General features: G+C 44.2%; 19 protein-coding genes and 5 long non-coding RNA genes across 33 annotated transcripts in view; 16 read left to right on the top strand and 8 right to left on the bottom strand.

The window, feature by feature from the left end:
• Window positions 1-35,003: 35,003 nt before the first annotated feature.
• LOC130293330 (pulmonary surfactant-associated protein C-like) lies at window positions 35,004-52,757 on the bottom strand. Its single transcript, XM_056541867.1, has 6 exons — window positions 52,658-52,757; window positions 46,012-46,143; window positions 45,760-45,897; window positions 44,175-44,291; window positions 41,226-41,348; window positions 35,004-35,160 (listed from the first exon to the last, which is right to left on the bottom strand). Exons 2-6 carry the CDS (start codon window positions 46,093-46,095, stop codon window positions 35,074-35,076), a joined length of 549 nt encoding a protein of 182 aa, XP_056397842.1. The 5' UTR covers window positions 46,096-46,143; window positions 52,658-52,757; the 3' UTR covers window positions 35,004-35,073.
• A 16,502-nt stretch (window positions 52,758-69,259) lies between these two features.
• Window positions 69,260-77,712, top strand: LOC130293329 (gastrokine-2-like). Of its 2 annotated transcripts, none has more exons than XM_056541865.1 (7): window positions 69,260-69,397; window positions 69,598-69,699; window positions 70,767-70,898; window positions 70,987-71,124; window positions 72,198-72,302; window positions 74,615-74,737; window positions 75,029-77,712. In XM_056541865.1, exons 2-7 carry the CDS (start codon window positions 69,658-69,660, stop codon window positions 75,104-75,106), a joined length of 618 nt encoding a protein of 205 aa, XP_056397840.1. In that variant the 5' UTR covers window positions 69,260-69,397; window positions 69,598-69,657; the 3' UTR covers window positions 75,107-77,712. The 2 variants fall into 2 exon arrangements, with proteins under 2 accessions (XP_056397840.1, XP_056397841.1); XM_056541866.1 differs by having other exon boundaries at window positions 69,315-69,397; window positions 69,516-69,699.
• A 1,793-nt stretch (window positions 77,713-79,505) lies between these two features.
• Window positions 79,506-165,271, top strand: LOC130293327 (olfactory receptor 5V1-like). The gene is made up of 6 exons (XM_056541863.1): window positions 79,506-79,624; window positions 82,309-82,401; window positions 103,140-103,281; window positions 119,795-120,765; window positions 122,580-122,701; window positions 164,862-165,271. Exons 3-4 carry the CDS (start codon window positions 103,236-103,238, stop codon window positions 120,748-120,750), a joined length of 1,002 nt encoding a protein of 333 aa, XP_056397838.1. The 5' UTR covers window positions 79,506-79,624; window positions 82,309-82,401; window positions 103,140-103,235; the 3' UTR covers window positions 120,751-120,765; window positions 122,580-122,701; window positions 164,862-165,271.
• On the bottom strand, window positions 80,134-104,413 carry LOC130293328 (membrane-spanning 4-domains subfamily A member 4D-like). Its single transcript, XM_056541864.1, has 7 exons — window positions 104,365-104,413; window positions 100,755-100,922; window positions 98,829-98,960; window positions 96,100-96,156; window positions 91,714-91,878; window positions 82,323-82,442; window positions 80,134-80,460 (listed from the first exon to the last, which is right to left on the bottom strand). The coding sequence occupies exons 2-7, from the start codon at window positions 100,914-100,916 to the stop codon at window positions 80,371-80,373; spliced, it is 726 nt and encodes a 241-aa protein (XP_056397839.1). The 5' UTR covers window positions 100,917-100,922; window positions 104,365-104,413; the 3' UTR covers window positions 80,134-80,370.
• On the top strand, window positions 152,123-153,067 carry LOC130293248 (olfactory receptor 5I1-like). Its single transcript, XM_056541750.1, has one exon. The coding sequence runs from the start codon at window positions 152,123-152,125 to the stop codon at window positions 153,065-153,067; it is 945 nt and encodes a 314-aa protein (XP_056397725.1).
• Window positions 165,272-166,677: 1,406 nt separating the features above from the next.
• LOC130293247 (olfactory receptor 5I1-like) lies at window positions 166,678-167,622 on the top strand. The gene has a single exon (XM_056541749.1). It carries the CDS (start codon window positions 166,678-166,680, stop codon window positions 167,620-167,622), a length of 945 nt encoding a protein of 314 aa, XP_056397724.1.
• An 8,170-nt stretch (window positions 167,623-175,792) lies between these two features.
• LOC130293246 (olfactory receptor 10A7-like) lies at window positions 175,793-176,728 on the top strand. The gene has a single exon (XM_056541748.1). It carries the CDS (start codon window positions 175,793-175,795, stop codon window positions 176,726-176,728), a length of 936 nt encoding a protein of 311 aa, XP_056397723.1.
• A 15,263-nt stretch (window positions 176,729-191,991) lies between these two features.
• Window positions 191,992-192,933, top strand: LOC130293245 (olfactory receptor 10AG1-like). Its single transcript, XM_056541747.1, has one exon. The coding sequence runs from the start codon at window positions 191,992-191,994 to the stop codon at window positions 192,931-192,933; it is 942 nt and encodes a 313-aa protein (XP_056397722.1).
• An 18,193-nt stretch (window positions 192,934-211,126) lies between these two features.
• LOC130293244 (olfactory receptor 5A2-like) lies at window positions 211,127-212,068 on the top strand. The gene has a single exon (XM_056541746.1). The coding sequence runs from the start codon at window positions 211,127-211,129 to the stop codon at window positions 212,066-212,068; it is 942 nt and encodes a 313-aa protein (XP_056397721.1).
• A 16,803-nt stretch (window positions 212,069-228,871) lies between these two features.
• LOC130293525 (olfactory receptor 5A2-like) lies at window positions 228,872-229,789 on the top strand. The gene has a single exon (XM_056542330.1). The coding sequence runs from the start codon at window positions 228,872-228,874 to the stop codon at window positions 229,787-229,789; it is 918 nt and encodes a 305-aa protein (XP_056398305.1).
• Window positions 229,790-246,803: 17,014 nt separating this feature from the next.
• Window positions 246,804-247,742, top strand: LOC130293243 (olfactory receptor 1020-like). The gene has a single exon (XM_056541744.1). The coding sequence runs from the start codon at window positions 246,804-246,806 to the stop codon at window positions 247,740-247,742; it is 939 nt and encodes a 312-aa protein (XP_056397719.1).
• A 34,085-nt stretch (window positions 247,743-281,827) lies between these two features.
• LOC130293611 (olfactory receptor 5V1-like) lies at window positions 281,828-282,760 on the top strand. Its single transcript, XM_056542492.1, has one exon. The coding sequence runs from the start codon at window positions 281,828-281,830 to the stop codon at window positions 282,758-282,760; it is 933 nt and encodes a 310-aa protein (XP_056398467.1).
• A 26,385-nt stretch (window positions 282,761-309,145) lies between these two features.
• Window positions 309,146-318,521, bottom strand: LOC130293613 (uncharacterized). The gene is made up of 3 exons (XR_008848254.1): window positions 317,652-318,521; window positions 314,508-314,555; window positions 309,146-309,343 (listed from the first exon to the last, which is right to left on the bottom strand). It is a non-coding gene; the product is annotated as an uncharacterized LOC130293613 (long non-coding RNA).
• Window positions 318,522-319,238: 717 nt separating this feature from the next.
• On the top strand, window positions 319,239-369,195 carry LOC130293612 (olfactory receptor 5G3-like). The gene is made up of 2 exons (XM_056542493.1): window positions 319,239-319,631; window positions 367,544-369,195. Exon 2 carries the CDS (start codon window positions 368,000-368,002, stop codon window positions 368,657-368,659), a length of 660 nt encoding a protein of 219 aa, XP_056398468.1. The 5' UTR covers window positions 319,239-319,631; window positions 367,544-367,999; the 3' UTR covers window positions 368,660-369,195.
• A 21,797-nt stretch (window positions 369,196-390,992) lies between these two features.
• Window positions 390,993-394,294, top strand: LOC130293242 (olfactory receptor 1019-like). Its single transcript, XM_056541743.1, has 2 exons — window positions 390,993-391,081; window positions 393,337-394,294. The coding sequence occupies exons 1-2, from the start codon at window positions 390,993-390,995 to the stop codon at window positions 394,292-394,294; spliced, it is 1,047 nt and encodes a 348-aa protein (XP_056397718.1).
• Window positions 394,295-400,395: 6,101 nt separating this feature from the next.
• LOC130293241 (olfactory receptor 5V1-like) lies at window positions 400,396-430,724 on the top strand. Its single transcript, XM_056541742.1, has 4 exons — window positions 400,396-400,482; window positions 417,465-417,486; window positions 423,391-424,275; window positions 430,687-430,724. Exons 1-4 carry the CDS (start codon window positions 400,396-400,398, stop codon window positions 430,722-430,724), a joined length of 1,032 nt encoding a protein of 343 aa, XP_056397717.1.
• Window positions 430,725-442,285: 11,561 nt separating this feature from the next.
• Window positions 442,286-444,259, top strand: LOC130293239 (olfactory receptor 5V1-like). The gene is made up of 2 exons (XM_056541741.1): window positions 442,286-443,185; window positions 444,212-444,259. The coding sequence occupies exons 1-2, from the start codon at window positions 442,286-442,288 to the stop codon at window positions 444,257-444,259; spliced, it is 948 nt and encodes a 315-aa protein (XP_056397716.1).
• A 17,876-nt stretch (window positions 444,260-462,135) lies between these two features.
• Window positions 462,136-1,025,270, top strand: KAZN (kazrin, periplakin interacting protein). 5 transcript variants are annotated; one of them, XM_056544093.1, is made up of 11 exons: window positions 462,136-462,594; window positions 602,905-603,062; window positions 817,205-817,388; window positions 891,526-891,597; window positions 952,738-952,929; window positions 972,216-972,352; window positions 995,091-995,261; window positions 999,559-999,642; window positions 1,014,570-1,014,759; window positions 1,017,426-1,017,556; window positions 1,020,559-1,025,270. In XM_056544093.1, the coding sequence occupies exons 1-11, from the start codon at window positions 462,528-462,530 to the stop codon at window positions 1,020,724-1,020,726; spliced, it is 1,554 nt and encodes a 517-aa protein (XP_056400068.1). In that variant the 5' UTR covers window positions 462,136-462,527; the 3' UTR covers window positions 1,020,727-1,025,270. The 5 variants fall into 5 exon arrangements, with proteins under 5 accessions (XP_056400068.1, XP_056400070.1, XP_056400071.1 ...); XM_056544095.1 differs by having other exon boundaries at window positions 1,017,426-1,017,564; window positions 1,020,559-1,020,713; XM_056544096.1 differs by having other exon boundaries at window positions 1,017,426-1,017,569; window positions 1,020,559-1,020,713.
• On the bottom strand, window positions 642,166-665,579 carry LOC130294387 (uncharacterized). Of its 2 annotated transcripts, XR_008848483.1 has the most exons (4): window positions 665,442-665,579; window positions 655,917-656,025; window positions 653,858-653,999; window positions 642,166-642,266 (listed from the first exon to the last, which is right to left on the bottom strand). It is a non-coding gene; the product is annotated as an uncharacterized LOC130294387 (long non-coding RNA). The 2 variants fall into 2 exon arrangements; XR_008848482.1 differs by lacking the exon at window positions 665,442-665,579 and having other exon boundaries at window positions 655,917-656,303.
• Window positions 671,997-688,570, bottom strand: LOC130294388 (uncharacterized). 2 transcript variants are annotated; one of them, XR_008848484.1, is made up of 4 exons: window positions 688,358-688,570; window positions 682,809-682,865; window positions 675,689-675,801; window positions 671,997-672,063 (listed from the first exon to the last, which is right to left on the bottom strand). It is a non-coding gene; the product is annotated as an uncharacterized LOC130294388 (long non-coding RNA). The 2 variants fall into 2 exon arrangements; XR_008848485.1 differs by lacking the exon at window positions 688,358-688,570 and adding an exon at window positions 683,621-683,674.
• LOC130294386 (uncharacterized) lies at window positions 740,423-759,823 on the bottom strand. 3 transcript variants are annotated; one of them, XR_008848479.1, is made up of 8 exons: window positions 759,674-759,823; window positions 752,827-752,987; window positions 744,926-745,058; window positions 744,687-744,827; window positions 743,812-744,053; window positions 743,085-743,284; window positions 742,479-742,661; window positions 740,423-740,706 (listed from the first exon to the last, which is right to left on the bottom strand). It is a non-coding gene; the product is annotated as an uncharacterized LOC130294386 (long non-coding RNA). The 3 variants fall into 3 exon arrangements; XR_008848480.1 differs by having other exon boundaries at window positions 742,559-742,661; XR_008848481.1 differs by having other exon boundaries at window positions 743,085-743,190.
• LOC130294385 (uncharacterized) lies at window positions 925,686-952,104 on the bottom strand. Its single transcript, XR_008848478.1, has 3 exons — window positions 951,970-952,104; window positions 926,146-926,252; window positions 925,686-926,048 (listed from the first exon to the last, which is right to left on the bottom strand). It is a non-coding gene; the product is annotated as an uncharacterized LOC130294385 (long non-coding RNA).
• A 1,813-nt stretch (window positions 1,025,271-1,027,083) lies between the features above and the next one.
• On the bottom strand, window positions 1,027,084-1,034,345 carry LOC130294384 (syncytin-A-like). The gene is made up of 2 exons (XM_056544098.1): window positions 1,032,229-1,034,345; window positions 1,027,084-1,029,461 (listed from the first exon to the last, which is right to left on the bottom strand). The coding sequence occupies exon 2, from the start codon at window positions 1,028,798-1,028,800 to the stop codon at window positions 1,027,646-1,027,648; it is 1,155 nt and encodes a 384-aa protein (XP_056400073.1). The 5' UTR covers window positions 1,028,801-1,029,461; window positions 1,032,229-1,034,345; the 3' UTR covers window positions 1,027,084-1,027,645.
• A 69,510-nt stretch (window positions 1,034,346-1,103,855) lies between these two features.
• The window catches only part of TMEM51 (transmembrane protein 51), a 59,840-nt gene continuing 10,262 nt past the window's right edge, over window positions 1,103,856-1,153,433 (top strand). The window contains exons 1-2 of the mRNA XM_056542583.1: window positions 1,103,856-1,104,065; window positions 1,149,372-1,149,824. Of these exons, the coding sequence (XP_056398558.1) occupies window positions 1,149,481-1,149,824 (344 nt within the window). The 5' untranslated portion in view covers window positions 1,103,856-1,104,065; window positions 1,149,372-1,149,480. The remainder of the gene's footprint in view (window positions 1,104,066-1,149,371; window positions 1,149,825-1,153,433) is intronic.

Here is a 1,153,433-nt window from a genome sequence, read left to right as displayed (position 1 = left end):
ACTTTTAATTCTTTATTTTTTACATTTTTTAGGTAATACTACTACTCCCAGCATGGAACACACACTGTTCCATGATGGGAGTAGTAGTACCTGTACTAATTGACAGATCGCCCGTTGTGATCCTCCTGTATAATGGATAGATGCGGGCGGCCGCTCTTCTATGGTCCCCTGCACTGCTGTATATATATACACCTATTCATATTTCCCGCAGAGAGCTATGATTGGCCGGATGGTTCCAGCCAATCACAACTCTCTGCAGGAAATATGAATAGGTGTATATATATGGCAGTGCAAGGGACCATAGAAGAGCGGCCGCCGCATCTATACATTATACAGGAGGATCACAGTGGGTGTTAGGAGTGACATCCGCTGTGATCTTTCCTTAACTGCAGGTACTACTACTCCCATCATGGAGTACACTCTGCTCAATGCTGGGAGCTGTAGTACCTGCATTAATAGACAGATTGCAACAGGTGTCAGAAGTTACACTCACTACGATCTGTCTATTAATGCAGGTACTACAGCTCCCAGCATGGAGCAGAGTGTGCATCCTTGTTGGGAGTTGTTGTACCTGCAGTTAAGGACAGATCACAGGGGGTGTCACTCCTGACACCCGATGTGATCATCCTCTCTATTGCAGAGATGCGGAGCGGCTTTCTCCTGCGCTCTCATCTCTGCACTATACTCCGACCGGCCAGTGATATGAATAGAACATCACTCATTCATATTTCCCTCTGAGAGCGGTGATTGGCTGCAACCATCCGGCCAATCCCCACTCTGGGCGGAAAATATGAATGAGCAATGTTCTATTCACATCACTGGCCGGAGTACAGAGCAGAGATGTGAGCGCTGTATAGAGCCGCTCCGCATCTCTGCTATATTATGGATGATCACAGTGATATGTCTATTAGTACAGGTACTACTAGAACAGTCTGTTTCATGCTGGGAGTAGTATTACTACCTAAAAATGTAAAAAATAGAGAAAAAAAAGACACACACACTTCATTGAAAAAAATTTTTAAATACATTTTTTTCCCATCCCTACTGCATACTTTTCCCCCCCTCTTTTCTCCTTTTTTTTTCCCCTTTGGTACCCAACAAATTTAGAAAAAAAAAAACGCCAAAGGGGCCAAAAATGCAATTTCTACTTAAATGCAAAAACTCCAGAAAAAACTTCAGGAAATTGCACTGGTGTTTTTATTCTGCCATTTTTTTCTGTGAAAAAAATGCAGGAAAAAAAAAACAAGTGGAATCCTAGCCTTATGGTTTTCCAATTATGATTGACAGCCTATCTTCATGATCGGCCATCAATAGCTGATCGATGAGTTGTCAACACCCAGAACCCCCACTAATCAGCTGTTTAGCCCTAATCCTGTAGTGCAGAGTTCAAACCTATAGCTCAGTGCATTCCAACCAGGGTACCTCCAGCTGTTGCAAAATTACAACTCCCAGCATGCTGGAGCCATCCTGGTTGGGAAACACTGCGGTAGCTTATCAGTTTATGTTGCAAATGTAATGTAGATATCCCTCCACTTCAATAGGGAAATCAACATTTACAGTAAATCTGCAGTAAACTGTGGAGCTATGATATAATCTGCAACGGTTTACAGTAGTGTTCTAGAATCAAAAAGTCACAGATTTTTTTTGTGCCAATCCCTCCCTCTCTTTTTTTTTTTTTTTGCAAAAATTAGGGTGATGCTAAGCACAAAGGTGGCATAGCCTCCAACACTGGCCAAATTGTAGCGGAAATCTACTCCATCTTAAAGCTTGAAGAACAGAAAACTTGACTTCCAATCGCGCAGGCACTCCAAGGATAGTAATAACATAAATAGATGTAAACTATACAACTTTATTGTCCAATTATAAGCGCTTTCTGGAACTGACCGTTCCCTTCTTCAGATAGACGGTAGTCTGCCAGCATTGTATATCCACACTGCACCTCCTGTCAATATTCTCCCCGGACTGGGATATACCTGCCTTGTCTAGTGTTGGGCTGTTTCCACTATATGCTCTGGTGAGTGCCCCTTTTCATATTGGATCTGATATATTTCCTTTGTCGGATGATATCACCCAATGTGGCGCCCCGTGCTTTTTTTCTTTTTCTTCTTCTACCAACTCAAAGCTGACGTGGATTTTAAAGCGGTAGTCCAGTCCTGAAAAACGTATCCCCTATCCTAAGGAGAGGGGATAAGTTTCAGATAGCGGAAGGGACCGACTGCTGGGACCCCTGCGATCTCTGTACGGGGCCCCAGCACTCTCTCCCAATAGTGTGTGTCGACCACCGCACGAAACGGCGGCCGACACACCCCCTCAATACATCGCTGTCGCTCCGGCTCTGCCATAGAGTAGTATTGAGGAGGCGTGTCAGCTGCTGCTTTGTGCGGTGGTCAACATGTCCCCTTCCCACGGCTGCCGGGGCCCCATATGGGATCTATCTGAATCTTATCCCCCATCCTTAGGATAGGGGATAAGTTTTTCAGGACTGGACTACTCCTTTAAAGTATGGCACACAAAAAGCCACTGTATGCCAGATTTTTAAAAGGGGTGTGGGATCCCTTAATAAATCTGCAGACCCTAACGCCAACAGTTTTTTTTTATACTTAATACTGGCGTGTAAATTCTGATCAGCATTGGGGGTCCCATCACTGCAATCCACCCTCCTGATCAGCTCATCATCAAGGCATAACTGGACAACTCTTCTTAAAGGGGTACTCTGGTACTAAAAAATGTATCTCCTATCCACAGGATATGAGGAAAATGTCTGATCGTGCTCCCTGCGCTGACCTGTGTCGATCATGGAACAAAGTGGTGGCGGACACCCCCTCCATGCATCTTTATGGGAGAGCTAGAGATACAGTGCTCGTGTATCTCCGGTTCTCCCATACAGATGCATGGAGGGGGGGGGGGGGGGGTGTTGACCATTGTTTAGTGCGTTGGTCCACACAAGTCTGTGCACGGAGCAGTCGGACCCCCTTCCCACGTGATCATACACTTATCCCCTATCCTATTCATAGGGGATATGTTTTTAAATACTGGAGTACCCCTTTAAGTCTTTGTATACAGCACTATTAGAATCAGAAAATCATACTGCTGCTCTTTTGTATGTTTCCTACTTTGACCTTGAACAAAGATATCATGGACAGTTTGGTGTCCGCTAATTAAAACATTTTTATGATTGTTAAAGTCCAGAATAGACACTGCCTTACTTTTTTTTTTGCCTACTCATTGAGCCATGGTGCATGGAAGCTGGGGTGCACTTTATAAGTACAATGTAACATTAAGAACTTTTTAGAGCAGTCGTTGGATTCTAATGTGACAAAAATGTAAGTATCAGGTGTATGATTTTTGTCTAGTGAAACAGAGCCATCTTGTGGTAAAAAGCGGAATGACAGCAGAATGGGATTTTACGGAGTGGTCATGTTTCTAATCAGTTCGTCTCCTGTGACTTTTTCCTGTAACTTTAGTCATTTTTCATGTGTGTTAACTACCAGATGTGTGCAGCCCATAAACCCTAATGTATTTTTGGGGGGTTTCTAGACAAATATGGCAAACAGGAGTTAGTGGTGACTTGTGCAGTTACTAAATGCAACCTCACACCTTAGAGGGGCACTACCGTGCTGACAACTTATCCCCTATCTAAAGGATAGGTAATAAGTTGCCTGATCGCGCAGGGTCCCGCCGCTGGGGACCCCCGTGATCTCGCACGCAGCACCCTGCTCTCATCAGGCCCAGGAGCGAACATCCGCTCCGGGTCTGATGACGGGGCCGGTGATCGTGACATCACAGCTCCGCCCCCGTGTGACATCACACTCCGCCCCCTCAATCCAAGTCTATGGCAGGGGCGAGACAACTGTCACACCCCCTGCCATAGACTTACATTGAGGGGGCGGAGTGTGACGTCGCATGGGGACAGAGCCGTGATGTCACGATACTCCGGCCCCATGATCGGCAGTCATCAGACCCGGAGCGGATATTCGCTCTGGGGCCTGATGAGAGCGGGGTGCTGCGTGCGAGATCGCGGGGGTCCCCAGCGGCGGGACCCTGCGTGATCAGGCAACTTATCACCTATCCTTTAGATAGGGGATAAGTTGTCAGCACAGTAGTGCCCCTTTAATCCAGCATTTACCAATCAGGATGCCTCCAGCTGTTGCAAAACTACAACTGAGTTGTAGTTTTGCAACAGCTGGAAGCACCCTGGTTGTGAAACACTGTCCAAGGGTACGTTAACACGTTCTAGGGTCTATTCAGCCAGAGAATTCTGCTTCCTCTGCAGGTCTTTAGAGCAGTGTTTCCCAACCTGCAGCTCTCAAGCTGATGCAGAACTACACTGCTCAAAAAAATTAAGGGAACACACACAATGTAACTCCAAGTCAATGACACTACTGTGAAATCCCACTGTCCACTCAGGAAGAACACTGATTGACAATCAATTTCACATGGAACAGACAACAGGTGGAAATTATAGTTAACCTGTCACCTGTCCTTAGTTAAACACAAGTCAAGAGCACAGGATGAGAGAACCAAAGATAAACTAAGGCTATATCCACACGATGGAATGTCCGCATGGAAAATTTCTGTGCACACATTCAACAGACAATGGAGGACTGCTCAGAAATGCGCCATCTCATAGACTGAAATGCATTTCCTAGTGGAATCCGAAAAAACATTGAACAGGTTCAATGTTTTTGCGGATGCCGGAATCAGGATTTCCGTAGCAGATGTTGCTGTGTGGACAGAGTAGCAGAATCCCATTGAAATCAATGGGATTCTGCTGTAGCGGAATATCCTTGTGGAATAATCATGCCGTGTGAACATACCCTCAGTCTGTCATCCAGCCTATTCCACACTGACAAGGTGTTCACTACTGTTAAAGGGGTACTCTGTGGTCAGTGTTTGGAACAAACTGTTCCGAACGCTGGAGCCGGGAGCTCGTGAGGTCATAGCCCTGCATGATGTCATGCCCCGCCCCCTCAATGCAAGTCTATGGGATGGGGTGTGACGGCTGTCACACCGCCTCCCATAGACTTGCATTGAGGGGGCAGGGCGTGATGTCATGAGGGGACGGGGCTATGATGTCACGAGCTCCCAGGGCCGACTCCAGCGTTCTGAACAGTTTGTTCCATACGCTGAGTAGCGAAGTACCCCTTTAAGAGGGAGCTTTCAGGAGAAATTTTAAAGGGCCTGATAGCACACACAGGGAATCAAGTGTTGCATGCCTCAAGGCCCTAGTCCGATTAGCAGAACAGATACCTATCTGGATGCGTCAGATGGCTTTGTGCTAGAGAGCCCACAAGGTCAAACAATAGACCCAAATGGGAGGGGGGGGGGGGATATAACTTCCGTTATCTTATGCAACCAACTCTGTCAAGGACAGAGTAAACTAATCCACTTATTTCCCCCACTACAATATTTATAAGATGTAACTTTAATTAAATGTAAACATAAATGAAATATAATTGTGAGCAAAAATAGAAGGGAACGTTAAAAAACCCAGCACTGCTACCTTGTTATGTAGTCATATCCATTGTCGCCTTATAAGCGTACACTTATTATATAGCTATCCCCTAGGCACACCTGCAGTATAGTGTTAAAGAGTACCTGTCACTAGATAAACTTTTCTAAACTAACTCGGGCTATGTTCCCTAACTACTCCTAACACTCCTCCCACCCTTAGAAAAAGCTTTAAAAAGCTCTGTATCATAGCTTACTTCTTGCTCACATAGTGAAATCTTGCAGTAGAAGAAAGTGGGTGTTTTTCAAGCAGGCATGACATCACTGAAGCCTGCTGGGGGATCACTTCCGCCCTCACATGGTTGCAGAGCTGTGATGAATAGAAAACCTCAGGCTCTGTGCAACAACTTTCAGTCTGTGTATCTCTCATTTAGGCTCTGTTCAGCTTTTAGTCTGTGCAGCTTAGTCTGTGCTGCTGTCAGTGAGGCTTTTTGCAGCTGTCAATCAAGCTCAGTGCAGAGAAACACTTCCTGAGTTTGGTCTCCTGCCATTACAAGCAGGAGACCAAAATCTGAGATTTGGTGTTGTTGGTGCGTGCAGAAAACTAGACACTAGGCCCACTATGCCCCATAACCCTATAACCTGAGGACATCACGTATGTGGCAAAACATGTCAGGAGGGCCTTTGTAGAGAATTTTTTAACTTAAATGGACACTTTCATTAAACATGATTTTTAATATTTGATTCCTTTTGATAACTTTTGTAACTGGCTTCGATTAAAAAAAAAAAAGTTTTATGTTAGTTTTTCTACTCTATACTTCTGGCCACCAGGGGCCAGAAGTATAGAGTAGAAAGACTAACATAAAACTTACAAAAGTTATCAAAAGGAATCAAATATTAAAAATCATGTTTAATGACAGAGCCCATTTAAGTTAAAAAATACTTTACAAAGCCCCTCCTGACATGTTTTGTCACAGACATGATGTCCTCAGAGGTTATGGGGCATAGTGGGCCTAGTGTCTAGTTTTCTGCACGCACCAACAACACCAAGGGCATCGCATCCACCATCACACAGTACACTGGTGAGAATCCCGCTATGGTCGCCACAGTAGCACCAGTCTCAGCAACCGGCACTGGCAGCTGTCAGGGCAGAGGTGTAGCTTGTAGCTTCCGGGCCCCCCCGATGCAAAAAACTGCAACAGGGCCCCATATACCAATTATATTACTGGTCTCTAACGGGGCAGATGTGCTTTGGGGCCCCCTTAGGCACCAGGGCCCCGGTGCGACTGCTACCTCTGCTACTTTTATAGCTACGTCCCTGTGTCAGGGCATGATGGGAGATGGTGAAGAGCCACAGGTTAGGAAACACCGCTCCAGCGTATTAAGTGGCTGTCAGTATATACCTTGCACATTCTGTCAGTGATTTCCAAACAGGGTGCCTCCAGCTGTTGCAAAACTACAACTCCCAGCATGCCCGGACAGCCTTTGGCTGTCCGGGCATGCTGGGAGTTGTAGTTTTGCAACAGATATAGGCTGTCTGGGAAACACTGTTCCCATAATTACCAAATCTACATAATACTTTTGCCTATTTTTGCAGGGAAATAAGAAAAAAAAAAAAAAAGAGGCATGTCCCTTTAAATATTTTTCAGTTTACAATTTTTCTTCTCAACGTGAAGCTAATGATCTCAATATGTCCTCTATTAACCTCTGGTGGATTTCTCCCGATATCGGCACTGCTGTAGGCTGCACATGTTAATCTTGCTACTGTTTTTCCGCTGTTTTTCCCTTTCCGCCTTCCTTCACACGTGCCACATCTGGATCCTGGGAAGCACATCTGTTTCCACTCAATGCTTTTTCTCTTTCAAAACGCGAACATGAAAGGCAACTTTTCTTTGTACGTCTGGAACTGTGAAATTTTCTGAAATTTAATCCAAAGGATTAGAAAAAGCCACATAAATAAGACGGTTTGGCCCAATCTGGGCAACTTCCTGTTCTCCAACTTCTTCCACTCAACATGTGCAGAGCAGCACAGGTCTCCCCGGAGCGCCTCTGCTACCCTCGATGAGCCCTGACATCTCTATCGGATCTGCTAATGCTTCACTTCCCTCCCTTTGGTTTCTATCCGGTAGACCGCTGCTGTTGAAAGGTCCTGAATTGATGAACTGAAAGTGCAAGTGATGCACAGATCTCGCAGTTAAAGGGGTACTCCGGTGAAAACCTTTTTTCTTTAAAATCAACTGGCTCCAGAAAGTTAAACAGATTTTTACATCACTTCTATTAAAAAATCTTAATCCTTCCTGTACTTATTAGCTGTTGAATACTACAGAGGAAATTCTTTTCTTTTTGGAATGCTCTCTGATGACATCATGAGCACAGTGCTCTCTGCTGATGTTATAATAATAATAATAATGCTTTATTTATTGTTGTCCTTAGTGGGATTTGAACCCAAGGCCCCAGCACAGCAAGGCAGCAGTGCTAACCACTGAGCCACCATGCTGCCCTTAGCATACATTTCCTATGCACGGTTGCTAAAATGGACAGAGATGTCAGCAGAGAGCACTGTGCTCGTGATGTCATCAGTGTTCCAAAAAGAAAGGAATTTCCTCTCTAGCATTCAGCAGCTAATAAGTACTGGAAGGATTAAGATTTTTTAATAGAAGTAATTTACAAATATGTTTAACTTTCTGGCACCAGTTGATTTAAAAGAAAAAAGGTTTTCACCGGAGTACCCCTTTAAATGTGACATAAGGCTAGGGTCGGGCTCCGTTGAAGGAAACTCTGTCGTCAGTTCTGTCAAAAAGACGGTAGTTTAGTGCATGCATTACTTTTTTTCTCTGCTAAACTCCAGTAAACTACCGGATGACCGATGGATTACATTCAAGTCAATGGGATCTGATGGGACCCAGTAGTGACCCGGTGAAGTCAGTGGTGCTCCGACCTGTTTTGGGGGCCTTCGAATCGACACAAAAGAGCTGAACGGACCCAGAAAGGGATGGAGCACAAAGGCAATGTTAACCTAGCTTATAAGTTAAAGGGGTATTCCAGATTTTTTTATTTTATTTGATTATGCTACAGGGGCTGTACAGTTAGTGTAGTTCGTAATATAGTGTCTGTGCCTGTGCTTGATGGCTGGTCTTGCAATTATTATGTGATCTTTGCCCCGATGTTTATTTTTAGCAGCATACAAAATGAGCGTCGTCTTAGGTTTTCACAGGTTGCAGTGTGGCCCGAGACATGGCTGCAGGGAATTATCCCGGGTGTGTTTCAATGGGTGGGGTGGCTGATGTGTGAGAGGGAGAAGAGGGAACTCACACTTACAAACAAGGGATCCTGGGACTTGTAGATGGAGAGAGGAAACCCCAACAGGAAATAAAAATTTCACAAAAAGAAAGCAGCAGTTATATGATGGACTGACATCACAGCCATTAAAGCTGTACTCCACCCCTAGACATCTTATCCCCTATCCAAATGATAGGGAATAAGATGTCTAATCGTGGGGGTCCCACCGCTGGGGACCCCCGTGATCTCGGCTGCGGCACCCAGTTGTCATCACTACAGAGAGCAAATTTGCTCTGAGTGTAATAACGGGTGATAAAGGGGCCGGAGCATCGTGACATCACGGTTCCACCCCTTGTGCTGTCACAGCCCGCCCCCTTAATGCAAGTTTATGGTAGGGGGCATGACGGCCGCCATAGGCTTGCATTAAGGGGGTGGGCCGTGACATCACGAGGGGTGGAGCAGTGACGTTGCGATGCTCCGGCCCCTGTATCACCCGTCATTACACACAGAAAGAGTTTGGACCTTTGGATAGGGGATAAGATATCTAGGGGCGGAGTACCCCTTTAAGCCCCAAGACAAGCACAGATCCTTTTTTAGCGTGCCCATTAACGTCTGGCAGGTAAGTAAAAAACCACCACATGCATTGCTGGATAACCCCTTTAATGCATAGTACACATTGCAGTGCGGATTTGGTGCTAAGATTACTTTACAAATGAACAAATAGGAGTGGCCATGACTACTTGCATACTTCCCAGGTAGCATTGCCTGGCCTGTTGAACTCCTTATGCCAGATTAGCCGTTCTCATAAAGGAAAAACTTACAGCAGCATAACCCTCACTAACCTGAGTAATAGCACTGGGGATGCGGATTCTAATGTAGGTTATCTTTTCTAAATCAGTTGCGCCAAACCTGATCAATCTTGAAATTCCCCAGCCCCTTGGGGCACAGTTCTGCCCGCCTGCACCTACCCTAATAAATATTGATCTTCCTATCTTCAGAACGTTTATGGGATCGGCTTCCAGGTGTAGCATGCACGCTGCTCACAACAAGCAGATGATGATGATGTCAGAGCACATCAAGCCAACGTGCTAAAGATACATGACGTCAGCGCACGATGAGGAATTATCCTGTTCGTGACGCCAAGTTATGTGGTAGCCATGGGGTGTTATTAGAAATACTTGATCACTTTGTGATGCCAGGGCACCGTTATCCTATACACGGTCCGAGGTTGGAGACAGCTTCTCCTGGGCCAGACACGTGGAGTAAATGAACACGCCGACGTCAGGTTATGGATAACTGTCTTTCCTGAGCTGGGTGCAGATGGTATTACACTGACAGTTGTCTTTAGGTGAGAGAGTGCAGCGTAACCCCTTGGGAACCCTGCTGGTACTTGTGGTAGATGAATCCTGGTAGTTAGGATCCTGTTAGGGTCCTGTCAAGGTATTGAAGCCTTCTCTGCCGTGGCATGAACTTCCATGAAGATTCTTGCAGGATGACCAGAAGAAGTAGATTTGAGCTGGTCCTTCCCTTGGAGCAGACAACACCACAACAACCTGAACCTCACTGTAGCTTGGGCTGGTCTAGACTAGGGCAACTCCACTACACTATATAGGGGAGACTTTAGGGGTTCCCATTGGCAGGCAGGGTCACATGGGGTTCACTGCTCTCTCTTAAGGGTAGAGTAATATATTAATAACATATAGACAAATAATAATGGAATTCATCAGAAAAATATATTGTTCTCCAATAAAGGTCAAACCAAATCAGTGTAACAGTAAGTCTCTGGTGGGCCCAACACCTTGTGCTACCCAGCTGCCCGAAACAGTCCAAAGCCCCAGGACAGAACATATAGGAAGGCTTGGATAGATCAGCTCACCAACAAAGCGTCCCGTCCACAGCGCGGCAGGTGTGTGGCAACACCAACATCCAAGACAAAGAAAAAGATGCCAGTGTGGAAATTTGCAGAGTCCCGTTCAACCCCTTAATGACCACGGACGTAAATGTACGTCCTGGTTTAGCGGGACTTCGCGACGTACATTTATGTCCTGTGTATGACCGCGACCATCGGAACGGTGCTCGCGTCATACATGGCTAGCAGCCGGGGACCCGCCAGTAATGGCCGACATTCGTGATCGCACGGATGTCCGCCATTAATCCCTCAGCTGCCGATCCGATCATCCAGCATGGCAATCGGAGGTCCCCTCACCTGGCTCCAGCCGTCTCCCGGGGTCTTCTGCTCTGGTCTGAGATCGAGCAGACCAGAGCAGAAGATCACCGAAAATACTGATCAGTGCTATGTCCTGTACATAGCACTGAACAGTATTAGCAATCAAATGATTGCTATAGATAGTCCCCTATGGGGACATAAAAAGTGTAAAAAAGAAATCCCCTCCACCAATAAAAATAAAAATTGGCCGTTTTCCCCATTTTACCCTCAAAAAGCGTGACATTTTTTTTTCATAAACATATTTGGTATCACCGCATGTGTAAATGTCCGAACTATCAAAATATAATGTTAATGATCCCGTACGGTGAATGGCGTAAACGTAAAAAAAAAATAAAAAAATTCAAAAATGCTGCTTTTTTGTCACATTTTATTCAAAAAAATTAATAAAAAATTATCTAAAAGTTTTTAATATGCAAATGTGGTATCGATAAAAAGTACAGATGACGGCACAAAAAATGAGCCCTCATATCGCCCTATATACGGAAAAATTAAAACGTTATAGGTGGTCAAAATAGGGCGATTTTAGATTACTGACTTTGGACAAAAAGTTTTAGATTTTTTTTAAGCGGTACAAAAATATAAAAGTATCTAGCCATGGGTATCATTTTAATCGTATTGACCCACAGAATAAAGAACACATGTCATTTTTACCGTAAAGAGTATAGTGTGAAAACGAAACGCTCCAAAATGTGCAAAATTGTGGTTTTCATTTAAAATTTCCTCCCTAATAAAAAGAATTTTGGGGTTCGCCGTACATTTTATGGTAAAATGAGAGGTTTCATTACAAAGTACAATTGGTCACGCATAAAAAACAAGCCCTTATATGGGTCTGTAGATGGAAATATAAACGAGTAATGGATTTTAGAAGGCGAAGAGGAAAAAAACAAAAATGCTAAAAGAAAATTGGCCTGGTCCTTAAGGTTAAAATGGGCTTGGTCCTTAAGGGGTTAATGGTATAAAATCAGCAACATAGGTAAGTGAACAAGAATGATGACGCGTTTCAGGCTTGGTCCTTAAGGGATTAATGGTATAAAATCAGCAACATAGGTAAGTGAACAAGAATGATGACGCGTTTCAGGCGTGAACCGCCCTTAAGGGCAGTTCACGCCTGAAACGTGTCATCATTCTTGTTCACTTACCTGTGTTGCTGATTTTATACCATGAAATGGGACTCTGCAAATTTCCACACTGTTTCTTTGTTTTAGATAGGAAGGCAGAATGGTGCACCAAAGGTATTGGGAATGCCCCCAGTGCACTGTTCTGCCCGCCCGCACATGCCCAGTGATAAAGCCCTCTTGATAAAAAAAATAAAGTTTGGATGTGTCCTAGGGACATTATAATGCAATATAAAGGGGCACATTTAATGCCGAGTATGTTTCACTGCATCCCAGCTTCATCAGGGAGCGCCCCCTGGGGAAGTTGGGATACAGTGAAAGGTATGTTGGGATGTGTGTTCGCTGGTGGGTAACTATGCTTATCTTTGCATGTATTTTCTTTTTTGTTTTTGCCTTGGTAATGATTGCACTGTGCATCTCAGCATTTATCATTTGTCAATATGCGTTTGTTCCCCCTCGTTTATACATTGTCTCATGGGTGTTGTGTCGTACTTTTATCTTTTTGTATGTTATAATGTAACAGTATATGCAATAAAATAGGTTTTATTTTTATAGGACATTGGGGTCTATGCTCAATTTTTGGTGTTTATGTCCTAGAGCAGTGTTTCTCAACCAGGGCGCCTCCAGGTGTTGCAAAACTACAACTCCCAGCTTGCTATCCGGGCTTGCTGGAAGTTGTAGTTTTGCAACATTTGGAGGCACCCTGGTTGGGAAACCCTGTCCTAGAGACATGTCAAAAGTTTTTTTTTATTTGTCATTGTCTGAACACTGACCTATGAGAAGAATGAGCAGAGAGAGAAGTGGGCTGCCGTATGTATAATCTATTTATACATTGTGGCCCCTTGTGGGAGCATTAAAGGGGTACTCCGGTGGAACCCTTTTTTTTATTTTTTTTTAATCAACTGGTGCCAGAAAGTTAAACAGATTTGTAAATTACTTCTATTAAAATGAATTATTTTCTTTTTGGAACACAGAGCTCTCTGCTGACATCACGAGCACAGTGCTCTCTGCTGACATCTCTGTCCATTTAAAGAACTGTCCAGAGTAGGAGAAAATCCCCATAGAAAACATACGCTGCTCTGGACACTTCCTAAAATGGACAGAGATGTCAGCAGAGAGCACTGTGGTCATGATGTCAGCAGAGAGCTCTGTGTTCCAAAAAGAAAATAATTTCCTCTGTAGTATTCAGCAGCTAATAAGTACTGGAAGGATTAAGATTTTTTTAATATTTACAAATCTGTTACTTTCTGGAACCAGTTTATTTTAAAAAGTGTTCCACTGGAGACTGGAGTACCCCTTTAAGGGTCATTTCGGGGGAACCATGTTCTTACATATTCATTCTCTTGATGCAGAGACTGCAGCTTCCCCCTACAGGTCTTTCGAGCAGTGTTTCCCAAACTGTTGCAAAATGATATCTCTCATCATATTCCTAAATGAATAGAAGAAATAACTGTTTGTTGGAACTTCTCTGATCTACAAGGCTGCCAGAAATACAAGACTCCCATACCATATAATGAGGAAATGCACCGAAAAGTGTTGTTTCCCCTGTGCAAGGAATTAGCACAGCATGCAGTAAAGTGAGACCTCTGGTGTTTTATTTCCTGCTCTGTTGTAAAACCCTCATATGGCACAGGACATGACTGCCTATGTGAGCGACATTACATTACACGACTATGTTATCTCCCCAGCATTTCATTAAAGGGGTATTCCGCTGCTCAGCGTTTGGAACGAAATGTTCCGGATGCTTAAAGCCGGCGCCGGGAACTCATGATAGCCCTGCCCCTCATGATGTCACGCCCCGCCCCCTCAATGCAAGTCTATAGGAGGGGGCGTGACAGCTGGCGCCGGGAGCTCGTGACATCAGAGCCCCACCCCCTCATGCAGTTGCACCCCGCCCCCCTCAATGCAAGTCTATGGGAGGGGGCGTGACGCCCCCTCCCATAGACTTGCATTGAGGGGGCGGGGCTATGATGTCACAAGCTCCCGGCTGAGCAGAGGAGTACCCCTTTAAGGGAACGATTTTCGCTCCGAGTTAGCAGATCCGTCTGTTTCTTATTAACATCTCCCTCCATTAGATTGTGTATTTAACATCTCCTCCAAACTTGGCTGTAATTGACTACACGGAGATCCAACAAAATCAGCATTTCTCACATGCACAATATCTATTAAATCTGCTGATAAAGTGTGTTATGTGTGTTTAATACGTGTGGTAATACGTGCATTATGCAGATTGCTGAAAATACTCAGAAACAATGGCCTTAGCAGCGCAGTCATCCTGAATGAAGTCTGTGCCGGACTGACGTTCCAGGGTTGCAAGGATCCATAATACGGAACCCAGCGAAGGGGGGGGGGGGCTTATTGTACCCCTGTACCTTTTCAATTCATGCAGAGGCACAGAGTTTTTATTCTTTCGTATGCATATGACAGAACACAAATTGCAGCATATTTCATTGTGTGCAATATCCCCGGGAAATTCCTAGCATTGCGTGTAGTAAAGAAAATCTCTCTAATATGGTGCCTAGCATGGATCAGTACCAGGGGTTCTGTGTGCTATTGTACAGGGTGGGCCATTTATCTGGATACACCTTAATGAAATGGGAATGGTTGGGGATAGTAACTTCCTGTTTGTGGCACATTATTATATGTGAGGGGGGGAAACTTTTCAAGATGGGTGGTGACCATGGTCGCCATTTTGAATCCAACTTTAGTTTTTTCGATAGGAAGAGGGTCATGTGACATATCAAACTTATTGGGAATTACACAAGAAAAACAATGATGTGCTTGATTTTAACGTAACTTTATTCTTGTGCTAGCATTTCTCCTGCGGTGTATATAGTAGTGTATACGGATACTGGAAGCCTGTGCTAGCATTTCTCCTGCAGTGTATATAGCAGTATATAACAGTGTATACGGATACTGGAAGCCTGTGCTAGCATTTCTCCTGCGGTGTATATAGTAGTATATAGCAGTGTATATGGATACTGGAGGCCTGTGCTAGCATTTCTCCTGCGGTGTAAATAGTAGTATATAGCAGTGTATATGGATACTGGAAGCCTGTGCTAGCATTTCTCCTGCGGTGTACCTAGTAGTATATAGCAGTGTATACGGATACTGGAAGCCTGTGCTAGCATTTCTCCTGCGGTGTATATAGTAGTATATAACAGTGTATACGGATACTGGAAGCCTGTGCTAGCATTTCTCCTGCGGTGTATATAGTAGTATATAGCAGTGTATACGGATACTGGAAGCCTGTGCTAGCATTTCTCCTGCAGTGTATATAGTAGTATATAGCAGTGTATACGGATACTGGAAGCCTGTGCTAGCATTTCTCCTGCGGTGTATATAGTAGTATATAGCAGTGTATATGGATACTGGAAGCCTGTGCTAGCATTTCTCCTGCGGTGTATATAGTAGTATATAGCAGTGTATATGGATACTGGAAGCCTGTGCTAGCATTTCTCCTGCGGTGTATATAGTAGTATATAGCAGTGTATACAGATACTGGAAGACTGTGCTAGCATTTCTCCTGCGGTGTATATAGTAGTATATAGCAGTGTATACGGATACTGGAATCCTGTGCTAGCATTTCTCCTGCAGTGTATATAGTAGTATATAGAAGTGTATACGGATACTGGAAGCCTGTGCTAGCATTTCTCCTGCGGTGTATATAGTAGTATATAGCAGTGTATACGGATACTGGAAGCCTGTGCTAGCATTTCTCCTGCGGTGTATATAGTAGTATATAGCAGTGTATACGGATACTGGAAGCCTGTGCTAGCATTTCTCCTGCGGTGTATATAGTAGTATATAGCAGTGTATACGGATACTAGAAGCCTGTGCTAGCATTTCTCCTGCGGTGTATATAGTAGTTTATAGCAGTGTATACGGATACTGGAAGCCTGTGCTAGCATTTCTCCTGCGGTGTATATAGTAGTATATAGAAGTGTATACGGATACTGGAAGCCTGTGCTAGCATTTCTCCGGCAGTGTATATAGTAGTATATAGCAGTGTATACGGATACTAGAAGCCTGTGCTAGCATTTCTCCTGCGGTGTATATAGTAGTATATAGCAGTGTATACGGATACTGGAAGCCTGTGCTAGCATTTCTCCTACGGTGTATATAGTAGTATATAGCAGTGTATACGGATACTGGAAGCCTGTGCTAGCATTTCTCCTGCGGTGTATATAGTAGTATATAGCAGTGTATACGGATACTGGAAGCCTGTGCTAGCATTTCTCCTACGGTGTATATAGTAGTATATAGCAGTGTATAGGGATACTGGAAGCCTGTGCTAGCATTTCTCCTGCAGTGTATATAGTAGTATATAGCAGTATATAGAGAAGAGGGTTGCATTGACAATCCAACACAATGAGCAGCACATTGAACACATTTTATAAGTGGTCAGAAACTTGTAAATAACTCATGAAAGAATAAAGTTACGTGAAAACCAAACACATCATTGTTTTTCTTGTGAAATTCCCAATAGGTTTGATGTGTCACATGACCCTCTTCCTATAGAAAAAACAAAAGTTGGATTCAAAATGTCTGACTTCAAAATGGCCGCCATGGTCACCACCCGTCTTGAAAAGTTTCCCCCCTCACATTTACTAATGGGCCACAAACAGGAAGTTAATATCACCAACCATTCCCATTTTATTAAGGTGTATCCATAGAAATGGCGCACCCTGTACATGCTCTGTATTTTATGTAGGGGACAATTTTGGCAGTGAGAGTATCATGGCCACAGAGAGGGCAGACATTGTACCTGTACCCATTCCTGAGTGCTGAAAGGTCTCTGAGACTCATTGGACTTCACGCTGCACAATCCCTCATATGGGTGGATGGAAAGAAAAAAAATAGAGTTATGGCTCAAAAATTGCTAGGATATAAAAATGAAAATTTCCTGTGTACTCAAAGCCAAAATGGTCTGTGTCTTTAAAGGGGTACTCCGACTCTAACACAACTTGGCCCTCATTTACTATTGCAAACCCGACATGTTTTGTCAGGTTGTGTGCCAGATTCTGTCGCATTGCGCCAGAAATTCTGTCTGCGCCAAATTATTGCGCCAGAATTTGCACCAGAATTGAAAAAACCCAGACTAACTCTCCATTTTGCTTAGAAAACCCGAAAAAGGGGTGTGGTCACTGGGACAAGGGGGCGTGGTCATCGGGAAAAGGGGGCGTGTTCTCGACGTTTTTCACAAAAACCCAACATATTTACTAAGGTTTCCACATAAAATGTGGTGGATTTGAGCTGAGGAAAACCAGACAGATCAGAGCATGTGTAAAAAAAGCAAAGTGTAGGGAAAGTGCAAAATGTAGGGAAACCTTAGTAAATACCGTGGAAAATAAATTGTAGGGAATTAAAACCCACAAAGAAACCTACACAACACTATTAGTAAATGAGGGCCAATATGCCCTCTCCAAAGGATAGAGGATAAGATGTCTGATCGTGGGGGTCCCGCCGCTGGGAACCCGCCGCAATCTCTCATGCAGACACCCACCTGTGGCAGCTGCACAGAGCGATGTTCACTCCATGTCTGAAGGGTCACGACTACGGGGCCGGAGTACCGTGACAGCACGACCCCGCCCCCTTGTGACGCCATGCCCCCGCAATGCCGACTATGGACTTGCATTGAGGGGCGGGGCGTGACATCACAAGGGGGCGGAGTCGTGACGTGTGCTTGTGATAACTAGAATATCAAATTATTTTTTGCCGAATGTAGCATGTTCTTTGTCCTCCTGATATGCAATGGCATAATACTTTTTTTTTTTTTCCCTCGGGGACCCAGGCAGTACAATTTCTCGGGCCAGTCCTGCCTTAAAGAGAATCTGACAGCTATTTCACCCCCCCCACCAAACCCAATATACTGTCTATAAAAAGAAGGGTACCTTACTTTTTTAGGTTTGGTATATCCTAAGTTCTACCTGTTACAATTGCATTACCATTGTGCTCCAGCACGGATTGGAGGCGGGGAGCCAGCCCAGCTCCCCTGCCTCATCAGTATTCCGCCCCTGCCTGCCCATTCCATGATGTAGGAGCTAAGAGGGGGTATGAATAAGTGCTTTGCTCCTTGCTACACCAGGCTCTCACGTCACGGATGGTGGAGTGCCAGCTCCCCGTCTGCATTGCAGGCTGGAGCGCAACGGCAATGCAAGTGTAACAGGCAGAATTTAGGACATAACTAGCCTAAAAACGGAAGTTACCCTTCTTTTTACAGCTATTCACCCGCACTTTAATCCAGTATATTGGGTTTAGTGTGGGTGAAATAGCTGTCAGATTCTCTTTAAAGGGGTACTCGCGTGGAAAACTTTTTTTTTTTTTTTTAAATCAACTGGTGCCAGAAAGTTAAACAGATTTGTAAATCACTTCTATTAAAAAAAATCTTAATCCTTCCAGTACTTTTTAGGGTCTGTATACTAAAGAGAAATCCAAAAAAAGAAATGCATTTCCTCTGATGTCACGACCACAGTGCTCTCTGCTGACCTCTGCTGTCCATTTTAGGAACTGTCCAGAGCGGCATATGTTTGCTATGGGGATTTTCTCCAGCTCTGGACCTGTTCCTAAAATGGACAGCAGAGGTCAGCAGAGAGCACTGTGGTCATGACATCAGAGGAAATGCATTTCTTTTTTTTGGATTTCTCTTTAGTATACAGCCCCTAAAAAGTACTGGAAGGATTAAGATTTTTTAATAGAAGTGATTTACAAATCTGTTTAACTTTCTGGAACCATTTCATAAAAAAATAAAATAAAAAAAAAGAAAGGTTTCCACGGGAGTACCCCTTTAAGACGTTAAACATTTTTGTTAAATGTGTAAAATCTTGATTTAAACAATAGGTAATTTTTTTTTAATTTCCCTTAAAGTAGTATGGAATAATTCTAGTACCCTGTTTTTTTTATTTATTTATTAATTAATTCTTTTCAAACCCAAAATGAGTGTCCATTGAATTCACAGGAGTCAGGTTTTATTTTTGTACTGTTAGATCAGTGGTCTCCAACCTGCGGACCTCCAGATGTTGCAAAACTACAACTCCCAGCATGCCCGGACAGCCAACGGCTGTCCGGGCATGCTGGGAGTTGTAGTTTTGCAACATCTGGAGGTCCGCAGGTTGGAGACCACTGTGCTAGATGATAGTTTGCAAGTATACATTATACAGGCCTATCACGTCTAATGTCCGTTCCTAATATTTGTCACATGACATTTATTTATTTTTTATTTTTTTTAAGCATCACGTCGAGTAAAGGTGCAGCGGCGATACATCAATTTCTCCGTTTTTTTTTTTTTTTTTCAAGTTCTGCAATATCAGCAACCCTCAGGTTCATTTCAACCTTAGTGGCCTCCTGTGTCCCCAGCAATCACATGTCTCATTATTTAAGAAATTAAAAATTATGAAAAAACATCTTCGGAAGTGTTAATAAGTTGCAATTAGCTGAAGCGCTTTTTCAGCACGGACTGGGGGATTTTCCTTCTTTTTAATATTTTAAATGGCTGGATTGTGTGTCCTGGTACCTGCCATATAGATGCAATAAAACTGACGGTCCGGCTTTTACAATTATGTTCGAAATTTTTTAATTCCATTTTATAGGCCCCAGTCTGGGTATTAGAATAAATGGGTAGTGCTAATGAGACATGGCACATGCAAAGGGTTAAACGGGAGGAATGAAAATGATCCCTTATAAAAAAAAATAATAATAATTAAAAAAAAAAGTACAAAATAAAATCCCCATAGGATATCAAGACGCCGTTCGCAAATTAATATTACAGAATCGTCAGCGTATTTCATCGCAAGTGTTTATTGGTATTTTATTATTGGAGATGGCAGAAGAATGTTAAGTGACACGAAAGATGTCGGTATCGGAAACGAAACGCGTAAAACGTCACGCGTGGCGGTATTTCACTATTATCAAGGCCTTGCTGCTTATTTTGTCATGTCAATTATTTGTAAGAGAAGGAAGGAGAAATTGTTAGATGATTTGTCGCACCACATTTCTGGCCTTTAAAGGGGTACTCCACTGCTCATGTTCTGAACGCTGGAGCCGGCACCGGGAGCTCGTGACATCATAGCCCTGCCCCCTCAATGCAAGTCTATGGGAGGGGGCGTGACGGCCGTCACGCCCCCTCCCATAGACTTGCATTGAGGGGGCAGGACGTGACGTCATGAGGGGCCGGAGCTAAGTAAAGTGTTATTGTTGGTGGCTGCAGTTCTACCAACAAACTATATGCACAATGACAACACAAGTCTTTAAAACATTAAAGGGGTATTCCAGGAAAAAACTTTTTTTTTTATTTATCAACTGGCTCCAGAAAGTTAAACAGATTTGTAAATGACTTCTATTAAAAAATCTTAATCCTTTTAGTACTTATGAGCTTCTGAAGTTAAGGTTGTTCTTTTCTGTCTAGGTGCTCTCTGATGACATGTGTCTCGGGAAACGGCCAGTTTAGAAGAGGTTTGCTATGGGGATTTGCTTCTAAACTGGCCGTTTCCCGAGACACGAGTCATCAGATAGCACTTAGACAGAAAAGAACAACCTTAACTTCAGAAGCTCATAAGTACTGAAAGGATTAAGATTTTTTTAATAGAAGTTATTTAGAAATCTGTTTAACTTTCTGGAGCCAGTTGATATATATAAAAAAAAGTTTTTTCCTGGATAACCCCTTTAACACAACTAGCCCCCTGACATGTTTTGCCCTTTAGAGCTTCATCAGAGGTCTGGGCTAATGAATAGTGTTGCTCGCGAATATTCGCAACTCCAATATTATTCACGAATTTCACGAATATAGCGCTATATATTCGTAATTACGAATATTCTTTTTTTTTTCACAGTACACATCACAGTGATCATCCCTCTCTGCTTCCAGCTTGTGTGGTGTAAAGAAGACTCTAATACTACTGTGTGAGACTGGCGTACGAATTTTCGCATATGCGAACATTTGCATATGCCATTTTTCGCATATGCAAATTTTCGCTTATGTTTATTTTTGTATATGCTAATTTTCGCATATGTAAATTTTGGCATACGCAAATTTTTCGCATTTGCGAAAATAAAAGGAGTATATTACGAATTTGCGAATATTCGCGAATATATGATGAATATTCATCCTTATATTCGCGAATATTCGCGAATTCGAATATGGCCTATGCCGCTCAACACTACTAATAAATGTCTCACCTAGCATTGTTTGATCTTATACAGGCTCCTCCAGTCATGTGGTCCTATAAATGTCCAGGAATAACCTTGACCAATTGTCAATGCTGATATTCATATGGTCATACATTGTATTGCAACTAATCTCTTTGCTAAAATACTAACCAAAATACTTAGAAGCCAATGTTAAAGGGGTATTCAAGTTATTTTTATTTTATTTGACTATGCTACAGGGGCTGTAAAGTTAGTGTAGTTCATAATATAGTGTCTGAACCTGTGACGGTTTTCTCACAATTCTTCTGTGATTCCCCCCCCCCCCCCCCCCAATATTTATTTTTACCAGCATACAAAATGACTGTTGTCTCAGATTTTTCCCAGGTTGCAATGCGGCCGAGACCTGACCTCACTAGTCAGCTGATGACAGGGAGCCTGTCTGCTTCAATGGGTGGAGGGATCGCTTGGTGGGAGAGAGATCAATCTGCAACTAATGCAACAGCTGTAGGCACCCTGATTGAAAAACACTGGTCTTTTGAATGGATGCCGTCACGCCCCCTCCCATAGACTTGCATTGAGGGGTCAGGGCGTGACATCACAAAGGGGTGGGGCTATGATGTCACGAGCTCCCGGCGCCGGCTCCAGTGTTCCAAACGCTGAGCTGCGGAGTACCCCTTTAAGGGTTTCTCTAGTACATGTAGAGGAAAGGTGTTTGCTGCAGTGTATCAGTGACTAAATCAATTTGACTTGGATATTGACTTTCTTGTTTAGGAGTTCTGGAGCGGTTGAGCCTATCCCAGAATGTTATTTGGTTCCTGACTAGAGTATAGCCCAACTTGTTTCTTCACTATGTGACTATGATTTGTACTCACTGATGCAGGGTCTTCTCGGCGGAGAAATTGAGGTAACTTGAAGACTTTTGGACAGGATCCCATACCAAAGGAGTTGATCCTGCTGAGACATATTTCGGTAGGCGTGCCTAGATGGGTATCCCCCGACTAACCATCGGTCCGCCTAACTGGACCAGGACCTTTGAGACAAGCGTATAGGTTGTTGTCCCTACCTAACCCGTTCCTTTATTTACTGTCCTCCCAAATACAACAGTTGGGGGTGGGGGGGGGGTACGGACTGCTCTATATTGGGGCCTACGGACCTGATTGTGATCACTCTTTTAGTTTGTAAAATATGGAGTAAAGTCAAGTCTATCCTTGGGGTGGAGAGATGCACTTCTTTTATTCCGTATATATGTTTTATATGAGTAAGGGCATCTTGGGGGTAGGGATTGGGTTTTTTATTTTTTTGTAACATGGAAAATGTTAATATAAATTCACATATTGAATTTATATTTTTATTCCTGATTTATATTTTTTTACTTTATCTGAACGAGCACTAATTTTGACATGTAAGGTTTTGATTGCTCAGTGTACAGATCCTGACCGATCTCTAGATATCACCAGTATAAGTTTATGGAGGTCATCCAGTGCAGTTGGATGAGATCCTGGTGTAATGTCCCAGTACGTGACACGTTCCTGTACTACACTCAGGCCCTGTCAGGTTGAGTCCCTCAGTGACCTGGGGGCTCCCCCGCAGGGTCTCCCCTGCTGTTTCTATAATGTTTTTTTATCCTACCTTATATGTAGTCAGTGTCCTGATGTATAGATTGTCACATGTTATGTTATGTTGTCACATGATGTTACCCAGAGAGCACCAGCTTAACCTATGACCCGCAGCTTGACCAATGGGCCTCAGTCCAGCCCCCCACTATATAAAGGGTTGTAATGTCAGGTTGAATCCCTCAGTGACCTGGGGGCTCCCCTGCAGGGTCTCCCCTGCTGTTTCTATAATGTTTTTTTATCCTACCTTATATGTAGTCAGTGTCCTAATGTATAGATAGTCTACAGCAGTGGTCTTCAACCTGCGGACCTCCAGATGTTGCAAAACTACAACTCCCAGCATGCCCGGACAGCCGTTGGCTGTCCAGGCATGCTGGGAGTTGTAGTTTTGCAACATCTGGAGGTTCACAGGTTGGAGACCACTGGTCTACAGGACCTGTGAGATTGTCACATGTTATGTTATGTTGTCACATGATGTTACCCAGAGAGAACCAGCTTAACCTATGACCCGCTGCTTGACCAATGGGCCTCAGTCCAGCCCCCCACTATATTACAATTCACTCTCTTCTCTTCATCTCTTACCACCTGCTACTGAGCACAGCAACCACCAGAGATTTCAGTGCTAGCGATCAGCATCTGGAAGACCACAAAGCTACAGTCATTCCAGTAAGTCAAAAGTCTACATCTGCTGTCACTACCCATAGTCAAGTCCTGCATATAGTCAAGCCTGAAGTCAAATCTCTAAAGTCTATTACAAGTCTAATTGGTCCCAGCAAGCTGCGAGGTCCTTCTGGGCTCCTGGCCACCTCTCTGGGAATCTGGCCTAGCTGTGAAGATAATTCCATCTGTCTAAACTCCGTAAAGCCTCCGTTAAACCATAACTGGTTGTGGACTCTCCGTTCCTTAACTAGCCATTGGAATAAAGGAGATACCGTTTGTGTGGTTACGGTACCAAAAACAACTCTGGCGTCACGAACACTAGGGGTTAACCACTTCGTGCCCCAGGGGTTAATACCATCTGGCCCCACCACTTACACCGCTACACCCCGTGGGCCCGCCATACACTGTGGGTCACCACAATGGCTAGCCGGTAAGGGAAGCCAGCGCAATTCTCCTATTAAAGGGGTAGTCCAGTGGTGAAAAACGTATCCCCTATCCAAAAGATAGGGGATAAGTTTGAGATCGCGGGGGGTCCGACCGCTGGGGCCCCCTGCAATCTCTCTGTACAGGGGCCAGGCTCTCCGGCCAGATAGCGGGTGTCGACCCCCGCACGAAGCGGCGGCCGACACGCCCCCTCAATACATCTCTATGGCAGAGCCGGAGATTGCCGAAGGCAGCGCATCAGCTCTGCCATAGAGTTGTATTGAGGGGGCGTTTCGGCCGCTGCTTCTTGCTGAGGTCGACACACCCCCTTCCCACGGGCTGTTGGGGCTCCCTACAGGAGATCGCAGGGGGCCCCAGCAGTTGAACCCCCCGCGATCTCAAACTTATCCCCTATCCTTAAGATAGGGGATAAGTTGTTCACCTCTGGACTACTCCTTTAATATATCTAGAGATCGGTCGAGGTTTAAACACTGCAATTAAAACTTTTGACATGCTGTTCCTAAATGACAGGTACGCTTTAACCTTGTAACCTTTTACACCTATTCCTATAACCTGGGACTGGGAATCTCTGGTTATAATAGATAAGGAGGCGGCTTTAAATCTAATCTAACAACTCAATTTTAAGTAACATTAGATTTACAATATGTTTCCCCCTAGTACAGAAAAAGGATGGGGAAGGTTTAACAGAGCACATTCAAGATTCATGAATTCTATGGCGAGAAATGTAATAATTAACACACATATTCCCCAAAAAGCAGGAACGCAGAACATTAATTGGTAAGTATCTCAGAGACCGCACCGTTCCCCCATAGACAGGTATTGTTTCGCTTTAGGCGACTGGGCGAGATCAATTATGTAAAAACATTCAAACCAGGAGAAAAAAAAACACAATGCAGGTGGCTTCGGGAGAACGCAAAACCTCCATCGAACAGATGATTGCACTGAGGCCTTAAATTCTGGGATAATAGATTTCTCCATTCCTTGTGTTTCAGAGAATCGTACTACGGTACTTGTCAAGAATGGTGATACTGCACTGCCCTCTGCTGGTCATACAGCAGATTGACCCAAAAACATTTATCATCTTTCCACTTTAGGTTCCGCTCTGCACGAGCCATCAATGGTACTTTTTAACGGGTTGGATATGCTGCAGATTTCTGGAATCTGCCCCAAAAAGAACTGACCTATGGTGCGGATTTCATATCACTTTATATTGCGAATTTGTTACAAAATAAACAAATGACATACACGTAAAAAGTAATATTAAAGAGTTCAGCAAGGCAAATTCAGAAAACAAAAATAAAGTCCTTTCAGCAGTCCTTATGAGTTGGTAAGAAGGGGTAGGAGTCCCCAGCTGTTTCCAGGATGTGGTGCTGCCCAGCTTTTGCAAAAGGCTTGTAACAAAAGGTTTCTGACACACAATTTCTCAAAGGATTTATGTGGGTTTTTTTTTCACGTAACTCTGGCGCAATACTTTGGCGCAGTGTCTTTTTGCGCCAAAGTTTGGCGCATCTTCTCCACTGTCATTTTTACAACTTTCTCAAAATCACACGGTCCTGTGTGTGTGATTTTAACTTTAGTCAGTAATTCATCATTTGCGCCAAAGATCGATTGGCGTAAATGATGAATTACTGACTAAAGTGGAAATCACACACACAGGACCCTGTGATTTTGAGAAAGTTGTAAAAATGACAGTGGAGAAGACGCGCCAAACTTTGGCACAAAAAGACACTGCGCCAAAGTATTGCGCCAAAGTTACGTGATTTGGGCGCAAATCCCGTTTTTTTTTGGTGCAAATCCCCGTCAATAAATTTTGCACATGGAAAACACACTTAGCACTGTCAGAAAATGTAAAGGCGTCAAAATACATTTAAAAAGGGCTGCTCAATACTATCCTGCGACATAGTTGTCTCTGAGGAACCTTCACCCTCCGTTGAGCCAGCATCGGACATGGCCGCACAGGTTCAGGAAATGTAAAGCACTAAAGCAGTGGTCTCCAACCTGCGGACCGGCCGTTGGCTGTCCGGGCATGCTGGGATTTGTAGTTTTGCAACATCTGGAGGTCCGCAGATTGAAGACCACTACACTAAAGTAACCAATAAATAAATTAAAAAACTACTCAAGTTGAAAATAAAATCCATTTCACATGGTGACTATAAACCCCATAAAAGAAAATAACTCATGTCGCTTGCTGATATACTGCAGGAGGGACTCCAAAATAGCTGCTCTACTGGGTAAAATACGCGTCCTCTGCGGCGGTAAGTTCTGTGTAAAAGGCGCTGTGAACGGCTGATTTCAACATTTGAGCCAAAATTACTAACAACGTGCACCAAATGATAAATTAGGTGCATGTCCACGAAAACCAAAGTGAAAAAAAAAAAAGGGTAAAAAGAAATTGTCAACAGGCAAAATTGATGAATACCCCCCCCCCCCCCCCCCCCCGATGACCCTGATTAAGGCTGGGTTCACTCTACGGTTTGTCATTACGGTTCCCGTATACGGCTGGTCGACCACGTTTTTGCCTGCGGTCGGGAAACCGCATACGGCCGAAAAAAGCAGCCGACCGGAGGCTGCGGTTCACTCCGGTCGGCTCATAGACATACAGTAACTACGGTTCCCGAATACGGCTGAGTGCGGGCGCCGCGATAAAGCCCCGCCCACCCCTCCTCCCAGCCGTATACGGGAACCGTAATGACAAACCGTAGTGTGAACCCAGCCTTACTATTGTAGACCCGGCCTGCTTTGTCAGGTTGTGCGTCAGATTCTGCAACAGAATTTGTGCCAGAAATTAAAAAAAAACCTGACCAATTCATCATTTTAATGACAAAATAAAAAAATAAAAAAATAAAAAAAAGGGGAGTGTCCCCGACATTTTCACAAATAACCAGCATATTTACTATTGTTTCCACAGAAAATGTGGTGCGTTTGAGCTAAGGAAAACCCCACAGAACCAGAGCAGGTGTAAAGAAAAAAACGAAAAAAATTTTGGTGAAAAGTACAAAATGTAGGGAAACCTTAGTAAATACCGTGGAAAATAAATTGTAGGGAATTAAAACCCACAAAGAAACCTACACAACACTCTTAGTAAATCAGGGCCAATAGGGGAGATTTATCAAAACCTGTGTAGAGGTAAAGTGGTGCAGTTGCCCATAGCAACCAATCAGCTAGCTGCTTTCATTTTTCACAGGCCTCTTTAAAAATAAAAGAAGAAATCTGATTGGTTGCTATGGGCAACTGCACCACTCTTCCTCTACACAGGTTTTGATAAATCTCCCCCATATGTCTTCAACATTTTGGATTTATAGCTGAATTTAGGAGGGAAAACTCCATTCCCCCTTCCCTCTGATCCCACCAGGTGGGGGTAATTGGCATCTCTCTTCCTGGTCCCTTATCTCAGTTTAGTTTTATGATGGCCAGGGTGTCCGGCTTCAAAGGAGGTATAGCACAAACAGCCCCCCAATAAAACTGGAATACACAAAACAACAGACACACAGTCACTCAGGTCTTGGATTAGACATGATACATATATACAGTGGTCCCTCAACATACGATGGGAATCCGTTCCAAATGGACCATCGTATGTTGAAACCATCGCATGTTGAGGGATCCGTGTAATGTAAAGTATAGGACAGTGGTATACAACCTGCGGACCTCCAGATGTTGCAAAACTACAACACCCAGCATGCCCGGACAGCCGTTGGCTGTCCGGGCATGCTGGGTGTTGTAGTTTTGCAACATCTGGAGGTCCGCAGGTTGTAGGCCACTGTTAGAGGAAGTTGTACTCACCTGTCCCCACCACTCCAGATCGTCGCCGCTGCCTTAGATGTCACCTTCCATCGCTGTCGCCGTTTCCCCGTGGTGTCCCCGACACTCCGGCAAGGTCTCTGCTTCCCGGGCATCCTCGCTCTCCGTCGCCGCCATCACGTCGCTACGCACGCCGCTCCTATTGGATGACGGAACGGCGTGCGCAGCTACGTGATGACTAGTGTTGAGCGGCATAGGCCATATTCGAATTCGCGAATATTCGCGAATATATGGACGAATATTCGTCATATTCGCATATTCATAATATTCTCATTTTATTTTCGCATATTCAAATATTCGCGTGTGCGAAAATTAACATATGCGAAAATTTGCATATACAAAATTAACGTTAAAGAAACTTCGCATACACGAAAATTAGCATATACAAATATTCGCATATGCGAAACTTTGAACGCCAGTCTCACACAGTAGTATTAGAGCCTTCATTACACCACACAAGCTGGAAGCAGAGAGGGTTGATCACTGTGAAGTGTACTGTGAAAAAAAACAAAAAAAAAAACCGAATATTCGTAATTACGAATATATAGCGCTATATTCGCGAATATTCGCGAATTCGCGAATATGCGATATTTGCGAATAAAATTCGAATTGCGAATATTCGCGAGCAACACTAGTGATGACGACGATGGAGAGCGCCGACGATGCAGGGGATCCCGAAGAGGACGCGCCGGAGCCCCGAGGACAGGTAAGTGATCGTCAGCGGACCACACGGGGCACCGTAAACGGCTATCCGGTGGCAGCTGAAGCAGTCAGCGCTGCCGGATAGCCGTTTATGCGATGGCCCCGACATACAAAAGCATCGTATGTTGATGCTGCCTCTGAGAGGCCATCGCATGTTGAAATGATCGTATGTTGGGGCCATCATAGGTCGGGGGTCACTGTACATTTATAATACATATGTTTGATTCCATAATCGGTCTTTGGGACTGACACCAATTTACAGTAAATGGTGTAAAAGAGTGAGAAGTGAAATACAATGAACTGGTAAAGTTACGCTACATGCACATTACCACCATTTTCACATAGAATCAGAAGATGCTCATCTGGGGTACTGATGGTCCTCTCGGGGTTCTGATGTCTGCCGGTATCATTCCATCAAACAGGGCGTGTTCACCCCTGCACGAAGCTGCGGCCGACACGTCCCCTCCATCTATCTCTATGGCAGAACTGTAGATAGTTGGAGGCTGCATCTCCGGGTCTTCCATGGAGATACATGGCGGGGGTTGACACACCTGTTCCTGGGGAGAGCTGGGGTCCCGTGCAGGAGATCATGGGGGTTATCCTAGTGGTCGGACCTCCCACAATCTAAAACTTATCCCCTTTCCTTTGGATAGGGGATGTGTTTTGCTGCATTATAGTTCTCCATTAAAGGGGATTTATGGCTTTATACATCTTATCCGCTATCCATAGACATTAGAGATGAGCGAACTTACAGTAAATTCGATTCGTCACGAACTTCTCGGCTCAGCAGTTGATGACTTTTCCTGCATAAATTAGTTCAGCTTTCAGGTGCTCCAGTGGGCTGGAAAGAGTCTCCTAGGACTGTATCCACCTTTTCCAGCCCACCGGAGCACCTGAAAGCTGAACTGATTTATGCAGGAAAAGTCATCAACTGCCGAGCCGAGAAATGCGTGACGTATTGAATTTACTGTAAGTTCGCTCATCTCTAATAGACATGAATGGAGGGGGCGTGGTGTGATGTCACGAGGGGGTGTGGCAGTGACGTCACGTCTCAGAGACAGCGCCTGGCACAGAATGCCGGGGGCTACACCGGGATTGCGAGGGTATTTGTGGCGGGACTCTTGCGATCATACATTTTATCCGCTATCCTTTGGATAGGGGATAAGATGTATAAAGCTGGAATACCCCTTTATCTTGCTTTGTATTGTACTGTGATAGCATTCCATGGGCTCGTTCTGCAGTCACACAGCTGAGATTTGTAGTGCAGCAACTGGACACAGTAATGCAGGTCACTGAGGTCGGTCCACTGCACAATGCTTTGCTCAACTTGCTTTATATTATATTTGGATCAAGCGTTCCACGTTAAGTTCTTCTGTGTACTGCTTACTGCTTATTTCCAAGATGGCGGCCTAAATGCAGTAAACAAGGCTTTATCAGTCTCTTAAACTCACCCTGGTGCTTTTTTGGCCTGGGAGCTGTAAACAAGCAAACATTGGCTAACCTGTGGTCATGTGATCTTCTATTAGCAGTAAAGTATGCTGGGCTACCCTGACATCATGTCAGTATTCCTAGTTTCTCATCCTAAGCTGACGTGATGACAAAATGCAACATGTTTCTCATCCCTTCTCCTATAATAGGGATGAGCAATAGCCAGGCTCGCAGGAGTTCACTAAATCGCTATCCCCCCAAAGTTCTAAGATGGAGCAGGTTTGCCGGGCTCGGCTCGCTCATCTCTAATCAGGACCAAATATTACCTCTATACCGTTACTGTTTGGCTTTAAAGGGGTACTCCACTGCCCCAGCGTTCAGAACTGCTGGACCTCAACTAAATCCCCTAAATCCAGCGGAACAGCGCAAATCAGTCTACGGACTCTAAAATGCTTAAGGTCCCAACCACTGTCAATATCTAAGAGACTTTGCTTGTACAGAGACTGTTCCGGTTATAATGCTTGCATGAAATCTTCGGTAAAAGTTCCGACTGTTTTCAGCAAAGCCTCCCTTTGTGGACATTCAATTATTTCATGCCTCCCTATCCCTTTTGGGAAGGGTGGCGGTAGGACAAGCATTACAGAGGAGCCCTCACCCTGGCGTCACGAGTAGAATGGGTTAAACAGACCCCATTGAAGTACCGCACAGTAAGCTACACCCCATATACCCTACACTCCCAAGCTACCACAACAGCCCTCGGCTGTCCGGCCATACTGGGAGCTGAAGTTTTGCAACAGATTTATTCTGATACATTTTATTAAAATCAGGTGCCAGCAGGGTTGGTGCCAGGATTTTTGCCACCCGAGGCAAAAGCAAATTTTGACACTCCTTGACCCCGCCTTTGACATACCCCACCTTACTACTGGGGTAAGACACTGTAATAAACCTCCTCATCATGTAATTACCTTCCTACTGGGGTGACACACTGTAACAAACCTCCTCCTCATGTTATCTCCTTACTACTGGGGTGACACATTATAACAAACCTCCTCCTCATGTAATCTCCTTACTACTGGGGTGACACACTGTAACAAACCTCCTCCTCATGTAAACTCCTTACTACTGGGGTGATACACTGTAACAAACCTCCTCATGTAATCTCCTTCCTACTGGGGTGACACACTGTAACAAACCTCCTCCCCATGTTATCTCCTTACTACTGGGGTGACACATTATAACAAACCTCCTCCTCATATAATCTCCTTACTACTGGGGTGACACACTGTAACAATCCTCCTCCTCATGTAAACTCCTTACTACTGGGGTGATACACTGTAACAAACCTCCTCATGTAATCTCCTTACTACTGGGGTGACACACTGTAACAAATCTCCTTCCTCATGTTTTCTCCTTACTACTGGAGTGACACACTGTAACAAACCTTCTCATGTAATTACCTTACTACTGGGGTGACACACTGTAACAAACCTCCTTACTACTGGGGTGGCACACTTTAACAAACCCCCCTCCTCATGTAATCACCTTACTACTGGGGTGACACACTGTAACAACCCCCCCTCCTCATGTAATCACCTTACTACTGGGGTGTCACACTATAACAATCCTCCTCCTCATGTAATCGCCTTACTACTGGGGTAACACACTATAACAAATCCCCCTCCTCATGTAATCACCTAACTACTGGGGTGACACACTGTAACAAACCTCCTCCTCATGTAATCCCCTTACTACTGTGGTGACACACTGTAACAATCCTCCTCCTCATGTAATCACCTTACTAATGGGGTGACACACTGTAACAAACCTCCTCCTCATGTAATCACCTTACTACTGGGGTAACACACTATAACAAACCCCCTCCTCATGTAATCACCTTACTACTGGGCCAATCTATGCAGGGTTAATCCAGATAATTCACCACAAGATCACCGCAGTGATCCACTAATTCCCTATTTTCCCATATATTAAAAACATATAACTTTATTGATTTGTAATAATCCAAACCAAATGAAAGCATCTACGCATGCTCCGTACCATGAATGAAGACAGCATCTTGGTTTAAGTAACAGCGCAGGGGTCACCGCGCAGACAGTGGATGTGAGCAGCTAAGTGCCGGCGCAGAGGCCATGGAGCAGGCACGTCATCATATCATGTGATTTGGATGTCATGACGGCGCAGGTACGTCACATACCAGGTGGCTTGGTTGTCATGATGATAAGTACACAATAAAGGTAATTGGTGGAAACATCGGTACAGCCATCAATCAATGGGAACTTCAGATGATTGGTGGAACGGACTTTCCACCAATCAGCATTAGGCACTTCCTCTATGATGAGGTCATGATAGGAGGTTATAAAAACCCCTGTAGTGGCGTTTTTTGTTCATAGCCCTACAACCTCTTGACAAAGCCGTGTTCAACGGCGAAACATGTCGAGGGGGGCTGTAAACTGATTTTAATTCCTGTGGTGTCCTTCCCCATCTGTATGTCACACTGCAGGTGCATACAGAATTATAATTGATTGCGGTACAGCGGCACTCATTGAATATTGGTACACATGGGAAGAGAGACACTCTGAATTTTTAATCTTTCATTTGGTGTGGATTATTATAAATCAATGAAGTTATATGTTTTTAATATATGGGAAAATAGGGAATTAGTGGATCACTGCGGTGATCTTGTGGTGAATCACCTTACTACTGGGGTGACACACTATAACAAACCCCCCTCCTCATGTAATCTCCTTACTACTGGGGTGACACACTATAACAAACCCCCCTCCTCATGTAATCACCTTACTACTGGGGTGACACACTATAACAAACCTCCTCCTCATGTAATCACCTTACTACTGGGGTGACACACTGTAACAAACCCCATCCTCATGTAATCACCTTACTACTGGGGTGACACACTGTAACAAACCGCCTCCTCATGTAATCTCCTTACTACTGGGGTGACACGCTGTAACAAACCTCCCCCTCATGTAATCACCTTACTACTGGGGTAACACACTATAACAAACCCCCCCTCCTCATGTAATCACCTCACTACTGGGGTGACACACTGTAACAAACCTCCTCCTCATGTAATCACCTTACTACTGGGGTGACACACTGTAACAATCCTCCTCCTCATGTAATCTCCTTACTACTGGGGTGACACACTGTAACAAACCCCCTCCTCATGTAATCACCTTACTACTGAGGTAAACACTATAACAAACCTCCTCCCATGTAATTACCCTACTACTGGGGGGACATACTGCAACAAACCTCCTCCTCATGTAATCACCTTACTACTGGGGGGACATACTGTAACAAACCCCATCCTCATGTAATCACCTCACTACTGGGGTGACACACTGTAACAAACCCCATCCTCATGTAATCACCTTACTACTGGGGTGACACACTGTAACAAACTTCCTCCTCATGTAATCTTCTTACTACTGGGGTGACACACTGTAACAAACCTCCTCCTCATGTAATTACCATACTACTGGGATGATACAGTGTAACAAACATACATAATTATGCACTTAAATGTGGTGACCCAGTACAGAATCACTGTACTCCTGCCCATCCTGTGTGGCAAATGCTGCTTCAATGTCCGTATTGGGCCCACTCTCCTCAGAACTCTCTATATTTCATAATATAATGTAATGTTGGTATGATGGTTAATGTATGAGTATTTGCTATGCACTTGTTACTTTAAATATTCTGTTGTCAAAGACCTTGTTGTTAGGGGAGTAGGCAGAGGTGAATATGTAAATTATCCAGCCAATGGGATCTCTAAATTCCTCCCATATATAGTGAGGTCAGAGTTCAGCGCACTCTCTTGAGCTCTGGCAGTCTAGTGCATGCTGAGGTACAGTTTGGTGAGGAGTGGTCTGTCTGTGAGGTGGATCTGAAAGGAGGCTGGAGGCCTAGTCCAGCAACCACACATCAACTACCAGTTCACCCCAGTACCCAGGTGATAGTCAAAGCCATGCGGTAAGTCTACAGTCCGGGGATATATTCAAGACAGCAAGTTAGTCAAGTCCAAGTAACTCCAGTATAGCGTGGGCTGCATACAAGTCAATGCAGTCATATACAACACAATCAACTATAAGTCCCAACAAGCTGATAAGCTTCCCAAAGTTCTCGCTGCAACTCCTTCCCGCTAATCTGAGCTGTAACGGATTGTACCATCTTTCCAACCTCAGTAAAGCAAGCCAGTTAACCTTAACCTTGCGTCAAAGTGATTATTTGCCCCATGCCTGGCACAGGAGAAGCTGGTCTACCTCGGTGGTGTATAGGTCAACCGCGCCCTGGCTTCACGAAACGGTTAATTACACATTACCCCCATCAGAAACCACATTCACATGCTGTACAAATCCACACACAAGCCCCATTGGCTGTCAGTAGTGCCATCATTGTCCTCTATAGCCTGAGCGTTGGTGGATGGAAGGAGACAGAGTTGTGATGTCATGGAGGCACAAGACATCAGCGATCATGCCCGTCTGCCTCTGAGGAGCACTTTGCCACTGAAAGCAGTACTCCTCCAAGGCAGACAGATGTGATCACACAGGAGAGGAGGGGGTTGGGGCGGATGTATGGAGGCGCGCGCAATGTCAGAATGCTGGACAAGCCTGACCGGCCTGTCTGCCTCGGAGGTGGCGCTGCGCTCCTCCAGCAGGCTGAAGAATGCAGATTATTATGGTACCTGGAGGGGTGCGATGGTGGTGCTGGCTGGGCGGGTGCTTCAGGTGCCAACTGGCTACTACCTTTTTTGCGGCCAGCAGAGTGGTGTGCCCATCAAGAGAGCGCTCTAGGCTTCTGCCTATATTGCTTATAGGCAGAACCGGCCCTAGGTGCCAGCATGGTACAGAGTATCCACACAGCCAGCATCACATGACTACATTAGAAATCACATTATTTACAGCTGAAAATAAACATCAAGTAAATTTGTTTTTCTAAACATTATTTATTTTGTGCACAGTGTTCCATTTTTCTTGGTGCCGCCCGCAGTGTAAAGAATGGTGGCTTGAAGTTTATATTACACATCGATGAAGCAGCTTTAGTATATATATATATTTATATATATATATATATATATATATATATATTTATATTTAGACCGGGTTCCATGCAGACCATAGATATCATTCTCCACGCTCCGTTGATAAAAGCAGCAAGTACAATTTCTTCAGTTTCCGATACTTATTCCCAAGTTTGCCTGAATGTGCCACTTAATATGTCTGAGCCTAAACCGTCTGACATCTTTGGGACTCTCCTGAAAAAGAAACGTAGCATTTCATATTATATAGTTATGGCAGTGTTTCCCAACCAGGGTACCTCCAGCTGCTGTAAACTACAACTCCCAGCCTGCCTGGACAACTGGGATGCTGGGAGTTGTAGTTTTGTAATAGCTGGAGGCACCCTGGTTGGGAAACACTGATTTATGGCAATATTCAGGGCTGGATCATCATTGGCGATCATGGAGAGACTGCTCCGGGCCCCGTGCCCGCAGGGGGCCCCCGTCACATTAGGGACATCCCTGTGTCCCGAAAAATCTTTTCGGGACACAAGGATGCCCTGGTTACCTCTCTGCGGCCCCGCGTTAACTTTAAAGACGCAGGGGCCATTGGGAGGTAGCGCACGCAGGGACGTCACTGACATCCCGTGCGTGCGCCCATAGTTACCGCGAAGAGCGGAGCAGTGAGGAGGACGCGCTCGCATGGTAAGTAACCAGCGATACGTCATCTTCAGTGTTCCGACCACCCCACCTCCGGTCCCGGGACCTTCTGCTATGGCCCATAGGCCATAGCAGTAGATCGTAATCCCAGAGCAGTGGTCGGAATACTGAAGTGGGGCAGTAAACAGGCATACAGCCTCCAGCCATACACTGTGTATGGTTGAAGGCTGTATGTCTGTGGGGGAACTGTACTGCACCTAATATGGGGGACTATGCTACACCTAATGTGGGGGAACTATACTGAACCTAATGTGGGGGAACTATACTGCACCTAATGTGGGGAACTATACTACACCTAATGTGGGGAACTATACTGCACCTAATGTGGGGGAAACTATATTTACCTAATGTGGAGGAACTATACTGCACCTAATGTGGGGGACTATACTGTACCTAATGTGGGGGACTATACTGCTCCTAATAAGGGGGGAACTATACTGCAACTAATGCGGGGGAACTATACTGCGCCTAATGTGGGGGAACTGTACTGCACCTAATGTGGGGGACTGTACTGCACCTAATGTGGGGGACTATACTGCACCTAATGTGAAAGAACTATATTGTACCTAATGTGGGGGATTATACTGCTCCTAATGTGGGGGGAACTATACTGCAACTAATGTGGGGGAACTATACTGCACCTAATGTGGGGAACTATACTGCACCTAATGTGGGGAACTATACTGCATGTAATTTGGGGGAACTGTACTGCCAACCTAATGTGGGGGAACTATACTGCATCTAATGTGGGGAACTATACTGCACCTGATGTGGGGAACTATACTGCACCTAATGTGGGGGAACTATACTGCACCTAATGTGGGGAACTATACTGCACCTAATGTGGGGGACTATACTGCACCTAATGTGGGGGGACTATACTGCACCTAATGTGGGGAACTATACTGCACCTAATGTGGGGGAAACTATACTGCACCTAATGTGGGGGAACTATACTGCACCTAATGTGGGGGAACTATACTGCACCTAATGTGGGGGAACTATACTGCACCTAATTTGGGGGGAACTATACTGCACCTAATGTGGGGGAAACTATACTGCAACTAATGTAGGGGAACTATACTGCACCTAATGTGGGGAACTATACTGCTCTTAATGTGGGGGAACTATACTGCACCTAATGTGTGCACCTGATGTGGGGAACTATACTGCACCTAATGTGGGGGAACTATACTGCACCTAATGAAGGGAACTATACTGCACCTAATGTGGGGAACTATACTGCACCTAATGTGGGGGAAACTATACTGCAACTAATGTAGGGGAACTATACTGCACCTAATGTGGTGAACTATACTGCTTGTAATGTGGGGGAACTATACTGTACCTAATGTGGGGGAACTATACTGCACCTAATGAGGGGAACTATACTGCACCTAATGTGGGGAATTATACTGCACCTAATGTGGGGAACTATACAGCACCTAATGTGGGGGAAACTATACTGCACCTAATGTGGGGAACTATACTGCACCTAATGTGGGGGGAACTATACTGCACCTAATGTGGGGGGAACTATACTGCACCTAATGTGGGGGGAACTATAATGTACCTAATGTGGGGGTACTATACTGCACCTAATGTGGGGGAACTATAATGCACCTAATGTGGGGGAACTATAATGCACCTAATGTGGGGGAACTATACTGCACCTAATGTGGGGGGAACTATACTGCACCTAATGTGGGGGAAACTATACTGCAACTAATGTAGGGAAACTATACTGCACCTAATGTGGGGAACTATACTGCTCGAAATGTGGGGGAACTATACTGCACCTAATGTGGGGAACTATACTGCTTGTAATGTGGGGGAACTATACTGCACCTAATGTGGGGGAACTATACTGCACCTAATGAGGGGAACTATACTGCACCTAATGTGGGGAATTATACTGCACCTAATGTGGGGAACTATACAGCACCTAATGTGGGGGAAACTATACTGCACCTAATGTGGGCAACTATACGGCACCTGATGTGGGGAACTATACTGCACCTAATGTGGGGGAACTATACTGCACCTAATGTGGGGAACTATACTGCACCTAATGTGGGGACTATACTGCACCTAATGTGGGGGGACTATACTGCACCTAATGTGGGGGAACTATACTGCACCTAATGTGGGGAACTATACTGCACCTAATGTGGGGGAAACTATACTGCACCTAATGTGGGGGAACTATACTGCACCTAATGTGGGGGAACTATACTGCACCTAATGTGGGGGAACTATACTGCACCTAATGTGGGGGGAACTATACTGCACCTAATGTGGGGGAAACTATACTGCAACTAATGTAGGGGAACTATACTGCACCTAATGTGGGGAACTATACTGCTCTTAATGTGGGGGAACTATACTGCACCTAATGTGTGCACCTGATGTGGGGAACTATACTGCACCTAATGTGGGGGAACTATACTGCACCTAATGAGGGGAACTATACTGCACCTAATGTGGGGAACTATACTGCACCTAATGTGGGGGAAACTATACTGCAACTAATGTAGGGGAACTATACTGCACCTAATGTGGGGAACTATACTGCTTGTAATGTGGGGGAACTATACTGCACCTAATGTGGGGGAACTATACTGCACCTAATGAGGGGAACTGTACTGCACCTAATGTGGGGAATTATACTGCACCTAATGTGGGGAACTATACAGCACCTAATGTGGGGGAAACTATACTGCACCTAATGTGGGGAACTATACTGCACCTAATGTGGGGGGAACTATACTGCACCTAATGTGGGGGGAACTATACTGCACCTAATGTGGGGGGAACTATAATGCACCTAATGTGGGGGTACTATACTGCACCTAATGTGGGGGAACTATAATGCACCTAATGTGGGGGAACTATAATGCACCTAATGTGGGGGAACTATACTGCACCTAATGTGGGGGAAACTATACTGCAACTAATGTAGGGAAACTATACTGCACCTAATGTGGGGAACTATACTGCTCGTAATGTGGGGGAACTATACTGCACCTAATGTGGGGAACTATACTGCTTGTAATGTGGGGGAACTATACTGCACCTAATGTGGGGGAACTATACTGCACCTAATGAGGGGAACTATACTGCACCTAATGTGGGGAATTATACTGCACCTAATGTGGGGAACTATACAGCACCTAATGTGGGGGAAACTATACTGCACCTAATGTGGGGAACTATACTGCACCTAATGTGGGGGGAACTATACTGCACCTAATGTGGGGGGAACTATACTGCACCTAATGTGGGGGAACTGTACTGCACCTAATGTGGGGGGAACTATAATGCACCTAATGTGGGGGGACTATACTGCACCTAATGTGGGGGAACTATAATGCACCTAATGTGGGGGAACTATACTGCACCTAATGTGGGGGGAACTATACAGCAGCTAATGTGGGGGAAACTATACTGCAACTAATGTAGGGGAACTATACTGCACCTAATGTGGGGAACTATACTGCTCGTAATGTGGGGGAACTATACTGCACCTAATGTGTGCACCTGATGTGGGGAACTATACTGCACCTAATGTGGGGGAACTATACTGCACCTAATGAGGGGAACTATACTGCACCTAATGTGGGGGAAACTATACTGCACCTAATGTGGGGGAACTATACTGCACCTAATGTGGGGGAAACTATACTGCACCTAATGTGGGGGACTATACTGCACCTAATGTGGGGGATTTATACTGCACCTAATGTGGGGGGAACTATACTGCACCTAATGTGGGGGGAACTATACTGCAACTAATGTGGGGGAACTATAATGCACCTAATGTGGGGGACTATACTGCACCTAATGTGGGGGAACTGTCGGGGGGGGGGGGGGCCATCATAAGGAAGTGCTCCGTCTTCCAGGCAGCCTTAATCTGGCCCTGGCAATATTATCAATGAGTGCCCCCCCCCTGGATACCTCAGCCCCCCTCTCATCTTGGGGTCTTCAGTGTATCGGTCTCATTCACAAGTGACAAATGCCAGGTGGCAACCAATAATGGCCTACCATAGGGTCCCTATTGGGGTTGTCATTCAGCTTTCTAAAAGTCCTGAATGTAAAGACCTATGGAGAGATGGACGTGCAGTGTCCCATTTGGATCCCTGGGGTCTGTGGTTAGATGTTATCTGTTATAAGTCACATGCCATATGTGCCTTTAATATTTGTAATTTTTTACGCTGTAATGTCTTTGTAACTGTGATGGACCAGACAATGCTATGTTAGGGTTAACCCCTCAAGGACATGCACTGTAAATGTATGGCGCTGCAGCAAGCTATTTACACATTTACAGTATGGCTATGAAGCGATCGCAGGAACTACAGTATGCTCGCTTCATAGCATGTGAATTAAAAGCAGCTGCTAATGGGGACATCAGCGATTATGCTGATGTTTGCCATTAAAGGGGTACTCCGGTGGAAAACTTTTTTTTTTTTTTAATCAACTGGTGCCAGAAAGTTAAACAGATTTGTAAATCACTTCTATTAAAAAATCTTAATCCTTCCAGTACTTTTTAGGGGCTGTATACTAAAGAGAAATCCAAAAAAGAAATGCATTTCCTCTGATGTCATGACCACAGTGCTCTCTGCTGACCTCTGCTGTTCATTTTAGGAACTGTCCAGAGCAGAATATGTTTGCTATGGGGATTTTCTCCTGCTCCTAAAATGGACAGCAGAGGTCAGCAGAGAGCACTGTGGTCATGACATCAGAGGAAATGCATTTCTTTTTTTTTATTTCTCTTTAGTATACTAAGTACCTAAAAAGTACTGGAAGGATTAAGATTTTTTATTAGAAGTGATTTACAAATCTGTTTAACTTTCTGGCACCAGTTGATTACAAAAAAAAAAAAAAGTTTTCCACGGGAGTACCCCTTTAAGGCATCGGTTGTTCTTGCTTGAATTTAAAGGGGTTATCCAGGAAAAAACTTTTTTATATATATCAACTGGCTCCAGAAATTTAAACAGATTTGGAGATTACTTCTATTAAAACATCTTAATCCTTTCAGTACTTATGAGCTTCTGAAGTTAAGGTTGCTCTTTTCTGTCTAAGTGCTCTCTGATGACACCTGTCTCGGGAAACGCCCAGTTTAGAAGCAAATCCCCATAGCAAACCTCTTCTAAACTGGGCGGTTCCCGAGACAGGTGTCATCAGAGAACACTTAGACAGAAAAGAACAACCTTAACATCAGAAGCTCATAAGTACTGAAAGGATTAAGATTTTTTAATAGAAGTAATTTACAAATCTGTTTAACTTTATGGAGCCAGTTGATATATATAAAAAAGTTTTTTTCCTGGAATACCCCTTTAAGTCCTAGTCCTATTCTTTGATAGTAGGCTTTATAGACTTTACTATAGTTATTTTCCTACATCAGTGGTCTCCAACCTGCGGACCTCCAGATGTTACAAAACTACAACTCCCAGCATGCCCGGAGAGCCAACTGCTGTCCGGGCATGCTGGGAGTTGTAGTTTTGCAATATCTGGAGGTCCGCAGGTTGCTACATTATTACTACATTATTTTGGGACTATACTCCAGGATTGAAAATCCTAATCCCCATGATCACGTGTCTTACCAATTTTGCCCAGTAGATGTCGACATTGCTGCAGAGAATATTCATGCTCGTCCCCAGATCCATAGGGTCGGCTTTCTCCTCCGCTGTAGCGCTGTACATGATCTGGTCCTCACTGGATGTCTTCTGAGTAAATAGTAGATAAATTATACAGGGAAAAGCTTAAAAACTCCAATCAGCATCATGGCCGTCCCCACATTAGTCCTCGTTCACAGCATACAATGCATTCGCAACGTTTTCAGACCCTTTCGTGTTTTTTTTTTCTTCACATTTTGTTATATGTTATATGAGAATTTATATATTTATATTGAAATAAATAAATAAATACATAATTCCCCCCCCCAATCATTCTGCACTTAATGCCCCATGATGAGAACATGAAAGTAAAATGTTAGAGATCTTTGCAAATTTAATAAAAAGGAAAAACAAACTACCGTATTTTTCGCCATATAAGACGCACCCAATTTTAAAGGATGAAAATCTAGAAAAAAAAAAAGATTCTGAACCTTCAACCTGCGGACCTCCAGATGTTGCAAAACTACAACTCCCAGCATGCCCGGACAGCCGTTGGCTGTCCGGGCATGCTGGGAGTTGTAGTTTTGCAACATCTGGAGGTCCGCAGGTTGAAGACCACTGGTATAGGAGGTTATACTCACCTGTCCCCGCCGCTCCGGACCCGTCAGCGCTGCCCTGGATGTCGCCCTCCATCGCTGTCGCCGCGCCCCCGGGGTGTCCCCGTCGCTCCGGAACGTCTCTGCTGCCCGGTATCCTCGCTCTCCGTCGCCGCCATCACGCCGCTACGCACGCCGCTCCTATTGGGTGACGGGACGGCGTACGCGACGACGTGATGACGACGAAGGAGAGCGCCGGCCATGCAGGGGATCCCGGTACGGAGCAGATACCGAGGAGGCAGGTAAGGTCCCTCCCGGTGTCCTGTAAGCTGTTCGGGACGCCGCGATTTCCCGAACAGCCCGACTGAGCAGCTGGGTTAGTGTCACTTTCACTTCAGATGCGGCGGTCAGCTCTGATTGCCGCGTCTGAAGGGTTAATACAGGGCATCAGGGTTTAATGTGGGTAAGTTTGTCTTAAAAAACAAAAGGTTCCAAAGCAGTATATGAATTGTGACTTAGTTTATGTTATCTATGTTATATGTTGTTTATTTTGTGATAAACTGTCTATTATAGGTATTTGCCTCCCAGTGGATATATAGTTGGTCCCCCCTCCCCCCCCCCCCCCCCCCCATTTTAAGCAACAACCCTTTTATCCACCTCCACTGTGTACCATCATTGTGCATGCCTCTGAGTCTTGGCAGGATGCACAGTTCAGGCATTGCTCCTAGCATTCTTCAAGATTGGAGACTTAAAGGGGTTATCCAGGAAAAATTTGTTATATATATATCAACTGGCTTCAGAAAGTTAAACAGATTTGTAAATTACTTCTATTAAAAAATCTTAATCCTTTCAGTACTTATGAGCTTCTGAAGTTAAGGTTGTTCTTTTCTGTCTCAATCCTCTCTGATGACACCTGTCTCAAGAACCGTCCAGTTTAGAAGATGTTTGCTATGGGGATTTGCTTCTAAACTGGTTCCCGAGACACGTGTCATCAGAGAGCACTTAGACAGAAAAGAACAACCTTAACTTCAGAAGCTCATAAGTACTGAAAGGATTAAGATTTTTTAATAGAAGTAATTTACAAATCTGTTTAACTTTCTGGAGCCAGTTGATATATAAAAAAAATAATTTTTTCCTGGAATACCCCTTTAATGCAACCTGCAGCCTATAGGGCAAGTGGCAGAGTGAGGAACCAGTGGTTCTTTGCTCTATCGCCTTTCACCTGTAAGCTCTGGGTAGGCAGAAGTACCCTAGGCAGGTGCCCACCCTGCCTGTCCCTTGTCCCAGCCAATATGGTATTTGATGTTTTATATGATTGGATCTTGAAATGCGCCTAGTGTGTGACACAACAAATGAAATGATGTGTTGTTTTTACTATTTCTACTGATATCAAGTAGCCACTTATCGGTGGCGCTCGTAGATCATAACACATGAAAATACGTTTTATTGGTGTTTTTTAATTGTGAATTCTGCCCCCCAAGCCCTCCCCCCCCCCCCCGCCCCAGCCTACATAATCTCCTCCTTGTGGTGACCCAGTACAAGATCTGTACAGAAAATAGCCTCCTGCCCATCCTGTGTGGCAGATGTTGCCTTCAGTGTCCATCTTGGGCCCCCACTACTCAGGACTCTATATCTGCTCCAGTTATGCTATGGTTAATGTATTGTCATTTCTTGTATACCTGTTGCTTTAATCCCTGTTCTTAGAAACCTTGTTGTTAGGGGAGTATGCAAGAGGTAAACCATGTGACTTATCTGCCCAATAGGAATGCTCCAAATCTGCTTCTTATATAGTGTGGTAGGTGTTCAGAGTTCAGTTCTGCAGACTAGTGCAGATGTAGCTGAGGTAAAGTTTGAAGAGGTCTGAAGTGAGTCTGTGAGATAATTCTGAGGAGGCCTCAAATCTAATCTGCAACTACGTATCTGCTATAGAATAATCCCAGTACCCAGGTGAATGTCAAGCCTAGCGGTAAGCGCTTAAGTCTCGGGGATTCAAGTCAAGTTAGTCATTCAGTCACTAAAGTCAAGTGTGGGTTGCCAAACAGTAAGTCAGTCATACACAGCACAGTGAACTATAAGCCCCAGCAAGCCGATAAGCTTCCAAGGTTCACCCTGCACTTCTCTTTATACCAATCTAAGCTGTAACGGATTGTACCATCTATACTGCCTCAGTAAAGTCAGTTTCCCCGTAACTTTGCGTCAGAGTACTTATTGCCCCGTGCCTGGCCCAGGAGAAGCTGGCTCAATCTCGGGTTGTGTATAGGTTAACCACGCCCTGGCGTCACGAAAAGGTTAATTGCACATTACCCTCACCCGACACCACATCAGCATTGCTGACACTTACACGGGTCTTGATATTATCCATCTCTCTTAGTATATCCTGTATAGATGGAGTCTTGCATCTGTCCATCCTAAGTACACAACAAAAGCTGCTGTTTATCGTCCGGATTCCAATGAGGTTCTATATGAGAAGAAGGTATATGTGTAAGATAAACATGCAAGCACAGTACATATAGGGTGTATTCTTAGAGTATGGAGACTGCTGCTTAATAAGAGGCCTGGATCATTATGATATATACAAGAAAACTATTAGGCCGGGTTTACACTCCAAAACTTCGCTCCGGAAATTCCATCAGAGCAGTCTCCCATTATTTTCCATGGGATTATGCTGCACGTTTCACACTGCTGGAATTCTCCAATGGGGAATTTCAAATTCTGGACAAAAGAATGCATGTGTTCATGTCTATGGGGACGGCAATGCAGTCGTGCAGTCCCAGTGTTCACTTCTGTCCTGACACTGACCTGAAATTTTCTGGCTAGAGATTCCATTGTGTGAACTCGGCCTTAGAGTTCACATGAGACATAAAGAATTGCTGCAAATCTGCCTGTGCTGTGGAATTGTAGTGTATTTCCCCTTTTAAAGGGGAACTCCTGTGCCCCAGCCTTCTGAACATCTGGTTCAGAAGGCTTGGAGACGCAGTTGCGATGTCATGGCCACGCCCCCTCATTACACCATGCCCCCTCCTTTTATGTCTATGGGAGGGGGCGTGACTACTGTCACACCTCCTTCCATAGACATCAATGGAGGGGGCGTGGCGTGACTCACGAGGGGAAGTGGCCGTGACATTGTGACTGTGGTCGCTGCTCCAAGCCTTCTGAAGGCTGGGGCATGGGAGTTCCCCTTTAACAGAAACTGGCATGCTTAACTCTGGAGCCCAGGCTGTTGAGTTCTCAAAGGGAAAATCCTAAGCTGTGAGAAGCATTAAGCTATGGTCGCATGGCGTAATTTTTCCGGAATGGTCAACCGGCCATTCCTTCCGAGGTAAGCACCGACTCATCAGTCAGCGCTAGGACCTCTCGGAAATGTGCCGTCTCCATAGATGGCAATGCATATCCAAGTGACATGTCAATTCTTTCTGCAGAGGCCGGAATTTGAATTTTTGTTGCTAAATGTTTCCGGTGCGGACATCCTGCCGTGTGCATGGTGCAGCAGAATTCCATTGAAAACAATGGTTTTCCGTTCACAAATTCACACTTCGGAATTTGTGAAGCAGAAAATCCGGATGATAAATTTGCTAGAAAATTTCCTCCTGAAGAAAAGGGTTGCTCTTTCTTCAGGCGGAAATCCTAGCGGAACACATAGCGGTCTATAGGAGACTGCAGTGTCCGCGCGTTCCTAGCGCTGTCTAATTCAGTCGGTGCAGGCGGAACTCGGAATCTCCGGGCGGAAATTTTCTGCCCGGAGATTCCATAGTCGGAACCTAGCCTTAGACCTAAACAAAGCTATTCCATTTCACTGACAACAAGCAGAGATCTTAAAAAGTATGCTGAATGGAAGCACAGAGTCTATAAGAATGTTGCAGAACATTATACAGTGATTTAGCCTCATCTACATAGTTATATTCTATGTACTGACGTCTACATCTCACCCTCCTGTAATCATACAACACAGTGGTGGAATCATTTGGGCTGTTGACAAATATGGCGGCCATGTTTTCCTGCTCGTTGACAGAAATTATCTGTTGAATCTTTTCCCCGTCTTTGGCATTCAAGACCTGCATCACCATCTGCAGAAATAAAGGATATCCATCAGCCACGGCTACAAAAGTCAGGTAGAAAAGGTGAAAAACTGATCTGTGATAAGGCTTCTTGCCATCACCTGTATTATCGGTAACACTCACCTTCTCCGTATGCTTCTGTGTTATGTAAACGCCGATTAAAGTCGCAGCCACAAGTATCCCGATCAGCAGCACCACAAGTCCCATACCCACAATCCACCACTTGGTGGACAATGGGACCTGAACCTTATAGGTCTGTGAGAAGGAGATGGTTAAAACAGAGAAAATCATTAGACTAAACATGTGACATGCGGGTAGCAAGAGACAGAGAGCCGGCACTGTAGTGTGATGAGCGGTCTTGTGAATAATGAGGTTAACTGTAGTGATGGAAGACGGGGGGTGCGGCAGTGTCGGGGGTGCGCTTATATGGAAAACAGTATAGGAAGGAGAGGAAGGAGAAAAAATCTATGTCGCACTCACCCGGTTTCATGTCAAAGAACAGTTTCTTTATTCCATCATATATATATGGGAAACAAAGATTTTGGTAGGGAGAAGAAAACTTGAGCTCAGTTGAGCTCATGGAACGACGGTCCCGTTTCGCGGGCTATGCGCTTGGTCACACCCCAGAGGCATGACCAAGCGGATAACTCACGAAACAGGACTGTCATTCCACGAGCTCAACTGAGTTCAAGTTTTCTTCTCCCCTACCCAAATCTTTGTTTCCCATATATATATGATGGAATAAAGAAACTAAGATTCGGGTCAGGGAGAAGAAAACTTGAGCTCAGTTGAGCTTGTTATCAGTTGAGCTTGTTGTCCCGTTTCGCGAGTTATCCACTTGGTCATGCCCCAGGGGCGTGACCAAGCGGATAACCCGCGAAACGGGACCGTCGTTCCACGAGCTCAACTGAGCTCAAGTTTTCTTCTCCCTGACCCGAATCTTGTGAATAATGAGGTTAACTGTAGTGATGGAAGACGGGTGGTGCGGCAGTGTCGGGGGTGAGCTTATATGGAAAATAGTATGCACATTAGAGGAAGGAGAAAAAATATATGTCGCACTCACCTGGTTTCATGCCAAAGAACAGTTTCTTTATTTCATCATATACATGGGAAACAAAGATTCGGGTCAGGGAGAAGAAAACTTGAGCTCAGTTGAGCTCATGGAACGACGGTCCCGTTTCGCGGGCTATCCGCTTGGTCACGCCCCAGGGGCGTGACCAAGCGGATAACTCGCGAAACAGGACCGTCATTCCACGAGCTCAACTGAGCTCAAGTTTTCTTCTCCCTGACCCGAATCTTTGTTTCCCATATATATATATGATGGAATAAAGAAACTAAGATTCGGGTCAGGGAGAAGAAAACTTGAGCTCAGCTGAGCCCGTGGAACGACGGTCCCGTTTCGCCGGTTATCCACTTGGTCACGCCCCCCTGGGGCGTGACCAAGCGGATAACCGGCAAAACGGGACCGTCGTTCCACGGGCTCAGCTGAGATCAAGTTTTCTTCTCCCTGTCCCGAATCTTTGTTTCCCATGTATATGATGGAATAAAGAAACTGTTCTTTGGCATGAAACCGGGTGAGTGCGACATATATTTCTTCTCCTTCCTCTCAAGTATGTGACATATGTTACATGTGAGTTCCAGACAATGGAATGTACCCTAAATGTAGTGAGAACATAGACTGATCTGTGTGGTAGTTTTCTGCACAACACCTATTACAGCACAATGACATTTTTAGTTAAAGGGGTATTCCAGGAAAAATTATAATCAACTGGTTCCAGAAAGTTAAACAGATTTGAAAATTACTTCTATTAAAAAATCTTAATCCTTTCAATAATTATCAGCTGCTGAAGTTGAATTGTTCTTTTCTGTCTGGCAACAGTGCTCTCTGCTGACATCTCTGCTTGTCTCGGGAACTGCACAGAGTAGAAGAGGTTTGCTATGGGGATATGCTTCTAAACTGGGCAGTTCCCGAGACATGTGTCATCAGAGAGCACTTAGAAAGAAAAGAACAACTCAACTTCAGCATCTCATAAGTACTGAAAGGATTAAGATTTTTTTTTATAGAAGTAATTTACAAATCTGTTTAACTTTCTGGAGCAAGTTGATATATAAAAAAGTTTTTTTTCCTGGATAACCCCTTTAACATATAAGTAACATATATACTAAGCTTTAGCAAAATATCCCCAGCCATTTGTAAGTTATGCTGTGTCATACATAAATACATACATGGAGATCTATTCTACATATTATACATCACACAATTCATATTCTTCTATATACTGTATACTATATGATTACTTTTCTTATATATACTGTATATTTTATTATTACTTCTATATTGTTCAATGTTTTATTTGAAAAATAAATATTATAATTTTTTTTTATTATTATTATTAATTTATTATTATTAATAATAATCATTATTATTATAATAAAAATTATTATTCGGGTGCCGTCTGAGGCAGGACAGGGCTTTATTAAACGAGCGCAGAGCACACAGATCAATGTAGTTCTATGAAACTTCATTGATCTGTATGAGGAATCTAATGATTCCTCCTAAAAGCCCCCTAAGGGGTCTGATAAAGTGTAAAAGTTGTAAAGTTGAACAAATGTAAAAAAAAAAACACCCATTATTAAAAGTTTAAATCCCCCCCTTTTCCCAAATTCTATATAAAAAATATGTAAGCATCATAAAAATAAACAGATATGGTATCGCAGTGTGCGCAAATTTCCGAACTATAAAAATATAAGGTTAATTAAACTGCATGGTCAGTGGTGTATACATAAAAAAATACCAAAGTCCAAAATTGCGTATTTTTGCTCACTTTGTATACCCTAAAAAAATTATAAAAAGAGCCATCAAAACAAAAAAGGTACCGGTAAAAACTAAAGACCACGGCGCAAAAAAAATGAGCCCTCACACATCCCCGTAAATGGAAAAATAAAAAAGTTATAGAGGTCAGAAAAGGACATTTTTAAACATACAAATTTTTGTGCAAAAAGTTGTAATTTTTTTAACTGCAGTAAAACAAAATCAAAGCTATATAACTTAGGTTAGGTATCATTTTAATCATATGAACATACACAATAAAGATAAGATTATCTGCGTACAATCGGAAGCCCCCAAAAGTTATTAAACGGTGGGTATTTTTACAATTTTGCCCCACAAATATTTTTTTCTTGTTTCGCTGTAGATTTTGTGGTGAAATTATTGATGTCATTACAAAGTAAAATTGGTGGCAACAAAAAAAAAAAAAGCCTCACATGGGTCAGTAGGTGGAAAATTGAAAGTGTTATGATTTTTAGAAGGTGAGGAGGAAAATACGAAAGTGCAAAAACGGGGGAAAAAAATGTGGTCCTTAAAGGGGTATTCCAGGAAAAACCTTTTTTTTTTTTATATCAACTTGCTCCAGAAAGTTAAACAGATTTGTAAATTACTTCTATTAATAAATCTTAATCCCTTCAATAAATATCAGCTGCTGAAGTTGAGTTGTTCTTTTCTGTCTGGCAACAGTGCTCTCTGCTGACATCTCTGTCTGTCTCGGGAACTGCACAGAGTAGAAGAGGTTTGCTATGGGGATTTGCTTCTAAACCGCAGCGGTTCTCGAGACACGTGTCATCAGAGAGCACTTAGACAGAAAAGAACAACTCAACTTCAGAAGCTCATAAGTACTGAAAGGATGAAGATTTTTTAATAGAAGTAATTTCCAAATCTGTTTAACTTTCTGGAGCCAGTTGATATATAAAAAATAGTTTTTTTTCCTGGATAACCCCTTTAAGAGGTTAAATATCATTATCCAGACCAAAGAGAAAGAGCTGCCAGCACCAGCGTTTTTTATGCGGCTCAGGCAATGGCTGCGACCAGTGTTTTGGTGTGGATATAGTCCTAAGATCGTCCCGTGGTGCTCTCCCCCATATACGTAGTGCAGCAATCATGAACGAGAAATAGAAAAGAAGAAAGGCGCACTCGCGAGTCTTCTCTTGTCCAGACTTTTATTAGGTGGTTGGCAGCAGTAGGGACGCCTGGCATCCCTACTGCTGCCAACCACCTAATAATAGTCTGGACAAGAGAAGACTAGTGAGTGCGCCTTTCTTCTTTTCTATTTCTCGTTAAAGGGGTACTCCAGTGGAAAACATTTTTTTTTTTTTATCAACTGGTGCCAGAAAGTTAAACAGATTTGTAAATTACTTCTATCTAAAAATCTTAATCCTTGCAGTACTTATCAGCTGCTGTATGATCCACAGGAAGTTCTTTTCTTTTTGAATTTCCTTTCTGTCTGACCAGAGTGCTCTCTGCTGACATCTCTGTCCATTTTAGGAACTGTCCAAAGTAGAAGCAAATCCCCATAGCAAACCTATCCTGCTCTGGACAGTTCCTAAAATGGACAGAGGGGTCAGCAGAGAGCACTGTGGTCAGACAGAAAGGGAATTAAAAAGAAAATAACTTCCTCTGTAGCATACAGCAGCTGATAAGTACTGGAAGGATTAAGATTTTTGAATAGAAGTAATTTAGAAATCCGTTTAACTTTTTGGCACCAGTTGATTAAAAAAATAATTTTTTCCAGTGGAGTACCCCTTTAAATATTATTACTATTCTGTTATATAGTGTATTTTTTTTTTTTTTTTACGAATGTATATTATTGCTATCCTTTTATATTCTGTATACAATTATATTCTTACATTCGCCCCCATCTTACTTACGGGCAGTGTCATGTCGAGCTTTTCAGGTATCTTCTCCATGGCTGTATGGACCTCCTCCGCTCCTCCAGGGTATTTGTAGGCAGAGATTCTACTCTGGTGCTTTCCCGCAGAAGGAACTTGGACTTGATTCCGTTTATTTTGTTTATTCTATCCATCAGATAAAAAGTTCATGCATAACTTTTATAAGGTAAATAAAGAAGAGAAGAAGCAAAGAAGATGATAAAAGGAGCGTCAACACGTAAATCGGCCTTTAACCCCTTAAGGACCGGGGTTTTTTCCGTTTTTGCATTTTCATTTTTTTCCTCCTTACCTTTAAAAAATCATAACTCTTTCAATTTTGCACCTAAAAATCCATATGATGGCTTATTTTTTGTGCCACCAATTCTTCTTTGTAATGATGTAAGTCATTTTACCCAAAAATCTACGGCGAAATGGAAAAAAAAAACTCATTGTGAGACAAAATTGAAAAAAAACCAAAACGCCGTTTTGTAACTTTTGGGGGATTCCGTTACTACGCAGTAAATTTTTCAGTAAAAATGACACCTTATCTTTATTCTGTAGGTCCATACGATTACAATGATACCCTACTTATATAGGTTGGATTTTGTCGGACTTCTGGAAAAAATCATAACTACATGCAGGAAAATGTATACGTTTAAAATTGTCATATTCTGACCCCTATAACTTTTTTATTTTTCCGCATATGGGGCGGAATGAGGGCTCATTTTTTGCGCTGTGATCTGAAGGTTTTAGTGGTACCATTTTTACATTGATAGGACTTATTGATCATTTTTTCATGATATAAAAAGTGACCATAAATGCACTATTTTGGACTTTTGAATTTTTTTGCGCGTACGCCATTGACCGTGCAATTTAATTAACAATATATTTTTATAATTCGGATATTTCCGCACCCGGCGATACCACATATGTCTATTTATACATTTTTTTTTTTAATTTAATTTTTATTGAAAAATGTTTATAAAAATGGTAACAAACACAATCGTCACATACAAATGCTAATGCATTTTATTTTTATTTACACTGTGTTTTTTTATGGGAAAAGGGGGTGATTCAAACTTTTATTAGGGGAGGGGTTAAATGATCTTTATTCACTTTTTTTTGCACTTTTTTTTTTGCAGTGTTATAGCTCCCATAGGGACCTATAACACTTCACACACTGATCTTTTACATTGATCACTGGTTTCTCATAGGAAACCAGTGATCGATGATTCTGCCGCTTGACTGCTCATGTCTGGATCTCAGGCACTGAGCAGTCATTCAGCGATCGGACAGCATGGAGGCAGGTAGGGATACTCCGGCTGTCTTGTAAGCTGTTCGGGATGCCGCGATTCGCCGTTGCGATCACGAACAGCCCCAAGAGCTAACCGGCATGGTTTCACTTTCACTTTAGATGCGGTGTTCAACTTTGAATGCTGTGTCTAAAGGGTTAATAGCGCTCGGTACCACAATCAATGCCACGCGCTATTAGCCACGGGTCCCGGCTGTTGTTAGAGGCCGGGCCCGACCCGCTATGACCGTGGCCCCGCGTTATAGATCGGGAGCGGACTCATGGCGTACGCGTACGCGTTAAAGGGGTTATCCAGGAAAAAACTTTTTTTTATATATATATATCAACTGGCTTCAGAAAGTTAAACAGATTTGTAAATTACTTCTATTAAAAATCTTAATCCTTTCAGTACTTATGAGCTGCTGAAGTTGAGTTGTTCTTTTCTGTCTAAGTGCTCTCTGATGACGCCTGTCTCGGGAACTGTCCGGAGTAGAAGCAAATCCCCATAGCAAACCTCTTCTACTCTGTGCAGTTCCCGAGACAAGCAGAGATGTCAGCAGAGAGCACTGTTGCCAGACAGAAAAGAACAACTCAACTTCAGCAGCTGATAATTATTAGAAGGATTAAGATTTTTTAATAGAAGTAATTTACAAATCTGTTTAACTTTCTGGAGCAAGTTGATATATATATATATATATATAATTTTTTTTTCCTGGAATACCCCTTTAAGTTGTTATCACATTAAAAAACAACATCTATGAAAGAGAAGTCATTTACCCAACAAGATGTCCAGAAGTTTAGTTGTCCAGTCCCTGGTGTCCCGTGAATTATTGTCTGTCCCTGATGTCCTGAGGTCTTGTCTTTAATTCCTGTTGGGCTCTCGTCTTATTTCTTGGTTACAATTTATATGTTATTTAAAGGGGTACTCCGGTGAAAAAAAATTTTTTTTTTTAAATCAACTGGTGCCAGAAAGTTAAGCAGATTTGTAAATTACTTCTATAAAAAAAATCTTAATCCTTCCTGTACTTATTAGCTGCTGAATACTACAGCGGAAATTATTTTCTTTTTGAAACACAGAGCTGTCTGCTGACATCACGAGCACAGTGCTCTCTGCTGACATCTCTGTCCATTTTAGGAACTGTCCAGAACAGCATATGTTTGCTATGGGGATTTCCTTTTACTCTGGTCAATTCCTAAAATGGACAGAGATGTCAGCAGAGAGCTCTGTTTCAAACGGAAAATAATTTCCACTGTAGTATTCAGCAGCTAATAAGTACAGGAAGGATTAATATTTTTTAATAGAAGTAATTTACAAATCTGTTTAACTTTCTGACACCAGTGGATTTAAAAAAAAAAAAAAAAAAAAGTTTTTCACCGGAGTACCCCTTTAAGCATCCAATATTTATTTATTAATTTTTTTTTTAAATATCACAGAAACATAAGAATGTTCACTAAGTTTAACCAACCAAAGGAAGTGAAAAACAGTGTATATAGATGAACAAATAAATACATTTATTAAAGAATCAAGGCATTATAGAAACAATTAAAAACAAAATTCATCCAGGAAAACCTACTACCCTTACACATCAAACAGGAAAAATGGGGGTCCAAACACAGTTATAGTACTCCTATATAGAGATATATAGAAACTGCAGCAAAAAAATAAAACCACACAATGGAAAAAAGTATCTAAGGATTCGGTAGGGCTATGTCCAACTCAGTGTTTGGAGCTCTGTTTACTGATTCTGTTGAAATGAAGGGACTGGGAGGAAAGTTACTGCATGTCAGGGTTTTTTAGCCACTAAAATTATGAAAAATAACTCAACACTGATGAGCCATATTTAAAGGGGTTATCCAGGAAAAAACTTTTTTATATATATCAACTGGCTCCAGAAAGTTAAACAGATTTGTAAATTACTTCTATTAAAAAATCTTAATCCTTTCAGTACTGATGAGCTTCTGAAGTTAACGCTGTTCTTTTCTGTCTAAGTGCTCTCTGATGACACGTGTCTCGAGAACTGCCCAGTTTAGAAGAGGTTTGCTATGGGGATTTGCTCCTTAACTGGGCGTTTCCCGAGACAGGTGTCATCAGAGAGGATTTAGACAGAAAAGAACAACCTTAACTTCAGAAGCTCATAAGTACTGAAAGGATTAAGATTTTTTAATAGAAGTAATTTACAAATCTGTTTAACTTTCTGGAGCCAGTTGATATATATAAAAAAGTTTTTTCCTGGAATACCCCTTTAACAGCAATGAGCAGCAATAATGAAGTGCCAGTGCTTTCAAGGAATAAATACCCCACGTAGTGGGAGAGTAGCAAAAAAGGCAAAAAACAGTACAATGTATATATCTACACTTAGAAAACGTATGAAAAGCACAGTGTACCAGAGCTGAGTACCCACCAACTCAAATTAATCTAATAGTAACCCCAATGTAAGGCTAGGTTTCCACACAGATTTTTTCCGTAAAAAAAAAAAAAAAAATGTTAATTTTTTATAGTTTCTCTGGGTTTTTGAGCCAAAGTCAGAAGTGGATCCAGTAGGAAGGAGAAGTAAAAGTCCTTCCTTTATATTTCCCATTTCTTTTACATACAATTCTGGATTTGGCTCGAAAACTGCAGTGGCAGTTTTCCAAAAAATGTCAGAAAAAACCCTGTGCGAAAACCTAGCCTAACTGTCCCACTGGCATCCTAAATCTGGCCACCATTTTCACTGTGCATGCACGCCACCACAACACAGTATGAGAGATCAGGACGCCAGAACCGTAAGTAACAAACAAAGGTTTTGTTTTTCATTACCCGAACCTCACAGATGAGAGATGTTACCGATATACATTTGTATTTATTTGTATGTATTCATCATTATTTGTATGTGTGGCATCTGTCATATATTCCTACTACACTTTCGGCACTCTGTTGTTTTATGAGGGACATCTCAGCTATGTATACATTTGAAAAGGTATACGAACATTTCAAATATGGTTGTCTTTATGTAAACATAGATAATTTTTTTTGTTTTCAGTCTCCAAATAAGGATCTACTCCGTTTTAATATCTTTACAAAAAAACTTTTATTCATCTTTTTTATCAATAGAAGATGTGTGTATATATATATAAAATTAGCAATATCTTTAATCAATCCTCTTAAGCATTTTATCATATATATATAAATTTTTTCCTTTTTTGGGACCGGAGGAAGGCACGAGTGAGTACTGAAACACATTGTCCATTGTTGAACCTAATTGAATAAAAGTCCTGCAAGTCCATAGCATCCTTATTTACCTTGGGATAGTAACGCTTGACCAAGACCTGATTTTTCTCTTCATATATTTGCCATGTGAGATACATGGGAGTTATACTGATGTGGGTTTTGTGTTTCCTTTGCTTTGTCTCTGTTATTCACAGTTAATACACAGTTTTTGTCTTTCTTTGGTTGATGTCACAAAGACAAGTCAAAACCCTTGATCAGTCAGGGGGCCTCAGTGCTGAGATCTGTACTGATCTGGGAAACAAGTAGGGAGGAGCAAGGGATAGCAAGCTTGTAGTGATTTCCATCCTACGGCCCTATTATAAGTATATAGTGCATCTAAAGAAACTGAGAGTCTAATTCAGTGGTTCCCATCCTTTTTCAGCTCTGGGAACCCCTAGGAATTTTTTTTTCTGCGGCCCCCCCCCCCCCCCCCAAAAAAAAAAAGGGGGGGGGGGGGTAAACAGCCGCAATGCACAACATCAATTCATCTGTTGACTATGTAGATTACAGTGCTGCTTTATACAGCAACTCACAAGTGTCTTCTAAAATCAGCATTGTTCCCTTCTCTTCTCCGGGTCCTCTTCCAGCCACAACTCTTCACCGTTAAACATGAAAAACAAACCTAATAGGCTCCGCACTTTTCCTGCCTCAGCCTCCAGATTCCCCTTTTACAAGTGAAGAGGAATACAGGGGCGTATAGGTGTAAAGGGGTAACAGAGGGGTGTAGAATAGTGTACATGGGTGACAGGTGTGTAGTGGAGTGTAAATGGGTGACAGAGGGGTGTAGAATAGTGTACATGGGTGACAGAGGGGTGTAGAATAGTGTACATGGGTGACAGAGGAGTGTAGAATAGTGTACATGGGTGACAGGTGTGTAGTGGAGTGTAAATGGGTGACAGATGGGTGTAGAATAGTGTACATGGGTGACAGAGGGGTGTAGAATAGTATACATGGGTGACAGAGGGGTGTAGAATAGTGTACATGGGTGACAGGGGAGTGTAGAATAGTGTACATGGATGACAGGTGTGTAGAATAGTGTACATGGGTGACAGATGGGTGTAGAGGAGTGGACACGGGTGACAGAGGGGAGTAGAGGGGTATACATAGGTGACAGAGGAGTGTAGAATAGTGTACATGGGTGACAGGTGTGTAGAATAGTGTACATGGGTGACAGGTGTGTAGAATAGTGTACATGGGTGACAGATGGATGTAGAGGAGTGGACACGGGTGACAGATGGGTGTAGAATAGTGTACATGGATGACAGAGGTGTGTAGAATAGTGTACATGGGTGACAGATGGGTGTAGAATAGTGTACATGGGTGACAGAGGTGTGTAGAATAGTGTACATGGGTGACAGATGGGTGTAGAATAGTGTACATGGGTGACAGATGGGTGTAGAATAGTGTACATGGGTGACAGAGGTGTGTAGAATAGTGTACATGGGTGACAGATGGGTGTAGAATAGTGTACATGGGTGACAAATGGGTGTAGAATAGTGTACATGGGTGACAGAGGTGTGTAGAATAGTGTACATGGGTGACAGATGGGTGTAGAATAGTGTACATGGGTGACAGATGGGTGTAGAATAGTGTACATGGGTGACAGAGGAGTGTAGAATAGTGTACATGGGTGACAGATGGGTGTAGAGGAGTGGACACGGGTGACAGAGAGGAGTAGAGGGGTATACATAGGTGACAGAGGGGTGTAGACTAGTGTACATGGGTGACAGGTGTGTAGACTAGTGTACATGGGTGACAGATGGATGTAGAGGAGTGGACATGGGTGACAGAGAGAAGTAGCGCCCACGGCCATCGGTGCTACTCGTAACAGGAGTGTCATCTGTATAGCACCTTAGACCTGACAAAGCGAGGGTTCCCTTGCAATATACGTTGTCTGCTTATTTGTTTTATCCATGTCTTGTTAATAAACCTATTGGTTTTACTCAGCTGTCATCCTTGCCTTCCTTGGTACCACAGCTCCCCTCTAGCGCTGAATTGCAGACTGAATATAGTGAGTAGTCTCTTCCACACTCCTCTGACTCCATTAATCGCACCATTGTTGATGACCGGGAACGGATGCAAGGCTGCCACAGGGATACCACTGAGTATTTACTTATATGCGCATAACAGTGTTGTGCCTGCAGGGCAACACTGATAGGTGAGTGTACCATCTCACTACTTTTTCCTCCATTGATAAAATTGATGGATCCTAAACAGAGCATATATTTTTTTGGTTTAACGGAACTTAGATAGCGCCTGTATCTCTGTTCTCTCTCTGCATACTATTCTTCCCTGGCTTTGGTAATATACGTATCAAGGATTCAGACATCTTATGCCCTGTCCTTTGGATAGGGGATAAGATGTTTAGGGGTGAAGTACCCCTTTAAGGCCAGAAGTCTTACCTGTGAGCCCATGACTAATAGCCAATTCTATTTTATGGTCCATGAAGGGAGCATCAAGTATGGCTGACTGTCTACCCACCTCCACACAGGCAGACCCTCCAGGAAGTAGGATGCCCCACAAGTACCAACTTCAAATATAGAAGAGTATAGGTGAGAATAATACACGTTAACAGAAGAAATAGGGGTACAGGGCCATTCTGAATGAACAATGTAAGCCAGGAGTTTCCCACATGTGTCACCTATTTTGAATATTGCATCTTTATGAAGAAGTGAATGTCTAGTTTACTTCTTGTTCAAAACCATTAATTCTCTATGGGCCTGGTCATGGAGGCACCTGTTGATGACATAGGGGTCATCAGTAGAGATCTAATCACCTTCTTATAACCTCAGATATTTATTGGTGTTGTTGAGATTTTCTGATGTTGTGAAATGTTAAAATTCATCGCGTTCCCCGGATTCCTAATCCCTAAACAAATACTGAATTCAACGATGAAGCTGGATTAAAGCTTAACTTTCATTCTAAACCACAATTATAACAGCCCAAGAACACACATAAAGCTATAGGGAAGTCATTTATATACTGCTCAAAATAATAAAGGGAACACTAAGATAACACATCCTAGATCTGAATGAATGAACTAATCGTATTAAATACTTTCGTCTTTACATAGTTGAATGTGCTGACAACAAAATCACACAAAAATGATCAATGGAAATCAAATTTATCAACCCATGGAGGTCTGGATATGGAGTCACACTCAAAATCAAAGGGGAAAACCACACTACAGGCTGATCCAACTTTATGTAATGTCCTTAAAACAAGTCACAATGAGGCTCAGTAATGTGTGTGTGTGTGTGGCCTCCACGTGCCCGTATGACCTCCCTACAATGCCTGGGCATGCTCCTGATGAGGTGGCAGATGGTCTCCTGAGGGATGTCCTCCCAGACCTGGACTAAAGCATCCGCCAACTCCTGGTCAGTCTGTGGTGCAACATGGCATTGGTGGATGGAGCGAGACATGATGGCCTCGATGTGCTCAATTGAATTCAGCTCTGGGGAACAGGAGGGCCAGTCCATAGCATCAATGCCTTCCTCTAGCATTGTCTTGCATTAGGAGGAACCGAGGGCCAACCGCATCAGCATATGGTCTCACAAGGGGTCTGAGGATCTCATCTCGGTATCTAATGGCAGTCAGGCTACCTCTGGCCAGCACATGGAGGGCTGTGAGGCCCCCCAATGAAATGCCACCCCACACCATTACTAACCCACCACCAAATCTGTCATGCTGGAGGATTTTGCAGGCAGCGGAGCGTTCTTCACGGCGTCTCCAGACTCTGTCACGTCTGTCACATGTGCTCAGTGGGAACCTGCTTTCATCTGTGAAGAGCATAGGGCGCCAGTGGCGAATTTTCCAATCTTGGTGTTCTCTGGCAAAACAATGTTGGGCTGTAAGCACAACCCCCACCTGTAGAAGTGGGGGGGCCCTCATACCACCCTCATGGAGTCTGTTTCTGACCGTTTGAGTGGACACATGCACATTTGTGGCCTGCTGGAGGTCATTATGCAGGGCTTTGGCAGTGCTCCTCCTGCTCCTCCTTGCTCAAAGGCGGAGGTAGCAGTCCTGCTGCTGGGTTGTTGCTCTCCTACGGCCTCCTCCATGTCTCCTGATGTACTGGTCTGTCTCCTGGTAGCGCCTCCAAGCTCTGGACACTATGCTGACATACACAGCCACAGCTCATATTGATGTGCTATTCTGGATGAGCTGCACTACCTGAGCCACTTGTGTGGGTTGTAGACTTCGTCTCATGCTACCACTAGAGTGAAAGCACTGCCAGCATTCAAAAGTGATCAAAACAACAGCCAGGAAGCATAGGAACTGAGAAGTGGTCTGTGGTCACCACCTGCAGAACCATTCCTTTATTGGGCGTGTCTTGCTAATTGCCTATAATTTCCACCTGTTGTCTGTTCCATTTGCACAACAGCATGTGAAATTGATTGTCAATCAGTTTTGGTTCCTGAGTGGACAGTGGGATTTCACAGAAGTGTCATTGACCTGGAGTTACATTGTGTTGTTTAAGTGTTCCCTTTATTTTTTTGAGCAGTGTAGTTACACATTGCTGAGTCTGGTATCATGTAACTGGCCTACGCTAAGAAAAAGAATTGGCAATGAAACAAAAAATACAAAACCCTTGCACTGTCCCTTAGTTAAAGGGGTTTTCCCAGTGAAACAACCTGTATATGGTGTCAAAAAGTATATTAAAATAACTTAGTAATATAATGTTATCAGCCATAGTGCACTGATCAGAGGCGTAACTGGTAGCTTCTGGGCCTGATGCAAAATCTGAAAAATCTGATGCAAAATCCATAGCATGTAACCTGACTCAACCACAGGACTCAGACATGAAGAAGCAACGCATGAAACATTTCCTAGAAGTTTTCAGCATATGTACTTCCTATAAAAATTCATTTTTCCTCCAGTAAGGTGCCCATCAGGCCTTTTGCTTTACCGTCCTAACCCTGTAGGGGTTACCAACCTCATACCACCCCTCCTGATCCCCTTTCTCTTGGCATAGTGAGGAGGATACAGGCAGACAGAGTGGTGTAGATGTCTTCAAGACGGTGGTACTGAGAAGATGCTGAATTGGGGGAGTGAGAAATGGTGGACCTTCAAAAAAATCTGAGAAGACCTGATCCAAAAGAAACAGGTGTTGCAGGCAATAGGCAGGCCCGGCGCTTGCATTAAGCAGACCACGCGGTCGCTTAGGGGCGCACGGAGCAGGGGGCGGAAAAATCAAGGACTTTTTCTTTTTTTTAAACTGTGTTGCGCCGCCCGCTGCGCATCATGAGCAGGCCTGCAGACTTCACGGCTTCAAGTCTGTGCAGTGGCGTATCTGTACTCAGAGAGTTATCACTGTGTTATCTGTGGTGTTACATAGGACTGCAGATCACATCTACATCATCTGTACTTAGAGAGTTATCACTGTGTTATGTGTGGTGTTACATAGGACTGCAGGTCACATCTACATTATCTGAACTCAGAGAGTTATCACTGTGTTATGTGTGGTGTTACATAGGACTGCAGGTCACATCTACTACATTATCTGTACTCAGAGAGTTATCACTGTTATCTGTGGTGTTACATAGGACTGCAGGTCACATCTACATTATCTGTACTCAGAGAGTTATCACTGTTATCTGTGGTGTTACATAGGACTGCAGGTCACATCTACTACATTATCTGTACTCAGAGAGTTATCACTGTTATCTGTGGTGTTACATAGGACTGCAGGTCACATCTATATATTATCTGTACTCAGATAATTATCACTGTGTTATCTGTGGTGTTACATAGGACTGCAGATCACATCTACATCATCTGTACTTAGAGAGTTATCACTGTGTTATCTGTAGTGTTACATAGGACTGCAGGTCACATCTACTTTATTATCTGTACTCAGAGTTATCACTGTGTTATCTGTGGTGTTACATAGGACTGCAGGTCACATCTACATTATCTGAACTCAGAGAGTTATCACTGTGTTATCTGTGGTGTTACATAGGACTGCAGGTCACATCTACATTATCTGAACTCAGAGAGTTATCACTGTGTTATGTGTGGTGTTACATAGGACTGCAGGTCACATCTACTACATTATCTGTACTCAGAGAGTTATCACTGTTATCTGTGGTGTTACATAGGACTGCAGGTCACATCTACATTATCTGTACTCAGAGAGTTATCACTGTTATCTGTGGTGTTACATAGGACTGCAGGTCACATCTACTACATTATCTGTACTCAGAGAGTTATCACTGTTATCTGTGGTGTTACATAGGACTGCAGGTCACATCTATATATTATCTGTACTCAGATAATTATCACTGTGTTATCTGTGGTGTTACATAGGACTGCAGATCACATCTACATCATCTGTACTTAGAGAGTTATCACTGTGTTATCTGTAGTGTTACATAGGACTGCAGGTCACATCTACTTTATTATCTGTACTCAGAGTTATCACTGTGTTATCTGTGGTGTTACATAGGACTGCAGGTCACATCTACATTATCTGAACTCAGAGAGTTATCACTGTGTTATGTGTGGTGTTACATAGGACTGCAGGTCACATCTACTACATTATCTGTACTCAGAGAGTTATCACTGTTATCTGTGGTGTTACATAGGACTGCAGGTCACATCTACATTATCTGTACTCAGAGAGTTATCACTGTTATCTGTGGTGTTACATAGGACTGCAGGTCACATCTACTACATTATCTGTACTCAGAGAGTTATCACTGTTATCTGTGGTGTTACATAGGACTGCAGGTCACATCTATATATTATCTGTACTCAGATAATTATCACTGTGTTATCTGTGGTGTTACATAGGACTGCAGATCACATCTACATCATCTGTACTTAGAGAGTTATCACTGTGTTATCTGTAGTGTTACATAGGACTGCAGGTCACATCTACTTTATTATCTGTACTCAGAGTTATCACTGTGTTATCTGTGGTGTTACATAGGACTGCAGGTCACATCTACATTATCTGAACTCAGAGAGTTATCACTGTGTTATCTGTGGTGTTACATAGGACTGCAGGTCACATCTACATTATCTGAACTCAGAGAGTTATCACTGTGTTATGTGTGGTGTTACATAGGACTGCAGGTCACATCTACTACATTATCTGTACTCAGAGAGTTATCACTGTTATCTGTGGTGTTACATAGGACTGCAGGTCACATCTACATTATCTGTACTCAGAGAGTTATCACTGTTATCTGTGGTGTTACATAGGACTGCAGGTCACATCTACTACATTATCTGTACTCAGAGAGTTATCACTGTTATCTGTGGTGTTACATAGGACTGCAGGTCACATCTATATATTATCTGTACTCAGATAATTATCACTGTGTTATCTGTGGTGTTACATAGGACTGCAGATCACATCTACATCATCTGTACTTAGAGAGTTATCACTGTGTTATCTGTAGTGTTACATAGGACTGCAGGTCACATCTACTTTATTATCTGTACTCAGAGTTATCACTGTGTTATCTGTGGTGTTACATAGGACTGCAGGTCACATCTACATTATCTGAACTCAGAGAGTTATCACTGTGTTATCTGTGGTGTTACATAGGACTGCAGGTCACATCTACTACATTATCTGTACTCAGAGAGTTATCACTGTTATCTGTGGTGTTACATAGGACTGCAGGTCACATCTACATTATCTGTACTCAGAGAGTTATCACTGTTATCTGTGGTGTTACCTAGGACTGCAGGTCACATCTACTACATTATCTGTACTCAGAGAGTTATCACTGTTATCTGTGGTGTTACATAGGACTGCAGGTCACATCTATACATTATCTGTACTCAGATAATTATCACTGTGTTATCTGTGGTGTTACATAGGACTGCAGATCACATCTACATTATCTGTACTCAGAAAGTTATCACTGTTATCTGTGGTGTTACATAGGACTGCAGGTCACATCTACTACATTATCTGTACTCAGATAATTATCACTGTGTTATCTGTGGTGTTACATAGGACTGCAGGTCACATCTACTACATTATCTGTGCTCAGAATTATCACTGTGTTATCTGTGGTGTTACATGGGGGGGGTACGGGGGTGTCGATTTGGGGGGGGGGGGGGTGCCAAAATGGAGCTTCTCTTGTGTAGCCAGAAATCCTTGCACCGGCCCTGGCAATAGGTCTGACTGTCAGTGAAGGCAATACATCCACTTTGGCTCTAGAAGCTTCAGCAATAAATATGCAAGAACATTTGTTCCAGGGAGGGGCATGTACTAAACCCAGTTGATGTGGCTCCCTTGAAATCTTTGGGTAGCAGAACAAGGAAAGCCCAAAATCTGGAGGAGGCCTAAGTGGGGCAAGTAGAGGCTACTTCTAATTCGAGACCAGACTGTGCAGCATTAAGAGCAGGTCCCGCAAGACTGTCCTCTATCATCAACGACACAAAGGAGTAGAGGTGTATGATCCAGTACTACCTAAGGGCTGTCCTAAACAATGAAGACAAAAAAGGTCCATGGTCTCCTTCCAACAGATTAAAGGGTATGGCTTTATAAATGTTGATGGTATCGACTAGAGTGGAATGCCTGCACATGTAGAGACTGCAACCAAGTAGAGTTCACAGTGATCGGAGGTCTCCGAGGCACCAGAGCAGTAAGAGTAGTGCGCCATACTAAGCCAAGGCAGACTCCATCGGATCCAGGAACCGGACTCATTGATATCCTCATCTCCTGGGGTGGACTGGGCCGGTCTCCCCAGTAGATAACTCAGACTGTAGCTGCCAGGGTCATAATGGTCATGGTTGCACCTTTGGCAGAGTAAGGGTACTCTTCTTGGAATTCCGATCATTTAAAGATGCACACATAGTTAAAAGAACAACACAGAACAAAGGCTGCATGTGTATATATATATATATATATATGTAGCGGAGGTGAGTAGAGTAAGCATGTTAGTGTGAACTGAGAGTTTGGTCAATTTGAAAGAAAAAGACATCTTAGAATTATTCAGTTGAAATTTTTCATTGCAAAGGCGCGGAATGCATCCTCTGTGTTGTTTACTCTACAGAAAACATTGCAAAACCAGAAAGCAAATACTCTCTGCTAAGTCAACACTGTAATGATAAGATATCAAAATACTTGGCACAAGAAAAATGTCAATTTAATAGTGATCAGGAACAATCAGCTGTGATTTTCTGTCCGATAAATTTACCTGGGTAAGTATTGTGTTAAAGGGAATACACTTGATCATGACATCAAGACCCTGCTGCCCGCTCCGAATGATTGGAAAAAAATGTTCTGAATGCTGGGGCGGCAGAGTACCCCTCTGCATAGTTGCATATGCCCAGCGAATGGTGGAGATAAAAAGCCACACTCAGGCCCTGCTGTGTGGCGCTTTCAGGTTTGGGACATGACGTCACTGGCCCCCTCAGCCAATGGCGCGGTGCAGCGGTGTCCCACCTCAACCACTGATTGGTTGAGCAGGCCTGTGATGTCACGCCCCTGAATTTCACAGGTTAATAGCAGTGGGTGAAACCTGCCAGATTAGAAGTTCAACACATCAATTATTCTGGCAGGTTTCACCCACTGGATTTAAAACCTGCGGTACATCTCACCAAACACTGCAGGTTTTAGTTGCAGCAATGTGCATGAGATTTGTTAAAAGGCCACAGCAGGTTAGTTACTGGCAAATACTATATCCCAAGACCAGTATTGCCAAGAATACCACTAAACAAGGCACAAATAATATTGCCACAACATGACCACTTCCATTACCACCACTGTCTTTTGAAGTTACTATGATTGGTGTGTTTCAGAGAAATTATAGTTTACCTCTCTCAATATCTGTGTATAGGGAGGGTTATGGCAGTGTTTTAAATGGGCACTGTCATTTAAACTCATTTAAACTCCTTCTTTCTAATGTGCTCTGTTTACAAAAATTTTAGTTTTCTATGTTTTATTTGTTTAAAAAAAACTGCCACTAGGTGTCTTCCTACTTGTCCAGAGCACACCCCCCCCCCCCCCCCTCTCTTGCACAGACTTTGGACTCCTGCTGGCCTGGCAGAAGTTCAAAATCCGGAAATGCTGAGGGGTGTGTGCAGCCTTAGCTAATCATAGCTCATCTCACACAGTTCACTGCTCTGGGTTGTGTGTAGCAGAGTGAGGGAGGAAGTTCTCCCCTGAATGGCTTCAGATGATGTCACGCCTGCTGAGGAACATTCCTTTCCAATCTGTGAATCTGACTGAGACTGAGCAGAAAATACAGAGCAATATCAAGGTAGAAAACTAAAAAACAACAAAAATACAGGCAGGGGGTGGATTGATGGGGGCAGTGAACTGGGAGGATTATAAAATTTAACAAGATCATGAGAGGTTCTCTTTAAAAACAGTATTCATCCCCTAGGGATGTGATGACAATTATTGAAGGCACATACTGTATGTTTGTAGGTAGAAAGACTTTATTATATTAGTGGAGTGTTCTGGGGAAACTCAAAGAAGTGCTGTATAGCAGAGGATACATCTGTGTTTAGTGTTCCAAAAAGAAAGTACACACTGTTCCAAAATATTAAGCAAATGATATTTAAGTGTCACAAAGATTAAATATTTAGTTTTTTAGTGTAACTCATGGATACATTGTGTCTCAGGCTCTTTTGGTCACTGAAAACAATCTCGGACACCTGTGATAATTAGATTGCCAGGTGAGCCCAATTTAAGGAAAAACTACTAATGGTGGGTGTTCCACATTAATAAGCAGACACCATTTTCAAGCAATATGGGGAAGAAAAAGGATATCTCTGCTGCAGAAAAGAGTGAAATAGTTCAATGCCTTGGATGAGGTATGAAAACATTAGATATTTCACGAAAACTTAAGCGTGATCATCGCACCATTAAGAGATTTGTGGCTGATTCAGAGCACAGATGGGGTTGTGCAGATAAAGGCAAATTGAGGAAGATTTCTGCCAGATCCATGCATAGGATCAAGAGAGCAACTGCTAAAATACAATTAAATAGCAGCAAACAGATTTTTGAAGCTGCTGGTGCCTCTGGAGTCCCACGTACATCAAGGTGTAGAGTCCTCCAGAGTCTTGCAACTGTGCATAAAGCTTCTATTTGGCCACCACTAACCGATGCTCACAAGCAGAAATGGCTGTAATGGGCAGAAATATACATGAAGAAGAATTTTCAAATAGTCCTGTTCACTGATGAGTGCCGTGCAACCCTGGATGGTCTGGATGGATGGAGTAGTGGATGGTTGGTGGACGGCCACCCTGTTCCAAAAAGGCTGCAACATCAGCAAGGCGGTGGTGCAGTCATGTTTTGGGCCGGAATCATGGGAAGAGAGCTGGTCGGCCCCTTTAGGGTCCCCAAAAGTGTAAAGATGACAACTGCAAAGTATGTGGAGTTTCTGACTGACCATTTTCTTCCCTGGTACAGAGGGAAGAATTGTGCTTTCCGTAATAAAATCTTCATGCATGACAATGCACCAACTCATGCTGCAAACAATACCTCTGCATCAATGGCTGCTATGGGGATGAAAGAAGAGAAAGTCATGGTGTGGCCTCCATCCTCCCCTGACCTCAATCCTATTGAGAACCTTTGGAGCATCCTAAAGCAAAAGATCTATGAGGGTGGGAGGCAGTTTACATCCAAACAGCAGCTCTGGGAGGCTATTCTGACATCTTGCAAACAAATTCAAGCAGAAACTGTCCAAAAACTCACAAGTTCAATGGATGTAAGTCTTTATAGCTATCAAATAAGGGGTCCTATGTTAAAATGTAACGTGACCTGTTAAAATGTTTAAAAAGTCAAAATGTTGTTAAAAGTTTGATTGAAATAGCTTTTGATTTCAGTAAATGCTGTAAACACAACAATTGACAATTTTCAGTTCTTTACAACCTATAAAGTGTTTTGAAACTTACTGTGCGTAATAATTTGGGACAGTGCATTGTAAGTTTTTTATGTTTTAAAAAAATACTGTTATCATTTGTTCAATAAAATTTGAATTGTACTCTTAATAGATCATAACATGAAAATTATGCTGACTGATTTACATAAATTATTTAGGTAAATGAGAAAAATATAATTTGCATAATAATTAGGGTGTATATCCTGGCTGGGTGAATACTACATTGTGTCAGCATGACATCAAATATACTTCAATATACGACCACATATTGTGAGCCCGGAGCCCGGAGTCACTCTAAAACAGATGTACCTCTGATATAGAATGCTATGTATTCCAAATACTTGTTATAATGGGGAATAGAGTTCTTTGAAGAATCTGCGATTTTGTTTTGCTGTTATCTTTACACTTTCCTTTCATTTTATCATGTATTACTATTGTTTTAATAAAGTTGTCATACATGTTTTAGATTTATTTTGTAGTAACTCCATTTTCTTTTATTGGTCTATACATTTCCAATAAGCACAAGTGAACCTTTATGTTCTTAATACAGCACAGTCCTGCATATCTCTGAAAGGGATGCACTCACCAAAAGAAGATTAAAAATAAGTGGTAACAGATGTGTATACATAGGAGTGGTTATACACTGGGATTTTAATAGTGGTATCCATACTTTTCTCAGAAGGGTTTATTAGAAGACTTAAAGGGGTACTCCGGCACTTAGACATCTTATCCCCTATCCATAGGATAGGGGTTCAGATGCCTGATCACGGGGGTCCCGCCGCTGGGGACCCCCGTGATCTTGCACGCCGCACCCCGTTAGAATCAGTCCCCGGAGCGTGTTCCCGGGAACTGATTTTAACAGGGTACGGCGTGCAAGATCACGGGGGTCCCTAGCGGCGGAACCCCGCGATCAGGCATCTTATCCCCTATCCTTTGTATAGGGGATAAGATGTCTAAGCGCCGGAGTACCCCTTTTACTAATGTAAAGAGTATTTTTAAGGGGATTTCTAGTTTAAGGGCTATGGTCTCTAAGGGGAAATACCCAAGGGGTTTGTGTTTGGGTATTCTTAAAGGGGTACTCTGCACGGAAAAAAAATTCTTTAAACCGACTGGTGCCAGAAAGTTAAACAGATTTGAAAATTTCTTCTATTTAAAAATCTTATCAGCTGCTATTTGCTCCACAGGAAGTTCTTTTATATTGGGATTTCCTTTCTGTCTGACCACAGTGCTCTCTGCTGACACCTCTGTCCATTTTAGGAACTGTCCAGAGAAGGAGCAAATCCCCATAGCAAACCTCTCCTGCTCTGGACAGTTCCTGACATGGACAGAGGTGTCAGCAGAGATCACTTGTGGTCAGACAAGGAGGAAGTTCAAAAAGAAAATAACTTCCTCTGGAGCATACAGCAGCTGATAAGTACTGGAAGGATTAAGATTTTTTAATAGAAGTAATTTACAAATCTGTTTAACTTTCTGGCACCAGTTGATTTAAAGAAAGATATTTTCCAGCGGAGTACCCCTTTAAACCTAAACTATATTGGTGTCTCTAGTTCCCCCAACCAGTTACAGTATCCGGGTTTGCCCCAGGGGACCTGCTCCCCACTACCACCTATTGCAGGCCCTTCAGTGAATACGCTTGAGGTCTAAATCACCATTCCAAGCCACATGTGACATAACAGGTGCCAAGAGGAAAACCATAAGTACCAGCAGACTCTGCACCACATCACCACGCATCCCAGGTTACCTCATATATGTAGCAATATGCTATATGTGTATACGGCTTCTATGGGGCCCCATCACTTATATGTGTGTGCAGTTAGCCTTTTGTATAATGGCAGCCATCACATCATGTAAATGTAAAGAGTCTGGAGCCAACCTCAGGGTGTTACACAGTAACAGAACATTGTGGTATTGTGTCATGTTCCTAATACAGTAATTATTTACTATATAACTGTTACATCTTAAGAAATAATTAAAAGCCCCAGATTGATGTCACTTCTGTATTTCGTGTTATTTCTCTTGTTATTAATCATTCTTCTCATGACAGCTGCTTCCAGTTATGTTTTGTAATTCTGTGGTTGATGACTTCTTCTCTCCCCAACTAGATCTGATCACTATAACTATCATTGTTACCTTCATTTATATAGAAAGAGCCATAAGTCTTATATATAAAGCTTTATTCCATCCATAGTTTGGCAACTTATAACTTCCTTTTTCTTTCTAAACTTCCGATTTTTTGTTTCTAAGATATTGTGACATGGCCAACATTGGGTGTACAACAACCCTCTGCTATGGGACTGGTACTTGACACTTGGGCATTTCCTACTTGAAGCACCAACTTATCAACACTAAACCAGTGGATGCTAAGAGCGGAACACCAGGGACTGAACACCAATCTGCTGGACACCTTGTAGAGTAAGTGACTTCTCTTTTGTAGAACTATCGTTGAGGACATATTTATGGGTTGGAACTCCTTCACTCTTCTCATCGTTTTCTTGCTTTTTCTTCCTTCTCTTAATTCCTTAAATAAAAGTTATGAAAGTATATCATGTTTGATAGCCGTTCCTGCAATAACAACTGAATTATTGGAGGCTCTATCTATATTCCTTCTAAAGGGAACGTACTGGACAAACATCTCACAAATACTCCAGAGGGGCTGATGGGTCAGTACAGTCATGGAGAAGAAGACAGCTGAACAGTACGGAATGATTCTGCCTGTAAGTAAGAATTATATATAATAATATAATCATACACAGTATATATCAAATAGTAATCAGTACAATCCAGGAAAGTAGCACGCCGACTAAAAGAGGTGCTCAGGTGCCCGCTGGGTCTGGTCCGGGTCCAGGACGCACTACAGTTACAGTATCCAAAAGGCAGCAGCACTCCAATAGATAAAAGTGATTTATTCAACAAACGTGAGGCAACATTTTGGCTAGCTTGATTTTGTATGCATATATATATATATATATATATATATACCCACCATTGTGTATCATTTGTTGCTGGAAAATGGCTAGGTTAGCTAGCCGAAACCTTGCCTCACGTTTGTTGAATAAATCACTTTTTTTCATCTATTGGAGTGCTGCTACCTTTTGGATGTTGTAAAATAGTACACATATATATGAATAAAAAAAAAAAAAGAAATACTATATATCCATACAAACACACACACACGCACATATCATGGGTCCTCACCTCTGGTCAAATGGAGCGGCGGGGTTTAGTGTCAACTTTAATATTGAATTAAATTAAAAAGAAAACAATTTGGGGTGCAGTCCTAGTGCATTATCGCAATGTCAGCTCAGGAAGACAATATATTAAGCAATTCGTGCTTACCTAAATCAGCATGTAGTTAAATGGCCATTGGTCAGCAGCCCTGGGCAGACCCAATTTATACCAAGATAAATAACATGAAACAAGTCAAATAGCACATCCAACGTGTTTTGGATCCGAACCAGACCCTTTCTCAAGTGCGAGCAGATGCACGCACTTGAGAAAGGATGCGGTTCGGATCCAAAACGCGTTGGATGTGCTATCTTACTTGTTTTATGCTATTTACTTTAGAATAAATCTTTCTACTCTGGATAAGCGCCACCACTGGGATCGTTTCCTATCACCGTCCTCCTTATACAACCCTAATATTGAAGCTGGGACCAATGGATTATACACGTCATCCTATGTATCACAGATTCCGTTGTGATTTGCGTAGTGTGAATGGACCCTAATTGTGTAATCCTCATTTGCAAAGATTTCTGCTGCAGTAACCTACTCCTTCTCACAGATGTATAAGGATCAGGTCCCATTGTCCGGAAAGAGGTGGATTGTGGGAATGGGACTTGTGGTGCTGCTGGTCGGAACAAATTTGGCTATAACTTTATTTGGTGTTTACATGACACAGAAGCATACGGAGCGGGTGAGTGTTACCAATGATACAGGTGACAGTAAGAAAGTGTGGCATAGATTTGTATCCCATGACTGACAGACGTCCTTTGTTCCTGCAGACGGTCACATTGGTCTTAAATGTCAGAGACGGGCAGAAGGTTCAACAGACAATATCCGACAACAAGCAGGAAAACATGGCCGCCATTTTCGTCAGGAGCAAGAATAACTTTACCACCATGATGTATGATTACGAGAGGGTGAGATGTAGACGTTAGTACATAAAATATACCTGAAGGGCTGTGCTGTCCTATGTAGATTAGGCTAAATCCCTTTATGATGTAATGAAAAGTTTTTCAACTTTCTCATGACCATTTTGCCTTAATTCATGATCCTTTTCAAGATCTCTGGTTGCTGTCAGCAAGCCAGAAATTTCTTTCTTATATTTTCTTATTTTCCTAATGCTTCTTCCTAATATGAGCATTTTCCCTTTTTTTAACTCAACAGCTCAGACTCCAGATTGGATTTTACCACAATTTGCTTCCCATTTAATATAAAGATGTAAAATTATATCCACAGTTCTTACAGATATTTCTGCAGATGCTGATTTGCAATGATTTAAAAAAAAATAATAATAATTTTGTTCAATATTGACCCAAAGGCTATGTTCACATGGTGGAATGTCCATGCAGAATTTTGCAGCAGCAGAGTGCCATTGATTCCAACAGGATTCTGCTGTACTGTGCACATGGCAGAATTTCTGCGGAAGCAACATCTACATTCAACCTGTCCATTGCTTTTGCAGATTCCGCAAGTAAATGCATTGGTCCTAGCGCCTGCATTTGCATTGGTCCTAGCGCTCCGCTGTCTGTGGAATGTTCGCATGAAAATGTTCATTATGACACCGTGTGAGCTTACCCTTAGGCTAGGTTCACACTACGGAATTTCTGCCTGCAATTCCGCTTTGAAATTGCAGGCAGAAATTCCGCTTACTAAAATGTATAGTGTAGTGAATGGGTTCCCGTTCACAAATTCACACTTCAGAATTTATGAAGCGGAATTTGTGAACAGTAAATCCGCTGGAAAATTTCCGCCTGAAGAATGGCGTTGCTCATTCTTTAGGCGGAAATACTCTCGGAACAGATTTCAGTCTATTGGAGACTGCAGTGTCCGCGTGGTCCTAGCGTCGGCGCTGGTTGCACTCGGAATCTCCAGGCGGAAATTTTCTGCCTGGAGATTCCGCAGTGTGAACCTATCCTAATAGTTACCATATATTATGCAGCATGATTCAGGCCTCATACTTTGCTCACAGTTACATCTTGTCCATGAACAGAACATCATTGGGATCCGGACGATGAACAGCAGCGTGTGTTCTGTGCTCAGGATGGACAAATTCAAGATTCCGCCTATACAGGATATACTAAGACAGATGGATAATGTAAGTAGCAGAAATGCTGTGACTATTCGGGGACAAAGGCCACAGTGACATCACAGTCCTAGTATCTGAAGGAGCTCGAATGCCCTGATATATATTGTGAGACGGTGATGGTTTGATGGCTTGTGACCATCCATCTTCCTCTTGATCAAATTCCATAGTTTTTTAATGGGGTTCAGGTCTGGAGATTGGGCTGGCCATGACAGGATCTTGATCTGGTGGTTCCCCATCCACACTTTCTTGACCTGGCTATGAGGCATGGAGCAAAAGATAATTCTCAGAGTTGATGAACTTTGTCAGAGTAGAAGGAAACGGGGGGTTCTGCCAGGATATCCTCATAATTGGCTTGATTCATGTGTCCTTCAGAACGACGAATCTGACAGATTCCAGCCTTATTGAAGCATCCTCGGATCATTGCTTGTCCTCGTTCAAATGTCATAATGGGTGCAGAGGATTACAAGCCATAGTGTCTTGAACCTATTGTGAAATTTGGTGGAAGATCTGTGATGATTTGGAGATTCTTCAGCAAAGAAGGAAAGGAACAGATTTGTCTTTGTGAAGGAGTAAAGCAAATTACAAGGTTATTTTGGAAGAACACCTTCTTCCTTCTGCTCCGACAATGTTCCCCAACTCTGAGAATTGGTTTATTAAACAGTAGACAATGCTTCATGCCACACAGTCTGGTCAATAAGGCCATGTTGACATGTCAGAATTTCCGTGCCACATTGGAATGCGGCACGGAGATTCCATTTTCCGTGTCCGCTCAAAGAATGAACACGAGTCCGCACGGAATGCATAGCCATCTACGAGACGGTTCATTCCTGTGCCGTCTTAGTGCCAGCATATTATGCCGGTTCCTCCGCAGTTTGCGGAATGTCTGCACAGAGATTCTCCATGCGGACATTCCGTCGTGTCAACATAGGGAAAAGGTGTGACTGGAGGACCACCAGATCAAAACCCTGTCGTGGCCAGCCCAATCTCCAGACCTGAACCCCATTAAAGACCTCTGAAATTTGACCAAAAAGAAGATGGATGGTAAAAAACTAAGCCGAGCTGAGATACTTGAATTTTTGTGCCAGGAGTGGCATCAAGTCACCCAACAGCAATGGTGGACAACCTGGTGGAGAGAATAAAAAGCTGTGATAGATAGATAAAAAGCTGTGATTAAAAACCAGGGTTATTCCACCAAATACGGATTTCTGAACTCTTCCTAAGTTAAAAAACGTGTATTTTGTTGTTGAAAAATAGATATGAATTCGTTTTTTTTTTTTGTGCATTATTTGAGGTCTCAAAACAATGCATCTTTTTGTCATTATTTTGACTAGTTGTCTACAAATATAAAAAAAACTGTTAATTTCACTCATTGAACGCATACATATAAAACTAGAGAAACTGATCATTTGGCAGTGGTCTCCTTAAAGCTCATTTGTCAGATATGCTCCATATTGTTTCCTTTGCCATCATACCTTTTGTAAGTTTGTTAGTTAAGTGCCTGAAAAGTAGGTAAAAAAAGCCCTTTGTGAGTGTCCTGGAGGCCGGGCCAGCGGGTCCATACTGGCGCCGATCCAACATGCCTCTCCCTACATTGTCACGGCCTTTTGGTTGACACATCGGGTTAGTTGGCAAGCAGTGGGCACCATAAACCATGGCTGCTGTTGGTGGGCTAGCCCTGTGTGTCAATCCAAAGGCTGTGACGTTGTCAGGAGAGGTGTGTCAGCTCGGCGCCGGTCTGCACCTGCTGGCCCTGCCTCCAGGACACTGGACAGCCATGAAGCTGATGTGAGTTTCTAGCCCAGTTTTTTTTTTATATATTGCAAGACTACAACTCCCAGCATGCCCGGACAGCCAAAGGCTGTCCGGGAATGCTGGGAGTTGTAGTTTTGCAACAGCTGGAGGCACCCTGTTTGGAAAGCACTGGATAGCCCTGTGTGTCAATCAAAAGGCTATGATGATGTAGGGAGAAGCGTCTTGGATCTGTGCCGGTCTGGACCGGATGGCCCCGCCTCCAGGACACTGGGCAACCATGAAGCTTGTTTGGGCATGCAGGGAGTTGTAGTTTTGTAACAGCTGGAGGCACACTCTTTGGAAAACACTGGATAGCCCTGTGTGTCAATCAAAAGGCTATGATGTTGTAGGGAGAGGCGTGTTGGATCTGCATTGATCCAGACCGGATGGCCCTGCCTCCAGGACACTGCGACCATGAAGCTTGTTTGGGGATGCAGGGAGTTGTAGTTTTTCAACAGTTGGAGGCCCACTGTTTGGAAGACACTGTTTCAGCCCTTTCTCTGTCTAATTTATGACTATTATTGTCTCAGAAAGCATCGAGTGACGACCAGATCACATACAGCGTTATACCGGTGCAGAAAGCGAACCATATAGACGTGGGGACAAGCGTGAACATTTTTTGCACTAATATCGACATCTACTGGGGAAAATTGGTAAGACACGTGTTCAATTTGCGATTCAAATATCCAGTTAAAGTAGTAACATAATAAATGTTTAATGTCTATAAATCCTGCTCTTGTACCCCTGAGAACCAGGGGTTCCATTGACCCACCTTTCCACAGGCATTTTAGGACTCCAAAACTAAACACACCCCACACCAAAATGTGGGCTGCGACTTTTAGGGGATTCTTCAACTTTCAGGGGGGGGGGGGGGGGCGGCTGAGGGAGGCTCATCAATAATATTATCGATACTATATAATAGGAGATCATATGTTTCTTTTCAGGTGTTTTGTGAAGATGTGGAAGTGCTGGGACCGGCGATAACGTTTACCTTTTCGTTTTCAATTTCCATAGCGATTTAAGGAAAAGGAAAAAAAACTAATGAAATTGAACCTGCGGCTTTAATTACAAGGAAAGGGGCATTATTATTGTGTCTATGATGTAGACATAGGAACCATTACTTACAAATAGCTGATAAACTGCTTAACCCACATGTAACATAAGCCTCCATCTGCTTTGCTTTTGCAACTAGATTAAAAACCTTGATTCTTCACACTGCAGGCTGCACCCAGATGGCTGGAAAACTGTGCAAAATAGAAACCATTGGGGAAATTTGTCAAGTTTTCTTTGTTGCACATAACATCCAATTAGAACTTGATAAATCTCCCCCATAGTTTTACAGGGTTACTCTGCCCCTAGACATCTTATCCCCTATCCAAAGGGCTGCAGCACCCCAGATATCCAGTGCACAGATGACTGGTGATGTGGGACGAAGGCTCTTGACGTCACAATCAAGCCCCGCTCATGACGTCACGACAATGCGTCCTTAATGCAAGTCTATGGGAGGTGTCGTGAAGGCTGTCACGCCCTCTCCCATAGACTTACATTGAGGGGGCTTGACCGAGACGTCACAAGCCTCCGTCTCTGCACCCAATGCTCTAAACGAATGCCGGGGGTAGCAGGGAGATTGCGGGGGTCCCCAGCGGCAGGACCCCAGCGATCAGGCATCATATCCCCTATCCTTTGGATAGGGGATAAGATGTCTAGGGGTGGAGTACCCCTTTAAGGGTAGGGTCACACATAGGGCATCTGCAGCAGATTTCACGCTGCGGATTCACCGAAAGCAGTCACAAGAGTGAGCTCCTGCTACGAACGGACACAGAGAGCTACCAAGCCACAGTAGGGAGTTTGCTCTTGTGACTGTTTTCGGCGCATCTGCAGCCGAAAATATGCTGTGGATGTGCTAGGTGTGACCCTACCCATAGATTGATTTATTTTCAGCTGTGATGGATGTGATTCATATTGTAAATGGTGGTGGCGCCAGGTCATGTGATTGCCGGCTGTGTTGATACTCTGTATCATGCTGTCTCTTGATTTTATCAAAAAGATGTAATAAATGTGGATTTTGTGATTTGCATCAGAGGTGATGTGTACAGGGAAATTCTTGAAGTTTGTGACACCCAAATAATGTCCTAATCGCACTCCCAACTATTAAGGTTCAGTGTCATGAGTATAATGGATGTTGAGGGCAGCACGGGTCACCAGGTTGTAAAGGTAGTCAGCCCCAGGCCCACAGGTTCTGAGATGGGAAAGGAGCCAGCCCAGCCCTAGGCTTGTAGCACAGAGAAGGGTGTCAGAGACATATATGCACAGTCACTTGCACAGTGAGGCTAGGTTCATATCTACGTCAGAACTGCGTTTCGCATCATGGCTCCATCTTCTGAACTGTGGGTCTTCTCCACACCGAAATCAGGTATAGCCCAAAAATGGACCCAACAGAGTCACAAATACACTCTGGCCTATTATAGTCAATGTCTATACACCAACAAGGGCATCACCATAAAAATATACTTAAAGAGGTACCCCCCCCCCTAAAAGGATAGGGGATAAGCTGTCAGATCTCGGGGGTCCAGTCACTGGGAGCCTCTCTGATCTCCGTTGCGGCAGCCCAGTCATCCGTTGCATGGACCAAACTTTTCTCTGTGCTGGATGACGGGTGACCACAGCCACATGAATGGAGGGGGTGTGACGTCACAAACACGGAAGCTCTAAGCTTCTGTGTTCAGTATGCCGCGATGCCAGCCTGGAGATTGCAGGGGGATGGAGGGGGGGAGGGGGTCCCAGTGGCTTGACCCCCTGCAGTCAAACATCTAATCCCCTATCCTTTGGCTAGGGGATAAGATGTCTTGGGGTGGAGTACACCTTTAAAATTTGGGTGCAACAATCTTGCAACCACAGTTTCAATGTGGTTAAAAAGAGAAATATAGAAAGGATGAAAGCACACACCTGTACGTATACAGGTAAAAAAAAAAAAAATAGGCTATTATAATTTCACCAATCAAAAAAGCAGTCAAAAAACTATTGAAAGCTCCCTGACACAGGGCAGCTCATTTCGCTCCAGAATGATAGTCTTGAAATTTCCTTGTACCATGTAAAGATTCAAGGTACCCTGTGCCAGATGCAGCAAAGCAGCCCAAAAAAACATAACCAAGCCCTCATACACAGAAGGCAATTGATGTTGGCACCCCCACGTCGCTACTTACACCGGATGCAATCCCCGGGTTATGGACCACTGCTTTTAATAGGTTATATAACCTCAGTGCCAGTCTACAGGGCCACCATCAGGGGAGTAGAGCCAGTACTCCAGTAAGGGCTTGGGCTACCGGGGGGCCCCGGGCCCCTGCTGCGCCCCCCTACAGCCACCACAGCACAGAAGCAAGGGACCGCTGTTTACACAGCGGTCTCCTGCTTCCATGGCCGGCCGGTCCAGGACGCATTAAACTATAAGCGCGTCTTACAAACTGGCCTATAGTTTAATGCGGTGCTCAGGAACGGCTGATTGACAGAGTGAAAAGCCATTGGCTTCTCGTCCTGTCAATCATTCTTGTGGCCTGCCCACAACAAGAGGCCTGGGTGTCCGTCCTCTGTGCTCCAGCACATGAATGATGTCATCATCATGCGCCGCACAGACTGGAGAAGACAGGAGCCAGGTAAAAAATTTTTTTTTCTTTTTCTTTTGTTACCTAAGGGAGCTGCTGACTATTACTACTTAAGGGGGCTACTGATTCCTACCTATTGGGGCTACTGAGTACTTCCTAAGGGGGCTACTGATAACTACCTAAGGGGGCTACTGATTACTACCTATGAGGGCTACTACTATTAATTCCTAAGCGGGCTGCTGGCTATTACTACCTAAGGGGGGCTGCTGGCTATTACTACCTAAGGGGCAGGGCTCAAGTCCTGCTAGAACATGTGGGAACTGAGTTCCTGCACTTTTTCCACAGCAGGAACACTGTTCCTATTAGCAAGAGTCCTGCAGAACCAGCCCTTGAGTGGAAATCTTGGGTGAGTTTACACACTTTTTTTTCCCAGGACTTGACCCCTGCTAAGGGGGCTACTGATTACTACCTGAGGGGGCTACTGATTACTACCTAAGGTGGGCTGCTGCTATTACTACCTAAGGGGGCTGCTGGCTATTACTACCTAAGGGGGCTGCTGGCTATTACTACCTAAGGGGGCTGCTGGCTATTACTACCTAAGGGGGCTGCTGGCTATTACTACCTAAGGGGGCTGCTGGCTATTACTACCTAAGGGGGCTGCTGGCTATTACCACCTAAGGGGGCTGCTGGCTATTACTACCTAAGGGGGCTGCTGGCTATTACTACCTAAGGGGGCTGCTGGCTATTACCACCTAAGGGGGCTGCTGGCTATTACCACCTAAGGGGGCTGCTGGCTATTACTACCTAAGGGGGCTGCTGGCTATTACCACCTAAGGGGGCTGCTGGCTATTACCACCTAAGGGGGCTGCTGGCTATTACCACCTAAGGGGGCTGCTGGCTATTACCACCTAAGGGGGCTGCTGGCTATTACTACCTAAGGGGGCTGCTGGCTATTACTACCTAAGGGGGCTGCTGGCTATTACCACCTAAGGGGAGCTGCTGGCTATTACCACCTAAGGGGGCTGCTTCTATTCCTACCTAAAAGGGGCTGCCGCTACTATTACCTAAAGAGGGAGGCCTCTCTGGTTTTTCCGCACGGTCCCACAAGCGGACGTCGATCTGGCGGCAAGGGATGTGAAGAGAGGGATGCTAGTATAAAAGTTATCCATGTACATGTGGTAACCTTTATCCAGCAATGGGTGCACAAAGCTCCCAAACGAGTTTCCCGCTAACACCCAGAGTGGGGGAACAATCTGGGGGTTCAATACGGGAATCTCGTCCCTCATACACTCTAAACTTGTAAGTGTACCCGGAGGTACTCTCACAAAGTTTATAGAGCTTCACGCCATATCGCGCCCGCTTCGAGGGAATATACTGGCGGAAGATGAGTCTCCCCTTAAAGCTGAAAAGAGACTCATCAACCGAGAGGTCCCTGAGCGGTACATAGGCCTCCAAAAATTTGGCCCCAAAGTGATCGATGACCGGCCTCACTTTGTAAAGCCGGTCATGGGTGGGATCACTTCGGGGTGGACATGCCTCATTATCTGCATAATGAAGGTATTTCCGAATGGCCTCGAACCGCTTCCGTGTCATGGCCATACTGTAAAGCGGGGTCTTGTATAGGACGTCCCCGCTCCAGTAGTGCCTGACACTAGGCTTTTTGTCCAGGCCCATATGCAGCAAGAGGCCCCAAAATGTCCTCATCTCTGCTGCATCAATGGCGCGCTCTTCACTGGGGTAATAATTGGGGGTTAGTGCTAGCTGTAATTGGTGCTAACGCTAAGCCCCGGCTTAGTAATGGACTCCGTCTATAAGACAGCTTCCACTACTTAGCCTGTAAAGTAAAAAACGCTGGCCATCGACGATGTCCACCAAATCCGAAGTGGTCCACAGGATACACGGATCAGAATTGAGAAGAAAAGAAAAAAACATGAAAAACAGGTTAGTACATTTATGGCACTCTCCTCTGGGGTGCCTCCAGGTGTTTCTAAAGTACTATGATGGGAGTTGTAGTTAAGCAATAGCTGGAGGCTCCGGATGGGAAATATGAAATTACAGTGATGTAGTTTCATATTCCTGAGAGCCGTCCGGTTCCGCTCCCCGGCCACACGCCCGCTTCTACTACTTGCTCGCTAACTGTTGCAACTACAACTCCCAGCATGTCCTCACTGTATGGGCATGCTGGAAGTTGTAGTCTTGCAACAGAAGCGGGCGAGTGGTCGGGGAGCGGAGCTTTACAAATAGTTGTTGTACAACTTTTTAAAAATGCTCTCCACAGGCATTTTTGTGAGCCAGGTCTGACCTGGAGGTGGTTTGAGACTTTTTCGGGTGGTTTGCAGGGGTCGCAGATTTGACTGTCTACAGTCATTTCTAAGAAATCTGTGGTGCAGTGAAAAGTTGCAAAAAAGTCGCAAGGAAGGAGGATGAGACTTTTCACCACAAAAAAATTAAAGTCTTAAGCTGTTGATCAATTTCCCCAATAGAGTATATATTTCTACTACAGTACAATATCTTATCTATTGAACACTACATATATTTATGATGTTTGTGCATTTCCAATAAAAGAGGAGTCCTGTAACATATACTGTATGTCAGTCAGATAATGACTATATTTCATACGTATACTGTATTCTTGCATCGGATGTCTGTGATGTGTAGTATAACCCATGGCCGCCTTCAAGTCCTGGTCAGGAGTCCAGCAGAGTTGTGGAGGTTAGAGACGCCTCTGTGGTTGTAACTGGTGCCTTCAAAGACATAGTTTGATAGATGATCACATTCTAGAATAAAAGCACGGACAGTATTTAATTCACAATATAGTAAACCTACAACTGTGATATCTGAGCGTTATAAGGTCATGAACATAAATCTTGTAACGTTCCATCCTGCTTGCGCTGATAAACACAGGGGAGAATAGCGCCATCTTGTGGACAAACAACAAAAGACAGAAACAGTGAAAACAAAACAGTGAAGCAAACATAGCAAACACATCGAAAGCTGGCCATGCGCATATAAAGGGGTACTCCACTGGCCCGCATTCAGAACTAAATGTTCAGAACACTTTTCGCGCTGCTGGGGATCGGCCACACCCCTTGTGATGTCACGGACACGCCCCCTCAATGTAAGTTAATGAGAGGGGGCGTGATGATGGACACACACCCTCCCATAAACTTGCATTGAGGGGGAGTGGTCGTGACATCACGAGGGGCATGGCCGTCCCGGCGGTGCGAAAAGAGCATTCCAAACATTTAGTTCCGAACGATGGCCAGTGGAGTACCCCAATTGGATAAGAGAAGGGTCCAGCATGTTGGATTTCAACAAGCCCAATCCTTTGGTTGATCCTCCCTCTCCCCTCAGAATACATGCCAAGTGGGAATGTGTAAGGGGGAATCAAGAGAGAGAGTTGTCAGTGGACAGCTAGAGAATATGTATAACTAGCTTTAGTCTTCTACTCATTACTCGTGGAGGGATCAGTGGCTTGTCTTGTTCGGTATTCAACTGGCTAATTTTCACTCTAAGGCCATGTTTACACGGCCTAAAATCTGCAGAACGTCCGCAAAGAAAACATGTGTAGACGTTCCGCATATTTGAATAATCTGTCGGGCACTAGGACCACTCGGAAATGCGCAGTCTCATAGACGGTTATGTATTTCCAAACAAGTCTATTCTTTTTGTGGACGCCAGAATCAGGATTTTCACGGCAGAAACATCTGCTGCGGAAATTCCACTGTGTTAACAGTGCATCAGAATCCCATTGAAATCAATGGGACTCTGCTGCAGCGGAATGTCTGTGCAAAATATTCCGGCGGAATCCCACATGGACATTTCACGTGTGAACATACACTAAGGCTAGGTGCACACTATTTCTGTCCAGAATTGCGCTTAGGAATTTCAGTCGGAAATTCCAGTGCAGCAGAATTACATTGCTGGCAATGGGATTCTACTACACAGTGCACAGTATGGAATTTCAGCAGTGAATATTCCGCCGCCAAAGGAATAAGCCTGCTCATTCTTTAGGCGGAATCTGCATTGAAGACATGGTAGACATGGCAATGTTACCGTGGTCCTCGGAACCTCCGGACGGAATTTTTCCATCTGAGGCTTCCTCAGTGTGCACCTAGCCTAAGGGTATGTTTACAAACCTGTCTGTATATGAACATACCTTAAAGGGATACTCCGGCGCTAAGACATCCTCCATAGGCTTGCATTGAGGGGGCGGTGCGTGCCGTCACATAGGGGCGGAGCCGTGACGTCACTATGCTCCGTCCCCGTGATCGCTAATACTCAGACCCGGAGCGAGCACGCTCCGGGGGCTGATTCTAACGAGGTGCGGCGTGGAAGATCACGGGGGTCCCCAGCGGCGGGACCCCCGCAATCAGGCATCTTATTGCCGGAGTACCCCTTTAAGGCTGGGTTCACACGCAGTATTTTGGTCAGTATTTTGAACCAAAACCAGCAGTGGGAGGAAAAATTGACTAGTTGCCCATAGCAACCAATCAGATTGCTTCTTTCATTTTTCAGAGACCTTTTCAAAAATGAAAGGAGCGATCTGATTGGTTGCTATGGGCAACTAGTCAACTTTTGCTCTGTACAGGTTTTGATAAATCTCCCCCCTTCTACATTTATAGATCTGGCAACTCACCATTTCATTGTAAGCTGATCGGCAAGCGGTTCTACACCCAAACACGGATGTGGATATGGTGATGCAAAGCATTAGTATGGTAAGTAGAAATAAAAACATCATGGTACCACCCAAGCTTGCCTAAAAAGAAAAGAAATGTGGTTAACCCCTTAAGGTTGTTCAGTTTTTGCACTTTAGATTTTCCTTCTCACCTTTAAAAAATCATACCGTATATGCTGGCGTATAAGACAACTGGGCGTATAAGACGACCCCCAACTTTTACAGTTAAAATATAGAGTTTGGGATATACTCGCCGTATAAGGCTACCCCTTCTACCGCGATGTACAGTACCTTAGGTAGACAGCATGTTCCCCCACATTAGGTTGCAGGTCCCCCGTATTAGATTGGCAGTTCCCCCACATTAGGTTGGCAGTTCCCCCACATTAGGTTGGCAGTTCCCCCACATTAGGTTGGCAGTTCCCTCACATTAGTAGGCAGTTTCCCCACATTAGGTTGTAGTTCCCCCAAATTAGGTCGGCAGTTCCCCCACAATAGTAGGCAGCTCCCCCACATTAAGTCAGCAGTTCCCCCACATTAGGTCAGCAGTTCCCCACATTAGGTCAGCAGTTCCCCCACAATAGTAGGCAGCTCCCCCACATTAGGTCAGCAGTTCCCCCACAATAGCAGGCAGCTCCCCCCATGTTAGGTCAGCAGTTCCCCCCACATTAGTAGGCAGCTCCCCCCATTAGGTCAGCAGTTCCCCCACAATAGTAGGCAGCTCCCCCACATTAGTTCAGCAGTTCCCCCACAATAGTAGGCAGCTCCCCCCACATTAGGTCAGCAGTTCCCCCCACATTAGGTCGGCAGTCCCCCCCCACATTAGGTCAGCATTTCCCCCACAATAGTAGGCAGCTCCCCCCATTAGGTCAGCAGTTCCCCCACATTAGGTCGATAGTTCCCCCACAATAGTAGGCAGCTTCCCTAACATTAGGTTGGGAGTTACCCCACATTAGGTCGGGAGTTACCCCACATTAATAGGCAGCTCCTATGTCTGTACTGCCCCCACAGTGTTCTGATTACCGCTCCTCCGGCCCGGGGTCATCTACTGCTATGGACCCTAGCAGCAGTCCCGTAGGAGTGGTGACCGGATCACTGAAAAAGATGACGCGCCGCCAGTCACTCACCAGGCCCCGGTCGGCATGCGTCCTCCTGCAATGGTCCTGCGGTCCTCCTGGTCCTCCTGCGTCTCTATGGTCGCAGGAGGACGTCACTGACGTCCCGTGCGTACAACCATAGAGGCAGAGAAGCGGAGGAGGACCGCAGGAGGACGCGCGCCGGTCGGGGAATGGTGAGTGACTGGCAGACATCCCTATGTCCCGAAAAGATCTTTCAGGACACAGGGATGTCGGGCATAGGAAAAGCTATGATTATCTGCTCCCGTGATACTAAAAACCAGGGGGCCTTCAGCTGTTGTGTAACTACAACTACCAGCATGCCCGGACCGGCAAAGGTTGTCCGGGCATGCTGGGAGTTGTAGTTTCACAACAGCTGGAGACACCCTGGTTTTTAGTATCAGTAATTAGTTTTTATCTGCTCTTGGCCGACCCCCGCACACGGGAGCCGGCCCGGGCAGAGAGTCATAAGTTTTCCTATCCCAGACCCCAATACCCGGCGTATAAGACGACCCCCGACTTTTCAGAAAAAAAGTCGGGGTTAAAAAGTCGTCTTATACACCGGAATATACGGTAATTCTTTCAATTTTGCACCTAAAAATCCATATGTGGCTTATTTTTTTGCGCCACCAATTCTACTTTGTAATGACATCAGTCATTTTACCCAAAAACCTACGGCGAAACGGGAAAAAAAATCATTGTGTGACAAAATTGAAGAAAAAACTTAATTTTGTAAATTTTGGGAGCTTCTGTTTCTACACAGTAAATTTTTCTGTAAAAATTACACCTAATCTTTATTCTGTAGGTCCATACAATTAAAATGATCCCCTACTTATATAGGTTTGATTTTGTTGTACTTCTGGAAAAAATCATAACTACATGCACGGAAATTTATACATTTAAAATTCCCTTACGTCCTAACCAGTAGCACAGATGGGGTATTCCACCCCCCGCGAACTGGTAGGACAGATGGGAGTTTTATTGAACCTAATTAAACAATCAGTAAAGACACACCCACAACACCCTTTATAAGTAAGAGGGTCATCCTCTGCTCCATTGTGTTTTTTTCTGTCCTCCCGGACAGTGGGACAGATGGTGACCCCCTTACTCCTGTTATATGAGTAGGAGGGGTGTTTTTTTTCTTACTTGCAAATTGGGCTTAGTTTGCGCCCATCTGCTTCTATTCCTCGTAGCCGCGACTCACAATCGCGGCCCCGGCCGGAAGTGCGTCAGCGGCGTCTGACGTCACTTCCTGTTTCTCTCTTCGCTCCCGGCTCGGTTTTTTGCGCCGTTTTTTGCTAATAATGCGGCGAAACCGAGCGAGGAGCCTCTTCCCATAACCCTCTAACTAATAGGGTTCCTTTTTTTCCTGTTTTTCTCCTGTTTTTTTAAGACAGGATTTCTTTATCTCTGTAACTCCGCCTTGTGGGCGGAGTCTTGTTTTGGCGCCAGCCAGGAGGATATTTAAACTCCCCCTAGGCTGTCATTCAGCCTCCTAGAGCGCAGAGCTGTTGGTACTTCCACAGTCCTGTCTTTTTGAGTCTAGTAGTGCATCCTTGCGGATACTACTGTTCCCTATCTCTATATCTTACCTGGTCTCTTACTGAGAACTTTGGGTATTCTAAATTATATTTTAGTTAGCCGCAATTTTTTTCTTGCCGCTACATTATCTAATCCTCCTCTCATATTTATCTAGATATGTCGACCGAGGGCTCAGGGGATCGTGAAGGCTTGGCAAAAAGATCCGCCAAGCGCAAGCACCTCTCTTGCCATGACTGCAATACTCCCCTTGAGGATAATTATGAATTTTCCAGGTGCCCTCCTTGTAGGGCTAAGTCTCTACCTGCCCACCAGACTGAACCTACAGTCCAAGATATGTATGTGTGGGTCTCCACTAACATGTCGGCTATGCAAGCCTCTATTGAGGAGCTGAAACACGTTGTCTCTCAGAAACGCGCCAGACCTTCTTCACCTCCCAGAATGGAGACGTCTGTGGATCAGGAGAGAGAAGATTCCAAGTCCTCCTCTTCGGATGAGGAGGTCACTGCATCCTATTTCTTTCCGCTGGAAAAGACCCAGCGTCTTCTGAGATCCATCCGGTCGGGGGACCAGGATGTTGATCCCGGGAAAGCCTCTACCTCCGCCTCTAAGGGACCTAGGGTCTTTAAAGCGGATGATACCCTTCTATCCGTGCTTAGAACGGAATGGAAAAAAACAGAAAAGGGTCCGGTCTTAACTAAAAGATTTAAGACCATGTTTCCTATACAGGAATCTCAACTTTCCTCCTGGGGCCCTGTCCCTAAGGTTGACATGGCAGTTGCCAAACTTTCCAAGAGGACAGTGGTCCCTGCTGAGGATGGGTCTGCCTTGCAGGATCCAATGGATCGGAAGGCTGACTGTGCCATGAGGCGCTCCTACTCCACTGCTTCTGCATCTGCATCAGTGGCGATAGCTTGCTCTGAGGTAGCAAACTTTTTGAAGACCCGCCTTTCTAACATCCAGTCGGATTTGGACCAGGGGGTTCCTAGAGATGAAATTCTATCATCCTTCAAGACGTCCAATCTGGCCGTTGATTTTTTGTGCGATGCTTCCACCCAGCATCTTAAATTGGCCTCCAAGTCTATGGCCCTGGCTTCCGCTGGACGACGTCCTCTGTGGTTAAAACCTTGGAAGGTTGACAACTCTTCCAAGAACACCTTATGTGCTGTGCCTTACGAACCCGGCATTCTTTTCGGAGCTGAGCTGGACCGCATTATGGAGGGACTTTCTGACAAGAAAGGCAAGTCCCTTCCTTATTCCTCCTTTCGTGGTCGAGGGCGGCGTTCTGGGGGCGGATCAGCCCCCCAGCCTAAGCCTCAGAGAGACTGGGGTAATCAACGCCGGGGCGGAAAACGCTCCCGTGGCCCCAAAGACAACAGAAAGCTCTGACTGCGGGCTTCTACGAAGCTCTGGGTTCCTTGCCGAGGTGACCTTTCCAGTTTCCCATCCTGCCCCCCAGATTCCAGTTGGTGGTCGTCTTCACCATTTTTTAAGCGCCTGGTCCCTCCACATTCAGGACCCTTGGGTCCTGAGATTAATCTCGGATGGTTATTCGATAGACCTCGAATCAATTCCCCCATCCAATTATGTGGAGACAAGAGTCCAATCAAACAGGGGGCGCTAGAAACCTACATTCTGGAATACATCCAGAAGAATGCCTTAGAGGAAGTTCCTCTTGCAGAGCGGGGGTCAGGAATTTATTCTCCAGCCTTCCTAGTTCCCAAGGTAACAGGAGACTGGCGGATGATTATAGATCTGAGATATCTCAATCAGTATGTAAAGCACAAACGCTTTCGTATGGAAACTATTCAATCTGTGGTCAACCTCATCTCGCCAGGGGATTACCTGGCTACTCTGGATCTAAAGGATGCTTACCTTCATCCGGTATCCAGAAAGTATCTAAGGATCGCAGTTCAGGTAGGGGGAGTTCTAAAACACCTCCAGTTTGTAGCCCTCCCGTTTGGAATTTCTTCGGCCCCACACACATTTACCAAAGTGATGGTAGCGGTAGTTGCTGCTCTAAGGCTCCAGGGGCTCAGCATCGTTCCCTACCTAGACGATTGGCTCCTCAGAGCTCCTTCTTCTGCGATCCTGTCCCAACATCTGCAACTAGCAGTATCCTTCCTTCACCAGTTAGGGTGGATAGTCAATTGGGCCAAATCGAATTTCCTCCCAACGACCTCAGTGAGGTTCCTCGGCTTCATAGTCGACTCAATCTCCATGACACTTTACCTCTCTCCCGAGAGGAAATCTCGGGTTCAGGAATCGGCCCTTTTTCTCTCTGTACCCCGGAGAGTTTCCATTCGCACTCTCATGCGGATGTTGGGACTTATGTCCGCTACCGTGGATGCGGTTCCTTGGGCTCTTTGGCATCTACGCCCTCTTAAATCAGAGGTGCTCGCCACTTTGAATCTCAGGCCCTCGGGCCTAAACAAGTGCCACTCCCTGTCTTATCGAGTTCGGTCCTCTCTCAGATGGTGGTCTCACCTCGAGGACGGCAAGTCAATAATGCAACCCCCTTGGATCATACTTACTACCGACGCGTCCCTTGTAGGTTGGGGAGCGCATCTCTTGGATCTGTTAGTGCGGGGATCTTGGTCTCCACAGGAGAGAGGGTTAACCTCCAATCTCCTCGAGATTCGAGCCATCAGATTAGCACTCCTCCACTTTGCTTCTCTTCTTCAAGGGAAAGCAGTAAAGATCCAATCCGACAGCATGACGGCTGTATTGTACATCAACAAGCAGGGAGGCACTCGATCACAAAGCCTCCTCAGAGAGGTGGGTCTAATCTTGGATTGGGCAGAGAGGAACCTAACCCACCTGTCGGCAGTTCACATTCGGGGATCTCTCAATGTGATCGCCGACCGCCTGAGCAGAGGACTTTCAACTGGAGAATGGTCTCTCCATCCAGAGATGTTCAAACAAATAACACTCAGGTGGGGTATGCCAGAAATAGATCTTATGGCAACAAGGTTCAACACCAAAGTGGTGAGATTTTGTTCCCTGTACAGGGAAGACAACCCAGTAGCAATCGATGCTCTCTCAATCCCATGGAGGTTCAGGCTGGCCTACATCTTCCCTCCAATTTCCTTGATCCCAAGGGTATTGATGAAAATCAGGCAGGACCAAGCCTCTGTCATAGCCATAATTCCATTTTGGCCCAAGAGAGCTTGGTTTACCCAACTCTTGCAAATGAGTCGGGGACAATTCTGGAGGCTTCCCCCAGAGCAAGCACTAGTGTCGGGGGACACTCACAGCTGCTCAAATCTTCAAATGTTCAACCTGACAGCCTGGAGGTTGACCAGTCCCTTCCACATCTAGAAGGGCTTTCTAGTGCGGTCTTGAATACCCTCTCGCATTCCAGAGCGGAGTCCACTAACAGAGCCTATAAAAGAATTTGGACAACTTTTCAGTCTTGGTGCTCCAAGAAACAACTACCTGGACAGAATCCAGCTGTTGCCACAATCCTCAACTTTCTCCAGGAGGGATTAGACAAGAATCTATCTCCTTCCACACTCAGAGTTCAGGTATCAGCCATCTCTGCCTTTCTCAATAAACCATTGTCTCAAGACCCGCTAGTCAAAATATTCTTGAGGGGATCCTCAAGGTTAAAACCTACAATTATACAACCTATCCCAGCATGGGACTTATCGATGGTGCTCAAGGGGTTAGCATCTCCCCCCTTTGAGCCCTTGGAGGAGGTGGACATGAAGTTTGTTACCATTAAAATAACTTTTTTACTGGCAATCACTTCAGCCAAAAGGATTGGGGAACTTCAAGCGCTCTCAGCACTTGAATCATATACTAAATTTTTGCCGGATCGAGTGTTACTCAGATTCATGCCATCCTTTATACCTAAAGTTCCATCATTCCAAAATATTAATCAAGTTATATCCCTGCCAGTATTTTATCCTCCTCCATCCTCCAATGAAGATAGTGCTCTTCATTGCCTAGATATCTCGAGATGTCTCCAGATCTATATAAGAAGATCTTTGGAGTTTCGGAAGGATGAAAATCTGCTAATTCTCTTTTCAGGACCCAAGAGAGGTCTTAAAGCTTCAAAGCCCTCCATCAGTAGATGGGTAAAAGATGCTATTCGTATTGCCATGGTATCCCAAGGTAAGGAGCCTCCTGAGTTTGTAAAAGCTCATTCCACCAGGTCTGTATCTACCTCCTTTGCGGAAAGGAGTCTTGTTCCCTTGGAACATATATGCAAAGCTGCTTCCTGGAGTTCACTCTCCACATTTATCACCCACTACAGACTTGACAGTAGATTGGCCGATTTCTCCTCATTTGGACGGACAGTATTATCTGCCGTCAGGCATGAGAGCCCTCCCTCATAGGGTTTCTGCTTGCCATTTCCCCATCTGTGCTACTGGTTAGGATGTAAGGGAATCGTTAATTTCTAACGATAATTTGTTTTCCCTTAGTCCTAACAGTAGCACAACTTTCCCTCCCTAGTTAAGTTATTTTCTTCTATTATTTGCCTTTAGTTCTTCTTGTTACTACACAATGGAGCAGAGGATGACCCTCTTACTTATACAGGGTGTTGTGGGTGTGTCTTTACTGATTGTTTAATTAGGTTCAATAAAACTTCCATCTGTCCTACCAGTTCGCGGGGGGTGGAATACCCCATCTGTGCTACTGTTAGGACTAAGGGAAAACAAATTATCGTTAGAAATTAACGATTGTCTCTGACCCCTATAACTTTTTTATTTTTCCACTTCCAGGGCTCATGTTATGAGCTGTGATCTGAAGTTTTTAGCGGTACCATTTTTGTATTGATCAGACTTTTTGGTCGCTTTTTATTCATTTTTTCATGATATAAAAAGTGACCAAATATACTCTATTTTGGTTTACGCCAATGACCGGGCTGTTTACTTAACAATATATTTTTACAATTTGGACATTTCCACACGTGGTGATACCACATATGTTTGTTTTTATTTTTATTTACACAGTTTTTTTTTTTAAATGGGAAAAGGGGGGGATTATTACTTTTATTAGGGAAAGGGTTAAATGATCGTTTTTTTGCAGTGTTATAACCCCCTCTAGTGGCTAAAACACACTAAATCTTTTACATCGATCTGTGTTATCTCATAGGATAACATTGATCGATGATTCTGCCGCTCGACTACTCATGCCTGGATCTCAGGCACTGAGCAGTCATTCGGCGATCGGCGACACAGGAGGCAGGTGAGGACCCTCCATGTGTCTGCCAGCTGTTCGGCACGCCGCGATTTCACCGCGGCGGTCCCGGACAGCCCACTGAGCTAACCGGCAGTACTTTACTTCCACTTTAGACGCAACAATCAACTTTGAACACCGAGTATAAAGGGTTAATAGCGCATGGCACCGCGCACTATTAGCCATGGGTCCCGACTGTTGTTAGAGGCCAGGCTTGCTATGACACTGTGGCCCTGCATTATAGAAAGGGAGCCGACTCAGGGCGTACAGGTACGCCCTGAGTCCTTAAGTGGTTAAATGAATGAATGAATGAATAAATAAATAAATAAATAAATACATAAATAAATACATTAATTAATTAATTATATACAGTGATCCCTCAACTTACAATGGCCTCAACGTACAATAGTTTTAACATACAATTGTCTTTTCTGGACCATTGTAACTTGAAACCAAACTCAACATACAATGGTACAGTCCAGATCTACGAAACGTGTCAATGGCTGGAAGAACTGACCAATCAGAATGGACATTTCACTGGTAAAACTCCTGTATTACTGAAGTGCATGGTAGCGCCCCCTACAGTACAGGGAGGTATTACATGTTCTGTACTCTTTACCTGTATTACTTAAGTGTATGCACTGACTGATATCTGGTAGCGCCCCCTACAGTACAGGGAGGTATTACTTGTTCAGTACTACTCTTTACTTGTATTACTGAAGTGCATGCACTGACTGGTGTCTGGTAGCACCCCCTACAGTACAGGGAGGTATTACATGTTCTGTACTCTTTATCTGTATTACTGAAGTGTATGCACGTACTGGTGTCTGGTAGCGCCCCCTACAGTACAGGGAGGTATTACATGTTCTGTACTCTTTACCTGTATTACTAAAGTGTATGCACTGACTGGTGTCTGGTAGTGCCCCCTACAGTACAGGGAGGTATTACATGTTCATTACTACTCTTTACCTGTATTACTGAAGTGCATGCACTGACTGGTGTCTGGTAGCGCCCCCTACAGTAAAGGGAGGTATTACATGTTCTGTACTCTTTACCTGTATTACTGAAGTATATGGTTGCCGGCTTGCTCAGGGGAGCTGATCAGGGTATCTTGACTAGCTTAGTGGACGGGGTAGGTTCCCTACCTGTAGTGATGTCCCCTCCATCTGCTTAGGGAGCAGAGATATGACGCGGGCTGTCAATCACGCCGAGGGGCCGTCACTATGGTCGGAGCAACGGGACCTGTTAAGTATAGCTCTCCGCCCAGGGGACTACTTACGGGATGGCCAGGTAAGACTTTATAACTTCATATACTCACCATCCCTGGGGGCAAAAACGTTTCTCCCAACGATGGTGAGGATAAAAATTTTACTATATATAACGCGTTGCCAAATGTTATTTATGGTAAAATATCAAGCCTTATAGATGGTAAAATCTAGTGCTTGGTTCCCTTTAAGGGGATAATGTAATATACTTTACAATACAGAATAAGAACACAAAATAAAAACATTTACCTGGTAGTTCAATGATCCTATGCATTCCGTACTTTGTTTATAATATGCACAATACAGATGGGAAGTTGGATAATAGACTGGTGTAGGAAAAACTGTTGCAATTATAATTATTGTAATGCAAGATGCAGCAATACTGATAATGTTCATCACCAAACTTGACCTCACCTGAAATAAAAATGGACAATCATTGTTAGAAATTGGAAATCTGCATAGTGGCAGCTTGGGTACAGTCAGTCGGAAGACCATCAGCCTGAGCCCAGGGGGCATTGCCAGTCTGGACATAATAGACCTAAACTAGTGTGAACCATAAATGAAGTCACCAAAGTCTACACAACCATCTGCACTACTTGGTCAAGCCACAGCTGAAGTGTGAGTAAACCAACTTGTGTGTTGTAGACTGTTCACTTACCTGTCAGGAGTCAAAAAATTCCTAATTTGATGGTGTCATATCCGGCTATTACCACTATAGTTTTCTTGCAAAAGAGTTCAGTAAAGAGTTGATGAGAACCTGTCATCAAACCATATTTTCTAAACTAACTCAGATTATATTCCCTAACTAATCCTAACACCTCTCCTGCCCTTAAAGGGGTACTCCGGTGACAACCTTTTTTCTTATAAATCAACTGGTGCCAGAAAGTTAAACAGATTTGTAAATTACTTCTATTAAAAAAATCTTAATCCTTCCTGTACTTATTAGCTGCTGAATACTACAGAGGAAATTCTTTTCTTTTTGGAATTCTCTCTGATGACATCACGAGCACAGTGCTCTTTGCTGACATCATTATAATAATAATAACTCTTTATTTATTGTTGTCCTTAGTGGGATATGAACCCAAGGCCCCAGCGCTGCAGGGCAGCAGCGCTAACCACTAAGCAACCATGCTGCCCTTAGCATACATCTGCTATGCATCTGCTATGCATGGTTGGTAAAATGGACAAAGATGTCAGCAGAGAGCACTGTGCTCGTGATGTCATCAGTGTTCCAAAAAAAAAAAAAAAGGAATTTCCTCTGTAGCATTCAGCAGCTAATAAGTACTGGACAGATTAAGATATTTTAATAGAAGTAATTTACAAATATGTTTAACTTTCTGGCACCAGTTGATTTAAAAGAAAAAAGGTTTTCACCGGAGTACCCCTTTAATTTCTTTTCCTTTTTAAGAGCTTTAAAAAGCTGTGTATTATACCCTTCCCCTTGCTCACATTGTGTGAGTTCCCGGCAGGAGAAAGTGGGCGTTCCTCAGCAGGGGCGACGTCACTAAAGCCTGCGAGAGCTGTGCCTCCCCATGCCCCGCACACACTTCCTGAGTTTGGTCTCCTGCCAGGCCGGGAGGAGACCAAACTAACTGTTTGACTTGCCCAGGGAACAGAACAGAGCCACCTAGTGGCCATTTTTCCAATCACATTAAAAACATATAAAGATTAAGAATTTTTAACAGCTAGTAAATAGCAAAGTGGCTTATAATTACATAAGGAACTTTATATTAAAAGTTTAGTTTGGTGAAAGGTACTCTTTAAACTAAAATATATAAAAATAGATCTTGACTAAGGGCGGCATCGCCTGAAACATGTTACTCTGTGTTCACCTTGTGTCTCCGGACTTTTAATGAATAAACGGGACTCTGCTTTTCAGATCATCCACGCCGGCTTTTCTATGGGTCCCTACTCACAATGTTTGGACAATGGGGGAGATTTATCAAAACCTGTGCAGAGGAAGAGTGGTGCAGTTGCCCATAGCAACCAATCAGATTGCTTCTTTCATTTTCCACAGGCCTCTAAAGAGGCCTGTGGAAAATGAAAGAAGCAATCTGATTGGTTGCTATGGGCAACTACACCACTCTTCCTCTGCACAGGTTTTGATAAATCTCCCCCAATATGAGTAAGTGTGCATAGGTCGGTTACCTAGATATAATGATTCTTAATACAATAAGGTGTGTGGTGTCTGTGCTATATAAGGTAAGGGGAATGCAAAACAGCCGAAATAATTCCGCAGGGTTCTTGCAGTAGGCCATGGAATACAATAAATCACATAAAAATCAGATATAAGTATGCGTATGTGCTTGTCCTCCGCCCACACGTCCTGTATTTTGTCTCGGCAAATAATAACTGCAGGGACAAAAATATACACATTTATATTTATACATGTATATTACTGATATACACATAATAGTTATCGTTACTGTCTACATTATAGAATGTTTTTTTTTTTTTTAAACTGAGAGATTCACTTAAAAAAAAATACCCTCATCCGTTTATTTGCTGACATTGCAGTTCCCTGAGAAGAGGAGTCCGACAAAACTTCCTACCGGTAGAAAAAAGGAATAAGACCCTCTCTCCAAGGGCCTCATAGCAGCCGCACGATCCGTCTCTATGGTATCAACACCTTTGCCCACAATGATCCATGTCGGCTTCTTTTCGAAAAGGGGCGAATGGGTTAAGACAAATTATTTTATGATGAGTACAGTCAAATTCATGTGCATGACTTCCCTGGAAGTGAGACTACTACAGTGATCCCTCAACTTACAATGGCCTCAACATACAATAGTTTCAACATGCAATGGTCTTTTCTGGACCATTGTAACTTGAAACCAGACACAACATACAATGTAGCACCCCCTACAGTACAGGGAGGTATTACATGTTCTGTACTACTCTTTACCTGTATTACTGAAGTGTATGCACTGACTGGTGTCTGGTACCGCCCCCTACAGTATAAGGAGCTATTACATGTTCTGTACTACTCTTTACCTGTATTACTGAAGTGCATGCACTGACTGGTGTCTGGTAGCGCCCCCTACAGTACAGGGAGGTATTACATGTTCTGTTCTACTCTTTACCTGTATTACTGAAGTGTATGCACTGACTGGTGTCTGGTAGCGCCCCCTACAGTACAGGGAGGTATTACATGTTCTGTACTCTTTGCCTGTATTACTGAAGTGTATGCACTGACTGGTGTCTGGTAGCACCCCCTACAGTACAGGGAGGTATTACATGTTCTGTACTACTCTTTACCTGTATTACTGAAGTGTATGCACTGACTGGTGTCTGGTAGCACCCCCTACAGTACAGGGAGGTATTACATCTTTTGTACTACTCTTTACCTGTATTACTGAAGTGTATGCACTGACTGGTGTCTGGTAGCACCCCCTACAGTACAGGGAGGTATTACATCTTCTGTACTACTCTTTACCTGTATTACTGAAGTGTATGCACTGACTGGTGTCTGGTAGCACCCCCTACAGTACAGGGAGGTATTACATCCCAAAATTTCATGAAAATTTTGAAAATTTTGCATTTTTCTAACTTTGAAGCTCTCTGCTTGTAAGGAAAATGGATATTCCAAATAAATTTTTCTTCACAAACACAATATGTCCACTTTATATTGGCATCATAAAATGGACATATTTTAGCTTTTTGAAAAAATTAGAGGGCTTCAAAGTAGAGCAGCAATTTTCAAAAATGTCATGAAAATTGCTAAATCTGAAGGGACAGATGTTACAGAACTACAACTCCCAGCATGCCTGGGCAGTCGAGGCATGCTGAGAGTTGTAGTTTGGCAACATCTGGAGGGCTACTGTTTGGGCACCACTGTAACAGTGGTCTCCAAACTGTGACCCTCCAGATGTTGCAAAACTACAACTCCCAGCATGCCCAGACAGCCTTTGGCTCTCTGGGCATGCTGGGAGTTGCAGTTTGGCCCCCCTAGTGGTTGCCACAGTAAAGATCGATTTACTTTCACTTTCAATTCCCCCCCCCTCCCCCACTGTCGATTCCCTACCTGATCAGGATCCTGCAGGCTCCAGCGAAGATCCCAGGTCCCCAGGCATCTTCTCCTGCAGGTACGGCCTCCATCTTCTTCCCAGAGCCCCTCGACATCCAGGGGCGGGCAGAACGGGTGCGTTCTGACTAATGCCAGAGGATAGGAGTAGATCGCAGCTTTGCGATCTCACTCCAATCCTTTAGGCTGATCGGGGCTGATTGCTGACAACTCCGATCAGCCCTATTTTCCGGGTGATCGGGCCACCAGAGACCCGATCAGCCCGGAATTGGAGTAAATCGCATGTCTGAATTGACATGCGATTTTCTCCGATCGCCGACATGGGGGGTCTCAGGACCCCCCTGGGCGATGTGCCAGGGTGCCTGCTGAATGATTTCAGCAGGCATCCGGCTCCGGTCCCCAACCGGCTAGCGGTGGGGACCGGATTTCCCACGGGCATATGGATACGCCCTCGGTCCTTAAGGACTCGGAATGCAGGGCGTATCCATACGCCCTGCGTCCTGAAGAGGTTAATATTGTAACTTGAGGGACCACTGTAGTTGCAAGTTGTTAGGGTTTACAAAAAATTTCAAAGCTTTTTTCTTTTTCATACGTTTTTGAATTGTTCTTACCTTCCCCACTGTGGGTTTGATGGCGGCAGACAGTAAAAGTGATCCAGAAACAACAAACTAGAATATGAAGAAAATCAGATATTAACAGATTAATGTTATATATAAGCATTAAAGGGGTACTCCGGTGAAAACCTTTTTTTTTTTTTATCAACTGGTGCCAGAAAGTTAAACAGATTTGTAAATTACTTCTATTAAAAAATCTTAATCCTTCCTGTACTTATTAGCTGCTGAATACTACAGCGGAAATTCTTTACTTTTTGAAACACAGAGCTCTCCGCTGACATCATGAGCACAGTGCTCTCTGCTGACATCTCTGTCCATTTTAGGAACTGTCCAGAGCAGCATATGTTTGCTATGGGGATTTCCTTTTACTCTGGACAGTTCCTAAAATGGACAGAGATGTCAGCAGAGAGCACTGTGGTCATGATGTCAGCAGAGAGCTCTGTGTTTCAAACGGAAAATAATTTCCACTGTAGTATTCAGCAGCTAATAAGTACAGGAAGGATTAAGATTTTTTAATAGGAGTAATTTACAAATCTGTTTAACTTTCTGGCACCAGTTGATTAAAAAAAAAAAAAAGTTTTGCACCGGAGTACCCCTTTAATGGTATGATCTCTGAAAACTATACATTCATTTCCATATAGCTGGTTGTCATACTGAACTTATGTGATAGACTGGGGAGGAAAGGCCAGGAGGACAGCATTTTGTGTGATACCATTGGCATAGAGATCGCCGCCCGGTGCTGCGCCATTTTATGCTAGGGACGTTAGGGACCAACTCTAAATAGGTGGCCTTGACGTGGCGAGTGGGCTTGTACTTTTTGATCAAAAATTTATATACTAACAACCTGTTAGTTTTTGATATTATGCTGAGAAGCAATCAGATCATTATACAAGATTGTAGATGTGCACCATGTCTGTTTTTCTACCCGAATTCACATTGGCATAGAGATGATGCCACCCAAGCATGGGTCCCCATAGCGATTCATCTCTCACCTTAGGTGTCATCAATGTGTCACCTATGTGATTGGGTTAGCGTAGTCGGAGCTAGTTAGAATGATCTGCTCAGCCTGGAGTCATCAAACAGGGTGGCCCAGATTTATCAAAGAATGTCTATGGTAGAACTATTTTCCCATGTTTATTTGGGGGGTGGGTTTGACTAGCGTGCATCTTATTTATCAAGAAAGTGCAGCAGGATGATGAATTTTGCGCAGCTCTGCTGTGGTGGGAAAAGCTCTACCACATACACTTTTTTATACTAGACGCTTGTGAGGGAGGGAAGTAGACACTTTCTCGGGTCCTGAATTTGGCAGGTTTGGTATTTTTACTTACTTTCACAGAGCTGCCGGGACATTTTTACTTGCATTTTAGACGCTACAATCAAATTTGATTGCGGTGTCTAAGGGGTTAAATCCGGGCATCACCGTGATCGATCATATCTGGCATTAGAGATGGGTCCTGGTGGCAGATAGTCACCAGGACCACCCAGCTATGACCTGCGCTCAGCTCCTGAGCGCGTGTCATAGAAAGGAATGGGACGCTGTCGTCCACATGAGGTTAAAGGTTGAATTGTGGAAGGTGGAAGTGATTCTCACGCCTACTGGTAGGTGGTGTTTTGCTACCTGCAGTTGCATAAAATATGCAGTAAAGTTTATTCCGGTATTCATCAATATCTGCTGTGGACATTCCCTTATTCATCCCTACCGTTTGTGGGACGGTTGGCGGTAGGACCATTACCCTAAGGAAACCGCATCCTGGCATCACGACAATAAAGGGTTAATACCAACATACCCTACACGATTACCTTAACCACCCAGTTACCACAAAATGTTAACAAGAAATTATCTTTATCCTAAAAAAAAGGCTACATTTACACAACGTTTGCAGCCTACGGTTGTCAGGTCCGGCTGGGAAATTTCAAAACGAGGCGCCCCCGTCTCCCCGTCGGACCCGCACAGCTTCTCATTCACTTTAATGAGCCGACTGGAGTCAGATAATGACTCCGGACGGCTCATTTTTGCCCAGTATCCGGCTTTGTGACCGGACCTGAAACCGTGGTATACTACGGTGTTAGGTCCGGTCACAAAAACCGATATGGGGTAAAGATGAACCGCCCAGAGTCACTGTCTGACTCCAGTTGGCTCATTAAAGTGAATGGGTTTCGGCACCGGTCCGGCTGGGATATGGGAGCGCCCGGTTTTTAAATTTCCCAGCCAGATCCGGCAGCTGTAGGGTAAATGTAGCCTAATACAGCCAGTGCCCCCAAAAAGCAAGCACCCATAGGGCTATGTAAAAAAATTAAAATACATTTTTTTTTATGGGTTTCAGAATTGATTGTTAAACAGAATTGTGGTGACAAAATTGTTTTATTTTTCCATAAAACATGTTTCAATACAAACATTTAGCAATACAAGTACTAAAATGTATTCAATGGGGGAGATTTATCAAAACCTGTCCAGAGGAAAAGTTGCCCAGTTGCCCATAGCAACCAATCAGATCGCTTCTTTCATTTTTAACAAGGCCTCTGCAAAATGAAAGCAGCGATCTGATTGGTTGCTATGGGCAACTGGGCAACTTTTCCTCTGGACAGGTTTTGATAAATCTCCCCCATTATGTTTGTAATTCTATGAACATATAAAATAAAGGAAACATTATTTATTCCACATGGTTTTTGGGTATTTTATGTAGTAATAGAAAGGTAGCAACAGGCTTAATTTTGAGTTGTCTTACCAATGCACCAGACCACAGGAGCACTCCGGTGTACATAACGCCTTCCATGAAATAACATGCTTCTATCTCACATATAATGGTAAAGGTGGCACCAAATGTGATAAAAATGATTCCTACAAATATTTGAACAGTCTGTAAGAAAGGGGGAAAAGATGTTATTCATCCCTAATATAACACGTTACAATAAGTAATATGTCAGAAAAAAACATTCTGTGGTGGCGCTTCCAACTCAGTAACTGCAGCAGCAACTACAGTGCTCATCATCCAAGGGGGGCATGGATCTGCAGAATCAATGCAAAATCTGAAATACTTAAAGGGGTACTCCACTGTAAACATCTTATCCCCTATCCAAAGGATAGGGGATAAGATGTTAGATCGCTGGGGTGCCGCGATCTCCGCTGCGGCACCCCTGTCATTCAGTGCATGAAGCTCCGAGCCGGATGATTGGCGATGCCGGCCACCACGCCCCCTCCATTCACCTCTATGGGAGGAGGCATGACGGCTATGTACTAGCCGTCACACCCCCTCCCGTAGACATGAATGGAGGGGGACGTGGCGTGACATCACAAACGCAGAAGCTACAAGCTTCCGTGTTCCGGATGCCGCCACTGCTGGCCCGGAAATCGCGGGGGTCCTGCCGCGTGGGATCTAACATCTTATCCCCTGTGGTGACGGGGTGTGTGGTGCAGGGTGTGTAAATGGGATATGCAGGACTCTCCTAGCAGTCCTGTCAGCATTACTGGCCTTTTAAAGGGGTACTCCCCTGGAAAACATAATTTTTTTTTTATAGAAGTAATTTACAAATCTGTCTAACTTTCTGGCACCAGTTGATTTAAAAAAAAAAAAAAAAAAAAAGTTTTCCAGGGGAGTACCCCTTTAACTCACAGGTCCGGCTGCAGTGTCCTGGTACTATGAGGCTATGTTCACACGCCGGAATGTCCGTACGGAGAATCTCCGTGCTGACATCCTGGACACTGCAGGGCACCGGCATAATATGTGTTCATTCTTTGTGAGGACAGGGAAAATGGAATTTCCGTGGCGGAAACATCTGGCACGGAAATTCCACCGTGTGCACAACACAGCAGAATCCTGTTGAATTCAATGGGACTCCGCTGCAGCAGAATTTCTGTGTCAAATTACGATTCGTGTGAACATGGTCTAAGGGTATGTTCGTAGGTTTTCAGCAGCAGAAATTCCGTTTGTGGATTTTTGCAGTGGAATATCTGCAAGCGGAACCCCCACCCAGCAGATTATGTACTTGTATAAACTTATATAGGAGTACCCTGAGTTCACCATATATAACTTGCCATTTTCTGTGTCACATTGTTACCTCTCCATACACTGTAGTATTAGGACAGTATAAGGGTTAAAGGGGTATTCCAGTGGAAAACATTTTTTAAATCAACTGGTGCAAGAAATGTAAACAGATTTATAAATTACTTCTATTTAAAAATCTTAATCCTTCTAGTACTTATCAGCTGCTGTATGCTCCACAGGAAGTTCTTTTCTTTTTCATTTTCTTTTCTGTCTGACCACAGTGCTCTCTGCTGACACTACTGTCCATGTCAGGAACTGTCCAGAGCAGCATATGTTTGCTATGGGGATTTGCTCCTGCTCTGGGCAGTTCATTACATGGACAGAGGTGTCAGCATGGAGCACTGTGGTCAGACAGAAAAGAAATTAAAAAAGAAAAGAACTTCCTCTGCAGTATACAGCAGCTGATGTACTGGAAGGATTAAGATTTAATAGAAATAATTTTCAAATGTGTTTCTGGCACCAGTTGATTTAGAAAAAATAGTTTTCCATCGAAGTACCCCTTTAATCATCCGTTCTTTATAGTCACCACTTGTGGATTGCCAATGTTGAGAATATATGGAACTCTGATCCCATGATCCACCCTCAGACTAGTTTCTCTGTAAAACTTACTCCAAGAACTTCAGGTTCTCCGCGGTAAAATGTGTCCAATGGTTTCGGCATTCTGGCTGGGGCTTGAGAGGACTGCCCTTCTTCCGGTAAATTCTCCGAATTTTGAGGCCTTGTTTGTGAGATGATAACAAAGCCTCCTTCATCTGTGACCAGTGTTGACATGGCTCTGCAATGGCGAATGACAGCTTAGACAGGAAGACACAGTCTACTCATCTCCATTGTCTGATAACTCCCCCCTGCTTAAAGGGGTTGCCCAGCAATAGAAAAAAAAAGAGCTAATGTCTACGAAAAACTATGCCTCCCCTGTCCTCAGGTTGTGTGTGGCATTACAACTTGGCTCAAGTCGCTTTAACCACTTAAGGACTCAGGGTTTTTCCGTTTTTTCACTTTCGTTTTTTCCTCCTTACCTTTTAAAAATCATAACCCTTTCAATTTTCCACCTAAAAATCCATATTATGGCTTATTTTTTGCATCGCCCATTCTACTTTGCAGTGACATTAGTCATTTTACCCAAAAATGCACGGCGAAACGGAAAAAAAAATCATTGTGTGACAAAATCGAAGAAAAAATGCCATTTTGTAACTTTTGGGGGCTTCCGTTTCTACGCAGTGCATATTTCGGTAAAAATTATACCTTATCATTATTCTGTAGGTCCATACGGTTAAAATGATCCCCTACTTATATAGGTTTGATTTTGTCGCACTTCTGGAAAAAAATCATAACTATATGCAGGAAAATTTATACGTTTAAAAATGTCATTTTCTGACCCCTATAACTTTTTTATTTTTCCACGAACAGGGCGGTATGAGGACTCATTTTTTGCGCCGTGATCTGAAGTTTTTATTGGTAGGATTTTTGTTTTGATCGGACTTTTTGATCACTTTTTATTAATTTTTTAATGGTATAAAAAGTGACCAAAAATGCGCTTTTTTTGACTTTGGAATTTTTTTGCGCGTACGCCATTGACCGTACGGTTTAATTAATGATATATTTTTATAGTTCGGACATTTATGCACGCGGCGATACCACATATGTTTATTTTTATTTTTTTTTACACTGTTTTATTTTTTTTATGGGAAAAGGGGGGTGATTCAAACTTTTATTAGGGAAGGGGTTAAATGACCTTTATTAACACTTTTTTTTTTACATTTTTTTTGCAGTGTTATAGGTCCCATAGGGACCTATAACACTGCACACACTGATCTTTTACACAGATCACAGGCGTGTATTAACACGCCTGTGATCAGTGTTATCGGCGCTTGACTGCTCCTGCCTGGATCTCAGGCACGGAGCAGTCATTCGCCGATCGGACACCGAGGAGGCAGGTAAGGGCCCTCCCGGTGTCCTGCAAGCTGTTCGGGACGCCGCGATTTCACCGCGGCGGTCCCGAACAGCCCGACTGAGCAGCCGAGTCACTTTCACTTTCGCTTTAGAAGCGGCAGTCAGCTTTGACCGCCGCTTCTAAAGGGTTAATACCGCGCATCACCGCGATCGGCGCTGTGTGGTATTAGCCGCGGGTCCCGGCCGTTGATGAGCGCCGGGACCGACGCGATATGATGCGGGATCGCGGCGCGATCCCGCTTCATATCGCGGGAGCCGGCGCAGGACGTAAATATACGTCCTGCGTCGTTAAGGTGTTAAAGGGGTTATCCAGAAAAAAACTTTTTTTTATATATATCAACTGGTTCCATGTTTTTTTGCCCATTGTTCCTCCTGAGGACGGTGCAGTAGCGCCGAAACTAGTAGAGGGGGGCAAATGATAGTGTTTTAAATCTGTCTCGGCCCACTCAGATAAAGGGAAACTGCAGTTCCCTATACAATTATACTAGTGAATTTATTCACATTTATCAGAACACAGTGGACCCTGACATGGGATTTTAACGTTTTGGTCACAAATATTTTATCAGAGCACCATTAAAAGTTACGTTTTAGGGAAGTCTCCCTGTAATAGGGATCTTGTGCCCTGGGCTTTCTTTGCCCCAGGCTTTAGTAATTTTTCGTAGAAAGTGATCCCTGACTTCCTTTAGGGACTAGTTGTGTAAACCTATCCATAGCAGATAAACTAGAACAACCACACTCTGATCGGAACCCCTGTTTTATTGCATGCATGGAGACTCACATACAGAATCAGATGTCACAATGTTCCTATTCTCACAGCAGGCTCCCCATGTTAGCCCCTGTTAACTAACTAAAGCCACATGGTGTCCAGGGGATACTTCCCTACTGCTATGTTGGTAAATAGTGTTGCTCACGAATATTTGAAATTCAAATTTTAATCACGAATATTGCATATTTGCAAATTCCCGAATATTGCGAATATAGCACTATATATTCGCAATGACAAATATTTGCTTTTTTTCTTTTCGTTTTTTTCTTTGTTCACAGTACACATCACAGTAATGTCTGGTGGTACGCCCCCCGCACCTAAGAGCTTTGGCTCTCGCTCCCCGCACCTCCAGCTATTGACTTGCCGTCTGCTGTATGGACACTTGGAATAAAGCATCATTTGGCAAATACTTCTCAGTGGGTGAGTGCAGTTTTTTTTTCAAGTCTTCTGCTTTTCATGTTTTACACATCATAGTGATCACTGCATCCCTCTCTGCTATTCGCATATGCGCATATTTGCAAATATTGAGCCCTCCCTTCTTTAATGGTATAGGGAACTAATGGACTAGTGCAGTGGTCTCCATCCAACCTGCGGACCTCCAGATGTTGCAAAACTACAACTCCAGCATGCACGGACAGCCAACGGCTGTCCGGGCATGCTGGGAGTTGTAGTTTTGCAACATCTGGAGGTCCGCAGGTTGGAGACCACTGCACTAGCCCATTAGTTCCCTATACCATTAAGGAAATAACAAGAAAAAAATGGAGGACAGCGCCTCGTGTAATCCTGATGGGTCACGTATTATATGAAGCACAGCAGATAATGTGCTCACCTTACGTGAACCTTTGGTTCATGCATATGTCCCCTCCGTGGTGGGGTACTGGTGGATGGTCCGGAGCTGCAGCCTGCAGGTCGTGGCCGGGATCCTCCTGGGAGTCGGCAAGTACATAAAGCAGGATAAGAGAAGAAAAAAGGACCTCTGTTCCAGCGCTGCTCGGAACGTCAGAAAACAATGAAGATGCCGATTGTATAGTCCAACGATATTTTAATCAGACACATACATTTGTTCTATACCATTAAAGAAGGGAGGGCTCAATATCCGCGAATATGCACATATATTTTCCCATATGCGCATATATTTTCGCATATGTGCAAAAAAAACCCGAATATAACAAATATGCGAATTTCGCAAATATATGACGAATATTCGTCCATATATTTGCGAAATATCGCGAATTTGAATATGGCCTATGCCGCTCATCACTATTGGTAAACTGAACAGTTACTACAGTGAATACATTAACATGTATACAGCACAAAATACCCAGCTATACAACGTCACGGCACTACAAGGCAGACTTAACATGAACACAGTGACAGCGTCAACACTGATATATAACTGTCTGCAAGGAGGACCCCTGTCAGTCCCAGTAGGTTCTTACATAGTCCAATAGTCCCCCCCTCCTTTCTTTACAAAGTGATATATAGTTTGGGATCTGACAAACCTTTTTTCTGTAACTTCTTCTGCGTTTGTTCAGTGGAGATCTGAGAGCTGTTTACCAGGCTTGGAAATCATGTGACTTTTTTTTTAATGGGAGGAGCTTTCTAGGCAATCGGCCAGCTGAGAAAAACAAATTTTTCCACATTTGGGAAACTGAAAAAATGTGTATGGAATCTCATGAACTCTCTGAAGGATGAAGCAGCTTCGGGTTGTTTACAAATAGAGATCAATTACTGTACAATTAAAATTATTCAACTTTTGAGTAGATTTAGCACTGATGGATTAACATAATAAGATGGAAGTTTACTATTAGTGAATCTGTGCATACTGTAGGACAGATTCTACTTGTATCTGAGAGGTGGATACAATGGTATCTAGTGGAGGCAATGCTTTGATGGTGTGGTAGGCGGCGGTGATGATGGTACGGTGATGGAAACATAGCTGGCAAAGGTCAAGTTTGGGACGCTAGAAGTAAGGTTGTGATTGTGGTGAATGATGGATGATGAGGGTTGTAGTGTCATGTAGCAGAAGTGATGCAACCCTTAAAGGAGAACTCCAGAATATAAAAACTTGTCCCCCATACTGCCGCCAGTAAAAAAAATAAAGATGAACATACCTTCCTCCGCTCCCCCGGGGCATCCGGTAGCCGGCTCCGGTCGCCGCCGCGATCCTCTTCCTGGTTGCAGATGAGTCATACTGCGCTCAGCCAATCACCAGCCGCAGTGAAGTCCCGACTCGGCCGGTGATAGGCTGAGTGGCAGTATGAAGTTTTCGGCTCTGGCAGCAGGTGTCGGTGTAGTGAAGAATTTTGTGTCCTGAAGCGTTCTCACACTGCCGCTCAGCCTATCGCCGGCCGGGACTTCACTGCAGCCGGTGATTGGCTGAGCGCAGTATGACCACCGGCAACCAGGAAGAGGATCGCGGTGGAACCGGTTATCGGAGGCCCCGGGGTAGCCGAGGAAGGTATGTGCATCTTTTATTTTTTTTACTGCCGGCAGTATGGGGGACAATTTTTATATTCTGGAGTTCTCCTTTAAGTTAGTTAAATGTTCCCACTAACCACTACTGCAAAGAAGCTAAAGGCCCCGGAAAAGCCAAGGTTCATAGATAACAACTTGTTCTTTACTTCAGAGGATACTCATACCTAATCTTCCTTAGGGACTTCTTCTGCCTTTGTCCCTGAAGAAACCACTTGCGAAGGTATTACCCATGTTTTGGGATGCGCTAGACAGGTTGCAGCCTCTGTGCCTTGTGCTGAAACATTGAGAATATGGGGAAAACTCTCATTGAACGTGTAAGAGATGCAGGATTACTTGCCTTCACTTTCCTGGCCAAGGCCAGACTAACTCTAACATGTGCTTTTAGAATCCTCCCCTTATCCCTGGGATTGGTGTGGACCCAGGACGCCCATAGCCCTATAGGCTAAGAGGTGGACATATGACATGCTACCAGATCTTGTAAAGATAAGGCTTGGGTAGAAAATATTAACCCCTCACACTTGTATAGGATCAGTGCATGCAGACATTGTTTAAAGACACAGCAAAACACATTTGTATTGAAATGCAGTGGTCCCTCAAGTTACAATACTAATTGGTTCTGGGACAACCATTGTATGTTGAAACCATTGTATGTTGAGACCTTAATTCTATGGAAACCTGGTAATTGGTTCTAAAGGCACCAAAAATAGAAAAATTTGAGAATTAAAGAAAAATAAGTAGATAACTAATATAGATAAAGCAAATCCTTACATATAAAAGAAAGAAAGATCTGCTGGGAGCTGTAATCACTGTCTATGTCAGTGTTTCCCAAGCAGGGAGCCTCCAGCTTTTGCAAAACTACAACTCCCAGCATGCCCGGACAGCCAAAGGCTGTCCGGGCATACTGGGAGCTGTAGTTTTGCAACAGCTGGGGGCACCCTGCTTGGGAAACACTGGTCTATGTAGAGGACAGGAGCTTCTTTGGGTTCCTGTACAGAACAGGCAATGTCCTAAAAAAGTAACATGTAGTCGCCCTATCCTGGTGTCCAAAGGAGCAGGTAACCCTGGTACAGGTAAAGAGTACAGAGCATGTAATACTTCCCTGTACTGTAGGGGGCGCTACCAGACACCAGTCAGTGCATACACTTCAGTAATACAGGTAAAGAGTACAGAACATGTAATACCTCCCTGTACTGTAGGGGGCGCTACCAGACATCAGTCAGTGCATGCACTTCAGTAATACAGGTAAAGAGTACAGAACATGTAGTACCTCTCTGTTTTGTAGGGAGCGCTACCAGACACCAGTCATTGCATACACTTCAGTAATACAGGGGTTTTACCAGTGAAATGCCCATTCTGATTGGTCAGGTCTTCCGGCCATTGACACGTTTCACGGATCTGGGCTCTCTGTACATTGTATGTTGAGTCTGGTTTCAACTTACAATGGTCCAGAAAAGACAATTGTATGTTGAAACTATTGTATGTTGAGGGATCACTGTACATTTAAAGAGATAAACCTAAAACAGAGCTAAAGACCTTTGAGACTACATCTACCCGAACAGTGTTCTGAGTAGCAAAAGATGACTGCTGCAGGACGCCACAATAGCTAAATACAACAGCAACTGCTGCACAGATCACTTTGGTAGCTTGCTGCAATGGAAGGACATGTTCACAAAGAGCATCATGCGCAAAATGAGTGTTCAAAAACATATATTCATTGTATGCATGAGATTATGTGCCAAAGTTCACAGTGTGAATTGTAGCACATCTTTTCTGATTACGCATTTCAAATATGCTGGAAACAGTGACATGTCATTACTGTCATGATATCATTCGGGAGACGTTAGATTCATTGACTTTTTCAATCTCTTGTTTATTGACCTCCATGTATTAAAATAATCATAAATCTATTAAAACATCACTGATGGCCACTGAAGCAACATCTGCTCTGTTAAGACCATAAAGCTGTTTAGAGAACAGAATAAAGGTCATGTGACTTTTTTCAGGAATCCATTTTTGTGGTTTTGGTGATGTTTCAGTAGCTACAGTGACCCCCCCCCCCCCCCCCCCGACCTACGATGGCCCCGACATACGATCATTTCAACATACAATGGCCTCTCAGATCAATATACCATGCTTTTGTATGTCGGGGCCATTGCATAAACGGCTATCCAGCAGCGCAGACTGCTTCAGCTGCCACCGGATAGCCGTTTACGGTGCCCTGTGTGGTCCGCTGACTATCACTTACCTGTCCTCGGGGCTCCGGCGCGTCCTCTTCGGGATCCCCTGCATCGTCGGCGCTCTCCATCGTCGTCATCACGTCGCTGCGCACACCGTCCCGTCATCCAATAGGAGCGGTGTGCGTAACGACATGATGGCGGCGACGGAGAGCGAGGATGCCGGGGAAGCATAGGCTTTGCCGGAGCATTGGGGACACCTCGGGGACAGCGATGGAAGGCGACATCCAGGGCAGCAGTGACGAGCGGTGACGGTTCGCAGCGGCGGGGACAGGTGAGTACAACCTCCAATACCAGTGGTCTTCAACCTGCAGACCTCCATATGTTGCAAAACTACAACTCCCAGCATGCCCGGACAGCCAACGGCTGTCCGGGCATGCTGGGTGTAGTAGTTCTGCAACATCTGGAGGTCCGCAGGTTGTAGACCACTGTCCTATACTTTACATTGCACGGATCCCTCAACATACGATGGTTTCAACAAACGATGCTCCATTTGGAACGGATTACCATCGTATGTTGAGGGACCACTGTATAACATGTCATGTTGGTTATTTTTATTGTATTTTTTATATAGATATTTATTGTAAAATATGTGTTTTTAAGATATACCTATTGTTAGTACATTTATTTTTATGTAATGTGTATTTTTTGGAACATGTAAAATAGGTAAGATACGTGTTTTACACTTGCGCTAACCCACTGTTTCTCAATGAACCAGGGTGCCTCCAGCTGTTACAATACTACAACTCCCAGCATGCCTGGACAGCCTTTGGCTATCAAGGCATGCTTGTAGTTGTAGTTTTGCAACAGCTGGATGCACCCTGGTTGGGAATCACTGGGTTAGCGCAAGTGTAAAACACGTATCTTACCTATTTTACATGTTCAAAAAATATGCGAGTGCATGTCAATCCCCAAGGGTTGGATGTGATGAGGAAAAATGACCTTAAGGTAGGCACTCAGAAGTCCAGAGAATTTCACAGCCAAGTCATGGAAGTGAGTTAAATTCAGGCTTTATTCGTTCATAGCATCAATAACGCGTTTCGGGGTCAGCATACCCCTTCTTCAGATTGACAGATTTCCTCATCACATCCACTTCACTAACAGGATTTCCCTTTGGATCCATCCTGAGACCTGCGGGCCTGCACAGAATCCTCCTTCTACCTCAGATAGAGGTTACATGCGTATATAATATACGCTCCAGGTGAGCGGCCATCAATCAGATGGTGGGGACCCCATTATCTCCTAGGGTAATGCGCTAGGCGCCTCTGTGGGCCTTTCCCCTTTTTTTCTTCTCTACAAATCCCCAAGGGTGGCTATCATGATCTTTGGTGTGTGTTTTTAATATTAATAATAAAAGTAATATTTTATGCTGTTTTATACTAAACCTTATGTATTTGTCTGCGAAGGCAATATCCCAGGAATGACAATACATCATTACATGACAGCCATTCAAATGATTGACAGCTTGAGTCTGCCAGAATGGCAGCAGGGAAGAGGTTGTCCATTCTGGCTCATAAATGGGGTTCTAGATGGACTTGACTTCATAAGACAATCTCCTAAAAAATCAATACATATATGATACAATATATCAATCATAAATTGTCGCAAATATGTAACAATCCCTTTACACCTCAGTAGTTATTTTTTGTAATGTTATTTATCTGCATAATTAAGCCCTGATGAATTCCTTTAATATTTATTATACTGACTTTTCCCTAAGTACGTGCTTCATACAACATCCCCCAGTGATCCATACCTGACATATTAATATAAGCTTTGTCTGACAACAGGCACACGTATTTATTCTGTTGCAGAAATCTATCTGTGTTCAATTTTCCTATTTATAGTAGATTTTCTGGAAATGCTTTTTATTCTTCAGCTACTAAAATGTTTACAAGAAGTTAGTAACAATATGTTGGAACTATGGGGTTAAAATTGTGTTGTCAGAACGAAATAACCTTTGTGTGTTGTTACCTTTATAAATATCTCTTCATTTAAGAATGTTATATTCATGGGGATTTTTTATTTTTTTATATAATATGTTTTTTTTTTTTTTTTTTTTGTGTTTGTAATTTGTTTGTATTCAATGTACAGTACAGACCAAAAGTTTGGACTCACCTTCTCATTCAAAGAGTTTTCTTTATTTTCATGACTATGAAAATTGTAGATTCACACTGAAGGCATCAAAACTATGAATTAACACATGTGGAATTATAGACATAACAAAAAAGTGTGAAAATCTGTCATATTGTAGGTTCTAGCCACCTTTTGCTTTGATTACTGCTTTGCACACTCTTGGCATTCTCTTGATGAGCTTCAAGAGGTAGTCACCTGAAATGGTCTTCCAACAGTCTTGAAGGAGTTCCCAGAGATGCTTAGCACTTGTTGGCCCTTTTTCCTTCATTGGGTTCAGGTCCGGTGACTGTGGAGGCCAGGTCATCTGGCGCAGCACCCCATCACTCTCCTTCTTAGTCAAATAGCCCTTACACAGCTTGGAGGTGTGTTTGGGGTCATTGTCCTGTTGAAAAATAAATGATAGTCCATCTAAACGCAAACCGGATGGAATAGCAGCCGCTGCAAGATGCTGTGGTAGCCATGCTGGTTCAGTATGCCTTCAAATTTGAATAAATCCCCAACAGTGATAAGAAATATTGAGGCTCAAGGTCGTTAGATAATGTACACACTTGTGTGTACATTATCTAACGACCTTGAGCCTCAATATTTCTGATCATTCAGTAGTCTTTTCAGACACCTTAGGTACAGGTGCCAGATTGGGCAGCTCGGGTAATTTTGCAAACCTTCCCACAGGAGCCTCTCCATTTTTTGTAATATTTAAATCCCCAACAGTGTCACCAGCAAAGCACCCCCCCCCACCCCCACCATCACACCTCCTCCTCCATGCTTCATGGTGAGAACCAGGCACGTAGAGTCCATCCGTTGGAACCAAAGATCTCACATTTGGACTCATCAGACCAAAGCACAGGTTTCCACTGGTCTAATGTCCATTCCTTGTGTTCTTTAGCCCAAACAAGTCTCTTCTGCTTGTTGCCTGTCCTTAGCAGTAGTGTTGCTCGCGAATATTCGCAATTCGAATATTATTCGCCAATATCGCATATTCGCGAATTCGCGAATTTCGCGAATATAGCGCTATATATTCGTAATTACGAATATTCGTTTTTTTTTTTTTTTTTTCTTCACAGTACACATCACAGTGATCATCCCTCTCTGCTTCCAGGTTGTGTGGTGTAAAGAAGGCTGTAATACTACTGTGTGAGACTGGCGTGCGAAAATTCACATATGCGAAAAATTCGCATATGCTAATTTTCGCATATGCGAATTTCCACATGTTAATTTTCGCATATGTGAATTTTCGCATAAGCGAAAATAAAACGAGGATATAACGAATATGCGAATATATGCGAATATTCGCGAATATATGACGAATATTCGTCCATATATTCGCGAATATTCGCGAATTCGAATATGGCCTATGCCGCTCAACACTACTTAGCAGTGGTTTCCTAGCAGATATTCTACCATGAAGGCCTCACACCGTCTCCTCTTAGCAGTTGTTCTAGAGATGTGTCTGCTGCTAGATCTCTGTCTGGCATTGACCTGGTCTCTAATCTGAGCTGCTGTTAACCTGCGATTTCTGAGGCTGGTGACTCGGATGAACTTATCCTCCGCAGCAGAGGTGACTCTTGGTCTTCCTTTCCTGGGGCGCTCCGCATGTCAGACAGTTTCTTTGTAGCTCTTGATGATTTTTGTGACTGCACTTGGGGACACTTTGCACCTAGAATATGACATATTTTCAGTTGTTTCACACTTTTTCGTTATGTCTATAATTCCACATGTGATAATTCATAGTTTTGATGCCTTCAGTGTGAATCTACAATTTTCATAGTCATGAAAATAAAGAAAACTCTTTGAATGAGAAGGTGTCCAAACTTTTGGTCTGTACTGTACATTTTATATCAGAAGTAGAGTGTGAGTGTTTTTACCCAGTTCCATATAGTTCTTACCAACAAGGCTAGATATTATACATGGGATTTCGGTTCATCTACACTAATTCACTTAGGAAAGAAAATAGGACTTTTTCTTTTTACATACTCTTACTTTTGCATACTAATACAAATTTTGGCAACTGCATGACTGTACAGGTAGTATTGTAGATAATGATAAAGGGGTTGCAGTCCTTGAAGAAGTCATGTCAAAGTCATGAAGAACCCCAAGAAAAAGTCACCTTTATTGTAATTAACACAATACAATCTACATAACAGACAGAGCTGGATAAATGTTTGTGGGGAAACCTAACAAGACATTGGCCCTGATTTACTATTGTAAACCCGACCTGTTTTGTCAGGTTGTGCACCAGATTCTGGTGCTTTACACCAGAAATTCTGTCTGCTCCAGAATTTGCGCCAGAATTGAAAAAAAACAGACCAACTCTGAAAAAAATATATCCCAAAAAGGGGGCGTGGCAGTCAGGGAAAGAGGCGTGGTCATCGAAAAGGGGCATGTCCCCCACATTTTCACAAAAAAACATATTTACTAAGGTTTCCACAGAAAATGTGGTGGATTTGAGCTGAGGAAAACCCGACAGATCAGAGCAGGTGTAAAAAAGCGAAATGTAGGGAAAAGTGCAAAATGTAGGGAAACCTTAGTAAATACTGTGGAGAAAAATTTGTAGGGAATGTAAACCCACAAAGAAAACTACACAACACTCTTAGTAAATCGGGGCCATTGTGTTAAAAGGAAGAGTCTACAAAAGACATGAAGAAAACAATACTTGAAATTAAAAAATGTAACACAAATGTTAAAAAGATAATACAATTATGTAACAATCACAGTAATGATAAACCTATCATAAAGTTAACAAGTAACAGCACCATGTACTCAAAAGATCTAAAAGCTAAGCATCAAAAGGCTTAAATGGGTTTTCCAGCGATAAGAATTTTTTTTTTTTAATTTAGTAGAGGCACTTAAACAATAAAAAATAAACCATACTTACCACCAACCCGCCACAGCTGCCATTTGGATGTCTTTCAGTCCCCGCTTCTCCCTGCTCTTCACCAATTCTTATGATGTTTTGTTTGCGGAGAAAGATCCTCCTCAACCTATCACTGGCTGAGGTAGGTCAGCGCTGCCCCCAGATATTACAGAATAGAGCTGTCATGTGGCCAAGGAATCTCTGGCAAAGTGCCTAAATCTGGTTTAGTGGTATTGGTTGTTAACCTGTATAATTGCTTTGTTGTATATTGCACTGTCTTCACAGCATACACTGAGGTATTGCAGAAGTGTAAATGTTAAACATTTGCATAGTTTGTATAATCTGAGTTAATTGTTAGTCATATGACACCCTCTCCAGCTAGTTGCTATCTAGAAACTTCTGGAAAGGCTTAGTGAAAGGCTTCCCATACCATCTCTAGGCACTTCTAGCTCTGCTCCTGCTAGGTAGATCAGTCAGTCAGAGAAAAGAGCATACACCAACATAGAGTGTATCTGCTAGGTTCAGATAAGGCCCATCTTGCATCCTGTTCACGTCAAGTCTGCTACAAGGAAGTCTAAACACTATTTGGGATCTGGGTATTGTGCATAACACTGTGCAGAGTTTCAGAGGTTTTCGCCCAACGGTGGACTGGAGATGTACAGGGAGCAATGGTGAGACATCAGAACGGCAACTGCGAAGCATCAGGGCAGGTAAGAATGACCCCACTACATATAAAAAAAATTATTATGCCTAGAATAAAAATCCTTTAAAATAAGACTCTGCTGTGAATTATTCTGCGGTGGTGTAAAAACGTGGTGTCCATCAGGTTCAACCAATAACCCTAATGAGTCCCTGCGGAGTTGATCCAGAGGAGGAAAAAAAACCTCATACTAGAGGTAAAAAAAATTCCTTCCCGACTCCAAATATGGCATCAGAATAAATCCAGATCAATGTTCTGTCCCTATAGATCTAGAATCCATAACCTGTAATGTTGTTATTCTCCAAAAATGCATCCAAGCCCCTTTTGAAATTCTTTTACAGAGTTCACCATGACCACCTCCTCAGGCAGAGAAGTCTCACTGCTCTTACAGTAAAGAACCCCCATCTGTGCTGGTGTAGAAACCTTCTTTCCTCTAGACGTAGAGGATGCCCCCTTGTTATAGATACAGTCCTGGGTATAAATAGATCATGGGAGAGATCTCTGTACGGCCCCCTGATATATTTATACACAGTTATTAGGTCTCCCCTAAGCCTTCTTTTTTCTAAACTAAATAACCCCAATTCTGATAATCTTTCTGGGTACTGTGGTCCTCCCATTCCCCGTATTACCCTGGTTGCCCGTCTTTGAACCCTCTCCAGCTCCACTATATCTTTCTTGTACACTGGTGCCCAGTACTGTACACAGTATTCCATGTGTGGTCTGACCAGTACTGTACACAGTATTCTATGTGTGGTCTGACCAGTGCTGTACACATTATTCTATGTGTGGTCTGACCAGTACTGTACACAGTATTCCATGTGTGGTCTGACCAGTACTGTACACAGAATTCCATGTGTGGTCTGACCAGTACTGTACACAGTATTCTATGTGTGGTCTGACCAGTACTGTACACAGTATTCGATGTGTGGTCTGACTAGTGATTTGTACAGCTGTAGAATTATTTCCTTGTCGTGGGCATCTATGCCCCTATTGATGCTCACCATGATTTTATTAGCCTTGGCAGCAGCTGCCTGACACTGGTCACTACAGCTAAATGTACTGTTAACTAAGACTCCTAAGTCCTTTTCCACATCAGTCGTCCCAAGTGTTCTCCCATTTAATACATAATCCCAGCCCGAATTTTCCCTCCCCATGTGCATTACCTTACATTTATCAGTGTTACTTCATCTGCCACTTCCCAGCCCAAGCTGTACTTCTTCCTGGGTTATACAGGTGACCTGTGCTTCTTCCTGGGTTAGACAGGTGACCTGTACTGGGGAGTTTACCTTATCTCGCTGTATTTCACCTGGCCTTTCATTTTCCTTGGTGACTACAGTGGAGAATAATTTGTTTAATATATTTGCTTTTTCCTGATCCCCGTTTATAATTTCTTCCTTATCACTTTTTAAAGGGCCAACACTTTCATGTTTAACCTTTTTGCTATGTATATAGTTAAAAACCATTTTGGGTTTGTTTTACTCTCTTTGGCAATGAGTCTTTCTGTCTCTATTTTTGCGGCTTTTATCTATTTTTTTTTCTTTTTTACATATTTTACATTTTCTCTATAGCTTATTAATGCTTCTTCACTGCCGTCCTGTTTTAGTGGTTAAAATGCTTTATTTTTGTCATTTATTGCCCCTATAACATTTTTATTCATCCACATTGGTTTTCTTTTATTTCTGACCCTTTTATTCCCATAAGGTATATACCTCTTACAGTGAGAATTTAAGATATTTTGAAGTCTCCCATTTAGTGTCAGTATTCTTGTTTTTCTGGACATTCTCCCAATTTATATTGTTAAGGGCTTCTCTGAGTTGATCAAACTTTGTCTTCTTAAAGTTCATAGTTTTTGTGGCTCCTCGAGAGATTCCCTTATTAAAGAACAAGCTATAATGTATTATATTATGATCACTATTTCCTAGGTGTCCTTCTACCTGCACATTAGTTGGTCTGTTGGTTAATATTAAGTCTAGTAGGGCGCCCCCTCTGGTCGGGCTCTGCACCATTTGTGACAGATAATTGTCTTTAGTTATAGTCAGAAACCTGTTTCCTTTATGAGATTCACAGGTCTCAGTCTCCCAGTTTATATCAGGATAGTTAAAGTCCCCCATTATTATCACCTCATTCTGATTTGCTGCTTTGTTTATTTGCCTCCGTAATTGATCTTCTGCCTCTTCCATTATGTTTGGTGACTTATAACAAACCCCTATCAGAATATTTTTATTTTCATCTCCATATATTTCTACCCATAATGACTCCACAATATCGTTTCCCTCCCGTATATCCTCCCGCAGTGCGGCCTTCAGACTCAATTTCACATAAAGACTAACTCCTTCCCTTTCCGTTTTGTCTGATCCTTCCTGAATAGACTATAACCCTGTATGATGACCGCCCAGTCACAGCTATCGTCCAACCAAGTCTCTGTTATACCCACTATGTCATAATCCTCCTCAGACATCAACCACTCCAGTTCATCAGTTTTATTGGTCAGACTTCTGACATTAGTCAACATGCAATTCAATTCTTCCTATGAAGCCTATCCCTATTAACTATTCTAACCCCTCCCGCCGATCCACCCCCAGGTACATTAATAAGTCCCCCCTCTCTATCTACACTATCTTCCCCCTCTATGTTGTAGGTTCCCCCAGTCCCTAGTTTAAACACTCCTCCACCCTTCTAGCCACCCTCCCCATTGAGGTGCAGCCTGTCCCTATGGTAGAGCCGGTAACCGACAGCGAACTCGGCCCAGTTCTCCATGAACCCAAACCCCTCCTTCCTACACCAGCTTCTGAAACACTTGTTTACCTCCCTAATCTCCCGCTGCCTCTCTGGTGTGGCTCTTGGAACAGGTAATATTTTAGAAAATATTACCTTGGAGGTCCTTGCCTTAAGCTTGCGGCCTAAGTCCCTGAAAACATTTTTAAGGACACCCCACCTACCTCTTACATTGTCATTGGTGTCAATATGTACCATGACTGCTGGGTCCTCTCCAGCTCCACCCAGAAACCTGTCAACCCAGATCGCCCTATCTGTCCCCCTAATAATTGAGTCCCCCAGTACCTGTCTGGCCTGCCCTGCACTCCTCCCTCCCTCCTTACTGGAACAGACACCCCCCTGACAGTCAGAGGCAGAGTCCTGCTGCAGTACCGCTAGCTCTGAAATGGCATCCCCCTCATCTGCCAACTGGGAAAACTTGTTGGGGTGTGCCAGTTCAGGACTAGCCTCCCTGACACCTTTCCCCCTACCCCGTTTTCTAACTGTAACCCAGCTAACTGCCTGACTGTCATGCACCTCCGTCCCAATATCATCCCCCACCTCTACCCCAGAGAGTACTTGCTCAGTGAGCAGGAGACTCCTCTCCAAGTTGTCAATGCATCTCATTGTTGCCAGTTGCTCCTCTAGATCCAGGATCTGGGTTTCCAAATGAACAACTCGCACACACCCTGCACAAAAATATGCACCTCAATCTGCTGTTCAAGGATTGCATACATTGTGCAAGATGCACACTGGACTGCCTTTTCCAACATGGAGGCCATACTAGATTTGTGGATTGCAAAAATTAACAGTAAAAAAAAAAAAAAATCAAATATTTCAATTAAATTCCCTGAATTTCAAGTCCCTTAATTTTAATTCCATCTCCCTTTTATACTTACACTCACTTGTATACTTCACACTCTTGTATACAGACACACAATCACTAGCTCAGACAATTGCTTAGTAGTGTTGTGCGCAAATATTTGCATTTTTAATTTTTATCATGAATATCGCAAATTTGCGAATATTGCGAATATATTCGCTATATATTCGAAATTACGAATATTCACTTTTTCCGCATATTCCTTCTTTTCACTTGTGGGCCAGTTAGAATGATGCAGATACACTTGTCAGAGGTTATCAACAACATCCCTACCAACCAATAGTAAAGTTGACCACCCCCTCACTGTTTTCTTCCTCGAATAAATGGATAGGCAAATAAGGATGAGCTACTGCAACACATAGGGGGAGATTTATCGAAACCTGTCCAGAGGAAAAGTTGCTGAGTTTCCCATAGCAACCAATCCGATCGCTTCTTTCGTTTTTCAGAGGCTTTTTCAAAAATGAAAGAAGCGATCTGATTGGTTGCTATGGGCAACTCAGCAACTTTTCCTCTGGACAGGTTTCGATAAATCTCCCCCATAATCTTTTTGATCACATTAGAATGGATTAGTGGGTCGGCGCTGCTCTCAATCTCACTGAGACTTGTAGTACTAGGGGTGGTCATTATCCCCTTTTGGGGTGCTTAATTTTCATGGAATAACAGAAACATATCCTCCACATGGAAAAAAGACAGAAGTTGCACTCACCCAATACTGGAATAAATGTTTGTTGCTTTATTGTATTGCGGTATACATGAAACAAGCATGGTACTCGTGGGACACTCACATCCTATGGCCGTTTCACTGACCCCCTATATGATCTCAAGGCCATATTCTTATTGACATTCTTAACTGCATGTTAGATAGAATGGGATAAAAGCAGAGGAGTATACCAAGGGAACAATTAGTTGATGTTATTTTGCACTAAACATTTTTGTCTTACATTCAGTATTTACGGTATTTATTTTTACTTTAGCTGTACATCTGATACTGACATGTGCACGATGTCCCACTTGATGGAGGCTCAGAAAAAATGGCAATAACTCATAAGACTTCAACACATTTAAATGGAATTTTGTTACAATGTACCTTAGGGTGGGTTCACACCACGATTTTACTATGCGGTTTCGGCATACGATTTCATTTAAAAAAAACGTATGCAACCGCGCAGAAAACCGTGCCCATAGACTTCCCATTCAAAACCGTATGCACCATAATGTATACGGTTTCAAACCAGACGGTTTTTTACTTTTTTTTTTGTTCGGGACAGAAAACCATGGCCTACCACGGTTTTTGGTCCGGGTGAAAAACTGTATTAAACTGTATACTTTACTGGGAGTCAATGGGAACCGTACAGAACCGTATGTGCGGACGTTCCATCCAGTTTTCACCATACGGTTTTTGGCTTTGCTCGGTTTTTTTTCTCGGAATTTCAATCAAACAAGTAAAACTTTATTCGTAATGGAGTGAAAAGTTAAAAAGGTATACGGTTTGTTCTTAAAAAACTGATGCAGCTGGACAACATTTTTCAAACCGTATACACGTTTTGATACAGTTTAGTCAGGTTTAGAGGAATCCATTTTTTATCAAAAACCTGATACAGGAACTGTATTGCAAAAACGTGGTGTGAACCCAGCCTTACTCAATGAAAATCAGGAAGCACTCATAACATGCTCATCGATTTCTCCATAACCAAACCATCCACATGGTGACAGAAGGCTAGTCTGGGCAACTAGCCTGGCTGCCTTGCACATCACACCATGCCACCCTGACAGTCCTGCTTTGCTTCAGTTGTGTAGACAATATGATCCTGATCTGCCTATGCCTCACTATAATGTGCAAGAGCATGTATTCATTGCGTTTATGCATGGATTTTTGGGGATTTTTGGTTCTTTAAATGTGAGACAGGAGCAGCAAAGTTAGTCTAGACACTAATATACTTTGCTTACCTGTGTTTGGTGGCTGGTATCACATTTCTTTGTCTTTCTCTTCCCCAGAAGTTCATTTTTTGCACCCTACAAAATGAGTGTTCTTGGTCCTTTCCCAGCTTGCTTTGCAGCCCAATACAATACAGCACAACTCAGGTGCTGAAAGGGGGCTTGGCTGCTTCATCTGTTGTGTGTGAAGCCAGCCCCCTGATGACGTTACCCACGCATGTGTGCAGACATTTATCATCTCACAGATCCATAGATTGTGTGTCAGGTGATATCAGGCAAGTCATGTGATTAATGGGAGCATAGCTGTGCTGCAATGGGTGGGGTGACCGATGTGTGGGAGGGAAATAAGTCACCTCCCACCTTGAAACTAAGAATGCAGGGAATTGCAGTCTGAGAGAGACCACAGAAACGGGAAGTAGCAAGTTCCCAAAAACAAGCCAACAGCGTGATGGGGGACACAGGACGCGGCCATTTACCACCAGCACAAGCACAGATCCTTGGTAAACATGTCCATTACTGGCTGACACTTAATTACTTAAGTCACCTTACATTGGATAGTCACTTTAAGTCTTGTTAAATTAGATTTGTGAATACATTTTAATCCATTTAAAAAGTGCTATATTTAAAAAAAAAATTGGTACATAAATTTAAAACAACAGAAACAGTTCTGGCCATACATGGCCCAACAATGAAATCAATATGACTTGATAAAAATATGGCTGTTGTGTTGGCATGAAGTTAGTGATACAGGCAGGCCAGCTGCTTAGACTAGCTGTCGGGTTCAGGAGGACTCGATTCTCCTTATTCTCGTGGAGTTATGGTACGCTTTGAACAAATTTTATTAAAATGTGCTTATTGCGGAGTTACAACTTCCTGCCCCTCAGCAAGTGGGACACCCTGAAGGAATAAATTATTAGCTCTACTTAACATTATTTTATTTCTTAATTTATTTTATGCAGAAATAAGTGAGGAGACACAAGGCAAAAACTTCACCACAATCGATGAATTTATTCTGGCCGGTCTCACAGATGTTTCGAAGATACAGTGTTTACTGTTTGTATTGTTTTTATGTATCTACGCAACAACCGTCTTTGCTAACCTGTTCATCATTTTTGTGGTTCGATTTAGTCCCAATCTACAGACACCTATGTACTTTTTTCTTGCCAATTTCTCCTTTTTAGAAATATGTTACATCACTTCCACAGTTCCCAAGATGCTTTCCAACTTTTTAACTACGTGTAAAACCATCACTTTTTATGGGTGTGTTGTGCAAATGTATTGGTTTCTTCTTTTAGGGGGAGCAGAGTGTTATATGCTTGCAGCTATGGCCTATGACCGGTATAATGCCATATGTAACCCCCTTCAATATACTATTATTCTCAGCAGGAAGGTTTGTATTCAGCTCATATCGGGCTCATGGCTCATTGCGGCAGTCAACGCCCTCATACACACCGTGCTCACCTTTACGTTGCCTTTTTGCAATAAGAAAATTGATCATTTTTTCTGCGATATTCCTCCTTTACTTAAACTGTCGTGTTCCGATACCTGGTTCAATGAAATTGCCATTTTTATGATCAGTGGGTTGGTTATTGTAGGGTCCTTTATACTGACCATGATCTCTTACATAAAGATCATATCCACCATTGTCAATATGAAGTCAACCACCAACAGGAGAAAGGCTTTATCTACTTGTGTGTCCCATTTTACAGTTGTAGTCATATTTTTTGGTTCCGGAATTTTTATGTATTTTAGACCAAAATCCAGCTACTCCATGGCCCAAGACAGGTTAATCGCTGTGATGTATACAATCATTGCACCGCTGCTAAATCCATTCATATACACATTTAGAAATGCAAATGTAAAGATTGCCATGAAAAGACTGATGCGTCAAATGAATATTGCTCAGAAATACTGAATGGACTTTCTGCAGGTGGGTTTTTGGGTGCATTTCATTTAGATGTAAGAGCAATATTTTGTGTAAGAGCTTGTCAGGGATGTAATTTAAACCACCCAATGTAGAGACTCAGCAACACGAAAAGTTATGCAAAAATATATAAAGCTTTATTGAAGATACATAGAAAATAATCCTTAAAGGAGTACTCCGATGCACCACAAAAAAAAAATGCCACAATGTAGCCCATTAAAGGGTACCTCTCATCAAATAAACTTTTGATATATTTTAGATTAATGAATGTTGAATAACTTTCCAATAGCATGTTAATGAAAAATATGCTTCTTTCTATTGTATTTTTCCCGATCAGTCCTGTCAGAAAGCATTTCTGACTCATGCTGGAGTCCTAAACACTCAGAGCTGCCAGCCTGCTTTGTTCACAGCCAAACAGGCTGTGAACAAAGCAGGCTGGCAGCTCTGAGTGTTCTCCTTTGTGAACAAAGCAGACTGGCAGCTCGTAGTGTTTAGGACTCCAGCATGAGTCTGAAATGCTTGCTGCCAGGACTGGTAGGGAGACCCCTAGTGGTCATTTCTTCAAAGTGGAAAATTAAATAGAAAGAAGCATATTTTTTAATAACATGCAATTGTGAAGTTATTCTGCATGCATTAATCTATAATATATCAAAAGTTTTTTTGATGAGAGGTACCCTTTAACTGTAGCCCATTAACTTACCTGTCCAACGACCCCTCAATCTTGTTAAACGGCCCAGCCGTTCTCCTGTTACGGCCGCCCAAAGTTCCTGGCCCGCGCTGGGAAAAACTACATCTCCCAGCATGCCCGCTCCTGACATCCGGCCAGCTCCTGCCCTCCCCCTGACTGAATGACAGCACTTAGGTGGGCGTTTGCTGAGCTGAGCCTATGGCAGCTCAGCGCATAAATGAATAAATTAAGTTAGGGGGAGTAGCCGACTCCGGGCTGGGAGGCCGGCACAGCCCGCAGTGATTCATGGGATTGATGAGTCACCGGGCGAAGATAGCGCAGGATCGTGAAAAAAAGGCAGTCGAGCGTCATCAAAGGCACCAGCTTCCGGCCTGATGGAAAACCGAGGAGAAGTCCGGGAAGAAGCCGATATGGACAAGGTGAGTACATTACAATGTAATATAACTTTTATTCATGCTTCTTTTCACAGGTAAAAGTTTTGCGTCGGAGTACTCCTTTAAGAACAATATGTGGGCACAGTACACAGAACTGAATAAAAAGCAGGAGATACAAAAGCACACATTGGGAGTAATAGGCCAATCAGTACAATCGAATGCACAGTACACAGAAGGATAAATAAATAAAAACCCTAACAAAGGAATAGTGCAAATTGTAAAAGCATACAGTACAGAAGAATAAAGATTAGTCACCAATGAGGAGCCATGTACCACCTGCCCTGCACTTACCCCAACGTACATTTCGCGCTGCTGCGCTTCGTCAGGGGACGTCACGCCCCCTGACGAAGCGCAGCAGCGCGAAACGTACGTTGGGGTAAGTGCAGGTGGTACATGGCTCCTTGACTAAGAGTGACAGCTCGAAACGTGTCGGAGTTTCACCTTCTTTTTACTAGTGACATGTCACTTGCCACTTTGTGGCTATCCTTTTTTTGGTTTTAATATGCACGATTAAAGGTTACGTTTTACTGGATTACTTCACACCTGGGAGCTGGATCCTTTCCATTGTCTTCATATATCTGTCCTGTGAGCTGCGGATCTCCTCAGGCATGCCTGCTGCACACACTGTACATTTTGTATGTTTCTCTGATATATTGTAGCATGCTGCCCATTATGTTTTCTGGTCCTTTTGTTGTCAGATATTTCCTTCAGTCTCTGCAGTATGATGTCCTGTTGAGTGTTTGTTGATTGCCCTTTTATCTGAGCCATCCTACAAAGACACTGCTCCCTGCAAGAGTACCGCTGCTACTGACATCTCATGGTGAGTTCTTATTTGTTCTAGAAAAGCCATTGTTAACCTTGTTCTGCAGTCTAGATAACCACCAGGGTCATTCCAGTACTTATCAGTTGCTGTGTGCTCCAGAGGAAGTTGTGTAGTTCTTTCCAGTCTGACCACAGTGCTCTCTGCTGACACCTCTGTCCGTGTCAGGAACTATCCAGAGTAGGATAGGTTCACTATGGGGATTTGCACCTGCTCTGGACAGTTCCTGGCATGGACTGAGGTGTCAGCAGAGAGCACTGTGGTCAGACTAGAAAGAACTATACAACTTCCTCTGGAGCATACAGCAGCTGATAAGTACTGGAAGAATAAAAAAAAATTAATCGAAGTAATTTATAATTTACAAATGATTAGAAATTTTTCTTTTCCTTTTTTGTACCTCATACGTAGTAATGCTACATGCATGATGTGTTTATTAGAGATGAGCAAACTTACATTAAATTTGATTCGTCACAAACTTCTCGGCTCGGCAGTTGATGACTTATCCTGTATAAATTAGTTCAGCTTTCAGGTGCTCCGTAGGGCTGGAAAAGGTGGATACAGTCCTAGGAAAGATTCTACTAGGACTGTATCCACCTTTTCCAGCCCACCGGAGCACCTGAAAGCTGAACTAATTTATGCAGGATAAGTCATCAACTGCCGAGCCGAGAAGTTCGTGATGAATCGAATTTACTGTAAGTTGGCACATCTCTAGTGTTTATACTCAGAACCAGTGGTCAAGTACTGGGAAAGAAAGTGTGGGAACTCACCCAAGATTTCCACTAAAGGCCTGGACCTGCAGGATTCCTACTAATAGGAATGGTGTTCCTGCTGTGGAAAACTGCAGGAACTTAGTTCCCACGAGTTCCTGCAGGACTTGAGCCTACATGGATGAGGTATTTATAAATAATACTCTACATGGATAAAGTATTCATATATAGAACTCTACAAGGATGGGGTATGTGTTTTACACCTTGAGAAAAATGCGGTCCAAAAATGTCCACATTGCCTAAAAACTGGTGCATGTAAACATGTCCTAATCCGGCCTGGGATTTTTAGGGTAAAAAAGGTGGCAGCCCAAAATTGCTATCATTCAGTTGTAGATACAAAGAGCACAATTTAACTTTATGCTTCTAATAGTAATATAATTAGTCAATGTTAAGTATACTATTTTTTTCCCTATAAATCTCTGGGGTATAACCATTAAAGTAATGAGAATAATATGTCTAGGTTACAGAAAATAGCCACAAAAGCAGTATATATAAAGAGGGTCTGGGGAGAAACAGACTTTGAGCTTTCAAAAGAACTAACCCTTGTGTTTCTGCAATTGTAAGATACATGGTCAGACATATGGCAGGTTTGTGTCCTTACATTCTTACCCAGTTAGTGTTGTGTTTATACAGTGATCCCTCAACTTACAATGGCCTCAACGTACAATAGTTTCAACATACAATTGTCTTTTCTGGACCATTGTAACTTGGAACCAGACTCAACATACAATACTATGGAATCTGTGAAACATGTCAATGACTGGAAGAATCGACCAATCAGAATGGATATTTCACTGGTAAAACCGGTGTATTCCTAAAGTGCATGCACTGACTGGTGTCTGGTAGTGCCTGCTACAGTAGAGGGAGGTATTACATGTTCTGTACTCTTTACCTGTATTACTGAAGTGTATGCACTGACTGGTGTCTAGTAGTGCCTGCTACAGTACAGGGAGGTATTACATGTTCTGTACTCTTTACCTGTATTACTGAAGTGTATGCACTGACTGGTGTCTGGTAGTGCCTGCTACAGTAGAGGGAGGTATAACATGTTCTGTACTACTCTTTACCTGTATTGCTGAAGTGTATGCACTGACTGATGTCTGGTAGCACCCCCTACAGTACAGGGAGGTATTGCATGTTCTGTACTACTCTTTACCTGTATTACTGAAGTGTATGCACTGACTGATATCTGGTAGCACCCCCTACAGTACAGGGAGGTATTACATGTTCTGTACTACTCTTTACCTGTATTACTGAAGTGTATGCACTGACTGGTGTCTGGTAGCGCCCCCTACAGTACAGGGAGGTATTACATAACTGTACCAGGGTTAGCTGCTCCTTTGGACACCAGGTGAGGGCGGCTCCATTTTCCTAGGACATTCCGTGTTCTGTACAGGACGCTGAAGAAGCTCCTGTCCTCTACATAGACCAGTGTTTCCCAAAGAGGGTGCCTCCAGCTGTTGCAAAACTACAACTCCCAGCAAGCCCGGACAGCCTTCGGCTGTCCGGGCATGCTGGGAGTTGTAGTTTTGCAACATCTGGAGGCACTCTGGTTGGGAAACACTGACATAGACAGTGATTACAGCTCCCAGCAGATCTTTCTTACTTTTATATATAAGGATTTGCTTTATCTGTATTAGTTACCTACTTAGTTTTCTTTAATCCTCACTTTTTCCTATTTTTGGATGACATTTTGGGGGCTTCAGAACCAATTACCAGGTTTCCATAGAGTTATGGTCTCAACATACGATGGTTTCAACATACAATGGTCCTCCTGGAACCGATTAATATTAACTTGAGGGACCACTGTATATATATATATATATATATATATATATATATGCAGGGGTCAAGTCCTGGGAAATAAAGTGAGGGAACTCACCCAAGATTTCCACTCAAGGGCTGGTCCTGCAAGACTCCTGCTAATGGGAATGGTGTTCCTGCTGCGGAAAAAGTTCAGGAACTCAGTTCCCACGCGTTCCTGCAGGACTTGAGCCCTGTATATATGTATATACAAGAGGGTCTTATAAGGGATCAATGTCTACCGAATAACTGAGCAGATTACAATATACAATATCACAGTACTCGGGAGTACTACACGTTTCCATCATCCTATTATTCAGACAAAGTAATTGCTCGTAACAAGCTCCTCATTTCAAGGGGACAAAGGGAACACCACATTTTTTATATTCTACAGAAGGCAAAATAAGGCTTTTGTTATTAATGTTATTAATTTAAAACCTTTTTTTCACAAGTTCTGGAAAAAGGTGATCAGAATCCGCAATAAGATAACGGGGACAAGACTTATCAGAAATGACACAGCAGTGATCACTAGTGTTGGGCGCGAATATTCGCATTTCAAATTTTTATTTTTATTTTATCCGCTATATATTCGAAATTGTGAATATTCTTTTTTTCCCCGCATGTGCAAACATTCTTTCTTTTCACTTGTGGCCAATTAGAATGATGCAAATACACTTGTCAGAGATTATCCACAACATCCCTAGCAACCAATAGTAAAGTTGCCCACCCCCTCACTGTTTTCTTCCTGGAATATGCGAAAATAACAAATACGCGAAATTTGCAAATATAGGATGAATATTCGTCTATATATTCGCAAAATATTGCAAATTCAAATATGGACAATGCCGCTCTTCACTAGTGATCACAGGCTCCATCTGCAGCAAAAGACAACTTATCCCCTATCCACAGGATAAGGCATAAGTGTCTGATCGCGGGGGTCCAACCACTGGGACCCCCCGCGATCTCCCAAACGGGGCCCCCACATTGCCGCTCTATGTGAGTGGGTAATGCATGTAGTGTCGATCTCTCTGAGGCTGACGGTACACCCCCTCCCCATACAGTTCTATAGGAGAGGCTGGGGGGCACGAACGCTGCGTCCTCGCCTCTCCCATAGAGATACATGGAGGAGGCATGTTGGCCGCGACGTCACACTGCGGCCAGCATGCCTCCTGCTTGGGAGAGCCGTGGCCCCGCGCAGGAGATCGCAGGGGCCCCAGCTGTCAGACCCCCCACAATCAAACACTTATCCCCTATCCTGTGGGCAAGAAAGGTGGCAACCCTACAGAATCAGGGATAACATCACCCATTCTATATATGAGAGAAGCACCAAGGAGCAGATGTCATCGACATGTCCATTCACAGAACTTTTGTTGCTGAACATTGTTTCAGTTCCTGTTATTCGTGTCCTCCCTAAACGAGGCTTTATCCTGTTAGTTATTGCATGTATACCCTGTTTGATTAACCCCTTAAGGACCGGTGCATTGCCGTAGAATGAGATTTGCCATAGAATGAGATGGTCCGCCTCCATCACATCCTATTGGCTCTCTCTTGTCACGTGACATATTTAAACGTCACGCATCGATGCGCACAGCAGTGTCAGTTTGGCTATCACAGGGAGAGGATCTCCTCTCCCTGTGATAGCTGAAGCTGCACGGAGCTCTCATGGCCTCTGTGGCCCGACAGAAGTTCACACGTGTACGCAGCTCATACGGCTGCCTCATATACACTTACTCTATTATTACATGTACTGTTGATCCACAGCGCTATCGGGATCCCGATGCCCGATGGCGCTGTCATCAGTGTGCGTCCCCACGAGCGCCCCACGCCCGCAGCTCTACTCCCCGTCCCCCGCAGCTCTACTCCCCGTCCTCCGAGTTCTACTCCCCGTCCCGTTAACGCTCAGGGAGCGGGGAACAGAAAGTAGAGCATCGGGCGCAGGTTAAGTTATTCGCGTAGTGCTGCGCATGCGCAATACTACTTTACCTGCGCCCGATGCTCTACTTTCTGTTCCCCGCTCCCTGAGCGTTAACGGGACGGGGAGTACAGCTGCGGGCGTGGGGCGCTCGCGGAGACGCACAGGGATGACAGCGCCATCGGGGGTAGGAATCCCCATAGCGCTGTGGATCGCTCCCTGGGCGTTCACAGGGGACGGGGAGTAGAGCTGCGGAGGATGGGGAGAAGAGCTGCGGGGGACGGGGAGTACAGCTGCGGGGGGCGGGGGACGGGGAGTAGAGCTGCGAGCGTGGGGTGCTCGCGGGGACGCACACTGATGACAGCGCCATCGGGCATAGGGATCCCGATAGCGCTGTGGATCAACAGTACATGTAATAATAGAGTAAGTGTATATGAGGCAGCCGTATGAGCTGTGTACATGTGTGAACTTCTGTCGGGCCACAGAGGACATGAGAGCTCCGTACAGCTTCAGCTATCACAGGGTGAGGAGATCCTCTCCCTGTGATAGCCAAACTGACACTACTGTGCGCATCGATGCGTGACATTTAAATATGTCACGTGGCAAGAGTGAGCCAATAGGATGTGATGGAGGCGGACCATCTCATTCTATGGCAAATCTCATTCTACGGCAATGCACCGGCCCGATTTTCATTGTTGCTCTTTCGGGTTTTTTTTTCCTCCTCGCCCTTCAATAACCATAACTCTTTTAATATTTTTTTCATCTACACACCAATAGAAGCGCTTGTGTTTGTGCTTTGTAATGTCTTCAATCATTTTTCCATAACACAAGCTCCAAAACGGAAAAAAAACATATTTGTGAGGTGAAATAGATTTTTTTTTCTTTTAATTCTTAACGTTCTAGGGGGAAAAAAATTTATAGGTACCATTTTGGTATTGATCAGACTCTTTGAATGCTTTTTACTTAATTATTTCTGGAGTATGATATAATAAAAATAATAATATCGCAATTCTGGTGTGTGATTTTTTTTATGTTTACGACGTTCCCCAAATGGGATAAATAATTTTTTTTTTTTTTTAGTTTTGACATGCACATGGCGATACTAAATGTATTATTATTAATTATTATTAAGTTTAATATATATATATATATATATATATATATATATATATATATATATTATTTTTTTTTATGGAAAATGGGAAAAGGGGGGTGATTTAAACTTTTGATATGATTAAGTATGTGGGTTTAAACTTTATTATATATATATTTTTTACACCTTGTTGGTCCCTTTAGGAGACTTTTAGGAGGAATCATTAGATTCCTCATACAGATCAATGCAGTTCCATAGAACTCCTTTGATCTGTGTGATCTGTGCTCACTTGGTAGAGCCTGCTTTAGGCAGGCTCAATCAAATGAAGATTCGCAGCAGCCATTAAAGGGTTAATAGCTGGCAATGGCAATCACCGAATGCTGTTAGCGGTAGCCCTCAGCTACAGGACTCAGCTGAGGGCCACCCAGTATGGTGCAGGCTTGAGTCAGGAGCCGTGCCATGCATCCTTAACGGCACTTACGTACACGTCATTGGTTGTTAAAGGGGTACTCCGGTGGAATTTTTTTTTTAAATCAACTGGTGCCAGAAAGTTAAACAGATTTGTAAATTACTTCTATTTAAAATCTTAATCCTTCCAGTACTTATCAGCTGCTGTATAATACAGAGGATGTTCTTTTCATTTAAAAAAAAAATTTCTGTCTGACCACAGTGCTCTCTGCTGACACCTCTGTCCATGTCAGGAGCTGTCCAGAGCAGGAGAGGATTGCTATGGGGATTTGACAGTTGACAGTTCCTGACATGGTCAGAGGTGTCCGCAGAGAGCACTGTGGTCAGACAGAAAATAAATTAAAAAATAAAAGAACTTCCTGTGGAGCATACAGCAGCTGATAAGTACTGTAAGGATTAAGATTGAACTGTTTAACTTTCTGGCACCAGTTGATTTAAAACAAAAAATTTTCCACTTTAAGGGGTCAAACTATAGGATCTATGAGCAACACATTTATGATGCCCTCTTTCATTTTAACCAGAATGTGCATTGTTAAAAATATTTAACTTAAAGTCATATTCCGTGTTGTGTCTGGAGTGTCTGTACCCTTTTACTAATAGTATCTTCTTCTTCTTCCTTTTTTTTGTTTTTTTGTTTGTTTTTGCTTTCTGTTTCCCTTCCATTCCCCCTCGTTTAAAGGTGTTGTTCATGATAAGAAATACAAGGCTGCTTGATTCCATAAACAGCACCACACCTGAGTCTACAGGTTATTTGTGGTATTACAGCTCAGCCTTATTGCAGTGACCACCTCATAATTAGGGCTGAAACCCCCCTCAAAGTTCTTTAAGGTAATTTAATATATATTTTTTTCCCTTACACAGATGAACCTTGTATCTTAGGGGAGAATAAAAAATGAACTTGGAAAACTGTACTACACCAACAGCGTTTACCCTTGTAAGACTTTCCGATGTCCCAAGTCTCCAAGTTGTACTTTTTGTGATGTTCCTCTTCATTTATATCATCGCCGTTCTTGGAAACCTGTCTATTATAATCACTTACAAATATAGCTCCAATCTACGCACTCCCATGTATTTCTTCCTTGCCAACTTTTCTTTTCTTGATATATGCTACATTTCCACCACCGTTCCCAACATGTTGTCAAACTTTATTGCTAAGCACAATTCAATCTCTTTCGTTGGGTGTGTTGTACAGTTGTACTTTCTTATGCTACTAGGAAGTACGGAGTGTTATATTCTGGCGGCCATGGCATATGATCGCTATAATGCTATCTGTCAACCACTTCTATACACCACTATTATGAATAAAGACTCTTGTATGAAGTATATTTTGTGGTCATGGTCTATTGGTGTAGTAAACTCTATTATACACACTACCTTGACGTTTACTTTACCTTTTTGTGGTTCTAATATGATCAATTATTTCTTTTGTGATATCCCTCCCTTACTCAATTTAGCATACACTGATACCTGGATCAATGAACTTGCAACGTTTGTTATTGGTGGCTTTGTTACTATGGGGTCTCTACTGTTGACCATGATCTCTTACGCCAATATCATCTATACCATATTAAAAATACATTCCAGCTCTGGACGTAGGAAAGCCTTTTCAACGTGTGTATCCCACTTTACCGTGGTGACAATTTTTTACGGGTCTGGAATTTGCATATATCTAAAACCCAGATCAAATTACATCATGGAACATGACCGATTGGTGGCAATCATGTATACAGTGGTCGCACCCCTGTTAAACCCTTTCATATACAGTCTAAGGAATAGTGATGTCAAGGTGGCTGCCAGAAAGATCATTCATGAGAAAATAATTGCAGCTAAGTATTAAAAATACAAATAACCCATTACTATTATAATAATATCATGAATATAAGACAAGGCTCAAAACTATACCGTGGCCTACCCCATTCGGCATTCAGAACATTCACTTCTGAACGCTGGCCAGTGGAGTACCCCTTTAATTGGGTTCATGTCAGGACTCTGGCTGGGCTACTCAAGGACATTCACACAGTTGATCAGTACCTGGTTTTCTCCAGACATGACACTTAGAATTAAGGCTAAAAAGTTCAATCTTAGTCTAATCAGATCAGAAAATCTAGTTTTTTGCAGTCCGAGAGTCCTTTAGGTGATTTTTTTCACAAAATTCAGGCAGTTTTCCTGTGACCTACTGAGGAGAGGCTTCTTTCTGGCTGCTTTGCCATAAAGTCCAGATTGGTGGAGGTGGCAGTGATGGTTCTGGACCCTCTGAAAATTTCTCCCATCTGTATGCAGGATCTCTAGAGTTCAGCCAGAATGACCACTGGGATCTTGGTCATCTCTCTTACCAAAACAAAAATACAGAAAGCGCTCCATGGTGTGATATCCTCAAAACAACTTGGCAGATGCTAATAAAATGTGTGTTACCAACGGTGGTTGTGCAAGCAAAGTACAACATTGGAAAGGGCACGATGATAGCCAAATGGAGATCCCTGCAGCCGCTCCCAGACAAAATTCAAATCAATAGACCAAACACTTTTCCTCCAGGTGCTGGCTTGGATAAACTGGGTCTGGGGGTCATCCAAATAAAAAGATTCCTCAGTCTTCACCAGGATCTCTGAGAAACGCATTGCTTTATGTGTAAACAAATCTTTTTACTTTGAAGACTCCCAACGCCTGTTTATCTGATTTTTCTTACCGAGGCCCATCTCCCCTGATAATTAAGTTTTCTGTGGCTGAAGAAGACCTTGAAAGAGTCCTGGTTGTTCCAAACTTCTTCCATTTAAGACTTATGGAGGCCCCTGTGCTCTTGGGCACGTTCTGTGTAGCAGAACTTTTTTTCTTGTTACCTTCTCCAGTTCTGTGTCTCCACACAATCTAGTAAAAGGAAATGGTGCACAACATAGTGTAGATGGTAACATGATAGACAGCATCAAACAGCAGAGCTGCTTACCTGGTGAATTACGATTTGAGGAAAATGTGTGATTGCGATTATGGAGTTAAATATTGCGATTTCAATATGTGATTGCGATATAGTAGACAAAATGGTGAAGTCCGTCCTATTTTATGTCCAATCCCCTTATTTCATTTAGCCCTAATTTCTTGTTCATTGACTGAACATAAAATAGAGGGGATTGGATATGAAATGGGGAGAAATTAGCTTAATTCCTCCTCAGCATTTCATGTGCCTTGTACAGTCTGCACACTCTGCATTTTTGCGTTGCTCTATGGTGAAGCACAGCTGCATGTGAGGGAGCACTGGGAAGCAGTCACTTCTCTTAAAGGGGTACTCTGTTGAAAACATCTTATTCCCTATCCAAAGGATAGGGGATAAGATGTTTAATCGCAAGGGTCCCGCCCCTGGGGACCCCCACGATCTCTTGGCCAGCAGCGGTGGCATCTGGAACATGGAAGCTTCTGCGTTTGTGACGTCACACCACGCCCCCTCCATTCATGTCTATGGGAGGGGGGCATGTCGGCTAGTACATAGCCGTCACGCCTCCTCCCATAGACGTGAATGGAGTGAGCGTGGCGGCTGGTGTGGGCGTGATGGAGTTCGCTCCGTGCACTGAATGACAGAGGTCCCGCGAGCTAACATCTTATCCCCTATCATTTGGATAGGGGATAAGATGTTTTGAGTGCAGTATCCATTTAAAGGGGTACTCCAGTGAAAACCTTTTTTCTTTTAAATCAACTGGTGGCAGAAAGTTAAACATATTTGTAAATTACTTCTATTAAAAAATCTTAATCCTTCCTTTACTTATTAGCTGCTGAATACTACAGAGGAAATTCTTTTCTTTTTGGAATGCTCTCTGATGACATCACGAGCACAGTTCTCTCTGTTGACGTTATTATGATAATAATAACGCTTTATTTATTGTTGTCCTTAGTGGGATTTGAACCCAAGGCAGCAGTGCTAACCACTGAGCCACCATGCTGCCCTTAGCATACATCTGCTATGCATCTGCTATGCATGGTTGCTAAAATGGACAGAGATGTCAGCAGAGAGCACTGTGTTTGTGATGTCATCAGTGTTCAAAAAAGATTTGTTATCTATTGGCCAATTCTGTTTTGTGAAAAAAAATTCTGGAAAAATTCAATAAAAATGTTTTGAACCAAAAATAAAGGAATTTCCTCTGTAGCATTCAGCAGCTAATAAGTACTGGAAGGATTAAGATTTTTTTAATAGAAGTAATTTACAAATATGTTTAACTTTCTGCCACCAGTTGATTTAAAAGAAAAAAGGTTTTCACCGGAGTACCCCTTTAAGGACTGGGAAGGGGCAGGGGGGTTAGTTTTCTCCTCAGCTTCTTTTAGCCAAAATGCTTTTATTTTTATTTTTTTCAATTTCTCCCCCCAAAATTTAATTTTTTTTGTTTCACTGTAGATTTAGTGGTAAAATTGGTGGCGTAAAAGCAAATCCTCATATGAGGTGGAAAATTGAAAGCGTTATGGCTATAATAAGTCTACTTCAAAATTTGATCTTTTATTTTTTTTTTTTTTTAATTAGTATGATTAAAATTGTCCTCTTCTGACCCCTATAGCTTAATAAGGGAAATGGACATAAAATAGAAGGGATTGTAGTGTAGTGTTAAGCTGCTGATATCCTTTTATATATATTGTCTATGGCAGGGTGTAATAGGAGTCCTATCATGGCAGTAATGGATACCTTCAGTAGTCCCCTGGCTGCCATGACAACAATCAATCCGATTGTATTTTTAATACACATTTTTTTGTATTATTTTGAGCAGCAATATTGAGGGAATTTTTTAATAAAAACTAAATAAAAGTAAAATTTTAGGGCTAACCCTAGCTTTAGGGTCTTAGTCCTGGAGGGGCTTTATGCCCTGAAGGGAATTGGAATTGTAAATGACAACAATCAACACCCTATGATTGGGCCCAGTATTAGGCCAGAAGTGACTGGCACAAAGGTATTGAAAGAGCTTTATTCATCATTCAGTTGTCATTACAAGTCATACAATAAATTACAATCGCACAAAGCATGACAGTACAATATACAACACAGGTTCCCGAAGCTATACACCGTACCACATGCTACACTAACAATCTGCTTCATCACTCAATATCGAAGAAATACAGTAAAAAAAACACATTACAGTCTGTGATCCGGGAGGGGCATGGGATCAATGGGGGTAGGGGGGAGGACGGAACACAGGGTCAAACTACTGGGCAAACTTATGGGAGGTAGGGGAAGCAGAGGGGAAAGTCCGGACAGTCCAAGATGGAATAGTCTCTAAGCCGGCTGTGGACCAGCCTGCGGCAGTCCTGGACGGACATGTCCTCCCTGTTGTAAATGAGGCTGTTCCTGGCCAGCCAAATAGCGTCCTTAAAACAGTTCATAACGCACCAGGCCTCCTGGATGGCCTACACATCATGAACCCCAGGAAAGAGTCCATACAGCACCGAATGGTACGATGGGTTGTTCCATGGGTACTGGTTCTCTAAGTTCAAGTTCCAGGGCGTTCAATAGGCCCTGTGCAAAGGGGCACTGCCAAAAGACATGCATAGAAGTTTCCTCCACATAGGGGCACCAGGGGCAGTAAAATACGCTGTAAATCTGCTTGTCTGAATGTACCCTAAGGGATGGAGCTGTCCCACTTGTCCCAGCCAATCTTCTTCCAGTGGGGCAGGAGAAACAGGGGGGACATGGACCTGCCCCTGGAGCCTTTCTTTTTGACCAAAGTCCTCTGCACGCTGACACCTGCTAAAGAAGCCCGCAGCAGAGTGGGGATATCGGGGATTCCCTTCCCACCCTTGATGGGCTCCTTGTACATAACAGTCTGTTTAACTCTGTCCATTTGGCCCCAGATTAAGCGAAACATGTCCGGGTGATGGCTCTGCAAACGGTGCCTGTGCAGTGTACTGTAGCACAGGCAAAACTTCACTCCGCAGGACAAGTGTTTTGCCCTCAATCGAGAGCTGTCTGGTACTCCAAAGTGCAATCTTTGAGTTCATTTCAGCCAGTCAGTCAGTCTTTCCAGGACTTGAGGACTGCGCCTTCCTTCCTTCCCGAACCAGACTCCGAGGATTTGGATGAAGTCTGGTTTAACAGTAAAGGGGAAGCCAGGTGCCATTCCCCGAAGAGCATAGCTTTTGACTTTCCGCAGTTGACTTTTGCCTCCAAAGCTCTGCTGAAGTCCTCGCAGGTCTGGACGAGTGTAGTCACAGAAGACGGTCACGTTGTCCATGTAGAGTGAGCATTTGACCTTGTAGCGATCTGGTCCCGATGCGGTGATCCCTCTGATCTCTCCATTCTGCCGGATAGACTCAGCGAAGAGCTCTATAAAACAAACAAAAAGAAGAGGTGAAAGAGGGCAGGCTTGTCTGACCCCGGAAAGGGGTCAGTCTTCCAGCCGTTCACCAGCACCGTGCTGCAAATGTCAAGATACATCACGTTAACATACAGGCAAAACATCTTCCCCATACCCAGCTTGTGCAAAGCCCTGCCCGTGAAAGTGTGAGAGACATGATCAAATGCCTTCTCCTGATCCAGACTGACCAGGGCGGCACGGGCACAACAGTCCTGGATGTAATGGACCGTGTCTCTCACAAGGGCAAGGCTGTCGGCAATCCTGCGACCTGGAATTCTGCAGGTCTGGTCCGGGTGAACTATCTGCCCAATGACAGACTTCAGCCTGTTGGCTAGCACCTTGGCGAGGATCTTGTAGTCCACGTTCAAGAGAGAGATGGGATGCCGGTTTTTCAAGTCACATCTCTCCCCCCTTATACAAGATCGTGATCATCGCTTCCCTAAACGACGGTGGCATTCTGCCCCCCACCACCATCTCCTCGTACACCTTCAACAGTTCCGGACAGATCCGGCCCCCCAGCGCTATATAGAGCTCGGCCGGGAGACCATCACTGCCCAGACTCCTGCTTAAAGGATTTGGAGGCAGAGAGCAGCTCCCCCACCGTCAAGTGATCATCCATGGCTGCGGCACCTGCGAGATCAACAAGGTTACTGATACCTGACAGGAACCTCTCGGCGGCTTTGGGGTCGGATTTCTTCGGGGCGTAGAGATTGCGGTAGTAGTCTGTGATTACCCCCATCACCTCCTCCTTGCCATTCCGCATGTGTCCAGTCTCATCTTGCAGTGACCGCAACTCTCACTGCAGCCTCCTGAATTCCCACTTCTACTCACAAGCCTGTTGTCTGCTTTTTGCCTGAAAGAAACAGCGAAATTCGACTTTAACATACTCCCACCAATCGCTAGTACAGATTAAGAAACATTTATAATTCTGCCACGCAGTGTAAGCATCTCTGAGTTACTCCAGGACCTCTCTTTGCACCAAAAGGGCACAATTTAACTTCCATGGCAACAACCCCCAGAAATGGAATGGCCCTGTGGTCAGAAAAGAAGCAGGGGACCATAGAGTGCTTAATCTGCTTGACCATTCTAGACTTGAATATGAAGTCTATCCGAGAATGGAGTGAGTCATCCGGGAGGCTCCACGTATAATTTACGGAGCCTTTCCTGATAGACCCCACAGCGTTCTGCAAGGATGCCTCTGTCACCATCTCGATCAGCAGCTTGGAGGAAGGGTCCAGTCTGGCAGATGTGCTGGAACTGCGCCATTCGCTTCAATGATGCAGTTAAAATCTCCACCAAACACTCCTGCCCTAAAGGTTGTGAACTAGGTCCGCAGGGTCTGGAAAACCTCCAGTCGACTACCCCCATCAGGAGAGGTGTACACCTTGATGAGCCATATGGACTCCCCTGCCCAGGAGCAGTCTGCAACATGAAGTCTTCCACAGACGAGTCGGGTATAAAACTACCTCCCCTAACGAGGATGGCCACCCCTGCAGACCTGCTGTCGCTGGGACCACTGCCTGGCCAGATGGTTGTAGGATCTAGAAGAGGGCAAGGCACACTCCTCCAACATATATACATCACACATCTGAGAATCTAAAAAGGTAAGCACAGTCTGACATCTAATCCTATCCCTAATACTCCTCACATTAATGCTACAAATGTTGAGATTAGCCATGGGGAATATAAAGGTTAGTGCAGACAATACTAGTTACCACTCCCGGTGGGACGGATCCTCCTCTCCGATGTCAGCTCCTGTGGGTTCTCCAGACTTCCTTCAGAAAACTTGTTGTAGACAGGGTTCTGTGGCATGTCGAACAGCTGGTGGACCTCTGGGTAATCGAACAGCTGCTCCACCGACTGTGCTATGGCCTGCTCCATCTCCTCTTCCTCATCATCTGAATGCAGGGGAGTCTCGCAGGCCTCAATGATCTTCTTTTTGTAGGACTCGACTTCTGCGTTGTCCTTTCCTTTTCTTTTCCTCTGCTTGGTACCTGGGGGAGAAAGCAGAGGATATTCCTCCAAAGACAGGGCACCAGCAGCTGGAGGTGGGTTAGGTGCTGCTGGGCCAGGAAAGAATGGAGGCAGGGTGAGGCAGGGGGCGGGAGACAGTAGCCCTGAATCATGGGGGATAGTTGAAAGCTGTCTCCTCGGTGGGAGGGGCCAGAGAGGCAGAGGTGGGAAGGGCCTGGGCAGGGATGTGCTGGGTAGGGGCTGGGGTGGTGAAGGCTTTCGACTTCTTACCCTTCTTCTTAGTGCAGCTGGCTTCGGGGCTTTTTCTGCAACAGATGTCCATGTTCTTTTCCTCTGAGGGCAGTCCTTGTAGGTATGGGGTGCTTGTCCACAAAGGTTGTATGTCTTGGCACAAAACTTTTAACCACCTAGATGCCACAGTGACTACTGACCTTGGTATCTTGGAAGTTAAATGACAGGGACCAGAGTTAAAGTGCTTATCCGACTTAAAGGGGTATAAGATGTATATAGGGGATAAGATGTCTGATCGCGGGAGTCCCGCAGCTGGGGACGCCCGTGATCATGCACGCGGCACCCCGTTTGTAATCAGTCCCCGGAGCGTGTTCACTCCGGGACTGATTACGGTCGACCGCAGGGCTGGCCACGTGTGACGTCACGCCCCCGCCCCCGTGTGATGTCACGCTCCGCCACTCAATGCAAGCCTGCGGGAGGGGGCGCATGCATGATCACGATCAGGCATCTTATCCCCTATCCTTCGGATAGCGGATAAGATGTGTAAGCACCGGAGTACCCCTTTAAGGCTCACAAAAAAGGTCAAAACAACAAGCGGATCTCACTCAGCGATCCAATCCGCCCAAATATCGTGCTCTGTGGCTCCTGCACATGCCCATTACAATTTGGATGTAAGACATTTCACTTCGTGTTTCAGCAGCTCGACATGCGATGCTAAAAACTAAATTTCCCATAATTCCTTTCAACACTCAGCTTAGACCCAGCTATAATGAAAAGATGTGACATCATCTCACAAAATGGCAACCACACAGTGAGGGTGAGATGCAAGGGGTTTTGGCAAAACTGCACTACTTCCAGCAGGCGAAATGAGTTTGATTACTCCAAAATTGTGCCATACCTGTAATATGATGTATGTGAGCCCTTACATAACTTTGAAAGTAGCGTGTGTATTCGTCAGAAAAACTGTTTGCCCGAAGTACCCCTTTAACTCTGATGCCAGTCACTTATGATAAGTAATAGCTACTAATAAAAGCTGGCACACCCTAAGTGCTGAGCCTGCTGTATGTCCACCCATTGATCGACCATCTCCCCACAGCTACCCTATACTACTTCTGTTTACAGCACTCTGGCAGTCTCGAGCCTGTGGAGTCATGACTTAGCAGAACTCAGTCTACATCTAATAACTTCATCAGCGCAACAACCACGATGGAACGAGAACTGCAATGTTTCATCAGCTTCAAGACTCACATGATGGAGTGGACACAGTGCCTCCTACCAATACTGTGCCTACTGGGCTTCCTGCTCTAAACCCTGAACTAAACAAAACAGCAGTATGTGATTTGAGGAAAAGAAAACCCCCAACCAACCGAATGAGTGATCATTAAATGGATACTCCAGCGGAATTTTTGTTTTTTAAATCAACTGGTGCTAGAAAGTTAAACAGATTTGTAAATTACTTCTTTTAAACAATCTTAATCCTTCCAGTACTTTTCAGCTGCTCTGTGCTCCAGAGGAAGTTCTTTTCTTTTTGAATTTATTTTCTGACTGACCACAGTGCTCTCTGCTGACACCTCTGTCCATGTCACGATCTGTCCAGAGAAGGAGCAAATCCCCATAGCAAACCTATCCTGCTCTGGACAGTTCCGAACATGGACAGAGGTGTCACCAGAGAGCACTGCGGTCAGAAAAAAATTCAAAAATAACTACTTCTGTTGGATATAGCAGCTGATAAGTACTGGAAGGGTTAAGATTTTTAAATAGAAGTAATTTACAAATCTGTTTAACTTTCTGCCACCAGATTAAAAAAACAAAACAAAACAAAAGATATTTTTTATTTGAAATACGTTACTTTGCTTGGCAATCATTGATTGATTCAGTTTCTTATAATATATAGGCTTTGTTATACCCTTAAAGGGGTACTTCCACCCTAGACAGCTTATTCCCTATCTCCCTGCTGCACTTGGCATTCATTTAGAGGATCGGGTGCAGCGCTTGAGGCTCGGGACATCATGGCCGCGCCCCCTCAATGCTTGCAAGTCTATGGGAGGGGGCGTGAGTGCTGTAACGCCCCCTCCCATAGACTTGCATTGAGGGGGCATGGCCGTGATATCACGTGTGGGGCTTGACCGTGACGTCACAAGCATCAGCCCCGCATCGCCAGTCATCTGGCAAGGAGCAAAGTTCGCACCATGCAACTGATGTCTGGGGTGCCACAGCAGACATTACAGGGGTCCCTAGTGGCAGGACCCCCTCGACCAGACCTCTTATCCCCTATGTTTTGGATAGGGGATAAGATGTCTAGGGGCAGAGTACCCCTTTAATTTATTTTAAAAGATCAAGAGATGATTGGCTAGTTACTGTTCTAGGTGTGGGATTGGTGGGGCCTGGTTTTAGCATATGGTAGTGTTGTGAGATTAAAATATATTAGTTAGATATATTTGATTGAATATACAGTAGATCAGGATCATGTTTAAAGTAAAAAAAAAAATGACCATTGATTGCTGTTTAGGAGGATTGTTCAAGTGACAAAGTTTCATCTGTGAAAAAGGAGAGAGTCGATAAAATCCATCTTCTATGCTAATCTTTTAATAATAAGAAGCTGGTTACCATCTTTATCTCCGAATGTCTCTACTAGAGTTGAGCGAACCAAGCCTGTACAACCTGGGTTTGGTCAAAACTTTTGAAAATGATCACTTTGTCATTTCAGCCAACATTGCCTAGTTCATCTTGGCCGAATCCGATAACATAGTGCTAATGCCGTGTGTGTAGTAGAAGGGATGGGGGACACTTTGGTGCTATACCAATAAAGGAAGCGGAAGTAGGGCCACAGAAATGATGAAATTATGTCAAGGTAGCCCAGAATAACTTGCAGCAAGATTATATGACCTCAGGTTAAGTAATATTGACTTGCATACAGTTCCCAGACATTTATGGGGTATTGTAGGGGTGGGACAAGGCACCAGATAAAATGATGCAAACAGCTGTGGCCACTATTATAGGCAGAGGAGCTAATGAGAGAAGTGTGTGTCTTGACGGTCACATCATGAAAAATCACCCCAAAAAACGACATTTTTGGAGTTCAGAAAAGAAAGTCTGTTTGTTGCAGAGTCCAATTTAAACTCCCCCCCAAAATGCATGGTAAACAAATGGTTGGGCATGTATGGGGTAGAGGAAAGAGCATTCCAGTCATATGCCCAGTAGAAGTAGCAGCAGCCATGTGCCTGGTAGAAGTAGCAGCATTAGCAAGCCAAATTTGTCCAATTTCTCCAGGGGTTGTGTTGTTTCTGAATATAATATGGCCATTGTGGACTGGTTGGATCATTTTTGGTCATCTCAGGAGAAGAGTCTGACAGTATCACGTTGAGCCAGATGTCGGTATATTCCTTATCCTCTACAGTTACATGGCACAGTAGAAGATGCTCTTCTAGCCTGTCTGTTACACCATCATCTCTCTTGTTTCATTCCCCACTAGTGCTAAGGAGAAGGATAGCCGCAAGGAATAGTTGTGTGAGGACAGTCAGCCTTTGGAGTGTACAATAGAAGAGAGACAAATCCTTGGCACTGCTGTAGTCTCTAAGTTGGTGTCCCACTGTTTTAGCGTGCGGTCGTATGTACTACTGATGTGTAGTGTCCTGCATATTGGTGGTGCTCACGTGTACAAGTAGGGTAATCAGTTCCAAGTGCAAGATTAGAAGAACGGAGCACTCACCCAGAATTATGCAGTTAAAACGTCTTTTCTTTATTCAAGCGTACATCAGGTACCGGAGCGATACGGGAAAGCGGACAGGTGATGTGGCGTGGGGGGTAGGGCAACGGGCCGTATTCGCACAAAAGTGCGCTTCCTCAGGCCTCACAGGAGCCGGCGGGGAGTGCAGTGAAGCCACATCTACTGAAGGCTTTTTAAGTTAATAAATGCGGATCGCAGCGGGTCTCTAGAGAATGACCTGCTGCAATCTGCACCTCAGCCTCTGAACAGATTCTGTCCCATGATGGGAGTAGTTGTAGTATTGTAGTGCTTAGGGCTGGCTCCTGCATCGTCCAGCGTCCAACACTTTTCTACGTGTCCTTGCTACCACTTGTAGATTTTTTGCAAAAAAGAAAGTGCAATTGCGCAAAAAAAAAACAAAAAAAAAAATCCAATTTTTTTTTGCGCAAATGATACATACCAGTCCACTGGATAAAGTGGTGTACGATACACCAAACAGGTGGCAACTTTAGAAAATCATCCACCAAAAAATCACACCACAAATGCAAAAAAAATTTGCCAAATTTGTAGACATGAAAAGTAGTTTAAAGGCAGTGATACATGTCCCCCTATGTATTCACAGAGGCTTTGTTTATTTCCCACTGCAATTAACCTCCAACTGTCAATCATCATTGACACACATTCTGCATATTGGCCCACAATTAACCCACTGACCTACATATGCTAATATATGCGACCTGCACCGGGCTCTGGTGAAAACCAGAGGCACCTAAGACTCCACGCATGGCTCAGGTAATCCTCCAAACAGGCCCCAGGGGATCCAAGACCTGCCGTGACCCTTAGGCTAGGTTCAGACTACGGAATTTCCGCCTGAAATTTCAAGAAATTCCTCTTGCTAAAATGTATAGTGTAGTGAAAGGGTTTCTGTTCACAAATTCACACTTCGGAATTTGTGAAGCGGAATTTGTGAACGGAAAATCCGCTTGGATATTTCCGCCTGAAGAATGGCGTTGTTCTTTAGTCAGGCGGAAATCCGCGCGGAACACATTGCCGTCTATTGGAGACTGCAGTGTCTGCGCGGTCCAAGCGCCAACTGATTCAGTCGGCACTAGCTGCACTCTGAATCTCCGGGCGGAAATTTTCTGCCCGGAGATTCCGCAGTGTGAACCTAGTCTTAAACCTGTCGTCTAGGGCAGATACGTAAGTAGGCAGGGACAGGGGAGTGGGCGAGAATAGTGTGCACTCCTTCCCTGCCCAGACGTGACACTGGAGTACCCCTTTAAAACCAGTTCAAAACTACTTGTATATACGTGTTTTGAGGGTTATTGTTTTTGGAAACATTTTACAAACCTGTCAAACTGAACTTTTAAAAGATTACTCAATACTAAGTTCTACCTGGTCTGAAGTTGTTTAAACTTTTGAAAAGTTGTAAAATGTACTTTTTTTTTAACTTAAGTTTAACTTTCCAGTCTTTAGAGTAGCTAAGAGAATACCCTGGGGTATTAGTGTATATGTATGTTCTTACTTGTTTTATTATTTAGAAAGTTTGTGTGAATTAGGCCCAGAGAGACTTTCAGAATCCCCAGTGTCTGACAAACCCGATAAAAGACCAAGTGCCTACCCTACTGTAAGGTCATGTCCTGTGCTGTATGTGATGCGTGACTTTGTAACATCTACATATCACATTTATATATATCAGGTTTGTACGGCATAAAATAACTTCTTTTTTTATTTTTTTTATTTTTTTTTAGAAATTTTTATCTTATGTAGATGTGAATGGAGTTTTCATTATATAATTGTTGGATTTTCCTATTCTGGAGGTATAAGCTATTATAGTTTGGGATTTGGATATAACACATGTAGGCTTTGCTGCATATAGTCTGCACATCTTAACTCGCAACTGATGACTGGGGATTCCTTCCGTAGGGTGTTTTCATTCTTAGTTCATGTTCCCACTGAAGAATTGGAGAGGAATTTACTCGAGTTATTCCGCTCACTTATTCCTCTCCAATTGCCTGAACAGGGAGAAGCAGTCATCTGAGCACTCCCCGCTCTCCTACCTGCAGAAGATGGACTCATAACCTTTCTAGGAGACAGTGGGAGACAACACTCAGCTCCCCCTTTGATTTAGCAATTGGTTTTAGTCTCAGCAATCAGACCCCACCGATCAAAACTGTTGATATGTCTTTTAACCCCTTAAAGGGGTACTCCGGTGGAAAACGTTTTTTTCCAAATCAACTGGTTCCAGAAAGTTAAACAGATTTGTAATTTACTTCTATTAAAAAATCTTAATCTTTCCAGTACTTATTAGCTGCTGTATACTACAGAGGAGTTTGTGTAGTTCTTTTCAGTCTGACCACAGTGCTCTCTGCTGACACCTCTGTCCATGTCAGGAACTGTCCAGAGTAGGAGCCAGTCCCCATTACTTTCCATCTATAGGGCCATAGAAAGAATATTTTTTGCACTTCAAATCGTATTTTGCAGTGAACCCAATAGCAAAAGAACATCTGTGGGCGGGAAATTGAATTTTTTTTTATATATATATATATATATTTTTTTTTTTTTTTTTGGGGGGGGGGGGGGGCGGTTAGTTTTCACAAAGTGAAATTTAAGGTTAAACTGACACTGTATCTTTATTCTGTAGATCAATACCATAATATCCATATTTAATTTACTGTACTGCTTTAGTAAAAAAAATCCTACTTTTTTTTTTTTTACAAAATAACTTTACTTAAAATCTCCCTATTCTGGCCCCAAAACTTTTTTCATTTTCTGCATATGGCCCTGTTTTAGGGCAAATTTTATGGTCCATAAAGTTTTTATCGGTATCACTTTTGCATATATGCAACTTTTTTTTTATCACTTTTTACTTTATTTATTTTCTGGTATGTGATATGATCAAAAATCTGTTATTTTATACTTTTGGTATTGTGTCACCCCCAAGTGGCTTGACACCATCAAGCAAGAAGTAATCCCGCCATGGTGTCACCCAGCAACGCAAGCAAGTGTACTGCTTCTGGGAACTCAGAGGGAGGCAGTACACTACAATGGTGGAGCGGGAGCTGTCAGCTCCCGCTCCTCCATTTACTCACATGCTGCAGACACTTCTGGCTTGCAGCGTGTGAGCCGCAGGGACGCGATCCCCGGCAGGCCGGCGCGAGGATGTGATGTCATCACGCCTGCCCGAGATCCCATCATGTTTTTTTTTTACGATGTTTGGGGCACTATTGGGGCATTATACAGGGGGCATTATAAGTAAGAGTTACATGATGGGGCATTATAAGAGAGGGGCACATGACAGGGGGGCATTATAAGTGAGGGGCACATCACAGGGGGCATTATATGAGAGGGGAACATTTGATGGGGCATTATATGTGAGGGACACAGGACAGGGGGCATTATATGTGGCACATGACAGGGGAATATATATGTCAGGGGCACAGGGTTAATTGGGGGGGGGGCGACGGCATTAGTATTATATGTGGGGGCACAGGGCAGAGGGAATTGTTATGTCGGGGGAACAGGACAAGGCATTTTTATGTGAGGGGAACAGGACAGGGCATAATTACTATGTGTGTGCACAGGACAGGGGGCATTATTATTATGTCAGGGGCACAGGACAGGGGGCATTAATATGATGAGGGCACAGGACAGGGTATAGTGTGTGATAGTATTATATTCAGAGGGTACAGTGTGTGATAGTATTATATTCAAAGAGTGCAGTGTTTGGTAGTATTATATTCAGAGGGTACAGTGTGTGCCAGTATTATATTCAGAGGGTACAGTGTGTAGTAGTATTATATTCAGAGAGCACAGTGTTTAGCAGTATTATATTCAGAGAGCGCAGTTTATAGCAGTATTATATTCAGGGAGCGCAGTATTATAACGATTATTGATTTCATATAAAGGATCAGAATGCACTGACATAGTGAGAAGCCAATGCCCTTTGGGCGACACATTCTGCAGATAGAAGATTTAGCTGAATGAAGTCATGGCGGTATGTACCATCTGAATTAGATAAGCGAAGACTATAGAGAAGATGTCACCTGTAATCACTGATATCATTGTGTATTCTCCTCACAATAGAGAAGACGTCACCTGTAATCACTGATATCATTGTGTATTCTCCTCACTATAGAGAAGACGTCACCTGTAATCACTGATATTGTTGTGTATTCTCCTCACTATAGAGAAGACGTCTCCTGTAATCACTGATATCATTGTGTATTCTCCTCACTATGGAGAAGACGTCTCCTGTAGTCACTGATATCATTGTGTATTCTCCTCACTATAGAGAAGACGTCACCTGTAATCACTGATATTGTTGTGTATTCTCCTCACTATAGAGAAGACGTCTCCTGAAATCACTGATATCATTGTGTATTCTCCTCACTATAGAGAAGACGTCTCCTGTAGTCACTGATATCATTGTGTATTCTCCTCACTATAGAGAAGACGTCACCTGTAGTCACTGATATCATTGTGTATTCTCCTCACTATAGAGAAGACGTCACCTGTAATCACTGATATCATTGTGTATTCTCACTATAGAGAAGACGTCACCTGTAATCACTGATATCATTGTGTATTCTATTCACTATAGAGAAAACATCACCTGTAGTCACTGACAACATTGTGTTTTCTCCTATTTCCCATCAGAGCAGTAGTCACTTGAAGGTTTTGCAGTTTTCATGGGTGAAACAACAACTCCCAGCATAAACTTACCACTGCTTAGATCATACTGGGAGCTTTAGTTTTAAATGGTTAAAATTTCTCTAGCACTGTCCCATTCTTTGGCAATTGGCATATTTGAATATTATACTGGAAATAATTTTCCACAATGAGCTACACCACTGGCGTCTGTCACAACAGGCTAAAAAAAAAAATATTGAGGGGGGGGGTTGAGTTTGGGGTGACACCATTTTTTATCGCACTGGGTGACACCAACCCTAGCAAAGCCACTGACAAGAGGACTCAGGCTGCTAGAGAGAACGATCGCCCCCAATGTGGGGGAGGGGGTACAATGGGACAGGTAACCTGCACCGTCCCTCTCAGCAATCACAGAATTTAAAGGAAATCTGTCTTCAGTGTCACCTGTTGGTACAGACAGGTAGTGCAGGTGACACCGATGACAATAGTACTTACCTTTTCCCGTTCCGTGCTGTCGTTCTCTGGTAATCCTCTTGGGTATCTTCAACTCCGGGCTCAACTTGGAGCATGGGCTGTGCTTAGTGATGTCAGCGCTGCTGTTTGCTAGCAGCGGGACCCAGCAGAGAACAGCAGCGGTGACGTCACTAAGCTCCACCCATGCTCCAAGTCGGGCCTGGAGCTGAAAATACCGAAGATTTTGCCAGAGAATGATAGCACGGAATGGGATAAGGTAAGTACCATTGTCATCAGTGTCCCCTGCACTACCTGTCTGTACCAACAGGTTAGATCAGGTGACACTGATGACAAATTTCCTTTAAAAGGTTTATCACCGATATAAGCATGACCACTGATGTCAGTCACTCACTATCCCTCATGAGTGTGAGTGCCATTGCTTCAAAGACTCATTGTACAGTAAAACATACATATGTGTTGAATAGGGATGAGCGAATCGAATCTGATGAATTTGAATTCATTACGAATTTCAGGAAAAATTCGATTCGCAATGAATGCGAATATCGCCGTGATTCGATTGAGGGAATCGCTTCATTAAACTCCATTTAGTGCAGTCCAGGCTCCAGGGCATCTAAAATGGGGGATCCACATTTGAGGAAATGGGGCAAGGAATCCTTGGAAGGCAGGGACAAGGGTAGGCGGCATGACCCTGTATCACATGCAGCATGCAGCCTATCAGCAGCCAGCCACCCCTGTAATGTCACAGCCCTATATAATCGGCAGCCATCTTGTGGCCAGTCACTCCAGCCTTCTATTGCAGAGAGATAGACAGGGACAGACAGCGCTGTGTGTTGCACAGAAAAGCATTTTTACCGCAGCGATTCACCTCCCAGTCACTACAGCATTCTATTACAGAGAGGTAGAGAGAGCAGTGTGTTGCACAGAACAGAATTGATTCACCTCAAGCCCAAATCTTGCCTAGAAGCACTGATAGGGAAGGGAGTGAGATTGAGAGAGTGCAATTTTGGGTGTAGTGCACAGCGACTGTGGGCTGCAGCATCGGGGTGTACTGCTGGTATTGTGCACAAATACTGTTTTAAGTGTGCTGGTGCGCATTGTCCTCCCCTCATAATTGCATACCACATACGTGGTGTACTATTTTGTTCCTGTTAAAGTCTTAAGGGCCTAGATACTGTGAAAAGCTAGCCAAAAGTACACACCGGCTGGTGTTCTACACAAATACTGTTTTAAACGTACTGGAGCGCATTGTCCTCCCCTCATAAGTGCATACCACATACGTACATCTCAGTGGTGTACTATTTTGTTCCTGTTAAAGTCTTATGGGCCTAGATATTGTGAAAGGCCAGCCAAAAGTACATACCTGCTGGTGTTGTAGACAAATATTGTTTAAGCGTACTGGAGCGTATTGTCCTCAGAGTTCCCCTCACTCAGGTTTATGGAACGGACTGTTGCAGAAATTTTTACAACTTAAACTGCCCCTTTTTAAATCCACCCTTGATGGCCTTGTCACATATAATACTACCTTTTTTTTATAGCACTTTTATCACAGATTTTAGTGTTTTTTTGAAGATTGGGTTTTTTGCACTTGTATGTTCTGTAATCAGGGCTGTAGCTCTGATGAGGCGAGTGAGGCGATCACCTCAGGTGCGCTGTTGCAAGGGGGCACAAGGGGGGTCCAGCACACATTACACTGAGGCATTGATTCTCAACCAGGGTGCCAGGACACTCTGGTGGGAAATATGGCACTAACATTTTTTTGTTTTTTCTGCCCAGGCCTGCGCACCTAGGAGTGGCAGGCGTGCAGGCCAGGCGGGAGGGAAGTTTGTGTGCAGTGCCAGGACGGGTAATGCTGCAGATCCAATCCTCGTGTATCCTCCCTCTCCTGTAGAGTAGCTCTGGACTCTGGATTCTCCCTGGTCCCTCAGCAGAATGATGTGGATGGAGGGAAGGAGCAGGGGCAGTGCTGACAGATGCCTACTCAGCTTCAGGTAATGCACCCCCACCCTTCTTTCACTCCTCTACACCTCTGTCACTCCTTGTAACCTCTCTGTAACCCATGGACACCCCTCTATAATCCCGTACACCCTTCTGTCACCCCTCTACATTCTTCTGTCACCCTCTAAACCCCTCTGTCACCCATGTACACCCCTGTACACCTCTGTCTCCCATGTACACCCATCTGTCACTGTGTGAGTAATGCAGGAGGCATTGTGTGTGCTTGTGGGGGGGCTGGTGGCATTGTGTTTGGAGGAGGCTGGAAAGGGAAAAGGGGAGGATAATGCTGGAAAGGAGCAGAGCTTAATTCTAATATGTTTGTGTTGCAGGTTTTGTCCAAGAGTTTTGTCTGGAACTGTTTTTTTATGATGTCCTGTGCCAGATGGGGAAGAAGAAAAAAAAAAAGACAATGGCTGACATTTATCACTGTCTTTAGACAGTTTTTTGTGTCTACAAAAGGCGCAAAAAAGGCGCAAGCAGGGTTTATTTGCGCCTTTTTTGCGCCTTTTGGTTTACACATTTCTGCTGATTTTGAGCTTCAATCAGGGCCACACTGGCCATCGGGCAAAATGGGCATTTTCCCGTTGGACCGCGCTGTCCAGTTGGCTGTCTGTCTCGGCACAATGTTTAACTTTTTTATTTATTTTTGGTGTGCGGCTCCGGCCGGCCTGCCCTGCTTCTCTGGCTGCCCTGCTTTTCCAGCCGCTCTGCCTCCATTCTCCGGTCACGCATACTTACCCCTTACTCCGGCCGCGCACACTTCCCCCTTCCTCAGCCTCAAAAACAATGCTGCGCTAACGGCAGACGCAGGGGCTGCTGGGAGTAGACTGCCCCGCACAGGTGCATACGTCTGCACGTCTGCTTCCACCCCCTGAGATGGCCCTGCAAACAACTCCTGGCGCTGGGTGGCAATAGCTCGGCATGAGGAAGAAGTGAAGGCTGGTGCAAAGCACACCTTAGCAGATGGGAGTTGGCTCTGCAGGTCAGCAGAGTGTGTGGAATGGGGGTAAGGCGACTGAGAGGGGAAGGGGGGTTGAATGTATGTTGTATGTATGATGTGTGTATGTGTGTATGTATCTATGATGTGTATTACATATGTATCATGTATGTATGTATGATATATTATATAAATGTATGATGTGTATGTATGCATATGGTATGTATGATGTTTGTATTTATATTTTATGTATGTATGATGTGTATATATATATATGTGTGTGTGTTATGCATGTATCATGTGAATATATATATATATATATATATATATGTGTGTGTGTGTGTGTGTATGTGTGTGTATTATGTATGTATGATGTGTGTATGTATGACATGTGTATATATGTATTATGTATCAGAATAAAGGGGAAAAAAAAGTTGCTTCCAGCTCTTCCAAGGAAAACAGTGCTTATAGTATTAAAACATCAAACATTTAATCTGTATGCATTAAAACTAGAAAAAGGTGGACAACAATCATAAAAGATAAGCATAACTCCAGCGTGTTTTGAGGTACAACTAGCCATGATTAAGAGCTACATGTAGCTCGAAACATGTTGGCATTTCACTTCTCTTTTATGATTTATGTCCCCCTTTTTTTTATGCATACAGATTAAATGTTTGATCTTTTAATACTGCAAGCACTGTTTTCCTTGGAAGAGCTGGAGGCAACGTTCTTTTTTCCTTTGTTCTGGTACACAGGACATGGCCTCTCTCTGCAGTCTGGGCTCTTCTGCCAGCAAATATACTCAAAACTACTACAGCACCGACCTGGCATCCAACCTGGTAGCTGAAATTACACTTTTTTTTCTCTTTATTATGTATGTATTATGTACGTATTATGTATGAATTATGTGCATATTTATGTGTTATGTATGATGTGTGTGTATGTGTGTTATGAATGATGTGTGTATGTATGTGTCATGCGTGTATGTATGTGTTATGTATGATGTGTGTATGTATGTTATGTATGATGTGTATATATGTATGTACAGTATGATGTGTATATGTAAGTATTATATATGTGTGAAAGATGTGTATGTGATAGATGTGTGTATGTATGATAGATGAGTGTATGATGTGTGTATATATAATAGTATGTATGTATGTATGATAGATGTGTATACAATAGAGTCTGGAGGAGTAGGGAAAAGAGGGGTCTGGAAGAGGCGGAGAAAGGATCAAGGAGGACAGAGAGGTCTTGAGGAGGAGGATGGAAGAAGACAAAGGGGTCTGGAGAAGGAGGATGGAGGGGCACAGAGGAGTATGTAGGAGGAGGAAGATGGAGGGGGACAGAGGGGTCTGGAGGAAGAGGAGGATGGAGGAGGACAGAGGGTTCTTGAGGAGGAGGATGGAGCAGGACAGAGGGGTCCGGAGGAGGAGTAGGGTGGAGGAGGACAGATGGGTCTGGAGGAGGATGGAGGAGAACCGAAGGGGCTGGAGGAGGAGAAAGATGGAGGAGGACAGAGGGGTCTGGAGAAGGAGGAGGTTAGAGGAGGACAGAGGGGTCTAAAGGAGAAGGATAAAGGAGGACAGAGGGGTCTGGAGGAGGTGGATAGAGGAGGACAGAGGGGTCTGAAGGAGGAGGAATGGAGAAGGAAAGAGTGGTCTGGAGGAGGAGGAAAGAGGGGTCTGGAGGAGGACAGAGCGGTCTGGAGTAGGAGGAGGAGGATGGAGGAGGACAGAGGGGTCTGAAAGAGGATGGAGGAGGACAGAGGGGTCTGGAGGAGGACAGAGGGGTTAGATGAAGACAGAGGGGTCTGGAGGAGGATGAAGGAGTGCAGAGGGGTCTGAAGGAGGAGGATAGAGGAGGACAGAGGGGTCTGGAGGAGGAGGAAGATGGAGGAGGCTGAGGGGTCTGGGTGATAAGGGGAAAGAGGGGCCTGGAGGAGGAGGATGGAGGAGGACAGAGGGGTCTGGAGGAGAACAGAGAGGTCTGGAGGTGGAGGAAGATGGAGATGGACAGAGGGGTCTGGAGGAGAATGGAGGGTGACAGAGGGGTCTGGAAGAGGATGGAGGAGGACAGAGGGGTTAGAGGAAGACAGAGGGGTCTGGAGGAAGATGAAGGAGGACAGTCCAGGGATAGAATTCAGCTAAACTGAGAAGAAACAATGTGTGGCAGTATTATTATTATGGGTACAATGTGTCAGGAATATATTCTGGTGGCACCTTGTCTGGCAGTGTTATAATGATTTATTTTTTCATATAGAGGATGAGGACCTGCTGACAAAGTGAGGAGCCAGTGATGTCCAAACATCAGATTTCCCAAGCCAAAATGGGGGGGGGGGGGGGGGGGGGTGTCACAATTTTCTGTTCTCGCCTCAGGAGCAAAAAGAGCTAGCTACAGCTCTGTCTGTAATGCACATCATGTAACAATGTGTAGTACTTATCTGATCGCTGTTAATTTCTGTTTTCACCTCAGAAGCAAAAAGAGCTAGCTACAGCTCTGTCTGTACTGCACATCATATAACAATGTGTAGCACTTATCTGATCATTGTTATAAGAGCCGTGTAGTTTGCAGACTTTTTTAAAGATATTTTATAATTTATGAAAAGTGACTTGTAAATTTTTAAATAATACTTAATATAATTTAAGTAAATAATTTCTATACATAAAAGCCAGGTAAGAAGTCCAGAATGGAAAGAAACTCTTGTCACTACATTCTCATGGCATGAAGGATATTTCCAAAAGAATCTGCATGTCATACTGAATAACAATATCATTTCACCAACCCAGCACACACCCTATGCATGTTACAGCAAGGCAAGGTGTTCTACATCCCTATTGAGGCTCTCTGTAGACCAGAAATAGTCATTTTTAATAGTGATTCGCCACAAAATAAATTCGGACCGAAACAAATTTTTGGGGAAAATTCGGCGAATCAGCCTAATCAAATTTTTCAAAACTTCGCTCATCTCTAGTGTTGAATATCCACAAGGGGTTAAATGACAGTAATACTGTAAGGTGCTAAAAGTTCATAATGTAAGCTTCTGCTACAATTAAAGTTGTCTCATATTTTCCCTACAGAAGAAAAAATTACAATGTCCAACAAGACCCAGACCATAAACACAGACTTTACACTGGTGGGACTTACAGAAAAGCCGGAACTTAAACTTATTCTATTTGTTGTGTTTCTCCTTATATATATAACCACGTTGATTGGAAATGTATCCATAATTTTTGCGTATAATTTAAGCCCGAATCTTAAGAATCCGATGTATTTCTTTCTTACCAACTTTTCCTCTCTAGAAATTTTTTACGTTTCATCTACGGCTCCTAAAATGTTGGCCAATTTCCTGTCGGAAACTAAAACCATATCTTACTATGGTTGTGCGGCCCAGTTGTACTGTGTCTTCCTGTTGGCTGGGACTGAGTTCTACATTCTTGCAGCCATGGCGTATGACCGATATAATGCTATATGTCATCCACTGCTTTATACCATCATTATGAACAAAATAGCCTGTATTCAGCTCATTGCCGGGTCATGGGTCATTGGTGCAACCAATGCTTTAATCCACACCTCATTTACTTTCGCATTGCCTTTCTGTGGATCTCGCACACTCAATAGCTTCTTTTGTGATGTTCCTGTATTACTGAAAGTGGCATGTAAGGATACTTTGATAAATGAGCTTATCGTTTTTATTGTTGGGAGTATAATGGCATCGGGATCACTCACATTGACAATTGGCTCTTACATTAAGATAATATCGGCAATCTTGAACATCCATTCAAGCCTTGGAAGGAAAAAAGCTTTTTCCACTTGCACGTCTCACTTAACAGTGGTTTCTATTTTCTATGGTTCAATTATTTTAATGTATTTGAGACCCAAGTCAAGTTATGGTAAGGATGAGGACAAGTTAATCGGAATTATGTACACGATTGTTGCTCCATTATTAAATCCTTTCATTTACAGTCTCAGAAATAAGGAATTCAAAACTGCAGTAAAAAAAATTGTGAACAGGATGGTGACGGCAATAACTCTTTGAGGAATTTGTTTATGATTGGAGATAAAATTGAAATTTTTTTTGTTGCAAGCTATGCTTTATAATGTTTCAGCTGAGGCTAAGTTTACATCGTCGTTGAGCTCCTTCCTGTGAAGGGCCCGTTCGGTGCCGAACAAAGGAGTCGAACTGTCCCCTTTCACAAAGGACACTGCCAGGTCCGACAGATCCCATCGACTTGAATGGGGTCTTTTATGTGTCCGTTATTGTAGTTGAGTTGAGCGGAGAAAAATACAGTGCATGCAGCACTTTTTTATCCACTCAACTTTCGCTTTTCACAACGGAGCTCCCAGTAGTGGAGGAGTGATGTGAACGAGCCCTAATCTCTGTTGAGTGTGTCCTTAGTAAAGGAATTACTAGTGACGAGCACACTATCCACTTAAAGCACAACTCCAGTGATGACTTGGCAGCAGGATTTACAGTATGTTTATGTCTGTTGTTACTTTTCGGACTGCCGCCTGAGCCGAGACTGGGCCAAGACTACAGCTTCCAATCTACAGTTTTGTCGGAAGTCCCCATAGACCTGCAACATTCCCGCCCAAATTGTAAACTGAATGCCATAGTATTGTGCAAAGCTGCCGCTCCAGCGTGCAAAAATTCAACCAATCACTGTTGTTGCGCTTTACATCAGGCTATCCAGCTCATATAAGAAATAATTAAGATTCAGGATCATGAACTAAGGCAGATAATACAGCTTCAGTGAATCAGGTTAAAGATAGAATCAACCTTTAAAGAGGACCTGTGGTCTGACCAAAAAAATAGCATTTTTTTTTATTACATTCACAGTTCCAATGGTGTTTTTTTAATATATTTATTGCAATCTTCCTCAACCCATTTAGATCATGTGACCACCAGTGAGGCAGTAATTTTCCAATTATAAAAGTTTATATAATTGTATAGCACTGGATGCCCTGATTCCAACAGTGTTTTTTCTTTCTTGCAATGCTTCCCCTATTTATGACTTTCAGGGGTTTTACAATGTGGCCGACTATCTGTGCTTTTTATTGATTAGTCGGATACCTCAGAACTTTATTGCAAAATGAGGTGTACATAATGGCCTAAGGGGGTGTGATAAGGAGCTTCGTAATCACCCCCCCCCCCCCCAAACATGATTCACACCCTCTCAGCCTCCTAAGATCCATGCCCCATTTTTCAATAGTTTCCATTTAACTATTCAGTCAAAAGTACAGATAGTTAAAGGGGTTATCCAGGAAAAACTTTTTTTTTATTTTATATATATATATATATATATATATATATATATATATATATCAACTGGCTCCAGAAAGTTAAACAGATTTGTAAATTACTTCTATTAAAAAATCTTAATCCTTTTAGTACTTATGAGCTTCTGAAGTTAAGGTTGTTCTTTTCTGTCTAAGTTCTCTCTGAGGACACTTGTCTTGGGAACCGCCCAGTTTAGAAGAGGTTTGCTATGGGGATTTGCTTCTAAATTGGGCGTTTCCCGAGACACGTGTCATCAGAGAGCACTTAGACAGAAAAGAACAGCCTTAACTTCAGAAGCTCATAAGTACTGAAAGGATTAAGATTTTTCAATAGAAGTAATTTACAAATCTAGTTTACAAGAAAGAATTGGGGCTCAGGGTAAATGATGTATGGACACAACTGGCTGAATATGTTAAATGATAATATTTATTAATTATAGTAATCAAATTGTTTGTAAAATGTGGTCAGTACCGTGACTTACAGGGCCCTTGCAGAGCCACGGCACTCCCTGCAAAAAATATAGTATTGATAAAATTGCAAATAGAATTAAAATAAATTAATCATAAATATAAAATGTTATTTAAAACATAATAATATTATTGAGACCAATCAAAAATTATGGATATCCAACAAAAGGTCCTCTTAAGGGTTTGAACCTCCTTAGATGTTAGTAACTAATAGCAACCCATGGGGCTATTTATAAATAGCCCCATGGGTTGCTATTAGTTACTAACATTTAAGGAGGTTCAAACCCTTAAGAGGACCTTTTGTTGGATATCCATAATTTTTGATTGGTCTCAATAATATTATTATGTTTTAAATAACATTTTATATTTATGATTAATTTATTTTAATTCTATTTGCAATTTTATCAATACTATATTTTTTGCAGGGAGTGCCGTGGCTCTGCAAGGGCCCTGTAAGTCACGGTACTGACCACATTTTACAAACAATTTGATTACTATAATTAATAAATATTATCATTTAACATATTCAGCCAGTTGTGTCCATACATCATTTACCCTGAGCCCCAATTCTTTCTTGTAAACTAGCATTATTTCCGTTTACCTTGGGTATAGGTGATATTTTTTGGGTAGCCCGGGTTGCTATTGGTTACGGTGAGAACAAAGAGCCACTCCAAATCCTCCTTTTAACCTAATTTACAAATCTGTTTAACTTTCTGGAGCCAGTTGATATATATATATTAAAAAAAAGTTTTTTCCTGGAATACCCCTTTAACTAAATGCAGTAATATAACCCTTTATTGCAAGAAAGTAAAATCAGTGTTTGAATTAGAATATCTAAGGTTATAAAATGATATAAACTCTATTTTTAAGTACTGAAACGTTACTGCCTCAATAGTGGTCACTGGTCACATGATCTGAAGAAGGGGATAAGATGTCTAGCAACGGAGTACCCCTTTAAACAATAAGTCATTTTCTGATAACAGACAGCATGTCACTGCTTCTCTTGGACCTGGTGATCATGTGGCTTATATTGATGCTCCAGTTATATAATATTTTTTTTCCCTCTTCTCTCCTTTCTTTTTGTGTTTTTTTTTTTTTTTTGTTATTCATTTTAGCGTGTCTTTTCTGCGAGTCTGAAAAGCTGGGTAAGCTAGAAGGTGAAAATATTGATTTGGTGGTTTGGTCTGTTTTTTTTGGGGGGGGGGGGGATCTCCCAATGTGGGTGGTTTATCATGTAAAAAAAAAAATTTAAATAGATAAAGAATTAAAAAATATATATATAAATAAATAGATACACTTTGAAAAACATGTGTATGCCCCCCCAAATATCCTTTACCATAATATCCAGGGGGACACATGTAAAATTGTAATTTAAAATATATATAGAAAAATTTGTAAAAAATTATCTAAAATACAAATAAAGTAGAAAAAACACACGTGTACACACACCCTACTCATACCAAGTGTAGCCATGGGGAAGAGAATAAGACTTACAGTTGTAATAACACAAATATCCTGAGCCCATGTATGGTGCTATCTTTTCAGCCATGTTTTTCTAATCATGAACAATCTCTTTAACCCATACTGTACCTGACCCCATTAGTTTTTTTTTTTTTTTTTTAGTGGATTCGTTGTACTTTTTACCGGCTCCCTCTATTTTACCATATAATGTACTATGAAGCCAGAAAGAAAAAGTGGTTTGTAGGGCAAAATTTAAAACTTGAATCGCACAATTTTGTAAAGCAACAATTTTTACGGAATTCATCATACAGTAAAATTGACATGCTATATTTATTCTACTGGTCATTTCAATTCCAGTGATACCAAATTTTGACAATTTGTGTTTCATTGTACTACACAAAATAAATAAATACATTAAAAAAATATATAATGTGAAAAGCCAATTTTCTTACTCCTATAACTTTTCTATTTTTCCACCTATGGAGCTGTGTAAGAGCATTTTTTTTGCATTGTTAGCGGAAGCTTTTACTGGTACTACTTCTAAATAATATTATCTTTTAGAACACTTTGATCTGATGTGACCAAATAATCAGCATTTTTTATATTTGTAAAATTGAGGATTTTCCTAATATAGTGACGGAAAATATAGATTTTATAAAGACAGAAGCCGAGTATCTAAGTGCATATTCTTCCTTTTTAATGCTCAATAGCAGAAAGAAAACATGGACATAACATTCTCACATGAAAGAAAAAAGAATATGTGTCCTAGCAACCATGTGCAACACCCCTAACACATCAGCCAATCATCCTTCAGCCTAGGTAATATTAGTCTTCTCCAACTCCTCCTCTCCCTCTTTCTTCTGCGAACTGCAACGAAACTGGAGCAGGACAATAACCCGAATGCAGCCGACGTGTCCAACCACCAGATCCCAACACAACGATGAACATCAACAACTTGAAGCAACCAGGTTGTCACGAAACGGCCAATGGCAGCCCACCATCCGACAGACCGTCACCATGGGAATGGAAAGAAAAACATCCTTCTCACACAATGCTCAATAACCTGAAAAACAAACAACATTACAGGGAGCGGTAGAATGGGAGGGATGATACTCGCCTCCTGTCTTTATAAAATCTATATTTTCCGTCACTATATTAGGAAAATCCTCAATTTTATTGCAGACAGGAGGCTCGTATCAAAGTGCATGTTTGAAATAAACAAAAAACAACAAACAATGCAGAAATATATATCATAAAACAGACATAGAAAAATGACTTTCCGGTCTAAAATAGAAGGTCCTGAATGTAGATTCAGATGACCAATGCGCAGCCTTCAAAATATCGGCTATAGACCCTCCTGACTGCACGACTTTGGTAGATATTGCACCTCTAGTGGAATGAGGTTTGAATTGTGAACATCAATACCTGCCAAAGACACAGTCAGTCTAACCCAATGTTCCGTTTGAGAAGACACTGGTAAATGAAGTGAACAAAAAGGAATAAGCAACTGAGACCAACGCAGAGTCCTGAACGGAGCCGTCATAGTCTCATAAGCTTTCAAACAACGAACCACACACAGTTTTGGATGGTCCAAAAAACCAGGGTAAAAAAACGACCGCAAATTAGTTTTGGTGTGGCGACAAACCGAAAACTGAACACCCTGCGGAGTATACTGCCTCCGAGAGATATCCAATGCCCTAACATCAGATATACGTTTGATAGAAACTAGGCATAACAACATAGTCAACTTAAAGGACAATAAACAAAGCGACAAAGTCTCATTATCCTCCCATGAGGAGAACATACTGAGAATGACCGACATAATGGGGCATGGGAGGTCTCCTAAAACAAATACCCTTCATGAGCCTGCAGACCAACGGATGTTGACCCACGGGCACACCCTCTACCAAAGCATGGCTGGTAGAAATGGTAGACCGATATACGTTCAAGGTTCTGTAAGCTTTCCCCGAGTCGAAAGCTTCCAAAATGTAGTTCAGTATGACAGAAACAGGTGCAAGTACAGGATCCATCTGTCATTAGAGGCACCAATGAACCCAAAGTCCCCAGGCTGATTGGTAAGCCGATCTGGTACCTGGTGCCCAAGCATCCTGTATGAGGCTTCTAGCTGAGGCTGAAAGTTCATCACCCGCTGAGGTTGACCCGAGATCAACCAATCACCAACGGGTGCAGTTCCGACCCCGGACCCCGTAGAATCGACGGGAACCGAGGACAAACCCTCTGGTAGTCTATGGCCATCCCCAGGACTTGGGGAAACCACGACTGGGTCGGCCACCATGGCGTTATCAACACCAAGGTCGCCCCCTGATTCCTTGTATGCAGCAATACTCTGGGAATCATGGCGAATGGAGGGAACGCATACAGAGTCCCTCGTGGCCAACACTGAAGGAAGGCGTCCATCGCCAATGCCTCCGGATCCGGACGCCAAGTGAAATAATGTGGCAACCGCAAGTTGAGCTGGGATGCAAACAAGTCCATCCGAAGAGGACCCCACAACGACTGCAAGTCGTTGAAAACGGACGGATGAAACGTCCAGTCGCTGGAATCCGTCAAGTAATGGGAATTCCAATCTGCAATCAAATTGGAGATCCCTGGAAGATATTCTGCCTTCAGAATCACATACTTTTGAAGGCAGAAATGCCACAACTCTTTGGCAATGTTCGTCAACAATTCTGACCTCGTGCGCCCAAAGGGGTTGATATATTGCACCACTGAGATGTTGTCCATCCGAAGCATGATGAAACAGTTCGTCCTGTGATAGGCGAAACTCTTGAGTCCAAACGAACCCGCCAGAAGCTCCAGACAATTGATATGTAACCGAGCCTCCTCCGAGGACCATTTTCCACCCGTGGAGGCAGATCTGCAACGCGTTCCCCAGCCGAGCAAGCTGGCATCTGATTCTATAATCAGATCCAGTTTGGAATTGAAAATGGACTTCCCATTCCAATCCCAAGCGTGACGCAACCACCATTGAAGCTCCTCATTAGCTTCCTGGGACAGCGGAACCTCGTCCAAATACAGCAGTCCCTGTGTCAAATGTCTGGTTTTCAGACATTGCAAAGCTCTGTAATGCAACGGGGCAGGAAATATTACTTGAATGGATGCGGCTAGCAATGCCACCACTCGAGCAATCGCTCTCAACGAGACCAAGCGATTTAGATTTAGAATATAATAAAACAATTTGTGATTCATCTTTTTCCAAAGTGTTAGCTTGTTGTCTTTAGGGTAATAAGGGGAATACCCTGGGATATTAGTGTATATGTGATCACCTTGTTTATTAGGTTCACCCAATTAGTCCCAGAGAGGCTTCCAGGATCCCCAGTGTCTGCCAAGCCTGATATAATACCAAGTATCCAGCGTATTGTAAACACATGTCTTGTGCTGTATGTGATGCATGACATTATAACATCTACATATCTCATTTATAGGTTTGTATAAACGTTTAATTTTGTGGTGAGCCACCGGTTTTATAGTGGGACCTCGGGGGTGTAGCGGTGTAGGTAGCGGGGTCAGATGGTATTAACCACGGAGCAAGATGTTGTTAACCCCTAGAGTTTGTGACGCCAGTGGTTGTATGGTGTAGGGTACCGCCGACAACCAACACAAAACGGCATATAGTAAATGAGTCCAAAGCCGGGTTCTGATGCAACTGGAACTTTACTGAAGAAGGCAGAAAGCAGTCTTTACAAATAGCCAAAATCCACACAGGTGACCGGGACACAGGGAACCTCTCAGGCTTGCTTGGACTTGTAGTTATAATAATGATGATGCAGGCCACTGTGCTACTGTTATGACTTTGGTAGGGACAGTAGAGACTTGACTTGTACTCACAGATTTGATGTGGCTGCAGATTTATAGGCTGTGGCCTAGATATTCTGGACTTGTACAGGACTTGTGCTTGCTTTTGGGTCCAGGAGATAAGAGAGACAATGTGGAGACTATAGCCCCTTATATATCAGGGGGCTGGACTAAAGCCCATTGGTGCCTGTGGTTACCTGTGCCCATGGAACTCTGGGTATATCATGTGATCACAGATCACATGACATATCGCATGACCTTAGGAAGGTCTTATACAGGGTAAATATCCTAATAACCTTTATATACAGTTTACATTCACTGTACAGTAATTATAATAGATGTACATACTTAATATACTAGAACCCCATATAATTACTTAGGGGGATCCTGCGGAAGAGCCATGTGGACCTGAGGGAACTTTAGGACTGTACAGAACTGTTCTGTACCGGGAAACCACAATTTATTACATTTTTTTAAATAGAAAGTCTAATACTATGCTTATAGATGTGAATGGGGTTTCCATAACATACTGATGATTTCTGGAGATGGAGACTACTGTGTTATGGATATGCTAAGTTTTTTTTTAATCCATTCCTTTTGTAACACATGTAAGACTTTACTGCCCATTCACTGGGGGGAGATTTATCAAAACCTGTCAAGAGGAAAAGTTGCCCATAGCAACCAATCAGATCGCTTCTTTCATTCTTAACAAGGCCTCTGTAAAATGAAATAAGAAATCTGATTGGTTGCTATGGGCAACTGGGCCACTTTTCCTTTGCACAGGTTTTTAGAAATCTCCCCCTGTGTGTCTGAGCCTGCCCTATCTGATGACTGGGGGGTTCTTATGTACGTTGTTTTATCTCAGCTGAGTTGGCTTTGTGTATGTGATCCCCTAAGAAACAGAGCACAACGTATTATTCAGCATCAAGAAAAAAAAGCAAAAACATTTATTTATGAAAAAATATTTAGCAGGGAAAAAAATAAATCTCCAGACAAAGGTTGTTACCTTATCACCCTAAATTATAAAAAATCCACTACATATAAATATGATATTTTTCAGTATTTCATGTTAACCCCTTCCCGCTATAGGACGTATGCATACGTCCAATCATCTGCCACATTCGCGCAATTGGACGTATGCATACGTCATAGCGATCTCCTGCACTGCCGCGGGCAGCGCAGGAGATGTAGACGGGACCCGGCTGTTAATCACAGCCGGAGTCTCGCCGCAGCAGCCTGAGCCGCGATTGCGCCGGTTCCGGCAGCATTAACCCCATAGATGTCGTGATCAATCCTGATCACGGCATCTATGGTGTTGACAGGGGGAGCGCTCTCCCCCTGTTCTCCAACGGCAGTGCCGCGATACGATCACGGGTCGCCGTTGGTTGCTATGGCAGCAGGAGGTCAGATCAGGACCTCCTCTCTGCCTGCTACGGAAGCCTGTGAGATCCAGCCAGAGGCTGGATCGCATAGGCTTTAGTGTGTGCAGCTCATCAGGTTATACTACTGTGCTGCAGTACAAATGTATTGCAGCATAGAATAACCTGTAAAAAGTGTAAAAAATTTAATAAAAAGTTCTGAAGTGAAAAAAAAAATGCCCCTTTCCCAATAAAAGCCCTGTATTATCACCAAAAAAGATCAAAAACACAAATCATATACATAATAGGTATTGCCACGCCCGTAATGACGTGTACTATAAAACTATAATGTAAATTATCCCGCACGGTGAACGCCGTAAAAAAAAACATTAAAAAAAGCGCAAAATTTGCCAATTTTGGTACAAATAGCGTAATAAAAAAGATCAAAAGGTAAGATGTAGCACAAAACTTATACCAATAAAAATTACAGCTCATCCCGCAATAAATAAGCCCTGACTCAATGGCATCGGACGAAAAAAAAAAGTTACGGCTGTTGGAAAATGAATGGCAGAAAAGGAATTTTGCTCAGAAAAGGAAAAAGAACATATAAAGCTATATAAAATGGGTATCGCTATAATTGTACTGACCCACAGAATATATATAACATCACTTTTACCGCACAGTGTACACTCTAAAAAATAAAAACGCCAGAAATTTTCCAGTTTTTCACAATATTTTGAAGTTTTTCACAAAAAATGCTGCATGTGTCAACAAAAATGCACCACTTATATAAAGTACAATATGTCACGAAAAAACAATCTCAGAATCGCTCTGCTCAGATACAAGCGTTCTGACGTTCTTACCATTTAAAGAGATACATGTTAAATTTTAAAAAAAGAGCCTGATCATTGAGGTAAAGGGGTTAAGCATTTGCTTTTAACCACTTAAGGACCAAGGGCATACCTGTACACCCTGAGTCCGCTCCCTTTCTATAACGTGGGTCTGGCCCGGGACCCACGTCTAATAGCACGCGGCACTGATCGTGGTGCCGCGTGCTATTAACCTTTTAGACACAACATTCAAAGTTGATCGCCGCGTGTAAAGTGAAAGTAAGTGGGCTGTTTGGGACAGCAGCGGCGAAATCGCAGCTACAGGACACAAGGAGGGCCCCTACCTTCGTCCCGTGTGTCTGATTACTGAATGACGGCTCTGTGCCTGAGATCGAGGCATGAGCAGTCAAGCTGCAGAATAATTGATCAATGTTACCCTATGGGATAACAATGATCAGTGTAACAGATCAGTTTATGCTGTGTTATAGCCCCCTATTGGGGCTATAACATTGCAAAAAAAAAAAGTGAAAAAAAAGTTAATAAAGATCATTTAAACCCTCCCCTAATAAAAGTTTGAATCACCCCCCTTTTCCCATTTAAAAAAAAAACTGTAAAAATAAAAATAAACATATGTGGAATCACCGCGTGCGGAAATGTCTGAATTATAAAAATATATAGTTAATTAGACAGCACGGTCAATAGTGTATGTGCAGAAAAATTCCAAAGTCCAAAATAGCGTGTTTTTGGTCACTTTTTATATCATGAAAAAAATGAATAAAAAGCGATCAAAAAGTCCAATCAATGCAAAAATGGTACCGCTAACAATTTCAGATCACGGTGCAAAAAATGAGCCCTCATACCGCCCCATACGCCGAAAAATAAAAAAGTTACAAAATTGTGTTTTTTCTTCACTTTTGTCGCACAATTATTATTTTTTTTCGTTTCGCCATTGATTTTTGGGTAAAATGGCTGATTTTTAGGTGCAAAATCTAAAGAGTTTAGATTTTTTTAAAGGTAAGGTGGAAAAAAAGGAAAGTGCAAAAACGGAAAAAACCCTGGTCCTTAAGGGGTTAAGCTTTCATTCTTGTCATTAATCTTAAACAAATTGGGATTTTTTTATCCATTCTTTTTGTAAATTACTTTCACAAATAAAATTAAAAATTAAAATTTTGCATATTAACCCAACTGGATATCTGCTACAAATAGAGGTCCTTCTTCTAGAGGATGCAGCTCACCTGTTCATTGCCCCTCTCTCACATGGATTTTAAGTTGCTGTAAATGTATATTTACCAGTGAATACCATGCTTAAGCCCCCTTGTAAATGAACTTGTAGATATATGCAGGGCCGGCGCCACCTATAGGCAAGGTAGGCTGTGATTGAAGGCACTGTCCAGTAATCCCGGACTCACGTCCTGGACTCCCTGAACAAGCGCACCTTTCACCTTTGTGGTTGCCTTTAAGATGCACACAGAGTGTGCGGCTCCATCCTGTCAAGTCAGGCAGCCCTTCCTGTGTGCGCAGCGTCTGTATGGAGCCATGATGAAATAGGAGCCATGGGGAGAGGAGTGCAAGAAGCTTTGGTACAACTATGGAGATGTGAGAGCTGTTTTTTAGTTCTTTTTTTTTTTCATGGTTACTGTAACATCGGAGGAATGGAAGAGGAGCATGGGGGCAATGTGAGAGGGGCATGACGGCAATGTAAGAGTGATATGAAGTCAATACAGTACATGCATCCACATGTCACTATGGGGGGAATTTATCATTGGTTTTACTCTGGTTTTGTGGTGTACATTTGTCTCACAGTTTGTCTCAGATGCTGTTTTTAAGACTTTTCATTGCGACTTTTGCTTTAAAATGTTTGTCCACTTTTCATTATATATAATGTATGTATATATATATATATATATATATATATATATACAGTGATCTCTCAACATTTGTTCCAAATGAACCATTGTTAGTTGAAACCATTGTATGTTGAGGGATCCGTGCAATGATAAGTATAGGAAGTTATACTCACCTGTCCCCGCCGCTCTGGGCCGTCACTGCTCCCCTGGATGTTGCCCTCCATCGCTGTCACCGCATCCCTGGGGTGTCCCCGTCGCTCCGGACCATCACTGCTGCCGGGGATCGTCGCTCTTCATCGCCGTCATCACGTCACTGCGCACGCCGCTCCTATTGGATGACGGGACAGCGTGCGCGGCGATTTGATGACGATGAAGGAGAGTGGCGGCCATGCAGGGGATCCTGAAGAGGACGGTCCGGAGCGAAGGGGACAGGTGTGTGATCATCACTGGAGCACACGGGCAACATAAACGGCTATCCGGCTGCAGTTTATGCGATGGCCCCGACATACAAAAGCATCGTATGTTGATGCTGCCTTCAACATGCGATGCCCTCTGAGAGACCATCGTTTGTTGAAATTATCATATGTCGGGGCCATAGCAGGTCGGGGGGTGGGGGGAGTCACTGTATATACATATACATTTTTGTACAATAAATACTATGTACTTGATATTTTGGGTGTACGGTCTTAATGAGGTGTTTCTTTCCTCTCAGTTTGTTTGAATGTTTTGTTTGCATACCTCTCACCACCCCTTGAATTTTTTGTATACAACAGGTTGAACCACCATTTTGTGTATTTTATACTTCCTGGGTATAATGCCACAAAGTTTCCACACCTGGATTTGAGACCGTTGGTGGAAGCCTGATTGCAGAAAGATGGGGAGAAAATCGATTTTTTTTTAATTTTATTTTAGCGCAAAGCCACAACATAGCAAAATGGGAAAAAAGTGAAAGGGTCTGAAAACTTTCCGAATGCATTGTAAATTTACAACTCTTGTATACACATATAGCAGAAGGCAGTATGCCACTTTAAATACATATAGCGCAACCCCACATTGGCAGGAGCATCATGGGTATCTTACTTTTTTATTTATTTTAAATGGCTGTTGTGGCCAACTGGTCATCTCCTTTGGATAACAACTATTAGATAATAAATAATTTGCCAAGTTTGTGTTTTGTCAAAAACACAATGATTTAAAGGGGTTATCCAGGAAAAAAACTTTTTTTTATCAACTGGCTCCAGAAAGTTAATCAGATTTGTAAATTACTTCTATTAAAAAATCTTAATCCTTTCAATAATTATCAGCTGCTGAAGTTGAGTTGTTGTTTTTTGTCTGGCAACAGTGCTCTCTGCTGACATCTCTGCTTGTCTCAGGAACTGCACAAAGTAGAAGAGGTTTTCTATAGGGATTCACTTCTAAACTGGGCGGTTCCTGAGACAGGTGTCATCAGAGAGCACTTAGACAGAAAAGAGCAACTCAACTTCAGAAGCTCATAAGTACTGAAAGGATTGAGATTTTTTAATAAAAGTAATTTACAAATCTGTTTAACTTTCTGGAGCCAGTTGATATACATAAAAAATAGTTTTTTCCTGGAATACCCCTTTAAGTCTTAGAAATTCAGTGGAGAAGAGCATTTTCAAGAATTTGGTCATCACTATGAACAGGTAAAGTGTTTCAGTCTTTAAAAACAAAAAACAAAACAGACATGTCAAAGAAATATGTCAAAAGTTTTCATTAGTCAGGGGATCTGGGGGCTGAGATCCCTTCCAATCTCTAGAACAAACAGGAAGAAGCACTCATCTATTACTGTTTCTCCCCGCTCTGCTCGCTGAAAAAGACAGACTCATAGCTGTTCTAGGAGAGAGTGAAGAAACCCCTCCCCCTCCTTTTTTTTTTTTTAGCAATCATTGGGGGTCTCAGCATACAGACCCCACCAATCAAAACTTTTCATGTGTCTTTATTATATGTCAAAAGTTTATTAAATGACAGAAACACTTTTAGGTGCCAAAAGTTTAAAATGTTTACATGTTGCGGCCTCATAAACCAGGGGAACGCGTGCTTTTTTTGTGTACTCCAGGAATTCCCTTGTTACCAGACTGCACCCTATAGCAGCTTCATTTTGCATGGGCCAAAAATATAAGGTCACCCTCCTAGTACACCCCTAGAATGTCTCTATTCTATTGGGTAATCGCACTATTTCATCTGGTGGCTTTTACTGAAGTTATTAATAAATTATAGTTTTTAATACGGCACCCCTTTTTTTTCAACTTTTTTGGTTATATTTCCGTTGGGTTAGTGATTATTCTTACCATGTGTGTGGCCTCAACTAATTACACATATTTGCACAACCTCACGAGCCAGGCCCGACAACATGTCGTAAAAACACGAAACAGCTGTTGCCTTGCAAAACCCCTGCCTTGCATGTTTCCTTCCCTGCTTGCTTTATGCGGATGTGTTTATACGTGAAATAAAGAAGAATTTTACTGCACTGGTGAGTGCCATGTTATATTTCTATTGGAAATAAAGTTTATGAGCTGCTACTACTATTAATGTTGCTGAATGTTTTCCCTACAGAAGAAACAATTTACCATGTCTAACAAAACCCAGACCAAAAACACAGACTTTACACTGGTGGGACTTACAGAAAAGCCAGAACTTAAACTTATTCTTTTTGTTGTGTTTCTCCTTATATATATAACCACGTTGATTGGAAATGTATCCATCATTCTTGCGTATAATTTAAGCCCGAATCTTAAGAATCCGATGTATTTCTTTCTTACCAACTTTTCCTTTCTAGAAATTTTTTACGTTTCATCCACGACTCCCAAAATGTTGGCCAATTTCCTGTCAGGAACTAAGACCATATCCTTCTATGGTTGTGCAGCCCAGTTGTACTGTGTGCTTCTTTTGGCTGGGACCGAGTTTTACATTCTTGCAGCCATGGCGTATGACCGATATAATGCTATATGTCATCCATTGCTTTATACGGTCATTATGAACAAAATAGCTTGTATTCAGCTCATTGCCGGGTCATGGGTCATTGGTGCAACCAATGCTTTAATTCACACCGCATTTACATTCACCTTGCCTTTCTGTGATTCTCGTACACTCAATAGCTTCTTTTGTGATGTTCCTGTATTACTGAAACTGGCATGTAAGGATACTTGGCTCAATGAGCTTATTGTCTTTATCTTTGGCGGTGGAATGACAGTGGGGTCACTTACATTGACAATTAGCTCTTACATTAAGATCATATCAACAATCTTGAGAATCCATTCGAGCCTTGGGAGGAAAAAAGCTTTTTCCACTTGCACATCTCACTTGATAGTTGTTACTATTTTCTACGGTTCTGTTATTTTTATGTATTTGAGACCCAAGTCAAGTTATGGTAAGGATGAGGACAAGTTGGTGGGAATTATGTACACGATTATTGCTCCACTATTGAATCCTTTTATTTACAGTCTCAGGAATAAGGAAGTCAAAACTGCCGTAAAAAAAATAGTGAACAGGATTATGACGGCAATAACTCTTTGAGGCATTTGTTTATGATGGGAGATAAAATACTTTTTTTTTTTATTATCATTATCAGAGAACTTTTTATTTAAAAATTTACATTAAAAGTAAATACAAAGTTTTTTTTTTTTTTTTATTGACAGAAAGTAAGGGTTACAAATGTATATATGAGGCCTAACCAGCTTAGATTGCTCAAATTGCAAAGCAACTATTAGATTGTACATACTATGGCCCAGATTTATCAAACTGTGTGAGGAAAAAATAGAGTGATTTTCCCATAGCAACCAATCACAGCTCAGCTAACGAGCTGTGGTAAAGTGAAAGCTGAGTTGTGATTGGTTGCTGTGGGAAAATCACTCTATTTTTTCTCTCACACAGTTTGATAAATCTGGGTCTATATTTATATGTATGTATGTATGCTGTCACACAGGTATATCAAATATACACATATACTAATATATCAAAAACAGAAATTAAAACAAAATCCTGGGCTATCACAGCATAAGAAATTAGAAGAATACAGACTTTCCAGTACTCCATGATGACACCCATTCACAATATCTAAACTAGTGCCAACTGAGAACATCTACATAGCCTCATAAGCCCTCTGTGTTATACCAGGTGGTATGATGGAAAAAAAGGGGCATCAAAGCTTTTCTTTTTTCTCCATCCATAGCTGACTCATGGGGTGTACAGGGGTGACAGAGGGGTGTAGAGAGGTGCACATTGGTGATAGAGGGGCTTACATGGGTGACAGAGGGGTACAGAGAGGTGTAGAAAGGTGACAGAGAGATGTACAAGCATGAAATAGAGGTGTAAAGAAGTGTACATGGGTGACAGTGGGGTATACAGGGGTGACACTAGGGAGTACAAGTGTGTTAGAGGGGGGTATATGGGTGACAGAGGGGTGTAGAGGGTTGGCAGATGGGTGTACACCGGTGACAGGGGGATGCACATAGGTGACAAAGGGGTGTACATGGGTGACAGAGGTGTACAGGGGTGAAGAGGGGTAAACAGGGATGACAGAGAGGTGTACATGGGTGACAGAGGGGTGTAGAGGGTAACAGAGGGTGTATTGGGGTTGACTGAGGGGATGTACAACAATGTAAATTGGTGTCAGTGGGGTGTAGAGTGGTGACAGAGGGGTGTAGAGGGATATAAAGTGGTGACAGAGTGGTGTAGAGGGGTGACAGGTGTTACAGGGGTGTACATGGGTAACAGAAGGAATGGGGAGCAGTACCTGAAGCTGAGCAGGGTGCTATAGTTTTGGTTCCATGCCCTGCAGCACCGCAAATGCTAATTTTTACCATCCTGTTTGGGGACAGAGGAGAATCCGGAGGCCAGAGCTGCCCAACAACACCTAGAGGAGGAGAAGTTGGATACATTGAGAACACAGCCGCATCATCCTGGAGAGTGCCTGTTGTGCAACAGAAAAGTTTTTTCACCACCTGTGAGTAAGTCACAGGCACGCTGGCCGTCGTGCATTCCTCTGATGAGTGCATGCGGCTGGAAATTTAAAAAGAATACAATTTTGGTGTCATGTTTCCCAGTCATGACTCTATGGAGAAGTCAATAATGCATCTCCTTCCATCTCTCATTTACCATGGATATAACGATATGAATAAAAAAAACAAGGGCAGCAGAGTGGACCGCGAGTAGCACTTTTAATCTTCTGTTAAAAAGTGCTGATGAACAGAAAGGGAAACAACGATACCCAAGCAGCCTTTTTAACAGAACATTTAAAGTCAAGTTTTATAGGTGAGTGCCCTTCTTTTTTCTATTTATATCGTTATTATTGAAAATATGACAAACAGCTGGTCCCAGGGAAAAAATATTCCCAGATCATTAGCATCATCTTGGGTCACTATCTCCATATCATATCATCAATTTAGGGTTGTGCAGTTCTTTACAGTCTGACCACAGTGCTCTCTCCTGACACCTCTACCCTAGTGTTGCTCGCGAATATTGCGAATATAGCACTATATTTTCGTAATTACGAATATTCAGTTTTTTTCGCATATGCGAAAATTTATGCGCATATTCGCGAATATTGAGCCCTCCCTTCTTTAATGGTACAGGGAACTATGACTAGTGCATTAACTCTGTGATTTTTTTGTCCATTGAAACCATTAGGCACATTTTGGTCTATGGGGATTTCACGGCATGTAAAACAGTAAGATAAGCAGGACTGTCTCGGCAGCACAGTGGAATGAGAGACCACCACTAGTTTGAATCTCTATGGGGGAGATTCATCAAAACCAGTGTAGAGGAAGAGTTGCGCAGTTGCCCGTAGCAACCAATCAGATTGCTTCTTTCATTTTTGAAAAGGCCTCTGAAAAAAGCAATCTGATTGGTTGCTATGGGCCACTCAGCAGCTTTTCCAGGAAAGTAAAGTTTAACCACAACACTGTAACACCCTGTCCCACCTCGGGACTCAAACCAGTGTTGGTCTCCCATTCCACTCTGCTGCCGATACGGTCCTGCTTATCTTACTGTTTTACATGCTGTGAGATCCCCATAGACCACAATGGGCCTATTGGTTTCAATGGGCAAAAAATCACAGAGTTAATGCACTAGTCATAGTTCCCTATACCATTAAAGGGGTACTCCACTGGAAAATATTTTCTTTTAAATCAACTGGTGCCAAAAAGTTAAACAGATTTGTAAATTACTTCTATTAAAAAATCCCAATCCTTCCAATACTTTTTAGATGATGCATACTACAGAGGAAGTTCTTTTCTTTTTCAATTTCCTTTCTGTCTGACCACAGTGCTCTCTGCTGACACCTCTGTCCAATTTAGGAATTGTCCAGAGCAGGAGAGGTTTGCTATGGGGATTTGCTCCTACTCTGGACAATTCCTAAAATGGACAGAGGTGTCAGAGAGCACTGTGGTCAGACAGAAAGGAAATTCAAAAAAGAAAAGAACTTCCTCTGTAGTATACAGCACATGAAAAATACTGAAAGGAATGGGATTTTTTAATAGAAGTAATTTACAAATCTGTTTAACTTTATGGCACCAGTTGATTTAAAAGAAAATGTTTTCCAGTGGAGTACTCCTTTAAAGAAGGGAGGGCTCAATATTCGCGAATTCGCATATGCGCAAAAAACGAATATTCGTCCATATATTCGCGAAATATCGCGAATTCGAATGTGGCCTATGCCGCTCATCACTACTCTTTCCGTGTCAAGAACTGTCCAGAGTAGGAGCAAATCCCAATAGCGAACCTCTCCTGACAGTTTCTGACAGGGACAGAGATGTCAGCAGAGAGCACTGTGGTCAGACTGGAAAAAACTCTCTGGAGCATACAGCAGCTGATAAGTACTGGAATTTTATTTAATATTTTAATTAACCATTACGCCATATATCTATGGCGATTACAACCAGCCCCAGAGAAAAGTTACAATTTTCCTAACTTATATATCTCAAGTCTGAATTGAACCATAACAGTGCAACTTTTTTTTAAAACAGCTTCCATGGTTTCACTAAACCTATAACCATTCCCCTCTATTTACCATCCCTTAGTTGACCCTATTTTACCGAAAATATTTATATACAGGATTTAAGAGAATTGAAAATCACATACAATTTTGGCCTACTGGGGTAATATTGGGGGAACGTTATCTGCTTTACGTCCTTAGTAAGGGATGGCTTTTGCTACTAAAGCAAAATAAGTATGATAAAGACCACACACACGGTTTTAAAAAAAAAACCTTTATTGAAATAAGTGGAAATAGGAAACAAAAATAAAAACCACAAGGCGCCTAGTGCAGTATCCCAAGATATCAAAATGAAAAAGGATGATTAGTATTGTGCTCACCTTGAGCACAATGGATTTGCGCATATCACCCCGGTGCAAGGGGTACAAACGAGTAGAGATATCCAAGGAGTAATGCGAGGCCGTAGGGAGATGGAAGCCAATGCTGGGCTATCCAGAATGCATACAATCAGATGAGTGGAAAAATCCCTCTTTAGGCGCTGCTTCTCCCAAAAGGATGTATTTGAGTCAGATGGTCAATTAAAAGATGTACTTAATTAACCAATGATGCGTTTTGGGTATTCACCCTTCCTCAGATTGGTATAACATGTGCAAACAGCAAACAAGTATATATACACATAAAAAAGTGCCAAAAAATATTTGGCTAATGAGGTCATAAGGGGAGGGAAAAGGTAAATCACGTGATGGAAATGGGCTAATAAAGTACTTCTTTTAATCGACCATCTGACTCGAGTACATCCTTTTGGGAGAAGCAGCACCTAAAGAGGGATTTTTCTACTCATCTGATTTTATTGAAATAAGACACTCCATCATTACCCTCATTAACCCTTTCATTAAGTAATATATATATATATATATATATATATATATATATACACATATATATATATATATATATATATATATATATATATAGTTCTTTCTTATCTTCTTGTTCTGGCGTTCTTTCTGTAAAAAACAAAACAAAAGAAAGCGTAAAAAAAAATAATATTTACCTCTTCTGTGTCTTCTGTCGACAAAAGCAGAACGTTTCTAGTCCACAGACAGAATTTGTTTTGCTTTGTCAGATAGATCAAAAATTGGTAAAGACCGAAGATTTATGGTCACAAGAAAAATAACAATTGTGTGTGTGTGTGTGGCCTATATAAATTGCCCAAAATATACAAATAGTGCAATTCATATGACCTGGCCTAACATATGAAAATAAACTTTAGGTCTTTGAACAAGTTCTTTGACCTAGCATAATTTATATTGTTGCAATGAACAAAACACAAAACAAGGAATTATGATAATAAGAATATACAATTTATTGAAATATAAGATATACAAAAATAAAACAATCTACTGATTAAGTACCCTAATCTAGAGAATGCCCGCAATGAGAAACAGGATATTAATCTAGTCGAACAAATATGACTTGATAATTAGACTTAAAGTTATACCACAAAACAATCACAATATATCAACCCAAATGAATTAGCAAATAAAAATGAACAAAAAACATGTAATAAAATAATCTGTAAAATAAAATGTTTGTACTTAACAGATACTTTCTCTGTAGAGACCAAATTACTGTACTTGTTAATTATTGATTAACTCATATCTGATTAACATATTAGCGAAGTTACACATCACATTGTATGAACATTTGACATTTGACTGGCCCCACTCTTTCTATGGAACATACAAGTACATACCAAAATAAATGCCTATTGTTCTATTGGTTCAAATCAAAAGATTAAGTGATACACATTTGCAAATGCATGTCACTTTTTGGTCTGAGACCAGTCAGCTATCCAATGATTCTACTAGCAGGTTGGATTGATATAACAATTACAACTTATTCTTTACCAAATGCCACAGGGCCTTGTGAAACTAAGGCAAGGAATGTATGTCATTGGAGTTAAAATTCCAAATTGTCACCACCAGTTCCTTAAAAAAAACAAAAACTATTTCTATGAGCCTTCTTTTGTCTTGGGAATAGCTGGGAAAAGTTTTTATCAAAAGTGCCCCCTTGAATAAAACTTTCAACCAATTGGGCGACATATAATCTCCCTGGGATAGTACCTATCAATTTTCTTTTGGATGGCACTCATGATTAAGAAATCATCTACAAAACTCCACGGGCACTACTGTGGTTTTTTTTTAACACCATATGTAATGGAGTGTGTTATTCAAAACAAAAAGAATAACATGTATTGTTTTACTTCTTGGGGTTGGCCCTATATTTGAGTACCATGGACATATCCAACCCCAAGTTTCAACTAAACAGACACAACATAGCAATACTCAATTACTGGGAAGGTGTTATCAGTGCCTTTGTTTTGTGAAGCAAGAAATGCTTATGAAGGCATGCAGAATAACATGTTATTGTGCTACATTTATATCCAGCCAACAAGTTATTGTATAAAGAGTATTGTTGTCCACACAAAAATAGATGCTGTTATGCCATCAAAGTCTGCGTGAGAGATACAATACTAAGTCTAGATTTTTATTGTGTGATTTCCCAACAACTTCTGTTTGGGAAACCCTATAGATGTCGGCTATCGGCAGCAAGCCTACACTATGTATAGCAGAGTTGGCTTGATGTGTAGAGTTGGAATGCATGGAGAATATCCAGCTTACTTTATGGAAGCAGCCTCAGCTGTCGCATGTGTCATATGCCCGAATTTCCATCAAAAAAATAAATAAAAAACCCCTACTAACTCTCCAATCGATTCTGAAACCCCTACAAATGGGCATGGCTATCAGGGAAAAGGGTGTGTCTAAAAAAAAAACTACATTTTTTAAAGTAACCTACAAATGTACTAATCTTTCCACCTAATATGCGGTGGATTTCAGCTCTGGAAAACCTGACAGCTCAGAGCAGGTGTAAAAAAGAGCAAAACATAAGGAAAATCACCAAATACAAGATACAATAGTAAATACCATGGAAAAATACCTGTCAAAAAGAGAAAACCCACAAAGAAACCTACACTCCTCTCCTAGTAAATGAGGCCTTATGTGTACCTAATAAATACCAGAATTTAGGTTTTGAACTTATTGGTGATTTATTTAAAACGGCTCAAATTACATCATGGTTACATAATTAGTGCTGCTGAAAAATGACAGATGTTCATTAAAGGGACACTCTACTGGAAAACAGTTTCTTTTAAATCAACTGGTGCAGATTTGTAAATTTCTTCTATTAAAAAAATCTTAATCCTTTGAGTACTTATCAGCTGCTCTTTTTGAATTTCCTTTCTGCCTGACCACAAGTGCTCTCTGCTGTCACCTCTGTCCATGTCAGGAACTGTCCAGAGCAAGAGAGGTTTGCTATGGGGATTTGCTCCTACTGTGGACAGTTCCTAAAAGGAACAGAGGTGTCGGCAGAGAGCACTGTGGTCAGACAAAAAGGAAATTCAAAAAGAAGAGAACTTCCTCTGTAGTATACAGCAGCTGACAAGTACTGGAAGGATTAAGATTTTTTAATAGAAGTAATTTATAAATCTGTTTAACTTTATGGCACCAGTTGATTTAAAAAAAAAATGTTTTCTAGGGGAGTACCCCTTTAGGTTCATAAAGGAGGTGAAGGAATGGGTGATGATCTGATTCTATATTTCTACTATATTTCTAACATGATCAGTTATGTAAATGACCAAACTGAGACTAAGTTAATATTAAGAGATTAATAATTTGCAAACAGAATTGCACCCTGGTGTTCTTCACCTGTGAGAATAATTATACAAATAATAACTGGAATATTTAAATCTCCTTGGTTCTATATATACTGTAGAAAATCCTGTTACTGCTGCTTTTATATTCTGACAGCCAACAAGATGACTGAACTGACAAATATATTCATCAGAATACACTGGGTTGTAATGAATTGCACTATTTTGGTGTACTCTGGATGGTCCCAATACTCCAATGTTTCTTCTTAAATCTCCTTATGCCACTAACCATCACCCAGAGAAACACACTGAAATATGTAAATCAAGGAAACGTAATCATCCCTGCCCCTTTTCTTTTTTAAAGAACAAACACATTCCATAGCACTGTATGGAGGTTGCCATCAGTGATGCAGTCCTTGTCAACAATACAGCTCGCAATCTAATTTCCCTATCCTAAACATGCACAATTTTATAGAAGCAAAATCACAGAACACAGTGAGAACACACAAATTCCATACAGATGTCATCTTTAAATGGACCACAGGACCTCAGTGCTACAAAACACCAATGCTCACCCTGGTGCTGCCCTACAAGGATCAATGGAGGCCTGGAGGCCTCATGCACAGAATAGAAACATAGTCAAAAATTTTGAGAAAAGTCATAATTTTTAATATTACTTTTAATTGTTTAGCACCTTTTTATGTTCAGTTGTTGTGTTTAAGTCTTTAAGCTATGAGATGGTTGCAATAGTCTCATCTTTAGCATAGATCGCCTCTCACATAGTTGCTAAAATGATTGCTGTTACCTCTTGTAACATTTAAATCTTTACAGTTACAAACTATTCCTGCTGGTTCCCCAATTTAAATTTGGAATTGAGACCCAACATTTGGGGTTGCTTTCTTTTACTTCACCAGATTACATACCGTAAAAACCAATGGCTTTCTTTTGTAGAGTATAAGAAATTGCCCCTTAGGAGGTCACCTGTTTAAAGACACCCCCACTAAAAATATCATGCTTTTATTCTAATATTGTTATGGATCATGGATAGAAGGAACCATACAGCAATAAAAGAATTCATTCTTGTGGGATTTTCTGAGGTTCCAGAACTCCAGCACCTACTTTTTGTGGTCTTCCTCTGCATCTTTACAATGTCCTTATCGGCCCACATGTTTCTGATTCTTTTATACCGATTCAGTCCAAATCTTCAGACCCCTATGTACTTCTTTTTAGCTAATTTCTCATTTCTGGAAATCTGTTACATTTTAACTATAGGTCCTAATATGTTAGGAAATCTCCTCTCTGAGCACAAAATTATATCTTTTTATGGCTGTGCCCTACAGATGTACTTGTTTCTCTTATTTGCCGGGTCGGAGTGCTATATGTTGGCATCAATGGCTTATGATCGATATAATGCTATATGTCACCCCTTATTATATAGCATTCTTATGCATAAAGCCACATGTGTGCAGCTTATATGCGGTTCATGGATTATAGGAATGATGGTTGCCATAATACAGACCATGCTCATGTTTTCTTTGCCGTTTTGTGGGTCTCATGCAATAAACCATTTTTTTTGTGATATTCCGCCTATTATGGCACTAGCCTGTGCTGACACCCAGGTTCATGAAGTTGTTACCTTTATTATTACATTGTCTGTTATTGTAGGATCCTTTGTATTAACCGTTATTTCTTATTCAATAATAATATTGACAATTGTTAAGAGACATTCAGCTTCGGGAAGGAAGAAAGCTTTCTCCACCTGCACCTCTCACCTCATAGTGGTGACCATATTCTATGGATCCGGTAGTGTGATGTACCTGAGGCCCAAATCAAGTTATGGTACAGCTGAGGACAAGTTTATATCGCTCATGTATGCTATCATTGCACCACTGTTAAATCCCTTTATATACAGTTTCAGAAACAATGATGTGATATATGCTGTCAGAAGGATTGTGCATAATATTAAACTAGCTTGATGATTCTAAATACAGTTGGTGCTGCTTTTTGGTAAATTTTTTTTTCATTAAGTTAAAATATTATTAACCCCTTCACACCTCTGAATTTTTTTTACCATAATAACCGTGGCCCATTAAAAAAATAAAAATAAAAAAAAGCCCACGTGTGTGTCTTTATGTGACATGTGTGGTAATAACTCTGGAAAGCTTTTATGTATCTAAGTGATTCCAAGGTAGTTTTTTTTTTTCCCATGACATAGTGTACTTTATATTAGGGGCAAATTTTGGTTGATATATTGAAAATGTTTGTAAAAAGAAAACAAAAAAAAAACTTTTAAAAAAATTGTGAAAAAGTCGAAACATTTGCAATTTTTGTGTTTTGGGGATTTGAAATTCTCTGGTTGTAATAAAAATAGTCATGCCACATTAGTTACCAATTGGCATCTGCAATAAGTCTAACTTTATGTTGAAATCATTTGTTAAACATCCTTTAAAACGTTTAGAAAGTTAAGAGGTGCTTAACTTTGACAGCAAATTTCCAAATTTAAAACAAAATTTCATAGTTCAATTCCGAAGTTGATTTGAGGGGCCTGTATGATAGAAACCTCCCACAAATCACCCCATCTTGAAAATTTTCCCCCTTGAGGTATTCAGAATTACATTTATTAGTTATATAACCCTTTAGGTAATAAAGGCCAAGTGGAGGCAGAATAAAAAAAAAAAAAATTGTAGATATTCTATTTTAGCCCCCTAAGGACCCAGCCAATTTTCAGGCTAGGATCCGTCCCTTTTTTGCACATCTGACCACTGTCACTTTAAGACTTAATAACTCTGGGATGCTTTTACCTTTCATTCTGATTCCAAGATTGTTTTTTCGTCACATATTCTACTTTATGTTAGTGGTAAAATGTTGTCAATACTTGCATAATTTCTTGGTGAAAAATTGAAAATGTTATTAAAAAAATTGAAAATTTTGCATTTTTTTTTTTAACTTTGAAGCTTTCTGCTTATAAGGAAAATGAATATTCCAAATAAATTATATATTGATTCACATATACAATATGTCTACTTTATGTTTGTATCATAAAGTTGACATGTTTTTACTTTTGGAAGACATTAGAGGGCTTCAAATTAAAGCATCAATTTCCAATTTTTCACAAAATTTTCAAAATCTAAATCTTTCAGGGACCAATTCAGTTTTGAAGTGGATTTGAAGGGCCTTCATATTATAAATACCTACAAATGACCCCATAATAATAACTGCACCCCTCAAAGTATTCAAAGTGACATCCAAAAGGTTTGTTAACCCTTTAGGTGTTTCACAGGAATTGCAGAAAATTGAAGGAGAAAATTCTAAATCTTAATTTTTTACACTGGCATGTTCTTGTACCCAATTTATTTTTATTTTTACAAGGGATAAAAGGAGAGAAATCTTCCTAAAATGTGTAAACTAATTTCTCTCGAGTAAGGAAATACCTCATATGTGTATGTCAAGTGTTCAGCGGGGGCACTAGAGGGCTCAGAAGGGAAGGAGCGACAATGGGATTTTGGAGAGTGAGTTTTTCTGAAATGGTTTTTGGGGGGCACGTCACATTTATGGTGGTGGCCCCTATGGTGGCCCCTATGGTGCCAGAACAGCAATACCCCCCCCCCCCCACATGGCATACTATTTTGGAAACTACACCCCTCAAGGAACGTAACAAGGGGTACAGGGACTCTTAAAACCCCACAGGTGTTTGACGACTTTTCGTTAAAGTTGGATGTGTAAATGATTTTTTTTTCACTAAAATGCTAGTTTTCCCCAAAATGTTTTATTTTTACAAGGGGTAATAGGTGAAAATGCCAACCAAAATTTGTAACCCCATCTCTTGGAAATACCCCATGTGTGGACGTCAAGTGCTCTGCTGGCGCACTACAATGCTCAGAAGAGAAGGAGTCGCATTTGGCTTTTGGAAATCAGATTTTGCTGAAATCGTTTTTGGGGGGCATGTCGCATTTTGGAAGCCCCTATGCTGCCAGAACAGCAAAAAAAATAAAAAATAAAAATCCACATGGCATACTATTTTGGAAATTACACTCCTCAAGGAATGTAACAAGGGGTACAGTGAGCCTTAACACCTCACAGGAGTTTCACGACTTTTTGTTAAAGTTGGATGTGTAAATAAAAAAAAAATGTTTTCACTAAAATGCAGTTGTTTCCCCAAATTTTACATTTTTACAAGGGGTAATAGCAGAAAATGACCCCCCAAAATTTGTAACCCCATTTCTTCTGAGTATGGAAATACCCCACGTGTGGACGTCAAGTGCTCTGCTAACGCACTACAATGCTCAGAAAGAAAATGTGTTTGGAATGGAAGTCAGGGGCAATGTGCATTTACAAAGTCCCCTCTGGTGCCAGAACAGTGGACTCCCCACATGTGACCCCCTTTTGGAAACTACACCCCTCACAGAATTTAATAAGGGGTGCAGTGAGTATTTACACCTCACTGGCGTTTGACAGATCTTTGGAACAGTGGGCTGTGCAAATGAAAAATTCAATTTTTCATTTTCACAGACCACTGTTCCAAAAATCTGTCAGACGCCTGTGGAGCATAAATGCTCACTGTACTCCTTATCACATTACATGAGGGGTGTCGTTTCCAGAATGGGGTCACATGTGGGGGGCGTCCACTGTTCTGGCACTATGGGGGCTTTGTAAACACACGTGGCATTCAATTCCAGACAAATTTCTCTTCAAAAGCCCAATGCTCTTCTGAGCATTGTAGTGCGCCAGCAGAGCACTTTACATCCACCTATGGGGTATTTTTTTACTCAGAAGAGATGGGGTTACAAATTTGGGGTGGCTTTTTTCCTATTTTCCCTTGTGAAAATGAAACATTTAGGGTAACACATTTTAGGGAAAAAACTATATATTTTTTTAAATATTCCCATCCAACTTTAATGAAAATTTGTCAAACACCTGTGGGTTGTTAAGGCTCAATATACCCCTTATTACGTTCCGTGAGGGGTGTAGTTTCCAAAATGGGGTCACATGTGGGTATTTATTTTTTTGCGTTTATGTCAGAACTAATGTAAAATCAGCCACCCCTGTGGAAATCACCAATTTAGGCCTCAAATGTACATAGTACACTCTCAATCCTGAGCCTTGTTGTGCGCCCGCAGAGCATTTTACGCCCACATAAGGGGTATTTCCGTACTCAGGAGAAATTGCGTTACAAATTTTGAGGGTCTCTTTTTTCCTTTTACCGCTTGTGAAAATAAAAAGTAAAGGGCAACACCAGCTTGTTAGTGTAATTTTTTTTTTTTTTTTACACTAACAAACTGGTGTAGCCCCCAACTTTTCTGTTTCATAAGGGGTAAAAGGAGAAAAAGCCCCCCAAAATGTGTAGTGCAATTTCTCCTGAGTATGGAAATACCCCATATGTGGCCCATAACTGTTTCCTTGAAACACAACAGGGCTCCGAAGTGAGAGAGCGCCATGCGCATTTGAGAACTAAATTAGGGATTGCATTGCGGTTGATATATGGGTATTCTACGCCAGTGATTCCCAAACAGGGTGCCTCCAGCTGTTGCTAAACTCCCAGCATGCCTGGACAGTCAGTGGCTGTCTGGAAATGCTGTGAGTTGTTGTTTTGCAACAACTGGAGGCTCCGTTTTGGAAACACTGCCATACAATACGTTTTTCATTTTTATTGGGGGGGGGGGGGGGGGGGGGACAGTGTAAGGGGGTGTATATGTAGTGTTTTACCCTTTATTATGTGTTAGTGTAGTGTAGTGTAGTGTTTTTAGGGTACATTCGCACAGGCGGAGGTTTACAGTGAGTTTCCCGCTAGGAGTTTGCGCTGTGGCGAAAACTTTGCCACAGCTCAAACTTGAAGCAGGAGACTCACTGTAAGCTCACTGTAAACTACCCTGTACATTCACATGGGGGGGGGCAAACCTAGAGTTGTTTTAAAACTACAACTCCCAGCATGTACTGACAGACCGTGCATGGTGGGAGTTGTAGTTTTGCAACAGCTGGAGGCACACTGGTTGGAAAACCTTCAGTTAGGTTCTGTTACCTAACTCAGTATTTTCCAACCAGTGTGCCTCCAGATGTTGCAGAACTACAACTCCCAGCATGTACTGATCGCCGAAGGGCATGCTGGGAGATGTAGTTATGCAACAGCCAGAGGTACGCAACTACAACTCCCAGCATGCTGAGACAGCTGTTTGCTGTTCAAAATATGTCAGAATTAGGCTAATAAATTGATTAAAGGGGTACTTTTTTTTTTTTTTTTTTAATCAACTGGTGCCAGAAAGATAAACAGATTTGTAGTTTACTTCTATTAAAAAAATCGTAATCCTTCCAGTACTTATTAGCCGCTGAATACTACAGAGGAAATTATTTTCTTTTTGGAACACAGAGCTCTCTGCTGATATCACGAGCACAGTGCTCTCTGCTGACATCTCTGTCCATTTTAGAAACTGTCCAGAGCAACATATGTTTGCTATGGGGATTTTTTCCTACTCTGGACCGTTCTTAAAATGGACAGAGATGTCAGCAGAGAGCACTGTGCTCGTGATTCAGCAGAGAGAGAGAGCTCTGTGATCCAAAAAGAAAATAATTTCCTCTGTAGTATTCAGCAGCTAATAAGTACTGGAAGGATTAAGATTTTTTTAATAGAAGTAAATTACAAATCTGTTTATCTTTCTGGCACCAGTTGATTAAAAAAAAAAAAAAAAGTACCCCTTTAATCAATTTATTAGCCTAATTCTGACATATTTTGAAATACCCCATATGTGGCTCTTGTGTGCTTCTTGATTTAAGCACAGGCCTTTGACACAAAGAAGCACCGTGTAGAGGGCCTTCTTTTATTAAAGATATTTTGTTGGCATTATATCAATTGGCAGAGGCCTTGGGGTGCGAAAATATTTTGGGAAACAAATTGATGTTCTCAGTCGTACCATTCTGGGGTGCATGTGACACTTTGACCTTTTCTGTTTTTTTCTAAGTTGGCATAAATAAATAAAAAAAATGTTATGTAGTTATTTTGTATAAATAACTGTAATGTTGTTCTCCATGTGGTATAAATGTCATGCTGAGGGCTGTCATGAGAAATGTTAGGGCCCCTTACACAGCTCAAGGCCTGTAGGTAGTACGTTATACTTCCAGTAGATAGGTAGTAGGTGATGCCTCCAGGCAGGTCGTAGGTAATACACCCAGTAGGTAGATAGTAGGTAATGCCCCCAGTAGGCAGTGCCCCCAGTAGGTAGGTAGTGGGTAGTCTCCCCGGTAGGTAGTAGGTAATGCTTTTGGTAGGTAGGTAGTTAGTAGGTAATGCCCCCATTTGGTAGTGCCTCCAGTAGGTAGGTAGTTGGCAGTGTCCCCAGTAAGTAGTAGGCAATGCCCCCAGTAGGTAGTTCCCCCAGTAGGTAGGTAGTAGGTAATGTCACAGGTAGATAATTCCCCCAGGTAAGTAGTGCCCCCAGGTAGGTAGCGCCCTAACTAGGTAGTGCCCTCAGATAATGCCCCCACAGGGCTCTGTGAAGCCTCCTGAGTGGTGCAGGACTTTTCTGACAGGCCACGTGAGGCAATGACTTCCTACGCTCCTGTATGTACATTACATATGCTATTTGTGTAATGCATGTACAGGGGCAGAAGACTGCAGTAGCCTGTACTTACATTACGTATGAATTTGTGTACTGCACGTACAGAAGCAGGAGACCGCTGTTTAAACAATGTTCTACTGCTTTTCTGCTGGGGCTGCTACTGGCTGTAACCCTCTGATGGCGACCCCGGACAATCCCAATACCACATTTATATACTTTCTCATGATTTATTACAAGAGATGAGCTAACAGAACCGTAGAACCCAAGTTTGGTCAGAACTGTGCTAAAATTTCGATTTGGCTAGAACCTGCTAAAATATCATCAGTTACATGGCAGAAATCTCAGATTTCCCAATCTCAGATTATGAGTAGAGAGCCAGTGTGAAACGTCCTGTTGCAGATGGGGCAGCATGTATTCAGCTATGTGGCTTTTCTCACCCAGGCTTAGCCGATGTAATACAGAGTGGGAGCGCTTGACTTTGTACCAATGAAGAGAAGGAGGAGGAGAAGAAGGGTAAGCAATGCTCTTCCCTGTGGGGAGCTGAAAGATCTCTATGGATGAGGACCTGGATGAGGAGAAAGAGGAAAAGGAGGATAGGGGGAAGGTGTCAGAAGTTGAACCTGATCGGCACAAATGTGGAGGTGTTATTTCTATTTCTTGGTCTTGTTGCAGTGGAGCCTCGCTCATGTTGACCCAGTGGGCCGTAAAAAAACATGTATTGGCCTGACCATAGCTACTACTTCAAGAATATACAGTGGCAGTGCTACACACTGAGCACTCCATCCAGTGGTCCAGCCTCTCCGCCACATGATTGTGTAAAGTGAGGATGGCTTTTTTGGGGGGGCAAAATAAAGGTATGCACCACCCGCGAGGGAGACACACCATTAGTTGCCTAAAGGCCATGAAGTCAATAAGATGGCAGAGTAACGCCTGCATCACCAACAAATTGTCCAGGTGTGAATTAAGGTTCACTACAACAGGGTGACTGAGTAAATAAGGTTGTCTCTATTACATAGATTTCTCAATAGATAACTGACAGAGAGGAGGAGGACACAACAGTGATGAGGACAAGACAGAAAATGCCTACAGATGCAGCAGCGTCGCCATCACCTGCTCATGGGATGATTAGACTAGCAGGCCTACATCTGGTACATGTGACAGATGTTCTGGCCCTACCTCGGCTGCACTCCTCTTTGCTGTCAGTACCACTATTCTGCTGCAAACACGTCACCTGCTCCTCATCTTGTTTCTATGTCCTGTCCAGCATTACACCATCATTATCTTCAAACTCCTCATCATCCCCACCACTCTTCTCAGCATGAACCTCTGTGGTCTGACCATGGGCTCTTTGCTCCCCCTCAGTATATCCACCATGATGCCTTACAGTATCAACACCATGCCTACCACCACTAGTCCAGCTAGTGCCATGCTTAGCCACTACTTACACATACATTACCTTTGCAGCACACTCCAAAGGCTGACTGTCCTCACACAACTTGTCCTTGTTGCTGGTGCTATCCTTCTGCTTAGCATTAGATGGGGTAGAGAGAAAATGCTATAAATCTATTTATGTATTAAACTCAGTAACTTGGTATACAAGGCCTATTCCACATTCACTCTCAAAGCTATAAACGTGGATTTATGTTAAAATACACACAACCCACTGCACAATGCTTTGTTCAACATGCTTTGCATTGTAGTGTGATATCTTTCTATGAGCTCTTTCTGCATTCACCCTTCTGGGATTTGTAGTGCAGCAACAAACACAGTAATGCAGGTCACTGAGGTCAGCCCACTACACAATGCTTTGCTCAATTACTTTGTATTGTATTTCTGAAGGCGATCTGGGAAGGCTTTCAGTAGTTCCACAGTAAGTTCTTCAGTGCATAGGATTTTATCAGTCTCTTAAACCCACACATATGCTATCTCCTAATTGGCCTGGGAGCTGTACGCAAGCAGTCATTGGCTAGCCTGTGGTCATGTGATCTTGCAATTATCTGACAAGTATGCTGGGCTACCCTGATGGTATCTCAGTGTTCCTGCTTCCTCATCCTAAACTGACGGTGCCAAACTGCCATGTGTTTCTCCTTCCTTCTCCTATAATAGCGCCATTGTTTTAAAGGGTTACTCCACTGGCCAGCGTTCAGAAGTAAATGTTCCGAACACTTTTTTCGTGCTGTGGGGGTCGGCCACGCCCCTTGTGAAGTCATTGTCACGCCCCTTCAATGCAATTTATTGGGAGGGGGCGTGGCGGTCGTAGACTTACATTGAGGCTGCATGGTCGTGATGTCATGAGGGGCGTGGCCGACCCCCACAGCGCAAAAACAGCATTAGGAACATTTACTTCCGAACGCTGGCCAGTGGAGTAACCCTTTAATGTTTAGCAAGCCACTGGCGGAATAGCCATCTAAAGTCAAGTTACGTATAATTTCTACCTGAGTTTAATATAATTATAATTTCTACGTGAGTTTAATATAATTATGCATTGAATGCCTTGAGAGTGAACCTGGAATGGCCATCTAAGGCCAAGTTACATGTATTTTCTGGGTTTAATAAAAAAAAGGTATATCTATCTGGGTGTACCATAAATACGCATTTGAAAGTGTTGAAAGTGAATGCAGAATAGCCATCTAAGGCCAAGATACATGTATTTTCTGGGCTTAGTCAAACATATAGGGGGACATTTATCAAAGCATTTAGTAGATTTTTTTGCTTAAAATTGTCGCAAAAAAGTCGCAAGTGCGACTATTCTCTTTTTTGGTGACTTTTTGATTGTGCAGTGTCCTAAGCAAAAAATTAAAGGGATTTTTGACTTGCAGTGGTCAGAGATTTACCAAGTCCAAAGTCGCATGGCATGAAAAAACGTACTAAATTTACTCCAGCTCAGACATGGAGCAGAAAAAGCCACTACCAAAGCAACAACAACAAAAAAAATTGCTTTTGTGAAAGAAATTTATCAACAGGCTGAAACCAGTTGATAAATAAGTCGTACATAAGCAAAAACATTGTAAGAAAAAAAATTACTAATAAAAGGAATACATAAGCAAACATTGATAAATGTCCTCCATAGTATTTCTACCAGAGCTTAACATACCTACACATTTAAATGCATTAAAAGTTAATACAGAATATCCATCTTAAGCTAAGTTGGGAGTATTGTCTGGGTTTAACATAAATACACATTGAAAGCATTAAGAATGAATGCAGAACTGTGGGGTTTAATTAAAAAAAGAGTAGCATTTGTAGCTGGGTTTAACATAAGTACAAATTTTTAGTGTTGAGAGTGAAAGTTGAATAGAAGGTGAGTGACAAATCACCGCGAAAACATAGAAATAACCTCCAAATCTTTTTTTTATTATAAAAAAATATGTCTGGTACTGGTATTTTTGGACAGGGTAGATGACAGAGCACCCCTGCCATGTCCTCTACACTGAAGAATGTTGGTGGCAGTACCAGCACCAGTACAGATAACAGCAGCAGCAAGGTATCTGGTGGTAGTAATATTAGCAGCATCAGCAAGCAAAATTTATCACTCTCTTCCAGAAGTTGTTTCTGAGGATAGTACAGCCCTTGTGGACTGGTTGACTCATTCGAGGTCTTCTTAGGAGGAGGAAGAGGAGTCTGACTATATGACATTGAGCCAGGTGTCAGTAGATTCCTCATCATGTACAGTTACATGGCATGGTGTAAATGTCCATCCTAGATTGTATGTTATGTCTTATTTGTCTTTGCTTCTTCCCAGGTGCTAAGGAGGTTTTGTCACAGCCAGCCTTTAGATTGTGTGGCAGAGGTGGTGGAGGTGGAAGCATTAGCCTAGCATAGCACTAATGGGACTGGTGCTGGTAGGTTTGTGGTTAGATTATAAGGCATCATAATGGATATGCTGAGGGGGAGCAAGGAGTCATGATCAGACATCAGAGTTCATACTGAGAGGAGTGGTTAAGATGAAGATGAGGAGTTTGATGATGATAATGTCAGCAGCCTGTTGGTCTGATCAGCTGAGCAGGAAACGGCAACGCTGCTGCATTTGCAGGCTTAAGAAAAAAGCCTTCCAGAGGGGGGATACAGTCAGATGGTCGTGTTCTTATCTCTTTATGGCATCCTGCCATGTGGAAATTATTTTCTATCTCATCAGATGTAGAAAACCAGGCACAGTGCCGTCTCTGCAAGCCCATACGTAAGCACATGGAGTAGCACCACATGGCCTGGGTAGAAGTATCACTAGTCCACCATTGCCCGATGTCCACTGGCTATGAGTAGTCCCCCACTGCCTGCTTTTCACTGGCTGCTACAACTACCACCAGTCTTTCACTGCCTGCTGTTCGCTGGCTACTACACTACCACCAGTCCACCACTGCCTCCTTTACCCTGGCTACTACAACAACCACCAGTCCTCCACCCTTGCTGCTGCTACTATCAGCCAGGCCTACACATGCACAACCCATGATCCCAAAAAAGGTATGCATTTTTTGGGCTTTTCATACAAAAAGCAGTTTTTTTTAAACCATTTTGGCACACCGATCTTGTTGCAACTCCCAAAAGGTAGAATGTTTGGAAGTCTTGGGAAAAGCCCTTGCCACCCACAAAACATGTTACAACTCCCCAAAAAGGTGAATTTTCAAAAATGTCAACTTCTCCATATTTCCAAACCTATTTTGGTCTATAAGTTCTTCGCTATTATCAGACACAGTCACCAATCTTGTTGCCATTCCCAAAAAGGGAGAATTTTTGGTAATTTTTTCAACTTTTCAATATTAGCGAAAGCTATTTCTTCACTGTTTATAGGTTCTTTACTATTTTCAGACACCATCACCAATCCTGTTGTCATTCCCAAAAATGGAGAATTTTTGATAATTTTTATAAACTTTTCAATATTTATAAAAGCTATTTTTCTACTATATACTAGTTCTTCTACTAGTCCTTTTGAGATACCATCACCAATCCTGCTGCCATTTCCAAAAAGGGAGAATTTTTGTTTACAAAAGCTACTTATTCAGTATTTACTTTTTCTTCACTATTTTGAGACACCAATCCTGTCGTAACTCCCAAACAGGGAGAATTATTGAAATGCTTTATTTTATTGTTAAAAAGCATACAAAATCCGCTAGTGCGGTGTCATTTTAAACATGCTCGTCAACCTATCTCGCCATAACTTTGACATTAACTTAGCCTTGAAGGGGTACTGGCCAGTGCAGTACCCCTTTAAAACCATGTCTGAATATGGTAGCCATTAGCCAATTCACTAGGAAGGATGGGAGTAGGCAAACCCTTGTTGCAGTTTTTTTTTTACACAAATGTTATTATCAGTATAATATTATACATGACATCATATAATGCTATACAACAGACATTTCTAGGTAAAATCACTTAATTATGATTTGGCACATAGTAATAGACCCTGGTATTAATTAACAACCTCTACTGAGAATAACAAACATAATAAAATAATTACCAATGTCTGCTTGTCTCTATATATAATGTTTCCATTTTGCTTAAATAGATATTATTTATTGAATTTCTCAAGGCTGGAAAGACATTACCTTATTTTCTTTCATTTATGAGAAGCAATAAATTAAGAGGAAAGTAAATAGGTAAAATATACATTCTCTTTAATATGAGCCACTCCTACGGAGTACACCTTTAAACTACCTCCATTTTTGCTTTAGGGTTATTGAAAATTTAGGGAAGGTTGTATGCCTCATAGTGGATCCATCTTCACTGTGGATCTTTGGTACTTTTTTGTTTAATGTTGAATCTCTGTTTAAATGCTTCCTTGTCTGCTTGGTGAGTTTTGGTGGGCTCCTTCTCTAATTATAGTTTAATTTATATTTATATTTTTTGTTATAATAGATTTAAAGGGAATATGTTAAGCCTCACAGAATGCTGTTCTCCTGGGCCAGTTAAGGGGGCCTCAGAAATCTGAGAGGGTCACTTTACCTCTCCATGACTTTGTCTCTTTGCTGTATGAAGAGCTCCTTCATCTTTTTGTTGCTTGCTTAGTGGTGTTGCACACTCCAATCTTTCCAAATACATATGATCCAAGCCTCCCAGCTTTTGCAAGTGATGTCAAGGTAAACAAAAATGAACCCAAGTAAAAGACTGAAAGAAACTTAAATCCTGATGTATTAAACAAACTGTGATTGTACAGAAAGGTTAATAGTCATAATTAATGAATTTATCTAAAAAAAATTATAATCTAAACTATTTTTACTTTTAGGTCATAGTCACACTTCTAATTGATAAACTATAACTTGTAAAAAAAAATGTATGTCTTCGAATCTTTGGCTTGGTTCACACTGTTTAACATTTTTAGTGCCTATTGTATTTTACTTTGCTTTTCATTGCTGCATTTTTGCGGGAAAGGCAATGTGCACCAAAAATTTTACATTGTGTTAAGACAGCCTTAGAGATTAATTATGATGATAAATATTATAGTAGTGTAATCTCCGTTTATTTGTTTTTGTATATTTCTGTTTAGGTGTGTATTCACACACTAGGATGTTCTGAGCAGGAAAAAACTGCTATATATATATCAATTGGCTCCAGAAAGTTAAACAGATTTGCAAATCTCGGGTGTGTCTATTTTAACCAGAGTTCTCCTGCATTCTCAGCTTGTTATTGTGCAATTCACTTCCAAGTCTGCTTGAGCATGCACATTGTATTTATTCTGTGATATTATCTGAGTTTTAGTCATCGTTAAATAATCTTGTTTATTGTAGATTTTGGTCTGTGTTACATCTGTTGGTTTTTAGAATTGTATGTCCTTTCTGCTTAGTCTGTGTTAACACTATCAGAGTCTAGTCTAGTGCTTACCTGTGCTCTGTATGTAATAATTCCTGTTTGGTATCCTGGAGTCTATTTAGACTCACCTGGTTTTGGTCTAGAGTTTTATTGTATTGTATTATGTTTCTGTTTCCTACTGGGTCAGCATCCTGATCACATGGTGAAGTGTGCCCACTGGACAGTAGTCTATTTGGCTTTATTGTAATGGCTACTCCTTTTGTGGAGTGGGGTGTCCAGTTTGTTTGTTCTGTGTCCTAGTGTGAACAGTGTCCTATGTTCCTGATCAGTTTAGTGTCTAGCTCTCAGTTCTTCAGTTCATCCCCTGCATTTCTTGGATTCTGCTGTATACCTGTTCCATACCTAGAGAAAGAAAGGTGAAGCCCAGCACAGCGGCATGCAGTAAAAGTGTATTCTTTATTCCAGCTTCATGAGTCAACAGCATCAAAAGGTTCGGACAACTGAGTGACGCGTTTCAGTGGATGTATCTGTCTTAGTCATACTGAGTATGACTAAGGCAGATAAGTCTGCTGAAACGGGTCACTCAGTTGTCTGAACCTTTTGATTCTCAGGAAGCTTGAATAAAGAATATGCTTTTACTGCATGACGCTGTGCAAGACTTCACCTTTCTTTCTTCAGTGTTCAAGAAGTATGGTCCACACGTGTCCATGACACAGTAGTCGTGGTGGTGAGCTGGACTTTACCTGTATTTACTTTTGGATGTTCCATACCTAGTCTTGTTCATTTTATTATGTCTGCCATATATCTGTATTCCAGTTTGTGAACTGTTTGTTTATACACTATATTCTGCCCTGTTAGTATTTGTATCCTGTCTGGTATATCTGGTTTTCTGATAGTTTTCCGTTTCTGGCCTGTGACTGACTACGTGTATTATTTGTTTTTACGCCACTGCACTGTAGCGCAGGGAGGGACCTGCTCCAAGTTGTAGATCCACCGTTTAGGGTGGATGGGCAAGTAGGCAGAGAGAGTGTTACTAGGGACAGCTTAGGGCTCACTCTCCCTGTCCTCCCAGTCGGTTAAAACAAGTAGTTTCTAAGCAGAATGTTAAGAAATTTACAAGTAACATATTTGTTTGGACCAATACATAGTGTTTTTCATTACACTTTATAGGTTATTTTTTAATTCATTCAACATATCCCTGGCCGGCAGACACCTCACTAGGTGGGACAGGAGTAGGAGGACATTTGTTCAGACAGGTACAGTTTTTTTTATTTTTAGGCACAGGGTTTTTTGACATTGACGATCATCCCTTCTCTATTGCGCATGCGCTGCAAATTTTGCATTGCTGCGCATCATGTGACTGGGTTTACTGAGCTCGGATTGGGTGACACCTGTTTTCCCTTTTAAGTATACTACACAGCCACACTACATACATGCTGGAATGGCGTGCGGTCTCCATGTTTACAGCATTATCCGGTGAGTGTCCTGCCATGAACCCTGCCCCCATTTGAGTTATTAATGTTTCATATTTTATCAATTGAGCTACTTAGCATCTTTTTTCATGATTTCTCCACCCTTGCACTTTACCACCTTGCACAATTATGCACATTAGGATATGTTAGATTTTTATTCTTTGTATTTATTGCTGATTACACTGTATGGACACTTAATTGCCTTGGATGTTGTATTTAAACCACTAATTTCAGTCACTTGACATGCTTGAAAAAGGCTGCACGGGCAGCCGAAATTTTGCTCCTGTATTTGTGACATGAAATAATCAAATTGTTTTTTTTTTCTCAGAGTGTCCAGAATTGAGAACACTTTCTAGACAATTGGCAATAGTTTTTGTTTCCAATTTATTTTTTTCAGCTTTTCTTGTTATAAAAATATTTTCTAAGTTTACAGTTTCACCCCCTATGATCTCACTAAGGGAAATTGGTCAAGGATCAACTATCAGCTACAGTCAGCGATACTATCTAGATTATTTTTTTTGTACTAACTTGTCCCCAAAAAGGTTAGTACATTTTTTCAGTACAGTATTGTTATGTATTTGTTTATTTACTTATTTGTTTATTTATTTAGTTATTTATTTATGCTCCATTTTTGCTGTTCCTGGAACTGCCCCACATTTTGCTTATAAAGTGGCCCCACTGTGATTATGCTCCTCAGTCCATTATCTTTTTCAAAAGTTAATACTTTATAATGACTTAAAATTTATATTATCATTTCTGGTCATAAAGGTTCTATCACTTGCCAATAAAAATGATGGGAAGAAAAAAATACAGGTTCCCCAGTTGGTGTAAAGGTATGTATTTAACCCACTAACCCTACATCGGTCTTCTGTTCACCCACACTGTAACCCAGTGTATTGGGTTAAGTGTGGGTGAGTAGATGGCCATTTTCCTTTAAGTAGTAAGATGTATTTATCAAAAAGTTCTGAAGATGCTTTCTTCATTTATTAGGTTACACTTTGGTTACTTATGGTTGCTCTTGAAAAATATTTGGCATACTTCTGATAGCAAACTCTAGAAACAGAAGTTACATTGGATTTACCTTATTTAAAGAGTCTGTATGATCAATAGGACATCAACATGGGAGACCTATGAGATATGTTATATTCATTCAAACCTTACCGCCTAAGACACTTTTAAATCCCCTTTCCTAACATAATAAATCTCCCGTTTATGCACATTACTATCTTTTCCTGCTTATCTGTATTCCATTTTAGAGTCTAAGCTTGGGCCCTCTAAACTTGGGCCATGACTGAGAGGCTGTTTGAAGACCAAACTCTATAGTCAACAAGACAATAAATAATGTCCTTTGATAGACAGATGTGTAGAGAAAGGACATCAATTGGAGCAGAAGGCGACATAACATTGGAAACCGACTGATCATGTTCAGCTTCACTTTATCTCAGTAACATAAACCATGGGATATGGTGAATCTGTGATATGAGAAGAGGGAATCATACAACTGTGGTAGAATTTATTCTTGTTGGATTTTCTGATGTCCCAGAATTGCGGTATTTCCTATTTTCTGTATTTCTTTGTACATTTATTGTGTCTCTGTTTGCACATATGCTTCTAATTGTTCTCTATAGATTCAGTACAAAACTTCATACCACAATGTACTTTTTTCTTGCCAACTTCTCATTTTTGGAAATATGTTACATTTCAACTATTACACTAAAAATGCTGGTAAACCTCCTATCAGGTGATAAAAGCATCACATTCTATGGCTGTGCCTTACAAATGTACTTTTTCCTACTTCTGGCATGTACAGAATGTTATATGCTGGCAGCCATGGCTTATGACAGATATATCGCCATATGTCATCCATTATTATATAACATTACTATGAGTAGGGATGGTTGCCTAACATTTATTGTGGCCTCGTGGACCGTTGGGTTCATGGTTGCTATAATACAGACTTCTCTAATTTTCTCCTTACCTTTTTGTGGACCCAATAAAATAAACCATTTCTACTGCGACATTCCGCCGATCCTGGCCTTGGCGTGTACGGACACACAGTTTAATGAAATCATAACTTTTATAGTTGTCCTATGTGTGGTTGTTGGTGCTTTTCTGTTGATAATGGTTTCATATACACAGATCATTTTGACAATTTTAAAGCGCCATTCCTCAGCAGGGATTAAGAAAGCTTTCTCCACCTGCACCTCTCACCTCATAGTGGTGACTATATACTATGGATCCGGTAGTGCAATGTACCTGAGACCTACGTCAAGCTATGGCACAGATGTGGACAAGTTTATGTCGCTCATGTATACCATTGTTGCTCCATTGTTAAATCCCTTCATATACAGTTTAAGAAATAATGATGTGAAATGTGCTATCAAAAAAATGATTTGCAACCTGAGAATAGCTCAGCTTTAATACATTTCACCATAGAAGAATTCTGAAACCACAGTTGTGTCACTTTATAGACAATGCACCATAAAACTGTCTGTTTGACCTCTCGAAATGCTTCTGCTGGCTCCACCGAAATGTTTTGCACCCTCCCTTTGATGTGAGTTCACATCTCTAAACTTTATTGCAGAGGGGTACCTGTAGTGCTCAGGATACGTACAAAACTAGTTGGACACAATGACAGTAGAGATTGATTTGCCCTGTGAGTGCAATAAAAAATGCATCCAGCAGGATTTTAAAAATTTTCTCTTTGTCTATTGTTATTCATGATATCCCAAGTGCTGCAGGTGCACTGTGCATTCTGCAGAGCTTAACCCCTTAACGACTAGTGTTGCTCGCGAATATTCGCAAAGCGAATGTTATTTGCGAATATCGCATATTCGCGAATTCGCGAATATAGCCCTATATATTAGCAATTACGAATATTTGTTTTTTTCTTGTTTTTTTTTTCACAGTACACATCACAGTGATCACCCCTCTTTGCTTCCAGCTTGTGTGGTGTAAAGAAGGCTCTAATACTACTGTGTGAGACTGGCGTGCAAATTTTCGCATATGTGAAAATTTGCATATGCTAATTTTCGCATGTGCAAATTTTCGCTTATGCTAATTTTTATATATGCTTATTTTCGCATATGTTAATTTTAGCATACGTGAATTTTCGCATATACGAAAATAAAATGAGAATATTACGAATATGCGAATTTAGCGAATATATGACGAATATTCGTCCATATATTCGCGAATATTCACAAATCCGAATATGGCCTATGCCGCTCAACACTATTAACGATGCAGGACGTAAATTTACGTCCTAGTGAGCTGGTACTTAACGCACCAGGACTTAGATTTACGTCCTATGCATAACCGCGACCATCGGAGCGATGCTCACGTCATGCGCGGCAGGTCCCGGCTGCTGATAGCAGCCAGGGACCCGCCCGTAATGGCGGACATCCGTGATCACATTAACCCCTCAGATGCCGTGATCAATACAGATCACGGCATCTGCAGCATCGCAGTATTTTGAATGGATGATCGGATCGCCGCGGCAGCGCTAGCATGGCGCCAGCATGGCGGCCGGAGGTCCCCTCACCTTGCTTCGGCCGTCTCCCGGGGTCTTCTGCTCTGGTCTGCGATTGAGCAGACGAGAGCAGAAGATGACCGATAACACTGATCTGTGCTATATGTCCTATACATAGCACTGAACAGTATTAGCAATCGAATGATTGCTATAAATAATAAAAAGTAAAGGTAAAAAAGTAAAAAAAAAATGGAAACCCCCTCCCCCAATAAAACGTAAATTGTCCCATTTTCCCTATTTCACCCCCAAAAAGTGTAAAAAAAATTTTTATGTACTTATTTGGTATCACCGCGTGTGTAAATATCCCAAATATTAAAATAAAATGTTAATGATACCGTGCGGTGTGAACATAAAAAAAAAAGTCCAAAATAGCTTCTTTTTTGTAACATTTTAATCCAAAAAAAAAATTATTTATAAAAAAAGTATTAAAAGTTTTATATAAGCAAATATGGTATCAATAAAAAGAACAGATCACAACGCAAAAAATGAGTTCTCATACCGCCGCTTATACGGAAAAATGAAAAAGTTATAGATCTTCAAAATAGGGGGATTTTAAATGTACTAATTTGATTAAACAGTTTGCGATTTTTTTTAAGCGCAACAGTAATAGAAAAGTATATTATCATGGGTATCATTTTAATTGTATTGACCCAAAGAATAAAGAGCACATGTCATTTTTACCGTAAATTGTACAGCGTGAAAACGAAACCTTCCAAAATTTGCAAAATTGCGGTTTTCTTTTTAATTTCCCCACACAAATGGTATTTTTTTGGTTGCGCCATACATTTTATGGTAAAGTGAGTGATGGCATTACAACAGACAACTGGTCGTGCAAAAAACAAGCCCCATACTAGTCTGTGGATGAAAATATAAAAGTGTTATGATTTTTTGAAGGCGAGGAGGAAACAACGAATACGTAAAAATAAAATTGTCTGCGTCCTTAAGGCCCAAATGGGCTTCGTGCTTAAGGGGTTAAAGTAGTTCCTGACAGATAGTAGAGGGGTTGGTGTGGGAGCGCAATAAAAGATCACATCACAGGGAGAGCTGTGATTTGAATAGAAACAACAAGGACCTTTTTGAAGAGCAAAATGGAGCCAAGGATAACAGCAGCTCGCTGGACTTTCGAACATTGCCACATTTGGCTTGTGTAAACCAGACAATGGTGGTAATAAAAGCAAAAGGGATAAGGAACACATGGCGTTTTGGCACCTAAATGAAAGGAGGAAGTACTGAAAACACTGAGATGATGTCAGGGTAGCCCAGTCCCAGCATACCTTGCAGCTATTAGCAAGATCACATGACCCCAGGTTATCCAATCATTGCTTGCATTCATGTGTCAGACAGCTCCCAGGCCAATAGGACAAAGCACGGGGTCAGTTTAAAAGGCTAAAAAAAATTCCCATGTACTTACTGCATTGCAACCATCATTTTGAAGAAAGAAAGCTTAGAGAGCAAGCAAGGATTGCGAGAAAGTTCAGCGCGCCGATGTCAACCCAAAATTCGGTTTGAATCCACCTTCGCAAAGCTCGCTCGTCTCCAATCTAGACCTAATTATGAAAGTGCAAAGAGAAGTTGAAGAATTTTTTTTTTTTTTAAATTAGTGTAGAGTTGCGCTGGGTTTTCTATGCCAAACCCAAAATTTTACAGAGAGACTGACTCTCTCAGGGATCAAGGCTTATAAAACCCTTTATATTTGAACCTTTGTATATTGTAAATCCTTGCATTTATTGATATGCATTAAAATTGGTTCCACAAATAGTTATAACCACAGTCCACTGATCACTATAACATGCTCTCAGTTGAGAGTCTTGATAATAGGCATCTGCAGTATGTACCAGTAAATGAAACAGACTGGAATACTGACAACTAAAATATTAAACGTTCATCTCTCCTACAGGATTTGTGGCATCAGCCACATCATCAGGAGTGTAGAGGCAAATGAGCTTGTGGCCAAATGTTTGGACCTTTATAAGCTCCAAGGTAACCTGACTTAATGACAGGCCCTGCTGATTCTAATATGGCCACTACATTGGTTTGTTCTGAGGTTGTGAAGACGGTATTTGGCCTAAAAAACTGGTCATTGTAGTTTGTGAAATGGATCCATTGACCTTTTTGTATTCATGGCTCTACTTACTTGATGTGCCATATTCCCCGGGTATAAGTTGCCAACTGGTGCACTCACCGGATAGGGCAATACCAATCTGTGTCCCGATATTGATGAAGCAGAGGAGCCCAATTTCCCAGAGCCCCCAGAAACCATAGTGTGAGCTGGCCTTTGTACCATCTCTGATCATGGTTGCCCACTCTTGTTGCTTTGGTGGTCTGGTTTTTTATTACTTTGTTGTTTTTGTTGTTGGTTCTGTTTGTACTTGGTACCATTGAATTTTCTCTCTGTGCTTCCACAGGAGCTACTACTATCTAAGAAGAAAAATACACAAAAAAACGCAACAACACTATAACACTATCACAACAACACTATAAAACACTATATATAACACATCATTTAAGCCAACTGTCATTGCCACTGTGGGATTTGTAAAGTTATTACATTTTATACTTAGCTGGGTAAGTGAGTATGCAACCTACTATGTACAGATACATTAGCACTTTGTATTGCTCATATCAATTGCTATAAATTGAGATCACAGGATCAGAGGATCATGTAACTCAAAAGGAAGAATCTCAATTTGAACTCTAGGATCAAGATCACATGATCAGAGGAGGTCACATATTTTGAGGCTAATGTACCTCAAAAGGAAGTATGTCATTCTGGAGCGTCAGACACAGCACGTGTAGGTAGCATTGACCACTAATAGCAAGGATTTTTATAGGTCTATAATGGCTGTATTGTGCTAAATGATTGATTGATGGTCATGGGAAGGGGGGGGGGGGGTATTCTGGGAGCTTAAAAATGTCTAAACAGTTGGCCACTACATTTGCATCTCCAACCCTGATGATGCGACGGGTGCCACAAAACATGTAGGGGAAGTGAAAGGTTAACATTTTAATTATCAGTATTACAGTCCATTTTCTAAGTGCATACTGCAGGCACCTATTTTCAAGACTCTCAACTGAGAGCAAGTTATATTGATCAGTTGACTGTGATCTGTGATTTTAAAGAGTACCTATCATAAAGTAATCTGTCCCTAAATCCAACATCTGTCCCTGACTCATCTAGACACTAACGCTGCCTTTAAAAAAAAAAATGTATATACCCCTTTGTACCTTAATTCAGGCCTGTCAGCCTGTTCACTCTCTGGGGCCTGTGTGAGGGAGGAAAAGGGCATGGCCCGGCAGTCGCAACATCATCTGAAGCCTTCAGGGGCACACTTCTGCCCTTCTTCATCTATACTGTTCTTCCCTGGCTCAGTGTATCAGGAGGCAGAGGTAGAGGCAGGGGGTGGGGATATGCAAATTGGGTGTGCCGCGCACATGCCTGTGCACGGAGCTCACTCTCGGCCTACTTCATATACAGGCAGAGAGCAAGCTATGTTCAGACTGCATTTCCTGAGTTTGGACTTCTGCCCGGCAAGCAGAAGTCCAATCTCAGTTTGCGCGAGGGGGTGAAAAAGCAGTCTGGACCAGTAGGCAGACCACTAGTGGCCGACATTTCAAAGTTTAAAAAAATCATATTTAACTACATATTTTTTAACACAAATATATTAGGCCTTTTTTCTTCAGATAAGGTGTGTCATATTAAAAAAACTAAAATAAAATAAGCCATAATACAGATTTTAGGTGCAAAATTTAAAGAGTTATGATTTTTTAAAGGTAAGGAGGAAAAAACGAAAGAGCAAAAACGGAAAAACGCCCGGTCCTTAAGGGGTTAATGAGAGTGCCCATTTAACTATTTGCTATAAATGTGATGTTTACAATATACACTAGTAGGGAGGTTCAAAGATAAGGGCCCTTATTTACTATTGCAAACCTGACATGTTTTGTCGGGTTGTGCGCCAGGATCTGTCGCATTGCGCCAGAAATTCTGTCTGTGCCAGATTTTGCGCCAGAATTGAAAAAACCTGACTAACTCTCCATTTTGCTAAGAAAATGTGAAAAAGGGGCGTGGCCGCCGGGGGAAATGGGGTGTGGTCTCAGAAAAGGGGCGTGTTCCCAACATTTTCACAAAAACCCTACATATTTACTAAGGTTTCCACAAAAAATTTGGTGAATTGGAGCTGAGGAAAACCAGACAGATCAGAACATGTGTAAAATAAAAAAGCAAAGTGTAGGGAAAGTGGAAAATTAAGTGAAACCTAATTAAATACTGTGGAAAATAAATTGTAGGGAATTAAAACCCACAAAGAAACCTACACAACACTCTTAGTAAATGAGGGCCAAGGTGTTTTATACCCCGTGATCCTGGAAAGAGTCAGATTCTCTGTAAGACTTGGGGTTCTGTATAGAAGTTAATTCAAACCATTTCTACCCTGGGACAATGTTGTGTTTATATTGGAGTTGCTCTGGGAGACTCCTCAATTTAAATTTTAAAATTTCATTTTGTAAGTGTCCCCCAATTTTTACTAGTGTATTTAATAGATTGACACTTAATGTATACCAATATCATATTATAAATGTTATCATACTACACTTTACAAAAGACAATTCTATGCTAAATCTCTAAAACCTTGGGGACCTCTCAATTATAATTTGGCACATAGAAATAGACCCAGGTGTTAACAATGTCCACTGAGAATAACAAACATAATAAACATAATTACCGATGTCTGCTTGTCTCTATATATAATGTTTTGATTTCTATTAAATGTATTTTATGTATTGAATATCTCAAGGCTGGAAAGACATTACCTTATTTTCTTCCATTTAGCTATAGCAATAAATTAAGTGGGAGGCTATTTAGAATGCATGTCAGATGAAAGGTAAAATATACATTCTCTTTAATATGAGCCATGGGTGTAACTATACAGTGGCATTCAAAGGTATTCACCCAGTTGTTGTTTTTCCTGTTGTTTCGCATTAAGAATTAAGAGTAATCTTTGGCGGGTTTTGGAACATTTGATTTATACGACATCTCAACCACTTTTAAGAGGTAAAATATTGTTACTGTGACCCAAACAAAAGTTAAATAGGCACAGTCAATTTAGAAAAACTTACAACATGTCACAGAGACATGTCAAAAGTTTTGATTGGTCTGGGTCTCAGTTCTGAGACCTATACCAACCATAAAAATGAGCCTGGAGAAGTGTGCTGCATTTCTGTTTTGTTCTGGCTTGTAATCTTTGTCTCATTGCTCCATAGACTTATAATGTGCCAAGAAGAGAAAAAATTGCTTCAAGCCATGAAGATATTAGCAATACAGTACACTTTTCCAGGCTCATTCTCATAGTTGGTATAGGTCTCAGCACTAAGACATAGACCGATCAAAACTTTTGACCCTGTGTCCCTTTTGACTCCATGTCCCAGTCAAAAATATTTTCTAAGCAACAGTGACACTTTAAGACAAAGGAAAAGGAACCTTTAAAGTTGTCATTATGGAGCGACCTTTACACCAATTTCAGATGTGAGTGTTTTCGGGTATTTCTTTATTAGCTTAAATGGGTTATCCAGGAAAAAACTTTTTTTATATATCAACTGGCTCCAGAAAGTTAAACAGATTTGTAAATTACTTCTATTAAAAAATCTTAATCCTTTCAGTACTTATGAGCTGATGAAGTAGAGTTGTTCTTTTCCGTCCAAATGCTCTCTGATGACACCTGTCTCGGGAACCGCCCGGTTTAGAAGCAAATTCCCATAGCAAACCTCTCCTACTCTGTGCAGTTCCCAAGACAAGCAGAGATGTCAGCAGAGAGCACTGTTGCCAGACAGAAAACAACAACTCAACTTCAGCAGCTGATAATTATTGAAAGAATTAAGATTTTTTAATGGAAGTAATTTACAAATCTGTTTAACTTTCTGGAGCCAGTTGATATAAAAAAAAAAAAATTCCTGGAATAATGATGATGATGAAGCCGATCGCAATTGGAAGCCGGGTGCAGAAGGGGCTTCATTATCATCAGGAGAAGAGGGTTGCAGGTTGTCTGTAAGGGAGCAGCTGAGCCAGCAAGGTGGGAGCATGGTTGGCAGTCAGCACGGTTGCAGAAGTGGAAATTCTGGAGCCAAACGTGCCCAGGGGAGACAACCTACTTTGCGGCAGCTTACCTTCCAGGGAGGTAGTGGAACAGTGGTTCCTGGAGACAATGGCAGTGGCAGTCAATTAGTGCGGACTTTTGGTGGGAAAATCAAATACTCAGCGGTGTAGCAGTTTTTCATCAAGCTTCCGAAGGAGGTTAACATAGCCACATGCAAGATGTGTCGGCAGAAGGTGAAGCGTGGCCAGGATCCCAATGTTGACACCACGACTTTCCGTCAACATATGCTGTGCCACCATAAAGTGGCCTGGAAGAACAGTGGCTCCGATGTACTGGTCCTGCCTGCTGCATCACCCATCGTCTGTCGCTCCAGATGCTCCTCCTACTTTTAGTCAGTCATTTCACCAGCAATCCATCGGCGAAGCCATGTCCAAAAGACAACAGAATGCGCCCACTCATCCAATGGCGCAGAAGCTGAATGTGCTCCTGTCCAAGTTGCTGGTGCTGCAGTCCCTCCCTTGTCAAGTGGTAGACTCTGCACCTTTCAGAAAACTGATGGCTTGTGCCGAGCCAAGGTGGAGAGTCCCAAGCCATCATTTCTTTGCGAAGAAGGCAGTACCAGCCCTGCACAATTTTGTGGAATAGAGCTGCAGCGTCAGAATGGTATCCCCCAACATAGTCTGATTTGCGACGTTGCCACACATTGCATTTGCACCCTCCATATGTTGGACCAACTATACGAACAGAGAAAAGCCATCACTGATATCTTGATGATCCAAGCAGATAGGGGTACTCCCCTGTGTAACTTCAATGTCAACCAGTGGTAGCTCATACGTGACACCTACCGTTTGCTCAGGCCCTTTGAGGAAGCCACATTATTAGTCAGTCTCCAGGATTACGGGATGAACAACAGCTTCATTTCTTACAACACATGTTGAAAACGATGGCTGGTCAGGGCACTGGAGACGTGGCGCCTACATCTTATGGCCACATGAGCCCTGTGGGGGCTGAACTGGAGGAGGAGGGGTTGGAGGGGCACAGTGGAGCACAGTTTAGGTTTTGCGAAATGGACAGGTTTTCTAGTCATCTGACAGGAGAGAAGGAGCAGCCAGGTGAGCTAGAGGGTTATGAGGAATTTGAGACAGAGGACCCAGACACACCGTGGCAGTATGCAGATGATGCAGGCAGGGAGTGTCTCCGAGTCACTTGCACAAATGGCACGATGTATGCTCAGTTGCTTGCATAGTGACTGCCGAATTGTCACCATTCGGCAGCAGGATGACTTCTGGATCACCACCTTATTGGACCCTCGCTTCCAGCAAAAAATGGGGGCCTTCTTTTTTACACCCACTGAGAGGGAGGACAAACTGACCTACTACAGAGACATCCTACGTAGTCAGTTGGCTGATGCCTATCGGCACCATCCTCGCTCCTCTTGCCGGTCTGACTCGGGGGTCCTCTGCACTCACCTTCCACTGCCATGGCTGCTGGGGAGGGGTGGGGTGGAAGGAGCAGTACCAGCTCCATCAGCAGCAGCCTGAGTCTACAGTCGCTGATGAGTACCTTTCTTCACCCGCATAGTGAAGCAACTCAGTAGCAGGTAGACCTGGAGCAGGACCTGAACCAGCAGGTGGTGGCTAGTGTTGCTCGCGAATATTCGCAGTGCAAATTTTATTTGCGAATATTACATATTCGCGAATTCGCGAATATAGCACTATATATTTGTAATTACGAATATTCGTTTTTTTTTTTTTTTTTTTTCCCACAGTACACATCCCAGTGATCATCCCTCTCTGCTTCCAGCTTGTGTGATGTAAAGGAGGCTCTAATACTACTGTGTGAGACTGGCGTGCGAATTTTCGCATATGCTAATTTTCGCTTGTGATAATTTTTTTGTATATGCTAATTTTCGCATACGTGAATATTCGCATATGCGAAAATAAAACGAGAATATTACGAATATGCGAATTTAGCGAATATATGATGAATATTCGTCCATATATTCACGAATATTCGCGAATTCGAATATGGCCTATGCCGCTCAACACTAGTGGTGGCATACTTTGACATGCCCATACCAACACACCTTGAAGATCCGCTGGACTTCTGGGCAGCCAAATTTAATTTGTGGCCACAACCAGAAGAGTTTCGGATGGATCAGCCATGTCACGATGCCGGCTTGGCAGGAGGTGGATCCTCTGTGCCAGAGAGGGATTGGCGTGGACCGTGCTAGTGGACCGGTTCTAAGTCACTACTGGTATTCACCAGAGCCCGCCGCAAAGCGGGATGGTCTTGCTGCGGCGGTAGTGACCAGGTCGTATCCACTAGCAACGGCTCAACCTCTCTGACTGCTGAAGATAGGCGCGGTACAAGGGAGTAGACAGAAGCAAGGTCGGACGTAGCAGAAGGTCGGGGCAGGCAGCAAGGATCGTAGTCAGGGGCAACGGCAGGAGGTCTGGAACACAGGCTAGGAACACACAAGGGAACGCTTTCACTAGGCACAAGGGCAACAAGATCCGGCGAGGGAGTGCAGGGGAAGTGAGGTATATATAGGGAGTGCACAGGTGAACACACTAATTAGAACCACTGCGCCAATCAGCGGCGCAGTGGCCCTTTAAATCGCAGAGACCCGGCGCGCGCGCACCCTAGGGAGCGGGGCCGCGCGCGCCGGGACAGGACCGACGGAGAGCGAGTCAGGTACGGGAGCCGGGGTGCGCATCGCGAGCGGGCGCCACCCGCATCGCGAATCGCATCCCGGCTGGAGGCGGTATCGCAGCGCACCCGGTCAGTGGATCTGACCGGGGCGCTGCAGTAGCGAGAGTGTAGCGAGCGCTCCGGGGAGGAGCGGGGACCCGGAGCGCTCGGCGTAACAGTACCCCCCCCTTGGGTCTCCCCCTCTTCTTTGAGCCTGAGAACCTGAGGACCAGACTTTTATCTAGGATATTGTCCTCAGGTTCCCAGGATCTCTCTTCAGGGCCACAGCCCTCCCAGTCAACCAGAAAAAAGGTTTTCCCTCTGACCTTTTTGGAGGCCAGTATCTCCTTTACAGGAAAGATGTCCAAAGAACCGGAGACAGGAGTGGGAGAAATAAGTTTAGGAGAAAAACGGTTGAGGATGAGTGGTTTAAGAAGAGAGACATGAAAGGCATTAGGAATACGAAGAGAAGGAGGAAGAAGAAGTTTGTAAGAGACAGGATTAATCTGGCACAAAACTTTGAAAGGACCAAGATAGCGTGGTCCCAATTTGTAGCTGGGAACACGGAAGCGGACATATTTAGCGGAGAGCCATACCTTGTCTCCGGGAGAAAAAATGGGGGGAGCTCTTCTTTTCTTATCAGCAAACTTCTTCATGCGTGATGAAGCCTGTAAGAGAGAATTTTGGGTCTCTTTCCATATGGTGGAAAGATCACGAGTTATTTCATCCACAGCGGGCAAACCAGAGGGCAAGGGAGTAGGGAGGGGAGGAAGAGGGTGACGGCCGTACACCACGAAAAATGGGGATTTGGAAGAAGATTCAGAGACTCTGAAGTTATACGAGAATTCGGCCCATGGTAGAAGATCTGCCCAGTCATCCTGGCGGGAGGAAACAAAATGCCGTAAATAATCACCCAGGACCTGGTTAATTCTTTCTACTTGCCCATTGGATTGAGGATGATAAGCAGAAGAAAAGTTTAATTTAATCTTGAGTTGTTTACAGAGAGCCCTCCAGAATTTTGACACGAATTGGACGCCTCTATCCGAGACGATCTGCGTGGGCAACCTGTGAAGACGAAAAATGTGTACAAAAAATTGTTTTGCCAACTGAGGCGCTGAAGGAAGACCAGGAAGAGGAATAAAATGTGCCATCTTGGAAAATCGATCAACGACCACCCAAACAACAGTGTTGCCACGGGATGGGGGTAAGTCTGTAATAAAGTCCATACCAATCAGAGACCAAGGCTGTTCGGGGACAGGCAGAGGGTGAAGGAGACCAGCAGGCTTCTGGCGAGGAGTCTTGTCCCGGGCACAGACAGTGCAGGCCCGCACAAAATCAACAACATCCGTCTCCAGAGTCGGCCACCAATAGAAACGAGAGATGAGTTGCACGGATTTCTTGATGCCCGCATGGCCTGCGAGATGGGAGGAGTGACCCCATTTGAGGATTCCGAGGCGTTGGCGTGGAGAGACGAAGGTCTTCCCTGGAGGAGTTTGCCTGATGGAGGCTGGAGAAGTGGAGATCAGGCAGTCAGGAGGAATGATGTGTTGCGGAGAGAGCTCTACTTCCGAGGCATCCGAGGAACGAGAGAGAGCATCGGCCCTGATGTTCTTATCGGCAGGGCGAAAGTGAATTTCAAAATTAAACCGGGCAAAGAACAGAGACCACCTGGCCTGGCAAGGATTCAGCCGTTGGGCAGACTGGAGATAGGAGAGATTCTTGTGATCGGTGTAAATAATAACTGGAAATTTTGATCCCTCCAGCAGATGCCTCCATTCCTCAAGTGCTAATTTAATGGCCAGTAGTTCTCGATCCCCGATGGAGTAGTTCCTCTCCGCCGGAGAGAAGGTCCTAGAAAAAAAACCACAGGTAACAGCATGCCCGGAAGAATTTTTTTGTAGAAGAACAGCTCCAGCTACTACTGAGGAGGCATCAACCTCCAATAGGAAGGGTTTAGATGGGTCAGGTCTGGAGAGCACGGGAGCAGAAGAAAAGGCCGACTTGAGCCGTTTAAAGGCGTCTTCCGCTTGAGGAGGCCAGGACTTAGGATTGGCATTCTTCTTGGTTAAAGCCACGATAGGAGCCACAATGGTGGAAAAATATGGAATAAATTGTCTGTAATAATTGGCGAACCCCAAAAAACGTTGGATAGCACGGAGTCCGGAGGGGCGTGGCCAATCTAAGACGGCAGAGAGTTTGTCTGGATCCATTTGTAGTCCCTGGCCAGAGACCAAGTATCCTAGGAAAGGAAGAGATTGACATTCAAACAGACATTTCTCCATTTTGGCATAAAGTTGATTGTCACGAAGTCTCTGAAGAACCATGCGGACATGCTGGCGGTGTTCTTCTAGGTCGGCAGAAAAAATCAGAATATCATCCAGATACACAACAACACAGGAATATAAGAGATCACGAAAAATTTCATTAACAAAGTCTTGGAAGACGGCAGGGGCGTTGCACAGGCCAAAGGGCATGACCAGATACTCAAAGTGTCCATCTCTAGTGTTAAATGCCGTTTTCCATTCATCCCCCTCCCTGATGCGGATGAGATTATAAGCACCTCCTGATTAAGTCCAGTTTGGTAAAGATGTGGGCACCTTGGAGGCGATCAAAGAGATAAGAGGTAGAGGGTAGCGGTTCTTTACCGTGATTTTATTAAGACCGCGGTAGTCAATGCAAGGACGTAGGGAGCCATCTTTTTTGGACACAAAGAAAAATCCAGCTCCGGCAGGAGAGGAGGATTTGCGGATAAACCCCTTTTTTAAATTTTCCTGGATGTACTCAGAGATAGCAAGAGTCTCTGGGGCGGACAGAGGATAAATTCTGCCCCGGGGTGGAGTAGTGCCCGGGAGGAGGTCAACAGGACAGTCATAAGGCCTGTGAGGAGGTAGAGTCTCAGCTTGTTTTTTGCAAAACACATCAGCAAAGTCCATATAGGCCTTAGGGAGACCGGTTACAGGGGGAACCACAGGGTCACGGCAGGGAGTACTGGGAACCGGTTTAAGGCAGTCCTTGAAACAAGAGATACCCCAGCTCTTGATCTCCCCTGTGGACCAATCCACGGTTGGGGAATGGCGTTGGAGCCACGGTAGTCCAAGGAGAATTTCGGAAGTGCAATTGGGGAGGACCAAGAACTCAATTTTTTCTTGATGAGGTCCGATGCACATTAGAAGGGGCTCCGTGCGGTAACGTATGGTGCAGTCCAATCTTTCATTGTTAACACAATTGATGTAGAGGGGCCTGGCGAGACTGGTTACCGGGATGTTGAACCTGTTGATGAGAGAGGCCAAAATAAAGTTTCCTGCAGATCCGGAATCCAAGAAGGCCATAGTAGAGAAGGAGAAGGTAGATGCAGATATCCGCACAGGCACAGTAAGACGTGGAGAAGCAGAGTTGACATCAAGGACTGTCTCACTTTTGTGCGGAGTCTGCGTGCGTCTTTCCAGGCGGGGAGGACGGATAGGACAATCCTTCAGGAAGTGTTCGGTACCGGCACAGTACAGGCAGAGATTCTCCATGCGGCGTCGTGTCCTCTCTTGAGGTGTCAGGCGAGACCGGTCAACTTGCATAGCCTCCACGGCGGGAGGCACAGGAACGGATTGCAGAGGACCAGAGGAGAGAGGAGCCGGGGAGAAAAAACGCCTCGTGCGAACAAAGTCCATATCCTGGCGGAGCTCCTGACGCCTTTCGGAAAAACGCATGTCAATGCGAGTGGCAAGATGAATGAGTTCATGTAGATTAGCAGGAATTTCTCGTGCGGCCAGCACATCTTTAATGTTGCTGGATAGGCCTTTTTTAAAGGTCGCGCAGAGGGCCTCATTATTCCAGGATAGTTCAGAAGCAAGAGTACGGAATTGTATGGCGTACTCGCCAACGGAAGAATTACCCTGGACCAGGTTCAGCAGGGCAGTCTCAGCAGAAGAGGCTCGAGCAGGTTCCTCAAAGACACTACGAATTTCCGAGAAGAAGGAGTGTACAGAGGCAGTGACGGGGTCATTGCGGTCCCAGAGCGGTGTGGCCCATGACAGACCATCCACCAATGCCTGATGCATCAGAGTAGATTGACCATGGTGCCACACCAATACTTCACAAATATTGATAGAGCCAAACAGATTTAAGTTACAAACATTCATTGCATCAGACCTTTTTTCACCCAACTTCGTCACCGGGTACTGGTATTGTCACCCACCGCACCACTCTGTACACCGGGATACTTTCAGGACTTTTGATGCTGCTGCTGCCACCTCCAAGCTGTCTCATTCTGCCAACATATGTTCTCATCATGCTGCCGCCACCTTCACGCTGTGTCATTCAGCCACTATATGTTCTCCTCATGCTGCCGCCACCTCCACGCTGTGTCATTCAACCACCATATGTTCTAATCTTGCTGCTGCCAACTCAAGGCTGTGCCATACAGCCACTATATGTTCTCCTCATGCTGCCGCCAACTCCAGGCTGTGCCATTCAACACTATATGGTCTCCTCATGATGCTGCCACCTCCACGCTGTGTCATTCAGCCACTATATGTTCTACGCATGCTGCCGCCAACTCCACGCTGTGGCATTCAGCCACTATATGTTCTCCTCATGCTGCGGCCAACTTCAGGCTGTGCCATTCAGCCACTATATGGTCTCCTCATGCTGCCGTCACCTCAACACTGTGTCATTCAGCCACTATATGTTCTACTCATTCTGCCGCCAACTCCAGGCTGTGTCATTCAGCCACTATTGTAACATCTGTGCTCCGGCCAGACACGCTTGCCGTGAGCGCTCTCTTGTCATGTCGCCGCTGCTGGCAGGGCTAGGATTCGCATCACGGGACGCACCCGCATGCAAATCGCAGCCCCTCACTCACCTCCCTGGTCTTTCTGTTCCTGCAGCCCCGCCGCGTGTGCCCCCGCCTCCTAGGGCGCGCGCTCACCGGAACTCTTACATTTAAAGGGCCAGTAATCATTTAATTAAGTGTCTGCATCTGCACCCTGTCTTTAAATATCAGCTCCTTCCTTTGCCCCCTGCCAGATCTTTGTTGCCTTGTGCCCTAGTGAAAGCTTACTGTGTTCCTGTGTTCCTGATATCCTTGTTCCGTTACCTTACCCTGCACCTGTGCCACATGCCCTGACCTACTGCTACCATGTCCTTGTCTTGCCATTTTCCTTTTGTGCCATGCCACATCCCAGCAACCTGTGTGGACGAGTCGTGCCAGGGGTAGTGACCTGGGTGCTGCCTGCGCAGTAAGACCATCCCACTGGTGAAAACCAGCGGCACCTTAGACTCCGCTCCCTGGCACGGTTCATGTCATCACCCACACAGGCCCAGAGGATCCACCACCTGCCGTGACCCTAACAACTATATGCTCTACTCATGCTGCCGCCAACTCCAGGCTGTGCCATTCAGCTACTATATGGTCTCCTCATGCTTCCGCCACCTCCAGGCTGTGTCATTCAGCCACTAAATGGTTTACTCATGCTGCTGGGCCTGGGACATTACCTAAAAAATGTTATGGTAGCACTAGCTACCATAAATCTTCAATTTTTATTTGAAAATTCATCTTTTAATCTTAAAGGGGTACTCCGCCCCTAGACATCTTATCCCCTATCCAAAGGATAGGGGATAAGATGTCAGATCGCCGCGGCACCAGATCGCTCTGCACGTAATGACGGGCAATATAGGGGCCGGAGCATCGTTACGTCATGGCTCCGCCCCTCGTGACGTCACGGCCCGCCACTTTCAATACAAGTCTATGGGAGGGGGCGTGGCAGTCATCACACCCCCTGCCATAGACTTGCATTAAGGAGATGGGCCGTGATGTCACGAGGGGCGGAGCCATGATGTCACGCTGCTCCGTCCCCTGTATCGCCCGTTATTACGCACAGAGTGAACTCGCTCTGTGCTGTAATGGTAGCGCGGTGCCGCAGTGGGGATCCCTGGGCTCCCCAGCAGCGGGACCGCGGCGATCTGACATCTTATCCCCTATCCTTTGGATAGGGGATAAGATGTCTAGGGGCGGAGTACCCCTTTAAGGATTATGAAGCTCTATTGTCTCCTCATGTTGCCGCCAGCTCCAGGCTTTGTCATTCAGCCACTATATGGTTTACTGATGCTGCTGGGCCTGTTACATTACCTAAAAAAATTTATGGAAGCACTAGCTACCATAAATCTTCAATTTAAATTTGAAAATTAATCTTTTAATCTTAGGGATTGTGAGGCCCTATGGTCTCCTCATGCTGCTGCCAACTCCAGGCTGTGTCATTCAGCCCCTATATGGTCTCCTCTTGCTGCCACCAATTCCCGGCTGTGTAATTCTGCCAGATTAGAGTCTCCTCATGCTGCTGCCACCTCTAGGCTCTCATTGTGCCACCATGTGACTCCTTGTTAGATTGGGCTTTGTGGTCATACAGTATTAGTTCAAAGTAAATGCTGGGACATTAAACTTGGGACTCTAATATAAATTTTAAATAAAAAAAATCAATGTAATCTTTTCAAGACTGGGGCCCTATGGTTGTTGACATCATATTACCTGTGGAATTATCACAAGAATCCAATGAAACAGCTTGGAGCGATAACAATGAACCTCAACTGATTAAATGAAACATTCACACTTTCACAGTCAGGGGGGCGCTGAGAGGCAGGGGCTGGAACAGGTGGTATCTCGCCTAGCGGAGGGCCGCCACCTCAATGCTCACCAGAATGGGTAATCAAAAAATGTAAATGAATTAAAATTAAATTAAATTACAATTACTTTAAAAATCTGCCACATCCAGACACTCTGAAACAGTGATTCTAATAGTGTTGCCTGTAATCTGCATGTCATACTGAATAACAGTATTATTTCACTAACACAGCACACTCCCTATGTGTGTTAGGACAAGGCAAAGTGTTCTACACCCTATTGAGCCTCTCTGTAGGCCAGAAATAGCCGTTTTTAATAGTGATTTGCCGCAAATAAATTCGGTCCAAACCAAATTTTTTCAGAATATTCGGCAAATCGGCCGAATCGAATTTTTCAGAAATTCGCTCATCTCTAAAGATAACATTACCAAAAATTCTCAAAAAATATGTGATATATAAACATTTGATTTAAACAATAGGTCATTTTCAGATGATACATTTAATTTTAATGTTTAAATGTCTCTCCTTAAACCATCTCCATTTGTAGCATTAAAGAACTTGGAAGGTTGCATGGTGGGTCCATCTCCACTGTGAATCATGGGTACTCCTCCAGTATTAAAGGGGTATTCCAGGAAAAAACTTTTTTTTATATATATCAACTGGCTCCAGAAAGTTAAACAGATTTGTAAATTACTTCTATTAAAAAATCTTAATCCTTTCAGTACTTATGAGCTTCTGAAGTTAAGGTTGTTCTTTTCTGTCTAAATCCTCTCTGATGACACCTGTCTCGGGAAATGCCCAGTTTAGAAGAGGTTTGCTATGGGGATTTGCTTCTAAACTGGGCGTTTCCCGAGACAGGTGTCATCAGAGAGGATTTAGACAGAAAAGAACAACCTTAACTTCAGAAGCTCATAAGTACTGAAAGGATTAAGATTTTTTAATAGAAGTAATTTACAAATCTGTTTAACTTTCTGGAGCCAGTTGATAGCTATAAAAAAAAGTTTTTTCCTGGAATACCCCTTTAAGATTGGTGTCTATGTTTAATCCATGCTTAAATTCCTTAAATGACTTCCTATTTTTATTTTTTTTTAATCTTTTCTTGTCATAAAGGTTCTACTACTTGCATTTAAAATTTATGGGAGGAAAAAATTAAGGTTCACCAGTTAGTGGAATGGGTGAACAGTAAAAGATTTTGCTATAATCTGTAAATAGTAAAATGTATATCTCAAAAACTTCCTTAAAAATCTTCCAAAAAACTTCCAGAAAATCTGGCATACCGCTGATAGCAAACTCCTAGAAACATTAAAAACAAAAGCTTTACTGTACAATCAATAGGACATCAATGTAGGAAACCAATAAGATATGTGATATGTTTAATTATTAATTCTAACCTTATCACCTAAAACATTTTAAATCTTCTTTCCTAACATAATAAACCCCCCAGTCTATGAGCAGCTTCCATCTTAGAGTCTAAGCTTGGGTCCTCTAAAACTGGCCAGGACTGAGAGGCTGTTTGGAGATCAGACTTTATAATCAACAAGACAAGAAGTAATGTCCTGCGATAGACAGATGTGAAGAGAAAATAAAAATATCATTTCGAGCAGAGGGCGACATAACATTGGAAAACGACTGATCATGTTCAGCTTCACTTCATCTCAGTTACATAAACCATAGGTTATCGTGAATCTGTGATATGAGAAGAGGGAATCACACAACTGTAACAGAATTTATTTTTGTTGGATTTTCTGATGTCCCAGAAATACGTTATTTCCTATTTTCTGTATTTATTTGCACTCTTACTATGACTCTACTTGCACATATGTCACTAATTGTCCTCTACAAAGTCAGTGCAAACCTTCATACCCCTATGTACTTTTTTCTTGCCAACTTCTCATTTTTGGAAATATGTTACGTTTCAACTATTACACCGAAAATACTGGTAAACCTCCTATCAGGTGATAAAAGCATCACATTCTATGGCTGTGCCTTACAAATGTACTGTTTTCTACTACTAGGAAGTACAGAATGTTATATGCTGGCAGCCATGGCTTATGACAGATATAACGCCATATGTCATCCATTATTATATAACATTACTATGAGTAGCGATGCTTGCTTCAAACTTATTGTGGCCTCGTGGACCATTTGTTTCATGGTTGCTATAATACAGACTTTTCTTACGTTCTCCTTGCCTTTTTGCGGACCAAATAAAATAAACAATTTCTACTGCGACATTCCGCCGATCATGGCCTTGGCGTGTACGGACACACAGTTTAATGAAATTATCACTTTTATATTTGTCCTATGTGTGGTTGTTGGTTCTTTCTTGTTGATAATAGTTTCGTATACACGGATCATTTTGACAATTTTAAAGAGCCATTCATCAGCAGGGATTACGAAAGCTTTCTCCACCTGCACCTCTCACCTCATAGTGGTGACTATATACTATGGATCTGGTAGTGCAATGTATCTGAGACCCAAGTCAAGTTATGGCACAGATTTGGACAAGTTTATGTCGCTCATGTATACCATTGTTGCTCCATTGTTAAATCCTTTCATATACAGTCTAAGAAATAATGATGTGAAATGTGCTATAAAAAAAATGATTTGCAATGTGAAAGTAGCTCAGCTTTGATACATTACATCATACAATATTCTAAATATTTTTAAGTGCACCTGAAACCACAGTTGTGCTATATAGTTATAAAGGCTGCACCATAAAACTGTGTGACCTCTCGAAATGCTCATGCTGGCTCCACCAAGGTGTTTGAAATCCTCCCCGACTCTGAAAATCTTTGTGGAACCCGTGTGGGCAATTTGATAAAAAAAACAACAAGGCGTTTTCTGAGCGGCCACAGACAATCCGACTAAACACCACTTTTAGATTTTAAAGTTTAGTGAAAACGTTCCATAAATTTGACAGTTTTTTGATACTCAGAGTTTACATTGTAAAAGAAATTGCCCCCATGTACTAATAATGGAGTGTTGTAATTGTTGTTCGGTTCTCTGACATTCTGTGGTATTTATTACTTAGTAACAAATAATGGTATTTAGTATTTTTCTGGCTCACTTTTTTGGGGGCATTGTTACAGGAAAAGCCGACAGAAAGCATTTACTGGGACATAATGACATAAACAGAGTTCCCGAAAAGAAAAGAAAAATGAAAACATTTTTCAACCATTACGTCATCAGAGTATGATTTATTTTTCTGTTTATTAGGACTCCTGAATAATAATTTTGAAAAAGAAAACATATGGAACAAAAAGATAATTTACAATTCCACTCAAAAATTGTACAATCTAACTAAAAGAACAAAAAACATTTTTTAATGGGAAAAAAAATTGGAGTAGAGATTATTTATACACCAATAAACTAATTAAATTTGTCTATGGCCTAGGAAGTGCGCTCAGGAGCTGAATCATAAAAGGATAGTCCCTTATCAGCAGAAGGGAAGCACGGCTAATCTAGGACATCACCTATCAGTGTAATGTCTGATATTAACTGTTTCGACACTGTGATCAAAGATGATCACGGCATCTAAAATGCATAAAAACTAATCCCGGCAGCTCAACTGAGCTGATCAGACACCTGCAGTGAAATTACAGTGTACCAATCAGCTGAGAGGATGGGCAGATACCCTACCTGCCTCCCTACCTGCCTCCGCCCTGTCCGCTCAGCGCTCTAGTGTTGCAGGAAACCATAGCAGCCTGTAGCAATGGAGCGCCAATAACACTATTCAATGCTATGCTATGGTATAGCGAGCAATATGCGATCGTATATAGGTGCTGTTCCTCCAAATAAATCACCCAATGGTATGGTAAAGTAGAAGATGATTTATTAAGCACAAATCAACACGTTTCAGGTCCAGGGATTGGACTCTTCATTAGGACAGTGCATACATTACAGCAGACGAACACACACTGATATAGTTGCAGCAAGTACATTGTTAAGGTCATATCAATTAGCCTATTCAGGAACATCAAAGTTTCATAAGTTGTCACCTTAAACCTTTGTTGTGTTAAAGCATATAGGCCGTTTGAAGCCACACAGTTAAAAAAAAATAAAAAAAAAATATATATATATAAAATATATTTATATGTATATATAAGGTGCAACATATAGTACTGTACTAAGGCAAAAAATTTAAATTAAATAAATATTTTAATTTAATATAAAAAGGTTTTAGACATTTAAAAAGGCAGACTACACTGTAATGGGTAATGGTCCTCTATCACTCCAATGGTAAATCGCTGGTTACTCTGATGGATGGACCTAGCCCATTAGTGAGTGAATTGCACAGATCTCCGTCTCAGCCAGCCTACATCCCAAACATAATAGTATTGGGACCTAAGCCATAGCGCACTTTGGATGGGGCAGAGTCAGTGCGGCTGTAATGCACAATACGCTGGCCGCATATAATATAGAACAAGTTGGGGCAATTAATGATTGGAGTGTTCTTGTGTGTGACTGCCGCAGAGGCAGTACTGACTGTTACACTCTGCACTCCGGCCGCAAGCACCAGCCATGAGCATAGAGTCCCTGTGTCCCCGTCGGCCGGCAGGGCCGGGATTCGCATCGCGGGAAGCGCCCGCATGTGAATCCCGGCCTATCACTCACCATGTTCCACTGCCGCCTCTTCTCCTGTGTCTCAGCTCCGGCGCGCACATCCCCATCTCTTAGGGCACGTACACCCTTAATTACTGTTTGCACCTGACACTACCTTATAAAGTCTCTGCACCTCCCACACTAGCCTGAGATTAAAGGACCCTTATAGCCTGTTAGCCTTACCCGTGTTTCCAGACCTTCCGCTACGTTATTAGACTCTGCACCTTTGCCTTCCTTGACCTTCTGCTACGTTTGACTACGCTACTGCCTTGTCCTTCGGTACTTCCCCTTGCCCAGTGTCACGATCACACCCTATCGGTCCAGCTAAGACATTAGAGAGAGTGTGATGGTGCATGGATTAAAGCCGCCAGACCTCTGGGTATCCACTACTAGTCCCAGCAAGTCACCAAATTAACCCTTAGAAAAACGTGTTTCCACCAGAGCTGCCTTCAGAAAGGTGAGCTCATATATTTAGAGATCAAAGACCAGAGCTGATTAATTAAACATTTAATCTGATAAAAGGTATCACAGTGCTGACTAAATAAAAATACAGAAACAAATGACATACAGTTACAAAAATATATAAAAGAGTTTTGCAAGACAAGTTCAGAAAACAAAAGATGAAGTTCTTACAGCATGATGGTATCAGTCCATGAGAGTGAGAGTCCAGCTGTTCTTAGGGTGGTCTTGTCAGCTTTGGGCACAGCCTCCAACACCCCGAGTCTAGCATTGTTTTAAATATCATATCTGCTTTCTTGGGAGGGAGACTCCATTCCCCCCTCCCCTCTGATCCCACCAGGGGATCTTCTCTCTTCCTGGACCCTTATCTGTTTGATTATAGGATGGGACCAGAGTGCATGACTTCAAAAAAGCCTTTGACTTCAAAAGGAGATGTAAACAAACAGCCAGACCCCCAATAAGATGCAATATACAAACCCACAGTCTGAATGGCCTCTCACCCATGGCTTGGATAATACATCACACAGTTATAATTATAATACACATATATAATTTTAATAATCAGGCCTTGGGCCTGACGCCCAGCTACCTGTGTGGTTGAGCCGTCTCGGGGGAAAGCGACCTGGGTGTCGCCTGCCGCAGCAAGCCCATCCTGCCTTGCGCTGGGCTCTGGTGAAGACCAGCGGCACCTTAGACTCTGCTCCCCGATACGGTCCGAGTCATCTGCCACACAGGTTAGAGGATCCACATCCAGCTCCGATACACTGATGGACCAAACCTTGCTTCTGCCGTTGGTCTGAACCCTTCCCGTGGCCGTCACACACAAGAACACCCCGCTCATTAATTGCCCCAACTCGCTCTATATTAGAAGTGCCAGCATATTGTGCATTACAGCCGCACTGACTCCGCCCCATGCAAACTGCGCTAAGGCTTAGGTCCCAATAAACCCCTGTCTAACACTGTTAGGAATATATTCAAGTAGTCTTAAAGGGGTATTCTGGGCAAAAACATCTTATCCCCTATCGAAAGGATAGGGGATAAGATGTCTGATCGTGGGGGGCCCACCGCTGGGACCCCCGCGATCTCCCCGCAGCAGCCTGCATTCTATGCGTATCTGCTTCTGAAGTTTCGGAAACCTCCGGGCTTTCGAGACGGGGACGTGACGTCACACTATGCTCCCTCCATTAATTTCCATGGGAGGGGGCGTAACGGCCGCAACGCCCCCTCCCATAGACATGAATGGAGGGGTCGTGGCGTGACGTCATGTCCCCGTCTCGGAAGCCCGGAGGTTTCTGAAACTTCAGACGCAGCTACGCATAGAATGCGGGCTGATGCATGGAGATCGCTGGGGGTTCCAGTGGTGGGCCCCCCGCGATCAGACATCTTATCCCCTATCCTTTCGATAGGGGATAAGATGTTTTTGCCCGGAATACCCCTTTAAAGTGTTTTTAAGGCTCAGTTATGGTGACATGCGGCTTATTCACACCATAATAAAGCGGCATAAAGTATCCCTGGTTGTTGGTGTATGCCTGTGGGTGATATTATGAACACGGAGGCATGAGAAGACCCCGTGGCTTTTTCCAAGTGTGCCAAAAATTATCCCTTTTTTTGTGGATGATGGGTTGTGTATGTGTAGGACTCATAGGAAGTAGGGTTATGGAGGATAGGTGTTATTAGTAGTAGCCAACATACAGCAGGTTTTGGCTGTCTGATGTCGCTGTCGTACAGCATGAAATGGGGGAGTTATGTCAATAGTGTACAGCAGGAGTTGGAGGATTGGTAGTAGCTGGAAGGTCGTGGTTTTTAAATTACATTTTAAAATGTTTCAATTAAGTTTTTTAAATTAGAAATAAAAATTCAATTATATGGTTCCAGAACTGGTGATGCTGTCATGCATGGGTTGTGTAGGCATAGACCTGACTGAAACTACAAGTAGAACATTTCATAGTTGCTTAATGGAAGAGGTTGTAGTAGTCTGCATAAAGCAGCAGGTTGAGACACCTTTAAAATGAATTTGAATTTGGCCAGCCAGGTGACCTAGGCCTGGCTGGCTGCAGGGAGATGGCGACAGCAACCTCCAACATGTCAGAGTGGCTTACTAGAGGATATTGTAGAAGCCTGCATCCAGCAGTAGGTTGAGAAACCATTAAAAAAGGGGCACTCCACTGGAAAACATATATATATATATTTTTTTTTATCCACTGGTGCCGGAAAGTTAAACAAATTTGTAAATGACTTCTATTTAAAAATCATAATCCTTCCAGTATTTATCAGCTGCTTTATGCTCCACAGGAAGTTCTTTTCTTTTTGAATTTCCTTGTTGTATGACCACAGTGTTCTCTGCTGACACCTCTGTCCATTTTAGGAACTTTCCGGAGAAGTACAGCATTGCTATGGGGATTTGCTCCTGCTTTGGACAGTTCCTAAAATGGAAAATATAAAATACTAAAATAGAAGTAATTTACAAATCTGTTTAACTTTCTTGCACCAGTTGATTTTTTTTTTCCAGTGGAGTACCCTTTTAATTCGAATTGGCCAGTCAGGTGACCCAGGTCTGGCTGGCTGGAGGAAGGGAGGTTGCAATAGTAATCTTCAGCATGTCACACAGTGGTTTACTCGATGAAGTTGTAGTATTCTGCATACAGTAGAAGGTTGAGAAACCTTTAGAATGAATCTGAATTTGCCCTAGCCAGACGGCCCAGGCTTGGCTGGAAGTAGCAGGTGTCCAAAAAAATCTATTTGAATTTGGTCAGCAGTCCTGGCTGGTCACATGGGGGGGGGGGGGGGAGATTAATCAAAACCTGTGCAGAGGAAAAGTTTCCCAGTTGCCCAGTTGCCCATGGCAACCAATCAGATTTCTTCTTTCATTTTTAACAAGGCCTCTGCAAAATGAAAGAAGCCATCTAACTGGTTGCTATGGGCAACTTTTCCTTTGCACAGGAATTGCTAAATCTTCCCCAAGGTGTTTGCAAAAGCAACCACAATCAATTTGAATTTTGCCCCAGCCAGCCAGCAGCCCAGGCCTTGCTGGAAGTAGCAGGTTTCCCCCCCCCCCCCTCCCCCCCAAAAAAATCAATTTGCTGAGACCAAAGGAAGAGCGCAAAACTATTTTTGGCCATGTATGCCCCAGCCAGGCGGCCCAGGTCTGGCTGGGGAATCACACTAACACCACAGCAAGAGAGCAAAACTATTGTTTGGCCATGTATTGCCCTTGGTTGTAGCTACTACTCCATGTATCAACCATGGCATGCACTGTTCTGCACACAGACAAGTTCATGGAGTGGCTCACTTTCTTAGTTGCCTGAAGGTTGTGGAGTCAACAAGATCATATGGGCAATTTAAGGCACACTATAACAGGGTGACTGGGAAAATACTGTTGTCTAGAGGACTGATTCCCCAATGCATAATTAATGGGATCGGAAAGGAGAAGTGCATGACACAGATGAGGCAAATCCTCATTTGGAGGATCATCAGTAGCATCAGTAGCGTTTACCCTACATTGTGGTGACGCTCCATATGCCTACGTAGAGAAGTAGTTCCTACACTCGGACCCTGGCCACGGCTTACTTTCCATTTGCAGAGACGGACGACATATTGCCACATTCTTTGCATCAGCTAAGGTAGAAAAGGAGTTCCACACATAGAATATCGGACAAAGACTGCACCACCTGACTGTGCCCCTCCTCTGAATAGTTTTTAATAGAATCTGAACATACAGCAGCGTCGCCGTCACCTGAGCTCATCGGACCAGCAGCCAAAGGAAGAGCGCAAAACTATTTTTGGTTGCGTTTCACAGGTTTTCTTTCCCTACCTTGGCTACACTCTTCGCTGTCACTGCCACTGCCTTCCTGCTGTAAACACATCAGTTCATGCCCAGGTGGATGCCACTTCCTGTCCAACACCACATCATCATTAAAGGGGTATTCCAGGCAAAAACTTTTTTTTATATATCAACTGGCTCCGGAAAGTTAAACAGATTTGTAAATTACTTCTATTAAAAAATCTTAATCCTTCCAATAGTTATTAGCTTCTGAAATTTTCTGTCTAATTGCCTAATGATGATGTCACGTCCCGGGAGCTGTGCATGATGGGAAAATATCACCATAGGAGCTGCACAGCTCCTGGGATGTGAGTCATCAGAAAGCAGTTAGACAGAAAACAGCAACTCAACTTCAGAAGCTAATAACTATTGGAAGGATTAAGATTTTTTAATAGAAGTAATTTACAAATCTGTTTAACTTTCCGGAGCCAGTTGATATATAAAAAAAAGTATTGGCCTGGAATACCCCTTTAACATCAAACTCCTCATACTCCATGCCACTCCTCTCGGCATGGACTTCTTGGGCTCCTTGCTCCCCCTCAGCATAGCCACCTTGATGCCTTACAGTATCAACACCATGCCTACCACCACCAGTCTCGCTTGTGCTGAAATCGACCACTGATTTTACCTCCATCACCTCGTCAACACACTCCAAAGCTTGACTGTCCCAACACAACTCCTCCTTGTGGCTAGTGCTATCCTTCTGCATAGCAGTAGGGGGAGGCAAAGTCAGAGACGAGGAAGCACAGCGTCTAAGATGGACCTTTCCTCTTCCCCATGTGAGTGTAGCACGTGAAGGAAACCACTGGTCGGTGGCTCACCGTCATATTGTCCTCCTCCCCAGAAGTCGTATAACAGGAATAATCCAGTAAAGCCAGATCATCCTGTGAAACCACATAACCTTTCTCAGGCAGTGAGAACTTGGGATGGCTGATGCAGCTGCCACTACTACCACACGACACCTGGCTGTTATTGCAGCTACCAGTACTAGTACTGCCCCAAACAATCTAATTGGCAGAGAACATGGCAGGGTTCTTCTGCCCTCTACCATGTCCACTAACTCCTTTTCCAGACATGTTTTTTTTGTTACTGTTATCCTTTTTGGATGCTTTTTCACCAACCTACTTGTCAAATCAAATTCTTAGAACACTTTGAATGCTTTTTGTGTCGCAGAGATGACAGCACAATGAGTACTGAAGGTGTTTTCAGGAAACTATTATATTCACAACTGTGTTGACAGGCCCTATAGATATATAGTTTCCACTTGAATATGCTTTGTGGGTGGATGGAACAGATCGTTGTACCTCACTGGGTACTGTAGCTTGCTCAGGAACACTATTATAGTGACAAATACCTACTGTGTTGACAGGCCCTATAGATATATAGTTTCCACTTGAATATGCTTTGTGGGTGGATGGAACAGATCGTTGTACCTCACTGGGTACTGTAGCTTGCTCAGGAACACTATTATAGTGACAAATACCTACTGTGTTGACAGGCCCTATAGATATATAGTTGCCACATGAATACACTTTGTGTGTGAGTGGCACAGAACACTGCACCTCACTGGCTACTGTAGCTGGTTCAGGAACACTATTCAATTCAGGTATATGCAGGTATGAAAAAGGCTTTGGATTTGTAGTAGCAAAAGATGAGCCCTTCAGAGTCTGTGATTAGGATGTCCCCTTATATGCTGTATTGGTATATAGGAACCCCAATAGGATTCTTGCATGGGGATTGAATCCTGATCACACACATACACGCACACACACACACATACACACACACACAGACAAGGTCTCTATTTCTAATCTTTATCTCTCTAATCACTAACTGTCGATATTTCTGTCTTTCTCCCTCTCTCTCTCCCTCCGGCAGTTCTGCCCCTCTGAATGCCCTCTTATCTGTGTAAAAATGCCTTCCCCCTTGTTGTGTCCTATTGACCTTTGTGCTGATTGTCACGATGCCGGCTGGCAGGTAGTGGATCCTCTGTGCCAGAGAGGGATTGGCGTGGACCGTGCTAGAGGATCGGTTCTAAGTCACTACTGGTTTTCACCAGAGCCCGCCGCAAAGCGGGATGGTCTTGCTGCGGCGGTAGTGACCAGGTCGTATCCCCTAGCAACGGCTCAACCTCTCTGGCTGCTGAAGATAGGCGCGGTACAAGGGAGTAGACAGAAGCAAGGTCGGACGTAGCAGAAGGTCGGGGCAGGCAGCAAGGATCGTAGTCAGGGGCAACGGCAGGAGGTCTGGAACACAGGCTAGGAACACACAAGGAAACGCTTTCACTGGCACTAAGGCAACAAGATCCGGCGAGGGAGTGAAGGGGAAGTGAGGTGATATAGGGAAGTGCACAGGTGTAAACACTAATTGGAACCACTGCGCCAATCAGCGGCGCAGTGGCCCTTTAAATCGCAAAGACCCGGCGCGCGCGCGCCCTAGGGAGCGGGGCCGCGCGCGCCGGGACAGAACTGACGGAGAGCGAGTCAGGTACGGGAGCCGGGGTGCGCATCGCGAGTGGGCGCTACCCGCATCGCGAATCGCACCCCGGCCGGAGGCGGTATCGCAGCGCCCCGGGTCCGTGGAACCGACCGGAGCGCTGCAGTGAGGGGAGTGTAGCGAGCGCTCCGGGGAGGAGCGGGGACCCGGAGCGCTCGGCGTAACAGTACCCCCCCCCTTGGGTCTCCCCCTCTTCTTGGAGCCTGAGAACCTGAGGAGCAGACTTTTGTCTAGGATGTTGTCCTCAGGTTCCCAGGATCTCTCTTCAGGACCACAACCCTCCCAGTCCACTAAAAAAAAATTTTTCCCTCTGACCTTTTTAGAGGCTAAGATCTCTTTGACAGAGAAGATGTCCGAGGAGCCGGAAACAGGAGTGGGAGGAACAGATTTGGGAGAGAAACGGTTAATGATAAGTGGTTTAAGAAGAGAGACGTGAAAGGCATTAGGGATACGAAGAGAAGGAGGAAGAAGAAGTTTGTAAGAGACAGGATTAATTTGACACAAAACTTTGAAAGGTCCAAGATAGCGTGGTCCCAACTTGTAGCTAGGGACACGGAAGCGGACATATTTAGCGGAGAGCCATACCTTGTCTCCAGGGGAAAAAACGGGAGGAGCTCTTCTTTTCTTATCTGCGAATTTCTTCATGCGTGATGAAGCCTGTAAGAGAGAATTTTGGGTCTCTCTCCATATGATGGAAAGGTCACGAGAAATTTCATCCACAGCGGGTAGACCAGAGGGCAAGGGGGTAGGGAGGGGGGGAAGAGGGTGACGGCCGTACACCACGAAAAACGGGGATTTGGAGGAAGATTCAGAGATTCTGAAATTATACGAGAATTCGGCCCAAGGTAGAAGATCTGCCCAGTCATCCTGGCGGGAGGAAACAAAATGTCGTAAATAGTCACCCAAGATCTGGTTAATTCTTTCTACTTGTCCATTGGATTGAGGATGGTATGCAGAAGAAAAATTTAATTTAATCTTGAGTTGTTTACAGAGAGCCCTCCAGAATTTAGACACAAATTGGACGCCTCTATCCGAGACGATCTGCGTAGGCAACCCGTGAAGACGAAAAATGTGTACAAAAAATTGTTTAGCCAACTGAGGCGCTGAAGGAAGACCAGGAAGAGGGATGAAATGTGCCATTTTGGAGAATCGATCAACGACCACCCAAATAACAGTGTTGCCATGGGATGGGGGTAAGTCAGTAATAAAATCCATACCAATCAGAGACCAAGGTTGTTCGGGGACAGGCAGAGGAAGAAGAAAACCAGCGGGCTTCTGGCGAGGAGTCTTATCCCGGGCACAGATAGTGCAGGCTCGCACAAAGTCCACCACATCAGTCTCTAGAGTCGGCCACCAATAGAAGCGAGAGATGAGTTGCACAGATTTCTTGATGCCCGCATGACCTGCGAGATGGGAGGAGTGACCCCATTTGAGGATTCCGAGGCGTTGGCGTGGAGAAACAAAGGTCTTTCCTGGAGGAGTTTGCCTGATGGAGGCTAGAGAAGTGGAAATCAGGCAGTCAGGAGGAATGATGTGTTGAGGAGAGAGTTCAATTTCAGAAGCATCCGAGGAACGAGAGAGAGCATCGGCCCTAATGTTCTTATCAGCAGGCCGAAAGTGAATTTCAAAATTAAATCGGGCAAAGAACAGAGACCACCTGGCCTGACGAGGATTCAGCCGTTGGGCAGACTGGAGGTAGGAGAGGTTCTTGTGATCGGTGTAAATAATAACTGGGAATCTTGATCCCTCCAGCAGATGTCTCCATTCCTCAAGTGCTAATTTAATGGCTAGAAGCTCTCGATCCCCGATGGAGTAGTTCCTCTCCGCCGGAGAGAAGGTCCTAGAAAAAAAACCACAAGTAACAGCATGCCCGGAAGAGTTTTTTTGTAGAAGGACAGCTCCAGCTCCCACTGAGGAGGCATCAACCTCCAATAGGAAGGGTTTAGATGGGTCAGGTCTGGAGAGCACGGGAGCCGAAGAGAAGGCAGACTTGAGTCGTTTAAAGGCGTCTTCCGCTTGAGGAGGCCAAGACTTGGGATCGGCATTTTTTTTGGTTAAAGCCACAATAGGAGCCACAATGGTAGAAAAATGTGGAATAAATTGCCTGTAATAATTGGCGAACCCCAAAAAACGTTGGATGGCACGGAGTCCGGAGGGGCGTGGCCAATCTAAGACGGCAGAAAGTTTATCTGGGTCCATTTGTAGTCCCTGGCCAGAGACCAAGTATCCTAGAAAAGGAAGAGATTGGCATTCAAACAGACATTTCTCAATTTTAGCATAGAGTTGATTGTCACGAAGTCTCTGAAGAACCATACGGACATGCTGGCGGTGTTCTTCTAGATTGGCCGAAAAAATTAGGATATCATCAAGATATACAACAACACAGGAGTATAACAGATCACGAAAAATTTCATTAACAAAGTCTTGGAAGACAGCAGGGGCGTTGCACAGGCCAAAGGGCATGACCAGATACTCAAAGTGTCCATCTCTGGTGTTAAATGCTGTTTTCCACTCATCCCCCTCTCTGATGCGGATGAGGTTATAGGCGCCTCTTAAGTCCAATTTAGTAAAGATGTGGGCACCTTGGAGGCGATCAAAGAGTTCAGAGATGAGGGGTAAGGGGTAGCGGTTCTTAACCGTGATTTTATTAAGTCCGCGGTAGTCAATGCAAGGACGTAGAGAGCCATCTTTTTTGGACACAAAGAAAAATCCGGCTCCGGCAGGAGAGGAGGATTTACGGATAAAGCCCTTTTTTAGATTCTCCTGGACGTATTCAGACATGGCAAGAGTCTCTGGGGCAGAGAGAGGATAAATTCTGCCCCGGGGTGGAGTAGTGCCCGGGAGGAGGTCGATAGGACAATCATAAGGCCTGTGAGGAGGTAGAGTCTCCGCTTGTTTTTTGCAGAAAACATCCGCGAAGTCCATATAGGCCTTAGGGAGACCGGTTACTGGAGGAAGCACAGAGTCACGGCAAGGGTTACTGGGAACCGGTTTTAGACAGTCCTTGGAACAAGAGGGCCCCCAACTCTTGATCTCCCCAGTGGACCAATCCAGGGTTGGGGAATGAAGTTGAAGCCAGGGAAGTCCAAGGAGAATTTCCGAGGTGCAATTGGGGAGGACCAAAAGTTCAATCCTCTCTTGATGAGATCCGATGCTCATTAGAAGGGGCTCCGTGCGGAAACGTATGGAACAGTCCAATCTTTCATTGTTTATACAATTGATGTAAAGGGGTCTGGTGAGACTGGTCACTGGGATGTTGAACCTGTTGACGAGAGAGGCCAAAATAAAATTTCCTGCAGATCCAGAGTCCAAGAAGGCCACAGAAGAGAAGGAGAAGGCAGAGGCAGACATCCGCACAGGCACAGTAAGACGTGGAGAAGCAGAGTAGACGTCAAGGATTGTCTCACCTTTGTGCGGAGTCAGCGTACGTCTTTCCAGGCGGGGAGGGCGGATAGGACAATCCCTCAGGAAGTGTTCGGTACTAGCACAGTACAGGCAGAGGTTCTCCATGCGGCGTCGTGTCCTCTCTTGAGATGTCAGGCGAGACCGGTCGACCTGCATAGCCTCCACGGCGGGAGGCACAGGAACAGATTGCAGGGAACCAGAGGAGAGAGGAGCCGAGGAGAAGAAACGCCTCGTGCGAACAGAGTCCATATCTTGGCGGAGCTCCTGACGCCTTTCGGAAAAACGCATGTCAATGCGAGTGGCTAGGTGAATAAGTTCATGAAGATTAGCAGGCATTTCTCGTGCGGCCAGAACATCTTTAATGTTGCTGGATAGGCCTTTTTTAAAGGTCGCGCAGAGGGCCTCATTGTTCCAGGATAATTCAGAAGCAAGAGTACGGAATTGTACGGCATACTCGCCAACGGAAGAATTACCCTGGACCAGGTTCAACAGGGCAGTCTCAGCAGAAGAGGCTCGGGCAGGTTCCTCAAAGACACTTCGAATTTCCGAGAAGAAGGAGTGTACAGAGGCAGTGACGGGGTCATTGCGGTCCCAGAGCGGCGTGGCCCAAGCCAGGGCTTTTCCAGACAGCAGGCTGACTACGAAAGCCACCTTAGACCTTTCAGTGGGGAACTGGTCCGACATCATCTCCAAGTGTAATGAACATTGGGAAAGGAAGCCACGGCAAAACTTAGAGTCCCCATCAAATTTATCCGGCAAGGATAGTCGTAGTCCAGAAGCGGCCACTCGCTGCGGAGGAGGTACAGGAGCTGGCGGAGGAGATGATTGCTGGGGCTGTGGTAGTAACTGTTGTAGCATAACAGTCAGTTGAGACAGCTGTTGGCCTTGTTGCGCAATCTGTTGTGACTGCTGGGCGACCACCGTGGTGAGGTCAGCGACAACTGGCAGAGGAACTTCAGCGGGATCCATGGCCGGATCTACTGTCACGATGCCGGCTGGCAGGTAGTGGATCCTCTGTGCCAGAGAGGGATTGGCGTGGACCGTGCTAGAGGATCGGTTCTAAGTCACTACTGGTTTTCACCAGAGCCCGCCGCAAAGCGGGATGGTCTTGCTGCGGCGGTAGTGACCAGGTCGTATCCCCTAGCAACGGCTCAACCTCTCTGGCTGCTGAAGATAGGCGCGGTACAAGGGAGTAGACAGAAGCAAGGTCGGACGTAGCAGAAGGTCGGGGCAGGCAGCAAGGATCGTAGTCAGGGGCAACGGCAGGAGGTCTGGAACACAGGCTAGGAACACACAAGGAAACGCTTTCACTGGCACTAAGGCAACAAGATCCGGCGAGGGAGTGAAGGGGAAGTGAGGTGATATAGGGAAGTGCACAGGTGTAAACACTAATTGGAACCACTGCGCCAATCAGCGGCGCAGTGGCCCTTTAAATCGCAAAGACCCGGCGCGCGCGCGCCCTAGGGAGCGGGGCCGCGCGCGCCGGGACAGAACTGACGGAGAGCGAGTCAGGTACGGGAGCCGGGGTGCGCATCGCGAGTGGGCGCTACCCGCATCGCGAATCGCACCCCGGCCGGAGGCGGTATCGCAGCGCCCCGGGTCCGTGGAACCGACCGGAGCGCTGCAGTGAGGGGAGTGTAGCGAGCGCTCCGGGGAGGAGCGGGGACCCGGAGCGCTCGGCGTAACACTGATTGACACAGTTAGAAACAATTGACATGATACACCTGGGTTATCATGTGATATGCTGATGTCCCGATGTCATCTCACCACCCCCTGGCCGTCCTGCTTCTTCCGTCCTCCCAAAAAAACATATTTCTAATGTTTTTCGCACTATTTACTGGCTCACACAAGCCAAAATGGTAAAAGCTTGAGTGTTCTCCGAGCTGGAAAAATCCTAAAGTTCGGGTGGAATCCGGGTTCGCCTGATTTGGCTCGTCCATCTCTATTCTTTATATAGTGTTATTCCCCATGAGCAAGCTGTACAAGCCCTTGATTACCATTTAAATAAATATAGTAATTATAGTGGGGATTTAAAAGACTACATATTAGATGTCACCATTTTCTTTTTTCAAACAGTTATTTCACTTTTAATGGATCTTTCCTCCTCCAGGCCAGAAGTTGCCCCGGCTAAATTCTTGCCCTCTTTGGCCAACCTAACTATGTCCTGGTGGGAAGAAAGGTTCATCTACAGTTCAGAAATCAGTTTCTCCACTGTACAATCCGTTTCTCCAACATCCTTGCAGTGTGGTGGGGCCCTTGTGATTCTACCATTTCCTGCAATTTTGTATGATATCTTAATATTAACCCCGACAACCTTTCTTTTTCTTGTAGTTCACATCCCATGGAGATAGTTTTTCTTGATGTACGTTTTATCTTGGATTCAACTCTGGGTAGTATTCAGACACGTCTTCATAGAAAAGCCATCTCCGAGAGTTCCCTACTTGATGCCTCAAGCACACTATTGTAAATCTCCCTATAGGAAAATTCATAAGAGTCCACAGGTCCTGTTCTACAGAACAGTTTTTTGATAAGGAATGCAATATTATTCGTACTCGCCTTTTTGTAAAAATAAAAAGGGTACAGCCACAATTTTATATCAAGGGTGGAGCACATTGTACTGAGTAAAAGCAAACCCAATTATCTCTAGACAGGGAAGAAATCACAAAAAGGTACACTTTCTAAATGAGATGAGTTTTTTCTCATCATATTTTGAATAAAATTCTGAAAACAGAATGCAGCTAAAAGAAGTTGTACAATAGGAAATATTATTTCTCCAAGAAATTCTTCACATAAACCCAAACCTGTGTATTCCTGGTTATTGAATACGGGCAGCATTCAGTCTAATCTATTTGTATATGGATAACATGAAATATGCCCATTCTAAGTCCAGAGTTTAAGTGAAGGATATTTATTTACATTTTCAGTTTTTCTCGTTCTATTTGGATATAGGAAAGGGTTAAATGCAAAGGAATAGTTTAACAGGTGTGTAAAGGTTTTCCAATAGAGGATGAGGGACCATGTTTTGTACTATTTCCATGTATTCTGTGTTTTCATTTTGTAACTTGTTATGTCTTGACAAAGGTGTTTTACCGAAACGCGTCCGATCTTTTTCACATTGTTATGGTGTCTTTATCATTTTAAATATGTTCAATTTAATTTTAATGTCTTTAACTGTATTTTAATATTAAACTTAGTTAGTTAATATTAGTTTGATTAAATTCAGAAAATATATGTAACTTACCCTTAGATGGCTATGCCTCATTCACAATATATTTAATATGTATTGTTAAAGTTCAGGACAGCATTGCACAGTTTTCTAGGTATTTGTAATGTGAAATCTTTTACGGGCTGGTTCACTGCTGGCTGGGATTTGTAGTGCACAAACTTCATTACATGTGACAGAAGGTCTCCGTCTGAGGTCAGCCCACTAACCAATGCTTTTCTCTGCTTGTAATTTGATCGCTTCTTTGGGGTGGTTCACCGCTGGCTTAAGTGCAGGTGATAGGAGGTCACTGTCTGAGGTCAGCCCACTGATTTATGCTGTGCTAAGCTTACTTTGGAATTGTATAGGAATCGTGAAGACTTTCTGGGATCAGTAGTCCTTACTTATTGCTCTCTCTCAGCTTTCTCTCTTCAAAATGTTTGCCACAATGCAGCATGGGGCTTTATCAGCCTGTTAAACCCCTATGTGTCCTATTGGCACATCAGTGCAGGCAAAGGATTAGATACCCTGTGGTCATTAAGCTGCAAAGTATGCTGGGTTACCCTGACATCATCTTACTGTTCCCAGTGCTTCCTCCTTACATTTAGGCACCAAAACGCCATGTGTTCCTCATCCCTTTTGCTTTTCTTATATTCGTGCGAGCGAAACCTGGCAATGTGTGAAAGTTTGGCGCGCCGCTTTCACCTCAAATTTTGATCAAATCCAGCTTTGCGAGGCTCGTTTACCTCCAATCTAGACAAAGTTATGACAGTGAAAAACTTGATGAATTAGATTTTCTTTCGAAATTAGTGCGAGGAAAAACAAGAGATAGAGTTGCACTGGGTAACTCCTCCATTTTCACTTTGATATATATATATATATATATATATATATATATATATAAACATTTGTTAAATGTCCCCCAATTTTTATTAGTGACTTAATTTATAGCAGTATCATATTTTTCATGATATCATTACACGCCACAAGAGGCAAATCTATGTTAAATCACAAAAACATTGGAGCCAATTATAATTTGGCAGATAGTAATAGACTCTGGTATTAATAACCTTTACTGAGAATAACAAACATAATAAACATAATTACCGATGTCTGCTTGTCTCTATATATAATGTTTCTATTCTGCTTAAATGGATATTATTTATTGAATATCTTAAGGCTGGAAAGACATTACCTTTTTTTTTCTTTCATTTAGCAAAAGCAATAAATTGAGTGGCAATGATTTAGGACAAAAGTCAGATCAAAGGTAAAATATCCATTCTCTTTAATATGAGCCATGAGTAAAACTATTCTGCCTTGCAAAAGAATTCTGTTTATTTTTTCTTTTTGCATTTGATTTATTATTATTATTATTATTTTTATCATTACTATTATTTTTTTTGTCTTTTTTTTTTAAATACACAAACAATAGGTTATCGTGAATCTGTGATATGGGAAGAGGGAATTATACAACTGTAGCAGAATTTATTCTTGTAGGATTTTCTGATGACCTAGAACTGCAATATTTCCTATTTTCTGTATTTTTTTGTACATTTATTGTGTCTCTGTTTGCACATATGTCTCTAATTGTCCTCTATAAATTCAGTACAAACCTTCATACCCCTATGTACTTTTTTCTTGCCAACTTCTCATTTTTGGAAATATGTTACGTTTCAACTATTACACCGAAAATGCTGGTAAACCTCCTATCAGGTGATAAAAGCATCACATTCTACGGCTGTGCATTACAAATGTACATTTTCCTACTTCTGGCATGTACAGAATGTTATATGCTGGCAGCCATGGCTTATGACAGATATAACGCCATATGTCATCCATTATTATATAACATTACTATGAGTAGGGATGGTTGCCTCAAACTTATTGTGGCCTCGTGGACCGTTGGTTTCGTGGGTGGCACAATACAGACTTCTCTTACTTTCTCCTTACCTTTTTGTGGACCCAATAAAATAAACAATTTCTACTGCGACATTCCGCCGATCATGGCCTTGGCGTGTACGGACACACAGTTTAATGAAATCATCACTTTTATAGTTGTCCTATGTGTGATTGTTGGTGCTTTTCTGTTGATAATGGTTTCATATACACAGATCATTTTGACAATTGTAAAGCGTCATTCCTCAGCAGGGATTAAGAAAGCTTTCTCCACCTGCACATCTCACCTCATAGTGGTGACTATATACTATGGATCTGGTTGTGTAATGTACCTGAGACCCAAGTCAAGTTATGGCACAGATTTGGACAAGTTTATGTCCCTCATGTATACCATTATTGCACCATTGTTAAATCCCTTCATATACAGTTTAAGAAATACTGATGTGAAATGTGCTATCAAAAAAATGATTTGAAACTTCAAAATAGCTCAGCTTTGACACATTTCCCCATACACTAATTCTGAAACCCCAGTTGTGTCAAATATATATGCTTGACCATAAAACTGTTTGACCTCCTGAAATACTTATGAAGGCCCCACTGAGATGTTTGGTGTCCTCCCTGTGATGTGATAGTTCACATCTCTCTACTTTCTCTCATCACCACAGAATGCAGAGGTGTGCCTATAGTGCTCGGGATACCTACAAGACAAAACCGGTTGGACACAATGACAGTGGAGATTGATATTCCATCCTTTGGCCCAGACTCTACAAAGCAGTGAAGCTGTCCAGGAAAGAACTGAAAGATGTCAAGAGTCAGCTAAGGAGTCAGCTACAACGGAGTATTAAAAATTGCACTTATACAATACTGCTTAAACATTGGAGGAACCAAATGGCCTAAATAAAAGGGGTAAAGCTGAGCAATCCACTGGGTAAATGATCTCAGAAGAACAGGTCAAAGAGTACCTGTCACCAAATTAAACTTTTAATATATTGTTCCTTATGTAATTATAAGATACTTTGCTATTTACTTGCTGTTAAAGGGGTAGTCCAGTGGTGAAAAACTTATCCCCTATCCTAAGGATAAGGGATAAGTTTGAGATCACGGGGGGTCCGACCGCTGGGGCCCCCTGCAATCTCTCTGTACGGGTGCCAGGCTCTCCGGCCAGATAGCGAGTGTCGACCCCCACACGAAGCGGCGGCCGACACGCCCCCTCAATACATCTCTACGGCAGAGCCGGAGATTGCCGAAGGCAGCGCTTCGGCTCTGCCATAGAGTTGTATTGAGGGGGCGTGTCGGCCGCCGCTTCGTGCGGAGGTCGACACACCCCCTTCCCGTGGGCTGTGGGGGCTCCGTACAGGAGATCGCAGGGGGCCCCAGCGGTCGGACCCCCCGCGATCTGCAACTTATCCCCTATCCTTAGGATAAGGGATAAGTTGTTCACCACTGGGTCACCACTGGACTACTCCTTTATAAATTCCCAACCTTTATGTTTTTAATGTGATTGAAAAAACAGCCACTAGGTGGCTCTGTTCTGTTCTCTGCACAAGTCAAACAGTTAGTTTGGTCTCCTCCCGGCCTGGCAGGAGACCAAACTCAGGAAGTGCATGTGGCATGGTGAGGCACAGTTCTCGCAGGCTTCAGTGACGTTGCGCCTGCTGGGGAACACCCACTTACTCCTGCCAGGAGCTCACACAATGTGTGTATAATATACAGCTTTTTAATGCTAGGAAAAAAGTTTTAAGGACAGCAGAGGTGTTAGAGAATATAATCTGAGTTAGTTTAGGAAATTTGGTTTGCTGACAGGTACTCTTTAAGGGGTGGGTAGACTCTATCAGACTGCATCTGCTCAGCCTGACGGGCTAACTAATCTAACCTGGTCTATGCAGGATGAGAGAGTCAGAGAGAGACAGACAGAGAGACAGAGAGACAGACAGACAGAGAGAGAGAGAGAGAGAGAGAGAGAGAGACTGGCCTAGAGAGGCTGATCCCCACACACCAGAATGTCCCAAATGCCATGTAATATAGCACTGTTTATATAGGTCACTCATTACCAGCTTAAAGGGGTACTTTGGCATAATACATCTTATCCCCTATCCAAAGAATAGGGGATAAGATGTCTGATCACGGGGGTCCAAATTCCAAATGAGTAATTCTACATACATTTTAACTGGAGAACCTAGTACCAAGCAATACAAACAACCAAAATTCACAAAGGTCAGAAGTGAAGGCATTCTGTAATGTGGTTTTGTAGGATTGTTTTCAGACCATCTTTCTTTTGGTAAGAAATTTTCCCCACAGAATTCTCTTTTATTAGTCGAAAAAACCTTAATTATAGTAGGTAAATTCAAAACCAAATAAAAATTGCTCCAAGGCATCAAAACAGAAATACCCTAACCCTAATTGCCTAAAATATAGCTTTATTAAGCTAAAACAAAAAACAGAGACAAAGCACAATTATGTGCCATTATTTCCTTATGGGAGCAGATGCTGTCATGTATCGGGGTACACTCACCTTGATGTATTGTACTGTGAGCACTACACCAGTATGTGGATGCAGCCAGCAATGTGGCTAAGAGGTATGGAGTGCAGATGACATCAGGTCCCGACCTTCCAACGGTCAGAAGCTGGAAATCGATGTCTTCAGGCGCTCTCCAGGATGGTTAATGAATTTAACCGCAAACACGGACCAGTAAATTAATAAAGATGAATTTGGCAATATAAAATCGACCAACACGTTTCAAGGGGATGGGACCCCCCCTTTTCCTCAGGTAAACTGATCAGTGGGTCAATCAGTCACTCATCAATCATTCTTAAGTCTTTCATGCTTCAAGCTATAATATCCATGAAAGGGTACTCCAGTGGAAAACAGTTTTCTAAAAATCAACTGGTGCCAGAAAGTTAAACAGATTTGTACATTTCTTCTATTAAAAAAATCTTAATCCTTCAAGTATTTATCAGCTGCTGTATGCTCCAGAGAAAGTTATGTAGTTCTTCCCAGTCTGACCACAGTGCTCTCTGCTGACACCTCTGTTCATGTCAGGAACATAGATGAGCAAATCGAATCTGACGATTCCAAATTCGTTACGAATTTCATGAAAAATTAGATTTGCAATGAATGTGAATATCGTGCAAATTGCTTCATTAAACTCCATAGTGCGGTCCAGGCTCCAGGGCATCTAAAATGGTGTATCCACATGTGAGGACATGGAGCAAGGAACTCTGGGAAGGCGGGAAGGCAAGGGGGGAAGGCAGGTTGGCGGGATGACCCTGAGTCACATGCAGGATGCAGCCTATCAGCAGCCAGTCACCCCTGTGATCTCACAGCCCTATATAATTGACAGCCATATTCTGGCTAGTCACTTCATCCTTTCAATGCAGAGAGATTGGACAGTTAGCACTATGTGTTACACAGCCAAGCTTTTTACAGCAGTGTTTCCCCCTAATAGTCAAGTCAGCATTCTGGTGGACAGAGAGCAGTGCTTTTTTCACTGAAAAGGATTTTTACTGCAGCCATTAACCTCCCAGTCACTTTCTACAGCATTGTATTACAGAGAGCTGTGTGTTGCCTCATACATTTGAACAAGCTGGCTCAGCTTGACAAACAGCAGAGGATGGGGGAATAATTTTTCTGCGCAACATTGTGTCTTTGTTCCATAAAAAATGGTCTGCTGGATAAACTAGTCTGTGGACAGTATAATACCCAGCAGTCCATTCGAAATGGTCTTTGAGAGAGTGAAATTTTAGGTTTAGTACACAGCGACAGTGTGCTGCAGCACTGCTGTGTACTGCAGGGTGTTTTGCAAAAATAAGTTTTTCAAGCGTACTGTAGCGCATTTTTCTGCCCTCACCTAAGTAGTGTACTATTTTAAACCTGTTGATCTGTCAAGGGCCTAGATACTGTGAAAGGCCAGGCAAAAGTACTCACCGGCTGGTGTTTTACTCCAATACGTTTTTTAAGCATACTGTGGCGCATTTTTCTGCCCTCATAAGTGCATACCACATAAGTACATCTAAGTAGTGTACTATTTTGTACCTGTTAATCTGTCAAGGGCCTAGATACTGTGAAAGGACAGCCAAAAGTAATCACTGGCTGGTGTTGTACTCAAATACTTTTTTAAGCATAGTGTAGCGCATTTTTCTGCCCTCATAAGTGCATACCACATACCTACATCTAAATAGTGTACTATTTTGTACCTGTTAATCTGTATAGGGCCTAAATACTGTGAAAGTCCAGGCAAAAGTAATCACCGGCTGGTGTTTTACTCCACTACTTCTTTAAGTGTACTGTAGCGCATTTTGGTGCCCACAAAAGTGCACACCACATACCTACATCTAAGTGGTGTACTATTTTGTACCTGTTAATCTGTCAAGGGCCTAGATACTGTGACAGGACAGCAAAAGTACTCACCGGCTGGTGTTGTACTCAAATACTTTTTAAGCGTAGTTTAGCACATTTTTCTGCCCTCATAAGTGCATACCTACATCTAAGTAGTGTACTATTTTGTACCTGTTAATCTGTCAAGGGCCTAGATACTGTGAAAGGAAAGCCAAAAGTACACACATGCTGCTGTTCTAGACAAATACTGTTTTAAGCATAGTGAAGTGTATGGTACTCCCCTGATATACGCACTAAGTATGTCGAGCAGAGAAGTGCCAGGATGTGCACAGAGGAGTGGCAGATATGTAAATTCATCAGGCAGAGGTCACTGCAGACTAGGGGCGAGTGGCAGCAGGAGTCGCAGCGAAAGGCCTGAGCTCCCGGTATCAGCTAGCGGTCGTGTCTCGACCAGCAACCCATCTGCCGTCATTGATTGGTTAAAAATACGGTCATCCACTTCATCACAAGTGACATCTGCTACCCCCATAACAGTCGGTTGGTTCCTCAGACACAACCCTCAGTTGGCATGGCCTGGGAGCAGTCCCTGTCTTCCCTTTGCCTCTGTCCTATGATGTTCCCTCCCCTACAGAAATATCTTATGCTTTGGGTTCATCTTCACTATTCAGTGAGGACGATCTAATAGAGGACAGTCAGCAGCTATTGCACAGCCAGTGGAGGAGACATCTGCCACTTCCTCCGCTAGGCGGGCAAGTAGTGATGAGGAGAGAAACGTGGGAGGCAGTGTTGCCAGCATTCAGGGTCCTGAAGCAGACACTGTTGAGGAACCTGAGGAGGACATCAATGACATGCAGACACTCGTTGATGATGATGAAACTGATCGCAATTGGGAGCCAGATGCAGAAGGGGCTTCATCATCATCAGGAGAAAAGGGTTGCAGGCAGCAGCTGAGCTAGCAAGGTGGTAGCGTGGTTGGCAGAAGTGGAAATTCTGGAGCCAAACGTGCCTGGGGGAGACCACCTGCTTAGCGGCAGCCTACCTTCCCCGGAGGTAGTGGAACAGGGGTTCCTGGAGATGGCGGGAGTAGCAGTCAATTAGTGCAGACTGTTGGTGAGAAAATCAGCTACTCGGTGGTGTGGCAGCTTTTCATCAAGCATTCGGAGGAGGTTAACATAGCCACATGTAAGATGTGTCAACATCAGATGCGTCAACATATGCTGCGCCACCATAAAGCAACTTGGGAAAACCATGGCTCCGATGTAGTGGTCCAGCCTGCTGCATCACCCAGTGGCATGCCGCTCCCTCTTTCAGCCAGCCAAGGCTCCACCACCTCAGCCGAAGGGAGATGTGTGTCATACCCTCCTTATGTCTCTCCAGATGCTCCTGCTCCTCCTAATTTTAGTCAGTCATTTCGCCAACAATCCATCTGCGAAGCCATGTCCAAGAGACAACAGTATGCGCCCACTCATCCAATGGCATAGAAGCTGAATGTGCTCCTGTCCAAGTTGCTGGTGCTGCAGTCCCTCACTTTTCAAGTGGTGGAATCTGCACCTTTCTGCTGATGGCTTGTGCCGAGCCGAGCCCCAAGCCGTCATTTCTTTGCGAAGAAGGCAGTACCAGCCCTGCACAATTTTGTGGAAGAGAAGGTGGGCAAGTCCTTGAGCCTGTCAGTGGGTACCAAAGTGCACCGCAGCGCCGATGCCTGGAGCTGTAACTATGGTCAGGGACAATACATGTCCTTTACAGCCCAGTGGGTGAATGTGGTTCCTGCACAGCCACAACACCAACTTGGACAGGTCATGCCGCTTCCTCCTCCACGCTCTCAGGCCATTGGTCCTGTGACAGTGTGTGACTCCACCTCCTCATCCTCCAACGTGTCCTCAGCCTCCACTGCACAGACAAGTCTCAGTGCCCCTTCAGCATACCATGTGTGCAGGGCACGGCGGTGTCACGCTGTTCTTCACATCGTTTGCCTTGGCGAACGGAGTCACACAGGGGAGGAACTTCTAAAAGTAATTCATAAATAAATCGGAGCATGACTTAATCCACGAAAACTGGAAATGGGAACCATGGTGACTGACAATGGGAAGAACATCTTGTCTGCGCTGCGAAAAGGAAGGCTGAGCCATGCGCCTTGCTTGGCATACGTGTTCATTCTGGTTGTCAAGCGGTTCCTGAAGTGTTCCCCCCATTTGAAAGACATCCTAACAATTGGAAGGAAACTATGCATGCACTTCAGCCACACCCTTCTTGATCTAAGACTAATATCTTCCAGGATACTGCATGCACCTCTCATGTGTCCAAGACTTTGCTTGTGCTGCACCTGTTCTCTGAAAGACCAAACTAATTTCTAAGGCTGGGTTCACTTATGTCCGGTATCCAGCATAGGTGAACTCAGCCTAGATCTTGACACAACTGATGCCCTAACTGATAAGTTATCAGTTGTATGGCATCCAACGTCCATTGTTTCTGGATGCCGGAGAGGGGAACGCCGCCCAGTGTGTCCAACCATCTGCCGTCAAAATTGAGACTCTGGATGATTGTGAACTTTTCAATTCAAGTAAATGAGACCAGGTCTAGCGTCAGTTTTCCTCCAGTGCACGCCGGAGAGAAACTATGCAGGACGCCTGATATGTGTGAATCCAGCCTAACACCTACTGTTACGCTCTGTGCTCTGGCCGCAAGCTCCGGCTGTGAGCGCAGTGTCCCTGTCTGCCAGCGGGGCTGGGATTCACATTGCGGGACATGCCCACATGCGAATCCCAGCCCGTCACTCACCTCGCTCCGCTGCCTTTGTGTCTCAGCTCCAGCGCACGTGTCCCCCTCTCCTAGGGCGCAGAGCGACGAAGCTCTGAAATTTAAAGGACCAGTGCGCCCATAATTAGCGTTTGCACCTGACACCACATAATAAGTCCCTGCACCTCCCACACTTCCCTGCCGGATCTTCAGTGCCCCTTGCCTGAGATTAAGCGACCCTTATAGCCTGTTAGCCTTACCTGTGTTTACAGATCTTCTGCTACGTTATTAGACTCCGCACCTTTACCGCCTGCCTTGACCTTATGCTACATTTGACTACGCTACTGGCTTAACCTTCGGTACCTCGCCTTGCCCAGCTACCTATGTGGTCGAGCCGTGTCAGAAGTAGCGACCTGGTTGCCGCCTGCCGCAGCAAGCCCATCCTGCCTTACAGTGGGCTCTGGTGAAGACCAGCGGTACCATAGATTCTGCTCCACGATACGGTCTGAGTCATCAGCCACATAGGTTAGAGGATCCACATCCATCTCCGTTACAGCAAATCCCGCTGGGGTTCCTCTGCCTGATCTGGATCTTGCTTCCATCGTGGTGCTCCAGTCACAGAAGTTGGCCCAGCAGGCACAGCAGTTGAGCCAGTTATCTGCCATGATGCAGCAGTTGCTAACTGCACAGCAACAACCACTAAAACCTCTTCCTGCTCCGGTGGCACGTCCCGCTCCTGCAGTCATCTCCGGATCAAGACTCCGTCTGTCTCTTCCCAGGAAATATTAGGGGGATCCCAAGTCCTTTCGTTGTTTTGTTACTCAGTGCTCCATGCACATTGAACTCATGGCGGATCAGTTTCCTACAGAACGAGCAAAGGTGGCCTTCATCCTTCCAGTCTTTTAACTTGAAGGGCTTTGGTCTGGGCAACTCCGCTTTGGGATCGCAGTGATGCCCTCACAACCAATCTCCAGGCATTTCTCACCGAGTTTCGGGGTGTCTTCGACGAACCTACTCGAGTTTCCTCCGCTGAGACAGCATTGCTGAGTCTTACTCAGGGCAACTCCTCTGTGGGCGAGTATGCCATTCGGTTTCGTACCCTGGCATTGTAGTTAGCATGGAATGATGAAGCTCTTTGCGCCACCTTCAAGAGAGGGTTATCAAGTCAAATCAAGGATGTCCTCGCTGCCCGGGAATTGCCATCTAATCTGAATGAGCTGATACAGTTACCATCCCGGATTGATATCCGTTTCTCAGAGCGACGTGAGGAACTACGCCAAGAAAGGGAGTCTGCACGACCTCGGCGCATTCCTCGCCTGGCACCTGTCTTCCAGCAGCCATCGCAACCTTCTACGCTACCTCCCGCAGTGGAGGCTATGCAGGTGGATCGGTCTCGTCTGACCCCGCAGGAAAGAACTCGCCGACGAACTGAGAATCTGTGCCTATACTGCGCCAATGCGGATCACTTCCTAAAAGATTGTCCTCTGCGTCCTCAGTCACAGGGAAATGCTCGCACCTAGGATTTGTGGGAGAGGCTTCCCTAGGTGTGAATATCACCTCTCCATGCTTAAATATAACGGTCCAGCTTTTCCTACCCTCCAAAGAGATCATCTCCGTTCTTGCCTTTTTGGACTCTGGCTCTGCAGGAAATTTTATTGATGCTTCCCTAGTACATAGGCTTCGTCTGCAGGTGTCCCGCCTGTTAAAGCCTCTGTACATCTCTACGGTCAATGGTGAAAGACTGGACTGTACTGTGCTATATCGCACAGAACCATTGTCTATGCAGGTCGGAGTCTCAAATAGGGAGAACTTGTCCTTCTACATTCTCCCACATTGTACTTCTCCTCTCTTGCTTGGCCTACCGTGGTTTCAACTCCATACTCCGCACCTGAATTGGAGAACTGGAGAAGTTCTTTGCTGGGGTCCGCATTGCAACAACCACTGTATCCACATGCATGTCTCAAAATTGGAACCATCCTCTCGTCCTATGCCCGGTTTGCCTTCCTTTCTTCAGGACTATACTGATGTCTTCAGAGAAAAGCAAGCCGGAGTGTTACCACCGCATCGTCCCTACGATTGTCCAATTGACTTGCTACACGGCACCACACCTCCCATGGGCAGAATCTACCCTTTGTCTGTTCCGGAAACTCTGGCCATGTCTAATTACATCAAGGAGGACCTTCAGAAGGGATTTATCAGAAAGTCCTTTTCCCCTGCCGGAGCCGTCTTCTTCTTCGTGGAAAAAAAAGACGGGTCATTGCGACCATGCAATGACTACCGAGGTTTGAATAAAATTACAGTAAAGAAAGGACCACTACCCACTTACTTTAATCTCTGAGTTATTTGATCGTCTGCGAGGTGCCAAGATTTTCTCTAAACTAGACCTTCATGGGGCCTATAATCTGATTCGTATTCGTGAAGGGGGCGAATGGAAGACTGTGCTTAATACTCGTGATGGACATTTCGAATATCTAGTGATGCCATTCGGACTCTGTAATGCTCCAGCTGTCTTCAAGGAATTTGTCAATGATATTTTCAGTGACCTCCTGTACTCCTGTGTTGTTTATTTGGATGGCATACTCATTCACTCGCCCATTGTCCAGTCTCATCGCTCTCACCTCCGCCAAGTGTTACATCGTCTCCGTGAAAATCATCCCTATGCTAAACTGGAGAAATGTACTTTCGAAAGTACATGCCTGCCTCCCTTTTCTGGGCTACATTGTTACCAGTCAAGGTCTTCAAATGGATCCCAACAAGTTATCCACAATTCTGGACTGGACACAACCTACTGGTCTGAAAGCGATTCAGCGCTTCCTCGGCTTTGCCAATTACTATCGGCAATTAATTCCTCAATACTCCACTCTGGTAGCTCCCATTGTTGCATTCCCCAACCAAGAAGACTGCTAATCCAAAAGTCTGGACTCCTGAGGCTGAAGAAGTGTTCAAACAGTTAAAGTCCGCCTTCGCATCTGCTCCTGTTCCATCTAGACTCAATCCTAACAGGCCATTTATCTTGGAAGTGGATGCTTCTTCAGTTGGAGCAGGTGCAGTGTTAACGCAAAAGTCTACTAAGGGGAAAACTTTAACCTGCGGATTTTTCTTTAAAACCTTCTCCCCTGCGGAAAAACACTATACCATCGGAGATCGCAAGCTCTTGGCCATTAAGTTGGCGTTGGAGGAATGGCATTACCTCTTGGAAGGCTCTGTGCATCCTTTCACTATTTATTCAGACTACAAAAACTTGCTCTTTCTTCAGACCTCCCATCGACTCAATCCACGGCGGGCCCGGTGGTCTCTATTTTTCTCCAGATTCGACTTCTACATCCACTTCCGTCCTGCGAAAAACAATTTACGAACAGACACCCTTTCCAGGTCTTCTGATGTGCATGACCATGTATCTCCTCGGCAGCATATTATTTCTCCTGAACATCTCATCTCTGCAGCACCTGCAAGTCTTCAGCATCTGCCTCCCGGAAAGACTTACGTATCCCCCATATGAAGCTCCGAGTCCTGAAATGGGGACTTTCTTCTCTTCTGGCCGGCCATCCCAGTATTCGTAAATCCCTGCAGCTCATCTCTAGACAATACTGGTGGCCTACCTTAAAACGGGATGTCGTTAATTTTGTCTGGTCCTCCTCAGTCTGTGCTCGGGACAATACCTCTTGTTCTAAGCCAGCCGGACTTCTTCAGCCCTTGCCGGTTCCAAAACTTCCCTGGACCAATATTTCCATGGACTTCATTACCGACCTTCCATCTTCCCGTGGCAATACAGTCATCTGGGTGGTAGTACAGTGGTCCCTCAACATACGATGGTAGTTCGTTCCAAACGAGCCATCATTTGTCGAATCCATCGTATGTTGAGGGATTCGTGCAATGTAAAGTATAGGAAGCTGTACTCACCTGTCCCCGCCGCTCCGGACCGCGTCCCGCCACTCCCGATGGTGTCCCTGCTGCTCCCGATGGTGACCCCGGTCCTATGCTGGGCTCTCCTGGTCTTCTCCGGTCCTCCGCTGTCTTCCGCAAGGCCTTACTGGGCCTGCGTAGCGACGTCATTACGCCGCTGCGTACGCCGTTCCTATTGGATGACGGGACGGCGTGCGCAACAGCGTATTGACGTCACCGGAGAGGGCCAAGAAGACACCGGAGGACCAGCGCTGGACCTGAAGGGCACCCTGGAGCATCGTGGAGGGGTAAGTAATACGCACCACAAGGGGAACATTAAGCTGCTATTCGGCAGCAGCTTAAGCATTTTGCGCTGCCTGATAGCACTTAATGCGATGGCCCCGACATAAAAAAGCATCATATGTTGATGCTGACATCGACATGCGATGGCCTCTGAGAGGCCATCGTATGTCGATTTGATCATATGTCGGGGCAATCGTAGGTCGCGGGGTCACTGTAGATTGATTTTCAAAAATGGCTCATTTTGTACCATTACCCGGACTTCCTTCAGCACCACAGCTTGCTAAGCTTTTTCTTCAGCATATCTTTCGCTTAGGCTGCATTCACACCACGTTTTTGCAATACAGTTCCCGTATACGTTTTCAATGTGAAAACCGTACGGAACTGTATTGAAAACCATATGCATTGACTCTCCATTGAAAACCGTATACCAAAAGATGCATCAGGATGTGTTTGTTTTGCGTCTCGTATGGTTTTGTCCGTTTTTTCCCCCATACCCAAAACCGTAGCCTACCGCGGTTTTTTGGTCCGAGTGAAAAACCGTATTAAACCATATACTTTTTCTTTTAACATGGGAGTCAATGGGAATCGTACAGAATTATATGTGTGTACGGTTCCATCTGGTTTACACCATAAGGTTTTTGACTTTGCACAGTTTTTTTTCTTGGAATTTCAATCAAACAAGTGAAACTTTTTTCATAATGGAGTGAAAAGTTAAAAACATTTTTTTCTTAAAAAAAACGGATGCAACCGGACATCATTTTTCAAACAGTATACGGGTTAAAATTTGTACACACATTTTGATACAGTTTAGTCAGGTTTTGAGGAATCCGTTCTTCATCAAAAACCTGATACGGGAACTGTATTGCAAAAACGTGGTGTGAACCCAGCCTTACACGGACTTCCTTCCCATATAGTATCTGACCTTGGTGTCCAATTCATTTCTAAGTTCGGGCGGGCCCTCTGCTCACACCTTCAAGTTAAGCTGGATTTTTCCTCGGCTTACCACCCTCAATCTCATGGACAGGTTGAGAGGATGAATCAGATCTTAGGAGACTATCTACGCCATTTCATTTCTGCACGTCAAGATAACTGGGTTGATCTGCTTCCCTGAGCAGAGTTTTCCTACAATCATAAAGATTCCGATTCCACTGGTATTTCACTCTTCCATGTGGTCTATGGACTTCACCCTCGTCCTCTTATCTTCTTTCTCTGGTATTCCTGCTGATGATGAACAAGTGCAGAATTTTTCTTCCATCTGGCAGAAGACACGTCGCTCTCTTCTACAAGCTACTTCTCGCATGAAATTCCAAGTGGACAAGAAGAGACGTCCTCCTCCTGAATTTTCTCATTGTGACAAAATCTGTTATCAACTAAATATATCCGATTCAAGATACCCAGTTATAAACTAGATCCCTATTAAGTCAAGAAGAGACTAAATCCTGTGGCCTATTCCCTCCATCTGCCCTCCTCCGCCCAGATCCCGAATTCCTTCCATGTTTCCCTCTTGAAACCAGTCATCTACAAAAGTTTTTCTCAAAAGGACATCTCACCTTCTCTCATCTCTGGCACCTCAGATGTTTTTGTTGTTAAGGAGATCTTGGACTCCAAATTTGTCAGAGGAAAGCGTTTTTTTATTGTAGATTGGGAAGGATTCGGTCCGGAGAAGAGGTCTTGGGAGCCGCAGGACAACATTCTGGACAAGGACCTTCTCAGGAAATTCCTGAACCACAAAAGGAGGGGGAGACCAAAGGGGGGTACTGTTACGCTCTGCGCTCCAGCCAGTGTCCCCGTCTGCCGTCGGGGCTGGGATTCGCATTGCTGGATGCACCCGCATGCGAATCCCAGCTCGTCACTCACCTTGCTTCGCTGCCTTTGTGTCCTAGCTCCAGCGCGTGTGTCCCTGTCTCCTAGGGCGTGCGCGGGCCAGAGCTCTGAAATTTAAAGGGCCAGTGTGTGCACCTGACACCACATTATAAGTCCCTGCACCTCCCACACTTCCCTGCTGGATCTTCAGTGCCCCTAGCCTGAGATTAAGCGACCCTTATAGCCTGTTAGCCTTACCCGTGTTTCCAGACCTTCCGCTATGTTATTAGACTCCGCACCTTTGCCGCCTGCCTTGACCTTCTGGTACGTTTGACTACGCTACTGCTTTATCCTTCGGTACCTCGCATGTTGGGTGGGGACTGACTTATCCACCTTTTATGTGCACTACCGTATTTTCTATATGATGGCTGGTAAATTGTACAAATAAAGGCCTTTCTGCCTTTTGTTTGAACCCTATTTCCTCATAAATTGTAAGCTCTTGTGAGCAGGGCCCTCCCTTTTCTTGTTAGAATTGATAATGATTGCGTAATTCTGTAAAGCCTGATTTTTGACTAAACATGTACCCTCAGAATTCTAAAGTGCTGCCGAATATGTTTGTACTATATGAATAAATCTTATTGTTTATATTATTATTTTTGCTAAACTTATTATTTGTGTAATGTTAAAGAATTTAAGAATATTTCAAGACAATTTCTTTATTTAATTTCTCAAGAGATATTGAGCTGTTATGGCATAATAAACACCAAAATGAAAAAATAGTATTCCCTTATGTTATTCCCTATTTCCAATTTAAAAAATGCAGAAGTTAAATTGATATCGTAGGGAATCTGCCCCTCAGGTGCACTATGTGATATAAGTATACAGTGTGTGTGTGATATCAGCCAAAGTGCTTAGTATTACCTCTACAGCATGTGTCTGTATTAAACAAATCCATCTGAGAAAAAAATTACAAAAAATGAAATTTAAAGATGATGTAAGTTGACTGTTTAATATTTACTGTATTTTTTATATATTTTACATATTTCTTAGATATTTTTGGATCTTTAAAACATAAATTTTTGCCTGTTAAAATAAAAAATTTACTATTAATATTATTATTATCCACTCACTCCAATATAACATGTTTTCTTTGAAATCTTTAGTTAGGATCATCAACATTTTGCCATAGAAAAATTACCAAAATTTTGGTAATGATTTACAGGCGTTTACACGACTTACTGGATGAAAGGGTTATGTGGCCATTGTACATGGATCAAAGCTTGTAAGGACTTAATTGTGGCTGCTATTGGGGCTAGCCAGATGGTGGAATCTTGAATATAATAAAGTAAGCAGTATTTGGAATTTGGAAAGTTAGCAGTAAATTTTTAGCAACATTGTCACTTCGGGACAATTCACACAGTGTATTCTGGAATGGATCTAACAAGAAAAAACATAAGAATATTTCCATTGGACAGAGCAGCTCTGAAAAAGAAGTGACATGTTACTTTCTTTTCCAGAGCTGCTTCTGTAAATGATTTTGCAATTCCCAGTTTAAGTCATTTAAAGAGGCACTGTCATTGTTGAAAACTTTTTATATGTTACAGAACTAATGATATGATGGCTTTTTGCAATATAAATGTATAAAAAAAAAAAATCCAATTTCCCCCAGAAATTAAATCTAAAAATAGCCACCACTAGGGGTCGTCTGTCTTTAGCCAGACAGACTAGTGTTGATTTTGCAGCATACCACATACCATCCGTAAAGCGCGCCGGTATCCAGTATAGGAGATTTCAGCTGTATGCATACAGCTTATGCCCGGGCACGCACTGCCTGTGAACAAGTGCAGGGAGCGCGCGCACACTCAGGCAGTGGGGGATACAGGGCAGGTACCCCCTCAGCTGCGCCTGATCCTGTGTCCCATAACACCTCCCCATTCTCAGCTGCACCCGATCCGACCCTGTGTCCCATAACACCCCCCCCAGTTCTCAGCTGCACCCGATCCTGTGTCCCATTACCCCCCCCCCCGGTTCTCAGCTTCGCCCGATCCCATAACACCCCCCCCCAGTTTTCTGCTGCACCCGACCATGTCACACCGTCACCCTTCTGCTTACACACCCCCAACCCCCGTGCGCCGGATCCTGTTCCCCTCCCGCCCCCCGGTCCATTACCTCCTCTGTCCCGGTCTTTGGCAGCGCCGGCGGCCGGCCAGTGCAAGAGGATGTAAGTGACGCCGCTCTCTGCCAGAGAGATGAAACACCGTGCAGGACAGGTGAGTGTGTTTGTTTATGTGTCTGTATGTGTGTGACTGTGTGTGTGTATGTATGTATCTATGTATGTGTGTGTGTGTGTGTGTCTGTGTGTGTGTGTGTCTGTATATATGTGTGTGTCTGTATGTATGTATGTATGTGTGTGTCTCTGTGTTTGTTAGGGGGTTGGGGGAACTGCAACCTAATGTGGGGGAAACTATGCTAATGTGGGGGAACTGCAACCTGATGTGGGGGAACTGCAACCTGATGTGGGGGAACGGCAACCTGCTGCGAGGGAAATTCGGTGCCTGTAGCGGCTGCGAGGGAACTCCGGCGCCTGTAGCGGCTGCGGGGGAACTCCGGTGCCTATAGCGGCTGCGGGGAAACTCGGGTGCCTGTAGCGGCTGCGGGGAACTCGGGTGCCTGTAGTGGCTGTGGGGGAACTCGGGTGCCTGTCCCTATTGTGGGGGAACTCAGGTGCCTGTCCCTATTGTGGGGGAACTCGAGTGTCTGTCTTATTGTGGGGGAACTCCAGTGCTAGCCAGTGACAGCTATGTTCATTAGCATCCAACTTTACTAGGAAAAGATAAGACAGATAGAAACGTATTCATAAAAATACTGTACTTTTATCTATAAAATCCTTGAGACTAATTTTATAAAGATCTAGTCTTATATTTTTATCCTGTTAGGAACTCGCCATAATGTTTTAGGAATACTGCAGGCAAGCTCCAAGCATTTTCCTCTGTGTAACATGTACTGCATGAAACCATAGAGGAAAGGGTTACAGAGTAGAGTTGGCTGACAGCTCATGCTCGCTCCCGAGACTCAGAGCAGACACAGTGAGGGAGACAGACAGACACGCCCCCTCCAGCCAGCACAATGAAAAAGTAACTGAGCAACAGATAAACGCTTATATCTCTTTAAATAAAGATCCTAGATACATAATATATATATATATATATATATATATATATATATATATATATGTACATGATCAGGATTAGGTACCGGGTAACATATCACTTTCTTTTTTTAACTATGATAGGTTAGCTTTAAGTCAATGGGTACAGGAAACCGCTCTTTTTTTCGAGCACTGTTTCAGAAATTTCCCCAGTGAAATCAATTGCAGCTGGTAACTGGGTTAATTTTCAGAACTTTTTTTTGAACCTTTGTTGGAGCTTTTTTTTTTTTTTTACACTCTGTAGGGGAGATTTATCAAAACCTGTCGCTGAGTTACCCATAGCAACAAATCAGATCACTTCTTTCATATTTTCTACAGGCTTTATTGATGTTCTCAATGATGTATCATGAGGATAGAATATTATAAGTTACCATCATTTTAAAAGCCATCAGCTTTTCTCCTACTACCCTGATCTAAAGACATCTGGAACCAACTGGATGACTGCTGACATTCTCCTAACATAAACAAAGATATTTTTATACTTTACACATGTTCCCTGAGAACATGTATTTATGGCGGAGAAGAGTTGGCATAAGGATGACTATTGTATCGGCCCATCTCTACTAAATTTCACATATCTCCAGATCAAAGGACCAGAACTTCAGACTGTACATGTGTAGATGTAAATTATGAGCTGAGATGTTACTATACAACATGACCATAAAAGAATTAAGAATACTTACTTTATTTTTTCTAATTTGTTTCTTTTTTCTGATTGTAATTTTTTTGTTTTATTTTATGTTATAAAAAAGTTGTCTATACACTAATGTCACCTTTCACTGCACTGCCCAATTGTCTGGGTTGCTAAAAAATAGACAAATGGGAAGTGATCTGTACATAACAAGAATTGTCAGCTTTGCTTTAGGCCTAGTGGCCAAAATGGAAACTGTAATATTTCAGGAGTATTTTAAAATATATTTAAATTTAAAATTAGAAGAAAAGAAAAAACAGAAATTCTTAAAAAATTTGTGTAACAGAAAATACTTGATTTAAACAATAGGTCATTTTTACATTGCATTGACACCTTGAAAATTATACAGTGTCTTGGGGCCTTTATTCAAGTCTCGAGGAGAAAGCCTCCTTGTAACCAGGAGCAACTAATACTCCTACAAACTTAAGGCTAAAGTCACAAGACACATGTCTGAGAAATGTATTATGAGAAGACCTTTACAGCCAAATTATCTCCGAAGAGTTTTAGGAAAATCTTATCGAAAATGAAATGGAGAACAACAACAAGACTACACTTAAAGAATTCATTCTCGCTGGCCTTTCAGAAATGCCAAATCTGAACAGTTTTCTCATTTTTGCATTTATGTTGATTTATATTGTCACTGTACTTGGAAATGTGTCCATAATTCTTGCCTACAAACACAGTCCCAATCTTCACAAGCCTATGTATTTTCTTCTTGCCAACTTTTCCTTCCTGGAAATATGTTACATTTCAGATACTTGCCCCAAACTATTGTCCAGCTCCCTAACAGATCATAAGTCCATCTCTTTTTATGGCTGTGTCTCACAAATGTACTTTGGACTGCTTTTTGCAGGCACTGAGTTCTACATTCTTGCCTCCATGGCCTATGACCGATACAGTGCAATCTGCCGACCACTGTTATACAACATAATAATGAATAAGGTATCTTGTATAAGGCTTGTAGGTGGCTCATGGGTCATTGGTGCCCTCAATGCTGTAATTCACACATCTCTTACCTTTACATTACCATTTTGCGGGTCTAATAAGATAAATCATTATTACTGTGATATCCCACCTTTACTCAAACTAGCATGCGTGGACACTAAGACTAATGAAATCTCAGTTTTTCTTATAAGTGGATGTGTTATTATTGGATCCTTCATATTTACAATGATATCCTATATCAACATCATATCAGCTATACTGAAAATCAAGTCATCTACAGGAAGGAAAAAGGCCTTTTCAACCTGCACCTCCCACTTAATGGCCGTCTTTGTTCTCTATGGCTCAATTTTTTCGGTGTATTTCAAGCCAAAATCAAAGTATGAGATAGAACAAGACAGAGTAGTGTCAGTCCTGTACACAGTGGTGGCTCCTCTGTTAAACCCTTTTATATATAGTATTCGAAATAATGAAATGAAAAGTGCTCTTCAAAAGTTATTGCAAGCCATGCAGAAAAAGTGCTAACTTCTGTAGAACTTACTGTATAATGGAAAGGTAAATGAGGCATGATGCACATGTGGATCACTTACTGTACATTATGTATTTGGGTAAAGTCGGGATCTGTTTTGTAGTAATAAAATGTGTTTTCTGGACTTTTGATTTAATTATTTTTTTGCTGCAAGCCCATTATTGAAAATGTAAAAGGTACTTAACACATATTTTAGAACCGTGTTCACACTTCTTTTACTTGCCTCCTCAATCCCTTTTGACAATAAAAGAAAAAAGTGTCATTCTGTTCAGTGATAACTTTTCTGTCAAAAAGGGGAATGCAATGGACCTTTTACAAGTCAATTGGATCGTTCTGCATGGCGTAAATTAAAGGGGTATTACAACCATAGATATTTTTATCTGGGACTGGAGACATGACATCATGCCACGCCCCTCATCCATGTCCATGGGAGGGGGCGAGACGGGGTGTGGCATGACAACACCTCTCTAGTTCCGGAAAGCCAGCGTTCCCGACACTGGAGCAGCACGTGGCACAGTGCTGCAAGGAGATCACGGCTGGGGGGGTTTTACCACCGCAATCAGACATCTTATCTGATGTCTTAGATGTCTATGGGGGCAGAATATCTCTTTCTTTCAAGAAGATCTGACAAAGTTGGAATGGCGCAGTGAGCTAAGAGATTAATTTCGACAGAGCCAAAGGGGCCCTTTTACATGGCAGAATTTCTGAACAGAAATCCAGGGTAAAAATCCTGCATTGCCATCTATGCAGACAACACATTTCCAAGTGGTCCTAGAGCCAAAATTCTAGTTGGATATTCTACCATTTGACTGGGTATGACTGTAGGTCACAGAGCTTTCATCCTTTATATCTATGATATATAGGGAAATACAGCCTAATTTAATGTGCACATGCATTGTGGGCTGAAGGGAGGTTATGCTTGGTTGTGTATCCTACTTTACTTACCATAATATTTGAACAAAAATAGAATACTAGATTTCATCTTATTAAAGACTGGGGGTATGCAAGCCAAGGTCATAGCCACAGATTTCACAATGGGATTTGGTTAAAGCCGATATCAACCTAATCCATTATCATATAAGACCTTTCAAGTTGCCCAACAAAACAGAGCTTGATATCAGCCTAGAGTTTAAAGTGCAAAAATATCTCTTTCTAGGCTTTCTAAGTGTTACCATCAGTGGCATAACTAAATAGATACAGTTTTAGCATTTTGTGGATAAAGCCAAACCTTGAAACTTGTAATGGGGGGTTAAAACTAATATTATTCCCCTATGTAAAGTTGTGTGTATATCTTTTTAGTATTAGTTTATTATTCTTGATGCCGTTATATGCAATGTGACAAGCTATCCCGTGCTTCCAATTTGTGCAAATATTAAATTGGTTTTGTGGGTGATTCCTACCGATGGACTAACCTTACAATAGCCATAAATAGCAAGTCGGTGGGTATCTGACTTCTGGCTCCCTCACTAATTATTGTAACGGTCTAATTATTGTAACCGGAGCCCGCAGCAAAGTGGGATGGACTTTCTGCGGCAGGCGGCACCCAGGTCGCTACCCCTGGCACGATCTGTCCACATAGGTTGCACAGAGAATGAAGTGAAGCCAGACGTAGCATGGGTCAGGAGGCAGCCAGCAAAGAAGCGTAGTCGGGTCACAGGCACAAGGTCAGGAGGCAGGCGGCAAAGGAGCTAAGTCAGCTAACAAGCTAAAGGTCAGAAACACAATTAAGGCACAATCACAGGAATGCTTTCTCTAGGGCTCCAAGCACAAAGATCCAGAAAGGGTTAAAGGAAGTGCTGGGTTAAATAGGGTCAAACTACACAATCACCAATTAATGGTGTGCTGGCCCTTTAAATTTTACAGAGCTGGTGCGTGTCCTAGGAGGCAGGGGTGCACACGCTGGCAGACACAGAGAGCAGAGGAGGGAGGAGGTGAGTGGACGCTCGGGACTCGGATGCGGACACGTCCCGCATAGCACGTCCCGAAGCCGCGGGGGGCACAAGATGGGGAGCGCTCACGGCCGGAAGGAACGGACGGAGCATTGCCCCTAGCAATGCCCGGGACATGCTAGTCCCAGGTCGGGCAGGAACAGAGGAGGGGGGGCGCTAAAAGCCAGGATGGATGGCCGGAGCGCTGCCCCTAAAAATTATCCATCACTGCAGTCAGCTGATCACCAGGGGTATAAGGAATCAGATCTTCATTAAACTTATATTAATGGCCCATCCTAAGGCTTTTAAAGGCCCAGAAAATCCCAATTAACATGTGTACATTTTCCATTATTATTGCACGGCTGTATTGCTGTTGCAAGTAAAAATTCAGTGGTCTACAAAAACATAATACCTGTTTCCAACCAATCCTGTTTTGACTACTCCCTACTCGCTCCCTCCATGCAGGCTGCACATATAGATGCATAGATGGTCTAGAAATCTATAGAAAGTAGAGATCTAGTAGAGATGCACCACATATCCATATAAAGTGTCTGGTGAAGCCCTGGTATTAGGAACACTCAAGAATTGTTCTTACCTAACCACTAAATTTATTCTGCAAATATCAAACTTCTGTGCCACCACTATATATATTCTGCCTCAATCAAGCATATTGGAAAATATATATGAAAAAGCTAATTCTTACAAACTGTAGACTAGCCAGTATATGTTTTGAAAAGTTTGATTCACCGGGTTCATCAAACTTTTGTGAAATGTTCGATTCTGGTCAAACTAGCTTGTCACATACTGGCAATGAAGTAAGCCCCTAAACACGTATACACTACTATAAGTGTATTCAAGTCAATTTACAGTGATTTTTAACCACTTAAGGACCAAGGGCATACAGGTTACGCCTTTGCTCCCTGGTACTTAAGGACCAAGGGCGTACCTGTACGCCCGTGGGAATTTCGGTCCCCGCCGTGCATCGGGAGGGGACCAGACCTAGGTGACTGTTGATATCTATCAGCAGGCACCCTGCGCAAATGCCCAGGGGTGTCATCAGACCCCCCCCATGTCGGCGATAGCTGCAAATCGCTAGTGAATTCACACTAGCGATTTGCGCCAATTCCGGGTCATGAAGGGTCTATGGTGACCCGGTGACCCGGAATATAAGGGGGATCGCGGTTGTCTAAGACACCCACGATCCCCCTGAAGGGATAGGAGTGAGGTGGCTGGGGTCCCACCCCTCCTATCCCTGCTATTGGTAGCCAGAAGCGACGACCAATAGCAGATCGGGGGCGGGGGGTTAACTTTCGGTTTCCCCGTTCTGCCCACCCACAATAGGCGGGGCAGGACGGGGAAACCGAAGAGGACCGACGGCAGAAGATCCACTTACCCATCCAGAGGCTGCGCGCGACGGGGATTGGCGGGCGGCGATGTCGTGCGGCTGGCTCGATGGATCGTACGGAAGCCGGTGAGTTGCCTAGCAACATTTGGAGGGCTACAGTCGGAGACCACTATACAGTGGTCTCTAAACTGTAGCCCTCCAGATGTTGCAAAACTACAACTCCCAGCATGCCCAGACAGCTGTTTGGGCATGCTGGGATTTGTAGTTTTGCAGCAGCTGGAGTGCTACAGTTTGAGACCACTATGCAGTGGTCTCTAAACTGTTGCCCTCCAGATCTTGCAAAACTACAATTTCTAGCATGCCCACACAGCAGTTTGCTGTCTGTGCATGCTAGGATTTGCAGTTTTGCCACATCTGGAGGGCCACCGTAACCTGCCAGTGCGAATGTACCCTAAACACACAACACTACACTAACACATAATAAAGGGTAAAACACTACATATACACCCCCTTACACTGTCCCCCCAATAAAAATGAAAAACGTATTATACGGCAGTGTTTCCAAAACGGAGCCTCCAGCTGTTGCAAAACAACAACTCCCAGCATTTCCTGACACCCACTGACTGTCCTGGCATGCTGGGAGTTTAGCAACAGCTGGAGGCCCCCTGTTTGGGAATCAATGGCGTAGAATACCCCTATGTTCACCCCTGTTCAATCCCTAATTTAGTCCTCAAATGCGCATGGCGCTCTCTCACTTCAGAGCCCTGTGGTATTTCAAGGAAACAGTTTAGGGCCACATATGGGGTATTTCCGTACTCGGGAGAAATTGCACTACAAATTTTGGGGAGCTTTTACTCCCTTTAACCCTTATGAAAAGGAAAAGTTGGGGTCTACACTAGCCTGTTAGTGTAAAAAAATAAAAAGTTTTACACTAACATGCTGATGTTGCCCCATACTTTTTATTTTCACAAGAAGTAAAAGGGAAAAAAGACCCCCAAAATTTGTAACACAATTTCTCCTGAATACGGAAATGCCCCATATGTGGGCGTAAAATGCTCGGCGGACGCACAACATGGCTCAGGATTGAGAGCGCACTATGTACATTTGAGGCCTCAATTGGTGATTTGCACAGGGGTGGCTGATTTTACAGCGGTTCTGACATAAACGCAAAAAAATAAATACCCACATGTGACCGCATTTTGGAAAGTAAACCCCTCACGGAACGTGCAAAGGGTATAGTGAGTCTTAACACCCCACAGGTGTTTCACGGATTTTTTGTTAAAGCTGGATAGGAAAATGAGAAAAAAATGAATATTTTCACTAAAACGCTGGTGTTACCCTAAATTTTTCATTTTCACAAGGGAAAATAGGGAAAAAGCCCCCCAAAATTTGTATCCCCATTTCTTCTGAGTATATAGATACCCCATATGTGGATCTAAAGTGTTCTGCTGGCGAACTACAATGCTCAGAAGAGAAGGAGCACCATTGGGCTTTTGAAGAGAAAATTTGACTGGAATTGAAGGCCATGGGTGTTTACAAAGCCCCCATAGTGCCAGAACAATGGACCCTCCCCTCCCCACACATGTGACCCCGTTTTGGAAACTACAGCCCTCATATAATGTAATAAGGGGTACAGTGAGCATTTACGCCCCACAGGTGTCTGACAGATTTTTGGAACTGTTCCAAAGATCTGTCAAACGCCAGTGGGGTGTAAATGCTCACTGCACCCCTTATTAAATTCTGTGAGGGGTCTAGTTTCTAAAATGGGGTCACATGTGGGGGGTCCACTGTTCTGGCGCCATGGGGGGCTTTGTAAATGCACATGGCCCCCGACTTGCATTCCAAACAAATTCTCTCTCCCATAAGCTCAATGGTGGTCATTTTCTCCTATTACCCCTTGTAAAAATTTAAAATTTGGGGAAAAAACACCAATTTTAACAAAAAAGTCGTGAAATACCTGTGAGGTGTTAAGGCTCACTGGAACCCATATTACGTTCCACGAGGGGTGTAGTTTCCAAAATAGTATGCCATGTTTTTTTTTATGTTGTTGCACCAAAGGGGCTTTCTAAATGTGACATGCCCCCCAAAAATCATTTCAGCAAAGTTTGCTTTCCAAAAGTCAAATGTGACTCCTTCTTTTCTGAGCATTGTAGTTCGGCCGCAGAGCATTTTACGTCCTTACATGGGGTATTTCCATATTCAGAAGAGATGGGGTTACACATTTTGGGGAGCATTTTCTCACATTACTCTTTATAAAAATGGTAAATTTGGGGAAAAAACTGCACTTTAGTAAAAACATTTTTTTTTTCATTTACACATCCGACTTTAACGAAAAATCGTCAAACACCTGTGGGGTGTTAAGGCTCACTGGACCCCTTGTTACGTGCCTTGAGGGGTGTAGTTTCCAAAATGGTATGCCATGTGGGGGGTTTTCTGCTGTTCTGGCACCATAGGGGCTTCCTAAATGTGACATGTTCCCCAAAAACCATTTCAGAAAAACTCACGCTCCAAAATCTCATTGTTGCATCTTCCTTTCTGAGCTCTCTACTGCGCCTGCCGAACACTTGACATACACATATGAGGTATTTCCTTACTCGAGAGAAATTGGGTTACAAATTTTGAGGGGACTTTCTCCTTTTACCCCTTGTAAAAATTCAAAAATTGGGTCTACAAGAACATGCAAGTGTAAAAAATGAAGATTTTGAATTTTCTCCTTCAATTTGCTGCTATTCCTGTGAAACACCTTAAGGGCTAACACACTTACTGAATGTCATTTTGAATACTTTGAGGGGTGCAGTTTTTATAATGGGGTCTTTTGTGGGGTATTTCTAATAAGAAAGCCCTTCAAATCCACTTCAAACCTGAACTGGTCCCTGAAAAATTCCGATTTTGAAAATTTTGTGAAAAATTGGAAAATTGCTGCTGAAATTTGAAGCCCTCTAATGTCTACCAAAAGTAAAAACATGTCAACTTTATGATGCAAACATAAAGTAGACATATTGTATTTGTGAATCAAAATATAATGTATTTGGAATGACTATTTTCCTTACAAGCAGAAAGCTTCAAAGTTAGAAAAATGCTAAATTTTTTCATAAAATTTTGGAATTTTTCACCAAGAAATGATGCAAGTATTGACAAAATTTTACCACTAACATAAAGTAGAATATGTCACGAAAAAAAGATCTCGGAATCAGAATGAAAGGTAAAAGCATCCCAGAGTTATTAATGCTTAAAGTGAAAGTGGTCAGATGTGCAAAAAATGCTCTGGTCCTACAGTGAAAATTGGCCTGGTCCTTAAGGTGTTAAGGCTCAGTTATGGCAACATGTGGTAACCCATAGTAACTAACAGCTTGTTTAATGCGCTAGTGGATGTTGCATGCTTATTAACAGTAAAATAAAGATGCATAAAGTATCCCTGGTTGTTGGTAGATGTCTGCTGGTATTAAAATGCACACAGAGGTATCAAAAGCCTCCCTTTTTGGGAGTTATAACAGGATTGGTGTCCCAAAATAGTTAAGAAGAATTAGCTTTTGTATAAAAAGCTGGAAAAATGTATCCCTTTTTTGGGGATCATGTGCTGTGTATGTGTTGAAACAACTTACAATTGCGTGGTCTGCAATGGCAAGAGATACTCAACCCCAAGTGCAGTTGTGCACCTATACTGGGGTGGAGCTCCTGCACTTGTGGACCATTGCTATGGGCGATCCCCAGCATGAAAATATGCATACAATGGAGGATGCCTGCAAACGGTCACAAGTACCACAAAGGCATCCTACACATGATAAACGTGTGGATGCATGAAATTTTAACATTAGACAAATTCACCGATGTGGTCTAAAATAACAGATGATCCTTAACCCCAAGTGCAGTTGTGCACTGTAAGCTGGGGTAGGGGTCCTGCATTTATGGACCACAATATGGGTTCACGACTGTCGTAGATGTAACAATGACATTAACTAACCCTCAAAACTGATGTTAAAATTGAGACATTAGCCAGTATATCCTTATATTTGTGTATGTGTTGGCCTGGTCTCTAATCTGGAAAAAAAATCTAGGTGACACATTTCTTTTAAAGGGGCTAATTTGTTTTAAGGCAAACAGATGTGCGCAATGGCTCTTTAAATTTGTGCTTAAGCGTATGGCTGGCCCTAATAGGTGGAATAAGGATGTGCAGGAGGGAAACAGTAGTCATGTGGGTCATGGAGCATAGGTTGGGGATAAGGAAAGCGCTGGCTGGCAGCAGAAGCCAGGAACAGAATAGTGCCCACAGCAGGGGAGCTAAGAGGACATCTGGCTTAGGAGGGGTAAGAGAATGGGTGGGTCTAGCAGGAGACACGTGAGGGCATTACAACAGTGTATTTACAATTAATTTCAGAAGCACAGTGAGGCAGTATGGTGTGTATTATAGTTCACTTTAGGGGTATGGACTTTTTTTGGAGGTGTTATAGTGCTGTTCTTCTCAGATGCTACAGTGCGTCACACCAATATACTTAGAGAGCTCAGTGTGTGGAGCTATTGTTTTTAGGGGGCACAATGTGCACAGGATTTTATTCAGAGAGTACAGGGTGTGGTTACTTTTTCAAGTAACGAGGATAATGATCTGTTGCAAAAATGAGGAGCCTAAGATGTCTGTGAACATAGAGAAGAAATGGAAGAACCACAGAGAAGATGTCACCTGTGAATAACTGAATGTCATTGTGTATACTGCCTGTGCTCCATCAACACTGTATTCACTAGTAAGGTCTGCAGCGATGGGTTAAAGGGGTACTCAGGTGAAAACCTTTTTTCTTTTAAATCAACTGGTGGCAGAAAGTTAAACATATTTGTAAATTACTTCTATTAAAAAATCTTAATCCTTCCTGTACTTATTAGCTGCTGAATACTACAGAGGAAATTCTTTTCTTTTTGGAATGCTCTCTGATGACATCGCGAGCACAGTTCTCTCTGCTGACGTTATTATAATAATAATAACGCTTTATTTATTATTGTCCTTAGTGGGATTTGAACCCAAGTCCCCAGCACTGCAAGGCAGCAGTGCTAACCACTGAGCCACCATGCTGCCCTTAGCATACAACTGCTATGCACGGTTGCTAAAATGGACAGAGATGTCAGCAGAGAGCACTGTGCTCGTGATGTCATCAGTGTTCCAAAAAGAAAGGAATTTCCTCTGTAGCATTCAGCAGCTAATAAGTACTGAAAGGATTAAGATTTTTTAATAGAAGTAATTTACAAATATGTTTAACTTTCTGTCACCAGTTGATTTAAAAGAAAAAAAGGTTTTCACCGGAGTACCCCTTTAAAACAACAACTTCCAGCATATCCTTAACATACTGTGGGCTATAGTTTCACATTGTTTAACAAGTTTATAGTGAATTAACCTGACTTGACAAATGGCATATCTGATTATTACTCTGCAGGCTTACTTCACGTCAAGAAATCTGAATCCCAAAGCTGCTATTATACAGAACAGGTAAAAACAAATATAGCAATGTATACATAGACTCGGTATAATAATTAGGTAAGTAGAAACAAGAATCTACAGTCATAATGAAATGGTAATTAAAACCCTTGTGAATCATCAGTCCATAGGGACAGCTCAAAGAAAACATTGATATATTACAGAAACAATACTTTAGGGACATGTCCCGTGTGATTGGCAAAGTAACACAATGACATGTAACTCCAGCATAAGGTTAACTAGGAAACTCAGGAAAGGAAGTTATATTTTATTTTATTAATAATAATAATAATAATGATTATTATTATATTATTTAATTATATTTTAATTATTATTATTATTGTTGTTGTTATTATTAATATACAATAATATTATATTATTGTATATTAATATTCTCATTATTTTAGTGATCACATTTAGATACATTTATAATTTTTATATACCGTATTTATCGCCGTATAAGACCCCCCGTATAAGAAGGGAAAGTTGGTGCATCTTATACGGCGTATACACACCTATCGCGGCGGTCCCTGCGGCCATCAACTGCCCGGACCCGCGGCTAATACAGGACATCACCGATCGCGGGGATGCCCTGTATTAACCCTTCAGACGCAGCGATCAAAGCTGACCGCCGTGTCTGAAGCGAAAATAACACTGACCCGGCTGTTCAGTCGGGCTGTTCGGGACCGCCGCGGTGAAATCACGGCGTCCCGAACAGCTTACAGGACACCGGGAGGGACCTTACCTGCCTCCTTGGTGTCTGCTCCGTGCCGGGATCCCCTGCATGGATGGCGCTCTCCTTCGACGTCATCACGTCGTCGCGTACGCCGTCCCGCCATCCAATAGGAGCGGCGTGCGTAGCGACGTGATGACGGCAATGGAGAGCGTGGATCCCGGGGAAGAAGACTTCTGCAGCGTTGGTGACACCACGAGGACGCGGCGACAGCGATGGAGCGACATCCAGGGCAGCGGTGACGGGTCCGAAGCGGCAGGGACACGTGAGTACTACCTCCTATACCAGTGGTCTTAGACCTGCGGACCTCCAGATGTTGCAAAACTACAACTCCCAGCATGCCCGGACAGCCAACGGCTGTCCGGGCATGCTGGGAGTTGTAGTTTTGCAACATCTGGAGGTCCGCAGGTTGAAGATCACTGTTGGGTGCAGAATCTTTTTTTTCTAGATTTGCACCTTTAAAATAGGGTGCGTCTTATATGCCGATGCGTCCTATAAGGCGAAAAATACGGTAATAATTTTTCAGCATTTATTGCGGAAGATCCATTATAGTTTATGGAGCCTGTCACCTGCAACATGAGGGATTAATTGCCAAGACTATATCTAGAGATCGTAGCAGTGTCAGCACTGAGACCCCTACCGATCAAAATATTTGACACGTCTGCGTGACATATGAAAAGTATTTTTTATGATCGTAATGCTGTAACTTTCCAACTAGGTTATTACCAATCTCAAGGAGCCACCTAATACGCTGTGTCCCCTCAGTTCATGACCTGTTCTTCACACTGTTGTGTACAGAAATTATCATATAGTCCCATGTTAATTTTGTGACGTAACATGCGCCTACACACATTGCGGAGCTTCATTTCATCTTGAGTGAGGGCATTCCATACTTCTAATGCGTACACTGTCAGCGCTTGCGCATCAGGATCCTAGGTGGCATCGGCGCCATCTTCAGTACTGGTATCCGGGCTAATAGATCAATGAGCAAATTAAAGGGGTACTCCGGTGAAAACCTTTTTTTCTTTTAAATCAACTGGTGACAGAAAGTTAAACATATTTGTAAATTACTTCTATTAAAAAATCTTAATCCTTTCAGTACTTATTAACTGCTGAATGCTACAGAGGAAATTCCTTTCTTTTTGGAACACTGATGACATCACGAGCACAGTGCTCTCTGCTGACATCTCTGTCCATTTTAGCAACCATGCATAGCAGATGTATGCTAAGGGCAGCATGGTGGCTCAGTGGTTAGCACTGTTGCCTTGCAGTGCTGGGGACTTGGGTTCAAATCCCACTAAGGACAATAATAAATAAAAACATCAGCAGAGAGCACTGTGCTTGTGATGTCATCAGAGAGCATTCCAAAAAGAAAAGAATTTCCTCTGTAGTATTCAGCAGCTAATAAGTACAGGAAGGATTAAGATTTTTTATTAGAAGTAATTTACAAATATGTTTAACTTTCTGCCACCAGTTGATTTAAAAGAAAAAAGGTTTTCACCGGAGTACCCCTTTAAATGTGTAGCCAGCATCACTTCCCAGCTGACCTAGAGTGCCAAACCCACAGTGTATTTCCCCAAATCCTAAGGGATGGGCACCAGGGTATAACTATCCTTGTCCCACCATCCTCCAAACCAGAGGACGGCTGAACTCGGACGGGCACAAGTCCCTGATATGGAGGTAGGTGCTGTATGTGAGCAAGTGCATTGTAAATCATCTAGCCCTTCAAACCAGGTAGAGGATCCAAAATAGAGTACAGAAAAAAGGTGTATGGAGAGTCACAAAATATAAAAATAAAGATAAGAAATAAAATTATATGTGAAGTCTTGTACTTTTCCACCCATCCGGATCTCAACATCTGCAATTATTGTACATAATATCCATAATCTGCTCCAAATTGTAATCTCTCCAGACTCCTGACCCGATTCTGAAACAATAAAAGAAAATATCATAACATATTATAACATTTAAATTAAAACAATATGCATTAAACTAAAGGAAATAAAAATATAAATAAAAAATAATAACGTAAAATAAATAAATAAATACATCCCCAAATTAATATAAAATACAAATAAAAGGGGAAACATATATACTTTAATGTCTCAGTTTCAATCCACATAATCCAGCAAACTTCCCAAGACAGGATACGTGAAAATACCCGATCTTCAAGCTGTTCTATCCACCCAAGTATAAATCCAAACACATTCGAGGTAGAATAACCAATGTGTATTATCTTACTACTGGGGTTACACACTGTAACAAACCTCCTCCTCATGTAATCTCCTTACTACTGGGGTTACACACTGTAACAAACCTCTTCCTCTTGTAATCACCTTACTACTGGGGTGACACACTGTAACAAACCTCCTCCTCATGTACTCTCCTTACTACTGGGGTGACACACTGTAACAAACCTCCTCATGTAGTCTAACACCCTTGCTTTTTCCTTATTTTAGTGACATTGGAAGAAATCTATTACCAATGATGTACACCAAAGCCTAAGGCCTCCTATAAACCAATACGATCCACCACATGAATCTAGGGCCAATCTCTGTACTTTCCATTGTGTTCCACAGGACCGATCATTCTACCCAATGGAATGCTTTTGTTGCATCCAGAGCGAGAATCATTGTCCACATTTGAACCTCACTTCCTCGTGCCCATATTGGCATATAGACTTCGTATGTTCACTATAAGTGTCTTGCCAGGAATTAACCCCAGATGATCTTCCCTTATTACAGCAGCTGGGACCCACAGCTAATGTTGGACATGGCAGATTGGGTGATGTCCGGCATTAGACGCGGCAATAAAAGTTGATTGAAGCATCTAAATGCTGTAGAAATGTGTGCTAGTTAGTTCAGGGTGTTGATTGGCAACACCGCGATAAGGTGTTAGGATGCTACGAGGTCTACTAACTGGCTACGTTTTGTCCGAACTAGCACTCAGCAGCGCTCAGCCCAGCAAGGGTTTACTGTGAAACAGCGTCTGTACAGGATGCTGGTTTATTGTACTTAGCAAATTTCATTGCTGGGCCAATACATAGCGCTCAGTCAAGCAAAGGGTTACATAAAGCAGGGATTTATAGACATTGCTGCTTTACTGTATGTACTGGCTGGGCAGGAGGTACACAACAGTGTTGAGCGGCATAGGCCCTATTCGTCATATATTCGCTAAACTCGCATATTCGTAATATTCGCGTTTTATTTTCAAGCCTTCTTTACACCACACAAGCTGATAGCAGAGAGGGATGATCACTGTGATGTGTACTGTGAAAAAAAAATATGAATATTCGTAATTGCGAATTCGTGAATACTAGATTATGCGATATTCGCAAATAAAATTCGCATTGCGAATATTCGCGAGCAACACTAGTACACAATGAATATCCCCTACCCAGCAACAAAGAAATGGCAATCCAGCTCACCTCCACCCCTTCTCCTGCGCACGGATCCTGCGCCCAGCCAATGCACAACTTGAAAACAAGAAATGAAGGTGATCCAGCGCTTAGGAAACAGCTTAGGCTTTATTCAAAGACATCGTACATTTTAAAGCATACAAGTGAGCGCACCTCAGCACACAGACGCGTTTCCAGCACATGTGCGCCATTAATTAGTGAATGGCGTCAATGCCTCCTGCCTAGTCTGAGCTGTACGCATGGATGTCTAACTGCTGGCACAGATCAGTCCCGCTAGGAGCAGGGACTCCCGTCAGTATAGTGAGTCCAGGCTTCAGTACTGTATATAGCAGTGCGCTATGCACCTCTGTATACCGTATGGTTGGTGGAGGTAAGTAGTAAAGCTATTTATCACTACTTATCTCCTTACACTCTGTGGGCTGGACGCCCTGCATACAACCCGCTGAGTGGTTCCATGAAGGCAGTGAAAGATTGTCACAGGGTAAAAAATTGGTGTTTCCACTAAAAAGAAAAAACACCAGAAAGAAATTCAAAAAACACTGCAAAAACCAGGGCCAGTTATCTGTGGAGTGCAGGAGGATGGTGACAGAGCCCCCGGGTCTCGGTACATAGTGCACTTGGTCCGGGCCCATGACTGCAGTACTGCCTCTACTGCCCTGATGGCGGCCATGTCTGTAATACTGGTGTCTTGTTATAAGATACCGGGTCCCATCTGAAACTATCTCTGCATTCCTTACAGCAGGGGTCCTCAAACTTTTTAAACAGGGGGCCAGTTCACTGTTCCTCAGACCGTTGGAGGGCCGTACTATAGAATTAAAAAAAAACTATGAACAAATGCACACTGCATATATCTTATTTTGAAGTGAAGAAACAAAGCGGGAACAAATACAATATTTAAAATGAAGAACAAGTAAAGTTATATCAACAAACTTACCATTATATTTCAGCCCCTCCCCCCTGTGCCATTATATTTCAGCCCCTCCCCCTTGTGCCATTATATTTCAGCCCCCACCCCCTTGTGCCATTATATTTCAGATTTCTTGATTTCCAACAGTTTAGGTAATAGGAAAGGCAAAGGTTTTTTTTATTTTTTATTTATTTTTTTATTTTTTTCGGTACAGGGGTATGGCAAAAGTAAAAGGGTATTTTTTTTTTGTATTTTTTTCTTCTTTTTCTTTCTTCTTTTTTTTCCGTACAGGGGTATGGGAAAAGTAAAAGGGTATTTTTTTTTCTTCTTTTTTTTTTCTTTATTTTCTTTTTTATCGGTACAGGGGTATGGGAAAAGTAAAAGGGCATTTTTTGGTATTTTTTCTTCTTTTTTTTCTTTTTTTTTCTTTTTTTTCGATACAGGGGTATGGGAAAAGTAGAAGGGTATTTTTTTTGGTATTTCTCTTCTCTTTGGGAACAGTTGACAGTTGTCCCATCTTGTACTTGAGTCTTAGTCTTTACACTGGTTCTATCTTTGCAGGGTCTCTTAGTCTAAGTTTCCTGTAGAATATGTAGCCGCTGAAAGAGAAAAAAAAGAAAAGAAATGTATTTTCTGTCTACATGTGAGATGTGAATTCTACCATCCTGGGGGGAGTATTAGCAGATGTCCTCCAGTGTGTCCTCTGCACTGTATGGCTGAGGGTCTATCCACACGACAGAATTTCCGCTTGCAGACTTTTGCTTCAAATTAAAGCCCATAGACATAGATGCCTCAAATTAAAGGGGAACTCCACTGGAAAACTTTTTTTTTTTTTTTAAATCAACTGGTGCCAGGAAGTTAAACAGATTTGTAAATTACTTCTATTAAAAAATCTTAATCCTTTCAGTACTTTTCAGCTGCTGTTATGAGCCAGGGCCTCTCAAGGCCCGGGCCCAGCGTACAGATACCTCTATGCTATGCCACTGGCGGTGGGCCCCCTTACTTGCTGGGCCCTTGTGCAGTTGAACCTGCTGCACATATGGTTTGTCCGCCCTTGGTATGGATAATTATTAGAACCTTATATCATGATCTGGAATATTTGCATCATTATCAACACAAACACCATAACCTGATAGTTGTATTTACAAAGTTATTACCTCCATAAACAGATTTTTTTAGGAGTCTTCCAGGCTACTGTACCACTCAAGGTTGCAGTCCAGAATTAAATCTTCACCTTCTTTTATTTCTATATTCTCCTCTACAAAAAAAACCATCAAGAAATATTGTAATTTTTATTTTCAACTTTTCTGTCACTTCATTTTCTTATAGGCTATTCTGACATATCAATGTTATGGGGTCCTTGCTTGGGGGTCTCCTCTGTTGTTGCACAAAGATGCCTTTACATTGTAACACATAGTTACACGTTACATTACATTGTCTACTTACCTCCACAGTTTAGGGTCTCAGCAAGATGGGAGATCTTGGCAGGGAGAGCAAGATAGTCCAGTCCTTAAATCTGATAAAGCTGAGCGCACGTCATAGTGGGATGGTCCTGGTGGACCCGTGTCTAGTGCCAGACATATAGTACCTAAATCTCCCATAGAGTACCCAGGGTTTATTACAATTCAAAACCTTCAGGGCATAAAGCCCCTCCGGGACTTAGTCCCTTACTAGGATTACCCCTTTAAAATATCACTTATAAAACTAAAATAATCCCAATAATGTGCTCAAATAATACAAAATAGTGTATTAAAAACACAATCAAGATATTGGATTCAGGTCCTGTTTGGACCTGTATTATACTGAAGGTATTATATGGAGGATCAGATCATTCTTATTTCTTTATTCCTGGGTCAATACTATTTTCCCCTATATCAGGTCCTCTAAAGCCTTTCTCCTCTCCAATTCTTGATTGCTGGTTAAAATACAAATTTCCCTTGCATCCCCCCGACTTTTCGCCAACAGGAACCGGCTTTATCAAGGTGCAGGATCCCTATCCACAAGACAGGGTATAATTAGTTGACCGCAGGGGGTCCGACCGCTATTTATATGTTTTTTAAATGTAATGTGTCTATTGTTACAATAAAGAATATGGGATTATCATGACCATGTTTGTTGAATCTACCAATTTTTTGTAGGATATATTTTTAATTGGGTAGCATTTACCGTATTTTGCGGATTGTTCTTTGTAGGAGTATAATCATTATAATGGGAGCGTTGATGATGCCTGAGAGCTGTACTCAGGTCTTTTTGGCGCTCCCATAGAGATGAATGGAGCACGTGCCGGCTGCAGCACACACTCCTCACTGAGCACCGTGTCCTGTCCCAGTGACCACACATTACCCCAGCGGTCAGACCCCCCCACGATTAGCTACTTATTCCTTATCCTGTGGATAAGGGATAAGTTATTTTTCACCATAGATCTCCTTTAATGTCCTGCTGGTTCTAGAAGATTTTCAGCTATGAACAATGGACTATTTGAGGTCCTCTGTTTTTACTTGTTATACATATGACGTTATTGATAGGAATATAAGCCGCTACTTACCAAAGCACTTGTACCAAGCACAAACAGCTGCAATTATCAAAGTATTCTGTAGGAAACATTATATAATAAATCCATCATAAGGTCAGGAAAATATTATCATTTACATAGAAGAAGAACCCACAACATTCAGGCCCTGTGCTTTATATTATAAGGTACCAGCCAAGGCCCCTACACAGTATCCCCCCAAAATACTAACTACATTGTTCTCTATACTGTGCACAAATGTTCCCATAGATTGCTAGCCATAATGACCCCAATAAGGTACCAGCCACAGTGGCCACCCCTCCAGCAGACTATATATACTCACACCTCCACGTTCCCTCTGTGATACCTTCTCTGATACATTTTAGCAACCAGTCAGCGGCTGCTCACACGTGTATCCCAAAGATGAGATTTTCCTACAGGGAGAGGTGTGCGCCCCATCTGTAGTGCTGCTCATCTCTGTATAATACTCACATTCTGACAGCTAGTTTACCCGCATGAAACCCAATACACAGGATTATGGTGCAGGTGAACAGGATTCATTCTGGAGATATACAGTGTATTAGCCTCCATTGTTATATGTTAATTGCTACCTTTGCACAATTGAGGTGAGACCCTGCATACCGTGCACCCCTGCATCTATCCTCTCTGCTCTGATATGCCTGCCCACCTCATGAATATTCATGAGCCCCCCTTCACCCATGTGGGCACAAGGTGGACAGGCATATGGAAGCAGAGGGGAAGGGGACAGGGATGCTGGGTATGCCAGGTCCGGCCTCCATTGCACAAAGCTGGTGAATAACATATTACCAATGGAGTCTAACACATCGTATATCTCAAACGGGCGCACAGGTTTGGGTGAGTAATACATGATTTTAATTCAGTTCACCTGCATTATAACCCTGTGTATTAGGTTTAGTGCAGGTGAGCCAGCTATCAGTTTCTCTTTAACACAAATATATGTATTTTTATCTCAGATACATGTATACCAATAATGATGATACAATCCTAAGCAATGCTGTAAGTCTTACACTTTACCTTGGTTTTCTGGAGGGCCCCCAGCACAGACAATGCAAATTTGTCTCCGCCGGCGGCATATTCACAGTGTAGGGTCCGTCCCAATGAGGCCACCTTATCGCGGTGGGACGGTCAAAGCTATTTGACCGCCGGCGGAGACAAATTTGTGAGCTAAGTGCCTCACTATCTCATAGTTTCACATTTGAATCTATTACACCATAGCTGTATAGCTCTCCATGTTTTATCTGCATGTTCATGTTTCACCTATTTCCTTGTGCTGGCAGTGTGCTGCTGCATTCTTCTGTTGCTGTATATCTAGCCTAGTAGCGTGCACCTGTAGGCCAGGTCCATATAATAGTTTGGTATCAACTAAAGTGCTGGCTGACTTATTCTTTGTCTATATATATATATATATATATATATATATATATATATATGAATATGTATACATAAATACACACCAGTGTATTCCAACCAGGGTGCCTCCAGCTGTTGCAAATCTACAACTCCCATCTTGCCCGGTAATCCTTTGGCCTGGAGGAGTTGGCCTGGAGGAGGGAGTATATATATATATATATATATATATATATATAATCTGTGAGGGAGCGTGTTTGAAGGGAGTAGGCATATATGTTTATAAATATATATATATATATATATATATATATATATATATATATATATATATTTATACACACACGGGGGTTACTTCACCCACCTAAAGGAGGCCAACAGATTTTACCTTAATGACCAGCCCCTTTTTTTAAACCTGGCATGTGTCTCTTTAAATAGTGAGAATGTGGAATGCTTCTACTAAGTGAAGCAATTCTGAGACTTTTTTTTCATGACATATTGGGGGAGATTTATCAAAACCTGTGCAGAGAAAAATTTGACCAGTTGCCCATAGCAACCAATCAGCTCGCTTCTTTCATTTTTAACAAGGCCTCTGCAAAATGAAAGAAGCGATCTGATTGGTTGCTATGGGCAACTTTTCCTCTGCACAGGTTTTGATCAATCTTTGTCACTGTACTTTATATTAGTGGTTAATATTGGTGACATTGTTGATTTTTTGTAAACAACTCCAAAATGTTGTGAAAATTGGAAAATATCTTTTTCCTTTTCCTATGTCACACTGGCAGCAGCAGTGTCCCGCCTTCCTCCTGGTGTCCAACCACAATGTGTCTTATGGGGAGAAGTTGATCAGTTGCCCCTAGCAACCAATCAGATAGCTTCTTTTTATTTTTCAGAGGCCCATTTAAAAATGAAAGAAGCGATCTGATTGGTTGCTATGGGCAACAGGCCAACTTATTCTCTGCACAGGTATTGATAAATCTCCCCATATAGTTCTGCTCAGGAAGAGGATTGCACCAGGGACTGGACCAGGACACTGGAGGTGCTGGAGGTGATTAGAGGGTAATGTTTTTATATATTGCAGAATGGGCTTAGTTCACAAAAAAAGCCCTCGATAACCCCTGGATAACCCCTTTAATGTAAGTGTGGCTGTGTGAGGGGGAGGGACTGTGTGACAGTGTTCATGGAGGGGGTGACAACGTTGAGGGGGACAATATATGTAGGGGTGACTGAGGGGCGGCATTGTGTGTGTAGATGAGGACGTTGGGGGAGAATTATCAAAACCTTTCCAAAGTAAAAGTGGTACAGTTGCCCATAGCAACCAATCAGATCGCTTCTTTCAGTTTTCAGAGGCCTTTTTAAAAAAATAAAAGAAGCAATCTGATTGGTTGTTGTGGGCAACTGCCCCTCTTTCCTCCACACAGGTTTTGATAAATCTCCAATAAGAGTATGAGCATAGAAATGGCTATGACAGGTCATATTAGTACAGTTGGAGCAATTTGGTATGGGTGGGGTATATTGGTATGGGTGATGTATAGATGTGGAGGAGGAGCTTAGGGGTCACCTCAATAGGTCACGCAAGGAGGCCTCCCAAAATGTCTGTGAACGTCCATAGATCTCTTACATGCCCAGAGGGGGAGATTCATCAAAACTTGTACAGAGGAAAAGTCACCCATAGCAACCAATCAGATCGCTTCTTTCATTTTTGAAAAGGCATGTGAAAAATAAAAGAAGCAATCTGATTGGTTGCTATGGGCAACTGGTCAACTTTTCCTCTACGCAGGTCTTGATGAATATATGTATGTAGACAGAAATATTTCACTTACTTTTCTCCAAATCTGTAACAATAGGCCTGAGCTTCTCCAAAAGTTGTTGAAACTCGACTTCAATCGAAAGAGAGAGATTGTCCTCTAGAATAAATGGAGAGAAATAATAATGACAGATGGTACAAATCACTTTTAATACATCTTAATAGCATAAGTTAAGTTTGTGGACTTATTTCCATATAAAATTCTGTTTATACCTTTATACTCCAGGGCCTCGATAGTATCCACAGTCTTGTTATACTCATTCACAATCTGCGATAGGGCATATGTATCTGGAATTAAAATACAGGTACAATAATTAGATTTCATCATTCATTATCTACTTTTATGCATCTTCATACAGAAATAATAATAATGATAGTAAGAAAAATAAAAATTACCCAGTATCACAGCTTCTCCGTCGAGGAAATCCAGGATGCTTCCTTCAGCCATTGTAGCCAAATCCAGGATGGTGGTATTGGCCTCTACATCTTCAGTCAAGTTGCTATGGATCTTGAATCTTTCCATGGCCGCCTTCCCGTTTGCATCGCATGGTATACAGCAAAGGGAGGCCGCGATGAAGATGGAGACTAAGAGTAGCAAACGCCACATTTTGGTCTGGTTTAAACCAGACAAGCAAAAAAATGTCTTTAGATTGCTTCCAGAATTCACTGGTCCCGAGCAAAAGCCAAAAAGCAGCGTCTCCCTAGGAAGACACAAGCAAAATGCCTTAGGGTATGTTCACACTGAGGAATTGGAGAGGAATTTCCACAAGTAATTCTGCTCGCTTTTTCCTCTCCAATTCATTCAGCAGTGAAAATCCCCATAGAGCTGTGCAGAATGTCTGCCCCTCAGTTCACACTGAGGATTTTTCTCAAGCAGAATTCTGACGAGGAAGTATGTTCCGCTTGAAGAACGAACATGTTCTTTCTTTTAGGCGGAATCAGCGTCTTAAGCTAGGTTCAGACTACGGAATCTCCAAGCACAAAATTTCCGCCCGGAGATTCCGAGTGCGGCCAGCGCCGGCTGAATCAGTCGGCGCTAGGACCGCGCGGACACTGCAGTTTCCAATAGACTGCAATGTGTTCAGTGCGGATTTCCGCCTGAAGAAAGAGCACCACCTTTTCCGCTTCACAAATTCCGAAGTGTGAATTTGTGAACGGAAACCCATTCACTACACTAGACATTTTAGCTAGCGGAATTTCGGACGGAAATTTTACGACTGAATTTCTGTCGGAAATTCTGTAGTCTGAACCTAGCCTTACTCCCATAGAGATCAATGTTAATTTTTTTTTTTCAGTCAGAATAATTTCCACGCGGAATTGGTGCGGAATTAGGGCGGAATTGGCGCAAAATTTCCGCATGAAAAAAAAGGCTAATTCTTCTCCTCCTCCGCTTTAAATTTTCATTTCCTAGTGTGGAATTCCGCTCGAATTCCGTGCCAATTCCGCGCAAAATCTCTGAGTTCTTGGGGAAAAGTAACAATATTTTTAGGCAGAAAATTTCTGCTTGATTTCCGCCCCAATTCCTCAGTGTGAACATACCCTTACATGCTGTAGAAAAATGTCTTAATGACATCAGGCTGACATCATACGGAATGTTCAGATGAGACACTGTAACACATGAGCTATTGAAAAGATAATCTGCCTATATGATACTAATGTTCTTGGATTCACATAATATTGATGCGTTCCCTTTTAAACAGTTTTTTTTATTTACACATAGAATTTAGAGGGTTGTCTGTGAGATTAACAAAATTATATATAGATATATATATATATATATATATATATATATATATATATATATACATATATATATATATATATTTCTATTTTTTTTTTTCCTTATAACATTTTAATACTTGAGCATTTTTATTAGAGCTTTATGTTGTACCCCATACACAGATATCTGCTGGTAGAAAAGAGTTTCTCTAAGCCACACAAATACTTTACATAGATTGTAGCTAGAACATTGGTACCAGGACACTGCATTAAAGGGGTTCTCCAGTTTAGGAAAATGTATCCCTTACCCAAAAGATAGGTGATGAGTGTCTGATCGCAGGGGTCCGTTATTGAAAGAGCTTTATTCGTTCAGTTATTACAAGTCATACGATAAATTACAATCACACAAAGCAAGACAGTACAATACACAGCAAAGGTTCCCTAAGCTATACATCGCACATCATGCTACTCTAACGCTCAATCCTGTAATAGAAAAGCACAAGAAATCGAAAAACAGGACAATACAATCTGTGATTAGGGTAGGGGCGTGGGCTATGGGGCGGGACTGGGGGCGTAGGCGACTGTGTGGGGGTAGGGAGGGGCGGATCACAGGGCCAAACTACTGGGCTATATTTTCAGGGGGACATGGGGGAAGGAGAGGAATCTTCACTCTTCTTCTTCATCGACGGCCATGCTGTCCAGGATGGAATAGTCTCTGAGCAGGCTCCATATGAACCTGCGGCAGTCCCGGACAGAAATGTTCTCCCTGTTGATCCCGAGGTGATTCCTGGGAAGCCACACTGCATCCTTAAAACAGTGCATAAGGTGCCAGGCCTCCTGGATGGCCTCCACGTTGTGGGTCCCAGGGAACAGACTGTAAAGCACTGAATGGTACTATAGGCAGTTCCTGGGTCTGAGTTCATGTTGCAGGCCATCCAACAGACCCTGTGCAAAGGGGCACTGCCAAAACACATGCAAAGATGTTTCCTCCACGTAGGGGCACCGGGGGTAGTACCAGGTTCTGAACAGGTCGCGGTCATGCATGAGCGACCTGAGGGAGAGACCTCCCTTAATGGCCATCCACGACAAGTCCTTGTGTCCATTGGTAAGCCGTTTTGAGGCCACATTAGTCCAGACAGTCTCTGCCGTTGCTGCGGGGAGCCCCAGAATCGTCTCCAATAAGACCTTAGCTCGGATGAGCTTGTAGATTTTCTTTGACTTCCATAGGTCAGGTTTCAGTCTTTCCAGCTAGTACTCCCTCACAAACCGGACAACATCCCCAGAGAACCAGGGCGTGCTCCAGTTGTAAGGGATGGAGCTGTCCCACTTGTCCCAGCCCAGCTGTCTCCAGAGGGGCATGAGGAACAAGTGAGATATGGACCTGCCCGCTGAGCCAGTCTTTTCAACAAGAGTTCGCTGCATGCTGACACATGCAAAGGAGGCCCTCAGCAGAGTGGGGATATCAGGTACTCCCTTCCCACCCTTGCGGGGCTACTAATACATCACAGTCCGCTTGACTTTGTCCATTTTGCCCCAGATGAAGCGAAACACTGTCCGGGTGATGGCCTTGCAAACGGTGGTATGGGGAGGCCAGGCTTGTGGTATTGTCACGTATGGGCAGGGAAGGAGTGCTCGCTAAGCTCATGAGAAGGGGCAAGGAGGAGGTGATGGGGGTCATCTCCGACTTCTACAGCAACCTCTACGCCCCCAAGTCATCCGACCCCGAAACTGTCGAGAGGTTCCTGTCAGGTATCACTAACGTTGTTGATCCCACAGGTGCGGCGGCTATGGACGATCCCTTGACGGTGGGGGAGCTGCTCTCTGCCGCTAAATCCTTTAAGCCCGGCGGGACCCCGGGCAGTGACGGTCTCCCGGCCGAGCTCTATGTAGGCCCAGTGGCGTCCCATCTCTCTCCTGAATGTGGACTACAAGATCCTAGCCATGGTGCTGGTCAAAAGGCTGAAGTCTGTCATCGGGCAGATCGTCCATCCGGACCAGACCTGCGGCATTCCTGGTCGCAGGATTGCTGACAGCCTTGCCCTTGTCACGGTGTATTACATCCAGGACCATCGTGCCTGCGCCACCCTGGTCAGTTTGGATCAGGAGAAGGCGTTTGACCGTGGCTCTCACGCATTCATGGGCAGGGCTTTGCACAGGCTAGGTCTGGGGAAGATGTTTTGCTCTTTTGTTGCTAGGTTAATCCCTGCATTTGCTCTACTAATCCCTGCATTTGCTCTGCTTCCATCATAGCAGATGCAGGTAGTAGTTTAGGCCTGTGAAAATGTCACGTATGGGCAGGGAAGGAGTGCTCGCTAAGCTCACCCGCGCCCCTCTCCCTGCCTACTTGTCCGCCTATCCTAAATGATAGGCCGGCAACTGGTCGACAAACCCTTCCTAAATAAGTGAGGGGAGTCAAATGTCAACACAATAAAATACAATCCTATCAGTTGTCAGGAGCAACAGGGAAACAAGCAACTAACAAAGACAAACTAAACATACACACATAAAGTCAATGTCAGTCAAACCGAGTCTAGCCAGGAGTGGGAAGAGGTGCCGAATCGCTATAACAAAAGAGAAGTCAGATAGGAAGCCAGAAGTCAAGTTGCCGGGTATACAAGGGAATAAGGAAATGCTAGCTACTCAGGTAATGACCAGTTTCACAGGCATCTTCCCAGTGACTGATGCCAGGTAATATAGGGAGATGCACATGTGGTCAATCAGTAGATAGCCACTCAGATAGCAGGGCGTAACCCGGCAACCTAGCAAACAACACCTTGTCAGCACCTGTTAACCCTGCTGGTGCTGACAGGTATATTGGAGCACAGGCAAAACTTCACTCCGCAAGAAAAGGGTTTTGCCCTCAATCGAGAGCTTTCTGGAGCTCCATAGTCCAATCTTAGAGTTCATCTTTCCTAGTTGGTCTTGCCAAGACTTGAGGGCCACTCCTTCCTTGCCAAACCAGACTCCCAGAATTTGAATGAAGTCTGGCTTAACAGTAAAGGGGAAGGGGGCAGAAGAAGCCCGGTGCCACTCCCTGAAGAGCATGGCTTCTGACTTCCCGCAGTTGACTTTTGCCCCTGAAGCTTTGCCAAAGTCCTCGCAGGTCTGGACGAGTGCAGTCACCGAATGCTGGTCAGCGCATACGACAGTTACATTGTCCATGTAGAGCGAGCACTTGACCTCGTAGCGATCTGGTCCTGGTGTGGTGATCCCTCTGATCTCTCCATTCTGCCGGATAGTCTCAGCGAAGAGCTCTATAACACAAACAAAAAGAAGAGGTGAAAGAGGGCAGCCTTGTCTAACCCCTGAAAGGATTGGAAAGGGGTCAGTCTTCCAGCCATTCACCAACACCGTGCTCTAAATATCAAAGTACATGATGTTAACAAAAGAGCAAAACATCTTCCCCAGACCTAGCCTGTGCAAAGCCCTGCCCATGAATGCGTGGGAGACACGGTCAAATGCCTTCTCCTGATCCAAACTGACCAGGGCGGCGCAGGCACGATGGTCCTGGATGTAATACACCGTGACAAGGGCAAGGCTGTCAGCAATCCTGCGACCAGGAATGCCGCAGGTCTGGTCCGGATGGACGATCTGCCCGATGACAGACTTCAGCCTTTTGACCAGCACCATGGCTATGATTTTGTAGTCCACATTCAGGAGAGAGATGGGACGCCAGTTTTTCAGGTCACATCTCTCCCCCTTCTGCTTATACGAGATCGTGATCATCCCTTCCCTCAACGACGGAGGCATTCTGCCCCCCACCACCATCTCCTCGTACACCTCCAACAGGTCCGGACAGATCAGGTCACCCAGCGCTACATAGAGCTCGGCCGGGAGACCGTCACTGCCCGGGGTCCCACCGGGCTTTAAGGATTTAGCGGCAGAGAGCAGCTCCCCCACCGTCAAGGGATCGTCCATAGCCGCCGCACCTGTGGGATCAACAATGTTGGTGATACCTGACAGGAACCTCTCGACAGCTTCGGGGTCGGATGACTTGGGGGCGTAGAGGTTGCTGTAGAAGTCGGAGATGACCCCCATCACCTCCTCCTTGCCCCTTCTCATGTGTCTGGTCTCATCTCCCAGTTCAGTCAGGGGCTTGTGGCCAGCATGGAGCTTCCTGAAAAAGAAAGAGTTACACTTCTCACCCTTTTCCAGGTTCTCCACCTTGGAACGAAAGACGATTTGCTTGGATTCCTCCTCAAAGTGCCTTTTCAAGCTCTTTTTGGTCTCCTCCAGCTCCTCCCTGATGTCCCAGCCGCACTGGAGCAGGTCTTGCAGTGACCGCAGCTCGCGCTGCAGCCTTCTGAAGTCCCACTTCTTCTCACACTCCTGTTGTCTGCCTTTTGCCTGAAAGAAACAATGAATCAACTACGTTAACATATTCCCACCAAACGCTGATGCAGTTAAACAGACATTTGTCATTAAGCATTTGTCATTAAGTCCCTCCATGACCTCCCTCTTTTCCAACAGGGCACAATTCAACTTCCAGGAGTTTGGGCCAGGTGGGAATCCATGGTCCAGAGTCCCACGAAATCGAATGGCCCAGTGGTCAGAGAAGAAGCAGGGGACCATAGAGTACGGTACCTTTCTGACTGCTCTCGAAGTGAAGATGAAGTCTATCCGAGAACGGAGCGAGCCATCGGGGCGGCTCCACGTATAGCTTACGGAGATGTTCCTGATGGACCCAACAAGTCCTACAAGGATGCCTCTGTCACCATCTCGATCAGCAGCTTAGGCGTCACATCAAGATTGGCGGATGTGCCAGAACTGCGCCCCTCCACCTCAATGGGGCAGTTGAAGTCATCACCCAACACTACTGCCCTAATGGTGGCGAAAATGTATTTTTCCTTTTCCTATGTCACACTGGCAGCAGCAATGTCCTGCCTTCCTCCTGGTGTCCAACCCCAATGTGTCATATGGGGAGAAGTTGATCAGTTGCCCATAGCAACCAATCAGATAGCGTCTTTTAAAAATGAAAGAAGCAATCTGATTGGTTGCTATGGGCAACAGGCCAACTTATTCTCTGCACAGGTATTGATAAATTTCCCCCATATAGTTCTGCTCAGGAAGAGGATTGCACCAGGGACTGGACCAGGACACTGGAGGTGAATAGAAGGTAATGTTTTTATATATTGCTGAATGGGCTTAGTTCACAAAAAAAGCCCTCCCACTGGATAACCCCTTTAATGTAAGTGTGGCTGTGTGAGGAGGAGGGGCTGGGGGACAGTGTTGGTGGAGGGGGGGGGGGGGTGACAACGTGGAGGGGGACAATATATGTAAGGATGACTGAGGGGTGGCATTGTGTGTGTAGATGAGGACATTTGGGAAGAATTATCAAAACCTTTCCAAAGTAAAAGTTGTACAGTTGCCCATAGCAACCAATCAGATCGCTTCTTTCTCTTTTCAGAGGCCTTTTTAAAAAAAATAAAAGAAGCGATCTGATTGGTTGTTATGGGCAACTGCCCCTCTTTCATCCACACAGGTTTTGATAAATCTCCAATAAGAGTATGAGCATAGAAAATGGCTATTACAGGTCATATTAGTACAGTTGGAGCAATTTGGTATGGGTGGGGTATATTGGTATGGGTGATGTATAGATGTGGGGGAGGAGCTTAGGGGTCACCTCAGTAGGTCACGCAAGGAGGCCTCCCAAAATGTTTGTGAACGTCCATAGATGTCTTAGATGCCCAGAGGGGGAGATTCATCAAAACTTGTACAGAGGAAAAGTCACCCATAGCAACCCATAGCAACCAATCAAATCACTTCTTTCATTTTTGAAAAGGCATGTGAAAAATAAAAGAAGCAATCTGATTGGTTGCTATGGGCAACTGGTCAACTTTTCCTCTAGGCAGGTCTTGATGAATATATGTATGTAAACAGAAATATTTCACTTACTTTTCTCCAAGTCTTTAACAATAGGCCTGAGCTTCTCCAAAAGTTGTTGAAACTCGACTTCAATCGAAAGAGAGAGATTGTCCCCTAGAATAAATGGAGAGAAATAATAATGACAGATGGTACAAATCACTTTCAATATGTCTTAATAACATAAGTTAAGTTTGTGGACTTATTTTCATATAAAATTCTGTTTATACCTTTATAGTCCAGTGCCTCGATAGCATCCACAGTCTTGTTATACTCATACACAATCTGCGATAGGGCATATGTATCTGGAATTAAAATACAGGTACAATCATTAGATTTCATCATTCATTATCTACTTTTATGCATCTTCATACAGAAATAATAATAATGATAGTAAGAAAAATTAAAATTACCCAGTATCACAGCTTCTCCTTCGAGGAAATCCAGGATGCTTCCTTCAGCCATTGTAGCCAAATCCAGGATGGTGGTATTGGCCTCTACATCTTCAGTCAAGTTGCTATGGATGAAGGTCTTGAATCTTTCCCTGGCCGCCTTCCCGTTTGCATCGCATGGTATACAGCAAAGGGAGGGCCCGATGAAGATGGAGGCTAAGAGTAGCAAACGCCACATTTTGGTCTGGTTTAGACCAGACAAGCAAAAAAAAAATCACAGGGCCAAACTACTGGGCTATAACTTCAGGGGGACATGGAGGAAGGAGAGGAGTCTTCACTCTTCTTCTTCATCGACGGCCAGGCTGTCCAGGATGGAATAGTCTCTGAGCAGGCTCCTGATGAACCTGCGGCAGTCCCGGACGGACATGTTCTCCCTGTTGATCATGAGGCAGTTCCTGGCAAGCCACACTGCGTCCTTAAAACAATGCATAAGGCGCCAGGCCTCTTGGATGGCCTCCATGTCGTGGGTCCCAGGGAACAGACTGTAAAAGCACTGAATGGTACTATAGGCAGTTCCTGGGTCTGAGTTCATGTTGCAGGCCATCCAACAGACCCTGTGCAAAGGGGCACCGCCAAAACACATGCAAAGATATTTCCTCCACGTAGGGGCAGCGGGGGTAGTACCGGGTTCTGCACAGGTCGCGGTCATGCATGAACGACCTGAGGGAGAGACCTCCCTTATTGGCCATCCACGACAAGTCCTTGTGTCCATTGGTAAGCCGCTTTGAGGCCACATTAGTCCAGGCAGTCTCTGCCGTGGCTGCTGGGAGCCCCAGAATAGTCTCCAATAAGACCTTAGCTCGATTGAGCTTGTAGATTGTCTTTCGGCTTCCATAGGTCAGGTTTCAGTCTTTCCAGCTGGTGCTCCTTCACAAACCGTACAACATCCCCATAGAACTTGTCCCAGCCCAGCTGTCTCCAGAGGGGCATGAGGTACAAGTGAGACATGGACCTGCCCGCTGAGCCAGTCTTTTCAACAAGAGTTTGCTGCACGCTGACACATGCAAAGGAGGCCCTCAGTAGAGTGGGGATATTGGGTACTCCCTTCCCACCCTTGCGGGGCTCCTTATACATTACAGTCCGCTTGACTTTGTCCATTTTGCCCCAGATGAAGCGAAACACTGTCCGGGTGATGGCCTTGCAAACAGTGGTATTCGGAGGCCAGGCCTGTGCGGTATATTGGAGCACAGGCAAAACTTCACTCCGCAAGACAAGTGTTTTGCCCTCAATCGAGAGCTTTCTGGAGCTCCACAGTCCAACCTTAGAGTTCATCTTTCCTAGTTGGTCTTGCCAAAACTTGAGGGCCGCCAAACCAGACTCCCAGAATTTGAATGAAGTCTGGCTTAACAGTAAAGGGAAAGGGGGCGGAAGAAGCCCGGTGCCACTCCCCGAAGAGCATGGCTTCTGACTTCCCACAGTTGACTTTTGCCCCTGAAGCTTTGCCGAAGTCCTCGCAGGTCTGGACGAGTGCAGTCACCGAACGCTGGTCAGCGCAGAAGACGGTCACGTCGTCCATGTAGAGCGAGCACTTGACCTTGTAGCGATCTGGTCCTGGTGTGGTGATCCCTCTGATCTCTCCATTCTGCCGGATAGTCTCAGCAAAGAGCTCTATAACACAAACATAAAGAAGAGGTGAAAGAGGGCAGCCTTCTCTAACCCCTGAAAGGATAGAAAAAGGTTTAGTCTTCCAGCCGTTCACCAACACCATGCTTTAAATATCAAAACACATGACGTTAACAGAAGAGCAAAACATCTTCACCAGACCTAGCTTGCGCAAAGCCCTGCCCATGAATGCGTGGGAGACACGGTCAAACGCCTTCTCCTGATCCAAACTGACCAGGGCGGCGCGGGCACGACGGTCCTGGATGTAATAGACCGTGACAAGGGCAAGGCTGTCAGCAATCCTGCAAACAGGAATGCCGCACGTCTGGTCCGGATGGACGATCTGCCCGATGACAGACTTCAGCCTGTTGGCCAGCACCTTGGCGAGGATCTTGTAGTCCACGTTCAGGAGAGAGATGGGACGCCAGGTTTTCAGGCCACATCTCTCCCCCTTCCGCTTATACAAGATCGTGATCATCCCTTCCCTCAACGACGGAGGCATTCTGCCCCCCACCACCATCATCTCGTACACCTCCAACAGGTCCGGACAGATCAGGTTACCCAGCGCTACATAGAGCTCGGCCGGGAGACCGTCATTGCCCCGGGTCCTGCCGGGCTTAAAGGATTTAGCGGCAGCGAGCAGCTCCCTCACCGTCAAGGAATCGTCCATAGCCGCCGCACCTGTGGGATCGACAACGTTAGTGATACCTGACAGGAAACTCTTGACGGCTTCGGGGTCGGATGACTTGGGGGCGTAGAGGTTGCCGTAGAAGTCGGAGATGACCCCCATCACCTCCTCCTTGCCCCTCCTCATGTGTCCGGTCTCATCTCCCAGTTCAGTCAGGGGCGTGTGGCCAGCATGGAGCTTCCTGAAAAAGAAAGAGTTACACTTCTCACCCTTTTCCAGGTTCTCCACCTTGGAATGAAAGACAATTTGCTTGGATTCCTCCTCAAAGTGCCTTTTCAAGCTCTTTTTGGTCCCCTCCAGCTCCTCCCTGAGGTCCCAGCCGCACTGGAGCAGGTCTTGCAGTGACCGCAGCTTGCGCTGCAGCCTCCTGAAGTCCCATTTCTTCTCACATGCCTGTTGTCTGCCTTTTGCCTGAAAGAGACAATGAAACAACGACTTTAACATATTCCCACCAATCGCTGATGCAGTTAAACAGACATTTGTCATTTTGTCATTACGCCATACAAGGTACGCATTCCTAAGTCCCTCCATGACCTCCCTCTGCTCCATCAGGGCACAATTCAACTTCCAGGAGTTTGGACCAGGTGGGAATCCATGGCCCAGAGTCCCCCGAAATCAAATGGCCCTATGGTCAGAGAAGAAGCAAGGGACCATAGAGTACGACACCTTTCTGACTGCTCTCGAAGTGAAGATGAAGTCTATCCGAGAACATAGCAAGCCATCGGGGCGGCTCCACGTATAGTTTACGGAGCCGTTCCTGATGGATCCAACAACGTCCTGCAAGGATGCCTTTGTCACCATCTCGATCAGCAGCTTAGACGTCAAATCAAGATTGGCAGATGTGCCAGAACTGCGCCCGTCCACCTCAATGGGGCAGTTGAAGTCATCACCCAGCACTACTGCCCTAGTGGTGGCGAGCTGAGCCCGTAGGGCCTGGAGAACCTCAAGTCAGACATTCTTCTCAGGGAGGCATACACGTTGATGAGCCGCACAGGCTCTCCCGCCCAGAAACCGCAGGGGAATCCGGGGCAGGGGTGGGCCGGGATGGGGCAGGGGTACGAGGGGCAGGGGTGGGCCGGGGCAGGGCAAGGGTGGTGGCTTTCGCCTTCTTACCCTCCTTGGTCGGCTTAGCCTTCTGTGATGCTGGCTCTGGAGCTGGGGCTGGCATCAGTGCTTTCGCTGCCACAGATTTCCATGTTCTCTCCCTCTGACCGCTGGGACCCCCTGCAATCTCCTGCACTGTTCTTGGGCTCTCCTCTTGCATGGACTGGAGGTCAACATACCCGCTTCATGCATCTCTATGGGAGAGCTAGAGATACATGAGTACATTGCTTGTGTATTCCTGCTCTTCCATGGAAATACATGGAGAGGTGTGTAGATCCCTGCTCTGTGCAATAGGAGAGTTGTAGCACCATGCAGGAGATCTCAGGGGGGCCCTGTGGTCGAATCCCCTGCCATCAGACACTTATCACCTATGCATTTTTCTAAACTGGAGTACCCCTTTAATATTCTCAAAAAGCCAAATTAATTTGATTAATTAAGTAGCGTTTTAAAAGTGTCTGTATCATGTATTTAAGTTACAAGAAAAATAACTGCTTCAGATCACATGATACAACTTTGTACAACTGTGTTGTCCCAGAGTCACCTGTTGCTACTCTGAACACAGTTTGGGTGGTGGTAGTCAAATAGGTTACTGCTCTGTCTAAAGCAGGGGTCTCAAACTGGTAGCACTCCAGATGTTGCAAAACTTCAACTTCCAACATTAGCTGCAGCCAATGGCTATCTGGGCATGTCCAGGCATGCTGGGAGTTTAAGTTATGCACAATCTGGAGGGCCACAAGTAGAAGACCCCTTTTCTAAAGTCTGTCTCTAAAAGACTGAGACCTATATCTCTCAAGTGTATTACATTATGAGTGTATTTTTCTGTGTTTCAATATATTGCATGCATGCACTGAGACATAAATAGTGTGCAAGGGGTCAACATTTACTACCCAAAAGTTTATTCTCACTGTGAAATGTGGTGACTAAGAGTGGTGTGTATGATGGGGTGTTGTGACTGAAATAGAGTTGGTGACGCCAATAATGTTAACCACCACACTACCAAGGATAAGTGGTTGCCTGTGCCAGGCACTAGGCAATAAACACCTCAAATGCCGGGATAGGGAAACCACTTTTACTTTACTTTCAGGAACTTGCAAGATAACTATAACAGTTCACTTTATTGCAATGTATGCTGAAGAATCCTTTAGGGAGTAACAGTTGCTTCTAGGCACTATGGGACTTATAGTCCGCCTCAACAAACTTGTTGCTTGACTTGAGTTGTATTGTAGATTTGTCTGTGCTTGAATTAAAAAGATTCACTGTATGACTGAAGCGTGACTTAAGTAAGTTGAATAAGACTTTGGAGCTAACAAACACTGACTCTGCTCTTTACTTGTGGAATGTTGTGTTAGGGCTTACCGCCAGGGTGGACTTGTGTGGACCAGAGCTGCTTGAGCCTTTCTCTCTTGTATCCTTTTCTTTTGCAAATTGGGACTGTTGGCTCACTGGCTCTTCTCCCCACTGTGGCTTGGGTCTGAACTTGAATGGACAGACTTGATGGACGACCTGGTTGGCGGAATCCTGTGAAGTGTGATGTCTCTCAGGAACAGATTGATGCAGCAACTGGGTACCAAAGGCCTGTCTTCATATGGTAAGGTACAGGTCCACAGCAAAAGTCTGGAGTTCACCTCCACTCTCTCTTCTCTACAACACTGACTAGCTCCTCTTCGTCTGGGCAGACCTGGGGGAGCTGGAAAGAAGCCCCGATTGGCTGAAGCAGTCATGTGATTTCTTAAGCATAAAGCATAAAAATACATATAACAATAAATATTACAATACAGTTAACTATAAGACACAATACACATATAAACCTGAGCAGTGGGCTCGAAGCTGACTTGTTAAGTAGCATCCACCTGACAGGTCAGGTAGACAGGTGTGTTATGCACCAGGACACCGCAAAAAGCTTTGTTAATCCATTACATGTCCACTCTTAGCTAATTAGAGCTATGGTCTGTCCTGCCTCCACCCCAACCCAGGGAGAGGGGGAATCCTAAAAGCACATGTTAAAGTGATCAAGAAAGAGAGAACACCTATCATGTAGGTCTCCTCCCTTCAGAAGGAGTCTACAACGTCAATAAAAAAAAAAAAAAAACTACAAGAACAAAGAAAAGGCTTATTTCCACAGGACTTCTGGCAAATATGTACCCAGATCGCGATATTCTATAGGTAAGTCTCAGGTTCAGATGTTCTATGGGAATTTTAAAAAGATTCATTGCCTTCCTATTTAAGTAGGATTTAGCAGATCTTAATCTAGGTTTTCTGTTTCGGTGAACTTTTTGTCCCCACCAATTTCAATAAACAAAAACAGGAACATTAAAATGTACTAAAATGCATTTTCCACAGAATATGTTATAGGAGCAGTTATCAGATATGTTATCCAAAATAAAAAGACCTGTTGAAACTTTTATTCCCAGAAAACCATCTTAACTTTTCCAACAGCATTTAAAAAAGTTTCGAAAGATTTATATCACAACACTATTAAGCACAAGAAAGAACTGACACAATACTCATGGGATGAGTCCCAGATGATTCACAACCTTTTATATAACAATGGAACGGCTTATTCGCCATCTGTTATGAAGGAAACTACAGTCTTCTTCATTGATTCCAACATTTCACAAAACAAAGGGACATACTGTATGGCTGAGGAGCATTTTGAAAACTCCCAGTAGGACTGACCATAATTTCTCTTCTTGATTTATCTTCGTCCTTTCAGGTTATCAAGTGTGATGGGGTCCTTGTTCCAGAAGTTAAATGATCAGTACAAGAGAGAGACTAAAGGAGCCTGTGTTCTGAGAGATATTGATGGGAATAACTATTGAGGGTCTTGGGCTCAGATCTCTGCCACTCTTGCACTGAATGGCCAAACCAACGAGGCTCATTTGATTGCTCTAAAGAACATTGGGGCCAACTAAAAGACCAATGCGCAAATTAACTTCCCCAGCAATTTGCTAAGTATTGCTTCTATCGTCATTCATTTCAAGGGGAATATCCCTTATTCATTGGTGGTTGGTAGATCATTCATCTAAGACACAACAAAAAGTACATTGTGTATCAGAAACATTTACGTCATGTTAAGTTTCATATTATGTTCTATTATATTATGTTACAATACATGTAGACATGTGTTATTTTTTGCTCCATTTCCAGAAAATCAGACAAAATGAATATGAATCACACAATGGTAACAGAATTTATTCTTTTAGGATTTTCAGGAATAACTGATCAACAGTTTTTTCTTTTCCCCATCTTTCTATGTATATATGTGATCACAGTGAGCGGGAACCTGTCTATAATCATTACCTATAAGCTCAGTCCGAGCCTCCACACTCCAATGTATTTTTTTCTTGCTAATTTTTCTCTCTTGGAAATAATGTATGTTTCCTCTACTGTTCCTAAGATGTTGTCCAGTTTATTGTCAAAATGTAAAGTCATCTCCTTCTCTGGCTGTGCTATACAGATGTATTGCGTTGTACTATTTGGTGGAACGGAATGCTATATGCTGGCAGCCATGGCTTATGACCGGTATAACGCCATATGTCACCCTCTGATATATACTCAGATTATGAGGGAAATAGTCTGTATCCAGCATATAGTGGGCTCCTATGTCATTGGTGCAGTTAATGCTCTCATACACACCGTGCTCACGTTTTCTTTACCGTTCTGTGGATCCAATGAGATAGACCATTTCTTTTGTGATGTTCCTCCAGTACTAGAACTTTCCTGCCAGGACATTTCCGTCAATGTACTTGTGGTATTCGTCATTGGAGGCTGTGTTGTGATTGGTTCATTTGTACTAACTACTCTTTCCTATATTGAGATCATTTCAAAAATTTTAAAATTGCGTTCTGCATCGGGCAAGAAGAAAACATTTGCAACCTGCTCTTCTCACTTAATAGTTGTTGCTATATTTTATGGTTCAGCTATTTTTATGTATTTTAGGGCCAGGTCAAGCTATAGAGTTGGACAAAATAGTGTAATCTCTTTAATGTACACAGTCTTTTCTCCACTCTTAAACCCTTTTATATACAGTCTGCGAAACAAAGAGGTCAAGTCAAATATCAGAAATATATTTTTACGGCTGATACAATTTTGATTAATATTCTAGATAATGCTGTGCACTTTTCGGTAAAAAGACCTTTATTTTATCTTTATTCTGTAGCTCTATACAATTACAATGACCCCCAATTTAAATAGGTTTTGTTTTATTTTATTGTAAAATATGAGTAGACTTAAAATTGCCCTCTTCTGACCCCCATAACACTTTTATTTTTCGTTATATGAGGCTTAGTTTTTGCACTGTGACCGATAGTTAGGTACCATTTTTGTTTTGACTGCACTTTTTAATCACTTTTTATATAAAAAAAAGTTCGGGTATATGAAGTAACAAAAAAATCAGCTTCTGGGCTTTTATATTTTTTACATTTATGCCATGGACCGTGCAGTTTCATTACCATTATATTTTAATAGGTCGGATGCAGCAATACTACATATGTTAATGCTTATGTTTGTTTAATTTATTTTATTAGAAAAATGGGGGTGATTCAAAATTTTACTAGGAAAGGGGGTTATTTTTGCAAATGTTCTGCAGCTGATTTTGTTACCCATCGACTTCAATGGGTAGAAAAATATGCAGCAAAATATGGGAAGACCAAAAAGAAAATATTATTTGTGGGGGAAATTGAAAAGAAAATCTGCAACTTTTGGGAGGTTTTACGAAGCACACTTTATGACACTTTATGACAGCATGAAAATTACATATTCTATTTATTTTTCAGGTCAATGTCCTTAAAACAACATCCAAATTGTACTAATTTAGGAAAACTTTTTTAAACAAAATCAGTATACTTAAAATTGTCATCTTCTGACCCCTATTACTTTTTTATATTCCCACATACAGGGCTATATGAGGGCTAATTTTTTTCACCTGCAATCTTTTATTAGTGCCATTATTGTTTTAATTAGAAATGTGAATAGCTTTTTATTTATTTTTTTCTGACATTTTATGTGACCAAAAATCAGAATTTTTTGGCATTCAGTATTTTTTTTAGGTTTATTATATTTTAATTGCTTAAACAATTATGCATGGGTGATAACAAATATGTTTTTTTTTAAAATGGTAAAAGAAGGGTGATGATATTTTCCTAGGGGAGGGACTATTTACCCCTTAAGGACAATGCGTTTTCAAATTTTTGCACTTTCATTTTTCCAGAAAAATATATTTGTTGGGCAAAAAATTGAATAAAAATAAAATCATTTTGGGGGCTACCGTTTCTATGCAGTGCACTTTTCGGTAAAAATGACACCTTATTTTTATTCTGTAGGCCCATACGGTAACAAGGATACCTAATTTATATAGGTTTTTGTTTATATTACTACTTAAATAAAAATTGTAACTATATGCACCAAAATTTGTATTTTTAAAATTGTAATCTTCTGACCCCTATAACTTTTTTTATTTTTCCGTCACCGGGGGTAAATGAGGGCTAATTTTTTTGTGGCGTTATCTGATGTTTTTATCGGTACCATTTTTGTTTTGATGGGACTTTTTGATTGCTTTGTATACTTTTTTTGGGGGTATACAAAATGAAAAAAAATACGCAATTTCGGACTTTGGAATTTTTTTTACATGTACTCCATTGACCGTGCGGTTAATTGAATGTTATATTTTTATAGTTCGGAAATTTACACATGTGGCAGTTTCACCGTGGTGGTCGCGATCAGCTCCTCTGAGCTGCCGGGACACTTTTTTTTTCTATTTTAGAAAGGGGTTTATGCCGGACATCACTTCGATTGGGGATGTTTGTTATTAATCACGGGTCCCAGCTGCTGATAGCCGTCTGGACCACCCCCCTCTGACACCATGTTTGCTCCCTGAGCTAACCGGCACAATTATTTTAGACACTTCGATTGGCATTGATCACAGCATTTGAAAGGTGAATGACAGGCAGCGGTTGGATCCCTGCTGCCCATCATTAGCAATGAGCTCCTGTTCTCACTTTATAATCATGTGATGCTCCAGAGTATTAACCTCCCTGGCGGTATGATTCTGTCTGGAAATTTGTACCAAAAGCGGTACAATTTTTTTAACTGAATTTCACATCTCCCTTCGTCCATTTCACATCTCCCCTGTCACATTCCCCCTCCCTTGTCACATCCCCCGTCACATTCTCTCCCCTCCTTGTCACATTCTCCCCCCTCCTTGTCACATTCTTCCCCCTTGTCACATTCCCCCCCTTGTCACATTCTCCCCCTTCATGTTACATTCCCCTCCCCCTGTCACATCCCCCCCCCTTGTCACATCCCCCCCTTCATGTCACATTCCCCTCCCCCCTGTCACATCCCCCCCTGTCACATTCCCCCCCCTGTCACATTCCCCCCGTCACATTCCCCCCCCCTGTCACATTTCCCCCCTTCATGTCACATTCCCCCCCCCCCCTGTCACATCCCCCCCTCCTGTCACATCCCCCCCTTTGTCACATTCATCCCCCCTTGTCACCTTGTCTCGTCCTGCAGCAGAATACACTGGGTTTGCCGGGCAGATTTCAAACCTAGTGTATTTGCTGCAGAACAAGTCCTTTCCCCTTCAGCCAATCACAGGCTTTACACCACTGCGGCCTGTGATTGGCTGAAAAGTGAAAGGTCCTAGAAGATGAATAGTGAAGAGAGGACACCCCGGACCACACGGAGGGGAACAACATCTTCAGGGACCGGGATTAGGTGAGCAAAAGTTTTTTTTATTTTACTACTTCTTTCTTTTACACTTAGCTCAGTGTTTTTCTAACAGGGGGCCTCCAGCTGTTGTGAAACTACTACTCCCAGCATGCCCGGACAGCCTTTGGCTGTTCGGGCATGCTGAGAGTTGTAGTTTTGCAACAGCTGGAGGCCCCCTGGTAGGGAAACACTGACTTTTAGTATTTTTCTTTACCTGCTCTGGCCGGCCCCCGCAACGGGAGCCGACCAGAGCAGATAATCGCAAGTTTTCCTGGGGGCCGCATCGCTATATCGCATTGCTTTTGCGATATATCGTGCAGCCCGGCCGGGAACTCTGTAATTCTACCCCAAGCGTGACTCGGGGTTACCGATCCTGGCAGGGAAAATTAACCCCGAGTCACGCTCGGGATTACCGCTCAGGAGGTTAAAGTGTACCTGTCGTCAACAAAAACTTTTTATATAATGTATAGAGATGAGCGAATTGAAGCTGACAAACCCTAATTCGTTACGAATTTCATAAAAAATTTGATTTGCAACGAATGCGCATAGCGCCATGATTCTATCGCGCCAATCACTTCATTAAACTCCATTTACAGTGGTGCATTCATTCCACATCGCTGTGTGTTACACAGAAAAGCTTGTTGCAGCAGCGTTTCACCTTAGTCACCTCAGCCTTCTGTAGGACACAGAGCACTGCTTTTTTGCACAGAAATTAATTCTTACTGCAGCGATTAATCACTGTCACTGTCACTTAGTCACTGTGAACAGCATTGTATTACTGAGAGGGGCAGAAAGCTGTGTGTTGCCTCAGCTGCAGAAATGTTTTCAGAGGAGTGATTAATAATTTTTTAGGGCAAATTTGTGTCTTTGTTCCACATCAATTGGTCTGCTGGTTATACTAGTTTGTAGATTATGTAATCCATACCCAGCAGCCCATTCCTAATAGTATTTGAGAGAGAGTGTTTTCAGTTTTGGGTTTAGTACACAGTAACTGTGTGCTGCAGCATTGTTGTGTACTGCTGGTGTTGTGGGCAATTTTATTTTTATTTTTTAGCATACTGTAGTGGTGTACTATTTTGTACCTGTTAATCTGTCAAGGGCCTACATACTGTGAAAGGGCAGCCAAAAGTAATCACCGACTGGTGTTTTACTCAAATACTTTTTTAAGTATACTGTAGCAAATTTTTCTGCCCTCATAAGTACATTCCACATACCTGCATCTAAGACGTGTACTATTTTGTACCAGTACATCTGTCAAAGGCCTAGATGCTGTTTAAAGTGTATTGTACTCCCCTCATATACGCACTAAGTATGTCAGGCAGAGAAGTGCCAGGACGTGCACAGAGGAGTGGCAGAGGCCTAAATTCATCAGGCAGAGTGGGGGCGAGTGGCAGCAGGAGTCGCAGCGAGAGGCCTGAGCTCCCGGTATCAGCTAGCGGTCGTGTCTCGACCAGTAACCCATCTGCCGTCATCGATTGGTTAACACGGTCATCCACTTCATCACAAGTGACATCAACCCTCAGTTGGCATGGCCCGGGAGCAGTCCCTGTCCTCCCATTGCCTCTGTCCTATGATGTTCCCTCCCCTAAAGAAGTATCTTATGCTGTGGGTTCAGCTCCACTATTCACTGAGGATGATCTAATAGAGAACAGTCAGCAGCTACTGCCCAGCCAAAAATTGGAGGAGACATCCGCTGCTTCCCCCACTAGGCGGGCAAGTAGTGATGAGGAAAGTGATGTGGGAGGAGTGGTTGCCAGCATTCAGGTTCCTGAAGCAGACACTGTTGAGGAACCTGAGGAGGACATCAGTGACGTGCAGACACTTGTTAATGATGATGAAGCCGATCGCAATTGCAGAAGGGGCTTCATCAGAAGCAGAGAGTTGCAGGTTGCCCATGAGGCAGCTGAGCAAGCAAGGTGGTTGCACGGTTGGCAGTCAGCATGGTGGCAGAAGCAGAAATTCTTGAGCCAAACGTGCCTGGAGGAGACCACCTGCTTTGCAGCAGCCTAGCTTCCCCGGAGGTAGTGGAACAGGGGTTCCTGGAGACGGCGGCAGTAGCAGTCAATTAGTGCAGACTGGGAAAATTGGGAAAATCAGCTACTTGGCAGTGTGACAGTTTTTCATCAAGCATCCGGAGGAGGTTCACATAACCACATGCAAGATGTGTCTACAGAAGGTGAAGCGTGGCCAGAGTCCCAATGTTGGCACCATGGCCCTGCGTCAACATATGCTTTGCCACCATAAAGCGGCCTGGGAGAACCGCGGCTCCAATGTAGTGGTCCAGCCTGCTGCATCACCCAGTGGCACGCCGCTCCCTCTTTCATCCAGCCAAGGCTCCACCACCTCAGCTGAAGGGAGCTGTGTGTCAAACCCTCCTTCTGTCGCTCCTGCTTTTCCCGCTTTTAGTCAGCCATTCCACCAACAATCCATCGGCGAAGCCATGTCCAAGAGACAACAGTATGCGCCCACTAATCCAACGGCGCAGAAGTTGAATGTGCTCCTGTCCAAGTTGCAGGTGTTGCAGTCCCTCCCTTTTTAAGTGGTGGACTCTGAACCTTTCAGAGAATTGATGGCTTGTGCCGAGCCGAGGTGGAGAGTCCCAAGCCATCATTTCTTTGCGAAGAAGGCAGTACCAGCCCTGCATAAGTTTGTACAAGAGAAGGTGGGCCAGTCCTTGAGCCTGTCGGTGTGTTCAAAAGTGCACAGCAGCGCCGACGTGTGGAGCTGTAACTACAGGCAGGGACAATACTTGTATTTTACGGCTCACTGGGTAAATGTGGTTCCTGCACAGCCACAACAGCAAATTGGACAGGTCACACCGCTTCCTCCTCCACGCTCTCGCTCCCAGGCAGTTGGTCCTGTTACAGTGTGCGCCTCCTCATCCTCCACCCTGTCCTCGGCCTCCACTGCACGGCCAAATCTAGGTGGCCCTTCATTGTACCATGTGTGTAGGGTACGGCGGTGTCAAGCTGTTCTTCACATGGTTTGCCTTGGCGAACGGAGTCACACAGGGGAGGAACTGCTAAAGTTAATTCGTAAAGAAATCCGAGTATGGCTTACTCCACGAAATCTGGAAATGGGAACCATGGTGACCGACAACGGGAAGAACATTGTGTCCGCGCTGCGATAAGGAAGTGTGAAACATGCGCCCTGCATGGCACACGTGTTGAATCTGGTTGTCAAGCGCTTCCTCAAGTCTTCACCCCATTTGCAAGACATCCTGAAAATGGCAAGGAAACTGTGCATGCACTTCAGCCACTCGTACACCGCCAAGCACACCTTCCTTGAGCTGCAGCGTCAGAACGGTATTCCACAACATAGTCTTATTTGTGACGTCGCCACACGTTGGAATTCCACCCTCCATATGTTGGACAGACTATACGAACAAAGAAAAGCAAAAGCCATCACCGATTTCTTGATGATCCAAGCAGATAGGAGTACTCCCCTGTGTAACTTCAATGTGAACCAGTGGCAGCTCATACATGACACCCGCCGTTTGCTGAGGCCCTTTGAGGAATCCACATTATTTGTGAGTCGCCTGGATTACGCCATGAACGACGTAATTCCACTCCTACATTTCCCACAACAAATGATTGAAACCATGGCAGGTCACGGCACTGGAGACATTGCGCCTACATCTCCAGGCTACATGGGCCCTGTGGGGGCTGAACTGGAGGAAGAGGATGATGAGGGGCAGAGCGGAGCACAGTTTAGGTTGGATGAGATGGCCGGTGTTTCTAGTCTTCGGACAGGAGAGGAGGAGGAGGAGAAGGAGCAGCCAGAGGGTTATGAGGAAGTTGAGACAGAGGACCCAGACACACCGTGGCAGTATGCAGTGGAGATGGAGGCAGGTGGTCCCTCCGAGCCATTTGCCTCTTAGCCCTTGATAAAGCCACAGCCTGTGGCGAAACGTCGGGCGGACGGGCAATGTGTTAGATTGTGGACTGCAGCCACAATCTATCTTTTCAATTCAATTAAGATAGCATGCAGTGTCATGCCAATCAATGGATCATGGATCAATTTGTGTGAGGTTATTTTAATCTTGGCTCAATAAACGTTAAGTTTTATATTGGGTGGGAAATATAGGGTCTTAGTGACCGCTTAGCGGTCAATTGTTAATAACCCTCCGAGTCACTGGCGCAAATGGCACGATGCATGCTCAGTTGCTTGCGTAGTGACCCCCGAATTGTCAAAATTCGTCAGCGGGATGACTTCTGGATATCCACCTTATTAGACCCTCGCTACCGTCCCAAAATGGGGGCCTTTTTACACCCACTGAGAGGGAAGACAAACTGACCCACTACAGAGAGTTTCTACGTAGTCAGTTGGCTGATGCCTATCGGCCACATGGTCCATCCACTCCCAGGTCTGACTCGGGGGGCCCTCTGCGCTCACCTTCCACTGCCATGGCTGCTGGGGAGGGGAGGGGTGGCAGGAGCAGTACCAGCTCAATCAGCAGCACCCTGAGTCTACAGTCGCTGATGAGTAGCTTTCTTCACCCGCATAGTGAAGCAACTCATAAGCAGCAGGTAGACATGGAGCAGGACCTGAACCAGCAGGTGGTGGCATACCTTGACATGGCCATGCCAACAACCATTGAAGATCCGCTGGAGTTCTGGGCAGCCAAACTTGATTTATGGCCACAACTCGCAGAGTTTGCCCTGGAAAAGCTGTCCTGCCCGGCCAGTAGTGTGCCATCAGAGCGGGTGTTTAGTGCGACCGGGGCCATAGTCACCCCAAGGCAAACTCATCTGTCCACTAAAAATGTGGAGAGACTGACGTTTGTCAAGATGAATCAGGGATGGATCAGCCAGGATTTCCAGCCACCAATGCCAGATGGCTCGGAGTAGATTGACCATGCTCCTACAACAAAAATGTCTCAATTATGGTTGGTTATGAAACCCTCTGGGGCAGACCTGGGCATTGTATGGCCCGCTTGCCATATACGGTCCTTTGATTGGCTCTGACCGGCCCGCGCTGACTGGGGGACAACTATGCTCCTAATCTGGGGGACATCTATGCTGCCTAATCTGGGGGACATCTATGCTGCCTAATCTGGGGGACAAGTATGCTCCTAATCTGGGGGACATCTATGCTGCCTAATCTGGGGGACAAGTATGCTCCTAATCTGGGGGACATCTATGCTGCCTAATCTGGGGGACATCTATGCTGCCTAATCTGGGGGACAAGTATGCTCCTAATCTGGGGGACATCTATGCTGCCTAATCTGGGGGACAACTATGCTCCTAATATGGGGTAAACTGATGCTTCTGGCCTTGTGCCTATAATTTTTTGAAGTTTAGCAGCAGCTAAATACATGCTTAATGCAAATGTCAACACTGATCTTTAAATGTAAGGGGTTATGAAACCCTCTTGGGTACTGCAAATGACTGCTCTAGAATCATTCTGGGTCTTTCAGGAACTACTTGCCTCCCTGGCGCCTCAAGCCTTAGGCCTATAATTTTTGGAAGTTTAGCAGTAGCTAAATACATGCTTAATGCAAATGTCAACTGTCACGATTCGGCTGGCTGGAGGTGGATCCTCTGTGCCAGAGAGGGATTGGCGTGGACCGTGTCGGTGGACCGGATCTAAGTTGCTACTGGTATTCACCAGAGCCCGCCGCAAAGCGGGATGGTCTTGCAGCGGCGGTAGCAACCAGGTCGTTTCCACCGGCAATGGCTCAACCTCTCTGACTGCTGAGATAAGCGCGGTACAAGGGAGTAGACAAGAGCAAGGTCCGACGTAGCAGAAGGTCAGGGCAGGCAGCAAGGATCGTAGTCAGGGGCAACGGCAGGAGGTCTGGAACACAGGCTAGGAACACACAAGGAAACGCTTTCACTGGCACAATGGCAACAAGATCCGGCGAGGGAGTGCAGGGGAAGTGAGGTATAAGTAGGGAGTGCACAGGTGAAGGTACTGATTAAAACCTGCTGCGCCAATCAGTGGCGCACCGGCCCTTTAAATCGCAAAGACCCGGCGTGCGCGCGCCCTAAGGAGCGGGGCCGCGTGCGCCGGGACAGCACAGATGGGGAACGGGTCTGGTAAGGGAATCGAGATGCGCATCGCGAGTGGGCGCGTCCCGCATCGCGAATCGCATCCCGGCTGGGAGCAATATCGCAGCACACCCGGTCGGCAGGTCTGACCGGGGCGCTGTGAATAAGAGAACGCTGTGAGCGCTCCGGGGAGGAGCGGGGACCCGGAGTGCTCGGCGTAACAGTACCCCCCCCCCTTGGGTCTCCCCCTCTTCTTGGAGCCTGAGAACCTGAGGATAAGACTCTTGTCCAGGATGTTGTCCTCAGGTTCCCAAGATCTCTCCTCTGGGCCGCAATTCTCCCAGTCAACCAAAAAGAATTTTTTACCTCTGACCGTCTTGGATGCTAGAATTTCCTTCACCGAAAAGACGTCAGAGGACCCGGAAACTGGAGTGGGAGAAACAACTTTGGGAGAGAAGCGGTTAAGGATGAGTGGTTTAAGGAGAGAGACATGGAAAGCATTGGGAATACGGAGAGAAGGAGGAAGAAGGAGTTTGTAAGAGACAGGGTTGATCTGGCACTTGACTTTGAAAGGACCAAGATAACGTGGTCCCAGTTTATAACTGGGGACACGAAAGCGGACATACTTGGCGGAGAGCCATACCTTGTCTCCGGGAGAAAAAATGGGGGGAATTCTTCTTTTCTTATCAGCATAGTTTTTCATCCGGGATGAAGCCTGTAAAAGAGAATTTTGAGTTTCTTTCCATATGGTGGAGAGGTCTCGAGTCACTTCATCAACAGGAGGCAAACCAGACGGCATGGGAGTGGGGAGGGGGGGAAGAGGGTGACGGCCGTACACCACGAAGAATGGGGATTTAGCAGAGGATTCGGAGACTCTGAAATTGTACGAGAATTCGGCCCATGGTAGAAGATCTGCCCAGTCATCCTGGCGGGAGGAAACAAAATGTCGCAAATAGTCACCCAGGACCTGATTAATTCTTTCTACTTGCCCATTGGATTGGGGATGATAAGAAGAAGAGAAGTTTAATTTGATTTTGAGCTGATTACAGAGGGCCCTCCAGAATTTAGACACAAATTGAACGCCTCTATCCGAGGCAATATGCGTGGGCAACCCGTGAAGGTGAAAAATGTGTATAAAAAATTGCTTCGCCAACTGAGGCGCCGAAGGAAAACCTGGAAGAGGGATAAAATGTGCCATCTTGGAGTATCGATCAACGACCACCCAAACAACTGTGTTGCCATGGGATAAAGGTAAGTCAGTAATAAAGTCCATACCAATCTGAGACCAAGGTCGTTCAGGAACAGGCAGAGGATGGAGGAGACCAGCAGGCTTCTGGCAAGGGGTCTTGTCCCGGGCACAGACAGTACAAGCCTGCACGAAATCAACAACATCAGTCTCCAGGGTAGGCCACCAATAAAATCGAGAGATGAGTTGGATGGATTTTTTGATGCCAGCATGGCCTGCGAGGTGAGAGGAGTGTCCCCACTTGAGAATCCTGAGGCGCTGGCGTGGAGAGACGAAGGTCTTCCCTGGAGGAGTTTGTCTGATGGAAGTTGGAGAAGTGGAGATCAGACAGTCCGGAGGAATAATATGTTGCGGGGAAGCTTCCACTTCAGAGGCATCTGATGAACGAGAGAGGGCATCGGCCCTAATGTTCTTGTCAGCAGGGCGAAAATGAATTTCAAAGTTAAAACGGGCAAAGAACAACGACCACCTAGCCTGGCGAGGGTTCAGCCGTTGGGCAGACTGGAGATAAGAGAGATTCTTGTGGTCAGTGTATATAATAACTGGATATTTGGATCCCTCCAGCAGGTGCCTCCATTCCTCAAGTGACAATTTTATGGCCAGTAGTTCTCGATCACCAATGGAGTAGTTTATCTCCGTTGGAAAGAAGGTCGTAGAAAAAAAACCACAAGTAACAGCATGCCCGGAAGAATTTTTTTGTAGGAGAACTGCTCCAGCTCCCACCGAGGAGGCGTCTACCTCCAATGAGAAGGGTTTAGATGGGTCAGGTCTGGTGAGTACGGGAGCAGAAGAAAAGGCAGTCTTGAGATATTTGAATGCGTCTTCCGCTTGAGGAGGCCAGGACTTAGGATTGGCGTTTTTCTTGGTTAGAGCCACGATAGGAGCCACAATAGTGGAAAAGTGTGGGATAAATTGTCTGTAATAATTGGCGAACCCCAAAAAACGTTGGATAGCACGTAGTCCGGAGGGGCGTGGCCAATCCAATACGGCAGATAGTTTATCTGGGTCCATTTGTAGTCCCTGGCCAGAGACTAAGTATCCTAGGAAGGGAAGAGACTGACATTCAAAGAGACATTTTTCCATTTTGGCATATAATTGATTGTCCCGAAGTCTCTGAAGAACCATGCGGACATGCTGGCGGTGTTCTTCTAGGTTAGCCGAAAAAATCAGAATATCGTCTAGGTAAACCACAACACAGGTATATAGAAGATCACGAAAAATTTCATTTACAAAGTCTTGGAAGACGGCAGGGGCGTTGCAAAGTCCAAAGGGCATAACCAGATATTCAAAGTGTCCATCTCTGGTGTTAAATGCAGTCTTCCACTCGTCCCCCTCCCTGATGCAGATGAGATTATAAGCACCTCTTAAGTCCAGCTTGGTAAAGATGTGGGCGCCTCGTAGGCGGTCAAAGAGTTCCGAGATAAGAGGTAGGGGGTAGCGGGTTTTTTTACAGTGATTTTATTAAGTCCGCGGTAATCAATGCAAGGGCGTAGGGAGCCGTCTTTTTTGGAAACAAAAAAAAATCCAGCTCCGGCAGGGGAGGAGGATTTGCGGATAAACCCCTTTTTTAAGTTCTCTTGGATGTACTCCGACATGGCTTGAGTTTCCGGAGCAGACAGAGGATAGATTCTGCCCCGGGGGGGAGTAGTACCAGGGAGGAGGTCAATAGGACAGTGATAAGGCCTGTGAGGAGGCAAAGTCTCTGCTTGTTTTTTGCAAAAAACATCAGCATAATCCAGATAGGCCTTGGGAAGACCAGATACCGGGGGAACCACAGGGTCTTGACTGAGAGTACAGGGAGCCGGTTTAAGACAGTCCTTGTGGCAAGAAGTACCCCAGTTCTTGATTTCCCCGGTGGTCCAATCAAGGGTTGGGGAATGGCGTTGAAGCCACGGTAATCCAAGGATAATTTCTGAAGTGCAGTTAGAGAGGACCAAAAATTCAATTTTTTCGTGATGGGTAACGCACAGTACAGTCCAATCTTTCATTATTAACAGAAGCGATGTAGAGGGGTCTGGCGAGACTGGTCACCGGGATGTTGAACCTGTTGATGAGAGAGGCCAAAATAAAATTTCCTGCAGATCCGGAATCCAAGAAGGCCATAGCTGAGAAGGAGAAGGTAGAAGAAGAAATCCGCACAGGCACAGTAAGACGTGGAGAAGCAGAGTTCACATCAAGAGCTGTCTCACCTTTGTGCGGAGTCAGCATGCGTCTTTCCTGGCGAGGAGGTCAGATAGGACAATCCTTCAAGAAATGTTCGGTACTGGCATAGTACAGGCAAAGGTTCTCCATGCGGCGTCGTGTCCTCTCTTGAGGTGTCAAGTGAGATTGGTCAACTTGCATAGCCTCCACGGCGGAAGGCACAGGAACGGATTGCAGTGGACCAGAGGAGAGAGGAGCCGGGGAGAGAAACCGCCTCGTGCGAACAAAGTCCATATCCTGGCGGAGCTCCTGACGCCTTTCGGAAAAACGCATGTCAATGCGGGTGGCAAGATGAATAAGTTCATGCAGGTTAGCAGGAATTTCTCATGCGGCCAGCACATCTTTAATGTTACTGGATAGGCCTTTTTTAAAGGTAGCGCAGAGGGCCGCGTTATTCCAGGACATTTCGGAGGCGAGAGTACGGAATTGGATGGCGTACTCGCCAACAGAAGAATTACCCTGGACCAGGTTCAGCAGGGCAGTCTCGGCAGAAGAGGCTCGGGCAGGTTCCTCAAAGACACTTCGAATCTCCGGGAAGAAGGAGTGTACAGAGGCAGTGACAGGATCATTGCGGTCCCAGAGCGGTGTGGCCCATGACAGGGCTTTCCCAGACAGAAGGCTGACTACGAAAGCCACCTTTGACCTTTCAGTTGGAAACTGGTCCGACATCATCTCCAAATGCAGGGAACATTGCAAAAGAAAACCACGGCAAAATTTAGAGTCCCCATCAAATTTATCCGGCAAAGATAATCGGAGGCTGGATGCGGCCACTCGCTGTGGAGGAGGTGCAGGAGCTGGCGGAGGAGATGATTGTTGAAGCTGTGGTAGTAGCAGCTGTAGCATCACGGTCAGTTGAGACAGCTGGTGGCCTTGTTGCGCTTTCTGTTGCGACTGCTGGGCGACCACCGTGGTGAGGTCGGCGACAACTGGCAGCGGGACCTCAGCGGGATCCATGGCCGGATCTACTGTCACGATTCGGCTGGCTGGAGGTGGATCCTCTGTGCCAGAGAGGGATTGGCGTGGACCGTGTCGGTGGACCGGTTCTAAGTTGCTACTGGTATTCACCAGAGCCCGCCCCAAAGCGGGATGGTCTTGCAGCGGCGGTAGCAACCAGGTCGTATCCACCGGCAACGGCTCAACCTCTCTGACTGCTGAGATAAGCGCGGTACAAGGGAGTAGACAAGAGCAAGGTCGGACGTAGCAGAAGGTCAGGGCAGGCAGCAAGGATCGTAGTCAGGGGCAACGGCAGGAGGTCTGGAACAAAGGCTAGGAACACACAAGGAAACGCTTTCACTGGCACAATGGCAACAAGATCCAGCGAGGGAGTGTAGGGGAAGTGAGGTATAAGTAGGGAGTTCACAGGTGAAGGTACTGATTAAAACCTGCTGCACCAATCAGTGGCGCACCGGCCCTTTAAATCGCAAAGACCCGGCACGCGCGCCCTAAGGAGCGGGGCCGCGCGCGCCGGGACAGCACAGACGGGGAACGGGTCTGGTAAGGGAATCGAGATGCACATCGCGAGCGGGCGCGTCCCGCATTGCGAATCGCATCCCGGCTGGGAGCAATATCGCAGCACACCTGGTCGGCAGGTCTGACCGGGGCGCTGTGAATAAGAGAACGCTGTGAGCGCTCCGGGGAGGAGCGGGGACCCGGAGCGCTCGGCGTAACATCAACATTGATCTTTAAATGTAAGGGGTTATGAAACCCTCTTGGGTACTGCGAATGCCTGCTCCATAGTCATTCTGTGTCTTTCAGGAACTACTTGCCTCCCTGCCCTCAGGCCTTGGGCCTTCAATTTTTGGATGTTTAGCAGTATCTAAATACATGCTTAATGCAAATTTCAACATTCATCTTTAAATGTAAGGGGTTGGTTATGAAACCCTCTTGGGTACTGCGAATGCCTGCTCCATACTAATTCTGTTTCTTTCAGGAACTACTTGCCTCACTGATGCTTGGGGCCTTGGGCCTTTAATTTTTGGATGCTTAGCACTAGCTAAATAAATGCTTAAGGCAAATTTCAACATTGATCTTTAGTGAAGGGGTTATGAAACCCTCTTGGGTACTGCGAATGCTTGCTCCTGACTCATCCTGTGTCTTTCCGGAACTTCTTGCCTCACTGATGCTTGGTGCCTTGGGCCTTTAATTTTTGGATGTTTAGCAGTAGCTAAATACATGTTTAATGCAAATTTCAATATTGATCTATAGTGAAGGGGTTATGAAACCCTCTTGGGTACTGCGAATGCTTGCTCCTCACTCATCCTGTGTCTTTCAGGAACTTCTTGCCTCACTGATGCTTGGTGCCTTGGGCCTTTAATTATTGGATGTTTAGCAGTAGCTAAATACATGTTTAATGCAAATTTCAATATTGATCTTTAGTGAAGGGGTTATGAAACCCTCTTGGGTACTGCGAATGCTTGCTCCTCACTCATCCTGTGTCTTTCAGGAACTTCTTGCCTCACTGATGTTTGGTGCCTTGGGCCTTTAATTTTTGGATGTTTAGCAGTAGCTAAATACATGCTTAATGCAAATTTCAACATTGATCTTTAGTGAAGGGGTTATGAAACCCTCTTGGGTACTGCGAATGACTGCTCCTGACTCATTCTGTGTCTTTCCGGAACTACTTGCCTCCCTGATGCCTTGGGCCTTGGGCCTTTAATTTTTGGATGTTTAGCAGTAGCTAGATATATGGTTAATGCAAATTTCAACATTGATCTTTATATGTAAGGGGTTATGAAACCCTGTTGGGTACTGCGAATGCTTGCTCCGGACTCATCCTGTGTCTTTCAGGAACTTCTTGCCTCACTGATGCTTGGTGCCTTGGGCCTTTAATTTTTGGATGTTTAGCAGTAGCTAAATACATGCTTAATGCAAATTTCAACAATGATCTTTAAATTCTCGGCGTTCTGTCAGGGCCGTGGCCTACCCCGCCGGGGCCGATCTGAGGAACTCACTAAACCATCCAATCGGTACTAGAGACAGGCGGTGTGTATAAAGGTCAGGGACTCAATGAACCCGAGCTTATGACCCGCACTTAGTTGGAATTCTTCTTTCATGGCAAACAATTGCAATCCCCAAATCCTATCACGAACATGGTTCAGCAGGTTACCCGCACCTGTCGCTTGAAGGATACACACAGGCTGGTCCGTTCAGTGTAGCGCGCGTGCAGCCCCAGACATCTGAGGGAATAACACACCTGTTATTGCTCGATCTCACGATTGATGGTGCAATGTAAGGGGTTATGAAAGCCTCTTGGGTACTGCTGATGCCTACTCCTGACTGCTCCTGTGTCTTTCAGGAACTACTTGCCTTCATGATGATTCTGGGCTTGGCCCTTCAATTTTAGGATTTTTGAAATAGATACATACATACTTAATTTAAATTTCAACATTTATGGTGCAATGTATTGGGTTATTAAACCCTCTTGGGTACTGTTTTTTCAAAAGTTTCTGATACTATTTTTGGTAATAAACTGGAATTTTACAGAGTACTAACCATTACACCATGGAACACTTGTTGTGTATGATTTTTTTAATTTGCATTTTCAAAAATAATACGGAGAGGGATGAACTCTGCTTCTTTATTTCAGAAAAAATTACTTTAGAGAAGAATGTCTTTTGGTGGTCCACCGTCCTGCATTATAGAGTCTTCTGGATATGCGCTTGTTCTTAAACAAATGTACAAAAACAAAAAATGGCCCGTCAGGGCAATGGAGATGTTGCACCTACATCTCACGGCCACATGAGCCCTGTGGGTGCTTGTGACATTACGTCCTTTGTACCCACACAGCGGGGTCCGGGACACAAATTTTTATCTAAATAAAAATTTTTAAAAAATGTACACATTTCAATGGTCTCCTCATGCTTCAGCCCACTCCAGGCTGCGTCATTCAGTTAATATATAGGTAGCACCCGCTGTCTTAAATTTTCGGAAAATGTTTTCGTAAAAAATGTTTGTCTTTTTTTCGTAGGGATTGTGAAGCTTTGGTGCATACTCATGCATCAGCCAACTCCAGGCTGTGTCATTGAGGCAATATATAGGTAGCACACGCTGTCCTAAATTTTCGAAAACATTTTCGTCAAAAATGTTTGTCTTTTTTCTTAGGGATTGCAAAGCTTTTGTGCGTACTCGTGCATCAGCCAACTCCAGGCTGTGTCATTGAGGCAATATATAGGTAGCACCCACTGTCCTAAATTTTCGTAAAAAATTTCCATAAAAAATTTTGTCTTTTTTCGTAGGGATTGTGAAGCTTCGGTGCGTACTCATGCATCAGCCAACTCCAGGCTGTGTCATTGAGGCAATATATAGGTAGAACACGCTGTCCTAAATTTTCGTAAAAAATGTTTGTCTTTTTTCTTAGGGATTATAAAGCTTTTGTGCGCACTCGTGCATCAGCCAACTCCAGGCTGTGTCATTGAGGCAATATATAGGTAACACCCACTGTCCTAAATTTTCGTAAAAAATTTCCATCAAAAATGTTTGTCTCATTTCGTAGGGATTGTGAAGCCTCTGTGCGTACTCATGCATCAGCCAACTCCAGGCTGTGTCATTGAGGCAATATATAGGTAGCACACGCTGTCCTAAATTTTCGTAAAAAATTTCCATCAAAAATGTTTGTCTTTTTTCTTAGAGATTGTAAAGCTTTTGTGCGTACTCGTGCATCAGCCAACTCCAGGCTGTGTCATTGAGGCAATATATAGGTAGCACCCACTGTCCTAAATTTTCGTAAAAAATTTCCATAAAAAATGTTTGTCTTTTTTTGTAGGGATTGTGAAGCTTTGGTGCGTACTCATGCATCAGCCAACTCCAGGCTGTGTCATTCAGGCAATATATGGTTTACTGATGGCGCTGCTGGGCCTGGGAATTTCAAATTTTCTCATAGGTTGCACCTGCTATCCAAAATCTTTTTCAAAAATTTCGAAAAATGTTATGTTTTTTGGGAGGGATTGTGAAGCCCTATTGTGTACTCATGAATCAGCCAACTCCAGGCTGTGTCATTCAGCCAATATATGGTTTACTGATGCCGCTGCTGGTCTGGGAATTTCAAATTTTCTCATAGGTAGCCAAAATCTTTTTCAAAAATTTCAAAAAATTTTGTGTTTTTTGGGGGGGATTGTGAAGCCCTGCTGTGTACTGGTGAATCAGCCAACTCCAGACTGTGTCATTCAGGCAATATATGGGTTACTGATGCCGCTGTTGGGCCTGGGTCTGGGAATTTCAAATTTTCTCATAGGTCTTCGGTTTAAATTTCTTAATTCATCTTTTAAACTTAGGGATTGTGAAGGCCTAGCGCCTACTCATGCTGCTGGCAACTCCGGGCTGAGCCATTCATCCACTATATGGTCTCCTCATGCTGCCAACACCTTCATGCTGTGTCATTCAGCCACTATATGGTCTCCTCATGCTGACAACCAGTCCATGCTGTGTCATTAAGCCACTATATGGTGTCCTCATGCTTCAGCTTCATCCAAGCTGTGTCATTCAGCCACTATATGGTCTCCTCATTCTGCCAACACCTCCACACTGTGTCATTCAGCCACTATATGGTGTCCTCATGCTGCCAACACCTCCACACTGTGTCATTCAGCCACTATATGGTTTCCTCATGCTGCCAACACCTCCACGCTGTGCCATTTAGCCACTATATGTTGTCCTCATGCTGCCAACACCTCCACGCTGTGTCATTCAGTCACTATATGGTCTCCTGATACTGATGCCACCACCAGGCTCTGTAATTGTGCTGCTGTGCGGCAGTGATTCTAAAAGCAAGGCCGGTAATCTGCATGTTATTCTGAATAACAGCATTATTTCACTAACCCAGCACACTCCATATGAGTTTTAGAACACAGCAAAGTGTTCTATACCCTTATAGAGGCTGTATGTAGGCTAGAAATAGCCTTTTTTAATAGCGATTTGCCGCGAAAAATTTCGAAACAAAACAAACTTTTTCGGAAAATTCGGCGAATCGGCTGAATCGCTCATCTCTAGATATAATAGTTATCCACAATAGATCTGAATCTGATGTTGAGTACGATGTCAGTGATAATGTGCCCTTACCTGTCACATTGTAGGTCATATTGCTGACTGGCAGCCCAGAGGTCAGTATGGTGGTACATGTATACTGCCCGGCATCCTCCATCTTTGCTCCCTTGATATCGACATAGGGAACACTAGGGATGACTGGTTGGGTGTCTGTTTCCTATAGAGATAATATGGATAATTATTAGAACCTTATATCATGATCTGGAATATTTGTATCATTCTCATTGATGACAAAAAAAAACACCATAACCTAATAGTTGTATTTACAAAGTTATTACCTCCATAAACAGATTTTATAGGAGTCTTCCAGGCTACTGTACCACTAAAGGTTGCAGTCCAGGATTAAATCTTCACCTTCTTTTATTTCTATATTCTCCTCTACAAACAAAAAACATCAAGAAATATTGTAGTTTTTATTTTCAAATTTTCTGTCCGTTCATTTTCTTATAGGCTATTCTGACATATCAATGTTATGGGGATCCTTTCTTGGGGGTCTCCTCTGTTGTTGCACAAAAATTCCTTCACATTGTAACATGTAGTTACACGTTACATTATATTGTCTACTTACCTCCACAGTTTAGGGTCTCAGCAAGATGGGATGTGAGATCTTTAAATCTGATTAAAAAAAAAAAAGGAAAGTCACGCATGAGCCCGGTATTAACCCTTTAAGGACGCAGGGCATACATGCGCGCCCTGTGCCCGCTCTCCTTCTATGAAGAACGCTCAGGAGCTGAGCGCACGTCATAGTGGGATGGTCCTGGTGGACCCGTGTCTAGTGCCAGACATATAGTACCTAAATCTCCCTTAAGAGTACCCAGGGTTTATTACAATTCAAAACCAATTCCCTTCAGGGAATAAAGCCCCTTACTGGGGTTACCATTTTAAAATATCCCTTTTGTTTATTTTTACTAAAATAATCCTAATAATGTGCTCAAATAATACAAAATAGTGTATTAAAAACACAATCAAGATATTGGATTCAGGTCCTGTTTGGACCTGTATTATACTGGAGGCATTTTATATAGGATCAGATCATTATTATTTCTTTATCCTAGCATCAATACTATTTACCCCTATATCATATCCTCTAAAGCCTTTCTCCTCTCCAATTCTTGATTGCTGGTGAAAGTACAAATTTCCCTAGCATCCCCCCGACGTTTCGCCGATAGGAACCGACTTTATCAAGGTGCAGCATACCTATTGTAATATTTTAATATACAATGTATACTCTGTGAAACAAGTTTATACAATCCAAGATGGCTGAACATGACAACATTGGACAGCTGAACCTTTAGAAAATATATAAGTTGAGCTATAGCCGCAAAACTACAAATAGACTTGCTTAGCTAGAGGTATTTATAACATACTATTCTAGAATAGTCAGGGTTGAAACTACAGAAGTACCATATATGTAAAGGGTAGAAATGTCCAATCAGATAACAGTGTAAGCATTACATAATGTATACACACATAAGTTAAAGATACATTCAAGCCAACCCACTAGGAGGAGATATATATATATTATGTATGTATATTTATGGATATAAGACACAGGTTTACTTAGTATAACCACACCCACATATGTAAAGGACACACATCAATCAGAGTAAACACACCCATAGGTATGGTATATAAGAACTGCACTACAAGAAAGCAAGGTGGAGCATCATTAATGAAGGAAGCAAGACTGATGAAGGAAGTCAAGCCAAACTAAGGAGGAAGGAAGGCGGGGCCAAGCAGACTAGACCAGTCTGATGAAGGAGGAAGCCATCTTAGAAGGACTTCAAGAGGGATCCAGCTCACACAAACCTGTTGGTGAGACGGTTCTAAGAACATGCCTACACATCCTACTGTAATTATTGTAACACTTATGCAAGGACTGTTATTTACATGAAATTTACTAGTTTATTCTGTCTGCTATGATGTCTATAAGCTTATAATAAATGTATATTTGTTTTACTTAACCCAAGTAACTAATTTATTCCTCCAGTGGTGACCATGTCATACATTATGACCGGTATAAGTATTATTTAACATTTTGGCGCTGCCAGACATTCGTTTTTGTCAACCTTGTGAGTACCATATTCAAGTTTTCCAGAAGACGAGAACCTAGAGAGTCTACGACCATTGGAGAGAGTGCCAGACTTCAGCATCGGGACATTGCTAAAGGAAAGACGTGCCAGAAGTGATTGGACGTATCAGCAAAGCAGACTGAGGGATCTGGTGAGTATTGTTTTAATTACTCTATATTATGGCTAAAATAGACTTAAGAAAATTATGGTTTAAGTTAGTTACAGAATATGAAACTAAGAATGAGGAAATAGATGGTAAACTATTTGTAAATAATGAGAAATGTAAGCTAGCAAATTTGGTACAAATGGCAAAACAATTTCATGAATATGTACTGACACATGGAGGAAGTGATATTGTGTCCAAAAAAGATATGGCTGTACAATGTTCTGATGACGCAATAAGTCAGAGTCAAAATGTGCTGACATCTGATCTGGATACTAAGTCACAAAGAATCTTTACTACTCAGTGTAGTTGTAGAGACGCATATGCAATGCATATGTTAAAAGAATTAAACTACTTGGTTAAGCTTAAGAGTAAAATCCCTACATGAAATAAGAAATTACATGTAGCTCAAAATGCAGAAATTTTGAGTCACATATAGCTCAATACGGCTTAACTAATCAACAAACCAATAACATTTTCAGATTGTATATTCCTGTAGACATATGGAGAATCATAGAGTTAAATCACATTGTCCAAGGTGATGAATGGTTGGAATGTAATGACGTCGACAGATTGACAATGCTTTGTACCGGTGTCAACAATGACATTCCAACCACAGAACTGTAAAATTTGCTTAAAATCAGCAAAAATCTGTGTATTTTTGAATATATGAGCAGTTTTGAGCGAATGTTCAAGGTACTCATGGGAAAAAAAACGCAGCAATAGACAAGATTCCAACTATGATAACTACATTTATTAAAAAGTTTAATTTCTTAAATAAAATAATATTAGCGTTAAAGAAAAATTTGTTAATAGAAGTCACTAAAATTATTGATGTAGCCAGGAAGCAACAAAAGAAAGGAGAATTTTCTTAAAAGGTTTGTCAGGCAGGCTCCTACAGTATCGTAGCATTTCAACATTTTGCAGGAGAACACTAGGCAGACAAAACCACAAATTCCACAAATTCAGAAGGCTTCTGTTACGCCGAGCGCTCCGGGTCCCTGCTCCTCCCCGGAGCGCTCGCGGCGTTCCTCTCTCTGCAGCGCCCCGGTCAGACCCGCTGACCGGGAGCGCTGCACTGACACTGCCGGCGGGGATGCGATTCGCATATCGCATCCCAAGTCACTTACCTGTCCCGGTCCCCGGCTGTCAAGTCCTCGCGCACGCGGCTCCGCTCCTTAGGGCGCGCCAGCTCTCTAAGATTTAAAGGGCCAGTGCACCAATGATTGGTGCCTGGCCCAATCTGTCTGATTAGCTTCCACCTGTGCACCTGTCTATATAACCTCACTTCCCCTTTCCTTCCTTGCCGGATCTTGTTGCCATTGTGCCTTGAGAAAGCGTTTACTGTGTTTGCCATTACTGTGTTCCTGACCTCTTGCTATCTCCATTGACTACGAACCTTGCCGCCTGCCCTGACCTTCTGCTACATCTGACCTTGCCTCTGTCTAGTCCTTCTGTCCCACGCCTTCTCAGCAGTCAGAGAGGTTGAGCCGTTGCCGGTGGATACGACCTGGTTGCTACCGCCGCAGCAAGACCATCCTGCTTTGTGGCGGGCTTTGGTGAATGTTACGCCGAGCGCTCCGGGTCCCCGTTCCTCCCCGGAGCGCTCGCCTCATCTTCGTTGTTGCAGCGCCCCGGTCAGATCCACTGACCGGGTGCGCTGCGGTCCCGCCTTCAGCCGGGGTGCGATTCGCGATGCGGGTAGCGCCCGCTCGCGATGCGCACCCCGGCCCCCGTACCTGACTCGCTCTCCGTCTGTTCTGTCCCGGCGCGCGCGGCCCCGCTCCCTAGGGCGCGCGCGCGCCGGGTCTCTGCGATTTAAAGGGCCACTGCGCCGCTGATTGGCGCAGTGGTCCCAATTAGTGTGTTCACCTGTGCACTTCCCTATATCACCTCACTTCCCCTGCACTCCCTTGCCGGATCTTGTTGCCTTAGTGCCTAGTGAAAGCGTTCCCTTGTCTGTTCCTAGCCCGTGTTCCTGACCTCCTGCCGTTGCCCCTGACTACGATCCTTGCTGCCTGCCTCGACCTTCTGCTACGTCCGACCTTGCTTCTGCCTACTCCCTTGTACCTCGCCTATCTTCAGTATCTTCAGCAGCCAGAGAGGTGAGCCGTTGCTAGTGGATACGACCTGGTCACTACCGCCGCAGCAAGACCATCCCGCTTTGCGGCGGGCTCTGGTGAAAACCTGTAGTGGCTTAGAACCGGTCCACTAGCGCGGTCCTCGCCATCCCTCTCTGGCACAGAGGATCCACTACCTGCCAGCCGGCATCGTGACAGTAGATCCGGCCATGGATCCCGCTGAAGTTCCTCTGTCAGTTGTCGCTGACCTCACCACGGTGGCCGCCCAGCAAGCCCGACAGATCGCCCTTCTAACCCGTCAGCTGTCGGAAATGTCCACCATTTCGCACCAACTTCAGTCGCAACTTCTCCAGCAATCTTCTCCTCCGCCAGCTCCTGCACCTCCTCCGCAGCGAGTGGCCACTCCTAGCCTCCGCCTGTCCTCGCCGGACAAATTTAATGGGGACTCTAAGTATTGCCGTGGCTTTCTTTCGCAATGTTCCCAGCACTTGGAGATGATGTCGGACCAGTTTCCTACTGAAAGGTCTAAGGTGGCTTTCGTGTTCTGCCTTCTGTCTGGAAAAGCCCTGTCATGGGCCGCACCGCTCTGGGACCGCAATGACCCCGTCACTGCCTCTGTACACTCCTTCTTCTCGGAAATTCGAAGTGTCTTTGAGGAACCTGCCCGAGCTTCTTCAGCCGAGATTGCCCTGCTGAACCTGGCCCAGGGTGTTTCTTCCGTTGGCGAGTACGCCATTCAGTTCCGTGCTCTTGCTTACGAGTTGTCCTGGAATAGTGAGGTTCTCTGCGCGACCTTTAAAAAAGGCCTATCCAGCAACATTAAAGATGTTCTGGCCGCACGAGAGACTCCTGCTGACCTACATGAACTCATTCATCTAGCCACTCGCATTGACATGCGTTCTTCCGGATGGCGTCTGGAGCTCCGCCTGGATATGGACTTTGTTCGCACGAAGCGTTTTTTCTCCCCGGCTCCTCTCTCCTCTGGTCCTCTGCAATCTGTTCCTGTGCTTCCCGCCGCGGAGGCTATGCAAGTTGACCGGTCTCGCTTGACACCTCAAGAGAGGACACGACGCCGCATGGAGAATCTTTGCCTGTACTATGCCGGTACCGAACACTTCCTGAAGGATTGTCCTGTCCGTCCTCCCCGCCTGGAAAGACGTACGCTGACTCCGCACAAAGGTGAGACAGTTCTTGATGTCAACTCTGCTTCTCCACGCCTTACTGTGCCTGTGCGGATATCTGCCTCTACCTTCTCCTTCTCTACTATGGTCTTCCTGGATTTCGGATCTGCAGGAAAATTTTTTTTGGCCTCTCTCATCAACAGGTTCTACGTTCCTGTGACCAGTCTCGCCAGACCCCTCTACATCTATTGTTTTTACAATAAAAGATTGGACTGTCTCGTACGTTTCCACACAGAACCCCTCCTAATGTGCATCGGACCTCATCACGGAAAAATTGAGTTTTGTTTCCTCAGGTTCTTTGGCCCCAAGAAGAGGGGGAGACCCAAGGGGGGGGGTACTGTTACGCCGAGCGCTCCGGGTCCCCGTTCCTCCCCGGAGCGCTCGCCTCATCTTCGTTGTTGCAGCGCCCCGGTCAGATCCACTGACCGGGTGCGCTGCGGTCCCGCCTTCAGCCGGGGTGCGATTCGCGATGCGGGTAGCGCCCGCTCGCGATGCGCACCCCGGCCCCCGTACCTGACTCGCTCTCCGTCTGTTCTGTCCCGGCGCGCGCGGCCCCGCTCCCTAGGGCGCGCGCGCGCCGGGTCTCTGCGATTTAAAGGGCCACTGCGCCGCTGATTGGCGCAGTGGTCCCAATTAGTGTGTTCACCTGTGCACTTCCCTATATCACCTCACTTCCCCTGCACTCCCTTGCCGGATCTTGTTGCCTTAGTGCCTAGTGAAAGCGTTCCCTTGTCTGTTCCTAGCCCGTGTTCCTGACCTCCTGCCGTTGCCCCTGACTACGATCCTTGCTGCCTGCCTCGACCTTCTGCTACGTCCGACCTTGCTTCTGCCTACTCCCTTGTACCTCGCCTATCTTCAGTATCTTCAGCAGCCAGAGAGGTGAGCCGTTGCTAGTGGATACGACCTGGTCACTACCGCCGCAGCAAGACCATCCCGCTTTGCGGCGGGCTCTGGTGAAAACCTGTAGTGGCTTAGAACCGGTCCACTAGCGCGGTCCTCGCCATCCCTCTCTGGCACAGAGGATCCACTACCTGCCAGCCGGCATCGTGACAGTGAATACCAGTAGCAACCTAGAACCGGTCCACCGACACGGTCCACGCCAATCCCTCGCTGACAGAGAGGATCCACATCCAGCCTGCCGAATCGTAACAGCTTCAACACATAATGAAAATAGTAAGACTATGCCAAAAGAAAATGTAACCCCAACATCGTCTAAAAAGAATAACAAAAATCAAAATTCAATCTTTGAACAGAGTAGAAAAGCACTACATGTTAATATTAAGCCATATAATAATGAAATAACTAATTTTGAAAATAAGCCAGTAGAAGTGTTAGAAGACAAGGCTGAAGGAATTTCAGTTGAGTCTGCACAGTCTTTAAATAACACAGCTGTCAGTGTAGCTAAGGCACAGAAAAGTGACACTGGCAGGATGAGTGACAGTTTCACAAATATATATGTTAAGTGGTTAAAAAGGCTTAAAAATGGTAAATTCACAGAGAAAATAAATGAATTTAAAGGTTTAATGGAATTGTTTAATACTTCTCTTATGAAAGAAGTGATTAAACCAGAGTTAGCAATTGGATACACGGTATTAATTCCTAGGTATAGATTAAATGGTAAATGATTTTTGGCTAGTCTAATGGATGTTGGCAATATTATGTAAAAAACTGTTAGTTATGTAATATATTAGTGAATAATTAATGATATATGTCTTTATTCTTTGCTAAATTTTCATGGCAAAGGTAAAAATATATATACCGTATTTTTCGTCCTATAGGACGCACGGCGTATAAGACGCACGGCATATAAGACGCAACCAATTTATAGGTGCAAAATCTAAAAAAATAAAGATTTTGAACCCAATAGTGGTCTTCAACCTGCGGACCTCCAGATGTTGCAAAACTACAACTCTCAGCATGCCCGGCCAGCCGGAGTTGCTGGGAGTTGTAGTTTTGCAACATCTGGAGGTCCGCAGATTGAAGACCACTGCATAGGAGGTAATACTCACGTGTCCCCGCCGCTCCGGACCCGTCACCGCTGCCCTGGATGTCTCTCCATCGCTGTCCCCGTCGCTCCAGAACGTCTCTGCTGCCGGCCGGGTATCCTCGCTCTCTGTCGCCGCCCTCACGTCGTTACGCACGCGACGACGAGGAAGGAGAGCGCCGGCCATACAGGGGATCCCTGAACGGAGAAGACACCGAGGAGGCAGGTAAGGTCCCTCCCGGTGTCCTGTAAGCACTAACCCGCCTATTCAGTCGGGCTGTTCGGGACCGCCGCGGTGAGATCGCGGCGGTCCCGAACAGCCCGACTGAACAGCCGGGTTAGTGTCACTTTCCCTTCAGATGCAGCGGTCAGCTTTGATCGCCGCGTCTGAAGGGTTAATACAGGGCATCACCGCGATCGGTGATGTCCTGTATTACCCGCGGGTCCCGGCCGTTGATGGCCGCAGGGACCACCGTGATAGGGGTGTATTCGCTGTATAAGACGCACCGACTTTTTCCCCCCCAGTTTTGGGGAGCAAAAAGTGCATCTTATACGGCGAAAAATACGGTAATACTCTATAGAGTAAGACAGATTAGTTATGTATATCTGTGTATAGCTATATATATATATATATATATATATATATATATATATATGCATATACATTATTAACAAGATAGAGAAAGATCATGTGGTTTTGAAACAGCTGCAGGGTCACAGTTTGGAGACCACTGTCATATGCAATGGAATTAATGCTTTTATCTCTTAGTAGAAGTAAAAGTTGGGAAAAAATAAAAGTTATTTCGTCCCAAGGATAGGAAAGTTGCATGTTAGCATGAGAAAGTGCATGACAAAAGAACTAGTTAGCTAAGAGTGTTGTGACTAACACGAAACTTAAGGAAGTTTAAATAAAGTATTGTATTTACTTACATATATGTTGCATCTAGTGATGATTAAAAGCAATTCTATTTGATAGAGCATGCATGTAAATGACACGGAAGTGCCTGTAAGTAAGAAGTGTGTTAAAAGTATTGAGGAAAAAATAGTCCTATTGGATATTCTTAAAGACATGTCTTGAATTAATTAATTGATTAATACATACATTAATGAATTCATTGAATTCTTGGGAAGTACTTCATATAAATCCAAATGCAGTAATGTCCGCTCACCGCCGGAGGCCGATCCTTTACACACCTGTGCTCAACGGACCCGCCGGTCCTGCCCCGGCTTCAACAGTGTATGGAAAGGAAGGATTGTCCGGCACCAGGTATGTTCTAAAAGATCGCTTCTTTATTCATGCCATAGCAAGGAAACAGACATCACAGGACTGTAGTAATCTGACGCGTTTCGCTCTCTCTCTTGAGCTTAAACGTTTAAGCTGAAGAGAGAGCGAAACGCGTCAGATTACTACAGGTATGTGACTAAAGTTTGCTATGTTCAAAGAAATATGAAATAATGTTTTAAATTCAAAAGATAAAGGGTTAATAATAATTGGTCTTATATGGAATAAAATATGAGTGCACAATATTTCATTCTATACCAAATTATAGAGATAATTACATATTGGCATATAAATACATATATGTCTATGTTAATATGGAAAGATTGGTGGATCACATAAGTTCAAATGTTATTTTGAATTATTAAAGGTTCTAGGGGTATTATTTTTAAGAAATTTTAGGTTACATTATGGGTATTCTAATATAATCACAATTAATTTTGAGTTAATTACACACTTACAATTTTGAGTTAATTACACACTTACATATGTTTTACATATTCATATGGGAATGTAGGAATATACACAAATTAATATACATGAATTCATATGTGTGTTTGTGAACGTCTTATTCTATACATGTTTACATAAACAAATCTTCATGTTAATTAGTTCACATAGGTAAAAAAAGGTTGTGAATTATTTCGTTAATTTTAATGGAGTCTATTACTATAGCAAAAGTTGGTGACAAATATAAGCTGAGGTTCTGAGCATTTCATGGATACATTCAAGGGTCACGACGCTGCAAAGGGTCACGGAAGCTCTCACAAGCTGAATGGGGCAAGTTAAAAAAAACAGTTTGGTATTGGGAATGTTTCACATTAAATCACTATGACAACTTATAGTTATAACAGGTGACATGTACACACCAATATAAGGTTTTATACAAATTTTATGGTTGTCATGTGGGATAATAAAAAAATTGGGTAATAAAAATGATTTTCAAAGTGTCCATTCTATAATAAATAACATGGAATACATGAGTAATTAATTAATTAAATTTAAGGTTTCATCTAATAAAGTAATTATTAATATGAAATAAAGACAAGATTGTTCTGAGATGGGCTTAAATAATTATATAATTTAAATGACATATGAGAATAACTTATGAGTTAAGGCTTGTTCTCTATTATACTTTTGTATTATTTTAAAATATATTTAGAATTCACAGTCAGATATGGTTATTATAAGATTAAATAATAGTATAATAATATTATAAATAGTCATAGTATAATGTTTAGCTTATGTGTCATAATAATAATCATAATTAATGTTTTTAATAATTATTTCATATTTAGAATTATAAAGGTATATATGATATGAAATGATGTGGTATATTGTAATGATTATATTATAGGAATAGTTACCAATATTTTGGGTGTAGTTTAGGGGGGAAAAAATAGTTTTTGTTTTTGATTTATTTTTTGATATTTCCAAGTCAAGCGAGATATCCAAGTAAAACAGATGAAGAAAAAGACAAGTTTTTGGACTATTGGACTATCTGTTATTTTTATTCATTGACTATTGACTAATTGACTTTCTAAAGGATATCTGATGGACAGGAACAGCTGAGGAACTCTCATGGATGACTTCACTTGCTGTGAAATCTAAACTACTATGAGGATCAAGTACAAAAGGATGGTGATGAACTGTGTTATGCCTACAGATGAATGGTAACCAATGCAAAAGCTTTTAAAGAAATGTAAAGAGGACTTGCTGAGATTTCTAGTTCTACAGAAAAAGCAGAGTCAAGTATGAGAAAAGATTACGGCCTGCGTGGAGTTCACCGCCTGAGTCAAGTTACAGAGTGAGTTATTTGACCATCAGCTGTTGTGTCAGGCAAAGGAGCAAAAGTAATGCAACATTTTAGTGCAGAAGGACTGTTTTCCTATCACCAGCTGTTGTTTCAGCAAAAGAAAAGAGTTAAAGTTAACCTTTGCAGTGCTGATACAGAGTCTGCGTGGAAGGGATGTTAACCCTTGATTGTCCAAAAGACGAAAAGATGTCCCTATCACGGTAAACTTCATCCAAAGATCCAACTGACAAAGGATGATCATAGAAATTGGATCAAAGAAAGAAAATTTGTTATTATTGGTAAAAATAATCAAGGGACAATGACTTATTGTATTTCAAGGATTCTTTAAAGTTTTTCTATTCCAAGGACTTTTATGGACTGTGTTATGGACTGTGTCAAAAGTTACATTGATCTTCTATATTTTAATTTTTTCCAATACCCAAGAAGAAGAGAAGATTTAGATTAGATTTAGGTATTGATTAATGTTTTTAAAAAATAAAAAAAAATTACAGTATACCACAACACAACATAACATAATATAATATAACACAACATGGTAAAATGATAATGTAATGACATAATTTATCATTGTATGGCCTAGTATGACATGAATTGTTACATTTCATGATATACTATCACATAGACTTATTAGAATAATGATGATATTACCAATGTATGCCATGAATTGATTAGTTTACTTACACTTGATATTCTATAATGATATATGCTAATTTAAAGGGGGTTGTTTAATTTATTTATAAAATGACTACTAAGTAAGGATTTGGTTACTAATACTATATATATGGTAATTGTACATTGAATAATTCTTCATTTTGTATTTCGAGTATCAAATATGTATTTTAAACTCAAAACAGGGGGAATTGTAATATTTGAATGTACAATGTATACAGTGGTCCCTCAACATACGATGGTAATTCATTCCAAACGACCCATCGTTTGTCGAATCCATCGTATGTTGAGGGATCCGTGCAATGTAAAGTATAGGCATCTGTACTCACCTGTCCCCGTCGCTCCGGACCAGGTCCTCACCGCTCCCGCTGCTGTTCCAGGGGCTCCCGATGCTGTCCCGCTGCTCCGGTGTCTTCTTCGGGATCCTCCGGTGTCTTGCGCATCTTCTGCAGGGTCCGGGCCTTGCTTTCCGGAGACGTTATTACTCTGCTGCGCCGGCGCGGCGTGCGTAGTGACGTGATAACGACGCCAGAAAGCAAGGCCCGGACCCTGGAGAAGATGCTCAAGACACCGGAGGATCGCGAAGTGGACCCGTAGCATCGGGAATAGGTAAGTGAACCTGCTGGGACACATTACACTGCTATCCGACAGCAGCTTAAGCATTTTGCGCTGCCGGATAGCAGTTAATGCGATGGCCCCGACATATAAAAGCATCGTATGTCGATGCTGACATCGACATGCGATGGCCTCTGAGAGGCCATCGCATGTCGATTTTATCATATGTCGGGGCCATCGTAGGTCGGGGGGGTTACTGTACTCTGTGAAACAAGTTTATACAATCCAAGATGGCTGAACATGACAACCTTGGACAGCTGAACCTTTAGAAAAAATATAAGTTGAGCTATAGCCGCAAACCTGCAATTAGACTTGCTTAGCTAGAGGTATGCATTACATACTATTCTAGAATAGTCACGGTTGAAACTACAGAAGTACCATATATGTAAAGGGTAGAAATGTCCAATCAGATAACAGTGTAAGCATTACATTATGTATACACCCATAAGTTAAAGATACATTCAAGCCAACCCACTAGGAGGAGATATATTATATATGTATATTTATGGATATTAGACAGAGGTTTAGTTAGTATAACCATGCCCACATAATCAGAGTACATCAGAGTAAACACACCCATAGGTATGGTATATAAGAACTGCACTACAAGAAAGCAAGGTGGAGCATCATTAAGGAAGAAACCAAGACTGATGAAGGAAGCCAAGCCAAACTAAGGAGGAAGGAAGGCGGGGCCAAGCAGACTAGACCAGTCTGATGAAGGAGGAAGCCATCTTAGAAGGACTTCAAGAGGGATCCAGCTCACACAAACCTGTTGGTGAGACGGTTCTAAGAACATGCCTACACATCCTACTGTAATTATTGTAACACTTATGCAAGGACTGTTATTTACATGAAATTTACTAGTTTATTCTGTCTGCTATGATGTCTATAAGCTTATAATAAATGTATATTTGTTTTACTTAACTCAAGTAACTCATTTATTCCTCCAATGGTGACCATGTCATATATTATGACCGGTATAAGTATTATTTAACACCTATCCACAAGACAGGGTATAATTAGTTGAGCTCAGGGGATATGACCGCTGGGGCCCCCCATGATCCCCGGGATGGAACCCCGATGCTCTTAATGAGGAGTGCGTGTTGTCTACCAGTTGACAGTAGGCACATTCTCTATTCATTATAATTAGAGAAGAGCGAACTTACAGTAATTCGATTCGTCACGAAATTCTCGGCTCGGTGGTTGATGACTTTAGCCTACATAAATTAGTTCAGCTTTCAGGTGCTCTGGTGGGCTGGAGACTCTCTCCTGGGACTGTATCCACCTTTTCCAGCCCACTGGAGCACCTGAAAGCTGAACTCATTTATGCAGGCTAAAGTCCGCAAATGCCTAGCCGAGAAGTTTGTGACAAATCGAATTACTGTAAGTTTGCTCATCTCTAATTATAATGGGAGCGTTGATGATGCCCGAGAGCTGTACTCGGATCTTTTTGGCGCTCCCATAGAAATGAATGGAACACGTGCCGGCTGCAGCACACACTCCTCACTGAGCACTGTGTCCTGTCCCAGTGACCACACGGTGCCCCAGCGGTCAGACCCCCCGCGATTAGCTACTTATCCCTTATCCTGTGAATAGGGGATAAGTTATTTTTCACCATAGATCTCCTTTAATGTCCTGCTGGTTCAAGAAGATTTTCAGCTATTAACAATGGAAAATATTATAAGGGATCTGGATATTACTAGTAAAGTGTACAGGGAGTATTTGAGGTCCTGTGTTTTTACTTATTTAATATATGAAGTTATTGATAGGAATATAAGCCGCTACTTACCAAAGCACTTGTCCTCCAAGCACACACAGCTGCAATTATCAAAGTGTTCTGTAGGAAACATTATATAATAAATCCATCATAAGGTCAGGAAAATATTATCATTTACATAGAAGAAGAAGCCACAACATTCAGGCCCTGTGCTTTATATTATAAGGTACCAGTTAAGGACCTTACACAGTATCCCCCCAAAATACTAACCACATTGTTCTCTATTAGTGTTGAGCGGCATAGGCCATATTCGAATTCGCGAATATTCACGAATATATGGATGAAAATTCGCGTATGCAAAAATTTGCATAAACGGAAATTTGCATATGCGAAAATGAGCATATGCACATTTTCGCATATGCGAAAATTCGCACACCAGTCTCACACAGTAGTATTAGAGCCTTCTTTACACCACTCAAGCTGGAAGCAGAGAGGGATGATCACTGTGATGTGTACTGTGAAAAAAAAACAAAAAAAAAACGAATATTCGTAATTACGAATATATAGCGCTATATTCGCGAATATTCGCAAATTCACGAATATGCGATATTCGCGAATAAAATTTGCATTGTGAATATTCGCGAGTAACACTATTCTCTATACTGTGCACAAATGTTCCCATAGATTGCTAGCCATAATGACCCCAATAAGGTATCAGTCAGCCACAGTGGCCACCACTCCCGCACTTCTGTATAATGCTAGTTTACCCGCATGAAACCCAATAACACAGGATCATAGTGCAGGTGAACAGGATTGATTTTTTTTATTTTTTTTACTCACTCGGATCGGTGCTGCCATTCTGGAGATATACAGTATATTAGCCTCCATTGTTAATATGTTAATTGCTACCTTTGCGCAATTGAGGCGAGACCCTGCATGCCGAGCATCCCTGCATCAATCCTCTCTGCTCTGATATGCCCGCCCACCTCATGAATATTCATGAGCCCCCCTTCGCCCATGTGGGCACAATGTGGACAGGCATATGGGAGCAGAGGGGAAGGGGACAGGGATGCTGGGTATGCCAGGTCTCGCCCAAGGCCGGTTTTAGGCTTAGCAGGGCCCTAGGCAAAATCAAAAGTGAGGCCCCAAAAGTCGTAATAGTGCACTAACCAGATTTGCACATTTTTGGTCACTTCAAATACCATAAAAAATATCTAAAAAGCAATTGAAAAGTCCCATTAAAACAAAAATGGTACCGATAAAAACTACAAATCAAAGTGCAAAAAATTACCCTCATACATTCCAATATACAGAAAAATAAAAGAGTTATAGGGATCAGAATAGTACAATTCCATATTTTTGTATAGTTCGCTCCCTACATCTCCTCTCTCATCTCTGTCTACCATCCTACACGTTCTCTCCGATCTGCTAATGATCTCACACTAACATCTTCATAATCCGAACTTCTCACTCCCGTCTCTAAGACTTCACTCGTGCTGCACCGATTCTCTGGAATGCTATCCCTCAGACTCAACAACAACATCCATAGTTTCTAAGTATTTTTAAGTATTACTACTACTCCCAGCATGGAACTGACTGTTCCATAATGGGAGTCGTAGTACCTGTACTAATAGACATATCACCCCAGGTGTCACTCCTGACACCCGATGTGATCATCCATAATATACCAGAGATAATACAGCGCTCGCATCTTTGCTCTGAACTCCGGCCAGTGATGTGAATAGAACATCACTCATTCATATTTTCCGCCCAGAGTGGGGATTGGCTGGATGGTTGCAGCCAATCACCGCTCTCAGTGGGAAATATTAATGAGTGATGTTCTATTCATATCACTGTCCGGCCGCAGTATAGTGCAGAGGTGCAGAGTGCAGGAGAAGGCTGCTCCGCATCTCTGCACTAGATAGGACAATCACATCGGGTGTCAGGAGTGAAACCTGCTGTGATTTGTCCTTACCTGCAGGTACTACAACTCCCAACAAGGAGCACACTCTTCTCCATTAATAGACAAATCGCAGTGAGTGTAACTTCTGACACCTCTTGCAATCTGTCTATTAATGCAGCTACTACAGCTCCCAGCATTGAGCAGAGTGTGCTCCATGTTGGGAGCAGTAGTACCTGCAGTTAAGGAAAGATCAGGTCACTCCTGACACCTGTTGTGATCCTCCTGTATAATGTATAGATGCGGCCAGACGCTCTTCTATGGTCCCCTAAACTGCCGTGTATTTTAACCTATTCATATTTCCCACAGAGAGCTGTGATTGGCTGGAACCATCCGGCCAATCATAGCTTTCTGTGGGAAATATGAATAGGTGTATATATATACGGCAGTGCAGGGGACCATAGAAGAGCGGCCGCATCTATAAATTATACAGAAGGATCACAACGGAACCAGGGCGATCTGTCAATTAGTACAGATACTACTACTCCCATCATGGAACAGTGTGTTCCATGCTAAGAGCAGTAGTACTACATAAAAAAATGTAAAAAAAAAAAAAAGGGAAAAACACATTTATTATTGTGGGCTCCATTTTTAGTGCCTTGTCCGCAAACATAAATTGACCCCTGATTTAAAAATTAATTAAAATTTAATCATAAAAAAGATAAATTTAATGAAATACTATTTTTTCCATCACTACTGTATCTTTTTGTTTTAATGGTACCCTAAGAAATTTTATTAAAAAGGTATCTCCATCCCTTTTTTTGGATTGCTAAAGTCTAAAAAAGAATAAAAACCACCTGCAAAAACGCAAAAGTTAAAACCCTCGTTTTTCTTGGCGTTTTTTTATAGACTTCTATGGAAGAAAAACGCCATAGACTCGCCATGCTTCAACTTTGCAAACTGAAAAATGCAAAGTGGAAAAGGAATTTAGCGCTTTTCATTGATTTACAGCTAACATCTGGTTGCAGCATTTTTTCAATGAAAAAACACCATGGAGGCCGTTTTGGCGGGGTTTTTTTTGGAAGGGGGGGGGGGGGGGGGGAAATGCACACAAAATAAAAACAAGTAGAAACTTAGCCTTACCTGGGAGGCCCGGGCCCTCTAGAGAGCTCAGCAGCTCCCATCAGGTTCCTGCTTTTATGCGTTTTATTGGGGGTCACTAGGATTATCATGTGAGGTTACAGTGTATTATGTGCAATCTATATGTAATATTAATGCACAATGTTCTAATAAAAAAATATCAAGAAGAACTTCACCTTTTTTGTTTGGGCATCTCCCTAAAAGAGAAATAAAGAAAAGAGAATTATGAGAAAAAAATAGATCAGCGAAACCTGCTGGATATGATGAGGATAGGGTTCTATTCTTACTACATTTTGGGGTTTACTATTTGCTGACTATGGGTACATTCACACATACAGGATCTGCTGCATATTTTGAGCAGCTGATTTTGCTCCCCATTAACTTCAAGGGATAGCGAAATTAGCTGCAAAAATATACAGCAGATCCTGTACGTGTGAACATACCCTATCTCTGGAAATGCTCCCATATGTCCTGGGATGTGAACACATAGATTACAATGGGGGCTTGAACCCCTGCCCCTTTGATGACCCTCCTTCAGGTGCCCTTTTTTTTGGATCACTATGTGAGTGTTGTGCTGTTAGAATAAATGATGTTAATGCTGGGCCATAACAAGGTGCTGCGGTCCCTGTGATGAGGGGGTAAGACATGAGAAGGGGCCCTCTGCCGGGGCAGACTAAGCGCTTGAATTGCACTGTACAATACAGAAGTGACAGACACAGGATTCAGGGGGCAGCAGCTCCTGCTTCTACTATGGACATTGCTGGGCCCCGGCCTGGCCACTGCATGGGGGGATAAGGGTGCAGGGGCCGGGATCGCTCAGCTCCTCTCCTTGGCTCCCGGTCCCCTGCTGCTGCTCGGCACTCCTGTTCCCCGAGGAGAGGGGACAGAGTACAGTAAGTAGCTCGGCTGTCTTCTCCTTCTTGCCCTGTCTCTGAATCTGTCACTTTTTTTTTTTTTATAATCCTCTTTAGAATTAAAAAGATCTGGCCCTTTAAAAAATCTTTCTGAGCAGACACCGCACGCTGGGGACGTCTGCTCTCCTATGTCTGTTGTACACACTGCCCGCCTAGGAGGTTGTGTGGAGGCGTGAGACAGCGGACACTGAAGACATTTATCTCCCTGTAAGTGTGTGTGCATATATATATATATAGATATATATATATATATATATATATATATATATATGAATATATATATGAATATATATATACTTATATACACATAAACACACCAGTGTATTCCAACCAGGGTGCCTCCAGAGCTGTTACAAAACTACAACTCCCAGCTTGCCCGGGCATTCTTTGGCCTGGAGGAGGGAGTATATATACATATATATATATATATATATATATATATATATATCTGTGAGGGAAACGTTTGAAGGGAGTAAGTATATATATATATATATATATATATATATATATATATATATATATATATATACATATATCTATACACACACACGGGGGTTAATTCAACCACCTAAAGGAGGCCTCCAGATTTTAACTTAATGACCAGCCCCATTTTTAAACCTGGCATGTGTCTCTTTAAATGAATTAGAATTTGGAAGGCTTCTACTAAGTGAAACAATTCTGAGACGTTTTTTTTCATGATATATTGGGGGAGATTTATCAAAACCTGTGCAGAGGAAAAGTGGTGCAGTTACCCATAGCAACCAAACAGATTGCTTCTTTCATTTTTCCCAGGTCATCTTAAAAATGAAAGAAGCGATCTGATTGGTTGCTATGGGCAACTGAGCATCTTTTCCTCTGCACAGGTTTTGATAAATCTCCCCCTTTGTACTTTATATTAGTGGTTAATATTGGTGACATTGTTGATTTTTTTGTAAACAACTCCAAAATGTCTTTTTCCTTTTCCTATGTCACACTGGCAGCAGCAATGTCCCGCCTTCCTCCTGGTGTCCAACCCCAATGTGTCATATGGGGAGAAGTTGATCAGTTGCCCCTAGCAACCAATCAGATAGCTTCTTTTATTTTTCAGATGCCCATTTAAAAATGAAAGAAGCGATCTAATTGGTTGTTATGGGCAACAGGCCAACTTATTCTCTGCACAGGTATTGATAAATCTCCCCATATAGTTCTGCTCAGGAAGAGGATTGCACCAGGGACTGGACCAGGACACTGGAAGTGCTGGAGGTGAATAGAGGGTAATGTTTTTATAAATTGCAGAATGGGCTTAGTTCACAAAAAAAGCCCTCGATAACCCCTGGATAACCCCTTTAATGTAAGTGTGGCTGTGTGTGTGTGGGGGGGACAGTATATGTAGGGGTGACTGAGGGGTGACAATGTGTGTAGATGGGGACATTGGGGGGGAATTATCAAAACCTTTCCAAAGTAAAAGTGATACAGTTGCCCATAGCAACCAATCAGATCGCTTCAGTTTTCAGAGGCCTTTTGAAAAATAAAAGAAGCGATCTGCCCCACTTTCCTCCACACAGGTTTTGATAAATCTCCAATGAGAGTATGGGCATAGAAAATGGCTATGACAGGTCATATTAGTACAGTTGGAGCAATTTGATATTGGTGGGGTATATTGGTATGAGTGATGTATAGATATGGGGGAGGAGCTTAGGGGCCCCCTCAGTAGGTCATACAAGGAGGCCCCCAAAATGTCTGTGAACATCTGTACATATGTCTTACATGCCCAGAGGGGGAGATTTATCAACCTCTGGTCACCCATAGCAACCAACCAGATGGCTTCTTTTATTTTTGAAAAGCCATGTGAAAAATAAAAGAAGCTATCTGATTGGTTGCTATGGGCAACCAGAGGTTGATAAATCTCCCCCTCTGGGCATGTAAGACATATGTACAGACGTTCACAGACATTTTAGGAGGCCTCCTTGTATGACCTACTGAGGTGACCCCTAAGCTCCTCCTCCACATCTATACATCACCCATACCAATATACCCCACCCATACCAAATTGCTCCAACTGTATGTAGACAGAAATATTTCACTTACTTTTCTCCAAGTCTTTAACAATAGGCCTGAGCTTCTCCAAAAGTTGTTGAAACGCGACTTCAATCAAAAGAGAGAGATTGTCCTCTAGAATAAATGGAGAAAAATAATAATGACAGATGGTACAAATTACTTTCAATATGTCTTAATAACATAAGCTAAGTTTGTGGACTTATTTGCATACAAAATTCTGTTTATACCTTTTTACTCCAGGGCCTCGATAGTATCCACAGTCTTGTTATACTCATACACAATCTGCGAAAGGACATATGTATGTGGAATTAAAATACAAGTACAATCATTAGATTTCATCATTCATTATCTACTTTTATGCATCTTCATACAGAAATAATAATAATAATGATAGTAAGAAAAATTAAAATTACCCAGTATCACAGCTTCTCCTTCGAGAAAATCCAGGATGCTTCCTTCAGCCATTGTAGCCAAATCCAGGATGGTGGTATTGGCCTCTACATCTTCAGTCAAGTTGCTATGGATGAAGGTCTTGAATCTTTCCATGGCCGCCTTCCCGTTTGCATCGCATGGTATACAGCAAAGGGAGGGCCCGATGATGATGGAGGCAAACGCCACATTTTGGTCTCGTTTAAACCAGACAAGCAATAAGGCTAAATTTAAGTAGTTAATTTGTTTTCCCTTAGTCTCCTCAGCAGCACAATGTGAGGGGTGTCTCCGCCCCTGTGAGCTTAATGAAAGTAAAATAAAAAAACACTAGGTACCTCCCATAATGCCTATAAAGGCGCCGTGCTCACAAAGGACAGTGAGTTAATTCTAAAGTAAATAACAAAAAACTATGGAAGGAAGCTTGTGCTTCTGAGGAGACTAATGGAAAACAAATTAACTACTTAAATTTAGTCTTCCCTGTCATCCCTCAGCAGCACAATGTGGGGATTTGGCAAGAATAACCCCTTGGGAGGGCTCTCCTGCCTGGCAGAATTTAGTACAGATCTCGTGAAATTAGTTTCGCTAGATATAAAAGTGTCAACCTTGTAATGTTTAAAAAACTTCAGTGGAGAACTCCATGTTGCTGACTGGCAAATGTGTTCCAAAGGAACTGAACTACGTTCTGCCCAAGATGCAAAGACAGATCTAGTTGAATGTGCCTTGGTGAACTCTGCTGGAGTCAAGCCTTTGGTTGTGTAGCGTAGATGTATGCAATCACAAATCCATCTAGAGATGGAAGGTTTAGATGCCTTAGCACCTCTCTTAGCACCCTGGTATAAGATAAAGGGATTCTCAGCCTTCCTAAAAGGTTTAGTTCTTTATAAATAAATCTTTAGACATCTTACCAGGTCTAGAGTGATAAGGTCCTTCTGAGAAGTCCCAGAAGATAAGGCCTGAAGTTCACCTACCCTTTTAGCAGTAGTAACGGCCAATAATAGGGCTGTTTTCAGAGTGAGGAACCTAAGTTCCACCTGTTCTAGAGGCTCAAAGGGTTCAGCACAGAGCTGCTGTAAGACCAATGCCAGATCCCAGGGAGCAACCAGTTTCACAGATCTGGGACGCAATATAGTGATGGCTTTGATGAATGATCTTACCACTGGGTACTGAGTAAGTCTCCTTTGTATGGAAGCAGATAATGCTGCCAGCTGAACCTTAATAGAATTTGGAGAAAGTCCTTTATCAAACCCGTCCTGTAAGAATTCTTTTTTTTAACAAATCTGTTTTTATTGATTTTATCTCATAACAAACAAGTGATCAAGACAGTGTCACAGATTACAAACAGTGTAATATAACCTGCCTTCAACTTGTGCATGTAATCGCATACAACGCGAGATGTACCTTCAATGAAGTCTAATACACGAAGGCAAAAGTCTATGAACTATAACGAGAACACAATATAAAACAAATATAGAAGACATATAATGTTTCAACTAAGTCGGGTCAAAATAGAGTAGACATAGGACTTTCACAATTGAGTCTAGGTAAAGGGGGGGATGGGGGTGTGGTGCGGGGGGATGGATAAGTTGCACCTGAGGAGCATTTGGGATCCAAGGCGCCTGGGTGTCTAGGTGAGGTAAGGGGGGTGGAGGGGAGGGGAGGGGGGAGGGGAAAGGCGTGATTGTAACTTCTCCTACCGTTAAGCAGACTATGTCAACAGGACTAGGTAAATTATATCAGCTATCTAGGATGGGACATAGGTAATACATTGGGTCGCATCAAGGTGTTTGTATTTGAGCCAGGGGCCCCATAGTATTTCCAATTTTTCATGAGATAGTGTTTGCCAGCTAGACATCTCCTCCATTCTGCAAATTTGGTTCACTTTGTCAATCCATTGATTTTTGGTGGGGGGTATTGTTTGGCGCCACCATTGGGAGATAAGTGATTTTGCTGCCGCTAACATATAAGTGGGCAAGGATTTGCCAGAGGGTTTGAAGAAAGGGGTAGGCAATGCTAAATCGATGAGTGCCATAGACAAACAAATAGAGCTATGGCAAACTGTTACGCCGAGCGCTCCGGGTCCCCGCTCCTCCCCGGAGCGCTCGCAACATCCTCGCTACGGCAGCGCCCCGGTCAGATCCACTGACCGGGTGCGCTGCGATACCGCCTCCAGCCGGGATGCGATTCGCGATGCGGGTGGCGCCCGCTCGCGATGCGCACCCCGGCTTCCGTACCTGACTCGCTCTCCCTCGGTCCTGTCCCGGCGCGCGCGGCCCCGCTCCCTAGGGCGCGCGCGCGCCGGGTCTCTGCGATTTAAAGGGCCACTGCGCCACTGATTGGCGCAGTGGTTCCAATTAGTGTCTTCACCTGTGCACTCCCTATGTATACCTCACTTCCCCTGCACTCCCTCGCTGGATCTTGTTGCCCTTGTGCCTAGTGAAAGCGTTCCCTTGTGTGTTCCTAGCCTGTGTTCCAGACCTCCTGCCGTTGCCCCTGACTACGATCCTTGCTGCCTGCCCCGACCTTCTGCTACGTCCGACCTTGCCTTTGTCTACTCCCTTGTACCGCGCCTATCTTCAGCAGTCAGAGAGGTTGAGCCGTTGCTAGTGGATACGACCTGGTTACTACCGCCGCAGCTAGACCATCCTGCTTTGCGGCGGGCTCTGGTGAACACCAGTAGTAACTTAGAACCGGTCCACTAGCACGGTCCCCGCCAATCCCTCTCTGGCACAGAGGATCCACCTCCTGCCAGCCGGCATCGTGACAGTAGATCCGGCCATGGATCCCGCTGAAGTTCCTTTGCCAGTTGTCGCCGACCTCACCACGGTGGTCGCCCAGCAGTCACAACAGATAGCGCAACAAGGCCATCAGCTGTCTCAACTGACCGTGATGCTACAGCAGCTACTACCACAGCTTCAGCAATCATCTCCTCCGCCAGCTCCTGCACCTCCTCCGCAGCGAGTGGCCGCTTCCGGCCTACGACTATCCTTGCCGGATAAATTTGATGGGGACTCTAAGTTTTGCCGTGGCTTTCTTTCACAATGTTCCCTACACTTGGAGATGATGTCGGACCAGTTTCCTACTGAAAGGTCTAAGGTGGCTTTCGTAGTCAGCCTGCTCTCTGGGAAAGCTCTGTCATGGGCCACACCGCTCTGGGACCGCAATGACCCCGTCACTGCCTCTGTACACTCCTTCTTCTCGGAAATTCGTAGTGTCTTTGAGGAACCTGCCCGAGCCTCTTCTGCTGAGACTGCCCTGCTGAACCTGGTCCAGGGTAATTCTTCCGTTGGCCATACAATTCCGTACTCTTGCTTCTGAACTATCCTGGAATAATGAGGCCCTCTGCGCGACCTTTAAAAAAGACCTATCCAGCAACATTAAAGATGTTCTGGCCGCACGAGAAATTCCTGCTAACCTACATGAACTCATTCATCTGGCCACTCGCATTGACATGCGTTTTTCCGAAAGGCGTCAGGAGCTCCGCCAGGATATGGACTTTGTTCGCACGAGGCGTTTTTTCTCCCCGACTCCTCTCTCCTCTGGTCCTCTGCAATCCGTTCCTGTGCCTCCCGCCGTGGAGGCTATGCAAGTTGACCGGTCTCGCCTGACACCTCAAGAGAGGACACGACGCCGCATGGAGAATCTCTGCCTGTACTGTGCCGGTACCGAACACTTCCTGAAGGATTGTCCTATCCGTCCTCCCCGCCTGGAAAGACGTACGCTGACTCCGCACAAAGGTGAAACAGTCCTTGATGTCAACTCTGCTTCTCCACGTCTTACTGTGCCTGTGCGGATATCTGCCTCTACCTTCTTCTTCTCCACTAAGGCCTTCTTGGATTCCGGATCTGCAGGAAACTTTATTTTGGCCTCTCTCATCAACAGGTTCAACATCCCAGTGACCAGTCTCGCCAGACCCCTCTACATCAATTGCGTTAACAATGAAAGATTGGACTGTACCATACGTTACCGCACGGAGCCCCTCCTAATGTGCATCGGACCTCATCATGAAAAAATTGAGTTTTTGGTCCTCCCCAATTGCACTTCCGAAATTCTCCTTGGACTACCGTGGCTTCAACGCCATTCCCCAACCCTGGATTGGTCCACAGGGGAGATCAAGAGCTGGGGTACCTCTTGTTTCAAGGACTGCCTTAAACCGGTTCCCAGTACTCCCTGCCGTGACCCTGTGGTTCCCCCTGTAACCGGTCTCCCTAAGGTCTATATGGACTATGCTGACGTATTTTGTAAAAAACAAGCTGAGACTCTACCTCCTCACAGGCCTTATGACTGTCCTATTGACCTCCTCCCGGGCACTACTCCACCTCGGGGCAGAATTTATCCTCTGTCCGCCCCAGAGACTCTTGCTATGTCTGAGTACATCCAGGAAAATTTAAAAAAGGGGTTTATCCGCAAATCCTCCTCTCCTGCCGGAGCTGGATTTTTCTCTGTGTCCAAAAAAGATGGCTCCCTACGTCCTTGCATTGACTACCGCGGACTTAATAAAATCACGGTAAAGAACCGCTACCCTCTTCCTCTTATCTCTGAACTCTTTGATCGCCTCCAAGGTGCCCACATCTTTACCAAACTGGACTTAAGAGGTGCTTATAATCTCATCCGCATCAGGGAGGGGGACGAATGGAAAACGGCATTTAACACTAGAGATGGACACTTTGAGTATCTGGTCATGCCCTTTGGCCTGTGCAACGCCCCTGCCGTCTTCCAAGACTTTGTTAATGAAATTTTTCGTGATCTCTTATATTCCTGTGTTGTTGTGTATTTGGACGATATTCTGATTTTTTCTGCCAACCTAGAAGAACACCGCCAGCATGTCCGCATGGTTCTTCAGAGACTTCGAGACAATCAACTTTATGCCAAAATGGAGAAATGTCTGTTTGAATGTCAATCTCTTCCTTTCCTAGGATACTTGGTCTCTGGCCAGGGACTACAAATGGACCCAGACAAACTCTCTGCCGTCTTAGATTGGCCACGCCCCTCCGGACTCCGTGCTATCCAACGTTTTTTGGGGTTCGCCAATTATTACAGACAATTTATTCCACATTTTTCCACCCTTGTGGCTCCTATCGTGGCTTTAACCAAGAAGAATGCCAATCCTAAGTCATGGCCTCCTCAAGCGGAAGACGCCTTTAAACGGCTCAAGTCTGCCTTTTCTTCTGCTCCCGTGCTCTCCAGACCTGACCCATCTAAACCCTTCTTATTGGAGGTTGATGCCTCCTCAGTAGGAGCTGGAGCGGTTCTTCTACAAAAAAATTCTTCTGGGCATGCTGTTACTTGTGTTTTTTTTTCTAGGACCTTCTCTCCGGCGGAGAGGAACTACTCCATCGGGGATCGAGAGCTACTGGCCATTAAATTAGCACTTGAGGAATGGAGGCATCTGCTGGAGGGATCAAAATTTCCAGTTATTATTTACACCGATCACAAGAATCTCTCCTATCTCCAGTCTGCCCAACGGCTGAACCCTCGCCAGGCCAGGTGGTCTCTGTTCTTTGCCCGGTTTAATTTTGAAATTCACTTTCGCCCCGCCGACAAGAACATTAGGGCCGATGCTCTCTCTCGTTCCTCGGATGCCTCGAAAGTAGAGCTCTCTCCGCAACACATCATTCCTCCTGACTGCCTGATCTCCACCTCTCCAGCCTCCATCAGGCAAACTCCTCCAGGGAAGACCTTCGTCTCTCCACGCCAACGCCTCGGAATCCTCAAATGGGGGCACTCCTCCCATCTCGCAGGCCATGCGGCATCAAGAAATCCTTGCAACTCATCTCTCGTTTCTATTGGTGGCCGACTCTGGAGACGGATGTTGTTGATTTCGTGCGGGCCTGCACTGTCTGTGCCCGGGATAAGACTCCTCGCCAGAAGCCTGCTGGTCTCCTTCATCCTCTGCCTGTCCCCGAACAGCCTTGGTCTCTGATTGGTATGGACTTTATTACAGACTTACCTCCATCCCGTGGCAACACGGTTGTTTGGGTGGTCGTTGATCGATTTTCTAAGATGGCACATTTTATTCCTCTTCCTGGACTTCCTTCAGCGCCTCAGTTGGCAAAACAATTTTTTGTACACATTTTTCGTCTTCACGGATTGCCCACGCAGATCGTCTCGGATAGAGGCGTCCAATTCGTGTCAAAATTCTGGAGGGCTCTCTGTAAACAACTCAAGATTAAATTAAACTTTTCTTCTGCTTATCATCCTCAATCCAATGGGCAAGTAGAAAGAATTAACCAGGTCCTGGGTGATTATTTACGGCATTTTGTTTCCTCCCGCCAGGATGACTGGGCAGATCTTCTACCATGGGCCGAATTCTCGTACAACTTCAGAGTCTCTGAATCTTCTTCCAAATCCCCATTTTTCGTGGTGTACGGCCGTCACCCTCTTCCCCCCCTCCCTACTCCCTTGCCCTCTGGTTTGCCCGCTGTGGATGAAATAACTCGTGATCTTTCCACCATATGGAAAGAGACCCAAAATTCTCTCTTACAGGCTTCATCACGCATGAAGAAGTTTGCTGATAAGAAAAGAAGAGCTCCCCCCATTTTTTCTCCCGGAGACAAGGTATGGCTCTCCGCTAAATATGTCCGCTTCCGTGTTCCCAGCTGCAAATTGGGACCACGCTATCTTGGTCCTTTTAAAATCTTGTGCCAAATTAATCCTGTCTCTTACAAACTTCTTCTTCCTCCTTCTCTTCGTATTCCTAATGCCTTTCATGTCTCTCTTCTTAAACCACTCATCATCAACCGTTTCTCTCCTAAACTTATTTCTCCCACTCCTGTCTCCGGTTCTTCGGACATCTTTCCCGTAAAGGAGATACTGGCCTCCAAAAAGGTCAGAGGAAAAACTTTTTTTTTGGTCGACTGGGAGGGCTGTGGTCCTGAAGAGAGATCCTGGGAACCTGAGGACAATATCCTAGATAAAAGTCTGGTCCTCAGGTTCTCAGGCTCTAAGAAGAGGGGGAGACCCAAGGGGGGGTACTGTTACGCCGAGCGCTCCGGGTCCCCGCTCCTCCCCGGAGCGCTCGCAACATCCTCGCTACGGCAGCGCCCCGGTCAGATCCACTGACCGGGTGCGCTGCGATACCGCCTCCAGCCGGGATGCGATTCGCGATGCGGGTGGCGCCCGCTCGCGATGCGCACCCCGGCTTCCGTACCTGACTCGCTCTCCCTTGGTCCTGTCCCGGCGCGCGCGGCCCCGCTCCCTAGGGCGCGCGCGCGCCCGGTCTCTGCGATTTAAAGGGCCACTGCGCCACTGATTGGCGCAGTGGTTCCAATTAGTGTCTTCACCTGTGCACTCCCTATGTATACCTCACTTCCCCTGCACTCCCTCGCCGGATCTTGTTGCCCTTGTGCCTAGTGAAAGCGTTCCCTTGTGTGTTCCTAGCCTGTGTTCCAGACCTCCTGCCGTTGCCCCTGACTACGATCCTTGCTGCCTGCCCCGACCTTCTGCTACGTCCGACCTTGCCTTTGTCTACTCCCTTGTACCGCGCCTATCTTCAGCAGTCAGAGAGGTTGAGCCGTTGCTAGTGGATACGACCTGGTTACTACCGCCGCAGCTAGACCATCCTGCTTTGCGGCGGGCTCTGGTGAACACCAGTAGTAACTTAGAACCGGTCCACTAGCACGGTCCCCGCCAATCCCTCTCTGGCACAGAGGATCCACCTCCTGCCAGCCGGCATCGTGACAGTAGATCCGGCCATGGATCCCGCTGAAGTTCCTTTGCCAGTTGTCGCCGACCTCACCACGGTGGTCGCCCAGCAGTCACAACAGATAGCGCAACAAGGCCATCAGCTGTCTCAACTGACCGTGATGCTACAGCAGCTACTACCACAGCTTCAGCAATCATCTCCTCCGCCAGCTCCTGCACCTCCTCCGCAGCGAGTGGCCGCTTCCGGCCTACGACTATCCTTGCCGGATAAATTTGATGGGGACTCTAAGTTTTGCCGTGGCTTTCTTTCACAATGTTCCCTGCACCTGGAGATGATGTCGGACCAGTTTCCTACTGAAAGGTCTAAGGTGGCTTTCGTAGTCAGCCTGCTCTCTGGGAAAGCTCTGTCATGGGCCACACCGCTCTGGGACCGCAATGACCCCGTCACTGCCTCTGTACACTCCTTCTTCTCGGAAATTCGTAGTGTCTTTGAGGAACCTGCCCGAGCCTCTTCTGCTGAGACTGCCCTGCTGAACCTGGTCCAGGGTAATTCTTCCGTTGGCCATACAATTCCGTACTCTTGCTTCTGAACTATCCTGGAATAATGAGGCCCTCTGCGCGACCTTTAAAAAAGACCTATCCAGCAACATTAAAGATGTTCTGGCCGCACGAGAAATTCCTGCTAACCTACATGAACTCATTCATCTGGCCACTCGCATTGACATGCGTTTTTCCGAAAGGCGTCAGGAGCTCCGCCAGGATATGGACTTTGTTCGCACGAGGCGTTTTTTCTCCCCGACTCCTCTCTCCTCTGGTCCTCTGCAATCCGTTCCTGTGCCTCCCGCCGTGGAGGCTATGCAAGTTGACCGGTCTCGCCTGACACCTCAAGAGAGGACACGACGCCGCATGGAGAATCTCTGCCTGTACTGTGCCGGTACCGAACACTACCGGTCCACTAGCACGGTCCACGCCAATCCCTCTCTGGCACAGAGGATCCACCTCCTGCCAGCCGGCATCGTGACACAAACTGCATTAATAACATCTTCCACTTCCCTCCAAAAGGGTTAAATAATCGGGCAGGTCCACCAAATGTGGGTCAGTGTTTCCACCTCTCCCCCGCACCTCCAGCGTAGATTAGAATTAGTGAGGCCGAAACTATGTAGGACCTCAGGTGTTTTATACCATTTGGTCAATAGTTTGAAGTGGTTTTCTTGCAATTTAACACAGCGGGAGAAGCCATGTGAGCAGCGAAGCACATGTCGGCGCATCTCGTCAGAGAGCTGAATATTCAATTCTTTTTCCCAAGAGTGAAGGTATAGTGGGAAGCTAGAGGCAGTCTCTCGTGAAAGAAGGCCGCTAAATGTGGATAACTTAAGTTCACCTCTTTTGTCTGTAACAGTGAGATCGTCCAACCAAGTAGTAGTCTCGGCAATGGAGTATTCCTTCATGAAAGTTATGCAAACCTGTCTTGCAGCGTAACCAAAGAAGGTGGCATAAGGGTGGGAGTGTATCAAGGACTGGAGTAGCTCTAGACTAGGTGGTGTGTTATTATGGAAAAAATCGGCTAATGTAACCGTAGCTAGTTTAACTAGCCAAACAGGGTTTCCGTGTTGTGTAGGAACATTCAGCAGCTGTGGAATGAGTGAGGCTGGAGCAGCAGGGGTTATCACCCTAGGGGTGTGGATTTTAGTAGTAAATTGCTGTTTTACCAGTAAGGTGCCTTTCAACAGAGGGTTGGGTATGGAAGCAACCTCCGTCTTTTCGGGCGCCCAAAGCAAGCTTAATTTTCTCGGACCCAGCTGCTCAGTCTCAATATCCGAGTCTCGTAACGTTCCAGTGCCAGTGACCAGCTCAACCCATCGTTTCAAGTGCATAGCTTTGTAGCTCATTTCAGCGTCAGGCAACCCCAGTCCTCCCCACTCTTTTTTGCGGGCCAATAGAGAGTATGCCAGTCTAGGCCTAGCGTGTCTCCACAGGAAGGTAGAGAACAAGCGTTTAATTTTTTGGAAGAAGTGCTTAGGTATATGTATCGAAAGAAGTGTTAAGGTATATAAGTATATCGGAAAAACCTAGGTATGGAGTAAATTTTTACGTCCCATCCACGAGAGATAGGGAAGGTCATACGTATTCAAAATACTGGTGATTTTCTGCAGGAGCGGGGCAAAGTTAGAATTATATAATAGGGAGAGGGAATGGGGTAGTTGTATGCCGAGGTATTTTATAGAAGTTAGGTGTTACGCCGAGCGCTCCGGGTCCCCGCTCCTCCCCGGAGCGCTCGCTACACTCTCCTCACTGCAGCGCTCCGGTCAGATCCACTGACCCGGGGCGCTGCGATACCACCTCCAGCCGGGATGCGATTCGCGATGCGGGTAGCGCCCGCTCGCGATGCGCACCCCGGCTCCCGTACCTGACTCGCTCTCCGTCGGTCCTGTCCCGGCGCGCGCGGCCCCGCTCCCTAGGGCGCGCGCGCGCCGGGTCTTTGCGATTTAAAGGGCCACTGCGCCGCTGATTGGCGCAGTGGTTCCAATTAGTGTTTTCACCTGTGCACTTCCCTATATCACCTCACTTCCCCTGCACTCCCTTGCCGGATCTTGTTGCCATCGTGCCAGTGAAAGCGTTTCCTTGTATGTTCCTAGCCTGTGTTCCAGACCTCCTGCCGTTGCCCCTGACTACGATCCTTGCTGCCTGCCCCGACCTTCTGCTACGTCCGACCTTGCTTCTGTCTACTCCCTTGTACCGCGCCTATCTTCAGCAGCCAGAGAGGTTGAGCCGTTGCTAGTGGATACGACCTGGTCACTACCGCCGCAGCAAGACCATCCCGCTTTGCGGCGGGCTCTGGTGAAAACCAGTAGTGACTTAGAACCGATCCACTAGCACGGTCCACGCCAATCCCTCTCTGGCACAGAGGATCCACTACCTGCCAGCCGGCATCGTGACAGTAGATCCGGCCATGGATCCCGCTGAAGTTCCTCTGCCAGTTGTCGCTGACCTCACCACGGTGGTCGCCCAGCAGTCACAACAGATAGCGCAACAAGGCCAACAGCTGTCTCAACTGACCGTGATGCTACAGCAGCTACTACCACAGCTTCAGCAATCATCTCCTCCGCCAGCTCCTGCACCTCCTCCGCAGCGAGTGGCCGCTTCTGGTCTAAGACTATCCTTGCCGGATAAATTTGATGGGGACTCTAAGTTTTGCCGTGGCTTTCTTTCCCAATGTTCCCTGCACTTGGAGATGATGTCGGACCAGTTTCCCACGGAAAGGTCTAAGGTGGCTTTCGTAGTCAGCCTTCTGTCTGGAAAAGCCCTGTCTTGGGCCACACCGCTCTGGGACCGCAATGACTCCGTCACTGCCTCTGTACACTCCTTCTTCTCGGAAATTCGAAGTGTCTTTGAGGAACCTGCCCGAGCCTCTTCTGCTGAGACTGCCCTGTTGAACCTGGTCCAGGGTAATTCTTCCGTTGGCGAGTATGCCGTACAATTCCGTACTCTTGCTTCAGAATTATCCTGGAATAATGAGGCCCTCTGCGCGACCTTTAAAAAAGGCCTATCCAGCAACATTAAAGATGTTCTGGCCGCACGAGAAATCCCTGCTAACCTACATGAACTCATTCACCTAGCCACTCGCATTGACATGCGTTTTTCCGAAAGGCGTCAGGAGCTCCGCCAGGATATGGACTCTGTTCGCACGAGGCGTTTTTTCTCCCCGGCTCCTCTCTCCTCTGGTCCCCTGCAATCTGTTCCTGTGCCTCCCGCCGTGGAGGCTATGCAGGTCGACCGGTCTCGCCTGACACCTCAAGAGAGGACACGACGCCGCATGGAGAATCTCTGCCTGTACTGTGCCAGTACCGAACACTTCCTGAAGGATTGTCCTATTCGTCCTCCCCGCCTGGAAAGACGTACGCTGACTCCGCACAAAGGTGAGACAGTCCTTGATGTCTACTCTGCTTCTCCACGTCTTACTGTGCCTGTGCGGATATCTGCCTCTGCCTTCTCCTTCTCTACTATGGCCTTCCTGGACTCCGGATCTGCAGGAAATTTTATTTTGGCCTCCCTCGTCAACAGGTTCAACATCCCGGTGACCAGTCTCGCCAGACCCCTCTACATCAATTGTGTAAACAATGAAAGATTGGACTGTACCATACGTTTCCGCACGGAGCCCCTTCTAATGTGCATCGGATCTCATCACGAGAGGATTGAACTTTTGGTCCTCCCCAATTGCACTTCCGAAATTCTCCTTGGACTTCCCTGGCTTCAACTTCATTCCCCAACCCTGGATTGGTCCACTGGGGAGATCAAGAGTTGGGGGCCCTCTTGTTCCAAGGACTGCCTAAGACCGGTTCCCAGTAACCCTTGCCGTGACTCTGTGGTTCCTCTTGTAACCGGCCTCCCTAAGGCCTATATGGACTTTGCGGATGTTTTTTGCAAAAAACAAGCTGAGACTCTACCTCCTCACAGGCCTTATGATTGTCCTATCGACCTCCTCCCGGGCACTACTCCACCCCGGGGCAGAATTTATCCTCTGTCCGCCCCAGAGACTCTTGCCATGTCTGAATACGTCCAGGAAAATTTAAAAAAGGGCTTTATCCGTAAATCCTCCTCTCCTGCCGGAGCCGGATTTTTCTTTGTTCCAAAAAAGATGGCTCTCTACGTCCTTGCATTGACTACCGCGGTCTTAATAAAATCACGGTTAAGAACCGCTACCCCCTACCCCTCATCTCTGAACTCTTTGATCGCCTCCAAGGTGCCCACATCTTTACCAAACTGGACTTAAGAGGTGCTTATAATCTCATCCGCATCAGAGAGGGGGATGAATGGAAAACGGCATTTAACACTAGAGATGGACACTTTGAGTATCTGGTCATGCCCTTTGGCCTGTGCAACGCCCCTGCCGTCTTCCAAGACTTTGTTAATGAAATTTTTCGTGATCTCTTATACTCCTGTGTTGTTGTATATCTGGACGATATCCTGATTTTTTCTGCCAATCTAGAAGAACACCGCCAGCGTGTCCGTATGGTTCTTCAGAGACTTCGTGATAATCAACTCTATGCCAAAATAGAGAAATGTCTGTTTGAATGCCAATCTCTTCCTTTCCTAGGATACTTGGTCTCTGGCCAGGGGCTACAAATGGATCCAGACAAACTCTCTGCCGTTTTAGATTGGCCACGCCCCTCCGGACTCCGTGCTATCCAACGTTTTTTGGGGTTCGCCAATTATTACAGGCAATTTATTCCACATTTTTCTACCGTTGTGGCTCCTATCGTGGCTTTAACCAAAAAAAATGCCGATCCCAAGTCTTGGCCTCCTCAAGCGGAAGACGCCTTTAAACGGCTCAAGTCTGCCTTTTCTTCGGCTCCTGTGCTCTCCAGACCTGACCCATCTAAACCCTTCCTATTGGAGGTTGATGCCTCCTCAGTGGGAGCTGGAGCTGTCCTTCTACAAAAAAATTCTTCCGGGCATGCTGTTACTTGTGGTTTTTTTTCTAGGACCTTCTCTCCGGCGGAGAGGAACTACTCCATCAGGGATCGAGAGCTTCTAGCCATTAAATTAGCACTTGAGGAATGGAGGCATCTGCTGGAGGGATCAAGATTTCCAGTTATTATTTACACCGATCACAAGAACCTCTCCTACCTCCAGTCTGCCCAACGGCTGAATCCTCGCCAGGCCAGGTGGTCTCTGTTCTTTGCCCGATTTAATTTTGAAATCCACTTTCGGCCTGCCGATAAGAACATTAGGGCCGATGCTCTCTCTCGTTCCTCGGATGCTTCTGAAGTTGAACTCTCTCCGCAACACATCATTCCTCCTGACTGCCTGATTTCCACTTCTCCAGCCTCCATCAGGCAAACTCCTCCAGGAAAGACCTTCGTTTCTCCACGCCAACGCCTCGGAATCCTCAAATGGGGTCACTCCTCCCATCTCGCAGGACATGCGGGCATCAAGAAATCTGTGCAACTCATCTCTCGCTTCTATTGGTGGCCGACTCTGGAGACGGATGTTGTGGACTTTGTGCGAGCCTGCACTATCTGTGCCCGGGATAAGACTCCTCGCCAGAAGCCCGCTGGTTTTCTTCATCCTCTGCCTGTCCCCGAACAGCCTTGGTCTCTGATTGGTATGGATTTTATTACTGACTTACCCCCTTCCCGTGGCAACACTGTTATTTGGGTGGTCGTTGATCGATTCTCCAAAATGGAACATTTCATCCCTCTTCCTGGTCTTCCTTCAGCGCCTCAGTTGGCTAAACAATTTTTTGTACACATTTTTCGTCTTCACGGGTTGCCTACGCAGATCGTCTCGGATAGAGGCGTCCAATTCGTGTCTAAATTCTGGAGGGCTCTCTGTAAACAACTCAAGATTAAATTAAATTTTTCTTCTGCATATCATCCTCAATCCAATGGACAAGTAGAAAGAATTAACCAGGTCTTGGGTGATTATTTACGACATTTTGTTTCCTCCCGCCAGGATGACTGGGCAGATCTTCTACCATAGGCCGAATTCTCGTATAACTTCAGAGTCTCTGAATCTTCCTCCAAATCCCCATTTTTCGTGGTGTACGGCCGTCACCCTCTTCCCCCCCTCCCTACCCCCTTGCCCTCTGGTCTGCCCGCTGTGGATGAAATTTCTCGTGATCTTTCCATCATATGGAGAGAGACCCAAAATTCTCTCTTACAGGCTTCATCACGCATGAAGAAGTTCGCGGATAAGAAAAGAAGAGCTCCTCCCATTTTTTCCCCTGGAGACAAGGTATGGCTCTCCGCTAAATATGTCCGCTTCCGTGTCCCTAGCTACAAGTTGGGACCACGCTATCTTGGTCCTTTCAAAATTTTGTGCCAGATTAATCCTGTCTCTTACAAACTTCTTCTTCCTCCTTCTCTTCGTATTCCTAATGCCTTTCACGTTTCTCTTCTTAAACCACTTATCATCAACCGTTTCTCTCCCAAATCTGTTTCCCCCACTCCTGTTTCCGGCTCCTCGGACATCTTCTCCGTCAAAGAGATTCTGGCATCTAAAAAGGTCAGAGGCAAAACCTTTTTTTTAGTTGATTGGGAGGGTTGTGGTCCTGAAGAGAGATCCTGGGAACCTGAGGACAATATCCTAGACAAAAGTCTGCTCCTCAGGTTCTCAGGCTCTAAGAAGAGGGGGAGACCCAAGGGGGGGGTACTGTTACGCCGAGCGCTCCGGGTCCCCGCTCCTCCCCGGAGCGCTCGCTACACTCTCCTCACTGCAGCGCTCCGGTCAGATCCACTGACCCGGGGCGCTGCGATACCACCTCCAGCCGGGATGCGATTCGCGATGCGGGTAGCGCCCGCTCGCGATGCGCACCCCGGCTCCCGTACCTGACTCGCTCTCCGTCGGTCCTGTCCCGGCGCGCGCGGCCCCGCTCCCTAGGGCGCGCGCGCGCCGGGTCTTTGCGATTTAAAGGGCCACTGCGCCGCTGATTGGCGCAGTGGTTCCAATTAGTGTTTTCACCTGTGCACTTCCCTATATCACCTCACTTCCCCTGCACTCCCTTGCCGGATCTTGTTGCCATCGTGCCAGTGAAAGCGTTTCCTTGTATGTTCCTAGCCTGTGTTCCAGACCTCCTGCCGTTGCCCCTGACTACGATCCTTGCTGCCTGCCCCGACCTTCTGCTACGTCCGACCTTGCTTCTGTCTACTCCCTTGTACCGCGCCTATCTTCAGCAGCCAGAGAGGTTGAGCCGTTGCTAGTGGATACGACCTGGTCACTACCGCCGCAGCAAGACCATCCCGCTTTGCGGCGGGCTCTGGTGAAAACCAGTAGTGACCGATCCACTAGCACGGTCCACGCCAATCCCTCTCTGGCACAGAGGATCCACTACCTGCCAGCCGGCATCGTGACATTAGGGGCCAGAGAAAAGGAGCCAGCGCCTTTAAGCTATTAATTATTTTAGTAGGAACGGAAATGTTTAGTATTTCTGACTTAGAGAAATTAACTTTAAAATTAGACACTTCGCTATATAATGCCAGGGCCCTGAGAACTCCAGGCAAGGATTCGCTAGGATTCGTAAGGAGGAGCAGCACATCATCCGCAAATGCCGACGTTAAGTGTGATGGCGTCTATCCAAAAGGGTTTGTCCACTGGATATAGGGAACAAAATTTCTCCAACTTGTGGTTGGCTCTTGTGGCCATAAGGTCTATTTCTGGAAGACCCCACAATTCTACTATCTGAGAAAAAATCTCCTGATTTAAAGCCCACTCGCCAGGTATCGATAGTTCTCTGCTCAGACGATCTGCAATGGTGTTGGGAATTCCTTTTATGTGGACTGCGGATAACATGGGTATCCGTGGTTCTGCCCAGCGAAAGATCTTTGCTACTTCTTGAAGACCTTGTTCCTCCCTGCTTGTTAATATAATAAACGGCTGACATATTGTCCGTTCTCACCTTGACAGGCTGTCCCAGGAGAAAAGGAGCAAAATGTAGGAGAGCGTTGTAGATTGCTCTTATTACCTGATCCCGAAGCGTCTGTTGTTAACAGCAACCATTGAGGAGCTGTAATTGACATGCAGTCCTGGGGAATAGCCCACCAACTTAGGGATCTGCGGACTGCCGTAGAAGGTGGGAGAGGACTGTCTAGGGAGGAAATTCTCTTGTCCCAAGCCTGTAGGATTTGTGACTGAAGAGGTCTCATGTGCCACAGTGCCCATGGTACTGCCTCTGCTGAGGCTGATAAGAGACCTAGAAATCTCATCAGAGTCCTCAATGGTACCTTGTGTGGTACCCAAAGGAATTGATATCCCTTGTATATCCTGTCCTTTCTTGCTGGAGATAGATATATCTTCATTTCTTGGGAGTCTATACAGAAGCCTAGGAAGGTGATCCTGTTGGTTGGAATTAGATGTGACTTCTGTAAATTTATCAACCATCCAAATCTGTGAAGGAGATCCAATGTCATGGAGATCTGGAGAGAGAGTAGCTCCTGTGTTCTGGCCAACAGAAGCCAATTGTCCAGGTAGGGAATGATGTTTATTCCCTGAACCCTTAGAGTTGCCATCATAGAGGATACCACCTTTGTAAAGACAAAGGGGGCCGTCGATATTCCGAATGGAAGGACTCTAAACTGAAGATGGTGAATGGCACCCCTGATGGTAACTGCTATCCGTAAGATCCTCCTGTGCTGTTGGAAAATAGGAATATGAAAATAGGTGTCCTTGAGGTCTAGAGACGCCATATAGTCTCCCGGTTGTAAGATCGTCTTGACAGATCTTATAGTCTCCATTCGAAACTTCTTCTTTATAATGTACCGGTTGAGGTATCTGAGGTTTATAATTAACCTCCATTTCCCTCCTGGCTTGGGGACAAGAAAAACTCCCTTACCTCTTTCTAGAGGTGCCACTGCAGAATTTGAGATCCAGAATTGCCAGTTCTAGAATCTCCTGTTTTGGAGATCTTAGGATGGAGGATACTAGAAACCTTTCTAGAGGAGGGGATATAAGAGGAAGAAAATAACCACTCCTCACAACATTTATCACCCAAGGATCTTTTATTGATTCTTGCCAGAATTCGGGTTTCTTGGATCCTCTGCCTCTCGAAGAACCCTTTCTGGCTGAGCCTCCTCTGCCATGCGTCGAGTATCTACTCTGTCTGGTCCTTTGCGGGGAACGGTCTAGTCTGGATTTGTAACGCCCACGAAAAGACCGATCCGAAAGTGGTAAGTTCTTCCCTTTCCTGTTAGAAAGCTCCTCCATTATGGTGTCCAATTCTGGACCAATTAAATTTGTTGGGCTAAATTCCAGATTGCAGAGGATATTCTTTGAGTGACTATCCCCAGGCCAAGGCCTGAGCCAGAGAGCTCTTCTTGCTGCTGATGATAAAGCCATGTTGCGGGCAGCTAGTCTCATCTGTTGAGAATTTGCATCCTGTAGGTAGTCTACACCTAAGTTAAAATACTTAAATGAGTGGAGGATATCCTGTCAGCTAACACCGGAGTCTATATCGTCCTGTATTCTGGTAACCCAGGATTTCATAGGCTTCAAAACTTCAAATGAGGCAGTCCCAACTGCGATCTGGCTGGAGGAAGCTGTGTAGGATCTTTTAAGCGTCACTTCTAGACGACGGTCCATAGGGTCCTTAGGGCTCGAACCATCAACTGAGGGTATGACAGTTCTCTTAGATAATTTTGAAATGGCGTAGTCCACTTTAGGGGGATTAATCCATTCTTTGGACTTGGTCTCCAAGGGGTAAAGGTTCTGAAAGCGCCTATTAATCACAGGCGCCTTTTCTGGGTTAACCCATTCAGCTCCCATCAGTTGAGTAATGATGTCATCAACCGAAAACATTCTAATACCCTTAGATGTAGAGGGTACTTTACCCTGGGTAGCTGGTGCACTTTCCGTCTGCACCGCCCGAATAAATTTTGGGAATTTTTCCGCAGGGAACATATTCTTCCCTGGCACCTCCTCCTCCTCTGAGCTAGAAGGTCTAGCTTCATCTATGATCCTATACTCCTCATCAGAGTGAATCATAATAGGCTCCTGACTATGCTTAGACCTCTTATAAGGAGGAGGGGCTAAAGTTAAAGAATCTTTTAATTCCTTAATTGAGTCAGAAACAAACTCCTTGACCCAAATAAACATGTCCTGCATGGATGGTTCCTGGTTAGGAGGTAGTCCAGGATGGCAGGAAACACAAACAATGAGGTACATTCCAAATGCTTCTTTTTATGCGAGGCCTTCCTATGGTGGTCTTTCCATCCTCCGGACCCTCCATATTCCATAGAGGACATCTACAAAATAATAATTAAATAAAAAATCAATAGCAAGTATACACAGAAAAAAACAAGGAAAGGAGTTCCAGAGGAAAGAAATCTACAGTTTCAGAAATAGAAATTTCTTAGCAAAGAATACTAGCACACAGTAAGTACAGCTGATACACAGACTGATGACTGTTACTGCAAGTATGGCTCCAAGAGACTGAACTACCTGCAGGGGGGGGGAGGGTATATATACTTGAAAACCCCCGCCCAATCTAGGCTCCGCCCACTTCCGCCAGAAGTGACATCACGCAAACAAACCTATTAGAATTCTAAGTATACAAAAAATATATATATATTGCCCCCAAAAGATGCACGACTAAACTCAGTCCCGCATCCAAATCCCTCCTCAACTTAAATTCCTTAATAAATGCGCAGCACAGAACTCTGCCACTGGACTACAGCTTCCACATCTCCCTTTTGTCTCCGGCAAGATGGCGTCTAGCAGGAAGGGAGCTCCGGAGACGCTGCACCCTCAGCCGCTTTCAGACTACACCAAAATGGCGACGCGCACCAGAACAAAAAGGAGGCTGCCACAAGCTGCTTCCGTTGCTACCACACGGCGAATCTGCAAGAAAAAGAAAAGGAATTAAGGTAAAAAGAGAGGGAATAGGGGAGCATCCTGCTCACACAAGGACAGAAAAAAACTCACTGTCCTTTGTGAGCAGGGTGCCTTTATAGGCATTATGGGCGGTACCTAGTGTTTTTTATTTTACTTTCATAAAAAATTCCATGGTCCTATTAAGCTCACAGGGGTGGAGACACCCCCCACATTGTGCTGCTGAGGGACGACAGGGAAATTAAAATATTTAGATTGCTTCCAGAATTCACTGGTCGCGAGCAAAAGCCAAAAAGCAGTGTCTCCCAAGGAAGACACAAGCAAAATGCCTTACATGCTGTAGAAAAATGTAAAACTGTAACACAGGTACAATCATTAGATTTCATCATTCATTATCTACTTTTATGCATCTTCATTCAGAAATAATAATAATGATAGTAAGAAAAATTAAAATTACCCAGTATCACAGCTTCTCCTTCGAGGAAATCCAGGATGCTTCCTTCAGCCATTGTAGCCAAATCCAGGATGGTGGTATTGGCCTCTACATCTTCAGTCAAGTTGCTATGGATGAAGGTCTTGAATCTTTCCATGGCCGCCTTCCCGTTTGCATCGCATGGTATACAGCAAAGGGAGGGCCCGATGAAGATGGAGGGTCAGAGTAGCAAATGCCACATTTAGGTCTAGTTTAAACCAGACAAGCAAAAATAATTTCTTTAGATTGCTTCCAGAATTCACTGGTCGCGAGCAAAAGCCAAAAAGCAGCGTCTCCCAAGGAAGACACAAGCAAAATGCCTTACATGCTGTAGAAAAATGTAAAACTGTAACACATGAGCTATTAAAAAGATAATCTGCCTAAATGATACTAAAGTTCTTGGATTAATATAATATTGATATGTTCACTTTTAAACATTTTTTTTTTTTAGAATAGAATTTAGAGGGTTGTCTGTGAGATTAACAAAAATATTTATATTTTTTTCCTTATAACATTTTAATACTTGAGCTTTTTTATTAGAGCTTTATGTTGTACCCCATACACAGATATCTGCTGGTAGAAAAGAGTTTCTCTAAGCCACACAAATACTTTACATAGATTGTAGCTAGAACATGGGTACTGGGACACTGCCTTAAAGTGGTTCTCCAGTTTAGGAAAATGTATCCCCTACCCAAAAGATAGGTGATGAGTGTCTGATCGCAGGGGTCCGACCGCTGGGACCCCCTGCAATCTCCTGCACTGTTCTTGGGCTCTCCTCTTGCATGGACTGGAGGTCGACATACCTGCTTCATGCATTTCTATGGGAGAGCTAGAGATACATGAGTACATTGCTTGTGTATTCCTGCTCTTCCATGGAAATACATGGAGAGGTGTGTAGATCCCTGCTCTGTGCAATAGGAGAGCTGTAGCGCCATGCAGGAGATCTCATGGGGGCCCTGTGGTTGAACCCCCTGCCATCAGACTCTTATCACCTATGCTTTTTCCTAAACTGGAGTACCCCTTTAATATTTTCAAAAAGCCAAATTAATTTGATTCATTAAGTAGTGTTTAAAAAGTGTCCTGTATCATGTATTTATGTTACAAAAAAAAGTAACTACTTCAGCTCACATGATACAACTTTGTACTACTGTGTTGTCCCAGAGTCACCTGTTGCTACTCTGAACACTATTTGGGTGGTGGTAGTCAAATAGGTTACTGCTCTGTCTAAAGCTGGGGTCTCAAACCGGTGGCACTCCAGATGTTGCAAAACTTCAACTCCCAGCATTAGCTGCAGCCAATGGCTGTCTGGGCATGTCCAGGCATGATGGGAGTTGAAGTTTTTGCAATATCTGGAGGGCCACAAATTTGAGACCCCTGTTCTAAAGTCTGTCTCTAAAAGACAGACCTATATCTCTTAAGTGTATTACATTATGAGTGTATTTTTCTGTGTTTCAATATATTGCATGCATGCACTGAGACATAAATAGTGTGCAAGGGGTCAACATTTACTACCAAAAAGTCTATTCTCACTGTGAAATGTGGTGACTAAGAGTGGTGTGTATGATGGGGTGTTGTGACTGAAATAGAGTTGGTGATGCCAATAATGTCAACCACCACACTACCAAGGATAAGTGGTTGCCTGTGCCAGGCTCTGGGCAATAAACACCTCAAATGCCGGGATAGGGAAACCACTTTTACATTACTTTCAGGAACTTACAGGATAACAATAACAGTTCACTTTATTGCAATGTACGCTGAAGAATGCTTTAGGGAATAACAGGGGTTTTTAGGCACTATGGGACTCAACAAACTTGTTGCTTGACTTGAGTTATATTGTAGATTTGTCTGTGTTTGAATTAAAAAGATTCCCTGTATGACTGAAGCTTGACTTTAGTAAGTTGAATAAGACTTTGGAGCTAACAAACACTGACTCTTTACTTGTGGAATGTTGTGTTAGGGCTTGCCGCCAGGGTGGACTTGTGTGGACAGAAGCTGCTTGAGGCTTTCTCTCTTGTATCCTTTTCTTTTACAAATTGGGCCTGTTGGCTCACTGGCTATTCTCCCCACTGTGGATTTGGGTCTGAACTTGAATGGACAGAATTGATGGACATCCTGACGGAGTCCTGTCAAGGGTGATGTCTCTCAGGAACAGATTGATGCAGCAACTGGCTACCTTAGGCGTATCTTCATATGGTAAGGTACAGGTCCACAGCAGAAGTCTGGAGTTCCCCTTCACTCTCTCTCCTCTACAACACTGACTAGCTCCTCCCCGTCTTGGCAGACCTGGGGGAGCAGGGCAGAAGCCCTAATTGGCTGAAGCAGTCATGTGATCTCTTAAGCATAAAGCATAAAAATTATTTAACAATAAATATTACAATACAATTAACTAAGACACAATACACATATAAACCTGAGCAGTGGGCTCAAAGCTGACTTGTTAAGTGACATCCACCTCACAGGTCAGGTAGGCAGGTGTGTTCTGCACCGGGACACCCAAAAAGCTTTGGTAATTTGTTACATGTCCACTCTTAGCTAATTAGGGCTAAGGTCTATTCTGCCTCCACCCCAAGCCCAGGGAGAGGGGGAATCACATGTTGGAGTGGTCTGACCTTGGCCAGGAAAGAGAGAACACCCATCACGAAGGTCTCCTCCCTTCAGAGGGAGTCTACAACTTCAATAAAAAAAACTACAAGAACAAAAAAATGCACATGATACTGAAGTAATAAGCAAAATATAATTTATATTAATTCAGACACATGATAAAATCATACAAATACAATTAAAAGACTAACATAGCAACTAAATGAGGGGCTTATGTAGTATTCCAAGGCAATATCACCTCATACAGATATCAAACACAGATGATGTTGCAAAGCTACATTACATACACACTGTCTAGTAGTAGGAAAGTACAAGAATTTTCATGACACTAAACTAGAAACTCCTAGCGCTGCCTCTGACCCTGCAACATCACCTGCACCTGATCTACATCCATTCATGGTGGTTGCAGGTCAGGAGGGTGTGTGGACGAGGGGGGTTGGGGGGATGTATGTATGACGTGTGTATGTATGATACTGTAGGTGTTTTTATGTATGTTAAATGTATGTATCATAGATATGTATATGTAGGATAGATGTGTGAATGTATGAAAGATGTGTGTATGATAAGTGTGTGTATATGAATGACAGATGTGTGTATGTATGACAGATGTGTGTGTATGTGTGATGTCTATATGATAGGTGTGTATTACAGATGTGTGTATGATGGATGTGTATGTATTTACGATAAATGGATGTGTGTATGTATAACATCTATCAAACATAAACACATCTATCATACATACACACATCTATCATAAACTCACACGCATATCTATCATACATACACCAGTCATATACACATGTGTCATGCATACATATGCTGAACATCAGTCGTACATTTTATAATACATATACTTATACTGTACATCAATGCGGAGGGGTGGTGGGCCGGGGGTGAGGCAGAGGAGCATGGAGGGCATTTGGGTTGGGGAGGGTGTATCAAAGGAACTAGGAGGTAGACATAGGGGTCTGGGAGGGACTGAGGGGTCTAGAGGAGAAGGACGAAGGAGAACAAAGGGGTCTGGAGGAGAAGGACAGAGGATCTGGTAGGAAGACTTAGGCGTTTGGGGGACAGAGGGGTCTGGAGGTTGAGGAGGACAAATGTGTCTGGGGGACAGATGGGTCTGGAGGAAAGGGACTGAGGACAGAGGGGTCTGGAGAGGACAGTGCAGGGGTGAGATTAAGCTGAGAAGAAACCATGTGAGGCAGTATAAGTATGATGGGTACAGTGTCTGGCAGGGTTACATTCAGATAGAACAGTGTCTGGCAGGGTTATATAAATTATTTTCTACATATAGAGGATGAAGATCTGCTAACAAAATGAACCAGTGATGTTCAGGCATCAGACTCTGCAGAGGAAGATGTAGACGTCACTCCTCTTTCCAAGATGGCAGCCACAATGTAGTGCACAGGGCTTTCTCAGCTTCTTAAATCTGCCCTATGCTGTCTCCGGATGGACCTGAAAACTGTATGTTACATAAATGCAAGCAATGATTGGATAAGGTATACTGGGGTGCACTGACATCATCTCAGTGTTCCCAGTACTTTCTCCTTACTTTCAGGTGCCAAAACATCATGCATTCCTTATCCCTTCTGCTATTAATACCACTGATGCTAGGCTTGCACAAGCTGATGTCACCCCAAAATTCTGAGCAAGACCGGGTTCACCGGGCTCGGCTCGCTCATACCTAGTCAAGAGGATATCAAAGATGATAAATGACCCGGATGCCCATCCTTCACATAAAATTTTCATGAAATTACAATTTACTCGCATCTAAATATTGGTAGAAAAGAATGCAAACATAGCTGGGCGGATACAGAATCAAATCAGGCATATTTTACACAAAAATCTTAACTTGAGTAAAGTTTTCGTGAAGTCCAAAATTTCCCACTTAGAATCAGAAAAGAAAATTTGTGTGGATGTTTAGGGAAATTGGAGCAGAGTCAATATTTTTATTCTAATTGGTTGCTAGGGGCAACTCCACCACACTTCCTCTGCACTGGTTTTGATAAATCTCATCCAATGTTCTACTATACTGCCTATGAAGTCATTTTTGCCCAAAAAAGAGTTTTTCAGTCCTGGAACTAAATTCCCTCTGAGCAGATTCTGCACAGTGCAAAGTCATTTTCTTTCCCAAAATGAAATTTACATTCAAACAAGTGCATTTTGCATCACTTATAGAGATAAAGAAGAAAACAGAGCTCCTAAGACACACTTACAGAAGTAAAGAGGAATATAGCAGAGCTACCAAGACATAAAATATGTACAGTATGATTATGAGCAGTGAAAAATATATGATCTTGCAATGTGTTAAAGCAGAAGAGGATAAAGAATGAAAAAGGAATAATTTGTGGGTAAAATTAAAGGGGTATCCCCAACTGAAAACGTTATTCCCTATACAGCGGATCGGGTATACCAGGCAGATTAGAGGGGTTCTGACCGCTGGGACCCTCACAAATCACATGCTTTGTGCCCTAAAGCAAACAATGTCTCTTGAATAAATGGAGCACAGCACAAACATGCAGCCTGTGCTGTTCATTCTGTAGGTGCTATCGAACACATGCCAAGACTAAGCATGGCAAGGGGTACTGATGGACCACGATTCAGATATGGATCTCCAACCGGTTCTGGGAATCGGTGAGAAGAGGTAACTAGAGATGAGCGAACTTAAAAAAAAAAAAAAAAAAAAAATTGGTTCGATTCGAATTTATTTGCGTCAAATCTATATTAAAAACGGCTATTTCTGGCCTACAGAGAGCCTCAATAGGGGTATAGAACAAAAAGACGGAGCACTGACCGTATTGCTGCAGCAGGATTTCTTTATTCTTTGTTCTGTGAAGATTACATGTGGAGGGGAGAGTGGACTGATGTTTGCCGAAGGTCTGTACGCTCGCCCCTCCACATGTAATCTTCACGGAACAAAGAATAAAGAAATTCTGCTGCAGCAATACGGTCAGTGCTCCGTCTTTTTCTTCTTTACATTGGGTTTATGTCCTGACACATGAACGTTGTAGCACAGACCTACTTGCACAGGTACATTGCTGTCAGCCCCAGGTTGTCTCCAGCTGCATAGCTATTCCACTGAGTACCATATAGAAAGGTGTGGAAACTCCTCCTGTATTCAGTGGTATAGAACACTTTGCTATGTTCTAACACGCACATGGAGTGTGCTGGGGCAGTGAAATAATACTGTTATTCAGACATGCAGATTGCCAGCATCGCTTTTAGAATCACTGCCACAGAGCAACACAAGGACAGAGCCTGGAGGTGGCATCAGTGTGATGAGACCATATAGTGGCTGAATGACACTGCCTGGAGGTGGTGGCAGCATGAGGAGACCATATAGTGGCTGGATGACACAGCTTGGATGAGGCTGAAGCATGTGGAGACCATATAATGGCTGAAGTACACAGCGTGGAGGTGTTGGCAGCATGAGTACACCATATAGTGGCTGAATGACACAGCTTGGATGAGGCTGAAGCATGAGGACACCATATAGCTGCTGAATGACAAAGCGTGGAGGTGTTGGCAGCATGAGGGGACCATATAGTGGTCGAATGACACAGTGTGGAGGTGTTGGCAGCATGAGGAGACCATATACTGTGTGAACGGCACAGCCAGGAGTTGGCAGCAGCATAAGTAGACACTAGGCCTTCACAATCCCTAACATTATAAGATTTATTCTGAATTTTAAACCAAATATTTTGGGTAACTAGTGCTACATAACAAAATGTTTATTCCCAGGCCCAGCAGCATCAGTAAACCATGTATTGCCTGAATGACACCGCCTGGAGTTGGCAAAAGCATGAGGAGAACATTGAAATATAAGAATTTTAAATAGAAATCGAATCTTTTGAAATGGAACTTTTAACTCCCAAGTTTTAGTGTCCCGGCCCCCCGGCGTGTGGGTACAAAAGACCTAATCTAACAAGGAGTCACATGTCACATGGCAGCACAATGACAGAGCCTGGAGGTGGCATCAGTAGGAGGAGACCATATAGTATCTGAATGGCACAGCCTGGAGTTGGCTGAAGCATGAGGAGACCATATAGTGTCTGAATGGCACAGCCTGGAGTTGGCAGCAGATGAGGAGACAATAGGGCCTCACAATCTCTAAGAATAAAAGTTGAATTTTGAAATTTCCATTGAAGATGTATGGTACTTAGTGCTACCATAAACATATATAGGTAATATCCTAGGCCCAGCAGCATCACTGAACCATGTAGTTGCTGAATGACACAGACAGGAGCAGTCCGCAGCAGGAGTGCACAAGAGGGTTTCATAACCCCTAAGATTGAAATATCAATGTTGAAATCTCAATTAAGCATGTATGTAAGCTAGTGCTAACATCCAAAAATTTAAGGCCCAAGCACAGAAGCATCACTAAGCCAAGTAGTTCCTGAAACACACAGCCTGGATCAGGCATCAGAATGAGTTTACAAGAGGGCTTAACAACCCCTAACATTATGTTAATGTTGAAATCTGTATAGAAGATGTATGTTAGCTAGTGCTAACATCAAAAAAATTTAGGCACAGGCCCATAAGCATCACTAAACCATATAGTTGCTGAAACACACAGCCTGGATCAGGCAGCAGCAGAAGTATACAAGAGGGCTTAATAACCCCTAACATTAAAATGTGACTATTGAAATCTGTATAGAACATGTATGTTAGCTAGTGCTAACATCCAAAAAATGTATGCACAGGCCCAGCAGCAACAGTAAGCCAAGTAGTTCCTGAAACACACAGCCTGGATCAGGCAGCAGGATGTGTACATAGGAGGGCTTCACAACCCCTAACATTAAAAGATCAATGTTGAAATCTTTATTGAGCATGTATGTTTGCTAGTGCTACCATAAAAACATTGCAGGTAATATCTAAGACAGTGCCAGCAGCATCAGAAAACAATATATTGGCTGAATGACACAGCCTGGAGATGGGGAAAGCATAAGCAGCTCATGTAGTGTCTGAATGGCACAGCCTGGAGGTAGATGAAGCATGAGGATACCATATAGTGGCTGAATGGCACAGTCTGGAGGTGGCATCAGGAGTCCTGAAAGTGACCCTAATGCAAAGAATTTCTGAAACTGGGGACCAGCACCTTAATTATGTTTTGCAGTATCCATGGCAGCACAATGAGAGAGCCTGGAGGTGGTAGCATCAGCATGAGGAGACCATAGAGCAGCACAATTATAGAGCCTGGAGGTGGCAGCATCAGCATGAGGAGACCATAGAGCAGCACAATTAGAGAGCCTGGAGGTGGCAGCATCAGCATGAGGAGACCATATGGCGGCACGATGACAGTGCCTGTAGGTGGTAGCATCAGCATGAGGAGACCATATGGCGGCACAACGACAGAGCCTGTAGGTGGTAGCATCAGCACGAGGGGACCAAATGGTGGCACAATGATAGAGCGTGGATGTGGTAGCATTAGCATGAGGAGACCATAGAGCAGCAGAATTAGAGAGCCTGGAGGCGGCAGCATCAGCATGAGGAGACCATATTGCTGCACATTGACAGAGCCTGGAGGTGGTAACAATAGCATGAGGAGACCATAGAGCAGCACAATGACAGAGCCTGAAGGTGGCAGCAGCAGCATGAGGGCCATGTCAACTGAGGGTTGAGTGTGAGGAACCCACCGATTGTTGACTGGGAGTGTCGGATGTCACTTGAGATAAAGTGGATGACCGAGTGAACCAATCAATCACGGCTGCTGGGTTGCTGGTAGTGACACAACTGCTAGCTGACACCGGGAGCTCAGACCTCTCGCTGCGACTCCGGCTGCCACACACCTCTACTCTGCTGCAACCTCTGCCTGCGCCTGATGAATTTAGGCCTCTACCACTTCTCTTGTTACGCCGAGCGCTCCGGGTCCCCGCTCCTCCCCGGAGCGCTCGCTACACTCTCCCCGCTGCAGCGCTCCGGTCAGATCCACTGACCCGGGGCGCTGCGATTCCGCTTCCAGCCGGGATGCGATTCGCGATGCGGGTAGCGCCCGCTCGCGATGCGCACCCCGGCTCCCGTACCTAACTCGCTCTCCGTCAGTTCTGTCCCGGCGCGCGCGGCCCCGCTCCCTAGGGCGCGCGCGCGCCGGGTCTTTGCGATTTAAAGGGCCACTGCGCCGCTGATTGGCGCAGTGGTTCCAATTAGTGTTTACACCTGTGCACTTCCCTATATCACCTCACTTCCCCTTCACTCCCTCGCCGGATCTTGTTGCCTTAGTGCCAGTGAAAGCCTTCCTTGTGTGTTCCTAGCCTGTGTTCCAGACCTCCTGCCGTTGCCCCTGACTACGATCCTTGCTGCCTGCCCCGACCTTCTGCTACGTCCGACCTTGCTTCTGTCTACTCCCTTGTACCGCGCCTATCTTCAGCAGCCAGAGAGGTTGAGCCGTTGCTAGTGGATACGACCTGGTCACTACCGCCGCAGCAAGACCATCCCGCTTTGCGGCGGGCTCTGGTGAAAACCAGTAGTGACTTAGAACCGATCCACTAGCACGGTCCACGCCAATCCCTCTCTGGCACAGAGGATCCACTACCTGCCAGCCGGCATCGTGACAGTAGATCCGGCCATGGATCCCGCTGAAGTTCCTCTGCCAGTTGTCGCTGACCTCACCACGGTGATCGCCCAGCAGTCACAACAGATAGCGCAACAAGGCCAACAGCTGTCTCAACTGACCGTTATGCTACAGCAGTTACTACCACAGCTTCAGCAGTCATCTCCTCCGCCAGCTCCTGCACCTCCTCCGCAGCGAGTGGCCGCTCCTGGTCTACGCCTATCCTTGCCGGATAAATTTGATGGGGACTCTAAGTTTTGCCGTGGCTTTCTTTCCCAATGTTCTCTGCATCTGGAGATGATGTCGGACCTGTTTCCCACTGAAAGGTCTAAGGTGGCTTTCGTAGTCAGCCTTCTGTCTGGAAAAGCCCTGTCGTGGGCCACACCGCTCTGGGACCGCAATGACCCCGTCACTGCCTCCGTACACTCCTTCTTCTCGGAAATCCGAAGTGTCTTTGAGGAACCTGCCCGAGCCTCTTCTGCTGAGACTGCCCTGTTGAACCTGGTCCAGGGTAATTCTTCCGTTGGCGAGTATGCCGTACAATTCCGTACTCTTGCTTCAGAATTATCCTGGAACAATGAGGCCCTCTGCGCGACCTTTAAAAAAGGCCTATCCAGCAACATTAAAGATGTTCTGGCCGCACGAGAAATGCCTGCTAATCTTCATGAACTTATTCACCTAGCCACTCGCATTGACATGCGTTTTTCCGAAAGGCGTCAGGAGCTCCGCCAAGATATGGACTCTGTTCGCACGAGGCGTTTCTTCTCCTCGGCTCCTCTCTCCTCTGGTCCCCTGCAATCTGTTCCTGTGCCTCCCGCCGTAGAGGCTATGCAGGTCGACCGGTCTCGCCTGACACCTCAAGAGAGGACACGACGCCGCATGGAGAACCTCTGCCTGTACTGTGCTAGTACCGAACACTTCCTGAGGGATTGTCCTATCCGCCCTCCCCGCCTGGAAAGACGTACGCTGACTCCGCACAAAGGTGAGACAATCCTTGATGTCTACTCTGCTTCTCCACGTCTTACTGTGCCTGTGCGGATGTCTGCCTCTGCCTTCTCCTTCTCTTCTGTGGCCTTCTTGGACTCTGGATCTGCAGGAAATTTTATTTTGGCCTCTCTCGTCAACAGGTTCAACATCCCAGTGACCAGTCTCGCCAGGCCCCTTTACATCAATTGTATAAACAATGAAAGATTGGACTGTTCCATACGTTTCCGCACGGAGCCCCTTCTAATGAGCATCGGATCTCATCATGAGAGGATTGAACTTCTGGTCCTCCCCAATTGCTCCTCGGAAATTCTCCTTGGACTTCCCTGGCTTCAACTTCATTCCCCAACCCTGGATTGGTCCACTGGGGAGATCAAGAGTTGGGGGCCCTCTTGTTCCAAGGACTGTCTAAAACCGGTTCCCAGTAACCCTTGCCGTGACTCTGTGGTTCCTCCAGTAACCGGTCTCCCTAAGGCCTATATGGACTTCGCGGATGTTTTCTGCAAAAAACAAGCGGAGACTCTACCTCCTCACAGGCCTTATGATTGTCCTATCGACCTCCTCCCGGGCACTACTCCACCCCGGGGCAGAATTTATCCTCTCTCTGCCCCAGAGACTCTTGCCATGTCTGAATACGTCCAGGAGAATCTAAAAAAGGGCTTTATCCGTAAATCCTCCTCTCCTGCCGGAGCCGGATTTTTCTTTGTGTCCAAAAAAGATGGCTCCCTACGTCCTTGCATTGACTACCGCGGTCTTAATAAAATCACGGTTAAGAATCGCTACCCCTTACCCCTCATCTCTGAACTCTTTGATCGCCTCCAAGGTGCCCACATCTTTACTAAATTGGACTTAAGAGGCGCCTATAACCTCGTCCGCATCAGAGAGGGGGATGAGTGGAAAACAGCATTTAACACCAGAGATGGACACTTTGAGTATCTGGTCATGCCCTTTGGCCTGTGCAACGCCCCTGCTGTCTTCCAAGACTTTGTTAATGAAATTTTTCGTGATCTGTTATACTCCTGTGTTGTTGTATATCTAGATGATATCCTAATTTTTTCGGCCAATCTAGAAGAACACCGCCAGCATGTCCGTATGGTTCTTCAGAGACTTCGTGACAATCAACTCTATGCTAAAATTGAGAAATGTCTGTTTGAATGCCAATCTCTTCCTTTTCTAGGATATTTGGTCTCTGGCCAGGGACTACAAATGGATCCAGACAAACTCTCTGCCGTCTTAGATTGGCCACTCCCCTCCGGACTCCGTGCTATCCAACGCTTTTTGGGCTTCGCCAATTATTACAGGCAATTTATTCCACATTTTTCTACCCTTGTGGCCCCTATCGTGGCTTTCACCAAAAAAAATGCCGATCCCAAGTCTTGGCCTCCTCAAGCGGAAGACGCCTTTAAACTACTCAAGTCTGCCTTTTCTTCGGCTCCCGTGCTCTCCAGACCTGACCCTTCCAAACCCTTCCTACTGGAGGTTGATGCCTCCTCAGTGGGAGCTGGAGCTGTTCTTCTACAGAAAAATTCTTCCGGGCATGCCGTCACTTGTGGTTTTTTTTCTAGGACCTTCTCTCCGGCGGAGAGGAACTACTCCATCGGGGATCGAGAGCTTCTAGCCATTAAATTAGCACTTGAGGAATGGAGGCATCTGCTGGAGGGATCAAGATTTCCAGTTATTATTTACACCGACCACAAGAACCTCTCCTACCTCCAGTCTGCCCAACGGCTGAATCCTCGCCAGGCCCGGTGGTCTCTGTTCTTTGCCCGGTTTAATTTTGAGATTCACTTTCGTCCTGCCGATAAGAACATTAGGGCCGATGCTCTCTCTCGTTCCTCGGATGCCTCAGAAGTTGAACTCTCTCCGCAACACATCATTCCACCTGACTGCCTGATCTCCACTTCTCCTGCCTTCATCAGCCAAACTCCTCCAGGAAAGACCTTTGTTTCTCCACGCCAACGCCTCGGAATCCTCAAATGGGGTCACTCCTCCCATCTCGCAGGTCATGTGGGCATCAAGAAATCTCTGCAACTCATCTCCCGCTTCTATTGGTGGCCGACTCTGGAGACGGATGTTGTGGACTTTGTCCGAGCCTGCACTATCTGTGCCCGGGATAAGACTCCTCGCCAGAAGCCCGCTGGTTTTCTTCATCCTCTGCCTGTCCCCGAACAGCCTTGGTCTCTGATTGGTATGGATTTTATTACTGATTTACCCCCTTCCCGTGGCAACACTGTTATTTGGGTGGTCGTTGATCGATTCTCCAAAATGGCACATTTCATCCCTCTTCCTGGTCTTCCTTCAGCGCCTCAGTTGGCTAAACAATTTTTTGTACACATTTTTCGTCTTCACGGCTTGCCTACGCAGATCGTCTCGGATAGAGGTGTCCAATTCGTGTCTAAATTCTGGAGAGCTCTCTGTAAACAACTCAAGATTAAATTAAATTTTTCTTCTGCATATCATCCCCAGTCCAATGGACAAGTAGAAAGAATTAACCAGGTCTTGGGTGATTATTTGCGACATTTTGTTTCCTCCCGCCAGGATGACTGGGCAGATCTCCTTCCATGGGCCGAATTCTCGTATAACTTCAGAGTCTCTGAATCTTCCTCCAAATCCCCATTTTTCGTGGTGTACGGCCGTCACCCTCTTCCCCCCCTCCCTACCCCCTTGCCCTCTGGTCTACCCGCTGTGGATGAAATTTCTCGTGACCTTTCCATCATATGGAGAGAGACCCAAAATTCTCTCTTACAGGCTTCATCACGCATGAAGAAGTTCGCAGATAAGAAAAGAAGAGCTCCTCCCGTTTTTTCCCCTGGAGACAAGGTATGGCTCTCCGCTAAATATGTCCGCTTCCGTGTCCCTAGCTACAAGTTGGGACCACGCTATCTTGGTCCTTTCAAAGTTTTGTGTCAAATTAATCCTGTCTCTTACAAACTTCTTCTTCCTCCTTCTCTTCGTATCCCTAATGCCTTTCACGTCTCTCTTCTTAAACCACTCATCCTCAACCGTTTTTCTCCCAAATCTGTTCCTCCCACTCCTGTTTCCGGCTCCTCGGACATCTTCTCTGTCAAAGAGATCTTAGCCTCTAAAAAGGTCAGAGGGAAAACTTTTTTTTTAGTGGACTGGGAGGGTTGTGGTCCTGAAGAGAGATCCTGGGAACCTGAGGACAACATCCTAGACAAAAGTCTGCTCCTCAGGTTCTCAGGCTCTAAGAAGAGGGGGAGACCCAAGGGGGGGGGTACTGTTACGCCGAGCGCTCCGGGTCCCCGCTCCTCCCCGGAGCGCTCGCTACACTCTCCCCGCTGCAGCGCTCCGGTCAGATCCACTGACCCGGGGCGCTGCGATTCCGCTTCCAGCCGGGATGCGATTCGCGATGCGGGTAGCGCCCGCTCGCGATGCGCACCCCGGCTCCCGTACCTAACTCGCTCTCCGTCAGTTCTGTCCCGGCGCGCGCAGCCCCGCTCCCTAGGGCGCGCGCGCGCCGGGTCTTTGCGATTTAAAGGGCCACTGCGCCGCTGATTGGCGCAGTGGTTCCAATTAGTGTTTACACCTGTGCACTTCCCTATATCACCTCACTTCCCCTTCACTCCCTCGCCGGATCTTGTTGCCTTAGTGCCAGTGAAAGCGTTCCTTGTGTGTTCCTAGCCTGTGTTCCAGACCTCCTGCCGTTGCCCCTGACTACGATCCTTGCTGCCTGCCCCGACCTTCTGCTACGTCCGACCTTGCTTCTGTCTACTCCCTTGTACCGCGCCTATCTTCAGCAGCCAGAGAGGTTGAGCCGTTGCTAGTGGATACGACCTGGTCACTACCGCCGCAGCAAGACCATCCCGCTTTGCGGCGGGCTCTGGTGAAAACCAGTAGTGACTTAGAACCGATCCACTAGCACGGTCCACGCCAATCCCTCTCTGGCACAGAGGATCCACTACCTGCCAGCCGGCATCGTGACATCTCTGTGCACGTCCTGGCAATACTCTGCCTGACATACTTATTGCATATATGAGGGGAGTACAATATACTTCACTACACTTAAAACAGTATTTGTCTAGAACAGCAGCAGGTGTGTACTGTTGGCTGTCCTTTCACAGTATCTAGGCCCTTGACAGATTAACAAGTACAAAATAGTCCTCGTGGATAAGAAAGGGGATAAAAACTCTGGGGGACATAAGTGAGGTTGGGGTTTTATGTCCCTTTGACAATATTTCCAGGAGGTTTGGCATCCCGGCCAAGGACTTCTTTAAGTATTTGCAGATGCGCCACTGTATTTCATCATTGAGATGGGGAAAGGGGGGAATGGAGGTGGAAAATAAGTTTATGAATTTTAATAATCAAATAATAAAAGGGGTCATATCAAAAATGTATAAAGCTCTACAAAAAGGAGAATCACAAATAAGGATGAACTTTCAAGAGAAATGGGAGGAAGAACTGGGTTGTACCATCTCAAGGGAATCATGGATTAAGACTTATTTGATACCATCTAAAGTTTCTCACTGTGTATCGCATTTGGAGTCCTCCCGTAAGCTGCTGTACTGATGGTACATCACACCAGACAAATTGGCAAAAATTAACTCAATAAATCCTCCAACATGTTGGAGGTGCGGGATAAGGAATGGTTCATTTATCCATGTTTGGTGGAACTGTCCATCGGCTGTGGGAGGAAGCCAGATGGCTTATGTTAGTTATACTGGAGGGTAATGTGGATTTCACTTGGGGACCAGAGGTAGCCTTATTATCATTAGGATTAGAATCAACCTCACGTAAGCATCTAACCATAGTCTTTCATATATTAGCATATATTCGGAATACAATAGCTAAATGTTGGAAGGATCCGAAATTACCTAATATATCAAGAATAATAACCTCCCTCAAACAAGTTTGTATTATGGAGAGATTATGGTTAGATAGAAAGGTGAATAGGCAGGAGGGGGAAATTAGGATGTGGGAAAAATTCAATACAGATTTGGAGAAAGTTGAAAAGATGGAAAGTTGAACTGGAACCCTCTTTTGGAATAAGGCATTGAAAGTATTGGGCTAATAGGTGAAGGATATAGAAGGGGGACTTGTGAATGGTGAAGTATAAGTCACAAGTTATGGATTACGAGTTAAAATTATGAATAGGCTTTATGGCCTTTCGTAATGAGCTGGTTTAAGTATTTGCTTGGTGAGAGAAGACCCGGGAAGTTGGGAGAAGGGGGAAGCGATTGATTGACGGACGGAGGATTGACTGTCGGAGTGAGTCAGTTATGTTTGGTGAAGTAAGCATGGATTGCTATACAGCTACACATTCGTTATACCATACCATACTTTGTTGTATGTTGTTGTATGTTTATGTTATGTACTATTATTAAAACGAATAAAAAAAAAAGAACAAAATAGTACACTATTTAGATGTAGGTATGCGGTATGCACTGAATAGGGCAGAATAATGCACTACAATATGCCTGAAAACTTTGTATTTTTGTAAAACACCAGCCGGTTAGTACTTTAGCTTGGACTTTCACCATATGTAGGCTCTTAACAGGTACAAAATAGTACACTACTTAGATGTACGTATGCACTTATGAGGGCAGAAAAATGTGCTACAATGCACCTAAATACTCTTTATTTTTCTAAAACACCAGCCGGTGATTACTTTTGGCTGTCCTTTCACAGTATGTAGGCCCTTGAAAGATTAACATGTACACAATAGTACACTACTTAGATGTAGGTATGTGGTATGCACTGATGAGGGCAGAAATATGCTCTACAGTACACTTAAAAAAGTATGTGAGTACAACACCAGCCGATCAGTACTTTTGGCTATTCTTTCACAGTATGTAGGCCCTTGACAGATTAACAGGTACAAAACAGTACAGTACTTAGATGTACATATGCGGTATGTAATTATGAGGGGAGAAAAATGTGCTACAGTGCGCCGAAAAACTCTGTATTTTTGTAAAACACCAGCCAGTGATTACTTTTGGCTGTCCTTTCCCAGTATGTAGGCCCTTGACAGATTAACAGGTACAAAATGGTGCACTACATAGATGTAGGTATGTGCACGTATGAGGGCAAAAAATGTGCTACAGTACACTTGGAAAACGTATTTTCATAGAACAACAGCCACTGATAACTTTTCCCTGGCCTTTCACTGCATGTAGTCTTGTTACAGATTAAAAGGTACAAAAAAGTGCAGTACTTTGATGTAGGTATGTGGTAGGCACGTATGAGGGCAAAAAAATGCGCTCACCACACCTACCACCACCAGTCTCACTAGTGTTTTACTTGGCCACTGCTTCTACCTCCACCAACTCTGCAACACATGTCAAAGGTTGACTGTCCTCACATAACTCCTCCTCATAGCTAATGATATCCTTCTACTTAGCACTAGTAGGGGGAAGCAAAGACAGAGATGATGGAACAGACCGTCTAGCATTGGCATTTCCACTACACCATGTAACTGTAGACGATGAGAAATTCACTGACACCTGGCTCAACGTTATATTGTCAGACTCTTCCGCCTACTGAGATGACAGTGAAAAAGTCAACCAGTCCACAAAGGACTTGTTATCCTTCAAAACCACACAAGCCCTGGAAGATAGTGATAACTTTTACTTGCTGATGCTACTACTACCCTACTACTACTACAAGGCACTGGGCTGCTGCTTCTACCTGTACTGGGCCCAGGCAATGGGTGGTGACCACAGAGCTGTTACTGCCACCAACAAGCTTACTGACAGAGGACATGGCAGGGGTGCTCATACACCTACTGCTTCCTCTGCCAGACATTTTTTTTTATTGAAAAAGATTTGGAGGTTACTGTTATTTAAAAATCATGTCTATCCTAATTTAAGGGAAGAACTAATGTCCAAACTTGGACAGAGGTGCCTTATTAAAACATAACTTTTACTAGAATTGATTAAGAATAGATGAAAATAAAGAAAAAACCAAATAATAGCGCACAGAAGTGGTGGAAAACAAAAAAGATACAGAATATACTATCTGTTATGTAGCAGTAAATACAGCCGTGTGTTCACACAGATGGTGCAAAATATGCTCCTATTTATTATCACAGTGGAGTTTTGATTTAATGGAGTACACCATACTCCACTGACTTTTCAAAAACAGTGCTCGGTAATCACAAACACGTGCTACTAAGTCCTTATTCCCAACGCGTTTCCATGCGGGCAACCGATACAGATTGCTATTCCCCGCACTTCATCAGGGGATATAGAATATAGCATAAGAATATTGGAGCAATAGCCAAGAAATAATGAGATTAGAAGGAGGGGCCCATCATCATATCAACAAGGTATATAGTCACATATGGATACATCCATGGGCAGATTAAATCACCCTCAAGAAAAATGATCCCCAAGTAAGTCTTATCTATCCAGCCATCTGATATAGTAACCCCATGCTTCTGGGTAAAACAGACCTGTGAAGACAAAAAACAAATAGAGATTTCCCTTAGCAACACTGGGTTCACTTACCCCCTATGTCGCCCCTCAGGGAAATTAGAAATATTTACTCACGGGCTGCTGGATAGGTAGGAGAGACCCCGGGGAACCGACTACTGAAATAACAATATATCCGTGCTCAATTCATCTATACACAAAAAGCCGCAGGGTATCATCTAAATCGTAAGCATTTAGTAAAATAATCCTAGAGGGCGTACATACCGTGTCGGCGAACAAAGCAATAAGCTGTCCCTGCAGTGGCAGGGGGTCCCGGAGCGGTGTCCAGGTAGTGAGCGTGTTAGGTGAACACGCCGGCGTCTCACTAACACCGGCGCGCATCCTATTTACGTCATCGGAGGCCCGTCCCCATGACGCCGCGGCTGGGGGCGCGGCCTCCACACGGAGCCGGGTAATAAACTGGTCTTGATCCGGCCCATGATAGGTAAGACGGCGGATGCGATACCGGTTACTTGTCTACAGTTACTTGTCTACTTGTGTAGACAAGTAACCGGTATCGCATCCGCCGTCTTACCTATCATGGGCCGGATCAAGACCAGTTTATTACCCGGCTCCGTGTGGAGGCCGCGCCCCCAGCCGCGGCGTCATGGGGACGGGCCTCCGATGACGTAAATAGGATGCGCGCCGGTGTTAGTGAGACGCCGGCGTGTTCACCTAACACGCTCACTACCTGGACACCGCTCCGGGACCCCCTGCCACTGCAGGGACAGCTTATTGCTTTGTTCGCCGACACGGTATGTACGCCCTCTAGGATTATTTTACTAAATGCTTACGATTTAGATGATACCCTGCGGCTTTTTGTGTATAGATGAATTGAGCACGGATATATTGTTATTTCAGTAGTCGGTTCCCCGGGGTCTCTCCTACCTATCCAGCAGCCCGTGAGTAAATATTTCTAATTTCCCTGAGGGGCGACATAGGGGGTAAGTGAACCCAGTGTTGCTAAGGGAAATCTCTATTTGTTTTTTGTCTTCACAGGTCTGTTTTACCCAGAAGCATGGGGTTACTATATCAGATGGCTGGATAGATAAGACTTACTTGGGGATCATTTTTCTTGAGGGTGATTTAATCTGCCCATGGATGTATCCATATGCGACTATATACCTTGTTGATATGATGATGGGCCCCTCCTTCTAATCTCATTATTTCTTGGCTATTGCTCCAATATTCTTATGCTATATTCTATATCCCCTGATGAAGTGCGGGGAATAGCAATCTGTATCGGTTGCCCGCATGGAAACGCGTTGGGAATAAGGACTTAGTAGCACGTGTTTGTGATTACCGAGCACTGTTTTTGAAAAGTCAGTGGAGTATGGTGTACTCCATTAAATCAAAACTCCACTGTGATAATAAATAGGAGCATATTTTGCACCATCTGTGTGAACACACGGCTGTATTTACTGCTACATAACAGATAGTATATTCTGTATCTTTTTTGTTTTCCACCACTTCTGTGCGCTATTATTTGGTTTTTTCTTTATTTTCATCTATTCTTAATCAATTCTAGTAAAAGTTATGTTTTAATAAGGCACCTCTGTCCAAGTTTGGACATTAGTTCTTCCCTATTATCTATTGCCGAGAGGTTTAGTGACTACTAGGCACATGTATGGCCTGAAACTCCTTACATACATTTAACTATTTTCTATCCTAATTTAAGTATAATTCCATCACTGTATATCAACCTGAGAATTGAACCTACACCAGGATCTCCCATCCTCATTAATACCTGGACACTGCTGTTTAGCTTTCTACCTAGTTTGCCACACAATATCCATAGACCACAATGGGCCCATAGATTTCAATGAGCAAAAAATCACAATGTTAAAGATCTAGTCCATTCATTCCTATACACCACCAATAGACCCTGGAGGCTGACATCATACTCAGCTTCCAATGGCATTCAGACCTGGCAAACTTCAAATGTTTAATGGGTTAATGTATTAATGGAAATATGTATATATAAAGTACTGTATCCACACACTGTAACTCGGACCTGAAGAAGGAGGGAGACACACATAGATAGATGTATCAAATGAGTATATATATTTTTTTTTCTTTTTTCTTTTTTGGAATCACCATCATTACTGAAACAATAGGGAAAAAAAGTGTTGAAAATTTGTTAATAAAGCAAAAATTAAAAAAAAATTTTAAATTACAAGTAAGAATTGCTTGAAAAAGACAAGACAGGCAAAGGAGCAAACAGCCAGAGAATTTACTCTGCTTTCTGAAACTTTATACATCCTTTAAAGTATCGGGATTTTTTCCCAGATAATTCACATGAATTTCAGAGAGGTTTTAGAAAAAGACGAGTGATTATGGCTGAAATGTAGGGAACACGCCCCTTTTCCCAAAAACAACGCCCATTATGTTTTTGTTTTTTTTCCTCACTCTGAGTGATTCAGATTCTGTCAGTTTTTTTCTGTTGCACATTCTGTGGGACAGAATTTAAGCGCAAAACCCAACAAAAAGAGTCAGAATCATCTTAGTAAATGAGGGCCTATATGTCTATTTTAACTCAAAAAAAAAACTGGCTACTTGGCCTAAAATGTGTATTCCACGTTCACTATAGATGCTTTTAATGCATATTTATGTTAAACCCACAATAGAAATACTAACTGTTTGATTAAACCCAGAATATACAAATAAGTTAGCCTAAAATATGTATTCCAAGTTCACTATAAATGCTTTTAATGCTATTAAAAGTGAAATACAGGCCAGTCTACTGCTTCTCTCAGCTTGCTTTGTATTGTAATGTAATGGGCTTGTTCTGCTGTGACACTGCTGGGATCTGTAGTGCACCTTTAAACCCCCATCTATGCTGTCTTCTGATTGGCCTGTGAGCTTTATATCACATAACACAATTCAGACAAAAAAATCCCAGGAGAGCAGCATAACCAACAAAAAGGAAACAAAGAAGATGGTGCACGCTGTGGGGGAGCCTTGGTTAGAGGATCCACTCTTCAATATTCTCACAGGAAACAGCAGCACACAAAAATTGGTGAAAAAATATTGAAGATTTATTCCATCAATCCAGTGTTAGAAAAGGAACAACGTTTCTGCGACCTCCCGCTGCCATTTTCAAGCTCCTGTGAGAACACTTCAGGCACAGTTATTTGTGCCACAATAAGTTAACCTTGATCTCCTTAATTGTAAGTAGAGATGAGTGAGTGAAGAACTTTTCAAATTTTGTAAGGCTTAGCTCGCACAAGCCTGGCATCTGCACTATAATTATACCAAAGATGCCAGGCTAGCGCAAGCTAAGCCTTGCAGAGTTTGAAAAGTTCTGCACTCATCTCTACTTTCAACTAAGGAGATCGAGGTTAACTTATTGTGGCAATATCTGTGTCTGAAAACTAAAATAGAAATTGAAACAAGTGGGGTATCAATCCTCAAAAGATTCTTATATCCCCAAAGTTGAGATTTAGTCTTAGTCTTGTTTGATAGCTAGAAGTTGAATGTGGTGGTTTTTAGGGTTAAATAAAATCTAGTCAAGGAGATAGAAAATTGGCAGTCAGCTTGAAGTATTGAGATATGATGTGGGTATCAATGGCATCCAGAAAAATATCAGTCCTGGTAAAGTGTGAGAATTCTGTACCATAAAATAGAAGTATACAAATAAATGGCTAAAATAACTCTTAACTGATGTTTTGCTTGAATTAAAAACAAAAAACTTATTAAGATTTTTTAGATTTTTTGGACTGATACCCCACTTCCATTTCTATGTATAAAAGGAATCAATAATTATGCCAAATCGGAGTATGTTGCACCCATGGAAAGGACTGTGCTGCCAAGTCAACAACTAGAGGTGTTACGCCTAGCGCTCCGGGTCCCCGCTCCTCCCCGGAGCGCTCACGGCGTCTCTCTCCCTGCAGCGCCCCGGTCAGTCCCGCTGACCGGGAGCGCTGCACTGACCTGGCCGTCGGGGATGCGATTCGCACAGCGGGACGCGCCCGCTCGCGAGTCGCATCCCAGGTCACTTACCCGTCCCGGTCCCCTGCTGTCATGTGCTGGCGCGCGCGGCTCCGCTCTCTAGGGCGCGCGCGCGCCAGCTCTCTGAGACTTAAAGGGCCAGTGCACCAATGATTGGTGCCTGGCCCAATTCGCTTAATTGGCTTCCATCTGCTCCCTGGCTATATCTGATCTCCTCCCTTGCACTCCCTTGCCGGATCTTGTTGCCTTGTGCCAGTGAAAGCGTTTAGTGTTGTCCAAAGCCTGTGTTACCTGAACTCCTGCTATCCACCTTGACTACGAACCTTGCCGCCTGCCCCGACCTTCTGCTACGTCTGACCTTGCCTCTGCCTAGTCCTTCTGTCCCACGCCTTCTCAGCAGTCAGCGAGGTTGAGCCGTTGCTGGTGGATACGACCTGGTTGCTACTGCCGCAGCAAGACCATCCTGCTTTGCGGCGGGCTCTGGTGAACACCAGTAGCCTCTTAGAACCGGTCCACCAGCACGGTCCACGCTAACCCCTCGCTGACACAGAGGATCCACTACCTGTGAGCCGAATCGTGACAGTAGATCCGGCCATGGATCCCGCTGAGGTGCCGCTGCCAAGTCTCGCTGACCTTCCCTCGGTGGTCGCTCAGCAATCGCAGCAGATTGCCCAACAAGGACAGCAGCTGTCGCAGTTGACCGCCATGTTACAGCAACTTCTGCCTCTGCTACAGCAGCAACCATCTCCTCCGCCAGCTCCTGCACCTCCTCCGCAGCGAGTGGCCGCTCCTAGCCTCCGCTTGTCCCTGCCGGACAAATTTGATGGGGACTCTAGACTCTGCCGTGGATTTCTGTCTCAGTGTTCCCTGCATATGGAGATGTTGTCGGACTTGTTTCCTACAGAACGGTCTAAGGTGGCGTTCGTAGTGAGCCTTCTTTCAGGAAAGGCCTTGTCTTGGGCCACACCGCTCTGGGACCGCAATGATCCTGCCACAGCCACAGTCCAGTCCTTCTTCGCTGAAGTCCGGAGTGTCTTCGAGGAGCCAGCCCGAGCTTCTTCTGCCGAGACTGCCCTGTTGAACCTGGTCCAGGGTAATTCTTCAGTGGGCGAGTACGCCATCCAATTTCGTACTCTTGCTTCCGAATTATCATGGAATAACGAGGCTCTCTGCGCGACCTTTAAAAAAGGCCTATCCAGTCGCATCAAGGATGTGCTGACCGCACGAGAGATTCCTGCCAACCTGCAAGAACTCATCCATTTGGCCACCCGCATTGACATGCGTTTTTCTGAGAGACATCAAGAGCTCCGCCAGGAAAAAGACTTAGATCTCTGGGCACCTCTCCCACAGTATCCGCTGCAATCTACGCCTGGGCCTCCCGCCGAGGAGGCCATGCAAGTGGATCGGTCTCGCCTGACCCAGGAAGAGAGGAATCGCCGTAGGGAAGAAAATCTTTGTCTGTACTGTGCCAGTACCGAGCATTTCTTGGTGGATTGCCCTATTCGCCCTCCACGTCTGGGAAACGCACGCACGCACCCAGCTCACGTGGGTGTGGCGTCTTTTGGTTCAAAGTCTGCTTCTCCACGTCTCACGGTGCCCGTGCGGATTTCTCCTTCAGCCAACTCCTCCTTCTCAGCCGTGGCCTGCTTGGACTCTGGTGCTTCTGGGAATTTTATTCTGGATTCCTTGGTGAATAAATTCCGCATCCCGGTGACCCGTCTCGTCAAGCCGCTCTACATTTCCGCGGTCAACGGAGTCAGATTGGATTTCACCGTGCGTTACCGCACAGAACCCCTCCTGATGTGTATTGGACCCCATCACGAAGTGACTGAGTTCTTCGTCCTTCCCAACTGTACCTCTGAGGTCCTCCTCGGTCTGCCATGGCTCCGGCTTCATTCTCCCACCCTTGACTGGACCACCGGGGAGATCAAGAACTGGGACTCTGCCTGCCATAGGAAGTGCCTCTCCCCCCCTCCCAGTCCCGTCAGGCAAGCCTCAGTGCCTCCTCATGACCCCCGTCCTTGTGTCACCCTGCCCCGTGCCAAGCTTCACCCTCTGCCCTCCCTCCCCATTCCCACTCCTGCTGTACTCCCTGCCTTTGAGGAAACCCTCCATTCACTCCCGGTGTCCTCGTCCCAGGTAAAGCTCTTGTCGGACAAAAAAAGGGGGAGACCTAAGGGGGGGGTACTGTTACGCCTAGCGCTCCGGGTCCCCGCTCCTCCCCGGAGCGCTCACGGCGTCTCTCTCCCTGCAGCGCCCCGGTCAGTCCCGCTGACCGGGAGCGCTGCGCTGACCTGGCCGTCGGGGATGCGATTCGCACAGCGGGACGCGCCCGCTCGCGAGTCGCATCCCAGGTCACTTACCCGTCCCGGTCCCCTGCTGTCATGTGCTGGCGCGCGCGGCTCCGCTCTCTAGGGCGCGCGCGCGCGCCAGCTCTCTGAGACTTAAAGGGCCAGTGCACCAATGATTGGTGTCTGGCCCAATTAGCTTAATTGGCTTCCATCTGCTCCCTGGCTATATCTGATCTCCTCCCTTGCACTCCCTTGCCGGATCTTGTTGCCTTGTGCCAGTGAAAGCGTTTAGTGTTGTCCAAAGCCTGTGTTACCTGAACTCCTGCTATCCACCTTGACTACGAACCTTGCCGCCTGCCCCGACCTTCTGCTACGTCTGACCTTGCCTCTGCCTAGTCCTTCTGTCCCACGCCTTCTCAGCAGTCAGCGAGGTTGAGCCGTTGCTGGTGGATACGACCTGGTTGCTACTGCCGCAGCAAGACCATCCCGCTTTGCGGCGGGCTCTGGTGAACACCAGTAGCCTCTTAGAACCGGTCCACCAGCACGGTCCACGCTAACCCCTCGCTGACACAGAGGATCCACTACCTGTGAGCCGAATCGGGACAAGAGGCCACCTCACTGGTGATAACATTGACCCAAAACAATTCCTCCAGGTGGTGATGGGAATAAGCAGGTGCTGTTTAATCTCACCACCACCTGGAGGAATTGTTTTGAAACTATATTGGCACGGTTGAGAAAAGCTGACATCCTGACATCAATTTTCATGATTTCCAACATTGTGCTTGGATTGCAAAATCATCCTTTGTAAGCGCAAGATTCACAATGAGTCCCATTTTTGTTAGAAGGTACCACACCATGTAGCACTTTCTTTTTGAATTTTAGTCTCACTGGTGAGGCCAGCCTCATGATTTGAACCCTTCATGACCCAGCTAGTTTTGGCCTTCATGACCCAGTCTCTTTAAGTGGTAATAACTTTGGACTGCTTTTACCTGGCAAAGTGATTCACAGATTGTTTTTTCAAGATATATTGTACTTTATATTAGTGGTAAATTTTTGTTGATACATGAAGCGATTTTTGTGAAAAACTCTTAAAAAATATTGTGAAAAATTTGAAAAATTTTAATTTCTCTATGTTTGAAACTCTCTAATTGTAAGAGAAATAGTCATGCCAAATACATTTTGTTATTAATTCACACCCACAACATGTCTACTTTATGCTGGCATCATTTGTTAAACATTCTTTTACTTTTTTTATGACATTAGAAGGCTTATAATATTATGAGCATTTTTTTTAATTTTTTACGAAAGATCAAAATCAAATTTTTTAGGGACCACTTGAATTCTGAATATGTATGTGCATAGATATATGTATAATATATGTACATATATATATATATGTTTATATAAATAAATATATATATATATATATATATATATTTATTTATTTTTTACTTCTGTACAACAGCTCCCCCTAGTGTCTGCCCTGCCAAGCAAAGATGCATTATCAGGTTTAGGACATGAGGGGGAGTTGTTGTACAACTAAACAGCTCATTTACAACTACAAGAAAAAAAAACCTGCACTCGCTTCACCCGGAAGTATACCATGCAGGAGGGCACAGCTGCGGGAGCTGGGGACAAGTAAGGAACATCGGGGAAAGGGAAGGGGACATCGCGGAAGGGGGACAGGACACTGGGGACACTTAGCAGAGCAGTGTGTGTGTCCCGATCCCTGTGATCGGGACACACACACTGCTCTGCTCAGGATTTTAATTGCAAAACGCTGCCATCGGCTAGTCAGATTTGACTAGCTGATAGTAGAGATCGCGTTGGGGGGGGGGGGGGGGGACAAAACCCCCCTAGGTCCAAAGGCAAGATGGCTGGCTATTAGTCACTATCTTACCGGGGCACAGCGGAATGGCGCGAGTAGCGGACAGTATTTGCATAACGTACTTGAACGTCATAGGTCAGGAAAACCTTCCCGGTCATGATGTACATGTATGTCATGGGTTGGGATGGGGTTAAGAAGCCCTGGTTTATAGAGTAAACTTGTATATGGTCTCAGTAAGATACAACTGTTTTTTTTTTTTATAGCATATTTGATCTCTTAACCCTCAAGCTAGACCCCTAGGTAAATATATTTATTCAAAAACAAGATTGTAAATGAAAATATAAAAAAAAAAGAAGTGTCTCCCCCTTCTGCCACAGGTTGACACAGGAAACCATTGATTGAGCTCACTACATAGTTGAAAGAGGAAAGAATAAAAGAACCTAGCAGTTTTATTTTTAGGAGGTAAAATGGTTAAAAGCCAAGTAGAAAAAATATGGATAGGAACAAGTACAAGCATAAAACTAGTGAAATCTTGTATGAGTACATCCCTAGGGCATACAAGCAACATAGACAGTATAAGACAGATTGCATACAAAGAGCATAAAACTGTACGAATTAATAAAGACAAAAGTGAGGAACCACATGCTTTATTATTATTATTATTATTACTTTAATAAGAAAAAAACAGAGGGCCCCCCTTCCTATTTATAACCAGACACATGCAAATCAAGCAGCAGCATTCTAGTAGTACTATGGTGCAAAGGACATTTTTTGGTCCTTCCTAGCCTAGTAATACCAGCTTGGTGTTTTTTTGTGGCTTTGGTAGTGATGGTGCCTGGTTTTTGCCTATACCCCTGACAGTGGTGGGTACCTGAGTAATAATAGTGAAAGGGGGTTGGTAGTGCTAAGCCTGTTAACACTAAAAATGTCATCCCCTATCCTGTGGTTAGGTTACAACACCCCTTGATATTAGAAGCTCAGCATGTTATGTCCAAAGGAAACAGAGGTCTTATATTCACTGATCAGCTCATTTTAAGATTAGTTTTATTCCTGTAAAAGATTGGACTACAGTGGATTTTATTTAATAAAATTATCTATAAGGGGTTTTAGGGTGTTTTGATTGTGCTTTTATTTTTTTATTTTTTAACTGTTGTTTCTACTTTTCTTTATTTGGCAAACAGTAATCCTGTCTTCAGCTTTGCTGCCTAAAACTGACTTTATTTTTTACTTATAGATTTTTTTTCTTTATTTTTCTTTACATTAGACTATGTTTGCTGTCTCTGTGTACCTGTTGAAACTTTTATTCCCAGAAAACCATCTTAAATACTCCAACAATATTTAAAAATGTTTCTTAAGATTTATATCAAAACACAATTAAGCACAAGAAAGAACTAACACAATACTCATGGGATGAGTCCCAGATGATTCACAACCTTTTATATAACTATGGAACGGCTTATTCGCCATCTGTTATGAAGGAAACTACAGTCTTCTTCATTGGTTCCAACATTTCCCAAAACAAAGGGGCATACTGTATGGCTGAGGAGCATTTTGAAAACTCCCAGTAGGACTGACCATAACTTCTCTTCTTGACGTATCTTTGTCCTTTCAGGTTATCAAGTGTGATGGGATCCTTGTTCCAGAAGCTTCCTGATCAGTAGAAGAGAGACAATACAGGAGCCTGTGTTCTGAGAGATATTGATGGGGCTAACTATTGAGGGTCTTGGGCTCAGATCTCTGCTACTGTTGCACTGATGGGCAAACCAACGAGGCTCATTTGATTGCTCTAAGAAACATTGGGGCCAACAAAAAAACCAATGCGCAAAATAACTTCCCCAACAATTTGCTAAGCATTGCTTCTATCGTCTTTCACTTCAAAAGGAAAAACCTTAAGTCATAGGTGGTTGGTAGATCATTCATCTCAGATGCAACAAAAAGTAAACTGTGTACCAGAAACATTTACGTCATGTTATGTTTCATGTTATGTCATATTATGTTCTATTATACCATGTTACAATACATGTAGACATGCGGCATACTTTGCCTAATTTTCAGAATCTCCGACAAAATGAAAATGAATCAAACAACAGAATTTATTCTTTTAGGGTTTTCAGGAATAATTGATCATCAGTTTTCCCTTTTTCCCATCTTTCTATGTATATATATGATCACAGTGAGCGGGAACCTGTGTATAATCATTACCTATAAGCTCAGTCCGAGCCTCCACACTCCAATGTATTTTTTTCTTGCTAACTTTTCTCTCTTGGAAATAATGTATGTTTCCTCTACTGTTCCTAAGATGTTGTCCAGTTTATTGACAAAATGTAAAGTCATCTCCTTCTCTGGCTGTGCTGTACAGATGTATTGTGTCTTGCTGTTTGGTGGAACAGAATGCTATATGCTGGCAGCCATGGCTTATGACCGGTATAACGCCATATGTCACCCTCTGATGTATACTCAGATTATGAGGGAAATAGTCTGTATCCAGCATATAGTGGGCTCCTATGTCATTGGTGCAGTTAATGCTCTCATACACACAGTTTTCACATTTTCTTTACCGTTCTGTGGATCCAATGAGATAGATCATTTCTTTTGTGATGTTCCACCGGTACTGGAAATCTCCTGCCAGGACATTTGGGTCAATGTACTTGTGATATTTGTAATAAGCGGCTGTGTTATTATTGGTTCATTTGTACTAACTACTCTTTCCTATATTGAGATCATTTAAAAAAATTTTAAATTGCGTTCTGCATCGGGCAAGAAGAAAACATTTGCAACCTGCTCTTCTCACTTAATAGTTGTTGCTATATTTTATGGTTCAGCTATTTTTATGTATTTTAGGCCCAAGTCAAGCTATAGAGTTGGACAAAATAGTGTGATCTCTTTAATGTACACGGTAATTGCTCCACTCTTAAACCCTTTTATATACAGTCTAAGAAACAAAGAGGTCAAGTCAAATATCAAAAATATATTTTTACGGCTGATACAATTTTGATTAATATACTAGATAATGCTGTGCACTTTTCGGTAAAAAGACCCTTATGTTATCTTTATTTTGTAGTTCCATACAATTACAATGATCTCCAATTTATATAGGTTTTGCTTGATTTTTTGTTAAAATATGAGTATACTTAAAATTGCCCTCTTCTCATAACACTTTTATTTTCCGTTATACGGGGCTGTATGAGGATTAGTTTTTATAGGTACCATTTTTGTTTTGACTGCACTTTTTAATCACTTTTTATTAAAAAAAATTCTGGTATATGAAGCAACAAAAAAGTCAGCTTCTGGATATTTTTTTTACATTTATGCCATGGACTACATATGTTAATGCTTATGTTTGTTTATTTTATTTTATTTGAAAAATGGGGGTGATTCAAAATGTTATTAGGGAAGGGGTTTATTTTTGCATATTTTCTGCAGCTGATTTTATTACCCATTGACTTCACTGGGTAGAAAAATATGCAACAAAATACGGCAAGACCAAAAAAAATACTATTTGTGGGGGGAAATTGAAAAGAAAATCTGCAACTTTTGGGTGTTTTTACACAGCACACTTTATGACACTTTATGACAGCATGAAAATGACATATTCTATTTATTTTATAGGTCAACGTGATTAAAACAACATCCAATTTGTACTAATTAAAAAAAAAGGCAAACTTTTTTAAACAAAATCAGTATACTTAAAATTGTCATTTTCTGAGCCGTTTCTTTTTTATATTCCCACATACAGGGCTATATGAGGGCTAATTTTTTGCACCTGCAATCTGAAGTTTTTATTAGTGCCATTATTATTTTAATTAGAAATTTTGATATCTTTTTATTCATTTTTTCCTGACTTTTTATGTGATCAAAAATCTGATTTTTTTTGGCATTCAGTATTTTATTTACATTTACACCGTTCACCGTATGAAATCATAAGCATTATATTTAAATAGTTTTAACAATTATACATGGTTGATAACAAATATGTTTTCTGTTTTTTTTTGTAAAATGGTAAAAGAAGGGTGATGTTATTTTCCTAGGGGAGGGACTTTTAACCCCTTAAAGGGGTACTCCACCCCTAGACATCTTATCCCTATCCAAAGGATAGGGGATAAGATGTCAGATCGCCAGGGTCCCACTGCCAGGGACCCCCGGGATCGCCACTGCGGCATTCCCGCTTTCATTACTGCACAGAGTGAGTTCGGGCAATACAGGGGATGGAGCAGCGTGACATCATGGCTCGGCCCCTCGTAACATCACGGCCCGCCCCCTTAATGCAAGTCTATGGCTGGGGCGTGACGCCCCCACGCCCCCTCCCATAGACTTGTATTGAAGGGGCGGGCCGTGGCGTCAAGAGGGGCGGAGCCGTGACGTAACGATGCTCCGGCCCCTGTATTGCCCGTCATTACGTGCAGAGCACACTCGCTCTGTGCAGTAATGATAGCGTGGTACCGCAGCAGCGATCCCGTGGGTCTCCAGCAGCGGGACCCCAGCGATCTGACATCTTATCCCCTATCCTTTGGATAGGGGATAAGATGTCTAGGGGCGGAATACCCCTTTAAGGACGATGGGTTTTCTCATTTTTGCACTTTCATTTTTTCCTCCTCTCCTCAAAATCATAGCACTTTCAATTTTCCACCTACAGATCCATATGAGAGCTTGCTTTTTGCGCCACCAATTTTACAATGTAATAGCATCAATCTTTTCACCCAAAAATCTATGGCAAAACCAGAAAAAAATATTTGTTGGGCAAAATTGAAAAAAAAAACACCATATTGTAACTTTTGGGGGCTACCGTTTCTAGGCAGTGCACTTTTTGGTAAAAATGGCACCTTATTTTGTATTCTGTAGGTCCATATGGTAACAAGGATACCTCATTTATATAGGTTTTATTTATGTGTATGTTTAAAATTGTCATCTTCTGACCCTTATAACTTTTTTTTTTTCTGCATACGGGGCTATATAAGGGCAAATTTTTTGTGCTTTGATCTGATGTTTTTATCAGTACCATTTTTGTTTTGATGGGACACTATGATCGCTTTAAAAAAAATGTTTTAGGGTATACAATGTGACAAAAAATACGCAATTTCGGACTTTGGAATTTATTCACGTGTACTCCATTGACCGTCCGGTTAACTGAACGTTATATTTTTATAGTTCAGACAATTACACACGTAGCGGTTTCACCACGGTAGTCCCGATCAGCTCCTCTGAGCTGCCAGGACACATTTTTTTCTATTTTAGATGTGGTGTCTAAGGGGCTAATGCCAGACATCACCGAGATCGGTAATGATCGGTATTAGTCACAGGTCCCAGCTGCTGGACCACCCCGCTATGACACGGGATCAGCCTGTGACCCTGCATCATAGAAGGGGAGTGGGACAAGGGCGTACAGGTACGCCTTTCGTCCTCAAGGAGTCATATAACTAAAAAAAAATGTTTTTTTTACACATTTTATATGCAATCATTAGATTGCATTCACTTTATAATGCTATGCCTATTACATAGCATTATACAGTGAGATTTGTGCTCTACTGATACAGACTGGCTTCATCATTAGATCAGCAATATGGCAGCAGGTGTGAGGACCCTCCGACACCATGTTTGCTCCCTGAGCTAACCGGCACAATAATTTTATGCTCCATTGGCATTGATCATGGCGTTTAAAAGATTAATGACAGGCAGCGGCGGGATCCCTGCTGCCCATTATTAGCAATGAGCTCCTGTTCTCACTTTCTCACTATAATCATTTAATGCTCCAGTCCCAGATGGCAAAAGTGCACATTAATGCCGATGTTGTCTAGGTGTTACAGGGGTTGTCTGGTTATTAAAATCACATCCCCATACCAAAATTGGACCCATCTCTAACCTCTGAGCTCTCTGGCCCCCACCTTCCGAGATGAATTGGTCTCCAGAATTATGCCCCGCTGCTTCAATCTCCGGCTGCAGTGATGTCAAGCCTTAGCGAGTTATTGGCAGAGCAGGCCATCACTACCGAGACTAGTTCATTTCAGATAGTGGATACTTTTTCAATAACAGGACAACCCCTTTAACCCTTTAAAGGGGTATTTTGGCCTTAGACATCTTATCCCCAATGATCAGACATCTTATCCCCTATCCTTATTTTTTGCGCCAGCAATTCTACTTTGTAATGACATCAGTCATTTTACCCAAAAATCTATGGAAAAACGGGAAACGAAATCATTTTGCGACAAAATTGGAGAAAAAACAAAATTTTGAAAATTTTGGGGGCTTTCATGTCTACACAGTAAATTGTCAGTAAAAATGACACTTTATCTTTATTCTGTAGTTCCATACGAATAAAATGATACCCTAGTTATATAGGTTTGATTTTGTCGTACTTTTTGAAAAAATCATAACAACATGCACGAAAATTAATACATTTAAAATTGTCCCATTCTAACCCCTATAACTTTTTTATTTTTCCGCGTACGGGGTGGATGAAGGGCTCATTATTTGTGCCGTGATCTGAGGTTTTAATCAGTATCATTGTTGTGTTGATCGGAATTTTTAATTGCTTTTTATTCCTTTTTTATGGTATAAAAAGTGACTTATAATTCACTCTTTTGGAATTTGTTTGCGCATACGCCATTGTCCGTGCAGTTTAATTAATTATATATTTTTATAGTTCGGACATTTACGCATGCGGTGATACCACATATGTTTATTTTTATTATGTTTATATATTTTATATATGGAATTTTGGAAAGTGGGGGTGATTTAAACTTTTAATAAGGAAGGGATTAATGTGTGTTTTTAAACTTTTATTTATTTTTTTACACTTTTATTCCCTTAGGGGACTTTTAGGAGGAATAATTTGATTCCTCATGCAGATCAATGTGGTTCCATAGAACCACATTGATCTGTGTACTCTGCGCTCGATTGATAAAGCCTGGTCTGGCCAGCCTTTATCATTCTGAGCGCCGGAGCCAGCACAGGATGAGAGGTAAGCCCTCGCTCCCTCCACAGTGGATCTCCCCCCCCCCTCCGCAATCACACTGCGAGGGGGCAATCCACCCCACTGGACCACCAGGGAGGGGATAAAGGCACCTTTAGACGTCAATGTCAGCTTTGACAGAGACGATCTAAAGGGTTAATAGCCGGCCGCGGCTGTTGGCTATTAAAGGGGTTATCCACCATAAGGTGATTTTAGTACGTACCTGGCAGGCAGTAATGGACATGCTTAGGAAGGATCTGCGCTTGTCTTGGGGCTAAATGGCTATGTTGTGAGATTACCATAACACTGTCTAGCTTTTTGTGAACCAGTATTTCCTGTTTGACTTTTCTTTTTTTGACTACAAATCTCACAATTCCATTTTCCTCCCTCTCACACATCAGCCACCCCACCCATTGAAACATAAATGAGCTGCATCCATTCAAAAGACCTGCGTTTTTCAATCAGGGAGCCTACAGCTGTTGCATTAGTTGCAGATTGATCCCTCTCCCACCAGGTGATCGCTCCCCTCATTGAAGCAGACAGGCTCCCTGTCATCAGCTGACTAGTGAGTCAGGTCTCAGCCGCATTGCAAGCTGGGAAAAATCCGAGACAACACTCATTTTGTATGCTGATAAAAATAAAAATTGGAGTGAAAATCACAGAAGAATTGTGAGAATCACATCACACACAGGAACTTCATAGCCCCTGTAGCATAGTGAAAAAAAAAAAAAATCCTGGAATACCCCTTTAACGCCGGCCCTCAGCTACATAGACGTCCATGGTCGTTAATGACACAGACGTTTGCGTTTTTCTTTTTTCTCCCTCGCATTCTTAGAGCCATAACTGTTTTTTCCATCTGCAGACCCATGTGAGGGTTTGTTTTTTTGTGCGATCAATTGTACTTTGTAATGACGCCTTTCATTTTTCCATAAAATGTACAGCGCAGCCCAAAAAATTATATTTGTGTTGGGAGATTAGAAAGAAGACCACAATTTAGCAGTTTTTAGGGGGTGTTGTTTAATTGTACACATTTATATGCTTGACTATGATTACATGTAGAGATGAGCGAATTTAAAAAAAATTGATTCAGCCGGTTCGCCAAATTTTCCCAAAAAATTTGGTTCGGTCCGAAATTATCTGTGGTGAATCTGTATAAAAAATGGCTATTTTGGCCTACAGAGAGCCTCAATAGGGGTGTAGAACACTTTGCCATGCTGTAACAGGCATAGGGTGTGTACTGGGCTCGTGAAATAATACTGTTATTTAGTATGACATGCAGATTAGAGGCATCGCTATAAGAATCACAGTCACAGAGCAGCACAATGACAGAGCCTGGAGGTGGCATCAGTATAAGGAGACCATATAGTGGCTGAATGACACAGCGTGGAGTTGGCAGCAACATGAGAAGACCATATAGTGGCTGAATGACACAGCCTGGAGTTGGCTGAAGCATGAGGAGACAATATAGTGGCTGAATGACACAGCGTGGAGGTGGCGTCAGCATGAGGAGACCATATAGTGGCTGAATGACACAGCCTGAAGTTGGCAACAGCATGAGTAGACCATATAGATGGCTGAATGACACAGCCTGGAGTTGGCGGCAACATGAGGAGGCAATATAGTGGCTGAATAACAGCCTGGAGTTGGCGCCAACATGAGGGGACCATATAGTGGCTGAATGGCACAGCCTGGAGTTGGCAGAAGCATGAGTAGAACATATAGTGGCTGAATGGCACAGCTTGGTGTTGGCTGAAGCATGAGAAGACCATATAGTTGCAGATTGGGACAGCCTGGAGTTGGCATCAGCATGAGGAGAACATATGGTGGCAGTATGAGACAGCCTAGAGGTTGCATCAGCAGCATCAGGAGTCCTGAAAGTGACCCAGCGCCATAGTGGTGCGGTGGGTGGCAATACCAGTACCCGGTGATGAAGGTGGGTGGAAAAAGGAGAACTTGGCATCAGATGTGTGGCATCAGGTGGGTGGTAGGATCAGAAAAGTAACTGAGGCAGGTAGGCAGAAGAAAATGGTCTCTTTTCTAAAAGTGTGCATATGTAAGTATTGAGGATATGCATTATGTAAAATGTAACTTTTAATTAGGATAAAATATATGTACCCAAAAATATTTTTGGGAAATCAAACAATAGGAAAGGTGTGCAAAAAGCACCATGTGCCACCTACACCACCAAGTATTGATATGATACAAAGACCCTATTAATTTCCTTCTTGGCAAGTGTTACTCTCCCTAAAAAGGGCGGCCCGACACAGGAAACTCTCCCTAATTCCACCTAAAAACCCTGTGAAATAGCAGTGTTTGTGGGTGAAAATAGGGAGAGGTTCCTGTGTGGGGCCACCCTTTTTAGGGCGAGTAACATTTGCCAAGAAGGGAATTAATAATGCGAGAGTAGTTCCTTACAGGGGAAGATTTTACCCCCACCGGATACAATGGACCATACATTGTTCCCTTCCACCTTTAAGAGGTCTTTGCATCACATCAATACTTGGTGGTGTAGGTGGCACATAGTGTTTTCTGCACACCTTTCCTTTGGTTTAATAAAAAAAAACATTTTGGGTACATATATTTTATCGTAAGAAAAGTTAAGTTTTAGCTAATGTATCTCCTTAATACTTACTTGTGGTCTGATGCCAAGGAATGTCTGTTACTGGGGAGCAGCACCTTAAATCTGTTTAGCACTATCCATATTTGTGAAGTGTTGGTGTGGCACCATGGTCAATCTACTCTGATGCATCAGGCATTGGTGGGTGGAAATCCTAGCTGATCCATACCTGATTCATCTTCACAAAGGTCAGTCTTTCCACATTTTTCGTGGACTGACGAGTTCTCCTTGGGGTTACTATGGCCCCCATCGCACTTAACACCCGCTCTGATGGCACACTATTGACCGAGCAGGACAGCTTTTCCAGGGCAAACTCTGCTAGTTGCGGCCACAAATCAAGTTTGGCTGCCCAGAAGTCCAGCGACTTCAAGGTGAGTTGGCATGGTCATGTCAAGGTATGCCACCACCTGCTGGTTCAGGTCCTGCTCCAAGTCTACCTGCTGCTGATGAGTTGCTTCACTATGCGGGTGAAGAAAGGTACTCATTAGCAACTGTAGACTCAGGCTGCTGCTGATGGAGCTGGTACTGCTCCTTCCACCACACCCCTCCCCAGCAGCCACGACAGTGGAAGGTGAGCGCAGAGGGCCCCCCGATTCAGACCTGCGAGAGGATGAACGATGGTGCCGATAGGCATCGGCCAACTGACTCTGTAGTAGGTCAGTTTGACCTCCCTCTCAGTGGGTGTGAAAAAGGCCCCCATTTTGTGCCGGTAGCAAGGGTCCAATAAGGTGGAGAGCCAGAAGTCATCACGCTGCCGAATGGTGACAATTCGGTTGTCACTACGCAAGCAAGTGAGCATGCATGGGGCCATTTGTGCAAGTGACACGGTGTGTCTGGGTCCTCTGTCTTGTCTTCCTCATAACCCTCTAGCTCCTCTGGCTGCTCCTGCTCCTCCTGTCCTGTCAGATTACTAGAAAAACTGCCCTTTTGGCAAAACCTAAACTGTGCTCCAATGTGCCCCTCCCCCTCCTCCCCCTCACCCTCCTCCTTCAGTTCAGCCCCCACAGGGCTCATGTGGCCATGAAATGTAGGCGTCACGTCTCCAGTGCCCTGACCAGCAATTATTTCCAAAACGTGTTGTAAGAAATGAAGCAGTGTAATGACATTGACCACTGGTTGACATGGAAGTTACACAGGGGAGTAACCCTATCTGCTTGGATCATCAAGAAATAGGTGATAGCTTTTCTCTATTCGTATAGTCGGCCCAACATATGGAGGGTGGAATTCCAACGTGTGGCAATGCCGCAAATCAGCCTATGTTGGAGTACACTGTTCTGACGCTGCAGCTTAAGGAGGGTGTGCTTTGCGGTGTACGAGTGGCTGAAGTGCATGCAAAGTTTCCTTCCCATTGTTAGGATGTCTTGCGAATGGGGGAACACATCAGGAATCACTTGACAACCAGATTGCACACACATGCAGGGCGTATGGCTCAGCCTTCCCAGTTGCAGCGCAGACAAGATGTTCTTCCCGTTGTCAGTCACCATGGTTCCCATTTCCAGTTTTCGTTGAGTAAGCCATGCTCCAATTTCTTAACGAATGACTTTTAACAGTTCCTCCCCTGTGTGACTCCGTTTGCCAAGGCAAACCATTAGAAGAACAGCGTGACACCGCCGTGCCTTGCACACATGGTATGCTGAAGGGGCACTGAGACTTGTGTGGACAGTGGAGTCTGAGGACACAGTGGAGGATGAGGAGACAGAGTTGCACACAGTCACAGGACCAGCAGCCTGACAGCGTGGAGGAGGAAGCGGCGTGACCTGTCCAAGTTGGTGTTTTGGCTGTGCAGGAACCACTTTCACCCAGTGAGCCATAAAGGACATGTACTGTCCCTTACCATAGTTACAGCTAAAGACGTCAGTGCTGCCGTGGACTTTGGTACACACCAACATGCTCAATGACTGGCCCATCTTCTCTTCCACAAAATTGTGCAGGGCTGGTACTGCCTTCTTCGCAAATAAATTATGGCTTGGCACTCTCCACCTCGGCTCGGCACAAGCCATCAGTACTCTAAAAGGTGCAGAGTCCACCACTTGAAATGGGAGGGACTGCAGCACTTTGGACAGGAGTACATTGAGCTTCTGCACCATTGGATGAGTGGACGCATACTGTTGTCTCTTGGACATGGCTTCGCAGATGGATTGTTGGCGGAATGATTGGCTAAAAGTAGGAGGAGCAGGAGCATCTGGAGCGACAGAAGGAGGGTATGACACACAGCTCCCTTCGGCTGAGGTGATGGAGCCCTGGCTGGCTGAAAAAAGGAGCAATGTGCCACTGGGTGCTGCAGCAGACTGGACCACTTGACGCAGGGCCGTGGTGCCAAAATTGGGACCCTGGCCATGCTTCACCTTCTGCCGACACATCTTGCATGTGGCTATGTGAGCCTCCTCCGGATGCTTGAGGAAAAACTGCCACACCGCTGAGTAGCTGATTTTCCCACCAACAGTCCGCACTAATTGACTGCTACTGCTGCAATCTCCAAGAACCTCTGTTCCACTACCTCCCGGGAAGGTAGGCTGCTGCAAAGCAGGTGGCCTCCCCGGGCATGTTTGTCTCCAGAATTTCCACTTCTGCCACCATGCTGACTGGCAACCATGCTACCATCTTGCTGGCTCAGCTGCTGCCTCACAGGCAACATGCAACCCTTTTCTCCTGATGATGAAGCCCCTTCTGCATCCGGCTCCCTCATCACTACTTGCCCGCCTAGCGGAGGAAGCGGCAGATGTCTCCTACACTTCTTGGCTGGGCAGTAGCTGCTGACTGTCCTCTATTAGATCGTCCTCAGTGAATAGTGGAGCTGAACCCACAGTATAAGACACTTCTGTAGGGGAGGGAACAGCATAGGGCAGAGGCAATGGAAGGACAGGGACTGCTCCCAGGTTATGCCAATAGAGGGTTGTGTCTAAAGAACCCACCAACTGTTGACTGGGGGTATCAGGTGTCACTTGTGATGAAGTGGATGACTGCAGATGGGTTGCTGGTTGAGACACGACCGCTAGCTGATACCGGGAGCTCAGGCTTCTCGCTGCGACTCCTGCTGCCACTCACCCCTAGTCTGCTGCGACCTCTTCCAGCGCCTGATGAATTTAGACCTCTGCCACTCCGCTGTGCACTTCCTGGCACTTCTCTGCCTGACATACTTAGTGTGTATATGAGGGGAGTACAATACTCTTTACTACGCTTAAAACAGTATTTGTCTAGAACAGCAGTAGGTGTGTATTTTTGTCTGTCCTTTCACAGTGTCTAGGCCCTTGACTGATTAACAGGTACAAAATAGTATATGTATTTTTGCACAACACTAGCAGTACACAACAGTGCTGCAGCACACAGTCGCTGTGTACTAATCCCAAAATTGAACTCTCTCACAGATTATTAGGACCGGACTGCTGGTTATGTATTATACCGTCAACAGACTAGTATAACTAGCAGACCATTTGTTGCGGAACAAAGAGGGCAGAAAAATGCACTACAGTACGCTTAAAAAAACGTATTGGAGTAAAACACCAGCCAGTGATTACTTTTAGCTGTCCTTTAACAGTATCTAGGCCCTTGACAGATTAACAGCTACAAAATAGTACACTGCTTACATGTAGGTATGTGGTATGCACTTATGAGGACAGAAAAATGTGTTACAGTACGCTTAAAAAAACGTATTGGAGTAAAACACCAGCCGGTAATTACTTTTGCCTGGAATTTCACAGTATGTAGGCCCTTGACAGATGAACAGCTACAAAATAGTACACTACTTAGATGTATTTATGTGGTATGCACTTATGAGGGCAGAAAAATGCGCTACAGTACACTTTAAAAAACGTATTGGAGTAAAACACCAGCCGGTGATTACTTTTTGCTGTCCTTTCACAGTATCTAGGCCCTTAACAGATTAACAGGTACAAATTAGTACACTACTTAGATGTAGGTATGTGGTATGTACTTGTGAGGGCAGAAAAATGCACTACAGTACGCTTACATTTTTTTCTTTTTGCACACCAGCAGTACACAACAGTGCTGCAGCACACAGTCACTGTGTACTAATTTCAAAATTGCACTCTCTCATAAACTTAGGAATGGACTGCTGGGTATGTATTATACCATCAACAGACTAGTATAACAAGCAGACCATTTGTTGTGGAATAAAGAGGGCAGAAAAATGTGCTACAGTATGCTTAAAAAAACTTATTGGAGTGAAACATCAGCCGGTGATTACTTTCAGCTGCCCTTTCACAGTATCTAGGCTCTTGACAGATCAACATGTACAAAATAGTACACTACTTAGATGTATTTATGTGGTATGCACTTATGAGGACAGAAAAATGCGCTACAGTATGCTTAAAAAAATGTATTGGAGTAAAACACCAGCCAGTGATAATTTGTTGCTGTCGTTTCACAGTATTTGGGGCCCTTGACAGATTAAGAGGTGCAAAATAGTACACTACTTAGATGTAGGTATGTGGTATGCAATTATGAGGGCAGAATTTTTTTTGCTACAGTGCACTTTAAAAAACACGTATTGGAGTAAAACACCAGCCAGTGATTACTTTTTGCTGTCCTTTCACAGTATCTAGGCCCTTGACAGATTAACAGGTACAAAATAGTACAATAGTAAAAATCCTTTTCAGTGAAAAAAGCACCACTCTCTGTCCACCAGAACGATGATGTGACTAGGAGGTGAAACGCTGCTGGAAAAAGCTTTTCTGTGTAACACACACAGGCCGTCCATCCTATCTCTCTGCAGTGAAATGAATGAAGTGACTGGCCGCAATATGGCTGCTGATTATATAGGGCTGTGACATCATAGGGGTGATTGGCATCTGATAGGCTGCATCCTGCATATGATTCAGGGTCATCCCGCCTACCGTTGTTCCCGCCTTCCCTGAGTTCCTTGCCCCATGTCCTCACATGTGGATCTGCCAATTTAGATGCCCTGGAGCCTGGAACGCACTAAATGGAGTTTAATTAAGCGATTTGCGCGATAAAATCACAGCGGTATTTGCATTCATTGCGAATCGCATTTTTCATGAAATTCGCAACAAATTGGGATTCGTCAGCATCGATTCACACATCTCTAGCCATACAGAATTAGTTTAAAATAAACACCAGACAACTAAACTTGGGAATCTAATATGAATCTTAAATTAAAAAAATCTATGTAATCTTTTCAACACTGAGGCCCTATGGTCGTCGCATCATATTACCTGTAAATTACTTGTTAAATTATCACAAGAATCCAATGAAACAGCTTGGAGCAATAACAATGAACCATAACTGATTAAATGAAACTTTCGCACTTTCAAAGTCAGGGGGGCGCCGAGAGGCAGGGTCTGGAACAGGTGGTATCTCGATTTTAACCTCTTAAGGACCCATGACGTACCCGTATCTCATGAGTCCGCTCCTGATCTATAACGCGGGGCCAAGGTGTGGCCCGATTCATAGCGGGTCAGGCCCGGCCGGGCCGGGACCCGTGGCTAATAGTGCACGGCATTGATCGCGTTGCCGCGCGCTATTAACCCTTTAGATGCGGCGTTCAAAGTTGAATGCCGTGTCTAAAGTGAAAGTAAAACCATGCCGGTTAGCTCAGGGAGCTGTTCGGGATCACCATGGCGAAATCGCGGCATCCCGAACAGCTTACATGACAGCCGGAGGATCCCTACCTGCCTCCATGCTGTCCGATTGCCGAATGACTGCTCAGTGCCTGAGATCCAGGCATGAGCAGTCAAGCGGCAGAATCATCGATCACTGGTTTCTTATGAGAAACCACTGATCAATGTAAGGCTGGGTTCACACCACGTTTTGGTAACTACGGTTCCCGTATACGGCTGAGAGGAGGAGGAGGTATTTAATGCATGTCTATGAGCCGACCGGAGTGAACCGCAGCCTCCGGTCGGCTTCGTTTTTGGCCGTATGCGGTTTCCCGACCGCAGGCAAAAGCGCGGTCGACCGCGGGCGGTCGAGAAACTGCATACGGCTGAAAACGAAGCCGACTGGAGGCTGCGGTTCACTCCGGTCGGCTCATAGACATGCATTAAATACGGTTCCCCTATACGGCTGAGTGCGGGCGCCGCGATTAAGCCCCGCCCCCCTCCTCCCAGCCGTATACGGGAACCGTAGTTAACAAAACGTGGTGTGAACCCAGCCTAAAAGATCAGTGTGTGCAGTGTTATAGGTCCCTATGGAAGCTATAACATTGCAAAAAAAAAGGGAAAAAAGGGAATAAAGATCATTTAACACCTCCCCTAATAAAATTTTGAATCACCCCCCTTTTCCCATAAAAAAAACTGTGGAGTACGCGCAAAAAAATTCCAAAGTCCAAAATAGTGCATTTTTGGTAACTTTTTATGTCATTAAAACATTAATAAAAAGCGATCAATAAGTCCTATCAATGCAAAAATAGTACCGCTAAAAACTTCAGATCACGGCGCAAAAAATGAGCCCTCATAACGCCCCATATGCGGAAAAATTTTAAAGTTATAGGGGTCAGAAGATTACAATTTTAAACGTATAAATTTTCCTGCATGTAGTTATGATTTTTTCCAGAAGTACGACAAAATCAAACCTATATAAGTAGGGGATCATTTTAATTGCATGGACCTACAGAATAAAGAGAAGGTGTCATTTTTACCAAAAAATTTGCTGTGTAGAAACGGAAGCCCCCAACATTTACAAAATGGCGTTAATTTTTTTTCAATTTTGTCTCACAATAATTTTTTTTTTCAGTTTCGCCATAGATTTTTGGGTAAAATGACTGACATCATTACAAAGTAGAATTGGTGGCGCTAAAAATAAGCCATCATATGGATTTTTAGAGTTATAAATATTTAAAGGTAAGGAGGAAAAAACGAAAATGCAAAAACGGAAAAACCCCGGGTCCTTAAGGGGTTAAGATACAAGTATGAGCTTTTTCACTGCAGCCACTTCTAGCTTTATGCACCCACTTATCCAATGGCACAGAAGCTGAATGTGCTCCTGTCCAAGTTGCTGGTTCTGCAGTCCCTCCCTTTTCAAGTGGACAGTCAGAGTATGGGGGTGTGCTGAGAGGCAGGGGATGCAACAGGTGGCTGCTCGCCTCGCGGCGGACCGCCAGCCCAATGCTTACCAGAGTGGGTAATCAAAAAATTTTAATACATTCAAATTAAATAAAATAAAAATTACATAAAAATCTTCCACTTCCAGACGCTCTGCAGCAGTGATACTAATAGGGATGCCTGTAATCTGCATGTCATACTGGATAACAGTATTATTTCACTAACACAGCACACTCCCTATGCGTGTTAGGACAAGGCAAAGTGTTGCACACCCCTATTGAGACTCTCTGTACAGATTTGCCGCAAAGAAATTCGTACCGAACCAAATTTTTTCAGAAAATTCGGCGAATTGGCCGAATCAAATTTTTCTAAAGTTTGCTCATCTCTAATAAGTACAAGCTAGACTTGAGAGAACTTTTCAAAAGTTTATCTCGGTGGGGTTGCTGAACTGAAAAATGCAGTTTGCACCTTTCAGATTCTCTGAGAACAAGCAGTGAGATAAGACTCAAAACACATAATGCTCTAAAGCCCTGTATAACACTGCCTAGTCATCTAGGAATGTAGTAAAGTAGTTTTAAAGATAATGTCAAAGTTACAGCGAAATGTGGTAACCCCTGGTAACTAACAGCTTGTTTAACCTCTTAAAAGCACAGCTTATTTTGGCCTTTAGGACACAGCCAATTTTATTTTGGCATTTTCTTTTTTTCCCTCACATTCTAAAAGCCATAACTCTTTTGTATTTCCATCCACAGACCCCTATGGGGGCTTGTTTTTTGCTCGACCAATTGTACTTTGTAATTACATCATTCATTTTACCATAAAATTTATGGCACAACCAAAAAAAATATTATAACAATGAAGAAGAAAAGAAATGGAGCACTCACACGATGACTGTAGATCAGGCAGGTAGGTAATCTTCCAAGGGTCTCTTCCTTTCCTTAGCGGGGAGGCGGTGGATATTCCAGGGGGAGCCTCAGACGCCGGCCCCTGGACCATATCACACCCTCTGGCGCTTTGTCAGGCCATGTGAACACACCTGAGAGGTTAAAGTCATTATCTGATAGCAGCCGGGAGCTGCCATGCATGAAGCAAGTGCAACTCCTCTGCTTGCATCATGTATAGCACGTAAATGTATTTCATGGTAGGTTAAGTTCCAGCACATCAGCCGTAAATTTGCAACCTATTTTTTAAGGGGCTAAAAATACACTGCGCTAGCAGATTTTCTATGCTTTTTAACACTAAAATAAAGTTGCTAAAAGTATCCCTTTTTGTTGGTGCCTGCCGGTGATAAAATGAACACTGAGAAAGACGCAAAGGATTTTCCAAAAATTACTCTTTTTTTTTGAGAGTTGCAACAGGATTAGTGACAGTGTCTCAAAATAGAAGAACTCGTAGATAGTTAATAAACAGCTTTTGTAAATATTGAAGAGTGAAAAATATTATCAACAATTCTCCCTGTTTGGGAGTTGCAATAGGTTTTGTGGCTGGCAAGTGATGAAGACGCACTGGCGTTTATGCAAGCGTTCCAAAAATGTGTTGCAACAGGATTGAAGTTGCAAAATGGTGAATATGAAATAGGTTTTGTAACAACTGTACCAGGCTAGGCTGTGCATTTTGCTCTCTTGTCAGGTAAGTCACAGTCTTGGACCAATCAGCAGGTAGAAGGGGTTATTTCTGGCCTCCTGAACCTTTTAGGTGGGCTGCTAATAACATTTGCACTTTGTATCTGTCTGTGCACTCGTAACTTTGTTTAAGGCCTTTGTCTTTGTAGTTCATCTGTTTGTGTAGTTATTAGCTTTGTTCTGTTGTTTAGGTATTTGTCAGGTATTTCTCCTGTCTAGTTTGGTATGTGTAACTTGTTCCTTGTATTTTGGCTTGTGTGTATTCCTACTAAGGTTAGGTCTGTTCCTTATCGTGTCGCTTTGTCCCTAACCTGGAGTCTATTTGATTTTTATATTTTGTATTCCTCCATTGTTGGAGTTTGGTTTGATGTTAGTCTAGCCTAAATCGGTTCTAATACATCCTGATCTGCAGACCTCCATACCCTGCATTCCTGGTTTAGTCTCGCTGTTACATATTTAGTTACCTTGTGTCACAATTCGGCTGGCTGGAGGTGGATCCTCTGTGCCAGAGAGGGATTGGCGTGGACTGTGCTGGTGGACCGGTTCTAAGTTGCTACTGGTATTCACCAGAGCCCGCCGCAAAGCGGGATGGTCTTGCAGCGGCGGTAGCAACCAGGTCGTATCCACCAGCAACGGCTCAACCTCTCTGACTGCTGAAGATAGGCGCGGTACAAGGGAGTAGACAAGAGCAAGGTCGGACGTAGCAGAAGGTCAGGGCAGGCAGCAAGGATCGTAGTCAGGGGCAACGGCAGGAGGTCTGGAACACAGGCTAGGAACACACAAGGGAACGCTTTCACTGGCACAATGGCAACAAGATCCGGCGAGGGAGTGCAGGGGAAGTGAGGTATAAGTAGGGAGTGCACAGGTGAGAATACTGATTAGGCCTGCTGCGCCAATCAGTGGCGCAGCGGCCCTTTAAATGGCAGAGACCCGGCGCGCGCGCGCCTAAGGAGCGGGGCCGCGCGCGCCGGGACAACACAGACGGGGAACGGGTCAGGTACGGGAGCCGAGATGCGCATCGCGAGCGGGCGCGTCCCGCATCGCGAATCGCATCCCAGCTGGGAGTAATATCGCAGCGCACCCGGTCAGCAGGTCTGACCGGGGCGCTGCGAATGAGAGAACGCTGCGAGCGCTCCGGGGAGGAGCGGGGACCCGGAGCGCTCGGCGTAACAGTACCCCCCCCCCCCCTTGGGTCTCCCCCTCTTTTTGGAGCCTGAGAACCTGAGGATAAGACTTTTGTCCAGGATGTTGTCCTCAGGTTCCCAGGATCTCTCCTCAGGGCCGCAATTCTCCCAGTCGACCAAGAAGAATCTTTTACCTCTGACCGTTTTGGATGCTAGAATCTCCTTCACAGAAAAGACGTCAGAAGATCCGGAAACTGGAGTGGGAGAAACAACTTTGGGAGAGAAGCGGTTAAGGATGAGTGGTTTAAGGAGAGAGACATCGAAGGCATTGGGAATACGAAGAGAAGGAGGAAGAAGGAGTTTGTAAGAGACAGGGTTGATCTGGCACTTGATTTTGAAAGGACCAAGATAGCGTGGTCCCAGTTTGTAACTCGGGACACGAAAGCGGACATATTTAGCGGAGAGCCATACCTTGTCTCCGGGAGCAAAAATGGGGGGAGTTCTTCTTTTTTTATCAGCAAATCTTTTCATCCGGGATGAAGCCTGTAAAAGAGAATTTTGGGTCTCTTTCCATATGGTGGAAAGATCACGAGTCACTTCATCCACAGCGGGCAAACCAGAGGGCAAGGGAGTAGGGAGGGGAGGAAGAGGGTGACGGCCGTACACCACGAAAAATGGGGATTTAGCAGAAGATTCGGAGACTCTGAAGTTGTTTGAGAATTCGGCCCATGGTAGAAGATCTGCCCAGTCATCCTGGCGGGAGGAAACAAAATGCCGTAAATAGTCACCCAGGACCTGATTAACTCTTTCTACTTGCCCATTGGATTGAGGATGATAAGAAAAAGAGAAGTTTAATTTGATCTTGAGCTGTTTACAGAGAGCCCTCCAGAATTTAGACACGAATTGGACGCCTCTATCTGAGACGATATGCGTGGGCAAACCGTGAAGGCGAAAAATGTGTATAAAAAATTGCTTTGCCAACTGAGGCGCTGAAGGAAGACCAGGAAGAGGAATAAAATGTGCCATCTTGGAAAATCGATCAACGACCACCCAAACAACTGTGTTGCCACGGGATGAGGGCAAGTCCGTAATAAAGTCCATACCAATCTGTGACCAAGGCTGTTCAGGAACAGGCAGAGGATGGAGGAGACCAGCAGGCTTCTGGCGAGGAGTCTTATCCCGGGCACAGACAGTACAGGCCCGCACGAAATCAATAACATCAGTCTCCAGAGTCGGCCACCAATAAAATCGAGAGATGAGTTGCAAGGATTTTTTGATGCCCACATGGCCTGCGAGGTGGGAGGAGTGTCCCCATTTGAGAATCCCGAGACGCTGGCGTGGAGAAACGAAGGTCTTCCCTGGAGGAGTTTGCCTGATGGAAGCTGGAGAAGTGGAGATCAGACAGTCCGGAGGAATGATGTGTTGCGGAGAGACCTCTACTTCAGAGGCATCAGAAGAACGAGAGAGGGCATCGGCCCTAATGTTCTTGTCAGCAGGGCGAAAATGGATTTCAAAGTTAAAACGGGCAAAGAACAACGACCACCTAGCCTGGCGAGGGTTCAGTCGTTGGGCAGACTGGAGGTAGGAGAGATTCTTGTGATCAGTGTATATGATAACTGGAAATTTTGATCCCTCCAGCAGGTGCCTCCATTCCTCAAGCGCCAATTTAATGGCCAGTAGTTCTCGATCCCCGATGGAATAGTTTCTCTCCGCCAGGGAGAAGGTCCTAGAAAAAAAACCACAAGTCACAGCATGCTCGGAAGAATTTTTTTGTAGAAGGACAGCTCCAGCTCCCACTGAGGAGGCATCTACCTCCAATAGGAAGGGTTTAGATGGGTCAGGTCTGGAGAGCACGGGAGCGGAAGAAAAGGCAGACTTGAGATGTTTAAATGCGTCTTCCGCTTGGGGGGACCAGGACTTGGGATTGGCATTTTTCTTGGTTAAAGCCACGATAGGAGCCACAATAGTGGAAAAGTGTGGAATAAACTGTCTGTAATAATTGGCGAACCCCAAAAAACGTTGGATAGCACGGAGTCCGGAGGGGCGTGGCCAATCTAAGACGGCAGAGAGTTTATCTGGGTCCATTTGTAGTCCCTGGCCAGAGACCAAGTATCGTAGGAAAGGAAGAGATTGACATTCAAAGAGACATTTCTCCATTTTGGCATAAAGTTGATTGTCACGAAGTCTCTGAAGAACCATGCGGACATGCTGGCGGTGTTCTTCTAAGTTGGCAGAAAAAATCAGAATATCGTCCAGATAAACCACAACACAGGAATATAGGAGATCACGAAAAATTTCATTAACAAAGTCTTGGAAGACGGCAGGGGCGTTGCATAGGCCAAAGGGCATGACCAGATACTCAAAGTGTCCATCTCTGGTGTTAAATGCGGTCTTCCATTCGTCCCCCTCCCTGATGCGGATGAGATTGTAAGCACCTCTTAAGTCCAGTTTGGTAAAGATGTGGGCACCTTGTAAGCGATCAAAGAGTTCCGAGATAAGAGGTAAGGGGTAGCGGTTTTTTACCGTGATTTTATTAAGTCCGCAGTAATCAATACAAGGACGTAGGGAGCCATCTTTTTTGGACACAAAAAAAAATCCAGCTCCGGCAGGAGAGGAGGACTTGCGGATAAACCCCTTTTTTAAATTCTCCTGGATGTACTCCGACATGGCAAGAGTCTCTGGAGCAGACAGAGGATAGATTCTGCCCCGGGGTGGGGTAGTACCCGGGAGGAGGTCAATAGGACAGTCATAAGGCCTGTGAGGAGGCAAAGTCTCAGCTTGCTTTTTGCAAAAAACGTCAGAATAGTCCATATAAGCCTTAGGAAGACCGGATACAGGGGGAACCACAGGGTCACGGCAAGGAGTACTGGGCACCGATTTAAGACAGTCCTTGTGACAAGAAGTACCCCAGTTCTTGATTTCTCCTGTGGACCAATCAAGGGTTGGGGAATGGCGTTGAAGCCACGGTAATCCAAGAAGAATTTCAGAAGTGCAGTTGGAGAGGACCAAAAATTCAATTTTTTCGTGATGAGGTCCGATGCACATTAGGATAGGTTCCGTGCGGTAACGCACGGTACAGTCCAATCTTTCATTGTTAACAGAATTGATGTAGAGGGGTCTCGCGAGACTGGTCACCGGGATGTTGAACCTGTTGATGAGAGAGGCCAAAATAAAATTTCCTGCAGATCCGGAATCCAAGAAGGCCGTAGCAGAGAAGGAGAAGGTAGAGGAAGATATCCGCACAGGCACAGTAAGGCGTGGAGAAGCAGAGTAGACATCAAGAACTGTCTCATCTTTGTGCGGAGTCAGCATACGTCTTTCCAGGCGGGGAGGACGGATAGGACAATCTTTCAAGAAGTGTTCGGTACCGGCACAGTACAGGCATAGGTTCTCCATGCGGCGTCGTGTCCTCTCTTGAGGTGTCAAGCGAGACCGGTCAACTTGCATAGCCTCCACGGCGGGAGGCACAGGAACGGATTGCAGAGGACCAGAGGAGAGAGGAGCCGGGGAGAGAAACCGCCTCGTGCGAACAAAGTCCATATCCTGGCAGAGCTCCTGACGCCTTTCGGAAAAACGCATGTCAATGCGGGTGGCAAGATGAATAAGTTCATGCAGGTTAGCAGGAATTTCTCGTGCGGCCAGCACATCTTTAATGTTGCTGGATAGGCCTTTTTTAAAGGTCGCGCAGAGGGCCTCATTATTCCAGGATAATTCGGAGGCAAGAGTACGGAATTGGATGGCGTACTCGCCAACAGAAGAATTACCCTGGACCAGGTTCAGCAGGGCAGTCTCAGCAGAAGAGGCTCGGGCAGGTTCCTCAAAGACACTTCGGATCTCCGTGAAGAAGGAGTGTACAGAGGCAGTGACGGGGTCATTGCGGTCCCAGAGCGGTGTGGCCCATGACAGAGCTTTCCCAGACAGAAGGCTGACTACGAAAGCCACCTTAGACCTTTCAGTTGGAAACTGGTCCGACATCATCTCCAAGTGCAGGGAACATTGCGAAAGAAAGCCACGGCAAAACTTAGAGTCCCCATCAAATTTATACGGCAAGGATAATCGTAAGCCGGAAGTGGCCACTCGCTGCTGAGGAGGTGCAGGAGCTGGCGGAGGAGATTGTTGCTGGAGCTGTGGTAATAGCTGCTGTAGCATCACGGTCAGTTGAGACAGCTGGTGACCTTGTTGCGCTATCTGTTGCGACTGCTGGGCGACCACCGTGGTGAGGTCGGCGACAACTGGTAGTGGGACTTCAGCGGGATCCATGGCCGGATCTACTGTCACGATTCGGCTGGCTGGAGGTGGATCCTCTGTGCCAGAGAGGGATTGGCGTGGACCGTGCTGGTGGACCGGTTCTAAGTTGCTACTGGTATTCACCAGAGCCCGCCGCAAAGCGGGATGGTCTTGCAGCGGCGGTAGCAACCAGGTCGTATCCACCAGCAACGGCTCAACCTCTCTGACTGCTGAAGATAGGCGCGGTACAAGGGAGTAGACAAGAGCAAGGTCGGACGTAGCAGAAGGTCAGGGCAGGCAGCAAGGATCGTAGTCAGGGGCAACGGCAGGAGGTCTGGAACACAGGCTAGGAACACACAAGGGAACGCTTTCATTGGCACAATGGCAACAAGATCCGGCGAGGGAGTGCAGGGGAAGTGAGGTATAAGTAGGGAGTGCACAGGTGAGAATACTGATTAGGCCTGCTGCGCCAATCAGTGGCGCAGCGTCCCTTTAAATGGCAGAGACCCGGCGCGCGCGCGCCCTAAGGAGCGGGGCCGCGCGCGCCAGGACAACACAGACGGGGAACGGGTCAGGTACGGGAGCCGAGATGCGCATCGCGAGCGGGCGCGTCCCGCATCGCGAATCGCATCCCGGCTGGGAGTAATATCGCAGCGCACCCGGTCAGCAGGTCTGACCGGGGCGCTGCGAATGAGAGAACGCTGCGAACGCTCCGGGGAGGAGCGGGGACCCGGAGCGCTCGGCGTAACACCTTGTATCGTTCATATATTATTATTCCTGCCATATCTTGCTTTGTCATTAGGCTGTTGTCTGCACACTATATATCTGCTCTTATATTCCCTTATATCTGTTCGTAACTGCTTTGAATTTCTGACGTTATTTAGTATCCTGGTTTCCTGACTGTGTTACAATTGTTAACCTTTTGTATCCTGACCTGTGTCCCCAACCTCATACAGTTCCATTTATTGTTTTGATTATGTCACCCCTGCACTATAGTCAGCGGAGGTACTGGCCCTCAGTTGTAGACCCGTTGCTTAGGATTGATATGCAAGTAAGTAGGGATAGGGGTTCTGGGGAAAGCTCAGGGCTCACTCTATACTGCCCTGCGTGACAAGTTTTGCATGAAATTTTTTTAATTCTTTTATGGGAGTTGCAACAAGTTTGGTGTCCTGAAATGGTGAGGAAGAAATAGCTTATGTATGAAAATGATCCCCATTTTTGGGGATCATGGGTTGTGTGTGTTTAGGCCTGGCTGGTAGTAGCAGCAGCAAGCATGGTGGTCTAGTGGAAGTTGTACTATCCAGTGGAAAGCAGGCAGTGGTGGACTAGTTCTAGTAGTAACCAGTGGACAGCAGGCAGTGGTGGACTGGTGGTAGCTGTAGTTGCCAGTAAAAAGCAAGTAGTGGGGGACTACTGATACTTCTAGCCAGGCCTAGGGATGACACTCCATGTGCTTACATAGAATCTTAATTCCAAAACTTGGACCCTGGCTATTTCACATCTATGATGGACATTTTCACCATGCCATGTAACATCTTCAGTGCTGGCTACATATGTGTAGATGAACCAAAAACTGATTACTACAGGAAAACCCTGTAAGTTTTCCAGCATTGTTTAACAGAGTATTAAAAGAATGACATCACACCTTCAACACAGGTAAACACAAGATATCTAACCAATACCCCCAAACAGTTAAACATAGAAAATTATCAAAACTCATGGGACAAATCCCGGATGATTTAAAGCCTTTTATATAACCATTGAATAGTGCATTCACCAACTATTATGCAGGAAACAACCTTTTCACATGGTTTTAACAATTCACAAAAAATAATGGGACATTTTAAAAAAACACAGTAGGATTAAACACTAAACTTCTTTTCTTGACTTATCTCTGCCTTTCACCATTGTGATAATGGCCTCTACATCCTGGAGGAATAATGCTGACACTACTAATATACAGTAAGTGGTTTTTAGAATAAATGTGAGAAATTAAACTGAGTTTTGTGGGTATAATATAGATTGCCCTTGTGTGATCATATGGGGTCTTAGGGGGGCATTTACAAAGAGTGGTGTGAATTATTAACTATTTTAGAGCACAAAAGTTGCTGTACTAGTTGCAGACATGTGCCAAATGTAGCAAACGGCGCACAGACTTTGATCAATTTTGCTGATGCAACTTTTAAAAAAAATGCAGATTTTGTGCGGACGTGAGACTTTTGTGTGAAAAGCCACACAGAAAATGTAGGGCTGAGCTGAATTGAATTTAGAAATCGTCTATTTCTGGGATCATGCGACAATTTTTCACTTAGTAAATTAGTAACCACTTCACAAAGTGCTCTAAGGGTGCGTTCACACGCTAGTAACTAGCAGCGGGTTTTCTGCTGCGGGAAACCCACTTCGAGTTACACTACCATTCATTTGAATGGGTCTGCGGACAGACCACAAATCTGACACTATGGCAGACTGTCTGTGGACCCATTTAAATCAATGGTTGCGTAACTCGCAGCAGGATTCCCGCAGCGGGAATCCCGCTGCTAGTTACTAGCGTGTGAACGCACCCTTAATGGGTAAAATTCATAGAAACATTTCTAAAGCAATTGTCGCACAAAAAGTCACACAGACACATTGTCCGACATTTTGTGCGACAAAAATATACAGACAAAATCAGTTTAAAAAGCTTTCTAAACGTCTTGAAAAATCCCCCCCCCCCCTTAGTCCCAGAAGCTCCATGATCAGTAGAATAGAGACAATGCAGCAGCCTGTGTGGATCTTTGTTTTACAGATTGTTGAGAGTCTTGGGGGTCAGATCTTCACATATACAGTGACCCCCCCCCCCGACCTACGATGGCCCCGACATACGATCATTTCAACATACGATGGCCTCTCAGAGGCCATCACATGTTGAAGGCAGCATCAACATACGATGCTTTTGTATGTCGGGGCCATCGCATAAACGGCTATCCGGCAGCGCAGACTGCTTCAGCTGCCACTGGATAGCCGTTTACGGTGCCCCATGTGGTCAGCTGACGATCACTTACCTGTCCTCGGGGCTCCGGAGCGCCCTCTTCGGGATCCCCTGCATCGTCGGCGCTCTTCATCATCGTCATCACGTCGCTGCGCACGCCGTCCCGTCATCCAATAGGAGCGGCGTGCGTAGCGACATGATGGCAGTGACGGGGAGCGAGGATGCCGGGGAAGCAGAGGCCTTGCCGGAGCGTCGGGGACACCCCGGGGACGCGGCAACAGCGATGGACGGCGACATCCAGGGCAGCGGTGATGAGCGGTGACGGTGGAGTGACGGGGACACGTGAGTACAACCTTTAATACCAGTGGTCTTTAACCTGCGGACCTCCAGATGTTGCAAAACTACAACTCCCAGCATGCACGGACAGCCGTTGGCTGTCCGGGCATGCTGGGTGTTGTAGTTTTGCAACATGTGGAGGTCCGCAGGTTGTAGACCACTGTCCTATACTTTACATTGCACGGATCCCACAACATACGATGGTTTCAACAAACGATGGTCCAATTGGAACGGATTACCAGCGTATGTTGAGGGACCACTGACTTAACCAAACAAACTCTTTGCTTATTCTAAGGAACATTGGGGCCAACAAAAAGACCTTTCAAAAACCTTTCAAACTATTTATTGAATATTTCCTTCCTGTCTTTCACTCCAAGGAGGGCAGCCTCTATACATTGGCGGTTAGTAGATCATTTATCGCAGCAAAACGTCGCTTCTGTACCAGCAACATATGTCTACATGTTATGTTAGGTCGAATTATGTTCTACTAATACATAGTTAAATATGAGGTAAATTTGTGATATGACAGTTTTGTTTATTTTCCAGTACATGGAATAAAAGAAATATCAACCACACAATGGTAACAGAATTTATTCTTTTAGGATTTTCAGGAATAATTGATCATCAGTTTTTTCTTTTCCCCATCTTTCTATGTATATATATGATCACAGTGAGTGGGAACCTGTCTATAATCATTACCTATAAGCTCAGTCCGAGCCTCCACACTCCAATGTATTTTTTTCTTGCCAATTTTTCCATCTTGGAAATAATGTATGTTTCTTCTACTGTTCCTAAGATGTTGTCCAGTTTATTGTCAAAATGTAAAGTCATCTCCTTCTCTGGCTGTGCTGTACAGATGTATTGTGTCTTGCTGTTTGGTGGAACAGAATGCTATATGCTGGCCGCCATGGCTTATGACCGGTATAATGCCATATGTCACCCTCTGATGTATACTCAGATTATGAGGGAAATAGTCTGTATCCAGCATATAGTGGGCTCCTATGTCATCGGTGCAGTTAATGCTCTCATACACACCGTGCTCACGTTTTCTTTACCGTTCTGTGGATCCAATGAGATAGACCATTTCTTTTGCGATGTTCCTCCAGTACTAGAACTTTCCTGCCAGGACATTTGGGTCAATGAACTTTTAATATTTGTGATTGCTGGATGTGTAATATTCGGTTCATTCATAGTAACAATGATTTCCTATACAGAGATCGTTTCAAACATTCTAAAACTCAGTTCCACGTTAGGCAAGAAAACGTTTGAAACCTGCTCTTCCCACTTAATAGTTGTTGCTATATTTTATGGTTCAGGATTTTTCATGTATTTTAGACCCAGGTCAAGCTATAGAGTTGGACAAAACAGTGTGGTCTCTTTAATGTACACGGTAATTGCTCCACTCTTAAACCCTTTTATATACAGTCTTCGAAACAAAGAGGTCAAGTCAAATATTAAAATGTTATTCTTACGGCTTAGGCAATGTTCTCACAACAATTTTTGAGCCTTATTTTGATTTGAAAAAGGCAGAAAAAACTGTGTGAACAGAAAAACGGTTCGAAATTAGGCTCAAAAATGGTGCGTGAACATAGCCTAACACAGTTCTGATTTTTAGTTTTTTAATAATTAAATGTCTTGTTAGAATTTTTCTAAGAAATTGAACGACATCCAATGCACATTGTAAAGACAAAAACAACATAAAAGATCAAGTACAAAATAAGGTAACCAGAAAAGTCTCAGTGTGAAGTTACAATCCTAATCTTTACTTTGTTGAGAAATTTCTTAAACACAAGTCAGATTTTATTTAAGATAATTCCACTTCATTCAGATTCTCTGCTTCTTCTATTTCTCAACATTTTCTTCCGTTGTGCATTTCTTGTATTCCTAGACTGGTCTGTTCCAGCTCTTAAAGGGGTACTCCAGTGGAAAACACTTTTTTTTTTTTAAATCAACTGGTGCCAGAAAGTTATACATATTTGTAAATGATTTCTATTTAAAAATCTTAATCCTTCCAGTACTTATCAGCTGCTGTATGCTCCACAGGAAGTTATTTTCTTTCTTAAATTTATTTTCTGTCCGACCACAGTGCTCTCTGCTCACACCTCTGTCCATGTCAGGAACTGTCCAGAGCAGCATAGGTTTGCTATGGGGAATTGTTCCTGCTCTTGACAGTTCCTGACATGGACAGAGGTGTCAGCAGAGAGCACTGTGGTCAGACAGAAAATACATTTCTAAAAGAAAATAATTTCCTGTGGAGCATACAGCAGCTAAGAAGTACTGAAAGGGTTAAGATTTTTTAATAGAAGTAATTTACAAATCTGTTTAACTTTCTGGCACCAGTTGATTTAAGAATATTTTTTTTTCCACTGGAGTACCCTTTTAAAGACTTTATCCATTAAAAATCCTCTGCCTGTTTGCTTCAACAAATGTATTGAACCCAACATCATGCTTTTATATTTTGCCTCAAACTTTCTTGTGTCTTCCCCATCTATGCCTCCCAAGAACACTGTTTTGGCCATAAGGACACAGCCAATTTTCATTTTTGGGTTTAGACATATAACTCTTTTATTTATTCATAAAGCCATACGAGGAAGTTTTCCTACAAAACTATTCCATTATACTATAAAATATACTGTAAAAAAAATGTAATACTTTTGCCACTTTTACAATAATTATACTTAAAACTGCCCAATTCTGACCTCTGTAACATTTTTATTTTTCTGTCTATGGGGCTGTTTGAGGTATAATTTTTGCACCATCGCCATGGACCTTTTGATCTCTTTTGATAATTTTTTTTTATCATGTATGATGTCACCAAAAATCAGCGATTCAGCTGTTTTCCAATTTTACCATTCACTGCACAAGATCAATAATAGTATATTTTGTCAGTTCAGACAATTTTGCATGCAACTATACCAAATGTGTTTATTTATTTTGTCATTTATTTATTATTTTAATATTTTTTCATGAGAAAAGGGGGTGATTAAAATTTTTGTTAAGGTGGGGGCTTTTTGATATATATATTCTTTGTTTTACCTTCAGAAGTACTCCAGCTGCCATGGAAACCAATCGCTCCCCTGCAATTGGTCACATGCGGGGGTTGCAATTGGACAGGCGTCACTATTGCCACAAACCTCTTTAATGCTGCAATCACAGCATTTAAGAGGTTAATGACCGACATAAGTGTGATCACTGCTGAAGGACATTGACTGTTGATTGCAGTCGCCAACTATGAAGTGAACGCAGCTCATGCACTCACTTTATTGCCTTACTCTAAAGTGCGCTGTATATGTACAGTGCTGTGCATTAAGACACAGGGGGCAACACTGAACATGTACACAGTGGGGGAGATTTATCAAAACCTGTCCAGAGGAAAAGTTGCCCAGTTGCCCATAGCAACCAATCCGCTTGCTTCTTTCATTTTTATGAAGGCCTCTGCAAAATGAAAGAAGCGATCTGATTGGTTGCTATGGGCAACTGGGCAACTTTTTGATAAATCTCTCCCAGTGTGTTGTCTAACCATCTTTGTCCTCACTCACTTGAGAAGTGTCATAGGGGTTCAACCTCTCTAAAAAGCCCTTCTTTGTGAAGCAAGCAGATTTAGGCTAAGCTCACACCACAGTAACTTTCCCTACGTAAAATTGAATACGTCAGGAACTTTTATGAAGTGTGGACTTAAAGGGTTCTCCGCCCCTAGACATCTTGTCCCCTATTCAAAGGATAGGGGATTAGATGTCTGATCGCAGGGGTCCAGTTGCTGGGGACCCACTTGATCTCGGCTGCGGTACCCCAGTAATACGGTGCATGGAGCGAACTTCGCCCTGTGCGGGGCGGAGACCCATGATGTCATGGTCACGCCTCGCTTGTGATGTTACAACCACGCCCCTCAATGCAAGTCTCTGGGAGTCCTATAGACTTGCATTGAGGGGACGTGGCCATGATGTCACGAGCGAGGCGTGACATCCTTTGGATGGGAGATAAGATGTCTAGGGGCGGAGTACCCCTTTAATATGTATTCAAGTTTAGGGAAGAATCCTGGCACCATTCTGTTCATAGAAACATAGAATGTGTCGGCAGATAAGAACCATTTGGCCCATCTAGTCTGCCCAGTAATCTGAATCCTCTCAATAGTCTCTGGCCCTATCTTATATGAAGGATAGCCTTATGCCTATCCCATGCATGTTTAACTGTTTCACTGTATTTGCAGCGACCGCTTCTGCAGGAAGGCTATTCCATGCATCCACTACTCTCTCAGTAAAATAATACTTCGTGATATTACTGCAGAAACCTTTGCCCCTCTAATTTAAAACTATGTCCTCTTGTGGTAGTTTTTCTTCTTTTAAATATGCTCTCCTCCTTTACCGTGTTGATTCCCTTTATGTATTTAAAAGTCTCTATCATATCCCCTCTGTCTCATCTTTCTTCTATACATGTTAAGGTCCTTTAACCTTTCATGGTAAGTTTTATCCTGCAATCCATGTACTAGTTTAGTAGCTCTTCTTTGAACTCTCTCTAGAGTATCTATATCCTTCTGGAGATACGGCCTCCAGTACTGCGCACAATACTCCAATTGAGGTCTCACCAGTGTTCTGTACAGCGGCATGAGCACTTCCCTCTCTACTGCTTATACCTCTCCCTATACATCCAAGCATTCTGCTAGCGTTTCCTGCTGCTCTATTACATCTCCAATTCTGTTCAGTTGATAAAGATGTCATGCTCACCCAAAACAGCCAAGAAGAATCCTAAAAATCTTAATACTGGATGACCTTCAGAAAAGTATGATTTTTTTGAGACTTTTTTGAAAAGGGTCCACAAATGACAACATAGTGAACAGTTTTATTATATGAGCTGGTACTCTAAACAGCAATCTAAACATTAAAGCCTTGAATGAACAGAGGTATTGTCAGTATTATTGATCTGATCTACAGTGGGACCTAGCAAATAATGTCAGTATTATCCGATCTCAGTAGGACCTACCAAATATGTCAGTCTGATTGATCACACATGATGGTGACCGATGTGCGGACCTCCTTAAATTTGTGGGAGGAGATTATGCACAGTGAGACCACTATTCATATCTTCATAATCCCTGTGGGGAACTCTCTCAATAAAGGATTAGCTCCCCCCACAGGATGACCCCCATATGAATGTTGTGTCTATCCCACTATGGCAGGCGGTCATTACATCATTGTGACATCATAACCTACAGTAACCAGGAATTTTATATATGTGATCTTATGAATCATTAATCAATATGACACATATAGAACATTATTGAAGCGTTATTTACTATATAATGGCAATGACTACATATATGAAGCATGTAAGATAAGAAATGTATAGAACATATATAGAAGCACGCTAAGCTTATGCAGTAGTAGTAGCTATATAGAGGCTACAGAATTGCAGTAGCTACAAATGACTGTGTTGTACACACATCAGTCACCACACTGTCAGCAAATCAAATCTATGGCATCACTCCGCAAGAGAATATTGTACCAAGATGAATACAGAATGGGCATCCCCCCCTACTATTTAGATATAGGAAATACAAGTGACACAATAGTTAACACTATTCTGTGGATACATTTTTATTTATTACAATTAAGGTAGCGAAGGATCGGCAACCATGCTAAATGTGCACTAATATTAATGCATTTATACACATAGGCCATGCCCCCTTTCTCTGCAGAAGAAAGTTGGATGATCACTTTATACTAAACTCTACTACAATCTCACCTGGAGATTTGATATATCTGTTCGCTATCTAAATTGCCATAATGACATCCACATCTTAACTCTGATTCTTACCATCTAAGACGTTAACTTGTTGCATGTAACAAAGTAGCTATTGTATATAGAAACAAAGAAGAGAGGGAAAGACATAATATGTGACTATAATATTGTTACCAGGTATCTTTCCATGACACCCAGCAGCACCTGGGACGGTCTCTCAGAGCCCTCATCTTGGCATGTGCCCCCCCCTTGGGGCGGGTGGAGATGGTTTACTACCTCTGTTCCAATCGACCGCCGTTACTTCCTGTCCCCAGGTTCTTTTATGATCTCTTGCTGTCAATCAAGTAGACTCCGTGGCACGGACTTCTTAACCAATGGGAATAAATGGCCTCCCCAGGACAGAGGAAGACCCCTCTTGACAGCACTGTGCAAATTCCCCTGTAGTATGCAGTACCCATCTACAGGAAAATTACCAGTGACCACACAGATATAATTGAGACATGGGACCTTTACCAGTATGTCAACAAGTGTCATATATTTTGGCTTTGTTAGACGATAGCGGCCACCTGGTCTACTTTACCGTGAGATTTGGCCATAACCTTTAGATTGTTTTGGAACTTTCTCATTATCTCCCTTTTCTTATTATAGAATTGGGAACATGCTAGAATAGATATCAGCATTTTTCAAGTAACTCCATTTAATGTATTTTAAAGCTAATCTTTGAATGATACAGTTTACACTTCATATAATGATGGCTTGTTTGAGGCAAAATGGAGTCTTACATGTTGGACTTAGCCCAAAATGTTCGACAGTATGGGTCCGAAACAATATTGTAATTGCGACTTGATGTGACCAAGAAAGTGCACGCAAACAAACCAAACAATGTTTATGTTATGGATATCTTCTCCTCCTTTTTTCTTAGGGAGAAATGTCTTAGGAAGATCAGGGGTATAAAGAGAATGTGACGAAACGGGATTTGTAAACCTCAGAAATTGAGGAGGGTGCTTGCGGTTGGAAACATCACCCAGCAATGCATTGCTGTCTTCTTCTTAGTTTTAAGTTATAAATTCTTCTTGTTTATTGTTCTTTGATTGCCCTAGGACAAAGGGAAAGATATAGTTCATGCGACTACCAACAGGTTGATATAGGAAAGGTATATAGGGTGAGTGCTGATGCTTCGTGGCTGCCATATACTCCTAAAACAAAGCCGGTTGCAGGCCATAGGTTTGTTCTTCGGGGCGGCGGCAAATTATCAACAGTTGTTGAAGAGTAGCACTCACCTGGTAGTAGCCCTAATGAACTCAGGTCGTCCAGTTTCGGAAGGGCGTAAGTAGTGTCCAACAAATGTTCTTCCAGAGGACCATCTAGCAGATTTTAAATTGGTGAGGAGGTGACGTCCTCTTGCTGCGGGCTTAGATTAAGCAGCTCCTCTCATAGAATGAGGCTTGAGGGTAGTGTTATCTATACCTGCTTCTCTCATAGCACCCACTATCCACTCTCTGATGTTGTTTGCTGAGGCTTTGCAAAAGGGGGGTCTAGAGATGATTGAGGGATTAGAAATCTTCCCTTTGTGAGGGGCTGATTGATTTAAATAGGCTTGCAATGTAGGGACCAAACAAAGAGACAGGTCAATTGAATCTCTAATAAAGTTCAGTTCTATGGGAGCCTCTGAAATGGCCCATTTTATTTCTGTGCTGCAGGGTCAGGTGGAAATCTTTTGGCATTATTGTGAGCCAAGGTTGGTGACTATAAAAAAGGGTAACCTCAAAAGTTCCTGCCGCAATTGCTAGTGATAATAGGCCAAATCAATGAAAAAAGACCAAAGTTGGCACTGCCACAGGATAAATATGGATCTCGTGCACTACGACCATGCTACTCATGGACCTCCGCTTATTCCTGGTGCTCTTCCAGACAGCAAGTGGCACAATGAATCAAGAAGATAAGGAGGCACTTCAGGTAAGTTGCGGGTGCTTTAATGTGAATAGGTCATACAGCAATGCTCAGTCGACGAATCGTTAAACGATTCGTCGACTGAGCATTGCTGTATGACCTATTCACATTAAAGCACCCGCAACTTACCTGAAGTGCCTCCGTATCTTCCTAGTGATAATCGGCACACCAACTTCACACCTAGTTTTCTCAATGTGAGATAAACCTGTCCTGCTAAACTAAAGTGTTGTAAAAGGACTTCTACATCCCACGTAGAAGAGCATTTACAAAGAATAGGGCGTAAATTGCTGCTCCTTTCAGTAGTCTGAATATGTTTGTTTATCTGTCAGGTTACAATTCAGAAGGTATAGAGCTGAATCTAGGGTCTTAAGAATATTCAATGCCATGGCACCATGGAGTTTGTAAGTGATTTATCGCCAAACCAGTATACCTACAGGTTGTAACATAGCAGCGGACTAAAAAGCAGATGCAATTAACCACTTAAGGTTAATTCCGTTTTTGCATTTTCATTTTTTTCTCATCACCTTCTAAAAATCATAACGCTTTAAATTTTGCACATAAAATTCCATATGATGGCTTATTTTTTTGAGACACCAATTCTACTTTGCAGTGACATTAGTCATTTTACCAAAAAATCCACTGCGGAACGGAACGAAAATTAATTGTGTGACAAAATTGAAGAAAATTTTCATTTTGTAACTTTTGGGGGCTTCCTTTTCTACGCAGTGCATTTTTCGGTAAAAATAACACCTTATCTTTATTCTGTAGGTCCATACGGTTAAAATTATACCCTACTTATATGATTAGTTGGATTTTGTCGTACTTCAGAAAAAAATCATAACTACATGCAGGAAAATGTATACTTTAAAAATTCTCATCTTCTAACCCCTATAACTTTTTTTATTTTTCTGCGTATGGGCCGGTATGAGGACTCATTTTTTGCGCCGTGATCAGAAGTTTTTATCGGTACCATTTTTGTATTGATTGGACTTTTTGATCGCTTTTTATTCATTTTTTCATGATATAAAAAGTGACAAAAAATATGCTATTTTGGACTTTGGAATTTTTTTGCGCGTACACCATTGACCGTACGGTTTAATTAATGATATTTTTATAGTTTGGACATTTATGCACGCGGTAAAACCACATATGTTTATTTTTATTTACACAGTTTTTTTATGGGAAAAGGGGGGGTCATTCAAACTTTTATTAGGGGAGGGGTTAAATGACTTTTGTCACCTTTTTTTTTCACCTTTTTTTTGCAGTGTTACAGCTCCCATAGGGACCTATAGCACTGCACACACTGATCTCTTATGCTGATCCCTGCAAAGTCATGCGCCGGGCTATCCTGCGGGGGCGGGTTGGACACTATCCACAGCAGGTTAGTAATGCCCTGAACTCCCACGATACTCCCCATACAATTAGGTGTACATTCCCGTAGGTCTTGCGATCTCCTGCATTATGACGTATCTTGTATAAGGCACAATGATTGGTTGCCTTTGATATAAAATGGAGGTCCATTTCCCAATTTGATTACGCCCCCCGGAAGAAGCAGACTAAGCGAAATGTTGGGTGATGCTGGAGGTCTCACTGTGCTCAGACTAGGTGATACTTGTATATACCCTCATTGCTGTATATTTTTTGTATTACTTATGACTTAGTTACTTGCAGTACCTTAGGGTATATTGTTTACATGTCTTTTCTTGCTGCATATTTTATTCAGCCTATACACTATGTGATATATATGTTTCATAGACCTCTTGCTCTGTTCTTGGCAGAATAGTCTCTGTCCACAACTTACCTGATACAGATATATATTTTTTGGTGATTTTAAATGTTATGTCTCAATGCATTTATGTTTAATAAAATTGAATTATTTGATCTACATACGCCTATTTTTCTCTTGTTGTTCTATGATATGTGCGTAGGATCCATTATATTTGGCATTCTTTGTTTGCATAATTATGTTACCAGATGTAGGAAAGTAGGCACAGTGCCATATCTGCAGAGAAAAAGTAAGGCACAGGCACGGTCTGAATTTAGAAATTAGGCCTCTACGTCAGCACATCAAGAGGCATCACAAAGCCTAGCTACAAGTATAACTAGTCCACCAATGCCTGCTGTCTGGTGGCTACAACGAACACTACCTCACTACGACCTGCTGTCCCTTGGCTAGTGCCTACAGTTACCAAGAGTCCCCACTGTGCACAATTAAGTAGTGTTGATGGTGGGCCACTCCATAAAGTTGTCAGTGTGCAAAACAATCTGTGCTGTGCAGAAGTTGACTACTTCTAGCCAGGCCTGGGCCACCTGGTTGTCAAAATTTGAATCAAATCCCATTTTTTACCTTCTGCTATCCGCAGGCACAACTCTTACTGGTCTGCTTCTTCCTGCTGTATGTTAGCTACTACCAGATCCACTAGTCTGCCATCACCCTTGTTGCTGCTGCTACCTTCAGCCAGGCCTGGGCCACCTGGCTGACAAAATTTTAAAAAATGGTTTTTGAACCTCCTGCTGTACGCTGGATTCTACTAGTCCTCCTCCTGCTGTATGCTGGCTGGCTGTTACCTAAAGTCAGGTCTTGGCCACCTGGTCAAAATTTAACACAAAACATATTTTTAAACATCATGCTGTCCACTGGCTACTAGTGTTGAGCGGCATAGGCCATATTCGAATTTGCGATATTTCACGAATATATGGATGAGCACCTTTAGCCTAGGTTTGCTCATAGTCTTTTGGTCAATAATTTGGAGAGGTTTTTTTTAGCCAAAATCAGGAGGAGGTCCAAAACACAGAAAAAGGTGCAAATCTTTTCCATCTAGTTTTTTCTGTGTATGTAATGTGGTGTCCCGCTACCGTATTTCATACTGTACCTTTGTAGAGGTCCCAATAGTCAGAGTCCGTAGGAACATCGGGGTCCCTCTGCTATAGTTATCCCCTTGTCATCCCTATAAATATAAGTATAAATGTGTATATATTTAATTGCTTACCTGTTCAGCGTAGCAGGACCTGCGGGTCACGTGATTAGGTTAGAACTCTGGTTTTGCTAAAGGACCTTTGGTGGTTCTTGTGACGTGTTCACCCACAATGCAATTTAACGGTGAGTGACAGTTGTTATGGACCAATCCAAAATGGCCAGCCCCTGCCCATATAAAGGAGCTGCGCCATCTTGATCGCTCTCTTGGGTTGCTGATTCTGGACGAGGTAGGACCTCCGCAGCTTACAAGACAATTTACTAGGCCAAAGCCTTGCGGCCTCGGCCTATAACATAGCGGATAAACTAAACAATTCCCCACTACTCACCGCAAGATCACTGTACCTAAACGCACCCTTTAATCCAGCGGATCTATGCTGCAAAATCTCTGAGAAGCTAAATTGAGCTTATCTGATCCCAACCAACTGTCAATCGCTACTCAGCTATATGCATAGAGACTCTGTTATCTGAACTGTTACTATTGCTGCATGTACAGAAATTCTTCAGTAAAAGTTCCTGCAAGTTTTCAGTTGTTCCAGTGGTTGTGGACAATCCTTTATTCTACATTCACCTATTGCTCTTGGGAAGGGTGGCAATAGACCTATCAAGATTACAGTATTTAACCCCTCACCCTGGCGTCATGAGTGACAAGGGTCAACAGCGCCCTTTATTATCCTGAACCGCAACACCCTAACTACCCAACACCCCACAAGGCTTTATCCCCCAAGTTCACCACAGTAACATTCCTCATTTAGGCTAAAAATACTGAAAAAATACTGCTCAAATACTGACCTAAAATACTATTTACTAACAGCATATTTCATTAGGTCTTTCATTGGGTGTAAAGGACAGCAATATTAAAGAGGTGAAACTGGCATTAAATAAAATATCTCCAATTCCAGTCATTGTTGCAGAATTTCAGTTGTATATTTTAGCTAACACTACTGCTATTGCGTGAGTACAGAAAGCCACGGGAAACAAGTAAACTCTCGTATTGAATAGCAAGGTCGATTAGAGAAGAACCTGTCCACACTTTTGCTTGTACGTCCATTCACTGCTCCTAGTCAGTGAGTCCGTCAGGTTGATAGGGCATGAGCATAATACAGGCACAAATCCCTTTGTAACTTCAGGTCTGATAAACAGGATAAGGGTAGGTTCACACCACGTTTTTGCAATACAGTGGTGTGACTAAACTGTATCAAAACGTGTGTACAAAGTTTTATCTGTATATGGTTTGAAAAGTGATGTCCGGTTGCATCCGTTTTTTAAGAAAAAAACATATACATTTTGAACTTTTCACTCCATTATGAATAAAGCTTCACTTGTTTGATTGAAATTCCAAGAAAAAAAACTGTACAAAGTCAAAAACCGTATGGTGAAAACTGGGTGGAACCGTACACACATACAGGTCTGTACGGTTCCCATTGACTCCCATGTAAAAAAAAAAACGTAAATGGTTAATACAGTTTTTCCCCTGGACCAAAAACCGTGGTATGCCACTGTTTTCTGTCCAGAAAAAAAAAGTAAAAAACTGTGTGGTGTGAAAAATGGAGACAACCGTATGCAAGATGGTGCATACGGTTTTGAATGGAAAGTCTATGGCCACGGTTTGCTGTACGGTTGCATACGTTTTTTTTTTTTTTTTAAACCGTATCCAAAAACTGTATAGAAAATCGTGGTGTGAACCCACCCTAAGGCTATGTTTCCACTTGGTTTTTTTTGTACACCTAAAAAAATGCCAGCAAAAACACCAGAAAAACTGCCACAGTTTTTTCCTGCGTTTCGGCAGTTTTTCTGGCGTTTTCCCTGGTGTGTGGAAACAGCCAAATTTGTCCGCTGTGGCAGTTTTCTCACTGTCTTCAGGTACCACTCTGTGGGTCCGATGCTGAGTGCAGGGCTGCCATCAGAAATTTTGGGGCCCCTTACACAGTTCAATGCCTGGGCCATTACAACAACCCCCCCTCCCCCCGTGGCCTATCCCCAATATTACTTTATTTTCTTATTATATATTTCCAATTAGATTAGAGCAGAGTGCGGTGTTATATAACACTGTGCTATTAAAGGAGTTGTCTGGTAAAAAATAACTTATCCAAGAATAGGGGATAAGTTATAGATAGCGGGGTCCGAGCATTGGGCCCCCCGCTATCTCCTGCACGGCTGGAAGGGGGGCATGCTGTACCCTGCACGGAGCGCCGGTCAACACGCCTCTCCATGTACCCCATAGAGATACATGGAGGTGGTGTGCCAGCCGCGGCTTCCTGCGGGGTACAGACGTCAGCTTCCAGAAAACTGCCAGGGCCTCGCAAAGGGGGTCCCAGCACTTGCACCCCCCTGCGATCGATAACTTATCCCTAATCCTTGGATAGGGGATGTTATTTTTCACCAGACTACTCCTTTAACAGAGGGGCCTACCCAAACTATATGGAAGCAACTATTAACAGAGGGGCCTACCCAAACTATATAGGGGCTCCATATAGTTTGGGTAGGCCCCTCTGTTAATAGTTGCCCCCATAGTTGTGGTAGGCCCCTCTGTTAATAGTTGCCCCCATAGGTGTAGCTAGAAACCACAAGGCCAGATGCAAAAAATTACCTTGAGGCTCCCTACCCATCCCCCAGGGCCATTTTTTTGGTGGGGGTCCAACTGCTGAGACCCCCACCGATCATCTCGGTTAAAGTGGTTCTTCAGCTGTTGGAAAGCTCAAACTCCCATCATGTCTGGAGAGCCTCTGGCAATGGGAGTTGTAGTTTTGTAACAGCTGGAGAGACACAGATTGGACACAGTTTTACCCATCATCACTGCAGAACTTACAAGTGACTACAGCTCTGATGGGACAGTCAGGAGAACACACAATGATATCAGTGACCTGAGTGATGTCTTCTCTGTTATCTTTTCTTCTTCATCGGGTCCAGAGACCAGATCTTCCTCCAGCTCCATCTTCTCTGCAGAGTCGGACATCCAAACATCATTGGCTCCTCACTTTGTCAGCAGATCCTCATCCTCTGCATGAAGACAGTAATCATTATAACCTTGCCAGAAAGTGTACCCTAAATAAAATACTGCCCCACACTGTACCCTAAATAAAATACTGCCCCACACTGTACCCTAAATAAAATACTACCCCACACTGTACCCCAAATAAAATACTACTCCACACTGTACCCCAAATAAAATACTGCCCCACACTGTACCCTAAATAAAATACTGCCCCACACTGTACCCTGAATATAATACTGCCACACATTGTACCCTGAATATAATACTGTCACACACTGTACCCTGAATATAACACTGCCACACACTGTATCCACTAAATATAATACTGCCACACACAGGGGTGCTGGGAAGAGCCGGTACCAACAGGCCCGGAGCGTCAAAAATGGCGCTTGTAGGCCTAGGCGGTAACAGGCTGGCGTTATTTAGGCTGGGGAGGGCAGGTAACAATGGTAATGTCAGGCTGTTGCTGCTTTGTTGGTATCTGGCTGATACTGAATATACAGGGAACCCTATGTGTTTTTTTTTCATAAATAAATAAAAAATGAAAATAAAAAACGTATAGGGTTCCCCCTATTTACAGTATCAGACAGATACCAACCAAGCAGCAACAGCCTGACGTTACCAGGGTGGGCGAGGACCATTGTTACTGGCCCTCCCCAGCCTAAATAACGCCAGCCTGTTACTGCCTAGGCCCAGGAGCGCCATTTTTGACGCTCTGGGCCTGTTGGTACTACCCTGTGGCGGTGGGTACCAGAGTAATAATTGGGGGCCAGCGCCAGCTGTTTTTGGGGCTAACGCTAAGCCCTGGCTTAGTAATGCATTCCGTTTATTAGACAGCCTCCATTACTAAGCCTGAATATTCATGTAAAAAAAAACACAACACATTGTAAAAAAAATTATTTTAAAAAACACTCCCCCACAGCCCTCGTTAACCATTTTACTAAAATAAAAAATCAAGTTCATCCGTCATAATCCATCTAATCCATCGTAATCCTCTGCATACACGGATCTGAAACGAGAAGAAAAAAAATGGGTTAGGACATTTTTTTTGCACTCTCTGCAGGGGAGAGTGCCCATAATGCAATGTCTACCTAAACAGGGAGCATCCAATTGGTGCAAAACTACAACTCCCAGCATGGGAGTTGTAGTTTAGCAACAGCTGGAGTCTCCCTGTCTGGGTAGACACTGGCAGAATGGTCTGTTCCCATTATCCAAAATGGACAATGTGAACAGAGCTTCAGACTTACTAGACTGGATCCCGTCTGTCGCTCTGCCCCCTAATGACGTCATCCCTAGGGGGCGGAGCTACACTGACCCGCGGGACTTCTTCGACTTCTGTATACACTATATACAGCTATCTATAGATAGCTGTATATATTGTATACTGCCCAAAGGGTTAACCTATACTGTCCAGCAGTGTGAGTTAACTCTTTCCTTGCCGTGCTTAGCGCACTGCTCAGCAAGGGGTTAAGTGAGCCAGCAATGTGTATACTGTATACACATTGCAGGCTCACTGTAAGTTCTTGCTGGGCAGTAGATATACAATGTATATATACTGCTTAGCATCAGCTGTTCTCCCGTCTCTGTAGCCTTGAGAACAGCTGATCCCCACAGTCACTTCAGGAGGATCGCAGCAGGTGTCAGGAGGAGTGACATCCGCTGTGATCTGTCCCTTACTGCAGGTACTACTACTCCCAACATGGAGCACACTCTGCTCCATGCTGGGAGCAGTAGTACCTGCATTAATAGACAGATCGCAGCGAGTGTAACTTTTGACACACAAAGCGATCGTCCGCTCTTCTATGGTCCCCTGCACTGACGTATATATACACATATTCCTATTTCCCACAGAGTTGTGATTGGCTGGAACCATCTGACCAATCACAGCTCTCTGCGGGAAATATGAATAGGTGTATATATACGGCAGTGTAGGGGACCATAGAAGAGCGGCCGCATCTATGCATTATACAGGAGGATCGCAAGGCAATTTTTTATAAAAAGGTATTTCCATCACTTTTTTGGATTGCTAAAGTCCAAAAGAGAATAAAAATTGCCTGAAAAAATGCAAAAGTTAAAACCCACATGGCGTTTTTCTTGGCATTTTTTCACTCCCATAGACTTCTATGGGAGGAAAACGCCAAGATTTTCCCGAAAAAACGCCAAAGTCTCGACAAGAGGATTGTGGCTGCATAAAGTGGCTGCCAACATGATCCTACATGTACAGTGGGGATCAAAAGTTTGGGCACCCCAGGTAAAAATTTGTATTAATGTTCATAAAGAAGCCAAGGAGAGATGGAAAAATCTCCAAAAGGCATCAAATTACAGATTAGACATTCTTATAATATGTCAACAAAAGTTAGATTTTATTTCCATCATTTCCACTTTCAAAATAACAGAAAAAAAAATGGCGTCTGCAAAAGTTTGGGCACCCTGCAGAATTTATAGCATTCACTGCCCCCTTTGCAAAGCTGAGACCTGTCAGTGTCATGGATTGTTCTCACTCATCATCTGGGAAGAGCAGGTGATGTCAATCTCAAAGGTTTTAAATGTCCAGACTCATCTGACCTTGCCCCAACAATCAGTACCATGGGTTCTTCTAAGCAGTTGTCTAGAGCACTGTTTCCCAACCCAGTCCTCAAGGCACACCAACATTCCGGGTTTTTTCAGTTACTCCATTGGAATAGAACATGGAATAATTTAAATCCTGGACTCTTGGTGTGCCTTGAGGACTGGGTTGGGAAACACTGGTCTAGAAATCTTAAACTGAAAATAGTTGACGCTCACAAAGCTGGAGAAGGCTATAAGAAGATGGCAAAACGTTTTCAAATGTCAATATCCTCTGTTCGGAATGTAATTAAGAAATGGCAGTCATCAGGAACAGTGGAAGTTAAAGCAAGATCTGGAAGACTATGAAAAATATCAGACAGAACAGCTCGCAGGATTGTGAGAAAAACAATTCAAAACCCACGTTTGACTGCACAATCCCTCCAGAAAGATCTGGCAGATGCTAGAGTTGTGGTACACTATTCCACTATAAAGAGATACTTGTACAAATAGGGTCTTCATGGAAGAGTCATCAGAAGAAAACCTCTTCTACGTCCTCACCACAAAATCAGCGTTTGAACTTTGCAAATGAACATATAGACAAATCTCAACAGAGGTGCAGCTCACAACAAAAGGACCGAGGTAATTAAAGCTATAGCCGGACCCCACTGGCATCAAAGGGAAAATTAAGTCAAAATAATAGCTTATACCTCAAGGGCCTCACCATCCAAGGTGCATAATGATTTGAGTGGAAATAGATGTAAATACAACAGCGTCAATATAAAAAAAATTTTTTAATTAGATATAAAATATAATAAATAACATTACACATAAACTGGCACTGTATATAATAATCCCACTGGGCCCTAGTGGGATAACAGACAAATTATTGTGAAAAAAAGCAAAAAAAATCGGAATGTGGTCCGATAATCCGGTATATATAGATACAGTCCATTAGTCCGGTAACTCTCTGAAAGTCCCGTTAGATGGCGAAAATAAATGCACTTGATAGAAATAATGCAGAGTCAATCTCCAGATAGATGGTATAGACTGGTGATTAAGATGGTGTTTCTCACCGCTTATGTCCACCTGGTGCTCGCTGTTGTAAGCCGATGACCTGCGGCTGTTATGTCCTCTACCATATCTCCTCAGATGGTAAATCACGGTCTCACGCTGCACTCGCAACCCCGATGGCAGGGGGTATGACGCAATGTTCCGTACCGCAAGCGGTAGCCGCTCTTTGGCTGCTTCTAGATGGTGAGATACCAACACTCCGGCAAGAGTGCCAGTAAGCACAGGAGCGACAATGCGCCCGGGAGCAGCGTCCCGCATGGAGACCTGGACTGCAGGAGGTAGTTGGAGGTAAGATGCCTCCAGGCAGGGCGGGATAGAGCTGGATTAACTCCTCTAATGCCGTGACTTTCAGGGTTAGATGCGGACACTGGTAGTGACAATGTGAACAGTGCCAGTGACCTAAACTCGTTTCGGGGTGCTGGGAACTGTAGTCCTCCGACCCCTTCCTCAGTAGAAATATTTCTACTGAAAGTCTGAAAGTCTATCACCAGTCTATACCATCTATCTGGAGATTGACTCTGCATTATTTCTATCAAGTGCATTTATTTTCGCCATCTAACTGGACTTTCATAGAGTTACCGGACTAACGGACTGTATCTATATATACCGGATTATCGGACCACATTCCGATTTTTTAAGCTTTTTTCACAATAATTTATCTGTCATCCCACTAGGGCCCAGTGGGATTATTCTATACACTGCCAGTTTATGTGTAATGTTATTTATTATATTTTAAATCTAATAAAAAAAAAATTTATATTGACGCTGTTGTATTTACATCTATTTCCACTCAAATCATTATGCAACTTGGATGGTGAGGCCCTTGAGGTATAAGCTATTATTTTGAACATATAGACAAGCCTGTTGCATTTTGGAAACAAGTTCTTTGGACCGATGAGGTTAAAATTTAACTTTTTTGCCAGAATGAGCAAAGGTACGTTTGGAGAAGAAGGAGAACAGAATTTAATGAAAAGAACCTCTATTCAACTGATAAGCATGGGGGTGGATCAATCATGCTTTGGGGTTGTATTGCAGCCAGTGTCACAGGGAACATCTCACGAGTAGAAGGAAAAATGGATTTAATAAAATTTCCTCAACATAAATTAAAATCTATGGATAGACCTTAAAAGAGCAGTGCGTGACAGACAGCCCAGAAATCTCAAAGAACTGGAAGACTTTTGTAAGGACCTACAGACCCATATAAGGGCTTGTATTTTTGCGTCACCAATTAAAATTTGAAATGACATCACTTATTTTATAATATAGTCTGCGGTGAAACAAAAAAAAAATTTGTGGGGTGAAACGAAAAAATTAACACCATTTTGTAAATTTTGGGGACTCCCATTTCTACGCAATGTACTTTTCGGTAAAAATGACACCTTATCTTTATTCTGTAGGTCCATACGGTTACAAGGATACCCAATTTATATAGGTTTTATTTTATTTTAATACTTAAAAAAAAATTATAAAATACATGCACCAAAATTAGTATGTTTAAAATTGCCATCTTCTGACCCCTGTAACTTTAACAATTTTCAGTGTATGAGGGTCATTTTTTGCGCCGTCGTCTTTTTTATCGGTAAAATTTTTGTTTTGATGGGACTTTTTGATCACTTTTTATTAATATTTTTATATGGTATATGACCATATGAAGTGACCAAAAATGCACAATTTTGGACTTGTACGCCATCGACCGTGTGGTTTAGCTAACCTTATATTTTAATAGTTCGGACATTTACACACGCGGCAGCACCACATATGATTATTTTTATTCTTTATTACATTATTTTATTTAAAGAAATGGGAAAAGGGGGGTGATTTAAAGTTTTAATAGGGAAGAGGTTAATTAACTTTTATTAATTCTTTATTTTTTAGCCCCCATAGGGGGCTACAACATGCAATATTCTGTTTCATACAATGTTCAATGCTATGCCATTGCATAGCATTGATCAGTGTAACCGGCGCTCTGCTGCTCTAGCCTGCTGCCAATCGGATGACAGAGAGGCAGGTAATGACCCTCCCGTTGTACAGTCAACTGATCGGGACATCGCGATTTTGTCGCAATAGTCCCGATCAGCTCCGTTGAGCGGCCAGGATTCTTTTACTTTTGCTTTAGACGCCGCGATCAACTTTGATTGCGGCATCTAAAGGACCAATGCATTAGACGTGGGACCTGGCTGTCCATGGCAACCGGGACCCACTGGGTTTAACCCATTCTCCACCAGTGAGAACGGCTTAAACCCATTAACCTGGACCAGGGAGTACAGGTACGCCCTGAGTCCTTAAGGATCGGGGATGAAGGGTATATGCACACGCCCTGCGTACCCAAGAGGTTAAAGGGGTAAAAAAAAAATTTTCATATCAACTGGGTACAAAAAGTTATAAAGATTTGTAAATTACTTCTATTAAAAAAATCTAAATCCGTCCAGTACTTATCAGCTGCTGAAGTTGAGTTGTTCTTTTCTGTCTGTCTCAGGTACTGTCCAGAGCAGGAGAGGTTTTCCATGGGGATTTGCTCTTACTCTGGACAGTTCCTGACACAGACAGAGGTGGCAGCAGAGAGCACTGTTGTCAGAAAGAAAACAACAACTCAACTTAAGCAGCTGATAAGTACTGGAAGGATTAATATTTTTAAAAGTAATTTACAAATCTATTTAACTTTCTGGTGTCAGTTGATATGAAAAACAAAATGTTTTTCACTGGAATACCCCTTTAAGTAAGGGTAATCAGTTAAGTAAGCTTCTAACCTTTCTATTGGCTGAGCTTTCTGCCGCTGAAATTAAATATGCTAAAAGTTTCACTATTCTCCCCTCTATAACCTTTTTTTTATTTCTCCATCTATGGGGCTGTAAGAGGTCTAATTTTTTGTGCCGTGATCTGTACATTTTATTGGTATTTTTCTGTAGATCGGACAACTACACAAGCAGCAATAACAAATGTTAACTTTTTTGTTTACTTTTTTTATTTGAAAATAGAGAAAATGGGGTGAGTATGTTTTTTTTGTTTCGTTTTTCAGACCTTTTTTTACTTTTTAATTTACACTTTTTTAGTCTCCCCATGAGACTTGAATGAGCAATATTTCAACTGCTTATACAGATCAATGTAATACCATTGTTTTGTATTTATTTATTGCCCCCTTGTGACGTCCCGTCACACCCTCTCAATTTATGTTTATGAGAGTGGGAGTGGCTTCCATGCCCTCTCTCATAAACAGAAATGGAGGGGGGTTGTGTGACGAGGCGTGACGTCATGGATATATCTTAACCCCTATCTTTTGGATAGGGGATAAGATGTCTAGGGGCAGAGTATCCCTTTAATCTTCTTTTCAGTACTTACAATATACTTACAATTTACTGTATATTAATCCCTTCCTGCAAATGGACATATATATATATATATATATATATATATATATATATATATATATACATTTTTCTGGTGACTTGCTGCAAAATGGATGTATATATATGTCCATTCACGATCATGGCACCGCAGGTGTGCGGGCGGTGATCGGCGGCAAAAGCCAGTGATCGCATATCACCAGGCACCCGCCGCAACTGTCAGGAGCAGAGCTGTACTCCGATCCTGACAGTTAACCCCTTCAGTGCTCCGGTCAGTGTGACCGCAGCACCGATCGCCAGTGACAGAGGGAGGGAGCTCCCTCTGTTCTCCAATGAGACCCTGCGATTCGATCACGGGGTCTCATTGGTAGCCATGGCAACCAGAGACCTCCGAACTGCCACTGTCAGGCATAATACACTGCAGTACATATCTGTAGTGCAGTGCAGTGTATTATAGGTGTCAATTGTCAATAAATAAACATACACAATTTCCCTTTCCCTCCCCTGAAAAATTCTAAACACATATTTTGTATCACCACGTCCATAACAATCCAAGCAATAAAACTATGACATTATTAAAACCGGACAATATACGCCATAAATAAAATAATAAAAACCTATAAATGTATTTATTTAGATACTTTATATCAATGCCACCTCTGTAAAACTAAAATAAAAGTGATCAAAATGTTCCATGTACCCCAAAATGCTACCACTAAAAACATCAACTCCTCATGGAAAAAAATTGCCATCACAGAACATTGTCGGTATAAAAAAAAAAAAAAAAAAAAATTTAAAAAAATTAAAATAGCAATGCACTAGCAAGATTTTTTAAATGAAAAATAGTTTTTATAGTGTAAAAGTAATAAACCATGCAATAAAGTACATAAATGAGGTATCACCATTGATACTGCAAGGAGAACACTGTAAAAAATAATAATTAATAATAATATTAATAATAATCTTGCCAAACTTACTGCTTTTTGGTAATCCTGCATCACCAAAAATGTATAAAAAGTGATCAAAATGTCAGACATACCCTAAACTAGTATTATTCAAAACAGCTACTTATCCCGCAAAATATACTCAGTACAAAGTACTCACACAGCTCCATTGGTGAAAAATATAAAAAATTACAGCTCTCAGAATATGGTGACTCTCAAAAAAAAAAATGTTAACAAAAAAAAAAAAGATGTTTACAAAATATCCTAAATAAAAGGAAGACCCAAAATCCACACTGTCCTGAGACCTGTGTGTGAGTCATGTAGCGCACAAGGGCCACTTATGGGATATTTCTAAATATGTCAGAATTAGGGGAATACATATTGAGTTGTATTTCCCTGTCAGCACCCGCTGTGTTGCAGAAAAAATTTAGCAAAATGGCTTATGTGCAAATAAAAATAACATTTTTGAATTACACTTACACTTTGCTTTAATTTCTGTGAAAAACCTAAAGGGTGTATAAACTTCCCAAATGTCCTTTTGATTAAGTTGAGGTGTGCAGTTATACTAATGGGGGGATTTATAGGGAGTTCTTAAAAGCAGGCCCCTCAAATTTACTTCAGAACTGAACTGGTCCATAAAAAGATCTGATTTTGAAATGTTCTCTATAATTTGGAAAATTACATAGTTAGTACAGGCAAAAAAAGACATATGTCCATCAAGTTCAACCAGGGAATTAAGGGGTAGGGGTGTGGCGCGATATTGGGGAAGGGATGGGATTTTATATTTCTTCATAAGCATTAATTAGCGTTATTTTGTTCCATGAATGTATCTAATCCTGTTTTAAAGCTGTTAATTGTTCCTTCTGTGACCAGTTCCTGAGGTAGACCGTTCCATAAATTCACAGTCCTCACGGTAAAGAAGGCGTGTCGCCCCTTGAGACTAAACTTTTTCTTCTCCAGACGGAGGGAGTGCCCCCTCGTCCTTTGGGGGGGTTTAACCTGGAACAGTTTTTCTCCATATTTTTTGTATGGGCCATTAATATACTTATATACGTTTATCATATCCCCCTTAAACGTCTCTTCTCAAGACTAAACAATTGTAACTCCTTTAATCGCTCCTCATAGCTAAGATGTTCCATGCCCCATATTAGTTTAGTCGTGCGTCTCTGCACCCTTTCCAACTCCGCAGTGTCCCTTTTATGGACAGGTGCCCAAAACTGAACAGCATATTCCAGGTGAGGCGTACCAATGCTTTATAAAGGGGGAGTATTATGTCCCTGTCCCTTGAGTCCGTGCCTCTTTTTATACATGACAATATCCTGCCGGCTTTGGAAGCAGCAGCCTGACATTGCATGCTATTCTGTAGTCTGTGATCTACAAGTCACCCAGATCCTTCTCTACCAGTGACTCTGCCAGTTTAATCCCCCCTAAGACATACGACGCATGCAGGTTATTAGTACCCAGATGCATAACTTTACATTTATCCACATTGAACCTCATTTGCCAAGTGGATGCCCAGACACTTAGTCTATCCAAGTCATCTTGTAACCTATACACATCCTCTATAGACTCTACCCCCCCCCCTCTATATACAAAGCCCCCCCTCTATATACACATCCTATATAGACTGTACCGTGCTACAAAGCTTGGTGTCATCTGCAAAGATAGAAACAGAGCTGTTAATACCATCCTCTATATCATTGATAAATAAATTAAACAACAGCGGGCCCAGTACAGAACCTTGGGGTACACCACTAATAACCGGGGACCAATCAGAGTACGAATCATTGACCACCACTCTCTGGGTACGATCCATGAGCCAGTGTTCAATCCAGTTACAAATTAAATTTCCAAACCCAAAGACCTTAACTTACCTGTCAGACGTCTATGAGGGACAGTATCAAATGCTTTAGCAAAATCCAGAAACACTATATCCACAGCCATTCCTCTGTATACAGAGCCCCCCTCCTCTATATACACAGCCCCCCCCTCTATATCCACAGCCATTCCTCTGTCAAGGCTTCTACTCACCTCTTCATAAAAGCAAATTAGATTGGTTTGACAACTTCTATCCTTAGTAAACCCATGCTGGCTATCACTTATAATACAATTATTCCTCTATATACACAGCCCCCAGAATGTCCTATATAAATAAAACAAAAATGATGCCGACATAAAGTAGACATAGTGTAAAAGCAAATGTATAACTAATTTATGTCGTAGGACTATCTTTCTTAAAAGTAGAGAATCTAAAATTCAGAAAAATGCTACATTTTTGAATTTTTCCCAGAATTTTAGTTTTTCACACAAAAATGCAGAATGTATGGACCAATATTTACCACTAACATTAAGTATAATTTGTCATGAAATTTTTTTCTCAGAATCACTTTGATAAGTTAAAGTGTCCCGAAGTTATAGCAACATGAAGTGGGACAGGTCAGATTTGAAAAATGGGCCTTGGTCATTAAGGCCAAAATTGGCCTGGTCCTGAAGGGGTTAAATTTTATCCTATGCCATATTTAGTAACAAAAAATGTATGATATCTATTGTGTATTCTGGCAAGATACAACTTTGCTTCAGAGTTTGGTTGCTGAGGATAATCTGCTCCTTTGAGATTTTACCCCATAGGACCTGGAAGCAATAAAGCGTAGAGCGTCTGACACTAGTGAGCCAAGCTCTACAAGACACAGGTCAGTAGTATGATGCGCGTACGTCGCTACCATGCTAAACATTTTTCTCATGTAGAATTCCTATTTCTTAACCCTTTAAGGCCCATTTTGGCCTAGAGGACACAGACAATTAGAATTTTAGTTTTTCTCTCTGTGCCATTTAATATATATATATATATATATATATATATATATATTATTTTTTTATTTTTATTTTTTTGCACATGTATGACTTTTTGATCACAGTTTATTTAAATTTTTTTCTAGGATCTGAAGTGACCAGCATGTAGCATTTCTGGTGTTTTTTATTTATTTATTTATTTTTACGTTTATTGGAGATGGGACCCAGGATCTGCACGGAGCAGGTGTATCTCGAACTGCATTAGGCACCAGAACACTAGGAGGTACATTTAGGTTCATTGTCCTTAAAGGGGAACTCCTGTGGAAAAAAAAAATTCCCAAATTTCCGGTAACTGGTGCCAGAAAGTTAAACTGATTTGTAAATTACTTCTATTAAAAAATCTTAATCCTTCCAGTACTTATCAGCTGCTGTAATCTCCACAGGAAGTTATTTTCTTTTTGAATTTCTTTTCTGAGGAAGTTGCGCAGTTCTTTTCAGTCTGGCCACAGTGCTCTCTGCTGACACCTCTGTCCATGTCAGGAACTGTCCAGAGAGCAGAATAGGTTTGCTATGGGGATTTTCTCCTGCTCTGGACAGTTCCTGACATGGACAGAGGTGTCAGCAGAGAGCACTGTGGTCAGACTGAAAAGAAATTTAAAAAGAAAAGAACTTCCTGTAGAGCAGGGGTCTCAAACTGGTGGCCCTCCATATGTTCCAAAACTTCAACTCCCAGCATTCCTGACAGCCATTAGCTGCAGCAAATGGCCGTCTGGGTATGTCTGGGCATGCTGGGAGTTGAAGTTTTCCAACATCTGGAGGGACGCCAGTTTGAGACCCCTTTTGTAGAGCATACAGCAGCTGATAAGTACTGGAAGGATTAAACATTTTTAATAGAAGTAATTTACAAATGTGTTTAACTTTCTGAAGCCTGCTGATATTAAAAAAAATCTCCACAGGAGTACCCCAAAGGGTTGAAATTATTTAAATTAAGGCCACCTATTCACTTTTCTTAACTCACTTTCTGGATCTCTAAACACACAATGTTCTAAGAAAGAACGTATTCGCAATTTTCAAGCAAAACTCCAGTGGGGCGAGGATGTGATATGGTGAGGGTAATGGTGAGTTATTTGTGGTGTGAAGCAACATTAAAGGGGTACTCCGATGAAAAACTTTTTTTTTTTTTTTAAATCAACTGGTGCCAGAAAGTTAAACAGGTTTGTTAATTACTTCTATTAAAAAAATCTTAATCCTTCCAGTGCTTATTATCTGCTGAATACTACAGAGGAAATTATTTTCTTTTTGGACCACAGTGCTCTCTGCTGACACCTCTGTCCATTTTAAGAACTGTCCAGAGTAGGAGAAAATCCCCATAGCAAACATATGCTGCTCTGGAAAGTTCCTAAAATGGACAGAGATGTCAGCAGAGAGCACTGTGCTCGTGATGTCAGCAGAGAGCACTGTGTTCCAAAAAGAAAATAATTTCCTCTGTAATATTCAGCAGCTAATAAGTACTGGAAGGATTAAGATTTTTTAATAGAAGTAATTTACAAATCTGTTTTACTTTCTGGCATCAGTTAATTTAAAGGGGTTCTCCGGTGCTTACACATCTTATCCCCTATCCAAAGGATAGGGGATAAGATGCCTGATCGCGGGAGTCCCGCAGCTGGGGACGCCCGCGAACATGCACGCGGCACCCCGTTTGTAATCAGTCCCCGGAGTGTGATTATAAACGGGGTGCCGCGTGCATGATCGCGGGCGTTCCCCAGCTGCGGGACTCCCGCGATCAGGCATCTTATCCCCTATCCTTTGGCTAGGGGATAAGATGTGTAAGCACCTTTAAAAAAAAAAAAAAAAAAAGTTTTCCACCGGAGTACCCCTTTAATCTATTCTGAACTGAAAGGCTGCAAATTAGAGCCAGACTTCTAGAGGACAGAAAATCAATTCCTGACACGCCGACACTGCTGCTAACAATCCCACGTACTACCAGTATGTAAGTCCAAGTAAAAACAACATACAAATGGCTAAAGAAATGAATCCCATCTTGTGCACAATGTAAAGAATACTCATAGGTCATTTACACAGTATTTTGCTTCAACTTAACTTTTCACATGTAGTATAGACAAGTCAAACGTTTCGATCAATCAGGGTGCCAGTGAGACCCCCTCTGATCATTAGTTATATTAGCATACTTCACTCCCCGGCTTGGTGCGCAATCTGACTTATTACAGGAGATGGGTTCCATAGACTATAATGAAATGACAAAGAATCAAGCCGAGGAGTAAAGCATTCTATTGAGCACTTCCTCCCCAGCAATAAATCATAGGGGGTCTCAGCACTCAGCAGACCCCTAAAGATCTAAAGTGCCAACCTGTCAAATGTTTGTTGAAATGACAGTAACCCTTTAAGTTGGTATTAGCCAGAATAATTTTTACTAAATATTTAGAATTCAATAATAAAAAGCATAATAAATGTGTAACTACATTGAATTGCATTACTGTACTGAAATAAAGTCCATACACTACTCATTAATGAAAAGTCGTCGGACCCTGTTGATTTCTAGTGTTGAGTACAAATATTCGTGATTTCGCGAATATTTAAAATATATAGTGCTATATATTCGTAACGACTAATATTCTTTTTTTTTTGTTGTTGTTTTTTTTTCACATGCAAATTTTTATGCTAATTTTTAATGCGCATTTTCCATGTGAATTTTCTCATGGAAAAAAAAGTGAACGAACATAGCGAATATGCGAATTTCGCGAACATAGGACAAATAATCGTCAATACATTAGCAAAATATTGCGAATTGGAATATGGCCCCTGCCTCTCATCACTATTAATTTCACTGCCCAGTATGCAGGCCTTACAAATCTTCTCGAAGGCATAATGGGGGGGGGGGGGGGGGGGGGGGGGGAAGAAAGAAGGAATGGACATTCCTTAGGCTTTAAAGGGGTACTCCGGTGAAAACCTTTTTTCTTTTAAATCAACTGGTGGCAGAAAGTTAAACATATTTGTAAATTACTTCTATTAAAAAATATTAATCCTTCCTGTACTTATTAGCTGCTGAATATTACAGAGGAAATTCTTTTCTTTTTGGAATGCTCTCTGATGACATCACAACCACAGTTCTCTCTGCTGATGTCATTATAATAATAATGCTTTGTTTATTGTTGTCCTTAGTGGGATTTGAACCCAAGTCCCCAGCACTGCAAGGCAACAGTGCTGACCACTAAGCCACCATGCTGCCCTTAGTATACACCTGCTATGCATCTGCTATGCATGGTTGCTAACATGGACAGAGATGTCAGCAGAGAGCACTGTGTTCGTGATGTCATCAGTGTTCCAAAAAGAAATGAATTTCCTACATTCAGCAGCTAATAAGTACTGGAAGGATTAAGATTTTTTAATAGAAGTAATATACAAATATGTTTAACTTTCTGCCACCAGTTGATTTAAAAGAAAAAAGGTTTCCACCGGAGTACCCCTTTAACTTTCTAATTCCATTGCTGTGGCCATGGGGTCTGGACATTCAGAACACTTGAAGAGTCAGCAGAGCTGAACTTCAGGTGTATGGGGTGAAGAGGAAAGATAGATGTTTGCCATATGAATGTTTGGTGAAAAGCCATTAAAGGGGTACTCCACCGTAAAACATCTTATCCCCTATCTCCGCTGCGACACCCCAGTCATGCGATGCACAAAATGAACTCCACTCCGTGCCGGATGACTGGCGACCACAGCCACCACGCCTCCTCCATTCATGTCTATGGGAGGAGGCGTGACGGCTACTACGTAGCCGTCACGCCCCCTCCCATAGACATGAATGGAGGGAGCGTGGTGTGACATTGCGAACAAGGAAGCTCCAAGCTTATGAGTTACACCGCTGCTGCCCAGAGATCGCGGGGGTCCCCAATGGCGGGACCCCTGTGATCACACTTCTTATCACCTATCCTTTGGATAGGGGAAAAGATTTTTTCCAGTGAAGTACCCCTCTAAAATGTATGGGAACCCTTTAACCTCATTAATAGTGTTGCTCGCGAATATTCGCAATGCAAATTTTATTCGCAAATATCGCATATTCGCGAATTCACGAATATTCGTGAATATAGCACTATATATTCGTAATTACAAATATTCTTTTTTTTTTTTTTACTTCTTCTTCACAGTACACATCACAGTGATCACCCCTCTCTGCTTCCAGCTTATGTGGTGTAAAGAAGGCTCTAATACTACTGTGTGAGATTGGTGTGTGAATTTTCACGTGTGTTAATTTTTGTATATACTAATTTTCGCATATGTGAAAATAAACCGCGATTATTATGAATATGCGAATTTAGCGAATATATGACGAATATTCGTCCATATATTCGCAAAATATCGCGAATTCGAATATGTCCTATGCCGCTCAACACTATCCATTAATCATTCTTCTTCCTTCAGAGCTGGAATCTCCATTGATTAATGTCAGAGGCCTAATAATCACTGCTTGGTCAGATGTATATTAATTTATTGTCCCACAACTTAAGATTCACAGTTACACTAAAGCTTTACATTTACTTTACTAAAACAAGAAATGGTCTCATGCGATTATATAGACCAATATACAGATGCGGAAAAATAGACTAAAGGTGGGGGGAGATCCTGGATATAAACGGCCCCTACCTCACTTTCCCTTCACTATCACCCTAGTCGCTTTTCCTGCACCTCTTTCCTGCTCTATACTCCCCTCTTACCCTTTAGACAGAGGTTGTACCATTGCCATGTATTTGGTATCTGATCTAAGTGGATTAAACAGTGTCCAGGTTCACCACATAATCGGATGAGACGGTTACTTGTTCTTTTGATGGTTGTTGGTATTTTGATAGTATTTTTATGATAATAATAAAAGTTAAAGGGGTACTCCGCCCCTAGACATCTTATCCCCTATCCAAAGGATAGGGGATAAGATGTCAGATCTGCCGGGGTCCCACTGCTGGGGAGCCCTGGGATCCCCGCTGCGGCACCCCGCTCTCATTACAGCACAGAGTGAGTTCGCTCTGCACGTAATGATGGGCAATACAGGGGCCGGAGCATCGTTACGTCACGGCTCCGCCCCTCGTGATATCACGGCCCGCCCCTTTCAATACAAGTCTATGGGAGGGGGGCGTGGCGGTCGTCACGCCCCCTCCCATAGACTTGCATTAAGGGGGACGGGCCGTGATGTCACGAGGGGCGGAGCCATGACGTCACGCTGCTCCGTCCCCCGTATCGCCCGTCATTACGCACAGAGCGAACTCCCTCTGTGCTGTAATGAGAGCGGGGTGCCGCAGCGGGGATCCCAGGGCTCCCCAGCAGCGGGACCGCGGCGATCTGACATCTTATCCCCTATCCTTTGGATAGGGGATAAGATGTCTAGGGGCGGAGTACCCCTTTAAGTTTTAGTGTAACTGTGGAGCTTATGTCAAAGGCATATTTTCAATCTCTTCTCTGAGGCTTCAAAACAGGAACCCACTCTACCATGTGTCATTTAAAATACTGGAGTCTTTTTATGTTGCAGAGGGGCATTTGTGCAATTTTAGGCTCCAGAGCCCCTGAATAGGTGCTCCCCTTATAACTAGGACCCTCAGTCCAGTTCAAGGCAATGGATTTGTCAGTGATCTCCCACTGCACCCGGCAATTCTAAACAAGCGCCAGGCTCCTGAGGCCATGATCGTGGCCACGCCCCCATGGATGTCACACCACACCCCCTCCATTCATGTCTATGGGAGGGGGTGTGTCAATCGACACGCCCCCTCCCACAGACATGTATGTAGGGGGTGTGGCATGAGATCACAAGGGGGCATGGCCGTGGAGTCACGATCATGGCCTACATCTCCGAGCTTTCTGAACAAAAAGTTCAGAACACTGGAGCACCAGAGTACCCTTTAAGTACCCCATTAAGTAAAAATAGTCTAGTTGGTAGAAATCCATTGTAATGTGCATGGCTGGTTTCTAATCTACTGCCCTTGGTTCTATAGATCAACCATTCTGGGGAATGCTGAGTGCATCTGTAGTAGGAAAAGGAGCATTTTGGAGCTCTGTCAGGACGTTGTGTGCAGTACTGGTGCCCAGGAGTGAAAATAAGTGGAAGAAAGGAGAAAAAGTGCATATACTGAGTAATATGTATTTATTATCATGTGGAATACACGTTCTAAAGGTCAGAGTTTGATGTCGATGATTTGTACTTAATGAGCATGAACACCTCCTTTTGCCTCCTTTGCCACAACTATATATCAGAATTTGTTTTGTTGGGACTTTCTGACTCACAAGAATGGCAAAGTCTATTTTTTGTGATATTTTTCTTCATTTATATTATTACAGTAGGTGGCAATGTGTATATAATTCTTGCGTATAGGTTCAGTCCAAACCTTCACACTCCTATGTATTTTTACCTAGCTAACTTCTCTTTTCTGGACATATGTTACATCACGGGCACAGTTCCCAAAATGTTGTCAAACTTCCTATCCGAGCAGAAGACCATCTCAGTTTACGGCTGCTCTATACAGATGTACTGTGTTTGGCTGTTTGGTGGAACAGAGTGCTACATCCTGGCAGCCATGGCTTATGACCGATATAATGCCATATGTCACCCTCTTTTATATCAAGTCATTATGAATAAGGCCACATGTACCAAGCTCATCATTGGTTCGTGGGTTATCGGGGCAGTAAATTCTCTTATACACACTGTCCTCACGTTCTCATTGACATTCTGCAGCAATAAGATCAACCATTTCTTCTGTGATGTTCCGCCGGTTCTTGAACTGTCGTGTACGAGCACCTGGATCAATGAGCTTGTCATCTTTTTCATAAGTGGTTGCGTCATTATAGGTTCCTTCATACTGATAATGATATCCTACATTAAGATCATCTCCGCCATTTTTAAGGCCCATTCAAGAAGAGGAAGAAGGAAAACTTTTTCGACCTGTACCTCTCATTTAATTGTTGTGACAATATTTTATGGATCTGGGATCTTTATGTATTTTAGGCCAAAATCAAGTTATGGAATGGACCAGGACAGATTGGTCTCTGTCATGTATACAGTGATAGCGCCAATGTTAAACCCTTTTGTATACAGTCTGAGGAACAGTGAAGTAAAGTTGGCCATGAAACGGATATTATATCAACTAATAAAATGTTTTTTGAATAGGAAAAACTCAATGATCCATTGCTCTTAAGTTTTGTTGTGTTATATATGCGTATACACTTTGCATAACATGATCTTTGTTGTTTATTTTGATAAATTTTTTTCATGTAAAAATAGAATAAAATTTTTAGAGAAACGTATGAAATTGGAGGAAGAGATTGAAGGAAAGGTAAAATATGTAGATCTAGATGTATGACATTATTAGGGAGTAAGCATTAGCATTTTTCTATGTGTCTTATTTAAAGTGCTCAAACTACACCTAAAGTTATACTTACTTGATTAAGAGATCTATGAGGTCATTTTGCAGGCTACTTTTGAAGCCTGGCTTCATGCTCAACCCCTTTGGATGCATTGGACATGTCACTTTTCACAACTAAGAATGCTACTAACTCCCATAGCCTGGGCAACCATAGCATTCCTAGTTTATTTATTGCGTTGTCTTACAGTAATGTCATTAAATGAGCACTGTCATTAAAAGAAAAAAACATTTGATGGCATAGTTGCTTCGATAGGTCGGGGGAGAATTGACTAGAAGTGTGCGCTTAGCCCACTCTCTCCCGGTTCTGCAACATGAAACCATTTTGCTCCTCACATAGACACATAACAGGGAGAGAAGAATGGAGCCACTCTTTTCTGTGATTGATTGGCTACTTTTTGTACTTCACTGTTTATGGTTTTATAAATTAAAGAACATTAGCATTTGCACTTAATCTGCAATGTACATTCGTTCTATTTGTTGAGTGATTGGTTGGTCTGAAAACTTAGACTAAACTTGTAACACCATTTGTATCAACCTCCATGCCATAGTGTTTTGTAGTTTCCATCTCACTATGGTGCAGTTCTTCTATCAAATCTTGCTGGGAGCTCTGTAAGAAGAGGATATTCATCTTCGGGCCAGGATTGCTCACCTACCTAATCTCAGTACATACTCAAAAGAAACAAAAATAAAACAATTTGGCAGAAGAAATACCGATAAGGAACATCAAACAAATCAACAAATAGCACAACAAATCAAATAGCGCAACTCAAATAAAAAACTGATCTATAACGCCACCTTCCTCCACAACACTGTACTACACATTCACAAACTAGAGGCAACTCTCTCTCTCTCTCTCTCTCTCTCTCTCACATATATATATATATATATAGAGAGAGAGAGAGAGAGAGAGAGAGAGAGAGAGAGAGAGAGAGAGAGAGAGAGAGAGAGAGAGAGAGAGAGATACATATAGTTATTAATAATGAAAGATTATTCATGCTTAAAATATAACTCCAATCATCTTGGTGGAACCAACATATTGCATTATTTTGCTGCTATAGCAGAAGGTCATGACGCCAATCTGACCTTATGACCTATCCTCATCAAAAATTTTAAGTATGTGACCTTATGAATTGCCAAAAATATATAAACAATGAAATCCATGCCTCTGGCCCGACCATTTACCCTGAATAGTTTAGCTCATTAATTGTCGCTAGGCGGTAATTTTTCAAAATTAACATGAAATAATATGCAGATATTATAAAATATGCAGATTTATTGGTTATGATTAATAGACATAAATTATTAGATAAACACAATATTGCAAAATATATGAATCATTAATCAAATATGAACATGTTAGAATGTTAGTAAATCATTATAAATAGAGATGAGCGAATCGAATCTGAAGAAGTGGAGTTTGTTCCGATTTTCATGAAAAATTTGATTCGGACCAAAATCCGAACTTCGACTCGATTTGAAATAACGACACCCCTGCGATCAACTTGTATAATGTATAGATGTGAGCGGCGTTCTCCTGCGCTCGCATCTCTGCAATAGATAGGATGATCACAGTGGGTGTCAGGAGTGACACTTGCTGTGATCTGTCCTCAACTACAGGTACTACTGCTCCCAACATGGAGCACACTCTGCTCCATGTTGGGAGCTGTAGTACCTGCATTAATAGACAGATCGCAGTGGGTGTTACTTCTGACACCAGATACGATCATCCTGTATAATGTATAAATGCGGGTGGCCGGCCGCTCTTCTCTGGTCTCCCTGTAGTATGAGTAAATGCTGTATATATACCTATTATTCATATTTCCCGCAGAGAGCTGTGATTGGCTGGAACCATCTGGCCAATCACAGCTCTGTGGGAAATATGAATAAGTGATGTGAATTCTATTCACATCATTGCTGGCCGGAGTATAGTGCAGAGATGGTAGCGCAGGAGAAAGCTGCTCCATCTCTGCAAAAGAAAGGACAATCACATCGGGTGTCAGGAGTGACACCAGGGGCGATCTGTCTATTAGTACAGGTACTACAGCTCCCATCATGGAACAGTCTGTACAATAACGGATGAAATAACGGGTGCTAATGGCTGAATAATGTTCATCAAAATAATGGGCATTTTCATCCGTTAAGACCTGTTATAACATCCGTCATGTAATGTTATTTTATGGCCGTTTTAACACCTCTGCCTACAGACTCCTGCAGCCGGGACTACTACTACTCCCATCATGGAACAGACTTGTTTCCATGATGGGAGTAGTATTTCCCCAGCTGCGGGAGTCTGCCAGTGGCTGGGGAGGCTACATTAGTGTTTGTACTACTACCCTCATCATGGAACAGACTCTGTTCCATGATGGGGGTTGTAGTACATGGGCTGAGGGTTTAATTGTACCGGGTCTCACTTCTGAGACCTCATGTAATCAGAAGTTATAAAACAGGGTAGCGGGCGGCATGCTCTGCTCCCCTGATATGTACGGTGTATTTTTATTTTCACTTTTAAATTCCATAAGTGACATTCAGGGCTCCCGGCGGGGTTTTTAAACTACTAATTTGACCCCCAAATGTATGCCCCCATGCATATGTATAATAATTCATTGGCCCCAGTGTGCTTATCCTTATTTCCCCCCCCCCAGTGTTCTTATTTCCCCTCCTGCTGCCTGCTCCTCATCTTCTTGGAGCAGGGTAGCAGCAGGACATGGCGGGAACTGGCGGCGGTGAATGAATGAAACATACATGTCTCGCATGTAGGCTTCATTCATTCACCACCGTCGCCCCTATGGAGATGAGCAGCAGAGAATAGACATGTCCCGGCGGTGTGCTGATTGCGCTAGGAGCAGGGCAACAGCGGGGACATGTCGGACGGAGGCGATGAATGAATGAAGCCTACATGCGGGACATGTCGGCTTCATTCATTCATTCACTGCCGCCGTTTCCCGACATGTCCAGCTGCTGCCCTGCTCCAAGAAGATGAGGAGCAGGCAGCCGGAGGGGAAATAAGGATAAGTACACTGGGGCAAATTAATTATTATAAACACACTGGGGCCAATGAATTACTATAAACACACTGGTGCAAATGAATTATTATAAATATGCATGGGGGCATACATTTGGGGGTCAAATTAGTAGTTTAAAAACCCCGCCAGGAGCCCTGAATGGCTCCTCGGTGGTGGACATTCAGGGCTCCTGGCGGGGAATTTAAAAGTGAAATAAAATGTTAATGTTCATTTTTGAACAGGGATCAATTTATATAGGCAGGCAGGACCTAAAAATGTAGCCAACAATAATAAAAATGTAGAAAGGGGCCATTTAAATGTAAAAATAATATATTTTTTATAATAATTTTAAATTTTTTTTAATTAGTAATGTATTTTAATATTGTGTTTAATGAAGTGTGTGTGTGTGTTTTACTTTTTTCTCAATTTTTTTAGGTAGTACTACTACTCCCAGCATGGAACAGACTGTTCCATGATGGAAGCTGTAGTACCTGTACTAATAGACAGATCGCCCAGGGTGTCACTCCTGATACCTGATGTGATTGTCCTTTCTATTGCAGAGATGGGGCGGCTTTCTCCTGCGATCGCATCTCTGTACTATACTCCGGCCAGCCAGTGATGTGAATAGAATTCACAGATGGTTCCAGCCACTCACAGCTCTCTGCGGGAAATATGAATAATAGGTGTATATATACGGCATATACTCATACTACAGTGGGAACAGAGAAGAGTGGCCAGCCGCCCGCATCTATACAGTATACAGGACGATCGCATCGGGTGTCAGAAGTAACACCCACTGCAATCTGTCTATTAATGCAGATACTACAGCTCCCAGCATGGAGCAGAGTGTGCTCCATGTTGGGAGCATTAGTACCTGCTGTTCAGGACAGATCACAGCAAGTGTCACTCCTGACACCCGATGCGATCGTTCTATCAAGAGGCGAGAAAGCCATTTGCATCTATACATTATATAGGATGATCGCAGTGGGTGTCAGGAATGACACCCAGGGTGATCTGTCTATTAGCACAGGTACTACTACTCCCATCATGGAACAGTCTGTTCCATGCTGGAAGTAGTAGTACTACCTTAAAAAAATTAAAAAATTGAGAAAAAAAAGTGAAACACACACACTTTATTAAACACACCATTAAAATACATTACTAATAAAAAAATTGCCAAGAATTTATTTGGGTCGAATCGATTTTAAAAAAAAAATGTTAAAAAAATGTGGCGAATCGTCCGAATCAAATAAAAAAAAAATGCACTCATCTCTAATTACAAACTTATGTTAGTAAAAATTATTCAATATCATCTATATGGTATTACTCTGAAAGAGAACATTAAACCATATAATAGGCAATACCTAATCTTTATATATATATACATATATATATATATATATATATATATATATATGAATAAATATATATATATATATATATATATATATATAATGGAGGTTACTTTTATGAACACTCCGCCCACTTCTAACTAACCACACAAATCTGGTAGTACATTTTTGGGTACAATACAAGATATATAATTTATTTTAATAAATTTGACAAAGATATGTAAATTTTCTTGTGGATGCATTTTCCTTATATCAATTAGATGATAAAGGATAAAAGTATAGACTGTGATATATGCATTATATAAATTAACTAATATGCATAGCTCTTGGCCTGTTCTCTGCAGAAGAAGGAGAAGAAATCCATATGATATAACTCTACAATCTTAACCTGCAGATTAGGGAAAGATCCGTTTACCATTCATACTAATTATAATTTAATTCACATTTTAAAATGATCTTAACCAAGTGATGGCAAACCTTTTTGAGCCCGAGTGCCCAAGCCCTCAATGTGCCAGCACAGCAATTAAATCAGCATACTGAGGTTTAAGTTTAGAAAAAACAACTCATACAGTTGCCATAACTAATTAACATCTTTTGTTTTAAAAGAAGAACACAACAACAGAGTTCAATGATACAAACTAGGTTGGCCCACATTAGGTTGGCAGTATAGTTCCCCCACATTAGGTTGTAGTTCCCCCACATTAGGTTGGCAGTATAGTTCCCCCCACATTAGGTTGGCAGTATAGGTCCTCTCACATTAGGTTGGCAGTATAGTTCCCCCCACATTAGGTGCAGTATAGTTCCCCACATTAGGTGCAGTATAGTTCCCTACATTTGGTGCAGTATAGTTCCCCACATTAGGTGCAGCATAGCTCCCCCACAGACATACAGCCTTCAGCCATATACAGTGTATGGCTGGAGGCTGTATGCCTGTGTACTGCCCGACTTCAGTGCTCCGTCCACCGCTTATCCAGTCAGGGTTCACAATCTACTCTATTTTTTCTCTCACACAGGTTGATAAAGGTTTTGGCTTGAGCCCAGGTATTGCAGACCAGAACAAATGCTCTCCCATCCCTGCCAACAGTTGGCAACCAATAATTTCTTTGTACCAATTCCCTGTTTCCAGTAATGCTAGGTTGACCTGCCAATGGTAAGGAATTACATTCCTCTAGTAAACAGAGGCAGGAACTGGGTGGGTACAAAAAAATTATTGGAAGAAGTTCCTGCAGGTACCAAACCTTGGTTGGTCTTAATCTCATCAGAGATAAAGTTAGGAATAGTGTTGCTCGCGAATATTCGTAATGTGAATCTTATTCGCGAATTCGCGAATATTTGCAAATATAGCACTATATATTCGCAATTACGAATATTAGTTTTATTTTTATTTTTTTCACAGTACACATCACAGTGATCATTCCTCTCTGCTTCCAGTTTGTGTGGTGTAAAGAAGGCTCTAATACTATTGTGTGAGACTGGCGTACGAATTTTCGCATATGCAAATTTTCTCTTATGCTAGTTTTCGCATATGCAAATTTTCGCATTTTTATGTGAAAATAAACGTGAATATTACGAATATACGAATTTAGCGAATATATGACAAATATTCGTCCATATATTCACGAAATATCGCAAATTCGAATATGGCCTATGCCGCTCAACACTAGCCAGGAACTATAGCTGACACCACAAGACCCTTGGGGAGTAAAGTTTTGAGGTCAGTGTCACATATTTGGCCATTGTAGACCCTGAACAATATACAATTACAAAATTAAACCTGTGAAAGAACAGGGCCCTTCAAGCCTGTCTTGGATTGAGGCGTTTTGCTGTTTCCAAAAGGGTCAAATTTGTAACAGTAACCAGTAACAGTATTGGTTCATACCTTCTGTTTGTCCATTGCGCATTCTTCAAATGCCCACTTGATGGCTAACAATTCCCTGTTATCAACGTCATAATTAGATTCAACACTGTCAAATTTAAGAGAAAAGAAAGCAAAGGAATGCAAAATGGGTGTGTGAATGACTACATTGAGAATGAACCACTCCTACATCCATTTCAGAAGCATCCACCTCTACTGTGAGTCAGATCTGTTTGTACTAGGTTTGGCGCCATGGTAAAACTTCTTTTAGGATTGTCTTAAGCCACCACCATCATGTCAGGCTTCCCAAACATTTTGAATAAACTTTTAGTCATTAGTAAATTAGAGAAGAAGAATAGCTTGAACCTTAGCAGGGTCCATCTTAAAAATGTTGGGAGACACAATTTACCTAAGAAACGGTACTTCCTGAACACCAAACGGATATGTTTCAAGATGACAAATAGTTGGGTATGATGTTAAATCTGTAAAACACTTCACACATGTTGCACATATGAAGACCAGTCAGACGAATTTATGAGAATATTATCTAGGTACACCAGCAAAAATGTACCCATAAACTCACGGAAAATGTAATTGACCAAGTTACAGAAAACAGCTGGAGCGTTACTTAATGGCCTCATGTGACCTTTAGGGTAGGGTCACATGTGCCATATTTTGCTGTGTATTTCCTGCTGCAGGGTGAACAGTGGAAGATGGCTTTTAATACTCCTAAGGGACATATTGAATATCTTGTGATGCCCTTTTGGTTTAGTAACGCTCCAGCTGTTTTCTATAATTTGGTTAATGACATTTTAGGTGAGGTTATGGGTAAATTTGTGGTGGTCTATCTAGACCAGTGTTTTTCAACCACTGTGCCGCGGCACACTAGTGTGCCGTGGGAAAAACACCCGCCGGGTGTTTTTGCCGAGGGACATCTCTGTGTCCCGAAAGTTGCTTTCGGGACACAGGGATGCCTCTAAATCCCTGCGGCCCCGCGTTTACTTTAAAAACTGACGTCCCATGCGTGCGCCCATAGCAACAATTACGGAGGAACGGAGCAGCGAGGAGGACGCACAATGACAACTTGGTAAGTGTTACCAGCGGCGCGTCTCCTTCAGTGTTCCGAGCACCGCTCCTCCTGTCCCGGGACCTACTGCTATAGCCGTACCGGAGGAGCGGTGCTCGGAACACCGAAGTGGGGCAGTACATAGGCATACAGCCTTCAGTAATACACTGTATGGCTGAAGGCTGTATGTCTGTGGGGGAACTATACTGGACCTAATGTGAGGAACTATACTGCACCTAATGTGGGGGGACTACAACCTAATGTGGGGGTAACTATACTGCCAACCTAATGTGGGGGAAAATAAATAAGATATATGCAAGATAAGATATATGCAGTGTGCATAGGAATTTGTTCATATTTATTTATTTTTTTTTAACTATAGTCCGGCCCTCCAAGGAGACAAGTGCAGTAAGTACTGAGTGACAGTGAGACAGATAAATAGATATAGTGCAGTGCGTTTTTTCCCTTTTTTTTTTTTTTATGCTCGTCAACCTCGGTAGCGGTGCCCTGCGGAAATTTTTCTTTCCGAGGTGTGCTCCGACCCGAAAAAGGTTGGGAAACACTGACCTAGACAATATTCTCATAAATTCGTCTGACTGGTCTTCATATGTGCAACATGTATGAAGTGTTTTACAGATTTTACATCATACCCAACTATTTGAATGTAATTACGACGTTTGCTACCCATTGACATCAATGGATAGGAAATTACACAGCAGCAAATACACATCAAAATACAGCACAGGTGACCCTACACTTAAGAAGACTTGTCTAAATATAGTATTTTATGGCCAACTTCTCTGGCCCAAACAAATGAAAGATGTGCTCCTTGGGAAAATTGGCATCAGGAACCAAGTCTATGGCATAATCATAATCTTGTTGTGGGGAGTAGAGCTGAGGAGGTCTCCTCAAAAAAAAAAAATCACAAAAATCTTAAATAAAATCAGGAATGCCCTCACCCACATGGACAGAAGTTACAGCAGATGGGGTATGGGTCTGCAATAATGTCAACTTGTAGTGGAACTCTCCTTCAGGACCTAGTGGATATCTGTTCCCGTCCAAATCAATTATTATTTGATGCATGCATCGAAGTAAATGAATAAAACACTGACACTTTCAGTACAGAAATTCTTCCTTCCTTTTATCACAGCATTTCACAGGGGTTTATATAGACTTTAGAATTAACATAAATTACCACCCATATTATTGATTAATTATTAGTTACGTGTGTGTGTTTAAGATATGTGTACATAGTTTTTTTTGTCATGCGCAAGTTTGACTTGTTTTGCTTCTAAGCACTAAGCAATTATTAACCTTGTTCTTCTCCCCAAATATCCAAATGTCATTTTGACATTACTTTATCTCTCTGCAAATAGTTCAATCTTGATTGTCATGCTGCACTGGTGGGGGAGAGGCAGATTTCTGTCTGGTCAGTTAATATTGAGCAAAGAACTAAGCAGATGTAAAAGAAGTCATTTTATCAATTAAAATATATATGATTGTATATATTAAATCCATTACAAAGTTAGTTGGGAAATGTGCAGCCCTGAGCTCACCCATTGCTTCTATCGCTGGCTACTTATTGAACTGCCTTTAGCAACAGAACTGCTAGATCCCAGGAAAGGCCGGGGTGTGTCATACAGGTTTTTGAAGGTTCTTCAGCTTGGCAACCACCTGGTACTAGGCCGGTCTAAAGCCCGGAAAGGCCCTAGGTTAATGCTATGGGGCTCTTTTACAACTTCTCTCCACAGACAGTAAAACCTGGTCCTTCCTCTGTTCAATCTCCCTCTCTTTCTTTACTGCTTCACTAGAATAGAATTCTTCGCAGGAGCTGGAAAAGGGTAAAAACACTAACTTTTCAGAAGGATAAAGGATAAACCCATATTCTTTCCTCAGCACTCTCCTTTAGACTCTGAAAATCCTCTTATAGGAGAAGAGAAACTGCACTGATCTAAGCTTCCTTTTCCTCTCTGTAGAGAGGTTGGGTCTAGCTAGAGCTGTTGCGTAAACAAAGAAGAAGGATCGCACTCACCAGGAATTCAACTCTTTATTCTGTCACCAGTACACCAGGCGAAAACATGAGTGGAGGCGGGGGGAACAGGAGCTCCGGAACAAGTTGTTTCACGCCTATTTGGCGCTTCCTCATTCACCGGCTTGAGGAAGCGCCAAACAGGCGTGAAACAACTTGTTCCGGAGCTCCTGTTCCCCCCGCCTCCACTCATGTTTTCGCCTGGTGTACTGGTGACAGAATAAAGAGTTGAATTCCTGGTGAGTGCGATCCTTCTTCTTTGTTTATGCATGAACTCTCTTCTTCTTGTATATGGAGACGCACCGCTACAGGCAACCCTCTAGCTAGCCCCGCAGCCCCTTTGGATGCTATAAGTGCCAGTAGCCCGTTATTCTGGTAGTGCCGGATCCATGTTCTTCTCACATTGAATATACTAGCTAGAGCTGTGAACCTTTTTGTTTGAAGCCAAACATGGAACATTGAGTTACAGCCCAAAACATGAGAAAATAGCATGAGAACTGTATAAAGGTACAAAGGCATGTAAAACAAGACATTTATTAGATGACAGCCATATGTACATGTTGTTATTGTTACGAAAGTGAAGGGGGAGATTGTGGTCTTAATGGAGGATGGTGTGTGTCTCAAATATTGTTGGATTCAATATACCATAAGTGGTGTTATGCTACAGTTTCAATTTACCACTATACATTTTTGGTGTGTGTGTGTGGAGGGGGGGGGGGGGATGTGCTTATACCTGGGTATCGGCTTCCATATCATATATGACCATCGCTGTTCTAACTTTCCAACATGCTCTGTATTTCAGCCATAAGCACTAATCTTGGAGACAGCAGATTTATATATAAAATAAAAAGTTTTAGCAAAGTTTCACTTCCAGGTTTTATTTTTGTTCTGACCGCTCCAATAAGAAGTTCCTTATGAGATATAATGTCATATAAAACATATTTCTCTGAGAAAAAAAAGAATGGAAGAGAGACAGCACGGGGAGGCTTTGATGCAGTTTGGCAATCAGTTCAATGAAGACACTTTAAGAGCTGAAGAGTTCTAAGGTTCCGTCACAACAGATGCTGCTCAGTAGAGGAGAAGGTTCTGACAGCGATATCTGGCAACCTGCCACAGATAAGTCTCATTTGAGCAAAAAAGTTTTGACAGGAAAAACACAAAGTGAATTTTTACTCTTGAATATAATTTTATTTTAATTTTATTTAATTTTTTTCACAGAGATGTCTTTAGGGAGTTCAAAAATTAAAACTTAAAATTTTTTAAAATAAAAAAATATATATAATGCTTTCAATTGCCCTATTCTTACCCATAACTTTTTTTTTATAATTTTTTTTTCTACAGAGCTGTGGAAGGGCAATTTTTTGGGGTTGTGATATGTAGATTAAAAAATTTTTTTTTTTTTAGTTTTTAAGTCTGTAGATATGACTTTCTAATCAACGTAAAAATTTTTTTTACTGATATGTGACCAATTTTTTTTTGTTATATTTTAATAGTTTAGGATATTTTGCATGTGGCGATACCAAAGATGTTCGCTTATTTTCTTTGTGTTTTTTTTTGCATTTTATTTGACAAATATAAAAAGGGAGTGTTTATATTTTTTGGGGAAAGGGGGGTGATTGGGTAATTTTTTATTTTTATAAACAACGTTTTTTTTTTTTTACACTTTTGTAGTTTCCATGGGAGGCCTCCATAAGCAATCAGTAGATTGCTTATACATATGACTGAAATACATATGGATTGAGTTGATCTGTGAAATCTGCACTCTACTTGTACAACCTGCGTGTGGTAGACTGTGTGAGCAGAGTCTGAACGACAGACCTTCTGAAGGCCTCCGGCTGCAATAACAATTGACCTGTCAAGTCACCCTCTAGATGCTGTGATCACTATTGATCATGACAGCTAAAGCAGTGATTCCTAAACAGTGTGCCTCCAGCTGCTGCAAAACTACAACTACCAACATGCCTGGGCAAGCTGAAAGTTGTAGTATTTGCAACAGCTGAAGGCAAACTGATTGGGAAACACTGATCTAAGGGGGTAAACTGGCACCTGCCAAATATGGAGTGGGCTCAGCTTGTGACTGCCTATACAACATAATATGCAGTTACCACCCATGCAACATAAAAACATTTATGGGGGGTCATTATTGGGTTAAAGGGGTTTTCCAATAAAAATAGATCTTACAATAATTCTTGGCCTCACTCCTTAACCAAACTGGAATATTTGGGACAGGGAGGATACCAATGTGGGCGTAGGGGAATTTCTTTCCCTGTTATGGGAATATAACAATCCATGCTCTGATAAGGGTGGTCCTGCTTCCTTCCTTAATGCCCGTATTGTCTCAGGCTTGATGAAAGCTTGATGTTGATAGTTTATTATTTGTTTGTCCCAAAATCAGATAAGAAAGGCTTGATGATAACAAATACTTATGTGTCCCAATGCATTTCAACTGCAAAGCATCTTCAGGGGACTAGGCATGCTATAAGATGTGGAAATTCAAGTAGACATAATGATGATTGGACCTACATTGGGCGACATTGTCAGATTACATTAAATGTGCAAAGGCTGGTCATTAATAGTGACTAGCTGAATCTGCCTGGTTTTATTAGACCTCCCCATTTCCCTATGCCCCCCCCCCCACCCTGAAATGGCCAATAGCCATAGTGCCATCACCCAGTATTAAGCCAATGGTTATGTCCACCTTATGGATCCACTACAGTGGTCACACATGTTCCGTTCACCTGCAATCTCCTGGTCTCAGTCCAGGAAGTTTTGGGAATAACTCTCCACTACTCATGCAAGCCAGCAGGAATATGGTAAAGCACTAGCATGTCACATTACCGACCAAGCCTTTAAATATGCCAAAGAGATCCAGATGGGCATACTACTTTAAGAGCCACTCAAATAGTTTTCCTGTAATGGAAGTTACGCTTATTGATCTGTAATTACCTTTAACTTAAAAAAATTGTTCCAAAAACTAAAATACTAAACTAAATTAACAAAAAAAGGAATTCTGGAAATAATGTAAACAAAGTTGGAAAATGAAACAACATGTAACCCATCTGTGCGAGCAGGAACTTTCTATTAAGTTCCCTATGTTTTACCGCGTAATGAGTCTTCTGGGCACCACCATGCACCCCTGAGGATACCACTGTAGTCTCTGAGGCAATTAAAAACACAATTTAATCATGTCAATCACATGGTAGCATAGTTATTTATTCAACATCACACATACTAACTCCAACTTGTGCTTTTTTACCCCCAACCTCCATAATAAAGACACATTGGGCATGATTCCTGTCAAACCAGCAGCCATGGTTGTGGAGGTGAGTCTCTGAGTTCACAACATTTCTACAGTATCCTGCCTTGTTAGGGATATTTGGTTGATATTAGCCACACATCTTATTTTATACTGATACAGCAGAGCTGAGTTTGTCATTTGGCATAAAGTTCTTTTATTAATAATCTATCATTTCCATAGGACTACCAGCAAACAGTCTAAGTTATCTAAATAAAAGGTGCCAAAAAACAGACGAGTCAGCAGTGTTAAGCGATTTGTGCAACTCCCATTACCATTAATAGGAGTTGTGTAAATAGTGAAGCCCCGCGAGTTACTCTGCTTATGTAACTCTGGGATTTATGTAAACAGTGTAGCTTCCAGACATCACTTAGCCATCTCCAATTAATGTTCACACATTGTGTTTTTTGGCTCTTTTATTGTAGCTATTAAAAAAAAATAATCGGTTTTTGCCAAAATACATTTTTTATACAAATTGTTTAAAATTGCTTAAATGTTAAAAAATATTCAATTTCAGCTGTTATTTACACCCAAATTGTCTGAAAGTAAAGGACATGCTCCATTGCTAACAATGAAACACGTTATTAATGGAAAATGTGTGAACATGGCTTAAATTGACAAATTTATCTCTGCTAAACCTGCCCTGTTAAAATTATTTGACTATGATTTGATTTTTTTTAAATTTAACTATGCTACAGGGGCTGTAAAATTAGTGTATTTCAAAATATAATGTCTGTACCTGTGTTTCATGGTGGCCTTGTAATCCTTGATTCCTGTGATTTTTGCCCCAATGTTTATTTTTAACAGCATACAAAATTACTCTCAGGTTTCCCCAGGTTGCAGTGCGACCCGAGACATTACATCACTAGTCAGGTGATGACAGGGAGCCTGTCTGCTTCAATGGGTTGAACGACCGCTGGGTGGAAGGGAGATCATCCTGCCAAATTTATTGTTTTGCAACAACTGGAGGCACCCCGGTTAGACTAGAGCCCTGTATCCAGTGCAGTTTAGCAGCCCCCCAAAAATATTGCATGTAGGTATTTCCAACAATTACACATTATCACATGTATTGTTAGACATAACGTAAAGTAGATTCAACATAAAACTCTACATATTCGTAAAAGCAGCGTAAACGTCGCAGATGGCTCTTGCTCCCGCTTGGTTCCACTTGACTGCTTTACACTTATTAGGTCGTATTTGGAACTGAATTAACTTTTTTTCTCTTTTGCAGGCGTTGTAATTAAAAGTCTATTCTATTTGCATTTTAGAGGGATATTATTTCACCATTGTAGAACCGAGGACCTCGCTGCCACGCTTTAACGCTTCCAGTCAATAAAATGAATGACACAAACAACAGAAGAGATCATTCGGAGTTTCATCAAGATTGTATTGAAGAAATGAGAGAGACAATGGCTGAATAACAATGTGTAGTAAGTGAGGATTTGGCTTTGATTAAAACCAGTGCATAATGGGGCGCAAGTAACAAAATAGGGGCACAATTTTCGCAAGATGGGTAAGCTGCCCTTAAAGAGGTACTCTACTGGCCAGCATGGAACTAATAAATCGATATACTGCAATCATTTCTGCCCATAATTCACTTCTCCATAGCCAGAGGATGGTGTATCAACTAGTAGATGAAAAAGGTTTTATTTGGCACTAGACACCACATGTAACATAGTAACATAGTTCATAAGGTTGAAAAAAGACCATCAAGTCCAACCTATAACCCTAATAAGTCCCTATTGAGTTGATGTGTTATCTGACTTACCATTTCAGTGGGAAACCTAGACTCATAATTCATATACACTGTACACTATTATAAGCCCTGACCACATCTCTTAAAGGGGTACTCCACTGGCCAGCGTGGAAGTAAATGTTCCTAAAGCTGTTTTTCGCGCTGTGGGGGTCTGCCACGCCCCCTCGTGACATCACGGCCATGCCCCCTCAGTGCAAGTCTATGGGAGGGGGCGGGACGCCCCCTCCCATAGACTCGCATTGAGGGGGCGTGGCTGTGACATCACAATGGGCGGGGCCAACAATCACAATGCGGGAACAGCCTTCGGAACATTTACTTCCATGCCAAATAAAACCTTATTCATCCACTAGTAGATACGCCATCGTCTGGCTATGGAGAAGTGAGTTATTGGCAGAAATGATAGCAGTATATCTATTTATTACTTGGTGGGAGGGAATGAAGCCCATTGAAAGTACAGATATATTCTCACAACTAGTCATTGTGCATGGACATTATTTTTGGTCCACAATACACACCTCAATATGCCCTATGTGAGGCACCATGTTCTTGATGTTCTTGGTTTTAAGGGAGGATACTTAGGTTACAAGGTTTGTGATGACAATATCAGACCCCTAACAGGGATAGACATCTGTCTGACCTTACCTTGGGACATATTGCTTGCCATGTTTTCCACTGCGTTCCTTTGCAGGACTGGTTTTTAGGTTGGTCTCTGTCATCTTGGTGTCACAGTGGTTTTTCCCACCTTGGCCACTGATGATCCTTTGACAGCTGAATGTAAAACCCCATGGCAGAGAGCGTTAGTGTGTTTTCTCACCATTTCTTTAGCCCAGTGAGGAGTGCATGTCTATATCAGGGTGTGAATGTCATGGGTCAGAATTATGGTGACCATGGGGGAGATTTATCAAAACCTGTCTAGAGGTAAAGTTGCTGAGTTGCGTATAGCAACCAATCAGATCGCTTCTTTCCTTTTTGAAAGGCCTCTGAAAAAGTTCAAAGGAAAAGAGATAATGGATGCGGATGCAAAGATTGCAGCCTAAACGTAAAGTTACTGCAGGGTGTGAGCAGCTGGTGCCAGTGTGGAGACTAGTTCCTTAAGGACGAGGGGCCAAAGTGCCAGGCCTCCAGCTAAGAAAGCAAATAAGTAGCCCAGGTATCAGCAACATCTCAATGTAACCAGGCCATGTGTCCCAACTAGAAAACCACAAGCGCGTTGTGCTTTTTAGCAAGTACCGTATTTTTCGCCGTATAAGACGCACTTTTTCTTTCCCAAAACTGCGGGGAAAAAGTCGGTGCGTCTTATACGGTGAATACACCCCTATCGCGGCGGTCCCTGCGGCCATCAACGGCCGGGACCCGCGGCTAATACAGGACATCACCGATCGCGGTGATGCCCTGTATTAACCCTTCAGACGCGGCGATCAAAGCTGACCGCCGCGTCTGAAGGGAAAGTAACACTAACCCGGCTGTTCAGTCGGGCTGTTCGGGACCGCCGCGATTTCACTGCGGCGGTCCCGAACAGCCCGACTGAATAGCCGGGTTAGTGCTTACAGGACACCGGGGGGGACCTTACCTGCCTCCTCGGTGTCTTCTCCGTTCAGGGATCCCCTGTATGGCCGGCGCTCTCCTTCCTCGTCATCACGTCGTCGCGTACGTGCGTCGGCGTGCGTAACGACGTGATGGCGGCGACGGAGAGCGAGGATACCTGGCCGGCAGCAGAGACGTTCCGGAGCGACGGGGACACGGCGACAGCGATGGAGCGACATCCAGGGTAGCGGTGACGGGTCCGGAGCGGCGGGGACACGTGAGTATTACCATCTCCTGCAGTGGTCTTCAATCTGTGGACCTCCAGATGTTGCAAAACTACAACTCCCAGCATGCCCGGACAGCCAACGGCTGTCCGGGCATGCTGGGAGTTGTAGTTTTGCAACATCTGGAGGTCCGCAGGTTGAAGACCACTATTGGGTTCAAAATCTTTAATTTTTTAGATTTTGCACCTAAAAATAGGGTGCGTCTTATACGCCGGTGCGTCCTATAGGACGAAAAATACGGTAAATTTGGACTTGTTCCTGCACATTTCTCAGGTTTATCTTTCTTCTGTCAAGTTGCTTGTCGTGTCCTACTTGCGAGTAGGGTGATGTCCCACAAACCCCTCGCCTTGTTTCTCACCCTCGAACTATCAGTGTGCTTAACTATAGGTTAGTTTCACACAAGCAGGTTACATGCATATTTTTGCAACAGTGTTGTGAACACAAGTCCTGTCCTGACTGCTGGTCTGATGACCCAGACTGATAACTGTTAGTTCAGGTCATCAGAAATACGGTCATGCGAGGACTTGCACTCTTAATAGTTGGAGTAAAGTGAGAAGTGGATCCATGAGGAAGGAGAAGTATAAGCTCTCCCTTTATATTTCCCATTCCTTTTGAATACGCTTCTAGCTTTGGCTCAAATACTGCAGTGGCAGTTATCCAAAAAGTGCCAGAAATATACCTGTGTGGAAACCCAGCCTGACATTGGTGTAAATGGGACTTCTACCGACCCATTCACACTGTGGAATTCCCGCTGCAAAAAGTTCTGCCGCACAAATTGATTCGCTGAATAATTGAGCGTGTTCATTTTTTCGGCGGAAAACCGCAAGCAGAGTCCTTTTGTTTAAAGCGCAAGTGACATCACATTTGCCCAATATATTGCACTACCACTGCAAAAAAATATAGAGATACCTTTGTAATACAATAGTGCCATTCCATGGTGACCCATTGCTTATTCTGCATGCTACCAATTTATTGGTGCGCTAGGGGAGGTCGCCCAGACCACTTCTGTCTCTTCCTGTAGCTTCACCGGACCACCTTTTAACAGTGATGTGAAGCCCTGAGACAGTCCCACTGAGGCACAGAGCATGCGAAAGATCTCCCATCGGCCTTAACTCCACACCACTGCTGAGAGGCGGCTCAGACTTGGTGGTCCGGCAGGGCTACAGGTGGAGATTTGAGTGGTCTAGGCATCTGCCCCAAGGCACCAAGAAACTGTTAGGATACTGAATAAACTATGGGTCCCCATTGCGCAGCACATATACATTACAACAGTATTGCTATATCTTTTCGCAGTGGCGGTGCACTACATGTGCAAATGTGATGTCACTTTTCCTTTATGCAGTGATTATTTCCATGGCAATTTGCAAATGGAAATAGGCTCCGATTTCGCATAATTTCTTATCCATTTACCATGGAGCAGAAGGGTGTAAGTCCCCCCAAGACATTTTCCTTAATTCCGTAGTGTGAACATACCCTAAGGATGTGGTCTTCTCTAAGTGGGATTTGTGTTTTGGAGAGGTTTTACTGAAATAATCTTTCTGTTAATTCTCAGATTCAAGGGATAAAATGTTTAGAAAGAACCAAACTATGATCAAAGATTTCATCCTCCTGGGATTTACCGGAGCTCCTGTTCAGCAGCATTTACTCTTTGCCGTGTTCTTCCTCATCTATATTACCACAATGATGGGTAACATATCCATAGTCGTTGCCTACAGGCTTACTCCGTCTCTTCACACACCGATGTACTTTTTTCTTGCCAATTTATCATTCCTGGAGATATGTTACATTTCTGCCACCGTGCCCAAAATGTTGTCAAACTTCCTATCAGTCCACAAGACCATCCCGATCTCCGGCTGTGCCATACAGATGTATTGTTTTATACTTTTGGGTGGAACGGAGTGCTACCTGCTAGCAGTGATGGCGTATGATCGCTATAACGCTATATGTCACCCTCTTTTATATGGGACCATTATGAATAAAAGAAGATGTGTACAGCTGGTAACTATCTCTTGGATGGGTGGCGCTGTTAACTCTTTAATACATACACTGCTCACTTTTAACTTGTCCTTCTGTGGAAACAATAAGATCAATCATTTCTTCTGTGACATCCCACCTATAATGCAGTTGGCCTGCACAGCCACCAAGACAAATGAGATTGTCCTCCTGGTGGCATGCGGTTGTGTCATTGTCAGCTCCTTCCTATTAACCCTCACCTCCTACACACACATCATCACAACCGTTCTGAATATAAAGTCCACATCGGGAAGGAAGAAAGCGTTCTCCACCTGCACCTCTCACCTCATAGTCGTCACTTTGTTTTATGGTTCTGCTATTTTTATGTATTTTAGGCCTAAATCCAGTTACACAATGGATCAAGACAGGGTAATATCTACTCTATATGCTTTTATCGCTCCATTGCTCAATCCCTTCATCTACAGCCTCAGGAACAGTGATGTTAAGGCAGCTGTAAAAAAGATAGTATTTCATGTAGTTGTGGGTGTAAAATATTAAGGGGCTCCTACAGGATCATACAAGGTCTGCTTGTCATTCAAAAACATCAACCCTCTTGTCTATGTTCTACTGCAGTGGTCTCCAACCTAGTCCTCAAGGCCTATCAATTGTTACGCCGAGCGCTCCAGGTCCCTGCTCCTCCCCGGAGCGCTTGCGGCGGGGATCGCTGCACTGACATTGCCGGCGGGGATGCGATTCGCATAGCGGGACGCGCCCGCTCGTGAATCGTATCCCAAGTCACTCACCTGTCCCGGGCCCCCGGCTGTCATGTCCTGGCGCACGCGGCTCCGCTCCTTAGGGTGCGCGCGCGCCAGCTCTCTGAGATTTAAAGGGCCAGTGCACCAATGATTGGTGCCTGGCCCAATCAGCCTAATTAGCTTCCACCTGCTCCCTGGCTATATTACCTCACTTCCCCTGCACTTCCTTGCCGGATCTTGTTGCCCTTGTGCCAGAGAAAGCCTTTCCTTGAGTGTTCCTAGCCTGTGTTTCAGACCTCCTGCCGTTGCCCCTGACTACGATCCTTGCTGCCTGCCCTGACCTTCTGCTACGTCCGACCTTGCTCTTGCTTATCCCTTGTACCATGCCTATCTCAGCAGTCAGAGAGGTTGAGCCGTTGCCGGTGGATACGACCTGGTTGCTACCGCCGCTGCAAGACCATCCCGCTTTGCGGCGGGCTCTGGTGAAAACCAGTAGCAACTTAGAACCGGTCCACCGACACGGTCCACGCCCATCCCTCTCTGACACAGAGGATCCACCTCCAGCCAGCCGAATCGTGACATCAATATTCCTTTTTTTTATCCAGTTACTCCATTGGAATAAAATAGGGATGGTTGGTGTGCCTTAAGGACTGGGTTGGGGACCCGTGGTGTACTTTATGTCTGGTTTTGTACCTCAAGCCTCATTTATTTGAATTGCAATGAGCTGCAATGCCAGACACTGTCTTTTGACAAGAGAGGTGCTGTTTGTGAGAAACAAACATAGCTTGAGAAGGTGCTTAATCTAAAGCTATTCATACACATGGGAATGTGATCGATCACGATGAGGTCGATCAGTCATCCATGGGATTGTTTGTACGAACAATCCCACCCGCAACATGAAAGACCTAACTGGCAGATCACTGTAATTTATTATTAAATAATCACAATAAGATTTGTTCAAAGTGTCAAAAATTACAAGGTACAAAAAAGTCCCAGTGCATTTCCCCAGTTATAATAAAGGGTTCATAAGGGGACTCTAAGAGGGATAAGTGAAAAGGCACGAGTTAACAAAAAGAAGCTAAGGGACAAGACCAGATTCATGACCATGTCGGTCGTTGCAAACCATCGTTCTCGTATAATTTACAAAATATGTTCAGCCAAAGTTGCAAAATTCTGCCATTTTGGCTAATCTTTAGTTCATGTATGCTTAGGAATATATGTTAGGGAACTGATTTGCGTGTAATTTACCTGTCATGAAAGGGGGGCAGGGAGCAGGAAGTTAGTGAGCCCCAACTGTCCCCACAATCACTGTCCCTCCTATTTTTATTTTTTTTATAATCTTTTTTCATTAATCCTTGCATAACTTTACAGAATCTTAATGCAATAAACATATTCAACATACTTTTCACCATACATAAAACATTGAATATTTAAATATACAATTCTACAAAAGTATATTATTAGGGGCTTTCAAAAAGACTATCTTGATGGCCCGAGGGCTATTCCAAATCTCACTCTTCTTGATAAAATGTTTTTTAGTTGGCGCTATCCTGTCCTATTGACCATCCACTCTAAACGATGAGGACGGACCCTATACTGCGCTAAAGTGCATGGGCGTAAGAGTCAAAAAAACAAACCAAACTGTAAATATCAGGAAACAAGTCAGGAACATAACAGGAATACTACGAAGCTACAAACAGATATACCAGGCATGATATAGCATAATAACAAACAGTTTCAAAAACCGGGATCAAGATTAAAGGGGTACTCCCCTGGAAAACATTTTTTTTTGTTTGTTTTTTAAATCAACTGGTGCCAAAAAGTCAAACAGATTTGTAAATTACTTCTATTAAAAAAATCTTAATCCTTCCTGTACTTATTAGCTATTGTATGCTCCACAGGAAGTTCTTTTCTTTTTGAATTTCCTTTCTGTCTGACCACAGTGCTCTCTGCTGACACCTCTGTCCATTTTAGGAACTGTCCAAAGTAGGAGCAAATCCCAATAGCAAACCTATCCTGCTCTGTACAGTTCCTAAAATGGACAGAGGTATCAGCAGAGAGCACTGTGGTCAGACAGAAAGGAAAAAAAAAAAAAAAAAAAAGAACTTCCTGTGGAGCATACAACAGCTGATAAGTACAGGAAGGATTAAGATTTTTTAATACAAGTAATTTACAAATCTATTTGACTTTATGGCAACAGTTGATTTAAAACAAATGTTTTCCAGGGGAGTACCCCTTTAACTGCAGAAATGATAATGTGAACAAGACTAGATATGAGGATAAGTATACAGCAGACAAAACCAGGAGATGCAGGTGATTAACTGGTTAATTGAATGTCAGAACACTAAACGGGTCAGGAAATCAAGAGCACTGTTCACACTGGACTCCAAACAAGGAACACACTAGACATCCCACTCCAATCATGGAGGGACATCAATACTAAAGCCTAATAGGCTCCTGAGCTAGTGGGCACACTCTACAGTGGGAACAGGATACTAGCCTAGGAGGAAACAAAAATCCTAAATACAAGCAGACACAGGTACAGCCACAAGTCTAACTCACTCCTAGATAGACGGATTAGCACAAGGATCAGAATAGGATTCTATCCTAGGACATCCAGGATCTAACAAGGGTCAAAACAGGACTGAAAAAAACGCACAGTGTGAATGCGGACTCAGGAAACACAAAGCAGAACGAACAATACAAGAATACTAAAACCCAACAAAGATACTAAAACAAGGCAAGCTAAAAATCTATATATCAGACAGGACAGATTACCCTGGCTAAAACTCAGGAAACATGTGCTCAGACAGACAAAGTACATAGAGAAACTTAGTCAGAGTAACAGGTGAAATTACCAGCCCCGAACAGAACCTGTAGAAGCCTTATATACACTCACAGTGCTGAATGGCTAAAGGTTAACTCTTCCCAAACCAGGGAGAAAAACCACAGAAAAGCAGAAAAATGCAAAATACAAATATTAATGGACATTATGATACCGAATGAACATGTTCATTCTTCAAGCGGAATCCGCTAGCAGAAATCAATAGAAGTCAATGGTTAAAAAAAAATCCGCCCGACATCGTTTTCGCGCGGAATTTGTGCGGAATTCGAGCAGAATTTGCTCCACTTCTTTCTCCCCCCATTTCCGCGTGCAATTCTGCGCAAATTCCACGCATTTTTGCGCGAAAAGAAATGTCTTTTTTCCGCACATAAATTTTTCAGCGTGAATTCCTCTTGATTTGCTCAGTGTGAACGCACCCTTAACATTATAACCTGCCGAACTGACCTCCTGGATTTTTTGGAATGTTGATTCTAGCATGTATATGCATTTTTGTTAGATTTTTTTTTATTGTGAGCTATTGTTTTTACGTAATGTTTGACATCTCTTTCTGTTCACATGGAGATAATCTGTATTTTTTGTTCTCACCACTAGATGATGCTACAATAACACAAAGCAGCAGAAAGGTTGAGTAACGTCAGCGTGCGTCTGCTTGTACACTGGCACCTGCCGAGTCCATGAACAATGGGGGAGATTTATCAAACCTTGTGCCGAGGAGAAGAGAAGCAGTTATCCATAACAACCAAAGTGCAGCTTTCATTTAAAAAAAAAAGTTTTGGAAAAACGAAAGTTGGAAACTGGTTGCTATGGGCAACTGCTCCACTTCTCCTCTGCACAAGGTTTGATATATCTCCCCCAATATTTATATATAAAAGTATACAGCAAAGTGAAAAGTCAATGAACGTTCTCCACCTCCATTGGTTTCTTTTTTTTCTTTGTTGATTAATTTCTTAATATATATACAGTGGTCCCTCAACATACAATGGTAATCCGTTCCAAATGGACCATCGTTTGTTGAAACCATCGCATGTTGAGGGATCTGTGCAATGTAAAGTATAGGACAGTGGTCTACAACCTGCAGACCTCCAGATGTTGCAAAACTACAACCCCCAGCATGCCCGGACAGCCAACGGCTGTCCGGGCATGCTGGGAGTTGTAGTTTTGCAACATCTGGAGGTCCGCAGGTTGAAGACCACTGGTATAGGAAGTTATATTCACGTGTCCCCGCCGCTCTGGACCGTCACCGCTGCCCTGGATGTCGCCTTCCATCGCTGTCGCCGCGTCCTCGGGGTGTCCCCGACGCTCCGGCACGGCCTCTGCTTCCCCGGCATCCTCGCTCTCCGTCGCCGCCATCACGTCGCTACGCACGCCGCTCCTATTGGATGATGGGACGGCATGCGCAGCGACGTGATGACGACGATGGAGAGCGCCGACAATGCAGGGAATCCCGAAGAGGACGCGCCGGAGCCCCGAGGACAGGTAAGTGATCGTCAGCGGACCACACGGGGCACCGTAAACGGCTATCCGGTGGCAGCTGAAGCAGTCTGTGCTGCCGGATAGCCGTTTATGCGATGGCCCCGACATACAAAAGCATCGTATCTTGATGTTACCTTCAACAGGCGATGTCCTCTGAGAGGCCACCGCATGTTGAAATTATCGTATGTCGGGGCCATCGTAGGTCGGGGGGTCACTGTATTCACATCATCCCCCCTCATGATGGCACAATGTAAGGAGGATGCCCTCACATCATTGTAGGGACAGGAAACATCACACCTCCGCATCACACGTCAGTGCTTTCCTACAGATATGGGACAGAGAGGCCGCACGTGCAATGCTTGGAAGAGAACAAAGTTATTAGTGGGAAGTCTATCAAGGCCTCTGTGGCTTCCTTCCTTCCCAGTAACACTGTGCCAGCACCCCTTGGCACAGGGCCCCCTTCCAAAAGAAAGCCAAACCTTTAACCCCATAGAGGGGTAATATGGAGGTTTGCTGCAGGAGCTTCCCTCTGGGCAGTTGAAGATCAAATAGAGTTGCCAGGACATGCGTGTCCCTCTTGACCTGAGACACAATGAGGGATGAGGTGTGTCAAAGATGACAGGACACATACCGGAGGTGACGCAGGGCAGGGGGCATACAGATCTTGAAACAGGAAGAGGCCTCTGCTCTCCATATGAAATTTTTTTTTTATTTATGTTGCAAATCTATGAACTTTCGGTACATTTTATGATCACCTTAGTTTCAGGCTGCAGAGATTTAAACATCCTGCTACATAACCAATGTCATGGTAAAGTATGATTTAACTGTTTGGCAGGGAGGAGCAGAGAATTGTGTAGGATACAGACTCTGTTAACCGCTACTCATGACACAATGAATATTGAACAGGTAGTCCAAACTAAGACCATTCAGGATGAGACATTTTTAGGACTTAGGCTAAGTTTCCACTTGGTTTTTATTTCTGGCAGTTTTTGGATATCTGCCACTGCAGTTTTTGAGCCAAAGTCAGAAGTGTATTCAAAAGGAATAGGATATATAAAGGAAGGACTTATACTTCTCCTCCCTTATGGATCCACTTCTGACTTTGGCTCCAAAACTGCAGAGGCAGTTTTCCAAAAACTGCCAGAAAAAAACAACAAGTGGAAACTTAGCCTAAGAACCAAAAAGAAATGTGTATCTCCAGCTAAATTCTAACCTTATAGAACATTTTATATACTTGAGAATACAAAAAAAAAAAAAAAGTTTAAATATAGACCTCTCTTTGATGAGGAAGACTTAAACCTTTCGGTAGAAATTCTAAAAATAGATATCCAGGTAGCTAAAGTGGTAAAACCTAATACTATTCCATTTGCCAATTCATCTCAGTTACGGGATCCGATTGATCATAAGGCTGATGTCCTGCTTAATAGATATTGGAAAATATCTGCTTATATCCTAAAAACTCCCTTCGGTCGAACCACCCACGATCAGACACTTATCTCCTATGCTGCAGATAGGGGATAAATTGTCTACTTGAAGCAACCATTGAGAGGTGTTATGGAGCTTACTGTATACGACGTCACCTTACAGGCTGTAAAAGCAGTCTTCTCTGTTCCTCCTCCACGCTCTCCTCTTGTCACCACCCTCCCCTCTTGTCAGCACCTGGTATTACTGCTCATGAGATTTATGACTCTATGACTATTAGATAAGACAGCAATGAGCCTGTTCTGAAGGAAACTACAGCGGCTGAGGACAGCATCCTGCTGCCTTATCTAATAAGTCATAAATCTGATAAGCAGTAATACCACACCACTAGTCAGGTTCTGACAAGGGGAGAGACGGGTCAGAGTAGACTGCTTTCACAGCCTGTGATGCAACGTCACAGTTTACAAAGGATACAGCATAGCGTATATGAAAGATCTCTGCAGTATGACTAATAACATTACATAAGTAAATTGCTTAATTGTACTTTTTTACACCATATACAAGTTTTTTCTGTCACCGGACAACCCCTTTAAAATATTAAACTCAATGACAACAGTGGTGCATAAGGCAGAGATCCCCATTTGATGTTTTTGATATCCTAGCCCAAGGTTTACAAACTAGTGGACCTCCAACTCCCAGCCTTTGGCTTTTCAGGCATGCTGGGAGTTGTAGTTTTGCAACAGCTGGAGGCATACTGGTCAGAAAACACTGTTCTAACCCCTTCAGGTGCTAGGCATAGTACATTTTGTCACTTTCACCAATCTGCGGGCATCATGTTATAGAGCAGAATGAGCTGAGCGTATTGAAATGTAGGTGGTGCTAATCTTTGAACACATGGTTATGTCAGGCAATCAGTGTCTCATGATGTGACTTCCCCATGGATGGAAAATCTATGTGGTGGGTCTCCAGTAGTTGACACAATCATGTGTTGGCTCAGGGACTAATATTATCATGTACAATTGACAAACAGGTAGGACTGGGGACTTTATATTTCCCAGAGGTATTCTGAGTTACAACACTTATTCCCTATCCACAGGCAGGGCCACCATCAGGGCAGTACTGCAGTCAGGGGCCCGGACCAAGTGCACTATGTACCGGGGCCCGGAGGCTCTGTCACCATCCTCCTGCACTCCACAGATAAATGGGCCTGTCCCCTCCCCCTACCCTGCATGGTCTCTGGAGGCCTACCTGCTTAGAAGCTCAGGGTTCAGCACAGGCATGAAGACCTACCCAAGCCCTGTCCTCTCTCCTGGGCCCCTCTCCTCTCTCCTGGGCCCCTCTTCTCTCTCCTGGGCCCCTCTCCTCTCTCCTGGACTCCTCTCCTCTCTCCTGGGCCCCTCTCCTCTCTCTCTCCTGGGCCCCTCTCCTCTCTCTCCTGGGCCCCTCTCCTCTCTCCTGGGCCCCTCTCCTCTCTCTTCTGGGCCCCTCTCCTATCTCTCCTGGGCCCCTCTCCTCTCTCCTGGGCCCCTCTCCTCTCTCCTGGGCCCCTCTCCTCTCTCTCCTGGGCCCCTCTCCTCTCTCCTAGGCCCCTCTCCTGGGCCCCGCTCCTCTCTCTTGGGCCCCTCTCCTCTCTCCTGGGCCCCTCTCCTCTCTCTCCTGGGCCCCTCTCCTCTCTCCTGGGCCCCTCTCCTCTCTCTCCTGGGCCCCTCTCCTCTCTCCTGGGCCCCTCTCCTGGGCCCCTCTCCTCTCTCCTGGGCCCCTCTCCTCTCTCTCCTGGGCCCCTTTCCTCTCTCTCCTGGGCCCCTCTCCTGGGCCCCTCTCCTCTCTCTCCTGGGCCCCTCTCCTCTCTCTCCTGGGCCCCTCTCCTCTCTCCTGGGCCCCTCTCCTGGGCCGATCTCCTCTCTCCTGGGCCCCTCTCCTCTCTCCTGGGCCCCTCTCCTCTCTCCCCACGGCCCTTTTCCTCTCTCCTGGGCCCCTCTCCTCTCTCTCCTAGGCCCTTCTCCTCTCTCCTGGGCCCTTCTCCTCTCTCCTGGGCTCCTCTCCTCTCTCCTGGGCTCCTCTCTCTCCTGGGCTCCTCTCCTCTCTCTCCTGGACTCCTCTCTCCTGGGCCCCTCTCCTCTCTCTCCTGGGCCCCTCTCCTCTCTCTCCTGGGCCCCTCTCTTCTCTCTCCTGGGCCCCTCTCCTCTCTCTCCTGGACCCCTCTCTTCTCTCTCCTGGGCCCCTCTCCTCTCTCTCCTGGGCCCCTCTCCTCTCTCCTGGGCCCCTCTTCTCTCTCCTGGGCCCCTCTCCTGGGCCCCTCTCCTCTCTCCTGGGCCCATCTCCTGGGCCCCTCTCCTCTCTCTCCTGGGCCTCTCTCCTCTCTCTCCTGGGCTCCTCTCCTCTCTCCTGGGCCCATCTCCTGGGCCCCTCTCCTCTCTCTCCTGGGCCTCTCTCCTCTCTCTCCTGGGCTCCTCTCCTCTCTCCTGGGCTCGTCTCCTCTCTCCTGGGCCCCTCCCCCACCCCTCAATAATATCCCCGACCTCCTGCTGTATACAGCTCGGCAGTCGGGGAATAAGAGATAAGAGGGGCCGCAGGGTTCCCAGTGATAGCAGAAGTGAAGCTGGAGGCTATACAAGAAGTGGACCCCCTGGAGCTGCCTAATCTTGCCTTAAAGTAAGTGTGTTCATGTAGCTACTTGTGTGTATGTCTGTTTGTGTGTGTTTGTAATTGTTTACATGTAAAGTGCAGGTGTCTGTATGTGTACAATGTATATGTGTAATTATGTGTGTATCTACTGTGTGGGGCACTATATGGGTATATGGGGACTATATTCAGGAGACTGGGAAAGCTGAGTGACAGGCAGTACACAGTACAGTGCTCATACTGCTTCCCCAGCTTCATGTGTACTGCCTGTCACCCAGCTTCCCCAGCCTTCTGAAGGGAACATCTGTCTGGTGAAGCATCTAGATTGTAAAGGAGACATGGAGGGAAGTAACAGATGACACAATAGTACTCTGCCATTGGTCCTGGTGCAGCCCGTGTAGATATTCCCTTTAGGAGACTGGTAAAGCTGAGTGACAAGCAGTTTATAAAGTTGGGGGAGCACAGTGTACTGTCAGTCACCCAGCTTTCCCAGTCTCCTGAAGACCCAGAAGTGATGGTCTCCTTTGTCTTCCCTCTCCTTGTCGCTGAGTATGGCAGCTGTGTTGTCTCCCTGCCTCCACTTTCATCTCCCCTCACACTAACTCTGCGACACCACCTCTTACCATGCTGCTCAGCGCATAACTTCCAAACGGGTGGAGATATTTCGATAATACTTGGTCACATGTTACTTATATGTCCACTTAAAATATAGGATAGTTAATTTAACCCTTAACTACCCCCATTTGTGAGGGTCGGGGTTTTTGTTTAAAGTCCCATTCAAATCAAGGGGAAATGTATATTCCCACATAACTTCCGTACGGCTGGAGATATTTCAACAATACCTGGTACACATATTACTTAAATGTCATATAAAAAGATATGATAGTTAAATTAACCCTTACCTACACCTTTACATAAAAGATGTGTTTTTGTTTCAAGTCCCATAGAAGTATATGGGACTTCCAGTACCTTACTCCACAAGCTCCACTCTGCATCTCCTGGTGAATGTGTCAATCCAGCTTACAAGCCACACCCCATCTCACAAAGACACGCCCACATTTTAAGACCCACCCCTTTTAATATCTACCCTTTTTGTGCATCGGTCTGGCTTGCAAATCACGCCCAGTTCCACAAAGCCACATCCCCTTGTATTTTCAGCTTACAATATCTTCATCCCATATCAGTCCCACCTGAGGACAGGATATGAGGATGGGATGTAAGGGCGGTATATGAGGTCCAGATATGAAGACGGGATGTGAGGACGGGATCTGAGGTCGGGATATGAGGTTGGGATGTGAGGTCGGGATATGAGGTTGGGATATGAGGACGGGATATGAGGTTGAGATAGGAGGAAAATGAGGTCGACATAGGAGGTCGGAATATGAGGATGGGATATGAGGTTGAGATATGAGGACGGAATATGAGGACGGGATAGGAGGCGGGATAGGAGGTCGAGATATGAGGATGGATATGAGGTCGAGATATAGGAGGTTGGGATAGGAGGTCGGGATTGGAGGTCGAGATATGAGATCGGGATATGAGGACAGGATATGAGGTCGAGATAGGAGGTCGGGATATGAGGATGGGATAGAAGGACGGCATATGAGGTCGAGATATGAGGACGGGATAGGAGGTCAGGATATGAGGAAAGGATATGAGGTTTAGATATGAGGATGGGATATGGGGTTGGGATATGACAACAATATATGAGGACGGAATATGAAGTCAAAAGCTTCCTCCTTTGTTGATATTTCTCCCCAACATGGATTAGGAAGGTAAAATCGGGCAACGTCGGGTACTCAGCTAGTATATAGTCTTGGATATACCATATATATATATATATATATATATATATATATATATACAGGCACGTATATATATGGATTATATACAGTCATGGCCGTAAATGTTGGTACCCCTGAAATTTTTCAAGAAAATTAAGTATTTCTCACAGAAAAGGATTGCAGTAACACATGTTTTGCTATACACATGTTTATTCCCTTTGTGTTTATTGAAACTAAACCAAAAAAGGATGGAAAAAAAGCAAATTGGACATAATGTCACCAAACTCCAAAATGGGCTGGACAAAGTTATTGGCACCCGTTCAAAATTGTGGAAAAATAAGATTGTTTCTAGCATGTGATGCTCCTTTAAACTCACCTGGGGCAAGAAACAAGTTTGGGCAATATAAAAATCACACCTGAAAGCAGATAAAAAGGAGAGAAGTTCACTTAGTCTTTGCATTGTGTGTCTGTGTGTGCCACACTAAGCATGGAAAACAGAAAGAGGAGAAGAGAACTGTCTGAGGACTTGAGAAACAAAATTGTGGAAAAATGTCAACAATCTCAAGGTTACAAGTCCATCTCCAGAGATCTAGATTTGCCTTTGTCCACAGTGCACAACATTATCAAGAAGTTTGCAACCCATGACACTGTAGCTAATCTCCCTGGGAGTGGACAGAAGAGAAAAACTTATGAAAGGTGTCAACGCAGGATAGTCTGGATGGTTGATAAGCAGCCCCAAACAAGTTCCAAAGATATTCAAGCTGTCCCACAGGCTCAGGGAGCACCAGTGTCAGCGCGAACTATCCATCGACATTTAAATGAAATGGAACGCTATGGCAGGAGACCCAGGAGGACCCCACTGCTGACACAGAGACATAAAAAAGCAAGACTACATTTTGACAAAAAAGAACTTGAATAAGCCAAAATCCTTCTGGGAAACTGTCTTGTGGACAGATGAGACCAAGATAGAGCTTTTTGGTAAAGCGCATCATTCTACTGTTTACCGAAAATAGAATGAGGCCTACAAAGAAAAGAACACAGGACCTACAGTGAAATATGGTGAAGGTCAATGATGTTTTGGGGGTGTTTTGCTGCCTCTGGCACTGGGGGCCTTAAATGTGTACAAGGCATCTTGAAATCTGAGGATTACCCACGGATTTTGGGTCGCACTGTACAGCCCAGTGTCAGAAAGCTGGGTTTGCGTCCGAGATCTGGGGTCTTCCAGTAGGACAATGACCCCAAACATTACCCAGAAATGGATGGCAACAAAGCGCTGGAGAGTTCTGAAGTGGCAGCAATGAGTCCAGATCTAAATCCCATTGATCACCTATGGAGAGATCTTAAAATTGCTGTTGGGAAAATGCGCCTTCCAATAAGAGAGACCTGGAGCAGTTTGCAAAGGAAGAGTGGTCCAAAATTCCGGCTGAGAGGTGTAAGAAGCTTATTGATGGTTATCGGAAGCCACTGATTTCAGTTATTTTTTCCAAGGGTTGTGCAACTAAATATTAAGTTAAGGGTGCCAATAATTTTGTCCTGCCCAATTTTGGAGTTTGGTGACATTATGTCCAATTTGCTTTTTTTCCTCCCTTTTTTGGTTTAGTTCCAATACACACAAAGGGAATAAACGTGTATAGCAAAACATGTGTTACTGCAATCCTTCTCTGTGAGAAACACTTCATTGTCTTGAAAAATTTCATGGGTACCAACATTTACGGCCATGACTGTATATAATCCATATTTAAATGTGCCTGTATGTATATATATATATATATATATATATATATATATATATATATATGGTATATCCAAGAGTTGTTAGGGAAAAGTCCTGCAATTTTTTCCGGGATATAAAATTTTAGCTTTATTGTAGATTCATAGTGCAAGACACCATTGCTGGACTTTTCCCTATGAGGCTTTGTTCACACATAGCGTTTCGACTGAAAACTCTTTTGTTCCTTTGTTCTAACGATCAGTGGGTTCTCAGCAGCCAGACCCCCACTGTCAAAGATTGAATAAAAGTTGATGAAAATACTTTTTTCTCCATTTAAATGCCAAAATCTGGCCATATTTTGACTTGTAATGCTGCACATATGGGATTCTGCTGCACTGTGCAGATGGCAGAATTTCTGCGGCAGATGTTTCTGGTACAAAATTCCTGATTCCAGCATCTGCAAAAACATTGAACATCTTCCATGTTTTTGCAAGGAAATGTATTGCCGCATTTCCGAGCCGTTCTAGCGGCTGCTGGTTGGTCATATGTGCGAAATGTCCGCCCAATGCAGACATTCTGTACATTTTTTTGCTTGTGTGAACCCAGCCTAAGGGGGGCCCAGACGCTATGGCTGTATGGGGCCCCGAAATTTCTGATTGCAGCCCTGTCCACTGGGATCTCTGGGGCCCCCTGCTGTCTCAAAAAGGGGATCCCTCTGTGATCTCAAATGGGGGCCCGGAGTCTTTGATTTGAATCTGAATTTGAAGTGGCAACTGTGTACAGTGACCCCCCAGACCTACGATGGCCCCGACATATGATAATTTCAACATGCGATGGCCTCTCAGAGGACATCACAGGTTGAAGGCAGCATCAACATACGATGCTTTTGTATGTCGGGGCCATCGCATAAACGCCTATCCGGCAGCGCAGACTGCTTCAGCTGCCACCGGATAGCCGTTTACAGTGCCCCGTGTGGTCCGCTGACGATCACTTACCTGTCCTCGGGGCTCCGGCGCGTCCTCTTCGGGATCCCCTGCATCGTCGGCGCTCTCCATCATCATCATCACGTCGCTGCGCACGACGTCCCATCATCCAATAGGAGCGGCGTGCGTAGCGACGTGATGGCAGCGACGGAGAGCGCAGATGCCGAGGAAGCAGAGGCCTTGCCGGAGCGTCGGGGACACCTCGGGGACGCGGCGACATCGATGGAAGGCGACATCCAGGGCAGCGGTGACGAGCGGTGACGGTCCGGAGCGGCGGGGACACGTGAGTACAACCTCCAATACCAGTGGTCTTCAACCGGCAGACCTTCAGATGTTGCAAACCTACAACTCCCAGCATGCCCGGACAGCCGTTGGCTGTCCGGGCATGCTGGGTGTTGTAGTTTTGCAACATCTGGAGGTCCGCAGGTTGTAGACCACTGTCCTATACTTTACATTGCACAGATCCCTCAACATACGATGGTTTCAACAAACGATGGTCCGTTTGGAACGGATTACCATGGTATGTTGAGGGACCACTGTATATCGTCCATTAATCAGTCAGAGATAGAAGAGTACAGCACCTGGCTATCTCCGGCAGCCCCATTGACATTGAATGGAGCCGAGGCGAGCATGCTCTATTCAAATCAAGGACTCTACTTAAGATCGAATCTCCGCAGTCCCAGTAGTTGGTCCCCCACAATTTCCCACTGAATACCCCTTTAACTGCAATCACGTACATAATGCACCAAATAGGACCAACAGAGCCATCTACTTTGAGTTTGTTCCCCCTGTGTTACGGTGGGTTTTCTCCCAACTCTAGGAAACATACAGGTCATTATCAAGTCAGTCAATAACAACCTGCAGAAGAAACACAAGGAGAATATTTTCATCTTGTTTTCCGCAAGAAAGGAATTGCTAAAAATAAATAGCTATAATGTACCGGAGACAGCTTAATCAGGCGTTGGTCAATGAATGGCTTTGATAATAAAAGCTCTGCCCGGGCTTCTGGGACGGCGAATAATTGAACATTTTATTAAAAGAAGATGGATCAATACGCAGTTTTTATGCAGTTCTGCCGGATGGAATATTTCCTTTTTCGCTTTAGAATATGGAAAGGTTAAATGCGAGCTCTTTAATCTCCAGGCTAATGGCCAATCGCTTGCTAAGATGACTGTAGAAAAAAGAAAACATGTTTCCCATCCTATAGTTTATGGACCTGTATCCTTATGTTGTAGATGCAGGCGGCCTCCCCGGCTGGCCGGTTTCCATGCAGGCAGCCAAGCATTTTCAGAATGACATCACCGCTATGTGCCAGGCTGAGTAGGCATTTTCTCCTGCGCCTCCTGAATGTAATCCCTGCTACACGGAAACTAGTCATTCTTTATTGATCCTACTTATTTTCTCTTAAGACCATAGTGTTTTTGCACGTAGGGTTAAAGGGGTACTACCGTGGAAATCTTTTATTTTTTTTAAATTTTTTTCTTTTAATCAACTGGTGCCAGAAATTTAAACAGATTTGTAAATTACTTCTATTAAAAAAATCTTAATCCTTCCAGTACTTTTTAGGGGCTGTATACTAAAGAGAAATCCAAAAAAAAGAAATGCATTTCCTCCGATGTCATGACCACAGTGCTCGCTGCTGACCTCTGCTGTCCATTTTAGGAACTGTCCAGAGAAGGAGAAAATCCCCGTAGCAAACATATGCTGCTCTGGACAGTTCCTAAAATGGACAGCAGAGGTCAGCAGAGAGCACTGTGGTCATGACATCAGAGGAAATGCATTTCTTTTTTTTTTTTTTTTCGCTTTAGTATACAGCCCCTAAAAAGTACTGGAAGGATTAAAATTTTTTAATAGAAGTGATTTACAAATCTGTTTAACTTTCTGGCACCAGTTGATTTAAAAAAAAAAAAAAAAGTTTTCCACGGAAATACTTATATAAAAAAAAAATCTTAATCCTTCCAGTACTTTTTAGTGGCTGTATACTACAGAGGAAATGTTTATCTTTTTGGATTTCTCTTATGTCACGACCACAGTGCTCTCTGCTGACCTCTGCTGTTCATTTTAGGAACTGTCCAGAGCAGGAGAAAATCCATATAGCAAACATATACAGCTGTAGTATATAGCCCCTAAAAAGTACTAGAAGGATTAAGATTTTTTTAATAGAAGTAATTTACAAATCTGTTTAACTTTCTGGCACCAGTTAATGGAAAAAAAAAAACGTTTTCCACGCTAGTACCCCTTTAAATTGGCGAGCCAGGCGGGATAAATTGGCGAGCCAGGCAGGATAACTCCTATTGCATTATAATAAAATATAGACTCTTAGCTGCTATGTTGCAGCAGGGGTATTGTTACGCCTAGCGCTCCGGGTCCCCGCTCCTCCCCGGAGCGCGTACGGCGTCTCTCTCTCCGCAGCGCCCCGGTCGGTCCCGCTGACCGGGAGCGCTGCCCTGTCATGGCCGTTGGGGATGCGATTCGCACAGCGGGACGCGCCCGCTCGCGAATCGCATCCCAGGTCACTTACCCGTTCCCGTCTCCTGCTGTCATGTGCTGGCGCGCGCGGCTCCGCTCTCTAGGGCGCGCGCGCGCCAGCTCCCTGAGATTTAAAGGGCCAGTGCACCAATGATTGGTGCCTGGCCCAATTAGCTTATTGTGTTCACCTGTGCACTTCCCTATATCTAGTCACTTCCCTTGCACTCCCTTGCCGGATCTTGTTGCCTTAGTGCCTAGTGAAAGCGTTCCCTAGTCTGTTCCTAGTCCGTGTTCCTGACCTCCTGCCGTTGCCCCTGACTACGATCCTTGCCGCCTGCCCCCGACCTTCTGCTACGTCCGACCTTGCTTCTGCCTACTCCATTGTACCGCGCCTATCTTCAGCATCTTCAGCAGCCAGAGAGGTAAGCCGTTGCTAGTGGATACGACCTGGTCACTACCGCCGCAGCAAGACCATCCCGCTTTGCGGCGGGCTCTGGTGAAAACCTGTAGTGGCTTAGAACCGGTCCACTAGCGCGGTCCTCGCCATCCCTCTCTGGCACAGGGGATCCACTACCTGCCAGCCGGCATCGTGACAGTAGATCCGGCCATGGATCCCGCTGAAGTTCCTCTGTCAGTGGTCGCTGACCTCACCACGGTGGCCGCCCAGCAAGCCCGACTGATCGCCCTTCTAACCCGTCAGCTGTCGGAAATGTCCACCATTTCGCACCAACTTCAGTCGCAACTTCTCCAGCAATCTTCTCCTCCGCCAGCTCCTGCACCTCCTCCGCAGCGAGTGGCCACTCCTAGCCTCTGCCTGTCCTTGCCGGACAAATTTGATGGGGACTCTAAGTATTGCCGTGGCTTTCTTTCGCAATGTTCCCAGCACTTGGAGATGATGTCGGACCAGTTTCCTACTGAGAGGTCTATGGTGGCTTTCGTAGTCAGCCTTCTGTCTGGAAAAGCCCTGTCATGGGCCGCACCGCTCTGGGACCGCAATGACCCCGTCACTGCCTCTGTACACTCCTTCTTCTCGGAAATTCGAAGTGTCTTTGAGGAACCTGCCCGAGCTTCTTCAGCCGAGATTGCCCTGCTGAACCTGGCCCAGGGTGTTTCTTCCGTTGGCGAGTACGCCATTCAGTTCCGTGCTCTTGCTTACGAGTTGTCCTGGAATAGTGAGGTTCTCTGCGCGACCTTTAAAAAAGGCCTATCCAGCAACATTAAAGATGTTCTGGCCGCACGAGAGACTCCTGCTGACCTACATGAACTCATTCATCTTGCCACTCGCATTGACATGCGTTCTTCCGGATGGCGTCTGGAGCTTCGCCTGGATATGGACTTTGTTCGCACGAAGCGTTTTTTCTCCCCGGCTCCTCTCTCCTCTGGTCCTCTGCAATCTGTTCCTGTGCTTCCCGCCGCGGAGGCTATGCAAGTTGACCGGTCTCGCTTGACACCTCAAGAGAGGACACGATGCCGTATGGAGAACCTCTGCCTGTACTGTGCTAGTACCGAACACTTCCTAAGAGATTGTCCTGTCCGTCCTCCCCGCCAGGAAAGACGTACGCTGACTCCGCACAAAGGTGAGACAGTCCTTGATGTCTACTCTGCTTCTCCACGTCTTACTGTGCCTGTGCGGATGTCTGCCTCTGCCTTCTCCTTCTCTACAGTGGCCTTCTTGGATTCCGGATCTGCAGGAAAAATTTTTTTGGCCTCTCTCATCAACAGGTTCTACGTTCCTGTGACCAGTCTCGCCAGACCCCTCTACATCTATTGTTTTTACAATAAAAGATTGGACTGTCTCGTTCGTTTCCACACAGAACCCCTCCTAATTTGCATCGGACCTCATCACGGAAAAATTGAATTTTTTTTTCCTCAGGTTCTTTGGCCCCAAGAAGAGGGGGAGACCTAAGGGGGGGGGTACTGTTACGCCTAGCGCTCCGGGTCCCCGCTCCTCCCCGGAGCGCGTACGGCGTCTCTCTCTCCGCAGCGCCCCGGTCGGTCCCGCTGACCGGGAGCGCTGCCCTGTCATGGCCGTTGGGGATGCGATTCGCACAGCGGGACGCGCCCGCTCGCGAATCGCATCCCAGGTCACTTACCCGTTCCCGTCTCCTGCTGTCATGTGCTGGCGCGCGCGGCTCCGCTCTCTAGGGCGCGCGCGCGCCAGCTCCCTGAGATTTAAAGGGCCAGTGCACCAATGATTGGTGCCTGGCCCAATTAGCTTATTGTGTTCACCTGTGCACTTCCCTATATCTAGTCACTTCCCTTGCACTCCCTTGCCGGATCTTGTTGCCTTAGTGCCTAGTGAAAGCGTTCCCTAGTCTGTTCCTAGTCCGTGTTCCTGACCTCCTGCCGTTGCCCCTGACTACGATCCTTGCCGCCTGCCCCCGACCTTCTGCTACGTCCGACCTTGCTTCTGCCTACTCCATTGTACCGCGCCTATCTTCAGCATCTTCAGCAGCCAGAGAGGTAAGCCGTTGCTAGTGGATACGACCTGGTCACTACCGCCGCAGCAAGACCATCCCGCTTTGCGGCGGGCTCTGGTGAAAACCTGTAGTGGCTTAGAACCGGTCCACTAGCGCGGTCCTCGCCATCCCTCTCTGGCACAGGGGATCCACTACCTGCCAGCCGGCATCGTGACAGGTATAGCTAGGAGGGTGTTAAGCCATAGGTGCCAAGGTGGTGCCAACTAACTACTCTGCCCAGGAAAGGGTATTTACCTACCTTTGAACCAGGTAAAGGAATTCCTAGTTACAATCATGCATTTGGTCACTTAAAATCTTTTTATGATCTTATATTGTCAAAGGGGTACTCCACTGGCCCACTATCTGGAACATTTTGTTCCAAAGGCTTGGGTGCGGGCTGCAGGGGTCGTGACGTCACGACCACACCCCTTGTGACATCACGTCACACCCCCTTAATGCAAGTCTATGGGAGGGGGCGTGGCATCCGCCACGCCCCCTCCCATAGACTTGCATTGAGGGGGTGTGATGTGACGTCACAAGGGGTGTGGCCGTGACGTCAGGACCTCCGCAGCCCGCACCCAGCATTTGGAACAAAATGTTCCGTATGCAGGGGCGTAGCTATCGAGGTAGCAGTCGCACCGGGGCCCTGGTGCCTAAGGGGGCCCCAAAACACATCTGCCCCTTAAAAGACCATTATTTTAATTGGCATATGGGGCCCTATTGCAGATTTGGCATCGGGGCCCAGAAGCTACAAGCTACGACTCTGTCCAGTGGAGTACCCCTTTAATAAAGTAAATGTAATAAAGGATGCATTTAAATAGTTTTTATTATTATTATTTGTATTATATTTTTTTTCATTTTTATTTTTTTTTAACTATGTGGTGCAGAGCTGAGAAGCAGCACAGAAGCCTTCAGTCTGTCAGGGGAAAGGCGACGAGAATGCAGCACAATCCAGGGATCCCAAATATCTCGTCGGAATTTTAACTAGGGCGCATCCAGCTTGGGAGGATGTCCGAGCTCACAAACATGACCGAAATAAACGCAGATATTGCGTTCGGGAGTTAATAAGTGAAATCGCTTTACGAGACCGTCTGCAGCTGCCAGGCTCTTTCCCCATCGCTCTCTCTCCTATAATTGCATCTGAGGATGTAGCTGCAGAAACCAGGGAGCTTTCTGGATCTCGGGAAGACTCCATCCCTGAATATATTTAGATATAGATATATATATATATTTGTGCGGTAGTATCGTGCAGGACTGACAGAGCTGCATTTATTGGTAAACACACTGCAGTCATCTCCTTGGAACGTAGAGGCATACACGACATTGAGAGCCATGGATGCTACTGGGCCTGTCACCTTTTCCCACGTATTTGGACAGCAGTGTGAAGTCATGGAAGCAGGTAAGGCTCATGGATTCTGCCTATAACTATTGATACAGTGTTGTTTGTTATAAATATTTGTATATTTGTTTATTCTACATTCTGCCTGCGATCTGCATTGCTTCTTGGAAGCAATACATGTATAACAATGTATACATTGAATTAAACAGCGCGCAACAGTTGTAGCCTATGCACGATATAGAGATGTATAGATATGATTTTTTTTTTTTTTTGTGTGTGTCTTTGTGTAAATTGTATATTTAATGACATCACAGGCGCCCAATCTATGATGCAAGTTTTATTGTGTGTATTTTTGTTATAAGTGAGCGGTCTGCTAACTGTGGCCCTCGGGACGTTGCAAAACTACAACTCCCGGCATGCCAGGACAACTGTTGGCTGTCCAGACATAATGGGAGTTGTTGTTTCACAACAAAGGGCCGCTGTTTTATATAAAAGTTCAACCTATAAGTGACAATTCCATAATAAGAACCTGAACTTTGACATTATTTATTTATTATTTATATTTATTATTATGTATTTATCATATATATATATATATATATATATATATATATATATGTGTGTGTGTATTATTTATTATTTATTTCTTATTATTATTTTTATTATATTATATTATTTATGATTATATTACATTATTATTTATTATTATTGTTATGAATATTTATTGATTACATTATTATTATTATTATTATTATTTGAATACAACTCCCATGTAGACCATGTAAATCTGTAAATAAGCTCTGCAGGCGTGTAGGAATATTTGTAACCACCTGCTGTCAGCAGAAAGCAGGGGCCAGGTACGGTAGCCCGTATTTTGTCAATGAATTGCTCATATGGACTGGTAAGAGTGGCTGGGCCTTTATGACACAGACTGTTTCATTTTAACAGTCATGTGCCTTTTGTGAATGGTCCTTAAAAGGGTTGTTTGTGTAAAAAAATAATAGTTATAAGCTTGGGTTGGCTTTATCTCTTAAAGCGTACCTGTCGCCAAAAATGTTTTTTTTTATATTTTGTTAATCAATGTATTAGAAACAACTTTCTAATTACATGTGATTAACAAAAATGTATCTTTATACATATATATATTTTTACTTTAAAAAACATAGTCCCGGCGCATAGAGTTCGGACTCATGCCAGCCTGGCAGCATGAGTCCGAAATCTCAGCGAAGCCGGACACTGAAGAGCACAGCGCAGCTCCCCGCCTGTCAATCAGACAGGCAGGAGCGAGCCCTGTGCCTGCAGCACGGGCGCTCCTGACATGGCCAGCCGCTTCATCTGGCCAAATGTCAGTGTAGCGCAGGGCAGCACAGAAGAGGATCGGGTCTTGTGCACTCTGTGTCCTGAAGCAGTCATTCATTGTCCCGTAGTAGCAAGGCAGCACGTCGGGACACAGAGCACATCTGTCCCGACGTGCTGCCGTGCTACTACGGGACAATGAATGACTGCATCGGGACACAGAGCGTACAAGTCCCGCAATGCTGCTGCACTCACTCACCTTGCCGGGGAGATCTATTGTTACACTCTGATGTTGAAGAGGGAGAAGGGCGGAAGTGCGGACTGACAGGCTTCAGATGGCGTCAAGCCTGCCGGGCCATGCCCCCTTACCTCACTCACGGCAGGAGCCTGGGCAGCCACAGGGGATCTAAAAAAGGTATTTATATGGGGTTAGTAGGAAATCCCGCACATGCGCAGTATTCTCCAGGACTCGGCCGAGATGAGACAGAGAGTGTAAGACAACGTATGAATCTTCATTAGCCAGCGGTGCTGCGGGCCGGGCGGCGGTTACATCACAGTGCCAGTTGAAGGCAGTAACCCCGCCCATGCCAGTTAGCAGCTAATTTGAATATACCGAAAACCAGCTATAACGGGCAAACGGCGCAGTGGATCCGGGCAAGGTAGGACTCAAAATGTTCAGCGTCACCCGCTATATCCACAGGTACCCGTGGATAGTGCGGGACAAAACATATGAGAGTTTTCCTTTAAAGGTGTACTCCGCCCCTAGACATCTTATCCCCTATCCAAAGGACCCCCGCGATCTGGCCTGCGTGGCACCCTAGAAATCCGATGCACGGAGTGAACGCCCTGCTTGTGACGTCACGGCTATGCCCCCTCAATGCAAGTCTATGGGAGGGGGTGTGACAGCTTTCACGCCCCCTCCCATAGACTTGCATTGAGCGGGCACGGCCATGACATCATGAGCCTCTGGCGCTCTGGCACTGCACCCAACGCTCTAAACAAACGCCAAGTGATGCAGGGAGATCGTTACACCACTACCCAGCGTCCGGAACATTGACTTCTGAACGCTGTGTGCTGGCTTTCATTGAGAGGGCAGGCCGTGACATCACGAGGGGGCGGGCATGAACATAGGGGACTATTTTTCGCAATGTTTGTATTGCTATTACTGTTCAGTGGCATGCATCGGTGGCCTATCAGTGATATCTACTTGTATAATCTGATTCTGTGGGCAGACTATACAAGAATTAATGCAACAAAAAGGACCTATGAGTGGAGGGTTAATCCAATATTATTTACATTTGACCGCTAAGCGATCACTAAGACCCTATATTTCCCACCCAATATAAAACTTAACGTTTATTGAGCCAAGATTAAAATAACCTCACACATATTGATCCATAATCCATTGATTGGCATGACACTGCATGCTATCTTAATTGAATTGAAAAGATAGATTGTGGCTGCAGTCCACAATCTACAAGTGTGAGACAATTAAAATTCGAACACATTGCCCGCCCGACGTTTCGCCACAGGCTGTGGCTTTATCAAGGGCTAAGAGGCTCAATATGTGTGAGGTTATTTTAATCTTGGCTCAATAAACGTTAAGTTTTATATTGGGTGGGAAATATAGGGTCTTAGTGATCGCTTAGCGGTCAAATGTAAATAAGACTATACAAGAAGACCCCCGGAGCAGCAGAAGGCAGGTCAGGAGACCTCTGCCCGCATTTTCCCCTATGGCGTGATTTGGGGGCGGGTGGCCTGAAGAGTACTGCAACTGCTTCAGATGCCATGATCAGTATTGATCGCTGAGGTCCACCATTAGCAGCGAGGTCCCAGCTGCTCCTGCACTTGCTTCAGAGTCTTAATGCCCCTTGTATGTCAACCCACCCCAATTCCCTCCCTTTTGGAGTGATGCCTCAATCCTAGAAGTGACCAAGATACAGCATTACTGAAATTGGGTGTTTTTATTTTTTTTGGGGGGGGATTTCTGGCTTCACAGTACAAGATAAATAAAAGTATATATGTGTGGCGTGCCACTGTGGTAAGTGGCAGGGCCACGGGTGCTGCAGTGATGGGTGTTGGGATCAGATGTTATTAACCCCGGGGGTCTGATGGTATTAACCCCTATGTGTTCGTGACGCCAGTGTGGTTCTTGGGTTCCAGAACACCACATGCCCGGATTCTCCGCTATCCCACAGGCTAGTAGTGAATGAAGAGTCCACAACCAGTTGAGGGTAAACGTTGGCTTTACTGAATAGAAGACAGGTATAATTATCTTCACAGCTATGGCCAGATTGTCCCAGAGATGTGATCAGTACCCAGAGAACCTTGCAGCTTGCTGGACCAATACTTGTAATACACTTGACTTGTACTATATGCAGGACTTGACTAACTTCAGTGACAGCAGACATAGACTTGTAGACTTACTGGAGACTTGTGGCCTCCAGATGCTGAACACTTGTCTCTGAGGCCTCTGGTAGCTGCTTCAGCTAAGACTTTGATGGTACAAGAGCTGAGCTCTAAGAGAGCGAATTAAACATGGCTACCCCTTTATATAGTGGGGGGCTGGACTATAGCCCATTGGTCAAGCTGTGGGTCATTGGTTATAGCTGGTGCTCTCTGAGAGTACATGTTGCAACAAATCATATAACTGCAAAACATAACATTTGACAGTATTACTCACACAGGTTCTTGAGACCTCCATCGGCCCTGTATACTATCTAGACACAAGGATCCTGTCTATGCTCTTAAAGTTACATACACCACATTTATCAAATTATTAAGAGAACAAGGGCAGGGGATCCCCCAGGTCACTGAGGGACTCAATCTGACAGGGCCTACAGGCAGTACAGTACCTTGTACCTGTAGTGGGACATCACTTATGGGCATCTCCATAAACATTGTGGATACCAATTATGTTAATGTTTCTTTGAAGTTTAGATTTTTTTATTCACATTTTTAGTTCCCCTACAGGACTTTACTAAACGATCATTTGATCACTTTTACTATTCAGTGCAATACCTATGTAATCTTGGTGAGCTCCTATGACAACCCGCCATAGGTAGGCTGTAATAGGAGTCCTATCATGGCAGCCACAGAAGGTGCCATGACAGTGATCAACACCCTGCAATTGTGAAGAAACAAGGACAGGACTTCTGAACACTTTGGGTATGTTCACACTATGGAATTAGGCAAGGAAAATTTCCTGGCTTAATTACTTTAGGGACTCTCATCTTTCTACTCTATGGTAAATGGAGCAGAAATTTTGCAGAATTAGAGCTTATTTCAACAGCAATTTTCCCTGGAAATAAGCCATGAATAATAGAACAGTGATGCCACATTTGTCCTGCCACTTCCACTGCTGAAACATAAAGTGACCCCTTTGCTATGTAAATGTGCCAAGGTATCAGTTCCTTGGGCACGAGGGGAGGTTGCCCAGACCACTCTCGTCTCTTCCTGTGGGCCCGCCTGACCACCAAGCTGAAGCCACCCATCAGCAGTGATGTGGAGCCACAGCTGGTGCGAGATCTAGCACATGCGCTGTGTCTCAGTGGGACTGTCACATGGCTTCACGTCACTACTGAGGGGAGGCTTGGGCTTGGTGGTCAGGCAGGACTACAGGAAGAGACAGGAGTGGTCCAGGTGACCACTCACAGTGCACTAAGGAACTGTTAGTGCAGCGCATTTACAAAGGTATTACAATATGTTTTAGCAGTGGAAGTGGCAAGGCAGATAGTACAGGGGATTTAAAAGGGTAGTCCGGTGATTTACTTTAAAGCTCTGGACTATACCTTTAAAGGGGTACTCCCGTGGAAAACTTTTTTTTTTTTTTTCAAATCAACTGGTGCCAGAAAGTTAAACAGATTTGTAAATCACTTCTATTAAAAAATCTTAATCCTTCCAGTACTTTTTAGGGGCTGTATACTAAAGAGAAATCCAAAAAAGAAATGCATTTCCTCCGATGTCATGACCACAGTGCTCTCTGCTGACCTCTGCTGTCCATTTTAGGAACTGTCCAGAGCAGGAGAAAATCCCCATAGCAAACATATGCTGCTCTGGACAGTTCCTAAAATGGACAGCAGAGGTCAGCAGAGAGCACTGTGGTCAGGACATCAGAGGAAATGCATTTCTTTTTTTGGATTTCTCTTTAGTATACAGCCCCTAAAAAGTACTGGAAGGATTAAGATTTTTTAATAGAAGTGATTTGCAAATCTGCCTAACTTTCTGGCACCAGTTGATTTGAAAAAAAAAAAAAAAGTTTTCCACGGGAGTACCCCTTTAACATTATATGACAGAAAAACAAAGCCTACTAAAAAGATTATTAAGAAGTTGATCAGCACAGAATTTTGGACTTACTTAGATTAACAGAAAAGTGTTGTGTGACATTCACTTCACTGGGAGGTCAGCGACTGGAGGATGGTGGGATCTATGTACATAGGCAAATATTGATTCATGGGATATATCACCACACTGCTAATAGATTTGTAGATATAAGTAGGGACATTGCTCATGTATTGTTTGATAAGCCAACCCATGAGACATTATGCAAGGTGGCAGGAAAGTAAACGTGAAATTAATATTTGATGCTAGGGGGGGGGGGGGTATGCTCGCAGTATTAATATAAGGATATCCAGAGACCAATATTAGTAAACAATATTAGTGTAACACGAGAGGATTCTCTCTTCATGCTCCATCCTCAGCCGTGATGGTTGTTCATCTCTGTTTGCTGGAATTAGTGTAACTTGTTCTGATTTTGACCATGTGTTCTTGTAAAGTAACATCCTATCTGAAGTGTTCCTTGTAAGTAGATTCCATTGCTTAGTAAGCGCGACCGAACAATCAATATTAATTTATGGGGTATTCCATCTGGACAGCTACGTATACAGAGCAGGACTCATGTCACTGATAAAATATAGCATGCAGGTAAATAACCATGTATAGATTGTGCACCAATGTAGTTGTTAATGTATTTACAACCTTCAGGTATATTCTCATCTGATAAAGCTATAGAATATCTCAAGGATAAACCAACATTTATGATCAGTGGGGGTCAGACCTTTGTGACACCGACTAGTGTAACATGGGCGATTGGTAGCTGACGTCATGTAACGTGTCGCACTAAATATCTTGTCCTATTGACACACTCAGCTCTCCCTCCTCGCTGCAGGCTCCAGACTTCCTCCTCTGTACTGTCTTAGGTGGCAACAGTTTCTGGTGCATCCTGTATGGATCACGCATATCTCTGATTCCTGCCCTCCTCCAATTCCTGCCAGGCACTGCCTATATTACCCTGTTCCACATTTTCTCTGGTGCCTGAGCAATATTGTAGTTTCTACAAGCAAAAGTGTCTGATCTGCATTCTGTTCCTGTGTTCCAAAACCTTACCTGTGCCTGATATCCTGCCTCTGCCTGATCCCTCTGCGCCTTGCTGCTTCTCCAGTGCATGACCCAGACTGTCGACCATGCCAGTGTTTTCATTAAGCAAGCACCACCTGGCTTCATCTGAGCTTCTCAGCTCTTTTGTTCTATGAACTCAGCTCTGCTACACTGAACTCTGCTTGGCTGCGCTGCTACCACCTACAGCAGGGGTCTCAAACTCCCAGCCCGCGGGCCACTTGCGGCCATCGGAACGAAAGTTTGTGGCCCGCACCCGAGATGTGTGATTCGTATTGCCCGACGCCCGGGACATGCAGTTCTGGGCACCGGGCAGGTGGTTTCTTCAGGCATTTAGCCCTGTTTCGGGCAAGCAGCGCTAAATGCCAGAAGGCTTCACTTACCCCGCCCTCCTCCGCGTCTTCGGTTGGCCAGCCGGCCCGAGTCTGATGAGGGACGTTGCGCATGTGACGTCCCTCTGCAGACCCGCACAGGAGGACTTCATTGACATCACTCGTTAGGCCGCCACCGGAGAGAAGCGCAGTGCAGGACAGGTAAGTGTGTCTATGTGTGTGTGCATGTGTGTGTGTGCATGTGGGGGGGTGTCCGTCTGTGAGAGTGGGCGGGGGAACGACAATACTACCTAATGCGGGGAACCTGCTTCTACGGGAACCTGCTTCTACCTAATGTGGGGAACCTGCTTCTACCCAATGTGGGGAATCTGCTTCTACCTAATGTGGGGAACCTGCTTCTACCTAATGTGGGGAACCTGCTACTACCTAATGTGGGGAACCTGCCTCTACCAAATGTGGGGAACCTGCTTCTACCTAATGTGGGGAACCTGCTACTACCTAATGTGGGGAACCTGCTTCTACCTAATTTGAGGAAACTGCTCCTACCTAATGTGGGGGACCTGCTACTACCTAATGTGGGGAACCTGCTACTACCGAATGTGGGGAACCTGCTACTACCTAATGTGGGGAACCTGCTTCTACCTAATGTGGGGAATCTGCTCCTACCTAATGTGGGGAACCTGCTTCTACCTAATGTGGGGAACCTGCTTCTACCTAATGTGGGGAACCTGCTACTACCTAATGTGGGGAACCTGCTACTACCTAATGTGGGGAACCTGCTACTACCTAATGTGGGGAACCTGCTACTACCTAATGTGGGGAACCTGCTTCTACCTAATGTGGGGAACCTGCTGCCTACCTAATGTGGGGAACCCCCAAAAGTAGCACCCCCATCATCCATCAGCTCATGCTATTACCACAGCAGGGGTAGGGGGAATGGGGGGTTTGCTGGTGGATGATGGGGGTGTTTCTGGTGGATGATGAGGGGCACATGATGGGGGAATTATATGTGAGGGGCGCATGATGGGGGCATTATATGTAAGGGGCGCATGCGGCCCAGCCTCACCCAGCTGCTACCTCCAGTGGCCCCCTGGCCCCTGGCATAGACTGAGGGGGTGGTGCATGACACAAGCAATCACACTCATTGCCCCCACATGGATTCAGTTTTGCCCAGAATGTTCCTTCAGTGTCTGCCAATGCGCACACATTGCCAGTTGTTTACATGGTAGTTTCTATGGCACTGCATTGAACACCGTGGAAACTCCATATGTAAAACAGAGATCCACTTAATGAACAGTAAGCGAATCTGTGCACTGACTTATGGGTATGTTTACACATAGCATATATGTTGCAGATTCTATACTGTGTAAGGGTACGTTCTCACAAAGCGTACACGCTGCAGGTTTATACTTACATAAGTGCAGATAGGCTGTCTCTGTGGGGAGGATTTATCAAGACCTGTACAGAGGAAAAGTTGGCCAGTTGCCCATAGTAATCAATAACAAGGCAAAATTAAAGAAGCAATCTGATTGGTTGCTATGGCCAACTGGGCAACATTTAATTTGCACAGGTTTTGATAAATCTCCCCCTGTATGTTCAGACCTGATCAGACGCAAAGCCCAATAGTTAATATGGGCAAACAAGAAAAAGGCAGAAAGTGCTGGAAAACATCACAATTACAGGAATTCACCTACTAAACCTGCTTTATCCATGAAGTAAGTAAATCTCAGTGAGGGGCATTCATGACCAAATAACAATGGTAAAAAGTAAAAAAATAAATAAAATGAGTTTGACCTGGTCACATTGCTGGCAACTTATTTCTTTGTGAAAGTTTACACACAAACTAATATGTTCTCATTGAGGCCAATGCTCTCTTGGTTGGGCCAGTGCTCCATGTAGAAAGGTCCTTAGGATCTATTCACATGGTCGAATTTCCGCTTGCAGAATTCAGCCAAGCCCATAGACTTCTATGGGATTCCGCACTCCCATTCACACTTCTGAATTTCCGCTTGTGGAAATTCATAAGTGTTAATGGGAGTGCCGAATCCCATAGAAGTCTCTGGGCTTTATGTTGAGACGAAATCTCGCAAGCGGAAATTCTGCAATGTGACTAGACCCTTACTGTGGGATTTCTGCATAGAAGCTGAAGAAAGTCTCCTCTGTTACAGATTGAAGCCAGGCGTCCTGATCAGGAGTAGTCCAAGCTCATCTCTTCTGGAATGTGATGTCCCAGTACGGGATATGCTCCCACAGTCCTATAAGCTTGAGTCCCTGCACGTCCCCAGGGCTCACCTGCAGTGTACCCCCATGATGTAATTAGTTGCATATTATGTGTGAAGGACCTTTGAGATGGACACATGGTTATTGATCACATGATAATGGTTGTCACATGTTAAAGTCACATGTTTTGTTACCCAGAGAGCACCAGGTGACCAGATGACCCGCAGCTAGCCTATGGGCTCCTGGCTTTATATGGAAGGGAGTATCTGCAATCTGCCTCTTTGCTCTTACAACTCTCTTAGATGCTGAGATCAAGCGTGGCTGTCCTAAAGTCTGTCCAAGTCACTGCAAGTCCCCAGCAAGCTGTGTTACTGGTCACCTCTCTGGGATCCTGGCCTAGCTGTAAAGACTGTACCATCTGTCTACCTCAGTAAAGCTACTGTTAACCCTGACCTGACCCTGGACTCTTATTTGCCCTGGCTTACTAGGACTAGCGGTGCTACTGTTTGGGTGGTTCTCGGTAAAACTACGCCCTGGCGTCACGAACACCATCTGCCCCATACAGCTCATCTTCACACCCCATGACGCACCACAGGTACAACAACCTTCTCCTCTCGACCTGATCTCAGAACCATTATACTGTATAACAGGGCGCTGCCCCGGGGAAAAAGCACTCTAACTGGCTCCCTCCCCAAACAAAAAGCCCCATTGTGCGGGTAGAATCATGACCTGGAAAGAATTATCCCAGTGCCATGACTACAACCGATGGATGGAAGCTAGGACAACCAACCAGGCCTACCATAGTAAGGCAAACTTCCAGCAGGTGTTATAAGGACTGTACAGCACAGAAAAGCACTTACATTAAAGTGACAGTAACCTTAAAATCAATATGTTATTATACATTTCTCAACAAGTGCTATATCAATACAAGGGCTACCTTCTCCCTATTCACACTGCTAAGTGAAAGAACAAAGTGTAACATTCTCCATACATTTTCATTGGAACCTTTTATTGGGCCTTAACTAGTCATACTTTGACTGTTCATAATACTTGGCAACAAGATCCTAGAAGTAAACTTGGGCCAAATGAGAAAGTATAACATGGGGGCTCAGATTATACAATTGTGGCCAAAAGTTTTGAGACGGACACACATTTTGGTTTTCACAAAGTTTGCTGCTTTAGAGTAGGGTCATACGTAGCGTATTTGATGCAGCTGTGTATTTTGCTACCCATTGACTTATAGATAGGAAAATACGCAGCAGAATTAAAGGGGTACTCCACCCCTAGGCATCTTATCCCCTATCCAAACCCCTGAGATGTCCGTGCGGCACCCAGCATTGGTTTAGGTTGTCGGGTTCAGCGCTGGAGACTCGTGCCTGTCACGCCCCCTCCCATAGACTTGCATTGAGGGGGCATGGCCGTGACGTCACGAGCCTCCACCCCGCATCACCAGTCATCCGGGAAAGACGCGAAGTTCGCTCCGTGCACCGGATGTCTTGGGTGGGTGCTGCAGCCGAGATTGTGGGGGTCCCCAGCGGCAGGACCCCCACAATCAGAAATCTTATCCCCTATCCTTTTGATAGGGGATAAGATGTCTAGGGTTGGAGTACACCTTTAAATATGCGGCAGCATCAAATACGCAGCATCAAATAAGGGGCATCAGATATGCTATGTGTCATCCTACCCTAATGGGTTTTAGATCTTTTAGTCAGATGTTTCTATTGTTACTGAAGTACAATAATAATCATTACTGAACTTTCTTTGACAAATACATCTAGTTTATGAAAAGACGCAATATTTCCAGTGTTGACCCTTCTTCATTATCAAGACTTCTGCAGTTCTCCCTGTCATGCTGGATATCTTCCTCTGGGACAAATCCTGACTGGTGACAACCCATTCTTACCTCACTGCTTGGAATTTATCACTATTTTTGTGTTTTTTGTTTGTCCACCCAATTTTTGAAGATTGAGCACAGGTTCTAAATGGGATTGACATCTGGGAAGTTTACTCTCCATGGACCCAAAATTTCGGTGTTTTGATCACCGAACCGTCTAGGTATAACTATTGCCTTGTGACATGGTCTCCATCATGCTGGAAAAAGCACTGTTCTTAACCATGAAACATTGTAATTAAACATGCGTTTTTACATCATATATTTTAGTGTTTCCCAACCAGTGTGTTTCTAGCTGTTGCAAAACTACAACTTCTAGCAGGACTGGACAGCCTTTGGCCTGTCCCTGGTTTTCACCCTCTGCTCCAGGATGCAGAAGACAGATTTCTGCTGCAGCTGAGAAACCAGTAGAGTGGTTAGGTGGCATCTGGCCAGAACGCCCTGGTGCCCAGCACATGGGATACAGGCATTATGGGCAAGCTGATGCTCTAGGTGGTAGTAGTGCAGAAAAACAGGGTGCTAAGTAGCAGAGCTTAAAAGGGTTATCCAGGAAAAAATAACATATATATATCAACTGGCTCCAGAAAGGTAAACAGATTTGTAAATTAAATTTCAAAAAAGGTGCAGCTCACAACAAAAAGTGTGAGGTTTTTAAAGCTATAACCGGTCCCCACCGGCATCAAAGGAAAAATAGAATTCAAATTTATAGCTTTTACCTCAAGAACCTCAACATCTAAGGTGCATAATGATATGTATGGAAAGAATTAAATAGAAAACAGCATCACTGATATAAAAATGTAATTCAATCAAATATATTATAAAACTACACTGATAAAGGCACTAATAGATACCCCACTAGTGGAGTATCAATAATGAATATATAACTATAAAATGCTGGTTGAGCATATATCTACAGTCCAATCGTCCGGCACCTGGTTTGGAAGTCGCGTTTGTGGAGCGGATGAGAAAGTGCACTTGATAGAAATATTATAAAGTCATACTCCAGGTGGTCAGTAGGTTAAATAATGAAATATAATAGTAGTGTTTCTCACCGCCTGCAGCCGCCTGGTTCTCACTGGCGTGGACCGATGTATTGCGGCTGTTGTAAGTTCTCACGTATGTAATGGTCTCGCACTGGGTTCGCAACCCCGATGGCAGTGGGGTGCGACCTGATGGTCCGGGCAATAGCCTGTGGCCGCTCCACTGAAGTCAGCTGGCAGTGACAGAGCCAACACTCTGGCAGGAGTGTCAGCGCACACGGGAGCGGCGTCCCACGTGGAGATCTGAAGTCTGGGAGATGTGGAAGGTGAGATACCGCCAAATAAAGCCGGAGACTGGAGCCTGGATTAACTCCTCAAATACTGGGACATCCACAGTTAGGTGCGGATAATGATGGTTTGGTGTGTACCAGCAAATCGTGTGAATAGTGCCAGATCCTAGACGCGTTTCAGGGTACTGGGAATTGTAGCCCTCCGACCCCTTCTTCAGTAGGTAAATGTGCATATATCTTTATTATGAAGTTTTGTAAAATAAAGATATAACCAATTTTTTCTATACAGTTCTACAAACAATTAGAAAAGACTGGAGAGGGGGAAGCTTTATTGTAAAAATGTCCAAGGCCGAAAGTCTGAAAATATATGAATTTAACTCCTTAGAACCAAATGGTTTGAACTCCAATTTCGAACTCTTTGGTTTTCTTTAGCGTGTATCTTGCACTCTCACGGGGGTCCTTGTATCCTTTATGGCCTAGGCCCCCCAGTGGGATAGCTTGTTCCACCCTAAAAACTTGCCCTACATGTCAAGCCATTCTCTATTTGACATATTATGTATTTCATATATTTCATTTTATTCTAATTTTCCCTACTTTTACATTTTATTTTTATTTCTATTATTTTTATTCTTTTTTATTATCATTATTATTATTATTTTTATTTTATTTTTATTTTATTTATATGTACTTTTATTTTTTTCTATATTTATTTTTATGTTTATTTTTATCACTCTCTATTCATTTTTTATTTTTATATTTATCTCTATTTGTAGTTATATTTATTCTATATACATATATTTTTTAGTTCTTTTTATAATTTTTTCCTATTTTGCAATCTGGTCTCTGTTTGTTACAATATCTGTGCTGGTATTATATGTAACCTCGATGTCTATACATTGCTTCTAAATGTATCTTTTGTAAGTTTTTGTTCCATTCCGCAATTTGTAACAGACCAAAAGAAAAATACACCTGCTATAATCAGACAGGTACTATATATAAAGGACTTTGAGCTTCACTTATAATACATCTCTACTGAGGAAAGGGTCGAGATTAAAGTACCGTTTTAATAAAGATTAAAAGGATAGGGGATAAGATGCCTGATCGCGGGAGTCCCGCCGATGGGGACCCCCGTGATCTTGCACGCGGCACCCCGTTTGTAATCAGTCCCCGAAGCGTGTTCGCTCCGGGTCTGATTACCGGTGACCACAGGGCCGAAGGCGTGTGACGTCACGCTCTGCTGCTCAATGCAAGCCTATGGTAGAGGGCGTGATAGCTGTCACGCCCCTTCCCATAGGCTTGCAATGAGGGGCAGAGCGTGACGTCACACGGGGACGGAGGCGTGACGTCACACGCCGTCGGCCCTGTGGTCGCCGGTAATCAGACCCGGAGCAAACACGCTCCAGGGACTGATTACAAACGGGGTGCCACGTGCAAGATCACGGGGGTCCCCAGCGGCGGGACTCCCGCGATCAGGCTTCTTATCCCCTATCCTTTGGATAGGGGATAAGATGTCTAAGCACCGGAGAACCCCTTTAATCTGAACTGTAAACCATACATGGACATTGTCTGCAATTAATTTCATATGAGAAGCGATCCATGCCGGTATATTAAATGTCGGATTATTGGATTATAGCAATACATAGCGGTTTATTAAGATTTCATTGTTTTATACCATTCTGTATATGTTTTAACACCTCCCCACAAGGGCCCTGTGAAAGGAGGTTGTTATTAATGTTATCTTTTTCCTACCTTTTTGCAATTATTTTATAAATAAATGTTATCATCATCAAAGTGAAGCACAGTTCTTTTTAATATTTGGTTATCATCATGTACCATTTTATGGTATTAGTCTAGAGGCTTATGGTACCCTCTTTTTTCCTTTCTATAGATTTGTAAATTACTTCTATTAAAAAATCTTAATCCTTTCAGTACTTGAACTGCTGAGCTGCTGAAGTTAAGTGAATTCCCCTTTAATTAGCGTTATTGCAGGACTGAGTTCATAGAACAGCAGAGCTCAGATGCAGGCATGTACTACAGGCTTAATGAGAACAGAGGCATGGTCAACAGTCCAGGTCATGCACTGGAGAAGCATTTCCCTAGAGGGCAGAGCAAGGATTGTAACAATGGTAGAATTAGCAGGAGTGAGTCCAGAGAAGGAAGCCTAGGTTTGAAATGTGGAGAACAGAATTCTGGTGAATGCCAGGACAGTACACTGGATGCCAACCCTTGGCTTTACAATTTCATACTGCCATCGCCTGCTAGCAAGTGGTGTTAGAGATTTTGCAGATAGCATAGTGTTGGCTAGGATTTTGCTAGTTCATGGCACTGTATAGTCTATTTAGGAGTTAAAGTATGTTTTCTTTGGTCTTGGGCTATTTAGTATGTTACTGTGATTGGTTTGTGGTGAGGGTGTGATGCAGGGCAGATGGAATTACCCTAGGAGCAGATGCTATTAACCCCTTGTGTTCATGACACCAAGGCGTGGTTTAACCGCTTCACCACCTGAAGGTAGGCTGCTGGATCCTGGGTTAGGCACGGGGACATATAATGACTCCGAAGCCAAGCTACGGAACAACGGCAGCTTTACTGAGTCAGACAAAGTAACAGTCTATATAGCTTGGCTAGGCCCAAAGAGGTGACCAGGGACTTCTGAGACCACAGGGCTTGCTGCGACTTATGGTGGACTGGGACAATTTGCTGTAGAGCCACGCTGACTGAAGACAGATTGACTTGGACTGACTTGACTATGGCAGACTATGACTGACTTCACCCCTTCTGTAGCTTACCAGGCTTTGACTTGACCTGTTGGGTACTGGACTTTAGGATCCGTGGCTGCTTGGTTGAATTTAGGCCTCTTCTGGACTCCAGACACTCTCTTACAGTACTTGACCTTACTGTAACTCACCTAAGCAGCAAAAGAGAAGAGCAGAGGCTCCACCCAGGGCTTATATGGGGAGACTCTGAGGGGTCCCATAGGTCACCCTGTAGGTCACATGTCACTGGTACATTCCTGGGTTACAATCACATGACAACAGGTCTTAAAGGCACATAACACATTTTATTTGCAATACACTATACAACACAGGCACTTAGGAATATACATAGGGTACAGGGGGGCCCAGAGGTCACTGTATGGAGGCTGCCTTACAGGGCAGCAAGGGTACAGGGGTGCAACTCCTGTACTGGGCCACCACAGGTTGTTACAACTTTCCCTTCTCTGGGGTAGTTATGATACCCAGGGGAATCCTAGACCTTTGTTGGTTCTTCCTTCTTACATTTTTTATTTATTTTTTCATTCTCCGTTTCCATCAGATTTTTTCTTTAATTAAGACGCTCACACTATAGCATTGCCAGGATAAAGGTATTAGTCTGGAGTCCATTCCAACATGGCCACTGTTCAGTCTGACACTAAATTTCGAGGTATACACCTTGGTGATACACCCTGTAATGTAGCATCAGGCTAAACAGTGGCCGTGTATGAAATATTATATTTTTCTGCTGTTTGCTCCTTGGTTTGACTCATATATGTCATTGTCCAGAGTAGGACAGAGCTCTCAATGTGGGATTAGTTGGTTCAATTAACTTATTAGTAACAGGTGCACATTTAGGCTAGGTTAACCTGAGACCTGGAAAAATCTGCCAATACCTTGACTGACCTGGCCAATGAGATCTCTCTCTGGATATAGTTTTTGGGGGGTATGCTCCATGTTTAAGGGGGAGATGCGCTTGTTTATGCTCGGGTTGCAGATTCAGTGGTTGGTTGAAGTTGTTGCTATTGTAAGACTATTGCTGCTCTAGTAGGAGTCCGCTGGGTGAAGAGACTGTGAGATGGAATGGGTTAACTATGGAGTTGAGAGTTTGGCCTAAGGCTGCATGACTAGAGTTAGGCTACGTTTCCACTTGGTTTTTTGTGCTGCAAAAACGCCAGAAAAAAACACCTGCGCAATTTCCTGCTTCTGGAGTTTTTTTCTGGCGTTTTTTACCTTTGAGTGGAAATTGCATTTTTGGCCCCTTTGGCATTTTTTCAAAATTTGTAAAGTACTAAAAAAAAATAAAAAAAAAAGGATGCAGTAGTGATGGGAAAATAATTTATTTAATGAAATGTATATTTTTTATAACAAAATTTTAATTAATTTTTAAACAGGGATCAGTTTATGTGGGCGTTCAGGGAACTAAAAATGTAGCCGTCAATAATAAAAAGGTAGAAAGGGGCCATTTAAATGTAAAAATAAAATATTTTTTATAATAAATTTTGTAAAGCTTTTTATTAGTAATGTATTTTAATAATGTGTTTAATAATGTGTGTGTGTATGTTTTTAACTTTTTTTTTTCTTTATTTTTTTTAAATTTTCTTAGTTAGTACTACTACTTCCAGCATGGAACGCATCTTGTTTTGTAGATGCTTGTATGCTGCAGTGGGTGGCGCTGCTTTAGTCAGGGGTTACTGGGTAGATACGTCCTACAGCTAAGGTCACATCTGCAGGTAAGGTGGTTACATGAGTCTCGTTTAGACTACAGGTGAGCTTGTGTCACAAGGTCATCTTCTTCATAGGCCATGTTGTAAGGTTCTATCATTTGGCTAACAAGTTATTTTGCCTCTTTATAGCAGGGACTTGGGAAAGCACTAGGTTTATACTAGATACCAAGCATCTAAAAGTTTTCCTCTTGTCGTGTTACAAAGGTAAGTTGGTTAATATGTGCTGCAGCTAGTATGTCAGATTGGTCCGGTTCGGGTGACGGTCTGTTTATATCGGAGTGGTCGTAATTACAACAGCTTCTAGGTCACTAGTTGGCAGTCGCAATTCTGTCTTCCAGGGGTATGGGATGGTTGAGGTGGCGAGCGTGTGTGGATTAATGGATGATAATTATTAAGATTTTGATTCATCCTACTAGGTTGACTTTTGCCCTCTAAAGGCGTGCCCCCGGACGCACTTTATGGCCCACCTCTGACTGCTTTGCTAAGGTTATTGTATTTTATACAAGTAGGTATGCAACGAAGCAGCCATGAGTATTACAAGTATTAAGCATGCTAAGGCTGTATTTGTGCGAGGGCTGTGAGTATTCCTCTAGGCGGGGTTACAGGAGACAGAGCTTCGACCTTGCCTGACAAAGGGTCCATTTCGAGCCAGAAACGCGTTGCATGTGTTTTATACAATAAAACCTTTTTAACCCCTTAAATGGGCACTGTCACCAACTTTATTTTTTGATATGTTGTAGTACTTATGTACTACAACATATCTCTAATATACTTTTATTTTATTTTTTTCAATAAAAAGGTTTAATTTACATTTAAAAACCGGCCACTGAAAAAGGACGGATTTTGGAGTGGCAATCAGTCCTTTTTCAGTTAGGCTGCACTCGCTCCCTGCCTGTCAATCAGACAGGCGGGAGCGAGCGCATTGGCTCCCCGGCCACTGGCTGGGAGGCCACTCCTCCCGCACATCGCCGCCGCCGCCTCGTTGCCGCCGCTGTCCCTGCACGCCCGCTGCCGGACTCTGCAGTAACTGCAAGTGTAATGAGGGAACGGGGTATGCGGGGCAGGGGGGGGAGGAGGGAACGGGCTAGTGCCGTAGCACGGGGGGGGGGAACGGGCTAGCAAAAAAAAAAAAATAGGATGGTGGGAGCTACCCTTTAACGACGAAGGACGTATATTTACGTCCTCCGCCGGCTCCCGCGACATATCGGGTCGGTCCCGGTGGCTATCAACGGCCGGGACCCGCGGCTAATACAGGACATCCCCGATCGCGGTGATGCCCTGTATTAACCCTTCAGACACGGCGATCAAAGCTGACCGCCGCATGTGAAGTGAAAGTGAAAGTATCCCGGCTGCTCAGTCGGGCTGTTCGGGACCACTACGGGGAAATCGCGGCATCCCGAACAGCTTACAGGACACCAGGAGGGACCTTACCTGCCTCCTTGGTGTCCTATCGGCAAATGACTGCTCCGTGCCTGAGATCCAGGCAGGAGCAGTCAAGCTCCGATAACACTGATCACAGGCGTGTTAATACACGCCAGTGATCTGTGTAAAAGATCAGTGTGTGCAGTGTTATAGGTCCCTATGGAGGCTATAACACTGCAAAAAAAAATGTAAAAAAAAAGTGTTAATAAAGGTCATTTAACCCCTTCCCTAATAAAAGTTAAAATTACCCCCCTTTTCCCATAAAAAAAAGAAAACAGTGTATATAAAAATAAATATATGTGGTAGCGCCACATGCATAAATGTCCGAACTATAAAAATACAATGTTAATTAAACCGCACGGTCAATGGCATACGCGTAAAAAATTCCAAAGTCCAAAAAAGCGTATTTTTGGTCACTTTTCATACCATTAAAAAATTTATAAAAAGTGATCCAAAAGTCAGATCAAAACAAAAATGGTACCAAAATCAGATCACGGCGCAAAAAATGAGCCCTCATGCTGCCCTGTACATGGAAAAATAAAAAAGTTATAGGGGTCAGAATATGACATTTTTAAATGTATACATTTTCTTGCATGTAGTTATGATTTTTTCCAGAAGTGCGACAAAATCAAACCTATATAAGCAGGGGATCATTTTTACCGTATGGACCTACAGTATAATAAGGTGTCATTTTTACCAAAATATGTACTGTGTAGAAACGGAAGCCCCCAAAAGTTACAAAATGGCATTTTTTCTTCGATTTTGTCGCACAATGATTTTTTTTCCGTTTCGCCGTGGATTTTTGGGTAAAATGACTAATGTCACTGCAAAGTAGAATTTGTGACGCAAAAAATTAAGCCATAATATGGATTTTTAGGTGGAAAATTGAAAGGGTTAGGAGGAAAAAACGAAACTGCAAAAACTGAAAAACCCTGCGTCCTTAAGGGGTTAAACCACTACATCAGATGTATGAGTCCTAACCACTGCAGCAGACCAGCGCCAGAGATGGCCGTTTTTTCCTCCCTTTCTATTGATCCAATAGATAGAAGGGCTGCAGGACGATCATCCCTCACATTTTGTCCATGGTTGTGAATGGGGTCCACAACCTTTTGGGGTAAGCGTATCTCTTACCCCACTCCCTCTATTATCCTCTTGCATTGTGCATACTGCACTATGGAGCACTTTTCCTGTATATTTTTAGATTTTCCATCCATTGAAGCACAGGCACGCTCCTTTACAACACCTGACAAGAGATGTAATGTTTCGGGCTTTACTGCAAACACTAATTTTGGATGCTGCTAAAAATAAACATCGAGGCAAAGATCACATAAGAATTGGGAGAACAGCCATCACACACAGGTACAGACATTTTAATATCAACTACACTAACTTTACAGCCCCTGTAGCACAGTCAAATAAAAAAACTAATCATGGAATACCCCTTTAAATCAGATTTGCAAGTGTATAGTTTTTTTTTCTTTATGAAACCGGCCTGATAAACTACCTTGAAATAATGTAGCTTTAACGTGGACCCTCAGAGGAGACATGATACTAGTGTTGGGCACGAATATTCGCATTTCGAATTTTCATCGCAAATTTGTGAATTCACAAATATTGCGAATATATTCACTATACATTCAAAATTGCGACTATTCGCTTTTTTTCCGCATATGTGAATATTCGCATATTCCTTCTTTTCACTTGTGGGCCAATTAGAATGATGCAAATACACTTGTCAGAGGTTATCAACAACATCTCTAGCAACCAATAGTAAAGTTGCCCACCCCCTCACTGTTTTCTTCCTCGAATACACAAATATGCGAATATTCCCATATGCGAATATAACGAATACGTGAAATTTGCGAATATAGGAAGAATATTTGTTTATATATTCACGAAATATCGCGAATTTGACTATGGGCAATGCCGCTAATCACTAATAATAAGCTGACATTTTCTGTTTTCTGCAGCTCACTTGTCAGCTTTGCTGTATAGACTGGGAAAGAGTCTGCAGAGCAATCATAATATAATTAGAGCATGAGGGCACTCCTTTTTGCAATACAATAATTATACAGCTAATTCAGAAAGAAATGTATGCCTCCAATATGGCTGCCTCCAGGGAAAATTAAAAAAAAATATATAGGTAAAGGTAAAAAGCTACAAACATTAAAAAAAATAAAAAAATAAAAAGTACATATTATTTTTTGCTTTTCAAAAGACTAACATCTAGTTATTGAAAAACATTACATTTCTTGAACATTTTATAAAAATAAATGAATATGAACGAGAAAACCAATCATGTGAACAGACTCCAATCTATACATAGATCTGCCTATGTAATAGGGAACAGAAACAGCAGGGGGCAGCAGAGTGCCAAGAATCATACATGATCCTGTATAGACTCGTCCATAGTAGATGTGTATAATTGTTGCATGCTGGGAATTCGGCGGAATGTCTCAGCTGGACTAACACCACACAGCTGTTTAATCTCTGCCTATATTGTAATGCACCGTGCGTGGAATGGCTGAGATAAGACAGATGTTATCGGGCGCAAAACTTGAAAGTAAACAGGAAATTAAATATTTTGTAACTTATAGTTTCCCTTGGCCGTCCACCTCTATCGTGTTTTAACCATTGCAAGAGCCTGTTTACGTTCCTTTAACTGCTTATTGCCTATGATCCTGTATTTGTGAACCAAATCCTCCTGTTACCGAAGATAAGCCCGCCACTAGTGTTGCTCGCGAATATTCGCAATGCGAATTTTATTCGCGAATATAGCACTATATATTCCGAATTATTACGAATATTAGTTTTTTTTTATTTATTATTATTTTTCCCCCAGTACACATCCCAGTGATCATCCCTCTCTGCTTCCAGCTTGTGTGGTGTAAAGAAGGCTCTAACACTACTGTGTGAGACTGGCGTACGAATTTTCGCATATGCGAAAATTTGCATATGCTAATTTTCGCATATGCAAAGTTTCGTCTGTGCAAAGTTTCGCATATGTGCAAATATAACGCGAATATTACAAATATGCGAATTTAGCGAATATATGACGAATATTCGTCCATATATTCGCGAAATATCGCGAATTCGAATATGGCCTATGCCGCTCAACACTACCCGGCCACATGGGTCCTGCAAAACAGAATTTAGGATTGTACTTATATGTTCATTTTCTATTAGGTCAGTGTTTTTCAAACAGTGTGCCCCCAGCTGTTGCAAAACTACAACTCCCAGCATGCCCGGACAGCCAACGGCTGTCCGGGCATGCTGGGAGTTGTTGTTTTGCAACAGCTGGAGGCACACTGTTTGAAAAACACTGTAATAGGTGAAGGATGTGCGCGTAAGTTGTATGTAGCTTAAGGACTCTGTTAGGGTAAGGATAATACCCACTTTCCTACAGACCTGATCTTGACCAGACAATCCCACAATTGGACCACAAAGGGACAAGGCTAAGGCAAACCCTTCCCAAAAATGGGCATTTTAGGGCATTCACTGACATTCCTGGGGCTGTGGCTTAAAGGGGTACTCCCGTAGAAAACGTATTATTTTTGGATTTTGGATTTCTCTTCAGTCACGACCGCAGTGCTCTCTACTGACCTCTGTTGTCCATTTTAGGAACTGTCCAGAGCAGCATATGTTTGCTATGGGGATTTTCTCATGCTCTGGACAGTTCCTAAAATGGACAGCAGAGGTCAGCAGAGAGCACTGTGGTCGTGACAGAAGAGAAATCCAAAGAAGAAAAGCATTTCCTCTGTAGTATACAGCCCCTAAAAAGTACTGGAAGGATTAAGATTTTTTAATAGAAGTAAATTACAAATCTGTTTAACTTTCTTGCACCAGTTGATTTAAAAAATAAATAACTAAAAAGTTTTCCAAGGGAGTACCCCTTTAAATGTTCAAATTCAGTTTTTTTTAATAGTGGTGAATATTATGAAAGTATCTCTAAAGAATTGGACTGAGACCAACCATTCTGCTAATCTGTAGAGAGTGAATGGCTCTATGCATAGTTTCATAGGGGGAGATTTATCAAAACCTGTCCAGAAGAAAAGTTGCTGAGTTGCCCATAGCAACCAATCAGATCACTTCTTTCATTTTCCAAATTCACTTTTCAAAAATGAAAGAAGCAATCTGATTGGTTGTTATGGGCAGCTCAGCAATTTTTTTCTCTGAATAGGTTATGATAAATCATCCCAATATACCCTTAGTTGTGGTTTGTATAGCAGTACCTACTAATAGAGTTGGCTTTCCTATCTAAATCTTTTGGGAGAGGTAAAGCAACAATGACCCTCATTTCCCGCCCTAATATCCTGTCCTCATATTCTGACCTCATATTCCAACCTCTTATCCCGTCCTCATATTCTGACCTCTTATCCCGTCCTCATATTCTGACCTCTTATCCCGTCCTCATATTCCAACCTCTTATCCCGTCCTCATATTCTGACCTCATATTCTGACAACATATTCCGACCTCATATAATGTCCTGATATATCATCCTTATATCCCATCCTCATTTCCCCCTTCATATCGTGACCTCATATCCTATCCTCCTATCCTGTCCTCATATCTTATCCTCATATCCTGTCCTCATATCCTGTCCTCATAGGCTGACCTCATATCCTATCCTCATATCCTATCCTCATACCCTGTCCTCATATCCTGTCCTCATATTCTATCCTCATATCCTATCCTCATAGGCCGACCGCATATCCTATCCTCATATCCTATCCTCATACCCTGTCCTCATATCCTGTCCTCATATCCTGTCCTCATATCCTGTCCTCATATCCTGTCCTCATATCCTGTCCTCATAGGCTGACCTCATATCCTATCCTCATATCCTATCCTCATACCCTGTCCTCATATCCTGTCCTCATATCCTATCCTCATATCCTATCCTCATACCCTGTCCTCATATCCTGTCCTCATATCCTATCCTCATATCCTATCCTCATAGGCCGACCTCATATCCTATCCTCATATCCTATCCTCATACCCTGTCCTCATATCCTGTCCTCATATCCTGTCCTCATATCCTGTCCTCATATCCTGTCCTCATATGCCAACCTCATATTCTATCCTCATATCCTATCCTCATAGGCCGACCGCATATCCTATCCTCATACCCTGTCCTCATATCCTGTCCTCATATCCTGTCCTCATATCCTGTCCTCATATCCTGTCCTCATATGCCAACCTCATATTCTATCCTCATATCCTGTCCTCATATGCCAACCTCATATTCTATCCTCATATCCTGTCCTCATATCTTGTCCTCATATCCTGTCCTCATATGCCAACCTCATATTCTATCCTCATATCCTGTCCTCATAGGCCGACCTCATATTCCGTCCTCATATCCCACCCATCCCCTTCACTAACCATTCTTTGCACCTGCCTGCCAGGCAGTCAGCAGGATGTTTAAAAGTTCTGGGCAATCTCTGCAGCCCGAGAGTAATTCAATCGGGATATATACCAGAAGTCCCATAGGTTTGTAACTGAGTACTACTATCCCCCTTGTCAAAAGGGGGTGTGAACCTACATAGCTTTTCTTTAACGACTTTCTCATTTCCTGTGATATCAATTTATACCGTAATTTACCAGATCAAAACAATAACCTCTGTAAACAGAGAGCAAGGAATGTAAGGAAGTGAAATTAAAGATACGAAGGCTTTGTGCAACGTTAATTGCTCAGTCATGTTCCAATTTGTGAGCGGCAAATCCTTTCAAACCCTTGAACATCTGTTTCGATGTGTGTCTTAATGGAAATATTCTTCCAACCGTGTTTGCATATTTGTACAGTCAAAAAACGGTAAACGGGTGAATATATGGATGATTGTTGTCTTCATTTTGGTGTTTTTTGCATATTTTTGTGTCGTTTTGCACACAAAAAAAGTGCACATTTTTGACATCCCGTTATCTCAAGTGATCTTTGGAAAACTGACTTGGTAGATGTTGTTGTTTTTTTTGTTTTGTTTTTTACTGTTTTTCTACTGGGTTTTTTTTACTGTTTTTTTACTGGGTTTTTTTTACAGTTTTTTTTACATACAATGATCAACAAATTTATAAAGGCTGAATTATGCAAAAATCCAAGGCAAATGCTGGGATACTGTAAACCGCCATTAACTTATCATCCACATAAATGAAACCGACTGTGTTACAACCACTCAATCGGAAAGATTTATCAATTACTGTCCAGAGGTTTCAGTTTCAGGGTTGCCCATAGCAACCAATCAGATCGCTTCTTTCATTTTTCAGTGGCCTTTTCAAAAATCTGATTGGTTGCTATAGACAACTCAGCAACTTTTCCTCTGGACAGGTTTTAATAAATCTCTCCCCCTCTGTGTGCATTTAGTAAATACTTGCAGTCACCGATGGCCCCGACATACGATAATTTCAACATGCAATGGCCTCTCAGAGGCAGCATCAACATACGATGCTTTAGTAGGTCGGGGCCATCGCATAAACGGCTATCCGGCAGCGCAGACTGCTTCAGCTGCCACCGGATAGCCGTTTACGGTGCTCCATGAGCTCCGCTGATGATCACTTACCTGTCCTCTGGGCTCCGGCGCGTCCTCTTCGGGATCCTCTGCATCCTCTGCGCACGCCGTCCCGTCAAAAAAAAACGCTAAGAAAAACGCCATATCTAACGAAATGTATCTTTTTTATAACAACATTTTTATGAATTTTTAAAACAGGGAACAATTTATGTGGGCAGGCGGGGACCTAAAAATGTAGCCGACAATAATAAAAAAAAAAGAAAAAAGAAAAAAATGTAGTGTGTATGTTTTTCACTTTTTTTCTTTATTTTTAATTTTTTTTAGGTATTAATACTACTCCCAGCATGGAACACACTGTTCCATGATGGGAGTAGTAGTACCTGAACTAATTGACAGATTGCCCGTTGCGATCCTTATGTATAATGTATAGATGCAACTCTTCTATTGTCCCCTGCACTGCTGTATATATACACCTATTCATATTTCCCGCGGAGAGTTGTGATTGGCTGCAACCATCCGGCCAATCCCCACTATGGGCGGAAAATATGAATGAGTGATGTTCTCTTCACATCACTGGCCGGAGTATAGTGCAGAGATGCGAGCGCTGTATTAAAAATGAATGAAAATGTTGTTATAAAATGTATAAATTTCGTTAAATAAAATTGTTTCCATCACTACTGCATCCTTTTTTTTTTTTTTTCTGGTACCCAACAAATTTTGGGTACCAAAAAAAACTGCCAAGCTGCAATTTCCACACAAATGAAAAAATTCCAGAAAAAATGCCAAACGCAGGAAATTGCACTGGCGTTTTTCAGGCGTTTTTTCTTGCATTTTTTTTTTTTCAAACCAAAAACCGCAGGACAAAAAAGCAAATAGAAATTTAGCCTTATGATGCTTAGCAAACTCTGCATAAATGATGAAACCTAAAAAAACAAAAGGTGGAATAGGTGCCATAAAAGGGGGAATAGGTGCCTTTAAAAAAAAATATATATATATATATATATATATATATATATATATATATATATATATATGTGTGTGTGTATACACTCATCCCACAAACAACAAAAAAAAAATCAAAAGCGAAAATAATATGTGTATGAATGCATACGTTTGAAGGTGCCCATACAGTTTGTACAAAAATTGGCTGAATGGACTACTCTGCCAGGATCGGGCGACTATCTGCAGTGTATGTTAGCCTCCCTACTGCCCACTGATAGATGATATGAGGGGCAGGAAAGGTTGGACGTGTTGGATTCCGCTGCCCACACTATTGTTCTGGGAGCAATAAGTCACCCCCAGAGTTGTTTCCAAATGGATCAAAGGAGTGCCCGCCCCCACACTCCCTGCCCCATCCCTATTCTTAACCATACTTCAGATCCATACACCTAATACCCAATAATAACCAACTAAATAACAGATAAAATACATTTACAACTTCATCCCTTTTTTTTCATTGTAGCGGAAATTTCCCTCACTACACGTAGACTCTGAAGCTCTTTTTTGGCATTGTTAAAATTGCCATTGATCCCCACGTACAATAAGTAGGATGTACAGCTATTAGTCGTCTGGTTATGCTCCCGGTTTAAATACTCTGGAGGGTGGAAATAAATTTTGCTTTCCTGTCTGTGTAGAAGAAAAAAATGAAACGTCCCCGTGATTTCAGCTCCGTCTCAAAGCTTTGGTCTCTTAGGAATTAAGTGAAACCAATATCATTCAATTTTACCTCCATTTGGGAAGTTGTTAGCCTCCTAAAATCTATTTCAAACAAACTAAGGACATGGGGGGGGAGGAGACACAATCACATTATTTTACTTTGTTTTATACATTAGGCAAAGGCTATAGGGGGTAGGGAGATAGCAGTCACACCCAGGCCTTGTCTCCAGAGGTCTATTTGTATAGTAAAAGACCACATACATAGGATATGTGTCCTTAAGTAGTAATATATAACTTCTGGAAGCTGTCAACAAGCAGGTTTCCTTATTATGTTAGCTTGTTGACAATGTCATGGTGCCAATTAATGTCCAATTGTTCATATCACACAACAAATAGGCCACACCACCAAAACAACGCCTGCTATGCCTGAATCAATACTATAATGCAATGTCTATGTGGTACCTACAAGGAGGATGGGTGGAGAAGTCCAAGTCAGCTAAGTGTAGTAGTCCCTCCGGCAGATGAAGTATAGTGTCACGTGTAGCAGAGGGGTATCTCTGGCCTGGTGAATCCCTCTGTGAGTCCTTACAACCTCTGGAAGTAGGGGTACTTTCAGTATAGTTCCTGAGGTTGTATCCATGGTGTTAAATGCAATAAGAAAAGAACCAGAATGTTAAAAATAATGTTCAACTCTCAAATAGATGTGTGAAAAGTTGTTCACTGTTCCCTTTCAGGGTGGGTTTACACTACGATTTGAGTGTACGGCTGCCGGATCCAGTTGGGGGGGAGCAAAAACCGGGCAATCCCGTATCCCAGCCGGACCCGGCCCGTATCTAATGCATTTCAATGAGCTGAGCAGAGTCAAACGGTGACTCCAGTCGGCACATTTTTGCCCCTTATCCGTTTTTCTGACCGGACCTAAAACCGTGGTAGACTTACAATGGAACCTGTCGGATCGGGCAGGGAGCTGGGGAGTAAAAGGGTACCTGTCAGATCCCACAAAAAAAAAAAAAAAAAAACTCAGTAGCTAATCCAGATCATGTACATTTTTTCTTATACCTTTATCACCTATATTTATTATAAAAATACCTCGCTTCATTAGCTCACAGTGTTAGAAATTCTCACAGTGGAAGGGGGCGTGTCCCTCCTTGTGGTGGTGGGAGGGGATTGGTGTGTCTGCTCATGTAGTCTTGTCCATGAGTCATCACTTGTCCATGACTCATGGACAAGCTGATGCCGCAGCAGGACTGGTTAGTGTCCCAGTAGGTATGAGGACCCCTAGTAGTGGGACTTTCAGGGGCCGTTTAAAATAATTCATTAAATATTCAGATTTTTTTTTTTTAAACAACCATATTACAAAAGGTTTTTAATTTTCATCAGTAACAACATACAAAAAGTTTTGGGATCTGACAGTACTATTTAAACCCACAACCTTGTGCTTCTCCCAGCTATAACTAGAGATCCTGGGGGTCACAGCATGGACTGGTCAAAACCTGCCTGAAGTTTTTTTTGATGACAGTAACGCTTTAAGTCACGTTTGAGGTTCAGCAAACACCATTGAATACCAAGGTCCATGAAATTTCAAGGACATAACAAAATTGAGTCAAGGTAATACCATGTTTATTCTATTAGAATTCGGGTAGAAAAACAGACATGGTGCACATTAGGCATGCCTACTAGAGATGAGCGAATTTCTGAAAAATTCGATTTGGCCGATTTGCCAAATTTTCCGAAAAAAATTGCTTTGGTCCTAATTTATTTGCGGTGAATCGCTATTAAAAACTGCAATTTCTGGCCTAAAGAGAGGCTCGGTAGGGGTGTAGAACACTTTGCCTTGTCCTTACACGCATAGGGAGTGTTCTGTGTCAGTGGAATAATACTGTTATTCAGTATGACATGCAGAATACAGGCAACACTATTAGAATCACAGCCGCAGAGCATCTGGATGTGGCAGATTTTTTAATATAATTCTTATTTAATTTAATTTATTTAATTTAATTTTAATTTTATTTTTTGATTAACCATTCTGGTAAGCATCGAGCTGGCGGTCCTCCGCTAGGTGAGATACCACCTGTGCCTGCCCCTGCCTCCCTGTCTTTGAAAGTGTGAATGTTTCACTTAATCAGTTATGGTTCATTGTTATCGCTCCAAGCTGTTTCATTGGATTCTTGTGATAATTCCACAGGTAATATGATGTTGACAACCATAGGACCTCAGTCTTGAAAAAACGACATCGATTTTTTAAAATTTAAATGTAAGATTTATATTAGATCCCCAAGTTTAATGTCCTGGCATTTACTTTGAACTAATACTGTATGACCACAAAACCCCATCTAACAAGGAGTCACATGGCGGCACAATGACAGAGCCTAGAAGTGGCAGCAGCATGAGGAGACCATCATTTGTCAGAATGACACAGCCTGGAATTGGCGGCAGCAAGAGGAGACCATATAGTGACTGAATGACACAGCCTGGAGGTGGGGGCAGCATAAGGAGAACATATAGTGGCTGAATGACACAGCCTGGAGAATTCCACAGTCTCGCTGCTCTTAAAGTAAAGAACCCCCGTCTGTGCTGGTGTAGAAACCTTCTTTCCTCTAGACGTAGAGGATTCCCCCTTGTTATAGATACAGTCCTGGGTATAAATAGATCATGGGAGAGATCTCTGTACGGTCCCCTGATATATTTATACAAAGTTATTAGGTCGCCCCTAAGCCTTCTTTTTTCTAAACTAAATAAGCCTAATTCTGATAATCTTTCTGGGTACTGTGGTCCTCCCATTCCCCGTATTACCCTGGTTGCCCGTCTTTGAACCCTCTCCAGCTCCACTATATCTTTATTGTAAACTGATGCCCAGTGCTGTACACAGTATTCCATGTGTGGTCTGACTAGTGATTTGTACAGCGGTAGAATTATTTCCTTGTCGTGGGCGTCTATACCCCTATTGATGCATCCCATGATTTTATTTGCCTTGGCAGCAGCTGCCCGACACTGGTCACTACAGCTAAATTTACTGTTAACTAAGACTCTCAAGTCCTTTTCCGCGTCAGCCGTCCAAATGTTCTCCCATTTAATACATAATCCCAGCCCAGATTCTCCCCCCATGTGCATTACCTTATATTTATCAGTATTGAACCTCATCTGCCACATCCCAGCCCAAACCTCCAACCTATCCAGATCCATTTGTAACAGTGCACTGTCCTCTATAGTGTTATCTACTATATACAGTTCACTGTCCTCTATAGTGTTTACCGCTTTACAGGAATAGTATCATCTGCAAAGATTGCAACTTTACTATTCAACCCCTCTACAAGGTCATTAATAAATATATTTAATAGAACAGGACCCAAGACTGACCCCTGTGGTCCCCACTAGTAAGTCACCCAATCAGAATAAGTACAATTAATAACCACCCTCTGTTTCCTATCACTGAGCCAGTTACTTACCCACTTACACACATTCTCCCCCAGCCCAATCCTTCTCATTTTATGCACCAACCTTTTATGTGGTACCGTATCAAATGCTTTGGAAAAATCCAGATTTACGACATCCAGCGATTGTGGTACTGTATCAAATGCTTTGGAAAAATCAAGATTTACGACATCCAGCGATTGCCCCTGGTCCAGTCTGGAGCTCAGCTCCTCACAAAAGCTGATCAGGTTAGTTTGACAGGACCGATCCCTCATAAAGCCATGCTGATATGGAGTCGTACATTTATTTTTATCAAGATACTCCAAAATAGCATCCGCTTGAAAACCCTCAAACAATTTACATACAACGGAGGTTAAACTAACAGGCCTATAATTCCCGGGGTGACCTTTTGGCCCCTTTTTAAATATTGTCACCACATTTGCCATGCGCCAGTCCTGGGGAACAGTCCCTGTTACTCTAGAATCCCTGAATATTAAATAGGGGTCTGTCTATAACATTACTTAATTCCTTGAGAACATTGGCATTGGCCAACTGACTACGTAGGATGTCTCTGTAGTAGGTCAGTTTGGTGACAATTCGGTGGCCAAATTGTGACAATTCGGTGGTCACTACACAAACAACTGTGCATGCATTGTGCCATTTGTGCAAGTGACTCGGAGGGACACCCTGCCTCTATCTCCACTGCATACTGCCACGGTGTGTCTGGGTCCTCTGTCTCACTTCCTCATAACCCCCTAGCTCCTCTGGCAGCTCTGCTCCTCCTCTCCTGTCAGATGACTAGAAAAACCACCCATTTCACCAAACATAAACTGTCCTCCACTGTGCCCCTCCCCCCTCCTCCAGTTCAGCCCCCACAGGGCTCATGTTGCCGCGAGATGTAAGCGCCACTTCTCCAGTGCCCTGACCAGCCATCATTTCCAACACATGTTGTAGGAAATGAAGCAGTGGAACGATGTCATTCATCCCGTAATACTGGTCACTGTCTAATAATGTGGCTTCCTCAAAGGGCCTGAGCAAACGTATCGCGTATGAGCTGCCACTGGTTGACAATGAATTTACACAGGGGAGTACCCCTATCTGCTTGGATCATCAAGAAGTTGGTGATGGCTTTTCTCTGTTCGTATAGTCGGTCCAACATTTGGAGGGTGGAATTCCATATGGAGGGTGGCAACGTCACAAATCAGACTATGTTGGGGGATACCATTCTGACGCTGCAGCTCAAGGAGGGTGTGCTTTGCAGTGTACAAGTGGCTGAAGTGCATGCAAAGTTTCCTTCCCATTCTTAGGATGCCTTGCAAATGGTGAGAACACTTCAGGAACTGCTTGACAACCAGATTGAACACATGTGCCATGCAGGGCGCATGGCTCACCCTACCTTGTTGCAGGGCAGACAAGATGTTCTTCCTGTTGTCAGTCACCATGGTTCCCATTTCCAGTTTTCATGGAGTAAGTCGTGCTTCGATTTCTTTATGAATTAATTTTAGCAGTTCCTCCCCTGTGTGACTCCGTTCGCCAAGGCAAACCATGTGAAGAACAGCGTGACACTGCATACACTACATGGTATGCTGAAGGGGCACTGAGACTTGTCCATGCAGTGGAGGCTGAGGACACGGTGGAGGATACGGAGGTGGAGTCGCACACTGTCACAGGACCAATGGCCTGAGAGCATGGAGAGGGAAGCAGTGTGACCTATCCAAGTTGGTGTTGTGGCTGTGCAGGAACCACATTCACCCAGTGAGTCGTAAAGGACATGTATTGTCCCTGACCATAGTAACAGCTCCAGACGTTGGCGCTGCCATGCACTTTGGTACACACCGAGAGGCTAAAGAACTGGTCCACCTTCTCTTCCACAAAATTGTGCAGGGCTGGTACTGCCTTCTTCCCAAAGAAATGATGGCTTGGGACTCTCCACTTCAGCTTGGCACAAGCCATCAGTTCTCTGAAAGGTGCAGAGTCCACCACTTGAAAAGGCAGGGACTGCAGCACCAGCAACTTGGACAAGAGCACATTCAGCTTCTGTGCCGTTGGATGAGTGGGCGCATACTGTTGTCTCTTGGACATGGCTTCGCCGATGGATTGCTGGCGGAATGACTGACTCAAAGTAGGAGGAGCAGAAGCCTCTGGAGAGACAGAAGGAGGGTATGACACACAGCTACCTTCAGCTGAGGTGGTGGAGCCTTGGCTGGCTGAAAGAGGGAGCGGAGTGCCATTGGGTGATGCAGCAGGTCAGACCACCACATCGAAGCCATGGTTCTCCCAGGCTGCTTTATGCTGGTGCAGCATATGTTGACGCAGGGCCATGGTGCCAACATTGGGACCCTGGCCTTGCTTCACCTCCTCCGGATGCTTGAGGAAAAACTGCCACACCGCTGAGTAGTTGATTTTTTCCACCAACAGTCCGCACTAATTGACTGCTACTGTCGCCGTCTCCAGGAACCCCTGTTCCACCACTACCCTGTTCCACTACCAAGCAGGTGGTCTCCTCCGGGCACATTTGGGTCCAGAATTTCCACTTCTGCCACCATGGTGACTGGGAATCATGCCACCACCTTGCTGGCTCAGCTGCTGCCTCAAGAGCAACCTGCAACCCTCTTCTCCTGATGATGATGAAGCCCCCCTCTGCACCCAGCTCCAAATTGCAATCGGCTTCAACATCATCAACAAGTGTTTGCACGTCACTGATGTCCTCCTCAGGTTCCTCAACAGTGTCTGCTTCAGGACCCTGAACGCTAGCAACACCACCTCCCACGTCACTCTCCTCATCACTACTTGCCCGCCTAGCGGAGGAAGTGTAGGATGTCTCCTCCTCTTCTTGGCTAGGCAGTAGCTGCTGACTATCCTCTATTAGACTGTCCTCACTGAATAGTGGTGCTGAACCCACAGCATAAGATACCTCTGTAGGGGAGGGAACATCATAGGACAGAGGCAATGGGAGGACAGGAACTGCTCCCGGGCCATGCCAATTGAGGGTTGTGTCTGAGGAACCCACTGACTGTTGATTTTGGGTATCAGATGACCGAATTAACCAATCGATGATGGCAGATGGGTTGCTGGTCGAGACACAACCGCTAGGTGCTACAGGGAGATCAGGCCCTCGCCCCTAGTCTGCTGTGACCTCTGCCTGCGCCAGATTAATTTAGGCCTCTGCCACTCCTCTGTGCACGTCCTGGCACTTCTCTGCCTGACATACTTAGTGCGTATATGAGGGGAGTACAATAAGCTTCACTACACTTAAAACTGTATTTGCCTAGAACAGCAGCAGGTTTGTACTTTTGGCTGTACTTTTACAGTAACTAGGCCCTTAAGACTTTATCAAGAACAAAACGGTACAACACTTAGATGTACGTATGTGGTATGCACTTATTAGGGCAGAAAAATGTGCTACAGTACGCTTAAAAAAGTATGTGTACAACACCAGCCAGTTGTTACGCCGAGCGCTCCGGGTCCCCGCTCCTCCCCGGAGCGCTCGCTTCACTCCCTCCGCTGCAGCGCTCCGGTCACGTCCTCTGACCCGGGGCGCTGCGATCCTGCTGCCAGCCGGGATGCGATTCGCGATGCGGGTAGCGCCCGCTCGCGATGCGCACCCCGGCTCCCCTACCTGACTCGCTCCCCGTCTGTTCTGTCCCGGCGCGCGCGGCCCCGCTCCCTAGGGCGCGCGCGCGCCGGGTCTCTGCGATTTAAAGGGCCACTGCGCCGCTGATTGGCGCAGTGGTTCCAATTAGGGTTTTCACCTGTGCACTTCCCTATATTACCTCACTTCCCTTGCACTCCCTTGCCGGATCTTGTTGCTGTCACGATGCCGGCTGGCAGGTAGTGGACCCTCTGTGCCAGAGAGGGATTGGCGTGGACCGTGCTAGTGGACCGGTTCTAAGCCACTACTGGTTTTCACCAGAGCCCGCCGCAAAGCGGGATGGTCTTGCTGCGGCGGTAGTGACCAGGTCGTATCCACTAGCAACGGCTCACCTCTCTGGCTGCTGAAGATAGGCGCGGTACAAGGGAGTAGGCAGAAGCAAGGTCGGACGTAGCAGAAGGTCGGGGCAGGCAGCAAGGATCGTAGTCAGGGGCAACGGCAGAAGGTCTGGAAACACAGGCAAGGAACACACAAGGAACGCTTTCACTGGCACTAAGGCAACAAGATCCGGCAAGGGAGTGCAAGGGAAGTGAGGTAATATAGGGAAATGCACAGGTGAAAACCCTAATTGGAACCACTGCGCCAATCAGCGGCGCAGTGGCCCTTTAAATCGCAGAGACCCGGCGCGCGCGCGCCCTAGGGAGCGGGGCCGCGCGCGCCGGGACAGAACAGACGGGGAGCGAGTCAGGTAGGGGAGCCGGGGTGTGCATCGCGAGCGGGCGCTACCCGCATCGCGAATCGCATCCCGGCTGGCAGCAGGATCGCAGCGCCCCGGGTCAGAGGACGTGACCGGAGCGCTGCAGCGGAGGGAGTGAAGCGAGCGCTCCGGGGAGGAGCGGGGACCCGGAGCGCTCGGCGTAACAGTACCCCCCCCCTTGGGTCTCCCCCTCTTCTTGGAGCCTGAGAACCTGAGGAGCAGACTTTTGTCAAGGATGTTGTCCTCAGGTTCCCAGGATCTCTCTTCAGGACCACAACCCTCCCAGTCTACTAAAAAAAAATTTTTCCCTCTGACCTTTTTGGCAGCCAAAATTTCCTTGACCGAGAAGACGTCCGAGGAGCCGGAAACAGGAGTGGGAGGAACAGATTTGGGAGAAAAACGGTTGAGGATGAGTGGTTTGAGAAGAGAGACGTGAAAGGCATTAGGGATACGAAGAGAAGGAGGAAGAAGAAGTTTATAAGAGACAGGATTAATTTGACACAAAATTTTGAAAGGACCAAGATAGCGTGGTCCCAACTTGTAGCTAGGGACACGGAAGCGGACATATTTAGCGGAGAGCCATACCTTGTCTCCAGGGGAAAAAACGGGGGGAGCTCTTCTTTTCTTATCCGCGAACCTCTTCATGCGTGAAGAAGCCTGTAAGAGAGAATTTTGGGTCTCTCTCCATATAATGGAAAGGTCACGAGAAATTTCATCCACAGCGGGCAGACCAGAGGGCAAGGGGGTAGGGAGGGGGGGAAGAGGGTGACGGCCGTACACCACGAAAAATGGGGATTTGGAGGAAGATTCAGAGACCCTGAAGTTATACGAAAATTCGGCCCATGGAAGGAGATCTGCCCAGTCATCCTGGCGGGAGGAAACAAAATGTCGCAAATAATCACCCAGGATCTGGTTAATTCTTTCTACTTGTCCATTGGACTGGGGATGATATGCAGAGGAAAAATTTAATTTAATCTTGAGTTGTTTACAGAGAGCCCTCCAGAATTTAGACACGAATTGGACCCCTCTATCCGAGACAATCTGCGTAGGCAACCCGTGAAGACGAAAAATGTGTACAAAAAATTGTTTAGCCAACTGAGGCGCAGAAGGAAGACCAGGAAGAGGGATGAAATGTGCCATTTTGGAGAATCGATCAACGACCACCCAAATAACGGTGTTGCCACGGGAAGGGGGTAAATCAGTAATAAAATCCATACCAATCAGAGACCAAGGCTGTTCGGGGACAGGCAGAGGATGAAGAAAACCAGCGGGCTTCTGGCGAGGAGTCTTATCCCGGGCACAGATAGTGCAGGCTCGCACAAAGTCCCCAACATCCGTCTCCAGAGTCGGCCACCAATAGAAGCGGGAGATGAGTTGCACAGATTTCTTGATGCCCGCATGACCTGCGAGATGGGAGGAGTGACCCCATTTGAGGATTCCGAGGCGTTGGCGTGGAGAAACAAAGGTCTTTCCTGGAGGAGTCTGCCTGATGGAGGCAGGAGAAGTGGAGATCAGGCAGTCAGGTGGAATGATGTGTTGCGGAGGGAGATCAACTTCTGAGGCATCCGAGGAACGAGAGAGAGCATCGGCCCTAATGTTCTTATCGGCAGGACGAAAGTGAATCTCAAAATTAAATCGGGCAAAGAACAGAGACCACCGGGCCTGGCGAGGATTTAGCCGTTGGGCCGACTGGAGGTAGGAGAGGTTCTTGTGGTCGGTGTAGATAATAACAGGAAATCTTGATCCCTCCAGCAGATGCCTCCATTCCTCAAGTGCTAATTTAATGGCTAGAAGCTCTCGATCCCCGATGGAGTAGTTCCTCTCCGCTGGAGAGAAGGTCCTAGAGAAAAAACCACAAGTGACAGCATGCCCGGAAGGATTTTTTTGTAGAAGAACAGCTCCAGCTCCTACTGAGGAGGCATCAACCTCCAATAGGAAGGGTTTGGAAGGGTCAGGTCTGGAGAGCACGGGAGCCGAAGAAAAGGCAGACTTGAGTCGTTTAAAGGAGTCTTCTGCTTGAGGAGGCCAGGACTTGGGATCAGCATTTTTCTTGGTTAAAGCCACGATAGGAGCCACAATGGTAGAAAAATGTGGAATAAATTGCCTGTAATAATTGGCGAACCCCAAAAAGCGTTGGATAGCACGGAGTCCGGAGGGGCGTGGCCAATTTAAGACGGCAGAGAGTTTGTCTGGATCCATCTGTAGTCCCTGGCCAGAGACCAAATATCCTAGAAAAGGAAGAGATTGGCATTCAAACAGACATTTCTCAATTTTGGCATAGAGTTGGTTGTCACGAAGTCTCTGAAGAACCATACGGACATGCTGGCGGTGTTCTTCTAGATTGGCAGAAAAAATTAGGATATCGTCCAGATATACCACAACACAGGAGTATAACAGATCACGAAAAATTTCATTGACAAAGTCTTGGAAGACGGCAGGGGCATTGCACAGTCCAAAGGGCATGACCAGATACTCAAAGTGTCCATCTCTGGTGTTAAATGCCGTTTTCCACTCGTCCCCCTCTCTGATGCGGATGAGGTTATAGGCGCCTCTTAAGTCCAATTTAGTGAAGATGTGGGCACCTTGGAGGCGATCAAAGAGTTCAGAGATGAGGGGTAAGGGGTAGCGGTTCTTAACCGTGATTTTATTAAGACCGCGGTAGTCAATGCAAGGACGTAGGGAGCCATCTTTTTTGGACACAAAGAAAAATCCGGCTCCGGCAGGAGAGGAGGATTTACGGATAAAGCCCTTTTTTAGATTCTCCTGGACGTATTCGGACATGGCAAGAGTCTCTGGGGCAGAGAGAGGATAAATTCTGCCCCGGGGTGGAGTAGTACCCGGGAGGAGGTCGATAGGGCAATCATAAGGCCTGTGAGGAGGTAGAGTCTCAGCTTGTTTTTTGCAGAAAACATCCGCGAAGTCCATATAGGCCTTAGGGAGACCGGTTACTGGAGGAACCACAGAGTTACGGCAAGGGTTACTGGGAACCGGTTTTAGACAGTTCTTGGAACAAGAGGACCCCCAACTCTTGATCTCCCCAGTGGACCAATCCAGGGTTGGGGAATGAAGTTGAAGCCAGGGAAGTCCAAGGAGAATCTCCGAGGTGCAATTGGGGAGGACCAAAAGTTCAATCCTCTCATGATGAGATCCGATGCTCATAAGAAGGGGCTCCGTGCGGAAACGTATGGTACAGTCCAATCTTTCATTATTTACACAATTGATGTAGAGGGGTCTGGCGAGACTGGTCACTGGGATGTTGAACCTGTTGACGAGAGAGGCCAAAATAAAATTTCCTGCAGATCCAGAGTCCAAGAAGGCCACTGTAGAGAAGGAGAAGGCAGAGGCAGACATCCGCACAGGCACAGTAAGACGTGGAGAAGCAGAGTAGACATCAAGGACTGTCTCACCTTTGTGCGGAGTCAGCGTACGTTTTTCCAGGCGGGGAGGACGGATAGGACAATCCCTCAGGAAGTGTTCGGTACTAGCACAGTACAGGCAGAGGTTCTCCATACGGCGTCGTGTCCTCTCTTGAGGTGTCAGGCGAGACCGGTCGACCTGCATAGCCTCCACGGCGGGAGGCACAGGAACAGATTGCAGGGGACCAGAGGAGAGAGGAGCCGAGGAGACGAAACGCCTCGTGCGAACTGAGTCCATATCTTGGCGGAGTTCCTGACGCCTTTCAGAAAAACGCATGTCAATGCGAGTGGCTAGGTGAATAAGTTCATGTAGATTAGCAGGAATTTCTCGTGCGGCCAGAACATCTTTAATGTTGCTGGATAGGCCTTTTTTGAAGGTCGCGCAGAGGGCCTCATTATTCCAGGACAATTCTGAAGCAAGTGTACGGAATTGTACGGCATACTCGCCAACGGAAGAATTACCCTGGACCAGGTTCAACAGGGCAGTCTCAGCAGAAGAGGCTCGGGCAGGTTCCTCAAAGACACTTCGGATTTCCGAGAAGAAGGAGTGTACAGAGGCAGTGACGGGGTCATTGCGGTCCCAGAGCGGTGTGGCCCATGACAGGGCTTTTCCGGACAGGAGACTGACTACGAAAGCCACCTTAGACCTTTCAGTGGGAAACAGGTCCGACATCATCTCCAGATGCAGGGAACATTGGGAAAGAAAGCCACGGCAAAACTTAGAGTCCCCATCAAATTTATCCGGCAAGGATAAGCGTATCCCAGGAGCGGCCACTCGCTGCGGAGGAGGTGCAGGAGCTGGCGGAGGAGATGACTGCTGAAGCTGTGGTAGCAACTGTTGTAGCATAACGGTCAGTTGAGACAGCTGTTGGCCTTGTTGCGCTATCTGTTGTGACTGCTGGGCGACCACCGTGGTGAGGTCAGCGACAACTGGCAGAGGAACTTCAGCGGGATCCATGGCCGGATCTACTGTCACGATGCCGGCTGGCAGGTAGTGGACCCTCTGTGCCAGAGAGGGATTGGCGTGGACCGTGCTAGTGGACCGGTTCTAAGCCACTACTGGTTTTCACCAGAGCCCGCCGCAAAGCGGGATGGTCTTGCTGCGGCGGTAGTGACCAGGTCGTATCCACTAGCAACGGCTCACCTCTCTGGCTGCTGAAGATAGGCGCGGTACAAGGGAGTAGGCAGAAGCAAGGTCGGACGTAGCAGAAGGTCGGGGCAGGCAGCAAGGATCGTAGTCAGGGGCAACGGCAGAAGGTCTGGAAACACAGGCAAGGAACACACAAGGAACGCTTTCACTGGCACTAAGGCAACAAGATCCGGCAAGGGAGTGCAAGGGAAGTGAGGTAATATAGGGAAGTGCACAGGTGAAAACCCTAATTGGAACCACTGCGCCAATCAGCGGCGCAGTGGCCCTTTAAATCGCAGAGACCCGGCGCGCGCGCGCCCTAGGGAGCGGGGCCGCGCGCGCCGGGACAGAACAGACGGGGAGCGAGTCAGGTAGGGGAGCCGGGGTGCGCATCGCGAGCGGGCGCTACCCGCATCGCGAATCGCATCCCGGCTGGCAGCAGGATCGCAGCGCCCCGGGTCAGAGGACGTGACCGGAGCGCTGCAGCGGAGGGAGTGAAGCGAGCGCTCCGGGGAGGAGCGGGGACCCGGAGCGCTCGGCGTAACAGTTGCCTTAGTGCCAGTGAAAGCGTTCCTTGTGTGTTCCTTGCCTGTGTTTCCAGACCTTCTGCCGTTGCCCCTGACTACGATCCTTGCTGCCTGCCCCGACCTTCTGCTACGTCCGACCTTGCTTCTGCCTACTCCCTTGTACCGCGCCTATCTTCAGCAGCCAGAGAGGTGAGCCGTTGCTAGTGGATACGACCTGGTCACTACCGCCGCAGCAAGACCATCCCGCTTTGCGGCGGGCTCTGGTGAAAACCAGTAGTGGCTTAGAACCGGTCCACTAGCACGGTCCACGCCAATCCCTCTCTGGCACAGAGGGTCCACTACCTGCCAGCCGGCATCGTGACAGTAGATCCGGCCATGGATCCCGCTGAAGTTCCTCTGCCAGTTGTCGCTGACCTCACCACGGTGGTCGCCCAGCAGTCACAACAGATAGCGCAACAAGGCCAACAGCTGTCTCAACTGACCGTTATGCTACAACAGTTGCTACCACAGCTTCAGCAGTCATCTCCTCCGCCAGCTCCTGCACCTCCTCCGCAGCGAGTGGCCGCTCCTGGGATACGCTTATCCTTGCCGGATAAATTTGATGGGGACTCTAAGTTTTGCCGTGGCTTTCTTTCCCAATGTTCCCTGCATCTGGAGATGATGTCGGACCTGTTTCCCACTGAAAGGTCTAAGGTGGCTTTCGTAGTCAGTCTTCTGTCCGGAAAAGCCCTGTCATGGGCCACACCGCTCTGGGACCGCAATGACCCCGTCACTGCCTCTGTACACTCCTTCTTCTCGGAAATCCGAAGTGTCTTTGAGGAACCTGCCCGAGCCTCTTCTGCTGAGACTGCCCTGTTGAACCTGGTCCAGGGTAATTCTTCCGTTGGCGAGTATGCCGTACAATTCCGTACACTTGCTTCAGAATTGTCCTGGAATAATGAGGCCCTCTGCGCGACCTTCAAAAAAGGCCTATCCAGCAACATTAAAGATGTTCTGGCCGCACGAGAAATTCCTGCTAATCTACATGAACTTATTCACCTAGCCACTCGCATTGACATGCGTTTTTCTGAAAGGCGTCAGGAACTCCGCCAAGATATGGACTCTGTTCGCACGAGGCGTTTCGTCTCCTCGGCTCCTCTCTCCTCTGGTCCCCTGCAATCTGTTCCTGTGCCTCCCGCCGTGGAGGCTATGCAGGTCGACCGGTCTCGCCTGACACCTCAAGAGAGGACACGACGCCGTATGGAGAACCTCTGCCTGTACTGTGCTAGTACCGAACACTTCCTGAGGGATTGTCCTATCCGTCCTCCCCGCCTGGAAAGACGTACGCTGACTCCGCACAAAGGTGAGACAGTCCTTGATGTCTACTCTGCTTCTCCACGTCTTACTGTGCCTGTGCGGATGTCTGCCTCTGCCTTCTCCTTCTCTACAGTGGCCTTCTTGGACTCTGGATCTGCAGGAAATTTTATTTTGGCCTCTCTCGTCAACAGGTTCAACATCCCAGTGACCAGTCTCGCCAGACCCCTCTACATCAATTGTGTAAATAATGAAAGATTGGACTGTACCATACGTTTCCGCACGGAGCCCCTTCTTATGAGCATCGGATCTCATCATGAGAGGATTGAACTTTTGGTCCTCCCCAATTGCACCTCGGAGATTCTCCTTGGACTTCCCTGGCTTCAACTTCATTCCCCAACCCTGGATTGGTCCACTGGGGAGATCAAGAGTTGGGGGTCCTCTTGTTCCAAGAACTGTCTAAAACCGGTTCCCAGTAACCCTTGCCGTAACTCTGTGGTTCCTCCAGTAACCGGTCTCCCTAAGGCCTATATGGACTTCGCGGATGTTTTCTGCAAAAAACAAGCTGAGACTCTACCTCCTCACAGGCCTTATGATTGCCCTATCGACCTCCTCCCGGGTACTACTCCACCCCGGGGCAGAATTTATCCTCTCTCTGCCCCAGAGACTCTTGCCATGTCCGAATACGTCCAGGAGAATCTAAAAAAGGGCTTTATCCGTAAATCCTCCTCTCCTGCCGGAGCCGGATTTTTCTTTGTGTCCAAAAAAGATGGCTCCCTACGTCCTTGCATTGACTACCGCGGTCTTAATAAAATCACGGTTAAGAACCGCTACCCCTTACCCCTCATCTCTGAACTCTTTGATCGCCTCCAAGGTGCCCACATCTTCACTAAATTGGACTTAAGAGGCGCCTATAACCTCATCCGCATCAGAGAGGGGGACGAGTGGAAAACGGCATTTAACACCAGAGATGGACACTTTGAGTATCTGGTCATGCCCTTTGGACTGTGCAATGCCCCTGCCGTCTTCCAAGACTTTGTCAATGAAATTTTTCGTGATCTGTTATACTCCTGTGTTGTGGTATATCTGGACGATATCCTAATTTTTTCTGCCAATCTAGAAGAACACCGCCAGCATGTCCGTATGGTTCTTCAGAGACTTCGTGACAACCAACTCTATGCCAAAATTGAGAAATGTCTGTTTGAATGCCAATCTCTTCCTTTTCTAGGATATTTGGTCTCTGGCCAGGGACTACAGATGGATCCAGACAAACTCTCTGCCGTCTTAAATTGGCCACGCCCCTCCGGACTCCGTGCTATCCAACGCTTTTTGGGGTTCGCCAATTATTACAGGCAATTTATTCCACATTTTTCTACCATTGTGGCTCCTATCGTGGCTTTAACCAAGAAAAATGCTGATCCCAAGTCCTGGCCTCCTCAAGCAGAAGACTCCTTTAAACGACTCAAGTCTGCCTTTTCTTCGGCTCCCGTGCTCTCCAGACCTGACCCTTCCAAACCCTTCCTATTGGAGGTTGATGCCTCCTCAGTAGGAGCTGGAGCTGTTCTTCTACAAAAAAATCCTTCCGGGCATGCTGTCACTTGTGGTTTTTTCTCTAGGACCTTCTCTCCAGCGGAGAGGAACTACTCCATCGGGGATCGAGAGCTTCTAGCCATTAAATTAGCACTTGAGGAATGGAGGCATCTGCTGGAGGGATCAAGATTTCCTGTTATTATCTACACCGACCACAAGAACCTCTCCTACCTCCAGTCGGCCCAACGGCTGAATCCTCGCCAGGCCCGGTGGTCTCTGTTCTTTGCCCGATTTAATTTTGAGATTCACTTTCGTCCTGCCGATAAGAACATTAGGGCCGATGCTCTCTCTCGTTCCTCGGATGCCTCAGAAGTTGATCTCCCTCCGCAACACATCATTCCACCTGACTGCCTGATCTCCACTTCTCCTGCCTCCATCAGGCAGACTCCTCCAGGAAAGACCTTTGTTTCTCCACGCCAACGCCTCGGAATCCTCAAATGGGGTCACTCCTCCCATCTCGCAGGTCATGCGGGCATCAAGAAATCTGTGCAACTCATCTCCCGCTTCTATTGGTGGCCGACTCTGGAGACGGATGTTGGGGACTTTGTGCGAGCCTGCACTATCTGTGCCCGGGATAAGACTCCTCGCCAGAAGCCCGCTGGTTTTCTTCATCCTCTGCCTGTCCCCGAACAGCCTTGGTCTCTGATTGGTATGGATTTTATTACTGATTTACCCCCTTCCCGTGGCAACACCGTTATTTGGGTGGTCGTTGATCGATTCTCCAAAATGGCACATTTCATCCCTCTTCCTGGTCTTCCTTCTGCGCCTCAGTTGGCTAAACAATTTTTTGTACACATTTTTCGTCTTCACGGGTTGCCTACGCAGATTGTCTCGGATAGAGGGGTCCAATTCGTGTCTAAATTCTGGAGGGCTCTCTGTAAACAACTCAAGATTAAATTAAATTTTTCCTCTGCATATCATCCCCAGTCCAATGGACAAGTAGAAAGAATTAACCAGATCCTGGGTGATTATTTGCGACATTTTGTTTCCTCCCGCCAGGATGACTGGGCAGATCTCCTTCCATGGGCCGAATTTTCGTATAACTTCAGGGTCTCTGAATCTTCCTCCAAATCCCCATTTTTCGTGGTGTACGGCCGTCACCCTCTTCCCCCCCTCCCTACCCCCTTGCCCTCTGGTCTGCCCGCTGTGGATGAAATTTCTCGTGACCTTTCCATTATATGGAGAGAGACCCAAAATTCTCTCTTACAGGCTTCTTCACGCATGAAGAGGTTCGCGGATAAGAAAAGAAGAGCTCCCCCCGTTTTTTCCCCTGGAGACAAGGTATGGCTCTCCGCTAAATATGTCCGCTTCCGTGTCCCTAGCTACAAGTTGGGACCACGCTATCTTGGTCCTTTCAAAATTTTGTGTCAAATTAATCCTGTCTCTTATAAACTTCTTCTTCCTCCTTCTCTTCGTATCCCTAATGCCTTTCACGTCTCTCTTCTCAAACCACTCATCCTCAACCGTTTTTCTCCCAAATCTGTTCCTCCCACTCCTGTTTCCGGCTCCTCGGACGTCTTCTCGGTCAAGGAAATTTTGGCTGCCAAAAAGGTCAGAGGGAAAAATTTTTTTTTAGTAGACTGGGAGGGTTGTGGTCCTGAAGAGAGATCCTGGGAACCTGAGGACAACATCCTTGACAAAAGTCTGCTCCTCAGGTTCTCAGGCTCCAAGAAGAGGGGGAGACCCAAGGGGGGGGGTACTGTTACGCCGAGCGCTCCGGGTCCCCGCTCCTCCCCGGAGCGCTCGCTTCACTCCCTCCGCTGCAGCGCTCCGGTCACGTCCTCTGACCCGGGGCGCTGCGATCCTGCTGCCAGCCGGGATGCGATTCGCGATGCGGGTAGCGCCCGCTCGCGATGCGCACCCCGGCTCCCCTACCTGACTCGCTCCCCGTCTGTTCTGTCCCGGCGCGCGCGGCCCCGCTCCCTAGGGCGCGCGCGCGCCGGGTCTCTGCGATTTAAAGGGCCACTGCGCCGCTGATTGGCGCAGTGGTTCCAATTAGGGTTTTCACCTGTGCACTTCCCTATATTACCTCACTTCCCTTGCACTCCCTTGCCGGATCTTGTTGCCTTAGTGCCAGTGAAAGCGTTCCTTGTGTGTTCCTTGCCTGTGTTTCCAGACCTTCTGCCGTTGCCCCTGACTACGATCCTTGCTGCCTGCCCCGACCTTCTGCTACGTCCGACCTTGCTTCTGCCTACTCCCTTGTACCGCGCCTATCTTCAGCAGCCAGAGAGGTGAGCCGTTGCTAGTGGATACGACCTGGTCACTACCGCCGCAGCAAGACCATCCCGCTTTGCGGCGGGCTCTGGTGAAAACCAGTAGTGGCTTAGAACCGGTCCACTAGCACGGTCCACGCCAATCCCTCTCTGGCACAGAGGGTCCACTACCTGCCAGCCGGCATCGTGACACCAGTGAGTACTTTTGTCAGTCCTTTCACAGTATCTAGGCCCTTAAGACTTTATCAGGAACAATATGGTACAACACTTAGATGTACATATGTGGTATGCACTTATGAGGGCAGAAAAATGCGCTACAGTACGCTTAAAAAAGTTTTTGTGTACATCAAGAGCCAGTGAGTACTTTTGGCTGTCATTTCACAGTATCTAGGCCCTTAAAGGGTACCTCTCATCAAATAAAATGTTGATATATTTTAGATTAATGAATGTTGAATAACTTTCCAATAGCATGTTAATGAAAAATATGCTTCTTTCTATTGTATTTTCCCGATCAGTCCTGTCAGCAAGCATTTCTGACTCATGCTGGAGTCCTAAACACTCAGAGCTGCCAGCCTGCTTTGTTCACAGCCAAACAGGCTGTGAACAAAGCAGGCTTGCAGCTCTGAGTGTTCTTCTTTGTGAACAAAGCAGACTGGCAGCTCGTAGTGTTTAGGACTCCAGCATGAGTCTGAAATGCTTGCTGCCACGACTGGTAGGGAGACCCCTAGTGGTCATTTCTTCAAAGTGGAAAATTAAATAGAAAGAAGAATATTTTTTAATAACATGCAATTGTGAAGTTATTCTGCATACATTAATCTATAATATATCAAAAGTGTTTTTGATGAGAGGTACTCTTTAAGACTTTATCAGGAACAAAATGGTACAACACTTCGATGTACTTATGTGGTATACACTTATGAGGGCAGAAAAATGCACTACAGTACGCTTAAATAAGTTATTGCGCACAACACCAGCAGTAGACACATGTGCTGCAGCACACAGTCGCTGTGTTCTACAGCCAAAATTGCACTTTCTCCGCCTCACTCCCTTCCCTATCAGTGCTTCTAGGCAGGATTTGTGCTTGAGCTGAATCGCTGCTGTTCTGTGCGACACACTGCTCTCTCATCCTCTCTATAATAGAACACTGTAGACCGTGACTGGGAGGTGAATCGCTGCAGTAAGAATGCTTTTCTATGAAAAACAAACTGCTCTCTGTCCAACAGAAAGCTGACTGTGTAAGACAACGCTGTCTGTCCCTATCTATCTCTCTGCAGTGTAAGTGACTGGCCGCAATATGGCTGCCTATTAAATAGGGCTGTGACATCACAGGGGTGGCTGGCTGCTGATAAGCTGCATCCTGCATGTGATTCACGGTCATCCCGCCTACCCTTTTTCCTGCCTTCCCAGGATTCCTTGCCCCATGTCCTCACATGTGGATCTGCCATTTTAGATGCCCTGGAGCCTGGACCGCACTAAATGGAGTTTAAATGAAGCGATTTGGACAATAGAATTGCGTCGAATTGTAACGAATTCGGATTCGCCAGATTTGATTCGCTAATCTGTAATGCCTACCCTTAATGTATTGCTGTCATAAAAGTATTTATGTTCAATGAATGCCAATATTCAGCTTACCCTGCCTTTACTTTGGTGTATTTCCTAGCCACCCACATGCCCTATAGTTCTGTCTACAATATGTCTGACAGCTCCTGACCCCTCTCCCACAGCATGCATTCACATAAGAGAGATTCTGCAGCTGCATAGCCCTCCTCCCCATCTACTATATTATCTACTATTAAAGGGGTGGTTAGATAGAGGTTTTTGAGACTACTTCAGAAAACTACTGGCTTCTGGAAAATGTTTCACAGGTACTACTGATGTAAAAAAAAGGAGAGAAAGAAATAATAACCTAAATGGTACAAAGCTCAATTTTATTTTAAAAGTAACATGCATTAGCCCTGTTATTACAGCTCTGACTAATGGTAATATTAGACCTGGTTAACATTTAGCCTCCTTGTCTTCAATACCACTTCAGAAAAGGAAACTTCACTCAAAGGACAATAAACTCCTTGTGTTAAAATGTCAGACTTTTATACTCCTACCGAATTGTAAACATGATGTCAGTGCGGAGGTCTGAAGAGCATAAAAGAAAAAATTGGTTTTTGTTTCTTAAAAGAAAGTCTTGCGAGCTTCTTCATGCAGTGCTTTTTCTTCTGTCATCCTGTATTATTTTCTTCACCATTAAAGAAGTGCATCTGTCAGTAAACCTGAGAATAGACTCATAGAGGCACGTTTGTATAAAGTGTTCTTTTGGAGTCAATTTTTTACTGCGGAAATGGCAGGTGTTTTATTGGATGTTCCTCGTATACACAGATATAGAGATAGCCTAGTGCACAAACCAATTCGGCCCTAGATGAAGCCTTTGATGTAGGAAGATCCTCGGGAGCCAAACAAAGAACAAATCAGACATCTATGAGAGGCGCTCCTAAAGGAATGCCTCTCATAGACGTCCAATTTCTTCTTCGTTGAGGAATTGGCAGATGTTTTATTGAATGTTCCTCATATCCATAGATAAAGAGAGCATAGTGCACAAACCAATGTAGGAAGATTCTCGGCAGCCAAACGAAGAAGAAATTGGACGTCTATTGGAGGCACCGTCTATGAGAGGCGCTCCTTTAGGAGACATCTAATTTAGCAGATGTTTTATTGGATCTTCCTCATATCCACAGATACAGAGATAGCCTGGTGCACAATCTGATTCTGCCCCCAATTCGATGAAACCTCCAATGTAGCAAGATCCTCAGGAGCCATACGAAGAAGAAATTGGACATCTTCGAGAGGCGCTCTTTTAGGAGCACCTCTCATTGATCTACAATTTCTTCTTCATTGCGGAAATGGCAGAAATTTTATTGGATGTTCTTCATATGCTTCATCGAGGGCTTGGATTGTGAACCACACGGCCAAACTCATCTATCGCAGCGGTCGGACACCTAGCTGATCCTATAATATGCAGATACGGCAGTAGTTGTGTCAAGGCTATTTTTGGTATTGTGCCCACAGAGCAACATGGCAAGGTGAGTGGTGATTTTCACTACTCTTATATGCAATTGCTATATCGTGGTAACGGCACCAAGAGGGACTTGCTTTTTTTTTTTGTCTTTTCCCATGTACTGAGAGATAGCTTAGGGTTATGGTCTACTGTACAAGAACCAGTGGCTTCCATGAGACAGACCTCATGACCACTAGGGTACTTTTAGTAAAAGGAGCAATGGCAATGGATTATTTACTGCCACAGTATGAAAGTATGGTGATGTAAATATGACCGTGGCACCACGTTTTCATATGGTTCTCTATATTGGAAAATTAATTGTCACAGAATTTTGGGTTTGTAAAGATGGTAAATGGAAATCAAGGCTGCACACAGTGGCGCTTTTGCCATGAGGCGAGATAAAGGACTCTCTTCAGGTGGTGCTACCTACAGTCAAATAAGGGGCAGTGCTAGAGCTGACATAAAAAAAAGAAGCCCAGGACTTGCTGGCTTGCTGCTTCTTAAAGGGGTACTCCGGCGCTAAGACATCTTATCCCCTATCCAAAGGATAGGGGATAAGATGCCTGATCGCGGGGGTCCTGCCGCTGTCCCGGGGGCGGGGCCGTGACATCACAATACTCCGGCACCGTGATCGCCAGTCATCAGACCCGAAGCGAATATGCTCCGGGGGCTGATAGTAACGGGGTACTGCGTGAAAGATCACGGGGGTCCCCAGCGATCAGGCATCTTATTCCCTATCCTTTGGATAGGGGATAAGATGTCTTAGTGCCGGAGTACCCCTTTAAGATCGGCAAGTGCGAAATGTGGGCTAGTTCACATGCCTGGCTAGTGGGAGATCAACTGCCTATTGGGGAGCATGCCTGGCTGATGGGGATTCATCTGCCTACTAGGAGGGGCATACTTGACTAATGGGAGGATTAACTGCCTTTTAGGGGGGACATAATTGAGGACATACTTGGCTAATGGTGGGAACTACCTGCCTACTGACATATGTAGCCAACACAAGTTTCAACAGCACATTCCCAAAAAATGTTTGTTTTATTTGTAATTCCAATAAAATTGAGGCATACGGTCCATAGATTTGACATACAAAATGGCACTAAAGGGTTTCAAGCAGGCAACTACGTTTACTCATTGCATTATATCAAGAGGTTACCCACTGAAAATGCTTTATTGCAATTCTGTCAGTGGGGGAAGCAATCCTTCTTAAGGGCCTATTGCACAGAGAGATTTTTGGTGGAACATGACATTATTGCCCCATGTAATAGGCCTAAGGTTTAATTGAAGAACATGCAAATTCTTGTTCGTCAGATGACCGTATCCTATATGCAGGATAAAAATCATTACTCCTCAGCCTTACATAGGCCTGTGTAAACAGGGGATGTGTAGCCAGCCCTGACCATACAAAAATGTATATATATGGGGGCTTTATAGTTCACCTCGGGCAGCAGAGAGGCTAGATTTACCCCTGGGTTCACATTCACTTTAAAGGATATGAATTCTTCTGTTGGGTCTTCAGGGTTTTCAATTTTAACCATAAAATCACAGTACCAGGTCCTCATCCAGGAATTGCTGTCTTCAGTTCAATGGGATTATTCCCCCAGCCTTATGGTTGATTTGTCTTTTTCTTAAGGAAAGTCTTCAAGAGCCGAAGGGCTTCTTAGATTATGGAGAAGGAACCAGCAGTGACGGCAAAACACTGTATACACTTCTTCAAGCAAAGAATTTCTTAACATGTGCTTTTATTAACTGTGAAAAATGAGACCCTGTGCCATACGGAGCTAAAAATGTCCAAGTCCTGGGAACACGCTCTATGAAATATGTTTTTCAACCACTTCCTGACATGTGTTTTGTCTCCTGAGTTTTACAAACTAACCATACGGAATATGCAGCCTCGTCCACAGGAAATTCTAATGATGGGAAAGAATTCCTTTTGTTTAAATCATTTCATTTTCGCTTCAAATATACATTACAGTCAGAAAGAGAGAAGGCCGGACATAAACATTGTACGTATGTGTCTGAGGGCCTGGAAATAATTGTGATAATGGGGGTCTTCAAGGCTGTTTTATAAGGAAGAAGAAGAATGGTGAAATGTGTAAACAGGAAATAAGGTTTAAAGAACATTTGGCGCAAAAAAAATGACCAGTAAATAGAATTCATTAATGATAGAATGATAAACTATGTCACATGACAGATACCACCTGTGCCCAATACAGAATAAGGTTAATTAGAATAAGGTACATCAGCAATAGTGGGAGATTCAGCTTTAAACAAGGCACTTGACTGGTCTAGGAAAATGTAAGATTAGGAGGCTTCTGTGGCTGAAATTGTTTAAGAGAGTTTTTTTCTTGCTGACTGTTGTTGGGGGTCTTGTTTTAAGCATCATGGTGCTAAAGTGTACCTGTCATATCATTCATGATGATGTACATACATGTTTTATTTGTGTAACACCTATGTTACTCTCTTAAATACCTTTTATCTGTTGCTCACTTGGTTTTTCATCCTGTGCTTTGGAGGAGGTGTGTCCTCACTCTGCTTCCTCCCTAAGTCTGCTGTGCTGGGTCTCTTCATCCAATCACTGCAGGCTGCTCTGTAACCCTCTTCTTTTTGTTTTCATGCTGCAGTCTGATAGGAAAGGAGTGAGCATCCACTTTACCTAGACTTTGTCCCAGCCTGTGCTTCACCTGGGCCATGGATGATGCTGCAGCCAGACAGGATTATGTTCTAGACGGAAAAGTTAATGTCATATACAAAGTTTTTTTTAATTTGACAGTGCCTATTTAAGGCTTTCTTAAAGTACAGAGAAGTGTTTCATAAAATTACTCATGTTTAGGATGTTTAGCACTGTTAAGGATCTACAGAGGGTCTTGGCACTATTGAGAGTCTGCAAATGCCATTCACACCCAACCACACAACTAAGCACAACCCCAAATCTTACTTACAGCTTTACGCTGCCCAAACCAATACTAGCATGAAATGTCAGCCGGCTCCCTTGTTGCTATTGCAATCCTAAAAATTTGCAACGTTTTAGAGAAAATATACCTTAAAACCAAACTGTGGCATCAGTGAAGTGTTTGGAAGACATTCTCTATGGCTTCTCCCTATGCAGTTTTGCTGGATTGATATATCTCTCCTTATACACATATAGGCATAGACCTGTCAATCTAGCCAAGCTGGATGGGGAGAAACCGAGAAGCTTTGCTCTAGACACTTCACCTAGTGCCCTGATTTTATGCCCCTTTATTTTAAATTATGTTTTCTCAGTAACAGGGGAGTCTGTTGGGATTTGATACTGTCCATGGCTGTGGCAGGAATCTCCCGGTAGACTCCCTTTAACTTGTGCCCTACAAAATACTTCCCAATGCTTAACTTTTCAAGTTCAACCTTTATAAATGTGAATATGCTCAGTTATTAGTAGCCAATGAAGAGAGTAAACTTATTTTGCCCACTTTAGTGCTATCTTCTACGTCCGTGAACCCACTTTCCATAAGGCGCCCTACAGATGACTTTTTCCAAAGGAAGACAGGGCCTGCAACATCTTCCCTTTAAGTCTGGGCAGGGCGGTTATTACATTCTGCTGCTTCAGAGCAAGTTCAAGAGGACATTATGATGAAACATTCTTCATTGCGACACAATTAGATGTCTCGGCTAATCCCAGGGCATCTGAAGTGCACAGCCAGTGTATCGATAGCATTTTTTACACTCTATCATCAGTCACTCTAATTTCCCTAATCTCTCCTTTGGGGTTGGTAAAATGTATTTATGTCTTGATCTCCCGAGAACATGATAAAAAAAAAGCACCCTATAAAAATCTCTAATTGTGAAAAAGTCGGATCGTCTTTTTTCTGTCAAAGAAACAACCTGATTGCAGTAGCACTCATCTGATGGAATGACCCGCGTGACAGCGAGATTACCCCATATGTTAATGTAATCACAAAGGAGGAAGATAAATGGATTGCAAATGATTCCCTGCAGAATTATGTGAAAGAATATTATTACCTATAATAACCCCCCCTTCTTAACTAAAGCATCTGATTGGACCGTCCATTGGGTTTTATGTTTCTACTTAAAGCGCTATAAATTAAAAGGAACATTTCAAAGAAAAAAAAGAACACATTTTGCTTTTGAGATGTCTGTCACGATGCCGGCTGGCAGGAGGTGGATCCTCTGTGCCAGAGAGGGATGGCGAGGACCGTGCTAGTGGACCGGTTCTAAGTCACTACTGGTTTTCACCAGAGCCCGCCGCAAAGCGGGATGGTCTTGCTGCGGCGGTAGTGACCAGGTCGTATCCACTAGCAACGGCTCACCTCTCTGACTGCTGAAGATACTGAAGATAGGCGAGGTACAAGGGAGTAGGCAGAAGCAAGGTCGGACGTAGCAGAAGGTCGAGGCAGGCAGCAAGGATCGTAGTCAGGGGCAACGGCAGGAGGTCAGGAACACGGGCTAGGAACGGACAAGGGAACGCTTTCACTAGGCACTAAGGCAACAAGATCCGGCAAGGGAGTGCAGGGGAAGTGAGGTAATATAGGGAAGTACACAGGTGATCACACTAATTGGTAATAGGGAAGATTGGGCCAGGCACCAACATTGGTGCACTGGCCCTTTAAATTGCAGAGACCCGGCGCGCGCGCGCGCCCTAGGGAGCGGGGCCGCGCGCGCCGGGACAGGACCGACGGAGAGCGAGTCAGGTACGGGGACCGGGGAGCGCATCGCGAGCGGGCGCCACCCGCATCGCGAATCGCATCCCGGCTGGAGGCGGTACCGCAGCGCACCCGGTCAGTGGATCTGACCGGGGCGCTGCAGCAACGAGGATGAGGCGAGCGCTCCGGGGAGGAACGGGGACCCGGAGCGCTCGGCGTAACAGTACCCCCCCCCTTGGGTCTCCCCCTCTTCTTGGGGCCAAAGAACCTGAGGAAAAAAAAGTAAATTTTTCCGTGATGAGGTCCGATGCACATTAGGAGGGGTTCTGTGCGGAAACGCATGAGACAGTCCAATCTTTTATTGTTAATACAATAGATGTAGAGGGGTCTGGCGAGACTGGTCACAGGGACGTAGAACCTGTTGATAGGAGAGGCCAAAAAAAATTTTCCTGCAGATCCGGAATCCAAGGAGACCAAAGTAGAGAAGGAGAAGGTAGAGGCAGATATCCGCACAGGCACAGTAAGGCGTGGAGAAGCAGAGTTGACATCAAGAACTGTGTCACCTTTGTGCGGAGTCAGCGTACGTCTTTCCAGGCGGGGAGGACGGATAGGACAATCCTTCAGGAAATGTTCGGTACCGGCATAGTACAGGCAAAGATTCTCCATGCGGCGTCGTGTCCTCTCTAGAGGTGTCAAGCGAGACCGGTCAACTTGCATAGCCTCCGCGGCGGGAAGCACAGGAACGGATTGCAGAGGACCAGAGGAGAGAGGAGCCGGGGAGAAAAAACGCTTCGTGCGAACAAAGTCCATATCCAGGCGGAGCTCCAGACGCCATCCGGAAGAACGCATGTCAATGCGAGTGGCAAGATGAATGAGTTCATGTAGGTCAGCAGGAGTCTCTCGTGCGGCCAGAACATCTTTAATGTTGCTGGATAGGCCTTTTTTAAAGGTCGCGCAGAGAACCTCACTATTCCAGGACAACTCGTAAGCAAGAGCACGGAACTGAATGGCGTACTCGCCAACGGAAGAAACACCCTGTTCCAGGTTCAGCAGGGCAATCTCGGCAGAAGAAGCTCGGGCAGGCTCCTCGAAGACACCACGGACCTCAGCGAAGAAGGACTGGACTGTGGCTGTGGCAGAATCATTGCGGTCCCCATCAAACTTGTCCGGCAGGGACAAGCAGGGGTTAAGAACGGCCGGTTGCTGCGGAGGAGTTGCAGGAGCCGGCGGAGGAGATGGTTGTTGCAGCTGTAGCTGTGACTGAAGTTGCTGTATCTGCGGCAGCAGCTGCTGTGACTGAAGTTGCTGTATCTGCGGCAGCAGCTGCTGTAACTGTGACTGAAGACGCTGTGTCTCGGAGATCAAGTATGCCAGCTGTTGATCTCGTTGGGCGATCTTTACGCCAAATTTGTCCGGCAGGGACAAGCAGGGGTTAGGAAGGACCGGTTGCTGCGGAGGAGTTGCAGGAGCCGGCGGAGGAGATGGTAGTTGCAGCTGTAGCTGTTGCTGTATCTGCGGCTGCAGCTGCTGTATCTGTGACTGAATACGCAGTGCCTCGGAGGTCAAGTATGCCAGCTGTTGATCTCGTTGCGCTATCTGTTGCGACTGCTGGGCGATCTGACGAGCTTGCTGGGCGACCAGCGTAGGGAGGTCAGCGACAACTGGCAGAGGAACTTCAGCGGGATCCATGGCCGGATCTACTGTCACGATGCCGGCTGGCAGGAGGTGGATCCTCTGTGCCAGAGAGGGATGGCGAGGACCGTGCTAGTGGACCGGTTCTAAGTCACTACTGGTTTTCACCAGAGCCCGCCGCAAAGCGGGATGGTCTTGCTGCGGCGGTAGTGACCAGGTCGTATCCACTAGCAACGGCTCACCTCTCTGACTGCTGAAGATACTGAAGATAGGCGAGGTACAAGGGAGTAGGCAGAAGCAAGGTCGGACGTAGCAGAAGGTCGAGGCAGGCAGCAAGGATCGTAGTCAGGGGCAACGGCAGGAGGTCAGGAACACGGGCTAGGAACGGACAAGGGAACGCTTTCACTAGGCACTAAGGCAACAAGATCCGGCAAGGGAGTGCAGGGGAAGTGAGGTAATATAGGGAAGTACACAGGTGATCACACTAATTGGTAATAGGGAAGATTGGGCCAGGCACCAACATTGGTGCACTGGCCCTTTAAATTGCAGAGACCCGGCGCGCGCGCGCGCGCCCTAGGGAGCGGGGCCGCGCGCGCCGGGACAGGACCGACGGAGAGCGAGTCAGGTACGGGGACCGGGGAGCGCATCGCGAGCGGGCGCCACCCGCATCGCGAATCGCATCCCGGCTGGAGGCGGTACCGCAGCGCACCCGGTCAGTGGATCTGACCGGGGCGCTGCAGCAACGAGGATGAGGCGAGCGCTCCGGGGAGGAACGGGGACCCGGAGCGCTCGGCGTAACAATGTCTACAATTGATTTCATTGGCACGTTGGCTATTGGCATGAATGAAGTTTGCACCATATATTCTTTATTTAAAATTCTATGAAAATTATTAAATGGACACAGTGTAATGTAGGCCCTGGGCATAGGGTAGAAACCGTTGTAGAAGGGGGTGGAGGGGTATGATGGGAGTAATGGGAATGGTCCACATTGGTCCATTTTTGTTGAGAGGGTCCTCTAGCACTAAACTGATACATGATATACTGCTGTTTGTAACCCCATCTATACACCGCTAAGGACGCCAGAAGCATTTATGTCCCTGTAGCACCACCTCAGGAGAAATGAGGCATTACACAGTATCCATTGTAGTCGACTATTTAATGCCTAGATGTGCTGGGTCCTAGAAACCGTGAAAAAGTGTCACTGTCACTTAGAAAAACTTTTGACATATTTTGATCGGTCTGGGTTCAGTGCTGAGACCCCCACCAATCAGGAGAATGTGCTGGGAGAAGTACACGGCTTTGCTGTTCACTTCACAGCGATCTTTGTCTCACTACTCCATTATAGTCTATAGAGCAGTGAGACAAAGATTGTGACAAGCCAGGAAGTGAACAGCAATGCCCGGGACTTCTTCCAGCTCATTCTCCTGATTAGTGGGGGTCTCAGCACTGAGACTCAGACAGATCAAAACAAGTCAAAAGTGAAAGTAACACTTTCTCACCGTTTCTAGGACCCAACACAGCCAGGCACTACATAGATAGCCAATTCCAATGGAAACTGTGTAATGCACCATTTCTCCTGAGGTGGTGCTCCAGGGACACTGAATAATTGCATCTGACTTTCTTAGAGTTTTACAGCTGGGGGTCCAAACAGCAGCAAAAACATGGAAAAAGCAGCAATAAATGCAAGAGGTGTAGGTGTATATCTATTATACTGTCTATATTCTAATCCTATAGAGATAGCAGATGGAGCTGGGGGGGGGGGGGTCTAGGAGCTAGTAGGAGGGATCTGGTAGATGATGATGTCATCCTGTACTTCTCAGGCTGTAGCCATTAAGCACTGACATATTTGAACTGGTGATCACATGACCATATTAGAGTAATAAACCACATGGATGCTGCTGCGCTGAAATGAAATAAATGGGACTGTAGGAATAGTGATGGTGAGTGTGCCTGATGTACGCAAAAGAAAAACCCAGAGTGCTTCTTTAATGCTACTTTGTTGAGGATGAACAGGGCTACTTAAGGAGAGACATTGGCCCTGATTTACTAAGAGCGTTGTGCAGTTTTCTTTGTGGGTTTAAATTCCCTACAATTTTTTTCCCACGGTATTTATTAACTTCTTACTGAAGCAGGACGTATATTTACATCCTGCGCCGGCTCCCGCGATATAACGCATGGTCACATGGTGACCCTGCATCATATCGGGTCGGTCTCAGCAGCTATCAACAGCCAGGACCCGTGTTATTACCAGTCATCACTAGGACGATGATCAGCTAGGTCGCACGAGGAGAGTCCCTTACCTGCCTCCTCAGTGTCCGTTCGGCAATTGAGTGCTCCAAGCCTGAGATCCACACAATGACTTTTTTGTTTGGTTTCGCCGTAGATTTTTGGGTAAAATGACTGATGTCATTACAAAGTAGAACTGGTGGCAAAAAAAAAAGCCATCATATGAGTCTGTAGGTGCAAAATTGAAAGGGTTATGATTTTTAAAAGGTGAGAAGGAAAAAACGAAATAGCAAAAAAGGAAAAACCTTGAGTCCTTAAGGGGTGACCGTTTTCCTTTAAAACCAACTGCATTACACTGTGTCAGTCCCCCCCCCCCCTCCCGCCCCCCCTCATACCGTGGTGTATTGTTATATCCATAGCATCAAAGTCCTGTAAGCTGTGAGGTTCGGCCTCCATGGATCAGACTTGTCTCCCCAGCAGATCCCACAGATGATTGATCGGATAGAGATCTGGGATATTAGGAGGCCGAGTCACCACCTTAATCTCTTTGTCATGTTCCTTATTTCTGACCAATTTTATCCTGCTTAAAGAGGCCACTAGACACATTAGAGACTTTCAGTCTGTATATCCGCTATTGCAGTATTCTTTAAGGGACAGTGACCAAATTTTCATTCATATACTCAAAAGCCTGTAACTTTTTAACTCTATGCCAAAGAGACTGTATTTTTATGGATTAGCACAGAACATTAAGTAAAATTCTACATTGTTTGCAACTAAATAAGTATCCGGATTCCATATTGCTGCACTTAAAGAGAACCTGTCATCAGGTGACAACACGTTATAATATGATAACATTTTCTTCATCACCATCTAGGGGAGATATTCCTGCCTACAAGGATGGTGAGTGTTACGCCGAGCGCTCCGGGTCCCCGCTCCTCCCCGGAGCGCTCGCTTCACTCTCCCCGCTGCAGCGCTCCGGTCAGATCCACTGACCCGGGGCGCTGCGATTCCGCTGCCAGCCGGGATGCGATTCGCGATGCGGGTAGCGCCCGCTCGCGATGCGCACCCCGGCTCCCGTACCTGACTCGCTCTCCCTCGGTCCTGTCCCGGCGCGCGCGGCCCCGCTCCCTAGGGCGCGCGCGCGCCGGGTCTTTGCGATTTAAAGGGCCACTGCGCCGCTGATTGGCGCAGTGATTCCAATTAGTGTCTTCACCTGTGCACTTCCCTATATCACCTCACTTCCCCTGCACTTCCTTGCCGGATCTTGTTGCCATTGTGCCAGTGAAAGCGTTCCTTGTGTGTTCCTAGCCTGTGTTCCAGACCTCCTGCCGTTGCCCCTGACTACGATCCTTGCTGCCTGCCCCGACCTTCTGCTACGTCCGACCTTGCTTCTGTCTACTCCCTTGTACCGCGCCTATCTTCAGCAGCCAGAGAGGTTGAGCCGTTGCTAGTGGATACGACCTGGTCACTACCGCCGCAGCAAGACCATCCCGCTTTGCGGCGGGCTCTGGTGAAAACCAGTAGTGGCTTAGAACCGATCCACTAGCACGGTCCACGCCTATCCCTCTCTGGCACAGAGGATCCACTACCTGCCAGCCGGCATCGTGACAGTAGATCCGGCCATGGATCCCGCTGAAGTTCCTCTGCCAGTTGTCGCTGACCTTACCACGGTGGTCGCCCAGCAGTCACAACAGATAGCGCAACAAGGCCAACAGCTGTCTCAACTGACCGTTATGCTACAGCAGTTACTACCACAGCTTCAGCAGTCATCTCCTCCACCGGCTCCTGCACCTCCTCCGCAGCGAGTGGCCGCTCCTGGTCTACGCCTATCCTTGCCGGATAAATTTGATGGGGACTCTAAGTTTTGCCGTGGCTTTCTTTCCCAATGTTCCCTGCATCTGGAGATGATGTCGGACCTGTTTCCCACTGAAAGGTCTAAGGTGGCTTTCGTAGTCAGCCTTCTGTCTGGAAAAGCCCTGTCTTGGGCCACACCGCTCTGGGACCGCAATGACCCCGTCACTGCCTCTGTACACTCCTTCTTCTCGGAAATCCGAAGTGTCTTTGAGGAACCTGCCCGAGCCTCTTCTGCTGAGACTGCCCTGTTGAACCTGGTCCAGGGTAATTCTTCCGTTGGCGAGTATGCCGTACAATTCCGTACTCTTGCTTCAGAATTATCCTGGAATAATGAGGCCCTCTGCGCGACCTTTAAAAAAGGCCTATCCAGCAACATTAAAGATGTTCTGGCCGCACGAGAAATTCCTGCTAATCTACATGAACTTATTCACCTAGCCACTCGCATTGACATGCGTTTTTCCGAAAGGCGTCAGGAACTCCGCCAAGATATGGACTCTGTTCGCACGAGGCGTTTCTTCTCCTCGGCTCCTCTCTCCTCTGGTCCCCTGCAATCTGTTCCTGTGCCTCCCGCCGTGGAGGCTATGCAGGTCGACCGGTCTCGCCTGACACCTCAAGAGAGGACACGACGCCGTATGGAGAACCTCTGCCTGTACTGTGCTAGTACCGAACACTTCCTGAGGGATTGTCCTATCCGTCCTCCCCGCCTGGAAAGACGTACGCTGACTCCGCACAAAGGTGAGACAGTCCTTGATGTCTACTCTGCTTCTCCACGTCTTACTGTGCCTGTGCGGATGTCTGCCTCTGCCTTCTCCTTCTCTACTGTGGCCTTCTTGGACTCTGGATCTGCAGGAAATTTTATTTTGGCCTCTCTCGTCAACAAGTTCAACATCCCAGTGACCAGTCTCGCCAGACCCCTTTACATCAATTGTGTAAACAATGAAAGATTGGACTGTACCATACGTTTCCGCACGGAGCCCCTTCTTATGAGCATCGGATCTCATCACGAGAGGATTGAACTTTTGGTCCTCCCCAATTGCACCTCGGAAATTCTCCTTGGACTTCCCCGGCTTCAACTTCATTCCCCAACCCTGGATTGGTCCACTGGGGAGATCAAGAGTTGGGGGTTCTCTTGTTCCAAGAACTGTCTAAAACCGGTTCCCAGTAACCCTTGCCGTAACTCTGTGGTTCCTCCAGTAACCGGTCTCCCTAAGGCCTATATGGACTTCGCGGATGTTTTCTGCAAAAAACAAGCTGAGACTCTACCTCCTCACAGGCCTTATGATTGTCCTATCGACCTCCTCCCGGGCACTACTCCACCCCGGGGCAGAATTTATCCTCTCTCTGCCCCAGAGACTCTTGCCATGTCTGAATACGTCCAGGAGAATCTAAAAAAGGGCTTTATCCGTAAATCCTCCTCTCCTGCCGGAGCCGGATTTTTCTTTGTGTCCAAAAAAGATGGCTCCCTACGTCCTTGCATTGACTACCGCGGTCTTAATAAAATCACGGTTAAGAACCGCTACCCCTTACCCCTCATCTCTGAACTCTTTGATCGCCTCCAAGGTGCCCACATCTTTACTAAATTGGACTTAAGAGGCGCCTATAACCTCATCCGCATCAGAGAGGGGGATGAGTGGAAAACGGCATTTAACACCAGAGATGGACACTTTGAGTATCTGGTCATGCCCTTTGGCCTGTGCAACGCCCCTGCCGTCTTCCAAGACTTTGTTAATGAAATTTTTCGTGATCTGTTATACTCCTGTGTTGTTGTATATCTGGACGATATCCTAATTTTTTCTGCCAATCTAGAAGAACACCGCCAGCATGTCCGTATGGTTCTTCAGAGACTTCGTGACAATCAACTCTATGCCAAAATTGAGAAATGTCTGTTTGAATGCCAATCTCTTCCTTTTCTAGGATATTTGGTCTCTGGCCAGGGACTACAGATGGATCCAGACAAACTCTCTGCCGTCTTAGATTGGCCACGCCCCTCCGGACTCCGTGCTATCCAACGCTTTTTGGGGTTCGCCAATTATTACAGGCAATTTATTCCACATTTTTCTACCGTTGTGGCTCCTATCGTGGCTTTAACCAAAAAAAATGCTGATCCCAAGTCTTGGCCTCCTCAAGCAGAAGACGCCTTTAAACGACTCAAGTCTGCCTTTTCTTCGGCTCCCGTGCTCTCCAGACCTGACCCTTCCAAACCCTTCCTATTGGAGGTTGATGCCTCCTCAGTGGGAGCTGGAGCTGTTCTTCTACAAAAAAATTCTTCCGGGCATGCTGTCACTTGTGGTTTTTTCTCTAGGACCTTCTCTCCAGCGGAGAGGAACTACTCCATCGGGGATCGAGAGCTTCTAGCCATTAAATTAGCACTTGAGGAATGGAGGCATCTGCTGGAGGGATCAAGTTTTCCTGTTATTATCTACACCGACCACAAGAACCTCTCCTACCTCCAGTCTGCCCAACGGCTGAATCCTCGCCAGGCCCGGTGGTCTCTGTTCTTTGCCCGATTTAATTTTGAGATTCACTTTCGTCCTGCCGATAAGAACATTAGGGCCGATGCTCTCTCTCGTTCCTCGGATGCCTCAGAAGTTGAACTCTCTCCGCAACACATCATTCCACCTGACTGCCTGATCTCCACTTCTCCTGCCTCCATCAGGCAAACTCCTCCAGGAAAGACCTTTGTTTCTCCACGCCGACGCCTCGGAATCCTCAAATGGGGTCACTCCTCCCATCTCGCAGGTCATGCGGGCATCAAGAAATCTGTGCAACTCATCTCCCGCTTCTATTGGTGGCCGACTCTGGAGACGGATGTTGTGGACTTTGTGCGAGCCTGCACTATCTGTGCCCGGGATAAGACTCCTCGCCACAAGCCCGCTGGTTTTCTTCATCCTCTGCCTGTCCCCGAACAGCCTTGGTCTCTGATTGGTATGGATTTTATTACTGATTTACCCCCTTCCCGTGGCAACACTGTTATTTGGGTGGTCGTTGATCGATTCTCCAAAATGGCACATTTCATCCCTCTTCCTGGTCTTCCTTCTGCGCCTCAGTTGGCTAAACAATTTTTTGTACACATTTTTCGTCTTCACGGGTTGCCTACGCAGATTGTCTCGGATAGAGGCGTCCAATTCGTGTCTAAATTCTGGAGGGCTCTCTGTAAACAACTCAAGATTAAATTAAATTTTTCTTCTGCATATCATCCCCAGTCCAATGGACAAGTAGAAAGAATTAACCAGATCTTGGGTGATTATTTGCGACATTTTGTTTCCTCCCGCCAGGATGACTGGGCAGATCTCCTTCCATGGGCCGAATTCTCGTATAACTTCAGGGTCTCTGAATCTTCCTCCAAATCCCCATTTTTCGTGGTGTACGGCCGTCACCCTCTTCCCCCCCTACCTACCCCCTTGCCCTCTGGTCTGCCCGCTGTGGATGAAATTTCTCGTGACCTTTCCATCATATGGAGAGAGACCCAAAATTCTCTCTTACAGGCTTCATCACGCATGAAGAAGTTCGCGGATAAGAAAAGAAGAGCTCCTCCCGTTTTTTCCCCTGGAGACAAGGTATGGCTCTCCGCTAAATATGTCCGCTTCCGTGTCCCTAGCTACAAGTTGGGACCACGCTATCTTGGTCCTTTCAAAATTTTGTGTCAAATTAATCCTGTCTCTTATAAACTTCTTCTTCCTCCTTCTCTTCGTATCCCTAATGCCTTTCACGTCTCTCTTCTCAAACCACTCATCCTCAACCGTTTTTCTCCCAAATCTGTTCCTCCCACTCCTGTTTCCGGCTCCTCGGACATCTTCTCTGTCAAAGAGATCTTAGCTTCCAAAAAGGTCAGAGGGAAAACTTTTTTTTTAGTGGACTGGGAGGGTTGTGGTCCTGAAGAGAGATCCTGGGAACCTGAGGACAACATCCTAGACAAAAGTCTGCTCCTCAGGTTCTCAGGCTCTAAGAAGAGGGGGAGACCCAAGGGGGGGGGTACTGTTACGCCGAGCGCTCCGGGTCCCCGCTCCTCCCCGGAGCGCTCGCTTCACTCTCCCCGCTGCAGCGCTCCGGTCAGATCCACTGACCCGGGGCGCTGCGATTCCGCTGCCAGCCGGGATGCGATTCGCGATGCGGGTAGCGCCCGCTCGCGATGCGCACCCCGGCTCCCGTACCTGACTCGCTCTCCCTCGGTCCTGTCCCGGCGCGCGCGGCCCCGCTCCCTAGGGCGCGCGCGCGCCGGGTCTTTGCGATTTAAAGGGCCACTGCGCCGCTGATTGGCGCAGTGATTCCAATTAGTGTCTTCACCTGTGCACTTCCCTATATCACCTCACTTCCCCTGCACTTCCTTGCCGGATCTTGTTGCCATTGTGCCAGTGAAAGCGTTCCTTGTGTGTTCCTAGCCTGTGTTCCAGACCTCCTGCCGTTGCCCCTGACTACGATCCTTGCTGCCTGCCCCGACCTTCTGCTACGTCCGACCTTGCTTCTGTCTACTCCCTTGTACCGCGCCTATCTTCAGCAGCCAGAGAGGTTGAGCCGTTGCTAGTGGATACGACCTGGTCACTACCGCCGCAGCAAGACCATCCCGCTTTGCGGCGGGCTCTGGTGAAAACCAGTAGTGGCTTAGAACCGATCCACTAGCACGGTCCACGCCTATCCCTCTCTGGCACAGAGGATCCACTACCTGCCAGCCGGCATCGTGACAGTGAGGATATGAAGTTAGAAAATGTCTCCCGCCAGCCCTGTAAGTAGTCCCCTTGGTGGGAAGCTATACTCACCTAGCCCTGCCTTCTCCTGCTGTGACCACACCCCCTCTGCATGATTGACAACCCTGGCACAGGCAAGGCATCATTCTGCTCTGTCTGCTTAGGGAGCAGAGCGGTGACAAGGGCTGTCAATCACGTTGAGGGGGTGTGATTACAGTCTGAGCTGCGGGACTAGGTGAGTATAGCTCCCCTCCCAGGAGACAACATAGGGGGCTGGCAAGGGACACGTTTTAACTATATATCCTCACCATCCCTGCCAGCACTAACGTCCCTTGGGGATAGAGAGGAAGAAGATTTTACCACAAATAACCTGTTGCCATGGTAACAAGTTTCCTTTAACCCCAGGAGTATAACCCATAAACCTGATTACAGGTTTCCTTTAACCCCAGGAGTATAACCCATTTGACAATAAGATTGTTAGGCTCACAGGGGCCATCAGATTAGCCAGACCACACTACACTACCATGTGACACACTACCTACCACTACCAAGGGACTACTATTCCCAGCTAGCCCGACTATCACTCATGGCCATGACTAAGACTTGTTAAAAAGCCGAAACGCGTTAGCGTATCATTTGCGGTTTTATCATTATTATTTTGCTTCCTTTTCATCCACCTGTATGTTTTAGAATTACGAATAAAGGATACAATTTTTTACTTCTAATTGCGAACTGGACATTCACCTGTTTTTTCTCTGTGGATCATATTAGTAAGTTGCTTTATTATACTTTTTGACACTATACACAGGTCATTTCTTTCACCAGACAACCCCTTGAGACTTAAAGGGGTTGTCTGTGGAGCAGAAAAGGTCTTACCTGTTCTGTCCCTTGGCCCTCACTGCCCTCTGCACATCCTGGAAGTATGCCTTCTGAGACGCTGCTCCGCGGGCAACCCATTTTAACCATAAGATTTCTACAGAAGTAAGACCATTTATTTTCAATGTGAATACAATTTTCTAAATGCAAAGTGGACCAGCACGACTCACTGGCCAGTCAGCAACAGTCTGAACTTTTGCAGACTCAGGCGGCATATTAATAAGAGAGGCCTGAGGTGATACTTTTCCATCTCAGCTTCACAGATTTTTCCTGCTGTTTTGCTGATATATAATTGAAGTTTTAATTAACCAGAACCATTTATATATGCCAAAATATAAGAAAATACATTGCCATGCATCCTAAAGAGTTTATGCAGTTTAGAAAACTCACTTTCATGTTTTGTGTTAGGCTGGGTCCACAATGCGTATATACAGTGACCCCCCAACCTACGATGGCCCCGACATACGATCATTTCTACATACGATGGTCTCTCAGAGGCAGCATCAACATACGATGCTTTTGTATGTCGGGGCCATCGCATAAATGGCTATCCGGCAGCGCAGACTGCTTCAGCTGCCACCGGATAGCTGTTTACGGTGCCCCGTGTGGTCCGCTGATGATCACTTACCTGTCCTCGGGGCTCCGGCGCGTCCTCTTCGGGATCCCCTGCATCGTCGGCGCTCTCCATCGTCGTCATCACGTCGCTGCGCACGCCGTCCCGTCATCCAATAGGAGCACCGTGCGTAGCAACGTGATGATGGCGACGGAGAGCGAGGATGCCGGGGAAGCAGAGGCCTTGCTGGAGTGTCGGGGACACCCTGGGGACGCGGCGACAGCGATGGACGGTGACATCCAGGGCAGCGGTGACGAGCGGTGACGGTCCGGAGCGGCGGGGACAGGTGAGTATAACCTCCAATACCAGTGGTCTTCAACCTGCGGACCTCTAGATGTTGCAAAACTAAAACTCCCAGCATGCCCGGACAGCCGTTGGCTGTCCGGGCATGCTGGGTGTTGTAGTTTGCAACATCTGGAGGTCCGCAGGTTGTAGACCACTGTCCTATACTTTACATTGCACGGATCCCTCAACATACGATGGTTTCAACAAACGATGGTCCATTTGGAACGGATTACCATCGTATGTTGAGGGATCAGTGTACATACTTATGTGGTGTCCCGGTACCGTATTACATACGTTACCTTGTGGTGAGGTCCCCAAAGTCAAAGTCCCTAGGAACAGTGGGGGTCCTCTTCCTTATTTAACCCTTCGTCACCCCTCAGTTAGCTAGAATTAATGTAGATATAAATGTAAAGATGTATATTCTTACCTTGTTAGCGTCGCAGGACCAGCGGGTCATGTGACCGGGTTGCAGAACTCTATGGTTTTTGCTAAAGGACCTTTGGTGGATCTGGTCAGTTGATCACCCACAATCCATTGTAACAGTGAGTGACAGCTGATATGGACCAATCCAAAATGGCCAGCCCCTGCCCATATAAGGGAGCTGCGCCATTTTGTCGCTCTTGTTCCTGTGCTGCCAAGTAAGCAGCATCATTGCTCTTGGGTTGCTGATTCTGGACGAGGTAGGACCTCCGCAGCTTACAAGACAATTACTAGGCAAAAGCCTTGCGGCCTAAGCCTACGCTAGAGACGGATAGTTCTTACTATTCCCCGCTATCTCAGCAAGACCTCTGGACCTAATTTAACCCCTAAATCCAGCGGATCTATGCAAATCTAATCCTCCTAATCTAAAGAGAACTTTCTGGTCCTAAGCAACTGTCAGTCACTGCTGTGCTGTCTATATAGACCCTGTTATCTGGACTGTTACCGATACTGCATGTACAGAAAATCTTCAGTAAAGTTCCTGCAAGTTTTAAGTTCAGCACTGCTGTGGACAATCTATTTATTTTACACTCACCTATCACTCTTGGGAAGGGTGGCGATAGGCCCAGCATCACTACAGAGTTTTAACCCTCACCCTGGCGTCACGAGTGACAAGGGTTAACAGCGCCCTTTATAGTACTGAACAGCAACACCCCAACCACCCTACACCCCACAAGGCTTTATTCCCCAACTTTACCACACTTACATTAAAGAAGAACAGAAATTTTTACGTAAACATAGACATTTTATTTCTATGGTCTAACGTAGACAAACAAAATGATTTTTTACCAACGTTTTTAATTTTGCACACATTTTTCTCCAAGAAAAAAAAACCACAGCTTTATTTTGCCAAATATGGATGAAAATGCACACGTAAAATAAAATACTCTGTTCGACTCTATCTGCAAGGCCCCTTGGCAGTGGTACAACTAACCTTTATGCCAGATAAGCCACAGGGTTTACCAGAGGCATAACATAGAGGGTAACTTCAGTCACACTCTGGAGACTCGATATCTGTTTACATTTTTGTGGCACCTTTGTAGACCAAGACTTGCCTGAGACTACAGATATCAGGAAATGGATTTGGCATAAGTCCCATACAAATACAAATTTGTATTCTGATCTCTGTAGGCATGACTGGATGACTGGATGACTGGATTTATGTTTCAAAGCTTCTGGGTCCCAATGCAAAATCTCTACTAGTGCCCCTACTTATATACAGTCATGGCCGTAAATGTTGGCACCCCTGAAATTTTTCAAGAAAATGAAGTATTTATCACAGAAAAGGATTGCAGTAACACATGTTTTTCTATACACATGTTTATTCCCTTTGTGTGTATTGGAACTAAACCAAAAAAGGGTGGAAAAAAACCAAATTGGACATAATGTCACACAAAACTCCAAAAATGGGCTGGACAAAATTATTGGCACCCTTAACTTAATATTTGGTTGCACACCCTTTGGAAAAATTCAGTGGCTTCCTATAACCATCAATAAGCTTCTTACACCTCTCAGCCGGAATGTTGGACCACTCTTCCTTTGCAAATTGCTCCAGGTCTCTCTCATTGGAAGGCGCTTTTTCCCAACAGCAATTTTAAGATCTCTCCAAAGGTGTTCAATGGGATTTAGATCTGGACTCATTGCTGCCCCTTCAGAACTCTCCAGCGCTTTGTTGCCTTCCATTTCTGGGGGCTTTTGGACATATGTTTGGGGTCATTGTCCTGCTGGAAGACCCAAGATCTTGGATGCAAACCCAGCTTTCTGACACTGGGCTGTACAGTGCGACCCAAAATCCGTTGGTAATCCTCAGATATCATGATGCCTTGTACACATTCAAGGCCCCCAGTGCCAGAGGCAGCAAAACAACCCCAAAACATCATTGACCTCCACCATATGTCACTGTAGGTTCTGTGTTCTTTTCTTTGTAGGCCTCATTCTGTTTTTGGTAGAATGATGTGCTTTACCAAAAACCTCTATCTTGGTCTCATCTGTCCACAAGACGTTTTCCCAGAAGCATTTTGGCTTACTCAAGTTCATTTTGGCAAAATGTAGTGTGGTGGCCCAGTACAGGAGTTGCTCTCCTGTACCCTTTCTGTCCTCAGTGGCAGACTCTATTTCAGTGCCCCCTGAGTCCACCTTCATTATATGTATCCAAAAGGGTTAACAGTGCCTTATGTTGTTTATTCAATTGTCTTTCTAATGTTCATATGCCTTTAAATGTTGTTGCCATGTCATGTAACCAGGGAAGGTGTCAGTGACCAGGTGACTTGTGAGTGACCTATAGGACCCCTCCAAATTGTTCCCTTATAAACCTAGGGAGGAGCTAGTTAGTTTCAGTTTAGACCTTGCTGAGCTACAGTACAGTCAAGACCTGAGAGTGTTTGGTGTCCTAAGGGAGACCTAGACCTAACCACGCAGCCACGCTTCCATTACCAAGTGCCCCTTCAGGTGAACGTCAAAGCCTGGTAAGCAATCACAGGGGTGAAGTCTAGTCAGTCATAGTCAAGTCAGCCAAGTCTGCTAAAGTCAGCGTGGGTCTGTATAATTCAGTCCAAATCCACTACAAGTCCCAGCGAGCCCGCAAGTCTCCTAAAGTCACTGGTCATCTCCTTGGGCCTAACTGAGCTGTAAAGACTATTCGATCTGTCTGTCTCAGTAAAGCTGCCATTGTTCTGTAATTTTGCATCGGAGTGATTATTTGCCCTGTGTCTACCCCAGGAACCAGCATCCCTCGGGTGGTGTAGAGGATAACCACACCCTGGCATCACGAACACAAGGGGTTAATGCCGTCTGCCCCTATGGTGCCCTTCATCACACCCTCACCACAGTAGTCTTGCTTTTATGTGTCTCTTTGTCAGCAATGGGGTCCTCCTTAGTCTCCTGCCATAGCGTTTCATTTCATTTAAATGTCGACGGATAGTTCCTGCTGACACTGATGCTCCCTGAACCTGCAGGACAGCTTGAATCTCTTTGGAACTTGTTTGGGGCTGCTTTTCCACCATCAGGACTATCCTGCGTTGACACCTTTCATCAATTTTTCTCTTCCATCCACACCCAGGGAGATTAGCTACAGTGCCATGGGTTGCAAACTTCTTGATAATGTTGCGCACTGTGAACAAAGGCAAATCTAGATCTCTGGAGATGGACTTTAGATTGTTGATATTTTTCCACAATTTTGTGGCACACACAGAAACACAATGCAAAGACTAAGTGAACTTCTCTCCTTTTTATCTGCTTTCAGGTGTGATTTTTATATTGCCCACCCCTGTTACTTCCCCAGGTGAGTTTAAAAGAGCATCACATGCTTGAAACAATCTTATTTTTCCACAATTTTGAAAGGGTGCCAATAATTATGTCAAGACCATTTTTGGAGTTTGGTGACATTATGTCCAATTTGATTTTTTTCCTCCCTTTTTTGGTTTAGTTCTAGTACACATAAAGGGAATAAACATGTGTATAGCAAAACATGTGTTACTGCAATTCTTTTCTGTGAGAAATACTTCATTTTCTTGAAAAATTTCAGGGGTGCCAACATTTACGTATGACTGTACTTGCCAATAGTCCAGATTTTATCAAGACAATCCCATAAATCAGACTTTCAGAGAGCGAGGGGTTATTTCATCCCCCAGCCAAAGTTAGATGTTTTGCCCTTGGCCTTTTCTGGGGCATTCCTGGGCAGTCTGGGGCATTGATAACTATGTTACCTACCAACTACCAGGGGCTTTGCTAGGTCTCCAAAAGACCGGGGGCTAGAGCCACTAACCATGCCCTCATTCACACCCAATAGCACACAGCCTCCACCTTCACTAATAATAGTAGGCAACTGTACAGTGTGGTTTAAGCAATCACACTCCTATCACTATCATACTATTACTGACCAAATCCTGTATACTGAGACCAATATTACCAGAAATACCAGTATATAAGAAGGAATATTATCAAGATACATATTATCATCATACCGTTACTCACCAAACTGTCCAAATCCGACCAAATCTGAGACCAATAATACTAATCTTAGCAGTAGAAAAAATGGTCAGCATCTCCAAATAAAATGAAATATGTGCAGGTGCACACTGCTAGTTTTGTGTGTTACCAGTAAGAGACAAATTACACCGCCATCACCAATAACACGGACAAAATACTGCTATATTGTGACTAAATTAAATCGACTGTATAAAAGACCAATATTCCCACATACATTTACCATATAGAGGTAGACACTATCTGTGCACAGGATCTGTATAACATAAAAGTGATTATATACAGGATCATATAGAGGTAGATATCAGCTGTACACAGGACCTCTATACCATATGAGGATTATATACAGGACCATATAGAGATGTATACCAGCTATACATAGGATCTGTATATAAGTAATTAAAGTTACATCTAGGGACTCATAAATGACGTCTTTTCTGATCAGCAGTGTCCTCTTTCCTTTTCTTCTCCGTCAGATCAGACCGTCATGACGATTTCAGCCAGCCAAAATGTCATCTCTTCTGCATCTGCAGGACAAACATGTTAGAGTTTGCATGTTTCCAGTGCCCTCCTCTCCTCTACACAATCTACCGATCTATAGGTCACCAAACTGTAATAACCCCCATTGGTATCCCACTCAGTAAAAGGGCAGGTAGGTAGCCAAGTATGTAGGTAGGTCACTTTTTCCCTACCAAGGAGCCTGTAGATGTTACAAAACTAAAACTCCCAACGTGCCCAGATAGCCTCTGGCATGCTGGGAGTAATAGTTTTGCCCTCTGGTTGGGAAACACTGAGGTAGGTAGTTAGGTAGCCAACAATGTAAGTAGGTCAGTGTTTCCCATCCAGGTTGCCTCCAGCTGTTGCAAAACTATTGTTTCTAGGAGTTGTAGTTTTGTAACTTCTGAAGGCACCCTGGTTGGGAAACACTGCAATAAGTAGTTAGGTAGCCAGGTATGCAAGCAGACACATATGTAGGTAGGTCACTGTTTCCCAACCAGGGTGCATCTAGCTGGTGCAAAACTTCCAGCATGCTCAGATAGCCTCTGGCTGTCGGGCATGGTGGGAGTTGTAGTGTTGCAAATTCTGGAGGCATTCTAGTTGGTAAACACTGAGGTAGGTAGTTTGGTAGCCAAGGATTTGGCAACCAGGTATGCAGGTAGACAGTAATGTAGTTAGCCAGCTATGTAGGTAGCCAGTTATGTAGGCAGCCAGTTATGTTGGTAGAAAGGTAGTTAGCCAGGTATGTAGTTAGTCTGTTATGTAGTTAGCCAGGTATGTAGGTAACCACTAATTTATTTAGCCAGGTATGTAGGTAACCACTAATTTAGTTAGCCAGGTATGTAGGTAGCCAATAATGTGGTTAGCCAGGTATTCAGGTAGCCAGTTATATAGTTAGTAAGGTAGTTTGTCAGCCAGGTAGTTAAAAATAAAAAAAAAGAACACCTAAATTCCAACACAGCGTACACAGCCAAGCCTGCTCCTTCTCCCTCCAAAGTGCAGGTGCCAATGAATGATGTTATCGCACCTGCACTGCATGGGGGCAAAAATCATGCTCTTCTAACAGCATCAGCATACACTGACAGGCAGCTTTCACCTGTATGCGCGTGTGCAGGGGAAGGTGGCGCTCGCTCGCCTGGGGATCCGGGACAAGTCCTGAATTCCCATAAGCGAGCCGGAGAGACACCCAGGGAGCTATGGGGGCCAAACTCAGGGCTATTTACCACTTATAATACTGGTGTCTTCTTATAGAGATGACGGGCCTTTGAGCCCCATCAGGTACCAAGGCCCAAGTAAACCTGCAATCTCATATGCCTTTATGTATATCGCTACTACCATCTCCACCAAGTGCACATTGACTACTGTGACCAACACAGATATTTGCTTCAGCGCTGGCTCCACTACCTTCTCATTGCATAGTAGCATTTCCAGGGCTTTTGGGACTCCTTAGACAACAGGGCCCAGGTGCAAATAGAGTTCCAGTATTTAACCATTATTCTGGGAAATATTATAAAGATATACGGTATTGGTGCAGGAAAACCTCAATAAACAACCTGTTAATGGGAACTGACTTTGCATTGGTTTAGCCTTTCTATTAAAACAATCCAGACGTTTTTGTAGTGACCCAGCTGCCACAAGGAAAGTGCTGAATCCTTCTATGTAATTGTTTCTGTTTCCACTTCCTCCCTTGAGCAAACAGAGATTTGGTGGCCACAATCACAGCCGTCAGTATAATAAAGTTCCCCTGGCTGCACTGACATGGGTAATGATGCACGGCTCTCCTGGCTGTGGCTACTGTGCTCCAATATGTGCGTGTCTCATACTGGATCCATGATGTATGTTGATCTGGCACAACTGATGGCAGTGATAGGGGTCAGTATACAACAGCTGCTATGTTCATTTCCCCAGGGATCACTTTCACAGAACACAGTCTATTAAAATCAGATAAAACAGCTCATCCAAAGCGTCTTTGCTCTCTTAGAACTGGCAAATAATAAATCCGTAGACACGATGGCTTATTTAAAAGCTTCTTTGATGCAATTTTTACGTGATAATATGAAAGCGATACAGTAACTGGTATATTAAAATGCAGTAATATTATAGTGAAATATTTTTACACAACAGCCCAAGATTGCATTAAAAATTATCTTCTAGGGCAGTGGTTCCCAGCCTTTTACTTACCCAAGTACCCCTTAGCAGCCCATTTTCTAAAGTTGTACTCCCATATAGTTGTAGGCCCCCTCTGTGCCCCCATATAGTTGTAGGCCCCTACACTTCCCCCATTTAATTGTAGGCCCTTTCTGTGCCCCCATATAGTTGTAGGCCCCTACACTTCCCCCATTTAATTGTAGGCCCTTTCTGTGACCCCCTATAGTTGTAAGCCCCTACACTACCCCCATATAATTGTGGGCCCTCCACACTGCCCTCTCATAGATGTAGGCCCCCACACTGTGCCCTTATAGTTGTAAGCCCCCACAATGCCTCTATATAATTGTAGGTCCCCCACACTGCTCCCGATAGATGTAGGCCTGCATAGTTGTAGACCTCCATACTGCTCCCATATAGTTGTTTGCACCCACTGCACTTCCATATAGTTGTAGGCCCCCACAGTGCATCCATATAGTTGTAGGCCCCCACAGTGCATCCATATAGTTGTAGGCCCCCACAGTGCATCCATATAGTTGTAGGCCCCCACAGTGCATCCATATAGTTGTAGGCCCCCACAGTGCATCCATATAGTTGTAGACAACCACACTGCCCCAATATGGTTAGTTGTAGGCCCCATGCTGCCCTGCTTCAGTGCTCCACTTCTTCTCCGGTTAAGGGACCTACTGATATGTCCTATAGCAGTAGATCCCAGGTTCGGAGGAGCAGTGGAGCACAAAAGCAAAAACAAGGTGAAGCCAGTGCAATTTGTGATAACACTATATTAGCAACGTATATATCTTTGGCTGATAGTTTTATTTAAATACTATTTTCTGATACCCCTTTAGGGTCTATTCACACGTACAATATTCCACACAGATTTGATGCGCAGATTTGATGCACAGGATTTCAAGCTGCGATCAGTCATTCAGTTTAAACTGAAATCTGCAGCAGAAACTCCTGCACATCAAATCTGCACAGAATACTGTACGTGTGAATAGAACATTAAGGAGGCTGTATGGAATCATATAAGCCATGTAATACTCTATGGGAAAAAGTGTGCAAAGTTGCTCTCCTCCAGAAGAACATGCTCCTCACTGCCACCTATTGGAGGTAGCATCCCTTCAAATACATGCTTAATCCTTAAAGGGGTAGTCCAGTGGGGAAAAATATATCCCCTATCCCAGTGGTTCTCAACCTTTTTTGGTGACTGTAACCCCAAAGGCTGAAAGTATGTCCGCGGGTACCCCCTCACGAACAACTTGCGCAAGGGGTACCCGCGGACAAAAGATGTGTTCTTACCTTTATACTAATGCATTCCCCCCATCTTAATCCCCTTGTGCTATTATTCCCCCTTCCATCTTAATCCCCTTGTGCCACTATTCCCCCTCCATCTTAATCCCCTTGTGCCAATATCAACCCCCCCCCCCCATCTGAATCCCCTTTGCCATTATTGTCCAATATGGCAAAAGGGGATCAGAGGGAGGGAGGAATAATGGCACAAGGGGATTAAGATGGAGGTGGGGATAATCAACCACCCCTCCATCTTAATCCCCTTGTGCCATTATTCCTACCTCCCTATGATCCTCTTTTGCCATTATTCCCCCCTTCCATCTTTATCCCCTTGAACCATTATCCCTCCATATCCAATAATAATGGCACAAGGGGATTAAGATGGAGGGGGAAAAATGGCAAAAGGGGATCACAGGGAGGGGGGAATAATGACACAAGGGGATTAAGATGGAGGGGGAATAATAGCACAAGGGGATAAAAATGGAGGGGGGGGGGATAATCAACCCCCCCGCCCTCCATATTAATTGCCTTGTGCCATTATTCCCTCTCCCTATGATCCCCATTTGCCATTTTTCCCCCCTCCATCTTAATCCCCTTGTGTCATTATTATCCGATATGGCAAAAGGGGATCAGAGGGAGGGGGGAATAATGGCACAAGGGGATTAAGATGGAGGGGGGGGGGGAATGGCGCAAGAGATTAAGATGGAGGGAGAGAGGGATAATGGCGGAGGGGGGGTGGGGGTGAGGGGGATGGGGAGTAATAAAGCACAAGGCATTAAATTTTAATGCCTTGTCCTTTATTACTTCACATCCACCTCCGCCATTATCCCTCTCCCCCTCCATCTTAATGCCTTGTGCTCCGTCTCAGACACCCCCCCTCCAGCCCATACAGTCGTTTTTAACTTTTTTTTTTTTTTTACCTGGCGTCCTGTGGTCTTGTTGCCTGCTCCTTCACGCAGTGCGACCCTTTCAGCGAGGCCGCACTGATGTGTGACGTCCTCCTGCGCTGTGCGACAACTCCGCGCAACGTCAGGGGAGGTCACACGTCTCCCCAGCAACCACGCAGCTCACTTACAGCAGCTCTGGCCGGCTACTGTACAGTGAGCTGCCACGGCTATGCGCTGACAAATACTGGCCAATGCATGGCCGGTATTTGTCAGCGCTTTGCGTACCCCCAAACAACCCCTGGCGTACCCCTAGGGGTACGCGTACCACAGGTTGAGAACCCAGGCCCTATACTAAGGATAGGGGATAAGTTTGAGATCGCGGGGGGTCCGACCCCTGCCCCCCCCCCCCCCCCCCCCCCCCCGCTATCTCTCTGTACGGGGGCCAGGCTCTCTGGCCAGAAAGCGGGTGTTGACCACCGCACAAAGCGGCGGCAGATACGCACCCTCAATACATCGCTATGGCAGAGTCGGAGATTGCCGAAGGCAGCTCTCCGGCTCTGCCATAGAGTTGTATTGACGGGGCGTGTCGGCCGCCACTTCGTGCGGTGGTCGACATGCCCCCTTCGCGCGGGCTGTCGGGGCCCCGTACAGGAGATCGCAGGGGGTCTGCAACTTATCCCCTATCCTTCGGATTTGTAGTATTTGCAACATCTGGAGGTCCGCAGATTGAAGACCACTGCTCTAGACCCTCACATTTGGCCATAAGCAGCTACCATTGCAAAATACAGCAGCTTGAAGGAGAAGAAATTGCTTTCTTCTTAATATATAATGCATAACAATGTGCGTATGTAGCATTTATACGAATATAATCAAGAAGCTGATGAAAGGTTTTCTTTAAAAATTAATTAAAGCAATGATTTCTACAATGAGGCTAACAGGATTTATCACTCCCGCTAATAAAGAATGAGGAACATTGTCACAAAACATTTAATCCAATCTAACTGTGCAAACTCCAAATTATCTGCTATGTCATATCCATAATGTATCCATAACTGGGCAAATAAAGGAGCACAAGAACTGCAGTAGGTTCATTTAAGAATGTTAAAGAGGTTGTATGAGATAAAAAAAAAAAAATATATATATATATATATATATATATATATATATATACAGCAACAGAAGAATGCAGCAGCACACTGCCAGCACAAGGATATAGGTGAAACATGAACATGCAGATAAAACAGGGAGAGCTATACAGCTATGGTGTAATAGATGCAAATGTGAAACTATGAAATAGTGAGGCACTTAGCTCGCAAATTTGTCTCCGCCGGCGGTCAAATAGCTTGGACCGTCCCACCGCGATAAGGTGGCCTCATTGGGACGGACCCTACACTGTGAATATGCCTCTGTGTGAACAGTTCAGTAAGCGTGGCAGGATCTGGAACAACCAAGACACCTTATATACACCTGATAGAGGTGAGTGGGGTGCAAGGCCAACATGGAGGTAGCCACTCCCCCCGTATGTGCAATACAGACAAAGAATAAGTCAGCCAGCACTTTAGTTGATACCAAACTATTATATGGACCTGGCCTACAGGTGCACGCTACTAGGCTAGATATACAGCAACAGAAGAATGCAGCAGCACACTGCCAGCACAAGGATATAGGTGAAACATGAACATGCAGATAAAACATGGAGAGCTATACAGCTATGGAGTAATAGATGCAAATATGAAACTATGAGATAGTGAGGCACTTAGCTCGCAAATTTGTCTCCGCCGGCGGTCAAATAGCTTGGACCGTCCCACCGCGATAAGGTGGCCTATTTGACCGCCGGCGGTCAAACCAGTTCAAACCAGGCCTGGTGCAAGGATTTTTGCCACCCTAGACACTGTAACAAACCTCCTTCTAATGTAATCTCCTTACTACTGGAGTGACACACTGTAAAAAACCTCCTGCTCATGTAATCTCCTTACTACTGGGGTGACACATTGTAACAAACTCCTCCTCATTTAATCACCTTACTACTGGGGTGACACACTGTAACAAACCCCCTCCTCATGTAATCTCCTTACTGCTGGGGTGACACACTGTAACAACCTCCTCCTCATGTGATCACTTTACTACTGGAGTGACACACTGTAACAAACCCCCCTCCTTATGTAATCTTCTTACTACTGGGGTGACACACTGAAACAAGCCTCCTTCTCATGTAATATCCCTATTACTGGGGTGACACACTGTAACAAACCTTCTCCTCATGTAATCTTCTTACTACTGGGGTGACACACTGTAACAACCCCCTCCTCATGTAATCTCCTTACTACTGGGGTGACACACTGTAACAACCTCCTCCTCATGTATTCACCTTACTACTGGGGTTACACACTGTAACAAACCCCCCTCCTTATGTAATCTTCTTACTACTGGGGTGACACACTGAAACAAACCTCCTTCTCATGTAATATCCCTATTACTGGGGTGACACACTGTAACAAACCCCCTTCTCATGTAAATCCCTAACTAATGGGGGGGGGGGGGGGGCATTGGGGTTTTGCTGAATGGGCAGGTGCTTCTGATGCTTGCTAACTTTTTTGCTGCAGCCAGAGCGGTGCCCCCATCAAGAGTGCGCTCTAGGCGGCTGCCTATTTTGCCTTTCGGCAGAGCCAGCCCTGGTTCAAACGCATCACATGAAATTGCACCTTACTTGATGCTTTCAGAGAACACAGTAGGGTCCTACAAGTCAGGCTAAAAAATATCCAAAGGCTCTCAATAAATCATCATTTCATAGTGTGTCCTCACACAGTGTGTCTGCGGAAAAAGTCGAAGTATGTGGCCCCTTACACCAATCATGACTGGACCTCTAACGTCATTACGAGTTTGTATACAGGTTACAATATGTAGGGGTAATACCCAGTGCTTAAGAGAGAGAATTTATAAGGAATAACGCCAACCAAGGTTTCCTTCTACTCAGTATTTCTAGACATATTGCCCAGTACCACAATTCTGGTTTTGGCTGTATGTCCGTGACCCATATTGAGGATATTCCAAAAGTGAATTCTTTAGCATCCTAAAAGGGGAAGGAAAACTTCTGGATTTTTAAATTGTGCACCCATATTCAAGCAGGACTCAACAAAATGATACAGTGCTCTCTCCAATGGGCTTTTTGATGTATCTCTGGTCCTTAAAGAAGTCTCTTTGATACTTTCATGATCTCTTAGTCTTTTATACATTGTTTTAAGGGTCACTTGAATATCAACCATTTAAAGTGATTTATGTAGATGCAAACTGAGCACCAGCAGACATATTAAAGGAGTAGTCCGGCACGCACTTTTTTCCTTTTATCCCGTCTGGGCTGCAAAATAAAGAGAACACACTTTCTCTTAACTGCCACCGAGCCCCCGGAGCTCCGGTACAGGTGTTCGGTCCCCGGGCTGTATTATTCTTACTTCCTGTTAGCCCGGCACGTCACACGGAGCTTCAGCCTATCACCGGCCGAGGCAGGACATCGCTCCCTTGGGATTTCATTGAGACATGCAACATTTGCGATTCAATATTGCTTCAACCCATCTGGTGCCAAAGACACTCGTATTGTCACATACCACCCATGACGTTTACAGCTAACATACTGCTCTCCTACCTATGGCTCTCCATCGGCAACCACAGGACAAATATCATTTTTGCTCAATTATAAAATGATCCTGATTCTAAGGCACCCCCCCCCTTTTGTTGTAAGAAAAAACACAAAAGGCCTGAATGTAAGACTACTTTCTGTCCATTCCACCATTCAATGTCCATTCCCCTTATTTCATCTCCAATCCCCTCCATTCCATGTCTCCTCATATCATAACTCCTCATACCATGTCTTCTCATACCATGTCCCGTATTCCATGTCTCCTCATATCACGTCTCCTCATACCATGTCCTCTCATACCATGTCCCGTATTCCATGTCTCCTCATATCACGACTCCTCATACCATGTCTTCTCATACCATGTCCCGTATTCCATGTCTCATCCTATCACGTCTCCTCATACCATGTCCTCTCATACCATGTCCCGTATTCCATGTCTCCTCATATCACGTCTCCTCATACCATGTCCTCTCATACCATTTCTTCTCATACCATATCCTCTCATACCAGGTCTCCTCATATCACGTCTCCTCATACCATGTCCTCTCATACCATTTCTTCTCATACCATATCCTCTCATACCAGGTCTCCTCATATCACGTCTCCTCATACCATGTCTTCTCATACCATGTCCTCTCATACCATGTCCTCTCATACCATGTCCTCTCATACCATGTCCTCTCATACCATGACTTCTCATACCATGTCCCACATTCCATGTCCCCTTATACATGTCTTTGATTCCATGTCCCCTCATTCCATATCCTCTTTATCATGTCCCTCATTTTATGTCCACTCATACCATGTCTCCCCATATATGTCCCTCATTCCATGTCCCACATTCTATGTCCTCTCATACCATGTCCACTCTTTCCATGTCAACTCATGCTGTCCTGGAGCATCTCTGCTGTGTTTTTTTTCTCCCATGAGCATACAATCCAGTACCATAGAGTGCTGGGAGAAAGTGACTTCATCAAGTAAGAGATCACTTTCTTCCACTGCTAGGCACAACTGGGAGCTGGGCCGGGCCTCAACATATTACCCATTCTAAAATTATCCCAATTTTAAGACAAAGTCATTTTTACAGGAGTTTTCTACTGCAAATATCTTGTATTATAATCAAATAAGGTAAATAAAATCTAGAATCACAATTTAAAGTGGTGGTCTCAGGAAGACAACACCATATCTAAAGGCAGCTGCCCATTCAATTAGCTGTGAGTAGTACTAGTGCTGTCCAGCTATTTCTACAGCAGTGGCCACTACAGGGGAAATCGGGTATTACATGACGGTCATTCAAGGATAGAAAAGATCCGCTAGAGTGGGAGGCACTCTTATTTGCCTTGTGGCACTCAAAAAGGGGGGTAATGAATAGCAAACGTCTATGTATGATGTCTAAGCAATCTAATAGGGGGGAAAAAGAAGGGATCATCTTTAACCCATAAGCACTTTAAATATTATTTTCTACAACTCAAAGTGTTATCAGTGCAGTGTGTTCTTAGTTTACTTTTATTTCTATCCTGGTTTTAATGGGTCAGTCTGCAGTTTCTGAGGTGTCACAATGAATCATGTTGTTATTATATAATGTGTCAACATTGATTTAAAGATTTTAAGATGTGGGAAAAACTCCTGTCTCCAAAGTCTTATTGTGCTGACATCTTGTAATTGCTATTTTGACCACAGTTTTAGGAAGAGTCCTTCACAGTCCTGACAACCCCAGAGGGAGCATACCAATTTTTTTTATATATATATATATATATATATATATATATATATATATATATATATGTTATTATTATTATTATTATATTTTTATTATTATATATATATATATATATATATATATATTATATTTGTATTATTATTAATATATATATATATATATATATATATTATTATTATTATATTATAATTTTTTTAAATAACCTTCAGCTCTTGAATAAGTGAATGTCAGTGATATTGTATTGGAGGCACCACACTGAGCTGCTAACTTTCTCCAAGGAGCACTTGTAAGGTGTGTGACCTTTGTAGACACAGAATACAAACTTCAAAACTCATCTGGTGTTTATGGCAATTCAGACTTGCAGTGCAAAGCTTGGAGGCCTCAACCACTGCAGGAGATCCCTCAGGAAATTGTCGACACCTAGACATTTGCCTATTGCAGTGGTCTCCAAACTGTGGCCCTCCAAATACATAACAGTCTCGCATGTCAGGTATTGTAGATGCAAGAGTAGAACAGGCGGCACAAACAAATGCAATGACAACGACGCTGCACTAAACAGGGAAGACAACAACAGAATCTTCCGTGAGGGTAATGGCAAGAACAGTACCGTGTGTTCACAACTCCAGTCTCTTATGTGAGAGCCACGGACTTGATATCCTCTCAAAAGCATCATGTTTAGCATAGTCTAGCTGGTCAATTATTGGTTAAGTATAATAAACTCCATAGACAGAGAGATATTAGTTTTGCATAAAAAATTGATGGTGCGCTCAACAGCATCCTAACCGGGTCCAATTATTGGGCAGGTATAATATGTGAGTAAATGTACCAATGGCCCCATGCCATCTTTAACACATCTGGAGAGGCCCAGCAGATGAAGAGATTCAAGGGCCATATACCACTTCATGCACAGTTTAAAGTGATTCTCCTGTAATTTTATAAAGTGAGAGAAGCCATGGGACCATCTCAGTACATGACATTGGAGTAAAGCAGTAACCATAATATCCAATTCCTGTTGCCAGGAGTAACGTTAAAGAGTTGGAAGAGCAGAAATATGTTGTAACAGACATTGATAGAATAGGGATGACTTCAATTTGACAGCAAGACCGGCAGTGCTTTAAAGGAGAACTCCAGCCAAATGAAATTACCTTTGTGTAGCTGCACATGATAAAGTTAAATAAGTTTGCAAAGTGTAATCTTTGCTGAGCACATACCCTGTTTTTCTCTACGCAGGAAGTCCGGAAGATCTTATCACACTGATAACTAGCATCTACTGTAGACTGCAGTTCACTCTCCTTACTCCCCAGCTCAGAGAGCTGTCCGTGTTTGAGTGTCCCTGATTTGCTGGAGGGCAACACTTCCCCTCTCTGCTCACTCTGACAGCAGCCTCTCCCTGCAGCTCACACTGGAAACAGTTTTTTGCTGACGGATTTTGAAAGGCTGTTTATGGGGGCTATGGGGGGTCTGATTTTGAAACAAATAAGCAGGGATGCCTCGTGGAGTGATGGGGAGCATATATATATATATATATATATATATATATATATATATATGAAATGAAGCAGCACTCTTAAGCGGAAATAAATCTGTGGGTGCAGGCGAACTCGGGGACCCCGGTCCTGGGTCCAAAATTCACAGCATATATATATATGTGTGTATATATATATATATATATATATATATATATACACACACATATATATATATATATATATATATATATATATTATTCAAGTTGTTGTTTTTGTTGTTTTTTGTTTTTTACCAATTTTGGCTCGATATCTCCTTAACAGCATTTAGTGGCATGCTTTACAGCAGCTACAGCAGCTACATGGACATAGGCAAGAACACACTGGAAATTACCCATTGACATGAAAGGTAGTGTTTTCTAAGCATGCTCTGTGACCTGTGCAGGGGTCATTATATAGGCAAAAGCTAAGCTGTAAGCAACAGCTAATGTGAATGGTGTCTTATCTGTATACTGGTGTCACCTTTCACTGTAATCCTGTCTGTAATGATAAGGAGGACACTGTTGCAAGTTATCTGTACAGAACATGATGTCTCTGCTTAAGATTAGGTATATTGATCAGAATTGAAACTGCAAGCTTGTATGAAACATTATAAACATATCAACTAGTTCCAGATTTAAACAGATTTGTAAATTACTTCTATTAAAAAACCTTAATCATTCCAGCACTTATCAGCTGCTAAAATTGAGTTGTTCTTTTCTGTCAGACAGTGCTCTCTGCTGAAACCTCTGCCTGTCACAGGAACTGTCCAGAGCAGGAGAGGCTTGCTATGGGGATTTGCTGCTACTTTGGACAGTTCCTGAGACACACAGAGGTGTCAGCATAGAGAACTGTTGTCAGACTGAAATAAACAACTCAACTTCAGCAGCTGATAAGTGCTGGAAGGATTAGGATTTTAGTAGAAATAATTCACAAATCTGTTTACATTTCTGGAGCCAGTTGCTATGAAAAAAAGTAATTTTTTACTGGAAAACCCCTTTAAAGGGTACCTCTCCTCAAATAAACTTTTGATATATTTTAGATTAATGAATGTTGAATAACTTTCCAATAGCATGTTAATGAAAAATATGCTTCTTTCTATTGTATTTTTCCCGATCAGTCCTGTCAGCAAGCATTTCTGACTCATGCTGGAGTCCTAAACACTCAGAGCTGCCAGCCTGCTTTGTTCACAGCCAAACAGGCTGTGAACAAAGCAGGCTGGCAGCTCTGAGTGTTCTCCTTTGTGAACAAAGCAGACTGGCAGCTCGTAGTGTTTAGGACTCCAGCATGAGTCTGAAATGCTTGCTGCCAGGACTGGTAGGGAGACCCCTAGTGGTTATTTCTTCAAAGTGGAAAATTAAATAGAAAGAAGCATATTTTTTAATAACATGCAATTGTAAAGTTATTCTGCATACATCAATCTATAATATATCAAAAGTTTTTTTGATGAGAGGTACCCTTTAAAGACAAATTCACGATCTCAATTATACAACAGTGACACATTCCACCCTTCTTTTAAAGTGAATCTGTCACCTTGTTCACCCTCACTAAACCCAATAATCAGAGTTATAGTTATCTGTGGTCCTGGAAATCCAAGCAGTATACAGGCCCCACTGCTAATTCCCCCTGCGCAATGAAGGTGGGAGCCGGTATACACAGCTTCCTCCATCCCCTTCTGCTCTCATACGCCCACTCCCCTTGCGCTAACATGAGTGAAGGGTCTATAAATATTTATGAGGTTTACATTAACTTTAAATAATAGTTTATCTTTCTGATTCCACATTCCCTTTAAGGCTGGTTTTATATAGGCATAATGCATCCACATTTTTGTGACTATTACTACAGTCTGATTATCTGAATTGACAGCTGTCGCTTTGGGTCACCAGACCTTCAGTCCTGCCAGTATTTGCATTCGTAATATTGCTTTTTGAATATCACTTTTTTTTTTTAGTAAGTTCCACTTCACTTTTTTTTTCTTGTTATAGCTTCTGGTGCTTCTTATTAAGCTGGGTCTTTAGATGTTAAAAAAATATAAGTGAAGGATGTTTATCCTTCTGGCTGAAATCTGGGGTTGACTTGGTCCATAACTAACCTTGCCTAGACGTTCTTCAGCAGCACTGAGCAGGTTAAGTTTCTATCCTAGAGAATAGTCAGGAGACCTTGATTAGCATAATGATTAATTGGGTAAATCAGAGAGCATAGAGGATAGATGAATAGACACTGAGGGGGAAATTTATCATTGTATTTACACGTTTTTTTTGTGTACTTTAAGGAGGGTCCGCTGGTGATAAAACTGTGGTGAGGGTGTAATGAGGGCAGATGTTATTACCCTAGGGGCAGATGGCATTAACCCCTTGTATTCGTGATGCCAGGGCTTGGTTAACTTATGCACCACCCGAGGTAGGCCGCTGGATCCTGGGCTAGGCACGGGGCAAATAATGACTCCAATGCCAAGTTACGGAACAACGGCAGCTTTACTGAGACAGACAGATGGAATAGTCTTTACAGCTCAGTTAGGCCCAAGGAGGTGACCAGAGACTTGAGGGCTCACTGGGACTTGTAGTGGAATTGGACTGAATACTGCAGACCCACGCTGAATTTAGACAGATTTGACTGATGTTACGCCGAGCGCTCCGGGTCCCCGCTCCTCCCCGGAGCGCTCGCTTCACTCCCTCCGCTGCAGCGCTCCGGTCACGTCCTCTGACCCGGGGCGCTGCGATCCTGCTGCCAGCCGGGATGCGATTCGCGATGCGGGTAGCGCCCGCTCGCGATGCGCACCCCGGCTCCCCTACCTGACTCGCTCCCCGTCTGTTCTGTCCCGGCGCGCGCGGCCCCGCTCCCTAGGGCGCGCGCGCGCCGGGTCTCTGCGATTTAAAGGGCCACTGCGCCGCTGATTGGCGCAGTGGTTCCAATTAGGGTTTTCACCTGTGCACTTCCCTATATTACCTCACTTCCCTTGCACTCCCTTGCCGGATCTTGTTGCCTTAGTGCCAGTGAAAGCGTTCCTTGTGTGTTCCTTGCCTGTGTTTCCAGACCTTCTGCCGTTGCCCCTGACTACGATCCTTGCTGCCTGCCCCGACCTTCTGCTACGTCCGACCTTGCTTCTGCCTACTCCCTTGTACCGCGCCTATCTTCAGCAGCCAGAGAGGTGAGCCGTTGCTAGTGGATACGACCTGGTCACTACCGCCGCAGCAAGACCATCCCGCTTTGCGGCGGGCTCTGGTGAAAACCAGTAGTGGCTTAGAACCGGTCCACTAGCACGGTCCACGCCAATCCCTCTCTGGCACAGAGGGTCCACTACCTGCCAGCCGGCATCGTGACAGTAGATCCGGCCATGGATCCCGCTGAAGTTCCTCTGCCAGTTGTCGCTGACCTCACCACGGTGGTCGCCCAGCAGTCACAACAGATAGCGCAACAAGGCCAACAGCTGTCTCAACTGACCGTTATGCTACAACAGTTGCTACCACAGCTTCAGCAGTCATCTCCTCCGCCAGCTCCTGCACCTCCTCCGCAGCGAGTGGCCGCTCCTGGGATACGCTTATCCTTGCCGGATAAATTTGATGGGGACTCTAAGTTTTGCCGTGGCTTTCTTTCCCAATGTTCCCTGCATCTGGAGATGATGTCGGACCTGTTTCCCACTGAAAGGTCTAAGGTGGCTTTCGTAGTCAGTCTTCTGTCCGGAAAAGCCCTGTCATGGGCCACACCGCTCTGGGACCGCAATGACCCCGTCACTGCCTCTGTACACTCCTTCTTCTCGGAAATCCGAAGTGTCTTTGAGGAACCTGCCCGAGCCTCTTCTGCTGAGACTGCCCTGTTGAACCTGGTCCAGGGTAATTCTTCCGTTGGCGAGTATGCCGTACAATTCCGTACACTTGCTTCTGAATTGTCCTGGAATAATGAGGCCCTCTGCGCGACCTTCAAAAAAGGCCTATCCAGCAACATTAAAGATGTTCTGGCCGCACGAGAAATTCCTGCTAATCTACATGAACTTATTCACCTAGCCACTCGCATTGACATGCGTTTTTCTGAAAGGCGTCAGGAACTCCGCCAAGATATGGACTCTGTTCGCACGAGGCGTTTCGTCTCCTCGGCTCCTCTCTCCTCTGGTCCCCTGCAATCTGTTCCTGTGCCTCCCGCCGTGGAGGCTATGCAGGTCGACCGGTCTCGCCTGACACCTCAAGAGAGGACACGACGCCGTATGGAGAACCTCTGCCTGTACTGTGCTAGTACCGAACACTTCCTGAGGGATTGTCCTATCCGTCCTCCCCGCCTGGAAAGACGTACGCTGACTCCGCACAAAGGTGAGACAGTCCTTGATGTCTACTCTGCTTCTCCACGTCTTACTGTGCCTGTGCGGATGTCTGCCTCTGCCTTCTCCTTCTCTACAGTGGCCTTCTTGGACTCTGGATCTGCAGGAAATTTTATTTTGGCCTCTCTCGTCAACAGGTTCAACATCCCAGTGACCAGTCTCGCCAGACCCCTCTACATCAATTGTGTAAATAATGAAAGATTGGACTGTACCATACGTTTCCGCACGGAGCCCCTTCTTATGAGCATCGGATCTCATCATGAGAGGATTGAACTTTTGGTCCTCCCCAATTGCACCTCGGAGATTCTCCTTGGACTTCCCTGGCTTCAACTTCATTCCCCAACCCTGGATTGGTCCACTGGGGAGATCAAGAGTTGGGGGTCCTCTTGTTCCAAGAACTGTCTAAAACCGGTTCCCAGTAACCCTTGCCGTAACTCTGTGGTTCCTCCAGTAACCGGTCTCCCTAAGGCCTATATGGACTTCGCGGATGTTTTCTGCAAAAAACAAGCTGAGACTCTACCTCCTCACAGGCCTTATGATTGCCCTATCGACCTCCTCCCGGGTACTACTCCACCCCGGGGCAGAATTTATCCTCTCTCTGCCCCAGAGACTCTTGCCATGTCCGAATACGTCCAGGAGAATCTAAAAAAGGGCTTTATCCGTAAATCCTCCTCTCCTGCCGGAGCCGGATTTTTCTTTGTGTCCAAAAAAGATGGCTCCCTACGTCCTTGCATTGACTACCGCGGTCTTAATAAAATCACGGTTAAGAACCGCTACCCCTTACCCCTCATCTCTGAACTCTTTGATCGCCTCCAAGGTGCCCACATCTTCACTAAATTGGACTTAAGAGGCGCCTATAACCTCATCCGCATCAGAGAGGGGGACGAGTGGAAAACGGCATTTAACACCAGAGATGGACACTTTGAGTATCTGGTCATGCCCTTTGGACTGTGCAATGCCCCTGCCGTCTTCCAAGACTTTGTCAATGAAATTTTTCGTGATCTGTTATACTCCTGTGTTGTGGTATATCTGGACGATATCCTAATTTTTTCTGCCAATCTAGAAGAACACCGCCAGCATGTCCGTATGGTTCTTCAGAGACTTCGTGACAACCAACTCTATGCCAAAATTGAGAAATGTCTGTTTGAATGCCAATCTCTTCCTTTTCTAGGATATTTGGTCTCTGGCCAGGGACTACAGATGGATCCAGACAAACTCTCTGCCGTCTTAAATTGGCCACGCCCCTCCGGACTCCGTGCTATCCAACGCTTTTTGGGGTTCGCCAATTATTACAGGCAATTTATTCCACATTTTTCTACCATTGTGGCTCCTATCGTGGCTTTAACCAAAAAAAATGCTGATCCCAAGTCCTGGCCTCCTCAAGCAGAAGACTCCTTTAAACGACTCAAGTCTGCCTTTTCTTCGGCTCCCGTGCTCTCCAGACCTGACCCTTCCAAACCCTTCCTATTGGAGGTTGATGCCTCCTCAGTAGGAGCTGGAGCTGTTCTTCTACAAAAAAATCCTTCCGGGCATGCTGTCACTTGTGGTTTTTTCTCTAGGACCTTCTCTCCAGCGGAGAGGAACTACTCCATCGGGGATCGAGAGCTTCTAGCCATTAAATTAGCACTTGAGGAATGGAGGCATCTGCTGGAGGGATCAAGATTTCCTGTTATTATCTACACCGACCACAAGAACCTCTCCTACCTCCAGTCGGCCCAACGGCTGAATCCTCGCCAGGCCCGGTGGTCTCTGTTCTTTGCCCGATTTAATTTTGAGATTCACTTTCGTCCTGCCGATAAGAACATTAGGGCCGATGCTCTCTCTCGTTCCTCGGATGCCTCAGAAGTTGATCTCCCTCCGCAACACATCATTCCACCTGACTGCCTGATCTCCACTTCTCCTGCCTCCATCAGGCAGACTCCTCCAGGAAAGACCTTTGTTTCTCCACGCCAACGCCTCGGAATCCTCAAATGGGGTCACTCCTCCCATCTCGCAGGTCATGCGGGCATCAAGAAATCTGTGCAACTCATCTCCCGCTTCTATTGGTGGCCGACTCTGGAGACGGATGTTGGGGACTTTGTGCGAGCCTGCACTATCTGTGCCCGGGATAAGACTCCTCGCCAGAAGCCCGCTGGTTTTCTTCATCCTCTGCCTGTCCCCGAACAGCCTTGGTCTCTGATTGGTATGGATTTTATTACTGATTTACCCCCTTCCCGTGGCAACACCGTTATTTGGGTGGTCGTTGATCGATTCTCCAAAATGGCACATTTCATCCCTCTTCCTGGTCTTCCTTCTGCGCCTCAGTTGGCTAAACAATTTTTTGTACACATTTTTCGTCTTCACGGGTTGCCTACGCAGATTGTCTCGGATAGAGGGGTCCAATTCGTGTCTAAATTCTGGAGGGCTCTCTGTAAACAACTCAAGATTAAATTAAATTTTTCCTCTGCATATCATCCCCAGTCCAATGGACAAGTAGAAAGAATTAACCAGATCCTGGGTGATTATTTGCGACATTTTGTTTCCTCCCGCCAGGATGACTGGGCAGATCTCCTTCCATGGGCCGAATTTTCGTATAACTTCAGGGTCTCTGAATCTTCCTCCAAATCCCCATTTTTCGTGGTGTACGGCCGTCACCCTCTTCCCCCCCTCCCTACCCCCTTGCCCTCTGGTCTGCCCGCTGTGGATGAAATTTCTCGTGACCTTTCCATTATATGGAGAGAGACCCAAAATTCTCTCTTACAGGCTTCTTCACGCATGAAGAGGTTCGCGGATAAGAAAAGAAGAGCTCCCCCCGTTTTTTCCCCTGGAGACAAGGTATGGCTCTCCGCTAAATATGTCCGCTTCCGTGTCCCTAGCTACAAGTTGGGACCACGCTATCTTGGTCCTTTCAAAATTTTGTGTCAAATTAATCCTGTCTCTTATAAACTTCTTCTTCCTCCTTCTCTTCGTATCCCTAATGCCTTTCACGTCTCTCTTCTCAAACCACTCATCCTCAACCGTTTTTCTCCCAAATCTGTTCCTCCCACTCCTGTTTCCGGCTCCTCGGACGTCTTCTCGGTCAAGGAAATTTTGGCTGCCAAAAAGGTCAGAGGGAAAAAATTTTTTTTAGTAGACTGGGAGGGTTGTGGTCCTGAAGAGAGATCCTGGGAACCTGAGGACAACATCCTTGACAAAAGTCTGCTCCTCAGGTTCTCAGGCTCCAAGAAGAGGGGGAGACCCAAGGGGGGGGGTACTGTTACGCCGAGCGCTCCGGGTCCCCGCTCCTCCCCGGAGCGCTCGCTTCACTCCCTCCGCTGCAGCGCTCCGGTCACGTCCTCTGACCCGGGGCGCTGCGATCCTGCTGCCAGCCGGGATGCGATTCGCGATGCGGGTAGCGCCCGCTCGCGATGCGCACCCCGGCTCCCCTACCTGACTCGCTCCCCGTCTGTTCTGTCCCGGCGCGCGCGGCCCCGCTCCCTAGGGCGCGCGCGCGCCGGGTCTCTGCGATTTAAAGGGCCACTGCGCCGCTGATTGGCGCAGTGGTTCCAATTAGGGTTTTCACCTGTGCACTTCCCTATATTACCTCACTTCCCTTGCACTCCCTTGCCGGATCTTGTTGCCTTAGTGCCAGTGAAAGCGTTCCTTGTGTGTTCCTTGCCTGTGTTTCCAGACCTTCTGCCGTTGCCCCTGACTACGATCCTTGCTGCCTGCCCCGACCTTCTGCTACGTCCGACCTTGCTTCTGCCTACTCCCTTGTACCGCGCCTATCTTCAGCAGCCAGAGAGGTGAGCCGTTGCTAGTGGATACGACCTGGTCACTACCGCCGCAGCAAGACCATCCCGCTTTGCGGCGGGCTCTGGTGAAAACCAGTAGTGGCTTAGAACCGGTCCACTAGCACGGTCCACGCCAATCCCTCTCTGGCACAGAGGGTCCACTACCTGCCAGCCGGCATCGTGACAACTGACTTGACAAGGACTGACTAGACTTCACCCTTTGTGTAGCTTACCAGGCTTTGACGTTCACCTGTGGGCACTTTTTGCACCACTAATTCTACTTTGCAGTGACATTAGTCATTTTACCCAAAAATCCATGGCGAAACGGAAAATCATTGTGCGACAAAATTTAAGAAAAAACGCCATTTTGCAAATTTTGGGGGCTTCCGTTTCTACGCAAGTAAAAATGACACCTTCCTTTATTCTGTAGGTCCATACGATTAAAATGATCCCCTACTTATATAGGTTTGAATTTGTCGTACTTCATGCAGGAAAATGTATACGTTTACGTTTAAAAATGTCCTCTTCTGACCCCTATAACTTTTTTATTTTTCTGCATATTGGGATGTACAGTGCTCATTTTTTGCACCGTGATCTGAAGTTTTTATCGGTACCATTTTTGTTTTGATCAAACTTTTTGATTGCTTTTTATCAATTTTTTTTATGGTATAAAGTATTTTTATTTACATAGTTTTTTTTTTAATGGGAAAAGATTCTGACTTTTATTAGGGAAGGGGTTAAATCACATTTATTAACACTTTATTTTCACTTTTTTTTTTTTTTGCAATGTTATAGCCTCCATAGGGGACTATAACATGCATTACACTGATTTCCTACACTGATCACTGCCATGCATTAACATGGCAATGATCAGTGCTATCGCTGCTCGACTGCTCCTGCCTGGATCTCAGGTACGGAGCAGCCATTCGGTGATCGGACAAGCAGGAGGCCGGTAGGGATCCTCCTCGTGTCCTGCAAGCTGTTCGGCAACAGGTCCGAAACATTCCGACCTGAGCTGCCGGGATGGTTTCGGTTTCACTTCAGAAGCGGCGGTCAACTTTGATAACCACATCTGAAAGGTTAATACCGGGCATCACCGCGATCGGTGATGTCCAGTATAAGCCGTGGGTCCCGGCCGTTGATGGCCCTTTAAACATGTCCGGGAATTTGGCCTTCAGCAAAAGAGTGCTTAAAAAGTTGATGGAGAAGTAACCCCCATCCCCCTTTTATTTTGCTTCTCAAATCCCACTCACTGCAGCCATAGAACGTTTGGGAAAGATGAAAACTTAGACCAGAAATTGTGTTTTCCTGGTGTTTATAGGTAGTACAAATCCTCCCCCCCCCCCCCCCCAATAAATGTATTTGTCACGATGCCGGCTGGCAGGTAGTGGACCCTCTGTGCCAGAGAGGGATTGGCGTGGACCGTGCTAGTGGACCGGTTCTAAGCCACTACTGGTTTTCACCAGAGCCCGCCGCAAAGCGGGATGGTCTTGCTGCGGCGGTAGTGACCAGGTCGTATCCACTAGCAACGGCTCACCTCTCTGGCTGCTGAAGATAGGCGCGGTACAAGGGAGTAGGCAGAAGCAAGGTCGGACGTAGCAGAAGGTCGGGGCAGGCAGCAAGGATCGTAGTCAGGGGCAACGGCAGAAGGTCTGGAAACACAGGCAAGGAACACACAAGGAACGCTTTCACTGGCACTAAGGCAACAAGATCCGGCAAGGGAGTGCAAGGGAAGTGAGGTAATATAGGGAAGTGCACAGGTGAAAACCCTAATTGGAACCACTGCGCCAATCAGCGGCGCAGTGGCCCTTTAAATCGCAGAGACCCGGCGCGCGCGCGCCCTAGGGAGCGGGGCCGCGCGCGCCGGGACAGAACAGACGGGGAGCGAGTCAGGTAGGGGAGCCGGGGTGCGCATCGCGAGCGGGCGCTACCCGCATCGCGAATCGCATCCCGGCTGGCAGCAGGATCGCAGCGCCCCGGGTCAGAGGACGTGACCGGAGCGCTGCAGCGGAGGGAGTGAAGCGAGCGCTCCGGGGAGGAGCGGGGACCCGGAGCGCTCGGCGTAACAGTACCCCCCCCCTTGGGTCTCCCCCTCTTCTTGGAGCCTGAGAACCTGAGGAGCAGACTTTTGTCAAGGATGTTGTCCTCAGGTTCCCAGGATCTCTCTTCAGGACCACAACCCTCCCAGTCTACTAAAAAAAAATTTTTCCCTCTGACCTTTTTGGCAGCCAAAATTTCCTTGACCGAGAAGACGTCCGAGGAGCCGGAAACAGGAGTGGGGGGAACAGATTTGGGAGAAAAACGGTTGAGGATGAGTGGTTTGAGAAGAGAGACGTGAAAGGCATTAGGGATACGAAGAGAAGGAGGAAGAAGAAGTTTATAAGAGACAGGATTAATTTGACACAAAATTTTGAAAGGACCAAGATAGCGTGGTCCCAACTTGTAGCTAGGGACACGGAAGCGGACATATTTAGCGGAGAGCCATACCTTGTCTCCAGGGGAAAAAACGGGGGGAGCTCTTCTTTTCTTATCCGCGAACCTCTTCATGCGTGAAGAAGCCTGTAAGAGAGAATTTTGGGTCTCTCTCCATATAATGGAAAGGTCACGAGAAATTTCATCCACAGCGGGCAGACCAGAGGGCAAGGGGGTAGGGAGGGGGGGAAGAGGGTGACGGCCGTACACCACGAAAAATGGGGATTTGGAGGAAGATTCAGAGACCCTGAAGTTATACGAGAATTCGGCCCATGGAAGGAGATCTGCCCAGTCATCCTGGCGGGAGGAAACAAAATGTCGCAAATAATCACCCAGGATCTGGTTAATTCTTTCTACTTGTCCATTGGACTGGGGATGATATGCAGAGGAAAAATTTAATTTAATCTTGAGTTGTTTACAGAGAGCTCTCCAGAATTTAGACACGAATTGGACCCCTCTATCCGAGACAATCTGCGTAGGCAACCCGTGAAGACGAAAAATGTGTACAAAAAATTGTTTAGCCAACTGAGGCGCAGAAGGAAGACCAGGAAGAGGGATGAAATGTGCCATTTTGGAGAATCGATCAACGACCACCCAAATAACGGTGTTGCCACGGGAAGGGGGTAAATCAGTAATAAAATCCATACCAATCAGAGACCAAGGCTGTTCGGGGACAGGCAGAGGATGAAGAAAACCAGCGGGCTTCTGGCGAGGAGTCTTATCCCGGGCACAGATAGTGCAGGCTCGCACAAAGTCCCCAACATCCGTCTCCAGAGTCGGCCACCAATAGAAGCGGGAGATGAGTTGCACAGATTTCTTGATGCCCGCATGACCTGCGAGATGGGAGGAGTGACCCCATTTGAGGATTCCGAGGCGTTGGCGTGGAGAAACAAAGGTCTTTCCTGGAGGAGTCTGCCTGATGGAGGCAGGAGAAGTGGAGATCAGGCAGTCAGGTGGAATGATGTGTTGCGGAGGGAGATCAACTTCTGAGGCATCCGAGGAACGAGAGAGAGCATCGGCCCTAATGTTCTTATCGGCAGGACGAAAGTGAATCTCAAAATTAAATCGGGCAAAGAACAGAGACCACCGGGCCTGGCGAGGATTCAGCCGTTGGGCCGACTGGAGGTAGGAGAGGTTCTTGTGGTCGGTGTAGATAATAACAGGAAATCTTGATCCCTCCAGCAGATGCCTCCATTCCTCAAGTGCTAATTTAATGGCTAGAAGCTCTCGATCCCCGATGGAGTAGTTCCTCTCCGCTGGAGAGAAGGTCCTAGAGAAAAAACCACAAGTGACAGCATGCCCGGAAGAATTTTTTTGTAGAAGAACAGCTCCAGCTCCTACTGAGGAGGCATTAACCTCCAATAGGAAGGGTTTGGAAGGGTCAGGTCTGGAGAGCACGGGAGCCGAAGAAAAGGCAGACTTGAGTCGTTTAAAGGAGTCTTCTGCTTGAGGAGGCCAGGACTTGGGATCAGCATTTTTTTTGGTTAAAGCCACGATAGGAGCCACAATGGTAGAAAAATGTGGAATAAATTGCCTGTAATAATTGGCGAACCCCAAAAAGCGTTGGATAGCACGGAGTCCGGAGGGGCGTGGCCAATTTAAGACGGCAGAGAGTTTGTCTGGATCCATCTGTAGTCCCTGGCCAGAGACCAAATATCCTAGAAAAGGAAGAGATTGGCATTCAAACAGACATTTCTCAATTTTGGCATAGAGTTGGTTGTCACGAAGTCTCTGAAGAACCATACGGACATGCTGGCGGTGTTCTTCTAGATTGGCAGAAAAAATTAGGATATCGTCCAGATATACCACAACACAGGAGTATAACAGATCACGAAAAATTTCATTGACAAAGTCTTGGAAGACGGCAGGGGCATTGCACAGTCCAAAGGGCATGACCAGATACTCAAAGTGTCCATCTCTGGTGTTAAATGCCGTTTTCCACTCGTCCCCCTCTCTGATGCGGATGAGGTTATAGGCGCCTCTTAAGTCCAATTTAGTGAAGATGTGGGCACCTTGGAGGCGATCAAAGAGTTCAGAGATGAGGGGTAAGGGGTAGCGGTTCTTAACCGTGATTTTATTAAGACCGCGGTAGTCAATGCAAGGACGTAGGGAGCCATCTTTTTTGGACACAAAGAAAAATCCGGCTCCGGCAGGAGAGGAGGATTTACGGATAAAGCCCTTTTTTAGATTCTCCTGGACGTATTCGGACATGGCAAGAGTCTCTGGGGCAGAGAGAGGATAAATTCTGCCCCGGGGTGGAGTAGTACCCGGGAGGAGGTCGATAGGGCAATCATAAGGCCTGTGAGGAGGTAGAGTCTCAGCTTGTTTTTTGCAGAAAACATCCGCGAAGTCCATATAGGCCTTAGGGAGACCGGTTACTGGAGGAACCACAGAGTTACGGCAAGGGTTACTGGGAACCGGTTTTAGACAGTTCTTGGAACAAGAGGACCCCCAACTCTTGATCTCCCCAGTGGACCAATCCAGGGTTGGGGAATGAAGTTGAAGCCAGGGAAGTCCAAGGAGAATCTCCGAGGTGCAATTGGGAAGGACCAAAAGTTCAATCCTCTCATGATGAGATCCGATGCTCATAAGAAGGGGCTCCGTGCGGAAACGTATGGTACAGTCCAATCTTTCATTATTTACACAATTGATGTAGAGGGGTCTGGCGAGACTGGTCACTGGGATGTTGAACCTGTTGACGAGAGAGGCCAAAATAAAATTTCCTGCAGATCCAGAGTCCAAGAAGGCCACTGTAGAGAAGGAGAAGGCAGAGGCAGACATCCGCACAGGCACAGTAAGACGTGGAGAAGCAGAGTAGACATCAAGGACTGTCTCACCTTTGTGCGGAGTCAGCGTACGTCTTTCCAGGCGGGGAGGACGGATAGGACAATCCCTCAGGAAGTGTTCGGTACTAGCACAGTACAGGCAGAGGTTCTCCATACGGCGTCGTGTCCTCTCTTGAGGTGTCAGGCGAGACCGGTCGACCTGCATAGCCTCCACGGCGGGAGGCACAGGAACAGATTGCAGGGGACCAGAGGAGAGAGGAGCCGAGGAGACGAAACGCCTCGTGCGAACAGAGTCCATATCTTGGCGGAGTTCCTGACGCCTTTCAGAAAAACGCATGTCAATGCGAGTGGCTAGGTGAATAAGTTCATGTAGATTAGCAGGAATTTCTCGTGCGGCCAGAACATCTTTAATGTTGCTGGATAGGCCTTTTTTGAAGGTCGCGCAGAGGGCCTCATTATTCCAGGACAATTCTGAAGCAAGTGTACGGAATTGTACGGCATACTCGCCAACGGAAGAATTACCCTGGACCAGGTTCAACAGGGCAGTCTCAGCAGAAGAGGCTCGGGCAGGTTCCTCAAAGACACTTCGGATTTCCGAGAAGAAGGAGTGTACAGAGGCAGTGACGGGGTCATTGCGGTCCCAGAGCGGTGTGGCCCATGACAGGGCTTTTCCGGACAGAAGACTGACTACGAAAGCCACCTTAGACCTTTCAGTGGGAAACAGGTCCGACATCATCTCCAGATGCAGGGAACATTGGGAAAGAAAGCCACGGCAAAACTTAGAGTCCCCATCAAATTTATCCGGCAAGGATAAGCGTATCCCAGGAGCGGCCACTCGCTGCCGAGGAGGTGCAGGAGCTGGCGGAGGAGATGACTGCTGAAGCTGTGGTAGCAACTGTTGTAGCATAACGGTCAGTTGAGACAGCTGTTGGCCTTGTTGCGCTATCTGTTGTGACTGCTGGGCGACCACCGTGGTGAGGTCAGCGACAACTGGCAGAGGAACTTCAGCGGGATCCATGGCCGGATCTACTGTCACGATGCCGGCTGGCAGGTAGTGGACCCTCTGTGCCAGAGAGGGATTGGCGTGGACCGTGCTAGTGGACCGGTTCTAAGCCACTACTGGTTTTCACCAGAGCCCGCCGCAAAGCGGGATGGTCTTGCTGCGGCGGTAGTGACCAGGTCGTATCCACTAGCAACGGCTCACCTCTCTGGCTGCTGAAGATAGGCGCGGTACAAGGGAGTAGGCAGAAGCAAGGTCGGACGTAGCAGAAGGTCGGGGCAGGCAGCAAGGATCGTAGTCAGGGGCAACGGCAGAAGGTCTGGAAACACAGGCAAGGAACACACAAGGAACGCTTTCACTGGCACTAAGGCAACAAGATCCGGCAAGGGAGTGCAAGGGAAGTGAGGTAATATAGGGAAGTGCACAGGTGAAAACCCTAATTGGAACCACTGCGCCAATCAGCGGCGCAGTGGCCCTTTAAATCGCAGAGACCCGGCGCGCGCGCGCCCTAGGGAGCGGGGCCGCGCGCGCCGGGACAGAACAGACGGGGAGCGAGTCAGGTAGGGGAGCCGGGGTGCGCATCGCGAGCGGGCGCTACCCGCATCGCGAATCGCATCCCGGCTGGCAGCAGGATCGCAGCGCCCCGGGTCAGAGGACGTGACCGGAGCGCTGCAGCGGAGGGAGTGAAGCGAGCGCTCCGGGGAGGAGCGGGGACCCGGAGCGCTCGGCGTAACAGTATTGCTGTATACAAACTCAGTGTCTTGTCACCTGAGCTATCCTTTGTGCTCTCTGATCAAGTTAGTGAATTATTATATTAATCTATGACTCTTCTGCCTCGTTTCTGTTGAGGAAACTTATTGTAACGTCTGGCTCTGGCCATACACGAAGAGTTAAATGATTCTAGTTGGGCTGGAGCTGCTTGGAACTCACCTGTGTCGTCTGGGTGTGTTTTTCAGCTCTGCTAACTATCAGGAAGGTGTATCCCTGATCACCTGCCTATATAGGAGCAGTGATCAGTTCATTGTCTGTGACAGGTTATACCTTAGCTGACACTTCCTGCTTACTGGATACCTGCTTGTTTATTGATCTTTGGCTTTTCCCTTGACTCTTCTCTTGCTCTGCGTTCCTGTACTCCGCTATTTCCTGGTACTGACCTCCGCTAGACTGACATTGATTTGACTGTGTGTGTGTCCTAATGTATCTCTTTTAGTTTGTGTGCCTCCAGCTGTTTTCCGACTCCTACTGTTTTTGTATTTTATTATTTTGACAACTCTGCCCCAGCACTTAGCAGGGAAGGTTTGTCATCGTGGTTGTGGGATCCGTCACTTAGGGCAGATAGGCAATAGGTAGGGACAATGGCTGTGGGTGAGTTAGGGCTTCACTGTTCCCTGCCCATACATGACACTTATCATATTCAGTGCTGCCTACGGACACCTGGAAAACACAATTTCCTTTTTACCTAGTCTGCTTTATGTACCACTTAACTGGCTTAGGGAAATCACTTCCGATTAGATTTGTTAGATGTTTGCTACATTATCAGTTGGCATTAAGCCAGATAAATCCCCTTAAAACAGAAGGTCATTATCTGAACCATATTCTGTAGCATATTCTGCAAATGTATTGTCTTCCCCGATTTGTACATTACTTAGACCATTGCCAATTCTTTTATTTTCTACACTGTGAAAACTACTTAAGAGGAAAAGGGTATTTCATAATGTGTCCAAAATGGCACTTGTGCATCCAAGCATGTTTCGCGGCCATTTAGATCGGCAATTTTCGTTTAGCTGTCCTGGCTCTGACTCACTACACTCTTATTAACTAGTGATGCCTGCGACGATAGATATAAGAAAGGGCTTCCACTTGACATCGCCAGGTGGTGAGACGCGTTCAGACATAAGCCGTTAATTGCCCTGGCTGAAAGCCTGTAATATTATAAAGTGAGTTGGATTAGAACATAGCGGATGCTAATCACAAGTTTGTGATCCAATTTTCCAAGCAGTTTCATTTTTCTTTTATTTATGGCTCCACAAGAAGACTGGTTTTGACAGATGTGACTTCTACATAATAAAAGATTGCCAAAGAAATGCAATGAAAATACAATTTGTTAAGCCAGTGACAGGAACAATGCCATGTTCGATGTGTTAATCAAATCAGAAAAATAGCTTTTTGTATCTCAATGCCATCGGAGACTTGTGTTCTGCACCGTGCATCTCATACAGCACTTATAAATGGGAGGTCTGAAGGACTATTCAATTAAGAAGCTCGGCTTGGGAAAAATAGCAAGACTTACGGAGTAACGAGCCTTGGTTTACGATGCAAGTTTTTTTTTAATACTTTAAAGCAGTGGTCTTCAAACTGTGTTCCCTCCAGATGTTGCAAAACTACAATTCCCAGCATGCCCGGACAGCCGTTGGCTGTCCGGGCATGCTGGGAGTTGTAGTTTTGCAACATTTGGAGGGCCACAGTTTGAAGACCATTGCTTTAACCCCTTAAGGACGCAGGATGTAAATGTACGTCCTGGTGAGGTGGTACATTTATGTCCTGTGCATAACCGCGGGCATCGGAGCGATGCCCGTGTCATGCGCGGCTGATCCCGGCTGCTGATCGCAGCCAGGGACCCGCCGGCAATGGCCGACGCCCGCGTTCTCGCGGGCGTCCGCCATTAACCCCTCAGGTGCCGGGATCAATACAGATCCCGGCATCTGCGGGAGTTCGCGATTTAAATGAACGATCGGATCGCCCGCAGCGCTGCTGCGGGGATCCGATCATTCAGAACGCCGGACGGAGGTCCCCCCTCCTTCCTCCGTCCGGCTCCCGGCGTCTCCTGCTCTGGTCTGTGATCGAGCAGACCAGAGCAGGAGATGACCGATAATACTGATCTGTTCTATGTCCTATACATAGAACAGATCAGTATTAGCAATCATGGTATTGCTATGAATAGTCCCCTATGGGGACTATTCAAGTGTAAAAAAAAATGTAAAAAAATGTAAAAGTAAAAGTAAAAAAAAAGTGAAAAATCCCCTCCCCCAATAAAAACGTAAAACGTCAGTTTTTTCCTATTTTACCCCCAAAAAGCGTAAAAAACATTTTTTATAGACATATTTGGTATCGCCGCGTGCGTAAATGTCCGAACTATTAAAATAAAATGTTAATGATCCCGTACGGTGAACGGCGTGAACGAAAAAAAAATGTCCAAAATTCCTACTTTTTTAATACATTTTATTTAAAAAAATTATAAAAAATGTATTAAAAGTTTTTTTATATGCAAATGTGGTATCAAAAAAAAGTAAAGATCATGGCGCAAAAAATGAGCCCCCATACCGCCGCTTATACGGAAAAATAAAAAAGTTAGAGGTCATCAAAATAAAGGGATTATAAACGTACTAATTTGGTTAAAAAGTTTGTGATTTTTTTTAAGCGCAACAATAATATAAAAGTATATAATCATGGGTATCATTTTAATCGTTTTGACCCTCAGAATAAAGAACACACGTCATTTTTACCATAAATTGTACGGCGTGAAAACAAAACCTTCCAAAATTAGCAAAATTGCGTTTTTCGTTTTAATTTCCCCACAAAAATAGTGTTTTTTGGTTGCGCCATACATTTTATGATATAATGAGTGATGTCATTACAAAGGACAACTGGTCGCGCAAAAAACAAGCCCTCATACTAGTCTGTGGATGAAAATATAAAAGAGTTATGATTTTTAGAAGGCGAGGAGGAAAAAATGAAAACGTAAAAATTAAATTGTCTGAGTCCTTAAGGCCAAAATGGGCTGAGTCCTTAAGGGGTTAAAGGGGTACCCCGGTGAAAACATTTTTTGCTTTTAAATCAACTGGTGCCAGAAAGTTAAACATATTTGTAAATTACTTCTATTAAAAAAAATCTTAATCCTTCCATCACTTATTAGCTGCTGAATGCTACAGAGGAAATTCCTTTCTTTTTGGAACACTGATGACATCACAAGCACAGTGCTCTCTGCTGACATCTCTGTCCATTTTAGCAACCGTGCATAGCAGATGTATGCTAAGGGCAGCATGGAGGCTCAGTGGTTAGCACTGCTGCCTTGCAGTGCTGAGGCCTTGGGTTCAAGTCCCACTAAGGACAACAATAAATAAAGTGTAATTATTATTATAATGATGTCAGCAAAGAGCACTGTGCTAGTGATGTCATCAGAGAGAATTCCAAAAAGAAAAGAATTTCCTCTGTAGTATTCAGCAGCTAATAAGTCCATGAAGGATTAAGTTTTTTTAATAGAAGTAATTTACAAATCTGTTTAACTTTCTGGCACCAGTTAATTTAAAAGAAAAAAGGTTTTCACCGTAGTACCCCTTTAAAGTGAATGTCCAACATTGAATACTATTATGCCCTTTATAATCTAAATACAATCACAATTCTGTGATAAAAAATTTCCGCTTTTTGATACAGAGCTAAATCACATGCAAAGTCATACATTTAAAGGGGTAAATAAATTCTTTCTGGAAAGCATTTTTTTTTTTTAACTCAACTGGGGCCAGAAAGTTAAACAGATTTGTAAATTACTTCTATTTAAAAAAATTACAATCCTTCCAGTACTTATCAGCTGCTGTATGCTCCACAGGAAGCGCTCTCTGCTGACACCTCTGTCCGTATGATGAACTGTCCAGAGCAGGATAGGTTTGCTATTGGGATTTGCTCCTACTCTGAAGAGTTCCTAAAATGAACAGAGGTGTCAGCAGAGAGAACTGTGGTCAGACAGAAAGGAAATGAAAAAATAACATACAGCAGCTGATAAGTACTGGAAGGGTTGTGATTTTAAAATAGAAGTAATCTACAAATCTGTTTAACCTTCTGGCACCAGTTGATTAAAAAAAATATTTTCCAGTATACCAAGCCAGCCTGCAGCCACCACTACAGGAGGCTTCGTATACTGCTTTACTATTGCCTTCAATGTATAAGGGGTATGCAGTAAGCTCCTAAGCTCCCTCTAATGGCAGCTACAAGCAGTCAGCTTAAATTTTTAAAGGGAATCTGTCATCAGAATCACAAGCACTAGTCTGTTGTACAGGTTTTTAGTGTGGGTGACCCTGATTACAATGATACTTACCGGTCCCTGCTCCGTACCTCTGTGTCGCCGCAATCCCAGTTCTACTTTACATGCAAATTACCTTCTCTGTGTTCCCCGGGGGCGGGCCGGACGAAGAATATGAAGGAGGCAGGGGAGCGTGACGAACCGGCTTCCTGCCTCCATTGCACAGAACTACACAGTACAGCTGAAGATTAAGAGGTTCTAACTCTAAAACTACTGATCGGATTACTGTAAGTGGCCCCTCTATTTAAAGCTGTTCACCCTCACTATAACCAAATGTATTGGGTTTAGTGCGGGTAAAGAGTCAGTTGCTCTATAAATTAAAGTTTGGGGTTTCCACTGGGTTAAAAACATACTGTGGAACCCCACTTGATTCCACATTACAGTCATATACAGGGCCGTCTTTAACGCAGGGCAAAAGGGGCAGCTGCCCTGGGCCCTGTCATTTCTGGTTGTCCAAAGCAGCTAGCCCTTCAGCCTCTACATTAAAATAGGGCCAGAAGCCCACACAGGCAGCCCACATAGGCCGCCTGCATAGGCCGCCCGACACCCACGGCAGCTACATTTGCAGAAAAAGAGGGCCGGCCCAGCGATGTCCCAAGCCAGCCCTGTTTCTTTACCTAGGCCCTGGGTGATGACATGGGCTGCTTAACCTCCTGACCTGCGTGAACACGTCCCTCCTGACCTGCGTGCACATGTCCCTTCTGCGGGCCCCACGTGACGTCAGGGTAGTGTAGGAGACTCCTCCCCCTAGTGGCTTCCACCTGCCTGAGGTTCCGCCGGCAGTCTCATCCTCTGGAGTCTCCCCAAAGGTACCACCAGTGCTCCAGGCATGAACTGATTTGCCATTCAGGTACACAGAAAAGCTGGGTGACAATTTCTCACATAGCTTTTCCATGCTCCTGAATGGCATGCCTGCTTATAATAACTGAGCTATTATAGATAGATTTACCTATAACTTTTTGTTCATATCTGTCTATAATAGCTGAGCTATGATAAGCAGACATGCCATTCAGGAGCATGAAAATGCTCCTTGGTGACATTTCTGCTTTTATTACCGTAGTTAAGCTATTATAGACAGATTTGTCTATAACTTATAGTAAGTTATCCTTCTAGGCTTTAAGCAGCAATGACATTCAGGAGCACGGAAAAGCTAGGTGACAATTTCCCGCCTAGCTTTTCCATACTCCTGAATGGCATATTTGCTTATAATAGCTCAGATATTATAGACACATTTGCCTAGAAGTTATAGAAAAATGTTTAACCCCTGTCCTGCAAAAAAAAGCTAAAAAGAAATTTAAATTAAAAAAGTAATACAATTGAATTAACCCCTTCCCTCATCAAAGTTTGAATCATCCCCCTTCTCGTGTTTTAAATAAAAAAAGTAAACAAAAAAAAAAAAAACATATATCGCCACATGTGTAAATGTTCAAAATATTAAAATATAATGTTGAGTAATCTGCATGGTCAATGGCCCAATTTGGGTATTGTTGTAATCGTATGGACCTACAGAATAAAGCTAATGGGAGAGATTTATAAAAACCTGCGTGGAGGAAGAGTGGAGCAGTTGCCCATAGCAACCAATCAGATCGCTTCTTAATTTTTTTTTAAAAAAACCCCAGAAAAATGAAGCGGTCAGATTGGTTGCTATAGGCAACTGCTTCCCCTCTTCTTCAACACAGGTTTGTATAAATCTCTCCCAATATGTCACTGGTTGCATAAAGTGCACTGCGCAGAAAGCCCCTCAAAACTGCATTTTTTTATTTTATTGTGTCCCACTAATATTTTTTGTGTGTTTCACTGTAGGTAAAAAAAATTCACAAAGGCCCGGAGTGGGGAAAGAGTAAAATAGAATTGAACACCAAACCCTAGTCACCGAGGTGATGGGGCATAAAATCCCTAACAATTTATATTCCCCCTCCTATAAAAATTAAAACGTCACTTTTATTTATTATCTATTAAAAAGGTCCAAAAAGTATATAAAAAATACCAGCACAGTCCCTAAGATCACAGTATCACTCTCCTAAGGGAGTAGTATTTATATATTCACGTCTGCAGTACGTATTTGAATGGGACCATATGCTGTTTTAAAACCACCGAAATGATGTCTCCCCTACATGTTTTGTGGTAACCACCACGTCCTCAGGGGCTATGAGACATACTGACAGTAATGACCATACTGACTATCTATAGCAATCATTTGATTGCTAATACTGTTCAGTGCTATGTATAGGACGCAGCACTGATGAGTATTATCGGCTATCTTCTGCTCTGGTCTGCTCAATCTCAGACCAGAGCAGAAGACGCTGGTGAGGGGACATCCGTCCGCCATTACAGATGATCGGATCACCGCGGCAGCGCTGCGGGCGATCCAATCATCTATTTTAACATGCGCATTGCGGCAGATGCCTTGATCTGTACTGATTACGGCATCTGAGGGGTTAATGGCGGACATCCGCGCGATCGCGGATGTCGGCCATTACCGGCGGGTCCCCGACTGCTGATAGCAGCCGGAACCTACCGTGTATGACACGAGCTCCGCCCCGATGCTCGCAGTCATACACAGGACGTAAATGTACGTCCTGATGTGTGAAGTACCGCCAAATCAGGACGTACATTTACGTCCGTGGTCGTTAAGGGGTTAAAGTGAATCTGTTGTACGTTAGTGTCACACTGCCGTTGTGCCCCGCCCTTAATTGGCCGTTAGGCTCTTTTTTTTTCAGCCTTATGCATATGAAATTGCTAACATAGCCAAAATAGATGTTGATGTGTGGATACTTTGCATATCTTCATAGATCTTGTCTGTTCCTTAATTTCACTAAACAAAAAGAAAACATTTTAGGGGTGCATTGAGTGTCAAAGAGGTGTGGCTAGGGTGCGCTGTGCTACACGGCCCAAAAAAATTGCTTGCGCAGGGTCCAATCAAAATAAAAGACAGCCCTTGTCATATATAGGAGAGGTGGTCATGTATTTGTGTTGTCACTGAATTTTCTCATTGTTAGTTTGCAGCTGTGTGCATGTATGGTCACCTCTTCTTGGTGTGATAAATGACCAAACACGAGTCAGGACACACATGATCTTAGGTCCTCAAAATGATGCAGCTCTTTATCTGACCCTGTATTGAAAATGGTTCTTTGGACCCAGACAACCACTTTAGTGGTCCATAGAATTAAATTATTAAGATTAGAGAGGTCCACATGTCCGTTTTCCCCTTGTCGACTAGTGCTGAGCGTGAATATTCGAATAGCGAATTTTTCGCCAATATCGTCACGATTTCACGAATATTTAGAATATAGCGAAATATATTCGTTATGACAAATATTAGTTTTTTTTATTTTTTATTTCACAGTACAGTGACCCCCCCCCCCGACCTACGATGGCCCCGACATACGATCATTTCAACATGCAATGGCCTCTCAGAGGCAGCATCAACATACGATGCTTTTGTATGTCGGGGCCATCGCATAAACGGCTATCCGGCAGCGCAGACTGCTTCAGCTGCCACCGGATAGCCGTTTACAGTGCCCCGTGTGGTCCGCTGACGATCACTTACCTGTCCTCGGGGCTCCGGCGCGTCCTCTTCGGGATCCCCTGCATCGTCGGCGCTCTCCATCGTCGTCATCACGTCGCTGCGCACGCCGTCCCGTCATCCAATAGGAGCGGCGTGCGTAGCGACGTGATGGCGGCGATGGAGAGCGAGGATGCCGGGGAAGCAGAGGCCTTGCCGGAGCATCGGGGACACCACAGGGATGCGGCGACAGCAATGGAAGGCGAAATCCAGGGCAGCGGTGATGAGCGGTGACGGTCCGGAGCGGCGGGGACACGTGAGTATAACCTCCAATACCAGTGGTCTTCAACCTGCGGACCTTCAGATGTTGCAAAACTACAACTCCCAGCATGCCGTTGGCTGTCTGGGCATGCTGGGTGTTGTCGTTTTGCAACATCTGGAGGTCCGCAGGTTGTAGACCACTGTCCTATACTTTACATTGCACGGATCCCTCAACATACGGCCCATTTGGAACGGATTACCATCGTATGTAGAGGGACCACTGTACACATCACAATGTTAAAGTGATCAACCCTACCTGCTTCCAGCTTGTGGTCCAAAGACCATATTTGCGAATATGGTCACTTCCAGAGGACACTGATCCCTCCCTTCTTTTAGCTTGTGGGCCAATGAGAAGGATGCAAATACAGTTGTCAGAGGTTAGCAACATCCCTAGCAACCAATAGGAATGTAGTTAGTTGAAAGACATAATTGCGCATTTTGCGAATTTCATTCCGAATTTTGCATAGAAAAATTTACGAATATACGAAATTCGCGAACATAGGATGAATATTTGTCCATACATTCGCAAAACATCGCAAATTGGAATATGGAATATGCCACTCATCACTATTGTCGATGAGACTCGTACAATGATCGTCTGTCACATGGTTAAGAAACTCAACTCCTGCTGATCAAAACCACAAACTTCTATCATCGGAACAATTTGTACAAATCTACATTCGCACTCATTTCTTTTATCAGATTACGGAACATTGTTACTGAATTTCGCCCACACACATTCCCAGCATCTCTTTAGCTTTTGATACAGATCTGGTAGAGCACATAAGCTCTGGTGTTTGCTTAGAATAGGCTTTCGAGTCCTTGGTGACTTGTAGACTTGGAATCCAATCACACCAGTGTCTATAGCGACAGATATTACTAGTATCCAGGGGAGATAGATCATACCCAGTTAGCGGGGACCCTCGCACGAGCCCAGCCATTCCTGCCTGCTTAACAAAATGTAAATTGCTGTGTGAAAGGTCAACAAGATCATGAAGAGCGGCTGACATTAAGTAGCGTCTAATCATCTTCTTTCAACAATATATTTTTCCCGGGAGATATCTATGTGGTTTTTTTTTCCCCCCGTTATCTTTAGACACCATGTACGTTTTTATAAGTTGCTAGGCAACATGATTGCAGTTAGAACCCATTAGAAGACTTTCTATATAATTAACTCTCCTGCTATTGCGAGGGGATGATGTCAGAGTTACAGTCAGTAGGACGGAACCTCCGTGAAAGAAGGTGATAGACACGAAGTGGGAGGACGCCATGTTGAGATACAATGTACAGCCGTGCGATGTTAGTAAAAGGATGGAGGCTGGAGCTGCGGTGACGTTAAAGCGCAACTGTCATGAAATTGGGGCTATGTAACCTACACACAGCCTTTGTACTGTGAGCAGATTGTGTCTACAGTAGTGTTTTTACCTTTGTTCTCTCTGCTTTTATCACCCCAAAAAAGTTTTTGATAGCAGCCGCACACAGTCGGATAGGCGTTTCGCAAGGTTCGCTATGCCCCGCCGCCGACACGCCTATCTCCTTTACGTCAGTGCTGGGACCGCTGTGTGATGGACACGCAGGTCCCAGCGCATCTTATCCCCCGTGCGCGCCGCAGCGTGTTATCCGGGCAAGTGCTCCTTCCCGCCACCTGCCTCCTCAGTGCGCCTGCGCAGTGCTAGAGGCAGAGAATGCGCTCTCTGCCTCTAGCATTGTGCAGGCGCACTGAGGAGGCAGGCGGGAGCGAGCGCTTGCCATGATAGAGCGCTGCGGCGCGCACGGGGGATAAGCAAAGGTGCGCTGGGACCTGCGTGTCCATCACACAGCGGTCCCAGCGCTGACGAACCAGACATAGGCATGTCGGCGATGGGGCATAGCGAACCTTGCGCAACATCTATCCGACTGTGTGTGGCTGCTATCAAAATGTTTTTTGGGGTGATAAAAGCAGAGAGAACTAAGGTAAAAACACTACTGTAGACACAATCTGCTCACAGTACAAAGGCTGTGTGTAGGTTACATAGCCCCAATTTCGTGACATTTGCGCCTTAAATGCAGAGGCAGCTACAAGGTAGCAAGAAAACATTCCAGAGGGGGAGATTTATCAAAACCTGTGCAGAGAAAAAGTTGCTGAGTTGCCCATAGCAACCAATCAGATCGCTTCTTTCATTTTGCAGAGGCCTTTTCAAAAGTGTAAGAAGAAATGTGATTGGTTGCTATGGGCAACTGCTCAGCTTTTTCCCTGCACAGGTTTTGATAAATCTCCCCCCTCTGTGTTTATACTATAAATGACAAAATGTTAACCCTTATGTAGGGTTAGACAACTGGAACTCTCAGCAGTTTTCCTCCCTACAAGCTGCTTTCAATTATTAATAGGTACTGAGGAAACAAGTTTAAAGGGGTATTCTGCCCATCTTATCCCCTATCCAAAAGATGTCTGGTGTGACCCCGTGCAGCACCCGGCATTCTGTGCCGGCAGCTGCTCCAGTCTCGGAAACTGCTGGGTTTCCGGGACTAGAGATGTGACATCACGCCATTCCCCTCGAGACGAAAAACCACGCCCCCTCCTATAGACATGAATCACGGGGGCGTGGCGTGACATCACGTCTCCAGTGGTTTCCAAGACTGGAGCAGCAGCCAGCAAAGAATTCCGGGTGCTTCACAGAGATGGCCTTTTTTAAACACATTTTTACTGCATTGTAGCTGTTTTTGCAGATACTTTCCAAACTTGGGAAAAAAATTACATGTTTTTACCATATTTTGCACAATGGCACTACAATCTCCATTTTTGCCATGATTTGAGGGAAATCACAGAAAAAAACAGGAAAAAAAAAGCAGTAAGAAAAGCTATGTGTGAATACAACCTCAGGGAAGGTGAATACTATATATCCTGATCCCATAGAGATAGCAGATGGAGCTGGGAGGGGTCTGGTGGTTACAGGAAGATCTGGTAGATATTGATGTCATCCTGTAGTTCTCAGTGTCTGACATCCTGTAGTAACCATTAGGCACTGGAATAGTCAGGGAGTCAGACTTGTGATCACATGACCAAATTAGAGTAACAAAACACATGGATGCAGTTGCACCGGAAAACAACAAATGGAGCTGTAGAACTGGTAAGTGTAAAGGATCTAGGAAAAAGATACCCTGAAGGGGTTTTCTGTGGTAACAATATTGATGACGTATCCACAGTGCCTGTTCAATAATTCTCATGGCTTTATTTAGTCTAGGGCTGTAGCAGGGATAAAACAGAGACTGCAAGGTTAGTTTGCTGTGTCAGTTTAGTTAAAGGGAAGGATAAGGGAAAGATTAGGGAGAGTGAGTCTTGGTCTTTTTCTTTTGTTTACCTTTGTGTTTTGTTACCAGCTTCATCATTCATTTGTGATATGATTCAAACCGTACGCTCCCATTCTATTCCCCAAATGGTGTGTTACCATCTTGTACTTGTTACTACTGATACTGATTTGTACTTTTAAGATAGATAGGTAGATAGATAGGTGATAGATATGAGATAGAAAGATTTCTAGATATGAGATAGATAGATATGAGATAGATAGATATGAGATAGATAGATAGATATGAGATAGATAGATAGATATGAGATAGATAGATAGATATGAGATAGATAGATATGAGATAGATGATAGATATGAGATAGATAGATATGAGATAGATAGATATGAGATAGATAGATAGATAGATATGAGATAGATAGATATGAGATAGATAGATATGAGATAGATGATAGATATGAGATAGATAGATAGATATGAGATAGATAGATATGAGATAGATGATAGATATGAGATAGATAGATATGAGATAGATACATAGATATGAGATAGATATGAGATAGATAGATAGATAGATATGAGATAGATAGATAGATTTCTAGATATGAGATAGATAGATATGAGATAGATTTCTAGATATGAGATAGATAGATATGAGATAGATGATAGATATGAGATAGATAGATAGATAGATAGATATGAGATAGATAGATATGAGATAGATGATAGATATGAGATAGATAGATAGATAGATATGAGATAGATAGATAGATATGAGATAGATATATAGATATGAGATAGATAGATATGAGATAGATAGATGATAGATATGAGATAGATAGATATGAGATAGATGATAGATAGATAGATAAATAGATATGAGATAGATAGATAGATAGATAGATATGAGATAGATAGGTGATAGATAGATAGATAAGAGATAGATAGATAGATAGTTAGATAGATACATATGAGATAGATAGATAGATAGATAGATAGATAATCAGTAATGTAAATTCCTAAATTGCTGCACAACAAACTGGTGTTAAATAATTTTACATTTGAGTAAAACTGTCAAAATGTCTCCATGAGGACCACCTGAAATGACTGTAAGCTAACACAACATGATGGATTACACTTGGATCGCTTATACATGGATATATCTAGCAGTGCTAAGGAGATGAGTATGAGCAGACAGTATTCTTGGCAGTAGCCTAGAGATCATCAGTCTCAGCCTTCCATTGATGTGATTTCTGGGCCCTTTTATTCAACATTCTGGGGTTAAACAGTTATTAATATAGCACAATATGTTGTAAGTCATCACCAATAACATGACTTATCGTATAAATGTAGAAACCACCGTGGAAGAATTGTGGCTGAGAAATTTAAAGGGGACTTATCAAGAATATTTGACTTAAAGGTGATGATGTCTGAGAGGAACAAATTCTTTCTCCATTTGGTCCTTATTAAGAATTTGTCCAAGAATTCTATTCAAAAAGTAACTGTAACATCCAAAATCTTTAAAGGGATTTTTCAGGATTTTTTTTCTTCAGCCTTTGAGCCCATAATGCCAAGTTAAAATACAACCCCCTCGCACCCCCCACCCCCACCCCACTATCAGACGAAGATATTAAAATTGTTAACTAGTATACTGAAATAGTTGGGGACAATTTTAATAAAGTGTATTTGAAAAGTTGTTTTATTTTAAATGGAGTAATAAATCATGGACAAACTCTTTAAAGGGGTACTCCGGCACTTAGACATCTTATCCCCTATCCAAAGGATAGGGGATAAGATGCCTGATCGCGGGGGTCCCACTGCTGGGGACCCCCATGATCTTGCACGCTGCACCCCATTAAAATCAGTCCTTCCGGGTCTGATGACTGGCGATCACGGGGGCCGGAGCATTGTGATGTCACGGCTCCGCCCCATTTGATGTCACGCTCCGCCCCCTCAATGCAAGCCTATGGGAGGGGGCGTGACATCTGTCACGCCCCCTCCCATAGGCTTGCATTGAGGGGGCGGAGCGTGACATCACATGGGGCGGAGCCTTGACATCTCAATGCCCCGGCCCCCGTGATCGCCAGTAATCAGACCCGAAGCGAACACACTCCGGGGACTGATTTTAACAGGGTGCAAGATCACGGGGATCCCCAGCGGCGGGACCCCCACGATCAGGCATCTTATCCCCTATCTTTTGGATGTTTAAGTGTCAGAGTACCCCTTTAAAAGATTAGGCCTTTTTTTTTTTTTAAACAGACAGCAAAAGATGGTTCAAGGACTCTAACATTTACTGTAGACATGGATTTTTGGGTGTAAATGTTTTTGAAATATGGAAAGTAAATTTCTTCTCTTGCTTTATAGGTAATCATTTTAAATGTTATTTACATTTATTTTTAATATATTTTTATCAGTTTTATTCCTTTTTGCCTGCCCCACAGCTCTTGAAATATCCACGTCTCCCATGTGGTCATGTAGAGTAGGACCTCTGGGGGTTCACTAAGCACCAACACTTTGTAATCAGTATTTCTTCACCTGGCGTAGCAATTACAGGGTTGTTTGGTCCTGATGGTATCACAGTAATGTACTGCGACTAGGACTAATAACAGGGATCTCTCCGGTCCATCACTAGGTCATGTGCGAGTACAAATAGAAAATAAGGCGCCATCCATTCATGACTGCACTCACAGATTGACTTTGTGCTAAATGATATTTTGTTTTATTCTAGGGTCACAAAAACCTCAGAGACTGTGAGATAGACCGACTTGTTTGTAATTGACAATGGAAAGCCATAAAATGTAATAGACGGCGCACAGATCAGGAGATAATGAATTGCTGGAGGAATATGAAATCAGGATATGCGGGCGGCATAAAAACATTCAAAACACATTACATGGATTAATGGATTACATCTCTCTATTCTCAGCTCTTTGTAGCCGCTACATTATGTTTAGGCCTAAAATTGAATAATTGAGTTTGTCATGCAGTTATTAATTGCCGAAAGCTGGAAAACTTGGCTATTATTATACGAGAAAACATGACAATTCAATAGTATATTATTATGTGCATGAGGTGTATGAGGGCGTATGAGGACGGTCACGTGGGTGTTTCCGGTAGTGCCTTAAAGGGGACTTCCGGTGGAAACAAGTGGAAAAGAAATCTTTTCAAATCAACTGGTGCCAGAAATTTAAAGGGGTACTCCGGTGCTTAGACATCATTATCCCCTATCCAAAGGATAGGGGATAAGATGCCTGATCACGGGAGTCCCGCCGCTGGGGACCCCCGTGATCTTGCACGCTGCCCCCCGTTAAAATCAGTCCCCGGAGCGTGTTCGCTCCGGGTCTGATTATTGTCGATCATTGAGCCGGAGCATTGTGACTTCATGGCTCCGCCCCCGTGTGCCGTCACGCTCCGCCCCCTCAATGCAAGCCTATGGGAGGGGGCGTGACAGCTGTCACGCCCCCTCCCATAGACTTGCATTGAGGGGCAGGGCATGACGTCCCACGGGAGCGGAGTCGTGACATCACGATCTCACAACATCGTGGTCGGGAGCCGAAGCCTCCAGCGGTGGGTCCTGCAGCCGAGATCCCGGCAGTCCCCAGCGGCGGGACTCCCGCGATCTGAGATCTTATCCCCTATCCTTTGGATAGGGGATAAGATGTCTAGAGGCGGAGTACCCCTTTAAACAGATTTGTAAATTACTTGTATTTCAAAATCTGAACCCTTCCAGTACTTATCAGCTGCTGTATACTGCAGAGAAATTTGTGAAATTCTTTCCAGTCTGACCACAGTGCTCTCTGCTTACACCTCTGTCCATGCCATGACTGGAAAGAACTACACAACTTCCTCTGGAGTATACAGCAGCTAATAAGTACTGGAAGGATTAAGATTTTTATATAGAAGTAATTAACAAATCTGTTTAACTTTTTGGCACCAGTTGTTTTAAATTTAAAAAAAATTTCACCAGAGTACCCCTTTAATGTCTGTATTCACATTCTTTTATGGAATATTGAGTTTTTTTTTTTATTTTAGCATAAAGCCGCAATTTAACAAAATTTGAAAAAAGTTAAAGGGTCTGAAGATTTTCAGAATGCATTGTATTTTGCAGTGAGTCAGACATTCCGTCTATATCGAAAATCCATCGTAACCCTTCAATGCGGTCTGTTGACTCCTCTGGGGTTCCTTTTTAAAAGGGTTGTCAAGGAATAGAAAACCTGAGCTACTTTCAGTGGTATTACATCTTGCCTCCATTCACTTCAGGGGTGGGGCTGTTTTTGGAAGAAATTAGCTCTGTTTTTCTATTCCTGGACAACCCCTTTAAAGGGGAACTCCGGTGCTCCAGTGTTCTGAACATTTTGTTCTGAACGCTCGGAGCCGGAGGCCATGATTCATCACGTCAGCAGCTACACCCCCTCGTGATGTCACGCCACGCCCCCTCCATTCATGTCTATGAGAGGGGGCGTGTCAGTTGACATGACCCTCTCATGGACATGAATGGAGGGGGCGTGGCGTGATGTCACAAAGGGGTGTGCCCGTGACATCACGACCGCTGCCGCAGGAACCCAGTGTTTGTTTAGAGTGCCAGGTGCTGCGGGAAACTGGGGAAAAGATGTCTAGCAGCGGAGTACCCCTTTAAAGGATGGCGGTAAAAGAATCACCTTATGTGTGTCTCTTTTCTAATAAGGACGGATTCACATTTGTTGCAGAACTATCTGCAACTGATCAATTCATGTGAATGTAACCAATGAAAATCCACGTTTATCACCAAAACAACCCCATTGTGATAAATGGAACTGCAGTTCGACAAGCGTTCTGCAACAAAACCTGCTCCATGGGGATCCTCCCTAGAGTTGTCCCATCTGATCATTCTTCATTCAGTGGTTGGTAGCACTCCCGGGAACCCTCTTCTATGAGCATACGCATAGAGTCACTTCAAAGAGAAGATCCTAACTAAATGCATTGGATTTCGACAACACCAAGCAGCCAACACATCTGCATTAGTAGTTGGAGAAATTGCGCTTATTGTGATCAGTGGATCTTTTGCTTTTTATCCAAAAACAACTTGTTTTTGATCCTTTAGCTCACTGTTGTCATAAGAAAAAAAAAGTAATCTTCATAACACATATTTTGAGCCTTCATCCCGTTTCCCGATGTTTTCCCTCACATAGACTTGTGTTTGCATTAAACAACACACGTACAGAGGCCAGGGCGGCCCAGCGGAACAAAAATAAATTGATGAATGAAACAGATTAAATTAGAAGAACAGGGCAGAAAGGGCTCAGCCTGCATAATATTTGTATGTCAAGTCTTGAGGTGGTTAATAACGGGAATAAGAGAATTAGTTGGTTCCCTTGTATATTGGACATACATATGGCCTCTAGGAATGAAGCTCCAGTGAACAGATACTGTAAGGACGGGTTCACCTTGCAGGATCTCCCCGGGGGAATTTCCACCGTAGATCAAGCGGCACCGCTAGGACCACGTGGACACTGTAGGGACGGCAAAGCATTTTTTCAGAGCATCCTCCAAATGATGCTTAGAAATACATTGGTGTCTATGAGAAAAAGCAGTCTGCGTTGTCCTAGAGCGGCCCGCGGGATCTCTGGCGGAAATTTTTTCTGGAGATTCCACAGTGTGAACCCAATGTTACATAACTTAAAGGGATATTCCACCCCTAGGCATCTTATCCCCTATCGAAAGTATAGGGGATAAGATGTCTGATCGTGGGGGTCCTGTCGCTGGGGACACCAGCACCCGGCGTTCATTTAGAGCTTCAGATGCAGCACCAGTGGCTTGTGACATAGTGGCCGCTCCCTGCTCCTGACATCACAGCCGCACCCCCTCAATGCAAGTCTATGGGACTTGCATTGAGGGGGCATGGCTGTGACATCACAAGCGGGACATGACCGTGACGTCATGAGCCTCCTCCCTGCATCGCCAGTCATCCAGTACGAAGTGAAGTACGCTCCATGCATCGGATGTGTGGGGTGCCGCAGCTGAGATCATGGGGGTCCCCAGCGGCGGGACACCTGCGATCAAACATCTTATCCCCTATCCTTTAAAGGGGTGATACCATGCTGACAACTTATACCCTATCTAAAAGATAGGGGATAAGTTGCCTGACCGCCGATGGGGACCCCCGCGATCTCGCACGCAGCACCCCGCTCTCATCAGGCCCCGGAGCAAACATCCGCTCTGGGTCTGATGACGGGGCCGGTGATTGTGACGTCACAGCTCCGCCCCTGTGTGATGTCATGCTCCACCCCCTCAATGCAAGTCTATGGCAGGGGCGAGACAGTTGTCTCGCCCCCTGCCATAGACTTACATTGAGGGGGCGGAGCGTGACATCACACGGGGGCGGAGCCGTGACATCACTATACTCCGGCTCCGTGATCGGCAGTCATCAGACCGGGAGCGAACATGCTCCGGGGCCTGATGAGAGCGGGGTTCTGCGTGGAAGATCGCGGGGGTCCCCAGCGGTGGGACCCCGCGCAATCAGGCAACTTATCCCCTATCCTTTAGATAATCGATAAGTTGTCAGCACGGTATTACCCCCTTTAAAGAGCTGGTGAGGTCTTATGTCAATAGTTCAGTAGGGAGAGCTGCCATTGAAGGAATGGTTGGAGGCGGTTCATCAAGCCTTGGGCAATGAGAATGTTTTCGATGACATGATTCGAATTTGTACAAATAGAACACATACTAAAATCTGTAATAATTCCCCCCACCTAGTGTCATGTTATGTGTCAGAGGGCCCTACAGCCCCATTAGATATAAGGTCCTGGTACAAATGCTATCTCTGCATTCCCTCAGCTATCCTCGAATAATTTCCCTTACACATGCTTGTCTGGTCTCCAATGGGAAAGCTGTTTCTGCCTCTCAGTTAGAGATAATGGAGTCCTGCTGGGTGAGACAAAATGTGTGCCTCCTGGGTTACAAATTTATGATTTTTCGTTATTCTTTGAAATATTCAAACAGGAATTTCAAAGAAGATATCACGGGCAGTATGTCTAGCATTTAGGTTCTACTTTTTGTATTGTGGCTCTTTTCTAAACTTTTCTAAACATACAATGTCAAAGGGTACCTGTCTCTTGGAAAAACCTTATGAAATGTCACGACGACATGTCAGATGTTTTGATCAGTGGGGGGTCCGGGTGCCGCTAAAATGGACTGGCAGCAGCACCGCTGAGCACTGTGCCCGTTCGTCTCTATTTGGAGGAATGTATAAAAAGGTGTTCCCCTCAGTAACGGCGCTGGTCCATGAATAGATGTAAATATATTTATTGTAACATATAAAGCAACGCGTTTCGACCCCTGTCCGGGGTCGAAACGCATTGCTTTATATGTTACAATAAATATATTTACATCTATTCATGGACCAGCGCCATTACTGAGGGGAACACCTTTTTATACATTCCTCCCAATGCTTCGCTACCGGTGAGACTGACGTCACTCCGGGAAGTTCCTCGTGGCAGCTGTCCAGCCTTCCATTCATTCCAGACGCTACTGTAGGTGTTGTGCTCTAAGCGCGCCACCTAAAGGTAAGGACCCATCTTTTTTTTTAACCCTGATTCACCTACCTAGACGGTCCTCACTAGGGGCGCACCTCTTGTTGCCTTTTTATTTCTTTGTATTATGTTCGTCTCTATTCGGCACCGCTCAGCTGTACTCTGAGAGCAGCGCAAGCAATGAATAAATATTCAGAGGAAGTCAGTAGAAAATATTGACTTTCTATGAATATCTATACACTGCATGTGGCACTCACATAGCGGAGCGGTGCCGATTAGAGATAAACAGGTACAGCGCTCACCATTGATGGGGTCCCAGCACCTGGACCTCCGCCGATGAAAACATCTGACATGTCGTTGTGACATGTTAGAATTATTTTTTTAAGAGAAAAGTACCATGAGAACAAACATATTAAACTGTTTTGAATCTGTGCCGGGTCCCTGTTATCTTTACAGGAGCATCACCCTGGCCCGTGTCTCTTCACACACATCCCCATTAGACTCAAACTTCCCGTTGTCTCTCTGGCAACTTGGTCTTCAGGTTTGCTCTCAGAGGCTCTCTCTAGAATGACCAGATAACCAGGTACTGCTGAACCTTGTCAAATAAGGTAGCAAATCATGGATATTCTTTAAAGACATACTCTGTTGCTAGACATCTTATCCATTATCCATCCACATCCATATCTGATCGCGGGGGTCCCACCGCTGGGACCCCCTGCAATCTCCATGCAGACAGACACCCGGCGTTCTGAACATAATGTTGAAAACGTGGGTTCGGGAGGCCGTGGTTGTGATGTCAAACCACACCCCCTGATGACATCACACCACACCCCCTCATGATGTCACGAGGGGACGTCCCATGGACATGAATGGACATCACGAGGGGGTGTGGCATGACGTCATGACCTTGGCCTCCTGAACCGACGTGCTGAACATAACGCCAAGTGTCTGCACGGAGATCCTGGGGTATCCAAGCGCCGATAAGACATTTAATCCCTATCCTATGGATAGAAAATAAGATGCCTAGCAACAGAGTACTCCTTTAAATCCAGAGTACGACTGAAACGCGTACCGTATTTTTTGCAGTATAAGACGCACTTTTTCTTCCCCAAAACTGGGGGGGGGGAAAGTTGGTGCATCTTATACGGCAAATACACATTAAAACCCTGTCCTATCGCGGTGGTCCCTGCGGCCATCAACGGCCGGGACCCGCGGCTAATACAGGACATCACCGATCGCGGTGATGCCCTGTATTATCCCTTCAGACGCGGCGATCAAAGCTGACCGAAAGTGACACTAACCCGGCTGCTCAGTCGGCTGTTCGGGACCGCGGCGGTGAAATCGCGGCGTCCCGAACAGCTTACAGGACACCGGGAGGGACCTTACCTGCCTCCTCGGTGTCCGATCGGCGAATGACTGCTCCGTGCCGGGATCCCCTGCATGGCCGTCGCTCTCCTTCGTCGTCATCACGACATCGCGCACGCTGTCCCATCAGCCAATAGGAGCGGCGTGCGTAGCGGCTTGTGTAGCGATGTGATGGCGGCGACAGAGAGCGAGGATACCGGGCAGCAGAGATGTTCCGGAGCGACGGGGACACCCAGGGGACGCGGCGACAGCGATGGAGGGCGACATCCAGGGCATCGGTGACGGCTCCGGAACGGCGGGGACACGTGAGTATTACCTCCTATACCAGTAGTCTTCAACCTGCGGAACTCCAGATGTTGCAAAACTACAACTCCTGGCATGCCCGGACAGCCAACGGCTGTCCGGGCATGCCGGGAGTTGTAGTTTTGCAACATCTGGAGGTCCACAGGTTGAAGATCACTGTCCTATACTTTACATTGTATTTGCTTCAGAATCTTTTTTTTCTAGATTTTCCTCCTTTAAAATTGGGTGCGTCTTATATGCCGGAGCGTCTTATACGGTAATACAGTAATTATGACTCAGTGATTAGCACTATTGCCTTGCAGGCCCAGGATCCTAGCTTTAGATCCTACCAAGGACAACATCTGCAGTGAGTGTGTATGTTCTCCTCATGATTGCATGGGTTTCCACCCACACTCCAAAACATACTGATAGGTTAATTTAGACAGGCATATGTGGACCCTTATACAGGGTCATAATACGCGAAGTGCCAGTTTCCGATCTTCTTTTTTTTTTTTTTTTTTATAAATTTGCCTGCAGAAGGCCAAACATGTCCTGATGCAAAGTCCTCAAACCTTTTCTATCTCAACACAGGCCTCGACACTATTAATGCGAAGTCTCATAGGCTATCCACACCCTACCCAAACTGGCACCAAACATCAACCTTTCTACACCTCCCAAATGCTTCTCCCGGTCAGCATGGTGGCACAGGGCATCAGTGTCACCACATTTCCCCTTCCCATAACACTAGGCTCTTCCAGGGGCCTAAGCTCGTACTTGCCTCTCCCCCTGTGGCTACTGCTCAAGAAGACTCTCATATGGTCCCATACTATTCAGAACAAAATCCTGTCCGGTTGCAGCATCATCTTTGTCCCAGCTGATGCACAGGCTGGAACACAGTCCATTAATGGAGGGCGGGACTAGCACTCCTCTGTGCTCACTCCTGTCCTATCAGACTGCAGCATCAAAAGGGAGCAGGGAGGGGGTTACAGAGCAGTTTGCAGTGATTGGATAAAGAGACACAGCACAGCACAGCAGACTCAGGGAGGAGGATGAGTCAGGCATGAGTGAGGACATGCCCCCTTCAAAGTGCAGAATGACAAACCAAGTGAGCAACAGATAGAAGGTATTTGTGAGAACTATAGGTGCTAGACACATATAAATAAGTACATGATCAGGATTAAGGTACTTAGTAATATATAAAAAAAAAATGTGGTATATGACAGGTATGCTTTAAAGGGGTACTCCGGCACTTAGACATCTTATCCCCTATCCAAAGGATAGGGGATAAGATGCCTGACCGCGGGGGTCCCGCTGCCGGGGACCCCCGTGATCTTGCATGCGGCACCCCGTTTATAATCAGTCCCCGGAGCATGTTCGCTCCGGGTCTGATTACTGTCGATCACGGGCCAGAGCGTTGTGACGTCAAGGCTCCGCCCCGTGTGACGTCACGCTCCGCCCCCTCAATGCAAGCCTATGGTAGGGGGCGTCACAGCTGTCACGCCCCCTCCCATAGGCTTGCATTGAGGGGCGGAGCGTGACATCACACGGGGGCGGAGGCATGACTTCACACGCCGCCGGCCCTGTGGTCGCCGCTAATCAGACGCGGAGCGAACATGCTCCAGGGATTGATTATAAACGGGGTGCGGCGTGCAAAATCACGGGGGTCTCCAGTGGCGGGACCCCCGCGATCAGGCATCTTATCCCCTATCCTTTGGATAGGGGATAAGATGTCTAAGCGCCGGAGAACCCCTTTAAAAAAATGCACACGGCATCATCACATAAATTCTCATTTACATATACAAAAATGCAAAAGAAAGTATGAATAAAAGTATCACTGAGGTGTAAAGTTTTTAGTTAGTAATTTAGCTCTCGTCTTCCGTAAGTACTGGAAGGGAATGAAATCATGGCCGACATTATAACTGCATCTCTTAAATATTTATGGCCTTTTAATTAATCCACGCTTTAGTATCACCTTCCTCGCTTTATGAAATCATTTCCCTCTTAGTCTCGGAGGAAATGATGGATGTGATGAGACAAACTGTTTTCTAGCATTCTGATGAATAAAACAAATCATTAAAAATTATCTGACAACAGTAAATATTTCCTATGATGAATTTACTCACCAGATGTAACATACGAAATGTGATTGATGTTCCCTCATGGCACAGATCGTATAAACCATTCTGGATGGAGATAGAAAAGACTACAGGAACACAAATGTCTCCTGACATAAAAAAAAAAAAATTACTGGAAAAAAAGATACTTGGCCTCTAAAACTTGGACGTTTTGGGTGCTACATTCCAGGATGATTAAAGGGCTATTGCAGGAAAAAAAAAAGTTTTATATATCAACTGGCTCCAGAAAGAACAGATTTGTAATTTTTTTCTATTAAAAAATCTTAATCCTTCCAATAATTATCAGCTGCTGAAGTTGAGTTTTTCTTTTCTGTCTGGCAACAGTGCTCTCTGCTGACACATCTGCTTGTCTCGGGAACTGTGGTCGACTACGGTTTTAGGTGCGGTGGGAAAACCGCATACGGGGCAAAAAGGAGCCGGCCGGAGTCAGCGTTTAACTCCATATGGCAGGGATACGGCAGGGATACGGGAGCGCAAGGTTTTAGGTGTGAACCCAGCCTGAGCTGGTTTTAAGACAGTTTTTTCTCAATTGTTGCAACATTTCACAATGTGTGACGTCACACCCCGCCCCCCGCTATGCAAGTCTATGGGAGGGGGCGTGACGGCGGTCACGCCCCCTCCCATAGACTTGCACAGCGGGGGCGGGACATGACATCACACGGGGCGGAGTCGTGACGTCACGATACTCCGGCCCCACGGTCGGCACCCGGCAGTTTGGAGCTGGCAGCGTGCCATGCAGCTCAAAGAGGTGGGACCCCCGCAGCCAGACATCTTATCCCCTATCCTTTGGATAGGGGACAAGGTGTCTTTAGGACCGGAGTACCCCTATAAAGCCATCCGAAAGTCTGGTATAGGGCTAAGCACTTTCTAGTTACACCCATAAGCTCTGTGTTAGAAAAACTCAGCTTTTACTACTGTAATTTAGTAATGTAATAGGCAGAAGGCGTCTGCTTTCAAGGTGGCAGTGATATCTACTGTACCTGCATAGATTGCACATATGTCCACTTTTGATATACTGTAGATATAATCGAGTTAAAAAAAAAAGACCGGGCAGCTCACCAAACACTGCAAAAAGAAATTGTGGTGTCAGGTTCCAAAGAGACCAATGAAGCAAACAGTAAAAAGTCACAGACACCAACAGAACATAGGAAAATTGGATGGATACAATGCAGTATGTGTATTGAATTGACCCAAATGGTGTTATTCATTGACAGTATCCATAAGTATCCAAACAGATATGGTTCATCTGGCATAATACTGCACACAGACAAATAATAGCAATAAACCCAGTATAAAATAAACAAATGTAAATACCGTATTTGTTTGGTTGCTTATGGTAACTGACAACCAATAATCCATGGGGGTTACTTAACCTATTCAATATAATAAAGGAGGTCCCAGTACTCAGCGATGCAAGAAATTGGTATTTATTGTGTATCCAAGTCACAGGACGCTTTTCGGCACTTAGCCTTCCTCTGCTGTCTAAGTGCCGAAACGCGTCCTGTGACTTGGATATACAATAAATACCAATTGCTTGCATCGGTGAGTGCTGGGACCTCCTTTATTATATTACATTACTCTTTTCCTCGTGCACCACCACTTTTCAGATAGTGCCGACCATTGCTCTACTACTTAACCTATTCAATCTGTCTAATTTTCTTTTGCTCAAGTGGTATCTGGTGAACCATTAACTTTTAATTTATCTACTCTATTAAAAAAAAAAAAAAAGAATACCTTTGTTGATACATTGTATTATACACCAGAGCTGTATTCATAAGTCTGCTGATTGTTATCAGACACATCCTTAAAGGGATACTCCGCCCCTAGACATCCTTTGGATAGAGGACAAGATGTCTGATTGTGGGGGCCCCGCCCCCTCCATAGACTTGCATTGAGGGGGCAGGGCGTGACATCACGAGGGGGCGGGGCCTTGACATCACGATTTTCTGTCCCCTGCATCGCCAGTCATCAGGCATGGAGCAAAGTTGGCTCTGTGCACCAGATGACAGGGGTGCTGCAGGAGAGAACTTTGCTTCATGCCTGATGATTGGCGATGCAGGGGCCAGAAAATCGTGATGTCACGGCCCCGTCCCCTCGTGATGTCACACCTCGCCCCCTCAATGCAAGTCTATGGGAGGGGCGGGATGTCACGGCCCCGCTCTCTCAATGCAAGTCTATGGGAGGGGGCGTGACAGCTGTCACGCCCCCTCCCGTAGACTTGCATTGAGGGGGTGGGGCATAATGTCATGAGGGGGTGGAGCCGTGATGTCACGATTCTCCGGCCCCTGTCATCAGGCACGGAGCAAATTCGTTCTGTGCACCAGATGATAGGGGTGCTGCAGGAGAGATCGTGGGGGTTCCCAGCGGCAGGACCCCCGCGATCAGACCTTTGAATAGGGGATAAGATGTCTAAGGGCAGAGTACCCCTTTAAGCATTAAATACATTATAAAGGAGGAGGGCTACCTGAGTGCTCCACACCCGCAAACATGCCGGTTTCAGACTACTCTATTAGCAGACCTTCAGGCCATTGATAAAGCCAAGGTGGCCCCAGAACACTGGCCCCCAGCCAATTCTAAGTAGGAATGATTATTATGGGTTCACTGCTATTCTAAGAGCGTGTTTTATGTTCGCCCGGCTGTCCTTAATTATCGCTGACCTTTTTCCTTCCACGTCCTTGAATACTAATGTACATGACACCTCTCTTATCCTCCACAATGATATTATCTGAAGAAAGTTAATTTTTTTCATAATATTTATCAGCAACCACGATAACTGAAGGCACCAAGAATAAGAACACGTGGCATTGGAATTTACAGCAGCTCATATATAGAACCAGACAAGTAACACTCATAAAATCACTTTCAGAAACAATGGAAGTAGAAAGATTAAGTGTCTGGAAGGGGAAACAGTGGAACTGAGGAATAGTGTTTATTATAGTGTCAATGGTAAACTGATCAATAGTGTCATTCTCATGGTCTAGAGTATTAAATCTTGAGACCAATCTAGGGCCTGTCCAGTTAGATTCATTTCACCTAGCAATGGGAAGACTTATTCCTTATATTATACTGTTGTCCGTTACAAAATTAGATACTATTAAAGGGGTACTCCGGAGAAAAAAAACAATGTTTTCCAATCAACTGGTGCCAGAAAGTTATACCGATTTGTAAATTACTTCTATATGAAAATCTTAATCCTTCCAGTACTTATCAGCTGCTGTATGCTCCAGAGGAAGTTGTGTAGTTCTTTTCAGTCTGACCACAGTGCTCTCTGCTGACACCTCTGTCCACGTCAGGAACTGTCCAGAGCAGAAGCAAATCCCCATAGCAAACCTCTCCTGCTCTGAATAATTCCTGACTCGGATAGAGGTGGCAGCAAAGAGCTCTGGAAAGAACTACACAATATTCTCTGAAGCATACAGCAGCTGGTAAGTACTGGAAGGATAAAAGGGGTTATCCACCATAAGGTGATTTTAGTATGTACCTGGCAGACAGTAATGGACATGCTTAGGAAGGATCTGCGCTTGTCTTGGGGCTAAATGGCTATGTCATGAGATTACCATAACACTGTGGCTAGCTTTTTGTGACCTTTATTTCCTGTTTGACTTATGTTTTTTTGACTACAAATCCCACAATGCCATTTTCCTCCCTCTCACACATCAGCCACCCCACCCATTGAAACATAAATGAGCTGCATCCATTCAAAAGACCTGTGGTTTTCAATCAGGGTGCCTACAGCTGTTGCATTAGTTGCAGATTGATCCCTCCACCCATTGAAGCACACAGGCTCCCTGTCATCAGCTGACTAATGATGTCAGGTCTCGGCCGCATTGCAAGCTGGGAAAAATCTGAGACAACAGTCATTTTGTACACTGTTAAAAATAAATAGTGGGGTGAAAATCACAGAAGAATTGTGAGAAAACCGTCACACACAGGTACAGACACTATATTATGAACTACACTAACTTTACAGCCCCTGTAGCATAGTCAAATAAAACAAATCCTGGAATACCCCTTTAAGATTTATAAATAGAAGTAATTTACAAATATAGTTCCAAGAAAGATGCACTCGGCACTACCTGGTGTAATGGTCAGTTAGGCGAGATGAACCTGAATGTGCAGTAAACGGCCCCCTAAAAGCTATGTCTATTCGGGTGCTGACACGCAGGAATCAGGTATAGTAGAAGATATAGCATATAGTAGAAATGCGGAGCACTCACCCAGACTTGCTTGCAATAGCTTCTTTATTGTTCACATGAACATGCGGGGTACAGTGCGCAGGGGAGCAGGTGGTGAAGACGCCTTTTTACAAATATATATAACTTTCTGCCACCAGTTGATTAGAATTTTTTTCCCACCAGAGTACCTCTTTATTGTTTACAATGACAGAAAAAAATTATCCGCAATATAAGTAATAAACATATGTTGGTCTATAACAATATAAAGTAATTACATGTATAAGAAATAGTATATTGTTAGTTACAGATAACCTAGTAACCTAGAAGAGACCTAATACATTGAATTGGGAATTGTGACATGGATTGTAAAAAAATATTTAAAAATCTACCACAATGCCAATGGTGCTAAGGCTTAGGATGGATTAAGATGTAGAATTTTGGTCAGTGTTTGATTTAACTTTTTTGGCTTATTTTGGTTAGTATTTTTAGCCAAAACCAGGAGTGGGTCTAAATCAAGGATCAAGGTACAATCTTTCCATTATAGTTTTTCACTATGTTGCCTCCACTCCAGGTACTAACCAAAATACTATGTGAGAGCCCAGCCTTACTGTTATGTTTCAAGGTTTTGGATCCCCGAAATCATAATACAATCGGAACAAGTTAGAAAAGGGTGTGGAATATTAGGAATTCATTGGTGGACTGCTATAGAGAATCTACAGAATCTCAGATTGAAGGTGGTAGCATAGCGGAAGGCAGAGACATGGATGAGAGTAGGTCAAGATTGTCTGCAGAAGATCCGTCACAATAGACTTACAAAGGATAAGACAAGAGCAAAGCACGGAACAAGGCCAAGGTCAAGAACCGGAGAACTACTAGGGTTCTACAAACTGCGAAGTCAAGAACCAGAGTCTCTTGTCTCTTGCAACTAGCCATGTGTCTTCCTTTACCCCCCTCCTCCCCAGTGTCTATTTGCCTTTCCTAGGTGGATTTGGTAGGTATGTTTTTTATTTCTTTTATTCTCTATATTTCTGGGGTATTTGACTAGATTATTGCACTTTGTTGTGGTGACACATTAGTTTAGTGTAAATATTTCTATTTTTAGCTTTCTGTCACATTGTTATGTGGCATATTTGCACTGTAGGGTACATTTTTTTTGATTATTCTGTTTACATTGTTGTTGACAGACTTGCATTTTGGGATTGGCTTGCCTGGGTTATTGAACATTATAGTAGAGAGGACATTAGCGGTCTTTTTTATCGTCATGCAAAATTGATTGCAGGGGTAGGTGTTGCGGGTTATTTCCCTCCACCTAGTTGATTTAAATGTTTTTTTTTTGTGTCTGTCCTGTCAAATGGTGTATAAATGTTAATCTGTTCACTCAATAAAGCTCATATTTAGGAGTTAAAGGGGTACAATACCCCTAGACATCTTATGCCCTATTTAAAGGATGGGGATAAGATGTCTGATCACGGGGGTTCCACTGCGGACCACCACGATCTCCCTGTTTCACTTGGCATTTGTTTAGAGCATCGGGGGCAGTGCCAGAGGCTCATGATGTCATGGCCACGCCCCCTCAATGCAAATGTATGGGAGGGGGCGTGAAAGCTGTCACGCCCCCTCTCATAGACTTGCATTGAGGGGGCATAGCCGTGACATCACGAGCGGGGCGTTCACTCCGTGCATCGGATGTCTAGGGTGCCGCGCAGGCCAGATCCCGGGGGTCCTTTGGATAGGGGATAAGATGTCTAGGGGCAGAGTACTCCTTTAATGTACCAGGGGTTATATTTGCCCCTCTTTTTCTCTAGTTTTTCTATATCTTTGGAGGTGACACGTCCTCTTTAAATAGAACTTCAATATTGGAATGGAGATCCAAAAAGGATAAAATGAAAATGTTCTCTAGCTATTGTGATAACAATTGTTTATTATGAGACACCACAAGGGACTTTACAAGATTATGAGTTCAATGGATACTGGAACACAGCACAGGCAATATTCTTTTATGGAGAAGGAAACGGTGATTTAGTTGTAAACTTTTTAAACACTATACGGTGCGTAGAAGCAGAGAATTTTTTTTTTATTCAATGATTGAACGTTCCATTCAACCCTTTAATAGTATCCAGACGGTGGCGGGCCCTACCAACGGCCAGATATATAATCTGCATTCATAAATGGTGTGCATGCTGTGCTCATATACCTTAGGATTATTTATAGCCAGATATTCCTACAGACAAATAACAACGTCATATAAAGCAACGCCAGCGTAGACATAAAGCCCCAATGTGCCTTCTCCTCTGCATCTGCTCTGTCTAACATTAAGTATTACTCAAATTTGTCTACCTCGGCCAGCGACATAACTGGGTATAAATAACGCCTCGGCCTGGCACGGTAATTACCGACATGCAATTTTTGCTTCTTTCCGCACTTATCTTTTTTTTTCGTAAATGCCTTTCTGACTCATAAAACCCAGCCGTAATGAAGGACCACTAAGCGTCAAAGCGCTCATTTTGTGGTTTAGGGCGATAGAATGTGTAAGAGCGTTTAAGTCTCGTTTACTGTACATATTGTGGCTGGTAAACAAGGAGATGGAGAGGCAGACGGGCTGAGATAAAAAGCCCAATAAGCCAAGAAACTGGGATGGAGAAATATGTACACTTCAATTCACAAAGGCCGCGTTCACTGTAATGAATACCCCTTCTATGTCTATAGCTACTGTTTATAAACAGCCTCAGTAGGGCGACTTAGGTCACCATGGGAACCACTAATAAGCCCATTATATATAATGGGATAATCTTCACTGGAAGGGAAAAGAAAAACAAGGAAATATTGACTTTAGGATTTTACTGTTAGGTCCATTTTTACCAATATCACAAGGGTCAACCAGTTGTTACGGTTGTCTTGAAACGAATGTCCATTTTTCTAACACCATTGCTTTATGAACCAATTTGCAGTACTAATAGATTGATTGTAAATGTATTTTTGCATATTAAAGGGGTTCTCCACTGCTTTAACCTTCTTGGGGCAGTTAGGTAGTACTATGACTATATGTTATTACCCCTTTGTTTCCTGCTGGTGACGCTACTGTAGTTGGGTTATTTTTTACCTTATTTTCAAACCCGGAAACTGGTTACTTCATTAGTTTGCTGGCTTTTTTCGACCACTGTTTTTTTTCAGCCGCCGCCATCTTTCCATCGCTACGTCACCCTGCAGGGTGTTGTGTTGGAGACCGGCCTGCCCCCACGCTCCGTACGTGCCCGCCTCCTGCACTGATGAATATTCCACCGTCATAATCGCGGACCTCCTTCCTTTCAGCTTCTTATAAGCTGATTGCTGATTGGGCTGCTCGCGGCGAATCGGCTCCGTTGCTGGGCGCATGCGCAGTTCGTCCTCGGTCGGGAGGGTCATCTGCCAGAGAGCGCCTAGCAAACCTTCCGGAGTGTTAACCATACCCCAGCGCGTCAGTCCCGAAGCTGAAAACACAATGGCACGTGCGCAGATGACCCTCCCGACCGAGGACGAACTGCGAATCACTTAAAGAAGTTTTCTGGCCATAGTTAAAAAATAAAAAGGCTTAATATCACGGAGTTCTGAAAAAAATAGAAAAACAAAGTGGAATATTATTAAGGTGGGGTAACCCGTGCACGGTTAGATGCACCTTACCATGAGAGGTTGTGCTGAGGGCACACACCTTGAAATGCCTGTAGACTGGCTGGAGTTAGTGGTTCCAGATGGGCAGCAGCCTCTGCTTCCTTCATCATGACCTCTAGAGAACAGTGCAGAGGTAAAGAGTTGAAGAAGAAAAATAGGACAATTCCCCATCTGGCGCATGCTTCCAAAAACTAGTGTGCCAAGATTTTGTAAAGTAAATTGGCGTTTATGGGTACAGATAGGGTGCATTCTGATTGGGTCCATATTATTATTATGTGTCACCACACATCCCGATAATATAGACCCAATCAGAATGCACCCTATCTGTACCAATAAAGGCCAATTTAATTTACAAAATCTTGGCACACTAGTTATTGGGAGCAGGTGCCAGACGGGGAATCATCCTATTTTTCTTCTTCAACTCTTTAGTATCACGGAGAACACAGAGAAGAGGAGCCCTGAGCTCACCCATAGCAACTTTCCCTGCTTACCTGACGATTAGCCTTAAGTGACAGACCCCAACTGGGCGACAGTCCCTATTTTGAACAAGTGCAGGGCATAGTGAAATCAAACACAAAAAAACATCAGTCAGGAAGAAAGACAGAGCACACAAGGTAATCCAAGGAATAGACGAGGGAACAAAGAAAGGTTAATAGCAATCAGACAAACAAACAGAAAGAGCAAGGTCAGGCAGGCCTGTAATGACCGGAAAGTCACACAGTACAAATCACTAAGCAAAGGGATAGTCAAGAATACAAGCCAAAAGGTCAGGAGTACAAGAAGACAGTGTACAAACGCAGATATAAGGAGCTAGTACACAGACAAATGTCTAACACAAGCAAAGTAAACCTGTAAGCTGTTGTCAGAGCCGAAGGCAGACACGACCATTACACTCACTCTGTCTTTGTCATGTATGGGCAGGTAAAAGTGAAGCCCTAACTCACCCACAGCCCCTGTCCTTACCTATTGCCTATCTGCCCTAAGTGACGGATTGACAACCATGATGAAAAACCCTCCCTGCTAAGTGCTGGGGCAGCATTGTCCAAATAATAAAATACAAAACAGTCGGAGTCAGGGAACAGCTGGAGGCACACAAACTAACAGAGATACACTAAGACACACACACAGTCAAATCGAAGTCAGACTAGCCAAGTACCAGGAAATAGCGGAGTACAGGAACGCAGAGCAAGAGAAGAGTCAAGGGAAAAGCCAAAAGATCAATATACAAGCAGGTATGCCGTAAGCTGGAGGTATCAGTTAAGATATAACCTTTGAGAACCACACCCAGACGACACAGGTGAACTCTAAGCAGCTCCAGCCCAACTAGAGTCATATAACTCATCGTGTATGGCCAGATCCAGATGTTACAGTGTTAAAAGAAAATTAAAGGAGATATCTAACAGAGAAAGATATCCTAGGTGCCCAATGTTGTGGCTCAATGCATTACACTGCTGTTCAGCCTATCGCCAGCCAGGGCGTCACATCAATGCAGCCGACAGATACTGGGACATCAGGGGAGCAGAGGCAGGTGAGTCCTCTTTAGTGTTTTATTTTCTTGAAGCCCAGGCATTTTGGGAGACTTATTCTTTAAGGATACTAACCTACACAATATTGTCAGGTGGCAGCACCCCAAACCCGATCAAAGTCCTTCCAATGTAGACAGAACAGTGGTGCAGCACTCACAAGTGTGATAAAAAAAAAACTAAAAGTTTAGTGGTTCACATTACAGCAACTAGAAAGGAGCAAATTAAAAAAAAAATTCGATTTAGCCAATTTGCCAAATTTTCCCCAAAAAGTTAGTTTCGGTCCGAATTTATTTGCGGTGAATCGCTATTAAAAACGGCTATTTCTGTCCTACAGAGAGCCTCAATAGGGGTGTAGAACACTTTGCCTTTCTGTAACACGCATATGGAGTGTGCTGGGTTAGTGAAATAATGCTGTTATTCACAATAACATGCAGATTAGAGGCATCGCTATTAGAATCACTGTCGCAGAGCGGCACAATGACAGAGGAGGATGATGAGACCATATACTGGCTGAATGACACAACGTGGAGGTGTCAGTAGTATGAGGAGACCATATAGTGGCTGAATGACTCAGCCTGGAGATGGAAACAGCCTGACGAGACCACAGGGCCTCACAATTGAAAAGATTAAAGATATTTTTTAACATTTAAATTGAAGATTTTGAATTGATGAACCTAAAAAGTTTTATTTAATGTGCCAGCAGCACGAAGAGACCTCATGGTGGTACAGTGACACAGCCTGGAGGTGGCAGCAGCAAGAGGAGACCATATAGTGGCTGAATGACACAGCCTGGAGTTGGCGTCAGCAAGAGGAGACCATATAGTGGCTGAATGACACAGCATGGAGGTGGCGGCAGCATGAGGAGACCATATATTGGCTGAATGAACCAGCCTGGAGGTGGGAAAAGCCTGATGAGGCCATAGGGCCTCACAATTGAATATATTAAAGATATTTTTAACATTTAAATTGATGATTTCAAATAGATGAACCTAAAAAGTTTTGTGCCAGCTGCATGAGGAGACCACATGGCGGTACAGTGACACAGCCTGGAGGTGGCAGCAGCAAGAGGAGACCATATAGTGGCTGAATGACACGGCCTGGCGTTGGCGACAGAAAGAGGAGACCATATAGTGGCTGATTGACATAGCCAGGAGGTGGCGGAAGCATGAGTAGAGCATATAGTGGCTGAATGGCACAGCCTGGAGGTGGCAACAGCCTGACGAGACCATAGGGCCTCACAAAATTAAATATATTTGTTGACATTTAAATTGAAGATTTCAAATAGATGAAACAGTAACTAGGCCCTTAAGACTTTAATAGGAACAAAATGGTACACCACATAGATGTACGTATGTGGTATGCACTTATGAGGGGAGTACAATACTCTCCACTACGCTTAAAACAGTATTTGTCTACAACACCAGCAGGTGTGTACCTTTGGCTGGCCTTTCCTAGTAACTAGGCCCTTTAAACTTCAACAGGAAGAATCTGGTACACCGCGTAGATGTACTTACGTGGTATGCACTTATGAGGGGACTACAATACTCTCCACTACGCTTAAAACAGTATTTGTCTAGAACAGCAGCAGGTGTGTACTTTTGGCTGGCTTTTCACAGTAACTCGGCACCTAGGACTATAACAGGAACAAAATGGTACACCACGTAGATGTACGTACATGGTATGCACTTATGAGGGGAGTACAATCCGCTCCACTACGCTTAAAACACTGTTTGTCTACAACACCAGCAGGTGTGTACTTTTAGCTGGCCTTTCACAGTAACCAGGCCCTTAGGACTATAACAGGAACAAAATGGTACACCACATAGATGAACGTACGTGGTATGCACTTATGAGGGAGTACAATACACTCTACTATGCTTAAAACAGTATTTCTCTACAACAGCAGCAGGTGTGTACCTTTCACAGTAACTAGGCTCTGTCACGCACGTGGATGCAGGCGGTCTGGAACAGGATGTGGATCCTGTACCTGTGTGGCTGATGACTCGGACCGTATCGGGGAGCGGAGTCTAAGGTGCCACTGGTCTTCACTAGAGCCCGCCACAAAGCAGGATGGATTTGCTGTGGCAGGTGACACCCAAATCACTACCCCCAATACGGCTCGACCACACAGGTAACTGGGCAAGGCGAGGTACAGGAGGATGAGACAGAGGCGTAGTCAATGTAGCAGAAGGTCAAGGCAGGCGGCAAAGGTCCGTAGTCAATAAACATAGCGGAAAGGTCTGGGTACACGGGTATGACAAACAGGCAATAGGGTACGCTTTCTCTTAGGCAAATGGCACTGAATCTCACAGTGAAGGAGGCAGCAGAGTAGCGAGGTAAGTGACGGGCCGGGACTCGCATGCGGGCCCAACATGTGCGGCCGGAGCTCAGGTAGTAACAGGCTCTTAAGACTTTAACAGGAACAAAATGGTACACCACCTATGTATGCACAGGTTACACTTAATAGAGGACAATATGCTCAGCTATGCAACCTATATTGGGCACTTATAGCAGGTGATTATGGCTTTTAGTGCTCTGCTCCCCCTAACTGGTGTTATGGTCTGCGCTCCGGCTGCCTGTGCTGGCCGTGAGCGCATTTCCCTGTCATCTACTGCTGCCGTCGGGGCTGGGGTTCGCATTGCGAGACGAGCCCGCATGCGAATCCCAGCCCGTCACTCACCCCGGTCCTCTGCCACTCCTCTCCTGCCTCTCACCTCTAGCACGTTTCCTCTATAAGTTCCTGCTCCTCCCCTACATCCCTGCCGGATCTTTGTTGCCCTGTGCCATTGAGAAAGCGTTACTGTGTTTTGCCTTGCCTTGTTACTGATCTCCTGCTACTTTCCTGACCTTGCTCCTGTGCCGCCTGCTTACTGACCTCCTGCTTAGTTCCGGACCCTGCACCAGTGCCGCCTGCCCAGACCTTCTGCTATCCTGACTACGAGTTGCTGTTCGCCTTCTGTCCCTCGAATCTCCTCAGCCGCCTGTGTGGTCGAGTCGTGCCAGGGGTAGTGACCTGAGTGCCACCTGCCTCAGCAAGTCCATCTCGTTTTGCGGCGGGCTCTGGTGAAAACCAGCGGCACCTCCGCTCCCTGGAACAGCCCACGTCCTCTGCCACACAGGTCCAGCGGATCTACTACCCAGAGTGTTCCCGTCTACTGAACAGTGAGTTTTACAACTGGCTGGCTACTATTAGATTTTCAGTTGTTGTACACAACAGTGCTGCAGCACACACTGTGTACTACACCCAAAATTGCACTTTCTCTCTCAATCTCTCTCCCTTCCCTATATGTGCTTTTAGGCTGGATTTAGGCTTGAGCTGAATCACTGCTGTAAAAATGCTTTTCTGTACAACACACTGCTCACTGTCCCTCTCTCTGTAATAGAACGCTGAAGTGACTGGCCACAAGATGGCTGCTGATTATATAGGGCTATGACATCACAGGGGTGGCTGGCTGCTGATAGGCTGCATTCTGCATGTGATTCAGGGTCATCCCACCTACCCATGTTCCCGCCTTCCCAGCGTTCCTTGCCCCATGTCCTGACATGTGGAGCCACCATCTTAGATGCCCTGAACCGCACTGAATGGAGTTTAAAGGGGAATTCCGGCTGAAAACTTTTTATTTTCAACAACTGGTGCCAGAAAGTTAAACAGATTTGTAAATTACTTCTATTAAAAAAAAAGCTTAATCCTTCCAGTACTTATTAGCTGCTGAATACTACAGAGGAAATTCTTTTCTTTCTGGAACACAGAGCTCTCTGCTGACATCACGAGCACAGTGCTCTCTGCTGACATCTCTGTCCATTTTAGGAACTGTCCAGAGCAGCATATATTTGCTATGGGAATTTTTCTCCTACTCTCGACAGTTCTTAAAGAAAAACTGTCACATGTTTGCTCCCGCACTAACCGCACTACTGACGGATGGATAGTGCGGGAGACAATGATTCCTATGATCCCTACCTTGGCCGGATCCGGTTGTTTGCCCGCAATCTTAGTTTTATTACGTCTGGAAATATGTCTGTAACTGGCACGGGCGGGGTTTCTGTAGCTTAACTGGCACTGACCAGTGGCGTTGCTAGGGTTGGTGTCACCCGGTGCGGTAGAAAATGGTGTCACCCCCATACCTACCCCCTCCCCCCAGTAAGTTTTTAGCGTGGTGTGACAGACACCACTGGTGTAGCGCATTGTGAGAAATTCCAGTATAATAATCAGATATACCAGTTGCCACAGAATAGGAAAGTGTTGAAGAAGTTTTCACCATTGAAATATACAGCTCCCAGAATTACTTAAAGGGGTACTCCACTGGAAAACATTTACTTTTATATCAACTGGTGCCAGAAAGTTAAACAGATTTTTAAATTACTTCTATTTAAAATCTTAATACTTACAGTACTTATAAGCTGGTGTATGCTCCACAGGAAGTTGTGTAGTTCTTTCCAGTCTGACCACAGTGCTATTTGCTGACACCTCTGTCCATGTCAGGAACTGTCCAGAGCAGGATAGGTTGCTATGGGGATTTGCTCCTACTATGGACAGTTCATGACATGGACAGAGGTGTCAGCACAGAGCACTGTGGTCAGACAGAAAATAAATTAAAAAAGAAAATAACTTCCTGTGAATCGCTTATACAGCAGCTAATAAGTACTGGAAGGATTAAGAATTTTAAATAGAAGTAATTTACAAATCTGTTTAACTTTGTAGCACCAGCTGATTAAAAAAAATGTTTTCCAGTAGAGTACCCCTTTGAGCAGTGGTGAGGTTATGCTGGGAGTTGTAGTTTCACTGACCTTACTGTAGAACTGACAAGTGACTACAGCTCTGATAGGACATAGAGAGGAGAATACACAATGATATCAGTGACTACAGGTGACGTCTTCTCTATAGTCTTCCCTTATCTAATTCAGATGGTACATACCGCCAGGACTTGTTCCAGCTAAAACTTCTCTCTGCAGAATGTGACGCCCAGACGTCTCCTCACTATGTCAGCGCATTCTCATCCTCTATATGAAAACAATTATTATTATAAACCTGCCAGACACTGTATCCTCTAAATATAATACTACTATACACTATACTCTTTGATTATAAACCTTCCATACACCGTACCCACTGAATATAATACTACCACACACTGTACATTCTGAATATAATACCAACACATACTGTACCCTCTGAATATAAATCTGCCACATACTGTACCCCTGAATATAATACTGCCACACACTGTACCCACTGAATATAATATTACCACATACTGTACCCTCTGAATATAATACTACCACAAACTGCGCCCTCTGAATATAATACCAACACATACTGTACCCTCTGAATATAAATCTGCCACATACTGTACCCTCTGAATATAAATCTGCCACATACTATACCCCTGAATATAATACCGCCACATACTGTACCCACTGAATATAATACTACCACCCACTGCGCCCTCTGAATATAATACTTAGAGATGAGCAAACTACAGTAAATTCAACTCGTCACAAACTTCTCGGCTCGGCAGTTGATGGCTTTTCCTGCATAAATTAGTTCAGCTTTCAGGTGCTCCGGTGGGCTGGAAAAGGTGGATACAGTCCTAGGAGACTCTTTCCTAGAAATGTATCCACCTTTTCCAGCCCACGGGAGCACCTGAAGGCTGAACTAATTTACGCAGGATAAGTCATCAACTGCCGAGCCGAGAAGTTTGTGACGAATCGAATTTACTGTAAGTTCGCTCATCTCTAATAATACTACCACAAACTGCGCCCTCTGAATATAATACTACCACAAACTGCGCCCTCTGAATATAATACTACCACACACAGCGCTCTCTGAATATAATACTACCACAAACTGCGCCCTCTGAATATAATACTACCACAAACTGCGCCATCTGAATATAATACTACCACCCACTGCGCCCTCTGAATATAATACTACCACACACATCGCTCTCTGAATATAACACTACCACAAACTGCGCCCTCTGAATATAACGTTGCCATACAGTGCACCCTCTGAATATAATACCACAACCGCAGTAACACCCCTCAACATCCGTTAGCTGATGCTATTACCACAGGAGGGAGGTATTGGTGGTGTTGCTAGTGGATGATGGGGGTGCTACTACTGGGGGGGGGGGGTGTTGCTGGAGGATGATGAGGGTGAAACTGGCCATCCCCCCTGGCAGTATCACCCCCATCATCAATCGGCAGGATCATCCTCCTGGCAGGAGCACCGCCATCATCCACCATCAGGATCTGCTGATGGAGGTGCTGCTGGGGGGGGGGGGGGGGGATGTTGCTGGTGGATGATGAGGGTGCTACTGCCAGGGGGGGAGCATTAGGTAGGCAGCAGTTCCCCCACATTAGGTAGGTAGCAGTTTCCCCACATTAGGTAGCATCTTTTCCCCACATTAGGCAGCATAGATTCCCCACATTTGGTACCAGTTCCCCCACATTAGGTAGGTACCAGTTACCCCACATTAGGTACCAGTTACCCCACATTAGGTAGCAATTTCCCCACATTAGGTAGCAATTTCCCCACATTAGGTAGCAATTTCCCCACATTAGGTAGCACAGATTCCCCACATAAGGTAGCATAGACTCCCCACATAAGGTAGCATAGACTCCCCACATAAGGTAGCATAGACTCCCCACATTTGATAGCACAAATTCACCACATTAGGTAGCATAGACTCCCCATATTAGGTAGCATAGACTCCCCACATTAGGTAGTAGCTTCCCCACAATGGGTCAAAGTCTCCCCACAATAGATCGCTGGTTCAACCCCCCCCCCCCCCCCCACACACACACACACAAAAAACACATACAACACAGAAAGACACACACACACACACACAGTCAGAGAGACACACACTCATAGACAGACACACACAGAGTCACACAGTCACACACACACTCTCAGAGAGTCACACAAACACACACAGTCACACACACACACAGAGTCACATACACACACAGTCACATACAGTACACACAGTCACACACACACAGAGTCACACACACAAACATAGATAGAGACAGACAGAGAGACAGACACACACACACTCACCCATCCAGCGCAGCGCTCCTTCTCACCTGGCGCCCTGCGAGTGACGTAACTGACGTCCTCCTGCGCGGCCATGCGGTGTGACGTCAGGCCGGCGCAGACGTGGGAGCGGAGGCCGGGCACAGTGCTGGTGAAAGTGAGGGGGCGGTGTGAAGACGGACGGGCGCACAGTGCACGTAAAAGGGGGGGGTTGCTGACGGACGGGCGCACCGCACACACTGCGCAGGGGGGGGGGGGGTTCTGACGGATGGGAGGCCGGTCGAGCACAGATGGGGGGGGGGTACTGCGGAGCGTCTTGGTGTCACCCCATTAGGTTGGTGTCACCCGGTGCGGGCCACACCCCCCGCACCCGGGTCGCAACGCCACTGGCACTGACGTGCCTGTCCGCAGCACCGCCCGCTTATGAATATTCATTCCCCCCTCCCTCCAGCTCTCCCTCTCTTCGCCGCTCCTAGCTGGTCTTCACTGCGCATGCGCTGCTTCCTGACATGTGCAGTGAAGTCCAGTTAACAGCAGTGAAGAGAGGGAGAGCTGGAGGGAGGAGGGATGAATATTCATGAGCGGGCGGCGGTGCGGACGGGCGGCACTGACGTCAGTGCCAGTTAAGCTATAGGAACCCAGCCTGTGCCAGCTACAGCCACATTTCCAGATATAATAAAACTAAGATTGCGGGCTAACGCCCTGTCGTATCTGGCCAGGGTAGGGATCATAGGAATCAGCGTTTCCCGTACTATCCATCAGTACCTGTGGTTAGTGCGGGAGCAAACATGTGACAGTTTTCCTTTAAAATGGACAGAGATGTCAGCAGAGAGCATTGTGCTCATGATGTCAGCAGAGAGCACTGTGCTAATGATGTCAGCAGAGAGCTCTGTGTTCCAAAAAGAAAATAATTTCCTCTGTAGTATACAGCAGCTAATAAGTACTGGAAGGATTAAGATTTTTTAATAGGAGTAATTTACAAATCTGTTTAACTTTCTTGCACCAGTTGATTTAAAAAAAAAAACTTTTCCACCGGAGTACCCCTTTAATGAAGCTATTTGTGCGATCGAATTGCGGCAAAATTCGGATTCGTTGCAAAGCAAATTTTTCCTGAAATTCGTAACGAATATGGATTTGTCAGATTCGATTCGCTGATCCCTAACAGCAATGTTTCTGTCCTACCATTGGACCATTTTCAAGCTTGAAAATGGTCCTATGGTTGGACAGAAATGTTGCTGTCATGTGAGCCACTAAACCTACTCTTTTTATCACACTTGGAAGTGCTGCGCCATTGTTCTGTATATATATATATATATATATATATATATATATATATATATATATGCAAAGCAGCTCATCACACCACCTTCTCAGGTAGCATGCCTTAAGATCAGCTCTGGTTCCAGTGACGGAGTCTCAGAAGCTGACTGGGATTTATGCCAAGCCAGAATTCTCCCCAGAAGAGAAGAAGACCCATCTGCAGACAGCTGTTTCGGGGGGCTTGCCTCTCGTCAGTAAAGAGCAGGGTGTTCTGGCTTGGCTGTGGGAAGAGGCCTGTGACTAGGTAAAAGGGGCAAGTATTCTCCTTAGGGAGGAGCACCGCTTCTGGTGTAGAATTGAGATTCATAAAGGCCATCCCACAGCCAAGCCAGAACACCCTGCTCTGTACTGACGAGAGGCAAGCCCCCCGAAACAGCTGTCTGCAGATGGGTCTTCTTCTCTTCTGGGGAGAATTCTGGCTCGGCATAAATCCCAATCAGTTTCTGAGACTTCGTAACTGGAGCCAGAGCTGATCTTAGGGCATGTTACCTGAGTAGGTGGTGTGATGAGCTGCTTTGCATATTCCTTGCCCAGAAAGCCCACGGAGTGCTAATGGCCTTTTTGAATCTCCGTTCTATACCGGAAGCGGTGCTCCTCCCTAATGAGAATACTTGCCCCTTATATATATAATAATAATAATTTTTTTTATAAAGAATATTCACAAGAAGGGTAAAGGAATTTCTTGTAAATGGCCAACTGCAGCATTTTTTTTTTACCATAAGGCCCTACCGTACCTTTGACGCAGTGCTGAAAAGCTTTTGTGTTTTTATGTATTTATGTCCTTGCAACTTTATAAACCTTGTTGTATAATAGGAACTTAGTAAATCAAAGGCTGAACATAAATACAAATGGATAGGGACGGTTTCCTCTATACTGTATTGTAAAACATCAAGTAAGCAGTACGAGAGATTATTCTAACAAAATATAATTTTGGCGCTTACATTTTTACTGCATCTGCAGACTTCAGTTCCTGCATTATAAATAGGGGTCAGCGGAGTCAGGCGAAAATGAAAAAGCACAGCTTTATGTAAATCATGGTAAATTGCCGGTTTTATCCTTCAGATGGTGCATAAGATCCTCCTCTGCTGCGCTGCAGTGGATGGAGCGGTTTTGCACGGTATTGTGCTGGGACTTTCATACACAGACTGGGCTCAGATTTGCGTTGGAGGTCTGTGCGGGGTCTTTGTCGCAGATTTCATCTGGGGCCAGAAAAAGGACCATTGCACAACAGACCCCATTGACTTTTTGGATGGTGTTGGTTTATTTAGCAGGATGAAAAAATACTGCTTGCATTATTTTTTAGTCCTGTCAAATTCTGCAAAATAAAACAGAATGTGCGAAGGAGACCCCTGAATGGAGTTCCAGCGCAATTGAGAACCTAATCTAACTATAGTGACCTATAGAGATTGTTAAAGTTTATTTGTCATATCACCGAAAGAAATAATGCTTAAATAGGTTACTCAGATGCTTTACATGTCTTTTTTGTGTGTCTAGTTTCTGTATTTGGCTCACAAATCCCTCTGCTCTGCTGTTCACTCATTCTGAAATCTGCTGCTCAGGAAGGGATGTGTCCGAGGCAAGCATTGAGCCCGCCCTCACTCACCATGCCTTCACTTCATCCCTGAGTCTGTTGTGCTGTGCTGGGTCTTTTTTTTTTATCACTCCAGGCTGCTCTGTAAACCCCCCCCCCCCCCTTTTTTTTTTTATGCTGCAGTCTGATAGGACAGGAGTGAGCACAGAGAAGTGCTAGTCCCAAAGGCTGTCCGGGCATGCTGGGAGTTGTAGTTTTGCAACAGCTGGAGGCACACTGTTTGGAAAATTGGTTGGGAAAACTGCAATGCAACTGCAGGGCAACCTGATCATGTGTTCTGTAGGCCACAGATGTAGTCAGAGATGATCAAGAACAAGGATTATTACCATTGCATATTATCATTGATCTTGTTGACCTTATGCTAAACGCTGTAGGTTCTCAATGTTGTCATTATCAAAAGGTCGAAAAGATCAACCTAATATAAAAATAAAGGTGCCAAACACGATGAAGCTGTAATATGCACACACTATATTATAATAAAGGTATGTCAATATGTTGTGGAAGTTTTTCCATAGCAGGGAATCTGCAACATTTTCCAGGGCCCTAGAACTGCCACATGCTTGGTCCAGTGACGGCACGCTCCCTGCATGTGCATAACCGGACCCTTCATCTGCAGACCCCAGAACAACCAAAGCAAATATCTGCAAATATCTTCTGGACAATGACTAGTGACGCTGTACCACTTGCTCCTGTACTAAATGTGTATCCTAAAGAACTGTATTGCATATCATAGTATTCCAGAGTATTGTACCTCTATTGAATTGCACCAGTAAACAAGTAAATTTGTTTTCCATAAACCCTGGGTTTAGAGGTCTTATTTCCTGAGGCCTTGTTTATGGGTGACAGATTCTTTGAAATTTGTGTGAATCTTTTTTGTAACATAAGGTTGCCCCATTCCAGCAAAGCTACCCTCATCATACACCTATATTATGGTCTATTTAAAGGGGTACTCTGGCCCTAAGAAATCTTATATATTAAGACCCCCACAATCTTGCATTCAGCACCCACCTCGGGGAGTTGCACGCTACGCTGCCAGCTCAGAATCTGCTGTGTGACGACCACGGGGCCGGAGTATTGTGACATCACGACTTTGCCCCGTGTGATGTCATGCCCCGCCCCCTCTATGCAAGTCTGTGGGAGGGGGTGTGACGGCCATGTTGTTAATGATGAATATCGGAGTGCTGCTGCATTTTTTAGTACTGTTGGGGGCCCCACCAGGGTCGGACCAGCCTGCACCCGGACATACAACAAGGGAGTGCGGTTTTCCTACAAGAATCTATACATATATATAATTTTATTTTTTTGTGGGATCTGACAGGTTTAAAGGGTAGCTCCCACCATCTTTTTTTTCCTGCCTATTGCCCATCTCTCCCTAACCCCCTCCCTGCTTTTAAATGTTTTTACTATATAAAAAATGGCTTTTTGTCTGCCTGGTAGTGTGCTCACTACCAGGCAGACTTCCCCAGCAGGCACGACGTCACTGATGCCAGCTGGGGGGCCGACTTCCACCCTTAGTTCATCTACACAGGGTGCCTCCAGCTGTTTCACCACTACAACTCCCAGCTTGCCCTGACATCTATTGGCTGTCAGGGCATGCTGGGAGTTGTAGTGGTGAAACAGCTGGAGGCGCCCTGTGCAGCTCCCCCCCCCCCCCCTCTCCCAGAACAATACATTTGTTATGGCCGTGGCGCTAATCATGATCTACTTGCTTCTCAGCATAATAAAAAAAAATAACAGGTTGTTAGTATACATTTTGATCAAAAAGTACAAGCCCACTTGCCACGTCAAGGCCACCGAGTTAGAGTGGGTCCCTAACCTAACACTGGCGACCACTGCCTCCGAGACACCAAGCCCGGAGGGGGAACGACCCAGTGGCCAGGCAGCCCCGCTGCCGCCTGACCAAGCCCCTGGCTCTGGGCCGCACCACCCATCAGACAAAGCATCACAGAAACAATGGCCGCCACAAAGAACCACACCATTGTGAACACCTACCATGGGCTCCCTGCCAGAGGGCGGGGAGAATGTTAAGAGGAAACCCTTATGCAGTATCCTGCTAATTAAAAACGCCTGGACCGAATGGGTGGAGTGGAGTGCTGGCTGTGGAAGAAGGGAGAGACTACAAATGTACAACACAAATAGAGAAACATAGCCACGCATCCACCATTAGTATTTTGATCTACTTGCTTCTCAGCAAGCACACTGGTGTGGTTCTCTGTTGTGGCCATTGTTTCTGTGATGCTTTGTCTGTGGGGCGGTGCGGCCCAAAGCCAGGGGCTTGGTCAGGTGGCAGTGGGGCAGCCTGGCCACTGGGTCGTTCCCCCTGTGGGCATGGTGTCTTCGAGGCAGTGGTCGCTGCCCGGCGCTATGCCAGTGTTTGGTTAGAGACCCACTCTGACTAGGTGGCCTTGACGTGGCGAGTGGGCTTGTACTTTTTGATCAAAATGTATACTAATAACCTGTTAAATTATTCTGAAAAGCAAGTAGATCAAAATACGAATGGTGGATGTGCGGCTGTGTTTCTCTATTTGTGTTGTATAATATATTACATGGCTTCTCCATTTAGGCCATTAATGCTTTTTTAACTGTATAGTGAATATCCAAGTCAGACAGAAACCATCCAAAATTGTAATATATTGCCTGCATTTTATAGGTACACTTACAGACAGACAGCAGTCTTGGCATATTTTACAAAGCGTATAAGACAGTGGTCTCTTGAAGGTGCAAAACTTCCAACTCCCAGCATGCCCGGACAGCCAACGGCTGTCCGGGCATGCTGGGAGTTGAAGTTTTGCAACCTCTAGAGGGCCACAGTTCGAGACCAACTGGTATAAGATGAGACCGATGGCTTTTTCTCTATGAATAACACATTTATTGACTCTTTTTTTTTACAGCGGTGAAGTCCCTCCATACCTTGAACGACCAAATATCCCACTTTATTGTGGCCAAGCCGTCAGCTCTAGAAGACAATGAAGACATCTTCCACCCGGTCGAGAAGGAGTCTTTAAAGAAGTCTATGATCATTATGAGACAACTTTTAGTTGAAGCCCAGGTAGGCCAATATGTCATGTACCACTTCTAAATGTTCCGATTTGGTTCCAAAAAAAAGTCTTAAATACATAATGAGTTTGGCGCATGCTATGTATGGTGTCTTTTCGGTGCAAAAGCATTAGTAGAAAACAGCTTGGGCATTGCCAGTCCCTAGGAAAAGTTCAGGCACTGCGCTTGGGCAAACAACAAAGCATCCAATCTCGTGAGGCCAGAATCAGTGGTGCTTCACATAGTAATCAAGTGTCCAATGTATACATAAAGAGGCAAATAAAAGAAATGGAGCACTCACCCGATGTATCTTCTGAAATAATCTTTATACCATTAGTGCAGGAATGTAGATTGACACGAGACAGGTGCAGGAGAGCATGAGGCAGGGGAGTAAAGAAAGTAGGGCTACAGTTGTTTCACGCTCAGTTAGCACTTTGTGCGGCCTGACGAAGGTGTGAGTGCTCCGTTTCTTTTATTTGCAGCTTTTCGGCCCAATTTGTGACAAAAAGAAGAAGACATCTGAAGGACTCAAGGCTGAAATCACAGTCAATGGTGCAAGTGTGAGTGTAGGATTCTGGATAGGAGGGCAAGATAGAAAGCAATACAGAACATCTATAGTATGCCCATTTAGAATCTAAATAATACCGCCTTTTTTTGTCAAATAACAGTAAATACACAGCTAAACTCATAACAAAACCATACACAAATACGTTTTGTAAATAATACTATAGCTGGAGTCATGTTGTGACCTTAGGTGTAGGAAGGGTAACGGAGGCCCCCAAGTGGTGCAGGAAGGACTGGTGCAAGGATTTTTGCCACCCTAGGCAAAAGCTAATTTTGCTGCCCCCTTGACTACTCCCATTGGCATGCCCTACCTTACTACTGGGGTGACACACTCTAACAAACCTGCTCCTCATGTAATCTCCTTACGACTGGGGTGACACGCTGTAACAAACCTCCTCCCATGTAATCACCTTACTACTGGGGTAACACACTGTAACGAACCCCCTCCTCATGTAATCTCCCTACTACTGGGGTGACACACTGTAACAAACCTCCTCCTCATGTAATCTCCTTACTACTGGGGTGACACACTGTAACAAATCCCTTTCCTCATGTAATCAACTTACTATTGCGGTCACACACTGCAACAAACCCCCTCCTTATGTAATCTACTTACTACTGGGGAGACACACTGTAACAAATCTCCTCCTCATGTAATCTCCTTACTACTGGGGCCACACACTGTAACAAACCTCCTCCTCATGTAATCACCTTACTACTGGGGTGACACGCTGTAACAAACCTCCTCCCATGTAATCACCTTACTACTGGGGTGACACACTGTAACAAACCCCCTCCTCATGTTATCTCCCTACTACTGGGGTGACACACTGTAACAAACCTCCTCTTCATGTAATCACCTTACTACTGGGGTGACACACTGTAACAAATCCCTTTCCTCATGTTATCTCCTTACTATTGGGGTCACACACTGCAACAAACCCCCTCTTTATGTAATCTACTTACTACTGGGGAGACACACTGTAACAAACCTCCTCCTCATGTAATCTCCATAATACTGGGCTGACACACTGTAACAAACCTCCTCCTCATGTAATCTCCATAATACTGGGGTGACAGCTTATCGGCTGTCAGGACCTGGAGAAATAACTTTCTTGCGGAGGGCAGAACAGTGCACTCAAGAGGGCGCTCTAGGAGGCTGCCTATTTTGCCTATAGGTGGTGCCGGCCCTGGGTGCAGGCCCAATGGCAACTTTCCTTTATGCCCTTTCTATAATCCGGACCTGCAAGGAACTGAAATCTTTTCCTTCTGGGAAATGTTCTTCTATAGAATGAAGCCTTATCTTTCTACATGACTGAATTCTATTTTAAAACTTCCCATGCACTGTAGGATCTGGAGGAAAGAAGACGCGGTATTAACACAGCGAGATCTAAAGGTCATGGGCCAAGAGTTCATTTCCTTGAGTTATGTTAAATAATCCCAAGATTTATAAACCACAATCCCTACAAGTGAAAGACATTTCAGCACAGGACATAATACGTGCCCCCGGGCACGGCGCCAATCTCTGTTGTTTTTTCAGCTTTCGGCAGATAATCTTCATCTCTTACATAAAAGTATCGCCGATTTAAGGAATGGTATCTCAGCTGCGTCACGCGCTTTCCTCCGAAGAGCCCCAAATTAAGAAATAACCCAATGTCTTATTTATCGCCATGTGTAGAAGGGCTCTCTATATGGGAATGTCTCACCAGTTGTCTTGTTGCAAATGAAAGGGGGAGATTTATCAAAACTTGTGCAGAGGAAGAGCGGTGCAGTTGCCCATAGCAACCAATCAGATTGCTTCTTTCATTCGTATAAGAGCCTTTGAAAAATGAAAGAAGCGATCTGATTGGTTGGCAACTGCACCACTCTTTCCCCATAGTGTATGATATATCTTGGTACAGATCTGGCAGAGTAGAACGGGAGAGACGGGAAGGCAAAGAGCGGTGAGAAGAAAAGTTAATATTCCGCCACAATTCTGAAAATAAAACAGGAAAAATAACAATATACTAATTAGCAAAAACTTTAATAATTTCAAATGTTCATGTTTATAACCAGCTTAAAGAGAACCAATGATTAGATTTTACCATATATAACACTTAGTAACGCGCTTTATGTGGTAAAATCTTAGGGGGAGATTTATCCAAACCTGTCCAGAGCAATAGTTGCTGAATTGCCCATAGCAACCAATCAGATTACTGCTTTCATTTTTTGAAAAGGCCTCTGAAAAATGAAAGAAGCGATCTGATTGGTTGCTATGGGCAACTCAGCAACTTTTCCCCTGGACAGGTTTTGTTAGATCTCCTTCATCGCCCCTATGCAGGTCTAGTTGTCTCCATGGTTACAGACTACAAATAAACCTTGTGTTTGGGATCGACTGATATCGATTTTTTAGGGCCAATACCAATAATCTGTGACCTTTCAGGCCGATAGCCGATAATTTATACCAATATTCCGGTATTTTAAATCAATGAACTGCAGCAGCTTTTGCGGGGCCAGAGACCACCGCCTCCGCCTCTCCCCCTGCCTGTCCTGGGGTCCTCCCTAGTCCAACCACCACCGCCGCTGCTCCATTGCCTCCCCCATCCCCGGTTTTATAATTACCTGTTTCCGGGGCCTGGGGTCCGCACTACTTCTGGCTCCGGTGGCGTCCTGAGCTGTCACTGTGCGCACTAACAGTGATGTCGCGTTGAGGACGTCACTCGTCATTGCTCTGCGCAATGCACAGGACGCCGCAGGAAGTCGCAGGAGCCAGAATTAGCGCGGACCCCTGGCCCCGGGAACAGGTAATAATAAAACCGGAGATGGGGGAGGCAATGGGGCAGCGGCGGTGGCTGTGGTGGTCTCTGGCCGGGGAGGCGGGGTGGGTGGGGCTGTGCATTATCGGCAAGGTAATTGCCGATACCGATAGTGTCCAAAATTGTGAATATCGTCCAATAATATTGGCCAAACCAATAATCGGTTGATCCCTACCCTGCGTAGTCTGATACTGAACTTATGGCCTGTCCTGCCTTATAAATAGAAATAGAAGACAAGCGGAGCGCTCCCTGTGCGGAATCGGTGATGGTACCAGAGTGGTGTGAACTAGTAGGTATAAGTGAAGAAAAGGAAAACCGGCCACTCACCATGTTCATCTTCTTCTTTTATTGCATAAAATACTCACATACAGACATAAGGGAGAAGGAAGGAGCGGGGGGTACAAGCCATGGCTGGAAGAAGCACTTCACTTAGTGCGAAATGGAGCTTGTTGACGCTTGCACCCAACCCCCCCCCCCCCCCCCCCCCGCTCCTTCCTTCTCCCTTATGTCTGTATGTGAGTATTTTATGCACTAAAAGAAGAAGACAAACATGGTGAGTGGCCGGTTTTCCTTTTCTTCACTTATATGTATTTTGCGCTCTTCTTAACCAGAGCACCCCAGTCATCACATCTGCAAAGCACATTCCTAGACCAGGGATCGGTGATCCTGCCCATCCGTAGTGCCGTAGGAATATCCTTTTCTATTTGAACTAGTAGGTAACTCGCTCACCCGGTGTGGTTGTGCAGAGAAGGCACAACACTTAGAAGGGCGTAGAAGTACAGTAAATGGAGACTGCGGCGGCTTCCCACCATAGGGAATCGTTTTGGATTTTTTATATTAATTCTTTATGGCCTTATGGGTTAAATGAGTCGATCGAAAAAACTACCTTTTAAGCCCTGTTTGTTCCTGATGTGTAGGTTGCTGTTTTTTAATCCCCATTTAGTTGGCTGTCCGGGCATGCTGGGAGTTGTAGTTTTGCAACAGCTGGAGGCACCCTGGTTGGGAAACAAAGGTTTATGTAGAGGACAGGAGCTTCTTCAGGGTCCTATACAGTACACATACTGTCCCAAATGGAGCCACCCTTACTTGGTGTCCAAAAGAGCAGCTAACCCTGGAACAGGTAAGGAGTAGTACAGAACATGTAATACCTCCCTGTACTGTAGGAGGCGCTACCAGACACCAGCCAGTGCATACGTTTCAGTGATACAGGTAAAGAGTAGTACAGAACATGTAATACCTCCCTGTACTGTAGGAGGCGCTACCTGACACCAGTCAGTGCATACGTTTCAGTGATACAGGTAAAGAGTAGTACAGAACATGTAATACCTCCCTGTACTGTAGGGGGCGCTACCAGACACCAGTCAGTGCATACACTTCAGTAATACAGGTAGAGAGTAGTGCAGAACATGTAATACCTCCCTGTACTGTAGGGGGTGCTACCAGACACCAGTCAGTGCATGCACTTCAGTAATACAGGTAAAGAGTAGTACAGAACATGTAATACCTCCCTGTACTGTAGGGGGCGCTACCAGACACCAGTCAGTGCATGCACTTCAGTAATACAGGTAAAGAGTAGTGCAGAACATGTAATACCTCCCTGTACTGTAGGGGGCGCTACCAGACAGCCAGTCAGTGCATACACTTCAGTAATACAGGTAAAGAGTAGTACAGAACATGTAATACCTCCCTGTACTGTAGGGGGTGCTACCAGACACCAGTCAGTGCATGCACTTCAGTAATACAGGTAAAGAGTAGTACAGAACATGTAATACCTCCCTGTACTGTAGGGGGCGCTACCAGACAGCCAGTCAGTGCATGCACTTCAGTAATACAGGTAAAGAGTAGTACAGAACATGTAATACCTCCCTGTACTGTAGGGGGCGCTACCAGACAGCCAGTCAGTGCATGCACTTCAGTAATAGAGGTGATTTACCAGTGAATGCCCATTCTGATTGGTCAGTTCCTCAGTTGCGACATGTCTCACAGATCTGGACTGTCTGTACATTGTATGTTGAGTCTGGTTTCAAGTTACGATGGTCCAGGAAAAAACATTGTATGTTGAAACTATTGTATGTTGAGGCCATTGTAAGTTGAGGGATCACTGTATATATCACAAAAATGGCAAGAAGCGGGGCTGCAGTGTAAAGGAGGAAGGATCAGAGGCAAGGGAGGAGCAGAAGTCTGATATGGGTTTTTAAAGGCTTAGTTAGTCCAAATAAACAGTGTATCCAAGCTGCCGTGACTGTTCCCGGTTCCAATATATCTCAGGTAAGCCCAACGATAATCACTTCTATTACTTTTAACAGCAGGGTGGCATAATATAGCGGTACGTCCTATTATTCTGTCATATTTTTATTCCCTGTGCAAATAGGCATTCCATAAAACGCGTCGGTCAGGTCATAGAGATTCCATAATATTGTTTTATCAATAAGATAATTACATTTTATTAATGAAGCATAGGAAGATTTAATTTGCTTCTCTTTAGAGACTTCATGTCCGATTACTGTCACAATGCATTTAGATGGTAATTCTGGACGACACCTGATGTGCGCGTCTCTAATTATGTCCTAAGAACAAAGAACAAGGCAGAAATCAGAAGAGACAGGGGCTTCAGCTCAGGGGGGCTACCAGAATTAAAGAAGTCCACCGACCAATCTGCAGAAAAAAGGCGCCCATACACCTACGATAGCTGTCAGCTGAACACTCATTCCTCCAAGAGCTATGTCTCCTGATCGCTCCATACACATAATCATTCTGTATAAATGGGGAAGAATGGGGGGGGGGGGGGTAAGTCAGACAAATAAAAGGATGGGCAGTGGACATCCAACATGCCCGATTCTTCCCTTTGCCAACATCACCTGTTTGGGGGTCAGGAGGTCTGCTGGTTCTGCTGTAAACGTGTATGGACCCTTAAACCCTTAAAGAGGTACTCCGGTGCTCCAGCCTTCTGAACATTTTGTCACAGCCACGCCCCCTCGTGACGTCACGCCACACCCCCTCCAGTCATGTCTATGGGAGTGGTGTGTTTATGAGGGCTAATGCTTTGCACTACGACCTGCTGTTTTTATACGTACCAATGTGGTATTGATCTACCTTTTTGATCACTTTTTACTTCCTTTTTTTCTGAGATTTGATCTGGTCAAAAAAACTCAATTTTGGTTTAGAACATTTACCGTATGAGATAAATAATTGTTATATTTTGGACAATTACGCAGGCGGCAATACCAAATAAGTTTATTTTTATTATGTTTACATATTCTTTTATGTGGCAAATGGGAAAAAGGGGGTGATTTAAACTTATAATAAGGAAGGAGTTAATGTATGTTGTTTTTTTTTTTTACACTTGATTGATCCCCATAGGGGGCTTTTAGGAGGAATCAACATACATTTCCTTAAAAACCAGAGAAGAGAGGGTTTAGAAGGTTAAGACTGATTAACCCCTTAAGGACTCAGACCTTTTTCACCTTAAGGACAATTTTATTTTTCTGTTTTCGTTTTTTCCTCCTCGCCTTCAGAAAATCATAACTCTTTTATATTTTCATCCACAGACTAGTATGAGCGCGACCAGTTGTCCGTTGTAATGCCATCACTCACTTTACCATAAAATGTATGGCGCAACCAAAAAAATACTATTTGTGTGGGGAAATTAAAAAGAAAACCGCAATTTAGCAAATTTTGGAAGGTTTCATTTTCACGCCGTACAATTTATGGTAAAAATGACGTGTGTTCTTTATTCTTTGGGTCAATACGATTAAAATGATACCTGTGATAACATACTTTTCTATTACTGTTGCGCTAAAAAAAAAAATGCAAACTGTTTAACCAAATTAGTACGTTTAAAATCCCCCTAGTTTGAAGACCTCTAACTTTTTCATTTTTCTGTATAAGCGGTGGTATGAGGGCTCATTTTTTGCACCGTGATCTCTACTTTTTATTGATACCATATTTGCTTCTATAAAACTTTTAATACTTTTTTTAATAAATTTTTTTTAATAAAATGTTATAAATAAGCAGCTATTTTGGACTTTTTTTTTATGTTAACGCCGTTCACCGTACGGTATCATTAACATTTTATTTTAATAGTTGGGATATTTATGCACACGGCGATACCAAATATGTATATGAAATTTTTTTTTTACACTTTTTGGGGTGAAATAGGGAAAATGGGACAATTTACGTTTTTATTGGGGGAGGGGGTTTTTCAAATTTTTTTTACTTTTGTTTTTTACTTTTTTACTTTTATTTTTACACTTTAATAGTCCCCATAGGGGACTATTTATAGCAATCATTCGATTGCTAATACTGTTCAGTGCTATGCATAGTACATAGCACTGATCAGTATTATCAGTGATCTTCTGCTCTGGTCTGCTCGATCGCCAGAGCAAGGTGAGGGGACCTCCGGCTGCCATGCTGGATGATCGGATCTGTATTGATCACGGCATGTGAGGGGTTAATGGCGAACATCAGCGCGATCGCGGATGTCTGCCATTACGGGTGGGTCCCTGGCTGCTATCAGCAGTCTGGACCTTCCGTGCATGACGCGAGCATCGGAGCGATGCTCGCGGTTATGCATAGGATGCAAATGTACGTCCTGGTGCGTTAAGTACCAGCTCACCAGGACGTACATTTACTTCCTGCATCATTAATGGGTTAAAAGGGTATTCTGGTGGAAAACAAATGTTAGCAGAAAGTTATACAAAGTTATACAGATTTGTAAATTATGTCTGTTCAGAAATCTTAATCCTTCCTTATGAACTGCTGTATGCTCCAGAGGAAGTTGTGTAGTTCTTTCCAGTCTGACCACAATGCTCTCTGCTGACACCTCTGTCTGTGTCAGGAACTGTCCGGAACAAGAACAAATCCTCACAGCAAATCACTCCTGCAAAAAGAAAACCTTGGCTGGAGGACGGGATAATGGTATAGGCAGCACCAGGCGAGTGGTGAGAGGTAAGGTCAAATTTATTATTTTAATGGTGGCAGCCCGGGCATATGGCATAAATAAATAAAAAAGCTGGAATACCCCTTGAATAAAGAGCAGCCTCCATTTGGATTACAATTAAGTACAATGTATTATTCCTGTTGGGCTGGCTGGGTTACTGATAAAATGTCCAGGAGACTTTCTCATCCCCAACAGACTTGTGAAGGACATACCGTACATGTGAAGTTCTTCTTCTGGTGTAGATTGGGTGTAGTGTTCCTTTAAGCATTCATTTTTCCACATCCTAATATGTGTTATACAGCAATGTACCAGCAATGTGAGTCAACATTTCCCAACCAAGGTGCCTCCAGCTGTTGCTGAACTACCACTCCCAGCATGCCCGTACAGCTTTTGTCCTATCTTTATTTCTTTAGGGCCATTTCAGATTGTTTAGGCTCTTGGTGAAAATGAGTAGTGAGTCCATAGGGATTCTGATGCAAAATCCCATATGTTAGGGTGGTTTGACACCACACCTGTGCCCATGCTTGTGCCCTGTGTCACCAAAATGTCAGAATGGGATGCGACTTATCCATGTATGTGCCCTATTGATGTCAATGAGACGCATACCGTAAGTCACCATGCATTTTGACATTTTTACAAGGGCAGATTGGACTGCTGATTCACTAGTCTGCAGCTTTTCTGCACAAGAATAAGAATGTTGCAGTTCTTAAAATACAGAGCACTCTCTGTGATCAGCCTATTATCTAGGAACTCTTCCATCAAAAACAACATTTTTTAAGGTGGGCATCTGTGTGTCCAGATTAGAGATTTTCAAAAGTTAATTTCTGCTAGTCTTTCACTGAACTCTGGCAAAAAGTTCTGGTTCTGACCAAACCTGTACTTCACCAATAGCCCATAAATGTGTGTATAACACTGCCTAAGTGCCCTAAAAGACCTGCATAACACAGTGAGGTCACCTAGGAGTGTATCCAGTGTATTCTGAGCAGTTTTTAGGGAAAGTTAAAGGGGTACTCCAGTGGCAAACTTTTTTTTTTTAAATCAACTGGTGCTGGAAAGTTAAACAGATTAGTAAATTACTACTATTAAAAAAAATCTTTACCCTTCCAGTACTTATTAGCAGCTGTATGCTACAGAGGAAATTCTTTTCTTTTTGAATTTTTTTTTGTCTTGTCCACAGTGCTCTCTGCTGACACCTCTGTCTGTATCAGGAACTATCCAGAGCAGGAGAAAATCCCCATAGCAAACCTATCCTGCTCTGGACAGTTCCTGACACGGACAGAGGTGTCAGCAGAGAGCACTGTGGATAAGATAAAAAAGAAATTCAAAATACAGCAGCTATTAAAGGGGTACTCCGGCGCTAAGACATCTTATCCCCTATCCAAAGGATAGGGATAAGATGCCTGACCGCGGGGGTCCCGCCGCTGGGGACCCCCATGATCTTCCACGCCGCAGCCCGTTAGCATCAGCTCCGGGTCTGATTACTAGCGATCACAGGGACGGAGCATAGTGACGTCACGGCTCCGTCCCGTGTGACGTCACGGCTCCGCCCCCTCAATGCAAGCCTACGGAGGGGGCGTAGTATAAGTAGTGGAAGGATTAATATTTTTAAATAGAAGTGATATACAAATCTGTTTTAACTTTCTGGCACCAGTTGATTTAAAAAAAACATTTCTAGGGGAGTACCCCTTTAAAGGGATTGAGCAACGAAAAGTAACTTATCCCCTATCCACGAGCCCCAGGTCTCTCAGAGGAGTTCGTGCTGGGGACTGCACGTGCTCTATTCATCCTCTATGGGAGCACCGAAGAGACCTGAGTGCTGTATGTCCCCAGAATGCGCTCCTCTGAGAGACCCAGGCCCCTTCAGGAGTTCACTGGTAGTAACACTGGTCGGACCCCCATGAACAGACACTTATACTCTATCTTGTGGATAGGGGATAAGGGGATAAGCTACTTTTTGCTGTACAACCCCTTTAAGGGTTTAAGTATTACACATTGCTTATTCAGATGAATGGACAGGATCTCAATTCCCTAGAAGTGCATATAAAAATGGATTTCCTAAGCTGCACCGCTCTTTACTCCATATATCTTTTTCATCTTGACTCCACATCTGCACAAGGTCTTCTGGAGTCAGTCATTACCGAATACCAAGTTTAATCAAACTCTACATGGCTATTTGTTTTCTCGCGGTAAAGATCTTCCCCGAAGGAATCTTTAATGACAGCTGCTTCTAACTATTCCATTGAAGGACCATTATTTTCTCGGCAACTTTCAGCCTCGGTTAACTTGAAGGAAGGAAGTGCTTGTCACCCATCACACTTGTATATTTCTTCATTTGATGTCTTGAAGCCACTGAATAATTTACCGGGGCTTCGCACATCTCCTTCTGAATTTTAAAGATTGCAAACAAGAATGTAACTAATTCACTCGGGAACACCACAACAAAGAAAATGATTCACGAGAAGACCCCCGTGTTGTGTTTCCTTCTTGTCACTTACAGCCATTGCCATTCACGACATCTGTCTTACAGTCTGTTTCTTGTCAGCAAGAAGCGCGAAAACGAGGATTTCCATATGTTTATGTGAATGTACACATCACACGTTCTCCAAAGACGGGAGGATTTATTTTGTTTGCGTACGCCTCGATCGTGTGGGAATCAGCTTTGTTGTTTTTTTCCATTTTTAGTTCGGAGTTGACATAGTAGACCCAAAAAAATGAAACAAGAAAATAAAGGATAAATCTATGTCGACTGCATCGGGGTTAAAGAGTAGGCTGAGACAGAATGTTCTGAACGTAATGACTGTGAAACCAACAAAGGCCGCTTCAACACAAAACACTACAATAATTTGATTTTACAATATAGTATAAAATCTCAGAACATTGATTTATTGTCCCAAAATAACTCCGAGTTCTGACTTATTATCCTCTAAGTCACTTATCTCGGGGTTCGAAAACACCACATCTGGCCGCTATCTCTGGAGACAATATCTCATAGTTTATTTCATTTGAGCTCTTAGTAGTTTTTTCTATTTGTAGTCCTAAATCTGGTCCTGTAGTCCCAAAAGGATATGGATATAAGGTATGGAAGGAAGGATTATACTGTAAACATCCATTATAGTGACATATATTTGGGAATCATAAAAGCTGCCATAACCAGTTACACCCAACTCAATGCAACTTGTTTTACAAAAATAGTGATGGATTCGTTTTATTTGTTTTGTGGGCAGCACTGATATTTATTGTAAGGTGGTAACTGGACATTACTTCATGGGAGGCATTCTCAGGGGGTAGGTTCTTCATGGGGTAGGCTTTCTCAATTATTAGATCTCATCAAGCTGAGTCGGGGGGGGGGGGGGGGCACCAGGGAGGTTACCTACTGGACACTTCCCCCTGTCTACAGTTAAGTATAAGGGTTTGTTCACACTGCGCAATTCCCGCAGAATTCAGCAAGTGGAATTATGAGCAGTAAACACTAGCATCAGTGTGAATGGGTCTTCTGCGAGACCCATTCACACTAAGGAATATCAGCGGCGGTGTAACACCTGCGCTTCGGTTGGATACGCCGCCCGTGAGCGCTCTCTGCTTATGTCCCCGCTGTCAGCGGGGCTGGGATTCACATTGCGGCATGCACCCGCATGCGAATCCCAGCCCGTCACTCACCTTCCTCATCTTCTGCCTCTCCGTGTCCTCGCAGCCCCGGCGCTCTTGCCCCCGCATCATAGGGCGCTGGTGCGCCGGTGCTCTCACTCTTAAAGGGCCAGTGCTGATTTAATCAAGTGTCTACACCTGCACCCTGGTCCTTAAATATCAGCTCCTCCCTTGGTTCCCTGCCGGATCGTTGGCTGTCTACTGACATAGTGAAAGTCTTGTGTCTCTGTTTCTGTGTACCTGTTCCTTGCTACCTTACCTACCTGCACCTGTGTTACCTGACCTACTGCCATCTTGCCATGTCCTGCCAGTCTCCTTCTGTGCCACGCCACCTCCCAGCTACCTGTGTGGACAAGTCATGCCAGGGGTAGAGACTCCGCTCCCTGGCCTAGCTCACGTCATCATCCACACAGGCCCAGAGGATCCACCACCTGCCGTGACCCGTTACAGGTGGACAATTCCGCCGCTGAAATTGTTCATTCTTTGCGCGGAAGTCTGTGAACACTGCATAGTCGTCAATGGTGACGGTGCACTGCCGCGCGGTTCTTACCGCCAAAGTATTTTCGGCGGCAGCTGCCAGATGGAATCCCTGCTCGCGGAATTCTGCGAGCGGAGATTCCGCAGTGTGAACATACCCTAAGGGTCTATTCACAGGGCAGAATTGTACCTCAAATGAAATCCCAATACACTTCTATGAGATTCCGCACTCCTGTTGACACTTCGGAATTTCCACTTGCCGAATTCCGCCGCTGGCGGAATTCGGCAAGTGGAAATTCCGAAGTGTCAACAGGAGTGCGGAATCCTGTAGTAGTGTATTGGGATTTCATTTGAGGCAGAATTCCGCTGACGGAAACTCCACCGTGTGAATAGACCCTTAAACTAGACCCACCGTGTGAATAGACACCCAAATCGGCCCCTATCCCCTCACAATCTAAATTCACCTATCAGTAGAAAACCCACACAAACACGGGGAGAACTTACAAAAATGTTGATGTTTTTTTTGTTGTTTTTGTTTGTTTTTTTATTCCAAACCATCATCAAAATGATTTTATTGTATTTAATTTACTAATAATTATTATTACTTCCTTTTTGTTCCAAGCCTTCGAACATGACTCAACTTTCTATTTCATACAGAACTCGGATGGCACCCCGATGGGCAATATGAATGTCCTGCATAAGATACATTGTAATATAATGGTAATAAGACTCTGTAATCTTTTTTAACTTGCCGGCTAGATACTTAAAATTCAACATCCATAAAGCAACCCACGGATCTTTTTCCCTTTCATGGAGGAAAGTAGATACCATTTAATGCATAATTAATTACGTAATTTCATGTATTTACCTACCAGAGAGCAATTAAAAATCTTTCCAATTTATTTATAGTCACAAGAGAAGGAAATTAACTCATTTACTCCTGGACGAAACCGGAGAGTCATGTGCATTAACTTTCGGTGGCAATAGAAGCGACTTATAAGAGCGAGAGAAAATTAAAAAAAATATATAGCAATTTTCCTTTCCTTCAATACAGGTTGTTGCAAAGTGAATCAGTGGATCTTGTTTCCAGCCAGGCAATTAAGTAGCAGCAATCTCGCTTGGTGACTTCACAGGCTAAATATACATAATCAGGGCTCTGCGGCGCTTTGATAAACAAATATTACAGGCGCACAAAGAAGATTCTCGTACGGAACTCAACCCGGAGCTGATGATAGGAAAATTAGAATCGGGTATTTACATAGGAGAAGGTCACCGGGGCAATAAATAACAGCGTGGATGATGTAGAACCCGCTACATGGCAGGTGACAACATGCAGTACGCCCTGCTGAGCTGCACACGGCTGCAGAGAAACTGCAAATAATAAGAGCGATGCAAAGGGATGACATCTTGTATATCTGAGTCCTGGTGAAATAATACTCTACAGCTTCTTACATTTTGGAAACTTAAAGGGGTACCCCGCCCCTAGACATAGGAGATAGGGGATAAGATGTCTGATTGCGAGGGTCCCGCCGCTGAGGACCCCTGCGATCTCAACTGCGACACCCCAACTTCGCTTCATGCCGGATGACTGGCGAGGCTCATGATGTCACGGCCACGTCCCCTCAATGCAAGTCTATGGGAGGGGGCGTGACGGCCGTCACGGCCCCCTCCCATAGACTTGCATTGAGGTGGCTTAACCATGACATCATGAGCGGGTGACCCCCCATGATCAGACATCCTATAAGATGTCTAGGGGCAGAGTACCCCTTTAAAATGTACCTGTCATTCCAAAAACATTACATTTTAAAGTGTTGAGACCTCAACCGATCAGTAGAACGAGTGCTTCTCTCCCTCATCTGTGTCTATGTAAGTGAGACGGCCCATAGGCTTGTATTATGAGACCATTTTAGTCAGGTGACACAGAGAGTCAGGAGAGAATTCACTAATCATGCACTTCTCGTGGCTCGTTGTAGTAATTGGTCGGGGTCTGATTGTTCAGACCCCAACCAATCAGTTGAATGAGCGCTACTCTCCCATTCTTTGTCTATGTGAGCATGACGCCCCATAGGCTTGCATTATGAGACCCTCTCAGTCAGGTGACACAGAGATGAAAGAGAACGTGCTAAGCATGCACTTCTGGATCGTACAAGGGATTGGTTGGGGTCTGAGTGTCCTAGATGTTAGTAGAGTAGAGTGAGACGCCCATAGGCTTGTATGAGACCATCTCAGTCAGGTCACACAGAATCGGGAAAGAAAGCATTAAGCTAGTGATCATTCTAAACCCACAGATTCTGACCAATCAAAACTTTTGATATGTTTTTTTGTTATGACAGTGGCCATTTAAAGGGGTTGTCCAGCTTTTTACCCTCATTTGACTAGCTGAGCCAAACCTCTGATGACCTGCATTTATCAACCACATGTCCTATTTAAATCAACAAGAGACATGATTTTCTAGGCATTGGACAGTTGTCGATGCAATCACCATGCCTGTTGTTAGATCAGACAGGAGAGAAGCCTTGGACCACTGGTTTTGTTTATTTTAGAGAAGTAATTTTCAAGCCATGTTCACATTATATAACAGCATCATGTCAAAAAGGACAGGTATTGGTCCCATTTACTTCAGTGGCCTGATTTTAGTAAGCTAGTGATTATGTTAGAGTTCTTCAAGAATATATAATGTTTTTTATACCCTATAAAAATATTAATGTGTTCTTAAAATGACCTAAACATAGTTATAGCTGACTATGATTGGGCCATAGAAGTAAATGGGGCCTATGCCTGTCTATTTTGATACTGACATATCTTAGCTTCAGAAGGCACAATCTTAATGAGCTCGCACCCCTAGGAAGAAAGGTAAAGATTCTAACCTATTCACCAGAGTGGCTACAAAGAGCGTCTGGAAGACCTAGCAGGAACATTAAAGGGGTTATCCAGGAAAAAAAAAATGTTTTATATATCAGCTGGCTCCAGAAAGTTAAACAGATTTGTAAATTACTTCTATTGAAAAATCTTAATCCTTTCAATACTTATGAGCTTCTGAATTTAAAGTTGTTCTTTTCTGTCTAAGTGCTCTCTGATGACATCTGTCTCAGGAACCGCCCAGTTTAGAAGCAAATCCCCATAGCAAATCTCTTCTAAACTGGGCATTTCCCCGAGACACATGTCATCAGAGAGCACAGAAAAGAACAACCTTAACTTCAGAAGCTCATAAGTACTGAAAAGATTAAGATTTTTTAATCGAAGTAATTTACCAATCTGTTTAACTTTCTGGAGCCAGTTGATATACATTAAAAAAAAAAGTTTTTTCCTGGATAACTCCTTTAAATGAACAGCCCAATGATTTTTGTCAAAACTATGCAATACTTCATTTCACCTGCGGAGGAGCTACAGGATGACTGAACACTTGCTGCTTGATTTGGTTTTATGTTAATAAAGTTAATGAAAATCCTGAATGTTTGAAGAAAACTTTGTGTTTCATTTTTGTGATCTGTTGTAGCCAATAAGTGAAAGCATACGGCTATGTCAAAAGTGCTGAATGAGCAGTTTGCTGAAAGTTCTGACAGATAAGGAGAGCAATAGGTCACTCTTTTTACGGAAGCTGATGGGTCAACCAAATGACTGGGAATAAGACACAATATAGAAAAACCAATCCAGGTGGTTTATTGAAATCTTGGTGACAGCTGTGTCACACAGTAAGTGCCATTGGTTATATGAGTGCATTGATGTAGGCTACCCAGGCTACTGTTAGTCAAATACTAGAAGATTCATTCAAGAGTCATATAGTTATTTTGTTATCAACCTGATACCAAAAAATACACACACTGGAATTAGGCAATTCACCACATATCCTGCCAGGCAATGTCAAGGGTCGAAGGTGCCAACTGGTGCAAGCAGTAGGCCATTCAGTGTAGGATTATGTTCGTATGGACCAAAGCACTGATAAGAATGCTGGGAATTTACATTGCTTACATCTTCACTTTATTATCAGATGTTTTGCCACTTATAGCAATTCTAACAATTCCAGTATATTTATTTAGTACCTTGGCCACCATCCTGCCGATATTGGTATCTCATGAATCCGACATAGAAACTGTATCTGATGGAAGGAGAATGTAAGGCCATCTAATTCAATATCCAAGAGATGTAGGAAGGAAGAAATGACTCCAGTCTTTGATTAAGATTAAGATGTCTCTCAGTATTTAAAGGATGATGTCATTTCATGGTGAACGTGAATTTGGGGCTGTTTCTTATTGTTTTTGTCTCCGGTTTAGTGCCACTGTAGAACTTTTATGGTTGTATTCAATAGTCTGCAAGACTTTTATAGACGCAGATGCCTTAGGATTGATGTTTATTTTCTTCACAGTAAACTATGTTCAATTTGCTAAGGAAATAATAAGGAAAACGAATCCTAAATAGATGCCTGTATTCTTTTTTGACATAAGAAAATGTTGCTTCTAGGGTATTTTCAGCGCTGAACACTCAAACTGGCTATTCAGTTCCCTTTCATCTGAGTCCTTCAGAATAGCAGCCATGTTTAGTGGCTCTGTATATCTGGCTTATAGATGGATGTCCGAAGCTGGGAACCTCATTGATCTACATAGGTCCTAATAGAGTATATGGTCATGAGTTGTCCTCATGATGGTTTACTGATGGATTATTAGAATAACATGTTAAGCTAGGAAAGCATAGAGATTCCCATATACAAGGATTCACCTCGGCACTGCTGACACCATATAACTCGGGCCAACTCTATAGCTCCTTAGGCTGCAACCGCTATAATGACCCTTCCGGCGCTCACATAAGAAACATCAAGCATAAGTCCAACCATTAGGTAACAAGAATGGAGCACTCACCCAGTCTGTAGCTTTCAAAGATTCTTCTTTGTTGAATAATTGTGGTGGACATGCATGGGAGCGGCCAGGAGTGGGGGATGGGCGACAGTCTGTATCGTGAACTAAGCGCTTTGTCAGGCCTCTGGTGAGTGCTCCTTTCTTGTGACAAAAGCATAGAGATAGTTTCTGATCCAATACAGCATGATCTTTACACTAAAACCTGATTATCGCTCCCACGAGGATGGGTGGAGTAGTCCAGGGTAGTAGTCCCTAAGGCAAAGTCTATAGCGTTATCCTGAATTGCTTTGTGGTTTGCTAACCCGGTTGGTTCCCCTGTGAGCCCAGATAACTTTTGTAAATGGGAGGCATTGCACAACATAGGAACCCGAGTGTACACTTGGTGAGGTGTCTGGGAGGATGGACCCGTGAGGGAGTGTGCAACAGGAATACTCCAGACATGGAAGTAACTTGTAAACAAGGGTAGGTTTTATTGAAGTCCTCTGTGTAAAATGCAGTTCTTCAGGATGGATGGAGTGGAAATTGGTCACGGTTCCCTTGGATACTGTAGATGGCCTACCCAGGTTGGCTTTCACCTGTGCACAGTACAGGAGCAGGGACTCACATTACCTGCTCCTGTACAGGACTGAATGCATACCATGTACACAAATTTTACCTTCTTTGGGGGGATTCTCAGATCCAAATCTCCTGCCAGTGGCTGTGTATTTGGATTTTTATCCCTGCCTACCACCGGCAGTGAGTTTGGTCCCCCCCCCCAGGCTATGGGGCCTGGTCGCAACTGCAAACTATGCAACTTCTATTCCTACGCCACTGCCCTTACTCCATAACAGAGCTTGTAACCTGACAATACATCCCGCCTGGACAACTGATTTTGAAGTCTGTAATGCTCTTGTCTCATTCTTCACTTGTTTGCATCAACATATTAGAAAGACTATTAAATCTTCAATGATATAACGTAGAGGTGTCACACAGCTCGGGGGAAATGAATATCCAGCAGACAGCAATACAGCAGTGTCAAATCATCATTAAAATGATTATAACACCCACCATGGCAGTGCCAAGAAATGATGTAGAAGTAAAACTGCCAGACATGCCAGATTTGTTTAGTAAGAGGTTGTAAATGCCATGCTCCAAGATGCCACTTGTTACATGCAGCGACTCATTAAAAAAACAGTAAGTACACCCTAGTTACAGAAGGGGAATGAAAGAGCAAAATATAAAAACCAAAATTCTGAGTTAAAAGTTGAGAAAATATGAGATAAATAGTTAAAATTCTGAGAATAAAAATAACCGGATACTGACACATGGCCTTTTTAAATTTCTTTCTATTTCTTAATTGTAATTTTTTTTTTAAGTTAGTACATTATTAAGGGGGCTTCCATCTTGCCTGAGCAGTTTTAGCACTTCTCAGCAGGACCCATGAACATAGGCAACAATAGACAGGAGCTGTCAAATTCAGATGAAGGGACAAAGAGGGGGAGGCTGATCTGTGAGTAACAACTATTGAGTGCACCTCTGTAATCTATATACTGCTTTCACTGAACTAACTGTGATGATAAGAAGAACACTGCTGGGAAGTGACCTATACCGAAAATAAAGTTTAGACTTAGTTTTAGGCCTAGTGGCCAAAACGGAAACTGCAAGATTTCATGATTATTTTAAGATAGTGATAGTTAAATGGAAAATTAGAAAAAAAATATATAAAAAAAATATGGCTTACATAAAAACTTGATTTAAATAATAGGTCATTTTGTGATAACACATTCCCTTTAACACTTAATCGCCAGAGAGCATCCATCTACACCCGGAGAATTTAATATCTATAAAGAAACTGCAAGAGTTTTGCTTGTTTCATAGGCGGTGAGTGACAGCTGATCGATCACAGCTAATGATGGATATTGGTGATCCCACTGATGTCCGTCATTAACCCTTTAGATGCCTTGATCAATCGCTGATCACTGCATCTAAGGGAAGAAAAGACAGGTGTCGGTGGGTTAGGGTTGCTCATCGGACTCCCACAGCACAATCGCTGGGGTCTGATGAGTTAAAATGGTGACGGCAGTCCCCTTACCATCCTCCGGATCGTGGATCGTGAAGCAAGGCTGTATCAGTAGAGTGACAATCTCCCTATAGAATGCTATAAAAAAGAATGGCATTTCAAAGTGAATGCAATCCAATTATTGTATATAACTGTCCCCTAGTTGTACTTTTCACTGGCCCATTTTATTTTACCATATAATGTATTACGTAGCCCCCAAAAACTAAATGTATGGCAAAAATGAAATTGTCATATTTTGTGGGGCAGTACTGTAATTGTTTCTAAGTTTACCATACTGGTAAAGAGGACATGCTAAATTTATTCTACGGTTCAGTACAATTCCAACTATGCCAAATTTGGATACTTTTTCTTTTCATCCACAATAATAAAAAAAAAACTTAAAAACGAAGTCTTAAGAGCGATGTGAAATACTTTAAAGGGGTCAAATACAAACTGCAAACAGCTCTCTCTCCCACACTCCAGACACCTGCGCCCGGACTGTACGGCAGCATCCCCGAACCGAATGCAGTAATATAGAAAGGGATATCCAGCACAAGGTTCAGTAAAATCAGATTGCTTTATTGGAGGATCATAGAACACACAGGTAGCAGGACAAACGGCGACACGTTTTGGATCTTGCAGGATCCTTAGTCATGCCATGACTAAGGATCCTGTGAGATCCGAAACGCGTCGCCAGTTGTCCTGCTACCTGTGTCTCCTATGTTCCTCCAATAAAGCAATCTGATTTTACTGAACCTTGTGCTGGATATCCCTTTCTACTTTAAAGGGGTACTCCACCGCTAGATAGGGATAGGGGATAAGATGTCATCGCAGGGGTCCCGCCAGGATCTCCTCGCAACACCCGAAGTTCTCAATGCTGGGTTCCGAAGGCAGTGGGTGTGATGTCATTCCAGGCCCACTCTAGCAAATTGAAGACAGCTCACCCAGATAGGGACACCACCTGTGCGCGGACCCGCTGGACCCGCCTCCAGCTTCTCAGGCAAAAATCTCGAAAAAGGAAAGATGTCCAGCATTCGGGTGAAGTCCAAACAGGGTATAACTTTATTTAGGCTTGCACATACACGATTAAAATACTCTGACGCGTTTCACGCTTTCGTGCTTAGTCATATGACCATCTCTATGACTAAGTGCGAAAGTGTGAAACGCGTCAGAGTATTTTAATCGTGTATGTGCAAGCCTAAATAAAGTTATACCCTGTTTGGACTTCACCCGAATGCTGGACATCTTTCCTCTTCCGCCATGCCCACTCGTGACGTCACACCATGCCCCCTCCATGCTTGTCTATAGAAGGGGGCGTGACGACCCCTTCTATAGACATGCATGGTGGGGGCATGGTGTGATGTCACGACCACTGCCGCTGGAACCCAGCATTCGTTTAGAACGCCAGGTGGTGCGCGAAGATCATGGGGGTCCCAGTGGCGGTCAGACATCTTATCTCCTATCCTTTGGACCCCTTTAAGTAGGCTTTACTTATGTCACATAGGAATAGACCGGGCCTGTACGCTCCCTAATGTGATCACAAATATCCCCACCCCCTGTTGCTGCACTATATATCCAGATACTGGATGGTGACAGGCTCGCTCAGCTGTATTTATATTCCCATTGCCCACAAAGTGGGTTGGTCCCTAGAAAAAAAAAATTATCGCTGTGTTTCTGCAGTGTCACTCGTCTCATTCCATTTAGAGCTCAAGCTCTTATGGACAGGGAGCGCTTTCCTTTGGTCTTGTTGCTTGTGCGTTTGGTTTGATGACTAGTCATGGCTTGCAATGCTTTTTGGCTTATATTTATACCTCATTTACAGCTCATACCGTCCTTGCTGCAGACAAGGTCGACTTTTTTAGCAAGAAAAATAAAAATTCATCTTTATGAGAAGGAGGTTACACATGAATGATTCAAAGCAGACGTTAAGATGGGAGCAGAAATGTCAGGTCTCATGTGGGTGCTCGCCGCTTCCGCAGGTGGCAGACAAATTAATCGTGTGGTGATGGCGCTATGTTTTCTGCCCTTTCATTTCTTTCATCCGAGTTGATATTTTATATTTCATGCACACAACAAGAGGAGCTCCTTATTTACTTCTTTATAGATACCGAGGACTTTAGTGTTAACCAATTGGGGATATAGCCATTTAGGGCCATAGATATTAGGGGTTTGTGGGTCCTAACCCCCAGGTGCCAAGAAGGCGCCAACAAGAAACTCTACCATTGCACGTTCAATTGCATCCAGGTCCCATGGGAAAAAAAATCTTGCTTTGACTATAACTCCTATTCTAGTATTTTTTGGTGCATCGTTATATTCCATTTATAGAGTTTTTACCCCTAAAAAAAATATTTAAAATTGTGAAAATTCCAATTCCTAATGTTGATCTTCTATGTAGGTAACAAATGTTAGGTTACATCACCTAATTTAAACAAGTTAAAGGGGTTCTCCTCTGGAAAGCATTTGTTTTTAAATCAACGGTTGCCAGAAAGTCAAACAGATTTGTAAATTAACAAAGAAACGAGAGAGAAATCGGCACAGCTTACTTCTGATCCTCTGGACTGCTATAGCTCTGTAGCGGGTGATTAAGCAAGAGGCTGGTGGTGCTCTGACTAACAGAGGAGTAGATCCATCAAACTTGTACGTAGAGACACCTCTGTCCATTTTAGGAACTGTTGGATTAATTTCAGATTGGCAGCTTGGCAACCATGTCTCTTGGTGGCCGGTGACAAGTGTAGGGCTTGGTGCCGCTGGTATGTCAGCACATTGGACAACACAGGCACACAAAACAGCAAGGGTCAACAACACAGGGGCAGCAAATGGGAAACAAAAACTGTTCCTCATAGTTAGTAACAACTAGAGAAAGGGAGCAAGGCAATGTAAGTCTTCATAACAATGATGTGGTCAAACTTATATTGTCACTGCATTTGAAGCATCTCACTGTGTTATTATTATGTGCTTGTAGTATTACAAATAAGCCTACATAGATATATTAGAGAAGTTTTCCAGTTAGAGAACTTATTTTCATATACCTGATCTGGGAATTTAAAGTCAATAGAGGGGGTCACTAGTCCATGATCCTGATTTCACTCTGGAGGAGCTGTCAAGTACTGCATTAGACAGATAGACTAGGCGCTGTGTAATGCTTTATTTTTCCTGTGGTGGCGCTGCAGGAAGATTGAATGTCTAAACTGCCAGGTTTAGATTACAGCTGATCAATGGGAGTCCCAATAGGGAATCTTCCGTATCTGACTTTAGTGAAGGAACCATTTTAACAACTACAAAATGTTGATAGTGGAAGAATAACAATTGCACCATATGAGAAGTGTGATGGCTCTGCTACATCTGGATATGTTCTTCGAAACCTGGATGAGAATCTTTATGGGCACTTAAAGGGGTACTCCACTGGAAAAAACAGAGAGACAGAAGTGTCAGCAGAGAGCACTGTAGTCAGGCAGAAAGGAAATGCAAAAAAGAAAAGAACTTCCTGTGGATTAAACAGCAGCTGATAAATCCTGGATGGATTAAGATTTTTAAATAGAAGTAAATTACAAATTTGTTTAACTTTCTGGCACCAGTTGATTTTTAACAAAAATTTTTTTTCCAGTGGAGTACCTCTTTAAGTGTTATGCAAATGGAAACTTAGAAGAGAAAAGAGGAGAAAGGTGCTCTCATGTGCAGGACTCCAAGTCAACCCACGAGGGTGAGGGAAAAGGAAGACAGTTACTTACCAAAGTCAGTTGTGTAACTTACACAACAATGTAAAGCATGTATTAAGAAAGGGTCCCATTCACAGCCTTCCTGTGGATAAGTGTAGAAATAGGAGAGGACTTCGGAATTACACAGGATCACCCGGTGCTGAATGGAACATATGTGTCACGTATGGGCAGGGAAGAGTGAAGCCCTAAACTCACCCACTCCCTCTTGTCCTGCCCACTTGCGTACCTGCCCTAGGCGACAGGTCCAGAACCACGGTGACAGTCCCTGCCTAAATAAGTGCAGGGAGTCAAAAGTCCACAAAATAAACTATAATACAGATGGAGGTCGAGACACTGTATGGAATCACACACATTAACAGAAATAATAACTAAACATACACACACACAATAAGTCACAATCCACACGCCAAGTCAGTACCAAGAGATAACAGAAATGCCAAATCGTAGAAACAGGAGAAGAGTCAGAGAGCGGAGCAAATGAGTCAAATATGCCAGAAATTCAAGATACAATACAAATGCTAGCTAGAAGTATGAGCTCTTTCACAGGCGAGGTATGGGAGCAGACTGCCAGCTTAAATAGGATCAGGTGCTCTCATCAAGGTCAGCTGACCAGTCCAGGCAGCTGGGCCTAACCCAAGAATTGTCAAAATTGTTTAACCCCATGGGCTCTAACAAAAGGAGTCAGGATGACGGGACCTTTAGGTAAGTAACTTTTATTTGACCAGCATGAAATGCGTTTCGCTGCGCCTGCGCAGCTAATCGCATTGCCTACTGGTTGAATAAAAAATACTCACTTGAAGGTCTCGTCATCCTGACTCCTTTGTTCCATTCAGCACCGGGTGATCCTGTGTACTTCCAAAATCCTCTCCTATTTCTATGCAAATGGAGTAGGCTTATAAGGTGGAGCTAGGAGGAAGTAGAGTACAGTGTACCTAAGGCACCTGTTCTAGAACAAAAGGTCTATTTACAGCTGCTCAACCAGTAGACTGGTGGCGAAGGACACAATGGCTGCCCTGAGGCCTATCCCAACAACTGATCACAGCTGCTCTGAAGATCCTGCACCCTGGTTGACCCATGATGCCCAACCCCCCATATTTCCATTAGACAGTTTTGTTACATTAGACCCAAATATATATATATTATTATAATTTTTTTGTGTGTTTTTTTTTTGTGCCATCCCAGTGTGGTCACACAGCTTAGAGCTATCTTTATCGACTCCTGGTTTGCATCTTCCTGTTGAAAAGAACTTTAGATTTTGAGTCAATTTTAGACTAAACTTTTTAAATAGTTGAATAAAAATAACTTTAGCCTTTTTATGTCTCAGTACCCAGTTATTTCCTTTCATGTCCTGGAAATGTACTAATGTCCTTTCTCCGCTAGATCTCTATCCTCAGAAGCCCTATTTGAACATGACTTGTTTTTATGCATGCTGCCAGCCAAGCCAGACTAAATAGCTTCCCATAAACTTTGCTTCCTAAAGATATTTCCTGCATTCTTCCTCCAGAGCGTACTCCTAATGCCAGGAGGGTGGGGGGTTGTTTGCAGTTGTCTGTCTGCAGAATGTGGCGCTGCGGATGGTGGAGAGGCCGCAATGCACTTTACATATATAAACCGGCATAAGACATTCTGGGATCTTAAAGGGGTACTCCGGTGGAAAACATTTTTTTTAAATCAACTGGTGCCAGAAAGTTAAACAGATATGTAAATGACTTCTATTAACAAATCTTTACCCTTCCAGTACTTTTTAGCTGTATGCTACAGAGGAAATTCTTTTCTTTTTGAATTTCTTTTTTTGTCTTGTCCACAGTGCTCTCTGCTGACACCTGATGCCCGTATCAGGAACTGTCCAGAGCAGGAGTAAATCCCCATTGCAAACCTATGCTGCTCTGGGCAGTTCCTGACACGGACAGAGGTGTCAGCAGAGAGCACTGTGGACAAGACAAAAAAGAAATTCAAAAAAGAAAATCATTTCCTCTGTAGCATACAGCTGCTAAAAAGTACTGGAAGGGTAAAGATTTTTTAATAGAAGTCATTTACAGTTGATTTAAAAAAAAAAATTCCACCGGAGTACCCCTTTAAATCACAGAACACTTACTTGACATCCAGCAATCTCTTCTAACATGCTGACTTTAAAATATCATTAGAGGAACATTCCCTGGCCTTTTTATGGGCTGGAATCATAGGTCAGTAATACCCAGCTGCACAGAGAGAAAAAACACTTGAATGGGAAAAGCTAAGAGGAAATGCTGAGAGAGGAAAGGTCACAATCTGCTGACATATCTCCCTCTTGTGATTGAAAAAAGCCCAAAATAGCTTAGTACAACATTAATAGCCTTTAGGAAAAGAAACACTACAAGCTCCAATTCATGTCTGCTTTATACACCGTGGGCTCTCTAGTAAGAAAAGGAACCTGTCTCCAAGATGAATCCCCATAGATCAGGGCATTCTACAATTGAATATGACCAATTTTACAAAAAGAAAAAAAAAAGCCTCAAAAGTAGGGTATTATGAGGAATACTTGCACTTTGGGTACCCCTCTCAACTCTCACTCTACAAAGTCTCAAATAGTAATGCGTCGCGTTAACATGGAAGCATTGATATGTCAGCCCTCTAGGTTCTCCACAAAAGCTGATGACAATGTGGGGTTGACTGTATAAATAGATGATGACATGTAACATAATATTAGATATAAAAATAGGCATAAGGCCATCTAGCTCAAACTATAACCAACCAGTGTTGACCTTAAAATGGTACTCTGCCCCTAGACATTGTCACGATGCCGGCTGGCAAGTAGTGGATCCTCTGTGCCAGAGAGGGATGGCGAGGACCGCGCTAGTGGACCGGTTCTAAGCCACTACAGGTTTTCACCAGAGCCCGCCGCAAAGCGGGATGGTCTTGCTGCTGCGGTAGTGACCAGGTCGTATCCACTAGCTACGGCTCACCTCTCTGACTGCTGAAGATAGGCGAGGTACAAGGGAGTAGGCAGAAGCAAGGTCGGACGTAGCAGAAGGTCGGGGGCAGGCGGCAAGGATCGTAGTCAGGGGCAACGGCAGGAGGTCAGGAACACGGGCTAGGAACAAACAAGGGAACGCTTTCACTAGGCACAAGTGCAACAAGATCCGGCAAGGGAGTGCAGGGGAAGTGAGGTGATATAGGGAAGTGCACAGGTGGAAACTAATTAAGCTAATTGGAAGATTGAGCCAGGCACCATCATAGGTGCACTGGCCCTTTAAATCGCAGAGACCCTATCGCCCTAGGGAGCGGGGCCGCGCGCGCCGGGACAGGACCGACGGAGAGCGAGTCAGGTACGGGGACCGGGGTGCGCATCGCGAGCGGGCGCCACCCGCATCGCGAATCGCATCCCGGCTGGAGGCGGGACCGCAGCGCACCCGGTCAGTGGATCTGACCGGGGCGCTGCAGCAACGAGGATGAGGCGAGCGCTCCGGGGAGGAACGGGGACCCGGAGCGCTCGGCGTAACAGTACCCCCCCCCTTGGGTCTCCCCCTCTTCTTGGGGCCAAAGAACCTGAGGAAAAAAAAGTCAATTTTTCCGTGATGAGGTCCGATGCACCTTAGGAGGGGTTCTGTGCGGAAACGCACGGTACAGTCCAATCTTTCATTGTTAATACAATAGATGTAGAGGGGTCTGGCGAGACTGGTCACAGGGACGTAGAACCTGTTGATAAGAGAGGCCAAAAAAAATTTTCCTGCAGATCCGGAATCCAAGAAGACCATAGTAGAGAAGGAGAAGGTAGAGGCAGATATCCGCACAGGCACAGTAAGGCATGGAGAAGCAGAATAGACATCAAGAACTGTGTCACCTTTGTGCGGAGTCAGCGTACGTCTTTCCAGGCGGGGAGGACGGATAGGACAATCCTTCAGGAAGTGTTCGGTACCGGCATAGTACAGGCAAAGATTCTCCATGCGGCGTCGTGTCCTCTCTTGAGGTGTCAAGCGAGACCGGTCAACTTGCATAGCCTCCGCGGCGGGAGGCACAGGAACGGATTGCAGAGGACCAGAGGAGAGAGGAGCCGGGGAGAAAAAACGCCTCGTGCGAACAACGTCCATATCCAGGCGGAGCTCCAGACGCCATCCGGAAGAACGCATGTCAATGCGAGTGGCAAGATGAATGAGTTCATGCAGGTTAGCAGGAGTTTCTCGTGCGGCCAGAACATCTTTAATGTTGCTGGATAGGCCTTTTTTAAAGGTCGCGCAGAGAATCTCACTATTCCAGGACAACTCGGAAGCAAGAGCACGGAACTGAATGGCGTACTCGCCAACGGAAGAAACACCCTGGACCAGGTTCAGCAGGGCAGTCTTGGCAGAAGAGGCTCGGGAAGGCTCCTCGAAGACACCACGGACCTCAGCGAAGTAGGACTGGACTGTGGCTGTGGCAGGATCATTGCGGACCCCATCAAATTTGTCCGGCAGGGACAAGCAGGGGTTAGGAGCGGCCGGTTGCTGCGGAGGAGTTGCAGGAGCCGGCGGAGGAGATGGTTGTTGCAGCTGTAGCTGTGACTGAATTTGCTGTATCTGTGACTGAAGATGCAGTGTCACGGAGGTCAAGTATGCCAGCTGTTGATTTCGTTGGGCGATCTTTAGGGCTTGCTGGGCGACCAGTGTAGGGAAGTCAGCGACAACTGGCAGAGGAACTTCAGCGGGATCCATGGCCGGATCTACTGTCACGATGCCGGCTGGCAGGTAGTGGATCCTCTGTGCCAGAGAGGGATGGCGAGGACCGCGCTAGTGGACCGGTTCTAAGCCACTACAGGTTTTCACCAGAGCCCGCCGCAAAGCGGGATGGTCTTGCTGCTGCGGTAGTGACCAGGTCGTATCCACTAGCTACGGCTCACCTCTCTGACTGCTGAAGATAGGCGAGGTACAAGGGAGTAGGCAGAAGCAAGGTCGGACGTAGCAGAAGGTCGGGGGCAGGCGGCAAGGATCGTAGTCAGGGGCAACGGCAGGAGGTCAGGAACACGGGCTAGGAACAAACAAGGGAACGCTTTCACTAGGCACAAGTGCAACAAGATCCGGCAAGGGAGTGCAGGGGAAGTGAGGTGATATAGGGAAGTGCACAGGTGGAAACTAATTAAGCTAATTGGAAGATTGAGCCAGGCACCATCATAGGTGCACTGGCCCTTTAAATCGCAGAGACCCGGCGCGCGCGCGCCCTAGGGAGCGGGGCCGCGCGCGCCGGGACAGGACCGACGGAGAGCGAGTCAGGTACGGGGACCGGGGTGCGCATCGCGAGCGGGCGCCACCCGCATCGCGAATCGCATCCCGGCTGGAGGCGGGACCGCAGCGCACCCGGTCAGTGGATCTGACCGGGGCGCTGCAGCAACGAGGATGAGGCGAGCGCTCCGGGGAGGAACGGGGACCCGGAGCGCTCGGCGTAACAGACATCTTATCCCCTACCCAAAGAATAGAATCTCCGATGTCCCAGCCACGTCCCCTCAATGCAATCTATAGGAGTCTGTCTCCCATAGACTTGCATTGAGGAGCTTGGCTGTGACATAACGAGCAGGGTGTGACCGTGACGTTACGAGCCTCCGCCCCGCATCGCCAATCATCCGGCACAGAGGGAAGTTCGCTCCGTGCACCAGATGTCTTGTGTGCTGCAGCCAAGATTACAGGGGTCCCCAGTGGCTGGACCCCTTGATCAGACATCTTATCCCCTAACAGAAGATCTGCAGATTGGAGAACACTGATCTAGAGGAAGGTAAAACACCCCAGTGAGGTTATGTTCCGTCCAGTGAACTTTATACTTGATCATCTGACTTCCAGTGAAGTTCCAAAGTATTTATGAAAGTCCAATAATCAATTTCTGTGCTGATCTTATTACCCTGTCTGATCTTATTACCCTGTCTGATCGCTGGGGGTCCAACAATGGGACCCTCTGTCTGACGCCCTGGTAATCCTCCTGCATGGAGCGATCTCTACTCCATCCCCAATTACTGGCTATCACAGCATGAAGCTGAGGTCAACACACCCCCTCCATTGGTAGCTCCATGTAGCTTTCCCATGAAGATGAATGGAGGGAGCATATCGACCACAGACACTTTAAACGCTAGAAGAGCCAGAGTTCTGAACATAAAAGTTCAAAACACTGGGACGCTTGGAAGAAGTTCACAGGGGTCCCAGCAGTCGGACTCCCGCAATCAGACACATATCCCCTATACTGTGGATAAGGAATAAGATGTCCTGTACCGGCGTTTCCCTTTACATCCTTTTAACATAGTTGGTGTCCCAACCGGTATAGTTTGATGTTATTTTTCAAGTTGGTGTAAAATTTTCCCATTGAGGTCAATATGAGATGGTTTTTATGTAAAACCTTTGTAGCGGATTAGACATTCAAATCAGAACAGATTTTATGTGAGCATAAGGGTCCACCACTCAATACCTCAATATTAGCCAAAGAGGAGATCCACTATAAAAAGAGTTTCTCCAACTCTAACAGCAACTACTTTTCATGCCACCTCTAAGTCATCTATCTTTTCTCCAAACTAAACAGCTCTCATTTTGATAAAGTACTGCCATGTCTTATGGTTCACGTCAACAGAACTATCTGCTTCTCTGCAGTGCTTTCTATTTTATATAGGAGCTTATTTAAAGGGGTTATCCACCATAAGGTGATTTTAGCATGTACCTATCAGATAGTAATGGACATACTTAGGAAGGATCTGTGCCTGTCTTGGGGCTCAATGGTTATGTTGTGAGATTACCATAATGCTGTGGTTATCTTTTTGTGAACTGACTATTTCCCTTTGGGGTTTTCATGAGCTGTAAGCCATAAACACCACAATTATGAAAAATCACGGCTTGAACTATCTTGCTTTGCATGTAATTGTTACGCCTAGCGCTCCGGGTCCCCGCTCCTCCCCGGAGCGCTCACGGCGTCTTTCTCCCTGCAGCTCCACGGTCAGTCCCGCTGACCGGGAGCGCTGCACTGTCATGGCCGTTGGGGATGCGATTCGCACAGCGGGACGCGCCCGCTCGCGAATCGCATCCCAGGTCACTTACCCGTTCCCGTCCCCTGCTGTCATGTGCTGGCGCGCGCGGCTCCGCTCTCTAGGGCGCGCGCGCGCCAGCTCCCTGAGACTTAAAGGGCCAGTGCACCAATGATTGGTGCCTGGCCCAATTAGCTTAATTGGCTTCCACCTGGTCCCTGACTATATCTAACCTCCTCCCATGCACTCCCTTGCCGGATCTTGTTGCCATTGTGCCAGTGAAAGCGTTTCCTTGTGTGTTCCTAGCCTGTGTTCCAGACCTCCTGCCGTTGCCCCTGACTACGATCCTTGCTGCCTGCCCCGACCTTCTGCTACGTCCGACCTTGCTTCTGTCTACTCCCTTGTACCGCGCCTATCTTCAGCAGTCAGAGAGGTTGAGCCGTTGCTAGTGGATACGACCTGGTCACTACCGCCGCAGCAAGACCATCCCGCTTTGCGGCGGGCTCTGGTGAAAACCAGTAGTGACTTAGAACCGATCCACTAGCACGGTCCACGCCAATCCCTCTCTGGCACAGAGGATCCACTACCTGCCAGCCGGCATCGTGACAGTAGATCCGGCCATGGATCCCGCTGAGGTCCCTCTGCCTTATATCTCTGATATCACCACGGTGGTCGCCCAGCAATCCCGACAGATCGCCCATCTAACCCACCAGCTGTCGGAAATGTCCACCATTGTGCACCAACTTCAGTCGCAACTTCAGCAGCAATCATCTCCTCCGCCAGCTCCTGCACCCCTTCCGCAGCGAGTGGCCACTCCTAGCCTCCGCCTGTCCTTGCCGGACAAATTTAATGGGGACTCTAAGTTTTGCCGTGGCTTCCTTTCGCAATGTTCCCTGCACATGGAGATGATGTCGGACCAGTTTCCTACTGAAAGGTCTAAGGTGGCTTTCGTAGTCAGCCTTCTGTCTGGAAAAGCCCTGTCATGGGCCACACCGCTCTGGGACCGCAATGACCCCGTCACTGCCTCTGTACACTCCTTCTTCTCGGAAATTCGAAGTGTCTTTGAGGAACCTGCCCGAGCCTCTTCTGCTGAAACTGCCCTGCTGAACCTGGTCCAGGGTAATTCTTCCGTTGGCGAGTACGCCATACAATTCCGTACTCTTGCTTCTGAACTATCCTGGAATAATGAGGCCCTCTGCGCGACCTTTAAAAAAGGCCTATCCAGCAACATTAAAGATGTTCTGGCCGCACGAGAAACTCCTGCTAACCTGCATGAACTCATTCATCTAGCCACTCGCATTGACATGCGTTTTTCTGAGAGACATCAAGAGCTCCGCCAGGAAAAAGACTTAGATCTCTGGACACCTCTCCCACAGTCTCCATTGCAATCTGCGCCTAGGCCTCCCGCCGAGGAGGCCATGCAAGTGGATCGGTCTCGCCTGACCCTGGAAGAGAGGAATCGCCGTAAGGAAGAGAATCTTTGTCTGTACTGTGCCAGTACCGAACATTTTTTGGTGGATTGCCCTATCCGTCCTCCACGTCTGGGAAACGCACGCTCGCACCCAGCTCTCGTGGGTGTGGCGTCTCTTGATGCTAAGTCGGCTTCTCCACGTCTCACGGTGCCTGTACGGATTTCTACTTCAGCCAGCTCTTCCCTCTCAGCCGTGGCCTGCCTGGACTCTGGTGCTTCTGGGAATTTTATTCGGGAGTCCTTGGTGAATAAATTCCGCATTCCGGTGACCCGTCTTGTCAAGCCACTCCACATTTCCGCGGTCAACGGAGCCAGGTTGGATTGCACCGTGCGTTACCGCACGGAGCCCCTCCTAATGTGCATCGGACCTCATCACGAGAAAATTGAATTTTTTGTCCTTCCCAATTGCACTTCCGAAGTTCTCCTTGGACTACCCTGGCTTCTACACCATTCCCCAACCCTGGACTGGTCCACTGGGGAGATCAAGAGTTGGGGTCCCTCTTGTTCCAAGGACTGCCTTAAACCAGTTCCCAGTACTCCCTGCCGTGACCCTGTGGTTCCTCCTGTATCCGGTCCCCCTAAGGTCGTTAGGGACTCTGCCTGCCACAGAAAATGCCTCTCCCCCCCTCCCAGTCCCTTCAGGCAAGCCTCTGTGTCCCCTCATGGCTCCCGTCCTTGTGTCTCCCTGCCCCGTGCCAAGCTTCACCCTCTGCCCTCCCTCCCCATTCCTACTCCTGCTGTACTGCCTGCCATTGAGGAAACCATCCATTCCTTCCCGGTGTCCTCATCCCAGGGGAGGCAGTCACCGGACAAAAAAAAGGGGAGACCTAAGGGGGGGGGGTACTGTTACGCCTAGCGCTCCGGGTCCCCGCTCCTCCCCGGAGCGCTCACGGCGTCTTTCTCCCTGCAGCTCCCCGGTCAGTCCCGCTGACCGGGAGCGCTGCACTGTCATGGCCGTTGGGGATGCGATTCGCACAGCGGGACGCGCCCGCTCGCGAATCGCATCCCAGGTCACTTACCCGTTCCCGTCCCCTGCTGTCATGTGCTGGCGCGCGCGGCTCCGCTCTCTAGGGCGCGCGCGCGCCAGCTCCCTGAGACTTAAAGGGCCAGTGCACCAATGATTGGTGCCTGGCCCAATTAGCTTAATTGGCTTCCACCTGGTCCCTGACTATATCTAACCTCCTCCCATGCACTCCCTTGCCGGATCTTGTTGCCATTGTGCCAGTGAAAGCGTTTCCTTGTGTGTTCCTAGCCTGTGTTCCAGACCTCCTGCCGTTGCCCCTGACTACGATCCTTGCTGCCTGCCCCGACCTTCTGCTACGTCCGACCTTGCTTCTGTCTACTCCCTTGTACCGCGCCTATCTTCAGCAGTCAGAGAGGTTGAGCCGTTGCTAGTGGATACGACCTGGTCACTACCGCCGCAGCAAGACCATCCCGCTTTGCGGCGGGCTCTGGTGAAAACCAGTAGTGACTTAGAACCGATCCACTAGCACGGTCCACGCCAATCCCTCTCTGGCACAGAGGATCCACTACCTGCCAGCCGGCATCGTGACAGTAATGAGTCTCTCTCATATATTAGTTTCACCGTTTAAGTTGCATTACTGAAATACCGTATATACTCGAGTATAAGCCGAGTTTTTCAGCATGATTTTTCACTCGAGTGAACAAAAACCGCTTCTGGCTTAGCTGTGAGCGATGGGCCTGGCCATCCATCTTCGACCATCTATGCTGCAGGGACCATCCGGTGGGGAGGGTTAGTCGTTCCGGGCTGTCCATCTTCACCAGGAGGCCCTCTTCTCCACTCCGGGCCGGCCCCGAACTAGTGAGCTGCTTTGACGCCACTGCGCAGGGACGTTCATGTGCAGGAACATCACGGACGTCTGCTGCGCATGGACGTCCTTACGCGTCGTCATCAATGCAACGCCAATAGTCCGTGGCCGGCCCGGAGCGGAGAAGAGGGCCTCCCGGTGAATATGGACAGCCCGCAATGACTAACCCTCCCCACCGGACGGTCCCTGCAGCATAGATGGCCGAAGATGGACGGCCAGGCCCAGCTCACCCTTCCTTCCCACCGAGAAAGCAACAACTGGGGAGGTGAGTAGAAAAGAAAAGGGGGGTTTGGATGATGACGAAGGGATTGACAGGCGGTGATGATTAAGGGGTGGATGGTGACAAGGGGGATGATGACGAGGGGGATGATGACGAGGGGGATGATGATGAGGGTGATAATAACAGGGTGATGATGACGGGGTGATAATGGCAGGGTGATGATGATGAGGGTGATAATGACAGGGTGATGATGACGGGGTGATAATGACAGGGTGATGATGAGAGGGTGATAATGACAGGGTGATGATGACGGGGTGATAATGACAGGGTGATGATGAGAGGGTGATAATGACAGGGTGATAATGACAGGGTGATAATGACAGGGTGATAATGACAGGGTGATGATGATGAGGGTGATATTGACGGGGGTGCTCATGAAAGGGGTGTTAATGACGAGGGTCTGGATGATGACAGGGGGGGATGATGACATGGGGGGGGATGATGTATTTCCCACCCTAGGCTTATAGTCGAGTCAATAACTTTTCCTAGGTTTTTGGGGTGAAATTAGGGGCCCTGCTTATATTCGGAACAGCTAATACTTGAGTATATACGGTAAATGAGCTTTGCACCATATTCAAATTTTTCGAGTTTCACCTGTACATCGTGGAAAACCACTATAACCTTTACAAATGAAAAACTTCAATAAAGTAAAAAGTCACACAAAACAATTGTACATTTCACATAAATGAACACTTCTCAATCAGGGCCATAACGGCACCAATTCAACGCTGACATTCATACTTTGAGAAGTTAAAAATTGATGTCACAACATTAAGGTGTCAAACTGAGAAAAGTTAACATGTCCATCAAATAATCCAGAGCGCTTGTATAGGACTTGTAAAAAGAGCATGTTAAAAATACACAAAACTGGACCACTTGTTGATGTGAAAGCTATGTCACAATAATCATCGGCATAGAGCGGCAGCACGAAGAAGTGCGCTTTGTGCACAGGAAACGGCTTGTCGCTGCGAGGTCGCTCCTCTGCGTCTACCCGCCCATGTGTTATACCGGCTTCTGAATAAAGTATTCTACTGTCAAGTTCCTGGGTGAGTGCATCCTTTCATTCAACACTTCTCTTTTACAATAATCATAGCTGCCCTGTGTAAAACTTATACTTCTATATAGCAGAGGAGCTTTTTGGCACCTCCAATACACCAGGGCAGGTTTTACTGCAACCTCTGCACCATCTATAGTCCTTTCACTGCATTATCATGGTTCCCATAAATAATGATTAGTGTTGAGCGGCATAGGCCATATTCGAATTCGCGAATATTCGCGAAATATATGGACGAATATTCGTATATATTCGCGAAAATGCGCATATTCGTTATATTCTCGTTTTATTTTCGCATACGCGAAGATTCGCGTATACGAAAATTAAAATATGTGAAAATTCGCATACACAAAATTAGTACGTGCGAAAATTCGCATGTGCGAAAATTAGCATATGCTAATTTTCGCATATTTGAATTTTCGCACGCCAGTCTCACACAGTAGTATTACAGCCTTCTTTACACCACACAAGCTGGAAGCAGAGAGGGATGATCACTGTGATGTGTACTGTGAAGAAAAAAAAAAAAAAAAAAAAAAAGAATATTCGTAATTACGAATATATAGCGCTATATTCGCGAAATTCGCGAATTCGCGAATATGCGATATTCGCGAATAATATTCGAATTGCGAATATTCGCGAGCAACACTAATAATGATGACATTGCACTAAATATGGGGGCAGTAGGGCTCTGTAACTGTCCACTTAATAAGAAACCAGTGCTACCTTGATCAATACATGGTGATCAAGTGATACTGGCAGAATTCCATACAAAAGAGTCCACCTTGGCACTGCTAGTGTGGGATATGCAGACAGTCTATGCAGCTCCTATAGCATATCCATACGACCTTCTCGGTGCTCACAACACAGACATCAGCAAAGATATATATATATATATATATATATATATATATATAGTGGAGCACTCACCCGGTCAGTAGCTTAAAAAAACTTTATTTCATCAACCATACATACATGCTACTGACCTGGTGAGTGCTCCATTCTATATATCTTTGCTGGAATCACAAGTGATATTGGCAATGCCAGTGCCTGTGGGTAACATTACATGGAGTGCTTGGTGATTATAGTGTTGAGCGGCATAGGCCATATTTGAATTTGCGATATTTCGCAAATATATGGACGAATATTCGTCATATACTCGCTAAATTCGCATATTCGTAATATTCGCGGCTTATTTTCGCATATGCGAAAATTTGCGTATGCGAAAATTTGCATATACAAAAATTTGCATATGCGAAAATTCGCACGCCAGTCTCACACAGTAGTATTAGAGCCTTCTTTGCACCACACAAGCTGGAAGAAGAGAGGGGTGATCACTGTGATGTGTACTGTGGCAAAAAAAATATTCGTAATTACGAATATATAGTGCTATATTCGCGAATTGGCGAATATGCGATATTCGTGAATAATCGCGAGCAACACTATTGGTGAACTATTACCTATTCATGTAAAAGCAGAAAATCCTCAAACATCTCAAGATGCCTTCCAAGATTTTAGGCACCATGAAATTTAGATTTTTAAAATATATTTGACATGGAAATATGGAACTCCAACCCTCCTAGAAACCTGAGATTTAGTAGAAGCATTTAATAGAACAGATTCCGTTCCTTTTGTAAATTACCATCTTACGAGTCTGAGTCAATTCTAAATGGATTCTTTTCAGATATATTTTCATTAGCTGCCCTACAGGTTCCCTTGTGCTCCCGTTGAGTATTGTGCTATACTGCAGTAAACAAAATGAAAAAACAAGACGCGCTCCATTCCAGGGAATCTTATAATTACTCTTCAGTCTTCAATCCATAAATGATTACACCGCATTTTCCACAAACTTTTCATATGCAAAATTCACAGTGGGGAATGCATGCTTTGAAAAAAAATATGTAAATTCCATCTTATTTCTTAGATAAATAGAGTTCGGTGTTGGGAATCAGATGTCAGGGTGTATAGCTGGTTATAAAGGATGAAACCGTATTTTTCGCCCTATAGGACGCACCGGCATATAAGACGTACCCAATTTTAAAGGTGCAAAATCTAGAAATAAAAGATTCTGAACCCAACAGTGATCTTAAAAATGCGGACCTCCAGATGTTGCAAAACTACAACTCCCAGCATGCCCAGACAGCCGTTGGCTGTCCGGGCATGCTGGGAGTTGTAGTTTTGCAACATCTGGAGGTCCGCAGGTTGAAGACCACTGGATTGGAGGTAATAATCACCTGTCCCCGCCGCTCCGGACCCGTCACCGCTCGTCACCGCTGCCCTGGATGCCGCTCCATCGCTGTGGCCGCATCCCCGTGGTGTCCCTGACGCTCCGGACATCTTCTTCCCCGGGATCCACGCTCTCCGTCGCCGTCATCACGTCGCTACGCACGCCGCTCCTATTGGATGACGTGGCGGCGTGCGTCGAAGGAGAGCGCCGTCCATGCAGGGGATCCCGGCACGGAGCAGACACCGAGGAGGCAGGTAAGGTCCCTCCCGATGTCCTGTAAGCTGTTCGGGACACCGCGATTTCACCGCAGCGGTCCCGAACAGCCCGACTGAGCAGCCGGGTTAGTGTCACTTTCACTTCAGATGCGGCGGTCAGCTTTGATCGCCGCGCCTGAAGGGTTAATACAGGGCATCACCGCGATCGGTGATGTCCTGTATTAGCCGCGGGTCCCGGCCGTTGATGGCCGCAGGGACAGCCGCGATAGGGTTGTATTCGCCGTATAAGACGCACCAACTTTCCCCCCCCCCCCCCAGTTTTGGGGAAGAAAAAGTGCGTCTTATACGGCGAAAAATACTTTAAAGCACTGAAGGGGTTAACCACTATGGTCTACTTTATTGTTCACAAGGATTAAAAAACTGAGCCTTCTACCTTGTAGTCATCAATACACATAGTAGACCCCCTGGACTCAATGGTAGCTACCGGGAGTGTAGAGAGTGCAATTGCAACCAGACCCCTAGGCCAAAGTGGATCCACAGCTCCTCTGGCACAAGAAGACACCAGTATGGTTAATGGCACCTTGTGGGGGGGGGCATTGATTTTGTATTGGGGTCAAGCAGCTTCAAGATGGATATCTCTTCAAGGAATATCATATTTGGCTTTAGATCTTAATAAAGTTCAAAACCAAAATTTGTTGGAAAAGGTACCATGACTAGATAGACCTTATAGCACTGATGTCCACATCGGAGCATGTAGATCCCTCAGACAGACCGATTTTTATCTTGCTGTATAGAATAGTGCAATAATGTTCTACCTACTTTTTTTTTTACCTTTCTACTGCATTTTTATATCAGATATGTATTGCACACGTCTTCTTCTGTGGTAGCGGTGCTAAACTTTTTCAAAAAAATTAAATAATTATATAAAAAAAAAGATTAGTGCAGTAGTCTATACTATTCCATATGGCAAATCCTAAATGTAGCACCCAAACAGACACCAAAATGACAGCCTTTCGGCCTTGAGTAATAGGCAGGGCTCAAGTCCGTTCCCGTGAGTTCCTGCACTTTTTCCACAGCAGGAACGCAGTTCCCATTAGCAGGAGTCCTGCTGGACTAGCCCTTAAAGGGTTACTCTGCCCCCTAGACATGTTATCCCCTATCCAAAGGATAGGGGATAAGATGTCTGATCGCGGGGGTCTCGGCTGCGGCGTCCCAGACATCCGGATGACTGGTGATGCAGGGCAGAGGCTCGTGACGACAGAGTAATGCCCCCTCAATGCAAGTCTATGGGAGGGGGCGTGACACCCTCTCCCATAGACATGCATTGAGGGGCCGTGACCGTGAGTCATGAGCCTCTGTCACTGCACCTAACGCTCTAAACGAAAGCCGGGAGCAGCAGGGAGAACGTGGGGGTCCCCAGCGGCGGGACCCCCGGGATCAGACATCTTATCCCCTTATACTTTGGATAGGGTATAAGATGTCTAGTACCCCTTTAAGTGGAAATCTAGGGTGAGTTCCCACTCTTTTTTTTCCCAGGACTTGACCCCTCATAATAGGGGTTCTTTGGATACATTTACCATATATTCACCATCAGTTGTGCAAGATGAAATTAGTTTTTCGTGTAGGTCAGGATACCCAACAACTTGGATAGATGTCAAATGCCAAATTAATAGTGAAAAGTGAATCTGCCCCAATATCTTATTCCTGAGCCACTTGCTGGCAAGGCTCTAATGTCTCAGAGACGATTTGCATGTGAATTGTGGTTTGACAACATTATACAATCATTAACCAATATTCATGGGTCTGGTTCCCATAGGCCAGAGCTGAACGTCCTTTCATTTGGATCTTGGCCCGTGAGATTCTTTGTTTGTTGTGATGCTACACAAAGCTTATTTGTTCCCTTCTCTTGTTAGCCATTTGACATTTTGGAGGCTTTGAGTTTGCCCTTTATGTTCCACGATAAAACATGTGACCTGTCTTGTAGACTTCATTTCGAGCAATCTAATAAGAACCTGTAGAATTCATTGATGCACGGTGCACTTTTTTATTATACTTTTTTATTTTTTATGTCGAGTCGAGAGCAGAACCTGATGTTTTCCATCATGCAGTAAAAGAATATGCTGGTTCCATCATCATTTATTTCTTGTTCCTGTTTCCATGAACACCAGATACAACTAGAAGATAAAACAAGAATACACATATAAGATGATCTCATTTTACGGGAATTTATACCCGCATATTCCAGAAGCTCAGACAGTTTCATAGACTTTCCCCCGAGCTCTGGTTTACATTTGTTATTTATAAAATGGAAATTTGTAGGATTGCTATAAATGTGTCAGATTTATGCAGTAAATAGAGGCATGATCTAGTATGGTACGTCTCGGTTTGACCTCTCTAGCAGTTTCCACCTTCTGTCAAAAAGTTTTTATTTTTTATATTATTTTGTTTTTGTAGGAGGATTTCCATCTCTACATTCACCGCGGGGACCTCGCCAAGTGGTACAGGGACTCCTATTCTTGGCATTGGCATGCGTCCAAGTTATTAGCGTACTTGCTATAAACTTGGAGATTGTGGTCTTTAGACACAGGCATAAAGAATAAGAATGTGGCACTCACCATCCGGTATGAGGCTTTATTCACTTGCTGGAGGCATCACAACTTCAAGCAGGAGTAACGGTGTGAGGCAGGGGCAGCCCAGGCTGCCCCTGCCTCACACCGTTACTCCCGCTTGTACTTGTGATGCCTCCAGCGAGGGAATAAAGCCTCATACTGGATGGTGAGTGCCGCTTTCTTATTCTTTATCCTTGTGTGACATACTTGTTCTTTAGAGCTGAGCACCACCTCAACCAGATTAGCCCGTGTCACACTGGTTGCCATCCAGACCCGTTTCAGTGACACTCTTAGTCTCGTATGTGCCGGATACATTATCCTTTCTGCCTGAGTATTCAATTGTACCCCTACAGAATGGCACAAGGCTTTAGAAAGAGGTCAGGAAAGGCAATACAAACAACACAAGCAGTCGCTGATACTTGGAAAGCTTAGACACCGCTCATGCACGAAAACATCAACAATACTAGTAATATAGATGCCCGGAGGACATCGGGTGTATGCAACAAGCTGTGGGATCAAGGATATTGTTATTACGGTGACAACGGTGAGTGGCAGGGGTAACAAACAGTGATGTCACAATCGTGATAAGAAATATCAATAATGGTGTCACTATTCAGGGATAATGAAGAAGACAGTGATATCACAGTACGGAGATAATACACAGTGATGTCATAGTAAATTGATACTAAAGCTAGTTCATAGTACAGTGAGAAAGAGCACAATGAGGTCATAGTACATAGATACTAAACATAGTGATGTCACAGTACAGGGACAAGAGATACAAAAAGAGAAGAAAGGCCGGTGCGCACCTCGTGCAGGTAAACCAGGGGTACGGTTGAATAAATGAAAATAAACAGGGACAACAAGTTGGACCCTTACCTGAGGGTGTTATGCTTAGAGCATGATATCTGATACAGCTTGTGGTAGTGGGTCGCAGCCTCCCGGTTCCTCCGGATTTTCTACTTGGAGGTCCGGTGCAATCGCAGGGGTGGAGGAAGGTCATGATGACCTTAACAATGGAACATCAATAGGGGCGCAGACCTCTGGGCTTCATAAATGGACGCTCATTGTGCCCGGCTTGTGGCGCTCCGAGACAAATAACACCAGTGACAGGAGACCGGAAAGTGCAGCTCCCGTGGGAGCGCCACAAGCCGGGCACAATGAGCGTCCATTTATGAAGCCCAGAGGTCTGCGCCCCTATTGATGTTCCATTTTTAAGGTCATCCTGACCTGCCTCCACCCCTAGTACAGGGAAAATAGATACAGAGTGGTCAAGCAATAAAAACCTGATTGGGAAGTAGACTGGTTCCCCATGGCTGTAATATGGAAGCATTGTCCATACTTAAAGGGGTATTCCAGGCCAAAACTTTTTTTAATATATCAACTGGCTCCGGAAAGTTAAACAGATTTGTAAATTACTTCTATTAAAAAATCTTAATCCTTCCAATAGTTATTAGCTTCTGAAGTTGAGTTGTTGTATTCTGTCTAACTGCTCTCTGATGACTCACGTCCCGTGAGCTGTGCAGTTCCTATGGGGATATTCTCCCATCATGCACAGCTCCCGAGACTTGACATCATCATTGAGCAGTTAGACAGAAAACTTCAGAAGCTAATAACTGTTGGAAGGATTAAGATTTTTTAAAAGAAGTAATTTACAGTTGATATATATAAAAAAAAGTTTTTGCCTGGAATACCCCTTTAAAGAGTACTTTCCTTTCTGTCTGACCGCACTGCTCTCTGCTGACACCTCTGTCGATGTCAGGAACTGTCCAGAGCAGGAGAGGTTTGCTATGGGGATTTACTCCTTCTTTGGACAGTTGCCAGGTGTCAGCAGAGAGCACTGTGGTCAGACAGAAAGGAAATTCCTCTGGAGCATACAGCAGCTGATAAGTACTGGAAGTATTAAGATTTTTAAATAGAAATAATTTACAACTCTGTTTAACGTTCTAGCACCAATTGATTTCAAAAAAAAAATTCCCAGTGGAGTACCCTACTATAAAAAATAAAACGTGTTTTTTGCTGACTCCTATTGTCAAGCCCTGTTGTGTAATACTCTATGGCAGTGTTTCCCAACCAGGCTGCCTCCAACTGTTGAAAAACTACATCTCCCAGCATGCCCGGACAGCCTTCGGCTGTCCGGGCATGCTGGAGGTTGTAGTTTTTCAACAGCTGGAGGCTTCCTGGTTGGGAAACACTGCTCTATGGGAATCTCAGTTTGGTTTATTAGAATTAATTGCAAAGTTCATTTATGTTTTTTTTTCTTTTAGATGCAATAGAAAAATAAAAAAAATAAAAAAAAAAGCCACAAATGTGAACAGACCCTTTCAAGGTAGACATAATTGATAATGGTCTGCAGACCAATAAATAAGAGCAGGCGAGATGACAACCTGGCACAGAGACCTAACAGTACAACATAAACCGTGTACGTTTTCTCATGTAAACATTTTAAGGGAGTAATAAATTCCACTTGCATAACCAACATTTAGCAGATGACTGCGCTCAGCTGATGGGTGATCGGCGTGTCACGGGGTTAAGTGCATCAATGGGAAGACTTCACTGACAATTCTCTGCTCTATCACTAAGTGTATGGTAAATCCACGACTCCTAGCTGAAGCTGACGTTGGAGACGATAACATATTTCTAGCGGATCTATTGTCTGTTTGTTTTATTGCATAATTATATTATATAACTCTTTCTCCTCTAATCAAGTTTATTTTCTCCCCCCCCCCCACCCCATTTTTTAATCAATCTAAAAAAAACTGCTCAATTCTTTTCTGTGTTTTTCAATTCTGTTACAGAATAGACAGACTAGCAGCTCACTGAGAGATCTAGTTACTTGCTGCCCATACAAGTCTTTGGAGACTCATCCGAGGACTTGATTCTCAGCTTCTCTTCTTGAAGTTTAATGAATTTTTTCCTTTTAGGGAGTGTTCCCATTAGGCACTAGGGGTTGGTTCACAAAAATTAACACAGTAATGAGTTTTTCTCATTAAAGTTTCCTTTTAATTCACTAAAATATTGGCTTTAAAGGGGTACTCCACTGCTCAGCGTTTGGAACAAACTGTTCCGAACGCTGGAGTTGATGCCGGGAGCTCGTGACATCACGCCCCGCCCCCTCAATGCAAGTCTATAGGAGGGCGCGTGTGTAGCGGTCAGAGGAGTAGGGGACCGCAGTGCAGGATTAGAGTACGGTACAGCAGATAATGAGGCTGAAGCAGAAACCGGTTTTATTAACCAACAGAGTAAAATGACTGGAGAATGATATTAACAGAAATAACAGTTTACATAGATTTACAGCAAAGTTAACTACAACGTGATACATAAAATGGCGCTCCCGCCAACGCACACACAGAAATAAAGGCTACTCTGCTATATGATCCTATCTGATTCCCACTAACCGGAACACGTTGCTGCAATGTACTGTCTAAGGGAACCTGCTCTATGCCCTACCACAGGTCAGCACCGGTGCACACTCACAGTTCTGTAGGCCACAGGTTCTTTATCTCAGTCTCTGTGATGGTGGTTGCAGTCAGGTCTCTGGGTCTCTCCCTTGCTGTCTACAGCTGCAGTCTTTTATGCACTGGTCTGGGTTTCTTTGCAGGTTGCTTGTCTTGTTCTGTCACTTGGAGGTCACTGCAGCCTGGTCCCTTGCTCTGTAACTTGCTTGAGGTGTTCTCTGGTTCTCAGCTGCAGCCTGTAGCATCAAAGTTCAGCTCTGTCTCCTCTGGCAGGATCCTGTTGCTCAGTCCCTGGATCACACAGTCTATATTCCCTTTCAAGGCCACTTTATCCAGACACTTTCCTCAGCTCTGCACAGCCATAGAGAGCCGAACACCACACAGTCCCAGGAACTTCCTGCTCCTCCTCCTCTCCAGAAAGATCTCTTCTCTTAAAGCAACAACAACAACAACTGTGCCTTATTCTCACTTACAACAACAGTGACAGCCGTCACATCCTCTACCATAGACTTGCATTGAGGGGGAGGGGCGTGACATCATGAGGGGGAAGGCAATAACATCACGAGCTCCCGGTGCCGGCTCCAGCGGTCTGAACAGTTTGTTCCAAACACTGAACAGCGAAGTACCCCTTTAAGCCCAAGCCAAATGGAATCTACATACTGCCTCCTGTACAAAGTGATGAATCTTAAGTTACAGATATAGGTAAGGGACTGTGTATACCCAGGTATAAAAGATATAAAAAAATATGAGAAATAATTATATGAAATAGATATTTGATAGATAAAGAAATATTAGGTTGAAAGATTAATTTACAGATAGATAGATGAAGGATAGATATGAGATAGATAGAAAGATATGAGATAGATAGATATGATATAGATAGATATGAGATAGATAGATAGATAGATATGAGATAGATAGATATGAGATAGATAGAAAGATATGAGATAGATAGATATGAGATATATAGATAGATAGATAGAGATATGAGATATATAGATAGATAGATATGAGATAGATAAATAGATATGAGATAGATAGATAGATAGAGATGAGATAAATAGATAGGAAGACACCTATCCTTTATTCCGTTTAAGATGAAAACTGCACATAATCCCTTTATTACACCCGATTAGCAAAGCTCACTATGCTATTAGCATAGGGCGGCATGGTGCTGTCAAAGCGCGCCATGCTGCCGCACCGGCTCTGCTTTACTGTCCCATGACACGTTGGTTAGTAAAACCTGTCGAAAGTAATGACTAAGACCGGGTTCACACCAAGAATCTCTGGCTAGAAAAATTGCTGCTGGAGATTCCAGGTGTGGGCAGCGTCTACTGAAATCAGTCGGCACTAGGACCGTGCGGACACTGCCTTCCCCATAAACATAAACAAGTTCCGTAGTGTGCGCTGAATTTCCGTTGCTGAAATTCTGTAGTGTGCACTGTGCAGCGGAACCCCATGGTCAGCAACAGGATTCTGCTGCAACAGAATTTCCAACCAAAATTCCTGAGCGGAATCCTGGTCAGGAATTCTGTATTGTGAATCCAGCCTAACAATGTATGCCAAACACATGCGATGCCGATCTCCAAAAGAGATCAGTATCCAGAGCATGCACATTCATGCAAGCGCCGAACTGACGTCACCGTAACAACGCTTGCCTGAACTGTCAATCAGGCGCTGGTGTCCCGCCCCTCATTCCGGGCAGCTAAGTTGAAGCAGTGGGGTAAGTGCAAGGTAAATGCTTTGATGGGAATGCCCCTTTAGGGTACGTTCACACGTACAGGATCCTGCGCAGATTTGATGCGCAGGATTTGTAACTGCAGATTAGAAGCTGCGATCAGTCATTTAGTTTGCATTGAAATCTGCAGCAGGAAATCCTGTGCATTAAATCCTGTGCATAAAATCTACGTGTGAATGTACCCTTAGAGGGAGATTGATCAAAACCAGTCTAGAGGAAAAGGCCTCTGAAAAATGAAAGAAGCGATCTGATTGGTTGCTATGGGCAACTCAGTAACTTTTCCTCTGGACACGTTTTGATAAATCTCCCCCTAATGGTCTATTCACATGTACAGTATGCGGCGCAGATTTGATGCGCAGGATTTGAAGCTGTGTTCAGTCATTTAGTTTACATTGAAATCTGTTGCAGAAAATCCTGCGTATCAAATTTGCGCAGAACACTGTATGTGTGAATAGACCCTTAACCCCTTAAGGACTCAGCCCATTTTGGCCTTAAGGACTCAGACAATTAAATTTTTACGTTTTCATTTTTTCCTCCTCGCCTTCTAAAAATCATAACTCTTTTATATTCTCATCCACAGACTAGTATTAGGGCTTGTTTTTTGCAAGACCAGTTGTCCTTTGTAATGACATCACTCATTATATCAAAATGTATGGCGCAACCAAAAAACACAATTTTTGTGGGGAAATTAAAACGAAAAACGCAATGCGTAGGTTTCGTTTTCACGCCGTACAATTTATGGTAAAAATGACATGTGTTCTCTATTCTGAGGGTCAATACGATTAAAATGATACCCATTATTATATACTTTTATATTATTGTTGCGCTTAAAAAAAATCACAAACTTTTTAACCAAATGAGTACGTTTATAATCCCTTTATTTTGATGACCTCTAACTTTTTTATTTTTCCGTATAAGCGGCGGTATGGGGGCTCATTTTTTGCCCCATGATCTGTACTTTTTTTTGATACCACATTTGCATATAAAAAACTTTTAATACATTTTTTATAATAATTTTTTTAATAAAATGTATTAAAAAAGTAGGAATTTTGGACTTTTTTTTTTTTCGTTCACGCCGTTCACCGTACGGGATCATTAACATTTTATTTTAATAGTTCGGACATTTACGCACGCGGCGATACCAAATATGTCTATAAAAAATGTTTTTTACGCTTTTTGGGGGTAAAATAGGAAAAAAACGGACGTTTTACTTTTTTATTGGGGGAGGGGATTTTTCCCTTTTTTTTTACTTTTACATTTTTTTACATTTTTTTTTACACTTGAATAGTCCCCATAGGGGACTATTCATAGCAATACCATGATTGCTAATACTGATCTGTTCTATGTATAGGACATAGAACAGATCAGTATTATCGGTCATCTCCTGCTCTGGTCTGCTCGATCACAGACCAGAGCAGGAGACGCCGGGAGCCGCACGGAGGAAGGTGAGGGGACCTCCGTGCGGCGTTATGAATGATCGGATCCCTGCAGCAGCGCTGCGGGCGATCCGATCGTTCATTTAAATCGCGCACTGCCGCAGATGCCGGGATCTGTATTGATCCCGGCACCTGAGGGGTTAATGGCGGACGCCCGCGACATCGCGGGCGTCGGCCATCGCCGGCGGGTCCCTGGCTGCGATCAGCAGCCGGGATCAGCCGCGCATGACACGGGCATCGCTCCGATGCCCGCGGTTATGCTTAGGACGTAAATGTACGTCCTGGTGCGTTAAGTACCACCTCACCAGGACGTACATTTATGTCCTGCGTCCTTAAGGGGTTAAAGGGGTTTTCCAGGGAAATTTTTTTTTTATATATATATATATATATATATCAACTGGCTCCAGAAAGTTAAACAGATTTGTAAATTACTTCTATTAAAAAATCTTAATCCTTTCAATAATTATCAGCTGCTGAAGTTGAGTTGTTCTTTTCTGTCTGGCAACAGTGCTCTCTGCTGACATCTCTGCTTGTCTCTAGAAGAGGTTTGCTATGGGGATTTGCTTCTAAACTGGGCGGTTCCCGAGACACGTGTCATCAGAGAGCACTTAGACAGAAAAGAACAACCTTAACTTCAGAAGCTCACAAGTACTGAAAGGATTAAGATTTTATAATAGAAGTAATTTACAAATCCGTTTAACTTTCTGGAGCCAGTTGATATTAAAAAAATAAATTAAAAAAACTGTTTTTTTCCTGGATAATCCCTTTAATGAAATAATTTCCTTTCATGTGTATGCCGTATGTACATGGAGCCAAAGGGGGAGATTTATCAATACCTGTTCATAGGAATAGTTGCTGAGTTGCCCCTAGCAACCAATCAGATCGCTTCTTTCATTTTGCAGAGGCCTTGTTAAAAATGGAAGAAGCGATCTGACTGGTTGCTATGGGCAACTGGGCAACTTTTCCTCTGGACAGGTTTTGATAAATCTCCCCCAAAAATGTTTAGCTATTAAATATGATTTTGCATTCTATCTGTATTTTGTGTATTGGCTATGAAATAATAAATCTGTGGGGCTTCCATAATTTTCCAGGTATCGCAGTAAGACCGTATTTTTCAACCAGGGTGCCCCCAGCTGTTGCAAAACTACAACTCCCAGCATGCCCGGACAGCCTTCGGCTGTCCGGGCATGCTGGGAGTTGTAGTTTTGCAACAGCTGGAGGCACCCTGGTTGGGAAACACTGCAGTAGGATCTTGTATTATTCTCGCTATCAGTCAGTAGCACCGTATACCAGACCTACCATTATAGTAATTCCCTGTATCTATCAGACAACCTGCGCCGTACAGATGAGAATCTGATCCGTTCTATTCCTGACGGACACCATCTGTAAAATAGAGGAGAATGAGACACACTCCATGCACCTCCATTACTTTAATCTGAACCGAGGAGACGTCCGTATCATTATCCCTGACAAAATGAAAGTCTAAATTCTGATCTTTCTCCCAGTCCCACGTTTCATTATCCCTACGTGTCATCTACTCATGTAGGCCCCATTACAATACGCTGGTGAAACCGATCTGCGCTGTTTTCCATTTATTATTTTCTTTAATTTGCCATAGATGCTGGATGGTTAGTAATATGTTAACCTGGTATTCCAGTATTACAAATTGTATTTGTGGTGACTGGGGTGTTGCAGTATGTAGCAGGGTCTGGTGGTATTAACCCCTTAGTGTTCGTGACGCCAGGATGGGGTTATTCTGGTATGGTAACCGCCGTCAACCAACCCAAAACGGTTTGTTATAAAGGAATGTCCACAGCAGGGATTCTGAATAAACTGGAACTTTTACTTGAAATGCGTAGGAAACAGTCTTTACAATTATGCAGTTCCTTCAGAGGCAACCGGGACACGGGATACCTCGCAGGATTGCTGGGACTTGTAGTTATGTAGATATTTAGGCAGGCCACTGTGCTACTGATATATTCTTTTGCTGAATAGTAGTCACTGGATTTGTAGGGAGCTTGGTAACTCACGTTTTGAAGTGGCTGCAGGTTCTTTAGGCTTTGGCCTAGATGAGATGAATTTGCAGTATACAGGACTTTATGCTTGAGATGAATTTGCAGTATACAGGACTTTATGCTTGAGATGAATTTGCAGTATACAGGACTTTATGCTTGCTTGAGATCCAGGAATCAAGAGCAAAGAAAGAGAGAGCTAAGAGATTACGGCTCCTTATATACTAGGGGGCTGGACTAAAGCCCATTGGTTGCTAAGCCTGTGGGTCCTGTACCCAAGGAACTAAAGGCAACGTACATTGAAATAGCTCATTTTCTTAATACTAAGTAGCATTGAGGATACCTGGGGTGATCACGAATTCCACATTTAAACCTTGTGGTCTCAGAGAGTTAAGTGTGTGAATCCATCATAACTCTCTCTTTTTCAGAAGGCTGGTGCGGTCTCCACCATGTTTCAGAGGGGGAATATGGTCAAGCAGTGTAAACCTTTTAAACCCATTCTGTGTGCCCAGCCTCCAAGAAATGCTTGGAGACTGGTAAGTCTGGTCGTTGCTTTCTTATAGAATAGGGGTGCTGATTAATCCGATTTTTAAAGGGCAAGGTCGTCTCGCCAACGTAGATGTAGTTACACGGGCAACTAAGGACGTATATTACATGGTCCATAGTGCATGTGAGGTATGAGCGGATGGGAAAAACTTGACCTGTGTCAGGATGGACAAAATTGGGGCCTTTGATCATATGTTTACAATGTATGCATTGTCTGCACGGATATGAGCCTTTATTCCGTACTGTAAAAAAAAGTTTGATTACTGCTCTGATTAAGGGAGATGTCGGTCCTCACTAACTTGTTGCGGAGGCTAGGGGGTCTCCGATAGGATATTAAAGGTGGTGTCTGGAATTCAACAATGTCTGGGAAGCTTTTTTGAATGATATGCCAATACTTGCGTACGGTGTTGGCTATTTAATTGGCACTGGGACTGTATGTGGTGACAAAAGGAATGCGTGTGAGTGAATTGGTGGATCTGGTAGAGGAGAGTAGAGTTCCTCTATCCATTGTTCTCACTTTCTGTTTACTCTGCTCTACAAGGGCAGTAGGGTAGCCTCTGTTGGTAAAATTATTTGCCATGGATTCTAGTGTTGAGTTGACATTATTTTCCCTACTCACAATGCGACGTGCCCTCAACATTTGGCTCATCGGCAGAGATCGGGTTATGTGTTTAGGATGAAACCTATTGTACCTGAGTATTGAATTGCAATCTGTACTCTTGGTGTAAAGGTCTGTATGAAGATTACTGTCAGAAAAAGAAACTGGTGTCAAGAAAATTTACAGAGGTGTAGGACCAATTAAGTGTGAATTGGATATGTGGATTGATTTGATTCAAAAAATCACCTGGCTAAAGTGGGGCGATATATAGATGGAGGACTCCTCCATGGCGCCTACGTATATGTTTGCATACGTGGGCGCCACGTTCGTGCCCATCACGTTTCCTGCTATCTGGGCATAGAGATGATCATTAAATGAAAAATAATTGTTCTCCAAAATTATGGTAAGTAATGTGATGAGAAATTGTGTTTTGGCTGGGGTGAAATCAGAGACAATGGTGTTGTATACTGACTGCTTGTATAGCTTCGTCATGGGGTATGGAAGTGTATAGACTACAAATGTCTAGAGTGGCCAAAATGATGTTGTCAGTAATGGTAAGTTGTTCAAGTTGCAAGAGAAAATCGGATGTGTCACGAATGTAGGATTTGGCAGAAGTGGCATATTGTCGGAGTACCTGATCTAGAAAAATGGAAAGGTGACGTGTCACAGAGTCCCTCCCGGAGACAATGGGTCTACCGGGAGGGTCCACCAATGTTTTCTGGATCTTTGGTAAAATGTATAAAAGTGGAGTTTTTGGATGGGATACCAGAAGGTATTGATGTAATGACTCATCAATGATACCTTCTGTTAAAGCATGTTGTAAAACCTGATTTGTCTTTCAATTTGTGGTCTGGGGTCATGTTGTAGTGGTTGGTAAGTGGTAGTGTCATTAAGTTGTCTTAAGACTTCTGCTGTGTATTTGGACTGATCCATGACCACAATTGCACCGCCCTTGTCAGGTTGTTTGATGACAAGATTGTGGTCATGGATCAGTCCCTGCAGTGCTAAATGTTGTTTGTAGGTCACATTATGGGTTTTGTGGGTGGATGTTTGCCTCAATTTTTCAAAGTCCTTTCTGACCAGTGAGTGGAAAGTATCCACTGCACTGGAAGTTAAAGGAGGTTGGAAATTGCTTGGGTTTCTCAATGCATAATCTTATGCTTTAAATGGAGTAGTGTCATTACATGTCAATACATTTGTTTTGGTAGGATTGGATTGAAACCATATCTTGAGTTTGACACGCCGTAAGAACTGTGCAAAGTCAAGTTCGGTTTGAAACCAATCCTGTGAATTAACAGGGCAAAAATTTTAACCATTTAACAATAATGATATCTGGTCTTGTGACAATGAAAAAGAAGAGAGGTTTACCACTTTTTTTTGGGATGTTACAGCTGGGTCTGTGATTGTTGTTGGGGGACTCGACCCGCCCGTTGGCCCCTTGTCTTTATAGTTTCTCCTGTGCCGTTGGCCTCCTCGTCTGGTGGGTCTCTTGATCTGCTTGCGCTTTGTCCTAAAAAAAAGTGGCATTATTAACTGTGGGGGTAAAAGTAGGATTAGTAGGCATAGCATTGGCAGCATTTTTTAAGTCTTCCATTTTCCTAGTCTTTTTAGTACTCAGTATTGCTTCATTCCAAGTATATACACGACCAGTGGCATAGTCCTGTATGTCCCGTGACCATTTTTGTCCTTACTGCTTGCACCCGCTGCTTTACTTATGAGAGGTTGTGCTGCTCTTTTCGCTTTCTTAGACAGATAATAGATAGATAGATAGATAGATAGATAGATATTATAGAAAGATGATAGATAGATAGATAGATAGATAGGAGATAAATAGAAGTTCTCCCACTTAAAAAGATGAGAGAGGCCTGTAATTTTCATCATAGGTATGCCACAACTATGAGAGACATAATGAGAAAAAAATATCCATAGAATCACATTGTCTGATTTTTAAAGAATTTATTTGCAAATTATGGTGGAAAAAAAGTATTTGGTCACCTACAAACAAGCAAGATTTCTGGCTCTCACAGACCTGTAAGTTCTTCTTTAAGAGTCTCCTCTGTCCTCCACTTGTTACCTTTATTAATGGCTCCTGTTTGAGGTTGCGGACAGGTGTCTTTTATACTGATAACAAGTTCAAACAGTCACACTCCAAACTCCACTAAGGCCACAGAGCTGTCAAAGGACACCAGAAACAAAATTGTAGACCTGCACCAGGCTGGGAAGACTGAATCTGCAATTGGCAAGCAGCTTGGTGTGAAGAAATCAACTGTGGGAGCAATTATTAGAAAATGGAACACATAAAAAACCACTGATAATCTCCCTCGATCTGGGGCTCCATGCAAGATCTCACCCCGTGGTGTCAAAATGATCACAAGAACGGTGAGCAAAAAACCCAGAACCACACGGGGGACCTAGTGAATGACCTGCAGAGAGCTGGAACCAAAATAACAAAGGCTACCATCGGTAACACACTATGCCGCCAGGGACTCAAATCATGCAGTGCCAGACGCGTCCCCCTGCTTAAGCCAGTACATGTCCGGGCCCATCTGAAGTTTTCTAGAAAGCATTTGGATGACCTAGAAGAGGATTGGGAGAATGTCATATGGTCAGATGAAACCAAAGTAGAACTTTTTGGTAAAAACTCAACTCGTTGTATTTGGAGGAGAAAGAATGCTGAGTTACATCCAAAGAACACCATACCTACTGTGCAGCATGGGAGTGGAAGCATCATGCTTCGGGGCTGTTTTTCTGCTAAGGGACCAGGATGACTGATCCGTGTAAAGGGAAGAATGAATGGGGCCATGTATCCTGAGATTTTGAGTGAAAACCTCCATTCATTAGCAAGGACATGAAACGTGGCTGAGTCTTTCAGCATGACAGTGATCCCAAACACACCGCCCGGGCAATGAAGGAGTGGCTTCGTAAGAAGAATTTCAAGGTCCTGGAGTGGCCTAGCCAGTCTCCAGATCTCAACCCCATAGAAAAGCTTTGGAGGGAGTTGAAAGTCTGTGTTGCCCAGCGACAGCCCCAAAACATCACTGCTCTAGAGGAGATCTGCATGGAGGAATGGGCCAAAATACCAGCAACAGTGTGTGAAAACCTTGTGAAGACTTACAGAAAATGTTTGACCTCTGTCATTGCCAACAAAGGGTGCATAACAAAGTATTGAGAGTAACTTTTGTTATTGACCAAATATTTGTTTTCCACCATAATTTGCAAATAAATTCTTTAAAAATCAGACAATGTGATTTCATGTATTTTTTTTCTCATTCTGTCTCTCATAGTTGAGGTTATACCTATGATGAAAATTACAGACCTCTCTCATCTTTTTAAGTGGGAGAACTTGCACAATTGGTGGCTGATTAAATACTTTTTTGCCCCACTGTAGGTGATAGATAGATAGATAGATAATAGATAGACTACGCACTTATACCCTCTGCTTATTTCCCTGCAGCCTTGTAGCACAGTTTATTTCCCTTGTACAGACGCTGTTTTCCTCCTGACATGTTCGCTCCTGTACGAGACCTTCATGGACGCTGGGAAGTAAACAGAAAATACTTTTTATAAATCTGCTTTTATTTGATTCCATTCACTTCACATGAGAAGGGACAGAAGTTCTCACAGTCGACTCCCGACGCAGTTGACCTCTAAAGCTGACAAAGTAGTTGATGGAGGATACAAAGCGACTAACAAATGATGCATTTATTTATACGAGTAAAACCAGAGCGAACTGGCTGTACGGAAGCTGAAGGTTAAAGGAGATGATAAAATATGACTGCATACGCAAAACTTTCACTTGTCGCAATTACTCCTAGTGAACACCTTTGTCCATTCTGTACAATGTATTTTTTCAATTTCAATTAATCTTGAGCGCAGTCAGGGCTCCGCTGTTCTGATACAGAAGTCCCCTGCACAGACCTGGAGTTAATGGGGTTTTCTGTCAGTGCTATAAAAAAATCCCTATAAGATGGGATGAAAGTGGGAAAAAAATTTACTGCACCCCCAGCCCTTTAAAGTTATAAAAGTTTTGCTGCATAGGAGCTACCACATGGTTCTTTTTAATTATTAAGTTCATTTAATAAATATCATGTTAAAGGCTCCTACACTTCCCCTAGTGGCAGATTTAGACAGAAAGAATCTTATAAGTGAACACTGGAGTACCCCTTTAAAAGGACCTTGTGATTAAAAAAAATGGACATTCTAAAATCAAGAAAAATGGTTATGATTCATATGCAGAAAAAAGAACATAAATCTAAAAAAAATGGCTATTACAATGTGTGCTTTATATTTAAAGCATACCTGTCATAGTGCAAAAAAAATTATTTTTTGATATGTTAGGGTGCATGCACACCACGCTTTTGCTATCCAGTTCCCGTATCAGTTTTTTTGTAAAAAACGGATAGGCAAAAATCGGATTCAACCATATTAAACAGTGCGCACATAAATCAAACTGTATGCGGTTTGAATCGTGATGTACGGTTTAATCCGGTTGTATCCGTTTTCACCCTAAAAAAAGTATACGTCTGTCAATGTTCGCCTTGTTTTTAAATAAAGTTTTTCCAGAAAGAACATTCTAGAAGGTGGGTGGTGTTTTCGGCTGGCATTGCGCATGTGCAATAATAAAAACGGAGGGATTAAAACGGATGCAACCGTACACTCATACGGTTTAGTCCGGTTCTCATTGACTTCCATGTTAATAAAAACGTATCCGGTTAGGATACGGTTGGTCAACCGGACCTAAAAACGCTGTATACTCCGGTTACGAACACGGCTGAAAAACCGGGCCCAACTGTAAAAGTCGCCAAACGGACATAACCGTATGATGCGTTTGCAATACGGTTTGCAATGTTAAGTCAATACATCCGGTTTTTAATACGTTTTAGTACGGTTTTTGAAGAAATACCGTATACGGGAACTGGATAGCAAAAACATGGTGTGCATGCACCCTTACTCAGTACCTAATCCTGATCATGTACATACAATTTTTAGGACCTATATATCCATAACAAATAGCATTTATATGTAGCTCACTTGTTTTTTCTTCTTGCCTTACGGAGGGGGCGTGTCCTTCTCTCTCCCTAACTGTGGAAGACTCATCTCCTCTGAGTCTAGGAGCAGTCTGCAAATCACTGCACAGTAGTTTTCATTTTCTATCTGTTCCGAGTAAAGCTGGATGCTAATCAACATAGCTGTCAACATAGCTGTCTGCCCCCGTGTGACGTCACACCCCGCCCCCTCAATGCAAGTCTATGGGAGAGGGCGTGACAGCAGTCACGCCCCCTCCCATAGACTTGTATTGAGGGGGCGGGATGTGACGTCACACGGGTGCGGAGTTGTGACGTCACAATCTTCAGTCCCCGTGGTTGGGAGGAATTAGCCTGAGATCCTCCAGCGCTTCCGGAAGCAGCTACAGGTGGGTGCTGCTTGCTATACTGCGGGGGTTCCAAGCGTCGAGACCCCGGCGATCTGACATCTTATCCCCTATCCTTTGGATAGGGGATAAGATGTCTAGGGGCGGAGTACCACTTTAACCAAGGAAAGGACTGCCCGGTGCTGAGCTGCAATACCAGACAAAGCTTTTAGGCAAGTGTTGCGCTGTTTCTAGAGAATCAATTTTTTGACAAACATGCATATTGCCTCTCCTAGGACTATTTTAGGATGCTTGATTGAAATCTTTGTATTAAAGGGGTACTCCAGTAAAAAAAAATTTTTACATATCAACTGGCTCCAGAAAGTTAAACAGATTTGTAAATTACTTCTATTAAAAAATCTTAACCTTCCAGTACTTATCAGCTGCTGTATGCTCCAAAGGACATGGTGTAGTTCTTTCCAGTCTGACCATAGTGCTCTCTGCTGACACCTCTGTCCATGAGCAAATCCTCATAGCAAACCTCCCCTGCTCTGAACAGTCCCTAACATGGACAGAGGAGGCAGTAGAGCACTGTGGTCAGACTGAAGAGAACTACACAACTTCCTCTGGAGCATACAGCATCTGATAAGTACTGGAAGGATAAAAAATATTTTTTAAATAGAAGTAATTTACAAATCTGTTTAACTTTCTGGAACCAGTTGATTTGAAGAAAAAAAAAGTTTTCCACCGGAGTATCCCTTTAAGGGGATAAGGAAAAATGTTGCAGTTCTCTTTGAGTAATAGGACTCCTGTCTGACAGAGTGTGATCGTGTGCTGTGTACAGGTATAGAAGGCTTTAGTATAACATTGACTTCTATTGACCCATCAGTTAGGAAAGCACGATGTTGTGCATACACAGCATTGATTCCGTCTGGGACTCAGATTGTGAAGTTGGGTTGAGATGCAGCATAATGAAAACTCCTGACATTGTATAAGAGTGTCTGTACTAATGGCCCCCGGGGGAGACTTCAACACACTCTCCGGAAAAAGCTGTGACCACAAGAAAAAGGCAAAAAGTGCATATTCCTGTGGTCAAGGCCTGTTAAATCTTTCTACCGGAACATCAGTTCTGCACATCAGCCTCCTCTACCATTAGTGTACTGCGGATAGAGGACGCGTGTGCAGCATCGCAATAACTCGCACTGCGAAGCAAAATACTCAAACAATAATAAATAGGACACGATTGTCGGATGGAAAGTCATTGGTCACAGACATGTTTATTAAATTATCAATCAAACTTTAAAAGTGCAGTTAAAGGAGTACTCTAGTCCAGAGTATTCCTGCTCCGTTCTGCCCGGGCTGCAAAATAAATGAAAATGAACCCTCACTCACCTCCCTGGGTTCCCGCAGAGCGCCACTACAGCTGTTCGGTCCTCCGGTCCATCTCCTTCCTACTTCCTGGTGTAACGAAGCGTCACATGGCGCTCAGCCTATCGCCGGCCGAGGCTGAACATCGCGGTGGTCGGCGATAGGCTGAGCGCCATGTGACGCTTCGTTATACCCGGAAGTATGAAGAGGATGGATCGGAGGACCGAACAGCTGTAGTGGCGCTCCGCGGGAACCCAGGGAGGTGAGTGAGGGTTCATTTTCATTTATTTTGCAGCCCGGGCAGAACGGAGCAGGAATACTCTGGACTAGAGTACTCCTTTAAGAATATGAATGGTCGATCTATAGGATAGGTAAGGAATATCAGATTGTTGAGGGTCCAACTCCCGGCGCCTATCAATAAAAATAGGCCGTCAACATTCTTAACGCAGAAAATCCCTACATTAAAGGGGTATTTCAAGCTTATATGATTTATGGCCAATCCTCAAGATAAGCCATCATTTGGTGATCATTTGGTGACCAGCACCTCTGCCGATCAGCTATTTAGTGCCCGCACTGCACAGTTGATGGACCGGAGCTGCAGTAACTTGGCACCACCACCACACTGTGAAAGAAGCCAACCGCTCCTGAACCCGTTCTCTGTGTATTCAGGCACCGAACAGCTGATTGGCAGGGTTGCTGTACACATCCCACCGATCACTGATTGACAACCTATGCCAGGATAGCCCATCAACCACATAAGCCCAGAAAACTCTTTCAACCTTAAAGCATACCTCCATTAAAAGGGTACTCCACACCTAGACATCTTAAGATGTCTGACCGCGGGGGTCCAGCCTCTTAGCAACACCTATCTCCTTGCCGGCACCCCAGCGTTCTGAACATTTATGTTCAGAAAGTGGCTTGGGGCCTTCCATGTTCCAGACGTCACCACTCCCGTCATGCCCCCTCCATTCATGTCTATGATGACAGAAGTACGCAGCCATCACGTCCTCTCTCATAGACATGAATGGAGGGGGCGTGACAGCTGTGATCGTCCATCATCCAGCACAGGGAGTCCGCTCCATGCACCGGATGACTGGGGCACCATGCCGGTGATGGCATGTGGTCCCAGCAGTCAGACCCTCTACAATCAGACATCTTATCCCTTATCCTTTGGATAGGGGATAAGATGTTTGGGGGCGGAGTACTCCTTTAATGGACCCTGTGGCAGGATATTTGTTTAGATATTGCCGCAACTGCTTAGTCTGAGACTTGCCCCAAAAACTAATGCAATAAGGAGACATATTTGTCGAAGCTCAATGCAAGTCTATGGGATTTCCCGAAAATCCATCTTCTGATCTCGTTGGTCTTGGGGGAAACCAAAGGACGGGGCCTTGTGTATTACCCCAGTGACTCAAGATGCCTGTGAAGGGATTGAGAAAAAAGGCTCGAATAAAGTGGCCGCACACCTGGAACACAGATATGAGATAGATACAGTAGATAGATAATAGATAGATAGAAAGATATGAAATAGATAGATAGATATGAGATAGATAGATAGATAGATATGAGATAGATAGATAGATAGATACGAAATAGATAGATATGAGATAGATAGATATGAGATAGATAGATAGATAGATATGAGATAGATAGAAGATAGACAGACAGATATGAAAGAGATACAGTAGATAGATAGACAAATAATAGATAGATAGAAGATAGACAGATATGAAAGAGATACAGTAGATAGATAGATAATAGATAGATATTAGATAGATAGATAGATAGATATGAGATAGATAGATAGATATGAGATAGATAGATAATAGATAGACATGAGATAGATAGATAGATAGATATGAGATAGATAGAAGATAGATAGGCAAATATGAGATAGATAGATATGAAATAGATATGAGATAGATAGATATGAGATAGATAGATAGATAGATATGAGGTAGATAGATATGAAATAGATATGAGATAGATAGATATGAGATAGATAGATAGATAGATAGATATGAGATAGATAGATATGAGATAGATAGATATGAGATAGATATATATGAGATAGATAAATACATATTAGATAGATAGATAGATAAGAGATAGATAGATATGAGATAGATAGATATGAGATAGATAGATAAGAGATAGATAGACCATATTAAATGGAAAGTCTATAATCCATGTACAGCTTCCCTTTATATATTTGTAAGAATATGAACAACATTGTCTTAAGAACAGTGAAGAAAACAAACAAGTAACAATTGTCTTCTCTTTAGACCCCCCACCCTTAATGTTCTAGGCCAAAGAAACTTTTCTCAGAACCTGCGTCTCAGAGCAAATATAAAATAACCTGGAGGACTTCTTGCCGATTTTCACAGGGAGATGCCAGGAAGAAAAAAAATCTGTTTTCATTTACTTGTATCTTCTATTTTATTATTTTGCGTGTGATGTGAATGTCCTGATGTGACTCCCCTCCCCCCCCTTCACCGCTGTCGCCGCCGCTTCTGAGCAACAACTGTTTTTATATATTTTTTTATTTTCCCTTGATCAAGCTCCTTCTTCCCACAGATCTCTCCTTTGTTTAAAGAATACGACACATCCAGACTTAACAACACATAAGAGGCCCATCGCACTTGTGATGTGGGGAGGGTTTTTTTTTTTTTCCGAGGCAGAACGAAGCGAGGAAACTGCATGAAAGATAGTAGGAAATCACAAAGTAACCACCAGCGAGACGCGCAACTGTACAACACAACTCAGATAAATGACTGCCTGGGGGCAGAATGGAAATAAAATGCCTTTTAATGGACCGCAGAGGCTGCCAACTAGATGAGTCCCAAGGGGGCTTTAGGAAACAAAAAAAGGAATGTTTGTTTTATTTCCCCTTTTTTGAATATGTGTTGTAAGTAAAAAGAAAAAAAACATTTTCTAAAAAAGGTGAAAGTCCCCAAGTAAAAGATTCTGTAAACGAGATTATAAGAGGAGAAAAACGGAACGGCACACAAAGGAGGCCCGGAGGCCGAACGTGGGATCAATTTGCAGTGTATAAAAAATAACACAAAGGGGAAGACACAGGTCTGGAAGACTAAGGAGCGTGTGGTTCAGACACCCATGGGCACAAAACGGCTGTCTGAACCACACACCACACAGTTGTCTGAACCACACTCTCTTTGGTCTTCCTGTCCTATGTCTCCCCCTCTGTGCTACTTTTTGTAAGTTCTTTTTTGACTATTCATTGGCAAGAAACGGCTGTCTGGGCACGAAACGGCTGTCTAAACCACACACTCCTTAGTCTTTCAGTCCTGTATCTCCCCCTCTGTGCTATTTTTTGTAAGTTATTTTTTACTATTCATTGATGAAATAAAGACTACGTTTTGGATACTAATGGATGTTAGTTGCTGCGTCTTCTCTATGTCTTCATTAAAAAAAAAAAAAGTTGCTGAGATAAAATGGGGGCAGAATGGAAATAAAATGCCTTTTAATGGACCGTAGAGGCTTCCAACTAGATGAGTCCCATGGGGGATTAACCCCTTAAGGACAAGGCCATTTTACACCTTAGGACCAGAGCGTTTTTTGCACATCTGACCACTGTCACTTTAAACATTAATAACTCTGGAATGCTTTTAGTTATCATTCTGATTCGGAGAATGTTTTTCGTGACATATTCTACTTTAACATGGTGGTAAATTTTTGTCGATACTTGCATCCTTTCTTGGGGAAAAATCCCAAAATTTTATGAAAAATTGAAAATTTAGCATTTTTCTAACTTTGAAGCTCTCTGCTTGTAAGGAAAATGGATATTCCCCCCAAAAAAATTTTATTCACATTTCCAATATGTCTACTTTATGTTTGCATCATAAAATGTATGTATTTTTACTTTTGGAAGACACCAGAGGGCTTCAAAGTTCAGCAGCAATGTTCCAATTTTTCACAACATTTTCAAACTCACTATTTTTCAGGGACCAGTTCAGGTTTGAAGTGGATTTGAAGGGTCTTCATATTAGAAATACCCCATAAAAGACCCCATGATAAAAACTGCAACCCCCTAAGTATTCAAAATGACATTCAGTCAGCGTTTTAACCCTTTAGGTATTTCACAGGAATAGCAGCTGTTACGCCGAGCGCTCCGGGTCCCCGCTCCTCCCCGGAGCGCTCGCTACACTCTCTCCGCTGCAGCGCTCCGGTCAGACCCACTGACCGGGGGCGCTGCGATTCTGCTTCCAGCCGGGATGCGATTCGCGATGCGGGTAGCGCCCGCTCGCGATGCGCACCCCGGCTCCCGTACTTGACTCGCTCTCCCTCGGTCCTGTCCCGGCGCGCGCGGCCCCGCTCCCTAGGGCGCGCGCGCGCCGGGTCTTTGCGATTTAAAGGGCCACTGCGCCGCTGATTGGCGCAGTGATTCCAATTAGTGTCTTCACCTGTGCACTTCCCTATATCACCTCACTTCCCCTGCACTTCCCTGCCGGATCTTGTTGCCATTGTGCCAGTGAAAGCGTTCCTTGTGTGTTCCAAGCCTGTGTTCCAGACCTCCTGCCGTTGCCCCTGACTACGATCCTTGCTGCCTGCCCCGACCTTCTGCTACGTCCGACCTTGCTTCTGTCTACTCCCTTGTACCGCGCCTATCTTCAGCAGTCAGAGAGGTTGAGCCGTTGCTAGTGGATACGACCTGGTCACTACCGCCGCAGCAAGACCATCCCGCTTTGCGGCGGGCTCTGGTGAAAACCAGTAGTGACTTAGAACCGATCCACTAGCACGGTCCACGCCAATCCCTCTCTGGCACAGAGGATCCACTACCTGCCAGCCGGCATCGTGACAGCAGCAAAGTGAAGGAGAAAATTCACATTCTTCATTTTTTACACTCGCATGTTCTTATAGACCCAATTTTTGAATTTTTACAAGGGGTAAAAGGAGAAAATTTATATTTTATATTGCTCAACATGACCAATAGGTCCCTTTTTGTTTTTTTACACTAAATAACCCTACTTATAGTCACCCAATCAGAGTATGTATCATTAATAACCACCCCCTGTTTCCTATCACTGAGCCAGTTACTTACCCACATTTTCCCCCAGCCCAAGCATTTTATGTACCATTCTTTAGCACGTGGCACAGAATCAAATGCTTTGGAAAAATTTATATATATGACATCCAGCGATTTACCCTGGTCCAGTCTCAAATTGACCTTCTCACAAAAGGTGATAAGATCAGATTGACAGGAATGCCTTAAAACAATTTACTTGGTTAAATTTACAAGCCTATAGTTTTTAGACTGCATTTTTGACACTATTTTAATGTTGATATCACATTTGTTATGTGCTAGTCCTGTGGAACAGACCTTGTCCCTATTGAATCACTGTAGTTTTAAACAACATCTATCCATGTCATAGACTATGTGAATCCATACATTTATTTATGAATCCTTTAATTTACAAAACAATAAATAAAATAATGCCTTACCCCAGAAAAAAGCCCTAAATTCTTGACCACTAGGGGTCTCCCTTCCCTGCAATCTACTGATCACTGCCTGTGGTTAGGGGAAATCTGTCTCTAGTAACAACTTGATCAGGAAAGAACACAGGGAGTGAAGTGGGCTTAGCATGTGCTATGTGAAGGAGATAGACAGAAAGAAAGGCAGGATTGTGTGCCTGTGTGATCTTTCTATCTGGTGAAAATTACCCACACTGTTCCTAAAAGGTAAATGAAAGCTTAGGGCCACTGTCCCTTGGTATAAATGCCAGTATATTCACTGCTGTAAGTCCACAGTGCTGCAGTTTACCTCCCTCCGCCCCCCCCCCCCCCCAGCTTCTCAGTAGCAGCAATTTAATGCTTATTGTAACCCCTTCCTTGCATCTTCCTGTTCATTGCACTTTCTCCAGCACTATGTCATGGTATAGCAGAGAGGAGAATATACTGTGCTTTCATTGGATAGAGAAGTAAGGGAAATGAAATGGCTGTGTGAGTACTATTGGCAAACAGCCCAGCCCCCCTCCATGCCCCCTGAAATGTAGAGAATGAGAATTAGCTGTATACCAAGCAGTGGGTTCCTAGGGGCTCAATAACAGCAATAAGAGCACTAACATCACTGTGAAGGGTTAATGTAACAAAACCATGCAGGATCATATATATATATATATATATATATATATATATATTTTTTTTTTTTTTTTTAAACAACAAGTACACTTTAAATATAAATATTGGATATAAGAGTCTATTCTATCACTTAACTCCCTAAGAACTTGGGGGTGGATGACATCTGGACCCGAAGATTTGTCTATTTCAGTTTTAACAAGGCGCTGCACTTCTTCCTGGATTAGACAAGTGACATCTGAAGGAGATTACCTTTTCCCTCTGCATTTCTCCTGGCATTTCACTTTTCTCTGTGAATACAATGTAAGAAACATGCTTAACCTGTTCAGGACCCATGACGTATGCATACGCCATCACACCCTGGGTCTTAAGGACCCATGACGTATGCATACGTCATGTCTTTTCCTGGTCTCCGCCGCTCACCCGGCGGAGATCGGAAGCGGATCCCTGCTGAAATCCTTCAGCAGGGATCCAGGGCAAACGCCGAGGGGGGCCATGTATGCCCCCCATGTCGGCGATCGCCGCAAATCGCAAGGGAAATCGCCCTTGCGATCTGCGGCGATACCGGGCTGATCGGGTCTCTGGGACCCGACCGCCCGGTAATTTCGCATGATCCCGGCTGTCACAGACAGCCAGGACCATGCTAAAGCATAGGAGCGAGGTGGCAAGCCTGCCACCTCCTCCTATACCCTGCGATCTGTCGGTTAGTTAACCGGATCCCGGCGGGGAAGATGGCGGCGGCGGCGACAGGTGAGTAGATCTTCAGCCGCGGTCGGGCCCTTTACAGCAATGCACGTCGCCGTAAAGCGACATGCATTGCTGTATTGGGACCCTGTATACTACAACTCCCAGCATGCCCAGACAGCCCTTGGCGTCTGGGCATGCTGGGAGTTGCAGTTTTGCAACATCTGGAGGACTACAGTTTGGAGACCACTGTGCCCTTCCAGATGTTGCAAAACTACACATTCTCAGCATGCCCTTACTGTCCAGGCATGCTGGGAGTTGTAGTTCTGTAACATCTGGCCCTTCAGATGTTGCAGAACTACAACTCCCAGCATGCCTGGACAGTTTTGGCATACTGGGAGTTGTAGTTTTGCAACATCTGGAAGGGCACAGATTGGGAACCACTGTATTAGTGGTCTGCAAACTGTAGTCCTCCAGATGTTGCAAACTACAACTCCAAGCATGCTGGGAGTTGTAGTTCGGCAACATCTGGCTCTAAAGATGTTGCCGAACTACTACTCCCAGCATGCCTGAGAATGTTTGGGAGTTGTGGTTTTGCAACAACAGGAGGCACACTGGTTGGGAAACATTGTCTGTTTCCTAACTCAGTGTTTCCCAACCCGTGTGCCTCCAGCTGTTGCAAAACTATAACTACCAGCATGCACTGATAGACTGTGCATGCTGGGAGTTGTAGTTTTGCAACAGCTGGAGGTCCCCCCCTGTGAATGTACAGGGTACATTCACATGGGCAGGGGCTTACAGTGAGTATCAGGCTGCAAGTTTGCGATGCAGCAAATTTTGCGCGGCAGCTCAAACTCGCAGCGGGAAAATCGCTGTAACCCCCCCTGCCCGTGTGACTGTACCCTAAAAACACTACACTACACTAACACAAAATAAAATAAAAAGTAAAAAACACTACATATACACATACCCCTACACAGCCCCCCTCCCCTCCCCAATAAAAATGAAAAACGTGTGGTACGCCACTGTTTTCAAAATGGAGCCTCCAGCTGTTGCAAAACAACAACTCCCAGTATTGCTGGACAGCCGTTGACTGTCCAGGCATGCTGGGAGTTTTGCAACAGCTGGAGGCACCCTGTTTGGGAATCACTGGCGTAGAATACCCCTAAGTCCACCCCAATGCAAATCCCTAATTCAGGCCTCAAATGCGCATGGCGCTCTCTCACTTCGGTGCCCTGTCGTATTTCAAGACAACAGTTTAGGGTCACATATGGGGTATCGCCGTACTCGGGAGAAATTGCCTTACAAATTTTGGGGGGCTTTTTCTCCTTTCACCCCTTATGAAAAGGTGAAATTGGGGTCTACACCAGCATGTTAGTGTAAAAAAAAAAATTTTTTTACACTAACATGCTGGTGTTGCCCTATACTTTTCATTTTGACAAGAGGTAAAAGGGAAAAAAGCCCCCCACAATTTGTAATGCAACTTCTCCCGACTACGGAGATACCCCATATGTGGGCGCAAAGTGCTCTGGGGGCGCACAACAAGGCTCAGAAGGGAGAGTGCACCATGTACATTTGAGGTGATTTGCACAGGGGTGGCTGATTGTTACAGCGGTTTTGACAAACGCAAAAAAAAAAAAAAAACATATGTGACCCCATTTCGGAAACTACACCCCTCACGGAATGTAATGAGAGGTGCAGTGAGAATTTACACCCCACTGGTGTCTGACAGATCTTTGGAACAGTGGGCTGCGCAAATTAAAAATTTTGTACAGCCCACTGTTCCAAAGATCTGACAGACACCAGTGGGGGGTAAATGCTCATTGTACCCCTTGTTACGTTCCTCAAGGGGTCTAGTTTCCAAATGGTATGCCATGTGGGGGTTATTTTGCTGTCCTGGCACCATTGGGGCTTCCTAAATGCGACATGCCCCCGAGCAAAATTTGCTCTCAAAAAGCCAAATATGACTCCTTCTCTTCTGAGCATTGTAGTTCGCCCATAGTGCACTTCATGTCAACTTTTGGGGTACCTCCATACTCAGAAGAGATGGGGTTACAAATTTTGGGGGCTATTTTCTGCTATTAACCCTTGCAAAAATGTGAAATTTGGGGGGAAGCACACATTTTATTGAAATTTTTTTAATTTTTTTTTACATATGCAAAAGTCGTGAAAGACCTGTGGGGTATTAAGGCTCACTTTATTCCTTGTTACGTTCCTCAAGGGGTCTAGTTTCCAAAATGGTATGCCATGTGGGTATTTTTTGCTGTTCTGGCACCATAGGGGCTTCCTATATGGGACATGCCCCCCAAAAACCATTTCAGAAAAACGTACGCTCCAAAATCCCCTTGTCGCTCCTTCCCTTCTGAGCCCTCTACTGCGCCCGCTGAACACTTTACATAGACATATGAGGTATGTGCTTACTCGAGGGCTACAAATAGAAGTATACATTTTCTCCTTTTACCCCTTGTAAAAATTCAAAAATTGGGTCTACAAGAACATGCTAGTGTAAAAAATGGAAATTGTGAATTTTCTCCTTCACTTTGCTGCTATTCCTGTGAAACACCTAAAGGGTTAAAATGCTGACTGAATGTCATTTTGAATATTTTGGGGGGTGCAGTTTTTATAATGGGGTAATTTGTGGGGTATTTCTAAGATGAAGACCCTTCAAATCCACTTCAAACCTGAACTGGTCCCTGAAAAATTGTGATTTTGGAAATTTTGCGAAAAATTGGAAAATTGCTGCTGAACTTTGAAGCCCTCTGGTGTCTTCCAAAAGTAAAAACTCGTCAATTTTATGATGCAAACATAAAGTAGACATATTGTATATGTGAATAAAATAAAATAATATTTGGAATATCCATTTTTATTACAAGCAGAGAGCTTCAAAGTTAGAAAAATGCAAAATTTTCAAATTTTTCCTCAAATTTTGGGATTTTTCACCAAGAAAGGATGCAAGTTACCAAAAATTTTTACCACTAAGTTAAAGTAGAATATGTCACGAAAAAACAATCTCGGAATCAGAATGATAACTTAAAGCATTCCAGAGTTATTAATGTTTAAAGTGACAGTGGTCAGATGTGCAAAAAATGGCCGGGTCCTAAGGTGTAAAATGGCTGGGTCCTTAAGGGGTTAAAGGGGTACTCCAGTGGAAAACTTTTTTTTTTCTTTTTAAATCAACTGGTGCCAGAAAGTTAAACAGATTTGTAAATGACTTCTATTAAAAAATCTTAATCCTTCCAGTACTAATTAGCTGCTGAATACTACAGAGGAAATTATTTTCTTTTTGGAACACAGAGCTCTCTGCTTACATCATGAGCCCAGTGCTCTCTGCTGACATCTCTGTCCATTTCAAGAGCTGTCCAGAGTAGGTGAAAATCCCCATAAAAAGCATATGCTGCTCTGGACAGTTCCTAAAATGAACAGAGATGTCAGCAGAGAGCACTGTGCTCGTGATGTCAGCAGAGAGCTCTGTGTTCCAAAAAGAAAATAATTTCCTCTGTAGTATTCAGCAGCTAATAAGTACTGGATGGATTAAATCTGTTTAACAAATCTGTTTAACTTTATCTGGCACCAGTTGATTTAAGAAAAAAAAAAAGTTTTCCACTGGAGTACCCCTTTAATGTTTATTTTCTCCCCATCACCCTCTACGAGTCCTCCCTTATTACCTTTTAAAGGAAATTGCACTTTTAAACTTTTTACTGTTTAACAAAATAGCATTTTAGTGTTGTTTTTATTCTCTTTGTTACTGGGCTTCTCCGTTTTCATTTTTTCTACCTTTATGTTTTTTCGTATTTTATTTTTTCCAACATATAGCTTCTCAGTGCTTTTTCACTGCCTACCCATTTTAGTTCTTAAATGCTTTTGTTTTGTTTTTTATTACCCCTTTTACCTTTTTATTTATCCACATTGCCTTTTTCTCCTTCCTGACCCTTTTATTCCTATAAGATATGCACATGGAATTGTAAGATTGTGTAATGCCCCACAGTTGTGAAGAGATAGCACTGTTTGGGAATAAACACAATATACAATTCACAGACCATTAGTTTGATTCTCCTTTCCAGGTAATATATATTGCACTGATGAGATGGAAAGACAAAAAATATTCTTTATTATTCAATATTAAAACTAAAGTGCACATATGAACTTAAAGGGGTACTCCGGCGCTAAGACATCTTATCCCTTATGCAAAGGATAGGGGATAAGATGCCTGATTGTGGGGGTCCCGCCGCTGGGGACCCCCGTGATCTTGCACACAGCACGCCTTTACAATCAGACCCTGGAGCATGTTTGCTCCGGGTCTGATTACTGGCGATCACGGGGCCGGAGCATTGTGACGTCACGGCTCCGCCGCCTGTGATGTCACGCTCCGCCCCCTCAATGCAAGCCTGTGGGAGGGGGTTTGACAGCTGTCACGGCTTCGCCCCGTGTGACATCATGCTCCGCCCACTCAATGCAAGACCATGGCATAGGCTTGCATTGAGGGGGCAGAGCGTGATGTCCCACAGTGGCAGAGCCGTGACGTCCCAATGCTCCGGCCCCGTGATCGCCAGTCATCAGACCCGGAGCGAACATGCTCTGGGGACTGATTGTAAAGGCATGCTGTGTGCAAGATCACAGGGGTCCTCAGCGGCAGGACCCCCGCGATCAGGCATCTTATGCCCTATCCTTTGGATAGGGGATGAGATGTCTTAGCGCCAGAGTACCCCTTTAACTACAAACAGTCGCCATCTTGTCTAATTGCCATATGTAGATTATTTCAATAAGAAAATGAGCAGTGCCTTACACGTTTCACTCACATTTAACCTGTGAGGCACTGCTCATTTACTTATTGAAATAATCTGCATATGGCAATTAGACAAGATGGTGGCCGTTTGTAGTTAATTTTATGTGTGCACTTTAGTTTTAATATTGAGCCCCCAGTTGTGAACCCACTGTACCACAAGTGGCAGCTGGCCAGGCAGGCAGAAGGGGCAAACTGAGGTAAAATCAGATCCAGAAGATCAGGCCAGGTGACTTAACAGGGCTGGTGCTGTTACAACAGCAGAGCTGGATAGCTCAGGTGCAGCAGACAGGAACACTGGAACATTAGAGACAGGGACCTTAGCTGTAGAAACCTACAATATTGCTCAGGCACCACAGGAAGGGATGAGTGCTCTTTCATAGGTGGTGCCTGGCAGAGGTTGGAGGGGGATCCAATAGAGAGTGCACACTGGCCCTATAAGTCTCTTCCAGTGCTCCAGCGCAGCCCTTAGAAAGCAGAAGAGAAACTGCAGCAATGGCAGAAGCAGCAGGAGAGAGACCAGAGGAGGAAGGGCAGGGTACACTGCAAAGACATGACACAGAGCAAGTTGCCTGATGAAGATAAGAGTAAGGACACATAGTACGCCAGTGGTTGCCAACCAGCGGGATTACAGATTGCCTTAAAAAAATACTCCATTTAGTGTCTGCACTTTTATTTTTTAGGAAATTACCTAAATTCTGCCCTATTTGTGATGCAATGACCCCAGTGTTTAAACATGTATAGCCTTTCCCAAGGGTCCCACCATTGGGACGTTCATTGACAAATTTTGCACGAGGACCCGTGGGATGCTTATAATACAAATATTGCAGAATATATTATACAGATTGGCCCTTCTAACAAACAGGGATTAACCAAATAAGCGCAACGCATATGTGATACTGCCCCTAAGAGTAAAATGACAAAGTTGACCCTGCTATACGAGCATATTGATAATGAAATATGGAAGAAAAAAATTGGAAGTCCAGCACGGTATAATCAAAGCAGATCGTGCGGTTTATTGTATCAAGCTCGCAGAACAATAATGATGCATAGTGGTGACGCGTTTCGGCCTGTGGCATAGGTATGAGTAAGGCGGGTGCCACCAGCCGAAACGCGTCACCACTATGCATCATTGTTGTTCTGCGAGCTGATACAATAAACCGCACGATCTGCTTTGATTATACCGCACTGGACTTCCATCTTGTCTCCGATGAGGTCCGCACCTGTCCGGGTCACGGTTGGTCGTCCTGGGTGAGCTGACCTCTACTTTCTCTTCGTGGATAATGAAATATAGTTCTGTTGCAAAAGAAAAAATTCACAGTGAATGTTTTTTTTTTTTTTTATTATTATTTTTATTTAATAAATGACAGATATCTTTTAACCTTTAGCTCAGCTTTCAGTTTGAGATCAATAATAATTTCCATTACATTACATCACTTTGAACAATGCTTTATGAAAAGTCTTTTTTATGGCCCAGTAAATCTGTCAGGTTTCCCACAGAATGGCTAGTATAAAACTGTTCATGTAAGACATTCTCTTCCCTCTAATTACTTGTTGGACTTTCATACACAAAGATGTGAGAAATACATTTTAATAGTCTACGAGACCAAATGTCTTCAGAAATGTATGGAGTAGACATCAACAAGCATCAGATCCCCAAGATATGCCCAAATAGCAAAGTATATGTCAAGTTTAACTAACAACAAGAACAACATAATAACATAGTAAGGATGGCTGACAAATAAGATCTATCTGTCAACCTTAAAGGGGTACTCCATCGTTAGACATCTTATCCCTTGTGGAAAGGATAGGGGATAACATGTCTGATCGCGGGGGGTCCGTGTTAATGAATGCCGCAGCGCCGGGCAGGGAATCGTAGGGGTACCAGCAGCCGGACCCCCCGCGATCAGACATGTTATTCCCTATCCTTTGGATAGGGGATAACATGTCTAAGGGCGGAGTACCCCTTTAATCTGGTGGATGACTGTGGATGTAAGAAAAGAAGAGGGTTAATTCTAAAGAAAGCTATAACATATGACAGCTTATTTGGCGGAAAGTTATCTTTCTCCATCACTGAATGCTTCGTGCTTGTCTCTGGTGACTAGTGGTATATACAGTACCTGTCTCTGGTGACTAGTGGTATATACAGTGCCTGTCTCTGGTGACTAGTGGTATATACAGTGAATGTCCCTTGTGACTAGTGGTATATACAGTGCCTGTCTCTGGTGACTAGTGGTATATACAGTACCGGTCTCTGGTGACTAGTGGTATATACAGTGCCTGTCTCTGGTGACTAGTGGTATATACAGTGAATGTCTCTGGTGACTAGTGGTATATACAGTGCCTGTCTCTGGTGACTAGTGGTATATACAGTACCGGTCTCTGGTGACTAGTGGTATATACAGTACCGGTCTCTGGTGACTAATGGCCTAAACAGTGTTTGTCTCTGGTAACTAGTTGCATATACAGTGACCCCCGACCTACGATGGCCCCGACATACGATCATTTCAACATACGATGGCCTTTCAGAGGCAGCATCAACATACGATGCTTTTGTATGTCGGGGCCATAAACTGCTATCCGGCAGCGCAGACTGCTTCAGCTGCCACCGGATAGGCGTTTACGGTGCCCCGTGTGGTCCGCTGACGATCACTTACCTGTCCTCTGGGCTCCGACGCGTCCTCTTCGGGATCCCCTGCATCGTCGGCGCTCTCCATCGTCGTCATCACATCGCTGCGCACGCCGTCCCATCATCCAATAGTTGCACCGTGCGTAGCGACGTGATGGCGGCGACGGAGAGCGAGGATGCCGGGGAAGCAGAGGCCTTGCCGGAGCGTCGGGGACACCCCGGGGACGCAGCGACAGCGATGGAAGGAGACATCCAGGGCAGCAGTGACGAGGGGTGACGGTCCGGAGCGGCGATGACACGTGAGTATAACCTCCAATACCAGTGGTCTTCAACCTGCGGCCCTCCAGATGGTGCAAAACTACAACTCCCAGCATGCCCGGACAGCCGTTGGCTGTCCGGGCATGCTGGGTGTTGTAGTTTTGCAACATCTGGAGGTCTGCAGGTTGTGGACCACTGTCCTATACTTCACATTGCACGGATCCCTCAACATACGATGGTTTCAACAAACGATGGTCCATTTGGAACGGATTACCATGGTATGTTGAGGGACCACTGTACAGTGTCTGTCTCTGGTGACTAGTGATACAGTGAATGTCTCTGGTGACTAGTGGTATATACAGTGCCTGTCTCTGGTGACTAGTGGTATATACAGTGAATGTCCCTTGTGACTAGTGGTATATACAGTGCCTGTCTCTGGTGACTAGTGGTATATACAGTGCCTGTCTCTGGTGACTAGTGGTATATACAGTGCCTGTCTCTGGTGACTAGTGGTATATATAGTGCCTGTCTCTGGTGACTAGTGGTATATACAGTGAATGTCCCTTGTGACTAGTGGTATATACAGTGCCTGTCTCTGGTGACTAGTGGTATATATAGTGCCTGTCTCTGGTGACTAGTGGTATATACAGTGAATGTCCCTTGTGACTAGTGACATATGCAATCCCTGTGCCTGGTGACTAACGGCATATACAGCGTGTGGTGACCACGGGGTGTTGCAATGGATGTAGCAGGGTCGGGTGGTATTAACCCCCGGGGCAAGATGTTGTTAACCCCTTAGTGATCGTGATGCCAGGATGTGGTTGTTTTGGTATAGGGCACTGCCGACAACCAGCCCAAAAACGGCATGCAATGAATAAAGGCCCACAGCAAGGATTTGAAGTAATTGGAACTTTTACTTGTAAAATGCAGGAAACAGTCTTTACAATAATGCAGTTTCCTCAGAGGCAACCGGGACACAGGGAACCTCGCAGGCTTGCTTGGACTTGTAGTTATGGTGAAAATGCAGCAGGCCGCTGTGCTACTAATATATAACTTTAGGCTTTGGCCTAGATGAGATGAATTTGCAGTATACAGAACTTGTGCTTGCTTTTAGGTCCAGGTCTCAAGAGAGTGAATCTGGAGACTACAGCCCCTTATATACAAATGAACAACCACATTAAATTAACAGAATAAATACACATGGCATTTATACAAGACACCTGATCTGGGGGAAGCCCTGCAGGAGAGCCCTGTGGACCTAAGGGACTCTTCCTGAGGGTACCCAAGGATGGTACAGAAATAGGTTCGGTACCGGGACACCACAAGTGCCTGTTCCTGGTGACTAGTTGCATATACAGTCCCTGTCCCTGGTGACTAGTGGTAAATACTGTGCCTGTCCCTGGTGACTAGTTGCATATATAATCCCTGTACCTGGTGACTAGTGGCATATACAGTGCCTGTTCCTGGTGACTAGTGGTATATACAGTGCCTGTTCCTGGTGACTAGTGGTATGCACAGTGCCTGTTCCTGGTGACTAGTGGTACATACAGTCCCTGTCCCTGGTGACTAGTGGTAAATACAGTGCCTGTGACTAATGGCATATACAGTGCCTGTCCCTGGTGACTAGTGGTATATACAATGTCTTCCCCAGGTGACTAGTAGAATATACAATCCCTGTCTCTGGTGATTAGTGGTATATACAATCCCTGTCTCTGGTGATTAGTGGTATATACAATCCCTGTCTCTGGTGATTAGTGGTATATACAATCCCTGTCTCTGGTGATTAGTGGTATATACAATCCCTGTCTCTGGTGATTAGTGGTATATACAATCCCTGTCTCTGGTGATTAGTGGTATATACAGTACTATATACAGTACCACATTCAAGTTTAAAACTTACTGTCACTTTTACTGAAGAAAATCCCATTTCATTCTCCATAGCCCGTCCTCCCCTTTCACTTGCACCAGAATATCATCCGGACGACCTCCATCAATCCCTAATACCAGGTCTGTAACCTTACAATAGCCACGCACCTCAATTAAACCTTCATTCTGCGAAACATCATGTTACGTGAATACAAATGATCCAGGCATAGAGAATTGGGGCTTTGAAGTGGAGAGATTACATTTTCATTTCCTCGCTGCTTCTATGTAAAAAAAAAAAAAAAAAGTCTAAAACTCCGTAATTAGGAAGAGGGACCTGAACCTTCTATGAATAAAACATAAATCTGGCTTTGACATATTCCTGGTCGGCCCCGGTTTGCCGTATCTGGGACAGGAGATTATTATAAAATGTTACTGAATGACACCAAATCCCTGGTTTTAATGAAAACTATCGGAATGCCCGTCCAATGTGCTGAAATCCCGAATTGGTCTCGGCGAGCGGCCGGCGCTGCTGTCACTCACCGGTGGCTTTTCTATCACTACTGGAAGTTTTTCAGTATTTTCCATGTTGTTGTCTAATCCTCCAAGGTAGATCTACCCAGCCTGCAACCATCTCTGATGTTTTTCAATTTAGGATTTATTGCTTTTGCAAAGGACTCTGACTAGAATGCGTAATCTGCCTTTAAGGCTTTCTAGAGTCGCCGTCTTTCGCTTTATTTCAATGTACCCGTGATTAAAGGTGTTCTCCACCATAAGGTGATTTTAGTATGTACCTGCCAGATGGTAATGGACATGATTAGGGAGGATCCGTGCTTATCTTGGAGCGAAATAGAGTTCTGAGTCCACTATAACGCTGTGACTATCTTTTTGTGAACTGGCTATTTCCTGTTGGAGTTCGTTCCCTCAAACTACAAGTCCCATGATTCCTTGTTTGTAAATGTAAAGTCACTTTTCTCCCTCCCACATATCAGTCACCTTGCCCATTGAAAAACAAATGTGATCATTTCCATGCAATAGACCAGTGTTTTCTAATGTACAGTCCCTCTACTTGGTGACTAGGGGTATATGCAATTTCTTTCACTGGTGACTAGTGGTATATATAGTGCCTGTCCCTGGTGACTAGTGGTCTACACAATCCCTGCTGCTGGTGACTAGTGGTATATACAGTGGCTGTCCTTAGTGACTATTAGCATATACAATCCCTGTCCCTGATGACTAGTGGCATATATAATCCTTGTCCTTGGTGACTAGTGGTATATACAGTGCCTGTCCCTGGTGACCAGTGGTACATACAGTGCCTGTCCCTGATGACTAGTGTTATATACATTGCCAGTCCCGGGTGACAAGTAACACATGTGATCATTTTGATGCAATAGACCAGTGTTTTCTAACCAGGGTGACTCCAGCTGCTGCAAAACTACAATTCTTGCAGAATGATCTCCCTCCCACCCAGCTGTCGCTCCACCCAGGCTCCCTCTGAACATCTGACTAGTGATGTGGTGTCTCGGGCAGCACTGCAACCTGGGAAAACCTAAGACGTCATTTTGTATGCTGTTAAAAGTAAACATTGGGGCAAAAATCACAGAAGAATTGTGAGACCACCATGAAATGCAGATACAGACACTATATTATGAACTACATTAACTTTACAGCCCCTGCAGCATAGTCAAAAAAAAAATCCCGGAACACCCTTTATGGCTTTGTAGAGTTGCCGTCTAACGCTTTAACTCAATGTACCTGTGATTTAAGGGGTTATCCACCATAAGGGGATTTTAGTATTTTACTGCCAGACAGTAATGGACATGCTTGAGGAGGATCCGTGCTTATCTTGGGGCTAAATAGCTCCGAGTTCTGAGTCCACTATAACGCTGTGGCTATCTTTTTGTGAACTGGCTATTTCCTGTTGGAGTTCGTTCCCTCAAACTACAAGTCCCATGATTCCTTGTAAGTGTAAGGTCACTTTTCTCCCTCCCACCCATCCTTGCATTCTTTACCTTAGCCAAGACCTGCTGTCAGGATATCAAGTCACAAATCAAGGGTAGCACGAGAGAGAAGATATTCAAGGACTCTTTGGACACAAGGAAGACCGCCTGGTCCTGGTTCAGTCCGTTACTTATGACAACGACTTACATGCACCAAATCCAATGCATATCAGCTGAAGTAAATGGAGTCAATTGTAATTAAAGCAGTGGTCTTAAACTGTGGCCCTCCAGATGTTGCAAAACTTCAACTCCCAGCATGCCCGGACAGCCAACGGCTGTCCGGGCATGCTGGGAGTTGAAGTTTTGCAACATCTGGAGGGCCACATTTTTAGACCACTGCTTTAATTCAATGTATCCGTGATTCATTTTTCATTGCCATTCTAATAGGAGGATTAAATAAATTCGGTGCTTATGGAAATGTTTGTTTACGCCTTGATGGGTTTATTTTTTTAATTTATTTTTTTAATTATTGCATAATTTTCCACACATATTTTGTTATAAAGCTGGCGCAGAAATACTGCATATTTACAGTTTCGCAAGCTACCAACACATAAACATATGCCTAGGCATATGTGGGTTAGCCAGCAGAACCGCATGCCGCTCAGATAAAATCATTGCAAATGTTGGAAAACTACGACTCCCTGTATGTTCTCAGGTGAACAGGAATTAAAGGGGTACTCCACTGGCCAGCGTTCCCATAGACCCCTCCCATAGGCTTGCATTGAGGGGGCGTGGCGTGACGTCACAAGGTAGCGTTGCCGACCTCCCACAGCGCACACACAGTGTCCGGAGCTAAATGTTCCAAACGCTGGCCAGTGGAGTATCCCTTTAAACAGATTAATCCTCTGTGGGGCCCCTTAGATGGAGTCAGCCCCAACTTGTGTCTACTTATGTAGAGATGTCACTTATGTGACTGATTAGCTGTGCAAGAAGACAAATTTATTCCAAATACAGTGCCACTGCCACACCTGTCCTTAGGTTGTGTGAGGTATTACAACTTAGCTCCATTCACTTCAATGGAACTGACTAATGGGGTGCAGTTTTTTGAAGAAATCAGCTCTGTTTTTGTAATCGACTTCTTAGAGGCCAAGGTGATAGTCTGACTTGTTCCTGTCCTCTGTAGAATTTGTAACTGAGGATCTTGGGTTCTCTACCTCAAGGCCTGTCATGTGGCTTACTGACCAGGATCTTTCCTGGGGTGTTCTACACAGGGGTCCCACACCACTTACTTTGCCCATCAAATTTACTGCATCTAGGGGAGAAGGCCCTTTTGCAGATAATTGACTTAAATGGGTACTCCACACGAAAAGAAAAACATTTTTAAATCAACTGGTGCCAGAAAGTTAAACAGATTTGTAAATTACTTCTATTTAAAAATCTTAATCCTTCCAGTACTTATCCGCTGCTGTATTCTACAGAGGAAGTTCTTTTCTTTTTGAATTTATTTTCTGTCTGACCACATTGCTCTCTGCTGACACCTCTGTCTGTGTCAAGAACTGTCCAGAGCAGGAACAATTCCCCATAGCAAACCACTCCTGCTCTGGATAGTTCCTGACACGGACAGAGGTGTCAGCAGAGAGCACTGTGGGCAGACAGAAAGGAAATTCAAAAAGAAAAGAACTTCCTCTGAAGCATACAGCAGCTGATAAGTACTGGAAGGATTAAGATTTTTAAATAGAAGTAATTTACAAATCTGTTTAACTTTTCTGGCACCAGTTGATAAAAAAAAAAAATGTTTTCCAGGTGAGTACCCCTTTAATCAGGACCAGGCAAGCGTCTTCCTTGTGTGCAAAAAAAATAAAAAATAAAAAATCCTTGAATATTTTCTCTATTGCCCCAGATTTGTGACTTGATATCCTGACAGTGGGTCTTGGCTGAGGTAAATGATGCAGCTGTTACGTTCTGCACTCCAGCCGCACACGCTGGCCGTGAGCGCATGGTCCCGTTACCAGCTGCTGCTGGCGGGGTTGGGACTCGCATCGCGGGACCATCCGTCACTCACTTGGTGCTGCTCCTACCCCCACCTCTGCCTCTCTGCTCCAGCGTGCGTGCCCCCATCCCCCATAGTGCGCGCGCTGAAGCTTTAAGATTTAAAGGGCCAGTGCGCTCATTAGTGTAATACACCTGTGGTTACTTGATAAATTCATCCACCCTCCTCACTTCTCTGCTGGATCTTTGTTGCCTTGAGCCTGAGAGAAAGCATTCCTGTTATTGCCTTGCCGTGTATCTGATCCTTTGCTCCGTGACCTGACCTTACTCCTTGCCGCCTGCCTACTAACTATTTGCTACATTCCTGACTATGCTACTGTGCCACCTGCCCTGACCTTCTGCTATCCAGACTACTAGGTGCCTTATCCCTCCGGCACCTTGCATCTCCTCAGCCACCTGTGTGGTCGAGCCATGCCAGGGGTAGCGACCTGGGTGCCGCCTGCCACAGCAAGCCCATCCCGCTTTGCGGCGGGCTCTGGTGAAAACCAGCGGCGACTTAGACTCCGCTCCCTGGTACGGTCCGAGTCATCTGCCACACAGGTCCAGCAGATCCACATCCTCCGGGGTTCCTATCTTCTGAAACGTGAGTGTTACAGCAGCTTCTGTCTCTTTGTCTCTATCTAAACTCATGTTCAACTAAGGGGCAGTGACCAAGGGTTTTTAAACCCTGGAACACATGGCCTGACATGTGCCTGAATTGTTCCAGAATACCTTCCAACTGTCCCGGTACAGTAGGGACAACCACAATTTTGGGGTGATGTCCCAACATCCTAATATAGTCTTGCATTTAAAGAGTGCCTGTCATGATCTTGTTAAATGTTATAATCCTCCCAATTCACTGCCCTCATCATGATCAACCACCCCCTGCCTTTATTTATATTATTTTTTAGTTTTCTGCTTTGATATTGCTCTGTGTTTTCTGCTCAGTCTCAATCAGATTCACAGACTGGGAAGGGGCGTTCCCCAGCAGAAGACTTCACCTGTGAGTCACTGCATTTAACTGCACTGTTATAACCTATGCAGTCTGCAGAAAAAGTGTAGGACTGGAATCTAGCACTGTACGGGGGGATATTGTCTGTGTCTAGTCTCTCTTTTTATTTAGCAACAGTATGGTGATAATATAATCATGGTGTTATAGAGACATTTTTTTCAGCCCCCCTCCCCCCGAGAAATTCCCATGTACACCCCTTTTTTGAAGTACCGTAAAATGATATAATTTCACTTCATAGTAAATGGTTCACTTTAATGTGCCAGCCCACTCTTCCATATTTTTAAGCTTTCATCTAAAGATCTAAGAAACTAATGATGTGATGTTTTTTATATCTTAAATAAGACTTTGCTTAGGATTTTCTGAGCCTGTCATATGTCATTGGTATTCTACAGTGAGAAACTTACTTAAAGGGAATGTTTTATCAGAAAATGACATTACTTACAGCAAGTTCTAATTAGAAATTTACATTTTGATGTTTGTTGTTATAGTTGATGTAAAATATCTAGAAATTCTGCAGTTTTCACATCAACTGCTACATAATATCTCTTATTTTCTGCAGTCAGCTTTGCTGGTGTAGACTGGGACAGGGTCAGCAGAGTCATGCCGGGGTGTGTTGGTGTGTGACGTCACGCACCACCCCCTCAATGCAAGCCTGTGGAGGGGTCCTTTGGATAGGGAATAAGATGTCTTAGCGCCGGAGTACCCCTTTAATAACTGGCAAATCCACTTGGCGTTTTTTATTTTGCCATTTTTTTTACTCTTCTTTGGCTCAGTGTCAGTTTTCTAAAATCGCAGCATGTCGAAACTATGGTGTTTCTTTTTTGTTTTTTTGTTTTTTTATCTTTAAAATAAATCTCTGCATCTATGGGAGGGTAAAAAATATGCAATAGAAAAAGCCATGTGAGTTTAACAATTGCATTTTTAATGCCCCCCCCCCCCCCCCCCTAAATAGAAATCCTTGATGAATCACATGACTTGTACTGAGAAAAACGCAGGTAAAAAAAGCCAAAGAAAAAAAAAAAAAACTATACCAAAACCCACTATTTTTTGGGGGAAAAAACGGAAGAAATGATTGTGTGGAAACATAGTCATAGGGTGCTTTGATATGGGTCGGATACACTACAGATTTTGCGCAGAGTATTTGCATGCAGAAGCACAGGCTGGGACAAAGTCCAGTAAGTGAGGGCGGGACTAGCATTCCTCTGTGCTCACTCCTGTTTTGTCAGACTGCAGCTTGAAAACAGAGAGGAGGGGGTTACAGATTGGATAAAAAGACCCAGCACAGCACACTCAGGGAGGAAGTGAATGCATAGTGACTGAGGGCGGGCTTATTGCTTGCCTCGGACAGGCCCCTTCCTGTGCGGTGGATGTCAGAATGAGTGAGCAGCAGAACAGAGGGATTTGTGAGCCAAATACAGAAGCTAGACATATAAAAAAATGCATGTGAAGCATCTGCTTGACCTAGTGAGTAACATATAGAAGTATTATTTTTTCTGTGATATGACAGGTACACTATAAGAAAGCTGTTGCGGCAAAAATCCTTCCAAAAATTGTGAAACGGGGATTTTAAAGCTGCAGCTTGTAGGGGATTATTAACCTTTGTTTTCAAACTCAGGCCGGGTTCACACTACAGAATTTCCGAGTGGAATTCCATTTTGGGATTCCGCTGCACAGTGCACCCTGCAGAGTTTTCTGCCCGGAAAATCTTCTCAAACTAATTTTGCCATGACATTGAACCTGTTTAATGTTTTGGCGGATTTTCACTCAGCAGACTTTGCTGTCTATGAACACTCGGCCACACTCTTCTGGCTTTCGGATTCATCCATCCGGAGATTACGCAGTGTGAACCCAGCCTTAAAATCTGCCGCAGCAAATCTGCATAACGTGCAAAATTGCTTGTTGAAAGTAACGTAACACTAAAGAAAAAAAAAAGAAGTATCCACAGAAGATTTGCTATATGGAAAAGAGTTAGAGGGAAAAGTCAGGGGAGAAAGTGGAGCAGAGGATGTGAGTTTCAGTGCAGCGACATTTGATAGAGAATACACCTACAGCCTGGTTCGCATTGCCAGCAAATACGGCTAATCTTTCCTTTGTATGTTTGACTGTGAGCACATCTGTAGCGCTGCTCTGCCAAATTTACTTTATCAGCTGAGACCCAGATATGTCTTATTTGCTTTTGGCTGTTTGTCAGTAAAATTACCTCGATGAGAGGCGACTGTTTGAAGTTTTCGAGCGGCTTGAAAAGTGAAGGAATAAGGCAAATCATTGATAGGCAGATCTCACAGAGGGGAGGCAGAACATAACCTACCTAGAAGACGTCTTCCCTTCTCCATAATGGAGATCATGAAGTTGACAGCTTCCTTTCCTGGAAAAATATATCATATTAAACCTGTGTATTTTTAACTAATATTTCAGTGTTTCTATGGCATTGTTTACGAGAATAAGCTTGTTTAAAAGACGACTTAAAGGGGTATTCCAGGAAAAAGCGTTTTTATATATATCTACTGGCTCCAGAAAGTTAAACAGATTTGTAAATTACTTCTATTAAAAAATCTTAATCGTTTCAGTACTTATGAGCTTCTGAAGTTAAGGTTGTTCATTTCTGTCTAAATCCTCTCTGATGATACCTGTCTCGGGAAACGCCCAGTTAAGAAGAGGTTTGCTATGGGGATTTGCTTCTAAACTGGGCGTTTCCTGAGACAGGTGTCATCAGAGAGGATTTAGACAGAAAAGAACAACCTTAACTTCAGAAGCTCATAAGTACTGAAAGGATTAAAACATTTTAATAGAAGTAATTCAACCATTATATCGTACATTTAAATTGTTGGAATAGGTACAACACCTCAACATTCCTGCTATTCCCTCCTGGGAGGGATCCATCCTATTGACCAGAATTCACTACAATACTGCAATACGAATCCTTATGATTTGAATACCATATCCTCAGTAAGTACCACTGCATTTTTCCATCTATACCCATATTTGTGCACCGATACGCAGGTTTTTTTACAAGTAATTTACAAATCTGTTTAACTTTCTGGAGCCAGTTGATATATAAATAAAAAATTTTTTCCTGGAATACCCCTTTAAGTGATAATGCTGAAAATTGATCTCCATTACCTTGCTCAAGCCCATTCAGGCAAACTTTGGCTTTAAAGCATATCTGTCACTTGCAAAAACTTTTCCTATAATGAAGATAATAACATTATATGTATATTTGTAATATACAATAGTTAATAATGTTTATATTTTTTTGGGGGGGAAAATGCTGTCCCTGCAGCTCTTGCCTGTGTGTGTGTGAGGAGAACAAATAAAGTGAGGGCAGGGAAAGCGGGGCTCTGTACACTGAGGACAAGCGGGGCTCTGTACACTAAGGACAAGCAGGGCTCTGTACACTGAGGACAAGCGGGGCTCTGTACACTAAGGACAAGCAGGGCTCTGTACACTAAGGACAAGCAGGGCTCTGTACACTGAGGACAAGTGGCGCTCTGTACACTGAGGACAAGCAGGGCTCTGTATACTGAGGACAAGCAGGGCTCTGTACACTGAGGGCAAGCAGGGCTCTGTACACTGAGGGCAAGCAGGGCTCTGTACACTGAGGGAAAGCAGGGCTCTGTAGACTGAGGACAAGCAGGGCTCTGTACACTGAGGACAAGCAGGGCTCTGTACACTGAGGACAAGCAGGGCTCTGCACACTGAGGACAAGCGGGGCTCTGTACACTGAGGACAAGCGGGGCTCTGTACACTGAGGACAATCAGGGCTCTGTACCCTGAGGACAAGCAGGGCTCTGCACACTGAGGACAAGCGGGGCTCTGTACACTGAGGACAAGCGGGGCTCTGTACACTAAGGACAAGCAGGGCTCTGTACACTAAGGACAAGCAGGGCTCTGTACACTGAGGACAAGTGGCGCTCTGTATACTGAGGACAAGCAGGGCTCTGTACACTGAGGACTAGCAGGGCTCCATTCACTGAGGACAAGCAGGGCTCCCTACACTGAGGACAAGCAGGGCTCTGTACACTGAGGGCAAGCAGGGCTCTGTACACTGAGGGAAAGCAGGGCTCTGTAGACTGAGGACAAGCAGGGCTCTGTACACTGAGGACAAGCAGGGCTCTGTACACTGAGGACAAGCAGGGCTCTGCACACTGAGGACAAGCGGGGCTCTGTACACTGAGGACAACCAGGGCTCTGTACACTGAGGACAAGCGGGGCTCTGTACACTGAGGACAAGCGGGGCTCTGTACACTGAGGACAATCAGGGCTCTGTACCCTGAGGACAAGCAGGGCTCTGCACACTGAGGACAAGCGGGGCTCTGTACACTGAGGACAAGCGGGGCTCTGTACACTAAGGACAAGCAGGGCTCTGTACACTAAGGACAAGCAGGGCTCTGTACACTGAGGACAAGTGGCGCTCTGTATACTGAGGACAAGCAGGGCTCTGTACACTGAGGACTAGCAGGGCTCCATTCACTGAGGACAAGCAGGGCTCCCTACACTGAGGACAAGCAGGGCTCTGTACACTGAGGACAAGCAGGACTCTGTACACTAAGGACAAGCAGGGCTCTGTACACTGAGGACAAGCGGGGCTCTGTACACTAAGGACAAGCAGGGCTCTGTACACTGAGGACAAGCGGCACTCTGTATACTGAGGACAAGCAGGGCTCTGTACACTGAGGACAAGCAGGGCTCTGTACACTGAGGGCAAGCAGGGCTCTGTACACTGAGGGCAAGCAGGCTCTGTACACTGAGGGAAAGCAGGGCTCTGTACACTGAGGACAAGCAGGGCTCTGTACACTGAGCACAAGCAGGGCTCTGTACACTGAGGACAAGCAGGGCTCTGTACACTGAGGACAAGCGGGGCTCTGTACACTGAGGACAAGCGGGGCTCTGTACACTGAGGACAAGCGGGGCTCTGTACACTGAGGACAAGCGGGGCTCTGTACACTGAGGACAATCAGGGCTCTGTACCCTGAGGACAAGCAGGGCTCTGTACCCTGAGGACTAGCAGGGCTCCATTCACTGAGGACAAGCAGGGCTCCCTACACTGAGGACAAGCAGGGCTCTGTACACTGAGGACAAGCAGGACTCTGTACACTGAGGACAAGCAGGACTCTGTACACTGAGGACAAGCCGGGCTCTGTACACTGAGGGCAAACAGGGCTCTGAACACTGAGGACAAGCAGGGCTCTGTACACTGAGGACAAGTGGGGCTCTGTACACTGGGGACAAGCGGGGCTCTGTACACTGAGGACAAGCGGGGCTCTGTACATCTGTACACTGAGGACAAGCAGAGCTCTGTACACTGAGGACAAGTAGGGCTCTGTGCACTGAGGACAAGCAGGGCTCTGTACACTGAGGACAAGCAGGGCTCTGTACACTGAGGACAAGCGGGGCTCTGTACACTGAGGACAAACAAGGCTCTGTACACTGAGGACAAGGGGGTTCTGTACAAGCAGTTCTCTGTACACTGAGGACAAGCAGGGCTCTGTACATCTGTACACTGAGGACAAGCAGGGCTCTGTACACTGAGGACAAGCAGGGCTCTGTACACTGAGGACAAGCAGGGCACTGTACACTGAGGACAAGCAGGGCTCTGTACACTGAGGACAAGCAGGGCTCTGTGCACCGATGACAAGCAGGGCTCTGTGCACCGAGGACAATAAGGGTTCTGTACACCGAGGACAAGCAGGGCTCTGTGCATCGAGTACAAGCAGGGCTCTGTGCACCAAGGACAAGCAGGGCTCTGTGCACCAAGGACAAGCAGGGCTCTGAACACTGAGGACAAGCAGGGCTCTGTACACTGAGGACAAGCAGGGCTCTGTACACCGAGGACAGGCAGGGCTCTGTACACTGAGGACAAGCAGGGGTCTGTACACTGAGGAAAAGCACGGCTCTGTACACTGAGGAAAAGCAAGGCTCTGTACACTGAGGACGAGCAGGGCTCTGTGCACCGAGGGCAAGCAGGGCTCTGTACACTGAGGACAAGCAGGGCTCTGTGCACCGAGGACAAGCAGGGCTCTGTACACCGAGGACAAGCAGGGCTCTGTACACCGAGGACAAGCAGGGCTCTGTGCACCGAAAACAAGCAGGGCTCTGTGCACCGAGGACAAGCAGGGCTCTGTACACCGAATACAAGCAGGGCTCTGTACACCGAGGACAAGCAGGGCTCTGTGCACCGAGGACAAGCAGGGCTCTGTACACCAAGGACAAGCAGGGCTCTGTGCACTGAGGACAAGCAGGGCTCTGTGCACTGAGGACAAGCAGGGCTCTGTACAACAAGGACAATCAGGGCTCTGTGCACCGAGGACAAGCAGGGCTCTGTGCACTGAGGACAAGCAGGGCTCTGTACACAAAGGACAAGCAGGGCTCTGTGCAAGCTTCTGGCTTGTCAATCATCCTGTTATGTGGGCCAGGGATGTGTCACAGAGCCTCAGTGTACAGAGCCCTGTGTTGTTCTCAGTGAAAAAAGTCCTGCTTGTTCTCAGTGTACAGAGCCCTGCTTGTCCCTCCCACACTTCCAGTATTTTTTCTCAGGCAATAGCTGCAGGGACAAGGCATTTGTTCACCCAAAAATATACACATTTTTAACCAATGTTTATTACAAATAAATATATATATATATATATATATATATATATATATATAGATATAGATATATATATATATACACACACATCTACATAACATAAGAAGTTTTTGCAAATGGCAGTGCCCACTTTAAGAGACAAAACACTTATTTTTCCATCTACAGAGCCATATGAGGGCTCGTTTTTTGTGTGACCGATTGTGCTTGTAATGCCAACTACGCTCTTTTGTAAATGTGGCTATTCCTATAGTGTAAAGTGCAGGAATGAGACCTCAGGACTCTAGGATTAAATGAAAATACTTAAGGAAAGTTCTTGTTCCATTCCAATATACAGTAATACAGTTGCTTTAATACAGCTTGGAATGTTACAGCATTTTAGCTATATGAATGGATATTTAGTCACTGCCCCTTTTGAACTATTGTGGTGGCCCAGTACAGGAGTTGCACCCCTGTACTCTTGCTGTCCTGTCAGGCAACCTCCATACAGTGTCCCCTGGGCCCCCCTTCACCTGTTCCAGTCTGTTTATTTGCATGCGTGTTATTTAATGTATTATACCTAAAATGTTTTATAGCTTTAAGAACAGTTGACATGTGATTAACCTATTGTTATGTGATTGTAACCCAGTGAGGTATCAGTGACCATGTGACCTAAGGGTGACTTATGGTACCCCTCCAGAGACCTCCCCCATATAAGCCCTGGGTGGAGCCTCTGCTCTTTCTTGTATGCTGAGTTGCAGTGAGGTCAAGTCCTAGGTGTGTGTCTGGAGTCCAGAAGAGGCTTAAAGTCAGTCAAACAGCCACGGATTCTCAAGTCCATTGCCCCACAGGTCAAGTCAAAGCCTGGTAAGCTAGAGAAGTGGAGAAATCAGTCATAGTCTGTAATAGTAAAGTCAGTCCAAGTCATTCTGTCTCAAGTCAGCGTGGCCTGCATCCAAATTGTCCAAGTCCCCTATAAGTCCCAGCAAGCCCTAAGGTCCCTGAAGTCACTGGTCATGTCCGTGGGCCTAGCCAAGCTGTATAGACTGTTGCAACTGTTGTTCCATAACTTGGCGTTGGAGTCATTATTTGCCCCCGTGCCTAGCCCAGGATCCAGCAGTATACCTTTGGGTGGTGTAGCGGGATAAACCATGCCCTGGCCTCACGAACACAAGCGGTTAATGCCATCTGCCCCTAGGGTAATTCCATCTGCCCTCATCACACCCTCACCACACTATGCTTTTAGCAGTTCTACTAAATGTAACAGTCTTTGCCATGCTTTTTAGCATGTTTACCTGTAATTACTATTGCAGATGTGAATGTTCACAGTCGAATATGTTCTCTGTCCAATATGTGGACTTCCTTTGCTCACACAACTCTGGTCTGTGATAGGATACTCAGAAGGACATGGCAGGACAGTCAAGCAGCACTAACTCTGACCAGAAGCTAAAAAATAGATTAGTGTATTGCAGAGAGACCCTTGTTCAGCCTTATTCTCTCAGGTGAAAACAAAGTCAACTCATTCTTGAAGATGGAGAACTTGCCCACTTTATCCTCCCTGCTTGGATGGGAAGAAAAACAAGAACAGTGACTTGAGAGGGTTTTACCTTGTTAGAGCACATGCGACATAGACGTATGTATACTTAGCAATAGCTGGGTTAGAAGGAAGGTTGGACTAAGAACTTCTTCTGCAACCATAGGTTGGGAGAATCACAAGACCAAAGCATCATTCATCTGTATACAGTAAATGAATTTAAACCCTTAAAGGGATACTCCACTGGCCAGCGTTCGGAAGTATATGTTCCGAGTGCTGTTTTTGCGCTGCGGGGGCCGGCCACTCCCCTTGTGACATCACAGCCATGCCCCCTCAATGCAAGTCTATGGGAGGGGGTGTGACACGCCATCACGCCCCCTCCCATAGACTTGCATTGAGGGGGCGTAGCTTTGATTTCACGAGGGGGATGGCCAACCCCTGCAGCACAAAAACAGCATTTGGAAAATGTAGTTCCGAACGCTGGCCAATGGAGTATCCCTTTAACACTCATTATACCTCAGTGCATGCAACAAATGTAATAAATTACCAGTATCTTACATACAGTCATGGTCGTTAATGTTGGCACCCCTGACATTTTTTAAGAAAATGAAGTATTTCTCACAGAAAAGGATTGCAGTAACACATGTTTTGCTATACACATGTTTATTCCCTTTGTGTGTATTGGATCTAAACCAAAAAAGGGAAGAAAACAAGCAAATTAGACATAATGTCACCAAACTCCAAAAATGGTCTGGACAAAATTATTGGCACCCTTTCAAAATTGTGGAAAAATAAGATTGTTTCAAGCATGTGATGCTCCTTTATACTCACCTGGGGCAAGTAACAGGTGTGGGCACTATAAAAATCACACCTGGAAGCAGTTAAAAAGGAGAGAAGTTCACTTAGTATTTGCATTGTGTGTCTGTGTGTGCCACACTAAGCATGGACAACAGAAAGAGGAGAAGAGAACTGTCTGAGGACTTGAGAACCAAAATTGTGGGGAAAAAAAAACAATCTCAAGGTTACAAGTCCATCTCCAGAGATCTAGATTTATCTTTGTCCACAGTACGCAACATTATCAAGAAGTTTGCAACCTATGGCACTGTAGATAATCTCCCTGGGCGTAGAAAGAAGAGAAAAATTGATGAAAGGTGTCAACGCAGGATAGTCTGGTTGGTGGATAAGCAGCCTCAAACAAGTTCCAAAGATATTCAAGCTGTCCTGCAGGCTCAGGGAGCATCAGTGTCAGTGCGAACTATCCGTCAACATTTAAATGAAATTAAACGTTATGGCAGGAGACCCAGGAGCAACCCACTGCTGAAACAGAGACATAAAAAAGTAAGACTACACTGTGCCAAAATGAACTTGAGTAAGCCAAAATCCTTCTGGGAAAATGTCTTGTGGACAGATGAGACCAAGATAGAGCTTTTTGGTAAAGCACATCATTCTACTGTTTACCGAAAACGGAATGAGGCCTACAAAGATAAGAACACAGTACCTACAGTGAAATATGGTGGAGGGTCAATTATGTTTTGGGGTTGTTTTGCTGCCTCTGGCACTGGGGGCCTTGAATGTGTACAAGGCATCAAGAAATCTGAGGATTGCCAATGTATTTTGGGTCGCACTGTACAGCCCAGTGTCAGAAAGCTGTGTTTGCGTCTGAGATCTTGGGTTTTCCAGCAGGACAATGACCCCAAACATACTTCAAAAAGCCCCCAGAAATGGATGGCAACAATGCGCTGGAGAGTTCTGAAGGGGCAGCAATGAGTCCAGATCTAATTCCCATTGAACACCTGTGGAGAGATCTTCAAATTGCTGTTGGGAAAAGGCGCCTTCCAATAAGAGAGACCTGGAGCAGTTTGTAAAGAAAGAGTGGTCCAACATTCCGGCTGAGAGGTGTAAGAAGCTTATTGATGGTTATAGGAAGCAATTTATTTTAGTTATTTTTTCCGAAGGGTGTGCAACCAGATATTAAGTTTAGGATGCCAATAATTTAGTCCAGCCCATTTTTGGAGTTTGGGAACATTATGTCCAATTTGCTTTTTTTCCTCCCTTTTTTGGTTTAGTTCCAATACAGACAAAGGGAATAAACATGTGTATAGCAAAACATGTGTTACTGCAATCCTTTTCTGTGAGAAATACTTAATTTTCTAGAAAAATTTCAGGGGTGCCAACATTTACGGCCATGACTGTACATAAGCTGAAAAGGAGCTGGACCATTGACACCGGGCACTTCACTATCTTGACCCAATTTCGACGCTATTCTTGTTCCTGTATTACCAATTTACGGCTGTTCTTTACTCTGTCAGCTACTGTGGTATTACCTAATAAATTGGCATCTCCATAAAGACTAAAGAAGGGGAAAAAAATCAGGCTTTGCAGTTTGTAGTTTTGTCCTTTAAAGGAGTACTCCATCCCTAATACATCTTATCCCCTATCCAAAGGATGTCATTTCGCACCCACCTTTGTGGAGGCTCCGAGTGTGAAGCCTGATGACCACGGGGCCGGAGTATCGTGACGGAGCCTCCAGTGCTGCGGAGAGTTCACAAAGGTGGGTGAGGAATGACAGATTGCAGGGGTCCCTAGCAGCGGGACCCCCGCGATCATACATCTTATCCCCTATCCTTTGGATGTATTAAGGCCTGAGTACCCCTTTAACCAAGTTCTAAGAAACAAACACATTTTTATCATTCTTCCCTTCCACTATGTCTGTGATCTTCCCTTGAGGACAAACTTCTGCTAACAGACACTGTAATAATGCCTCTGTCATTTCTTGACACTTCCAATTATGAGTGCTGAGAAATAGGGAGCAGTGGTTTTGGATAGATGGCCGACTCGGGTGAATCTGATACGTCCCCGTCTGCCTATTACAGACACATTTCTATGACTCCAGTTACTACGGCGAGATTCACAGAGGAAGATAATCAGCTTCTAAATGAGAGCTACAATCCGAAAGGATTTCTCACAGCCGCCACCTTTGCTCCCACATTAGTTTATGGATATTGTTCTTTTTTTTGAAATATTGGCCCATTATAACTTTTGTTTTAGGATTCAATTATCCCTGAACCAAAGACACAGGATAGAGAAAATGGCACAACAGAGCAGACATAAAGTTTGCTGGGATTTTTCTTTTTTTACTTGGAAAAAAAAATACACAAAAAACTGCTCCTTCTTTCTCATCCATGATGCAGATTTTGTGGTGTATAAACGTGTGTATTAGTATAGACGTTTTTATGGCGTTTCTTTTTTAGCTAACATCTGCTGGTAATGATGGATATTGGCGACCACACCGATGTCTGTCATTCAAATAGTTAAATGCCGTGATCAATAGTGATCCCACCATTTAAACATTGAATGCTAGTTATCCCCGGTGTCTAGTGGTCTCACCAACATCACTGGGTGCCGATGGGTTGTTGTGGAAGCCAAGAGCCTTACCTACATAGTAAAAAAAGTAACTTATAGTTTGTAAGGTTAAAACAAGAGTCCATCGAGTTCTACCTAAAACCCTACTGTGTTGATCCAGAGGAAGGCAAACTCCTAACCCCCAAATGAGGCTGATGCCAATTGCCCCATGACGGACGAAAAATTCCTTCTCGACCCCAATGTGGCGATCAGAATAAATCCCCGGATAAACGTTCTATCCCCTTAAATCTAGTATCCATAACTTGAAATATTATATTTTTCCAGAAAAACATCCAGACCCCCCTTGAACTTGTTTATTGAATCAGACATCACAACATCATGTGGCAGAGAGTTCCATAGTCTCACTTCTCTTACAGTAAAGAATCTCTGTGTGTGATGATGGTGACCTGTCCCTCAGTCAGTCCCTCAGGCAGCCCTTAGCAATCGAGTGCAGATAACTGGTTCTGCATAATGACATGGTAGAAATGTTCCTGCCATGTTTAACACAAGCGGAGGGAGCTGCTGTTAATACTGCAATAAAAGTAAGCCCGACCCAGCCCAGGAGGCAAGAAAGGCTCCAGAGTTGAGGTGATCGAGTTGAGAAGTCATAAGATGAGGGCAGTGTGGACTTCCAGATGTTGGAAAACTACAACTTCACAGCAATTTAGTAACGTATCTTATTTAAAGGGGTTCTCCGATGCTTACACATCTCATCCCCTAGCCAAAGGATAGGGGATAAGATGCCTGATCGCGGGAGTCCCGCCGCTGGGGACCCCCGGGATCTTGCACACGGCACCCCGTTTGTAATCATTCTCCGGAGCGTGTTCGCTCTGGGTCTGATTACCGACGACCACAAGGCCTGCGGCGTATGACGTCACGCTCCGCCCCTCAATGCAAGCCTACAGGAGGGAGCGTGAGAGCTCTCATGCCCCCTCCCGTAGGCTTGCATTGAAGGGCGGAGCGTGACGTCATACGCCGCAGGCCTTGTGGTCGTTGGTAATCAGACCCAGAGCGAACACGCTCCAGGGACTGATTACAAACGGGGTGCCGCGTGCAAGATCCCGGGGGTCCCCAGCGGATAGGGGATAGGGGATAGATGTGTAAGCACCGGAGAACCCGTTTAACATACATGCATTTTGGTCCATAATAGTTGAAAAAAATTGCACAAAATTTTGTACAATTATTGACAAAAATAAAACACATCATAACATTTTATGATGTGGGAACTTACCCCCAAGAGTGTATTTTTCTGCACAGAAAACATCTGTTTTATGGCTCAAAAAGGTCCAATTTTTTTCCCCACTGAACTGAATTCATTTCAGTAGGAAAAAGAAAAACGTCTGACAGTTCACATGTAGTTTAATTTTACAGCCGTAATTACACCGGCTGTAAAAATAAGTGCACGGTACTTGTGTGGAGCCATTTTACATCCGAAAAACATCAGTTTATAACAAACCATTGCACGTAAACATTTCAAAGCACTTGAAAGTTGCAAGCAAAGCCTTCATTTACATAAAAAAAGCTTCAATAAACAAAAAAGGTCCAATAAACAGTAACATACATAAAAACACACCATAAAGCTACAAAAAAAAACACTTTAAAGGGGTACTCCAGTGGAAAACATTTTTTTTTTAAATCAACTGGTGCCAGAAAGTTAAACAGATTTGTAAATTACTTCTATTTCAAAATCTAAATCCTTCCAATACTTATCAGCTGCTGAATACTACAGAGGAAGCTCTTTTCTTTTTGAATTTCCTTTCTGTTTGGACACAGTGCTCTCTGCTGACACCCCTGTCCGTGTCAGGAATTGTCCAGAGCAGGAGAGGTTTGCTCCTACTCTGAACAGTTCCTGAAATGGACAGAGGTGTCAGCAGAGAGCAGTGTGGTCAGACAGAAAGGAAATTCAAAAAGAAAAGAACGTCCTCTGGAGCATACAGCAGCTGATAAGTACTGGAAGGATTAAGATTTTTAAATAGAAGTAATTTACAAATCTGTTTAACTTTCTGGCATCAGTTGATTTAAAAAAAATGTTTTCCACTGGAGTACCCCTTTAAAAGGGGTACTCCAGTGGAAAACAATATTTTTCATATGAACTGGCTTCAGAAAGTTAAACAGGTTTGTAAATTACTTCTATTAAAAAAATTCTTATTCCTTCCAGTACTTATCAGCTGCTGTATGCTCCAGAGGAAGTTGTGTAGTTCATTCCAGTTGGAGCACAGTGTTCCCTGCTGAAACCTCTGTCCATGTTGGGAACTGTCCAGAGCAGGAGCAAATCCCAATAGCAAACCAATCCTGCTGGGTGCGGGGTGCTACGAGGTGATAGTGGGGGTCCCAGCTGAGGGACCCCTGCGATCAGACATATTATCCCCTATGCTTTGTATAGTGGATAAGATTTCTAGCAGCAAAGTACCCCTTTAAACCCTCACATCTCAGAAACAGAAGGGTGTATCAAAGAAAGTGTAAAAATTGTGTGATCAGGACACCCTTAGCTATAATTAGGGGTTGGCCAAAGGTCTTATTGAGGCTAAGTTTCAACTTGTTTTTTTTGTCCTGCGTTTTTTGGGTTTAAAAAAACGCCAGTGCAATGTCCTGCGTCTGGCGTTTTTTCATTTGTGTGGAAATTGCACCTTGGCAGTTTTTTTGGTACCCAAAATTTGTTGGGTACCAAAAAAAAAAAAAAAAAAAAAAAAAAGGATGCAGTAGTGAGGGAAAAAAATGTATTTAACAAAATGTATATATTTTATGACAAAATTTTAATTAATTGTTAATAAAGTGTGTGTTTCACTTTTTTCTCAATTTTTTATTTTTTTTAGGTAGTACTACTACTCCCAGCATGGAACACACTGTTCCATGATGGGAGTAGTAGTACCTGTACTAATAGACATATCGCCCTGAGTGTCAGTCGTGACACCCGATGCGATCGTCCATAATATAGCAGAGATGCGGAGCAGCTCTATACAGCGCTCGTATCTCTGCTCTGTACTCCGGCCAGTGATGTGAATAGAACATCACTCATTCATATTTTCCGCCCAGAGTGGTGATTGGGCGGATGGTTGCAGCCAATCACCGTTCTCAGAGGGAAATATGAATGAGTGAGGTCCGGCCGGAGTATAGTGCAGAGATGCGAGCGCTGTATAGAGCCGCTTCACATCTCTGCTATAAACAGGACGATCACAGTGGATGTCAGTAGTGATACCCGCTGTGATCTTTCCTTAACTGCAGGTACTACAACACCCAACATGGACCACACTCTGCTCCATGCTGGGAGCTGTAGTACCTGCATTAATAGACAGATTGCAGCGAGTGTAACTTCTGACACCCGCTGCGATCTGTCTATTAATGCAGGTACTACAGCTCATAGCATGGAGCAGAGTGTGCTCCATGTTGGGAGTAGTAGTACCTGCAGTTAAGGAAAGATCACAGCGGATGTCACTTCTGACAACTGCTGTGATCCTCCTGTATAATGTATAGAAGTGGCGGCCGCTCTTCTATTGTCCCCTGCACTGCCGTATAAATACACCTATTCATATTTCCCACAAAGAGTTGTGATTGGCTGGAACCATCTGGCCAATCACAGCTCTCTGCGGGAAATATGAATATTTGTATATATACGGCAGTACAGGAGACCACAGAAGAGCAGCCGATGCATCTATACATTCTACAGAAGGATCGCAACGGGCGATCTGTCAATTAGTACAGGTACGCCTACTCCCATCATGGACCAGTGTGTTCCATGCTGGGAGTAGTAGTACTACCTAAAACAAATTGTAAAAAATAAAGAAAAAAAGTGAAAAACCGCCTACAAAAATGCCAAAGTTAAAACCCCCATATCGTCTTTCTTGGCGTTTTTTCACTTCCATAGACTTCTATGGGAGAAAAACGGCACGATTTTGACAAAAAAAATTGCTAGTGGCTCAATATGCTGCGATTTTGGAAAACCACCAAGGAGCTGAAAAACGCCAAAAAAGAGTGAAAAAACGCTCCAAAGGATTAAAAAAAACGCCAAAGTGAAAAACGCCAAGTGGAATAAGATTTTAGCGATTTCTCATTAATTTCCAGCTAACATCTGGCTGCAGCGTATTTTGGCCAAAAACGCCATGCGGCAGAGTTTTTCTTGGCGTTTAAAAAAAAAAAAAAAAAAAAAAAGTAGAAACTTAGCCTTAATCACGCTATTGAATCTAAATTCTCGTGTATACCTGGGCATTATGTGTAGCCCACTTATCAATGTTTATTTATATTGTGTTCTGTTCTGTGGACTGGTTTTGCATCAATACATGTTTTAACACACGCTAATAAAAGTTATGTTTTAGTACGACCTCCCGTTAAACTTTCTGGCACCAGTTCATTGGGGAAAAAAAAGTTGTTGTTAGGCTTAGTCACAATCATCTATGTCCATTCCTAATGAGTTTGTTCTGTAATAATATGCTCCAACAAACAAGCCCTTACACAGCTACATTGATACGAAAAGACTCTAAAGATGTAAAATAAAAAAATTGCTGAGAACAGGAGGCGAAAATAAGCATGGTCCTTAAGGGGTTAACAGTCAATAAAATTCTACATACAATGTTAAACCCTCCAAATAAGCGTCCAGCACCACAGGAGGCCGTCTCTCTATATACAAATCAATGAGCCTGCTCGGCTATGGTCACCCTCTTTATTCATCCTGTTTGTAGTCTCGTACTTCTTTATCCGGTTATCCTCCTCTGCAAACCCCAGATCTGTTTCCTTTATATTGACAAATGGAGCCGCGCTCCTCATGGATTTTAATTGTGCTGAGAGGTTGATTTCCATATTAAGACAAGTCCCGGGGGTGAAGCTTCTGTAGTTAAGTTAATATTATCCGTCCCTCCTGAGACACTAAATCTGCAACCTGATTCTAAATTATTGAAACAGAAGTCTAAGCCTTTCTCTAAGCCAAACCACATCCTCTGCCTGATAATCTATATTGATGTATAGAGTCCAACATGGTCCACGAATATACATTAACAGCTTCCCACGTCTAGAAGCGGAGCAGGATACAGCATTGTGTTTGCAGTAATGTTTCCTGATTGATCTTGAAGTCGGCCTCTTGTCTCCATAAGACTCAGTGGGTATAACAACACTTAGAGTCCCTTAAATCCCATATATATAGAGTAGGTAATTCTAAGAGGAACTGTCGTCAGTTTAAAAACTTAAAAAAAAAAAGTTTTTATACATCATTTTGTACCAAGTGGTTCCCTATTCCAATGCTGGATTTATTTTGTTGCTTCACCTGATCCCCTTGTCCATTCCCAAGATATAGGAATTTTACTACTTGGCTGACTATTTGTACTTTTCTTGAATAGTCAAATGGGTGTTAACTTAAAGGGGTTCTCCACCAGAAGGTGATTTTAGTACGTACCTGGCAGACAGTAATGGACATGCTTAGGAAGGATCTGCGCTTGTCTTGGGGCTGAATGTCTATGTTGTGAGATCACCATAACATTGTGGCTAGCTTTTTGTGACCTGGTATTTCCTGTTTGAGTTTTCTTTTTTCGCCCACCCCACCCATTGAAACATAAATGAGCTGCATCCATTCAAAAGACCTGTGTTTTTCAATCAGGGTGCCTACAGCTGTTGCATTAGTTGCAGATTGATCTCTCTCCCACCAAGTGCAGATTGATCTCTCTCTCTCACCAAGTGATCGCTCCACCCAGGCTCCCTGTCATCAGCTGACTAGTGAGTCAGGTCTTGGCCGCATTGCAACCTGGGAAAAATCTGAGACCACAGTCATTTTGTATGCTGGTAACAATAAATATTGGGGTAAAAAAATCACAGAAGAATTGGGAGAAAACCGTCACACACAGGTACAGACACTATATTATGAACTACACTAACTTTACAGCCCCTGTAGCATAGTCAAATAAAAAAAAATCCTGGAATACCCCTTTAATATAATAAAGGGGTGTGAATGTTCAACTCTAAGGGGTGCGACCCTGAATATCTCCCCCTCAGCCTCATATTCACCCCCTTAGCCCTATATTTTCAACCCCTCACCATCATATTCAAACTCCTCAGCCTCGTATTTACCCCCTTCAGCCTCACATTCATATTTGCACTCACTCAGACACATATTGTCACTTCTTCAGCCTCATATATACTAGGGATCGACCAATATCAATTTTTTAGGGCCGATACCGATAATCTGATGAGGTTAAGGCCGATAGCCGATAATTTATACCGATATTCCGGTATAAATTATCAGCTATTTCTCTTCCCCCCCCCCCTGAAGCTGCTGCAGATCATTGATTTAACCCCTTAAGGACGCAGGACGTAAATGTACGTCCTGGTGAGGTGGTACTTAACGCACCAGGACGTACATTTACGTCCTGTGCATAACCGCGGGCATCGGAGCGATGCCCGTGACATACGCGGCTGATCCCGGCTGCTGATCGCAGCCAGGGACCCGCCGGCAATGGCCGACGCCCGCAATCTTGCGGGCGTCCGCCATTAACCCCTCAGGTGCAGGGATCAATACAGATCCCGGCATCTGCGGCAGTGCTCGATTTGAATGAATGATCGGATCGCCCGCAGCGCTGCTGCGGGGATCTGATCATTCATAACGCCGCACGGAGGTCCCCTCTCCTTCCGGCTCCCGGCGTCTCCTGCTCTGGTCTGTGATCGAGCAGACCAGAGCAGAAGATCGCCGATAACACTGATCTGTTCTATGTCCTATACATAGAACAGATCAGTATTAGCAATCATGGTATTGCTAGTCCCTATGGGGACTATTCAAGTGTAAAAAAAAAAAAAAAAAAAATGTAAAAGTAAAAGTAAAAAAAAAGTGAAAAATCCCCTCCCCCAATAAAAAAGTAAAACGTCAGTTTTTTCCTATTTTACCCCCAAAAAGCGTAATTTTTTTTTTATAGACATATTTGGTATTGCCGCGTGCGTAAATGTCCGAACTATTAAAATAAAATGTTAATGATCCCGTACGGTGAACGGCGTGAACGGAAAAAAAAAAAAGTCCAAAATTCCTACTTTTTTAATACATTTTATTTGACAAAAAAATTATAAAAAATTAATTAAAAGTTTTTTATATGCAAATGTGGTATCAAAAAAAAGTAAAGATCATGGCGCAAAAAATGAGCCCCCATACCGCCGCTTATACGGAAAAATTAAAAAGTTAGAGGTCATCAAAATAAAGGTATTATAAACGTACTAATTTGGTTAAAAAGTTTGTGATTTTTTTTTAAGCGCAACAATAATATAAAAGTATGTAATAATGGGCATCATTTTAATCGTATTGACCCTCAGAATAAAGAACATACGTCATTTTTACCATAAATTGTACGGCGTGAAAACGAAACCTTCCAAAATTAGCAAAATTGCGTTTTTCGTTTTAATTTCCCCACAAAAATAGTGTTTTTTGGTTGCGCCATACATTTTATGATATAATGAGTGATCTCATTACAAAGGACAACTGGTCGTGAAAAAAACAAGCCCTCATACTAGTCTGTGGATGAAAATATAAAAGAGTTATAATTTTTAGAAGGCGAGGATGAAAAAATGAAAACGTAAAAATTTAATTGTCTGAGTCCTTAAGGCCAAAATGGGCTGAGTCCTTAAGGGGTTAAAGCGGGCGCTTCAAAATCAATGAACTGTAGCGGCTTTTGCGGTGCCGGAGACCGCCGCCGCCACCTGCTTCTCTCCCCCTGCCTGTATAAAGCCCCCCTGACTTATAATACCCCTTGTCCTGTGCACCTCACATATAATGCCCCCTGAGGGTGCAGAACAGGGGGCATTATATGTGAGGGGCACAGGACATGGGGCATTATATATGAGGGGCACATGTCAGGGGGCATTTTATGTGGGGGCACATTATGGGGGCATTGTATGTGAGGAACACAGGACATGGGGCATTTTATGTGGGGGTCACAGGACAGGTGGTATTATGTATGAGGGGCACATGACGGGAGGATTATATGTGGGGGCACATGACAGCCCACCCCTGTCATGTGCCCATATAATGCCCCCCTGACTTATAATACCCCCTGTCCTGTGCCCCTCACATATATTGCCCCCTGTCCAGTGCCCCTCACATATAATGCCCCATGTCCTACCCCCTCAGGGGGCATTATATGTGAGGGTACAGGACATAGGGTATTATAAGTCAGGGGGCATTATATGGGCACATAACAGGGGGAGCTGTCATGTGCTCCCACATATAATCCCCCCTGTCCTGTGTTCATCACATATAATACCCCCCTGATATGTGCCCCTCACTTATATTTGCCCCCCTCACTTATAATTTGCCCGTCCATCCATACAGCGCCCGAGCAGTGCTCACACGCTGCTACGTTCTTGTACTGTGAATGAGAGCTGCGGGCGCCGGCGTGATGATGTGATGTCATCATGCCAGCCTGCCGTGGATGGCGTCCCCGTGGCTCTCACTCACAGTACAAGAATGAAGCAGCGTGAGAAAGGTGAGTGAGTGAAGGAGCGGGACAGCTGACAGCTCCCGCTCCACCATGCTTTCAGGCAATTGCTCCGCACGGCAAAACAAGGCGTGCGCACGAATCGCGGGACTTCAGTCCCGGCCTGAAGTTCAGGGCCGGGACTGAAGTCCCGCGATTTGTGCGCACGCCGTGTTTCGCGCATTATCGGCATTATCGGCAGGTTAGAAGCCGATACCGCTAATGGGGGAAAACGTGAATATCGGACGATAATATCGGCCATGCCGATAATCGGTCGATCCCTATTATGGTGTGATCGGGGTTTACATTGGATGAATTTTTAGTAGGGCCACACTAGGCCTTATGGTCTATCAAACTCCATTCATGAGGAGAGTCGAGGCACGGGGCTGGAGATTGCGGGGGTCATGCGGATAGGGGATACATTTTTAGATACTGGATGACCTCTTTAACGCTCATTTGGCCAACAGCTTTCTCTCCCGATTCTGAATGTATTTAGAATAGAGAAAGTAGAGTAATCGTCTGAAATCCAACATACCCGACTCTTCACTCCCCTGCCATCTGCCATCATGGCAAAGCTTGGAGGCCACCATATACCGGCTTGGCCAACTTCAATCTCATGGGAAGTTGACATCATGATGGTGTCCTGTCAGACAGGGGTGAAAATGAGGTGCGTATCTGTTTATCGAGAGACATGGGTCCCGTTACTTTCAATGGCCCGGACGTAGTCAGCTAGTCTTCCAAGCACATATGAGACAAGACTAGTATATGTTCAAAAAAATGACCCAATAGTAGTCACTAGTCACGGACAATGTTTGGACAATGGAAAGTAATGGGGCCCCCGTCTCTCCATGTACGGTACAAATACTTCAGTTTTGTCACATGTGTGAACAAGCTCTAACGTGTATGTTCATTTCATTTTTTTTTGTCATTAAAGGGGTACTCCGCTGCTCAGCGTTTGGAACAAACTGTTCCGAACGCTAGAGCCGGGAGCTTGTGACGTCACAGCCCCGTCCCTTCATGATGTCACGCCACGCCCCCTCAATGCAAGTCTATGGGAGGGGGCGTGACGGATGTCACGCCCCCTCCCATAGACTTGCATTGAGGGGACGGGGCGCGATGTCATGAGAGGGCGGGACTATGACGTCACGAGCTCCCGGCTCCAGCGTACGGAACAGTTTGTTCCAAATGCTGAGTACCCCTTTAAGTAAGGCTATTGGCGCCATTTGTAGCATCTAGAACATAATACTTTTATACAGCCAGCTACACCTATAAATAAACCCTTGTTGAGAGGACGTCTTCATTTTTATGGCTTACGATATTATAAAACGGTTGCGTCGCCTCTCATTTAGTCATTAGATACACATGGCTTGTAAAAAAACATTTTTTTAAATTGCGTAATTACTTTTGTATATATTATTTTATTCGCGTTGAATTTTTAATCAAAAAATGAACAATAAGAGATCACTGGTGAATTATCTCATATTGATGAAGAGAGAGAAATAGCGAGTCTTTGGCAGGGTGCGTTGCCGCGGGCGATTGTAACACATCTCCTCTGTAATAAACAGTGACTGCGTCTGGTTAATTAACTTTTTATCCTTAAGGCAAAGTATTTATGTATCATCGCAACGCTAATATATTCCCAACCTACCCAGATATCGCAATTAAAGGTCTCCCGCCTCCGTCTCTCTTAGGGTTACCGGAATAAAAATATATACGTATGCTAATGCAACAGTAAAATTAACCTGTGTTCCTTCTTAAGTTTCTCATATCTCCTGTGGGCGTTTTAAAAATTTAGGAGCAAAATGTCATTGTCACCGTATGAAAAATTAAAAATTAAAAGGGAATCTATAAATATGGCATTTTTATTTACCGTGAAAAATCGTGTTCAGTGTGGAGAAGGCATTGCCCTTTTTTAATAATTAAAGTGGGAATAAAACTAAAAAATTTGCGATGGGTTTCTAGAGATCTACTGAACTACAGATGTGGACAAAATTGTTGGGTTACCTTCCGCAGAAGAAGAGGTTTGCCATGGGGATTTTCTCCTGCTCTGGACAGTTCCTGACACGGACAGAGGTGGCAGCAGAGAGCACTGTGGTCAGACTGGAAAGAACTACACAACTTCCTCTGGAGCATACAGCAGCTGATAATTACTGGAAGGATGAAGATTATTAAAGGGGTATTCCGGGCAAAAACATGTTATCCCCTATCGAAAGGATAGGGGATAAGATGTCTGATCGCAGGGGGGTGGGGGGGGCGCTGCTGGGACCCCTCACGATCTCCCTGCAGCAGCCTGCATTCTATGCGTAGCTGCGTCTGAAGTTTCGGAAACCTCCGGGCTTCCGAGACGGGGACGTGACGTGACGCCACACCCCCTCCATTACACGCCCCCCGTTACACGCCCCCTCCCATAGAAATTAATGGAGGAGGAGTGGCGTGACGTCACGTCCCCGTCTTGGAAGCCCGGAGGTTTCCGAAACTTCAGACGCAGCTATGCATAGAATGCATGCTGCTGCAGGGAGATCGCGAGGGGTCCCAGAGGCGGCCCCCCCCCCCCCGCAATCAGACATCTTATCCCCTATCCTTTCGATAGGAGATAAGATGTTTTTGCCCGGAATACCCCTTTAAATAGAAGTAATTTACAAATCTATATAACTTTCTGGAACCCTCCAGTGAAACATTAGTATTTCACTGGAGTATCCCTTTATTGTAGCAAAAACACGTCACACCAATTCAATTATTTAGGGTCCATTTCCCCCCACATCTTTTTATATCTTGGCATCCCTTTAATGAATTTTTCAGCTTAGAAAAAATCCTATTTACTCACTTTTTTCACTAGACTGTACGAGGCCTGAAAATCGGATCCCTTGTCAGAAAGCCTCCCCCTCAAAATAAGAATCTTTGTGCTAATAAACAATTTTCATAATAATGTCTAATACTCGATATTTTTGATCTTACTACTAGAGATGAGTGAACTTCCAGTAATTCGATTCGTCACAAACTTCTCGACTCGGCAGTTGCTGACTTTATCCTGCATAAATTAGTTCAGCTTTCAGGTGCTCCGATGGGCTGGAGACTCTCTCCTAGGACTGTATCCACCTTTTCCAGCCCACTGGAGCACCTGAAAGCTGAACTAATTTATGCAGGATAAAGTCAGCAACCGCCGAGCCGAGAAGTTTGTGTCGAATAGAATTACTGTAAGTCCGCTCATCTCTACTTACTACAAGAAAGATTTGATATTCATTTTGGGATGTGCATAAGAAGTTCATATGTTCTATGGTTGATTTCAATGGAATAGGTCAGAGGCATGTCCTCTATAAATGGGCAGGGAATTAAGGAAATAAATGCTTGGCATTCCATGTGTGCCACTTTATTGTCTTCTTCAGAATCTCCTTGATGTACCTATTTGGTTTAGTGTAGTGTAGTAAGTTTTACCTGCAATGTAATGATTGAATTGTTGACATCCTATTTACTTCCACCCCAATCCTACCTGATACATTACATTGGGAGCCATCACCTGGCACAATAATCTGGGATCCTGGATGCCCCCATGGGATTTCCATTAAAGGGGTACTCCGGGGAACTAAACCCATAGTCCATGCTTTCCCTCTCACCAACCTATTTAAAGGGGTACTCCGGTGGAAAACTTTTATTTATTTATTTATTTATTTATTTAAATCAACTGGTGCCAGAAAGTTAAACAGATTTGTAAATTACTTCTATTAAAAAATCTTAATCGTTCCAGTACTTATTAGCTGCTGAATACTACAGAGGAAATTATTTTCTTTTTGGAACACAGAGCTCTCTGCTGACATCACGAGCACAGTGCTCTTTGCTGACATCTCTGTCCATTTTAGGAACTGTCCAGAGCAGCATATGTTTGCTATGGGGATTGTTTTCCTACTCTGGACAGTTCTTAAAATGGACAGAGATGTCAGCAGAGAGCACTGTGTTGTATTCAGCAGCTAATACGTACTGGAAGGATTAACATTTTTTAATAGAAGTCATTCACAAATCTGTTTAACTTTCTGGCACCAGTTGATTTTAAAAAATCCCCTTAAAGTACCTCTTTAATTGACTAAATATTATTAATTAGCTATACAGAGCAGTTTCCCTTCTTTAGTTGTCACTTACATGCAGGGAGTAAGGGAATTACATTATCCAGCCATCCACTCTGTCTTTGTCCAAATCTCTCTCTGAAAACAGCACCCACCCTCCTGAGATGAATCCAAAGTTCCCAATAAGGGTTATAACTCAAACAACTATTCCCATTCAGGTATGCACCTTCCTGGGACTAAATCTGAAACTAGGGAGCCCTACCAAAAAAAAAAAAATTCATTGGGTAGGACTCCCTAGTTTGGGATTTTGTCCCAGGAAGGTGCATACCTGAATGGGAATAGTTTACCCTCCTGAGAGACACAGACCATGTGGTTTTTGCCCTGCACTGATAAGTCATGCTCTCTTTAGTGCTATGAACTGGGAGGTGTGTGGCCTCGGCCAATCAAACACTGATCTTCTCTGTGCTGCTCTGAGCAGGAGGGTGAGGGCTGGCAGAGCAGAGCTGCAATGATTGCTGGAAGATGTAGGCAAGGAGAGAGAAAGATGTCAAAGAATGTCAAGCAGCCAGAGAAGACAACATGGGCTACAGGAGCCATGCATTGTCAGGCAGAATGGTTTACAGGGAACATATCCAGGTAGTGTGGTGGCTTTGGAGCATTTAGATATTTATATATTTCCATGGAGTACCCCTTTAAACAGTGAATAAGCTTTCGGCACATATAGTACAGTACAATCCCCTTCTATCTGTGTGCTATAGGTTACCCGCAGCCCTTCTTCTTTCTGCTGAGGCTGCCATGATGTGTCACCTCCAGAGGTGATCGGGGCTTTGTGACAGGTGCGATTTTGCACACCTCAGACTGAACGCTTCATTTCCTGTGAATATATAGAACATTCACCTTGTTCTTTCAGCTAGACAACCTAAAAGAGTGACGCTTGGCAAAAAATAAAATAAAAAAAAAGATAAAAGTTTAAAAAAAAAGGAAAGTGTTTTTGAGAGTTAACGCAAAGCTGCTAAATTATTCAGTGTAAGATAATGTAGAGCCGAGAAATACAGGATCAGGTACCAAGAGACGAACGCACCGATACCGTCTCCTTTTATTTTATGTAAATAATGAAAAGCAGTAACTCCGCCATCAATTCGTGGCCGTATGAAATTTTGCCTACAGTACCATAGAATACAAGCTTAGGGTACGTTCACACGGGCGGATTTCATTGCGGGTTTCCCGCTGCATATTTGAAAGGGGGCGGGCTCTTCTCGGCTGCCAGCAGCAGATTTTCCGCAGACCCTACTGACATTAATGGGGCTTGCGGCGGATTTTCGCATCGTAAAATCTGCTGCGGACAGCCGAGAAGAGCCCGCCCCCTTTCAAATACGCTGCGGGAAACCCGCAAAAAAATCCACCCGTGTGAACGTACCGTTACAGAAGATCTCTCATCAGGAAAACATACCTTTTTGTGTCTCCATAGTCTTTCCCAGTGCTGAAATGTAAGCCTTTTTTGTTATTATGTAAATTAGGTTCAAGTGCCCAGGAGGCGTTTCCTAGTACGGCATGAGCCTATGTAAGTCAAACTTATGCCCTCTTTATCTAGCACAGTGTTTCCCAACCAGGGTGCCCCCAGCTGTTGCAAAACTACAACTCCCAGCATGCCTGGACAGCCTTCGGCTGTCTGGGCATGCTGGGAGTTGTAGTTTTGCAACAGCTGGAGGCACCCTGGTTGGGAAACATTGATCTAGCGGCTATAAAATACACGGGGTGGGCAGATGCAAGCAGGACAGGGGATGAAAATAAAGAGAACATGGGCTGGACTTGCCTGGGCTCTTGTTGTGCTGTGGAAGACCTTTTAGGCTTTTTGAGCATTTTTAGGAAGGCTTACTCCCCATAACTGACCGGTGTAAAAAAGGGCCAGTGATTAACCAACGAACGAGAAAACACTCATTCGTCAGCTGATCACGTTTTTTAAATGGCCATAAAAATCCTCAGTATTGAAGGGGTTATCCAGGAAAAAAAAAAAAAAAATATATATATATATATATATATATATATATATATATATCAACTGGCTCCAGAAAGTTAAGCAGATTTGTAAATTACTTCTATTAAAAAATCTTAATCCTTTCAGTACTTATGAGCTTCTGAAGTTAAGGTTGTTCTTTTCTGTCTAAGTGCTCTCTGATGACACGTGTCTCGGGAACTGCCCAGTTTAGAAGAAAATCCCCATAGCAAACCTCTTCTAAACTGGGCGGTTCCCGAGACACGTGTCATTAGAGAGCACTTAGACAGAAAAGAACAACTCAACTTCAGAAGCTCATAAGTACTGAAAGGATTAAGATTTTTTAATAGAAGTAATTTACAAATCTGTTTAACGTTCTGGAGCCAGTTGATATATATATATTAAAAAAATGTTTTTTCCTGGATAACGCCCCTTTAACTTCAGATCTCCACATGTAACTAATGTTGAGCACGAATATCCGTAATGTGAATTTTTATTGTGAATATCAGCATTTCTCGATTTCGATAGTATTTAGAACAGGCTTAGGGACCCTTCGGCACTGCAGATCTTTTGGACTACATCTCCCATGATGCTCTAACAGCCAAAATGCTGACAAAGCATCATGGGAGACGTAGTCCAAAACATCTGCAGTGCCGAAGGTTGCCTATGCCTGATTTGGAATATAGTGCTATATATTCGTAATGACCAATATTCAGGGTTTATTTGGTCTTGTTTTTTCACCTGCAAATCTTCGTGCAAATTTCCCATGCAAATTTTCGCATGGAGCAAAAAGTGAACGAACATAGCAAATATGCGAATTTCGCAAACATAGGACGAATAATCATCAATATATTTGCGAAATATCGCGAATTCGAATATGGCCCCTGCTGCTCATCACTATTTGTAACGGGAGATGAACAGCCAACAATGATTAAAAGGGTATTCCGGGATTTGTATTTGACTGTCCTACAGGGGCTGTAAAGTTAGTGTAGTTCATAATATAGTGTCTGTGCCTGTGTTTGATGATGGTTTCGCAATTCTTATGTGATCTTTGCCCCAATGTTCATTTTATACTAGGGATCGACCGATATCGTTTTTTTAGGGCCGATACCGATAATCGGTGGAGGTTAGGGCCGGTATAAGTTATCGGCTATTCATCCCCCCGCGACACCGCTGCAGATCATTGATTTAAAGCGGGCGCTTTAAATCAATGCACTGCAGTGGCTTTTGCGGTGCCATAGGCCGCCGCCGCCACCACCCGCTTCTCTCCCCCTGCCTGTCCAGGGGTCCTGAGTCCTATCACCACCACCGCTCCCTCCACCACCGCACCGCGGCCCCTACCGCCTCGCCGCGTCGCACCCCCCACTGCACCGCCCCGTCCCCATTGCCTCCCCCATCCCCGGTTTTATAATTACCTGTTCGCGGAGTCCACTCTACATCTGGCTCCGGTGGCGTCCTCCTGAGCTGTCACTGTGCGCACTGATGGTGACGTCACGTTGCGCACGTCACTCGTCATTGCGCACAGTGTAACGCAGGACGCAGCGGGAGCCAGAAGTAGCATGGGCCCCGGGAACAGGTAATTATAAAACCGGGGATGGGGGAGGCAATGCAGCCGGGGTGGTGCGGGGGGGGGGGGCGGTGCAGCGGGTCGGGGGGGGTCGGTCGCGGTGCGGTGCGGCAGGTCGGGGGAGCGGTCGCGGTGCGGCGGGTCGGGGGGGGGCGGTCGCGGTGTGGCGGGTTGGGGGGCGGTTGCGGTGCAGTGGGCGTGGTACGGGGGTGGGGCATTATCGGCTTATCGGCAAGGTAATTGCCGATACCGATAATGCCCAAAATTGTGATTATCGGCCGATAATATGGGCCAAACCGATAATCGGTCTATCCCTATTTTATACAGCATACAAAATGATTGTCTTTCCCAGGTTTCAGTGCGGCCCGAGACATTACATCACTAGTCAAGTGATAAAAGGAGCCTGCCCTCCTTTAATGGGTGGAGCAACCACTGGGTGGGAGGAGATCATTCTGCAATTCATTGTATTTTTGCATGGAATGTAGCTCTTTTCTGTTTCAATGGGTAGGACAACTGATGTGTGGGAGGGGGAAAAGTGACCTCACACTTACAAACAAGGAATTAGGGGACTTATAGTTGAAGAAGGAAACTCAAACAGGAAATATCAGTTCACAAAAAGCATAGCCACAGCATTATGATAATCTCACAACATAGCCATTTAGCCCCAAGACAAGCGCAGATCCTTCCTAAGCATGTCCATTACTGTCTGCCAGGTACGTACTAAAATCACCTTATGGTAGAGAACCCCTTTAACTTAAAGGGCTCCACAAGCAATCCTGCGATCGCTCATGTGACTTGGCAGTATAATTAGTCAAGCTGTGACTAATTAATGCTAATAGTATAAAAAGGGAGGCAGTCCTGCTAGGCTAGGTAAGAGTAAAATATATATGGTCAAAAATTAGAAAGAAGAGAAAGAGAAAACGTGTCTAAAATAGCATAAAATAATGACATTTATTAAGAAAATGATGTGAGGTCTGCGGCAGGGCCCTTGTCGCAGACTGGTCACTAGATAAAATGGTTACAATGGTATAAAATGCTAAAAATATTAAATATAAACAGTGATATTGCACTTCAACAAATGGACAATGAGACAATGAAAGTGCGGCAATGGGACAGTGCAAACAGTATCTGTTTAGTTATACTGTAAAGTCCTATTATAGGACCCGGGATTAATCCAGATGAAAGTGCATGGCAAAAAAGTTAATAATCCAATAGGGCAATTTTCAGTAGCGCTGGAGCCTCCCAGATTGGGGCCCACTATAAACGTTTTTAGGTGCAGAGATACAGGCGATGCCCCCTCTACCCCGGCGGCACGGGGACTGAATGCAAGAGGGCAATCGCTATATAGTTCAGGCACTTTGTGCCTCGCGCTGGAGGTATCCTCTCTACCCCGACGGCACGGGGAGCAGGTGAGAGGGTGAGGACCGGCAATGTGGTAACGATTGTCTCAGATGATGTGCAGGGTTGTCTTAACACCAGACGTGTTTCGGTGAGCTGCGTCCCCTTTTTCAATGGTGGAGGTTCAGGAAGACTGTATGATACAGTCTTCCTGAACCTCCACCATTGAAAAAGGGGAGGCATTTGGTTAGCTCCCATACAGAGTGCCCTATCAGGGGGCTTTATGTTTTCCTGGGTTTTGATGTCCCCTCCCATTAAATAAATGCAGGTTCTCCTCCCCTAGTTGCCATTCATCCCTTTGACCCGGAGATTTGTCCCTCCCTCCCGGTTAGTTTTTCTCTGTTTGTAAGTCACAGCGGGTTGCGGGTTGCGGGTCATCCTGGGTAGACCTTTCACCCACATAAAAAGTTAAATTGTTGTTTGTCTCTTATTTAGCAAGTAAGGGGAGGGGTTACTGGGTTAGTAGTAACGGTTTATGTGTCTCAGCAATCATGGTAAACTGTGTCATTTTTACCGCAATTTCAGCCATTCATGGTAAAACGCACATGGTAATTAGCTGGGGTACTGCAATGTGTGAACACAGTCTGTAGGCTCAGTAAACGAGGACCAATCACAGAGATTGACGATCCTTATCCAGGCCTGGTGAGCCCATCTAAAAGATCCTTAAAGCACAAGTCCAGAGTTTTAGGCCTGCGTCATCCACAGCTCCAACATGGAGAGGCGAAGGCCACACTATGCGGTAAAGTGACCGTATCACGCTAAGCAAAGTTCACTGTACGGGTCCCATTCATCAGAAAAGAGCTTGTGCACGAAACGTCGTTGAGTACGGTTATCTTGGCAACTGTATAGGCCAGTGTGGCTTACAATACATTTGCTACTTTGACTATACGCAGAGGCGTAGCTTGTAGCTTCTGGGCCCTGATGCAAAATCTGAGACAGGGCCCCATATGCCAATTATAATACTGGTCTCTTTTGGGGCAGATGTGCTTTGGGGCCCCCTTAGGTACCAGGGCCCCGGTGCCACTGCTACCTCAGCTACCTCTATAGCTATGCCCCTGGCTATAAGACTATATGGTGAAGATATAACAATGAGCTGGAAATACTAGAGCATAGTCCAACCGGCCTGGGGTCAGGTAACAGGTCAGGCAGGATCATCATGTGGTGCCATGGAGTAGCGGTGAGAGTAGTCAACCATGACAGGGTATTGGTCATGGAGATGAGGCAGGATCAATATATGCTACCATGGGCCATTCAGTAATAGACAGGGCCAGGCCAGCATTGCCTATAGGCAAAATAGGCAGCTGCCTAAAGCGCACTCTTGATAGGGGCGCTGATCTGCCCGCAGCAATAAAGTTAGCCAGCATCTGAAGCACCCACCCATCCAGCAAAACCCTGCCAAAAACCCCGAATGATTACATGAGGAGGGTGTTTGTTACAGTGTGTCACCCCAATAGTAAGGAGAGTACATGAGGAGGAGGTTTGTTACAGTGTGTCACCCCAGTAGTAAGGTGATTACATGAGGAGGAGGATTGTTACAGTGTGTCACCCCAGTAGTAAGGAGATTACATGAGGAGGAGGTTTGTTACTGTGTCCCCCCCCAGTATTATGGAGATTACATGTGGAGAAGGTTTGTTACAGTGTGTCACCCCAGTAGTAATGAGATTACATGAGGAGGAGGTTTGTGACAGTGTGTCACCCCAGTAGTAAGGAGATTACATGAGGAGCGGGTTTGTTACAGTGTGTCACCCAGTAGTAAGGAGATTACATGAGGAGAAGTTTTGTTACAGTGTGTCACCCCAGTAGGAAGGAGATTACATGAGGAGGAGGTTTGTTACAGTGTATCACCCCAGTAGTAAGGAGATTAAATGGGAAGGAGGTTTGTTATAGTGTGTCAGCCAGTAGTAAGGTAATTACATGAGAAGAAGGTTTGTTACAGTGTGTCACCCCAGTAGTAAGGTAATTACATGAGGAGGTTTGTTACAGTGTGTCACCCCAGTAATAAGGTGATTACATGAGGAGGAGGTTTGTTACAGTGTGTCACCCCAGTAGTAAGGTAATTACTTGAGGAGGAGGTTTGTTACTCCAATAGTAGGAAGATTACACTAGTAGGGGGTTGTTACAATGTGTCACCCCAGCAGTAAGAAGATCACAGGAGTAGGGGGTTTGTTGCAGTGTGTCACCCCAGTAGTAAGGTAATTACACGAGGAGGAAGTTGTTACAGTGTGTCACCCCAGTAGTAAGGCGGGGCGTGTCAAAGGGCGGAGTCAATGGGCGGGATCAAGAGGTGGCAAAATGAGCTTTTGCATAGGGTGGCAAAAATCCTTGCACCAGGCCTGGTGATAGGTTAGGAGATCCAGGTCACAGCAGGACAAGGGAGTAATAACTATATCTGACATTAACCCCAGGGGATCTCCTTAACACCTTTACTTTTGGTTAGCAGGATGAACAATGCATTCGCCACTAGGCATCACTACCGCCACACCGTGACACTCATTGTGGTAGGAGGTACGTGCATGATATGACACCCTAAACCAGTGTTTCCCAACTAGTGTGCCTCCAGCTGTTACAAAACTACAACCCCCAGCATGCCCGAACAGCCTTCGGCTGTTCGGGCATGCTGGGAGTTGTAGTTTTGTAATAGCTGGAGGCACACTGGTTGGGAAACACTGCCTTAAACCTATGTGAGATATGAGATGCCCCCTTGTCTGCCCGGACATTCAATTACCCCCCCACCCGACCTTCATCGACACCTCCCCTCCAGTCCCTATGACAAAGAGCATTTGGACAGCGCAGCGTTAAATCATTACAAATCTATAGGAAATCTCAGTCATCGCGCCGAGCCTTCGCGCGCCGCCCACGCCATCCATTCCTCCCCATCTCCATGTTTACCGAGCCTTTATTACTCTGCCAGCTCGGAAATGTGCGAACCAGTTAGCATAAAACGTGTCTAGAACAAATTGACAAGTTTCATACTATATCGCTATACTGTATTTGTTTTGCATTTATTTTTTTTCTTTTCCTTGCGCCAAAGCAAAAAAAAAATAAAAAAATGCAAAACGAAAGAGTTGATGAAATGCATAATGCACCGCGGTATAGTTGGCTTGTTGAGTGCAAACGCACCGGCCAGAACATTTTCTGCAGATGTTAATGATGCAAAGAAAAAAAAAAAAAAAAGGTTCTGTCAGTTTCCGTGGCAACGAAAAATGTTGCATTGAATGATGTATATGATGTATTGGTAGCTAGGTGAACGTCGCATAAGTAGGGGCTTTATGGCGACAAAAGCTCTTTGGGGCGAATTGTTTACCGTTCGCGGCGTTGGACACAATCAGAAAGAAGAGATCTTTTCATCATCTGTCACACTTGATAAATGGATGGCGCCGCGGCGGTGATATTAAAGTGATATTGCTCCGTTTCATTTGCGACAGGCGACACGTCTGCTTCATGTTACCGCACTTTGAACCTTTCAGTGGAGGTATGTAGGAATTTTTCACGAAAAAAAAAATTCATAAAAAATAAAATAAAATAAAAAACACAAGGACCCCATAGAAACAATTACGATGGGAGCCCCTGTTAGTCCTTGTTCACAGAAGGACAGCACAGTATGTGCAATTATGCGGGGCCTTTAAAAAAAAATAATATTATGGGGGGCTCTGATGAGAGTGAGCCGTATGCAGACCAAGAATCACCCATAGGGGGCAGAGGTCTTGATGTACATTGACCCTGACTCTTTGCCATAGAAGAAGACACCGAAAAACAAAATGTCCAGCACCAGATAAGTCCAACAGAATGTAATAGCTTTATTTGAGAAATCCTTCATACAACAGGCATGCGATGGAGCACAAGAAACACTGACAAATTTCGCACCACGTGTTACCGCTTAGTCACGATGTGACACACCATGACTAAGCGCACATGCGTGAGGATCCTGGTAGGTAAGGATCATGTTACCAGTATTGCAATGCGGCCCAGGTGCATCAAGTTAGAGGATGGATAGATAGATATTAGATCATAGATAGATAGATATTATATAGATAGATATTAGATCATAGATAGATAGATAGATATGAGATAGATAGATATGAGAGATAGATATGAGATAGATAGAGAGATAGATAGATATGAGATAGATAGATATGAGAGATAGATATGAGATAGATAGAGAGATAGATAGATAGATAGTAGATAGAAACAGGCAGCACTACGGAGTGAGAGATGGTGCTAGCTGGTTGACTCGGTCCCAAGTCCCAGGTAAATATGGAAGAAAAACAGCAGCACTTGCAGGTTGCAGGTGAATAGTGTGTGGCTTTATTCACAAAGCATCAGAAGTGGCGACGTTTCAGCCTTCCCTCAAGGCCTTTGTCAAGCACAAATGCCTTGAGGGAAGGCTGAAACGTCGCTACTTCTGATGCTTTGTGAATAAAGCCACACACTATTCACCTGCAACCTGCAAGTGCTGCTGTTTTTCTTCCATAGATAGATAGATAGATAGATATTAGATCATAGATAGATATGAGATAGATAGATATGAGATAGATAGATATATATGAGATAGATAGATAGAGAGCTATGAGATAGATATGAGATAGATAGATATATATGAGATAGATAGATATGAGATGGATAGATAGATATGAGATAGATAGATTTGAGATAGATAGATATGAGATAGATATGTGGTGTCCCTACCGTACATTGTTCCGTACCTTGTGTGCTAAGTCCCTAAAGTCAGAGTTCCTGTGTACCGGTAGGATCCTCCTAGTGGGATAACCCCTTGTCACCTCTTCCTTCTTTAATTTTATATGTTTGTTGCATATAATTTGTATAATTTGTATATCTGTTTAATACTTCCAGGACCTTAGGTCACATGACTACTAAGCCTACTGTTAGGTTAAGCTTAAGGACCTTCCAGGTCACGTGAGTGGGTCACGTGATGTACCACAATGCTTTGTGAAAGGACTGACACTTGGTGGAACCAATAAGCTATGAGCCTGCCCCCTTGCCATATAAAGGCGCTGTATCCAATCCTCGCTCTCGTGCTCCTGATCATCTCTAGAGAAAGCATCACTCTGTACAATTCTGCAAGAGGACATAGGCCTGAAGCCCGCTAACTTCAGCCGAATACAAAACCAGGAGTTCAACTAAACTCAATCCTAAATCTACGTGTGGTGTCCCGGTACCGTATTTCATACGTTACCTTGTGGTGATGTCCCCAAAGACAGAGTCCCTAGGAACAGTGGGGGTCCTCTACCATAGCCAGCCCCTCGTCACCCCATAGTTTGTTAATATTAATGTAAATATGTTTATTAAAGATTCCTTGTTTGCGTCGCAGGACCTGCGGGTCATGTGACTTGGTTCAGAACTCTATGGTTTGCTGAAGGACCTTTGGTGGTTCTCATGACATGTGATCACCCACAATGCAATGTAACGGTGAGTGAGAGCTGATTGGACCAATCCAAACCGGCCAGCCCCTGCCCATATAAGGGAGCTGCGCCATCTTGAACGCTCTCTTCGCTCTTGGGTTGCTGACTCTGGATGAGGTAGGACCTCCGCAGCTTACAAGACAAATTACTAGGCCTAAGCCTGCGCTAGAGACGGATAGTTCATCCAATTCCCTACTACCTCTGCAAGATCTCCCGACCTAATCAAACCCCTAAATCCGGCGGATCTATGCAAATACAATCCTCTAAAGCTAAAGCGAACTTTCCAGTCCTAAGCATCTGTCAATCACTGCTGTGCTGTTTCAATAGACTCTGTTATCTGGACTGTTACCGTTATTGCAAGTACAGAAAATCTTCAGTAAAGTTTCCGCAAGTTTTAAGTTCAGCACTGCTGTGGACAATTTATTTATTTCACACTCTCCTATCGCTCTTGGGAAGGGTGCCGATAGGCCTAGCATTACTACAGAGTTTTAACCCGCACCCTGGCGTCACGAGTGACAAGGGTTAACAGCGCCCTTTCAGTATCTAGAACAGCAACACCCCACCTAACCTACACCCCACAAGGCTTTCCACACAGTTCCTCATCACAAAGCCTTTTTGGCGTCGCACGAACAGGATTCGGGTGTGTGCCTGCTGCTGTTGCCACTAGTGAGGTTGTACTCCCCCCCAAAAAGTAACAGACTTTATTCATGTGTCGCAGACCGCATTATAATGTACAGGAGCGGTGCGTGTGGTGCGAATTACAGAGGGGCCACGCGAAAAGTAAGGGGGGAGGCAAAGATTTATTTGATGCAATGTGTAAACTGCGAAACGAATTCATGCTACGATCCTCTGGTCCGGTCAGCACGGGAGGAGTTAACCTGCTGCCGGAGAAGGGCGCGAAGAGGTCCCACGCTGCGCCACGACCCGCCCCTGGGCGTGGCTGCCAAGTTGCTGTGTCGCAACCAAAAGGGAACTTGGAAACAGAGGAGTTGTTTCTGGGAGGACCGGAAGTCGGGGCTGCACCGATGACGTCCTTCCTGCCGGCCGCCATTTTGGGGAAGCCCAATATAAAAGACACCACGTGGTGAGAACAGCAAAATGGCGCCGGAACAGCGGAAAGTTGTGGCAGTCGTAGCCCAACTATTCCAAGACATTGCCGACCGTCTGCAGCGGTTGTGACTGGACGAAGAGGGGGCCTGCAATCTTCCCCCACTGCCCAAATGACTGGCCGGACACACCTCCAGCGGAGAGCGCAGGGACACCTGTAGGTGCATCACTGGTAAGATTGTCCCCTCATCACAGAACTTGGGGCTCGTGGGCCGAAACCCCATCGGAGGAGTCTGCAGTGAGTACCACGCCAGAGGCGGCCTTTTCTTCCTCCTCCAGCCCTGAAGCTGAAATACCCCTACCCAGATTGCTAAGTGCACGACCGTGCTCACCAGATTTGCCCCAGTGGATTTTTGGGGGCGAGCCGGGACTCATCGAGTATATGCACACGGTTCTACAACCTATACCTGGGAAGCCACTCCCACCAATTCCAGCAGCACAAAGGGAAAGGGCCCGTCAAGAAGCCGAGCTGGCTGAGCTGATGCAAAAATTAAAGGCCCGACACAGAGAACTGTACGCCCCAAAGCATGTACGTTTGCCTCCTGAGGAAAGAATTCGTTACCAGGAGAATACTAAAGAAATGGAAGCATTATTCATCCGCAAGTGGGATCATCCCCGAGAAGGGGAGGAACCTCTAGAACGACAAAGAGCAACTGTGGCCAAGTTCGACAAGGTCAGAGGTTATGGGACACTCCTAGATTGCCATACAGGGCAAACCATCCTCGTAAACCGGCGAGCAGTACAGAGGCCATATCTGCACAAAAAGTTCTACTCCTTGGAGGTGGTCGAAATTGTGGAGTACACCCCCGTCCAGAGCCTGCGTGGAGAATGGGCTGCAGCGGTCATAAGACCAACAGCCCAAAAACACAGCTTCCCTTCAAATACTTTCCGTCTACAGATTGGGAATCAGATCCCTTCAACCTGAGGCCAAAATGGTCTGCTCCTGATGCCTCCACCAACGTACTCAAGGAGGAGGAGCCTCTACAGCATCAGTCATCTTCATCATACAGCAAAGTGTCAAGACCTGCCCAAGATCAAGAAAGTAAACCTAAATTGCGGGCACCAAAGACTGTACCTAGACCCTCTCGGAGCAATGAGAGTTTGTCTGTTCCAGAGGTACCAATGCCCTCTTCCGACGTGGACAGTTTGCCTGCTTCCAGGGTACCGACGAAAGTGCTTTGGCCCACTCCTGGCATGGAGATGGTGCTAAAACCTTATGCACCAACCTTGATCCCGACCAGTAAGCCCCTGGTCACTTTGAATCCTACTGTTACTCATTCTACTCTCACCAATGTGGTGTGGGAGAGTTACATTAACTCCCTGTCAGCCGCTGATGTAGGAAGGGCTAGGGGGTCTACAAGAGGCACAAAAAGATTCCGGAAAAATGTCTTTTGAAGGACTGTAAAGTAATGTATGTTGCTTTTCTTTGCTAACCACTTTTGTTTTCCAGTAACAAAGTTCAAGAAAATGTGCCTAGCAGGACTATGCTAAGATTGCTCCAGTTCCAAGTTCAGCAACGTAACCATCAAGCTTTGTGCCTGACCATTAGGTCAAGAGACTCCTAGCCAGTAGAAGATTCGTAAGTTTTGTGCCCGGCTGATTGTGGGAAGGCCGTGTTCTATCAAAGGACTCCTGGTGTAGGTGGACTGCAGATCCTTACACGCCAGTTTTGTGTACATATCCCTATATTCATAGGACTTTCTTGCTAAAGATTGCACTTATCAGGTGGATGCGCCTGAACCTTGTTGGAGTGTTAATAAATGTGTAAGTCTGTGTAATAAATGTGTAAGTCTGTGTAAATGTATATGGTTCCTGTACACAGAAGAAATAGCTTTGTGTCTGTGTACATAAAACGAAAGTAAATGTTGTACACGAAAAATGTCCGCTAGATGTATGTGTACACAAAAGAAACAATTGTCAGTAGTCCTTGTACACAAGTACATGCACTAGGAACATTTACAAGGTGTTTTAGCAGTTGCTACATGGGTGACTCTCCCGGCTCCTCCGAGAGTAGCATTGTTACAGTCGCCAATCGCTAGCACCGGTCTCAAAAGACTACACAGGGTAAACTACCCTTAAGGTACCAAGATTCACATTCAGTACCTGCACACATAGTACCTTCAATAACTCACTTCAATGTACTACCTTTGTCTTTTCAGTAAACCAAATTGCTCACTTAAATGTACTACCTCAGTCTTCTCAGTACACAAAACTAAAATATATCTCACATTCAAGAAACACTTTAGGAATTGTAGCCTATTGATATCCAATTCCTGCCACTGTTCGGTACACTCATATTTCTCTTCTCTTTATTGTGTTGTGAGATGTTCTACCTGGCCAGTAGATGCTCTTGCAAGCTTAAAATTAAACACGTATTTCTAAAGGTAACCTAGGTAGGTTATACTGTTGTGTTCTAGGGGTAAGTAGCGTGTAGCCGATAGACCCTAGTAGCAAACCTTATTGGCAGAGAGCCTTGGGCAAGCCAATATACCCTTCTGTGTACCAACAGGTGACTCATCGTGGCAAAAAGAAAAAATGTGGTGAGATTTCAAAAAATGTTTAGACAGCTTGAGACTAAATGTATAGAAAGCTGTACATAAATGTCTAGTTAGCCTCATAAATGTTATAGAGAGCTATAGAAATGTCTAAGGAGCTAGAAACTAAAGGTTAGATAGCTTCAACAATGTCTAGTAAGCTTCGGGCTGTATAGTAAGCTTCATAATGTCTAGAGAGATTCATATTGTATAGTCAAGATACTAGTAAGAGTATCCAGAAAATGTGAAGGTATCCAATGTTTATTCAGATTTTGTTAGGATGTTTAGAAAGTATTAATAATCCTGTCCTAGTTCTTCTGCCTTAGGGGACAGGTGTCGGGGTCGACTTGTTTTAAGTAAAGGGGTTTGTGGTGTCCCGGTACCAGATTTAATGCGTTACCTTGTGGTGAGGTTCCCAAAGACAGAGTCCCTAGGAACAGTGGGGGTCCTCTACCTTAGCTAGCCCCTCATCACCCCATAGTTAGTTAATATTTATGTAAATAAATATGTAAATATGTCTATTAAAGATTCCTACCTTGTTTGCTGCTGATTGGACCAATCCAAACCGGCCAGACCCTGCCCATATAAGGGAGCTGCGCCATCTTGAACGCTCTCTTCGCTCTTGGGTTGCTGACTCTGGATGAGGTAGAACCTCCGCAGCTTACAAGACAAATTACTAGGCCTAAGCCTTGCGGCCTAAGCCTGCGCTAGAGACGGATAGTTCATCCAATTCCCTACTACCTCTGTAAGATCTCCCGACCTAATCAAACCCCTAAATCTGGCGGATCTATGCAAATACAATCCTCTAAAGCTAAAGCGAACTTTCCAGTCCTAAGTATCTGTCAATCACTGCTGTGCTGTTTCAATAGACTCTGTTATCTGGACTGTTACCGTTGTTGCAAGTACAGAAAATCTTCAGTAAACATTCTGCAAGTTTTAAGTTCAGCACTGCTGTGGACAATCTATTTATTTTACACTCACCTATCGATCTTGGGAAGGGTGGCGATAGGCCCAGCATCACTACAGAGTTTTAACCCGCACCCTGGCTTCACGAGTGACAAGGGTTAACAGCGCCCTTTCAGTAACTAAAACAGCAACACCCCAACTAACCTACACCCCACAAGGCTTTCCACACAGTTCCTCACCACATACATGACTACCCCTTAAGGACTTAGCCCTTTTTCACCTTAAGGACTCGGACGTTTTTTGCAATTCTGACCACTGTCACTTTAAACATTAATAACTCTGGAATGCTTTTAGTTATCATTCTGATTCCGAGATAGTTTTTTTGTGACATATTCTACTTTAACTTAGTGGTAAAATTTTGTGGTAACTTGCATCCTTTCTTGGTGAAAAATCCCCAAATTTTATGAAAAATTTGAAAATTTTGCATTTTTCTAACTTTGAAGCTCTCTGCTTGTAAGGAAAATGGATATTCCAAATATTTTTTTTTATTCACATTTCCAATATGTCTACTTTGTGTTTGCATCATAAAATTGACATGTTTTTACTTTTGGAAGACACCAGAGGGCTTCAAAGTTCAGCAGCAATTTTCCAATTTTTCACAAAATTTTGAAACTCAGGGACCAGTTCAGGTTTGAAGTGGATTTGAAGGGTCTTCATCTTAGAAATACCCCACAAATGACCCAATTATAAAAACCGCACCCCCCAAAGTATTCAAAATGACATTCAGTCAGCGTTTTAACCCTTTCGGTGTTTCACAGGAATAGCAGCAAAGTGAAGGAGAAAATTCACAATCTTCATTTTTTACACTCGCATGTTCTTGTAGACCCAATTTTTGAATTTTTACAAGGGGTAAAAGGAGAAAATGTATACTTATATTTGTAGCCCAATTTCTCTCGAGTAAGCACATACCTGATATGTCTATGTAAATTGTTCGGCGGGCGCAGTAGAGGGCTCAGAAGCGAAGGAGCGACAAGGGGATTTTGGAGAGTACGTTTTTCTGAAATGGTTTTTGGGGGGCATGTTGCATTTAGGAAGCCCCTATGGTGCCAGAACAGCAAAAAAAAAAAACACATGGCATACCATTTTGGAAACTAGACCCCTTGAGGAACGTAACAAGGAATAAAGTGAGCCTTAATACCCCACAGGTGTTTCACGACTTTTGCATACGTAAAAAATAAAAATAACATTTTTTCACAAAAATGTGTTTCCCCCCAAATTTCACATTTTTGCAAGGGTTAATAGCAGAAAATACCCCCCAAAATTTGTAACCCCCTCTCTTCTGAGTATGGAGGTACCCCATAAGTTGGCCTCAAGTGCACTACAGGCGAACTACAATGCTCAGAAGAGAAGGAGTCATATTTGGCTTTTTGAGACCAAATTTTGCTCGGGGGGCCTGTCGCATTTAAGAAGCCCCTATGGTGACAGGACAGCAAAAAAACACATGGCATACCATTTTGTAAACTAGACCCCTCGGTGAAAGTAACAAGGGGTTAAGTGAACCTTTATACCCCACAGGTGTTTCACGACTTTTGCATATGTAAAAAAAAAAAAAAATTGCCTAAAATGTGTGTTTTCCCAAAAATTTTACATTTTTAAAAAGGGTAAAAGCAGAAAATACCCCCCAAAATTTGTAACACAATTTCTCCCGAGTACGGCGATACCCCATATGTGACCCTAAACTGTTGCCTTGAAATACGACAGGGCTCCAAAGTGAGAGCGCCATGCGCATTTGAGGCCTAAATTAGGGATTGCATAGGGGTGGACATAGGGGTATTCTACGCCAGTGATTCCCAAACAGGGTGCCTCCAGCTGTTGTAAAACTCCCAGCATGCTTGGACAGTCAACGGCTGTCCGGCAATACTGGGAGTAGTTGTTTTGCAACAGCTGGAGGCTCCATTTTGGAAACAGTGGCGTACCAGACGTTTGTCATTTTTATTGGGGAGGGGAGGGGGGTATGTGTATATGTAGTGTTTTTTACTTTTTATTTTATTTTGTGTTAGTGTAGTGTAGTGTTTTTAGGGTACAGTCGCACGGGCGGGGGTTCACAGTAGTTTCTCGGTGGCAGTTTGAGCTGCGGCAGAAAATTTGCCGCAGCTTAAACTTGCAGCCGGATACTTACTGTAAACCTCCGCCCATGTGAGTGTACCCTGTACATTCACATTGGGGGGGGGGGGGGGCATCCAGCTGTTGCAAAACTACAACTCCCAGCATGCACTGACAGACTGTACATGCTGAGAGTTTTAGTTTTGCAACAGCTGTAGGCACACTGGTTATGTATCACTGAGTTTGTGACCTAACTCAGTGTTTCACAACCAGTGTACCTCCAGCTGTTGCAAAACTACAACTCCCAGCATATACGGTGCATGCTGGGAGTTGTAGTTTGCAACAGCTGGAGGTACACCGGTCGTGAAACACTGAGTTAGGTAAAAAAAAATCTGAGTTTCACAACCAGTGTGCCTTCAGCTGTTGCAAAACTACAACTCTCAGCAGTCACCGACAGCCAATGGGCATGCTGGGAGTTGTAGTTATGCAACCAGCAGATGCACCACTACAACTCCCAGCATGCACTTTAGCTGTTTGTGCAAGCTGGGAGTTGTAGTTATACAACAGCTGAAGGTACACTTTTCCATAGAAAAAATGTGCCTCCAGCTGTTGCAAAACTATAAGTCCCAGCATGCCCATAAGGGTATGCTGGGAGTTGTGGTGGTCTGCCTCCTGCTGTTGCATAACTACAGCTCCCAGCATGCCCTTTTTGCATGCTGGGAGTTGTTGCTAAGCAACAGCAGGAGGCTGTCACTCACCTCCTGCTGCTGCTCCGCTGCAGGTCAGTCCCTTGCCGCGGCCGTCGCTCCTGGGGCCCCGATTCCAACAGGGATGCCGGGGATCGGGGTCCCCAGCTGCCGGGGTCTTTTTCACGCACCCGCTCACGTCCTCCGGAAGAGGGGCGGAGCGGGTTGCGGGAGTGACACCCGCAGCAGGTGCCCTGATTGGTCGGCCGATAATCCGGCCGAGGAATCAGGGCGATTGTGAGGTGGCACCAGTGCCACCTCACCCCTACAGCCAGCAATTCCGGGTCACCGGGTCACTGGAGACCCGATTAACCCGAAATTGCCGCAGATCGCTGGACTGAATTGTCCAGCGATCTGCGGCCATCGCTGACATGGGGGGCATAATGACCCCCCTGGGCGATATGCCGGGATGCCTGCTGAATGATTTCAGCAGGCATCGGGCACCGGCTCCCCTCCGGCTAGCGGTGGGGACCGGAATTCCCACGGGCGTATGGATATGCCCTGCGTCCTGAAGAGGCTACTGAACCTAAAACCAAACCCTAAATTCAGTGGAACAGCGTAAAGCAAGCTTCAGAGCTTATTTCCCTACAAGGTCCCAACCAACTGTGAGGAACCTAAAGTCCGGTCCTCTGTAAAGACTGTTACTCCTGTTAACCTGCATGAGAAGTTGTAGTAAAGTTATTTTCAGTTTACTAAACCTCCGGTTGTGGACAATCCTTTATTCCTCCCTATCGTCCCTCATATATATAGAGGAAGAACCCGCACCCTGGCGTCACGACAGTTAAGGGTTAATCCAACACCCTTTCATCACTGCACAGCTACACCCTTGCTACCCTACATCCCCACAAGCTCACCACAGATAGATAGATATATAGATAGATATGAGATAGATAGATAGATATGAGATAGATAGATAGATAGATATGCGATGATAGATAGATAGATAGATAGATAAATAGATTTGAGATAGATAGATATGCGATAGATAGATATGAGATAGATATATGGATCAATAGATAGATATGAGATAGATAGATAGATATGAGATAGATATATAGATATGAGATGGATAGATATGCGATAGATAGATAGATAAATAGATATGAGATAGATATATGGATAAATAGATAGATATGATATAGATAGATAGATAGATAGATTGATATGAGATAGATATATAGATAGATAGATATGAGATAGATAGATAGATAGATATGAGATAGATATATAGATAAATAGATAGATATGAGATAGATGTCACAGCGAGCGCTCCAGTCATTACCTCCGGATCGGAGCGCCCGCTGCCTCAGCCCTCAGTCCCGGGGTCCCGGCGTCTCTCGGTCAGACGCACTAACCGGGAGCGCGGGTTCCACAGCTTCAGGGACACAGCTGGCGTGGCGGCTGGGTCCCGCTCACACGCCACGTCCCTGCCCGGCTCACCTGATCCTCGGCGCACGGCCCCCTGCACTCCTGCATCCTGGCGCGCGGCCCCGCTCTCTAGGGTGCGCGTGCGCCGGCTTCAGTCAATTTAAAGGGCCAGCGCACCGGTAATTGGTGCACTGGTTCCTCACCTCCTACTGTGTCCTTCATATATAAGCTGCCTCCCCCTTCCTGCCTTGCCGGACCTTTGTGCCTTGTGCCTCTGAGAAAGCGTTCCCTACTGTGTTTGCCTTGCCAGTTGCCGATCCCGTTGCTACCGTCTCCTCGCCTGTGAACCTTTGCCGCCTGCCCTGACCTCTGCTACGTCCGACTACGCTCTTGCCTTCTCCCTTTATACCACGCTATATCAGCATCCAGTGAGGTCGAGTTGTTACTGGGGGACACGACCTGGTAGTTACCGCCGCAGCAAATCCATCCCGCTTTGCAGCGGGGTCTGGTGAAGACCAGTAACTGCTTAGAACCGGTCCTCCAGTACAACCCGTGTCATCCCCTCTCTGGTCCAGAGGATCCACTACCTGTCCTGCCGGTTCGTGACAATAGATAGATAGGAGATAGATATATAGATAGACTTATTTACTATTAGCAATTGTAACCATAGATGCATCTAGCAGTGCAATATACTGAATACCATAATGCCGTTCTGTACACTATAACAATCCATATTATATGACCACAACACTTCCCTGTCTATTATAAAGAATATTCTACAGTAAATTCTAGTGTCACTTCAGCACATTCCAGCCGGCTGACAATGATGCAGCACTTTGTGATATTCTGCGGTAACATGACGGAATGTGCTGCAGGCCTATAATTCAGTGGGGGTGTATGGAGATAAGCTGTGTGTTATGTAAGAATAGGTATTAACATGATTCCTGAGCACACGGCCTCTGACCTGTACATTGCTCCAGCCCCTGGATAGCTGCCAGGCCCCGTCCAACGCCATGACCGTCATGTCTACCTTTGTTGGCTATTAGAGATGAGCGAACTTACAGTAAATTCGATTCGTCACGAACTTCTCGGCTCGGCAGTTGATGACTTTTCCTGCATAAATTACTTCAGCTTTCCGGTGCTCCGGTGGGCTGGAAAAGGTGGATACAGTCCTAGGAGACTCTTTCCTAGGAATGTATCCACCTTTTCCAGCCCACCGGAGCACCGGAAAGCTGAACTAATTTATCCAGGATAAGTCATCAACTGCCGAGCCGAGAAGTTTGTGACGAATCGAATTTACTGTAAGTTCGCTCATCTCTATTGGCTATCCAAAATAAAGTAACATTTCTGTCAATTTAGAATCTAAATTTTAGACCTTCATCAGACTGGATTGCTGCGGAGAAAAGGGCAAGTCAAAGAAGTAAAACAGTCTGATACCGGGCATGGTGATGCTTGGTATGGCGACTTGCGTCCACCACGCGACTTAGGTCGCCATACCAAACATCATCATGCCCGGTATCAGACTGTTTTACTTCTTTGACTTGCCCATTTCTCCGCAGCAATCCGGTCTAATGAAGGTCTAAATCAGTGGTCTTCAATCTGCGGACCTCCAGATGTTGCAAAACTACAACGCCCAGCATGCACAGACAGCCATTGGCTGTCCGTGCATGCTGGGAGTTGTAGTTTTGCAACATCTGGAGGTTCGTAGGTTGAAGACCACTGGTCTAAATTGACAGAAATGTTACTTTATTTTACATAGCCAATAAATATCTTACACTTTCTCACTGCAAAGTGGAGTGCCACATTATTCTTTCATATGCTTAACCCCTTAAGGACTCAGCCCATTTTGGCCTTAAGGACTCAGACAATTTAATTTTTACGTTTTCATTTTTTCCTCCTCGCCTTCTAAAAATCATAACTCTTTTATATTTTCATCCACAGACTAGTATGAGGGCTTGTTTTTTGCGCGACCAGTTGTCCTTTGTAATGACATCACTCATTATATCATAAAATGTATGGCGCAACCAAAAAACACTATTTTTGTGGGGAAATTAAAACGAAAAACGCAATTTTGCTAATTTTGGAAGGTTTTGTTTTCACGCCGTACAATTTCTGGTAAAAATGACATGTGTTCTTTATTCTGAGGGTCAATACGATTAAAATGATACCCATTATTACATACTTTTATATTCTTGTTGCGCTTAAAAAAAATCACAAACTTTTTAACCAAATTAGTACGTTTATAATCCCTTTATTTTGATGACCTATAACTTTTTTATTTTTCCGTATAAGCGGCGGTATGGGGGCTCATTTTTTGCGCCATGATCTGTACTTTTTTTTGATACCACATTTGTATATAAAAAACTTTTAATACATTTTTTATAATTTTTTTTTAAATAAAATGTATTAAAAAAGTAGGAATTTTGGACTTTTTTAATTTTTTTTCGTTCACGCCGTTCACCGTACGGGATCATTAACATTTTATTTTAATAGTTCGGACATTTACGCACGCGGGGATACCAAATATGTCTATAAAAAATGTTTTTTACGCTTTTTGGGGGTAAAATAGGAAAAAACGGACGTTTTACTTTTTTATTGGGGGAGGGGATTTTTCACTTTTTTTTTACTTTTACTTTTACATTTTTTTACATTTTTTTTTACACTTGAATAGTCCCCATAGGGGACTATTCATAGCAATACCATGATTGCTAATACTGATCTGTTCTATGTATAGGACATAGAACAGATCAGTATTATCGGTCATCTCCTGCTCTGGTCTGCTCGATCACAGACCAGAGCAGGAGACGCCGGGAGCCGCACGGAGGAAGGTGAGGGGACCTCCGTGCGGCGTTATGAATGATCGGATCCCCGCAGCAGCGCTGCGGGCGATCCGATCGTTCATTTTAATCGCGAACTCCCGCAGATGCCGGGATCTGTATTGATCCCGGCACCTGAGGGGTTAATGGCGGACGCCCGCGAGATCGCGGGCGTCGGCCATTGCCGGCGGGTCCCTGGCTGCGATCAGCAGCCGGGATCAGCCGCGCATGACACGGGCATCGCTCCGATGCCCGCGGTTATGCTTAGGACGTAAATGTACGTCCTGGTGCGTTAAGTACCACCTCACCAGGACGTACATTTACGTCCTGCGTCCTTAAGGGGTTAAAGGGGTATTCCAGGAAAAAACTTTTTTTATATATATATCAACTGGCTCCAGAAAGTTAAACAGATTTGTAAATTACTTCTATTAAAAAAATCTTAATCCTTTCAGTACTTATGAGCTGCTGAAGTTGAATTGTTCTTTTCTGTCTAAGTGCTCTCTGATGACACCTGTCTCGGGAGCTGTCCAGAGTAGAAGCAAATTCCCATAGGAACTGCACAGAGCAGAAGAGGTTTGCTATGGGAATTTGCTTCTACGCTGGACAGCTCCCGAGACACGTGTCATCAGAGAGCACTTAGACAGAAAAGAACAACTTAACTTCAGCAGCTGATAATTATTGGAAGAATTAATATTTTTTTATAGAAATAATTTACAAATCTTTTTGGAGCCAGTTGATCTAAAAAAAAAAAAAAAAAAAAAAAAAAAAGGATTTTCCTGGAATACCCCTTTAATACAGATTGGGACCCTACCTGTGCACCCATATTACTACAAAGTGTGCCATTCTCATCCTATTGTGTACCGTATTTATCGGGGTATACCACGCACCGGCCTATAAAACGCACCCTCATTTTACCAAGGATATTTGGGTAAAAAAAGTTTTTTACCCAAATATCCATGGTAAAATGAGGGTGCGTGTGTGCGCGTGTATACCCCGATATACCCCCAGGAAAGGCAGGGGAAGAGAGGCCGTCGCTGCCCGCTTCTCTCCCCCTGCCTTTCCTGGGGTCTAGAGCGCTGCTGCCGGCCCTTCTCTCCCCCTGGCTATCGGCGCCGCTGCCCGTTCTGTCCCCCTGACTATCGGTGCCGGCGCCCCATTGCCGGCGCCGATAGCCAGGGGGAGAGAAGCGGCGCCGACAGCCAGGGGGAGAGAAGGGGCAGCGGCACCCATTGCCGGCGCCGCTGCCCCCTTGCCTCCCCCCATCCCCGGTGGCATAAATACCTGGGTCGGGTCCGCGCTGCTGCAGGCCTCCGGCGTGCGTCCCCTGCGTCGTTGCTATGCGCTGAACGGCGCGGCGCATGACGTCAGTGCGCCGCGCCGTGCATAGCAACAACGCAGGGGACGCACGCCGGAGGCCTGCAGCAGCGCGGACCCGACCCAGGTAATTATGCCACCGGGGATGGGGGGAGGCAACGGGGCAGCGGCGCCGGCAATGGGTGCCGCTGCCCCTTCTCTCTCCCTGGCTGTCGGCGCCGCTTCTCTCCCCCTGGCTATCGGCGCCGGCAATGGGGCGCCGGCACCGATAGTCAGGGGGACAGAACGGGCAGTGGCGCCGATAGCCAGGGGGTGAGAAGGGCCGACAGCAGCGCTCTAGACCCCAGGAAAGGCAGGGGGAGAGGAACGGGCAGCGACGGCCTCTCTCCCCCTGCCTTTCCTGGGGGTGTATCGGCGTATAACACGCACACAGACTTTAGGCTAAAAATTTTAGCCTAAAAAGTGCGTGTTATACGCCGATAAATACGGTAATTAATTGTTAAAGGGGTATTCCAGGAAAAAAAACTTTTTTTTTTTTTTTTTAGATCAACTGGTTCCAGAAAGTTAAACAGATTTGTAAATTACTTCTATTAAAAAATCTTAATCCTTCCAATAATTATCAGCTGCTGAAGTTGAGTTGTTCTTTTCTGTCTAAGTGCTCTCTGATGACACCTGTCTCGGGAGCTGTCCAGCGTAGAAGCAAATCCCCATAGCAAACCTCTTCTACTCTGTGCAGTTCCTATGGGAATTTGTTTCTACTCTGGACAGCTCCCGAGACACGTGTCATCAGAGAGCACTTAGGGCTCGTTCACACGGAGTAATTCAAGACGAATTTCCTCGGGTAATTCCTCTTGAATTCTCCGCTCCAAATTAATGCACATCTCCTCTGCCCATTGACTTTAATGTTTTTTTCCGCTGTCCAGTTCACACTGCGGAAATTCTGCTAGCGGCATTCCGACGCTGAATTCCGTTCCGCTTGAAGAATCAGCATGTTCATTCTTCAAGCGGAATCTGCTAGCAGAAATCAATAGAAGTCAATGGTAAAAAAAAATTCCGCCTGACATCGTTTTCGTGCGGAATTTGCGCAAAGTTTGTGCGGAATTCGCATGGAAATGGCTGAAAAACCCTTCGCTTCTTTCTCCCCCATTTCCGCGTGCAATTCTGCGCAAATTCCACGCAAATTTTGCACGAAAATAAAATTATTTTTTCCGCCGGTAAATTTATCGGCGTGAATTACTCTTGATTTACTCAGTGTGAACATAGCCTTAGACACAGGCAGGGACAAAGTCCAGGAAGTGAGGGTGGGGCTATCACTTCTCTGTGCTCACTCCTGTCCTATCAGACTGCAGCATGGAAACAGAGGGGAGGGGGTTACAGAGCAGCCTGCAGTGATTGGATGAAGAGAGCCAGCACAGCACAGCAGACTCAGGGAGGAAGTGAATGCATGGTGAGTGAGGGCGGATGTCTGAGTTAGCATCAGAACAGAGGGATTTAAGGGCCAATTACAGAAGCTTTTCTTCCAAAAAAAATGTATAGAATGATGAAGTCGGGTCTTGTCAGTCCCAAAACACATTATGTTTCAGAGAATCATTTTTGGGGCCCTTATATGTTGGTTCTAACTCTTGCTTTTTTTATTTGGAATCCGCTAAGGTGGGAGAGACACTCTCTGTCCTGTGTTATTTCTTTTAATATATATATATATATATATATATATATATTTTTTTTTTTTTTTTTTTAACCAAGCAAGCGGTGAATGAATGTAACAATAACATTCTGTGGTGTATTTTTAGGCAACTCTGCTCCATATTGCATTGTTATATCTTAATAAGTCCTTGCACTTGGGGAAGATGGCAGCTTCCTAGTCGGCCTAATTCGGCTGCCAAGAACCCTTAATAGATTTTCCATGAGACTTTGGCAGGAATTATCCCAAGGGAATACTATGAAAAGCCGCACAAAGCAGGTGCCCGAGTACATGAGGCTGCACAATACAAAGTGTGTCATCCAAACTGGATACAGTGATCCCTCAACTTACAATGGCCTCAACATACAATAGTTTCAACATACAATGGTCTGTTCTGGACCATTGTAACTTGAAACCAGACTCAACATACAAAGTACAGACAGTCCAGATCTGCGAAACCTGTCACAACTGGAGGAACTGACCAATCAGAATGGGCATTTTACTGGTAAATCACCTGTATTACTGAAGTGCAAGCACTGACTGGTGTCTGGCAGCGCCCCCTACAGTACAGGGAGGTATTACATGTTCTGTACTCTATACCTGTATTACTGAAGTGTATGCACTGACTGGTGTCTGGTAGCGCCCCCTACAGTACAGGGAGGTATTACATGTTCTGTACTCTTTACCTGTATTACTGAAGTGTATGCACTGACTGGTGTCTGGTAGCGCCCCCTACAGTACAGGGAGGTATTACATGTTCTGTACTCTTTACCTGTATTACTGAAGTGTATGCACTGACTGGTGTCTGGTAGCGCCCCCTACAGTACAGGGAGGAACTACAAGTTCTGTACTACTCCTTACCTGTGCCAGGGTTAGCTGCTCCTTTGGACACCAAATAAGGGTGGCTCCATTTGGGACACTGTGTGTTCTGTATAGGACCCTGAAGAAGCTCCTGTCCTCTACATAAACCATTGTTTCCCAACCAGGGTGCCTCCAGCTGTTGCAAAACTACAACTCCCAGCATGCCCGGACAGCCAACGGCTGTCCGGGCATGCTGGGAGTTGTAGTTTTGCAATAGCTGGAGGCACCCTGGTTGGGAAACACTGACATAGACAGTGATTACAGCTCCCAGCAGATCTTTCTTACTTTTATATGTAAGGATTTGCTTTATCTATATTAGTTATCTACTTATTTTTTTTAATCCTCACTTTTTCCTATTTTTGGATGACATTTTGGTGGCTTCAGAACCAATTCCCAGATTTCCATAGAGTTCTGGTCTCAACATAAAATGGTCTCAACATACAATGGTCATCCTGGAACCAATTAATATTGTAACTTGAGGGACCACTGTATTACAGAGGATATTGACCCGCCATTTTTCTGCTCTAATAGGCTTCTCTAAATGGAAGAAACAATGACCTACGTACAAGTAATCCAGAAGTCAGATTACTGTGCCCAGATTATGCCACATCGGCCGAACTTGTAGAATGGGAAGAGGTAGTAGTGTCCACTGATCCTCGTATTACCTGGACAGCCATTTACCATATAGGCCACTGCCTATCCCATCAGAAGATGACTCTCAAGCCATTGAGAGGGGGGGGGGCTGGTATATTTGCTTACACTGTGGGACTGGGGGGGGACCACTGTGGCCACTGCTGGAGTGCTCTGTGTTGGGGGGGGGGGTTGGGTGCTTGCAGTGTGAGCGGTGGGCGGGCCAGTGACTGCGCATCCAAGGGGGTGCGTTCAGCGGTCGGGCTTGCCACCCCTATGAAAAGTGAAGAACCGGCCCTGCACGTGTGATTGGTAAACAGTGGGTCAGCAGAGGGTGGGACAGGGCCTTGATGCGCAGAGGCTACGGCAGTGCGGCCTAGCGTCTGTCCGACCCCACCCACAGCAGCCTTATGACCGCCAGCGCTAGCGAATCGGTCGACAACGAATCCCGTTATCAAATTTTATCGATTTTATCGAATAATCATTGCAGCCCTACCAGTATGACCACAGTGCTCTCTGCTGCCACCTCTGTCCAGAGCAAGAGAAGTTTGCTATTGGCATTTGCTTCTACTCTGGACAGTTCCTGACACGGACAGAGGTGTCAGCAGAGAGCACTGTGGTCAGACTGGAAAGAACAACACAACTTCCTCTGGAGCATACAGCAGCTGATAAGTACTGGAAGAATTAAGATTTTTATATAGAAGTCATTTACAAATCTGTATAACTTTCTGGCACCTGTTGACTTGAAAACAAGCTTTCTTCACCGGAGTACCCCTTTAAATTCATATAAGTATGAGATTGAGACACAGATGCCTGTAGTGAAGTAGATTCTGTCTGACATGTGCCACTTGTAATAGCATTTTCTTATTATTCCTAATCTGGAACGCGACTGAAGTATTCGGAATCAGATTAGAAAGGAGAAAATCTTTAAAACGTCTCTTCTCCATTGATTCTGCGAGATCTGAACCGCCCTACGATCTTTGAGCGCGGAGAATCCATGTTACCAGATTAGACGTGAAATTGTGAGCTAGCGCTGAAGAGGAGAGCTGCCCCGCGGAGAGAGACAGCTGGGACACGAATATACTAGGGGGAAATTTATTAACGGGCGGACACCGGCATCGTATTCATTTTGCGCATTGACATGCCCCAAAATTTTGCTAAATTTTCATGTTGTCTGCGCTGGGATGTGAGTAAATTTTCACCCTTTTTTTTGCACTATCCAGCGGCTTCCTGTCATTTGCGCAAAATTATAACGCGGCGTTCACATTGTAATAAATTTTGCACGCCATCTTGGAAATTGGCGCACAGTCCTTACGTAGCAGGTTTTGTTTCGCACAGAATTCGGCACTAATGATACATCCCTTGTGTTTTAATATATTGAACATTTCAACTAGAGATGAGCAAACTTACAGTAAATTCGATTCGTCACAAACTTCTCGGCTGGGCAGTTGATGACTTTTCCTGCATAAATTAGTTCAGCTTTCCGGTGCTCCGGTGGGCTGGAAAAGGTGGATACAGTCCTAGGAAAGAGTCTCCTAGGACTGTATCCACCTTTTCCAGCCCACGGGAGCACCTGAAGGCTGAACTAATTTATGGTGGAAAAGTCATCAACTGCCGAGCCGAGAAGTTCGTGACGAATCAAATTTACTGTAAGTTCGCTCATCTCTAATTTCAACATCTCTGCTTGTTGTCAGTAAATGGGATATTGGGGGAGATTTCTCAAAACCTGTGCAAAGGAAAAGTTGCCCAGTTGCCCATAGCAACCAATCAGATCGCTTCTTTCATTTTGCAGAGGCATTGTTAAAAATGAAAGAAGCGATCTGATTGGTTGCTATGGGCAATCTTCTTGTTTACATCTGAGAGCAGTATTTCCCAATCAGGGGGCCTCCAGCTGTTACTAAACTACAACACCCAACATGTCCGGACAGCCGAAGGCTGTCCGGACATGCTGGGAGTTGTAGTTTAGCAACAGCTGGAGGCATTATGGTTGGAAAATACCATCCTGTAAGCTGCACAAATGAGTCTCTTGTCAAGATAGTTCACAACAATGGCGCAGATTTACTATTACCACCCCGACAGTTTAGCGATGGCTTTCGCAACAGAATCTTGGGGCACAAAAAACTTTTGTGCGCCAAACTTTTAGCACATTGCAACACTATGCAAGAAGAAACCCAAACTACCCCACAAATTCCATTTTTTGTTACCCAATAAAGTGGGCGCGTTCATAGTGTTTTCCAACAGATTTATTATTGAAACCTATTAAAATGCTGAAGGTTTTTGTTTTTTTTTTTAACAAATTTTAAGCTCTGGTCAGAAAAATCCAACAGAATTGCGTAGCTAGGAATAATTTCTGTATTTTTTTTTTTTTTTTTGTAGTATAGTTGTGGTGTCGGGGTGAGTTGTGAGGTGTAGGGGCAGATGGTATTAACCCCCTTTGTGTTCGTGATGCCAGGGCGTGGTTTGCTTATGTAACCACCCGAAAGTAGCACCGCTAGTCCTGGGTTAGGCAGGGCAAATAATAGTCCAAGGCCAACGGTAGCTGTTACTGAGGTAGACAGATGGTACAGTCTTTACAGCTAGGCCAGAATCCCAGAGAGGTGACCAGTAACACAGGGGACCTCGCAGCTTGCTGGGACTTGCAGTGACTTGAACAGACTTTAACACAGCCACGCTGACTATAATAGACTTGACTGAGGATAGTGACAGCAGACAGAGATGACTTGTAGAGATGGGTGAACTTACAGTAAATTCGATTCGTCACGAACTTCTCGGCTCGGCAGTTGATGACCTTTCCTGCATAAATTAGTTCAGCTTTCAGGTGCTCCCGTGTGCTGGAAAAGGAGGATACAGTCCTAGGAGACTCTTTCCTAGGACTGTATCCACCTTTTCCAGCCCACCGGAGAACCGGAAAGCTGAACTCATTTATGCAGGAAAAGTCAGCAACCGCCGAGCTGAGAAGTTCGTGACGAATCGAATTTACTGTAAGTTCGCTCATCTCTAATGACTTGACTTACTGACTTGTGGCTGTAATTTAGGCTTGGGGCCTCCAGATGTGCTGGACACTGGCTCTGAGACATCTGGACCGGACGTGACAGTAGCAAAAGAGACAGATTGCAGCTCCTCCCTTCCTTATAAAGGGGGCTGTGCAAGGATCCCATAGGCTAGCTGCGGGTCATCTGGTCACCTGGTGCTCTCTGGGTAACAAAACATGCGACTTTAACATATGACAATCATTATCATGTGACTAATAACCATGTGACCATATCAAAGGTCCTTTACACTTTATGTACAACCTATACACGTTATGGGGGAACACTGCATGTGAGCCCTAGGGACTCAACCTGACAGGACTATAGGATGATATCCCGTACTGGGACATCACATATTTTTCCATTATTGGTTTGTTTAAGAGGACACAGCGATTTTAAAAATGTTATGTTTTAATTTTTTTCCTCCTCGCCTTCTAATAGCCATAAGTCTCTCAATGTATCATCTACAGACCAATAAGAGGCTTGTTTTTTGCGTGACCAATTGTACTTTGTAATGACATCACTCATTTTACCCCAAAATCCATGGCAAGACAAAAATAAACATTTTTGTGGGGCAAAATAAAAAAAAAGAAATAAACTACAATTTAAACAGCTTTTTTCTCTATTTTTGCTGTACAAAATGTCGCACAATTGCTTTAGAAACGTTTCCATGATTTTTACCCATTTAGAGCACTTTGTGCAGTGGACACTGATTTACTAAGTGCGAAAGTCATAAAATTGTCGCAAAATTGTGACAAAATTGTCGCACAATCCCAGAAATAGACACTTGCTCAGGTCAATTCAGCCCTGCCCTACATTTTCTGTGTGACTTTTGAGTCAGGGTATATGCGACTTTTCACACAAAAAGTCGAACGTCCGCACAAAATCTGCAACTTTTTTAGAAGTTGCAACAGTGAAATTCATCAAAGTCTGTGCGCCGTTTGATCAAGTTGGCACAAGTCCGCAACTATCGCCGCAACTTTTGTGCTCTAAAACAGTTAAGAATTCATACCACTCTTTGTAAATGCCTCCAGTTTGTTTTACAGTTAAAATGTACCGTATTTTTCGCCGTATAAGACGCACTTTTTCTTCCCCAAAACTGGGGGGAAAAAGTCGGTGCGTCTTATACGGCGAATACACCCCTATCGCGGCGGTCCCTGCGGCCATCAACGGCCGGGACCCGCGGCTAATACAGGACATCACCGATCGCAGTGATGCCCTGTATTAACCCTTCAGACGCGGGGATCAAAGCTGACCGCCGCGTCTGAAGGGAAAGTGACACTAACCCGGCGTTTTCACCACGGCGGTCCCGAACAGCCCGACTGAATAGCCGGGTTAGTGCTTACAGGACACCGGGAAGGACCTTACCTGCCTCCTCGGTGTCTTCTCCGTTCAGGGATCCCCTGTATGGCCGGCGCTCTCATTCCTCGTCATCACGTCGTCGCGTACGTGCGTTGGCGTGCGTAACGACGTGATGGCGGCGACGGAGAGCGAGGATACCCGGCCGGCAGCAGAGACGTTCCGGAGCGACGGGGACACGGCGACAGCGATGGAGCGACATCCAGGGCAGCGGTGACGGGTCCGGAGCGGCGGGGACACGTGAGTATTACCTCCTATGCAGTGGTCTTCAATCTGCGGACCTCCAGATGTTGCAAAACTACAACTCCCAGCATGCGCTGTCCGGGCATGCTGGGAGTTGTAGTTTTGCAACATCTGGAGGTCTGCAGGTTGAAGACCACTATTGGGTTCAAAATCTTTATTTTTTTTAGATTTTGCCCCTAAAAATTGGGTGCGTCTTATACGCCGGTGCGTCCTATAGGGCGAAAAATACGGTAGGTCCATGCGATTACAATGATGCCCAATTTATATAGGTTTTGGTTTCTTTTACTACTTTTAAAACATGAGGGAGATTTATCAAAGTCTGTGCAGAGGAAAAGTTGACCAGTTGCTTATAGCAACCAATCAGATTGTTTCTTTTGCTTTTAACCCCTTAAGGACAATGGACATATATTGATGTCCATTGCCCGCTCCTGTTTTATGTCACCATACCTGATAGGTCCTGGTTGCTATCAGCAACCAGGACCTGTGGCTAATGCCGGACACCGCCGATCAGGCTGATGTCCGGTATTAACCCTTTAGACGCCACGATCAAAGTTGATCGCAGCACGGGAGAAAAGTAATCCCGGCTAGCTCAGTTAGCTGTTTGGGACCGCTGGCCCGACTCGATCTCATTCACTTTGAATGAGCCGACCGGAGTCATATAGTGACTCCAGTCGGCTCATTTTTGCCCCGTATCCGGTTTTCTGACCGGACCTAAAACCGTGGTAAAGAAATGGCTACTACTCAATAGCAGCTAAGTTGTAGTTTAACTGGAGGCTCCCTGGTTAGGAAACACATGTTTAAAGTATATATGGTATGAATACTTACCCACAAGCATATATGGCACATTTAAAATTGGTTGTCGGAGAGATCATTGATCATTACACGGTGTTCCAGTACAGGAGTTGCACCCCTGTACCCTAGCTGCCCTGTCCGGCCGACTAGCTGCCCTGTCCAGAGGAGGCCTAAAGTCTACCACGTAGCCACGGATCCACAAGTCCGCTACCCCCCAGGTCTGAGTCAAAGCCTGGTAAGCTACAAAAGGGGTGAAGTCAGTCATAGTCAAGTCAGTCCAAGTCAAATATATTAAGTCAGCGTGGCTCTGCATCAAATTGCCCAAGTCCACCATAAGTCCCAGCAAGCCCTGTGGTCTCTGAAGTCACTGGTCACCTCTGTGGGCCTAGCCAAGCTGTAAAGACTGTTACACCTGTCTGACTCAGTAAAGCTGCCGTTGTTCCGTAACTTGGCATCGGAGTCATTATTTGCCCCTGTGCCTAGCCCAGGATCCAGCAGTTTACCTTCGGGTGGTGAAGCGGTTAAACCACGCCCTGGCGTCACGAACACAAGGGTTTAATGCCATTTGCCCCTAGGGTAATTCCATCTGCCCTCATCACACCCTCACCCCAATTATAATAGCTTCTTATAGCTGTCTCCCCCGTGACATTATGTGTCGCTCTAATAGTGTCAGTAGGCAGCTGAAAGCCACATGTTGTGTCTTGCCCTGATAACACCATGAAAGAATCTCCAAACAGATACAGCAGATTACTATCATCTCCCCTGTCATTATACACCGTGCTGGCTTCAAAGTATATGTCAGTCATGTGAATCTCTATAGCCTGAATATATCCTACCCGGGGGTCATTTACTGTATACAACTCAGTGCAAGTCAAGTAAAGACTGGTGGTCACGTGTCTACGATATGATCGCACTAGACGGAGCTAAACCATAATGATGTCTGGTAGATACTGTATATAGATCGTACATGACCGTCAAACATGAGATGTCAATATGTCACATAAAGGTCCTTGTAAACAGATACACAAATAGAGGCGTACCTAGTGCCCCTTGCCCCCTGAGGTGCTGTATCACCCCCCACCCCCTCCTTACCATACAGTTAAATTGACTGACTCACAATCTATGTCTTTTCAGATCAGCGTCGTCCTCTTTCCTTTTCTTCTTCAACCAACTCAGGCCACCATGTCGACTTCTTTCAGCCAAAACGTAATCTCTTCAGTATCTGAAGGACAAACAATAGAATTAATGTCAGAATCCCCATTTTTACAATTTCTCCATTCATAGGCCCCAAACTGTAATAATGCCCCCCATGGTGTCCTGCACAGTAGAAGTGGTCAGGTTTTGGTTAGTTGGTCCCCCATTAACCCCTTAAGGACTCAGGGTTTTTCCGTTTTTGCACTTTCATTTTTTCCTCCTCGCCTTTTAAAAATCATAATCCTTAAAATTTTGCACCTACAGACTCAAATGATGGCATTTTTTTTTTTGCGCCATCAATTCTACTTTGTAATGACATCAGCCATTTTACATAAAAATCTACAGCGAAACAAAAAAAAAATTATTGTGCAAAAAAATTGAAAAAACAAACAAACAAACAATTTGTCACTTTTGGGGGCTTCCATTTCTTCCATATTTTCTGTAAAAATGACACCTTCTCTTTATTCTGTAGGTCCATACAATGAAAATGATACCCAAATTATATAGGTTTGATTTTGTCGCACTTCTGGAAAAAATCATAACTATATGCACAAAAATTTAAATGTTTAAAAATTTCCTCTTCTGACCCCCTATAACTTTTTTATTTTTCCACATATGGGGATGTATGAGGGCAAATTTTTTGTGCCGTGATCTGAAATTTTTATTGGCACCATTTTTGTTTTGATCAGACTTTTTGATCGCTTTTTATTCATTTTTTTATGGTATAAAACGTGACCAAAAAAATGCTAATTTGAACTTTGGATTTTTTTTTACGGGTACGCCATTGAGGTTTAATTAACAATAAATATTTATAGTTCAGACATTTATGCATGCGGCAATACCACATATGTTTATATTATAATTTTTTTCTTAGTTATTATTTTTTTTTATTAATGGGAAAAGGGGGGTGATTTAAACTTTTATTAGGGAAGGTGTTAAATCATCTTTACTAACTTTTTTTTAAAACTTTTTTTTGCAATGTTATATCCCCCATAGGGGACTTTAACATGCAGTACATTGATTGCAGGCACTGACCAATGCTAAGCCATTGCATTCCATTCGTCTGTGTTTTCGGCGGTCGAATGCTCAAGCCTGGATTTCAGGCTTGGAGCAATCAATCGGCGATCGGACACAGAGGAGGAAGGTAGGGACCCTCCTCATGTTTCCTCAGCTGATCAGGCCACCGCAGTTTCACCGTGTCAGTCCCGATCAACCCGACTGAGCTGCCGGGATTTATTCTTTTACATTTTAGATGCGGCAATCAACTTTGATCGCTGCGTCTAAGGGATTAATACCAGACAATACCGCGATCGGTGATGTCCGGTATTAGCCACGAGTCCCAGCTACCGCTAGCCACCCAGAGTGACCCGATATGACGCGGTGTCACCGTGTGACCCTGCGTTAGATCGCGGGAGCAGGAGCAGGTACAGGTATGCCCTGCATCCTTAAGAGGTGCCCCAAACTGTAATAATGCCCCCCACGGTGTCCTGCACAGTAGAAGTGGTCAGGTTTAGGTTAGTAGGTCCCCCATTAAGTAGGTATATCCCCCATAGGCAGGTATATGAGCAAATAGATCCTTAGGTAGGTAGGTAGGTAGCCTGGTAGCTAGCTAGGCATGTAGGTAAGAAGGTAGGTAGATATGTAGGTAGGTAGCTATGTAGGCAGGTAGATAAAAAAGAAAAAAGTAGGTAGGTAGATAAATAACTAAGTAGCTAGGTAGGTTTGGAGATGGTAGCACTCCTGGAAAGGTGTATGGGTGCCTCCAGCTGTTGGTCTTGGTAAGGGACCCAGAGAATATACTTGAAGAAAAGTCTGTGGCACTCCAAAATGGTGAAAAAAAGTGGTATTTATTCACTCCCACATACAGCTACATTTCGGCAACCTCACGCTGGCTACTTACACACATAGCCTGGTGGGTAGCTATGTGTGTAAGTAGCCAGGTAGGTAGCAATGCTGGTTAGGTATCAAGGTAGCCATTTATGTAGGTAGGTAACCAGGAGGTAGCTATGTAGGTAGGCAGCCAGGTAGGTAGCCGGGAAGGTAGCTATGTTGGTTAGGTAGCCAGGTAGGTAGTTATATTGATAGGTAGCCAGGTAGATAGCTATGTAGGTAGCCAGATAGGTAGTTATGTTTGTAGGTATACAGGTAGATAGCTATGTAGGTAGGTTGCTAGGTAGATAGCTATGTAGCGAGGTAACCAGGTAGGTTTTTATGTTGGTAGGTAGCCAGATAGATAGCTTTGTTGGTAAGTAGCCAGGTAGGTAGTTATGTTGGTAGATAGCCAGGTAGAGTGCTTTGTAGGTAGGTAGGTAGGCAGGTAGATAGCTATGTAGGTAGGTAGCCAGGTAGGTAGTTATGTTTGTAGGTAGCCAGATAGATAGTATATGTAGGTAGGTACCCAGGTAGGTAACTATGTTGGTAGGTGACCAGATAGGTAGTTATGTTGGTAGGTAGCAAGGTAGATGGGTGGCATGTATCATCGAAATTGGTAGTTTTGGCCCACACTTCTAAAGTGTGTGTTCTGCTTTACTCCATGATGTCGGGCACTGTATAATGCTGTACGGATGCTTTTTAGAATGAGTGCCTTCCTCTCTGCAAATGAAATATAGATCTACGAGGACATCGCCAGATTAATCGTTCACGTTAATGCATCGCCGAGAAAGAAACAATAAAGTCTCAATTAACCCCTGCCCTTCGGGGGTTCTAAACTAATTATTGTCTGAGACTGAACAATTAAGTGACCTCCCAGATGTCACCCCCGAGGTGGCACCGGCCCAGGCGCAGGTTCTGATGTCATTAACATTGCAAAAAAATATTTTGAGAATGAAATAGATTTATAGCGGAGAATTAGCATTCATTACATTTGCCACCAATCAATTCTTTCTAATCACGGCGGAGATAGGAGATGACTTTGTATTTTATTGCGCGCGGTGTAAATCACGCTATTTTGCATTTTTATAACGTATTGCACCACGGCTCTCTGGAGAGGTATGGCGTGTGCCCTGCATACTGTTACACCAGCCAGCTGGAATATTCTCCTCTAGGCATACATGCTAATCCTTCAGCCTGAACCTGAAACTGCAATAACAATTCGTGTTTCTCTTTGTAACTTGAAAAGCGGAGTGCCCTCCAGCAGTGATTGATCTCCATCTGATGCCTGAAAGGGAACCATGCGAGAAGAAGAGCAGCGCTTGTTAACCCTTCATGGAACAGTGAGGTGTTAATATAGAGGTCACATTTATTCACAACTTTCAGACTCTATCTGTGTTTCCCAACCAGGGAGCCTCCAGCTGTTGCAAAACTACGACTTCCAGCATGCCTGGACAGCCGGGAGGATGAGAGGACGCTATTGAGTGGGATACATGGGGGAGCGGACAGTAATGAATGAGACACAGGGGGAGGGAAATGAGGGGACAGTAATGACTGTGACACAAGGAGGAGAAGAGGGACCACTAAGGACTAGGACACATGGGGGGAGATGGGGGACACTAATGACTGTGACACAAGGAGGTGATAAGGGACCACTAAGGACTAGGACACATGGGGGGAGATGGGGGACACTAATGACTGTGACACACAGAAAGAGAGGAGTGGACACTAAGGACTGTAACAGACAGGGCGGGGAAAAGGGAACACTAATTACTGTGACACACAGGGGAGATGAGGGGACACTAATGACTGTTACACACAGGGGGAAGATGAGGCAACACAAATTACTGTGACACACAGGGGGGTGAGGGGACACTAATGACTGACACACAGGAGGGGATGAGGGGACACTAATGACTGTTACAGGGGAGAGATGAGGGAACACAAATGACTGTTACACACTGAGGAGAATGAGGGGACACTAATGACTGTGACACACAGAAAGAGAGGAGTGGACACTAAGGACTGTGACAGACAGGGCGGAGAAAAAGGAAACACTAACTACTGTGACACACAGGGGATATGAGGGGACACTAATGACTGTTACACACAGGGGGAAGATGAGGCAACACAAATTACTATGACACACAGGGTGGTGAGGGGACACTAATGACTGACACACAGAGGGGGATGAGGGGGAGACTAATGACAGACATACAGGAGGGGATGAGGGGACACTAATGACTGTTACAGGGGAGAGATGAGGGAACACGAATGACTGTTACACACTGAGGAGAATGAGGGGACACTAATGACTGGGACACACAGGGGGAAGATGAGGCAACACATATTAATGTGACACACTGGGGGGGGGGTGAGGGGACACTAATGATTGACATACAGGAGGGGATGAGGGAACACTATTGACTGTTACAGGGGAGAGATGAGGGAACACAAATGACTGTGACACACAGGGGAGATGAGAAGACACTAATGGCTGTGACACACTGAGGAGAATGAGGGGACACTAATGACTGTGACACACTGAGGAGAATGAGGGGACACTAATGACTGACACACTGAGGAGAATGAGGGGACACTAATGACTGTGACACACTGAGGAGAATGAGGGGACACTAATGACTGTGACACACTGAGGAGAATGAGGGGACACTAATGACTGTGACACACTGAGGAGAATGAGGGGACACTAATGACTGTGACAGAGAGGCAGATGAGTGGACAGTAATGACTGATCATATCATGTTGCGTAGAGACATCACGTTACGTGACGTGCAGAATCCTGGCTCCTAACTTTTTTTTTTGCAAAACTACAACACCCAGCATGCCTGGACAGCCTTCGGCTGTCTGGGAATGCTGGGAGTTGTAGATTTGCAACAGCTGGAGGCACATTGGTTGGAAAACACTGTTCTAGGTGATTGGTATTTCGATAGTGAGCGGCTTATTGATGGACGGATGCGACCCCCAGAATGAAGCCCACTGGGCTCTGCTCCTATCACAGTCCTGCAGTCTGTCACTGCCCATTGACTGTCTACTGACCTGAAGGCGGTTGTCACTTTTGAAGCCCATTCTGTTTACTGTAACCCGATGGTGCCGAACTGGAAGGAGGATTTTCATACCTGCAGCTTTCAGGTAGCAGAGTCATCCATAAACATGACAGCCAAATTATAAGCTTGCATTAGTTAACATGCTCCCATACAAGCCGCGGCCTTCTGCTCCTTCCTGTTTGGATGAAAAATGGGCACAGCTTTAGACCGCAGTGACGCTGCCGACACAATGAAAAATCCATGGATTTATTTCAATGAGCCCGTATTGAAAATTACCACTGTATTGGTGAGGGAGAAGAGCGCCCCCTACTGCCTTTCCCCAAATCCCCCCCCCCCCCCCCCCCCCCCCCCCCCCCAGTGACAAAAATCCGCTCCTTATCTGCCTGCATACTGCTTTTATACAGGGGCACACCGAGAGTATTTGGCACCTATAGCCGATCCAATTTTTGACTGCTCCCTTGAAGTAGCCCATAAACCACCCAGTAGCCAGTAATGCCCCCAGTAGCCAGTATTCCCCCAGTAGCCAGTAATACCCCTCCCCCCAGTAGTATCCTCATACCCACAAATATAATATAAAACAAAATATAAGTATACTTACCTCCTCTCCCACACAGAAAAGCAGTATCCAGACTGTTCCTTCTTTTGTTTTCCTTTCGTTGTCATGGCATGCTGGGAGTTGTAGTTTTGCACCAGCTGGAGGCTCCCTGGTTGGAAAACAGGGGAGAATTGTCTTTCATAACTTCTTTACAACTGTGAAAAACAGCCATTTTTGCCACCTTCCTTCACAGGTTGTTAATGCTTAAATAGAGCAAAAAAAAAATTACAACAAAAAAAAGCAGATTAGTACTGATTCTAAAAAAGTCAGGTTAACTCGGCTAACATATTATTGCAATACTTGTTTGTAAACTATATTCTCCCCAGGAGCAAAAGAAACATGTGTGGTGGCTAACTGGGGTGATGGTGTGTATTTAATACTGGTGGGGTGATGTGACTGGAATAGAGTTTGGGACACCAGAGTAGTGTTGACCTTCACACTCCAAGGGTAGTAGCTTCCTGGGCCAAGCGCTGAGGTAAGAATGACCACAGATGCAGGGTTAGGGAAACTACTAAATTTTACTCTGGAATTTCAAAAAATATACAGGAATAGTCTAACAGTTAGTGCAAGGCACTTTAAGGCACTATTGAACTTGTAGTCCTCGCTGACTGACTAGCTTCTTGCTTGCTGAGTTATGTTTTAGACTGACCTAGATTTGACTGTGTAGCTTGTATGAGACTTCTAAACCCTGACTCTGCTCTCCATTTAGGAATCCTATATGAGGTCTTACCACCAGATTTACACAGTAGATTTATGGACCGGAGTTGCCCGAGACTTTCCATCTCCTCTTTTTTGCAAATTAGGTCTGTGGGCTCTCTTGGCTCTTCTTCCCACTGCATACTGGAACAGCAACTGGATTTCCTTAGGCTTGTCCTCCAGACTAACTAGCTCCTCCCAGTCTAGGAAGACTTAGGGGAACAGGGCAGCAGCCTTGATTGGCTGAAGCAGACATGTGATCCCCTCAGCATTCTCCTGCACAAACAAGTTATCTCTTTAAGGTACAAGAACATAAAAGTGCATTGACCATACATTACAGTGCAATAAATAATACATTTAAACCTGAATAGTGGGCAAGGAGCAGACAGGTTAGGTGACATCCACCTGACAGAACAGGACGACAGGTGTGTTTTTTAGGGGACCCAACCTGGAACACACTATGCCAATCTCCTGAAGCCCCAGCAGTGATAGACTGTTCCTCCTCCCAAAACACCTCTCTATGCTCCCACACACTAATGTCTTCTCTCTACTATCTATTCTCTGCACGTGCCTGCAGGACAGTTGAATCATACTCTACCATGACGTTGGATCTGTGACAGGATGTTTAAAAGTCCCAATCAATCTCCACAGCCCAAGAGTTACATGATCAGAAGATGTATAAGAAGTCCCATAGACTTGCATAATAATATTTCCAGTACCTTGATGGTAAAGTAGGATTTAACTATCCACACATTCATACGTTGAGCTTTACACATGTAGGGCGGCGTAATTCCAGCACTGTGTGACTGTGTTATTTATGGACATTTGTGCAAGAAATATAAGAGGCATGCCATAGTAGAGCTAAAAGAAAATGAAAGAAAATTCTGAATAATAATAAACGTTAAATACCCTGTGGACCTTCTGTCTGCTGCTCTACTGATGCTGTCACCGACCTGGAGGAGGACCGTGCGGACCCGGCATACTCACGAACACCACCTGCCCTTACTTTCCTTTCCTCTCCCCTTTTTCTGTCTTTCTGGAGAGACTGTTCTGCATATGTTATTTAATACTGGATGTTTATTGCTTGTTGTTATTATTGGAAAATAATAAAATCTTATTTTGAAAAAAAATAAAATAAAGTTAAATACCCAGGAACAAAGACATATCTGGCAACCACGAAAAATAAATGTGAATTTATTAATTTCCCATTCAGAAGAAGCATTCCTCCAGATTCCGCTCCGGTGCAGACATGATCTTGACCTGAGATCACTTATCCAACTGCTATAGATAAAAAGCGACTTAATTAAAATTCTGTCAATTTATTTTGCAGTTATAAAAACCTAAAACACAAAAATAAAAAAAATAATAATATATACAGTTTATATACACTGAGTTTAGTAGTATGGCTTTTAATCCTTCATTGGGATCTTCTGCTGTGTCCTATCTGATGCAACCGGGGATTTTGAAGTGAAACCTCCTGCGCAAGTCTATTAAATCCACATAAATCCTCTGCAAAGCAGCTTAATTCACTCTTATCTCACGAGCGAACGGCATTTAGATAGAACAAAATGAAAAAAAAAAGGGGAAAATAAACCCAAACCTCACTGCAAAACAAATAGAACATTATCTGGAAAAATAACCCATAAAAGATGATGCCGGGTAGAAGTACAGTGAAACCTCTTTCAGACGACCACCCTAATGGTCTTACAAGGGGGGTGGTCTTTTAGAGAGGTTTCACTGTATACTACTTATATTTATAGTTATAATAGTGATAGTAGTATTATTCAATACATCTCACCTAGTTAAAGGGGTTGTCACACCTTTACAACGTATTCCCTATGCACAGGATAAGGGATAGGTGTATGATCACAGGGGTCTGCTGGGACCCTCCTACGATTTAGAGAACGATCTAGAGACCGGGGTCCTAAGTCTCCCACGCTGCAAATGATGTTTGGTTGCATCCGTTTTTTAAGAAAAAAACATATACGTTTTTAACTTTTCACTCCATTATGAAACCGTACAGGATGCAAAACAGACACAACCTGATGCATCTTTTGGCATACGGTATTCAATGGAGTCAATTCATACGGATTTCAATATGGTTCCGTATGGTTTTCAAATTGAACACGTATACGGGAACTGTACTGTAAAAACGTGGTGTGAACCCGGCCTTAGTCAGACTAGTTCCATCCAGACTCCTGAGCACAGCTAAGTCAGGTGTGCTGTGTCGTGTGTCCTAAGCTGAGGCCTATTTCAGTTCACTACTGGTTATCCTACAAGTGTCACTCGTGGGAGGATTACATGACCCTGCAGAATAGTCTACAGTGCCTTGGAAGGACCCTATTAACCAGAACCACAAATTTTACAGTTCCGTCCGGTAAAAGGCACCACAAGTCTCAGAACGGCAACAAGGCTCGCAAGGGGTATGCTGCACTCTCACACTCTGTTTGTGTTTTACCAACTTCACAAGCTCAGTAAGCATAACCTGATGTCGTTGTGTTTATTGACCCATCGTGTCTGGCCCAGGAAGACTGCTTCCCACCTTCGGACCATGGATCGGATAAATGGTGCCCTGACGTCATAAAAGGAACAAGGCACGTCTACTAACAACCAGTGGCTGCCACAGTAGCGCTCAGCTATCTACGGCGAGACAGTGGCAAACCCCTTCATAGTAACATAGTTCAGAAGGTTGAAAAAAGACCAGAGTCCATCAAGTTCAACCTATAACCCTAATGAATCCCAACTGAGTCGATTCAGAGGAAGGCAAAAAAAAAAAACTCATACTAGAGGTAAAAATTCCTTCCCGACTCCAAATATGGCATCAGAATAAATCCCTGGATCAACGTTCTGTCCCTATAAATCTAGTATACATAACCTGTAATGATATTATTCTCCAAAAATGCATCCAGACCACTTTTAAATTAAATTAATTTAAATTTACAGAGTTCACCATGACACCTCCCCTGGCATAGAGTTCCATAGTCCCACTGCTCCTACCCCCGTCTGTTCTGGTGTAGAAACCTTCTTTCCTCTAGATGTAGAGGATGCCCCCTTGTTATACAGTCCTGGGTATAAATAGATCATGGAGAGATCTCTGTACGGTCCCTGATATATTTATACATAGTTATTAGGTCGCCCCTAAGCCTTCAAATGAGTTGTCTCATCAGGACATCAAATATTTCACTTATCTCCTCATAGTATATGTATGATCTTTCACCATGTAAAGATCTTTTTTGGTGAGGATTTTTACCATTTTGGCTTTTTTAAGTGAGTGTGTATTCACTCACTCAGGATTATGATGTTTCAGATGAATCTTCTTGGGCGCACTCCTAAACATCTCACAATCTCAATACGTGTGATTTGCATTTTCCAACTTGGCCATGACGTCACAAGCCTCCGGCGCTGCACCCGACGCTCTAAATGAATGCCAGGTGCAGCAGGGAGATCGGGGGGCTGCCCAGCGGCGGGACCCCCGCAATCAGACATCTTATCCCCTATCCTTTGGATAGGGGGGTAAGATGTTTAGGGGTGGAGTACCCCTTTAAGGACATGCTAGATGGAATAAGTGAAAACCAAGGACAAATAAAGAAACAGCCCCTGTACCTGCTATTGGGCCCTATGAGAAGGGCACAACTCAAGTTGGCACTAGTCGCTCTCCCGATGGGCATTGAGAACATGCAAAGGCTGTAACATCTGTCAGTCAGATTTACTACCATTCCAGTCCATGTTGTCCGGAGGAAGGTTACAGTGGTAGGAACACAAGGAGGGGCCCCTCTATTCTATAATAAAGACCCTCGCTCCCCACACCCCCCCCACACTCCACCGCGCACATCAACAAAACTGAGGACGCCAACATCAGCCTGGAGCCTGTTCTGACCTCATGTAAATCACATCATCGGGTGTACTAACTATTGTGTAAATATGCAGATTCCATGATTAAACATTCATGAGGGCCATTAGAACTCCCCCGGTTGCTGTATTTGCATAGTAATGCGATATTAACTAATGTGGTTTTATTAAATCCACAACAAATTTTTAGACTTACTTTCCCTGCGCTAAATAAATTGTCCCCAAAAAGTTGAAGATGTGATCAACCACCTGCGGCACGGAGACTTATACCATTACAATGGATGAATAATTTATTACAGAAACAAATGTGATTTTTATCCCCAAATAGACACTGTGGCACTCATTTACAAAGCTGAAACCGACACTTTTTAATCAGGTTTTTGGACAAAATTTTAGGCGCACGCCTGTGCAACAATCGTGCGCCTGAAAAAAAGCAGACAATTTCAGAAATCACTCTGTGTGTTTTAGAATTCCCTACGCTAGGGCGTGGCTTCTCCAAAAAGGGGCGTAACCCGACATTTTCCAAGAAACCCACAGTTTATTGTCCGAAACCCGACAAAAAAAAACAGAGAAGCGGGATTTTAGAAAGGATGGTGTAAAAACTGGTAAAATGGAGTGTTTTTTCCCAAGCATAAATATTATGGTTAATATGCTTAAATAATGCTTGTTCGACTTTAATTACTTGAAAGTAATTAAGTTATTGTTCTATATATTTGTCATTATTACAGATTATTTATTTCATTTTCATTTCATTGTTCATTATATTTTGTTTATTTTCTATTAAATATTTGTTAAATATTTATTTATTAGATATTTATTATTTATTTATTATCTTATTCATTTCATTAATATTGTCTATTTTATTCATATGTATTGTCTTATTCCTTATTTATTGCTTTTTTCTACTTATTTCATATATATATCTTATATCTCTAATTTAATCAATATTGCCACATATTGCCTTGATTCCAATGAGTAATTTTCATTTATCCTCATTATTTCCTATCTAATTAATAAATATTAATATTGTCTCCATTAAACATTCTTATATTTCCCTATCTATCTACTGTCAGCCATTTTCTCTCCCTCTCCTTCTTATCTGCATCATTGGTGCCTGCTGCCTCCTCTGATCTCTTCCTGTGACGCAGTGTTTCTTCGTGTGTCATGTGATCGGCACTGTGGTGTGGTGCGGTCTCTCGCTCGCTTCTTTCAGTGCCTCCCACTTGTTAAGGGACTAAAACTAATGGGACAGAATAATAATCATAAATCAGACTTTCACTTTTTAATACTTGGTTGCAAATAGTGTTGAGCGGCATAGGCCATATTCGAATTTGCGATATTTCGCGAATATATGGACGAATATTCGTCATATATTCGCTAAATTCGCATATTCAAAATGTTCGCGTTTTATTTTCGCATATGCGAAAATATACATATCCGAAAATGTACATATGCGAGCCAGTCTCACACAGTAGTATTAGAGCCTTCTTTACACCACACAAGCTGGAAGCAGAGAGGGATGATCACTGTGATGTGTACTGTGGAAAAAAAATGAATATTGGTAATTGCGAATATATAGTGCTATATTCGCGAATATTCGCGAATTCACAAATATGCGATATTGGCGAATAAAATTTGCATTGTGAATATTCGCGAGCAACACTAGTTGCAAATCCTTTGCAGTCAATTACAGCCTGAAGCCTGAAACGCATAGACATCAGCGGACATTACTGGGTTTCATCCCTGGTGATGCTCGGCTCCCTCTACTGTCTTCAGTCAGTGCTTGTTCCGGGGGCATTTTCCCCTTCAATTTTGTCTTCAGCAAGTGAAATGCTCAATCGGATTCAGGTCATGTGACTGACTTGGCCATTGCATAACTTTCCACTTCTTTCCCTTAATAAACTCTTTGGTTCTTTTGCAGTTTGCTTTGGGTCATGGTCCATCTGCACTGTGAAGCGCCATCCAATGAGTTCTGAAGCATTTTTCTAAATATGAGCAAATAAGGTTTCCCGAAACACTTCAGAATTCATCCTGCTGCTTTTGTCAGCAGTCACATGATCAGTAAATACAAGAGAAGCAGTTCCATTGGCCCCATACATGCCCCCGCCATGACACCACCACCACCATGTTCACTGATGAGGTGTATGCTTAGGATCCTGTTCTTCTCCATACTCTTCCCTCTGGTACCAGTTGATCTTGGTCTCATCTGTCCATAAGATGTTGTTCCAGAACTTGGAAAGCTTTTTTAGATGTCATTTGGCAAACAATAATCTGGCCTTCGTGTTTTTGAGGCTCCCCAATGGTTTCCATCTTGTGGTGAACCCTCTGTATTCCCTCTGGTGACGTCTTCTATTGATGACTCTGACACATATCCACCTACCTCCTGGAGAGTGTTCGTCATCTGCCCAACTGTTGTGAAGGGGGTTTTCTTCACCAGGGAAAGAATTCTAAATTTAGAATTGTGTCGATGTCCCAATATTTATGGACCTGACAGTATCTATCATCTATCTATCTCATATCTATCTATCTCATATCTATCTATCTATCTATCTCATATCTATCTATCTATCTTCTATCTATCTATCATCTATCTATCTCATATCTATCTATCTCATATCTAGAAATCTATCTCATATCTATCTATCTATCCCATATCTATCTATCTATCTATCTATCTATTATCTGTCTCATATCTATCTACCTCATATCTATCTATCTATCTATCTCATATCTATCTATCTCATATCTATCTATCTATCTCTCATATCTATCTCATTCATATCTATCTATCTATCTATCTCATATCTATCTCATATCTATCTATCTCATATCTATCATCTATCTCGTATCTATCTATCTATCTACACAATGCAAATAGATGCAGCAAACCACGTAGTTGCAATAGAAATGGTAGGTTTATTCCATAATGTGCAAAAGAATATGTTTCTTGGAAAGAAAGCCAGTGTGAGACTGGTGAAACATAGTCTTTTGCACATTATAGAATAAACCCATAATGGATATGCGGCACCCCAATTCATGATTTTATTATCCCTGGATGTGCTGCTTTTATTGGTAATTTATCTATCTATCTATCAATTTATCTATCTATAGTACAAAAGCGAAGCGGCACAGTCCCCATGGTAAAAAAAAAGACGGGTACCAGCAGTAAAATTCATCCTGGGTCCAAAGCTGTAGAGACATATCAAACATAAGCAAAGGCTGCAGCACTCCAAGGCAAAATTGGTGATGAAAAAAAGTGTTTTATTCCATCCAATAAGGTGCAACATTTCGGTCGCCCAATGCTGCAACGTTTCGGTCGCCCCTGAAAATGACTGCATTGCTATCTCTCATATGTACCTAATATCTAAGTAATATCTATTTTGAGCTCATATAGCTCGCTGCTGGCCCGGCTGGCCAACAGGGCGAGCTGCCGAACCGGGATAGGGGCAGGAGGACGACCCGGCACAACAAGCACCGGCTCTGCTCGGGGGGCCCCGGGCCAGCTTGGGGAGCCAAGCAATAGATAGATGAGAGATTGCTATCAATCTCTCCTCTATCTTCTGTGTCTACAATAACAATACAGATGCTCTGCAGCCATTCATCACCATGAGGATCTAATAGGATATGGTGTCTGGCAGCTCCATATACCCCAGTGATGTGTCCTATGTGCGAGGGGGGGGGGGGGGTGACTGGACCAAGATATTATTTTGGATCCTGATATCATTTTCATATAATGTAGAAAAGGAGATTAGAATCCACAATGTTGTTCCTGCTTTAGCGCCACAAATCGTTTGCAGAGCACAAAGAGCTGGAGGGAGACAATAAGATCTCTAATAAGACACAATTGGAATCATTAGAACAGGAGGCGAAGGGACCAACATCCGTCCCCCCGGACTGACGGCCATGAGATCTGATCCCACGTCTTCACTAACCTTGTTAACTGGAGTGTCACAGCGAATTACATTGCTCTTCATATACTTAAATGCTCATTCTAAGGCAGTGTTTCCCAACCAGGGTGCCTCCAGCTGTTGCAAAACTACAACTCCCAGCATGCCCGGACAGCCTTCGGCTGTCCGGGCATGCTGGGAGTTGTAGTTTTGCAACAGCTGGAGGCACCCTGGGTAGGAAACAATGTTCTAAGGTGAAGTCTAAATGTCACGTTCAGTTATTAAAAGGGTACTCTGATGGAAAGCTTTTCGTTTTTTTTTTTCTTAATCAACTGGTGCCAGAAAGTTAAACAGATTTGTAAATTACTTCTATAAAAAAATCTTAATCCTTCCAGTACTTATTAGCTGCTGAACACTACAGAGGAAATTCTTTTTTTTTTCTGAACGCAGAGCTCTCTGCTGACATCACGAGCACAGTGCTCTCTGCTGACATCTCTGTCCGTTTTAAGAACTGTCCAGAGTAGGAGAAAATCCCCATAGCAAACATACGCTGCTCTGGACAGTTCCTAAAATGGACAGAGATGTCAGCAGAGAGCACTGTGCTCGTGATGTCAGCAGAGAGCTCTGTGTTTCAAAAAGAAAAGAATTTCCTCTGTAGTATTCAGCAGCTAATAAGTACTGGAAGGATTAAGATTTTTTTTTTAATAGAAGTAATTTACAAATCTGTTTAACTTTCTGGCACCAGTTGATTAAAAAACATAAATAAATAAATAACATTTTCCACCGGAGTACCCCTTTAACATGGTGATAATTCTTAAAGAAATCACTCTTCCTATAGGCCTGAGTTAGGTAACCACCATGGTGGCCATGCCCAGCTGATCAGTAGGCAAACTTCCACCAATCTGATACTGATCGCCTATCCTTAGGGCCGGTGCAAGGATTTTTGTCACTCTAGGCAAAAGCTAATTTTGCCGCCCCTTGACTCCGCCCATTGGTCCACCCTTTGACATGCCCCACCTTACTACTAGGGTGACACACTGTAACCAGCCCCCTCCTCATGTAATTAGCTTACTACTGGAGTGACACACTGTAACAAACCTCCTCCTCATGCTGCTGGCTGAGAGAAGACGCTCTAGGCCGCTGCCTATTTTGCCTATAGGCAGAGCCGGCCCTGCCTATCCTAAGGCCATCCTTTAAAGAAGGTCTCTGGGACTATTATTATTTATTTTATTTTTTGTTTTCGCATTTATAGTGCAGCATAGGCTATTATTAGAAAATATTGTAGAGGGTTCGAATGTATGCCTTCTGCTTACCTTTTATTGTTGTTGTGGCAGGCATGGGATAGGCTCCTTTTTGGTTTGCAAGTGCACAATGATGTGGGTTCTGTAATGCAGCCTACATTTCCCATGAATCCTCTTGGCTGAGAATTAGATGTTTGATCACTCCAGCTGGTCATCTCATCAGGCTGCTGGTGCTGAAGGTTACACGGGTGAATAAAATTTAAAAGTGGGTTGAGGTCAGTTCATACTGTGCAGTTTTCAGGCATTTTTTTATTCAAAGTCTTTTAGAGAAATATTGCCATGAGGAGAAAGTCATGTGACCTATAAATTCAATTGAGGTTTTTTTTTTATGAAGATCTAACGTCTTTAGGCTGTGTTCACACGGTAAATTTTTACAGCAAATTTTTTTAGCAATTTTTTTACAAAAGTTTTTTACAATATTTTGCACAAATGTTAAATTTTTACTGCAAATTTTTTTACCAATTTTTTTTTTTTTTTACTATTTTTTACCATATTTTGCACACTTGTGGTACAATACGTAAATTTTTTCCCATGATTTGGGGAAAATCACAGCAAAGACAGGAAAAAGAAACAAGATGGGTTGTGTATAACTAATATATATCCTGATCCCATAGAGATAGCAGCAGCAGTATACAGATCTGGGTGGGAAGGGGTCTGGGAGCTAGCAGGAGGGATCTGGTAGGTGATGATGTCATTCTGTTGCTCACAGGAAGTCATAGTCAGTACTGACATCCTGTTGTGACCCATAGGCCCTAAAATAAGAAGAGTAAAAATGGTGATCACATGACCAAGTTACAGTAATGAAACGTACAGATGCAGCTGTGCTGGAATAAAACAGACGGCGCTGTAGGACTAGTGATGGGGATAGAGGCAAAAACAAAAGGGGAGATTTAGCAAAACCTGTCCAGAGGAAATGTTGCTGAGTTGCCCATAGCAACCAATCAGATCGCTTCTTTCATTGTTGAAAAGGCCTCTGCAAAATGAAAGAAGCGATCTGATTGGTTGCTATGGGCAACTCAGAAACTTTTCCTCTGGACAGGTTTTGATAAATGCTTCTCTGGGTTCACTAGGTTAATTTGGGCCACGCTGATAGTTCTTTCCATGGGTCACGCTGGAGTCAGATTGTAACATAGCCCCATCCCGGTGACAATATTGATAAAGCTATCATTGAATGCTGCCTTATGGGTAGGAATATATTCATTATTCCCTGTGATCATTTATAAGACAGTGTGTCAAAGTAAAAAAAATAAAAAATAAAAACCTTCCATTGTTATAAGGTATCACAAGCCGTGATATAATCGGAGCTGACGTCGCCCTGAGGCGTTGTCTACTGTGAATACATTTATCATAAATTATTGACGGTCTTCTATGTCTTCTGGATCTTCTATCAAGTACAAGTAGACGGTTAAAGGGGTACTCCAGTGAAACCAACTGAATCAACTGGTGCCAGAAAGTTAAACACATTTGTAAATGACTTCTATTTAAAAATCTTAACCCTTCCAGTACTTATTAGCTGCTGTATGCTCCACAGGAAGTTGTATTTCTTTCTGGATTTCTCTTCTGTCTGACCACAGTGCTCTCTGCTGACACCTCTGTCCATGTCAGGAACTGTACGGAGCAGGAGCAAATCCCTACAGCAAACCTAGTTCCTGACATGGACAGAGGTGTCAACAGAGAGCAATGTGGTCAGACTGAAAAGAACTCCAGAAAGAAACACAACTTCCTGTGGAGCGTACAGCAGCTGATAAGTACTGGAAGGATTAAGATTTTTAAACAGAAGTAATCTACAAATCTGTATAACTTTTTGGTACCAGTTGATTTAAACTGGTACCCCTTTAACCTCTTAAGGACGCAGGGCGTATGGATATGCCCTGCATCCAGTCCAGCGATCTGCGGCGATTCCGGGTCAATCGGGTCTCCAGTGACCCGGTGACCCGGAATTACTGGCTGTTCGGGGCCGTCTCTGACGGCCCCGAACAGCCAGAGCCTGCAGGGGTGAGGTGGCACTGGTGCCACCTCACGATCGCCCTGATTCGTCGGCCGGATTACCGGCCGACCAATCAGGGCACCTGCTGCGGGCGTCACTCCCGCACCCGCTCCGCCCCTCTTCCGGAGGGCGTGAGCGGGTGCGGGAAGACGACCCCGGGTGCTGGGGACCCCAATCCCCGGCGTCCATGTTGGGATCGGGGCCCCAGGAGCGACGGCGGCGGCGAGGGACAGTCCAGCGATGAAGCAACAGCAGGAGGTGAGTTAGAGCCTCCTGCTGTTGCTTAGCAACAGCTCCCAGCATGCAAAAAGGGCATGCTGGGAGCTGTAGTTATGCAACAGCAGGAGGCAGACCACCACAACTCCCAGCATTCCCTTATGGGCATGCTGGGACTTATGGTTTTGCAACAGCTGGAGGCACATTATTTCTATGGAAAAGTGTACCTTCAACTGTTGTATAACTACAACTCCCAGCTTGCACAAACAGCTAAAGTGCATGCTGGGAGTTGTAGTGGTGCATCTGCTGGTTGCATAACTACAACTCCCAGCATGCCCGTTTGCTGTCGGTGACTGCTGAGAATTGTAGTTTTGCAACAGCTGAAGGCACACTGGTTGTGAAACTTAGAGGTTTTTTTTTTTACCTAACTCAGTGTTTCACGACCGGTGTGCCTCCAGCAGTTGCAAACTACAACTCCCAGCAGTCACCTTACATCATGCACCGTACATGCTGGGAGTTGTAGTTTTGCAACAGCTGGAGGCACACTGGTTTTGAAACACTGAGTAAGGTCACAAACTTCTTGATACATAACCAGTGTGCCTACAGCTGTTGCAAAACTAAAACTCTCAGCATGTACAGTCTGTCAGCGCATGCTGGGAGTTTTAGTTTTGCAACAGCTGGAGGTCCCCCCCAATGTGAATGTACAGGGTACACTCACATGGGCGGAGGCTTACAGTAGGTATCGGGCTGCAAGTTTGAGCTGCAGCAAATTTTCTGCAACAGCTCAAACTGCCAGCGATAAACTACTGTGAACCCCCCGCCCGTGCGACTGTACCCTAAAAACACTACACTACACTAACACACAAAATAAAATAAAAAGTAAAAAACACTACATATACACATACCCCTACACAGCTCCCCTCCCCTCCCCAATAAAAATTAAAAACATCTGGTACGCCATGGTTTCCAAAACGGAGCCTCCAGCTGTTGCAAAACAACAACTCCCAGTATTGTCGGACAGCCGTTGACTGTCCAGGCATGCTGGGAGTTTTGCAACAGCTGGAGGCCCCCTGTTTGGGAATCACTGGCGTTGAATACCCCTATGTCCACCCCTATGCAATCCCTAATTTAGGCCTCAAATGCGCATGGCGCTCTCACTTTGGAGCCCTGTCGTATTTCAAGGCAACAGTTAAGGGTCACATATGGGGTATCGCCGTACTCGGGAGAAATTGGGCTTCAAGTTTTGGGGGGTATTTTCTGCTTTTACCCTTTTTAAAAATGTAAAGTTTTTGGGAAAAGAAGCATTTTAGGTAAAAAAATTTTTATTTTTTTTACATATGCAATAGTCGTGAAACGCCTGTGGGGTATTAAGGTTCACTTAACCCCTTGTTACGTTCCCCGAGGGGTCTAGTTTCCAAAATGGTATGCCATGTGGGTATTTTTTGCGGTCCTGGCACCATAGGGGCTTCCTAAATGCGGCATGCCCCCAGAGCAAAATTTGCTTTCAAAAAGCCAAATGTGACTCCTTCTCTTCTGAGACCTGTAGTGCGCCAGCAGAGCACTTTTCACCCCCATATGGGGTGTTTTCTGAATCGGGAGAAATTGGGCTTCAAATTTTGGGGGGTATTTTCTGCTTTAACCCTTTGTATAAATGTAAATTTTTGGGGAAACCAAGCATTTTAGGTAAATTTTTTTATTTTTTTTTTACATATGCAAAAGTCGTGAAACTCCTGTAGGGTATTAAGGTTTACTTTACCCCTTGTTACGTTCCCCGAGGGGTCTAGTTTCCAAAATGGTATGCCATGTGTTTTTTTTTTTGCTGTCCTGGCACCATAGGGGCTTCCTAAATGCGGCATGCCCCCAGAGCAAAATTTCCTTCAAAAAAGCCAAATGTGACTCCTTCTCTTCTGAGACCTGTAGTGCGCCAGCAGAGCACTTTTCACCCCCATATGGGGTGTTTTCTGAATCGGGAGAAATTGGGCTTCAAATTTTGGGGTGTATTTTCTGCTCTTACCCTTTTTAAAAATGTAAAACTTTAGGGAAACCAAGCATTTTAGGTAAAAAAAAATTAATTTTTTTTTACATATGCAAAAGTCGTGAATCACCTGTGGGGTATTAAGGTTCACATTACCCCTTGTTACGTTCCCCGAGGGGTCTAGTTTCCAAAATGGTATGCCATGTGGGGTTTTTTGCAGTTCTGGCACCATAGGGGCTTCCTAAAGGTGACATGCCCCCCAAAAACCATTTGACGCTCCTTCCCTTCTGAGCCCTCTACTGCGCCCGCTGAACAATTAACATAGAAATATGAGGTATGTGCTTACTCGAGAGAAATTGGGTTTCAAATACAAGTAAAAATTTTCTCCTTTTTACCCCTTGCAAAAATTCAAAAATTGGGTCTACAAGAACAAGCGAGTGTAAAAAATGAAGATTGTGTATTTTCTCCTTCACTTTGCTGCTATTCCTGTGAAACACCTAAAGGGTTAAAACGCTTACTGAATGTCATTTTGAATACTTTGGGGGGTGCAGTTTTTATAATGGGGTCATTTGTGGGGTATTTCTAATATGAAGACCCTTCAAATCCACTTCAAACCTGAACTGGTCCCTGAAAAAAAGCGAGTTTCAAAATTTTGTGAAAAATTGGAAAATTGCTGCGGAACTTTGAAGCCCTCTGGTGTCTTCCAAAAGTAAAAACTCATCAATTTTATGATGCAAACATAAAGTAGATATATTGTATATGTGAATTAAAAAAAATTATTTTGAATATCCATTTTCCTTACAAGCAGAGAGCTTCAAAGTTAGAAAAATGCTAAATTTTCACATTTTTCATCAAATTTTGGGATTTTTCACCAAAAAAGGATGCAAGTTACCATAAAATTTTACCACTAAGTTAAAGTAGAATATGTCACGAAAAAACAATCTCGGAATCAGAATGATAACTAAAAGCATTCCAGAGTTATTAATGTTTAAAGTGATAGTGGTCAGAATTGCAAAAAATGGCCGAGTCCTTAAGGTGAAAAAGGGCTCAGTCCTTAAGGGGTTAAGTAAAAGCAAACAAGAGGAAATAAGTGATAAAATAGATATAATTGTTCTTGTGTTGGGATCCTGGGCGCCACGTGCCTGGTGTAAAATATCCCACCCGAATTTACGGTGCTTGGGGCATTGGCTTGTTAGTTTTCTCTGCTTTCAACTTGTAAAATTGGCCGTACATGTTACTTGGTCCAATCACTATGTGCACATGTACGCAATGATCTCTTAGGGTCTATTCACAAGGCAGAATTTCCCAATTCTGCCCCAAATTAAAGCCCATAGACTTCTATGGGATTCCACACTCCCATTCACACTTCTGAATTTCTACTTGCGGAATTCCGCTAGTGGAAATTCAGAATTGTGAATGGGAGTGCGGAATCCCATAGAAGTCTTTGGGGGTTATTTATTAGTGTGGTTTTTTTTTTTTGTTGTTGTTTTCTTTTTATTTTCTTTTTCTTTTCTTTTCTATTTGCAGGTTTTTTTTTTCATTTTTTTTTTTTTCGTTTTTTTTTGCTTAGTTCCAAAATCCGTCCTTTTCAACTTTTGGTGTTGCTAGACCATTTGCAGTGGTCACTAATTTATTACCCGTGTGTTTTATGATTTTTGCGCAAATTTTGCCGCAACTGACGCAAAAAAAAAATTTCTAATCTAGACCACCTCCTGACCAGGTTTAAAAAAGATTACTACTCCCGTCTGTTTGCCAAAAAAAAAAAATCATCAGCCAGAGCGAAAGAGAGGGAGAGAGAAAGAATAAAGAATAAAGAACGTTTAAAGACATAAAAAGTTAAAAATAAAAAAAAACGTGCAAGAAAAGTAAAGCAGTTGTCCATATGAAACAATCAGATACTGTATATTTTTTAGGGAACAAAAAAGGAATGGTAAAGATGTAAGAAACAATAAGATTGTTAACAATTCATGAGCCCAAGTTTAAAAAAAAATATCCAACAAGGAGATGATAACAAAATAAAAAATAAAAAGGTGAAAGGTAAAAAAAAAAAAAAAACTGTTCAACTAAAACCTCCGTTTCTCGATCACTAAAGTTTTTTTTTTTCCTCCTGGCCTGCGGCAAGGTAAACCACTACTCATTTGTGAGGGAGACTCTCTTTGCAGACCTTCTTTTAGACATTAGAGGGGTACTCTGGTGGAAAACTTTTTTTTTTTTAATCAACTGGTGCCAGAAAGTTAAAGGAGTACTCTGGTGCAGAGTATTCCTGCTCCGTCCTGCCCGGGCTGCAAAATAAATGAAAATGAACCATCACTCACCTTCCTGGGTTCCCGCGGAGCGCCACTACAGCTGATCGGTCCTCCGGTCCATCCTCTTCATACTTCCGGGTGTAACGAAGCGTCACATGGTGCTCAGCCTATCGCCGGCCGCCGCGATGTTCTGCCTCGGCCCATAATAGGCTGAGCGCCATGTGACGCTTCGTTACACCCGGAAGTATGAAGAGGATGGACCGGAGGACCGATCAGCTGTAGTGGCGCTCCGCGGGAACCCAGGAAGGTGAGTGATGGTTCATTTTCATTTATTTTGCAGCCCGAGCAGGACGGAGCAGGAATACTCTGCACCAGAGTACTCCTTTAAACAGATTTGTAAATGAAATACAATAAAGAGCACATACGTGCACTCACCGCATAGCAGAGACAGTCAAGCCTGGAGGTCCGGTGGCGAAGACGGGGTGCCGGGTGTCGGCATCGGCGCTGGTATGTGTCGCTCGGAGGCTAATGTGGATAAATGTAAGGTTATGCACTTGGACAATAAAAACAAAGGGGGAGATTTATCAAAACCTGTGCAGAGGAAGAGTGGTGCAGTTGCCCATAGCAACCAATCAGATCGCTTCTTTCATTTTCCACAGGCCTCTTTAGAGGCCTGTGAAAAATGAAAGAAGCGATCTGATTGGTTGCTATGGGCAACTGCACCACTCTTCCTCTGCACAGGTTTTGATAAATCTCCCCCAAAATGTATCATTATGTGCTAAATAATAAGACATTATGTAAAACTACAACTGAAAAGGACTTTGGGGGACTGGTGGACGGTAAACTCAACTGTAGTGATCAGTGCCAGGCAGTGGCTGCCAAGGCTAATAAAGTCATGGGATGTATGAGGAGAGGGATAGAGGCTCAGGACAGGAACATAGGGGGAGATTTATCAAAGCCTGTCCAGAGGAAAAGTTGCCCAGTTGCCCATAGCAACCAATCAGATGGCTTCTTTCATTTTTAACAAGGCCTCTGCAAAATGAAAGAAGCGATCTGATTGGTTGCTATGGGCAACTGGGGAACTTTTCCTTTGCACAGGTTTTGATAAATCTCCCCCATAGTGTTACCTCTGTATAAATCATTAGTCAGACCCCATATGGAGAATTGTGACCAATTTTGGGCCCCTGTATAGAAGAAGGACAGGGCCGAACTGGAGAGGGTGCAGAGGAGGACAACAAAGATAATTGATGGTATGGGAGGATTACAGGACCGGGACAGGTTTTCAAGCTTGGGGTTATTTCGTTTGGAGAAAAGACGTCTTAGGGGGATCTGATCACAATGTACAAATATATGGATGGACAGTACAGAGATCTTTCTAGTGATCTATTTATACCTAAACCGGTAACCATGACAACGGGGCATCCTCTACGTCTAGAGGAAAGAGGGTTTCACCATCAGCACAGACAGAGATTCTTTACTGTAACAGCAGTGAGACTATGGAACTCTCTGTCCTATGATGTTGTGATTAGTGTTGCTCGCGAATATTCGCAATTCGAATATTATTCGCGAATATCGCATGTTCGCAAATTCGCGAATTTCGCGAATATAGCGCTATATATTCGTAATTACGAATATTCGTTTTTTTTTTTTGTTTTTTTTTCTTCTCAGTACACATCACAGTGATCACCCCTCTCTGCTTCCAGCTTGTGTGGTGTAAATAAGGCTGTAATACTACTGTGTGAGACTGGCGAGCAAATATTCGCATATGCGAATTTGCACACATGCGAATTTTCGCGCATGTTAATTTTTTTGTATGCTAATTTTCACATATGCAAATTTTCGCATACGCGAATTTACGCATATGCGAAAATAAAACGAGAATATAACGAATATGCGAATATTCGCGAATATATGACGAATATTCGTCCATATATTCGCGAATATTCGCGAATTCGAATATGGCCTATGCCGCTCAACACTAGTTGTGATTAGTGTTGAGCGCAAAATATTCGAATAGCGAATATCAGCACTTCGCAATTTCGCAAATATTTAGAATATAGCAAAATATATTCGTTGTGACTAACATTCGTTTTTTTTTGTTTGTTTTTTTCACAGTACACATCACAATGATGCGTTCTGTGTAAATAAAAAGTGATCATCCCTCCCTGCTTCCAGCTTGTGGTCCAAAGGAGGCGACTATGTGAATAGGTGAAAATTCGTGAATATGGTCACTTCCAGAGGACACTGATCCCTCCCTTCTTTTAGCTAGTGGGCCAATGAGAAGGAAGCAAATACAGTTGTCAGAGGTTAGCAACATCCCTAGCAACCAATAGGAAAGTAGTTAGTTGAAAGATATAATCGCGCATGCGCATTTTGCAAATTTCATTACGAATTTTGCATGAAAAAAAGTGAACGAATATGCGAAATTCACAAATAAAGGACGAATATTCATCCATATATTCGCAAAATATTGCGTATTCGAATATGGCCTATGCTGATCATCACTAGTTGTGATGACTGACTCAATAAACAAGTTTGAAGGGGGCCTTCATGTTAAAGGGGTACTCCGGTGGAAAACAATTTCTTAAATCTTACAGATTTGTAAATTATTTCTAATTAAAAATCTTAATCCCTTCAGTACTTATCAGCTGCTATATACTAGAGATGAGCGAATTTACAGTAAATTCGATTCGTCACGAACTTCTCGGCTCGGCAGTTGATGACTTATCCTGCGTAAATTAGTTCAGCTTTCAGGTGCTCCCGTGGGCTGGAAAAGGTGGATACAGTCCTAGGAGACTCTTTCCTAGGACTGTATCCACCTTTTCCAGCCCACCGGAGCACCGGAAAGCTGAACTAATTTATGAAGGACAAGTCATCAACTGCCGAGCCGAGAAGTTCGTGACGAATCGAATTTACTGTAAGTTCATTCATCTGTACTGTATACCACAGAGGAAGTTGTATAGTTCTTTCCTGTCTGACCGCAGCGCTCTCTGCTGACACCTCTGTCCATGTCAGGAACTGTCCGGAGCAGAATAGGTTTGCTATGGGGATTTTCTCCTGCTCTGGACAGTTCCTGACATGGACAGAGGTGTCAGCAGAGAGCACTGTGGTCAGACTGGAAACAACAACTCAACTTCCTGTGTAGCATACAGCAGCTGATAAGTACTGGAAGGATTAAGATTTTTAAATAGAAGTAATTTACAAATCTGTTTAATTTTCTGGCACCAGTTGATTTAAAAAAATAAAATAAAAAACGTATTTCCCGCCGGAGTACCCCTTTAATATTTTCTGCAAAGAAATGTGCATAGTGAAAAAAACTGTGAATAAATAAGTAAACACTTAGGGGGGGGGGGTATTTATCAAAGGATTTATGTGTTTTTTTTTTTTCATGTAACTTTGGCGCAATACTTAGGCGCATTGTCTTTTTGCGCCAAAGTTTGGCGCATCTTCTCCACTGTCATTTTTACAACTTTCTCAAAATCACAGGGTCCTGTGTGTGTGATTTTAACTTTAGTCAGTAATTCATCATTTGCGCCAATCAATCTTTGGCGCAATTTTGGCGCAAATACCGTTTTTTTTTGGCGCAAATCCCCGCCAAGAAATTTTGCACATGGAAAACACACTTAGCAATGTCAGAAAAAGTAAAGGCGTCAAAATACATTAAAAATATTTTTTGGGGAAAGCAGCGACGCCTCCAGGGCTGCTCAATACTATCCTGCGACATAGTTGTCTCTGAGGAACCTTCACCCTCCGTTGAGCCGGCATTGGACATGGCCGCACAGGTTCAGGAAAGGTAAGAACTAAAGCAGTGGTCTCCAACCTGCGGACCTCCAGATGTTGCAAAACTACAACTCCCAGCATGCCCGGACAGCCAACGGCTGTCCGGGCATGCTGGGAATTGTAGTTTTGCAACATCTGGAGGTCCGCAGGTTGAAGACCCCTGCACTAAAGTAAAAAAAAAAAAAAGCTACCCAAGTTGAAAATAAAATCCATTTCACATGATATATATATAAATAAACGCCACAAAAGAAAATAACTCCTGTCGCTTGCTGATATACTGCAGGAGGGACGCCAAAATGGCCGCTCTACAGGGTAAAATATGCGTCCTCTCTGGCGGTAAGTTCTGTGTAAAAGGCGCTGTGGACGGCTGATTTCAACATTTGCGCCAAAATTACTAACAACTTACACCAAATGATAAATTGGGTGCATGTCCACGAAAACCAAAGTGAAAAAAAAAAGGGTAAAAAGAAACGGTCAACAGGCAAAATTGATAAATACCCCCCCAATTTATTAAAATTAGGATCTTCCATCAGGCTGTGTTCACACGGTGCAGTTTATTGATGTTTTTGATGCATTTTTCCCATGATTATCATGAAGCAATGAAAAAAATAGAGCTGTCGTGCACCAATTTTACCAAAATCTCAGCAAAATGGTATAAAAAAAATACACCTTTATTTTAAAACCTTTACCATAAAATATGTTTCTAGTTCCCTAGTTAAAGGCGCATGTTCCGTTTTTTCCGAACATACTGATACCCAGGGCTTTTTATGAATTAATTCCCGTTATAGGCACAAAATGGCGGCCTCCACTAGGTGAGGCGTTGGGAGCCCTTCAGTATAATCATTACTAACAGATTCTTTTCCTTGTTCTGCTTATTTAGTGAAAAGAATCAGCGTAAAAAACACCAAATACCATGAAGACCGACATAATGCGGAATGATCCTGTAATAAGCGCAAAAAATGTACTAATGTTCCAGACTCCTCACAGAATCCCATCCTGCCCTGTCATCTAGATAATCTCACTTATTGTAATCTACTGCATAAATGTATCCGCCGAGCAGAGCCGACACTGGATAAGGGCAAATGGAGCAGACAGGCTGACAGCAAGGCGGATGTACAGAGCAAATAATGAGGGCAGCAGAGCCGGGTAGTGGGGGCGCACACTGCTTAGATTTACCTACTGACTATTATTATGTTATGTATATCTGGGGTTTATAAGTAACAATGTATCGGTTTGAATTCATATGAATTGTAAATATTTATCTATTTAAAATTTGATAAATATGAGATAGATAGATAAATAGATATGAGATAGATATGAGATAGATAGATAGATATGAGATAGATAGATAGATAGATAGATAGATATGAGATAGATATATATGAGATAGATAGATAGATAGATAGATATAAGATAGATAGATAGATAGATAGATAGATGATAGATATGAGATAGATATATATGAGATAGATAGATCAATAGATATGAGATAGATAGATAGATGATAGATAGTTATATAGATAGATCAATAGATATGAGATAGATAGATAGATAGATAGATAGATAGATAGATAGATAGATGATAGATAGGTATATAGATAGATATGAGATAGATAGATAGATCAATAGATATGAGATAGATAGATAGATGATAGATAGGTATATAGATAGATATGAGACAGAAAGATAGATATGAGATAGATAGATAGATAGATATGAGATAGATAGATAGATATGAGATAGATAGATAGATAGATATGAGATAGATAGATAGATGATAGATAGGTATATAGATAGATATGAGAGAGAGAGATATGAGATAGATAGATTTGAGATAGATAGATAGATATGAGATAGATATGAGATAGATATGAGATAGATAGGAGATAGATATGAGATAGATAGATATGAGATAGATAGCATCTATATACTCATGTTTTATCTATATCTTTGTGCTAGCAGTGTGCTGCTGTATTCTCCTGTTGCTGTATATTTAGCCCAGCAGCCTGCACCTGTAAGCCAGGTCCATATAATAGTTTTGAATCAATAGTGCTGGCCAACTTATTCTTTGGTTAGATAGATAGATAGATAGATAGATAGATATGAGATTTTTCTGTAGTAGTTATTGTTCTGCAGCAGAGTTTTTTCTGTAGTAGTTATTCTTTTTGTTCTTATTGTTACATGGTGTAACATTTTACGTTGCTGTTTTGCATACCCCCCACTGCCCTGGCCTCCTGCTCCTTATGGTTAATTTAACATGAATATAGGCAACGGCCACAGCCCGTCCTCAATGCCGCCCCTTCCCCCATCCATATAAAATGTGCTAGTCACAATGTCCTAATTTGAAGCCCCCTCTCCCATCTCTGAACTCCTGCGTCTAATCTGACTTCCCATCTCGGCGCGGATGTCAGGGGAGATAATCGCACGGTCCTGCTCTCTTAGCAACAGTGTTATTACGTGAGAATGATTATTCAGTGAGATGAGTGAAAACGCTGCCATCATCTTCAAGACGTCTTCTCTACTTTAGGACTTTAAGAGAAAAACTTAAAGGGCTTCTATAATTTTACACAGAATAGGACATCTTCTTCTTCTCTTTTTAATGTATATAATTTGGGCCAGAATTCCCTCCCTATGTATTGATTTTGGGGCCTCCTGCGGCTTTAAAGGTCAGGGGAGGGAGGCACTGCTTGTTCGGATATGGCTCATCCATACAAGATAGCGAAGTGGTCTATGGCGTGTACTGACAGCTGGGAGTGTATAATGCCAGAAACTATAGGACTCTATGGAGAAACCCTGGGCGGGTCCCACCTGGTGTCTCTTCTTATTACTGACAAACAAGGAAGGATTCAACGGGTTTGAGGGTAAAGACACCTTGATCTTGAAGGTCGCCTCTTACAAGAGTCTAAGGGTACGTTCAGATGAGCGGATTTTCCCGAGTATTTTGCCTCAGATCCGCCGCTAAAGGACCTCTATATGCTGCCTTTACATGTGCCTGCTCGGAGCGGCAATACGCCGCTATGAGCAGACACACTGCGATCTGCGAGTCGTCGTGCGCATGCGCAGTATACTCGCACATCATGGCAGCTCTTGGCCTAGCTCATTGAGCAGGGGGAGCGGCCGCGATGTGTGCAAGTACACCGTGCATGCGCAGCGACTCGCACATCGCTTCAGTGTGTCTGCTCATAGCGGCGTATTGCCGCTCCAAGCAGGCACATGTAAATGCACCATGCAGAGGTCCTTCAGCGGCTGATCCGCAGCGTAAAGTACGCTGTAAATCCACTCGTCTGAACGTACCCTAACATGTCTGTCCAAGGATGAGAGGATGTGATGACTTCAACCATCTCTTGTAATAACAGCCACAATGGTTTTCACCAATATTATCAGGCACAGTTATAATTAAATGTACTCCAGTGGAATTTTTTATTTTATTATTTTTTTTATCAAATAAGTAAATTACTTCTATATAAAAAATAATCTTAATCCTTCCAGTACTTATTAGTGGCTGTATGCTACAGAGGAAATGCTTTTCTTTTTGGATTTGGACAGCAGAGAGCACTGTCAGCAGAGAGCACTGTGGTCGTGACAGAAGAGAAGTCCAAAAAGAAAAGCATTTTCTCTGTAGTATACAGCCCTTAAAAAGTACCTGAAGGATTAAGATTTTTTTTTTATAGAAGTAATTTACAAATCTGTTTAACTTTCTGGCACCAGTTGATATAAAAAAAAAAAATAATTCCACCGGAGTACCCCCTTAAGGTGGTTTTGCCATAAGAAGTGAAGGCATCTCGCTAGAGTCTGACAGAAGGGACTATGTTGTAGTTTACTATTGGCATAATAGGTGCTAACAGTGATAATGCCAAAGGTCAGATTCAAAATGATCATGAAGTCTTGGCACAACCTAGCACAGTGTTGCCCAACCAGGGTGCCTCCAGCTGTTGCAAAACTACAATTCCCAGCATGCCCAGACAGCCTTCGGCACACTGGTTGGGAAACACTGACCTAGCAACATGTTGTCACTTCTTAGAGGGAACAGCCCTTCGAAGGGGTTGTATGGTTTAAAAACCAAGGGCAAGGGCACCTATCGAAATACTCTAAACACAGGTTATTAGATCACTTCTTTCATTTAATTCCAATGGCCCCAAAGCTGGAGTTTTTATAATTACGCCCATTTCTCCTTGTAAAAGGGACATGTTACGATCACCCCCGTCAGGTACCGCATCAATGCAAATGAGGCCCGAAAACTCCATCTCATTTGTTCTACTTTCATGAACTTCAGGCATATGTTTTATCAAACGGGGAGACCCCTTAAATCAACTGGTGCCAGAAAGTTAAACTGATTTGTAAATTACTTCTATTAAAAAATCTTAATCCTTCCAGTACTTATTAGCTTCTGAATACTACAGAGGAAATTATTTTCTTTTTGGAACACAGTGCTCTCTGCTGACATCATGACCACAGTGCTCTCTGCTGACACCTCTGTCCATTTTACGAACTGACCTGAGCAGCATATGTTTGCTATGCTATTTTTTCCTACTCTGGACAGTTCCTAAAATGGACAGAGGTGTCAGCAGAGAGCACTGTGCTCGTGATGTCAGCAGAGAGCTCTGTGTTCCAAAAAGAAAATAATTTCTTCTGTAGTATTCAGCAGCTAATAAGTACTGGAAGGATTAAGATTTTTTAATAGAAGTAATTTACAAATCTGTCTAACTTTCCGGCACCAGTTGATTTAAAAAAAAAAAAAAGTCTTCCACCAGAGTACTCCTTTAACTATCCCAATAGAATGGAAATGTACTGAGAAACAAGTAAAGGTCTTATAGTTTTATCAACATGCAACGCGCGCACCTGATCGTGTACACACACACTCCATGCAGCATGTAATGTATTGTCGCGTCAGAAGTGTCTCTGAACCTAATCTAAGACTCTGGACTTGGCGTAAGAAACTACATCAATTGTAGAGCCCACAGCGAAAGTTGCCCTTCGGAATGGATGTCATTAACCATTACAGCTGTTTGATCAGGTTCCTGGCAGGACAAAACATTTTCCTTTAAATCAACTGGTGCCAGAAAGTTAAACAGATTTATAAATGACTTCTATTTAAAAATCTTACTCCTTCCAATAATTATCAGCTGCTGAAGTTGGGTTGTTCTTTTCTGTCTGGCAACAGTGCTCTCTGCTGACATCTCTGCTTGTCTCAGGAACTGCACAGAGTAGAAGAGGTTTGTTATTGGGATTTGCTTCTACTCTGGACAGTTCCCGAGACAGGTGTCATCACAGAGCACTTAGACAGAAAAGAACAACTCAACTTCAGCAGCTCATAAGTACTGAAAGGATTAAGATTTTTAATAGACGTAATTTACAAATCTGTTTAACTCTCTGGAGCCAGTTGAGACATAATTTTTTTTTTCCTGGATAGCTCTTTTAATCCTTCCAGTACTTATCAGTTGCTATATACTCCACAGGAAGTTCTTTTCTTCTTGAATTTACTTTTTGTCTGACCACAGTGCTCTCTGCTGACACCTCTCTCCATGTCAGGAACTGTCCAGAGCAGGAGAGGTTTGCTATGGAGATTTGCTCCTACTCTGGACAGTTCCTGACATGGACAGAGGTGTCAGCAGAGAGCACTGTGGTCGGACAGAAAATAAATTTAAAAAGAAAAGAACTTCCTGTGGAGCATACAGCAGCTGATAAGTACTGGGAGGATTAAGATTTTCTTAACTGAAGTTAGTTACAAATCTGTATAACTTTCTGGCACCAGTTGATATAAAAATTATTTTTTCCAGTGGAGTACCCCTATAATGAAAGGAGCCCTTTAAGAAACAGAGCTCTGATGTAGCCAGGACCAGTGTTATAAACTATACACCTCCACACTATAGGGCGCAGACAACCATTTACTGACATGAAGTCCATCCGAGTCAGTGGACCACAGATGTCATATCCCGTACAACTATTCTGTATTTTGAACACCTCTCGCTGCCTTGGCCAGTGGCAAATAAAATATGTTCACACAGGATTCAACTTGTTTGGCCCACTCTCTAGGTAGGTAAACAATACACCTCCATGCCCTAGGGTGCAGTTGACCGTTCACCGGCATTAAAGGGGTTATCTAGGAATAGAAAAATTAGAGCTACTTTCTTTCAATAACCGCTCCCTGTCTGTCTCCAGGTTGGGTGTGGTTCTGCAGCTCAGTTCCAATGTGGTGAATGGAGCCAAGGGGTAAAACCACAAACAACCTGGAGACAGACGGGGAGCGTTTTTTGAAAGAAATTAGCTGTATTTTTCTATTCCTGGATAACCCCTTTAATGCCGGTGAACGGTTAAAGGGGTACTCCGCCCCTAGACATTTTATCCCCTATCCAAAGGATAGGGGATAAGATGTCAGATCGCCGCGGTCCCGCTGCTGGGGAGCCCCGGGATCGCCGCTGTGGCACCCCGCTATCATTACAGCACAGTGTGAGTTCGCTCTGCACGTAATGACGCGCAATACAGGGGCCGGAGCATCGTTACGTCACGGCTCCGCCCTTTGTGACGTCACGGTCCGCCCCTTTCAATACAAGTCTATGGGAGGGGGCGTGGCGGTCGCCACGCCCCCTCCCATAGACTTGCATTAAGGGGACGGGCCGTGATATCACAAGGGGCGGAGCCATGACATCACGCTGCTCTGTCCCCCGTATCGCCCGTCATTACGCACAGAGCGAACTCGCTCTATGCTGTAATGAGAGCGCGGTGCCGCAGCGGGGATCCCGGGGGTCCCCAGCAGCGGGACCGCAGCGATCTGACATCTTATGCCCTATCCTTTGGATAGGGGATAAGATGTCTAGGGGCGGAGTACCCCTTTAACTGCACCCTAGTGCACCGAGGTGTCTTGTTTATAAGCCTGGTCCTGGCTACATTGAAGCTTTGTTCTAGATTGGACCATTGGTCTGTGGGTGTTTACACAAGAGGCTTTAGTGATTCACCATCCCAAGTCGAGAAGGTTAGTGAACTCTAGAAGGGTCTTCCCTTCACCCATATTAGCCACCTGGTGATAATCTTGTTTTCTAGCATTAAAGGGGTACTCCGTCCCTAGACATCTTATCTCATATCCAAAGGAGAGGGGATAAGATGTGTAACACGGGGGTCCCGTCGCTGGCGATCCCCGCAATCAACACTTTTGATGGATTGAGAAGCGGATCCGTCCCATAGACTTGCACGTCCGTCACGCCCCCTCCCATAGACCTGCATTGAGGGGGCCCGGCCATGTCATCACGAGCCTCCATCCCGCATCGCCAGTCATCCGGCACGGAGTAAAGTTCACTCTGTGCACCGGATGTCTGGGGTGCCGCAGCCGAGATTGTGGGGGTCCCCATCGGCAGGACCTCCACAATCAGACATCTCATCCCCTATCCTTTTGATAGGGGATAAGATGTCTAGGGGCAGAGTACCCCTTTAAGAATCAAATGATTTTCCTCTGTACAGTGGTCCCTCAACATACGATGGTAATCCGTTCCAAATGGACCATCGTTTGTTGAAACCATCGCATGTTGAGGGATCCGTGCAATGTAAAGTATAGGACAGTGGTCTACAATCTGCAGACCTCCAGATGTTGCAAAACTATAACACCCAGCATGCCCGGACAGCCGTAGGCTGTCCGGGCATGCTGGGTGTTGTAGTTTTGCAACATCTGGAGGTCCGCAGGTTGTAGACCACTGTTAGAGGAAGTTGTACTCACCTGTCCCCGCCGCTCCGGACCGTCACCGCTCGTCACCGCTGCCCTGGATGTAGCCTTCCATCGCTGCCGGTGTCCCCGACTCTCCGGCAAGGCCTCTGCTTCCCCGTCATCCGCGCTCTGCGTCGCCGCCATCACATCGCTACGCACGCTGCTCCTATTGGATGACGGGACGGCATACGCAGCTACGTGATGACGACGATGGAGACCGCTGACGATGCAGGGGATCCCGAAGAGGACGCGCCGGAGCCCCGAGGACAGGTAAGTGATCGTCAGCGGACCACACAGGGCACCGTAAATGGCTATCCGGTGGCAGCTGAAGCAGTCAGCGCTGCCGGATAGCCGTTTATGCGATGGCCCCGACATACAAAAGCATCATATGTTGATGCTGCCTCTGAGAGACCATCGCATGTTGAAATGATGGTATGTCGGGGCCATCGTAGGTCGGGGGGGTCACTGTATCTCTTTGCTTTTCATGTATCCTTTATATTCAGCCATCGATATACTTGAAGCTTCATCAGCCGGCTAGGATTTCTACAGACCCTCCTCGGACATACGTAATACCCTCATCCTGACACCTTGATCTTCTGCCCAGTTGTTGAAATGGCCCGATCCAGGATGGAGCATTAAGACGGGCGGCTGTTTACATCTGTCTTACTTAAATCATATCAAAATATTTATGAACATAAAACTTGGCAGAACCGTACAACAGTTACTATGGCAACTATACATGAAAGGAAATACATTTTGCATAAAATTAAGAGGCTCACAGGTGCCAGAAGCTGGTGGGCGCTTCATATTTATATGACACGAAATGAGGAAAAAAGTGTGAAAAACATTTCTGTTCATGGTGTGTACTACACTTCCCACTGATATTGGCCAATAATGATCTGAGTGATACTAGGTAAACAATACCTACCAGGGCCCGAGGAATGCGTCTTCCCTCCTGACGAAATTCTATTTTGTAATTTTGTTTATTGGAAGATATGGTCTCAAATGGGTTGTCCAGTAATAAAAAAATAAATAAAAACCTATACTCACCTTTGCCGGTCCCCCGCAGTTTTTGCACTGATGTTCCAGGGGCCCAGTCCTCACCACTATTTCCGGTTTTCTCTGCAAAAAGGAAGGGGGAAGTTCCTGCTGAGACAACATGTCATAAGAAAGCAGCAGGTGAGGACTGGGCATCGGGAGAATCAGCACGGCAGCTGAAGAGGACCAGGAGAGGTAAGTATTGGTTGTTGTTGTTTTTTTTTTTTTTTTTTTTTAAACCTACCACCAGCTATATATGCATTTGTGGTGTCCCAGCACCAAAGGCTGTCCTGTGGGCTGCGGGCCTCCTCGGGCATGCATGCTGCATATATGTTGGGCCCACTGTGAAAATGTCTGTTATGTTTATTCTGTAAATGCACTTTATAATTTTTTCTATATGCACTGTATAATATGTTGTCTGTGTATTATGCCTTTAAGAGAAAGAGGAGCAGTGTAAACCAGGTGACCCTGCCTGCCCAAGGGGAACCCCTAAATTGGTCAGTATATAGTGTAGGGGGGAGGAGTTGCCCCAGTTCTGGAGTTGTTCCATTCTGAGCTACAGTGTGGAAAGGAGGTGAGGTTGTGTGTGGAGAAATACTGATGGAAGCCTAAAACCCAAGTCTGCATGGGAAATCTACAGTCTCTAATCTCAAGTCAGTATTACTCAAGTGGGTGAAAAGCACCATTAGTCCCAGCAAGGCAACAGGGCTCCAAAGGGTTACACTGTTTCCCTTCTACTCTGCTCGGTACTGTGTGTAATACCATCTGCACCTGCTCAGTAAAAGGCAGTTATCAGTAACCTGACGTCGGTGTGTTTCTTACTTCCCGTGTCTGGCCCAGGAGAAGCTGTCTACATCTCGGACCGTGTATAGGCTAACGGTGTCCTGGCGTCACAGAGTAATTTGGAATTCCTTGCACCCCGTGTCACAACACATTTTTTTTACTCCTTTAATAGTAATGTAGGGCAATTTAGCTATGTCTCTTTTGCAGTAGATCGTGACCCTGGAGCGGTGGTTGGAACACTGAAGTGGGGCAATAAACAGGCAAACAGCCTCCAGCCATACACTGTATATGGCTGAAGGCTGTATGTCTGTGGCGGAACTATACTGCACCTAATGTGGGGGAACTATACTGCACCTAATGTGGGGGAACTATACTGCACCTAATGTGGGGGAACTGTACTGCACCTAATGTGGGGAACTACACTGCACCTAATGTGGGGAACTACACTGCACCTAATGTGGGGAACTACACTGCACCTAATGTGGGGGAACTGTACTGCACCTAATGAGGGGAACTATACTGCACCTAATGTGAGGGAACTATACTGCACTTAATGTGGGGGAACTATACTGCCAACCTAATGTGGGGAACTATACTGCACCTAATGTGGGGGAACTATACTGCACCTAATGTGGGGGAACTACAACTTAATTCGGGGGAACTATACTGCACCTAATGTGGGGGAACTGTCGGGGGGGCATCATAATGTGTATCCTGTGATGTCACACATATATAATTAATTATGTAAATTAGCATGGCCAGTATTTTTTGGGGAAGAAAGGTGGCGACCTTAATCAAACATGAAGAAATTTGAATCCCATCTATGCTACTTATGAAAGAGACGATAAAAAATGGAGAACCCCTTTAACGGGGTACTCCACTGGAAAACATTTTTAATTTTTTTTATTTTTTTTAATCAACTGGTGCCAGAACGTTAAACAGATTTGTAAATTACTTCTATTTAAAAATCTTAACCCTTCCAGTACTTATCAGTGGCTGTACATTCCAGAGGAAATTATTTTCGTTTTGAATTTCCTTTCTGTCTGACCACAGTGCTCTCTACTGACACCTTTCCCTTTCCTCTCTACTGACACCTCTGTCCATTTCAGGAACTGCCAAGGGCAGGAGTAAATCCCCATAGCAAACCTCTCCTGCTCCGGACAGTTCCTAAAATGGACAGAGATGTCATCAGAGAGCACTGTGGTCAAACAGAAAGGAAACTCAAAAAGAAAAGAACTTCCTGTGGAGTATATAGCAGCTTATAAGTACTGGAAGGATTAAGATTTTTAAATAGAAGTAATTTACAAATCTGTTTAACTTTCTGGCACTAGTTGATTTAAAAAAAAAATTCCAGGGAAGTACCCCTTTAAGGGCCCTTTCTGCCATATTAAATGTAGAATAGCAGCATATCCGAGGTGATCAGTCAATGAGTGGGGCCGGTAAGATTATCCGTGGCGTGGATGGCTTCCCGCTGTAGAGTTGGAGGATACTTACCATACACATCCTTAGCTTTGCACTAAATCGCAGTCTTCTACCTCACATTCTGGAGGTCAGCAGAAACTCGAACAGCGATAAAAGATTCCGCATTTCTTTTCCGCTGAGTGCACAGTTTGGGCAGTGAAGGATGAGGCTTCTTGAAAACTTGAAGAACACTTTATTTTGTTTGGCTGCCTAGAGCTGTTGATCGCTGGCAGTGTGAGTTAATGGTGTTACTGACAACGTTTAAAGCGTGGCGGCATTAAAGATCTACTGCTGCAGTCTACCACATCGCGGATCACGCCATCAACCCCCTCCGGATCCAAAATAACTAAAAACATAACGGACTTTAAGATACAGTAACTCCGGTACAATCTGGAAATTCTACTGGCTGACATTATGCCCACAGGGGGACAGTATTATAGTGGTTATATTCTTAAACATAGGAGGCAGTATTATAGTAGTTATATTCTTGTATATAGAAGCAGTATTATAGTAGTTATATTCTTGTATATAGGAGGCAGTATTATAGTAGTTATATTCTTGTATATAGGAGCAGTATTATAGTAGTTATATTCTTGTATATAGGAGCAGTATTATAGTAGTTATATTCTTGTATATAGGGGGACAGTATTATAGTGGTTATATTCTTAAACATAGGAGGCAGTATTATAGTAGTTATATTCTTGTATATAGAAGCAGTATTATAGTAGTTATATTCTTGTATATAGGAGGCAGTATTATAGTAGTTATATTCTTGTATATAGGAGCAGTATTATAGTAGTTATATTCTTGTATATAGGAGCAGTATTATAGTAGTTATATTCTTGTATATAGGAGGCAGTATTATAGTAGTTATATTCTTGTTTATTGGAGACAATATTATAGTAGTTATTTTCTTGTATATAGGAAACAGTATTATAGTAGTTATATTCTTGTTTATAGGAGGCAGTATTATAGTAGTTATATTCTTGTATATAGCAGTATTATAGTAGTTATATTCTTGTATATAGGAGCAGTATTATAGTAGTTATATTCTTGTATATAGGAGCAGTATTATAGTGGTTATATTCTTATACATAGGAGGCAGTATTATAGTAGTTATATTCTTGTATATAGGAGCAGTATTATAGTAGTTATATTCTTGTATATAGGAGCAGTATTATAGTAGTTATATTCTTGTATATGGGAGCAGTTTTATAGTAGTTATATTCTAATACTTAGAGGGCAGTGTTATAGTAGCTATATTCTAATACATAGGGGGCAGTATTATAGTAGTTATATTCTTGTATATAGGAGCAGTATTATAGTAGTTATATTCTTGTATATAGGAGCAGTATTATAGTAGTTATATTCTTGTATATGGGAGCAGTATTATAGTAGTTATATTCTAATACTTAGAGGGCAGTATTATAGTAGCTATATTCTAATACATAGGGGGCAGCATTATAGTAGTTATATTCTTGTATATATGAGCAGTATTATAGTAGTTATATTCTTGTATATAGGAGCAGTATTATAGTAGTTATATTCTTGTATATAGGAGGCAGTATTATAGTAGTTATATTCTTGTATATAGGAGCAGTATTATAGTAGTTATATTCTTGTATATAGGAGCAGTATTATAGTGGTTATATTCTTGTATATAGGAGGCAGTATTATAGTAGTTATATTCTTGTTTATTGGAGACAGTATTATAGTAGTTATTTTCTTGTATATAGGAGACAGTATTATAGTAGTTATATTCTTGTTTATAGGAGGCAGTATTATAGTAGTTATATTCTTGTATATAGCAGTATTATAGTAGTTATATTCTTGTATATGGGAGCAGTATTATAGTAGTTATATTCTAACACTTAGAGGGCAGTGTTATAGTAGCTATATTCTAATACATAGGGGGCAGTATTATAGTAGTTATATTCTTGTATATAGGAGCAGTATCATAGTAGTTATATTCTTGTATATAGGAGCAGTATTATAGTAGTTATATTCTTGTATATAGGAGGCAGTATTATAGTAGTTATATTCTTGTTTATTGGAGACAGTATTATAGTAGTTATTTTCTTGTATATAGGAGACAGTATTATAGTAGTTATATTCTTGTTTATAGGAGGCAGTATTATAGTAGTTATATTCTTGTATATAGCAGTATTATAGTAGTTATATTCTTGTATATAGGAGCAGTATTATAGTAGTTATATTCTTGTTTATAGGAGCAGCATTATAGTAGTTATATTCTTGTATATATGAGCAGTATTATAGTAGTTATATTCTTGTATATAGAAGCAGTATTATAGTAGTTATATTCTTGTATATAGGAGGCAGTATTATAGTAGTTATATTCTTGTATATAGGAGCAGTATTATAGTAGTTATATTCTTGTATATAGGAGGCAGTATTATAGTAGTTATATTCTTATATATAGGAGCAGTATTATAGTAGTTATATTCTTGTATATAGAAGGCAGTATTATAGTGGTTATATTCTTATACATAGGAGGCAGTATTATAGTAGTTATATTCTTGTATATAGGAGCAGTATTATAGTAGTTATATTCTTGTATATAGGAGCAGTATTATAGTAGTTATACTCTTGTATATGGGAGCAGTATTATAGTAGTTATATTCTAATACTTAGAGGGCAGTATTATAGTAGCTATATTCTAATACATAGGGGGCAGTATTATAGTAGGTATATTCTTGTTTATAGGAGCAGCATTATAGTAGTTATATTCTTGTATATATGAGCAGTATTATAGTAGTTATATTCTTGTATATAGGAGCAGTATTATAGTAGTTATATTCTTGTATATAGGAGGCAGTATTATAGTAGTTATATTCTTGTATATAGGAGCAGTATTATAGTAGTTATATTCTTGTATATAGGAGCAGTATTATAGTAGTTATATTCTTGTATATAGGAGGCAGTATTATAGTAGTTATATTCTTGTTTATTGGAGACAGTATTATAGTAGTTATTTTCTTGTATATAGGAGACAGTATTATAGTAGTTATATTCTTGTTTATAGGAGGCAGTATTATAGTAGTTATATTCTTGTATATAGCAGTATTATAGTAGTTATATTCTTGTATATAGGAGCAGTATTATAGTAGTTATATTCTTGTATATAGGAGCAGTATTATAGTAGTTATATTCTAATAAATAAAGGGCAGTATTATAGTAGCTATATTCTAATACATAGGGGGCAGTATTATAGTAGTTATATTCTTGTTTATAGGAGCAGCATTATAGTAGTTATATTCTTGTATATATGAGACAGTATTATAGTAGTTATATTCTTGTTTATAGGAGGCAGCATTATAGTAGTTATTTTCTTGCATATAGGAGGCAGTATTATAGTAGTTATATTCTTGTATATAGGAGCGGTATTATAGTAGTTATATTCTTATTTATAGGAGGCAGTATTATAGTAGTTATATTCTTGTATATCGGAGCAGTATTATAGTAGTTATATTCTTGTATATAGGAGCAGTATTATAGTAGTTATATTCTTGTATATAGGAGGCAGTATTATAGTAGTTATATTCTTGTATATAGGAGCAGTATTATAGTAGTTATATTCTTGTATATAGGAGCAGTATTATAATAGTTACATTCTTGTATATAGGAGCAGTATTATAGTAGTTATATTCTTGTATATAGAAGCATTATTATAGTAGTTATATTCTAGTACATAGGATGCAGTATTATATTAGTTATATTCTTGTAATAGAAACAGTATTATAGTAGTTATATTCTTGTATATATTGGAGTAGTATTATATTAGTTATATTCTAATACATAGAGGGCAGTATTATAGTAGTTACATTCTTGTATATATGAGCAGTATTATAGTAGTTATATTCTTGTATATATGAGCAGTATTAGGCTAAGTTTCCGGGGTTTTTTTTCTGGCAGTTTTTGGATATCTGCCACAGCAGTTTTTGAGCCAAAGCCAGAAATGTATTCAAAAGGAATAGGACATATAAAGGAAGGACTTACACTTCTCCACCCTTATGGATCCACTTCTGATTTTGGCTCAAAAACTGCAGTGGCAATATTCCAAAAACTGCCAGAAAAAAAAACAAGTGGAAACTTTGCCTTATAGTAGTTATATTTTTGTACATAGCAGCAGTATTATAGTAGTTATGTTCTTATGCATTGAAGGCAGTATTATATTATTAATATTCTTATACATGGAAGCAGTATTAATGTAATTATATTCTTGTACATAGGGGCAGTGTTACATTATTCGCTCTGGCCACACATGCTGGCCGTGAGCGCATGGTCCCGTAACCTGCTGCTGCCGATGTGGCTGGGACTCACCGGAGCTTTAAGATTTAGAGGGCCAGTGCGCTCATTAGTGTAATTCACCTGTGGCTCATTGATAAACTCCTCCACCCTCCTCACTTCACTGCCGGATCTTTGTTGCCTTGAGCTTGAGAGAAAGCATTCCTGTTATTGCCTTGCTGTGTATCTGATCCTTTGTTCTGTGACCTTGCTCCTTGCCGCCTGCCTAAGGACCATTTGCTATGTTCCTGACTATGCTACTGTGCCGCCTGCCCTGACCTTCTGCTTTCCTGACTACGAGCTGTCTTATCCCTCCTGTGCCTCGCATCTCCTCAGTCGCCTGCCTGCCGCAGCAAGTCCATCCCGCTTTGCGGCGGGCTCTAGTGAAAACCAGCGGCACCTTAGACTCCGCTCTCTGGTACATGGGGGGCAGTATTATAGTAGTTATATTCTTATGCATAGGGTGCAGTATTAAAGGGGTACTCTGGCCCTAATACATCTTATCCCCTATCCAAAGTGGTGGTCACGCTGCACACTCTGATTCTCCAGCGCTGCGGAGAGCTCGTAAAGGTGGGTGCTGAATGACAGATTGTGGGGGTCCCCAGCAGCGGGACCCCCACGATCAGACATCTTATTCCCTATCCTTTGGATAGGGGATAAGATGCATTGTGGCCGGAGTACCCCTTTAAAGTACAAACACACAGTAGATTCCTATGGGAACCTCTGCTCACCACACCTGTATAGTTATTAACAATCCTTGCCTCAAAGTACGTTCAGCCAAAGCAGGCCAGATCCAAGATCCAGGGAATTATGCCGAATCACGTTGATAAGGTCCAAAATGATCTCTTTATTGTAGCATATAAAAAATATTAGAAAAGCACAGCGACCCAGAATTAGTGACCAACACATTTTGTACAGGCAGGCAACCCTGTTTAGGTAACTACAGAAGTAATATAAACAGCATCGCTCATGGGGCTACACAGTTTGTGTAACTTGCATTAGAGTCAATGGGAATTGCGTAAATTGTGTCACTTCCCTGCATCGGCTATCACAGCCACCCCCAGTAACTAAAAACAGGCCTGAGGAGCCAAAATAAAGAGTGTAAGTAAGGAGACGGGACAATCCCTTTAACTTTTGTTAGGGCCAGTAGCTAAGTTGGTCTGTATAGTACCAACCACTTTGTGACATATCTATGCTCAAAGCAATTGTGACTTATAATATTCTACTAAATGGCTAACAGGCTGTATCACATTAATGTGCCCAGTAGATGGTGCCAGTGAGCACAGTAAAACTTCAGACTGATCAATCAACATTAGTGACATTGGTGACAGCCCTTGTACATCCTATTTCTCTTTATATTACATTCAGGCTATTAGAAGTTTAACAAAAGCTCCTGGTCTCCAATACAAGGGGCCACCACCTACTATGTGCCATTTATAATAATGATGTCTTATGTGACAGAGTGGTCTTTGGGCACCGATGCCTAGTTCTAACTTCTGCCTCTGCATCCCCTATAACTACACCATATATATATATATATATATATATATATATATATATATATATAGCAGTGTACACTGATCTCCACACAGAGAACAGAAACACTACAAGATCTATAGGTTCAGAGCAGCAGAATCCTTCATACAGCTTAAATAGTATGGCTTAAAGAGTCCACAGGACTCTGGGGGATTTGTCATCTTCTGCATTCCACTGACAAATCCATTGATATGAATGGAATCTGTGTAATACCTTGTTTAGCCTGTGGTGGCACTGCAAGAAAATGAAATCCTTAAAGGGGTACTCCGCCCCTAGACATCTTATCCTCTCTCCTGCGGCACCCCAGACATCCAGTGCATGGATCCAGAGCTGTAGCTAGCTCCCTTTGTGCCCGAGGCGAGAACAGAACGTGTGTGTGTGTGTCGTCGTCGTCGTCGTCCCCCCCCCGTTCCCCCCCCCCCCCCTTTCGGCTCAGGGCACCCCTCGGAAATTAGATTTTTGCAGGGCACCCCTACAGAATAATTTTTTAATATGTTGTATGTAAATTACAGTACTGCTATATGCAGCATTTCACAAATGATGTCTTCTCTGAATGTAGTAATTTTCGTGTTCTTGTCTTCCCCATCTGGCCCAGGACATCATGATGATCACTTCCAGCTAAAACTCTGCAGCACAGAAACTGCAACACAAGCATATTGGACTCTGCACTTTTCCAGCATTATCCTCCACTTTTCTCCAAAAATGCATCCAGTCTCTCCCGAACAAATGGCACCAGCCTCCCTACAACACGCAATGTTTCCAGCCTCACTCAAATGCCTCCACCCCCCACACAATGCCTCTAGCCTCACCTCACACAAACGAACAATGCCTCCTGCCTTACCCAAATGCCTCCAGCCACTCCCACACACAGTGCCTCCAGCCTCACCCACACACAGTGCCTCCAGCCTCACCCACACACAGTGCCTCCAGCCTCTCCCACACACAGTGCCTCCAGCCACTCCCACACACAGTGCCTCCAGCCACTCCCACACACAGTGCCTCCAGCCACTCCCACACAGTGCCTCCAGCCACTCCCACACACAGTGCCTCCAGCCACTCCCACACACAGTGCCTCCAGCCACTCCCACACACAGTGCCTCCAGCCTCTCCCACACACAGTGCCTCCAGCCACTCCCACACACAGTGCCTCCAGCCACTCCCACACACAGTGCCTCCAGCCACTCCCACACACAGTGCCTCCAGCCACTCCCACACACAGTGCCTCCAGCCACTCCCACACACAGTGCCTCCAGCCACTCCCACACACAGTGCCTCCAGCCACTCCCACACACAGTGCCTCCAGCCTCTCCCACACACAGTGCCTCCAGCCACTCCCACACACAGTGCCTCCAGCCACTCCCACACACAGTGCCTCCAGCCTCACCCACACACAGTGCCTCCAGCCTCATCCACACAAAATGCCTCCAGCCTTTCTTTTACAGGTGTAGAAGAGTACAGGAGTAACACAGGGTTGTACATGGGTGACAGAGGGGTGTCCAGGGGTAACAGAGGAGTATACATGGGTGAAAGGGGTGTAGAGAGGTGACAGAGGGATGTACATGGGAGACATGGGTGTAGAGAGGTGTACAGGGATGACAGAGGGGTGTACTTGGGTGACACAGGGGTCTACAGGGGTGACATAGGGGTAATGAGGGGTGTAGACGGGTGACAGAGGGGTTTAGAGGTGTGACAGAAGGGTGTAGAGGGGTGACAGAAGGGTGTAGGTGCAGTAACTGAAGCCAGTTGCGGATCCAGAGTATAGTCTTGGGAGGGGCGGTATCAGAGTATTTTGCAGAAAATAAGGAGTTGCTTACAGGACCCGATGATACGGAGTATGAGCTGTGGCAATGCTAGAGTTGGTGTAACCTGGTGCTGTAGAAAATGGTGTGCCATCTTTAACCACTGGAGTGTCCCGGCACCCCTCCCAGGGCACTCTGAGAATCACTGCCCAGTGTTATGTATGCCGGACATGTCTGGCCAATGCACCCCCTCGCAGCAGCATGCCTGAGGTGATTGCCTCAATCGCCTTATGGGAGCTGCAGCCCTGCATGGAGGGGCCGTCACTCTGTGCCGGATGACTGGCGATGCAGAGGCTCGTGATGTTACAGTTACGCACTGCTTGTGATGTCATGCCCCCCCCAATGCAGGTCTATGGGAGGGGGCAAGACGGCATGCAGCAGGGAGATCGCGGGAGTCCTCAGCGGCGGGGGACCCCACAGGAATCCTCAGCAGCAGGACCCCCGCGATCAGACATCTTATCCCCTATCCTTTGGAGGGGCCGAGTACCCCATTAATATCAGGTTTCCTAACATCTAAATGCTGTGCTTCCCAGCAGGGAAGGAATACTTTGTAATTTGCTTATTGTTAAAGGGGTACTCTGGCAGAAGGATGTTTACTTACCTTCCACACTCCCAAGTGCCTCTGGTATCGCTGCTCTGGTCTCTGATGCGATCATTATCCTGGCGCCGGGGGTCGATACGTCACAGTTTAGTTCAATACGTCACATTGCGGCTCAATCACTGGCCGAGGCAGGACAGCTGAGCTACACTGTGACACAACGACCCCGGCACAGAAAGAGGATCACAATGGGGACCAAAGCGGGGACCAAAGCAGTGATACCGGAGGCACCAGGGGAGTGCAGTAGGTAAGTAAAGGTCGGGCAACTTTATTTAAAAAAATAAAAAAAAACATCTGAGAACCCCTTTAACAATAAGCAAATCACAAAGTATGCCCCCACCCACAGCATAGTAAACCTGACAGTAAGGGTTTAATTTTCTCACAGCGCTACCACAGGATAAATAAGGTATTACACAGATCCCATTCATATCAAAGGACCTGATACTGCTGCGGCCAGCGATTCACTGAGCTGTACTATGACGCATTGACCCCCGGCACCAAAAAAAAGATCGCCCCTGGGACTGGAGCAGCTATACTGGAGGCATCAGGGGAGCCAGGGAGGTAAGTAAAGGCGGGCATTTTATTGAAGGGGTACTCCTGAGAAAAAATATGTTGTCAAATCAACTGGTGACAGCTGCCGCCTGAGCAGGAGAAGTTTGCTATGGGGATTTGTTCCTACTCTGGACAGTTCCTGAAACGGACAGAGATGGCAGCAGAGAGTAATGTGGTCATACTGGAAAGAACTACACAACTTCCTGTGGAGCATACAGCAGCGGATAACTACCAAAAGGGTTAAGATTTTTAAATAGAAGTAATTTACCAACCTGTATAATATTCTGGTACCAGTTAATTTAAAAATATTTTTTCCTCTGAGGTCTCTCTTTAAAAAAATGAAAAAAAGAAAAAGAAAAAACACCTTTCTGCCAGAGTACCCATTACAATGATCCAGCTACTAGTTAGGGATTGTCTAAAGTGGAGAACTCCTTTAAGTTTAGACAAGGTAACGATTCTATTACAGTTCCTGTAGGGAACTGTAAAAATTTCAGGCGTTACTCATAATTTAGGAAAACTTTGAGGTAATTATCTGCAGATGCTCCGGAACGTTCTCTCCCCGGCAGCTTCTTCAGCCAGAACTCGACTCCTATAATTGATAGAAGAAATATTTGCTGACTCCCGGCCCCAATGTCCTATACATTTTGCCTAAAATGGCCTTAAAGGTTCTGAACGGCGGTGGAGATGCGGCTGTGGGATGTACTAAGCAGCCATCCTATTATGGACTATCACCGTACCGAGACTTTCCCGTAGAGCTATTGTGCCGGCATTAAGAAGTCAGAAGCAAATTTCACAGTTCAACAATCTAATAACTTTTACATTTCTTGTCTTCAAGATAAAACTACATTTTTTTTTTCTTTTTCAAACCGGGAGGGATGTGCAGCGATGTATTTATACAGGGCGATTAGATACACTTTAAATCTCGTTTTCCGCAGGGTAAAATAGCTTTGAAGTTCTACGGCCTTCATCCCCTTGCATAATCTCATATTCCTTATCTGAATTGTTTCTAATTTAATAATACAGATTTTATTTTATTTTTATATTATATTTTCATTTATTTTTTTGTTTTTATATATATATTATTTTTTATTATTATTATATTTATAGATATAATTTTTTTATATATTTTTTTAATTTTGAATTTTTTTAAATAAGGTGATTATGGCGCGTCTTAAAAAAAAAAATCGCCACCGTGGACGGTCAATTGGATTATTATTCACTCTGTTCTGGAAGCGTTAAATGTCCAGGACATCCTGGCTTGTTAGATGCACTTGTCTGAAACAAAAATTATATTCCTATTGTTCCCTAATCGTTTATTGAGCCGCCGGCTGTCGCTTAGAGATATTAAAGGGCCATTGCACACACAATGCAGTTATACAGTCATGCTGCCGGCATCTGTCAATAAAAGGGAACATGCTTATTTTATATTCAGGATCATTATGTTTTTCATTCTGACGCTTCAGTCGGAATGGGGGCTCAATGCTCTCCAAAAAGGGCGCCATTTTTTTTTTCCAGCTGCATTGGGCACTTCCCAGAGCATTTACTTTTTAGACAGTTGTCTCTAAACTGTGCACCTCCAGCTGATGCAAAACTACAACTCCCAGTATGACTGTTGGCTGTCCTGGCATACTAGGAGTTGTAGTTTGGCAACTTCTGTAGGTACGATGGTTTAGGCCATATGGAAGCCATAAAGAGTCTACTTGAGCTTTAGGCAAAACTAATTTTGGGGCAATTTAAAGGGGTTATCCAGGAAAATACTTTTATATATATATATCTATATATCTCAACTGGCTCCAGAAAGTTAAACAGATTTGTAAATTGCTTCTATTAAAAAATCTTAATCCTTTCAGTACTTATGAGCTGCTGAAGTGGAGTTGTTCTTTTCTGTCTAAGTGCTCTCTGATGACACGTGTCTCGGGAACTGTCCATAGTAGAAGCAAATCCCCATAGCAAACCTCTTCTACTCTGTGCAGTTCCTGAGACAAGCAGAGATGTCAGCAGAGAGCACTGTTGCCAGACAGAAAACAACAACTCAACTTCAGCAACTGATAATTATTGAAAGGAATAAGATTTTTTAATAGAAGTAATTTACACATCTGTAAACTTTCTGGAGCCAGTTGATATAAAAAAAAAAAAAAAAAAAAAAAAGGTTTTTCCTGGAATACCCCTTTAAATGTATTTATTTATGAAAAGTGTCTGGAAAAAAAAAAAAACTTTTTTCCCACACACTTTTCCTAAATATATAAATAATCAAATTAAGTAAATAATGAATGAAATAAATAAATAAATACTAATTTAATAAATATGGCACAAGTTATATTTGGCAATTTTTAGGGAAAATTCTGGGGCATTTCCCTTAGTAAATCCCCCTCCCCCTTCTCCAATTTTTAGGCAGGGAAATTTAAAGCCCTACAATAAAGATATATTAGAGAAAACGTTGGCAAAATTCTGGACCTACAATGCAGCCATATTTTGGCCGGGTGACGCTGGCCTGAGTTACAACATGAATTATAGGTGTAGTCAGGAATTCCCATGGTGCAGTTCGTGACTATATTAAACTTTCCAAATTTCCCAGGGAGGTATTTTTCTTTCCACTAATCACAATGCTTATTTTCCCATCATTATAAGTTATGGTGATCCCACAATGATAAGTCACCGGGGAATAGGTTCCTGAACCCTTTAGCCTTATTTAGAATCTAGAGCTGTGGGAAATAATAGAAAAAAGGACGAGGACAGCGCAGTAATAGCGTGCGACAAAGAATCCCACAATTCCCTGGGGTGGTAAGGTGCTCACCTTTTGTGAACCTTGGGTTCGTCCATATCGCTATGTGATAGCCTGTGGGAGTAGGGTATATGGGGGTGTAGCTGTGCGGTGACTAAAGGGTGTTTGTTAACCCTTGCTATTCGTGATGCCAGGGTGAGGGCTCCTCAGTAATGCTTGTCCTACCGCCACCCTTCCCAAGAGCGATAGGGAGGTAGATAATAATGGAATGCCCACAAACGGAGAGTTTTCTGAAACAGGCATAACTTTTACTGAAGGTTTTATGCAAGCTTCATAACCGGAACAGTCTCTATGCATGCAACTGCTTTCTTGGAGATTGACAAAGGTTGGGACTTTAGCAATTTAGAGTCTTTAAGGTAATATGCGCTGTTCCACTGGATTTAGGGGAATTGGTTGCGTTCCAGTAGACACGCTAGCTTTAGCGGGGGTAGTTTAGAACTCACAGTTTTAGTTCAGCTGAGGCCGGTAGGTTTTCTGGCCTAGCGTGTCCTTGCCAGTTGCGCAGATCCATCCTGCTAGTCCGGCATCCACGAGAGCAGCAACCCAAGAGAGCGATAATTGGCTACAGCTCCCTTATATGGGCAAAAAGTATCAACATTTATTTGACACATTAAAAAATAAGAAATGAAACATAAAAAGGGGTGACAGGGAACAAGATATGTTTCAGAAGCAGCTTCTCCCTTTTTCAATTGCATGTGGAGCTGTCTGGTGTAGCAGCACACTCGTGGAAATAAAATACAGTTATATCTGGTGCCAAAATGTAGGGTCAAAGGTCAGAGATATTAATTCACTAGTGTTTACATCATAGGATAACAAAGCACTTTTACCCAATAATTTGGTAAAATATATGATAAGTCAGTAAAAATACAGTGTACACCACAGGGAATTAAAAGCCACATAAGTATTCTAGACAGAAATTGTATGTATATATATATTTTGTCTTGCTCCGGTATATCAGAGCGATGTTTGGGCGTTCCGTAATGAGGATGAGGTTTGGATAGAATGTCGTATATTTTGAAGCGCCCGCCAGATCATTCATCTAAAAAGAGCGACCAATAGGAGTGGAATAGCAGTGACCTCATGTATTCGAGTGAATGGGGAAGTTTTCTTCTTTGTGTCATCACGTGGTTTATCGCCAACCAACCCGGTCTACCCAAAAATGACGTACAGCCAATCAGCATTTGTTCTATCGGATGGTGGTAAGAATGGCGCTGTAAATTTGAAAACATCTACGGTGCTTGGTCCTGGCCAATTGAATTTGCCGGCTCCGTCCGCTGCTTGGTTCATATGATTGGTTGGAGCGATATTCAATGATTGGTCAGTGTGAGGAGCTGGATGTCAAGTTTCAGCCAATCAGATTGATGCCTACGTGCCAGGTATATTACGTAGGGGTTTTGAAAGGAGTTATCAGCGTGGTATGTGCGAACAAATATATAGAACCAGTTGTAGTCCCATATATAGTGTTTTTGATGGATTATTCTCACATATATGCGTGGAAAAAAAATAAAAATAAAAAAGGGCTTGAGACTGGCCAGTGAATTAGGTAACTACGTCCGTTCTTCAGGTAAACAAAGTGCTTGGGTTCGAGGTCACCGATTGGCCAGTGTGTAAGTCTTCAGCCAATCAGATGTCTGCCTACTAGAAATTACAGAACGTGGGAATTTTGAACCGGTGCCTGGGTGGAAAAAGAGGGATGGCAGAGCATAGGCGGTGGTAGTGGTTATATTCAGGGCTACAGAGTGTCCTCAATGCATTCATTTAACCCTTGGGGGACCAAAGTTTTCAATTTGAATATCCAGTAGCTTTCCCTTCTGCACAGTTGTGTGTACCGGCGGCTGCAGGTGGTGGGAATTTGTTCTATTGGCGTTACAGAAAATTGTGAAAAATCACATATGTGCAGAAGGGAGGCATGTCGTGATACACTGTGTAGCTGGTGTCCTGTTTTTACATTAAAGCGATGTTTGTGCAATCTGGATATTCCGTCCCACATGGGCACCACAGGAACACTCTAGTAGGTCTATTACATAAGAGGATTTGCAGGTCAACAAGGCTTTGATCTGGTGAATTTCTCCAGTGGTTTTGGACTTGAATTCCTTACAGCGGTTTCTGATACTTTTATGCAGCATTTACAGTTTGAAGGGCCGCACCGGAAGGCGCCTGTTATTCCTTTTCTTAAAAAGATGGGTTTTACAGAAGTTTTTAGCCAGAATGTTCTTGCCCCCAGCAAGTTCCAAGGACTTTGACCTCTTCTTGGACCTCAATGCCTTTTTTCGCAAAATTAACACTAAAAAGATATTTTAATCTTCCAAAGGTCTCCCAGAACAAAGAATCGGTTGTCCCCAAAAAAGTTGAATACTCAACCTTGTTAGAACCACCACCATTAGATACTGGTCTAAAACCTAGGTTAATCTTTTATCCCACTCAACACCGGGGAAAGTTCATTGAAACGTTTATGGCAGGAGTCTCAAAAGATTTTGAAACCTTAAAGGTGTACTCCGCCCCTAGACATCTTATTCCCTATCCAAAGGATAGGGGATAAGATGTCAGATCGTGGGGGTCCCGCCGCTGTGGACCCCCGTAATCTCAGCTGCAGCACCCACCTGTTGCGGCTTCCGGCAGCGCTGGAGGCACTCATCCTAACGCCTCACGACCACGGTGACGTCATGCCCCGTCCCTTCAATGCAAGTCTATGGCAGGGGGCGTGATACCAAATATGTATATCACAGTATTTTTGTAACTTATGGCAGTTCCACGGTATTTCTTTCACCCCCCCCCCAAAATCATGTTACCTGCCAGCGCTGTTCTGCTCCCCCCCAATTAATGATCAGCCCAGCGGGGTACTACTCACATATGTCACCAGCAAGCACTGCCCTCCTCCTCTTTGTTGGGGGCCGGCGCTGGAACTCTATACTTTACGCCAGTGGTCTCCAACCTGTGGACCTCCAGATGTTGCAAAACTACAACTCCCAGCATGCCCGGACAGCCAACGCCTGTTCGGACATGCTGGGAGTTGTAGTTTTGCAACAACTGGAGGTCCGCAGGTTTGAGACCACTGCTGTACACTGTATCCCTATGCCCGGGCTGCAAAAGATAAAGAAAATAAACTTTAACTCACCTACGTCGGCCTTACGCTGGGGACAGGAACATCGGACAGCCGTCAGTCTATCACCGGCTGCAGCGATGTCCCGGCCAGTGATAGGTTAAATGCACTGTCATGTAAGAAGCCGGCCAGAGCTCCTTACATGACAGTTGGCTCAGCCTATCACTGGCCGGGGCGGGACATCGCTGAGGCTGGTGATAGGCTGACGGCTGTCCGATGTTCCTGTCCCCAGCGTAAGGCTGAAGTAGGTAAGTTAAAGTTTATTTTCTTCATCTTTTGCAGCCCGGCATAGGGATACAGTGTACAGCAGTGGTCTCAATCCTGCGGACCTCCAGCTGTTAAAAAACTACAACTCCCAGCATGCCCGGACAGCCGTTGGCTGTCCGGGCATGCTGGGAGTTGTAGTTTTGCAACATCTGGAGGTCCGCAGGTTGGAGACCACTGGCGTACAGTATAGAGTTCCAGCGCCGGCCCCCAACAAAGAGGAGGAGGGCAGTGCTTGCGGGTGACATATGTGAGTAGTACCCCGCTGGGCTGATAATTAATTGGGGGGGAGCAGAACAGCGCTGGCGGGTCACATGATTTGGGGGGAGCAGAACAATGCTGGCGGGTAATATGATTTGGTGGGGGAGGAGCAGAACAGCGCTGGCGGGTCACTTATGATTAGTTCCCCGATGTGGGAACAGCACAGCGCTGGGCTGAAAATTCATTCCCAAGGGGGAGGGGCCCAACCGGTATTGCGGTATGGGAAAAATTTATATCGTGCAGCCCAAAAATGTCGGTATTCAGTATGAACCGGTATACCGCCCAGCCCTAATATCATCCCTTTATACAATTATCCATCATGACTTAGGCATTGCAGCAGGATCACACTACCTACATTCTGACAAGCAAATGCCTGAACCACAACGTCAATTTCTTTTGGATGCAATAAAATTCATCTTAGAACACAATTTTTTTCAATTTAATGGCAAGATCTACCGGCAGCACTGTGGGACAGCCATGGGGACGCGGTTCACACCAAGTTTCGCAAACCTATTTATGAGCGCATTTGAAGAACAACTGGTGTACCGCCATCCCCTATTTCATCACTGCATTTCCTACCGGAGGTACATTGATGATATACTCATCGTTTGGGACGGTGACACAAGCGACCTTAACGACTTTGTATCCTCCCTTAATAACAACACCCGGAATGTGCACTTCACCCACAATCATTTTAAAATCCACGCAGAATTCTTGGACGTAATAGTATCGCATAACACAGACATGAAAATCTAAACAAAAACTTCTTTAAAACAGTGGATGGGAATAGCTACTCAGATTACTCTAGCTGCCATTTTGATAAATGGATCCATAATGTCCCATATGGACAATACAAGCGGATACACTGTAATTGCATGTCAACAAAAGACTTCGAAGATCAGAGTAAAATACTGGATGAGAGATTTAGGGCAAAGGCCCATCCCAAATCACTTATCAGAAAGAGCAAACTAAAAGCCAGTCATCTAGACCAGAAAACCTGTCTACAGCCTAAAGTAAGGAACCAAGAAGAACCTGGGTCAGAAAATAAACTGTACTCCTACAATTTCCTACCCGAGTACTCTATAGACCATAAAGCGGTCAAACAAATATTACAGGAACACTGCAATATTCTCCGGATGGAACCTTTCCTGAAAGACTTATTAACACCTCGACCCCAAATCACATTCAGAAGAAATAAATCCCTAAAGAACATTCTGGCCCCCAGCAAGCTAAAAACTTCTGTAAAACCCATCTTTTTAAGCAAAGGAATAACAGGCGCCTTCCGGTGTGGCCCTTCAAACTGTAAATGCTGCATAAAAGTATCAGAAACCGCTGTAAGGAGTTCAAGTCCAAAACCACTGGAGAAATTCACCAGATCAAAGCCTTGTTGACCTGCAAATCCTCTTATGTACTATACCTACTAGAGTGTTCCTGTGGTGCCCATGTGGGACGGAATATCCAGACCCCAAGCGCAAGATTGCACAAACATCGCTTTAATGTAAAAACAGGACACCAGCTACACAGTGTATCACGACATGCCTCCCTTCTGCACATATGTGATTTTTCACAATTTTCTGTAACACCAATAGAACAAATTCCCACCACCTGCAGCCGCCGGTACACACAACTGTGCAGAAGGGAAAGCTACTGGATATTCAAATTGAAAACTTTGGTCCCCAAGGGTTAAATGAATGCATTGAGGACACTCTGTAGCCCTGAATATAACCACTACCACCACCTATGCTCTGCCATCCCTCTTTTTCCACCCAGGCACCGGTTCAAAATTCCCACGTTCTGTAATTTCTAGTAGGCAGACATCTGATTGGCTGAAGACTTACGCACTGGCCAATCGGTGACCTCGAACCCAAGCACTTTGTTTACCTGAAGAACGGACGTAGTTACCTAATTCACTGGCCAGTCTCAAGCCCTTTTTTATTTTTATTTTTTTTCCACGCATATATGTGAGAATAATCCATCAAAAACACTATATATGGGACTACAACTGGTTCTATATATTTGTTCGCACATACCACGCTGAAAACTCCTTTCAAAACCCCTACGTAATATACCTGGCACGTAGGCATCAATCTGATTGGCTGAAACTTGACATCCAGCTCCTCACACTGACCAATCAGTGAATATCGCTCCAACCAATCATATGAACCAAGCAGCGGACGGAGCCGGCAAATTCAATTTGCCAGGACCAAGCACCGTAGAGGTTTTCAAATTTACAGCGCCATTCTTACCACCATCCGATAGAACAAATGCTGATTGGCTGTACGTCATTTTTGGGTAGACCGGGTTGGTTGGCGATAAACCACGTGATGACACAAAGAAGAAAACTTCCCCATTCACTCGAATACAGGAGGTCACTGCTATTCCACTCCTATTGGTCGCTCTTTTTGGATGAATGATCTGGCGGGCGCTTCAAAACCTACAACGTTCTATCCAAACCTCATCCTCATTACAGAACGCCCAAACATCGCTCTGATATACCGGAGCAAGACAAAATATATATATATATATACAATTTCTGTCTAGAATACTTATGTGGCTTTTAATTCCCTGTGTTGTACACTGTATTTTCTTCGCTAAAAGTGCTTTGTTATCCTATGATGTAAACTCTAGTGAATTAACATCTCTGACCTTTGACCCTACATTTTGGCGCCAGATACAACTGTATTTTATTACCATGAGTGTGTTGCTACACTAGACAGCTCCACATGCAATTGAAAAAGGGAGAAGCTGCTCCCGAAACGCGTCTTGCACCCTGTCACCCCTTTTATGTTTCATTTTTTTTTTTTTTACGTGTCACATAAATATTTATACTTTTTAAAACTCTATAAATTGAGATGGGAAATCGATCAGTGACGGGCAGCGCCATTGCAATGTATTGTTTCCACTTGTATTTACTTTATTTAGAACCTAAGAAAAGGAAAGAACATGGTAGATTTTATGGGGCGAGAACTTCTCTCATGGGTGTCCGATAGATGGGGGCCCAAAATGTAAAAAGGCAAAAAAAGGAAGAAATGCTAATATATAAAATGACGTGAGCAAGAATATGACATTGATTTATTCTCTAAAGATCAGGTTCACACTGATCTTTTCGGCGCTCATTGTGACATGTACCACGCACGGTGACGCACCAAAGACACATTCAATGTGCGCCCCACTGTTTTCAATGGAAATATATGGTTTATATAATAAACTATATGTATTTTGTCAGGAAACCCCACAGTAAAGCAAAGAGCCTGTATTCCATCACATGTCACCAATGACAAATAGAACAAGAACTGAGGAAACGCTGCGCCGATCACTTCCTGACATGTGATGGAATACAGGCTCTCCTGGCAAATAGATAGATACAGAGATAGGAAGGTAGATTGTTAGGTAATAGATTGGTTGGTAAACAGATAAATAGATACAAGGATAGTAGATGTATAGATATAAATTTATGAGATAGATAGATAGATATGAGACAGATAGATATGAGAGAGATAGATAGATAGATAGAGAGATATGAGACAGATAGATAGATAGATATGAGAGAGATAGATAGAGAGATATGAGACAGATAGATGGATAGATCAATAGATAGATATGAGATAGAGAGATATGAGACAGATAGATGGATAGATCAATAGATAGATATGAGATAGAGATAGATAGATAGATAGATAGATAGGAGATAGATAGATATGAGAGATAGATATGAGAGATAGATACAACCAAAGAATAAGTTGGCCAGCACTATTGATTCCAAACTATTATATGGACCTGGCTTACAGGTGCAGGCTGCTGGGCTAAATATACAGCAACAGGAGAATACAGCAGCACACTGCTAGCAAAAATATATAGATAAAACATGAGTATATAGATAAAACATGAGTATATAGATAGAACATGAAAAGCTATACAGCTGTAATGCAATAAATAAAAATATGAAACTGAAATTTTGAGGTACTTAGCTTGCGAATTTGGTGGCCAAATAGCTTGGACCGTCCCACCATGGTAAGGTGACCTCATTTTGGGACGGACCCTACACTATGAATAAGCCTCTGTGTGAACAGTTCAGCAGGCAATGCAGGATCTGAAACATCCAAGGCACCTTATATACACCTGATAGAGGTGGGTGGGGTGCAAGAGACAACATGGAGGTAGCCACTCCCCCATATGCTAGCAGTGTGCTGCTGTATTTTCCTGTTGCTAGATAGATAGATATGAGACAGATAGATATGAGATAGATAGATAGAGATATGAGACAGATAGATCAATAGATAGATAGATAGATAGATAGTAGATAGATAGATATGAGATAGATAGATATAAGGAACAGGAAAGCAGCACTCCAGAGGAAAAAAGGTGCACGGGTGCCTACTGTGTCAGGTCCAGGTTGGGGACCCCTCCAAGACACAAAGCAAAAATAAACAGTGGCACACCAAGTGAAAAAAAGAAATGTGATTTATTTCAAAAAAACGTGTTAGGCAACGTTTCAGCTGGCTCACCCAGCCATTTTGAAAATGGCTGGGTGAGCCAGCTGAAACGTTGCCAAACCGTTTTTTTGAAATAAATCACCTTTCTTTTTTTCACTTGGTGTGCCACTGTTTATTTTTGCTTAGATAGATAGATAGATAGATAGATATGAAATAGATAGATAGGTAGGAGATAGATAGATTTGAGATAGATATAAGATAGATAGAAATGAGATAGATAGATAGATATAGATAGAGATAGATAGATAGATAGATAGATATGAGATAGATAGATAGGTAGGAGATAGATAGATTTGAGATAGATATAAGATAGATAGATAGATAGATAGATATAGATAGAGATAGATAGATAGATAGATAGATAGATATGAGATAGATAGATAGGTAGGAGATAGATAGATTTGAGATAGATATAAGATAGATAGATAGATAGATAGATATAGATAGATATAGATAGAGATAGATAGATAGATAGATAGATAAATAGTACTCCAGAGAATAGCAGCACACAAAAAAAAATTGTGAAAAAACGTGGATGTATTGCATTATTCCAGTGCAAAAATCAGGAGAGCCAGGAGATTTTTGCACTGGAATAATGCAATACATCCACGTTTTTTCACAATTTTTTTTGTGTGCTGCTATTCTCTGGAGTACTATTACAAGTGGAGCCCTAACCCAGGCACCCGTATAGCGTGCACCTACTACAGCCTACTAAGAAGGTTGTGCTGCTTCTCTTGGAACTTAGATAGATAGATAGATAGATATGAGATAGATAGATAGATAGATAGATAGATAGATAGAAAAAAAAATTAATCTCAAATCCAGATATTATCTATCTATCTCATATCTATCTATCAATCTATCTCATATCTATCTACTGTATCTCATATCTATCTATCTATTTCATATCTATCTCATATATGTGTTCCATCTATCTATCTCATATCTATCTATCTATCTCATATATATCTCATATCTATCTCATATCTATCTATGTCATATCTATCTCATATCTATCTATCTATCTATCTCATATCTATCTATCTCATATCTATCTATCTATCTCATATCTATCTATCTATCTATCTATCTATATCATATCTATCTATCTCATATCTATCTATCTATCTCATATATATCTTATATCTATCCATTCAGTATTTATAGTGATTGAGTTTCCCTCTTCTGTAAATCATTCATCATTCTCTTAGCCTCTCGCACTACAATTTGTTGACCCATCACTCTGCTCAGTGTATGATCAGTGGGGAGTCCGACCAACAAGACCCCCACCAGACTAAGAACAAAGGCACTGGGGCCTCCTCAGCTGTCCTCTGGCACAGTACCATCTCCTCACCAGGTGCTACAATATATCTGGCATCAGCCCCATTCAAGTCAAGGAGAAATTCTGACATAACTGGTATTGCTACTCAGCTTTCCTAGAGGCCTGCATAACAACCCTGACAAGTTGAGAGCAGCCTTAATAGTCAGTAAGGAGCAGGAGACTTGGCAGGTTCTAGTCAATTTGAATGAATGAGCTGCAACCAGTGTGTCTCCAGCTGTTGAAAAACGACAACTCCCAGCATGCCCGGACAGCCGAAGGCTGTCCGGGCATGCTGGGAGTTGTAGTTTTGCAACAGCTGGAGGCACACTGGTTGGGAAGCACTGTGTTAGAATAAATTCAGACTATGACAACCCCTCTAGACATCTGTCATCCTGGATTCCACACTGACCAGACTAAATAGCCGGTGACCCTTGAACAGGTCAGCGCCCATTACTCTTCCTATGTGGATGACCAGTGACCTATGGGGAAATTAGGCTCCAACGTACGCGACACAATTCACTGGCTCCATAGGAGCTTAATGGCTGACCAGGTGACCCAACAAATCTGTCAAGAGCGGTGTTATTCCTGGGCAGCCGGATCATTCTCAGGATAACCCTATATATAGTAAAGTCATTGCTTTGTGGGTCACATTTACCCAGGCAGCCATTTTTGTGGAGGACCAAATAAGTTGAAGAATAGGTTCGCCATGTGTCCAGTGTTACAATATGCGGAGGATTGTCAGGATCAGTGTTGAGCGCGAATATACGAAATGAAAATTTCTACCGCGAATATCGGCACTTCCCGATTTTGAGAATATTTAGAATATAGTGATATATATTTGGAATGATGGATATTTGTTTTTTTTTTTATGCAAATTTATGTGAATATTTAGGAAAATATTTAATGCAAATATTGGCACTTCCAGACTTAACCCCTTAAGGACCAGGCCATTTTACACCTTAGGACCCGGCCATTTTTTGAAGTGGTAAAATTTTGTGGTAACTTGCATCCTTTCTTGGTGAAAAATCCCAAAATTTGATGAAAAATTTGAAAATTTTGCATTTTTCTAAAGGAAAATGGATATTCAAAATAATTTTTTTAAATTCACATATACAATATGTCTACTTTATGTTTGCATCATAAAATTGACGTGTTTTTACTTTTGGAAGACACCAGAGGGCTTCAAAGTTCAGCAGAAATTTTCCAATTTTTCACAAAATTTTCAAACTCACAATTTTTCAGGGACCAGTTCAGGTTTGAAGTGGATTTGAAGGGTCTTCATATTAGAAATACCCCACAAAAGACCCCATTATAAAAACTGCACCCCCCAAAGTATTCAAAATGACATTCAGTCAGCGTTTTAACCCTTAAGGTATTTCACAGGAATAGCAGCAAAGTGAAGGAGAAAATTCACAATCTTCATTTTTTACACTTGCATGTTCTTGTAGACCCAATTTTTGAATTTTTACAAGGGGTAAAAGGACAAAATGTATACTTATATTTGTAGCCCAATTTCTCTCGAGTAAGCACATACCTCATATGTCTATGTAAAGTGTTCGGCGGGCGCAGTAGAGGGCTCAGAAGCGAAGGAGCGACAAGGGGATTTTGGAGAGTACGTTTTTCAGAAATGGTTTTTGGGGGGCATGTTGCATTTAGGAAGCCCCTATGGTGCCAGAACAGCAAAAAAAAAAAACATTTTGAAAACTAGACCCCTTGAGGAACGTAACAAGGAATTAGGTGAGCCTTAATACCCCACAGGTGTTTCACGACTTTTGCATATGTAAAAAAAAAAATTATAATTTTCACAAAAATGTGTGTTTCCCCCCAAATTTCACATTTTTGCAAGGGTTAATAGCAGAAAATACCCCCCAAAATTTGTAACCTCATCTCTTCTGAGTATGGAGGTACCCCATAAGTTGACCTGAAGTGCACTACGGGCGAACTACAATGCTCAGAAGAGAAGGAGTCATATTTGGCTTTTTGAGAGCAAATTTTGCTCGGGGGGCATGTTGCATTTAGGAAGCCCCTATGGTGCCAGGACAGCAAAAAATCGCCGCAGATCGCAAGGGCGATTTCCCTTGTGATTTGCGGCGATCGCTGACATGGGGGGCCTACATGGCCCCCCTCGGCGTTTGCCCTAGATGCCTGCTGAAGCATTTCAGCAGGCATCCGCTTCCGATCTCTGCCCGGGGCGCGGCAGAGACCGGAGAAACACCAGGACGTACTAGTACATCCTGGGTCCTTAAGGGGTTAAAGGGGTATTCCAGGAAAAAACTTTTTATATATATCAACTGACTCCAGAAAGATAAACAGATTTGTAAATTACTTCTATTAAAAAATCTTAATCCTTTCAGTACTTATGAGCTTCTGAAGTTAAGGTTGTTCTTTTCTGTCTAAGTGCTCTCTGATAACACCTGTCTCGGGAAACGCCCAGTTTAGAAGCAAATCCCCATAGCAAACCTCTTCTAAACTGGGCGGTTGGCGGAATGCAATTGGAAATGCATTGCCGTGAAAGACGGGGCTTTTGTACGCGGTCCTGGCGCCAGCATGTTCTGTGTTTTCTGGGCGGACATTTCGCAAGTATTCCCCCATGTGAACATACCCTTACAGGAAAAAAAAGAGCCCCCCCCCCCCTGCTGGCAGACTCAGCATGGTCTTCAATCAGCCCATCATAAAAAATAAAAAATAAACTTTTAGATGTAAAAGGGGGGTGACCACATGACCCAGCTGCACAAACATGGTGGTAATGATTGCATAATTTTGCCAGTAGAACTGTATAATTGTGAAGCCGTTGGTCACCGCAGGGGTGCGTAATTTTGTCCGCCGAATTATGTGACCGCCTTAAATGTGGTTGTCATCCTAGCGGAATACAGAATAACGTGAGCTCCAACATAGACTGGCGGGAGGCATAATGATTGGTGTATAGCAGCGGCAATATTAATGGAAAATACAGAAATGACGAATCAATCCGTCAATCTTAGGGCCGGAATACGCAATAGACTAAGTCAGTAGAAGAACCTTCGTCGATTTTTTCCCAGACTCATTTCTGCCCACCCCTGGTATAGATCGGGAAAATGAAATCTTCTGTTATCCAGTGGCTAATAAATAAATATTGACCCTCATTTACTTAGAAAATCGGGTTGTAAGTCCATGTTGCTTTCTTACCCGACGGCTTTTTTCCCTTGGTATTTATTATTATGTCGCATCCTGTTTGTCGCACGTGGGTTTTGTTGGTTTTGGTTTCCAACTTCTCTGAGTTGTCGGGAAAAAATCCACAACAATTCAACAAATTTGGGTTGGAAACCTTTATAAATAGGTGGGAAAGCTCAGAAATGTCGGGTTACGCCCCTTTTTCGGGTTTGGGAGAATCCACATCGGGTCCGTAGGGAAAAAATGTTGCATCGTGTCGCAGACTGGCGCACGATGTCTGCGACATGTCGCAGACAAAGATGCGCCAAAGAAACCCGACAAAACAAGTCGGGTTTAGAATAGTAAATGAGGGCCATTGTGTATGGTGTAGGAAAGTGTTTTCCGAACAGTGCGCCTCCAGCTGTTGCAAAACTACAACTCCCAGCATGCCCGGACAGCCGAAGTGATTGAAATGCAAATTATACTAGAAAGTTGTAGAACTTTATTTACATAATACTGGATCCCCCCCCCCCCCCCCCCGTAATATATATATATATATATATATATATATATATATAGATAGATAGATTACAAGGGGGGGGGATCCAGTTTTATGTAAATAAAGTTCTACAACTTTCTAGTATAGTTTGCGTTTCAATCACTCACGGTTTTCAGGATATTGGTTTTCTGTCAGGGAACGAGAAGGCAGTCGCTGACGTCCAGAGACAGCAAATCTGTCAGCTACACGGGCGAGACGCCAGACTGATACATTGTAGCGAAGCTGCGAACCATCGGAGGGAATTGTGCGGCTGCTGTGGAAGGGTTTCGTTCACAGATCATTGTCTAGTCCAGTGTTTCCCAGACAGGTGTTGAAAATTACAACTTCCAGCATTCCCGGCCAGCCAAAGGCTTGAGGTACCCTGGTTGGGAAACACTAGTCTAGACCCAGTGGTCGCCAAACTGTGGCCCTCCGGCTGTTGCAAAACTACAACTCCCAGCATGCCCGGACAGCCAACAGCATGAGGGCCACAGCTTGGAGGCCAATGGCCTAGACTGGAAACGGTTGTATCCACTTCTCAGCCAGACAGGTGTTATACAGGGGTTTGCTGTCTTGGAATGACTAATTAGATTTTTCTGGCCCTCACAAGCTAGTGCTAGTGCCCAGGAAAACTTTTTTTTTTAATCAAGTGGTGCCAGAAAGTTAAACAGATTTGAAAATTACTTCTATAAAAAAAAATCTTAATCTTTCCAGTACTTTTTAAGGGTCTGTATACTACAGAGGAAATGCTTTTCTTTTTGGAACACAGAGCTCTCTGCTGACATCATGACCACAGTGCTCTCTGCTGACATCTCTGTCCATTTTGCTTCCACTCTTGGATTCAGTTAAAATTACTGACCAAATACACAGCGCCCTATGGGGGACATTTATCAAAACCTGTCCAGAGGGAAAGTGGCCCAGGTGCCCATAACAACCTATCAAATTGCTCCTTTCATTTTTAACAAGGCCTCTGCAAAATTATGGAAGAAATCTAATTGGTTGCTATGGGCAACTGGGCAACTTTTCCATTGCACAGATTTTCATAAATCTCCTCCTATGTATTTTTTGTATAGAGTTTTTTCATTTGTTTTCTTTATTTTTTTATTTTTCCAGAACTGTGTATTTAAGTGCATAGTAATAATTCCTTTATTTATATAGCACCAACATATTTTTAACCCTTTAACGACGCAGGACGTATATTTACGTCCTGCGTCGGCTCCCGCCATGTGAAGCGGGGTCGCGCTGTGACCCCGCATCACATCGCGTCGGTCCCGGCGCTCATCAACGGCTGGGACCCGCGGCTAATACCACACATCGCCGATCGCGGCGATGTGCGGTATTAACCCTTTAGAAGCAGCGGTCAAAGCTGACCACCGCTTCTAAAGCGAAAGTGAAAGTATCCTGGCTAGTCAGTCGGGCTGTTCGGGACCGCCGCGGTGAAATCGCAGCGTCCCAAACAGCTTGCAGGACACCGGGAGGGCCCTTACCTGCCTCCCCGGTGTCCGATCGACGAATGACTGCTCCGTGCCTGAGATCCAGGCAGGAGCAGTCAAGCGCCGATAACGCTGATCACAGGCGTGTTAATACACGGCAGTGATCAGCAGAGGAGATCAGTGTGTGCAGTGTTATAGGTCCCTATGGGATAACAATGATCAGTGTGTGCAGTGTTATAGGTCCCTATGGGACCTATAACATTGCAAAAAAAAAGTAAAAAAAAAGTGTTAATAAAGGTCATTTAACACCTTCCCTAATAAAAGTTTGAATCACCCCCCTTTTCCCATAAAAAAAATAAAACAGTGTAAACAAAAATAAAAATAAACATATGTGGTATTGTCGCATGCGTAAATGTCCGAACTATAAAAATATATCATTAATTAAGCCGTACGGTCAATGGCGTACGCGCAAAAAAATTCCAAAGTCCAAAAAAGCGTATTTTGGTAACTTTTTATACCATTAAAAAATAAATAAAAAGTGATGAAAAAGTCCGATCAAAACAAAAATTATACCGATAAAAACTTCAGATCACGGCGCAAAAAATGAGCCTCCATACCACCCTGTGCGTGGAAAAATGAAAACGTTATAGGGGTCAGAAAATGACTTTTTTAAACGTATAAATTTTCCTGCATGTAGTTATGATTTTTTCCAGAAGTGCGACAAAATCAAACCTATATAAGTAGGGGATCATTTTAATCGTATGGACCTACAGAATAATGATAAGGTGTAATGTTTACCGAAATATGCACTGCGTAGAAACGGAAGCCCCCAAAAGTTACAAAATGGCGTTTTTTCTTCGATTTTGTCGCACAATGATTTTTTTTTCCATTTCGTCGTGAATTTTTGGGTAAAATGACTAATGTCACTGCAAAGTAGAATTGGTGACGCAAAAAATAAGCCATAATATGGATTTTTAGGTGGAAAATTGAAAGGGTTATGATTTTTAAAAGGTAAGGAGGAAAAAACGAAAGTGGAAAAACCCTGAGTCCTTAAGGGGTTAAAAGATGATCTGTCATGGTGGGACATTATTCATCATGTATGTTCAACCATGACCTCAAAGCTTCCGCTCCCATTGGGGGGTATTTATCAAAGGATTTATGTGTTTTTTTTCACGTAACTTTGGCGCAATACTTTCGTGCAGTGTCTTTTTGCGCCAAAGTTTGGCGCATCTTCTCCACTGTCATTTTTACAACTTTCTCAAAATCACACGGTCCTGTGTGTGGGATTTCAACTTTAGTCAGTAATTCATCATTTGCGCCAATCGATCTTTTGGTGCAATTTTGGCGCAAATCCCGTTTTTTTGGCGCAAATCCCCGCCAAGAAATTTTGCACATGGAAAACACACTTAGCAATGTCAGAAAATGTAAAGGCGTCAAAATACATTAAAAACATTTTTTTGTGAAAGCAGCGACGCCTCCAGGGCTGCTCAATACTATCCTGCGACATAGTTGTCTCTGAGGAACCTTCACCCTCCGTTCAGCCAGCATTGGACATGGCCACACAGGTTCAGGAAAGGTAAAGCACTAAAGCAGTGGTCTCCAACCTGCGGACCTCCAGATGTTGCAAAACTACAACTCCCAGCATGCCCGGACAGCCAACGGCTGTCCGGGCATGCTGGGAATTGTAGTTTTGCAACATCTGGAGGTCCGCAGGTTGAAGACCACTGCACTAAAGTAACAAAAAAAACAAAAAAAAATACCCAAGTTGAAAATAAAATCCATTTCACATGCTATATATATAAATAAACGCCACAAAAGAAAATAACTCACGTCGCTTGCTGATATACTGCAGAAGGGACTCCAAAATGGCCGCTCTACAGGGTAAAATACGCGTCCTCTGTGGGGGTAAGTTCTGTGTAAAAGGCGCTGTGAACGGCTGATTTCAACATTTGAGCCAAAATTACTAACAACGTGCACCAAATGATAAATTTGGTCCATGTCCACGAAAACCAAAGTGAAAAAAAAAAAAGGGTAAAAAGAAACTGTCAGCAGGCAAAACTGATAAATACCCCCTCATTGTGTGTACAGGTTGTGATCTGAAGATTTGGGTCTGAGGGTAGGTTTCCACATAGGTTTTTTTGGGGGGCATTTTTTTTTTTTGGAAAACTGGCACTGCAGTTTTTGAACCAAAGTCAGAAGTGGATGAAGAAGGAAGGAGAAGTGTAAGGCTTGGTTCACACTACGGAATTTCCGCCTGCAATTCCGCTTTGAAATTGCAGGCAGAAATTCCGCTTACTAAAATGTATAGTGTATTGAATGGGTTTCCGTTCACAAATTCACACTTCGGAATTTATGAAGCGGAATTTGTGAATGCATAATCCGCTTGGAAATTTCCACCTGAAGAATGGCTTTGCTCTTTCTACAGGCGGAAATACTCGCGGAACACATTGCAGTCTATCGGAGACTGCAGGGTCCCCACGGTCCTAGCGCCGACTGATTCAGTTGGCGCTGGCCGCACTCGGAATCTCCGGCGGAAATGTTCTGCCTGGAGATTCCGTAGTCTGAACCTAGCCTAAGACCTTCCTTTATATGTCCTATTCCTTTTGAATACACTTCTGGCTTTGGCTCTAAAACTGCAGAGGCAGTACAGTGTTCCCTCAACATACGATGGTAATCCGTTCCAAATGGACCATCGTTTGTTGAAACCATCGCATGTTGAGGGATCCGTGCAATGTAAAGTATAGGACAGTGGTCTACAACCTGCAGACCTCCAGATGTTGCAAAACTACAACACCCAGCATGCCCGGACAGCCAAAGGCTGTCCGGGCATGCTGGGAGTTGTAGTTTTGAAACATCTGGAGGTCCGCAGGTTGAAGACCACTGGCATAGGAAGTTGTACAGTATTCCAAAGAATGCCAGAGAAAACCTGTGTGGAAATCTACCCTGAGGATGTATTTGGGCACTACATGCAAGCGGCAGATATCTGGTCGGTCAAGTTCCAGAGGTGTGAACCTTTTAGAGGTAGATGTTATGGTAGGGCATCCCATATGAGTTATAGGTGGGGATTGGGGAGGGGGGGGCTTGAGCTCATTTTCGCAGGTGCCCACCAGCCATTTAATCCATGAATGGTAGGTAGTCGCACATGAGGCATTTTTTTTTTTCATCTGCACTATTCCACCTGGCAAAACAGGGGTTGCGGGCTCCCATTCTGTCAATATTGACCTTAAAGGGGTACTCCGGTGAAAACCTTTTTTCTTTTAAATCAACTGGTGGCAGAAAGTTAAACATATTTGTAAATTACTTGTATTAAAAAATCTTAATCCTTCCAGTACTTATTAGCTGCTGAATGCTACAGAGGAAATTCCTTTCTTTTTGGAACACTGATGACATCACGAACACAGTGCTCTCTGCTGACATCTCTGTCCATTTTAGCAACCGTGCATAGCAGATGTATGCTAAGGGCAACATGGTGGCTCAGTGGTTAGCACTGCTGCCTTGCAGTGCTGGGGACTTGGGTTCAAATCCCACCCAGGACAACAATAAATAAAGCGTTATTATTATTATAATAACGTCAGCAGAGAGAACTGTGGTCGTGATGTCATCAGAGAGCATTCCAAAAAGAAAAGAATTTCCTCTGTAGTATTCAGCAGCTAATAAGTACAGGAAGGATTAAGAGTTTTTAATAGAAGTAATTTACAAATATGTTTAACTTTCTGCCACCAGTTGATTTAAAAGAAAAAAGGTTTTCACCGGAGTACCCCTTTAAAGGGAACACTTTATATATGCTAAAATCATTATCCTCACCATCCCCGAGGATGATTGTGCCCCCAGGGATGGTGAAGATATTAAGTTATAAAGTCCCCCCCTCACCACTCTCCTCTGTCTGCTTCGGGAGCAGAGTGATGACGCGAGCCGCCATTCAAGCCGTCTGGGCGGGGCCACGGCCGGAGCAATGCGTGCTGGTAAGTAGAAGTCCCCGCCCAGGGGATTACTTGCCGGGCGGCCGGGGAGAACATCATGACTTAATATTTTCACCATCCCTGGGGGCACAAACATCCCCCGGGGATGGTGAGGATAATTATTGTAGCATATAAAACGCGTTGTCAAGCACTATATATGCTAAAATATGCTGATTGGTTCCCTTTAACCTAATAGACATTTATGGCATTCCAGTGAATATTCCATAAGCTTCTAATAGATGAAAGGGGAAAAAAAAGGGTTTTATTTTGTGTTTCATGCATTTTTTTTTCACCACGCGTTTTTTTTGGGGCATTGTTATTACCATCTGTGGAGCTTGTTCAATTATAGGCACAATACTGGCGCTGTCTTGTAATAAAGTCGCCCACCTAACGAAGAAGTATTGCCCCAAACTCACCAGGTGTGGTTGTCAGTGTCACTAGTACCACCCCCATCCGGGAACAGCAGTTGTCCGAAGTTGGTGGCAGCCGCCAAAGGTTAAAATAATAATAATGATAATAATAATAATTCTATCCCCAACTGCCACCACCTGATAAAGTGCCACCCTAGGCCATGTTGGCTTAGTTAAAGGGGTACTCCGGCGCTTAGACATCTTATCCCCTATCTAGGCGTGCAAGATCACAGGGGTCCCCAGCGGCAGGCCCCCCGCGATCAGGCATCTTATCCCCTATCCTTTGGATAGGGGATAAGATGTCTAAGCGCCAGAGTACCCCTTTAAAGATACAGGGCTGTCTAAAAAGGTCACCGCACTGTGTTAAAACATCCATTTATTTAAAGGGGTACTCCGGTGGAAAACATATATTTTATTTTATTAGCTTTTTAAATCAACTGGTGCCAGAAAGTTAAACAGATTTGTAAATTACTTCTAATAAAAAATCTTTACCCTTCCAGTACACTTTAGCAGCTGTATGCTACAGAGGAAATTCTTTTCTTTTTGAATTTCTTTTTTGTCTTGTCCACAGTGCTCTCTGCTGACACCTCTGTCCGTGTCAGGAACTGTCCAGAGCAGGATAGGTTTTCTATGGGGATTTTCTCCTGCTCTGGACAGTTCCTCACACGGACAGAGGTGTCAGCAGAGAGCACTGTGGACAAGACAAAAAAGAAATTCAAAAAGAAAAGAATTTCCTCTGTAGCATACAGCTGCTAAAGTGTACTGGAAGGGTAAAGATTTTTTATTAGAAGTAATTTACAAATCTGTTTAACTTTCTGGCACCAGTTGATTTAAAAAAAAATGTTTTCCAATGGAGTACCCCTTTAATCCATTAAAGGGGTACCCCAGTGCTCCAACGTTCTGAACATTTTGTTCAGAACACTCGGAGCCAGAGGCCGTGATCATGAAGTCATGGCCACTCCCCTTGTGCCGTCACACCACGTGCCCTCCATTCATGTCTTTGGGGGGGGGGGGGGGGCAGTAGTGGGACCCCCGCAATCAGACATGATCCTTTGGATAGGGGATAAGATGTCTAGCAGCGGAGTACCCCTTTAGAAGCATGATAGCAATGGAAATATTCAGTGCTAATCCAAAGCCCACATGATGTAAAACCTCCCCCTCTGACGTGTTTCCTTCCTAGCGGGCCTTAGTCATAGATTGGCTCCGCCTGCTAAAAATCTTTTTCAAAATACAGTTTTTGGGGATATATTAACATAACAATATATTAACTGTGTATGGTGAAAACTTTATGGGAGCCATAATGTTTGTCACCCAACTTTCCCACACTAAAGCAAAGAAAAGGTTAACTAGATTTTTTTTTACAAACCAAACTTTTGTTTTATATACCTATTGGCCAGATTGTTACCGTATTTTTTGCCGTATAAGACGCACTTTTTCTTCCCCAAAACTGGGGGGGAAGTTGGTGCGTCTTATACGGCGAATACACCCCTATCGCGATGGTCCCTGCGGCCATCAACGGCCGGGACCCGTGGCTAATACAGGACATCACCGATCGCGGTGATGCCCTGTATTAACCCTTCAGACGCGGCGATCAAAGTTGACCGCCACGTCTGAAGCGAAAATAACACTAACCCGGCTGCTCAGACGGGCTGTTCGGGACCCGAACAGCTTACAGGACACTGGGAGGGACCTTATCTGCCTCCTCGGTGTCTACTCCGTGCCGGGATCCCCTGCATGGCCGGCCCTCTCCTTCGTCGTCATCATGTTGTTGCGCACGCCGTCCCGTCATCCAATAGGAGCGGCGTGCGTAGCGACGTCATGGCGGCGACGGAGAGCGAGGATACCGGGCAGCAGAGACGTTCCGGAGCGACGGGGACACCCCCGGGGACGTGGCGACTGCGATGGAGGGCGACATCCAGGGCAGCGGTGACGAGCGGTGATGGGTCGGGAGTAGAGATGAGCGAATTTACAGTAAATTCGATTCATCACGAACTTCTCGGCTCGGCAGTTGATGCCTTATCCTGCATAAATTAGTTCAGCTTTCCGGTGCTCCGGTGGGCTGGAAAAGGTGGATACAGTCCTAGGAGACTCTTTCCTAGGACTGTATCCACCTTTTCCAGCCCACCGGAGCACCGGAAAGCTGAACTCATTTATGCAGGAAAAGTCATCAACTGCCCAGCCGAGAAGTTTGTGACGAATCGAATTTACTGTAAATTCGCTCATCTCTAGTCGGGAGTGGTGGGGACACGTGAGTATTACCTCCAATACCAGTGGTCTTCAACCTGCGGACCTCCAGATGTTGCAAAACTACAACTCCCAGCATGCCCGGACAGCCAACGGCTGTTCGGGCATGCTGGGAGTTGTAGTTTTGCAACATCGGAAGGTCCGCAGGTTGAAGATCACTGTCCTATACCGGAGTGTCTTATATGACGAAAAATACGGTATATATATATATATATATATATATATATATATATATATATATATATATATATATACCCCAGTCAATATAAATAGGACTCTAAACAATTCAGTTGGATAGATATATAATGAAAGAAGGTAAAAGTAACATTCACTTTGTATAACTACTTTAGTAAAGATTGAATCCACGTGCGGCATCCTAGACTCCACACATTGGCTTAGTGATAGTAATCCTGGGGGGAAGGAGGGATGTGAGGGGCTCATCTCCTGCATTCTCCAGGGCTTCAAAGGGTTACCCCCAGCAACTAGACAAAACATGCACATGAATGCAGAGTGCAGCCAATAGACACCCTCTCCCGCACAGTGAATGGGAAATAGTATCTAGGTAAGCCCTATTATCACAGATGAAGCAGAGCTGAATGTGTCATTCGACTCTTTGGGGGCTGCATTGTTCATGCGTCATGATGGGACAAAAATACTCCAGTTCTGGAGCTTTGTGTTCTTTGTTTTGGGGGTTTTCTCCCCCAAAACTGGGATGAGATCCAACAGGGATGATGGGTATAAAGAAAAAGCACCACTTTGTCCAGCTCAGACAGTATGCATTGCAATTAGAGATGAGCGAACTTACAATAAATTCGATTCGTCACGAACTTCTCGGCTTGGCAGTTGATGACTTTTCCTGCATAAATGAGTTCAGCTTTCCGGTGCTCCGGTGGGCTGGAAAAGGTGGATACAGTCCTGGGAAAGAGTCTCCTAGGAATGTATCCACCTTTTCCAGCCCACGGGAGCACCTGAAGTTTTCAACTGCCGAGCTGAGAAGTTCGTGACGAATCGAATTTACTGTAAGTTCGCTCATCTCTAATTGCAATGTTAAAGGGGTATTCCAGGAAAAAAACTTTTTTATATATCAACTGGCTCCAGAAAGTTAAACAGATTTGTAAATTACTTCTATTAAAAAAATCTTAATCCTTTCAGTACTTATGAGCTTCTGAAGTTAAGGTTGTTCTTTTCTGTCTGAGTGCTCTCTGATGACACCTGTCTCAGGAACCGCCCAGTTTAGAATCAAATCCCCATAGCAAACCTCTTCTAAACTGGGCGGTTCCCGAGATACCAGATTCATTTTCATTAGCTACGATGCAGACACTCTGCAGCCTATGGCTCAATGATCTGTGTTGCGGCCAAAGTCGTTGTGTAGCCCTAGTCTTATGCCCACAATACTCTGACATCCCAAAGTTCTTCCAACACAGATGGCTAAGACCTTAAAGGGGTACTCCACTGGAAAACATTTTCTTTTAAATTAACTGGTGCCAGAAAGTTAAACAGATTTGTATATTACTTTTATAAAAAAAAATCCCAATCCTTCCAGTACCTATCAGCTGCTGTATAAGGGTGCATTCACACCATGTTTTGTACATACGGGTGCCGGAGGGGCAAACCGGGCGCTCCCGTACCCCGGCCGGATCAGCCCGTGACTCCATTTACTTTAATGATCCGACCGAAGTCAAACGGTGGCTCCGGTCGGCTCAGTTTTGACCCATATGCGGTTTTGGACCGGACCTAAAACCGTAGTATACTTCGCATACGGGTCAAAACTGAGCCGACCGGAGCCACCGTTTGACTTCGGTCGGATCATTAAAGTAAATGGAGTCACGGGCTGATCCGGCCGGGGTATGGGAGCACCCGGTTTGCCCCTCCCCCCGCCGGATCCGGCACCCGTATGTACAAAACGTGGTGTGAATGCAGCCTTATACACAGGAAGTTATTTTCTTTTTGAATTTCCTTCCTGTCTGACCACAGTGCTCTCTGCTGACACCTCTGTCCATGTCAGGAACTGTTTAGAGCAGGAGCAAATCTCCATAGCAAACATATCCTGCTCTGGACAGTTCCTAATGTGGACAGAGGTGTCAGCAGAGAGCACTGTGGTCAGACAGAAAGGAAATTCAAAAAGAAAAGAACTTCCTGTGGATCATACAGCAGCTGACAAGTACTGGAAGGATTGGGATTTTTTAATAGAAGTCATTTGCAAATCTGTTTAACTTTCTGGCATCAGTTGATTTAAAAGAAAATGTTTTCCAGTGGAGTACCCCTTTAAAGGGGTATTTCACCCCAAAGAATAGGGGATACGATTTATGATCCCGGGGGTTCGGCCACCCCCGTGATCTCGACTGAGGCACCCCAGACATCCTGTGCACGGAGCGAACTTCGCTCCATGCCGGATGACTGGCCATGCGGGGCAGAGGCTTGTGATGTCACGGACGTGCCCCCTCAATGCAAGTTTATGGGAGGGGGCGTGATGGCCATCACGCCCCCTCCCATAGACTTGCATTGCGGGGGAGTGGCTGTGACATCACGAACAGGGCACTGCCATGACGTCACGAGCTTCCGGCGCTGCACCCAATGCTCTAAACGAACGCCGGGTGCCGCAGCAGGGAGATTGCGGGGTCCCCAGCGACAGGACCCCCACGATCAGACATCTTATCCCCTATCCTTTGGATAGGGGATAAAATGTCTCGGCGATGAGTACCCTTTAAAGTATGACCGGTTGGTCGCCCAAACTCTGGGGTGCTAGGTGGTAAAGTGAACCTCCTCTTTGCATCTACTCTGACACAGAAGCCATGACCCCTTCGATCTGGCCACAGATTGGACCCCACCAGTGGTTTTTACTATCTCTAACACAGTGCAGGGAAAAAACATTTTGGTAACGAAGCAGATTTACCTGAAGTCCTATGCAAATCGACAGTAACGCATCATGACATCACCATCTAACCCAATGCAGCTCTGCTATATCTCCATATAACCAACAGGCTCTAAACCGTGTATAGGTGATTATTATAATAAAACTGGTACCAGGCTACAGAGAGGTTGTAGACAAGACTCCTTAGCACGTATGCACATTCTTGAAGGAGCCTTTAATTTCTGCTTGATGTCTTTCAATCATAAAACATCCAGTGTTCGCACATGCAGAAAATTGTTGTGTAGATGAATACATGCGGGAATTCTATGTGAAAGTCAGCAGGCGAGCTCTCCAGACGTGTTACAGATGGATATGATCAACATGGGTGTGAGCATTAAATTATCATTGACGTACGGAAGAAGTGAGATCACAGCTCGTGAAATTTTAAGACGGAGACTGAGACTGTGAAATACATTGTAACTTCTGGAGGTAAAGAGATACATAGAAAGAAATGAACCCTCGGCCGCAGATACTCTAAGGGTCTATTCACACCGCAGAGTTTCCGCTTGCGGAATTCCGCATCAGATTAAAGCCTATAGACTTCTATGGGATTCCGCACTCCCATTCGCACTTCTGAATTTTCGCTTGCAAGTGCAAGTCCTGTAGACCCTTAAAGGGGTACTCCGCCCCTAGACATCTTATCCCCCATCCAAAGGATAGGTGGATAAGATGTCTGATCCAGGGGGTCCCACCGCAGGGGACCCCCGCGATCTTGGATGCAGCACCCCAGACATCCGGATGACTGGCAATGCGGATGACTCAATGCCGGATGACTGGCAATGCGGGGAGGAGGCCTGTGACGTCACGGTAATGCCCCGCTCGTGACGTCAATGCCACGCCCCCTCAATGCAAGTCTATGGGAGGGGGCGTGACGGACGTCACGCCCCCTCCCATAGACATGCATCGAGGGGGCGTGGCCGTGATGTCACGGGGCATGGGCGTGACATCACCAGCCTCGGGCACTGCACCCGACGCTCTAAACGAATGCCGGGTGCAGCAGGGAGATCGCAGGGGTCTCCAGCGAAGGGTCGGAGATCAGACATCTTATCCCCTATCCTTTAGCTAGAGGATAAGATGTCTAGGGGCGGAGTACCCCTTTAAGTCCTCTGTGGATTGGACTTCTTTCCCCAGCAGATCCCACAGATGTTCGAGGGGCTTGAGATCTGAGGAATTTAGAGGCCATGTTATCTACTTGATCTCTCTGTCGTGTTCCTCATTCTTCAACATATTTTTGGAGTAGGGCCGGGACATTATCCAACAAAAGAGGCCACTGCCATTAGGGCATCCCAAAAAGGGGTATTTGGTCTGTATACTGTAGGTAAGTGGTACATGTCACAGTCACATCAACAGGATGCCAGGACCCACAATTTCCAGCAGAACATTGACCATCACTGCTTGTCTTTTTCCCATGGTGCATCCTGGTGCCATCTCTTGCCCGGGTAAGTGGCGCACACACACCTAGCCATCTATATGAAGGACAGGAAAATGTGATTTATCAGATCAATTCTTCCATTGCTCCCTGGTCCAGTTCTGATGCTTACATGTCTATCATTGACACTTTCCTTCGGGGCTGGGACATGTGGTAGGCAAGGTAGGCTGCTGCCTACGGAGGTTGGGGGCAAATTTATTGGAAAATAAATATTTTAATCAACCGTTTGTACCTTTTATTGTGACCAGTCATTACTTACTGACATTAACACGTAGGGATACCCATGGAGGAGCCAGTGCTGCTAGAATTAAAATGAACCCAAAGCCTTCCTGGCTGGCACTGCAGACTATTATTGAGACATAAACTAATATATGTAGAAAATTGTGTCTTATAGCTATGTTGTCTTGTTTTTTTTGTGGGGGGGGGGGGGGGGTGGGGGGGGTGCTAGGTTCTAACCCCTACATACCAAGAACTGTCCACAAGACCCACCATGTTGGAGATGCTCTGCCCCAGTCATGAAGACATCACAATTCGTCACTAATTAGGATTTTTGCTAATTTCGGAAATTCCGGTGCAAGTGCAATGGTCATGACGTAATCTATGTTATACAGGTTGTCACACACTTCAACTCCCATAAAGGTTGTCATCCAGCTCTCCAATAACCCTGAGAGGTAAATAGGCTTTGATACGTCACATAACAAGCCCTGTGTTTGTGGCTCTGATGCTCCAAACATCATAAAAAAAAAAAAATCTGAATTGCTAGCAGACAAGATGCCAGGTGATCTCTATTACATAGAATCCTGCTTGTTCAGGTTCTTTCTCACGAGACTCATAAGTCTATTAGGAGGAATACGGAAGTCTAAGCTGACCAATCGGTGAATCACTCAGCTTTGCCAGTGTGGTAGTTCTGTGCACACTTCACCAGACTTAGCTGGCAGAAGGAATGGGCATCCACTACATTCTTTTTGTATAGACAATAATAATGATAATATTTATATAGTGCCAACAGATTCCGAAGCCCTTTAAAATTTTGGGGGGTACAAATAAAGACAATTATAAAATCACACACTATGTATTCATCAGGAGGAGTGAGGGCCCTGCCTGCGAGAGTTTACAGTCTATGAGGCAGTGTTTCCCAATCAGGGGGCCTCCAGCTGTTGTAAAACTACAACTCCCAGCTTGCCCGGACAGCCAAAGGCTGTCCGGGCATACTGGGAGTTGTAGTTTTGCAACAGCTGGAGGCACCCCTGGTTAGGAAACACTGCTATGAGAAATGGGGGTTTAGACAAAACGTAGACATTTATTGATACAATGGTCCAGCCATGTTTTATAAATAGGGGAGAATACATAAGTAGGGATGAGCGGCATGGGCCATATTCAAATTATATTCGCAAATTTTCGTGAATATAAGGACGAATATTCGTCCTATATTTGCGAAATTCGCATATTCTCTATGTTCATGTGTTTGTTTTTTTATTGTCTTCATGCGAAAATTCATAATGAAATCCGCATAGTGCGCATGCGCAATTATATCTTTCACCTAAAAGAAGGGAGGGATCAGTGTCCTCTGATTGGAAGTGCCGATATTTGTGAATATTTGCATATTCGCAAAAAGAAAAAAAAAAAAAACGAATGTTCGTCATTACAAATATATATCACTATATTCTAAACAAGTGCCGATATTTTCGGTAAAAATTAGCTTTTCGAATATTCGCGCTCAACACTATACATAAGGAGGGGGAAACGGTCACCAAGTATATTCTAAAAGTGCATAGAGCAGTGGTCTCCAATCTGCGGACCTCCAGATGTTGCAAAACTAAAACTCCCAGCATGCCCGGACAGCCGTTGGCTGTCCGGACATGCTGGGACTTTTAGCTTTGAAACATCTGGAGGTCCGCAGGTTGGAGACCACTGGCATAGAGCATAGGGAGAGACTGCCGACTATGGCACTTATGATATCTCCAAGACTCAGAAGTCTAAAAAAGGTGATAGTAGGGGAGACCAATAAGGAATGTTATAGATCTGCTTGAAGAGATGTGTCTTTATGGCGCGTTCACACGTGCATATTTTCTGCAGCAGATTTGCTTCAGCAGATTTAGTTTTCCATTAAATTCAATAGGCAGCAAATCTTCAGCAAAAATTTGTACGTGTGTATGCACCCTTAGGGCATGTTTAGAACTGTTTATGTTGGGTATAAGTCTGAGGGTTCGGGGTATTGTATGCCAGAGACCTGGCGCAGCACGAGTAAAGTCTTGGAGACGGGAGTGAGAGGTTCGGATTATAGAAGATGTTAGAATATAGAAGATGTTTCAGGTCATTAAAGGAGTAGTCCAGTGGTGACCCAGTGGTGAACTACTTATCCCCTATCCTAAGGATAGGGGATAAGTTTGAGATCGCGGGGGGGTCCGACCGCTGGGGCCCCCTGCGATCTCCTGTACGGAGCCCCGACAGCCCGCGGGAAGGGGGCGTGTCAACCTCCGCACGAAGCGGCGGCCGACACGCCCCCTCAATACAACTCTATGGCAGAGCCGAAGCGCTGCCTTCGGTAATCTCCGGCTCTGCCATAGAGATGTATTGAGGGGGCGTGTCGGCTGCCGCTTCGTGCGGGGGTCGACACCCGCTATCTGGCCAGAGAGCCTGGCCCCGTACAGAGAGATCGCAGGGGGCCCCAGGATAGGGGAATCCTTAGGATAGGGGATAAGTTTTTCACCACTGGACTACCCCTTTAACAGAGCGGAGAGCAGGTGTAGGAGATGTAGAGAGGTGCAGCACTGGGGAGAGATCTGTGGTAGAGTTGAGAGAACTTACAGTAAATTGACTTGTAGTGAACCTCGCAGCTCGGCTGTTGATTAGTTTAGTCTGTGTAAATTAGTTCAGCTTTCCAAGGGCTCCAGTTGCCTGGAAAAGGTGGATACAAGTCCCAGGAGACCTAAGACTGTCATCCCGGACTTTTCCAGGCAACCAGAGCCCTTGGAAAGCTGAACTAATTTACACAGACTAAAGTAATCAACCGCCGAGCTGTGAGGTTCACTACGAGCCAATTTACTGTAAGTTCTCTCAACTCTAATCTGTGGGTGAGAATGAGGATTTTGTACTAAATAGGTTAAAAACAACAAGAGATGAAAAACAGCTCATCCACAGGATAAGTGTTTGACCACTTGGGACCCCCCCATAATCTCAAAAACGGGGCCCCAAATCTCAGAGAGAGTTTGTGCTCCAGATCACACGCTCCATTCATTCTTATGGTAGTGCTGAAGATACCGGATACCGTTCAGAACTCTAATATCTTTTCCCATAGAAATTAATGGAGCGCATGTTCTTTTGCAGCACTAACTCTCTCTGAGAACCGAGGCCCGTTCTGGAGGTCACAGGGGGGTTACAGCAGTCGGAAAGGGAAAAGTTATTTTTCACTAAACAATCCCTATGGAGCGAACCTGTCATATCACAGGAAAAAATAATGAGTCCATGTTACTCACTAGGTCAAGAAGATGCTTTCCGTGTCTTTTTTATGTGTCTAGCTTCTGTATTTGGTTCACAAATCCCTCCGTTCTGCTGCTTACTCAATCTGACATCCACTGTTCAGAAAGAGGCGTGTCTGAGACAAGCACTGAGCCCGCCCTCCTTCACCATGCCCTCACTCACCATGCATTCACTTCCTCTATGAGTCTGCTTTGCTGTGCTGGGTCTCTTCATCCAATCACTGCAGGCTGCTCTGTAACCCCCTCCTTTCTGTTTTCCTGCTGCAGTCTGATAGGACAGGAGTGAGCACAGAGGATTATTAGTCCCTCCCTCACTTCCTGGACTCTGTCCTTGTCTGTGCTTCAGCTAGGACAAAGACAGGATTATGTTCTGGGTGGTATGGGGACCCCTAGTAGACTTTCTTTTTTTTTTTTATAAGCCATGATGTCTATAAAAAAAGGAGATTTCTTATGAAGTATATAAGAAAAATTAATGCACAACATATACAAAGTCTTTGATTATCACAGTGCCCATTTAACATTGCCATCCAGATGGTCCCCCCCTTTATTGTCAGGACTTGTATAGTATTAGGCTCTGTTCATACCTCCAAAGGAAGCCATGACAGTAGTGGCAAACTACAAAACAACGTATCTCATTGACTAAGCTCTTGTGTTAAGGACTCTCATTTAGAGCCTCTGTCAGTAGTTATGACAGATTTGATTGGGGGGTGGGGAGCGCCATGACGGCTCCACTCCATCTACAGGATGTGTCTGACACTACAGCTCAACTCTATGGGCTTCAATGGCGCTCAGCTTCCACACCACAAACCGCCCATGGACAGGTGTGTGGCGCCATTACTGGAAAAAGCAGCCTTTCTATTCACAACAAAAGCCGTGACCGCGGTATGAACAGAGCCTTACAAAAACATATCAACAGTGCCACCCCGCGCTCACAGGTTGTGCCCAGTATTGTGACCAAACACATCCAATTCTGTCACGCTGAGCTGCAATACAACAAACAACCTATGGACAGGTGTGGGCGCTGTTGTTGTCTGCAAACCCTTTCCAAACAGTGCAGCGGGGGAATTCATCAAGACGGGCATGCCGGGAGCTCAGTTTTGCAACAGCTGGAGACACACTGGGGGAGTTTCATCAAAACGTATGCAGAGGAGAGTTGACCAGTTGCCCATGGCAACCAATCAGATTCTTTCATTTTTCAAAGACAAAATAAGCGATCTGATTGGTTGCTATGGGCAACTGGTTAACTTCCCCCCACACTGGTTTTGATGAATCCCCCCCCCCAGTGTGTCTCCAGCTGTTGCAAAACTACAACTCCACGCATGTGCATAGAAGAGTTGACCAGATGCCCATAGCAACCAATCAGAATGCTTCTTTCATTTTTCAAAGACAAAATAAGCGATCTGATTGGTTGCTATGGGCAACTGATCAACTCTCCTGTGCACAAGTTTTGATGAATTTCCCACAGTGTGTCTCCAGCTGTTGCAAAACTACAACTCCCAGCATGTGCAGAGGAGAGTTGATCAGTTCAGTTGCCCATAGCAACCAATCAGAACGCTTCTTTCATTTTTTTCAAAAACGAAAGACGTGATCTGATTGGTTGCTATGGGCAACTGGTCAACTCTCCTCTGCAAATGCTGGGAGTTGTAGTTTTGCAACAGCTGGAGACACATGGGGGGATTCATCCAAACCAGTGTAGGGGGGAAGTTGACCAGTTGCCCATAACAACCAATCAGATCGCTTATTTTGTCTTTGAAAAATGAAGGAAGTGTTCTGATTGGTTGCTATGGGCAACTGGTCAACTCTCCTCTGCACATGCTGGGAGTTGTAGTTTTTAACTTTTCGTCAGCACTGGCTTTGATGAATCTCACCCCCCTAGTGTGTCTCCTGCGGTTGCAAAACTACAACTCCCAGCATACCCGGACAGCCGAAGGCTGTCCGGGTATGCTGGGAGTTGTAGTTTTGCAACAGCTGGAGACACAGTTTGGGAAAGCACTGCCATTCAGGCTAAATTCACAGTCAGGTATCTCATTCACTGCAGTGCGATCTACAGAGCGCCCCCATCAGGCTTCTTCTACCAATGCTATAACAGTCTGCAGTAAAGCGATATTTAGACTTGTGAAACATCCCTGCGACATGATTCCAGCCCCATGTGCGTCCCCCCCTCTCCCGGGCCCGGGAATGGTTTGTCTTGGGGACTCAGCATTGAATAAATAATGAACACAGGGGGGGGGGGGACGGAACCAAGAAAACTGCGCTCAGGACTTTTGTAGCTTTGATTTAGACGAAACCATTACCCCCCTCGAACGGGGGAGGAAGGCGGGTAAGTCTATTGTTACACTACGCTTTATGATATGAAGGACTCGCTAGATAGGAAATATATAGTGAGAAAAGTGAAAGTTATCCTGTGCTGGGAAAAACGCAGCTTGTTAACGGTTTAGAAAATAAAACAACGGCCCGGCGGCCACCCCCTAGTGTGCAGTGGTAGGTTCCATTTAAAGAGAGCGTGTCATGTGCGCCGTGTCCTTTGGAGAGGAGGCGCTGTGTCTCCTGCAGTGCTGCCCATTCCTTCAGTGCCGCCTCGTACAGCTCCCGGGGCTGCGTGTGGGCTTGCTGCGTGTTGTAGTGCATCGGTGCCCACCATGCTGCTCACTGTCTACTCTCTCCCCAGGCCAACATCCTGCAAATGATGGAGGATAACAAGCAGCTGGCCCTGAGAATAGATGGGGCCATACAGTCTGCGAGCCAGGAGGTGACCAACCTGAGATCCGAGCTGACAGCCACCAACAGGAGACTGGCTGAGCTGAACAGTGCAGACCCCGGTGTCATGGAGAACAACCAGCACAACACACAAGGTAAGGAGGAACCCCCACCTTATGGCTGGTGCCTGCAGAGCCCCCCCTTATCCCTGGAATCCATTGCCTATCAGCCTGCATGCTTCCTCTGCAATGCAATGCTCCCCCCCTACCACCATACTCAATGCTGAGAACTTTCTCTACTGATAGCTAACCACATGGGTCTGATACTTTCTCTGTGGATACAATGTATCCTTTTATTATTTTATTGTTCACCCAAAAAAAATATATACAGTGTATGTATATATATATATCAGATGTTTTTTGTAAACATCAGTGTTTGCCTTTGTAAATATTTACATTTTTGATTCGGTCCTCAGCAGTGATTTGCAAATAGAATTGAATAAAAAAAAATAATAATAATAATAATAATCTGCATTGGATTAAGTTTTTATTTTTAATTTTTTTGCATAATTTTTTTAAATGGTTTTTAAATAAATAAAAAAATCTGCATTGGATTAAGTTTTGCATAAATTTTTTTTTGTTTTTAAATAGGTAAATGCATTGGATTAAGTTGCATAATTTTTTTTTTATATATTTTTAAATAAAGAAAAAAACTGCATTGGATTAAGTTGCATAGATTTTTTTTATGGTTTTAAATAAATCTGCGTTGGATTAAGTTTTTGCATAATTTTTTAGTTTTTAAATAAATAAAAATAATCTGCATTGGATTAAGTTTTGCATAACATTTTTAATTTTTTTTTTATTCAGAATTTTTTCTGCAGAAATCAGACGTAAATAAAAAAAAACAGTTGAACAAAAAAAATAAAGAAATCACATGTAAACCTCTTTTTTTTTTTTTTTTTTTTGCATATTTTTATTTTTATCGATGCATGTGATTAATTTTGTATATTGGCCTTTTATCCATTGCCTATGAATAATTTTCCAGAAATCGGGTGCCTATGGTACCCCAATGCTTTTTAAATTTATTTATACATTTTTTGAGTATATATGCCACCGTATAGATATGACAGGGGTCCTTTGCAATTTTAACCCTGCCCCCCCCCCCCCCCCCCCCCATCAAAATTTGTATTGATTACCTATCTATTATTGAATCTGTATTGCTTTTGGCTGGCTGCAGAAGTTGTGTTTTTTTTTGTTAGTTTTTGTGCATTTGTGGCAAAACAGATTTTAACAGAACATTTTTGTCGTATTGATACGTTATGGAACCTTTTGCTCCGGCTTGCTGCGGAGGATTTGTTTATTAGTTTGTGTGCTTCGTTTTTTATTTATTTTTTTAAATCTTTTGTGGCGACACGGAGAAAAAGAGAGCGCATACTGTAATTATTATAGGCTGTCATCACAAACTGCAATTATGTACCACAAGTGTGTGAGCTCAGCCCTGGGAACACTTGTCTACCCCTCCCCCCTCTGTCACCGCCGCCACAGTCACCGTCGTTGCTGGTCATTCTTTTAAGGTACACAACCTGGATTGGAGGTGGTATTTGTCTGACCGTTGCAAGCGGTCACCCTAATGCAGTGCACCCCCCCCCCCCCCAGCTGTTGCAGAACTACAACTCCCAGCATGGCCAGAGTTGTAGTTTTGCCACAGCTGGAGGCACACTGGTTGGGGGGGGAAAAACTGCCCTAGTGTGTGCGTGTGAAATAGCTGGTGACACTCCGCAGCTTGACTGGGGGAAAGGTGGGAGGACGCCAGTCTGTGGAGACATATGAATGATTGGTGACCACGGAATCAGTCGGACATCGGCGTATAATCTCCTTTTGGAAATTCAAAACTTTGGGTTTCACTATGATGTCTCTATACTGTAAGTCAGTGTTCCACCGGCGGTTGCAAAACTACAACTCCCATCATGCCCGGACAGCCTTCGGCTGTCCGGGCATGATGGGAGTTGTAGTTTTGCAATGGGCGGAGAGCCGCAGGTTTGGGAAACACTGCTGTACTTTAGATAATATAGTGTAGTAAAACAAATAATGGTATTGTAATATCCTGTCCCATAAAAATAAGGCTTAAAGGGGTACTCCCGGTGAAAAACTTTATTTTTAATTTTTATTTTAAATCAACTGGTGCCAGAAAGTTGAACAGATTTGTAAATTACTTATATTAAAAAATCTTAATCCTTCCTGTACTTATTAGCTGCTGAATACTACAGTGGAAATTCTTTTCCGTTTGAAGCACAGTGCTCTCTGCTGACATCTCTGTCCATTTTAGGAACTGTCCAGGTTAGAAGAAAATCCCCATAGCAAACATATGCTGGTCAAGACAGTTCCTAAAATGGACAGAGATGTCAGCAGAGAGCACTGTGCTCGTGATTTTCCGCTGTAGTATTCAGCAGCAAATAAGTACAGGAAGGATTAAGATTTTTTTAATAGAAGTAATTTACAAATCTGTTTAACTTTCTGGCACCAGTTGATTAAAAAAAAAAAAAAAAGTTTTTTCACCGGAGTACCCCTTTAAGCGATATTATTTTTTATGGGTCATCTTATTGGTGTGTTGTGTTATATTATCACGTGTTGTCATCCAGCGCTGTGCGCCAGGAATTGTTCTCCGCTTCCGTCAGGAGGAGGAATTGGACATTTTGCAGGTGCTGGTTTGGTAAAGGCATTCGTTGTCTTGCTTGGGTCCCCATTTGGGTACCCACAGGATGATTCATGGTGGTCTGGTCAGATGTCACCAAGCACCCACAGTGTAAGGCTGGGTTCACATCACGTTTTTCAAGTACGTTTCCCGTATACGTTTTTATAATTGAAAACCGGATAAATCCGGTTGCGTACGGTTTGCTTGCAATACGGTTTTCTCCCGTACTCAAAACCGCATACGTTTTTTTTTTAACATGGACGTCAATGGGAAACGCACATGTATACGGTTCCATACGGGAAACCGTATACGGTTTTTACTTTGCACATGCGCATTTGCATCCTAAAGTCCCCACCCAACACCCCTCCCATTAAAAATGGGCAACATTTTCAAAAACGTATTTAAAAAAAAAACGGACGGACGGAACTGTATGCACGCTTAAAAAACGCATACGGTTTACTTTTTTCCATACTGTTCCATCCGTTTTTTTGCCATACGGTTTCCTTTAGAAAAACGGATTGAAAACTGTATGGCAAAAATGTGATGTGAACCCAGCCTAGGCGGTGTTCCCCAATGTGGGGTTATCTAGCTGTTGCAAAACTGTACCTCCCATTGTCTTTCAGGGCATAATGAGATTCATAGATTTGCAACAGCTGCAGGGAGGCAAGATGGGCACACATCTATTGTGGTCAGGGCATGCTGGGAATTGTAGTTTTGCCACCGCTTAGGAAACACTGATATGGTATCGATAAGCATCACTTTATTTCCGGTGTCGCAGATTGTAGAATCCCAGAGAAATGAGTCCTACTTTACTGCTACCTCCTGAACTACTTGTGCTGCAAGATACAGCATCTAAACAGCAACTGTTCCTTTAAAAGGGTACTCCGGCGCTTAGACATCTTATCCCCTATCCAAAGGCTCTCACGCCCCCTCCCATAGGCTTGCATTGAGGGGCAGAGCGTGATGTCACACGGGGGCGGAGGCGTGACGTCACACGCCTCTGGCCCTGTGGTCACCGGTAATCGGACCCAAAGTGAACACGCTCCGGGGACTGATTTTAACTGGGGTGCTGCGTGCAAAATCACGGGGGTCCCCAGCGGCGGGACCCCCGCGATCAGGGATCTTATCCCCTATCCTTTGGATAGGGGATAAGATGTCTAAGCGCCGGCGTACCCCTTTAAGTGCTGCATAAAAGTTTACTGCTGCTTTAAAGGGGTACTCAGGTGGAAAAAATTTTTTTCAAATCAACTGGTGCCAGAAAGTTAAACAGATTTGTAAATTGCTTCTATAAAAAATCTTAATCCTTCCAGTACTTCTTCGCAGCTTTATGCTATAGAGGAAATGCTTTTCTTTTTTTTAAAGGGGTATTCAGGCAAAAACTTTTTGTTATATATCAACTGGCTCCGAAAGTTAAACAGATTTGTAAATTACTTCTATTAAAAAATCTTCATCCTTCCAATAGTTATTAGCTTCTGAAGTTGAGTTGTTGTTTTCTGTCAAACTGCTCTCTGATGACTCACGTCCCGGGAGCTGTGCAGTTCCTATGGGATATTCTCCCATCATGCACAACTCGTGACATCATCATGCACAGGACGTGACATCATCATTGAGCAGTTAGACAGGAAACTTCAGAAGCTAATAACTATTGGAAGGATTAAGATTTTTTAATAGAAGTAATTTACAAATCTGTTTAACTTTCCGGAGCCAGTTGAGATATATATAAAAAAAAAAGGTTTTGCCTGGAATACCCCTGTAATTTCTTTTTTTTTTTGTCTTGTTCCACAGTGCTCTCTGCTGACACCTGATGCCGTATCAGGAACTGTCCAGAACAGGAAAGAATCCCCATAGCAAACCTATGCAGTTCCTGACATGGACAGAGGTGTCAGCAGAGAGCACTGTGGACAAGACGACAAAAAGAGATTCAAAAAGAAAAGAATTTCCTCTGTAGCATACAGCTACTAAAAGGTACTATTTGATCTCTCTCTCTCTCTCTCTCTCTCTCTCTCTCTCTCTCTCTCTCTCTCTCTCTCTCTCTCTCTCTCTCTCTCTCTCTCTCTCTCTCTCTCTCATTTATTATTAATAATCAAATATATATATTTGATCTCTTTATTTATTATTATTAATATTGTTATATATTTGATCTCTCTCTCAAAAAAATAATGTTGTTTATTATTATTAAAAATATAATAATTTTTTTTTTTACAAATATATATATAATTTTTTTTTTTTTTTTTTTTTTTTTTTTTTTTTTAACAAATGAAATTCACTGTAGTAGAAACAAAAACAAAGTGTGAACCCATCCTGGCAATGGCCAGATCTGCTGTAGCTAAACTGACCTGAACTTGGATCACCTATAGGATCCTAATAACAGTGTGTCTCCAGCTGTTGCAGAACTACAACTCCAAGTATGCACGGGCAGCCCATATAGACATAATATCCATTATTTTCCAACCATATCCAGCTATTGCAATACTACAACTCCCAGCATGCCCGGACAGCCTCTGGCTGTCCGGGCATGCTGGGAGTTGTAGTTTTGCAACAGCTGTAAACTCACTGTTTGTAAACTACTGCCCCTTTATGGTATTTTATGGATCACGATCCCTGTGTTCTTCCCAGGAGCGTTCTTTCTACTGTTGCCTCCCTATTACAGCTTGCAATGCAATGAGAGATGACACCATTTTTTTTTTAACAACAGAATTCATTGAAAAATATTTCTTTATGTCTCCTTGAGAAAGCACAAAGCGATTCGGTATGGGCCCCAGTAGCCTTTTGGTGTTGCATTATGGACCCTCGTGCATAAGGAATAAGCTGCATTCATAATATACAAAAAAAACTTCAATAGGTGGTGTTTACGTTCCCCACCATTCACATGCACGCTCAGCTCAATCGAGCATGCATGTGTTGAGTATGAAACCTGCTCCTGATTGGGTATTCATCCAATAGGCATACAGGAATGGCCAACTTTTGTCTAGTGCAGTGTTTCCCAACCAGTGTGCCTCTAGCTGTTGCAAGGCTACAACTCCCAGCATGCAAGACAGCCTTTGCTGTCCGGGCATGCTGGGTGTTGTAGTTTTGCAACAGCTGGAGCCACACTGGCAGGGAAATGCTAGTCTAGGGGGGCCTTCCTTGTAATGAGCATTCTCATATGTAAGGCCCGTAGGATATATTGTATTGTTATACATTGATTTAATGCCAGAGAGCCGGGGTTCGCTCGGTGATTTAATAACCGTTCTTCCTTATCATAATTCTTATTAATAAGCTTCGGAGCCCCCGCGATAAGTCTGTAGGTATCTCAGCATACGTCGGCATTAAATGTCATCCGATGAATTTTTTTTTATTTTCTTCTCCCCATCCTCCATGCGATTTGTTTGATGATGTAATTTACTTTTTATCTCACTATAGTGTATATTCAATGCGGCAGTGTTTTAATTACGGTGCCCCTTCATGTCGCCCGTCTTGTTGGATTATGGGACTTTTTTTAATTTATTTATTTATTTATTTTTTCCTTAAGTAAAGGAAATGGAAGGCTGATGTTGAAATTCTTTAAACAAATGTGTTTTTATTTTTTAAAACTTTTTTAAATTATTTTTTTTTAAGTATAAGAATGTTGCTTAAGGGATCCATAACATCGTGATAAAATGCCATCTTCTATTTTTCCTGTGCGCAATTTCTGCTTCGTTGTGTATTTCTTCAGGTATGTCATTGTCTTCTGAAAGTTGGCTAACCTGGCAAATAGAGCAGGGCAAATGGATGCCCCAAAGGGGTCGACAGTGGGGGTCTCATAAGGTTTCACTATTGATCGTAGCATCTTGAGGGTTAAAAGGAGTAGTCTCATAAAGGCAGATGCCTTCCATATTCCCAATGTAGGACATAAAGACATAATAGACCAGTGTCTCCCAATTAAGGTGCCTCCAGCTGTTGCAAAACTATAACTACCAGTAAGCCCGGACAGCCTTTGGCTGTCCGGGGCTTACTGGGAGTTATAGTTTTACAACAGCTGTGGGCACCTTAAAGGGGTACTCTGGTGGAAAAAATTTTAATTTATTTTTCAAATTAAAGGACATCTGCAGCGTGATTAACACTTATCCCCTATCCACAGGATAGGGGATAATTGTTTGATCGCGGGGGGGTCCGACCCTGGGACCCCCTGTGATCTCCTGTATAGGGCCGCGGCTGTCCCCATGCAGGGGGCGTGCCGGCCGCAGCATGACGTTGCAGCCGGCACGCCTCCTCCATACATCTCTGTGGGAGAGGCGGGGAGGCAGCGTTCGTGCCTCCCCCATAGAACTGTATGGGGGACGGGGAGGAGACGGGGCGTCACAGTCGACCTCTAGGTCGACGCTACGCTCCTTAGCGCTCACCATGAGCGCTAATGGCGGCGCCCCGTACAGGAGATCACAGGGGGTCCCAGCGGTCGGACCCCACGCAATCAAACACTTATCCCCTATCCTGTGGACAGGGGATAAGTGTCATACCGCTCCAGTTGTCCTTTAACTGGTGCCAGAAAGTTAAACAGATTTGTAAATTACTTCTGATAAAAAAAATCTTAATCCTTCCAGTACTTCTCAGCTGCTGTATGCTTCACAGGAAGTTGTGTAGTTCTTTCCAGTCTGACCACAGTGCTCTCTGCTGACACCTCTGTCCATGTCGGGAACTGTCCAGAGCAGGAACAAATCCCCATAGCAAACCTCTCTTGCTCTGGACAGTACCTGACACGGACAGAGGTGTCAGCAGAGAGCACTGTGGTCAGACTGGAAAGAATTAATTGTAAAATACTGTAATAGATGGTGGAGTCAGCTTGTCAATGTATAACCTAAGATGCTGGGAGTTGTAGTTTTGCAACAAATGGAGCTGGCTGGGGAACCCTGCACTATTTGGCCTAACCTGTTGATGCGTATGTGATGTGTATGACTCTTTCCAACACATGATGTAGGAGAAAGAAGAATGGTGCCTATTGGATTAATACCCAATCCATCATGAGGCTTTGGAAGCATTTTTCCCTACCCAACACATGCATGCTTGACTGAGCCGAGCATGCACGTGAATGGAGGAAATAGATTTGTAAATTACTTGTATTTAAAAATCTGAATCCTTCTAGTACTTATCAGCTGCTGTATGCTCCACAGGAAGTTTTTTCTTTTTGAATTTCCTTTCTGTCTGACCATAGTGCTCTCTGCTGACATGCTGTCCATTTTAGGAACTGTTCAGAGTAGGAGCAAATCCCCATAGCAAACCTCTTGCTTTGGACAGTTCCTGAAATGGACAGAGGTGTCAGCAGAGAGCACTGTGGTCAGACTGCAAATAACTACACAACTTCCTGTGGGGCATGCAGCAGCTGATAAGTACTGGAAGGGTTAAGATTTTTAAATAGAAATAATTTACAAATCTGTTTAACTTTTTTTGCAGCAGTTGATTTAAAAAAAACATGTTTCCAGTGGAGTACCCCTTTAAGGTTTTTGGGTACGTTTGGAATGTGGCGTATACCTTATATGCAGGGATGTCTTACGGATCCATAATGCAGGACCAATAGACAACTATGGGCCCATAGCGAATCTTCCTGTGCCTATGTCTGCAACATATGTCACGTGTGACTAGACCGCATCACACTGCTCGTTGCGACAAACAATGCCGCCTTAGGGTTTGTATTGACCTAACTGGTTCTGTTGTAGTTTTCTTCATTTTGACAGGAAGAATAGAATTCCACGCAGCGAAATTCTTGCTGATGGCGGCAGCTCTGATGTGATATAAGCCATGTTTGTTATGCCATGGTCGCACATCTGAGAACTGGTTGAAGACTGGATTTATGCTGTTGTACCAAACTACCTAAAATCCTCTTATGTAACATGCAGATTTCATTGCAGATAGAGTCCAATGCTTTGGTGAAAACCGTTGTGAAAACCGGCAGGAATTTTGACAAATGTCCTACTTATTTGTGAATCTATGCAGATTTGTATTACCGTATATACTCGAGTATAAGCCGAGTTTTTCAGCACGATTTTTCGTGCTCACCCCCCCCCCCCCCCCCCCCCAGCTTATACTCGAATGAACTCTCCGCCTGTCAATCCCTTCTCAGTGGTCTTGAACCTGCGGACCTCCCGATGTTGCAAAACTACAACACCCAGCATGCCCGAACATGCTGGGAGTTGTAGTTTTGAAACATCTGGAGGGCCGCAGGTTGAAGACCAAAGCGGCCTTCGTCAGCATCCAGACCCCCCTTTGGTTTTCTACTCTCCTCCCCTCGGTGGGAAGGAAGGGTGAGCTAGTCAGGGCCATCTATGCTGCAGGGACCGTCCGGTGGGGAGGGTTAGTCGTACCGGGCTGTCCATCTTCACCGGGAGGTCATCTTCTCCACTCCGGGCCTGCACATGAACGTCCCTGTGCGTTGTCAAGGCAACGTCACTAGTCCGGGGCCTGTCCGGAGCGGAGAAGAGGGCCTCCCGGTGAAGATGGACAGCCCGGTACGACTAACCCTCCCCACCGGACGGTCCCTGCAGCATAGATGGCCCGGACCAGGTCATCCTTCCTTCCCACCGAGGGGAGGTGAGTAGAAAACTAAAGGGGGGGGGGGGGTCTGGATGATGATAAAGGCCACAATGGTCTTCAACCTGCGGCCTTCCAGATGTTTCAAAACTGCAACTCTCAGCATGCCTGGACAGCCATCGGGGCAGGTTGAAGACCACTGATGAAGGGATTGACAGGTGGTGATGATGAAGAAGGGGGGGGGGGTTTGATGACGCGGTGATGATGACGGGGGTCTGGATGATGACATGAGGGGGGGGGGGGATGATGTATTTCCCACCCTAGGCTTATAGTCGAATCAATAATTATAATTTTTTTTTTCCTGGGTTTTTGTGGTGAAATTAGGGGCCTCGGCTTATATTCGGGTCGATATTTTTATATTGAAGCGCTGAGTGGAGTTTATATTTAGGAAATTTTGAATAATAGAATATTGCAGAAGGTGTCATTAAAAAACACCGCCAATGCTGGTCCCGTTGCTTGGAGCTTCTTGTTCTCCATCCCGACACTTAGGAAATGACCATTCAGCCAGTGTGTCGGGATGGAGAACAGGAAGCTCTGAGCAGTGGAACAGACACCTGTGACAGCAGGATTGTGTGTTTCTATTGTTTCTTGAGATGAGCGACGTTACAGTGTTTTGATTCGTCACGAACCTCGCGGCTCTGCGTTTGCTGACTTTTTCCTGCATAAATTAGTTCAGCTTTCAGGTGCTCCGGTGGCTGGAGACTCTTTGCTAGGTCTGTATCCACCTTTTCCAGCCACCGGAGCACCTGAAAGCTGAACTAATTTATGCAGGAAAAGTCAGCAACCGCCGAGCCGCGAGGTTCGCGACGAAACAAATTACTGTAACTTCGCTCATCTCTAGTTTCTTCGTCAGGTGGAGCAAAGAATAAAGACAAAGAAATAATAGACAAAGCAGTGACGTGTTCAAGTTAGTGAGGTTTTAAAGGGGTACTCCCCCTCTAGATATAGGATAGGGGATAAGATATCTAGTTGCGGGGGTCCGGCCTCTGACACCCCCCATGATCTCTGGCACGGCAGCCCAATCATCTGGTGCAAAGAGCAAACTCCATTCCGTGCCGGATGACAGGCGACAACAGCCGTCATGCCCCCTCCATTCATGTCTATTGGACAAGACGTGATGGCTATGCACAAGCCGTCACGCCCACTCCCATAGACCTGAATGGAGGGGGCGTGGCATGACATCACGATCACGGAAGTCCCAGGCTTCTGTGACCGTAACACTGCATTGCCGGACTGGAGATCGCTAGGGGTCCTATGGATAGGGGATAACATGGCTAGGGGCGGAGTACCCACTTAACATTAAAAGGGTATTCCAGGAAAAAACTTTTTTTTTATTTATTTATATATATATATATATATATATATATATATATATATATATATATATATATATATATATATATATATATATATAATCAACTGGCTCCAGAAAGTTAAAAAGATTTGTAAATTACTTCTATTAAAAAAATCTTAATCCTTTCAGTACTTATCAGCTTCTGAAGTTAAGGTTGTTCTTTTCTGTCTAAGTGCTCTCTGACACCTGTCTCGGGAAACGCCCAGTTTAGAAGCAAATTCCCATAGCAAACCTCTTCTAAACTGGGCGGTTCCCGAGACAGGTGTCATCAGAGAGGATTGAGACAGAAAACAACAACCTTAACTTCAGAAGCTCATAAGTACTGAAAGGATTAAGATTTTGTAATAGAAGTAATTTACAAATCTGTTTAACTTTCTGGAGCCAGTTGAGAGAGAGAGAGAGATAGATAGATAGATAGATATATATAGATATATATAGATATATATAGATATATATAGATATATATCTCTATCTCTCTAATTAGTTTTTTCCTGGAATACCCCTTTTAAATCGGTCAAAATATTTTATAAATAAAAATAAATTAATTGAACAACTCTGCTTCATACAGTCCTGTACTTTATTGCGGAATTTGAATGCAGATTATGCTGGTAAAATTTGCCAACCAATACGCAATGTGAACGCTACCTTGTCACACACACTGAGGTAATGGGGCACACCGCGATCCTTATATATAATCAAGAAAGCGCTACCAGTCCAGTTTTGGCCCTAAATATGGCAGCGTGTGCGAGTATCAAATCTCACGTCTCTGGCTTTCTTTCTGGAATGAATGGGCTATATTTTCTTTATGAATATTAGCTGAGCAGTCCTCTGCGTTTTGGGAAAGGCTTTCTACTTTCCAGTAATGAGTTCAGTTCCCCAAATCCCTTACGAGATACAGAAAAACAAATCAGGCACCGAAAAAAAACTCAAATTATAGACTCTCCGCCGGGAGGAGGCGAGATGGCGGGAGGCTCTGTCTCATCACTAGTTTTCTTTCTTATACTTTATAGGGACATGATTGATGACGTCATTAAGGGACGAAGTAATTGTCGCTTCATTATCTCTGATTAAACCATTGTCTCCCAACCGGGGTGCCTCCAGCTGTTGCAAAACTACAACTCCCAGCATGCCCGGACAGCCAACGGCTGTCCAGGCATGCTGGGACTTGTAGTTTTGCAACAGCTGGATGCACATGGGTTGCAAGACACTGCCTTAGTCCCTACTATGAGGTCCTTGGTGATCTTTGTCTTTTCCACTCACAATTAAAAAAGGACTCCAGCCAAAATTAAAGGGATACTCCGGAGGAAAACTTTTTTTTTAAAATGTATTTATTTATTTTAATGAACCAGTGCCAGAAAGTTAAACAGATTTGTAAATGACTTCTATTTAAAAAAAAAATCTTTACCCTTCCAGTACTTTTTAGCAGCTGTATGCTACAGAGGAAATTATTTTCTTTTTGAATTTCTTTTTTGTCTTGTCCACAGTGCTCTCAGCTGACACCTCTGTCCGTGTCAGGAACTGTCCAGAGCAGGAGAAAATCCCCATAGCAAACCTATGCTGCTCTGGACAGTTCCTGACACGGACAGAGGTGTCAGCAGAGAGCACTGTGGACAAGACAAAAAAGAAATTCAAAAAAGAAAATAATTTCCTCTGTAGCATACAGCTGCTAAAAAGTACTGGAAGGGTAAATATTTTTTTTTTAATAGAAGTCATTTACAAATCTGTTTAACTTTCTGGCACCAGTTGATTTAACCGGAGTACCCTTTAACTTATCCCCTATTCACTTAATAAGGGATATCGGTCGGACCCCCGCAATTTCTGGGACGGGACCCTGCTCTCATAACGTATTATCTAGATACAATGTTTGCAATAACCTATTTACAGTAATTAACAACATGTTTACAGTAGATACAATTAGAGATGAGCAAACTTACAGTAATTCGATTCGTCACGAACTTCTCGGCTCGGCAGTTGATGACTCTTCCTGCATAAATTAGTTCAGCTTTCAGGTGCTCCGGTGGGCTGGAAAAGGTGGATACAGTCCTAGGAAAGAGTCTCCATCCACCGGAGCACCTGAAAGCTGAACTAATTTATGCAAGATAAGTAATCAACTGTCGAGCCGAGAAGTTTGTGACGAATTGAATTTACTGTAAGTTCGCTCATCTCTAGATACAATGTTTACAACTTATTTTGCACAGTTGTCCTTCTCATTTCTATGTATGTTAAAGGAGAACCCCAGACTAAATCAACCTTTCTCCTTTCCTGTGGAAAGGGGATTAGTTCATTTAGGCTGGAGTTCTCCTTTAACATACAAAGAAGTAGCTGATCGCAGGGGGTCCCAGCGGTTGGATATCCGGATCGGGCCCCCGGCTTTCTCAGTGAGGAGCGCGTGGCTTCTACGGACGACGCGCTCTCCATTCATCTCTATGGAAGCGCCGATGATGCCTGAGAGCTGTACTTGGGTCTCTTGGGCACTCCCATATAAATGAATGGAGCGCATGCCGTCTGCAGTACGCGCTTCTCACTGAGAGCAGGGTCCCGTTCCGGAAATCGCGGGGGTCCGACCGATATCCCTTATTCTGTAAATAGGGGATGAGTTAATTTAGGCTGGAGTCCTTTTTCTATTTGGGAGTGGAAAGGACAAAGATCACCAAGGCCCTCAGAGTAGGGACTGAGGCAGTGTCTTGCAACCAGGGTGCCTCCAGCTGTTGCAAAACTACAACTCCCAGCATGCCCGGACAGCCAACGGCTGTCCGTGCATGCTGGGAGTTGTAGTTTTGCAACAGCTGGAGGCACCCTTGTTGCAAGACCCTGCTATAGAATATAAATCAGCGATTCCAACCTTGTGGCACTAAAGGTGCTGCAAAACTACAACTCTTATCAGGCCCTGACAGCCTTCGGTGCATCCCACCATTGCATCCTATTTCCTTACCTGTGGCTCCCTAGCTGATACAGAACCGCAACTCCCATCATGCCCTGTGACAGCCTTTTTTGCACCCCATAACTGACTAAGGACACACAGTCCGAAACGCGTCAGTCATTTTTTAAGGATCTATTTTGTTGTTGTTGTTTTTTTTTTCATTGTGTGTTTTTGTTTCCTTGTGAGCTGAGTATTCTTTCTTCTTAAATATGTGCACCCCATAAGTGCATCCTATTCCCCAAACTGCAGCCTATGGCTGTCCAGGCATTCTGAGAGTTGTAGTTTTGCAACAGTTTGAGGCACCCTGGTTGGGAAACACTGGATTTAAACCCTAATGACAGTGAGGTGTCCCAGTAGGGGATATGGTCCTTCTGTCCTGTCAGGTTGAGTCCCTGTCTGTTCCCAGGGCTCTCCTGCAGTATCTACCCCCTGTGTACATAGGTTTTAATTAAAGAGTAAAGGACGTTTTATTGTTTGTCACATGATTATATTTGTGCCACATTATTGTGTTTGCTCTCTTTAAAGGGTTACTCCGGTGGAACCTTTTTTTTTATTTTATTTTTTATTTTATTTATTTATTTTTAAATCAACTGGTGCCAGAAAGTTAAACAGATTAGTAAATTACTTCTATTAAAAAATCTTAATCCTTCCAGTACTTATTAGCTGCTGAATACTACAGAGGAAATTATTTTCTTTCTGGAACACAGAGCTCTCTACTGACATGACCACAGTGCTCTCTGCTGACACCTCTGTCCATTTTAGGAACTGTCCAGAGCAGCATATATTTTCTATAGGGATTTTCTCCTACTCTGGATAATTCTTAAAAAGGACAGAGGTGTCAGCAGAGAACACTGTGCTCGTGATGTCAGCAGAGAGCACTGTGTTCCATTAAGAAAATTATTTCCTCTGTAGTATTCAGCAGCTAATAAGTACTGGAAGAATTAGGATAGAAGTAAAATAGAAGTAATTTACAAATTTAAATAGAAATAATTTACAAATCTGTTTAACTTTCTGGCACCAGTTGAGTACCCCTTTAATCTCATTCCTGAGGTCCAGTGCAGTCATCTTACAGTGTGTCCAGAGCATTGGAGGCCTAAAGACTGCAGCCACCTGTCAATTGCAAGTAATCTCAAGTCCTCTTATAGTCAGTCATCAAGTCAATCAAGTCAAGTCTACTGTCTAGTCACCGTGGCCTACATTATAGTCAGTCTACGTACTGCAAGTCCCAGCAAGCCTGCGAGGTCTCTCTGTGTCACTGGCCACCTCTCTGGGATATTGGCTGTACTGTATAGACTGTACCACCTGTCTAACCTCAGAAAAAGCTACCGTTACCCTTAACCTGGCCTTGGACTCTTTATTGCCCCTGCCTGACCTAGGACTAGCGGTACTATAGGAAAACCACAACCTGGCCTAACGAACACGAAGGGGTTAATACCATCTACCCCTGGGCAACACCATCTGCCCCTTACACCTCTCACACCCCGTGGCTCTCCACAACAGTATGTAGCAGGTGCGTGGTAAACAGCAGGGTGTCCTCCATTGTGGATGGTTCATCCAGTCTTGTTTTTTGTCCCTCCTGTGTTTCGCCCTCAGGAAAGTTTTTGAAGTTCTTCTGGATGATTAAAGGAGCGGGCGACATCCCTACCAGATATTCTGGTTCATAAACTTTTACGACCGCCGTTTTGAAGGTTTACAAACTAGAAAATCTGGTGAAACTGATGAGTTGTGTCACAGACTGATATATAATACAAAGGTGTCCGTCCAGTCGTTTCCCCCCAAGGCGGCTGAAGGTGTTTTTTGTTTTTTTGTTTTCTGTAACGCTGATAAGGACTGTGGATAATGTCACTAGTCATAATAACTGACTCCTACTCTATGGCTAAGTCCCTATGCCTTATATCCTCCTCTGATTTATACGGGTACTCCACTGGCCAGCGTTTGGAAGTAAATGTTCCGAAGGCTGTTTTCGCGCTGCGGGAGTCGGCCACGCACCTCGTGACATCATGGCCTCGCCCCCTCAATGAAAGTCAATGGGAGGGGGCGTGATGGTCGTAATGCCCCCTCTCACAGACTTGCATTGAGGGGGCGAGGCCATGATGTCACGAGGGGCGTGACCGACCCCCGCATCGCGAAAACAGCGTTCGGAATATTTACTTCCGAACGCTGGCCAGTAGAGTACCCCCTTTAGGGATTGTACAGGATTAAATAGGCTTATTTTGTAAACCGGTCATACATAGCAGATTGTGTGCGGCTTAGCCCCAATTAGCTTCTGGGGTGTGACCTGCACTACCAGACATAACCCAACAACAAGTGTGGCGTTGTTCCTGTAAGAAAGCAGCCATGTTTTTTCTAATGTATAACCCCTTTAGGTCATCCATTCTCTAAATCAGCTGACATGTGCTTTCTGTGGCCTATTGTGTCACCTGGCCTCCCCTCAATGTCAGGTGGCAGACCATAAGGTGGTGGTTCTGGGGTCTTGCTTAGGATAGGGATTTTCTGTCCTCGTGGAGTCCCTCAGTTGTTTCATCATAAATAGTACAGGCCTAGTTGGCACATCAGACCAAAATGTCTTACCATGTGTGGGTCACCTTAAAGGGGTACTCCGCCTCTAGACATGTTATCCCCTGTTCAAAGGATAGGGGATAACATGTCTGAGCACTGGGGACCCCTGCGATCGCCACGGTGGCGGCACTCATCCGGTGCATGGAGCGTACTCTACTCTGTGCCGGATGACTGGCGATAACAGATGTCACGCCACCTTTATTCCGGTGTATGGGAGGAGGCGTGACGGCTGTGTACTAGCCATCTCCCCCTTCCCATAGACATGAATGGAGGGGGCCTGGCGTGACGTCACGATCACGGAAGCCCCAGGCTGCAGCGCCGGCACGGAGATCGCGGGGGGCCCAGAGGCCGGACCCTCCGCGATCAGACATGTTATCCCCTTTCTCTTGGATAGGGGATAACATGTCTAGGGGTGGAGTACCCCTTTTAGACTTAATCATTAACCATGGCCCACCCCATCTCCACATGGTCCGCTGCATATTCTGTGTGTGGACATGAGGAGCAGCACTATTTCTGACCATATGGTATTTTTCAGCAGATTTCTGCTCTGCGTGTGGATTGACCTATAATTTGTAGTTTCCCATAAGGTAATATTACATAGCGGTTATTCAAGTCTCTCCTACGAATTACAGGAGGTCTCCATACCCTGGGATCCGCGTAATAAAGGGTTATCCGCGATAACCAGAAACAGCGCTACACTTTGGTTGTGTGTGGTATTACAACTTTGCTTAATTCATTGGGAGCTGAGCTGCAATACCACACACAGCCTGAGGACATGAATGGAGCTGTTTCTGGATAAAAAAAAAACTAGCTATGTTTTTAATTATCCTGGATAACCCCTATTAATAAAGAGGTTTTTGGATGCTAAAGCCAATACTATCAGCCGATTGTTGGGCCAGGCTCATTTCACGGAATGACTTCAAAAATAATTCTGTATATGGCCTTCATAAAGGTTGCAAGTCTGAAAATCTAGCTTCAAGAAGTCAACATATTGCTCATCTGTATGAACCCTGCATCTTGTCTAGCCCTCGGGTTAGTGGCACCCAACCACTGTGCCTCCAGCTGTTGCAAAACTACAACTCCCAGCAGCATCTGGTGTTACTACAACACATAATGCCAATAGTTTAGGGATTGAGGCTCATAGCCATGGAGGACTATAGGCCTGCATAGTAGCCGTATGCACACAGTGGTTGAAGATTTTTGTTGCTTTATATTTATTATTATTATTATTAATAATAAAAAAAAATATATATAATTTTTTTTATTTTATTTTTTGTAATTGTGCACATAGCCTGTACATCTTTAAAGGCTTAAAGGAGTACTCCACTGCCCCAGGGTCCGGAACATTTAGTTCCGAATGCTGGGTATGGGCTGAGGGGGGTCTTGACGTCACACCACGCCCCCTCAATGCAAGTCTATGGGAGGGGGCGTGACATACGTCACGCCCCCTCCCATAGACTTGCATTGAGAGGGTGTGACGTCACAAGGGGCGTGGCCATGACGTCATGACCCCCGCACCCACCGTTCTGAACTAAACGTTCCGGATGCTGGGGCGGCGGAGTACCCCTTTAAAGAAAAGAGAAAACCAAATCGGAATTTCTGACTCTAATGGGGTTCACATACTGATGCCCATACACATATAGGGGATACACTTGTAGACTACTAGGGGGAGATTTATCAAAACTTGTGCAGAGGAAAAGTTGCCCAGTTGCCCATAGCAACCAATCAGATCGCTGCTTTCATTTTTGAAAAGGCCTCTACAAAATGAAAGAAGCGATCTGGTTGGTTGCTATGGGCAACAGGGCAACTTTTCCTCTGCACAGGTTTTGATAAATCTCCCCCCTAGAGTATATTATTCCCCGTTTTGTCTTTGTCTGTGGCTTTTATATATCTTTTATAGGCTTTTGGTGCAGCTTATGATTTCCATTTCCCATCCCCTTAATCCTAAATTCCCATCTACTGACCCTCTATTTTTATGCAGGTTGCTGTTTTGACGGCCGGTGCGTTTACCTTCACACTAAACACGTAACCCGCCACCTGGTCCCTTGGGAATCTTTTCGGATCTATAGTTCAAGAATGCGAACTTTACCAAACAGTTGTGCGGAAACACGTCCTTCCGTTATTGTCAGGATACGCGATGATATAATCGCCGTCATCATCCTCTTGGGCCCATAATTGCCTCTACATTTTTATTTCTTTTTTTTTTCCCCTCTGCGTTCTAAATTGTTAGAGGTGGCTGCCGAACACATCAGGAATCGCGGAACGGTTGAATGTAATTGTTGTATCTTTTCTTTTTGCCATTGTGGAGAACTGGGAAGCCAAATGCCTGGCTGGCAGCTTAAGAATGGATGCGATTTACCACCGCTGAATAGAATTTAATGATTTCTATGACTCACGAAACACGTTCCTGTTTTGAGATAAACATGAAAACAATGCGACATGATTGCATATTCATCATGCTGGCCCCCGCATCTCGGGGGCAGGTGTGTGTGTGTGTGTGTGTGTGTGTGTGTATAATATATACTTTTTTATTTATATAATAATATATAAAACAAATAAATTCTATTTAATTTATCTTAAAAAAAATAAATAAATAAATAATATATGTATATGTATATATATATATATATATATATATATATATATATATATATATATATATATATATATATATATATATTAAGGTGTATCCATATAAATGGCCCACCCTGTAATATATATATATATATATATATATATATATATATATATATATATATATATATATATATATATATATAAAATAAATAAATAAATAGAAAAAAATATATATATATAATAAAAATTTTTTTTATATATATATATATATATATATATTTTTTTTTTTTAAATAAATATATATATATAATATAATTTTTTTTAATAAAAAAAAATATATACACACACACATATATATATATATATATATATATATATATATATATATATAATATTAATATTACAGGGTGTGCCATTTATATGGATACACCTTAATAAAATGGGAATGGTTGGTGATATTAACTTCCTGTTTGTGGCACATTAGTATATGTGAGGGGGGAAACTTTTCAAGATGGGTGGCAACCATGGCGGCCATTTTGGAGTCGGCCATTTTGAATCCAACTTTTTTCAATAGGAAGAGGGTCATGTGACACATCAAACTTATTGGGATTTTCACATGACCCTCTTCCTATTGAAAAAACAAAAGTTGGATTCAAAATGGCTGCCATGGTAACAACCCATCTTGAAAAGTTCCCCCCTCACATATACTAATGTGCCACAAACAGGAAGTTACTATCACCAACCATTCCCATTTTATTAAGGTGTATCCATATAAATGGCCCACCCTGTATGTCTGTATGTATGTATGCGTGTATATGTGTGTATGTATATGTGTGTGTGTATATATATGTATGTATATATATATATATATATATATATATATATATATAATGTATTCATTTGGAAGATCCAAGTGGATCAGATCAATTTATGATGGGTGATCTGAAATGTAACTTCTTTTTATGATCTAGTAGTTTTGGGGACTTGTAGGCCGGTTTCACATGACTGTGTCCTGCAGCTGTGGACCCTTGGGGTTCTACTGGAATGGACTTTGATCCCCATAGGAACACGCTGGGCTTCTTCTAAAAAGGAATTTTTGATGCAATTTCTGGAAATGTCTTACGCGATGAGCGCTCGGCTCTGAACTCTTAGGAATCTAAAAAATGTCATTGCTATGCGAGTATTTACTAAACAATGTAAGGAGTGCGGCTTATCGTCAGCCGGGTAACTGATCGCTGCAGAGATTGTTGCTGCGGGTGTGCGTTTATCCGCGGAGATGGGTTTACACGCAATGGTTCTGTGTAGATCTGATTACTAGGATTGTTAGGATCGCAGGTCTCCAAACTTGCCCTCCGGATGTTGCAAAACTACAACTCCCAGCATGCCCGGACAGCCAACGGCTGTCCGGGCATGCTGGGAGTTGTTGTTTTGCAACATCCGGAGGGCCACAGTTTTGAGACCACTGGTGTGCATGAACTGCTGTGTACCTTGGGCCTGGATATTAGACTGTAATATGGTGCCTATTCATGCAGATGAATGCCATGACCACCATTTGAATTACCTTATTTTTTACAGATTTACAAAAACACCGATTCCTATCATTGACCACTAAGGCTATAATCACACGGCAGAATTTCCGCACATCCGCACCAGTTTCGTGTCCGCATTCATTGGGGGGGGGGGGGGTTTCTGGCTTGTGCGGATTCCGCATGGGGAAATTCTGAAGTGTTAATTGGAGTATGGAATCCCATTGAAGTCTATTAAAGCCCATTGAATGCTTTAATTTGATGCAGAATCCGCATGCCAAAATTTAGCAGTGTGAACATACCCTAAAAGACGTCATCTAGCCGTGGTGTAAATGTTTTGGTACCACTAGGGTATCTATTTATTGATCGACACCCTTTGCATTTTCAAATTTCGCTGGTTGAGACCTCTTGGCCTTTGTCCACATTAGGGATCGACCGATTATCGGTTCGGCCAATATTCACGATTTTGGACATTATCGGTATCGACAATTACCTTGACGATATGCCGATAATGCCCCGCCTCCCCGGCCAGAGACCGCCGCCGCTGCCCCATTGCCTCCCCAATCCCTGGTTTTATAATTACCTGTTTCCGGGGTGCGCGCTACTTCTGGCTCCTGCGATGTCCTGCGCTATTGCTGTGCGCTGCGCAGCACAATGACGAGTGACGTCCTCAACGCGGCGTCACCGTCAGTGCGCAAAGTTACAGCTCAGGACAACGCCAGAGCCAGAAATAGCGCGGACCCCGTGAACAGGTAATTATAAAGCCGGGATGGGGGGAGGCAATGGGGCAGCGGCAGTGGTGGTTGGATTAGGGAGGACCCCAGGACAGGCAGGGGGAGAGAAGCGGGCGGTGGCGGCGGTCTCTGGCTCCGCCAAAGCCGCTGCAGTTCATTTATTTAAAGCGCCCGCTTCAAATCATTGATCTGCAGCGGCTTCTGCGGGGGGAATAGCCGATAATTTATACCGGAATATCGGTATAAGTTATCGGCCTGAAAGGTCATAGATTATCGGTATCGGCCCTAAAAAATCAATATCTGTCGATCCCTAGTCCACATGAGTGTTAATGGAGTCTGTCTTGATTTCTGTCAGGTATTTAAGATGGCAGGAATAGCACAGTGCGTAAGAGCTATTTTCACCATCAAGGGTACTAGAACCCTAATAGACCCCAAACTAATGGGGTCCACTAGAGCAAATCCTACTAATGGTTTAGTTAACAATGTTTTCTTTAAAGGGGCACTTTGCCCCTAGACATCTTATATAAGATAAGATGTCTGATTGCCGAGGTCCCGCCACTGAGGACCCTTGTGATCTCTGCTGTGGCACCCCAGGCTCGTGGCGTCTCGTCATGCCCATGCCCCCTCAATTCAAGTGTATGGGAGGGGGTGTCACGCCTCCTCCCATAGACTTGCATTGAGGGGGCGTGGCTGTGACATCACGAGCCTCCGGCGCTGCACCCGATGCTCTAAACAGGACCCCCACGATCAGACATCTTATCCCATATCCTTTGGATCGGGGATAAGTTCTCTACGGGCAGAGTACCCCCTTTAAATCATCTGGCTATTTATCCCCGTGTTGTTCTGACATTATGGTGGTCCTCTCCTTGCTTCTCTAAAAGAACTTGACTTGCGTGAGACATTGCTGTCAGTGGTTGGTTAGACGTGTGGCAAGAGCCGCTTCTATGTGAGATCACATAACTTCTGTAAATTTTTAGTTATCCGTGTTGAAGACCCTTTTCCCAGATAAAGCATTGAACTGTTTGAACAAAACACTGAGGGGGGGATTTGGCAAGCTTGTGCACCAGTTTGCCATATGAAATTGAAAAATTAGCTCTTGGTAAAATATTCCCCCCCACTGTATAGTCAGTCATGATATATCCCACCCTCCCCATGTACCGTATGTTTGTCACCAACACTGACCTCCCGAGTGGTATACTCCATACTTTGTAAGAAAAGTGTTTTTTTCCATAGAGCGTCTTCAATATGTTGACATAACACGATGCTGTGTTTTTCCATCATTCGGCCAGGTTTACTTGACTCGGTCGCATTGCGCCTGAGGTGCGGCTACACCGTCTTTACTCTTTTACCTCACAGTTTGATTGTTCGTGGCTGCACAGTATTGAAAAGGAACAACATGTCCCCATGTGGCAATTGAAACAATCTGTTCGTAACTGAGAAAATGTGATCAGGCTTCAGACTGACCCAGGATACGCAGTGCGGTATGTAGTGCCTATATGTAGTTCAGCCAACATTATATGTTTAGTTAGGTGGAGAACCCTTTTGTAAATCTGACCATTTCGTGGCTGTGACATGTAAATCTGCCCTTAGAGTTGAGTTAGTAGATGTACCTGTCTATGTCTAACTCGTGGCATCAATCATATCTAAAATATTGCCGACACATCACCTGACGCCCATATGATTCAGTGACGCCCAAAACAGCAAACGCTAAAAAAAAATTGACAAAATAGTTTCTATACAGATTGATGGCCTCCCAATGGGAGCTTATTGTCCAGGCTTAACACCTAAGGGCAGGATTTCGCAATCCAACAATCTAATATAATTCCATTCAGTGAACCGAGCCCAGCTGTGAGATGTCGTCATGTGGTTCTAGGTCATCTGGACTTGTCATTCATCTTAATAAGGATATGATTTAATAGTGCTGATGAACTCCCTTTTCTTCATCTTCAATCTCGCCATAAAGTCTTGCTTGACTTGGACACCATCTTGTCATGTGTCCAAGGGCTGAAATTTTAACTGTTTTTATGATAGACTCGGGACCCCCACAATTTTGTCTAGATTTAGAGCCATGTTGGACACTTAGGTTAGAATTCTTCATTTACCAAGACAGAAAGCGTCTATAAAGATTCTCTCACCCTGAAGGACCTGGCAGGTGTAATGCTTTATTTACCCTGGGAGGGGGCTGTTAAAGGGGTAGTCCAGTGGTGAAAAACTTATCCCCTAGCCTAAGGATAGGGGATAAGTTAGATATTGCGGGGGGTCCGACCGCTGGGGCCCCCTGCGATCTCTCTGTACAGGGCCCCGGCTCTCCGGCCAGATAGCAGGTGTCGACCTCCGCACGAAGCGGCGGCTGACACGCCCCCTCAATACATCTCAATGGCAGAGCCGGAGATTGCCGAAGGCAGCACTTCGGCTCTGCCATAGAGTTGTATTGAGGGGGCGTGTCGGCCGCCGCTTCGTGCGGAGGTCGACACGCCCCCTTCCCGCAGGCTGTCGGGGCTCCATACAGGAGATCGCAGGGGGCCCCAGCAGTCGGACCCCCGCGATCTGCAACTTATCCCCTATCCTTAAGATAGGGGATAAGTTGTTCACCACTGGGTCACCACTGGACTACTCCTTTAAGAAATTGAACACTTCCCACTTGGTCATCCACAGATTACCTAGCAGTGGCACACCGTGTGATCAGGTTACACTAAGGGAATCCAGATGGTCCAATCCCCTTGATGGTTACAACTGATACAACAAATATAATTCTGCCACCATCAGAATACAAATGGATGAGCTAAATACCAGATATAGTCCATGGACAAAAGTGGCGCTATTTCTATAAAAAGAAAAAAAGCAGACCCGTTCACATACTTCTGAGCAACCGTTTTAAGATATTTTGTTAGTCAAAAGGGAGGACCAGAAAGTCGGAAACTTGCCTAGCCATTTATAATGGCCTTTAAAGGCATCTTAGGAAACCTGTTGTATACCTATACCTAGTAAGCAAACACTGGCCCACGTATAACAATGTATTTGCACTTGTGTTTTCAAGCTTGAATGGAACGAAGCTAAAATACCATACACAGCTGCTATGAATGTAATGGTGTGCAGTATGAAGCAGTGTAAACAGCGAAGGAGACAGTGGTTAGGAATGCCGTGGCCCCTTTAAACAACCATCCGTATGAATGTCAAGTTTCAGACCCCACTGATCTGTTCTCGATAGCATAGGATAGGCCTGAATATTAGATTTACCAGAAACACTTGACCTTTTATTTTTTATTTTTTATTAAGTTTTTACAAAACCACAGAAAAAAAGTAATTTAATTATTGAAGCTCGAACACCTTTCTTTTTTTTTTTTTTTTGCCATACAAAATTTTAAAATGAGCTTTTCCTGAAAAATTGTAGTCCCGACCCCACTCCCTTTTTATGCTACCTGCGCAGTCCCTAACTATAGGGTCAAATTGCCTTATAAATTGGCTTCTAAAATATACAACTTTGTCCATATTTAGCCCATGTCAAGTAAATACAGGTGGTCCCTCAAGTTACAATATTAATTGGTTCTGGGACGACCATTGTATGTTGAAACCATTGTATGTTGAGACCAGAACTCTATGGAAACCTGGTAATTGGTTCTAAAGGCACCAAAATGTCATCCAAAAATAGGAAAAAGTGAGGATTAAAGGAAAATAAATAGATAATTAATACAGATAAAGCAAATCCTTACATATAAAAGTAAGAAAGATCTGCTGGGAGCTGTAATCACTGTCTATGTCTGTTTCCCAAGCAGGGAGCCTCCAGCTGTTGCAACACTACAACTCCCAGCATGCCCGGACAGCCTTTGGCTGTCCGGGCAGTCTGGGAGTTGTAGTGTTGCAACAGCTGGGGGCACCCTGCTTGGGAAACACTGGTCTATGTAGAGGACAGGAGCTTCTTCGGGGTCCTGTACAGTACAGGCAATGTCCTAAAAAAGTAACATGGAGTCGCCCTTACCTGGTATCCAAAGAAGCAGGTAACCAGGTACAGAACATGTAATACCTCCCTGTACTGTGGGGGCGCTACCTGACACCAGTCAGTGCATACGCTTCAGTAATACAGGTAAAGAGTAGTACAGAACATGTAATACCTCCCTGTACTGTGGGGGCGCTACCAGACACCAGTCAGTGCATACGCTTCAGTAATACAGGGGTTTTACCAGTGAATGCCCATTCTGATTGGTCGGTTCTTCCGGCCATTGACACGTTTCACAGATCTGGACTGTGTCAGTACATTGTATGTTGAGTCTGGTTTCAACTTACGATGGTCCAGAAAAGACCATTGTATGTTGAAACTATTGTATGTTGAGGCCATTGTAAGTTGAGGGATCACTGTATAGCTACCGTTGACATCTACTAAAATTGATGCCAGATTTTGAGGTCTACGATAGTAAATGTAGTATAGAAGGAAATCCCAGCACTCACCAAGTATTGTTGAAGTATTAAGGAGGTTCTATTGCATATCCTCAAATAAAACAGGACACGATTCAGCGGTAGCCTTCCTCTGCACAGGAAGGCTAGAAGGCTATCGCCGGAACGCATGCTGTTTAATTTGAGGATATGCTATAAAACCTCTATAATACTTCAGCAATACTTGGTGAGTTCTTTTATACTATAGTCTGGATTTAAACCACTTGCACCACTGCTAATGGAACCTATCTATCTACAAGTATAGAAAATGTATCTGGCCCCAAGTGAAGTTTCTACTTTTTTTTATGCCAGAAAACTGGTATACATGCCATGATAATTTCTCCTTAGTGTCTTTCAGGGTCACCCTCGCGATACCCCATGTTCCTCAAACTCCATATTACCAGAATATTGTGTTATTTCCATAGGAGACAAGACATAGTTTATCGTCTCTATAAATCACAGAAGAGAATCTTAATACACCAGCCCATAAATAAATTAGATAATAACGAGGGGGGACTATAAAACAAAGTGTATTGTCTCTAAATAATCAAAATGTATCATTGAAGATATTTAATATATCTTGTAAAAGATAGATGGGATTGAGTAAATTATACATGGGCCTGTGATATTTTAATGCAGCGGGATAGGGGATCGGGGAAGATGACTTGTTAACATAACGAAGGCTCGATAAAATGTATTTAGCTAGTGTAATTCACGTATGGTAGGGAGCCTAGCTGTGCTGCAGTGGGTAGGGTGGTTGATGTGTGGGAGGGAGATGAGTCACCTTCCACCTAGAAACAAGGGATCCTGGGGATTGTAGTTGGAGGGAGGGCACAGAAACAGGAAATAGCCATTTCACACAAACAAGCCGACAGCGTGATTGGGGACACAGGAATTTATCACTAACGCAACACACCTTTTGTAAGCATGTCCTTTACTGGCTGACAGATAATTAGTAAAAGTCACATTATGTTGGATTTAAATTTTACCGGACAAGCGATTGTTTTGGTATTTTTTTTTAACAGTTGAATAAATTGAACAATTTCAACCAAATTGGTTGTTAATAAGGTGAAGCTTAACAATGAACGATCATTTTTAGCTGATCATTAACAGACTGTCATCCTCTGGCAAAAAGTCGGCTGTGTTTGAAACTTTCAGCCAATGGTTGGACAATAATTCTTTTTTCCGTCTCCCTAGTCCTCATAAATGGCCTCATTAGGTTTGGTGTAACTCGTTTCCCCGGATTACATGAGACAACGGAAGGACAGATGCTCTTCTTCTCCTACATGAAAATATTGAGCCACAAAGACCTCATCTGCTTAAATAAGTTTTATTCTCTGCATTTTTACAGCAGATTTTAAGTGTTTGTTCTGGCAGAAGAACATTCCTCTATTATTTTTGAGGCTGCACATTCTTCTGTCACCTCCAGCAGAGTCTGAAATGCTGCCGCACATCCTTCAGCTCCTAACAATAATGTCCTGGTCAAAATCAAGGGTGGTGCGGAGGATAGCAGCATGGAGCCAGAAGAAAGTAACATGGTATGTCCAGGCATATTAGTGCACCTGCTATACCAGAGCAAATCTATAGCATAAGGGATAATAAATTATATCATGTTATATGATAGGTTAACCCTTTCCCAACCCATTATGTACATTAACGTCTTGAGTATGGAGCAGGCTTGAGATATGTGCCGCGTCCTACCTGGAGGTATGCAGCAATCACACCATTGTCAACATTTTACTGTTTAGATGCAGTGATCCATATCGATGGCAGCATTTAAACAGTTTGTGCCATGCAACCCCTGCTGTCTAGTGGTCCCATTAACCGCCCCCCCCCCATGTAATCGCAGTGTACCGATTGGTTGTCAGGGCAGCTGGAGTCCTTAGCTAGGCTTAAGTACCTGCCGTGGCTCAGCAACTCCATATCGATCCTCTCCTGCTCTGGACAGTTCCTGACAAGGATAGAGGTGGCAGCAGAGAGCACTGTGGTCAGACTGGGAAAAACTGCACAACTTCCTACGGCAGCTGATAACTACTGGAAGGATTAAGCTTTTTAAATGGAAGTAATTTACAAATCTGTATAATATTCTGGTACCAGTTTAGTTTGAATTCTTAGTGGATTGTGTCATATTATGTCCCATGACCTCATATGGCTGTCATATCACTACAGCAGTAAACCTTAGACTGGGGCTGGGTGCCGAAGAGCCGTGGAGGTAAAGTAAGATTAGTTTTATAGTTAGGTTCTGTGGCCACAATACAGGAGTTTGATTATATTTTTTTAAAGGGTTTTCTGAGATATGAACTGATTTAAAATGTTCTAATGTCCACACCTAGAATACAAGTATTAGAGGAATTTTCATTATATTAAATTCATCAAAGCACAAAACCGAAATAGCAGCCTGCCAGGTCACATATTCCAATGATCAAGTCTGCCAGCAAGAATCTAATTGTAATCTGGGGAATTGATGTACGAAATTTCAACTCCTTGAGAAATATGCTGCTCTGGAATAAAAAATGTTGTACAATCTGTGAACATGTGACTCTTCTAAGATTGTGCAATTGCCACAGCAGGGTAAAGGTTAATCTATAATGGTCAACAATAGCAGCAGTGCGGACCCCCTAGTACTGGCTCTTGACCTTTCTGGTCATTGATAACTAAACTCCCAGGGGACTCTAGAAGAGCATTTTGTCCTTTGACTGGTAGCAGGTGTCCCATCCGGCAGCAGTTCTGTGGCTGAAGTGAGCTTTATAGGTGGAGGAAGGGGTTTAAAGCAAATTGCCACTCTCCCTTCCCCCAGCGTTCTTTGGTTCTAGTGCAAAGTGCATGTTGGTCACAGTACAGGACAGATGCTCGGAATCTGAACCAGTCTGGATCTTGTATAATTCCGACTGCCGTGTACCAGTTTCTTATCTATTGAATATTAAGCTATGGGTTAGAAATTAAAAGCATCAAGAACACAAACACATTTTTGAACTGGTCATAAATGACACCATTTGACCTTAAAGGGGTGCTCCACCTCTAGACATCTTATCCCCTATCCTTTAAGTCTGATTGCAGGGGTCCTGCTGCTGGAGATCCCCGCAATCTTAGCTGCAGCACCCCAGACACCCGGTGCACGGACATCGGGACAACCTTTCACCATGTAACTGGTCTTGTTAGACCTGCTAAATGTGTTCCCACGAAGGACACTCACTACCTATCCCCATTAGTAGTGTCTTATTGGTGGTGGTCCCACCTGTAGGACCCTAACACGTCACAAGGATGGGGATCCGTGTTCTTTGGTTGAAAGGAGTGGCGGTCAGACATAGGGCTGGGTGGTATACCAGTTCATACCAAATACCAAATTTTTTGGGCTGCACGATATGAATTTTCCCCCATACCACAATACCGGTTGGGCCCCTCCCCTTTGGGAATGTATAATCAGCCTAGCGCTGTCCCCATATCGGGGAACTAACCCTATGTTACCCACCAGCGCTGTTCTGCCCCCTTCCCCAATTAATGATCAGCCCAGCGGGGTACTACTCACAGATGTCAAGCACTGCCCTCCTCCTCTTTGTTGGGGGCCGCCGGGCGCTGGAACTCACTGTACGCCAGTGGTCTCCAACCGGCGGACCTCCAGCTGTTGCAAAACTACAACTCCCAGCATGCCCGGACAGCCAACGGCTGAACAGAACAGCGCTGGTGGGTCACATGATTTGGGGGGGGTGAAAATACGGTTATATACCATGGAACCGCCGTAAAAATAAATGAAATAAATAAATAAAAATAATAAAAATACCGTACACATATTTGGTCATACCGCCCAGCCCTAGTCAGACATATATGCGCCGCTGCTCCATTCTATTTTTGACTATGTTTACCCGGCCCATAGAGTTGAATGGTGCAGAAGCACTTATGTCCAACCACTATTCCATTCAACTGGTCCTGTGCATAGGTGATGAGTTGTCTCTGTTTGGACAGCACTTTGACCAGAGATGGAAAAATCTGGAAAGAGTGTAGGAGTCATAGTGACCGCAGATTTTTAATGTATGCCCATTCTCTTGACTGCTTTCAACTTACTACCATTGGTTTCAACTGGCCCATTAAAAAACAGGGTTGATTTTGCTGGGACCTTTTTTTTGTTGTTGCTAAAGGGGTTATCTGGCCAAAGAACCGTCATGCCCGCTCCCTTAGACATGAATGGAGGGGGCACGGCGTTACGTCACATCTCCAGTCCTGGAAACAATGAGCTTTCCGAGACTGGAGACCCAGCCCCGCACAGAATGCAGTTGCTGCACGGACCACCGCTGAGACCCCCTGCAATCAGTCATCTTATCCCCTATTCTTTGAATAGGGGATAGGATGTCTTTGGTCGGAAAACCCCTTTTAAAGGTGTTATTGGGCCAATTGGTCCATGTATGTCATGGAGAGGGGTTCACGGAGTAGAACTGATGGTAAAGAAAATTAATTTAGGGGTTTGGTCCAACACTTTAAATGTTTTTTTCCCCAAATCCACTGTTCTATATTTTTTTCAGTTTTTAGAGTGGGGGAAAGTTTTTGATTTTTTTTTTTTTTTTAAACTGATTTGTGTCTTTTATGTTTAAAGTCGAATAATTATTATAGAAAATAAATAAGTGACTGGATGCATAAAATGCCTTCTCTGGACAAGTCAAATTCTGTAGAGGGTTGGAGGAATGCGGTTGGATTACATTTGATTTCACCAATAAACCGCTAACAGGAAATTTAAGACGTTCATTTGTCCTTTTTCTTAGCTTACTTGTTGAATCTTTTATAGAAGACCTTTTTACGGGAGTATATCCATTTACATCTACTGCAAATCAGTTGCTGAACAGAGAGACTTGGACAGGTTGGTGTAAACAATGACCCCTTTCAAATGCCCATAGAGAGAGAAACCTGAAAATTGAAGAGTAACTGCAGTACAAGGGGTCGTCTCGTACTAGCTACCCATCCCTGGATTGAAGTTGGACCAGAAATAAGTGGATTGGCACAGGTCTGACTTCTGGAACTGTGGGTTTCTGAGACCAGACCCTCAGCGATTAGCAGATTGCTCTACAAGCTAGAGCTCTGCATCGGGAATGGATTACCGCGGGTCCCAATATAAAAACTTGTGGGTGGTAATGACATTGTTTGGGCGGTCACAGAACATACAGCCGGTCCTGCAAAATCCCACAGTCTCGCAAACCTCTGAAATGCCACAAAGGACTGATTTAAAGGGGAACTCCGCTGCCCTCGCGTACGGAACATTTTGTTCCGAACTCTTGGAGCAGGCAGCAGGGGGTTGCGACATCACAGCCAGGCCCCTCCCGATGTCACGAGGGGCATGGCCGTGACGTCATGACCCCCACCACCCGCACCCAGCGTTCTAAATGAACACTGGGTGCTACACAGAGATCGCGGGTGTACCAGCGTCGGGACCCCTGCGAGCAGACATCTTATGATATCTAGGAGTGGAGTACCCCTTTAATCGCACAAGGCTTGGGGGGGGGGGGGAATGTAATGATATGTCACAGCGTGTACGATTTCTAAAAGCTTTAAGAAAATGTTGGCGCTAGCGGGCAGGAGTGGACACATGTTGCGCAGGTTGGCGGGAGTGGAATACACACACCTTGCAGGACTAGGCAGTAATGGTCAGAAATTCAGTGCAAGCGGGATTATAAATAACAGTCCTGTGCAGGGCTCTATTACAAGCTTCGGCTGGCCATTGGCCACTACAGATGAAGTTTAGTATTTCATGAATTTGATTCTGACACAGAAATCTATGGTCGTAGTGCTCTTTTCCGTCTTGTTTGCGTCCTTAGGTTTTTAGTGGTTTTAGTGTCTCAGCTTTCTCATCCAATCCCACCATAATGCCAAGGGGCTCATCTCCACAAGAACAAAGTCATTGGGTGGTTGAATTTTACCAAGCGCAATCCTTCTCTCTCCCAACTTTTTCTCTTGGAGGAGAGTAAGGAGACCCCCCCCCCCCCCCCCCCATACATTACATTAGATGTTCATGTGTTCCCTCAAAAAACAGTGGTTCCAGTTAACACCTCTAACGTGTATGGATGGGGTCCTTTATGCTGTAAATATGACTGTCTTTGGTCCCAGGTATCTTCTTTGTGGGAATTTACCCATGCATGGCGTACTCCAGTCTTAAAGGGGTTCTCCACCATAAGGTGATCTTAGTACGTACCTGGCAGACAGTAATGGACATGTTTATTAAGGATCTGCGCTTGTCTTGAGGCTAAATGGCTATGTTGTGAGATTACCATAGCACTGTGGCTAGCTTTTTTTGAACTGGTATTTCCTGTTTGAGTTTTCTTCTTTTTGCCTACAAATCCCATAATTCCATTTTCCTCCCTCCCACACATCAGCCACTCCAACCATTGAAACATAAATGAGCTGTATCCATTCAAAAGACCTGTGGTTTTCAATCAGGGTGCCTACAGCTGTTGCATTAGTTGCAGATTGATCTCTCCCCCTCCAAGCGATCGCTCCACTCATTGAAGCAGACAGGCTCCCTGTCATCAGCTGACGAGTGATGTCAGGTCTCGGTCGCATTGCAACCTGGGAAAAATCCAAGACAACAGTCATTTTGTATACTGTTAAAATAAATATTGGAGTGAAAATCACATAAGAATTGTGAGAAAACCGTCAAACACAGGTACAGACACTATATTATGTATTACACTAACTTTACAGCCCCTGTAGCATAGTCAAATAAAACAAATCCTGGAATACCCCTTTAACTACCTAAGCATATGCTACAGTACACTTTGTATTGGCTTTTCTTAGGAGTAATTGCATATAGAGTCCTGAAAACTTCTTCTTCAGTCTTCATTCAGTGAATTATGGGCATGAAAATGGATCCTATCTATTATTGATCTCAGTAGGAGGCATTAGCATTTGGCGGTGACAGATGTTTGTATTGTCATTCTCTTCAGTCTTGATGCTTTTATATGTTCTGTGCAGACATTGAAGGAAATGGTTGGTGTATATAGGATGTTTTGCTGGGTGGCAGGAGAACATTTGAAGGATGTTTGGCTGATACAGTCAACAAAAGTGCGATGACCCAAGTCTTTTGGGAAATCTTTTTGAAATGTTTTCAAGTCTATAAGTTCCCAAACTTAATTTCTTGCCTATAGAAATGTCCTTGTCAGCCAACAAGAAATACCATTACTATGTAGACCTTTTCACTTGAATAGGGATACAATACCCAACTCATTGTCTGATGCTGCAATTTTCCAAGGGAAAAAATAAGTTGACACCCCCCCCCCCCCCCTAAAGAGCACGTTGCATTGGAGACTGATGAGCACTGATTCCTTTTATCAGACAAGGTGCAAAAATGTCTAAATCACCCGACCAGAACTATGCTTTAAGGTATCTAAAGACCCCATAAAACGGGTGAGGTCAAGTCGCCATACTAAGACCAGTGATCTAAAAAGTTATCTAAAATAACTATCTAAAAGGTGGTCTAAAAATACTACGGAAATGTGCTCCAAAATAGACCTGGGTGAATTTGAACAATACAATAAAAACCGAAAGAGGAAAGATACTGGTTAGGGTAGAAGGGCATGGGGGAGATGCCCAGTAAAGGCAAAATGACTCAACCTAAAGACTAACCCTTTTTTAGAATAGTAATAATAAAAAATAAAAAAGTGTCTTGATATCCTCTTGCCAAATTCTTGGTATATGTCCCAAACAAACAAGACCTCTAGACTTCTATAAAAAAAAATATATATATAGATCATCCTATAGTGGTGTTCAATAGGCCGACAAGGTCAGAACAACTTACACTGAAATGTAGCAAGCTTTATCACATATTTATTGAATTGTCTTGGTTCCAGTCCCAACATGTTTTCTCTGAAGTATGAGCAGTTTCATCAGGGAACCAAACAGAAAGGTATTGGCACATGAATCAATGTACGAACAGAAGTGACCAAAGATGGGCAATGTGTCACATAATGAAAGTCGTGTAATCCAGCTTTTGGCACAAACTACCCCAGAGTTCTGGCAAATTTGTAGTAGTAAATGTAATCAGAGCCTTAGGGATACACTGGATCACGTATTGGATTAGCAACAAATTTTGATGTTGATTCTACATCAAAATACACATCAAATTCTTAATAGAAGTTTTTAATAGAAGCAAGTTACAAATCTGTTTAACTTTCTGAAGCCAGCTGATATATAAAAAAAAAACTTTTTTCCTGGATAACCCCTTTAATAGTCTACTTGGTTACATCCACACTCTAACCGAATGCTGTCCGGGCATTTTGGGAGTTGTAGTTTTGCAACAGTTGGAGGCACACTTTTAGGAAAACACTGCTCTAGCTTTATTGGGACAATTGGGTGGCTGGTTATACAGTGAATACAATTTGCTGTATTGACCATTTACACTTAGTGCAGAATTTTATGTAATGTTCTTCTCTCTCTTTTTAAAAAAAACTTTTTGTAAGAGATCAGATTTCCCTGTGATCTCCGATTGCCGTATAATCATTATGACAGGGGAATCATTACATCAAACCCGTCTCCTTGTTCCCTCTCGAGCAGGAAGTCTTCATCTTGGCGCTGTGTGGGCTGTATAAATCATGGAGATAAGCCAATGACAAAATAACTTAATCAACTCGCCAAGAAAACATTTATACAGATTCGGCTTGATCTGAGAATTTTTAGAGGGTGATCATTTTAAAGGGGGTTTTACCATTAAGATCAATTGGTCTAAACTAATGCATTATGTGAAATAAAACCTATTGCCAATATACAAGCATTTCTGAAAATGTACTGTTTGCGAGATATATATACTTCTTTGTTTTGCCTTGTTGCCCTCGGTAACAACCATCTTAGGGCATCCACTGAAGCGGCCAGACGTGCTAAGTTTAACTACTTATTATTTGTTAGTCTCTGCTTTTGTATACAAGTATGGGGGATTGTGGGAAAGTGTTTATGTTGTTTGCTAACAGCAGGGTCAGAGTTCATAGAGAGGAAACCAGGAAGTGATCAGATCCATGAGGAGAAGAGCAGTAAAGGGATAGAGGTCATTCCCTGGGCCACCACCCCATTCCCTGGGCCACCACCCCATTCCCTGGGCCACCACCCCATTCCCTGGGCCACCACCCCATTCCCTGGGCCACCACCCCATTCCCTCGGCCACCACCCCATTCCCTCGGCCACCACCCCATTCCCTCGGCCACCACCCCATTTGTATGCGACTTCCAAATGTATCCGAGCTCAGTGCTTGACAATGGAAATTGAGAATGAAAGGTCCAAAAGGTTAGACCTCCAATGATCAGCTAGTTATACCCTAACCTGTGCATAACTTTTGGAATAACTCCTTTTAACGTAAGCAGTGCAACTATTTCTGTAAAAGGAGTTTCAGCACCACCATTCAAACCTTTGAGGGTGACCTGTTTTGTGCTACCAATGGATTCCTTGGTACTCTGTCATGTGTTGGTCCATGGCACATTGTCCCCTTAAGGTTAGCTTTGCTGGTTCTAGTTTCCCCTCTACCTTTTTAGTTAAATAGATCTATTTTTGTAGCCCAATACATCTGGAGTGGCAAAGGCATATTCACACAGCTCATTTTTCTGTTGACGAAAATCCACTGCAGACACACAAGACGCTCTCAGATCTATATTGTGGATTTTCACTTTCTGTACCATGGCCTAGAGCAGCTATTTCACATATAGGCTACCTGATGGAGTGATTCCCACATGGAATTCGTGTGAAGATTCTAGAATGTAGTCAGAGCTTCAAACGTTTAAAAGAAAAATAGAAGGTGGACTCTCTTTCTAAATCCTATGTAAGCTGTGTTTGGGGGGGGGGGGGGGGGACGCTTCCAGGTTTGTATTCTAACTTTTATAGAAAAAAAATATTTTATGTAAAAGGGGCAAGGTTATGATTTTATTTTTTTTTTTTAAATACAGTGATCCCTCAACTTACAATGACCTCAGGTTACAATATTTTGTCTTTTCTGGACCGTTGTAACTAGAAACCATACTCGCCATACAATGCTACAGACAGTCCAGATCTGAGAAACATGTCAATGGCTGGAAGATCTGACCAATCAGAATGGGCATTCATTGGTAAAACCCCTGTAAGTGTATGCACAGTCTGGTAGTGCTCCCTACAGTACAGGGAGGTATTACATGCTCTGTACACTTTACCTGTACCAGGGTTGGCGGCTCCATGTTACTTTTTTAGGACATTGTGTTCTGTACAGGACCCTGAAGAAGCTCCTTTCCTCTACATAGACAGTGATTACAGCTCCCAGCAGATCTTTCTTACTTTTATATGTAAGGATTTGCTTTATCTATATTAGTTATCTACTTATTTTTCTTTAATCCTCACTTTTTCCTATTTTTGGACGACATTTTGGTGGCTTCAGAACCAATTACCAGGTTTCCATATAGTTATGGTCTCAACATACAATGGTTCCACATATAATGGTCGTCCTGACCATTAACATTGTAACTTGGGGTACCACCGTAAATAAAAATAAAAAAGTTGCCCTGTCCCCTGTCTAGTCGGCATTTCCTTGTGGCAGGATGGGGACCAGAAAGTAGTAAGCAGGAGGGACCATTCACCACTAAAACAGCAGAAACTGGGAATCGGGCAGATGAGCGCACATCTATGGGGATTACTTTGTTAGAAATTGCCAAAAAAGAATGGGGGATCAACAGAGGGACCAATGAATGAAGATAAAGAAACAACCCCAAGTCCTCCAGTCCCAGCAGATTAGGGGGGTGTCAGCCAGCACTATGACTTTTTATTCTTCCCCCCTATTGTATCTCCCTTTCTATAGCTGGCACATTGTAGTCTCTACGTGTATTTAAGAACCTAACGTAGGTGGCTGCAGTTGCATTGTATCATAAATTAGCTATTCTAACGTGGGCTATTAACCTAATAGAATTTATTTCAATAGCACAAACCTGCTCTGAGGAGAAATATTTCACGCGCTGCTCATTAGCGGCCCTAAGTGCCACCATGCCGCTTCCTCCGCTCCGTATGACGGCTCTGACTTTCTGCTGGGTGCACGAATTGTGTGCAAAGGTTGATCGAGCTGGCAAACAGCAAATATTTAGAATAATTGGATAGGAAAGCAAATTAAAGCTGAGCCACTATTGAAAATCCATTAATTTGCCGGTAGACATCTTCCCTTATGTTAATTTCCTCGTATTCCAGCTTTCATCCACTTTTTGTCTCCATCGCCTGTTTCGTGCTCAAATAAAAAAACAGATCAATGAGGCTTCGAAAAGGCAGACATGAGGCGATCGGCTAATCGCTGCACAGGATTCCCATTAAGAAAAGGATCGGGAAGTGTCCCTGGTTTCTGAATGGCATGACTGGATTAACAGTGAACGCGAACACAGGCAGAGGCGTTTATCAGTGTCGGTGCTCACTTTTGCTTTAAAGGGGTACTCCGCCCACGGACATCTTATCCCCGATCATGGGGGTCCTGCTGCTGGGACCACCCCACAATCTCCGTGCAGCACCCGGCATTCTAAATAGCATGTTTATAATGCTGGATTACTGCGGCGGGAGACGTGATGTCATGCCACTCCACGCCCCCTCCATTCATATCTGTGCGAGGGGGAGTGACATACTGTTTAGAATGCCGGGGGCTGCATGGTGGTTGTGGTGGGTCCCAGTTAGAGCTGGGCGGTATGAGCAAAAACGTGTATCACAGTATTTTTGTAAGTGATGGCGGTTCCACGGTATTTAACGGTATTCCCCCCCCCACCCCCATTTGTGTCCCCTGGGCGCCACCTGTCTTCCAACACCCCCCCCCCCCCCTCCCCCCCTCAATGAATTATCAGCTGCACTGTCCCCACATCTGTGGGGACAGCAGAACAGCGCTCGCGGGTCACATATAATTAGTTCCCCGATGTGGGGACAGCGTGCTGCGGCGGATAATTCACTCTTTCGAGTGGGGGAGGGGCCCAACCGGTATTGCGGTATGGGCAAAATTCATATCGTGCAGGTATGAACCGATATACTGCTCAGCACTAGTCCCAGTGGCAAGACCCCTGCGATCAGACATCTTATCCCCCTATCCTGTGGGCAGAGTACCCCTTTTAACACAGTGGTCTCAAACTGTGGCCATCTAGATGTTGCTAAACTTCAACCCCCCAGCATGCCCGGACAGCCAACGGCTGTCCATGCATGCCGGGAGTTGAAGTTTTGCAACATCTGGGGGGGCCACAGTTTGATACCACAGCTTTAACAGGAGGAGTGTGTTTGCTATAAGCCTGCAACGGCAGAAAGTGGGGCCTCTTGAAATGGCGCTTTAATCAACCTTCCCGTATTACGGCTCCGGAGTGCAGTAGTATCTTTGGAGCACTAACGTTTTGATCATAATTATTCTGTTGATCATCGTAGATCAATCTCCTTAAATAGCTTGTGGCTACGTTTTAAAATGAGCTTTGTCAGACAAGTTATAATAAATTCTGTAGATTTTAATGCATCATACAGCGTTGTGCCTTTGGGAGTTTTCTTGTAGTTACTAGATCAGTGCAGCGTATACGCGAGAAAATATGAGCACCGGTGGTTTTGAGATAAGGTTTAATGTTAGCCTTTGTGAATGTGGTATTTCAGATCTAGGCTGATTTATAGTGTGGGTATATGGGCAAAATTCAGAGGACACATCCACCCTGACTATTGCACTTAGTCACCGTGTTTAGCTTCTATTGTGTTCATTGTGTCGCGCCATTTTGTAGCTGCTGTCTTTACATGTGACAACAGGAGTAATGCTGTTGGATACCTCTTAGAATTCAGCTTCCAAACCTATAAAATGACCTTCTTTTTTCTTAGTGTCAAAGGAATCGGTGCCAAGCTGTTCAAGTGCCACAGTCTGACACTTCTCCTCGTGGCCTCTCATTGACTTATATACAGGGCTCTTAACATTGTTAAAGGAGAGGCTGAGAGAGGGCACAAGCAAGGAGTCATGCCATGCTATGGCACTAAAGCACCCTGGCACCGCCTTCTTGACACTTAAAGGGGTACTCCGGTGAAATTTTTTTTTTTTTAAATCAACTTGTGCCAGAAAGTTAAACAGATTTGTAAATGACTTCTATTTAAAAATCTTAACCCTTCCAGTACTTATCAGCTGTGGTATGCTCCAGAGGAAGGTCTTTTCTTATAACATTTCTTTTCTGTCTGACCACAGTGCTCTCTGCTGAAACCTCTGTTTGTCTCAGGAACTGTCAAGAACAGGAGAGGTTTGCTATGGGGATTTTCTCTTGACAGTTCCTGAGACAGACAGAGGTGTCAGCAGAGAGCACTGTGGAAAGACAGAAAATACATTTAAAAAGGAAAGAACTTCCTGTGGAGCATACAGCAGCTGATAAGTACTGGAAGGGTTAAGATTTTTTAATAGAAGTAATTTACAAATCTGTAGATATTTCTGAGCAGATGCTCTCAGAAATGCATTGCGGTCTATGGGGATGGCAATGTAGTCTGCATGGCCCGCCCGCTGGATCTCCAACGGAAATTCTTTCCAGAGATTCTGCAGTGTGAACCGGGCCTAACAGCTATTTAAGAGTGTCTGCAGCTCTTAGCAGCAAATACAGCTGATCGATTCTCTTCATATTCACCAAACTTGCCGATTTTTACCTGGATCAGCCAACCATCTAAAATGTATGAGGCCTTTCCTGACTTACTTCTTCCTCGATTTCTCCTTTGATTTTGACATCTGCACAACTGATTTACCTTGTGAATTTATTGTAGCCCTTTACTCTATTCGATCGGCAATTTTTCAGGCATAAATCCACTGGATAATTTCACAGTGGTTTGGCCCAGTGTGAACCCACTCAAGCATTAGTTGGGGTGGGGGGGGTCTTGCTATGCCTTAGTTCATGCGTTGCCCAGTAGTCACTTCAGGCGATTTCGAAGTCATCTTTTACAATTTATTTTTACTTTTCCTTATTATCAATAAGGAGGCCCAGAATGTAGATAGCCAAGGAAACCTTATAGTTATTGCAGCCAATATATGTCAGAATTAGAGGTGAGCGAGACTTTGAAAATTAGTTTCGCAGGTGGGCAAATGTCCCTTTAGGGAGTCGTATTTCTCACAAATAACCTAATGGATTCTGAAATGCTTTCGTTCACAATCCCATTCGGCCTCCACATGGGAAAATATGGCTCTTTAATCGGAAATTCATCTGTCAGCTAAACAAATGTGCACAGATTTGCTGATCTCTAGGCAAAATTCGTATGTGTCTTTCGGTCTTCATCCAATCCATCAATTTATTTGTTCAAAAACACATTTCTGATTCCATTTTGTGGTTGTGCAGCAGCTGTGTTTTTTTGTATAAATTTGGTAAAAATAAATAAATAAAATTGGATACCAACTTGAAAAGCTTTGAGGCGGTTTATCGGTTGTTTTCCGTCAAAACCTTATGGTTTCCAAAAGAGAGTGAACATAACACTAGGTAGACAGAAGATGGGTTGGACAATGACTAATGAAAGACGCGTCCCAAAAATAGTCCTAGGCTGCACAGGCAGGTGGTGGGTGTTTGATTTGGAATGAACGTATATGTACAGTTCCCATGATTTGGGGGAGTGAGAGGGTTTTCTGGAAAATATTATGTTCGTTGACTGGCTCCTGAATTCAGAGCTTGGACCATTGCGGACAACGCCTATCCAATACAATAGAGGATAAAAGCTGAATGCAGCTGTAATATATTAAATTACCCTCTAAGTGTTCAGTTAAATTCAATCCATTGCCCTGCCGGGATATAATTTACTAGCGCTTGGAGACTCCGGTCTCAAATCTATTTCATTTTTTAATATGCAGAAGCCACCAGGAGAATAGCCCAGCTCAAGGTTAGAAGAATGTCAGCAATTTAGCCTACTTTCAGAATTTTATATATATATTTTTTTCTCTCATAAGTATAGTATTCTGTGATTGAAAGGGAAACTATGTGGTCTTGGCATTGATTTGATAATATCGTATTGTGTTGCAGCTGAATTTATTTCATGACCCTTATTATGTTTTACTTTATTTGACCTTGCCTTTACTGGGTCAGCCCCACTTTGCAAAAAACATATATATTTAAATAACTATTCTAAATATTCTTGACTAGAAACATTCTACCATTTTGTTTATACAACTCGCATATGGGCTTTTGTCTCTCCATGGTTAAGGTCTACAAATGAATGCGGGCAGCCTGATTCTTCCATCATCTGTGTCTGTAACCAATGCGCCTTGTGGTTTGAAGGGAGTAGAACCAAAAAGCTACTCTAAATATCCAGGGAAACGAGGGCTAGGGCAACTAAGGGTCTATTCACACAGCAAAATTTCCACTAGCGGGATTCCGCCTCAAATAAATTCCGCTTGCGGAAATTCAGAAGTGTGAATGGGAGTGCGGAATCCCATAGAAGTCTATGGGATTTATTTTAAGCGGAATCCCACTAGCGGAAATTTTTGCCGTGTGAATAGACCCTAACTGGATCGGTGCATACAAGGAAGAGTTCGATCCAGCATCTTGTCCACTCAAAAACCCAATATGTAAACATATTAATATCCAGTTACCGATGGGTTACACGCAACAAAGAACATCCAGAAAAAAACATTTTGTTTCAAGTGTTAGTCCTTAGACATGGCACAAGGAAGAACTAAAGCTTGAAATTCTTTAACTCCTCCACTTTTATTACAGTATAAACATGGCGAAACCCCAACTGCCCTCCTTTTAAGTTCACATCTACATTCATGATGCCATTTTTCCATTCCACCATAGGATAAAAAAAAGCAAAGCCTTACCGGATCCACCAAACGATAGGCACAACAAATGCACCTCATGTCGGCCAGGTGCTGTTGTCATGTCCATCATTTGGTGAAACAGGTGAATGAAAAAAATGGCACGATGAGTATAGATGTAAACTTTAATTGTGCCATTTTTCCATCCCACCATGTACAATGTAGATGTGACCCTTCATAGGGCTGTTCTTTGGCACTTCATATCCCAAAAATGTTTGTCAAAGATGCCTGTGGAGGGTCGAATAGCTGAAAACCTCTCTGACCCTCAAGCTGTCTGTGCGTTTCAGATAGCAATCAGCCAAGCAAGCTATCTGTCCCGATCCCCACTCAAGTGTGCATGTATTCTGGATGGGGAGAGGTAGCAGGTGATAGCTCACAACCCTGTGTAGAAGGGGTCTTCTCTCCTCTTGTTTGCAATCATGGGAGAGTTGGGAGACCACCCTACACATATAGAGAGCCTAACGTCCATTTTCGGACTGGGTGCAACGGCAGTGTGAAAGTAGCCTTATTTGATGTTTTTACGACATGTAAACACATTTCTTTATGGTAATTGTCCTGTTACACAAAAAAATTTAAGTTTTAATATATATATATATAATTTTTTTTTTTTTTTTTTTTTTTATTCTAATAAAAATTGAGACATAGAAAAAATGAGAATGAAAGCTAATGCAAAACCTAACTAATATTTCTACACTTCATTTAATATTGCCATAACGCCCCTCAGGGAAATATATGCAGGAAAAAATGTAATATTACGTGTCCTATTACATGTCCTATTTCTCCCTGTGGGAGAAATGTAATAAGTGTCCTACCGATTGGGGGGTCTTGTTCCTGACTTGACATATGTAGATGTACATATGTTAATGTAGAGAATTTATCAGGAAATACATAGTTTCAAAGGTTTTATCAATTATTTTATGATTCCCCATGTCAGTTCCATGAAGGGATATCCCGTTAGATAAAGTGCAGATTTTGTGTAGCGTCGGTACAATAAGGAAAACTGTGTTGACTCCTACTAATGTGCATTCATTGTGACGGCTACCATCTGTCACTCAGGGCGGCTTCCAAAATCCAGCTTTTGTTTTGAGCAAAACACCAAAATTTCCTTGAGTCAATGTTTTCATGTAATTGGGTAGAGCGCGCAGAAGGCTCTTTGCGACGTTGTCTGCGAGCGTGCTCCGCACAGTCTCATTTTGGCGCATACTTTATCCCATATAATGAGCGATCTATATGGAGAGTCACGTGGCTGTAAATTGTTCGGCTTGATTGAATGACCTTTCCTTTCAGTTGACAGGTTTTGTATGGTCCTCTATGTGTCTTGCCCAAATCCATCATTTAATTCCTGCCTCTGCAGCTGTCTCCAATCTTCTGTATAATGAAGCTGGTCAACTCTGGTACTAACATGAAGTGGTCGTTACATTCTCTTTAGCATTCGGGGTTTTTTAATTTTCTCCTCCCCCCCTTGCCTGATACGCGGTTCTGGGACATCTTGTCTAGGTCTCTTCCAAAAGACCCTTTTCCTTTTTTTTTGGGGGGGGGGGTGGTTATGTTTGGCTCACATACGCGAGGGATGTTGCAATTATCGTTGTCGTTTCGGCTGTATTATTCCTGCTTCACATATTTGACACCGTTCCAGGAAATAAAGAGATTTCTCTTCTGGGATGTATGTTTAATGCTTAAAGCGCTTTATAGAAGAAGCTTTATGATATTCCAGGAGAACATGTCCTTACTGGTGTCTCCACTCCACTGAGTAAGTAGAGCAGATGTAGCCATCCGATACTGCGGAAAGATACTGAAATATATACGTTTTGAGGGACCTATATAATGTATGGATAGTGCCAGTATACGGTTATAGGCTGGTGCTTGGTTAGTACCAGTCGTATCTATGTTTGTGCACTTTAAAGGGGTACTCCGGTGGAAAACTATATATATATTTTTATCAACTGGTGCCAGAAAGTTAAACAGATATTTGTAAATTTCTTCTATAAAAAAAATCTTAATTTTTCCAGTACTTATCAGCTGCTGTATGCTCCACGGTAAGTTCTTTTTCTTTTTAAATTTCTTTTTTGTCTGACCACAGTGCTCTCTGCTGACACCTCTGTCCATATCAGGAACTGTCCAGAGCAGGAGCAAATCCCCATAGCAAACCTCTCCTGCTCTGGACAGTTCCTGACATGGACAGAGGTGTCAGCAGAGAGCACTGTGGTCAGACAAAAAATAAATAAAAAAAAAGAACTTCCTGTAGAGCATACAGCAACTGATAATTACTGGAAGGATTAAGATGTTTTAATAGAAGTAATTTACAAATCAGTTTAACATTCTGGCACAAGTTGATTTAAACATTTTTTCCTCACAGGAGTACCCCTTTTAAACTTTGCAGTGAAAGTATCTAGACTAGTGGTCTCAAAGTGTGGCCCTCCATATGTTGCAAATCTTTAACTCCCAGCATGCCCGGACCATGCTGGGAGTTGAAGTTATGCGTCATATGGAGGGCCACACTTTGAGACCACTGATCTAGACCCTTAAAACAAATGAGCTATGGGTCCTCGGAGGCTAATGATGGCCATGGCAGCGACCATACACATTAGATACAAGTAGGTTGATGGTTCAACCATCATTGAACAAATGATTCTGTAATGAACAGTCAATACACATTTTAGTCTATTGACGATAAGCTGGCCATGCGCGTAAGATGACTGTCAAGACTCCTATTTCTGCCTCCTTCCATCCCCATACACATTAACCCTTGACTTGGCTGCAGTTTATCTCCCGAGAAACAAAAAAAAAAGATTGGCCAACTGGAGTCCAATATGCCTTCTCGTTCCCTAGATCATCTGTGAGACAAGTCAGGATGCCCCCTTATACATGGTTGACCGGTCCCAAAAATGAAAAATGGTGGGTTCAGCCAACATATGTGGTGGCCCAATACGGGAGGTGTTATTCATGCTCCTGCTGTCCTGTCAGGCAGCTTCCTTTGTTTCCCCCTTGTAAATATGTTTTACCATGTAAAGTGTTATAAAATGTAATGTTACTTTAAGAGTTATACCATGTGATATGTCATGTGATTGTAACCCAGGAGGTATCAGTGACCAGGTGATCCCAAGAGTGACCTATGGGCCCCCTGCTAGTCTCCCCCATATAAGCCCTGGGTGGAGCTTCTCTCTCTTGGCTCTTAGCTCTTGCTTCCTGCTGAGGTCCAGTGCAGTCCTGTCTAGTGTGTGTGTCCAGAGTGTTGGAGACCTCAAAGTCCAGTCCTGCAGCCACCATCAAGTCACGTAAGAGAAAGTCACAGCTTTGAGTCAAGTCAGTCCCAGTCATCTGTCAAGTCAGCGTGGTCTGCATTCAATTGTCCAGTCCTACAAGTCCCAGCAAGCCCTTAAAGGGGTACTCCGGCGCTTAGACATCTTATCCCCTATCCAAAGGATAGGGGATAAGATGCTTGATCGCGGGGGTCCCGCCGCTGGAGACCCCCTTGATCTTGCACGCAGCACCCCAGTTAAAATCAGTTGCACCATGCAGTTGTTTTGCTGAACGTTTGTCCTTACTGGTCAATCGCATTGATTCACGCTTGATGCATGTGTTATATATACAGTGCAGATCTGAAGATACCATCTAACCCATGGATCTTGTCTGTTTAGCGGTGCTTAAAGGTGTAATTTGTAAATTATTTCTATAGAAAAATCTTAATCCTTCCAGTACTTATCAGCTGATGTGTGCTCCACAGGAAGTTGCGTAGTTCTTTACAGTCTGAGCACAGTGCTCTCTGCTGACACCTCTGTCCATGTCAGGAACTGTCTAGAGCAGGAACAAATCCCCATAGCAAACCTTCTGCTCTGGACAGAACTACACAACTTCCTCCGTAGCATACAGCAGCTGATAAGTACTGGAAGGATTAAGATTTTTATATAGAAGTAATTTACAAATGTGTTTAACTTTCTGGAAGCAATTGATTTGAAAACATTTTTTTTTCCACCGAAGTGTTCCTTTTTAAAAAGAGTCCACTATACCACAAGCTGGGAACAGAAAGTAATTTAGAATCAGTGGCCCTGATTTATTATTGTAAAGTTTTGTAAGGTTGTGCGCCAGAATTGAAAAACCTGACCAGCTGAGAACCTGAAAAAGAGGTGTGGCTATCAGGAAAAGGGGGTGTGGTCTTGACACTTTCTGAAAAATCCCAATATTTTTACTAGTGTTTCTACCTAAAATGTGGTGGATTTGAGCTCTGGAAAACCCTGCAGCTTAGAGAAAGTGTAAAAGTGGAAAAGTGCAACATTTTGGGAAAAATATCTTTTGGGAAAAAAAAACCCCAAAAGAAAACTACAATCCACTCTTAGTAAATCATGTATACACATGTCCTTGTTTTCAATTGTATTTCTGTATTCCTACAGTGCTATGAGATGAAAAGGGGGTCAAAGGTTGGCATGGTGTTGGGCCGCTTCTAGGGAACCTTGCTTGGAATAAGGGTTTATAGCTGTGTCTTCAAACAAGTGTTGTCAAATATATTTGTATACAACTTTTCATTTTCTAGAGAAGTTTTATACCTTCTTTGTAACCTTTTCATTGATTTCATCCATGGCCTCCACATTTCTGCAGGGTTTATTTAATTGACCGTTTGGAATCACAAGCGGAGTACAACCAAACGTAGCCTAGTGGGTTTTTTCTTCGGGGCCAAATTGGATGATCTTCTAAGATTTGACTTTCAAGATTACCGCACAGCGGAATGCTTTTATTTATTTGAAAATAACATTTTTATATGTTAGAGATGCCCTCGAACCATGTAATTTATTGCGGAGTTAATTGCTCTAGTTTGGAACAAGTCGAAATTGGAAGAATTGAATTGAAAGGGACAGGAAGTGTTTTGAACTGATATGTGAAAATTCTCCAAAAGGCGCCTTAACCCGTCTAGGACACAGGGTGGGAATTCCGGAATTCCGGACCAGGATGCCTGCTGAAATCATTCAGCAGGCATCCCATGACAACGCCTGGGCGGGTGGGGGGGGGGTCCTGAGAACCCCCCCCCCCCCCCCCATGTCGGCAATTGCCGCAAATCACCGGTTAATTAAGACCGGCGATCTGCAGCAATTTCGGGTCATACGGGGCTCCGGTGACTCGGGAAAATAAGGGGGATCAGGGTTGTCCAAGACACCCCTGATCCCTCTGAAGGGAGAGAAATGAGGTGGCAGGGGTGCCACCCCTCCTATCCCTGCTATTGGTTGGTCAGTAGCGACTGACCAATAGCAAATCGGGGACAGGGGTTAAAGTTCAGTTCCCCCTCTCTGCCCACCCACAGTAGTCCGGGCAGAGCATGGGAACTGTGCGGGGACCGGCGCCGGAGGTCACTTACCGGAGGAAATTGGTGACGAGTGGCGATCCTGCTTACTACGGAAGCTGGTGAGTTGTTGCTTAGCAACATCTGGAGCACACGCTCTGCCTCTAGCACTGCGCAGGCGCACTGAGGAGGCAGGCGGGAGCGAGCACTTGCCAGGATAACATGCTGCGGCGCGCATGGGGGATAAGCTTAGATGCGCATGCGCTAGGACCTGTGTGTCCATCACACAGCGGTCCCAGCGCTGACGTACAGGGGACAGGCGTGTCGGCGGCAGGGTATAGCGAATCTTGCACCACGCCTATCCGACTTTGTGCGGCTGCTATCAAAAACTTTTTTGGGTGATAAAAGCAGAGAGAACTAAGGTAAAAACACTACTGTAGACACAATCTGCTCACAGTACAAAGGCTGAGTGTAGGTTATAAAGCCCCAAGTTCATGACAGTTGCGCTTTAATTTGGGGCAGAATTCCGAAAGCGGAAATTCTGCTGTGTGAATAGACCCTTATTGTGGGACTCTTACCGAATTGTCACCCCCATAGCCCTAACCTCAAGCACAGCCCCGAGTCATTACCAGTCTAGGCATCGCTCCTGTGCAATCTCATTGCACCCCGTGACCAAATAAATCTGTCCTTGCATCCGCTTCATATCTAATGTATCAATCTCTGATTAATACAATATGTTGTCATATAAATATTCACACCTAGCAGATTTTTTCACGGTGTAGACGCAGGGGAAACATAGACTTTGCATATAAAGTGGCCGTAACATAAGGCAGTTCAAGGACAATGAGTTTTATGCCAGACGGAGCATGCCGACATTATTTAGCATTAGTCACTTATGAGGTTTGTGCTCTGAACTTGTCTTTGGGCATTGCAGTTTAGTGCGAGATGAAAATGTTACAGGATGAATATGCAGAAGAATCCAGTCAGGACCGTAAGAACCCTGCGGTGCTTAATGTGACTGCACGAAAGATAAGGATCAATTGTTGTGATATCAGCGTAGAAAAGACCCAATTTATAAGGATTGTACTGAATTGTAATCAGATGTTTGCAAACAATGCCACTCCTGTCCCTGGGTTGTATCTGCTATTGCAGCTCATCTCCATTCAAGTGAATACGTGTTAGTGTACCTGCCATATCACAGAAAAAATAATGCAATTTGTCTTACAAATCCATCTGTTCTGCTGCTTACTTATTCTGACTTCCACTGCTCAAGAAGAGGCGTGTCCGAGATGAGCACTGAGCCTGCCCTCACTCACCATGCATTCACTTCCTCCCTGAAACTGCTGTCAGTGCTGGCTCTCTGTATCCATCCACTGCAGGCTGCTGTGTAACCCCCTTGTCTCTGTTTTCATGCAGCAGTCTGATAGGACAGGAGTGAGCACAGAGGAGTACTAGTCCCGCCCTCACTTCCTAGACTTTGTCCCTGCCTGAGCCTCAGCTGGGACAAAGATGATGCTGCAGCCGAACAGGATTATGTTCTTGTTTTTTTTTTTTTTTATAAGCCAGGATTTCTATAAAAAAGGAGAGAATTTTTTTTTCTTTATGAAGTAGATGTACAACATACAATACATTTTTAATTCTCTCAGTGCACATTTAAAGGGGTACTCCGGTGGAAAACCATTATTATTATTATTATTTTTTTTAAATCAACTGGTGCCAGAAAGTTAAACAGATTTGTAAATTACTTTTCTTTAAAAATCTTAATCCTTCCAGTACTTATTAGCTGCTTTATGCTCCAAAGGAAGTTGTGTAGTTCTTTCCAGTCTGACCACAGTGCTCTCTGCTGACACCTCTGTCCGTGTCAGGAACTGTCCAGAGCAGGAGAGGTTTGCTATGGGGATTTGCTCCTACACTGGACAGTGCCTGACAAGGACAGAGGTGGCAGCAGAGAGCACTGTGGTCAGACAGAAAAGAACAGCTTAACTTCCTCTGTAGTATGCAGCAGCTCATAAGTACTGGAAGGATTACGATTTTAAAATAGAAGTCATTTACAAATCTGTTTAACTTTCTGTAGCCAGTTGACATAAAAAAAATTGTTTTCCACCGGAGTATCCCTTTAAGCCTTTGAGCCCATGATGGTAAGTTTTTAATAATGTGTAATATGCTTCTAATACCTCCCTGCGCCAATTAAGCTGTCCAGGCATGCTGAGAGTTGTAGTTTTGCAACAGGAGGAGGCACATTGGTTGGGAAACACTGTTCTTAGGTGACTAGTTTACCCTGGCGGTTACCATAGTTACCACCTGATCACATTAGGGCGCTTAAGTCAGTACTGTTACTTATTCTAATTACAATATTGTCTGAAACTTCTCATAGTTGCCTTAGCAACGTGTTACGGTCTGTTCCTTCTGACTGCCATCTTGTAGTCTGTTGCTAAGGAGACTAAAAGAAGCAACAAACTTTTATGGCGTACATGACCCAGCTCTACGAGACAACTGAATTTTAAACTTCTTCTGTCGATTATCTACTACTTGAGTAATTTACAGTGACCCCCCGACCTACGATGGCCCCGACATACGATCATTTCCACATACGATCATCTCTCAGAGGACATCGCATGTTGAAGGCAGCATCAACATACGATGCTTTTGTATGTCGGGGCCATCGCATAAACGGTTATCCTGCAGCGCAGACTGCTTCAGCTGCCACCGGATAGCCGTTTACGGTGCCCCGTGTGGTCCGCTGACGATCACTTACCTGTCCTCGGGGCTCCGGCCCGTCCTCTTCGGGATCCCCTGCATCGTCGGCGCTCTCCATCGTCGTCATCACGTCGCTACGCACGCCGTCCCGTCATCCAACAGGAGCGGCGTGCGTAGCGACGTGATGGCGGCGATGGGGACACCCCGGGAAAGCGGCGACAGCGATGGAAGGCGACATCCAGGGCAGCGGTGACGGTCCGGAGCGGCGGGGACACGCGAGTACAACCTTTAATACCGGTGGTCTTCAACCTGCGGCCCTCCAGATGGTGCAAAACTACAACTCCCAGCATGCCCGGACAGCCGTTGGCTGTCCGGGCATGCTGGGTGTTGTAGTTTTGCAACATCTAGAGGTCCGCAGGTTGTAGACCACTGTCCTATACTTTACATTGCACGGATCCCTCAACATACGATGGTTTCAACAAACGATGGTCCATTTGGAACGGATTACCATCGTATGTTGAGGGACCACTGTATTTTTTTTTACTTGCACTATATTATCTGTTCATATACAGAATGGGTCCAGACTGTCACAGATTGAGCTCTCACTGCCCCTCTCTCAGTGGGAAGTCTTGGCACAATGGGCAGCTAAACATAACCTATTAGGGGACCGTCAGATTGGTCCATATGCGTAGTTTGTTATTCTTGCTTAAATTGTGAATTTTCTCTAATGTATATAGGGGTCTTTGGTGTTACTTCCCACCTCCTACCCATAATAAGCTTGGTTCATCAACCAAAAAAGGGGTTAATTTGAGTGACAGGAGACAGATCCACTTTTAGATGGGTACTGCACTGGAAAACCTTTTTTATTTTTTATTTTATTTTTTATAAATCAACTGGTGCCAGAAAGTTAAACATATTTGTAAATTACTTCTATTAAAACATCTAATCCTTCCAGTACTTACCAGCTGCTGTATGATGCACATGAAGTTCTTTTCTTTTTGAATTTCCTTTGTCTGGACAGTTCCTAAAATGGACAGCGGTATCAGCAGAGACCACTGTGGTCAGAGTAGGAACAAATGCCTATAGAAAACCTATCCTGCTCTGGACAGTTTCTGACATGGACAGAGGTGTCAGTAGAGAGCACTGTGGTTAGACAGAAAGGAAATTCAAAAAGAAAAGAACTTCCTGTGGATCATACAGCAGCTGATAAGTCTGCCGTCAAGTCCCCTCCCATAGACTTGCATTGAGGGTGTGTGGCTGTGACATCCTGTGCCTCCGCCCCGCATCACCAGTCATCCATTGTGGAGTGGAGTTCGCTCTGTGCACAGGATGTCTGGGGTGCCGCAGCCGAGATCACGGGGGTCCCCAGTGGCGGGACCTCTGCGATCAGACATCTTATCCCCTATCCTTTGGATGGGGATAAGATGTCTAGGGGCGGAGTACCCCTTTAAGTTGACCTATAAGTAACATGTGACCAAGTTTCATCAACATACCTCCAGCCATTTGGAAGTTATGCTGGAACATACATTTCCCATTGACTTGCATGGGACTTCAGAGAAAAACACTCAACCTGGCCTAAGGTGGTTATTAATGTTTAATTCAACTATACAATAATTTTACTTGCCATATATGTAACATCTGACCATGTTTTATCAAAATATCTCCAGCCATTTGAAAATGATGCTGGAACATGCAAGCATTCATATCTACATACTTACACACATCTACATACTTACACACATATCTACATACTTACACACATATCTACATACTTACACACATACATATCTACATACTTACACACATACATATCTACATACTTACACACATACATATCTACATACTTACACACATCTACATACTTACACACATATCTACATACTTACACACATATCTACATACTTACACACATACATATCTACATACTTACACACATACATATCTACATACTTACACACATACATATCTACATACTTGCACACATACATAGCTATATACATACATGCATACATAGCTACATACATACACGCATACATATCTACATACTTACACACATACATAGCTATATACATACATGCATACATATCTACATACATACACACATACATATCTACATACATACACACATACATATCTACATACTTACACACAAACATATCTACATACTTAGACGCATACATATCTACATACTTAGACACATACATATCTACATACTTAGACACATACATATCTACATACTTACACACATACATATCTACATACTTGCACACATACATATCTACATACATACACACATACATATCTACATACACACATACATATCTGCATACTTACACACATATCTACATACATACACACATACATAGCTATATACATACACACATACATAGCTATATACATACACACATACATAGCTATATACATACATACACACATACATATCTACATACATACACACATACATAGCTATATACACACACATACATAGCTATATACACACACATACATAGCTATATACACACACATACATAGCTACATACATACACACATACATAGCTATATACATACACACATACATAGCTATATACATACACACATACATAGCTATATACATACACACATACATATCTACATACATACACATACAAAGCTATATACATACACACATACATATATAAAAAGAGAAATTGAAGCAGCGCAATCCAAAAAAATAAAATGATGATGGGTGCCAGCAGGTCGTTGTCCCAGGTTATGGGTCAAGGGTGGATAACCAAACAGAAAAAATCTGCAGCACTCCAAAATAAGGTGCAAAAATGGTGGATTTATTAGCCTGACGGCACAGCAACCATTTTTGCACCTTATTTTGGAGTGCTGCAGATTTTCTGTTTGTTTACATACATATATATATATTAATGTGTTCATAAATACGTTGAGTGTATTATAGATAGTTCAGGGCACAATAGATGACTTGTGACTGACTGGCAGCGTTCCAGGTTTCCAATAAAATCTTGGGGATAGAGCAGTGTTTGAACCTGGCCGGCCTCTTCTGTATGACAAGACGCATGTTGCTCGTATGGCCTCTTCAAAGCGTCCACAGAAGCCGTGTTTAATCTCCAGAAGGCATTATTACCTGTATGTGAAGAGTTATTATGTGCTACAAGTGCCTATTCATGCGGGGAAGCGCGCGGCGGATTTTATGGAAGCCGACTGATGTAATCGCTCTCGGGCCCGCACATCATTATTAAGTTTGATTTTTCAGAATGCTTGGTGTGAGGGTAAGGCGGCCATGGGTGAAATTTGTTTGGCCCGGTGCTCAGTACTTCGTCTCGGTGTAAGAAGACCGGAGACCATCTTGGCTTTATCGTGAACAGTTCTTGCGAAACATTCTGGTTTATTTAAAAGGCTGATGCAAATGCCTGAACTGTTTGGTAACCATAGCAACCTCTATCCGCTTAGGTGGTAGATATATTGGGCCTCACCTATCGAGAGGGTGCGTGGCATAAATGATCTTTTGGCCTAGTGCCTGCGCGAGTTATTGTAGGACTGGAAGCCGCAGCCGACACAGCTCCGCTTCCTTTTCCCATGCCTCCCAATTTTATTTTTTTTTTTAAATATAGAGAGAGGCAATTCCTGTGTTGGGCGCATAAACAATGCTTCTTACCCCGCCAGGTCCCGTGGAGGTATCTATTGATTTGTTGGCAAGGTTGTGGGCTGCACCAAAATAAATGGAATCCTCAACAGAACCCCCCAAGCATTGTCTGGCATTCAGGACTAGTAATGGGGTTAATGCCTTTATCTGGGATAATAAAGATGGTCCATAGAAATCCAAACAAGAGTAAGAACAGGCACTGCCTGTGTATTAAAGGGGTATTCCAGGAAAACTAACTATCTATCTATATATATATATAATATATTCAACTGGCTCCAGAAAGTTAAACAGATTTGTAAATTACTTCTATTAAAAAATCTTTATCCTTCCAATAATTATCAGCTGCTGGAGTGGAGTTGTTCTTATCTGTCTGACAACAGTGCTCTCTGCTGACATCCTCTGCTTGTCTCGGGAACTGCACAGAGTAGAAGAGGTTTTCTATGGGGATTCGCTCCTACTCTGGACAGTTCCCGAGACAGAAGTAATTTACAAATCTGTTTAACTTTCCGTAGGCAGTTGATAACCCCTTTTTAAAGAGCAGTTTAGCGATGGATCCGAGTGAATAAAGTCCAAGCCAGGGTGCTAGGACTATAAGTCCCAGCAAAGCAATCTCACACAAGAAAGAAAAGCTTCCTGCACTAGTGCAGGAAGCTTTTCTTTCTTGTGTGAGATTGCTAATAAAGATGGTAATGTCCGCATCCCTGGAAGTCTAGTGTATTAAAGATGGTTTTGTCAGCATTCCTGGACGTCTAGTGTATTAAAGATTGTAATGTCAGCATCCCTGGACGTCTAGTGTATTGAAGATGACGTCAGCATCCCTGGTGGTCTAGTGTATTGAAGGTGATGACGTCAGCATCCCTGGTGGTCTGGTGTATTGAAGATGATGACGTCAGCATCCCTGGTGGTCTGGTGTATTGAAGATGATGTCAGCATCCCTGGTGGTCTGGTGTATTGAAGATGACGACGTCAGCATCCCTGGTGGTCTAGTGTATTGAAGATGACGACGTCAGCATCCCTGGTGGTCTAGTGTATTGAAGATGATAACGTCAGCATCCCTGGTGGTCTCGAGTGAATTATTTAGAGATGACAAAAAATTTTATTTTTATTTTAGAACATGTAAACCCTGCCTTCAAGCGCTGTGACCACACCTCATACTTTTTGGCCACACCTGTCGATAATGTGTCTGAGTCTAGAAGAACAAACCTAATTATGCCCTTGAATTAGGCGGTTATTACACATTGTTAAGGACGCACAATGCCAACACCAGGGTTTTGTCTTTCACAGATTCTGCTGATGGTTCAAGTCTTTAAAATACTAGTTGGAAAAAAAAAGAAAACTAAAGTCCTAGTATTAGTAACCCTGTAACAGCCATTGCACTCCCCTTTAATATCAGGTACAGATGGCTGATCCCCTTCGGATAGGGGATAAGATGTATTGGGGCCGGAGTACCCCTTTAACCCATTTAAACTGCAACGTCAATGGGTCTGCCAGCAATCTGCAAATCGGCCACTATTGTGGATGTTCTGCTGACCCACTTGCAGGGGATTTTCTACAGTATTAAACCTGCTGCGATTATATCAGCTTGTGAATGTACCCTTACTATAAACCCTTAAAGGGGTACTCGCATGGAAAACTTTTTTAAATGAACTGGTGCCAGAAAGTTAAACAGATTTGTAAATCACTTCTATTAAAAAAAATCTTAATCCTTTCAGTACTTTTTAGGGGCTGTATACTAAAGAGAAAAAAAAAAAAAGAAATACATTTCCTCTGATGTCATGACCACAGTGCTCTCTGCTGACCTCTGCTGTCCATTTTAGGAACTGTCCAGAGTAGGAGAAAATCCCCATAGCAAACATATGCTGCTCTGGACAGTTACTAAAATGGACAGCAGAGAGCACTGTGGTCATGATGTCAGAGGAAATGCATTTCTTTTTTGGATTTCTCTTTAGGATACAACCCCTAAAAAGTACTGGAAGGATTAAGATTTTTTAATAGTAGTGATTTACATATCTATTTAACTTTCTGGCACAAGTTGATTTAAAAAAAAAAAAAAAGTTTTCCACAGGAGTACCCCTTTAAGGACCGAGGGTTTTTCCATTTTTGCATTTTCGTTTTTTGCTCCTTGCCTTTAAAAAATCATAACTCTTTCAATTTTGCACCTAAAAATCCATATTATGGCTTATTTTTTGCGCCACCAATTCTAGTTTGTAATGACGTCAGTCCTTTTGCCCAAATATCTACAGCGAAACGGGAAAAAAAATCATTGTGGGACAAAATTGGAAAAAAAAAACGCTGTTTTGTTCAGTTTCTAGGTAGTACATTTTTTGGTAAAAATGACACCTTATCTGTATTCTGTAGGTCCATACGGTTAAAATGATACCCTACATATATAGGTTTGATTTTGTCGTATCTTCTGACCCCTATAACTTTTTTATTTTTGCGTGTATGGGGCGGTATGAGGGCTCATTTTTTGCGCCGTGATTTGAAGTTTTTAGCGGTACCAATTTGGATTGATAGGACTTATTGATTGACTATTTTGGACTTTGGAATTTTTTTGCACGTACGCCATTGACCGTGCGGTTTAATTAACGATATATTTTTATAATTCGGACATTTCCGACGATACCCTATATGTTTATTTTTATTTACTGTTTTTTTTTTGTTTTTTTATGGGAAAAGGGGGGTGATTCAAACTTTTTAATAGGGAAGGGGTTAAATGATCTTTATTCACTTTTTTTTTTTTTGCAGTGTTATAGCTCCCATAGGGGGCTATAACACTGCACACACTGAACTTTTACATTGATCAGTGGTTTCTCATCCTGAACAGCCCACTGAGCTAACCGACATACTTTCACTTTCACTTTAGACGCAGCGTTCAACTTTTAACGCCACATCTAAAGGGATAATAGTGGCACCGCGATCAATGCCGCGCACTATTAGCCACGGGTTATAGATCGGGAGCGGACACATGACGTTCCAGTACGTCATGTGTCCTTAAGGGGTTAAGAAAGATCGGGTGCAACCAATTGCCTTCACAAGTCACATGATTAGTAAATAGAGTCCACCTGTCTGCTGTTTAATCTCAGTACCAACATCAGTTCTGTGAAGGCCTCAGAGTTTACTAGAGAGCATTACTGAACAAACAGCAGCATGAAGACCAAGGAGCTCACCAAACAGGCAAAGGATAAAATTGTATAGAAGTACAAAGCAGTGTTAGGTTATTTAAAAAAAAATCCCAAGTTTTGAACATCTCACAGAGCACCATAAAATCCTTATGCAAGGCACCATAGTTCTAGCAATAGTAAATAGGGGTTGTATGATTACGTGTGGGGGGGAAAAATACAGTAAATAAATACAGCTTAACCCTAACCTGACAGCTCGGCCTTTAGCCTCTATAACATTGTGCCGCTTTTTAAGTGCTTCAGTTGTGTGGAAAACATGAACATAAGTCCTAGGAGACCCATGACTGTCAACCTAGACTTTTCCAGGCAACTTGAGTACCTAAGAACAGACACTAATTTATGCACACTAAATTGGACGGATATGCCGTTCAGGAGTCTGGAAAAAGCCGGGTGATGAAGCGGAAAAAGGCAGGAGGGTGACAAATAGTTGCTCACTATAATGGGGAGCAGATCTGATACCAGACAGGGCCCATTGGCAAATGTGGGACAGTTTCTTAAAGCTGTTATCCAAAGATCAAATAATTATCCACAAAATAGAGGATAAATAGCTGATCGGTGGGACCCCCACCTATTCTGAAAAGGGTGGTCAAGTTGCCCCCAAAGGCACGGAGTGGCTGGCACGCCATTTATTTTCCACGGGGCATCTGAACAGTGCCAAACTCTGAATCAGTCAATGTTTAGAAAGTCCCACAGCTGTCCACATATGCACATTATCGCTCTGTTAATTAAAGGGGTACTCCGGTGAAAAACAATAATTATTATTTTTTTTCAAATCAGCTGGTGCCAGAAAGTTTAACAGATTTGTAAATTACTTCTGTTTAAAAAAAAAAAAAAAAAATCTTAATCCTTCCAGTACTTATCAGCTGCTGTATACTACAGAGGAACTTCTTTTCTTTTTGGATTTCTTTTCTGTCTGACCACAGTGCTCTCTGCTGCCACCTCTGTCCTTGTCAGGCACTGTCCAGTGTAGGAGCAAATCCCCATAGCAAACCTCTCCTGCTCTGGACAGTTCCTGACACGGACAGAGGTGTCAGCAGAGAGCACTGTGGTCAGACTGGAAAGAACTACACAACTTCCCTTGGAGCATAAAGCAGCTAATAAGTACTGGAAGGATTAACATTTTTAAAGAAAAGTAATTTACAAATCTGTTTAACTTTCTGGCACCAGTTGATTTGAAAAAAAATAAAAAATAATAATAATAATGATTTTCCACCGGAGTACCCCTTTAAATGTGCACTGACAGAATTAAAAATGTATTGTATGTTGTACATCTACTTATAGAAATCCTGTCAGGAACTGTCCCTATAGCAAACCTTTCCAGCACTGTGGTCAGACAGAAAATAAATTCTAAAAGAAAATAACTTCCTGTGGAGCATACTGCAGGTGATAAGTACTGGAAGGATTAAGATTTTATTTTTTATTTTTTTTATAGAAGTAATTTTGCAAATCTTTTTTTAACTTTCTAGCACCAGTTGATTTGAAAAAAATAAATAAAAAATAAAAAAGTTTTCCACTGGAGGACCCCTTTAAGTAGACATTTGCCTTTAGGATTGTTGGGGTTCCCAGTAGCCGGACCTTACCTGATTAAAAGTTACTCCCCAGGATTAGGTATAACTAGCTAATCTTTGTGATAACCCCTTTTAGAAACAGTGAGACCCCCTTTTTATAATGGCCAGAGACTTCAAGATACAATCACTTCTATCGCACACTATGAATCTGTATTATACCGAAAGGGTCAGGTATAACAGAGAGTGCTACCCCTGGATTTGATTCCTGCAGTGCATGCGGACTGGGGTTCTCTAATCCCCCTTTAACCCCTTAACGACGCAGGACGTATATTTACGTCCTGCGCCGGCTCCCGCGATATGAAGCGGGATCGCGCCGCGATCCCGCATCATATCGCGTGGGTCCCGGCGCTAATCAACGGCCGGGACCCGCGGCTAATGCGGTATTAACCCTTTAGAAGCGGCGGTCAAAGCTGACCACCGCTTCTAAAGTGAAACTGAAAGTATCCCGGCTGCTCAGTCAGCCCAAACAGCTGCGGCTCAGTCAGCCCGAACAGCTGCGGCGTCCCGAACAGCTGATCGGACACCGGGAGGGCTCTTACCTGCCTCCTCGGTGTCCGATCGACGAATGACTGCTCCGTGTCTGAGAACCAGGCAGGAGCAGTCAAGCGCCGATAATGCTGATCACAGGCGTGTTAATACATGCCTGTGATCAGGATGAGAGATCAGTGTGTGCAGTGTTATAGGTCCCTATGGGACCTATAACACTGCAAAAAAAAAGTGTTAATAAAGGTCATTTAACCCCTTCCCTAATAAAAGTTTGAATCACCCCCCTTTTCCCATAAAAAAAAAATAAAACAGTGTAAAAATAAATAAAAATAAACATATGTGGTATCGCCGCGTGCGTAAATGTCCGAACTATAAAAATATATCATTAATTAAGCCGTACGGTCAATGGCGTACGCGCAAAAAAATTCCAAAGTCCAAAAAAGCGTATTTTGGTAACTTTTTATAACATTAAAAAATGAATAAAAAGTGATCAAAAAGTCCGATCAAAACAAAAATCATACCGATAAAAACTTCAGATCACGGCGCAAAAAATTAGTCCTCATACCGCCCCGTACGTGGAAAAATAAAAAAGTTATAGGGGTCAGAAGATGACATTTTTAAACGTATAAATTTTCCTGCATGTAGTTATGATTTTTCCAGAAGTCCGACAAAATTAAACCTATATAAGTAGGGTATCATTTTAACCGTATGGACCTACAGAATAATAAGGTGTAATTTTTACCGAAATATGCACTGCGTAGAAACGGAAGCCCCCAAAAGTTACAAAATGGCGTTTTTTTTTCGATTTTGTCGCACAATGATTTTTTTTTTTCGTTTCGCCGTGCATTTTTGGGTAAAATGACTAATGTCACTGCAAAGTAGAATTGGCGACGCAAAAAATAAGCCATAATATGGATTTTTAGGTGGAAAATTGAAAGGGTTATGATTTTTAAAAGGTAAGGAGGAAAAAACGAAAGTGCAAAAACGGAAAAACCCTGAGTCCTTAAGGGGTTAAAGTGCAGTCCCCCTTTAATTGAAATTGCCTCTTACTGTAATAACCCTGTAAGAGAGTCCTTTTGAAGTCCAGGTTCCTTCCATAACTTGTCTCTACAAGGTTTCCTGGAACGGAATAGGTGCTTAAACAAGCGGAGCACTATTTGCTCTCTGACGTGATACACAATAGTGCTGACAGATCCGTTCGTCTGCCATACAGCCGCATGTCCCGCTTCTGACACAGCATTAACATGTGATGACCTACATACCAAGCACATTATGCATGGCTATTCAAATAATATACACAGAAGCAACAACACCACTGCTCCATATAAGAGAGAAACAAAAAGGTTTATTATTTAGAGTAGCGTTTATTTTTTATTTTTTTTATTTTATTTTTTTATAACAAACAGGGTGCCTCCAACTGTTGCAAAACTACAGCTCCCAGCATTCCCGGACAGCCAAAGGCTGTCCGGGCATGCTGGGAGTTGTAGTTTTGCAACAGCTAAAGGTACCCTGATTGGGAAACACTGCCTAACATGTTGTATTTGGAATCAAACAAGGAAGCCGAACAGACCCTTTAAAGGGGTACTCCGGTGGAAAATCAATTTTTTTTTCTTTTTTTAAATCAACTGGTGGCAGAAAGTTAAACATATTTTGTAAATTACTTCTATTAAAAAATCTTAATCCTTCCAGTACTTATTAGCTACTGAATGCTACAGAGGAAATTCCTTTCCTTTTGGAACACTGATGACATCACGAGCACAGTGCTCTCTGCTGACATCTCTGTCCATTTTAGCAACCGTGCATAGCAGATGTATGCTAAGGGCAGCATGGGGCTTAGTGGTTAGTACTGCTGCCTTGCAGCCTTGGGGCATTGGGTTCAAATCCCACTAAGGACAACAAGAAATAAAGACTTATTATTATAATAATAATAATAACGTCAGCAGAGAGCACTGTGTTCGTGATGTCATCAGAGAGCATTCCAAAAAGAAAAGAATTTCCTCTGTAGTATTCAGCTGCTAATAAATACAGGAAGGATTAAGATTTTTTAATAGAAGTAATTTACAAATAGGTTTAACTTTCTGGCACCAGTTGATTTAAAAAAAAAATTGTTTTTCCACAGGGGTTATCCAAGAAAAAAAATTTATATATATATATATATATATATATATCAATTGGCTCCAGAAAGTTAAACAGATTTGTAAATTACTTCTATTAAAAATCTTAATCCTGTCAATACTTATCAGCTGCTGAAGTTGAGGTGTTCTTTTCTGTCTAAGTGCTCTCTGATGACACCTGTCTTGGGAATTGTCCAGGGTAGAAGCAAATCCCCATAGCAAACCTCTTCTACTCTGTGCAGTTCCCGAGACAAGCAGAGATGTCAGCAGAGAGCACTGTTGCCAGACAGAAAAGAACAACTCCACTTCAGCAGCTGATAATTATTGGAAGGATTAAGATTTTTTTAATAGAAGTAATTTACAAATCTGTTTAACTTTCTGGAGCTAGTTGAGATATATATATATATATATATATATATATATATATATATATATATATCAACGTTTTTTCGTGGAATACTCTTTTAAGGGGATGGATATACATATGCAATTTTTGTAAATTCTTTTGTATATTTCCCCAGTACTTCGAAATGATGGATTTTTATTTATAATATTTTATTTATTTTATTAGTTTATTTTTTATTAATATCATACAATGGCAAATCACAAATAAGTTTAGAATATCCGGTACGTCCTCAGAACGCAGCTGCATTAAATGTATTTGTCAAAAAAATTAAAAACGATGGACTGATTTGTGTTGGTCCATTATGTAAAATCCAGATAAAATGAATTTAAATCTAGTTATACAATGACAAATTGGGCGCAAATACTTATGCAAAGCACTGTAAATGACCATTCCTGTTACAGCTCTTAAAGGGGTAATCCATTGGAGAACATCTTATCCCCTATTCAAAGATTAAGGGACTAAGTGTCTGATTGTGGGGGTCTGACCACTAGGACACCACCGCGCCCTGCACGCGATCTCCTGTCGACCCCCCCGCACAAAGCGGTAATCAACACGCCTCCTCCATGTGTCTCTATGGGAGAGCCAGAGAAACACGGACGCTGTATCTCCAGCTCCCCCATAGAGATGCATGGAGGGGGCTTGGTGACCGCTGTTTCTGTGTGGGGGTCGACACCGCTTTTTTCATGTGAAGAGAGGGGCTCCAGGCAGGAGATCACGGGGGTCCCAATGGTTGGACCCCCCGATCTAAACACTTATCCACTATGGTTTGAATAAGGAAATAAAAAGTTTAAGCACCAAATACTCCTTTTAAAGGGGAACTCCGCCCCTGGACATCTTATCCTCTATCCTAAGGATAGGGGATAAGATTTCTGATTACGGGGAGTCTGACTGCTGGGACCCCTGCAATCTCCTGCTTGGCACCGCAGTAATGCTGGAATGCCGGGCCGCAGATCATGGGACCCCCGCAATCAGACCTCTTATCCCTGATTGTTTGGATAGGGTATAAAATGTTTAGGGGCAGACAAGGTATTTCCCAGCAGCTTTCCCAGAAATAGATGTACCTAATACAATGTTTCCCAATCAGGGTGCCTCCAGATGTTGCACAACTACAACTCCCAGCATGCCTGGACAGCCTTTGGCTGTCCAGGCATGCTGGGAGTTGTAGTTTTGCAATACCTGGAGGCACCCTGGCTGGGAAACACTAACCTAATAGAACACTGGTTAAAGGGGTATTCCAGGCAAAAACTTTTTTTTATATATCATATAAATTACTTCTATTAAAAAAATCTTAATCCTTCCAATAGTTATTAGCTTCTGCTGAAGTTGAGTTGCTGTTTTCTGTCTAACTGCTTTCTGATGACTCATGTCCCGGGAGCTGTGCAGTTCCTATGGGGATATTCTCCCATCATGCACAACTCGTGACATCATCATGCACAGGACGTGACATCATCATTGAGCAGTTAGACAGAAAACTTCAGAAGCTAATAACTATTGGAAGGATTAAGATTTTTTTAATAGAAGTAATTTACAAATCTGTTTAACTTTCTGGAGCCAGTTGATATATATAAAAAAAAAAGTTTTTGCCTGAAATACCCCTTTAATGTTGCATTGAACCAAAGACAGTCCATATGTTGCTACTAGAGATGAGCGAACTTACAGTAAATTCGATTCATCACGAACTTCTCGGCTCGGCAGTTGATGACTTATCCTGCATAAATTAGTTCAGCTTTCAGGTGCTCCCGTGGGCTGGAGACTCTTTCCTAGGACTGTATCCACCTTTTCCAGCCCACCTGAGCACCGGAAAGCTGAACTAATTTACGCAGGAAAAGTCATCAACTGCCGAGCCGAGAAGTTCTTGATGAATTGAATTTACTGTAAGTTCGCTCATCTCTAGTTGCTACATTGAATTTATATAATATGCATTATGATCATATAGGCACTTTTTTTTTTAATATATTTTTTTGCACTGTATGGTGAGTTGACTTTAAGCGTGGCCAGTCTTGCCACAACTGCTGATCCGGTAATAACGGGTCTGTGTGGAATATAATGGCGTCTTCCAGCGAACGAGAAATAACAGCCTGTGTTTTACACGATGGGGTGCGTGTGTCCTGCAGATTGCAAATCTCCGGCCATACAGCAAAAACAAATGACTGAACTTTGTATTCATCGGTCTCCGAATGGTAGCACAAGGTGGATCGCGCATTTTTTATAAGCGCAGTGTCGAAAGTAAAAGCATGTGTTGGGTCGCTATGAGCAATGTTTTATTGTCTATTGCTGTAAGTATTTATAGCAGGTGTCTGGCCCGTTCTATATTCTGGATCTTGTCACCTCCGTTATTAGGCTTAGTCAGTGGGCAGGATCGTGCTTTGTCCTAGTTTCCCAAACTTGGGAAAACTATATATTTTTTTTGCAGGTTATAAGGAAAGGAGGAATATAAACCATATATAAAAACATACAGGTGGAAAAATATAGAAAAAGTAACAAAAAGGTAAAACCACAAAGGAAACGCCAACGCGTTTCGACTTGTTAACAAGTCTTACTCATGGCACATAATACAGACACAATACCCGGTTTAAATATACAGGCACTAAACATGTGACACGCCGTTTAAACTATACGCCCCTTATGATGTCATGCTTCGCCTTTTGTTTGTGCTTTTACTTTTTTGTTTTTCTCAATTTTTTATTCTTTTTTCATTAAAGTTGGTGTGGTAAGGATTGACAGTTGCTATGGGTTACGCCGAATTAAATACTATCTGCATAAATAGGATATGTGGTCCTGCAGCGGACCCCACTAGGTGAAAGGACTCCCAGCACTAAAGGGGGAAAAAATCAGGTATATTAGATATCATATTATCGAATATCAAATAATATTAATAATCATAATAATTGTGGATAAATGTTCCAGACACTGTGCCTCCAGCTGTTGCAAAACTACAACTCCCAGAATGCTGGCATGATGGGAGTCGTAGTTTTGCAAGAGCTGGAGACTCACTGTTTGGAAAGCAATGTCATGTGTCATGGCGGGGGGAGACAAAAGAATTAAATTAAAGATCCAAAAAATCTTAATAAATGTGAATAAGCCCCTTCCCTAATAAACGTTAGAATTGCCCCCCCCCCCCCATTTTCCCATTTAAAAAAAATAAAATTATGAAAACAAAAATGTCTGAACTTGTAAAACGGTTAATGGAGTAAACGTAAAAAAAATACCAATATCAAGGCGCAAAAAAAACCTGTCATGCAGCCCCGTACATGGGATAATAAAAGGGTTATAGGGGTCAGAAGAGGACAATATTAAAGGAGAACTCCTATAGGATGCACCGGCGTATAAGACGCACCCTATTTTTAGGTGCAAAATCTAAAAATCTAAAAATTTAAGATTTTGAACCCAATAGTGGTCTTCAACCTGCGGACCTCCAGATGTTGCAAAACTACAACTCCCAGCATGCCCGGACAGCCAACGGCTGTCCGGGCATGCTGGGAGTTGTAGTTTTGCAACATCTGGAGGTCCGCAGGTTGAAGACCACTGCATAGGAGGTAATACTCACGTGTCACCGCCGCTCCGGACCCGTCACCGCTGCCCTGGATGTTGCTCCATCGCTGTCGCCGTGTCCCTGTCGCTCCGGAACGTCTCTGCTGCCGGCCGGGTATCCTCGCTCTCCGTCGCCGTTACACACATACGCGACGACTTGATGACGAGGAAGGAGAGCGCCGGCTATACAGGGGATCCATGAACGGAGAAGACACCGAGGAGGCAGGTAAGGTCCCTCCCGGTGTCCTGTAAGCACTAACCCGGCTATTCAGTCGGGCTGTTCGCGGCGGTCCTGAACAGCCCGACTGAACAGCCGGGTTAGTGTCACTTTCCCTTCAGATGCGGCGGTCAGCTTTGATCCCCGCGTATGAAGGGTTAATACAGGGCATCACCGCGATCGGTGATGTCCTGTATTAGCCACTGGTCCCGGCCGTTGATGGCCGCAGGGACCGCCGCGATAGGGGTGTATTCGCCATATAAGATGCACCGACTTTTCCCCCCCAGTTTTGGGGAAGAAAAAGTGCGTCTTATACGTCGAAAAATACAGTACTTATCACCTTTCCACAGGCTAGGAGATAAGTAGCCGATAGGGGAGGCATCCTACAGCTGAGACTCCTAGGATGTGCTCCATTCATTTCTATGGGAGCGGCCATGATGCCAGAGTGCTGTACTAGGGTCTTTTTATCACTCACATAGAAATGAATGGAGCGCGGCCATCTGCAGCACCCGCTCTTTACGGAAAGCTGGGTCCGTTCTGGAGATTGCTGGGGGGGGGGGGGGGGGGTGGTCCGACTGCTTCTTATTCCCTATGAAGATAATGGTGGAGAATTATCAAAACATGTGTAGAGGAAGAGTGGTGCGGTTGCCCATAGCAACCAGATCGCTTCTTTCTTATTTTTATTTTATTTTTTTAAATAACTGTTTATTTTCAGTTTTTCAAGATGTTTTACAGGAACAGAAAATATATGAACTTATACGAGAACATAAAAAGTTATGGATAACCAAGGTCTTAAAGAGACCTTTGAAAAATGAAAGAAGCGATCTGGTTGCTATGGGCAACTGCACCACTCTTTCTCTACAAATCTTCCCCAATGTACTGAAGGGATTAAAGGGTAGCTCCAACATTCCTTCTTGGTTTTTCAGATTCTAGGTGCATTGTTGTGGGTATATTGTTGTGTCTGTGGAAGCCTCGCTGACCGTAGGTGCAGGCACAGTAATGGCTGGAATCCAGTATTCATCTTCATGACACCAGGAAAACTAAGTGAAAACGAAATTAAATATTAACGTCCCACAAGGGGAAAATGCAAAGACTTAAAGGGGTACTCCGGTGCTTACACATCTTATCCCCTATCCAAAGGATAGGCGATAAGATGCTTGATCGCGGGAGTCCCGCAGCTGGGGACGCCCGTGATCATGCACGCAGCACCCTGTTTGTAATCAGTCCCCGGAGCGTGTTCGCTCCGGGTCTGATTACGGGCGACTACAGGGCCGGCGGCGTGTGACGTCACGCCTCCGCCCCCGTATGACGTCACGCTCCGCCCCTCAATGCAAGCCTACAGGAGGGGGCATGATAGCTGTCACGCCCCCTCCTGTAGGCTTGCATTGAGGGGCGGAGCGTGACGTCACACAGGGGCGGAGGCGTGACGTCACACGCCGCCGGCCCTGTAGTCGCCCGTAATCAGACCCGGAGCGAATACGCTCCGGGGACTGATTACAAACGGGGTGCCGCGTGCATGATCCCGGGGGTCCCCAGCTGTGGGACTCCTGCAGTCAGGCATCTTATCCCCTATTCTTTGGATAGGGGATAAGATGTGTAAGCACCGGAGAACCCCTTTAAATTTCCATATTTATATTTTTAAAAGGGAACACCACCACAAATAATCAGCTACCACAGTGTTCTTCACCTTGTGGCTCATCTTTGGCTTTTATAGAGTATGATGGGAGTTGTAGTTTTGCAACAACTATGGATCACTGATCTGCCATGGCAAAAATCCCATCATTGGTCTCCGTAAGCTTAGTCCTCTTCTGATTTACTGAACCATCACTGCCAGTATCAGACACACAACAAACAAATGGCAAACCTGGACCCTAAACTGTTCAATGGGACGTGACTATGTGGCTTGTAAAAGCAGGTGTTGGGAAATTCTGGTGTAAGAGAGAATAATCCCCCTTTAAGGACCCGCACCTCTAGTCGGTGGAGTGCCTACAGAGCGCTTCTCTCTGGAGGACCCAGCATATTAAAGGGGTTATGCAGGAAAAAAGTTTATATATATATATATATATATATATATATATATATATATATATATATATATATCTGGCTCCAGAAAATTAAACAGATTTGTAAATTACTTCTGTTAAGGGGTTAAATAGCCGATAATGTTTATACCGCAATATCGGTATAAATCATCGGCTATCGGCCTTAACCTCCACAGATTATCGGTATCGGCCCTAAAAAAATCGATGATGATCGATCCCTAGCGGACATCGGCAGAATATGCACTAAGACCATTTGAAAATGCTGTTTCCATAGACGGCAATGCATTTCCTAGCGTATTTGGCAGAGAGAATTGACGTGATTAAATTTTTTTTTTTAGCACAGAAATTCTTCTGTGTGCATGGCGCATCAGAATCCCAATGAAAACAGTGAGACTCTGCTGCAACTAAATGTCTCAGCTGAATTTTTCCGCTGGGTTCCGCTCGGAAATTTGGCCATGTGAACATAGCTTTACAGCTTAATTTTATAAATATGCGGCCTTACATATGTCGGCAAATTATCAACTGTCGGAAGGCAGTTTTTGACAAATATATATATATATATATATATATATATATATATATATATATTTATTTATTTACACCCCTGAAATGTCTTACTATGGTCAAGATTATTGGGCGCCTGAATATGTCTGTGAATGTGTTTTTAGAAAGTACGGTAGTCTGGGATTGTTAAATGGCCGCGGTATTCTTCAGTCCTATAATTGTTTGCGTCCCGTTATTGAAGGTCGGTTAAATTTTACTTTTTTTTTTTCCTGAAGATGTTTTAATCCATTTCCCTTTTTTCATAAGAACAATCTGAATTGCATTACCAAAATTGCCGGCTATTATCAGAACGCGATTTGCCAGGATTATGCAGAGCTATCTGCGGCATCGGTCTATGCGAAATTAGTGTTTCAGCTGTAAGACTGTAATAATGCAATTATGTCGTTCAGTTTATTGACAGTTTATTTTCTTCTTTGACTCATTAGGGAATGGGATTATGTAAGGTTAATCCTCTGGGGGCCACTGAATAACAGGATGTGCAGGGAACTATATTAACAGCTGCAGAAGTTACAGGGTAGAAATGCGCAGATTCCCCTCTAAAATCCAAATAATTTTTCAGTAAATATACATTCTTTCAATATGAGTTATTTTAGTACCACTTCCTAGATCAGTGTTTCCCTTCTGCGGTGCCTCCAGCTGTTGCAAAACTACAACTCCCAGCATGCCCAGACAGCCAAAGGCTGTCTGGGCATGCTGGGCGTTGTAGTTTTGCAACAGCTGCAGGCACCATGGTTGAAAAACACTGTCCTAGATAAACAGTAAACTTTGCTACCATTCTTATTCCCAAGCCACTGGCCTTACATGATGTCCATATACTATATAAGTCTGCTCTGCCCGGGGCTCCCAGGTCTGCTCTGCCCGGGGCTCCCAGGTCTGCTCTGCCCGGGGCTCCCAGGTCTGCTCTGCCCGGGGCTCCCAGGTCTGCTCTGCCCGGGGCTCCCAGGTCTGCTCTGCCCGGGGCTCCCAGGTCTGCTCTGCCCGGGGCTCCCAGGTCTGCTCTGCCCGGGGCTCCCAGGTCTGCTCTGCCCGGGGCTCCCAGGTCTGCTCTGCCCGGGGGCTCCCAGGTCTGCTCTGCCCGGGGCTCCCAGGTCTGCTCTGCCCGGGGCTCCCAGGTCTGCTCTGCCCGGGGCTCCCAGGTCTGCTCTGCCCGGGGCTCCCAGGTCTGCTCTGCCCGGGGCTCCCAGGTCTGCTCTGCCCGGGGCTCCCAGGTCTGCTCTGCCCGGGGGCTCCCAGGTCTGCTCTGCCCGGGGGCTCCCAGGTCTGCTCTGCCCGGGGCTCCCAGGTCTGCTCTGCCCGGGGCTCCCAGGTCTGCTCTGCCCGGGGCTCCCAGGTCTGCTCTGCCCGGGGCTCCCAGGTCTGCTCTGCCCGGGGCTCCCAGGTCGTCTCTGCCCGGGGTTCCCAGGTTGGCTCTGCCCCATAAGAAGACACTAATATCAGGGGTTATCCAAAAACAGATCTGCTTTCTTCCAAAGGCTGCACCACCCCTGTCCTCAGGTTGTGTGTGGTAATTCAGCTCCGTTCCATGGAATTAAATGGAGCCAAGTTGTAATACCACAGACAACCTGAGAACAGGGATGGTGGTGTTTTTTTTTGAAAGAAATTATCTCTCTTTTTCTATTCCCGGATAAGCTGGGTCCACACTACGTTTTGTCCCATACGGGAGCGCATACGGCAGGGGGGAGCTAAAAGCTCGCGCTCCCGTATGTGACCGTATGCGCTCCCGTATGCCATTCACTTCAATGAGCCGACCGGAGTGAAACGTTCGGTCGGCTCATTTTTGCGCCGTATGCGCTTTTACAACCGGACCTAAAACCGTGGTTGACCACAGTTTTAGGTCCGGTTGTAAAAGCGCATACGGCGCAAAAATGAGCCGACCGGACCGAACGTTTCACTCCGGCCGGCTCATTGAAATGAATGACATACGGGAGCGCATACGGTCACATACGGGAGCGCGAGCTTTTAGCTCCCCCCTGCCGTATGCGCTCCCGTATGGGACAAAACGTAGTGTGGACCCAGCCTAACCCTTTCAAAAATGGCACATGCTAGACATAGGGCTCTGTTACACGTTTTGTATTGTAGCCCAGTAGCTACAAATTACGTCTCTGGCTGAGACCATTTGTTCTTCCATAAGGGGTGGGGGGTGTATTCCATAAAAGGGATCCTCACTTACTATGGGCATGCCATCATTGCTTAAAATGTCTGTCCATGATGAGTAAAATTAGGTTTCTTTTTCTTTCCCTATAAATGGTGCTACACCTGTCTGCTTGTTTTAAAGAAAGCAGCCATGTTTTTCTAAAGACAATCTTCAACCCCCCAAAATTAGTTTTTTTGGTCATTAAATTGTGTAGGATGCCCTGATCAGAAACCTTTTTACAGTTTCTTGATATGCCCTTTTGTTCCTTAGATATCAGGGTTTATAATTTGTATGCCAATATAGTCAGATGGGCATGAATTGAATTTGAAAAATGGGAGTGACTATCAGGTGATGGGAGGGATTATACAGTCTAAGGGTACGTTCCCACTTGACGAATACGCAGCGTATTTCACGCTGTGCAAAATCTGCAGCTGCAGCAGGGAATACGCTGCGTATCCCTCGCTCACCATACACACAAGGCTTTCCGGCGGCAGCCCTGTGTGTGCAGTGAGTTTTGGAGGCGGGGTCGTATGCCGGTGTGAGGTGGTTTTTTGCGCCCCCGTAGATCCATGCGTCCGACGCATGGATCTACGGGGGCGCAAAAAAACACCTCACACCGGCGTGACTGTGACGCGCGGCTCCGCCTCCAAAACTCACTGCACACACAGGGCTACTGCCAGAAAGCCCTGTGTGTATGGTGAGCGAGGGATACGCAGCGTATTTCCCGCTGCTTCTGCAGATCCCCCATGACCCTTGACTGTATTATCCCTCCAATCATCTAAAAAGTTTAAATTTAATTTAATTTACGCCCATCTGACTCCCTAAATTGTTATAATATAAACTCTCATATCTCAGGAACAAGATGGCTTATTGAGAAACTGTAAAGAAGTGTTTGATCAGGGCAACCTGAGCTATGTAATGATAATGCAATCTGATTTTTGGGGAGGTTGGCCACTGGTCGTCTTTAAGATGGGAATACTCCATTATTCAAGGTTGGGTGGGGAGGGGCGGTACACTGCAGTTAGGAAACTTTTCATGAATTTGCATGAATGTACCCTGCAGTCAGCGCTATTACGATTTACCTCTTTATTTTTTGGCCCGGGCCTTGATATCCTGGGCATTGGACCGGAATCCAGAGATCTGTGACAGGCTCTTTTATGAGGCCTCATTGATATTCTATGGGAGTCGCTGAGGATGGGGAAGTAGTGCCAGAGTAAACCGTCAGATACGCTGCGTTTCAGAGAGGCAACATTTGCATCTGGCTTAATCCCAGCAAAACGAACCATCCACTCTGCTACAGGAAACAAACCTTCTCATCCGCGCTCGGATCCCTTTTGTTCCGCTCCCCATTCAGCACTGCGTACAGTAGTTTGTTACCAGGGAATGAAGCGGAGTATGACATGACACATGAACGTATCGGGCTTCTTCTACATCTTTGCAGCCATGATGAATCCAGTAAAGGAATAGCGTTGCTGCGGATGACTTACTTGCGTGTGCTCCACCATTCCTCGTGTCTACTGTGCTGAACGCTATCCTAATTCATAGCAATAGGAAGTAGCGGTTATCTGCAGAAAAACAAGGGAACAATAGGGAATTGTTCAGCGCCTTATGGGAAGGTCATAGAAGCATCTTATGTGATAACATTAGTTCGAAAAGTGCAACTTAACCCAAAATGTCAATAATTTGCGATGCGCTGTCAAATTCCTACATTGGAGCATCTATCCATCGTAATGAATTATGGCTGCACCATTTTGGTAAAGTGCGATTGCAATTATAGAGTTAAAGAGTTATCCAGGAAAAACTTTTTTATATATCAACTGGCTCCAGAAAGTTAAACAGATTTGTAAATTATTTCTATTAAAAAATCTTAATCCTTTCAGTACTTATGAGCTGCTGAAGTTGGTTGAGTTGTTCTTTTCTGTCTAAGCGCTCTCTGATGACACGTGTCTCGGGAACCGCCCAGTTTAGATGCAAATCCCCCATAGCAAACCTCTTCTACTCTGTGCAGTTCCCGAGACAAGCAGAGATGTCAGCAGAGAGCACTGTTGCCAGACAGAAAACAACAACTCAACTTCAGCAGCTGATAATTATTGAAAGGATTAAGATTTTTTTTAATAGAAGTAATTTACAAATCTGTTTAACTTTCTGGAGCCAGTTGATATAAAAATGTTTTTTTTTTTTTTGCCCGGAATACCCCTTTAAATATTGCATTTTTGATATAATAAACAAATGACGAAATCCCTCTATTTCATGTACAATCTCCCCCATTTCACGTCCACTCCACCAGGTAGGGTTGCCATCCTTCCGGCCCCAAAAAATACTAGCCATGCTAATTTGCATAATTAATTATAAATGCGTGACATCACAGGATACACATATGTTGGGGAAATGTTGTCCTATTCTGACCCCTATAACTTTTTTATTTCTCCTTCTACGGGGCTCATTTATTGTGCCCCAATCTGCAGTTTTTAACAGTACCATTTTTGTTTTGAAGTGACTTTTTGATCGTTTTTTTTGCATTAAATTCGAGAGTTGCAGTTACTAACTACAACTCCCAGCATGCCCTGATACAGCCTGTGGCTCAGCAACTGCCACCAAATGAAAACTACAACTCCCAGCATGTTGGACTATATAGTAGTATATAGTATAGGTCAGTGTTTCCCAACCAGGGTTGCCTCCAGCTGTTGCAAAACTACAACTCCCAGCATGCCCGGACAGCCAACGGCTGTCCGGGCATGCTGGGAGTTGCAGTTTTGCAACAGCTGGAGGCGCTCTGGTTGGGAAACACTGGTATAGGATATGGTGCAACATTCCGTGAGTTGGAGGATTGGTTGGATAAATGCCGGCCATTGCATTGCCGGTATTTTTAATATAAAGATACCGGCAGGGTGGCCAAAATACCGGCTGTGCCAGTAAAATACCAACCAGGTTGCAACCCTACCCCCAGGTCATGTCCACACCCCCAAGTCACATCTCCCCATTATTGTTGTGCTGGGGCACAGGGGAATCATAAAAAAAAAAAAAAAAAACACAAAAAAACCTGATGTTTACCTAGCCCTGGTCCCTGCCACAGATCCCGTTCTCCTTCATGCAGTCCTGTGTCTCATGGCACGTTCAGGACCTTCCTGCTCAGCCAATCACTGGCCGGACACATGACACCACTACAGCCACTTATTAGCTGAGCAGGAAAAGTCAGGTGGACCACACGGAGAAGAGCGGCATTAGCAGCAAACTTATGGGGACAGGGCTAGGTGAACATCAGGCTTTTTATGTTTCCTCCGTGCCCCTATTATTATTTAGGAAAGTGTTTCCCAACCAGGGTGCCTCCAGCAGTTGCAAGACTACAACTCCTCAGCATTTACTTCAGCATGCTGGGTATTGTAATTTTACAACTGCTGGAGGCAACCTGGTTGGGAAACACTAACTTGGCATTTGCCGAACCCATGTTGGTTTATTAAAGTGTACTTGTTTTAGAAGGGAATAATACTTGGTTTCTCAGTCGTACAACTTGCATGAGTCTGAAAAATGTTGCATAAAGGGGGACTCCAGGAAACTAAAACCATAGCCAATCCTTTCCCTCTCATCAGCCTAATAAATTGTCTAAATATCATTCATTACCTATATTAAGCAGTTTCCCCCCTTTGGTTGTCACTTACATGCATGATGTGAAGGAAGGACCTCATCCAGCCATCCACTCTGTCTCTGTTCAAATGCCTCTCTGAAAGCTGCTCCCACCCTGCTGAGAGACACAGACCATGTGGTTTCTGCCCTGCACTGATGAGTCATCTCTTTAGTGCTGAGAACTGGGAGGTGTGTGCAGCCTTAGGCAATCAGACACTGAACTTTCTTTTTCTCTGAGTAGGAGGGTGGGGGCTGCTCTGAGAGTGAGCTGGCTGGCAGAACAGAGCTGCAATGATTGCTGGAGATGTAGGCAAGGGGAGGGAAGGATCGCAAAGAATATCAAGAAGCCAGGAAAGACAACAGGGTCCACAGGAGCTATGCATATCAGGCAGGATGGTTTAAAGGGAACATATCCAGGTAGTTTGGTGGCTTTGGAGCTTTTATATATATATATATATTTCCCTGGAGAACCCCTTTAATCTCCTGGCCACAGCTACGGGAAATGTCCATGAGACAGACTCTTCTCAATAAGGAGCATTTTCCTAAGGAGAACCTCAAGAGAACTTCCCTAGCCCCTCTTCTCAGGTAGGTTAGACACATTTTTTGGTCTCCTGATTGGAAGCTAGAGCTGTCAATCATGATTGAGACAATTGAGCTGGGGAAAAAAGTCAAAACAGGGAGCTCCGTGCACCTAACCAGAACCTCCTGGACACTTCCCATGGCAGCTGGGCCAATGAAACAACATTTTTCTGTGTCATGCAGGTTACATGACCAAAATGGCACGTGACCCCATTTGCCTCTGACTTGACAGACTTCAGTACAATAGTAATAAACACTAAGAAAGGGACATTTAAATGTCAGCACTTTAATACTTTCGTTGGAAATGGTTCGTGTGGCTATGGAATTTGTCTTGCTGTATATAAGTTAAAGGAGTTCTCCAACTGAAATCTTTTATCACCCACTGTGCCCGGGCTGTAAAACTATACATAATAAACTTTCACTTACCTGCCAACAATCCCCCATTGTTCCGATATCGCCGTCCCGGTCTCCGGTCCCGGTCTCTTCCATTTCCTGCGGGTCGGTGACTTCACTCTGCGCTCAGCGGCCGTGACGGGACATTGCTGCGGCCGCTGATAGGCTGAGCGCAGAGTGAAGTCACCAACCCGCAGGAAGTGGAAGAGACCGGGACCGGAGAACGGGACGGCGTTATCGGAACAACGGGGGATCGTAGGCAGGTAAGTGAAAGTTTATTATGTATAGTTTTACAGCCCGGGCACAGCGGGGGTTAAAAGTTTTAGCTTAGAGAACTCCTTTAAGAGTGGAAACTTTATAAACATCCATCATAGTTTGCATCCAGTTTATTTGCAATAATTTTTTACTAGAAATTTCTCGAAGAGTTTTTTGCCCTTTTAATGAATTTGGCACATTTCTGGTCGTAACTGTATTGGGACAAATGTATCCATGCTTGACACGAGAAAACGTGTGGGGAAAAAGTTGCAAATGTTTGAGCCAACCTTATTTTTGTGAAGAAAAAAATCGCATTTTCTTTGTTTTTCCACAATTTTTTAGCACAACTAACTTTTCTGTTGTCAAACCTTGATAATTTTTATTTTCCGTTTTTTTGAACTTAGCGCAATAATTAGTATCTAGTAGCATGAAGCGACTCATTACATTATTCACTAGATTTATATGTAAATGATCACTGATGACTGAAACTAACATATTGGTCCTTATTGCTTCTCCGCAGGTCTGGAGTATGGCAACATGAAGCTCAGCAGATCTGGTACGCTACAAATGCAAGACAAATACACGAATGGTTGTAAGTAGCATTGGATTCTTCCAGCTTTTCCTAGGGAAACCTTCAGTTTTGCGGGGGGGGGGGGGTCCCTGATTCATGGCTGGACAAGTGTCCAAGAGTCCGATAGTTGGTGCACTGCCGGGCCAGTCTCCATGGAAGTAATTGGATTGGTGACTTTTATATCATCTCTTGGCTCTAGTGTATTGTATTGTCTGCCCCATTGGTTCTATATTGTATTGTCCGTTATTTCACTGACATGACTATTGTTTTGATGTTTTTCATGATGCTTGTGGAACGCAGCATTCATTGTGAATCATTCATGTTGATATTTAGATGTATTTTTGTCATTTTTTGGATTAGAGGGGATGTAACCTGGGTAAGCATAGTCATGCCACAGATGCATTGAGCTCTGGTATAAGGGCTGGAGAAAAAATTCAGGCCACCCTCTTATGCCAAGCATGGCACAACACAAGTCACAGGCCATAAATGCCATTTCTCCTCTGGTATGTTTACCACCTGCTCACAGAAACTCTCCTGTTTATCGTTCTCTCTATTACATTTTCTGACTTTACGGTCGGCCATCACTCTTCATCGCTGACCTCCTGCTCTCTATAGCTTTCCTGTATTCCCTCCATATGTTTATAGTTCTACACACTCATTCTCTCCCTCACTTATAATTCTCTCCTGTTTTATCCCTTTATACCTCTCTCCCCCTCTCATTAACACTTTCCTCCATATTTCTTTCTCTTTATTTTGCAGTCTCTCAAGCTCTCTCTTCCTTTGTCTTTCATGCTGTCTCTGTTCCTCCTCCTTTTATCTATGTATATCTTGCTCTTTTGCTCACCCTGGCTCTCTCTTGCTCACTCTGGCTCTCTCTTGCTCACTCTGGCTCTCTCTTGCTCACTCTGGCTCTCTCTTGCTCACTCTGGCTCTCTCTTGCTCACTCTGGCTCTCTCGCTCACTCTGGCTCTCTCTTGCTCACTCTGGCTTACGCTCTCGTTCTTTGTCTCGCGCTGTCTCTCTCATTCTTTGTCTTGCTCTCTTTCGCTCTCTGTGGCGCGCTCTGTCTAGTTCTAGTTCTGTCTCGCTCTTTTTTTAGCTGTTTTGCGTTTGCTCTTTCTCTCCCTCTTTGTCTTTTTGTCTCAATCTCTCTGCCTCTCACTTACTTTCTTACTGTATCTACACTTTTTCTTTTTTCTCTCCCATGTTTTTTTCTTTTTCCTCTCACTTTGTCTGTGTTGTGTGTTTGTGTGTGTGTATGTGTGTGTGTATATATATATATATATATATATATATATTATTATATTCTTGCTGAAACAAGTTCACACAGTCCATTAAGTGTTCCCAAACAGTAATTCTTGAATCCTGTATTTTCAGTTTTCTGACATCTTAGTAGAGATGAAGAACAACAAAACCTTGTTGGATTCATAGTAAAAGGCTTAAATTGTGTTCCAGACTGCCAGGGACATGCATGTCTGTAATGTGTGCCAGCATTCTGCAGCACCCCCTATAAAGGGTCTGAACCCGGGTAATCAAGCTGAAAACCACCATTGTGTTCAAGCTCCGCCCCTCCCACCACCTGCTGCATTCTATTCACGCTTAAGTGTATTTGGCCAAGGGTATTATCTGCTGCGCACATCTACCCATGCTACTGTTTTATTATTCACGCTGCAATATTCACAGTTCACTTGATGCTCCCCGTGCTACTTAAAGCAGTTTGAAATTTTTTAGAGTTTTTGGTTTGCTTGTTTGTTTTTAAAGTTCCCATTATCACCTTTTTTTATTTATAAAAATTTTTTTTTATAATTTCATTGAATCCATATACATTCAGTCTATACATTTTTAAAATAAATATTTTATGCAGGATTTATGCAGTTAGGTTAATTTGCCCTTTTGGGTTTTTTCTCTTAAAGTCAAATATACATTTACAGTAAATATTCAAATGTATTAGTGGAATAACTGTAGTAGCAAAACATATTCAATATACAAGATGGATTTTGTAGTTTTTCCTCTACAATCAATAGTAATAAAAAAATAAATAAAAAAAAATTTTTTTTACCTGTTTACCTGACTATTTTACACTTTATTTATATGCTTTATTTTATTCTTTATTTTATTTTTTGACATTTCTTCTGTATCCGTTCTGCACATTTTGGAGCCCTTCTATAAGCTGAATTTATACAATCTGTGTGGTCAGTCCTGACGTCTCCCCGGGTGCCTTTCATAGACAGATGCTGTTTTAATTCTTGCCAGATTACGTGTTGGCCAGTGTTGCAGGGGATTATATAGTTGGGACAAATGTTTGCTAAAAGGGTAAATGTGACCTTATTGTCACTGCATAATATATTTATTAAATTCAGTAAGAATTTGTGCAGGTTACTAACCCTTAAGTGAATTATACAGACTGTTAAGGACTAGTTGGAGGGAAGGTGTCTAGGTGCATGTATATATAAAGCTCTAAAAAAAAAAAAAAAAAACACACGTTTGAGGGTAATAAGGAGCACAGTAGTTGTTTTAGTAACTTTATTTTTTTATTATTGTATGTGTTTTTGATAATACATTAGAATTTATTTGTGTTCTGGAATAGGTTGTAAAGTATTTTTCCACTTTTATAAACATGGCCTCTAAAACTCCCATGAGTTCTTGGCAATGTAGCTGTCAGCGCTCCCAGAAAAAGGGGTGGGGGCCGGACTCAAGGGGAGGAGCTTGGGCAAGAGTTGGTAGATCCCAGGTGTTCCTTGGCTGGCTTAGGGTAGAGGGTTAATGCCCTGCGATTATGTTGACAACCATGCTTGGTGGCTTCCTCAAGGAACCCTATTACCTCCTCAGACCCACTTCAGACTGTAGGGAGTCAAACATTGATCTTCAGGAAATCAAAATTAGGTGGAACTAAAGAACGACTTTAAATACTACCCACCCCCCCACCACCCCCCCACCCCCATGGGAGCATTGAGTCCCTATGCCAGCTCCGAGGAGGCAGAAACATGTCCTTTAAAATTTTACTGCCCACCTAACTATGCCACCATGTGTAGTATCAATGCGTCCCCACATGTGTTTATAGGATTATTTATATATTTTATCTTTGTTAAACGAGAGGGCTGACCAAGATAGAGCTACCCAAATTGCCATTGCATACCCACATTTCTTAAGGCCCCTATATACATTAGTAAAAAGTCAGCCAAACCCACTGTTTTTGACTGGAATGGCCAACAATCTACAACAATCTAGTGTATATGGAGACCTCCCAAGGCTCCTCTGACAGATGATTCTTAGGGAGAAAAGGATTGGACATTAGGATATAGACAGGCCTGTATGGATGGTAAAGTATCTCTTCCTCTTTGTACTTTGAACACGAGACGTGGCATGAAAATAGGCAAACATTGTTCTTGCTTCTAACCTGAAAGCAAGTTCACACAGTCCATTATGTGTTCCCGTTCAGTAATTCTTGAATCATGTGTTTTCAGTTTTTTGAAATCTCAGTAGGTAGACCTTGTCAGATTGATAGTAAAAGGTGTTCCAGACTGTCAGGGACATGTATGTCTGTAATGTGTGCCAGCGTTCTGCAGCACCCTCCATAAAGGGTCTAAACGCGGATAATCAGGCTGAAAACCACCATTGTGTTCAGGCTCCGCCCCTTCCGCAACCTGCTGCATTCTATTTACGCTTGTGTATTTGGCCAAGGGTATTATGTGCTGCGCCCATCTACCCATGCCACTGTTTGGCAAATATACGATTATGTTGACAACCATGCATGGTGGTCTCCTCAAGGAATCAGATTACCTCCTCAGACCCACACCAGAGGACTCTCTGCTGACCAGCACTTTGCCCCAAACCAATCTCCAGATTTGAACTGCGTGACCCAGTAAGTTTTTGGGGAGATAAGCCACTACCAGATATGTTTGACAGTAGTTTACCACTCCATTCAGGACACATGAACATTTGACCCATGTTCAGAAGTATGGGGGAAAAGTTGTTATGGCTGCCGTCCACACAGCTAGTAAAGGTGTAAGGGTCAGTAAAACAACCAACCCCTTTTAAATGAAGTTGTCTCCTCTAACCGCCTACTAGTGTAAACAGGCAAGGTCCACTCTTACACGACACTACCTGGTTTTGTCACAGACAGGAGTTTACAAAGACATCCACATGCCTAAATAGGGCACATGAACAGACTTTGTCCCCATTTGAGACTACACCTTTTAAGATTGGCCACGATGGGTAGATTTAATCTGACTCTCAAAATGCCAAGCCAAACTAAAGTATAATAATAAAAAAAAAAATTCTACAATAAATAATCACACCATACCAATGGCAAATATCTGTCAGCCATTCACCATCGCAAGCAATGGCCGCCGCTGTGCCCAATTTATATCTAATTGCACCTTAATCCAACTATTCATCACATGTGGTGGATGTCATCTAGATATGCCCTATACCACACACCCGAAAAGGGTTTTAATGAAATAATATATGCATCCGTAAAGATTTCATTTTGAATCCCTGAAGGTTATGAATCTCCAGAAATAAAATATTTATTCTGGTTTCTGGAATGGAGAGGGAACACTGATGCCGGACATGAGTCACTGATAAGGGCCGTCATGGTATATGAGGAGATCATAGTACGTCTGAGGGTATTATACTTTATTGTGTGTTTACCCATCTGAGCTTTGCAGACAGATAATCCGAGAGGCATATAGCGTCCTGACCTTGTACCGCGATATGTAAACATTTGTCTGAGCAGAAGGGCAGGTCGGATCCCTTCTTTATGAGCTGTCAGCTGCCAGGTTACCACTGTTGGGCTGTAAAATGGCCATCCTAATGTAGATTTTTTTTTTGCATTTAGGCTGTTTTTTTTGTATTAGATGTGGAAGCCTCTTGCTGTGAAAACCAAAACCATGATAGACATTTCTGAACTTATTTTACTTTGTGTTTGCATTGAAAAGATTCAGGTAGAAGAAAGATGATACCCAGCACTCACCAGTGATGCACAGTGAAGATTTATTATGCCATAGTGTGGTTTACGGACATGTTTCGGCATGGGAGCCTTCCTCAGCTGTCTGCCTATAGGCGGACAGCTGAGGAAGGCTCCCATGCCGAAACACGTCCTTGTATCACAATATTGCATAATAAATCTTCACTGTGCATCACTGGTGATGTAGGGTAAAGCCACAGGTAGAAGAAAGATGATACCCAGCACTCGCCAGTGATGCACAGTGAAGATTTATTATGCCATAGTGTGGTATACGGACATGTTTCGGCATGGGAGCCTTCCTCAGCTGTCTGCCTATAGGCAGACAGCTGAGGAAGGCTCCCATGCCGAAACACGTCCTTGTACCACAATATGGCATAATAAATCTTCACTGTGCATTACTGGTGAGTGCTGGGTATCCTCTTTCTTCTACCTGTGGCTTTACCCTACCTCGTGCACCACCGCAGATTCTACGGAAGTGCCGACATATTACTACATTGAACTTGCATTGAAAATATTGACTAGTTATAATCTACATCACAGTGACCTTATTCTTCATTGTGCAATGCTTCCACCATCTCTACATGCTTGTTAGATAAAAAGGGTCAATGCATAGTAAACCGAGAAAGCCATAGACTGGTTGAGATCGCTCATAGACCCAATTGTAGGCAAGAAAATTGCTCATGCCCAGCACTACCTGGGACGATGAACAGTATTCATCACTATGCCCGGCCATTGGTGCCACCTATTACATCCCCTGTAAAGCTTGGTTCTTGGTCGCCCATCATATAGCTAATTTTTCTAGCGTTACCCATGAAAAAGTAGGCGTTTCATTGCTGCCATGCTTCGTTCCATTCACAGCTCTCCCGATTGACCACCAGATCTTCATACTACTCTATGCATAGTGTGCTTTGGTAGTCTGAGACACACCCACTTGCTTTTGACAAATGATGACATAACCATGGCTGGTCCATCTGGAAGACGATGTGCTTGGAATTGCAGTTCTGCCCCATCCATTTCAGTGAAGCAGATTTGTGTTACTAGATGCAACTTATGGACGGGTTGGACAGTAAGTAAGCAAACACATGTCTGTAATCCTGTATATTTGCTAGATCTATTTAAGAACTAAACATCGATCTTCTCTCATGTTTTTTCCCCAAACTAGTAAATATGTCCAAGCCTCCAACCATTGACTTCAGTAGCAATGTCAGCTTTTTAGTTAGTTTTCTAAAGTGTAGGAGTCGGTCTACTTCCTTCAATGTACTAGAACTCTGGAAGTTGAAAGCCCATTGAAGTGGCTATTGCTGAAATACAAAGTTATCTCTTGCGTTGATCTGGACAGTAATGTCTCTAGCAGATATTACAGAGCAGTGTGAGACTTTAATTTTTTTGGCTGGAGTCAGCATGTATCCGAATTCTAATTTCGGTCAGAGCTCAAATCAGCATGGACAGGGCCCATTTATCAGCTGCATATTTTTTAAGCGAAGCCCTTCAAGTGCTTCTGTAGCTTCAGCAAATTAAAGACATGACTGTAATGTTAATATGGGGGCATCAAACATGGTCGCTCCTTCAGAGAATTAATTAGCCTGTTTTTTGGTTGCTTCTTTTCTTATCTCTGATGTCTTGATAGAAGGGTCCAGACGCGGATGGATGTGTACTACATAAGTCTTCAGATCGCACGCTGGTTAACAGCATGGGCCATTGTTCTGAGTTAAGAGTATCAGTGTAGCTTACAGTTCTAGTGCAAATATCTCATTATCAATGCTCTTGAGAGGCCATTATCGATGGCTTGGAGTTATTCTGGTTCACGCAGCTTCTTTCTCTTTACTTTTTATTTTAATTTAATTTTTTTAATCCATTCTGTGAAGGAACTGAGAAGTTTCGAACCATTAGAAATTCAAGTTGACCTAACATTGGACTTCCATAAAAAAAAAAAACATTTTGTATGATGTGGTAACCCTTCCAATGAAGGCCATTGGTATAGTGTCCTAGATATTTATTATCCCCGTTGTGCAGCGCTATACAGAGTTCGCCATCAACCGCATCACTTCTGTGTAGAATATTTCTATCTCTAAACACATGCATTAACATAGGAAGCCCATAAAGTTATCTAAATGATTTTGGAGTATGAGCAGAAACTGGGGAACCTGTAAGCATGCAGGGGGAAACAAATAAACACCGTACAGATGTTATCCTGAGTGAAACCCAAAGTCCTAGTTCTACACGAGCTATCCACTAAGCCACCATGATGACCTATATAAAGTGATATGAATGTGTAGGGTAGTGTAGGTGTAGTTTACCTTATCGAACTAGTCACAAAAATCATTAAATGGGCACTGTCGGTATCAAAAACTTTTTATGCGTTGTACATCTTGGCAAAACATTAACCTTTTTAATATACTTCTATACTTTTGATATCTTCTTTTTGTAGAAATAATGGCCAATTTAAATCATCTTTGTCCCAGCTGAAGCACAGGCTGGGACAAAGTCCAGGAAATGAGGGTGGGACCAGCACTCCTCTGTGCTCACTCCTGTCCTATCAGACTACAGCATAAAAACAGAGAGGAGGTGGTTACAGAGCAGCCTGCAATGAGTGCATGAAGAGACCTAGCACAACAGACTCAGGAGGAAGGAAGTGAATGCATGGCGAGTGAGGGCGGGCTCAGTGCTTGCCTTGGACACTCCCTTTCCTAAGCAGTGGATGTCAGAATAAGTGAGCAGGAAAACAGGGATTTGTGAGCCAAATGCAGAAGCTAGACATAAAAAAGACATGTAAAGCATCTGCAGGACCTAGTGAGTAACACACAGAAGCATTTTTTTTTTCTGTGATATGACAGGTATGCTTTAAGGATATGTTCATGCAGTACAATCCATCTAATCCATCTGGTCCCATATCCTCCCGTATATTCTAATTCTATTGTAGCAGTGGTCTCCGACCTAGGGCTCTTTAGCTATTTGGATTACTTGTCCATATCTGTTTAGTTTCCATTTTCTAATTGATATTAAATCTAAAACATGGACTATGACTACCATAAAAAGCAAAGCCACGTTTTCCTTGATCAAATCCTTCATAGGACTGTACACATTGCCATAACCAGTGGAGTCTCCACTGCAGAACTTGGCATGAGACTTCCTACTGTAAAACCCAACTTTTTAAATCATTTCAAAATATGTGCCAGATATGTGAACATTCCTCTTTTGTTTCTTTAAAGTTCTATTTCGGCATTCAACCAGCATTGGAAGGACCAGGGTTCTGGTTGAGATGACTAGTGACTGCTGCTGTTTACTGATTTTAATCTCATGCTGTGTTATCTGAAAACCGTCCCTCAATAAATAGTTAAAGAGAATCCGACACCCTGTCCACCCACTCTTAATTCAATATATTGGGTTATGGTGCGGGTGAACAGCTTTGCAAAGAGGGGTCACTTACTTAAATCTGTTTAGTATATGCAGAGTTCTGACACTGTAAACTTTCTACTGTATTGCTATCCAGTGCGCATTGTAGGCGGGGAGCCAGCTTACCCTGCTCCCCTGCCTCTGTTAGCCCCACTCCTTCATTAATATGCTAATGAATGCCTCACCTGCAGCCATCATTAGCATAATAATGGAGGTGGGTTGGACAGACAAAACGGAAGACGCTCTTTAAAGAGTTCGTCTCATGATCTTGTTAAATTTTATAATCATCCCAGTTCACTGCCCCTATCATGATTAACCACCCCTGCCTATATTTTTATTTTAGTTTTCTACCTTGATATTGCTCTGTATTTTCAGATTCACAGACTGGGAAGGGGCATTCCCCAAAAGGCGTGACGGCATTTGAATCCATACAGGGGAGAGTTTCCTCCCTCACACTGCTACATACATCCCAGAGCAGTTCAGTGTGAGATGAACTATAATTGGCTAAGGCTGCACCCCGCTCCTCAGCACTGCTACCAGGGTACTCCGGGGTACTCCGGCGCTTAGACATCTTACCCCCTGAATGCAAGCCCCACACTCCGCCCCCTCCCATAGACTTGCATTGAAGGGGAGGAGTGTGACATCACACGGTGGCGGAGTCTTGAAGTCACGATCTTCCGTATCCGTGGTTGGGAGCCAGAACCTCCAGCGCTGCCGGAAGCAGATACAAGTGGATGCTGCATGCTATATTGCGGGGGTCCCCAGCGGCGGGACCCCCGCGATCAGACATCTTATCCCCTATTATTTGGATAGGGGATAAGATGTCTAGGGGTGGAGTACCCCTTTAAGCAGCATGGCTGTTCAGTTACCCCTAGAAAAGATAACCAAAATTTCCCCTCCTCCCATAAAAAGTGCTCCAGAATAGCACATCAATTCCAAATTGGTGTTCGGTAAGGTAGCAATCCCTTCTATAAGAGCTCTCTTTTATAGGAAAATGCATACATTTATTGGCCACCACTTTCAGTTTTCTCCCTTGCACAGACAGGTTGCTGATTCGGGTGTATTCGGGAGGGTTGAAATGCTCCTTTTATTAATATAAAGACATCAGATGATGGAGGTGGTGTTTGGTCGCCCCAGGCCAAGTTTCCATGCATTGCTGAGAGCTGCTGCTCCAAGATTTGTGTTGTCAGTTTCAGAATTGAAATTCTGTCTGGCTCGTCCTTGGTGATATTACCTCTAGTGCCCGACTTAATAACACATCTCATTTCCTTGGCAGCGTCGGACAACTTTTTATTTTCTTTTAATATATGGAATTTGCAATTATAAGCCCCTGAGCCTTTTTTCTTCCAATTGGGAAATCTGATAGCAGTGTAAAAATAAGGGATATTAAGGCCATAATGCCGGCCAATGACTTCTAGGTCCCAAAAGGGTCTTATTTGCCAGAATTTTAGGCTTTTCCTTCTGTGAGCAGATGGATGATTTGAAGTGGACCGTGATAATACACCAAATGCTTGAGCTGGAGAGAGGGTGGTGCAACTATAGAATGCCTAAATATTGTCTCCACACAGGGTCCATGAAGTACTACCGTATTGCTTCCACATCTTGCTGCTATGTCTTGTAGTACTGTCATTTAGTGCCCTAATTAAAATGCCATTCAGTGTAACAAATACTGCCATACAATGCCATGATATAGTCCCTGGTGCTTTAGGATAGTGAAGATCTACTTTACTTTGATGGCTGCAAGGTTTACTAGTTGGAAGCCCAGACAGCTGTCCAGTTTGTTACCCCTAAAACTGCCCTTGTCTATATTTAGTTTGCTCGACTGGCGCTATGGCCGGGTGACTTGACCTTACAGATGTTGGAATTCCACGTGTGACAACCACTATTGGGCTACATTACCGCTCCCTTTGCAGGTTATTACTAGAGATGAGTGAATTTAATTTGGAACTGATCAAATTAATTGAGAGCTACCTAAAAATTTAGATATTAGTGAATCCAAAACTTTTGGGATTTGTTTTGGGTGAATCACACGTTATGGCAGCCTCTGTTTTAGCGATAAGGTTAGGTGCCCTAACATAGGGTTAAAAATCACACTGTCAAGGCATTAAATGAGAAGTCTCATAATGAAAAACCTATCTGCAGAATAGGGGATACGTTTTAGATCACGGGTGGTCCAACCGCTGGGACTCCCTGCGATCTCCTGTACGGGGCCCCGGCTCTCCACGGGAGTGGTGCATCATGACTCCCGGCATGAGTGAAAGATGCAGATGGCCAACAGGCTGTTTCACACCACGCAGGGTGATTACTCGTGACCTCTTACGAGGTCACGAGTAAGCACCCTGCGTGGTGTGAAACGACCCGTCGGCCATCTGCATCTTGGAGTCGTGGGGTCTGATTAATAAAAGTTTTAGGGCTACTTGGTGAGTGCCATCTTCGTTCTTCATAGTCCTTTTTCTAGACTTTACTGATGGGGTGATGTTCATGAACCAGTAGTAGCTCAGTGATTTGGCGCTTGAATTTTGGGGTGCGGATCAACTTCAAAGATTGGATGTATTAATGTTTTTGTTATATTTGCAGTTTATTCTTAATTATATTTATGTAGTGTACAAAAGTCATATTCATACAGGAAAAATGTCAACAAGCTGCTGTTGACTAATTTGATAGTTGTGTCTGCTTAATGCAGTAAGTACATAGAGGTGCACTGTGGTGAATGAGCCGAGGATACATTATTACTACTACTATATTAGCACACATCAGTCATCATTACAATAAACATAAGAATAAACTATCTTGTTTTCCTTTCTTTTTTTTTCTTTGCTGGCTGTAGTTGGTTCTTATTCTAGAATTTTAATAGATCCCGGCTTGGTATTAATGTGTGTGTTTGCCCCGCTGTATGAATTACCGATTTGTACACAGGATCTGAATAATCTGCCACAAGTTTATTGTAGGATTTGGTTTTCTGTCTAGACTGGTGATGCTAAATGTGAATAGTAACAGATCAATAAAGGTTATAAATAAAAAATAAGCAAATATGCAGTATAAAATCTGTATATCAAACATATACATAAATCTTCACATTCGGCACAAAAAACCCAAAGCCTTTGTAGGATAAATTGTGGTTGCTTTTCACAGAACGTTACGAACATACAAAAATTTACAGACTTTTCTGAGCTGTGTGAGACTTTTATGGTGGATAGATATACCTGCTGCCTAATGATATAAACTAAATCACTGAACATAGCCGTATGCACAGAGCATGTTCGGCGGCACATCGAGTCACTATGGTTACATATTACAGACTCATGGACACTGTGTGGGCCACTGCATGGGACTATATTACAGTTGTCATTTTCCATCTAGAAGAGAAAGTACCTCCATAGTGGCTGCAATAATATTTGAAGCATAAAGGGATACAGGATTGGCCCACAGTGGCCTTGTGTATGAACTCAGAATTATCCCAATGCCTACAGAGTGAAACAATACTCTCCACTGCTTAATCTGTATTTTGTTTGTACATATTTTCCCCATAACTTTGAGTCATTTTGTGATCCATCAGACCTAGAACTGAGTACATCTCATATTACATAATCCTATTGTGAAACATGAGACCCTAAAGAATGGATCTGGAACTAATGCATGATTCATTTGCTTACTTCCCTCTCTCATAATGTTGCTCGTAAAGGTTGGTTTACATTGGGGACTGTTGTACATGTAGATACTCTTTAAAAACATGAATATTTTTCTTTGTCCTAATCACTCTGTGTGCCTTTAGCAGAACACCCCAGCTACTGACTATGAATGTTATTGATCTAGCCTATCAGTGGTAGAAGGTGACGGTCTATTGACGATGTCTAAGACTACAGTGGTTCTTAATTGAAAGTCGTCAGAAGAACAACTTACAGGAATCTGTTCCTGCTCATTAAGACTCAATACTGCATGTAACTGAAGACTGCACGTTAAACCAGAGCGTTCAACCATCGATCTGAATGATAGACAGAAGGCTTCCTCACAGAAGAGGGTTTTTCCTTTTGGGCCATTAGTCGTACGTCCTTAGGATAGGCCCATCGATGTTTCATGTTGGTAGTTTGACTCTGACATGAGCCAAAGTGTCGGGGGGTCCAATGATAAAACTCGAGATGTCTCATGTATTACAAGCAGGATGAATTGACACACCTTGGAGTGAATTTAGAAGAGGTATCTACTTTTATTGCTGGACATAGATTATGTTCAGAAGCAACTTTTCAGGCAACAGCCCTTCATCAGGCTTCGGAAGGAATGTCTGTACACTGAAGGGACAGCACTGTGGGGTGTACTCAATCCTGGGATGGAAAGCTGACTGTGTCGGATGGTTGTTGCCGGAAGCATTGCTCTTGAATATAGTTTTTTTTGAGTACAACAATGTGTGCTCTGTGATCTTATCAGAGACATGGACAATAACTTTTGACACCTCTTGTACGTTTACTCCATGATATGTGGACAGCTCCTTCAATCCTTTATACCTAAATTTATTTTCAGTTCTAGTCTGTGAGGACCAGTAGTGTGCTGAAGCTCAAAGAAGGTTGGCTGAATTAAAGAAGGTGGTAAAGAATTGTCACAACTTGCGAAGCTTCAGAAGATGCCACCAGAAAAGTACGATCATCATGGATACAATCGATAAATAGTGTTGAGGTTACTTCTCTATAAAATGGGACCATCTTGCAAGAGCACTCATTTGTATGGGGCTGAGGTGCAAAAACAGACACAGCCCACAGTGCAGTGGGCCAAGCACAGCCAATGTTCACTTCCAACCTGCACTAGAATATAGACCTAGATTTCTTAGAGAGTGTTGTCTAACAATACGTTGGGTGCAAAACATTAATGATCTCCAGTATAAAAGGATCATTGTTGGAAATGATAGATTAAAGGGGTTCACCACCATAAGGTGATTTTAGTACGTACCTGGCAGACAGTAATGGACATGCTTAGGCAGGATCTGCGCTTGTCTTGGGGCTAAATGGCTATGTTGTGAGATTACCATAACACTGTGGCTAGCTTGTTGTGAACTGGTATTTCCTGTTTGCGTTTTCTTCTTTTGCCTACAAATCCCATAATTCCATTTTCCTCCCTCCCACATATCAGCCACCCCACCCATTGAAACATAAATGAGCTGCATCCATGCAAAAGACCTGTGGTTTTCAATCAGAGTGCCTATAGTTGTTGCATTAGTTGCAGATTGATCTCTCTCCCACCAAGCGATCCCTCCACCCATTGAAGCAGACAGGTTCCCTGTCATTAGCTGACTAGTGATGTCAGGTCTCGGCCGCATTGCAACCTGGGAGAAATCTGAGACAACAGTCATTTTGTATGCTGTTAAAAATAAATATTGGGGTGAAAATCACTGAAGAATTGTAAGAAAACCGTCACACACAGGTACAGACACTATATTATGAACTACTCTAACTTTACAGCCCCTGTAGCATAGTCAAATAAAAAAAAAAAATCCTGGAATACCGCTAAAACTGTGTGATGGTTGGGATGAAAGACCAGAGTGGTGTTCTCTATAGAAGGTCTCTACTGAGCGTGTCGAGAATCCGATTTGCTACAATACAATAATTGTATGGCAGTGAGGTTAACTGCGGTCTTTATACTTCACGTCATGGTGCAGTGTATAATGGCACTGAATATTGCATTCTGCATGGTGATAAAGAAGCAGCCAGAGGGTCCTTCAGCAACAATATGCAGGAATATTAGATATCCCAGCAGCAGATGCTACAACAGAGCAGGTTGGATAGCTGTAAGGGATGCTCCCAGAGACTTCTTTTTGTACCCGCCACTTTGCTGTATATCCAGCTAGAGAACATCTACACTGAAAGTCTAATTTCCTCTCTGCTGTAAGTCTCTGTAGATTGATTTGGCTCAGGGATAAAACAGACTGTGATATGAGCCAACCCCAGCTTAATAGCACAGTACCACACTCTGTACTTTTCACCTTCAGTAGTACGCCCGCATCATTCAGGAGAAAAGTTGGTCTCGGTCTCGGAGCACTTGGCAGGGCAGTGACACAGTGCAGAAATGTTATATTGGACATCAAAAGCCTCTTATTGGAATTCTCTGACCAGACCCCGGCAGCCCACACTCCTGCTGCTTCCTCCATATGCTAGTTGGTAGCAGAGAATGGAGACTCGAACAATCTGGTGCCTCCTAAATCCCTGGCAGACAGTACAAAGGGCCCGATTTTATGAAGGTGAACTTCTACATTCAACGTCTACAGCAAATGAGGATAATGAAACCTGTTGTGTAGTTTATTACAGAGATGCCACCTTGTTGGGTAGAGATCGGCAATGTGGTGGGTGATCAATAGCATGTATGGCGAATAGGATGCAGAAACCCTTATCCCAGTGTTTCCCAACCAGGGTGCTTCCAGCTGTTGCCAAACTACAACTCCCAGCATGCCAGGACAGCCCATTATCAGATTGGCCGATATTCGCGATTTTGTAAGGTATCGGCATCTAACCTTGCCAAAAATGCATCCAGCGCATGCATCCAGCGCGTGCGCCCCCAATGAATATATTTGCGGCCCAGACATCCCTGTGTCCTGAAAGATGTTTTGGGACACAGGGATATCCCCGTCAACTCTCTGTAGCCCCACGTTAAGATTAAAAACGCCCCATGTTTGCGCCCATAGCAGTGGAGGTGCGGAGGAGGGGAACATGGAGGTGGAAGACGCGCGCTGGCCAGCATGGTAAGTGACCAGCGGCACGTCAGCTTTGGTGCTCAGACCACCGCTCCTCCGGTCCCGGGACCTACTGCTATGGCCGGACCGGAGGAGTGGTGGTCAGAGCACTGAAGTGGGGCAGTACACAGGCATACAGCCTCTAGCCATACACTGTATATGGCTGGAGGCTGTAGGTCTGTGGGGGAACATACTGCACCTAATGTGGGGAACTATACTGCCAACCTAATGTGGGGAACTATACTGCCAACCTAATGTGGGGAACTATACTGCCAACCTAATGTGGGGAACTATACTGCACCTAATGTGGGGAACTATACTGCACCTAATGTGGGGGACTATACTGCCAACCTAATGTGGGGGACTATACTGCCAACCTAATGTGGGGGACTATACTGCCAACCTAATGTGGGGAACTATACTGCCAACCTAATGTGGGGGAACTATACTGCACCTAATGTGGGGGAACTATACTGCACCTAATGTGGGGGAACTATACTGCACCTAATGTGGGGGGAACTATACTGCCAACCTAATGTGGGGGGAACTATACTGCCAACCTAATGTGGGGGGAACTATACTGCCAACCTAATGTGGGGGGAACTATACTGCCAACCTAATGTGGGGGAACTATACTGCCAACCTAATGTGGGGGAACTATACTGCACCTAATGTGTGGGGAACTATACTGCCAACCTAATGTGGGGAACTATACTGCCAACCTAATGTGGGGAACTATACTGCCAACCTAATGTGGGGGACTATACTGCCAACCTAATGTGGGGGACTATACTGCCAACCTAATGTGGGGGACTATACTGCCAACCTAATGTGGGGGACTATACTGCCAACCTAATGTGGGGAACTATACTGCCAACCTAATGTGGGGAACTATACTGCCAACCTAATGTGGGGGAACTATACTGCCAACCTAATGTGGGGGAACTATACTGCCTACCTAATGTGGGGGAACTATACTGCCAACCTAATGTGGGGGGAACTATACTGCCAACCTAATGTGGGGGGAACTATACTGCCAACCTAATGTGGGGGGAACTATACTGCACCTAATGTGGGGGGAACTATACTGCCAACCTAATGTGGGGGGAACTATACTGCCAACCTAATGTGGGGGGAACTATACTGCCAACCTAATGTGGGGGGAACTATACTGCCAACCTAATGTGGGGAAACTATACTGCCAACCTAATGTGGGGAAACTATACTGCCAACCTAATGTGGGGAACTATACTGCCAACCTATTGTGGGGAACTATACTGCCAACCTATTGTGGGGAACTATACTGCCAACCTATTGTGGGGAACTATACTGCCAACCTATTGTGGGGAACTATACTGCCAACGGAATATCGGTGTTTTATCTGCTATCGGTCTGAAAGTTCACAGGTTATTGGTATCAGCTCTAAAAAATCAATATCGGTCGATCCCTAGTCCAGAGTAGGAGCAAATCCCCATAGGAAACCTATCCCGTTTTGGGCAGCTCCTAAAATGGACAGAGGTTTCAGCAGAGAGCACTGTGGTCAGACAGAAAGGAAATTCAAAAGGAAAAGAACTTCCTCTGGAAAATACAGCAGCTGATAAGTACTGGAAGGGTTAAGATTTTTAAATAGAAGTAATTTACAAATCTGTTTAACTTTCTGGCACCAGTTGATTTAAAAAAAAAAAAAAAATAATGTTTTCTGGGGGAGTACCCCTAGAAGGCAACCCAAATCCACATGCTGTGCTGTTTCCCTATTGCAGCGGCTAAACAATGTTCATTCTGATAGGTTACTGGTTTATTTGTCAAGAATGTGAAGCTTCTGAGCCTATTGACAGCATTAGTATGTATAGCTGAACCTGGGGGACTCTCCTTCGCCCCAGACTGTCATTGATTTTGACACTTTTATTACTCTATTCAGCCTCTTCCAGGAATCTTCGCAGGTGATGAGTGCGGTTTTCCGGTGATGTCACCGTGTCATTGCTGGAGCCCTGGGGGACTTCTCTTGTGACAGTTTCATGTTCTTTATATAGTCTCCCACTCCATCTGGAAGTTTATACCTGGATATCCTGCTGCGGAGTAGATGAGGAAAAGTCACTTTTGTAAAGAAGACGCAGTTGCCGCGTTTCCTTTGTTTGGCATGCGTCGTAGGTAATGATAAAAATATATTCTTTACGATTTGAAGGAAAACACGGAAAATGAGTTGTATCTCTTAGACACTTAAGAAAATAACTTATCCAAATTATGTTTTTATATCACTGAAATGAAAGATGAGCGTAAGAAATCACTCAATTTGCTGACTCTATTAGAGAATAAAGATAAGACACCGTGCAGTATCCAATGTGTATAAAAAGACCCCGTTGCTTCTTGGTAACTAGAACAACAAATAGGAAAAGTAAGATAAGTGTCGCTATAAGTATCTGGCCCTTAGGGCCCTATCGTACTTAAAGGGGTACTCCGGCCCTAATACATTTTATCCCCTATCCAAAGGATAACGGATAAGATGTCTCATCGCGGGGGGTCCCGCCGCTGGGGATCCCCGCAATCTGTCATTGCACATCCACCTTTATGAGCTCTCCGCAACGCTGGATGCTCCTAGTGTGTAGCGTGACGACCACGGGGCCGGAGTATCATGATGTCACGACTCCGCCCCTGTGTGACATCACGCTCCACCCCCTCAATGCAAGTCTATGGGAGGACAGGTTGACAGGTTTATATCCAAAAGGGAAAAACTTTCCTAAATGGTCTTAAGAGCTGCCCAGTACAAGTGGTCCCTCCACATACGATGGTAATCCGTTCCAAATGGACCATCGTTTGTTGAAACCATCGTATGTTGAGGGATCCGTGCAATGTAAAGTATAGGACAGTGGGCTACAACCTGCGGACCTCCAGATGTTACAAAACTACAACACCCAGCATGTTCGGACAGCCGTTGGCTGTCCGGGCATGTTGGGAGTTGTAGTTTTGCATCATCTGGAGGTCCGCAGGTTGAAGACCACTGGCATGGCAAGTTGTACTCACGTGTCCCCGCCACTCCGGACAGTCACCGCTCGTCACTGCTGCCCGGGATGTCGCCTTCCATCGCTGTCGCTGCGTCCCCGAGGTGTCCCCGACGCTCCAGCAAGGCCTCTGCTTCCCTGGCATCCTCGCTCTCCGTCGCCGCCATCACGTCGCTATGCACGCCGCTCCTATTGGATGACGGGACGGCGTGCGCAGCAACGTGATGACGACGATGGAGAGCGCCGACGATGCAGGGGATCCCGAAGAGGACGCGCCGGAGCCCCGAGGACAGGTAAGTGACCGTCAGCGGACCACACGGGGCACCGTAAATGGCTATCCGGTGGCAGCTGAAGCAGTCTGCGCTGCCGGATAGCCATTTATGCGATGGCCCCAACATAAAAGCATCGTATGCTGATGCTGCCTCTAAGAGGCCATCGTATGTTGAAATGATCGTATGTCGGGCCATCGTAGGTCGGGGGGTCACTATATTCTTATCAATAAACTTTTTTTCTTTCTTTTAAATCTAAGAAATAGAAAGATAAAACTGTTCTCCATGGGTGAGGTTGACCAATCATGCATATAACTCGAACACTTCTGTCAATGAGGACCAATGTCTTTATAAGCATTGATTGTTTTGTTCATTTACACGGTTCATTGGTCGTGGATCTGCATGATAATTACTTATTATAACCTGGCTCTCGGGGGGGGAAAGAGTTTGTAATTGTGACTATTATAAAGACTTTCACCTTTTTTAATCATTTTTTGTTTTCATGCCGTTTGTTTTGCTGAGCACATTCTGAATGTTCAGGGCTAAGTTGCTAAGCAACAGACAATAGGGATTGGGTAGTATGGTCTGGTCTCCACGTCACTAGGACTTGCTCGTATACTAGAGAAGAGCTTGTGCCGTGCATGTATACTCACCTTTGCAACAATTTCTTGAAAACTACAAAATTATGTAGTCTTTATTAAAAAGTTGTATTATTGTTGTAATCTACAGCTCTTATACAGACGTGTCTCTGTGGTTACAGACTACAAACAAATACAGTGTAGTCTCATCCTGCTTCTTGGTAACACAAACACAGGTCATATGGGCAGTTCACGCCTGAAACGCGTCATCATGCCTTCTCCTGACTTGCGTTTGTGATTTTATACAATGAATTGGGACTTTCTGCATATTCCACACTGGCTATTCCTTCTTCTTACCAAATGTAGGTTGACAAACACTAAAGAACATGTGAATGTAAGACCAGACTTGTGTCATGGGTAAAAGCCAAGGGGCGTGGCTTGAAATGCATAGACCATGCAAACTTTTATGCCTCCCGGGACATTGTTGCTTTTAAAAGGGTATTCCACTGGCCGGCATTCGGAAGTAAATGTTCCGAACGCTGTTTTCGAACTGCGGGGGTCGGCCATGCCCCTTGTGACCTTGCGGGCACGCCCCCTCATAGCAAGTCTATGGGAGGGGGCGTGATGGACTTGCATTGAGGGGGCGTGGCCATGATGTCACCAGGGGCTTGGCCGACCCCACAGTGCGAAAACAGCATTGGGAATATCCCTTTACTGGATTGTTTGTACATAATTTAAAGGAGATATCAAGGGGATAGGGGATAAGTTTAAGATTGCGGGGGGTCCGACCGCTGGGGCCCCCCAGGATCTCCTCTACGGGGCCCCGGCAGCCCGGCAATCTCCGGCTCTGCCAAAGCGTGTATTGAGGGGGGCGTGTCGGCGGAAGCTTCTTTCGGTGGTCGACACCCGCTATCTGGCCAGCGAGCCGGGGCCCCATACAGGAGATCACGGGGGGCCCCAGTGGTCAGATCTCCCCGCGATCTTAAACTTATACATTTTTCAGCACTGGACTACCCCTTTAATAAATGTTTATGGTTTTATTTCCTACCTGAATCCTAGATACATTTCTATACTTAAAAGACCAGACTACACAGGGTTTCTTTGTAGTCTGTAACCATGGAAACACACAGATCTGTGTAGGAGCTGTAGAAACAAAATACTTTCTCCTTTAAGACTGTCTGCCGATTTGCATTCTATTTTAGTTGGATTAGGACAGTAAAATGTGCCTGTCAAGTCACAAAAAGTTTCTGGTCCCTTTTGTTTTATCACTCATTTGCCCTACTGTGAGTAGTAGTCACGGTTGACCATATATATTTTAAGGCATTGTCTCTTCTGTTGCTTTATAATTAACATAAAATGGTTTGTTTGTTGCTCGGCTGCTCCATGTAGTGCGCAAACAGTATCCAGCACTTGGCACCTAACTGCGGTCTGGATTATGAAGGATTTCCCACCTCTGGGACCAGGTCTACTGCTTGACTCGCCTTTCAATGTGAATGGACCAGCAGCCATCTTTAGAATTTATAACACTCGTAAAAGCTATTGTTGGCCAAACACAACTACTTGAGCTTTTCGCCGGATCTTACAGCTAGTACAGAATGGACATTATTTGCCAACCCTTCCCCCATACTAATGCCATTGCCTGTATACCCACACCTCCCTGTTAGGACCATCAAAACAGAAACCGACAGAAAAACACCTGTCATAAAACTGTAAAAAATTCTGTCACTAAAAAAAATATACGTACCGTATATACTCGAGTATAAGCCGACCCGAATATAAGCAGAGGCCCCTAATTTCCAGGAAAAGTTCTTGACTCGACTATAAGCCTAGGGTGGGAAATACATCATCCCCCCATGTCATCACCCCCCCCCCTGCCATCATCACCCTGTCATTAACACCCCCGTTATCATCCAGACCCCTGTCATCATCCCCCTCCCCCTTCATCATCACCGCCTGTCAATCCCTTCAATCAATGGTCTTCAACCTGTGGACCTCCAGATGTTGCAAAACTACAACTCCCAGCATGCCCGGACAGTCATCGGCTGTCCGGGCATGCTGGGAGTTGTAGTTTTGAAACAGCTGAAGGTCGGCAGGTTGAAGACCACTGCGGCCTTCGTCATCATCCAGACCCCCCCCTTTAGTTTTTTACTCACCTCCCCTCGATGGGAAGGAAGGGTGAGCTGGTCCGGGCCATCTTTGCTGCAGGGACCATCCGGTGGGGAGGGTTAGTCATTCCGGGCTAACGACTAACCCTTCCCACTGGATGGTCCCTGCAGCAAAGATGGCCCGGACCAGCTCACCCTTCCTTCCCATCGAGGGGAGGTGAGTAAAAAACTAAAGGGGGGGTCTGGATGATGACGAAGGCCGCAGTGGTCTTCAACCTGCGGACCTCCAGGTGTTTCAAAACTCCATGGGCTGTCCGGGCATGCTGGGAGTTGTAGTTTTGCAGCATCTGGAGGTCCGGAGGTTGAAGACCACTGAGAAGGGATTGACAGGCGGAGAGTTCACTCGAGTATAAGCGAAAAATCGTGCTGAAAAACTCGGCTTCTACTAGAGTATATACGGTAATTGAATTATTACCTTTTCCGAAATGGAGTATTTCAATCTCAGTATATTAGGGAATTGCTTTGTATACATAAAAGAAAAAATATCTGACTTGGAAATGTTTTTTTTTTTTTTTAAATCAAGTTTTACTCGAAGTAATTTTTACTCATTTTCATTTTTTTTTTACTTTTGGAATTGGTCCAGGTATACATCTGTATTACTGAGTCTATGAAGGGTTTCCTGCCCACTGTGAGTCCAGCTCCTGAGGGGGGCGCTGTCATTGGCTTATTTTCTCTGCAGTGGTCTCTACGTGATATTTAGTAATACAAAATGCTGCAAATAAAATGAATGTAAATAAAATAAAATAAAAAAACCTTTCTCTAACTTCCATAATAGAGTATTAGGAAGGGGTTGTCTTGATGAGAATCCCCAATGTAAGTGAGTTTATTATTTTCTTTTCTTTTTTTTTTTTTTTTTTGGTTTTGCTTCACAGCCAGTTTTGGGATACAAGTTTACATTGCAGTATACTTCTTGTTCATCGCTGGCGTTTTTGTTATTGTTGGCAGCATGTAACCCGACAAACCTCTTTGACTGCTTTTCTGGTTCTGTTCTGGCTCTTGTGGTTTCTCAATGATTTTACTTTCCAAAACTCTCTTAATGTATAAACCGAGGCTTAACAAACCACAGTTCCCAGTACCAGTCATCCACCTGGACGGGTTGGGTACATATACAGGGCGGACTATTGTCGATTTGACCATTTAGCTTTCACTTCTCTGAGCTATTTTATCTGATTTGTTGTTATAATAATGCCTTATGTGGAACTTTAAACCATCTTATTTAAGGCATTATGGTGGCATATGACAGTAGTTTTTATGGCACTTCTCTTTGTGAATGAAACCCATTAGATTTAGAGTGTAATTCTTGGCCAAACACTAGCCTATGGCAAGATCAAGTGCCCAGGGGTGTTTCTAACCAAAGCAAGAGCCCATACAAGTCCAGCCCATGCCCCCTTTGTTACCTCCCTCTGGCTGTCTTGCATTCACTTACCTCGTTTAACTGACAGCCAATAAATTAAAGGGGACATGGCCTTGGACCTACCTGGATACATGGACCTACAGGCTTATATCTCACCGTTGAAGAGGACTATCGAAATAAATGTATGCCCAGAATCTTGGTGAGAGGCCTTACCTGGCCATTGGCTTACTTACACCACTGTTCCTACTGACAGGTCTGCGGTAAAGTACACCCAGGACCGGTAGAATCAGACTTTAAAAGGAGTTAAAGGGATTGTCTGGTTTTGGCTATCCCAATCCATTTAAAAGGTCTTAAGGGTCTTGTTTAAATGGGTTGTCTCAGAAAAATAACTCTTCTCAGTTGGCACTGCCACCTGGCCTAATACCAAGAGCTACTTTCACGCTGGTTCACCCATTCTGTCCATGCCAACAGCCATTTCTGTAAATGACAGCAGTCTAATACTACATTTACCTTTTACGATGGCCACCACAAAGACATTGAAGACCAGTGGATGAAACCTGATCGCTTTGTGTTTCTAAAACCTTTGGAAATCTACTTAAGGCCCAACCAGCTCTTACGTGAAAAGTAGTTCTCTTTGTGAGACCACCATCTTTTAAGCTTGATATTCCCATTCCAAGTATCAGGATGCCTGTATATTCATTATCAGATCTGGAAAAACCCTGAATGTAGAAACCCACATCCCTATTTTGAATGAAATAGGTTTATGTGAACTCTGACCTTTTTATGTTTATTTTTTTTTTTTTTTTTTTAGATAGGACTGAAGTTGTGTTTTTTAAGAATGATCTTCAATCCTTACAAAACTCTGATATAATACATTATATTATATCATTATGAAGGGAATCTACAACTGTATTGGCCAGAGAATAAAGCCAAAGCAAATAGCGTCTCCTGCTCTGGAGGACTGTACTATGTACTACCACATTTCCCCTGCAGTGGCCGCTAGCTTACCCTAATGATAACACCTGCCTGTATTTTTAGCTCCTGGACCCTCAATAATGATCACCAGATGGTCCTACAAAGGAGTTCTTAGAAGTTCCCCCGCGCCTTTTCCACAGGCTGCCTTTCTATTTAGCAGTCAAAATTCTATATGTAGATCAGTTATTTCCAAAGTTGGCAATATTGCCCCAATGGGGGCTGTCGGAATGATCTAGGGGCAGTAGAAGACTTGGGGCAATTGGGGGCTGTTGAATATACCGTATATACTCGAGTATAGGCCGAGTTTTTCAGCACGATTTTTCATGCCGAAAACACCCTCGGCTTATACTCGAGTGAACTCTCCGCCCTCAGTGGTCTTCAACCTGCGGACCTCCAGATGTTCCAAAACTACAACTCCCAGCATGCCCGGACAGCCGTCGGCTGTCCGGGCATGCTGGGAGTTGTAGTTTTGAAACATCTGGAGGTCCGCAGGTTGAAGACCACTGCGGCCTTCGTCATCATCCAGAACCCCCCCTTTTAGTTTTATACTCACCTCTGCTCGGCGGGATGTTAGGGTGAGCTTCTCAGGGCCATCTGTGCTGCAGGGACTGTCCGGTGGGGAGGGATAGTCGTGCCGGGGGGGGGCCTCTTCTCCGCGCTTCGGGCCCGGCCCCGGAATAGTGACGTTGCCTTGACGACGACCCACAGAGATATTCATGAGCAACGTCCCTGTGCTTCGTCGTCAAGGCATCATCTCTATTCCGGGCCCCGAAGCGCGGAGAAGAGCCCCCCCCCGGTGAAGATGGACAGCCCGGAATGACTATCCCTCCCCACCAGACGGTCCCTGCAGCACAGCTGGCCTGAAGCAGCTCACCCTAACGTCCCGCCGAGCGGAGGCGAGTACAAAACAAAAGGGGGGGGGGGGTCTGGATGATGTCTAAGGCAAATCAGACATCGACAAGCTGTGATGATGAAGGGGGGGTGGTCTGATGACAAGGGGATGATGACAGGCTGTGATGATGAAGGGGGGGTGGGTTGATGACAGGCGGTGATGATGAAGGGGGGGGTGTGGGATGATGACAGGGGGATGATGACTGGCGGTGATGATGAAGGGGGGATGATGATGACAGGCGGTGATGATGAAGGGGGTGTGGGGGATGATGACAGGCGGGAATGATGACAGGCGGGGATGATGAAGGGGGGGTGTGTGGGATGATGACAGGCGGTGATGATGAAGGGGGGATGATGACAGGCGGTGATGATGAAGGGGGAATGATGACAGGCGGTGATGATGTATTTCCCACCCTAGGCTTATAGTCGAGTCAATAACTTTTCCTGGGTTTTTGGGGTGAAATTAGGGGCCTCGGCTTATATTCGGGTCGGCTTATACTCGAGTATATACGGTAAATGAAGGCACAGTAGAAGTATATAAGGAAATAAAATGTAATTTGAATAAAAAAAGAAAAGAAAAACTTTCATACATGTTTAAGTATGGTAATAAACACAAAATACAAGTTCTAACTGATCAGAGGTTAAGTCCACCCAATAGTCTTAACGTACAAATGTTTTTGTTCTTTTGGGGACCTCTGATGTAAATCATATAATCCCTTCTGAATATGATATCCCAGGATAGGACTGAAAGAAAAAATGTCATGTAGTCATTGAGATGAGAGACGTGTCTCCATAGGAAATCACTGCAAAGAGAAGGGTCACCAGAATGAAACCTTTGCTCCGAGTCTGTTCAGGATTTATTATGTGCTGGGAACAATTGGGCTATTTCTGGGCAATCAGTGATAAAATGTAAATTGTTTGTGGTTGAATATGTTTTTGTAAAGATCTAAAAATAATTTTCTCGTCTATTTCTGTACTGGACAGGATGATGTGTAAATTAGCGGTGATGATGATTAATATTTATGAGAATTCTGACCTAAAAATAATCTCTCTCTAAAATTATATTTTGTTCATATGAAAACCATTGTTAAACTTTCCAGAGCTTAAAGGGGTACTCCAGTGGAAAACTTTTTATATATATATATATATCAGGTGGTGCCAGAAAGTTAAACAGATTTGTATATTACTTCTAGTTAAAAATCTTAATCCTTCCAGTACTTATTAGCTGCTGTATGCTCCAGATGAAGTTGTGTAGTTCTTCTCTGTCTGATCACAGTGCTCTCTGCTGCCACCTCTATCCGTGTCAGGAACTGTCCAGAGTAGGAGCAAATCCCCATAGCAAACCTCTCCTGCTCTGGACAGTTCCTGACATGGACAGAGGTGTCAGACTGAGAAGAACTACACAACTTCCTCTGGAGCATACAGCAGCTGATAAGTATTGGAAGGATTAAGATTTTTAAATAGAAATAATTTACAAGTCTGCATAACATTACACCACTTAAACACTTCTTATTATTGGAATAGTCCATCATTTGTAATCCCCCCCTTTTTTCTCTCTTGTTTTACAGATATAGATGTGTGTGCGCATAATTTATATATAATATAATTTTTTTTTTTTTTTTTTTTTTGTGTATCCTTATTTAAATGCAGTTTTTGGCTCTTTATTAAATATATTGTATAAAGTCAGGGAACCATGTGCATGTACACAGGGCCAGATTATCAAAATTATTGTTGGTAGAGACACCAGGAAAAAAATCTGTTGAGTCCCCCCCCCCCATAAACTTATACCAGTTGATATCTGCAACCACTACAGATTCTGTCAGTCATATAAACGAAGTACAGAATCTGTAGGACTACAACACCCCCACCACGTAAATGCCAAGAGTTGTAGTCCTGGAATACAAATACACAATAGATGGTAGGTAACCTGAGACCACAGCCTCCTAGAAAGCATTACTGACCCTAGCCAAAGTTTTTAATAGTCCCGGAACGGGGTTGGGCCTACCCACGGGTAGGCGGGCTACTAGGGCTTAAAGGGGTACTCTGCTGCTCCAGCGTGTGGAACATTTTGTTCCGAACGCTTGGAACAGGCGGCTGGGGTCGTGGCGTCATGGTCACGCCCCCTCGTGACGTCATGCCATACCCCCATCAATGCAAGTCTATGGGAGGGGGCGTGGCGTCCGCCACGCCCCCTCCCATAGACTTGCATTGATGGTGGCATGGCGTGACGTCACGAGGGGGCGTGACCATGACGCCACGACCCCAGCCGCCTGTTCCAAGCATCTGGTGCTGCACAGAGATCTCGGGGGTCCCTTTAAATGACCCATGATTCTGACCTTAGCAGTAAATAGAATGGTGACATGTAGTACTGTAGTATATATATATTAGCCTTGGGAGACTTGATTCCATTGCTGTTTTTATTTAGTTTAGATTGATAAATATTGGCCACTATGTAGAAAAAATGCTTTTCGTGTGTATCGCTGTGTTTACTGATGCTTGCTCTACCACTGCTATAAGAGATCCAACATTATCCTCCGTGAGAACTTTTTGCTGGTGAATAACATTGAGGCATTCAGGTCCTGTTCGAGGGGGCGTATGTGTTGGGATAGGCAGGGTATTGTTCACCAGTAACAGAATCCCAGCATCAGTATCTCATATCCTTATTTAAGAAAACCTTTGGTACCTGGAGCAAAGGGAACCTGCCATGACATCTGTGATTACTTGACTTTCTGTGCTTCCATAGTCTATTGTGTATTGTATTGACAGCTAAAAAGTTCCAGGAGACCCTTGTATGCCCCCAATTGAGGTTTTAGTTTTGTGAACTACAAGAGACACTAACTGTGTTCACGCATATGGCACTGTTTTTTGTCTTGTGCAATGACTGCTACGTCTTATGTCGGTTGTCCTCTTGTGGCTGTAGGGCACAGCCCCACTGTATCACCTCTGTAGAGATTGGTGCAATCCAACAAATTGGCCATGGGTGACAGCAGATATCATCTAAATGACCAGTGGCACTTGCCTTCACAGATCTGGAAAGATCTCAAGAGCAAGATAACAATGCACCTGAAATGTTGCCTGCTGGCATATATATTTTTGCGCAATCTCTTTTTTTGACAGAAGAGCCCTCTCCTCTCCAGTAAAAAGACTGAGCAGAGGGTGTCCAGAATACTAGTTCCCTCAGTGATCCGCGGTGATCTACAAAAGAATGTAAAAGCAAGAGTTAATTTTCCCTGCAGCACCCCCACAGATCAAATAAAGCATTGCATGGTGCCTATTTAAATCAATTTACATCTATCTAATGCATAGGCCGGCTGGGTTCATCAGAGAGGGAGACACACTATGTAGTTGTCAAGGATGGCTGCTGCTTAGGCCTTAAAATGTGAGTGACTGCTTCTGTATACTGCTGAGTGTCGACACAAGAAATATACACCAGACAAAAAAGTTGGTATAAAAACTCTCTCAGCAAGAAACTCAGGAGCTATTCCCAAGAGATCTCAGAGCGTTCCCAGAGAGAGTTCTGTTTATTACACGGAAGTACATTCGTTTTTAAATTTGACAAAAAGGGGAGGTTAGTTATCATGTCAAAATCATCATGTTATATTTTGATTGCTTATTTAAGTTTTGTGTCTGTATATATTAGCATATTTAAGCATCCATTTCTTTCTTGGCCAAATTTCACTTATGCGGTCCCCTCACTCTTCTACTGGAAAATTCCAGATTTCTCTGTCCTTCTATACAGTCTATATCTTCTTCAAATATTTTGTCTTTTGACTTCTCATCTTGGTCCTTCTGGCGTCATCCCAAGGTCTTCATCTTAGTTACAAGCAAATGGCAAGCTTATATATGGGTTAAGGGTAGGTAACAAATATCTTTTTGCACCATTAGCAGTGGTCATACAAGTATTAATATATTGATCGGCAGTCAGAATCATTTTAATCAATTTCCACAAAGTCACTAGGAAAAATATTTTCTTAACAAGAAACCCCCTTTATTTTGCAATTTGTGCCCGATTTACCAAAGAAATACAGCAGCAAATGAGTCATTGTGATTTACCCCTAAAAAATAAAATACCTACTTTTTACTTTGTGTACCATAAACTGAAGACTACAATAAGGTTTATGCTTCTTATAATTTAATTGTGCATCTTAGACACGACAGTGTGACGTCAATCGGGGAGCCCGGGTAGAATAGTGGGAGGAAAAATACATCATCAAAAAACAACAGCGCCCCATGGACCCCATAATAGTAAATGGGATCTGTCAGGACCCGTTGTTTTCCATTGTTCCCTGTCCAAAATTACGTCCGTTAAATGGGCACTCTCATTAAAGCTATTTTTTTTTGCTATTGCACTCCTTATGGTAAATCAAAAATATTTCTAATATATTTCTAAAAAAAATTATGTTTTCTATGTTTTATTTGTGCAGGAAGTGCAGCCTGGAGTGCTGAGGGGGGTGTGCCCAGCCTTATCCAATCATAGCTCCTCTCACACTTAACTGCCATATGCTGTTGTTTGGACACACCCCCTTAGCACTCCAGGCTGCACTTCCTGTGTTTTAATGAGAGTTGCCCTTTAAGGCACGAAAAAAAAAGTGCCTGGCAGACGTTTGCCGACGGGGCACAACGTCTGTGTGAAAGAAGCCTTACACTGATAAAATGCAGTACTGTTCCTTTAAATGACCACGAGGTTCTCTAACCCCAATAAACAATACCCAAGCCAACCCCATAACTGCCGGGAAAGTATCACATCTCCGTATTTGATTATTTGAGGCATTTTTAAGATTTATAGGCACTAAAAACTATCGCACAACATATCTGCTATTTTAGTCCAGAGCAGAGTTTCTTATAAAGGAACACACTGTGAAACGTCCAGCTCACCATCCCGCCACAGGTGCACGGATGCGTGAGGACAGCACGCGTAGAATAGCCAAACAAGAGTGTTGTTGATGTCCATTCAATAAAGCAGTGTTCTTATTCCGTAGTCCGCCGAAATGCGTCACTCCTTGGTCCGTGCATGCTGTGTTCTATGTTCATGTCGATGACCAATAAAGCAGTGTTCTTATTCCGTAGTCCGCCGAAACGCGTCACACCTTGGTTCGTGCATGCTGTGTTCTATGTTCCTGTCGATGACCAATAAAGCAGTGTTCTTATTCCGTGACTACGGTGCTGGATATTTCTCTTGTTAGCGTTTCTTATAGTATTCCCATTGGGGCTCAGGCCTCTCCAGTGGTTAAAAGCAACCAGCGCCATGTCTCCGGAGGACCATAGAGAAGCTGCAGCCGTACAGACAATAAGCATTCATGAATACGTGTGAAATTGGAAGCATCCAGAGTAGAGCTGGGCGGTATACCGGTTCATACCAAAATTTTTGTGCTGCACGATATGAATTTTAACCCATACCGCAATACCGGTTTGGCCCCTCCCCCTCGGGAATGAATGAATCAGCCCAGTGCTGCGCTGTCCCCACATCGGGGAACTACTCACATGTCACCCGCTAGCGCTGCCCCCCAATTATCAGCCCAGCGCTGTCCCCATTGGGGTAAATACTCACATGTCACCCACAAGCGCTGCCCTCCTCGTCCTTCTGTTTGTTGCGGCCGCCGGCGCTGACACTCTATACCAGTGGTCTACAACCTGCAGACCTCCAGATGTTGCAAAACTACAACTCTCAGCATGCTGGGAGTTGTAGTTTTGCAACATCTGCTCTATAACATCTGCAACATCTGCTCTATACTGTGCGGTATCCCTATGCCCGGGCTGCAAAAAAAATAAAAAATAAACTTTAACTCACCTCCCGTTGGTCCGGTATCGGCCTCACCTGCTTCTTGGGGACGGGAACGTCGGACAGCCGTCAGCCTATCACCGGCCGCAGCGATGTCCCGCCTCGACCGGTGATGGGCTGAGCCCACTGTCATGTAAGAAGCCGGCCAGAGCTCCTTACATGACATTGCGCGTTTCGGCACGCTGACCTTCGTCCTGGAGTGGCAGCATCCCCGACCATCAAGCCTTATAAATGAATGGTGATCCAATGGGAGCGTCACATACATAATTACATAATTACAATACATATATGGCCACGCGCCAACTGATACAGGTGCTCCATATAGGTAAGTATGTATGTGACGCTCCCATTGGATCACCATTCATTTATAAGGCTTGATGGTCGGGGATGCTGCCACTCCCGGACGAAGGTCAGCGTGCCGAAACGCGTGTTGGAGTGGTGGAATCCCGGTCCCTGCACTATTGTAGTGACCACATTGGTCTTTACGTGGGTATCAGCTTTAATTTATATGCACTTTTATGACTGCTATGCTCTTACTATATATGCACTTAGCACTTTATATCTATCTTGCACTGCACTTATTACTTGTTATCTCTATGTTGCTTACATTATTAGTGTAGATGGGTATTTACATGTGCATTTTTTGATTGCTCATACACACTTTTTGTTTACAATATACCCCCTTTCTGATTACCATCTTGGGTGCAGGTTGCCCGGTGTTGCCGCTGTCTTTTGATGATCAGTTTCTTCCTTCATGTGTGTTGTCATTTTAATGTAATATCAATAAAATGTATATTTTTATACCTTTCTTAAAGGGGTATTCCAGGCCAAAACTTTTTTTTATATATCAACTGGCTCTGGAAAGTTAAACAGATTTGTAAATTACTTCTATTAAAAAATCTTAATCCTTCCAATAGTTATTAGCTTCTGAAGTTGAGTTGTTGTTTTCTGTCTAACTGCTTTCTGATGACTCACGTCCCGGGAGCTGTCCAGCTCCTATGGGGATATTCTCCCATCATGCACAGCTCCCGGGACGTGACATCATCATTGAGCAGTTAGACAGAAAACTTCAGAAGCTAATAACTATTGGAAGGATTAAGATTTTTTAATAGAAGTAATTTACAAATCTGTTTAACTTTCCGGAGCCAGTTGATATATATAAAAAAAGGTTTTGTCTGGAATACCCCTTTAAAGACTCCTTGTAGCTTTTGCTTGTTGGTTGGTTTGATTGTTGGAGTCTATTATTTACTAAGGGCATAACTTACAGTAATGAGCAAACTTACAGTAAATTCGATTCGTCACGAACTTCTCAGCTCGGCGGTTGCTGACTTTTCCTGCATAAATTAGTTGAGCTTTCCGGTGCTCCGGTGGGCTGGAAAAGGTGGATACAGTCCTAAGAAAGAGTCTCCTAGGACTGTATCCAGCCCACCGGAGCACCTGAAAGCTTTACTAATTTATGCAGGAAAAGTCATCAACTGCCGAGCCGAGAAGTTTGTGACGAATCGAATTTACTGTAAGTTCGCTCATCTCTATTTGTCACCACTCGCCTACTTTCCCTGACTTATGTATATACTGGAATATCTGTATAGCTGAGCATTGTTTCCCCCCCCCCCCCCGATGATTAAAGAGTACCTGTCATGATCTGGCGGGGAAATTTCACGTATCCCCCGCCAGACCCGCGCTGCCTCTCATTTATGTAAATGCACCGACCGGAGTCAGATAGACTCATTTTTGCACCATATCCTTTTTTGGGGCCGGACTGAAAACCGTGGCCGGTATTGAAATTTCCCTGCTGGGTCCGTCTGCCGTCTGGCTGAAACATGGTGTGAATGCATCCTTACAGTGCAGGTCCAAATGGGGGGTCATCTGCCTATTCCGATCATCAGAAATGTGGTCAGGGCGGGACATGCCTGACTATACGGTCATGTGACACCAGCTTTATATAACATAGCAAACAGACTCTTGAAGAATCCTCCAGTCCACACTTGTCAAACATATTGTTCATCGGTCTGATCCTAGGAAAGCTGGGTGTCAACCCTTGCAGTTGCAGATTTTGCTGCAAATACATATACATTTTTACCGCAAAATCAGAAACGTAGAATGGTTTTCTGAGGGTATGTTCACATGGTGGAATGTCCGCGTGGGCATTCCACAGACTATGAGCACCAGCAGTAGGACCGCTCGGAAGAGCTGAATTTTTCTGCCGGATCCTGCTTGGAAATTCCACAGTGTGAACGAGGCCTTACGGAGAAAATCCACAGCCTATCCGCAACATAAATTGTGCAGAGATGGATGAATAGATTTTAAATCCACATTCTGTCAGTTTTTAATTTTAGCAACTTGCAAAAGATGACTTAAAATGTCTTAAAGCGGTACTCCGGTGAAAACCTTTTTTCTTTTAAATCAACTGGTGGCAGAAAGTTAAACATATTTGTAAATTACTTCTATTAAAAAATCTTAATCCTTCCAGTACTTATTAGCTGCTGAATGCTACAGAGGAAATTCCTTTCTTTTTGGAACACTGATGACATCACGAGCACAGTGCTCTCTGCTGACATATCTGTCCATTTTAGCAACCATGCATAGCAGATGTATACTAAGGGCAGCATGGTGGCTCAGTGGTTAGCACTGCTGCCTTGCAGTGCTGGGGACTTGGGTTCAAATTCCACTAAGGACAACAATAAATAAAGTGTTGTTATTATTATTATAATAACGTCAGCAGAGATAACTGCTCGTGATGTCATCAGAGAACTGCTCGTGATGTCATTCCAAAAAGAAAATAATTTCCTCTGTAGTATTCAGCAGCTAATAAGTACAGGAAGAATTAAGATTTTTAAATAGAAGTAATTTACAAATATGTTTAACTTTCTGCCACCAGTTGATTTAAAAGAAAAAAGGTTTTCACCGGAGTACCCCTTTAATTTACATTGCTGGCACGGTTACATGGAGCCGAGATGCAATACCAGACACAACCTGTGGACAGAAGTGGTGCTGTTTTCCATTTTACACAAGCTTGATAAGATATGAAAGCTGAACTACACTCTGTCTCCTATGTCTTAGGCAGTGTTCTCCAAACTGCAGGCTTCCAGATGTTACAAAACTACAACTCCCAGCATGCCCGAACAGACGTTGGCTGTCCGGGCATGCTTGGAGTTGAAGTTTTGCAACATCAGGAGGGCCACAATTTGGAGACCACTGGGAATGTAATTGTCTGAAATCCAACATGGCCATATTAACGTGTCACCCAGCTTTCTAAGGTGACTAGAAAGTTTGTCTAGTTTTACAGTGATACATTCTATACCCTTAAGACCTGTAGCTGATAATTTCCTTACCCATTGAAATCAATAAGTAAGAAAATCTGCAGCAGAAAATCTGCAACTAAATACGTGTGAATGTAACCTTAAAGGGGTACTCCGGTGGAAATTATTTTTTTTTTTTTTTAAATCATCATCATTTAAAAAAAATCTTTACCCTTCCAATACTTTTTAGCAGCTGTATGCTACAAAGGAAGTTCTGTTCTTTTTGAATTTCTTTTTTGTCTTATCCACAGTGCTCTCTGCTGACACCTGATGCCCGTATCAGGAACTGTCCAGGGCAGGAGAAAATCCCCATTGCAAACCTATCCTGCTCTGGACAGTTCCTGACACGGACAGAGGTGTCATCAGAGAGCACTGTGGACAAGACAAAAAAGGAATTCAAAAAGAAAAAATAATTCTCTGTAGTATACAGCTGCTAAAAAGTACTGGAAGGATAAAGATTTTTTAATAGAAGTCATTTACAAATCTGTTTAACTTTCTGGCACCAGTTGATTAAAAAAAAAAAAAAATGTTTTCCACCGGAGTACCCCTTTAAGGGGTTATCCCGGAATAGAAAAACATAGCTAATTCTTGATGAAACCCTTTATCCCTCAAAAGCAAGTACCATGTAGCAGGAAATCTAAGTGACCATCACTGTACAAATTAAAATGGCAATTCTATTGTTTTGCACCCAATTTATTTATTTATTCTTTTTTTTTTTTTTTTTTTTTTTCCAATTGGTATGTATACTTGTATTGGTGCTATATAAATAAGTGTTGTTATGTGGCACTGCGGTGCTTTTGCATTTTGATGCTTTCCAGCACTGGAAGGGTGCAGGATTACGCTTGTAGCACACGATGGGTGAGAGGTAATGAAGTGGCAGCCTGGCTGGGAGGCAGAGCAGACTGAGTGCCAAGCCTTCTGCTGCTAGTCTAGCAGGAGATCAATCCCCGCCCGATCCTGTTGCTCCGCAGTGACATCATGGTTTCTACTACAGCAACCTGTGAGCGGGTCAAATTCCTTGCTGCCCAGGTAAAGTGAGCAGCACTTCCTGTAGAGCTGGGAGGAGCGCAGAGCAGACTGTGACGGAGCGTTCTGCAAGGATCAATTACAGTCATGAAGTCAGACAGGGAGGAAGGGAAACCTGGTACGTGAATTGTCATCATCATAATTTTTTTAATTTTTTTTTTACCTTAAACCACGTCCTTTTCTCAGGTGCTTTCTTTGCCCTCCTTGCTGCATCGGCGGCACTTGTCATGTACCTGGTTGGTGCTGCACGGCTTCTACCTTATGTTTGCTCTCTGGGTTAAGATAATAATTCAGGGCTACCTGACGTCCTATGTAAAACCACATCATGGCAGCAGCAGTTGCAGAGCTCCGTGACTAACTTGGCTCCCAAACAAACTCCGTTCTGCTTCACCTGAGTATATGGAGGTGCGTGAAGGTGAAGCAGAGCGGATCACTTGTACTTTTTATTTTCTTTACATATTGTCCCTGCTGGCGGCGGTGAGAGCTGCCTCTTAGCCTGGCTTATGGCAGTGTTTCCCAACCAGGGTGCCTCCAGCTGCGGCAAAACTACAACTCCCAGCATGCCCGGACAGCCGAAGGCTGTCCGGGCATGCTGGGAGTTGTAGTTTTGCCGCAGCTGGAGGCACCCTGGTTGGGAAACACAGGCTTATGGCATATGAGGGATTCTCACTCTTGGGGTCATGCTTTGCTGGAGATTAAGGGGGAGATTTATCAAAACCTGTCTAGAGAAAGAGGTGCAGTTCCCCATAGCAACCAATCGGATCGCTTCTTTAATTTTTAACAAGGCCTCTGCAAAATGAAAGAATCAATCAGATTGGTTGCTATGGGCAACTGGGCAACTTTTACTCTGCACAGGTTTTGATAAATCTCCTTCTTAGTCTTTTGGCGCAGACCTGTAAGGATCGGTGTGGTGCTGGTACATGCATTGGCAGGGGAACGGGACGTGCTTTATATTCGCCATGAAAGGTCTTAAAAATAGGAGCGTGCGTGTCTGTACAGGAAGCCGGCGAAATGCCATTCATTCATTACAGGTTTAATGATCTCTAATGAGACGTTCGGATCGGAGAGGAATGATAATATTGCATAGTAATGTCTGGAGGTAAGACGTTCCGGATCAGTGAGGAGCGAGGCAAGAGGTGGCCCCAAGTTATTAGGGGGACATTGGACGTCTATCGCATATACAGTACAGGGGTCCCTCAAGTTACAATATCATTCATTTCCAGGACGACCATTGTATGTAGAGACCATGGGGGGAGATTTATCAAAACCTGTGCAGAGGAAATGTTGCCCAGTTGCCCATAGCAACCAATCAGATTGCTGCTTTCCTTTTTAACAAGGCCTCTGCAAAGTGAAAGAAGCGATCTGATTGGTTGCTAGGGGCCACTGGGCAACATTTCCTCTGGACAGGTTTTGATAAATCTCCCCCAGAACTCTATGGAAACCTGGGAATTGGTTCTGAAGCCCCAAAATGTCATCTAAAAATAGGAAAAAGTGAGGATTAAAGAAAAATAAGTAGATAAGTAAGAGAGAAGTAAGAAAGATCTGCTGGGAGCTGTAATCACTGTCTATGTAGAGGACAGGAGCTTCTTCAGGGTCCTGTACAGTACACAGTGTCCTAAAAAAGTAATGGAGTCACCCCCAACTGGTGTCCAAAGGAGCAGCTAACCCTGGTACAGGTAAAGAGTACAGAACATGTAATACCTCCCTGTACTGTAGGAGGCGCTACCAGACACCAGTCAGTGCATGCACTTCAGTAATACAGGTAAAGAGTAGTACAGAACATGTAATACCTCTCTGTACTGTAGGAGCATGCTACCAGACACCAGTCAGTGCATACACTTCAGTAATACAGGTAAAGAGTAGTACAGAACATGTAGTACCTCCCTGTACTATAGGAGGCGCTACCAGACACCAGTCAGTGCATACACTTCAGTAATACAAGTAACGAGTACAGAACATGTAATACCTCCCTGTACTGTAGGGGGTGCTACCAGACACCAGTCAGTGCATACACTTCAGTAATACAGGTAAAGAGTAGTACAGAACATGTAATACCTCCCTGTACTGTAGGGGGCGCTACCAGACACCAGTCCAGTGCATGCAAGACCGAAAATATTGTAACCTGAGGCCATTGTAAGTTGATGGACCAATGTATCTTGAAAAAGACTGTTGTCCACAAATAGAACTTGTCTGCTTTCTTCCACCATGCCGCACCTGTCTTCCGGTTATGTCTGGAGTTGCAACTCATCCCATGCACTTTATTAAGATTAGGCTGGAATACCAACCCATGGACAGGTGTGGCGCTGTTTTCTGTGAAACAAGTTAATAAATGAACAGCATACAGAGGGAGCGAGCAATGAGATCCGTGTAGAGGAGCCTACCTATAGGGGGTGCCGAAATAGTGATTGCACCTGGATCGCGATGCCTGAGGGTGCCCCAAAAAAAAAAAAACTCCAACACATTAGTATACACCAGTATTTTAAAAGGGGGCACTTAGTAGATAGGGCACCCACCCCTTTGCAGATTTTTTGCATTGCCAGTGTTTCCCTACCAGGGTGCTTCCAGCTGTTGCAAAACTACAACTTCCAGGATGTCCAAATGCTTAAAAATATCCTATAGATTTGAGTCTTTACCTACAGAAATGCGTCTCCGTGGTTACAGACTACAAGCAGACCCTGTGTAGTCTGATCCTGCAGTATTCGGGTATGTTCACACTAAGTAATCCCCGGAATTACGTGCTGAGAACATAAACATCAGTGTGAATGGGTTTCTGCGAGACCCGTTCATACTGCGGAATTTCCGCCGCGGAAATCGTTCAGCGCAAAGAAAGAACATGTTCATTCTTTGCGCGGAAGTCCACGAACACTGCATAGCCGTCAATGGTGTCGGCGCAGTGCCGTGCGGTCCTACTGCCGAAGTATTTCAGCGGCGGCCGCCAGAATGGAATCTCCGCTCGCGGAATTCTGCAAGTGGAGATTCCGTTCACAATCCGTAGTGTGAACATACCCTTAGACTTTTCCATTTCTTCCTAACCAATAGACCATATATTAGAACAGTGTTTCCTAACCAAGATGCCTCCAGCTGTTGCAAAACTACAACTCCCAGCATGCCCGGACACCCGAAGGCTGTCCGGGCATTCTGAGAGTTGTAGTTTTGCAACAGCTGGAGGCATCCTGTTAAAGGGGTTATCCAGGAAAAAACTGGCTCCAGAAAGTTAAACAGTTATGTAAATGACTTCTATTAAAAAAATCTTAATCCTTTCAGTACTTATGAGCTTCTGAAGTTGAGTTGTTCTTTTCTGTCTAAATCCTCTCTGATGACACTTGTCTCGGGAACCGCCCAGTTTAGAAGCAAATCCCCATAGCAAACCTCTTCTAAACTGGGCGGTTCCCGTGACACGTGTCATTAGAGAGCACTTAGACAGAAAAGAAAAACTCAACTTCAGAAGCTCATAAGTACTGAAAGGATTAAGATTTTTTAATAGAAGTAATTTACAAATCTGTTTAACTTTCTGGAGCCAGTTGATATATAAGTTTTTTCCTGGATAACCCCTTTAAGGAAACACTGGCCTAAGCAGATGGACTTTTAGGGTGCGTTCACATGTGCATATTTTCTAGCAGCAAAATCTGCAGCAGTTCTGCAAATACACACGTGTGAACGCACCCTTACACCTAACGTAATAGCATTCTACAGTGGCCAGTGCTGAGTGTCAAGTGACCCCCTTTACAAAATATTGTCTGGGCCAAAGATGTCATATAAAGCTAATCAGTCCCCCAGCAAAGCTGGATGGTTATATTGATTGGCTCAGTTCCAGCTGTATTGGGGGCCATCTTGGTTGTTACCTTTCTAGTTGGACCTTTTTGACTGTATTCTAGGTTTCTTAAAAAAAAAAAAAGAGTGCATTTGGGAGAGGATTACTTTATGGATGTACTGCGTCACTTTAGCTGGTCCCCCATTTTACCGCCTAACAGTATTGTTTTATTTGACCTCCTTATGGGAACTACGGTACGGAAAACTTTTTTTTATTTTAACAAACAAACCAGCAACCAGTCAGCACCGAGAAATCCCCCAGACATCTCTCGGCTCTGTATCTTCTATTTTCTGCAGTTTAATCCTGAAGTTTGATGCCATCAGCTCAGCGGTTTAATCCTTTCTGCCTGGGTCCCCAAATTTATTGTGTGGAAATTCTTAAGACTCTGCCATATGGGTTTACAAGGAGCATTGCTGGGTGCCGCTTCTCGTAAACACTGAGACCTTCTCTGCTTCGGTTTTCTACTTGCACTTTTTTTTACAATGATATTTCGGGGCTCCTGATTCTTCGTTCCGGCTCGAGAAGTTTGGCGTTAGACATATGATTTTCTTCTATCCTGTTCCATTGTTGCGCTGAAGAATGACAAGTTACAGATTTTTCATTGGGGCCTTGGAAATTCACGTCCTTTTCTTTCCATCAGTTATTTTTGGGTTCCATCATCCTCTTTGTTGCACACATAATACTACCGTATTCCATACCGCCGTTCACACTTTGTCATTAGTGGCAATACTCTCTGCCTCCTGTAATGGGTGACAAGAGTGTCTTCACATTGGTCCCCAACCTAGTCCTCAAGGCCCACCAACATCCCAGGATTTTTCGGTTACTCCATTGGAACAAGAATAGGAAAGAAATTTGAATCCTGACTTGGGTTAAGGACCTTTTTCCTAAAGTGTCTGGAGATTCTGAAGGTAACACACACAACCATATGGAGAGCATGCGGACTCCATTAAGGAGTGGCTCTGGTCTAAGGCTGCATTCACACCACGTTTTTGCAATACAGTTCCCGTATACGTTTTCTATGTGAAAACCGTACGGAACCGTATTGAAAACCGTATGCATTGACTCTCCATTGAAAACCATATGCCAAAAGATGCATCAGGTTGTGTCCGTTTTGCTTCCTGTAAGGTTTTGTCAGTTTTTTTCCCGTACCCAGAACCATAGCCTACCATGGTTTTTGGGCCGGGTGAAAAACTGTATTAAACCGTATACGTTTTTTTTTTTTAACATGGGAGTCAATGGAAACCGTACAGAACCATATGTGCATACGTTTCCATACGGTTTTCACCATACGTTTTTTGACTTTGCACAGTTTTTTTTTCCGGTAATTTCAATCAAACAAGTAAAACTTTATTCAAAATGGAGTGAAAAGTTAAAAACGTATGTTTTTTTTTTCTTAAAAAACGGATGCAACCGGACATCATTTTTCAAACCTTATATGGTTTTTAACTGTATACAGGTTGAAATTTGTATACACGTTTTGATACAGTTTAGTCAGGTTTTGAGGAATCCGTTTTTTCATCAAAAACCTGATACGGGAACTGTATTGCAAAAACGTGGTGTGAATGCACCCTAAGGCTGCATTCACATTTCATTTTTGGGGTACGTCGATGATGTACGTTGTTATACAAACAAAAAATGGTATGCTGACATAAACCGCGGGGTACTCATTGACTTGTATACATTAATGATGATCTACTAGTGACTACATTTAGGGTATTTTCCAGGACTGAACATAGTCACTCAATAGAGTCATTAAAGGAAAACGGTCACCAGTTCACCCGCACTACACGATTTTTCCAAGAATTGAACAGAACGAACAGTTCAACAATGAATTTGGAATATAATATAGAGCAAATTAATATGTATTCGTTCATTAAAAGACAATGTTATTAATAATGCATGTGTTGTAAAATTGTTGCTTTATATCTAAACTTATTGTTTATGTCATAACATAATTTAGCCTAAAGACACTAAATGTTTAAAATAAAAATTACCAATGTTAAGAGTGCGGGTGAACAGGAGACCACCGATGCAGGGTCTCGGACTGCTATACCTACCTGCAGTCCAGAACCCCGATCGTCCCCCTCTTTCTGCGCTGACTTGCACTCTGGAGGTGGGCCTGCTGGCTGGATTTAAATATTCATAAGCGTTGGTCACATGAGCACTCAGTAGGCATGTGCGCTCACGTGACCAACGCTTAGGAATATTTAAATCCAGCCACCGTCCCGGTGGCTGGATTTAAATATTCCTAAACGCTGGTCACGTTAGAGCACATGCCTACTGAGCTGGTCAGTGCTGAAGGGGGACCTTCGAAGGATCGGGGTTCCGGACTGCAGGTAGGTATAGCAGTCAGAGACACCGCATCAGTCTCCTGTTCACCCGCACTATAACCCAGTGTATCGGATTATAGTGCAGGTGAACATGTGACCGTTTTCCTTTAACTTATTGGGTCTGCCGTGGTATATGGTGGCATATCGTTGTGCTCTTATACTGCATACTGCTTGGGCGAAAACTATGGTCAGATCAATCTCGATGATCTATCCTAACCTAGTCATCAATGTTTGTGTGATGTTTAAAGGGGTATTCCAGGAATATATTTTATTTGACTATGCTACAGGGGCTGTAAAGTTAGTGTAGTTCATAATATAGTGTCTGTACCTGTGTGTGACGGTTTTCTCACAATTCTTCTGTGATTTTCACCCCAATATTTATTTTTAACAGCATACAAAATGACTGTTGTCTCAGATTTTTCCCAACATGCAATGCGACCGAGACCTGACATCACTAGTCAGCTGATGACAGGGAGCCTGTCTGCTTCAATGGGTGGAGGGATCAATCTGCAACTAATGCAACAGCTGTAGGCACCCTGATTGAAAACCACAGGTCTTTTGAATGGATGCAGCTCATTTATGTTTCAATGAGTGGGGTGGCTGATGTGTGGGAGGGAGGAAGATGGAATTGTGGGATTTGTAGTAAAAAAAAATAAATAAAAAAGAGTCAAACAGGAAATACTAGTTCAAAAACAGCTAGCCACAGTGTTATGATAATCTCATGACATAGCCATTTAGCCACAAGACAAGCGCAGATCCTTCCTAAGCATGTCCATTACTCTCTGCCAGGTACGTACTAAATCACCTTATGGTGGAGAACCCCTTTAACTCGTCCCTTAGTGCTATTCCTTTAATAAATGTTGGCGTAACACTTTTTTGTGTAGTCTGCCCATCGTACTCATGTCATAAAAAATGGACAAAAAAAGTGGCTTTGATAAAGACAATGACCCTTTTACGTCTATTAGGTTACTATTGACTAAAGCGCTGCTAGCCTTACCCATTGTATACGTACTGGCAGATAGAACGTGTCTTTGTTGCCAGGGTCACATGAGTCACAGGGTTATTATAATGCTGTTCGGGTCCAATAATGTCCATAGGACATTAAGGGTTCTTTATTAGCCATCATTGCATTGTCTCTGGTGCCTTGTGCACTTCTGCCTTTGAAAAGCTTTATATTGTCTCCATAAACATTGATTTCTGTTGTACTTGAATAGTCCTCCGGCTGAACACCTTTCTCTGCAGTGTACAGAACGCCTGAGATAAATTCCTACAATGGCTTTCCATTTAATTGAGTGGCTTCTAATAGAAAGTCATTTGGCATCTTTCTGGAGGAATCGCCGAGTCCAACAAAAGAATGAAAGCTTTATAGCCAAAACAGGTTGGAAAGTAAAGTTTTTATCTACACAAATTTCCATTTATTGGATGTACTCACATAAAGGGTACAGGATAGTTATCAATTGTATTGTCCAAGTTACTGTGTCCGTGGCCACCCCAATACCATCCAGAACACAATCCTGTCCGGCGGCAGCATCATCCTTGTCCTAGCTAGTGCACAAGCTAAGACAAAGTCCAAAGTCTCATTCCTGTCCTATCAGACTGCAGCATGAAAACAGAGAGGAGGGGGTTACAGAGCAGCCTGCAGTGATTGGATGAAGAGACCCAGCACAGCAAACTCAGGGAGGAAGTAAATGCATGGTGAGTGAGGGCGGCCTCACTGCTTGTCTCGGACGTGCAACCCTTTCTGAGCAGTGGATGTCAGAATGAGTGAGCAGCAGAACAGAGGGATTTGTGAGCCATATGCAGAAGCTAGACACATAAAAACAAGACATGCAAATTATCTGCATAATGAGTAACATATAAGCATTAGGGAATCCTTCAAAGACTTTTAAAGAATTTGACTTTAGCTGCTCAAATGATCACTGGATGGTTCACACGGCTTTTTCCTGCCATCATTCGCTGACCGCTCATCGGCTATTAGGGTTCATATCTAGACATGAATGGAGGGGGAGTAGCGTGACGTCACGAGGTGGTGTGGCTGTCATGTCTCAGAGGAGGCGCCCAGCACAGAATGCTGTGGACTGCACCGAGATCGCGGGGGTCCCAGCGGCGATCATACATCTTATCCCCTAATATAATACGTTTTCTAGCATGAGACTTATCCTTTAAAGGGCACTCTGGTGGAAAACTTTTATTTTATTATTTTTTTTTTAAATCAATCAACTGGTGCCAGAAAGTTAAACAGATTTGTAAATTACTCCTATTAAAAAATCTTAATCCTTCCAGTACTTATTAGCTGCTGAATACTACAGAGGAAATTATTTTCTTTTTGGAACACAGAGCTCTCTGCTGACATCACGAGCACAGTGCTCTCTGCTGACATCTCTGTCCATTTTAGGAACTGTCCAGAGCAGCATATGTTTGCTATGGGGATTTTTTCCTACTCTGGACAGTTCCTAAAATGGACAGGGATGTCAGCAGAGAGCTCTGTGTTCCAAAAAGAAAAGAATTTACTCTGTAGTATTCAGCAGCTAATAAACACTGGAAGGATTAAGATTTTTTAATAGGAGTAATTTACAAATCTGTTTAACTTTCTGGCACCAGTTGATTTAAAAAATTAACAAACAGGCCAATATCACCCTGTATCACCCTAGGGCCAACGATCAGCCGCGGAAAGAGCAAACGCTTTATTTATTGGTTGATCGCTTTGTTTAGCCCAAAGTGATCAACCTACCCCCCACAGCACACTGAGAGATATGTACCCCTCGGTGTGTCCATGGACTTGAATGAAGCCAACAGAGCAGATTTGAAAGAAGACCACCACCCGCTTATGCTAATGCCTTCTCTACTTAGCTTTTTCTATAGGATTTGTCTAATGACTGAGGGATTTTGCTGTAAACCTGCCATTTTAGAACAAAAAGAGGTCGTGTAGAATTAACTTCAGTCTGGTAACCCAAGAGCTTTCAGTTAGGCTTTTGTATTCTTGCTCGGGGCCCGCTTACACATGGGGGGCTGCGTGGACTGTACAATCTAGAAGACGCGTCAACTTAGAGGCCTTTACTTTCTCATATAATTGTAATGTTATAAAGAACTTGGCCGGAATAATCTTTAGCTGGGGTTCAGTATTACAATAGTACATTACTGTATTGAGATCTTTCTGTTCTTCCCATATTTGGGGGCCGGGGGGGGGGGGGGGGGGGAGGTCCTGATTTTATTTAATGTTTAGATAAGCCACCTGTATGTAATGGGTTTTAAGGATGCCAATGATGGCAGATTGAAGGAGTCACTTCATAGGCATTTGTAATGGGTCCTATAATTGTAGATAACATCTGATATTGATCTGTCTAGTAAGTCATGTGATAGAAACATTACCAAAACAGAAATTAGGAATCTATATCGATATCTAGTCATCCTGAATCCCATAGAAACATGAAAGCCAACATCTCTTTATCCTCCGTGAAAATGGATGTCCAAGTGTGCCTCTCCCATAGACAATAGATCTTCTGCGGACCAGTACAGTGTGTGTGTGTTTGCGGACTGGTACAGTGTGTGTGTGTGTTTGTGGACCGGTACAGTGTGTGTGTGTGTGTGTGTTGGGGAACGGTACATTGTGTGTGTTGCGGAACGGTACATTGTGTGTGTTGCAGAACGGTACAGTGTGTGTGTGTGTGTGTGTGTGTGTGTTGCGGACCGATACAGTGTGTGTGTGTTGCGGACTGATACAGTGTGTGTGTTGGACCGGTATAGTGTGTGTGTGTGTGTTGCGGACCGGTACAGTGTGTGTGTGTTGCGGACCGATACAGTGTGTGTGTTGGACCGGTATAGTGTGTGTGTTGCGGACCGGTACAGTGTGTGTGTGTGTGTGTGTGTGTGTTGGACCGGTACAGTGTGTGTGTGTGTGTGTGTGTGTGTGTTGGACCGGTACAGTGTGTGTGTGTGTGTGTGTGTGTGTTGGACCGGTACAGTGTGTGTGTGTTGCGGACCAGTACAGTGTGTATTGTACTTACTGCTCTTTTATGTCATGTCAGATGTAGACCTATAACAATTAGTTTCTGCTCGCTCTTCTGGCATCTGACCTCTATGTTTTTGTATATAGCTAGAAGAACAAATACTTTACAACTTTAGAATCCTCATTTATGAACCTCCTCCTGATCCGTACACAAAACCATACAGAAATGTCCTTATGATAGGCCATGTCCCTTGAGGTCAGTGTTTGCATTAGTCGATTAATGGCGACACCTCAGCTTTGTGTGTCTGTCATCTAAGCACCCACAATGCACTGTGCTCACAGAAGGAAGCAGAATTAAGAATTCAGCTCCGGATGTCCATGCACAAATAAATCAGGATAGAACTGCACTGCTGTCCTTATACACCATTTTGATATGTTACATGTAAATGCTGCACAAATAATGCAGAAGATGCATAGGCAGGTTAGTAGTGTCTCTGGGGGGGGGGGGGGTCTCTGGGCCAATGTAGGGTGGGGCGTATGATGTGTACTATCCAAACACCGCAGTTATGCACTCACTACATTCCCTTTTGACCCCGTTTATGTTGTTACTGTTTCCCTTTGAAGCCTTTGTGCAAACGGAATAATTTGTTGCTTTGAGGAAGTTCTATGGAGCTTTTCCAATACCTCGGGTCATTCCCTTGTACAGTGATGCGCTTTTTTGTTTTCCTTTTTATTGTATTTTATGTTTGTACAGTAAGCATCGCTTTCTTTCTTTCTCTAAAACTTTGCAGCAATTGAAGGCACACGTAGGTTTTACTTTCATCTTGGTAACAGATATGTGATTTGGGTGGAATCCTCTAAACATTTATAGACCTAGGTAGGGCAGTAATCCCAGCCAGGGGTCGCTTACATATTAAGCCATCTTGTCAAGGCTTTCACCACGTATAGAAGAGAAGGGCACCTTTTGGATCATTTTCTTTTAGGTTTATTCAAGTCAGATTAACTTTTAGGGTACGTTCCCACACGGCGTATTTTGCTGCGTATTTGGTGCTGCCTATTTTCCTACCCATTGACTTCAACAGAGAAAATAAAATACGCAGCAGCAAATACGCAGAAAATACGCCGTGTGGGAATGTACCCTTATGAGATGTCTGGTAGCTGGGCGCCTCCATCAGGTGGCTGTGCATGTGGGGTTCCTCTTTATTGAAATGGACGCAAATATTGGAAACCTATACAGCGGTCCCTCAAGTTACAATATTAATTGGTTCTGGGACGACCATTGTATGTTGAAACCATCGTATGTTGAGACCAGATAATTGGTTCTGAAGCCACCAAAATGTCATCCAAAAATAGGAAAAAGTGAGGATTAAAGATAAATTAGTAGTTAACGAATATAGATAAAGCAAATCCTTACATATAAAAGTAATAAAGATCTGCTGGGAGCTGTAATCACTGTCTATTTCAGTGTTTCCCAACCAGGGCACCTCCAGCTGTTGCAAAACTACAACTCCCAGCATGCCCGAACAGCCTTCGGCTGTTCGGGCATGCTGGGAGTTGTAGTTTTGCAACAGCTGGAGGCACCCTCTTTGGGAAACACTGGTCTATGTAGAGGATAGAAGCTTCTTCAGGGTCCTGTACAATACAGGCAATGTCCTAAAAAAAGGAAAATGGAGCCGCCCTCACCTGGTGTCCAAAGGAGCAGCTAACCCGGGCACAGGTAAGGAGTACAGAACATGTAATACCTCCCTGTACTGTAGGGGGCGCTACCAGACACCAGTCAGTGCATACACTTCAGTAATACAGGTAAAGAGTAGTACCGAACATGTAATACCTACCTGTACTGTAGGGGGCGCTACCAGACAGCAGTCAGTGCATGCACTTTAGGAATACAGGGGTTTTACCAGTGAAATGTCCATTCTGATTGGTCGGATCTTCCAGCCATTGCACGTTTTGCGGATTCCATAGCATTGTATGTTGAGTCTGTTTTCAAGTTACAATGGTCCAGAAAAAAACATTGTATGTTGAAACTATTGTATGTTGAGGCCATTGTAAGTTGAGGGATCACTGTATGTGCGTATTTTTTATTACTTTCACATGAAACTTTTTTTTAAATGACAAACCTTTTTGTTCGTTCTTGGTGGGAAGAGGAACAAGGTTCTTCCTCCGTCATTTAATGTGCATATACAGCATGAAGAGGACTTCTCTTGAAGGTCATCTCTACGGACAAGTCTTTATTTGTAAATATCCAACAGAAAGAGAAACAGAGCCGGCACTGGTACAATGAATCAGCTGTATGAACAAGTGCTGAGGTGCGGTAATATGGATAAGTCCAAGAATAAAGGTATAAATGGTGGTGCTCAATCCACAGTAGCTGTAGTATTCCTAAAGCATATAGAGGAAGAGGCGGAGGCACTCACCGATCCAATAAAATACTGTACTTTATTCCAACGGTAGCATAAAAACAGCAGATGCGAACACGTGGGATGCCAAGGAGATGATAGCTATTTCGCGCAGCTAGCGCTTCATCAGACAACCTGCGCGAAATATCTATCATCTCCTTGGCGTCCCACGTGTATGCACCTGCTGTTTTTATGCTACCGTTTAAATAAAGTACAGTATCTTATTGGATCGGTGAGTGCCTCCGCCTCTTCCTCTATATGCTTTATTTGTAAATACTTGTATTTTTTTTTTTATAGGGGAGAGTTATCAAAACCTGTCCAGAGGAAAAGTTGCCCATAGCAACCAATCAGCTTGCTTCTTTCATTTTTAACAAGGCCTCTACAAAATGAAAGAAGCAATCTGATTGGTTGCTTTGGGCAGTGGGGCAACTTTTCTTCTGGACAGGTTTTGATAAGTCTCTCCCTATAAGATCACCATTCAACAACACTTGTTCTCAACTCTGCCTTGTGCTGTACCTCTGTTATACCTCTTGGAAATATATAATTGGGTGTTACCATTTCCCTTCATGCTTTGACTACGTCAGAAAGTGTAAGGGCACACGTTGTTGGCGAGCGTAGGGTATGTCTGGTGTTGCAGCTCTTCCCCATTCAACATTTTGGAGAACGTTGACCAAAAACATAGCCATGTGTCTAATAAGTTGTATCACTATAATGACATTAAAGGGGTACTCTGCTGCTCAGCGTTTGGAATACACTGTTCGGAATGCTGGAGCCAGCACCGAGAGCTTGTGATATCATAGCCCTGCCCCCTCATGACGCCCCACCCCCTCAATGCAAGTCTATGGGAGGGGGCGTGACAGCCGTCACTCCCCCTCCCTTAGACTTTCATTGAGGGGGCGGACATGATGGTGTGAGGGGGAGGGGCTTTGGCATCACGAGCTCCCGCCTCCAGTGTTGGGAACAGTTTGCAGTGGAGTATCCCTTTAACTCTTTAAAAGTAACAGTATCATAGATACAAAAGTATGTGACACAAAAATTTTATACAAGAAAATGAAATATATACATTATACATTCACACACAGTATATGCATATAAATATAATGTACTATATACTATAATCCCCTCATATGCCATTACATGGGGAGGAGCTCGGGAGGAAACGCTGCACAAAGTAATCCTCCATCTCCTTCTGCTTTCAGGGCCCCTTCTGACCCCCCTCCCCTGCGCCTTTACTGCATATGCTAGGGTGGGGCATACGCTGTTGGGTGCCGCTTTGTGGTTACCATTGAGGTGGTGTTGGTTCTAATGCCACAATGTTGGCCTTGGACACGAGACGTATGTCACGTTGGACACAAGACGTATGTCACGTTGGACAGAAGACGTATGTCACGTTGGACAGAAGACGTATGTCACGTTGGACACAAGACTTATGTCACGTTGGACACAAGACGTATGTCACGTTGGACACAAGACGTATGTCACGTTGGACACAAGACGTATGTCACGTTGGACACAAGACGTATGTCACGTTGGACACAAGACGTGTGTGACGTTGGACACAAGACGTGTGTGACGTTGGACACAAGACGTGTGTGACGTTGGACACAAGACGTGTGTGACGTTGGACACGACGTGTGTCACGTTGGACACAAGACGTGTGTCACGTTGGACACAAGACGTATATGACACGTTGGACACAAGACGTATATGACACGTTGGACACAAGACGTATATGACACGTTGGACACAAGACGTATATGACACGTTGGACACAAGACGTATATGACACGTTGGACACAAGACGTATATGACACGTTGGACACAAGACGTATATGACACGTTGGACACAAGACGTATATGACACGTTGGACACAAGACGTATATGACACGTTGGACACAAGACGTATATGACACGTTGGACACAAGACGTATATGACACGTTGGACACAAGACGTATATGACACGTTGGACACAAGACGTATATGACACGTTGGACACAAGACGTATATGACACGTTGGACACAAGACGTATATGACACGTTGGACACAAGACGTATATGACACGTTGGACACAAGACGTATATGACACGTTGGACACAAGACGTATATGACACGTTGGACACAAGACGTATATGACACGTTGGACACAAGACGTATATGACACGTTGGACACAAGACGTATATGACACGTTGGACACAAGACGTATATGACACGTTGGACACAAGACGTATATGACACGTTGGACACAAGACGTATATGACACGTTGGACACAAGACGTATATGACACGTTGGACACAAGACGTATATGACACGTTGGACACAAGACGTATGTTTCCCATTGCTTCATGAATCTTCAAGCAAAATAATGTAGCTGTCTTCCCCTCCTCCTGGACTGTTCTATCTCTCTCACTTAAGCCTTTCTGTAAAAGTGCAAACAAGACGTCTAATGCGTTGGATACACTGAAGAATGGGAACTGACTTCTCTGAAAATCCTTAAACATGGAAACACTTAATCGTAGACCTTTTGAAATTTACAAGGAGCTTTGTTAAATAAATCACGTATTTTTAGCAGACTGGATGTGTCAAGGATATTGTGATAGTCTTTTAGCTATCGGCTCCTTCCTTAGCACCTTTGTCAGCGGATAAGCTGTGTGCCAAGGTCCCCGCAGACGTAGCTGTTGTAATATCCGAATAGTGTGACACTTCCCCTTGGACTTAATGCAACTCAGCGTTTATTGATCCAGTCTGCGCGACTTCGTCGGGCATATTGTTATACCAAAACACTGATCAATGCCATCCTGCTTGCGCTAACTCTGGTGTCCGCCAACATTACATATGTATCAATAGTATGGCAAAAGAAAACTCTACACCAGGCGCTGTTCTATGTTCAGGCAGGAAGAAAGTAGTGTCCAAGGCAGAAGTTCATTAAAGTACCAATGGGTACTATGTTTATTATTATTAGTACCCATTGGTACTTTAAAGGGGTACTCCGACACCTGATGTCCGTATCAAGAACTGTCCAGAGCAGGAAAAAATCCCCATAGCAAACCTATGCTGCTCTGGACAGTTCCAAACACGGACAGAGGTGTCAGTAGAGAGCACTGTGGACAAGGCAAAAAAGAAATTTAAAAAAGAACAGAATTACCTCTGTAGCATACAGCTGCTAAAAAGTACAGGAAGGGTAAAAAATGTGTAAAAGTAATTTACAAATCTGTTTAACTTAATGTTTTCCACCGAAGTACCCCTTTAATGAATTTCTGCCTTGGATACTACTTTCTTCCTGCCTGAACATAGAACAGCGCCTGATGTAGAGGTTTTCTTTTGCCATACTATTGATGCTCCAGACCGGACCGGGTATCCTGCTCCTGTGACCTCCAGGCTTTGCAGTTCTCCTCAGGAACAGATAGCTACCTCGATTCTGGGGTGATAAGCGCTGTCTAACCACAGTGCTCTCTGCTGACACCTCTATCCATTTCAGGAACTGTCCAGAGCAGGAGCAAATCCTTATAGCAAACCTCTCCTACTCTGGACAGTTCCTGACATGGACAGAGATGTCAGCAGAGAGCACTGTGGTCAGACAGAAAAGAAATTAAAAAAGAAAAGAGCTTCCTGTGGAGCATACAGCAGCTGATAAGTACTGGAAGGATTAAGATTTTTAAATGGAAGTAATTTACAAATCTGTATAACTTTCTGGTACCAGTTGATTTTCCACCGGAGTACCCCTTTAACCCCACATGATAGGCCACCGCAGTTGCTTCCCCGTGTCTTATATTTTTCTGCTTTATTTTTTCTTTATCCTATAGCCCATTATTATAAGAAAAAAAGCTCAGGCTGTATTAATCATTTCCATTCTTCTGCGATGTCATAGAAGAAGCAATGAAAATAAGTGGTGCCAGACCTCTTCCATGCCAAATGCCAATGGTGCCTGATGGACCCTGTTGAATTTAATGGGGTCTGTTTGATTTCCGTCATGGCGTCCTGCATTTTTTTTCAGCTATACATTCTGCCTTATTTAAAAAGGGGGATTTTTATGCCATATGCAACACAGATGTGAACAAAGCCTTAGCCTTCTTGCCAGCAAATACAGCTTTCTTTATTTTTATATATTTTTATTTTTATTTTTTTTAGCTTTTTTTTTTTTAAATAATTTTTTCTCTTAAATGGTAAAAATAAATACTGAAAAAAGAAAAAACACTTAACTTTTCATTTGACCTCTCCCACAGCCTGCCAGGCATCCATGGCTGCACGTCCCATTATACATTCAGCCTTATAAATGGTGTATGGAGGGATTTTATTTGTATTCTGATATATACACCTGCACAGACCCACAGGCTTCTCCACAGATATATAGAGGGACCTGGTTGATGGGCAAACTAATTCCCGGCACTATTATCTGAAAAGCAGTAGTCGGATTGTAAGGTCAAAGGTCTTGTCTGGTTTAGAAATCACTGGAAAAAATAGCCTATTAGGGAATTCTCAGTATGAGGGTCTCCCCTTCGGAACCCTCAGCTGTCAGTCAGGTTGGAAAGGTTACAAAGAGCATCTTTCATTTTGGTGGACTTCACAGGCATTACATGGACAGATCAGTGTTAAAGGGAACATGTCAGGCTCAGTTGGCTACAAGGTACTTGGGTGGGCTTGAAAGATCTAAGGGACCTGAGGGGTTTTCTATTAAAGGGGTTCTCCACCATAAGGTGATTTTAGTACCTACCTGGCAGACAGTAATGGACATGCTTAGGAAGGATCTGCGCTTGTCTTGGGGATAAATGGCTATGTTGTGAGATTACCATAACACTGTGGCTAACTTTTTGTCAACTTGTATTTCCTGTTTGACTTTTCTTTTTTTGACTACAAATCCCACAATTCCATTTTCCTCCCTCCCACACATCAGCCACCCCACCCGTTGAAACATAAATGAGCTGCATCCATTCAATAGACCTGTGGTTTTCAATCAGGGTGCCTCCAGCTGTTGCATTAGTTGCAGATTGATCTCTCTCCCACCAAGCGATCGCTCCACCCATTGAAGCAGACAGGCTGCCTGTCATCAGCTGACTAGTGAGTCAGGTCTCGGCCGCACTGCAACCTGGGAAAAATCTGAGACAACAGTCATTTTGTATGCTGTTAAAAATAAATATTGGAGTGAAAATCACATAAGAATTGTGAGAAAATCGTCACACACAGGTACAGACACTATATTATGAACTACACTAACTTTACAGCCCCTGTAGCATAGTCAAATTTAAAAAAAAATCCTGGAATACCCCTTTAAAGTGTAATGCTTGGTTCATACTGAGGACTTTGAGTGTAATAAACTTTAGAAATTAAAGGGGTCCTCCGCTGGACAGCTTTCGGAAGTAAATGTTCCGAATGCTGTTTTCGTGCTGCGAGGGTTGGCCACGTCCACATGACGTCACGGCCACACCCCAAAGTCAATGGGAGGTGCGTGACAGTCATCCAGAGTAGGAGCAAATCCCCATAGCAAACCTATCCTGCTCTGGACAGTTCCTAAAATGGACAGTGGTGTCAGCAGAGAGCACTGTGGTTAGACAGAAATTTCAAATGAAAAGAACTTCCTGTGGAGCATAGAGCAGCAGATTATTACTGGAAGGATTAAGATTTTTAAATAGTAGCAATTTACAAATATGTTTAACTTCTCGGTACCAGTTGATTAAAACAATAATGTATTCCAGTGGAGTACCCCTTTTAAGCTTGGAAATCCTGGTGCACTGAATCTCTTTGCTGTCAATGGGATTCGGCTGCACGCTAAGGAATTTACTTTGTCTAAACATAGCTTAAAGGGGTACTCCGCCAATAGACATCGTATCCCCTGTACAAAAGGATAGGGGATAAGATGTCTGATCGCAAGGGTCCAACCGCTGGGGACCTCCACGATCTCCCTGCTGCACCCGACGTTCGTTTAGAGCGTCGGATGCAGCGCCGGAGGCTCGTGATGTCATGGCCACGTTCCGTTAATGGAAGTCTATCCGTCACACCCCCTATCTGCCATCCGTCACACCCCCTCCCATAGACTTGCATTGAGGGGGCATGACCATGACGTCGCGAGCCTCCGCCCCGCATCGCCTGTCATCCGACCGGAGCGTAGTTCGCTCCGTGCATCAGATGTCTGGGGTGCCGCAGCCGAGATCTTGGGGGTCCCCAGCAGCGGGACCCGCGCGATCAGACATCTTATCCCCTATCCTTTGGATAGGGGATAAGATGTCTAGGGGCGGAGTACCCCTTTAAGAGTTTGCTGTGTAGCCTATTCCACATATAGACATAAGAGAAAGTGTTAGACTACCCTGTCAACCAACGAAGTGTCACTGATGACTAAAAGTCTTGCTCCAGTGTACTCTACATCGGTGGTCCCCAACCCAGTCCTCAAGACCCACCAATATTCTGGTGTTTTTTTCAGTTACTCCATTGGAATACAGCAAGAAAAATGTTTTAAATCCTGGACTGTTGGTTGACCTTGAGGACTGGGTTGGGGACCTCTACTCTACTTGACCCTGTCTTACTTTGGGAAATAAATCCTAGGGAGTAACGTTTTACTTTAATCCTCTAAGCACATCTAAAAAAATTTAATTTTTTTTTCCTTTTGGGTGGAAATGTCCTTTTAATTTCCATCTTGGAGCTATAATTTAGAAAGTATGTATGCTATGAAGGCTAAAATGTGTTTTTTACTTTTATGAACTTATAAAGCGTAGTTTTCGTAGCTACATATGAATAAAAATGAATTTTGGTGCCGGGTTTTAGTGTAAGGTTATACGAACACAATTTAGAATCAAATTACATAAAGACCATATTGTTCTTTTTCTTACCAATTTTTTTTTTTTTGCTTTAATTGTCAGTCTGAACAGATGTGCCTGGTAAGACTGTGATGGGCTTGTGCGTATGCATTGAAGCCAATCTGATTAGGCAGAGCTGCAGTATAAAGTAATGGGGGAATGAACAACTAACTATTTTAGACACCTTATTAGGCAATTCAGTTAAAGGGGTACTCCCGTGGAAAATTTTTATTTTATTTATTTTTTTTAGTTTTTCAACTGGTGCCAGAAAGTTAAACAGATTTGTAAATTACTTCTATTAAAAAAATCTTAATCCTTCCAGTACTTATCAGCTGCTGAATACTACAGAGGAAATGCTTTTGTTTTTGGATTTCTCTGATGTCACGACCACAGTGCTCTCTGCTGACCTCTGCTGTCCATTTTTGGAACTGTCCAGAGCGGGAGAAAATCCCCCATTGCAAACATATGCTGCTCTGGACAGTTCCTAAAATGGACAGCAGAGGTCAGCAGAGAGCACTGTGGTCGTGACATCAGAAAAATCCAAAAAGAAAAGCATTTCCTCTGTAGTATGCAGCAGCTGATAAGTACTGGAAGGATTAAGATTTTTTAATAGAAGTGATTTACAAATCTGTTTAACTTTCTGGCACCAGTTGATTTAAAAAAATAATAATAATAATAATAATTTCCACGGGAGTACCCCTTTAAGGAGCAGTCACTCGGCACTACATAGAGCAGTGTTTCCCAATGCTTAACAAATATCCTACAGCTTTGTGTCTTACATACAGGAATGCGTCTCCGTGGTTACAGACTACACAGGGACTGTTTGTAGTCTGTAACCACGGGGATGCATTTCTGCAGTATTAGACTCTTCAATTTCTCCAAATAGACCGTACATTAAAATAATGTTTCCAAACCAGGATGCTTCAAGCTATTTCAAAACTAAAACTCTCAGCATGCCCTGTCCGGGCATGCTGAGAGTTGTAGTTTTGAAATAGCTTGAAGCATCCTGTTGCGAGTTGTAGTTTTTGCAACCTTGGTGGCTTCATGTGTCAAAAGGAAGTCAGGTCCTGGGTCAGCTGACTTCCTGTGAACTACAGGATGACATCATCATCAATCAGATCGCAGCTGCTAGTTTACAGACCCCCCCTCTCTCAGCTCTATCTGTATACTGCTACTAGCTCTATGGGAGCAGGAAATATATTAGATATACGCTTCTCCTGAGGCTGTATTCACTCTTTGCATTTCTTGCTTATGTTTTTTTCTTTTTTTTACAGTTTTCCCAAAATTGTGGTAAAATTTTTTTGCTATTTTACTGCAATTGTGCAAAGCAGGGTAAAAATGTAATGTGGCATGGGGGCTCGGTGGTTAGCTCTGTTGCCTCGCAGCTCTTGGGTCCTGGATCCAAATCCCCACCAAGGACAACATCTGCAAAGAGTTTGTATGTTCTCTCCGTGTTTGCCTGGGTTTACTCCGGGTACTCCGGTTTCCTCCCATACTTCAAAACATACTGATAGGTTTAGATTGTGAGCCCCAATGGGGACAGGGACCAATTTGAGTGTACAGCGCTACAATATCTGTGTGCGCTATATAAAGAATTAGTATTATATTCCAGACTGCATTGTGTAGTCTAAATTTGATTCTCCTTGGGTATAGATGTTTAGCATGGTGGGGGTTAATTGTGGGCGTTCCTGACCCTTAATTGCCTAGGAGACCCGTAATTTGTCATTAGGCGCCTTTGATCTGGGAAATATTTCTACTCTTGCCTGTGGCTACTGCAAAAAAATAAAAAAGTCATTTCATTTGACCCCAGAACTGCACACGAAATGCTCAGCATATGCAGATATATCCTTTATTCTGTTCTAGGCTGCGGAAATAGAATATTTATAAATGAGAATATTTTTCTGAAGTTTAGTTTCTAATGTAATGGAGGAGAGCCGGCTGTGTAGAGTCCTACAGGCAGTGCTGCATGGGAAAGAGATTATGCAAATTAGCTCTCCTCCAGACGCAAACTGACTCTCATGTGCCACCTAGAGGTAACTATACAGTAAATAAGTATGACCTGTAAAATACACTAAAAAGTATTGGGATACTTTCCGAAAAAAAATACAGAATCCCCAATTTACGTTGATCACCCTCATCGTTGATTCTAATCAGTTTTGCAGAAAGAAAAGTGGCCGCCAATATGACCTCATACACAGCGATACATCCCCTGCTGCAGTATCGTTGTTTAAAGGGGTATTCCAGGCCAAAACTTTTTTTATATATATATCAACTGGCTCCGGAAAGTTAAACAGATTTGTAAATTACTTCTATTAAAAAATCTTCATCCTTCCAATAGTTATTAGCTTCTGAAGTTGAGTTGCTGTTTTCTGTCTAACTGCTCTCTGATGACTCACGTCCCGGGAGCTGTGCAGTTCCTATGGGGATATTCTCCCATCATGCACAGCTCCCGGGACGTGACATCATCATTGAGCAGTTAGACAGGAAACTTCAGAAGCTAATAACTATTGGAAGGATTAAGATTTTTTAATAGAAGTCATTTACAAATCTGTTAAATTTTCCGGAGCCAGTTGATATATTAAAAAAAGTTTATGCCTGGAATACCCCTTTAAAGGTAAAGGGGTACTCCTCTGAAAGAAAAAAAAAAAATTTAATCAACTGATGCCAGAAAGTTAAACAGATTTGTAAATGACTTCTATTTAAGAATCTTAATCCTTCCAGTACTTATCAGCTGCTGTATGCTCCAGGGGAAGTTGTGTAGTTCTTTTCAGTCTGACCACAGTGCTCTCTGCTGACACCTCTGTCCATGTCAGGAACTGTCCAGAGCAGGAGAGGTTTGCTATGGGGATTTGCTTCTACTCTGGACAGTTCCTGACATGGACAGAGGTGTCAGCAGAGAGCACTGTGGTCAGACAGAAAGGAAATTCAAAAAGAAAAGAACTTCCTGTGGAGCATACAGCAGCTGATAAGTACTGGAAGGATTAATATTTTTTTAATAGAAGCAAGTTACAAATCTTTTTAACTTTCTGGCACCAGTTGATTTAAAAAAAAAAAAAAAGTTTTCAGCGGAGTACCCCTTAAAGGCCTTGTTCACACGATTGAATTTCCGAGCGGAACCCGAAGGAAGAATTCTGTTCTGACATTTATTTGCAGCAGAACCTCATTGCTTTCAATGGGATTCTGCTGTACACGTTGGATCTTCCGTTGCGGAAACATCTGCCCCAAAATCCTGATTGCGGCCTCTGAAGAATTAATTTACGTGTTAGTAGTGGTGGCTATTTGTGGAATGTCTGCCTGTGTTTTCCAGGGAGACAATTAGAAAATGTTCCACTGTGTGAAAAAGAGGTCTAAAGAGGTATCCTAGATTTCCAATGAATCCCCTGGCTGAGTGTGTGGTGTCTGACCACTGCAGCTGGTCATCTAATCAGACTGCTAATGCTAGAGTTTTACCCAGGTGATCTCATAAGTGTGTTGAAGTCCGTTCCCATCATGTGCAGTTTTTATGCATTTTCTTATTCAAAGTGCATTGTTTTTTGTTTGTTTTTAGAGAAATCTTGCCCCAAGGTCGAAAGTGATGTGCCCTATAATCACAATTGAGGGATTTGAACTCTCTAGGCTGTGTTCCCATGTTGAATTGTTATTGTATTTTTCACACGTTATGACTGCATTTTGGCTTTCTGATGCATTTTCCAAAATGTTGCGAAAATGACAGATGTTTATTGTGATTTGCATAATTGCTTTAAAATAGCACATTTTTTTGTCACAATTTTGGGGAAATCACTGCAAAAACTGAAAAAAAGTAAGCAAGAAATGCAATTTGTGAACACAACCTCAGGAGAGATGTCTATCTAATATATATCCTGATTCTGATTGAGATCAGTAACAGCAGCAGTATACAGATAGAGCTGAGGGGAGGGGGCTGTAAGCTAGTAGATGTGGTTTGATAGTTGATGATGTCATCCTGTAGTTCTCAGGAAATCAGCTGACCCAGGACTTGACTTTCTTTTCACACATTAAAGGGGTACTCCACTCCCCAGCGTTCGGAACATTTAGTTCCGAATACTGGGAGCAGGCTTCGGGGGTCTTCACGCCCCCTCGTGATGGCCATCACACCCCCTCCCATAGACTTACATTGAGGAGGCGGGGCATGATGTCATGAGGGGGCGTGTCGATCCCCCGAAGCCCGCACCCAGCGCTCGGAACTAAATGATCCGAACGCTGGGGAGTGGAGTACCCCTTTAAGCCAGTGTTATCCAATCAAGGTTGCAAAACTACAACTCCCAGTATGCCCAGACAGCCGAAGGCTGGCTGGGCATACTGGGAGTTGTAGTTTTGCAACAGCTGGAAAACACTGCATTAAAGGGGTATTCCGATGAGAAACTATTTTTTTTTTTAATCAACTGGTGCCAGAAATTGAAACAGATTTGTAAATTACTTCTATTAAAAAATCTTAATCCTTCCTGTACTTATTAGCTGCTGAATACTACAGTGGAAATTATTTTCCGTTTGAAACACAGTGCTCTCTGCTGACAACATGAACACAGTGCTCTCTGCTGACATCTCTGTCCATTTTAGGAAATGCCAGAGTAAAAGGAAATCCCCATAGCAAACATATGCTGTTCTGGGCAGTTCCTAAAATGGACAGATATGTCAGCAGAGAGCACTGTGCTCATGATGTCAACAGAGAGCTCTGTGTTTCAAAAAGAAAAGAATTTCCGCTGTAATATTCAGCAGCTAATAAGTACAGAAAGGATTAAGATTTTTTAATAGAAGTAATTTACAAATCTGTTTCACTTTCTGGCACCAGTTGAGTTAAAAAAAAAAAAAAAAAAAAGTATTTCACCGGAGTACCCCTTTAAGCCATATAACTTTCTGTGGCTAAGATTGGAGATCACATGGCCAAATTACAGAAATGAAATGCATAGTTGAAGCTGTGCTGGAATGAAACAGATGGCACTGTAGGACTTAGTAATGGTGAATGTGAATAAGATGGGCAAAAAAAAAATACCCCAAAACCTGGAATGCTTCCTTAAATACTGGGGAAAGTTGGGGGGGGCGGGAAAAAGAGACAAGTTCACATAAGTCTTATAATTCTGGTAGATCGGATTGTGCATGTCCCTTTAAAATGAAGACACCTTCATAGAATTCCGTGGCTTAGGTGTAAAGTATCTCAATAAAATTAGTGAAAGTGAAATCTTACCACGTGTACTCGCAGAATAGATTGTTACATTGTTACAGTGAAACCATAAAATCCAATGGCGTGTTCGTGGGGGAATGAAGTACGGGTTACTGCGTAATTTGTGTCTTGCGCCTCTGGTTTCTTTACATTCCATTGTGTCTCTGCTCATCCGGGATTATCATTTGTACAGATCCGTGACTCAGGGAGAATTAATTGACCGGTGATTTATGCTGAGTGTTCTCTTGTAACATTAACCGTCCAAACTGGTTCTGCCGGAAGCTCTGCGATGTTGAGGACTTTGTCCCTCGCCTGCACGGGGTTGTGGGTGATGGGTCGATGCCAAGGGTTTGGTATAGTAACGTGACTGAGGTGTGAGAAATGAAAGCGACTAGAGCCCTGTTATTTACTTACGCCTAGAAGGAAACCCTACTCAGAAGTTGTGTCCCAGATATCGGGATGTGGATAGTTGGTTGATGTTTAGTAGGATTATGGACAGTACGTCTAGAACATGGATTGACAAATTTGTTATGAATCTAGGAGCCAGGATGCCACACGTCACGTGATGGGACACAACAGGACTTTATGTGACGTCATTACTGTCCCCTCATCCCCTTCTGTGTGTGTCAGTCATTACTGTCCCCTCATTTCCCCCCTTTGTAACAGTAATAACTGTCCCATCATCCACCCCCCCCGTGTCAGTCATTACCGTCCCCTCATCTCCCACGTGTTTCAGTTATTACTGTCCCTCATGTGCCCGTCATTACTGTTCCCTCATCCCCCCCATTTGTAACAGTAATAACTGTCCCATCATTTCCCCCCCCCTCCCGTGTCAGTCATTACTGTCCCCTGCCCCCTCAAATCCCCCGTGTAACAGTCACTACCGTCCCCTCATCTCCCTGTGTATCAGTTATTACTGTCCCCATGTGCCCGTCATTACTGTCCCCTCATCTCCCCCCTTTGTAACAGTTATAACTGTCCCATCATCTCCCCCCCCCCCCGTGTCAGTCATTACTGTCCCCTGCCCCCTCAAATCCCCCTTGTAACAGTAATTACTGTCCCCCCATCTCCCCATGTGTCCGTCATTACTGTCCCTTCATCTCCCCCTTGTGTGTCAGTCATTACAGTCCCCTTATATCTTCCTGTGTGTAAGTTATTACAGTCCCCCTGTGTAAGTTATTAGAGTCCTCTCATCTCCCCCCCCCCCCCGTGTGTTATTACAGTCCCCTCATCTCCCGTGTCAGTTATTACAGTCCCTCATCTCCCGTGTCAGTTATTACAGTCCCTCATCTCCCGTGTCAGTTATTACAGTCCCTCATCTCCCGTGTCAGTTATTACAGTCCCTCATCTCCCGTGTCAGTTATTACTGTCCCCCCCCCTGCCACCTGTCAGTTATTACTATCCTCTCATTTCCGATCTGTGTCACAGTGATTACTGTCCCCTCATCTCCCACCTGTGTCACATCTTTTACTGTCCCTTCATCTCCCCATGTGTTTCACAGTTGGACACACATGGGGCAAATGGGGAGTTTTTCTTACCTCCACCTCCGTTCCCATGCTGACCCCCAATTCTGCCTGCAGTGTTCAGCTTCTGATGTGTTCTTTTGGCACCCCGGTGTCATGTGACTGCTGCTGCCGCCAATCAGCAGCCTCGGGCATGACATGACGCTCTGTACTCCCGAGTACAGAGCATGTTCCCCGAGACAGCTGATTGGGTGCTGTGGTCACCCCTATGGTTCACTGCTTGCGTAACACCAGAGCATTGACCGCAGACAGAACAGGGGATCAGCACACAGGCGAAGGTAAAGAAAACAGCGGTTTTTTTTTAATTAATTAAGGCAATCCTTATTGGAAATGGCTGACAAAAACCTGTGTGCCCCCCAAGAAATTCTTAGTTGCCATGGCACCTGGGGTTTGTCCAGCACTTGTCTAGATATATCTGTCCAGAAAGCTTTATGTCCATATGTTACCGATATCAGCAGATTTATGATGTAATGGCCAATTAAGGAAAACGTATACCCCCTTTCCAACCTCTAGAGCAGAGGTCCCCAACCCAGTCCTCAAGGCCCATTAACAGTCCAGGGTTCAGAATGTTTCCCTGTTCTATTCCAATGCAGTAATGGAAAAATCCCAGAATGTTGATGGGCCTTGTTGACTGGGTTGAAGACCACTGCCCTAGAGGAGCATTTTGAATAAAGTTTTGGTAAAGACATATGAATTTTCTATTGCATGCTTGTCCACACATTTCTGTAGACGTTGTATACTGCTTCCGCCCTTATAATCCTGTTTTCCCTTTTTAATTTCCAGTGCTGCTAAGGGAAGAGGTGTCACAGCTGCAAGATGAGGTTCACTTGCTCCGACAAATGAAGGAAATGTTAGCAAAGGACTTGGAGGAGTCGCATGACAGCCGGTCGGCGGAGGTACTCTCTGTTACGGAGCTCAAGGTGCAGCTGGCACAGAAGGAGCAGGAGTTGGCGCGGGCAAAGGAGGCACTTCAGGGTAACGTTTGCCAGTCTATGTACATCCATATTGCATGTCTACCTATTGGACAATATAGTTACATAGTTCATAAGGTTGAAAAAAAGACCGGAGTCCATCAAGTTCAGCCTATACCCCGAATGAGTCCCTACTGAGTTGATCCAGGGGAAGGCAAAAAAAAACCTCATACTAGAGGTAAAAAGTCCTTCCCGACTCCAAATATGGCATCAGAATAAATCCCTGGATCAACGTTCTGCCCCTATAAATCTAATATACGTAACCAGTGATGTTATTACTCTCCAAAAATGCATCCAGACCCCTTTTGAACTCTTTTATAGAATTCCCCATGACAACCTCCTCCGGGAGAGAATTCCACAGTCTCACTGCTCTTACAGTAAAGAACCCCCGTCTGTGCTGGTGTAGAAACCTTCTTTCTTCTAGACGTAGAGGATGCCCCCTTGTTATAGATACAGTCCTGGGTATAAATAGATCATGGAGAGATCTCTGTACTGTCCCCTGATATATTTATACATAGTTATTGGGTCTCCCCTAAGCCTTCTTTTTTCTAAACTAAATAACCCTAATTCTTATAATCTTTCTGGGTACTGTAGTCCTCCCATTCCCTGTATTACTCTTGTTGCCTGTCTTTGAACCCTCCCAAGCTCCACTATATCTTTCTTGTTCACTGGTGCCCAGTACTGTACACAGTATTCTATGTGTGGTCTGACCAGTACTGTACACAGTATTCTATGTGTGGTCTGACCAGTACTGTACACAGTATTCTATGTGTGGTCTGACCAGTACTGTACACAGTATTCTATGTGTGGTCTGACCAGTACTGTACACAGTATTCTATGTGTGGTCTGACCAGTACTGTACACAGTATTCTATGTGTGGTCTGACCAGTACTGTACACAGTATTCTATGTGTGGTCTGACCAGTACTGTACACAGTATTCTATGTGTGGTCTGACTAGTGATTTGTACAGCTGTAGAATTATTTCCTTGTTGTGGGCATCTATGCCCCTATTGATGCACCCCATGATTTTATTAGCCTTGGCAGCAGCTGCCCGACACTGGTCACTACAGCTAAATTTACTATTAACTAAGACTCCCAAATCCTTTTCCACGTCAGTCGTCCCAAGTGTTCTCCCATTTAATACATAGTCCCAGCCCGGACTTTTCTTCCCCATGTGCATTACCTTACATTTATCAGTGTTGAACCTAATCTGCCACTTCCCTGCCCAAACCTCCAACCTGTCCAGATCCATTTGTAACAGTGCACTGTCCTCTATAGTGTTAACCGCTTTACAAAGTTTAGTATCATCCGCAAAGATTGCTACTTTACTATTCAACCCCTCTACAAGGTCAGTAATGAATATATTAAAAGTCTTCACACTGTGGACCTTCAGATGTTGCTAAACTACAACTCCTAGCATGCCCGGACAGCCAACGGCTGTCCGGGCATGCTGGGAGTCGTAGTTTTGCAACAGCTGGTGGTCCACACTTTGGAGACCACTCATGTAGATGATAGGCCTCACTTTGTCCCCCCCTTAGGATTTATTCACAGTTCATATAGAAACCACAATGCATTGCCAGATCCATTATGTGGCATACACTATTGGCGCCCAAAGGACCCCACTAACTGACTGACTTACACTGGGGTCTGTCAGGTTTTGCTGAGGTATCTATCTTTTTGGTGGACAGACGTCAGGGGAGGTTTCAGTCCGTGTACACCAGAATTTTTTTTATGCGTTGATCGCGAGCAGAGATCTTATAGTATGTAAAAGAAATAGCAAAAAAATAGGTCTATGCACACCCTGACATTTTTGTAAAGATTTTCTTCTTTCCATGTGACAACACTGAATAAATGCCCCTCTGCTACAATGTAAAGTAGTGAGTGCACAGCCTGTATAACAGTGTTTTATTATTGTGTCCCCTCAAAATAACTCAACACAAAGCCGTTAATGTCTAAACCTTGGCAAAAAAAAAAGTGAGTGCACCCCTAAATGGAAATGTCCAAAGTGTGTCAATATTTTGTGTGGCCACCATTATTTTCCGGCACTGCCTTAAAGGGGTTATCCACCATAAGGTGATTTTAGTGCGTACCTGCCAGACAGTAATGGACATGCTTAGGAAGGATCTGCGCTTGTCTTGGGGCTAAATGGCTATGTTGTTAGATTACAATAATACTGTGGCTAGCTTTTGTGAACTGGCTATTTCCTGTTGGATTTCATTCTCAAACTACACATCCCATAGTTCCTTGTTTGTAAGTTTGAGGTCACTTTCCTCCTTCACACACATCAGCCACTCCACCCATTGAAATACAACACCAGTGAGTTGGTTTCCATTCAAAAGACCAGTGTTTTCTAACCAGGGTGCCTACAGCTGTTGCAAAAAAATGACCTCTCTCCCACCGCTCCACCCATTGAAGCAGCAGCGGTCGCTCTCCCATTGGAGCAGGACAGGCTGCCTTCGCACACCTGACTAGTGATGTCACGTCTCGACGCGCTTCAACCTGGGAAAACCTGAGACCTGAGTCATTTTGTATGCTGTTAAAAATAAATATTGGGTCAAAAATCACAGAAGAATTGCGAGAAAACCGTCACACACAGGTACAGACACTATATTATGAACTACACTAACTTTACAGCCCCTGTGACATAGTCAAATAACAAAAAAAAAAATCCCAGAATACCCCTTTTAAGGATATTTTCACACTGAGTAATTAGCGCAGAATTCCACATGCTGAATTGCGCGTCAGAATTCCGCGGTGTGAGCTCCAAACATTAGTGTGAATGGGTCTCCCGCAGACCCGTTCACACTGCGGAATTTCAGCGGCGGACAATTCCGCCGCTGAAATTGATCTGCGCAAAAAGAATGTGTTCATTCTTTGCGCGGAAGTCCGCCAGCACTGAATAGCCATCATTGTGATGGCGCAGTGCCACGCGGTCCTCCAGATGGAATCTCTTCTCGCGGAATTCTGTGAGCGGAGAGTCCGTTCACATAGCATAGTGTGAACTTTAATCCTCTTGGACATGAAGTTCACCTGACCTTCACAGGTTGGCACTGAAGTCCTCTTCTACTCCATCATGATGACATCACGGAGCTGGGGGATGTTAAGAGACCTTGTGCTCCCCCACCTCCTGTTTGAAGACGCGCCACAAATGTTTAATAGGGTTTAGGTCGGGAGACATGCTTAGTCATTCCATCACCTTTACCCTCAGCTTCTTAAAGGGGTACTCTGGTGGAAAACATTTTATTTTAAATCTACTGGTGCCAGAAAGTTAAACAGATTTGTAAATGACTTCTATTAAAAAATCTTTACCCTTCCAGCACGTTTTAGCGGCTGTATGCTACAGAGGAAATTCTTTTCTTTTTGAATTTCTTTTTTGTCTTGTCCACAGTGCTCTCTGCTGACACCTCTATCCGTGTCAGGAACTGTCCAGCAGCAGCATAGGTTTGCTATGGGGATTTTCTCCTGCTCTGGACAGTTCCTGATACGGGCATCAGGTGTCAGCAGAGAGCAGTGTAGACAAGACAAAAAAAGAAATTCAAAAAGAAAAGAATTTCCTCTGTAGCATACAGCTGCTAAAAGGTACTGGAAGGGTACAGATTTTTTAATAGAAGTAATTTACAAATCTGTTTAACTTTCTGGCACCGGTTGATTTAAATAATAAAAAAAAAAAAAAAAAAAAACATTAAGCAAGGCAGTGGTGGTCTTGGAGGTGTTTGGGGTCTCTATCATGTTAGAATACTGCCCTACGGCCCAGTCTCTGAAGGGAGGGATCAGTCCTGCTCCAGTATGTCACAGGACATGTTGGTATTTATGGTTCCCTCAATGCTCTGTAGCTCCCCAGTGCCAGCAGCTCTCTTGCACCCCCAGACCATGACACCCCACCACCATGCTTGACTGTAGGCAGGGCACTCTTGTCTTTGTCCTCACCTGGTTGACGCCATCACACACTCTCGACACCATCTGAACCAAATAAGTTTATCTCGGTCTCGTCGGACCACAGGTCATGGTTCCAGTGATCCATGTCCTTAGTCGGCTTTTCTTCAGCAAACTGTTTGCGGCTTTCTCGTGCTTCATCTTTAGAAGAGGCTTTCTTCTGGGACGACAGCCATGAAGACCAATTTGATGCAGTCTGCGGTTTATGGTCTGAGCACGGACAGGCAGCGTCTCTGTGTTACCCCCCTGTCATGTCCCAATTCAACAGTAGTGCTCCTCAGCGTCATCACCACCACTAGAGATGAGCGAACTTACAGTAAATTCGATTCGTCACAAACTTGATTCGTCAGTTGATGACTTATCCTGCATAAATTAGTTCAGCTTTCCGGTGCTCCGGTGGGCTGGAAAAGGTGGATACAGTCCTAGGAAATAGTCTCCTAGGACTGTATCCACCTTTTCCAGCCCACCGGAGCACCTGAAAGCTGAACTAATTTATGCAGGATAAACCATCAACTGCCGAGCCGAGAAGTTCGCGACGAATCGAATTTACTGTAAGTTCGCTCATCTCTAACCACCACATCAACCAATAAGATTGAGATCCCACATAGGTATAATATTTCATTATAACTTACATATTAGCTTTTATGTACACCAGGGTTTCCCAACCAGGGTGCCTCCAGCTGTTGCAAAACTACAACTCCCAGCATGCCCGGACAGCCAAAGGCTGTCCGGGCATGCTGGGAGTTGTAGTTTTGCAACAGCTGGAGGCACCCTGGTTGGGAAACACTGATGTACACATTTAGGCTTTTTCATTACACTGCAGTCTTACTTTAGTGTTTTATGGCATTTTTTTTTGCTAGATTTAGCATTTTTGTTACGGTTTTTCCCGGCACGGAAGTCAATGGGGAAATAACACAACGTAAATTAGAAAAGAAAATGCAGTTTTCTGTATAAACATTTCTTGTGACCATTCCTGGTAGAGTTGAGCGAACTTACAGTAAATTGGCTCCTAGCGGTTCGCAGCTCGGTTGTTGATTACTTTAGTCTGCATTACGGTGTCCATTTTAGGACATCGTCATTCGTCAGCCGTAACGCCGTCCTCCGTCAGGTGAAACGGCGTCCCGCTTCCTCCCAAGGGCCAATCTCGGTCAGGCGTCAGCCGCAACTCCCTCCTTTGTCATCCTAAAGTCTCTCATCCGAAACTCCGTCACCCCTCAGATGAAATACTTTCCTGCCGTGTAGCAGCGCTCAGTGTCGGCTCTCCGCTATACGGGCTCTGCTGTACACGCTATGCAGTGTCGGCTCTGGTATTCAGACTCTGTGGCACATGTAGTGTCTGTAGTACACTTGCAAGTTTCACAGTTTCGACTCTGCTATACATGTTGTGCAGCGTCGGCTCTGCTATGCGGCAGGAAGTTGCGTCTGAGGGAGAATCGTCTGAGGGATGACTGTGTTTTGGACGAGGGAGTTGTAGCTGAAGGATGACTGCGATTGGTGTGAGGGAAGAGGCGGGACGCCGTTTCACCTGACGTAGGACGGAGTTGCGACTGATGGCGATTGGTCCGAGGGAGGAGGTGGGATGCCGTTTCACCTGACGTAGGACGGAGTTACCGCTGACTACTGACGATGTCCGAAAATGGTCCCCGTACTGCATAAATTATGTGATAGCCTGGGGGGTGTAGGGTATGGGGAGTGTAGCTGTGCAGCAATTAAAGGGTGCTTGTTAACCCTTGCTATTCGTGACGCCAGGGTGACGCCAAGGTTCCTCAATAACGCTTTTCCTACCGCCACCCTTCCCAAGAGCGATAGGGAGGTAGATAAGAAGAATAGATTGTCCACAACCGGAGAGTTTCTGAAACAGCATTTATGTTTACTGAAGATTTTCTGCAAGCTTCAATAATACAACAGTCTCTGAGTAGAACAGCTTTTCCTTGGAGATTGACAAAGGTTGGGACTTTAGCATTAAGAGTCTTTTTAGTATATTGCGTTGTTCCACTGGATTTAGGGGAATTAGTTGCGGTCCAGTAGTCACGCTAGCATTAGCGGGGATTTAGATTTGAACTCACGGTTTTGGTTCCACTGAAGCCGGAGGTTTTGAGGCCTAGCGTGTCTTTGAAAGTTGCGTAGCACACCTTCCTGTTAGTCCGGCATCCACGAGAGCAGCAACCCAAGAGAGCGATAATTGGACGCAGCTCCCTTATGTGGGCAGGGGCTGGACTAATTCTAATTGGTACATACTGATGTCAATCACCATTACAGAGATTTGTGGGTATTACGTGACCCAAGGACCTCCAAAGGTCCTACAACATACCATAGAGGTTACTAACATGGTCACATGACCGAAGGTCCTGCGACGCTGAACAAGGTAAGTACTATACATTACTATAGAATATATATAATTATTAAATATATACATTTATTGTCATTAAAGATAGACTTGAGTAGAGGTGACTAGGGGCTGTCCCACCTGAGGAACCCCACCTGAACATAGTTACTCTGACTTTGGGGACCTCTACACTAGGTACGGTATGCAATACGGTACCGGGACACCACAATTAGTTCAGCTTTTCAAGGGCTCCAGTTACCTGGAAAAGGTGGATACAGACCTTGGAGACCTAAGACAGTCATCCCGGACTTTTCCAGGCAACCAGAGCCCTTGGAAAGCTGAACTAATTCACGCAGACTAAAGTAATCAACAGCCGAGCTGCGAGGTTCGCTACGAGCCAATTAACTGTACGTTCACTCAACTCTAATTCCTGGAACTAGAAATTCTCCACAACCAGATCGCACCCGTGTCTGCTCCTGTGCACGTTTATGGTGCCGCGCGTTCACCGGTATAGACAAGGCCGCACCCGGACCACACAATGGTTCCTGATCATTGATGAAATCCGTAGAACATGCGTCAACTATTTCCTTTACCTTGGCATCCTGCCACCCACCAATTCCAAGATAAATAGTAATGCCAGTTACTAGGTTATGAACAAGTGGCGGCATCCAGCATGGCAGCCATTCTGTTTTGTTGGTTTAGATATCTTATTGATGTAATTGTCCTGTGTGTAGTTCTGTCTCTGTAGCTGCTGGCATCTTATACCTGTCATTAATATCTCCAGTCTGGGCTTCTGCCTGGGCCAACAGTCAGGTCAGAGGAATTCCGCCACACACATAGGGTCGCCACCTTTCTTACAAAAAAAAACGGCCATGCTAATTTGCATAATTAATGATATATACGAGACATCACAGGATACACATATGTGGGGGAAATTTTCTCCTATTCTGACCCCTATAACTTTTATTTCTCCTTATACGGGGCTGTATGAGGCTCATTTTTTGCGCCCCAATCTGTAGATTTTAAGTTTTTTGTTTTGATTTGACTTTTTGATCACTTTTTTTTTTTTTTTTTTTTTTAATTAAATTCGAGAGTTGCAATTAGTTACTAACTACAACTCCCAGAATGCCCTGATACAGCCTTAGGCTCAGCAGCTGCCCCAAACAAAAACTACAACTCCCAGCATGTTGAACTATATAGTAGTATATAGTATAGGTCAGTGTTTACCAACCAGGGGGGCCTCCAGCTGTTGCAAAACTACAACTCCCAGCATGTTGGACTATATAGTAGTATATAGTATAAATCAGTGTTTAGCAACCAGGGGTGCATCCAGTTGTTGCAAAACTACAACTCCCAGCATGTTGGACTATATAGTAGTATATAGTATAAATCAGTGTTTACCAACCAGGGGTGCCTCCAGCTGTTGCAAAACTACAACTCCCAGCATGTTGGACTATATAGTAGTATATAGTATAAATCAGTGTTTACCAACCAGGGGTGCTTCCAGCTGTTGCAAAACTACAACTCCCAGCATGTTGGACTATATAGTAGTATATAGTATAAATCAGTGTTTACCAACCAGGGGTGCCTCCAGCTGTTTCAAAACTACAACTCCCAGCATGCCCGGACAGCCGTTGGCTGTCCGGGCATGCTGGGATTTGTAGTTTTGCAACAGCTGGAGGCGCTCTGGTTTGGAAACACTGATATAGCAGAAGGTGCAACATTCTGGGAGTTGGAGAATTGGTTAAATAAATACCGGCCATTGCATTGCCGGTATTTTTTTATATGATAATACAGGCAGGGTGGCCAAAATACCGTCTGTGCTGGAAAAATACCGCCCAGATGGCGACCCTACACACAGAGTATCATGATGTTATATTTTAGGCCCCCTTCACATATGTGCGCCATCCCGCTGTGTTTCCCTCCGGCGCTGTAGAAAACGTATGGGTGCCGGACATGCACAATTACTAAACCGCTGGATCCTAAACAACTGATGCGATTTTTTTCATCAGTTGTAGCTAATGTATCTTATATTGAACTGAATGTATCCACCCACTTCTCCCAGTAACTAATGCCGTACTCCGGTGGAAAACTTTTTTTTTTTTTTTTTATTAAATGGGTATTCCAGGAAAAAAAAAAATTATATCAACTGGCTCCAGAAAGTTAAACAGATTTGTAAATTACTTCTATTAAAAAAAATCTTAATCCTTTCAATAATTATCAGCTGCTGAATTTGAGTTGTTCTTTTCTGTCTGGCATCAGTGCTCTCTGCTGTCATCTCTGCTTGTCTCGGGAAACGCCCAGTTTAGAAGTGGTTTGCTATGGGGATTTGCTTCTAAACTGGGCGGTTCCCGAGACACGTGTCATCAGAGAGCACTTAGACAGAAAAGAACAACTCAACTTCAGCAGCTCAGGTACTGAATGGATTAAGATTTTTTAATAGAAGTAATTTACAAATCGGTTTAACTTTCTGGAGCCAGTTGATATATAAAAAAAAGCTTTTTCCTGAATGACCCCTTTAACTGTTGCCATCAAGTTAAACAGATTTGTAAATTACTTCCATTAAAAAATCTTAATCCTTCCAGTACTTATCAGCTGCTGAATACTACAGAGGAAATTCTTTTCTTTTTGGAACACAGTGCTCTCTGCTGACATCACGACCACAGTGCTCTCTGCTGTCATCTCTGTCCATTTTAGGAACTGTCCAGAGCAGCATATATATATATATATATTTTTTTTTTAAAGGCTTGTTCTGTATGTTATGTTTTGCGCGGGCACCTCCATAAGTCGTCATTAAGGTCTTCAGAGTCGACTTTTGTGGCATACTTTACGCTAGTGATGGTGTCCCAAGATCTGTAGTGTTTGGGTCTGTGTATAGCTCCCCCTGCTGGTGACTTGTTCCTGGTGGTCTGTTGATAAAAATATAATTTTTGGCACATTATCCATTTTGTTTCCTGCCCCTCAACACTATACCGGTCTGTTTTGCCAAGACTTTTTGCCGTTGCTACAAAATAGCTTTTTGTCAGGCTGTTTATTTTTTATCTTTTATTTGTTATGTCACCTTTGCGTTTGCTACTATGTGGTTTAGAGATTTTGTAAAGAAAAAAAACTAAAAAAAAAACTAAATTAAATAAATTTGCTCCGAATTTTGTGGCGTGGCTATAAATGGTCTATCTTTATTTATGTATTGAAATTATTATTTTATTTTATTTTTGCTTTTTTTGTGGGGTCTATAGATTTAGCATTGGGGCAACGTTTGCTCTGTTTGTGCAGAATTATTTATACGGAACCACATTCACTATAGAGCTGTTTTTACTGAATGCAATGAGCCCATTCCCGGATGATGAGAGATGACATAAGCCAGAGACGTCTGCTTCCTGTTTAGATAAGGGCCACAGTATTTAGGGATTAGCGGCGATTATGTGAAGTAGCATTTTATTTGAGGGAAGCATTTCGGGAGATCCCCCCTCTCTTCCTGCTCCGGGTTGTGCTTTGTCCACGTTTAATCTGACCTCCTCCCTGTCCAGATAATCTGTTCATTGGAGTACAGGAGGCAGGAATCTATCTGTTCTTCTAGGATTCCCACTCATTTATACGCATAGGCCAGTATTTCTCAACCTCTGTGCCTCCAGCTGTTGCAAAACTACAACTCCCAGCATGCCCGGACAGCCAAAGGCTGTCCGGGCATGCTGGGAGTTGTAGTTTTGCAACAGCTGGAGGCACAGAGGTTGAGAAACGCTGCCATTCCAAATCTTAATCCTTCCAGTACTTATCAGCTGCTGTATGCTCCAGAGGAAGTTGTGTAGTTCTTTCTAGTCTGATCACAGTGCTCCTATCAGGAACTGTCCAGAGCAGGAGCAAATTCCCATAGCAAACCTATCCTGCTCCAGACAGTTCCTGACATGGACAGAGGTGGTAGCAGAAAGATGGAAAGAACTGCACTACTTCCTCTGGAGGATACAGCAGCTGATAAGTACTGGAAGGATTAAGATTTTTAAATAGAAGTAAATTACAAATCTGCATAACTTTCTGGCACCAGTTGATTTGAAAACATATATATTTTTTTCCCCCTACAATAAGATGGTATGAACGTCCAGTTATCAGAGATGCGGCCTCATTGCTGCATTGTCCTATGTAGGAAGCATCTGTCTCAGTCATTTATGGGGTGATCCCAATGACTTATGTTATGGATCAACTTACAGAATACAAGGTGACCTGAACGGCCGTCGCTCTCCATTGTGAAGTCCATAAAGGGGAACATATCAGGCGGTAGAATCAGGTCCTGTACTACCGGTTTATGGAATCTATTGTTGAGATCTGAGGCTTATTCAAAATTGTCTCATTACAGTGGCTTCATGCGAACTTGCTAACCTTGTAATCTTAAAGGGGTACTCCGGTGGAAAACTTTATTTATTTTTGTGTTTTTTTTTTATCAACTGGTGCCAGAAAGTTAAACAGATTTGTAAATTACTTCTATTAAAAAAAAAAATCTTAATCCTTTCAGTACTTATTAGCGGCTGTATACTACAGAGGAAATGATTTTCTTTTTGGATTTCTCTTCTGTCACGACCACAGTGCTCTCTGCTGACCTCTGCTGTCCATTTTAGGAACTGTCCAGAGCAGGAGAAAATCCCCATAGCAACTTATATGCTGCTCTGGACAGTTCCTAAAATGGACAGCAGAGGTCAGCAGAGAGCACTGTGGTCAGGACAGAAGAGAAATCCAGAAAGAAAATAATTTCCTCTGTAGTATACAGCCGCTAATAAGTACTGGAAGGATTAAGATTTTTTTAATGGAAGTAATTTACAAATCTGTTTAACTTTCTGGCACCAGTTGATTTAATGAAAAAAAAAAGTTTTCCACTGGAGTACCCCTGGAGCATTTAAGAACGCATCCCATGTCTACAATATAGAAGATGTATAGGATTAAAGAAGTCCTGACCACTGGGCCCCCAAACACCAGCCAAAGGCTGTCTGGGCATGCTCGGAGTTGTAGTTTTGCAACAGCTGGAGGCACTCTGGTTGGGAAACACAGTTCAAATGTGTAGTCTATTAGGGAGACATGAAAGAGCCTAATACTGCAGGATCAGACTACACAGGGTTTGTTTGTAGTCTGTCACCACGGAGACACATTTTTTTTTTATATAACTCAAATCTGTAGGATATTTTTAAGCAAGGCTGTTTACCAAGTTTTTCCTTTACTATCTTTTTTTTTTATTTTTATTATTGTTGTCAATGTGGGCATAACCCTTTAGGCTTCTTTCACACTGGATAGGTTTCGCTTGCAAAAAATGTGCAGCATAATACAGTACCAGCAGATTTACCTAAAAAGTTCCTCTTTTAGGGGAAAAATGTCCAATAAATTAGCATTGCCGCTATATTTTCTGCTTTGAAATTTAATTTTTTTTATTCTGTCTTTTATAGCATATATATGTATATATTATAATGTAATTTTTTTTTGGGTTTATTTTTCTTTTAAATGCAAACAAAAGCAGGAACAAATATATATGACCCTATGATGTCGATAGGATGTGCACTGCGGGAACACTGTTGATTTGCCCACAGAAAATCTGCAGCATACCTATCCTGTGTGCCATTTATAGGAGTACTACCCTGGAAAACATTTTTTCTTTTAAATCAATCAGTGACAGAAAGTTAAACAGATTTGTAAATTACTTCTATTAAAAAATCTTAATCCTTCCAGTACTTATCAGCTGCTATTATAATCCACAGGAAGTTCTATTCTTTTTCAATTTCCTTTCTGCCTGACCACAGTGCTCTCTGCTGACACCACTGTCCATGTCAGGAACTGTCCAGAGCAGGATAGGTTTTCTATGGGGATTTGCTCCTACTCTGGACAGTTCCTAAAATGAACAGAGGTGTCAGCAGAGAGCACTGTGGTCAAGCAGAAAGGAAATTCAAAAATAAAAGATCTTACTGTGGATCATAACAGCAGCTGATAAGTACTGGAAGGATTAAGATTTTTTTTTAATAGAAGTAATTTACAAATCTGTTTAACTTTCTGGCACCAGTTGATTCATTTTTCTTTTTCCAGTGGAGTACCCCTTTAAATCACTTGTGTAGTCGCAGGACACTCTTCTTTTTATTTTGAGGTTCTTCACCCTTGTCTGTAAATGATTGACAGGATCATTCAGGAAGAATGAATCAGCTGTCAGATGACGGTGTCCCCTTCAGATCACAGAGATGAGGACAGCTGTGAGGGGACAGGAGCTTTGTTCTTCCCTTTGTGCGGTGATTTGAGACACGTCCCTCTTAGGACTCTAGAAACGTGACTGCTCAATCTTGGTTGTCTATGACATAACTACATTTCCCATGAGCCTTAGCAAAACCTAGACACTACTAGAAATCCTGGCTCTCACCAGCAGCCATTTCCACCCTTGTATAAGCAATAGCTATTGTAACGTGGCCGAGAACAGGTGCACAGGATGTGCGGGGAGGTCCCCGGAGGCTCCGGTAGACATGGAACAATAACCTCACACCGCCATTCATCTGTGCACAGTTTCCATTTACTAATGTTCAGCACATTGTGGATAGTAACACTGACATGTACATCGGGCTTCATTGTCAGGATCCCAAATTCCCTTTGCCGCTGCCAGACGCCTCACCCCAAACTATTACATAATGACTTTATTAAGTTATCCTAAGTGGGTTTACAGGGGCAGCTGAGGATAAAACCTTCTACTGTCGACTATAGGGAAACTAAGATGTTCTTCTTAGCTAAAGTTTATCCCATCTTATTTGAGATGTTGTCTCGGATAACTGGGTCTTGTAGTTCGGTACTTTGGCTGAGATGGACTCATTGCCCTGTTCACCCTGAGCTTCCTGGTTCAGCTGTAGGGTTGCCACCTGGCCGGTATTTCACTGGCACAGACGATACTTTGGCCACCCTGCCGGTATTTTTATATAAAAAATTAGGGATCGACCGATTATCGGTTTGGCCGATATTATCAGCCAATATTCACGATTTTCTAAGTTATCGGTATCGGCAATTACCTTGCCGATAATGCGGGCGCTTTAAATCAAAGAACTGCAGTGGCTTTTGCGGGGCCAGAGACCGCCGCCCGCTTCTCTCCCCCTGCCTATCCTGAGTCCAACCACCACCGCCGCCGGTGCCCCATTGCCTCCCCCATCCCCGGTTTTACAATTACTTGTTCCCGGGGTCCACACTACTTCTGGCTCCTGCGACGTCCTGCGCTGTCACTGTGCGTCGGGTCACTGACGGTGAGTCGTGTTGAGGATGTCACTCGTAATTGCGCAGCGCACAGCAACAGCGTAGGACGCCGCAGGAGCCAGAAGTAGCACGGACCCCGGGAACAGGTCATTATAAAACCTGGGATGGGGGAGGCAATGGGGTACCGACGGTGGTTGGACTCGGACCCCAGGACAGGCAGGGGGAGAGAAGCAGGTGGTGGCGGCGGTCTCCTGCAGCGGCTGTGGTTGGACTCAGGACAGGCAGGGGGAGAGAAGCGGGTGGTGGCGGCGGTCTCCTGCAGCGGCTGTGGTTGGACTCAGGACAGGCAGGGGGAGAGAAGCGGGTGGTGGCGGCGGTCTCCTGCAGCGGCTGTGGTTGGACTCAGGACAGGCAGGGGGAGAGAAGCGGGTGGTGGCGGCGGTCTCCTGCAGCGGCGGTGGTTGGACTCAGGACAGGCAGGGGGAGAGAAGCGGGTGGCGGTCTCTGGCCCCACAAAAGCCGCTGCAGTTCATTGATTTAAAGCGCCCGCAGAAACAGTTTATCAGGGTTTAACCGCACACACACACCCTCATTTTACCAAGGATATTTTGGGGGAGGGGGGGAATTAAAATGCACGGAATATCGGTATAAGTTATCGGCTATCGGCCTGAAAGTTCACAGGTTATCGGTATCGGCCCTAAAAAATTAATATCGGTTGATCCCTGTTAAAAATACCAGCAATTAAATGCCACGCCCCCTCCCATAGACTTGCATTGAGGGGTCATGGCATGACCCCTGTAGCCCCCACCCAAATGTTCCTAACTCGGGGGCAGTGGATTACCCCTTTAAGATACTTGACAGATGACGCTAAACATATAATTGCGAGTTTTTGGGCCATTTTCCTTTTAAAAAACGTTTCTTATGAGCGAATTCTGTGGGGGAATATAAAGCGTGTAGCGATGCTGTCACTTTCCTGCCCCACAGCTGTGTGTGGTTTATATATGTCCCTGAAGATGGCGCTCAATAAACCGAAGTGTCAGTACAGCTGTGAGGAGCTCCATTAAGGAGAAGAGCGAGCGAGTCTTTATATCACCGAACGGATGGAGGGAGTGAGGCTCTCGGCGCCGCAGCTAAAACAGATGCAATGTCTGTGAAGGAAGCGTAAAGGGCACATATACATTGTAATGTCTTCCCTTCTCCCTGCACTTCTCTGGGGTACGCTCCCAGGTGGCCATGTGGTAATCCAGCTCTGTCTGTTCGCCGTGCTGCATAGCGCGTGCATCGCCACCGGCCGGGAGCTGCAGAGCCGCACCGCCGCATTGTTCTCTGTAGTCAAGGCTCAATGGATCCAGGCTGGTTAGGAGGGTTTTGTCTTTTATAGTCCAGAAAAAGAAAGTCCAGTCCTCCAGCACCACCACACGTCACACGCCGCCCGCCCTGTAGTCGCCGGTAATCAGTCCCAGAGCGAACACGCTCCGGGGACTGATTACAAACAGGGTGCCGCGTGCATGATCCCGGGGGTCCCCAGCGGCGGGACTCCCGCGATCAGGCATCTTATCCCCTATCCTTTGGATAGGGGATAAGATGTTTAAGCACGGAGAACCCCTTTAAGGATTGAGCCCTTTTTCGCAATTCTGACCACCGTCACTTTATGAATTAATAACTCGAAAACGCTTTTACCGAATATTCTGATTCTGAGATAATTTTTTCGTGACATTCTACTTTATTTTGGTGGTAAATTTTCGGCATTACTTGCATCCTTTTTTGGTGAAAAATCCCCAAATTTCATGAAAATTTTGCATTTTTCTAACTTTGAAGCTCTCTACTTGTAAGGAAAATGGATATTCCCAATAACTTTTATTTTTCTTCACAAACACAATATGTCCACTTTATGTTGGCATCATAAAATGGACATACTTTTGCTTTTTGAAAATATTAGAGGGCTTCAAAGTAGAGCAGCAGTTTTCAAAAATGTCATGAAAATTGCAAAATCTGAAGGGACAGATGTTACAGAACTACAACTCCCAGCATGTCTGGGCAGTCTAGGCATGCTGAGAGTTGTAGTTTGGCAACATCTGGAGGGCTACAGTTTGGGCACCACTGTAACAGAGGCTTTGGCTGTCTGGGCATTCTGGGAGTTGCAGTTTGGCCTTCCTAGTGGTTGCCACAGTAAAGATCACTTTACTTTCACTTTTTATTCCCCCCCCCCCCACACTGTCGTTTCCCTACCTTTGCCTGTCTCCAGCGACGATCGGGGTCCCCACACATCTTCTCCTCCAGGTACCGGCCTCCATCTTTTCCCCACGACATCCAGGGGTGGGCAGAATGGGGGTTGCCATGGAAACCCACTGTCCTGTGCTGATATTGGTAAGAATCAGTTCTGACCAATGGCAGGGGATAGGAGGAGATCGCAGCACTGCGACCTCGCTCCTAGCCCTCAGCATGATCGGGGCTGAGACCCCCCCCCCCCCCCCCCATGTTGGCGATCACAGAAAATCGCATGTCAATTCAAACATGCGGTTTTCTGCTATTCCGGGCTGATCGGGTCTCTGGTGACCCGATGAGCCCGGAATAGCAGAAAATCGCATGTCTGAATTGACATGCGATTTTCTGCGATCGCCGACATGGGGAGGTCTCAGGACCCCCCTGGGCGATGTGCCGGGATGCCTGCTGAATGATTTAAGCAGGCATCCCGGTCCGGGCCCCAACTGGCTAGCGGCAGGGACCGGAATTCCAACGGGCGTATGCATACGCCCCACGTCCTTAAGGACTTAAAGTCAGTGGGATGAATCTATGTCTGTTATGCAACCTGGGATCACCCGGCTTTACTTTTGCTTTCCGATGCAGGTGTGAACAAAGCCTTAAATGGGCACTGTTATTAAAACTAATTTTTGCTATTGCACTCCTTATGGTAAATAAAAACTATTTCTAATATACTTTGTTTAAAAAAAAATGAAGTTTTCTATGTTTTATTTGTGCTTAAAAAAGCTCAAGAGCACATTTTCCCCCATCTCATACACAGACTTTGGACCGAAGTCCAAACACAGGAAGTGCAGCCTGGAGCGCTGGGGGGGGGGGGGGGGCGGGGCGGCGCGTGTCCAACCAACAGCATATGGCAGTTAAGTGTGAGAGGAGCTATGATTGGATGAGGCTGGACACACCCCCCTCAGCACTCCAGGCTGCACTTCCTGTGTTTGGACTTCGGTCCAAAGTCTGTGTGTGAGATGGGGGAAATGTGCTCTTCTTTCATTTTGCAGAGGCCTTGTTAAAAATGAAAGAAGCGAGCTGATTGGTTGCTATGGACAACATGATTGCTGTCCGCCAGCGCTGACACTCTATACTGTATATTGTATCCCTATGCCCGGGCTGCAAAAGATAAACAAAATAAACTTTAACGCACTTTCCCCGTCGGTCCGGACCTGCTTCCTGGGGACGGGAACCTCGGAGAGCCGTCAGCCTATCACCGGCCGCAGCGATGTTCCGCCTCGGCCGGTGATAGGTTGAGCGCACTGTCATTTTAGAAGCCGGCTTGTTACATGACAGTGGGCTCAGCATATCACTGGCCGAGTCGGAACATCGCTGCGGCCGGTGATAGGCTGACGGCTCTCCGAGATTCCCGTCCCCAGGAAGAGCGTAAGGCCGACGTAGGAAGGTGAGTTAAAGTTTATTTTGTTTATCTTTTGCAGCCCGGGCATAGGGATACAGTATACAGTATAGAGTGTCAGTGCCGACGGCCGCAACAAACAGGAGGACAAGGAGGGCAGCGCTTGCAGGTGATATGTGAGTATTTTCCCTGATGGGGACAGCGCAGCGCTGGGCTGATAATTAATTTTTTTTGGGGGGGGGGGGGGAATACTGTTATATACCGTGGAACCGCCATAAGTTACAAAAATACCGTGATACACATATTTGGTCATACCGCCCAGCCCTAAGCTGAGGTATCTAAGGAGAATTTGCAGGGCTGAGGTGTATCTTATGATGCGCTGCAGCAGCTGAGGTGTTTATTATGAGGTTCAGCAGCAGCCCAGACATGTGGTATGATTACTGAAGCAGCTGAGGTGTGCATTATGAGGTTCTGCAGCAGCCCAGATGTGTGGTATGATTACTGCAGCAGCTGCGGTGTGCATTATGAGGTTCTGCAGCAGCCCAGATGTGTGGTATGATTACTGCAGCAGCTGAGGTGTGCATTATGAGGTTCTGCAGCAGCCCAGATGTGTGGTATGATTACTGCAGCAGCTGCGGGGTGTGCATTATGAAGTTCTGCAGCAGCCCAGATGTGTGGTATGATTACTGCAGCAGCTGCGGTGTGCATTATGAGGTTCTGCAGAAGCCCAGATGTGTGGTATGATTACTGAAGCAGCTGAGGTGTGCATTATGAGGTTCTGCAGCAGCCCAGATGTGTGGTATGATTACTGAAGCAGCTGAGGTGTGCATTATGAGGTTCTGCAGCAGCCCAGATGTGTGGTATGATTACTGCAGCAGCTGCGGTGTGCATTATGAGGTTCTGCAGCAGCCAAGGTGTGTGGTGTGAAAACTGCAGCAGCTCCACTCTCTCCTTTAGGCTGCATTCACACCTCATATTCACTGTACGGGTGCCATATCCGGCTGGGGGAGGGGAAAACCGGGTGCTCCTGTACCCCAGCCAGACCGGCGCTGAAATCCATTTACTTTAATGAGCCAACCGGATTCAAACTGTGACTCTGGTCGGCTCATTTTTGACCCGTATGCGGTTTTGTGACCGGACCTAAAACCATAGTATACTAGGAGCGCCCGGTGTTCCCCTCCCCTAGCCAGATCCGGCACCCGTACAGTGAAGACAAGGTGTGAATGCAGCCTTTTCCCTTTAACACAGTGGTCTCAAACTGTGGCCCTCCAGATGTTTTGAAACTTTAACTCCCAGCACGGCTGTCCAGGCATGCTGGGAGTTGAAGTTTCAAAACATCTGGAGGGCCACAGTTTGAGACCACTGCTTCAACAGGTATGTTTTAATATAAACACATTCCAGTTCTGCATTCTATGATAAGGTTATGGAATGTATCTGCGTTTTAGGGCTGGATAGAAATAAATGGCTGTTTTAAAAGGATTTTTATTAAGTACCAGTAGTGTGTTTTGCATACCAGGCCAGTATTACTGGAAATAGGGACATGATGTTTTGCAGCAGCCGAGGGGTGCAACAAGTGGTCATGGTTCACCCTAATCGCTGCGAGTGGTAAAGGGTTGCTACTAGAGATGAGCGAACTTACAGTAAATTCGATTCGTCACGAACTTCTCGGCTCAGCGGTTGCTGACTTTTCATGCATAAATTAGTTCAGCTTTCCGGTGCTCCGGTGGGCTGGAAAAGGTGGATACAGTCCTAGGAAAGAGTCTCCTAGGACTGTATCCACCTTTTTCCAGCCCACCGGAGCACCTGAAAGCTGAACTAATTCATGCAGGATAAGTCATCAACTGCCGAGCCGAGAAGTTCGTGACGAATCGAATTTACTGTAAGTTCGCTCATCTCTAGTTGCTACAGAAAATATAGAACATACACATATGTCTAGGGCAGTGTTTTCCAAACAGCGTGTCTTCAGCTGTTGCAAAACTACAACTCCCAGCATGCCCGGACAGCCAAAGGCTGTCCGGGCATGCTGGGAGTTGTAGTTTTGCAACAGCTGGAGACACGCAGTTTGGAAAACACTGGTCCAGGGACTGCAGAGCATGTTCTGCAAGGGTGGGAGCTAAGTTCCAAGTGAAGGAAAGCTACAACCTCATCCTTAAATATAATGTACCCAACTCCACATGAAATAAACCGTATCATGTCCATCGTGTAACGTTCTCTCATTTCTTTCCTCTTCTTCAGCCATGAAGGCCGATCGCAGACGCTTAAAATCGGAAAAGGCCGACTTAGTAAGTCAAATGGAACAGTTATATTCAACCCTGGAGAGCCGAGAGGAGCAACTGCGCGACTTTATCCGAAATTATGAACAACATAGAAAGGTAAGTGCGCAGGCTTTCTGCTGCAGACAAATCCCCCAACCACCTCCCATCCCCCAACCGCCTCTGCAAAACAATAGCTAAATTTTTTACTCTGTATTATAATCCAGCTCTCTTCCCATCCCCAAACCTCTACCCCCAACATCCCCCCAATCTGTACTCGAACTGTGTGTCATAATTCCTGTTATAAAGCAGTATAAATCATTTAGGCACAGGTAGTACTGCCTTCCTGTTGTTTCTGTATAAGTGATGTAGGCACAGGAAGTACTGCCTCCCCCTCTCTCCTTGTAAGTTATGACAGCACAGGGATAGCTATTTCTCTTTCTCTGCCTGTAGACAATGAAGATATACTGTCTTGATGTTAAAAGATATAGGCACTGGTAGTGTTGTCTCTGTAAGTGTTGTGCGCACAGGTAGTACTGTTTCTATTTATGTTAAATCAGGTTTGAATAGTCTTGCCTTCTTGACTCAATCAAGGCACAGCTAAACATTATTAGGGCAGATGCTACGTCCTCCCTGTCTTTCCTTGTAAGTGATATTGACACAGATAGCGCTGTCTTCATGTAAAAAGATGTAGACACAGATAGTTTTGTTTCCTCGTCGTCTTTGTAAATGATGAAGGAACAGATAGTTCTGCCTCCTGGCCTCTTCTCCCTTTTAAATTATGTAGATGTAGCTAGTACTGCCTCCCTGTCTCTCTCTCTCTCTCTCTCTCTCTAAAAGTGATGTAGATTCAGATAGTACTGCCTCCCTCTTGTTTTCCTGTAAGTGATGTAGGTGCAGATAGTACTACCTACTTGTCTATCCCTGTAAATGATGTTGTTGTAGATAGTATGTATTCTCTCCCCCCCCCCCCCCCCCCCACACACACACACACACACACACACACACTCCCATAAATGATGTAGGCACAAAGTCATTAAGTAGTGCCTCCTTGTCTTTCCCTATAAATGATAAAGGCACAGATAGTACTGCCTCCCTGCCGCTTCCTGTAGTTCCATCTCTTCGTCTTCTCTGTAAATGATGAAGGAGCAGATGGTTCTGCCTCCTGGCCTCTTCTCCCTTTAAAATGATGTAGATGTAGCTAGTACTGCCTCCCTGTCTCTCTCTCTCTCTCTCTAAAAGTGATGTAGATTCAGATAGTACTGCCTCCCTTTTGTTTTCCTGTAAGTGATGTAGGTGCAGATAGTACTACCTACTTGTCTATCCCTGTAAATGATGTTGTTGTAGATAGTATGTATTCTCTCCCCCCCCCCCCCCCCCCACACACACACACAAACTCCCATAAATGATGTGGGCACAAAGTCATAAAGTAGTGCCTCCTTGTCTTTCCCTGTAAATGATAAAGGCACAGATAGTACTGCCTCCCTGCCGCTTCCTGTAGTTCCATCTCTTCGTCTTCTCTGTAAATGATGAAGGAGCACATGGTTCTGCCTTCCTTCTCTTCTCCCTGAAAATGATGTAAATAGAGATAGTACTGCCTCCCTGTCTCTTTGCCTATAACTGATTTAGGTGCCAATAGTACTTGCCTCCCTGTCTCTCCCTGTAAGAGATGTATGTGCAGATAGTACTGGGTCCTTGTCTCTCCCTTCTAAATTATGTAGGCGCTTGGGGTACAAATTCCTTGTGCCCCCCAATCAATGATGTAGGCACAGAATGGAGTGCCTCCCTATCTTTCCCTTTAAATGATGTAGGTGCAAATAGTACTGCCTCCCTGTCTCTCTCACTGGAAATGATGTAGGATTAGATAGTACTGCCTCCCTGTCTCTCACTGGAAATGATGTAGGATTAGATAGTACTGCCTAGAGATGAGCGAACTTCCAGTAATTAGATTCGTCACAAACTTCTTGACTCAGCGTTAGCTGACTTTAGCCTGCATAAATTAGTTCAGCTTTCAGGTGCTCCGGGGGGCTGGAAACGGTGGATACAGTCCTAGGAGAGAGTCTCCAGCCCACCGGAGCACCTGAAAGCTGAACTAATTTATGCAGGCTAAAGTCAGCAAACGCCGAGCCGAGAAGTCTGTGACAAATCGAATTACTGTAAGTTCGCTCATCTCTAGTACTGCCTCCCTGTCTCTCTCCCGAAATGATGTAGGATTAGATAGTACTGCCTCCCTGTCTCTCTCCCTGTAATTGATGTAGGATTAGATAGTAAGGCCTCCCTGTCTCTCTCCCTGTAATTGATGTAGGATTAGATAGTACTGCCTCCCTGTCTCTCTCCCTGTAATTGATGTAGGATTAGATAGTAAGGCCTCCCTGTCTCTCTCCCTGTAATTGATGTAGGATTAGATAGTACTGCCTCCCTGTCTCTCTCCCTGTAATTGATGTAGGATTAGATAGTACTGCCTCCCTGTCTCTCTCCCTGTAAATGATGAATGCACCGATTTCTTCACACATTGTGATGGAACTTTTACATTTTTTCATAACTATAAGCAATTAAAGCAAAACCTTCTCAATAGTGAAGACCGTGAGAAAAACAAAGACATTTACTATAAATAAGACCAGATGTTTGCACATCACTTGGAAATGCTTGGCTGAATTATGGAAAGAAAAGATGTTCTTTATCTAGCCAGTATGTAGCAGAGCTGGAGCGGTCATTAAAGGTTTCCCATAGGGTTTCCCTGCTATCATACGGTATTCCTCTATACATGGATATAGGAAATATATCACGGTTACTCATGTGAGTGCTGTAATTAAAGCATGTGAACCTCAAGCACCTAAATTCTACTTCAGAACCTGAAACGTGCCCTGAATTCAATCCGGATCTTTTCACACTTCCCACTCAATGGAAGCCCAAGTTCACTTTAGTGTTTACATAAAGGTGGTATTGTTCGCGCGTTCTTCCCTCTGATTTCCCCGCTAGCCCCCACTATTCACATCTAATCAAAGAGGCGTATAGAGCGCAGTGCAGCCATTGTTCGCTCTGTATTCCGTACAAGATGTGTGCAGACTACAGTCAGCCAGAAGGTTAACGTAGACTCCTTTGAAAAGGGGCATTACAAATCCAATTATTGCCGGTCAGGTTATCTTCATGTTTGCTCCACATCTGACATGATCAGATCACGGTGTGTGGAATTTCTTACTTTAACAAAAAAAAATTTTTTTTTGAATATTTTTCCTTTATTAAAGGAACTTTCCAGGTATTGAAAAGTGCCAACCTTACCGAGCTTTATCCCCTAGGCAGGGGTTGTTGGCTTCATATCAGGGTTGAGCTTTGGTATCCTAGACAGCTTAAAGATCTTACAGTGGCGTAAATGGAAAAAGTTGGGCCCCAATGCAAACACTGTTACAGAGGCCCCATCTATAAAGCTTCATTTATAGCACTGGTCTAGTCAGGACCTTATGGGCCCCTCAGGCTCCTAGGCCCAGGTGCAACCGCATGCTCTGCACCCCGTATTGTTAAGTCCATGTTTCTGCCTCATCCCATAACATGGTGGCAGTACTATTGGGCTATAACACAAAAAAAAAAAACTTAAAGGGGTACTCTGACCCTAAACATCCAAAGAATATGGGATAAGATGTCTGATGGCGGGGGTCCAGCCACTGGAACCCCCCACGATCTCCAGGCCAGCAACGTGGCCTTCTGAACACGGAAGCTTGGAGCTTCCGTGCTTGTGATGTCGTGCCACGCCCCCTCCCTTCATATCTATGGGAGGGGGCATGACGACTAGTACATAGCTGTCACGCCTCCTCCCATAGACGTGAATGACAGGGGCATAACGGCTGTGGTCGCCCGTCATCCAGCACTGAGCGAAGTTTTCTCTGTGCACCAGATGACTGGGGTGATCTGCTGGACCCCCACAATCAGACATCTTATCTCCTATTCTTAGAAAGGGGTTAACATGATTAGGAGCGGATTACCCCTTTAAGGAAATGAGTGCGCACACGCGAACTGAATTCGAACAAAATACAGAATATATTTATTAAGCAATAACATTAATATCCATAGACACCAGAACACATACAGGTCAGTACATATGGAGGAGGTCACACGAACAAAGGGACTCAACTCAGGAGACACATACAAAATAAAGGCAGAAATTAAAGCAACAAAAAACCACTAAAGATTAGGTAAATAGAAGATGTGTTCTACTGCTCAGTAAGAAAGTGCTGCAGTGGCAAACAAGTAGCAAATATAATCCGAACATATCCTGAGATACAGACAAGAAAAATGTTTACAACCATGTGTGATGCTAAGTTCATACCTACCTACCCCAACGTACGTTTCGCTACTGTGAACTTCGTCAGGGGGTATGGCCACGCCCCCCTGACAGAGCTCTCAATAACTAAACGTATGTTGAGGTAGGGCTTCTTTAGATTTGACAGAAAGAAAGAATAGATCTGTCTGCAGAACTGTTCTTCCGGTCAGTGAAAAACAATGTGTCCAACCTGTTGGACCTCATTATGGCTCTGTAGCATCTGTCTGGCAAAAGCGGACTAAGTTGTTCAGTGGATTTAGCATGTGTTGTGGTTTTAATACAAACATATGAGCAGAGCCTAAATGGCATCAGGACTTGAGGCGCCAGGAGCATCATCTCTGGATTGGCCCATATTCAGTGACGCCATCTTAGTTTTCAGTAATTGATGCAGATTATAGATGCCCATAATGCTGTTTTTACTGTTCTGTGCTATACATTTCCAGGAACCTTATCTTAACCTGACATGGTCATCCTGATCCTTCCTTGACCTGATTTGGGTCAGTATACAATATTTGCCCCGTTCCATGCTTTAGCTTTATAACTTGCGGCAACCAACCGTTTATATTGGGGCTCAGGTTGTCTGTGTCTTGGATCAGACTCATGACTCCTGGTTATTCGCCACATGATGACACTTGTATCCAGGTTTTGGAAAGAGGAAGTTTGCACAGGGTGTGTGAAGTTTTTGTATAGCTTCAGGAAATGGAGAAGTAATGTATGTCCTAAGTAAATTAATGGCCTGGTGTCCCCCTATTAAACATAGGGTGTCCTGTAATAAAGGCCTATATACAGGTAGAATGGTCAGTTTTGCGTTTTTTAAGAGCTTCAATCCATATTCCTTTTACCGTTACAAACAATCTGAAAGACAGAGGAAACCTTCTTAGATACCATTACTGAGGACCTGTCATCTTTCCTGTCACGTCTTCCCTTTTTATTAAATAATTGTATTCCCTCCGGCTAAAAATAACCTCACTACGAGCGCCGTCACCTTCATTGTGTGCAGAACGCAATTTACCTTTCAAGGGAAGTCAATAAACAATTTTGTAACAATTACCGTCCCAAAGACTAAAGAGTTAAGAGTGCAATATTGTATCACATAGCCCTGGAAGAATGCTGAATACCGCACAATATGTGACACACGCACGTGACAATTAGTTTTCATTGTGTTTCCTCCATTATCCCTCACTGTCTGTACAATATAATGGAGCTCCAATTGTCTGAATGGAGAAGAAATCCATTATCGGCCATTACTCTGGGAAATGTAGCGATTTATATTCTCAATGAGACGTGCGGGTCTGATTCAAATGTTGGTGGAACCAAAGGAAATCCAATGAATATTGATAGATATTAATTGCGGGATTTGAGCAAATGCAACAATTTTATTTCTTTTTATTTATTTAAAGTGAATGGATGACCCTTTTTTCTGATAGACTGGGGACCCTCAACTGGATATACCATAAATATCTATTTGCCTTTCTCAACATGATCGCTATAAAGGCTCTGATATTTAATTGGTTCTCTGAATTGGTATAAAAAACATTGACCATCTCCAAAGCTCATTAAATGCAATGGTAAGTCCAGCTCATAGATTTAACTCTTTGGCTGTGACTTGACGGCTCAGCAGCCACATAGTTGGTCATTGACTAACCATGAAGTTTTCAGAAGATAAAATGGTGCCAGAGAGATCTCGCCAGGTAATAGATAGGAGGCACATAAATGCTTTATTAGGGGATCTTAATAAAGCAGGTTGCAAGGATCAAGAAGGAGGGAACACAAAAAGTTAACACATTATTAGAGGAACTAAGGGTGCTAGAAATACAGGACAAAAGGTTAGTTGATTCTAACCTAAAACAATAAGTAATGCAGAAAAGAGAAGAACTTAGTAATTTATTGCTAAACGAAGGGAAAAAGCAAATCCCAAATTGTAGGAGGTGTACGTACGAGTTCAGTAATAAAATAGGAAGAGCACTTGCAATGGTGGCTAAGGCACAAAAAGTTAGCTCTTATATTCTGCGGATTCAGCAAAAAACACAGGGTATAACATTTCGCCCCTCTGAGATCGCTAAGACCTTCAAAATATTCTATGAAGAATTATACAATATTGATAAACACAACCCCGCAACGTTGTCTAAGAAGTTTAGAGAGAAGGTTAAAGCATACATTGCAGAATCAGGTTTGCCGCAGTTGGATAGCAAAGATGCAGAGGTACTCGAGACGGAGATAACGTTAGTGGAGCTAGAATCCGCAATAAAGACAACTGTGGTGGCCCAGTACAGGAGGTGTTACCCTGTACCCTTGCTGCCCTGTCAGGCAGCCTCCCTACAGTGTCCCCTGGGCCCCCTTACATCTGTCCCCCCATGTAAATATGTTTCTAATGTATTATACCATGTAAGGTGTTCAGAAAGTGTTTTTCTGGATTATTGGATTATTCACCATGTGACTTGTCATGTGATTGTTACCCAGAAGGTACCAATGACCAGGTGATCCCAAGAGTGACCTGTGGGCTCCCTGCTAGTCTCCCCCATATAAGCCCTGGGTGAAGCTTCTCTCTCTTTGAGCTCTGCTCTTCTGCTGAGGTCCAGTGCAGTCTTGTCTAGTGTGTGTGTCCAGAGTGTTGGAGACCTCAAAGTCAAGTCCTGCAGCCGCCATCAAGTCAAGTAAGATAAAGTCACAGCTTTATGAGTCAAGTCAGTCCCTGTCACCTGTCAAGTCAGTGTGGTCTGCATTCAATTGTCCAGTCCTATTACAAGTCCAAGCAAGCCCTTGAGGTCTCTGCATCACTGGTCACCTCCCTGGGCCCTGGCTGAACTGTATAGACTTTACCACCTGTCTACCCTCAGTAAAGCTACGGTTGTCTGTAACTTGACATCGGAGTCTTTATTGCCGCTGTGCCTAGCCCAGGATCCAGCGGTATACCTTCGGGTGGTTATAGGCTACACCACGCCCTGGTGTCACGAATACAAGGGATTAATGCCATCTGCCCCTAGGGTAACAAAAGCTGCCCAGTACCACACACCCCACTACCACATAACCTCAGAGAGGAAAGCCCCAGATCCAGACGGGTTCTCGCTTGGGTATTATAAATTATTAAAAAGAGATTCTGGCCCCCTATTTTTTAAAAGCATTTAATGCGATCAGTCTTGGGGTTCCTTTGCCTAGGGATGCAAGTAGAGCCATTATAGGGGTGATCCCATCGTCCAGTGTGCAAGCTACAGGCCAATTTCGCTACTAAGTGTGGATTTTAAACTGTTTTCAAAGATCTTGGCCTGTAGATTGTCCTCTGTGATGGGGAAAGTTATCCATATGGATCAAGTGGGTTTTATGGCCTCTAGAGAGGCAAAGGATAACACTTCTAGAGCTATAGATCTAATCCAGTTCACCGGTCTAGAAGGATTCCATCAATGATGCTTTCTACGGACGCTGAAAAGGCTTTCAACTGGTGAACTGGATCTATGTGGAGGAAACACTAAGGCATCTGGGGTTACAAAATTATTTCATAAATTGGATCTTTGAGTTAAACAGAAGCCCTACGGCGAGAATCCGGGTAAACGGCATCCTATCGAAAGAACTGGAGATTCGGAACCGGACTAGGCAAGGGTGCCCTCTTTCCCACCGATCTTCATTTTGGTTTTGAGTCTTTCTTATGTAGAATTAGAGCAAATAGAGATCTGGGGGGAATAACAGTTCAGGGAACAGTACACAAAGTAGCAGCATATGCAGACGACTTGGCATTCTTCATTACTAAACCACTAGTCACTTTACCGACCTTGATGCAGGACTTCAAAATATATATCCATCTGTCCAACTTCAAAATAAATTCTGAAAAATCAGTAGCATTGAACATATCATTTACCAAAGAAACTGTAGCCCACCTGCAAAGGTCTTTCAAATTTAACTGAGCTAACCAAGCAGTTAAATTGCTTGGGGTCTGGATCTCGGCTGACAAGAAGGACCTTTATAACTTACCCTGACTTTCGCAGCTCCGCTCACAGCGTCATTACTTCATTACTCCGAACGCTGTGTGCGGGCTTCCGTGTTCGCAGCCATCCCGCCCGCCCCCTCGTGACGTCCCGCCGGCCCCCTCAACGAAAGTCTATGGGTAGGGGGCGCGACCGCTGTCACGCCCCCTTCCCATAGACTTTGGTAGAGGGGGCGGACGAGACATCACGAGGGGCCGGGCGTGATGTCACGCCCGGCGGCCGCGAACACGGAAGCCCGCACACAGCGTTCGGAGTAATGAACCTCTGGACGCTGTGAGCGGAGCTCCGAAAATTAGGGCAGCGCACAACCCCTTTAAAGGGGTACTCCCACCCTACACATCTTATCCCCTATCCAAAGGATAGGGGATAAGATGTCTGATCGTGGGGGTCCCGACGCTGGGGACCCCCGCATTATTGGATGCGGCACCCACCTGTTTTTTCACCGGAACCGCTGGAGGGTCTTAGGCACGACTACGGGAACGAAAGTCCGTGACGTCAGGACTCCCCGCTACATTTGGCCTAAGGGTTCATGTGTATGGGGGGATCTGGTATAGATGTCAACTGTTGGATAAATGTTTGTTGAGCTATCAAAAATCCCCCCCCCCCCCCCCCCCCAAAAAAAAAAATATATAAAAAAGGGGCATATAGGTTCAGAAAAACATGTCTGAGTTCTTAAAAAAATAAAAAAATAAAAAAAAAGCTTGTCCACAGGTTGTGTGTGGTATGGCAACTCAGCCCCCTTCACTTCAATGGAGCTGAGCAAAACTAGATGAATCCAACCGTAAGGAATGGCAATGTTCCCAAAAGAAAACAGCCATCACCCTGTATTTCCACAATAACATAGGATTGGTGTTGAGTCAGATCGATGGGCGTCTGACTGTTGGGACCCTTACCAATTATGAGAACAGGGCTCCCAAGTTGACCCAGTTTGATTGGAGTCACGGTGGAGTAGGTACCTTCCACATGTGATCATGTGTCTTTTTGACTGCTATGGGCAACACCTCCACATTTTCTTTCCTGATTCTCCTGAATTCTCTCCATTGCATTCCCAGCCGACTGATTCTTATATGTAGTCAATTGTAAAATACTCTCTATGTCCGGATCCTTTAGGCTGCTCAGCCCCCTCTTCCAATTGTTATTCTCCGGGGCCGTCTATTAGCTGATGAATTCCTGCCAAAACCAGGTCGTCCTATTCCTTCTACTCCTCTAAAAGCTCTTAATTGTTAAATGACATTAGCGATATTACCTAACCGGCTTTGTACACCTTAGCCATTTATAATCACAGCATCGCCTCCTCTTGTCGGCTTCAAGAGCGTAAACACTCCAGAATGAATTAATAGGCAATAAACAGCTGACAGTTTTACTTTTGCTGCATGAAACACTTTTTATATATTTTTTTATTTTTTAATCAAACTTTGCATAGGACGCTGGAAAGTTCCCTTATTTCTATATTCTGCCACAAATAAACATTCAGTCCAGCTATTAAAATTGAAAGGAAAACATTATTTTAGGGTAGCGTATTGCCTAGATTTTTTATTTATTTATTTATTTTACTGATTAGAGCCAGATAGATACTGTCATATGCTCTTTTTTTAACTTGTCTTTATTTTCTGATTGTAATTTTTTTGTTCTAGTTTTTTTGTACATTTATTATGGGAGCAACCTTCTTGCCTGAGCTGTTTTAACAGCATTTAGAGATGTGCTTTACAGCAGGACCCATGGGCATAGGCAACAGTAGAGCTTTCCCATTGGCATGAATGGTAAAGGTTACTGGGGCTGCTCTGTGATCATTGCAGAGATCATTCTACAGGATAGGGGGGAGCTGAGCAGTGGTTCTAGAAGCAGGAATTCATATTTATAAAGGTGGTGAAGCACAGGGCTGTTGTAGGCAGGGCATAACAGTTCAACAAGCTCATTTACATAATTTTATTTTACTCTAGAACTCTTAAACAGGAACACCAAAAGAAAAAAAACAGTAAACCGCATTAAAATCAGCGTCACCCACCCAATTGGGGTACGTTCACACGATCAGAACTCACAGCAGTAATCATGTAAATGTACCCTTACCCTGTATACGCTGTGCGGGTAACGCTGCTAACAGATTCCCTGTGACATCACAGACAGAACAGGAAGTCTCAGCTTAGATTTAGACCTAGTGGTGAGAATTAAAACTGCAAGATTTCAGGGTTATTTTAAAATCTACATAGTAATTTGGAAAAAGAAAAAATCACCTAATTTAAGCAATAGATTTTTTTTTTAGCTGATACGGAAATGCAGCTGTTTAAGCAACACAGGCTTTTTTTTTTTATTTATTCAGATAGTAATACAATAGCTTTCAGCAATATCTCCTGATCTCTCCATAAACATGAATGCTCAGCTTTGCCAAGCGGTCATGTGTTCTGCATGGCGAAAGGAGGCTATTGGGGAGAGGGGTGTAGGCTGCTGCCAGAATCCTCTGGCATAAGCTTATCTTCCTGAAATTCTACATACCCCATCCTTCTCTCCTCCTCTCTGTTGCGGAAGTTCAGGAGGCCCCCATATACATAGTTGACCACTCCCACTGCATTTTGTGGGCTTGGGTAAAACTGCATCTGCTGTGTGTGTGTGTGTGTGTATATATATGGGCCTTATGCTGGTTTCAGACATCCATATTTAGCCTCATTATTATTATTAATATTGCAGCCACAATTCAGATGGAATGTAGATCACCTATGGCAGTACACTCTGGTCATTTAGTATGAATTTTCTATAGAAATCTATATTAGTAAAGAAATTGCTATAATCATTTATCTACCCACCAAATAGTTTATAACACGTTTGTTACCTCCAAAAATAATCCAATCTTGAGCGTGTGTGTGTGTATATGTGTGTGTGTGTATATATATATATATATATATATATACACACACACACACACACACACACACACACACACACACACACTTACACCTCAAGCTGAACAGTGTGAACTAGCACATTTTATTTGACCTGAACATGAAAACGCAAGGCAATAATGTATTTAAAGGAAACTGGTCGCCATAAAAATGCTGTTTAATCTATTGATGCAATGTTATAGGGCAGGAGGAGCTGAACAGTTTATATATATTTTTGTATGTAAAGATACGATAGAACTTGTAACTTATTAATTGATAGTACTGCTCATTCTAGATTAAGAGTCCAGTGGGTGGTCCTATTTATAAGAAACATCTGTCAGTTACTGATTAGAACCTCCCACTGGACTCCTGAACCCAGAATAAGCTAGGATTTAAATGAATAATTTACAAGTTATACTTACTCTTTTCCCCACACGATATATATCCATCTGCTTAGCTCCTTCTGCTCTATAATATGTTGCTAGCAGATCATACTACTTGTTTTAGCATAATAGGTTCCATTTAAGTAAAAGATACTGCCCCGCCAGATTTTTCAGAACCCCGTGGTTGGCTCAGGTACACAATAAGGACCCCAGTGGTTTAGCAGAAGACATTCAATTTGACCTTGGGGCTAGTCACTTGCCACTAGTGACAAAATTCCATTTTGGGCTGTTGGTTTGTCCATTGGACGGTAGTATTTACATGGCGAATGCCAGCGAAATTCACCTTTAGCCAGTTATGCACATTTAGTAGCTAAGAGTTAAGTTGACAGCTTTCTTGATTGCCCGATAAACTCAGATCATCCAATGTAGGTTTATTTCAATGTGTAGGTTAATTTCAATGGGGAGCTGGAGATGAGCTGCTGCCAGACATCCCCAGGGCATTCAGTGTTTGGTGGGGCTGTGACCTCTGGGACCCACAGAATTTAGCACATGAGGGGCCACACTGCTCCTGCAAGCACCATGTCCCCCACGTGGTTTAGACAAGCACAGCGACTTATCGCTACCGACAGCTGTACTTCAGCGTAACCTATTAATAAAATTCTGAATATTTATGGAAAAACTATCATCGTGAATTTTACCTGTGATACTTTTCCTGGAGCTGACTGTATCCCATCATGCCTTGCAATGAAAGCCAGAGGCAAACAGGATTGGCTGCTCAGCATCCTAACTAGCAATAAAAATAAATAGTTGTTGTATTGCTCGGAGGAGACTGAGGAGTGTGTAGCATGTTAGGACAGATTATAATTTTTTAATCATTCTTCTAAGACGGCGGTTTTTATTCTAAAGTAAAATCATGAGTATGGCTTCATGGTGAAGTCTACCATGGTGACCCCGACCTATGTATTCTGGTGGCATTACTATAGAATGTGATGCTTCCCTGAGAGAGGAGGATGCCGCCATTGCTTTGTGCTGTTTTAAGGATCTTACATTGTCTGATGCCCTTCAGTGTATTCCAGCTTCCCTCCATCTATCATATTGTAAGAAAAACACAAATCTTATGGGAAATATAGTAAAATGTGTGTTCTATATACTATACAATTTTTTTCTTTGCAGTGGGTAATACGCTATGGATACATTGTCTAGCGGATATTATGTGGTTTTTAGGCAGCACTTCCAGACTGGTTCTGATTACTTGGCTCATGATTTAAAAGGTACCAAGGTAGAGGAAAGGAAGCTTGTAAGGACTTCTGCTGCCTTTTCCACACACAGACTAAAAACAAAGGAAGGAAGGTGTGTAGAAGAGGTTAAAGGACTAGCTGACTACCTCAATGAATATTTCTGTTCAGTTTTTACAGAAGAAAATGATTGAAAAGGACCTCAGTTAGGGAGATAGCCTAATTAACCATTTGGTACATGTGTGTTTACAGAAATATAGGTTCTAAGACAGCTGTTTAAAGACAGAAAAGGGGCCTGATAGGATACATCTAAAGTTAGTTATTAAAAGAGCTTAGCAGTGTACGAGCAAAACCATTACCAGATTTTTTTTTTTTTAACCAATCAGATTGGAAATTAGCAAATGATGTGCCCATTGACAAGAAAGGTAGTAGGGAGGAATCGGGAAACTATAGGCCAGTAAGCCTGACATCAATAATGGAAAAATTAATGGAAACCATACTAAAGGATCGGATTGCAAAAAAAAAACATCAAAACAGAAAAGAAGAGAAACAAGGCATACACCCCTTGTGAAGAAAGTAACTGGTGCTGGCACAATTACCTGAAAATAGGATCATATAGGGCAGTGTTCCCTAAGCACGGAGTTCCCGTAGCAGGTACCGCGCTGAGTGTTTTGATCGTGTGAACATACCCTTTGAGTAAGTTTCTTGACAGAACTCTTCAGACACTCTACGTGCTTTATCTCCCTTTATTATTGTGATGTTGGTTGTTAGGCAGTATTTTCCTAGCAACCAGGCTGACATGGATTACACAATTTGTGACTTTAACCTCTTAAGAACCACAGGTTTTTTCATTTTTGAACTTTCGTTTTTTCCTCCTCACCTTCTAAAAATCATAACGCTTTCAATTATCCACTTACAGAACCATATGAGGGCTTGTTTTTTTGCACCACCAATTTTACTTTGTAATGATGTCAATAATTTCACTATAAAATCTACAGCAAAACAATAAAAAAAATATATATTTATGGGGCAAAATTGAAAAAACAAACAGCATTTTGTAAATTTTGGGGGCTTCTGATTCTACACAGAGCACTTTTTGGTAAAAATGACACCTTATCTTTATTCTGTTGGTCCATACAATTAAAATGATACCCAAATCATATAGGTTTGATTTTTTTTTTTTACTACTGTTAAAAAATTATAACTTTATGCACGAAAATTAGTAGGTTAAAAAATGTCCTCTTCTGACCATATAACTTTTTAAGATGGACTGTCCAGCACACCATAACTACCGTATTTATCGGGGTATACCACGCACCGGCCTATAACACGCACCCTCATTTTACCAAGGATATTTGGGTAAAAAAAGTTTCTTTACCCAAATATCCATGATAAAATGAGGGTGCGTGTGTGCGCGTGTATACCCCGATATACCCCCAGGAAAGGCAGGGGGAGAGAGGCCGTCGCTGCCCGCTTCTCTCCCCCTGCCTTTCCTGGGGTCTAGAGCGCTGCTGTCGGCCCTTTTCACCCCCTGGGGGAGAGAAGCGGCGCCGACAGCCAGGGGGAGAGAAGGGGCAGCGGCACCCATTGCCGGCGCCGCTGCCCCGTTGCCTCCCCCCATCCCCGGTGGCATAATTACCTGAGTCGGGTCCGCGCTGCTCCAGGCCTCCGTCGTGCGTCATGCGCCGCGTCGTTCAGCGCATAGCAATGACGCCGGGGACGCACGACGGAGGCCTGGAGCAGCGCGGACCCGACTCAGGTAATTATGCCACCGGGGATGGGGGGAGGCAACGGGGCAGCGGCGCCGGCAATGGGTGCCGCTGCCCCTTCTCTCCCCCTGGCTGTCGGCGCCGCTTCTCTCTCCCTGGCTATCGGCTCCGGCACCGATAGTCAGGGGGACAGAACGGGCAGCGGCGCCGATAACCAGGGGGTGAAAAGGGCCGACAGCAGCGCTCTAGACCCCAGGAAAGGCAGGGGGAGAGAAGCGGGCAGCGACGGCCTCTCTCCCCCTGCCTTTCCTGGGGGTGTATCGGCGTATAACACGCACACAGACTTTAGGCTAAAAATTTTAGCCTAAAAAGTGCGTGTTATACGCCGATAAATACGGTACTTGCTAGGTTGAGTTTCTAGGCAGAGCTCTGCAGACACTGCAGTTATTTGAGGACATCACACATCATGTCTTACAGTGTCTAGTGTGCAGATATAGTAAATGAGGGCAATTTATCATTTATGGTCTACTTTTCGTGTTGGTTTAGAACAGAAATGTTGCGGGGAGTTTGCCGTGCGGCCAAATCATGCTGCCAGGTTAGATGCTTTAGTAGGGCTGGTGGGAGTTAGTCTAAGTTAGCATCTAAAAGATCACGTGCGCTCAAATGTGCGACTTTTCCCAAATAGTCGCACTTGAAAAATCAGTAACCACTGCAAAAACTCTTCTAAAGCAGTCCACAATGTGGCTTTGGTTCTAAAATGCTCTAAGTGAAAAGTTGCATGAAAACTGGCTATGACAATTTATGCATCTAATGAAGACTAAAAAAAAAAGGGTAAACTGTTTGATGATCACCCCCCCCCCCCCCCCCCCCCCCCATATGTGGTTGTTTGGCAGAACTTTTATTCTACAGGCACTCTGGACGTAGAGGCAAAATATTTTGTGAACAGGGTGTCCTGTCTGTAGCTGCCAAGAGTCCCAATGTTGACAGGACAGTCTGGCAAACTGGATCACCTTAAAGGGGTACTCTGCCCCTAGACATCTTATCCCCTATCCAAAGCATAGGAGATGAGATGTCTGATCGTGTGGGTCCCACTGCTGGGGACCCCCGCAATCTCTGCTGCGGCACCCCAGACATCTGGTGTACAGAGCGAACTTCGCTCCGTGCCGGATAACTGGCGATGCGCCGCGGTGCCGGCCCAGAGATTGGGGTGGGTTCCAGTGGCCGGACCCCGCGATCAGACATCTTATCCCCTAGCCTTTGGATAGGGGATAAGATGTCTAGGGGCGGAGTACCCCTTCAAAAAGGTTTAGTATCTAGGCAGATTTCTTTAAAAAAAAAAAAAGAAAAATTGTATGCGACTGATGTGTGATTTTATGCTATTTTTGTTACGGCTGTCCACGTTGTCGCTGTGGTTGTTTTATGAGACAATTACACCTCACCTTTAATGTATCGGGTTGGCGGCTGGCTTCTGCTCTTCCACTAATGCATTCAATTCATCAGGCAGCCATGTTAATGTTGTTGCCCTGGGATACGAACGAGCTTCTTCCACACTCTGTAAATGGATAGCGGAATATCAAGAGAGCAGCTTGGTGTCATCTCCCCGGGCAAAAAGAAAAAAAATGGAACAATTCTGTCTGCGCCGATGAATACACAGCAGAGCAGCAGAATCTGGAAGGAATAGAAAAGCGAGGTTTTTAATAAAAGCTGCCGAAGCGAATCCACAAACTAATTAAAGTTGTTTAAATTCCAGAAACCCACTTGAAGCGCTAATGATATCGCAACGTATACGAAGGTGTCCGCCGCCTTAACGCCTCCTCTGCCAGCTCTGCTAGTTTGGCACTTTATAATTGGCTCTCTCGCCGCTACGAGGCTCATCGGTCAGCCGCAAACCAAACCGGCTACGTCTTTCTGGTATAATAAAGGGGACCCGAAAAAAGAGAGAACAGGGTTCAGACACTCGGTCTTAGCTATACGCCATCGCTTCTCCTGGTGGGACACCCCTTTAATTTTGCAATTGACTCTCATTACTGGGACTTATACACTGTCATTTATTGGGTCGTGTTTTACATAAATCACACAAGTAAAATGTTGCGTTTCAGTTATGTCAGAAAAGTTTTTCTCCGGCATTAGGAAAAGTGTATTTAGAAGCTAGCGTGTCTGTACAGCTGTTGTGCTCTAGGCCATTGTGAATGAAGGCATTAGTACTTCAGTACACAATGGGGCTATTCTCCGAAAATGGGCACAGAGAGAACCTTTCAGCAGAGTCTGGCCCCTCTTGCGCCATTTGGACGGCTCTTCATGTGCCATATACAGGTGGCAGCAGGTTCTGTGTAAAGATCTCTGTGCGTAGAATTCCCCTGCACTTATTACTTTCCTCTGAGCCGTTCCTGTTAGTGGTTTTAGATGCCAAATCTTTGCCCCCCTAAGCAATGTTCCTTCTTGGTAAACAGTGATGACCTTTTCATCAAACTTGCCTGAAATTAAAAAGCAATTTCCCATAAGGAGATTTCCTGTCCTTCTGCACTATAAGGTGATCCTGAGTGGGGAAAAAAAACACCTTTTATGAGCCAAAATGGAGGAGAACTCCACCAATTATATGGATGGTCGTGAAATTTCATGGTGCCAAGTCATGTCAAAGTGTTTGGAGATGCATCCTTCCCCGGTGATGTGATTGCTATAGATTACCCATATCCGGATGAGCAGGCTTGGTGTATGTAGCATAGACAGAAGAGAGGCACTCGGGCTGAGAGGTTCTACAGCTGGTGAATAACCAGGGACATCGAGTGGGATCTGTCTGAGCTGGTAAAGTCTAGGATGTAAGAGCGTTGGAATTATGCTGTGTGTAGAATACAAATGTTTATGGTTTTTGTACCATATGAGCACAACTCAATATTCAAGGGTAGTTGGGGGCGTTTTGGAGATGTCATTATGGACGTATGACAGTTTTGTTAAAGGGGTATTCCAGCTTTATACATCTTATCCCCTATGCAAAGAATGGGCAGCTATCAATATAGCTTCTCCCCTGCCTACAAACACGAACTTGCCAGGAGCAGGAAATAGAGGGAAACAGGTACAACATGTTGGGCCAGATTAAAGGGGTATTCCAGCTTTATACATCTTATCCCTTATCCAAAGGATAGGGAAGAAGATGTATGATTGTAGGGGTCCGTGACCCCCGTGATCTCGGTGCAACCCCCGGCATTCTGTGCCAGGCGCTGCCTCCGAGAGAGGGACGTGACGTCACGGCCATTCCTCCTAGCGAGCACGCCACCCCCCTCCATTCATGTCAATGGGAGGGGGCGTGACGGACGTCACGCCCCCTCCCATAGACATGAATGGAGGGGGTGTGGCTGTGATGTCACGTCCCTGTCTGTGAGGCAGTGCCTGGCACAGAATGCCGGGGGCTACACAGAGACCGTGGGGGTCCCCAGCGGCGGGACCCCTGCGATCATACATCTTATTCCCTATCCTTTGGATAGGGGATAAGATGTATAAAGCCGGAATACCCCTTTAATCTGGCCCAACATGTTGTACCTGTCTCCCTCTCTTTCCTGCCCTTGGCAAGTTTGTGTTTCTAGGCAGGGGAGAAGCTATATTGATAGTTGCCCATCTTATCTACCGCCTGAATGGCAATTCTGCTCTATCATATAACATGGGAGTCTGAGATGTAGCACTGCACAGCTAGAGGTAGATTTGCCGTTAATAACCAGTATTGCTCCTGGGCTTTCTGAGAATACAAGAAAATGATAGAAGAATTTTAATTTTAATACTTTGCTGAGCAGTATACATATATCTCCCCCTCTTCCCTACAGTTTCTCCTTCAAGGTTGTCTAGAACAGCTGCTCATCATTTTTATTTACATGACATAAACCTGGAACATCTGGAAGCCGTTCCCTCCACCCGAGGACTAATGCTTGACTGGTTGATATAAAAAGCCGCCTTAGCAACATGAAATTTCCTTGGTGTTCTCTAATCTAGTTTTCTAACATCCTTTTCATTCCACATTTTACATGCTTGGCATTTTACCACTGCAGGACTTAATCCAGTCTCCCGCACAGTGATCAGTGATTGTTTACGGCTGCCCGGGCACAGAGAGGATGGCATACCGACCACCTGCACTCCATAGAAAGGGCTCCGAATATAGAGTTCTCCAACCCATACCATTGGGATGAACATCCATCTCATTCTCTTTAGAATTTTTTGGGGGGATTTTTGTTTAGTTTACGGATTTGCTTACTTTGTAGGAAGTCTTATAGGAAAAATTTACAGCTACAATAGAGGGACAAGTAAAGCACTGACTTCACTAGGTGTCAAGTTAGCACGGTGTAAGGACTAGTCCAAGCTGACCGATGTGGTGGTGCTCAGCCTAGATAGCAGTAATATCCAACGATGATGAAAGACATGAGAGTCGACACTCACCATCCAGGGTAACGCTTTATTCACGCAGTGGAAGCATGACAAGTACAGGCGGTGTGAGGTCGGGCAACCGGAACAGGCCACTAGAGTGCTGTCTCTCATGTCTTTCACTATAGTCTTATAGGAAAGAGTGTGCATTAACAGGATGTCCCATGGGATTTATGTAATGAGAAAAACCAAGTTATAAGGCACCTCATCCAATTTATGGACTTAAATTTTGTCAAAAAAGGGAGCTGGAAGCAATCTCTAATGTCAAACCACTTCTCCTACACAAAGTGAGGAAACGCTTGTCAGACAGGCACCTGCCCATCTTGTCTTGAGATGGAGATGTGGTTCCAGTAGGGATCGCCTTACCCTAATCTAGTTGACTTGTCCTATTTAGGCATTTTAGGGAAGCAAGTCATGGCCATTAATGTTGGCATCCCGGAAATTTTTCAAGAAAATTAAGTATTTCTCACTGAAAAGGATTGCTCCTTTAAACTCACCTGTTTTGCTATACACATGTTTATTCCCTTTGTGTGTATTGGAACTAAACCAAAAAAGGGAGGAAAAAAAGCAAATTGGACATAATGTCACCAAACTCCAAAAATGGTCTGGACAAAATTATTGGCAAGTAACAGGTGTGGGCAATATAAAAATCACACCTTACTGCAGATAAAAAGGTGAGAAGTTCACTTAGTCTTTGGATTGTGTGTCTTTGTGTGCCACACTAAGCATGAACAACAGAAAGAGGAGAAGACGACTGTCTGAGGACTTGAGAACCAAAATTGTGGGAAAATATCAACAATCTCAAGGTTACAAGTCCATCTCCAGAGATCTACATTTGGCTTTGTCCACAGTGCGCAACATTATCAAGACGTTTGCAACCCATGGCACTGTAGCTAATCTCCCTGGGCTTGGACGGAAGAGAAAAATTGATGAAAGGTGTCAACGCAGGATAGTCCGGATGGTGGTTAAGCAGCCCCAAACAAGTTCCAAAGATATTCAAGCTGTCCTGCAGGCTCAGGAAGCATCAGTGTCAGTGCGAACTATCCATCCATATTTAAATGAAATTAATTGCTATGGCAGGAGACTCAGGAGGACCCCACTGCTGACACAGAGACATAAAAAAGCAAGACTACATTTTGCCAAAATGAACTTGAGTAAGCCAAAATCCTTCTGGGAAAACGTCTTGTGGACAGATGAGACCAAGATAGAGCTGTTTGGTAAAGCACGAAAACGGAATGAGGCCTACAAAGAAAAGAACATAGTACCTACAGTGAAATATGGTGGAGGTTCAATTATGTTTTGGGGTTGTTTTGCTGCCTCTGGCACTGGGTCGCACTGTACAGCCCAGTGTTAGAAAACTGGGTTTGTGTCCGAGATCTTGGGTCTTCCAGCAGGACAGTGACCCCCAAACATACATCAAAAAGCACCCAGAAATGGATGGCAGCAAAGCGCTGGAGAGTTCTGAAGTGGCAGCAATGAGTCCAGAACTAAATCCCATTGAACACATATGGAGAGATCTTAAAATTGCTGTTGGGAAAAGGCGCCTTCCAATAAGAGAGACCTGGAGCAGTTTGCAAAGGAAGAGTGGTCCAATATTCCGGCTGAGAGGTGTAAGAAGCTTATTGATGGTTATCGGAAGCCACTGATTTCACTTTTTTTTTTTCCAAAGGGTGTGCAACTAAATATTAAGTTAAGGGTGCCAATAATTTTGTCCAGCCCATTTTTGCAGTTTGGTGACATTATGTCCATTTAGCTATTTATCCTTTTTTGGTTTAGTTCCAATACACATAAAGGGAATAAACATGTGTATAGCAAAACATATGTTACTGCAATCCTTTTCTGTGAGAAAACCTTAATTTTCTTTTCAAAAATGTCAGGGGTGCCAACATTTACGGCCATGACTGTTTCTTAGAAAATAAACCAGTAAGTTCCCCCCGTGCATGGGGACAGCATTGTATCATTTAGAAGTAGTCGTGGTTATACTTTTGAAAACCCCTGGTGATCACTTCGAGTCAGATATACATTTCCTCTACAGCGGCCTCTATAGGGGAAATGTAACATTGCTTGCTGGATTTTTATTTTTATAAAAAAAAATATTTCTCCCTGAAATTAATTCTTGCACGTATGCATTAGGTGCCCAGCATATTGATCGTGCAGAGACATTATCAATACAATTGGAAAGTTTTGGAACTAAAAACTGTGCAGATTTCTCACACTTTAATGACTAATACTAAAGACATGAAACATGGAATGTGATCAGTATATTCAGCGTGTCTGAAAATCTAGCCTCTTGCTGCCCTGCTAGCTGGCTTAGTTTTTTTTTTTTTTCTCTAAGAAGCCCAAATGCCATAGTTTCATTCTCATAATTGCCATGGAATTGACTGCCAACGCTTTTCACAGTCCCATTTTGCACCTGAAATCGACAATGTTTGTCTGTAATTGCCTCACGCCTCAATGATATTATCGGTATTAGGGCACTGATAGTCTGTATTTTCTGAATATTAGTTCGGCACACTGCATAGCCGCCTCCTGGATGTGTCGCTCGCCTCTACACAAGTGGTTTCTATACAGAGGCCACACATTTTGTTTATTAGCTAGTCTGGGAGAATTCACTCTCTCCATGCAGCATATTGAGCTTAACTGGTAGATCGTTCAGAAGCGGGGGCGGGGAGAATTAATATGAAACGCGATGTGCATAGCTTTTTTTTTTTTCTATTATTGATGGTTCGAACATGGTCAATTTGAAGCCGGTCATTGTCTATAAAGTAACTGAGATCACTCGCTGAAGCCCGGCAGTGTAATTGAAAGCACAATCTCATTCATTCTTCCTGCGCCACTTAATGAAAGAGAGACAAGTAATGTTGTAACGCTGTATACCCAGGAGCCCGTCGCCTCTATGAACTGTCTGAAACCAAATGAGCCGATATAGGGAGCCTACAGGTCTCGAAATTGTTTGCACCGCATCTGGAATCTGCACATTTTCTTCCTCATTTCCTACGATCCGATTTTCTGTGTCTTATCTGTATCTAAATTCATTTTGGAGATCAATGTCTATTTAATGGGTAAATGTAAAGGGGGAAAAATCAGAGATACTAAACCTAAAACCTATACAATCTTTATATGTTGTTCTTCCTTATTGTTATCTAATCCAAAGATGTCGACTTTCATCATCTTTGCTGACATGTAGAATTGGTAGAATATATAAAGATATATGAATGGCCCCTTTCATTCAGCTGATCATAAGGGGCCGAGGTTCAGACCGAAGGGTGTAACTATTGGGGTGTAGAGAGGTAGCCGTACCACCAAGGTTCTGGACCCTTAAAGGGGTACTCAGCCCCTAGACATCTTATCCCCTATCTAAAGTATAGGGGATAAGATTTCTAATCACAGGGGTCCCTCTGCTGGGACCCCTGTGATCTCTGTGCAGCACCCAGCGTTAGTGTAAAATGCTGGGTGCAGAAGGCTGGGGTCGTGACATCACACCCCCCCCCCCCCTCATGGCAAGTCTATGGGAGGGAGCGTGGCGGAAGCCACACCCCCTCCCATAGACTTGCTTTGAGGGGGTGTCATGTGACATCACAAGGGGCGTGGTTGTGACGTCACAACCCCCCGCCGCCTGCTTTAAGCGTTCAGAACACAATGTTCCAAACACTGGGGCAGTGGAGTACCCCTTTAAAGGAGGTTACTAGTAAACCAGTCCAGGGGACCCACCTCTTTGAGAAGACAAACACCTCATCAATTTTCTGTATCTATTGGCCTCCCTATTGAGAAGCCCCCTACCTGGAAGGCCATTTTTTACTGCCCTTTTGCATGGTTGTCTCAATAAGGTTTCACTCGCAACTTTTCTTATAAGCCTCTTGTTGAACCCCCACAAACTTCCCTTTAGCCCTAGTACTAAAATAGACGTTTTACATGTTGTAGTAAATAGCACCTACATGTCATCTCTTTTTCTTTACTTTTAGGAAAGTGAAGACGCAGTCAAGGTTTTAGCAAAAGAAAAAGATCTTTTAGAGCGAGAAAAGTGGGAGCTGCGGCGCCAGGCCAAGGAAGCAACAGACCATGCCAGTTCTCTTCGGTCGCAGTTGGACTTGAAGGACAATCGGATCAAAGAGCTTGAAGCTGAGCTTGCAATGGTGAGATATAAAATATATTCACTTCTGACCCTTACGTACTGCTGTCAGCCATTTACAGAGAGATGCAGCGCACTTCTTCCCAACACCCAGTCACCCATATCCTTCAACACTGTTACCAATGGAGAGCCACATTGCAGCGGGTGCGGGATCATTCCTGACTTCTCAGATAAGTCCTACATAGAGCCATGACATCCAAACATGATTGGTCCTACATAGAGCCATGACATCCAAACATGATTGGTCCTACATAGAGCCATGACATCCAATCGGATGGAAACGTGATTGGTGGTTTCCTATGAACAACTTTGAAAATATTTTGACTGTAATAGATAAATGGTTACAGCATTTTTTTTTCTTTTTCTTATGTAGAAAATGTATTCTAGTAGGGGCTTGTCATTTGACCTTTTTTGTTGTATCCTGGAGAAATCTGTCATAGCCTCACCAGTTAAGGGATTACGAGGTCACTGATTAACAGTCTATGGCCTCTTAAAGGGATTTTCTATTTAGAGAAATATTTTGTTAGTCAGAAGGTCACAAAGGTTAAATTGTTGACCTTCTTGGATTCCATAATTCCCTTTGACAGGTAATAACTTGTGCATGATCTCTCAATGAAAATCAGTGTTGAGACTTTTTACAGTTCATAAATGGCCCCAGCTCTTGGGATCCTATCAGTGGGATCGATCACATTTATATAAAAAAAAAAAAAAAAAAAGCCTTAAAGGGGAACTCTGCTGCTTTAGCCTTCAGAACATTTTGTTCTGAATGCTTGGAGTGGGCGATGGGGTCGTAACATCATGACCAACCCCTCAATGTAAGTCTATGGGAGGGGGCGTGATGGCTGCCATGCCTCCTCCCATAGACTTTCATTAGGGGGCGTGGCGTGACATCACAAGGGGCATGGCTTTGATGTCACAACGCCACTGTCCACACCCAGCGTTCTGGATAGGGGACAAGATGTCTAGGGGCAGAGTACCCCTTTAAAGTCCAGATTTTCCAAGTGTTTTGCAGTATAGAAAGGATCATTTTGTTTAGAGATAACACGGTGCTGTACACAGAAGAGAGAGTCCCTAAACCCGAAATTAGTTAGTGATTTTGCTATTCAAGACTGAATAGCTCTCTTCTTGAGTCCTTCTTTACACTTTTTCCACGACCCTTTTTGTATCTGATGATATTGTTGTTTGCTAACAGTTCAGTTCTTCTGGATAGAGGAATATTAGAAAGGTTCACACTAAGGAAAAGGGACCATCCGATATTAGGACAATTCTCCCCTAGGGCCCTATAGCAGCCATCTGGCCTGACTCTATGGTACATTTGCACTTGCATACATACATGGGCTGATATCTTGGACCTCAATGCTAATCTCTAATACACTTCACCACATAGATCATGTTAGTAAGTGTATGAGCTGTGGACGTCATTCTCAAGTATGCATTACCCACCATGTAAGGTGTTTGGTTACCTCCTACACTTATACAACCATGGAAAGGTAGTCATCAAATCGACTTATGGAATAGGCATTTTATAGTGTTCCTTATTGTAAATGGTTTTAATCATTCTCCTAAGTCTGGAGATTTACAATTGAATCCAATTTATCACTTCTACGGTTTGAGTCGGTAGACTGATTCTCCGATCCTCAGTACTGCATATATTTGAACATTCTCTGATCTGCTTACCCTTCTTACTTCTATGGCTAAGCTTGACCAATCTCTAAAACTTATTTCAGCATATTCCTAAGCAGGACCACACTGATCACCACTCTCTGGTCCCTTCTCAACACAGCTGGAATTGCCCTTTTGGCCAATGGTTGGGTGAGTGGGCATTTCCTGTGTGACTAGACAGGACCGATAAATGGAGATCACCTGGGACCCGCTGATGGCAGTGAAACGGGATTGGTCAAGTCACGCTTTTCTTTTATTTATTTTTTCCCGTTGGCCCCTTTAATAAAATAAAAAATAAATCCCATCAGGTTACCCCTTTAAAGTTTTACACTATGAACTCCTTGCTAACACTACCACCACCCTTAAGAGTATACAATTCCTCCAGTGCTGTACAGTATTGTAGGGCCTTTCCAATAGTCTGGTAGTTGCTTCCGGCACATACCTTTCAGATAAAATGGTTGAGGTTAGCTTGGAAATCCGTGTTCCCAGAGAAGCCATTTTTGCTGAGATCTTAATCAGAATGTTTTATAGGGACCCACATTAACTCCTCGATAATTGGCGCTCAGTTGGTTCATAGTAAAGCGACATTTCACGCAATTATCCATGTAATTACTTTGCCTTCTGATTATTTTCTACATGGTTAAAAGTCTGTGAATGTTGTACAGCATCCTGTCAGTCATCATCACCAAGTCCTAAATTAACTAGAATTACATCCGGGTTGTAATTTTGTAAATATTTTTAAAGTGGATCAGTCTACACTCTCTAGTTTGGGCACATTTTGCCTCAATGATTTGTCCTATTACACTGTCATTTGCATGCTTCTGCTAATTGTACATTTATCCACCAGGTAAGCTCATCTACTAATCTCTTCCAAAAAGTTCTTTATATATTAACTATTAGCATCCAGCTAATGCTCCTTATACATGAGCAGATAGCTGCCTGATGTGAGAACCACTCAATAGATTGATCCCCGATCATTACAAAGACCCTTCAGACAGGTCAATTATTGGGAGTGAACAGACATTGAACGCATCACTGGACCATTTATTCCAATTACTGTCTGAAGCAAACCTAAATTCACTTACAGGGCTTAAAGTCTGCAGTGGATTTTTGAAATGTAAACATAGATTTTGGACTTCAGCTGGCTATACCCATAGGACATGTGTTGACCAAACCTTCAGATTTCGGAAGGGCCGACTGACAGTCTATGGTGACCTCCTGACTCTCCCCGAACAGAGAGAGCCAGGTCAGGCATTTTGGATTTTAACCATCTCATCGGTTTGTTTTGCAGGTATTTAGCCTTTGCCAATGATGTCTGTCTGCGGCTTTCTCTGCAATTAAAACACATGAACACTTAGCCAAGAAATAAAGGGAATCTGTCACCTGTATTTGCTGTGAAGAGCTATATGTACTGTTGGATAGCTGTTAGGGTATAGAAGCAAACTGTACCTTTCCTGGAGGGGATGGTGCTTGTCAAACTTACAAGATTGCCTGTTTATTTCTCCGTCAAGTGTCAAGTCCCACAGCCTAGCGTGACTCCTCGCTTCCCTTTACCTTCCAGCCCCTCCTTCATTGTAAGCCAGACCTTGTACGATGTATCAAGCAGGGGCTGGAAGGTAAAGGATAACAAGGAGGCATGATAGGGTTTCTTGGGCCCACTCGATCATCTTGGCTCCGCCTCCTTGACTCTTGGCTAAGAAATGTAATGAAAAATGTTTTTTATAAGCTCCACAAAGGTGGAGCTTGCTTTTATTCCCTAACCGCGCTCCAGCAGTGTCTGTAGCTCTTAGCAGTACACAGAAAGTTTTTCTTTAATGGGTGGGTGTGGGGTGGGCAGGGGGGTGAGGAAGAAAATAAAGAGCTGTGGGCTATTTTATGTGTATAGCCAGCTTTAGCACCAATGGTCCAAAAATATATTGCCCCTGGGTCTGTTCCTTATGGCTTGATTCAGAAATCTGCTTATTGCTGAAATGTCCTGTATGCGCAATGATAACAACAAAGACTACAATGCAATTTCAAGTGGACACCACATGTTCTGTATAGATGGAATAGGTCCCTGAGAATCATATGGTTGTATAGTGGGCCCATGAAACCCCAGTCAGACGCTGCTTGGAGTCACTTCTTTAATATAGTTCCAAGGGTCATTTCCAGAGAACAAGGTAAATGCCCTTTAATGGGAACCTGTTGTCACTTCATGCTGCCTGAACCACAGGTCCTCATGCCTATCTCACTAGCCTTGATTAATACATCTATCCCTATGCCCAAACAGAGAGATCTATCAATCAAGGCCAACGTGGTAGGGAAAAGCCTATATGGACTGGCACAATGAAATGTGGTTCAGGCAGCTTGAAAATGAGGACCGATTCCGTCTAGAACCTAGTCTGCTCTAACACCCAAGGTGGTTGCCAGGACTGGGTGAAGACGACCTTCATAAGCTTCCTGCACAGTAAAATTTTGGTCCTCACCTCCTTAAATATAAAATTACTTCTCACAATAGAGTAATATAAGTATATATCTTCTGTTTGTCCCTATCAATGCATTCGACATGTCTCCTAACTCTGCTCTCCCATCCCCCATCTTGTGGCTTAGATTGAAGTATATCCCAGTTAGATTATCATGCTTGTGACCTGTTTCTCCAGATAACAAAGTGTGTTGCCCAGAGAAAGGAATATCGTGTTTTTGATCACTACATTGAAAAGGAGCCCTCCTCAAGAGGGATAGCGGTAAGACTAAAGTTCTTAGGGAAAACACCTCTTCTTTTTTTTTTTTTTCCTGTTCTTTTTTTTTTTCAATCCAATTTTTTTGTGCACTTTTTTTTTTCTTTTTTTAATTTGTTTGTCACTTGTTTTTTTTTTTTCATTGGATCAACCTGCACAATTGTTATGGCTAACACATGCACCTTATCCTCTGCAATTTTCACACAATTGTTAACACACTGATGGAAATCAAAGGGTTGGTAACATGTGGACGGAACAGAGGAGAGGTATATAGATGCCAGGCAAGAATTAAATCAAAGCCTAAAAAATGCAATTTATTCAAGCTGGCATAAGACTAAACAGACTGCAGAACTCTGTCAAATCTCAATTAACTACTTACTTCATTCTAGATTTTTAGAACACTGAGGCACGGGCATCCGCAGAAATTATTCCAGGGGAGGCCATAACTTTTATGGGGTATTCCAGTACTTTAAAATAGGGTTATAAGTTCCTGATTAGGGAGACGGTGGGACTGCATAGACATCCTGTGATCTCCAAACCTGGGACCCAGTCTCTTCCTGGGCATTCCTGTACTCTGGTGTCTGGATGGATGGATGGATAGGTAGGTCGATAGATTGATATATTGGGTAGGCAGATAGAAAAATATGAAATAGGTGAGAGAGATTGGTAGAGGTGGGAGAGATTGGTAGAGGTGGGAGAGATTGGTAGAGGTGGGAGAGATTGGTAGAGGTGGGAGAGATTGGTAGAGGTGGGAGAGATTGGTAGAGGTGGGAGAGATTGGTAGAGGTGGGAGAGATTGGGAGAGGTGGGAGAGATTGGTAGAGGTGGGAGAGATTGGTAGAGGTGGGAGAGATTGGTAGAGGTGGGAGAGATTGGGAGAGGTGGGAGAGATTGGGAGAGGTGGGAGAGATTGGGAGAGGTGGGAGTGGTGGGAGAGATTGGGAGAGGTGGGAGAGATTGGGAGAGGTAGGAGAGATTGGGAGAGAATGGTATGGGGTAGATCTTAGAAAGAGAGGCATTCTCCTGCCTGTCAAAGATAAATGGGAGTAGACATCTTATCTTCCATGTAATGAACACAGGAGGGGAGGACTGCCCCCAGCAAACAATATGAGAGGATGCAATTACGGTTTCCTATCACAGGAGACAACACAGCAGCCGGGTAGGAGTAAGGTGCCGATGCTCCTCCCCCCCCCCCCCCCCCCTTTCCTGCAGATGCCCATGTGCTCAGTGGCTTGTTTGCATATCTAAGTGTGTGCCAGGCATTAACTCCAGATGTCCCCTCTGAAGAGATACTGCATGCGTCCTTCAGGTAGTACCATGGGGCTAATGTCCTGCCTGATGGGACAGCAGGACACCACATAAGGGTCTGTTGTACCCATCCCCTACCTGATATGTGGACGAACTCTAATGTGAACACTCATTACGCGCAATTGCTAGAAATGAAAACTGGCCTCATATATACACACACCTCTGACTGATGTCCCTTATAATCTTATTGTACTGTTTGTAAATGGGTGACTACTAAAAATTCCTTCAACGTTGTAAATCAAACAAAATGCATTTACAAAAAAATTTAAAAAATAAGTTTGTCTTCAGACTGATGAGTTTTAAAGCATCTGTAAGTAAATGGACTGAAACAAGCAAATCTGTTCCAAAATTCAGTCCCCGGTATTCTGAAGCTGCAAGAGGAGATATACAGTGCTACCCTCTTACAACAAATCCTATTACCTTCGTGAGGACAAATCTAATAAAATACACGTGTACCAGATTTCTAAAAAGTCACATGACTGTCTGTACATTTGGTGAAAAAACTATAAAACAGTGCTCTCCATACTGTGGACCGTCCGCTGTTGCAAAACTACATATGCCAGCATGCCCGGACAGCCAATGGCTAATATGTAAAATACTTTTTGATCTGTGTATTACTATGCTCAGTTTTGTTTGCACCTTTTTTGTAGGCTGGGGGCGTTTCTCCAGGAGCATGATGAGCTCCTTTCCTTCCCTCTCCCGTCATGAGCTCTGCACAGACATTTTTACAAAACTTTGCATTTGCAAAGCTTTGTGCTTAAAGTGTGTGCTCTATATATGCTCTATATAACTCTAAAGCAGCCATGTGGAACCTATATGGTGCAAGTACCATTTACATTTGCGCAGCTGTGCGCTCCAAGTGCATGCTTTTTATAACCCTAAAGCAGCCATGTGTAACCTACAGTCATGGCCGTAAATGTTGGCAACCCTGAAAATGTTCAGGAAAATGAAGTATTTCTCACAGAAAAGGATTGCAGTAACACATGTTTTGCTAAACACATGTTTATTCCCCTTGTGTGTATTGGAACAAAACCAAAAAAGGGAGGAAAAAAAGCAAATTGGACATAATGTCCCCAAACTCCAAAAATGGGCTGGACAACATTATTGGCACCCTTTCAAAATTGTGGAAAAATAAGATTTTTTCAAGCATGTGATGCTCCTTTAAAGGGGTACTCCGGTGAAAACCTTTTTTCTTTTAAATCAACTGGTGCCAGAAAGTTAAACATATTTGTAAATTACTTATTTAAAAAATCTTAATCCTTCCAGTACTTATTAGCTGCTCAATGCTACAGAGGAAATTCCTTTCTTTTTGGAACACTGATGACATCACAAGCACAGTGCTCTCTGCTGACATCTCTGTCCATTTTAGCAACTGTGCATAGCAGATGTATGCTAAGGGCAGCTTAGTGGTTAGCACTGCTGCCTTGCAGTGCTGGGGCCTTGGGTTCAAATCCCACTAAGGACAACAATAAATAAATTCAGACTTATTATTATTATAATAACAACAGCAGAGAGCACTGTGCTCGTGATGTCATCAGAGAACATTCCAAAAAGAAAATAATTTCCTCTGTAGTATTCAGCAGCTAATAAATACAGGAAGGATGAAGATTTTTTAATAGAAGTAATGTAAAATCTGTTTAACTTTCCAGAGCCAGTTGATTTAAAAGAAAAAAGGTTTTCACCGGAGTACCCCTTTAAACTCACATAGGGCAAGTAACAGGTGTGGGCAATATAAAAATTACACCTGAAAGCAGATAAAAAGGAGAGAAGTTCACTTAGTCTTTGCATTGTGTGTTTGTGTGTGCCACACTGAGCATGGACAACAGAAAGAGAAGAGAACTGTCTTTGGACTTGAGAACCAAAATTGTGGAAAAATATCAACAATCTCAAGGTTACAAGTCCATCTCCAGAGATCTAGATTTGCCTTTGTCCACATTGTGCAACATTATCAAGAGGTTTGCAACCCATGGCACTGTAGCTAATCTCCCTGGGCATGGACGAAAGAGAAAAATTGATGAAAAGTGTCAACGCAGGATAGTGCAGATGGTGGATAAGCAGCCCCAAACAAGTTCCAAAGATATTCAAGCTGTCCTGCAGGCTCAGGGAGCATCAGTGTCAGCGCGAACTGTCAACATTTAAATGAAATGAAACGCTATGGCAGGAGACCCAGGAGGACCCCACTGCTGACACAGAGACATAAAAAAGTAAGACAACATTTTTGCCAAAATGAACTTGAGTAAGCCAAAATCCTTCTGGGAAAACGTCTTGTGGACAGATGAGACCAAGATAGAGCTTTTTGGTAAAGCACATCATTCTACTGTTTACCAGAAACAGAATGAGGCCTACAAAGAAAAGAACACCATACCTACAGTGAAATATGGTGGAGGTTCAATGATGTTTTGGGTCTGTTTTGCTGCCTCTGGCACTGGGTGCCTTGAATGTGTGCAAGGCATCCAGTGCCAGAGGCAGCAAAACAGGCTGAAGTGGTCAGCGATGAGTCCAGATCTAAATCCCATTGAACACCTGTGGAGAGATCTTAAAATTGCTGTTGGGAAAAGGCGCCTTCCAATAAGAGAGACCTGGAGCAGTTTGCAAAGAAGAGTGGTCCAACATTCCGGCTGAGAGGTGTAAGAAGCTTATTGATTGTTATAGGAAGCGACTGATTTCAGTTATTTTTTCCAAAGGGTGTGCAACCAAATATTAAGTTAAGGGTGCCAATAATTTTGTCCAGACCATTTTTGGAGTTTGGTGACATTATTTCCAATTTGCATTTTTCCTCCTTTTTTGGTTTAGTTCCAGTATACACAAAGGGAATAAACATGTGTATAGCAAAACATGTGTTACTGCAATCCTTTTCTGTGAGAAATACAGGGGATAAGATGTCTAGCAGCATCATGCATGTATTTAGTTCAGGGACCATAATTTCTGTTCAGGACAGTGTCATTATTTTGTTTTCTAAAATGATTCGGTTTAATCACAATTCACATGCAATGTCTGTTTTTTCTCATGGTCTTGTTAAATTGTATAATCCTCCCAGTTCACTGCCTCCATCATGATAAACCACCCACTGCCTTTATTTTTATTATCGTTTAGTTTTCTACCTTGATATTGCTTTGTATTTTCTGCTCAGTCTCAGTCAGATTCACAGACTGGGAGGGGGCGTTCCCCAGCAGGCGTGACATCATCTGAAGCTGTACAGGGGAGAACTTCCTCCCTCATTCTGCTACACACAGCCCAGAGCAGTTCAGTGTGTGAGATGAGCTGTGATTGGCTAAGGCTGCACACACACCCCCCTCAGCATTTCCTGATTTGGTACATAAAAAATATTTTTTATTTACCAGAAGGAGTGCAACAGCAAAAATATTTTTTAATGAGAGTGCCCTATTAAATTTAAATGTATTGTTACTTTAGTCACTTTCATGTTATTTTAGATAGATATACACACACACACACTCTTTTTTTATTTTATTGTAACTGACTTTTATTCATAGTGGTGCCTAGGATGTGATGCATGACAGTGTGCTTCTATTTATTCCAGAGTAGTAGTTTTATGCTGTAAAGCTATGAGAGATCTCCCATCACAGCCGTCTCCCAGTGCTTCTTATCATTGTGTTGCATTATATTTTCGGTCCAGCCTGTGATCTTTTTTTATTTTGTTTGTTTTCTTCCACAAGTTGCTACTATCAGACACCCTCATCCATAATGCATGCCGTATCTCCAAGATTGATGCTCCCTCTTGTGGCCAGAATCAATATCTTCACCAGACGGCTATTATCCTTCACAGGCTTTGAAAGCTACATCTACGGCAGCTTTAAACATCAAAAACTCCTTTGCCGCCCACACCAACATTAAATGAATCCAGATCGTCTGAGGGGCTAGATTAACCGTTTTATGTAAAACTGACCTAGTTTTTTTTTTTCTTTTTTCCCGGACCATCCCAAAACTGCACAATCCCTCTGGGACGCTGAACGTTTGGCATGTGGCATCCTCTTGATCTAGTACCGAGAACAGCGTATGATGCTGACATGATTGAATAGAGGGTTAAAATTGTCGCCTGCGAAATATCACAGAAGCGTTTTGATAGAAGTGGAGGCGCGCGGGGCTCTGGGGGATGTGTAATGTGTTTTAAGGTTTTATTGAACGAGTGTACAAAGTGGTTGTTCAGTTTATGTGGAGTCTTAAGTCGGATTATTATTTTATGTGATTTGTCATTTAGCGGTCATATTGGATAGCAGCGACGGAGAAGGGAGGGAAAGGTTATGGTGAGGAGAAATACAATACAGTCCAGAAGAGGGAAAAGGCTGATAGAAATGTAGAATGAAATGCCGCCATGCCAGACAGAGCCCTATGGTCATGTACCCTAGGTGAACATATAGAAAGGGGTTGCCGCAACTCAATACTGTGCCCAGTTCCTTGGACTTGCAGCTAAAGCTATTGCGATAGACAGTGAATGGAGAAGCAGTCAAGCAGGTGCTTTACAACTCCTTTTACAAGCGCACTCGTAAATCACTATTCTTTCGATACAGTGGCATAGCTTAGGCAGGGCAGTAGGGGGTGCTTTTTCTGAGCCCAATATTCTACAGGGGGCACGGAAAAAAGAGAATGCAAAAATGATCACAAGACTGCTGGAGACTACCTATGTCTTGTGTCAGGAGACTTGAATGAGCCAATATTAGATGGTTCATACAGTTCCCTGTAGTACCTATGTACTGTATTCATCCATGAAATCTGGGCTCTATATATAGGGCCTGCCACAGACAGGCTTTGTCAGTAGGAGAAGGTCGGCACACACATCGGTTCCATTCTGTACACCACCCTTTCCATACAGTGCCACAACATACAATGGTCCTCCTGGAACCAATTAATATTGTATGTTGAGTCCATAGCTCTATGGAAACCTGGTAATTGGTTCCAGAGCCCCTGAAGTATATACAATGTACATGTATAGATACCAGTGGACAGGTGTAAATAAGGACAGCAGCATCCTGATCCATGAAGTTGCTGGCTGCGCCCGGCAGGAATGCCGACACCCCATCCTCATTCCCTTTTGACAGCTACTCACTTTTCTGCTTATTGCTGCCAGTGCCTGCCGGGGCTCTGTGCGTGCAGGCGCAGCTCTCATCCTCCATGGGTTGATTAAGATTGCGCCGCCATCCAACCCACTACTACCCGCTCCCTCCTCTGACTCCTCTCCAAGGCAACCGCTGCCTCCACCGAATACAACTGTGCCAGCGGCCTGGAGGGAGCTCTTGCCTTACGACCTACTTATTGGGGTCTAGGAGGCCAGGTTGTAGTGTGTGTTAGCAGACACGTCCTTTATGTCCCCCGCTCCCAGCAGCAGCCGGCTCTGCTACATAGGGCTGGTGACAGGTCAGTGTGGAGCACCGTCTACGGGGCAGTTCAAACAGTCCGGCGGCAGCTGCAGCAGTCGCCGGAGAACCGTCATTTTCCAGGATGGCCCCGACACAGAAGCATCATATGCCGATGCTGCTTTCAACATACAATGGCCTCAGAGAGGCCATCGTATGTTGAAACCGTCGTATGTCGGAGCCATCGTATGTCGAAGGACCACTGTACATAAAAATAAAAAAAATACTTCATCTGTACATACTGTACTTTCGCCAGCTCAGGGTTCTCCATCACTCCTGGTTGATGTGAATTGAGCAGCGATGCGTACAGTGTTTGCAACATTGTTCACTACCGTACACGAGCAGGGAGTCCAGCGATAGACGGGAGTTCCTAATCCTGTTCGTAGTTCTTGCAGTCGCCATAGCGCGCCATGGAAATGGAGTAGCTCGTCTCCAGTCATGTTGGTGGCTGCTGCGTCTGTATATCCTGTCTTAGCTTTGTGCTCTAACACTCTCTAGCCAAAGCAAAGCCTCTGATAGACAGCCCTTGGCCCTGTAGTAAGCAATCATCGATCTAGTAGATTGGCGCATATTTACAGAGCCTATTAACGGCTCGAGCGTCTGGCGAAAAGGTCTCTTGGCTGCAACTGGCCATCGTCTGCTCACCTTCTATTATACAGGGAGATGTGCGGCCAATGATTGTTTACCGGCTGATCGCTAACCCTATTACCTGTCACCCTGTGTAATAGGTCCCTAACACAAGCAGCTGGGCTTGTTCCCTTTAGTCACAGGACTGCTATTTAAAAAGTACCTGTCACCAAATAAACTGTTCTAAACTAACTCAGGCTATGTTCCCTAACTACCCCTAACACACCACCTGCCCTTAAAAAAATAAATAAATTGAGCTTTAAAAAGCTGTGTATCTTACCTTTCTTCTTGCTCACATAGTGCAATTTCCCAGGAGGAGAAAGTGGGCGTTTCCCAGCTGGCATGACATCACTGAAGCCTGCTGGGGGACCACTTCTGCCCTCACATGGTTGCAGTGCTGTGATGAATGGAAGACCTCAGGCTCTGTGCGTGTTCCAGTCTGTGGCTCTCCTGCAGGCTCTCCTGCAGGTTTCAGTCTGTGCAGCTTTCTGTGATAATCTGTGGAGCTCTCCTTTTCTGTGCAGCTGTCAATCAAGCTCCATGCAGAGAAGCACTTCCTGAGTTCGGACTCCTGCCAGACCGGGAGGAGACCAAACTCACTGTATACATTTTTGGCAAGGAACAGAACAGAGCCACCTAGCGACTGTTTTTTAGATTCAATTTTAAACCTATTTATGTTGATAATTTTAAAAGCAAGTGAATGGGAAAGTGTCTGCTAATTACACAAGGAAACACTATATTAAAAGTTTTATTTGGTGACAGGTACTCTTTAAATTTATAGCAAGTGTATTGTTACTGTGGTCACAAAGAGACTGTATCCGACTACGGCCATGTTCTGTAATGTGCTACAAGTTACCCACTGGACTTGTTCACTGCTCGGTTTAGGGCAATGGTCACCAAACTGTGGACCTCCATATGTTGCAAATCTAAAACTCCCGGTTGAAGTTTTGCAACATCTGGAGGTCCACAGTTTTAAGACTTGCTTCGCCCCAAGCGCTGGCAAACCATGTTATGCCTGTATCTTGCTTATCATAGCATTGTGGCCCATCCCGTAACATGTTTTCACTTCCATCATATGCTTTGTATACCGGTCATTGTCCTTCATAAGGCCACCCTCTAGAAGACCACTTTCCTAATGCAACGTTGGATTTTCCTCTCAAAGAGACTTTTCACCGCACCTGGCCCTTTATAACATTATACCGGCTGTGACGGGCCGACTGCCGCTACAGATCTTCATGCAGCTTAAGTCAATTAATCCTAAATAGAGTCTTAAACTTAATCTTGTTATTAGGAGGAACACAAGCGGGATTGTCTCCTCCTGTAATCTGCTTAATTTGTGGCCAAACATTATCAATAAACAATCTGCTTTAATGAGGCTACGGAGAACGAGAAGCAGAAGATCACCTGCACGTCCCAGTACAGCCCATTGGAAACCAATGTCATACGGAACACATTTTTCATATGTGGTTTTTATGTAGCACAACATAAACAGCAATAAAAAAAAAAGACCTGGGGAAGGTAATATTGGGTACAAGTCACATGACTAGATAGCTAGGTAGATGTGTGTGTAGGTTGTATTACCTTTTGCAACCTTTTGGGAATTAAATGTGTTTGTACTATAACTCGGGCCCCATTCATTTTAATGGGACTGGGCAACACTATTTTGCACCGTACCTGGATGGAAGCAACGCTAAGAGGAGAAACTGCAGAAAGGATACGGCCCCCCTTAGTATTGTGAATTGTGTGGCTCCCACTACAGGGATCAGCAAGTTACCCTTCCCTTGTCACATTCTCATTTAACCCCAAAGATGAAGCACCAATCACAAAGAGATACAAAAATATGACAAATTTTGTTTGCAAAAAATATATAAAAATTTGGTTAAAAGGTACTAGACTGTTCTAGCATAAGAATGGATGGTGGTAACAGCAGAACAGCAATCGACTTATGCAGGTAACTGTCTCATCACTGTAGAACAGTATATGTTCCTTAATCAACAATCTCAGGGGTGCCCCCTGAGGAAGCCAAGTGCGAAATGTATGTTTGGATATGTGGGTAGTTGGCAGAGGCAGAGGACATGACAGGTACTTCATCTTCCCTTGCGGTTTTATGCAGGGTTTTCCTTTTTTGTACAGGCATTGTGTCTTCATGGTACTTTGTGTTGCCTTTAACTTCTCTCTTTCTTGTCAATCTTATTGCTAATTTGCCTATTCTGAGATTGCGGTTTTAGGTACTTATATACCGTTACACAGCTCTGACACTGTTTCCTGCATTTGTCGATTGCTGCTCTGCTGTTACCACCATCAGTTCCTTTGTTAGTCCTCTCTAGTGCCCTTTTTATATATGTGTTTCGCTAATAAAATTTATCATATTTTTGTATCTCTTTGTGATTGGTGTTTCTTCCTTGGGGTTAAGTGTATTGTGTAGCCCAGTCACTGCAGTTTCATTGCTGTTTTTCTTTGGAGTAATAGTCACCTTTCCCATAAAAAGACTACGCAATGATCTTGATGCGGTGCCCAATGCCATTATGGATCTAGCATAGTGAAAGCAATGAATACAGTGATCAAAAATGGAGTGTGACTGGTGATGAATGCGTGCAAATTTTACCATTGCCTGCTTAGTAGGAAGTCTTTTACGGACTAAAGACTTGCCCCAGTCCTTGTTTTTGGCATGGTTATAAATAAAGTATTATGGGGGTGTCTAGAATTGGATAAACAGCACCCGCCTGTCCATAGGCTGAGTTTGGCTTTGCAGATAGGCTCTATTGAAAGTCGTGCTGAGCTGCAATACCGCACATATCCTGTGGATAAGTGTGGTGTTGTTTGTAGAAGAAAGCAGCCATATTTTTCTAATCCTGAACAACACCTTCATTCAGATAAAGGAGACATTCATATGTTCTTTTTTACCTCGGGCTTCTGTTTTGGCCCTAAAGTATGTCAGCCATCTGGGTTCTGCCATATTCATGTATTGAGCTTCTTCATATAAGTTACACCTAAAGTCTACAATATGACTACCTATACTGTATATGGCCAACTTGGACCGGAGGGCTTATAATGAAAGACTTGTGTTTGGCAAACATTGTCATGATGGGTAATGCATCGTTGTACCTGGCCATCTGGTCTCTTTTCTCTAAGTGACTGTGAAGACCGTTTAGACAAGTGCTGGACTGAAACTGTCACTTTTTCTTAAGACGCGATGAGCAAAGAAAACACAAATGACACCAATATTTCCCCAATATGTGCAGGATAATGGGCAGATCAGAGTTTTACAGCCCCACTGGGGGCAATTACGGAGTCTACCTGCACTCAGAGCCTGTTATTGTAAATAAGCTGTAAACATTATGTCAAGACAAATGAGACCACGTAAATAACTGCGTCTGAATAAGATCCCCTTAGTAAATGTCTTGATAAATATCCCAGTGGGAACGAAACGTTGCTGTTTTTTTAAACACTTTGCTCAAATAAAATTCTCCCCGATGGTCTGTTCTAATTTGCACTTTGGAAGCAGTGACTGGTATAATGAAATGCTGCCGGGTTCCCACAGAGAAGCAGCTGCTTCCAGTAAAGGAATAGTTCTGTATTTATTTTTGACATGTTGTATTATTTGTGGTTTTTGTTAGATAAAAGCTGAGAAAATGCAATATATGTGAGTTCCAGACCAGTCCTGGAGATGTTTCTGTCTGTATAGACAGTCCACAAATGCAGATCATAGTTAGGTGGGTCATAAGGACCACTAAACCCCCAAGAAAACCACAAAACTCTCTTTCCCTCTTCCCTCAGCTGGGGACCCCCATTCTTCCTTTATTTACTTCCTAGCTAAGACCTTCCATCTATCCTTCCCTTCTAACCTGGGTATCGTGTTTTCGTACGTCTTTGCTGCCTTCTTTCTAGCTTTCCTCCTTTTCTTTCTCCTTTTTTTTGGGTAGGAGCCTCCTATCATTCTTTCCTTCAACCAGAAACCTCCATTGATCATTCTTTAATTCCCATTCCTGTTGGGAACCTCCATCCGTTGTTCTTTACGTTCCTCCTTTATAGGGAACCTCTATCGATCGTTCTTTACTTTCCTTCTCTGCAGGGAACCTCCATCCATTGTTCTTTCTTTCTCTGTTGGGCACCTCCATTACTTTTTATACAAACCTCAGTCCATCATTCTTTTCTTCCTTTCTCTTCTAAGGACTTTCATCCATAGTTTTTTCCTTCCTTTCTCTTCTGAGAACTTCCATCTATTGTTCTTTCCTTCCCTACTGAAGACCTCCATCTATTGTTCTTTCCTTCCTTTCTCTACCTTCATCGATGGATCGTTCCTTCCTTCCCTTCTCTTTTGAGAACCTCTATCCTCCCATCTCTTTCGAGAACCTCTATCCTTTCTTCCTTCCCTTCTCTTCTGAGACCCGCTATCCTTCCTTCTCTTCTGAGAACCTCTATCCTCCCTTCTCTTCCGAGAACCTCTATCCTCCCTTCTCTTCCGAGAACCTCTATCCTTCCTTCCCTTCTCTTCTGAGAACCTCTATCCTTCCTTCCCTTCTCTTCTGAGAACCTCTATCCTTCCTTCCCTTCTCTTCTGAGAACCTCTATCCTTCCTTCCCTTCTCTTCTGAGAACCTCTATCCTTCCTTCCTTCCCTTCTCTTCTGAGGACCTCTATCCTTCCTTCCTTCCCTTCTCTTCTGAGAACCTCTATCCTTCCTTCCTTCCCTTCTCTTCTGAGGACCTCTATCCTTCCTTCCTTCCCTTCTCTTCTGAGAACCTCTATCCTTCCTTCCCTTCTCTTCTGAGAACCTCTATCCTTCCTTCCTTCCCTTCTCTTCTGAGGACCTCTATCCTTCCTTCCTTCCCTTCTCTTCTGAGAACCTCTATCCTTCCTTCCTTCCCTTCTCTTCTGAGAACCTCTATCCTTCCTTCCTTCCCTTCTCTTCTGAGAACCTCTATCCTTCCTTCCTTCCCTTCTCTTCTGAGAACCTCTATCCTTCCTTCCTTCCCTTCTCTTCTGAGAACCTCTATCCTTCCTTCCTTCGCTTCCCTTCTGAGAACCTCTATCCTTCCTTCCTTCTCTTCCCTTCTGAGAACCTCTATCCTTCCTTCCTTCCCTTCTCTTCTGAGAACCTCTATCCTTCCTTCCTTCTCTTCCCTTCTGAGAACCTCTATCCTTCCTTCCTTCCCTTCTCTTCTGAGAACCTCTATCCTTCCTTCCTTCTCTTCCCTTCTGAGAACCTCTATCCTTCCTTCCTTCCCTTCTCTTCTGAGAACCTCTATCCTTCCTTCCTTCTCTTCCCTTCTGAGAACCTCTATCCTTCCTTCCTTCCCTTCTCTTCTGAGAACCTCTATCCTTCCTTCCTTCCCTTCTCTTCTGAGAACCTCTATCCTTCCTTCCCTTCACTGCTTGGAGCCTCTATTAATTTTATCTTTCCTTCCTCTGAGGGAACTTCATAAATCATTCTTCCCTTCTTTATCTATTCTTGGATTTTCTTTTCTTGCTCCCAAACTTTCTAAGATCTACAGCAACTGCCCTTAATCTTTATCCATAAACAAAAGTGTCAGAACTTTTTATTTTCTCATGAAACTGGGTGGCTGTTGATCACAGGTTATTTAAAGCCTGTTCAAAAATAAAGGATGAAGGTCTTAAGATATAACCCATAAATCGACTGCCGGAGCAGTTACCCTCTTTTATTTGGAAGATGAATGCGCTTTTTTCTGGATATACTTGTAGCTTTTATTAGTTGAACTGTATCCTCTGTGTATTATATTTTTTACTTGGTGTCATATATATATCCAAGTTTGTGGAAACTGAAGTGGAATGAAATCTTTCTTGACCTTCAGGAGGATTGAGAAAGCAACCATAAAACTTTTGTCTTTTGGCAGCTGGGAATGTAGAAGACCTTTGGGACTTCTTTTGGTGCACAGAGGACAGCTGGAAACTGATGAGGAATTCCCCAAATTCTTAGTAAACTAAAAACATTGGCTCAGGGCCCAGCACTTCTCCTTTACGAGTTTACCTTCTAGTGGCATTAATGCATCATTGCAGCTACACTATGTGGTTTTAAGATCCTATTACTTGGAGATTATTATTTACCAGAAACACTAACACTGGGAGGTTTTTGTTGTAGGTGTCAAGGTAAATCCATTTAGTGAATCTTATGAAACCTTTATCACACTTTACACATCTGATCTTTTGCCTGACAAATACCAAACCCAGTACCCTATATTGTCAATCGGCTGTAGATGCAGACGGACTCTGGTACAACTTTGGTAAAGACAGGAGATTTGGCCTTGAAGATCTGAAATGTCAAACTGAGAGCCCTGAATACAAGTCACTATAAATCCCAGGTATGGGATGGTTTAACCCAATAATCTCTACACAATTGTGATAGAAAAGACCTGGGTATGGAAAAAACAAAGTTGCCTTTATAGTGGAAATATATACAGTGTAGGGGAGATTTATCAAAACCTGTGTAGAGGAAGAGTGGTGCGGTTGCCCATAGCAACCAATCAGATCGCTTCTTTCATTTTTAACAAGGCCTCTGCAAAATGAAAGAAGTGATCTGATTGGTTGCTATGGGCGACTTTGTCTCTGGACATGTTTTGATAACTCTCCACCTATATGCTTAGGGTTGGGACTGGTGGCCATGAATGTGGAATCGGAGGCCAAATATGAATCTATATTTCTTTCCTCCTTCCTTCTAGACGTTAGCAATTGCCCCATTGTCACACACCTTGTGTACGCCGATCAGATCTACAACGTAATGTTTTTTTGTTTTTCAAATTTTTGCTTAACTATAATAGCAGCATTTCCAAAATGTTAGTATTTCTAAGACCCAACACTCTCTTAGGCCCTGATCTACTAAAGAGTGTTATGTAGCTTTCTTTGTGGGTTTTAATACCCTACAATTGTTTTCCACAGTGTTTACTAATGTTTCCCTACATTTTGCTTTTTTTTTGTTTGTTTTTTTTTGTTTTACACCTGCTCTGATCTGTAGAGTTTTCCTCAGCTCAAGTCCCCTACATTTTCTGTGGAAACCTTAGTAAATATGTTGGGATTTTGTGAAAAAGTGAGGGACATGCCCCCTTTTCGGTGACCACTCTCCCCGAGACCCCCCCCCCCCCCCCCCAATCCAAACCCCTCCCCACCCCCTCCGCCGGCCACGGCAACACAGTCTGGCGGGTTTTCACAGTAAAATGGCGAGTTAGTTTTTTTTTTATTCTTGTGCAAATTCGGGCACAGTGTGCCAGAATCTGGTGCACAACCCCGCAAGACATGTTGGATTTACAATAGTAAATCAGTACCATAGTCTTGGTTAAGTAAAAAAAAAAGGACAACCATCTGGGACAGTCTTAGGTAATCTATACTTGACTGTAGACTTGGGTTTAACCACCAGTTATTGTTGGGTCTTCCGAGCATTACTTTAGTCAGGTAAGTAACGCAATCAATATAGACATGATCCAGCACAGACTGTGGTTAGGTTGTTCACCAAGTGAATTACACTCAACACCACTTTACTCCTAGACCACCAGGTTAACCTTCTTTGTGTGCTGTCTTCCTTAATTTGTTCATTTTTTTTCCCCTTGTGTTTATGTGTTCCTTTTATCTATTTCTAAGTTCTTGGACATGATGATCAAGTTTTTTCTCTTGTTTGTAGGCCAAGCAGTCTTTAGCGACCCTCAATAAAGATGTACCCAAGCGACATTCACTGGCAATGCCAGGTGAAACAGTCTTAAATGGAAACCAGGAGTGGGTAATGCACGCGGATCTCCCGCTTACGGCAGCCATCCGTCAAAGCCAGCAAACGCTGTACCACGGGCACCCGCAGCATACTGCCGATCGGCAAGGTTTGTTTCCAAGTATTGATCTTGCATAGTCAAGGGAGTTATTGGGGGCGATCAATCACGGCTTCCACATTCCAGCGGAGAATAAACTATTTGGTTAAGTATGCTCTGCCTGATTATATGCATATGTTATTAGAGGAGAAGCTGCCAGGTTCCCAGAGCCACAGTCCGGTGCATATTTACTCTGTTTCTTACTTTAAAATTAATGTGTGAAAAAGAGAACATAATGTTAGAAAAACATTTTTTTTAATTTAGTTAACAGTTTATTTTTTAATCAGATCCCTATATAACACACGAACAATGTTATTTACAATACTGGGCACTACCATATGTCTGTGGACAAGTGATCATGCATAGGCATTGCTGCTCCTTTCTAAATTAGCTCCCCTCCAGAGTGCCACCTAGAATAGGCCCCCAAATACATAAGACATGTCTACACCCATCATCCATCTATCATATATGGGGAAACTCCGATTCTCCTTCTACAGATAATGTTGGGGGAACGAAGAATTGGGCATGTTGGATTTTATCTGATTGATGCTTTCGTCCCAGGTAGATAAGCTGGAACCAGTGCTGTCTGGCAGGAACTACCCTACCTCCACGTTCATGTATGAGGTGAAATCAGGAGAGATGTCTGACCTCTGAACAAGTGTTCACTAACTGCTATCTCAAATGATACGGGATAACTGTCTGATAGCTAGGGGTCTGACCACTGGAACCCCCCGGTGATCTCCTGCATGGAACGGAGCTGTGTCGATCCCCACACAAAGCGGTGGCTGTCATGCCCCCTCCCCACGCGATCACGCACTCTTCCTCTATGCTTTGAATAGTGGATACATTTTCCTGCACTACAGTACTCCTTTAAGAAGGACCTGTGGCCAACCCCCCAAAAAATATTACTAAATATCTTAGGCTGCCCCCTGATCACACATCTTTTTATAGTTTGTTGATACGTCCTTCTGTTACCCAGATATGAGGGTTTATAATTTGTCTGACAATTTAGGGAATCAGTCAGATGGGTGTGAACTTAAAGGGGAACTTTGGTTCTTTTGTTCTTATTTCCTATTCACCGGATAGGGGATTAGTGTCTGTTTGCAGGGCTCCGTCTGCTGAAACCCCACAATTTTCTGCCCAGTGCCCTGGAGTTCTTAAGATTTTGGTGGTCGGCACGCCCCCTCCATGCTCTTTCTATGGGAGAACTGGAGATATACGAGGTATATACAAGGTGTGTGATCGGGGGCACCCTAAGCTATTTAAAGACAATTTATCTGTCAGACATTTTATATTAAGACTTGCTTGGTTTAGAATAATAAGATACCAAATGCTTGGATGTGTGAAAGCGCTGGTATTTGGTCGTCCTCTGTACACAGCAGGGTCTCAGATACCTTTAGGGTACGTTCACACTGCGGAATACCGCAAGTAGAATTCCGTGCAGTGAACATTATGATCAGTGTGAATGGGTCTTCCGCGAGAACCGTTCACACTGTGCAATTGTCCGCCGCTGAAATTGTTGCGTGCAAAGAAAGAACATGTTCATTCTTTGCGCAGAATTCCACGAGTACTGCATAGCCATCAATCGTGACGGCGCAGTGCCCCGCGATCCTACCGCCGCCTGACGAGATTCAGCTCCCGCGAGCGGAGATTCGGCAGTGTGAACATAACCTTACAGTTGGTTTCTAAAGCTCTCCCGCTGGTAAGAGAGTCCTAAGGGCAATTCTTCCTTGGAGAAGACACAATAGCTATTGCAGGTATTATGTGTTGCAGTCTACAAGCAGACATTCTAGTTATGTTTGTTGTCTGTCAATGCAGTGTCCTATCACTGACCGTATACTCCCAATTGGTACACTCCCATTGGGCTATATTTTGAATTGTTTAAATATTTAATAATAGCCACTTATAAGTAATTCATCCATACTACAATCAACCATATCGGTACTGAAATTGGCAAAAAAAAATTTAAAGGTCCTTGATTCATCTTGAATTTCAGTCATCTGGCACCCAGCATGGAATTCTAGGTTATTGAGTGCCCAAAAATTGGAATAGACCATAAGTGATTACCAAAGAATCTGTATTTCCTTATATATGTAGTTTTTATTTATCACTCTGAACAGTTCTGATCTCAATTTGAGTATTTCGGTCTACACAGTGGCCCTCATTTACTATTGCAAACCCGGATTCTGGCGCAGTGCGACAGAAATTCTGTCTGCGCCAGAATTGAAAAAAAACCCTGAATAACTCCCCATTTTACTGAGAGAACCCGAAAATGGGGGCCTGGCCGTCAGGAAAGGGGGGCGTGTTCACAGAAAATGGGCGGGGTCTGACATTTTCACAAAAACCCAACATATTTACTAAGGTTTCCACAGAAAATGTGGTGGATTGGAGCTGACGAAAACCCGACAGATCGGAGCAGGTGTAAAAAAAAAAAAAAAAAAAAAAGCAAAATGTAGGGAAACCTTAGTAAATACCGTGGGGGAAAAAAAAAATTGTAGGGAATTAAAACCCACAAAGAAACCTACACAACACTCTTAGTAAATCAGGGCCAGTGTCTAAAATAACACTGTTTTAGGCTTCACGTTCAACTTCCATATTGATTTATGTTATGCTTTTCTAATCGTATGCATGGAACATACACATTCACGGCTCCTTCTCCTTATTGCTTTTCCCTCTAGCTGTCAGAGTCAGCCCTTGTCATTCGAGACAACCATCAATAATCTCCGACGCGTCTGCCGCAGAGGGCGACAGGTCGTCAACACCGAGTGACATCAACTCTCCGAGACACAGAACGCATTCCCTCTGCAATGTAAGACGGTAGTGTAGGTCTCTCTTTTTTTTTCTCTACCTTTTTTCCCCCCTCCATTCGGGAATGATTATTCGCATCCTCTGCTGGTTTAGACGCCGCTGTCAGTATGTACGCTGCATGGCTTGCTGAATAGATGGGGAGCGTGCTGCGAGGGAGGGGGGGAGGGAGCACGCTGTGAGGGAGGGGGGGAGCGGGAAGGGGGGACTGTTGTGTTTCATTATAGGGAATGCTGCAGATTCCTGTCTGTGTCGTTCCCTGGTTACAGAGGCTTGACACATACAGCTGATCCGCTTCTATAGGGACGGGAAGAAAAGGACACGTTGATGAATTCATTGGGTGCCGATTTTTGTCAGGTGAATACGCCACCAGAATGCTAATATCCCAATCTCTCTATAGAGTCGGGTGATAGCCCATTCCCAAAAAAATGACAATTATTTAGTTTTATGATAAGGTTGTTATTTTAGAGTTATCATACCCAGTGCACTGTTTTATTTAGTGTATGTGGAACAAATCAAAAACAAATAAAAAAAAAAAAAAAAAAAAATAAATTATATTTTAAGTAAATTTATTATAAAATACCTGTATTTATTATCTTTATTATTATTATTATTTATCATTATATATTTATTTATTATCATAGTAAAGGATTTAGTTACCAACATGGAGGTTTTCCAGACACAGATATAAGGCCATACTACCTATCTCTTTGCCAGAGATTCCCAACCCATGTGCCTCCAGCTGTTGCAAAACCACAACTCCCAGCATGCCCGGACAGCCTTCGGCTGTCCGGGCATGCTGGGAGTTGTAGTTTTGCAACAGCTGAATGCACACAGGTTGGGAAACACTTGCTCTATGCAATTCAGGAAATAAAGTAATAAAGGGCTGTAATTCTCCATGCTACCACTAGGGGCATATGCATCTATTATTGAGTTAAAATTCAGTGCCTGCCTAGTGGCAGCTGGAACACTGCAGGGATTTTATCATGTTATTGTGTAGATGTGTGAAGGGAACCAGGGGATTTTGTTCTTTTAGTTAAAAAAAATTAAAAAAAAAATTAAAATTCTAAGAATTGTGGAACAGTGTACATTTTGGATAGCCCTACCTGACCAAGATCACCACTAGCCTCCGTACCTATCCGAAGTATAATCTATAATATAACAATAAATGATTCATAAATTGTCCCTCATCCTTAGGATTATTCCTTTTTTTTTAGGGGAGTGCTGGAAATACCAACGTACAACTCCTACGCCTCCATAGAAATGAATGGGTGATGTGGCGTCTGAAGCCACAAGACGTGCGGAGAGCCAGGGACCCGTTCTTTAGATTGTGTGGGGTCCCATAATAGGGGATATGTTTTAAGGGGACTGGGCAACCCCTTTAACCACTAACCTCCAAGGATGTTAGATATTAACCCTTTCCCGACCCATGACTTACATGCACGTCAGGGGGGAGGATAAAGGAAGTAAGGCCCGGTCGTCGGGTCTGCCCACTGCTATCACCGGCTGCCATCTACCAGTAATGATGGACATAGGCGACCACACCAATGTCCATCATTTAACTGTTTAAACGCAGCACTGAATCCCGCTCATCCCTGGTGTCTACTGACCCCATCGATAGGTAATCAATGATTTTTTGCCCATTAAACCCCTTTATGGGCAGGATCACACGTGGCGCATCCGTAGTGTATTTCAAGCTGCGGATGCGTCTACATCAGTCACAAAGAGACTACAGTGTGAGCGCCCGGCTGTGTGTCCGCATGTAGTGGCAGATTTCCCGCTATAGAAATCCACTGATAAGTGTGGACACACAGAGCTACCCTGCCGCAGCTGGGAGCTCACACTATAGTCTCTCTCTGACTGCGATCTGTGCATCTGCTGCATGAAGTACACTGCGGATGCGCCCCTTGTGATCCTGCCCTCAAAGGGGTACGTCGGTGGAAATTTTTTTTTATTTTAATCAACTGGTGCCAGAAAGGTATACAGATTTGTACATTACTTCTATTTTAAAATCTTAATCCTTCCAGCACTTATCAGCTGCTGTATAATACAGTCGAAGTTCTTTTCTTTTTGAATTTAATTTCTGTCTGACCACAGTGCTCTCTGCTGACACCTCTGTCCATGTCAGGAACTGTAGGAACTGTCCCAGAGCAGGAGAGGTTTGCTATGGGGAATTGTGGACACTTCCTGACATGGACAGAGGTGTCAGCAGAGAGCACTGTGGTCAGACAGAAAGGAAATTCCTCTGTATTATACAGCAGCTGATAAGTACTGGATGGATTAAGATTTTTAAATAGAACTAATTTACAAATCTGTTTAACTTTCTGGCACCAGTTGATTTAAAAAACAAGTTTTCCTCCGGAGTACCCCCTTAAGGTACATTGGTTAGTATTCTGCCCTGATCAGATCTTACAGGGTTGGACTCTCTACTGGCTGAGTTTATGGCTTTACGTGAGCATTTGCATGGTTGGTGTTTGGCGATGGTGGCATGGTTGGTGTTTGGCGATGGTGGAATGGTTGGTGTTTGGCGATGGTGGCATGGTTGGTATTTGGCGATGGTGGCATGGTTGGTATTTGGCGATGGTGGCATGGTTGGTGTTTGGCGATGGTGGCATGGTTGGTGTTTGGCGATGGTGGCATGTTTGGCGATGGTGGCATGGTTGGTGTTTGGCGATGGTGGCATGGTTGGCGATGGTGGCATGGTTGGTGTTTGGCGATGGTGGCATGGTTGGGGTTTGGCGATGGTGGCATGGTTGGTGTTTGGCGATGGTGGCATGGTTGGTATTTGGCGATGGTGGCATGGTTGGTGTTTGGCGATGGTGGCATGGTTGGTGTTTGGCGATGGTGGCATGGTTGGTGTGAAGCCATGCATGTGTTCCTCGCAGGATTCCTCCAGCAGCCTTCTTCGCTTCTGTACAATAAAGCTTGACTTACCCATAAGCATGTGTGCATGTACCCAAAGGCAGAACCTCTGTCATAACAGCCTTCTTTTTTATTTTATTTTAGTCTTTAGAAGACTTGGAAGACCAGAAGAGGAAAAAGAAAAAGGAGAAGATGGGTTTTGGGTCAATTTCAAGAGTTTTTGCTAGGGGAAAACAGAGGAAGTCCTTAGACCCCGGTCTTTTTGACGGTACTACACCTGACTATTACATTGAAGAGGATGCGGACTGGTGACTGTCTCTGGAACCTGCTTATTCTGTGTGTGTATATGTGAAAGGGTGTATGTGCCCGTTTACAAAGTCCGAACCCGTCAAGTGAGCCTTTTTATTCTATTAAGGACTTTTTGTTGTTGTGGGGTTATTTTTTTTATTTTTTTTTATTTCCATTTTTTTAGTTTTTATTTGCATCGCTGGTTGTCTAATTGCTGTACATAAAGAAGTGTATAAAGATGTCGATTGTTGTCCTTTTAGCGATGCTGTTGTATTGGAACTTTTTGTCTTTACTGGACTTATCATTTTTGTGGATTTTTTTACTTGGGAAGTGGGTCTAGTTTTTTTAGTTTTCATTTTTTTTGCGTTCTCTTTTTCCATTGTGTTTTTTTTTTTTTTTCCTTTTTGAAACTTGAAAAACTACTGTGTATTTGTAAATAACAAAAACTGTGCACTTTGTGCTTGTAGTGTCTTGTCCTGAGCGCAATTGTTTGGTTTTTTTTAACTCCTAGTGTGATGCATTCTGTATCTGCAATGTTTCTCAATGACATTATCCTGTTTAAGGGGTGTGCCAGCGCTATGTAAAGAGAAGAAAATATATAGATAGATATATATATATATATACAGATCTTTATTCAGGAAGTTTCACCAACTTTCTACGAATGAAGTTTTAAAATGTATCTTTTTGCTTACACTTAGGGCAAGACAGCCCTTTGGGTTGAGACCACATAATGGCTACCTGCACTGTGCCGGCAGCGTTCACTCTATAAACTTTTAATGCCTGCCAGACAAAATAGTTTTTTTTTCTCCTTCTATGTTTTTGTACATTTTTTTTTTTTTTTAGTATTTATTTGCATAAATGCACAAAGTTGTTATATCTAAATTATAAAAGAAAAGTAAATGTTGAAGTTCTATTTTTCCTAAAGGATGAAGGGTATGTTTATATCACTTGTGCTCAAAAGCTGCGGCCCCTGCCTGTCGTCGACGCGTCGGGCGGGCGGCTCAGTCACATTGTAATGCAGCTTAACCAAAATCGCACGAATAACTTAAATTAGTTTTATTATTCACTTGGTTATGTCTTCCAAAATCCAGCTTTTTACCATCATCACAGTATTTATGGCTTTTAATTCTTGTATGTAGATTCTGATCATCGGGTGTTGTATTTTATTACTATTTATAATGCACATTTTTTGAAATTTTCTTTGTTTTTCTCTTTATTGGTTCATTCTGTTTAGTTGATAATCCTGTTATGTAATGGGCAAACCCGTAAAATGCACATGTTACCCAGCTTGTGGGGAGTTATTGGTGTTAGAGAAGATAGCCATACACGTTAGATATGTGTCCCTGATTTCGGTGGGATCGGCCAGTCATCTAAGGTCAGGGTAGAGGAGGATTGAGCATGGGGGATTACAAGGACTGGATTCTTTGGTCTGGGTGGTAAGCTGCCGCCAGAGGTTCCTGGCAGCAGCTTTCTCCATGTACAGAACACACGCATGCCCAGTTGAACATGCCTGTGTAGATGATGGGTGCAACTTAAGAGTACTCCATCCCCAGACATCTTATCCCCTATCCAAAGGATTTTGGGGCCGGCATCCCTGTGTTTGGGACACAATGTTAAGAACGCCGTCACTCCACACCTCCTCCATTCATGTTTATGGGAGGGGGGTGAAGCCCCCCCCCCCCCCCCATAGACATGAATGAAGGGGGCGTGGCGGGATGTCACAGTTAGATCCCCCACAATCAAACATCTTATCCCCTTAGTACCCCTATCATCATTTCACCAAGGACTTATGATGTCCTGTGTATATAATGGTCCAGTCCAGGGAATTGATATCTTTCTAGATAGAAGGGGGGGGGGGGGGTGATGTGTGCACTTTAAGTCTCTGCCTCTTGAAGGTTAGATTGAAATATATCATGGTTTTAAATGCAGATTCTCCGACTTATTCCCGTTTATCCACAACAGATGGAGAAGAATAAAGCTTTCTTCTGAATAGACTTAATTAAATCTCCAACTTTTAAGATCAAGTTGTTTTAGTTCCAACATTTTATGAGAATCATTTCTAGAACATAACTTTTCTACAGTAAGTGCTCCATTTTCCTTATGCAAAGCTCCAGATTCTCTGCATAGTTATAGCGTGAAGTAATAGAATTAAAGTGTTGGGGGAGTTCATATAAGCCGGTGTTTCATAGGCAGGTCTAAATGTAAAAGTGCACTGGGTTGAAGTGAATGGAAACTGAGGTGCAGTACCTCAACATGGCCACTACACAGTGTATGGAGCTGTCTGCTTCCGCCTCTGGTCACGGTGTATAAGGCGCCGCCTGGTTTCTGACCCTCTACTAATCATGTATTGATGGCCTATCTTGAGGATTGACCATCAATTAAAAAGTCCTGGAAAACCCCTTAAATAGGCATGGGCCTCTTAATAAAAGGGACATGTTTGACTGTAAGTGCACTACACACTGAAATCTAAGGCAGATACGAGCTGCGTTAGATTTCAACTATAATTTATGCCATTTTCTGTTGTATACTCAGTATGTCAAGCCCCGAATGCCCCACTCACTCACTGCTAAGCCCCACCCACTCACTGCTAAGCCCCACCCACTAGAACAGACTTAGAGTACAGTGTAAAGATAATGAAAAGTACCAATTTGTTATGTTACAATGAGCTTTGCAGGAAAAAATGAGTTTTATACAGGGGATTTGGTACTTTGTATCACAAAAACAAAGCTTCAACCAGTATAAAGATATATTACAACATTAGCAGAGTTTTTTTGTTTTGTTTTTTAGGGGGCCCATTTAGTTTTTTCGTTTTGTTTTTTGTTTTTTCATTTGTCATCTAGGCCTACACGGCAAAATTTGTTCTTGTGTTGATCGCATTAAAACCTTTAGGATTACTGCTGCTTTAATAGTTTCCTATGGGAAACAAAGTAGCGGTTAATGTTTTTGCATTGCGTATAAGGTTGTCCGTGCTTTCCGTAGGGGAACATTAAGGTTGATTCAGAACAATTCAAAAATTGTGTCCCTGGCTAAATGGTGTCATCTAGTTGTCCCATCCGGCCAATTCCGGCAGCACTGGCCAATAGTCCAAGGTCCCATGCACACTACTGATATCATTCCTAGCGGAATCCTATTGATCTCATCCTGTCTCTGCTGCTCATTGCACACCGCGGAAGTTCTATAGCGGAACTTCCTACGCAGATCCAGATTCCGCTGGATGAAGGAACATGTTCATTTTTTCCAAGGGATAGGGGATAAGATGTCTGATCGTGGGGGGGTCCCATTGCTGGGGCCCCTTGGGATCTCCCGTAGCACCCTGTGGCAGTGGTCGTGATGTCATGGCCACACCCTCATGACATCAAGCCACACCTCCTCCATTCATGTCTATGGGAGGGGGCGTGTCGGACGACACGCCCCCTCCCATAGACATGGATGGAGGAGGCGTGTTGCCACAAGGAGGCATGGCCATGACATCACGACCTCTGGCTCCGAGCATGCTCAGATCACTGGAGCACCGGAGTACCCCTTTAATCTCTCTGGGGCATCTCTTATCCCTCTCTCGGTACGATCTGCATTTACGACATGATATATATTCCCGACCCAAACCACTGTTCAAGAAATAGTTTAATTTACAAAGCCATTAAAACAGCCATGGCCTATGATGGTAAAATCTCTCCTAGTAATGTATGTTTCTCGGTCATTGTACATACAACCCCGGATAAGCCCAATTTACTTGGTGCGACAACAGTAAAACCTGTGTTTATTGATCTTTGCTTTTCGTGAAATGCAGAATTTTCGGGCCAGGCAGCATCGGCTGGCGGCAGCAGCAGAAATACTTTCTTTTTTTTGTTGGGCATTTTTTATCCAATCCAAGTTGATTCTAGTAACTCAGTATATATTCTGTTTAGTTTTCGGACTGGTTAAGTTGCCTGTGGCCAGCTCTGTGCTTTCTCTCTTTTTACTAATGTCTAGAGGAGTATATAATGCTGCCAATTTTATTGTAAAATTTTAAATTGTAAATTTTTTTTTTTTTTTTTTTTTTTCTGATAAGAAAAATGAATGTCAACCTCTGAAAACTGTAACATGAAACATTTGATAATGTTAGATGGTATTTTTTGGATTTAGTGCACCCTATTTAAAAGGGATATTTAGTCTTAAAAAAAAAAAATAATCTAAATCTGTTTTGTTGTTCATATGACGTGTGTGACCCAGTGGCTTAACAACGTTACAGCTTTTTAAAGGGATCCGTCTGACCCGCAGGAAAGAGAGCCGACGCGCTTGAGGTTTCCGCGTTCAGACAAAAATGTTTTATAAAGCTTTTTTTTTTTCCTCTGTGTTTTTATTTTTTTAAAGAAGCTCATGGTTTAGTATTTTTTCATTACATGCTTAGGAAATAATAAAAAAAAATAAGTAATAAATAAAATAAAAACTGTTACTAAGAAAATGGTCTATTTAAGAGAACGAGAATACATAGTTTAAAGATGATTGATATCATTAGTTATATAAACCCCCCGCCTGAGGGGGCAGAATTCTAAAGGCATGAAGGCAAAAAGAAACAAATAAAGCTTATTTTAAAATATTGCTGGCTTAGTGATTCATTATTAGGGTTTTTGGCGTATTTTTTTTTTTTTTTTTGTGTGTGTGTGTGTGTGGATGTTTTGTCTTATTCAACCATAAACAGAATAAAGGTGTTTTATTTCTATATGTAATGGTGCTGTAAAAAAACGTATTTTATACATAGATATTTGATAGAGAGATAGATATGAGATAGAGAGATATGAGATACCGTAGATAGATATGAGATAGATGGATATGATACACAGTCATGGCAGTAAATGTTGGCACCCCTGAAATGTTTCTAGAAAATGAAGTATTTCTCACAGAAAAGGATTGCAGTAACACATGTTTTGCTATACACATGTTTATTCCCTTTGTGTGTATTGGAACTAAACCAAAAAATTTGGGGAAAAATAGCAAATTGGACATAATGTCACCAAACTCCAATAATGGTCTGGACAAAATTATTGGCACCCTTTCAAAATTGTGGAAAAATAAGATTGTTTCAAGCATGTGATGCTCCTTTAAACTCACCTGAGGCAAGTAACAGGTGTGGGCAATATAAAAATCACACCTGAAAGCAGGTAAAAAGGAGAGAAGTTCACTTAGTCTTTGCATTGTGTGTCTGTGTGTGCCACACTAAGCATGGACAACAGAAAGAGGAGAAGAGAACTGTCTGAGGACTTGAGAACCAAAATTGTGGAGAAATATCAACAATCTCAAGGTTACAAGTCCATCTCCAGAGATCTAGATTTACCTTTGTCCACAGTGCGCAACATTATCAAGAAGTTTGCAACCCATGGCACTGTAGCTAATTTCCCTGGACATGGACGAGAGAGAAAAATTGTTGAAAGGTATCAACACAGGATAGTCCGGATGGTGGATAAGCAGCCCCAAACAAGTTCCAAAGATATTCAAGCTGTCCTGCAGGCTCAGGGAGCATCAGTGTCAGCACAAACTATTTGTTGATATTTAAATTAAATGAAACTCTATGGAGGAGACCCAGGAGGACCCCACTATGGAGGAGACCCAGGAGGACCCCACTGCTGACACAGAGACATAAAAAAGAAAGACTACATTTTGCCAAAATGAACTTGAGCCAAAATCCTTCTGGGAAACTGTCTTGTGGACAGATGAGACCAAGATAGAGCTTTTTGGTAAAGCACATCATTCTACTGTTTACCGAAAATGGAATGAGGCCTACAAAGAAAAGAACACAGTACCTACAGTGAAATATGGTGGAGGGTCAATGATGTTTTGGGTTGTTTTGATGCCTCTGGCACTGGGGGCCTTGAAAGTGTGCAAGACATCATGAAATCTGAGGATTACCAATGGTTTTTGGATCTCACTGTACAGCCCAGTGTCAGAAAGCTGGGTTTGCGTCCAAGATCTTGGGTCTTCCAGCAGAACAATGGGGGACATGTATCATTAGGTGTCTATTGTAGACACAGATCTACCCCTTTACACTGCTGTCTAATTTACACTCTTGCTCAAGATTTACTAAAGTTGTACACGTCCTTTTGATACATTTTGTACAAATATAGAAAGCCCCCCTCACTTAACCGTGTACTCCTTCTCTACCTCACACTTCGCAAAGCTGTGGCATTTTCCCGCGGTACATTGCTCACATAGCTAGAAGCGCTGGAGCAGCAGTGTGCGCCGAACAGAACTCTGCACAATAGTAAAATCATAAATATTTATAAAGTACACAGAGGGGGAGATTCTCAAAGAATTTTAGGCCAAAAAAAAAAATTGGTGTGAAAAGTATCAACCACATTTTCAAAGAGCTTTGCGCCGCCGTTATCACTGTTCACGGCTGAAAGGTATAACTTTATAATCTACTCAGTACCCCTGGTACTGGTTCTCTGTCTTTTCTGTACCCCTGGTACTAGGTCCAATTTGGCTTAAGGCTTGTACTGGCCAGGAGAGCGTCTTGTCAGGTGTGGAAAAAATACATGCACACAAGATGCCGTCTAAGTACGCTCTGTTTTACTATTTGCCAACGTTCATATATATATACCATGTTGCTTAATAGTTACAAGTCAGCAGAACACAAGAACAGGATGTACGTGCACAACAGTTAGGAATCAGCAGTTGAGAAAACGAGAAGTACGGTACGAGCCTTGCGGTTACAAACGGGAGAATTAAGATATATCATACAGTATTACAGAATTAAGATATACATCATACAAGATTACAGATCTGTATTATTCTATCAAGACTCTTGTACCCTTCAATCCCCTCTTAAAACCAGTTGTCACTTTAGACAACTTGGTTTTTCTTGTATTCTATTTTCTTTTGAAAAGTCTTTATGTAGGCAGTATAGCCTTCTGCCGAGTGACGGTGAAGTAGAGGGACTTGGGTGTCTGATGAGGTGGAGAGGAGGATTTTAGTATCTGCAGCAGGTCTTGGCTTGCAGCGTTTCATACATAAGAAAATAAGTTTTATTGATACATATACTATAAGGGCAATGACAGTAATGTGTATTATGAGCTGCAGAACGCCCCCTATCCATCCTCCTACGCCCTTGAGCCAGGTAGCGGGATTCAATATTGAAAAGGTATCCCCCCCACCACTTATCCCTGTTGATTTCATTGTCTTTGGCATATTTGTCCCTCAATTTTTGTATGTTCTCAAGCTGGTGGTGCATCTGAATTGTTCCTGAAGTGTCTATGTAATGGCAACAAGTAGGACCTATGATTTGACACATCCCTCCTTGGGCTGCTGTGAGATAGTCCAAGACTATTGCATGTTGGTTAGTCACTATCATCAGTTGATTTTGCACGGACACAGAGGTATTAGTAATTTCTAAAATGTCATATATTTGGTCGTCGAGGTAGTTAGTGGCTTCGACTAACTTATCCCATATTTGCATCACCATTGGATATATAAAAATGGTGCTAAAAAGCTTGTTGGTTATTCCCATTTGTACAACATGTGGCCTACCGTTTTCCCTTTCTTTGTTATCTGCTGCTCTTCGGTATAACATATGTTTAGGAGCTGCTCTCATGTTAATGTCGTCGTTGGATATGACAAAGGTGGAGGGGGTAAGTCTAGCTAGGGTGCATGTGCCTTTGACCCCTACCGGCAACCACTTGTAGGCTTCCCTACCACATACCCAATAGATGTCTCGTGGGAGCTCCCAGAAAGAGGAATGTTGATTGATAAGTTTATTAACTATGTCAATGAGTCTAGAGGCATTTGTTAAGTAACACCAGGAAGGTATCTGCCCTAATCTACCGCAGTAGCCCACATCTGGGTTATTACATATTGGATCAGTAAGTTGGTATTCTGACGTGTCATTGCATGGTTGGTGTCCTGTTATATTATAGCAGTCTACGTCTTGAGTAGCCTGAGTAAAGAGGGTGTTATTTGGCCATTTTGGGTCATGTAAGTACCTTTCTATCTGGCTGGGCTTAAGAAGATCAGTACTTGCGGATGTCCTGTGAAAACTAACTTTTATCCCTTCCGTGGGGATCTCTCCTAGGTCTAATATATGTGTGACTACTCGAGTTACCCAGGAACCCCCTTTGAAGACCAACATTTGGTGTGGTCCTGGGCCTGGGCTGCTTAAGTTTCCCTGCCACCATGGCTGCCCCACCCATCCTACTATAGGAATACCCACTGAGGTGTTTCAGTTCTTTGCATATGGTGTCTCGTTGTCAGCAAGCATGTCAAAACAGTCTCCCTGAAATAATACATATGAGGGCACAGGGATAGCAAAGTAGGGCATGCTTTGGGCAGACACAGGGGCATGGGTGCATATCCAACAATCCTTCGCAGTGAGGTTTTGTGCTAACATTATATGGTGTTTCAGGAACTTATCGTTTGGGTGTCTCTCTAAGTCATTCTGTAGAGTCACCGTGGGGTGAATCAAAGTCAATAAAGTCATTAATGCAAACATCAGGAGACTTAGTTTCTTCAACCATCTGCCAGAACAAGGCCAGGGCATCAGCGGGTACATCTTTCGGTAGGCTTTCAAGGTCAGGGCTGTCTGCCCCCGTTATTACCTCCTTTGGGTGATGTTGAACGAGTTTGATCCGAGAGGCGTGGATCCAAGAAGGGCTGTCTTCCGTGAGAACCGCCGTCCTCGTTACGGCAACAACTGTGGTTGGGGGTCCAAAGGTGAAGTCTCCGGGCTTCTTTCCTTTCGACAGAGTCTTAACCAGGACAGTGTCGCCTTCCTGGAACTGGTGTGTTGGTTCCTGTGGGAGAGAAGGAGAATTACAGACAACATTTTGTTCTACTTTATCAAGGGTTTGGATGAGGTCTGTGACATATTGTTCCCTTATCTGGTCGAGGTCCCCTTCTTCTGTTATAAGTGGTCGTTGGGCCCATGGAGTCGGGAAAGGCCTACCCATGAGAATCTCAAAAAGGGGAGAGTTTTAAAGTCTTATGGGGGGGTCATTCTAATTTCTGAGAGTATGATGGGAAGGACTTGTTTCCACTTCTCAAAGGTGCTCCCTGTGGCCTACTCCGTGGAAATGAGCAATAAAACTGTGGCACTGTGTTGGGGTATGCATGGTTTCCCCTCTTTGTAGATCAATCCTGTTACAGGATTTTTCTGCAATACTGGATAACACCAATCATATTCCTCTTGTTTGGGAACAGAGGACTGAAGAGAGAGAAGAAGTTGTGTGTCTACGAGTGAAGGAGGTGTAAGAACTGGTAACATCAGTGAGACAGGTTGTTGTGTAGCAGCCAGTTTGGCGGTGTGGTCTGCTAGAGCATTGCCCTTTGAAATGTGATCAGTCCCACGTGTGTGTGTCCTGCAGTGAATGATGACTGATTGTGATGGTAGGGTAAGTGCATGTAAATGGTGACAGGTTTCTTAGCAAAAAGTGTACAGGCTCTTGTGAGGGCGATGAGTTCTGTAGCTTGTGCGGACTTATAGGGGATGGACTGGGCCTTGAGGACAATGTCAGGTAATTGGACAATAGCATAACTGGCATGGTAAACATTGTCATTGGGGCGTGTACATGACCCATCTACAAAGACTTCTGGAGCATCAGGTATGGGCACTGAAGAGAGGTCGGGTCTGTGTGAGGCGTCAGTGTGGATGACTTGCAAGCAGTCATGTATGTCCGGCATCACATCATCATGAATTTTCAGGCCAACTAGTGCGCAGGGCCAGATGTAGGGGAGGCATACACCATTTTCAAGGATGGATTACTGAGGAAAATTGCCTCATATCCAGAGAGCCGTTGTGTTTACATGTGTTGTGTATGTAGGCCTTTAAGGAGAGAGATAACATCATGAGAAGTGTACAAGGTAGTGTCATGTCCTAAAGTGAGGATGGTAGCTTGTTCAACAATCATAGCACAGGCAGAAAGAGCTCGCAGACATGCCGGCATCCCCTGTACGGAGACGGGCATCACCTTTGAGAAAAAAGCACAAGGATGCAGTTTGCCTCCGTGAAATTGTGTCAGCACACCCGCCATGGTTTTACAATTGTCTCGTGCATACATGTGGAAAGGCAAATTGTAATCTGGGAGACCTAGCCCTGGACTCGTTATTAAAAGATTTGTACATTTATGAGGACCATTTGATTAGATCTGGTTTGCCTGATAGGGTTGCATCTCTATGAGCAGTCGGGAATCCACTGTCTGCAGTAGTTTATCATACCCAAGAAAGATTGCATTTCCTTCTGGGCGTGCGGGGTGACCAGGCCCGCTACAGACTGGACTCTAGACGTGCTCAACTCCCTTTTCCCTTTTGGCAGAACAAAACCCAGATATTCAACCTGTTCACAACACCATCCTCAAGGCAGGCCTCCTCAGAGAAACTACACATTAACAAATCATCAACATATTGGAGGAGAACAGAACCCTGGGGGGCGTGCCATGATTGTAAAAAGGCTTGGAGGACAATGCTGAACACAACTGGTGAATCAGCATACCCCTGGGGCATTCTACACCAGGTTAACTGTAGTCCCTCAAAGGAAAAAGCAAAAAGGAGTCTGGTCTCTTTGTCCACTGGGATCGAGAAGAAAGCATTCTTCAGATCGAGGACAGAAAAATTAGTTGCCTGTGCTGGGATTGATGACAACAGGTGAGTGACATCAGGAACTATAGGGGCAATAGGCACAATTAGTCTGTTGATGGCTCTCAAGTCTGGTACAAAACAGACAGTACCATCGGGTTTGGGGACCGGATTAATTGGAGTGCAGTAGGGAGAGACAGTATGTTCTAAAACTCAAGTGTGTAGGAAATGTTTGATCATAGGGCGGATACCTTTGATTTTTTTCCCGTGACAAGGGGTACTGTTTTTGGTAGACCGGGAGGATGTCTGGTTTGAGTCTTGCCTTGTATGGTGTACAGTCAATATGTCCTACATCATGGTCACCATGTGACCAGACAATGGGGTCTACCTCAGGTGGGACTTGGGTCGGGGACATAACAGGATAATGTCCAGCAGGATAGTACCCTGCAGGTGTGACTATGGGTGCGAGGTCAGACGTGACATGTAACCTGGACTGGGATGAAGTGATATGTAATTTGAGTTTACATATGAGGTCTCTTCTCAGGAGGTTTACAGGGCATTCAGGTATGATGCGAAAGGAAGGGAAGGTTAAATGGTCACCCTCGGGGCATTGTGTATACAGGTGCTATGAACATACTCAATTTCAAACAGTAGACATATATATACGCATATATACATATATACATATACACATGCACATACACACATATCCCCTGAAAAACAAAATTGCACCAGATCCGAAGAAGAAGCTGTCATGCTCCCTGTAAACCCCGCCTTACTCCTCCCAAACCTCTATGTCACCAGTCACCGCCCCTTTGAGTCTGGCTTCTTGTCTTTCCCCAGTTCTGATCAGTCACCATGAAACCTCTAGTATCACATGTGTTACTGACTGTTACTTTACATCAAGAGACATACAAGAAACATGTAACATGTAACAATACCGACATTTACAAATACTTAACGTACAACACACAGGGCCCACATTCTCACCAAAGATATAAAAATAAAAGTGTACACAGCTCTCTCAAAAATTTGAAAAATAATTATCTCCAATGCGCATTGTTTATAATCCAGTAAACCATTAGCTTGATTGTAAATGCCTAAAGTAATATTTATCAATTAAATAGTGATCACTTTTTATATTTATTTTATCTTCTTGGCCAAATTTCTTCTGTTATTACTCCTGTAATATAATCAGACAATTAATCGCATTTCCTGATACATTTCATTTTTTTTCATCAACCCTGTGTTACTGTGAAGGCAAGAAATTAATGAAATATCATCAAATAGTTCAATTTAATACCACGTGAATATATTTATCTTTTAACACCATTTTCATTACAACACAACAGCTTCACAGGGAAAACATTCACTGGTCATTTGCTATACACTCCTGATTCTATACACCTCACACATATATAACATACTTTATATCATAAGAACCATCCTATAAACGCCATCATATGACCACATACACAGGGCTTTCCAAGCGATTTACCACATCACTCCATTCCATAGCATTGAACACTCATCTTCACTTCATTTATTCCAGCAGGTTCAGCTCTGCTCATCCTACATTCCTCACACTGCTTCACATGCTTTCTCCTTCACAAATCACCTGCTTCTCCACCAAATCGTTGAGTCTCTATTTCTGACAACAATCTCTAATCCTATCAAACAATTTACACAGCCCTGCATCATAACGCCAACATGCTGTGAACCTTTCCCAAAATTCAGTAACAGTTTCACCTAGTTTTTGTTTGCATGCCACAGCAATAGGCAGTGATGATTTTTGTTTGAAAACTTGGTTCCTCTTTTAATTCTCTCCATATACGCTCTCTACCCTTCTCGAGATTACAAATGTAGTTGTTAGAGTGGGGGTCAGGTGGTATTTATCATTGGCCCCCTCCCTTGGGAATGGGCTGGAGTCCTTCATGAATTCTGACCAACCAACTATATCATCTACCCACGGATTCACTAAGTCCCATCTTGTAGGGCTAACTCGGGCCACATAAGCCTTACATGTTTCACCGGGAAGGGGAGGAGGATAGGATTTAGATGATTTGGAACCCATGTTCCGTAATTGGTGCAAAACCACAATCTCTGGATTTGGCTGTACTGAACTCTGAGGGTTCCGACAATTCCTCTCAACAGATTAGGGATTCTCTGATTTAATTGCACCAATCACTGAGCATGCACGGTATCTCTGAACAAACTGTCACTTGCTTTCACCACATCCCGGGTCAACAAGTTTCCTCTAGCCGGGAGGGTGGGGCGTCTTACAGATGTTTTGAGAACCAGCAGATTATTACTATTATTATTATTATTATTATTATAACAGTTATATGCACCTTATTCTATACATTAAAGCAATGTTAGTATACTCACGTGTCTTCTTAAGCGTAAGGGGGAAAAAAAGGAAGTTACAAGTAAAACACTAAACAGAACTAAACAGAAATACAAGAAGTTTTTTGTAAGCGTTAAGCCAAATTGAAACAAGACAACCACCCTGGATTGTCAAATTACTCTTAGTTCCTCATTTCCCCTGTTCCCTGAACAGAAGGCAAATACTGTAATACTGTGTCCCAGACACGATATGAAAATAACTCTTATACTTACTGGAATCGAGACGTGGCCAGTGCCCCCCGGGTCGACAATACCACACAAGGATATGGTTCTTACCGGTCCGGAGGATGACCCTCTCGATCCCGGACGAGCCCCCAGCTGAAAGGTATAACTTTATAATCTACTCAGTACCCCTGGTACTGGTTCTCTGTCTTTTCTGTACCCCTGGTACTAGGTCCAATTTGGCTTAAGGCTTGTACTGGCCAGGAGAGCGTCTTGTCAGGTGTGGAAAAAATACATGCACACAAGATGCCGTCTAAGTACGCTCTGTTTTACTATTTGCCAACGTTCATATATATATACCATGTTGCTTAATAGTTACAAGTCAGCAGAACACAAGAACAGGATGTACGTGCACAACAGTTAGGAATCAGCAGTTGAGAAAACGAGAAGTACGGTACGAGCCTTGCGGTTACAAACGGGAGAATTAAGATATATCATACAGTATTACAGAATTAAGATATACATCATACAAGATTACAGATCTGTATTATTCTATCAAGACTACCCTTCAACGTCCGTTTTGTTAAAGTGGGCGTGTCCACGTATATTGTCTTCTTTACAGGAGAAATCACAGAAATGGTTGTAGTTTTACTGTTTTGGGGTTCATTTCCTCTTTTTTTTGGGGGGGGGGGATAATTATTATTGAGAAATGTTATTAAAAATATATATATAATATATATATTTTGGTCACTGCACCTGCACTTACATTTAAGCTGAGAAATGTTTTATTCATACAGTTATCGCTTGTCTGGGTGCTAGTAACCATGGAATATTTCTTGGGATGTTTCCACCAGAATTTTCTTGAATGTAAAAGTTGGACCAAAAATTTCCAATTTTGGCACCAAACTCGGCAATTTTGGCGCAAAAGATAAAATCCAATATGGCTGCAACTAAAAAAAATATTTTGGTGCAAAAAAAACAAAAGTGGCTCAAAAATGAATTTTCACATATTTTCAAAGCAGCAAAAGAGACCTTTGAAAATGTGAAAACTTGGCATGCTGAGAGTTGCAGTTTTGCAAAAGCTGGAGGGACCCTAGTAGCAGAAATTAGTGTGCGACATGGGTATGCAGCAGAGCAGAATGTGTGATTATGTGTAAGCATGACCACGCACACACTCAACTCTGCTACATACACCTGATCACACACTTAGCTCTGCTACATACACACACTCAGCTCTGCTACATTCACACACTCAGCTCTGCTACATACACACATTCACACACTCAGCTCTGCTACATATACACATTCACGTACTCAGCTCTGCTACATACACACATTCACGTACTTAGCTCTGCTACATACACACATTCACACACTCAGCTCTGCTACATTCACACACACACACACACAGCTCTGCTACATTCACACACACACTGAACTCTTCTACATACACACTCCACACAACTCTGCTACATACACACTATCACACATATACTTAGACCTAACAGCCTTCTCACCTCCCTGCACATTACAGTGGTATAGTCTTAGTATTACGGTCACCATGGTAACACTATACAGGTGCAATCTCCTGCTCTCATCAAGAATGGTGGGAAGTTTGAATTTTACACAGTTCATACTGGGAAGTATTTCACCCACTATAACCCAGTGTATTATCCCGATGTATCGGGTTAGACTGCGGGTGGAGGGGGATCACATGCAGTCCAGAAACGTTGTTTTTTTTTTTTTGTTGTTTTTTTTTTTTTTTTTTTTATAATGTTACATGGAAAATATTTTAAGTATCCCAGAGATAATCTGACTGGTGGCAGAAGCATAGTAATCTCCTCAATTTACTCTTTGAGAAAATGGAATAGATAATTTAGAGCATCTTGCTACGTGCAGTCCAAGATGGCTTATATTTGCGTTAAAAATATGGTCATTGCGCAAGATTTGTGAGGGTAAATGAAATGTACATAGTTAATTTGTGCGTACTAAATATGTCACTCTAAGGTACACCGAAACCTACACATCTGGAGAAAATGCTCCACCAGAATGTAGGCAAAAAAAGACGCAAAGAAACAGCTTGCACAAAATTTTGCGCAAAAATGTAAACACAAAACAGGGGTAAAATCTTTGATACATGTCCCCCAATGATCACAAACATACGTCAAAAAGCCCCAGAAATGGATGACAACAAAGCGCTGGAGAGTTCTGAAGTGGCAGCAATGAGTCCATATCTAAATCCCATTGATCACCTGTGGAGAGATCTTATAATTGCTGTTGGGAAAAGGCGTCTTCCAATAAGAGACCTGGAGCAGTGTGCAAAGGAAGAGTGGTCCAACATTCCGGCTGAGAGGTGTAAGAAGCTTATTGATGGTTATAGGAAGCGACTGATTTCTGTTATTTTTTCCAAAGGGTGAGCAACCAAATATTAAGTTAAGGGTGCCAATAATTTTGTCCAGCCCATTTTTGGAGTTTGGTGACATTATGTCCAATTTGGTTTTTTTCCACCCTTTTCTGGTTTGGTTCCAATACACACAAAGGGAATAAACATGTGTATAGCAAAACGTGTTACTGCAATCCTTTTCTGTGGGAAATACTTCATTTTGTAGAAACATTTCAGGGGTGCAAACATTTACGGCCATGGCTGTAATTAGATAGATAGATATGAGAGAGAGAGAGACGCTCACCAGAAGAAAATATACATATTAATATCCTGGCACACAGGATCTCTAAGGGACTATTACGTACAATCTCTCAATTGTTAACAAATGTTTGCGTTAGGCGGCATTCACATCTCGTTTTTTGCAATATGGTTTCCATATCAGTTTTTTTGTAAAAAAAAAAAAAAAAAAAAGTGTGTCTCAAAACCGGAACGAACCATATATACCTCTGTACGGTTTTAAACCGGATGTCCGGTTACATACGGTTTAATACATTTTTCAAAAAAAAACGGACACGGTTTTATTGAAATTGGAGAGTATTTGGAGGGTACAGCGCTATTTTGCATTGTTCTAGTATAGCTGGATAGTGGTATAGTAAATGCGGGTTCAGTAGCCGTAGTTTATTATTACATTTCGCTACCGTGGTGCTAAGTGTCAAGATACTAGTATGCATATGTAGTGGTAGGAGAGAATGCATTTGCACTCACCGGACTTGTGATGGTTTGTATTCCGGATTATCTGTTGTGCTGGGAGACGTGTGGATGAAGGTGCTCAGAGGCTAACAGCCGTTTTCGCGCACGACTGTGCGCGAAAACGTCTGTTAGCCTCTGAGCACCTTCATCCACACGTCTCCCAGCACAACAGATAATCCGGAATACAAACCATCACAAGTCCGGTGAGTGCAAGTGCATTCTCTCCTACCACTACGGATACGGTTTTATGTTTGTCCTTAATTAAATAAAGTTCTATTTGTGGGAAGAACTTTCGGCGTGCACTGCGCATGTGCAAACTGCAAAACCATATTGTGCAAACCGGATGGAACCGTACGCACATACGGGTCATTACGGTTCCTATAGACCCCCATTTATTTTATTTTTTTTAAATGTATACGGGTTGTATCCGGTTTTTCACCCGGACATAAAACCGTAGTAGACTACGGTTTTGTGTAGGGGAAAAAAATTGATAAAACCGTAAGTGGTGCAAAACGTACACAACCGGATGCTACGTTTGGCATACGGTTTTCTATGACATGTCTATACATACGGTTTGCAATACGGTTCCATGCGGTTTTTACACTGAAATGGGATACGGGAACCGTTTTGCAAAATCGAGATGTGAATGCAGTCTTATCGGTATTCTGCCGCTAAAGACTTTTAGTGCTGATTGGATGTCACGGAGGCAGGTAGGGATCCTCCACCCAATAACCCACCTGTCGCAGAGCAGAGGTCCACACGTCTCCGAGGATCACACAGATGCAGTGCCTGCACGCTATCAGTGCCGGCAAGATACAACTTACACAGCCCGTGACATCGGAGTTGCGCAGTCAACTCCAGGAGCTGCAGGATCGCACCGCATCGATCTACATTCCCGTCTCCCGTGATCGGTGGGATAGGTGAGAAGTTGCCCCACCGCACTATACACGCTGTCATTATTTCTAACTTGCTGAATAATACTACAATTACCAGAACTAGCGCATTATCAAATTCCATGCTGGAATAAGCGCTATTCATCTTGTGAGAACATTAGAATTAGAGATGAGCGAACTTACAGTAAATTCGATTCGTCACGAACTTCTCGGCTCGGCAGTTGATGACTTATCCTGCGTAAATTAGTTCAGCTTTCCGGTGCTCCGGTGGGCTGGAAAAGGTGGATACAGTCCTAAGAAAGAGTCTCCTAGGACTGTATCCACCTTTTCCAGCCCATCGGAGCACCGGAAAGCTGAACTAATTTATGCAGGAAAAGCCATCAACTGCTGAGCCGAGAAGTTCGTGATGAATCGAATTTACTGTAAGTTCGCTCATCTCTAATCACTATCATTATTTCATGTTTTAATCGTTATTTTTATATAGCTAGAGGTCAGCCACAGACCGCTATATATTTTATGTATCTATTATTTTGTCATTTTTAATAAATATATACTTGAGATATTTTATCCATTTAACTTTGAGCACCATCATTCTTTTTCTAAATATCCCACCTGATCGGGACCCCCAGTAATACTGGTAAGCCTCACCCCCCCCCCCCCCCCCCCAACCCACTGACACCAGAAATGTTGCCTTTTAGACTATGTTCACACGTTTGGAATTCCACATTGGAGTCCTACCCGAGATTCCATTCCATTGTATTAAATGGGATTCTTCTGCGCTGTGCACACTGCAGAGTTTCCGTGCCAGATGTTTCTGACACAGAAATTCAGTTGTCCGTGTCCACAGAAAGAACGAACCTGTTCATTCTTTCTACAGACTTCTGACCGAATGCATAGCCGTTGTTACAGGGCATTCCCGTGCGGTCTTAGCGCCGCTGCCCGCAGTATCCAGAATGTCCACATTTCCATGCGGACATTCCGAGGTGTGAACATAGCCTTAAAGGGGTACTCCTCGCCTAGCGATCTCTTCTGCTAAAAAGTACTGGAAGGGTAAAGATTTTTTAAGAGAAGTAATTTACATATCTACAATACAGGAATATGGGTGCACTACTGTGGTAGATATAAACAATACATTGGTTATCCCTCAACACTGATGTTAAAATTGAGACATTCGCCAGTATATCCTTATATGAAGGACACACCAGAGCCCGCACACCAACGCCAAGGTTTCTCAGATGGCGCGGGGCTTAACGCTAACCTACCTGTGCTTGATAAGCAAAACAGGGGCCAGTGGGCAATTACAGCAGCACTAGGCCGACATGTAGCCTGCTCCCAGTTCCCTCCAGTGTGACTGAGCACACATACAATGGAAGGGGGGAGAGAGGCTACAAGCCCCACCCAAGTTGGCTGATATAGGTGCATGGCCTCACAGGTGCAACCCTAATGCTGCTGTAATTGCCCACTGGCCCCTGGTTTTTGCTTATCACGCACAGGTAGGTTTAGCGTTAGGTCCCGTGCCATCTGAGAAACCTTGGCGTTGGTGTGCGGGCTCTGGTGTGTCGTTCATATAAGGATACACTGGCGAATGTCTCAATTTTAACATCAGTGTTGAGGGATAGCCAATGTCATTGTATACATCTACCACAGTAGTGCACCCATATTCCTGTATTGTATTATTCTAATTGTTACACATCCACACCGTCTATCTGGTGTAGGAGGCCATTGTGGCACTTGTAGTCCGCTGCAGGCATCCTCCATTGTATGCATTTTTATGCTGGGGATCGCCCCTAGCAACGGACTACAAGGGCAGGATCTGCTCCCCCAGTATAAATGCACAACTGCATTTGGGGTAGAGCACCTCCAGCCATTTGAGACCACGTTTTTTGTTGTTGTTTGTTAATTTACATATCTGTTTCTTTCTGGCATCCGTTGATTTAAAAAAAAAAAAAGTTTTCCACTGGAGTACCCCTTTAAGTAAATAAGGACTTACAACTTCAGGCTATGTTCACATGGTGGAATTGATAAAAATTATATATTTTTTTAATATCGCCTATTAACAACCAAGGTTACTGGGTACATAAGACAAACCACGTGTTAAGCTCCTAGATATAGAATCCATGACACTACATTCTATCTCAGTATACATGCAGTGTGCGGAGGATTAGGGTTGTAGATTGAGCCAAATAAGCACATGGAATATCCAATCAGAAGAAGCATACACCCACGAGTTAAAGGGGTACTCCACCCCTAGACATCTTATCCCCTATCCCACCGCTGGGACACCCGCGATCTCTGTGCAGCACTCGGCTGGGGGCGTGACATCATAGCTGCCACGCCCCCTCCCATAGACTTGCATTGAGGGGGCGTTGCCGTGATGTCATGACCCCCCCGACACCCACAACAAGCGTTTAGATTAAAATGTTCCGAATGCTGGGCAGCAGAGTACACCTTTAATGAATATTTAGCCAACCCACAAGGAGGAGACATACAGTGGGGGAAAAAAGTATTTAGTCAGCCACCAATTATGCAAGTTCTCCCATTTAAAAAGATGAGAGGCTGTAATTTTCATCATAGGTATAACCTCAACTATGAGAGACATAATGAGAAAAAAAAATCCATAAAATCACATTGTCTGATTTTTAAAGAATTTATTTGCAAATTATGGTGGAAAATAAGTATTTGGTCACCTACAAACAAGTAAGATTTCTGGCTCTCACAGACCTGTAACTTAATCTTTAAGAGTCTCCTCTGTCCTCCCCTCGTTACCTGTATTAATGGCTCCTGTTTGAACTTATCAGTATAAAAGACCCCTGTCCACAACCTCAAACAGTCCCACTCCAAACTCCACTATGGCCAAGACCAAAGAGCTGTCGAAGGACACCAGAAACAAAATTGTAGACCTGCACCTGGCTGGGAAGACTGAATCTCCAATATGCAAGCAGATTGGTGTGAAGAAATCAACTGTGGGAGCAATTATTAGAAAATGGAAGACATACAAGACCACTGATAATCTCCCTCGATCTGGGGCTCCCCGTGGTGTCTAAATGATCACAACAACAGTGAGAAAAAATCCCAGAATCACACGGGGGGAGGCTAGTGAATGACCTGCAGAGAGCTGGGAGCAAAGTAACAAAGGCTACCATCAGTAACACACTATGCCACCAGGGACTCAAATCATGCAGTGCCATGCAGTGTCCCCCTGCTTAAGCCAGTACATGTCCGGGCCCGTCTGAAGTTTGCTAGAGAGGATTTGGATGATCCAGAAGAGGATTGGGAGAGTGTCATATGGTCAGATGAACAAAATACAATCTCCCGGAGGCTCCGGGGCAAATAATAGAAACAAACTGAGGGAAAGAAAGCCATCAGATAATATCCCCTATCTAGGAAACCCCCACCTTAAATTGGTGAATCAACTTTATTATACTCCGAGTGTGCAACCCAAATAATAGCAAACTTATTTAAAAACACAGTGGGCAGCTTTCTTTCCCTCAGTTTGTTTTTCTATATGGTCAGATGAAACCAAAGTAGAACTTTTTGGTAAAAACTCAACTGTGTTTGGAGGAGAAAGAATGCCACGTTGCATCCACAGAACACCAATACCTACTGTGAAGCATGGGGGTGGAAACATCATGCTTTTGGGCTGATTTTCTGCTAAGGGACCAGGACGACTGATCCGTGTAAAGGAAAGAATGAATGGGGCCATGTATCATGAGATTTTTAATGAAAACCTCCATCAGCAAGGGCATTGAAGATGAAATGTGGCTGGGTCTTTCAACATGACAGTGATCCCAAACACACCGCCCGGGCAACGAAGGAGTGGCTTCACAAAAAGCATTTCAAGGTCCTGGAGTGGCCTAGCCAGTCTCCAGATCTCAACCCATAGAAACCTTTGGAGGGAGTTGAAAGTCCATGTTGCCCAGCAACAGCCCCAAAACATCACTGCTCTAGAGGAGATCTGCATGGAGGAATGGGCCAAAATACCAGCAACAGTGTGTGAAAACCTTGTGAAGACTTACAGAAAACATTTGACCTCTGTCATTGCCAACAAAGGGTGTATAACAAAGTATTGAGATGAACTTTTGTTATTGAACAAATACTTATTTTCCACCATAATTTGCAAATAAATTCTTAAAAAATGTTATGGATTTTTTTTTCTCATTCTGTCTCTCATAGTTGAGGTTGTACCTATGATCAAAATTACAGCCTCTCATCTTTATAAGTGGGAGAACTTGCACAATTGGTGGCTGACGAAATACTTTTTTGCCCCACTGTATACTCTTAATAAACAATACACTGCTCAAAAAAATAAATATAACACATCCTAGATCTGAATGAATGAACTAATCGTATGAAATACTTTCGTCTTTACATAGTTGAATGTGCTGACAACAAAATCACACAAAAATTATCAATGGAAATCGAATTTATCAACCCATGGAGGTCTGGATATGGAGTCACACTCAAAATCACAGTGGAAAACCACACTACAGGCTGATCCAACTTTATGTAATGTCCTTAAAACAAGTCACAATGAGGCTCAGTAGTGTGTGCGGCCTCCACGTGCCCGTATGACCTCCCTACAATGCCTGGGCATGCTCCTGATGAGGTGGAGGATGGTCTCCTGAGGGATATCCTCCCAGACCTGGACTAAAGCATCCGCCAACTCCTGGACAGTCTGTGGTGGATGGAGCGAGACATTATGTCCCAGATGTGCTCAATCGGATTCAGGTCCGGGGAACGGGCGGGCCAGTCCATAGCATCAATGCCTTCCTCTTGCAGGAACTGCTGACACACTCCAGCCACATGAGGTCTAGCATTGTCTTGCATTAGGAGGAACCCAGGGCCAACTGCACCAGCATATGGTCTCACAAGGGGTCTGAGGATCTCATCTCGGTACCTAATGGCAGTCAGGCTACCTCTGGCAAGCACATGGAGGGCTGTGCGGCCCCACAAAGAAATGCCACCACGCACCTTTACTGACCCACTGACAAACCAGTCATGCTGGAGGATGTTGTAGGCAGCAGAATGTTCTCCCCGGCGTCTCCAGACTCTATCACATGTGCTCAGTGTGAACCTGCTTTCATCTGTGAAGAGCACAGGGTGCCAGTGGTGAATTTGCCAATCTTGGTGTTCTCTGGCAAATGCTAAACGTCCTGCATGGTATTGGGCTGTAAGCACAACCCCCACCTGTGGATGTCGGGCCCTCATACCACCCTCATGGAGTCTGTTTCTGACCGTTTAAGTGGACACATGCACATTTGTGGCCTGCTGGAGGTCATTTTGCAGGGCTCTGGCAGTGCTCCTCCTTGCACAAAGGTGGAGGTAGCGGTCCTGCTGCTTGGTTGTTGCCCTCCTACGGCCTCCTCCACGTCTCCTGATGTACTGGCCTGTCTCCTGGTAGCGCCTCCATGCTCTGGACACTACGCTGACAGACACAGCAAACCTTCTTACCACAGCACGCATTGATGTGCCATCCTGGATGAGCTGCACTACCTGAGCCACTTGTGTGGGTTGTAGACTGTCTCATGCTACCACTAGAGTGAAAGCACCACCAGCATTCAAAAGTGACCAAAACATCAGCCAGGAAGCATAGGAACTGAGAAGTGGTCTGTGGTCACCACCTGCAGAACCACTCCTTTATTGGGGGTTTCTTGCTAATTGCCTATAATTTCCATCTGTTGTCTGTTCCATTTGCACAACAGCATGTGAAATTGATTGTCGATCAGTGTTCTTCCTGAGTGGACAGTGTGATTTCACAGAAGTGTCATTGACTTGGAGTTACATTGTGTTGTTTAAGTGTTCTCTTAATTTTTTAAAGCAGTGTGTGTATATTTATGGAATTCCGTGCGGTGAACTTTTACATCAGTGTGAATGGGTCTTCCGCGAGACCCGTTAACACTGAGCAATTTCAGCTGCGGAAAATTCCCCCGCAACAATAGTTCCGCACAGAGAATGAACATGTTCATTCTTTGTGCGAAATTCCGCGAGCACTGCAAAGCCATCAATGGTGACTACGTAGTGCCGCGGGGTCCTACCGCTGACACCTCTGTCAATGTCAGGAACTGTCCAGAGTAGAAGCAAATCCCCATTGTAAACCTCTTCTACTCTGGACAATTCCTGACACAGAGGTGTCAGCAGAGAGCACTGTGGTCAGACTGGCAAAAACTACACAACTTACTCTGTGGTATACAGCAGCTGATAAGTACTGGAAGGATTACGATTTTTAAATAGAAGTAATTTACAAATCTGTTTAACTTTCTGGCACCAGTTGATTCGAAAACATTTGTTTTCTACCAGAGTATCCCTTTACCAGTCATTAAAGGGGTACACTGGTGGAAAACCTTTTTTTTTTTTTTTTAAATCAACTGGTGCCAGAAAGTTAAACAGATTTGTAAATGACTTCTATTAAAAAATCTTTACCCTTCCAGTACTTTTTAGCAGCTGTATGCTACAGAGGAAATTCTTTTCTTTTTGAATTTCTTTTTTGTCTTGTCCACAGTGCTCTCTGCTGACACCTCTGTCGGTGTCAGGAACTGTACAGAGCAGCATAGGTTTGCTATGAAGATTTTCTCTTTCTCTGGATAGTTCCTGATACGGGCATCAGGTGTCAGCAGAGAGCACTGTGGACAAGACAAAAAAGAAATTCAAAAAGAAAAGAATTTCCTCTGTAGCATACAGCTGCTAAAAGGTACTGGAAGGGTAAAGATTTTTTAATAGAAGTCATTTACAAATCTGTTTAACCTTCTGGCACCAGTTGATTTAAAAAAATATATATATGTTTTCCACTGGAGCACCCCTTTAAGTGATACTGAGTGGGTAGAACTTTTTAAATCTTTTTCTTTCTTTTTTCTTTATTTCTTAATTTATTTGTTTGTTTGTTTTAGCACATGGCCTCAACAAAATGTGGAAAAAAAGTGAAAGGGTCAATGTTAAAAGCAAACGACGGCTTTATATGACGACCCCCTCCTCTATCCCGTCTTGGCTTTTTGTTGTCTTGCAGAACGTTTCTCAGATGTTTTCCCATCGTCCCTCTCATTCCTTTCGTGACCGTCTTCCCACATTATCTCCTAAGAAATAACATTGCTCTTTTATCTGGAAATCTATCATGGTGTGTGATCCAATGCAGCATAAGGGCCGCATCTCGTGTCCAAATGCCCCTCTCATCCTGCCAATTCTGCAGCACTTTGGAAGCTGTCGTCCTCCGCTATCCAACATCTCGCGCGCTCGGAATAATCTTTACTGGGGGGAAATGAGAGCGCTTCTCATATGTGACAGGTTAAAGGGGCTAAGTCGGGGGATTTAACCACAGTCTTTTTCACCTTAAAGGGTAGCTCCCACCATCACTTTTTTTTTCTGTCCCTGCCTATTACCCATCTATCCCTAACCCCCCTCCCTGCCTTTAATTTAAATTTTTACTATATTAAAAATGCCTTTTGTCTGCCTTGTAGCGTGCTCACTACCAGGCAGACTTCCCCAGCAGGCACCACGTCACCGATGCCTGCTGGGGCCGGCACTTCCGCCCGTAGTTCACCTATACAGGGTGCCTCCAGCTGTTTCCCCACTGCAACTCCCAGCTTGCCCTGACATCTATTGGCTGTCAGGGCAAGCTGGGAGTTGTAGTGGGGAAGCAACTGGAGGCACCCTGTATAGGTGAACACCGGAGCACATACCGCTCCCTGCCGCGCAGCCCGCACAACCCCCAGCCCCGTCGCGCCGCTCAACTCACTCCCCCTCCCCCTTAGTTCACCCAGAGTACCCCCTCCCCGACGCGCAGCCCGCAGAAATCCCCCCCCCCCCCCCGCCCCGGCCCCGCCGCTCCGCTCAACCCACTGCCCCTCAGTTCACCTATTCAGTGTCCCTCCAGGCTTCCCCACTACAAGTCCCAGGGCATGCTGGGAGTTGTAGTGGGGAAACTGGAGGCATACTGTATAGGTGAACAGTATATATAATACGAAGTGAATTCGGGTAGAAAAACAGACATGGTGCACATCTACAATCTTGTATAATGATCTGATTGCTTCTCAGCATAATATCAAAAACTAACAGGTTGTTAGTATACATTTTTGATCAAAAAGTACAAGCCCACTCGCCACGTCAAGGCCACCTATCCAGAGTGGGTCCCTAACGTCCCTAGCATAAAATGGCGTAGCACCGGGCGGCGACCATCACCGCCGCGACACCAATGCCCACAGGGGGGGGGGGGGGAGCGACCCACTGGCAGAGCAGCCCCAATGCCACTCAAACCAGTCTATGGGCCGCACCCCCCCACAGACACGGCGCCACGGCAGCAACGGACGCCGCCCTGCACCACACCAGTGTGAACAAGGTGTAATAGCTCACTTACCTTGCTCTCCCAGTCAGACTGGGAGGCTGCCAGGAAAGAAATGGCCCATGTGTAGCTAACTACTACTTATATAGGGTTGGGCTGAGGGGGTGGGGAAGAGTGCAGCACATGTTCAAACAAAAAAAAGGAGGGTATAGAAATCACAGTGTGAATTCGGGTAGAAAAACAGACATGGTGCACATCTACAATCTTGTATAATTCTTGTTCACACTGGTGTGGTGCAGGGCGTTGTCCGTTGCTGCCGTGGCGCCGTGTCTGCGGGGGGGTGCGGCCCATAGACTGGTTTGAGTGGCATTGGGGCTGCTCTGCCAGTGGGTCGTTCCCCCCTGTGGGCATTGGCGTCGCGGCGGTGGTGGTCGCCGCCCGGTGCTGCGCCATTTTATGCTAGGGATGTTAGGGACCCACTCTGAATAGGTGGCCTTGACGTGGCGAGTGGGCTTGTACTTTTTGATCAAAAATGTATAATAACAACCTGTTAGTTTTTGATATTATGCTGAGAAGCAATCAGATCATTATACAAGATTGTAGATGTGCGATCACTCAGTATATATAATACAGGGAATTCACTCAGTATATATAATACAGGGAACATAATACTTTACCTTGTCCCCGAGCCTGCGCGCGTCCTCTTCCTTCAAAGCGCTCGCTCCCGCCTGTCTGATTGACAGGCGGGAGCGAGGACAGCAGTGATTGAATTTCGACTCGTTGCCAGGCTTCAACGAGTCGAAATTCAGTGGTGACGTCACTGCTGAATGCATTCGGCCACTAGGAGGGCGACCCCTAGTGGCCGAATTTAAAAGTGATTTTAAACTGTTTTAAAATCACTTTTTTTAATTAAACTATATTGGAGATGTGTTGTAGTGTAGTGTACTTAAGTACTACAACATATCAATTTTTTGTTTTCATGACAGTGCCCATTTAAGGACTGAGCCCTTTTTCGCAATTCTGACCACCGTCGATTTACGAATTAATAACGTGAAAACGCTTTTACCATATATTCTGATTCTGAGATTGTTTTTTCGTGACATTCCACTTTATTTTGGTGGTAAATTTTCGGCGTTGCTTGCATCCTTTTTTGGTGAAAAATCCCCAAATTTCATGAAAATTTTGAAAATTTAGCATTTTTCTAACTTTGAAGCTCTCTACTTGTAAGGAAAATGGATATTCCCAATAAATGTTATTTTTATTCTCAATTCTCAAATACAATATGTCCACTTTATGTTGGCATCATAAAATTAACATATTTTTACTTTTTGAAAAAATTAGAGGGCTTCAAAGTAGAGCAGAAATTTTCAAAAATTTCATGAAAATTGCTAAATCTGAAGGGACAGATGTTAGAGAACTACAACTCCGAGCATGCTTGGGCAGTCCAGGCATGCTGAGAGTTGTAGTTTGGCAACATCTGGAGGGCTACCGTTTGGGCACCACTATAACAGTGGTCTCCAAACTGTGACCCTCCAGATGTTGCAAAACTACAACGCCCAGCATGCCCAGACAGCCTTTGGCTTTCTGGGCATGCTGGGAGTTGCAGTTTGGCTTTCCTAGTGGTTGCCACAGTAAAGATCACTTTACTTTCACTTTCAATTCCCCCCCCCCCCCCCCCCCACCGTAGTTTCCATACCTGAGCCAGGATCCAGCAGTCTCCAGCAAAAATTGGGGGGTCCCCAGGCATCTTCTTCTCCAGGTACCGGCCTCCATCTTCTTCCCACGTTCCCCTCGACATCCAGGGGTGGGCAGAATCAGTTCTGTCCTGCTCTGCCATTGGTCAGAATCAGTTCTGACCAATGGCAGGGGATAGGAGGAGATCGCAGCACTGCGACCTCACTCCTAGCCCTCAGGATGATCGGGGCTGTCCCTGACAGCTCCAATCATCGCTATTTTCCGGGTGATCGGGTCACCAGAGAATGTCTGAATTGACATGTGATTTTCTGCGATTGCCGACATGGGGGGGAGGGGTCTCAGGACCCCCCTGGGCGATGTGCCGGGATGCCTGCTGAATGATTTCAGCAGGCATTCCAGTCCGGTCCCAAACCGGCTAGCGGCAGGGATCGGAATTCCCACGGGCGTATGCATACGCCCCACGTCCTTAAGGACTCGACTGGTGTCGGAAAGTTGAACAGTTTTGTAAAAAATCTTTCAAAAATCTTTTAAAAAATCTTAATCATTCCAGCACTTATTAACTGCTGAATACTACAGAGGAAATCCTTTTCCTTATGGAACACAGAGCTCTCTACTGACATCTGTTTATTTTAGGAACTGTCCAGAGCAGCAGATTTACAGGGGTAATCCGGTGGAACACTTTTTTTTTTTTCAATTTAAATCAGATTTGTAAATTACTTCTATTAAAAAATCTTTATCCTTCCACTACTTATTAGCTGCTGAATACTACAGAAGAAATTCTTTTCTTTTTGGAACACAGAGCTCTCTCTACTGACATCACGAGCACAGTGCTCTCTGCCGACATCTCTGTCCATTTTAGGAACTGTCCAGAGCAGCATATGTTTTCTATGGTGATTTTCTCCTACTCTGGACAGTTCCTAAAATGGACAGAGATGTCAGCAGAGAGCACTGTGGTCATGATGTCAGCAGAGAGCTCTGTGTTCCAAAAAGAAAATAATTTCCTCTGTATTATTCAGCAGCTAATAAGTACTGGAAGGATTAAGATTTTTTTTTTTTTAATAGAAGTCATTTACAAATCTGTTTAACTTTCTGGCACCAGTTGATTGAAAAAAAAAAAAAAAAAAGTTCTCCAACGGAGTACCCCTTTAAAGCAGAAATGTAACCTCATGTGCCCCAATGCAATATCTGCCACAGGCCCCTTACTATGTGCCATTCATAACACTGATGTCATCTTGTGCAGCAAATGATGCTGCTAAATAGCTCCCCCTAGTGGCCCTCTTCATGTTTGTTTGCATTTTAAAGCATGTTTTACAGTAGTGTTTCCCAACCAGAGTGCCTCCAACTGTTGCAAAACTACAACTCCCAGCATGCCCGGACAGCCGAAGGCTGTCCGGGCATGCTGGGAGTTGTAGTTTTGTAACAGCAGGGAGACATCCTGGTTGAAAAACACTGTTCTACCAAACCTTGCAGAAGAGATATAGTTTAAAGACAATTGTCATATAATTCTATCCAGATATCCCATTCTACGTGATACACATAATTTCTTCTTTCCTAATGTTTACTACATTCATTTTTTTTTCCCCTCCCAGAAACAGCGACACCCCTTCTAATGGGCCGTGGGTGGTATTGCATTAGGTCTTTAACTTAAAGGGGGTACTCCACTGGAAAACTTTTTTATTTTATTTTTATTTTTTTTTTAAATCAACTGGTGCCAGAAAGTTAAACAGATTTGTAAATGACTTCTATTAAAAAATATTAATCCTTCCAGTACTTATCAGCTGCTGTTATGATCCACAGGAAGTTCTTTTCCTTTTGAATTTCCTTTCTGTCTGACCACAGTGCTCTCTGCTGACACCTCTGTCCATATCAGGAACTGTCCAGAGCTAGGATAGGTTTGCTATGGGGATTTGCTCCTACTCTGGACAGTTCCTAAAATGGACAGAGGTATCAGCAGAGAGCACTGTGGTCAGGCAGAAAGGAAATTCAAAAAGAAAAGAACTTCCTGTTGGATCATAACAGCAGCTGATAAGTACTGGAAGGATTAAGATTTTTTAATAGAATAAAAAAACAGGCGTGGAGCTTTTTTTGTAATTTACAAATCTGTTTAACTTTCTGGTACCAGTTGATTTAAAAAAAAAAAAAAATGTTTTAAATCAACTGGTGCCAGAAAGGTAAACAGATTTGTAAATGACTTCTATTAAAAAATCTTAATCCTTCGAGTACTTATTAGCTGCTGTATACTACAGAGGAAATGGTTATCTTTTTGGAACACAGAGCTCTCTGCTGACAAGACCACAGTGCTCTCTGCTGACACCTCTGTTCATTTTAAGAACGGTCCAGAGTAGGAGAAAATCCCCATTGCAAACATATGCTGCTCTGGACAGTTCCTAAAATGGACAGAGATGTCAGCAGAGCGCACTGTGTTCCAAAAAGATAACCATTTCCTCTGTAGTATTCGGCAGATAATAAGTACTGGAAGGATTAAGTTTTTTTTTTTTTTTTTTTATAGAAGTGATTTACAAATCTGTTTAACTTTCTGGCGCCAGTTGATTTAAAAAAAAATAAAAAAAAATAAAAAAAAATAAAAAAAATTTCCACCGGAGTAGCCCTTTAAACTCTTCAATGAAAGGCGACATACATGTATGCTCAGTGTCCATTAAGGGATTTAGAAGTGAGCTCAGCCAATAGACAATGGCTGGACTGACCCCAAATGCCAGATAAGGGCGATCACCCTTTGATCTGGCATTTAAAAATTGGTAAAATGCATGTGCGGGTACTTCAGGGGGCCTGATTTGGACCTCTGCAATGCAATCATAGAGTCCTGATCAGCTGGGACAACAGCCAGAGGTCCCTTACCATCCTCCATGCTGTCGGATCGGCGCTCCAAATGTACAGAAAGCCTCAGCAGCCTATAGTAATGGAGCGCCGATAACACTGATCAATGCTGGACTATTGCATTCAATCAATCAAAGGGGTGCATGTAATAGTCACCTATGGGGACTAGAAAAAAAAGCAAATAAAATCTAACAAAAAAGTGGTGAATAAGCCCCTTCCCTAGTAAAAGTTTCACCTGGGCTGTAATACCAGATACAGCTTATGGACAGGAGTGGCGCTGCTTTTAGAAGTAAGTGAACCCTCATTTCTTACAGTTTAATGGTACGGTCACACGTAGCTCTTATGCAGCGCGTTTCGCACAGCAGGAAATCACTGCGTATTCAGCGATGAGCATACGCGGCGGCGGCCCGGTGTGTTCAGTGAGGTTGGGGGTGCAGCACGTGTCACAGTCAGGGGTAGCCCTGTGTGTATGCTCATCACAGAATATGCAGCGTATATCCCGCTGTGCATCGTGAAATACGCTGTGTAAGCGCTACGTGGGACTGTACCCTTAAAGGGGTACTCCGGTGGGAAACTATTTTTTTTAATCAACTGGTGCCAGAAAGTTAAAGAGATTTGTTAATTGCTTCTGTTTAAAAATCTTAATCCTTCCAGTTCTTATCAGGTGCTGAATACTACAGAGGAAGTTGTGTAGTTCTTTCCAGTCTGGCCACAGTGCTCTCGGCTGACACCTCTGTCCATGTCAGGAACTTTCCAGAGCAGGAGAGGTTTGCTATGGGGATTGGCTCCTACTGTTGACAGTTCCTGACACAGACAGAGGTGTCAGAAGAGAGCACTGTGGTTAGACTGGAAAGAACTTCCCCTGGATTATGCAGCAGCTGATAAGTACTGGAAGGATTAAGATGTTTAAATAGAAGTAATTTACAAATCTGTATAACTTTCTGACACCAGTTGATTTAAAAATAAATAAATAAATGTTTTCCAGCAGAGTACCCCTTTAAGTCTCTAATCTAACAGATAAATACTGGATATAGATGCTGCGGAGAGACATTCCTGTCCTGGTATTCCCATAGCAAACCGCTCCTGCTCTGGATAGTCCCTGACATGGACAGAGGTGCCAGAGCACATGCATAGTGTGCAGGAGGTCAGGTGTGCGCAGGTAAAGGTGTACTCCTCCCCTGTCATCTTATCTCACATCTGATTTATTCAGTGCAATTTGTAATATAAATACATATATATATAGCTAGAGAGTGTAAACTATCTCCTTGTGAACCTGTCATGTGTATCCAGAAACAGACATGAGATTATGAGGCCACGTTGGAAATCTATATCATAATATGGGTGTGTGCAGCGTGCAGCGTGCAGCGTGCGCACGTGTCATTTGTGTTTGCAGAAGAAAGAAATTGATTACTGATCCTGAAACGCATAAAGATCAGTTCACATCTACCAGCTCACATTTATGACCGAGGCCGATGCAGCAGCAGATCTGGACACAAAGGAAGCCAACTGACTATCACTGACCCACTGACTTGCACTGACCCACTGACTTGCACTGACTTGCACTGACCCACTGACTTGCACTGACCCACTGACTTGCACTGACCCGCACTGACTTGCACTGACCCGCACTGACTTGCACTGACCCGCACTGACCCACTGACTTGCACTGACTTGCACTGACCCACTGACTTGCACTGACCCGCACTGACTTGCACTGACCCGCACTGACTTGCACTGACCCGCACTGACTTGCACTGACCTGCACTGACCCACTGACTTGCACTGACTTGCACTGACCCGCACTGACTTGCACTGACCTGCACTGACCCACTGACTTGCACTGACTTGCACTGACCCACTGACTTGCACTGACCCGCACTGACTTGCACTGACCCGCACTGACTTGCACTGACCCGCACTGACTTGCACTGACCCGCACTGACTAGCACTGACCCACTGACTAGCACTGACCCACTGACTAGCACTGACCCACTGACTTGCACTGACTTGCAGTGGGGTCCATCAGGTTCCTCTGTTTTGGTGCAAAATATTTTACGGCATATATAGAGCTTTTTCCTTATGACGGAATCTGTAGTGAGTGCTCCCAATGCAGATATGAACAGAGTATGGAGGTTTTATTTCCATTTTGTGTATATTTTATTTTATTTTTTTATTGGTTTTATTCAACATCATCAAACAACAATTTATAGCACAATAAACAGGAGGGGGAGAACCATCCACAAGCAGCAAGGTGAAAGAGAAACCAGATATCAGGTCTAGAGATGAGCGAATTTACAGTAAATTCGATTCGTCACGAACTTCTCGGCTCGGCAATTGATTACTTATCCTGCATAAATTAGTTCAGCTTTCCGGTGCTCCGGTGGGCTGGAAAAGGTGGATACAGTCCTAGGAAAGAGTCTTCTAGAACTGTATCCACCTTTTCCAGCCCACGGGAGCACCGGAAAGCTGAACTAATTTATGCAGGAAAAGTCATCAACTGCCGAGCCGAGAAGTTCGTGACGAATCGAATTTCCTGTAAGTTCTCTCATCTCTAATCAGGTCTATAAGAGGCATGGAAGAAAAATAAGTTACTCTACATAATATTCAGAGTGCGAATAGACCAAGTCTAAAACTCACGACCACGTGGTTGGAAGGGAGCTCACCCTTGACGCTACCTCAGACGTGCCGTCTTCCAACCACATGGTCGCGAGCTCTAGCCTTGGTCTGTTCGGATAATATTTAGAGTGGAACAGTAATAACTTTTGGCATAACCTGGGAATATACAGCATAAAAACCGGGAAGGAGGGAATGAGATGTCCACGGATCCACGTGCTCACACTACCAAATGGTATATTGAAAGTGTCCCTTAATGGTCGGAGGTAAAGAAATGTTGCTTGCCCACATACTTAAAGGGGTTATCCAGGAAAAACTTTTTTTTATATATATCAACTGGCTCCAGAAAGTTAAACAGATTTGTAATTTACTTCTATTAGAAAATCTTAATCCTTTCAGTACTTATGAGCTTCTGAAGTTAAGGTTGTTCTTTTCAGTCTAAGTGCTCTCTGATGACACGTGTCTTGGGAACCACACAGTTTAGAAGAGGTTTGCTATGGGAATATGCTTCTAAACTGGGCGGTTCCCGAGACCGGTGTCATCAGAGAGCACTTAGACAGAAAAGAACAACCTTAATTCAGAAGCTCATAAGTACTGAAAGGATTACGATTTTTTAATAGAAGTAATTTACAAATCTGTTTAACTTTCTGGCGCCAGTTGATTTAAAAAAAAAAATAAATTTCCACCGGAGTACCCCTTTAAACTCTTCAATGAAAGGCGACATACATGTATGCTCAGTGTCCATTAAGGGATTTAGAAGTGAGCTGGACTGACCCCAAATGCCAGATAAGGGCGATCACCCTTTGATCTGGCATTTAAAAATTGGTAAAATGCATGTGCGGGTACTTCAGGGGGCCTGAATTGGACCTCTGCAATGCAATCATAGAGTCCTGAGGTCCCTTACCATCCTCCATGCTGTCGGATCGGCGCTCCAAATGTACAGAAAGCCTCAGCAGCCTATAGTAATGGAGCGCCGATAACACTGATCAATGCTGGACTATTGCATTCAATCAATCAAAGGGGTGCATGTAATAGTCACCTATGGGGACTAAAAAAAAAAGCAAATAAAATCTAACAAAAAAGTGGTGAATAAGCCCCTTCCCTAGTAAAAGTTTCACCTGGGCTGTAATACCAGATACAGCTTATGGACAGGAGTGGCGCTGCTTTTAGAAGTAAGTGAACCCTCATTTCTTACAGTTTAATGGTACGGTCACACGTAGCTCTTATGCAGCGCGTTTCGCACAGCAGGAAATCACTGCGTATTCAGCGATGAGCATACGCGGCGGCGGCCCGGTGTGTTCAGTGAGGTTGGGGGTGCAGCACGTGTCACAGTCAGGGGTAGCCCTGTGTGTATGCTCATCACAGAATATGCAGCGTATATCCCGCTGTGCATCGTGAAATACGCTGTGTAAGCGCTACGTGGGACTGTACCCTTAAAGGGGTACTCCGGTGGAAAACTATTTTTTTTAATCAACTGGTGCCAGAAAGTTAAAGAGATTTGTTAATTGCTTCTGTTTAAAAATCTTAATCCTTCCAGTTCTTATCAGCTGCTGAATACTACAGAGGAAGTTGTGTAGTTCTTTCCAGTCTGGCTACAGTGCTCTCGGCTGACACCTCTGTCCATGTCAGGAACTGTCCAGAGCAGGAGAGGTTTGCTATGGGGATTGGCTCCAACTCTTGACAGTTCCTGACACAGACAGAGGTGTCAGCAGAGAGCACTGTGGTTAGACTGGAAAGAACTTTCCCTGGAGTATGCAGCAGCTGATAAGTACTGGAAGGATTAAGATGTATAAATAGAAGTAATTTACAAATCTGTATAACTTTCTGACACCAGTTTATTTAAAAAATAAAAAAAATTGTTTTCCAGCGGAGTACCCCTTTAAGCCTCTAATCTAACAGATAAATACTGGATATAGATGCTGCTGAGCGACATTACTGTCCTGGTATTCCCATAGCAAACCGCTCCTGCTCTGGATAGTCCCTGACATGGACAGAGGTGCCAGAGCACATGCATAGTGTGCAGGAGGTCAGGTGTGCGCAGGTAAAGGTGTACTCCTCCCCTGTCATCTTATCTCACATCTGATTTATTCAGTGCAATTTGTAATATAAATACATATATAAATAGCTAGAGAGTGTAAACTATCTCCTTGTGAACCTGTCATGTGTATCCAGAAACAGACATGAGATTATGAGGCCACGTTGGAAATCTATATCATAATATGGGTGTGTGCAGTGTGCAGCGTGCAGCGTGCGCACGTGTCATTTGTGTTTGCAGAAGAAAGAAATTGATAACTGATCCTGAAACGCATAAAGATCAGTTCACATCTACCAGCTCACATTTATCACCGAGGCCGATGCAGCAGCAGATCTGGACACAAAGGAAGCCCACTGACTATCACTGACCCACTGACTTGCACTGACCCACTGACCTGCACTTACCCACTGACTTGCATTGACCCGCACTGACTTGCATTGACCTGCACTGACTTGCACTGACCCACTGACTTGCACTGACCTGCACTGACCCGCACTGACCTGCACTGACCCGCACTGACTTGCACTGACCCACTGACTTGCACTGACCCACTGACCTGCACTGACCCACTGACTTGCACTGACCCGCACTGACCCACTGACTAGCACTGACTTGCACTGACCCACTGACTTGCACTGACTTGCACTGACTAGCACTGACCCACTGACTTGCACTGACCCACTGACTTGCACTGACTAGCACTGACCCACTGACCCGCACTGACCTGCACTTACCCACTGACTTGCATTGACCCACACTGACTTGCATTGACCCGCACTGACTTGCATTGACCCGCACTGACTTGCATTGACCCGCACTGACTTGCATTGACCTGCACTGACTTGCACTGACCCACTGACTTGCACTGACCTGCACTGACCCGCACTGACCTGCACTGACCTGCACTGACCCGCACTGACTTGCACTGACCCACTGACTTGCACTGACCCACTGACCTGCACTGACCCACTGACTTGCACTGACCCGCACTGACCCACTGACTAGCACTGACTTGCACTGACCCACTGACTAGCACTGACTTGCACTGACCCACTGACTTGCACTGACCTGCACTGACTAGCACTGACCCACTGACTTGCACTGACCTGCACTGACCCGCACTGACCTGCACTGACCTGCACTGACCCGCACTGACTTGCACTGACCCACTGACTTGCACTGACCCACTGACCTGCACTGACCCACTGACTTGCACTGACCCGCACTGACCCACTGACTAGCACTGACTTGCACTGACCCACTGACTAGCACTGACTAGCACTGACCCACTGACTTGCACTGACCTGCACTGACTTGCACTGACTTGCACTGACTTGCACTGACCCACTGACTTGCACTGACTAGCACTGACCCACTGACTTGCACTGACTTGCAGTGGGGTCCATCAGGTTCCTCTGTTTTGGTGCAAAATATTTTACGGCATATATAGAGATTTTTCCTTATGACGGAATCTGTAGTGTGTGCTCCCAATGCAGATATGAACAGAGTGTGGAGGTTTTATTTCCATTTTGTGTATATTTTATTTTATTTTTTTTGTTGGTTTTATTCAACATCATCAAACAATAATTTATAGCACAATAAACAGGAGGGGGAGAACCATCCACAGGCAGCAAGGTGAAAGAGAAACCAGATATCAGGTCTAGAGATGAGCGAACTTACAGTAAATTCGATTCGTCACAAACTTCTCGGCTCGGCAGTTGATGACTTATCCTGCATAAATTAGTTCAGCTTTCAGGTGCTCCGGTGGGCTGGAAAAGGTGGATACAGTCCTAGGAAAGAGTCTCCTAGAACTGTATCCACCTTTTCCAGCCCACCGGAGCACCGGAAAGCTGAACTAATTTATGCAGGATAAGTCATCAACTGAAGAAAAATAAGTTACTCTACATAATATTGAGAGTGCGAATAGACCAAGGCTAAAACTCACGACCACGTGGTTGGAAGGGAGCTCACCCTTGACGCTACCTCAGACGTGCCGTCTTCCAACCACATGGTCGCGAGCTCTAGCCTTGGTCTGTTCGGATAATATTTAGAGTGGAACAGTAATAACTTTTGGCATAACCTGGGAATATACAGCATAAAAACCGGGAAGGAGGGAATGAGATGTCCACGGATCCACCTGCTCACACTACCAAATGGTATATTGAAAGTGTCCCTTAATGGTCGGAGGTAAAGAAATGTTGCTCGCCCACATACTTAAAGGGGTTATCCAGGAAAAACTTTTTTTTATATATCAACTGGCTCCAGAAAGTTAAACAGATTTGTAATTTACTTCTATTAGAAAATCTTAATCCTTTCAGTACTTATGAGCTTCTGAAGTTGAGGTTGTTCTTTTCAGTCTAAGTGCTCTCTGATGACACCTGTCTCGGGAACCGCCCAGTTTAGAAGTGGTTTACTATGGGGATTTGCTTCTAAACTGGACGTTTCCCGAGACACGTGTCATCAGAGAGCACTTAGACAGAAAATAACAACCTTAACTTCAGTAGCTCATAAGTACTGAAAGGATTACGATTTTTTAATAGAAGTAATTTACTAATCTGTTTAATTTTCTGGAGCCAGTTGATATATTAAAAAAAAAAAAAGTTTTTCCTGGAACTTCGGTGAAAATTTTTTTTTTCAAATCAACTGGTGCCAGAAAGTTAAACAGATTTGTAAATGACTTCTATTTAGAAATCTTAACCATCCCAGTACTTATCAGCTGCTGTATACTACAGAAAAATTTGTGAAGTTCTTTCCAGTCAGACCACAGTGCTCTCTGCTGACACCTCTGTCCATTTTAGGAACTGTCCAGAGCAGGAGAGGTTTGCTATGGGGATTTGCTTCTACTCTGGACAGTTCCTAGAATGGACAGAGGTGTCAGCAGAGAGCACTGTGGTTAGACTCGAAAAAAAATTCAAAAAGAAAAGAACTTCCTCTGTGGTATACAGCAGCTGATAAGTACTGGAAGGATTAAGATATTTAAATAGAAGTAATTTACAAATCTGTAACTTTCTGGCACCAGTTAGTTTGAAAACCTTTGTTTTCCACTTGTTTCCCCTTTAAGAAGTGTTTCCCTTTCTTCGACCTGCGGAGGGTGGCTTCAACCCAATTCATGCAGATAATCCATTTCTGCAGTATTGTTTTTGGAGCGATGGCCGAGACCATGTGGAAGAGTTTCGAAGTCTATGGGCTTTCATTTGAGCCATGTGAATAAACCCTAAGTATCCACTCCGCATAACAGTCCCCACTGCGCATCAAAAGGAACTTAATTGGTCAAGTAGGTACTCGTGAAATCGCAAACTTGTAGTCAAAATGGCTGAATAAGAGCACATGACCACAAACAGTGAAAAATGTCTGCCTAGGGGGCACCACAGTGAGGACAAGAGTCCGTGGAATAAATGCCCATATTATGACCTATGAGTGGGGATATGTATAGTTAGTCCTATGAAGGGTCCTGAGAGTCATGTCTGTATGTTGTAGGGTTTTCGAAGAGTATTCTAAAAAAAAGGTTGGTGAAAGTGCCCATTTAAAGGGGACCTTCGGTGGAAAAAAAAATGTTTTGAAATCAACTGGTTCCTGAAAGTTAAACAGATTTGTAAATTACTTCTATTAAAAAAAATCTTAATTCTTTCAGTACTTATCAGCTGCTGACGTTGAGTTGTTCTTTTCTGTCTAAGTGCTCTCTGATGACACGTGTCTCGGGAACCGCCCAGTTTAGAAGCAAATCCCCATAGCAAACCTCTCCTACTCCCGAGACAAGCAGAGATGTCAGCAGAGAACACTGTTGCAAGACAGAATAGAACAACTCAACTTCAGCAGCTGATAGTTATTGATTTTTTTTAATAGAAGTAATTTACAAATCTGTTTAACTTTCTGGAGCCAGTTGATATAGATATATATATATATATATATATATATATATTTTTTTTTTTCTCCCTGGAATACCCCTTTAATATCTAAAGTGCGGAACTCTGGGAACCAGGCAGAGTGCCCCCTTGTGGAAGTATCATCAATGTAAGTGCAGGTATTTGTAGAAGAGCGATATCTGTCCCCTACCTTGGGTTGCCAACTGCCCGGTATTTTACCGGCACAGCTGGTATTTTGGCCACCCTGCCAGTACTTTTATATAAAAAAAAATACCAGCAATGCAATGGCCGCTATTTATCCAACCAATACTACAACTCCCGGAATGTTGCACCATAACCTATACTAGTGTTTCCCAACCAGGGTGCCTCCAGCTGTTGCAAAACTACAACTCCCAGCATGCCTGAACAGCCAACCACTGTCCGGGCATGCTGGGAGTTGTAGTTTTGCAACAGCTGGAGGTGCCCTGGTTGGGAAATATTGACCTATACTATATACTACTATATAGTCCAACATGCTGGGAGTTGTTGTTTTCGTTTGGGGCAGCTGCTGAGCCACAAGCTGTATCGGGGCATGCAGTAACTAACTGCAACTCCCGGATTTAATAAAAAAAAAAAAAAAAAGCGATCAAAAAGCCACATCAAAACAAAAAGGGTACTGTTAAAAACTACAGATCGGGGTGCAAAAAAATTAGCCCTCATACAGCCTCATATAAGGAGAAATAAAAAAGTTAAAGGGGCCAGAATGGGACAAAATTTCCTGCGCATATGTGTATGTCATTTATTATTCCTCCCTATCGCTCTTGGGATTGGTGGCGATAGGACAAGCATATACAGAGGAGCCCTCACCCTGGCGTCACGACCGTTAAGGATTAAACCAGCACCCTTTCATCACTGCACAGCTACACCCATATACCCTATACCCCCACAAGCTTACCACATAGCTTTATTGGCTGTACAGACCCCGTTTACGCGGCCAATAGTGGTAAGATACAAAAAGCCTAAGGAGGAGTGTTTGCTCTATTGGGGGTGTCTTGTTAATTGCCTATAATTTCCACCTGTTGTCTGTTCCATTTGTACAACAGCATGTGAAATTGATTGTCAATCAGTGTTCTTCCTGAGTGGACAGTGGGATTTCACAGAAGTGTCATTGACTTGGAGTTACATTGTGTTGTTTAAGTGTTCCCTTTATATTTTTGAGCAGTGTAATTTACTGTAATGTGAGTAGTCTACAGTGATCCCTCAACTTACAATGGCCTCAACATACAATAGTTTCAACATACAATTGTTTTTTCTGGACCATTGTAACTTGAAAACAGACTCAACATACAATGTACTGACAGTCCAGATCTGTGAAACCTGTAAATGGGCATTCACTGGTAAAACACCTATATTACAAAAGCGTATGCACTGAATTCCTGTCTGGTAGCGCCCCCTACAGTACAGGGAGGTACTACGTATTCTGTACCGGACCCTGAAGAAGCTCCTGTCCTCTGCATAGACAGTGATTACAGCTCCCAGCAGATCTTTCTTACTTTTATATGTAAGGATTTGCTTTATCTGTATTAGTTATCTACTTATTTTTCTTTAATCCTCACTTTTTCCTATTTTTTGGATGACATTTTGGTGGCTTCAGAACCAATTCCCAGGTTTCCATAGAGTTCTGGTCTCAACATACAATGGTTTCAACATACAATGGTCGCCCTGGAACCAATTAATATTGTAACTTGAGGGACCACTGTATAATGTTATGTGTAAGGCCGTGATTTCTCCTCTGACCTCCCCAAATATACTCTGCTCAGCCCGAAACACTTGTCTATTTAGTATGAGGGGGTGGGTGCGCCTCTCCCAATCACTTCTGGTCTAATAAATCATCTTGTTGACATTCTACATGCCCAATCCTCATTTCCCCTGACATCTGCCATGGGGCAGTCAGGAGACCCCCTTATTAAAAGACTTCATCATCAGATTAACCTTGTTCTGATTAAAAAATTCCAGGTGAACCTGCTTGGCCTCATATTAAAGGGGTTTTCCACTATAAGGTGATTTTAGTACGTACCTGGCAGACAGTAATGGACATGCTTAGGAAGGATCTGCGCTTGTCTTGGGGCTAAATGGCTATGTTGTGAGATTACATAACACTGTGGCTAGCTTTTTGTGAACTGGTATTTCCTGTTTGAGTTTGTCTTTTTTGCCTACAAATCCCATAATTCCCTTTTCTTCCTTCCCACACATCAGCCACCCCACCAATTGAAACATAAATGAGCTGCATCCATTCAAAAGACCTGTGGTTTTCAATCAGGGTGCCTACAGCTGTTGCATTAGTTGCAGATTGATCTCTCTCCCACCAAGCGATCGCTCCACCCATTGAAGCAGACAGGCTCCCTGTCATCAGCTGACTAGTGAGTCAGGTCTCGGCCACATTGCAACCTGGGAAAAATCTGAGACAACAGTTATTTTGTATGCTGTTAAAAATAAATATTGGGGTGAAAATCACAGAATTTTGAGAAAACCATCACACACAGGTACAGACACTATATTATGAACTACACTAACTTTACAGCCCCTGTAGCATAGTCAAATAAAACAAAAATCCTGGAATACCCCTTTAATTCAGGGTCTCTGGCCCATTGAGCTCCGTTATTACAATGGTTCAGGACACGTCCCCCTCACAAGCTCTGCTGACACCAGGCGGCTCTTTCCATTTGTCACTTACCTTTTTATGATTCATTTCAGCTCAGGCCGACATGTAATTAAGGTGCGACCGTCTAATGTCACCCAGGGGCCACAACACACCAGCCACGCTCTCCAATATATATATATATATATATATATATATATATAGAAGGGCAGAATGAGGCGCCAACACTGTGTATGCTGCAGGTCAGCGTGAGGATGACTGGATCCTAATATATAAAGACTATCTCCGATAAATCTAGCTTCTTATAAAGCAATATGATGTGCACATGTCTCCTGCCATTCTACTAAATAATGAGCCCAGCGCCCACACAGATCTAAGGGGACAACAGGGCACATGGAAGCTTGGGCTGTGATTCCTAACCTTGTAGAAGTACATAGGCCAGGAATAGGGTCGTCACCTGGCTGGTATTTTACTGGCATAGCCGGTATTTTGGCCACCCTGACGGTATTTTTAATATTAAAAATACAAACAATGCAATAGCCGGTATTTATCCATCCAATCCTCCAACTCCAGGAATGTTGCACCATATACTATACCAGTGTTTCCCAAACAGGGGCGCCTCCAGCTGTTGCAAAACTACAACTCCTGGCATGCCCGGACAGCCGTTGGCTGTCCAGGCATGCTGGGAGTTGTAGTTTTGCAACAGCTGGAGGCACCCCTAGTTAGGAATCATTGACCTATACTATATACTACTATATAGGCCAACATGCTGGGAGTTGTAGTTCTTCAACAGCTGGAGGCATCTCTGGTTGGGGAACACTGACCTATACTATATACTACTATATAGTCCAACATGCTGGGAGTAGTAGTTTCCATTTGTGGCAGCTGCTGAGCCACAGGCTGTATCAGGGCATGCTGGGAGTTGTAGTTAGTAACTAACTGCAACTCTCAAATTTTTTTTTAAATAAAAGCGATCAAAAAGTCGCATCAAAACAAAAATGGTACTGTTAAAAACTACAGATCGGGGTGCAAAAAATGAGCCCACATTAACATTATTAATTATGCAAATTAGAATGGCCGGTATTTATTATTATTTTTTTTTTCAAGAAAGGTGGCAACCCTAGCTAGCCCTGCCCCACACCAGAAGGGGCCAAATGGTGAGAAAGCAGGTGCAGCTCAGGCATAATGAGGGTCACAGGGGGCACACAATCCACACTCCTTTGGTCATGGTATAAGGAGTGGTAAACAAGCCCATAGTACCACCCGGGGGGTCACAACATAAAGGGGAGGAGAGGTGCTGGACAGTAGTGATGGAATTTAGAATTCTGAGGCATCACTACTATGGTGTACAGTACAGGTATGAACAGCAGTGGGAGTGTCTATGGTGTACAGTACAGGTATGAACAGCAGTGGGGGGGTGTCTATGGTGTACAGTACAGGTATGAACAGCAGTAGGAGTGTCTATGGTGTACAGTACAGGTATGAACAGCAGTGGGGTGTGCCTCTATGGTGTACAGTACAGGTATGAACAGCAGTGGGGTGTGTCTCTATGGTGTACAGTACAGGTATGAACAGCAGTGGGTTGTGCCTCTATGTACAGTACAGGTATGAACAGCAGTGGGGTGTCTCTATGGTGTACAGTACAGGTATGAATAGCAGTGGGGTGTGCCTCTATGGTGTACAGTACAGGTATGAACAGCAGTGGGGTGTCTCTATGGTGTACAGTACAGGTATGAATAGCAGTGGGGTGTGCCTCTATGGTGTACAGTACAGGTATGACCAGCAGTGGGGTGTGCCTCTATGGTGTACAGTACAGGTATGAACAGCAGTGGGGTGTCTCTATGGTGTACAGTACAGGTATGAATAGCAGTGGGGTGTGCCTCTATGGTGTACAGTACAGGTATGACCAGCAGTGGGGTGTGCCTCTATGGTGTACAGTACAGGTATGAACAGCAGTGGTGTGTCTCTATGGTGTACAGTACATGTATGAACAGCAGTGGGGTGTGTCTCTATGGTGTACAGTACAGGTATGAACAGCAGTGGGGTGTGCCTCTATGGTGTACAGTACAGGTATGAACAGCAGTGGGGTGTGTCTCTATGGTGTACAGTACAGGTATGAACAGCAGTGGGGTGTCTCTATGGTGTACAGTACAGGTATGAATAGCAGTGGGGTGTGCCTCTATGGTGTACAGTACAGGTATGAACAGCAGTGGGGTGAGCCTCTATGGTGTACAGTACAGGTATGAACAGCAGTGGGGTGTCTCTATGGTGTACAGTACAGGTATGAACAGCAGTGGGGTGTGCCTCTATGGTGTACAGTACAGGTATGAACAGCAGTGGGGTGTGCCTCTATGGTGTACAGTACAGGTATGAACAGCAGTGGGGTGTGCCTCTATGGTGTACAGTACAGGTATGAACAGCAGTGGGGTGTCTCTATGGTGTACAGTACAGGTATGAATAGCAGTGGGGTGTGCCTCTATGGTGTACAGTACAGGTATGACCAGCAGTGGGGTGTGCCTCGTTGGTGTACAGTACAGGTATGAACAGCAGTGGTGTGTCTCTATGGTGTACAGTACATGTATGAACAGCAGTGGGGTGTGTCTCTATGGTGTACAGTACAGGTATGAACAGCAGTGGGGTGTGCCTCTATGGTGTACAGTACAGGTATGAACAGCAGTGGGGTGTGTCTCTATGGTGTACAGTACAGGTATGAACAGCAGTGGGGTGTGCCTCTAAGGTGTACAGTACAGGTATGAACAGCAGTGGGGGGTGTCTATGGTGTACAGTACAGGTATGAACAGCAGTGGGGTGTGCCTCTATGGTGTACAGTACAGGTATGAACAGCAGTGGGGGGTGTCTATGGTGTACAGTACAGGTATGAACAGCAGTGGGGTGTGCCTCTATGGTGTACAGTACAGGTATGAACAGCAGGGGGGTGTGCCTCTATGTACAGTACAGGTATGAACAGCAGTGGGGTGTGTCTCTATGTACAGTACAGGTATGAACAGCAGTGGGGTGTGCCTCTATGTACAGTACAGGTATGAACAGCAGTGGGGTGTGTCTCTATGGTGTACTGTACAGGTATGAACAGCGGTGGGGTGTGCCTCTATGGTGTACAGTACAGGTATAAACAGCGGTGGGGTGTGCCTCTATGGTGTACAGTACAGGTATAAACAGCAGTGGGGTGTGCCTCTATGGTGTACAGTACAGGTATGAACAGCAGTGGGGGTGTCTATGGTGTACAGTACAGGTATGAACAGCAGGGGGTGTACCTCTATGTACAGTACAGGTATGAACAGCAGTGGTGTGTCTCTATGGTGTGCAGTACAGGTATGAACAGCAGTGGGGTGTGCCTCTATGTACAGTACAGGTATGAACAGCAGTGGGGTGTGTCTTTATGGTGTACAGTACAGGTATGAACAGCAGTGGGGTGTGCCTCTATGGTGTGCAGTACAGGTATGAACAGCAGTGGGGTGTGTCTCTATGGTGTGCAGTACAGGTATGAACAGCAGTGGGGTGTGTCTCTATGGTGTGCAGTACAGGTATGAACAGCAGTGGGGTGTGCCTCTATGTACAGTACAGGTATGAACAGCAGTGGGGTGTGTCTCTATGGTGTACAGTACAGGTATGAACAGCAGTGGGGTGTGCCTCTATGGTGTACAGTACAGGTATGTATAGCAGTGGGGTGTCTCTATATACAGTACAGGTATGAACAGCAGTGGGGTGCCTCTATGGTGTACAGTACAGGTATAAACAGCGGTGGGGTGTGCCTCTATGGTGTACAGTACAGGTATAAACAGCAGTGGGGTGTGCCTCTATGGTGTACAGTACAGGTATGAACAGCGGTGGGGTGTGCCTCTATGGTGTACAGTACAGGTATAAACAGCAGTGGGGTGTGCCTCTATGGTGTACAGTACAGGTATGAACAGCAGTGGGGTGTGCCTCTATGGTGTACAGTACAGGTATGAACAGCAGTGGGGTGTCTATGGTGTACAGTACAGGTATGAACAGCAGTGGGGTGTCTCTATGGTGTACAGTACAGGTATGAACAGCAGTGGGATGTCTATGGTGTACAGTACAGGTATGAACAGCAGTGGGGTGTCTGTTGTACAGTACAGGTATGAACAGCAGTGGGGTGTGCCTCTATGGTATACAGTACAGGTATGAACAGCAGTGGGGTGTCTCTATGGTGTACAGTACAGGTATGAACAGCAGTGTGGTGTCTCTATGGTGTACAGTACAGGTATGAACAACAGTGGGGTGTGGCTCTAGGGTGTACAGTACAGGTATGAACAGCAGTGGGGTGTCTCTATGGTGTACAGTACAGGTATGAACAGCAGTGGGGTGTCTCTGGTGTACAGTACAGGTATGAACAGCAGTGGGGTGTCTATGGTGTACAGTACAGGTATGAACAGCAGTGGGGTGTGCCTCTGGTATACAGTACAGGTATAAACAGCAGTGGGGTGCCTCTATGGTGTACAGTACAGGTATGAACAGCAGTGGGTGTGCCTCTATGGTGTACAGTACAGGTATGAACAGCAGTGGGGTGTGCCTCTATGGTGTACAGTACAGGTATGAACAGCAGTGGGGTGTGCCTCTATGGTGTACAGTACAGGTATGAACAGCAGTGGGGTGTCTCTATGGTGTACAGTACAGGTATGAACAGCAGTGGTGTATTCCTCTATGGTGTACAGTACAGGCATGAACAGCAGTGGGGTGTGCCTCTATGTACAGTACAGGTATGAACACTGCAGTACAGGCACACCCCACTGCTGTTCATACCTGTACTGTACACCATAGAGGCACACCCCACTGCTGTTCATACCTGCTCTGTACACCATAGAGACACACCCCACTGCTATTCATACCTGTACTGTACATAGAGGCACACCCCACTGCTATTCATACCTGTACTATACATAGAGGCACACCCCACTGCTGTTCATACCTGTACTGTACATAGAGGCACACCCCACTGCTGTTCATACCTGCACTGTACACCATAGAGACACACCCCACTGCTGTTCATACCTGTACTGCACATAGAGGCACACCCCATTGCTCTTCATACCTGTACTGTACACCATAGAGGCACACACCACTGCTGTTCATACCTGTACTGTACATCATAGAGGCACACCCCACTGCTGTTCATACCTGTACAGTACACCATAGAGACACATACCACTGCTATTCATACCTGTACTGTACATAGAGGCACACCCCACTGCTGTTCATACCTGTACTGTACACCATAGATACACACCCCACTGCTGTTCATACCTGTACTGTACATAGAGGCACATCCTACTGCTGTTCATACCTGTACTGTACACCCTAGAGAATCACCCCACTGCTGTTCATACCTGTACTGTACACCATAGAGGCACACCCCACTGCTGTTCATACCTGTACTGTACATAGAGACACACCCCACTGCTGTTCATACCTGTACTGTACACCATAGAGGCACACACCACTGATGTTCATACCTGTACTGTACATAGAGACACACCCCACTGCTGTTCATACCTGTACTGTACACCATAGAGGCACACCCCACTGCTGTTCATACCTGTACTGTACACCATAGAGGCACACACCACTGATGTTCATACCTGTACTGTACATAGAGACATACCCCACTGCTGTTCATACCTGTACTGTACACCATAGAGGCACACCCCACTGCTGTTCATACCTGTACTGTACACCATAGAGGCACACACCACTGATGTTCATACCTGTACTGTACATAGAGACACACCCCACTGCTGTTCATACCTGTACTGTACACCATAGAGGCACACACCACTGATGTTCATACCTGTACTGTACATAGAGACATACCCCACTGCTGTTCATACCTGTACTGTACACCATAGAGGCACACCCCACTGCTGTTCATACCTGTACAGTACACCATAGAGACACATACCACTGCTATTCATACCTGTACTGTACATAGAGGCACACCCCACTGCTGTTCATACCTGTACTGTACATAGAGGCACATACCACTGCTATTCATACCTGTACTGTACATAGAGGCACACCCCACTGCTGTTCATACCTGTACTGTACATAGAGGCACACCCCACTGCTGTTCATACCTGTACTGTACACCATAGAGGCACACCCAACTGCTGTTCATACCTGTACTGTACACCATAGAGACATCCCACTGCTGTTCATACCTGTACTGTACACCATAGAGGCACACACCACTGCTGTTCATACCTGTACTGTACACCATAGAGGCACACCCAACTGCTGTTCATACCTGTACTGTACACCATAGAGACATCCCACTGCTGTTCATACCTGTACTGTACACCATAGAGGCACACACCACTGCTGTTCATACCTGTACTGTACACCATAGAGGCACACACCACTGCTGTTCATACCTGTACTGTACATAGAGGCACACCCCAATGCTGTTCATACCTGTACTGTACATAGAGGCACATACCACTGCTGTTCATACCTGTACTGTACATAGAGGCACATACCACTGCTGTTCATACCTGTACTGTACACCATAGAGGCACACACCACTGCTGTTCATACCTGTACTGTACATAGAGGCACACCCCACTGCTGTTTGTACCTATAGATCCATCCTCATGACCCGTCAATGTTAACCCTTATATAATCTATTTTATTAACAAGCTGTTTACTCTGGTTGTTAACCTCTTACATCTAAGTGGAATTTTATAAACATATTACAACTACTGTACATAGTAAATAGCACTAAAAGAATTAATGACGGGCGGAAACCATTGTAGTTTATAGATCATAATGTGGAATGTGATTTATAGTACAGTCTTTTTACATGTGTAATATCCTATATAGTGATATAAAATGTACAGTGCAGTATATGTGACATCATGAGTCAGTCCTGTAAATGGCATAACTGGATCTGGATAGAATTCCTGGCTGTCGTGTAGACTATTGTTCGGTGGCTGACGTAGCTTTTGGGGTCCACCTACCTCTGTGTGACATATCTGCATTATAACGCGTACTCGTCATGTAATATCAGATGGTCACACCTGACTGGATTTACAAAAAGAATGGAAGAGATCATCTAAATGTGGGCTCCGTGATTCACACAATTCCGCATTCATTCTTTATGCTGCACTGGAAGAAAAAAGGACATTTTTTTCAGGTTTCGGAAAAGAATTCCACAACTTCTGTGAAAAAGGACACAATGCAAAGTAATGTGAATGGGGTACTCTGGTGGAGTCTCTTTCAAATCAACTGGTTCCAAGAAGTTAAACAGATTTGTAAATTACTTCTATTTAAAAAATCTTAATACTTCAAGTACTTATCAGCTGCTGTATGCTCCACAGGATGTTGTGTAGATCTTTTCTGTCTGACCACAGTGCTCTCTGCTGACACCTCTATCCATATCAGGAACTGTCCAGAGTAGGAGCAAATCCCCATAGCAAACCTATCCTTCTCCAGACAATTCCTGACATGGACAGAGGTGGCAGCAGAGAGCACTTTGGTCAGAACTACACAACTTCCTGTGGAGCATACAGCAGCTGATAAGTACTGGAAGGATTTTAAATAGAAGTAATTTACAAATCTGTTTAACTTTTTGGCACCAGTTGATTTAAAATAAATTTGTTTTCCATTGGAGAACCTGTCATCACTTTCATACTGCCTAAACAATACAGTCCTTGTTTTGCGTTTCATTTTCGCATATGCAAATATTCGCGTATGCAAAAAGTAACAGATGCGAAAATTAGCATATACGAAACCTGTACAAGCAAACATTCGCATATGCGAAAACTAGCATATGCAAATTTTCGCATATGCGAACATTCGCACACCAATCTCACACAGTAGTATTAGAGCCTTCTTTACACCACACAAGCTGGAAGCAGAGAGGGATGATCACTGTGATGTGTACTGTGAAAAAAAAAAAAAAAAAAAACGAATATTCGTAATTACGAATATATAGTGCTATATTCGCGAATATTCGCGAATATGCGATATTCGCGAATAAAATTCGCATTGCGAATATTCGCGAGCAACACTATGTTTGGGTATAGAAATAGATCAAGGCTTATCAAAACCTGTGGAAAGGAAAAGTTCCCCAGTTGCCCATAGCAACCAATCAGATTGCTTCTTTCATTTTGCAGAGGCCTTGTTAAAAATGAAGGAAGCGATCTGATTGGTTGCTATGGGTAATTGGTCAACTTTACCTCTGCACAGGTTTTGATAAATCTCCCCCAGGTTTTGTTACAGGCAGCATGAAAGGGATATTAGTTATAATATGCATGGGGGACTATTATAGGTAAGTGACTTTATAGGGCACGTACAAAAGTAATAAAGACGGTCTCTCTCTTTGGAGGACCCATAGGGGAGATTTATCAGAACCTGTCCAGAGGAAAAGCTGGTGACTTGCCCATGGCAACCAATCAGAGCGCTTCTATTTTTTAGAGGCCTTTTCAAAAATGAAAAAAAAAAAAAAAACTATCTGATTGGTTGCTATGGGCAACTCAGCAACATTTCCTCTGGACAGGTTTTAATAAATCTCCCCCTTTAAGTGTCTGCGGATTAAGTGGAAAAGTTGCTAAGTTGCCCATAGCAACCAATCAGATCTCTTTCATTTTTGAAAAGGCCTCTGCAAAATGAAAGAAGCGATCTGATTGGTTGCTATGGGCAACGCAGCAACTTTTCCTCTGGACAGGTTTTGATAAATCCCCCCCCCCCATGTTCAGCGAGCATATATTGCTTCATTTCCTCCATGGTAGGGATTCATGGGTGAGATTCAGCTGGTTCTTCCCAGTTTACAGGAACAGGTCGTTACACACTATGGAATATCTGCACGCAGAATTGCGCTTGGGAATTCCGCTGTATGAACCTTAACATGGGTGTGAATGGGTCTTCCGTTGACCCATTCACACTGTGATTTCAGCGGCGGAAAATGTCCACGCTAAAATCGATCCACTGAATGAATGTGTGGTGTTGGATGGGGTAATGTGCAATTAACCTTATCGTGATGCCAGGGTCTGGTTGACCTATAGACCACCCGAGGTAGGCCAGCTTCACCTGTGCTAGGCTCGGGGCAAATAATCACTCCGACGCAAGGTTACGGGTAACTGGCTTGCTTTACTGAGGTTGGAAAGATGGTACAATCCGTTACAGCTCAGATTAGCGGGAAGGAGTTGCAGGGTGAATTTAGGGAAGCTTATCGGCTTGTTGGGACTTATAGTTAGTTGATTGTGCTGTATATGACTGACTTGACTGGTATGCAGCCCACGCTATACTTTAGGGACTTGGACTTGACTGAAGTAATCCACAAGACTGTAGGCTTACTGCAAGGCTTTGACTATCACCTGGGTACTGGGGTGAACTGGTAGTTGATGTGTGGTTGCTGGACTAGGCCTCAGGCCTCCTATCAGATCCACCTCACAGACAGACTTCACTCCTCACCAAACTGTACCTCAGCATGCACAGAACTGAACTCTGAACTCTGGCTACAGTATATAAGGGGACAATTTAGAGCCTTCCCATTGGGCAGATAAGTCACATGTTGACCTCTGCATACTCCCCTTAACAACTAGGTCCTTGACAACAGGTTTTTTTAAGGTAACAAGTGCATAGAAAATACAATACATTAACCCTTATGTAACATTACATTATTTAGTGCATTATGGAAAGTTTTAAGGAGAGTGGACCCAAGACGGACATTGAAGCAGCATCTGCCACACAGGATGAGCAAGAGTACAGAAGAAGACGAGATTATGTACTGGGTCACCACAAATGAATGAATGAACGAACATTTTTCAGCACATTTACGTGCGGACTGCATTGCCGAAGAATTATGGTGGCAAACGCTCATACAGATTCCTGATGGAAATTCCACGCAGAGATTCTATAGTGTGAACATACCCTCAATATAACAGCTGGTTCAGGATCATTCTGCAACTTATTGTATTTTTTGCAACAGCTGGAGGCCCCCTGGTTAGAAAACACTGGTCTTTCGCATGGAATGCAGCTCCTTTGTGTTTTAACGGGCGGGGTGTCTGATGTGTGGGAGAGAGGAAAGTGACCTCACACTTACAAACAAGGAATGATGGGACTTATAGTTAAAGTAGGAAACTCCAACAGGAAATAGTAGGTTCAAAAAAAAGATAGGCACAGCATTGTGGTAATCTCACAAAATAGCCATTTAGGCCCAAGACAAGCGCAAATCCTTCCTAAGCATGTCCATTACTGTCTGGCAGGTACATACTAAAATCCCCTTATGGTGGACAACCCCTTTAAACATAAAAACATCTGTAAAGCTATACTCATTCTTGGCAAATGTTATATTTAACAGTAGAAATTATTTTCAACCAGGTGGCGCTGCTGGGGAATTGAACATCAATTGCTAGGCTACCCAGCCGATTACAGATCATCAGTCCAAAGTAGTCAACCTCTTTATGGATTTTACTATATGTTGTATTTTTGTGATATTTTTAGAGCATGTATGACATATATTTAATCTCATAGGTTTTTCAAGGGCAGAAAAAAATTGGCAAGAAAATCAAATCTAAAAATAAAATGAATTAAAACGCGTGTTTTTTCTCCCAGCGATAGGCATAGTGACATTCATCGGTAATTATAGTATGGCCGGGTAATGGATGTTCTCAGTTGCTCCTTCACAGTCTCTTTGATATCTGTCTTCTTGTTTACAGGACAGACTGCTCATTTTAGCCTTGAGAGCTGTCTGTGAGCATTAAGGGAAGGTCTGTTTTTACAAGCAATGTATCTAAAGTTAGATTTCCTATAAAAAAAAAATATTTTTTAAAAAGCTCATATCATTTTCTGTATACAGCTCCTCTTCAGATTTAACTGTCTCCAAGGTAACAGACTACAGTGTGATGTCCGATCCTGCAGCCATGATCGCTTCCATCTGTCACCTATTGTCTTCTTAAGGAGTACCTGTCATATCCCACAAAAATGTTTTATATGTTACTTAGTACCTAATCCTGATGATGCACATATAATTTGTATGTGACTAGCACCTATATTTCTCTCACAAATACCTTCTATCTGTTGTTCATGTGGTTTTTCATTTTGTGCCTTGGAGGGGGCGTGTTCTCACTGCATGACTCATCTTCCTGCTGTGCTGGGTCTCTTCATCCAATCACTGCAGGCTTCTCTGTAACCTCCTCTCAGTTTTCATGCTGCAGCCTGATAGGACAGGAGTGAGCACAGAGGAGTGCTAGTCCTACCCTCACGTCTTGGACTTTTTCCCAGTCTGTGCTTCAGCTGGGACAAAGATGATGCTGCAGCCAGATAGGATTATATTCTGGATAGTATGGGGACCCCTAGTGGTCTTTTATATAAGCCTTGATTTCTATAAAAAGGAAACAAACATTTTCTTATAAAGTATATTAGAAAGGTTAAAGTTTTGCAGAGATGTACAACATATAAAACGTTTTTGAATCTGACAGTGCCCATTTAACCTTTCAAATGTATCTTAGAGAGACAGATGGGAGAAGGACTACAGGATCAGACTTCACAGGGCGTGCTTGTAGTCTGTTACCATGGAGACACATTGGTCTGCATGGGAACTGTATACCCAATCAGAAGGAGATTTTTAATTAACATTATTTGCAAAGTTAGTTCATTTTGTTTTTCCAATTAAGAAGCAACAAAACAATACAACAACTACAATCATGTTACGAAGATGGAAATATCCTTTATAAGCAACAGTGACCATGCACCGCTCTGCTGCTAAGGAGATTAAGATGGCCGCTGTCTGATCTACAGTAGCAGTGGTGAGTATTAATAAAACACCATCAGCACGTCCTCCTTGTGCTTATTAAATGGGAAAAAGGCTGCCGGTACACAGAGCTCGAGAGGATAGCAATATAGGAGCTTATTTTATATGACAAAGGGGGAGATTTATCAAAACCTGTGCAAAGGAAAAGTTGCCAAGTTGCCCATAGCAACCAATCAGATCACTTCTTTCATTTTGCTGAGGCCTTGTTAAAATGAAAGAAGCGAGCTGATTGGTTGCTATGGGCAACTAGGCAACCTTCCTCTGGACATGTTTTGATAAATCTCCCCCAATATATTAAGTAGAAGAAGTGATGAGTCAAAGCTAGGGTTGCCACCTTTCCCTCAGAAAAATACCGGTCATGGGTGTGGCTATGTGGGGGTGGAGCTACAAAAGGGGAGGGGCCAGATTGCACAGGGGCTGAGGGATCAGGGGTTTAAGAAATGGCACATGGGATGGGAGGGGGGGTTTAAGAAATGGCATAGGGGATTGGAGGGATACAATATATATGCGGGGGGAATTTTCCTATATCGCACCAAAAATTTACATTTAGAGAATACCTACCAAAACCCTATTTATGCCAGCAGCGGCGGTAGTGGTGGTGCGCGACAGCAACGCTGGCTCTCTGTGATGACGAGTGACGTCCCCCTGCGCAACGTCAGATAAACAGGCTAATCAGACAGTATCACACATGACAGATTTAGATGCACAGGCTCAGCAGATAGTATCCCACATGATAGATGTGGATATACAGGCTCAGCAGACAGTATCACACATGACAGGATTAGATACACCGGCTCATATCACACATGACAGGATTAGATACACAGAGGCTCAGCTCACAGTATCACACATGACAGATTTAGATGCACAGGCTCAGCAGACAGTATCACACATGACAGGATTAGATACACAGGCTCATATCCCACATGACAGATTTGGATATACAGGCTCAGCAGACAGTATCACACATGACAGGATTAGATACAGAGCGCAGCAGATAGTTTGACACATTAAAACATTAAATCAGTGTTTCCCAACCAGGGTGCCTCCAGCTATTGCAAAACTACAACTCCCAGCATGCCCGGACAGCCAAAGGCTGTCTGGGCATGCTGGGAGTAATAGTTTTGCAACAGCTGGAGGCACCCTGGTTGGGAAACACTGCATTAAATACACAATTTTGCAGAGAGGTCTCACCAGTCTCTTGTCTTCACTTTCTCCTTTCCCCGGGCGGCTCCAGGTTAAGGAATGTCCGGGGTTGAGGAGGAATGGGGGGGGGGCAATTATTTATCCCATGGGGCCACATGAGAAACTAAAAAGATTGTGGAGGGCCGGGTAGTTTTTCCCCAGATTAGGCAGCATTGTTGTCCCCCAGATTAGGCAGCATAGTTGTCCCCCAGATTAGGCAGCATAGTTGTCCCCCAGATTAGGCAGCATAGTTGTCCCCCAGATTAGGCAGCATAGATGTCCCCCAGATTAGGAAGCATAGTTGTCCCCCAGATTAGGCAGCATAGTTGTCCCCCAGATTAGGCAGCATAGTTGTCCCCCAGATTAGGCAGCATAGTTGTCCCCCAGATTAGGCAGCATAGTTGTCCCCCAGATTAGGCAGCATAGTTGTCCCCCAGATTAGGAGCATAATTGTCCCCCAGATTAGGAGCATAGTTGTCCCCCAGATTAGGCAGCATAGTTGTCCCCCAGATTAGGCAGCATAGTTGTCCCCCAGATTAGGCAGCATAGTTGTCCCCCAGATTAGGCAGCATAGTTGTCCCCCAGATTAGGCAGCATAGTTGTCCCCCAGATTAGGCAGCATAGTTGTCCCCCAGATTAGGAGCATAGTTGTCCCCCAGATTAGGCAGTTTACCCCCCCCCCCCCCCCCCCCCACATACACACACACACACACACACACACACACACATATATACACAGACACACATATACACAGAGACACATACACAGACATATATATACAGACAGACACATATATACACAGACACATATACACACACACATATACACAGCCAGACACATATATACACAGACACATATACACACACACATATATATACACACACATATATATACACAGACACTCACCCGCCCTGCGCTGCAGATGGAGACAGAATACACGGCCTCTCCCCTCCCTGCTCTGCCTATGGAGGGTTGTAAGACTGCACGGGGCAGAGGGAAGGCGGGGGAGGGGGAGAGAGGAGACAGGAGGTCACGCCCCCTCCCCAGCACTGTACAGTCTCTTCCTGTCATCGCACGGAGCTCTCCCTGTCACAGGCTGCTGGTGTCAGACCTGGGCATTGTACGGTCGGTCATGAAAGCAGTGCTCTTCTGGGGATGCTGCTCCGTCCGCCCCTGTCAGTGAATGAAAAATACCGGCCATTGCATAGCCGGTATTTTTCATCCAAATTTACCGGCACAGCCCGGAATGTAAATGAAAATACCGGCTGTGCCGGTAAAATACCGGCAGGGTGGCAACCCTAGTCAAAGCAGGAGGAGTAAATCCGGGGACACTTATCAACACCGGTGTAAGGAAAAATGGTTCTTTCATCCAATAATCCAATAGTTTCTTTCAATTCTTTCATCAATCTCATTGGTTGGTCCAGGAAACTATTCTGCATCTGTTGTCTCCCAGACCCAGGGATGTGCAGAGACATTTTGGAGGGCAGGGACTCAAGTATTAAAAAAAAAGGGGCACTTTTTGTTGTTAGTAAGAACCTTAGGGTATGTTCACACTGAGGAATTGGGGCACAAATCACGCTGAAGATTTCCACCCCAAAATACAGTTTTTTTTCCACTCAGAATTAACAGCAATTCTGCACGGAAATGCAGGTTGGAGAGTGGGCGTAATATATGTTTTTTACTCCTCTATTTTTTTATTTTCATGCGGAAATGCTTCTGACTGAGAAAAAAACAACAACATTGATCTCTATGGGAGAACGACGCTGATTCCGCCTGAAAGAAAAAACATGTTCTTTCTTCAAGCGGAACAGACTTACTCGTCAGAATTCTGCTTGAGGAAATTCCGCAGTGTGAACTGAGGGGCAGAAATTCTGCACAGCTCTATGGGGATTTTCACTGCTGAATGAAGTGGAAAGGAAAAGCGAGCAGAATTACTCGTGGAAATTCCTCTCCAAGTCCTCAGTGTGAACATACCCTTACAATTACATTGACGTGATCTAAGGTGATACAAGGTGCTCAACCCCAAGTGCAGTTGTGCACCTACATTGGAGTGGAGGACCTACACCTATGGATCACAATGTGGTTTCACTGCTGTGGTTAATGTAAACAATGACATTAGCTAACCCTCAAAACTGATGTAAAATTGAGACATTAGCCAGTATATCCTTATATGAAGGACACACTTGAGCCCGCACACCAACGCCAAGGTTTCTCAGATGGTGCGGGACCTATCCGCTAACCTACCTGTGCGTGATAAGGAAAAACCAGGAACCAAAATACGGCAGCCATAGGTCTGACCTGCAGATTGCTCCTCAGTCACCTCCAGTGTGAATCTAAGCACACATACAATGGGAGGGAGTAGACAAGCTACAAGCCCCACCCCTGGTTGGTTCATTTATAGCAGGCCTCACAGGTGAAACCCTAATGCTACCCAGCAAGATAAAAGGGTGCATTAGTATAAGCCCTAAGCAAAGGCATAACGGCTTATATTTGCATGACCATGATTATAGCAGGAAACTCAACCCCAAGTGCAGTTGTGCACCTTCGCTGGGGTAGAGGTCCTGCACTTGTAAACCATTGCTAAGGGCGATATCCCCAGCAAAAATTGCATACAATGGAGGATGCCTGCAAACGGTCACAAGTACCACAATGGCATCCTGCACCAGATAAATGTGTATGTGGATGCGTTAAACATGACTGACTTTAAACAAACAATTACATTGACGTGATCTAAGGTGATACAAGGTGCTCAACCCCAAGTGCAGTTGTGCACCTACGTTGGAGTGGAGGACCTGCACCTATGGATCACAATGTGGTTTCACTACTGTGGTTAATGTAAACAATGACATTAGCTAACCCTCAAAACTGATGTGAACATACCCTTACTGTTTACAGGCTCCCCCTCTATAGTGTCTATAGTCTTTCGGCTCCCTCTCTGACCCCCCTGTGATGATATTGTGGTGAACCACCGGGTAAAATGGCGGGACCACTGGTGTTGCGGTGTGAGTGGTGGGATCAGATGGTATTAACCCCGGGGGTCAGATGGTATTAACACCTATGTGTTCGTGACGCCAGTGTGGTTTTCGGGTTCCGGAACACCAAACGCCCAGATTCTCCGCTATCCCACGGCCTAGTAGTGAATAAAGAGTCCAAAGTCTCCGTTTGAGTTATGGTCAAACGGAGGCTTTACTGAGTAGAAGACGTGTAATTATCTTCACAGCTAAGGCCAGAATTCCCAGAGAGGTGGCCAGGACCCAGAGGACCTCGCAGCTTGCTTGACCAATATACTTGTAGTTAACTTGACGTGAAATTAGACTTGGCTATGTGCAGGACTTGACTAGATTCAGTGACAGCAGACTTAGACTTGAGACTTACTGGAATGACTGTAGCTTTTGTGGCCTTTCAGATGCTGATCACTTGCCCTGAGATCTCTAGTGGTTGCTGCCTCTGTAAAGACTGATGGTACAAGAGAGTGAACTGTAATGGCCGCCCCTTTATATAGTGGGGGCTGGACTAAAGCCCATTAGTCAAGCTGCTGTCAAAGGTTAAGCTGGTGCTCTCTGGGAGAACATGTGTTAACAAATCATGTGACGACATAACATGTGACAGCTTACACAGGTCCTTGAGACCTCCCACAGGTCCTCTATACTACCTATACATAGGGATCCTGTCTAGGCATTAAAGTGATACACGCCTTTATCAAACCAACTGGGGAGCCCCCAGGTCACTGAGGGACTCAACCTGACAGGGCCTAAAGGTAGTACAGGACCATGTCCTGTACTGGGACATTACAATATTAAAGGGCCCAGGCATCTTTTCAGTAACAGTATGTTAGAGGGTGATGTTGGGATGTGGTGTTGCATAGTCCTGGTGGCAGGCTCCCTCCCTGACCCGGCAAGTGCACAAAAAGGGCAGGGTCTGAAGCCCCCTTTTAAGCCTATATGTGCACATCCCTGCTCAGACCCATTTAACACTTTAATCTCCTGCTTCACATGACCTTCTTTAACCTTCAAGACTAAATAATATTTCTGTGTGTTACAGTGTATCTAGTCCCACAAGTCTATGTTGTTTGAATTGGCTCCTTATCAACTTCTGTGTCCTTGCAGATGGTCTGGTGAGGGTTCGGGAACAGAACCACTGATAGTAATGTGATCAGGCGCTAAGCTAGCGTAGCTGATAGAGTCCATCTTGTCGTTTCACAAAGCCCTACACAAAGCTGGGGGCTCCGATGTGTATAATCTTCCCACTGGAATTGCCCACGATCTTTATCACATAGAAAGATGAGCATTAAAGGGGTACTCCGGTGGAAAACATTTTATTTTTTTATATTTTTTTTATTAACTGGTGCCAGAAAGTTAAACAGATTTGTAAATTACATCTATTAAAAAAAAATCTTTATCCTTCCAGTACTTATTAGCGGCTGTATATTTCAGAGAAAGTTCCTTTCTTTTTGAATTTCTTTTTTTTTTTTTACCTGTCCATAGTGCTCTCTGCTGATACCTCTGTCCATATCAGGAACTGTCCAGAGCAGCATAGTTTGCTATGAAGATTTGCTCCTGCTCCGGACAGTTCCTGATACGGACAGAGGTGTCAGCAGATAGCACCATGGACAGAAAAAAAACTAAGAAATCCAAAAAGAAAAGAACTTAGGGGGAGATTTATCAAAACCTGTGCAGAGGAAAAGTTGTTGAGTTGCCCATAGCAACCAATCAGATCACTTCTTTCATTTTTGAAAAGGCCTCTGAGAAATTAAAGAAGCGATCTGATTGGTTGCTATGGGCAACTGGGCAACTTTTCCTCTGGACAGGTTTTGATAAATCTCCCCCTTTGTCTGTAGTATGTAGCAGCTAATAAGTACTGGAAGGATAAACATTTTTTAAAAGAAGTAATTTACAAATCTGTAACTTTCTTGCACCAGTTGATAAAAAAAAAAAAAATGTTTTTTCCACCGGAGTACCCCTTTAACCTCTTCAGGACATAGGGCGTATGGATACGCCCTGCATTCCGAGTCCTTAAAGGGGTAGTCCAGTGGTGAAAAACTTATCCCCTATCCTAAGGATAGGGGATAAGTTTGAGATCGCGGGGGGTCCGACCGCTGGGGCCCCCTGCGATCTCTCTGTACGGGGCCCCGGCTCTCCGCCGAGATAGCGGGTGTCGACCCCCGCACGAGGCGGCGGCCGACACGCCCCCTCAATACATCTCAATGGCAGAGCCGGAGATTGCCGAAGGCAGCGCTTCGGCTCTGCCATAGAGTTGTATTGAGGGGGCGTGTCGGCCGCCGCCTCGTGCGGAGGTCGACACGCCCCCTTCCCGCGGGCTGTCGGGGCTCCGTACAGGAGATCGCAGGGGGCCCCAGCGGTCGGACCCCCCATGATATGCAACTTATCCCCTATCCTTAGGATAGGGGATAAGTTGCTCACCACTGAGTCACCACTGTATTACTCCTTTAAGGACCGAGGGCGTATCCATACGCCCGTGGGAATTCCGGTCCCCACCGCTAGCCGGTTGGGGACCGGAGCCGGATGCCTGCTGAAATCGTTCAGCAGGCATCGGGGCATATCGCCCAGGGGGGTCATTATGCCCCCCCATGTCGGCGAACGCCGCAGATCGCTGGACAATTCAGTCCAGCGATCTGCGGCGATTCCGGGTCAATCGGGTCTCCAGTGACCCGGTGACCCGGAATTACTGGCTGTTCGGGGCCATCTTTGACGGCCCAGAACAGCCATAGCCTGCAGGGGTGAGGTGGCACTGGTGCCACCTCACGATCGCCCTGATTCGTCGGCCGGATTACTGGCCGACCAATCAGGGCGCCTGCTGCGGGTGTCACTCCCGCACCCGCTCCGCCCCTCTTCCGGAGGACGTGAGCGGGTGCGGGATGTGCACCCCGGGTGCTGGGGACCCCGATCCCCGGCGTCAATGTTGGGATCGGGGCCCTAGGAGCAGCGGCGGCGACGACGAGGGACTGACCTCATGCAGCTGGATCGTTGGAGGTGAGTGACAGCCTCCTGCTGTTGCTTAGCAAAAAGCTCCCAGCATGCAAAAAGGGCATGCTGGGAGCTGTAGTTATGCAACAGCAGGAGGCAGACCACCACAACTCCCAGCATTCCCTTATGGGCATGCTGGGACTTATGGTTTTGCAACAGCTGGAGGCACATTTTTTCTATGGAAAAGTGTACCTTCAGCTGTTGTATAACTACAACTCCCAGCTTGCACAAACAGCTAAAGTGCATGCTGGGAGTTGTAGTGGTGCATCTGCTGGTTGCATAACTACAACTCCCAGCATGCCAGTTGGCTGTCGGTGACTGCTGAGAGTTGTAGTTTTGCAACAGCTGAAGGCACACTGGTTGTGAAACTTAGAGTTTTTTTTTTTTACCTAACTCAGTGTTTCACGACCGGTGTGCCTCCAGCTGTTGCAAACTCCAACTCTCAGCAGTCAATATACACCATGCACCGTACATGCTGGGAGTTGTAGTTTTGCAACAGCTGGAGGCACACTGGCTGTGAAACACTGAGTTAGGTCACAAACTCAGTGATACATAACCAGTGTGCCTACAGTTGTTGCAAAACTAAAACTCTCAGCATATACAGTCTGTCAGCGCATGCTTAGAGTTGTAGTTTTGCAAGAGCTGGATGTCCCCCCCTCCTATAAGTTGTAGTTTTTTGCAACAGCTGGAGGCGCTTTGCTTAGGAAACACTGGTATAGGTTATGGTGCAATATTCTGGAAGTTGCAGTATTGGTTGGATAAATACCAACCATTGCATAGCCGGTATTTTTAATATAAAAATACTGGCCAGGTGGCGACCCTAGAAAGGGCCCATATTGTATTTTTTACATGTGGTGACATACAGGACCCACACTATCTCTATCTAAACTGCATACAGGTCCGGGCATGCTGGGAGTTGTAGTTTTGCAACAGCTGGAGGCACTCTGGTTGGGAAACACTGCACTAGAGAGATAATAACTACACTGTCCACAGGTGGAGTTTTGTATTGCTGCTCAGCTATAGTAAAGGGGTACTCCTCCCAATACATCTTATCCCCTACCCAAAGGTTAGGGGATAAGATGTCTGATCGCGGGGGTCCTGACGCTGGGGACACCTGCAATCTCTGCAGCAGCCCCCCAGCCGTCATCACTACAGAGCAAACTGGCTCTGTGTGCGATGATGGGGCGAAGCATCCAGATGTCACGCTCCTTCCCATAGACTTGTATTGAGCGGGCGGGGCGTGATGGAGGGCGGAGCCGTGACGTCACAATGCTCCGTCCCCTGCATCGAACCGTTATCACTCTCAGAGCCAGTGTGCTCTGTACTGATGACGGTGGGGTGGCGCTGCCCCCGCGATCAGACATCTTTTCCCCTATCCTTTGGATAGGGGATAAGATGTCTGGGGTGGAGTACCTCTTTAAGGTGAATGGGGCCGAGCTGCAATGCAACAAACAACCTGTGAACAGGAGTGGCGCTGTTCTTGGAAGAAAGACATGTTTTTCTAATCTTGCACATCCTATTGCTGATATATATGCGGGCCACAAACATGCTGGGGGGGTCATACTCAAAACTCTTCACATCAAAAATGTTGCGTTTCGTGGCAAAATTTGGCACAAAAAAGTTCACATCAGATATTCAAAGTGTTTTACATGAGAATTATCCAAGGTCTACACTAGTCACACCAGTTTTGCAAAAGTGGGCGTGGCTATGTAAATTTCATGTTTTATAGGATATTTTGGTGAGAGTCCATTTTACATCAAAAATTTCACACCAGCTTTTTGCTAGTGTAGAAATTAATGTGTAGAATGGTTGTAGTTTTTTTGTTTTTCTTGTTTTTTTCTTAAATTTTTTGGGAAAATGCGTTATTTAATCAATTATTGAAAAATGAACAATTATTATTGGCAAATGTTATTTAAAAAATTATTATTATTATTTTTTTATATATTTTTTTTTACATGGTCACTGCACCTGAACTCACATTTAAGCCCTAGAAATGTCTTATTTATACAGTTATCGTCTTATTGTCTGGGCATTAGTAATCATGGAATATAAGATGATGAGATGCTTCCGCCAGAATTTTCGGGGATGTAAAATTTGGCGGCAAAAAAAAAAATTGTGGTGCCAAATTATTGGCTCGAAAAAAACAAAAGTGGCATGAAAATGAACTCCATTACAGTAATTACAGAAGTTTTTCAAAATCTCCCCCAATGTGAACCCAGACTTAGGGTACGTTTAGACGAGGTGGCTCACAGCGTATTTTACGCTGCAGATTCTCCGGCGGGTTATCTGTGGTATTTCCGCAGTGTATTTGCTCCAGAAAATCCGCAGCAGATTTTGCTACCATTGACTTCAATGGGTCCAAAGGAAAATCTGCAAATTTGCCTCTGGCGGATTTTCTGCTCACCCATTGAAGTCATTGATAGCAAAATCAGCTGCGGATTTTCTGAAGCAAATACGCTGCGGAAATTCTGCAGGTAATCCGCCCCTGTGAACGTACCCTTAGGGTATATTCACATAGCATATTTTCCACACTTCCATACCAATTCCGCGTCCGCATTCATTTCGGTTGGTTTCTGGCCTGTGCTGAATTGGTGTGGAATCCGCATGCTGAAATTCTGTGAATGGGTGTGCGGAATCCCATTGAAGTCTATTGGGCTTTAATTTGATGCGGAATCAGTTTGTGGAATCCGTGCAGAATTTCTCACACAGAAATTCTACTGTGTGAATATACCCTAAGATGGTTTTGGACAGTCTGGCTAAAAATGAAAGGTTTCACTAACACATCCTAAGGCTAGGTTCACACTACGGAAATTCCGCTTACTGAAATGTACTGTATAGTGAATGGGTTTCCGTTCACAAATTCACACTTCGGAATTTGTGAAGTGGAATTTGTGAATGCAAAAATCCTCTTTAAAATTTCCGCCTGAAGAAAGGCGTTGCTCATTCTTCAGGCGGAAATACTCGCGGAACACATTGCCGTCTATTAGAGACTGCAGTGTCCACGCGGTCCTAGCGCTGGCCTCACTCGGAATCTCCGGGCGGACATTTTCTGCCTGGAGATTCCGCAGTGTGAACCTAGCCTTAGGGTACGTTCACACGGGCAGATCATTTTGCGGGTTTTCCGATGCGTATTTGAAAGTGGGCGGGCTCTTCTCGGCTGTCTGCAGCAGATTTTCAGCGGCGGAATTTACGCTGCAGAAAATCTGCTTCGGAAAGCCGAGAAGAGCCCGCCCACTTTCAAATATGCAGTGGAAAACCCGCAAAATAATCCGCTCGTGTGAACCTAGCCTAAGGGTTGTCTCGAGCAGCGTTTCCCAACCAGTGTGCCTCCAGCTGTTGCAAAACTACAACTCCCAGGAGTTGTAGTTTTGCAACAGCTGGAGGCACACTGGTTCGGAAACTCTGGTCTAGAGTTCGTGAGCAGCTTGCTGGAAGCCTCTGGCCCTCAAAGCAAAAATCTGTAACAAGGCCTCACATACATGGGGCAAAGAGATTTTTGGGTCCCCCCCCCCCATTACAATCACCTCTGAATAGCACCTGAGACGTGCACCATATTTATCAATATATTTTACTATTTGTATCCAGTTTACATCTCCATATAAATGTTTTATTTTTGTAACATACCGAACATTGGGGAATGGACAGTATTACAAGAACCTGGCAACAGTAACTGCTACATGAGACACCATATTTAACCATTACAGGTGCTCCTAAGTCTATAAAAGAGTTAATTTGTTACAGAAGTGTCATAAACCTGTGACCCTCCAACTATTGTAAAACTACAACTTCCACCATCATAGTTTACATATCCGCTGGAGACCCACAGATTGGGGAACGCTGGAGTAGAGTAATAGATCCAAGAAAATTTGCAGAAATTCCTCAACATTCCGCAACTAGTGGGCACCAGCCGGAATATGCCGGCACTAGGACCACTCGGAAATAGACAGCAATGCATTTCCCAGTGAATTCTGCTGAAAGAATTGGCATGTTTTTTTCTTTCGGTGGACAATCTCCCCCATAGTCTTAGGCCGCGTTCACACGGCGGAAAATCCGCCTATCTGCATGAATTCTGCATCCTCATTGGTTCTGTGCAGAATGCCGCAGTTTTTATCATTTGTGGAATTCGTGCATGGATTCCGCAGCTCAGTAAAAGATAGACTTTATTTAAAGGGGTACTCCTGAGGAAAACTTTTTTTTAAATCAACTGGTGCCAAAAAGTTAAACAGATTTGTATATCACTTCTATTAAAAAATCTTAATCCTTCCAGTACTTTGTAGGGGCTGTATACTACAGAGGAAATGCTTTTCTTTTTGGATTTCTCTGATGTCACGACCACAGTGCCCTCTGCTGTCCATTTTTGGAACTGTCCAGAGCAGGAGAAAATCCCCATAGCAAACATATGCTGTTCTGGACAGTTCCTAAAATGGACAGAGATGTCAGCAGAGAGCACTGTGGTCATGACATCAGAGAAATCCAAAAAGAAAAGCATTTCCTCTGTAGTATACAGCCCATAAAATGTACTGGAAGGATTAAGATTTTTTTAATAGAGGTAATTTACAAATCTGTTTAACTTTCTGGCACCAGTTGATTTAAAAAAAAAAAAAAAAAAAGTTTTCCACGGGAGTACCTCTTTAATTAAACAGTCAAAGTTCGTGTGGATTCCAAGCGGAATTTGCATGCAATCCTAATTCCGCACGAATTCTGCAGAAATCAAGCCCTATTGAATTCAATGGGATTCTGCAGCCAAAGTATAAGACCAGATTTTATTTCACAGAATTTCATCAGTGGAATTCCGCATGCAGCTATTCTGCTGTGTGAATGACATTGGGGAAGTTAATGGGCAATAAATTGAAGCGGAATTCCGCGCAGAAAACACATGCAGAATTCTGCGTGGAATTTCCACCGTGTGAACGCGGCCTTAGGGTACGTTCACACGCGCAGATTTTTTTTTGCGGGTTTTCCGCTGCGTATTTAAAAGTGGGCGGGCTCTTCTCGGCTGTCCGCAGCAGATTTTCCGCGGCGGAATGCACACTGCAGGAAATCCGCTGCAGCCGCAAGCCCCATTGAAGTCAGTAGGGACTGTGGCGGATTTTCCGCAGCGTAAATTCCGCTGCGGAAAATCTTCTGCAGACAGCCGAGAAGAGCCCGCCCACTTTCAAATACGCAGCGGAAAACCAGCAAAAAAATCCGCGCGTGTGAACGTACGCTTACAGAGAGATCCATTACCCTAAACTAGTCATGTAGATGTCCATAAGGTCAGAGGAACCGACCACAGTCATCTTCTGTATCTTGTTAGAGACTGTTATATATACTCTGACTGCATAGAGTAATAGGAATATTAATGTGAACACAGCCGTACATGTGAGCGATTGGTTAATGATTCCTCCAGTGTTTCTATTTCCAGCTCCTGTGAAGCCATTGTTCTCCCTGTGAGTCATGTCAGTATACACACAGTGGATTTTCGGGCTTGTCCTACTCTGCACAAATAGAAGAAACACCCTAGATGACATTACCCAGAGGTTTTTTCCTGATGAGATCAATTTCTATGTATAACACAATTCATTTGTTAGGACACAAGGGTCCTGGTTGTGGGGATGGGTGCAGGTTTCACAGGTACATCTATAGAAGCCCCCTGGGTAAGGCTGGGTTCACACTACGTTTTCCCCCATACGGGAGCGCATACGGCAGGGGGAGCTAAAACCTCGCGCTCCCGTATGCCTTCGTATGCGCTCCCGTGTGTCATTCATTTCAATGAGCCGACCGGAGTGAAACGTTCGGTCCGGTCGGCTCATTTTTGCGCCGTATGCGTCTTTCCCCCAGGCCTAAAACTGTGGTCAACCACGGTTTGAGGTCCGGTCGTAAAAGCGAATACGGCGCAAAAATGAGCCGACTGGACCGAACGTTTCACTCCGGTCGGCTCATTGAAATGAATGACACACGGGAGCGCATACGAAGGCATACGGGAGCGCAAGGTTTTAGCTCCCCCCTGCCATATGCGCTCCCGTATGGGAGAAAACGTAGTGTGAACCCACCCTAAGCCAGCTAGTGTGGCTCTGTAGTGAGCTTTTAAAGGGGTACTCCCACCCTAGACATCTTATCCCCTATCCAAAGGACAGGGGATAAGATGTCAGATCGCCGGGGTCCCGCTGCTGAGGACCCCGGGGATCGCTGCTGCAGCACCCCGCTATCATTACAGCTCCACCCCTTGTGACGTCAAGACCCGCCCCCGTCAATACAAGTCTATGGGAGGGGGCGTGGCGGTTGTCACACCCCCTGCCATAGACTTGCATTAAGGGGACGGGCTGTGATGTCATGAGGGGCGGAGCCATGACGTCACGTTGCTCCGGCCCCTGTATCGCCCGTCATTACGCACAGAGCGAACTCGCTCTGTGCAGTAATGATGGCGGGGTGCCGCAGCGGCGATCCCCGGGGTCCCCAGCAGCGGGACCGCGGCGATCTAACGTCTTATCCCCTATCCTTTGGATAGGGGATAAGATGCCAGGGGCAAAGTACCCCTTTAAGGCCCTCATATATGGGGGGAATTGCGGCTGAACCGGTCGATATTGTCCCATGTAATAGACCATTAAAGGGGTACTCTGCTGCTCAGCGTTTGGAACAAACTATTCTGAACAGCTGTAGCCGGCGCTGGGAGCTCGGGAAGTCATAGCCCCACCCCCTCATGCCGTCACGCCCCGCCCCCTCAATGCAAGTCTATGGGAGGGGGCGTGACGTCCGTCATGCCCCCTCCCATAGACTTGCATTGAGGGGGCAGGGCGTGACGGCATGAGGGGGCGGGGCTATGGTGTCACGAGCTCCCGACTACATAGTTCGGAACAGTTTGTTCCAAATGCTGAGTACCCCTTTAAATAAATACTGATCTGCTAGATTGGCACATATATCAGGCACGGGTGTGCCCATCTAAAAGGAACCATACTATCCTCCTCCTGAGCTCCCTGCAGAGTGGTGGTCCTGCCACCTGACACATTTTTTTAAAGAGGTACTCCGGAGGAAAAAGAATGTTTTCAAATCAACTGGAATCGGAAAGTTAAACAGATTTGTAAATTACTTCTATTTAAAAAAATCTTAATCCTTTCAATACTTATCAGCTGCTGTATTCTACAGAGGAAGTTGTGTAATTCTTTCCAGTCTGACCACAGTGCTCTCTGCTGCCACCTCTGTCCATGTCAGGAACTGTCCAGAGCAGAAGAAAATCTCCATAGCAAATCTCTCCTGCTCCAGACAGTTCCTGACATAGACAGAGGTGTCAGCAGAGAGCACTGTGGTCAGACAGAAAATAACTACACAACTTCCTCTGTAATAAGTACTGGAAGGATTAAGATTTTTATATAGAAGTAATTTACAAATCTGTATAACTTTCTGGCACCAGGAGCAAATCCCCATAGCAAACCTTTCCAGCTTCTGACAGTTCCTGACACGGACAGAGGTGGCAGCAGAGAGCACTGTGGTCAGACTGGAAAGAACTACACAACTTCCTGTTGATTTGACAATTTTTTTTTCTACAGAATACCCCTTTAATGTAAAATGTGTGTAGTGTCTTCTGCAGCATCGTCGCTCAGGAGTAGGAAAGAAAGGACTTCATCTCTGCCTCGGAAAGCTCCAGTGATAACATCCTCAAATTGAAAGTGATGTCACTGGAACTTCCAAAGTATGCGTTAAACAGTTTTTTGTTTTTTTTTCCAACCAGGGTACCTCCAGACTTAAAACTACAACTCTCAGCAAGCCCGGACAGGAGGAGCTGAGCAGATAATATATACAATACAGTACAATCTGCAGGTATCATGTTGTAGAGCAGGAGGAGCTGAACAGATGATATATACAATACAGTACAATCTGCAGGTATCATTTTATAGAGCAGGAGGAGCTGAGCAGATGATATATACAATACAGTACAATCTGCAGGTAACATGTTATAGAGCAGGAGGAGCTGAACAGAGTATATATACAATACAGTACCATCTGCAGGTATCATGTTATAGAGCAGGAGGAGCTGAGCAGATGATATATACAATACAATACAATCTGCAGGTATTATGATATAGAGCAGGAGGAGCTGAGCAGATGATATATACAATACAGTACCATCTGCAGGTATCATGTTATAGAGCAGGAGGAGCTGAGCAGATGATATATACAATACAGTACAATCTGCAGGTATCATTTTATAGAGCAGGAGGAGCTGAGCAGATGATATATACAATAAAGTACAATCTGCAGGTATCATTTTATAGAGCAAGAGGAGCTGAGCAGATGATATATACATTACAGTACTATCTGCAGGTAACATGTTATAGAGCAGGAGGAGCTGAGCAGATGATATATACAATACAGTACAATCTGCAGGTAACATGTTATAGAGGAGGAGGAGCTGAGCAGATGATATATACAATACAGTACAATCTGCTCTGTAACCTGATACGTGCAGATTGTACTGTATTGTATATATCATCTGCTCAGCTCCTCCTGCTCTATAAAATGATGATACCTGCAGATTGTACTGTATTGTATATATAATCTGCTCAGCTCCTCCTGCTCTATAACATGTTACCTGCAGATAGTACTGTAATGTATATATCATCTGCTCAGCTCCTCCTGCTCTATAACATGATACCTGCAGATTGTACTGTATTCTATATATCATCTGCTCAGCTACTCCTGCTCTATAACATGATATCTGCAGATTGTACTGTATTGTATATATCATCTGCTCAGCTCCTCTTGCTCTATAACATGATACCTGCAGATTGTACTGTATTGTATATATCATCTGTTCAGCTCCTCCTGCTCTATAACATGATACCTGCAGATTATACTGTATTGTATATATCATCTGCTCAGCTCCTCCTGCTCTATAACATGATACCTTCAGATTGTACTGTATTGTATATATCATCTGCTCAGCTCCTCCTGCTCTATAACATGATACCTGCAGATTATACTGTATTGTATATATCATCTGCTCAGCTCCTCCTGCTCTATAACATGATACCTGCAGATTGTACTCTATTGTATATATCATCTGCTCAGCTCTTCCTGCTCTATAACATGATACCTGCAGATTGTACTGTATTCTATATATCATCTGCTCAGCTCCTCCTGCTCTATAACATACCTGCAGATTATACTGTATTGTATATATCATCTGCTCAGCTCCTCCTGCTCTATAACATGATACCTGCAGATTGTACTCTATTGTATATATCATCTGCTCAGCTCTTCCTGCTCTATAACATGATTCCTGCAGATTGTACTGTATTGTATATATCATCTGCTCAGCTCCTACTGCTCTATAACATGATATCTGCAGATTGTACTGTATTGTATATATCATCTGCTCAGCTCCTCCTGCTCTATAAAATTATACCTGCAGATTGTACTGTATTGTATATATCATCTGCTCAGCTCCTCCTGCTCTATAACATGATACCTGCAGACTGTACTGTATTGTATATATAATATGCTCAGCTCCTCCTGCTCTATAACATGATACCTGCAGATTGTACTGTATTGTATATATCATCTGCTCAGCTCCTCCTGCTCTATAACATGATACCTGCAGATTGTACTGTATTGTATATATCATCTGTTCAGCTCCTCCTGCTCTAGAACACGATACCTGCAGATTGTACTGTATTGTATATATCATCTGCTCAGCTCCTCCTGCTCTATAACACGATACCTGCAGATTGTACTGTATTGTATATATCATCTGTTCAGCTCCTCCTGCTCTATAACATGATACCTGCAGATTGTACTGTATTGTATATATCATCTGCTCAGCTCCTCCTGCTCTTTAACACGATACCTGCAGATTGTACTGTATTGTATATATCATCTGCTCAGCTTCTCCTGCTCTATAACATGATACCTGCAGATTGTACTGTATTGTATATATCATCTGCTCAGCTCCTCCTGCTCTATAACATGATACCTGCAGATTGTACTGTATTGTATATATCATCTGTTCAGCTCCTCCTGCTCTAGAACACGATACCTGCAGATTGTACTGTATTGTATATATCATCTGCTCAGCTCCTCCTGCTCTATAACACGATACCTGCAGATTGTACTTTATTGTATATATCATCTGTTCAGCTCCTCCTGCTCTATAACATGATACCTGCAGATTGTACTGTATTGTATATATCATCTGCTCAGCTCCTCCTGCTCTTTAACACGATACCTGCAGATTGTACTGTATTGTATATATCATCTGCTCAGCTTCTCCTGCTCTATAACATGATACCTGCAGATTGTACTGGATTCTATATATCATCTGCTCAGCTCCTCCTGCTCTGTAACATGATACCTACAGATTGTACTGTATTGTATATATATCATCTGCTCAGCTCCTCCTGCTCTGTAACATGATACCTGCAGATTGTACTGTATTGTATATATCATCTGCTCAGCTCCTCCTGCTCTATAACATGTAACCTGCAGATTGTATTGTATTGTATATATCATCTGCTCAGCTCCTCCTGCTCTTTAACACGATACCTGCAGATTGTACTGTATTGTATATATCATCTGCTCAGCTCCTCCTGCTCTTTAACACGATACCTGCAGATTGTACTGGATTCTATATATCATCTGCTCAGCTTCTCCTGCTCTGTTACATGATACCTGCAGATTGTACTGTATTGTATATATCATCTGCTCAGCTCCTCCTGCTCTATAACATGATACCTGCAGATTGTACTGTATTGTATATATCATCTGCTCAGCTCCTCCTGCTCTATAACATGATACCTGCAGATTGTACTGTATTGTATATATCATCTGCTCAGCTCCTCCTGCTCTGTAACATGATACCTGCAGATAGCACTGCATCTTTACTGTCACGTGAACCTAAATGTCGCAGCCATAGCCACAGATAATGACTCATTACTGATATATGTTCTTTCCGGAATGATGTAAGCAGAAATACCAGAAAAATATATAACGGGAGGAGATCACCATGTGGAGTCCAATGTATTAATGAACGGTAGTAAATTACGGATAGAAAAACAACAGGAGAAATCTGTGAACAAACTAAGATAATTGTATTGCTATATTATTTCTTCAACAATGCTGTAAATCTTCTTTTCTGTATTGTGGTTTTGCCTTAGTAATTTCAATGTGGAACAAAAAATACAAATATATCATATTGTGGTTTAAAAAAAAAAAGAAAAGTATACACCACTAAAAGGCCTCCACTGATTCTGCACCATATGGATCTTCAGGAATATAAGCTTCTAGTGGTATATATTTGTAAGCACTGTATAATGGCATGAAATGGACACACTATGTGTAACTGTTATGTGTTCAGTGTATTAACCCTTTAACCACCCATGATGTGTATACAATTCATGGTGCAATTAAAGGGGTACTCCGGCGCTAAACATCTTATCCCCTATCTAAAGGATAGGGCATAAAATGTTAGATCGAAGGGATCCCTCCACTGGGGACCCCTGTGATCTCTCTTCCCCCCGTTTTTTAGCTGCACAAAGCAAGGGTCGCTCTGTGGCTGATGATGGGCGGGGCAGGGAACGGCGTATCGTGATGTCACACCCCGCTCCCTCAATCCAAGTCTATTATTTTCCAATAATATGTAAACATATTAAAAATTTCAAAAAAAATTGTATCACTGCATGTAGAATTGTCCGAACTATTAAAATATAATATTATTCATCCCGTTTGGTAATTGGTGTAAACGTAAAAAAATAAATAAAAAAAAAAATAAAAAATTTATTACATCATATCCCAGAAAAATGGAGTAAAAAGTGAAATAGTACCAAGATCACAATGCAAAAAATGAGACCTCATACAGCCCTGTATACGGGGGGGGGGGGGGGGGAAGAGTTTTGTAGGGGTCATAAAACATGGTGGAAACTATACGACTTGTAATTGTGCAGACCTAAAGAATCAAAATAACATATTAGTTTGACCACAAATTATCAGCGTAAATAAAAAGCCCTCACACATTTGCTATTTCCTTTTCAATTTCTTGTTTTGGCATTGGAGCATATGTTATGGAAAAAAAATTGGAAGTCATTTCAATGTACAATTGGTCTTGCAAAAAACAATCCCTCATATGGGTGTGTAGAAAATGTAGAAAAAAAAAAATTATGGCAATTATAGTGGGAAGTAAAAAAAAAAAAAGGAAAATTGGCAGCGTCCTTAAATGAGTGCTGTCAGAATCAAAAACTTTTTAAATGTTGTACATCTTGACAAAACATTAACCTTTTTTATAGAAATCATGGCTTAAAAAAAAATTAAAAGACCACTAGGGGTCCCCATACCATCCAAAACATAATCCTGTCTGGCTGCAGCATCATCTTTGTCTAAGCTGAAGCACAGGCAGGGACAAAGTCCAGTTAGTGATGGCGGGACTAATACTCCTCTGTGCTCACTCCTGTCCTGTATATCAGACTCCTTTCTAAAAAACAGAGAGCAGGGGGTTACAGAGAAGCCTGTAGTGATTAGATGAAGAGACCCAGCACTCAGGAAGGAAGTGAATGCATGGTGAGTGAGGGCAGACCCAATGCTTGCCTCAGACACGCCCCTTTCTGAGCAGTGGATGTCAGAATGAGTGAGAAATGTGAAGAAATTGCCTCAAATCGTGAGTAACACGGCCTATACCAAAGCTGTAATACCTCAACCATTCCCCACTACTCTCCGCAAGATCACTGGACCTAAATGCACCCCTAAATCCAGATCTATGCTACGGAATCTTCTAAAAGCTAAATTAAGCTTATCTGATCCCAACCAACTGTCAATCGCTGCTCAACTAGAAATAGACTCTGTTATCTGGACTGTTGTTGATATTGCCTGCTACAGAAAATCTTCAGTAAAAGTTCCTGCAAGTTTTCAGTTCAACAGTGGTTGTGGACAATCTGTTTATTATGCACTCACCTATCGCTCTTGGGAAGGGTGGCGATAGGCCCTAGTAACATTACAGTATTTAACCCTCACCCTGGCGTCACGAGTGACAAGGGTTAACAGCGCCCTTTATTATCCAGAACAGCAACACCCCAACTACCCTATAACCCCCGAGGCGTACCACAGAAGCATTATTTGTTTTCCTGTGACATGCCAGGTACACTTTAAGGGGTTAATGCATGTCAATATTGTACGAGCATTTTGTATTGTTGTTATTTTCTATTGTATGGTGGTATCATTTCGGCTTCTTTTGGTGCTAATATTAGGACACAGTTACTTTCCGTGTCCTTTCTTCACAGAGGTGAATTGGAGAGGGTACACAATCATTTTACCCAGGAAACTCCACAGATCCTAATGCAACTTTGGCAGAATTCCCTAAAACACAGTGGCCTTGATTTACTAAGAGAGTGGAGTGTTGTTTTCTTTGTGGGTTTTATTTTCCTACAATTTTTTTCCACAGTATTTGTGATGTCCCAGTACAGGATCTCATCTCACAGTCCTATCAGGTTGAGTCCCTGCACATCCCCAGGGCTCACCTGCACTGTACCCCTCTAATCTGTATAATTGTATATTATGTGTAAAGGACCTTTGATATGGTCACATGGTTATTGATCACATGATAATTGTCACATGTTATCGGGGTACTCCAGTGCTAAGACATCTTATCCCCTATCCAAAGGTGGTACAGTCCAAAGGATAAGATGCCTGATTGCGGGGGTCCTGCCGCTGGGCAGCACCCCGTTACCATCAGCCCCTGGAGCATGTTCGCTCCTGGTCTGATGACTGCCAATCACGAGGCCGGAGCATTGTGACATCACGGCTCCGCCCCCGTGTGACATCACGCTCCGACCCCTCAGTGCAAGCCTATGGGAGGGGGCTTGACGTGGCTGATGGTAACGGGGTGCTGTGTGAAAGATCACGGGGATCCCCAGCAGCGGGACCCCCGCGATCAGGCATCTTATCCTTTGGATAGGGGATAAGATGTCTTAGCGCTGGGGAACCCCTTTAAAGTCACATGTTTTGTTACCCAGAGATCACCAGGTGCCAGATGACCCGCAGCTAGCCTATGGGCTCCTTGCTCAGCCCCCCTATATAAGAGGGGGAGGTACTACAATATATCTCTATTGTCTCTTCCACCACACTTTCTGCTGAGGTCAAGTCCAGTCCAGACGTCTCAGGGTCAGTGTCCAGCACATCTGGAGGCCTCAAGCCTAAATTACAGCCACAAGTCAGTAAGTCAAGTCATCTCTGTCTGCTGTCACTATCTTCAGTCAAGTCTATTATAGTGAGTGTGGCTGTCCTAAAGTCTGTCCAAGTCACTGCAAGTCCCAGCAAGCTGCGAGGTCCCCTGTGTTACTGGTCACCTCTCTGGGATCCTGTCCGAGCTGTAAAGACTGTACCATCTGTCTACCTCAGTAGAGCTACCGTTAACCCTAACCTGGCCTTGGACTCTTATTTGCCCCTGCCTAACCTAGGACAAGGGGTGCTACCGTTCGGGTGGTTCTCAGTTAAACCACGCCCTGGCGTCACGAACATTTAGGGGTTAACACAATTTTCCCCTGGGCTACAACATCTGCTCCATACAGCTCACTTCACACCCCCGTGGCACACCACATTTACTACACTTTCCCTACATTTTTTTTTTTTTTTACACATGTTCTGATCTGTCGGGTTTTCCTCGGCTCAAATCCACCACATTTTCTGTGAAAACCTTAGTAAATATGTAGGGATTTGGTGAAAATGTCGGGAACACGCCTCTTTTTCCAACAGACACGCCCCTTTTTCAGATTTTCCGAGTAAAATGGAGAGTTGGTCAGGTTTTTCATTTCTGGCACAGAAAAAATTCTGGCGCAATGGGGGGTATTTATCAAAGGATTTATGTGTCTTTTTTAACGTAACTTTGGCGCAATACTTTGGCGCATCTTCTCCACTGTCATTTTTAGAACTTTCTCAAAATCACACGGTCCTATGCGTGATTTTAACTTTAGTCAGTAATTAATCATTTGCGCCAATCGATCTTTGGCACAATTTTGGCGCAAATCCCGTTTTTGCCAAGAAATTTTGCACATGGAAAACACACTTAGCAATGTCAGAAAATGTAAAGGCCTCAAAATACATTAAAAACATTTTTTTTGTGAAAGCAGCGACGCCTCCAGGGCTGCTCAATACTATCCTGCGACATAGTTGTCTCTGAGGAACCTTCACCCTCCGTTGAGCCGGCATCGGACATGGCCACACAGGTTCAGGAAAGGTAAAGCACTAAAGCAGTGGTCTCCAACCTGCGGACCTCCAGATGTTGAAAAACTACAACTCCCAGCATGCCCGGACAGCCAACGGCTGTCCGGGCATGCTGGGAATTGTAGTTTTGCAACATCTGGAGGTCCGCAGGTTGAAGACCACTGCACTAAAGTAACAAAAAAAAAACGACCCAAGTTGAAAATAAAATCCATTTCACATGATATATATATAAATAAACGCCACAAAAGAAAATAACTCCTGTCGCTTGCTGATATACTGCAGGAGGGACTCCAAAATGGCCGCTCTACAGGGTAAAATACGCGTCCTCTGTGGGGGGTAAGTTCTGGGTAAAAGGCGCTGTGAACAGCTGATTTCAACATTTGAGCCAAAATTACTAACAATTTGCACCAAATGATAAATTTGGTGCATGTCCACGAAAACCAAAGTGAAAAAAAAAGGGTAAAAAGAAACGGTCAACAGGCAAAATTGATAAATACCCCCCCATAATATTGATAAATACCCCCCCAATGAGACAGAATTCTGGCACAAATTCTGGCGCACAACCCAACAAAACATGTCGGGTTTACAATAGTAAATCAGGGCCATTGTTCAAGAGAAACCAGATGTATGGCCCCAAATAAGGTGTGAACAGAGACTTGTGTACAGTGACCCCGACATACGATCATTTCAACATGCGATGGCCTTTCAGAGGCAGCATCAACATACGATGCTTTTGTATGTCGGGGCCATCGCATAAACGGCTATCCGGCAGCGCAGACTGCTTCAGCTGCCACCGGATAGCCGGTTATGGTGCCCTGTGTGCTCCGCTGACGATCACTTACCTGTCCTCGGGGCTCCGGCGCGTCCTCTTCGGGATCCCCTGCATCGTCGGCGCTCTCCATCATCGTCATCACGTCGCTGTGCACGCCGTCCCGTCATCCAATAGGAGCGGGGTGCGTAACGACGTGATGGCGGCGATGGAGAGCGAGGGTGCCGGGGAAGCAGAGGCCTTGCCGGAGCGTTGGGGACACCTCGGGGACAGCGATGGAAGGTGACATCCAGGGCAGCGGTGACGAGCGGTGATTGTCTGGAGCGGCGGGGACAGGTGAGTACAACTTCCTCTACCAGTGGTCTTCAACCTGCGGACCTCCAGATGTTGCAAAACTACAACTCCCAGCATGCCCGGACAGCCGTTGGCTGTCCGGGCATGCTGGGTGTTGTAGTTTTGCAACATCTGGAGGTCCGCAGGTTGTAGACCACTGTCCTATACTTTACATTGCACGGATCCCTCAACATAAGATGGTTTCAACAAACGATGGTCCATTTGGAACGGATTACCAGCGTATGTTGAGGGATCACTGTATACAGATAGCAGGCGGGGCTCTTCTCTGGGTCTTACATCAGACTGGGACATACTGGCACCAGGCTGCCCTGGAGGATAGCAGTGCCAGAACAGCAATTTTGACTGTTGAAATAGGGAGTGGTAATTGACGTTTATACAGGTGAAACTTGAAAAATTTTAATATTGTGCAAAGTTCATTTCTTTCAGTAAAGCCGAAACTAATATCTGAGAGACTCATTACATGCAAAGCAAGATCGTTCAAGCCGTGATTTGTCATAATTGGGGTGATTATGGCTACAGCTCATGAAAACCCCAAATCCCCAATATATTAAATGATTTGGGGAGCCATGTCATCTGCTGGTGTTGGTCCACTGTACATCATTAAAGGGGTACTCCACTGCTCAGCGTTTGGAACAAACTGTTCCGAACGCTGGAGCCGGCACCAGGAGCTTGTGACATTATAGCCCCCCTCATGATGTCACACCCCACCCCCTCAATGCAAGTCTATTGAAGGGGGCGTGACAGCTGTCACGCCCCCTCCCATAGACTTGCATTGAGGGGGCGGGGCATCACAAGAGGGCGGGGCTATGGCCTCACGAGCTCCCTGCGCCGGCTCCAGCATTCGGAACAGTTTGTTCCAAACACTGAGCAGTGGAGTACCCCTTTAAGTCCATAGTCAATGTATCCGTCTAGCAGGAGATTTTTTTTGCTTCCTTTGCTTTTAAAGGAGATATCCAGTGGTGAAAAACGTATCCCCTATCCTAAGGATAGGGGATAAGTTTCAGATCGTGGGGGGGTCTGACCACTGGGGCCCACCGCGATCTCCTGTACGGGAAGGGGGCGTGTTGACCACAGCACGAAGCGGCGGCTGACACGCCCCCTCAATACAACTCTATGGCAGAGCCGGAGCGCTATAGTTGTCATATAGTTGTATTGAGGGTGCGTGTCGGTCGCCGCTTCGTGCTGTGGTCAACGCGAGCTATCTGGCCAGCGAGCCGGGGCCCCGTACATAGAGATCGTGGGGAGGCCCCAGCTGTCGGACCCCCTGCGATCTGAAACTTATCCCCTATCCTTAGGATAGAGGATACGTTTTTCCCCACTGGACTACCCCTTTAAGTTGCATTAATGAAATACAATGAACTTTCGCACGATATTCAAATTTTTCGAGTTTCACCTGTAATTGATGTAGTACATATCTAAATTTAGTTAATATATATACATTTAATATACTTTACTCTGAGGCAGTGTTTCCCAACCAGGGTGCCTCCAGCTGTTCCAAAACTCCTAGCATGCCCGGACAGCCTTTGTCAGTAGTGGAGCGTCCCACTAAACTTATGCATCTCCCCTAGGAAAGTGTCTGCAGATGCCGATGCTGAACATAAGTCTTCAGAAATTCTGAGAGAGAACATTTACTGAAGAGTTTGAGCAGTCGGCATTCTGTAGCGGGCTGTCATGTACATACACGGGGGGGATCCCTATCATCTGGTTAGAATTAGTTTACCCCCCACACAGTTTTATATATCTGATTTCCATATGGTGACCAGACTCTCCATAAAGTGGGCCCAGCTTCTTACTGATAGATTATTTGAGTTGTTCACTGTGACTCCCCAATTGTCACATGGAGTCATTTCCCATTTTTTTCTATGGACGTAAGCGATCGTATCGAAAGAAGAAATGATGACATGTGGTTTAGACTGCATCTTCCTATACAGTGGCATAGGTTTTGCGTTCTATCAGAATTTTACGGTCGGAAATTTTCCTGACATAAACCTCAGATGGACGGAAAACACGGCCAGACATTCTGCACATTTGAATAATCCGGCAGGCGCTAGGACCACTCCGAAATTCGTTGTCTCGTAGACGGAAATGCATTTCCGAGCATAAAACGCAGAAAGAATAGGCATGAAGCCGGAATCTGGATTTTGTCGGCAGAAACATCTGCGGCTGAAATTCTGTTGTGTGCACAAAATCAATGGGAATCTGCTGCAGCGGAATTTCCAAGCAGAATATTCCCGCGGAATTCTGCTCGGAGATTCCGCCGTGTGAACATAGTCTATGGGTCCTTTTAGATGGGCAGATCTGTGCCCCATACATGCGCCCATCTAGTAGATCAGCACTTATTAACCCCTTGGGAATGGAGGGTTTTTCCGTTTTTGCACTTTCGTTTTTTCCTCCATATCTTTTAAAAATCATAACCCTTTCAATTTTGCAACTAAAAATCCATGATGGCTTATTTTTGCGCCACCAATTCTACTTTGTAATGACATCAGTCATTTTACCCCAAAATCTATGGCAAAACAGAACAAAAAATCATTGCGCAACAAAATTGAAGAAAAAATTCAATTTTGTAACTTTTTGGGGGCTTCCGTTTCTACGCAGTAAATTTTTCAGTAAAAATGACACCTTCTCTTTATTCTGTAGGTCCATACGGTTAAAATGATCCCCTACTTATATAGGTTTGATTTTGTCGGACTTCTGGAAAAAATCATAACTACATGCAGGAAAATTTATACGTTTAAAATTGTCATCTTCTGACCCCTATAACTTTTTTATTTTTCGGCGTACGGGGCGGCATGAGGGCTAATTTTTTCTACCATGATCTGAAGTTTTTAGCGGTACCATTTTGGATTGATCAGACTTTTTGATAGCTTTTTATTCATTTTTTCATTATATAAAAAGTGACCAAAAATACGCTAGTGTTCAAGTTGGAATTTTTTTGCGCGCACGCCATTGATCCTGTGGTTTAATTAATGATATATTTTTATAATTCGGACATTTTCGCACACGGCGATACCACATATGTTTATTTTTAACACTGCACACACTGATCTTTTACATTGATCATTGTTATACCATGGGGTGCTATAACACTGCACACACTGATCTTTTACATTAATCAATGGTTTCTCATAGGAAACCAGTGATCAATGATTCTGACGCTTGACTGCTCATGCCTGGATCTCAGGCACTGAGCAGTCATTCGCCGATCGGACAGCGAGGAGGAAGGTAGGAGACCCTCCTGCTGTCCTACAGCTGTTCGGGATGCTGCGATTTCGCCGCGCGATCCCGATCAGCCCCCTGAGCTAACCGGCATTAGTGTACTTTCACTTTAGATGCGGCGTTCAAAGTCTAAAGGGTTAATAGCATGTGGCCCCGCGTTATAGAAAGGGAGTGGGCGGAGGGCATACAGGTACGCCCTCTGTCCCCAACAGGTTAAAGAAGCCTATTACAGTGGGGCAATTAAGTATTTAGTCAGCCACCAATTGTGCAAGTTCTCCCACATAAAAAGATTAGAGAGTCCTGTAATTTTCATCATAGGTTATAACCTCAACTATGAGAGACATAATGGGGAAAAAAATTCATAAAATCACATTGTCTGATTTTTAAAGAATTTATTTGCAAATTATGGTGGAAAATAAGTATTTGGTCACCTACAAACAAGCAAGATTTCTGGTTCTCACAGACCTCTAACTTCTTCTTTAAAGGGGTACTACCGTGCTGACAACTTATCACCTATCTAAAGGATAGGGGATAAGTTGCCTGATCGCGCGGGGTCCTGCCGCTGGGGACCCCCGCGATCTCGCACGCAGCACCCCGCTCTCATCAGGCCCCGGAGCGAACATCAACTCCGAGTCTGATGACGGGGCCGGTGATCGTGACGTCACAGCTCCACCCCTGTGTGACGTCACGCTCCGCCCCCTCAATGCAAGTCTATGGCCATAGACTTACATTGAGGGGGCGGAGCGTGACGTCACATGGGGCGGAGCCGTGACGTCACAATACTCCGGCCTCGTGATCGGCAGTCATCAGACCCGGAGCGATTTTCGCTCCGGGGCCTGATGAGAGCGGGGTGCTGCGTGCGAGATCGCAGGGGTCCCCAGCGGCAGGACCCCGCGCGATCAGGCAACTTATCCCCTATCCTTTAGATAGGGGATAAGTTGTCAGCACGGTAGTACCCCTTTAAGAGTCTCCTCTGTCCTCCACTCGTTACCTGTATTAATGGCATCTGTTTGAACTTGTTATCAATATAAAAGACACCTGTCCACAACCTCAAGCAATCACACTCCAAACTCCACAATAGCCAAGACCAAAGAGCTGGCGAAGGACACCAGAAACAAAATTGTAGACCTGCACCAGGCTGGGAAGACTGAATCTGCAATAGGCAAGCAGCTTGGTGTGAAGAAATCAACTGTAGGAGCAATTATTAGAAAATGGAAGACATACAAGACAACTGATAATCTCCCTTGATCTGGGGCTCCACACAAGATCTCACCCCGTGGTGTCAAAATGATCTCAAGAACGGTGAACAAAAAACCCAGAACCACATGGGGGGACCTAGTAAATGACCTGCAGAGAGCTGGGACCAAGTAACAAATGCTACCATCAGTAACACACTATGCCACCAGGGACTCAAATCATGCAGTGCCATACGTGTCCCCCTGCTTAAGCCAGTACATGTCCAGGCCAGTCTGAAGTTTGCTAGAGAGCATTTGGATGATCCAGAAGAGGATTGGGAGGATGTCATATGGTCAGATGAAACCAAAGTAGAACTTTTTGGTAAAAAAAACTTGTCATGTTTGCAGGAGAAAGAATGCTGAGTTGCATCCAAACCTACTGTGAAGCATGGGGGTGGAAACATCATGCTTAGGGGCTGTTTTTCTGCTGAGGGAACAGGACGACTGATCCGTGTAAAGGAAAGAATGAGTGGGGCCATGTATCGTGAGATTTTGAGTGAAAACCTCCTTCCATCAGCAAGGGCATTGAAGATGAAACGTGGCCGGTTCTTTCAGCATGACAATTATCCCAAACACTCCCCCGTGCGACAAAGGAGTGGCTTCGTAAGAAGCATTTCAAGGTCCTGAAGTGGCCTAGCCAGTCTCCAGATCTAAACCCCATAGAAAACCTTTGGAGGGAGTTGAAAGTCTGTGTTGCCCAGCAACAGCCCCAAAACATCACTGCTCTAGAGGAGATAAGCATGGAGGAATGGGCCAAAATATCAGCAACAGTGTGTGAAAACCTTGTGAAGACTTACAGAAAACGTTTGACCTCTGTCATTGCCAACTAAGTTTCCACTTGTTTTTTTTTCTGGCAGTTTTTGGAATACTGCCGCTGCAGTTTTTAAGCCAAAGTCAGAAGTGGATCCATAAGGGAGGAGAAGTCTAAGTCCTTCCTTTATATGTCCTATTCCTTTTGAATACACTTCTGGCTTTGGTCCAGAAACTGCACTGACAGTATTCCAAAAACTGCCAGAAAAAAAAACAAGTGGAAACTTAGCCAAAGGTTATATAACAAAGTAATGAAATGAACTTTTGTGATTGACCAAATACTTATTTCCCACCATTATTAGCAAATAAATTCTTTAAAAATCAGACAATGTGATTTTAGGGATTCTTTTTCTCATTCTGTCTGTCATAGTTTAGGTATACCTATGATGAAAATTACAGGGAGAACTTTCACAATTGGCGGCTGACTAAATACTTTTTTGCCCCACTGTATATGTCTTAATTATTACGTAAGCAGAGCCAGGGCAAGAGTGTGCCAACAGCCCGTGTTTTCAGCAAAACAGCCAACCCTGCCATCATTTGTGCTGCCCTTTAGTTCCAGGGCAGTGTTTCACTACCAGGGTGCCTCCAGGTTTGGCAAAACTACAACTCCCAGCATGCCCTTCGGCTGTCCAGGCATGCTGGGAGTTGTAGTTTTTCAACAGCTGGACAAACCCTGCTTGGGAAACACTGGTGTGAGGTCTGTCCGGGCATGCTGGGAGTTGTAGTTTTCCAACAGTTGAAGGAACCCTGGTTGGGAAACACTAGTGTGAGATCTGTCCGGGCATGCTGGGAGTTGTAGTTTTCCAACAGTTGAAGGAACCCTGGTTGGGAAACACTAGTGTGAGGTCTGTCCGGGCATGCTGGGAGTTGTAGTTTTCCAACAGTTGAAGGAACCCTGGTTGGGAAACACTGGCGTGAGGTCTGTTCGGGCATGCTGGGGGTTGTAGTTTTTGCAACAGCTGGAGGCACCCTGGTTGGGAAACACTGCCTTAGAGTAAAGTATAGACATGTTGGGGGTTGTAGTTTTGCCACATCTGGAGGTCCACAGTTTTTGGGGACCTCTGCTGTAAGAGTTAAAGTTTTATATTAACTTTATTTAAAGGAGAAATGTACTAATTGAATATGTTTTTTTCTTCAATGGGGGAGATTTTTACGAATACATATTAATTCGTTCTATATTTCCTTCCAAGTTCAGTGTTGAAATGTTCCGTTTGTTTAAACCTTTGAAAAACAAAAACAAATAAAAAATCACGTTAAACGGGGAGATTTATCAAAACCTGTGTAGAGGAAGAGTGGGGCAGTTGCCTATGGCAACCAATCAGATGGCTTCTTTCATTTTGAAAGAAGCTATCTAATCGGTTGCTATGGGCAACTGCCCCACTCTTCCTCTACACAGGTTTTGACAAATCTCCCCCCATTTTGTATCTACATATAGGAAGTGCTGGAGGAAAAGTGCTACGTTAACCCCTGACTAGCCAGGGTAGCTGTGCAAAAAATCCCTCCAGAGAGTCATTCAGTTTCCTTTGGCTCAGAGCGAATGGGTTGGGCATTAGGACCTGGGAAGCGACTGATCCTCCCAGTTCCTGAAAGTGGGGGTTGGAGGGTGTGTGCAGCTCGTTGCACCTTCCTATCTATCCTGCACTCACAGGAGAAACCGCACTCAAGACTCTTCCATGGGGTTCCTGAAAGTTTAGGATTACAAGTCTGCAAAGGGGGTCCCCTTAAGGATGCAGTGATGTGGAGGTGACCAGGCGGAGGTGAGTACCAGGCCGGTCTCTGAGTAGAAGGTCCAAACCTGGCCGCAGGTGATCTGCAGAACATATCCAGCCATATATATATATCCTTGTAGTGCTTGTCCCTGACCTCTACACACCTACAGTCTCTATTCTATCCTGGGGCGGGCTGAGGGGCCCCACTTAGTTCCCCCTACAATCTTTAGTCCTTGATTTTATTTGTATCCCAAAAGTTTCAAACTTTTTATAAAGAGTTCTTGTATTGCTCTTAAAGGGCCACGTACACAATTGTCTTCTATAAATTTGAGAAACGTCCTCCTTTTTTTAGGAAGGGTTTTCAAACTGTAGAACTAGCGAAAAGCAAACACACCCTGCCTTACTTCTAGTATATACCTTGCCCATATTGATTCTCCGAAACCCGTGATTCATATATGGCAAAGAGGAGAAGGGTGGGGGAAATGGCTGCATCGACTTGTCTGGTGTATACTATATAACTGGGAGGATAGGTATTGATTCTGGAGCCGTGAACTGCGCACATTTTTCTTATCGCCGGCGCGTAGTCGTGTGTGTTAGATAACGTGAAGGATGTAGGTTTTTCTGGATCTGCGGCCTTTTTGTCTATAGGGTGGTATAGCTATAACCGTGGTCTTCAAAGTGTGGACCTCCCAGATGTTGCAAAACTACAACTCCTAGCATGCCCGGACAGCCGTTGGCTGTCCGGGCATGCTAAGAGTTGTAGTTTAGCAACATCTGGAGGACCACTGACCTATTGAAATCATATCATCGCTGTATGGTCTACAGTTTGGAGACCACTGACTGATCTATAGGATCCATATTATGGCCGGTAACCAGGACCTTGTATAGTCCACAGTTTGGAGACCACTGACTGATCTATAGGATCCATATTATGGCTGGTAACCAGGACCTTGTATAGTCCACAGTTTGGAGACCACTGACTGACCTATAGGATCCATATTATGGCTGGTAACCAGGACCTTGTATAGTCCACAGTTTGGAGACCACTGACTGACCTATAGGCTCCATATTATGGCCGGTAACCAGGACCTTGTATAGTCCACAGTTTGGAGACCATTGACTGACCTATAGGATCCATATTATGGCTGTAACCAAGACCCTGTATGGGTCCACAGTTTGGAGACCACTGACTTGACTGATCTATAGGATCCATATTATGGCTGTAACCAGGACCTTGTATAGTCCACAGTTTGGAGACCACTGACTGATCAATTGGATCCATATTATGGCTGGTAACCAGGACCTTGTATAGTCCACAGTTTGGAGACCACTGACTGATCTATAGGATCCATATTATGGCTGTAACCAGGACCCTGTATGGGTCCACAGTATAGAGACTGCACAGCGCCCCCCAAAAGAATGATCTCTGTCCATTCTTTCAGAAAAATCCATTGTCGTCTATGGGAACGGCAATGTCCGCGCAGTCCTATCACCGACTGAATCGGGATTCGTGGAGTCCGCAATGTGAACCTAGCCTAAGTGTATTCCGCTATCTTTGGCAGTCCCCTAGCAAATGAATGGAGCAATAGCCGAGCGCGCTCATTCGCCACCAAATTCACATATAGGACAAGGGATCCCCATTCTCTTGATCAGTGGGGGTCTCTGCAGTCGGAACTGCACTTCTGTGGATAGGTGATCTGATATCCTACAATTTTGGCTGACCGATCGCTGAACGATCATTAGTGATAGCCGCCGACAAACTCTTTTCTGCCAAAACTTTAATTGTTGGCTAATGCGACATGTTTATGGCAACTTATTGGCAAATTGCATCTCCCTAATGGGCCAGTAGCCTTGCATGTCGATCCCGCGTACGATTGATCATCCGTGTTCTGGCAGATACTAATGTTATGTATATGGTTATCTTTATGACCCCGTCGCATACAGCAACTTTTACAAGGTTTGAAAGAACTTTGCCGAGGGCCTGATAGACATTGCCAACACTAAGAAATGGCCGAGTGTCATTGTTACCTAGCAACTGCTTTCGGAAGAGGTATATGCCGACCTAGTGTTTCCCAATCAGTGTGTCTACCAGCTCACTACAACTCCCAACATGCAGGATTACACTGAATGGTGACCCCCCCTGTATGAAGATGAGATGGGATCTGACCATTCACAATAAGCAATGATCAGAGATCAGCCTCTCCTCACAGGTCCCGGACAATGCCTAGAAAGCTTTCCTATAGAAATCAATAGAGCAGTGTATCATAACCAAGGTGCCTCCAGCTGTTGTAAAACTACAACTCCTAGCATGCCCGGCGTTGTACTTTTACGACAGCTGGAGGCACCCTGGTTGGGGAAACACTTCACTAAACAGTATAGCTATGAACCGTATTTCATTTACCGATTGTGCCGCCAGTAACTTTTTTTTTTTTTTTTTTTTTCCATTTAAGTGTAAATTTCCCAATATAGTAGCTATATAGAGTAGCTTATTAGGGTGTGTTCACACAATGCATTTGGATGTGTTCTGCTTGTTTTAAATGCAGCCAAAAATATATTTGTGAAAAACACATTTTTCAGCGAATTGCTAAGGTTTTGGGTTGAGATTATGTTTCGCGCGGTGTTTACAGCCTAAACAAGTCATATGGGAATGTGGCTTTGTTTCAAAATACTGTAACACATGTCAAAACCACACACAAAATATGCTGCATTACTAGACAAGCTTCTGTTATATCTAGATTAACATTTCAGGATGTTCCCAGGACTGCAAATGAATGAGATTACAGTGGGGACTGAAGAGACATATGTGATGTCCCAGTACAGGATATCATCCTACAGTCCCTGTACGTCCTCAGGACTCATCTGCAGTGTTCCCCCATAATGTAATTAGTTGTACATTGAATGTAAAGGACCTTTTGATATGGTTATTAGTCTAATGATAATGGTTGTCACTTGTCACATGTTTTGTTACCCAGAGAGCACCAGGTGACCAGATGACCCGCAGCTAGCCTATGGGCTCCTTGCACAGCCCCCTTTATAAGGAAGGGAGGAGCTGCAATCTGCCTCTTTTGCTACTCTTAGATCCTGAGGTCACGTCCAGTCCACACGTCTCAGAGCCAGTGTCCAGCACATCTTGGGGCCTCAAGCCTAAATTACAGCCACAAGTCAGTAAGTCAAGTCATCTGTGTGCTGTCTCTATCTTTAGTCAAGTCTATTATAGTCAGCGTGGTTGTCCTAAAGTCTGACAAGTCACTGCAATTCCTCTGCGTTTCTGGTCACCTCTCTGGGTTCCTTGCCTAGCTGTAAAGACTGTACCATCTGTGTACCTCAGTAAAGCTACCTTTAACCCTAACCTGGTCTTGGACTATTATTTGCACTGCCTAAACTAGGACTAGCAGTGGTTCTCAGTTAAAACCACGTCCTGGCGTCACGAACACGAAGGGGTTAACAACACCTGCCCCATACACCTCACTTCACACCTCGTGGCTTCGCCACACATATGTTGTACCCTACAGTCAGCCTGATAACGGGGAACAATAAAACGTATGAGAGCTCAGCTAGTAAACATGGACTTTTGGGTTTAGTATCCCTTTAAGGATCCTACATACCCCAGTATACAATACAGGACCGGCCATGCACATACAGTATTCATCTCTGGAGAATGTGGCCTTCTTAACCGCTCTATGTCATGTCAGTGTAATGAATTCCAGGCTTTGGGGGGGGGTACCGTGCCGTCTTCTCTGACTTCTTGTAAACTTTGAGGTTAGCCCTGTGGCGGGGAGGAGGGGGGCTGTGTTGAAAGGCCGTAACCATTTCCAACAAAAGAAACACTTAGGACTTGTTAGCATGAGCAAAGCCAACAGAATGCCAAAGAAATACGTTCAGGAGATATCACAGTAGGACCTACAAACTTTCAGGAACTGTAATGGAGCTGTGTAAGTCTACACAGAGGCAACTCTCCAAATTGGCAAACTCTTGTAAAGGCCTCGATGCCACTTAACTCACCCTCCTAACTATTTTTTTACAGTTCATTTTTTTTTCAGTGTCAGTGAGGGCCTCATGTTCAGGTTTCACCTAAGGCCTCACAAAGTCTAGAGCTGCCTTTAAATCCACACATCACATATCTGCCTGTACAGACCCTTTATGGCTGCAAATGACGTCCATATGGGTAAATATAAGGTTCTGTTCACACCTAAGCTGTTTACTTCCATTGTTCTTCCCTGTCGTATAAGCAGAAAAAAAACAATGGTGGTGAGAGATTCATCATGTCAGAAACAAAAGATTGTGTGCCCCTAGTATGGTCGTGTACTGCGAGTTGGCAGAAAGGCCAAAATAAATTGTGCTGACCAGAGGGTGCAACACCCATGAATGCCTTTAAAGGTGAACTCTGCTGAAAAACATCTTATCCCCTATCTAAAGGATAGAGAGTAAGATGTCTGATGGCGGGGGGCTAGCCGCCTCTGGGGACCCCTGCGATCTCTGATGCGGCATGGAGACTACAGCCGCCATGTCATCTCCACTCATGTCTAGGGAAGGAGGCATGATGGCTATGTACTAGCCCTCACGTCCCCTCCCATAGACATGAATAGAGGGGGCATAGCATGATGTCACAAACGCTGAAGCTTCAAGCTTCCGTGTTATAGATGCCGCGGCTGCCAGCCCAAAGATCACGGGGGTCTTCAGTGGCGGGACCCCCGCGATCAGACATGTTATACCCTACCCTTTGGATAGAGGATAAGATGTTTTTTCGGTGGAGGACCTTTGGTAATGGCAGGGTGTATGGTGCAGGGCAGATGTTGTTAACCTAGGGGCAGACGGTATTAACCTAGGGGCAGACGGTATTAACCCCTTGTGTTCGTGATGCCAGGGCGTAGTTTAGCCTTAACCACCCGAATGTATACCGCTTGATCCTGGGCTAGGCACGGGGCAATGAAGATACTGACGCCAAGTTACGGAGAACGATGGCTTTACTGAGGGTAGACAGTTTTTATAGTCTATGCAGTACAGCCAAGGGTCAAGGAGGTGACCAGTGACACAGACCTCGCAGGTTTGCTGGGACTTGTAGTGGACGGGAGAATTTAGTGCAGGCCACGCTGGATAGACAGAAGACTTGACTTGACTGACAGGACTGTGACTTTAACTTACTGTGTACTTGACCTGAGGCTGCAGGACTTGACTTAAAGAGGTACTCCGGTGAAAACCTTTTTTTTTTTTTTTTTTTTAATCAACTGGTGCCAGAAAGTTAAACAGATTTGTAAATTACTTCTATTAAAAAATCTTAATCCTTCCAGTACTTATCAGCTGCTGAATACTACAGTGAAAATTTATTTTCCGTTTGAAACGCAGAGCTCTCTGCTGACACCATGAGCACAGTGCTCTCTGCTGACATCTCTGTCCATTTTAGGAACTGTCCAGAGTAAAAGGAAATCCCCATAGCAAACATATGCTGTTCTGGACAGGTCCTAAAACAGACAGAGCTGTCAGCAGAGAGCACTGTGCTCATGATGTCATCAGAGAGCTCTGTGCTTCAAAAAGAAAAGAATTTCTGCTGTAGTATTCAGCAGCTAATAAGTACAGGAAGGATTAAGATCTTTTAATAGAAGTAATTTACAAATCTGTCACCAGTTGATTTAAAAAAAAATAAAGTTTTTCACCGGAGTACCCCTTTTAAGGCCTCCAATGTTCTGGACACACACGCACTAAGACGACTTGACTGCACTGGACCTCAGGAACAAGAGAGAAGCTAGCTCCACCAAGGGTTTATATGGGGAGACTAGGAGGGAGCCCATAGGTCACCTTTGGGGTCAGCTGGTCACTAGTACATCCTGAGTAACAATCACATGGTACATTTATTAAAGTCACAACACACAATAAGATGCATAACATATTTACATGGGGGGACAACTGCAGGCGGCCCTGGGGACACTGAGGGACACTGCCTGACAGGGTAGGAAAGTACGGGGAAACGCCATCCCGTACTGGGCCGCCACACACCCCTTTAAGATGGGGTCAGCAGCCACAGGTCCAGCCAGTCTCTGAGGACCCAGAGGGACACAATGCAGGAACAACTATCACTGTAAAGTGTTGGTTTACAAAATGGACCTGTTTGGCGCTATTACCAAGTAGGAAGTATTTCATTGCAAATGATATTCTGTAACACGTGACACGTTTCCTGACCTGACTCTTCATCAGGTGTGCCGTCTCCATCTGATGAAATAGTCCTGAATCAAAATATGTTAAACCTGCTACAGAATAATCATTTGCACTTATTAGTACTTGCTGCTTCCGAAGTTCTACTTGGTAGAAGCGCTGAACAGGTCCATTTTTGTAAACCACTAGGGGATCGTTTGTTCCAGATTCATTGACTGATGGCGATGGTGCCCATTGACTATGATCGGGTCCGTCAGGTTTCCGTTGACTGTGTCCCTCTCTCTGAACAGAACAGAATAGCATTGCATGCTGCACTATTTTGTTCACTGCTTTTCGTAGAATCTGCTACAGAGGCTCTTAATGCAGAATTAAACAATCTATAAAGACCCTGTAGGTACATGAGAAACTGTATTGTCCCTAGAAGCAACCTGCCTAAGGGTATGTTCACACTGAGGAATTGGCAAGGTATTCTCGCTTAAAAATTCCTCCATGGAATTTCCGTTTTTTTTTTTTGTTTTTTTTCACGCGGACTTGATGCAGAAATATAGGAGGAAACTATTTATTTATCTATTTATTTTTTGCCAGACAACAACCACCAAAGTGGTGTTGTGCTGGAATGGTGTCGGGCTGAATTTTGTTTTTTATTGATTTCTTCTATGGGACAAAGACGCGGATTCCGCATGAAGAAAGAACATGCTCATTGTTCATTCAGAACTGAATTCAGCGTCAGAATTCCGCTTGCGGAAATTCCTCAGTTTGAACTGAGGAGCGGAAATACAATTAAACTCTATGGGGTTTTTCACTGCTGACTGAATTGGAGAGGAATAAGTGAGTGGAAATACTCGAGTAAATTCCTCTCCAATTCCTCAGCGTGGACGTACCCTTACACTATGCAATAGAACATGCTACAATGTTAATTTCTCACAAATACTTCAGGGATAAAGAGAACAGGACAATGCTGCAGAAAAAATAGTGTGTGTGTGTGTATATGTATGTATATGTATATATGTGTGTGTATGTATGTATATATGTATGTATATATGTGTGTGTATGTATATATGTGTGTGTATGTATGTATGTATATGTATATGTGTATGTATGTGTATATATATGTATGTGTATGTATGTGTATATATGTGTATGTATGTGTATGTATATATATGTGTATATATTTGTGTATATGTGTATGTATGTAGAGTGGCACTGTAAACAATGACTTATTATCCAAAAGCGGGTGCTCAGCCAGCCATAGCCTTGACCACAGGCACTCTAAATCCAAGGAACCAAAAGTAAGGCAAGAAGCGGCACTCCAGCAATCCTGGAGTGCCGCTTCTTGTCTTACTTTTGGTTCCATATAGAAGTCCCGTATTTTACAGGAGTTGAACAAATAAAAAAATAAAAAAATTTATATAATTAAAAAAAATTTTTTTTTTTCTTTGCTCAACTCCTGTAAAATACGGGACTTCTGACTGATCCTATTCTACTTTATGGGATCCATCAGGACTCCACCGGTCTGTTGTGAAAAGTGTTTGTTTGGCAATGAATGGACCCTAAATGGGATGAAGCCCAGCGGTGGTGTAAACTAGCCCTGCTACTATGGCCATTGCAATGAAAAGCAGAAGTAAGCATTGAAGAGACTGCAGCACTCACGTGAGCACCACGGCCCCTTCCAACAGCTGATCAGTAGGGGTTTTAGGCGTTATACACTGCTCCAAAAAAAAATTACAAAAATAAAGGGAACCCTGCGATAACACATCCTAGATCTAAATGAATGAACTAATCTTATGAAATACTTTCGTCTTTACATAGTTGAATGTGCTAACAAAATCACACAAAAATTATCAATGGAAATCAAATGTATCAACCCATGGAGGTCTGGATATGGAGTCACACTCAAAATCACAGTGGAAAACCACACTACAGGCTGATCCAACTGTATGTAATGTCCTTAATACAAGTCACAATGAGGCTCAGTAGTGTGTGTGGCCTCCACGTGCCCGTATGACCTCCCTACAATGCCTGGGCATGCTCCTGATGAGGTGGAGGATGGTCTCCTGAGGGATGTCCTCCCAGACCTGGACTAAAGCATCCACCAACTCCTGGACAGTCTGTGGTGGACGGAGCGAGACATGATGTCCCAGATGTGCTCAATCGGATTCAGGTCTGGGGAATGGATGGGCCAGTCCATAGTATCAATGCCTTCCTCTTGCAGGAACTGCTGACACACTCCAGCCACATGAGGTCTAGCATTGCCTTGTATTAGGAGGAACCCAGGGCGGGCCAACCACACCAGCATATGGTCTCACAAGGGGTCTGAGGATCTCATCTCGGTACCTAATGGCAGTCGGGCTACATCTGGCAAGTACATGAAGGGCTGTGCGGCCCCCCAAAGAAATGCCACTACAAACCATTACTGACCCACCGCCAAACCGGTCATGCTGGAGGATGTTGCAGGCAGCAGAACGTTCTCCAAGGCGTCTCCAGACTCTGTCAGGTGCTCAGTGTGAACCTGATTTAATCTGTGAAGAGCACAGGGCGCCAGTGGCGAATTTGCCAATCTTGGTGTTCTCTGGCAAATGCCAAATGTCCTGCACAGTGTTGGGCTGTAAGCACAACCCCCACCTGTGGATGTTGGGCCCTCATACCACCCTCATGGAGTCTGTTTCTGACCGTTTGAGTGGACACTGGTCCTGCTGCTGGGTTGTTGCCCTCCTACGGCTTCCTCCATGTCTCCTGATGTACTGGCCTGTCTCCTGGTAGCGCCTCCATTCTCTGGACACTACGCTGACAGACACAGCAAACCTTCTTACCACAGCTCGCATTGATGTGCCATCCTGGATGAGATGCACTACCTGAGCCACCTGTGTGGGTTGTAGACTCCGTCTCATGCTACCACTAGAGTGAAAGCACCTCCAGCATTTAAGTGACCAAAACATCAGCCAGGAAGCATAGGAATTGAGAAGTGGTCTGTGGTCACCACCTACAGAACCACTCCTTTATTGGGGGTGTCTTACTAATTGCCTATAATTTCCACCTGTTGTCTGTCCCATTTGCACAACAGCATGTGAAATTGATTGTCAATCAGTGTTTCTTCCTGAGTGGACAGTGGGATTTCACAGAAGTGTCATTGACTTGGAGTTACATTGTGCTGTTTAAGTGTTCCCTTTATTTTTTTGAGCAGTGTATCTTGACCGATCCTGAGGATAGACCATCAGTTTTGTAAGACTGGATGACACCTTTAACCCGAAAGAAGAATGTTGTATCAGACATAGTCAGATCCAAGTAGCCAATGCGCCTATACGTTGGTGGGCGCCCTTAAAATTTGTATTAAACAAAATGTTCCAAATGCCTGGGCAGTGGAGTGCCCCTTTAACTCTTGTTTGATGCTGTTGCTATGTAGCTTGGCAGGAAGATTGGCAGGTGCTAAATGTCAAGTAAAAGATGACATTTGATGTTGGAGGCTTCCGGTCTCCTGCCATTTCGTTAGATCCTTATAGGGAGCGCCTTGAAATAAGCTTATTCTGCAGTTCTTCACATTCCTATGTGATGGGTCAACAACACTTCCTCTCTGATAATGCAGAAGTCACAGCTTAAAGCCGACTATGAGAAGTTTAGCGTTTTTGGAACCTGTTTTTATGACAAAGATTTTATGACAATGAGTTGTATGCATTGTTACACTCATGCAGATATTTATATCCTGTGTATAGAAGAAAAGAATTAACACCCACAGGGTTAGAGGATAGTGATGTGAAAAAACATTACATTTTCTTAATTTTTTTTTAATTTTTTTATTTTTTTTCATCCAACATTTTATGATCCAGAAAGTCTGACAACTTGTAAAGTTTTACAAACCTGGAAAACTAAGCCGAGATATCATCTAATGTGAAATATGTAGCTTCACATTTCTTGGCCATATCTTAATCCAAAATCAGTTGCTTAATCCTGGATAGACCAACGTTTTCTCACTTATTACACCTATTATGTAAGTAACCTGTGTAATGGGTTTTTATTGTGTGAGTAGACGTCTTGTCATTCCTATGAATTGCCGGTTCTTTTTGTAGATGGATGATGTCACTTCAGTCATCTTGATAGTTCTGTGATCAGATCTATGTGGTCTACAGAAGACTCTCTGGTGTTCACATCCACAGTTGTCTACACGTGAAGAACTTCTTCATGTCCTTCCAGAACCCTGTACGGTTAAAGGGATTATCCACCATAAGGTGACTTTAGTACTTGACAGACTGTAATGGACATGCTTGGGAAGGATCTGTATTTGTCGTGGCTAAATGGCTGTGTTGTGTGTGTGTGTGTGTGTGTGTGTGTGTGTGTGGCTATTTCCTGTTGGAGTTCCCTCCCTCCAAATTAAAGTCCCAGGATTCCTTGTTTGTGATGTCTTGTGACAAAGTGTGATGTCACTTTTCTTCCACACATTGCAGCACACCTGAGCACTCTTCCATAAATGCTGCGCTTGAAACTACAATTCCCTGCAGTCCTGTGGAGAATGATCTCTGCACCACCCAGCAGTCGTTCCACCTATTAGAGCACAGACATGCTTCCTTTCAACATCTGACTAGTGATGTAATGTCCTGGACTGCACTGCAACCTGGGAAAAGCCCAAGACAACACTCATTTTGTATGCTGCTAAAAATAAACATTGGGATAAAGATCACATAAGAATCAAACATAGGTACAGACACTATATTATGAACTACACTAACTTTCCAGCCCCTGTAGCACAGTGAAATAAAAAAAAAAATGGAATACCCCTTTTAATAACTGTGCACATCCAATTAGCTGATCCCAACCACAGTGATCTCCGCCAATGAAGTAGTAAGCCACCGCATGGTTCTTCCTATTGGATGAGTCGGTCACTGTCCAGGCTGCTATGTGTTCTGTCAATGACCATGGGGCCATAGAATAAAGCTGAGTTGAACAGACTTACAACAGTAGAGCTGGGCTTTTGGATTATCAATATAACTTTTTTTTTATTTTTTTATTTAGATTATTATTTTTTTTTGGGGGGGGGGGGGGGGGGGGTACTGTTTTACTAAACCTGAGACTGAGAAATATAAGACAGAAGAAAAAAGAGAGAGAGAGAGAGAGAGAGAGAGAGAGGACAGCGCCTCGTGTAATTAGGTATTAGGGTGGAAATATGCTCACCTTGGGTTCATGCATATAACCCCTCCGTGTTGAGGTACAGATGTGCAATCCGGAGCTGCAGCCCGCTGATGCGGCCGATGTCCTCGAGGGGGTCGGCAAATAAGCAGGCGTACACTTGAAGGAAAAAGCTGGGGATGGTGCTGCTCGATCAGGTCAAATTCCCAGGAGTCCGAATTTAAAGGGTATCAAATTTTATTGACACAAAATACAATAGGACAGGACATTAGCATAGTACAAGACGCGTTTCGGGAGTAAATTCTCCCTTTGTCAATTGTGGAAAAATGGCTGTCGGAGACATTTTTCCACAATTGACTAAGGGAGAATTTACTCCCGAAACGCATCTTGTACTATGTTAATGTCCCGTCCTATTGTATTTTGTGTCAATAAAATTTGATACCCTTTAGATTCGGACTCCTGGGAATTTGACCTGATCGAGCAGCGCCATCGCCAGCTTTTTCCTTCAAGTGTAAACCTGAGAGTGTCTGCAGATTTTACCCATTGCGATACAAGCGGAGCAATCTGTGCCCACTAGTAGAATTTTTGTATATGTATTAGCATGGCCTTAGAAGCCAGTACGTTGGCGTACCACTGTACAGGGTGCCCAGCCCTCCCCTACCTGACAGCTGGTGTTAATATTGTCTTGTCTGATGCCCGGTGACCCTGGAGTGGAGAGCGTTGAACTTGCGCAGAGTCCAGTTCACACAGATGGATTTCACCAATTAACTCTCTCAGCTATTCTGTTACTGGAAGCGCACAATGCAAACAGCCCGTCCATTCATTCTGCTCCAGCAATCTAAGACAAATGAGCGAATATGAGGCCTCCGAAAGTTTCCACTGAGCTTTAACAATGTCTCCTTATTGGTGATTAAACAGACAGACATCTGTTTATTGCCGGATACTGTAATAGTGTATCTGCAATGGGGGGGGGGGGGGGGCCGCACTTCTGCTACTAAAGGGGTCGTGTAGAGATAGAATCGCCGCTTGGTAACAAAAATGTAACAATGGAGTAGACTACTGGTCCATCAATGAGGCTTTTTATACCATTTCTTATACATGGTCCATATAAACGCAGAGATATGCCTAAAAATTGTATATGTCATCGATTGACGGTGACTGTAATAAAAAGCTTCAATGCCCGTGCACTATGTTTTTGTAGGATTCCTAGCATTCTAAACATGGTTGACTACTCTCTTCAATACAGTGGTGGAGGGGGAGGAGGTATTCTGTATGTCATGATCGTAATGGGCTTAAAACATGCTCCACACTTAGTCGCCACCTTCCTTTAAAAAAGGAAAAAAGATTAAATATATATACCGTAATTATATCGAGAGAGAGAGAGAGAGAGAGAGAGAGAGAGAGAAAATAGATATAGAGAGAGAGAGAGAGAGAGAGAGAGAGAGAGATATCTCTAGAGAGAGAGAGAGAAAAAATATATAACATTTATTTATTACCAGCCAATTAATTATATATGCATGACATCACAGGATACATATGCAGCGGAAATTATGTCCTATTCTGAAGCCTAAAACTTTATTTCTCCTTTTTTATTCGGGCCGGTACGAGTGCTCAGTCTCTTGAGCCCCGATCTGTTGCTTTTTACCATTTTTGTTGTTTTTTTTTTTTTTTTGACTTTTTGATCGCTTTTTTTTTTTAATTTAATTTGGAAGTTACAGTAAGTTACTAACTACAACTCCCAGCATGCCCTGATACAGCCTGTGGCTCAGCAGCTGCCCCAAATGGAAACTACTACTCCCAGCATGTTGGACTATATAGTAGTAAATAGTATAGGTCAGTGTTTCCCAACCAGGGGTGCCTCCAGCTGTTGAAAAACTACAACTCCCAGCATGCTGGACTATGTAGTAGTAAATAGTATAGGTCAGTGTTTCCCAACCAGGGGTGCCTCCAGCTGTTGCTAAACTAAAACTCCCAGCATGTAGGACTATATAGTAGTAAATTAGTATAGGTCAGTGTTTTCCTACCAGGGGTGCCTCCAGTTGTTGCAAAACTACAACTCCCAGACAGCCGTTGGTGGTCCGGGCATGTTGGGAGTTGTAATTTTGCAACAGCTGGAGGCGCTCTGGTTGGGAAACACTGGTATAGTATATGGTGCAACACTGCAATACTCCGGAAAATGGAGTATTGGTTGGATAAATACCGGCCATTGTATTGCCGGTATTTATAATCTAACAATACAGGCAGGGTGGCCAAAATACCGGCTGTGCTGGTAAAATACCGGCCAGGAGACGACCCTACACACACTAGATTGGACATGCTTTCAATACCTTGTTCGGCAAGGGGCGTCTGCACCAATCTGTGGGCCCACTTGTTGTCCACATGTAAATCCCGGAGCTCCTCTCTATTGACCCCTTGGCAATGGGAAGCATAGGCCCAGTAGTCCTTTGCATAAAATCTAGTAGACAGCAGAAGATCAGGCGCCAGGTCAGCAAATGTCGCATGCAGGGATTTTCTATCGAGCAAACTCATGGGAAATATGTCGGATAGTCCAGAAGTCTGGTGCCGTGCCCCATTTCTACCTATGGAGCAACAGATGTGGTGTCATCCGTCATCAAACTGCGTCATCTGGCATTCCCATCAGAAATGCTGCCAGATCACCAGACAAGTGTGAACCCAGCCTAACCCATCTGTAGACAGGTTTTTCAAGGCTGAAATGAGTTGGCTTTGGAGACCAAGCAGTCTTCCTTCTGGACAACAGCTACTTTGAATATGAATTTCCTAGTAGAGCGTTGCATTACCTATAAGGCACTGTTCACACTATGGAATCTCCAGCCGGAAGAAATTCCAAGTGCGGCCGATGCCAACTGAATCAGTCTGATCCCTGACTAATGTTCACACATCGGAATGTCCGCACGGAAAATGTCTGTACTGCGGACAGTGCCCAGCGGTGTTCTATGGCTGCAGTACTCCTTTACAGCCATAAATATTAATCTAATATAAACTTGACTTAAAGGGATTATCCAGGATTTTTTTTTCTATTAATCAACTGGCTCCAGAAAGTTAAACAGATTTGTAAACTACTTCTATTAAAACATCTTAATCCTTCCAGTACTTATTAGCTACTGAATACTACAGAGGAAATTCTTTTCTTTTTTGATACACAGAGCTCTCTGCTGACATCTCGGTCAGCAAATTCCCATAGCAAACCTCTCCTGCTCTGGACAGTTCCTGACGCGGAAAGAGGTGTCAGCAGAGAGCACTGTGGCAAGACTGGAAAGAACTACACAACTTCCTCTGTGGTATACAGCAGCTGATAAGTACTGGAAGGATTAAGATTTTTAAACAGAAGTCATTTACAAATCTGTATAACTTTCTGTCACCAGTACGCTCTTATTTGTCAGACATTGATTTACAGGGCAGCTATCCACAAACGGGCACTAGAGTCCTCTCTTTTTGAAGAAGAGAGAATTTTGTATTCAATTTTTTTAATTTTTTTTATTTATTTTTAATATTTATTTTAATTTGGCTAGTTCTTGGCCAAGTGGATGATGTGTGTTTGTCTCAAAACTGTGAATATCAATGAATTCCAATTTTTTACATTGTCTACGAAACATTTTGATCCGCTAATTTTTCGATAGCGTCCGGGAATGCGGCCACGATTAATAAACCAAACTCGCTGTGATGTGAGATCTGCACTTTATAATGTGCGGTATGTGGTTTATAATAATATATGAGGGGTTTGGAGGGGAGGAGGGATGAGAAGGCTTCATCAATCTGTTGTGCAGGGACGGCCAGACGACTGTTTCTAATGAGAGAGCGAGAAGGTGAAAGCCATTACTGATCCTGGCCGAGCACAATGTCCTGGGGGAGATGAGAATAAGAAGGCAATGGAGGGGGGGGTCCGGCTGGAGCTGAACCCAGAGGGGCTGCACTGGAGTGTGTCTTAGGAGGATGACTGCGCCGTAAAGCACCTGCTGGCATTTTTTGGGGGGACGGGGGACGGGGGGGGGGATATTAAATCTCACATTACTGGAGACTGATCAACTCCATTATGTATCGCGGCAATAGAAACAGAACAGGAGTGTGTTTATAGTAAACCCGTAGAGTTGTAAAATAAAACAGACTTTGATGGACCGCAGCAGCCTAGACCGGTGTTTGCCAACCAGAGTGCCTCCAGCTGTTGCAAAACTACAACTCCCAGCAAAACAGCTGTCTTTATAAATTGGAAAAAATGCCTATGCGTAGTGTTTCCCAACCAGGGTGCCTGCAGCTGTTGCAAAACTACAACTCCTAGCATGCCCGGACAGCCTTCGGCTGTCCGGGCATGCTAGGAGTTGTAGTTTTGCAACAGCTGGAGGCACTCTGGTTGGGAAACACCAGCCATAGACATTTCTTCTCTTTATAAAGGAACATAAAACCCTTTTAAAGTCACATTGATTTCTTTAATTTAATTAATATAAAATTTTTTCTTTCTTTCCGTTTTTGTCATATTTTTTGCACTTGTTTCTTTTTCTTTCCACCATTGGTGCTTTCTTTTGATGCCCCAAAAATCTGTCGAAACCCCTCCCCCCTACCACCACTATTTGGTTAGGGGGAGAAACCCTGCAATTTTGCAACATTTGGAGGGGGTCGTTTCTAAGCAGTGCTCTTAATGGTTAAAGTGGTACTCCGCTGTAAACATCTTATCTCTTATCCAAAGCATAGGGGATAAGATGTTGGATTGCTAGGGTCCCACCGCTGGGGACCCCCGTGATCTCCGGCCGGCAGTGGCGGCGTCTGGAACACGGAAGCTTGCAGCTTCCGCGTTCGTGACATCACGCCCCCTCCATTCATGTCTATGGGAGGGGGCGTGCCGGCTAGTACATGACTGTCACGCCTCCTCCCATAGACGTGAAAGGAGGGGGCGTGGTGGCTGACATCGCCAGTCATCGGGCATGGAGCGGAGTTCGCAGTGGGGATGGCGGCTGGACCCCCGCGATCAAACATCTTATCCCCTACTTTTGATAGGGGATAAGATATTTACAGTGGAGTACCCCTTTAAAATTGTGGTAGCCCTTGGGGGGTGTATGGTAGTGGTGGTATGGTATCAGTATATGAGGGGTTAATGTTAACCCTATAGTTCGTGACGCCAGGCTGAGGGCTGTTATGCTGAGTCAATGCTCCGGCCTATCGCCGCCCTTCCCAGTAACGATAGGTGCATGAAATGACTGAAGGTCCACAAAGAGATTTAACTTGAACTTGAACAACTTTACTGAAGTGTTGGCAATATCCACGGCACAGTAACAGTCTCATACAAACAGTCCTTAGGTTGCTTAGTGACTGACAGTTGTTGCGAACCTTGAGCTAGTTATACAGTCTCTGAATTTAGGGAGAGATTTGCAGATCCGTCCGGATTTAGGGGAATTATTAGGTCCGGTGATGCTGCAGAGTGTCTGGGGATTGATACTCTATAATTAGGATTGTTCAGCCGTTGCCGCAAGGCTCGGGCCTAACTCGCTGCGTTAGTTGCTGCACAGATCCTTCTCTCATGACAGCCCACGAGGTAAGAGAGAGAAACATGGCCGCCGCTTCCTTATATGTGCAGGGGGTGGGGCGAACCCGATTGGTCCGAACATCTGCCATTCACCATTACATGGTGTAATGGGATTGCTTACGTCACAGGGCCTCCAAAGGTCCTTAAGCTTAATACCATAGAGTTCACCTAGTCACATGACCCGCAGGTCCTGCAACGCTATGGAAACAAGTAATTAACCATTTATTTACATATGTTATCCTATTTACATTAATCTTTGCATAAAATACCGATCAATAAACGGAAATAGAGGCGACTAAGGGTAGACTGAATGACAGGGATCCCTACATCCTAGAATGCGGTACTGGGACACCACAAAATGACTTACATTTGAATTGTATGTTAATACCAGTAGGCACATACAATACCCAATTTAGGGTGCATTCCCACCACGATTTGCAGTTATGGTCACCGGATCCGGTTGGGAAATGTGAAAAATGGGCACTCCTGTATCCCAGCCAGACTCGGCCCCCTTCTCATTCATTTGAATGAGCCAACCGGAGTCAAATAGTGACTCCGGTCGGCTCATTTCTGCTCTGTATCTAGTTTTCTGACCGGACTGAAAACATGGTTTGCTGCAGTCCAGCCAGCAAGCCGTATAAAGGGGGGCGGGGGGGGGGGGGGCGGCAAAAATCAGCAAACAGGAGTCAACCTGACTCCGGTCGGCTCATTCACATGAATGAAATATGGGCCGGGTCCGGCTGGGATGCGGGAGCACGCGACGACTGCTGTTAAGAGTAGACAAAAGCTGAACCCAAGGGCACAGAAGGAGGCACACATGGTCATTAGCACATCCGCAGAGTCAAATACGTGACCCTTCATCACGGACTACTACCCTCATAGCCACCATAGTTTGTGAATAAGGTATTTTATACAAGGATAGTTGAAATTCCATCCAGAACTGTTTGGAGATTGTGACCATGAATGGGTCAGGCTCGCACATCTTGTTTTTTGTACTATCTGCAAAGCCTTATGTATGAATTCTAGTGCAGATAACAGATTTACTTCCATAGCAACTAATTAGGAAAAAAATAAAGCTGTGTGGCTTAGCAACATCTGGTTGGTTGCCATGCCACTTTGTCTGCTATAGCTTTATACATAGAGAACAATGTGTCATCCTGGCCTTAGATGGTTACTGTTGATTCAAGACGTTGCATAAATCAATAGTACAACCGAATATAAGAAACCCTTATACTATCTCTTAGAGAGAAATGCTATTTTTTTTCTCCTCTTATCAAGTGTCTCCACCGACCTAATTTGCTATACTTTAATTCACACTGGTAAAACAGCTCAAGTTCCTTCTGCGTGTTCCTCCTGTTTTTAGAAGGGGACTAGCAGCTCACTGAGAGATCAGATTACATGCTGTCCATAAAAGTCTATGGAGAGGTGAGGAATGAGTTGGGAGTGAAAGAAAGTTCAGAGAGTAGAGCGGGAGGGACACACAGAGAGACAGCAACGAGACTATACAAAAACTAACTGCATCTAATAGTAATAGAACACCCCCAATGCTTGATTCACAGCTTAGACTGTTATCTATTCTCTGTAATGTCCTCCATGCTGCTGCTTCTTAGGATCCATTTGGAGACATAAGAAACATCATAGAGGCTAAGCCTCATCCACCAGCTAAGGGACAACTAAACAGTAGGGATGAAGTTAGTCTTATAATGTGCATTCAGTGTGACTCCATAGTCTTCTGTTTAATCCTTGGTCAGGTGTATGAAGTGCACTCACAAGCATCTTAAGTGATTAAGTGTGTGGCTTGTCCTTTTTTTGGGGGGAATGATCTGCTGTGCGTTTGTGAAGTCTTAATCAGCCTGCGTGACAGCCAAATGATCCCTACTCTGTGCCCTCCAAGCTTTTTCCTGCAAGTTTGATCAATGCTGTGCTATGGCATATTGTTTAGTGTTTGCAATCGAAAGATTACATGTAATAAGGGCCAGATCATCATTGGCGCTATGGAGCGCCTGCTCCGTGCCCGCAGGGGGCCCCTGTCACACTCTGGACATCCCTGTGTCCCGAAAACTATTTTCAGGACACAAGGATGTCCCGGCGGTTACCTCTCTGCAGCGGCCCCCGCGTTAACTTTAAAAACGCAGGAGCCGCCGGGAGGTAGGGCACGCAGTGACGTCACTGACATCCCGTGTGTACTCCCATAGGAGAAAAGCGGAGCATCGAGGAGGACGCACTCGCATGGTAAGTCACCAGCGGCATGCCATCTTCAGTGTTCCGACCTCCGCTCCCCGGACCTACTGCTATGGCCCATAGGCCATAGCAGTAGATGGTGACCCCGGTCCCCGGAGCGAAGGGGTGGTGGTTGGAACACTGAAATGGGGCAGTAGACAGGCATACAGCCCCCAGCCAGACACTGTTTATGGCTGGAGGCTGTATGTCTGTGGGGGAACTGTACTGCACCTAATGTGGGGGAACTGTACTGCACCTAATGTGGGGGAACTGTACTGCACCTAATGTGGGGGAACTGTACTGCACCTAATGTGGGTGAACTGTACTGCACCTAATGTGGGGGAACTGTCGGGGGGGGGGGGGGGGGGGGAACATAATGAAGTGCTCAGTCTTCCATGCAGCCTTAATCTGGCCCTGCATGTAATAGTTTTCTATGGAGAGTAAATAATTATGAAACAAATGTTTAAAAAAGTGTTAATGTTGGAAGAGCATACTCATTTTCTTATAAAGTGTTGTCATTTTTTTAAAGTAGTAAAATAAATCAAAACTTAGGGTGCTTTCACACCACATTTTCAGCCTACGGCTGGGGGAGGGAAGAAAACATGCGCTCCCATACCTCAGCCGTACCGACGCTGAAATCCATTGACTTTAATGAGCCAACCGGAGTCACCGCTTGACTCCGGTCGGCTCATTTCTTCCCCGTATCCAGTTTTTTGACCGGACCTAAAACAGTACTATACTACAGTTTTAGGTCCGGTCAGAAAACTGGATGCGGGTCGAAAATGAGCCGACCGGAGTCAAACTCTTGTTGGCTAATTAAAGTCAATGGATTTTAGCGCCAGTCCGGCTGGGGTATGGGAGCGCATAGTTTGTTTGTTTTTTCCCTCCTTCAGCCGGATCCGGCAGCCATAGGCTGAAGACATGGTGTAAAAGCACCCTTACAGTATATAAATTTGGGTATTGTTGTAATCGTATTGACCTACAGTATTCAACACCATTTTACCATAAAGTGCACTGCATAGAAACAGAAGCGGGTGGTGCTTTAATTTTGCCCCACAAATAATGGCTTCACTGTAGATTTTGTGGTAATATGACTGCCATTACAAAGTACAATTGGAGACACCTAAAATAAGCTCTGATATGGGTCTGTAGGTGAAAAAATTTAAAACCTTATGGCTATTAAAAGGCAAGTAGGAAAGGAAACTTAAAAATGAAAAATGGCTGTGTCCTTTTAAAGGGATAAAGATGAGCACTGACTGGAATCAATCATGTCAGATGTCATATGTTGTGAAATTAAAGAGAACAGGGACAACGCCTTGTGTATTGCCCTCAGTATTACTAGCAAACAGCAAGGGTAAAGTTTATCCGCTTACCTTTTGAGCATATACAAATACACAGATTACAGGGGTACATCAAAGTAGACGTAGGGCTCACTGCTATGCCAGGTGGTAACAGGAAAAAACACTCTTGGTGGCACTGTGGTCCCAGATATAGAGTAGACTACGAACATGTTGGTGTTAGATGCAAATCACCAAGGTATATTTGGGACCACACTGCCACCAAGGGTGTTTTTTCCTGACTCCTTGTTGATGCCAAATGTTGGATATTGAGAAGTTTTCCGGGGGGAAAAAAACCTGCTAAATAGTTGATTTAGCAGGGTACAAACACCTGGCATCCCCGCCAATTGGCTGTCCGGCACACACTCTTCACAGAACAGAGTCAAAAGCAGTGGTCTCTGTACTGTGTGGTGGTGACACCAGGGTAATGCAGCCTCAACTCCTATTCCCTTCAATAGATGCTAAGGCTGAAGTACCCGCACCGCTGCTAGAGAGTACAGAGCCAACTGCTTCCAGGTCTGTTCTTGGGGTAATGTGGGCACCAAACAGCTGACCAGTGGGAGTTTGGGTTGGATAGGCCATAGGCCACAGATAGGCCATCAAAATAGAGTGTGTTTGTTTTTTCTAGAGAACACCTTTTAAGAAGTTAAGGTTTGTTGTTGTGGGAGTCTGTAGTAGACCTGCTAATAGGGTGCTTTTTTAGTTGAGGAGTAACATTACAAAATCTAGGAAGAAGTAACATGACTGAGAGAGGAAAATACATGGAAGCAAGAACTTGTGACACATCGAGCAGGCTGTTTCTTTTATTACTCGAAGACTAGTGTTGCTCACGAATATTCGCAATTGGAATATTATTTGCGAATATCGCATATTCGCGAATTCGTGAATTTCGCGAATATAGCGCTATATATTCGTAATTACGAATATTCGTTTTTTTTTTTTTTTTGTTTTTTTTCACAGTACACATCACAGTGATCATCCCTCTCTGCTTCCAGCTTGTGTGGTGTAAAGAAGGCTGTAATACTACTGTGTGAGACTGGCGTGCGAATATTAGCATATGCGAAAATTAGCATATGCGAATTTTCGCGTATGCGAATTTTCGCGTACACTAATTTTGTGTATGCTAATTTTCACATATGTAAATTTTCGCATACGCAAATGTTCGCATATGCGAAAATAAAACGAGGATATAACGAATATGCGAATATTCGCGAATGTATGACGAATATTCGTCCATATATTCGCGAATTCGAATATGGCCTATGCCGCTCAACACTATCGAAGACCATAAAGACATCCCATGCCACACGCACATCATGAGATGGCCTGCCTATTGGGGAGCTCTGCAGGCCCATGGGAAGTCCTGTAGATGCCCACCTGACTTCCCCCTTAGCTCGTTCAATGTACCAATTCGTAAAAGGCTTGTCCAATTCCTAAAACCTCCATCCACTCTACGATACCTATGAAAGTCCTACATCCAAATTACATTGCAATGCGGTGTTTGGGTACGTCGGCTCTGTCAGCCCAATTAATGTAGCAGATTTCCGTATTATATGTAATACTTCGTGTAAACTGAGACCAGGCAGTCTAAAGATGCTTTAAATATATATGGCTTATGCTGCATGATAAATTATACCAACTATTCGTTGTCTTGCTTTGTACAAATGTTCTACGTCAACATTATGTCATTTTGGTGGACTTTGAACCATGCCTCCTCATGGCATAAGCAGTCAAAACTGTTAAAGACTTGCAATAAACGTGCCTAAATTTTGATACAAAATGCACCAAATTCTGGCAAGGAGGGGCAAACGCCTAGTTAAAGCTGCCTCATCGCACTCTCTCCATGCATAATAGGGTCTCTGTCACTTTCCACATCTCCTCCTGTCCATGATGGTGGCTTTTTTGGGGAAGAATTTTATGGGTCCAAATATATTTACTGGCTTATGGCTTCCTCCTAGATGGGTTATTGTTAATGTGCTTTCTATGAAGAGTCTCATCCTGACCATTATACAGACGTGGTCCCTTGGTGCTTCCATAAGTTCAGGATTGATCCTATGGTGCATAGGTGGACAACCCCAGCAGGAAATTTACTTTAAAAAAATGGTTTTCGACTCCTGAAAAGTCTTTGGCTCCTGGAGCTTTATAGTATTTTGTCCATCTTGGTTGTAATACCACAAGATATCAAGCTATCCTTGGCCCCATAGACGGCGCATGGATCTGCACTCTGTCCAGTGTAAGCAGCCACTAGAAGTAAAAAAAAAAAAATGAGTGATCCAGCACTTAAAATGTAGATCCAGCTTTATTGAATGGCAAGCATAAGACAGGAATGGCACATCGTAAGAGTCCATCAGACGAGCTTCCGGCGCGCATGCGCGCCGGAAGCACGTCTGATGGATTGTTAAAGGGGTACTCCGGCCCCAATACATCTTATCCTTGAGGCTGGAGTACCCCTTTAAGATGTTCCATACCTGTCTGTTTTTACACTTGCCATTCAATAAAGCTGGATCTACATTTCAAGAGCTGGGTCGCTTATTTTGTCAATCTCTTAGTCCTCTATTGAAATCAAGTGGAAAAGTCACCGTACTGATTAAAGTAAATTGTCCACAATTGAGGCCAAACCTACACGCTTTTCCAAAGGTAAGGGTAGGGTCATGCGTGCCGTATTTTGCTGCGCATTTTCCTACCCATTGAAGTCAGTGGGTAGCAAAATACCCAGCTGATTTTTGCTACCCATTGAGGGAGACTTATCAAAACCAATTAGATCGCTTCTTTCCTTTTGCAGAGACCTTGTTAAAAAATGAAAGAAGCGAGCTGATTGGTTGCTATGGGAAACTGAGCAACTTTTCCTCTGGACGGGTTTTGATAATTCTCCCCCATTGACTTCAGTGGATAGGAGAATACGCAGAAGCAAAAATACGGCTAGTTTGACCCTACCCTTACCGTGAGTGGCTACTAGCGCTGAAGTAAAAGTGGGTTTCCTCAATTGGAGAACTGCCGTACTCAGGGCTTCCATCCCTTCAGTTTTCGTGGTAAGAAGTGGGTTTCGGTCCCCACGTATACATGCTGTCGGACACCTCTGATGGTGGTTTATCTTAACAAAATTGAAATCAAACATGTCTGAGCAGTGTCTCCTGTTTAGGGGGAAAGGTTGAGAGGCCCTATTCACATAGAATGGTCAGCCAATACCACCGAAATTGGTGGACTTGGCTGACTTTGATTATTGAATATGGCCAGCCTTACTGGCTTCAATACTGTATAGCATATAAATACCTTCTTATTTTCAGGTTCCCCTAATAAAAAATAAAAATAAAATTCAGTTACAGAAAACTGTTCTTATTTTGCTGAAATGGATAAAAAAAAAATCCTCAAATAGATTTTCTATATATATATGGAATATTATAAATTTATTGATCCCTCAACTTACAATGGCCTCAAAATACAATAGTTTCAACATACAATGGTCTTTCCTGGACCATCGTAACTTGAAACCAGACTCAACATACAATGTACAGACAGTCAGGATCTGTGAAACCTGTCACAACTGGAGGAACTGACCAATCAGAATGGGCATTTTACTGGTAAATCACCTGTATTACTGAAGTGCATGCACCGACTGGCGGACTGGTAGCGCCCCCCGCAGTACAGGGAGGAACTACAAGTTCTGTACTACTCCTTACCTGTGCCAGGGTTAGCTGCTCTTTTGGACACCAAGTAAGGGCGGCTCCATTTGGGACACTGTGTGTACTGTACAGGACCCTGAAGAAGCTCCTGTCCTCTACATAAACCATTGTTTCCCAACCAGGGTGCCTCCAGCTGTTGCAAAACTGCAACTCCCATCATGCCCGGACAGCCAACGGCTGTCCGGGCATGCTGGGAGTTGTAGTTTTGAAACAGCTGGAGGCACTCTGATTGGGAAACACTGACATAGACAGTGATTACAGCTCCCAGCAGGGTGTGTGCGGGTGTGTCTCCTGAGACTTCCAGCAGAGCAGAACCAAGCAGAGATTTCCAACAAGCCTTCCCCAGGTTTGTGGCAGATTCCTGGGGAAGAAGCTCCTGCAATGGAGCCTCGTGGCTCCACTCCCCGTTCCAGGCTGGCGGGAAGTGGAGTGAAAACTTCGACAGCCATTGTTCCGGCCGGGAGAAGATCGGGCAGAGTCTGCAGCAATGCAGGCTCTGCTACCCAGGCTACGGGTGCCAGCCAGAGATCCACTGGTGGAAGAAAGGCACGGAAAGGCAGTGTGGAGATGTGGTCGGAGAGTGGGCCCGGCGAGTCCAGTTCCACATACTGCTCCCGCATGGCCGCAAGGTTTGCGGAGTACGAGCAGCGCGGCGGGGAGCTGAGGATGGCCAGAGAGGATCTGCGTGCGACCCAGAGTCTGATGAGTACCGGATCCAGAAAGAGCAAGCCAGAACTGAAGAAGAGGATAACATCGCTGAAAGGCGAGATTGTGAAGCTGGAGGCGAGGAGAGCGGAGATACTGGAGGGGAGCGGTCTCTTCAAGGAGAAGCTGATCAACAGCAATCGGTTTGCCGCCACGAAATCCCCAGGTAAGGTGGAGGTGGATGATGGGGAGAGTAGTGGCGGCGAAGATAGTGAGGATGGTGGTGAAGAGGAGAAGATGGAGGAAAGTGTGGGAGTTGTAGCTACTCCAGGTGACACCCAGACCCAGGACAGCTACATTGAGGCTGGACAGGTGGCACTTCCGCCAAGCGAGAGTGAGGAGGATGACGTGGAGGGTGGGGCTGGGGGTCTGCTGAGGGCAATTGTGATGCAGGAGTCCCCAGCCCACCTCCAGAATTTCACCTTTGGGGACGAGGAGTGTGAAGATGTGGTGGTCAAGCAGAGGTCCAAGAAAAGGAAGACAAAGGAGACGGTACAATATGTATTTGTCCCCTTCCAGCAGTCTGGGCCAGCTGCAAAGCTGGTTCAGGCTGCGGGCTCCCCCAAACTGCCAGACCCCGTTCCTGTGGTGGAGCGGGGCCAGCACGGGGAGTACAGTAAGGCGTCAGGAAAGGCTAAGGGCGCAATAGTTGTGAAGCCCACCCATCCTGTCGGTAGGGAAGGGCAGGATGGGCTCATGCCGGGCAGCTCTGGCACTGCAGGACCGCCCCAGGGTGGCAGGGGGCGTGTCCAAGTGCCAGAGACAAGTTACGCTGCCGTGTGCTCGGGGGGCGGTTCCCCGAGTACTGTGGGCACTACTGGCGCTGCGGGGCACTCCCCTGTGAGGGGGGGGAGTGTCCGGGCGCCAGAGAGCATTGAGTCCGTGTGCTCGGGGGGCGGTCCCCCGAGTACAGTTTGTTCTGCGGGCACTGCGGGGAACTCCCCTGTGAGGGGGGGGAGTGTCCCGGTGCCTGGATCATTGCCCAGTCAGGAGGAACCATCATCAGCAGCAGCAGCAGCCAAGCTGGACAAAAAGAATGTAGTTAAGCCAGCAGTACTACAATTCCCAGCCAGCCCAGAATCAGTTAGGCAGGGTATGAGTGAGAATGCTGAGTGTAGTAGTGTTGTGGATGAGAGGAGTGTCAGTGGAGTGAATGTTGGTGGGAGTAGTGGTATGGATGGAAAAAAGGATGATGTGAGTGGTGGTGTGAATGGTGGTTCTGGGTCTGGGTCTGGGTCTGGCCCGGCTGCCCCCCCGGCAGTGACTGCTCCTAGGAGCTATGCTAATGTCGCTGCCGGGGGTCCAGGGGGGTCCCCGTCTCCGTCCGTCCCCGGGGGTTACTTGCAACAGCGCCTCCTGGAGGCTCTGCGTAGGGGAGACAGGTCGATCCAGGTAGAGGGAAGGGGTGAGGTCGACCTGTCTTTCTGGATAGAGAGGCACGGTTTGGGGGCTTTCCGAGAGCAGAATGGGGAGGTGGTCTGGTCCCTCCCGACAACCGGGCAGGACAATAACCGCAGGAATGTGGTCCGTCTGATTTGGAGGGGTGAGGATGCGTGCCCACCTCGCGCTAAAGTGGTTGAGCTCCTCCTCCAGATGGAATTCAGGGCGAGTGACATCTTTGCCCTGATCCACCCCTACGGTACGTCCGAGTTTGACGTCAGCTTCGTTCGGCCAGAGGGTCTCGAACTCTTCTGGTCAAACTACGAGGTGGCGAAGAACGAGCCCGGCTGGCGGGATTTTGCCGTAAAGGCAATTTCCCGTCAGAACTCGGTCAAGAAGGTGACCGTTTTGACCCGTAACGAGTCACTTTCTTGTTACGACATCATGACCTGGCTCGGTCGGTATGGGGATGTGACGGACATGCCCAAGAAAAACATTGATGAGCACGGGATCTGGTCCGGGGCCTGGACGTTTTCCGTCAAACTCAGGCGTTCAGGGAGTACGGTTGCCCACATTCCGTCAGCCGCCTTCCTTGGACGTGACAGGATCCAGGTCTTCTACCAGGGGCAGCCTAAGGTCTGTCACAGGTGCGGTAGCCCCACCCATTTTAGCGCAGCCTGTACTGTACAGGTCTGTGCTTTGTGTGGTGGGGTGGGTCATCTGGCCGCATCCTGTAGGCAGATCCGCTGCCATCTGTGTGGTGTCCTCGGGCACCCTTTCAGCCGTTGTCCTAGCGCCTTCGCCCGTGCGGCGGCCGCTCCGGCTGGGGAGAGCTGTGAGGTTGCCTCGGCTGGAGAGGGTACGAGCAGGGATGGGGGCGCACCAGGGCTAGTGAGGAAGAAGGGCCCCGCCAAACTAAGGCGGGAGGAAAATCGGAGGAGGAGTAGGGAGCAGGAGAGTGCCCAAGTGACGGGGGTAGCTCCGGCCCCTGCTCCTGAAGCTGGCTCTGAAATGACTGAAGCCCTGGAGGAGGACGTGCTGGATGAGGAGGTCAGGAGACTGGGCGAAGAGGAAGGCAATATGGCCGACTCTTCCGATTCCTCCCACTATGAAAGTGTGGATGAGGAGAGTGTAGAGAAGGCCAAAAAGAAAGACAAGGGCAAAAGGAAAGGGAGAAAGAAGAGGTCCAAGCCCTCTCTCCCTCGTACTGCGGGCCGGGTCCAAAGCGGAAGCCTGACTGCCCCCCCTCTGGTTGACCTGTCAAACCGGTACCTCGTCCTTGATAACATCTCCTCCCCCTCCTTGGAGGGGGAAGGTGAGGGCGGGGTGCCTAGGGAGAGAGAGCCTCTGGGGGGAACTGGGCCCTGTCCTGTTGAGGCACCTTCCTTGGAGGGCAGGGCTAGACCGGGGTCGGACGGAGACGGGGACCATATGGATCAGAGCGAATCCAAAAAAAGGGTTAAAAGTGGTCCTGCCCTTTCTTCTTCTTCTGGGGATGAGGGCACGAAGAAGAAGGGGAAGAAGAAATAAAGGTGAGGCCGTCTAACTTAATCACCCATGATGGCGGCACTCACCCCATTGACGCTGGCATCCATTAACTGTGCCAGCATAAAGTCGGATACGGCTAGATTCGCAGCCTTTGATTTTCTCGGCCGTGTTGAAGCCGACATTTTGTATCTGCAAGAGACCAGGTTGTCAGATCTAGCCTCCCTGGTAAAAGCCAGAAGAGAGTGGAGGCGCGGGCCCTCCCACTGGTCTCTTGCGGCTGAGCCGTATAGTGGGGTGGCGGTCCTTTTTACCGCTCCGGTTGAATGCCGACGGGTTATTGAGTTAGAAATGGGGAGGTGCCTGATCTTAGATGTCCTCATGAAGGGGCAAGAGCTCCGGCTCATTAACATCTACGCCCCACAAACCAAGTGGGGCCGCAAAGATCTCTTTATGAGGATTAAGCCCTTCCTTTTTACTAGCCGGCAAGTGATTTTTGGAGGGGACTTCAATAATGTCACGAGGTCCCAAGATAGGAGAGGTTCCAATGGTCCGCTGGCTTACGATAGCGTGGCCCTCAATAATATAGTTAGGGAAGCTCGCCTAGAGGATGCCCACATCCGGAGCCCCTCAGGCCACGTGGGTTTCACCTATCATCGAGGTAGCTGCAGGTCTAGGATAGACAGGTTTTATTTAAAGGAGGAAGCCGTCTCTTCCGCAGTGTCCGTGGTTGAGGTGGAATTCTCCGATCACTGTATGATTTTGTTTTCCTTGAATGTTTCAGAGACCCCCCGGATGGGTAAAGGTTATTGGAAGCTGAATTCGTCCCTCCTGGAGGAAGCGGAGATAAGACAGTCCTTTGAGGACTTTCTTCAGAGTCAGGTACCTTTACTGGACTTTTGTAGTAGTAAGTCAGAGTGGTGGGAGATATTCAAGAAGCGGGTTGCGGGGTTTTTCCGCCAGCTCTCGAGCCTCAGGTCCCTGAATAGGTACCGCCTGTATCGGGGTCTGAGGAGGAAACTCGAGCTCCTTGTCTCGACTGGAGGTAGCCGGGAGGATATCTCCAGAGTGAAATCCTTGCTGATGAGGTGTCAGTACGATAGGCACGAATCTTTGGTTTTTGAGAGGGATTACGGGAGGTACCGCTCGCCCGACCCTTACAAGAACTGTAAGATGTCAGTGAGTAGTAAAGTGGTCTCGGGACTGATTGATAGTACGGGATCTCTGAATCGGTCCAGATCAGGGATCCTGGAGGTCGTCAGATCCTTCTACTCGCACCTCTTGGGAAGGAAGGATCTAAATCGAGACGGGATGTCGGCTTTCCTGGCTGAAACTATTCCTGAGCCAGGGGTAGACCCCTCTCTTGATGTTTTGGCAGAAGAAATCAGGGAAGAGGAAGTGAGACTGGCGATCGAGGGGCTTGCCCCCAAGAAGTCACCAGGTCCGGATGGCTTAACATCCGAGTGGTACAGGACCTTTAAGGAGTCTTTAGCTCCCCTCTTGACTGAGGTATTCAATGAGTGTCTCTCCTCGGGCACTCTACCAAAGTCAATGAGGAGGTCAGCCCTGATTCTTCTGTCAAAGGGTAAAGATCCTAGCCGGATTGAGAATTGGAGGCCCATAGCTCTTCTCAATACGGACAGGAAGCTTCTGGCCAAGATACTGTTTAATCGGTTGGTGAAGTTTGCACCCCGGCTCCTTTCGGGGGCCCAGCACTGCTCTGTTCCGGGCCGAAGCACCTTAAGTGCTGTCCTCAGTGTCAGGGAGGCAGTGGAGCGGAGTAGTGCGGGTCTCTGGAAGGGGTACATGCTGTCCTTGGATCAGGCCAAAGCATTTGATCGGGTGAACCACGAGTACCTCTGGTCCGTCCTCCTGAGATATGGCTTACCGAGTACTTTTGTGAATTGGCTTGTCACCTTATATGCAGGGGCAGAGAGTTTCCCGCTGGTGAACGGTTGGTCTGGCCGCTCTTTTGAGGTGGGGTCCGGGGTCCGTCAGGGTTGTCCTTTGAGCCCGCTGTTATACGTGTTCGCAATCGATCCCTTCGTCCGGAGGGTAGATTGTGGGCCGTTGGCGGGAGTCGGGATGACTCTGGCGGAGCCGGATGTCACCCAGAGAGTGGTGGCGTACGCTGATGATGTCACTATTTTCGTCTCCTCACGGGAGGAGGTCGATGTGGTGATGTCAGAGGTGGACCGCTACTCGGAGGCATCCGGGTCCAAGATCAACCGGGATAAGTGTGAAAGTCTCTGGCTGGGAGGGGGAGATCCCACGTTTGATCTCCCTGACACCCTTCCAGGGCTCCAAGAGTCAGCAAAAATTCTGGGCATCACATTCGGCCAGGATGATTATCCCACCAAAAACTGGGATGGTAAGCTCCAGGATGCCACTCAGAGGGTGAACCAGTGGAAGGGTTGGTCTATGACCCTCAGGGAAAGGGTACACCTGATCAAATCGTACCTGCTCCCCTTGTTTATCTATCTGGGCAGTGTATGTATCTTACCAGAGGCTTACTACACTAGGATCTACAGCCTGTTTTTCCAACTGTTATGGGGGAACAGGTTGAACCTAGTCAAGAGGGAGGTTACGTACCGCACGAGGAGACTAGGGGGTTTATCTATGGTAAACCCCGTGGTGTTCTTAACGAACACCTTCTTGAAAGCCAACATTGCAAACCTCTGGAAAGAGAGGGCTCCTCCGTGGGTACTCTCCTGCAAGGAGTGGTTTCGGCCTTTCTTCCAGGAATGGGAGACAGGAGGGCAAGTGAAGGACCTCCGTACACCACATGGATATCTTCCGGCTTACGCTACCCCGACTCTGAAGGCGATACGTCGGTGGGGTCTGGGAGTGTGGGAGATCAGGACCCAGTCAAGGCAGTTCCTTGACAAACGGGTTCTGTTGACCCACTTCCAGAAGCCTCTGGCGCTCAGGGACTGCCCAGGTCGGGATCTGAGGGTGGGGTTGTATCTTTTAAACATGAAAAGGATCCCCCAGAAGTTTTGGGACTTGGCCTGGCGCTGCTTTCAGGGGAAGCTATGTGTAAAGGACAACCTGAAGTACAGGAACTCTGATGACCGGGGATGTCCCCGAGAAGAGTGCGGGGACACGCTGGAAAGCATGGACCACTTCCTGCTTCATTGTCCCTTTAACATAGGGGTCTATAACAGGGTGGGCGCTTCCATCGGCTGGAGTCAACTTGCCGGCCTTGCCTATCCGGAGTGGGCTTATGGGGCATTCAGGAACCTGGGTGGCCGAGATCGGGGCACTTTATTCTTAGTCAGTTTAGTGGTTAGGTACTACACGTGGAACGCACGGTGCTTAGTGTCGACCCAACAGAAAATCCTCTCCGAGGTGGAGGTATGTAGGAACATCACTGGTGACCTCGGGAAGATCAGGTCTTTGGAGTATGGCAGTCTTGGTACCAGTAGGGCTTCTCTCCTGTGGAGAGGTTTCTCATTTCATGTGCCCTAGGTACTAAACCTTTTGGGTAGAGTACCTTTTATTTTTGGTTAGGGGTTGTTATAGGGGTAGAGATAGGGTGAGGGCAGGGTCAGATTTCTTGTAGGGATAGAATTAGGGAGAATTGTAGGGGGAGTTAGGGAAAGAGTATAAAATTATTTATGTATCAGGTCTGCCATCCTTCTCCCTGGTGGTGGGCTGATGCATGTACACATTAGCTTTTTGTTTTGTTTTTAGTGGACATGGTATGAAGGGCTTACAGGCAACCAAACTTGGGCCTAAAAGGGGTGGTGGTTCAGAATGTATAAGTTTGTATATAAGTTGGTTGGGAGGAGTGTTAGGTGGGGAGGGTGTATTTGTGGGTGGTGGTTTTGTGGTGTTTTGGGGTCCTGACATGGGTCAGTGAAGGACTGGACTTTGAGAACGGTATGGACGGTATGGACTCTGACCCATGTACAGGAGGGGTGGTGTGGGTGAGGGGACAGTTTTAGTGTAGGTGCTTTCCGTTATTTTCTGTAGTATATTTTTGTGTATTTTCAGTGATTTTTGTATATATTGTGTTTTGTATTTATATTGTTTTATATTATTTTATATTATATAGTGTATAGTGGCAGTCGGGTCAGTAGTTAAGTGGTGTCATATGTGTTTATGTGTATATATATGTGTGCGTTTATGTGTATATACATGTGTATGTATATATATATATATATATATATATGTGTGTGTATGTGTATGCTTGCGTATATGCATGTTAAATACATGTTTGTGTATAAAATTTTATATTTAATTTTTTCCTCCTTGGGGGGGCTGCTCCCCTCTGGTGTCTCTGCTCTCCTCGCCTCCGGCTTCGCGGTCTCGCTTTTCGGCGGTGTTGTCCTCTTCTTTGCTTCTGGCTTGCTCTTTTTGGGTCCGGCGCTCGCCGGTTTCTGGGCCGTGCGCGGGTCCTCTCTGGCCGTCCTCGGCTTCTTGCCGTGCTGGGCGTGCTTCGCGGGCCTTGCGGCCGTGCGGGGGCGGTGCGTGGGGCTGGGTTCTTTGGGCCCTCTCTCCGGCCGCGTCTCCGCGCTGTTTTTCCCTGCCCTTCTTTCACCGGTGGATCTCTGGCTGGGAGGCAGAGTGTTATTTAGTAGCAAGTTGTGCCGAAATATTATAAAATAATTTTTTTTTTTTTTTTTTTTTTTTTTTTTTTTCCCTGGGTAAGGGTAATTTTTGAGTTACAGCCAAGTTGTGCTACTTTTATGTTCCTTTTCTTTTGTTTTATAGCCAAGTCGTGCTTTATTTTATGTTTTATAAATTTTTTTTTTTTTTTTTTTTTTTTTTAAGCCAAGTTGGGCTATTTTTATGTTCTTTTTTTTTTTTTGGAATGAGTGTTTGTGTGTGTTTTTTGTCTTTTGGTATGAGGAAAAAAGTAAAAGTATATTTTAGTAAATTTGGGCTGGCCGGTTAGGCAGATTTTGTTTTTGTAATTTTATTTATGTTATGTTTGTTATAGCTGGTTGAGCTTGTTTTTGTTTTATGTTTTGTATCAGATTTGTTTTTCATTTTTATAATAAAAAGAGTTACAGCTCCCAGCAGATCTTTCTTACTTTTATATGTAAGGATTTGCTTTATCTATATTAGTTATCTACTTATATTTCTTTAATCCTCACTTTTTTTTTTTTCCCTATTTTTGGATGACATTTTGGGACTTCAGAACCAATTACCAGGTTTCCATAGAGTTCTGGTCTCAACATACAATGGTTTCAACATACAATGGTCGTCCTGGAACCAATTAATATTGTAACTTGAGGGACTACTGTATATGGTGTATATGACATTTCAGGTTTGTCATCCATCATTGTGCCCAGAGGGGGTTTCAGGCGGCTGATACATGTCTCTCTTGGGTTTGGGATGTCGGAGAGAATTGATCAACCGCACTTAAAGGGATGACATTCGACTGCTGACACTAGGTGCCCTGGACTGAGCTGAAGTGCTGACTGAGGGGCCACATTATTGTAAAATGTCAGTCATCATGGAGAAAATAAATGTGCATTTCATGATATGGTCTGAATAATGCAGCCGGACTAGTATTAATTTGAGAATATTGATTTCAGTCAGTAAAGAACAAATCAGATATGAGATGGTGGTTTGTAACTAGTTGGTATGTTTGACGCACTACAACTTCCCTAATGCCCATTCGACAAAACCAGCTTTTTAAAGGGAATGTGCCATCAGAAAATGACTTATTTTTATTTTAGGGCTCCTTCATATTTCCTGCATGCTCCGCTAAAGGGAGGTCCGTCGAAAGGACAGGAGTTAAAGTGTACCTGTCTTCAGCAAAAACTATAAAAAGTTTTAGCTAACGACAGGTACACTTAAAGTTGATTTAAAAAAAAAATTAAAAAATACTACATGTCCGATTTTTATTTCTCCACAAATACCTGTAAAATACCGGACACCCAATGAAGCCTCTTCAAGTCAGTGTGATTCGATCAGCAGAATGAGCCAGGAGAAGTTTGAGTGCATTAGCCCTTCAATACCCAGCTCACCATGACCTCCATCCTGTAGCCCAGATATAAGTCTATGGGGCTGGCAAAAGGAGCCGGATGTAGATCATCAGGAAGCTCTTAAAGGGTAAATTTTAATCAAAAGAACTTTTGATATATATTATAGATTAATGTATGCAGAATAACTTTTCCAATTGCATGTTATAAAAAAAATATGCTTGTTTCTATTTCATTTTCCACTTTGAAAAAATGACCACTAGAGGTCTCCCTTCCAGTCCTGGCGACACAACCTTTTTATAGATTTCAGACTCATGCTGGGGTCCTAAATCTCAGACTGCAGCCGGGACACAGACAAACTCAGCACTGCTCCCTGCCTGTCAATCAGACAGGCAGGAGCCAGCACTGTGCTCATAGCACTGCAGGGCATACTCCTGACTCTGCCTTACTGCATGCCCTCATTCATTTTACTATCTAAGCTCCGATCTTTCTTCTCTCTGCACATGCAGTTTTAAACAGAGAGGAGAAAATTCAGAGCTGCCAGCTGAGCTTGTCTGTGTCCCGGCTGCAGTCTGAGACTTGGGATTCCAGCATGAGTCTGAAATCTATAATACTACAAAAAAAAAAAAAAAAAAAAAAAAAGAGGGAGGGGGGGGGCTTGCGGCCAGGACTGGTAGGGAGACCTCTAGTGGTCATTTTTTCAAAGTGGAAAATTAAATAGAAGCACATTTTTAATAACATGCTATTGGAAAGTTATTCTGCAACATTTAATATGTAATCTATCAAAAGTTTTTTGATGAAAGGTACCCTTTAAAGAGGACCTGTGGCCATTCCCCCCAAAAAAATGTGTTTACATTGTTATTAAAATGTCTTATCCTGTCCTGAACACACACCTTTTCCAGTGTCTTGTTACGCCCTCCCGTTTATGACATATGAGGATTTATCATTTCTGACAATTCAGAGAATCAGTCAGATGGGGGTGACCTCAATTTCCATAGGAGTGATCGGCGGTGATGGGTGGATTATACAGTCAGGGAAAGTGAATGTTATACACTGAGGGGCATGTATGCCTAATACACCCCTCTTACTGTATAATCCCGCCCATCATCTCATAGTCACTCCCATTTTTAAAATGAAGTTCTCACCAATCTGACCAATTCCCTGAATTGTCAAACTATAAACCCTCATATTTCAGGAATGGGAAGGTGTATCAAGAAACTGTAAGAAGGTATGTGATCATGTCGCCCTAAAATATTTAATGGTAATTATTTTGAGGGGAAGAGTCCACAGGTCCTCTTTAAGCAGGCTCCTCCTTACTCATCCTGCAAAGTGGGGCTCTCTGAATTGAGACCTCGACCAATCAAAACTTTTTACATGTCCCTGTGACATTTAAAGTATTTTTAAATTTTTTTTTTTTATGATAGTTAAACTTTAAAGTGTTTCTCTTGGGTCTTCTTGGTGGAAACCTTGACAATGGCCCAAAATTGACTTGATTCCAAATGCAGAAACTGTTATAGCCAAAATCAGCTATTTGCCGGTCTTCTGTGCAGTTATCGGTCATACTGATCCCTGGTTCTCTATTGTTAGAGCTGGATAGTTGAAGACCGATGAGTGTAATAAAGGCCATGCTAGTGAGGTACAGTGAATAATGCAACTTCCGTTCCTGGTAGATATTGGCTCCAAACTCTTCTTATATTTTAATGACTAACCTTTAGTCAGATCAGTATAATGAACTTAAAGGTGCGTTGATATTCTGGGCAGCCGGTAGTCATGCCGTCTTTTATGACCTCTTTACCTCTTACTGTCCTTGAATCTCGAAACATTTCCCCTGGTTAGTAGTAACCAATAGTGTTGTCTTGTCTTATCGGAGTCTGAGTCAACTGTGGCTGAAAAGTTCAGCAAATCGATAAAACAGATCAAACAAGGATTGTGTAACCTCTACGAGTGGAAACTTCGAAGTCATGTTACATATTTATCAGTGGAATGGTGATGAAATTGGGTAGTAGTATGTGGTGTATGTACATTAATATGACATAATATAGGGTAAGGGACATTCCAACAAATACAGATCATGTGGTCACTTTATTTTATGGAGGAATAAGCAAGAAAATGTGGAGGCACCTGACAACAATAACCCTTAATGCGCTACCATGAAAAACATGGAGTACAGTAAGCCACAGTCTATGTAAAATGTAATGGTAACACGGTGGTGCTTTTAAAAGAAACGGCTAAATAAATAATGAAGTCCAGCAAACTCACCGCGTCCTAAGACCACATACTGTAGAGACCGTCGGAGGGTACCGGGAGGAAGACTGGAGGCTCAGAGGCTACAAGCCGGTAGGTTTCGTGCAAATGCACTTCTTCCGGCCTCCGGAGGCCGGAAGAAGTGCATTTGCACGAAACCTACCGGCTTGTAGCCTCCAGTCTTCCTCCCGGCACCCTCCGTTGGTCTCTACAGTATGGGGTCTTAGGATGTGGCGAGTTTGCTGGACTTCTTCATTATTGTTCACTTTATTTTATGTTGTAGCACATAACGCAGGCTTTTACTCTGCTCTGTCCCACAGGGAAAGACTAAACGAGTTGCAGCACTGAATCCCGACCGTATCCTCTTCATTTCTGGAATGATGGGTGTCCCAGAGTTTGGACCACCACAAATCATAAAGTGGTAGCATATCCTTGTTTGAAGGGAGTCTGTCAGCTCTAGATCACGCTCAGATCTGTAGATAGCTGTGAGGGAGATAAAACAAATTACATCAGTGTCTTAGCTAACAGCTCTTTGCAAAGTAATACATTTTTTATTTTTTATAAGTTTGAGTCGTAGAGTCCAGGCTAAACTGCAGCATGCATGCCTCCTCCTTCCCTCATTTCTCCCTGCTTGGCTTTCAGCACTGAGCCCTGTATGTCAATCATGCAGGGTAGGAGGGGTGGGGGAGGGAGGTGGCAAGCATGCTGCAGCTTGGTGACACCTCTTTGATACTTGAAAAGCAAAATGTGTTCCCTATTCCGACGTCCAACTTTCTACACTGGATAAATGTGAACTGTCCCATCCAAATGAATGGAATCAGTTACAAAGTGGCACCTTTTTTGTACTTTTTTACTTATATTCGTTTTCCTGTATGAACAGGATCAGTAATGCTAAAATAGAGCTTTTCAACAGACCACAGACTGCTGTATACTTCCTATGGGTCACATATGGGCCCACAATCCCCTTATGGGGATGTGATCTATTCCCGGTTGGTCTGGTTTATTTTTGCTGCTTACTGAAATGACTTCCTTGGAGTTGTTATCTGTTGTTCCCTAAATGTTTTCTGTAATTCAAGAGGTTGTTGATGTGTAATGGGAGATATTACAGCCTTGTAAAGGTTATAGATCTATTGTCATCCATTTGAAATAGGCATGATACATGTTGAGTGGACTGTGCTCAGTAACGGTGGTTGTATTGCTCATCCTTAGCCGCCGCACTTTGGCATTAGACATTCAGGAACTTCACGTGGCAGTCTTTTGTGCAGTGGTCCCTCCATAGAATTCTCCGCAACAAAGAAGCGACATTCCGATCCCTGAGCGGTGAATGTATTTATTGGCCCATGCTTCTCGGCAGCCCAGTGAATAAGGGCAGGGGGTCCAAACCCCCCCCCATGTGTCTGAGCAAAACCTCCTTTTATAATGCCGTCAATGACCAAGCTAGGTATGGAATCTGCACAGTGATGGGACTTCATAGTCTGTGGGTACTCAGTCCTCTTAGCCTTACCAAGACTATTAATATCGAAGTATAAACAAAAAAAATGGAAGACTGCACTCCATAAGGTATTCAGTGAATTGTGAAGTTTTATTCACCCCTTAGTCTGTCAGATTTAAAGTCTGGGAAGGGTCGTTCCCCAGTGGGCGTGATGACATCTGAAGCCATACAGGGGAGAACTTCCTCCCTCACTCTGCTACATACAGCCCAGAGCTGTTCAGTGTGACATGAGCTATGATTGGCTAAGGCTGAACACACCCCCTCAGCACTCGTTCCCTAATTTTGGACTTCTGCCAGGCCAGCAGGAGTCCAAAGGGGGAAATGTGATCTGGACAAGTAGGGAGACACCTAGTGGCAGCTGTTTTTTTTTTAAACACAAACAAAACAGAAAACGTAATATTTTTTTTAAACAAAGTACATTAGAAAGATATTTTTATTTATCATAAGGAGCGCAATAGCAAAAATAATTTTAATGACAGTGCCCATTTAATTTTGGCTGGAGTTCTCCTTTAACTATTAAAGGGGCTGTCAAGGATTAAAAAACGAATGGCTGATCTTTCGATTATGGTGCCACATTTGTCCACAGGTTGAGTATGGTGTTGTGGCTCAATCCCAATAATGTTAATGGAGTGCAACTGCAGTACAAGAGAGGAGCCATGGTCAGGTGTGGCACTGTTTCTGGAAGAAAGCGGTCATGTTGTTGTTTTTTTTATAATCCTGTAAACACAAGAAAAGGGCTTACGGTGCAGTATTGCGACATTCTACGTTTGACCCTGGTCCTCTACCTATACTGTCATTGGCTTTGTAGTCTGGCTTTACTAATCTGGTTTGGAAAGAAGGATATGTTGAGTAGCTCTCTGGTGTCACCTTTTTGGAGGTAACTTTCCTTTAAGGTAATGCTTTGCTCCTTTAGAAAGGCTTAGAATATTGCTGGGACTTAAATGGATTTTCCAGGAACAGAAAATGAAAGCAAATTTTCACTCAAAAACCACCACACCTGCCCTCAGGTTGTGTGTGGTATTACAACTTTGCTTTATTCACTTCAGTGGAACTGAGCTGCAATACCACACACAACCTGGAGAAATGTGTGGCACTGTTTTTGTAAGAAATCAGCTCTATGTAATCCTGAGTAACCCCTTTTAATAAGCCAAACCAGAAACTCCCATCTGTAGGTGGCTGTGGTGATGTTGTTGCCCCTGGTTAGTACAGAGCAGGGTGCTGGCTTTCGAAGCCTTTGTTGTGGTACCAAAGGGGCATTGTACTCATCCGGGGCAACAACCCCCGAAACAGCTGTATATAGTTTGGTAACTTTTCTTTTTGACAGAGTTTATGACTTGGGACATAAATGGAGATTTAACAACATGTTGGAGACTCTCCCATAATGGAAAGTTATCTCTGTAGACAGCTGTTTTAGTCTTGTTGCCCCTGGCCAGTACAATGCCCCTTTGGTCCTACAACAAAGGCCTATCTGAAACCCAGCCAGAACCTTGCTATGTACTGACCAGGGGCAGCAACCCGAAACAGCTGTCTATAGATGGCTAACTTTCCCTTTTTGGGGAGCTTATTAAATCCTCAGTCACATTCTAAGGCTACTTTCACACGCTACAAACGGCCACGACGGCACTTTCTTTTTTTATTTTTTTATTGCTTTTAATGGCCGTTAGTGTGACGGAGCCCGACAGGAGGAATAATGGGCACAGAGGATCCCGTTCACTTGAATGGAATTCTCTGACGTCCGTTATTGCCGCCATTATTCCGCCGGAAGATAGCGGGAGAAAAATATGTCGCAAGCAGTAATTTTCCTCCCGCTATCTTCCAATGGACCCACTACTGACGTGCAGTAGCGATAGTGTAAAAGGAGCCAAAGTCTTAAGGGTCTATTCACACGTACAGGATTCTGCGCAGATTTGATTTGTGCTATTCTCCTTTCCAGTACTTTATAATACACGGAGCGGTTATAATGTCCAGTTCTGTTTATTAGACACCACATTCCACCCATATGAATATCTTCCTGTCTATCTGGGTACGTTGTAGTATTTTGGTAATAAACTTGATGTTTCTTTGTCTACACAATAAGCCTCGGTAATTTTCGACTCGTGTGTGATAAAAGGTGAAGCGCTGAATGATGATCTGGATATTCATGTATAGGAGGCGCCAGCGGCATGAATGCAGGTTCAATGGGGGGAGATTTATCGAGACCTGTGCAGAAAAGAAGTTGACCAGTTGCCCATAGCAACCAATCATTTTTTTTTCAGAGGCCTTTTCAAAAATGAAATGAAGCGATCTGATTGGTTGCTATGGGCAACTGGGCAACTTTTCCTCTGCACAGGTTTTGATAAATCTCCCCCATATGTGTTTTATCTTTCTCCAGGATTAGAAAAACACGACTGCTTCCTCCCAGAAACAGCACCACTATTTTCCTCAGTTTGTGTGTGGTATTGCAGCTCAGTTTGATTGAAGTGTATGGAGCATAGTTGTAATAGCACACACAGCTAGTGTGCGTGGGGATGGGGGGGATGTTTCTGGTAGAAGCGGTTAATTTTGAGGGGGGGGGTTTATCGTGAGGGGGGAGTTTGGTAGGGGGTTGATCGTGAGGGGGGAGTTTGGTAGGGGGTTTATCGTGAGGAGGGAGTTTGGTAGGGGGTTTATGTTGTGGGGGTCATGTTGACCAACATAACCCCCCCCCCCCCCGCTGTGGGTCACCATGCTCTCTATGTGTTGTCTGCAGGAGCGCCGGTATCTCTGGCACTCCCATCCATGCTGAGGGGGAGAGGCGGCATCCCATTCCTGAGATTCCCCCCCCCTAAGGTGTTATTAACCCCTGATTATTCGGGACGCCAGGATGTGGTTGTTTTCTGTATAAGGCCCTGCCGACAACCAACCCAGAAACGGCAGGCAATAAAGGAAGGTCCACAGCAGGAATTGTCAAAATAACTGGAACTTTTACTTGAACTTCTTATGAAACAGTCTTTAAAATTATGCAGTTTCTCTAGAGGCAACCGGGATGCAGGATACCTCACAGGCTTGCTGGGACTTGTAGTATTGCGATTTATGCAGGCCACTGTGCTACTAATTGTATACTTGAGTTGAGTAGTAGTCACTAGAATTGTAGATAGAGCTTGATAACTCACGTTTTGAAGTGGCTGCAGGTTCCTTAGGCTTTGGCCTAGATGAGATGTATTGAGATAGTACATGTATTGTGCTTGCTTGGTAGCCAGGAACTAAGAGAGTGCAGGAACAAGAGACTGCAGCCCCTTATATACTAGGGGGGCTGGACTAAAGCCCATTGGTTGCAAAGCCTGTAGGGCCTGTACCCAGGGAACTCTGGGTACATCACATGACAGTAGATCACATGACCCAGGAAGGTCCTATACATTTGTACAACTTTATATACAATGAACAATATGCATAATACATTTACAATGCATTTATAAAAGGTGAGCAAGGGGTGAGCCCTATGGACTGCAGGGACTCTTCCTGAGGGGACTTGGGGATGGTACAGGACCATGACCTGTACCCGGACACCACATGTAATATCCTTTTTAACAGAAAAAAAAAAACCACTGCACAATACTGATGATAGATTTCCTTCTAAACCATAACAGATACCAAATTAGAAGGTCATAAATGTGGTCATACACAAGGGGGGAATACGAGGGTTCACGTGTGAAATCCTAATGAGAAAACAAGTATTCTGTCCAATACAACCAAATGGGATTAATGGGCCATATAACAGTGACAAATCTCCAGCAATATGAAGAACTGTAACCAGAGTCCGGCTACAAGGGCCTTTGTGGTTTTATATTAACAGAATGTGATCATTATATGAAAAAGACCATTTACTGCTTTGTAAGATGCCCTGTGTTTCAATTCTTCTCAGTTTTTGGGGTATTTCCTTGCTGTCAGTGAATGAGAACATTCGTGTGCACATTCAGAAGTAGACATCTAGTGCATAGCTAGTCATGGTCTATACCGGTGTTTCCCAACCAGGGTGCCTCCAGCTGTTGCAAAACTATAACTTCCAGCCGTTAGCTGTCTGGGCATGTTGGGAGTTGTAGTTTTGCAACAGCTGGGAGCACACTGGTTGGGAAACACTGGTATATACAGTTGGATGTGTTCCAAAGTATACTTTGGGAGATCCTTCTGACATCGTACTTTTGAATGCAATGTGAACAGAGCCAAACACACATACATGTGACACACGCATACCACACACTACACATATACATGTGACACATACCCATACAAAACATACATGTGACACACACACTGCACACATATACATGTGACACACACATTATACACACTACACGTATACATGTGACACACACATTACACATTATACATACATACATGTGACGCACACAAACACTGCACACACATACATGTGACACACACTAAACCCACACACATACATACATGTTGCACACGCTAAACATACACACGTTACACACACACCAATATGTGGTGTCCCGGTACCTATGTATGTGTGGGTCCCCATAGCCAGAGTCCCTAGGACGTAGGGATCCCTGTCACTTAACCCCTAGTCGCCTCTATTTCTACTAATAGACCAGTGGTCTATATAAGGTTAATGTAAATATAATGATAGATCTGTAAATAAATGGTTAAATACCTGTGCCATAGCGTTGCAGGACCCGCGGGTCATGTGACTAGGTGATCTCTATGGTATTAAGCTTAAGGACCTTTGGAGGCCCTGTGACGTAAGCAATCCCATTACTCTCTGTAATGGTGAATGGCAGATGTTCGGACCAATCGGATTTGCCCCCCCCCCCCCCCCCCCCGCCCATATAAGGGAGCGGCGGCCATGTTTCTCTCTCTTACCTCGTGGGCTGTCATGAGACAAGGATCTGCGCATCAACTAACACAGTGAGTTAGGCCCAAGCCTTGCGGCGATGGCTGAACAATTCTAAATCTAGAGTGTATCAATCCCCAGACACTCTGCAGCATCACCGGACCTAATAATACCCCTAAATCCGGATGGATCTGCAAATATCTACCCTAAATTCAGAGACTGTATGACTAGCTCAGGGTCCACAACAACTGCCAGTCACTAAGCAACCTAAGGACTGTTTGTATGAGACTGTTACTGTGCCGTGGTTATTGCAAGCACTTCAGTAAAGTTGTTCAAGTTCAATCTGTTTGTGGACCTTCAGTCATTTCATGCACCTATCGTTACTGGGAAGGGCGGTGATAGGCCGGAGCACTGACTCAGCATAACAGCCCTCAGCCTGGCGTCACGAACTATAGGGTTAACATTAACCCCTCCTATACCGATACCATACCACCACTACCATACACCCCCCCCCCCCCCAAGAGCTACCACAAATATATATACGTTACGTGCACACAAATAGGCGTTACACACACACACACAAATACATACATGTTATACATACACATTACTTTCACACACACAAATACTTTATATACTTAACTTGTGCGCACACACACCGAGACATACACGTTGCGCACACCGATAAACATTGCAAACATGTACTCGCCTCTCCTACATAACTATCACATCTCAGCATAAGTTGTGGTGAGCAGAGGACAACACTTACCTGTGGACCCCTCCCTCCTCTGTCTCCCCAACTGGACAAAATTAATTTCATTTATTAGGGTACGTTCACGCGCTCGCGGATTTACAGAGTATTTTACACTGCAGATCCGCTGGTGAAGGCCCGCTCTATACTGGCTTTACATGTGTCTGCTCATAGTGGCAATACGCCGCTACCAGCAGGCACACTGTGATGTGCGAGTCGCAGTATATTCGCACATCGCGGGAGCTCTCTGCCTAGCTCAGATCAGGGAGAGCGGCCGCGCTGTGCGAGTACGCCGCGCATATCTCTGCACTGTGTCTGCTGGTAGCGGCGTATTACCACTACGAGCAGGCACATATAAAGCCAGCATAGAACGGGGCCTTAACCAGCGGATCCGCAGCTAAATACGCTGCGAAAATCTGCGCGTGTGAACGTACCCTTAGGATACTTCCTGGATCAGGTTACTACAGCTCTGGCTGCTGAATCTTAAAGGGAAAACCTGCAGGAGAGGAAGGGGCAGGATCCCTCTCCATCTCTACCTGATTGTATAGGATGTCCGGGAAGGCCCTGAATCTCCGACTTCTATCATTCTGAAGTGAATAGTCATTGTCGGACCTCATATATGGCTTTATTAGATGTTTCTTCCTCTTGGCAGCGGTACATAGACGATTAAATGTCATTTTGGCTTTAGTCCCATCAGTGTTTGCAGAAGTAATGTACTTTATAACCTCCAAATGACTTCAGAGAACACATGCAAATGTTGTGTGCAACCGGAAGTAGTAGCACGAAGTGACACCTGAGTGCTCCCTCCAGAATCTACATTGGATCCCAGTGTACTGGTAATAACCTATGTGCTGCTGGAGTTGGCTCATACTAGGTGGCCTTAGGGTGAGCCTGGTATTACAGTGAAAGAGAATTTTCTTTTTGTTTTGTTATTCCGTATTGTAATTTTAGATAGACCAAGAGGAAATACAAAAAGGTTTACTCTCTAGCAGAAGTTAAAGGGGTACTCCGAAGGAAAATAAATGTTTTCAAGTCAGCTGGTGCTAGATGCTAGAAGGTTATACAGATTCACAAATTACTTCTATTTAAAATCGTAATCCCTTCAGTACTTATCACCTGCTGTATACTACAGAGGAAGTTGTGTAGTTCTTTCCAGTTTAACCACAGTGCTCTCCAAAGTGAACCTCTCCTGCTCTGACACGGACAGAGGTGGCAGCAGAGAGCACAGTGATCAGACTGGAAAAAACTACACAACTTCCTCTGTAGTAGAAAGCAGTTGATAAGTACTGAAGGGATTAAGATTTTTCGATAGAAGTAATTTACAATTCTGTATAACTTTCTGGCACCAGTTGATTTGAAAACTTTTTTATTTTTATTTTTTTTGTACCCCCTTTAAGGAGCTGTATTAAACCTTATGGAATAGGCTCCCTCTATTGGTGGCTGAAGATGGACAAAATAATTTTATTAGGATACTGCCATAAAAAATAAAATATGAAACTACTATATGCAAGAGGAATACTTATCACTTTTGCCTGGTCATCAGACCTCTCACTAGCCAAGCCAGAACACCCTACTCTGCACCTTACACACACTCTTACACACACTCTTACACACACACACTCTTACACACACACACTCTTACACACACACACACACTCTTACACACACACACACACACACACACACACACACTATTACACACACACACACTATTACACACACACACACACACACACACACACTTGCCCACACACACACTTGCCCACACAATATTACACACAATTACACACACACACAATTACACACACACACTATTACACACACTTATACACACACACTTATACACACACACTTATACACACACACACTATTACACACACACACACACACACTATTACACACACACACACACACACTATTACACACACACACACACTATTACACACACACACACACACACACACACACACTATTACACACACACACACACTATTACACACACACACACACTTATTCACACACACTTATTCACACACACTTATTCACACACACTTATTCACACACACTTATTCACACACACTTATTCACACACACTTATTCACACACACTTATTCACACACACTTATTCACACACAATTACACACACACTTATTCATACACACACACACACACACACACACACTTATACATACACACACACACACACACATACACACACACACACTTATACATACACACACACACACAATTACACACACATCAATTTTATTTTATTTTTTTACGTTGCTCCATGGTGTGTGTATTGTTAGCACATAAGGAGTGAGGCCTCTGTACATGTTGGTGAAGAGCTGTTACAATAGTTCTGCATTCATGAACCAGGAGGCTAAGGATGAGCAAACACATTGCAGTGATAAGAAAACACATTTGTTCTGTACATAATTCTACATTTCTAATCTATGGGATGTCCTTGAACAGCCTCCTAATATCATCATATGTTTCTCTTATTTCCTCAGGTGTCTATAATGTATCTGAACCCCAGGTAATGACCTTCAGCTTACACAGGAGATGTAATCCAGGACTTAATACAGCCATTAACGCCTGTGGTTGGAGAAAGCAGTGACCATGGCACGGTCAAAATCTAATGGATCCCATTATGCCCTTACTGCCATTGGAGTGGGCCTACTGGTGCTTGGCGTGGTGATGGCGGTATGGAACCTTGTCCCGGGTTTTGGAAGCAATGACAACCCTAACCCATCCCAGGGTAATGCCAGCACCCCAGAGAACAATATGGACACTAATCTGAAGAGTAAGACCTTCTCTGTAGCCTACGTGCTGGTGGGATCCGGCATTGCTCTGCTGTTATTGGCTATCTGCTTAAGCATACGCAACAGGCGCAAGCGTCGTCTGAGTATGGAGGATGCGCAGGTCGTCCAGCAAGGAGCAAACCGTCAACCGATTGATGAGAAGTGAGTTATAGCTTATCTATGATGGTGGTCTACAGCCTGGGCCTGCTGGGATGAAGAGTGAGACCAGGAGCGGCCTTAGGGGGCGTCACACCTGTCGCACATATGCCCTAAACCCAAGGCTTGTGACCACCATGAATAGCATTATTAGATCACCTTATGTATGGAAATGGTTATGTGGTTACTGTATGGCAGTGTTTCCCAACCAGGGTGCCTCCAGCTGTTGCAAAACTACAACTCCCAGCATGCCCGGAATTGTAGTTTTGCAACAGCTGGAGGCACCCTGGTTGGGAAACACTGTGTGGAGACATCTGAGCACTATATGGTGGTGCCACTACTGTACAGTATATTACTTTCTGGACAAGAAGAGATGGTCCAGCGCAGGTAGATATGACTAAGGCCCGTTTGCAGGGCTGAAATGCGTCACCTGTGTCCATGTCGATCATGTACCTGCATTTGATTTCGCAATAAAGCTTTACGTTCCTGACCTACCTGCGCTGGACCATCTCTTCTTGTCCAGAAAGTAATATACTGCACAGTAGAAGCACCACCATATAGTGCTATTCAGGCGTAGCCCACGCCAGTTTGGGGGCGCTGTGGGCTTGGGGAGTGAGCTGGGCTTTCTCTTACATACTACAGTATATTACTTTCTGTATTGTATAAAAGTGTTACTTTCCAACAATATGGAACAGTATGGCTTAATTCACATCATGTCAGAAGTATAAAATAGGTTGAGTATTTGCCAAAATATACATCTGTCCGTGTCCGTGGGGATTTACCCCACGGACACGGACAGAGGTGTCAGCAGAGAGCACTGTGGTCAAACTGGAAAGAACTACACAATTTCCTCTGTAATACACAGCAGCTGATAAGTAATTTTAAATAGAAGTATTTTGTTAACATTTGCCAACATATACATTCTCTTCTCGGAATGACATGGGGTAGTCAGTCGCCTGTACTACTCCATACAGTAAACCTCAGCTGGGATTCATATTCATCTGGTCAATAGGGCACCATGGATATGTACAGCCTATGTACTAGGAAGAGGCGCTGCAGATGCTACATGAACATTTGGGCACTGTAGTGTAGGTCACATTGCATGGTTGGTTGTGCATTGTGGTGTACACCATAGGTGGGGGAGCTCACCCACAGAAGGTATTGCACAGACCATTATCCAATGTAAGGTTGGCCAAGAGTAAAACCCTTTTTTTTTTTTTTTTTTTTTTTTTTTTTTTTTTTTTTTTAGTTTTTGTTTGTTTATTAAATTATGTATTAATTGTTATCAAGCATTAAAGGGGTAGTCCAGTAGTGAAAAACGTATCCCCTATCCTAAGGATAGGGGATAAGTTTGAGATTACGGAGGGTCCAACCGCTGGGGCCCCCTGTGATCTCTGTGTACGGGGGCCAGGCTTTCCGGCCAGATAGCGGGTGGCGACCCCCGCACAAAGCGGCGGCCGACACGCCCCCTCAATACATCTCTATGGCAGAGCCGGAGATTGCCGAAGGCAGCGCTTCGGCTCTGCCATTGAGTTGTATTGAGGGGGCGTGTCAGCCGCCGCTTCGTGCGGAGGTCGACACGCCCGCTTCCCGCGGGCTGTCGGGGCTCCGTACAGGAGATCGCAGGGGGCCCCAGCGGTCGGACCCCCCCCCCCGCGATCTCAAACTTATCCCCTATCCTTAGGATAGGGGATAAGTAGTTCACCACTGGGTCACCACTGGACTACTCCTTTAAGATCAATTCATTGATCACCATTAGAGTTGCCAACTTTTTTGCAAAAAAAAAAATACTGGCCACTTGCATAATTATATATGCGTAACCTCACAGGATACACATAAGCCGGGGAAATTTTTTCCTATTCTGACCCCAATAACTTTTTTATTTCTCCTTTTTATAGGGGTCTGTCTGAGGGCTTATTTTTTGCACCCCGATATGTAGTTTTGAGCAGTATCATTTTTTGTTTTGATGTGGCTTTTTGATCGCTTTTTATTTATTTTATTTTTTTATTAAATTTGTGAGTTGCAGTTAGTTACTAACTACAACTCCCAGCATGCCCTGATACAGCCTGTGGCTCAGCAGCTGCCCCAAACGAAAACAACAACTCCCAGCATGTTGGACTATATAGTAGTATATAGTATAGGTCAATGTTTCCCAACCAGGGGTGCCTCCAGCTGTTGGAAAATTACAACTCCCAGCATGCCCGGACAGCCAACGGCTGTCCGGGCATGCTGGGAGTTGTAGTTTTGCAACAGCTGGAGGCACCCCTGGTTGGGAAACACTGGTATAGTATATGGTGCAACATTTCGGGAGTTGGAGGATTGGTTGGATAAATACCGGCCATTGCATTGCCGGTATTTTTTCATATTAAAATACCGGCAGGTGGCCAAAGTATCGGCTGTGTCGGTAAAATACCGGCCAGGTGGCGACCCTAGATACAATCTCTGACTAGTGTTATGGTCACATGTGAAGTGTCACCATCTCTGACCAGTGGTTCGGGGGAGGAAAGAAAAACAGGAGGCGCGCCCTGATGAGGTATATTCCTTTCTGACTCCAAATATGGCATCAGAATAAATCCCCGGATCAATGTTCTGTCCCTATAGATCTAGAATCCATAACCTGTAATGTTGTTGTTCTCCAAAAATGCATCCAGACCCCTTTTTAAATTCTTTTACAGTGTTTCCCAAGACCACCTCCTCCGGGAGAGCATTCCATAGTCTCACTGCTCTTACAGTAAAGAACCCCCGTCTGTGCTGGTGTAGAAACCTTCTTTCCTCTAGATGTAGAAGATTCCCCCTTGTTATAGATACAGTCCTGGGTATAAATAGATCATAGGAGACATATCTGTACTGTCCCCTGATATATTTATACATGGTTATTAGGTCGCCCCTAAGCCTTCTTTTTGATATACTGACCTTGTAAGAGTTACTCTAGGATGTGTAACTGTAATGGTGATGACGATGACATGGAAAAATACTGGCTGCGGCACTCAAACTGTATAAAGGCAAGAAGCAGATATTGGGTGTATAGGAAAACGAATAGGGTGAAAAAACAGTATTCGGAGGCAGTGTTGCCTCCAGCTGTTGCAGAACTACAACTCCCAGCATGCCCACACATCCTTTCTCTGTAGTTTTGCAAGAGCTGGAGGCACGCATTTGGAGAATACACAGCTCTAACAGAGTTTTACAAACAATGTATCCCCAGCCGTTGAAAAACTATAACTCCCAGCATGCCCGCTGACCTGGCATTCTGGGAGTTGTGGTTTTGCAACAGATGAAGGCACGCAGTTCTAATACAAAGTTTTGCAAACATTGTGCCTCCAGCTGTTGTAAAATTACAACTCCCATCATGCTTTGATGACCTGTGGCTGTCCCTGCATGCTGGTAGTTGTAGTTTTTTAACAGCTACAGGTGCAGTATTTGTAAAGCGTCTTAGAGCAGTGTTGCCTCCAGCTGTTGCAAAACCACAACTCCCAGCATGCCAGCACAACCTTTTGCTGTCCCAGCATGTAGTTGTGCAAAAACTGGAGGTGCAGTGTAAAACACTACAACTCCCAGCATGCCCGCACATCTTTACTCTGTAGTTTTGCAAGAGATGGAGGCACAAAGCTGGATAAT

Source organism: Hyla sarda, chromosome 10 (genome assembly GCF_029499605.1).
Source record: "Hyla sarda isolate aHylSar1 chromosome 10, aHylSar1.hap1, whole genome shotgun sequence".
NCBI classification, from domain to species: Eukaryota; Metazoa; Chordata; class Amphibia; order Anura; family Hylidae; genus Hyla; species Hyla sarda.
Note: the sequence above shows the minus strand (reverse complement) of the source record. Positions and strands in the feature narration are given on the sequence as shown.

Bases quoted from the DNA above. Each gene is read 5' to 3' on its own strand.
- LOC130293244 (XM_056541746.1), top strand. From the start codon at position 211,127: ATGAGAAGAGGGAATCACACAACTGTAACAGAATTTATTTTTGTTGGA.
- LOC130293525 (XM_056542330.1), top strand. From the start codon at position 228,872: ATGGGAAGAGGGAATTATACAACTGTAGCAGAATTTATTCTTGTAGGA.
- LOC130293330 (XM_056541867.1), bottom strand. From the start codon at position 46,095: ATGGGACTTGTGGTGCTGCTGATCGGGATACTTGTGGCTGCGACTTTA. The intron at 45,898-46,011 runs GTGAGTGTTACC...TTATTTCTGCAG, and splicing joins CACAGAAGCATACGGAGAAG to ATGGTGATGCAGGTCTTGAA. The intron at 41,349-44,174 runs GTAAGTGTCAGC...CTATTTACTCAG, and splicing joins TGGATAATATCAAGACCCGT to AAGACATCCAGTGAGGACCA.
- LOC130293245 (XM_056541747.1), top strand. From the start codon at position 191,992: ATGAGAAGAGGGAATCATACAACTGTGGTAGAATTTATTCTTGTTGGA.
- LOC130293612 (XM_056542493.1), top strand. From the start codon at position 368,000: ATGAAAATGAATCAAACAACAGAATTTATTCTTTTAGGGTTTTCAGGA.
- KAZN (XM_056544093.1), top strand. From the start codon at position 462,528: ATGGATGCTACTGGGCCTGTCACCTTTTCCCACGTATTTGGACAGCAG. The intron at 603,063-817,204 runs GTAGGCCAATAT...CTCTCTCCCCAG, and splicing joins AACTTTTAGTTGAAGCCCAG to GCCAACATCCTGCAAATGAT. The intron at 891,598-952,737 runs GTAAGTAGCATT...TTTAATTTCCAG, and splicing joins AGACAAATACACGAATGGTT to TGCTGCTAAGGGAAGAGGTG.
- LOC130293241 (XM_056541742.1), top strand. From the start codon at position 400,396: ATGCTACTCATGGACCTCCGCTTATTCCTGGTGCTCTTCCAGACAGCA. The intron at 400,483-417,464 runs GTAAGTTGCGGG...ACTCCTGTGGAA, and splicing joins AAGATAAGGAGGCACTTCAG to AAAAAAAATTCCCAAATTTC. The intron at 417,487-423,390 runs GTAACTGGTGCC...ACTATATATCAG, and splicing joins AAAAAATTCCCAAATTTCCG to AATTTGTTTTGTTGGGACTT.
- LOC130293329 (XM_056541865.1), top strand. From the start codon at position 69,658: ATGGAGAAGAAGACAGCTGAACAGTACGGAATGATTCTGCCT. The intron at 69,700-70,766 runs GTAAGTAAGAAT...TCCTTCTCACAG, and splicing joins AGTACGGAATGATTCTGCCT to ATGTATAAGGATCAGGTCCC. The intron at 72,303-74,614 runs GTAAGTAGCAGA...TTATTGTCTCAG, and splicing joins TACTAAGACAGATGGATAAT to AAAGCATCGAGTGACGACCA.
- LOC130293243 (XM_056541744.1), top strand. From the start codon at position 246,804: ATGGAGAACAACAACAAGACTACACTTAAAGAATTCATTCTCGCTGGC.
- LOC130293328 (XM_056541864.1), bottom strand. From the start codon at position 100,916: ATGTCAACACTGGTCACAGATGAAGGAGGCTTTGTTATCATCTCACAA. The intron at 96,157-98,828 runs GTAAGACAACTC...TTCATATTCTAG, and splicing joins TCCTGTGGTCTGGTGCATTG to TTTGTTGTTTCTGGATCACT. The intron at 82,443-91,713 runs GTAAATGTTTTT...TTTTCTTTTTAG, and splicing joins TAGGATCATTGAACTACCAG to GCAAGCTTGGGTGGTACCAT.
- LOC130293248 (XM_056541750.1), top strand. From the start codon at position 152,123: ATGTCCAACAAGACCCAGACCATAAACACAGACTTTACACTGGTGGGA.
- LOC130293327 (XM_056541863.1), top strand. From the start codon at position 103,236: ATGGACACTTGGAATAAAGCATCATTTGGCAAATACTTCTCAGTGG. The intron at 103,282-119,794 runs GTGAGTGCAGTT...TATTTTATGCAG, and splicing joins TGGCAAATACTTCTCAGTGG to AAATAAGTGAGGAGACACAA.
- LOC130294384 (XM_056544098.1), bottom strand. From the start codon at position 1,028,800: ATGTTGGTCTTCAAAGGGGGTTCCTGGGTAACTCGAGTAGTCACACAT.
- LOC130293611 (XM_056542492.1), top strand. From the start codon at position 281,828: ATGAATATGAATCACACAATGGTAACAGAATTTATTCTTTTAGGATTT.
- LOC130293239 (XM_056541741.1), top strand. From the start codon at position 442,286: ATGTTTAGAAAGAACCAAACTATGATCAAAGATTTCATCCTCCTGGGA. The intron at 443,186-444,211 runs GTAAAAAAGATA...AAACAAACATAG, and splicing joins ACAGTGATGTTAAGGCAGCT to CTTGAGAAGGTGCTTAATCT.
- LOC130293246 (XM_056541748.1), top strand. From the start codon at position 175,793: ATGGATAGAAGGAACCATACAGCAATAAAAGAATTCATTCTTGTGGGA.
- LOC130293242 (XM_056541743.1), top strand. From the start codon at position 390,993: ATGGACATTTTCACCATGCCATGTAACATCTTCAGTGCTGGCTACATA. The intron at 391,082-393,336 runs GTAAGTTTTCCA...TTTATTTTCCAG, and splicing joins GATTACTACAGGAAAACCCT to TACATGGAATAAAAGAAATA.
- LOC130293247 (XM_056541749.1), top strand. From the start codon at position 166,678: ATGTCTAACAAAACCCAGACCAAAAACACAGACTTTACACTGGTGGGA.